General features: G+C 45.1%; 2 protein-coding genes across 3 annotated transcripts; one reads left to right on the forward strand and one right to left on the reverse strand.

The window, feature by feature from the left end:
- Nucleotides 1-118,664: 118,664 nt before the first annotated feature.
- On the forward strand, nt 118,665-756,056 carry DIP2A (disco interacting protein 2 homolog A). The gene is made up of 38 exons (XM_069225498.1): nt 118,665-118,820; nt 220,835-220,906; nt 249,092-249,217; nt 257,972-258,091; nt 273,073-273,324; nt 285,853-285,981; nt 339,478-339,597; nt 340,123-340,320; nt 341,301-341,392; nt 350,764-350,874; nt 387,575-387,698; nt 389,294-389,403; nt 404,445-404,547; nt 405,378-405,442; nt 430,125-430,218; nt 436,328-436,447; nt 444,448-444,562; nt 456,651-456,790; nt 458,429-458,565; nt 480,464-480,544; nt 482,970-483,097; nt 523,283-523,397; nt 528,564-528,765; nt 533,516-533,616; nt 534,523-534,603; nt 534,851-534,974; nt 536,807-536,928; nt 585,099-585,210; nt 601,782-601,891; nt 612,094-612,224; nt 625,625-625,793; nt 646,011-646,181; nt 664,221-664,282; nt 696,290-696,347; nt 698,702-698,776; nt 722,443-722,617; nt 723,351-723,474; nt 749,884-756,056. The coding sequence occupies exons 1-38, from the start codon at nt 118,730-118,732 to the stop codon at nt 750,134-750,136; spliced, it is 4,713 nt and encodes a 1,570-aa protein (XP_069081599.1). The 5' UTR covers nt 118,665-118,729; the 3' UTR covers nt 750,137-756,056.
- A 61,296-nt stretch (nt 756,057-817,352) lies between these two features.
- Nucleotides 817,353-1,115,550, reverse strand: PRMT2 (protein arginine methyltransferase 2). 2 transcript variants are annotated; one of them, XM_069225499.1, is made up of 10 exons: nt 1,115,473-1,115,550; nt 1,079,438-1,079,720; nt 1,031,073-1,031,258; nt 1,020,010-1,020,171; nt 973,471-973,635; nt 923,481-923,656; nt 922,643-922,772; nt 889,686-889,822; nt 840,846-841,017; nt 817,353-822,913 (listed from the first exon to the last, which is right to left on the reverse strand). In XM_069225499.1, the coding sequence occupies exons 2-10, from the start codon at nt 1,079,699-1,079,701 to the stop codon at nt 822,881-822,883; spliced, it is 1,425 nt and encodes a 474-aa protein (XP_069081600.1). In that variant the 5' UTR covers nt 1,079,702-1,079,720; nt 1,115,473-1,115,550; the 3' UTR covers nt 817,353-822,880. The 2 variants fall into 2 exon arrangements, with proteins under 2 accessions (XP_069081600.1, XP_069081601.1); XM_069225500.1 differs by lacking the exons at nt 817,353-822,913; nt 840,846-841,017 and adding an exon at nt 853,707-853,767.
- Between the last annotated feature and the right edge of the window lie 37,883 nt (nt 1,115,551-1,153,433).

Consider the following 1,153,433-nt stretch of genomic DNA (forward strand, 5'->3'; position numbering starts at 1 on the left):
ATGCCGGTATGGGGGGTCTGTCCTGTGATACCCCCATTGTCATTAATAGAGGGTTGTGATCTGATATTGTGCGGGCAAGGTACTCCGCATGGGTCATACTTCGGGCCAGTCCCGCCGTGCAGACTATCCTATTGATTCTAGTGTGTACCTGGTGGAGGCCCGAGTAAAACGAATAATCCTTGGCCACTGGGTGTTGAAGCCGCCAAGTATCTACCAGCCCCCAGGCGTCTAGCCACTCTACTAGTTTTTTTGCTGTTTTAGTTGATGTTGCTCCCTGTAGTGGGGGGCTAGATCTATCTAAGTCGATGTTGAGCACTGTATTAAAGTCTCCTCCTATTAATACTTCCCCCATGTGTTGACGAGTGAGGTGCCCAGACAGGCCCGTCATAAATGATGTTTGGTCCTGGTTGGGGGCGTATATACAACTCAGGATCAACTGGAGCCCCTGTAATTTCCCTTCTAAAATGACAAACCTTCCCTCCCTGTCTATGTTGGAGGAATCTATCACAAATGGGACCCCCGCTCTAATCCAAATCAGAGTTCCTCTTGCGTAAGCTGAATATTCTGTGGCAAACACCTGACCCCTCCATCTCCGCCTTAGTTTCTCTCCCTCTCCGGGTGCGAGATGAGTCTCTTGTAACATAGCTATCTGCACTCCTCTTCTTTTTAAAAAGGAAAGAATTCTATGTCTCTTAGCAGGAGTACCCATCCCCCTAACATTCCAGGTTATGATATTGTAGTCCCCCATCTTATTCTTAGAGCCTGTTGTATATAGGGTCGGCACGCCCTTGGTCCCGACCGACCCCCCCAAAAGCTTGTACCTTCATTATACTCAGACCATTTCACACATATAGCCGATATAACTAGTAACAGCAAACCCCAACTCCCCTTCCCCAGGGCACCTTCGAAACTGTAGGCTGCCCAGTAAGTTCTGCAACACTGCAAATCATACAAACACATCAATGCAATACTCGCCGGTCAGGGCTGACAGGCGAGAGACAGGTCCGGGGGAGTGGCCAGGTCCGGAGGGGCCATTTCACTTCTTATCTTGTCTCGCCTTTCAGTGCCGGTGCAGGTTCGATCTACACAAGTTCATCAGCTGTCTGCGGGGTCACCTCCGGTGCGCAAGCCGAGTCCCCAGAACCAGCAGGCGAGGACACCACTGTGTCGTCCGATTCTTCTTCAGAGACTTTCGGGGGCGATGACTCTCCGCCCATCTTGGCTGCCGCTTCTAGGGCCTCTCTTTTGCCAGTCTCACTCTGTGCCCGCGTGGGCGCCAGTCACCGGCGGTCCCCGGGCCTTTTCCCCCTCGGGGCCCGCTGGGATCCGCCCGCCCCACAGTTCTCTGGTGCAGGCCGCGCCGGCCTTGACCCTGATCTCTCGAGCCACTCCCATGCCTCCTTCGGAGTTTGGAAGAAAGTGGTTTTCCCCTCCGCAATCACTCGTAGTCTTGCTGGGTAGAGCAGTGAGTACTGTATCCCCTCTTCTCGCAAAGTTCTTTTAACGGCTAAGAAGGAGGCGCACTTGTTTTGAACCTCCAAGGTGAAGTCAGGGAATAGTGTCGCTTCGCCATTGGCTACTTTAAACGGGCCCGTTTCCCTGGCTTTCTGCAAGAGGATGTCTCTGTCTCTGTAGTGCAGGAGTTTAGCAATTACAGCCCGGGGTGGCCTGCCAGGAGCGAGTGGTCTAGCCGGCACCTGATGTGCTCGTTCCAATGAGTAAAAGGGGGTCAGACATCCTGGTGCCACAACTGTGCATAGCCATTTCTCCAGGAACTCCACCATATTCGTCCCCTCGGCCCCTTCGGGGAGGCCCACCACGCGAATATTGTTCCTCCTGTTTCTACCTTCTGCGTCCTCAGCTCGTTGTTCGAGCTTCGCCACTCTGCTGGCCAAGGAGGTCACCTCCGCTGATACTTCTACTTGTTTTGGGACAACTTCCGCTAGCGTTGCTTCCGCTACTTTTACTCTGTCAGTCAATTTGTGGTGATCAGCTCTCAGAAGGCCCACCTCTATCGCCACCTGATTGATGTCACGCTGCAATGTGGATTTGGTGTCTTCAATGGCACCCAGTATCTTGTCTAGGGTGTCTTGTACTTTGATTTGTGACTGGCTTTGCATGGTCGGCTCATTGTCCCCCATTGATGTCGGTGTCAGGGGGTCCATGACTTTGTTCTTATGCCTGCCCTTGGGGGGCATTGGTCAGGCAGAGAGGGGCGTCTCAGTGAGTCTGGCGCGCTGTGCAAGTGCCTATGCTGCTTGCTGTTGGTTTGTCCACTAGTCCAGGGCTCTGTTGCCACGGTCTCAGGTTCCTGTCGCTTCAGGGGGAGTCACAGGCACCCCGCCAGCCACCCCCAGCACGGGCGGCGGCAAGTGGGCGCGCCGAGAATCTCCGCCAGTGTTGCGTAGTCCATCCTCGTCGAGGGTCCCCACCGGTGCCGCAGTCTGGCCCCAGTGGCAAACCCTCGTTCGCGCGGGCCACCGCGTCCGTCCCTCGTTAGGGAGTCATCTGGTCCAGTGTGCTCATTACCAGGTCCGCCGGCAGTCCACCACGGACCAACCGATCGTACGTGTGCTGTGCTCAGCCCCCCGGTCGCGTCCCAGCTACTCCATAGCTGAGAAAAAATTGTCTTAGGTTAAACCGGGGCTGATGTTTTCCTTTAGAATTGCGTTGTTGTGTATGGAAAGGGTAGGTGCGACTGGCCTTCAGCTCGGCGTTCGACGTGGCAGTGAGAGGGGGCCCCGCTCCTGGCAACAAGGGTACACGGCCTCCAACCCTGACAGACAATGGCGACCGGCACAGGGTGATTCCGCGTTGCCACGCCCCGCAGTGGACAATCAATGGTTATCCCAGGCTGCCTCGGACACAGAGGGTTTCATCATTGGCATCTGGGGGCTCCCAGGCAGCAATCACCGACGCTTCGGTTGTGTGTTCCCCAGGGGGTGCATAAGAGGCAGGTTCCTCACCGGACAGCGTCGGGTGGCCCCTCGTCCCCTCGTCCCTTCAGTGTCAGTAGTCCTGCGGTCGGGAGGCACCAGGCCCCGCCCCCCGGGCGGGAGGCCGAGTCTTCGCCGGCAGGCGCCCACACCCGGTGCTCCGGCTTGCCCCCCACTCTTCAGGGTGGGCCCGTGACTGGTTTCGGTGCCGGGCGCTGTGCGCCGCCCGGTTCGGGGCCGCAGTCCGCCGACGACCTCCCGGGCCTCGGTCCTCGCCGGGGCGCCTGAGTCCGCCGGGGGCCGCCCCCGGGGCAACAGCCTCGCGTCAGCGGCACCGCCTGTGATAGCCGCTCACCTACCCTGCTGTTCCGGCTCGGGGAGCCTCCCGGTTCAGCGCGATCTGGCCCCGCCTATCGACAGGGCCTCAGCCTCCTCACAGCCCCGAGCAGCTCCAGCCGCCCGTGTGCCCGCTCCGGGGGTGAGACCGCAACTCCGTTGTCCCCCCCCGTCCACAGCGGTCTTGTCACTCTTTTCTGAGTGCAATACCGCCCGCCACAGCGCGTCCAGGCACAAGTTTGTAGTCGGCTCCTCCGGAGCCGAACGGTTAAGCGTGCGCCATGCTCGGCTCCATGGCCACGCCCCCATGGTTTATGTGATTGTTATCGCGCAACGTTGCTTTTACTGCCTGTTTCCTTTCTAGTCGGCTTGTAGCCGCATATTTTAGCTCTAACGCGTCTCCTCAGTGCGCGCGTTCTTTTTCCTCATTCCGGCATTCTAAACTGGAGTTTCTCACAGCACGACTTCAGTTCTTGTCAGCGCTTGTTGGAAACGGCAGTTTGGGGCTATTTCTGAACATCGGACGTTTATTCTCACTGTTTTGCTGCCTCCTCCCAGCGTCCCGACTTCCTCCTTTGTTGAGCCTTGGCCTATTCTCCGCCCATAGACGGAGCCAAGTTAGTTTGTTAAATTTAAAGGGGACTTTAACCCTTTTCTAATTTTTCAATCCTTTTCCTATTCCTTTTTTATTGTTAATTCCTAATTCATTTTTTACTGGAAATGGAGGGCTCTTTATTTAAAAATAATGTGGAGGAGGATGAACAAATTAATGAACAGCTAAGTGAATTCATTCAATGTTCTGTGGAGCAAGCTGTATCAACTTCTATTAAAAAATTATTAAAAAATTTGAAAAATTCTATTTTAAGCTTGCGCCCTTTGTGATTTCCAGTATTTTAGATACTGATGATGATAATACAGATTCAGTCTCTGAGACGAACATCTCAGAAGATGATGTTTCTGTATATTCTCCTCCTCCAAAGAAAGCAAAGATGGCGCAAGAGGCAAACCAGCCTCCAGTAATTTCAGATGCGGAAGGGGTTCCTATGTTTAACCCATCCGATATCCATCATCCTAATTCTACGGAATGGTTCCCTGCAGATAATGTTGGTGATTATGTGGCAACTAGATTGCGCACATCATTGGACAAACAAACCAGAGCCAAACTCCATTCTGAATGCCCTTGTCCTTCTTTAGCTTCAAAAATGACGTCCATACCTGCTATTGACCCTTCCCTCATTACCTTTTTTACCAAGTTTGGTAAGGATCCGTGCAAAGGCGTGGACAAAGCCTGGTCCATTTGCCAGGATAAGCTACTGGACGTAGTGGGTCCTCTTACCCGCATTTTTGATTTGGGCGAGGCTGCAAGTTTGGACAATTGTTCAATTGATCCGGTGGATTTATCTCTATGGGTTCATAGATCCTTTTGCCTCCTGGGCAACGCCAATGCAGCAATTACCCACGAACGCAGGAAGGGCCTCCTCCTTAAATTGGATCCAAAATTGGTCAATCTGGCTGTGTCGGACCCAGGCCTCCAGGCAGAAGGGCTACTTTTTGGGGATTCCTTCATCAAGGAACTGAGCAAATATGTTTCAACTTTTGCCTCCTTGGACAAGGCCCAGCAGTCGCTCAAGAAGATGTTTCACAGTCGGGTTTTTGCCAGGGCCGGCAGAGGCAGGAGCCACTTTGCCGGCCGCTCATACAATACCCAAGGTTCCCACAGTGCCTTCAATGCCTCCTACCAGGAGTACAGACCGCAATTCTATCCGCAAAGAGAATGCGGTTTCCGCAACAGAGGCAGCCGAGCTTCCAGACTTGCCGCCCAAACCGGTTAGTCTTTCTTCTGCCAATCCTATTGGAGGGGGCGTCTGTTGTTGTTTCTCCAAAAATGGGAGTCGATTACCTTTAGATACATGGGTTATAAACACTGTTCAAGGCTACAGCATCGGGCTCTACTCCGAGCCTATGCAAACGTTTTCCCCAACCTCCCAAATCTTCTCAGGAGATGACATTAGCAATATCAGCAGAAATCCAGGCTTTACTTCAGAAGCACGCCATCGTCCCTTGTCACCCAGATCCCTTAGGTTTCTTCAGTTCTATTTTCCTCGTACAGAAAAAGAACAAAAAGATGCACCCGGTCATCAATCTAAAACATTTCAACCAATTTGTAGTTTACCGTCACTTCAAAATTTAGACTATTCTCCATCTCAGGGACTCACTTCTTCAGGGCGATTGGATGGTGCGTTTGGATCTCCAAGATGCCTACCTGTCAGTTTCTATGCATCCAGATTCCAGGAAATTCCTACAATTCGAATGGATGAATCAATTCTATAATTTTTCTTCCCTTCCTTTCGGCCTTTTTTCAGCTCCCTGGTGTTTCACAAAACTCATGAAGCCCATAGTTGCTTTCCTCAGGGCATCAGACTGATCATTTATCAAGACGATATCCTCATTATGAACCAAAATCGTACTTTCCTTCAATCTCATCTTCACTTGACTTCATCACTTCTCTCCGATCTGGGTTTCCTCATAAACAACTAAAAGTCTTCTCTAGTTCCAGTCCAACGCATAGAGTTTCTAGGGTTCCTCGTAGATTCGATATCAGCTACTCTTCTTCTTCCACCCGCAAACGTAAAGTCTATAAAGTCCGAAATTATTCAAACCCTACGCAAATCCCTGATATCCCTCAGATCTTTGGCAAGGATTGTAGGCCTGCTGTCATCTTCCATCCAGGCCATTTTTCCGGGTCCTCTTCACTACAGAGCCCTTCAAAGACTCAAGATACGTCATCTGCAAAAGGGTCTCGCTTATACAGACAATATGGTTTTAGACCACGATTCACGTGCAGAACTTCAATGGTGGATAAACCATTTAGACGCCTGGAACGGCAGGACTATATTTGCGTCAGCCCCAGATCTAGTATTAGAATCAGATGCAAGCCTATCCGGTTGGGGAGCCCAGTGTGGTACAATCTCGAATGGCGGTACATGGTCTCTTGAGGAGTCACGGTTGCACATCAACTGTTTAGAGATGCTTGCCGGCTCCTTTGCAGTCAAAAGTCTGGCAAGAGATCGAGTATGTTGCTCAGTTCTTCTCAGAATGGACAACATTTCAGCAGTCAGATATATCAACCGTCTGGGAGGCACAAGATCAAAACCTTCAGTGGAATTAGCGAAAGGGTTCTGGGAGTTTTGTCTTCAAAGAAAAATCTCAGTCCAATCTAAATATATCCCAGGCAAGCTCAATACCGCAGCGGACTGGCACTCTCGTTTTCTCCGAGACTCCAGCGACTGGAAACTTCATCCCGAAAATTTTCAGGCCATTTCTTGCAAATGGGGTCCTTTACAAATAGACCTTTTTGCGTCCCAGCACAACACTCATTTACCCCAATTCTACAGTTGGCGTCCAGAACCGTACGCTCTAGCCTTCAATGCTTTTTCTCAGGATTGGTCAACATCCCTGAACTATGCTTTTCCCCCTTTCATTATGATAAACAGACTTTTGGCACATATCAGGCGTCAACAAGCAGTGGTGGTCCTCATAGCTCCGTTCTGGCAATCCCAAGTATGGTTCCCTTCTCTTCTAGAGTTGGCAGTAGACTCCCCTCTTCTCCTTCCCTCCTTTCAAGATCTACTCACCAACCCTTCCGGTCTCTTTTACAACTTAATTCTGGACAACCTTCTTTCCCTTTCAGCTTGGAAATTGTCGTGGATTCCCGAACAGTCCCTGCGATTTCGGCAGAAGCTTCAAGCCTCATTGAACATTCAGGGGCATCAGGCACAAAAAAGGCCTATAGCTCAGCTTTATCCTTATGGCATAGCTGATGCTTGGGAAAAAATATCAATTCCCTTTCAGCGCATGTAACTTTTATAGTTAATTTCCTCGCAGCTGAGGCTAGTAAAGGTAAGTCATACCGTACCATTAATCTGTACAGATCGGCAATTTCTTCCTATCACCCTTACATCAACGGTAAGCCTGCTGGGGAACATCCTCTAGTTTGTTGTCTATTAAAGGGAGTAAAGTTTTCTAATCCTCCTTTACCCAAATACAGTACATTATGGGATGTCAGTGTGGTGTTTAATCTGTTCTTATCTTGGCCTGACAATGATATGCTTTCATTAAAAAAAATTGTCCGCAAAGTTAGCTATGTTACTATGTTTAGTTTCATTTAAGCGTCTTTCAGATGTTAGAGCTCTTGATATTACTGCTCGTCATTTTACCCCTTCGGGGGTTTTGTTTAGTATTCAAAGACGTACGAAAACTAACTTGTCTTCAGTGTTTTATCCTTTCTTTCCAGACCATCCCAAACTTTGTGTGGGTCAATGTCTAAACATGTATGAACATCAAACAGCCGATTTGAGATCTTCTTCTGCTTCTCAACTACTTATTTCCTTCAAAAACCCTTTCAAACCAGTGTCTTCTCCAACCCTAGCCCGTTAGGTTAAATGGATTATGTCCTTAGCTGGTATTGATACTTCCTCTTTTGGCGCCCATTCTGCAAGAGGTGCTATGGCTTCCAAAGCTTTTTGGGCTGGTTCCCGTTTAGAGGATATTTTCAAATCGGCTAATTGGTCTAACAACAATGTGTTTAAAGTGTTTTATTGCAAACCGGTTCATCATGTTGCTTTAGATGTTATTTATATGCTTTAAACTTGCATAATATGAGCCTCCGGTCTTGTCATCAAATGTAGATTTTCCTAGTCATTTATGACGGAAAGTCTTAATTTTATTAAAGACATGGAGGCGAGTATTATTCTGTCACAACAATTAACGCTGTGATTGTTTTTCCCTCCCTTCCAGCATCAACTACTACTTCACAACCGTCATCATGATCATTGTCCTTCAGCAGGACATCTTCCCTCATCCTTCTTGGTTTCACCTCTTCATCTACACCGTTTCCATTCGGATGTCATCCTGTCATCTTCCAAAATCCAGTTATTTAACTTTTGTCAAGACTTCCTGACTTTTGTCATGGCATTTTGCATCTTTTGTTCTATCGTGCCTTTGTTTTTTTACTGTTTGACCCTCGCACAAGAAAAGAGGGCTGTTCACAGTCAAGATACGTATTTAGGGGTTTAATGACCTATGATTGGTGGACTCTTAGAACTACTGTTTGTTTCCCATTGGCCCATTTTCCTTTGGCCTTCTGGGAGTTGTTGTTTTTTCTTGACTGATGCTACTTATTAAACAAGAAAAGAAAATGCATAATACTCGCCTCCATGTCTTTAATAAAATTAAGACTTTCCGTCATAAATTACTAGGAAAATCCACATTATATAGCACAACATTGCGTGTCACCAGTCAGTGTAATTGACAGTCCTGCCCACGCCTAGAGCTGGCAACGAGCAAACCTGTATCTGATCAAACACATTTATTTTCTGTTTATAGAGAAACAACACAACCTTCATCCCCCAACCAACCCAAAACAAACCCTTCCACTATCCTGGTGCAGTCGAACTCTCTCATAAATAGGATGACCACCTGGCAAGAAGGACAATTCTGGACAGTGACAGTGAAAATTCAGAACGAAAGGTAATTTTCACGGACATATCTGAGAACATCGCACAATTATAAAATAGACAGCTGGCAGAAGTATAAGCTAAAATAAGTTTATGTTCATTAATTTATATTGCACAATGAACTATTGAGCAAACATTCACACATAACAAGACGTATTGAAAGATTTAAAAAAAACTAGCAAACTGAATCTGACAGCCGACATAAGGAGTAGTTTTCCCAAGTCTACCCCCATTGGCTCGCCCACTTCTAGCTTCATCCCTGACAGGGCCAGCTTTAATGCTGGTGGCAGCCGGTATGACAATCTTTGTTTGCGCTACCCTCGAAAGACCAACTTCCCCAGAGATTCCCATAATACCACCCTTCAAAGGTGTTCCTCATCTCTACATAGACCCTCATGTGTATTCAATAACATTACTTATTGCAGGCATATAGGGCATGGTGCTGATGTGTATTACACACATATTATAAGTAGACAATGACTCATGAGTGTGTAAGTCAATGAGTATGAAATGTAACTTAAGATAATGATGGCTACTAGGTATAGAAATCACAGGTCATCCATACTAGTAGGCATTATGTGTTAAGAGTGCCTGGTCTTAACGTTAAACAGAGCAAATTTCTACAAACCACCATATCTCACCTATCAAACACCTTAAACATACCCAACATATGGGGTGGTGACATGAACTGCGTGCCACAAGTAGATATGGACAGATCACACCCCCTGCTGGTGGCTGCCCCAGTAAGGAAAAACTCACAAACACTGCAATCCTGGATATCCGAGCGCCGATTGATCGATGTGTGGAGGCATCTCCACCCATTGGACAGGGAATACTCTTACCACTCACCTGTCCACCTCCTACACACCCGCATAGACCTAATACTTTGCTCGCTCGAACTGACACACAAATTCACCAAAGCAGAATATACCGCCAGAGTGATCTCAGATCACAGCCCACTCATAGCACAAATCAAGTGGGGCAGACCACGCACACGCATTCCAACGTGGCGCTTGCAACCACAACTATTACTGGACCCCCCCTTCAGGAAAGAAATAGCCACCCAAATTGCCACAAATTTTGCACTTAATAAGGGAACCACGAAGTCCAGAGCAACTGAATGGAATGCACATAAGGTGGTGGTTAGGGGCATATGCATGTCAATGTCCAAGGGGGTAAGACCAACACTGACAAACGAAATTCGAACGCTTGAGCAAAATGTGAGAACAGCAGAATGTAAATTTGCAGAGGGAGAAATAGACAACGCGAGCCTCATAGCTACGCGCACACAGTGGAAGGAAGCAGATCACCGCCTGAGACAATTTGACTATAAATATCATATGGCCCGTACGCATTCAGAGGGCGATAGACCGGGCAGCATACTGGCATGGCTCCTGAAGAGCAAGAGTCATAGTGCTCCTATTAGGGGCGATACGACTAAGCTCGGGAGCAATCGTAAATACCCAAGCTGAAATAAATGCTGCCTTCAGAGAATATTATAGCACACTATATAGAACGCATACCCCCCCAACACAAGAACAGCTTTGTAAGTTCCTTAATGGAATACAAATAAAGCAACTCACACTAATACAAGCCGAGGAACTAGATAGACCAATCGACTTAGCGGAGGTGCAACAGGCATTACGTCAGTTGACACACGGTAAAGCACCAGGAGGCGATGGCCTTCCCATAGAATATTATAACACCTTCCAAACGCAAACACTAGCGCCATACTTTGAAATGTTGGGCGAAGCCCTAGAACGAGGTCAACTACCTGAATCGCAACGAGAGGCTATAATAGTGGTGTTGCACAAACCAGGCCGAGATCCAATGGATGTCCGTTCCTACCGACCTTTGTCACTATTAAACACAGACTGCAAAATACTAGGCAAAATACTAGCAAATCGCCTTCTCCCACTACTGCCGGCTCTGGTGCACCACGGCCAATCGGGATTCATACCCGGCCGCAACACACATGTCAATATTAGGAACCTACTACGATTAATGGCAAGCACCCCTGAAAATGAAAACGGACGAGTAGCGGTATCACTGGACATTGAAAAAGCGTTCGACACACTGGGTTGGCCTTTTCTACTAAAAAAACTTGAACTGATGGGCTTTGGCAAGGCGTTCGTTGGGTGGATTAAAACATTGTACTCTGAACCGACAGCTAGAGTTAAAACAGGCGAAACTATATCTGAGAGGTTCAGAGTGGAAAGAGGTACAAGACAGGGATGCCCATTATCTCCACTGCTGTTTGCTCTCGCCATTGAGCCCCTGGCTGCCCGACTTCGTACGGCTTCATCCGACTGGGGCATTCAGGATGGCCCACAGTACCGCATAGTCTCCCTATATGCAGATGATGCATTAATATTTCTACTTAATTATGCCACCTCCCTTCCTAGCATGCTTGAGCTGCTAGATCAATTTGGTACCATATCCGGGCTTAAGGTCAACTGGTCGAAATCCTGCCTATTCCCTATGCGGGCGATTCCAGACGCATGCCGCGGAGTCCATTCGCCGACTGAGCTACAATGGTGCCAAACTACATTTAAATACTTGGGCATAAACATCTACCACGACCCCCAGGATCTAAAAGAAGGTAACCTAGGACGCGCGATCAGGGCCCTTCTCGGTTCCTAGCCCTTCTGGTGCTCGCTCCCACTGTCCCCTCTGGGCAGAGTGGCCATTGCAAAGATAGTGGTCTTACCACGCCTACTATACTTCTTCTCCGCGCTGCCATTAATACTTCCTGTCTCCTTCTTCAAATCCCTGTCCAGCATATTGTCAGATCTAATTTGGGGAAACGGCCGTCGTAGAGTGGCCCAAAACAAAATACACTACCCACTGGCACAAGGCGGGATGGGGGTACGACTAGAACTATACTATGCATCTGCCCAACTACAGTGGGTGCTTAAATGGATACACGATCCTGCAAATATAGAAGCACAAAGTATATACGGTGAATTAGGACACTCTAATATATTACGCCACCTGTCAAATAGAGACGACACAGGGCGCACGCAAAATATACTATTGCATAATGCGCGACGAATATGGCATAAATATGTGCTGCATGGAGACAAGACACCACAATACTCTCCCAAGATACCCCTGTTAGACATACCCAAAGTCGAAATAATAACTGCAAAATTAGATTTATCAACCTGGCAGAAGAAAGGCATACAAACAGTGGGCGATTTATTCAACGACTGGCAAATACGCACATATGAGGCACTAGATGCCGTTCACAACTTAGGACGAGGCGATTTCATTACGTTTGGTGCGGTGCGACAATTAATACGCACTACATGGAAATGCAGAAACAAAGAACCTACTGTAGCCCCAATCCTACACGAATTATTAAATAACCTGCAAAACCTGCCGAATATCCGGGAATATATAGAACCCTGACCACACAATTCACACAAGGCCAAGAACAAGCTAAAAGCAGATGGGACCAAACCCTCACTTACACTCTCTCACAACATGAGTGGAACCAGGCTATAACATTGATACACACAGTATCACGTAACCCCAAGCTAAAATACACACAGTTCAACTACCTACATCAGACATATCTATCACCACACCGACTCGCACAAATGTTTCCTCAATCAACCCAGAGATGCCCAAGATGCGGTTCCAACGTAGCCACCTTCTTTCACATGACCTGGGACTGTCCTCCGATCCTGAATGCCTGGAACAACATAATAACTCAAATAACTGCATGGCTCGAAATTCCATTGGACCTCAGCCCAGCGCTATTCTTACTGGGAATAAGAGAAAGACCTAAAGGCAAAAAGCAAATACTCAAATGTATAGACTTAGCATTAGTATTGTACAGACGATTAATAGCTATGCACTGGAAAGCCCCTAATGCTCCAGGGTTGTCACTCTGACACACATAACTATTGCGCTGGGCAAAAGCAGAGACATATACATTGCAGTCATTACAGGATAGAGGGATCAAAGTGAAGGGTCTTGCAACCTGGAACTCCTTTGTCACAACACTTGAAAGCAAGGACGATGAGCGCCCCCCCTGACCACAATAACATAAACACTCAAAAAGATCAACGAACAACAGGAGTAATAGCAAGCAGTAAATAACTTATAAAAATCACTAAGCATACCCCTAACACTTATCGGCTGGGAAAAAAACAAAAACAAACGAATAACACCGCCACAACAATGAAGCAGTTCTTTATGGCTCCCTACAGCTGCCCCCTTTCCACGTGTTCTATCACTATTACACTTAACTTTCCTCTTTAGTTCCTATCTTTTTCCTCTTTCTCAAACTATCTCCAAGTTTACTACCAGCAAATACCAAAATAGCCATGAATCGACTGTAACATTGGCACTACACATAAGCGAGCAATTCCAAATGTACTCACACTGCGCATGGAGAATGTTTCTAATTTGTTATTTTATTTATCTCTGTTGTGTAATGTACAATAAATACAAATAAAAAGATGTTAAAAAAAAAGAGTGCCTGGTCTGAAGAAATACACTCTCAGGATTTAAAACATAACCTAGTGGTTGAGGTGGTTTTCACTAATAAGTATCCATTATCATCCAAAAGAACCCTCTTTAGCCTTCTTGGAATAACGAAAGACTGGGGGAAAACAACTGTGCTAACAAAAGTAACTATGTGACAACATTTGTTTCATCTGCATGTCACACCTTTTTCTTTGCAGGAGGTACATTATCCCACAGTACTACTTAGACACTGCAATGTGCTACATAGACTCTGAACTCTATGGAAGATAATTAAAAATGTAAAACCCTTCCCCAAACCCTTGCCATCCCAGAGCTTGGCCGGGTACTACAGAACTAAAATGCATTTTTAAAGCCCAGCATCTTTTCTAGTCATTAAATTGCTTTCTGATTACAATTGCTAACTAGTGTTGTGTTGGATTTCATAAAAACTGCCTCTCACTGTTTTCATTCGTCCCTCTTTGAAAACTGGAACATAAGCCAAACATACCGAAATCTGCCAGGACAGCAGATGAAAAACCAGGATTCTCCCTGCAAATCCGGGACACCTGGTCACTCTAGTGCGCAGCTTAGAACCCTGGATAAAACAGAATGACCTTCCCAAGGCCCATGAAGGAGGCCTAACACATACTGAGGCTGGCTCATTGTCATTCTGTATGTGACAATCAGCTGCAGATAGAATGACAATGGTCAGGGTGATCGTAAGTGAAAGGTCAGGAGTGGTGCTCTGGTGAGTAAAGAAGGAGCTTGAGCTGCCAAAATAGGGAGTTCTGCAGAACTCTGAGGTTTCTGCAGGAGAGCAGCACAGCCTGCTGCAGTCCCCAAAATTACGGACAAAGGGCATCCGTAATAGGAATTGTCGCGGACAACACATGTGATACCCAAATTACGGACGGTTCATGAAATTTACGGATGGGTGGTCACCCTAGTCATATATCGGCAGACTGGGCCCATGTAAAAAGAATTGGAAAAGGAAGTACCCCCGGGACACTCAAGACCGTCCCCGGGGAAGGCTATGCTCCTGCCTGGACTACGCTTAAGTAAAGGTCACCGACTCAACTCGGTCACTTTGTATCCAAGAGCAGGCTGCAAGAGGTGTATATAACAGAGGACCTTCATGTCCGGCAGGTATCGTCTGTTATAATGTTTTTAAATTGCTCAAGAAGCATGTCTCAGGCCTGCGATATGAAATTTCCATAGAGCTGCCTGTTCCACCCTATGTAGCAAGGTACTCTCCACCCACCCCACATAATCAGTTCTTGTGACGAAGCAGCAATAGAGGGTGCAGTTGAATGTTTCCACCCCATAGTGATGGCCTGTTTAGATAAAATGAGGGCCAAGTCTAGGAATTTAGTAGCCGGTCACGCAAGAGCTGGCCAAGGAAAAATGCCTAGGAACAATCCCGCTGGGGAATTTGGTAGCAAAATGCACATCGTGGTACACAGACTTTGTATAATCTGAGATCAGTATTGCTGTAGGAAGGGGCTGTCATGTAGGTTCTCATTAGGGTAAGGAGGCTACTGGATCTGGGCGGTAGGATTGCCTAGGTTGTGGGTACTGAGTACAATTCCACACCTGGTGACACCTGTGGGCCTAACCCAGGGTTTCTGGCTAACTAGGAGCACCCCATCTCTGACCGAGATGATTGTGGCAACCGAGCTCATGGTAAGATAGACTCCCCATAGACTTGTGGTACATCAGATCGCTACCCGTTCTCTCAGCTACCAAGCTCTGACTCAGACAAAGACAACGTAGGCAGAATATATTTAAATAAGCATTCATTAAAATATCTGCATCTTAGATAAAAGCAGGTGCATATCAATATCGAGGATAATGAATGACGATAGGAGCAGGCATGTGACTAAAAATGTAAAACACAAGAACAGTCCTACCATGCTGTCTAAACAGGGGAGTGGATCTATATCCCCTCACCTACACTGAGTATGAGCACAGCATCCTAAGCCTAATCTGCCCTTCGGGTTTCCCTCTGGAAGGATATCATCCTTCATACCTGAAAAAGAGGCCTGAGGTCAAAAAAGACACTGTCCCCATCTGGATCAGGGCTCGGTCATCTAAGCAGGTAGCTGTAGTGAAGCTTGCAGCAATCAGCATACAGTCGCGGTCATCTGGCTGGAATCTCCCTCTAATGTGTTTGGGAATAAGGGGTGTTCTATCATAAAACAGCTGATAGTCTAAGAAACGTTCCCCACGTATGAGTGTGTGTTTTTCTGTGAATGGTGGAGACACAGCATACCACGTTTGTCGGCAGCCCTATCTGACTGTAGCCTTGGAGAAAGCACAAAGTGAACTATATGTCCTAGTAAGAACGCAATACTTTCCTAGGCGAAAGAACAATAAGAGAGAGAAAAATAAAGAGCACCACAAATTAAGCTATTGCTAGAAAAATAAAGCAATGCTGAATAAAATGTAGATGGATGAAAATGCACAGCTGATGGCCTAGTTAGCTAAAATAACATGCCCAGAACATGGCTAAAATAGCTACACAACAGGGCAAGCCCATAACTGGTGAATGAGGTATGGCTCAGGTAAGGCCCAATAAGGACAGACCAGGACCATGGTCGGGAAGAAGTCACAGGGTAACGCTGGTCTTTCCACCTTATGCACACAGGAGGACAGGAATGCACCATATTTACTTACATATGGCATGTTTGTACTCTTCTCTGCACTGGCCCAAAATGAGGTGAAAGAAGCATATTTTTCCTTTTTGTACTTCACCTGGGAAGGCGTACTATTTGATGCATTCCCTAGATTACTAGTGTAAGTAAATCTGGAAATGTGCCAAAAACCATGGGTGGATTCATAGGAACACCCACGCTCCACCCATAGAACGTCTTCCCAGCACAGAGTAACGTAGAGCAGCGACTTGCACTGCCTTGCGTTTCTCCAGATTTACTATGCCAGGCAGGGACACGCAAGGTGGCTCTGCCTGGCATAGTAAATCTGACTTAAGGGCTTGCATTGTCTTGCATGACGCAATGGCGACAGAAGCCCTTAGTAAATCTGTGCCCAAATTCTGTCCCTCAAAAAAAATGTGTCAACAAAATAAGAAAATGAAAAGTCTATCTTGACGCTTAAATTGCATATATCAGAAAATTTGCATAACTTTTTGGGCAGTCATTTTTGTAAACAAATGAATACATATGATAATATGCATATCCAAATCTTGTTACTCTAATGAGAAATTGTATAGTTTCAGATTGGTTCTCCCAAGAATGAGGAGAAAGCATCTGATTTCTGTACTTCAATAAGGCGTTGATATTTCTCCTTTTGTTTTAGCTTTTAGCGAGTAGCGCTGCCCTGGGGAATATGAGTCCCATTCTGCCAGCCTTTTCTTGGTGGTTTACACCGCCAGGGAAAGGCTGGCGGAATGGGTGACTTGGGGAGCCCCCCTGGGGGCCCCTGCATTGCCCATGCATTTTGCATGGGCAGTGCAGCGGCCCCATGTACAGCCCCGTTGTGCATTTCACTGCTCGAATTACGGGCAGTGAAATGTGCGACAGGTCCTGCTGGACCCGCCACACCGCCACATTAGGAGCCGGCGTCAATGTAAAGGCCCTGTTTCCCGCTGGGTCGGTTGGCAGAAACACTGTTTCTGCCCACCGGCCCCGCAGAAAATCATAATAGAGTCGGCGGGGGCTTTGCCGCACTGGCAGTGAAGTGGGGGGAACGAGTTCACCACCCGCCGAACTCATAATGACCCCCTAAGTGCCAATGCTGCTTATACAAGGACATCCTTGTACTGACCACCAGCAGTGCCTACTTAATATTTGGATACAAGCAACACAAAACTTATTTTGTTGTTACTCATTCCAGGTTGATCATAATAAGTGTGGCCAGTCATTTTAACCACTAATGAAATCTGAATTGATTTTTATTATTGATTCTAAGCTTTGCGCAAGCACCTGAAGCAAATAGGCTAAGAAAAACACTACATTGAATAATGGGGGCAGGCAGTATCGTTTTTGTGAAAATATTTGTTATCCTTAAAACTTTTTTCTTTAATGTCCAGGAAATTTTCGATAGACTTCCTTAGGGGCACCACACTAAAATGAGCCATAAACGTCCACAAACACTTATGCCCCATTTTCATTTTGTTGCTATGCATCATATTCTCACTTTATATATTTTGGGGCATTTAGGCTCCTTTATTCTCTCCATCATATAACTTTATACTGTTATTGTAATATTTTAGTGAATCTAGTTACCCAGTTAAAGAAATTTGAGAATGCTACTTCAAAAGAATCTCCACAGCCCACCATTGAATAAAAATGAAAATTCTATAGATGTTACACAGATGAAGCCTGTATGAATTTACCAACGTGTGAACTAGTATAGGATCATGGCATCTCCTTTTGTTGGCTTCTTTCTTAAATTGTCCACAGTATCTGTTATTGGGCATAATGTTGAAAATTCATAAGTCTTTTATTTCTCATATGCGCAGAGACAATCAGCACATATGTCAAATTTGAAAGAGAATATTAAATGCATCCTTTTGTACATGTATTGGCAAAATGAATACAGATGAAAGAAATATCTCCATATCAACATACATGCCTATGGAAGCAGCATATACCTCCTTCTTTGGTCACAACACAAACCCAGGCTCAATTTACTCAGTACCTCCCCTTCTTTTTCCCCAATCAAAGCATTGCCAACACTCAACTGTGCCCCAGAAGCATCCATGGGCACAACACCGCGTGGTCCGTGTTGAGACTGAATGATGGGTAGTGGTGGTGGAAGTGGGCCATTGCGTTGAAGTTTGGTGATTTTGTTTCTGCATATTTCAGAGCATCCAGCCTGCCATGGTTTGAGGAGTATCTTTCTCCCACGTTGTCGTTGTCAGTTAAATTAACCAGGCCTCAGGATGGCTGTGTGTGTGGGACTGTGGACCGCACCCTGACTTGGAGAACAGCCAGTTTATGGAGCCAGATCCTGGGGCTAGATGCAATTTGGAGTGGAATTGAATAGGAACAATGTGTTCTGCGATGCGCATATCCAAATGTGCCCTATAGAACAATTTTTACCCGGAAATATATTTAAATGGAGTAAAAATGTACACATTAAAACACGTATTGAACCATGTTGGCTAAACCCTAAGATCTTTTGATACAGAACTACACTCATGAACGAATTTAACATTATAAGATGGGCCACAGCAGCAGGGTTATTCCCCTGCAGCAGCAATATTTATTTGCCCATCAATGCATTATAGTCTCAGTGTAAATAATGTTTTTGTGACGTGTGTGCGTGTCAACCACATAAACTTTAATACTACTAAAGTAGGACAACCATTTGTATACTTTACATTCTTCGGGACAGCATTCTGCTGCTGCCTGAGGGGCCCAGTGTGGTACAAGCCCCACACTGCCCCATGGCGCCCCTCAATCTCCTGCTGCATGGGACTTGCCCAACCAAGACGGGTCGTTAGCAACCTGAGGAGGATGGGTTGGACTAAGCCCCTTTGGTTTTTATTTCTCGCCTGCGACAGCGCATGTGCTCTTGCTCACAAGAGAGATTGTAGACAAGGAGCTTGCACCTCGCCCATTGCTGGTTGTTGGTTTAACTCTCTCTTCCTATTTGCTGCCTTCTAATTGTCCAGCGTATCTTGGCTTTGCTTCCTCTTCTTTCAGTTGGAGCATGGACCAAGTACTGATTACTTCACCTTGATTATTGTCCTTCCACTGGGAGCGCTGTGATTGAGATGCTACTTTTTTTTTGTTATTCTTCCCTGTTGTTTTTGTTGAACCTCTTGCCATTCTGTAGCTACGTTTTACTATGCCACATACACTTCAAAGAAGACCATTTCTCCTTTGAAATGGATGTTTATACTGACAACAGATGTTATCTCCTTTCAGTTGTATTTTCGGTAAGATATAGACCTGGGTGGATTTGCTTTTTTTGTGTGACAGGATTTGCTGCCTATTGTTATTATTTTTTTATTTTCCGGGCATGAGGATATTAACAGATTCGCTCAGAATCAAGGAGCTGTTGTGTCAAGACCTAACCGGCATTAGCAAAGCCAATAGATCTCGCCTTTGAGACTACTGTCTCTGGCACTGACTTTTATTCAAGCTGTACAGCATGGTCATTGCCGAATTTTGCAATGATTTGTAGCCATACTGTATAGCAGCGTGGCTAAAAATAATAATAGAAAAAGGACTATGGTGCATTCAGAGCTAATGTTCTTGCCTTTTTTTTTTTTTTTAAGGAGAGAATTAGCCCTGGCTGCATCATAGCACTATTTTAAATTAGTTTTAGCCACACGGCAAAGTATCTGTGCTGCTCTACAGCAAGGCTCCAAAACTTTGTCAAAGCCATAGACTGGACCTATTGGCTTTGGCAACTTTGTTCATTTGGAACCCCTGACAGTGAGTGTGAGAATATTGAAAAAAGAAATCCAGTTATCGCAGTGGAGTTAAGAACTTTTGTGCCTCTTCATGTATTGCCATTGTTTTGACTAATTCAATGGAGGGTGATTGATAACCAGGTTGTCAATGTTGAAGGGAAACTGGAGCGGACTTAACGGGCAGTTACAGAAGAATCGATTAAATCACTGCCCAAAGGATCTAACACAATTCCAGTCCAGACGCTGGCTGAATTGACTAATTTGGGTATTGTCAAATCTAATTCTGTGTGTGCTTGATGACACGTTAAGGACTGAACCCATTTCCTTACTAAAATCATTGGGTCCGCCGCCAGCCTAGAAAAAGAAACCTGTCCTGTGAGCTACACTTCAAAAGAAAAAGTTGACTATGGCTAAGATAGGTACTCAGATTTGTAACTCTGGGTCTTTAATAGGGCCAAAGGTGAAGGATGTAGCTACATAAATGTTTATCTGAATTAGTTTTTAATTGTAATTGACAGTTAAGGGGGCCGTTAAGGGTATCCTGGATCCCGTCCTTGATAAGCTTAGAGAGCTTGACTCCACCCTGGCAATGATCTTGGGCATAATAAATGTCCCTAATAGGTTTGAGGCACTGGGGTCTCAAAGTAACTCAGAGCTGGTACCTGATGACCAGATGCATTTTTTCCCTTAACCGTGTGCCAGTAGGGAGTCATCGTAGGTCAATAGGGACTGTCAGACCCATTAGAGCTACCAGTATTATGGGGCTATCAGGGAACCTACTCTTCATGCCCTATTACACAGCCGGAGACCCAAGGTCTGTTGCCAATGTTCCATTTTCGAGACCACCAACAACATTACATCAACCATGTGACGCAATATCCTATGTAATTATCCTAAGGGGGTTCCGCCCCTGAGGTAAGGCCAAGTAGGGGCTTCGGTGGAGTTAAGGAATAAAGTTGCACAGTGGTTTGACAAACAAAATAAGCAAACTCATTATGGTAAAAAGAGTAAAGAAGGTTTGACTCAGCCCTAAATCTTGCCAAGCCTGATTCGTGGTAAACTTTTTTCTTCCCCTATCATGGGGAATACATTGGCTATTGTTAACCGACCTACTTCCGTCTTGAGTATGATTGTGGCACTTCCATTGAGTCTTTTTTTTTATAGACAGATTTCTTCTGTCCAACCTCCAGTTTACCTAATGTTTCAGAGGCCTCTGGTGGGGCAGAGTATTCTCTACAGTGTTACCATGAATAACAATTTCATTCCTTTGACGTACTGAATGACACTTATTGACTTCCTTTGGCTAGGGGTGATCCCACTTTGAATTTGTTTAATCTGTCTCTTCCCCCACTTCTTAAAGTACACATCTTAGCTCTTGGAACCCACCTCATTCTAGACCCACTCCAATATCGGAGAAAATGCATGTCCTCGGGCATGTTTCTTTGGGTCATAACCAGGTGGACCTGAACTTGTGGAATGTAGCGGATATCGCTGCTCAATTTGATAACCCTGATTGGTATTCATTAACCAAGGTTTTTAATCCTGTGTGATTACAAGTGACATGGGCACCACACCCTTTCCACATAGATAGTATTACAATCTTCCACTTACCAGACGTAGCGTCCAAAGCAGGTGGGGGCAGGGGAGGTTTGGCTATTTTGAAAATTAGGAAATATTGGACAAATTCTTTACAGTATCAAATGTTATGGCTAGCGTTTTCAGGGGAGGGTTGGAATTTGGGGTGATTAACATATTCAATAACCTGTTTTTCTCTCTGAATACAGAGATTGTTTATTTATTTGGAAAACCTTTATATAACAAGGGACAAACAAAATCTTAATTATTTCGGTGGGGGACTTTAACGCCCATTTGTATGATTTTCCATCTAAACAGGGCTTTGGTATGACCAATGTACGTGCCATATCGTCCCCATGACCAGTACGGTGAGGCCCTGAATACCTTTATTCTGAAATACAATCATGTTTTTGCCCACAATACATGGCCTAGTTCCAAGGAGGTTTTAAGAGTTCCAACTTGTTTTTGGTTGAGACAAATTTAGTACAATAGACTTTATTTTATATTCTGAACAGTGTCAAATAGGTACTCCAAATTTTGGTGTAATGTCTAATTGCCTTAGTAACCATAATCATTTTTCATTTAAGTTTAGTGTTGGCCCACACAAAGCTGAAAATAGAAAACATTGAGGTGATTAGATTTTCTGGCTCAGTGGAACTCTCAATATTCTAATGGTCTAATGACAGTTTCATCTATGACAGTTATGTTCACTCAGGAGGTTTGATGTTTCAACAAGACTGTGGGCTTCTGTGAGTGATGTGTGATGAAGGTTTGGGGATTTAAAGCTTCATATGAGAAATCACCTGAAGGGGAAACATCCTCAGATAATTTATCAGCTTCTCTGTAGTCACCATCTGTTGGCATCCCTCAAGGTGTTCAGATAAGCATCTTCAAACAAACGTTTGTCTTCTTATGATTGATTGCCCATTCCTCACTGCAGTAATCATGGATTGATTGGTCTCATTCACCATGTCAGACGGTGGGTCCAATGGGAAGTCTTTTGTGTGTTACAGTTTTTTTTCTCCCAATTGAAGGGGTATTTCTAGAATATATGAGATGAAGTTGCTCTCCTCCTGTCACAGACTGAATTTACCTTACCAATGACTCAGCACTTCCTGGTCAGCACCAGGGTACCCTAATGTATGATAATGACTTCACAAATCGTCATAGCATAAATGGCATTAAATAACTTTTCGTTAGTTGAAGATAAGTTCTTCACATTATATCTAACAGAGACTTGCTGATAGTGTGTAACCCTTAGCCATTCAGGGTCTGACACACTACTTGGAAGATTTGTATGTCCATAGGCTGGGCTATTTAAATTGCCCACAAGGTGTTTGTTGTGTAGTTATACTTATGTGATAATTGAATTCCAACATACGTCATTGCATTCTGTTGTTGCCATAGGAACAGAGAACTCCAGGATTGCCAGTTTGGTCTCTGCCTGGGGTCAGTTGTATGCTGCGTGCAAACAGAATAAATAATGTCACAATTAAGAATAGATGTAAAAAAATAAAATAAAACAATAAAAGTAGTCACTGTGGTCAATGGGTTTTCTTCACCAAAATAAAACAAAACAATAATAGTAGTCATCTTTGTCAACGACTCTACTCTCTTGCGCTCATTCGTCCTCATCACATCCATGTTCATGTCTAGTCGCATTTTAGTTTCTAGTCCTCCTTGTTGTTCACTGCTTTGCTGAAAATACTTTGTCCATCTTCTTTGGTAACTAATCACGTAGCGCACTGCTTCTGTATCCAGTTTCACTGAGCATGAAACCTCACTGCAAGTCTAATTGCCTCAGTTCAACTCACTTAAATGAATAAAAGCGTTCCATTCTGACAGTGGCCTACAGCCAGTGGGGTGTAATTTGTTCAAGATGGAAGCCCATGTATTTCAGCAAATACAATTAATTTACGCCCACTGAATCGTAGTCCATTGTCAGGTTTGGGAAACTCATGGATGCCATAGTTGGAAAATATCAAGGGCTGGTATTATGAGGTTCTGCAGGAACATCATTAGTCAAGCAGTTATTGTCCCCTTGAAGTGACACAAGTAATTCAAAAGCAACCTCTGTGGAGTGCAGACATTTGCGGTGGCTGGAGGGACTGTCTTCGCGCAAACGTTGACAAATGTGACAGGGGTGGAGGGTCTCTTCTACCTGTCTACCTAGAAAAGCCAAATAAACCCTGTTTTGTAGCTCATATAATTGATTTAAAGCCATAATGTGTCTGTGCCACGCATCACCCAGATCAATTATATGTTTATTATATGTTTCGCCAGGGCTTTTGAAATTATCAGCCCAGATCTGCTGTTGTTTCATCCAATCTTTGGACTTTCTCAAAGCTTGGTTCGTGACCTAACAGATTTTGATACACAAGACCATGACACGAGAGCGGCGTGTGAAAGCGTACGATGTGACTTATCAGGGTCAAAGACTCCGGAGATCATAACCCAGACTCAAAAGCACAGCCTGTTGTGGCTACTCAAGAAATGTATCACTTCCACACACCTTGGAGATCTCGTGCGCCTCAATTTGGCCTATATCTGACAATCTGAGGCTGGTTTCTTTAATTTGATTCTTGATTTACCTTTTTGAAGCATTTTTTCGTTGTCTTCAATGCGTCAAGCCTGGGACATGACAATTTCCCAGGAAGAACCTTGGGAAAGTCCAAAGATTGGACTAAGCAAATGTCGGTTGGATCATCTGTATTTTATCTTGGGTCTGGCTTTTGGCTGAATTATCTGTATAAGAACAACTGCCATTTGTTTTCGCATGTACCAAAAGGAAGAAAGCACATCAACTGATTCCAACATTAACACCTGGATTTTGTGATTGTTAAAGGAGCAGTCTATGATCACAAATTTCTTAGAATATGGATTACATTGATTTATGATAGGGTATCAATTTCACAAATCTTGATATGTTTACATGCATTTTGAGTGCTCCACCGGGGATTATATCATATGGCCAATTTTTAATTTCCCTGTTGACAACGATTGTGAGGAGCTTCTCGCCAGTCATACCTCATGCTCTGTAAATCTGAGACAATTGAAAATGCCAATATAGAACAATTTTCAAAATGTCAAGCTTGGAACTGTTCTATTAACAGATCCTATTTGTTCTGTGTCTGGCGCAAGATGCCTCTTTTTTTGTATGCATTACCTGATGACACCAGTGACCCTTCCATGCCTTACTCAGAGTGGTCTGTAAAGTCTAACTAATTCCCTTTCATCTCCCCTGTCCCAATAGCCTAATGTTCATGTCTTGTTTTCATTCATATATGCACCAGTCTCCTCAAATCCTACAAGGTCTTGAGGTGACTGGCACTGGCTGTTACCAATTTACTGTATTCATCCTGCACAGTGTTACAGAAAGCTACATCTTTCAGCCTTTGGTCTTTGGATGGTTCAGGACCAGGTGATCGCCACTCGCATCTTGGCCAGTTCTAATAGTAAACTGACCAACTTTATGGATCAGCAAGTGACCTTGCTCCCACCATTAAGGAGTGCCATTAACATATTTAACACTGTTAAAGTTCCTATATTCCCATAGCTTGTCCTGAACACATCTCTTCAGAACCATTGTGCTGAAGGGTATGTCCATGCCGGATGAAGAACCTCTGTATGGCTCTCTCCACACCTAGAACACACCCTCAGGGTTGCATGGTTGATCCTCTGCAGTTAAGAGGGTGTATTGTAAAACTGTTCTATACATTTTTAATGAATCAATTCAAATTTGATAAAACGCTTTTGTGTGTGAACAGATACACCACCATTGTTTGTAATTTCAATGTTGAGGGTAACTTAACAACATTTTTGTGTGCCTTTTATGGTATCTAGATTATCCAAGAGTGCTGAATTAGCTCATATGGTGAAAATAAATCTACTTTCCCTTTGGGCCATGCTCAAATATTGTGATGTTTTGCCAGAGGTGATGGATATGTGGTCATGTATAATTTCATAGTGTACATCACTCTGTAGTAGAAAAACACATCCAGGGCATTGCACTGCCACGTCCCTAATAGGAGCTCATACTAATAAACCTCCCATTGGGAAACAAGTCCCCACTTTTTCCTGCAATGTCAGATTTTTTAAAGCAATATACTGTTACGTGTGCTGGACTCTTCCGGTTGCGAGGATATATAGGGCTTGTAGGTTCATCAAGATCCCTAGGTACCCAGAGCCAATAAATGAGGTGCACCTTGCAATGGGTTTTCATTCTATACCGGGTACACAGCAATTCATTTACTGAAATATAAAGAGTGAAAAATAGGTATCAATAAAACCTTTGTATTTCCAAAATGGGCATAAGATAAGGTGTTGAGAAGCAGTGGTTATTTGCACATCTCTGAATTCCGGGGTGCCCATACTAGCATGTAAATTACAGGCCATTTCTCAAGTAGATGTCTTTTTTTACACACTGTCTTACATTTGGAAGGAAAAAATGTAGAGAAAGACAAGGGGCAATAACACTTGTTTTGCTACTCTGTGTTCCCCCAAGTCTCCCGATAAAAATGGTACTTCACTTGCGTGTGTAGGCCTAATGCTTGCGACAGCAAATGCAACATGGACACATCACATTTTTACATTGAAATCTGACGTGTTTTTTGCAAAGTGCCAAGCTGTAGATTTTGGCCTCTAGCTCAGCCGGCGCCTAGGGAAACCTAGCAAACCTTGGCATTTTTGAAAACTAGACACCTAGGGGAATCCAAAATGGGGTGACTTGTGGGGCTCTGATCAGGTTCTGTTACCCAGAATCCTTTGCAAACCTCAAAATTTGGCTAAGAAAACACATTTTCCTCACATTTCGGTGACAGAAAGTTCTGTAATCTGAGAGGCGCCACAAATTTCCTTCCACTCAGCGTTCCCCCAAGTCTCCCGATAAAATTGATACCTCACTTGTGTGGGTAGTCCTAGCGCCCGCGACAGGAAATGCCCCAAAACACAACGTGGACACATCCCATTTTTTGACAGAAAACAGAGGTGTTTTTTGCAGAGTGCCTACCTGTAGATTTTGGCCTCTAGCTCAGCCGGCACCTAAGGAAACCTAGTAAACCTGTGCATTTTTTAAAACTAGACACCTAGGGGAATCCAAAATGGGGTGACTTGTGGGGCTCTGACCAGGTTCTGTTACCCAGAATCCTTTGCAAACCTCAAAATTTGGCTAAAAAAACAAATTTTCCTCACATTTCGGTGACAGAAAGTTCTGTAATCTGAGAGGCGCCACAAATTTCCTCCCACTCAGCGTTCCCCCAAGTCTCCCGATAAAATTGATACCTCACTTGTGTGGGTAGTCCTAGCGCCCGCGACAGGAAATGCCCCAAAACACAACGTGGACACATCCCATTTTTTGACAGAAAACAGAGGTGTTTTTTGCAGAGTGCCTACCTGTAGATTTTGGCCTCTAGCTCAGCCGGCACCTAAGGAAACCTACCAAACCTGTGCATTTTTGAAAACTAGAGACCTAGGGGAATCCAAGATGGGGTGACTTGTGGGGCTCTGACCAGGTTCTGTTACCCAGAATCCTTTGCAAACCTCAACATTTGGCTAAAAAAACAAATTTTCCTCACATTTCGGTGACAGAAAGTTCTGGAATCTGAGAGGAGCCACATATTTCCTTCCACCCAGCGTCCCCCAAGTCTCCTGATAAGACTGATACCTCACTTGTGTGGGTAGGCCTGGCGCCCGTGACAGGAAATGGCCCAAAACACAACGTGGACACATCCCATTTTTGGACAGAAAACAGAGGTGTTTTTTGCAGAGTGCCTACCTGTAGATTTTGGCCTTTAGCTCAGCCGGCACCTAGGGAAACCTACCAAACCTGTGCATTTTTGAAAACTAGAGACCTAGGGGAATCCAAGATGGGGTGACTTGTGGGGCTCTGACCAGGTTCTGTTACCCAGAATCCTTTGCAAACCTCAAAATTTGGCAAAAAAAACACATTTTCCTCACATTTCGGTGACAGAAAGGACTAGAGAGGAGCCACAAATTTCCTTCCACCCAGCGTTCCCCCAAGTCTCCCGATAAAAATGGCACCTCACTTGTGTGGGTAGGCCTGGTGCCCGCAGCAGGAATAGATTACACAACGGTCAATGTTGGTCCTTACATGAGGCAGCTGTTGACCCTGGGGTGATTCATTCCTGACGCAGGCACTAGGTGTAGGCAGTCAAGTGGGGTAGTGTTTTTATCAGGACAGGTGAGAAATCACTGGGTGGTAGGAATTTTGTGGATCCCAGCATATTCCTGTAGTTTGTGTGACAGAAATGCGAGAAAAATAGAGTTTTTATTCAACATTTCAGCTTTGCAGGGTATTCTGGGTAAGAAAACTCTGGGGAATCCATACAAGTCACACCTCTGTGGACTCCCCCGAATGTCTAGTTTCCAGAAATGTTTGGGTTTAGTGTGTTTCTCTATATGGCCACCGAACCCAGGACCAAAAACACAGGTGCCTGCCTTACAAAACCAGTTTGTTTTGTGATAGATCATTTTGATGTCTCCACAATACGATTTGGGCGGTGGAATTTGGGGCTGAACTAAATTGGGGAGCTCCCAAGAGAGCACTCTCTCTCTCTCTGCTTGCCGCCGCATTCACCTGCTCTCTGGGTTGGGCTAACCCACTATTACCCTGTTGCACAGACTGTGCTTGCGAAGGGACAGCAGGACTGTCCTCATCACCTCCCTCATAATTTACTGGAAGAGGAGTTATCGTATGGGACTCCTCCGACTGAAAAATCACTCCCAGAGTCTGTGCCATTGTCCTATCCCTCAGATGCTGTCTCAGTATCTGATGTCTCAGTCTCTGATCCTATGTCAGAGCTGTCCTCTATAACCCGAGTGACGGCAGCAGTCATCCATCAAGATGCCATCTCTGCTATTGGCTAAACTGTTGCTCTAAAACACTAGCCTACGTAGACAGTCACAAAATCGATGGTGTGTGTGAGATACGTGCAACAGTAGAGGCCACCTTACCTGCGCTTCTTCCCTCAATCAGCACGTTCTTTCAAGACACTCAAAAAACACCTTGTCACATACCATTCGTCACAGTCTTTAGCACCTCCTGCGCCCAGTCCAACAATCATTATTGGTGCTCCCACTCCCTCCTCCTCGGATTCCCTCATTACCACCCAGCAATCTTCATCTCTCCATAGCCGCCCTCTACCCCGCACATACATTTCATTTGTATTATAGCGCAGGTAATGGCTGACTTTACTAATGTCCTCAGCTATTTACATAAAATACAGATTTGCTCTTTGCAGTAGGCATATAAACCTTCTGCACTTCTTTATAGCACTAAAACTGCCACTAGACAAAAGTCTGACCCTTTTGTAGCAGAAACATAATCACAATACTTACTTTACTTTTTTATTGCTGACTAAAAGCTACAGTTGAAATGTGTCAGTTGAAGTATGTGCATTGCTGTGAAGACGCAAGCTGCAACTGCAAGACAACTGGTGGCAAATATATATATATATATATATATATATATATATATATAGATCACTTTTATATGTGGGTCTGGTTTTCCTGGGGGACGATCGCAGCCCCCAGGGAAACCACACATGTATTGACAAAAGAGATTTATATATATATAGATCTATCTCTATATATATCTATCTACATAGATATATCTATAGATAGATCTATATATATATATATATATTCTATATTTTTTTTTAGTAGTTGTATGGTTTCCTTGGGGGCCAAAATGGCCCCCTGGGAAACCCGACAACAACTAAAAAGTATATTGCCCCCACAGGGGGTCGCCCTGCCCACGGGCGACCCCCTGTCCATTTATTTTTATTTTTATTTTTTTATTAAAAAAAAATAAAAATACCCCCTGGGGGGGGCGTGATTGCACCCCCCCCCCAGGGGACACCTACCTTTTTGTTTTTAAAAATATGCCCCCGGGGGGGGAGGCCCGTTTTTACGAGGGGGCTGACCCCCCAAGTGAAATTCCTGGTGTCTAGTGGTGTTTTCTGGCCCCCGATCGCAACTGTGCTGCGATCGGGGGCCATGAAACACTTTCAGGAAGGCCTTGTAAGAAAGGGGAGAGTCTCCCCTTTCTTACAAGGCCTTCCTGAATGTGGGGAAGGCCGTTTGGGGCCATTTTCCCCATTGGAGCAGGAAGCGGCCACAAGGCCGCTTCCTGCTCCGATGGGGAAATAAACAAAGTGACGCACAGTGGGGCGGGTGGGGGGCTGGGGGAGACACGGAAAAGCTTCCTTGTCTCCCGGGGTATAAAAAAATATATATATATATTTATTAACCCCCTCCCTGGTGTCGGCCACTGGTCGTGACCCGCACCACGGAGGAAGTGCGGGCGTCGGCCAGTGGCCGACGCCCGCACCCAAAGGGTTAAAGAAAAGTATAAACAATAACAAGAACCACTCATCACAGAATCTCTGTCTTATAGTCCTTCAACAATATCAATGTGCTCTCTTTTTTCGCTGCTGCAACCACAAACGATAAGTTCCCTCGCTTTTCCCCGTCATGTTTTGTGGGTTTTGGTAGTTTGTGTACGGTGGTGGGAGGGATTTTATACAGTGGGGTGGTTTTGTGCCGTATTCCTCTACTTGTAATATATTTTTCTTTCAGCGGGCAGCTGGAGAATAAGTTTCAGTTTTACTTACGCAGCCGTCTATCACAGGTTGTAATGTGTGGTGCTTACCGCCGGCCGGCTGAGGGCATTCTCAACCGATGAGATGCTCCTTTGCTTCTGCGTGGCTGGACACTGCCAGCACTCTCTCAGAGTTCCTAATGTGTCGCGGAGCCTTGACCTTGCATCCCAGTAGAGCGTGTGATGCCCCGCTGGGGTCTGTATGTGTGTATTGCTGAGTTCGAGGGATAATTGCTCATTATTAACTTACACTGTGACCTCCACCCCCGCAAGGGGGTCGGGTCGGCAAACAATCACCCCCGGGGCTCTCTTACAGTGCTTCACATGCCTAATAGCTGTGTTTCTTGTTTCTGAATTGGGACATGCTGGCTTAGTAAAAGTACTGGCCAGTGCATTACCGTCTATATTGCTTACATTACTGCAGTTGCCCCTACTTTATTTGGGAGTACACCCCTGAGTTGCTTGCCCCCTAAGTCGAATTGCGCAACACACATCACTGCAGGCTGCCCAGGCTTCTATCTAATACCTCGTGGATTGTTTTGGGGTGTGTGGGTACCTATTTAGAGTATCACCTCTACCCAGTCTATGCTAGATATCTAGGTGGTGTTTCTGACATGGAGGATAGAGAGATTGGTTTTTCGGAGGAAGAAGCCTCCCCATTCTTTCCTCTGGATGCTGAGTTTTGCACAGCAGTGGACGTGTCCGTTCAGCATGCTCTTTCCATGGCTCTCGCGCCTCTAGAGGAAAAACTAGATACATTGGGCCGAGCCCAGAAACAGGGGCCAGTGTCAGCGCCTGATCAAGAGTGCTCAGCTTGTCCAGCGAATAAGCACCCCCTTGGAACAAAATGTTCATAAGGATACTTTTGCGTGCCTTAAAAGGGCTTTCCTGCAAGCGCACCCTAGAATGCACAAACCAGATCCTGTACTCCAGTTTTCCATGCCTCCTTCTCTTTAAAATGTGAATAATTCCCTGGGGGGCTCAGACGGTGAGCTTGGTCCTTCTTGCCCTTGGTGCCCCTCTACTGGGGAGACGTCCCAGGCCTCGCAGGAAAGCCTGGTAGCAGACATTCTTGATCCGGACGACCTGATTCACCCTAGTTCTTCTTTGTGGTCTCCTTGCGAGAAGGTGGCAACCTATGTCACTGGTGGCTTGAGGAAGCCGCTGGACAAGGAGGTTCATACCTGCCGGAGGGCAGAATGCCTCTGCCTAGCTCTTGAGGGCAAGGTGGCTCAGACTCCGGAGATAGACAAGCTCATGAATACATTCCTGGCTACGTTTATTCGGGACCCCAGGAAGGGCACTGACCGCTCCTGGCGGTCTTGCCAAGATAAACTCCTAGATCTCACCGGGCCCATTACGAAGATTTTGGATATGACTGAGGAGGCCAAGCTTTTGGGTCCCTCACTCAACTCGAGGTCGTGTCGGACTGTGTCCAACGCACCGTCATTCTCCTAGGTAACGCAAACTGCGCCCTTGTCCGCCGAACGGAGGAGGCCTCTCTTGATTAAGATGGACCCAAAATTGGGCGACCTGGCATCTTCTCAGGCAGGGCCTGCAGCGCGGGGGTGTTTATTTAGAGACCCCTTTATAGGCAAATTCATCCAGACATTTGCGTCTTTAGATAAGGCACAAACTTCTATCAAGAAACTTCTATTAAGAAGATTCTTCTCATCCAAACTTTTTGGAGGAGCCGGACGGGGTAGGGGGGTCTTGTCTGCCCGTTTTTCTTCAGGGTATCCTTCCCAAAAAGGCCAAGGCTTCTGCCAATGCTCAGTGGCAAGATTCATCCCGCTTCAGAGGTTTCTACCTCTCTCAGCGATTCCCACAAACCCAGGGAGGCAGAGGTGGTGGCTGAGGTTGTGCCCGGGGATGTGCCCAATGTAAGGACTCTCTGTTCTTCAGAACTAAAGGTGGGAGGTCGGTTGGCCAGCAGTCATCACAACTGGAACCGGTTGACATCCGATGCTTGGGTTCTACAGACAGTCCAGGGTTGTCACTTGGAGTTTGTAGGGACGCCTGTGCAGGACAGTGCCCCGTGCCCCCTGGTTTATTTCAAGACACAAGCTGCCCTGATCTGTCGAAGGTGTCGGAACTCCTCAACAAAAGGGCTATCACTTTGTCCCCTCTTCATCCACACTGCTTTGTCAGCAATCTGTTCCTGGTAGAGAAGAGGGACAGGGGTCAGTGTCCTGTGATCAATCCCAGGGACTTCAATGGGTGGCTGCTGTACCGCCACTTCAAGATGGAAGGTATATTTCTTCTGAGAGGACCTTCTGCACCCGGGGGGAATGGATGGTTCGGTTGGATCTAAAGGATGCTTACCTGACCATTATGGTTTTCCCGCTGCATCAAAGGTTTCTCCAATTCGTTTGGAAACACCAGGGCCCATATTTATACTTTATTTAGCGCTGCATTTGCGTCATTTTTTGACGCAAAAGTGGCGCAAACGTACAAAATACAATGATATTTTATAAGTTTGCGCTGTTTTTGCGTCAAAAAATGATGCAAATCCGGTGCTAAAAAAGTATAAATATGGGACCAAGTCTTTGAGTTTCAGACACTTCCTTTTGTCTGTCCTCCGCTCCTTGGTGCTTCACAACGTTCTCAAGCCTGTGGTGGAGGTCCTTCGGAGGAGGGCCTTGGCATGATCGTCTACCTAGATGACATTCTTCTTCTGGACTAGTGTCCCCCCACCCTTATACAACATCTTCAGAGGGCGGTGGATTTGTTGGAGAGTCTAGGTTTTGTTATCAACGAGAGGAAGTCCCTCCGCAGCCTGCAGCAAAGGACTACCTTCCTTGGGTTTGTCTAGGACTCTGTCATCCACCCTCAGTCTCCCAGCAAAGAAAATTACGAAGATTCGTCATAAATTGCGGAAGATGGTGGCTCGTTCTCACATCTCCCTCAGGAATCTGGCCAAATTGATAGGCCTGCTTGCCTCGTCTATCCATTCAAAAGTTCCGGACACCTCTGAATTTCAAAGCCTTGCAATGCCTAAAGGCTTGTCATTTGCGAGAAGGTCTATCTTACGCCACTCAGATTATTCTCACTGACGAAGTCCGGGAGGAAATGAGGTGGTGGCTGGACCACATGGAGGCCTGGAATGGCAGGGTCCTATTCAGATCCAGTCCCAATTTGGTGATGGAGTCAGATGCCAGCTTCTCCTTTTGGGGAGCCAGTTGTGGAGACATTTCCACAGGAGGGAATTGGTCATCTGATAAAAGGTCACTTCACATCAGTTGCCTGGAGCTGTCGTCAGGGTCTTTTGCAGTCTGCTGTTGGATGAAGGACAAAGCCAGATGTTCCATCCTTCTGAAGATGGACAATCTGTCAGTGGTGTGCTATATCAACCTCTTGGGAGGCCCTTGTTCCCAGGCTCTGGTGGAGCTGGTAATACAATTTTGGAAGTACTGCCTTCAGCTGGAGATTTCGGTGATGGCGGAGTATCTGCTGGATAAGTCTAACAAGGTTGCAGACTGGCATTCCAGACATCTTCAGGATCTCAGTGCCTGGCAACTTTATCCAGAAGTGTTCCACATGATTCATAGATTGTGGGACCTATTCCCCATAGACATGTTCGCCTCTCGCCTCGATTCTCACTTGAGCAGGTTCGTTAGCTGGAAACCAGATCTGCAGGCAGTTGTGACAAACCCTTTTCTCCAGGATTGGAATGCAGTGGACGGTAATGCCTTTCCACCCTTGGCGATGTAATGAGATTGACAGCCCAAGTACGCCAGCAGAGGGTGCCCTTGGTGCTGATCTCGCCATTGTGGAAATCTCAAGTGTGGTTTCCAGTGATGATGGAACTTTCTTGGGATTTTCCAACCCATCTACCCCGCAGATAAGACATTCTTCAGCATCCTCTAGGGAATCCTCACCCCATGTTTCTCAAGGGCCATCTGCCTCTTGTGGCATGGAGGATTACCAGAGTAGATGGCAGATCAGAGGCCTTTTGGAGGTGGCTCAGAACCTCCTTTTTAAGGCTTGGACCACGGGAACAACCAAGAGATACAAGTCCACTTGGGCACGGTGGTTACGTTGGTGTTTGCAAAGGGATATTGATCCCCTGGAATCAGGAGTTGTTCCTGTCCTGAACTTCCTATCCTCCTTTGTTTCAGGAGGAATGGCTTACAGGTCAGTGAATATCTTTCACTCCGCTATTTCAGCGGGTCATTTACCCACTAAGAGTGTTCCAGTTGGGGAGCACCCCGTAGTGAGGAAGCTAATGAGGGGGGTTCGGCTCACGGTTCTCCTGAATCCGAGGTACTCCTCCTGATGGGAGGTAAACCAGGTGCTTGGTTTGTTCCAGAGCTGGCCCCAAAATATGTACCGCTCTAGAAAACAGTTGTCAGGTAAGCTGGCTATGTTATTGTACTTGCTTTTTTGCCGGAGGGTGTCTAATATGAGAGCGCTAGATATTTAAGGCCGGGGTTTCATGCCTGAGGTTGTGACCTAATGTAACAGAAATGTTCAGTTCTATTGAGGACACAGGCGAGTATTATTCCATCCCGTGTAGATGGAAGGTCTCTTCTCCTTCCTCTTTATCCCAACCCTAAATATTTTTCTAGACCAGTTCTGGGATGACCAAGGAATACATTATGTAATGGATGTCTACTCCTTCTAGGAACAAGTTTGTATAGGCAAGCTCATCAATGGTTTGAAAGTCTCTCGTAAGGTATAATTATTCTGCTCCTTTTATTCTTTCGTAATCTGTTATGATCATGCATCTCATTGTAGATAAGATGGTTATTATTATGTACCTTTGTGGTCGACTGAAGTATCTGATGTTGCTCAATCTTATGACATTTTCTTACAGAGACATTGCGTTTTCCAGTTTTTTCTTTCCACAGGAAATGAGATGGCTAAGCAGGACTGATGGAATGAGCTGTGTTTGTGGCTAAGCAGGACTAATGGAACAAGACAATTTTTTTCCACTTGCAAAGTTTCTGCTGCACGAAGAGGGAGCATTGTTATTTTTGAAGGACTGTAAAACAGACACCATGGTGATTGGTGAAGTGGCTGCTGTTACAAACAAAAGTGAAGCAAGAAGGCATAATCCTCGCCTCCATGTCCTTAATAGAACTGAAACCTTCTGTTATGTTAGCTAGGAAATTTTTCATTCTTTAATGTCAAATTACTCCTGGGACAAAAACTGACCTCTGGCCTCAGCAAATGAAGTTTAATTGTAACATGGGATGACCCTTAATTATTTTCAATCTGGTAAAATATAGGGGATAAGAGAAAAACTCTTGTCTGCAAGAAGAGCGGACTTGACAGATTATTATGCCCCTATTTCCTGGGATGCAGTTTAGAAGCTAATAAGAAAAACAACAATAGTGATCCTTATAATATTACATAATGCATGGTTGGAGTATTTGGTAGTCCTAAAATATTAACCCTATTGCTAAAGTCCTGCATTAAGCAGATTAGAGTCATGAGAATCAATTACATTTAACAAGAAAGGGATCACATAATCTTAACATACAAATGGTGGAATGTACAAAGTAAAATAACATCAATAATCAACAGACATATATTCATAATTTAAAACAAAATATATACATTTTGTAAATATTCGTTTTTAGAACACATTGTGGAAGAAGATGTAAATGATATATAATTAAAGAATATATCTGATAGAGACTTCTTGCAGCAGATTTCTTTACCTTAGAATTTTCCCTAGTCGTCAAACTGGATCCCGAAATGTTTCGCAAGCAGTAACCTTGCATGCTGGCAAGTGGTGATGTTCGGCTCTGTGTGGCATCATCTGCGCCAGCAGTGACATGTGGAGTGCCTACATAGGCACCGCCCCCCAGCATGCTGACGTCAATTCTTTACTTTCTGTGCCAGTCAGTGCAGATTCAGAGAGAACTACCCCAGTCACATTTTGTCTGTTTATTAACTTTTTGTCAAAGTTTTTTGAGACTTGTCCCTTGGTGACATTGATGTTCATGAGGAAGGCTGGATTCATGCCCTGCGGTGCCTGTCACCAACAAATGTTGGTGACAGACCCACACCTTTTCTGTCTCTGGTGCCTTGAGTGCTACCACGACCTGCTTTATTTGTCACCTCATGCACCCCAAGGTTTTGAGGAAGATATTCCACTCAACATGCAATGCCGCAATGGTCTCAATCCTGTCGACAGGAAGGTCCTGGGATTGGTCTTGGAGCTACAGATATATGTCACAGTCAAAGTTGTCCCACTTCCGTTAGTCCCACAAAAAGAAGAAATGCAAGAAGTCTTCAACTTTACCCTGTCTATCGAAGTCATCTGATGAAATGAGGGAGTGCTGTCATGCGAGGCCTGGCTCTGCAGTTGAGCCTGCCCCTGGACTGTCTCCGCGCCTCCCCGAATTTCTGGGAGCTGGACCAAGCCCACCCAACTTTGAGAATTCTATGAGGCCATGCACCTCATTTTTGGATGGGCCCTTCCCTGCTGGATCACCTTTGGGCCCCACGGGTTCGGGAGAGGCCCCTACTGGTTCACAATTGGTGGGTCAGCACCAGTCAGGCCCCTTGGATCCACAAATAGTTCTGGACTGGCACCAGTTGTGACATCTTGACCTTCCCATGATGCCAGTCCCACTGTCGGCACTGTCCAGTGGTGCAGTCCCCATTCTTATCCCCGAGATTGCCATGGAGCCGCAGGGGTGTCATCTGATGCCGACCGGATCCATTCCCTCCAGGATGGAACCTAAGCTCTAGTCCTATGGGCTGGGACTTAGGGAAGATTAGGAGGGGTCACTGGAACCTGAAGAATATCCGCTCCTAAACCTGAATATGGACTGGTGCGAGGAACTGGCGGATGCCAGTGGACTGGACACCTCCCCAGACACTGGCTTAGTCTCTCCTCCTACAGAGGAGGGCACCACATTTACTATAGTGGTGAGGAGGGCAGCCAAGGTCCTGGAACTTCAGTTGCCCTCTGCGGCTGTCAAGACCTACGTCTTGACGGAGGTGCTTCAACTGGTAGTCACCCCTTCAGAACCGCTTCTCGCATTTAATGAAGCCCTTACCAATGTCCTGCTCAGGGCCTGGTCCAAGCCCTACACAAAGGATCCTGTTGATAGGACAATTGCCTGCCCCCATTGCCACGGCCCAGGAGATGCCACTTCCCTCAGCCAACACCCTACGCTGGGGAGCTTGGTGGTCCAAGTCTCCCCTTCCTGTGTAAATCCTGGCTCATCCCTACTGCCCCACCAGTTCGGGAATCCAAAAGGCTAAATATCTTGGATAAGAAAATGTTTTCTTCTGCCAGCCTGGCACCGGGGTCTGTGAACACTGAAAGCCTTTTGGGTCGTTACTCCCATTCCGTTTAGGATTCGGTTGCACAGGTGCTGCCTATGGGTCTAGAGGAGGCACAACCCATACTCTCCTAAGCTATGGCTGATGAGAATGACACAGCTAAATTTACTATCAGATATGGCCTGGATATGACTGACTTGCTAGGCAGAGCAATTTCTGAGCCGGTGGCCATATGGCATCACACCTAACTGAGTACAACTGGCTTTTCAGGGGACGTCAAAGCTTCGCTAATGGACATGCCCTTGATAGCTCTTGTCTCTTCGGAGACAAGGCAGGGCGAGTGCAGGAGCACTTCAAGGACAGCAGAGCTATATCCTGGTCTGTGGGCCTTTCCGTGGCCCCCTGTCAACCCTAGTCTGCCTTTCGTGGCTTCAGAATTGGCTTCCAACCACATTTTCTACCTGCCCAACCACCATGATCTGCAAGCTTCCGAGCCCCTGTGTGGGTGAGAACGTGGCACCCACAGACCCTTGGGTCAAGAAGCAGAGAATGGCCCAGACCACCACTCCCCTGGCAGCTGCAGCCTCCCAGCCTCTTTGGTTTGCCCTTGGACCATGATGGGCAAACAGTAGGAGGCAGGATACGCCATCACCTGCACCACAGGAGGTCAATAACATCTGACCACTGGATTCTACAGACTGTCTGAAGGAGCTACTCCCTCCCCTTTAAGACTAACTGTCCACCCATGTCACCCCCTCACATCAGGCTGATGAACGACCATTTTTCCTTAATCCACCAGGAAGTGGTAGCTCTCTTGGCCAAGGAAACCATGGAGAGGGTGCTAGCTTCAGAAGTAGGTTGTATTTGTTGGTCCCACTACTTTCTCGTGCCCAAGAAGGATGAAGGCCTTCGTTCTATCCTAGACATTATCCTTTTCAATTTTTTCCTGCAAAAGAAGAAATTCAAAATGCTCACACTTGCACAAGTTCTGTCTGTCTTGGACCTAGGAGACTGGATGGTGGTGTTGGACTTGCAGGAAGCTTATTTCCTCATCCACGGTCCTGCCCACCCACAGACATTACCTATGGTTCAGGGTAGGTCACAAGCACTTTTAGTTTGCCATGCTAGCCTTTGGCCTTACCAGCGCCCCTTGGGTGTTCACCAAGATGATGGTGGTGGTTGCAGTGCATCTGTGGAAATCAGGGGTGCCAGTCTTCCCTATTTCAATGACTGGCTGTTGAGGGCAGGCTTGTTCCAGGTAGTCATCTCTCACCTCCAGACTACGCCAGACCTTCTGCACTCACTGGGGTTCACTGTCAATGTGCTGAAGTCACGCCTGACCCCTTCTCAGAAGCTCCCTTTCATCTGAGCTGTTCTGGATGTAGGAAAGTACCCTCTTTCTGGCATGGTTACCCTCACTTTTTGCCTGTTGTCAGTATGTTTTTGACTGTGTTCACTGGGATCCTGCTAACCAGGACTACAGTGACTATGCTCTCCCCTTTTAAATTTGGTTCCTTGGACCACACTCACCCCACAATTGGCATACTGGTAACCTCTTGTAAGTCCCTAGTAAATGGTACTCAGGGCATTGGGACACCAGGGGTCCCCCATGGGCTGCATCATGTATAATGCCACACATGGGGAGCCCATGCAAAGTGTATCTGCAGGCCTGCCATTGCAGCCTGTGTGAAAGGGTGCATGCCTGCTCCTTCTTTATCAGGTCTTTCTTCTTCAGGATCCACCGCTGGTTTCTTGCAGTCTTGTCTGGTTGGTGCATTATTCCTCTTTTCAGTCCTTTTGGTGGTTTGGGGAAAAAACAGTAACTTACTCCTTTTTTCCTGGTCGCTAGGGGACCCTTTGGTACTTACCTTGTGGAGTTCCTAGTTCCTCAAGCTCCCCTCTACAGATTCTACTTAGCTGGGTGGGGGTCCTGCATTCGCATTCCATTTTTTAGTATATGGTTTGGGTTCCACCTAGGGTCACTATTGTCTATTGTTATTGCACTGTTTTCTTTTACTTACTATGCCTATTACTGATTACTAGTGTACAAATTTAGTGTGTTTACTTACCTCCTATTGGAGAGTTGCCTATCTAGTACTTTTGGAAATTGTGTCACTGAAATAAAGTGCCTTTATTATTGTAGCACTCAGTGTTTTCTTTCATGTGTGTAAGTGATGTGTGACTACAATGGTATTGCATGAGCTTCGCATGTCTCCTAAATAAGCCTCAGCTGCTCATCCACAGCTACCTCTAGAGAGCATGGCTTCTAGATACTGGCTACAGTTACTAATAGGGGAACCTGGACCTGGTATAAGGTGTAAGTACCACAGGTACCCACTACACACCAGACCAGCCTCCTATGCTGGATACTGTGCAATTTCAGGTTTATCCTCCCAAACGGCGGGGGTGTGGCCAAGATGGCGGCCGGAGCGGACGCTTGAATTAAGAGCTCTGCTCACGGCCCACCGAAATCTGCTGAAATCCTGACCCCTGTGATGCCCTACACCTATGCCTGCAACGTGTGGAGGCCCCTATACGCGTAGGTGCTCTTTAATCTATCGGTGAAACAAGCAAGACCACACAGGATTGATGCGATTGATGCCGGCGCTGGAGGGGCCTGAGCCGCGGACCCCAGGGAGGAGGTGAGCGCTGATTGCCTGCTGGGCGCGAGCCTCCCGGGTCTCTAGCCGGACCTGTCCCTGCTGCGGGGGAGGGTCGAGCTGGGCCTTCGGTCAACGTGCGCCCTGCTCGGAGTCCCCGAGGCGGGAGGCGGTTCGAGCGGCGGCCCGCCTGGACTCGCATGTGCCGAGGGGGCTTGGGCCGCGCAGGCCGGAGGGGCTGCAGATGCTCTCTGTTGCCTGGCGCTGCCTCCCGACTCCCCGGCCGGCCCTGTTCTCGCGCGGCTGCGGGTGGAGTTATGCCTGTCTACCGTGGGCGCCCCAGCCGGGGCTCCCGGAGGGAATCGACAGGCGGGCCGCGGCTTCGTCCGTGCACTGGATCGGAGATGGACGCTCGCCCCCGCAACCTAATTGTGCTCGGCTCGCCGTGTTACCTTGGCCTGTGGACCGTGCTGGAGCAGAAGAGGAGCGGCGCCGGGTGGGCAGGAGCTCTTGAAGATAGTCGTTCTGGCGGACCCATCAACGGATTCGGGGGCACTCGACAGGAAATAGTAAAGAGAAATAAAAATAAATAAATAAAATAGCTGAAAATAAACTAATAGACACAAGCACGTCATAAAGCAGAGAGAAGACACTCACCAATGCAAAGTGACCGAAAGCCCGAGATCAAAGCAACAAGGCCCTTTCAATTCCCCTAGGGCACAACATATGGAAATGCAAAAGGGCCGTAAAGAGAACACACGACCCGACAGAACTGTCGTCAATTGCTTACCCCTCTTTAATGCACAGCGTTAGATATGTGGGGTCTACATGTAACTCCACAAACACCTGCAGAAGGAAACAAGTGAAGTGAATGAACACAAAGGTGGCTAAAAGACGGGAGGCTCAATAAGACCTCACAGATCACCCTCACAATTGAAATTGGGTAAATTACCAACCCAACAGACATAAAGACTAAACGGTGCACATTTCGGTGATGGTTCTCTAGTACCCCGATAACAACGGTTGAGTGCTCTCCCCCACCGGCGAACAAGTTCACACCAAACATCACAACGGATCAAGAATCTTGCTAGAAACCTCGCCAAATCATGATAAGATCTCTGGAGCTTTCAAAGGAGGCACAACCATAGAGGCACGTACAGCCCTTCAGGTAACCTGTACCTACGAAGTCACTCAGACGTAAGTGGTCTTTAAATTACCAGGGCGCTCTGCGTCCCTCTGGTAATCCCAACCAAAACCAGCCTCAACGAGCAGATCAGCAGTGCCTACCGCCGCAAGATACAATGGTTAAGCCAAAACAGCCCAAACCAGGGAACCACATGGATGGTGGTATCCCCCCTGCCGCAAGTGAATCCGACACGCAAATTACAACACTCCGTCAGATGAACGAAACGCTGAGCACCCACTCTCTGCAATTCGACAAACTCTTACAAGCAATAATGGACACCAAGTCTTCACTTGAGGGCAAAATCGACACGGCGGTCATGGAGGTCACACTACTCCGTACAGATCATTGCAAGCTAACAGACAGGGTCAACAACACTGAATTAGCACTAAAAACGGCCCAACCGGAGATCGCAAATATGAGAACTAAAATCCAACAAATGGAAATGACGCAACTACAACACGGGGCCGAGGAAGCAGAGGGTTGCTCCAGACGCAATAACATCAGATTCGTAGGAATTCCAGAACGAACAGAAGCACCCAATGCTGAGGAATTCTTAGAGAATTGGCTGAAAAATATCAATAAAATACAAGACTCCGCCAGAGCACCAGTGATAGAAAGAGCACACAGAATTCCTGGTAGACCCCCGCGGCCAGGCGCACCACCTCGTCCTCTGATAGCGCGATTCCTAAATTACAGAGGCAGAGACCTAGTCCTTCAACATTTCAGAACCTCAAGCACAGTCAGTCTGGATAACAGCAACGTTACTGCCTATCCAGACTACACAATGGAAGTACAGCGTAAAAGAGCATCATATGTCAAAATTAAACAATTATTGCGTGAGCACAAAATCACTTGCTCACTTATGTTCCCAGCTCCGGATAATAGTGGACAAAAAAACTCTTATGTTCCCCACTCCTGAAGATGCATGGACATGGATACATGGTAAGGGCCTAGTTGAACCATCCAATGATGACACAGCAAAAGAGGAATGGATCACTCCTAGCTCTAAGAGAAAGAAAAAGAAAAATACTACGGCGCGTCCAACAAAGTCACAGATGGCAGCCGACCAGGTGAAAACCGTAAGAGACACTAGTACATTTGCATGATCGCTATCAGACACTAAAAGCGAAGCAGACATAAGCGACAGCGGTTCATTGCGCAGTGGCTCCAGCTCCTCCCTCTCCCAATTGCTGGGTGGCCCCGACCTCACTCCACGCCTGGCAGACGAAATCTGAAGACTCGCAGAAGTTATCCTGAGTGAGTTCGTCAAACCTGGAACATCAGAGTTGAGCTCCCCTCCCTCCAATATGCGGAAACGGACACATATGGGCATTCCACAACGAGACCAGACCCGACGCGGACACTACAGGCTGCGAGAAACTAGTGCCAGACAAAACAATCATACCTATGGACATTGCAGTGGGAAAAAAAACATCGCGGTCGTGGGCCAATAAGGTGCCCGGCCTCCATAATCCACGTCCCCCACCACCTGAACGGTACCCGAATGGAACTGAACTGTACAGACTCAAGTTTAGGCACCAGTTGTGCCACACAGTTTAAAGTTGGGCATTGCCCCAAATATCCTTTTTTGTTGATTTTCTCACTTTTCTCTTTTAATATCGGGGCCTATCCCACTTCTCTAAGCTCTAGAAAGGGAATACTCGTACCACTCCCCCCGTACATTTATTACACACCCGAATAGATTTAATACTTAGCTCACAGGGCCTGACGCACAGAATTACAGGCGCAGAATACACTGCAAAGGTAATCTCAGACCATTGTCCACTCATTGTTCACATTACATGGGGCAGGCCACGCGCTTGCATTCCAACCTGGTGTCCCCAAACACGATTACTGCAGGATCCCCCATTTAGAAAAGATGTAGCTTATCACATTGCCTCATATTTCACCCTAAATAATGATACAATGAGTTCTAGAGCAAATGAATGGGACACACACAAGGCGGTTATAAGGGGCACATGTATCTTGATGGCAGTGGGAATACGACAAACACTGACGTTAGAGCTCCGCCAGCTGGAGCAGGATGTCCGCACTGCAGAGCGCAAACAAGCAGAATTGCGGAGACAGAGCTCACTAGACTACGAACAGAATGGAACCAGGCGGATCGGCGCCTAAGACAATACGACTACCACCATTATCTGGCTCGTACACATTCAGAAGGCGATAGATCAGGTAAACTTCTGGCATGGCTGCTAAAGAACGAATGACAGAATTCCCCCAAAGGGGCCATCCGCCTTGACACAGGGATAATAGTAAACTCCAAGCAGAAATAAATAGCGCCTTCAGAGAGTATTACAGCACACTATACAGGGCTCCACCCACTCCCTCAACAGAACAGTTAAATGAGTTCTTCAGTGGGATAAAATGTAATCGCTTAACTCCCACACAGGTGGCGGACCTAGATAAACTGATTGATCTGGCAGAGATACAGCTCTGCAACAACTAGCACATGGCGAAGCACCAGGCAGTGATGGCATTCCCATAGAGTATTATAGCACATTCTCGGTACAAACATTAACCCCATACCTAGGAATGCTAACTGAGGCCTTAGCACGCGGTCAATTACCTGACACTCTAAGAGAGGCGCTGATAGCGGTGCTACCTAAGTCAGGTCGAGATCCATTAGATGTTCGCTCATACAGACCACTATCGCTGTTGAACACAGAATGTAAGTTGCATGGTAAATTCCTGGCAAACCGCCTGCTCCCGTGGCTGCCGGACCTGGTCCATCAAGACCAGTCCGGATACATTCCTGGCCGCAACACTTTCACCAACATACGGAATCTACTACGACTAATGGCAAACACTCCAGAGGGCGAATACAATCAAGTAGCAGTATCGTTAGATATTGAAAAAGCGTTTGATACGCTGGGATGGCCCTTCCTGATGGAAACGCTAAACCGTATGGGATTCGGTAGGACATACATCAGCTGGGTCAGGGTTCTATATTCTAAACCAACAGCGAGAGTCAAGACAGATGACATGATATCCGAGAAGTTCAACATTGAAAGGGGCACCAGACAGGGTTGCCCATTATCCCCACTATTATTCACTCTCGCCATTGAACCATTAGCTGCCCGGCTACTAACATTAGCCCCGGTGTGGGGCATTTTGGACGGACACACACATCGCATAGTGTCTCTATACGCGGATGACGCATTAATATTTTAACGAAATTACTCAGAATCTCTACCTGACTTATCAGGACTGCTACACCAATTTGGGTTGGTGTCCGGATTAAAAGTGAACTGGTCAAAATCCTGCCTATTCCCAATGCGACCGGTGCTGGAAATACACCGTTTGACCTCCAGCCCGGGGGACCTGAAATGGTGTTACACCACTTTTAGATACTTGGGAATAAATGTATATCACGATCCACAGAACATAAAGGATAGTAACCTGGGACAAGTGATTCGGTCCATCAGGGGCTCTCTATCTTTCTGGTGCTCGCTTCCACTCTCTCCCATGGGAAGAGTGGCCATAGCAAAGATGATAATATTACCGCGCCTGCTGTATTTCTTCATGGCTCTCCCATTAGTACTTCCTGCCTCTTTTTTTAAACCACTGAACAGTATACTAACTGATTTAATATGGGGAAAAGGCCGCCGGCGTGTAGCGCTAACGAAAATACATCAACCACTTACATTGGGAGGGTTAGGGGCACCAAGATTTGAACTATATTATGCTTCCACCCAGTTGCAATGGGTGTTTAAATGGCTTGGAAATCCTATGAGTGAAGAAACGCAGACAGTACTCACGGACCTAGGTCACACCAATATATTACATTATTTGATGAACCGAACTGGACCAACGCACACACAAAACATTTTACTGAATATAGCTTACTGGGTCTGGGGACGCTTCGCACTAGCTGGGGACAAAAAACCGCAGTACTCCCCCAAGATCTCACTATTGGCCATCCCGAAAATTGAAAATATAGCAGCAGAGGTAGGACTGAATACATAGCCCGAAAAGGGCAGACAAACAGTGGGTGATAGGACGCCTCCTAACATACGAGACACTGGCTAATGCTCATAACCTGGGACAAGGAAGCTTCATAGCATTCGGCACATTTCGACACTTAGTACGTTCAAGCTGGAACTGTGGTCATAGTGAACCAAAAACGTCCCCTATGCTACATGATTTTTTAGATAACGTAGCAATCCCAATAAATGTATCGAAAATATACAGAATCCTAACAACACATACTGAACATGGGCAGGAACAAGCAAAAAATAGATGGGATCAAGTACTTTCAGAACCGATCCCAACGCAAGCATGGAACCAGGCTATGAAAATGATATATGAAGTGTCACGTAACCCCCGATTCCGCTATACCCAGTTCAATTATGTACACCAAGCATATTTGTCACCGCACCGATTAGCACGCATGTTTCCCCAAACGCCACAGAGGTGCCCTAGATGCGGCATCACAGAAGCCACCTTTTTTCACATGACATGGGAGTGCCCGCCAATTCTGCACACATGGAATGATATAATAAATTTGTTAACTGAGTGGACTGACACTCCAATGTCTCCCAATCCGGAGCTATGCTTACTAGGAATAGGGGTAAGATCTAAAAAACTGAAGCAGACACACAGATGCATAGCATTAGCACTAGTGATGTATAGACGCCTGATAGCCATGCATTGGAAAGCACCCAGTGCGCAAAGCATTTATCAGTGGCAAACCAAGCTACTACGCTGGGCAAAAGCGGAAGCACAAACACTGCAATCACTGCAGGACAAAGGGCTACAGGTCAAAGGCGTAGAAACCTGGGCCCATATTTATACTTTTTGACGCACAACTGCACCAACGCAGTTGTGCGTCAAAAATTTTACCGCCGGCTAACGCCATTCCAACGCGCCATGCGGGCGCCTTATTTATGGAATGACGTTAGCCGGCGCTGCGGACTGGTGTGCGTCAAAAAAAATTACTCACACCAGGCAGCGCCGGCGTATGGGAAAATGGGGGTTGTGCGTCAAAAAATGGGGCAAGTCAAGTCTGAGGCAAAATTCAGGCCTCAAACCGTATTTGCGCCATTTTTTTTGACGCCCAACCTCCATTGACATGACTCCTGTCTTAGCAAAGACAGGAGTCATGCCCCCTTGCCCAATGGCCATTCCCAGGGGACTTATGTCCCCTGGGCATGGTCATTGGGCATAGTGGCATGTAGGGGGGCCCAAATCAGGCCCCCCTATGTCACAAAAAAAATCTGAAAAAAATACTTACCCGAACTTACCTTTACTTCCCTCTGATGGGTCCCTCCATCCTTGGGTGTACTCCTGGGGTGGGCAAGGGTGGCAGGGGGTGTCCCTGGGGTCAGGGGAGGGCACCTCTGGGCTCCTTCCGAGCCCACAGGTCCCTTAACGCCTGCCCTGACCCAGGCGTTAAAAAACGGCGCCCATCAGGCTGTGCGTCGTTTTATAAGGCCCACCCCTTCCTGTGCGGCAAAATGACGTCAGAGTATAAATATGGGGCACAGGCCTTAAAGTCATTTTTTGGGAAGGGAACGCCTACCTTGCATATAATTAACGCAAGGCTGGTTCCCCCTTCCAAAAAATGACGCACATGGTGGAATTTTGATGCCCGCGGGGTCGGACGGCAAAGTATAAATATGGGGCAGGGTTTGCGCCGATTGTGCGTCAAAATTTTTGACGCACATTTGGCGCAAACAGAGTATAAATATGCCCCCTGGAATTCCTTTGTGATGACTTTGGAAAACAAAGACGATAAATTACCCCCATGAATAAATGACACTGATGGGTAACATCTAATAATTCATAGAACATACCTGAAATGGTGGCACAGTTAATTATACCTGTAAATGCAGCGTGGAGCCAACACAGTAAGCAATAATTGTAACAACATGAACCGTAGGAACACAAGATGGAGGGTACGATGGAACACAGATGTACTCTGACAATAAGTTAAATCATATGAGGGAAGTGCATAAATTCTCCAGCTACCTGGGACGACCCTACCTCGGAGGCCTCAACTCACTTATGTGCCTGCACCGCCGGCGCCGGCCCCCTGAGCGTGTATGGTCGCTGAATCGCCCCTGCTTATCCAGATCTGAAATCACATTGAGCGCATATATCACCCTACTCCAGGTGCCATCGGAGGGTCTGTTCGCGTGCGGTGCAGGCTGCGCCCCACCTTTCCCTCCCCCCTCCTCCCCACCACGCGGACACTCACCTAGATCTATCTTGACCTCAACTCTTCTCTCCTCTCTCTCTACTCTCAGCCCTCTTTTATTATTTTTATGTTATAAATCATATAGTATTTCCTGAGTACACAATGTCTCCAAAATTCCTCACCTAAATAAAAGGCCGATAATTGCACTGTTAAAAACGCAAATACAAGACAGATTAATATCGAAACATGAAAATAAGTCTGCAATCACATAATCTTGGAATACAACTGTAATTTCCTATTCTTTTGCATTGTTGGAATAATAACAATAAAAACATTTTTTTTTTTTTTTTAAATCCTCCCAAACGGCAAGCCCAGGATCTGCAGGCTATTATGCTGATGTTTCAGCCTCTATTCTGGATTTCTGTGAGACTGACTCTGAAGCTGCTGGGCCTCATGGCCTCCATCATCCTGCTTGTTACACATGCCAGCTGGCATATGTGGACTCTGCAGTGAGACCTGAAGTTCCAGTTGTCACAGCATCAGAGGAATCTCTCTGACATGGTCCAGATCTTGGAGGGCTCTGCAAAAGATCTGCAGTGGTGGTTAAGGAACCGTGATTGGGCCAGCGGCAGACCCCTCTTCCTTCCCCAACCAGATCTGGCAGTAGTGACTTATGCGTCACTCCTGGGATGGGGCAGCCATCTGGGAGTAGTGGAGTCAGAGACCGGATGGAATCCAGACTCCACATCAACCTGTTAGAGCTCTGAGCAATCTGGCTGGCATTGAAAGCCTTTCTACCCTCCATCAGGCGGAGGCTCATGCAGGTGTTCTCAGGCAACACCACCTCCACAAACAGGTCATGGACCCTTTGTCAAGAGACCCTGTATCTCTGGACATTTCTGGAACATCAGGGCATTCCCTGGTGGATCAACACCTGGAGGGCTCTCTGAATATCTGAGCGGACAAACTCATCAGAAGGTGCCTAACAGATCACGAATGACATCTCCATTCAGAGGTGGTGCAAGGTTTCTTTCAGTAGCAGTGGGAGCCTTGGATAGATATATTTGCTACACTGAGAATGTGTAATGTCAGCAGTTTCACGTGTTGGCTCTTACTTGGAGACACCTTTTGTCTTAAGTGGAGGTCAGGCTACCTGTACACCTTTCTGCCCATACCACTCTTACCCAGAGTTCTCAAGATGATCAGCAAATGACTGAGCCAAAGTCATCCTTGTGGCTCTGTACTCGACTCAGAGAGTTTGGCATCCTGAGGTATTCAGCATGGCTATTGGTCCTCCAATCAGGTTGCCCCATCAGGAGGATCTTCTGCCCCAACAGCAGAGGGTGGTTCTCTACCTGAACCTGTCAACACTCCCATTCATGTGTGAAGATTGAGCAACGATAGTTGACAGCTTTCGACCTTCCAGCCGAAGTCTGCATTGTTATCTTGGCCGCTTTATGTCCCTCCACCAAGACCATATATGCCAGCCATTGGAATAAATTTGTGGCATTGTGTGCTGAGAAATATATCCCTTTCCCAGGTTCTTTTGTTTCTTTCCATTGGGCACTTTACAGGGTTATTTATCTGCCATCTCTGACTCTCTGTGGTTGCAAATTAGCCTTCTCTCTTCAAGTTCGCTATTGTAAATAAATTCCTTAAAGCTCTACCATACGTGTCTCCCAGTTCCCTTTTTTATGCCTTTGTGTAGCTTCCTTCTTGATCTTCTATGCTTCGCATCATCAAGGCAGCCTTTTGATGCCAATTACATCTGCCCGGAGGATCAGTAAGCTACAAGCACTTTCAGCATCTCTATATCTCCTTTTTCACCAACAAACTGGTCCTTCAGGACTCTAGCATCTTTCTTGCCGAAGGTAGTCACCCCGTTCTACATCGGCCAGTCCTTCACGTTCCCTTCCTTTTACACTCTGCCTCATCTCTCGGAACAAAAGGAGACTCCACTAGCTGGACCCAAAAAAAGTATTGTCTTTCTACCTTGACTGTGCAAATCCATTCCGGATGGATGATCAGCTCTTCGTGGGGTATGTAGAAGCAAAGAAAGCAAAAGCTCTGCATCGTCCTCTGCATTAAAATATGAAACGCATTGGCCAAGAAGCAACCCCCCGGGGTTTGCATGCTCATTTCACCATAACCACATCTGCGACCACTGGGTTAGCACACAGAGTTCTGGTCCTGAATATCTGCCAGGCAGCAATATGGGCATGTCTGCACACATTTACCAAGCACTACTGCCTTGACAGTCAGGTCCATAGGGATGGGCACTTTGCCCATTTAATCCTGCAGGACCTTTTAGTGTGAAATCGTTTTGCAGACCCCCCTCCGGGGAGGTATTGCTTGGGTATCTGTTTTAAGGTAAGGAATCTGCAGCTAGGAGTCTATCAGATGAACAAGTTACTTACCTTTGGTAATGTCTCATCTGGTAGAGACTCTATCTAACCGCAGATTCCTTACCAACCTACCCATCCTCCTTGCTCTGCAAACAGATTTCTAGGGTCAAGGTTGTTCCCCTTTCAGGACCCTAGTTTGCCACATTATTGGTCCATGTTCTTTATGACTCTGCACTCCTGACGTGGAACATCGCAAAAAGAAACAGATTTTAGCGCACCGAGGTGGTGCCTATATAGGTACTGCACTTGTCACTTCCGACGCAGACGACCCCACCTACCGGTCATTCCATGGACGTCAATTCACCAAAATGCCACGAGTAGGGGAAGTGCCATCACAGGCCCTTTGACCTCCACTTTCACTCACACACACATACTCATACATACATACAAATGAATTCTTACATATGCTCTCTCTCACATAAACTCACTCTCACCCGCAAGCATGCACACAAAATACATTTAAAAGCATTTTTTTACTTACCTCAGCTGCCATGGAAGGGCATATTCCAGCTGACTGTACTCCATTTTTATTACACTAATAGTGAATAATATATTATTACTCACTATTAGTGTACTAAGGCCCATATTTATACTTTTTGACGCTAAACTGCGCTAACGCAGTTTAGCGTCAAAAAGTTTTGCGCCGGCTAACGCCATTCTGAAGCGCCATGCGGGCGCCGTATTTATTGAATGGCGTTAGCCGGCGCAAGCAGACCGGCGCTGCCTGGTGTGCGCGAGAAAAACCACGTACACCAGACAGCGCCGGCATAGGGGGAAAATGGCGCATGGGCGTCTTAAAATGGGGCAAGTCAGGTTACGTCGAAAAAATCATCGTAACCCGACTTGCGCCATTTATTTTCGACGCCCATCCCCCATCAACATGACTCCTATCATTGTAAAGATAGGAGTCATGCCCCCTTGCCCAATGGCCATGCCCAGGGGACTTCTGTCCCCTGGGCATGGTCATTGGGCATAGTGGCATGTAGGGGGGCACAAATCAGGCCCCCCTATGCCAAAAAAAATTATAAAAAAAAAATAAAAAAATACTTACCTGAACTTACCTGAATGTCCCTGGGGTGGGTCCCTCCAGCCTTGGGTGTCCTCCTGGGGTGGGCAAGGGTGGCAGGGGGGGTCCCTGGGGGCAGGGGAGGGCACTCTGGGCTCATTTTGAGCCCACTTGTCCCTTAACGCCATGCCTGACCCAGGCGTTAAAAAGCGGCGCAAATGCGCCGTTTTTAGCCACGCCCACTCCCGGGCGTCTCTTTTGCCTGGGAGTATAAATACCACGTAAAGGCCTGGGAGTCATTTTTTAGACGGGAACGCCTCCCTTGCATATCAATAACGCAAGGAAGGGGTTCACGCTAAAAAATGACGCACATTCCGGGAACTTTGGCGCTATTCGCCTCTAACGCCATAGTATAAATATGGCGTTAGTTGGCGTTAGTTTAGCGTCGAATTTGCGTCGAAAAAAACGACGCAAATTCGGCGCAAACGGAGTATAAATACGGCCCTAAATATTTGATAGTAAACAAAGAGTAGAGACTCAACTGATGTCCATAAGAACGTGCTGCCACTGTGTTCCTGGCACTGAATTTGCCACCTCTAAGGTCAAGGATAGCAAAGGGCAAGCCAGGGTTTGCAGCTGAGACCCATGGCAACCGATGAAGGACGTCCATGCTACCAGTGCCAAGGGTACTGCTCACAAAAAATTTCTGGATCCATTCTGACACTTGTGGAAACTTCTAAGGTAAGGAATCTGCGGCTAGATAGTGTCTACCAGATAAAGCATTACAAAAGATAAGTACCTTGTTCAACAAAGGGCTGCGTGCTTTGTCAGTCACCCAATCAAACTGTATTTACAAAGTGCTGCTTCTCACCCAAGTGGGTGTCCAGGCTGCTGCATCAGTCGGAGAGCCAGGTCGAGTCCTTTCCTGAAGTAGGTCAGCGAGGGTGAAGTGCAGAGGGGGAGGGCGTTGTAAGCCTTAGCAGCAAGGTAGGAAAAGGAGTGACTTCCGGTGCGGCAGCGTCTGATGCATAGTAGCTGAGCGAGGGCTGAGTGGAGGTTCCTGGGAGGTAGATGGAAGCTCAGGTGGTGGTTCATGTAGGCAAGTCCTTGGTCGTGTAAGGATATGTAGGCATGGGTCAGGAGCTTGAATTGACATCTTATCTGGAAGGGGAGCCAGTGGAGGTCTTTCAGGTGATGAGTGATGTGGGTCCTTTTTGCCAGGTTGAGGATCAATCTGGCTGCTGTGTGCTGGGTTGTCTGGAGTCTTCTTAAGAGTTTGGCAGTGGTGCCAGCATGAAGTGTGTTGCCGTAGTCCGGTCTGCTTGTGATGAGAGCCTGGGTCACCAGCTTCCTGGTGCTGACTGGAACCACTTAAAGACTTTGCAGAGCTGGTGGAGGGTGTGGCAGCAGGATGAAGCGTCTGCGTTGACCTGGCATTTCATGGAGAGTTTGTTGTCCAGAATGATGCTGAGGTTGTGGGCATGGTCTTTTGGAGTGGGTCCAAGTTCTGATGGCCACCAGGAGTCGTTCCAGAGGGAGGTGTGTCTGCGGAAGGTCAGTACTTCAGTTTTGTCTGTGTTGAGCTTCAAGCAGTGGTTCTTCATCCAGGCTGAGATGCTCTTCATGCAGTTGTGGAAGTTGGTCTTCGTTGAGGTGGGGTCCGCTGAGTGTGAGAGGATGAGCTGGGTGTTGTTGGCATAGAAGACAATGTTGATGTTGTGGATTCTGATGATGTCCGCGGGTGCAGCCATGTAGATAATAAAGTGTGGGACTGATGGAGGAACCTCGAGGGACGCCGCAGATGGTATGCTTGGGTTGCAAAGTGAAGGGAGGGAGCTGGTTCCTCTGGGTGCACCCCAAGAGAAATTATGCCATCCATTTGAGCGCGTAGTCTGTGATTCTGATCTGTCTCAGATGGTGGATGTGTGCAGCTTGAGACGGTGTCGAAAGCTGCAGAGAGGTTGAGCAGGATCAGGGAAGCTGGTTTTCCTCTGTCGAGCAGGGTGTGAATGTCATCAGTTGGGGCGATAAGGGATGTCTCTGTGCCGTGGTTAACTCAGAATCCTGACTGTGAGGGGTCCAGTAGGTTGTTCCTTTCCAGGTGTTCGGTGAGTTGGAGGTGAGTGGCCTTCTCCAGGACTTTGGCGGGGAACTGGACCAGAGTGATGGGACGGTAGTCCTGGAGTTCGCTCAGATCAGCCGATGGTCCCTTGAAGGGGGGTCTTACCTCTGCTTGATTCCAGGTATCAGGAAAGGTGGCTGTGGTGATGGAGGTGTTGAGGATGGTGGTAAGCTGGAGGCTGATCTCGTTTCTTGCTAAGTTGAAGAGTCGGGGGCATGGGTCAGTGGGTGCTTCTTGAGAGGATGGAGTTCAATGCAGTGTCTGTGTTGTTCCCATGCGGTGAGAGGGTGATCGGTGGCTATGGTCGGTGGGTTGCAGGGGTGGTCCTTTTGTTGGTGGTCGAGGTTTCTGTAGATGTTTTCTATCTTGTTGTGGAAGTGGTTGGTGAGGGTATTGCAGAGTTCCTGTGAAGGGGGGATCAAGTTTTCAGTGGCTCGTGGGTGGTTGAACTCCTTGATGATGGTAAAGTGTTTCTTGGTTTGGTTGGCGCTGGTCTCGATCCAGCGTGTCAGGGCCTCCTTCTTCGTGGCTTTGAGCTGGTGGTGTTAGTTTTTGAGGGCCTCTTTGAAGGTGAGCCGGTCAGTGTTGTTTTGTGCTAGTCCACCCCTTTCTTTCAAGTTGTTTCTATCCTCGTTTTGTCGCACTGAGTTCTGGGGTGGACCAGCTGGCATGTCTGTTGGAGCTGTGCGGTCTGGCTGGTTTAGTGGGTGCAACTAGGTTGGCTGCACAGGTGATCCAGGAGTTGAAGTTCTCTACTGCCTGGTTCAGATCAGTAGTGGTGTTGGGTTGGGTGGTGTTGAGGGAGAGTTTCCACTGGTGTTGGGTGACCTTGGTCCAGCTGCAAGAGGGGGCTCTGTAGTTGCTGGGGGTAGTGTGGTGAGGCCCGGTGATGGTGAAATGTATTATGGAGTGGTCTGACCAGGAGAGCTCAGTGGTGTGGCTGTAACTGATTCTGTTACGTTACGTGAAAATGGGGTACAGCGTGTGACCTGTTTTGTGGGTGGGGTTTTTGACCAGTTGCTTGAGGCCAGTGTTGTCCAATTGTTTGAGGAGGTCTGTGGAGTTGGTGTCTGCGGGGACATCCAAGTGGAAATTGAGGTCTCCCAGGAAGTGGTAGTGTTCAGATTCGATGGCGAGCAGGGTAATGAGTTCAGGGATGACACTGCTGAGCCTGGTTCAGGGCCCTGGGGATCTATAGGCGAGGGTGGCTTTGATGGTTGTTTTGTCGTCGGGGCAAAGCTGAAAGTTCATGTATTCCATGATTGGTGTTGTTTTGCCATCTGTGGTGGTGCAGACGATGGATTTTTCGTGGATGATCACACCGCCACCTCTGTTTGTGGGGTCGCATTGTTTAATCTTGTAGCCACTGAGTGTGGCGGTGGCAATATCCGGGGCAGAAGGTAGGCTGAGCCACGTTTCTGTGATGAAGGTTACGTTGAATGCAAGGGTAGAGAAGGTGTTCCAGATTTCGGTGGCATGATAGCAAGGGTTCCTGGTGCTGGGCATGGTACACCCGTGGACAGGCGCAAACGGGCTTGCCTTTGGCATGCCTTTAACATCCACTGTGCAGCCATGCTGCGGCCTTCATTAAATAGGTTAGCGGACAAGGAACGGGCGCTAGGTAGGCGGAGAAAGCATGGGAGAGAGTGGGAACAATGTGGGGGAAACGGAGCAGAGGTCCAAGGGCTGCTCTGGCTCCTGGAGGCCTTGACAAGGTAGAGGAAGCCTGGGTACAAGGAGCCTGAATACAGCCGCAGAGGGGGAGCTCCTCACTCTGGCAAGCCGGTGCCTTCATTAAATAGGTCAGTGAGCGGGGGCAGGTGCTAGGAAGGTGGGAAAAGCGCAGAAGAGAGTGGGAACAATGTGGGAGAAATGGCACGGTAGTCTAAGGGCTGCCCTGGCCCCCTGGAGGCCTTGGCAAAAGTAGAGGAAGCCTGGGCACAAAGACCCTCGTTAGAGTGGGAGCAGGGGGAGCTGGCAATGTCCTGCTCACTTTTCCCTTCTTTGAATATTGCGATAAGGTTCTTTGTGGCATGTATTAAAATCGAATGAACTTCCAGTTCGTGGATTAAAATAGATCATTCTATTATTCACCAGCTTACACAACTTTGATTATCACCATTTTTAATGATTGTGAAGAAGTGTGTGAACCAAGTGACTGGTTTGCAGCCCATGTCTCTCTTTTATATTTCCTAATTGAGGTGCTTGTCTCTTCATGTGCACCAATATGATTTCAATTGTTAGTAAAATTGTGAAGCAGCCTATGAAGCATCTTTCTCTTCATTTTATAATCAGTTTTCAACCAGGCATTTTCTAAAGCACCTCCATCATTCTTCCTCACACTGGCTTGGATTGAGTTGCTGGGTTACCTATTGGTCAGATCAGCTAATAAATCTATCCAGGAATCAGTCATTGAAAGTCCACTGTTTGATACGACTTTCAATTTTGAAAACTCGAAATAGAAGAGTCAAAAATTGGACTTTCTTTAACAGGGGTCCTGCTATTAATGAAAGTCAGGTTATAATGCCAAAGAATATCTATAGAATGTCTCCTAAGTTTAAGTTTGATATTCAAATACTTCTGACATGAGGAAGTCAGAATCTGCTTCAAATGTAAGGGCTGTTGCCAAAGTAAAGATTTCAGCAATCCTGATTGATAACACTACTTGCTACATAAAGAATCAAACACCATAGCCATTTGACACAACCCAAATTCTATTCTAAGATGGACTGGAGCGCAAAAGTTTGCAAGATTAAATACAAACTTATATATGCAGACAAGTGCCTTTTCAAGCCAGAAATGACACCAATCCCTGAACACAACTGCACCAAAAACGGAGAGTGACACCCAAATTTGACTTTAAGACAGTTTGGAATGGTACATTAGTAAAGCCTATACAGGTTCCCCCAGAGAAAAGTTCAGAGTAAAAGCTTTTAAACAGTTGCATTTAAGGCTACCCTATTCTCCTACCATACCACAAGACAGTTGGCTTCTCAGCTGTCATTGCTCCCATTTTACAGTGAAAGAACTTCTTATACCACCCATAAACCACAATCTTAGCTTTACTAATGTTCACAATTATATGTATATTGGTAAGCATCTCTAGGTTGCATAAGGGTCTCTGATGTCTAATATCAGTCCTGCCAAAGATGACAATGTCATCCAGACACTAAAGCAGGGGTAGCTTAGTGCAAAAAATCCTTAATTCAACCAAGCAATCCCCTAGCTACCAGCGTCTAAACTAATTAAAAGAGCCTTACGCAACCCTGCTTCAGACCTTTGTTTGCTGTTATTTTATCAGTTAGTTTGCTCCCATTTCCAATCTTTATTTGGATCCACGTATCTGTACACTAGAACGTTGGTTGCTATGAGGTCGAAGTGACCACAGCTCAGAAGTTGAGCTCTGTTGAAACTGTGCTTTTGCTTCCTTGCTATACCCAATAGGCGCATTGACATGAAGGATTTGCATGGTTTGCTTTATTCAGTCAAATGCCTCATCATCTGGTTGCTTTGATTGTGGGTTTTTTCAGGACCTGAGAATTTAGCTGTTTCCTCATCTCTGTAATTACATTTACTTGGGATCATACAGAGGAGCAAAAGAAACCACCAGGTACCTGGAGTCCTGTCCATCCCCTGAAGCAAGGAGAAAGTCCTCAGCGATATGAAAGTCACTTAAGCATGAGCAGGGGCCGGCGCATTATGCGCTGGTTTGCTGATTCACTCCGCTACCACACTGCTCCACAGCTCCTCCCTTTACGGCACCGATGGGAAGCTGATTTAACACATCCTTGCACTGAAAGGGAATGGACTGCTTTGTTGGAAGGCCTGCGACATGTACCACTTAATGCCCGCTGCTGCCTTATTCAGCTATACGTAGTGCACCAGGCTTATCTCACAGCAGCAAACATAAATACATTTTATCACAGAGGGGATGCGGCCTGCTCGCGTTGCTCTCAAGAGGACACCGATTTACTTCATATACTCTAGGCTTGCCCCCGCTTACACGTATACTGGACTGGCATCACTACCAGACTATCCGACTGCACTGAATGACCAGACCTACATCGATGGGAGGTATGTCTCGTGGGTCAATTCTGCAGGAGAAAGTGGCAAAGGGTGACCATCTGCTTCCTGGACTTAGGTTTCATAGTGGCTAAACAACTCATCCCTCGCAGATGGAAAACCCTGGAACCTTCTCCCATCCTAAATATTACATGTATGAACGTAAAGGACTGTGTGCTCACGCTTTATGCCTTGGCTAGTTGCCCCTCTTCTCTATTCGTACTTCAGGTTGCCTGGCTTCCGGTTCAGGTTTCTACTGAGTTATGACCGTCCCCATCAACCTCATCACTTATGGTGTCTGGTTCCCTTTCCGTCCCCAGCCCTGGTGGGGTGTCGCAGCTGTCCAGTACCGCCAAACATAATTCAGCCATTGGATGCTGCCTGATGCCTCTCACCTTCCCCCATCGCTTGATATGTCCCTCCACTCCAGCCCGGATGGAGACGTATTTTTCCCATGTCTCTACTAGAATCCCAGATGTGGACTTTCAGGCCATTTCTATCTTATGCTTAGCTAGGTCTATAAACCTCGTACCCACTTTGCGCTTTACCAGTCTGGGGAAGCTCCCCAGAAGGCATGCTGCCATGATCCGCAGGGCTGTTCTCCCGATCCTGTCCCCAAGGCGCTGCAGGACTGCGGCCCAGAAATTTTGAATAGGGGGCAATCCCATACCATGTGTTTAAAATCAGCGTCTGGTGTTTGACACTTGGGGCAGAGCCGAGCGTCCCCTCCATAGATCACTTGACGCCTGTGTGGGATGAGGTAGGTCATATGGAGATAACTGAGCTTTACATACTTTAGTGTAGTGTTGTGGGATATCTTCTCGGGGTATGCGAGTATTTTGTCCCAATCTGTATCTTGTATTTCAGCCCCAATGTCCCCTCCCATCGGAATTTGAGTGCATCTAGTGTCAGTCGTGTCATGTCAGTCAATGCTTTGTATACCCAAGTCCCTTCCCGTCTGGTGGTGGCCAATGAAAGTAGGGAATGTAGTACTGGGTGTTGGGGAGGGAGGGGGGGGTGAGGGGAAGGTTCTTCTCTCCCTCTTTCCCATAGGTCCCTAAAGGATCGCACCAGTGCCTCATATAGAAGGAATTGGCCGCTGGGTAGATGGAATTTGTCAACCAGGTCTGCCAAACGGAGAACAGTCCCCATCTCAAAACAATCTCCAGTCGTCACTCCTGCAGCAGTCCATGCCCGTAATTGATATATAATACATAAACTATTAGAAAAGTTATTTTTATTTTTAGGATGAGAGAAGACTACTTCAAGTTTGCTAGCATTTGTTTGGAAAGAAGTATTGTTTGCTTGAAGTTTTTGGAGATAAAAAAAAAAAAAGAAAAAAGATAGTTTGGTTCCTTTAAATAATCTAAAGAATATTTGATATATTTTTTGTTGAAGCAAGCGCTAAAGAATCTGATTTCCAGGAGGGATGGAATGTTATTGTTTGCAGTGGTATTCTGCTGCTTGCGGAAGGACGCATTAAAGGACGCTACAAATAATCCGAGCCTCTCTGTCCTTAATAAGATCTCAATTTTCTTCTCACTACCAGTTTGGAAAATATACATTTTCACCTCTTCCACTAATATGCCTTTCAAACAACATCTAAATTGCCTTACATGTATGTCATTTTATCATTAATAAATTACTTCTTACAGGTATTGCACATCTGTCGAACATATTCACATTGCTTTTCCCACTTTTCTGCCTGCACTTCATTATAAATATTTTGTCGTCCTGCAACATTTGGTTTCAGCATGTAAGTAAACTACTCTTAATTCATGGCAGTCATACTCTACAACTCCTTGATTCCGCCAAAACAAACATAGACTACTCCTGCTACCTACTTGTAAAGCTTCGTTACCATACAGCATTGCTTTAAAGCCGTACCAATACGCGTTGCTAATGGCTGTTTTTTTAATAAGGTGGAGGAAAAGATTCTGACATTTCCAATTTCTTTAACGGTTAGAATGTCTGCCCAGACATCAAGACTCGAGTTGAGACTCACAAACTATTCAGTACATGCCCTTAGCTTAGTTTTGCTAGCAAACTGTGGAAATCAGTCTCTGAGAGAAAACATAAATACTTATTGTAGGAAGGATACTAGCATCTGTCCACACAGAGAGAAGGGTATGAGGTCAACATGTCTATATCACAATACAATCCCTGCAGAGGCAATGGCTAAAATGGGAAGTCTAACAACAGACCTATAAAAGAAGCTATGGCCACACAATCAATGGTCAAACCTCCAAGCGACTTCAGTCCCTACATAATCTATATGATCTGGCAATACCTACCACTTATTTCTACCAAAGGTGCCTCCATTCTTAGAAAATACAACAGCAACATTAACTTCCATAGAAAAGAAGGAAACACGAGCAGAGAATAGTGAAAGAAAGAGAATTACCTGAGTGATAACTCAGCAAAGCCAGCTAATCAAATAACTTCATCCAGTGAAAGAAGAGGGTCTCTGTGCAGTTTAGTGAAGAGACAGAAGTGGAAACGGTTGTTTCGCAAGGAGAGAAGAATAGCTGGGACCTCACCAACAGGTGGAAGTCACCGTGCCTTTAAATATTGAGGGTAGGCACACCTATACGCACACTACAAGATCTTTTGAAATAAACACTGCCGAAGAGGGTGCCAAATCCACAGCTTTAAACAATGTGAACCATAAAAAAAAAGTGAAGCGCCTCACACATAGGTTCATTCATATGATCTTTTATTATGAAGGAGCCTCTCCCTGCTCCCTCTAAGGCAACTGGGGCTAGAACTGAATGCACTCGTGCCACAAGGGCTTACACTTCAAGAGGAAATGAGTACTCAAAGAAGATCAAAAGTTTATTTGACACACTAAAACTTCCCCCAGACTGATACCAACTGCATCTGTCGTCAGGAAAGCAAGCAAGGTACTGTAAATGAAGAATAGGGAGGCCATCTGAGTGGAAGCTATGTGCTGAGCCAACAATCAATAAGCCTACCTCCGAAGGTGACCACAAAGCAGCCAGATATAACAAGAAATATTGGTCTAAATGGGAAGATTCTGACCGACCACCTTTCATCAGTATGTGTGCTAACGTGTCATTGCCTATCATTCCTTCAAATTGTCGCTTCTCCCAATTATCTGACTCAGTCATCCACTTTGCTGTTAGTGCGCTGCATAGTAATATTGCCTAATATTAGGGATAGCCAACAATCCGTCTTCTAGATCCCTCTGCAGTGTGGACGGCGCCACTCTACTATGACACCCGACCCACACCAATGAGATCAGTAAACTTTCCATACAATTAAAGAGCTGAGCGGTTAACAGAAATAAATCATTCTGTACCAGGTATAGACACCATGGCAGAAACACCCTCTCTGCTGTAGCCGCTCTTCCCATTACTGAAAGAGGCAGCCTGTTCCAGAATGACACCGATTGCTCAAGGTCAGTCACTACTCTTTCTACGTTATATGTCTCATGTGCCTCTACAGTGTGAATAACCCAGATACCTAGGTATCTGAAACTCTCTAGTTCCCACCGGAGCCCCACTACCGGTAAGTCCTCCAGAGGGTCACCACAGAGTAGCCCTGGAGGGAACAGGAGCAACTTATTCCTATTCACCTTAAGACCAGCTACAGCCCAAACCCCCTCCAACAACCGCAACAACAGAGGCACCGAAATACTCAGCTCTAAAAGATATATCAAAGCATCATCGGCATATAACGAAATGATGAGGGCGATCTAGCCATACTGCTAGTGGTTCCACTTCTAAGGCGAAAAGGAGCAGTGAAAGTAGATACCCTTGTCTGGTTCCCCTACCAACTACGCAGGATTCCAACAGTTCCCCTCCCACCCGAACACGTACTGAGGGTGCAGTATAAAGCACGCAAACCCTCTCACAGAAGTGGGGGCCAAACCCCATTCCCCGCAGTACCGCCAGGAGCCCCACTCCACCGTATCAAAGGCCTTTTCTAGGTCTAACGATGCTAGTGCCAATTCGTCCTCCGCACCCATGGTTTCATGCAAGACATGTGCCAAACGACGTAGGTTAAAAGTCGTCCATTGGTCTTCAGGCACCAAACCCTGAACCACTCCACGTAGCCGAGTAGCCAATATCTTACAAAGGATCTTAACGTCACTATTCAACATGGTGAGTGTCGATAGGAGGAGGGGCCACTCAGATCCCCACCAGGCTTAAGCATTAGACAAACAATGCCCTGGCGCAGGGACTCTGGCAGGACACCCCGCGCTTGGGCCTCCTCATACACTGCCAATAATTTCTCTTGCAGAAGGGGGGAGAATGTCTGATAAAGCTCGATCGGGAACCTGCACCTCCACCCCACCCCCGGGGACTTAGATTTTGACAATGCCTCCACTGACTCACTCACTTCCTCAACAGTTATCTCAGCCTCCAAGCTGTTCATACTCTCAGGGTCCAACTGTGGGAGCCACCTCTGCTGCAGAAACGCTCCCAAATACTCGTCTGGCATGACACTGCAAATGTTCCACCAGTACTTTAAAGATGTCCCTGTGATTGGTAACCTGCACACCCGCAGCATTTCTATATGCAGAATGGGGAGAGATTCCACTTCACGCTTTAGTATCCATGCCAGTAATTTACCTGATTTGTCCTCCTTCCTGTGTAGATGCTGTCTGTATGATCTAAGTGTTACCTTATCCAGTGTTTCCCAACATCTACTGACTTCCCTATGCAATTGGAGCTGCTCTCTTTCTGCCTCCCTTGTTAGTAGGGTCTGGTGCTGTAGAGCCACTAGTTTCCCCTCCCAATCTTTGAGATCCTGTTCCTTTTGTCTGCGCACCCCACAAGTGGTGCCTATACACACCCCTCTCAGAACGGCCTTCATGGCCTTCATGGCCTTCCACTCCATCCCTCTGGAGGCCGAGGTACCCCAATTCATGGCTATATAGTCTTTAATGGAAACTGCCATTTTTTCACAACACACAGCATCAGTTTAAAAATATGTGGGCATGCGCCAACTATGTGTCACCACGGCAGCTGCATCAATACCGGTCCATGATCAGATAGAAACCTCCCCCAAATGTGGAATGACCAACACCTGTGAGCAGTTCAGGCCACCTAGGAGGAAGCAGTCCAGACAACTATACGTATTGTGTGTCTTAGAATGACAGGTATACTTCCTACTCTCCTGGTGCAGTTCCCTCCATCCGTCCCATCATCCTAAATTATGCATGACAGCTCTGAGGGATCTCGCTATTAATATGTTTAGTACCCTGTTTAGAGGGGTGACGATCTTTCTCACCATCCTATATAGAATTGTAGTCTCCAGCCCATACAATAGGAGACCCCACCCCTACCCCCAGCACCTCAGCTATATTATCGTAGAAGCAATAATCATCTGTGTTGGGTGCATAAGTGTTGACAATAGTAAGGGGCTCCCCATCTAACTTACCCTGTAGGAGAATATAGCGCCCCTCCACATCTGTTTCACTGTAGACATGTGTAAATGGGACCCCTGGCGCAACCCTTATTGCTACTCCTCTTGCAGAAGAGGAAAAGGACAAGGAGAACACTTGCCCCCCCCATTTCTCAGCAAGCTTTTGCGATTCCTCCTCTGTCATATGCGTTTCCTGTAAACAGGCCATTTGAACCTTATGTCGCATCAGGAAAGAATGCACTCTATAACACGCTGTGTAGTCTTTCAGCCCCCTGACGTTCCATGTCAGCATATTAATCTAATGCTCCATACTAATGTTTTCCCCTGCAGAGAAAAAGCAAACTGAGTACTTATTCCACATCTCACATACAAATATGCATTGTTGTTGTAACCATCAAACACATGCAATCATGCACTAACTAAGTAATCGCAAACTTCCATTCCCACCCCGGACAAACAGTAAAGCAAATACATCAAAGCATACTGTAGATCCATATATAAAGTGGAGGTAACCACCCCCCACCCAGTATGCTAAATACATCGTGCCTGTATGCCTAATCAATCATGTTTCAATAAGGACAATACCCCCGTCATATAATGCAGACTCAAGGAGTACCCTTTCGGTTCCAGATCCACTATAAGCCTTGTGCTCCTGACTGTACAAGCAATGAACATCTAACATAAGAACATGCCCCACTGAGACACGCGTTACAACACTATCCACTCAAGAACAATAAAATTAACTGTCAACGGGGATCATCTCCACTCCCAGATCAGGTGCCACAGTCAGCCTGGCACATAGACCAGGGACACCACTGCAATTGTACCATTCTTTTGAATTTATATTCTGCCGTCATCGTTGGCTCCCTGCCGGAGGCATGACCAGCAACCGAGCCAGCCGTCCAAGGCTTACCTTGTGCAACTTTGTCCCATATCTCCAATTATCTCCAGACCTCCTCCGGGTGTTCAAAAAAGTGGGATTTGCCTCCCGAGAGCACCTTTAAGTGCATCGGGTACAGTAACATGTATTGAATGTTCATTGTACAAAGCTTGGCCTTCACCTCCGGAAATCCCTTCCTAGAGGTCTGCACCTTGTTTGTATAGTCTGGATCAATGGAAATGTTGAAGGTTTTCAAAAACAGCTTTGTCTGTTTCACGTGCAGCCCATAGGATACAGTCTCATTCCTTAAAGTTCAGAAGACGTGGAATGATAGCCCTCAGAGGGGTGCCAGGCCGAGGATGCGCGACCAGGGCCCTAGGAGCATGCTCCACCACGAATGCCCTGGACAGCCCAACAGACTGTAGTACATCCCTGATCCAGCGCTCCATAAAAACCTCCACAGTGGAACCCTCTGCATACTCTGGAAACCCAAGAAGGCGCACATTATTGTGACGGGTCCTGCCCTCGGCATCCTCCAGTCTCGCCTCCATCGCCCCAGCTTTGGAAGTGACCTGTGCCATCTACTTTCGTAGAGCACCAACCTCTGTTTGCAACTCCAAAATGGACCCCTCCGCAACTCTGACCTTATCAGAGACCTTCCGGAGGTCCACTCGGAGAAGGTTCACCTCAACAGCCACTGTCTTGAGCTCTGAATTTCCGCCAGAAGTTCAGCTCGCCACGGTTTCTCCAAAGCAGCTAGCGTGATCAAATCATCTCCGGGTCCACCCATCCGCATCAGACGCTGCGGCAATGGAGCAGGGGTAGTGTATTATTCCATGGTGTTCCCCTGCGATGCGGCCGTCAACCTGTGCCGCCCTATCTCACCTTCAACCAAAGGAAAGTGGGATAATGAGATGTGTTGACGCCGTATCTGGTCTGTAGGATCAAGGTTAGAGGTCCCTTGGACTGTGTCACCCTTCAGTCACTCCAGAGCCAAGCTCAATGCCCAGTAAAATACCAACTGTTATGTCCATTCATCCCACCAATCATCCCCTACTTTAGGTGGTCCGGCGCCAGTACACCTTCATACAATGGTACCTCACCAGCACCGCCGAATTAGTATCGCTGACGTCCACACATTCTCATGCCGCAACTCCAATTGTCAATCCTTAGTCTCCCCTCCACTATGCAGCAACTCACCCCGTCGGGCCAAACCCCAATTGTTCCATCGCGGTTAGGTGCCAACCGGCCCGCTGCCATCCACCTGGGCCCCTGCTCCGAGCCGTCTGCCAATTTCGTCCTCAAGGCCCAGAACCTAGGCCGTCAGCCGGGGGAAGAGAGCGGGGACAGGCCCTCCTCTGCCCAGACCTTGTCCACTCCAGAGGCTTGCAGCCGCTCCAGACCCTGCAGCACCGGTCATGCGCAACAGGGCAGCCCGCAAACCCACACCAATGCCGCACCAGCCAGCCTCACCGCTAGTGCGAAGCCCAATCAGGGCAGAAAGCCAGCTGGGGACAGCCAAGTGAAGGCCTCCCAACGTCTCCGCCAGGCCACACTCCACATGGCTGAAGCTGGGCCTCACTCGCCGCCAGGATCAAGGATCCCCGAACCCCCCAACTGGGGGCTCAAGCTGCCACAGGGGTCAGGGCACACTCTCCTACCGGGGGGACGCTTAGAGTCCCAGGCACCTCAGGATTCCTGCAGGATCAGGGCGGGATGGCACGGAGCTTCCTAGAAGCGTATCCCACCGGCCATCTTGCTGGGCCACACCCCCCCTGAGATGATTTTTAAGTGCTTTCAACGTTGTTAGCAATCAATCAATCAGCTCTATTGTTTCAGCCTGGAAGAATGGGTCATACAATATATAATTCGGAGATCAGATATGATTAAACAAAAACAAATTATAACAATAATTGCATCTCCATACCCAAAAATGTAAAAGTCCTCTCCCCATATAAATCCACTCATATTATAAATAGCGACAGTTAATAAAGTGCTCAAGTTTATAAATAGAGCTGTTTATAAAGTGCTAGTTTATTTCATGGATACATAAACAACTACCAGGCCAAAGCTCTTTCTACCGGGCTTGCTAACCACAATTTAAACACATAATAAGTGCTGTGTGGAACAGGGGCTTAGGGAATTCAGTGCTGATAAAGTGCAAGTGATATTGGTTGGCAGGGTCAAACCAAGTTGTGAAGTGATTGACCCGATGCTCATTATAGGAATATCCCACCACAAGGAACCAACGCAGAAAGATGTAGACATAAAAATAATAGCCAGAAAAACAGGACTTTTACCATATGTCGAAAATATCACTGTTGGAGGTGGCTAGCAGTTTAGTAGCCCTCCATGCTACATATATATATATATATAAGAAAAAACCTTGTTGGTCCTATGCAAATGCATAGAACCAAAGCATCCTTGCAACGTCTAATGCTGTGAGTGATAAAAAGACGGCGGAAGTAAGATCGTCTAGCCTTCAAAGTAAAAGAGCAAAACAACATAAAATGCATTACAGACTCTACCCCAACAAACTCAAAGCTGGAGGTGGATGGGCTACTGATGCTGTTTTTTTCAGGTGCTATTAAAATGATTCACTGGCAAAATGCCTAGTCTAAATCTGATATATAGAGTGTTTGCCGGTTCTGGATAGAGCGTGTTCAAGTATGGTTCAAATTTAGAAAAAGGCTTGAAGACTTGAAAATAAGCTGCCTTTTTCCCTTTCAAATGCCTGAGATTGTAATCATGGATCTTCTACTTTACCTGCTGCCCATTTTCTGCAGTCAGGCTCTCAAGTTTGAACCAAAGTTTTGAGCAGCCTATGGTGTTCAGTGTGATGGCTAAATGATTGTACCACAGTAGTTTGGCTGACATGGTATAAGATCAGAGTTCCAAATAGAACTTCAGCTCAGGTCTTTTCCAAATGTGTACCTACTATAAGAGGGGTCTTAGGGCTACTTGATGTTTGACAGATTTAAGGACCCGCTCGAGCCTCAGTGCATCTGTTGGAAACCATGGGCCAAAAAGGAGATTGCGTAAAAACAGGTTCCCTTCTCTTGCCAGGCCTTGGCCTTTTTATAGCCCCACAGGGCTTCTTAATCTGCAGCTGTAACTTTTAGCAAACCTGAGAACTGGTAGGCAAACTGTCTCAGCATGGCCTCACTTTCTAGTAAGTGGGCGGACCAGGACAACTTTGCGTCAAATCTCACCCGAAGGAAGTCATAAAGATCCATCCGTCCTAGAGAAGTTCCATATATTTTTGCTAGTGCTCCTAGGTTTAGCACTGCTGTTTAGGATCATATATTTTGTTTTTGAGGTTTTGATCTGAAGCTTCTTGGTGTTGAATATTCCTCAAATGCCTTAGGGAGTTTATGCATAGCGATATTGTTGGGTGACAAAAGCACTGCTTCTTCAACAAATAGAAGGATTGCCATTTTTTGTTCCCTACTGACTGGTACATCAAGATTTAGATCCTTCAAATAGCTATCAACACCATTAATGAAGATATTAAACAAGACTGGGGCCAAGACACAATCCTGCCTAATGCTGCCACTTCTGTGAAAACTGGCAGTTACTTCTCCTCTCTGTTCATATGTAACTGAAAACGTATTGGTGTTATAGAGGAGTTTAATTGCCGTTAACAGTTTTTCAGGGCAACCCAATGATGACAGAGTCTGCCAGAGCAACTCACGGTCGACAGTGTCAAAGGCCATTTTAAAGTTGATAAATGTCATATACAGCCTTGACTTGGTGATGCAGGTGTATTTCAAGCCAGAATTAAATAGATGCAAGGCTTGGTCTAGCGTGCTTTGTCCTTTTCTAAAGCCTAATTGTGAGAAAGTGATGACCCCATTGTCACTCATCTAGTTATCCAAGGGGGTAAACAGAAGTTTTGTGTAGATCTTCCCAAGAGCATCAAGCTAGGAGATAGGTCGACAAATAGCAGGATCATTCTGCAATACTTGCTTGAGGAGCAGTACAATAATGGCTGTTTTCCAAGATGCCGGAACTGTCTCCTAGAACCACATTGCATAGAAGGCAGATACTATATTGGTTCCCAAACTGTGAGGTTGGATCAAAATATATCAGCTGCTACTCCATCAGGACCAGGGGCCTTGTTTTGCTTCTGACTAAGAATTGCCATCTAAACCTCCCCTTCGATTAATTAATTATATAAATGAATAATTCCCTATTGACATGTTTAAGGGGGGATTTGAAGGTCTCCATCGGGCATGATTACTTGGCTGTCAGACTTGGGCTCACCAGTACGCTTGTAGCAATAGATGTTCCATAGCCAGCAATGCTGTACAACGATGAGAAGAAATTAAAACGAGTTGGGCGAGATACTGGTTTACAGATTTCTTATCCTTCCTTCCAAGCACCATCTGACTAAATCCCAGAAGCGCCTGGTGTTTTTGCTTCTCAGTTCTTCCATAAGTGCCCATTTCGCTTTTACAAGGAGGTGACTTTTTAAAATTTTACTAGATGCTTGTACGCCTGCCTTACAGTTTTTAGACATCAAGTGCTGTACTTGTAGAGCGATGGATAGGGATTGTTTTAACTTACTGCATGCCATATCATACCAATCAATGTGAGTGAAGTTAGGCCCATATTTATACTTTTTGACGCAAATCAGCGCCAGGGCAGATTTGCGTCAGAAAGTTTACCTCCGGCTAACGCCATTCCAATGCACCAGCCGGGCGCCTTATTTATGGAATGCCGTTAGCCAGCGCTGCGGCCTGGTTGGCGTCAAAATAAATGACTTTAACCGGGCAGCGGAGGCGAAGCCAAGACTGAGGGTTGTGCGCCAAAGAATGGTGCAAGTCAGATTAGAGTCAAAAATATTGCCTCTAACCTGACTTGCGCCATTTGTTGACGCTCAACCCCGATGGAAATGAATCCTGTCTTAGCAAAGACAGGAGTCATGCCCCCCGCCCAATGGCCATGCCCAGGGGACTTTTGTCCCCTGAGCATGGCCACTGGGCACATTGGCATGTAGGGGGGCCCAAGTTAGGCCCCCCTATGCCACTTGTAAAAAAAAAAATTATACTTACCTGCACTCACCATGGATGGGTGCCCCCATCCATGGGTGTCCTCCAGGGGTGGGCTAGAGTGGCAGGGGGTGTCCCTGGGTGCAGGGAAGGGCACCTGTGGACTGCTTCTATGGTCTCCCACCATGGAAAATAGCCCACAGGTCCCTTAACGCCTGCCCTGACCCAGGCATTAATTTTTGACGCAGATCGGGATTTACGTCATTTTCCGGCTCCACCTCCCAGCCGTGCACCATTTTTGCACGGTTGGATAAATATGGCACACGGGTCTTTAAGTAATTTTTTGGACGGGAACGCCTACCTTGCATGTCATTAACGCAAGGCGGTTTCACGCATCCAGAAAATGACGCACACTGAGATATTTTGACGTTAGCGGGGTCTAGCGTCGAAGTATAAATTTGGTGTTCGTTTTGCATAGAAAAAATATGACGCAAATCCAGCGCAAGTATAAACATGGGCCTTAGTGATATAGGTAAACTTACAAGATGAAACAGCTTGTGGTGTACTTACCCATCAGGATAGTTTGATTAAGATTTCAAAATTTGAATCTGCCTTTTGATCATGGAGATTATTGATCTCCAAGTATACTTTTCTCTAGAGTTGCCAGTGAAATAAAGCTGGGCCGTGGCCAAGGTTAACCTTATTACTGTGCTACTAGGCTATGGACTTTCTATTTGTTGTGACATACACTGCCCCGTCCGTTTCTCTCTCCTTGACAACATGTATGGATAAAGATGCCCTCATCAGGAGGCTTAGATGTGCTTTCAGCAGGTCTAGATCACTCTAGATTCTTCATTCCACTTGAAGGTCATCAACCAACCGCCACGCTTCCAGATTGACTAATATATAATCTATCAGGCTTACACTGTCCCCGGATTGGAACATATACTATGTGGATGAATCTGAAGGCATAGATCCATTAAGGGGACATAGGACGTTGTTAAGAATAAACATTGAGAAACCAGCTCCTTCCTTGAAGTAAGAATTGTCAAAGTTGGTGGATAAACTGGGTTCAGAAAAGGGAACTGCGGAGATCATTCAAGTTAACCAGTGAGTTGTGCTAGTGGCATATAGTTACACCAGAGAGTACCAGCACATTTGTCTATCTCATTGAGCTGCTTGTGGAAATCTGGTGGGTGTCCCGTCACAAAATATGCATTCACAATGTCTAATTCCCAAAGGTCACTGGAAATTCGTATAAGATGGATGTTGCTAATTTGAGAAAATACCTGTTAGACTTTGCCTAGAGCCTAGTGCATACCCAAGAAGTTAAACCACATCTCCCTTTTGTATCCTTTATGGCTTTTGTGCTGTATGAGGAGAAGCAGTCCAGAGTTTCTTTGTCCATTGTTAGCAAAATACAATTTTCCTGTGATGGTTATTGCATGTTTGACTATATTAACTTTCTACAGTTTGCAAATTATGGACATTTATGTCAATAGGAAATATAATGTTCATTGTAGATTAAAGCTGTTGATTGAATAAGTGTAAAATATTATCATTTTCACAAGTATTGGCATTGAACGCCAAGTTCACAATTTGCTCTGCTGAGGGAGAGGGAACGGTTTCATTCCTGTAAGTCTTCTTTCGCCCATTACAATTTATTTAACTGAAACCTTGGATTTCAGTAATTCTGAAGAGGTGTCATTAGCAGTTCCGTTTTTAGATGCAAAAAAAAAATCATTAAACCTGGAGCAGTGGGAATTTTTAAAAGCTGCCATGGACAAGATGAGGTTTCCGTCCCAATTCTCCAGAATATTTGTTGACTACTCAAGGGTCACAATAGAGATTTCTATAATTAGCCAAACTATAAGCACAGTTTAAACAGAGAAGAGGACCAGACGAGGCGTGCCCTCCCTCCATAACCATGTAGAAGTAGTTCCCCTTGCAAGTGAAAATGACTTTCAGCCAGTAAGGTATCTCTGCACATGGACAACAAATAAAACTGTCACTCTATATAAATAGAACTGCAGTAAAGTACTAGGGAACATTACATTTCAGGTGGGGGCTCTTGAACTTAGCTGTGGTAGGCAAGATAAGTCATCAAAAGGATGATTTTACCACTATGTTTTTATCTTAACTTCTGTCTTCCAAAACAGTATTTTTGCTGCAATTAATGAATTCTGTAACAGGGCCGGAGGGGAGGATTAGGCTGTTCTCTCTTTGCTTCTTTATTACAGCAGACTTTAACAACAACAAGAAACAACAGCAATGGGAGACTACAAATCCCATGAGTCCTTGGGGAAGTATCCCTCCAATCCGCAGCTGGCATTGCCCTTCAAGATCCCTTCAAGGCGCCCTTTCGTCCTCTTTCTTCGCTGCTCCAGCAAACTGCAAGTTAAGTATTCCTTTCCTCTTCACTGCCTTTACTGGTTTTATTCCACTGTGTGTTTAACCGTTTCAGCACATGCTTTGCCTGCTACATAACTGTGAAGAAGGCGGGAATAACCTACCTCCCTATTGATAATAATTTTTGCCATTTAATGGACATGACCAAATTTAAAGTGGTCTCACAGGTCGCGGTGCCCTTGTAGAAGAAAATGCTCCAAATACAAACGCAGTGCCTAAAACCCCTCAATTCGAGGAAAGACTCCTCTGGGCCTCCAGGACAGCCTCAGGCACTATCAGAACTTACACACAAATGCGCGCACGAACCAGGGGCCGACCTGGATGCCTTCTCATGCTTAAAAAGGCTTTCATGAAGTCACATCCTCCTCCCCGCTCCCTCTACCCCATTTCTAGTAGCTCAAAAGGTCCTACCCCTCTCCCATGCCGGATCCTGAGGATGGGGCAGATTCCCCCACAGCCACGGACGGTGTAGGTGATGCAGAACCCCCTAGGCCTTGGTGTCAGTCCAATACTTCTTCCTCATTGTCTGAGGAGCATAGATATGATCAGGGCCCTGCAGTCCCAGATGCTGACATGTTGGACCCAGATGATTTACTGCAGCCAAGCTCCGCGCAGTGGTCCCTGGCCCCCAATGTAGCAGCCTACGTGGCAGGCCGCTTGTGGAAACCCATAGAAAAAGAAGTCCGCAGCTGTCAGAATGCCCACACCACTCACTGGACGGCAAGGTTGCCCTCACCCCAGACAGTGATGCCAGGATGGCCACCTTTTTGGCCAAATTTGTGAAGGATCCCAAGAAAGGGGTAGACCGCTCCTGGCGTTCACGCTAGGAAAAACTGCTAGATGTAGCAGGTCCCTTAACATAAATTCTGAATATGGCTGAGAATGCTAAGGCATCAGGCACTCTTATCTCTCCTGAGGCCTTGTTTGGCTGGGCTCAATGAGCCATCATCTTTCTGGGTAAGGCAAATTGCGCCAGCTCCACTGGAAGATGCCAATCCCTGTTAACTAAAATTGACCCCAAAGTAGGGTAATTAGCAACATCTGAAACAGAGGCCATTGACCAAGGGGGCCTCTTTGATGATCCCTTGATACAGGAGTTGGGAAAGTCCATTAAAAGGATTTTCAGGCCCCATGTTTTTGCTAACGCCAGTCGCGGTGCGGGCACTCGGCCGTGTTATGTATCAAGCCTCCTCCAATGGACCAGGGATGCAGCAAGGACAGTGGCAGGACTCGTCCCGCTTCCGGAACTTCTATCCTATCAGATGTTACCCACGCCATAGAGGCTCCAGGTGAGTGTTCAGCCCCTTTCGGAGCTCAAACTCTGGGGCAGACTGGCAGCCTTTTTTTTTTTTTACGATTGGCAGGTTCTCCACATAGAGTTTTACGGTTCCCCTTCCCAGGCTCAACAACCACATCCCGTAGTTTTTTTCCCCTTCTCAAATGGCACTAGTGGATTTTGAGGTTTCACAATTCCTGGAGAAGGGAGCGATTGGTCCTGCTCATCTCCATCCCTTTGGCTTCCTCTGCAACCTTTTCCTAGTGGAATAGGGGGTTGAAGGCCAACATAAAGTGATAAATCTCAAGGAGTTCAATGAGTGAATGGTATTCCGCCATTTCAAAATAGAAGGGATACATCTCCTCAAGGATCTGCTGCAGGTGAACGACTGGATGGTGTGCCTAGATCTAAAAGATGCTTATCTCAGGATTCCCATCTTTCCGCCCCACAGGTGTTTCCTACAATTCCAATGGTGGGCTCAGACTTTCGAGTTCACCTCTCTCCATTTCGGTCTATCCTCCGCTCCGTGGTGTCTCACCAAGGTCCACAGACCAGTGATGGAACATCTCCAGGCTCGGGGGATCAGGATGCTCATTTCTTTGGATGACATCTTGTTATTGTACCAATGTCCCAAGAGATTATTGGGGCATCTCCAACAGACCATCAACCTTCTGGAATCTCTCGGATTTGTGGTCAATGGGAAAACATCTTCCCTTCTGCCCTCCCAGACCTTGAGTCTTCCCTACCGGAAGCTATCCAAGATCAAGCACAAGAGGACTCTGGCCAAGCCCACCACATCTTTGAGACAAATCGCATGCATAAAGGGTCTTCTATTCTCTCCCATACAGGCCATCTTCTATTCTCCTCCATACAGGACATCTTCCTGGGTCCCCTTCACCCCATCATGCCCTTCAATGTCTCAAGATTTTCCCCCTCCAAAAGGGTCTTACATATTCTCAGTCAGTTCCTCTTTTGGAGGAGGCCAAGGAGGAGCTGCAGTGGTGGATATTCCACATGGATGCCTGGAACGGGTGGGCCATTTTTAGCTTCCAGCCAGCCTTCATTATTGAATCAGACACCAGCAGATTTCTCCACAGGAGGAAGCTGGTCATCTGCAAAACAATCCCTTCACATAAACTGTTTGGAATTCATAGTGGGGTCCTTTGCAGTGAAATGCTGGACCAAAGACAGAGCCTGGTGCTGTGTCCTCTTCTAAATGGACAATGTAGCAGCAGTCCGATACATCAACCATTTCAGAGGCACAAAATCAAAAACCCTCTCCAATTTGGCCCGCGACTTCTGGTTGTATTGCCTGGACAATCAGATCTCGCTAACAGCAGAGCCCCTGCTAGGGAAGTTCAACTATGTAGCTGACTGGAACTCTCAACACTGGTGACATGTCAGCCTTTGGCAACTCCACAACCAGGTGTTTTGGGGGATTCAATCCAGATGTTTGCTTCACATCCGGATCACGAGCTGGACAGATATTGCAGCTGGAGACAAGACCCCTTAGCAGTAGTGACAGATGCATTTCTCCAAGATTGGAGCTTGGAGATGGGATACACATAACCCCCTTTTGCCATGAACATAAGTCTGTCTACCCAACTTTGAAGACAGAAGGCGGACTTGGTGGTGGTAACCCCAGTTTGGAGATCTCAAGTCTGGTTTCCAGTTCTGATGGAGCTTTCTTGGGATTTTCCAATCCGTCTTCCCCTCTTTCCGGATCTTCTTCGCGATCCCCACGGGAATTGCCACCACCTAGTGCTAGAGGGCTTTCTGCATCTCATGGCTTGGAGGATTAGAGGAAATGTTGGAAAGTCTCATGCATTTCTCGAGAGCCTGTGCCACTTCTTGCCAAACCCTGGGCAGACAGTACAACCAAGCAATACTGGTCAGCCTGGTCTAGATGGTTGGTGTCGTCAACAGCAACTGGATCCCGTGGGGACAGAAATGGTCCATGTTCTGAACTTTCTAGCATCCTTGGGTTAGGGTGATCTGGCATATAGATCCATTAACACCTTTCTCTCCACCATTTCGGTGGGCCACATTCCGTTAGGTGGACATCTTGTTGGAGAACACCCTCTTGTCTGTAAACTCTTTAGAGGTATCAAACAGTCCCTTCCTCTGGGTCCCAGATATTCTACTCTTTGGGGCATAAATAGAGTTCTGTGCCTATTCAAATCAATAACAGGTAGAGTATTTACTCCAGAAGGGGTGACATTGAACATCTCTAGAACAACAAAATGCAATTCAAGGATTGTTTCTTACCCAATGTTTCCCTTGGTACCAAAACTATGTGTTGTCAGGGCTCTGAAGGTCTATGAATCCATGACAGAGGACCTCTGCCCCCCAGGGGAGCATCAGTTACTAATTGCTCTGACTAAACCTCATAAGGTGGTTTCCTTCGCTACCATCGCACGAAGGGTCAGGTGGGTCATGCAGGAGGCTGGAATTGGCACATAAGTGTTCGGAGCCTAGTGAACGCGAGGGGCTATGGCCTCAAAAGCTTTCTCTTTGGGCGCCAGAGTAGAGGATATCCTCAATGCTGTGGACTGGTCCTCAGATTCTACTCTTAAGAGATTTTACTTTGCATCACTGGTGGTGAAAAAGCTTTAAACCTGCCTAATCCTCGACTCCAGTCCTGCCACTGAATGAAAGGTTTCCTAGCTATCGTAACTGAAAGTTTAAATTCTATTAAGGACACAGAAGAGAGGATTAGCTCCCTCCCTAAGTCATGACTCAGCCCCACCCAATTCAGGGATTCACCTCTCTGTATATTTACTTCAAGTTAAGTGTAAGTATGCGTTGTACTATGTTGCTTCACCTGTGCTGGGTTTACAATTGTTCGGTCAGATCTACCTTTGAATTATGTGGTATTGATTCCAATGCTATGGACTTGCAGTTATACGATGTATGTTAGATCCTGACGGCTATGGTGGTAAGATGGTATATCTTCAGTATTAGAAGAATTGACTTTGTTCTTTGGTTTTTATGGTCAGATTCCAGTAAACAAGACTGAACCTCCAAAAACGTGGCTGCGATCGTAGGAAGAAAGAGGACGAAGGAGCATCCAGAAGGGATCTTGAAGGGCAATGCTGGTTCCAGATTGGAGGGATACTTCCCCAAGGACTCATGAGATTTGTAATCTCCCATTGCTGTTGTTTCTTGTTGTTGTTAAAGGGGGCAGTAATAAAGAAGCAAAGAGAGAACAGCCTAATCCTTGCAGTCGTGTCCTTAATAGAATTTAAACTTTACATTACGATAGCTAGGAAATTTTTCATTATAAAGTGTACTAGGCAGGTAAAAGTCACAGGGTTTCGATTAAATTATGCACTCAAAAGGAAAATTGTAAATAGGCTTTCCCTATGCTAGAACATTTTTATTTAGCTGCAACTGTACAATCTCTGCAAAGGTTAGCAGTGTCTTTGCTTATTCAACAATTTCCTAAAATGTTCTTAGAGAAGATCATAGGTTCCCGGGGATTATTTATATTTGTCCCCAGGGTTTCTTTCTCTAAGTGTTGTAAAAGGCTTAAATTTTACTCTGTCAGAATTGTTCTGGCACAAAAAAATGTGTTCTACTGCAGAGTTAGAGTGTCTCCTGCAATGGGGACATCCTAATCTTCCTAGAGAACTGATGGATCAACCTCAGGTGTGCGAGAGAATGGAAGCCTCCAAACTGTTCTAAGCTAAATGTATTAAATATTTCTCAGAAATAGTCATAATTTGGGCTGAGATTTAACGGAAATTTTTATAAGTTTCTTAAATGGAAAGACGTTTCGACTAAAATACATTTTAAAAGCCCCTCCACAGTGCTTTATGTGTTTCGTAAACCCCCACGTTAAGGACATATGTCCACAACATATAAATTAATGGCCGAATTGTTAGACTAAATACATTTTAAACCCCCCTCCACAACCTTTGATGATGTGTTTCATAACCCTGCACATAAAGGACATATCTCCATAACGTATGTTATTGAGGTTTGTAGAGTGCATTATCACCCGGGAGGATATCTTGACACTGAACAGGTATGGCTCTAGCCAAACCTAGGGCCTTGTGGGGCTACTCAAACACCCAGGTCTTCAGCTTCTTGAGGAACTCTAGAAGCGATGAAGAGGCTCTTATGTGTAGTGGCAGGTCATTCCATGCTTTAAGAGGGATATAAGAGAAGGCTTGACTGCTGGATCTGGTTGTCTGCAAGCAGGTAGACTTCTGAAGTGAAGAACTGTATCTGAAGATCACGATTTTGGTCTTGTAGGTGTTCAGCGTCAGAGAGTCTGTCTTCATCCATTAGGCAATATCAATCATGCAGGCATTGAACTTGGTCCAGGTACTGGGCGTCTTGTCCATGATGGAGAAAATGAGTTACATGTCATCAGTATTGGAGAAGATGTTGATGTTGAAAGTAGATGAGGCTGGTTAGAGGGATCATGTATGCGTTAAAGAGGGTCAGTCTCAGGGAGTATCCTTGCAGAACTCTGCAGATGAGGTTGTGGGCGTCTGAGATGTACGGTGCTAGGCTGACTGACTGTCTCCTTCCAGTCAGGAAGGAGTAAATCCATCTGCATGCATGTCCTTGGATTCTCATGTCATGTAGGCGTTGGACGAGGATGGGGTGGGAGACCATGTCAAATGCTGAGGCATAGTCCAGGGGAATGGGAGCTACATTGACTCGTCCATCCAAAGTCATGCGGATGTCATCCGTAGTGGTAATGAGGGCAGTTTCCATGCTGAAGTTGAGTTAGAAACCAGACTGAGTGGTGCTGAGCAGCTGACTGTGATATGGCCCCAGTAGAAAATTAAGGATCATAATACTAATCACTAATATGAGAACGAATTGCTAGGCCTAAAATCTGTTGTTGCTTGAACGTTTAAAAGCATGTTCTGAACTCTGTCTAACCCATGCTGCATGACATGCAAAACTTGCTAGGCTGGCACATTTTTTTCTTCTTTTCTCTTCTGTAACCTTTTCTTGACTTGTGAAATGATATACCTTTCTTTAAAACAATAGAGCAGTATTACTTACACCCTTCCTTACCCACTAAAGCACTTTGGAATGTGCTGACGTGTATTTAGAAAATAACATCTTTGGCATCTAACAAGATGATGCATTGTCTACTGTTGCAACATCTCAAGAAAATTGTAACATTGTTAACAATTGTATCAATCAAATTAATTATAAAAGGTGTCCTAGGGAAAGAGCAGAAGGGATGGCAGATGATGACAAGAGAGATGACAAATCTTCTTCAGAGTGCTGATTGGACAATCGAGAGAGACTGAGAGACGACCACTGTGCCTTGACCAATAATACTTGCTGCTGTGGTCAAAACTGAAAGTTATAGGTAACTAGTGAGCACTATCTGAACAATATAGAGGGTGTGAGGTGAGAGCTTAGAGAGACAATACTGAGTTTATTAGTTTAGAGAATTGGATTAAGTTTAGAAAAACGTGGGGGAGCTGTCTATTTACCGAGCTGCTAGATACAACTGAGTGATTCATTCTGCTGCAGAGATTGTATTAGGTCTTAGAGAGAGTTGATAAATTGTTTCAGAATAGTATGAAAGCTGTAAGCACATGAGACAGACAATCGTGAGAATCTTGTTTAATGTAACAGACTGAATATTTCTAACTTTCCCAGACTAAGAGACAGTAACATTCAGATGTACTACAATTGTGGGATGGAGGTGAATAGAGTAGGGGCAGATTCAGGACACTCTTCATGTTTGTTTATGTAACATGAGATCTTTGATTAATAAAAACTAAACTAATTCTTTAAATACATATTTTAAAACTATTACAACTCTATTGACTCTAAAAGAACTAAATTGTTAATTAAGTGAATGTTATTGCAGTGCAACTTAAGAATGTCTTCAGCTACTCTCAGATAAAGATCTATACAGAGGGTCCAGTTAAAAGAAAGGGGATGTTGTACCCAGCAGTAATACTGGTAGCAGAGAGAAGGATGAGTGCTAGGAAGAGAATAAATAAATTAAGCTGTAACAGATTAAAAAGATATTAGAAGATATAGAGAGAGAAGGAATAAAGTAATGCTCGAAGGCCAACTTCGGTGAGCAGATGGAGAAGTGGTCAATGGTGGTCACAACTGGCAGCTGCTGAATGAAGAAGACTTTCAATGGATGTAAATATGTATAGGGCTGTTGCGTTGATGAATATAGAAATCATTGAATGTTGTGTCTTTTCTAAATAAGAGGTTATTGAATTAAGAAATAGTAAAAAATCCCAAGATAGGTAATAGAATTGCTTTGTCTGCTAAGATTAAGTGCAAATCGTGAGATGTTGTTGATTACACAAAAAAGTAGTGAATTAATGTCCTTCATGTGGATGTACAATTGGTGATTAGGGAACCTGATGCACAAAGGTGACTCATCGCTAATTGGGTGATTTCCTGCAGGTCGAGGAACTAATTTGAATTATTTGTGGATTAAAAACTTTGTAGACTCCTTTTAAAAGCAGTCTTACTCTGAAAGATTGAGATACTATCTTCTGATTTCTTTAGGTGATGCAGACAAATATTTAGTAAACTTTGTATATTTCAGTGGTTTTCTGTTAGGAACTAAGATAATTTTATAGGAGGGTAGCTTCTGCAGAGTGTAAATTATATCGTAGTAGGGTGTAGCACTGGTATTGGTCGGTTGGTGAAGGTTCGCTCTGTGACTGGTGGAAGTTAAATGGAGAAGACGTTCTCTTTCCAATCATTGTAACTAACGTGCGTTTTGACAAAAATTAAGATTTCAAGAGCTATATGAAGATTAGTAAGAGGAGATGTGGTGATTCCAGTTAGAGAAAGAGAAGAAAATCCTCCAGAAGGAAGACCAGGTCACCATATGATGGTAGAGAGGGGATTACAACAGTCCCTGGCTCTGAGAATGGAGTAGAATTACAGAAAAGGAGTGTGAACTGAGTTTCACAAGATAGGATATCTTTAATTTGGCAGTAATAAGACATTTGAGAGAGATGCTGTGTGATTTAAAACCACCCGCTAGACCCCCCCAGTTTGAAGTGTTATGTGAATGGGAGAGAATGGCTTTAAAGGAAGAAAGGGAAAGATATATAAGACAAACAAAAACAGCAGTAAAAAAATATGAAGATGCAGTTTTGGACTGGAAAGCATAATTTTGGAGAAAGACTATAGCTGAAGGGATGAGATTATACCTTATGTGTATAAAGGAAGAAGAGAAAAAACTAAGAGAAGAGAAAAGACCACCTAGAAAATGTTTAAGGGACAACGCAAGACACAGGAAGAACAGAAGACAGATACTGACACAAATTCAGCTCATCCTCCACCATATTTTGAATCCTCTGTAGGAAGTGATGGAAATAATTTGAAAAATGCCACGGGTCCTATACATCCTGCAGTTTCACAGATTACTAGCCAAATGCAAACACTGATGCCTGTGAATATTTCATCCCTAGTGTAACAGCAGACACCGTCACAAGTAATAATAGCCCAACCAATTGCTCCACAGCCTGCTGTCATGCAGCCCTTGACACAACAAGCTACTGTTAGTACTCCTGCAGAAATGAGGGCTTCCCAGTTGGTGTCTCCATCCAAGGTGTCTGTTGGACAGCTTGCAGTCATTCAGACTACTGGACTAGTGTCACAGCAAACAGGACCTATGCAGGTCACACCGACTGTAGACATCCAGCAAACTTCCGGGAGCAATCTAGAGAATAGGTTTATTCCAACTTCACAGAATTTGAAAATTATGGTTTGGACGCCACCACAAAATGTTATGACATTAGGAGAGGGAACTCAATTTGTCTTTACCACACAGCCTAAACAAGCAGAGGAAGTAATGAGAGAAGGATGGGTTCCAGAATGAATACATGAAATTATTAGAAGGTACCTAAAAAACAGAAGAAGAGAAAAACACTAGCACCTGTGTAGCTAATACTGAGTCAAATCCAGAAACTCAAAAAGAGAGACCAATGAATATTCCACAATTAAAAGTAGAATTGGAAGAAATCTGGAGAGTGTGTTTAAACATTGAGCACATTGAACAAGATCAAGAAAAATAATTGGTCTGTTTGTGTAAAGAAATTACCAGAAGAGTAGCACAAGTGCATGACCAATTGATAGAAATAGCAAATAAATAGGATATAGATATTTCAAGAAGTGTGCCCCTTCAGAGGAGCTTTAGGGTGCGGCTAGATGACAATTACATTGAAAACACATGCATAGCAGGGATGCGAATACATCTTTCTGAATCAGGAAAATGTGTACGCAAATGGAGTGAGATAGAAGAATATAAAATTAAGTGGACATAAAAGCAGGAAAAGAAAAGGAAGCTAGTAGAGGAAGCTGAGGAGAAAAAATAAAAATAAAGAGCAGTCAGAAAGGAAAAAAAAAAACTACTGCATATCCCTTAAGAAAAACACCAAGCGGGCATACATTCATGTGCTATGGAGCAGAGGTGATCCTTTGTCGTTTACTAACAATTTCCCAAAATTGAGAGACAGTCCAATGCAATGCTATACCCAGGTTTAAAGGTTTGTGAAATTGTCAAAGGTTTTGTGGGTTGATTTGGATAGCTCATTTCAACATAGTAGTGCTGAGTGATTTGTGAATGAGGTACTGGATTTTGGCATGCCACAATGATGGTGCCTGAGAGGGGAGGCATGCTGCATGCTTGGTTAAATATTAGGGGTAGACCAGAGTGGACCATATTTAGATGGAACTGTAAATGGTTACTTGGTAGTGTTTTTAATAGACACTGAGGCTACCCATTCTACTGTGAGAACAGTGGAAGTATCAGACCTACCCCTCTCAGGAACAATAAAACAAGTAATATGTGTTGCAAATAAACTGGTTACTAAACTTATATCAGAAGAAGTCCCAGTAAGAACCAACATCAGTTTGTAGTATGTGATTCGAGTCCTGTTAACCTGTTAGGAAGGGATCTATCGTGCAATTTAAATTGCACCTTCAGTTGTACTCGGGACAGAGTCATTTTCCAGATTCATGATGATGAAAATGTGGGAATCAGACCAGGCTTGAGAGAAATGGCAGAGTTCTTCCCGATGTTGGTATTATATCATTTGACCAATAAGGTAATTGAAAAAGCGAAAGCAGATGCTTGGGACGTTACTAGTTCAGACATTGGATTAATAAAAGGAGTTTAGCCATTATCAGTAAAGGTTAAGCCAGATGCAATTTCCTAAGATCACCTTATCCTATGGCACCAGAAACAATAGCAGGAATTACACCCTTGATAAACAAGATGTTGAAGAAGGGAATATTAAAAAAACTGATTGGGAGTCCATGGAAATCACCAATCATGGCATTATGTAAACCAAATAGGAAATACAGAATAGTGCAGGATTTGAGAAAAATAAATGAAATCATAATACCATGTTGTCCCGTAGTACCAAATCCAGGCACCATATTTTACAAGATAATGTGTACAGCTGAATGGTTCATAGTGATTGACCTCTGTAATGCCTTTTCTCTATACCTTTACGTGAAGACAGATGGTTCTTATTTTCTTTTGTGTTCCAAGAGAAGGTAATCAAGTGGTGTTGTGTCCCACAGGGATATATTGAGAGGCTTCACTTTTTTATCAGATTTTAAAGAAACATTTGGAACCTTTGAAATTGCCATGTAACTCAGTCTTATTTCAGTACATCAATGATCTACTGATCGCATCTAATACTGAAGAAAAATGTCAGGAAGATTCCATAACATTACTAAATCATCTAGCTGAGAATGGACACAAGGTGTCACCACAGAAACTGTAACAGTGTCAAAAAGAAGTCCAATATTTGGGACCTGTAACTGGGATAGGAACAAGGAAAGTGTCCAACGACAGGATTGAAATGATCTTAAAAATGAATACCCTGAGAACATAAAAAGAGGTCAGAATATTTCTTGGAATGGTTGGCTACTGTAAACAGTGGATACCTAACTTTTTGCTGGTGGCAAAACCGTTGTTGAAAATGACTCACAAGGATATTACAGATCTGATTCCATGGGAAACTAATGCATTAAAGCATTCCTAGATTTTAGAGAAATTCTTTGTCGCGCACCTGCATTTGGAATGCTGGATTATACTAAAGAATGTATTCTATTCTGCAGTGAGCGACAGGAGGGTGCTCTCTTAGTGCTAATCCAGGGAAATTACAAAAAGGCCAATTGCATAGGTATCTGTGACTCTTGATCCTGTAGCAGCCACTTTGCCTGGGTGTTTGAAAGTGGTAGCCACAGTAAGTACGTGATATGCATGTGAAAGCATTGTGATGGGATTTCCCTTCACTGTTATGGTTCCGCATTTGGTTAAGGTATTACCATCCAAAACTAAAACACAGCACCTCAAAAATTTGCAATTTACTAAATATGAGCAATAGATAGTGTCTGGAAACAATGTGGCCCTAAAAAGATGTCTTGTTTTAAACTAGAGTACTCTGCTGCAAATAGCTGAGGAAAGTGAATCTGATCATTATGAACATGAGTGCCTTGATGTCATGGACTTGTGCACCAAACCAAGTCCAGGCATAAAGGATAAGCCTTTGATTTATCCAGATTATGTGCTTTTTGTGGGTGGCTCATGCTTAAGAACAAATGAGGGATGCTTAGGAGCAGCGTATGCAATCTGCACTATACAAGAAGCAGTTGAAGCATCTTGGTTACAGGGAATTACATCTGATCAAGTTGCAGAATTGATTACTCTTACTAGATCCTGCAAACAAACGAATAGAGTAAGAGTGACGATTTTCACAGGTAGTCAATACGGAGTTGGTGTTGTCCAGGACTATGGGCAATTATAGTCCCAACGAGGTTTCATGACCTCTGCTGGAACTCATATTATAAATGGGCAACAAGTGAAAGATCTATTGGAGGCTTTACAAGAACCCATTGAAATAGTCGTTGTAAAATGTGTGGCACATAGGAGTGACTGTAGCTATGTCACAATCAGCAACAGGTGTGACATGAGTGGAAATCAGGAGGGGAGCCTTCTTGCAATGGTTTTGAGAACTGCAGACAATTGGTATGAATTGAGACAAATGCAAGAGAATGAACCGACTGAAGAGAAGCAAGGTTGCATCAAGGCAGGATGTGGGATTGATGACAATTATGTGTGGGTTTCATTAGAAGGACAGGTAATATTAACAGATAGCTTACTCATTCCAATGACACAACATCTACATTGTCAGGCACATTTGGGTAAAAAAGCCATGATTAGAATATTCAAACAATACTAGAACAACCCAAAATTTAGAACACAATCAAAAAGGGTTTGCAAAAGATGCGTTGACTGTCAGCAAATGAATGTGGGGAAAAGAATACCTTACACTGAGATATGTAGGTAAATCTGACAGGCCCTTCAACAAGATGCAGATGGATTTAATTCAAATGCCACCTTGCAATGAGCTGAGGAACATTTTGGTGATTGTCTCCATTTTTTCCCGTGGGTTGAGGCTTATCCAACAAAAATAAATGACAGTCTAACAGTAGCTAAATGACTATTGAAAGAGCTGATACAAGGTATGATATATGCCTGTTTCTCTGGAATCAGATCGAGGTACTCACTTTAATAGTGAGATTATAAAATTATTGTGTGCAGCATTAAGGAATAATCAGAAACTTCATTGCAGTTACCGTCCAAAAGCTTCCTGAATCGTTGGGCAAATCAATGGGCCTATTAAGTCAAGATTGACTAAAGTCTGTACATCAACAGCATTAGAGTGGCCAGATGCTTTACCCCTAGTCCTGATGAGCTGACGAAATATACCAGATTGAAAAAATTGGGTTGTGTCCCCAAAAGGGGTTGATAGGGAGAGCCATGAGATTGCCTGCAGTCGCAGCAAATGTGCTTGTGAACATTACAGATGACATGGTATTCAATTACTGCAAAAGTCTGGCTGATGTGGTACTTTCTGTATCTTGAGAGGTTGAAGCTGCAACCGAGAACTGAAGCTAAAGACAGTGCCACAATCTAAATCCTGGAGACTGGATTTACGTAAGAAAGCATGTGGGAAAAAGTCCTGTTTAGAGCCTTGTTGGAAAGGTCCCTCTCTGGTAATTCTGATCACAACACTGCAGTAAAGTGTGCTGAAATTCCAAAGGGGATTCATGCCTCACACACTCAAAAAGCAAGAAATCCAGAAGAAGAAACAGAGCTTAGTGCTTTGCTGTACGTGTCACTGAACGTTGCACAGGAAGAAATCAGTGATCAGAATCAGCAAAAAGAAAACTGGGGTGAAGAAACTCTAGCAGGTGAAGTGGTCCAATTGTCTGACATCTCACAGAGCGGAGACAACTATGAGGTGCAAACTAATTGTCGGAAACCAAGGTTCAGAAAGAAATGCAGAAGCGTCAAGGGAACTTGAGGACCCAGGAGAAAGTACAAGTTCCAGTAAAAACCACAATAATGAAAGAACAGTAACTCAGATTTGGCAGAGGAGTACAAAAAAGAAACAAAGATTGAGTGTGGACAATAATCTACCACCACTGGAAACAATCAAAGAGGAAGAAGAATCAAGTGGTGATAGTGAAACAGAAGAATCATCCAACACACTCAGAAGGTCAAAAAGAGCATGAGTACCTTGTCGAAGATATTCATCACCCGAATGGACATACTATCTGGGACAAATACTGAACATACCAGACTCTGACATAATTGAATGGAGTACAGAATAGTCTGAACCTCCTTGAAAAAAAAAGAAGCTACATAGAGAGAAAGACTTCAAATTTGCAAAAGACATACAATAAATAAAGAATAAATAAGATTTAAAATAAGAAGAAACTTACCTAGAGCCAAGATTAAGAAGAATAAATTTAGGGATAACAGATGAGAACACCGAATAGGGTTATGGATCATCTAACAAAGATTTAGAATAAAAAAATCTATATATTTTTTCTCATTGCTGTTATTAACAGATTACTTTGGTAGTAGATCTGATTGTAGTGAGAATTGGTACTGTAACTAGTGCTACAGTTTAGATATTTCTAGGGACTTTCCTTATATAAATAGTATTAATAGCAGCAGCGATTGTCTTAGTAATCCATTTTACACCAGAGACCGAGGCGACAATATCTTTATTGCAGAATGCAATGCATCATTCGACAATAGACGAAGACAGACTGAAATCATCCTCGGTAGACTATATGAAGGTTGATTATGCAACAAATGTTTATTCAAGATTAGTGCAAAACTACACTAGAGCACTGGATGTTAAGAATTGCTATGTTTGTGCACACATGCCTTCCTCAGCAAATGAACAAATATCATACCATCACATACCACTCATGCTACTTCTTACAGTATATTGCTTTGTTTAGTATATAGAGTGAAACATTTTGAATATTTGTTTTCAAACTATGAAATTGTGCTTTCAAAGGTGCCATTAATGAAATATATGAATCTACACCCAAAAGCTAAAGAAATGGACACAACCTGGTACTATTTCAGATCTTATTTTACTATAAATACTGTTAAGGCATATGAAAGAAATTTAACATGCAAACTGAATGAACAAGAGAAAGTTGTTGTACCAATGTTAGAAGAGAGAAATGAAAGGCTTACAAATATTGGGAATAATAAAATGATGTACAAATGTATGCATGGAAAAGAGAAGAAGAAATATTCAGGTAAAGATTGATTGAAAACTGAACTTACAGATTGATTGCAAAGATAGGTGTATATAAATGATAAATAGTAGGAAAGAAAATATTAGTAGGAAATAGTAAGTGTGAACATACTTTTGAATTATCAGGAAGTGAATGACAAATTTTGCATGAAGATGATCCAACTATACCAGGTTTGTATTTTATTTGTAGAACTAATGCTTACTTCAAACTGCCTGCATTTTGGAAAGGAATATTCTATTTAGGACTAATCTTTCCCAAAATGTTTCATGTAGATTCTTTGGATGCACTAACAATGACACCAACGATTAAGAGATATACAAGAAGTGTGAATGAAGGGACACGAATGGTGGGAGATATATTTGGAGCAGTTATTCCAGCTGTGGGAGTGATATTGAATGGTTAAATAATAAGTCCACAGTTGTGAATAGATTAGCAACAAGTACATCTGGAGGTATCTTATTAGAAAACCATTGACTTATTGCTGTTAGATCAATGGTTTAAAAAAAATCAATATGCTTTACACATTCTTTTAGCTGAAAATGGGGGAGCCTGTAAAATGTTAAGAGTTGAAAATTGCTGCAGTTATGGCCTTGATGAAAGTAAAACTATAGAAGTGTATGGAAATTACATTACTGATTTGAAACTAGATTGAAAACATCTGGAGACTCCAACTATAGCTGAAAGTATCTCTAAAGGTTTTGCTGGAGCAGGAATATGGTTAAAAGATCTGGGAGGATGGATCCTGAATTGTATACTAATCCCTATTATAGTGGTGATAATATATTACTGCTTTTTATTGCTTCTGTGCAATAATAAGATTACTAATGAAGAAACAGAAAGAAAACAAATTATAAAGAATGAAAAAATATATAGAAATGAGTGAAAGGGTGAAGAACATATGAAAATAAAAGAAAAAACAACAAAAACGACAAGAAAGAAATAATTGAAGAATACGTTGGAAGTAGGTTTATGATGGTTTCAAACAAACAATCATAGTGGGAATTGGTTAGGTCCCAGTAGAAAATGAAGGATCGTAATACTAATGTATTGTCCCTTGAAAGTTTAAAAGCATGCTCTGAACTCTGCCTAACCCGTACTGCATGATTTGCAAAACTTTCTAGGCGGGCACATTTTTTCCCTTCTTTTCTCTTATATAACATCTTCTTAACTTGTGAAATTATACAACTTTCTGTAAAACAATAGAACCGGTATTACTTACACTCTTATCCACCTACGAAAACGCTTTGAAACACGCTGACATGTATTTAGAAAATAACATTTAATTAGTTTGAAACATTAACATTACATGAATGATGGGAAAAGAGTGGGTGTTATACATATGTATGCAAAATTGTTCTTACAGAAGTGAAGAGCGTATGAGAAAGGAAGCGCATGTATCCGATCTTTGCCATCTAACAAGACGATGCATTGTCTACTTGTTGCAACATCTCAAGAAAAATATAACATTGTTATAAAGAGCAGAAAGGATGGGAGATGACTGTCCTATCGAGAGAGACTGAGAGACAACCACTGTGCCTTGATCACTAATTCTTGCTGCCGTTGGAGCTGAGAGTTATAGGTAACTAGTGAGCACTATCTGAACACTGTATACGGTGTGAGATGAGAGTTTAGAGACCATACTGAGTTTATTAGTTTAGGGAAGTAGGATTAGGTTTAGAAAAACACGTGGGAACTGTCTAGTTACAGAGCTACTAGATACAACAGAGCTATTCATTGGGCTGCAGAGATTGTATAAGGTCTTAAAGAGAGTTGATAAATTGGTTCAGAAAAGTATGATACCTGTAAGCACATGAGACAGATAACCGTGAGAATCTTGTTTAATGTAACGGGCTGTTTTGACGGAAGCACCGCCAACAGGCTGGCGGTGCTTCCACGGGGATTACGACGAGGCAGAAGTGCCGCGGTCGCACTGCCGGGACCGGCGATTTACCGCCACTTCAGTCCCAGCGGTTTTAATCCGCCAGGGCAGCGCTGCTTGCACCGCTGCCCAGGGGATTACGAGTCCCCCTACTGTCAGCCTTTTCCCAGTGGTTTGAACCGCCAGGACAAGGCTGGCGATACGGGGAGTCGCTGGGCCCCTGGGGGCCCCTGCACTGCCCATGCCACTGGCATGGGCAGTGCAGGGGCCCTCTGACACGGCCCTGTGCAGCTTTTCACTGTCTGCTATGCAGACAGTGAAAAGCGCGATGGGTACAACTGCACCCGTCGCACAGCCACAACACCGCCGGCTCCATTTGGAGCCGGCTCCTGTGTTGCGGCCGAGATCCCCGCTGGGCCGGCGGGGATCTCATAATGGCCGTGGCGCGAATGCGGCCGCATTGGCGGCTGCCCGGCGGTCAAGCCGCCCGCCAAGGTTGTAATGACCCCCTAAATGTTTATTTGCTAACTTTCCAGGACTAAGAGACAGTATCATTCAGACGTACTACAATTGTGGGAGATGAATAGTGTAGGGACAAACTAAGGACACTCTCCATGTGTGTTTCTGTAACTTGAGATTTTTGATTAATAAAAACTATATTAATTCTTTAAATAAAGATGTTAAAACTATTAGAACTCTCTTGATTCTAAAATAACTAAATTGTTACTTGTGCAGCTTAAGAATTTCTCCAGCCTCTCTGAGATAAAGATCTATACTGAGGGTCCAGTTAAATCTAAGTAATGGGGACGTTGCACCCAGAAGTGGTCATTAAGGTACTTGGTGAGGTGTTGATGAATTTCTCCAAGACCTTGACCCTGAATTGTAGCAGGGAGATCTGTCTGTACTCGGTGACCACTGAATGGAATGGGAGGAAAGTTGCATGTTTCCAAGCATCTGGAAAATTCACGGAACAGGTGGAGGCATTCAGAATGGGCCTCAGCATGGCACTGATGGGTTGCTTTCCTTTGGAGTGGGTGCAGAGGGGCATAGGCCTGATGGGCGCATGAGCAGATAGACTTCATAGTGGCAGTGGTTTTCCTCTAGGATGATAACGGGCCATGTGGTTAGCATTTGTTCTATAAATTACTCACAAATTCCACAAAATATCGCATTAAAATATGTGCTCATTATGCAGAGCTTCTTGGTAAAGAGATCTGTAAAAGGCAATGGCACACATTAATCAATACTGATGCTTCTGGTGAGCTCCAATTTACAAAGGATTTTATCCTGCTCTGTACACCAGCTATATTTCTCCACAGTCTGATTAAATAAATTCTCGTCCCAATATTCAAGTAGATGTAGACGAGGACTGTGAGATAAGCAGTGTGCGTAGCTCAATAATAAGATTAAGGGGGTGTGAGCTTCAGATTTCCTAACAATCACGCTGGGATATCTTGTTAAAACACATTGTATGGGAAGCATGAGGGGATCTAGGGGGCAGTGGAAAGAGGGAGATGGGCAGATTGTAAGGGGCACTCAAAACACAACATTTTTCAAACTAATCAGCAATTTTTAAGGCCTTCAAAACAGAGACAAGAGGGTCTGCCTGTGTGTTTTTGTCAGTGTGGGCATGTACAAATCCCACGTGAAATAGACAGACACTTCACCAAACCTGTCTAAAAGTACTTGTGCCCAACTATTTACTCTACTGTAGAATGCCATTTCTAGAGGGGTGTAACACCCCAAACATCTCCCCTGCCCACTCAAGCTACAACCCTAGAGATAAGAGACCAGGGTCAGAGTCTTATTAATGTCAAGAACTAGAAAATTATTGAAAAAAGCGAGACCCCTGCCCTTGTATAGCCCCAACAAGACATTATTTAAATGAGCCAGTGCCATGCAACTGAATTGCAAACATTCGTTTTTTCGTTCTCTGGGACAGCACAAAATGGCGGTTGAGAGAAGCCCCCTAGTCGTAAACCTGGTCCGCAAAAATGAAGAGCTCTTTTAGAAATGTCAAAGCTATACTGAAATATTTAATAAAATATAGAGGTTTATGAAGTGTAGAGTTGCAGGAACACTTGATCTAGATGATCATGACCACAATTAACTCGTTATATTTAATGTGACAGAATTAACACACTGAAGAAATGGATTACGAATACTCCATTTTTTCTCTTCGCAAATTATGCTGCTTTTAGATGTTTCAATAAATAATAAAAATACCAGAATGAAACATTTAAACTGCTGTTAATAAATGTTTTGGGTTATCCCAATTAATGAGTGACTTCTTCGAGAGCATAGCTCTGTTCACTTTGTCAAAGGCAGCTGATTAACCCAGGAAGCAGGTGAACAGAATAGCCCTCTCTCATAATGTTTAGTGCAAGTATGTTATCCACAGTTTTGCACCCGTTGAAAAAACAGCTTGATAAAAAGGAATTATGCCCACCTCTTTAACCAAAGCTTCCAAATTAGTTAATACAATCTTTGCATATAGCTTAACCTTGCTTACCAACTCTATTTTTTATTTGGATTTTTTAAGAGCAAGTGAAAAATCAACTCAGGGATTCTAGAATGACTGAGTTCCAGTCAAGGTGTAATTTTCTGGAATGACTCTAATGTCCAGGCAAGCTGTAGAGAGCTCACACTTATTGTTTCAAAAATTGGATCTATTTTATGCAGGTTAATTGCACCTCTGTTAAGTCCTGAAGCTCCAGAAAGACAAGCAGAGTGTATTACATCTGGGACAGGTATATTAAGGGATAGTTTCAACTAAGGAACAGCCCTCTCTTGTGGAGTTACATAAATGTTGGATGTGTTGTGTCCAGTGCTCTAACTAAACACAATTATAGTTGTTTATCCAACTTCCCATCTAACCCATTCATGAAGTCCAGAAAGACTTAGGGGTTTATTCACAAGCCCTGTGTGAAGGAGGTGTATCACTTTTGTGACACACCGGCGGTGCATGCTGCAGGCCCATATCTACAAGGCCACTTTGCATGGCTTTTCATGGCCTTGTAGATATGGTGTAGGGAACACAGCGCTAGTCACTGCGATGCATTACACTGCCTCAGTTAGGCATTCCATGGGCACTGAGGTGGGTTTTCCCATGCAACACCCATGGGTTTTGATGTATTCCCAGATTTTCAAGGATCTGAAAACCTAGGAATGCATCAAAAACAAAAGACTCTCCAGGGGAGAGTCTTTTTCCTCTATGTGAGTTGCATTCGACAGCGCACATAGAAAGAGGAAAAAACATCCATGGATTGTTTTCATGCAAGAAGGTGACCCTTCCTGCACAGAAACAATCCTCTCTGTGACACACGCACCCTTGCACCAGTGGGCTGCCTTGCTAGGCAGTCCACTGTGCGCTAGCGCAGAGGGAGAGGACAGAAATTTGCCATAGCCTGTAGATACAGCACACTTCTGCCCTTTCCCTGTGGTGCAGGGCAGGGCAGCAAAGTCACTCTCTAGCAGATCACTAATGGCCTCTCCATCCAGAGTTGATGCAAGGTCTCTTTCCGCAGTGAGGAGAGTCTTAGATCTGTTCACCACTGCCAAGAATGCACAATGTCAGCAGTTTAGAATGCTGGAGTTTCTAAGGTGACTCTCGCTCACAAATGCTTTTCATCATGAGTAGACCTCAGGCCTCCTATACGCCTTTCTGACAATACCACTCCTGAGTTCTCAAGAAGATCAGAATAAGATCAGGAATGACTGGGCTCCAGTGATCCTTGTGGCTCTGGACTGCGCATGGAGAGTATGGCATTTTGAGCTCTTGAGCATGGCAATCAGACCTCCAGTCAGACTGCCTCTTCGAGAGTACCTTCTGTTGCAGCAATAGCAGAGGGTTCTGCACCTGAATCCACGCACTCTCCACCTCCATAAGTGGAGATTGTTTGGCAACAGTTGACACCGTCTGAATTGCCTCCCGAAATCTGTAATGTTATTCTGGCAGCCAGGCGATCCTCCACCAAGCCATTATACGCCTGTTGTTGGGACAGTTTCATCATGTCTCAGTGAGACCTCAACCTGGTCCTCATCCTTATGGTGTAAGCACCATTTCAGCCTCTGCACAATTTCCCTCCTGGGCTATTAAACCCTTCACTGCCAGGCCTTTATTTGGCTATTTGGAGCAGTTTGCGCTGGCCACATAAGCTACCCAGGCCAAATTTGTGTCCTTTTTTCCAAACATCCTAGGGATTCTGGAGGTACCCAGACTTTGTGGGTTCCCCTGGAGTAGACCAAGAAATTAGCCAAAATACAGCAAACATTTTGTTTGTTTTTTTTAAATGGGGAAAAAAGGGCTGCAGAAGAAGGCTTGTGTTTTTTCCCTGCAAATGACATCAACAAATCATTTGTGGTGCTAAAATCCCCATCTTCCCAGCTTTCAGGAACAGGCAGACCTGAATCAGAAAAACACATTTTTCAACACAATTTTGGCTTTTACTGGGACATACCCCATTTTTACTATTTTTGTGTGCTTTTAGCCTCCTTCCAGTTAGTGCCAGACATGGGTGTGAAACCAATGCTGGATCCCGAAAGGCTAGACATTTCTGAAAAGGAGAACAAATTCTGAATTTACCAAGGCGTCATTTGTGTAGATCCTACAAGGTGTTTCTATAACAGTTGAAATAAAAAAATATTGAAATTGAGGTGAAAAAAATCAATTTTTCTCCACGGTTTACTCTGTAACTTTTTCCAGTGATGTCAGATTTTCAAAAGTAATTTACCGTTACGTCTGCAGGACTCTTCTGGTTGCAGGGATATATTGGGCTTGTAGGTTCATTAAGAACCCTAGGTTCACAGAGCAGATAAAAGAGCTGCAGCTTGCAATGGGTTTTCCATGTATACCTGGTATACAGCATTTCATTTGGTGAAACATAAAGAGTGAAAAATAGGTATTAAGGAAACCTTTGCGTTTCCAAATTGGGCACAGGATAAGGTGCTGAGAAGCAGTGGTTATTTGCACATCTCTGAATTCTGGGGTGCCCATACTAGCATGTGAATTACAGGGCATTTCTCAAATAGACATCTTTTTTACACACTGTCTTACATTTGGAAGGAAAAAATGTAGAGAAAGTCAAGGGGTAATAACATTTGTTCTGCTAATCTGTGCTCCCCCAAGTCTCCCGATAAAAATGGTACCTCACTTGCTTGGGTAGGCCTAAGGCCCGTGACAGGAAATGCAACATGCACAATTCACATTTTTACATTGAAAACTGATGTGTTTTTTGGAAAGTGCCTAGCTGTGGATTTTGATCTCCAGCTCAGCCGGCACCTAGGGAAACCTAGCAAACCTGTGCATTTTTTAAAACTAGACACCTAGGGGAATCCAAGATGGGGTGACTTGTGTGGCTCTCACCAGGTTATGTTACCCAGAGTCCTTTGCAAACCTCAAAATTTGGCCAAAAAACACTGTTTCCTCACATTTCGGAGTTAGAAAGTTCTGGAATCTGAGAGGAGTCACAACTTTCCTTCCACGCAGCATTCCCCCAAGTGTCCCGATAAAAATGGTACCTCACGTGTGTGGGTAGACCTAGTACCCGCAACAGGAAATGCCCCAAAACACAACATAGGCACATCACATTTTCCCAAAGAAAACAGAGCTGTTTTTTGCAAAGTACCTAGCTGTGGATTTTGGCCTCTAGCCCAGCCGGCACCTAGGGAAACTTAGCAAACCTGTGCATTTTTGAAAACTTGACACTTAGGGGAATCCAAGATTGGGTGACTTGTAGTCCTCCCACCAGGTTCTGTTACCCAGAATCCTTTGTCCCTTCCACGTAGGCCAGAGAATCACACTGCCTACCACCTTTGCGCTGCCTCACCACTCCAAAGATGAGGTGAAGCTCCACTATCTGGACCCACAAAGAGCATTGTTGTTCTACCTTGACTGTACAAAAAAATTCACGATGGACGATCAACTCTTTGTGGGGTACATAGGAGCTCAAAAAGAGAGAAGGCAGTGCAGAAATGTACAATGTCAAGATAGATAGTTCTATGCATAAACATCAATGACACACTGCCAAGAAGAAACCCCCTGAGGGCTTAGGGGCTCACTCCACCAGATCCAAGGCTGAAAACACTGTGGTAGTATGCAGCCTCCCAGCCCTGCACATTTATCAGGCAGCAAGATGGGGTTCACTGCACATTCACCAAACACCTGGACAGTCCGGTCAGCCATAATGGGCATTTTGCCGATTTGGTCCTGCAGGGCTTTCTTAAATTTATTGGTTTCACAGTACCACTTTCGGGGAGGTGTTGCTTGAGTATATATTCTAAAGTAAGGAATCTGCGGCTAGAGGTCTCTATTGGATGAACAAATTACTTACCATCAGTAACGCCTTCCCTGGTAGAGACTATCTAGATTCCTTACAGAACCCCCATCCTTCCTGGTCTGTGAGCTGAATACAGTTCAACAGTCTCTCTTCTTAGGGATTTAGCCTGTCACACTAGTGCTTAGTTCTCATCATAGCTTCACGCTCTTGTCATGGAAATTCACAAAAGCAACCAATGTCAGTGTGCTGGGGTGGTACCTATATAGGTACAGTGCACATCACTTTCTGAGCAGCTGAACGATGCTACCTACCGGCACACAAGGGTTCTGCTTGAAAATCATCCGGATCCATTCTGATGCCTAGGGATAGCCTAAGGTATGGAATCTGCAGCTAGATAGAGTCTCTACCGGACAAGGCGTTACCAAAGGTAAGTAACTTGTTCTTCAATGCCCTAATTTTCTTGGGGTTTTTACTGGCACTACTGGGCCTAATATAATAAGATTTTGTGATTTATCATTTCTAAGTTTGCTTTAATAGTATGAACCAGGAAGAAGAAATTGTTACGCTCAAAATACATATTTTTCAGTGGATCAGTGATCAAAACATCCCAGGAGCCACAATCCAGCTTGCTGAATATGGCACCCAGTAAATAGCATTGGAACTTGGTTTATAGAAACTATCTATGCCAGTCAGCTATAAATACACCTCTTAAAGGGGTATATTTATAAGCCCTGTTGCATTACTTTTGCACCACACAATGTAGTGCAAGACCGACACAAGCCCAAAATGAGATTTATAAAGCTATGCAAAACCACCGTGCGTGGCCCTTGGGTGGCTTCATAAATCATGAGTAAAGCAATGCAGTGCAAATCGCTGCGATGTCTTACTCTGCCCCAGGGGGGCATTCCAAGGGTGTTGTGTGAGTGTTCGCACACAAAACCCATGGATTTTGATGCATTCACAGATCTGCCAGAAGTAGTATGCACCAAAAACCTACACCTCCCCAGGTGAGACATAATGGAGAGAAAAATGTTTATTTCTCCTCGTTCTTTCCTCTGTGTGTGCTGCTTTTCCAGTTTTAGACAATGGGTGGCTAGCTGCAGAAATAAATCACTTTCTACTTTGCTTAATTTATTCTTCGTTATGTTCACCTGACCTTTCCTGGCACAAAATTGATAATGTTAATAGTGGTGGCCGTATTGGAGGTGTTCAGGATTCTTTGGTATTATAGACTGCATAACAACTTACTTGTTTGCTTCACCACCTATAGGTCTGGGTAGGCTTAAATTGGGAGAAGTATTAAACCCAAGGGCGAGAATCCTTCATGTTACCATTGTCTGCACCCCCAGTTGGCTCCCACTGTACCTTCTTCCTTATTTCTACTACAATGGAAACCTCTCTTCTCTTGTGAATGGGGCCCAGGATCGTTTGTGAGAAACAGAGGCAAGTGGGTGATTCTGTGGAGGCACTTGACTTAATGCTACCCTTCGACCATCTCCTCTTGCAATCAACTCGTCATCTGCAGTATACTTAAATAAACCTTGAGCTATCATAGCAAATCTCAGTGTCACTTGTCAGTTAATTCGCTCATTTCCAAAACTCCACATAGATTATATCAACAGATGTTATCTCTGCTAGTTAAGCTTAGGTCTGTCTAGCTTCAGCATGGTACCCCTATTAGAATATTGTGTGGGATTTCTGAAACATAAAATAAAATATAAAGGATAAAATGTCATTCTTGGTGTGTCTTAAGGTTCTAGTTCTTGGTCCCCCTCCATACTGAGCAATGGTTGCAAACCAAACATATATACCATTGTTGTTCCGCTATCATGAACAGCTTCTCCTGTCAGAAGTGTCCTCTTTCTTTTCTCTTTAATACTTGTTTAATTAGTTGTTTCCTGGCACTGATGGATACTTTTTACCGCAGTCCTTTATTGAGTTCCATCACAGATTTCAGATGCAGACACTGCAGTTCATAGCCATGAACATAGAAGTATTAGACATGCTGCTGCTTTAAGTATTCCCGCTCTTGTTAAGACTTGTTCCTTATCACCATTACAAGATTGTCAATGGTTACCAAAATTTGGTAAATGAGACATGATATACGTGTGTGTAGAACAGTTTTAAGGCGTCACTTTATTGATCTTGCGGGTTTCTCCCTTGTTCATATCCATCCATCAACTTGCTCTCGTTTAAAATGTGTCATCTTCTTTTCAAAAATCTTCACCATCCAAACAAGTTACATGCCTACACAGACATCAATAAGGTCTTCCATTTACATCAAAATTAGGTCATCAGATTTAAAGACTCTTCTATTCCCTGTGAATGTAATTGTTTCACAAAATGCAAGGAGTCCTATGATAATGCAGAATATCTGGCATCCTCGTTCAAGTTGCACACACTGTGGCAACAAAGGTGTGATCAACATGTTCATAAATGTAGGACCTGGTGTGCTCGTGAGCAGAGTCCAACCACCAGAAACCAGAGTAAGGTGTCTTGTGTGTTCAGAGAAGCTGGCCCTCCACACTGGTGATGAGACAGAGAGGACCCTCCGACGCGTGTCTAGCAACAGCAAGTCTGCTTGTGGCTGATCATATCATACCGCTCACCTGCACGAATCATGAAAATGTGCCACTGTTTTGCTTTTCACTAATGACCGAGCTGACAAAAATCTCTGGAATGCACTTCTTAGTCCAAAGAAGACATTTATTATTTCACTATGTAAGGTTCCTAAAAGGAGATTAGCATGTTCAAAGCACACGTTTAAAAATAGGCACAACAATGAAATGAAAACATACACGACTGATTCACCACTGCAATATACACAGCAAGTATGTGTATCATATTATAATGCATGCAGATAATTAATAAAAATGCATCACTGTAGGGCCTGTCAGGTGATTCATCTTTCTCCTGACAGCAAGCCGATGACCCCGTTGGACTGGGAAAGAAAAAGAGATCTCTACCCTCACTGGAAATCTATATCAGGCATGCGACGTCTAAATCCTGATTAAGACCACTGAATCTCTCACTGTTGTACTGGGTCTGTTTTATATGTTTAAAAAACCAAAGGAGCTTTCTGGAAAACCCCCTCCTTTTGCAATTCAAACATGCTGGCTAGTTTAGGTATGCTTTGAAAATAACACGTTGGGGTTTGGCCACAATCCCAAGATGTCAAGTCAAAGCAAGGCCGTTCCCTGCCATCTGAGTACATCCTTATCAACCAGAGCCCTTGGTGAGAAAAAGCACAAAAACAAGACAAAATGCACAGTATACAATTTAAAAAATCACTGGCAGCCTTTAACATGGCAGTGTCTAATGCTATGATAAAGTCAATAGGCAGAATGAATCTAAGGCTCAACTGAATACAAAAAGGTTGTTTGTAACTGGTGAACACTGATGTGACAGTGGGCAGCTAAGCTAAGCGCAAAGTGGTGCAACACGAAGTCAGTGGTCAAAACACACATTTCACTACATTCTGGAATTTTGATGAATGACTGTGTAAACTACAGATTGAAAATCAACTTCTCTCATTTAGTTTTTTTACTTCCTAAAAAAAGAAATACAAGCAAATCAGGTATGCATTGTACATAGCAACATATTGAAATGACAAAAGCAATCACTATAAAGCAATGGAAGTGGATTAACGAATTGATCTTATAAACATTTAAACCAGACACACCTACAATGAAAAGACTGAAGCTTATATATTCTGTTTGGGATAATAACTGATTGAATAGTGTCTCTAGGATAGCAAGTTGGTATAGAATTGGATGGAAACATCATGAGTTCTAATCATGTAAAGGTACACGGTCCACCTGTAATGTTTGCTGCAATATAAGTGTTCCCATACGAGAATAGCCAGCCAACTGGCAATTTAAACATGCTTAATGAGACTAACATCAGTCAACAGATGATAACAAGCCATGTATTAGTTTGAGGAAAAATGTAATCAAACAGGTAGACAGAACATCCATGGTACTCCGCATTGTTCCCATGTAGAACTGGGATCTGTGAAGCACATTTAACACTAAATGGATCCATAGGTTATATACTTTAAAAGCAGAGGAGCATTGCACAATGGTTGATCAATCAGGTTCAAGTTGGTGGTGCTGTCCCTCCCCCAACCCCACACGCAAACGCCCGAAGGGAGACCACACTGCACACTCATGGTCAGTGGCAAGTCGTAGTATGATCTGTAAAAGAAACAAGTATGATTTTTCTTGCAAATAACATTTGTCATCTGAGATGTGCTCCCATTTTTCCTTTCCTTGTTTTATAATCAGCAGGCCGTTATTAGGGCCCTTGGCTATAATTTCTGCAGGTTCTGGAGGGACATTTGGGGATTCAACCCACACCTTAGCACTGGGGTTTGTATCAGCAGAACCACAACTTTCCATTCCTTGCACTGTCAGAAGGGCTGGGACAGTCCCCTTCCTCGCCAATCCTCCATACACTGAACTTATGACAAGTTGAGCAATTCTGTCTCCAATCTGTATGAATAAATCAGCTTCTCCACTATTTAACAGAATAGCTTTGATTTCTATCTGCCACGGTAACTTTCCTCTCCCCAACTGACCTATGACTGTTTGTGGGACAGATCTCTGTTGTGTGTGCTTACAAATAAGACATTGCAAAATCACAATTATTATCAAATCTAGTGGAAAGTGCATCCTTCCAATGTCTGTCCACATGTAAGTGGCTTTTTCGTCCAGGTGTCCACATTTCTGGTGAGCCCACTTAACTATCCCCACCAAGTCAGAATTCTGGGTTGCCACTTCTGCCTCTGAAATGTTGGCTTTGTCGTCTGCAAGGGTACTGAACCAGCATTCTAGTGAGCGAATGGGACAACGAGCATCTCTATTACTTTACTCTGTTCTAACATTTCCCAAATTTCCTGCCACTACTCTTTGCCCCACGCCTCCTTTGAGTGACTTAACCATTTATGTGCATGCCATGTGGGCAGCCAAATGACTAATCCATTGCCAGTGGACCAAGAATCAGGGTAAATACTATAAGTCCCAGGAATCTCCTGCTTTAGAGCCTGATACACAGCATACAACTCTGCATATTGGCTACTTTTTGCTTTTCCTGTGGTGGTCAACAACTTTTCAGTAACAGGAATGTATGACACTGTATTCCAATGTCTTTTGGTACCCACATATTTGAATGAACCATTAGTGAACCAAACATGCTTCCTATCCTCAGGGGACAAGAATTCAAATGGCACACCCCATCTTACTGGTGACTCTTTTGATGGTAGTACCTCCTGCACCCTTTCCTCATCCTGTACAAGGGCTTGTGACACCTGTTCATATAGGGCTGCAGTGCCTGCAGGTCCTACTCGAGCCCTGTCTTGTATGTACCATTTCCAAAGTATGCTACCAGCCTCTTGTGTATGTCCTATACAGTGAGATTTAGGTGAACTCATCACCCACTGCAAGATTGGTATTTCAGATCTCAGAATTACATTATGCCCTAGTGTTATTTGCTCAGTATCCATTAGAGCCCAATAACAGGCCAAAAGCTGTTTTTCAAAAGGAGTATAGCGCTCTTTAGAGTCAGGTAGTTTTCTAGTCCAAAATCCCCGGGGCCACCCTCATCCTCCCCTGTTTTTGCCACATACTCCAATTTGCATATTGTCCCTGAACAGTTACATGTAACTCAATGTCTCCCTCTTGAACTGGCCACAAGTCTAAAGCCTGTTGAATTATTTTATTTGCCAAATCAAAAGCATTCTGCTGCTCTTTACCCCATCCAAACTCATGTTATTTTCTGGTTACTGTGTATCAAAGGGTTAAGATTTTACTCAGATGTCAGTCATGCTGTTTCCAAAAACAAAACAATACCATAAAACTCTGTGCCTCTTGCTTAGTGCGAGGAGTAGCAAAATCTCCAAAATCTTTTTTTTTTTACCTGTAACAACATCTCTCTATGTTCTGGATTCCACTGAATTCCTAGAAACTGCACATTTTGCGACAGTCCCTGTGTCTTGTCTGAATTAATTGTACACATCGTACTCAAAAGTTGTCTGAATATATTGTTAACATCCTGAACTTCTTGCTGAGTCTAATCTTTTAAAGAATGCTTTTCAACTCCTGCCAAAAACTGTGGGCTACTCTGTATTTTTCATCCAAATATTGGCTGCGCACGAACTATGTTCTGCTCATGCAGCTAACACTGGCCCTGACCTTTTTTTCCCCCCTCATTACTGGAATGTGAAAAGTCAGATTTCCCTGTGACAGCTTAGTAGATTTCAGCTCTATCTTGTAATAACTTGTTCTGGTTAAATTGTTCTCTCAGTTTCTTATTTTCATATTCTAATTGTTTACATCTCTCATGCATTTTTCTGTGAACAGACAAAAGTATCCACACCCTCCTGTTAAGAACAAAAGGGATATCATTCCGTTCAAAAAGCACCTTTTCTAAACATGTACAAACATTCAATAATTTAGTTTTATCCAAGCATCCATCCCAAAATTTAGAAAGTCCTGATAAATAAGAAAACACATTTGCCAAGACATCATAAGGCATTTTAATTTCACCTGCATTGTCAAACATGGTTTGTGGTACTTCCTTTAACTCTCTAAATAAAAACATATTTACGCTTTTAAATCGTGCACTCGCAACCTACGACCTCTCTTTTAGACTGTCCGTTCAACGCCAAAATGTGTTGCTTTTCACTAATGACTGAGCTGACAAAAATCTCTGGAATGCACTCCTTAGTCCAAAGAAGACATTTATTATTTCACTACGTAAGGTTCCTAAAAGGAGCTTAGCATGTTGAAAGCACACGTTTAACCCCTTCGCTGCCAGGCCTTTTTCCCGCCTGTGCCAAGTCTTTTTTTGGCTATTTAGGGCAGTTCTCGCTTAGGCCCTCATAACTTTTTGTCCACATAAGCTATCCACACCAAATTAGCGTCCTTTTTTTCCAACATCCTAGCGATTCTAGGGGTACCCAGAGTATGTGGGTTCCCCTGAAGGACACCAAGAAAAAGCCAAAATATAGCAAACAAATTGTTTTTTTCAAAGGAATGGAAAAAAAACGGCTGCAGAAGGCGGCTTGTGGTTTTTTCCCTGAAAATGGCATCAACAAAGGGTTTGCGGTGCTAAAATCACCATCATCCCAGCTTTCAAGAACAGGCAGACTTGAATCAGAAAACCACATTTTTCAACACAATGTTGGCATTTTATTGGGACATACCCCATTTTTACTATTTTTTGTGCTTTGAGCCTCCTTGCAGTTAGTGACAGAAATGGGTGTGAAAACAATGCTGGATCCCAGAAAGCTAAACATTTCTGAAAAGTAGACAGAATTCTGAATTCAGCAAGGAGTAATTTGTGTAGATCCTACAAGGGTTTCCTACGGAAATTGGCAACTGAAATAAAAACATATTGAAATGGACGTGAACAAAAACAGCCATTTTTCTCCACGTTTTACTCTGTAACTTTTTCCTGCAATGTCATATTTTTTAAAGTAATATACCGTTACGATTGCTAGACTCTTCTGGTTGCGGGGATATATAGGGCTTGTATGTTCATCAAGAACTCTAGGTACCCGGAGCCAATAAAGGAGCTGCACCTTGCAATGGGTTTTCATTGTATACCAGGCATACAGCAATTAATTTGGTGAAATATAAAAAGTGAGAAATAGGTATCAAGAAAAACTTTCTATTTCCAAAATAGGCACAATATAAGGTGTTGAGAAGCAGTGATTATTTGCACATCTCTGAATTCTGGGGTGCCCATGCTAGTGTGTGAATTGCACAGCATTTCTCAAATAGACGCCTTTTTTACACACCGTCTTATATTTGGAAGGGAAAAATGTAGAGAAAGATGAGGGGCAATAACACTTGTTTTGCTATTCTGAGTTCCCCCAAGTCTCCCGATAAAAACGGTACCTTATCTGCGTGGGTAGGCCTAATGCTCGCAACAGGAAACAAAACATGGACACATCACATTTTCACATTGAAATCAGACGTGTTTTTTGCAAATTGCCTAGCTGTAGATTTTGGCCTCTAGCTCAGCAGGCACCTAGGGAAACCTACCAAACCTGCGCATTTTTTTAAAACTAGACACCTAGGGGAATCCACAATGGGGTGACTTGTGAGGCTCTCACCAGATTCTGTTACCCAGAATCATTTGCAAACCTCAAAATTTGGGCAAAAAACAATTTTTCTTCACATTTCAGTGACAGAAAGTTCTGGAATCTGAGAGGAGCCACAAGTTTCCTTCTACCCAGCATTCTCCCAAGTTTCCCAATAAAAATGGTACCTCAATTTTGTGGGTAGGCCTACTGCCTGGAAAAGGAAATGCCCCAAAACACTATGTGGACACATCAAAATGATCAAATACAAAACTGCCTGTTTTTTTGGGGGAGGGGGCACCTGCATTTTTGGTCCTGGGCTCAGCAGCCATCTAGGGAAACCTACCAAACCCAGACATTTCTGAAAACTAGACACCCGAGGAAGTCCAGAGAGGTGTGACTTGCGTGGATTCCCCCAATGTTTTCTTACCCAGAATCCTCAGCAAACCTCATTTTCAGCTAATGAAAATCTCATTTTTCCCACATTTTTGTGTGGGATCTCTGCACTGAGACAAATTTCCTACCACAAACGTTCCCCTCAGTCTCCCGGTAACAATGATACCTCACTAGTGTAGGGGGGCCAAGTGCTTGTGACAGGGAAGAGCCAAAAAAAAGTCAAAATTAAGGGGGGGGGGACCAAAGCGGATTCAAAAGGGCAGTTTGAAAAAAGAAATTTTTAGGCTGACAAGTGCAGAATTTGTATCTGTATAGATGAGACAATGCTGGGTTGTAGAAATTATGTGGATTCCTGTAGATTCCGGAAGGTTCCATCACAAATATGGGGAAAATGTGTGATTTCCTACAAAGTTAGAGGTTTGCAGGACATTGTGGGTAAGAAAATGGTGTGGGGTGCATGTGAAGCACACCACCCTGGAATCACCCAGATGTTTAGTTTTCAGATGTGTCTAGGTCTTGTGGATTTTTCTACATGGCAATGTCCCAAAGTCCATAAAGTGCAGTCCTCACCATTCCAAGTGGGACGATTTTGAAAGTTAGCCAAGCTCTCATGGCCCAAATGTAAAACCAAAACCCAAAATAATCAATGTCCTCTTGCTTGCCGTGGGATAAAATGTTTTAGTGTGCGGGGGAGAGCTGAAAGTCTGTTACCCCCTTCAGTTGGGGTGGGGGCATAACCAGGCCCATACTGTTTGGTAGCCACCACCCCACTTTGGCCATACCCCCACGCCAAATAAATGGGGCCCAAGGTGTTCTGCCCACCAGTGGGAGCAACCCTTGCCTAAGGGTTCGCTCCCCATATATAAGAACAAAAGTAAACATAAACAAAAATATATCCCTTGTGTCTAGGGGTTTCTGCTCCCCCCTGAGGGCAGATCGGCCTAATTATAATAGGCTGATCTTCCCCAGAGGAGGCAGAAAAGGCCTGAAAATACTTAGCCCCCCCGGACCTTGCCCAAGGGGGCACTCCCCTTATGCACAAGTATTAAAAAACAAAATCCCTTGTGTCTAGTGGTTTCTGCCCCTCTTGGGGGCAGATTGGCGTAATAAAAATAGGCCGATCTGCCCCCAAGTGGGGCATAAATGGCCTAAATACAATTTGCCCCCCAGGGGAGCGACCCTTGCCTAAAGGGTCGCTCGCCATCTGTAAAACAAACAAAAAAATCCCTGGTGCCTTATGGTTTCTGCCCCCATTGGGGGCAGATTGGCCAAATTAAAATAGGCCGATCTGCCCCAAAGGGGGGTAGAAATGGCCTCAAATAAACCCCCGCCCGGGGGAACAACCCTTGCCTAAGGGTTGGCTCCCCTTGTGTGAAATTCACCTTAAAGAAAAAAACTCCTTGGTGTCTAGTGGTTTCTGCCCCCCTTGGGACAGATTGACCTAATAAAAATAGGCCGCTCTGCCCCCGGGGGTGCAGAAAATGCCTTGAAAAAAATTGCCCCCCCTGGGGAGCGACCCTTGCCCAAGGGATCTCTCCCCTTATACCAATTTCCTTTTTGGAAATAATCCCTGGTGTCTAGTGGGCATTGCAGCAGCCAGATTGCTTCACAATCCAACTTCTGAAATGCTCTGAGAGACTTCAAAGGGAAAGAAATTCCTTTCCTTCCCTTTGAAGCCTCTCAGGCCCCCATCACATAATCGGAAGAGAAATGCAAAGCGTTTCTCTTATGATCACGCTGAGGTGGCCTCTGATTAAGTCGCGCGCAATCATCAGACGTCACTAGGGGGGTCGGGTGGAAGGAGAAGGGCTGCCCTTTCCATCCCTGCCCTGAGGGGGTGGGAGGGAAGCTCATGGAGGGAGCGTTAGCGTTCCCTCCGAGCTCAGGTGCCAGGATGTAATAGTTACATCCTCAGCACAGGAGCACTGTGCCGCTGGACGTAACCATTATGTCTGCGGCACAGAACGGGTTAAAAATAGTCACAACAATGAAATGAAAACACACAAATGAGTCTTCACTGAAATATACACAGCAAATATATGTATCTATATTATAATGCAAAGCAAATAATAATTAATAAAAATGCATCACTGAAGGGCCTGTCAGGTGCCTCATCTTTCTCCTGTGAGCAAGCTGATGGCCCCGTTTGACTGCGAAAGAGAAAGAGATCTCTTCCCTCTCGGGAAATCTATATCAGGCATCCGATGTCTGAATCCTGATTGAGGCCTCTGACTCTCTCACTGTCGCACTGAGTCTGTTTTATATCTTAAAAAACCAATGGAGCTTTCTGGAAAACTCCATCCTTTTGCGATTCAAACATGCTGACTAATTTAGGTATGCTTTATAAATAACTCGTTAGGGTTTGACCAAAATCCCAAGATGTCAAGTCAAAGCAAGGCCGTTCCCTGCTGTCTGAGTACATGCTTAATAATCAGAGCCCTTGGTGAGAAAAAAGCACGAAAACAAGACAGAATGCACAGTTTACAATGCGGAAAATCACTGGCAGCCTTTAACATGGCAGTTTTTAATGCTACAATAAAGTCAATAGGCAGAATGAATCTAAGGCTAAACTGAATACAAAATGGAGTTTGTAACTGGTGAACACTGATGTAACGGTGGGCAGCTAAGCCAAGTGCAAAATGGTGCAACACAAAGTCAGTGATCAAAACACACATTTCATTACAGCCACACCCAGAATCCTACTAATGAGCTCTGTGACGTCTGCAAAGCATCTGGCGGGACAACACAGAGACCACGAGTCTGTAAGGCTGCTTTAATTAAACAGGTGTAAACATCAATTAAACAACCATTGGCAATAAGCTGTACAAACTAGAATTAACCCAGCTCACTTGACATAAAACAAAACCTAACCAGTCACCTCCCCCACCCTTTCAGAACCCTTAACATGTCTCCAAATTAAACATAGCCTCTACTCACACAGAAACTTCACCCACTCCAACTACTACCTTCCAACCCCCCCCACATCTCTCAACTACGTCTCAAGGTAACCAACTTTCATTGAAAGAACTTGAAAACATGTTTAACTAACTGCGACCCATGCACCTTCTCATCAATAAACCCCTCACAACATGAAAGTCTACAACCTGTCTCACCAAAAAACATCTGTTATGTCACAAAACCATGTCCCCAGGACTATCACCACAAAATCAAAATCCCTAAATGAGAGGGTGGGGAAGCTTGCAACTGTTCCTGCTGACTGGTGTGTCGACCACCTAGAAAACAAAGGAGAGGTCAGTTCCAATTGCCATCTCCTTTGAAGTTCATAACCCTGCCCTCACTTGGCTCCTTTCCAGTAGCTGCCTTCCATGGTCTCTGCACTACACCACCCACCTTAGAAGCATAGTGGGTTAGGCCTTCAATGCCCATCCTCCACAAAAAAAACCCAATACAAGCACCTGGACACCACAAGAAATCCAACACATCAACTGCAAGGAGCATACTTGAAGCTTGCTCACGCACTGCCAGTGACTGTTACACAGCACCACATTTAATCCAATGGTCTACTGGCAAATACACCTAGAGAAGGTCTAATGTAAAGAAACAAGTTTAAAACAAGAAGTAAAGTTTGGGGATGAAAATTAACACAATAAAAAGAAAGAGAAGGATGAAAACTCAAGAGCACACCACAGAGGGCTACCACAGCAGCACATGCCTTCTACACTGTGAATCACCCACCACACTTGTTGGCAGAGATTTCTTGCTCCACATTTTTCTGTCAGCTGCATTTTAAACACAGGTGACTTGAGTATGTATAGTCTCAATCTGTCTGCCTGAATATGCCCCAAGGCAGGGCAATATGGCCAGAGCTGCAGCTGCTGACAGTGCCACTCAGATCAATGTGTCAAAGCTGGCTCTAGAGCCTACACCTCAATAGGAGGTACATGCTCCAGCCCCTATTTTTCCTCCACCACTGGTGGCCACTAAAGTCCTGCCATTCATAAACCTGATCTGCACTCTTACATCATTCAAGCTCTGGTAACAGCTGCTCTGTGCTGGGCAAAACATGTTTCAGTGTTTAAAAAGTCACTATTTAGAACAGGCTCAGAGTGAAGAGGCATCCTAGGAATAGACTCCAGAGAATTCTGAGGCACATCAAGTTCCAAGTCTGTTCTCCCACCAAATGTCCCCGCAAGCACTGAAATCCAGTCACCTCCTCTGGAAGACATTTCACAGAGCTTAAGGACTTGCTATGGACTGAGGTAAACACCTAGACCCTCACTAAGGCTGAGATATGTTGTGACATATTAAGAATTCTGAAAAGATTGGTGTAGGTTTAAGTGTGTGAGGAGTGTGTGCCACCTGGCACCCTTGTCGGTTCTGCACACAGTGCTGACAGGGGTCTTGATATCACATTAATAAATATAGAACCTAGCACACTCATGCGCAGACTAGGTTGGCCTACAGCCTTACATTTTGCAGCTTTGTTCTGCCATTATGACTCTTGTCCCACTGCCTGTTCAGGGGCACTGCGGGACGCCCTTTGTACAACATTTTGCTTCCCAGCCATTATCACTCTCTTAAAAGACAACCAACTCTCACATTCAGCAGTTTCCAAGCTGTGAAAAGGTATTTAGCAGTGGTTACGAGCACCTTCCTGCACAATGCACCCTCAGAAGCATGTTTACCATGAAGATGCAAATCCAGCCACTAGCCATCAAATAGCTCTGAATGTGTTGATATTTACCATTAGTTTTTCAAGGTTCTGACCATTTCATTCCATTTGGATATCATAGTTGTTTATTTTCTAACTTGTTTCTCAAAACTTGAAATAGCAAGCAGTCAAGGTTTATGAAAAGGCCAGATACCAGTAAGAGAGACCCTTATTTAGCTGTTGACACCAACATCACCAGGCAGAAACTGCCATGCCAGGAATCTTCACCACCTCAACATTCCCCAACACACCATTCAAAACACCTGCGAGGTCCAACATTTCTCCATTACTTAAAACAAAAGAAAACATAACACCCCAATGTCAAAATGGAAATATGTCCATACTAAAGGAACTATGGGGGTCATTACAACCCTGGCGGTACAAGACCGCCAGGGCTGAAATGACAGAAACACCGCCAACAGGCTGCCGGTGCTTCCCTGGTCATTACGAATGTGGCGGAAACGCTGCGGTCGCACCGCCGGGGCCGGCGGTTTCCCGCCACAATGGCTCCGGCGGTAGTAATCCGCCAGGGCAGCGCTGCCCAGGGGATTACGAGTCCTCCTACTGCCAGCCTTTTCCTGGCGGTTTGAACCACCAGGAAAAGGCTGGCGGTACGGGGAGTCATGGGCCCCTGGGGGCCCCATGCAGCTTTTCACTGTCTGCTATGCAGATAGTGAAAAGCGCGACGGGTGCAACTGCACCTCTCGCACGGCCGCAACACCGCCGGCTCCATTTGGAGCCGGCTCCTATGTTGCGGCCGAGATCCCCGCTGGGCCTGCGGGCGGAAACCAGGTTTCCGCCGGCCCAGCGAGGATCTCATAATGACCGCGGCGGGGTGCGGCAGCATTGGCGGCCGTCCGGCGGTCAGATCTTGGCGGGCAGCTACAGCCGCCCGCCAAGGTCATAATGAGGGCCTAAGTAAGGAATTGCAGTCAAGGGCCAAGAACATTGCACATACATAGATGGTGGCAAATAGGAAAAGACCATCAAACCACTGCTAAAAACCAGTTGTATGATGGAACCACGGATGCCGTAACAACGCATGCTTTAACAACGTGGTCAGAACCATGGCCACGTTTTTTCCACCCATGCCTTTACCACGAATTTCATTGTAAAAGCATGCCTAGTAAAGGCATATGTGGAAACGGCATGCGTGGTTCTTTCATGCAACCCCTGCACGCACCCTGAGGCCCAAAACTACCCCCAACCCCTAATACCTAAACTGCCCGACTCACCCCACCCACCCAGAGCCCTACAAAAAAAAAACTATCCCAACCCCCACCCCCAAAAACTAAAGTACCCCAACGCCCCCACCTGCCCTGAACCCTAATAAAAAACTACACTGACCCACCCCACCCCGTCCCATAAAACTAAACTACCCTGACAAACCCCACGAGCCCTAATTACAAAACCTATCCTGACCCTCACCACCCCTCCCCTAAAAACTAAAAGTACCCGCCACCTGCCTTGAACCCTAAAAAAAGCTACACCTACCCCCTGCCCCATAAAACTAAACTACCCCCACAAGCCCTATCTGCCCGGAGCCCTAAACAAAAAAAATATCCTGACCCCCCTAAAAACTAAACTAGCCCACCCCCTCACCCACCCTGGGCCCTAAAAAACAACTACCTCGACCCCCAACCCTTGCCCATAAAAACCAAACTACCCTGACACCCCCACCCTCAGCCCTAAAGCCTCCCCCCAGTACGTAAACTATCCCGACCCCTCACCCACCCTCAGCCCTAAAAAAAAAAAAAAACACTATTGCGACCCCTCACCCCTGCCCCTAAAAACTAAATTACCCCGACTCCCCCACACGCCCTGAGCCCTAAATCAATGTAATTGATCCTTAATGGTGGGAATAACCCTTTCCGCCATCCATTGCTTCGGGTGATACAATGAAGTTCTGATATAATTCTAAAAACTCCTACATCTGTCTTGGCACCAGCTAGGTTCTGTGCTCTGTCACCAATTGCTTAAAATAGTCTTCCCTCACAAATACTGTAGGAAGCTGGCTCTGTATATACTATATCAAAATGAGATATAGTGTGCATAGAGTCCAAGGGTTCCCCAGAGGCTTGACAGAGGCTGAAATAGATAATACTAATGCTCTAGTGTGGTTGAGCAGTTAGGCTTATCAGAGGGTAGTGTTAAGCATTTGTTGTACAAACACAAGCAATAGAAGAAACACACACTCAATGACTTAACTTCAGACCAATAGAATTTTATATAGAAATATATATTTTTGTTACTTTATTACTAGAACCACAAGATTCAGTTCAGAAGTAAATACAGTTGCAGGTAAGTACATAATGTAGACATCAATGTAACTGTTTCACTTTAGTCAAGTAAACAGTTTTTGAGAAAACAGAATATCTATTTTAAAAGAAAATAAAGTACAGTTTTAGAGGTAATTACACGACATACAGTTCCAGTCTCCGAAGTATATGGAGTCCACCTTTAGGGGTTCAAATTAACCACAAACACCCACCATCAGCAACAGGGGGCCGGTCGGGTGCAGAGATCAAGTTGAGAAATGTTAACAGGGGCTCCTTTGGAGACAGGGGCTACTTGGAATTCGGTCTACCAGCAGGTAAGTACCCGCGGCTTGGAGGGCAGACCATGGGGGATTAAAAGAGCGACGGAAGGGCCACAAGTAGGCATCAAACACACACTCTCAGCGGCACAGAGGCGGCCGTGTGCAGGGTGCAAACAGGACATCGGACTTCCAAAGCTGGTCTATGAAGGGACCCTGGGGGTCACTCAGAGGCTGCAGGCGAGGTCCAGTGGGGTGTCTCGGGCACACCACTGGTCGGACAGGGAGGAGGGCGGCCTTATTGATCGTTGCAGCACCGGGTGTCGGTTTCTGCAAGGCCTGGTGGCTGCGGGTGCAGTAGGTCCATTGGCGTTGGATATCTTCGTCCAGAGTTTCGGTCGGGGGGGCCTCGGGATTCCCTCTGCAGACGTCATCGTGTAGGGGTCAACCCAGGGTGACCACTTGCTCCGAATCGCCTGGGGACATTCTCTGGCTGGGTGGACCACCTGGACACGGGCCGTAGGCGTCGGGTGCAGAGTGGTTAGTACTCATGTTCTGGAGTGAGGTGGGGGTCCTTTAAAAGAGGTTTCTTCTTCTTTACATCTTTGGACAGTGCCACTGTCCACGGGAGCTCTTGATCCTCTGTGATGCAGGCAGTCCTCTGGAAGCTTTTTAGAGGTCGTTGGATCTCCTTGGCGCAATGCCTTTCTTCTACAGGTTCTTTGAAGCAGGAGACAGGCCGGTAGGTCTGGGGCCAAGTCAGTTGTTGTCTCCTTTCCTTCTCTGCTGGGGTTTCAGCTAAGTAGTCCTTCTTCTTCTTCTGAGGTCATCAGGAATCTGGTGAGCTGGGTTCAGGGAAGCCCTTAAATACAAGATTTAGGGGTGTTACAGGGGTCAGAGGGCAGGCGTCAATGGCTACTGTCCCAAAGGGTGGCTACACCCGCCTTGTGTTCACTTCCTTCGGGGACGGGGGCACATATCTATCCCTATTGGTTCCTGTCCTCCACACCAAGATGGAGGATTCTGCAGGGAGGGGGTCACTTCAGCTCTGGACACCTTAGGGGTGGTCCCAGTTGAAGTGGTCACACCTCCTTGTTTTTCTTATGTTTCCCCCCGAACTGGCCGCCAAAAGTGGGGGCTTGTCTGGGGCGCTGGCATCTCCACTAGCTGGAGTGCCCTCGGGCACTGTAACACAGAGCCTGAGCCTTTGAGGCCCACCACCAGGTGTTACAGTTCCTGCAAGGGGGGTGGGTGGGGAGTGTGGAGCACTTCCACCCAGAGCAGGCTTTGTTTCTGGCCTAAGAGGGCATGAAGGCCCCTGCTCCATGGGGTCAGAAACTCATCTACTAGTGGCAGGCTGGCACTGACCAGTCAGTTCTACACTAAAGGACTTAGTAAAATACAGGGGGCATCTCTAAGATGCCCTCTGTGTGCATCTGTTAATAAATCCTGCACTGCCATCAGCGGGGGTTTATTGGGCTGAGAAGTTTGCTACCAAACTTCCCAGCATTTAGTGTAGCCATTATAGAACTGTAGAGTTTGTTTTGACAAACTCCCAGACCATATACTTAATATGGTCACACTGCACTTATATTGTCTACGAATGGACTTAGACACTGTAGGGGCATATTGCTCTTGCAGCTATGCCCACACCTGTGGTATAGTGCACCCTGTCTTGAGGCTGTAAGGCCTGCTAGAGGGGTGACTTACCTATGCCACAGGCAGTGTTTGGTTGCCATGGCACCCTGAGGGGTGTGCCATGTTGACTTTGCCTTTTTCTCCCCACAATCTGCAATGGCAGTGTGCATGTGTTCGGTGAGGGGTCCCTTAGGGTGACACAACACATGCTGCAGCCCTTAGGGACCCTCCCTGGTCACAGGGCCCTTGGTACCACTGGCACCTTTTACAAGGGACTTATCTGTGTGCCAGAGGTGTGCCAATTGTGGAAGCAATGGTACATTTTTAGGAAAAGCACACTGGTGCTTGGGCCTGGTTATCAGGATCCCAGCACACTCTCAGTCAAATCAGCATCACTATCAGGCAAAAAGTGGGGAGGTAACTGCAACGAGTGCCAGTTGCCTACAAATACATTTTGCAAAAAATCTTTAATCATTGTAGAATCCACATTATCAACAAAAGTTACTTCAGGCCACTTGGACATGTAGTCCACAAAAAGGAATGCATACTTAGGGCTGCTGCTTAACACCCCAAATGGTCCAAATATATCAAAAGCTAACTTGCTCCAGGGCACACTGGGACATTCAACAGGGGTATAAAATTAGGAAATGTTACCCGAGTTTGTTACTCAGGGTGCATGCATAACATGTCCTCCCACAGTGTCCAACCACATGTTTCTTTGCCCTTGGCCCCCAAAAATCTTTCTTCACTCTCCACGATAGCACATATGCCCACATGACCTTCATGGGAAAGTATAAACACTGTATTCCTCAAACCATATGAAACCACCAGAAATTCACACTTGCATAACGGCCCATCAATAAAGGATAACTTCCTGACACTCTCCAAAAAGGAACAATACTATCATGCATGTCCTTAGATGATGGCCAATGCCCAGCTAAATATTTCATTACATCCTGCATTATAGCAGCATTCTTGACAGCTTCCCTCCGTTCACCCCCTGACAACACCTTACTCAAAATGGTATCTATAGGACACACAAATTCCACCTCATCCCCACAAAGTTTTTCTTCATCATCTTTGTCCACCAAAGGTAAACTTGATAAGCAATCTGCATCAAAATTGCCTACTTCTGCAGTGTACTGCAACTTGTACCAGAATTCATTTAACCAATACTGCCACTTACTGAAACGTGGCGCTGTTCTATCCCCCTAAAACTTGTTCCAAATAAATCTACCAAATGTTTATGATCTGTGCATAACACAAACTAATTTCTCCACACAAAAATTCTAAAGTACTGAACTCCCCGCCATATTCCAAAGGCTTCCTTTTAAGTTGTGAAATAAGTGTGCTCCTCATCACATAAAGCTCTTGATGCAAATACAACAATCTTCTCACTCTCATTGTTCCTCTTCTGCATTAAAACTGCCACCAAACTATGATTACTTGCATCAGTGGTAATGATGCACAAATCAGCAGTACTGAAAGGCTTAAGGGGTCCAGCAGAAACAATTTCAAGCTTGACGGAATGAAATGCCTCCTCAAACTCACTACTCTAATCATACTTAACATTATTTTTCAGGAAGGAAAGTAAACACACAGTTTTCACAGCAAAATTGCTCATACATTTGTCGTATTATTCAGTAACTCCTAAAATGACTTCAACTGATCCTTTCCCTGGGTGCTGGTGCATCTTCAATGCTTTTAAAATCAATTCAATTCCTGTGCTAAATATCTGATGGCCCAAATAATGTACTCCAGTTGTACTAAACTTACAATGGTCCTTCCTAAGTGTTAATCCACTTTCCTTTATGACACCTCATGCACCCTTCTGGCTCATATCATGTTACTCCTGATCCTTGCCATAGGTGAGAATGGTATCTTGGAAATAAAATACACCTTCCTTTAAACAAGCTTCCCTTCAATTATTGAAACACACTTGATGCAGATACAAGTCCAAACAGCATGCATACGTAATGATATGCTCCTTCCGGTGTCACAAATGACGTGAGGGGTCTTGAATCTCTGCTTAACTTCATCTGATGGTAAGCTGTAGACATGTCCAGCGATGTAAAGAACTTGCACTTCATCACTCATTAGCAGTGGTAAAGTGCACAGAGACAATAAACCAGCAAAAACAGACCTGAAACAATAGGAGGAAGAAGGCAAAATGTTTGGGGATAACCCTGCAAAAAGGGCCATTTCCAACACCATTCAATCAATGTTCCTAAGTATATACCCAGAACTCAGCTGTATTGTAAAAATCCCACTCCTCCCCTCCACAGAGTGTATTAACAATTGCATGTATAGTGCAAAAAACAGATCATATGTTCACCAAGATGCTTGCCGGCCATCTTGAAATGTGCAGACATCCACATTCGTATCGTTCTTCCATGCTCAACACTAAGATATCCCATACTTACAAATTTGCATCATCAATTCACTAGAAGTTCCTAAGTAAATACAAACAATTCAACAATATGACATAAAAGTTCCATTAGCCTCCTAAATAGCACCTATATCCAATACAATATACTGTGTGTGTGACACAAAACAGGTCATACATCTGCCAAAACACTCAGCAGCTATCTTGAAACAACCAGATAGCCACAATATTATAGTCACTGACTGCTCAGACATGCCAATCCATAGAGTCTCAGCACAACTATATAAAGCACAATTAACTAATATATATCAAGCAAGTCTTGGGCCGCTCACATCCTAGAATCTTCCTACATGTGAATGTAGTCACTGACTGCTAAAAGTAGCCAAGCTGGTTGTAGTAGATGGACCATGTACAAAAGTACAATATTATCATGTGATCGCAGAACCTACTTAATCCAAAGTCATATACAAAATGAAATCAGTCCAAAAATAAGCTAGCAACAGTTAATACTCACTCACATCAGCCATAAATTGCAAACCCCTTGTTAGAAATGGGGTTCCTGGTTGGCTAGGGTAAGCACCTCAGCCCGGCACGGACCAACAATCTAGTCAGGTCGAGAAGGCCACACACCCAAGATAACCCCTGCTCACCCCTTTGGTAGCTTGGCACAGTCAGGCTTATCCCAAGGGCAATGTATAAAGTGCTTGCACAACACACACAATACACATTACACAATAAATACACCACAAAGGAAACACAACAAAATATATCAAACTAAACGGTATTGCATAAAACATCATTAGACCAAAACGACATGTATCAGTGACACCCTGCCACACAAGCAGTTGTCAGAACAGTACACAGGTTACTAGTAGTCCGTGAATGTAAGCAGTAGTTAGATAAACATATAGGTCACTGGTATTCTGCCACACAAGCAGTAGTCAGGTCATCGTTATCACCAACAATCCAAATATCATAATAAACACATTGGTATGAACACCCAACCTCCATCATGAATGCAAGATAAGGAGATACATTGCCATACAGCATATGTCATAAGACATTACCCTTCCCTCTGCATACCAGGTAGGTCCTGGAAATATGTACATCACCCCACCACGGAAATCATGACACAGTACATGAGTCAGGTCCTAAGACAAAAATGCAGAAATAATGGGGCCAGACATCTTTAGTGAAAATGCAGCGTCAACAAAAATCACCAAAAACACCCTGCACCTGAAGGTTGCATCTCATCTGCGTTTTTTTTTTTTTTTACAAGATCTACAGAAGGAACAGACCCATCAGGTAAAGTACGTGGTCTCCTGTGCACCCATTATATGCAGTGGGTAACTAAGAAGGCTCTCGTCCACCCAGGAGCTCCTGTGCTCCTATTACATCAGAATGGTACTTTTCCCCAAAATGCCAGCAGGATTGGTGACCTCTGTTGAGGGTTGCCACCCTGTCCTGTTATCCACTTGTGAGTGCCCCAGAGTTCTGCCACAGAAGCGGGGCACCCGTTAGGCTCCTCTTGCATCGATATTTGAGCCCGTTATGGCCTTTCTGGGCTCTCCTACCCACAGTGAACCTGAGGGGGTGAGCCCCTATATCCCGACTCACACCTGCTGTGCAGCCCACCCCTTCTTTAGGCAGCTTCCTCCTCCAGCAGCAGCTACCCGTCTTCCACAGAGCACATCTTGCCCTCTGCTCTCCTTGGGCCCGGATGGAGAACCCTCGCAGGGGGGATTCCCTCTGGCAATGGTGGTCGTGGCCCACAGGGAGCAGGTGCTTCTCACAGCCCTCCTGCTCCAAAGACTGTGCAACTAACACAAAGGGGAGTGCTCAGCCCGCGCTTTCTTCTCGCCGGCAGCACTCCTTTCCTGTGTTTCCTTCACACTCATGGCGACCGTCGGCTCGCTTATGTGAAACTGTTTTACTTTTCATTATCAGTTTATGTGGCAAGAAAAATCCAGTTAGGAGTTTACAACGCTAATAGCTATAATTCGAGCAAATGCGAGACCCATTGCAAGGCAAATGCTTGTTTTAATTGGTGCAAAACCTGAATTTTATTATTCAAGTAGCAGTGTAATTGTTTTTAAAATTTGTATCATTGTCATGTGTTTTTGATGTACGCAATATTTGTGTGGTGCCAATTTTTTACATGAAGTCATTGTTCATTGCCTTTTTTGTCTGTCTGTGCGGAACAAATATTTTTCAAATAATATTCAATTCTTTTTTTCTTGATAAATGTTAGGATTTGATGTGAGAGGTAATTTGTTCAGCCTTCTCATTGTGAACAATAATTTGTTTCACGTATTTTACAGTGTTGGCCTTTGTTGCTTTTGCTTATTTTGCCTCACTGTCCTGGAGGCCATAGCCCTTTTCTATTTCACTTTCTAGAAGTGGCAGTTGTATAATGGTAATAAGTAATCCACCTACACCAGTAAGCAGCATTTCTCACTCCCATTCCAACCATACCAAACATGCTTACACCACCCCTCATAGGCTAGATAATACCACTTAGACCTATGTTAGGGCATTTCCAATGCAATCCTATGAAAGGCAGCACTCAGAGTTGTGGGAAACCAAATAGGCTGGCTGTCACTACCAGGACAGGCCACACAACAAGGCACGTCCTACCTCTTACCCACATTGATTAAAGGGCTAGCTTGAGCCTACATTAGGGGTGACGTATCTAGTAAAAAGGGAGTTCCAGTCCTGGCAAGTAAATTTGGATGCCAGGCCTCTGTGGCAGTAAACTGCACATGCAGGCTATGCAGTGGCAGTCCTGAGAAAGGTTTGAACGCTACTTCTGTGGGTGGTGCAAGATGCGCTGCAGGCCCACTAGTAGCATTTAATTTACAGGCCCTGGGTATAGGGATACCACTGTATAAGGGACTTACAGGTAAATTAAATGTGCTAATTAGGTGTAAGCTCATCATACCAAGTTTAGATGGAAGTGCACATGCACTTTCCTACTGATCAGCAGTGGAAAAGTGCTCAGAGTCCAAACGTCAACAAAAAAGGGTCTGAAAAAAAGGAGGAGGAAGGCAAAAAGTTTGGGGATGACCCAGTAAAAAGAGCCAGGTCCAACAGCACTATTGATAACATTGGGCTCATATCAGTGGCACAGATGGAGTCCGCAAAACGGAGTAAGTCCACCCCCAACACCACTACATGTATCATACATCATATGTTACCCCATAAGTACTATAATCCATTATCAATATTTAGTCCTTGGTCTACAGTTTTCACTTTCTTTATCCATGTAGCCTCTCAAAGTCAGAGTTTAAGCTCACAGTTCAATCAATCAATCAGGAATTTGTAAAGCGCACTAAGGCACTGAGGAGGGGAGAGGGGGATAAGAGCAGGAGGGGGAGGTGCTGCTACTGCTCGAACAGCCAGGTCTTGAGAATTTGCCAGTTGCCTCCTCATACATCATTATCAATATGGTCAATCCCATGAAATTTAAAATTCAGATGAACATTTTGAGCATCACATTTGAATGCATACATAACAACCAGATACTCAGTATCATTTGTTTAACAGTTCCAAAATCTTTGGAAATGTGTTCTCTCAAAGTCCTGATTGTGCTCCCAACATAAACTTTTTTGCATTGACAAATTATTACAAAGACAGCATATTGCGTCCCACAGCCAATGTGGCTTGTAATCTCATGATTACCAGTGTGACCAAAACATAAATTTAGCATCTTGTCTATCGCTCAGCTACACATATTGTAATGGACACATCTGTAAAATCCTTTACAACGTTCAGTTAACCAGGGTCTTTGTGTCACTGGTACAGGGTAACTGGAACTATTCCTGTTGTGTCATTCCTTTACGGAAAGTAATACTTGGATTATGCGATATAAAGGGTTGTTGCATCCTGTCAGCAGTTATTAAGTGCCACTGCTTCTTAAATATGCTAGAGTTTCCCAGATACACCCAAGATGGCCACTGCCTCAATGAGAATGTGTCAAAGTTAAGATGGCTGTCCACACAGCATTGGTCAGCATCAGCATCTCACTGCCTTCGGCAAAAGCATTACCAGTGCCTGAGTTGGCCTAATGTTGGCACAATACTCTGCCTCAGTGCGCGGGATCGCTCCACCGGCAAGTAGGTACTTCACCAAGGGCTTCACCGCTGCTCCAGCCATTCTTCAGGGTAAACTGATTAAATGTTGAGAATTTCTGCTGCTGAATCCTCACTACCTCAACATCCCCCAACCCAACATTCCAAATACCGACAAAACTCAACAGTTTACTCCAATAGATGGTAAAAAAAAACATAACTCAAATACTGTATGAAAAACAATCACAAAAAACAATATCTCCAGCCGAATTACATCTTTTTAGATGACCCAACTCAGAAGGTTGTTATTTAGAAGGAAATCCACAAAACACCACCATGCGGCTCGTACTCCTCCGCTACCCAACAAAAGCCTTTTGATGTGTACGTGAACGAAAACTGTCCTGCCTTGCCAAGTGATAATAGTAAGTTGGTCAGCCTAGCAAAGAGTCCGACACACAGACCCCAGAGTAAGGTGTCGTGTGTACAATGCCTGCACTTCACAACTGCCTGTTGTTTTCTCTGTGTAGGTGTTAATGTCAACTAACCAAGCAGCAGTAATTTAGCACCAACTACCCGTATAAAAGTGGCGTGTGTGCGATGATAACACTCCACAACTACCTGTTTTCTCTGTGTTGGTGTTAATATGTAAAAATAAGTCGAAGCGCTTGGAAGATTTAGAGTCACTAAGATAATTCGTTTCAAGTTATTTTCTAAATCACCAATTCAGAGTGTACTATCCGTAACGATTTTCCATAACAGGATTCACGCGTGAGGGCTTGATGATTTACTGGTCAAAATTTCACAAACGGTGCTGCAGTAGTCACGAGTTCTGCAATACTAATTAAACAGTCCTTCTGATCCTCTTTTTTTCTCTTCAAGTGCTAAAGTGTACATAAGCAAAAATGTTACAGGCGGCGGCCATTGTTAAAGGGCGGGCCTTCCGGTTATGGGACAGCCATCTTGGCGTCAGACGCGAATATTACGCCGAGGGTCGCAGTATTATGCGGTTCCGAGGAAACGAGGCACATGCTAGGCGAAAAAACACTACCAAGTCGGCAAAGGATGGGGTGTCAGTCGGATTCCGCCACTCGTAAAAATGGGTTTTAAGGATCCGTCTCGTAACTTCAGCAGCTAGTGTTGATAAACCTTCGCTATGCGTTTCTTCTAGGTAACAACACCTGGTACATATACGGTTTTGAGGCAATTACTCAGACATTGACCTTTGCGTGCGTGAAATTCAAATGAAACTTTATTGGCACGGTAATATATTCCACTGACGTTGCAGTCGGTCACTGAACGTGGCTCTGTCAGTGGTGGGTTTAACGTCGCTGTGGGCGTGATTCTGACGCTTCTTTGTGCGTGACGTCAGGGCCTTAGAAGGCGGGCTCGGGGGTGTCGTGTAGGCGTGGTCCACAAATGTCTTTGGGCGTGGCCTCCATGCTGCGGTGGGCGTGTCAGGGTCCCAGGATCAGATGTGCTCAGACGGATGGGGGCGTGCCTATCACCAACCCCCATGTGGGCGTAGTTTTGACGCTACGGGGGCGTGTGATTCTAGGTTGCGGCGGCCGGTGCTGCTGGTGAGCCGGTGATGGCGGATCGGTGCGGGGGGCCCGTACAGGGAGCCCTGCCCCCCGAGGTGCGCGAGAGCCTGGCCGAGCTGGAACTGGAGTTGTCCGAGGGTGAGAGCCGAAACGGAAGCGCCTGGCGGGATGACTGGGATTTATATCACTGACTGGTGGCGGAGAGCTGTGTTTTAAATCAGCACCATCTCTACAGCCAGCCCCTTTAGCGTTGCTTTTGGACCCTACCTCTCAATACCCTGCTTGTATACTTCCCAATCAGCAATCTGTGGCCCTCTGCAAGCTTTGCTCAAATCGACCTTTGCAACACTCGCCACCTGTACCCACCTACAGTCCTTTCCTCCTTCCATTCCCTGCCTTCCTGTCACCCCCACCTCTTGTACCCAAAACCTCCTTCCATTAAACGGTTTTCCTGTCCACCAGGCACCACCAATGTCGAGCTGTTGATCCAGCAAGGACCAAGTCGCCCTGTCTTCTTTCCTCGCGACTGTTTCTACTGAAAGGTCACTGGCCTACACTGACCTCTCAGAGGGTATCCATAACACTTGGGTTGCCTTTAAACGGCTAATGATACAGTTTCTCGATTCTAAATAGTGCGTGGGCCCATTATTTTCTGCCTTGCAGGGAAGTGCACGACCGCGAATGTTGACCCATACCGCTATGGATTGTTGTATGGTTTGGAATGATCTCTCATGTATTGATTACCTGGTTTAAGATTGCTGTATTTCCGTGTGGTAGCGCTCAGGATTAGTGTGTCAGAGTTGAGATTTAGCATTGAAAGAAGGACAGTTTGACCTATTTCGTTATGCTTTCCATAGAGCATAGCACATTGTCAGGGATTACCTTTTACCGCCCAGGTTCCCTCCTAGGGTGACATACATTGCTTGAAATTGTCTCCCCAAGGTATTGCAATACTCCTTTAGTTTTTGCCGCTATTAGTTAACCGAGCAAGACCAGGAGCCTTCTCATACGGAACAGTAACATGACCAGTATTAGAGTTTTCCGCTAGAGGTTGTAATTATCCAGATCCATTGAAAGGTAAACTCTTCTGAGAGAGGGTGATTATCTTTTATCAGCAAGGCCCAGCGTGCTTCTTAGTTTGCTGAAGCAATCCTCACATTGGTCATCACTACCAAGCAAAGCACAGCACATCTTCTTTGTCTCATGGAGTTGGCTTTTTCATTTAATTTGACTGGCTACAGTAACAGTATTTCTAAAGCATTTACTGCCCCATACGAGACGTTGAAGCGCTTCATAATGAGCAGCACGCTGCTCTGAAACACAGCGTTTGTGGTTATCCCGATGTTGTTGTAGTTGGTTGTTACTATTAACACTGTGCACTTATGCTGACCGCTCAGTGCATTCATTCTAGTTTCTGTGTGTTAGATTATTTTATACGGGTTTGATGTGGTCATTGGGGGGTTTGGTCTGTGTGTTCATGCAGATGTTTTTCAGGGTTAATAGGTGGGTTAGAAGAGAGTTTGTATTATTGAATTGCAGGACTAATATGTTTGATGAAGGAGCTGTTGCGATATTTGAAAACAACTGTCAGTAGTTTGCAGAAATGCAATAGTAGTGATTAGGGAAAATATGCATGTGACTTAGAGTACGTTATTCTCAGCGAGAGGAGGCATGCAAAGGGTAGAATAAAGGGACATAGTCATTTGGAAAAAAGGAGAGGCAACAATAAGATGCTTTAAGTAATGGTCAGTATTTCATGCAGAGTTTTGGGAACATAGGGCGTGCTGTTTGAGATAGCCGCACGAGGATACAAAACTGCAAAAATAAACTATATTGTTTATTTGCAAATGCAGTAATTATATATTATGTAGTATTTTATAGGCAAATAAGCACTATTATCAGGTGAAGAGCATGCCCTCTGTTAAGCTGCAGCGCGACCCCCGTACTCCATCAAAGTCAAATGATCAGCTCAGTGGTGTTTTGTATAGAGTAATTGCTGGGCGCTATACAAGAGTCTTACTATGGTCAAAAGTAGCAGCAACTTCATATCATAGTGGGAGAAAATATGTGCATGCATGCACATAACTGACTTGCCTCTTAGGTCACTATTGGCATTGTCGAGTGAGTTGAAGCATGAACGGTTCAAAATTCATGTCTGAAAGCTATTCCTTAAAAAAATACTTGCACCGGTTTAGTCTGATGTGTTACTATTAAGATGAAATAATTCTGCATGTGAGTGGAATACATTTTTAAAGAGACTTTTTCATATTTTACATATTTGTTGCAAAATGTCTGTAAAAATGAAGATGGCCCAAAAGTTAACTGTGCAAGATACCTTACTTGCTTTCTTCCACATCGATTAACGTGTACCTAAATATTTGCCCATTCTGAACAGGGAGCCACGTTCAAAGGTCAGGAGAGCACTTGCTGCCCTCGGACTATAGAGCCCCAGGGACGTTATAGTATAGAATATACAGCAGCGCTGGCTTCAGTGCAGAATAGCTGCAAGTAAAAACAAGCATTTGCAATGCAGTAGGTCTTGCATTTTCTTGAATTGGAGTTATTGGCATTGTAAATAATTCATAACTGGACTTATCATGCCACATAAATTAGTCAACCCTGTCTCATAATTTCATCTTTTCTTGCCATGTTTTAGTGGTTACTGACATCAGAAATCACAAGCCCTTGAGGAGAGACGATGGAAAATAAGGCTGGAAAAGTATTTTTTATTTTATTTTAGCAGAAGTAAGTCTTCCAAGCGTTCTTGTTTTGCATATCAACAAAGCTCTAATGAAGTTAACAACAGCAGAGCAGACTGAGAAGATTTATGACCCCAATAAAGGAGATAAGTAATGGCATCTGTGGGAAGAGTCCCTGGACGGGAGACTCCAGATGCGAGGCTAAGCAAGTTGCTTCTAGGTTTAGCTACATTATACCAGAAAGGGCATATTGTGGCTTTTGTGAGCAGTGAGCTAAAGGTCCAAGTATTTCTTTTGTAAAATAAGCTTATTTTAGGAGCCAGAGGTGAGGACAACACTGGAATAAAGTCAAAACAAATGTCAGCGACATGGGAGGAGGTGGGAGGAACAGAATGATGCAATAAAACGCATGTAGCTACCAGTCTAAAACACCCACTTTGAAAAGAGAGCACCAAAAAAATGCCAAAGTATTCTGTCACAGCAACAGATACAGAAACCAAAGTGGAATAATACAGTATTAGGTCACTGCTCTGAAACAGAAAAAGGAGGGAGAAGAAGGCAGAACTGACCACTAGTGAGCAAGTATTTTTAAAGGACATGCAGCCAACACATGAAATCGCTTTAAGTCATAAGAAGTCCACTAAAAGTATACACAAGGTTGAACGCTTACACTCAACCTAAAGAAGTATAACACAGTCAACATTGGCTGTGTCATGAAGTTATTTGCCATTTGCAACATGATGAAAAAACACTGGCAATGCCAATAGATTTCGCTTAGGCAAGGCCTATTGGCTTTGCTAATGCCTGTTATGTAGGTCTTGCCATTATACTTTCCATGCTCTCACCTTTCAGGAGGTTTCCATCCCATTATTCCTCTATTGTCATTGAGTGGCTTTCATCCTCAACATCTCTCTTTGATAGATCTCATCTCCATCATGTCCCCATCAATATCTACTTGCCCCTATTGATGGGTCCTTCAAGCACCTTCCTTCCCATCATGTTAGCAATGTGTATGACTCGCACAAACTGCAGATGAAACACCATATGCTCAGGTGGCAAGTGCTAAACTGAATATCATGTGGTAGCTCTTCGTGAATATTTTTCATAGTAAAATCTGAGCTAATCTTATTTTCTTTCAAAATGTACATGTGAAGCTTTTCTTGGGGAGTTTTCATAGTCATCAGGCCCCAGCCTATGTCTTTATTACCAGTGGTAACCCAGGGCCACGGATAATAATGGGCCTAAAATTGATAGCCAATCTCCTTATGTATCAACACATTTCTCCATAGAAGAATGACTGAAAGCCTTTGAAACATCAGGCCAAAAGTTACTTCCTGTTGGTAGGAAAACAGTGGATGACAGGCTTGACAGAGAACCAGTGAAGTGGTGGGACAGACAAGGCACGGTGACAGCCTTAAGTATGATAACAGGAGTTTGTGCAGTGAACTGGTGCTGCCAGGGATTTTCTCTCAGATGGCTACTGGATGTGGCAGGGAACATATTCTGTAGGCTTTATCGATTTGTAACCACAACCAGCTCAAGCCTCCTGCTTTGAGCATTTGATTTTCTACAAGGCAGCCCTTAGGCAGTCTCTAATAATTTGACAAATATTTACAGTATTATAGTTGAGAAAACAATACCTCATAACATGACCTCCTTAATTCTAACAGTGCAATTCAAACCCCCAAAAGGTTTGTCAGAAGGAGAAACCAACCCCTAAAATCTTGCATACTGCATTAATCTGTGATGTTCCATCTAACAAAATACCTGTCTATAGGCTTTACTACAGTGACATTCCACCTCTTAAGGGTGATGGCATATAACATATATTTGTCACAATAAATTATTCGGTTCTACTGAGTTTGTTGTAACATTTCATAATAAACAGAATAGCCTTGGTTATTGGCTTGTCATTATAAGCAGCAAGGGCCTACTGTAGTCGTCGTAAAGAATATAGAACCTCACAGCACAGCTTTTCTCAGCATTCTGTTACTCCACAGGCATTAAAATGCATTGATCTTTCAAAGCACTCTGACAGGGCTTCACAATGCTTGCCTTTACCCCACATTTCATGTTGTGAAGTCTGAAAGTGTGTGTATATATATATATTCACTTGAAACACAAAAGTTTACATGGACGTTCATATTTTAAACATACAAAACCATAGAAATTCACTTGTTATAATTAGTTATCTCAAGTAACTATAACTTATGTCCTAAGATAAACATAACTTCCTCCCCTGCCATGCACAGTTTTTTTGTCAATAATTTTACTGCAAATATCAGTGATCTCGTCCAAGATGTCATGAGTGCCATAATTTGCGGGGTAATTAACAGTGCATGACGTGGGCGTGACTTATAGTTACTCTAGGGCACCAGTTATATTTACTTGAGGGAAATGGGTGAATTTGTATGGTTTTGTATGTTTAAAATTTGAGCCTAACTGTAATCTCCCTGTATCTTTTTTTTTTTTTTAAGTGAATTTGTATGTTTTTTTAAATTTCTATTTCCTAACTATAGCGTCCCTGTAACCTTTGTTTTTTCTGGTGAATTTCTATTTTTTTTTTTTTTTTTTTTTAACGAAAAGTAATTTTCATTCCTGTACAGCAGTGCATGGTGGGGGAAACTGATGAAAACATTGCCCCCCTCACCCCATCCTCCCCTCCCCCCAAGGTGCAACCAGGCCCTGAAGCCAAATCCCTATAGCCACCCAACCCTGCACATCATTGGCTGTGTGTGGCAGGGGTTGGACACAGGGCCCTAATCACCCAAACCCACACTACATGCCGCCTTTAGCTGTGCGTGGCAGGAGTTGGCCACAGCCTATCTCTCTGGGTGGGTGAGTTGGTGTGACAGGATGTACCTGGTTGTGAGAGTGTCTGTCGGGGTGTGAGAGTGTGTGCGTCAGTGTCTTAGTGGGTCTATGAATGGGTGCATAAGGGTTTCAGTGGGTGTGTGTCTGAGTGGGTCTGTGAGTGGGTGCATGAGGGTCTGAGTGGGTCCATGAATGTCTGAGTGGGTCTGTAAGTGGGTGCGTAAGGGTCTGAGTGGATGAGTGAGTGGGAGAAAGAGATTGAAAGAGAAATTGAGAGATAGACGCTTTGATGAATGATATATTTGCAATGAGATATTTCTGGACAAATTGAAAAGAAAAATGTATTTGTCAATTTAAAAGAGTGAGATCACCTTTCAGTATGAACCTTAAACTTTTGAAGTTTAAAAGAAATTAAAGAAGGAAAATGAGCACAGGCACACAATCTCCCTCTCTCTTTTCCATCCCTTTGTGAGAGGACCACGAGGGTGGGGGAGCCTCAAGGCCTCAATGGCCCTAGCCAGATCCCCATGTCCTGCGGTAGCTGGCATTGCTCCTACAGGCAGGGAGCTGCTTTAAATAGCAACTCCCTGTATGTGGGGGCAATGATTTCATCTGTTGTGTGCAGGGAAACGGATGAAAACTCTGCTTTTCTGCTGTCAGAAAGCAGACTTTGTTTGCTTTTGCTTGGTGGGAGCTGTCAGCTCCCACCAAGCAAAAGCAAACAGTGGGTCCCGGGGATAGACACCCCGGGACATAACATGAACCGGCCTTGGGGAGTGGCTGCTCCCAGGGCCATCATTTTCTCCTCAAGGGGGGTGCACGGCCCCACTCAGAGTATTGCCCCGGGGAGGTGGCAGTCACAGAGACTGCGAGGGGGCTGTGCAACCCCCCTTGGACAGAACTAAATATTTGCCCCAGGGAGGTGGTGCTCCCTATGGCTGCTTGGGGGTTGCACCCCTCCGCATTTACTGCTATCTTTGTCTCGGGCGGTGGCAGTCCCCGGGGCTGCAGGGGTGGGGCCATGTGGCCCTCTGCACACACCTTCATTTTTGCCCCAGGGGACTGGTGGTCCCCGGGTCTGCGGGGGGAGGGGTCAATCCCCCTCCTTCCCCCTAACATTCAATTTCAAGTTGTGCCCTGGGGAAGTGGCGGTCTCCAGGGCTGCTGGGGGGCCGGGTGTCCCCCATGCATTGGATTGCAACCCCCCCCCCCCCAACATTCATTTGCAAATTGTGCCCCAGGGAGGTGGCAGGCCCCAGGGATGCAGGGGGTGGGGGGCAAGTGACCCCTTGCATTTCATTTGTAATTGTGCCCCAGGGACGGGGTGGCACCAGGGTCTGTGGGGGGGTTAGGTGGCCACCCTGCCTCCATTTTGTATGAAGCCTTGGGGAGGTGGTGGTCCCCAGGTATGCTGGGGAAGGACAGCATCCCCATTCAAAATGTAATTGCTCCCAACTCCTACCCCATCAAGGGTCTTCACCAACACAAGCAAGGGATCCCACACTTATTTTTTTAAGTTTACATTTTCAGCAGATCCATGGATCCGCTGCGACTGCTGCCGAAAATTAAAAAATATATATTCTTTTAATTTACTTTGGGGGGGGGGGGGGGGTGCACCAGAGCTAAGGGGTAAGAATGTCCCTACTCTGGCCTTTTTTCTAATTTTTCATCTTTTTTTCTGGGACTTGGCTTCAGCCGAGTCCCAACATGGCTGCCAAAACTTCCTTGTTAAAGTATTGGCAGCTAATCAGATCTCAGCACACGATTTTTTTTTAAAATCCCTTTAGTTCTCTTTACCTCTACCCACTACTTGATCCTAAAATCACCCCTACTTCCCTTCACCCCCAAAACATCCCTTTCCTCTTTACATCTACCCACACTAAAACCCACAAATCCTCAGTTCACTCTTACATCTTTTTATCACCACCCATCATAAACCCTCAAATCACTCTTACCTTTTACTTCTGCCCATTCCTAAAACGACCCTTCTCCTCTTTACTTTCACCCACCCTAAACCTTAAAATCAGCTTATCTCCTTTTATCTCTACTCATCCATTAGCCTTACAGTCAAACTTCTCCCATTTACCCTTATCCACACCTCATCTCATCCCCTCTTTTTTAAAGTAACATACACATTTGCTATTTAAGAAATAAAAATATACATATATATTTATTTGTGTGGTATTGTACAGTGGTGTAAAGAATGCAGGATAAAGCTAAAAAGCCATTCAGTGTACTTACTTGCATAGTACTTGCTTGCTTGTTAAAGGTAATATAACATCATACGCCTTTCTACAAGGGAACAACCATTAGGTAGCTAGTTGGTCTGGTCTTGAGAAACTGGTGTGATGGTTAACTTAATTTTTTTTTGTTTTTTCATTTCACATTTGTACCACAAAAAGAAAAATAAGAAAACCTCTGGCCATTGTGGCCACCAAAATTTTGTATTAAAAATATATTTTTTTTAAATATCACTGATGTAACTTTTTACTTGTGTTTTTTTTTATTTTATTTTTAGTTGTGACATGAATTTTACTGAGCACTTGTTTATTTAAAGTTAATATGAAGAATAGCTAAAAGTTAAAAAGCAAACTTAAAACCAGGTTTATCACTGAAGGGAAAAGCAGATTGAATCAGTGTGTTGTAACCCAAAGTGAAGGGAGCCAGTGGTTAAAGTGGGTAGACCCATTGCATCATGTTATGTGTTGTGGCAGATGGGAGCAAAAGGCGAATGACAATTTAACAGAGCAAAAGCAGAAACCCATCGACCAAAAGCCCCACTATGTATGCATATTACATATGACGTTTTTAGATAAACAATAGTATGGCGAGATAGCTGAAACTAAGAGGAAGATTAATATTTGGGCAGAGTCTTAGACACTCATTAATGCTTACAGTTCTTTTCCCATTGGTTCAACCTTTTGTGGATCCACCCCAGCTATTTGTAGTTGAAGGAGTCTTCCACAATGATAGACTCACCATTTTGTCATAGTTTTTCCATCTTTTCGCTTGCTCATTCTATCTCTTGTGTGTGTGTTTTTTTTGTTTTTTTTATTATTATTATTATTATTTTTTATTTAATCTCTATTGCTCTGGGTCAAAGTCTGATGAGAAAAAATAAGAGCTGTGACCCAAAAATGAGTACTAGTGAACCCCACCTACAACCACCGGCTCAAATTAAGCATTTGGTGGATGGAGAGCTAGATAGCTCAGAGGTTTCCATTCTTTTACGGTTTTGCTTCAAACCGTCAGATGTCACTCTAAGACTGCTTTTCCTCTGGGAACATGTTCTTTACTCAAGGTGCCCTTCAAACCACTCCTTCACATGGTAAAGAGCGTCTATAGCAGTCATTCCAACACATTTTTTGTTGTTGGAAGCTTTGTTGACACAGGATCTCTGGGGAATTGATGCACTATTTGAGTGGTGGAGAGTTCTAAGTTACTGACAAAAGCACTGGCCTGTGTGCTTCTGCCCCGGCTCCATTTTCTGCGCCATCTCTTCCTTTTGCTTCCTTCCTTCTGTTGCTTCCTAAGCCCTCTACAGATCCAGATTAGAGTGCATGTTACCCTTGTACTACAGCACACGAGTGTGTTTAAAAAACATAGTTTGTGTAGGCTAGTGGAAATAGATTACAAGTCCCATAATGCAACAGAACAAATGTGCCACTTCCACCTGAAATTGTAGAGCTTGCCATCCCTGGATCATATCTTTCAAGCAGTGGCACGATCACACAGTGTGCCTTGGTTATTTTATTGAAACCGTACTGGAGTCCTTGCATAGTCCTTCGTGTCAACACCAAAAGCTCAGGCAACCACTAAGCATTGCCAGTCCTGCGCCTGTCATATTCTGAAACCCTGAACGCCTGGTGGTCAGGCCCGTAGCGGGCATTGGGCATTTTCCCCAGGAGGCAGGAAGGGTGGGCTGGTTTTGCATTGGCGGAGGCAGTGCTTCAGTATCAGCCCCCAGTAACAAAAGCAGCAGTGCTTTGCACTTGCACCCCCGAGTTCCCTGACCCTCGGGCCAGGGGCTGGTCAAGCTAAATTTCCAGGGCTGCTTTAGGTTCCCAGTCTGGTCCTGCTGGTGGCACAGAATGCACCGTCCAAAAAATTAAAAGCTTCACATCTGTCACTAAAAAAGTCTGCACTATTCATTTCAAAGTAGGCTCGAAGTGTACGATATTCTGGGAGTTCTGCAAAGTAAAAAAAAAACAATTAAATTGTGTCGGAGTTGTTAAGGTTTATGCTATTCTCAAACGAGTTTTTATTTTTTATTTTGCTGAATTCCAAAAGAGGGGTGCCAGCCCTTTCATCGCAGACTTGTGTTTCTAGAGGAACACACGGATTCCCAGCTCCAGATAAAGGGTTACTCTCCTGGGCACGAAAACGCACATTTTTCCGGGTATTTGCTGAGGTAACTGGGATGGACGTCATGGATGAAACTAACGAAAGCTCCAATAACACTACTTTCCACTGACGAGGTCAAACAGACTGAAAATACCAGAAATTGAAGATGTTGCCATTTTTTACTGCCTGTTTCTTTTGTGAATGAAAGAGTCACAAAACGACAAGAAGAGTACACAAATGCTAGACATTGTAAGCCGACAGGAAAGCTCGTTGAGTTAAACGCTCACTATTGAAATATGTGGCAAGTCCTTCTGCGTTCCTCCCAAAGTCGTTAAATTCCGTAAAATAAAATTGCCCACTTGTAAAATGTTTATAGTGCGTGAAGTGTGAAATGACGCACTATTGACAAAACATTCCATTATTCAAACAAGCATTGGTAAAGCCAATTGGTCTCGCCTACCATAGCTATTGGATTTGCTCGTGTTTTTTTTAGTTATGTTGTACGGCAGCCCATCTGAAATTTAGAAGAAAAAAAAAAGCCGCATTATTGCACAGTTTTTCCCTAACTTTCAACCATGGTGCACAGCAGATGCTTTATAGTACAGCATGTCTAAAATATATTGGGAAAGCCAGTAGCTCTCGAATGCGGTACCTATTGGCTTTGCCAATGCTTGCTGCATAGTTTATTTATATGTGTTTCACTGCTTAGATGTAAAGGGTCAAGCTGCCCTCTCCCCTTTTATTTGTTTCCAAAATTGACTACTCTGTGCCCAGAGTTGACTCCAGCTGAGAACCTGGGTCAAAAAATAATGCACTTTTACTATGCTGAATATTGTGTCTCCCATACTGGCTTTCACCCACAACATGTAGTTATTCAGAGTGATCACATTTATGCCTTCATTGTTTTATACTAGTCTCCAAGAGCAACCCTGGAGAACCTGCATGTAAAATCACACTTGGGCAACAGTGGTTCTCATTAGTATTATTTGAAGGAGAGGATGATCTATTAAGAGGTTAAGTAACGACAGATAAAAACATCAAATCACCATAAACATAAATGCAAGTAGACTTCTATATCTAGAGAAGCCCACAAAAAACAAACAAATAAAACACAGGACAATGTGTCCTCAGTGCAAAAGTAAAAAAAAAAAAAACGTAAATACAAAAAATGCTTCTTTAAAAATGAAGACTAGCTGGTGGCTTTGTGGTAAACAAGTTCATAGAATTTGTGAACTTGGTATGGATAAAAGTTCGGCAATCTCTATCTAGTTTGTTTGTTATCCTTGTTGACAATGTTTCGACTCTTACCTGCAATAGAATGGTCTTAACCTTTACTCAATCTAGTTCAGACCATTCTTTTGGATTAACCCTTTCCACGTGGCTTTTTCTGATGTACCCTGTTTTCTAGTCGTAATGAAACTTCTGTATTGTATGAACGGGTCGACAAGGATAACAAACAAACTACGGATTGCCAGACTTTTACCAAGTTCATGAATTCTTCATTTTTATAAGAAATCGTTTTGTATTTGTTTTTTGGCTTCGGCACAGAGGACACATTGCAGTGTGTTTTATTTATATGTTCTTTGTGGACCTTTCTAGATATAAAAGCCTGTTTGCATTCATTATTATGGTGATTTGATATGTTACATTTTTCATGAGGCTACTTAAACTCTTAATTGATCATTCTTTCATTCAAATGATACCAATGAGAACCATTGTTGCATAAGTGTGATTCATTGTTTTGTTGTCATAGCAAACGGTCAGCCACCTTCACAGATTCACAAAAATCAAGCTGATGAGAAAAGGGTGTTCATTAGCCCCTAGAGCTTGTAAATGATATCAAACAGTAACCCAGCAAACTCTGCCTACTCCTGGGTGCGATTCAGTGCCTGCTATGGAGGGGTATTACTCATGGTATGCTACAGCAAGCTAATTCTAATCCAGAAAGTGTCTTTTGATGTCACCATCCTTCGGTGATAGTTTTACTTCTCACATGAAAGACTGTGGACTTCACACATGCCTACTCTAATACTCGGTGGCTTCTGTAATCTGAATGCCTTCGTGGCACCTTGTGAGCACTGTACTGTGCTTGTCAATGAACTACTGGCATGAACTGAGTTGTTTGGTCTTGCCTACATAGCACATGCGCTTTGCCGCAAGACTTACTGTTTATGATTCAGTGGGCTTATGCCCTCCCACAGCACACTCGTAGTTGTTTTCGTGTCACACTCATTTGCAATTTATTTGAATGTTAACTTCAGGTTGGCTTCTCTTCTTTTCTTGTGTTAGCTTTGCCCTGGAACTCGGACCAAGTACATATGTTTATCCTCATCTTTTTGCTACTCATTTTTTTAATTTTATGAGCGTTTCAGTATTATTCCTTGACGGGCAGTGCGATCTCCAACTTTTAACCCAGATATACGGCTTCTAATTTATGTTGTTTTCACTCTATCCGCTGTCTCTGGCGCATTAGTTACTTATAACCATAACTGTACTACTGTGCTCTACACCTCTGTACCCTGCACTGCTCTACATCTCTCTTCCCTATGCCACTGTACTTCACTCTGCTCCACTCCATTCGACTGTACTCTTCTCTACCCTACGCCACTCCACATTATTCTACTCAGCCCTGTGCCTCTTTACGCCACTCTACTCCTGCCTACTCCACCTCACTCTTCTGCACCCCACCCACTATGCTACTGTACTTCACTATACTGCACTCAGCTCTTCTCACGCCGCTCTACTCCACAGTACTCTATGCCTCTCTACCCTACGCCACTCTCCACTCTGCGTCACTCTACTAAATCCACCATACATAACCCCACACCACTCATCACTCTGTCACTCCAATCTACAACTCTACTTCATCCCTCTTTTCTCCGTTCCATGCCACTCTGCACTATGCCACTGTGCTCTACACCAGTGGTTCCCAACCTGTGGTCCGGTGACCCCTGGGGGTCCGCAAAGCCTTCTCAGGGGGTCCGTGAGAGCCTAGAAAATAAAAAAAATATTGACAAATTCGGTCCCCAGCTTCCAGTAATGACTCAGGCGGTGGTCCCCCGATTCCCATGATGATTCAGTGGGGGTCCCCGGGTTCCATTAATGTTAAAGTAGGGGTCCACAGAAATCAAAAGGTTGGGAACCACTGCTCTACACCACTGTATTCCACTCTACTCCACTTAATTACACACTGCCATTCTACTCTATAGCACTCTATGCCCATGTGTGCCACACCACTGGACTCTACACCACTTTACTCCACTCTACTTTGTGCCACTCTACGGCACTTCACTGTCCTCTACGACACTCAGTTGTACTCTATGCTGCTCCTCTGTACTCTACACCTCTAATTCACGCCACTATACATCACTCTACGCCACTTCATTCCACGCCACCTTATGCCACTCTACTCCATGCCACTCTGTCACGCCTCTCAACTGCACACAGTGCTACGCTACTGTTATGCCACTCTACTCTGTGCCATTCCACTCCACACCTCTCTTCTCTACGCCACTCTACTTTATGCCACACCACTAACTTAGCCATGGTGAACCGTGAACAGCAGCCACACTGCTGTTTGACGTGGTTAAAAGACATAGGCAAAGCCGTTTGTTCTCACAGAACCAAGACCTTTTAGCTTTGCCAGTGCTTATTTTTACTTTTGAGGAACTCTCAGGATTTACAGTCCGAACTAAAGATAGTTTCTTGAGGTTGTTGGAAAAAGATTAATATTGTGATGTGCTTTGTATTGCTATGTTGTGTAGCAACCCTAACTTTGTACGCTTTGGTGTAATTTCCACACTTCTTTAAAGCTCCCATTTGATACTCCGGTGATAAAAGTTTGCTACTATAGTTTTCACTGCAGTATTTTAATAGTGGTTTATCATAAACACTATGTCCACCAGTAGAGTGTAATATCGCTTTCACTTCATTGCTTTGTGACAAGGTGATTTTTAAAGTTAACTTTTCTCTGTTCAGTGAAATGGAAGTGGTACTTCATTTTGACTAAATGTACACATTTCACCACACCAGTGCTAGGTCTGGTGACTGTTAGGAACCCCGGGAAAATGGAGGTATGTAGTATGACGTACCATTCATTCATTCTCATATTTCCCGAGCAGGGCTCCTCCAAAAACCATGAATGTTAAAATAATTAAACTTCTGTTTATTATGCTTGTGAGTGGGGGCAGGGAGCGCTGTGTTTCGCGGTCCTTGCCAAGAACACAGTAGCATTTATGACCGCTAATGATGCTGAGCAAATTTCCCTGTAGCGCTTTAAGGGTGCCACGGACCCCACAGAAATGGGCCGACTTATCAGATGGTTGGGGAGTTAAGGACAGTATAATTATGGTGCAGTGCCCTTTACACTCTGTGCTACTGCACCTGCTGCAGTATTAAATTACGTCCCTAAAAGCCAGGTCCTTTCTACCTTTGTGTAAATGTGAAATAAAGTGGCGCTTTTAATGCTACTTCAAATTTAATGACTCTCTTAAATTGGGTTAATAGTGTGAAATATGTGACAGCAGACACCCAGGCTGAAGGTCGCCAGATGGCAATGTGCAGACTCTTAAGATCCACACAAGGGAGAGATGAATGAAGTCACTTGGGTGACTTCTGCAGACGGATGTTTATAACCCGTTTTCCACACCATCACCTCAGGCACAGCGCCATCCACGCCGTCTGGAATGTAACTGCATCCTGTTTTTTTTTATTTTGTATCATTTGTTTACGTCGGCGTCAGTTCACTTTTACGCTTATCATAAGGTCAAGGAACAGCTACGCCGTCAAGACATACCTAAAAAAAAAAGAAAAATCCAGCTAGATATTCTGGCTGTTTACCCGCAGTAATGCATATCGTGATGAAAACAGAACCAGAGTCTCGACAAATCTTCGCTCAGGTTGCCCTTCCCTTAATGACAAGAGCTCGCTTTCTCCAGCGTTTTCACTGCTGGTAAATATTACAGGCCATGGCTCTGTTTCTTTGTACGGTTACAAACATTTTTTTTTAGCTTGAAACGGAACCTTACATTGAATTCCCAAACACCATTTTCTAATCATATATGAAATGTCAGCCGTACTCTGCACATGTTGCATTTAAGGCGGAATGGGTTTCATGTCCAGTGTCCAAAGAAGCAGTAAGAGAAGAATGGCACTGGTATGAATGTTGTGACTTTAATTGTTCTCGTTCAGTGTTTTGAAGTTCATGTTAGTTTGAAGAAATCCTGAGTTTAAAAACGAAAGGCTCTAATGCTTCAAGTTATAGACAGTGACATTTTTTGTGCTTAAATCGTAAGACCATTCAACATACATGACATGCTCTAAACAAACATACAGGGCCAAGAAGAAAAATATTTGCAATGATATTAAAGATTCTCGTGATAGCCACTAGAGTGACCACCTCACTCCGGGTCATTGCGGACACTGTCCCCAGAACAGAGCTTTTCGCCGACAGATCATTGATTTCAGATATGTTAGTCTAATTGGTACAGTGAAATCATTACAAAACTGCAACACCCAGAATGCTTTAGACTTGTGCACAAAAGTCCAGGGCTTGAAACGGTGTCAGTAATGACCTTGAGGGCGATGGTCACTGCAGTAGACACACAGGTTCAAGGTAGCTTGAGGGGCCATATATAGCACAAGTAAGTTTGACTTGAGTTTATAGGCAGTTGAGTGGTACTGCATACGCTTATGTTATACTGTAAACGTTAAGATACTGAGATGTATTTTTGGCGGTCCTGTAATGAACCAGCGTAAGCTGAAGTGTGTGGAGAGGACTTTGGTTGCGTGGAAGTGACAAGGACAGATATCTGCTTCCGCTCCATTGTTCAGAGGGCTGCCAAATTCCTTCCTTGTCCCCATCTCTGGAATTCCTAAATAAAATTCAGCTTTTTTAATATGATTAGGAGGGTGTAGCTTAATTCTGTCATTTTTGTGGGGGTGGCTAGGTCTTGCTTTTCTACTTAAGCAGGATTAACCTCCGTCTTGCGAGCAGAGAGCAGTTGAGCTTTTTCAATGCAACGGATGCGAAATCTCGCCATTGAACTAACAATCAGTTCAACTGCAGCTTTACAGGACGACACCATGACGGATGCTTTGAAAAAGTTTGGGTCTTGTAACCACTTGTAACCAAAGATTGTGATGGATTCCTGTACTGCACATCCTCTCAGTCACTCACTTGTTAGAGCAGGTAGTGGATTTTACAATAAGTTTTTTTTTTTTTTTATATACTGGAAAAGCCCATGTTCATTGAAGTGAGGGTCCATTAGACTGCAGTCTTGGTGTATGGGCAGTTGTGTTCGGTCCAGGTCTGTTACGTTTCTTCTGTGAGCTGCATTGCACCCATCCCTTGAATCACTGGGAGGGAGGGTGCTGACTCAGCTGGCTTCGTATGGGTCGGTCCGCCTGCCATCTGCTCGCTCGGGCGCTCGTCTGCGCCCTGTGACAGGGCACGATGCTCTCTACAGAACCTTCCAAAAGCCTTCCAACTGCAGCCACTGCTTCATACTGAACAAACGAAAACCGGATATTAGGAGAGATTTGTATTTTGTTTTCTGGGATGTTAGTGCTGGTCTCATGTATAAGTTGACTGGAGCCTAGTTTATTCTCATGCCTCAGCCACCTCATGATTTTGGCGGAAGAGACATGCGTGCCAATGGTAAATTTAAGCAAGTGAAGTCGAGGCCAGTCTAGCAGTAAAACGTCATTGCACGTTTCTAACACTCTCCAGCGTCCTATAGAGAGCCTAATTAAAATACTTAAGTAAACAGGACAGGAATGTAGATAGAATATGGAGGGTGAGCACAGGAATAGGGATGTCAAAATGGGAGTTTAAACCGTGAGTTTTGCAGTTTTCATAATTAACTTTGTCCTTTGCTTTGCAACTTTTTTTGTGTTGCACGTTTACTTTTGCAGAGTTTTCCATGCACAATGGCAAAAGTATGCATATTTTTTATCTGCATGTTTGCCTTTTTTCAGCGTAGTCACAAAAATTGAGATTTTGATGGCAATGTGGCAAAAGGGTGGAAAAAACCCAATATATTCTTGCACGAGATGTCTGAGCATATGTATAGAAGAGGAAGCGCTTGCAGCATTCACAGTGCTACTGCAGAATATAATACAGAAATACTTGGCGCCGGCACAGAGATCAGCCCAAAAACTTGAACCAAGAGTGGATTATCTAAATGATAAACTAATGGAAGGTTTATGGCAAATGCTACTTAGAAAGGGCGCCTTTGAAAGTAAAGTGAAATGTATATAGAGGTTGGTGAGGGTTGGCCTTCACCGACCTCTATCTGCTATGTGAGTTGTGCAATTCCTGCGGAGGGTAAGAAGCGTCACTTCAAGTAGCTACATATAGAAACCACACGAAGGTAACCCCTTAAATCACATTTCTCATTGACATGCCAAACCTCTTTAAGTTATCTAGAGAAAGCAGTTTCTGGCTCAGCCCCCTACGCTAGTAAAGACCCCACTTGCCGGTGGTGCAGTGCTTAATTTGTAAATAAAAAGGTGCCGGTGCTCAAAGCCCTTCTCTTATAAAAACACCGCTGCTGCAATTAAATCTGCGATACTGAGGCCGCCTAATCCCGATGCCATCTCTGACCTCTTCATTCCATTTGAAGCCACTCCCTCTTCAGCTCACACCTGCAGCTTTCTGCTTTCTCTCACCGTGACGCTTTTTCGTTTTTCTCTTCCTCCGTCTTTCCCAAACGTGTCTTTTGCTCGCAGCAAATGTTTGAGGAAGAAGACTAAGCGCCGGCCCTCAAAAATAAGTGCCGGTGCTCAGCACCGGAAACAACAAGCACAAATGTATCACTGCGGTGGTGGTCCTGTCCAAAGCTTTTATGTTTCCATAATTTTTATCAATAACTACAAAGGTCCATTACAAACTAGCATTACCACTAATGCACAATAATAAAACAGTCGTAATTGAAAGGGGAAAAAATGTTACCCATTAGGGAAACTTACAGCTACATTCTTGATGTGAAGCTATCGCATTTAATCAAGGTTAACTAAAGTGCAGTATCTGAATTGCATCAATCTACAAGACTCGTTGTGGGGAGGGGAGAGCAAGAGAACAACAGTGGAAGAGAAGGGAAAGGTAAAGAAGAACTGGCATAGGCAGAAAGAATGAAATGGGTCCCGTGTTTACTCGAGTTAAAGTTATTAGCGTTCTAAACTCCTAACCGGACTTTTCTTGCCACATAAAATGAAAAGTAAAACGGTTTCACATAAATGAGCCGACGGCCGCCATGAGCGCAGAGCAAACACACAAAAGGAAACAGAAGTTCGCTTGCAGTGAAACGTATTCGCAAAAGTGCAATTAGCCATGTAACCAGCAAAAGAGCAATTATCCATGTAACGGGGTCGATGTCGTGCAAAGCGTTCTACTAATGCCCAGCGAGATCATGCTGCCTATGAAATAAGGAGGCAAAAATAGTGCATAAACCATACAGAAAACATGGAGCCTCTTATATTTTTAGAAGTTTCTGGTGCGCTCAAGGTATGCTAAACACCGGAAAAGGCATGTCGTATGTATGCCTTTCACAAATTAAATCAAGCTCATTTTAAAAGGCAAGCCCACAAGCCAACCAATCTGATGGGCTTGACTTGAGCTTGGTTAAAAGCCCACAGACAGATTACACCAGGGACAGAGCTTTGCGCTCGACCCTATAAAGGGGGAACTTGGGAAGCGACAAAGGAGAAGCCTAATATCTGCTTAAAACAAGTGAACAACGGGTAATGAGACAAATGTGGCTAAGCACCATTATATAGCCCCTGTATTCAATGGGAACTAGATTCTTCTCAGCTATTATAACCGCTGAGAAGGTAACACTCCACATCAAGATGATGATCTTGATAAAATGCGGCTATCTTCATCCAGTCTGGTTTTCGCCCATGTTTCCTGCCACAAGGGCCTCACAAATGGCCCCAGATATTTCCATTTGTGCTGGTCAAGCATGAATATCATAAGACACAACACGAGAAATCAAAGTTCCTAGTGCTTTGAAATATTCTGAAGCCCACTTGTTTAGTGCCACTTAGTGCATAACCACTTGAAAAATATTCAACAGCTGCCCCAATGAAAGCTTCCACAGAGGTTTATTTTTTTTAATTTTCTTTTTTATCAAATCTGTAAAAAAAAAAAATAAAAAAAAAAAGGAAGACCATGCGTTACGCATAAGAGAGGACAGGATGACCACGAAGATGTTAAAGAAAAACACCCCCTAACGAATCGAAAGGCTTGCTTACAAATGAAAAGATATCACGTTTTTAAATTAAATATATAGGTCCAAACACAAACATGGCTAAATCACTAAATGCTATCACTACATAACAAAGTCACACTAACTTTAAATCTAATAAACTGACATCCACAGATTTTCCGAGCTCTATAAAATTAGACTGATCTGTTTAAAAGCCGCAATAAAGATTTGCCTTTTCCCTTCATTTGGCTTATTGCTGCAATTTAAGGGCCACACAAAAAGGCATAACATCAACGCCTCCAGTCTTGACATTAACTTGCTGTTATCATGTACCTTCGTTGTTCTGTTGCTATTGGCTCACTATACTCTTTGTGGAATGTAGATTGCAAAACAGGGCTCTCCTGTCTAGTGTTCTTTCTTTGTTAATGCCAGTGGATGCTATTAGTGAAGGTGCTTTGATTGAGGCTGCCAACAATTCGAATAAAGCCAGCTTGTTTATCGAAGCTAGCCTCTTTTCACTTGCGACAAGTGTGTTAAACCAGCTGCATGGGTGGTGGCTTGTCTGCCACCAGGATGCCAGCTGGAAAACCACCTGGTTTGCCAGCCTTGCTCGATAAACAGTTTGGGAGCAGGGGAAGGAAGCCATATAGAAGCCTTTAACTTCTTTAAAAATGTTAAGATTTTGGGGGGAGGATCAATGTACTGCACAGGCAAAATAGAATTTTCACCTCCGTGCTTGCGATGTTTGAAAGAGTGATTCTGTATGTTGTGGCACTGTAGCAGTTAGTGAACACTTGTGATTGTGGGAGTTTGAGTCATTTTTAGTTAAGTGTATGAACCATCCTCAGATTCAGGAAAAGCACAGGCTTGCTCTGAAAGAACAAGTGCTGACTGTAAGTGTTGAGAAAATTCAAAATTGGTGATCACTCGTTCTGCACTGTGAAACAAGGAGCGAAGGTGGATGATACTAAGTTTAGGGAAGAGGGCAGTGCGAAACGAAACATTAAGGACAGCCAAAGTGTGTCCTGTTTGGTATTGATGGGCATGTAAGAGAAATGTTGATAAACTGGTCCAGGTAGCCAAGAGTGCAAGGATGACTTGGAAATACTGCCTATGAAGGATCTTTTGGTGGATAGAGTACTGTTGGACATGGCCTTTTTTGCAAGGTTATCCCCAAACTCTTCCTTCTATTTTTCATTTTTTTGTGTTTTTTTTTTTGTGTTGGCTTTACGACTCTGGGTACATCACCACTGCTAAGCAGTGCTAAAGTGCATATGCCCCCTGTCTAAATTGTATTGGTGATTGGTTAATCCATGATTGGCATATTTGATTTACTAATTAGTCCCTAGTATAGTGCACCAGGTATGCTCAGGACTTGTAAATCAAATGCTGCTAGTGGGTCTGCAGCATTGAATGTGCCACCCATTTAGTAGCCCGTCAACCATGGCTCAGGCCTGCCGGTGCCCTGTCTGTGCGTGGTTTTAAACTGCCATTTCGACCTGGCAAGTGCACCCACTTGCAAGGCCCCAACCATCCCTTTTTCAGCATGCGTGTCACCCCTAAATTATGCAGTTATGCCCAAGGCAGCCACGTGGGCAGGGTGCAGTGTATTTAAAAGGTAGGACATGTACTGGTGTGTTTTACATGTCCTTACAGTGAACTTCTGCTATATTCGTTTTTCACTATTGCAAGGACTATCTCTCCCATAGGGCAACATGGGAATTACCATCAGATATCTTTTAAGTATAGTTTCCCATTGAGAACAGACAAAGATATGGAACATATGCCAAATGGAGGGCAACAGTAGGCCCTAGTGTATGTTGCAGATCATAGGCTAAATTTACTGTGAAGAACACATCAAAACAGCATTACGTTGAATCCTGACACAAATGCCCCACTGCTGTTAATTGAAAGAGAAATATTGAGGGGAGATTCCCTATTGCAGATTTGTTTTTCCAAATAAAATGTGTTTTCTTAAGGAGTTTGAACGTTTTTTTTTTTTAAGCAGAGGCTGGTACTAAACCTTCCAAGTAAGGTCAATACCTTGTTGTGTGAAGAAGCAGTTTAGAAGGACTTTCTGGGTCTGAATAATGTGATTAAAAGTATAGAGTCTTTGAAATGGTTGGAAAAATAAGTGTTGTGCGGTTGAATAATGGTCAGATTTAAGAGTATTGCCAAGTTGTGCGAAAAGGCACAGGTCACTGTAGAATCGGATTAAGGGGAGAGGAAAATTTGTTTGGTGCCAGGAGGAATGCAACCAAGATGGTCTGCAGGGACAAGAAAGTGTTGGTATATGCAAAAGTGGATAAAATACTGTTACATGTTCCTTGTTCTTGCTGTGTACGATTGTTTACTTCCTTTTATTGTTACGTTGATATGGGATAGAATTTCTGTTAGTAAAATATGGTCCAGGGCTCAGCTGACTGGTTATTTTTTGTCAAATGGTCTTGGCAAGCCATTCTTGAAAGTGTTTTGATGAGATCTGCCAATTAGTAGTATAAAGCCGGTTTGTTTATTCCAGCCAGTCTGCTCCTTTCAGGTGCTTAAAAGAAGACAGTCAAATATTCACTCCAGTTTTCCATTTGCAGAAAGTTATTTGTTAATTTGAACTTTTTATAAACTCGCATTACTTGCTTTTAAAGGGCATCTTCAGTGTGTAGGGGCCTGGCCCCATTTTGCTGGCCATTTACTTTGTCATGCTGGGATCAAAATAGGCCATTTCCGATGAAAGACGGGTATGGAAGAAAATTTAATTAAAAATGAAATAAAATGTCCAGTTTAAGACTGCCGTTACAGAACTGGGTGTATAGGGGAAATTATAGAACATACAGTGGATCCCACAACACCATAGGGCTGTTTTGTAATTGCCTCCTTATTTTGTTTGCATAAAACGCTTATCTGTGGGCGTACTGTCCCTTTTGAGATGAAGACGGATTACTGTTTTTTGTTGGGCAGCATTCCTTTCTGAAAAAAATTAAGGTGGGTTTTCAGTAGCAGATAGAAACTTCAAACAAACATTGGTTATGCCTATAGGTCTGACTTATGAATGATAATGCCTTTTGTGTTATTGATAGATTTAGACACTCAATAAGTCATCACATATGGACTCTGTAACTCATTAAAGACTCATGGATCCGTCCATCCATCCACTGACTTATTCTTGCTTTCACCCTGTAACACAATCACAATAAAAAAAAAACATGCAAGCACCCACAATATGCAAGCGAAAATAAAAGAATACCATTAAAAAAAAAGAAAAAAAAACATGTAGCGGTCTAAACACAGTGGGAATATGCTTGAAATAACACAACTAAACATAGCATCAGGTGTGTGTGTTTTAATTGTATTGTACTTAGTGGATCATTATTTTTAGAGTTGCAGCATGGCTGTCATGTTTAGAATCAACTTTGTTGGCCATCTTAGAATGGTAAAGCAATGATAGGTTATGGACAGAAGCGTCCTATAATGGTTGCCTGGTTTCGAGGAAGTGGCCCGCGGTATGAGGCACACTGCAGATGAAATGAGGAGCAAGCATGCAGCCTCTTAGCACTGCTGGGCAGTTGTAGTTTTCTCTTTAGATATATCAAATGAAACGAAGAGAAGCAAAGAAATAAAAGAGGAAATTGAATGCTAAAGGACTTGCCAATCAACTCTGGTTGACTCCGAACACTAAATCGTATTTGTTTTTAGGTGGATATGCACATGTGAAACAGAAAATGCAGTCATTCAGAAGGCAAGAAAGCAAATGACTAATGTGGACTGAACCATTACCAATGCTGTACACTGCCATGGACCGAAGCAATGTGTAAATGACACTGACACAGACCAAAGGCAGAAGAGGACCAAACGGCCCTCCTTGTATCTATACATTATTTAATGGTATTTTTTTTTTATTACAAGATCCTGTCTGATGGTTAAGTCTATCAGGCCTTCCAAAGAGATTCGAACACAACTTAGTACGGTGCAAATCGTCTACTGCCGTGGATAAGTCAAGAGGGGTTCCCAGCACAAAAATTATTTTCTACAATGGTAATCTTGTGAATTTAATTTACTAAAATAACTGAATGCAGGCTTTAACATTGTACAAAAGCAATCCACTCCTAAAGACCTATTATGATTAACATGTTACATTGTAATTAATCAGGCTTACTACTTTTGTCATAACTTTTCATATGCATGCATTTGAAATACCTTTTCCCAGTGAACCGATATGGCCTAAAGCCTTTACCATTGGCTTGACATTATAAATGGCTTAGGTTTGCTGATGTTAGCATAAGCTGATAACTATCATGCTTACTGCATGCCAATCTAAAAATACATATCTGTAGAAAACTACAGTTGACAAAACAATATACAACGCTGCTTGATAGGGCCTAACAAAATCATCACAGTGAAAATCATCTATCCTCAAGGTTTGCCAGAGTGGGTGATAAACACTAAAAACCTAGGCTACTTATAACAAAATGTTTGTCTACTTACTGCCTGTAACATAGCGTGATAACAATCCAATGTTTGATGCCTATCGGATATAATACATTTCTTCACAGTAAATATGCAAGGCATGCTGCCTTTGTATAACATTTCATAATAAACCAACCAGACCTATGGCATATAGCATAATTTTTGGCAGTCCACCAATCAAGCCTAGAGTTATTGATGGCTTGTTGCCATAACCATTCAGGCATACTGTATTGAACTTAAGATTTCCCAAAAAGCAACCCAGAGGCACACAGTCATAAAATTACAAAAATATATAAAATAACATTTGGCAAAGCAAAATACTTTCTTGCGTAAGATGCCCTAATAAAGGTTCTTGCATTGCAAATCTCATGGCCCCATGGTTTGTCAAAGGGTGTAACCAGCACCAAAACCCTTTCCCACTGTGGTAATCTGTGAGATTCCATGTAACAAAATACCTACCTGTTGGCTTTAATACCGGGTATCAACAATCCACCCTGAACTGTCTATAATCTTTAACACATAGTTTTCACCCTAAATAAGTTAGGCCTACTGCATTTATCATCACGGATTATCATCATAGCCAACTCAGACGTACTATATTGAGCATAAGCTTTTCTGCAGAGCAATCATCACATATTTATATGTACAGAATTACAGTTGTCAGAACAATATAAAATTCCTCTTAAGGGAGACAAATAAGGATTATCTCCAGTTATATTTAACTGACTTAAATATATATCCTTGACTACATTAGATTTCAGATCTCATCGATGTTGTAAAATGACAGGTCATAAGCGGAGTATCACTGCAGTGTACGTTTTAATAAATTTCCAAATTATAAATACCCATCACTTTGTTCCAATTTAAATGGCTTAATTATAGGGAATCGGTCTACCTCTTTCCTTCAGCCCTCCAAACCTCTGATTGAGGTGGGCATGAAGACATACATAAAGCTATAAACTGAGGGATGGGCTAGCTGTTACCACTTTACCTTGGAGTGCAGTTCATCCCTATGGGTGTAATAAAGGAATGGAGAAGACTAAATTCTTATAAAAGCGAATGAACCATAGTTTCAGTTCCAGGACTACACTGAAATTCAGCCTTACAGAGTTATTTGGGCCCCAAAAGTCTCAATACGAAGAACTATTGTTGCCCAAACACAGGCTGATTGGAAGCTCAAACTCAATGGATTGATAACAGCATGGCACCATTGTATGCTTCGCCGCCCCCTCTTGCCCGTCCTCCATTGCCTGTATGCTGCCCCAGCATGTGGTGTTAGCTTGCTTTTCCATTCCCTCCTCCATGCTATCCATTATCTACTTTCTTCACCAACCACTCACGCCGCCCCTCAGTTGTCAGCTTGCTGCCCAACCCTTATACTACCCTCCTCCTCACCCTCCGTTGTTCGCATGCTGACCGAGCCCCTCCTGCATGCCCTCTATTGTCGGTTTCCTGCCCGTTCTGTCCTGCCTGCCCTCTGTTATCAGCTTGCTTCCAGAGCCCCTCCCACTGACCCACCATTATCTGCTTGTTGCCCCAGTCCCTCCTGTCCGCCATTGTCGGTGTGCTGCCTCAGCCCCTCTCACCAATACTTCGATGTCCACTTGCTCTCCATGCCCCCCTGCCCACGGTCCGCTATCACTTGCTCCTCATAAGGGCTGATTTTTATCGCTGGTGGCATTCATTGCGATAGTGTTTGTTGGCGCCCCCCACTACCTCTTTCTCCAAAGCTTCCCTCTCTACTGCTTTCCAACAATGCCCCTCATCTCTCCATAGCCCCTCTCACAAGCATTTCATTTGTTTTATAGCGCTACTTATACAATTGTACTTTACATCATACAAATATTATACAAAGACAATTAATCCTATCTGCGTAAATTAGTCTACAGGAAATGTTATATAACACAGTGAGGATTACAAGGTGTGAGAATCACGTCATCCATATTAGTAGACAGTATATGTTAAGAGTGAACTGGTGAAACACAAACTCAGGATTTAAAACATACAACAGTGGTTGGGGTCGGCTTTACTAATAAGAATGTATTTCTACCCATACAAACCATTTTTAGCAACAATAGGATAAAGAAAGACAAGGAAAAAAAAATTCTCAGCTATATCATGCAGTTTGCTCGCAGTTTTTTGATGATGGATCATGGGTCATTGTTCTATATAAGAGATCCTTTTCTTTATTTATGGTTCATAGGTTACAGTCCTGTGACAAAAGCAGTAACACACTAAGCTATCCACATAAAATACAGTTCTTTGATCTGCATGGTACACCTTACTTGCAGCAGGAATAATAGCCCCCTGTGCTACTTTATGATGAGTCAAAAATGCCATTAGACAAACCTGATCCCTCTACTTCAGTAACATTAATTTCCAGAGTTCTCTTGACATATTTTTATTGTTGCTTGAAAACTGATGGATACGTAAGGAACTCTGCAGCATGTGCTTTTATTCCAATTAGATTATTTCTAAACAAATGGCCCCTGAGCTCAGTAGCAGGGGCAGCTGCACTGGCCGCATTGCCCTAAAGCCAGCCCTGCTCCCCATCCGCTTCCACCCATCCTTCTGTGTCGGCCTGCTCTGCCAACCCCTCCAGCCCACCCTCCCTTGCCAGCTTGCAGAAAGGTCTGAAGGGTTAGTTACCAGGACAGTATTTATTCTCAATGGTTAGCAATATGCGATGGTTAAAAAGATGCAAGGGCACATTTTTACCCACTGTTCATCAAAGTTAAAACTAGTGTTTCAAAGTTCTGATCCAACCCTTTAGGACCTGTTGCGGGAAGAAAATCATGCAAAAGCGACCGGACAGAGACGATCTGAAGGAGACTTGTGGATGCACATATAAAAGGTGGTTTTCGCAAGGCTAACGGATCAAAGAAGAGCATGACTAAAACTGAACAAAATCAAAACAACATGTGTGTAATGCTACTGTACTAGCAGAAACAATGGAAGCAGAATAGCTCTCTTTTTACCGCACTGTCTACTAATAATAAAAATGAAAGGTATCTGGGAGAAAATCCAGATGGTGAGGAGGATGCCTCCTTAAGTTAACTGGAAAGAGCAAGGCTTTCTTAGATCTAAGGAAAGTATTGGACTTAAATGGAGGGGTGAGGACAGAAGGGTAACCTGAGGCAGGCCCGTCTGCTCTTTTTCTGGCAGGGCAGCATATCACCAAGCACTTTGTCTTTCACACTCACATCTACAGAGTGCCAATCTGGCTAGGGTCTGAGCCACGACCCTGCTACGGCTCTCCAGAATGGGGCCTGTTAGAATTTCGAGCCTTCGTGATCCTGAAAGGGCCTTGAATGATCCTCCGCTCACAATTTTGGCTTCCTTCAGCATAGCAGTAGTAGATGAAATCTTGACCTTTTAAGCATTGTGTAGATTCTGGTCGGATTCACAGTCTTGATTGCTCTTCATCTTCATTCCTTGTTAATGGGGTGTATTTATTCAGCAGTAGGCCGATTCAAGTTCTTGTCGTTATGATTTCTGCTTGGCGCATGTTGCCATAGAGGGGCCTTCTTGGATTACTCCTTCTTTTTTGGTGTACACACACACACTGAGCCTCCCGCAGCCCTTATGGACATGCTGATGCTATGCAGTTCTTATGTTTTTGTCCTTATTACTGTTATAATTTGCCCGTCTACCTCTCGCACACCCTCACCCATCACACCACCAGATTCTGTGGCCCATAACATAACCGTACCTCTGTGGCCTTCATGCCCATCATGAAAACACTTCGCACATTGGCTCATTATAAAAACAGTACACTTACAACCACATATCCTACACTGTGTAGCTTGTAATCTATGTGACTAATCATTTTGGTGACCCACATGGTGGAGTAGTAAGAGCCTTACAAATGCAGCAATATAGTACATAAATCCAGACACAACAGTAGGATAGACTTAGATGTTTTACAGTAGTGGGCCTTTTAAGAGCACTGGTACACTGTTAGGAAGACTACAGCGGTACCATGATCTATCATAAGCAGTGTGTTCAACATCTGAACAGCACTGACAAAAAGTATTGACAGAGCCAGTAATCACGATCTATTGTGTTTGTCAATGTTTGGTAACTGTTGGCAGCAGAGAAAGCAATCCCGTCACTGTGGGATAAAATCTATGGTGCAAAATTCAAGTTTTTTTATTGGGGATTGAAATGCTAACCTACGAGGTATTGGAAAGAGATAAACTGTATCAGAAACTACGAGGCCCAGTACTTCAGTTTTTGCATTAGACTACCTCAGCATAACTAGCTCCAAGAAGCTGCTAACATTGAGACTGGTAGGCATTATGGGGTCCAGGGAGAGAAGATAAGAATGAAAAGTGTTCTTTGCAATCTTGTCTAATATGAAAGAAGGCAAAAGACATAAATGCAATACAAAAATAAATGCGGCAGTTCCATGGGGAGGTGGATGGGTTTGGCTTACTGTTATCGGAGAAGACATTTAAATTCTAAATGCCTATAAAAATGATTGAAACTATAGTTCAAGATCTTCCTCTTGGTGTATGTGATATTTGGGAGTAACAGGGAGATAATGTGGATCAGCTTCTTGAAAAGCGGGACCAACTATTCATCACCAGGCAGTCCTTTCTTGCAACAGGATCTGCAAAGGGTACCAGCCGATCTAAGGTTGGGCAGCTGATGGTGTGGCATTAGGTAAGTATTATAAGGAGATGGTCATCACTCTCCCACGCTCAGCTTGAGTACAGCAGGAGATAAAGATACTCCCCCTTAACTCCCCTTCTCTCCCTTTGGTTAGCTTACAGCAGGAGAGGCCATGCTTCCATACTAGCAAAAGCATAATCATTGTGGCTTTGTGTGTTTTGGTTTGTAAAAGTTCTACATGCTGGCTTGTTTGAGAGCACATTTGGCCTATTAGGAAGAAGAGGCGGTCTGTGCACATCGTTGAGGTTAGTTGTATCACCTTTCCGGTGTTTGTGCTGCTTGGAATATCTGCCTCAGGAATCTTCCAGGCAGCCTCTTCCTCAGCATTTCATTACTTATCGATCCTGTAAGGGTGCGATGCTGAAGTCGCCGAACATAATTATAGTGTCGCTCATGCTAAAATTCAGTCTCAACTGCACTATTTAGCTCACTGAGCAAGCCAGAAAACATCCACTTTCTCCACCAGCACCAGTGTTCGCTTTCCCTTGGAGGGTTGGGTTTCTTTATATAGCTTGAAAATTTGCAGCAGTGCTTTATCACAGTTAGCATTCTTCATTATAGCTTATTACAAATTACAATTTATGACCTGAATATCTATACACAGGTTGAGATCCGTATTGCAAAATCCCCTAGGCCTTTATCATTTACTTTTCAGTACTGACTCGAAGTAGGACATAGAGCAAGCAGCCATTATTCACGGAGGACCATGTCTCCTTAAAGAAGTAAGTATCTTGTTGTCTGGTAAAGCATAACCACTCTTCTTCTTCTCCAGTTAGACCTGCAGTGTTCCAGCTCATAATGCTAACAAGTGTTATCCGTTTGACTGTTGTTCCTGAGGGCATAGAGCCTCTATTCTGCCGTTTTAGGGATGCACACCAGCCCCTACTGTGAACTACGCCTGCAGCCTTCCAGAGTTGTTGCCATCTAGTTCCACTCATTAAGGTCACCCAGAGCCCTTCTGTAGTTGTTGTCTGGACAGTGAATCATATTTCTTCCTGTTGCACAGTCAATTTCTGCTTGCAGATTCCTGCTATTATTGTATATGTGTTCATAGTTAAAATTAGGGCTCTTCTGATTTCGAAGGATAATTTGCTGTGGCATTGGGTGACATGCTTAGATTGATGCCTGCTGACAATAAAGTAGTTAGTTATACAGTCCGTCTAGTGTGAATAGCCTGTTTAGCATGTATGTCCACCTCAAGATTTTATCTGTGACACAAGGTAATGGCCAGGTTAGCAGAGATGGTTGGCCCATCTTGCCCTTGCTCTTTGACAGAAGTCATACTATCAGTGTGTCATCTGAAGAAAGCGTACAATGCAGACTCTGAATGTTTCTTGTTTCCCATGTTTAAGATATTGTGTGCAGCTCTGGAGCTGTGTGTGAGTTTTAAGATGATGTATTTGTTGTAATCGTGGTCAGCCTTCCGTTTTTGTGTGAGACCTCTTCTAAGATCTGCCTCTTCTTCTCAGCTTCGGATAATGGACCTGTGGACTTTGCTGAGGTTATTTAATATGGCTGAACAAATGTGCGTGCCCAATTGAGACTGTTATTTAGGTAGTGAACGTGTTTCAAACTCATCCATAACATTTATCTTTCTGTTAGTCACTGCAATAGGTCCTGCCATCTATTACTTTATAGTGATATGGTGGTCTAATTTAGATGCCAACTTAATGCCCCCACATTAATCCAGGGATCTACTGATTGTTTGTATCAGGGAGAGGACTGGTTGTTTGGGTGGTATCGTATAGGTAGTCTCCTCCTTGCTGACCTTCCGGATGTGCACGCCCCCCCCCCGCTGCCCCATAGATTTTCCTTCAATCTCCAGATAGATTTAGGTAGATGTCATGTATTCTGTAGACCAAATGGTTGCATACTTTCGTATTCCAATTGCACTTAACATCATATGTTTTTGAGGTTTTGAATTTAGAACAATCACTGGCAATTTCAAGTCCCTCCCCCCGAGACTGAAACTGCTCCAAAAGTTTTTATGAAGGTGGTCACTCCTGTGGTTGCTTATTTACATCTGCAGGGAATCCCAGTCCTCCCATATCTCAATAATTGGTTGATTCATGCAGTTTCAGAGGGGAATTTACTTTGACTGCTGGAGATTATGAGATAAACTCTGAGCCAGCATGGGTTTCTCCTCAAATCTTCAAAATACCAAGTGATATAATCGAAGAACATAACATTTATTGGAGTGTAGTTCAGGTCTGACCTTGTCGGTATTTCTTTAGAGGCCAGAGCAGTTTGTCTTTACAATCATCTAATCAATCTGTTAACTTGCCAGAAAGCTCCAATACAAGAGTGGTTGCAAGTCCAAGGGCACCTGGCGATGTTTGCCTTCACGGTTCAGTGGGCAAGTTTGCATCTCCTTCCCATCCTTTGGCATCTTAAAAAGAACTGGTCCTAGAAGTTTCAGATAGTGGATGTAATGAGGCCATTAACAGAAGAGAACAAGTCTCGGGTTTAGTGGTGGTTGTGCCCGGAAAACCTTCAAAGAAATAAGAATGCATCCAGTTCTACTGGGGGTTTTAAGAGGTGTCAGTTTAGTTGGTTGCAGAGTAACACTATGGTATCTGACAATTCAGGTCAAACCTTACCAAAAAAATCTTAAAACTTGAAAGTACTGGTGGCTGTCCTGAGTTTTGTATCATTTTCAACAACATCTTTGTCAGAGTAATGTTCTGATGAGGTTGGACAATACAGTGGCTGTGGCCTGCATAAACCATCTGTTCAGCACGCACTTGAAGCCCCTGAACAAGCCTGTAGAGACTGTGCGAGTGGTCTGAGGGTCATCTACTCTGTCTCAGAGGTCATCAAGGGCCTGGACAATTTGAAAGCGGACATACTGAGCTGTATTATTTGTTCATCATAAGAGATGTCACTTTCCAAGTGGATCTTCTGTAAGGTGTGCAAGAGATTTTGGTACCCCTTATCTGTATTTCTTTTTATGCCTTAGCAATTCCCTGTTCCCAATTTTTGCTCCTGATTGGTACGCGGATGCACTTGTGATCAGTTTGGCAAGGAAACTCTGAATTACCTCCATTATCAATGGTTCCAAAAATGCTTCTGAAAGGTCAGAAGGAGAGGGACGAAATCTTTGTAGTCATTTCTAATTGGCCATAGCAGTCTGCCCACCCTGGATTCTTCAACTTGTTCTTTCTCCTCTAACCCTCTATCCTTCCTCTCCATCTCAGGTTGTCTCTATTGGTTTGGAGTTGAAAGGTTAAAATCACAAACGAAATGCCTACCTTCTCACTTAACTGAAGCCTATTAGATTCTTTGGTAGTTTGTCTATAGGAGAGTTTTTTTTCCATTTCTCAGCCACTCTCTGCTTCTATGGCACCTTCTTGGGTTCTCCTTTGGTTTTTCAGGCATTCTAACAGTCTCCCTTTGAACTACTATATTCTGTAGATTTTAAATGGCTATCCTGTACGGTTATATTTTTGCTTGCAGTTACTCCTGCTTTTAGGTTGGGTGAGCTTTCCCCTTTACTGTGTGTTTTCTTCCCAAAATGAACTGTTCTTTTATACTTTCCAAGAAATTATTCTGCCAGTCTTTACTTCTTTTCCTTCTATGGACAAGGGACGATTATAGCATTGCATGGATGTTAAATGAGCTTTGTCTATTTATCTTATCCGTTCCGGCTTATACCAAACGTCAGACAGTTTGTTTTCCATTTGTGGCCATGCTGGGAAAGGTAAAGAAAGCTTCAAAATAAAGCCCAAGCATTTAGATTAGAGACTATCGTGTTGTGCCAGCCCAAACAACAGGAACTAGCCCCAGACAAAACTCGGGGAACATCAACAAGTCCAGTGCCTGCTTCTTGGACAAAGGAGCATGGTATTTCTTTGAACGAGTTATGTAGAGCTGGACGTTTTCCCACAACCTCACATTCATTAGATATTGTTATATTCAGAGCGCTAACAATCGGGATTAAAATTTTAAATCTTATGTTTCGAGTTCTGCAACATAATAATTGTATTATTTGTGAAACTCCAACGTGTATCCTGATGTTTTTTTGGGGGGGATTTTTCACTTATCTTTAACACATCAGATACTTTGGGTATTGCGTTGTTTGGCAGTGGTTCTTAACCTTTTGACTTCTGTGGAGTCCCCTTTTACTCATTATTGGAATCCAGGGACCCCCGCTGAATAATTATTGCAATCCAGAGACCCCTATTGAGTCTTTACTTGAAGCAGGGGACCTCGCCCAAGCGATTTAGATGATTTGAACGACAAAACAATAAACAAATATTTTATTTGATTTAGAAACCAATATAAAAAACGCCATTTTAATTTCAATGGTAAGGTTAGAGCTTTTCTAACTTTTAATAAAAGCAACTAAAACATCCATAATATATTCTGTTTGAGGCGATTGCACTGTCACGCGAATCAGTCTGAGAATACCAACTTTTTTAGCCGCCAATTGCCAATTTCTTTACGTTCACAGAACATTCAAAAAGTTTTAACTTTACATTTTGCTCCTTTATTCATACTTTACTAATATGTTAATAATATTTATTTTCTAAGCAGTTGCGAAGCCCCTGAGTAGGCTTTGCGCACCTCAGGCCACAGGTTAAGAACCACTGTTTAATGGTATTTGACTTCTTTAGATCATAGGCCTTCCTGACTTCGGTGCAACTCATTTAGTAATGCCTAGGATGAGGGATTTAGAGGTAATGGTCTGATTACTTCCTGGTAATCGTCATTACTCTTAGTCCTACTCGTCCTTGTCCCGCTTGATTTTGTGTTAACTTAGAAAGAATACTCAAGCCCATTGGGTGCTTCAGCGTTTGGCAGAATGGTTGATGATGTATACTAGGATGGAATCAAGTTTACATAGTTGGGCTCTTTTTGTGTGCGCTCAAACTTTCCTCTTTTCTCCAGTCTGTATTGCTAGAGTTCCAAGGCTTAAAGTAAGGTAGCTGGAATTTATAGACTGTGATCTGTCCTGCAGTCATCGCTCAGGCATAACGTAATGTTTGTGTTCTTTTAGTTATTTGGCTTTAATTTTTTCCTGCTGTTCCTTGGAATCTTTACATTTAGAAACTCCTGAGATTCTATGATAAACACTTGGTGGGGGGAGGACAGATTCTTTGAAATATGATTAAACGTACATTTGTGAGATTATGACCTCGCATGGGTGTGGATTTATGCATTTTTGGAATTCACAATCCCCAGTTTATTTCAGGAAATCTTCTATCCGTTGTATGGCTCCAGGCGTATTCCTTGGAAACCTTTTGCAAATTCACAATTGTAGCTATGCAGAGGGATTTTCACACGTGCAGCTGTAATAGTGTACCATTGTGCATGTGCGTTAAGTTACTGCTTTCTTCCGAGGATGGGTGACTTTTGTTGTTGCAGCTTTGCTTAGAAATCTCAACTTTTACATCCCCTGAGTTTGGGGTGTTCTTTCCATGTGCACCCTGGGGATAGGATTTGCTCCTGTCTCTGTATCCTACTTCAGGGTGATGTTTCAGGCGCAGCAAATGCAACAAGCATTTACAATGCAACGGGTCTCGCGTTTGCTCATGTTAGAGCTGATCGCGTTGTAAACTCCTAACCCGACTTTTCACCTATCGGGCAAAAGTGCATTTATGTACATAACCCGAAAAAGTGAAATTAACTATGTAAAGCGCTCGACTTCTGCCAAGCGAGATCGCGCTCGTAAATTAGAGAAAAAAGTCCACGAGCCCGATGGAAAACAGCGAGCCTTGCATGTTTTCTGTACTTGGTCGCTGTGCTCGAGGAGGGCTAGCCACCGGAAAAGGCATGATGTATGCGTGCCTTCGACTAATGAAAGCAAGCAGATTTTATTAGGCAAGCCCACGAACCAATAAAAAACACTGACGTGAAGTTGACAGGGCTCCGAGCCCTTTTCTAAATACTAAAGTGTCTCGCTGCGATACGCATGCGTGAGCGCATGCAACGCAGGCTCAACCCTAAAAACAACAAGGTGAATGGAATGCTTGAATTAATCTTGGCTACTGGCGATTGCTCGGGTCTCATCCTAATCCATCTTTTTTTTTTCCCACCATGCCACCTCAGTTTGGACCCAGCTGTATACAAATCAGTCTCGGCCCTGCGCCTCATGGAAACAGTCCAGCCAGGACACAAGCAACCTAGGACTGGTTTTGCTCTAGTGGGATGGGTGTGCCCAGACTTTGGTCCTGTGTACAGCTGATGAGCCCATAACTAGAGCAATGCCGATCCTGGGTTACTTGTTTTCCAGCTCATGGAGGACCTGGCTTGGCAGTTCGGGCTGGACTCTTCCGACTGGTGCAGGGTCAAGACTGATTTGTATATAGCTGGGTCCAAACTGAGGTGCCATGGTGGTCAAAGTAACGATGGATTGGGGTGCAGTCTGAGTAATTACCAGTGGGTGAGATTAACTCTAACATTCCATCCATCACTAGTTTGTATAGTTGACGTTTCAGATACAGTGCACAGGTGTTTAGGACATATGCCTAACAAGAGTGGCTTTTTGGTGTAATATATAGCGCCCCTAGTTATGTCTTTCTTGATACCTTTGACGACAGCAATATCCTGTGTTCACGTTAAAGCCGAGTTGCACTTATTCCTGTGTTTTTCTAGAGGATTTCGATTTAATATGGGTGTCTCAGTAAGGAGCTGGCAGGTTCTTTCACTTTTCGCATTTCCCACCTGCTCCTGCTGTTTGCCACATCCGTTTTTAAAGCCGTGCTCGATTGTTTACTTTTGGAAAGTGTTTTGGTTTCCTGCCTATTTGAACAATTGTCTGGGCTGAGAGGGAAATGGTGCCAGAGGCCTGGAGGGCTGCGTGTCGTGGCCTGCATATCCGGGTTCAGCCCTTCGCCCGAGCTGTACTTACGCCAGAAGTGCAGACTCTGCCTGGCTTCCCTGGCGAACTAGCCTTTTATAGGTCCAAGATTGAAATGTGTGTCTGTGTTTGTAGCATTTAATCCAGTGCTTAATTTGTAAATAAAAACGTGCTGGTGCATAAACTCCACAGAAACACGCGGCTGCTGCAATTAAATGTGCGAGATCGGAATACTGAGGCAGCGTAATAAGCCATCTCGGGCCTCTTCAATGTATTTACGGCCTCTCCCTAACCCTTCAGCTCACTCTTGCAGCTTTATTCTTTTGTGCAGCCTGTTCGTTTTTCTCTGCCTCTGTCTTTCCCATATGCGTCTTTTGCTCGCAGTAAATGCTTGAGGCACAATAAGTGCTGGCCCTCAAAAATAAGTGCCGGTGCCCTTCACCGGAAACCACCAATTCAAATTAAGTACTGATTTAATCCAACCTCCCTGTGTTTAGGAAAGGGAGCTAGTCCCACGATTGTTCCCATCTTCTTGAATTGCCACTGTGTGCACACTGCGGTTTCTCTCCAAACCGAATAAATACGTCGCCGTTCACGAAATATTTCCGTCAGTTGTCAGTGTGCACCCGAGTAGGCTGACTAGATGTCTGGAATGCTAAGGTTTAGGCCTACCTTGATGTCTAAGATGTGTCCCCGTTTTTTGGTTTTCAAGACCTGGTCACACTTATGGGCTTAGATTGAAGGTGGAGAGACTGGGCTTCGGTAGCTCCCGGTAGGGTCGCGGTGATAACGGGACATGGCCTGGTCAGAAGAAAGTGGCCTTCGGTGGCCCCTATCTTCTTGAATGGTTGCTTTGCTCCTCGGACATAACATACCCGGCCTGCAAAAAGCATTCCAACGGGTCACTCGCTCTTAAAATGTCACAGCGCCTACGGGTCATGCCCTGTACTAGGGAAGGACGCCCCCTGTCTGGATGCGGGGCCTCTCGACCTGATCTAGTGGACTTTCTTATAAAGTGACCATACAGCCCCGTCCGGAGCGATAAATATTATTAGCCTGGCGAGGGGGAGGAGGGGCTTCCTCCCTGTGCCCAGCACAAGAGGTCATTGTGTGCGCAGAAGAAAGGCACCTTGTGCACCAGTGACAGCTCTTGACCTCTCCCTGCGACCGGCAGCACCACACGAGATGACTCAACCTGCACTAGGGCTTGGCAAATCATCTTCAAATGCAGCTGAAGGGCACAGTGCGCCTTTGTATAGAGACAACACTTGATTTTTTTTTCCCTTTGCTTTAAAATGCGCTGACGGCTGGGAGCTCGAATACCTGGCCCAGTCCCGAGAGATGCGTGACGCAGAATATGTGAGTATGCGGTAGGGTATGCTGCTAGTCTCCTATGGGGATGGCTGTGAGAACCCTGTTTTACTGCGTTCCAAGCACAGCATGTCTGTAAAATAAAATGAGAGGATCCTATAGACAACCGCTTAATTGATCACAACACTGCAGTACTATAACGTGCGCACGTTTAATCTGCCATTTTACCCAACCATTAAACTCCTCTGCTCAGAGATCTAGGACCACCAATGTGGTCACCCGCACTTGCGATAAAATGCTTCCCACGTAGGCCACGGCGCAGCTCCGCACTCTTCCAGGCAAGCAGAGCCTCAGTGTGTTGCTTAGCGTGGTAACAACCTGCTAATAGACTTTAGCAGCTCGTGAACTGCACAAAGGTCTATGTAAAAGCAGTTATGATACATTGGTTGAGTTGGGTAACAATAACAAGCTGTTGTATAACTCCAAGAAGCTCCACGTGGTAAACATGTACCTTATAAATACACGTGGAGTATATGGTTTGTTAGCTAAGCAATGCCAGTATAATTAATGCAATCATCCTTTGTATTGTCATTCACGCATTGCTGCTATTAACAGTTTAACTCTCAAATAATTACTTAAATGTTTTCTCTGATTTTGTAACAAAAGGCTGATATTTTTTTAGGCATGTGTTTATTACCCAGTGACAACATTTGTATCTTTTAAATGGGAACGCTTTAAAAGACATGTAATACTCTTCTAAAATTTCACACCAATTTTTAAGACATTTTTAATGTGTTGTTCAAGGGATATAGGCATTCCATATACATTACTGATAAAATTGATGGCTAAAATGGATATTGGCGTTCATGAAGTTTTCTTTGACGGAGAGTGATCTCCCAGTTTAAAAAATGTTTGCGTAGCAAATTCCATATTAGTTCCTGGATTTCCTTTTTGTGCTTTTATTAATTTAGGATTAGGTCTAAATAAAATAAAAGTTGATTAAAAAGAAAATTGATTGTGACCATAAAGGGAGTAGCGAAGCTTTGGGAGCTATTGGAGTGGGACCTTAAGTCTAGCTTGGTGATTGTCGCACATGAGACCCTTCACAAACACTAGTATAACAGGTAACCATTTAAGCAAGCAAGCCAAAATATATGGCCTAATGTGGTAATGATTGCAAGCACCCGCTTGCACAAATTCAGGCTATTTATGCCTTGTCGCGGTGTAGCCTGCTGTTTGCTGCCACACATTTGTGGATTTAAAACGAGGCCACGTAGCTAGTAGACACAGAAGGAGGCATATTTCACAGATACAAGGCACACTTAGCCTGCGCACATTTGTGCAAGCCTGTATCTTAGCACATTAAGGCCAGAAGTAGTGGTTTTGCCAATTTTGTTTGTTTTTATCAATGAGACGCCCTTAGGGCAAATGTACATTCGGATATGCATTCCCATGCTCTCTGTACCATGGGACTTGTGCTGTGCGTCAGTGATGATGCTCAAAATAGCCAGACCCAGTCTAGGGTGCTTTTTTTCTTGTGCTTAAGAGAAAGCACAAGTCGCATGTTCGGCTGAACTGTCCCCGTTGGAGTGGAACCAAGGCTGATTTGCATATAACAGGGGTGTGGAATTTATTAAAATATCTACTTGTCCAGGGGACAGGTTGCTTCTCAAATCTACTTGTCCTGTAAAAAGATCTACTTGTCCCTTTGGTGCCATGTAGTGTGGCGACAAATTATGGCAGCAATTAATAGCCTCTCTGATTATGCCAGGGCTACTACCATAGTAGGGCTTGAATACTTGGAGTTTCAATCCCTACTGTAGCAATTTCCTTATTTTGCCACCTTTCTGCAGATCTGCATACTGGGGCTGGAGGAAGCAGTAAGCAATAGTTCCAGGGCTGGAATGCCTTTGAGTCTGCAAACCTACTAACCTGCATGTTTTAAAGATTTTTACCAGCTTCTCTCTAATATTTTCCCATAATAAGAAAGGTTGGACATTTACTCCTGACAATGGCAGAATTAGAACTTCTTCCAGGGTTGGGAAGAAAGTGGCTGGAGGGAAAATGAACTTGCAAATTCTCAATAGATTTTCACATGAGCAAATCTACACATCGTATTTACCCACGGTAAAATACAGTTCACAAATATTTTATAGGGGTACGACATATACCATGGGTGCACTTTTGTGACTTTGTTTAAGAATTTGGGGCCACAAGTAGGTAGGTTCAGATTTGTGACCTGCAAATTGCAAGTCGCAAATCCGAATGTAGGATGGTGTCCTTGACACCATCTGTGATTCGCAAGGGCTTCGCAAATGCCCACATCATGAATAATCATGAGGTGGGTCGCAATTTGCGACCCCCTCACGAATGGTGGCCTGCTGGAGACAGCAGACCACCATGTCTGTGACTGCTTTTCAATAAAGCAGTTTTTTTTTTTTTTTTGTAATGCAGCCAGTTTTCCTTAAAGGAAAACGAGATGCAAAACAAAAACGAAAAATTAAATGTTTTCGTTTCATTTTTTCAGAGCAGGCAGTGGTCCGCAGGACCACTGCCTGCTCTGAAATTTTTTTTACAGTGACATTCACAATGGGGAAGGGGTCCCATGGGGATCCCTTCCCTTTTGCGAAAGTGTTTGCACCCATTTGAAATGGGTGCAAACTGCGATTGGTTTGCGCCCGCGTTCGCGGTCACAAAACAATCCTACATTGCACTGCGAGTTGCAATTAGGAAGGGAACACCCCTTACTAATTGCGAGTCGCAAACCCGTTTTGTGATTCGGTAACCAGGTTACTGAATCGCAAAACTGGGTTTGTGCATCGCAATGTGCTTTTTGCACGTCGCAAACAGCGAAAGTCGCTGTTTGCGACATGCAAAAAGCTACCTACATGTGGGTCTTGGTCCCTAATTAGGTCTGGTGTTAACAAAGACATTTTGTTTTTATTAAACTTCTATTTCTCTCTCTTTCGGCTGGCTTTACTGTGAGTGATCGCATTCTGCTCTTCCACAAGGAGCATATTGCCACACAAAGTAGTTTTGTTCAGTGTCAGGAACTACAGTGGCAATCAGTGACGTAACGAAACTGGAGGGTGCCCCTTTGCAAAGAACATGGAGGAGCCCCCTCTCCACACTCACTCAGGGCAGGTGCTGTGCTGACGGGGCCCCCTGGAGGGCGGCTGCGGGGCCTTTGTTATGCCGCTGGTGGCAACGTGTGCTTTAAGAGTTCAAAAACTTTTTGGGGGGGTTTTGCCAATGTTTGTTACAATGTTGAGGGCCTGGTAGCTCCCACAACAATAAAGTGTTACAAAAGCCATGTCAAAACAAGACACGCATTGATGAAACTAAAAGACGTATAAAAGTATGTCAGATCAGTTGGCTTTGTCAGTGTTTGTTTATTTTCATGCTTCCCATAATCGTGTTGAAAATGGTTACACTGATTTTCCATTAGAAATATTTTTGGGAAATACTAGCATGCATCAACACATTTTACTAAATGACACTTCATTTGCATATAATCAGAGAGCATTCTGGGAGCATTATACTTAGCCTCTTAGTCTAAACTTTTCAAACATGTGTGTACACGTTTTTTTTTTTTTTGTACTGGAACCAACGTCAGTAGTGAAGTGTGACCTTAAAACATTTCTTTACAGCACGCACCCTAATAATGAAGGCTTTCAAATAATGAACCATAAATACAAGTTCGAACAGCATTATCTTTTGGAAACACATTACCTCAACTGCAGAGAGTTCAACTCTCTGTAAACAGGCAGCCAAAGGGTTTGTGCTGCAGGGGGTTGGGCCTACTTGTCCCAAGGACAAAGTAAACATAAAAACTTGTTGCCCTTGACCCCAAACAAGATGTCCCGGGCGTCGGGCGATAGGAATTCCACATCCCTGAAATTATAGTATTCCCTGTCTTTGGAGTGTGGCGGTACGGTGAGTGAGAACAATGGGATGGTATACTGCTCATAGTAATTATTAGTGGCTGGAATTGATCAAGCATTCCACTCCTAACTTTTGATTGTGTTTCTCTGTGGTTACAACTCTGGTCACTGCTGTTCTTTGTCTTTTTGCAGTCCTTGTCCTTGCTGTTGTGGTAGCTGTCATTGTTGCAGTGTCCCTTATGTTGTTGCAGCTGTTGTCATTGCAGGTGTGGCTGCTGCAGCTACGATGGGTGACTTATTGCTACTGTGGTACTGAATATGGTTTCTGCTGTAGCTCATGCTGTGGAGGAGTACCAGCAAAATAGGGCCCATTGGGTGCACCATTTGTTTCAGAAAGGCCCAATAATTCGATCACGGAAAGAAAGTACCTTTATAAGCCACCCCACCTATGCAAACACTCTGACAGCTTTAAAACTGCTGGTGAGATCCCATCTCTTTATTCTTGTTTATAAGTTGCAGACTGTCAGACAGCTCAGCTGTCTGATTTGCTAAAGACATCCTGGGGACTTACAGAAAGTTGACCTAGGAATGCTTTCTGCCAATTGCTTGCTGTTGGCTCTGTGGTTTGTAACTCACATTTTCTTGCTTTCCATTTGCTGGTTTTGTTTTTTAGGCTGGCCAGCTTGAGTTCAGTCCTTCCCTTGCCAAAACCTTATTCACAGAATCCTTCCAAGTTATCCCTTTCTGTAAACAGGGCTGTAAATCTTGTTCATACCTCATTACATCTGCTGTGCATTCAAAGACCTAGGTCAAATGCCAAGCACTATATTCATAGGGCAGTTGTTTATTTTCTTTCTCTAACTTGAAAGTGAGAGGATTTATGTGACAATGTTGCTGTATAGTGGTGGTACGAAAGGGTTTTTTCTAGCACATGACATTTAAATTAACTGCGTATGTATTTCAGAATATATCAGAATTATAAATGCACAAATGAAGCACATTTTTTGTTAATTCTAAAGTGTGTTGGAAACAAATACTTTAAAATTATCAAAATGGATCATTAAAATAGGTGATGCTATTTCCACACATTTTCATCTGTGCACTGTATAGTTGTATTAGTAATGCTGCACTTTATGCCACTGCACTCTACTTCAATGCACTGTACGCCACTTTAATCTACTTTGCACCACTGCACTCTACTTCACTTTACGCCATTACACTCTATGCAACTCTACACATTTGCATTCTAACCTGCACCACACTACTGTAAACCTCATTTCACTCTACTCTGAAACAATTACTCTATGCCACATCACTCTGCTCCACTCTATGCCACTCTACTCTTAACCACTGCGCTCTATGCCAGTGCACTCTCCATAACTGCACTGCATTCTACTCTGCATCACTGTTCTCAACGCAACTGCTCTCTGTGCCACTCTTCTCCACTGCACTCTGACGCTCTACTCTGCCAGACTACACTCTCTGCCACTGAACTTTATGCCACTCTACTCTGCACTACGCTACTCAAGCTTATGCCACTGTACTGTATACTACTCTGTACCACTCTATGCTATTCTACACTGCACTACTCTACATGACTGCACTCTGTGCCACCGGACTCTAGTCTCACCCTACACCACTGCACTGTATGCCACTTGACTACTCTGTGCTCTGTGTCACTCAACTCTGCGCCACACCACTCTGCGCCACTCTAAAGCGCTGCATTGTACGTCACTGAATTAAATTCCACTGCACTCTACGCCACTATAGTCTGCAACACTCTAGGCCAATGCACTCTACACCGGTCTACTCCTCTCTATACCACTCTGCACGACTCCCCACTATGCCATTCCAATACACAACACTCTGTGCCACTCCACTCTACTCCACTCTTCGCCATTCCACTCCACGACACTCTACCCCTCTCTATGTAGCTAACTTTTAACCATGCTGAACAGCAACCACACTGGTGTTTTCCACATGGCTAAAACACATTGACAAAGCCAGTAGCTCTTGCATAGGCAAGACCTGTTGGCTTTGACAATACTTGTTACTATTCCAGGAATCTTGATGGACAAATAAGCTGTTGCTAGCCCGACCTAAAAATGTAAAAATTGAGGAATTATGAAGTACAGGTCTAAAATAGAATTGGTATGCGTTGGATGAAACAGAGAACAATTCAAGGCAGTGATTGTATACAAAATAGTGCGATTTTACGATAGAGACCGGAAGCTGCGTCATAGAAGTGCAAACAGTGGGAGTGGTGAGACTGGCTTTGAACCCTATTTGATACCATTATGTGATTGTCAACTGTGCTGCGCCAGAGCCAAGACGGGAAGCAACAGCCCTGGATCAGTGCCGGGTCCCCATTGTGTCAGCTGCGGGTGGCATTCATAGTTAGTTTTTAATCTTGTGATAACCAGAAGAAAAACAAAACATTAAGATTAATCTTCTTGTGCAGTATTTTATTTCACTTGACAACCTTGTTGGTGAACAACGTTTTCCATCAGAGAATAGAGAAAAGGGAATCTGATTATCAAGCAGGAGCTCCCTGTGGACCATTGTCCACTGATTACGCATACCACATAAGTGGGTGAGAATCCTGCTTCCTTTAAAAGATAGTCCTTAACCTAGATTAAAGGTGCCCAAAATATGTTTAAAAAAATATATATAAACACATGACAGTGTCTTGCCATTAAAACAAGAGTGCTCCAGGCAGTTTAGCATTACAACTGGTAGGCCCCACCCTAGTGCCTATTTGCATAAAGGTACTTCCATCTGGGTGTACGACGACGTCATTGTTTAGCGCCTGCTGTTCTCAATGGAAGGTCCTAGCTCAGGGCGAATATTCAGACTTTAATTCGCTAGTTCTAAAAAGGTTGCGAACATGTACCCTCCAACCCTGCCACGTGTTCTGGGTCTTTCGTGCCCCGCCTCTGCACTTTAAACAGCCAGAAAAGACACTGTTTCCCCAAACCACAGAGTACACCTTCACCGCTCGACTGATTAGTGGCAGCACAATACCATTTGTCGCCCTTTCCGATCCCAAAAAGACAGACCGCATCATTTTTCGTATAATGCAGGCTACAGATTTATCACCATAGCTTAATTTATCAGCAGGGCGAGTGGAATTATGTGGCAGGGAACGGCCAAATTATGTGGCAAGACTTACTAAATTATGCAGCAGGAAAAGGCAAATGATGCAGTGTAATGTGGGGGCCTTTTGGGATGGTAATACTTCATTATTTTGTCATTTTTAGGGTCGAGCCTGCGTAGCATGCGTATCGCTTGCGGGATGCTGTAGTAGTTAGAAAAGGGCTCGGAGCCCCGTCTATGTGACGTCAGTGTCTTTCATTGGTTCGTGGGCTTGCGTTTTAAAATCTGCTTGCTTTCATTAGTGGAAGGCATGCATACGTTATGCCTTTTTCGGTGGTTAGCCCTCCTCGAGTGCAGCAACCAAGTACTGAAAACATACGAGCGAGGCTTGCTGTTTTCCGTCTGATTTGTGGACTACTTTTTCTCTTTTTTTGCAGCGCGATCTCGCTTGTTAAGCAGCACGATCACGCTTTTTTTTTTTTTCTTTCATTTAATGATGCAAGAAAAGTCCAGTTGGGAGTTTACAACTGCTAATAGCTTTAACTTGGAGAAATGCGATACCCGTTGCATTGCAAATGCTTGGTAGGGTCGCGCCTGCGTATCGCTTGTGAGACGCTGTAATAGTTAGAAAAGGGCTCGGAGCCCCATCCATGTCACGTCAGTGTCTTTCATTGGTTCTTGGGCTTGCCTTTTAAAATCTGCTTGCTTTTATTAGTGGAAGGCATGCATATGTCATGCCTTTTCTGGTGGTTAGCCCTCCTCAAGGGCAGCCACCAAGTACTGAAAACATACGAGGCTTGCTTTTTTCCGTCCTGTTTGTGGACTACTTTTTCTCTTTTTTTTCGCAGAGCGATCTCGCTTGTTTAGCAGCACGATCACGCTTTTATTTATTTTTCATTTAATGATGCAAGAAAAGTCCGGTTGGGGGTTTACAACTGCTAATAGCTCTAACCTGGAGAAATTCGAGACCCGTTGCATTGCAAATGCTTGTTACTCTTGTTAACACTGTCTAGGTGGGCTGCATGGATCTCGTCAGTATTAGGTTAACACCAAAATGTAGCAATGAGTAAAAGAAAGGTGACCACTCAACCTTTCCAAAGGGCCTTACACTGCGCCCCAAACGCACATTGCTGCGTTTTTTATTAACCAATCTTTTGAGCTAGAAACAATTTTTGTTACAATCTGCAGATCATGCAGCAGATATGAGATAAAGTGGTTGATTCATAACTATGCGAAAATCTCCGCAGCCACACAGTCGCCCAATTCCACTGGGCCTGGTTATACAGAGCAGAAAGGCAGAAGGAGTTGGCGATTCTAGTGCACTTGTTTTGGGCCCCGCCCCTAATTGCATTGGCCACGCCTCTTGCAGAGGATTTCTAGCTAACTTTCTTTGTCCACTTTCCTTTAGGGACCTTTACCTTTTTCATTCGACTAAAATCACAGACTGACTAAAGGTGCACCTTTCAAAGTGCAGTGTGGCGTTGTGCTAATCCTTAGCTCACTGGAGGCAGGGACTGTAAGCAGAATTATTACAGTTTATTATCTGATTAATTACAATCTTCACAGTGCATTCAAAGCAAATAAACATAAAACAATTTTTTTATAAACAGAAATTATATTCACTAAAACCATACGGACTAAAATGCAATTTTGTCGTAATCCTGGAGTCCTAACTAGAAGCTGTGCGTACAAGCATGGTGATAGCAGCTTTTAACACCCTCGTCTTTTAGTCTAACTGCCTACTGCAGAGCGTCCTGGCCACACTGTCCGTCGACTGACCTCACAAGTAATATCAATACAGTAAGGCTCAATAAAGAAGCAATCAGATTGAACATTTGAAATGCGTAAGTGCGGATTTACTGTCCGACATATTTACAGTCCCGCCACGGGCGAAGTTAGACGTGGATACAACTCACTAAACGAGCTAAAGTGCATTTGGACGGACGGGGACTGTATGTGCAATCCTAACGGTGGCAGTTTTAGCAGCATTGTCCTGGTTTCAAAGGTATCATTTAACATTATTTATCTATTTAAAACCACACACGCTAAGGTGGTTTACGTGGTTACAACTCATTAAAAACCATACGAGCTAAAGTGCATTTGGAAGGATGAAAAGAGCATGTGCGATCGTAATAGCGGTTTAAGCAGCAGTGCCTTAAACCTGGTTTTACAGGAATAGTGTAGCATTATTTGTCCCATTAAAACCCTAGAGGCAAAGATGCATTTAAAGGGATAAAGGCGGTATGTACAGTCCTAATAATGACGGTGTTTGCAGCATCGTCTTCGGAATTATTGTATTCGCAGTTAAGAGCTGCGTTGCCTCACTGGAGAAGATAGTAACGAATGGTAAAAAATACAAGTACCAGGATTCAGCGCGGGGTGTGGTACTAGCAAACCTTCAAATGCAAGCGTTTAGAATCTAACCTCTTGGTACAGCATCCCAGGAAAAACTCGTGTTATTAATACCTTGAATCGGAGTTGATAATCCCCCATCTGTGGCTGTTCTGGGTATTTTTTGTTGTTTTGTTTTTTTGCGCCCTGTGCCAAATCCTTAAAAAGCCAAGCTGTAGTGTTCATCTGTCTCAAGTGGACATTTTCGTTGGTTCTACGGCACTTCCTCACATTTGCTCCGAGTTAAGACACGTATCACGGATAACTTGTTTGATTGAAATGCCTTGTGTGCAGCTTGTGTTTTTGTAATCAAATCCGGAACCAAATAACTTATGGCTTCTCCCGAGTTTCCACTAGAAGTTGGCGCGGAGTAAAGGAAAACCGCATTATCCACGAATGTCTGCCAAGTGCAACTGGGGCGAGCCATTGCTGCCTGCCTGCCTTGCAACGCTGGGCTATTGGGAGGCATTTCTGCTGTGCTGTTTGGGAGGCTAGAATAACCCCTATTGGTAGGGTGACCAGGCGCCCCGAATTTCCCTTCGATAGTACAGTTTTTTTCACCATCTGAGCTGTGAGATTTCCTTCTATTTAGCAAAAGACATGTTTTCAGAGAGGGTCGAAGGAACACAGACACAAGTTCTGATGTGTTTCAGTGCAGAATTATGTAGCAGTCACAAAAAGAAGGGGATTTAATTAGCATTCGATTTCCTTTAGTGCCACGTTGTCTGTCCTTTCTATATTGATGAACTTTGCCAGATACGTAATTCTTCGACCCTTGGTCGTACAAATTGTAGTCCTTTTTCTGTGTTTTGGAATGGTCCAGGTTTTGGGTTTCAATATCTGCCCTATTTCGTGGTCATGAGTGCTTTTTCCTGTGGCATTGGGCAGGTAGGGGTAATTCTTGCTGGTTTGGAGCACCACTTTCTCTAGGTGCGTCGGGTGTGTGCTTCCTGGGCAGCAGAAGGAAATTCTTCCTGGAAAATAGTAGTCTACTAGAATGAATCCTTAGTCAGGAATGTGCCCGCTATGAGCCGCGTGAAGGGACCCTTCCTAGTAAGGCCTGTGCACGATTTGGGTGGCAGGATTTTTCCAGGAGTTACACTGCTACAGCTGACTGGCAGAAACAATTCCTAGTTAGGAATGTACCCTCTTTTGACATTGGCATGGTTCCCTTTTGGCCTAGCTAGGATTTTCGTTGTCTTGGCTACCTAGCACAAGCTCTCCTGGCCAAGAGCTCTGCTGTGGACCCTGGAAGGCACCCTTCTTAGCCTGAATCGCCCCCCGCTGTGGGCGGCGGCAGTGAGCCTTTCCTGGCTAGGCAGCAGAGTATTTCCTGCCAGGAGAGCTCACTTGGCAGTAGGGCCCTCTTTTTCCAGGCGTTCGCCTGCTATCAGCTGCAACAATTCATAGACACAGGATATCGCGGACAGGATGTGCAGAGCAGGCGATAAAGCGATCGTATTGTGTTGGTGGATGTGCAGAAGGTCAAATCAGCAAATGAGATGGTCCGGGGGAGCATTAAGGGAGTGCCACATACCCTTCTCCCAGATAGTACTGGAATCCACCCAGTGAGAAGGCTCATAGCTGTTAGTTCTGTGCACATGTATTTCACTGAATGTAATATTCATGAGACCCGCACCTATGTCCTTTTGGGCCCTTCTGTGGGCTGCTTTTTCCTCCCTCCTCCCACATCTGCATCCAGCCCTCCCCTCCTTTCCCTTTCCGTTCAGTTTTGCCATTTTGACAGCCCTCTTGTTTCTTCATGTCTGCGTTTTCGCATCTGCGTGCCGTGCCACCGGCAGAGGTCAGTTTTTTTTCTTTCAATGGAAACGAAAGGTGGGCTGCAGTGAAGTTCACTTACTTCCAGTGGAGTTCTGTTTCTTCCCAATGTCAAAAGAAGTTCTGGTGGCAAAACACCGTCATTATGGTACTTGTTTTCTTTCTGTGTCATAGAAACAAAAGCATTAACCATACCTTCCTATCTTTCTTTATTTGGGTTAGAAAAAAAAAAACAGGGCGGTATCAAAAGCAATGCGATTTATTTAATAATCCATCTTTTTTTGCTTGTCTGGCTTTATTGTGATTATGCTTCGTGCATTACCACATTAAACCCAGACCCGTTGGCTTTGCCTTTTCTTGATAATACAGCTGTTTTAACCTGTTGTTACCATTTTTTTTACACTATACTTAAAGTGGGCTTTGGGTCCACCCAGAGGAATAATACAGTCTAACCCCATGCTCTTAATTGCTTGGTACGTCATTCTGCCTCTTATGGAGTGCTTGCATTATGGTGAATGAGAGACTGGCTTCCATCTGACAAGTATAGCCATCAAGAGTTCAGCTCTTTATCTCACACATGCATTAAATATGTAAAGCAATCTTTGTATGTGTGTGTATATAAATATATATATATGATTTTTTTTATAGCAGATTTTTTTTGTTGTTTTTTTACTGTGTTTCTCAGGACTGGTGTGCAAGACATTACCTCACTACCATTACCACCTCTATTGCTAGCACCACCAACACATTGGAGCACAGCATTATCAGATCCACAGCATTTGTGCAAGCCTGTATTTTCATACTTTACCACAAGAATGCAAGATCTATGGGCTTTGACAATGCTTCTTGTAATCTGTGATCTGTGCCATGGCCTTTTCTACTTTACTGGATTTTTTTTTTTTTAATATATTTTTATTAACACTTCGCTGTCTTACATTTGTATTTCCATTTGTGGTAACATCTTGTTCTTATTATACATACCAATCAAATAACCCGCATTTATGTTATACGTTACATGTGCTTTGTTACACACCTCCTTAGTACTGTTATCTGTCCTTTTGTGTTCATTGATCACTAAATCTAATATATTGACCTCTTTGCTTTAAAAGGCTATGCTCCTTGCGGTTCTGTGTTACCATTTTGAATTGTGTGACCACATAACAGTCTTAAATAAACTCTAAACTATAACTTGAAAAAAAATCAACATAATGGCTTTGTGTGGGTGGGTCTTGTAGCTGATAAAGAGAGTCACTCCTAGGGCACGTCAATGTACGGGGGACGGCCAGCCACTCACTCTTCCCCTCCTACCGACAGTGATGTAGCAATTTATGTCTCGTCCGTCTCTGTTCTACATCGCTTGGTGCGGTCTGTTGATGTATTCGTCCATTTCTCGGCTTCAGTTTTGGGAACCCTCCCCCCTGGGTCAACCTCGTAGAGTGTGCTAATCATCTCCTACTTCTACCTCGGGGTCTTTCGGTCTCTTCATTAGGTCATCCCAGCTAGTCACTAGGTCTTCCTCCTCTGGGGCAATGGGGGCCTGATGGATGCCCCTGGCTTCCTCAGCCTTCAGGACCTGCAGCTCAGCCCTAGACCATCTCACAACGTCGCCTTTCCATTCCGTCAGTGAGGGGTGGCCAGAGGCCTTCCAGCCCTTCGTGATCAGTCTTTTGTAAAGGGCCAGGTCCAGGAAACGACCCCTAACCTTCCCCCGTAGCGTACCCGTCTTGAGACCCAGCAAGCACAAATCAGGGGTGGGCAGCAGTTCCGTCCAAAGTAGTCCCGATAGAATCATCATAATCTTCTCCCTCCAACCAGTCTGAAGCACCGGGCATCCCCACACCATGTGGTCAAAGTCTGCTTCCCCACCCCCACATCTAGGGCATGTCCTAGGGATCCCCCCATATATGCGGAACAGTCGGTGAGGTGTAAGGTAGGTACTATGTAAATAGTTGTATTGGATGTATCTTAACCCCGTATTACGTGAAATCATCCGGGGGTAAGCCAGTGTTCTGCTCCACTCTGCCTCAGATAAGTCCCGCCCAATCGTGTTCCCCTATCTTTCTCTCAGGGAATGTAGAGGGTCTAGCGCGGCCTCAATCTGGGCCCGATATATTTTAGCAATCAAATGAGGTTCCTCCCCTGATGTCAACAGGAGGTGTAGCACCCTGTGAATAGTGGGCTCCGCGTTAATCGTGTCCCAGTGGTCCTTCAGAATATGCACTAGCTTCCTGAAGAGTAAAAACTGTCCCTGAGGAACACCCCCCCCTTGTTAGGTCAGTGAAGCTCTTCAGCACACCCTCCTCAAAGAGCCCCCCAATTGTCTCTACTCCTGCTCTTGTCCAAGGACCCAGCCCCAGACCCCCCGGTGCCTTTCCCCCCGGCTCCAGAAAAAGAACCGATAATGGCAAAGCCGGGGAGTATGGCGGGCCCACTCCAACCCTTCTCGCGCACCTTTTCCAGCATGTCATCGCAACACTATTCATTATGTTGTCCCCTTATGGGGCAATCTTCCTGTCTGCCATACGCGCTGCAATCCAAGCTGTATCAATTACACCGTGGGCGGTACACAAGTCCAGGTGTCCCCTGCCCACCAGCCAACTATACACCCACTGTAATTGGGATGCCAGGTAATATGCCTCGAAATCAGGGGCACCCAGCCCACCCATGCGGGTCGGTCTGCAGATGGTCGTCAGTGCTGTGCGTCTGCGTCCATCGTCCCATATTAGCTCCCTGAGCAAAGTGTTCAATTCGCAAAATCACACCAGGGGGATCAGTAGTGGTAAATTAGTGAAGTAATAGAGTAGGCGAGGAAGCATAATAATTTTGGACAGCGCCACTCTGGCCATTATTGTTAATTTCAATGAGCGCCAGAACCCAACCGAAGACCGCAAGGAACGGAGCGCCTTGCCAAGATTACCATCCTGGAGATCACTCAACTCATGAAATATTTGAATGCCCAAATATTTGAAGGTCTGTGGGGCCCAGTTCACGTCCATCGGGCATGCTCCGGGGCGCATGCAGCCGGGTAGCATGGGAAACACAAATGTTTTGCCACGGTTAAGGCGTAGCCCTGACACCACCCCGAAGTCCTCCAGGACCCTTAGAGCCCATGGGAGTCCATCAGCCCCATCCCTGAGATAAATTAGTATATCGTCCGCGTACAGAGAGACAATATGTTCGGTTGGCCCCCATTCAATCCCCCTACCCACCCCCTCCCTCTGTAGCTGGGCCGCCAGGGGCTCAATTGCCAGGGCAAACAACAGTGGGGACAGGGGGCCCCCCTGTCTGGTTCCCCGAAACACTGGGTATGCACTAGAAATTGATCTGCCCGTTTTCACTCTAGCCAGTGGGGACGAATATAGCAGGTCCACCCATTTAACCCAACTATCCCCGAGTCCCATTCTTAACATCACGGCCCTTAGATAGTCCCACCTAATCGAGTCGAAAGCCTTCTCGAAGTCCACCGCAAGCAAGACCCCCGCTGGCGGCTTCAACTCGTTGGGCATGTGCAGAATAGCGAAGATTCACCTAAGGTTCAGGGAGGTGCTGCGACCAGAGACAAAACCGTTCTGGTCCACGTGTACCAGTGTGGTCATGAGGGGGAGCAGCCGGCCAGCCATGATCTTACTAAGGATCTTAAAGTCACTGTTTAGCATCGATAAAGGACGAAAGTCGGTCACCGGTGCTTCCCTACTGTTTGTCTTGGGGAGTGGCACCACCAGGGCTTCCCGTAGTGTGCACGGCAGCTCCCCACGATGCAGTGCCTCCGCGTACATCTCCGCCAGCTGGGGAACCAATAAAGGTTTATATTTTTTGTAAAAATCCATGGGAAGACCGACCGTACCAGGGGCCAGTTGCGCTATGGCCTCACTTATCTCCTCCGCAGTCACTGGTCCCCCTAGGCTGTCCCTCCCTTCTGAATTCAGTATCGGCAGTGGGATTTGCACTAGGAAGTTATTAAAGGCCTCCGTCTCCAAGTTGCTAGGTCTCCCATACAGGTATGTATAATAATCCCTAAATGCGTCATTTATGGGGCCTGGTCTGAGTCTACAATGTCCCCCTCTGTCCAGTACGCTTGTGATGGGCTCGCTATCTCCACTCTGGCGCACCAGCCACACCAGCAGTCTACCCGTTCTGCCCTCCTCTGACTGTAGGGATGCCAAATATTTTTGCGTGCTGTGACACCTGAGCCACTCCTCAATTCGGGAATGTTCTCTGCGGGCACGGTCATATTCCTCGTCTCCTTGAGCCGCTGGCCCCTGTCTCAATTCCCCCTCATGCATGACCTTCTCCAGGTTAGTCAGTTCCCTCTCAAGTGTACGCCTCACCCCCACCGGCTGCCCCAGACAGAAGCCCTTTGTCACCACTTTAAGTGTCTCCCATTCCGTGGCCCTAGAAGGGGTGGATCCCTTGTTGGTATCAATGTGTTCTGCCAGATGGCAGTGCAGGGCCTCTCTGTACGCCTGATCCTCAAGCACCGCGGGGGCCAGTCTCCACGACGGTATGTGGGGGGGTCTGTCTTCTGATACCCTCAACGACAACAACAGGGTATTATGGTCCGATAGAGTGTGGGCAAGGTATTCAGAGTGAGTCACACTACGAGCCAGACCCGCGGTGCAAACCACTCTATCAATTCTTGTGTGCACCCGGTGGAGGCCCAAATAAAACGAGTAGTCTCTAACATCTGGATGCTGCACTCGCCAGACATCCACCAACCCCCAAGTGCTCAGCCATTCACCTAGTCTTTGAGCTTTCCTAATTGACACTGCCCCCCGTAGTGGCAGGGTGGACCTGTCCGTGTTTATGTCTAATACTGTGTTGAAGTCCCCTCCTATTAGTAATTCCCCAGTGCGTTGGCGGGTAAGGTGTCTTGATAAGCCTGTCATGAAGGAGACCTGATCCTGATTAGGGGCATAAATGCAACTCAAAACCATCAGGGTACCGTGTAGCTTCCCCTCCAGTATCACAAATCTGCCCTCCCGGTCTATATTGGAAGGATCAATCGTTAGGGGGACTCCTGCCCTGACCCATATCAATATGCCTCTTGCATAACTCAGTGGCAAACACCTGCCCCACGTCTCAGTTTCTCTCCCTCCCCTGGTGCCAGGTGGGTCTCCTGTAGCATTGCCACCTGCACTCCCCTTCTCTTTAAGTAGGAGAGAATTCTATGTCTTTTGGCCGGTGTGCCCATCCCCCTGACATTCCAGGTTAAGAAATTGTAGTCTGCCATCTTGTTCGTTCAGTCTGATAAAAATGGACCTGGCGTGCCTAGGACTCTGATTGGCCCTTTCGCATGCTCATACCTTTTCTATGGTCGGTCTTCCCCACCCACTTTGCCATTTTAACTCGTAACTGCATACCCCAACTCCCCTTCCCCAGGGTGCCTCCGGAACTGTAGGTTGCCCAGAAAACTGTGCAACAGTGCAACTTGTTCAAACGCATAACTGCAGTACTCGCCAGCCTGGTTGGACAGGCGAGATTCTAGTCAGGGGGGTGGCCAGGTCCGGAGGGGCCACTCGTTCACTCGTTGTGCCATGTCTCCGGGTGCTTCTGCAGTCCTGGATTATCCGAGTTCGTCAGCCGTTTGTGGGGTCACCCTCGGGGCGCGGGTCGAGCACCCTAAGTCCCCGGCAGAGGACACCAGTGTGTCGTCTGACTCCCCCTCAGAGCCCTCCTGGGGGGACACCTCCAGGGCTGCCCTCCTGCCCGTCTCTCTCTGTGTTTGCGTTGGCGCCAGTCGCGGTCGATCTCTGGGCCTCCGCCCCCTCTGTGCCCGGCGAGCCTTGCTCCCATCCGGGCCCTCTTGTGCGGATCGCACCATTTGGGACCCATGTTTCTCGATCCACTCCCATCCCTCCTCTGGGGACTGGAGGAACGTGGTCTTCCCCTCCATCATCACTCTTAATCTGGCTGGATAAAGCAGCGAGTACTGGATCCCTTCGTTGCGTAGGGCCCTTTTAACTGCTTGGAATGAAGCTCGCCTGTTCCTGACGTCCAGCGTGAAGTCCGGGAATAGTGTCACCTCCCCATTTGCTACTTTAAACGGGCCCATCTCTCTGGCCTTCTGTAAGAGGATGTTTCTGTCCCTGTAGTGCAGGAGTTTGGCGATCACAGCGCAGGGAGGTCTGCCAGGGGCAAGAGGTCTCGACGGCACCTGATGCGCATGCTCCAGCGTGTAGAAGGGGGTCAGGCCCCCAGGCGCGACCACCGTGCTTAACCATTTCTCCAGAAATTCCACCATGTTCGCTCCCTCGGCCCCCTCGGGGAGGCCCACCACACGCACGTTGTTCCTCCTGTTTCTTCCCTCCGCATCCTCGGCTCGCTGTTCAAGTCGTGCCACTCTGCTAGCAAGGGAAGTTACCTCGGCTGCCACATCCTTCTGCTTTGGCATGATGTCCGCCAACGTGGATTCAGTTTCTTTGACTCTGTCTACCAGTTTATGGTGATCTGCTCTCAGAAGACCCACCTCAATCGCAATTTGATTAATGTTACGCTGCAGTGTTGTCTTTGTGTCTTCTATCGCCCCAAGTATCTTGTCTAGGGTGTCTTGGACTTTGACTTGTGACTGGTCCTGCAAGTCCGCTTCTCTGTTCCCTGGTGGCGCAGCGGGGTCCATGGTTCTGCTCTTGTGTCGGCCCTAGGGGTGCATCGGTCGAGCAAGGGGACGTACCCCAGAGGCCCAGAAAGCGGCCCAAATGTTATCGTATGCTCTTCTCCTTCTGTGTCCCCACGCTCTGGTCTCCACGGATCTCACCACGGCCCCCGGGGGCCCGTGCCGGGCCCTAGGCATCCCACCAGCCATCCTCAGCTTCCAGTTACAAGATTAGGGGGCTCCACGTTGTCGGTCCGTGGCTGACTGCCACCCGCTCCAGTCCCGGTCGTCTCGGGGCGTTCTTCCGCTTGTTGCGCGACCAGGGCCACGCCCCACCAACCGGGACCAGGAATGCGCCGCAACCGCGGCTTAGTTGCCTTCCCACACGGGGTAGTTACCACCTCTTCAGTGCTTCCTCTGTGTCATTAGCATCACACCTGCTCGCGCTCCACCACCACACGGGCCCAGCGTACTCACTCAGGGGTCGTCGGCGCTCCAAGGCACCCGGGGCGTTCGACGGTCTTCCCTTGCCAGGCAGCCAGTCACTGTTCCCCTGTGGGGTGAGCCTCCTCAATCGCCAGCTCCACTGTTCCTTTCATTTCTGCTCCAACTCAAGCTCACCAGGGGGGCACCCTCCCCCCCGCTCCCAGACCGGCCCTTAGTTAACACTGCCCAGCACGATCGCGGGCCAGCTCCTATTCCATGCTGGGTTGAGTCCCCACCTCCTGCACCGGCCTTCTTCTGCTTCTCAGGATCCCCCAACCAACAGGGCCCATTACCGCTCGCTCAGCTCTCTGGGTCACCTGCCCCTCTCCAGTAGCGTGACAAACGGCCCCCTCTGAGCTTGTGGGCCGCGCCACCAATCCGCCTTCTCAGTGCCCCGCCCGGGCCAAGCGCTACTCGCGGGCCGGCCCCAGCACGATCCAGGGCTGCGCCCGCCTCACCTGCTTTGTTGCCCAACGGGGCGGAGACCCACCAGGGCCCCTGGGCCCCTGCCGGCCGCCTCGGCACCTTCGGCGCGGCAGGGAGACCCGAACGAGGTCCTCTGCCGCACCCGGGCCGTGGCTTCAAGCGAGGGGAGGGGCCGCCTGCCTCCTCCCCCGTCAGTCGAGCCCGACTCGATCCTCCGCGCCCCCAAGGTCCGCAGCGGGGCCCCGGCAGCATCGGGGGCCGGCCCCCAGCACAGTGCCTGCACTCCGAAGACGGGCGGCCCGGACTGGCTCGTTTTACGGGAGTTTTTCCATCGGTCCCTCCTGAGCGATGGAATCAGACGTGCGCCATGACCGAAACCTTGGCCACACCCCCCCTACTTTACTGGATTTTTTAACCTTAAATTATAACCTCTGTTATAAGGGATACTTACATATGCAGATTCCTCGCCTGTAAAACAATCCCCTGGTGTCAGACTGGATCTGGTAAACTTTAAAGACACAATGCTGCTGGCAGAGGGACTCAGTCGGCCTAAGAAGTGACTTCAGCCGATGCCTCAAAGGCCATAATTCGCCCGCCCTGGCGCATCGCCATCAGTTCCCTTTTTTCAGCCTCTTAGAAGCAGATCCTGAGCTTTATGTCTAAGAAAATTCCTCACACAAAATATCAACAGCAGCACCAAATGTCCCCTCCCCCAAAAGTCAGGTTTTAAACCCTGTCAGGACTGTGAGGAACAGATGTCCACCACGGATCCCCACTCAGTTAGTTTGTGCGGTCCGGGGTCTGATCATGCCTCTAGGTCCTGCTCCCGGTGCCTCAGCATTACCTCTATGGCCATCAAGGAGCAAGAGGCCAAACTTTTTATGGCCAGGGTGCAGTACAACCACCGCACCAGAAGCGTTCCCGATGCTCCCCATTTCCCTCATCCACCAAGTGGTGGAAACGCAACAAAAAGTAAAAGAAACACTTGCATAGTAAGTCGTTCAGACATTCTCAGGCTTCCACAGGACATTCTTCCTCAAAGCTGGAGTTAGTAGAAATTGCATCGGAGGCTCCTTCGTGCAGCCCTGCTCCTCCTTCAAACCTGGCTCTGATTCGACCTCTGCAAGGGCCTGTGTCCTTGAAGGCGGCCTTGTATCCTCTTACGGCACTGCAATTCCCCGGCTACAGGCTCAGATTTGTCTGTGTTTCTCAACACCATGCATAGTATTTTCGCCACAACACCAACACCTTATGATGCCCCTGCCTACCCATCGGCTCCACCACGCCTCCAATGTTCTTACCATTTCAGCCATCGCTGGTTGGTGCCTTCACGCTTGATGCTTCTCTGCTTCGACTGTGCTTTGCTTCTTGATGCCGCCTCTGCCTTCTCTGGCTCTTCAGATACAGAGCGACCGACCAGCGCTGCAAGCCAGTATCAGTGCAACAGTACATTCCAACAGGGGAGCTCAATGCTTGTGAGGAGAGGAGGATTATAGAACACGCCTCCATGAAAGTTTTGGAACAGATTTCAACTCTGTGGAGTATCTACCTTAGAATTATCCGGACGAAGACCTCCTTCAAGAATTTAAAGGCATGTCATCGGCAAGTGGCCTGGGTACTATACCAGAGTTCAACATGGAGTTTCCAGCGGGCCCCCAACGCCAGAATCCCTCCATAAAATTATGCTAAATGATGTGGAGGCCTTGGATTTCATGCTCGACCTAAGCGCAACAATTGATAGTCTCACCTGGCCTGTTAATGGAGAAACTGTGGCTCTGTGGGAAAGGGGGCCTAGCGCTGAGATGGTTAGCCTCCTTACTAATGAGTCGCACTTTCCAAGTCATGCAAAAACCATACACCTCCAAGATCTTCCCACTGCAGCAGGGGGTACCTCAGGGCTTGGCCTTAGCCTTGACACTTTTTAATCTTTATTTGCATTCATTAGCAGAGGTGATAGAGGATCGCGGTTTGAGATTGTGTCCGATGCTGATGATACTCAGCTAACTATCACCCTCACTCAGGATCAGGGTTTCTCTGCTGTTCAGTTTCAATCTTGTCATACAGAGCTGGCTAGGTAGATGGACATCAGTTGTCTCAAGCTTAATGTGGAGAAAACTGAAGTATTGGTGGTGGGGAAACAGCCATCCATCTGGTTCTCGCCCTATTGGCATGATATTTTAGGTTCAGTCCCAGTTCCCAAGACAGCCGTAAAAAATTTGGGTATATGGTTAGAGTCAAACCTTATGTTTGACAAACATATTTCTGGTTTGGCTAGCTTCTGTTTTAACATCTTGAAAATGCTTAGGAAGATCATAGGGTTTCTCCCTGAAGAGGCTAGGAAAACAGTGGTCCAAGCTCTGATTCAATCCAGACTGAACTACTGGAACATTCTGTATCTAGTTGCCACCAATGGTAGGCTGCAAAAACTCCAAAGTATACAGAATGTAGCAGCGCGTTTACTTTTGAACATTCCTAAGCTCTCCTCTTTGGGTCAAGCTTTAAAGTAGCTTCATTGGCTACCCATGAGGAAAAGAGTGGAGTTCAAAGCCCTCTGTTTTTGCTTCACAATTAGAGGTAGGAAAATTCCTCAATATCTGCTCCGATGCTTTAGGAGTACCGTCTCAAAAGAGATCTCAGATCAGTTAATGTGGCCCTGATGTCAGTGCCCACAATAAAAAGGGCTCAGTGGGGGGAGGCTCGTTTAGGTTTTTGGCCCCCAACTTATGGAATTCCAGGCCCTATGCTTTGAGACAAGGGGAACAGGAAGCTACATTCCAGAAGAAGCTGAATACCTGGCTCTTCCGGGCAAAGGATGAGTAGAGTCGACAAGTTGTGGTCTTGTTAGGGAACCTTTTAGCACAGGGACACTCCTTATAGAGTAACCAAGCACTTTACAAACTGCCTAACATAACATTTTCAGCCTCTTTGAGCTGAGATGAAAACCAACATCCTTACTGAGGCCCTATTGCCATCTTCAGCATCATCAGAGCCCTTGCTGCCCTACAATGAGGCCTTACTGTCACCTGTCCTGGCGGGTTGGGAGAAGCCCTCATCTACGGCGGCAGTAAAAAAGCTTGTGTCTCATCACTACTGCTGAGTGCCAGGCGACTCGCCATTCCTCTTCAAGCACCCATCGCCAGAGAACCTGGTTGTTCAAGCTTCTTGCTCCAGTACTCAGGTGGCGCTTTTCCTACTGGGCTTTTCAACAGAGAGCCTAAGAAGCAGGAGGCTTGGGGCAAGACAGCTTTCTCGACAGGGAGCATGACACTAAAGTTTAATGTATGCTAACTGCTTTCTTACTCATTATACTCATTCCTTATGGAACATGGCTCAGATGCTGCTTCCTTACATTCCTATGGACATGAAGAAGCATTTTCAAGACGTTATTGCTGGTGGCCAAAATGTTGTTTGTCACATTGTTAAATCAGGGGTTGACACTACTTAATTCCGTTTCCTGTGCTATGGTGACTTTTATTTCCATCTGTCACCATGCCAGGCTGCGGATGTTTAACTTCTTCCCTGACATCCAGTCCAATTTGATGGATCTTTCATTTGACAGGGTGCGCCTCTTGAGTACTGAGACAAATTCTGTACCGGTGAGATTTAAGACTTCGAAAGCCCAGCACATTTGCTTGGTCTTCAGCCTCGGCCACCTTCCAAGGACTTTTGATCCTTTTGCCGTTTTCGTGGATTTGGCAGAGGCTCCTCATTTAGTCTCAGACAATACCAGACCCTCCAGCAGCAGCCTAACCCCCTCATCTGCCAATACAGAGAGGTAATTCCAGCGGACGGGATTGTGGATTTGCATTGCAACCTTCCTTCGCCTCTTCCAACTCCCCCGCGCCTCTAGGAAAGCAGGTCCAGTTTGTTTTTCCAAAAGCACCCAGAGCATGTAGAAGAGTGGGAGTCCCATTTTCTGCTGACTTAGAAGTCGATTACTTCAGACCTGTGGAGCCTTCAGATCATAGGAAAAAAGGGTACACCACAGGGGTGTTGAATTCCTATAGCTTGATGTCCAGGACATATTTTTTGGGGTCAAGGACAACAGGTTTTCAAGTTTATTTTGTCCTTGAGACAAGTAGGCCCACGGTCTGCAGTACAAACCCTTTGGCTGCCAATTTACAGTAATATATTAAAGAACAGGGAAAGGAATTTTCTGCAGTTGACATATGTGTTCATATGTTAATGCTGTTTGAAATTTTATTTAAGGTTCATTAATGCAAAGCCTTTATTATTAGGTTGAGTATTCTAAATAAATGTTGTAAGCCCGGAGTGCATTACTGAGAGTGGTTCCAGTAAAAAAAAAAGTGTATACACATTTGCAAAGTTTAAAATATGAGGCTACGTATGAAGTTCCCAAAATACTCTGTGATTAAATAAAATGTTTTGCAGAAGCTTGAATGCAAGATTGACGATTTTTTGCTTTCAAAATAAAATAGTCACAAAAAAATACAACTAGGAAAAAACATTTTGCTAAACTACTGTGAAAATTAGTTACCATTTCTTTAAAGCATCATTTAGTAAAATGTGTTTATGCATGCAAAAAATATTCATAATGGAGAGTCAGTCTAACCAGTTTCAACAAGATTATGGGAAGCATGAATATAAATTATCACTGGCAAAGCCAATAGGACTGACATTGGTGGTCAGTCTTTTGGTTTTGTCAATGCTTGTCTGTTTTGACATGGCTTTTGTAAAACGCTATTGTTGTGGGAGCTGCTGGGCCCCGACCATTGTAACAAATATTAGCAAAAAGCAAAAAATATTTTTGATCGCAGTAAGCACTCATTGCCCCAGTAACTCCTGGCACTGAACAAAACTACTTTGTGTGCCAATATGCTCCTTGTGAAAGAGCAGATTGTAACCATTCAATATAAAATGCAGAGCATGGAACTTGTCACATGTCAGTGTATCCAGGCACTGAGTAGGAGTGATTCTGCAAATACAATCAGTCAGTGAAGCCAGCCGATAGATGGATAGAGATATAATTTTAATAAAACAAAAGGTCTTAGTTAACACCAGAACTAATTAGGGGCCCAATTCTTAAAGAATGTCACAAAAGTGCACCCATGGTATATGTCTTTGCATTAGTGCAGATGTGCATATTTCATGAATTCATAAGAATTTCCAGAAGTAGACCAGGAAATCGTAGTCCTAGAAAACAATTATGAACTGTATTTTAGCATGAGCAAATATGCAGGCATACATTTGTTCATGCGAAAATCTGTTGACCGTTTTTAAGTTCACTTTCCCTTTAACCATTTTTTCCCAACCCTGGATGAAGTTTGACCTTTGTCAGGAGTAAATTTCCAACCTTTCTCAGTATGGGAAATGATTAGACAAGTGCTAGTGAAAACCCTTAAAACATGCAAGTTAATAGGTTTGGGCAATCTTAAAAATGCATTCCAGCCTTGCAACTATTACTTACTGCTACCCCTCCGCCCCAGTATGTAGATCTTCAGAAAGTGGCAAAATAAAGAAATGGCTAGTATTTAAGCCCTACTATAGTACGAGCCCCAGCATAATCAGAGAGGCTTATTATCAGAACTCTAATATGAGGTAGCTGTAATTTGTCGCTACACTACAGGGCACCAAAGGGACAAGTAGATTTGTAAAGCATCATGCCCCATAGTCAAGTAGGTATTTTATTAAATTCCACACCTCTGCACCATTTCCTTTCCTCAGGTTCCACCCCCCCTCCAATTTCCTTCCTTCTTCCCACATCCCGACCATTTGACTATTTTACAGCAGGAGGTGGCAGCTCTCCTTCGGAAACGGCAGTGGACTTGGTGCCAGAGAAGGAAATAGGCAAAAGATGCTATGCACGTTACTTCCTAGTGCCCAAGAAGTGCAGCAGTCTCTGTCCCATTCTAGACCTCAGGGGTCTGAATGTCTTCCTCAAAAAGGAGAAATTCAATATTCTGACCCTAGCTTAAGTCTTACTGGCATTGGAGGTCACAGGATCTGCAGGATGTGTATTTCCATTTTCCTATCCTGCAGTCGTATTGGAAGTACTTGCGGTTTGTAGTGGATTCTACTCACTCAGTTTGCTGTACTACCCTTTGGATTGTAATCCGCACAATGAGCCTTCACAAAGATGATGACAGTAGTGGTGACCTATCTCTGTGCGTTGGGTGTCCTCATCTTTCAGTACTTAGATAACTGGGTCATCAAAGCCAGCTTGCCGGGGATGGTGTTGCATCATCTGCAGTCAAAGGCATCTCTGCTCTTCTACCTGGAATTTTTGATCAATGAGCACAAATCATTACATGCAGCCCTCTCAATGAATCCAGATTATAGGTTGGTACTGGACATCACCCTCCTTCACATATTTACTCCCCCTCAGAGAATTTCAGACATCCAAGAGATGACTCTGTAAGGTGTGAGAGTTCCAGTCCTAAGAGATATGATTCCTGGGTCTGCTTGCTTCCTGCATTCTCCTCATCACGCATGTATGTTGGTACATGAGGGCCCTGCAGTAGTGCCTCTGCAGGCAGTGGGTCCAGTATGAAAGAGCTTTGTCACACTGCATCAGTCTTCCCCAGTGCTGGAGTGAAAGTGGATTGGTGGGGAAATGAGGCAAACCTGATGTGCGGGATGGCCTTCGCTTCCCCTCCGGCTGTGACAACAGTACTGATGGATGCTTCCATTCTAGAATGGGGAGTTCAACTGGAGGATCTGGGGCCTCTGTTGTCCGGAGTAGGATGTTCTTCATATCAACCTGCTGGAACTACAGGTGGTTCGGCTGGCACTTAAGACCATCCTGTCTTCCATCAAAAGTTGGTCCGTCCAGATCTTGATGGACAACATGACTGTGATGTGGTACGTGAAGAAGTAGGGGGAGTAGGATCACATCTCATTTGCCTAGAAGTGTAGAGACTGTGGTTTTGGGCACTCTGCTAAGGAATGTGGCTCACCACCAATAACCTAGCAGGGTCTCTGAATGTCTGAGCCGACAGCTTGAGCGAGCGTTATCTTGCTGATCACGATTGGCTTTTTCTACCAGAGGTAGTCCACAACATCTTTGGTTGGTGGTGGTCTCCTCAGGTAGACTTATTTGCCTACTCGGAAAATGCTTGGTGCCAGCAGTTCTGCGCCTTCCAGTATCTGTTGAGGGGAGTCTTGGAGGGCGAGTTTCAGTTGAGATGGAACTTTCAGCTGCACTGCATGTTTCCTGCCATACCCTTGGTTCCTCGGGTTCTGAGGAAGACTGTTCCCAAGTCATTCTCGTGGTCTCAGATTGGCAGAGAAGGTTGTGGTATACAGGCCTTCTGCACATCTCCACGTGTACTCTGCTCCGTCTGCCGATCAGGCCAGATCTTCTCTCCCAGTCAGAGGGAATGGTTCTGCACCTCAATCTCCAAGGCCTCCGCCTACAAGTTTGGAGTTTGACCGGGGACAGATAACTTCCTCTCAGCTGCCACTGGAGTTTGTAGACGTTATTCTGTCTGCACATCACCCCTCCGCTAAGTTGACCTACTCTGGCAACTGCAGCAACTTTGTTGCGTGGTGTGCAGACTATGATGTGGAACCCTTGAAGGCCAAGTTAGCCCAAGTACTTCAGTTTGTGCTTTCTCTTGCCTAGAGGGAATGTGCCATTGGCACTGTGAATGGGGCATTAATCTGCCTTGTCTGCTTTTCTCAGCCAGATCAGCCATCCTTATTTAAGTCCTCTGCTGTCATGTGTTTTCTTAAGGGCCTGACTAATCTCTTTCCTCCCACTCATCCTGTGGTCTCTCAATGAGACTTGAACCTGGTTCTTATGTTTTTTAATGGGGACTCCATTTGAGCCCATACACAGTTGTACCATTTATATGTTGACCCTCAAGACAGTGTTTTAGTTGCCATCACATCTGCTAGAAGGATCAGTAAGTTGCAAAGCCGTAGCTGTCACCACCATTCCCTGCCTTTTTTTCCAGACATATTGGTGTTGCAAGTCAGGGCTGCTTTCCTTCCTAAGATGGTCACTCCCTTCTACTTTTCCCAATCAAATACCCATCTCACCTTTTACCCTCATCCTACGAAGGTGATAAAACGGTTGCATCAGTTGGATCCTAGGCAGGCGGCAATTCCCTGAACTGCCCCAAGGAATACTGGTTAGATGATTAGCTCTTTGTTGGCTACTCTGGGACCAAGAAGGGAAAGTCATAAAGAAGAGGACCTTATCACTTTGGTTCATCCTCTGCATTAAGACCTGCTGCGCCCTAGCCAAGAAGGAGCCACATGAAGGGATCAGGGCCCATTCCATCAGGACCAAGTGCACCACTTCTGCTCTAGTTCCCTGTTGCTAAGATTTGTAAGGCAACGATTTGGGCTTCCTTTCATACCTTTGCGAAGCATTAATGTCTTGATGTGGAGGTACGCAGGAACGGACACTTTGCTTGATCCGTCTTGCAAGATTTTTTGGGTCGAAAATCATCCATCAACCCTCTACCTAGGTGGGGAATTGCTGAGAAATCTGTTTTACAGGGGAGGAATCTGCAAGTAGAAGTATCCATCAGAAGAAAAAGTTACCTACTTGCGGTAACAATGATTCTGGTAGAAACTTTATTTACCAATAGATTCCTCACTGACTTGCCCGCCTCCCCATTTGATGGATGGCTTATAAGGAGGGTTAACAAGAACCCAATTACAATTTCATTGATACTGTAATTTTTCGCAATTTTAATTTCACACTCTCCTCAAAAGCTCGTAAAAAATAGAAGGAGCTTTATGGCCTCTGCGCACCTGACTTAATTTCTGGGGCCGACTTAGTCCAGCATCCTCTACCGATGTAATTGACTTTGATATTTTCAAGATCCAGTCTCACGTCGGAGTTATCTACCTGCAGATTCCTTACTTGAAGCACAAAGTATCCACCACAAAGATTGTAAGTAACTTTTTCTTTCAACCTGTTTATCTGTATGCATTGGAGTTATGTTAGCAGAGGTAAGCATTTTAGTGACTACTCTGGCTCCTTCGTTCATTTAGGCATGTAATTAGTTTGTGGACAAAATCACTTAGAGAAGATTATCTTCTACAGGTTGCATTCAGTGAAGTCTTTGGAAGAGCCATTAGTCTTTCATTTATAAATTTATTTGTTTAGTTTTTTTTTTTAAACAGTCTATAATGAAGCAACAGTGAGTTTGGATATGCATGAATGCGCCAAATGTTAAAGTAATCTGCACGTCCTGATGATTTTGAGGGAATAGAAATTAACAAGGTATAATTTAGCACCATGTGGCCCTAATTGAGACCCAGCAAGGAAGTAGGATACGGTGAGAAATAAGGCTTCAAGTATTTGATCATTTTAGTAATGCATACAGGTGTGTTCCGTTAGGAGATAATTTGGTGTGATTGCACTCATGTAATTGCAGATGATAGCTTTGATTGGTATAAGGCAGCAACCTAGGCACAGGTTGGTGTTGACTGACATTTAAAGAACCGGTGAGACAGCTGCTGATGCTGTGTGGTTAGTGCACTGTTCTTGGTGGTGGCTCAGGCTGATAACAGTCTGGGATTGCCACCTTTGTCTGTATTGATCAGCTTTTTCTTTTATCATGTAAGTGCGAAACAGAAATGTGCTGAACACTAAGGGACTGTGCCTTTCCTTTCTTTATCGTGCCAGTTTAAAAAGCCAAACAATATAAAAAAACACTAAATACATTTGAGATGTATGAAAAATCACTCGCCTTATAGTCTGATAACTTTTAGTTTAGTTCACTCCTGTTCTTGTTCCTTAAGTCTGGTGATCTACTTCTGTCATAATTTTCCATGCTGTAAATATATGCGGACAAGAAGATAGCTTTTATGTCTGTTCGGTAAAATAGGAGCAGTGCCTCCCTCAACACCTGGTCCTATGTTTGATGAATAAGGGCCGTAAGTAAAGTCTTTGTGCAGAAATAATTTTACTGCATAGGAGCCTAAAGTTCATAATGGTTTCTTCTCCGCCCAAGGTGCAATTTCACAGATTTGTAGACCTTAGAGTGCTAGTCCAGTTTCTAATATAGGACGGAGCAGAAATAATTCCTAGTCGGAACTTCACGTAAAGTGAACCCATAGCCTCAGTAAATAGATAATCGAAATGTAGCTCATAGAATGTTACAGATTTTATTTTGAGGAACTATGACAGTAGTTTGCCTTCATGAGCTGCATTCTTCTTCTGTATGTAACCCAAATACTGCTCCTTGATTGACCTAAGACTTACCTTAGTTATGGAATCGAGATAGCTTATTGTTGCATTTCCTGGAGAAGCGTGCAACAGCACTATCATATTTGCTCAAGATGGGATTACTTTTTGCAACTTGCCCAGTCTTGATAACTTGGCATCGGGCCATACTCGCAGGTAGTCATAATGATTGACTCATTCTATCGGAAAGCCATCGATTTTAAATGTTGTCCTAAAGGTTGACCTTGGCTTCGTTATTACAAACTTAGTTTTACAAGTATTGATAGATTGCTTTTCTTGAGTGCAATATTTTTCAAAACCATTTAAGTCGGTGCATAGCCACTTCTGTGCGAACTAATAGGAGGGCATCTTCTGCAACTTATAGTATTGGTATATGGTCTCCACTAAGTAGCAGAATGTCCAAGTTTAGAGCAGATAAGACTTTGCTCACATCAGTTGTAAAGAGATTGAACAATATAGGTTTGAACACACAGCCTTACCTATTTACCAGAAATTCAGGTGTGCATTTGCCTTTTGGGCCAGATCTCATCTTTTTCGTGTTCCCGTAGTGGAGCAATACCGAAATGTTGAGTAATTTTCCCAAAAGACCATAATCTTTTCATTGTTTCTCACAGTGTTGGTGTATCAGCACAGTCAAAAACGGTTTTCCGGTGGAAAAATACCATATAAGGTGATTATTTTTTAATAGTGCGTATTTACAACAGATGAAATGCACCCCCGATTAACTGGTCAATGGTACCTTGGCCTGAAATATAACCTCATTACATGGTCAGTGGTACCGTGACCTGGCTTGTAGATGCATTAAGATCTGACCATCATTGATTCAGTTTTGCATCCTCCCAGGAGTAGTTTGCCAAAAACATTTCCAGGTCTGTTGAGTAAGGATATCGGTCTGTAATCTTGTGGATCATATCTTGGCCCTTTTCTAAGGTAAAGGAACAATTATGACTGGCCTCCATGATACAGGAATATTCTTGTACGCCCAAAATGTGTTGTAAGCTGCAGAGAGTGCGAGTGACCATTGTGAAGCGTTTTTCCATTGTATGTCTTAAGGAATACTATCAGGAGCTGTTGCTTTCCCAGGTTATTGTGTAAAAATTGCTTCATAAACCTCATCCTCAGTAAAGTTTGGACAACAATATTAGAATGGTTTATGTGCTGGAGTTGCCGTCAGAAGAATATTTGCAATTCTATCAGTGTTCTGCCTTGGTTGAGTTTCAGCACTTGGATTTATTCAAAGTATTCTGGTAGAGTGCAGAGAAATGATGCGTTCAGGTCTCTGGTGGATGTTTAGTTTCAGATTTCTGTCTGGGCCCTCATATTCCCATTTTAGGAGGTTCCAAAAGTTTCTTTTTTTTTTTTCTTTAAACATTGCCTGAACGGTTTTCCATACTGTATGATGTAATTGAACCTTCTTGAACCTGATTAATTCTTAAACTCTCCCAGCAAATGTATTTCACATTTCTCCCCCCACCTGATTGATGTGCCTGTTTTTCAGTGCATTTGTTAGCGCTTGTTTGAACTTCTAGGATTCGAAATCAAACCATTCCAGCTGTACTGATTTATGTACACAGTTCTGGCCTAAGGGACTGAGGTTTTTGTTGTCTACTTTGTGGGTTTTTCCCCTCCGAAGTTTATTATCAAGTGATATTAAAAATCATGAGAAAATAAATTGCATATCTTGTTTTTCTTGGTAATTCTTCATATAACTCTGACAGTATGAATTGATACAGCTTCTAGTACTTCATGCTTGAAGAATGTTCCATTTATTGTTACATGCACTATTGAAAAATAGGTTTTTCGTCTCATTCTTGAAGACAGTCTAAGAAGTTTTGTTGCTGGATGGTCTTCCCAGTCTTTTGAGCAGCTCCCGTACTGACTGGTTAACATGTTCTTTTTGTTTTTTAAACGAGAGATCTTAGAATTGGAGAGATGTGGTATGATTTTAAAAAAATTTTTTTTGACCAGTCTGGTTTCTGCATTCAGGACAGTTCAAGGGGTAGGAAAGGCAAAATTTGGTGATTCCTGTGAGCAAATAGATTCCGGAATCAAGTCACGAAAGAACTTATCGCTGTACTAGTGGCTTCCAATCCTTAGGCGGGACCAAGCGTTTTTAAGTAGGAATAGGCAGATTTTTGAAATTGTACTTTCTTGGCTGTGTGTTTTTTGTGATGTTTGCTGTCCAGAATGAAACCTAGAGATTTTGTTTGACATTGAGTAACCTACCTAGTTTCAGGAGAGATTGAGTTCCAGAACGTTTTGTGGCAAAGGGTGCAGTTGTTGTTAGCTGTAAAGAGGAGGAACTTGGTTTTGTCTAGGTCTAATTTTAGGGGGTCATTGAGGAGCCAAGATTGTGTCCCTTCGAGATTCAATGAGTCTGTGTCTTTTCTGTAAGGTATTTTTGGATGAACTGAGTATCCGGCAAATGGATGCACATTTAGCTCAGTATCGCCTATTTCTTCTACATTGACCTTGAAAAGTTTGGGAGCCAAAACCGAATCTTGTGCGACTCTACAGGAGAGGGAGAGATATGAACTATGAATGCCAGTTTTGACTTGTGCTTCAGATATGATCTATACCAGTTTATCCCCATCCTATTTGCAGCATAGTTGGATGGGTAGTTTGGGCCACAGTATTAAAAGCGACAGTACGTTCCACAAAAACTAGGGTGCAAGTTTCTCCTTTTTCCATAGCTTCCATGACATCACCGTATACTGTTTGCATTGCTGTTTCAATGCTATAAATCTTCCCTAAAGCCTGATTACTTTTGGCCCTAGGAGTTTATTTCTTTTGATGTGCTTTTTCAGTTTGATATTCAAAATATTTGCTACTGTTATGCCCATGAAGGGATGCAGTGTCACTGATCTTAAGTTGTTAACTTAATCACCGTCTATATGCTTTATTAAATAAAGTTTTTACTTAACTCTTTCTGAGAACATAGAAAATGACCCAGGCTGGAGGGAGCAGTGATAATAGATTTAGTAAGGGAGAGCGCTTTGGGGGTCTTAAATCTGTGATGCTGGACGTAGATTTCATATTGACTTTGTCAGAGATTCTGCACATATGAGGTCAAATATTTCCAACTTGTGGGAAAATATCAGTTTTTCTTCTGTGGCAGCAGGTGTGGCCTTGTCTGTTTGGGGTTGCCATCCTTCATTTCTCCTATGAGGATTATAAAGGGGAATCAGCCCTTCTGTAGCTCTCTCCTCCAAAGAACATGGAAGTTCTGTGCTTGCTGCTGCGCAACTGAATACGATCAATTTATACACCATAAATCACAAAAGCTAGTGATTTCTCAGTGAACAAAGTCAAAAATACTCCAGTTTTTAGCAGAGGAAAAAATGACAAACTATGAAACTATGTCACTGATGAAAACCTCATTGTTAGAGACATTGGATGAGAGGGAGGATAGAGTAGTTGCATAGTCGTCATGTAGAGCTGCTAAATCAATATCTTTTACAATTCTGTGGTTGATTACCTGGCACAAGTTTTCAACTCTTAGAAATGTTTTGGTGATTGGAATTTCAAAGGGAAACAGAGATGATCCGTCCAGTCAACACTAATAGGGACCTTAACAGTTATTTGGCCCGTTTTGACTAATGCGGTCCAACATGGCACCCTTGTTATGTGTAGAGGTGTTCGCAAATTTTAACAGATGTTGGTCTTACAGAAATATTGCAATTATTTATGCTGCATTGATGGCATTACCTTCCCAGTGTATGTTGAAATCGTCAAACAGAATTTTATTGGAGTCTTCCAGGTTATTAAAAAACATAAATTCTATTACTTCACTTAGGAAGAGGGTATTCTGGCCAGGATTACGATGAATAATATTGCAAATGATGGAGTTTGTGGTGTAGAGATTAATTTCTATTACAAGTCATTCGAAGTGTTGAAAGTTTAGCTCTTGAATAATCTGCATTTAAGGAGGTCTCTGTGAATCAGAGCTACACCTCTCATGTTCGGTTTGTTGTGCCCATTGCAAACATACAATATTTTGGAGTTATAGAACATTGGTTACAGGTTGGGAGTGGCTACTAGGCCAGGTTTTAGTCCACATTTAAAGGTCTAAGTCTATGCAAGATAAGGGATCTATGACTTTAGCTGTGTGAGCTGAGGCCAGTATGTGTGGCACTGGGCTTGCCTGAGGGCTCGGTAGACAGCCAGTGGTGTCAGTAGTCTTCGGAGCTCATAGGTAGACCCTGTAATAGCTCCATTCGAGGAGTGCACGCTGCAAGCCTTGCAGTATATTAGATTGGAGGTATATGTAGAAATAATTTGTATATGAAATGTTGACTGGTCCATTGAAGTGCATGGAGCAGCAGCAAGCTATAAACATCGGTACAAACTTGTTGCTGTCAGCATAAGAGTGCTCCACTTTACAGTGTGTGACTCTCTGTGTCTCACTCTCTGTGTCTCTTGCCTCCCAGAGTTATGTGGATTGCTGGGGAAAGAGGCAGAGGCTGTGATCAAAGGCACACATTGCGCCTTCCCTCTCTATCCTTCTGTGACTCACGGTCACTGGAGCCATGGAAGGAGCACTGGGGAAGTCTCCTCTGCTCTTGTGTCTTCCTCAGCTCTGCAAACAAAGAAAATCAGATTGTTAAAGTTGAGGTACAATCGGGGGCTGACGTGAGGACCTTTCACAGCTCCTTCTGTCCCTCTTTGATATTTTTTAGGTGCTGCAATGGTCCTGCACGCAGAGTCAACCGTCAGACATAACGTTAAGAGCTATGAAAAACTCCAACGCTTTTGAGCTGACTCGGGTGTCAAACCCTCTGTGTCTCCTTGGAAGCGTATTTAATTTTAATTTGGGCATTTGTCCTCATGATTTTTTTTTATTTAATTAGCGTTATAGCCCAACATACTGGGCTGTACCGGCCATTTAAGTCCCACTCTCTTGTTGTAGGCTCCGCCCTCAGTTCGGGGCTGTAATGTAACTTGTTGTAGTTTGCCCTCGGTGTTGCGTTGCCTGTTGCATTCTCCAGTGAGAAAACTCTCTCATTCATTTTTCAAAATTGTCTCAGCTGAGAACGGGATGCCCAGTTTACGGGTCATTGTTCTTATCTTTGGTCTTCTGTTTATTCTTGGGGACTTGAGAGCATGGTGGATAAAAGGTTGATTCTCTCACCCCTTGGCTTTTTGCTGTCCTCTGGGGCTGTAATGGCACCAGGAGAGTTGTGAAACCCATGATAGAACTCTTCTGGTGCCAACTGCCTAACAATCGCCCTCCAATCCTGAGGTGCTCTGTCACACACAGCCTGACCGCAAGAGGCTCTCTCCAGCAACTAAAACTTCTTTGTCAATTTGGGCTGTTTAGTATCCAAGATTGGGACTTAAGCAGGCAGTCAGCCTTGTACTGTGGACTGCGGGTGCTGCCAAGTTCTCAGCTTAAGTATTGTCTTGGTTGCACAAAACCACTGTTGTTTCTTGGCTTCCGTACCTGGCGTTCCAATTGTACTTCTGTGCCTCATTTACAAACTCACTCTATTTATTTCCCCAACGCTCTCCCCAAGCTCTGTTGTTTCCTTCAGACAGAGGCACCTGTTGCAGCTCTTTCCACCACGTGTCTTGTCAAAATGCATGTTCCTGATGTTGAGCTGATCTGTCAGTGTGTGCCAAGGAGTGGTCGGGGTATTCTCCCTGGGTTTTCTCTCTCCTGCATCATGATCCAAGTAGTACATTCCCATATTTACTTAGCTATGGTTCACACGTGGATCCCCTTCGGATGTTGCAGTTCACCCTTTTTTCTGATTCATTCAGTGTCCCTCGTGAGAAAGCTATCCTCTTTTTGTTGACAGCTGGCCATGCCCTTATTACCAGAATCAGTACTCCACACATGTAGCGCTTTTGGTTCAGGTTTACCATTTTGTAACCAGCAGCATGAAATTTGGCATCAACTTTCAGTATGTTTGTTTTCTTAAATTACGTTTGATCTTCATATTTTTAGGGTCGTGTCTGCGTTGCATGCGCATGCGTATCGCAGCAAGACGCTTTTGTATTTAGACAAGGGCTCGGAGCCCTGTCAACTTCACGTCAGTGTTTTTTATTGGTTCCTGGGCTTGCCTAATAAAATCTGCTTGCTTTCATTAGTCGAAGGCAAGCATACGTCATGCCTTTTCCGGAGGCTAGCCCTCCTCGAGCGCAGCGACCAAGTACAGAAAACATGCGAGGCTCGCTGTTTTCCATCTGGCTTGTGGACTTCTTTTTCTCTAATTTACGAGCGCGATCTCACTTGGCAGAAGTCGAGCGCTTTACATAGTTAATTTCACTTTTTCGGGTTGTGTACATAAATGCACTTTTGCCCGATAGGTGAAAAGTCGGGTTAGGAGTTAACAACGCGATCAGCTCTAACATGAGCGAACGCGAGACACGTTGCATTGTAAATGCTTGTTGTCAGTTGTTGCCATCCACTACACTGGTGGATGAAAGTGGCTGCAGACACCGTGTAGCTACTGACCTGTGTTCCAAGGTACAGTCCTCCTGAGCACCGCAGTCCAGCGTGAACTCGCTTAGTGGTTTTAGTGTGGGCTCGTGGTGTGTCAACGTTTCTCATTTTTCCGTTTATAAAGCTGTATGTTATGTTTTTTTTTTCTTTTCAACTAACATTGCAATTATTATATGTATCGTCCACACAGTCAATCGTGGTCCGGTTCAGCTTTGAGCTGCTAGACAGATTTTAGGTAAAGCTTAGATAGCTTCATCTGTAATAACTACAGACAACTCACGAGTTCTGTAGGAAGATGTTTATTCATCAACTCCTCACAATCCCACTCACAGGAACCTACTTCAACATTCTACTCTAAGCTCCCGGTGATTCCATGTGTCTCAACATTCTAGGGAGAACGGAACGTGGCATATTATTACTTGTGGTTTAAATTTAAATGTAAATTGATGGCTAACTGTGTTTCTACGTTAACTGATAACTTGTGACATATACATATACACATATTTACATAGTCGGACAGTGTCTTGTTAAATCACTGCTTATAACACATATCTCCTTCCCTCACGGAAAGAAAATGTAGTCTCTCTTCCAGCTTGGAACACTACGGTCACGTGTACTTGTTCTCCTACATGGCGTAGTTTGAACTTGTCCCTTATTGTTCACTGTTCCGGTCTCGTTTATAAGCCTGTTTTCTCCTTCATAGCAAGGCACGATTCGATCTATGCTCCATACCTTACCATTCTGCAATTTAACAACATTCCGATACATTTCTTTTATTCTAAAGGGATCCGAAAATTTGCTTCCATCGCTGGAACAATGTCTGGGAAGTCGGATTCTTACCCATTGACCAACACGCCATTGTTTGTTCTTGGTTCCAAATTTCTTGTTGTACCATTCCACATACCTATTCTGGTTACGCTTGTAACACTCTACCGATACACTCCTTTGTTCCTGTACTTGTTCTCCACCCTTTAGCCAATTGGGATTCAATTTGGTACCGGGTTGTCTGCCCTTCAATGAGAGAAATGGTGTAAGACCCGTGACCAAATTCGGCGTGTTATGGTATGACCAAAGCATCTCGTTTAGAGCTCGATCTCCAGGAACTCCTGATCTTTTGGCTCTTTGAGTACACTCCTTTATTACTCTATTCATTCTTTCTACTAACCCGTTAGCTTTTGGATTATATAATGCCGTTCTGAAATGTTGCACTCCCCAATTCTTAAGGAACTCTTTCATGTTATTCGACGTGAACTGGACCCCATTGTCCGTCACTAAAGTGCTTGGAATTCCCTCTCTCATGAAAGCTTCTGTCAGGAATTTGATGGTTTCACTTGTGGTTATTTGGTTAACTATTTTGTACATAGTCCAGTGTGAGTGGTAGTCCACTAATACAAATACATACTGCCCCTTGTTCCCCAAATCATTCGTGGGACCCAAGATGTCAAGACCCAGTTTATCCCATGGTTTCAAAGGAATTTCTACTGGAGACAGTGGAGCTTTGCGTGTTACATGGGTCTTGTCACTTGTTGCACATGACCAGCAGTCTTTCACCACTCTTTCAACTTCGTTATCCATCTGGGGGAACCAGTATAAGGCCCGTAATTTGTTTTTTGTGAGGCTACGCCCCAAATGTCCCTCATGTGCCAATTCGACTAGCTTGGTCCTCAATGCGCTAGGAGGTATTATTCTTTCACCTCTCATAATTAAATCATTTGATAAATGAATTTCAAATCTGACATTCCAGTAATCCCTTAAAGGTTCCTCTACATCTTTTGCCCTATCCGGCCAACCATTTATAATTTTGTTTTTTATTAACTGCAAAATTTGATCTTTTTCAGTCTCTTCAATCCATTCTTTCTTAGTAAGACAAGTTAGATCGACCCACAATATGGATTCGGCCTCTTCCTGTTCCTCTACCTGCTCCTCTGTTTTGTTATCTCCTGTGGATCTGGACAAAAAGTCGGCTACATTGTTTTTGTCTCCTGGTACGTATTCTATGCTAAAATTATATCCCTCCATACCTAATAGCCATTTGGCTATACGTGGGGTGGCACGTTCCCTGCCTTGTGTTGTAAATACGTTAATTAGGGGTTTGTGGTCAGTTTTGATTATAAAAGGTATACCCCATAAAAATAATTTAAAATGTGTGATCGCCCAGAAACAAGCTAATGTTTCCCTCTCTATGGTTGAGTATTTCTTTCCTGCCTCATTTAATGCTTTTGATGCAAAGGCTACAATTCTCTCTTGCCCATTGGTTTTCTGACATATCATGGCTCCTAACCCCTGCCCACTGGCATCTGTAGATACATAACTCTTTAGTTTAGGATCAAATTTTCCCAGATGAGGGGAATGGATTATGGCTTCTTTTATACCTTCGAATGCTTGTTGACATTCCTGATTCCAATCAAATTGAATGTTTTTCCTCAAAAGTGATCTCAAAGGAGTAGTAATCATTGCAAAATTCCTTCCGAACTTCGCCATGTACTCTGCAAGACCCAAAAAGGATCTGAGTTCCTGTTTGTTAGAGGGGGCTAAGGCTTCTTTTACTGCTTTTACCAGATCGTTTTTAGGCTTGATTCCCTCCTCCGATATAGTATGACCCAGGTATTCTACTGATGACAACCCAAATCTACATTTGTCTTTCTTAATTGTCATGCCAGCCTTATCTAAGGCTTGCAGCCCCATCCTTAGCGTATCGTCATGTTCAGACTTGCAGTTACCATAAATCAACACATCATCTTGGAAACACAACACGTGTTCCATATCTCTCAAAATATTTTGCATGATGCGTTGAAATGCCGCTGCCGCCGACGCCAACCCAAAGGGCATCCTGCGATATCGGTAGGCTCCAAATGGAGTAATAAAAGAAGTGAGGGAGCGTGATGATGGATGAAGCTCCACTTGATGATACGCTGACGAAAGATCCAGTACACAAAAAAAAATTGCTGGACCCATTGTGCTTAGCATTTCATTTATTTTAGGCAGCGGGAACCTCTCAATCCAAATATTTGCGTTTAAGTCTCTGAGATCAATACACACACGCAAACCCTGACCACTTGATTTCTTGGTGATCACGATTGGAGCAACCCATAATGCACTATCAATTGGTTCGATGATTCCTAGCTGTTCTAACCGATTTAATTCTTGTCTTAAAGGCTCTCTCATCGTTAGTGGAACTGGTCTGGCCCTATGTACAACGGGCACTGCACCATCCTTAAGTCTGATTTTGTGCTGATAATTTATTAATTTGCCCAATTTATCTTCAAAAAGGTTAGGGAATTCATCGCATACAAAATTATCATTCTCTGGATTTCTTACTAACCAAACTGGATCTTTTCTGTTAGGGTCTAATCGAATCCCTAGATCGCGTTGGTGTTCCCATCCTAAAATATTTGAGCCTTTAGTGGTGAAGTACACTTTGGCCCTAGTCGACCTACCCTTAAAGGTTATCTGCATAAACCTCATTCCTTTTAGTGGTATCGGATCACTATTGTATCCTCCCGGACTAATGTCCGCCGGTTGCAACTCAAATCCCTTATTTTTGAATTTACTCACATAAGTTTCAAAATTTATAAATGTGTATGGTGAACACGAATCAGCGTACATTTTTATTTGTTCTCCCTCGAGATCTATTACACATGTTGGGTACTGAGACTTTGTGCTTCTGTCATTCTCTACCACTTGCAGTACAAATTTGTTGTGATTATCTTGGGTCTCGTCCACCTTGTGTACCATTTTCCTACCATAATTCTCGTTTCTCTCTCCCCTACAAACTCTTGCATAGTGCCCTTTATAACCGCACTTCCTACATATGCAATTCCGAGCTGAGCACTCAGGACTGTTGGCCAAATGTGTCTCACTACCACACCTGAAACACCTGTTCTTAGGATTCCCCATAATACCTTTCTTCTTAGTGATTTCATGAACTTTTTGCTCCTCATTTTGTTCATCTTGGTTGGATGTATGTTTCACTTCCATTATGTCCTCTTTTATAGAAGAGTTTTTAAAGGCCTTTATACATTCTGTTGTTTGTTCAATGCTTTTTGCTACTTCTATAGCTTCCTTCAAGGAAGGGCTTGTAGTTAATAGTCTTTCCTGAACTTTACTGTTATTAGTACATCTCACTAGTTGGTCTCTAATGAGCGAATCTTCCAAGTGTCCAAAATCACAGGTCGCAGCCAGACCTCTTAGACAAGCTATGTAACTTGACTCTCTCTCTTCCCTACCTTGGATTCTACTGAAAAACTTGTGCCTTTCTAACACGATATTTACTTTCACTCCAAAATGTCCTTCCAACTTTTTAAGAGTTTTGTCATATGCATCAAGTTCTTCATCCTCATCTTCCTCCTCCTCAAAGTCCGTTAAATTGTCATATACTTTGCGCCCGTGTACCCCTAAATTGTGCAGCAAAATGTGCTGCTTCCTTAGTGGGGAAAACCTTTCTCCACCAATCGCTATTAAGTAGGACTCAAATAATCTTCTCCAGTCCTTCCATAATAGGCTTGGTTCACCTATATAATTCAGGAAGGGAGGAGGTTGATTCATACTGGCTGCAGCCATATTACCCCAGATTCTCTTATTCGTACAAGAAATACACAGTGTATTATGCTTACTGGGATTGCACCCTTAAATATTGTGACCAATGTGTTTGTACTTGTCGCTTATCTTGTGTTTACAATTAACATTGCTACTCAGTTAGAAATTTCTTAACTACACACTGTCACAATATAAACAGTTATATCCTTTTTGAAGAGTTACGAAATCATCAGAACTTAGAGAACGTGAAATTCTACAATATTATAACATATGACAATATTTTGTCCTTCTTTTTTTTTTTCCTAATACATACAATAAATGTCAACCTTCTTGTTTGTTTTTTTTCCTCTCCTTAAGTTCCTGCTGCAAAGCGAATTGTTTGCTGTAATGTAAATTAAAATTCGAGCGTTGCCCTGGGGTTAGTCGCTAGGGACTACCTTCAAATGACGCCCTCGAATCGCGCTGCTCCAAAGATTTCCTGACGTGTTTCCTGACGCGCTACGAGCGCGTTGCATGTGCGTCTCCAGTCACTGAAAAGATTTCCTGCCGTGTTACCCGACGCCACAAGCTCGTCAAAAGCGCGTCTTCAGGCCGTCTCCATTCGCCCGGAAGTGCCTCCAAGTGACAGCGCCACGGCTGATGACGGTGCCTCAGTTCACCGCTATGCCGACGAACTTCCCTCTAACACGAGTGCCTCCAAATCACCCGAGGTGCACCGGCTCAACTACCGCATTAGCAGGACCTTCTCTTCTCGCAGGTAAGACGCGGCGCCAAATTAAATCAGGAACGCCTGCTTAGCGCCTTAACTCGGCAAAAGGAGCCGCTTCCCCAGCCGCTGTGCTAATCTCCAATCCTTCGCTTCACAGTTCACAGTCCTGACGTCCTGCACTCAATACTGATACACCTTAAAAGTTCATGATGGTAAAACCATCTCAGACTCACCCCCACTTGATTGTTGATGGAAGGAGTTCCTCTGCTCACAGTGGACGTCACTTGGTACCATTACCCAGGCGAAAGAGTGGTTAATTAACTGGTACAGGGGTGAGGAGTTACACTGCCCCTGCGCAGTTCTTTACTAGTAAATTAGGTGCATCCCATCCTCGTCGCCAATTTAAGTTATCTGTAATAACTACAGACAACTCACGAGTTCTGTAGGAAGATGTTTATTCATCAACTCCTCACAATCCCACTCACAGGAACCTACTTCAACATTCTACTCTAAGCTCCCGGTGATTCCATGTGTCTCAACATTCTAGGGAGAACGGAACGTGCCATATTATTACTTGTGGTTTAAATTTAAATGTAAATTGATGGCTAACTGTGTTTCTACGTTAACTGATAACTTGTGACATATATATATATATACACATATTTACATAGTCGGACAGTGTCTTGTTAAATCACTGCTTATAACATCATCTTATCAAAGGGATATGCAGTTTTGAGGTCTTTTCTCTAGTAAAACTAAACTCCCAAAATTCGACGATTCGTATGTTGAGTATTTCATTTGTTCAGCAACATATTTGCAAATTTATAATCCAAACATATAAAGAAATATGAATTTAGATTAAAGTTATGTGTACAAGGACATGCTAGTTATTTGGCAGGAAAGACAAGCCAACATGTGATTCAAGACCATGAAGTTAAAAAGTCGCTACTTTAGGGTTAAAAAGTATTAATTCCTTAGTAGGTTTAGATCAGTCTTTTTTCTGCTTAGCTCTGCATTATCACTCATTCAAAGAAATAAATACTGCGTTTTCAATCAAATAAACGCCCTTCCCTATAGTGAATTGGTGGTTGCACAGCAGTGTGCCCCCAGGGTTTTATTCATCATAAGAATCTTTGAAATCTTTTATTCTATTTTTACGAGAGGTTTGGCCTCACAAACTGTCTAACCATATCGACTAATATTCATATGTCACAGATTTGTTGTGAGAAAGACGCTTCAGTATCAAATGTTCATTTAACAGCAGCACTACATGCTAAATATTTCTTCTCCCAGATGTCCTTTCTAAGTTTTTTTCATTAGGTGCACAGTTAATGCATATGACGGTTTACTTTTGCATTGCTGATCTTTTTTTTTTTTTTTTTTTCTTGTGGATATTATCAACTTTTTTTTCGATAATATTTTTTGGGCAAATACCTTCTTGGTAGCCACAGTATGTGTCAATATTCAACTGTGTGGAATTCAGAAAACAAAACTCAACACATAACGTCACTAAATTATTGTATGAATCATTCGGATTGAATGCCGAGTGATCCTTTGTTGCCCAATCATCATGCGCTAAAGCACTCAAAGTTGACACTTTAAACTAATTTGAGAGGAGAGCTGCTCATCTCTGAATGTATTAACAGATTATCCTTCGGAATTCTTTTGTGCATTAGTGCTTAAGGTAGATTATACCAGAACCAGCCGAGTCGTAGAAGGCCATCTTAGTTCCCTTAGCTCGACATATTTCTGCGCTCCGAGGATCCCACAAAGCTGATGCCTTACCAAATTTTCTTACTGCACAGCATCATTAAACGTTATAGAAAGTGTTGCAAAACCTTCACCCACAGTTTTCAAAAGCATCTGCAGACAGTAGCACCAAGAGGTATTGCCTCGAGGGAAGACCTTGAAAGAACATTTCTCCTAAAGTGATTTGAAAAGAAGGACAGCATTTCAAGAGCTTTTTCGAAGATTCTGCATAACACGACTATGATACGCTCAGGAGGTCTGCGATCTTCAGGGGTAATATGAGAGAAGAATGGTGAACTTTTGGGTGCATTACTTTTAGGTTCAAAAGCTGTGGTGCGTGTACCTGGATCTCGTGTATCCGTACGAGAGCCTTTGGATCTATGTAGCATCCTGTAGATTTTCACGGGGTCTACCTTGTATATAAACATTACTGGAGTAATATTGCGCATTATGTTTCCTACCAGATTATTTTCCTTCTAAAAGTAGCATATTTATAGAGGACACAAATATGTAGTTCTCCATTTGAAAAAAAAAATGACAAAAAGGAATCAGCTAACAGTGTCAGTTGCTGTAAGAGGCATACCAAAAATAAACAAGCAGGAAGGGAGAAGTGAATTGCAAAAAAATAATTAAGCCAAAAAATGAAAGTGGTTGGAGAATGGCGGGTTGAGAATATGGGTGCACAAAAACTCTCCTCACCCAAAATATTTGTTTATAGAATTTATTCCAACATATGGGAATCCACATGAAGTTCTCCCCTATAATGGGAGCTTCTCGTGCTGCCTGTCTCTCCAACTTCAGTAAGTCTTTCAGACAAACCACCTATGCCACCACACAATGTTTGCTTTTTGCCTGGCCAGGAACCACCAGCGTTTCACTCTGTCCACGGGTTTCAGTTTTTCGAAATACAAAATGCACATCAGTCTCAACTCCTCACACTGCCCATCAGTCGGTGCTTTACAGCCTGACCCAAGGTGTTGTGAGCTTCCCTTACTTGGAACTGCTTACATCTCACACTGCTGAGAAAGTCAGATATCAGTACTAGACACCATTGCCATCTACTCGCAGTACCCACCTGCACATCATACAGGCTCACAAGGGTCACAGAGCATACCCTATTCATAAGTGGACCTCTACCTGCAGAGCCTAAACCATCATTGCAACTATCCTTCGCTAGCACTGAATGATACATGTCAGCAGAAAGACTGCATGTTAAATGAATGTACTGGTGACACCAGTTATAACTGCAAATAGAGTTAAGTCAGCATAGGTATAATCACTGTTAGTACTAGAATTTAGTAGGAATGGTCAGGTACTAGGAAAGGTACCTAAAAAAGATTACAATTCTACAGATTACTAGCGAGACCCAAGTGGGAATGCTATGCACGCTCTAGAGACTGTCATCTATAGTAGAACTGAGCATAAATAGCCTTGTGTTAGGAATCTGGTGCAGAGTGGCAGCAATCCAGGTAAAGTGTAAAGTAGTAAACTTTGACTATGGATAGGTTAGTCCCATTTGAAATGTTTGTACCACCAGATGTCCTTTCTCTTTTACAGGATATGTCCATGGAGAGCAATGTATTGTATTTTTTCAAACTTTGATCAGTCAATTCACTAACTTAATATGGCCTGTCAAGAGCCTATAAAGTATTGAGAGGATGTGGGCCGTACACCTGATTCTGAAAGCTTTTAATGGGCTTCAAGGTTTAATTCTGATTTGTTTGTAGTATGATTAACCAGAGGTTATCACTTTCTTGTCTGGGTGCTTTTTGATAGGCCCTAACACACGTTTCACTCCAGATTGTACCATGCTATTGTAAAGCTTAAAGTATGAAAGATATTTTGGGAGTACAAAGCAGGGTGTTGAGAAATCTGCACACATCTGTCATCTTCAATAAAGATAAAGCCCATACACGCTACTGTGGGAAAACCACCTTGTTTGCATTGTTAGTCACATTTTTTTTTTTGCCTTGTCCTGTACTCCATTTTATTATTGGGTTTTAGACTCTGTATATTGGGGACACAACTGTCCAGTACCCAGTGTATGTTCTCTGACCCCTAAAACATGGAGACATTGGATAACCCCTGGTTGGTATATTTACCTTTTTCTTTAAGGCCATAGTATATGGTGCTGAAAAATAAACTTGTGGTATGAAAGGTTAACTGTCACCTGTGAACTGCAGCATGTATTGTGCCATCTACTAGTGTGGAAAGGAAAATATGGCTTCTGGCCCCCCATTGCAGTCTGATTGCTGCATTATACAACTTTCAATGCATACTGTTAGAATAACCTTTTCTGACAGGTAAATACCTCCCTTTTAATTATTAGTAAGCTACCCCTGGCAGGCCTTGTAACACACAAGATAGAATGTGTAATATTTAAAAATGAGAAATGTAGAAAAATAACATTACCATTTCCCTGCAGTGACAAGACGTAAAAAGCTATTTTCAATTTGGTAGGTCTAGTTTTCCTATGTAGAAAACCAGAATACAGATTAAAATACTAATATTGTATCTCAGGAATGGGACTAGCTAGAAAGTAATTAAATACATATTTTTAATAGTTATAAAAAATCAGTTCAACAAGGAAGTTAAATCTTTAATATATATTAAGGACAAGTACCATTTAGAGTGTTACTACTTACCTGCCTGAACTGGAAACTGTCAGAAGGCTAATTAGTATAATCCTCTGCCAGTTCTGAGTTTGTGCTCAACATTGAATAGATGTGAAATAGGTCTACAATGCTTCCCACAAGCAAACAATAGGCTGGCCTGAATGGGCACAGTTGTGTCCTCTGAACTTGACAGAATATGCTGGATGGGGTATGTGGGCCTACTTTTGACGGCACAATGCCAGTACTGCTTTACAGGTCTGTTGAGCCACATGTAACACTTTCAGTGCACTTAAAAGGGAGAGAACAGGATGTCAGCTAATTCTTGTTGGTCCTTTTTCAGGTTGCTGAAGGACCCTGCTTTTGTCCTACCAGACTTCTGCCACTGGGTATGTTGTGGGTACAGTGCTTCCTTCAAACTGGATTTTGTTTTAGATGGAGGGCACAAGGATTACCATAGAACACCCCCCAGCTTTTAGAGTCCAGGTTTAGTATGCTAGACACCTTCTCTTTAAAGAAATGTCTTGACACATGACATTTTGGTTCTATTTGCATTAAAAGAAATTGTAACTAGTGCAAAAGTAGGTAGGTCATGGCCTGGTTGGTTAGGTAGGGTCCAGGAGTTACCCCATCCAGTAGCTAGTGCCAGGCATAAATGTGAAATTTCCTGTCACTCTCTTCAAAACACTTCCTGGACCTACTGAACATCGGATGGGGACTGGACCTGCTGTCTGTAACCTCAGAGGATCACTGAAAGGACTGTATCTTCTCCCCTTCTACCCATGGCAAAGAAGTGGACTCCAATGGTCAGTTAGCTAATGTGTGTGGTTGCAGGGAGGCAGCAAGCTCCAATAGGCATTTTCCTGGAAGGACTTAGTGGACCAGTATCAACTGGACATGAAGTGGACCCTGCTGTTTGCGTCTGCCTGTCATTAGGTTCCTCCCCTGAGGTCTTTGAGCCTCCAAAGTGTTCCCATGTGGTAGGCTGGGACTTAATGTTTTAAGTCCCCACAAAGGGGTAGGGAGCTCTATATAAGTACCGCAATACAGTACAAAGCAATAAGTCAGAAGGTAAATCTTTGACCAGGACAAACCTGTTGGTGTATTCGATACATGCTTTATTGCGATCAGCTTCAAATTGTACATATGTACTGCATAAATATTTTACACATTGCCCTATGTTAAGCCTGTCTGCTCAGTGCCATAGCTACCAGAGGATTGGGTTCTGGTTAAATTTGTGTTTTTGAAGGTTCATCCTGACAAGGGTTGTGATTACTCTTTGTGGTTAGTATTCACCTACTCTAAATCAAATTTCCTACAGGTACTGTGATATTTTTTTTAAGAGATATGATAGACTTTTGGACAAAATCTGTGTTGCACCGTAATTCACGACGCTGCCAAAGGTAAGAGCTTTATAACGTCTGCACACGTAGACGTTAAATGGAATGTCCCCAGCACTCGCCATCTAGCATAAGAGTGGTCCTAATGTTTTCTGCTTTGGAGATTATAGGGAAAATGTCTCATTATCCTTAAAATGCCTGAGTGTGGCGATTACCTTGGATCAGAGCCCAAGCAAATTATTGTGATAATAAGGGACACATTACATTGAACACAGAATAAATCCTTTCAAGGTACTCTTAAATATGTTGATGTGCTAGGCCACCCTCTTTCACCTAGTTTAACAAAGTTGTGTCAGCCAAATGGTGCAATCTTTCTTCATAGACCTCACACCCATCCAGGAGTATAAGAATTGCCGGCCCCACACTAAACTGATTGTTTGTCATGTAAGTTATATTATTTTTTGCCTTTTTATTTGTAACTTATTTCTTTTTTTAACAAAACCAATTGAATAAAAAGCAAAGTACAATATCAGAAAATAAAATGATGGAGGAGTGTTGAAACTTTTCAAACACTCACCCCCCCTGCCCCCCCCCCCCCCCCCCCCCAGGTCACAGATCTGGGTTTATTCCATCGTTATTTTTCTTGCCACGTCACCCCAGTTCGGACCTAGCTATATGCAAATCAGTCTTGACCCTGCTCCCAATGGGAGCAGTCCACCCGAACTGCCAAGCCAGGTCCTCCCTGGACAGGTTCAAGCATCCTTGGACTGGTTTCAGGGTATCACCCTTCATCAGACAGGCTAGCTTGAATCCAGTGCCACCTCAAGCAAGGGACCCATGTCTGGGCACAGCTTAGCCACTTAGGGCGCACAAGGCATTATCCCAAAATCTCAAAATAAAATGATGGACGGAGTGTTGAAACCTTTCAAGCACTTATCCCTAGTCACAGACCCTGGTTTAATCCATTGTTAGCTAGCCTGGCTGATGAAGTGTGATACCCTGAAACTGGTCCCAGGATGCTTGTTTCCTTCCGGTTCAGGGAGGACCTGGCCTTTTAGTTCGGGTTGGACTGTTCCCATGAGAAACAGGGTCAAGATGGGTTTGTATATGGCTGGGCCCAAACTGGGGTGGCATTGGTGAGCAAAAGAACGTTGGATTAAACCCAGATGTGTGATTAGGGGGTGAGTGTTTGCATAGTTCAGCACTCCATCCATCATCCTTTTGTGCTGCTAAAAAGCAAAGTAATCATTGCACAATATATGACTATTTACGCAATTTGCTTTTAGTTTAAGGTCACCCTGATTAAGTGCACTGGCCTTGTTAGTAAGTCACAGTCTTACTCCCCAGGTATACACTCCAGTGACGCGCATGTTAGGACTGACTTAAAAAATTGTTTTAAAGAATTGTAGCAGCAGAAAACTGGACCATGTCGCATTTCGGTGAGGGAAACCAATTTTGTTTGGACTTTGCAACATCCTGCCACCTGCAGGGTTGAAGCAAATGCGAGTTTACATTTTATGATTTTTTTTTTTCTCTCTTCCCCTTCAGTTTCCCTGAATATTCTTCCAATATTTGTGTTAGGCTGTTGAGGTAATGCGAGGGAAGCGTTGATTTCTTGTCTCGGATATTCTTGTCCGGTTGTTTATTTCCGAAGCTTAATTGTTAAGCAGTATTTGCCTTTCGTTGCCCATGTTACTGATCTCATAATCATTGCTTTCCCGGGTTTTCATTGTAGTTGTTGCTTGTGCAGTATTTCCCTCTGGTTGGAGTTTGATCAGGGCCACTGGAATAAGGCAGTAGCTGTGAACCAAACTATGCTTCATGAAAAAGCAAATTGTAGAGTTTAAAACTGCACTTTCTGTGGCAGGCTTGCAACACTATTTTATCATTTCAACACATTACTCTTATGCGAGACAAAATGACCTCATTAGTGCCAGTTTAACACCTGGACTCAGCAAACACTGCCTGTTAAGCACCACATGTGATGTATTTTAGTAGCTTTTGATCCATTTCAGCTAGAAACATTTTTTCCGCAAAATCTGCAAATTATGCAGCAGATGGATTATGCGGCAAGTGTGGTAAATCCATAATTGTGCAACAAATGTTTGTGCTAAGGAATCGCTTAATTCCAAAGGCCCTGGATTTTGACCACCTGTCCTGTTTCATTAGGGTCATTGTCTTGCACTGTTTCTTGTCAAGCATGGGTCTCATCCTGCTTACCCGCTAATCATTCTGATTGGTTGGCCTGTGTCAGATGTCGATGACGGTGCTGTTTGGCAGTGTATGCCAAATGTTTTTATTAGTTATTTATTGGGGGCGCAGACATGGCTTTGCTGTGTCCTGCCTCATGTATGCTTGCTTTGTTTATTGAGGTTTGTTGGAGTGGTTGAGGATCTACAGTTTCTTGCCTTGTTTATGTTTTATTGGTCGAACTGCTTTGCAGTGTTTCCTTTTAGTATGGTTCTATTTCCTTTTCTCATATAGACATACTTATATAAATAATCAAAATATTAGTATTTTGAAATTAGGGGACTGTTAAGCAACTGAGACGATGGGTAGGCTAAGTAACAAGATGTGAAAAAGTGATCCTGTACTTATGCATACATCCTTCTTGTTAACTTTTAAGCCCTTTTAAAAATACAGTATGCCCCAAGTGGCTAAAACCCAACACACCCTCACATTTTAAAGCCTCTCATTTCATGCCTACATTAACATCTCAATTGGTATTTACTTCAGCCTGCTCTTCAGGAAAGGCTATAAATTCACTTGTTCATATTCCAACAAAATTGCATTCGGGAGTGCCTCACTTTTCTGTTGAACACAAAACATTTGTACTTTAGTTGCTCATTAGAATTCTGTGCTAAAGCTGCAGTTGATCACTAGGAAGTTAAGTGAGAGGCTGCTTCTGATGTTGAAAGTACATGTGTCAGTCTTCTTGTCAGAATGGTTTACTGAAATGAATGAAGAAGATATTTGAAAACCCACAGGAAAAAGTATCCTCATTTTAGTTTACTAGAGCACTAACCATCATTTTTATCACAAAAAGAACCCCCTAATTTTGTTAATTTCCAAAGGAAATGATTTAGGTTTTATAGCTTTTAAGTTTATCAAAATGGCTTCATGTGTATCACATTATTGTGATAAATAAAGCATGTTAGTGTTCATTTTTTCATTATAACACTATGCTTAACCTACCGTAGAACACTGGGGAGTCAGCTGACGACTGCGGCTGTTGGAAATACATGTTTTATTCTGAATGTCAGAACTTATTCTCAATTGGCTGAGGAAGATACTATGAACTTGTAGAAGATGTGCTCTCATTTTAGTTTTTGGAGCACCTTCCATAACCTCTGACAAAATCATATGAGAAAACAGTTTTCTCTCCACCATTGTTCATCAAATCCCAGCAAAGTTAATAATTTTGAACTGGGTAAAAATAATCTTAAAACATTGGTCTATTTCTAAAAATGTTATGAAACCCCCAACAAATGATTTATATTGTGCCTAAAATATGTCATCACTTTTTAAATGTATTCCTGTTTGTCATGCTCTTAAACAGACTTTCACTACATGCTTTTCAATGGAGATCACGCCCTGAGTCCTGTAATGGCTGCCACAGCATGTTGTGGCCAGCCAGTCAAGGAGGTGAAGGGCTCCCATGGGTGTTACACACATTCCACTTACAGGCCTCAAAGAATCTACTGCAAGTCATATTTGATCAGATTTAGCTATTTTTTAGAACCTACTCACCCATTCTGGTGACTTGGCAAAGAACAGGTGTTCTCTTCAGTCAAAAAATGAAGGAGCAATAAAGATGCCTTTTAAATCTTGTTTTTGTCACATTTGATTTGTGGTCAGAGACAAGTCAAAAGTCAATTTGCAGTCAGGAGGAAAAGTAATTGCAGGAAGACCGAGTTCCATGATTTTGTAAGGGGAACTGTCTGACCTGCTATATAAAGTGTGAAATGAATGGCTGTAGAGTGTCAGGTTTTCCCTAACACACAACATTTAAATAACTAAGTCCACTGTACAAACATTTCAAAATATATTTCATTAGTTGTGAAATACCATTTTTTGTACTTTTGTGTGATGAAAAAAAAAAAGTGTTTTAATAGGATGTAAAATACTCCGAAAACTTCACTTGGTGATGTGCAAATGACAAATGTTTTCTGAAACCCAGTTTTCACAGATTATTGTTAATACACTATATAGTTTTATCAATAAAGCTGAAAGTTACTGGGGAGGCTTTTGGACATTTTTTGGAAACTTACTTTGTGTAAATGACAGTGGGCTACCACATCATGCTTTAGTAATATATTTATTAAAAGTAAATGTTTAAACATAAACTGAGAAACACTCCTGTCCTGATGACAAAGCTATTAGTAAACTGAGAGGCAAGTCATGGATCATGTGTGCCCTACATGTGGGTTAGATTTATTATAGATGCAGCAAATGTTTAGTCTATTTAATCAAACAAAAATGCTTTTTTTTTACAGCAGAAATGCTGAACTCACATCTTTGAAGGCACACTCATTTGTGAGAATGAAGAAAATGGCAACCCTATAAAATACAATATTTACCTAGTGTCACACAATTTGAGACCTGTTTCCAGGACAAGTGAGGTCGAGTAGATTATTCAAGTTACTCGACCCGCAGGTCTAATAGTATTTTTATGTTTTTTCAAGGCCTGCCTGGGGGGTCAAGGTGTGCTTCTCCTGACCCTTTATATTTTTTGTAATTCATTTTCAGGAGGCAGGGTGCATGTCCCTGAGCCCTCTAAGGCTGCCACAACCTATGTTCAAGTTGTGACCAGACAATAGGGATTTACTAGTTGCCTTTAGAGTGGCCAGTCAGAACATAGCTGGGCACGAACATTCCAGATAGTAAGATTTTATTATTAGACCTAACTATGCCAACTCCCAACTGGCAACAGCTGTCTGCCAGCCACCCCAAAAACCTCCAGCAGACATTACCCTCCAACCCCTTACCCCTGTTTTTTAAATTGTGTTCCTGATCCTGCAGGACTCTTGCAGTAATCCAGAGCACTACGTTGGATCCTGCGTGATCGCAGAGCTCCAAAAAGACAACTTTTTTTGTAATTTGACCCCGGGACTCCCCACAAGGTCTAGGGAGCCAGGGTACCCCTTTTTAGGTTGAAACCTTCCAGAAAGCACAGCTGGCTGGTTTGCTAACAACGTCTTGTAGGCATTCTGAAAGCTTCTCTGTGAATGCATTAAGCCCATTGCATACCATTGGCTTTGTGCTTTGTAATTCACAACTACTTACTTTATATTTGCTGGATTTGTTTTAGGCTGTCTAGCTTGAGTTTGTCCCTCCGGTGAAGCATCCCCTGTTCTTCCACAAGCTTGCATTCTGTCAAACAGGCCTTTAATTTTTGTTCTCATCTGGTCACATGTGTTGGGCTTTCAAAGCTAGAGGTCCTGCTGTCTTCCGAGAGAGCTTGGTGTTTACTTTTCTTTCTCTGACTTCAAAGTGAGCAAATTTATGGGACAACCTTGCTGTGAAAGATTTTTTTTCTAGCATACAATGAAATTTGAATGTTTGTAAATAAAGTATGCTGATATTTCAGAGTATATCAGAATTAGGAAAGTACAGATGAAGCACATTATTTGTAATTCTGAAGTGTGCTGGAAACAAATATTTGAATACAATCAAAACTCATTACACTGGGTGATGACATTTCCACATATCATTTATGTGCAATAAAACTGTTTGTGCAAATGTAATGGTCATTTCAATTGATAATGTGTGGTCTGTAATGGCAGTGCACTACCACACCATGCATACTCCACACTACGCCACTCCACTCTACACCATTCCCCAACTCTGTAGTTCACTCTTTGCCCCTCCACTCTACACCATGCCACTCCATTCTACGACACTCCACTCAATGACACTCCACTCTTCGGCATGCCCTGCCACTCTACGACATGTCCCTCCATTCCAGGACCCTCTGTTGCACTCCTCTCCACCCCACTTCACTCGCGTTCTCTAGCCCACTCCACTGAAATCTGTCCCACTCCACTGCAATCTATCCAATTCTGTCTCACTCCAGTTTTCCCACTCTACCCAAATGTACCCCTCTCCAGTCTACCCCAATCTACCCGACTCCACTCTGCCCCAGTTTACGCCACTCCACTCTACCCCAACCAACCTCACTCCACTGCACCCCCACTATTTTAGCAATGCTGAACTGCATTACCAAAGCCAATAGCGCTTGCATAGGCAAGACCTATTGGGTTTGCCAGTGCTTGTTCTTTTCAGGACATATGGAAAGAGTGACTGGATCTTCTAATGGCTGCCTCATACTTTCTTCCTGGCGTTAGAGGGCTGCTCTCTGCCTTGCAGTGTTTTTCAGTGGTTGAGGTCTACTTTGCCTTTCCTAGGTTTTGAGTTCGTTGGTTCGCGTTGTATTCTTTCTGGGCGTGCATCTGATGCCCCTGGCTGGTTCGGTCTCATTGGGGTGGTTGTTTCCATCTAGCATCTCTGCCTCCATTGTTTCATCGGTTGCCTTGTTTTGTACAAGTCAAGTCGCTTTTACTGTAAGTGGGTTTGTATTTTCCATGAGTGCTACATTTAAAGCTTCCCCAGCATGTGCACCCTCTAGCCGAAGTTTGCGAAGTATAAGCCCTCCTCCGACATGGGGCCTCAGCCCTCGCAGGGCATCTCTTGCAGGAGGATGAGACGTCTACCCCCTCTTACCCCCAGAGCTGCTGGACGAGGGAGTGCCAGAATGCAACGTTCAGAGGGAAGTCAGGCAGGATGACAGCAGCTGTGACCCCGCGAGGGGTGTGGGTCTCTTTGTGGGCGGGAGAGGGGAGGGTTGTTAAGCACAAAGGGATGGGAGATGAGTAATTGTTCATCCCGCTGTGGCTTTGTTTGTGGGAGTTGAGAGATGTGAGGAGACGGCGGATTCTGCTCAGGGAATCGAGCCGAGGTTTTCAAAGGGGACAAAGCGGCTGGAGCTGCGCAGTGCGTGCTGCCCGTCCCTGTTTCCAGGGCCAACCCGTAGCGCATCTCGGGCCTACGGAGGCTGCTGTTCGGCGGTACAGCTCCCACCCGCCTGCAGCTCCGTCCTCACAACGTGGCTGTGCCTGTGCGGTGGTACTGTGAAGTGAGGAAATGGTCAGAAAGGCCCCCCTGGGGGTCTATTCTGTTGCCACCGAGGGCGCGCTCAGCTGGTTCTGTCATATGCTGTTGTGGTGCCGCCGATGTGCCCGTCCTATGGATTGTGCAGGGATGGGGAGACGCAGACCTCTGTTGTGATTGCCCCCTCACAGTTTGTGGCGGGTCGACCTCTGGGTGTGGAGACCTTTCACTGCAAACCTCGCTTTGAGGACTGTGGTGGGAACACAGGCTGTGGAGAATCTGGAATCTCTAGAACGTCTGTGGCCCTGGAGAGTCCGCACAAGGTATGGTACCTTTTTAAAATATGGCCTATAGATTTTTTTCTACTCGTTGGTCTTTTTAGTGGCACAGAAATATTCTTCATTCATGCCGAACCACTCACTGTCCAGGCGCGTGTTTTGTGTTTTGTGTTTAAGTTTGCTTGTACCCAGGAAACTTAGAATTTCCCCATCACAATTGCTTGCCAGTACAGCGAGACTGATTACAACCAGTGGGAAGGTTGCGTCCGTAAATGGTAGTTTACTTTTGCCCACGATAGTATCTTAGTGCTTCTCGGGTTCCTTAACTTGGATTTGACTATGGTAGTTTATCTGTCAAGCTTTCCTCTGCTCATACTAGCAAGTGAGTCTTCGTCTACTGTAGTTTGTAAATGTAAAGTGTAGTTATATGGAGCTTTCTACCTCTGCCGAGGTGTTAAAGCGCTGTGCGGCAAGTAGCACTTTACTCCGGGACCCGCGGCTAGAGGTAAAAAGGTTGTTTACCTGCGATTTTTCGACTTTGTATTTTCACTGGATAATTCGTTTTTCTTTGCGTTGATCCTTTGTATCTCACCCTTACTTTAATTTTGGATAATAATTGTTGTCCCCGTGTAATTGTAAAAACTGCTAACTGCTTTGCAGCGTGCGAGATTGAAATAATATGATTAAAAGTAAATTGCCTTTATACGTTGTTACTTTTAGTTGTTGACTTGTATTCAGTCACTGCTTATTATGCATCAAGACCGCGTTTTGAGCACCCAGTATTAAAAAGCACAGTAGGCTAAGGGTCATATAATGTCACTTAAAGTACAGTTGGGTGAGCAGGCACTGAAAATGTTCTAATAGGCCAAGGTGGCTTTTGAGGGATGCTTTGAATGCACGCAGGAGCTAGATTGCCCGGCTGTGGAGGATCTGGTGGGGGTTAAAAGATGGCACAGGACTATCATCTTAAAGTGGGACAAGAACACTGGAAATTAAGATGTGAGGGGCATCTAAGGGGTTTAAATGTTGTCCGACACTTGATAGCTTAAGAGAGGATGAAGTGCTTGCCAGCTGTAGAAAACTGCGAAGGTGATGCTGTCAGCAAGAAACAGGGAATGGATTAATGCGGGGACACAGCCTGGACCTTTGTTTATTCTGTGCCTGGTAGGGTTACAGGACCAGAGTTATAAGAGTTACCGACAGCGTTAGGTTTGTATGCGACTGACTACATGCTGATTAGGCTACACTGAATTTGTATGGCATATTAAAACATTTTTTTTTTAGGCGAGGAGGGCATGTAAGTTTAAAACCATTTACCGTGACTTACGCAGGCTGCTGTTCTTTGGGGATTTGGTCCCCTCTGAAATTACAAAAAACAAAATGTAGTGCTTCACTTAGGTTGGGAAATAATCACTTTTCAGGGAGGATGGGTAATCGTTGGTTATATAAAACTGTTTAAAGGCTAAAGAAATTGCCATTCACTGGCCAATTTCTTAATCAGAAATGGGAACATGCTAAAGCAGAAATTGAAATGACGCGTTATGCATTTGTAATAGGAAAGAAGTTTCTGGAACACCCAGTGACTACAAAGTATGCACATTTAGCATGCAGGCAAAGTTGAAACATTTTTAGAAGCTGGTCACAGAGGGGTCATGGTTTTCAGTACAGCAGGGGTTCCCTCAAATTGCAGAAAGGACATGGTTTGTTTTTCTAAATACACTGTTTTGGAGTTGGGGCAATGACGTTTTGGGTCTTCGAAGGTGCTTCCCTCCCTTTCCCCTTTATTTATCAGAAATAAGAAACCAGAAGTAAGACCTTTTCTGTTGTTAAAGATTGATGGGCCTCCACGCTTTGCGCTATAACTGCTAACAGTGTGAAAGAGAAAACTAAGTGGTAGTCTAGCGTTTTATTAGTGACTTTGATATTTGCTTGCAGCATGGTGCTCTACAGCAGTGGTTCCCAACCTTTTGACTTCTGTGAACCCCCACTTTATCATTACTGGAACCCATGGACCCCCAATGAATCATTATTGCAATCTGGGGACCCCCCACTGAGTCATTGCTAAAAACTGGGGACCTAATCTGTTGATATTATTTAATTTTCTAAGCTGCCGTGGCCCCCCTGAAGAGGCTACACGGACCCCCAGGGGTCCCAGGACCACAGCTTGGGAACCACTGCTCTACAAGACAAATGTCGGGGGTCCGGTAATGGTCGTGATATATAAACTAGAAATCATGTGGGTGAGCTATCAAAATAACTGGGGGGAAGTAGTTCTGCCCTGTTCTAGATTGAGCGCGAGTGTAACTGTCACAGGGTAAGACTTTAAAAGGTTGAAGTAGCTAGATGTATTGTTAAACAGGTGCCTCACGTGAATAGTTGCGGACAACCTCGAACCTTTAATGGCTAGAATCATTAATGACTAGACCAGATGTTTGGACCTGCACCACTCTCTCTAGGGCAGAATCTGGCGATGAAGGTGGTGGTAACGCCCTTCTGTGATTACCTTTATGTATTTAGCCCTGCCAATCCTGATCTCTACAGTCCAGGAGGCAGATACATTTATGTCTGTTATATGGGCCGCAACAAATGCACAACTTAAACCTACCAAGTTCAATGTGGACACTACATCAGATCTAAAATTACGAAATATGGAACTATATCACTTAGCACACCAGCACCTACAATTGCCTGGCACCATCACATGTTCCTCTCACTTTGAGCAAAAATTGAGAGTTTCTGTCTGGGAATTTCTCCTGGTTTAGATGTACTATACCCTAATAAGTTCAAACACACAAAAGGTGATGGGAGGAATGGTTGCAATAAGTCTAACCACTGGTAATCACTCTGGGTAGCATTCCTTCTCATCATTCTTTTGCCCACTATGCCACCTTAGTTTGGAGTCAGCCATTGCTAATGAGTGTTGGTCCTTCTCCCATAGGAACAGTCCAGCCCAAACTGACAGGCAAGGTCCTCTCTGTACTGAAGCACACAAAGCTCAAGACCAGTTTTACCCTGATTGGGACTCTGCAGACAGATGGAGTTTGGTTACAGTGAGCACAGGGCCCAAGTATGGGTATCCCTTTGCAACTTAGGGCAGTACATCGAACACACAAAATGTAATGGAAGGATAGTTTCCAGTAAGTCTAACTGTTGGCAGTCGCTCAAGGTAGCATTCCAACCAATCACGCTTTTGCCCACTTTCCTATACTGTAAGAAGACCATACTACATAAGAAAATCTGCCTCATAATTTTTGTGATACTAGTGACCTGGGTATCGAGGCACAAGAAGCTGAGCGCATGCAGGCTTACACATATGGAGCCATCTAGCATCGTGTGGGCCTACCAATTGATAATGCCCCATTTCACTGTCAAGATTGGTACTCCAGAGTAATTTTAACACAGGATAATCTGTTTGAGGATGGATTTCTAAAAACGTGTGCTGCTTTGTATTCTGAGTTATGTCTCCCACATTCTCCTTCCTTGCACCCAAGGCAGCAGTTAGACTGCTTCAAGCCATCCCTATTCATTCTCCCCAGGTTTTATCACCAAGTCATACATTATAGAATAGGGGAAGATTAGGAGATAACAGGCGTATATATAATATTTTGTTCCTGGAAATATTCTCAAGGACTGCAGAAATTTAATTGCAACCTTATTTTAGTTTGCAACTATTGTGAGACGAAATGGTCCTCTCTAGTGCTTACAAACCACCAAGGGCATGAGAGAATACAAGCTCAGACTCACGTATTTGAAGGTACTTTTTACATTGATTTTTGGTCCTCCACAAAGCTAAAGAAAACGGTTCAGCTCCCTGACACTTCTTGCTCCAGCTGCCCGGTTCCAAACTGTGGCCTGCAGCATGTACTCTAGCCCTGCCATGCCCTGCCCCAATACTTCTCCGAGATTCCTGACAGCCTCCTATGATCTTGTGCCATGCCTGAACTTTGGCATGACATTGCGTACATAAAAGAGGCCACTTGAAGAGATCGCTAGCTACCACATTTTTGGTAGTAAAGGTCTGTATTCTGGAGCACCGGAGATCCAAGCATATATTCACTCAGGTTGAATGGTTGTCCTAACTTTTCCATAGGGCCTTCGATCAAATCCTATACTGGACACACAATCAAATGTCAGTTTTCGAACTAGTATGAAGCCTGTATTTTGTTTCTCTGCAGCATCTTGACTTCAGAACCTGAGATGTGCCCCTAGTTGTTATTGGCATTGCTGCAGTTATTGTTTTTTCATTATCCTCCACACGATCCCTGTAGTATATAACTACCTGACCAGTTCTGTGTGTATTCCTTGCATGATTTTAGCTTGAATTGTGCTCTTCTTCTCTGTTGATGATTTCTGTCCCACTCTGTTGATTCATAATTTGAGCCTAATGTCAGTATCATTTGTAGTCAATTTTAAATTTCTTGCTGTGCACTTTTTGGCACCCATATTCCATATTTCCCGTACACCTTCCTATATTCCCGTTTTCTATTAAGTGCAGTGACAAATTTTTGATGACCCAAAATTCAAATGTATGTGTCTCATTGGCAGTCTTCTTTCTTGGTTACCTTTGAGTTCAGTGCAATGTGTGTTGCATCAAATGTTGGTATTGTGTACTGTTACCTCTTTAAGACAATACATTTTATTTCTAAAAACAAATTAACTATTGTAGAGCAGCAATTAAGACTATTATCTTTGTAGCTAAGTGGATTAAGTCAAACTACAAATTGTCAGTAGAGTTCAAATTATTTGGAGATAGTTGATACATTTTTGTATCTCATTTACCATAGTGCCATGTTTGAACTGGAACGTGCATGTGGCAACCCCATGTAGTTTGTTGTGAAACATTTAAAAATGTTCAGAAATTAATTTGGGAGAGCAATGTACGAGTAGGATCCGCAAGACCTAGTATCCTTTAAATAGCCAAATTGGCGTTGCTAGAGTATTCAGTCAGTGTATAAATGCTTTCTGATTGTTTGTGGGCCATCTTTTCCACAGTGAATTAAGCATATGTATATGGGATGCAAAACAAAACACAACACTACATGTGGCTGATATTTGGGCCTTGGTAGAAAGTAGGATGGCTATTGGATCTACCTCTAACTCATTCAGTAGAAAACGCAAGAATATTCCCAAATGTTTTGGGACCAACTGCAAAAAGAAATGGTCACAGAGGGTTATGTGAACAAGAAAGTCAACAGTACTATCATCATATAAACCGAAACTTAGATTTTGGCCCATACATCAATAAAGTCCAGTGAACTTGTGTATTAAATACCTAATCCTCAATTTGAATTATATGTTCCTAAGGGTAACTAAGGCACTGCTTAAAGCCTTCTTTTTTTCATACCGTAATATTTGCTCACTGAATTTAATTGTGACAACTGTTATTCAGTATTTCTTAAAATGGCCATCCTTAATGTTTTTTGTCGGATCATGTTTAGCAAAAAGTTCCATTTAAAGCTACACAACCAATTTTTATTTATGTTCATTGTTCTAATGAGGCTCTTCCTTCCAATATTCACTTAACTTTTCGAGTAAAATGCCCACAATAAAACATGTTATTGGCCACGTTGGCTAATGGCATTGGTGCCTGATTTCCCCTGTACCCAGACTGCAGATACCTCTACAGACAGGCCATTTTGCTGCCATCCCCTGGTGATGGCTGTCCAGACTCAGGTGGCACCTGCCACCATGCATGTCTGAGGAGCTGGTGGCACTTTTGCTCTTCGGTTGTTTTGCATGCCCCCATCCGATTCTGCCTAGCTGTCGTCAAAACACGTGGGGGCATGATTACCTTACCATAGATAGTTAGGAACAAATAAACAGAACTACCTACTTATAATAAGCCCTTACCTTTTACAAGCTTAATACCTACCTGATTACATATGCTTTACTTATTGTCAGAACATATTACACCAGCAGTGATTTCTACCCACTAGCCCTGAAAGTGCCTGCACGCCAGCAAGTGGAAATGTATCATTCAAGTGCTTTTTGAACCTGTCAAGCTTTTAGTGACCTTTCTTTCTACAGTACTGTATTATGATTTAGCAATCTTTTATTTCGAAATAAAATCGGAGTAAATCAAATCAGAGGTGTGTATATCATCAAAACTTGGGTAGAAAGGTGAAGGATAGGGTTAATGATAGGAAAAGGAACAGGATTTGGTTTACGTTTATATTTAGGATAAGGGTCAGGCTTGGGGCAAGGGCCAGATTTTATTTCCGGTGAAGGTTGGGGATTAAGTTAAATTTAGGGTTTGTGTAGTGGTAAAGTTTAGTGTTAACTTTAGGGACAAGTTAGTGTATGGATGAGTGTTCAGGTTAGGTATGTGGGTGCGGCTAGTGTAAACCTTAAGGCTCCGTGCAGGAGTAAAGGTCACGGTAGCGCTATCTAAAAGTCAGTGTAAAGGTATGACTCGAACTGGGTTTGAGTATGTTTTGATTAATGTCATTGTTAATGTTAGATTAATTTATACTGGCGCTTCTTTGCTTATTTGCTGCAGTGATCCTAGCTTTTTTTTTTTTTTTTTTTCCTAAGGGAGGCGAGGACTAAGTGGAGCAATTTATAATCACAATGGACTATACCATTGGTAAGAGATCGAAAAATGAAGGCCTTATTAATAGAATATGGTTATCTTTAATGTAGCCCTATGCCATAGCTCAAGATTCTTGGCAGGTTCTCAGAAACAAAACCCTTCCATGCCTGAAGGAACCATCAGGATTATTTGTAATCTGGAGACACATTAACAAGATCTTTCCTCCCTGGGTAGGAATTGGAGAACATGGGCATAATGTTGATTTGTGGTAGAAAACCTTTTGTAAACAGTGTAAATTAATGGGGTGGAGACGAAAGAATCGGACCTCGGGCTACTAAGGTTACCATTCCTTGACCTCAACCTATTTTCCTGAAGTGGCATGCGAGAGTTACATAGAAAGTATTTCGCAATATTCTTTTGAAATGCAGAGCAGTGCTAAAGCAACTTGGCGAAGAGTGATGTGAACCCTATCTGTCAACTGCCACCTCACGTGTCTATTTTATTTTTATATTGTCATGTCCCCAACTTTTGGTTGATTCTAGTTTCTTTTATACCTTTTGCCTCCATGTTTTCTAGAAAAATGAACTTGTACTTAACATTTGTAAAGGTTTGGTTTAACCCTTCTAGAGATATTTTCTAAACATGTTTTGTTAAATATTTGTGTATTTATCATGTTTGCTTAAATGCATTTCTTATCCAATGCAGAGAATGCTAATTTAGCCTAAAATACTTTAGTAAATGTAACCAAACGATTGGCTGATGAGACCTCTCAGAACGATTTAACCTTTAATATATTCATTTACTCCCTTCATTAAAAAAAAGTAAATTGTGTACATGTAGACCAGCCGTTTCCTCTTGGAACATTCTTGAACCAAGTTATGAAGGGTTGTAGATCCTTTACGCCTCTTGAACGCCAGACAGCTGCACTTTGGTGACATTCATGCATTCATGTTTTTCGAGCATTGCCTTTATTTGTAAAAGGGATTCAGTGTACTTGTTCACGAACCAACTAACTAAACAGAAGCTAAAGGATTAAATAATATCTGTAACTTTCAGTTGTATTGGTAACAACAAATCCTGCTCTATCTCTGGAATGTGGTTAAGTGATGTGGGCTATATTGGGCTTTAAGAGTTTGTTGAATTTGACGCCACATTTAAGGTGAGCAAACCTCTAGCCCTTCTGTTGCATAAAGGGCTGCTTTTCTTCCCCAGTTTTACATTTGGGCCTTAATTCAGAAAGACCACCTCCACAATGGCTCTAAAACGAGCCCCTAATCTCAGCTACAAATATGAAGATCCTGTGATCTTGGAACAGGCGATGGAATGCATTTCTGGCTGGCATTTTATGAACTGTTTTGTGTCGGGCGAACTAATCTCATTGAACAATGTGAATGAAGGTGGGACTTCTTCACCAGTCTCTGCCACCAGTATCTTCTCCTTTTTGTGTTTACCCAGGCAGGCTCACTCTGAGTTTCCAACAGTGGTTTCAGATTCTGTCATCTGTACAATTTGCCTTTGCTATTGATTGTGTTTTGGTATAATTAGTACACTCTAGCTTATGATGGTTTTTGCTAAGAATTGTTTGTTTTGCCTTTGCCCAAGATGACTAGTTCTGCTTTGTTTATGCTCAGGGTAGTTTATTTATGTTTTCCTACGATCCTGGCCTGTAGCCCAAATTACGTTTTGCTTTTCCACTGGATACTTTGTGTGTCCATGAGACAATGACCTGTTATTTTCCCCAAGCTAGTGTGTGTTTACTTGAGGTAGGTAGTGTTTGGCCATAATAAGTAGTTGTTTACCTAAGATAGTAGTTAGCATTTATTTTCCTGTGACAGTGTGTGCATGCTGAGTAGAGTTGCTTGGCTTTTTCTTAGGCCAGCGCTCTTGTGTTTTCGTATAGGAACTGCTTTTATTATTTTTAACCCAAATTTTGTTTGGTGTTTACCCAGTAAAGATAGTTTAGGTTTGCCAGGTTTGATGAATTTGTGTTGCACCAGAGTGAATTGCCTAAATGGTTAGTTTGTCTTTGCCCTCGATTAGTTTGTCTATACTCGGTGTAGTTAGTTTGTCTCCTCCAGTAATAACTGTTTTATGGGTATGCTTTTCATTTTACCAGGGCAGTTGATTTGGCTTTACTCTGGGTTGTTCCCTTGTGGTTGGGTGCTGTCTGGCCAAGATAGTTTGTCTGTATTGCCTGAAGGTATTCAGCAGGATAACTAGCGGCTATTTGCTCATAATATCTGGTTGGGTCTGCCAGGGATGTTTACAGTTTGTGTTTGCTAAGACGTATTTATATTTGCAAAGTATGTACCACAATGGCTGCATTATTTGTTTGCTTGCTAAGTTGGATAGTGTGTGTATGCCGAGACAGTTTGTTTTTGTTGTCAGGATAGTTAATGTTTGCAATGGCAGTCAGTTTAAGGTTTGCCACAACAGTCCATATTTGTTTTCAATGACTGTCTACTTTTGTAAGGATAGGTCGTTTTGCCAGGACTCTTCATTTGTCTTTGCCAGTTTTCTTTGTCAGTTAAAGTGTATTTGCAGGATAGTTGATTTGTATCTGCCTAGAAAGTTGGCGGGTCGTGTTTCAAAGGATAGGTACATTTTGAGTTTCTCTGGTAATTTACAGTGGAATTTGTCCAAGATAGTGTGCATGGAAAGAGAATTTTGTTTACCCTGTAGCATGCATTGTGTTTGCAACCATAAATCTGCTGAACTTTTTTTTTTTTTAACTTTAAAGCTGTTGAGTAAAGAAGTACCGGGGCAACTCCCAAAAATACAATTCACACAGTATGTGATGCAGCCCCAACCACATTATAAAGGTAACTCTGCCTTAGTTCAGATATTGAGCTATCATTGTGTAGATGCTGAAAATGTCCTCAGGCCTGAGAGCAGGGGATTGCTGCTGCGCTTCGTTGCATGCATGCTTTTTAGCCCGACTCGAGGTGGGTGGGTGATGGTTTTCAGCTACAGATACTCCCTTTCCCATAACGGACTAGAGACTACAAAGAGCACCCAGCAGTGCTTTACTACCACGTCTTGCCTCAGCAAACTCAAATGGATGCCTTTATGCCGAGCCAGGCAAGACAGTGCTGCCACCTTGGTCAAGGTGGTAAAGGAACGATGAGCAGGATAAGCTTCCTCCGGCGGGGGTGGGGTTGGAGGGGGTGGGGATTGGTAACGGGCGGGCTTCAGGAGTGCACTGGTAGTGGCTTGGGCCATGGAACTCGGTTTGGTGGATTTTGAGCTTTTTGAGCGAGGTTATTGGGACCCTGTGCACGGTGCTGGAGAAGTGCTTAATTTGAGCCGGGTGGTTTCCGGTGCGGATTTTTTGTGCCGGCACTTATTTTTCTGCCTCAAGCATTTACTGCAAGCAAAAGACACATATGGGAAAGATGGAGGAAGAGAAAAACGAAAAAGCGTCACAAAGGGACCCCGCTGCAAGAGTGAGCTGAAGGGGCAAGGAGTGGCTGTAAATGGATTAAAGAGGCCCGAGATGGCTTCAGGAATTAGCTGCCTCAGTGTTCCGAGCTCGCACATTTAATTGCAGCAGCCGCGTGTTTCAGAGGAGAGCTTTGGGCACCGGCACGTTTATATTTACAAATTAAGCACTGTGTTGGAGTTATGCAAAGGTGTAGCAGAGCAAATATAGACTCGGGGCTGAGAGATTGATTGAAGTGGGTTGTGTGGTGGCTACATGTCTCCTTCCAAAGTTAGAACGAGGGAAGGGAAAAAGGGGAATGTAACAGTTTTAGTTCACCTTTACTATAAATACTTATTTGATATCTACAGAGTTTATATCTTGTATTTTTCGCTTGGGGCTGACTCAAATTCTGATCACTTTACAAATAGGCATTACGTTGCTGCACAAGCAGGGGAATGTGAATCTGGAGTTTGCTAGTGTAAACTGACTAGACACTTATAAACTGTGAGTGTAACCCCTCCAGACAGGTCTGTATTGCGTGCTGTATTAATGTTAGCGGACAAATCATGGCCATCTATTTTTTTTTTTATATTACTTCTTTTATTTGCATTTCCACAATACAGGTAATGCAATTCAACATCTCAGCAAGTCATTACTAAGTGAAAGTCTCAGATTGCATATATGAGATTAGTAGCTATTGGAGGGCCCACCCTATAATTAGTAGATAAAATGCCTCTCAGTCCGCCTTAGCAAGTCTCACCCATAAAGATCCCTTTAGCAGTCGTTGTAGGAATTAGTGCCATATTAAGGACAGCCTCACACTGCAGCTCCCTCGATCGTGTCTCTTGAGATCGACCAGTCATTTAATCACGGCCATCTGCATTCTGAAAAGCCTTCTTGCGTTTCTAAATCGCGCGAATGCTCGTTTCCTGGATCATTTTCTGTTCACTTGAGGGCCTATGGTTAGAATGTGAGCCATCGAGTTTTTAGGGCACTTTGGCTTCTGGGTGCTGTTCTGCACAATAGGGCGACAGTGAACGAGAAACGCAGGATAACATTGGCAAATATTCAGATTGTTTAGTTTGTCTCAGTAGAAGGGGCCGGAGTCTTCCTGAAATTGGGCCTGTTGGAGGCACTAGGTATTAGTCCTTCCAGGGAATGCGTTCCACGATTTGGGTGTTTTTCCTGGTGTACTTGTTTTTTAAGATCTAACATTAAGAAACGCATGTTGTTTTTTAATAAAGTATACCTACTATAGTTACTTCCAGGGGTTGTCAGTCAGTCCTCTTCGTCCATTGGCCTACTGTAGTGTTGTTCACATGTTGCTCTCACCCACCACAGCATGCGGCCCAGGATCGACCCACGTCAGCTAAATTCAGATCTTACTGTGAGTGATGGCAAAAACACTCTCTCTCTCCAAACGTACACCCCCCCCATACACTCCACACACATTCTACACCCGCTCTCTCCGGTAATACGGTGTCTGGATCTGCGTTGTGCACAGGTAACGGTGGGCGGTCTAGAATGCTGGCGCCCATGTGGCGGCTCACTGTGCAGTGTCTGGGGCTGCAGGTTAATGGCCGAGGCCCCAGATGCGTGGCCGACCCTGCAGTGGCCATGTCGCGGTGTGCAGCAGCTGAGAATCTGTGTTGTGCTACCTCTGAGGCTACGGGTTTGATATCGAACTATGGAACGGCCGTTCCTTCCTGTGCAGGTTCCTAGTGACGATTGCAGCTGCAAAGACCACTCGGCAGGTGCACAACCGACGCTGCAGGTGTAACACCGAGGGCTGCAAGCCTCTGGTTGAGGCTGCTGCCGCCACACGGGTGTCTGCAGACTGGCGGCTCTGACTTCACCGCTGAGGCTTTCAGAGCGTGCAAGTGCATGACCGGAGCGTCCGTGTGCGAGACTACGGCCGACTCTTCCTAGCTGCAGGTCAGCAACCAGGAGGAGCATAGCTGAGGCCGCCAGGGATGCGGCCTCGTTTCCCTATCACGAGCAGTTCTATTAAGCTCCTGTCCCCACGTTTGCTCTGAAGATTTCGTCGCGGCTCGGGCTGAATGGACTCGGTTGAAAGCATGTTTTTTGTGTTACTAAATGCTTTCTTTGTTAAATACTAGACTTGGCCCTGATTCACGAATGGTACTTGTGTATGTTTGCATAATTTAAGAATATGTATATATAAACTTTGCAAAAATAAATTAATTTATAATCATTTTGCAGATGTTGGTGTTATAAATAAATGATGCACATTTATATATCTCTATATTTTTAGGAGACATCACTCAAAAGGGATACGAGAAGAAAAGAGCAAAGCTGCTTGCAAGATACATTCCTCTAATTCAAGGTAAGGAAAGGTTAATGCAATCTTATCTAAGAATTCTTGCAAGGATTCATTGCGAAGCATTGACGTTTACAGTGTTGGGAAAATCCCTGGACGAGAAAGTGGCCTTATAATTTGACTCACGGTTGACACAGATTTGAGGAAAAGCTACTTGTATGTACTTCTTCCACTGATGTAGAGGAAATGTGTGTCTCTAGATTGATGTGCTCTGCACAGCCAGAGGTGGTATTGCTGCAGCTCAGAGCAGGCCACATCCATCAGCGCGATGCACTTTGTCTGAGGTAGAGAGGGGTTGGAGCTTTGGCTAGTTAATCATGTCTTTTTCTGCACAGAGGTTACTGTTTTGCCGTGAATCTGGGCTGGCCACAAGCTGGGCATGCACCACTGAATATGTTGGCGAGTCACCCCCCCCCCCATCTTTCCTCCGCTCTCTCCCCATTTCCTATTGCTTTTCTTTACTTTTGAACTGAGGCTCAGCTTAGTCCTCCTCATTGGTCAGGAAGTGTCCCTTTCTCCATTGGCTGCATGCTCATCCACTTGACGCTCAGGTCGCCATGATGGTCTTGCCTGCTTTAAAATGTTGAGCTGCCCATGGTTGAAAGTTAAGCAGACAGTTGAAAGCAGTAACCTTTTAAAAGGTTGCATACTCCCTGAAAGACAGCGAAGAGCCCCTCTTTCCCAGCAGCTCCTCGGTGTAGGAGTACTGAAAACAGGTCTTTATTTTGATAGGAACTGTTGCTTCCTCAAAGACAACACAATCTAATATCTTAAAGGGGGAGAGGTTTCCGCGATAAATCCTTATTTAACCTGGTTTGGCAAAAGGAGCATGGCCATTACGATAGAAATGTATGTGTGTAGAAGAACACCAGTGCCAAAACATTACAGTTGTGTAATAAGTAAAACACCCCAATCTGATTTTAGTTAAAAAGAACATCAGTTATGATCAAAATAGCAAAGTAAACCGGATCAGGAGCTCAGGAGTTTTAAAAAGAATTGAAGTGCTTTATGAATGAAAAGCATTGTTCGGAAGTAAAAAAATGTAACATCACAAACGGCTTGGCAGGTGTTATCAAAAATGGGCACTTGAGAGTAGCTATGCACTCACTGTTGGTACATGCATAAGGCACTTCCTTGTGTTTAATAGTGAAATACTGCCATTTACAACCACAGTTTCACTCGCATATAGCGGTGAATGTAAAAATATCTCATGAATAAATGTCCTCAGGACCGGTTCTTTAGAACCCAACCCAAAGTTTCCCGTTGTAGGGACCACCCCCTACTTTCCTGGTTCCTCAAAGCCTTCCTGGGCCCAGGCAATGAGTTTTTTCCTAATTTTCATTAAGGCTTTATTTCAAGGCCAAAAGCCCAGTCACCACTGCTCTTCATAGGTTTGTTCCAGGCTTACGCAACCGTCTCTGGCCCAGGAACCTTTAACACTTTCTCACTCTCAGCAAGGAGGTTCAGCTGCGGGGAGGCCTCTGTCACAACCTGTGCTTTTTTCCGTTGGTCAGCAAACAAGAAGCGCCCCTAACTCTCAGAGAAACCTTGTAGAAACAGAAATGCAGGTGAAAGCAGGAGTCTCCACTCATCAGGAAGATGAACCCATTTTAGTAGCTGTTTTGTTCTGTCCGAACTACCTGCCTCTTTGGGAATGTTTGCATTAGTTTTTGGCGGTTGTACGCAGCTGTCATTGAAATTCCTAAATGATTTCAGCTACAGTTCCGGTACAGTCTCCCTTCTTTTACAGCGTCGTGATCAGCATCCCTCATTCCCAAAGCCGACAGACATACTGTAAATCAAGCCACAATGCTCTGCTCTCGGGTTTTGCTAAATGGCACAGCGGAGGCTAGCCTGTAGTTCCCTCTCTCTCCCCCTAACGCCTTTAAAACCCAAGCCGCATCCTGTACCCACCGGAGTGAGCACATCTGCTTCCTCCTCCACGCGGCCAGTAGCTTACAGTCAACGCCTTTTCCAGACCTGCCCTCAAAGGTAGCTGAGAACATATTGCCAGGCACATGTCATCCCAGAGAGGAAATGAATATCTGAAAGACCTTGGTCAGGGAAGGGTTTGATCAGTTGTATTTGGCCTTCTCCCACTACAGGTTCAAATATGTAAATGATTGAAAACATTTATAGTATGTTTTTATTTTTATTTGTTTATATTATATATTCCACAGAATTAGAAAACAGTTATAATAAAAATAAAAAAATAAAAAATGTATACAAATTGACGCTAATAATAACTACGACTGGTAAATCAAACAATGCCATTGCATCGGCCTATGTGTCTGTATCAGGGTTTAATAAAATCGGCATTAAATAGCACTGAAGTGCAACAGATACACTTGGACCAACAAATAAAAAAAAATGCATTGTCTAGTTGAGGACAGGAACATGAATTACAATTAGGTGATAAAGTATCGGTGATCATTCTGTTTAAAAATGTATAAATCAGGCAAAGCCTTTAGGTCTGGCTTGTTTTAGTCGCATGTTCGTTGTGTCGTATATCAGTATGCAATACTAAAAAACTCATAGAAGGGTACCTAAGTACTAGTCAGGTGGTACGCTGTGTAAAGCGTCGGATGATATGCAGTGTAAAACACAGGAGTTTACTTTACATGTTTTAAGCTACATCTTTAATGACATGCCCATTGGACAGGATTCCTGTTTATGCTTCTTTAGCCACACCCCTTTTAAAGATCCACCTCTCACCTGTTTCATCCATCTTACAGCTACGCTGTATGCCATAAGAAATAAAGGCCAACTGAAGTGGTCATAAACTTGCTACCATCATGAATTGAGTTTTAAAATTACAAATACGAACAAATGTACCATTGTCGACACAATATATAACACCCTCTCAGAAAGGCCTACCGAGAATTATCACAGTGAAAATAGTCTACCACCTGGGTTTGGCAGAGGAGGTAAGTAACACCAAAATCCCTTGCCTTCTGTGGTAATTTGTGAAATGTCATGTTACAAAATGATTGTTTGCAGCCTCTAACAGTCCAATAACAGTCTCACCGCGTTAAAAGCCTTAACAAATGCTTTTCACAGTAAATAAGCCAGGCCTATACCCTTTGTCACACCATGTCATAATAAACAGATCAGTGGTATGGCATCAGACCTCCCCTTTTACCAATGCACCAGTCATGCCTATAGCCTTTATTGGTGGCTTGTCATCATAACCAACTTTGGCTTACTGGATTGAGGCTAAGCTGTCCCACAAGCCAACCATGAGTCATTTCATCATAATTACAAATGTATGCAAACTTAAAGTTTGCAAACGAAAATACCATCTGTCAAGAGGGTCTAACAAGGATGATCACAGTGCAAATCATGTTTCTCCGCGGTTTGATAGACGAGGTAATCAATGTCAAAACCTTGCATACTACTGTGCTCTCTGAGATTCTGTGTAACAAGATACACCTATACATGCTTTAATACGGAGTAAAAACATCCTACCAGTAAATGTCCACTAACTTTAACATATGCTTTTCACAAAATCTGTCAGCCATGCTGCTTTCATCATAACTTTTCACTCTGCTATGCACCATTCTAGTAAATGCCACCTCATTCTAAGATGCTGCATTGTACACCTTTGAATTCTATGCCAATTCACTCTATGCCACTGCACTCTACCCCAGTCCACCCTACTCTATGCCACTTCACTAAATGCCACTCTACTCCACTGAACTCTACTCTTTGACACTACTCTGCACCACTGCACTTTATTCTGCATCACTCTACTCCACTGCACTCTAGGCCAGTCTGCTCTGCACTACTGCACTGCATTCTACTCAATCCTACTCTGCATTACTCAACTCTACACCACTCTACTCTGTAGCATTGTATTCTACGCCGCTGCACTCTGTGCCACCTCAGTGTACACCACTCTACCCTGTACCACTCTGCTCAACTCTACCCCATACTACTCTAAGCCACTGCACTCTATGCCACTCTACGCCACTGCACTCTGCTACTGCACTTTACTATGCAACACTCTAATCCACGCCACTGCATCATATGATGTTGCACTGTATGCCACTGAAGTCTGTGGTGTTGTCCTCTACGCAACTATACTCTGCAACACCCTACACCATTGCACCCTACACCAGTCCACTCTATTCTACACAACTCCACTTTATGCTACCCCAATACACAACACTTTAGGGAACTCCACTGTTTGCCATTCCAATCTACTCCACTCTTCACCATTCCACTTTACGACCCCCTTATGCCACTAACTTTTAGCATGCTGAACAGCAGCACGCTGGTGTACAGCATGACTAAAACCACTTTGGCAAAGCCAATAGCTCTTATATAAGTGAGACCTATTGGCATTGCCAATGCTTGTTAAAAATGATGGCTGGAGGGGGAGGTGGTAGTGCTACAGTTCCCTTTTACCATTGCTCACACCCAATTACAAGCTTGTGTAATAAATTACATCAATAAGCTGAGTGCAGAAAAAATAACTTGACCAAAGTGTCCTGCATTAATACACCGTGCATCACAACACTTAGGGCCAGATGTATCAAACATTTGTTTGCGATCGCAGAAATGCATTTTGGTATGTATCAAGTCCAATTTGCGATTCGGTAACTTGTTACTGAATCGCAAATTGGAATTGCGACTACAAACCGATTTGGTATTAGAAAGGGGCGTGTCAAGGGTGACCCTTCCTAATACCGAATCCCAAAGTTGTGCATGAATGTTTTGTGACCCAAATGCTGTCGCAAGACATTCGCAATTTATCACCTATTTAAAGTAATTGGTAACCCATACGCAAAGGGGAAGGGGTCCCCAAGGAACCCCTTCCCCTTTGTGAAAGCATGCAAAAAAAAAATTAAGAGCAGGCATTAAGAGCAGGCAGTGGTCCTACGGACCACTGCCTACTCTTAAAAAATGAAAAGAAAACTTTTCAGTTTTCTTTTTTTAAACGCATAAGGAAAATGGGCTGCATTTAATTAAAAATAAAAATAAAAAAAAGATTGCTTTATTTAAAAGCAATAGCAGACATGGTGGTCTGCTGAGCCCAGCAGGCCACCATTCCTGTGATTGTACCCATTCTTAATGGGTTGCAAATTGCGACCTACCTCATGAATATTAATAACACAGGTCCATTTGCGAGCTCTTGTGAATCGCTATATGAAACTCCTGGAGCTTCATACATTCCAATAGCGATTTTACATAATTGCGATTTGCAAAAAATCGCAATTTGGTAACCACTATTGGAAATCGTGATACATCTGGCCCTTAGTACCTTATTAATATTTAATGCTTACTTGCAGCCCGTAATAAGCAATTTACTTGTGTCTGCACTTAATACCCGCATAGAGTCAACAGATGACTCGAGGCAATCTGGGGCACTGTGTTGCACTACTGGGCTTTTCTTTCTAGAAATCACTGTTTTCTCCTGTACTGATGGGGTAGTAAGGGTGAAGATAGCCGCACTTCCAGGGAAGTAATCACAGTAGTGGAAATTATACAATAAAATATGGTGCAGGTGGGCAAAGTGCCTTACTACCCATAGACACAGACAATGTGTAAGGCTATACACAAATAATAATGAACAAAACGGACCACAGCACACAGTGTAAACAGCAGTATGATGTAAGTAATAGGATCCGCAGTGCGTGAGTTCCATTGGACAGAAGAAGAAGACGGCACGTAGGTATTCACATGTTCTTAGAAGAAAGTCTCTTTATTTGAAAGTGCAGTTACATTCACTGAGAGAGAACATCCATCCAAACACAGCCAACACATGTTTAGTCACGCTAGTGACTTTTTCAAGGCTGCAGAAAAACATATATATATATTCATACTTTATTTTGTTCTTAACTGAACAGCATAAAGATAGAAACGACCAGATAGAAAATCGGAAAAGAATCTCGGTCCCTAAAGAGGAACCTAAGGTGAATGAAGAGCTCCATGTGACGGACAGCCAAGATATAGAAACAGTGGACATGGCAAATCATTAAGGCTTATATAAGACTGATGAGGAAACACCAAGTATTTGTGTTTAAGAAAAAAGAGAGGCTCCCCAGTATACCAAAATAATCCAGTGATTAAGAAAAGCTGAAGTAGTTGTGTATTAGCGCAGAAGAAAGACGTTTGTGTGATACACATAGACTAGAATAAAAATAGATGTGAGTAAACCAGACCATACATGCAGACATATGTGTATTTAAAAGGAACAGAAAATGTGGTCTTGTAACCATACCTAAAGGACGATGTAATTGAATGAAATCATTACGTCAGTCCAAATTAAAAGTGTATTCTTCATATCTGAAACTGGAAGGGGAAATTAACTGGGAGCAGCGCCAAAAATTACTGCAGATTACGGAAAGGGGCAACCAGTACTTGGCAGTACCCAGAAAACACGTATATCATGAATAGGTAATGATTAGTGAACTACCTGTGTTGGAATTCAAATTTAATTGAAATTGTATTTTAATTGCTTTTCTATAACACTTATTACACAACATTACAAGTCACCCTGTGCATTAGAATGTTAAAGGAAATCCCACCAGAGGACACTAGTGTCCATGATGTCCTGGGAGGATGCTATAACCTCGTACACAGTTTCTTACTCTAGGTTTGTCACAAGTATTCTAAGGACATCAGTAAAAAGGAACCCTTAGTCCTATTTTGGTAGTGAGGAACCTCCATTGGGCTCTTTGAATATGTTTCATTGCTCACATGGTTAGAAGAATTAAAAATAATAATAATCCAGGTCGTGCTATGGGAACTTGGAGGAAATGTTTAATTGCCCACTTGCAATACTCAGTTTGAGCCGTTGGGGACCACCGACGCTTATTTTATGGACTGGCACTTATTTTTCTCATCAGATATTTACTGAGTGCAAGAAAGGGAGAAACACAGAGATCGGGAAGACAGAGGAAGAGAAAGACGGCAAAAAAAAAAAACAAGCAGGACCTTGCAGGGGTGAGATAAAGGAGCATGGGGCGTCTCGTAGTAGACTAAAGAGGCCTGAGGTGGATTTAAGACTGTGGCCGTGGTATTCGGCTTGCTGACTTTTAATAGTTCCGGCACGGGCTTCTGAGAGGAGCTTGGGCCACCGGCACTGATTCTTTTACTACTTAAGTACTGCCTATATAGTTGTGCTGTAATTGCATTTATATAGCGCTTACTGCTGCTGACGATAAATTGTAGTGCTTCATGGCGAGTAGTACACTTCTTAGCACCCAAAGTTAGTGGTTGTTCCAGTGTTTGTCGGTTATTGTTACTAGCCTAGTACTCTCAGGGGACTCATTCCCTGCACTTTCTTCAGCTCGGACCGCTAAAGGTAACCGTGACACCTTAACCCACAAACCAGTAAACTATCTCACTAGAAGTGGAACAGGCCGCCACCGTTTCTGTGCATGCAGCGGGTGCATTCGTCCAGTGGTTTCTTTACTAGGGGTGGAACGCATGACCTGTAGGTAGTTTGCTTGCCCTTCGACCCGTTAAGCACGAGTGCCCGGCGGCCTCTGCATTACAGACCCACCCAGAGGACTAGTTGATGGCCTCTCAGCTCTGCGTGTTATTTCCCCATATAAGGACGTACAGCGGAGCCCTTCCCTGCCACCCTGTGCGCAGATAGAGTGGCCCAGCTTCCAAATGGCTGCAAATCGTGACGTTATCCTCTGTAGGCAGGTTTTGCTGATCTGCTGCTAAAGCAGGATAGCAGGGCAAAGCTATGGGCCTCTGTGCACAGACACCGTTTCCAAGTGAGCTGAAACGTCGACCCCTCCCATCGCATTGTACAGCAGGCCCAATAGCTTTGCTGCAGTAAGGCTGTATCTCTAGGTGCCTGGCCCTTTACTTCCGGGTAGCTTTCAGCTGCAACAGATATGTAACGGATATGCCCGCCCTACTGTGTGCCTTGGCATTTCTTTCATCGCTCCTCATATGCCCTGTTACACTGAAACAAATGGATAGATGTGTGCTGCGGTAATGTTCAGTTTGTCTCTGTATCCCAGTGTGTTTTTCTGTTTTGTTTCCGTAGTGCAAGGTTAGGTACGTGCGTTTTTGCAGCGCTGAAAACTTTCTTGTAAAAGCCGGTTCATTACACAGGATTGTCCTTAAGTAGTGGATTTCTCAAGTGTCACATTTCAGTGTGTGCATGTGTTTCTTTTACTTTAGCAGATGGCTCTTCTTTGTTGCCAGTGGAAGAGCTAACTCTCCTGTCTATTTTACAGAATACAGTGGCATTGTCTTTTTGCCGAAATAATGGTTAATGTGCTAGGCATGGTTACCATGGAACACGCCGTCTTCTCTCCTTGATGCTAATTAGGGTACTGTACTGTACTGAGTAGGAATTCTCACCTCTACCTTGTCCCACAGAAATAGGCTTCTTTGCATAAGAAGCTTATTCTGCGATCCAGAGCTCTTCCTCTGCTACGATCAAATGTACAAAATAGTTGTACTTGAGGTTTTAGAAGCCACGGATGTGTGTTTTTTTTTTTTTAAACTAAAATATTTTACTTACAAGGCATTTCAGCCACCCCTGTTTTTTGTTGTTATTCACTTTTTCTTCTTCCCACCGTGCCTTAAGCATTTGGATAGCCTGTGCGAGCCATTACCTTCCTTCACGTTATGTGATGATATTCTGCTAATCCACAACCATCAAAAATATAGTACCCTTAAGTGCCTGGGGCTGTTGTGCATGTTTATTTAACTGTTTAATATTTTTTTCAGGTCTGTCTTAGAGACTGCTTTAGCTGTTTCGCCACCCTTATGTTTTCCCCCAAAAAAATAATAATAATAGAAATATATTAATTTTCCAGGGGCTTTCCCAGCAGCTCTCTTGAGGTATTGGAATTTTTAAGAGTCATTTAAATTTTACTTCTGCCCACCCTAGCCCAAAGCATGGAACAATGTTTTCTTACTTCTTACTGGGCATCCTCCTGTCCTATGGCTTCCTCCCCAGGGTCGTGTGTGTCCATGCCAGGGAGCTTGAAACAAGTGCTGCTTCCTGTCTGTGCCTGGAGAGGTACTTATTTTGCCCTGTTCTTGCCCTGTTCCCCACTGTAGGAAGTTGGCTCTGTATGCACTATTTCAAAGTAAGAAATAGCATGCACAGAGTCCAAGGGTTCCCCTTAGAGGTAAGATAGTGGCAAAAAGAGATAATTCTAATGCTCTATTTTGTGGTAGTATGGTCGAGCAGTAGGCTTATCAGAGGGTAGTGTTAAGCATTTTTTGTACACACACAGTCAATAAATGGGGAACACACACTCAAAGACAATTCCAGGCCAATAGGTTTTTATATAGAAAAATATATTTTCTTAGTTTATTTTGAGAACCACAGGTTCAAGATTTACAAGTAATACTTCAAATGAAAGGTATTTCATGTAGGAACTTTAGGAACTTTGAATTAGCAAAATAGCATATACAGTTTTCACATAAATGACATATAGCTATTTTAAAACTAGACAGTGCAATTTTCAACAGTTCCTGGGGGAGGTAAGTGTTTGTTAGTTTTTGCAGGTAAGTAAACCACCTGCGGGGTTCAAGTTTGGGTCCAAGGTAGCCCACCGTTGGGGGTTCAGAGCAACCCCAAAGTTACCACACCAGCAGTTCAGGGCCGGTCAGGTGCAGAGGTCAAAGTGGTGCCCAAAACACATAGGCTTCAATGGAGAAGGGGGTGCCCCGGTTCCAGTCTGCCAGCAGGTAAGTACCCGCGTCTTTGGCGGGCAGACCAGGGGGGTTTTGTAGGGCACCGGGGGGAGACACAAGTCCACACAGAAAGTACACCCTGAGCAGCACGGGGGCGGCTGGGTGCAGTGTGCAAACAGACGTCGGGTTCGCAATAGAAATCAATGGGAGACCAAGGGGTCTCTTCAGCGATGCAGGCAAGGGGGGGGGGGCTCCTCGGGGTAGCCACCACCTGGGCAAGGGAGAGGGCCACCTGGGGGCCGCTCCTGCACTGGAGGTCGGATCCTTCAGGTCCTGGGGGCTGCGGGTGCAGTGTCTTTACCAGGCGTCGGGTCTTTGAAGCAGGCAGTCGCGGTCAGGTGGAGCTTCAGGATTCCCTCTGCAGGCGTCGCTGTGGGGGCTCAGGGGGGGGTCAACTCTGGCTACTCACGGTCTCGTAGTCGCCGGGGAGTCCTCCCTGTGGTGTTTGTTCTCCACAAGTCGAGCCGGGGGCGTCGGGTGCAGAGTGCAAAGTCTCACGCTTCCGGCAGGAAACGTGTGTTGTTTTAAAGTTGCTTCTTTGTTGCAAAGTCGCAGACTTTGGGGAACAGAGCCGCTGTCCTCGGGAGTTCTTGGTCCTTCTAGATGCAGGGTAGTCCTCTGAGGCTTCAGAGGTTGCTGGACCCTGGGAATGCGTCGCTGGAGCAGTGTCTTTAGAAGTGGGGAGACAGGCCGGTAGAGCTGGGGCCAAAGCAGTTGGTGTCTCAGTCTTCTCTGCAGGTTTTCAGTTCAGCAGTCCTCTTCTTCTTAGGTTGCAGGAATCTGGGTTCCTAGGTTCTGGGGAGCCCCTAAATACTAAATTTAGGGGTGTGTTTATGTCTGGGGGGTTAGTAGCCAATGGCTACTAGCCCTGAGGGTGGCTACACCCTCTTTGTGCCTCCTCCCTGAGGGGAGGGGGCACATCCCTAATCCTATTGGGGGAATCCTCCATCTGCAAGATGGAGGATTTCTAAAAGTTAGTCACCTCAGCTCAGGACACCTTAGGGGCTGTCCTGACTGGCCAGTGACTCCTCCTTGTTTTTCTCATTATCTCCTCCGGCCTTGCCGCCAAAAGTGGAGGGGGCGGGCAACTCCACTAGCTGGAGTGCCCTGGGGTGCTGTAACAAGGGGGTGAACCGCCAGGTGTTACAGTTCCTGCAGGGGAGGTGTGAAGCACCTCCACCCAGTACAGGCTTTGTTACTAGCCACAGAGTGACAAAGGCACTCTCCCCATGTGGCCAGCAACATGTCTAGTGTGTGGCAGGCTGCTAAAACCAGTCAGCCTACACGGATAGTCGGTTAAGGTTTCAGGGGGCACCTCTAAGGTGTCCTCTGGGGTGTATGTTACAATAAAATGTACACTGGCATCAGTGTGCATTTATTGTGCTGAGAAGTTTGATACCAAACTTCACCGTTTTCAGTGTAGCCGTTATGGTGCTGTGGAGTTCGTGCATGACAGACTCCCAGACCATATACTCTTATGGCTACCCTGCACTTACAATGTCTAAGGTTTTGCTTAGACACTGTAGGGGCATAGTGCTCATGTACTTATGCCCTCACCTATGGTATAGTGCACCCTGCCTTAGGGCTGTAAGGCCTGCTAGAGGGGTGACTTTTCTATACTGCATAGGCAGTGTGAGGTTGGCATGGCACCCTGAGAGGAGTGCCATGTCGACTTAGTCGTTTTATCCCAACTAGCACACACAAGCTGGCAAGCAGTGTGTCTGTGCTGAGTGAGGGGTCCCCAGGGTGGCATAAGATATGCTGCAGCCCTTAGAGACCTTCCCTGGCATCAGGGCCCTTGGTACCAGGGGTACCAGTTGCAAGGGACTTACCTGGATGCCAGGGTGTGCCAATTGTGGAAACAAAAGTACAGGTTAGGGAAAGAACACTGGTGCTGGGGCCTGGTTAGCAGGCCTCAGCACACTTTCAAATCATAACTTAGCATCAGCAAAGGCAAAAAGTCAGGGGGTAACCATGCCAAGGAGGTATTTCCTTACACCCACCCTTCTCCCTTCTGTCACTGCTTGCTCCTTTCCAGCTCCTGTTGGTGCCCCGTCCACAGATCAGCCCCTCTCCCAACCTTGTAACTGCTTTTTCTATCGTGTTTGCTTTCTCTGTTCCCCCACCGCCTCCCCCTGTGGCTGCTTTCTCCCTTGCACCTCCTGTTGCAATGCCCCGTCCACTGATCACCCCCACCCGACTCCCATGGCTGCTTTTCCCTTTTTTGTTTTTTTTTAGTTAAAACCTCAAAGTTGATTATCAGGGAAGCTGGCCAACCAAGTTGTGATGGACATGTGCTATGTACGTTGATGCGCGACTTGCAGTAATTTAAAAAGTGGTGTGTAAATTCTAAGTCTGTTATAATTGTAACTTTAGCATTTCTAATATTTGTGTAGTTTAAATATGGTTGTAGGGAAAGAATAAATAAAGTCTCCCTAACTATCACTTATCGCTACCTTTTGTTTTCTTCATGGCAGTTCAATAGTTTTTATCTTTATAATAAAAATGTCTTTCAAATCGTAGTATTTTCATTAAGATCTCGTTAATTGGAGTGTCGTACAATAAAATGAAGGAGAGTGTCATACAGTCGAGTGTTGTAGAGTGTAGTATTATATAGTGGAATTGACTGCAGTGTAGTAGAATGTAGTTGGGTAGAGTTCCAAACAGTGTAGTATAGTGTTGTAGGGTGGAGTTGTACAGAGAACAGTAGTGTATTGTACAGTGAAACTGCATAGAGTGGATGATTGGACAGTGGCATAGAGAGAGGTAAAAGCTCATACTATGAAGTATAGTGGAGTAGAGTTCAGTGGAGTTGCTTAACAGTAGGAAGTAAAGTATAATACAATGTATTAGCATGTCATAGAGTTCAGTGGCATGGAGTGGACTATAGTGTAGTTGCATAGCGTATAGTCGAGTAAACTCATAAATTGGAGTGGCGTCTCGTGGAGTGTTGCATTGAGTATGGGAAAGTATTGTTTAGTGGAATACAGTTTTGTACAATCAAGTGTACGGGCATAGATTGAACAGTGTAGTTAGACAGTGGAATGTACGTGGATTAGTGAAGTAGAGTCTCAGAGTGCCATTCAGTGCATTGCAGCATAAAATATAGTTTTATAGAGTGCAGTTCTAGAGGGTGGAGCAGAGTGTCATACAGTAAAGCCCCGTAGATTGCAGTGGCATACATCTTAGGGGCATGAAGTGGAGTCCCATACAATTGAGTAGCGTTCAATGGAATATCGTACAATCTAATAGCAGACAGTGGTGTGTAGAAGAGTGGATTACCATAAAAGTGGAATAGCGTACACCGGAGTGTCGTAGAGTGTATTGCCATACACTGGAATAGAGTACACTGGAGTGGCTTGCAGTGGAGTAGCTTACAGTGGAGTGGGATACAGTGAGTTGACATAGACTGGAGTGGTATACAGTGCAGTGTGATAAAGAGGAATACCATATAGTGGAATGGCGTACAAAGGAGAGCCACCCAATGCCATAGTGTGGAATGGAGTGGCATTGTGTCTTTCGGCATACATCTAACTGGTATACAGTAGAGTGCTATACAGTGTAAGATTGTATAGTGGAATAGCATACAGTGGAGTGGCATAGACTGGATTGGCGTCCAGTGGAGTTACGTACAGTGGAGTTGTGAATACTGCAGAGGCGTACTGTGAAGGTGAATAGAGAGGAATAGGATATAGTTGAGTGTCGCGGAGCTGCTAGTCATCCAAGGGAGTAGTGTAGAATGGAATGGCGTACAGTCGAGTGGTGTACAATGGAGTAGCGTACATTGTAGTGCCATACAGCGAAATGGAATAGAGTAAAGTAGAGTGTCGGGGATTATAGTGGAATAGTGTGGAGTGGTGTAGCTTGGAATAGAGTATAGTAGAATTGCGTACAGTTGAGTGGTGTATACTGCAGTGGCTTACAGTGAAGTAGCTTATAGTGGAGTGGTGTATAGTGTAGTGGCATACAGCATATTGGGGTATATGTGTACCTAAAAGTTTGGAGGCTGTTCATTATTTAAGTTAATGTCTGTCTCACAGTATTATTTAACTCTACTTATCAGCAGGGAAACTGATTATTTACAAGAATCTCTTTGAACTGTGTGCTAATAGGCACCAGATGCCCTAATGATGGAAACCTGTCTGACTCGTTGATCATAGGAGAAATTGCCACTTACCCCAAAATGGGACGTCAATGGATAGTTGAGCTGATTCATGGAAGCAATGTGACAACAAGCCACTAACTTACCCCCTTGTATCCAGACCATGGAACATATTTACAAAACTTGTTTTAGGTGGACTCCATTTAAATTGAACCAGATGTTCTCGAGCCTTTCTGAGGGGGTGGACCTTTATGTGGAACCTGTTACATTTTGGTTTGAAATCTGTGAAAGAAATTGTGCCAAATTAGGAACGTCAACAGGACAACTACTCATTGTTTTGGGTACAATTTTGGAAATTCAAAGTTTACCCTGATTGTTCCATTATGAGCCTGATTAACACATCCTGGTAACTGATTATTGTGGCACAAAAATTACAGCTTGTCGTTACTTTTTCTATAAATATTTGTGGCACACACTGTGGCGTTTTGTAGTAAGGGATAATGTAACTTTGAATATGAAAGATGAACATAACCAACTAATTACTTAGTTGAACTTTCCCGACCTCCAAATTACAGCTGGACCATCCACCAGCATCCACTGTTCTTCTGGACTAAACATAATGGATTTCCATCACTATATTCACATTGCTTAAATTTTAGAGGGGGTCCAATGACCATATCCCAGTGTAGCAATGGATGTCAAGTGGCTCCTGTAATTAACTTGCAGTTTGAGTGCTTCTTCCTTTTGGGGGCTTTTTTTTTTACTGTTTGAGGACTTACATATTTTCTTTTACCAATTATCAGACTAACGAACTTAATAAATCATCACAGACATTGAATTGCATTATTTAAATTACAAAAACAATAACATTTGTCTTATGAAGGATTTGGTATTGTCTGATCTTTCATGACCTGAATTGTGTGTCATAGCACAGCCCTGATTGTCTAATAGAAACTTGACCTTCATCTGCTGGTGTCATTATTTCCAGACCTTTGGTTTTACAGTAAATACAGCTTTTTTGTGTTGAAAAGTATACTGCCTGTCTCTGAAAAGACCTGTATTTGACACAGATGAAACCTACAGTTCCAATGCTACGCAGGGATTGCAAATTGAATAGTGAGAGCAGAAAATAATGTATTATAGTCTCAGGTATGGTGTGAATGCCTTCTCCAACCCCACTGCCAACATCTGGAACAACTGCATTCTAGCATATACAACATCAGATTCCATCTTGGCCTCAAGATGGCCCTAGTCACAGCAATGAGGATATAGCTTTGACTTTAACAATACAACATTTTACCCTCTTTTTACTCCCTGTCATTTTCCCTCTATTCTAACTTCCAACAGGCTACCCCAACAGTGAAAACTGTCTTTCGCAAGTTGTTTTGCATAAAATAAAAAAGTGCATAGGTGCTTGGCAAATGTCTCAGCTATCCCGAGGGACCTAATCTGAAGGTTAGAGGCTGTCAGAAACCCCTTTGTCTACTGACCTTTAAATGTTAAAAGCAGCACTGTTTAAGCACCTGTCAATGGTAGGAGTAGGTTTGCCATAATCTTGTTAAATAATTTGCAGGACACATTCCTTTGCCATCTGAAGCCCTGGGTGGTGAGAATGAGCCCTACATGGTTGTAGCAGGGCGGTTGTGACTGTTCTTTTGGGGCTAGCCCTTAATTATAATAATAGAGTCAAGGACAGTAAACTGGTTTTATATTATTATTATTACAATGTGGAGGTCATGACTCTAGTTTCCTATGTACCATTGGTTGTAACATGGTGTGACTGCATTTTTTCAGGTGGTTCACAATGGTTTTGATTTGCATACCATAGCTGTTCACCTCCACAGTCCTATCTCAAAATAGTTCTAATTGGAAGGCTTTGTCTGTTCATTTTTTGCTGCTGTCCTTTTTTGGGTAGACGGAAGGATCCTCAGTTCAGTTGCTTAGGTTACGGGTATCTCTTGTTCCCACTACCGCAGAGGACTCAAAGTCATAGAGGGCCTTCTTCAGCCAGGATCTAAAGTAAGATTCAGGGTGATCTCTACCCTGTAAACAGTAACTTACTCCGCATAGGTCCAGGTCTCGCTCGAGGGGATGGTCTCAAGACTGGTTGCGGAGCCATCACCACTCGTCATCTTCGAAGTCTTCTGGTCAAAGTAAAAAGAAGTAAAAAAAAAATCCTGTCATCCTTCGACTTCACCCTGTCGCTCAGCTGATGTTACGTGGGAGGAGCGTTGACGCTCGAGGCCTCCGTCTTTGGAGCCTGCTTTTGGGTCTGTTCCACGCCTCCCTTAGTTTCCGGGAGCCGGGGCAACCCCTGCCCAATTGAAGGAATTTTATGAGGCCATACGTCTCATTTTTTAGCAGTCCGACCCTGCTACGGTGCCTTTGGGCCCAGGGGTTTTGGTTGGGGGGCCGTCAGATTCCACGCCTCTGACCACCGAAGTCCCCTCCGAATCCGCTCTTGGATCTGCACCGGTGTCAGTTGTACCATCGTGACCTTTCCCGGCACCGGTTCGATTGTCGACGCTCCCGACGTCGGTGGTGCCCACCATCGACCCGATCCCCGACTAGTCGGAATGGCGTCGGCCACCGCCGCCTCCTTCTTTGATGGGGCCTATTCAACCTTTATTCTTATAGGTTCGAATTCGGGGAAGGATTGGAGGGGACCCTGCACCCTTATGAATACCAGGATGGCCCTAACTTGGACTGGGCACAGGAGTTTGGAGAGGCCAGTGGTCTGGCTATCTCTCCAGACACTGGCATGCTGTCTCCTCCTACCGTGGCTACGGCGGAGGGAGAAACTTAATCCATGGTCGTTAGTAGGGCAGCTAAGGTCCTCGTCCTTGAGCTGCCTACTGTTTAGGTCAGGTCTAATCTCCTGAAGGAGGTGCTTCAACCAGGGGCTTTCACATCTGAGCCTCTTGTTCCAGTCAATAAAGCCCTCACTGATGTCCTTTTGGGTACTTGGTCCAGACCCAACACAGGGGCTCCTGTGAACAGGACAATCTCACGCCGCCATCGACCCACCCCGAAATACCCTAAATTCCTGTCCCAACACCCCACGCCTGAGAGCCTGGTCATCCTTGCATCCTCATCTTCGGTCACCTTCCCTTCCGCACCTCTGGATTGGGAATCAAAAAGGATGGAACAATTTGGGAAGAAGATATTTTCTTCCTCCAGTCTTGCGCTGCGGTCAGTGAACACTGCATGCCTTTTGGGCCTTTATACTCGCTCTCTTTAGGATACGGTCGTGCAAGTTATGCCGCAGATACCAGAGGAGGCCCGTGCTATCGTCTCCCAACCTGGCACTAATGGGAGAGACGCGACAAAGTTCACTATCCTATGTGGGCTGTACACGACCGACTCTCTGGGTAGATCGATTGCGACGACTGTGGCCTTGAGGTGCCACGCCTGGTTACGTACATCTGGTTTTTCAGGGAATGTCCAACAGACTCTTATGGACATGCTCTTTGATGGCTCCCGTCTCTTTGGAGACAAGGCGGGTACGACACTGGAGAGGTTCAAGGACTCCCGGGCTACGGCTTGGTCCCTCGGCCTTTCCACTGCCCCTCGTCCTCAACAGTCCACCTTTCACCACTTTCATGGCCACAGAAGGGGCTCCCTGTCTCGTTCCTTTCCCAACCACCTTGCCACTCATGCTGTTCAGCCGCAGCGTGGCCGGGGATGTGGAATCCCATGTGGTCTGCCCAGTCCACCCCAGCCCCTGCTGCAGCCTCCAAACCCTCCTAGTCCGTCCCCTCACTCTAGTCTAGTTGGCGGCATGATTCACCATCACCTGCCCCACTGGGAATCCATCACTATGGACAGGTGGGTTTTGCAGATCGTTCAAAGGGGCTACTCCCTCCCCTTCGAATCAGCCCCACCAGCCATGCCTCCATCATTCAGCCGTTTCCTCAGGATCCTTTGGCGCTTCTCTGCCAGGAAGTTGCAACACTCTTGGCCAAGGGAGCCATAGAGAGGTTCCCTGCGCCAGAAGTAGGTCATGGTTGTTATTCCCGCTACTTCCTAGTGCCCAAAAAAGACAAGGGTTTACGTCCTATCCCTCAGTCTCTTCCTCTAGAAGGAGAAATTCAAAATGCTCGCCCTGGCTCTGGTCCTTTCTGCCTTGGACCCAGAAGACTGGATGGTAGAGTTGGACTTGCAGGACGCTTTATTCCATATTCCGATGCTGCTTTTACACTGACGTTACCTTTGATTCGTGGTAGTTCACAAGCACTTTCAATTTACCGTGCTCCCCTTCGGCCTTGCTAGCGCTCCTCGGGTGTTCACAAAAGTGATGGCGGTGGTTGCAGCTCATCTGCGCAGGTTGCAGGTTTCAGTCTTCCCCTGCCTTGACGACTGGCTGTTGAAGGCGGACTCACCCCCGAAAGTAGTCTCCCACCTTCAGACTACGGTGAACCTCCTGCACACGCTGGCGTTTAATATAAACATGCCGAAGTCATACATGACTCCCTCTCAGACACTCCCTTTCATAGGACCTGTTCTGGACACAGTACAATTTCTGGCCTATCCTCCCGCAAAGCGAGTCCAGGATATTCAGGCTGTGATTACAATCTTTCAGCCTCTATCTTGGGTTTCCGTGAGACTGATTTTTAGGCTGCTGGGCCTCATGGCCTCCTGCATCCTGCTAGTGACACCTGCCAGATGGCATATGCGGGCTCTTCAGTGGGACTTGAAGTTCCAGTGGGCACAGCATCTGGTAAATCTCTCCGACATAGTCCAGATCACGGAGGGAACTGCGAAAGACCTGCAGTGGTGGCTTTCGAATCGGCATTGGGTCAACGGCAGATCCCTCTCCCTTCCCCAACCAGATCTACCCATAGTAACAGACAGGCCACTTCTGGGATGGGACGGCCACATGGGAGAGGTGGGGATCAGAGGCCTCTGGTCTCTGGCGCAGTCTGGGCTCCACATCAGTCTTCTGGACCTCCAGGCTTGCGTTGAAAGCATTTCTTCTCTCTCTCAAAGGGAAAGTAGTGCAAGTGTTCACGGACAACACTATTGCCATATGGTACTGCAAAAAAACAGGGCGCAGTAGGGTCCTGAACCCTGTGTCAGGAGGCGCTATTCCTTTGGATATGGCTGTCACATCAGGACATCACCCTGGTGGATCAACATCTGGCAGGTTCTCTGAACGCCAGAGCAGACGAACTCGGCCTCAATGCATAGCCGAACACGAATGGCATCTCCATCTGGAGGTGACGCAAGGTCTCTTTCAGCAGTGGGGAGATCCTTGATGACATCTGTTGGCCTCTGCAGAGACTGCCTAATGTCAGCTGTTTGCAGCTTGGAGTTTCCAAGGCAGCAGTTGCTCAGAGATGCTTTTAGTCTCAAGTGGAACTCCGGCCTCCTTTTCTTCTTTCCGCTTCTGTCCAGAGTTCTCAAGAAGATCAAGAACAACCCGACCAAGTAATCTTGGTGGCCCGACTGGGCATGGAGAGCATGGGATCCAGAGCTAATGCACATGGCCACCAATCCACCACTCAGACTACCTCTTCGGGAGGATCTTCTGTTGCAGCAGCAGGGGACGGTTCTCTACCCGAACCTGTCCAATCTCTGCCTTCATGCGTGGAGAGTGATCAGTAGCAGTTGACAGCTTTTGACCTTCCACCTGAAGTCTGTGATGTAATCTTGGCAGCAAGGCATCCCTCTACCAAAACAGTATACGCCTGTCATTGGTATAAATTTGTGACCGGGTGTACCATCAAATCTGTTTATCCTCTCTGTGCTCCTCTTTCCGAGGTTATTTTGTTCATTCTTTCTTTGGCCCCGCAGGGCTCTGCTTTGGGCACCCTTAAGGGCTATTTATCGGCTATCTCAACCTTTCTTAGGTTGCCTGATCAGTCTTCACTCTTTAAGACTCTTATTGTTAGTAGAATCCATTTGTTTCCTCCCACTCCATTTATCATGCCTCAGTGGGACCTCGGTTTTGTCCTTACTTAATGTGTTCTCCCTTTGAGCCGATGAACAATTGTCCCATACTGCTCCTTACTTTAAAAACTGTTTTTCTTGTTGCCGTCACTTCTGCTCGCAGAGTGAGTAAGCTTCCGGCTCTATCGACTAATCTACCATTTTTGTTTGTGCACCCTGACAAAGTGGTGTTACGCACTAAGGCTTCCTTCCTTTCCAAAGACATTAAACCTTTCATGTAGGCCAGTCCATCACTTTGCCTACTTTTTATGCACCTCCACATCCTTTGCATGAGGAGGAGAGACTCCACCGCCTGGATCCAAAAAGAGCGTGGGCGTTCTATCTCAATCATACTAAAGATTTCTATGTGGACGAAAAACTCTTTGTTGGATATGTAGGTGTGAAGAAAGGCAAGGCAGTGCAAAAACGTACCATCTCATGATGGGTACTTCTTTTCTTCAAGATGTGCTACGCTTTGGCAAAAAAGCAACCCCCTGAGGGCTTGTGCGCTCATTCAACCAGAGCAACTGCTGGTTTCATAGCGTTAGCACACAGAGTTCCTGTCCTGGATATCTGCCAGGTAGCCACTTGGCTACTGATGACATACGCATCATACTGGACCACGGAGGCACTGCCACACTCATCCTCCTCAACCTCTCAGCTACATTTAACACAGTCTCCCACTCCACCCTCTGAGGCAGACTGCAAGACGTTGCCATCCGAGACAAAGCCCTGAACTGGATCACCAGAAGAACACAGAAGGTCAGACTACCACCGTTCACATCAGAACCTAAAGACACTTCCTGCAGAATGTCCCAAGGATTCTCATTCAGCCCGACGCTTTTTAACATCTACATGGCCCCACTCGCCAAGATCACCAGACAACATGACAACATGAGCTAAACATATTCTTCTACGCTGACGACCCAACTGATCCTCTCCCTGTCGGAGGACCCTGCGCAAGCCAAGAGAAACTTCTGCAGTGGGATGAGAGCAGTCACCACCTGGATGGAGGCCAGCTGCCTCAAGCTCAACTCGGACAAGACAGAGATTCACATGATTGGCTCCACCCCTGCTGCCTGGAACGACTCCTGGTGGCCCACCGCACTAGGTAAACGCCTCTGCCCCCACGCACCTGTGCGCAACCTGAGCATCATCCTGGACTCCACACTGTTGATGACCTGCCAAGTTAACACTGTCTCCTCATCAAGCTTCCACCCCCCCTGCCTCTTGCGGAAGATCTTCAAATGGATTCCCCTTAACACGAGGAAGACCGTCACCCATGCACTCATCACCAGTAAACTGGACTGCGGCAATGCACTACATGCCAGCATTACCAAGAACCTTCAATCAAGACTACAACGAGTCCAGAATGCAGCACCCAGACTCATCCTGGACATCCCCCAACACAGCCGAATCTCCTCCCACCTCAGATCTACACTGGCTCCAAGTCAACAAGTGCATCACATACAAACTCCTGATCCACACCTTCAAGGCACTGCACAACATAGGACCAGCATACCTCAACCACCACCTCCCCTTCTACGTACCTAACAGACATCTCCGTTCCTCCCAGCTCACCCTTGCAGCCGCCCCCAAGATCCGAAAAAGTAGAGTAGGAGGAATATCCTTCTCCTACCTAGCAGCCCGGACAGGGAACACACTTCCCCTCAAGCTCAGACAGACCAAATCACTGAAGCAGTTCAGGAAGGACCTCAAGACCTGGCTCTTTGACTGAGCATCACGCCTTCATTCAGCACCTTGAGACCCCATGGGTGATTGGCTGCGATTTACAAGTCCTGATTAATTGATTGATTGGAGATTTATTTTTGAGTAGTGTTGAAGGTCTTTGCTGGTCAGTGGTCCATGAAAATGGCAAGTAAGAAAGGATCTAGCCTTAACAGATTAACCTAATTTAATTCCAGTTTTTTCTTAGCTATAGTTTTCATATTTATTGATATCTTTTAGCCTGATTTGCTAACTATTGATGGGTGAGTGGCATATGTTGCAAATCTTTACTCAGAAACCAGTGTGAGGTAAATCTAGTGCTAAAAGGCTAGTGTCCCATGGAATATGCATGAGATGTGTGTTATCAGCAAATGTGAACAGGCGTTGGAGGATGGTCACGTTCACGTCAATCACGAGGCACAGGAGATCTAAATACATCGACAGTTGATTTGACTTAGCCTGAAGAGCCCTTTAACAAATGTTCCTGTGTATGTATTAATGCAAAAATATCACTCCCTCTCTTTTCTCCTGCAGCTGTGAATCTTTGCCTGCCAGCATTGTACCACAACCTGCATAATTTGCAATGTGATTGAGTGCCAAAGATTAAGGAAGCTGAAACAGGGAGACAACAAGCATTTGCAATGCAATAGCCCTCATGTTTGTGAGAGTTAGAGCTATTGACGTTGTAAATTACAGTGTCTTTTACCTATGTATTTTGGTTTGGCGTAGAGTGTAGTGGATGTATGTGGTGTGGAGTGGAATTATGTGGGTTGTATTGCAATTGTTAGTTGTGGAATTGTGTGGTGTGTAGTGTCTGGTCAGCGTCTGCTGCCCTCCCCAGCTTCTCTGGCTGCTGCTGCCTCTGCATTTTGCCTGGGACGAACTGAGAGCCTCCTGACTCTCAGTTAGAGGCCCTACTCCACCCGCAGGCTCGTCCCTGCGCCTCATCCCTGGTGGTCTAGAGGCCATCACATGTAAGTATTTTCTCTCTGCCCTCTTTCACTCTTGCTTTTTCTGCCTTTTTTCACTCGTTTTTTCCTCCGCGCCCCTGTGGCTCCTCCCCCTCCAACTGTAAATCACCTTTCCCGCCCTCCCGCCTCCCAGCTGACAACACCCCCTCCCCTTGTTAATGGCAGCCCCACCGTTGGTGCGCCAAAGGCAAGCCGATCTGTGCCCGGACCGCACCCAGTGCCAGGAACTCTGGATCGCCGTTAAGCCACTCCCTTGCTTGCCTCCATTAAAACACCGAGACCCTCCTCTGCCTCAACACCGGACGTCTCCAAGGACACCCATGGACCTTTCACCTTCAGGAACTGCAACTTCAGCGCCAGCCTCAACAAGCTGAAGGTACTCTCCACACACAGATACCAACAACCTTCACAACCCCATAAACTGCCTGCTCCTGAACATCCACTCCTGCCATCGAACTCTGGAATTTGATCGAACTGCCTGACCAGACATCGCCTTCCCTACCGAGACCTGGACCAATCCCATCTCGGGACCAGACCTCACCATTCCCGACGGATACAGCATCCTAAAGAGGGACCGGCTCTCCCATGCGGGTGGAGAACTCGCCATCGTACACAAGTCCTCACTACGTGTCAAGGCCGTCCCAGAAGAATAAGGCACTACCATGGAACACCTTCACTTCCTAGTCCACTCCAACCACAACTCATCCATCCGTGGCACCCTGGTGTACAGGCCACCCGGCCCCCGCCTAACTTTCATAGATGACATTGTAGACCCCGCTACCCCCAGGGCCTGGCATAAGAAGCCTGCCTCCTCCTCGGCAACCTGAATTTCCATTTCGAGGACTGCGCTGATCCAAACACCACTGCTCTACTCGACAACCTCACCACCGTCTGCCTCAGACAGATGGTCTCCGCACCCACACACATTGCAGGATACACACTGAACCCTATCTTCACCTCAAGCAACCGGATCACCATCAAGACCATCTCCACCTCGGTACGGACCGACCACCGTTGCATCCACTCTACAGTCACTGCAGCCGCACCTGCGCCCGCAGGACCCCTCCACAGGAAATGGAACAAAATCACTAATGAGCAAGTCACCTCATCTGTCGCCAAATCCCTCCCACCGATGACGCCAACACAGCAGCACGCAATCTCAGTGCATGGATCACCAAATGCGCCAACTCTGGCTGACATTGGCCAAAAGCGTACCTAAGAAAGCCAGCTCGTTCACCACCGACCTCCAGGAATCCTAGCATACCCACAGACGTTTAGAGAAAAAATGGAGGAACAGCCAAACTAACGAAGAGCTCGCCACCTTCAGAGTCGCAACTACCACCCACTGCAGAAAAATCAAGAACGCAAGGAAGGACGCAACCCGGAAGTGTATCAACTCCTCCACACACAACTCAAAGGGACTTCTCAGTCATCAATGAGTTCAAAATCGCCCCCTCCCCACGCCCTCAACCCCCCCCCCGAAGCCACCAGCATCCCGCTGTCTCATGAGATCTATGACAGCTTCCTCTCGAAAAATCCTGGCACCGGGACCTGTGAACGACCCAGAACCCACCCAGACCATCCACAGCTGGTCCATGCTCACCAGGAAGGAAGCAGTCAGCATCATTAACAGTGCCCACTCCGGAGCCCCCGTGAACCCCAGCCCATACCACACAGACATCAGAGCTAGTGCATCCATTACCCCTGAACTCCGAAACACAATGAACTGCCCCATCAACACTGGAACCTTCCCCGAGGACTGGAACCATGCCAAAATACACCCTCTTCTGAAGAAACCTTCGGCCGACCCATCAGAACTAAAGAATGTCCGTCCCATCTTGCTGCTACCCTACCCTGCCAAAGTACTGGAGAAAGTAATCCACGCACAACTTCGGAATTTCATTGAGGCCAACAACTCCCTGGACAGCTCCCAGTCCGGCTTCTGCAGCAACCACAGCATGGAGACAGCCCTCCTGGCAGCCACCAACAACATCCGATTACTCCTAGACTGCGACCACACCTCAGCACTCGTACTCCTGGACCTCTCAGCAGCCTTCGACACAATCTGTCACAGCACTCTACTCACCAGACTCCATGACATGGGAATCCGCGGAAGAGCCCTGGAATGGATCCACTCCTTCTGCTCCGGGAGGACACAGAGGGTCAGGCTCCCTCCCTACACACCAAGACCCACAAGAGTCAACTGCAGAGTCCCCCCAAGGTCCCACACTGCTCAGTGTATACTTGGCCCCTCTCGCAGCCATCGTCCGAAACCACGGTATCAACATTGTGTCATATGCAGATGAGACACAACTCATCATTTCCCTCACCGAAGACCCGGACAAGGCCAAAAGGAACTTTCACTCAGGAATGGAAGCCGCCTCCACCTGGATGAGAGAAAGCTGCCTGAAGCTCAGCTCTGACAAGACTGAGCTCATCATCTTTGGAAATGCCACCTCCGCTTGTGACGACTCCTGGTGGTCCACATCCCTCAGTGCCCCTCCTGCACGTAGCACACCCACAACCTAGGCATCATCCTTGACTTCTCCCTATCAATGACCCACCAGGTAAACTGTTGCCTCCTCCTGCTTGCACACACTCCACAAATTTCTGAAGATCCTTCAGTTGAATCCTAGCAGACTGTCGCAGGACAGTCACCCACACCTTAGTCACAAGCAAGCTCGACTATGGCAACACCCTCTATGCCAGCACGTCGCCTAGAAACATCAAGAAACTACAACTCATCCAGAACGCCTCCGCTAGACTCATTCTGGACATCCCATGCCGAGAACGCATCTCCCAACACCTAAGGACCCTTCACTGGCTCCTGGTCAAGAAACAAATCACCTTCAAGCTTCTCACTCACACTTACAAGGCTATATATAACGCAGGACCAGCCTACCTGAAACACTGTGTCTCCTTCCACCCCCGCCAGATCCCTCCGCTCCGCCCAGATGGCCCTGGCCAACATCCCTCGCATTCGTAAAACCACTGCCGTAGGACGACCCTTCACTTACATCGCAGCAAAGAGCTGGAACAACCTCCTCCTGCACCTCAAACAAAGCCCATCGCTCACCATCTTCAGGAAGAACCTCAAGGCGTGGCTCTTTGGATGAGGCCTCTCCTTCCCTTCGCGCCTTGAGACCATCATGGGTGAGTAGCCGCGCTTTACAAAAACTGATTGATTGATTGAGTTGTATAGTATAATTATGTGGCATGGTGAATAGATGATAAAGTTGAGAGCTGCACAGCGTAAATATACTGTACTTAGTCACTGCTCCATGGGACGATCAAATGAGAAAGGGAGAAACAAAGAGGCAGAACTGATCAGTAGTAATTAACGACTTCCAAAGGACACTAAAACAAGCAAATCATCAACATGAGAATGGCCTTAATCCCACAGAGATGTATACTTGAGGTTGTACGCTTACGCTCGACCTAAAAACTAGACTCAAAATAGCAACAAATCTCGAGCAGCAGAAATTGTCACAGGAGAAGAGAAAGGGAGAAATCCCCACCGTCCAGTACATTACCTTATTCCAAAGGCAGAAAATGAAAGCGTATTGGCTGATTTATATTAGCAGAGGCAGGGCAGTTCCTCACATTTCCTGTCTCTTGCAATCATGAGTAAGTTTTGCCTACATTTTGGTTTGTGAGGAATATGTTCGCAGTTGACCCAAGATCCCCTACTTGGAGTGTAATCACCAACTATTAGTGCTAGAGTTGTGATGTGGGCCGAAATAGATGACAAGTGGAACTGCTACCAGAGAACTGACAGTGAAACCTCTCCTTTGACAATGTTTTCAAATGGCCCAACACTCTGCCAGGATCACGCGTCTTTCAAATTATAAAAGAAAGCAAATACTGGTTATACATGCTGCTAAAAAAAATGGTCTTGGTGCAATAATATTGGAAAATAAGCGTTCCTTGTAAATTAGAGCTATCTTTTGTAGCAGCTATGTTGAATATTAAATTTACCAATCAATAAAGCAAGGGAAGTGTGATAAAACCCATGCTGAGCTCATTCCTAATCACTCAGCCGATTAGAAGGAACTATACAGATCTATCCTCTGAAATCATAAATATAGTGTGCTATTCATTGGATGAACACTTAGCTATCCGAGGAGCTGCAGTGGAAAGGGAGCAGCATCATGATGTGTTCTGGTAGAATTCACTGTCTTTTGTTTGTATTATGCTTTTAAGTTATACTTCTGAGTTTGCATTAAAAGGATTGTGTGCATAATGCTTGCCTCCCATCTTGACAAAATGCTTTCTGCAAGTTGATTCTTCCCATGTTAAGTTCATACGCATTAAAGCTGTTTGGAGAGTGCGCTTGCAACCATAGGTGTCATGTGGCTAGGAGTTCTAAAAAGGAAATGGGGAAGAGGGCAGAGAAAGAAATTAACAAAACAGATTTTTTCAAATTCTCCTTAAGTTGATCAAAATTGGACATGACGCTGTACCTATACTAGAAGAGCATTCCAAAGCTCAGGCCAAACACACAAAAAAGTAACCGCTTCCAAACCTCACAGTCTTAAGCCGCAATACCCTCAGTACAGCAAATTAGTGTGTATATATACATATACTTTGGATGGATGTTGGTGTGACTTAAGTAGTGTTAATGATGAAATTGCTTTGGTGATGTGTCGCCATCACTAGCCTTTGTTCATTTGATCACTATCTAATCTGTACAATGGCATACTACATTTCCTGTCATTATGCCAAAAAAGCTTTTTTTTTTTAAGTGATGATTTTTCATAATTGCTTTTGATAAACTGTATCTGATGTTACTCTAAAAGGTATGTATGTAAAAATTGATAATTTCAGTAAAGCATTTGGCAAATAAGTGAGCCTATGACTTTATAGTTGTGTGTGACCTGTCATGAGACAAGACAAGTTACATCCAGGTTCCCTGTGGGTTTTTTGATGATTAGTAACTCTCCTTGCCGGTATGGATGTTCGTGATGAGGAGACCCTGATTATTGTATGGAAAGTCATAGTGGCCAGCAGCAGCCCCATTAGGGGTGGTTCAGGACTAGCAGTGCTACTTCCTGGTAATGTGTAAATCAGTTTCGCATGGTCGTGGTGAAGATGTGCCATACTGCCTCATTAAAGAAGGCCACAATGATCAGCATCCACATCTCGTAATGCGAAGAATTATGAAGCTCTGTGGGGCCTCATAGATATGTTACCGTAAGAGTGTTTTAATTTTAAATATTGCAGTGATCAGCAGTTAACCGTCTTAAGGTGTAGAGGCCATCATCTGTAGTGCTCCAAGTGGAAGGCTTTGGTAATTACTAGTGATTACGAGGTGTTTGGAAGTCCACAGTGATTAGCATTTCCCATGCAGTTGTGAAATGTTTGTTGTTTCCCATTTTAATAGGCTGTTGTGATCAGCCCACAGCAACAGCTCTAATCAAAGGACATGCTTTCTACAACGTTGCTAATGAAATGAGTACAATCATGTTACATGCCCTTTTTTGGTATATAAGTGAGCAAATGGTCTATCAAGACAGAGGAAATATTCTTAATATAAACCATAACAAGACTTACAAGAATAAAGCTAACAAGAGTAACAAGATTTACGTCTGTCCGATCCAGGTCTCCTCCTTATTCACGGATGGTCCTTAACAAGACACAGTTCAACTGATGATTTTTGTGGCTGCACTACTGCGAAGTCTGGGTATCTCTGTAGCCTGAAAAAAAAAGAAATATATGGAAACAAATGGCATTTTTGCAAACATGAACAAAAGTGTTTCTGGATCTCTCTTTCAGGTGTAGATCCTTCCCTGCAAGCCGAGAACAGAACCCCAACGTCATCGGAGATCACCACCAGCACTGCAGCTTCCAAGCACCAAAAGTCCCGGTCTACCAATTCAAGGGATGAACGTTTCCGATCAGGTAAGAAACTAACCTATACTAAAAGCAAAACCCAGTGGTCTGCTGTCTGGCTGTAATTGTGATGAGTGAAGCAAATGATTCACTTTTACAAACAAAGATGCCCTCAGTGGAAATGCCCTCAGGTGCAGCGTATTACTTAATCACCGACTTAGTCAACCTAAAAGCTGAATGTGTGATTTCTGCAGTGCTGGGAGTGTCAGAATGCCAAGGTGAAATCTGAAGTGTTGTGTTTCCAGACATCATTAGGACCATCGTTATTCCCATATTAAAACATGAAAATGTTCTTGTCTTCATTATGCATATCGAACAGTTTGCAAAAGCAGTATTTCTGAGGCAGTGCTGAGTAGCCCCATTACGCCTAATATTGATGTATAGTTTGCACTTTCTAGGCCACAAGCTTTGAAGTCCTACTTATGATTTCTACTGTGAGCTGGGGCAAGGCAAGTAACTTTGTTAGAAAAAAAAACACTTGAATTCAGTAGTTACCAAATGCAGGAGACATTTGAAACTTATTAAAGTTCGATTTTTTTAATGTAATTTTTTTTTTTTTCAAACGTCTTATAGTTAATCATTTATCACTCCGAGAAAATCTCATCTTAAGTCTACACATTTGAAGGAAAAGGAGGATAATGGGATTAAGTATCTTTTTGATGAGAAAGACATATTTCTCAGTCTAAGGACCAATAGAACAGAAACTATCTATCTAAACACGTGCTCTCATCACATTTTCTTGAACCGTTCAGAAAGGTAATTGCCGAGCTGTTTATTGAATAATCTGTGCTTATTATGGGGCACCCCGTGAGAAGTAATGTATGTACATTTTGAGGTGATAAACTGTTGCCTAGCAGCTTGACGTGTGGACCTGCTTCTCAGGGGCAACTGTACATGTAAACTGAGAGGCTGGATTACTTTGTCTGGCTGATCCCTTCTTGTAATCCTGAAAATTGTATTTCCAAGTTTCTTCCTTTATCCATTTGTCCTTCTCAGGTTAAAGAAGTTGGTTCATCCATTTTAAGGCATTTTGTTTGCACTGGCTTACTATAAATTATCAGGTACACCGACATCTAAGTGAGATGAAGACGAAAACAAATAGGAGGAAAACCAAAAACACCCTTTGGGAGCAAGATTTGGAAATGCATGGCCAAAATATTGACCAAGAGTAGATGTTTGGGGGGTAAATACAGATCATGTTGTCCAATCATCAAGCTCTGATCTCAGCCAAATTGGACTTATGGTTACGTTTTGCAAATTATGTTAATTTTTGTTAAACTATATACATGTGTGAAGTCTGAATATTTAATTTTATGCTCCTGTCCAAAGATCACTAGTCTAATATAGCTCCCATTTATTTTGATTTCTCTTCCATGGCAACTCAACTCCCACATATCTTGTTACATGTTGAAATTTCAGTGTCATTTCTTCTGAGAAGTAAGATAACGGTTCCAGCCTTGCATCCCATATCATTCTCCTTTTCCTGTCTGATGTGTAGCTTACTGCACACTGCTACTTAAGATGCAGTCCAAATTTTAGTATCTACCATTAACTGGCTAATGGTGGGAATTTTACAGATTAGCCATGCCATGATTACCGTGAGCCTTTCTTGTAGGAAGAGGAGATTAGCAAATTATTGCACATCTTATCTCAACCGGTGCATTTCAATGTCCCCTATGAGCTTTCCTGCTAATATCACCATTACCTCTACTCTTGAGCACTCCTGTATTGTATATATATTTTTAAAGTAGATCTTTAGTGAGTGTGTATATCCAGGGCAATCCTTCATCTTGATTGAGTCTACCTTCTGTTTTTCTTATGGCTATGTTCCGTGTAATACAGTGAACTTTATCCTCCAGATTCTCAAATTCTCCACAGTGCTTCTCCACAACATTAGTCATAGATGGAAACAATATGACGTAGTATACCTTTGTTGTCTTTAAATGATGTAGCCTAGAGATATGGCTGTTCACCACGCTGCTATGTAATCCTCTTCTCATGAAGTTGTATCACTATGCTTGGATTTTCTTTCAAGTAAACATGTGTAAGCAGTTTTTTTGCAGGGTGCCCTTTAAAACAAAATAAACATAAATATCCTTACCCACGATCATATCACTTATCATCCCATAGTAGAGGTTTGCAGAAGTATGTGCGTTACCCTCTCCTCATATTTAAAGATATTACCACATATACTCTGTACCACTCACTAACTTGGGAGATGGCTTCTTGAGGCCTGTAAATCAAGGTCGCTACAGATGATTTAACCCAACTGCGGTATCAGTCTCAGCTTTTAATTAAAAAAATCAAACTAAAGTTGCTTCTTGACACAGTACAGCTGAAAGAATGCACCATTCTCTGTCATAAGTATGTTTTTGTTCTTGTCACTGATATACCGGGTGCCCGTTTTACATTGTTCACAATTAAAGTTTTGAAAAGAATTAATTCTACAAAGGGAGGTGCAGTTTGAAATGTACATATATGCAACTACCAACGAATCCTCACTAGTGTGTAAACATAAACATTGTAAATGCAGAAACATGTCTGCAGATCGTACACTGATCCACATTGCACTCTATTTTCTTTCTTTACATGGCGTGGTTAAACCTGCTTTTTAGTGTCAATGCTTTACTAAAGAAACGCACATTTTGTAATACTTGTTTTTAATTTTCATAAAATGTACTTTGCATTTAAAATATAACTTGTAATAATGCAGTGTTAAAGTAATACTCTAGTGTGTGAAAATAAACATTGTAAATACAGAAACATGTCTGCAAAACTGAAATTGATCACATTGCAGATGCTTTTCTTTCTTTGTGTCTTGTTATATCTGCCCTTTAGTGTCAATGTATTGCAAAATCAATGCATATTTTGGAATACTTGTTTTTAATTTCCATAAAATGCAGTTAACATTCTAGTTATAATAATACTCTGTGTGGCATAAAACACATTTTAAACATTACCACATTATCCTCTACAGAAACACACATTTCTCAAAATATTTACCAATTCATTATAGTCACATTTTATTGGTTTTAATAGAGACAGGTACATTAAGAAAACATTTACAGATTTATCTGCAATCTCAGGCAAAGAATGAATACGAAACAGGTGATGCTTAAATGGTTGAAACTTTTTAGAGTACTAAATCAGTTAATCCTGTAATATAAAAAATATGTAACAAGTAATCTGGCCCTTCTTGCCATATTAAGGTTCAGGTGACGTTCATAAACGCCTCGGCCTTTGACCTTGTTGTTTATATGTGTCACCAGAACTCGATGGCACTAAGGGGTTTGGAAGGCTGGGGTTTTGACAGTATAAAAAAAAAATAAAGATAATATTGGAGAAATTAAAATGCAATATAGGTTTATATTCTTAAATTGCTGGATAGAGATAATGTATGTTTTGATTATGGAAAAAACACTTGTCCCAGTCTGCACTGGGGCAGGTATCCTACGATAGTTATTATCCAGCTGATGACTGAGTTTCATGAGTAACTAACTATTGCTGTTGGGTGTATAATCCTTTGTGGGCCTGTGAACTGAGACTCCGATTGGCTCCATTCTTTTGTGGCCACTGTTGCTGTATCCTGTAATCCCAGATTTCCTGATAAGTGTTTTGTTTAGTACCAGCATTCCTTGCTCGGAGCTGGAGAGCAGTTGGGGATGCAGTTACTGCCTCCCCATGTAACCTTTTTTCTTCTGTCCATCCTCATCACTTTGCCCTTACTTAAGCTGTGTTGAAAGATTTAGTGGAAAGCAGCCTATCCTCTGTCTGCACCCAGTTAGGTGGTCATTACCTTCCATGTCAGATTTTTCCTGATTTAAGTTATTTACTTTAAGACTGTATCCAGCTGCTACCATCAATGACCACTCTACTCTTAACCTAATTTAATATTTATACAATATTAAGGATTTTATGGCAAATCTGTGGGCCAGAGCTGCAGTTTTGCTTGACTTATTGTTGAAATGGAGTCACCAGGCAAACCAACATGAAGTCCTAAACAATGAGGGTGTGGCCACGAGGGCCAAGATGGTGGTCCTGTGAATTTCCTGCTCCGCCACTAAGCCTTTTATCATGCAAAAACCTTCCTCAGAGTGTGCCATCTACCCTTCCTGACATCCCTTACTTGCTGTGGTGGCTGCCTGGAGCAATTTTGTGTTGGCGTCCTGTATATTGTGGGGTCTACATGCTTCAGGACAATGCAGCGTAGTTCAGCACTTGCAGACAGGGCACTATGAATGCCGAGGATTGACGTGGCTGTGACTCTGACGATCCACCCTATGCTGCTCCATCGCCCCATGAGGGAGATTCTTATGATGGTTCCTTACTTGTGGCTACCTCCTGATGACATTGGGCTGCTAGTGAGCAGTGGAGTCCTCTGGTCTGGGTGACGTGGGTGCCTTAGATTTGGGAGCATGACCATCCCTAGTTCTGCATCAGTGCCTCGTGATCTAGGCCATGCTCACTTTGAACTCACTGTGGAGGGGGACTGCAGACCTTGGCAGCAGCTCACTGGCTAGGAAAGGTGTCGCTGGATCCTTAACCATCAGGGGAGTCATGCACCACTTGGAGTGCCCCATGTATGGGGCCTGGATATTGCACAAGTCGAGGTACTGCAGCTGTTGCCCCATCTTGCCCTTATGCCTCTCCCTTTGTTGGCTGTCTAATTCGTGCCCCCACCATTAACTGTCTCTACATTCTGCTGCAAACGCATAAAGTTGATACAGCCCATTTCCTCCTGTTGACACTTCTTGGATCCTTTGCGACATGCCTGGAGACCTGCTAAGACTGCCTGAGCCTTCTGGATGCTCCTTTCTCTCACGCTGTTCTGCTTGGTCCCATGGCCTAATTCTGGACCCCCAGTGATTTCCTTTGTGACCTCCTGGTGAGATGTGTTCTGGGTGCACCAGACGGGGGTGTCTTACGATGTCCTGTAATCTGTGTCTCACCTTCACTTTGTCATCTTTATCAATGTGTTTGAGTGGATTGCAGACTTCCCGTCCCTCCACCCTTTGGTCTGCTTGCAGATCTGATCATTGTGCTCTGGGCCTATGCCCACAGTTTCCCCTCTTCGCCCAGTTGGGGGACCAGGTGCAGGATCTGTGAGGGTGAAGAGGAGACGGGCTACTCCCTTGAAGTCAAAATCTCACATCACATCACCTCACCCTGAAATGACACTGCCTGTTTTCCACTTTATCTATGCTACACACTCCAGCGCAGCAGGTCTACTATGGAGCAGTGAGTGAGCAGTGGGCTGCTCATGTTACAAGGGTCTTCATAACTCGCTCGCTGCCCTCCCTGTGGAGGTGAATTGATCCCTGTAAGTGGACTAACAGCCCAGCCGCTAGACCGACTCCAGTTGAACACTCAGTTACCTGGTCGTCATCTTTTCTCTGCAGCAAAGCATTGGGTATACCTTGTACCGGGGCAGCTGTCTGCAGATAATTACCAAAAAGGGTCCTTGGGTACCGAACTTAATACAATACCTTTTGCCTCCACACGCTCCAGGGAGGCTGTTGATAAGCTAAACTATCCTGGCAGCTACAGAGGGAGTGGCATCCTCATTAGAGACCAAAATTGATCCCATTGCCATCGAACTTACATTGCTGAGTGAAAATCACTGATCAAGTGTCCTGCACTGAAAGTGCATTATTGGACATAAAGCCACCAATGGCTCTGCTAGCGGGTGTGGAGGGCCAGAGTCCTGTCTCATACCTCAAGACCTGGATCAAGATTTTTTTACAACATTGCTCTACCTTACTTCTTTCTTGTCCACAGAGAGGGCCCACATGATCCCAATGAGGTGGCCTCCCCAGGTCTTTGTTCCCCATGCCATGATTAATCATTACAATAACTGGGATGATGTAGTTCATGAAGTCCAGAAGGTCCCCCATCTGGAAGCTGAGAGCCAACATATCATGCTGTTTCCATACTATACTATTTCAGTTCAGCACCTCTTTTTTAGAGGTGAAGCGGAGACTCTGTGAGATGAGCTTACAGTCCTCAGTGTTGGCACTGGCTAAACTGAAAACCAGCAATGCTAAAAAAAAAAAAAAAAAAAAAAAAATAACCTTGCTGTGGTGTTGCTCTGGGCTGAGTGACACTCTCCTGGGAGCGAGACTGCCGCTGCAGGAATTTGGGAGTGCCACTGGAGGACCTGCCTCCCGACCCAAGCCCCCCGACCCAAGCCCCCATGGTTTCTGTAGCCCTTCAGGACACCAAGCAGTGGAGGACAGGAATGAATCCTCCTACAATGTTGACTCTGCCACTCCACACCTCTCTGCCTTGTAGATAGACGACCCACCACTTGTCATCCGCCCCAGACGGTGGATGATGTGTTTTAAACTGGGCTACCACAGGTGACACCCAATTCTTTCTCACTTTAACTTTCCCGCAGCGTCTGCAGAGCAGGGATTATAGTTTTATATTTTGAATTGTGCTCACATGGCTATTGCACTGTTATAGGGTTGTAGGCTTCCTTTTATGACAGCCCACATGTTTTGACCTCCCTGAGATGTATTTGCTCATAGTTGTTCCCGGTTTAGGCGACAAGCCAACCTTGGGACATTGGGTTGTTGTTGGTCTCCCAGCTATAGGTGAGCTTTACCAACATGGAGTTCTCCACCCTTTCAGACAGATTACTGTGCTATATGACATCTACATAGGGTACTTCTTAACTTAGCTTGGACACAAGTGTTCTCCATGGACTGTGGCATAGACGGGAATGGGCCACATGTACACACAGTTCTTCAGTATCTGAGTGTCATGGGCCATGGCAGATGCCTCATTAGATGATTGACCACGGACCTTGAAAAACACAGCAGGGTGAGTCTGACTGGTCTGACGGAAAAATGGGAAGCAGTCTTTCCGCAGGCTTATACACACTCCTGTCCAGTGCATGATTCCAGCAGCACTCCCTGCCCCCATTAAGCTACTCAACACAACTATTGCTAATGGTACTACATCTCCCATTGGCCCTTGTTAATGTTTCACATGCTTGTGTTTTGTTTGTCTCACCCTCTGTTGCCTTACTTGTCAGATTTATGCAGGCAAACATTCATAACAAACAACTCTATTGGTGTACCTTCTACATGGTTAACGGTCTAAACGCCTATTCAGATGCTTGCAAATAATTAATTATGCATATGTTATGAATTATTCACATTATATTTTACTGAATGTATCCTATGCAGATACAGATGTTTCTGCGTTGAGTTAAAAAGTTAAATAAAGGCTTAAGAAAAAAGGTCCTAAACAATTCAGTAATGTTTAAGACGGAGGGACAGGCTCACATCACTATTGAACATGAGTTAGTAAAGGAGAATAGAGTCATGTTAAAGTAAACTCTAAAAAAAAAAACCTGCATTATGTTAATAAACCAGTATCATAGGTCAAGAATTTTGACCTCTCCATCAACTTGTTCAAAATGCTATTGTGACGTTTTGGATAAGAATACAAAAAATACGTGTTAACAGGATGAGAGAATAGTGGCAGGGGAGAAGCTTTGGGAGCACACATTTGTGTTGACCGAATCTGTTGAAAGACCAAGATGTTTTAAAAGTTAGAAAATATTTCAAAAGTGAAATATATGGTATCAGAAAAAGTTTGTCCAACATGTTTAACTCTTCTGGGCACTCTTCCGGTTGGAGGTTTGTTTTGTCTTTGGCAACTGTCAGATCTGGCTATAGATGGCTTTTATTTTAACCCTGTAAGGAGCTACTTGTATGCTAGTTCTAGATATTGAAAACTGGATTGATCAACAAAGCTTTCCTGTCATCTGTACCAGATGTCTCATATCTCACATCAGGTATGGAGCTTTAAGACGTTGCCACCTATCGGGAGGCATGTGGCTGCAAAGAGTTTAATTGTAGTTTTGAGAATTAAGACAATCTTTTTTTAATAGTTAAAATGTTTTTCTGTTGATTATATTATTGCTAAGAATTGTCACAGAACTGTTGATGTCTTATTCTGATGTTCTGTGTACATTTCCAGAATGATAGAATCTTCATAAGAGTAGCCCACAATATACCCCAAAGGTTATCCCATTCCTCTCCAAGTACTGCACATTTGTCCATGGTTTTCCATAGAAAGAAAGCTTAATGAATTGGATATCATCAGTAGAGCTTTGTTTTTCCCTTGATGAAATGAGGCCATAAAGTACGGCTTTACAGATTTTGGATACCTGATCACTAAAGAGAGAGTAAACTTATAAGAAGAAATTCTCCTTGCTGTCTTAGAATGGACAGTTGTTATTTCCTCAAGACTTTTGACATGATTATACTTCTGACTGTAACTCCACAGCAGATCTTCCCATATACAATTATTTTGTATGTAAACAAAAAATGGTGGCTGCTGTATTTAATTTTGGTGTAGCCCTCTCTAATGAGGGGGGCAATTTAAAATATGTATTTTCATCTTCTATTGCTTCTTGGGTGAGTTTTACTAAATAGTATTGGTGGATTTGAATACATTATTCTAAAAAATATTTTTTAAAGATAATTTATATAGGACAGTAATTGCATGTTTGCAGTTTAATAGCCATTGTCACCTTGTGGGTGGTGTCTAAGGTGCTCAGCATGCCCCTTTCACTGTGCTTGTCTCAGGGAAGTTGTAGTTTTTTTTGGTCTTGAACTTGTGCCATATTGTTCTTTGTTTGTGCTCCTGACTGTGCTAACACCTTTTCATTCTTGATATCTCTTGAATTTATTGATTACTCAATTTAATATTTCTGTGTGATTATGCATTTCTATTTTTGCTCTTCAGATGTCCACACTGAAGCAGTGCAAGCAGCATTGGCCAAATACAAAGAGAGAAAAATGCCCATGCCTTCAAAACGACGAACAACCTCTGGGCATCCTTCAGTAGAAACCTACACACCTCCAGGTTTGTAATCGAAAGCCACCTCTGACATGGTCAAAGAACATGTTCTGCAATGTCATACATGACTTACCACCATTGCCAGGAATGCCAGATATTTAATAACTCAATGTAGCTGATGGTGTTATGATATTTGAAACTGGTAAATACTGCAAGGCCATTTCAGTCTTCCAGAGCTTTATTTGAACTAATTTAATGGTTTTGTTTCCGTTACCTGCAAGGAGTCTTTCACTTCTTTAATACTTTTGCTGCGTCCCCATCCTTCTACCTCTCCCCTGTGCATATTTGCAGTTTTTCTCATCATATCTCCTGTTCCCTTTGCTTTTCGATTGCCTCTTGAACATATTTGAACACATCAAACCTGCCTCCGTAAAGAACTTACATCCACTTTTCCCTGTATTACTGTTTGGGAATTGTGAACAGTCTTGTTCAGGGCTGAAAAAAAAATAGTATTTTTAGAGGTCTTTCAGTCAAAGCACCTCTCTGAGCACCAAGTAACCTTTTTTGAAGCTGTTGTCACCACACAAAAGTAAGCTTCTCTTGGTGCTTCCTTTTTTGGGCTGTGAGGTTTCGCTGTTTCTCCTTCTCTCAAGGAGGTTTTTTTAAACACATTTTATTGAGTTTTGCAGTAATAGCCCTAAATACTTAAGCTAGCAAAATTGTTAGGGGGATAATCGCTCAATTCGTACATCTTGTCAGTCATAAAATGTGCAGTCAGTTATCCCACTCATGTTAAACAAATATACATTTATTAGAAAGTCCTTTTCTCATAACACTTCCGCTTAGTGCATTAACTTCCCATCCCTGCCTCCCCCAACAGCTGTTTTGGTAATATTCTTAGCTAAGCAATGCAAGAGCTTCAGTATCATTGGTGAATGATGGGATACTATCTGGTCAAGAAACTTATTGCAGGTATTAATAGTTGTGAATGAGGGCTGCAAGACCGGGTACAAATTGCCAGCTAACCGAGGTCAGTGAGGCCCTTCCCAAACATAAAAATCGACTCCTATGATTCTTCATCCTCATCTAAATCAATACTCCTGAGGTCTGGCACTAAATGCTTCCCATGCCTGCTCCAGTTCAAGGGTGCCTATGCCTCTTTTAGCCTCCCTCAGCAGTATGTCCCCTTCACCTCTGCCCAGTTCACTATGCCACTTCAATATGCGGGGTCCCCCAGATGATTTCCAATTTTTTGTGATCTCTCTCTCTCTTAGCCAGGAGGAAAGCGAGATCCTGGAATTTACTTGTGGCTTTATTTTTTAGAGGTATGTGGGAACCAAACTAAGAGGCATTGCTTTGGTGTGCACGGGATCTCCCTCTCTACAATAGTCTCTAGAGTCCCTGTAACAACAACCGTTTTCGGCAGGACCACAAAATGTGCAGGAGCCCCACCCCCACCTCACCACACCTAGGGCAGGCCGCATCCTCGATTCGAAAATAACACTGAAAACGTTCCGGGGTTAGGTATGCCCTCTAAGATATAAGAGGGAAGGAGGGGGATTTGGAGTCCTATCAAGAATGGAAGCCCGAACAGCCTCCGGATTAGTCTTCCCAGATCCACCTCCCAGGTGGTGCCTCATGTTGTCTCCAGTGGCCCAATAGACAGGAGACAACCTTCATGGTACCAGATGAAAAGGACCATATACAATTCTGTGTTAAAGGCTCAGTAGCCCCCATCTGCCAAAGCTTACAGATACTCGCAGTGATTTTGAAAGTTCTCCCATCCTCAATGCTCCTGCAGTCTCCCACTCTCCCAGATCTCTCCAGTTACTTCCGTGTGGTAGTTCTCCTAACATTGCAATTGGAATCTCTGGGGTAAATGGGATCTTGGTATGGGTTTTCCTTAACTATCAGGCCCAGCATCTAGCTATTACCCAAAATTATTTGATATCTCGGGCAAGATTCGTCTCACCCGTAGAAGGGTCGTCACTAGGAATGAGAGTGTGGGCACAAATGGGCCAAGAACCCTGTCAGGCCTCTGATGGCCCGCTAGCCACTGTACAAACCACTGGAGCTGAGCCGCCAAATGATATGCCTCAAAGTCTGCCACTGCCAGTCCTCCCTCCTACATTGGGCGTTGTAGTGTAGTCAAGTCTTCGGGCAGGGCCCAAAAGGAAGTTCACCACCAAGGAATCTAGTTGCCTAATTATGGTATCCATATGGGGAGCGTCCCAAAAAAGTAGAGGAGTCAAAGGAGGTCAACCATCTTTAGTAAGGCTATCCTATCACAGATAGGGGGAGAGTTTTCCAAAAGTCCAAGTTAGATTTGAGGGACCATATAGCTAAACCGACATTAACTTAAGGAAATCCATGCAATCGTGGTAAATCGTAACCCCGAGGTAGGGCTGACTTCTTGGAGCCCACTGCAGGGGAGCCAAGTTCCAGGGGGTGGGGCCCGTATCAGGTGCAGGTAGAAACACACAGGACTTCCACCAGTACACCCTTAGCCCGACAACTGTCCAAAATCCTCCAACATAGCCTTAGCTTCTTCACGTTCTCCAGGTGTGTCACCTAGAAACAGCGAGAGATCATTGGCATACAGAGCTATCCTATGCCAGTGGCCCTCTATGTTCAACCCTCAGTAGGGGACTTCCATGCACGCTTGGGCTGCCAGAGGCTTCATAACCAGTACAAAAAGCAGCGCCAATAGAGGACACCCCTGTCGGGTTCCTCACCCCACTGTACAGCTTTGGGGTATTACCTTAATCGTTTGGACCTTAGCAGTGGAATCTGTAGAGAGTAATCTGGTCTAGGCCAGAAACCCCTCACCCAGACCCATATGGTCCATCGCCTCACAGAGTTATTCCCATTCTAGAATATCAAAAGCCTTCTCAGTATCAACTGCCATGACCACCGCTCTCTCCTGATCAACGTCCCCATGAGCTAATGCAGATAGAAGGCGTCTACTATTAAGGGCTGTATTTCTCCCACATGTAAATCCGGCCTGATCCGGGTAGATAAATCTGAACATGTTGCCATTGCAGGGTGGTTTAGCCAGGCCAAGAGTGCATTAGCCCTATCCCTCTCTCTTAGCGGGTGAATCAAATACCTCTTGTAGTCGAAACATCGGAGTCTTTCGTCCTGGGTTGCCACTTCCTCTCTTTTGTCCTGAAGGGACTGCTGCAGATCCCGGTTCCTGGGTCATTGCAGCTCACTGCCGCGGACGTCATCTTCTGTTAACTGGATCTCTTGTAATATGGTTCCCCTGATACCCAACCCTGTAGCTATGCACTGGCCTCTCAGTACAACTTTGCATCCCATTCTAATTGAACGGAAGGTACTGTCCCCTCATTATCCCCAAAGCACTGTTCCTTCTAAAGTTGAATATTCTCTCGAGAAATCTGATCTTCCAGTGCCTTCAACGAGGCGCCAGGTGGTATTGGGTTTGGGGCAATGCCAGTCAAGATGGAGGACTGGGTTATGGTCCGAGATCATGCAGGCCAATTATTCTGTACTGCAGACCTTATGGTGGACGTCAGGGGAGCACAAAAGATATCAAGTTGAACATGTAAATTATGAAGACTAGAAAACTAGGAGAAGTCCAGTGTGAAAGGGTGGATAAGCCTCCATGTATCTACAAGTCCCCACTTGCGTTGCCAGTCTAAGAAGGTCTGGGTTATCTTAACTGTTGAAGAGTCCAGCCAGGGGGGATGTGACCTATCTATATTCAGGTCAGCCACTCAATTGCAATTACCTCCCACCAGTGTGAAATATGTAAGATACTTTGCCAGGGGGCCTGATACTCGTGATAGGAATAGGCCCTAGTCCGTGTTGGGTGTGTAAATATTAAGCATTGTGAGGTCCCGACCTTCATGTCTCCATTCCACTGCCACATACCTCCCATCATGTTCCACAATATGATGAAGTTGTTGGAACAGGACTCCAGTCCGCACCCATATGAGCACACCCCTGGCAAAAGCAGAATAGCAAGAGTAAGAGGCCTGACTCCGCCATCTACACTGGAGGGCTAGCTCCTCCTGAGCTGTGAGATGAGTTTCTCGAAGGAGGTTTATTGAATATTGTGAGATTGCAAAAAAATAAATGATCCTTCCACTATGCTTTCTTGTTGAGAACAGGCTTCAACCAATGCACTGGATGGAGAAGACCACGTTTTCTGCATCTAGCCCATACAAAGCAAATATTTTAGGTCTTTGCATCATTTGTAACCATTCCATACAGATTAGTCAAAGGCCATGAAAGTTTAAAGCCCAATATTTACACTAATCTTGCTTTGTCAAACTTATTTTTTAGATTAACCCCTTCTTCACCAGCTAAACTTGTTGGTATGGACTGCTCACATAGTGGTAATTTCACGGTTGCTCTAGGAAAGGGCAAAGGGTACTTCTCTTCAACTTTCCTCAACCAAGGGCATAGAAACTAAGGCTTGTTAAACAGTCTTCACAATGTGGATGGTTTCAACAATCCTGATGAATTTCTTCCATGCAGCTGAATGATTTCTGTCCCAGCCCCCTAAAGGTAAACAAGCTATTTTGCAGAAAATATATGTGTATAACAAAGGCATTATGAATACCTCAATCAGATGGGGGCAGTGTCAGCTCCCAACAGAATACAAATCTATCTCCCATGCTCCAGTCCAGCCTTCCTAAATCCTTTAAATATCTTGTATGTTTTAACACATTTCGACCATGATACTCATGCATTAGAACTCTGGGTCCTGAGTAGCACTGGAAGCACTCACAGAACAGTGTGATCACGGAGTAAAAAAGTAGGACAGTTTTACCTTTAGCCCTGGAGCTTTTGGTGAGTCAACAGATCCTAAGATAGCAGCTGTGTCTCCCTTTGCACGAGGTGGGGGACTGACTAGGGTGCTGCATTCAGAGAGAGAAGTTAATCTGGGACACCCCAGTGGATGGCAAGAGACAGAAAAACCCACAGGGAGAGTGTAAATGGTAAATTATTTGAGGCAATACGAGCTGTGATGCAGGATGAAGATGTGGCGCAAGTAGATGATTGCCTTGGGAATAACCTTGTGAGACCACCAGGGAGGACGAGTGAGAGCAAACAGACCTGTACCTGGCCTGGGGGTGCAAGTTGTAACAAGTGTGTGCATAAGCCACTGGGACTACTCTGGATGTTGGCTGAGAAAGAACCCTGCCATTTGGTGCTGGTGATCCTCTGGGCACTGAGAATGAACCATAACAGAGGATTGTGCTGAATCAGCCTAAAGCACCCTTTGGCGAAAACTACTGCCAGTCTGTGAACTGCCAAAACTCCCACTGGAAGCTATTACACAACAGTTGCTTAGTGATATTACCCTAGAAGTCGCACCATGACTGTATACATGACGAAGTAACATGAGGATATGGCAGCCTGAGCTAGCTGGTCACTGCTGTGTCGTTGCTTGCAGCAAACCTTCTTTTTTTACACTAGGTTGTGGCATGGGCTCATTCTGCATTGACTCAGGACATAATTGAGTGAACTGCTTTGCATTTTCTGTGGGGCACCCTGCTTTTGTGCCTCTTACAACATCGGCACTCCCAAAACAGAATTTGCAGGTGACCCAAACCCACCATGAAACTACAGACATGGACACGAAACACTCTTCATGTAACAAGGGGCTAAACCTCCAACATCAGGTTCCCGTACCAAAATCAGTATTTCACAACAATGGCATGGACATCAGACTTCAGGGATTAGAAAAAGACAAACTTGATAAAATCCTGGAAGCAATTATAACTAAGGGAGAAACAATAGGAACAGAAACAAATGTGGTTGTGGCTGACATGGGACTTTTAAAGAATACCCAAGGAGGCGCTCCGACACCAATAAGTAGATAGAAGATACCCATTTTCTAAATGTAACCAAATAACTCCATGTTACTAAAGCAGGTCCTGGCCTTAATGAACGAGTGAGATTCATGGATATAGGGATGAAGATTCTGAAGGAAGAGCATGACGCATGATATGGCAAAGTCATGGAATATTGGCGATGACAGCAGTGGCGCCTCAAGGACTTTAAAGATTCCCAATACCTGGCGTGCCTAGCAGACTTGTGATAGCTCGGGCCCTTCATTAATGCAACAGGGATGTTGTACTCCGAGTGCTCACAGGTTGGGGCAGGTGAAACTTGCAAACAGTATGGTATTCATTTTTCCAGACTTTTGCACCTGTTCCCCACAAACCTTAAGGTTGAGGCTGGTGAACAATTTTTAGCGCTTCACTGAAACCGAAGAAACGTGGGAATAACTCAAGCCATATGATTGAAACACAGGTTGCTAGACTAGCTCACACCAATGAAACGTCGAAATGGGGGAAGCCAAGACATTACCAGGTAAAAGTGCCAAGCCATGGTTGGAAGAGTGTCCGCATTGGAAGCTGCAGATATCCTCCAAGAACACCAGTTACCAACCAGGATTCGAACAATGACACCAACTTATGAAACTCCGAATCAGACTCTGATCTCTCCAAGAATGGTGAGACAGAACTTTATTTTGTAACACAAGAACATCTGATGACTTGTGATGACTCTGCCTTTCCATGGTTATTGTCTGGTTGAGGCTGTGAATCACCCACTACCATAGAACGTATGTGTTCATGTTACTTGAAATCTGGTTGGGGCGGACGACAGGAGTGAAAGTACTGAGAGTGCTAGCATCCTCTCTCAACTTCCTTTTTGTCCTCGAGGAAGAGCTATACAGTTTACTATTGTTTAATTACACAGAGTGTAAAGAAATGGCTCCCTGTTGCAGTTACCCCCCACTTTTTGCCTGATACTGATGCTGACTTGACTGAGAAGTGTGCTGGGACCCTGCTAACCAGGCCCCAGCGCCAGTGTTCTTTCACCTAAAATGTACCATTGATTCCACAATTGGCACACCCTGGCATCCAGATAAGTCCCTTGTAACTGGTACTTCTAGTACCAAGGGCCCTGATGCCAAGGAAGGTCTCTAAGGGCTGCAGCATGTCTTATGCCACCCTGGAGACCCCTCACTCAGCACAGACACACTGCTTACAAGCCTGTGTGTGCTAGTGAGAACAAAATGAGTAAGTCGACATGGCACTCCCCTCAGGGTGCCATGCCAGCCTCTCACTGCCTATGCAAGTATAGGTCAGCCACCCCTCTAGCAGGCCTTACAGCCCTAAGGCAGGGTGCACTATACCATAGGTGAGGGTACCAGTGCATGAGCATGGTACCCCTACAGTGTCTAAACAAAACCTTAGACATTGTAAGTGCAGGGTAGCCATAAGAGTATATGGTCTGGGAGTCTGTTTTGCACGAACTCCACAGCACCATAATGGCTACACTGAAAACTGGGAAGTTTGGTATCAAACTTCTCAGCACAATAAATGCACACTGATGCCAGTGTACATTTTATTGTAAAATACACCACAGAGGGCACCTTAGAGGTGCCCCCTGAAACTTAACCGACTATCTGTGTAGACTGACTGGTTCCAGCAGCCTGCCACACTAGAGACATGTTGCTGGCCCCATGGGGAGAGTGCCTTTGTCACTCTGAGGCCAGTAACAAAGCCTGCACTGGGTGGAGATGCTAACACCTCCCCCAGGCAGGAGCTGTAACACCTGGCGGTGAGCCTCAAAGGCTCACCCCTTTGTCACAGCCCAGCAGGGCACTCCAGCTCAGTGGAGTTGCCCGCCCCCTCCGGCCACGGCCCCCACTTTTGGCGGCAAGGCTGGAGGGAACAAAGAAAGCAACAAGGAGGAGTCACTGGCCAGTCAGGACAGCCCCTAAGGTGTCCTGAGCTGAGGTGACTCTAACTTTTAGAAATCCTCCATCTTGCAGATGGAGGATTCCCCCAATAGGGTTAGGATTGTGACCCCCTCCCCTTGGGAGGAGGCACAAAGAGGGTGTACCCACCCTCAGGGCTAGTAGCCATTGGCTACTAACCCCCCAGACCTAAACACGCCCTTAAATTTAGTATTTAAGGGCTACCCTGAACCCTAGAAAATTAGATTCCTGCAACAACAAGAAGAAGGACTGCCCAGCTGAAAACCCCTGCAGAGGAAGACCAGAAGACAACAACTGCCTTGGCTCCAGAAACTCACCGGCCTGTCTCCTGTCTTCCAAAGAACTCTGCTCCAGCGACGCCTTCCAAAGGGACCAGCGACCTCTGAATCCTCTGAGCACTGCCCTGCTTCGACGACGACAAGAAACTCCCGAGGACAGCGGACCTGCTCCAAAAAGACTGCACCTTTATCCAAAGGAGCAGCTTTAAAGAACCCTGCAATCTCCCCGCAAGAAGCGTGAGACTTGCAACACTGCACCCGGCGACCCCGACTCGGCTGTTGGAGAACCAACACCTCAGGGAGGACCCCCGGACTACTCTACGACTGTGAGTACCAAAACCTGTCCCCCCTGAGCCCCCACAGCGCCGCCTGCAGAGGGAATCCCGAGGCTTCCCCTGACCGCGACTCTCTGAAACCTAAGTCCCGACGCCTGGAAAAGACCCTGCACCCGCAGCCCCCAGGACCTGAAGGACCGGACTTTCACTGCAGAAGTGACCCCCAGGAGTCCCTCTCCCTTGCCCAAGTGGAGGTTTCCCAGAGGAAGCCCCCCCTTGCCTGCCTGCAGCGCTGAAGAGATCCCTTGATCTCTCATTGACTTCCATTGCGAACCCGACGCTTGTTCTAACACTGCACCCGGCCGCCCCCGCGCCGCTGAGGGTGAAATTTCTGTGTGGGCTTGTGTCCCCCCCGGTGCCCTACAAAACCCCCCTGGTCTGCCCTCCGAAGACGCGGGTACTTACCTGCTGGCAGACTGGAACCGGGGCACCCCCTTCTCTCCATTGAAGCCTATGCGTTTTGGGCACCACTTTGAACTCTGCACCTGACCGGCCCTGAGCTGCTGGTGTGGTAACTTTGGGGTTGCTCTGAACCCCCAACGGTGGGCTACCTTGGACCAAGAACTGAACCCTGTAAGTGTCGTACTTACCTGGTAAAACTAACAAAAACTTACCTCCCCCAGGAACTGTGAAAATTGCACTAAGTGTCCACTTTTGAAATAGCTATTTGTGAATAACTTGAAAAGTATATATGCAATTGAAATGATTCAAAGTTCCTAATGTACTTACCTGCAATACCTTTCAAACAAGATATTACATGTTAAATTTGAACCTGTGGTTCTTAAGATAAACTAAGAAAATATATTTTTCTATACAAAACCTATTGGCTGGATTTGTCTCCGAGTGTGTGTACCTCATTTATTGTCTATGTGTATGTACAACAAATGCTTAACACTACTCCTTGGATAAGCCTACTGCTCGACCACACTACCACAAAATAGAGCATTAGTATTATCTCTTTTTACCACTATTTTACCTCTAAGGGGAACCCTTGGACTCTGTGCATGCTATTCCTTACTTTGAAATAGCACATACAGAGCCAACTTCCTACACAGAGTATATTTCTTTTTCTGTTCTGGGATGTGTGAGTTGGGTGTTAATTAATGCAGTTTCTGAGTGATCACACATGGGTGTGCAATATAGGCTAGAACGGACCCTACTGGAGTTACGGTCAAGCTGGAAGGTGGGGAATAATAAACTGTGGTGGCTACTACACATGAGATGAGTACCCCTAATACATACAGTTGGCAGAGTGGCTGGAAGGGGGAAATGATAACCTGTGGTGGGTACTAGAGATGAGGTGAGTACCCCTAATACATACAGTTGGTGGGGTTGAATAGGTACACCTGTCTGACTTGGAACATCTGGAGTTTCGATTCTGTGGTGAAAAATGTTCAGATATACTCATATCTTTATTTCAGGGAAGCCCTTTTCCTGCAAAAGACTAATTTCACAAAGCAGGGTGTCGTTTGGCTGCAACAGCTATAGAGGGGACAAATATTTGCCACTGGAGGAGCAAACATTTTAAGTGGCGTCCTGATGTGGAGATGCACCTTGGTGGGAGAGTTGGTTTTTCCTGCTAAGAGGCAAATTAGATTGCCTGAACGTGAAACAACTTGCTTTCTGCACAAACATATCCAGTGGGATGGCACAATAGCCCCAACATCTCTTGGTACTTTTGGGGGAGTTTTCAGGTGGTCAGGGGTCCTTTACAACAGCATACTAGATCTGGATTGATCACATCCACCACTTTAAGATGCACCATGGAGGAAAGATGAAGGATTAGTTTCCTGGATGGAACACTGAAACCTTATGCATGGCTGCAGGCTGTTACATCCAGGGAAAAGGAAATGTTCTTTCTATTCCCTGGTATGTGATCTCCATGTCGGACTCAATCATATATTAGGCTTACATCCATTACAACCCATGATTAAACACACTGAATACTTACACACAGCGCTGTCTGACCATAATTCACTACTTATGATATTTAAATAGATCGAACAGTGCATTTCTGTCCCAACCTGGACACACTTAGCTGGCCATGCTGGAGGACTGAACCTTCAAGTAATTTCTGAATAAAGAAATAGAACATAATTTTTGTCAGAACAAGAGCAGTGCATCTAACCTATTACTTAAATGATAGGCATTAAAGGTAGTAGTTGGAGGACGCTGCATCATTTCGGTGGTGGTGTATGAGAAGAAAACTGGCTCAGACACCACATTGCTCAAGCTAGAGCATGATGTGATCTGGGATGTCTCCTGCCGATAGAAATTGAGTGAGGCATAAGAAAAATATGCAATGTTAATATAAAATTATGCCTTAATAATATAATAATGAATATTTAGTGAGGGTACAAAGAGAGAGCTAAGGCAGGTCCCAGCTTGCTTGGCTTCACAAACTTAAGCCGAGAGGCATGCCGATTTCACAGATTAGAGATGGATGAAGGACTTCACTGCTTAATCACAGGCTGGCATTATGGCCCTTTGCATACTGCACTACCATATTCAGCAAGTAGGACAAGATGATGGTCTGTGGTGTAGAATTCTACTTGTGCTGATTCTCCTGTGGCTTCTGATGTTTATGGGGAAGCCTTGAATTCCCAAGTGATTTGCTATAGAAGTAAAACCAGCGATTAGGGACATGGTCAATGAACTGATCCCGGGGTCAGACTGACTTCCTGTATCATTTTACAGTGCAGTTACAGACCTATTATCACCCATATCGCAAAAATGTTCTCTGCTTTTGGTAGAAAAGGACACAACTGGGGCAGCACTGCTAACCTTACTAATAAAATCCCACTGGCACACAAGGCAAATATGGCTCCAATAGACTATTATCTATTCTAAATACAAATTACAACATTTTGAGTAAACCTATAGCAGAAAAGCTCTACCAGTTACTATTCACAAAGGTCCATCTAGACCAGAATGGATTTATCCCACACCGTAACCCTTCCCTGGCCCGTAGACACTTATTTAGAGAAATGGAGCTAGCATCTGCGCAACACCCAAACACAATGGTTGTTTTCAATGAGCTAAAAGCATTTGACACTCTGAGCTGTCAGTACCTATTTGAAGTACTCTGGTGCATGGGATTTGAAAAAGTTAAAACCAAGGAAATCTCGATCCTTTGTACCAGTCTTAGTGCTAGAGTTACGAAGGGCAAGATGCAATCCCCTCCATTTGAGGCGCAGTGCGAAATGACGCAGACAGTTCATAGGGGACCTACCCTGGCAGTTCAGGCTGGACTCTTCCTCTTGAAGGGGGACCAAGACTGATTTACACATGGCTGGTAAATGTCTGAGATGGCATTGTACTAGGATGCAGGCCCAAGTAATTACAAGTGAGTGTGATTAATTCAAGCCATCCCATCAACCATCACTTTTATTGTGGTTCTGTACGTTTCTGCATGTTTTTCACTGGTTCACAGTTTACACATTCTCTTTACAACCATGTTTATTAATCTGATAACTTTCGCTGCATATTTTATATTCAGGATTTTCTAATTGAGAAAAGGAGGCTGATTTAAAGATTGAAGCCTCTCTCCCCTAGTTAGCAATCTAGTTTCCTTCAGGTATGGCCTGTAAATGCCATATAGTTTCTGAAACCGATACATTTCACTCAGTTGTTTGGGCTCCAAAGTATGGAAGTCTGAGTTGTCCTTGGCAGTATTCAAATGCCTTATCAATCAAAGGAGAGTGAACCATACTGGTATGTGAAATCAGGGACCCTTAGGTGTTGTTCCGAAGCCCTCAGCCAGTAATTACCACTGGTGGTGTAAGTGATCACCGCTATGGTGTCTTATTGAGTGGCGTCTATTGAGTTTTACACCTGGGTACTCACTTCTCCAGGTGAGTGACAATTCCTTCTGGGAGGACACTGGTGGTATGTGTGCAGTGAAAACATAAAATTACTTCCTATACCTAAACTGTAAAGTTTATTGTGAAGAAAATAGTGTATGGGTAAGGGTAAAAAGGTGAAGTCATGATTTTATTCAGACGTGTTAACTGTCAGTCTCGCATCACACTTGAATGGTCAACATGTTTCGGTCCTTGCTGCCCTTGCGGGTCCTAGGCCTTCATTAGGACCTTGCTAATGATTATCAGATCCATACTATCGTCGTGCTTTGCATGTCTGGTAAGTCCAGTGTACTTATGTGTCTTTGTTACTACTGTATAACAAGATGTTTCTCAGGCAAATATTTACAATTAATATCTCTTTGTATTTAGTTTTAACTACATATTGTTGGCACATTCTCAGTCCATGTCCTAGAATTGTTTCCATTCTCATTATCACTACATACATACATTATTTTATTGACCTGCATGCATACACCCCTATCGTACCAAGAAACAGATCTGAAAACCCTCCTTCTTCCAATGTTTTCGGATCACACACCGAAAGGAACATCAAAAGTATATATAAAATAATTCTTACTCTTGTCCATTTAAAACACCAATATGCACCAAGAGATATAAAAAGGAACACTCACAGTGACATTATTGGAGTAAGGCTAGAGACTAACCCTCATTTGCCATTTCTGGGTTGCTAATGTATGTTCTCGAATATTATCCACTTCATTTGGAATCAGCTCTGGAACTGATAAAATTGCAACATCACTTCTCACTGAATTTGATCTTTACATAAAGATGTCAATTGATTTTTTTTTTTCTTGTACCTGAATTATGACCAATGTCTACCGGTGACTGTATCCCCATTGAACACTAACATGCAAAATTATTTTGCTAATCGGACCACCTCTCCCTGTGTTACAACAAGCAGAAAAAAATACATAGATTCGTGCCTGCTTCCCATGGCAGTCTAGTGAAAACAAATGGTGCTCTCCCGCTCAGATCTTACACTGGTTCAACAACTGGATCTTTTCTCTTGCCCCATGGGAATCCAAAGACCTCTCAAAGGTACACTCCGCATTCTTCCTGTCTTACCTAGGCTGTAGTACATCGTCCTGCATCACATCCAAAGCAGACTCAGTGGTTAAACAGTAAATAGAGAATTCCTCCATCTTACCCCTTTTATATAGTCACAGTCCGTTATCCTGACATGATGTGCCTATTCTTTCGTTATCTCACCATTTCAATCCACATTTTCACAATATTGAAACCAAATGACAAAAATCCATTTACGGTTCCAGAGATGTCCAGCGATAGATTTTAAATGTTATTAGAATTGTTAGAGTTTTGAGGAATGTATTTATTTGGTGTAATTTTGCCATTGAATTAAGTGTGATGTATGAATATTTTATACTCTGATGCATAGCATTTGTAACTTGTCACTATTATTTACCTCATAGCTGGAAAGTAGTGGGTGACTTGGGTGAAATGTATGCTTGTGTAGCCATTAGGGCAAATCTCCTTTTTCATTGACTTGTCACCATAACCAGCTCAGAGCTGTTGTATTGATCATAAGTATTCCTACAAAGCACCCTACAGGCACACCATTGTAAAATTACAAACATATACAAAATTACATTTGGCAAAGCAAAATACTATCTTCCATAAGAGAGCTTAACAAGGATTATCTCCGTGCACATTTGCTATCACCACGGTTTGTCAGAGGTGGGGGGTAACCAACACCAAAATCCTTGCCTAACTACTTGGCCATTTTTAGATTCCTTGTAATAAAAGCCTGCAGGCTTTAATACAGAGTAATAGCAATACACCATTAAGTGCCTGTTGACTTTAACAAATGCTTTTCACAGAAATACCTCAGGCCCACTGCCTTACTTGTAATATTCCATAATAAACAGACCCAGCCCGTAGCCATGATCACTTGCCACCATAATCAACATGGTCCTGCTGTATTGAGTATAAAATTTAACACAAGGAAAAAAGTGCAACACAAGCACTCTTTTTCCGTGCGAGCACACAATGCTGTACTCAAGTTAACCAACATATGGACGGGCGCTTAAGCGCTTCTCTCAGTCATACTTCTGAATTCTCTTTTTCCATTAAACACACAAGGTTTGTGCTGCTAAGCCCAACTTAAGAAGACATCTCCTGCGGAGGTATCTATGAAATAAAAACAGATTACATTCCTGGGCGAGAAAACGTTTTGCTCGTGATCCCTAAAGAAACCAAAGGGTGCTGTCAGGAACTTAAAAAGTCTCCGTGGCTTAGCTAATTATAAGACTGGCTGCTGAATTTGTCAGAAACTCATCTCCGTGGCTTTCTTAGTTATTAGTCTAGCTGCTGAATTGGCCATCATTTGAATCACTGAAGCGTGTTAAAATTGAAAGTCAATAACTTAATGTTCGTTTGGATGCTATTCCTTATTTCTGATAGTTCACAAAAATTTATTTATGAGGTTGTATTGTCCAAGTGGTTCAAGGTGTGCTCAAAGTGAGAAACCAATCTATGCTATTGAAAATGTTCTTGATTAGAGCGAAAAATCATGACACTGGCCTCCGTTTCCTACAGGTATGATAAGTACAACAATTGATTTCACTGATTTTAAAAAATGTTATGTTTACCGAACAAATAAGACTCTGCACTTTCATGTGAATCTAATGCTGTATTGCATGCAAGTTTCATGTTCATTCCACATGCTGCATAGGACGAAGACCTGCTGATGTACATGGCTTGCTTGCTTTTTGTCACTGATCATTCCTGCATCACATGCTTTTCATCATTATTTTAATCACAGACACATCATCCGCATCTGAAGATGAGGGTTCTTTGCGTCTCCAAGGAAGGATCACCTCCACTCCCCTGCAAGGCCATTGCAACGTAGACCCTTGGCTTAGCCGCGTAATCCAGGGCTCCTCCACCTCATCTTCTGCATCCTCCACTTCATCTCACCCTGGAGTGAAACCAGCTGCCACCTCTGACATCAGCATCACCACCAACAGTGCAGCGGCTATCATGCTGGCCGATCTCATGGCTCATACTCAGATAGGTTAGTAAAAGCAAAAGAAGCACAGAACTCATGTCCAGCTGCTGGGGCAGTTGCTTTGAACCTGTTTGAGCATTGACCCAGAGCTAAGGAAATGAGATATTGCTGTGTCCCTCTTTGCACAGTTTTTTTTAACCATTCCATCAGATTTGCAAAAATCAGGTTAATTTGCACCTCTGTTTATAAGGAAGCTTATATTCAGGTAAGGAAAACAGCCCAATTCTTATGGTCAGTTAAAAATATAAAGATGCTATTTTAAGCAGGGAGAAAGCTTGCAGCCAACCAAGAAGTAAAACGTCTGTGGAAATTCCTTTACAGCTAAGGTACACCCAAACAGATGGGTCACAAAGTACCAATGGCAGTCGCCTGCACAGGTATGATAGCTCTATTCATCCCCAGAATATTGATTAACAACCTCTTTTTCAGGAGTTTACATGCTAACCTATGTACATGTAGGTAACTGAAACACATCTGTAGTCAGTGCTGACACATTTTTTCCATAGCCATTTGGATTTTTGCATCTCTTCCTATCTTTCTCCCCCTTTGACGAATTGGCACCTTACTTGGAGGGAAAAAAAAGTGTTTTAGCAGAGCCTGCTAAATTTGGTGCAGATGGGACAAACGTCTAGAATGTACAAATGTGGTCCCTAAACGTTTTTTCATTTGCCAACACATTTGTTTTTTCCGGGGGCAATCATTATGTGCTGCAGAACTCTTAACATAGGTACCCAAACCTTTAGGGCAAAGCAACCTTTCTGTCATTTGGATTTATTTCCTTTATTGGTTTAGTGAAAATCAGTTTAGTCAAAATATTAGATGGTTACTTCTGACTGCAGATTTATTACTTTATGAATCTCCCCAGATGACACATTGGATCCAGAAACCCTTGCAATAGCTCATGTGCACCAATGTATGGACCATCATCGGGTCAAGTACTACTCACAGGCACACAGGTGCATCTCCAAAGCTCGTCAGCTCACTGGCTCAAAGGAGCCTTTTGAACAGGAAGGGGGTGTTGGGAGCACACTGCCTCACTTCCCAGCACAGTTTGCCCCTTTGCATCCTGGTAAATCGAGTTCACAGTTAGCGCTTACTTCAAAATTATCTGTAGTTTTTCACCAAAGTTGGTGCAGACATTGCTGTATATCTCTAGACACGTGTTTCTGGGTTCAGCCCTTCTTGAGTGGAGAACAAAGACAATTCAACAGTGCTGGCTCCAGATCCACTACCCCTTCTGGCTACAGATCAGGAATCATCTTCAGCTAGTGCCCTGACCCGACAGCTTCGCTCTGCCAACCTTGTGCTTGCCATTGTCCCACGCGTCTGCAACAACCACAGGCAGCAGATTCTTCTCGCCGCCAAGATGTGGAACACACTTCCCACCCACCTGCGTCAGACCCGGGACCTCCTTACCTTCAGGAGACTTCTCAAGACTTGGCTGTTCGAGCAGTAGCAGCACTCCCCTACCTCCCCACCCTCAGTGCCATGATTGATTGATTGATTGATTGATTGATTCAGTGTCGAGGTACGCAATTACCAAAGTAAATACTGTACAAAACGAAGGCTCCCCTCCAGTTCTTCAGTCTCATTAACAGTATTTCCTTAGAATGCAGGGCATTTTTGACTCCGATTTGGATGTCATTCAGGCTCCCCAACAAGTCTCCATTGATGAACATGTCGATGATGAGGCATATGATTTGCTTCAGCCGTATTATACAGTTGCTGACCTTTATCTTCATTTGCAAAATGCCAGGAACTCGAATCCCTCATAGGTGTCCACTCTGGATTCACCTTTAGGTCTCTTGCAGAGAAAAGTGCCTCCTTTGTTGTAGTGATTTTCAGGGTGGCTGATATCCTGGAATTTCTCGGCCCCACAGTAGAGAATAAGATTAACATCCTCACAGAAATACTGCAACATGTCGATCTCTGAACCGTTTCTGATTTTCAACTATACCTTGAATGACTGTGTTTTGGCTGCTTGGTCAAAACCATTTTCAACTTTGGCTGTGGGGCCCCCTGTTACGAGGTGCCATAGACCAGCACCAGGGGATCTGACGCTATGTGCAAAAAAGCCTTTTCTTTTATGACACTGGCATTACACTCCCTGAATGCAGTTTTTCTCTTGTGGGTGCAGAGGCTCAACCAGAAAGTGTCATGTAAAGTGCAAGTCCTTCCTCCCCATACACAGTATGTACATCTATACTAGAAGTAAGATGTAAAACTACTATAAAAGTTTGAAAGTTAAGTATTTCTTAGCAGGATATGCTTCTATAGATCGCATGCTTTGCACACTCATTCTGTCTAGTTTTGGGGGTCGACACCGCAAGTCGTTTTTCTTAGAAATAGTGATTTCAGTTTTGAGGTGACTCCTGACCCTTTTCTGAAGCCCACAATACATCAGAACATAGGTCCTACTGTGAATTGTGGTGTTCAAGGCATGTGTGATTGTCGATGCACATGCTTAGCTTAATCCCACCATTTATTGTTGGACTCAGATGTGTGCAAGTTGCTTTTCTTTGAAGAAAGTCCTTGAGACACGAGGTACGGTGACTCCTCCTCTTGCTGCTAATATGCATGATCATTGGCTCCATTGTTTTCTTCTGCCGTTGGACTCTGACATATGCTCCTTTGCTCCTATTCGAAATTTTTGTCTTCTAGTGTTAAGGCATAATGTCTGTATTGTTTTTGAATGCGGTTATTTCTACATCCCCATCAATCATTCGACAACGTCAATCTTGTTGGTGCAACTCGTTTTGATTGCGAGCACTGTGGGCCTTCGCCCTTTGGGGCCGTTCTCCTTTTTTCGATGTCTTGTATGTGCCATGTCCACTTGGTGATGGAACAGACACACTTCTGTTTCTGCCCTTGCTGTCACTTCAAGTTTCCATACACAGACCTTCATCAGGTGTGTAACATGTGCCTCTCTCTGGATCACCAGGAAGCTACTTGTGAGGCCTGCAAGTTATTTTGATCCAAGAAAATGCTGCATGACCGAAGAGCTTAGCGACTCGGGATGTCTCGCTGCAGCACGGAAGACACTCCAGACCTCTTTGGATATGCACATGTTTAGTAGGAGGCTTCTTGCACAGGTGTTGGCAGCAGAAGAGGGCCCTTTTTGCATGAAGACAGCTCATGCTCCGACCTGGAGGTGCAGGACCTTCCACCAGGCCAAGCAGTGAGTACTGTGCTCTCTCCATCCCAGCCCCAACCTCTGCAAACCACTCCAAATGATCGTTTTTCCTGTTTCGGCTGACAAGTCTTCACACAGGCCACCACTGCCCATGGGCCATGGTCTGCACCGAATAGCTGCATCAGACACGCCCAGCCTTGGCTCCCCCACTGACTCACACATCATTGGAGTTGAGTCGACTCTCAGAGTGGAAAGCGTCCATGCCGAACCACTGCTCCACATCAGCACCGAAACTGGCATCTTCTGACACTCAAACATCGGTATCGAAGTCCTCATTAGAGCCGAAATCTTACTCTTTCTCCAAACAGATATTTTGATCTGAATCTGTGGAACCCGTGCTCCAACGCTTGCAGGAGGAAATAGACTTTAGGCAGCCACACCTGGTCATTCACCGGGACACTATTTGTATTCTAGCAAGACCACCTCAGACTGGAGAACAACCAGCTAGGAGGCAATTGACTTTTGGAGGTACCCGTCCCACTAAAGCACAGGAAGAAAACTGACAAGGCTACAAGCCCAGCACACCTCAGGCCACCACCACCACCTCCTGTTCCATCACAGCCACACTCCCCAACACCTTCACCTCCTACACAACAGCAATATCCTCCAGAGGGTTCCATACACTCTTTCGGGGAAGAGGGGGATGACTAGATCAATTCTTTATTCCAGCACACAGTGACCCGTGGGGGACCTATGACACTGACCCACCTGCAGACACAGACCCAGATCTGTATCCGGCCAAACCTTCGCCTCAAGATGACACCATCACCTGTCACAACATCCTAGGAAGGGCTGCCGCTTATCACAAGGTTCAGCTCCATACTGAACCACTGGAGGGCGATTTCTTAACTGAAACACTTTCTTACAGCCAACGCTCAGACCAGTACCTGCCAATGCTCAGAGGCATGCTTAGGCATATACCTGATATTTTTAAGGACCCCATCAAAGCCCATGTCATCATGCCACAGGTTGATAAGAAATCTAAACCCTCCCCTACAGACCCAATATACAATTGCCACCTGACTTTAGTAGTTGCCACAGTCATAAACACAAAAGATCAGCAGGTAGGGATAAATTCACCCATTATTTTAAGAAACCAGTACTCACTCTTGATTTCATAGGTCAATTCCTTTCCCTTATTTATTTAACTCATTAATCTAAAAGATCAGCAGTAGCTCGTCATTGAACAATCTAAATCATAACTACATACATGACATAGATATATACATAACATCACAATCATTTATGACAAAAAAACAAATCTAAAAAAATGGCAATGTACCATAGGAGGGTTATGCCCACCGTTGTTCCTTTACATTGTGGTCACTATTACAGGCTTATAGTACTAATCCACTAAAATGCGGTGATTGAAGGTTTAAATACACCCAGTTGTCAAATACATATCTGTTTATTTTCAAAGGTATTATGTGGTGCAAAAACATTTTTTATTTAAATTAATTGACTTCAAAACCCTCAATCTCGCTAAAGATGTGTCGACGCGTTTCGGCCTCTTCAGTCAGGGCCTCATCAGGACTAACAGGAGGCAATGGCACCTCTTTTCTGTTAACCTTAGTAATACTTGCAGTATTAGTCTGAACACCACCCGCAAGTCCTCCATTCCGGCGATGGGGGTGAACCAGACATAGACCTTTTCGCCACAGCAGAAAACGCCAAATGCCCAAACGTCATCTCCAGATTACCATGCCCACAGTGCAGGGGCAACGCATTATGGAAGAGTTGGTCTGGGATATTTGCTTATGCTTTTCCACCTCTCCCATTGCTTCCATTTGTGGTTCGCAAACTTCGGGAGGCATCTCCCACCCTCATATTGGTGGCTTCCACTTGGACATGCCACCCATGGTTCACCACTCTCCTAGAGTTCTCAGTGGTTCCTCATGAAATACTGCAAAACAGGCAAGACCTTCTCACGCAGAACCATTGAGCAATCATACACCCAGACCCCACACCGAGGACAAAGACTACACCTCTGGTTTCCTGCCCATCATCTACTGAGGATCTTCTCCTCAGTGGGTTGACATCGAGCAGAGCCTCAGCTTCAGGCCAAACCAGTCTCTTGAAGGGGCCTTGCTTTGAGTCTCAAACCACTACCAAAAGGGCTTAACAACACCAATCACTGGTCCAGAACCAGGTCCGCACCTAAAGCCAGTTCCAACTCCAGAAAGGCCTGTAAAACATGGCATTAAGTTATGATGTTCAGAAACTTAATCTAAGCACCAAGAGTTTGAATGACTCCCTTCTGAGCTGAGGGCGATCTCATAACCAGCACCGGGGAAGGCTGAGAGGTATCCAACACTGCCAGAAGAACGGGGCCAATAGCCTGATGATAGGCTAAAGAGAATCTTCATAGACCCAGTAACAAGTGACATTGTAACTCGAACACAACAAGCTATACCATTGGGACAATGAAAAATTAAGAAAATATGCTTCACATTTGAGTAGATGATCTTAGAGACGCTTAGAAATTTACCAATTCCCAAAAAGATTAGGCCTAAGGAGCACAGCCAACCACCAGCACAGTCACATCCACATTCCCTGCCACTCTGGCCACACGGATTTAACCCATAATCCTGCTCTAGATCTTCCACACACCTATGAAGAGCCCATCTCTATAGATCATTGGGATCTCCCTCCTGATCCAAAAGATGACCCATTCTTAGAATCTTACCTAGTCAAGTGATCACCTTCTGACTCCACCTTATACCACATGGTAATCTAGCATGCAGCAGACTATCACATTACCAAACTGCATGTTGTGGAGGAAGAGGAGGACTTCCTCATTGAAGCACCCCACCAAGACTTGAGAAAAAGTACAAGGTGTGCCAGAGGTCACCATATACATCAAGGTAGATGTCGCCTAACTCACGGTAGGCCTCTCGCAGAAGGGACAGACACCACCTTCAGCTGACAGGGAGAGAAAGCATATCAACCTGCTGGCATAAGGGTGCTGCTACTCCTTGATGAGTAGCTAAGTCAGTTGAGCTTCTGTCATGATACAACAGTTATCACTGGGACGAGATAGGGCAGGAGGATAAAATAAAAAACACCTTCCGCAGGCTTACAGGAAGCAGAGTAAGGGGCTTGGCCAGGATGGGAAAATCTTGTTAGATACCACCATTAGGTCTGCCCTGAATGCAGTTGATACTGTCTTCTGTGAAATGAACACCACTGTTCTGCTTTGACAGCATGCCTGACTAAGAGCTTCTAAATTCCAGTCAGAAGTCCAACATTACCTTCTAACTGTACCTTCTGATGGCGAACACCATGTCGGCCCTCAGGTAAACACAGTGCTGGAAAAATAATTTAAAAAAAGATACTGAGATAGCTAAAGCTTTTGGGGATTATGGGTATAGCTTAGCAAGTAAAATTTTAGGAGGCAACAAGCATGAGCTAAAGCCACGTTAGCAGCCATCTCAACGCCCTTAGCACCAACCACAGCACTATTTTCAGGAGATTAAGGAAACCACATCTTACTACAGGGGGGCACTTCTGGGTAGGAGAGGACCCTAAAGGTAGGGCATGTTGGCCTACAAAGCAGTGACTCACCCACACATTTCATCTGATCACACAAAACCTTGGGGGGTTGAATAAGGTTATATCTTCCTGTGGGAAGATACTAACAAATAGTTATTTTCCATTGTAAACTACAGTTATTGCCTGTAGTTTCTTATCTTTCACCCTTATTTTTACAACACCAGCTTATCACTCTAGACCACATAAGTCTGATGAAAGAGGAAGTGTAGGTACTGCTTCAGAAAAGAGCAATAAAACCAGTTCCACCACATCAATGGGAAAAAGCATTTACTCCCTAGACCTTTGAATGCTCCATTGCTACATAATATAAGAGCACTTCAGAAAGACAACTCTATAAGATGCCATTCTGCTGCTCTGCATCAGGGACTACCTGGCAACCCTCGATTTCAAAGACTCCTACTTCTGTAACCCCACCCACACAGCATACCACTGGTACTTCAGGTTTATTGTAAACCTGAAATCATTATCAGTTCAAAATACTACCCTCTGGGATCTTATAACAGCGCTAAGAGTATTCACAACGTGTGTCATTGGTAGCAACAGCCGAGAACACTGCCTCACTCACACTCAAAGACCACTGTCTCCCCTCCACGCATCAAGGTTCACAATCAGTGGCAAAATATCTGGACCCTCTCCTCAATAAACGTAACCCTTCTTAGAAGCCATAGTGATTATAGTGACAGGCAAAGCCTACACTCAACATCGAGAGAACATTTCAGGGGCGGCTTTCCCTTTACTGAATGTGTCCACTTGAAATGATAATGAATATGCTGGCATGATGATGTCTTGTATTACAATAGTAATCATGCTTGTTGCACACGTGCCGTCTGCATGAGTGTCTTGCCAAACTTTGGTCACAAGCGACAGGTCATTCGAGGGATCTAGTGCCAGTAGAGCCCAGAGTTCAGGACAAACTGTTATGGTGGAACAATAAGAATTTGTTACTGGGTAGTTGGTGTCTTGCCCCCCGTTCAGGAATATTTGCACACCCATTTCCACGACTACCACTCAGACCGTCCGTAGTGAGGAACATGAAGGAGCCTCCCATGCTGCATATCCTCTTATCACCTACCTTGATGAGACAGCTGTGGTACTCCCTACTTCTAGAAATATTTCTTCATCTATACGAAAGACCGCCTCTAAGAGCAGGCCTCCACAAAATCACAGTCCGCTGCAAAACGCCAACCTCAGGGTTCTGAATCATAATTTATCACCTTAACTCTTGAAGTTTGTGTATCTTCAGCTCGGAAATTAATATATAACTAATTCTTATGGCAGCACCTGACTCTGCAACAAGGGCTTGTTATGCAGCCAAATAGAACACTTTTGTTCACTACTACTATACTCTAAATAAGCAGCCCCCACATGCTTTGGCACAATATATCTGCTATTTGTTGCATCTACCGGAGGCTGAGTTAGTGTATACTTTTATCAAGTTACAGTTAACCATCCTGGCAGCTTACCTGCAAAATCAACACCACCAGTCAATGGTCAAGCTGCTGGTTGGCAGAGCCTTTGTGGAAGGCCTTAAAGAGTGACCTTCACCTCCAGAGCTCCAATGTTGCCTCCATGGGACCTCAACACTGTTTTTATTTTGTTCATTAGGCCAGCATTGGATCTTTTACACTCTTTATAACTGCATTCTGCTATGGATGGTAGCCTTCTTCATTGTAGTCTCTTCCCTTCTTCCTATAGTTATTGAACAAGCTCTAGTTGTGGACAAGCACTTTATTAAAGTCCGCAAAGATGAGATTGTCCTTTAGAAAACATTTTGTTTTCTGCCTAACTTCATCTTCCCTCTCATTGTTAGTCATAACATTAATATGCCTAATTTTCTGTTGTAGGCCTCTTCTAGGCTGGCCGTGCAACATTCCCTGAGCAGCTGAGGATTAGGGGAGTGGGAGGGAGCCTCCTATCAGTCTTTGGAGCTCAACTTTATAATTATTGCTCCGCACAGCCACTCAGAACGACGGGCCTCTACTTGGTACCCAACAGCACTCCTTCTCTCCTTCTCCCACTGCACTCCAGGCTGTCAGTGTCAACTTAATTCCCTGCCCAGACATAGGCCTACGCCAACTTGTGGGCACCCACAGCCTCATATAGCTCAGGAGGCTGGTTTCAAGGGGTGCCCATACGATTTCAGGGCAAGCCTGGGCCACTTTGTGTTTAGGGTGATCCAAAAATGGTAGGCTCTGTCAGAGCACTAGCAAAGCATGGCTGTATTGGCCCGCACTCACGCCATGCCTTTCTTTCCTTTCTTACACCTCTTACTTTCCAGTATGCAGATAACAATCAGATGTGGTGAACTAGTCTGTAAGATTTCGGGGGTGGGGGCTGAAGCTAGATTTTAAGTTTGTGTGGATCGTCTGAAGGCGCCAATGGTGTTCCATCAATATGCGGGTGATGTGATCATATTTTTCCAGGCTCTGCTTGAGATGTGCTGAGATCTGTAGGCTGTCCCTAAGTGGTGCCAGAGTGGAGCTTGCGAGGCCACTGAGCATGGCTTTACCACCATCCCGGGGAAAAGTACAGGGGCTTGAACAGTGGTTCTGATGTTGCTTTCTGGAAACACTGTTCCACTTTCTTTAGGAGAGGGACCTTATTCCAGGCAGTCTTTGTTTTTGTGGCAGAGATTTCCTTGAGGGTGAGGTTGGTGTCTATGGTGAATCCAGGTGCTTTGGCAATTTGTGAAAGTTGGGGCTCAAAACTATCAAGGTTCATGTCAGTGAAACCAGATGGTACTTTTTCTTGTTAATTGTATTTGGGAATTCTGTTGTGGTAGTGTTGAGTTTCAGGTAGGTGCTGGACACCCAGGTCTGTATGATGTGCAGGCAGTGTTTCAGTCTTTGGATATATGAAGCAAAGGGGCTTTTTAAGTACACTTTTTTTTATCATCGCCATATTGACGATATTTGGGAATCAAGCACCAAGCGGCTCCGTGTAGAGTTTGAGGATGACAATTGACAATGTGGAACCCTGGAGGACTCCACAGGTGATAGAGATCTTTTGTGATTGCAGATGTCCTCTCTTGGCTACCATTTTTTGACAGATCATTCTATTGTATACCTATTTTAGTAGTCTGCCTGCCCAATTAGTATAGAGTGGTTGTTTGCTGGAGCTGTTCTGAAGTTGTTTGTCGCAGGCTTATTTATCAGCGCTAAAATGGGATTGATGTTTGTCATGTTGTGGTTATAATTGGCTATGAGACTGCTGGGTGTTTAACAAAGCAGCATGCCAGAAATAAAGGTAGACATGTTGGGGTGACCATCCCATTTTTAGAAACGATTGGCTGAAGGCTGTAGTGAGTAGCAGCTTTTATCTACTGGATTAGGATGTTCCATGGTGTTTGATTTTGTGATTGGGAGTTGCGATTCTGAGAACAGCCAGGGTTTTACCTCTCTCCTGAAATTTATATTCTTGGATGCAGTAGACCGTGTCTGATGTAGAGTTCAAATGTTTGGCTGCTTGGACTGGAAGAGGGTATCCTCTTATGGTTTGTCTATTGTAATGATCTGAGGGCTGATTGGAAGCTTAGATATCTGTTTTGTTTGTACAGTTGATGGTATAGTGGTCCTTTTCCTTGGGTGGCTTTGTGTACTATGCATATCAGTTTGAACATTGATGTTTTCACTGCCCTTGGCTAGTGTAGTCCCTGTGTGATTGGTGTCCTGTGTTTCCCAGGGTGTAATTGGAGGAATAGCCTTGCTGCAGCATTCTGAATTAATGAATTCATTATAGTTGATATACATAATTATTCTGTCGGTTCATTGGCATTGTCAAGCATGCATATTGCAAGTGTGAGATTGACCTGCAGCTTTTATTGTTATCCAAGGTATGGGAAGATCCTGCATAAACTTTTCATGGTATGACTGGTGCTTCTTGCTATGTTAACATGTGATATCGGGAAAGGTTTCAGTCCATGACCACTACGAAGATCCTCACCTATCTTGATGTAGTTGGAAGTGCGTCAAGTTTCTCTGGCCATATGTCAGTAGGTTGATGTTTATGCCATTGTCCGCAGGTAATGATCTGTATTTTTGCGGTATTAAGCTCCATTGATTATTCATCATCCATGCATTTATAGCACTTATCCATTCCTAATTCCTGTAGGTCATCTGGCCTGACTGTTTCTAGGATGATTTTAGTATCATCTTTGTAGGTATTGCATGAGAAAATGTAGGATCTGTTTAGGAAGTGGAGATAGGTGTTAAATAAGAGAGGGGAAATGATTGATCCCTGGTTAACTCCACATTGTTTTTTGTGAGGAGCTGATGTGAATGGATGTATGAAATTAAGACTTTACCGGTCGTTGAGGTATGAGGTAATCCATTTTAGTGTATTTTTGCATATTACAATATCTTTAGAAACTTACTGCACAAATTGTTTGAAGGCTATCTTTAAAGATCTTTGGAAGGACGCTCTGATGGTGATGTTGATGTCTGTGTTGATGAGGTAATAGAATTCCTTCTCTAAGAGGGTGATGAAAGTGGCTAGGGATGGCAGATTGGCATCCATCCGAATATGATGTCTGTCCGATATTGGTGATGTGTTGGCAGTTTCTCTATTGTTGATATGAATTCTGTGGCAGTTTTGTCAGATAAAGCTTGTCTCTGTGTTCTGGCACTCCCGGTTGCAGGATTCAGCAAGGATCAAGTGGAGTTCCTTTGATGGGCAGTCTGCCTCCGTAATGTGAGTAAAGTAACATTTCTTTTTGTGGTCCATATGGCTGCTTCGTATCAGTGCAGACAAATCTTGTCTGTTTTATATCACAGTTTCCTCCATTTGCTTTATAGAGTGCTTAATTGTGTATTACTTTGTTTAATGTTATCACTGGGTATGTGTTTTGTTCCTTGGTGTTAGTCCAGGAGTTTTTTTTTAATGGTATCTGGTAGTCCAGTTCTGAGGAAACCTATTTGTAATAGGTGGCTACATCTTCTGGACCCTCCTTAACTGGAGTTCTGTCGAGGTGGCGATTAAGTGCTAATACGTTCAGTTTCTTCCATTGTCTGTCTGTGTTATGTGTTACTGTCACCTTTGAACTGTTCTTGTGATTAGTATTAATATTTTGAAAGGGATAATGTGTTGGTCAATCAAGATGACTGGGAAATTGTCAGTCACATATGCCTGTCACTATGGGCTAATGTGATATCCAGAGTGACCAGTGGTGTGGGTGTGGCCAGATACAATTTGCTGAAGATTAAGGACCTCTGGCTAGACTGAAGGTTGTATCTGTGGTTGATGCTACATTATTGTCAAACCAAATGTTGAGGTATCCCAGGATGTAGAGGTTGGAGCCGTTTATTTGGGACTTGGTCACTGTGTCCAGTAGTGTGACCTTAAATTTTCCATTGCAAGGATTTGCTCTGTAAATCTAGAGGGAAGGATAAGGCAAAATATGAGATAGGATTACCTCTCCAGGAGGCATTCATGGTTTAGCATGTTGAGGTCGTTGATGCAGGATATGTTTATTGATTTCCTGTGTGTGATTGTCTACCAACCATACTTCAGTGTTGCTAATGCGGATCTTACTTATAATGCTATATCCATGTTAGATGGCCTTGTAGTATGTGGGTGTGAAGGTGTTGCAAAGACGTATTTCTGAGATGAATATGATGACTTTGAGATATTCAGGTAGTGCTCGGATTCCTACTGCAGAGTTGCTTTGGTGTTTAGTCTCAAAAGCAGTTGTGATACACTAGGGTTATAAAATATGCAATTTTGCCTTTTTAGGATGCAGGAGGCTGGAGGATGGATGGTCCATTCAACCTTCTTTCCTTTTTTTTCTTTAGATGTTCACTCAGCACCCCCTGATGTGACTACAGGCCTTATACAGCACTCCCATCATGAGCGTCCACAAGTTGCATCAGTACGGGGAGTTCCCAAGGGGTTCAACAGCAGCGTTCTGGAAACTGCAGATGGTGAGAACCAGTGTCCCATAAAGTGGAACATTCCTAATATTTTAATAAATTGCATTCCAAGGGAGAAATGGTCATGTTTCTTCATCCCTGGGAAGTTCACGTTGCTTCTATAATCCAAGTTCCACAAACCTTACTTAGTGGTTTAATTTTTGCATCCCTAATTTTCATTCATAAGCGCCTGTTTCACAGGCCACCTGTTGCCTGGCATCGTTAGTTCTCAGCTCCGAGAATGGTCTTGTAGTGGTGTATTGACACTGAAGTTCAACAATAGACTCATCAACAGCTGTTGGCTAGAGGGTAACCTGTGCACAAGTTAGGCTAAAGCTTGCAAATAAAAAAATATATAAGCAACCATTCCTCTACCTCTCTTTGCTGATCAGGAAGGCAGATGGAAATTAGTTGACTTGAATAGTCTTAGTATTAATATTTTAGACCCAAAACAAGTCTGCTCTTGTTCAGTGTGAAAGAGTAGAAACATGGACATTTTCAGAACTCTTGAGGGCCAATTCATAATGCGATTAGTGCAACAAAGTAGCATTTAGGTGCACGTTAGCCTAATGTTTGAGTGCAGAATATGTTTGCGACCCACAAAACATACATTTACATTCCTACATGCATGTTTTCATAATCTGTGTTTGTTATGCATGCTGTGCTCTCTTTGCCATCTAAATACCATCAGACTATTGCAGATAACTTTTCTTTGAAGACTTTGTTTCAGTTTTGGGGTTCACACTTAATTCCCCCACCCCCAATCAGGTTATGAGTTGATTGATGGGCTAATAGAAAATCTAAGAGCAGTCCTGGAACAGGAGTGATTTCAAGGGAAAATATTTTTGACACAAGCACATTTAAATGTAAAGCCTTAGCCACCATGGTATAAAAGAATGTCTCTGGAGCGGGGTTGGGGGAATGGAAAGAGAAAGTGCAGAAACAACTGCTTCCCTTAGAAAAATACCATTTTGTGGTCTGTGTTTACTATGGAATCATGCTGAATTAATTTGAAAGTATTTTGGTGCAAACAGGCTGACCCCGGAGAGAAAGGCTCTTCACATAAGGCACCATGAAGGCCCTTGTGGTCTGTACTGTTTCACCTTCTGGGAGTCTGTAAGAGAAGATTGATGAAGGCACCAAAACAGGCTGGGAGGAGTTCTGTTCTGAGCTGTCCATGCAAATTGATCTGGATGGATCTGGAAACTGCCCCCCATCGAGGTTGAAGGCTCGGATTCTGGAGAGGACTTCAGTTTGCAAATCCAACAGAAACCTGTATTGCCTAAGACAGAGACAACACTTAAGACATATAGAAAATAGATGATTCCCGCATCATCATCTTTGAAGTTCCCAGCACTCTGAATGGGACCAAAATGTGTTTCAGATCAGAAAATCAAATCTTATGCCAAGGGTTTGACTTCAGACTATGGATTTGCCACAAAAAGAGAATTGATTTTGTGTCAAAAATGCCCCTCAAGAAAGGATCGACTCTGAGATACCTAAAAAAAAAAAAAAAAAAATCAAATCTGTCCTAAAGATTGAACTTGAAAAGAAGATTGATCCTGTTCTGAAGTTAAACCTCAAAAGTAGGACTGATTTGTAGAAGATGTTCTGCCAGGAAAACACACTTTAACTTTAAAAAATACTTTATTTTGAAAATAGCCTTGACCATGGGATCAGACCTTTGTGCAAACTTCCTCCACAGATTCACCCTGAAAGAATGATTACAACTGAAAATATTTCTTTGGTGCTTCCATCACTCAAAAAAAACACAAAAAAAAAAAAAAAACAGTGAGGCAAGTTGGAGCGGCAGATAGGAATTCTCAAAGACATCTATTCCTCAGACACAACTGCAAAAGAAACACACATTGACTTTTGAAGAATTCATTTCAGATGAGCTTCACAGTTAATTTGCTCCAAATAATTATAAGAATTTAGTCACCGACCTTCGTCAAGTAATTCTCACCTCACTGTCAATCTCTCCACAAACTAGATTCAGAAGTGGAGGAGGAAGTTGAGCAACATTATCAAACAAAGTAACAAACAAGATGTAGCATATAACAGTTGATTCTGCATGAGATTTAGATAAATATTCTGTTAAGGTTTCATCTCCAGAAGAAATAACCCTCCTGTCATGTGGCTTCTCAAAGGACAGCTTTCTGTGATGATGTTCCCATGCATGAGGAAGAGAATTTTCTGAGAGAAATGTTTTCTTTGACAGAAAAAGAGGAATCAGTATCTTCCACTGTTAAAACCGACCACAGAATGTTTTCTCTGCAACTTGAGAGAAAATGTAACCTTGTTCAACAAGACCCTATCCAGTGGTTATTTACATAACGTGGTAGTGGTACATGGAACTTCGAAATGCCCCCTGTCCTCACAATGGGAGTTGCGAAATGTAATGCAGTAAATTGTTGCTTTACCAGTTTGCAGGCATTTGTTGAATTAGTTCAACAGACATCATTGGCAAGGAATGGTGAATACTCTGTAGTGTATTTACAACAAATGTTACAGTGATATCAGTGGTGTTATACAAGATGTAATGATTGCTGTAATATCCGGGGTAATTAGCAGTGCATGGCGAGGGTGCGAATTATAGCCGAGGTCCAAGGTGGCTGCCAACACTTCCTGGTTGAAGTGTTGGCAGCCAATCAGAGCTCTGCATTTCCTTGCACAAGCTTGTTATTATTGGTGAATCCTTTCTACCTCAAAATATGTATATTTCTTTTAATATCTTAAAAACTACTGAACAGATTTACACCAAATAACAAAAAGCACTCTTTCTGGACAAAGAGCTACCTTTCTGCCAAATTAGGTCTAATGCAGTCCAGCGGTTCGGGCTGTGGTTGTGTCTAAAATCCCTATGGGAATTAAAATGGGAAAACCCCCTTTTTTTTTTTTTTTTTACCCTCCCTCTTTATATAGCTCCCGCTTGACAGATCACCATACTTTTTTGTGAAAATTTTGTGAAGATTCGTCAAATGGCACCAAAGATAAAGGCAAGTCAAAAAATGCTTTTCAGTGGAAACCTGGTCCTAAGTGTAACTGCCTACTGGTGCCTGCCAGTAGGATAAGAAAAAAAAAAAATATATATATATATATATATATATATATATATATATATATATATATATATATATATATATATATATATATATATATATATATATATATATATATATATATATATATATATGTGTTCGATGGCATGTGTAGCTGCAGATACACATGCTGTGCACAGTCCGCCGTCTGGTGTTGGGCTCGGAGTGTTACAAGTTGTTTTTCTTCGAAGAAGTCTTTTCGAGTCACGAGACCGAGGGACTCCTCCCACTTCGATTCCATTGCGCATGGGCGTCGACTCCATGTTAGATTGTTTTTTTTCCGCCATCGGGTTCGGACGTGTTCCTTTTCGCTCCGTGTTTCGGGTCGGAAAGTTAGTTAGAATCTCGGAAAAAAACGTCGGTATTGTTTGCGTTCGGTATCTGGTTAGTTAGAACAAATCGACACCGAATTTTGAAGAGCTCCGGTGGCCCTTCGGGGTTTTTTCGATCCCCTGTCGGGGCCTGGTCGGCCCGGCCACGTGCGACTTCAAGGCTCATGGAACGGACCCCATTCCGCTTCTGCCCAAAATGCCATCACAAGTATCCGTATACGGATCACCATCTGGTCTGTAACTTGTGCTTGTCCCCCGAGCACAAGGAGGATACTTGTGAAGCTTGTCGAGCGTTTCGGTCGAGGAAGACGCTGAGAGACCGAAGAGCCAGGAGACTACAAATGGCGTCCACGCCGACAGGTCAAGATCGTTTCGAGGAGGAAGAAGAAGCTTTCTCCGTCCACGAGTCGGATTCGGATGAACTCGACGCCGAAGAAACAACCAAAACCGTGAGTAAGACGTCGAAAATCAAGACTCACGAGAAGTCTACAAAAGCCCAGGGGACGCCACCGCCAACAGGCCATGGCTTAACCCGAAAAATAGGTGACCCATCCAAGGCACCGAAAAAGGGCATGCTGGTGTCGAAGTCATCCGACTCAGGTCGAGATACCGCCACACAGCAACCTCGGAGCCGAGACAGCGGCTCCGAGAAACTTCGGCACAGAGACAGCGGCACCGAAGAATTTCGGCACCGAGACACCACGCCGAAAACAAAGAAGGTTTCTTCGGAGCCTAAAAAGACTTCCGAAAAGGTTTCGGTTCCGAAACAGCCAGCCCCGGAGCCGAAAACTAGTTCCTATACAGAGGAACAAGGATTAACCTCCCAATTACACAGATTTGGAGAGGAGCTTCAAGCTGTAGAGCCTGACTACACGCAAAGAAGGCTTCATATTCATGAGGACACAGGGAAGATAACCACTCTTCCCCCAATCAAAATAAAAAGGAAACTTGCCTTTCAACAAAAGGACAAGCAACCACAAGCAAAGGTGGCAAGGAAAACAACCCCACCACCGTCTCCACCACCATCAATACATGCATCACCAGCAACAACTCCACCACTGATGCTCTCACCAGCTCATACCACAATGAGTCAGGATGATCCCGATGCATGGGACCTCTACGATGCTCCAGTGTCTGACAATAGCCCAGACTCTTATCCTACAAAACCGTCACCACCTGAGGACAGTACATCCTATACACAGGTGGTCGCAAGGGCAGCCGAGTTTCACAATGTCTCCTTACATTCGGAACCAATTGAGGATGACTTTCTCTTTAACACCCTATCCTCCACCCATAGCCAGTATCAATGCCTTCCCATGCTCCCAGGAATGCTAAGACATTCAAAACAAATTTTTCAAGATCCAGTTAAAGGCAGAGCCATAACTCCAAGGGTGGAGAAAAAATATAAGCCACCGCCCACAGATCCAATATATATTACAACACAACTAACACCAGACTCAGTAGTTGTGGGGGCAGCTCGTAAGAGAGCCAACTCTCATACCTCAGGCGACGCACCACCTCCAGACAAGGAGAGCCGCAAATTTGATGCTGCGGGAAAAAGGGTTGCAGCACAAGCAGCAAATCAGTGGCGTATTGCCAATTCACAAGCACTTTTGGCAAGATACGACAGGGCTCACTGGGATGAAATGCAACATTTCATCGAACACTAACCCAAGGAGTTCCAAAAAAGAGCGCAACAGGTGGTGGAAGAGGGACAAAGTATCTCAAATAATCAGATACGGTCTTCCATGGATGCAGCAGAGACAGCTGCAAGGACAATAAACACTGCAGTCACAATGCGAAGGCACGCATGGCTGCGCACTTCTGGGTTCAAACTGGAAATCCAGCAGGCTGTGCTCAATATGCCGTTTAATGAACAGCAATTGTTTGGGCCGGAGGTAGACACTGCCATCGAAAAACTCAAAAAGGACACCGATACAGCCAAAGCCATGGGCGCACTCTACTCCCCGCAGAGCAGAGGCACATTTCGGAAAACACCTTTTAGGGGAGGGTTTCGAGGTCAACCCACAGAAACCACAACCTCACAAACAAGGCCTACCTACCAGGGTCAATATCAAAGGGGAGGTTTTCGGGGGCAATTTAGAGGGGGCCAATTCCCATAAAATAGAGGAAAATTCCAAGGCCCCAAAACCCCTCAAAAGAAGCAGTGACTCACAAGTCACACACCCCCATCACATAACACCTGTGGGGGGAAGACTAAGCCAATTTTACAAACTTTGGGAGGAAATAACAACAGACACTTGGGTCTTAGCAATTATCCAGCATGGTTATTGCATAGAATTTCGCCAATTCCCTCCAAACGTCCCACCGAAAACACGCAATATGTCAAAACAACATATAGATCTTCTAGGACTAGAAGTTCAAGCATTGCTACAAAAGGACGCAATAGAATTAGTACCAATTCAACAAAAAAACACAGGAGTTTACTCACTGTAGTTTCTAATACCCAAAAAGGACAAAACTCTGAGACCAATACTAGATCTCAGAACACTAAATACCTACATAAAATCAGACCACTTTCACATGGTCACGTTACAAGACGTAATCCCACTGCTCAAACAGCAAGACTACATGACAACATTAGATCTAAAAGATGCGTATTTCCATATACCAATACATCCTTCACACAGGAAATACCTAAGGTTCGTATTCCAAGGAATACATTACCAATTCAAAGTGTTGCCATTCAGAATAACAACTGCGCCAAGAGTTTTTACAAAATGCCTGGCAGTAGTAGCTGCACATATCAGAAGGCAGCAAATACATGTGTTCCCGTACTTAGACGACTGGTTAATCAAAACCAACACGCTAAAACAGTGTTCACAGCACACAAAATATGTCATACAAACCCTTCACAGGCTAGGTTTCTCCATCAACTACGCGAAGTCACACCTTTTGCCGTGTCAAACGCAGCAATACTTAGGAGCGACAATCAACACAGCAAAAGGGATTGCCACTCCAAGTCCACAACGGGTTCAAACATTTCACAAAGTAATACAGGCCATGTATCCAACACAAAAGATACAAGTCAGAATGGTAATGAAACTACTAGGCATGATGTCTTCATGCATAGCCATTGTCCCAAACGCAAGATTGCACATGCGGCCCTTACAACAGTGCCTAGCATCACAATGGTCACAAGCACAGGGTCAACTTCTAGATCTGGTGTTGATAGACCGCCAAACATACATCTCGCTTCTATGGTGGAACAGTACAAATTTAAACCGAGGGCGGCCTTTCCAAGACCCAGTGCCACAATATGTCATAACAACAGATGCTTCCATGACAGGGTGGGGAGCACACCTCAATCAACACAGCATCCAAGGACAATGGGACATACATCAGAGACAGTTTCACATAAATCACTTGGAAATGTTAGCAGTATTTCTAGCGCTGAAAGCATTTCAACCCATAATAACCCAAAAATACATTCTTGTCAAAACAGACAACATGACAACAATGTATTATCTAAACAAACAAGGACGGACACACTCGACACAGTTGTGCCTCCTAACACAGAAAATATGGCATTGGGCGATTCACAACCACATTCGCCTAATAGCACAATTTATTCCAGGGATTCAGAACCAGTTGGCAGACAATCTCTCTCGAGATCACCAACAAACCCACGAATGGGAAATTCACCCCCAAATACTAAACAATTACTTTCAAATTTGGGGAACACCTCAAATAGATCTATTTGCAACAAAGGAAAACTCAAAATGCCAAGACTTCGCATCCAGGTACCCACAAGATCAATCCCAAGGCAATGCTCTATGGATGAACTGGTCAGGGATCTTTGCATACGCTTTTCCCCCTCTCCCTCTCATTCCATATGTAGTAAACAGGTTGAGTCAAAACAAACTCAAACTCATACTAATAGCACCAACATGGGCGAGGCAACCTTGGTACACAACACTACTAGACCTGTCAGTAGTACCTCATGTCAAATTACCCAACAAACCAGATCTGTTAACACAACACAAACAACAGATCAGACATCCAAATCCAGCATCTTTGAATCTAGCAATTTGGCTCCTGAAATCCTAGAATTCGGACACTTGCACCTCACACAAGAATGTATGGAGGTCATAAAACAAGCTAGGAAAACTACCACTAGACACTGCTACGCAAACAAGTGGAAAAGATTCATGCATTACTGCCAGAATAATCAAATTCAGCCATTACACGCATCTCCAAAAGATATAGTAGGATATTTACTACATTTGCAAAAATCAAATCTAGCTTTCTCTTCTATAAAAATACATCTCACCGCAATATCAGCTTACCTACAAATTACTCATTCAACTTCACTATTTAGAATACCAGTCATTAAAGCGTTTATGGAAGGCTTAAAGAGAATCATACCACCAAGAACACCACCTATACCTTCATGGAACCTCAACATTGTCTTAACAAGACTCATGGGTCCACCTTTCGAGCCCATGCATTCTTGTGAAATGCAATACTTAACGTGGAAAGTTGCATTTTTGATTGCCATCACATCTCTAAGAAGAGTGAGCGAGATTCAAGCATTTACCATACAAGAACCATTTATTCAGATACATAAAAATAAAGTAGTTCTAAGAACAAATCCTAAATTTTTACCAAAGGTTATCTCACTGTTCCACTTAAATCAAACAGTAGAATTACCAGTGTTCTTCCCACAACCAGATTCTGTAGCTGAAAGAGCACTACATACATCAGACATCAAAAGAGCACTAATGTACTACATTGACAGAACGAAACTAATTAGAAAAACAAAACAACTATTTATTGCCTTTCAAAAACCTCATACAGGAAATCCAATTTCAAAACAAGGCATTGCTAGGTGGATAGTTAAGTGTATTCAAACCTGCTATCTTAAAGCAAAGAGAGAGCTGCCTATTACACCAAAGGCACACTCAACCAGAAAGAAAGGGGCTACCATGGCCTTTCTAGGAAATATTCCAATGAACGAAATATGTAAGGCAGCAACATGGTCTACGCCTCATACATTTACCAAGCACTACTGTGTAGATGTGTTAACTGCACAACAAGCCACAGTAGGTCAGGCTGTACTAAGAACATTATTTCAAACTACTTCAACTCCTACAGGCTGAACCACTGCTTTTGGGGAGATAACTGCTTACTAGTCGGTGCACAGCATGTGTATCTGCAGCTACACATGCCATCGAACGGAAAATGTCACTTACCCAGTGTACATCTGTTCGTGGCATGAGTCGCTGCAGATTCACATGCGCCCACCCGCCTCCCCGAGAGCCTGTAGCCGTTTAGAAGTAGATCTTGAACATTTGTAAATATATTACTTTAACCTTTATTATGTACATACGTATTCATTCCATTGCATGGGCACTATTACTAACATACACAACTCCTACCTCACCCTCTGCGGGGAAAACAATCTAACATGGAGTTGACGCCCATGCGCAATGGAATCGAAGTGGGAGGAGTCCCTCGGTCTCATGACTCGAAAAGACTTCTTCGAAGAAAAACAACTTGTAACACTCCGAGCCCAACACCAGACGGCAGACTGTGCACAGCATGTGAATCTGCAGCGACTCATGCCACGAACAGATGTACACTGGGTAAGTGACATTTTCCATATATATGTTAGATGGCATGTGTAGCTGCAGATACACATGCTGTGCACTGTTCCTGCCATCTAGTGTTGGGCTCGGAGTGTTACAAGTTGTTTTTCTTCTAAGAAGTCTTTTCGAGTCACAGGACCAAGTGACTCCTCCCTTTCGGCTCCATTGCGCATGGGCATCGACTCCATCTTAGATTGTTTTCTTTCCGCCATCGGGTTCAGACGTGTTCCTCTTCGCTCCGTGATTTGAATCGGGAAATGAATAAAAATCCTCAAAGCGTTGGAAGATGTTTCCCGATCGCAAACAATACCATCAACACTGACGAGACAACCATTTCGGTGGCCCTTCAGGGCTTCCACGCCCAGCCGAGACTGGTCGGCCCGACCAGTCGTCGTCGAAGCCTAATGGACCGGAACCCTTTCCGTTTCTGTCACGCTAAGTATCCATATACAGACCAGCATTGGGTCTGTAATCTGTGTCTGTCACCTGAGCACAGAGAAGATACTTGCAAGGCCTGCAAGTCCTTTCGATGTAAAAAGACCTTGAGGGATCGGAGGGCGAGGCGAATGCAGATGGCGTTGAAATCTTCGTAACACCTCGACGTCGAAGAGGAGGATATGGCTATCTCCATCCAGGGATCGGACTCAGACGACTCAGACGGAGACCGACCGCCTACAGCAGGCCAAAAAGTGAGTACGCCTTCCCCGACCCAATCCCACAGTCAACCAAAGAAACATAAGGCCTCGGGACGCCACTGCCTGAAGGCCATGGCTCGACCCAGAAAAAACAAAGCGGTGACCAAGCAACACCTTCGCCACCAAAAAAGGCCGGGATCGTGCTGAAGTCTTCCGACTCGAGCCGAGAACCCGGCGTCGAAAAATCTCGACAACACCTTGTCGATTTGACTAAGCCTCGAAAGAGCCTTTCGGAGCAGAGGCCATCCATCACCATGGGCATTTCGGTGCCCCGGGAAACCGGCTTCCGAGCCATAAAAGACCTCTTACACAGAGGAGCATGGGCTCTCTTAACAGCTAAAGGAGAGGCACAGATTTGAAGAGGAGCTTCAAATTGAAGAAATTGACCAAACGCAGGCACGGATACAGATCCATAAGGATACTGGAAAAATCCAAACTGCCCCTCCTCTCAAATTCAAGAGAAAGCTGGCTTTCCAACCACAATCAGAGACTGAGACTGATCAGCCAAGAGCTAAAGTGGCTAGAGAAAAATCACCAAATCGCCATTTTTCACCAGAACTTTCTCCCCTGCATTCGCCACAAAGGATAGGGTCACCAATTGATACGCCTACTGCACAGTCTCCTACACATACTGTGCAAACGCAAGATGATGTAGACCCCTGGGATCTCTACGATCCCCCTGTCTTGGACAATAGCCCTGAGTGCTACCCTTCAAAACCGTCTCCACCAGAGGATAGCACCTCGTACACCCAAGTCTTGGCCAGGGCTGCTGCATTACATAATGTTAGTATGCATTCTGAGCCATTGAAGGATGACTGCCTCTTTAATACCCTGGCCTCCACAAATGCCTCATACCAGAGCCTGCCTATGCTACCAGGCATGTTTAAACATGCTCAGCAAGTTTTTCAAGAGCCGGTAAAAGGAAGCAAACCACCCCCGTCGGACCCAGTGTTCATCACGCAACAGCTCCCACTGGACTCTGTAGTGGTTGGTGCCGCAAGGAAAAGAGCCAACTCACAATCATCGGGAGATGCACCACCCCCGGATAAAGAGTTGCAAGTTTGACGCTGCAGGAAAGAGAGTGGCGTCACAGGCTGCCAACCAGTGGCGTGTCGCAAATTCACAATCCCTCCTCGCACGTTAAGACCGGGCTCACTGGGATGAGATGAGTGATATCATCCAGCATCTCCCCAAGGAATTTCAAAAATGAGCTCAACAGGTGGTAGAGGAAGGGCAGGCGATATTCAACAATCAAATCTGTTCGGCATTGGACTCCGCTGATACTGCTGCAAGAACTGTGAACACGGTAGTCACAATTAGACAGCACGCTTTGCTAAGGTCCTCAGGGTTCAAACCTGAGATACAGCAGGCAGTACTGAACATGCCATTTAACCAGCAACAACTGTTTGGGCCACAAGTTGACACAGCCATCGAAAAGATGAAGAAACACACTGAAACGGCCAAAGCCATGGGTGCGCTCTACTCCTCTCAATATAGAGGAACATTCAGGAAACCGCAATTCATGGGAGGTTTCAGACAACAGCCGCCTTCAAAAGCATCCACCTCTCAAGCAAAACCCAGCTACCAATCCCAATATCAGAGGGGGAGGTTTTGTGGCTCCTTCAGGGGACAATTCCCAAGATCAAGGGGAAAGTTTCAGCCCACCAAGCAGGCCACTGGTAACAAACAGTGACATGACTGTCACCCTTCCCCAACACACATCACCAGTGGGGGGGAGACTAACATTTTACCACAAACATTGGTCAGACATAACCACGGACACATGGGTCCTATCAATTATCCAACATGGCTACTGTATAGAATTCACACATTTCCCTCCAGATATTCCACCAAGAGTGCACAAACTGTTGGCGCAACATCTAGACATGTTACAAATAGAGGAGCAAGCACTATTAACAAAACAAGCCATAGAACTAGTACCTCATCAGCGAAAAGGAACAGGGGTTTATTCCCTATATTTCCTTATTCCCAAAAAGGACAAAACACTAAGACCAATTTTAGATCTCAGAACTCTAAACCTGTTCATCAAATCAGAACACTTCCACATGGTCACACTACAAGATGTAGTGCCCTTACTAAAACACGAAGAATACATTTCAACGCTGGATCTAAAAGATGCGTATTTCCATATACCCATCCATCTCACAGAAAATATCTCAGGTTTGTCATACAGGGCAAACATTACCAATTAAAGGTATTTCCCTTCGGGATAACAACAACACCCAGAGTATTTACAAAATGCCTTGCTGTAGTAGCAGCTCATTTAAGGAGACATCACATGCACGTATTCCCATATCTCGACGATTGGCTAATAAAAGCCAACACTCAACATCAGTGTCCAAATCTCACACAGTACGTAATAGATACCCTACACAAACTAGGGTTCTCCATAAATTACCAAAAATCTCACCTACAACCATCCCAACTACAATAGTACTTGGGAGCAACACTCAACACTCAAAGAGCAATTGCCACTCCAAGCCCACAAAGAGTTCAATCATTCCAAACCATGGTATCAAACATACAGCCAAATAGCACTACACAGTCAGATTTGTCATGAAACTCCTAGGCATGATGGCATCATGCATTGCAATTGTCCCAAACGCGTGGCTACACATGCGGCCCTTACAGCTGTGCCTTGCAAAACAATGGACGCAGGCACAGGGTCAACTCCTACATCTAGTGTTGATAGACCGCCAAACACACTGTTTGCTTCAATGGTGGAACCCTATACATTTAAACAAAGGGCGGACTTTTCAAGACCCTGTTCCTCCGCCATTCTCACAACAGATGGGTCAATGATTGGGTGGGGAGCACACCTCAACAATCACAATATACAAGGGCAATGGGACAGTCAACAAAGACAACTACACATAAATCACTTGGAACTGCTAGCGGTCTTCCTAGCACTAAAAGCTTTTCAACCTCTTCTAGTTCACAAACAACACATTCTTGTCAAAACAGACAATATGACAACAATGTACTACCTAAACAAACAGGGGGGAACACACTCATCACAACTATGCCTCCTAGCACAAAAGATTTGGCATTGGGCAATTCACAACAACATTCGCCTAATAGCGCAATATATTCCAGGCATTTATAATCAATTAGCCGACAATCTCAGTTGAGATCACCAGCAAACTCACAAGTGGGAAATGAATCCCCAGATACTACAAGAATACTTTCACCACTGGGGGGACACCAGACATAGATCTGTTCGCAACAAAACAAAACGCAAAATGCCAAAACTTTGCATCCAGGTACCCACACCCTCAGTCCAAGGGCAATGCTCTATGGATCAATTGGTCAGGGATATTTGCTTACGCTTTTCCCCCTCTCCCACTTACTCCTTTCCTAGTCAACAAAGTCAAAACAAACTCAAACTAATACTCATAGCACCAACGTGGGCACGCCAACCGTGGTACACCACACTGTTGGACCTCTCAGTAGTACCTCAGACTCCAAAACAGACCAGATCTGTTACCACAACACAAACAACAGATCAGACACCCCAATCCAGCAATGCTCAATCTAGCAATCTGGCTCCTGAAGTTTTAGAGTTTGGCTATCTAAATCTTCCAAATGATTGTATGGAAGTCATTAAACAGGCAAGAATACCTACCTCAAGGCATTGTTATGCTAATTATTGGAAAAGGTTTGTTTTCTACTGCCAAGCAAACCAAATCACACAGTTAGATGCCTCCATACAAGACATTGTGAGTTATTTACTACACCTACAAAAAGCAAATCTCACTTTTTTTCCATCAAAATTAATCTCACTGCAATCTCTGCTTACTTGCACGAACATGCAACATGCCACGAACAGATTTACACTGGGTAAGTGACATTTTCCATATTTTCTTCAAACAACAGTCCTCTCATGGCACGCTCCACAGCTGGTACTTGCGTCAGGGATGGACCATTTCCCTGCATTTAATTTTCTTCCCAAAATGTGTATGTATATGTGTGTTCGGTGGCATGTGTAGCTGCAGATACACATGCTGTGCACAGTCCGCCGTCTGGTGTTGGGCTCGGAGTGTTACAAGTTGTTTTTCTTCGAAGAAGTCTTTTCGAGTCACGAGACCGAGGGACTCCTCCCACTTCGGTTCCATTGCGCATGGGCGTCGACTCCATCTTAGATTGTTTTTTTTCCCGCCATCGGGTTCGGACGTGTTCCTTTTCGCTCCGTGTTCGGGTCGGAAAGTTAGTCAGAATCTCGGAAAAATTTGTCGGTATTGTTTCGTTCGGTATCGGGTTAGTTAGAACAAATCGACACCGAATCTTGAAGAGCTCCGGTAGCCCTTTGGGGTAATTTCGATCCCCCGTCGGGGCCTGGTCGGCCCGACCGCGTGCGATTTCAAGACTGATGGAACGGACCCCGTTCCGATTCTGTCCTAAATGCCATAATAAATATCCCTATACGGATCAACATTTGGTCTGTAACTTGTGCCTGTCCCCCGAGCACAAGGAGGACGTGCGAAGCCTGTCGCGCGTTTCGGTCGAGGAAAACGCTCAGAGACCGAAGAGCCAGGAGATTGCAGATGGCGTCCACGCCGACAGGACAACAACGGTTCGAGGAGGAAGAAGAAGAAACTTTCTCCATCCACGAGTCGGATTCCGAAGAACTCGACGCCGAAGATACGTCAACCGTGAGTAAGACGTCGAAACAAAAAGCTCACGAAAAGACTGACAAAGCCCAGGGGACGCCACCGCCAACAGGCCATGGCTTAACCCGAAAAGTAGGTGACCGTCCATCGGCACCGAAAAAGGGCGGGCTGGTGCCGAAGTCATCCGACTCCGGACGAGATACAGGCACGCAGCACTCTCGGGCCCGAGAGAGTGGCACAGAAAACATTCGGCACCGAGACAGCAGCACCGAGATTGGTCAGCACCAAGAGGGCACGACGCACAAAAGAAAAAAGATTTTGTCGGAGCTGAAAAAATCAGTAGAAAAGGTTTCAGTGCCGAAACATCCGGCATCCGAACCGAGAATCAGTTCCTACTCAGAGGAACAAGGACTGTCCTCTCAAATGAAAAAACACAGATTTGAAGAGGAATTACAAACAATAGAGCCAGATCACACGCAAAAGCGGCTCTTTATTCAAAAAGATACTGGGAGGATCAGCACTCTTCCCCCAATCAAAATCAAAAGGAAACTTGCCTTCCAACAAGGAGACAAGCAACCACAAGCAAAGGTGGTGAAGAAAGTAACTCCACCACCTTCTCCACCACCATCAACTCATGCATCACCGGCGCAAACTCCACCATTAACACACTCGCCAGCTCATACCACAATGAGCCAGGATGATCCAGATGCATGGGACCTCTACGACGCCCCAGTATCAGACAATAGCCCAGAGTCGTACCCAACTAAACCGTCACCACCTGAGGACAGTACATCATATGCACAGGTGGTCGCTAGGGCAGCCGAATTCCATAATGTATCACTACATTCAGAACCTATTGAGGATGACTTCCTCTTTAACACCCTGTGCTCCACCCATAGCCATTATCAAAGCCTTCCCATGCTCCCAGGAATGCTAAGGCACTCGAAACAAATATTTCAGGAGCCAGTTAAAGGCAGAGCTATAACTCCAAGGGTGGAGAAAAAATATAAGGCACCACCCACAGACCCTATATTTATTACAACACAACTGACACCGGACTCAGTAGTTGTGGGGGCAGCTCGTAAGAGAGCCAACTCGCATACATCAGGCGACGCACCACCTCCGGACAAGGGTTGCAGCACAAGCAGCAAATCAGTGGCGTATCGCCAACTCGCAAGCACTCTTGGCGAGATACGACAGGGCTCATTGGGATGAAATGCAACATCTCATCGAACACCTACCCAAAGAGCTCCAAAAAAGAGCGCAACAGGTGGTGGAAGAGGGACAAAGTATCTCGAACAATCAGATACGGTCTTCCATGGATGCAGCGGATACAGCTGCACGGACAATAAACACTGCAGTCACAATAAGGAGGCACGCATGGCTGCGCACATCTGGGTTCAAACCTGAAATACAACAGGCTGTGCTCAATATGCTGTTTAATGAACAGCAATTGTTTGGGCCAGAGGTGGACACTGCCATTGAAAAACAAAAAAAGGACACCGATACAGCCAAAGCCATGGGCGCACTGTACTCCCCGCAGAGCAGAGGCACATTTTGGAAAAAACCTTTTAGGGGAGGGTTTCGGGGTCAACCCACAGAAACCAACACCTCACAAACAAGACCACCTACCTACCAGGGACAATATCAAAGGGGAGGTTTTTGGGGACAATACAGAGGAGGCCAATTCCCAAGAAATCGGGGAAAATGTCAAGGTCCCAAAACCCCTCAAAATAAACAGTGACTCACAAGTCACACAACCCCTTCACACAACACCAGTGGGGGGAAGACTAAGCCAGTTCTACAAATCTTGGGAGGAAATAACAACAGACACTTGGGTCTTAGCAATTATCCAGCATGGTTATTGCATAGAATTTCTCCAATTCCCTCCAAACGTCCCACCGAAAACACACAATATGTCAAAACAGCATATAGATCTTCTAGGACTAGAAGTTCAAGCATTACTGCAAAAGGACGCAATAGAATTAGTACCAAGTCTACAGAAAAACACAGGAGTTTACTCACTGTACTTTCTAATACCAAAAAAGGACAAAACTCTGAGACCAATACTAGATCTCAGAACACTAAATACCTACATCAAATCAGACCACTTTCACATGGTCACGTTACAAGACGTAATCCCACTGCTCAAACAGCAAGACTACATGACAACATTAGACCTAAAAGATGCGTATTTCCATATACCGATACATCCTTCACACAGAAAATACCTAAGGTTCGTATTCAAAGGAATACATTACCAATTCAAAGTGTTGCCATTTGGAATAACAACCGCGCCAAGAGTCTTTACAAAATGCCTAGCAGTAGTAGCTGCACATATCAGAAGGCAGCAAATACACGTGTTCCCTTACTTAGACGACTGGTTAATCAAAACCAACACGCTAACAAAGTGTTCATATCACACAAAGTATGTCATACAGACCCTTCACAAGCTAGGTTTCTCCATCAACTATGCAAAGTCACACCTTTTGCCGTGCCAAACACAGCAATACTTAGGAGCGACAATCAACACAACAGAAGGGATAGCCACTCCAAGTCCACAAAGGGTTCAAACATTTCACAAGGTAATACAGGCCATGTATCCAACACAAAAGATACAAGCAAAAATGGTATTAAAACTCCTAGGCATGATGTCTTCATGCATAGCCATTGTCCCAAACGCAAGGTTACACATGCGGCCCTTACAACAGTGCCTAGCATCACAATGGTCACATGCACAGGGTCAACTTCTAGATCTGGTGTTGTTAGACCGCCAAACATACATCTCGCTTCTATGGTGGAACAGTACATATATATATATATATGTTCGATGGCATGTGTAGCTGCAGATACACATGCTGTGCACATCCCGCCATCTGGTGTTGGGCTCAGAGTGTTACAAGTTGTTTTTCTTCGAAGAAGTCTTTTCGAGTCACGAGATCGAGGGACTCCTCCCATTTCGACTCCATTGCGCATGGGCTTCGACTCCATCTTAGATTGTTTTTTTTCTGCCATCGGGTTCGGACGTGTTCCTTTTCGCTCCGTGTTTCGGGTCGGAAAGTTAGAATCTCGGAAAAATCGTCGGTATTGTTTGCGTTTGGTATCGGGTTAGTTACAACACAACAGATCGACACCGACTTTTGAAGAGCTCCGGTGGCCCTTCTGGGTTTTTTTTTCGATGCCCCCGTCGGGGCCTGGTCGGGCCGGCCACGTGTCTCTTCAAGGCTGATGGAACGGACCCCATTCCGCTTCTGTCCAAAATGTCATAACAAGTATCCATATACAGATCAGCATCTGGTCTGTAACTTGTGTCTGTCTCCAGAGCACAAGGAGGATTCCTGTGAAGCCTGTCGAGCGTTTCGGTCGAGGAAGACATTAAGAGACCGAAGAGCGAGAAGACTGCAGATGGCGTCGGCGCCGACAGGACAAGGGCGTTGCGAGGAGGAAGAAGAAACTGTCTCCATCCACGATTTGGACTCGGACGAGCTTGATCCCGAACAAACGCCGAAAACCGTGAGTAAGACGTCGAAACCTAAAACTCACGAGAAGACAACAAAAGCCCAGGGGACGCCACCGCCAACAGGCCATGGCTTAACCCGAAAAATAGGTGACCGATCATCGGCACCGAAAAAGGACATGCATGTGGCGAAGTCATCCGACTCCGGTCGAGATACCGCCACACAACAATCTCGGGCCCGAGACAGCGGCTCCGAGCAGATTCGGCACTGAGACAGTGGCACAGAAATGGTTTGGCACCGAGACACCAGGACGCCGAAAATAAAGAAGGTTTCTTCAGAGCCCAAAAAGGCGACCGAAAAGATTTCGATTCCGAAACATCCAGCCTCGGAACCGAAAACAGGTTCCTACACAGAGGAACAGGGATTGTCCTCCCAGATGCAAGGACATAAGTTCGGAGAGGAACTTGAATCTGTTGAGCCAGACTACACTCAAAGAAGGCTCCATATTCAAAAAGACACAGGGAAGATAAGCACTCTTCCCCCAGTTAGGATGAAAAGAAGACTTGCCTTTCAAGAAAAGGACAAGCAGCCAAAGGCAAAGGTGGCAAGACAAACAACTCCACCACCATCTCCACCACCATCAATGCACACATCACCGGTAGCCACTCCACCACTGATGCAATCCCCGACTCATACTGCAATGAGTCAAGATGATCCTGATGCATGGGACCTTTATGATGCTCCTGTATCAGATAACAGCCCAGACTGTTACCCTGCGAGGCCGTCGCCACCTGAAGACAGTACATCTTACACGCAGGTGGTCTCAAGGGCAGCTGCGTTTCATAACGTCACCTTGCATTCAGAACCAATTGAGGATGACTTTTTGTTTAATACACTCTCCTCCACTCATAGCCAATACCAAAGCTTACCTATGCTCCCGGGAATGCTAAAACATTCCAAACAAATATTTTAGGATCCTGTAAAAGGCAGAGCCATAACTCCAAGGGTGGAGAAGAAGTACAAGCCACCACCAACAGACCCTGTTTATATTACGCAGCAATTACCACCAGATTCTGTGGTTGTGGGGGCAGCTCGCAAGAGAGCAAACTTTCATACCTCGGGAGATGCACCACCTCCAGACAAGGAGAGTCGCAAATTCGATGCTGCGGGTATTCACAAGCACTTTTGGCAAGATACGATAGAGCTCATTGGGACGAAATGCAGCATTTCATAGAACACTTACCCAAAGAGTTCCAGAAAAGGGCACAACAAGTGGTAGAAGAAGGACAAAGTATCTCCAATAATCCGATACGGTCATCAATAGACGCAGCAGATACGGCTGCAAGGACAGTAAATACTGCAATAACGATAAGGAGACACGCATGGTTGCGTACGTCAGGATTCAAGCCGGAAATACAACAAGCCGTGCTGAATATGCCCTTTAATGAACAGCAGTTGTTTGGGCCGGAAGTCGACACTGCTATTGAAAAACTCAAAAAAGATACTGATACCGCAAAAGCCATGGGCGCACTCTACTCACCACAAAGCAGAGGCACATTTCGCAAAAAACAATTTAAGGGAGGGTTTCGAGGTCAACCTACAGAAGCCACAACCTCACAAGCAAGGCCCACTTATCAAAGCCAATATCAGCGGGGAAGTTTTCGGGGGCAATATAGAGGGGGACAATTCCAAAAAAATAGAGGGAAGTTCCAAAGCCCCAAAACCCCTCAAAACAAGCAGTGACTTCCAAGTCTGAGACCTATATTAGATCTCCGAACATTAAATACCTACATCAAATCAGATCACTTTCACATGGTGACATTACAAGACGTAATCCCACTACTCAAACAACAAGACTACATGACAACACTAGACCTAAAGGATGCATATTTCCATATACCGATACATCCTTCACACAGAAAGTACTTAAGGTTTGTATTCCAAGGGATACATTACCAATTCAAGGTGTTGCCATTCGGAATAACAACTGCGCCAAGAGTTTTTACAAAGTGCCTAGCAGTCGTAGCTGCACATATCAGAAGGCAGCAAATACATGTGTTCCCGTACCTAGACGATTGGTTAATCAAAACCAACACGCTAGAAAGGTGTTCACAACACACAGAGTATGTCATAGAAACCCTCCACAAACTAGGTTTCACAATCAACTACACAAAGTCACACCTTCTGCCGTGTCAAACACAGCAATACTTAGGGGCGACAATCAACACAGCAAAAGGGATTGCCACTCCAAGTCCACAAAGAGTTCAGGCATTTCACAATGTAATACAGGCCATGTATCCAAATCAAAAAATACAAGTCAAAATGGTGATGAAACTCTTAGGCATGATGTCCTCATGCATGGCCATTGTCCCAAACGCAAGGTTGCACATGCGGCCCTTACAACAATGCCTAGCATCACAGTGGTCACAGGCACAGGGTCAAATTCTAGATCTGGTGTTGGTAGACCGCCAAACATACGGTGGCGCTTCAATGGTGGAACAGTATAAATTTAAACCAAGGGCGGCCTTTCCAAGACCCAGTGCCACAATATGTAATAACGACAGATGCCTCCATGATAGGGTGGGGAGCACACCTCAATCAATACAGCATCCAAGGACAATGGGACACTCACCAAAAACAGTTTCACATAAATCACTTAGAACTATTGGCAGTATTTCTAGCGCTGAAAGCATTTCAACCCATAATAAGCCACAAACACATTCTTGTCAAAACAGACAACATGACAACGATGTATTACCTAAACAAACAGGGAGGGACACACTCAACACAGTTGTGTCTCCTGGCACAGAGAATATGGCATTGGGCGATTCACAACCACATTCACCTAATAGCACAATTTATTCCAGGAATTCAGAATCAGTTAGCAGACAATCTCTCTCTGGATCACCAACAGATCCACAAATGGGAGATTCACCCCCAAATACTGAATACTTACTTCCAGAGTAGATCTATTTGCAACAAAGGAAAATGCAGAATGCCAAAACTTCGCATCCAGGTACCCACAAGATCAGTCTCAGGGCAATGCGTTATGGATGAGCTGGTCAGGGATATTTGCTTACGCTTTTCCCCCTCTCCCACTCCTTCCATATCTAGTAAACAAATTGAGTCAAAACAAACTCAAACTCATACTAATAGCACCGACATGGGCAAGACAACCTTGGTACACAACACTACTAGACCTCTCAGTAGTACCTTAGTGTACAATATAAACAGGGCGTATAAAACATGCTAGGTAACGCTTACTGACATACTCGTAGAAAATACTCCGGTTGGGTAGGCCACGATGCTCATTTTACAGAAACTAAACCTCAAAGGAAGCACTTCCAAATATAAACGTAGCAGGTGCCGCAGTTGAAGCTCAGCTTCTGGAAAGGACAAGCCACCCTAATCTCTTGGGCTTGGCAAAGATAAAGCACGGCTGTGCGCTCAGAGATCCCATAGCAGAAAAGATCTAGAATCCTTCCTGGAGGTGAACTGATGATGTACTGGAGCATAATCTGTATCTGACGGTGACGCGCAGGTTCGATCTTCCTCTGCTGGAGACTAGTAACAATCACATTGCCAAAGGCACACAAGGTTGCTGGAGACGTTTACCCCGTGGCCCATCACGTACCCTTAGTGTGCAATATATACGGGGCGTATAAAACATGCTAGGTAACGCTTACTGACATACTCGTAGAAAATACTCCGGTTGGGTAGGCCACGATGCTCATTTTACAGAAACTAAACCAATAACAATAAAATACACACACACTCTTTTAAACCTGTCTGACTAAGTATTTTTTACCCATGATTCTAATTATGTATTCTATGTGCATATGTGTGTGTATTCATGTGTGTGTGTGTACAAATATATATATATATGTGTATGTATGTGTATATGTTGTTTCTGTGCCTGGCATGTTTGTGGATCATTGCATGGCTCCTGTTTTTTTTGGGTTGTTATACTAGATATCTACGAATTTCTGCTCTCTTTTTATCACACTTATCTTCTCATCACGCTTATGTCATGTCTCTATCAAACTAACCTCCATTCTCACTCGGACTCATCCCAAATCCCTTCGACCACTTTCATCTCCTAAATATCTCTGCCTAAGCTCTTCCCTCCACCTCCACATCTAACTCACCAAACCTCACTCTACCTCTGTGACCTCCCACACAACCCTACTAAATTCTCCTGCATTCATCTCACCCTGCTACTATGCTCTCCCTAACCCTTCCACATCCTCTTTCCCCTCCGCTCCCCTTTTATTCATCTCAAGCCTTTGGATTGAGTAAATGAAGGATAAACTCCCAATTAACACTTCTGGATTTCTTTCCTCCTCCACCCCTCCATTACTCCAGTCAATCTAACTAACAAACTCTCATATCCGCAACTCAAATTAACTCATAATAATACTGAAACTGTACTCCTTATTAAATTATACTAATCCATCACTAATTCTTGTTGGGTACCGGAGTAGCGTGCTACTCATCGAAAAGCGCTTCGACGCCTCGTCAGGGGTAGTAAGCGCTATATAAATACGATTACAATACAATACAATACCTCATGTCAAACTACCAGATCTGTTAACACAACACAAACAACAGATCAGACATCCAAATCCAGCATCGCTGAATCTAGCATTTTGGCTCCTGAAATCCTAGAATTCGGACACTTAGACCTCACACAAGAATGTATGGCGGTCATAAGACAAGCTAGGAAACCTACCACTAGACACTGCTATGCAAATAAGTGGAAAAGATTTGTTTATTACTGCCATAATAATCAAATTCAACCCTTACACGCATCTGCCAAAGATATAGTAGGACACTTACTACAATTGCAAAAGTCAAAGCTAGCTTTCTCTTCAATAAAGATACATCTGACCGCAATTTCGGCCTACCTGCAAATTACGCACTCAACTTAATTATTTAGGATACCAGTCATAAAAGCATTTATGGAAGGCCTAAAGAGAATTATACCACCACGAACACCACCAGTTCCTTCATGGAACCTCAACATTGTCTTAACACGACTCATGGGTCCACCTTTTGAGCCCATGCACTCTTGTGAAATGCAGTACTTAACATGGAAAGTTGCATTTTTGATTGCCATCACATCTCTAAGAAGAGTGAGTGAAATTCAAGCATTTACCATACAAGAACCATTTATTCAAATACACAAGCATAAAGTAGTTCTACGGACAAATCCAAAATGTTTACCAAAAGTGATCTCACCGTTCCACTTGAATCAAACGGTAGAATTACCAGTGTTCTTCCCACAGCCAGATTCTGTAGCTGAAAGAGCACTGCATACATTAGACATCAAAAGAGCGCTAATGTACTACATTGACAGAACAAAACTAATTCGAAAAACAAAACAACTATTTATTGCTTTCCAAAAACCTCATACAGGGAATCCAATTTCTAAACAAGGCATTGCTAGATGGATAGTTAAGTGTATTCAAACCTGCTATCTTAAAGCAAAGAGAGAGCTGCCTATTACACCAAAGGCACACTCTACCAGAAAAAAAGGTGCTACCATGGCCTTTCTAGGAAATATTCCAATGAACGAAATATGTAAGGCAGCAACATGGTCTACGCCTCATACATTTACCAAACACTACTGTGTAGATGTGTTAACGGCACAACAAGCCACAGTGGGTCAAGCTGTACTACGAACATTATTTCAAACAACTTCAACTCCTACAGGCTGAACCACCGCTTTTGGGGATATAACTGCTTATTAGTCTATGCACAGCATGTGTATCTGCAGCTACACATGCCATCGAACTGAAAATGTCACTTACCCAGTGTACATCTGTTCGTGGCATTAGTCGCTGCAGATTCACATGCGCCCACCCACCTCCCCGGGAGCCTGTAGCCATTTAGAAGTTGATCTTGAACATTTGTAAATTTGTAAATATATTACTTTAAACTTCATTATGTACATACGTATTCACTCCATTGCATGGGCACTATTACTAGCATACACAACTCCTACCTCACCCTCTGCGGGGAAAACAATCTAAGATGGAGTCGACGCCCACGCGCAATGGAGTCGAAATGGGAGGAGTCCCTCGGTCCCGTGACTCGAAAAAAGACTTCTTCGAAGAAAAACAACTTGTAACACTCCGAGCCCAACACCAGATGGCAGGATGTGCACAGCATGTGAATCTGCAGCGACTAATGCCACGAACAGATGTACACTGGGTAAGTGACATTTTCCATATGTGTGTGTGTGTATATGTATGTGTGTGTGTGTGTGTGTGTGTGTGTGTATAGGTATGTGTATGTAAATATATATATGTGTGTGTGTGTGTGTGTATATGTGTGTATGTGTGTGTGTATATGTGTATGTGTGTGTGTATGTGTGTGGTGTGTGTGTGTGTGTGTATATATATATATGTGTGTGTTTATATATATGTGTGTATATGTGTTTTCAAAGGCATCTGTAGCTGCAGATACACATACTGTGCATATCTCGCCGTTTAGTGTTGAGCTTGGAGTGCTAAAAGTTGTTTTTCTTCAAAGAAGTTTTTTTTTCAAGTCACTGGATGGAGTGACAACTCCTCTTGGCGATAGTGCGCATTGGCATTGACTCCTTTGTTAGATTGTTTTCTTTCCACCGTCGGGTACGGCCGTGTTCCCCCCTCGGTCCGGGACTTTCGAATGCGGTTTCTTCTGCACTTGATCCAATAGTACCATCGGGGTCAAGGAAACGCCTTTTTGGGCACTCGCGCCCTCCTTTGGCCTGTTCGGGCCTACTGCGTCATAGCTGATGGATTGGACTCCATTCCGATTCTGTCCTATGTGTCACGCCAAATTTCCTTACACCGAACAGCACTTGGTCTGTAATCTCTGCCTTTCTCCGGAATATCGTGAGGAAAGCTGTGAGGCGTGTCTGTCTTTTTGATCGAAGAAAACACTTCGTGATCGAAGAAAACACTTCGTGATCAAAGGGCACCAAGACTGGAGATGGTGTCCAAGTACACAGAGTCCACTACTGACACCCTCGAAAAGGAGCAGGCACAGGCGGCAGTTTCGATCCCAGACTCCGACTCTGAACAAGGTTCAGATGAGGACAGCCAGCTGATAGCAGCGGTGCCGTATGTGAATACACCTGCCACAACACCCACTTTAAAAAATCAGGCAAGACCTTGGGTGCATCACTGCTTTCAAGCCATGGTTCCACCCTAAAAGACTAATCGTCGACCAATCCTTGGGTTCGGCGCCGAAAAAGGCCAACACACTCCAACAGGTTACCATGCCTGTTTAGGTGTCGGGGTCGAGCCGAAAACCTCAACCTCCAAACCGAGCCAATGCCCACAATCATCGGATCCGAAATAAGTACGCTCTGCTTTGAAGCTGAAACCTCGGGCAGCAGCTTCGGAACCGAAACACCTCGGTCTGGCTTCGGAGCTGAAAACATCATCCTATACAGAGGAAACAGGACTTTCGGCTGGTAAACAACCTTTATGCCTAATTTTTTATAACGAAGTCCTGGTTAACGAAAGCGGAACAACGCTTTCTTTAACCACGACTTCGTTATTTTGTGCCTTAACCACGCATGTCCTGAACAACGAACATGCATGGTTAAGGTACAAACAAGGGAGTCGGCTGAGGAGGACGACGCAGATGACAAGGTGATGAATCATGTAAGTGGGGGGTTTTAGGTTTTGGGGAGGGGTGGGGGACAGGGGATTTTAGGTTTTGGGGTTGGGGGGGGTGGGGCGTTTTTGGTTTTGGGGAGGGGGTGGGGGGTCGGGGGTTTTAGGTTTTGGGTTGGGGTGGGGCGTTTTTGGTTTTGGGGAGGGGGTGAGGGGTCGGGGGTTTTAGGTTTTAGGGTGGGGTTGGGGGCGTGGGGCGTTTTTGGTTTTGGGGAGGGGGGAGGGGGTGGGGGGTCAGGGGGTTTTAGGGTGGGGTTGGGGGGGTGGGGCGTTTTTGGTTTTGGGGAGGGGGTCGGGGGGTCAGGGGGTTTTAGGTTTTGGGGTGGGGCGTTTTTGGTTTTGGGGAGTGGGTGGGGGGTCAGGGGGTTTTAGGTTTTGGGGTGGGGTTGGGGGGGGTGGGGTGAGGTGAGGGATGTAGGGTGAATGGTGCCTATTGCTAATGATTTTATCAGGAAAGCCTTTACAACGAAGTATCGTTGTTAAGGCATTTGTGGTAAAATCATTAGTAGTAAAGACGAGGTCGGTGTTCCGACCTCGTTGTTAAGGTTAGTAGTATTTTAAGATTCGGTGTTCCGTCATATAACCCTTTCGGCTCAATTGAAGCAGGTGCCCAAAACATTCACTGAATATTCCTCTAAGGGCACAAAACATACCTCTGAACACCAAATCGAGGAAGTGAACATTCAACTTATTTTAGAGATGATTAGCAAGCAGAGAAGAATACAAATCCACAGAGAGACTGGAAAAATGATTACTTCTCCGCCTCCACAGATTAAAAGAAAGCTAGCATTTCAAGGGACTCTTGATACTGGCCCACCACCGGCAAAAAATTTCAAGCGGAAGGAAAAGCCGAAATCTCATCAGCTCACATTCACCGCAGCTTTCTTTTTCTCCACAACCTCTAACTCCACTGTCACCATCACACTCATACTTTTTCACAAGGAGACACTGTAGACCCATGGGACATGTACGACTCCGATCCTATACCATCTAATGATCCATATCGCTACCCTACTAGACCATCTCCACCAGAAGATAGTACGGTTCAGACTAAGTAATATCTAGGGCAGCTGCATACCATCGGGTATAAATGCATGCAGAACCTTTAGAAGAGGATTTTCTTTTTAATACATTATCCTCAACTCACAAGCAATACCAGTGCTTACCAATGCTTCCTGGTATGCTTAAGCATGCAGAATAAATATTTAAGGAACCAGTTAAAGCTAGGGTTCTAACACCGCAGATTAACAAAAAAAATTAAGACTGCACCAATGGGTCCAATTTACATCACACAACAATTACCACCAGATTCTATTGTGGTCGTGCAGGCAGGAAGCGTGCCAATAGTCAGTCTTCCGGCGATACTCCACCCCTTGACAAAGCAGAAAATTTGATGCTGCGGGCAAACGGGTGGCAACACAAGCAGCCAACCAATGGCGTATTACCAATTCCCAGGCCCTGTTGGCAAGATACGACCGGGCACATTGGGATGAGATGCAAGAATTCTTGCAGTACCTACCCAAAGAACACCCAAAGCGAGTGCAGCAAATTGTGGAAGATGGTCAGGCCATAACAAATAATCTGATTAGGTCTGCTGTAGATGCAGCAGACACTGCAGCTAGAGGAATTAATACCAGATTTACATTTAGACGACATGCCTGGTTGAGGTCCTCAGCTTTTAAACCTGAAATACAGCAGGCGGTCCTTAATATGCCATTTAACAAACAGCAAGTCTTCGGACCAGAGATGAACACAACCATTGAGAAGCTCAGGATAGACTGACACAGCAAAAACCAATGTAGCCCTTTATACTACACCATTTTGGGGTTCCTTTTGTATACCGCAATTTAAGAGGGTCATTTAGAGGCTCTTACAGAGGACAAAATTTAAGGGCCAGAGGAAAACTTGCAGCCTCCAAGGGTGCTTCCACACCCACTAAACAATGACTTTCCAAACATCCCACAATCCCATACGTCTCCTGTGGGAGGAAGACTGCAACAATTCCATTCTCACTGGCAAAATAGCACCACAGATCAATGGGTACTGTCAATTATCCTCAGTGGTTATTGCCTAGAGCTCATCTCCCCTCCACTAAATATTCCCCCTCATTCTCACACTCTCTCCAGAACACACTATTCTACTAAAACAAGAGGTACAATCTCTATTACTCAAGGGGGCAATAGAAATAGTTCCCATCTCACAGCAAGGAACAGAAGTATATTCGCTATACTTCCTTATACCAAAGAAGGATTGTACTCTCAAACCCATTCTCGATCTCAGACCTCTAAATCTATATATCCTGTCGGAACATTTTCACATGGTCACTCTACAAGACGTCATTCCCCTGTTACAAAAACAAGATTACATGACCGCTTTAGATCTAAAGGACGTTTACTTCCACATTTCCATACATCCAGCTCACTGCAAGTATTTAAGGTTCGTAATATCAGGCAACCAGTACCAATTCAAAGTACTACCCTTTGGAGTAACAACAGCACCAAGAGGGTTCACAAAATGTCTAGCTGTAGTAGCGGCATACCTCAGAAGACAACACATACATGTCTTCCCTTATCTACATGATTGGTTAATAAAATCCAGCACCATTCTAAAATGCCAACACACACGATACACAATATATATCCTACATACATTAGGGTTCACAATCAATTACCAGAAATCTCATCTTCAGCCAGGACAAATTCAACTTATTTAGGCGCAATTCTCAGTACTCATTCAGCATTAGCCTACCCAAATCCACAACGGATATAGGCTTTTCATTACCTTATATCACAAATGCAGGTCAATCAAACTTACACAGTAAGATTTGCCATGAAACTTTTGGGAATGATGGCATCATGCATAGCAATAGTACCAAATACGAGGCTAAACATGAGAACACTGCAACAGTGTCTCTCACAATAATGGTCTCAGACACAGGGTTGATTACAGGATTAGACCGCCAAAATTACCAATCTGTGCAATGGTGGAATCACAACAACTTACGAAAGGGACGGCCATTTCAAGGCTCAGTGCCACAGACCATAATCACAACAGATGGGTCAATGACCGGTTGGGAAGCCCATCTCAACAATCTAATGATACAAGGGGAATGGGACTAAATACTATTATTAGCTGTGTTCTTTGCCATCAAAGCATTTCAATCACAGATCATACACAAAACAGTCTTAATAAGAACAAACAACATGACAACAATGTATTATCTGAAAAAACAGCGGGAGGGGACACACTCACCCCAATTGTCCCTTCTAGCTCAAACAATCTGGAAATGGGCCATTCTCAATCACATTCACCTGCTAGCGGAATACATCCCAGGAATACACAAACCAGCTAGCAGACCTTCTAAGCAGGACACAGCAACAAATACATGAATGGGAGATTCACCCACAAGTAATTCAATATTACTTTCAAATGTGGGGAACACCAAACATAGACCTTTTCGCAACAGGCGAAAACGCACAATGCCAAAACTTTGCATCCAGAAACCCCACACCCTCAGTCTAAGGGCAATGCTCTATGGATCAACTGGTCAGGGATATTTGCTTATGCTTTCCCCCCCTCTCCCGTTAATTTCGTTTCTGGTCAACAAAATGCATCACACTTCCCTCTCCATAATACTCATAGCTCCCACGTGGGCATGCCAACACTGGTACACGACACTCCTAGATCTGTCAGTAGTACCACATCACAAGCTTCCAGACAGACCAGACCTGTTAACTCAGAACAAAGGTAAAATCAAGCATCCCAATCCCAGTGTGCTCAACTTAGCGATTTGGCTCCTGAAGTCATAGAATTTGTATACCTACAGCCTCCATTAGAATGTATGAATGTTCTGAAACAAGCATGTAAACCAGCAACCAGACAGTGTTATGCAAATAAATGGAAACTGTTTGTATACTACTGTCAACCTAAAAATATAGATCCACTTAAAGCATCAGTACAAGATATTGTGTGTTATTTGCTTTATTTAGAAAAAGCAAATCTTGCCTTTTCCTCTATTAAGATTCATCTAACGGCAATATCAGCCTACCTACAAAACATACAGCACACCTCCTTGTTTAGAGTTCCTGTCATAAAAGCATTTATGGAATGACTTAAATGCATTATTCCACCCAGAACACCACCAGTTCCAGCTTCGAATCTTAATATTGTACTCACAAGACTTATGGGTCTCCCATTCGAACCCTTGCACTCTTGCGCTATTCAATTTCTAACATGGAAGGGTGCTTTCTTAGTAGCAGTTACTTCCTTGAGAAGAGTAAGTACAATTCAGGCATTTACTCTAGAAGAACCTTTCTTCCAAGTACACAAATGCAAAGTAGTACTTAGGACAAATCCAACATTTTTGCCTAAAGTAGTTTCACATTTTCACATTAATCAGTCAGTGGAATTGCCAGTCTTCTATCCTCAGCCAGACTCTACTGCTGAAAAAACTTTACACACTCTTGATCTTAAAAGAGCTCTAATGTATTATGTAGACAGAACAAAGGACTTAAGGAAAACTAAACTTTTTGTTGCTTTTTAACAACCTCATAAAGGTAATCCCATTTCAAAAAATAGGATTAGCTAGATGGATTGTGAAATGTATTCAAACATGCTACCTTAAAGCAAAAAGGCAACTATTAACTCCAAAAGCACATTCCACTAGGAAAAAGGGTGCCTCCGTGGCATTCTTAGGAAATATACCAATGGCAGATATATGCAACGCAGCCACATGGTCCATACCACATACATTCTCGAAGCATTACTTTGTGGATGTGTTATCTAGACAACAAGCCAATGTTGGACAAGCAGTGCCAAAAACACTATTTCAAACTACTTCATCTCCTACAGGCTAACCACCGCTTATTGGAGAGAACTGCTTTTTAGTCTATGCACAGCATGTGTCATGCCATCGAACGGAAAATGTCACTTACCCAGTGTACATCTATTCGTGGCATGTAGTGCTGCAGATTCACATGCACTCTCCCTCCTCCCCGGGAGCCTGTAGTCTTTGTAGTACTTATTGTACACCTGTATTTACTTTTGCATGGACATCTTATTTACTTTTATACATCTATAGTTGTACATACACAATCTTTCACTCCTTACTTCACCCTCCTGCGGGAAAACAATCTAACAAAGATGTTGAGGCCCATACGCACTATTACTGAGAAGAGGAGTCACTCCATCCTGTGACTCGAAAAAAGACTTCTTCGAAGAAAAACAACTTGTAACACTCTGAGATATGCACAGCATGTGAATCTACAGCACTACATGCCACGAACAGATGTACACTGGGTGACATTTTATATTTCCAGTCCCATCAGACATTCAAACAAGACTCCACCCGCCTAGACATCGCCTTCTGCACCGAGACATGGACTAACACAACATCCGGTCCTGACATCACCATCTCTACAGACTGCAAGCTGCTACGCAAGGACTGTCCTTCCACACCAGGAGGCAGCATAGCCATTGCTCACAAGACTACCCTCCGACTGGCGATAAAAACACAGGATTTCACCCCATCATGGAACACCTGCACTTTCAAGAGCACACCACCCCAAATACCACCACCGGTGGAACCTTTATCTACAGACCACCCAGACCGTGACCAGCGACACCATTGTTTACCTCATAGCCCCCCCATGCACTTGCCTCCAGCCACTACCTTCTCCTAGGTGACCTCAATTTCCATTTCAGTGACGACAGCACCTCAACCCTACTCGAGAACCTGGACACATTTGAGCTCAAGCAACTGGTTACTTCACCAATGCACACCGCCGGACACACTCTCGACCCCATTTCCTCTGCCAGCAGCTACGTAACCATCAGCGACTCAACCCGCGCCACACTTGACAGACCACCACTGCATCCATTGTTCCATCTCCACGCCCACAGCACACACCCACTCAACACTCCCCGCCTACAGAAAATGGAAACCGATCTCAGAGGAGCAACTCAACAGCACCCTCATCAACTCTCCTCCCCATGACACAACAGATGCCAACACCTCAGCCAGGAACCTCCGCAAATGGATCACCAGCTGCACCGTTACCCTGGCCCCTCTCCGATTTCCCACAGGGAAGCACTCCTCCGAAAAAGCCAGCTGGTTCACCCCCGCACTCCAGGAATCAAAGTGCTCATGCAAGAGGCTGGAGAAGAAGTGGAGAAACAACAAATCACCTCAAGACCTGGCAACTTTCAAAGCCACCACAAGTTCCCGCCACAGCCTGATCAGGTCCACCAGAAAAGATGCCCTGCAGGACCGCATTAACTCCACCTCTCCCAACACTAAAGAACTTTTGAACGTCATCAAAGAATTAACCAAACCACAAGCCGAGACCACTGACATCTCCATCTCAGCAGCACTGCGACAGACTGGCCACCTCCTTTCACAGGAAGATCAAGGACACTTACAACAGTTTCGGATCCCAAGACTTTTTGAACCCACCAACAACATCCCTGCCAGGATCAGCCAAACCCCCTCATCTCATGCACACCTGGACCCCCCTCATTACAGACAACACCCGCTCCATCATGACCAACATCCAATCCAGTGCCTCGTCCGACCACTGCCCACACTACATTTTCAACAAGGCCAGAGCTGCGATCGCACCAGAACTCTGCAAGTCCATCAACTGCTTCCTAGAAGCAGCAACCTACCCCGAATACTGGAGGCATGCCAAGATTCGCCCTCTTCTAAAGAAACTCAAAGCCGACCCGTTAGACCTCAGAAACTTCCACACCATCTCACTGCTACCCTTTCCAACTAAAGTCGCTGAGAAAAAAATCAACACTCAGCTATGCCAACACTTCAAGGACAACAACATCCTGGGCGTCTCCCAATCAGGATTCAGAACCAACCACAGTACCGAAACCACCCTGCTCACAGCTACAGATGACATTCGCTCCCTCCTCGACCAAGGACAGATAGCAGCCCTCATCCTACTCTGTCTCTCAGCCGCCTTCGATACAGTATCTCACTGTACACTATGCTTCAGACTCTACACAGAAGGCATATGAGGCGAGGCCCTTCAGTGGATTCACTCCTTCCTGACAGGCAGAACACAGAAGGTCAGGCTCCCACCCCACCGGTCAGAACCCACTGACATCAGCTGCGGAGTACCCCAAGGATCATTGCTGAGCCCCATGCTGTTTAACATCTACATGATCCCAGTCGCCCCCGTTGTCAGGAATTACAGTGTGACTATCATCTCCTTCACTGATGACACGCAACTGATCCTCTCCCTGACCGAGAACCCAATTACAGCCAGGAAGAATTTCAGAGACTGAATGGAAGCAGTAGCCACGTGGATGAGGGAAAGCTGCCTCAAGCTGAACTCAGACAAAACCAAGATCCTTGTACTGGGACCCTCACCGTCGACCTGGGACGACTCCTGGTGTCCCTCAACACTTGGCAAACCCCCCACCTCTACAGACCATGCACACAACTTTGGGGGCATCCTCGACTCAGCGCTCACCATGACCACTCAGAACAACTCCATTGCTGCCACCTGCTTCCACAGCCTCCAACTCTTACAAAAGATTGTCAGATGAATACTAACCAACTGCCGGAAAACCGTGGCACACGCCCTCATAAAATGCAGACTTGACTAAGGCAACGCCCTCTAAGCTGGAACTTCCAAGAAGAACCTGAACAAGCTGCACCAGATTCAGAACACCGCTGCCAGACTCATCCTAGACATCTCCCGCCAAGAACACATCACAGAGCACCTGAAGAACCTCTACTGGCTCACCGTTGAGAAGAGGATCAACTTCAAACTCTCATACATGACCACAGAGCCCTCCACGACGACGAACCCAACTACCTCAACAACTGCATCAACTGGTACTCCCCTTCCAGATCCCTCCGCTTGTCCCAACAGTTACTGGCCATTGGACCCCGAATAAAGAAGACTTCGGCTGGAGGAAGATCTTTTTCATACCTGGCAGCAAAAGGCTGGAACGCCTTACCACCGCACCTCAGACAGTCACTATCGCTGCCTCAGTTCAGGTAGGACCTCAAGACATGGCTCTTTGACTGATGTCTGAGGTCACCTCTCGGCACGTTGAGACCTTATGGGTGAGTAGTGCTCTATACAAGCTTGTGATTGATTGATTGGTAGCTGCAATTAAAAGAGCTTCAGCAGTACACCAGAGGTACTTTCCAGTCAGTGCTAGATAGAGTTAGGGGTGATCATAGCAGACCCTCCTCTTCTTCCAAATAGTGACTCCATTCATGTTCTCACTGGTCATACAGCTCCGGTCAGACAAAAAACATGGTTTCCTCCTCAAAGATGGGAGGAAATTACCTCTGATCAGTTGGTCCACTCTACAATCAGTGGATGTTAGTGCATCAAGGTTAAATATCATACCACCCAACAAAAGGCTACAAAACCAATAAGGGCCATCTGCCTCTATTTCTGGATGAGGTTGTACTGTTGGGCTTCAGTTTGCAATAGAGGAGGTTCAAAACTCAAAGCCGGGAAAGGGCTTAAACTTTATCTGAGACTTGGGAACTGATTATTTACGCACAGTATAAAATGGCGTTAAAGGAGGACATCCAACCTCTATAGAAATGTAGACACATGACTAAGGTAGAGGGGAAAGCAACATATTTTGACATTTCTCAGCATTCAGCACATTACCACTACCTACAGTCTGTGGTGATTGGCAACAAGTTCAGAGTGCACAGTTAAACTTAAACTTTGTGCCAGAAGTCTGCCAAGTGTGTAGGTAGCTTGTGGCAACAATCTGTGTAGGAAAGCTGGCTCTTTATATAGTGGACTGAAAAAAGAGGTACACTGCAAGGGGTGGAGGCAAACCCCAAAGGAACTACAGAGGCACAAATGCCCTCTTTTGTGGCAGTGTGGGTTTTGGTTGGACCTGGCCCTTTTTACAGGGTCATCCCAAACTTTTTCGCTTTCCTCACCCTATTTTTTCTGACCCTTTTTGTTGACTTAAGGACTCTGAGCACTTTCACTGCTAAAGTGCAAGTGCTCTCCCTTCTAAACTTGGTATAATTGACTTAAAACTGTTTGGCACATTTAATTTACTTGTATGTCCCTTGGAGAGCAAAGGCTCTCACGCTTGGGGGTCAGAACCTTGTGTGTTGTGGCAGGCTGGCTAAAACTAGTCTGCTAAGCCACCAGCAGTTGGCAGGTTTTTAGGTGGCTCCTCTGAGGGGGGCCCTCTGGGTGCATGTATTGATAAATTCATCACTGGAATCAGTGAAGGTTTATTAATAGGAGTTGTTTGCTACCAAACATCCCTATTTTCAGTGAGGCCATCATGTAGCTGGGAAGCTCGTATTGACCAGTGTCCAGAACATGCATGGTCAATGGCTTCACTGTTCACTTACTATATCCAAGAATCGACCAAGATATAGTAGGGGCATATTTGTTCATGCAGATATGCCCTCACCTGTAATATAGTGCACCGTGCCTTAGGGCTGTGAGGCCTGCTGTAGGGGTGACTTACAAATTCCACAGGCAGTGTTAGGGGACATGGCACACAAGTGTGTGCCATGGTAAGTTTTTACTTTTTGGAGCACCATGTCAAACAGCCTGCAGTGGCAGTCTGTATGAGTTTGGTGCTGGGTCCGTTAGAGTGCACAAGTTATGCTCCGGTTCTTAGCGACCCTCTTTAGTACCTATGCCCTAGGTAGCAGGGGTACTATTTACTGGAGACTTAGAGAGGTGGTAAAGAGCCTGACCTCTTGGGGTTCAAGTGACCAAGTGTCTTGTTTTGGGGGAAGGAACACTGGCACTGGGGACCTGGTTAGCAGCAACCCAATGCACTTTATGCAAAGTTGTATGAAAAACCCAGGCAAAAGTGTTTTTGGGTGGGGTAAAGCAATCAGACCTCAGCTTCCTACAATCTGTATTGTCAATTTTTATTCAGTTTACCCTTACTTAGCTGATTGGTTGATGAAGACAGTTCTGAAATGCCAGACTCGCACTTAAGAGACAATTACTTTGCTAAATAATCCCACAGTGTATCATCACATAGCTGCCAGCTTCAGAATCTATTTGCCACCATTAGTTAACCTGTTTGTCGACTCTAAATTCAAAATGTCTTGGGATGCACCCTCATTTCAGTAGTAACCAAAGCTTATCCAAGTACAGAAAGAGTTCAGTGTTTTTGAAACTGATTCCTCTTTACTAGACATCATAACCTTTGTCCGTAAGGAAGATGATGAAACTTTGGAAATGATTGCATCACGCATATTGTTTGTTACAAATACATCTTTACAATTGTATCCTTGACAGGAATGCTTTAAAAGTCAATACTTGTGATAACCTGGGCTAGGGAGGATCTTTTATTGATGTTGCAAAAGGTATAGTATAGACTGCAATGGTTAGCAAGCAAGCCATTTCCCACAAAGGACCATTACAAGTGATATATTCCAGAAGGAATGGTGGCACACATACCTGCATTTTTTTCCATGAACAATATTTTATTGCTTTAATTTATTTTGATTCAACACAAAACAATACAGACGTAGTCATTAGAACATTTGCAGGTTCTCTTCCACGGTTTCCAGTGTTTTCAAAACTGATCTCTTCTACAAGTCAATTGAGGGCCATGGAATCCCAAAGTAACCCAACCAACCAGCTTTTATTATACTTCTCCAGGTACCCTTGAGCTTTACAAATTAATTTCTCCAGCTTTGCGCACTTACCATGTCACTTTGGCAGTGAAGGAGGCATTTTAGCTAACTAATTCTTGGCTGTGTCCTTCTTTGCAATTATGATGCCCAGATTTACCAATGAGCATGCGCTTCTTCTCCTACCACTGTTTCCAATATTCTCAGTAGGGCCACTTTTGGAGATCTGTCTAAGGGTCTGTTAAGAGTCTTGTGAAGGGAACTGTAGGATTTTTCCCTTCCGATAGGTCTCTACCACGGAGCAGGACCAAATGCCACAGAAGAATGATCTGTCTCACCCATCACACCAAGGACAACGGAGATCCTAAACTAAGGCAGGGCTGGCCCGCGGGGTCTGGAGTTTTTAGTGCTTCCAGGAGTGGCAGCCGACAGTGAGTGTACTTGTCCTGGAGGGTCCCCGTGTGGCATGGCATAACTGGTAGCAGTGAGGGGACACTTGGCCCTGGAGGTGTGATTGGGTCCCAGGTCCCCGATGTACCCTATTGGAGGTGGAAGAGTCCCTGTTGTTGGACTAGAGCTGAGGTTGTGAAATTAAGTGGCTGGAGATAGCTGGTGGTTTCCAGGAATTATTGGTCTAGCAGGGGTTGCCTCCCACCCCCTGTGATTAATCCTGCTGATAAATATTGGCTGTCGTGCCTTGGGGGGGGTCTCTGAGTGTTTTCCATCGGAACCCCGCTTATGGGTAAAAGCAAGCGACCAGTCCCGCTGCAGGGCAACACTATGGAGTTATACAGCTCCCCTGCCCTGTCTGTGCAGCGGGAGACGCGCCTGACTGGGCGTGGGACTGATAAGGGGTTGGATGACCCTGTCGTGGAGCCTACAAGAGCTGAACTGTTGGCTGCGATTCAGGGTTCTAGGGAGGCTTTCGAGGGGAAGATCGAATCAGTGGCAATCAAGGTCATTCTCCTCTTGGCGGACCTCTGGAAGGTATCAGACAGGGTGCAAATCATGGAGGGCTCGATCTGTAAGCTCAGGGCGGAGGTTGACGTACTGCAGAAACAGATGGGGGAGGATACATTCAGAGCTGGGACCCTCGAGGACAGGGTGGAGGATGCGGAGGGCAGGTCCCGCCACTATAATATCCGGCTTATTAGGTTCCCAGAGCAGGCTGAGAGGTCAGCGATGGAGGCCTTTGTGGAGTGTTGGATTAGAGAGGTACTGAAACCCGTTGGACTGTCCCCAATATTCGCGATTGAAAGAGCGCACGTGCATTGGCTGCTCCCACCAGCCTGGGGTGCTCCCGAGAGCCATCATAGCTCACATACTCAACTATAAGGACAGAGATGGCATCCTTCGGGACAGTTGAGAAATGGAGTCCTTTCACTTTGATAACCATAAGATTTTAATATGTCAGTATTACACCAACAAAGTACAGGGATCTCGCAGAACATACGCTATATGCTGCTGTAGCCGGCCCTGCTAAAGGTCCTTCATGGCAGCAATTCCTATTTCTTTGACATGCTGGAAGATGTGTGGACATGGCTGGAGGTATGGGACAAGGTACCTCGTGAGGAAGCGAGACCCTGGAGGAAGGAAGATGGAACTGCACGGGGGCCCGTAACCAGAATTGGAGGTTCTCTGGAGTCAGCTGGACGGTTGGAGTTGTCGCCGAGAGGAGGGGCGAGTTGGACCAGAGTCGAAATTCAGGAAGATGGCACGATGGGGCTGACACATTGAGATGTGACAATTGAATCAATGGAGACGGCTGTTGCAGAGGAGGCGGAAGTTGTTGGCACTGGCACTTGATTGTATAATTGCTAGACGTACTGTGTTCGCCTTGTTTCTGATTTTTCCTCCTTTTTTTTTTTTCTGTCCTCTCTCTCTGTGCCTGCTCCGACATTGTAGGGATGGGGCGCCAATCTCATCGGGGGTGGGGTGGGCGGGGGGTGCTGGTGGTTACACAGACGCTTCGAATTGGAATAATTGGTCACCGGTTGGGACGTTGTATGCTATTGGGGTGGGAATGCCTCTCGCCACAATAAGTGGTAGGCCATGTTTCAGAGGGTTGGGGTAAAGGTGTGGGTCCTGACAGCATGGTACTCTATGGATGAGCATTGGTGGCTGTTTCAGTTGTTATGCTGCCTGTCCAGGGAGGGGTTGTTGACTTTTAGGACTTGTTCAGTACTGCTCCTAGGTTTAAGAAGGGGCTGTGTTCATACAGTGCATGCATGAATTCATACACATATCAAATACCTGGAAGGGCATGGGTGTGATGCTATTAATTGTGTTTGACCTTTGACTTTGTGTTTCACCACTGCGCATATTAGTTGCTCAATGTTCACCAGTAGCACATTACATGTTGTGTTCAGTTTAGTTGCCTATTCGCTTTAACATGGCATTAGACATTACATTTGGTATTTGGGTTAGCTGCCTATTGGCTTTGACATGGCATTAGCCATTACATTCTGTATTCAGTTTAGCTGCCTATTGGCTTTGACATGGCATTAGACATTACATTTGGTATTTAGGTTAGCTGCTATTGGCTTTAACATGGAGTTAGACATTGCAGATCAGCTGTGTTTTTCCAAGCTGTGTTTTTCCACATGATAGACCAAGCTGTGTTTTTCACACCAGACCCTAGCTGATAAGAGAGAGTACATTTGGTGTTTTCCTTTCTGCTCAGCCTTTGGAAGAGGAGGGGTCTAGGAGATCTGGCCAGTCTCCAAAGGCTTGCCTTCCTTTCCCAAGTCTGAAAGGAGGGGGCACGTTTTTGGAAGGATGGCTCTGGACAACAGCAGAGTTAGTTAGATTGAAACTATCTTGACTTCAGACAGGAACGGAGGCGTCAGTTGCCTGTCCCCGTTTGGGTAGAAAATCTCTTTCTTGCAGTTGAACTGGAGTCATCAACTTGAAGCCCCAGAAAGATGAAGCAGTAATAGGCCCTACGGTGATGCAATTTTGACTTTTATGCTTTGCTTTGAAGTTATGCTATAATATAATCACATGTATTTGCTGTGTACATTGCAACTGAGAAGTACTTTGATATATTTTGCTTTTATTGCTGCGACTACTTTTGAACCTGTGCTTCCAATCTACTAATTTCGTCTTTCAGGAACCTCGTGGTGAAGTAATAATAACAATAAATGTCTTCTTTAAACTCAGAAGTGCATTCCAGAGAGGTTCTGTAAGCTCAGTCATGAGATAAGAGAAGGAAAGCAGAACAACGGGGAGAGTAGTTGTTCAGGGAGGTGGTACGGTTTATCAAGGTTGAGTGAAGATCACAGGTCATTATGGCTGAACATACCAACATCTTGACCTGTAATGTCCAGGGCTTAAAGGGCTATTCTAAACATTATAGGGTACATTTATTCCTCCGTCGTAATAAGATACAAATCGCTTACCTGCAGGTGACCCATTTAGTGGGAGAGGAGGTCCAGCGGTAGGGAAAGAAGTGGAGGGGGCAACTGTACTCCACCACTTACTCCTCATATGCTTGAGGGATTGCCATCTGGATAGCACCTTGGGTTCCCTTCAGACACACGTATAGCGACACAGATGTAGAGGGGCGCTATGTACTAGTCCAGGGGATACTAGACGGTAGAGAGGTTATACTGCTTAACATTTACGCACCCAATATGGATGATAAATTATTCTTCATGCATGTACAAGAGTTATTGGGGGGCTGTATAGGGAAACCGATGATATGGGCAGGGGACTACAATTGTTTACTGGATGGCCAAATGGATCGGGTCCCACCCTGACTGGGCACTAAACCACTGATGTCAGCCTCACTTACAGCAGTTATGCGTGATTTGGGTTTCAAGGATAGCTGGCGGGATCTGCATCCGGAGGACCATAAATTTACATGTCTCTCAGTGATGCATAATACTTATAGTTGTTTGGATCGTGTAGGAAAATGGCCCTTGATGCAGTTACCATCCCCTCCCTCCCACGCACACACACGTTTTGCCTGATATTGATGCTGATTTGACAGTGTGTGCTGGGACCCTGCTAACCAGGCCCCAGCACCAGTGTTCTTTCACTAAAAATGTACCATTGTTTCCACAATTGGCACACAGAGAAGTCCCTTGTAAAAGGTACCAGTGGTACCAAGGTCCCTGTGACCAGGGAAGGTCCCTAAGGGCTGCAGCATGTGTTGTGCCACCCTAAGGGACCCCTCACCTAACACATGCACAATGCCATTGCAGATTGTGTGTGTTGGGGGGGGGAGAAAAAAGCAAAGTTGACGTGGCATCCCCCTCAGGGTGCCATGCCCACAAAATACTGCCGGTGGCATCGGTAAGTCACCCCTCTAGCAGGCCTTAAAACCCTAAGGCAGGCTGCACTATACCATAGGTGAGGGCATAGCTGACTGAGCAATATGCCCCTACAGTGTCTAAGTCCATTCTTAGACATTGCAAGTACAGTGTGGCCATATTAAGTATATGGTCTGGGAGTTTGTCAAAACGAACTCCACAGTTCCATAATGGCTACACTGAATACTGGGAAGTTTGGTACCAAACTTCGCTGAATAATAAACCCATGCTGATGCCAGTGTTGGATTTATTTAAAAATGCACACAGAGGGCTTCTTAGATATGCCCCCTGTATTTTACCAAATCCTTCAGTGCAGGACTGACTGGTCTGTGCCAGGCTGCCACTGAGAGACGAGTTTCTGACCCCCTAGGGTGAGAGCCCATTTTTGGCAGCGAGTGCAGAAGGATAATTAGGAAAAACAAGGAGTCACCACCCCAGCCAGGACCACCCCTAAGGTGTCCAGAGCTGAAGTGACCCCCTCCTTGCAGAATCTTCCATCTTGGTTTGGAGGATCAGGGCCAATAGGAATAGGACTGTGCTCCCCTCCCCAAAGGGAGTGAGCACAAGGAGGGTATAACCACCCTCAGGAAGAGTAGCCATTGGCTACTGCCCTCTAAAACACCCCTAAATCTTGAATTTAAAGGCCCCTGAACCAAGCTAGTCAGATTACTGACGACCTCAAGAAAGAAGGAATGCTGAGCTGAAAACCCCGCAGAGAAGAAAAGGAGACAACAACTGACTCGCCCCCAGCACTACCTGCCCTTCTCATGCTTCAAAAAGCTGCAAGAAAAGAAGCAACACGTTCTGCAGGGCTAGTGACCTGTGAAAACCCTCCAGGGAACTGCCTGCACCACGAGGACCGACCACCAGGGCAGCAATGACCAGTAGGCGGCCCTAACCCTTGCACAGTCGGTGGTTTGCCCGAGAGGCCCCCCTGTGCCCTGCCTGCAGCGCCTAAGTGACCCCCAGATCCCTCCATAGAGTTCTATTGAGAACCCGCCGCCCTGCTGAGGGTGTGGTTTTTGTGTCTACTTGGGGCCCCTGCAGTACTCTTCCACCCCTCCTTCTGGTCTGCCCTCCGACAATGCGGGTACTTACCTACAAGCAGACCGGAACCGGAGTACCCCCTGTCTCCATAGGGGCCCACATTATTTTGGCTCCTGTTTGACCTCTGCACCTAAAAGGCCCTGTGTTGCTGGGTGTTTGGGGTTATCTTGAATCCCCAAAGGTGGGCTATCTATACCCTGGAGATTGAACCTGTAAGTTTGTTAGTTACTGTAAAAACTGTACTTTACTTACCACCCCCAGGAACTTGTGAAAATTGCACAGTGTCCACTTTTAAAATAGCTTTTTGCCATTTCAAAGAAAACTGTGTATATTGTTGACTCCATTCAAAGTTCTAAGAATTACTGTGCAAAGTACCTTTCATTGAATGTACTTATCTGCTAAATGAATCTTGTGGTTCTAAAAATAACTTAACAAAATAATATGTTTCTATATAAAAACCTATTGGTCTGGAGTTAAATCATTGAATGTGTGTTTTCACTTATTGCTTGTGTGTGTACAACAAATGCTTAACACAACCCTCTGATAAGCCTAAATGCTCAACCACACTACCACAATTAGAGCGTTAGTATTATCTTTTATTGCCTCTGTCAAGCCTCTTGGGGAACCCCTGCACTCTGTGCACACTATGGGGGTCATTCCGAACTTGGCGGGCGGCTACCGCCGCCCGCCAGGCGGAAACCGCCATGCGGCCGCCAATGCAGCCACACTCACGCGGCCCCCATTCCGACATTCCTGCTGGGCAGGCGGGAATGAGGCCGCAACACAGGAGCCGGGTCCTAATGGAGCCGGCGGTGTTGCGGCCGTGCGGCGGGTGCAGTTGCACCCGTCGCGCTTTTCACTGTCTGCTATGCAGACAGTGAAAAGCTGGCCGGGGCCCTGTTAGGGGGCCCCTGCACTGCCCATGCCAGTGGCATGGGCAGTGCAGGGGACCCAGGACACCCCTTACCGCCAGCCTCTTCCTGGCGGGAAGGGGGTCATAATCCCCAGGGCAGCGCTGCCCTGGCGGATTATCCCCGCTGGGGCATAAACGGTGGGAAACTGCCGGCCCCGGCGGTGCGACCGTGGCGGTACCGCCGCGGTCAGAATATGGAAAAAAGCACCGCCAGCCTGTTGGCGGTGCTTTGGTCATTTTTTCCCTGGTGGTCTCGGACCGCCAGGGTCAGAATGACCCCCTATATCTCATTTTGATATAGTATATACAGAGCCAGCTTCCTACAGATCGTATATTAGTGAGTGGCATTGATCTGCAGTCCTTGGTGGTGGTAACACATTTGGGTCGATTCCTAGCTGAACATGCGCCAGTATTGCTGGTGTTGCAGTGGGGTTCGTCCATGCGGCGTGTAAGCAGCTGGAGCATGCCCCTGGATCTCCTAATGGATCTGACATGCCGTGAGGCTCTTGCGGGTGCACTAGCGGAGTATCTGGAGATTATTTGGAACTCTGCTACCACCAAAGCATTAGTTTGGGAGGCACGTAAGGCTGTCATGCGTGGTACCTGTATGGGTGCGACATATGGAGTGCGGCGCCAGCTGGAGGCGACCATGGGGGAGCAGGAGTGCCGACTGGCTGTTCTGCAGGGCTCTGGGGAGACAGGCGCTGCGACAGGAGCTGCTACAGGTGCTTCGGGGAAGTGCAGTTTGCATGGGTGAACAGGTGCACGCTTAGGGTGTATCGTCAGCGACTCCATAGGGAGGGGGACAAATTGGGGAAACTTCTGCCATGGATATTGAGATGGGAGCAGGAACTCACCCCCCCCCCTTCCCCCCCCCATCCTGCAGGTCGGTACACCGGATGGGGAACTACCAATAAAGAAAGATAAAAAAAAAAAAAAGATTGGAAGCAGCGTCTGACCCCCATGTACCACAGTACCTACCACAGGAAGGCAAAATCAATTGTGTCAAACGCCTTCTCAAAATGTATTATTATAAGTTTGTCTAAGTCCCCCAGCTGTTTGGCATACACCAGAGCAAGCTGGACTCTTCAGATATTATGCTGCGACACAATCAGGGGCATATCACATGGTCTGCATTTACTAGGAAGCTAATAATTTTGGCCAGGTACCTGTCAAGCATCTTTGCAAGAAAGTTTGATTCCACTTTAATTAAGGATATAGAGCAGTAGAACTTACAGTCCTCTAACTGCCGTTCATCCTTGGGGAGTACCACAGTTGTTGCTAGGTCCAGATCCTTGGAATGGGTCCTTTGCCCCATGGCCTTCCCATGCATTCCTAGCAGCTATGTCGATGACAAGGACTTGAATAGTGTGTAACATCATAGAGGATGGCCCTCAGGCCTTGGTGTTTTGCTTGACTGCATGTATGTTATTGCTTCTGCAATCATCTACACTGAGAACGGGTCTATCTCACGTCTCCCTTTCATGCTCTTTGAGTGTTTGAAGGGGTATGTCCATTATCTGCAGAATGGCTAACTCTTGTTTAAAGATCATTCTCTTCATATCATATACAGTAACCTGTAAAATAGGGCAGTTGCTTCCGCTACATCCCCCGCTTTATGCACAGTATGGCTTTCCGCTAGTGTTAGATAGTAAAGTAGGGCAGTTGTTTTCGCTATGTCCCATGCTTTATGCACAGTATGGCCTTCCACTAGTGTTAGATAGGGAACAAGCCTGTTGGCCACCTTTCTAGTTGCTATCCTTTTTTAACAGAATTATCCCCAGCACCTGGGATGTTATTCAGATCCACAGGCTTCATCTACGTACAACTGTTTTAAGGTGGTCTATGACTAATTGATGCTGCAGGCCATTGTCCTACTATGCCTGAAGCCACCTCTCCCTTTTGAGAATGTTGTCTTTGATGCCCGCTACTCTTTTTTCCTCCTCTGGGTGTTTGGCTTTTGGGAAGGTCCTCACTCTTTTGCGAATTGCTGCCTTCACAGCCTCCCAGAGTGTGCCCTGGAATGACCCTAATCCCTTGTTTGTTTAAAAGCATTTTCTAAGCTTTTACCCAAATATTTTGAGGTCTCCCAGTTCATGAGCCTCCAGACGTTAAGACCGCAAATGGCATCCGCGCCAGTTCTAGGTTTGCTCATGGCAGTCTGTACTAAAGTGTGGTCTGAGATTCCCCTGTGAAACATCCCCACCTGTGTCACTAACCCCCATTCTTAACCCCCTCCCCCGTTCCCCCTATGGGTGTCATTAACAAATAGTCTATTCTCAATTTCGACTTGTAGGCGTCTGAGAGTTGGGAGTAAGCTCTGCTGCTGTGGTTTCAGAACCTCCACACATCGCTCAAGACCGTCGAAGTGATGCACTCTTCCAGTATAGAACTTCTGTGTAGGCCTGTAAGCCTAGTGCCAGAAGTTTCAATCTTTTTGGCAGTGACTGTTTTGAAGTAACCACTTATATGGTTAACCCATGGCCGTGTTCCTGTATTAAGTGGCACAGTCTGTCAAAGACTCTCCTGATCAGTTGGAAGGGCAAATTATTCCCACACTAGGTAGCTCTTGGAGGAGACGTGCCACAGGTGTGTGTCACATAACAAACAGTAAGACCCGCCTTACCCTTAGTAGTTATCTCTTGTAGTTCATTCCATTGATGTTCCACGTCTTTGCTTTAAACTGGGCCATGATCAATAAAAAGTAAGGGAGTATTTGCCCGAAACCTGGACCTTGGAGTGTGGTGTGGAGCTGTGATGTGATTGGATCACCTTCCGAAATAGATCATTTTGTAAGGAAAGAAATTGCCCCTCTGTTCTGAATCATGCAATTCGTATAATGCTGCCTGCAGTGCATGTGAACTTTTAAACTATAATATTAAATCAGACACCCCTGCCCCAACTATCACCAACACCACACTCCCACTCCAGAAGCATATGTCGCCATAAGAGAAAACCCCCTCAGGTGAAACTTAAAAACAACCAGATAGGGGGTAGCAAGTGTCCGTTTCCCACTTTAAGACAACATTTAGAAATGCATGCTGCTAGTCACGTGCCATGTTAGCCCTTTTACTCAGGGACAGAGAGAAAACAACTCCTCCCGCCCATTCCCCCCTCCAGTGCCAAGAGCTACTTTTATCTACCCAGGGACCCTACCCCCCCCCATCCCTAATCCCCCATTGTTTCCTCATTCAGCAGGCACCCCAAAGCAGTCGCCCTGAGTTTGGGATGACCATCCAGCTGTCAGGAAGTGGGGATGGCCTCTGCCACGTGGTTCCCTCTGTCCCCAAAGGATCTGTTCCGTCCAGTGGACACCTGCTTCCCGTTCTTCAGCACTCTCTCCTCCAAGGGCGGAACCTACCACCACCAATGCCTCCTCGCCACTTGCTCCACCAGCATCTGTCATGTGTTTCCTAACATTCAGAGGCAAGACTTATCAGCCACCTGAATCAATGTCAGCATACTAAAGAAGTTCGTGCAGGCAATTATTGTGCATCAGCAAAGTAAGCATGTACTTGAGTTTTAAGCCTCTTAGTTTCGGTTTCACTACCTCAGATGATTTCTTCTGTTTCTGAACTTGGTGAGTTTAATCCTGGAAGATGGGTATCCTGGCAGACCGGAACCTTGGGTCTCCAAGAGTTCTTGCTGATTAAATATAGATTCTCTGTCCCTATAATTTAAGACTTAAAAGAGGCTGGGGAGTGCCCTTGAGGATAGATTCTGGGTCAGGCTTCTGTGCGCTAATTCCAAGAGGAGGAAAGTCTCTACTGGCATCCAGAATGTGATCCATTTCTCAATAAACTTCTCTGTGGATGAGCCCTCCACACCCTTCAGAGACCCTCCACCCGCTTCCTGCACCTGTCTCTGCCCTCTTAAACTTCTGTCCCGACCTTTGAATCGTTAGCTTTAGTAGAAAAGTGGGAGAGGACGTGGTGTAACGGCTAGAGCTGCAGACTGTGAAACTGGGGAGCTTGGTTTGAGTTTCGGGGTCTGCTAAACATCCTTGGATTGTGGGCAAAATCACGTCATCTCCTTGGGGCAAAAAAAAAAAAAAACAACAACAAAAAAAAAAGTGTCCTTGTGTAATTTAACTGGTGCTTATGTAAAGTGCTCCAACACCTTCATGTCGAGTTTGTGCTATAGAACACTGCAAAAACAAAAAAGTGGAAGACCATGTTCTTGAGGTCCAGGACAGTGTTTTCCAGCTCCTCAATTTGCACCTCAGCTTTCGACTCCATGCCCACTACGTTGTGCACATCCTATCTAAGCAACCAAAACATCAATTTCCGCTTCACCTATTTTAGCCTCTGGGGCAGTCTGCCAGGCTTGTATTGCCTTGCCTGTAGGATAATGTCTATGTAGGAGGCCCCTCATTCCCTAGTGCATCCCCTTCATCGTCTCCGAAAGGCATTGTTACCATTGTTGGCTTGGGATACCTTTCCATCTTGGTTTGTGCATTTTAAGTGGCGGTATGGTGTTCACATTATGACAATTTCTGTGATGTGAGGTGTTCCTCACACGTGGACGAGTTTCTTATTGTAGTCAAGCAGTTTCACATCTCCCATCAGGGTCAGCTCCCGACCCCTCAAAGATCTGCTCCAGTTGAATGAACAAAACAAAACTCTTCCAGGGGCATCCATCCTGATCGTCCACTCCCGGTTAAGCATGGAGCCTGCACACAGGGCCACAAGAAGAACAACTCTTTCCTCCCAGCCCGCTTGCACCACCTCTCTACCCTGTTTTCAGCAGGCAGCCCAAGCAGCTGTGTGATGAGAATGAGGAAGGCTTGAATGTTTTACATCTCCTTGCTGGCCAGTCAGGAGCCCCAAGGCCCTGTCCGACACTGAGTGATCCATGGTGCCTAGACCTTGCTTAACCATCACTATGCCACCTGGACTCCAGCGCTAACCTTATTCTTCAGCTGATCCACAAGGCCACACATCCCACTTCCCCCGAAGTGGGAGCTAGACTAGTCCTGGACGGAGGTTTTGCATCTCGGATATTAACGCTGTGTCAAACACCTGAATGAAGAAAAGTGGTTCATGCCTAATGAGGCCAGAAGATTCTCTTGAGACTTGTAACTGGTGGTGGCCATCTTGATTGCTTAGAGTATATTTTTTTTGTCGCTCATAGCATCTTTGCTAGGCAATTGTGATATATAATTGCGGAATCTGGGATTTATTATGCAGAAGTTGGGATTTCTCATAGTTTGTAACTCTTGGAAGTTTATTCAATAAATTGCTGGAGGCTGAGAAGTATTCGAACACCACAATTGCGTGAAAGAAAATAGGCTTTGCACTTTTTTAGTTCAGATTTTCTTCATTAAGGATAACCTCTTTTTCATAATGAGTCATCCATTATAACTACATTTTTTTATTTTACAAGACGTTGTGCATTAGGATTTCAAACTTTTTTGAATTTGCATTATTTCTACAAGAAGAGTTAGAAGAAACTAATTTTACCGATATTTTGTAACTATAATGTGTGGCACTAAGGTTTACCTTAGGATGAGCAAATGTTGTTGATTTTTCTAGGCAAACTCTGTGATACTAATGAGTATTTTCCTCTTACAGTTATCAACCAGTTACATTTAATGTAATCCGAACCAGAGAGTCATATCACATAATCTTCAGGGTAAACCTCTTTAGAAAATAACTCTTAGAAGCACAGAGTGTAATTCACAGTTAATGCATCAAATCCAGTTGAATTTAGCTCTAAAGACTGAGTGTCATTTCACCATGGAGGGTTGGAAATAGAGAGATGGCAGATTTATTGTATACAATTTCAGAAGTTATATTTCATAACCAGCGTCCTAACAATACTAAATTCTCAGCTCTATAGCTATCAAAGTTTCGGCAGAGCAGATTAAGCTCAGTTGTAGAAATAGGCAGTGTGACGTTCTTTAGTGTCCCTGTTCCTCTCTCATTTTACATTCTCCTTTGGGTCTATTTCTAACCTACTTGATGTAACTTTGCGGTTGGCAATGGGTCAGGAGAAGTGTGGAAGCATGCGTTTCGAGTTTAATTTGGATTGAAAGATTATTGCATTTTGACAGACCAGTTTGGGATTTGAACATGTTAATTAACCAACTAATGGAGCCATGTTTCAAAACTCTACTCTCATGCACACTGCTTTATACACAAGTTGACCTGGAAGATGGTATTCATAGTATTGATAACTTGGTTGTCCTGAGTAAGTGAGTTGAAGGTTTTATCAGTCGAAAAGTCTACTTCGAAGTTCATTAGGTTGAGCCCAAACGGCGCTTGCGCGGTCTCTTCAAGACATATTGTATTTATTTTGTAAGGGTACAGCCTGCCCATTGCTTTTCATTTGTTTCTTCGAGTGTCCTTTAAAAAGCCGTCTTCCAAGCGGTTAATATTTCCTATTTGTCCTTTTTGTGGGTTCTGCCCTCCCACGGAACACCACCCTTGTACATGTAGCCTTACCCTTGTCCCATTATAGCAACTGCTTCAGAAACGTTTTTTTTTTCTTTAAGAGCACTGAACACAAGCAGCTTGGGTTTCCATCAGTCTGACCTCTGTTAAACAGGCCTGTAAATCTTATCTTGTCACATTTGCAGTGCATTCAAATACTGAGATAAAATGTAAGACGCTGTTTTCTTAGAGCGCCTCTTTAATTTTAGTTGTCGGACTTCAGTGTGTTGCTTGCTTTTGGTGCCGGTCTCTTTAGCGGATAGTTCGAGAAGTGCTATTTGTTTGCTAAATGTGGCACCCTAGTGTCAATGATGCACTGGCATATTAGATCATTCTTGCTGTATAGAAACCCTGTGCTGCTCTGTCCCAGTTTGCAGTGTATTCATGGCTTTCTGGGTCATGGAGAACAGAGCCTTTTTGGAGCATGGAAATGGTGAAAACTTTGTGACTATAAATGAGCCTTGGTCTTGGGAGTACATCGTATAATAATAAAAAATTATTGCGTACACCCAAAATACCACTTTAACATTTATATAAAAGAGCCCTGCTGTGTGTTTCTCAAAGAGATTGTGTTTCCAGAGTTTAGCAGCCAGAACATTTGTAACCCTCCTGTGTTGCCTCGGAACGACTTACTTTCATAGGGAGGTGGCTCTGAGTGTGACTTACCTCAGAAGGAAGCGGCTGTCTGTAGTGTGTGCCTACTACAGGGGCAGGTATTATTGTATAGGACTTTACTCTTCTGGGACGGAGCGCTCTGCAGTTGGTGACTCCACTGCACAGAGGGAACTACCTAAAGTGTTGCTTTGCTGCCTAAAGAAAATAATGCTCTTCAATGTGTAACTTCACCTCTCTGCACAGAGAGAAAGCTTTCGGGGTACTATGTGAATTGGGCGGGAAGGGATGGGCACCATGTGTCCATACTTTTCTTTTTTATAAAAAAAAAAGTTCCTCTACTTCTTGTAAAAAGACAATCATCCCGGGACGGTTAATTTCGATATTTTAAATGCTTCAGCTGAAGCGTCGTGTATTGAGTCTGCTGTGCTGTAAAACCGAAGCCGGGCAGAGAGCTAAACCTTCTGCCTGCTTGCCCGGAAGAAATGCAAACAAATTAATCTGCACATGTTCGGGGTAATCTGCAGATGTAGAGGACGAACAGGTACTGGCTTTAATTGATTGAATCACTCAAAGCTTTATGATCATGTCACAGTGTGGGTTCGAAATACCACAGATTGCTTTAAGGCCACAAACTTCCCTGTGTGCCACTGCTTTTAAAAGTGTGTTCATGTAGCAAATTAGACAAACCTGACATGCATAACAAGGGGCCTATTGTTATTATATGAGAAAACTGCCCATGTCTGTTTTTCTTTTTTTTTTTTTTTTTAACCAAAGAACACACTGCTTTCTGGGGTTTATAGTTGAGCTTTTAATATGGCAAAACCGTCCCTTAAAATCAAAATTTACGAATTGTGAATGGTTGACTCAGACCACGCTGAAATTGTCAAATGTGCGTCAAGATCAGTTTTGCACAGTACAGATGATGCGTTTAAGCTGCCCAGAATACTTCACGCATGTTATACTGCACTGCATTGACATGGTTGAGGATTTCGTAGGAAGTACTTTATGGCTCTATTGTGAAGGCCCACACTGCTGTAATTTTCTGAAAGTGAAATTGATATCATTATTTTTTAAGTTTGGCTTTTGGCTCTGCCAGGGCTTGTTTAATCTTTTAGCGTTCCCTACTCAAGTCATTTACATTTCGGAAACTTAAATTCAGGGAAAAATTCTGCGATTAATAATTGAGGCCACACAATATTTGTTTTATATTTAACAAATAGATATGTAACACGGGTTCAAGAGCTGGCAATGCAAACAAACTTTTCAACATGACGCCAGTTAAACTGGAGACCGTTCTAATTAAATGTAAGATTCTGCATATTATCTCTTCTGTTTTTTTTTTTGCCTAGTATATCTCCGCCATAATTACATGTAGCCTGTTATTTCTAGGTATGAATATCGGCCGTTTCCAATTGACTGGCTGTCCTGCGATTCCCAGCATCTCTGGTCTGGTGCTTTGGAAACAGCCTGAACTCACAAATAGCAAGGTTCAATGCATTACTCAAATAATTGGGCTTTTGTAAATTCAATGCATAGTTTACAGCAGGAGGTGTTTTATATCTGTCCTCTTATTATGTTAAGCATAACTTTCCCCTGACGCTCATTCTTCAGGCTGTTCAGTACTCTAGTGATGCAGTCACACAGAATCTTATAGTGATGTTGACTTACATCGAGGCACTTGTCTTTCTGTCTGTCTGTGTGTTACAAAGTCTTGGAATGTGTCCATAAATGTTTCCTGAGGCACGTATATATATTCCTGAATCAGCCTGCGTAACCCAGTGTGTAGTAACTGTATAGCTCTTCAATCCCTGGCGACACATCACCCAAGGTGCTGCCTGTATAAACACTTATAAGGTCCAAAAGACGAGACCTATTGGCTATGCCAATGCTTGTCTTTTCATAGTTTCATAGTTTTAAGTTCTTAACAGCGATTTCTACCTGTGATGTCTTCTTTCCATATCAGTCAATACACCTAATGACCAGCATGTGTATACTACTGCACACATGGGGCAGAAAAGATTTTGCCTGCACTTAATGATGGGATAGCACTTCTGTGTTACATTGGTCGTACTAAACTCATCAGAAGGACCAAACAGAATATATGTTGCTTTTTCACAAGTACATCTAGGCAATTTCTAAGCTTGAATTGTACATGCGTTCAGATGTGTAATCCATGAGTAAAACGAACACGTTAAAGGAACACTACATGCACAGTCCATTTTGAGAAAGGTTGCTACGGTGGAGTTGTTAGCAAACATTTCATTGGCTGACGTTTGTAAGGTAGCGACTTGGATATTTCCCCACACGTTCATAAGACACTATTGCGTGGATAATGAAGCTAGAAAAGAGGTACACATTGGTCAGACATTTTTCGTGCCTTTTGTTTGCTTTGTCTTTCCTTGCAGCACTGCATTAAAGGTAGAAGGTACTGCTTTGCATGCTAGCCACAGTAAGTTTATCCACATACACATGTTTCAGACAGAAGGTGGTGCTTACTGTTAAACTGAGTTTGCAGCTTTTTACTAAGTTGGAGCACTGTTTGCCCTGCCTCCGGGTAGGAAAACGGGACAACTCAAACATGATTACATCTCACGCAGACACCTATTCAGATGGGGAAAAGTATACATACTCTGAGGTTCTACCTGTGTCCTTGAGGGTTTCAAGGTGTTTGGTCACAAGTTTTTTTAAGAATGCCTAAAACTGAAACAATTACTTAGGAGAAAAGCAAGCTGTAATATTTTGCATTCACAACTATATGGTGTTGACTGCATAGCATTTGAATTTAAAAGACAAGATGCAGATATTCTCACAAAAACAATGTGCTTTCATTTATGAACTTAAGACCTCGGTAACTGGGAAAACACAACTTAAGGAAAGACTTCTTGTAGTGTGTTTCTTTAGTTTTTGGGACAGATATCTCTTAGGTGGATGGCAAGCCCTGAAGCAACAGGCTCTCAGCACCTACACTGTGCAAAGGACCTGTCTGCCATGCCAAGCTGCCTGTGCAGCCTGATGAGAAGATTTAGGTACACCAAAAGATGCGCTTGTGAGACAAAACGTTAAGTAAAACTCATAAAAACTGTGTCCGCATTTTACTTCCTTGTCCATCTGGTCAGTATTGATGAGCCCTTCTCACCCCATCAATCTAGAGCAAAAACAGGTTTTAGAAACCTCTTGCTCAAAATGTTTAACTTTTTTGAGTGATATTTTTTTTTAAACTATTGCTGTGCATTTTAATTAACAAACTTCACTGTAGTGTGGAAAGGGCCTTTGACGTCATAGTGGTAGTCAAACCTGTAGTGTGAGAGTTGCAGGTGACTTGTGAGGCTGTTTATAAGGGCAGCTTGAGACCGCTTACAAAAGAACATCGTGCCTTACTGCGAAGTAGAGTTATAGTATCACATTTTTTTTAACTTCTTTAATTTGATGTATACATTTGCCTTTCTGCCTTATTCTTTTACGCCATGTGAAATTATCTGTCTTTGTGTGCTTCTCTTATATTCAGTGAATAGACTCACATTTTTTACACAGAGAAATGTGTAGTGTATTGTTTTGGTGAATATAGAACGTAGCCTCATAGGTCAGTGTAAGTTTATTAATCTGATAGGCTAGCCTCTTTGCCGTCATGCTATTGCCACATGGGCATTATCATAGGTTTATTTATTAGTGCATCCTCTTTGGAATGCTTTTTTTGGCATAATTGGTGACTTGTGTCAGTCAGTACCTCAATATCAGAGATGCAGTGTATGTCCAACAAAGCATTAGTGTTATTAGATGGAACAATTTGGTAAATCATATTTGACATCATGTGACTGGTTAACATACTGTGATCCCAGACTTCATGTATTAAGCTTATCTTCCGAACTTTACACAGATAATTTAGCAATGTTATGTGAAGGGTCACTAGATATAATCGATGGTGGTGGTAAAAAGGTAAAGATCGTAGGGAGTTGAAGATCAGCTGCTCAAAGTGGCTGACAGAGGGATGACAGTGATGTTTCTATTGTGAAAGTAATCTTCCTTTTTGATGAATACATGTCTGATACTGTTTTCTGTGTGACACTGACAGGCGTCCCCATCAATAGTCGGGTATCTTCCAAAATCCAGCAGCTTCTAAACACTCTGAAGAGGCCGAAGCGTCCGCCCCTCAAAGAATTCTTTGTGGATGATTTTGAAGAACTTTTAGAAGGTAAAACCTTACTGATCCTGAAATGCACAAGCATCACACCTTTTTGTAGTCTACCTCCATATCTCCCCAAAACCTTGTAGGCAGGCTTCCTTCACACCTGAATGTCAAGCAGAGGCAGTTACAAACAACAATTCAGTTTCACTGCAGCACTTTTCTCAGCACATAACACTGAACTGACTAAGAGTGACAATCACATAGCATGCCCTGCAAGTCTGTGTCCGAGCGTTCCATGGCAAATTATTTTTGAAATAAGGTTGCATTCCTCTGAGCGCTAGCTGATGCAAATATGGTAAATAGCCTATGCTGCAGAACCAAGAAATATATTCACAACCAACACTTGAGTGGTCAGGTTCTGTTCAGTTCCGCAGTTAGAGGGAAGCAGCACACAAGTTGGTTAGAACAGATGAAAACAGCTGCACCTGGTCTCTGACTCCTCTGAAATCAATTGAGCTGCATTTCAGTATTCAAGTTTTTGTTCAATAGTGCTTCATGTTTATTCAAGTCATGCAAATGTCTTCTCTTCAGTTCAACAGCCAGATCCTAACCAGCCAAAGGCAGAGGGGAATGAAACTACTCCACTAAGAGGTGAACCACTGGGTGTGGTTACTAACTGGCCCCCCTCTCTCCTGGCGGCCCTGCAGCGTTGGGGTACTACACAACCAAAAACTCCCTGTTTGACAGCACTGGATACCACAGGAAAAGCCATATATACCCTGACGTATGGTGAGCTTTATGTAGTTGATATCTATATTCAACATAAATGTCTCTGAATTTGCTGTACTATGAACAATCCACTTTACATCACAAAGTTTATATGGTATATGGAGGCATCTGACCAGTTTGCCTTTCTTGATATACTTTTTTTTGTATGCAGACAGTGCTTCTGCCTCTTCTGGACAGTTGTTGGATTGTGATACTGCTTTCTGTCTGCAGTTGTCATGTTTATGTCTGTGCTTACGTTGGATGCTTGTATGGCATATACTTGAATTCTGTTCTTATTCTAGTGTGTGGTAGTTGATTGCACCATTATTTCCCGTCTCTGTTTGTGATGGTATTCCTGTATTCAGTTCTTAGATGTTACTGGGCTACCTCTGTGTAGCTGCTTGGTCATCTTTGGCTCCCTATGTGCGTTTGACATATTGTGTCTGTTGCCACTGGGTACAATTGTTGCGTCAGGCATTTGCATCTGTGTTAATTTTGTCAGCGCATGGGCTTCCTGTAGTTGACTGTCAGAATGTCTTGTGTAGGCTTCCGACCCACAGTTGTTAAGTTGCGCTTGTTCTTCCTGTGCAAGTTTTTGGGTTTGGCAGTGCAGTCTGTTGTTTGTGTGCACATTTCCTATTTGAGTTTTTTTAATCAGTTACTTAAGTTTAACTGGGCTTCTTCTGAGTAATTTCTGGTTGTACTTGTGCATTCTGTCTGCAGTTGTTGTGATGAGGTCTTCTTGTCTCCATCTGTCTGTTGCGATCTGAGCTTCTTGGGATTAGTCTGGTTAAGTCGGTGATTCTTTCCTGCAGTTGTGAAGTTGTATCTGGACTTTCTGCATTCAGTTGTTGGGTTTTGTGCCCCTCCTTCTTTTCTGTAGTTTGCTAGTTTTAACTGATCTTTCTAGTTGAGTACTAGTGATCTGTTCTTTCTGGTTTTGCAAGCCCATTGCAGTTTCTTTGCTTCTTATTTTCTGTTTTCCATTTGTTACTTTTTAGGCAAGCTGTGGAGTCGGAGCATGAAGCTGGCCTACACACTACTCAACAAGCTCAGCAGTAAGAACGAGCCACTGCTCAAACCAGGAGATCGGGTATGTTGATCTTTCTTCAGGTGCTCAGATTGTGGCGGTCCAGCTGGGAGACGAATGCAAAGGCATGTAGTAATAGAAAATGAAACACAAAAGTAAGGAGCAATCACAGTCATAGGAAACTGAAGCAAAGACTACGCACATAATAACTCAAATCACAGGCAGTGCAAAACAGAAGTAAATAATAGGCACATAACAATAGTCACAAGGGTCTTAATAAAAAAGGTAAACATTTCATAAGGTTTTGTGCCTAAGGATACATCCGAGATTCAGTCATAAGCTTGGAAACCAAAGATATAGATACAACATGGGTTTTGGAACTACAGCGGGTCATCCCATCATATACTCAATAAAAGATTGTACTTGCTGTAACTTTAAAATCCACCACAGCTGTAATCTGATAATGCGAAATAACAGTATAAAGTACTTATGTTTGCAGTGACTGGTACAGCTGATCAAACTCCTAGCATAGTGATTGTTTACTACATGGTGTGATCAAAAGAGCAGTTTCTGTATAGAAAAGAAAAAATCGAGATAGTTTATTATTGTTTAGAAAGAGGTGCTCAAGTGGAGTCGCTAATTCATAATTAAGATACCTAATGAAAGAACAAACATCTGTTAATGCACATAAGTTTAACTGATATTCGGTGGCTTGGTGCAAAGTCAAAGTAGACCTTCCAGAACCAACAGGGAAAGTAAAAACTTACTCTTTGTGCAGGAGGCTGTAAAAAAAGACCCTAATGATTCTGGGACTAACTGTCAACTGAGTGGTGAACATACAGCTTAATGATCAGTTCGTAAAACTGAATACTAAAACACGCAAAACAGAAGTGTACAAAAATGTATGTTTTTGAGCTTCTGTCTGCCGTCATTTTTGATTCAGAGTACTGGGAAACTACTATGCTGCCTCCTGTTGCATGTGTTGTGATCCTAAACATGGCGAGAAACTGGATAAGCTCAATTGGATTGTCTCTCATTTAGGCAAGACCCCAGTACTTAAATCGCACAAGTTGCACAAAAGGTAGATGCCATGTATTGGCTAGCGTTTGGGTTTACACCATCTACAAGAATTACTTTTAAGCCAGTTCTGAACTTTTTTGATGAAAGCTGCAACAAACACATCAAAGGAAACTGTTTTTAACATGCAGAAAAGCATGTTTTTGTAGCATGTGTAGCTGTAGATACACATGCCTTACATACTTCTTCTTTGTAGTGTTGGGCTCAGACATTTTTTACTTTTTTTTCTTTGAAGAAATTTGAGCCACAAGATCTTTTGTGACTCCACCCTCGGTCCACTCTAGATCCTTACACTGGCTTCATATCAGATATTTTTCTCAGCTTTGGGGTTCAAAAGTTTGTGAATGCTAGGATCAACATAGTAAAACACCATTTCTTTCTTCTCAGATCCAGAGGTTAAGCATTCGTCTGCGACAAAAACTACACTACTGCAATTATATAACTCTCTGTGAAAATTGTACTTTCGATCTGACTATCACCGACCATTACCTGCACTGTGGCTTCCAACCAGCGTTCCTGTTTGTTTTCAAGTCCTCATTGACGATTCTTGGGAAATGCACCTAGGGCAGGGGCATACATTGTACACCCTTCCTCTTATGCCCTTGCTGTAACACAAAACATCCCTTGAACAATCATGATAAAGCATGTAACCTATTTCTGTCTTCATTACACACTGAGATTTCTTCAAAGCCTGCCTTGCCTTCTGCTGCTGCTGCTGCAAAAAAAAAAAAAAAACTTAAGGAATTGAGAGAAAAAAGAGGTGGGTGCACCACAGGATGCAGAGACCGGTCTTGTTGGAAATACCAGTTTTTTTATTTTTTTTATCAAACATATGCCGGACACAGAGGGAGAGGAAGTGGACTCCAGCATTACAGCGGGTCAAGCAGAGATGGTTCCAGAGGCTGTGTTCTCCAAGACCTCTGACATCAAGGAAGGAGGGTCCAGATAAACAGTCATGCAGCATACACGAGCCTCTCGGTAAAGACCAAGTCAAGTCCATGCACATCTACTGCTCTTCAAGGTCAGTCTCAAGCACCAAAAAAAGTACATTGGAGGAGGTGGAGCACTGCTCCTGCAGAAGTTGGAGAGCCACGATTTGAGCCAGAAATGGCACAAACCTTAAGGTTACGCTGCTTCAGCCATGACACCCTGGGCTTGAGAGGTTGGTTGGACACCTGCAAAGACCCATTTTAAGGACACTGAATCCCTCTGCACACTGAAAAGCTGCAGTGTAAATCACCACCACATAGGCCCAGAGGTTCTTAGAAGCAGCATTTGGAACTGAAGTCAATGCTGAAAGCTCCTCAGCAACTGGAATCAAGGCCGGCACCAAAGTGACACTCGGCGCCGTAGTCAGACTCACCAGAGCAGTCTATCTTTGAGAAACTCTCAGAAGCCCTGAATGAAAAGCAGATGAAGCTGCCCAGACACCAAGACATGGGCAAAATACTTAACAAACCTCTGGCTCCAGGACGTCAGATCCCCAAAAAACACCAACTGGCCTTTGCGGGAGAACCAAATCTTGACACTTCCACACCACTAAGTACTCCAAGGGTTAGGTGTTACGGCCACCAACCCTATCCATTTCCTATCACTGTCACTCACATGTCCACCACCCCTACCCCTGCGCTCTCTTCCATCAGAGCTGTATGACACTGACTGAGAATTGGGCAACCTCTAATACCCACATGACCGTTGTGCTAAGCCATTTGATCCCTAGGAAGACTATGTGATGGACCCTCCAAGATGGCCCATATCTAGAACCCTACATAGGCAAGCCTTACCCACCAGATGAAACTACAGCATACCATGCAGTGCACAACATCATCAGGTAAAACTGGAGGCCAAGGATAACTTCCTAGTCTACACCCTGTCCAAGACAGAGCATGTGGTTCATTACATCACCATGATCACAGGAATATTCAGGTTGGCCACTGACAACTTTAAGAAGCTTATAAAACCCAGACTGGGTACTTGTCATATGGGGAAAAATTATTAGCCTGCCCCAAATGATCTGTCTTATATTTGTGGATAAATTGTCCCCGACTCCTTAGCTGTTCCCACTGCCCATAAAAGGGCTTGTGCACAGGCCACGGAAGACGTCCGTCTGCCTGACAAGGAGAATGAGCGAATTGATCCTGCAGTCAAACACGCAGTGCTTGGGGTGCCCACACACAGGCACATTGCCTGTTTGGTGGGCTTCCTCCTCAGGTTTGACAAGTGCCACGGGGAAGAATTAATGTAGATGGTAAAGCACCTACCCAGAGGCCCATTGAGGAGGTGAGAACCATCAGCAGCGCCATTATTAGATGCACCCTCTACTCAGTGGATAAGGCAGTGATGGCTATTAATACCAGTATCCTCCTCCACAGGGTATGCTTCACCTGCTTGCCTTATCAGTCACTCACTCCCTGATTCTGGGGTCATGCAAGCTGCCAAGAGCAGTGCCAAGAGCAGTGCAAAGAACCCAGAAGAGATGGTAGGCATCTAGGTATTGTGAGCAAGACATTTTTAGCAATGGCCGTTACACCTGTCAGAACATCCAACTCTCTAGCTATTTTAGTGACATATTGTACGCAAATGTGGTCTCACCTAGGTACATATCTATAATTCTTATAAGAAGGCAAAATAAATGAATCAAAGGCAGTCCTAAAAGAAGGTGAGAGAACTTCAGCAGAAATAATTGATATGCTATAGATGCTGTCTCCACCGGCTTAAGCCAATTTGCTGGAGCAGCTGTCATGAGGAGACCGGAATGGCTCAAGATGACATCTTTCAGGCCTGAGGTGCAGGCCACAATTTTAGATATGTCCTATGAAGGAAAAACCCTCTTGGGCAAACTCGTTGATGGTATTCTCCAATCTATCAAGTTGGATATAGAAACAGCAACTTCTCCAGGGGTCCTACTACGGAGTCGCCTTAAACCCTTTCCTGGTGCTAGAGGAAATGGACAGTTCTCCTACAGTGTAAATATTTGATCTTATAGATACCAGCTCTACATCCAACCCAGACTAAGTTACCAGCAATGGTACACCAAACAGCACTACAAACCACCACCACCTGCTGCTGACTCAAGATAACCTCCTGCAAGAGAGGTGCAACACAGCTCAGAGGATAGTACTCATCCAGATAGCAGTAACATTTTTCATACACCAGTCACAATTTTCTTCTCGCAACTCATGGACTGACGACTTTCCTATTATTAATATCACAACTGGAAATGTATTACCTCAAATTGGGTGGGCCATAGACCTAGTACAACACTGACATACCATAGAATTAATTAAAAAAAAAAAACCCTCTTTAAAAGCCACCTCAGAGGAGCTCATGTCCAAGGGCGCAACTTGAGAGGGGGAGTGTTTGGAGTGTTACTCTCCCCCTAGTAAATGTATTTTGTGTTAAATAGTTGGGTAGAGGTGCTCATGTTGGGAATGGCGAGGTCTTTGTCAGATTTCACAAGGAAAGTTTACAGACAAAAATGCTCAGTCCTTTCCTCTCTGTTTGGAAAATCTTCAATAATGTTGGTTATTCTACAAAATAATGTGTTTTCTCTCACTTCCTACCCTTCCAATCAATATTCCTCTCCTTTCCACTGCCAAGCCCCTCTTGTGTGCCCTGCTCTTGTTGTATGATGTATTTTAACATTATTTTCCAACGTGATTGTTAGGAAATCTGAAGCTCCCACCCCTCAATCTTACTGACCAAGCTATACTCCTGATCATATTAACCTCGGTGTCTGATAAAATTGGATGTTCTTTTGCTCCTCCATAAAAGAACCATAGAAGAGGTCCCTTATTTATATCGGGATTCGATTCCTATTTCATCCTTCTGAAGACAAAATCCAGAGAATCGCGACTGGTGTTCAATTTACAGCAGCTAAACAAGTTCCTGAAAAACAATCTTTTCGAATGGTAATGCTGCAGGAAATTTTCCAGCTTCTAAATCAAGACAGATTTAATGGCATGCATAGATCACCAGTATGCCTATTTCTGTATTCTCATTCATACCAAACATCAAAAAGCTTAAGGTTCGAGATGGCTGCCTGTAATTACCAATTCAAAGATATGTTTTTTTCCTCAAATGTGCTCCTGGAATATTCAGCAAGTCTATTGCCCCAGTAATGGCTCTTCTGAGGAGGAACGGGCATCACATTTACCCATATGTAGATCACTGGCTAATTAAGGACCATTTGTATGAAATAAATAAAAGATCCACAAAGGCTTGTCTGCAATTGTTTATAGAGCTAGATTTGACCTTGAACAGGGGAAAATATTGCCTGCAGCCCCTAGGGCAGTTGTGGATACAATTGTGTACAATTCCTTCCCTACGAAAGAGAGGAGGTTGAGAATGGCTGGCCAGCAGCATCCTTCTTGGATAGGTCTGTTTCAGTTTGAGACTTCAAATCATTCCTCTTCTGTTCTCCTTATTCTCCTTTGTCGCCACAACATGAGTCTATTTCAGAAGGAGATAGACAAACAGTGGGTTCAAAGCCGAGGATCTTTCGAGGACATTATAATATCATCACTACCAGTATGAGAGCTGTAATACCCTTGGCGGATACACGAGAACAATATCTCACCAAGTCGCACATTCCTCAGTGCAATATCTCAATTTGTGATGACCACAGGTGCATCCATAATCAGCTGAGGAGCACATCTCCAGGATTTAGAAGTCAACAGAAGATAGTCGCCACAGGAAACCCAACTGCCTATCAATCTTCCAGCATGGAGGACAGTGACCTTAGGGTTTCAGTCTTTTCTTCCTACAATATAGCATTCATTTGTGCTAGTTCGCACAGACAACATGGCAATCACTACTTGAACATGCACCAATAAACAATTTCATATTTCCCTCCATTGAAGTTCAAAGACTCTTCAAATGGCGTCTTCATCACCAGATTACACTGAAAGTGAAACATGTATCTGGAATAAGCAGTAAATGGGCAGACACTCTCCCGGTCAACAACAAGAGAGCGTCACAAGTGGGAACTAGGCCAACAAAAGCTCACATCCATCTTTCAAACCTTGGGAAATCCAAACTTCGACTTGTTAGCAACACATCTCAGTCACAAATGTCACTTTTATGCCTGCAGATACACTCGGGAGAGGTCATGAAGGAATGCCTTTCGAATTGTTTGGACAGGAATCTTCACTTACGCTTTCCACTCAGTTCCACTAATTTCAAGATTGTCAAAATGAAAAAAGAACAAGTTTGCATTATTCTCGTGGCTGCAGGAATATTGGTACACAAAGCCACTTCTCTTATCAAACAGCAGCATATTCCGCTCAGACCATTATCCAGCATTCTGATGATGAACAACAGCCAGGTTGTTCATCCCAAACCGAAGTCTCTCAATTTATCTCTCTGGCTCCCGAATACAGTGAGTTCCATCTCTTGAATATTTCAGAAGATTGCAGAAAACATTTAGCAAAAGCCAGAGATAACATAAAAAACGCAACATATACGACTAAATGGTCTTGTTTACGTTCATAGTGCTATCCGAACAATGTTCACCCTTTTCCTTCTTTACCTGACTAAATCTTGCCTTATTGGTTGCACCAAGAACGATCAGGCCTTTCTGTTACTTCTCTAAAAGTCCATCTAGCTGCAGTTTAAATTCCTGGAAACTTTGTTTAGAAGCTCATCAAATCAACTGTTTCTTTGGTCTTAGTGACATATAATGTAGCTCCTCAAGGACCTCTTCTGGACTTTTCATCGGTTACACCAACTACGCCGTGAAGTCGACCGAAGCCACCTGACGGGTCGCAGGGGTATTGCTCTGAGAAAAATCTCTGGATCCAGTATGATGCCTGGGGGAAATTTTAAGGTAAAGAATGTGCAACTAGAAAACGTCTCTACCAGATATATTGTTACTGAAGGTAAGTAACTTGTTCTTCATGGCAATTAAAAACAGTCCAGTCTCAACTGATAAAAAGTCAGTTGGAATCCATACATAATGCAGTCCTCAAACCCTTGTCTTGCTAAATTGCTTCAGTATTAGCCCTTAAGGTCTGCAAAGAGAATTCATGAGAAGATGCAAGCTGTCACTATTTAAGAACCTTACATGCAATTCCGTAATGAGATTGTTGTGCTAAGAAGGAATCCTTGCTTAACCCTGAAGTTCCATTAGATGTTCTTCTAAATGAACCAGTAGTCATTGAGTCTATTTGTTTTGAGAATGTTACTAATACGGCAGCATGAGCACTTCGTACTCTCGAAGCTAGACAATCCACATGTCATAAATTGATAGAACGAAAAGGGTTCGAAAAACTGACCAACTTCTAATAGCCAGTTGCCCGCCTAGGAAGGGGCACGTGCTGGCGAGACAGTGTGGCATGATGAGTTTCTGCTGCCGTAAAATGTTGCCATCAAAAAGCTCGACATCCTCTGGACAGAAAAGTTAGATTGCATTCCAGAAAAGGTGTGGCTACATCTACTGCTCTGTTTGCTAGAATATCTTTACCAGATTTTTTCAGAGGCGCTCTGTGAGGAAATGGTGTGTAACTGTGTATCACATGGTGTGATTATGAGAACTCGCTGTGTAAGACACTTACCTTTAGGACCAGTAGATTAATTTGTTAAACCCTCCAGCTCATCTGTGGGTAGCTGTGGCTCTGAACAAAAAGGCTTATACAAAAGCAGCTCCAAACAATTGCAGAAGAAATAAATGAGACACTAAAGAAATCGGATACCAATTTATAAAAATAGAATGTATTTTTATGTATTTTAAGACACCACAACTAAAAATATCTACCTGAGGGTTCTGATGATATAGAATTTACAAAGTATAGTAAATAAACAGCTTTTCACTTAACCACAAATAAGCATTGACAAATTCAACAAATTTGACACTTAGAAACGTTTACAGAGAAAATATTGGGCCAGTGTCTGAGCAGTTTCTTTAGGGGACCCACTCCATCATGAAGCTAGCCATGGGGACCAGCAAGGTCCACAGAAACCGGTACCACGAAGATAGAAGCAGTCTTCAGTGAGTTCCTGGCACTTTTATCCAATTGCAGTAGGTTCCTATGGAGTTGTTCTCATGCAAGGGATACAGGATGCTGAAGATGCTCAGTGATGCCGTAGATGCGATGCGGTTGATGAGGGTCTGTCTGCTTTCACTCCTGGGTCTACTAGCTTGGTTAGGTGGTCCTGGCCACAGGGGTCGATGCCCCTCAAAGTCCTCTGGTATGATGAGCAAACCAAATTACCATGAAATCTGTTTACAGGTTTCTTGTATGTCTGTAAAAGAAGATCTCCTTCGCATGTCTAAAACCGTGTGTAGCTTTTCAATAGTTTCCTTTTTTTTTTTTTAAGAATGAGATATTCAGATTTAGTGTATTTTTGAGAGCGGCAGCCTGCATATTGCAGTTTTGACTGGCACCAAGACATCACCCAAAAACAATTCAAAATTTGAATGTGTCAAGGAGTAGCAAGAACAATGACTTATTGGAATGAGCTGGCTTTCCCTCGTATTAACTTTATTCTGCCTTAAGTACACAGATGGCTAAATGAAGCACCTATTGACTAAATTATAAGCCTGAGCCTGAAATCTTGTCTTTGTAACATTGTTTTGGGTAGCATTTTTCTAGTGAAATTTGCGCATGCCATTTGAGTATCAAAATGGGTGGACTGGCAAGCCAGTTCCAAGTAAAGGTAAGTATGACTGTTGAAGTTGGCCATGTGCCGGACATGTAACCCCTCACCCCGTCAAACGTTAATGACTTTTGAGAGAAGTGGAATATATAACATGGCTGTCCAAAAAGATTGGAGTACTGACAATTACTCTGATCCGCATTCCAGTCTATCAATTTTCGTTAACTGTCCCTAAGAAAGCAGTATTCTGCAAACCAGCCTTGGTCCTCATCTGGTATGAAAAGTTATCCCAAATGACCAGGACACTTGCCCAAGCTTTCACAAACTATTTGAACCACTGGTCGATCTAGAAATCATATAACTTTTGTGTTCGGTTTGTCCACATCAGTTAGTCAATCATTTGCATCTTATTTCAGAACAGACTCTGACTAAAGTTCCTATGATGCTGCAGCCACACACTCGAGCAAGTCTCTGATTCTTTTACAGTGAAAACAAATTTTTAATTTGAAGAATCACCTTAGTATTATGAGCAGAGAAATAGTCTCTGTTCTGTAAAATGCCGACAGCTTAGCAATTTTGTTACACGATAACCCTTTGGTCCACTTTATATTATTTTCGTCATAATTTCAATTTGGATATGTTGATTGCAAGACTGTTTCTGTAATCTTCTATTGATCCTAGTGTTTTGTCTTGAACACAACTTGGTGTAAGTACTCTTATTGTGTTTAACAGTGATGCTTTGTTTTCTCTTGTTACCGCAGGTGGCACTTGTGTTTCCAAACAGTGACCCAGTAATGTTTGTGGTGGCGTTTTATGGGTGCCTCCTTGCAGATCTCATTCCTGTGCCAATAGAAGTGCCTCTGACTCGGAAGGTAATGTTTCCCTCAGCCTCCAGTTATTTGGCTATATTTTCACACACTCCACTCCTTGACATTGGCTCTCGTTTTTTAGCCTCTTGATCCACGCTTAATATATTCATTGTCTAGTGTTAAATTGGGGTTTGTAGGCTCTCTGATCTGTCCCCTTTGTAGAAGGCTATTTTATTTAGGGAGAACGCAGTAGAATTGTTTTGTTTTCATCTTTTTTTCTTCATCAAGCAATTGAACCTGGTGTGTTCGCAATGTATGTGCCTATTTGAAACTTCTTCGTAAACGTTTAAAACCTAAGAGGTATCTCCCACACATACTCTTAAGCCATGTTTATTAATTTAATCTCTCCAAAGCAGCTTGCACCCATCTCCTATATAGTTTTCCACAAGGTTCTGTTTTCATTGCTTTCTGCTTTGCTTTTGATTTTTTTAATGTTCATAGGGGGATACAATGAGTCCCACAGAAGTAAGACTTCTTGGAACACCAGGTTTGATGGCATGTGTAGCTGTAGATACACATGCTGTGCATATATCCGCCATCTAGTGTTGGGCTCGGAGTGTTACAAGTTGTTTTTCTTCAAAGAAGGTTTTCGAGTCATGAGATCAAGTGACTCCTCTCAAAGATACTGCACATGGGCATAAGGTCCTTTGTTAGATTGTTTTCTTTCTGCCGTCTGGTTCGGATGTGTTTCCTCTTGCCGGTGGATATTGGTTCGGACCTTCTGAACTTACTCTACCTTTCTCTAATTCTATCGCTATAGTTTCGATCACATTTCCTATCTAAAGTCAATCTGATTTAGACCGTCAGGGTTGATTTTTCACCCTTACTAGAGGCCTCTCCCTTTAGGGCCTCCTTCAATGTTGGGCTGATGGAACAAATCCGGTTTCGATTCTGTCCTCGTTATCAATCTAAATTCCCATACGCAATTAGCTTTCAGTGTGTAATCTTTATTTACCTCCTGATCATCGAGAAGAGACTTGCGATGCCTGCAGATCGTTTCAATCTAAGAATTCTCCCCGGTACCGAAGAGCTCGTCGTCTGGAAATGGCGTCGAAGTCCACAGAAGACATACCTGATATTTTCGGTGAGAAACACACACAGGAGGAAGTAGGTCAGAGTACATAGTTTTCCATCAGAGACTCTGACTTCGAACAAGGCTCCGATGCTGACAGCCAGTCCCTACCTCTGGCGCAGTACGTGAATACACCAGCCCCGCCCACCACCCAAAGGTATTTTTTAAAAAAGACTCCAGCACTGGTCGTCAGTCCTCCACTGCCTTCGGGCCACGGTTGGATATGAAAATCAAGACCGGATGACCATTGTTCGGGTTCAGCACCGAGAACAAAGACCAAAGGGCACTCAGCATCGACAAAACAGACTGCTGCGAGCTGAAAAAAAAACTGTTACCAATTTTGGTGCCAACACTTTCGGTTCCAGTTAAACACTCAGTGTCTAAACCTTCGGAGACGAAAGCCATAAGTAGTAAACCTACTACTTCTACACTAGAATCATCTGATATACAACCCATTGTAGAAGTGATGGACGCTAAACAGTAAAAAGTGCATATTCAAAAAGCTACAGGGAGTATAATTGCTTCTCCTCCAGTGACTATTAAGAGGAAATTAACTGTTCGATGGCATGTGTAGCTGCAGATACACATGTTGTGCATAGCCCGCCATCTGGTGTTGGGTCGGAGTGTTACAAGTTGTTTTTCTTCGAAGAAGTCTTTCGAGTCACGAGACCGAGGGACTCCTCCTCCTTTGCTTCCATTGCGCATGGGCGTCGACTCCATCTTAGATTGTTTTCTTTCCGCCATCGGGTTCGGACGTGTTCCTTTTCGCTCCGGGTTTCGGGACGGAAAGATAGTCAAAACTTCGGAAAACTACGTCGGTATTGTTGCGTTCGGGATCGGGTTAGATAGCATCGACACCGAATCGGGAAGACCTCCAAAAGCCCTTCGGGGTAATTTCGATCCCCCGTCGGGGCCTGGTCGGCCCGACCGCGTGTAACGTCGACACTGATGGAACGGACCCCGTTCCGATTCTGTCCTAAATGCCACAATAAATACCCATATACAGACCAACACTTGGTCTGTAACATGTGCCTGTCGCCCGAGCACAAGGAAGAAACTTGTGAGGCCTGTCGTGCGTTTCGGTCCCGAAAAACGCTCCGTGACCGGCGAGCCAGAAGATTACAGATGGTGTTCACGCCGACAGGACACCGAGAGTTCAAGGAACAAGGAGGAAGAAGAGGAAGCCTTCTCCATCCATGAATCGGACTCGGAGGAATTCGACGTCGAACAAACTGTGAGTAAGACGTCGAAACAAGCACAACACAAGAAAACAGACAAGGCCCAGGGGACGCCACTGCCAACAGGCCATGGCTCGACCCATAAAGTAGGTGACCGTCCATCGGCACCGAAAAAGGCCGAACTGGTACCGAGATCGTCCGACTCGGGTCGAGACACAGGCACGCAGCAATCTCGGGACCGAGAAAGTGCTGCCGAAAAAGATCGACGCCGAGACAGCGGAACCGAAGCTGCTCGACGCAGAGACAGCGGCACCGAGGAAGATCGACGCCGAGAAAGCTCGACGCCGAAAAAGAGAAAATTCGCCTCAGAGCCGAAAACAAGCAGAGACACAGTTTCGGTGCCAAAACGACCAGCAACCGAACCAACTGCCAGCTCATATACAGAGGAACAATCACTGTCCTCTCAAATGCGCAGACACAGATTTGAAGAAGAGTTACAGACCACTCATGTAGACCACACACAAAAGCGGATCTTCATACAAAGTGGGACAGGGAAGATCAGTACTCTTCCCCCAATCAGGAGAAAAAGGAGACTTGAGTTTCAACAAGAACTAACACCACAAACAAAAGTGGTAAAAAAGGTAACTCTGCCACCCTCTCCTCCACCTGTAACTCATATATCACCGGCACAGACTCCGTCACACTCACCGGCCCACACCACCATGAGCCAAGATGACCAGGACGCTTGGGACCTATACGACGCCCCGGTATCAGATAATAGTCCTGAATCGTACCCTACCAAGCCCTCACCACCAGAGGACAGCACAGTGTATGCACAGGTGGTAGCTAGGGCAGCAGAGTTCCATAACGTGTCATTACACTCAGAGCCTGTCGAGGATGACTTCCTTTTCAACACCCTCTCCTCCACCCATAGCACCTACCAGAGCCTGCCTATGCTTCCAGGAATGTTGAGGCACGCAAAGCAGATCTTCAACGAGCCGGTCAAAAGTAGGGCAATAACTCCAAGGGTGGAGAAAAAATATAAAGCACCGCCCACAGACCCTGCTTTCATCACCTCGCAACTGCCACCAGATTCAGTTGTAGTAGGGGCAGCTCGCAAGAGAGCAAACTCGCACACATCAGGCGAGGCGCCACCTCCGGATAAAGAAAGCCGCAAGTTCGACGCAGCTGGGAAAAGGGTCGCAGTACAAGCTGCAAACCAGTGGCGAATCGCAAACTCTCAGGCGCTCCTAGCGCGATATGACAGAGCCCATTGGGACGAGATGCAGCATCTCATCGAGCATCTACCCAAAGAATTTAAAAAACGGGCAAAACAAGTGGTTGAGGAGGGACAAAACATCTCCAATAACCAAATACGCTCCTCTATGGATGCAGCGGACACAGCTGCAAGAACAATAAACACCGCAGTGACCATAAGAAGGCACGCATGGTTGCGCACATCTGGCTTTAAACCGGAAATTCAGCAAGCAGTGCTCAATATGCCGTTCAATGAAAAACAATTGTTCGGACCCGAAGTGGACACGGCAATTGAGAAGCTGAAAAAGGACACTGACACAGCCAAGGCCATGGGCGCACTCTATTCCCCGCAGGGCAGAGGCACTTTCGGAACCTTCCGCAAAACAACCTTCAGAGGGGGGTTTCGGGGTCAGGCCACACAAGCCAGCACCTCACATTCAACACCGTCCACCTACCAGGGACAATACCAAAGGGGAGGCTTTCGGGCCAGTACAGGGGAGGACAATTCCCTAGAAACCGGGGAAAATTTCAAAGCTCAAAAACCCCTACAACCAAACAGTGACTCACAAGTCACTCAACCCCTCCACACAACACCAGTGGGGGGAAGACTAAGTCAATTTTACCAATCTTGGGAGGAGATAACAACAGACACTTGGGTCTTAGCAATTATCCAACATGGTTATTGCATAGAATTTCTCCAACTCCCTCCAAATGTCCCACCAAAACCACAAAATATGTCAAAACAGCATTTAGACCTTCTGGAACTAGAAGTCCAAGCATGACTGCAAAAGGACGCAATAGAATTGGTACCATGTACACAACTAAACACAGGAGTTTACTCACTGTACTTCCTAATACCAAAAAAGGACAAAACACTGAGACCAATCCTAGATCTCAGAACACTAAACACCTACATCAAATCAGAACACTTTCACATGGTCACGCTCCAAGACGTGTTACCACTGCTAAAGCAACAAGACTACATGACAACCTTAGATCTAAAGGACGCGTATTTCCACATACCGATACATCCCTCGCACAGGAAATACCTAAGGTTCGTATTCAAGGGAATACATTACCAATTCAAAGTGTTACCGTTCGGTATAACGACCGCACCAAGAGTATTTACAAAATGCCTAGCAGTAGTTGCCGCACACATCAGAAGGCAGCAAATACACGTATTCCCGTACCTAGACGATTGGCTAATCAAGACCAACTCCCTAACAAAGTGTTCACACCACACAGATTATGTCATACAAACCCTCTACAAACTCGGTTTCTCCATCAACTATGCAAAATCACACATTCTGCCGTGCAAAACACAGCAATACTTAGGAGCGACAATCAACACAACAAAGGGACTAGCCACTCCAAGTCCACAAAGGGTTCAAAATGTTCACAATGTTATACAAGCCATGTATCCAACACAAAAAATACAGGCAAAGATAGTATTAAAGCTCCTAGGCATGATGTCCTCATGCATAGCCATTGTCCCAAACGCAAGACTGCACATGAGGCCCTTACAACAGTGCCTAGCATCACAATGGTCACACGCACAGGGTCACCTCCTAGATCTGGTGTTAATAGACCGCCAAACATACATCTCGCTCCTATGGTGGAACAGTATAAATTTAAACAAAGGGTGGCCTTTCCAAGACCCAGTGCCACAATACGTGATAACAACAGATGCTTCCATGACAGGGTGGGGAGCACACCTCAATCAACACAGCATCCAAGGACAATGGGACGTGCATCAAACAAAACTGCATATAAATCACCTCGAATTGTTAGCAGTATTTCTAGCGTTAAAAGCATTTCAACCCATCATAACTCACAAATACATTCTTGTCAAAACAGACAACATGGCAACAATGTATTATCTGAACAAACAGTGGGGAACACACTCGACACAGCTGTGCCTCCTGGCAAAAAAGATATGGCAATGGGCAATTCACAACCACATTCGCCTAATAGCACAGTTTATTCCAGGGATCCAGAATCAGCTAGCAGACAATCTCTCTCGAGATCACCAGCAGGTCCACGAATGGGAGATTCACCCCCAAATCCTAAACACTTACTTCAAGATTTGGGGAACACCTCAAATAGACCTATTTGCAACAAAGGAAAACGCAAAATGCCAAAACTTCGCATCCAGGTACCCACACAGGCAGTCCCAAGGCAATGCTCTATGGATGAACTGGTCAGGGATATTTGCGTATGCTTTTCCCCCCTCTCCTTCCATATCTAGTAAACAAATTCAGTCAAAACAAACACAAACTTATACTAATAGCACCAACATGGGCAAGACAACCTTGGTACACAACACTACTAGACCTGTCAGTAGTACCCCATGCCAAGTTACCCAACAGGCCAGATCTGTTAACACAACACAAACAACAGATCAGACATCCAAACCCAGCATCGCTGAATCTAGCAATCTGGCTCCTGAGATCCTAGAGTTCGGACATTTAGACCTCACCCAAGAATGTATGGAAGTCATAAAACAAGCTAGAAGACCATCCACTAGACACTGCTATGCAAGCAAATGGAAAAGGTTTGTTTGCTACTGCCATAATAATCAAGTTCAACCATTACACTTACTACACTTACAAAAATCAAATCTGGCCTTCTCTTCCATTAAAATACACCTCGCAGCAATATCTGCATACATGCAGATTACCTATTCAACTTCTCTATTTAGGATACCTGTCATTAAAGCGTTTATGGAAGGCCTGAAAAGAATTATACCACCAAGGACACCACCTGTTCCTTCATGGAATCTCAACATCGTTTTAACAAGACTCATGGGTCCACCTTTTGAACCCATGCATTCTTGCGAAATACAATTCTTAACCTGGAAGGTTGCATTTCTCATTGCCATCACATCTCTAAGAAGAGTAAGTGAAATTCAGGCGTTTACAATACAAGAACCTTTTATCCAAATACACAAAAATAAGGTAGTCCTAAGAACCAACCCTAAATTTCTACCAAAGGTTATTTCACTGTTCCACTTAAATCAAACGGTAGAACTACCAGTGTTCTTCCCACAGCCAGATTCTGTAGCTGAAAGGGCACTACATACATTAGACATCAGAAGAGCACTAATGTACTACATTGACAGAACAAAAGAAATCAGAAAAACAAAACAACTGTTTATTGCATTTCAAAAACCTCATACAGGAAACCCAATATCAAAACAGGGTATAGCCAGATGGATAGTTAAGTGCATCCAAATATGCTACCTTAAAGCAAAGAGAGAGCTGCCCATTACACCAAGGGCACACTCAACCAGAAAGAAAGGCGCTACCATGGCCTTCTTAGGGAATATTCCAATGCACGAGATATGCAAGGCAGCCACATGGTCTACGCCTCACACATTTATTAAGCACTACTGTGTGGACGTGCTATCCGCACAACAAGCCACAGTAGGTCAAGCCGTTCTAAGGACTTTATTTCAGACTACTTCCACTCCTACAGGCTGAGCCACCGCTTTTGGGGAGATAACTGCTTACTAGTCTATGCACATGTGTATCTGCAGCTACACATGCCATCGAACGGAAAATGTCACTTACCCAGTGTACATCTGTTCGTGGCATTAGTCGCTGCAGATTCACATGTGCCCACCCGCCTCCCCGGGAGCCTGTAGAAGTTTGGAAGTTATCTTCAACATTTGTAAATATATTACTTAAACCTTAATTGGTACATACTTATTCATTCCATTGCATGGGCACTATTACTAACACAACTCCTACCTCACCCTCTGCGGGGAAAACAATCTAAGATGGAGTCGATGCCCATGCGCAATGGAAGCAAAGGAGGAGGAGTCCCTCGGTCTCGTGACTCGAAAGACTTCTTCGAAGAAAAACAACTTGTAACACTCCGACCCAACACCAGATGGCGGGCTATGCACAACATGCGAATCTGCAGCGACTAATGCCACGAACAGATGTACACTGGGTAAGTGACATTTTCCTTTCAGGAGACCTTAGATGCTGGACCTCCACCAAAGAAGGTCTCAAAAGACAAGGAGAGAGAAAAGGCTATTGAACAAAAACATCCTTCACCACCACATTCTCTTGTTCCTCCTTCCACACCACCACCCACGTATGAGACGCAGTTTTCATCACAAACATCCTCAGCATCACCACACAGGTATGATCTTAGTGACATTTAGCAGAATACGGATCCCTGGGATCTATATGATCCTGATCCTATTCTTTCAGATAATCCCGACTTGTATCCTGCTAGACCTTCTCCACCAGAAGACACTACTGCATATAACCAGGTCATAGCCAGAGCAGATGCCTACCATAATGTGCAAATGCATACAGATCATATAGAGAACGTACAAGGGAAATCAGAGTCTCCCAAAGCTCCCAGGATTGCTCAGCTATTCTTCTAACATTTTCAAAGGCCAGAATTATCACGCCTTGAGTGGATAAAAAATATAAACCAGCACCCTCCGACCCAGTTTTTATCAGGACTCAGTTACCACCCGATTCAATAGTGGTTAGTGGAGCAAGGAAAAGGGGCAACAGACAGTCAACAGGAGATGCTCCTCCTCCAGGTAAGGAGAGCAACAGCAGGTAAAAGGGTAGCCTCACAAGCTGCAAATCACTGGAGGATAGCTCTCTTAGCTAGATATGTTAGGTCCCACTGGGACAAGATGGAAGAACTGTTGCAGTATCTTCCACCAGAGTATCAGAAACTGGGACAACAAATAGTCACAGAAGGGAAAGCAAGCAATATCTAATATCGCTATTAGATGTACTACAGACGCGGGTGATACCGCAGCTAGAGGAGTCAACACCAGTGTAGTCATCTGAAGACATGGTTGGTTAAGCTGTTCAAGGTTCTAACCTGAGATACAGCAAGCTGTCTTAAAAATGCCCTTTGAAAAGTAACATCTATTCTGCCCAAAAGGTGACTCAATGATAGAGAAACTTAAGAAAGATTCTGACACAGCTAAGGAGATGGGTGTGTTATACACCACACCCACCAGAGGGAATTTTAGTATAAAGTCCAATGAGTTGATGAGAGGGATGAAATATCCAATCGGAAGATTAAGAAGCGGAAGGATTTCTCTTCATCCAATTGAAAGAAGGATAGTTCAGTTCATCCAAATTCAGCCGACACGTGTTTCGTCCTCTAAGGGACTTTCTCAAGGCTGACAAAAACAAAATTCGAATGGTTTGTTTGTACCTCTAGTATCGTTAATGTCCAAGCTGATATAAACATGAACATTGGAAGTGTCCTGTAATATATCGGTATAATAGTGACGATGTGTGTCATAAGATTCCAAAAACCTCCGTGTGAAAACCACCATGATACCACAGATAGATGTTACCAATTACTACGTGTGAAAAACAAACAGAAACCATGCTTCCAGAAAGTTTTGCTTAGTATCAAAAAATTTATTAAAATCAAAAGAAGTGATAAGAGGATATGAGAAAGGTGAAAAACCAAAATTAAATGAGAGAAGCACCAATAGGCAGCAAGAGCCTCATGCATATTTATTTTACTCTATTTTAGTGATCCAAAACTTTGTGATAATTGCCCCAGAAGGTTGAAAGTTGTGCATAGTTATTTATGAGGTTTAAGTCTATGTACCCAAACGGGTGTATTGACAACTGAAAAGATATATTACATTTTATACCTTAGGGTTTTAATAACTTCTCAAAGCCATTAGAGCCTTCGTAATTTAGAGTAGAAAATGTTGGTCGAAAGTGTTTCAATGGTCACAGAGAGTCTGTAAAAGAGGGAATCATGGCTATCCCTTAATTCAAACAATAGAAATTCCTATGGGAACAGATTTATAAAATGTGTTTGGTCCAATCGTTCCACTGACCTGTGATAAAAATCTCCTAAACTAGAATTGGGTTAATATCAGTCCAACAAGGTCCTGGCATCCCAAAATAAGGTGCCTATAGCAAACAAAAACGAAAGAAGGTTTAATGTATTATTCCAAAATGGAGAGATGAATTAACGGAAACTCCTCAAAAGTTTGTCTATAGAATCCCGAGGATCAGAAACAGACATTGCTCATAAGTATCTTCTGAAGTGTGAGTAACTATCGGGGAATGCTCATGTACAGCCTATATCCCCTCGTTACATAGTTCAAACAATAGAAATTCCTAAGGGAACAGATTTGTAAGAAGTGTTTGGTCCAATCGTTACCACTAATCTGTGATAAAAATCTCCTACATTAGAATTGAGTCAATATCAGTTCAACGTGGTCCTGGCATCCCAAAGTAAGGCGCCTGAAGCAAACAAAAACGGAAGACGGTTTATTTTATTAATCCAAAAGGGAGAGATGAAATGAAGGAAACTCCCCAAGACTTGTCTATAGAATCCCGAGGATCAGAAACAGACATTAATCATAAGTATCTTCTGATATGTAAATAACTATCGGGGAATGCTCATGTATAGCCTATCCCCCCTCGTTACCTTTGAAAGTGGTACGTTGTCCTAGGTCAATCCTGCAGTGGCGGTTTCCAAAAATCGGCTGCCTGTGAGAATCGTTTTAAGCGTGAAAGAACGCAATAGAAAGAGGACTCTTCCTTTAGAAAAGCGCCTCCATGTTATGATAGTCAATGTGATTTTTTGGAATCATTTAAATTCTTCTGTTTACACATTAAATTCAATGTATATGATTTATCTAACCTCAAATCACTCTCTTTTTTCTGTAACTTCTTATTAATTCATATTGCACTGATACCATTTTCGTGGGGATCTTTATACTATGTTTCTCTGATACATTCAGTGAGTCACGACTATCTGAACACTACTCATAGGATGACATTATTATTTGTGTGCTCCATTCTCTATTTTCTATAGAACTATGGCATTTACGCCTAAAAAAGATAAGCATGAAAAAAACAATTTCTAAAAAAAAAACATTCCATGAATTGGTTTCTATGAAATTTTGAATGTCTTTCACCTGCAAAATTCCATTTAACAGTTTAGATTAAATTGTTTCTCAGTAATGGCATGCCATGAAATATTCTTTCTGTAAAATCATAAGCAACCATTCTACAGACCTTGAAAGAGTTTGTATGTAGTATTTTTGTCTGCCATCCTGTAAGGAAATGCATCTTTTTCTATGGTCACTCCCAAATTTTCTGACTGATGCTGCTGGTTATTCGACTCAGACCTCTGTGCCAGTTCCCTTGCCTTAAACACTTATGCTCAATTGGCTCATACCCAATTGGCTACGCTAACATACCTGTAAAACCCTAGTAAGTGGTACCCAGTGTACCCAGGTCATGTATGTTTGAGGGCCCCTCCAGGGATTGCAGTACTGGTTGTGCCACCCTGGGCGTGAGATGAATATAACAAGACTCCTTCCCCAACATTTGCAGGCTGGAAGAGCAGTTTAAACTCCTAACCCAACTTTGCTGTTTAAAGTAATGGCAAAGCCCGTCTTTTCCCGGTATATGTGTAAGTCACCCCTAAGGCAGGCCTTTGAGTCCCAAGGCAGGGTGCAACATATCACATGGGCAGAACATGTGATTTTACATGTTCTGATAGTAAAAACTCAAGACTGTTATTTTTACTGTGGAAAGGCTTAGTCGCCCAGTTGGCAATTAGAGTTATATGCTGACCCCTCATCTGTGCTAACTGTGGAATGGTGTGACCAAATTGGGGCATCCAAGGTTCAAACAACTCACTACATTAAACATGACATGAGTCACAGGTCACAATTAATGTAACAAGTTGCAATGTGTAACTTTAGTAAAGTGCCACTTTTTTCTCTTTAGTCCCCTGCGCCCATATCGCTTTGCTCACGATGTCCTCCCACTGGGGAAACGTGGGAACCTGGTAGCCCATTGGCTACCAGCCTCATCCTGATCTCAGGGCATTTACTGAGCATAAGTAGGGCACCCTGGCACCCTGACCTCCGATCTCAGCTGGACTGGAAGAAGGACAGAGGATGGACTGCCCTGCTACACTGAGGAACCGGCAAAGAGAGAGTGCACTGTTGTGGACTGCACCTTCTGCAGCTGGTGGCTAACATAGGAATAGGGACTGTGCCTCCTATGTCCTGCTTAAGGAGAAGTCGTCTTCCCTGCCCAACCAAAACAAGATATTTCAAGGGCCAGCTGACTGGCCTACTGTTCGCAGCCCAGGGACACAACAGCAGAAGAAGCCTGCTGGGGCACGTTGGTAGCCCAAAGTCTTTAACTCCCAGCCAGACATTATTGGTTACTGCAGTGCTGGGGACAAGGACTCAGTGCATAAAGTTGCACCCGAGTTGCTGAGCCTGGTAGTGCCATCGGATTAAATCTGGAACCTGCAGAGAATGAGTTAAAGACTCAGGAAGGATTGACCGGTGATCACAATACTGGCCAACTGGAAGTCCAGTGGCAACTGGACTACTGCCAGCAGATAGAGGACTATGTGGGATGTCAATCCTGTGACCAGGGTCACCTCACACCTAACAAATGAAATGTTAATGTTCCTAAAAGGGATTGGTAAGTGTATTACACAGTGAGGTTGCAAAACTGCACCATCTGATAATCCCCATTTCCTCACATGCAGCTACATAGACTCTGAACCATTTAAGACGTTAGCAAAGGCAAGTAATGTGTTCATCTGACAGACTTCTGACCCAAGATTCCTTAGCTTAGAATAGATACTAAAGCAATATGTCCCCAGAGGTGCGTCTGTGAACTGGTTCAAACCAAAAAGTCGTGGAGGACCGAACAGGCAAAATGTGTGTATCTATGCGTACACTCAGGATCTATGCGTATGCTCAGGAGTTCGGGATACCGTACTCTCATGCCCAGTCTGGAGCCTCAAGAATGACTTGCGGCAGGTCTATCCTGATCTTCTTCAGAACTCTGGTTAGGAGTGGTATCTGTAGAGTCCTGAGCCCCTCTCAAGACAAAGGGCCAGATGTATGAAGCCTTTTTGCAGTGTATGAAAGGCATTGTGAACGCAATTTAAAGGAAACGTTAAAATAGCGATTCCTTAAAATTGCGACCTCACTTAGAGAATCGCAATTTGCGATTCTCTAAATGCGGCATCGCAAATAAGGAATCCTTATTTGCGATTTCTTAAGCACATGTATGAAGCAATTCCTTAATGCGAATTGGGCATTTAAGGAATCGCTATTACCACCAAGTTGACCTTGGTGGTAACCATGTGCAAATTAAAAAAATGCATTAAAAATGCATTTTTAAAATTGACATGTAACCCACACATGCCCTTTTGGCATGTGTGCACCTTACATGTCTTCCAAAATTGTTTTGGGGAGCAGCAGAGGGGGCCTTAGGCCCCCAGCACCCTGGAGTTTGCATTTCCCAAATTGCGAATTCCAGTTAGAAATTCGCAATTTGGGAAATGCAAAAAATTCGCACTTATGGGCTGACAGACCCATAGGTGTGAATGGGGGCTGTATCGCAATTTACGATTCAGTAATAGCATTTGCGATTTTTAAGAAATCGCTATTACCGAATCGCAAATATGATACATAGCATTTTGCGACTCAGAAATAGCGATTTCTTAAAAATCGCTATTTCCGAATCGCAAAAGGCTTTTTTCATACATCTGGCCCAAAATGCCTCACCAAATGATAACTGCCTTGGAAACTCTACGTGCAGAAGTGCCGACATTGAGCGTTCTCAGCAATGGCAACCAGATCTAACCATGGTTCTCCCAAGGGACCTTGCACCACATCTAGATAGAGATGGCATTTGTAATCTGCAAGCCATTGATGACTGAGTTAATCCACCCTGATGTTCAGAGAGCCCGTCAGGAAAATGTCCTGATGGTCCAGCCATGTCCAGAGGCGCAGTGTCTCCTATTTGTTGCCGTACAGAATGGCGGTAGCGTTGTACATGAATACCTGAGCCAGCCTCCCCTTGATGGATTGGAGGAAGGCTTTCACTGCCAAGCAAGTTGCTCTCAACTCCATCAAGTTTATGTGGAACTGAGAGTCCACCGGAGACCAGAGTCCTTGGATCTCCACCTCTCCCCATGGCCATCCGAACCCAGGAGTGACTCATCCATCACACCTGCGAGACCTGGGTGCAGAAGAGAGGGTGTCTGCTGCTGATCCAATTGCTGTTTGTCAACTACCACTGCAGATCTTATGGAATATCCTCTGATATCTGGTCCTGGTTTTAGAGATTCCCCTGATGCTACACCCACAGGGACTTCAGGTCTAACTGAAGAGCCTGCACATGCCAGCGGGCATGCTTTACCATCAGGATGCAGAAAGACAGGAGATCCAACAGCCTCAGAGTCAGTATCACCAAAATCCAGGATAGAGGCTGTAGCATCAGAATCATAGCATGAATTTCCTGGACTCACTGCTCTGGAGGATAGGTGCAGAAATGCACTGTGTCCAGAATGGCTCAGATGAAAGGGAGAATGTGATAGGGAGTCAGGTGTGACTTTGGCTCGTTTGTAGTGAACTCCAGCGAATGCTGGGGTTCACCGTAGCCTAGATGTGAAAAACTGCCTGGAGAAAGCCTGCCTTTAACAGCTAGTCGTCAATGTAGGGGAAGCCTGGAACCCCTGACCACCACAGATGGGCTGCTTTTGTGTTTCTGAGGCCAAAGTGGGCACAATGAACTACCATGATCTGCAGTTAACATCTGTGGGCCAGCATGAGTGGGATGTAGAAACAAGCATCCTACAGGTCCAGCACTACTATTCAGTCTCCAGGATCTAGGGCAGACTTAACCAGAGCCAATATTAGTATTCTGAATTTCTTATTTTCAGGAAGTAGTTGAAAGGGCGTAGATCTAGAAGAGATAGAGTAGCAATCACAACCTACTATGCTCACAGAAGAACTGTGGGGTGGGTCTGTTGGCTGTGGTGGTTGGGTGGAATTGGACACAACTAGTATTGACTGTCGTAGCCATGGAAGGTGCGAAAGGTAGAGTGTGACTGGTCTGGGTCCCCGCTCCCCTTGAAGTGTAGGAGAGCTGAATCGTCCTTGTCACTGAACAGACGAGTGCCGCCGAAGGACATTTCCTTAAAGGATGTCTGGACATCCCCCGAGAAGCCAGTTGACCTCAGCCAGGCAGTGTGATGAAGTGTCACAGACTAGTGAAGTGTCTACTCTACCCAGCAAGTCTGTTGTGTCCAGTCTGCAGCGCATAGTGAACTTTGCTGCATCCCTACCATCACCAATAGCCTGGGTTGTGATGGCCTTCTCCGAGACCATGGGTAGCACATCTGCAACAAGACCCATACTCTCTGGGTATATGGGCTCAAGAGGCATGCAGTGTGTTCACTGACTGCAATGCAAGGCTGGTGGAAAGGAAGCTTTGCTTCCCAAAGGTGTCCAGCTTTGTGGATTCTCTGTCTGGTGGAATGATGGGGAATAAATCAGGATTACATTTGGATTTTGAGGCCTTCACAACCAGGCTCTCCAAGGTGTGGTGCTGGGAGAGGAAGGCTGAATCCCCAGGGTCAGGGCAGTGGATGATCTTCCTATGCACAGGAGTGCCGGTACATGGCTTGGCCCAGGCCCCAAGCAGGACATCAGTGAAGGCTTCATTGAAAGGAAGGTGATGTTCCATTTAGTATATCCCAGGATGAAGCATCTCTGTCAACACATTGGTCTTGACCTTCACCAAGGGCCCTCTGCACCACCATGGCAAAGGAAAGTCCCATGCCCCGTAACCAAACAAGGAGTAGCGATCAAGGCAACGTCTGGTGCGGTGTCCTGACCACTGACATTGGCAACTTTCTCATACCAGTTATCCTCGATCAAGCGTTCCAATAGGGGTCAGAATAACCATAAGGATCACAACAAAATGATGGACGGAGTGCTGAAACTTTTCAGACACTCACCCGCATTCACAGATCTGGGTTAAATCCACTGTTCTTTTGCTCATCATACCACCTCAGATTGGACCCGGCCATATGCAAATTTCTCTTAACTTTGTTCCCCATGGGAGCAGTTCAGCCTGAACTGCCAGGCCAGGTCCTCCCTGGACCGGAAACATGCATCCTGAGACTGGTTTTGGGGTATCACCCATCATCAGCCAGGCTAGCTTGAATCAGTGGCACAGTGAGCAAGGAACCCACGTCTGGACACATGCTGTCCACGTACGGTGAACAAGGCCAGGCCGGGTCCAAACTGGGGTGGCATGGTGAGCAAAAGAATGATGGATTAAGTTCAGATCTGTGACTGGGGGTGAATGCTTAAAAAGTTTCAGATCTCCATCCATCATCATTTTCAATTGCTAGACATAAGGATCCTCAGATTCACTTCAAGTATAATTCTTCACAAGACCCCTCAGGAAATGGAGGCACTGTCTCTGACCCAGAAGGTCTTGGTTCATTTGGCACCAGTCGATGTTAGACGACACCTGTCCGACTCTGTATGGGAGTCGGGAAGGAGAATAACTATAGGGTTGGCACTGGGAATGGTGCCACTAAACCGAACCCCTGTGAAAGTCATGGATTCATGATGAGAGTTGGTCCGAATCCAGGAACAGATCCAAGGGCCACAAGTGGCAGAAACCCAGTCGGGGCACAGTAAGAATCCATATGGCCAAAAGGCTCTCCCATGGGTCAGCTCGCCTAAAGATGAGTTGCAAAGCCTCATACATTTTTTCTTTTGGGCGAGGTGTGCTCTGGGAAATTGAAGGAGATGAGGAGCAGCCCAGATCAAGGCTCCACCAGGCAAGTGTGGGAGCGGGGCCTAGACTTGTGGCATCATTTCCACTTCTGCTCGGTGAAGTTGAACCACGCTTCAACTTTTGGTCATCTTCTTGCTCACCAATGTCACGTTTGGAAATTGGTCGTGTTCTGCTCTGACATATTCTGATTGACATACTTAATGTATAGTCATTGCTTTCATTTATTTTCAGCCCTGACGAAGTCCTTATGAGAACAAATTTTCTCGCAGGATGAAACACGTGTTGGCTGTGTTTGCTGCATGAACAGTTGCTGTACTTCTACATATTATGTATTTTCAATATTTTCAAGATTTGCTGCTTCAAGTATATAGGCTTTGATTGCCATATAAACTGTAAATACAAGAAGGACTATTGAACGGACTTGTTTTTCATATGTAACAACTGGCATTGTTCAAATGAAGATTATACACAATACCATGGATTCATGAGTGCCCTGACTTCTTTTCTCTAGCATTGCGAGTTTCCTTGGAAACATTGGAGGATTTGGGAAGATCCTTCTGCCAGGAGCACCGTGCCGCATACTAGTAGCAATGTTACTTTGGGACACACTGTGAGCGCCCTGATCCTATGACTTTCTTCCTAAGTTCTTTTGCTTTTGTCTTACTAATAGGGGGCTCCCCCACCTACCCAAACACTCTCCTGACACCCCCCAACCACCTTTCATTTGAACACCCCCTCTGATACATGCATTCACCTCCCACCCCCTTATAAATGCACACATCACCCCCCCTCCTCCCACCCCCACTACAGTCACAGTGCCCCTCACCTCCCTCCCCGCATACGCGCACATATACACCCACACGCATCACGCATACACCCATTCTCATACACTGGCATACATGTATTCACTCATTCACTGCTGTAAAGAAATGGCTCCCTGTTGCAGTTACCCCCCACTTTTTGCCTGATACTGATGCTGACTTGACTGAGAAGTGTGCTGGGACCCTGCTAACCAGGCCCCAGCACCAGTGTTCCTTCACCTAAAATGTACCATTGTATCCACAATTGGCAGACCCTGGCATCCAGATAAGTCCCTTGTAACTGGTACTTCTAGTACCAAGGGCCCTGATGCCAAGGAAGGTCTCTAAGGGCTGCAGCATGTCTTATGCCACCCTGGAGACCTCTCACTCAGCACAGACACACTGCTTGCCAGCTTGTGTGTGCTAGTGAGGACAAAACGAGTAAGTCGACATGGCACTCCCCTCAGGGTGCCATGCCAGCCTCTCACTGCCTATGCAGTATAGGTAAGACACCCCTCTAGCAGGCCTTACAGCCCTAAGGCAGGGTGCACTATACCATAGGTGAGGGTACCAGTGCATGAGCATGGTACCCCTACAGTGTCTAAACAAAACCTTAGACATTGTAAGTGCAGGGTAGCCATAAGAGTATATGGTCTGGGAGTCTGTCAAACACGAACTCCACAGCACCATAATGGCTACACTGAAAACTGGGAAGTTTGGTATCAAACTTCTCAGCACAATAAATGCACACTGATGCCAGTGTACATTTTATTGTAAAATACACCACAGAGGGCACCTTAGAGGTGCCCCCTGAAACTTAACCGACTATCTGTGTAGGCTGACTAGTTGTAGCAGCCTGCCACAAACCGAGACATGTTGCTGGCCCCATGGGGAGAGTGCCTTTGTCACTCTGAGGCCAGTAACAAAGCCTGCACTGGGTGGAGATGCTAACACCTCTCCCAGGCAGGAATTGTCACACCTGGCGGTGAGCCTCAAAGGCTCACCTCCTTTGTGCCAACCCAGCAGGACACTCCAGCTAGTGGAGTTGCCCGCCCCCTCCGGCCAGGCCCCACTTTTGGCGGCAAGGCCGGAGAAAATAATGAGAATAACAAGGAGGAGTCACTGGCCAGTCAGGACAGCCCCTAAGGTGTCCTGAGCTGAGGTGACTCTAACTTTTAGAAATCCTCCATCTTGCAGATGGAGGATTCCCCCAATAGGGTTAGGATTGTGACCCCCTCCCCTTGGGAGGAGGCACAAAGAGGGTGTACCCACCCTCAGGGCTAGTAGCCATTGGCTACTAACCCCCCAGACCTAAACACGCCCGTAAATTTAGTATTTAAGGGCTACCCTGAACCCTAGAAAATTAGATTCCTGCAACTACAAGAAGAAGGACTGCCCAGCTGAAAACCCCTGCAGCGGAAGACCAGAAGACGACAACTGCCTTGGCTCCAGAAACTCACCGGCCTGTCTCCTGCCTTCCAAAGATCCTGCTCCAGCGACGCCTTCCAAAGGGACCAGCGACCTCGACATCCTCTGAGGACTGCCCCTGCTTCGAAAAGACAAGAAACTCCCGAGGACAGCGGACCTGCTCCAAGAAAAGCTGCAACTTTGTTTCCAGCAACTTTAAAGAACCCTGCAAGCTCCCCGCAAGAAGCGTGAGACTTGCAACACTGCACCCGGCGACTCCGACTCGGCTGGTGGCGATCCAACACCTCAGGAGGGACCCCAGGACTACTCTGATACTGTGAGTACCAAAACCTGTCCCCCCTGAGCCCCCACAGCGCCGCCTGCAGAGGGAATCCCGAGGCTTCCCCTGACCGCGACTCTTTGAACCTAAAGTCCCGACGCCTGGGAGAGACCCTGCACCCGCAGCCCCCAGGACCTGAAGGACCGGACTTTCACTGGAGAAGTGACCCCCAGGAGTCCCTCTCCCTTGCCCAAGTGGAGGTTTCCCCGAGGAATCCCCCCCTTGCCTGCCTGCAGCGCTGAAGAGATCCCGAGATCTCTCATAGACTAACATTGAAAACCCGACGCTTGTTTCTACACTGCACCCGGCCGCCCCCGCGCTGCTGAGGGTGAAATTTCTGTGTGGACTTGTGTCCCCCCCGGTGCCCTACAAAACCCCCCTGGTCTGCCCTCCGAAGACGCGGGTACTTACCTGCAAGCAGACCGGAACCGGGGCACCCCCTTCTCTCCATTCTAGCCTATGTGTTTTGGGCACCACTTTGAACTCTGCACCTGACCGGCCCTGAGCTGCTGGTGTGGTGACTTTGGGGTTGCTCTGAACCCCCAACGGTGGGCTACCTTGGACCAAGAACTAAGCCCTGTAAGTGTCTTACTTACCTGGTTAACCTAACAAATACTTACCTCCCCTAGGAACTGTGAAAATTGCACTAAGTGTCCACTTTTAAAACAGCTATTTGTGAATAACTTGAAAAGTATACATGCAATTTTGATGATTTGAAGTTCCTAAAGTACTTACCTGCAATACCTTTCGAACGAGATATTACATGTAGAATTTGAACCTGTGGTTCTTAAAATAAACTAAGAAAAGATATTTTTCTATATAAAAACCTATTGGCTGGATTTGTCTCTGAGTGTGTGTACCTCATTTATTGTCTATGTGTATGTACAACAAATGCTTAACACTACTCCTTGGATAAGCCTACTGCTCGACCACACTACCACAAAATAGAGCATTAGTATTATCTATTTTTACCACTATTTTACCTCTAAGGGGAACCCTTGGACTCTGTGCATGCTATTCCTTACTTTGAAATAGCACATACAGAGCCAACTTCCTACATTGGTGGATCAGCGGTGGGGTACAAGACTTTGCATTTGCTGGACTACTCAGCCAATACCTGATCACACGACAAATTCCAAAATTGTCATTAGAAATTGATTTTTGCAATTTGAAAAGTTTTCTAAATTCTTAAAAGTCCTGCTAGGGCCTTGTGTTAGATCCTGTTTAGCATTTCTTTTAGAGTTTAAAAGTTTGTAAAAGTTTGAATTAGAACCTAGAACTAGTTGTAGATTCTTAAAAAGTATTCCAACTTTTAGAAGCAAAATGTCTAGCACAGATGTGACTGTGGTGGAACTCGACACCACACCTTACCTCCATCTTAAGATGAGGGAGCTAAGGTCACTCTGTAAAATAAAGAAAATAACAATGGGCCCCAAACCTACCAAAATACAGCTCCAGGAGCTTTTGGCAGAGTTTGAAAAGGCCAACCCCTCTGAGGGTGGCAACTCAGAGGAAGAGGATAGTGACTTGGAGGAAAATTCCCCCCTACCAGTCCTATCTAGGGAATACAGGGTCCCTCAAACCCTGACTCCAAAAATAATAGTCAGAGATGCTGGTTCCCTCACAGGAGAGACCAACACCTCTGAAATCACTGAGGATAACTCCAGTGAAGATGACCCCCTGTTAGCCAGGATGGTCAAAAGATTGGCTTTGGAAAAGCAGCTCCTAGCCATAGAAAGGGAAAGAAAAGAGATGGGCCTAGGTCCCATCGATGGTGGCAGCAACTTAAATAGGGTCAGAGATTCTCCTGACATCCTAAAAATCCCCAAAGGGATTGTAACAAAATATGAAGATGGTGATGACATCACCAAATGGTTCACAGCTTTTGAGAGGGCTTGTGTAACCAGAAAAGTAAACAGATCTCACTGGGGTGCTCTCCTTTGGGAAATGTTCACTGGAAAGTGTAGGGATAGACTCCTCACACTCTCTGGAAAAGATGCAGAATCTTATGACCTCATGAAGGGTACCCTGATTGAGGGCTTTGGATTCTCCACTGAGGAGTATAGAATTAGATTCAGGGGGGCTCAAAAATCCTCGAGCCAGACCTGGGTTGATTTTGTAGACTACTCAGTAAAAACACTAGATGGTTGGTTAACTGGAAATGAAGTGTGTGACTATGTTGGGCTTTATAATTTGTGTATGAAAGAACACATTTTAAGTAACTGCTTCAATGAAAAGTTGCATCAGTATCTGGTAGACCTAGGTCCAATTTCTCCCCAAGAATTGGGAAAGAAGGCAGACCACTGGGTCAAGACTAGGGTAACCAAAACTTCCACTGGGGGTGACCAAAAGAAAGGGGTTACAAAAACTCCCCAGGAGAAAGTGGGTGACACTAGAAACAAAGAAAAAGAGTCCTCTGTAGGCCCCCAAAAACCAGAACAGGTGGGTGGGCCCCAAGACACAACCCAAAACAAAGGTGGGTACCAGGGTAAGAACTGGGATGCCACTAAGGCATGGTGCCACAACTGTAAACAGTCTGGGCACCACACCAAGGACACTTCTTGTCCCAAAAACAAACCCCAGAACAAAATTCCAGGGGTAACCAGTGTAGCCATGGGAGATGACTCCTCAGATGAGGAGGTCTTCCTAGCCTTCAACTGGAAACAGGGCCCAACAGGTGAGTTGGAGATTCCAGAGGGAAGCAGACACTTCCACCACCTACTGGTGAATGGAATCCCAACCACTGCCCTGAGAGACACTTGTGCCAGTCACACTATTGTGCATGACAGGCTGGTGCTCTCAAACCAGTACATCCCAGGTGAGACTGCCAGGGTAAGAGTTAGCCTAGACAGGGTCACTAAGAGGCCTGTGGCTTTAGTGCCCATAGAAGTGGGTGGCACTCTTAGCTGGAGAAGGGTAGTAGTCAGTACAGAGCTCCCCCGTGATTGTCTCCTTGGAAATGACTACCCAGAGGTTAGTCAGAGCTCAAGAGAGGAACTGGTCCAGTGCCAGTCCTCTCCCAAGGATTCTGGAAGTCCTGCCTCTGCAGTAAATGCAAGCAGGCCCCAGAAGAAGAAGAAAAGAAAACAGAGTAGGAAGGGTGGACAACCTTTAGCCAAGGTTACAGCAAGCCAAGGAGATTCTGCTCCAGTAGGGGAGAACTCCAAAAATAGCCCTGATAAAGTCCAACCTGACCCACAAGAAGTCCTGGCTAGTCAGGCAACTGTTAAACCTGAGTGGGTGGCTCCTCAGCTAACAGAAGAAAGAGTGGAAGAAGGGTGTTTACTACAAGATGTGGTAACCCCCCACTCCAATACAGCAGACAGGCAACCTGAACCCAAAGAAGCCTGTAACTTAGCCCCTTCCCTTTTAGGTGAAGAGCTAAAGGTGTGGTTCTGGGCACTGACAGCTGTCAGTGGCCTCTGCTGGGTGTTAGCCTTTGTGGCTGCACTATCCTTGGCATGGTGGTCAGACCCCATGCCAAATAGCAAGTTAGGCCCCCTGACCCTGTTGGTCATGGTGGGGTTACTCCAGCTCTGGGTAACCTCTTTGGGTAAGCTAGGGATGACCCTGGCTAAGATAAGATTAGCAGAGGTGGATACCTCTAAACCCAAAATAAAAAGAATGGGTGGAGACATTGAAGAAGCAGACAAGAGGCAATTCAGACTAGGTCCTATCACTGTGGAAGTGGGTCAGTTCCCCAAAGGGAATGACCTGAACAGAAGGATGTAAGGCAGAGTAGGCCCTGCAACTAACCAGCCTATTTCTCCTACTCTTCCTCGCCTGACAGACTAGGAAGACTCTCCCAGCTTGGGCTGAGTCTCCTGGCCTGTGGGCTGGGGGGGGCTTGTGTAAAGAAATGGCTCCCTGTTGCAGTTACCCCCCACTTTTTGCCTGATACTGATGCTGACTTGACTGAGAAGTGTGCTGGGACCCTGCTAACCAGGCCCCAGCACCAGTGTTCCTTCACCTAAAATGTACCATTGTATCCACAATTGGCAGACCCTGGCATCCAGATAAGTCCCTTGTAACTGGTACTTCTAGTACCAAGGGCCCTGATGCCAAGGAAGGTCTCTAAGGGCTGCAGCATGTCTTATGCCACCCTGGAGACCTCTCACTCAGCACAGACACACTGCTTGCCAGCTTGTGTGTGCTAGTGAGGACAAAACGAGTAAGTCGACATGGCACTCCCCTCAGGGTGCCATGCCAGCCTCTCACTGCCTATGCAGTATAGGTAAGACACCCCTCTAGCAGGCCTTACAGCCCTAAGGCAGGGTGCACTATACCATAGGTGAGGGTACCAGTGCATGAGCATGGTACCCCTACAGTGTCTAAACAAAACCTTAGACATTGTAAGTGCAGGGTAGCCATAAGAGTATATGGTCTGGGAGTCTGTCAAACACGAACTCCACAGCACCATAATGGCTACACTGAAAACTGGGAAGTTTGGTATCAAACTTCTCAGCACAATAAATGCACACTGATGCCAGTGTACATTTTATTGTAAAATACACCACAGAGGGCACCTTAGAGGTGCCCCCTGAAACTTAACCGACTATCTGTGTAGGCTGACTAGTTGTAGCAGCCTGCCACAAACCGAGACATGTTGCTGGCCCCATGGGGAGAGTGCCTTTGTCACTCTGAGGCCAGTAACAAAGCCTGCACTGGGTGGAGATGCTAACACCTCTCCCAGGCAGGAATTGTCACACCTGGCGGTGAGCCTCAAAGGCTCACCTCCTTTGTGCCAACCCAGCAGGACACTCCAGCTAGTGGAGTTGCCCGCCCCCTCCGGCCAGGCCCCACTTTTGGCAGCAAGGCCGGAGAAAATAATGAGAATAACAAGGAGGAGTCACTGGCCAGTCAGGACAGCCCCTAAGGTGTCCTGAGCTGAGGTGACTCTAACTTTTAGAAATCCTCCATCTTGCAGATGGAGGATTCCCCCAATAGGGTTAGGATTGTGACCCCTCCCCTTGGGAGGAGGCACAAAGAGGGTGTACCCACCCTCAGGGCTAGTAGCCATTGGCTACTAACCCCCCAGACCTAAACACGCCCGTAAATTTAGTATTTAAGGGCTACCCTGAACCCTAGAAAATTAGATTCCTGCAACTACAAGAAGAAGGACTGCCCAGCTGAAAACCCCTGCAGCGGAAGACCAGAAGACGACAACTGCCTTGGCTCCAGAAACTCACCGGCCTGTCTCCTGCCTTCCAAAGATCCTGCTCCAGCGACGCCTTCCAAAGGGACCAGCGACCTCGACATCCTCTGAGGACTGCCCCTGCTTCGAAAAGACAAGAAACTCCCGAGGACAGCGGACCTGCTCCAAGAAAAGCTGCAACTTTGTTTCCAGCAACTTTAAAGAACCCTGCAAGCTCCCCGCAAGAAGCGTGAGACTTGCAACACTGCACCCGGCGACCCCGACTCGGCTGGTGGCGATCCAACACCTCAGGAGGGACCCCAGAACTACTCTGATACTGTGAGTACCAAAACCTGTCCCCCCTGAGCCCCCACAGCGCCGCCTGCAGAGGGAATCCCGAGGCTTCCCCTGACCGCGACTCTTTGAACCTAAAGTCCCGACGCCTGGGAGAGACCCTGCACCCGCAGCCCCCAGGACCTGAAGGACCGGACTTTCACTGGAGAAGTGACCCCCAGGAGTCCCTCTCCCTTGCCCAAGTGGAGGTTTCCCCGAGGAATCCCCCCCTTGCCTGCCTGCAGCGCTGAAGAGATCCCGAGATCTCTCATAGACTAACATTGAAAACCTGATGCTTGTTTCTACACTGCACCCGGCCGCCCCCGCGCTGCTGAGGGTGAAATTTCTGTGTGGACTTGTGTCCCCCCCGGTGCCCTACAAAACCCCCCTGGTCTGCCCTCCGAAGACGCGGGTACTTACCTGCAAGCAGACCGGAACCGGGGCACCCCCTTCTCTCCATTCTAGCCTATGTGTTTTGGGCACCACTTTGAACTCTGCACCTGACCGGCCCTGAGCTGCTGGTGTGGTGACTTTGGGGTTGCTCTGAACCCCCAACGGTGGGCTACCTTGGACCAAGAACTAAGCCCTGTAAGTGTCTTACTTACCTGGTTAACCTAACAAATACTTACCTCCCCTAGGAACTGTGAAAATTGCACTAAGTGTCCACTTTTAAAACAGCTATTTGTGAATAACTTGAAAAGTATACATGCAATTTTGATGATTTGAAGTTCCTAAAGTACTTACCTGCAATACCTTTCGAACGAGATATTACATGTAGAATTTGAACCTGTGGTTCTTAAAATAAACTAAGAAAAGATATTTTTCTATATAAAAACCTATTGGCTGGATTTGTCTCTGAGTGTGTGTACCTCATTTATTGTCTATGTGTATGTACAACAAATGCTTAACACTACTCCTTGGATAAGCCTACTGCTCGACCACACTACCACAAAATAGAGCATTAGTATTATCTATTTTTACCACTATTTTACCTCTAAGGGGAACCCTTGGACTCTGTGCATGCTATTCCTTACTTTGAAATAGCACATACAGAGCCAACTTCCTACAACTGCCATACCCGCATTCACACACGCATTCGTCCAGACATACTCGCACATTCTTACACACAGACACACTGAGATGCAGACACGCACTCACTTCACGATTCTTACACACATTCACACACACGCATACAACCACACATACAACACACACAGGCGCATTCACACACACTGACACACACACGTCCCCCACCCCCTCCCCTGTCAGACACCCGACTTACCTTGTCCGGCGAGGAGTTTGTCTGGCAGGGATTGGGCACTGCTACCGCTAGCAGAACATTGCCAGCCAGTATTTCTGCTCAAAATACGACTGGAGGCGCTCTACTGGTGCGGCGGTGGTGATGTAAGCAGCACCAGGTCTCCACTGTCCGTCAGTATGAACACTGCTGGATTTCCGCCCTTATTGTGGCGTCAGTCAGGCAGTGCTCATAATCTGGCGGATGGATGGTCACCGCCACGGTGGTATGTTGGAGGCAGTCACCACAGCAGTAGGCGGTTATTACCGCCCAAGTTATAATTAGGGCCATTATGTTTGATGGCTTGTGTGGCTCAATGGGTGTTGGATATTAATCAACATGGTAACTGTCTGAAGCTCCTTTCCACACCTCCAATCATCCCCCTCACCCCCCTTGCACGCTCAAACTATCCACAGAACATCTAACCCTTCTCAAACCGGAGGTTTAGGCTATACTTCTCAGAGGAGCCATAGAACCCATCCCCACGGAACATCAAGGGTCAGGAGTATACTGTCTATACTTTCTAATTCCCAAGAAGGATTAATCTTTACGGCTGATACTAGATCTGCAGCCATTAAACCATTACATCCTGTCAGAGTATTTTCACATGTTAACCCTCCAAGACGTGATGACTGGTTTGTGGCATGTGGTGTCAGCACTACATGCTGAAAACATATGCTTACTGGGTAAGTAACATTTTTCTACCATACAATGACAAGCTATGCCGCGCTAAACAATGACATGACATACCATACAATGACAGACATTACCGTCTGGTACTATACAATGACAGGCCATATCATACAGTGACTGACCATAGCATACAATGACAGGCCATACCATACCATACCATACTGTAAGAGACCATACCATACAATAAAATTACAGGCCGTACAATACCATATATTGACATGCCATATCATACAATAATATACATATGATAAACCATACCATCCTGTACAGTAACAGGCCGTACTATACTATACCATACCAAACCATACCACGAATACGGTTGAACAGAACATTTTAGTGTGAAAATAACATTATCATACTATACAATGACAGCCCATACATACCATACAACTATAGGCCATACTGTACTATACAAAGACTGGCTATATCATACCATATTGTAGAATTACAGACTATCCATACTATAGTATAGAATGATAAGCTATACCATACTTTAAAATGACAGGCCATACAATATCATACTATACATTGACAAACCAACACTTTGGTTGACTGTGCTCGGTTAATTCCTGGCATTTGTTACATTTAATGGAGTTGTTTTGCTCCATAGGAGAGTGCGGGTGGTGGGGCCCTGTTGCCACACTTAATTTTGGGGGGGGGGGTGGTCACCCTGCTCCTTTAGCTACATTAGCTACGTTATCCCTGCAACTCCTGAATCGTTTAACCCCTTCGCTGCCAGGCCTTTTCCCCCTCCTGTGCCAGGCCTTTTTTTGCCTATTTGGGGCAGTTCGCGCTTAGGCTCTCATAACTTTTTGTGCACATAAGCTAACCAAGCCAAATTTGCGTCCTTTTTTTCCAACATCCTAGGGATTCTAGAGGTACCCAGACTTTGTGGGTTCCCCTGAAGGAGGCCAAGAAATTAGCCAAAATACAGTGAAAAATTCGTTTTTTTCAAAAAAATTGGAAAAAGTGGCTGCAGAAGAAGGCTTGTGGTTTTTCACCTGAAAATGGCATCAACAAAGGGTTTGCGATGCTAAACTCAGCAGCTTCCCAGCTTTCAGGAACAGGCAGACTTGAATCGGAAAACCCAATTTTTCAACACAATTTTGGCATTTTACTGGGACATACCCCATTTTTACAATTTTTTGTGCTTTCAGCCTCCTTCCAGTCAGTGTCAGAAATGGGCATGAAACCAATGCTGGATCCCAGAAACCTAAACATTTCTGAAAAGTAGACGAAATTCTGAATTCAGCAAGGGGTCATTTGTGTAGATCCTACAAGGGTTTCCTACAGAAAATAACAACTGAAAAAGAAAAATATTGAAATTGAGGTGAAAAAAACATCAATTATTATCTACGTTTTACTCTGTAACTTTTTCCTGCAATGTCAGATTTTCGAAAGCAATATACCGTTACGTCTGCTGGACTCCTCTGGTTGCGGGGATATATAGGGCTTGTAGAATCATCAAGAACCCTAGGTACCCAGAGCCAATAAATGAGCTGCACCCTGCAGTGCGTTTTCATTCTATACCGGGTATACAGCAATTCATTTGCTGAAATATAAAGAGTAAAAAATAGCTATCAAGAAAACCTTTGTATTTACAAAAAGGACACAAGATAAGGTGTTGAGGAGCAGTGGTTATTTGCACATCTCTGAATTCCGGGGTGACCATACTAGCATGTGAATTACAGGGCATTTCTCAAATAGATGTCTTTTTACACACACTCCTATATTTGGAAGGAAAAAATGTAGAGAAAGACAAGGGGCAATAACACTTGTTTTGCTAATCTATGTTCCCCCAAGTCTCCCGATAAAAATGATACCTCACTTGTGTGGGTAGTCCTAGCGCCCGCGACAGGAAACGCCCCAAAATGCAACGTGGACACATCCCATTTTTTTGAAAGAAAACAGAGGTGTTTATTGCAAAGTGCCTACCTGTAGGTTTTGGCCTCTAGCTCAGCCGGCACCTAGGGAAACCTACCAAACCTGTGCATTTTTGAAAACTAGAGACCTAGGGGAATCCAAGATGGGGTGACTTGTGGGGCTCTGACCAGGTTCTGTTACCCAGAATCCTTTGCAAACCTCAAAATTTGGCTAAAAAAACACATTTTCCTCACATTATGGTGACAGAAAGTTCTGGAATCTGAGAGGAGCCACAAATTTCCTTCCACCGAGCGTTCCCCCAAGTCTCCCAATAAAAATGAAACCTCACTTGTGTGGGTAGGCCGAGCGCCCGCGACAGGAAATGCCCCAAAGCGCAACGTGGACACATCCCATTTTTTGAAAGAAAACAGTGCCTACCTGTGGATTTTGGCCTGTAGCTCAGCCGGCACCTAGGGAAACCTACCAAACCTGTGCATTATTGAAAACTAGAGACCTAGGGGAATCCAAGATGGGGTGACTTGTGGGGCTCAGACCAGGTTCTGTTACCCAGATTCCTTTGCAAACCTCAAAATTTGGCTAAAAAACACCTTTTCCTCTCATTTCGGTGACAGAAAGTTCTGGAATCTGAGAGGAGCCACAAATTTCCTTCCACCCAGCGTTCCCCCAAGTCTCCCGATAAAAATGATACCTCACTTGTGTGGGTGGGCCAGGTGCCTGCAACAGAATAAGGCCCAAAACTTGTAGAGATAGAGGGGATAGCACAGCAAGTTTATAAGGACATATTCTTTTATACATCTTTAGACGGACTCTGCTTTGGGGACCCACATAAGTGAGGTGTCATTTTACTTGGGAGACTGAGGGGAAAACTGGGGAGTAGGAATTTTGTGCTGGAGCTGTGATCCTACTAAGAAAAGTCAGGAAAATATGCTTTTTTTAAGCAAATTATGAGGTTTACAGAGGAGTCTGGGTAAGAAAATGTTGGGGGAGCCACGCAAGCCACACCTCCCTGGAATCCTTGGGGTGTCTAGTTTTAAAAAATGTCTGGGTTTTGTAGGTTTCCCTAGATGAAGGCCGCACCCAGGACCAAAAACATAGGTGGGCCCTCCCCCCCCCCAAACACAGGTATTTTTGTAATATATCATTTTGATGTGTGCACATACGTCCGTGATGTGCCAAACACTAAAATTGTGAAAAGAAACACACTTAGGTTATGTGAAAAAGACCCCTCACCCACCAACCAAGTTGGTGGCATGCTTCATCATCGGGGTCCCATCCGAGGCACCTAGCGTGTCACAGATGTGCTGCGACGCCTGATTACAGCGGAGCAGGTTTTGTCATTTTTACCACAAATACTGGTTGGATTTGGCACGAGGGTGAGTGATGGTTCAGTGGATCAAATTTTATTAACAAGAGATTTCACAAAAATGAAATGTACTGTTAATAACTGAAAGGCAAAAAACTGAACCAATGACTCGCAGCTCGTGAGCTGTAAAGCCGCGACAAGGCACCAACCGCTTTACAGTCCATTCACACACCTTTCATACATGACACGCACAAGACCATTCACACCGCCAGCCACGGGCCCAGCACATTACAACACTCACATCGACAGACCGCGCCACTCAAGGGCCCATCACTTACATACGCCCACATGCCTGATACAAGAATCACACCAGCTGATGGGAGTGTGGACTGGCGTTTGGCTGGCACCGCCAGCCAAGCCCCACCCCAAGCACACCGCCTTCCAAGCCCCACCCCAAGCACACCGCCTTCCAAGCCCCACCCCACGCACACCGCCAGCCAAGCGCCACCCCACACACACACCGCCTTCCAAGCGCCACCCCACGCACACCGCCTTCCAAGCGCCACCCCACGCACACCGCCTTCCAAGCGCCACCCCACGCACACCGCCAGCCAAGCGCCACCCCACGCACACCGCCTTCCAAGCGCCACCCCACGCACACCGCCAGCCAAGCCGCACACCGCCAGCCAAGCGCCACCCTACGCACACCGCCAGCCAAGCGCCACCCTATGCACACCGCCAGCCAAGCGCCACCACACGCACACCACCAGCCAAGCGCCACCCCACGCACACCGCCATCACTTTTTTTTTGTTGATTATAAATAACAAAGAAACCACTAATTATAAAATAAGCAAAAAACTACAAACACAAAAGCTCTAACTAAATACATGACAGAGATGCCAACCGTGAAACATATGAAAATATCAAACAGACAGCTTACGCTCACGGTATTTCCCAGACGTTTTTTTTTGTATGGTAACCTCTATAACAGCTGGGCACACACAGCCCAGGCTTTGAAGGGCATTCGGGGCAGTACATCCGGCTCTCCCTCCGGATTAATCTCCGGGCACATACTCTACATTTCTTTGTGGGCAAGTCTTTTTTGGGAGTGGGAGGAATGTGATCTGGAAAGTGCCGATCTTTCAATCTAGCCACATCCTCCACCACTTCTACTCTAGGAACTCTTGCCGGTTCCACCACAATAAGTCTTTCTATCACGACTCCAGAAATTTAACAAATGTCATCCTTGACTCAGGTGAACAATCCTTGTATACAATAAAGGCATTCAAAGTTGCCAAATGAAATAAATGTAGGGCCAACTTTTTATACCACACATAAGACTTACGAAGAGCAGTGTAAGGTTCCAACCTCTGATCTACTCTATCAACACCACCCATGTGCCTATTGTAGTCCAAAATGCACGCAGGTTTGCGCACTTCCGCAACCTGACCCCAAACAGCCATAGGGGAAATACAAAAAAAAATTGCCCCCCAAGGGGTCGCCCCCCCAAAATTAACAGACCTCTAAAAATCCCTGGTGGCGATTCCTGGAATCTAGTGAAAACAGGCACAGGGGGAAAGGAAAAACCCTTTCCTTTCCCCCTGTGTCTGTCCCCCCCCCCCCCCCCCCCAGAAAAAAAAAAAGAAAAGGACTCACCTTGCTGGGTCCTTTCCCCTCGAAGCAAATGGCACACGGGAACTGTAGCCTTGTACGAGGTCACCTCGTCCAAGGCACAGAACGGGTTAAGGGTGTAGAACTTCATGAGAGCCTAATGTGTAATGAAAGCCAGTTGAGCCCTAGAGGCACTTGTGAACCTGGCTGAAATATTTTGATCCATTGAGATGTGGGAGATACATGATTGATGGCATGTGTGGCTGTATATATATATATATATATATATATATATATATATATATATATATATATATATATATATATATATATATATATATATATATATATATATATATATATATATATATATATATATATATATTCTGCATACTCCTGCCATCTAGTGTTGGGTCTGGTGTTGTGAAAGTCCTCTCACTGATGTTGTGCATGGGCAGCAACTCAATTATTAGATTGTTTTCTCTCTGCTGTGTGGTTCAGACGTGTGTACCTCCTTCCAGTGTGTTCGACTCCCTTCAGCTTTATCCCTTTGTTACTGTTTTGACTGTATTGTTTCGATTACGCCTTTTCATTCCTGTGCTATCTACAAATTTTGTTGGTTCAGAAATGCCTTCTGCGTGTCTCCAGCATCGACGGAAATGCGCTTCTGGTTGAACGTACACCCTTTTGTTTTTGTCTTCATTGCCATGCAAAATATCCACACGCCAACCAACAACTCGTGTGCAACCTCTTCCTTTGGCCACCCATCACGAGGCCGACTGCGATGCTGGCAAGTCTTTCAGGTCGATAAAGACTCTTGGGGACGGGGGCTACGCGACTTGAAATGTCCCAGAAAGCATTGGACGACGTCCTGGATCTCTTCAGGGAAATGCATGCCCAGGAGGAGCCATCTGCAGAGGAGTAAGAAGCATTCTCCATCCAAGACAGCTCTGAAATTCATGTGGAGATTGGTATCGAAATGCAGAATTTACCTGCTGCCTAGCGTGTGAATACTGTGGCCCCTGCTCCACCACTCAAGCCCTCATGGCCAAACTTCATCTCCAAGTATCCACACCCACTATCCAAGTGCAACCTACTATAGATGAATTGGTCAGGGATATTTGCCTACGCTTTTCCGCCTCTCCCTCTCCCTCTCATTCCATTTCTGATTTGGAGGCTGAGGTAGATGTCTCTCACCATGATCCTTATAGCACCCATCTGGACACATCAGCCCTGATTCACAACTCTTCTAGATCTCTCCGTAGTCTCTCATGAGAAGCTCCCCAAGAGGCCGGACCTTCTCACTCAGAATCAAGGACAAACCAGACACCCAGATCCCAAGACACTCAACCTTGCCGTTTGGTTCCTGAGGTCATAGAGTTTGGCTTCCTTGGATTGCCACAAGAATGAATGGACATTCTCAAAGAAGCACGTAAACCAACCACTAGAGCATGCTACACAGCAAAATGGAAACGTTTTGTTTGATAGTGCCAACCCAAAGGGATTGATCCTGTCAAAGGCACAGTGCAGGACATTATCTGCTATCTGCTTCATTTGCAGAAAGCAAATTTAGCTTAAACTTCCGTTCTCTTACACCTAGCGGCAATAGCTGCCATTTTAAAAATAGACAGCATCTATCATTGTTCAAAATTCCAATTATTAAAGCTTTCATGGAATGACTCTAAAGAGTTATTCCATCTCAGGTTCCTCCAGTACCCTCCTGGAACTTTAACATTGTCCTAATCAGACTCAGGGGCCCACCATTTAAGCATCTTCACTCATGGCCAATTAAATTTTTTGTCAAGGAAGGTGGCATTCTTAGTCGCCGTACCTCACTCAGGTGTGTTACCGAGCTACCGGCTTTACCCTTAGAAGAACCATTTTTCCAAATGCATTGAGTTTAAGTGGTTCTTCGTACTTTTCATAAATTCCTACCCAAGGTTGTTTCACAGTTTCACTTCAGTTAATCTATTGAGCTCCCAGTTTTTTTTCCCATAACCAGATTCTGTTGCGGAAAGAGCTCTTCATATCTTAGATGCCAAAAGAGCACCCATATTCTGTATAGCTGGGAATACAACTTTTAGAAAAACAAAACAACTTTATGTAGCCTTTTCCCCACCTCATAAAAGCAACCCCATATCCAAATCAGGCATAGCCAGATGGATAGTCAAATGTATTCAAATGTGCTACAATAAGACCAAAAGACCTTTGCCTATTTTTCCCAGAGCACACTGCACTCATAAAAAGGAAAGGGAACTATTATGATTCTCTTGGAAACATCCCTATAGCTGACATTTGTAAGGCAGCTATGTGGTCTATACCACACACCTTCACCAAGCACTACTGTGTGGATGTTTTAGCACACCCGCAAGCAAGTGTAGGAATCTGGCTCTTTATATGGTAGATCAAAATGAGATATATTATGGAAATAGTCCAGGGGTTCCCTTGCTAGTGGATAGAGGGTTGCTCTAGCAATCCCGAGGTGGTCTTTTAAGGGCTAGTGTGGTCACGCATCCTTAGGCTTCTCAGAGAGGAGTGTGAGACATCTGCAAATACACACACAATCAATAAATGAGATACACGACTCAAGAAGGAGAGCCACACCAATTTACAAAAATAACAAGTATCTGTATACATGTTTTGGCACCAGAATCAATATGATCAGGTAAGTATGTTTTGCATGAAAAATCTTTACAGTTTTGAAAAATTGACAGTGAAATTTGTGAAAAGCTGCAGTGTTATCTTATGGAGAGCAAAACAAGGACTGCATTCAGGTATAGTACAGCGACAACGGGACCAGTCTCCTGGAATTAAGGTAAGTATTGTCCAGTGGTCAGGGTCACACCAACAGGTCACACTGGGTGCCACTGGGGCGGCTGGGTGCAGTGGCGTAGTACGGCGTCAGCTGCCTATTTTTAGTCCATGGGGATTGGTGCAGCTGAAAATAGGCTGCAGGTCTGGACAGGGAGGCCAGTCAGGATACTTGCCTTGGAATGAAGGTACACAAGTCATCCTGTTGGATGGGGGTGTGTAAACACCTCCTCCCAGAGCAGGCTTTACGGTTGACTGCCCAAGAGTAAAGGCTCTCACCCTAGGAGGTCAGACTCATCTCTGGTGGTGGCAGGCTGGCTAGAACTAATCAGTCCCCATAGTGGTAGTTGGTATGTTTTCAGAGGACACCTCTAAGGTGTGCTCTGGGTGCATGTATTAATAAAACCATCACTAGCATCAGTGACGGTTTATAAAGGCGAGATATTTGCTACCAAACATTTCTAGTTTTATTGAAGCCAACATGTAGCTGGGGAACTCGTAGTGATCAGTGTCTAGCGCATGTACTTAAAAATGGCTTGCCTAGTCACTCTCTGTCTAAGAATCAACAAAGACATAGCAGGGGCATTTCTGCACATGCAGATATGTCCTCTCATGCAATGTAGTGCACTTTACTGTAGGGCTGTAAGGCCTGCCGTAGGGGTGACTTACGTATATTGCATGCAGTGTTAGGTGACATGGCGCACAGGCTGCGTGTCATGTTGTGTTTTTACTTTAAGCTGCACCAAGGCACACAGCCTGCAGTGGCAGTCTGTGTGAGCTAGGTGATGTGTCCCTGAGGGTGGCACAATACATGCTGCAGCCCATAGGGACCCTCCTTTGGTACCCATGCCCTAGGTATCAAGGGTTTACTGAGAACTTACAGGGGGGCGGAGGTATTTGCAATCGGGGAACAATTGCACAATTTAAGGTAAAGGGATCTGGCACTGGGGACTTGGTTAGCAGGAACCTAGTGCATTTTTAGTCAAAATTGCATTGAATACCAAGAAGAAAGTGGGGGTGATTTTGTCAAAAAGGGGCACTTTCCTACAGTCAGGAAGTGCTACGTAACCTTTTTCAGACTACTGCAACTCACACAGGCTAGCCACCACTTGTAAGGAGGGACTGCTTTACAATCGATGCAGAGCATGTGTATCTACAGCTACACTTCATCGAACGGATTATGTTACTTATTCTGGAAGCATCTGTTCGCTACATGTAGTGCTGTAGATTCACATGCACCCTCTCTCCTCCCCGGACGCCTGTGGCCGCTGCAGTTATACTTTGTATATTTACTGTTTGCATGGACATCTTTCCTTACACTTAACTTTCTCTCCTCCGGGAAAACACTCTAATAGTGGAGTCCATGCTCATTCACAATATCACAGTGAGGAGATTTCTTTGAAGAAAAGACTTCTTTGAAGAAAAACAACTTGCACAAATCCAGACCCAAGACTAGATGGCAGGAGTATGCAAAGCATGTGAATCTACAGCACTACATGCCACGACCAGATGCTTACAGGTAAGTAATATAACCCTTTTCTCCAATCGCATGTTCTTGACCCAGTCTAGGGCCTCTTGAGTAAATAAAAGTAGTGTTAGGGTACCTGAAAACTATTCTAATATTTTAAAGACTGGATCCCAGAAAATAAAAATAAGAGGTCCTCTTCTTTTTTGTGAAAGGATAAGCTTTGAGTCCGTCCAGGGGTACTAGGTGACAGGACTTTAACTTGAGAAGGAAGCATGTCACACAGTGGTGTGTGGGTGAAAGTTCTAAGTAAAAAACAAAAAACAGGAGAGCAGGTGTACTTTGGAGGTACCTCTCTTACATACCATACCATACTATGCGTTGACAGACTACAACATAACGGGCATGCTAGGTCATAGCTTACCATGACAGGCCACACATATGGTATATTCTTTCATATAAATCTTAATTTCTCTTTGTAAAACAATAACGTGTGTCAGAAAGTAATAGTTGAGACTCAGAAAACGCTTAGAAATGGCTTGCTTTTAGTTGTCTGTTTGCGAAAGACATCCTGTGGACCATACTAAAATCCTACACTGTGTTTTAAGCACAGTCATTACTTATTGTTACTCTCATTTGTTTACTTCTGTAGTAGATCTCACCAGAGACAGTGAACTGTTGCTTTTGAAATACTTTGAGACCCCACCCCGACACTTGCTTAACATTGGTTGGCTTTATTATCACTCGTATTTGCTGGCTTCCAGTTGGTCAGCACACTTCCTCATTGTGTGTTTCACCCTCCTCTGGAGCATGGACCAAGTACTGGTTCTTTTCTTTGTGAGTATACTTCTGCTGCTTGCGCTTTCTGCACCGGGTACTTTTTTCCTCTACTTGTAGCACTCATTAAGAGTGCATGTTTTTGCAGGATGTCTCCGCTCCTCTCCCATGTTGTGGTTTGCATTGTTACTCCCCCCCCCTCTCATGTTATAGCTTGACCAGTCCCTCCCACCCTTCTGATCATTGCTTCACCACCCCCACCCCACCCTCCTGCTGTTGCTTGCCTAGTCCCCCTCCAGCATTGTTGCTTCACCTGTTCCCTCCTCCTCCCTCACCCCATTCACTGTGTTAATTCCCCCCTCTCCTTGACCATACTCTCGTTTTTATCTCTACTTTTCGGATTTGTCAAACTGCCTTTTAAGCCCTTTTGTAAAGCAGCTGCATAACTAAAAGTAAATCGGCTTTTTGTTTTGTTTTAACTTTCAGCTGTTCTGCTCTACAACATGACTAAAATGACATTCACAAAACTGATACGTCTTGCATAAGCCAGACCTATTGGCTTTGCCTGTGCTTGTCAAAGTTACATTATTAAAATGTTCTTGTTAGTCCGAAGTGGGAAGTTGCACTGTTTTTGAAATTACCAGTCCATATCGACCATTGAGTAAAGTACCACTTTATAGGAATTGACAGTTTTTTTTTATTACATATCTGAAATCTTCTGGTTTTTTTCTCCAGGACGCTGGCAGCCAGCAAATTGGTTTCCTTCTTGGCAGCTGTAATGTGACACTGGCTCTAACCACTGATGCCTGCCAGAAGGGCCTACCAAAATCGCACACAGGCGATATAGTGACATTCAAAGGTAAACGTATTCTCCGCCATTGTCCCGATGGGACCCGAGGCTGACCACGCTGCTTGCATCCTGTAGCTCTGACACATATTTCATGAAAATAAGGTTAGGGTGTGCCTGGTAATAGCAGTGTTTGAGTGAATGGGATCTCCGTACAGTGTTTGTGCTGGACTTGTTCTATTTCAGTATGTGTGTGAGAGACCTGCTATTGTTCAGTTTTTTATGCAGGCCCTGTGATTGTTAGCTGTTTGTGAAAATAATATGTATGTTTTTTAATGAGAATTTATATTATGTAATATTTATGCAAAACTCAACCCAGGAGCAAAGCTGAAATATGAATATGGCAGGAAGTTGACAACTGCTATTTTTTTATTTCATAAGAAAAAGGAAAGATCCCCACACACTAAACACTACCCCTACAAAATGGTCACAGTGGACGTCTTAAGTATCATGTCTGTTAGCATTCATGGTGCACAGTTACGGGCATTGGCAGTGTAAAGCCTAGTATTGGTTTTATTTTTCAGAAATTAGATTAGCATGAGAGTCCGATAGCTATCCAAACAAACTGTCACCTTTTACAGAGATGTTAAGTGCACTGGCATAAACAAAATGAACAGGACACTAGTGAAAATGAATCCTTTTAGTAAAGAAGTGCCAATCATTTTATTAAGGTGCACATAGTAATTTACAACTATTTGCTGTTAACCAGTGGAAGGTGGAAAGGACATTGACTACAAACATATGATATACAACTTGTTCAGCAAACTTCCCATCAGCAGCTCTGAAGTTCTTAAAACACAGTATTTGCAGTATGCTTACATTTGCCTGACTATTGTCACGGCTTGAGTTTTTCCACTTGCTCCCTTCCCCAGCAGAGCTCTCGGACCTTGAAAGAAAGGCCCAATCCTAATTTTACTGTATATTTCTTTTCGCTTCCTTTTTTGCTCTGCTCCATTGGACATTTCCTATTCCCTTCTTTCTTTACTGGGATGATCACACAATCTGGACATGAAAAGTAATGTTCTCTGCGCTTAATTCGGCTTGTAACAAAGTATTTTCTCACTGTTTCCTCTGAAGTTCTTCAGCATGCGCCAATTGCTATATCAGATCATTTCTGAAGTGAGAATTAAAACAGATGTTTCAGAGATCTCTTGCATCCGTTTTTTCAGAGGTTTTTTGTCTAGTTGTGTCCTAAAAAGTAAAAACTCAATTATTCGAACAGCACAATCCATCTTTGTTGTGCCACAAAGATAAAATGTAGACCTATTCCTTTGGTATAGTTCTGGATGTGTAATTCAGAGTTAGCATTATATCTTGTTGAGGTTTCCACAATTAAGGAGCTTGCATGAGGTTAGTTTCTTTGTATATAGTTGCAGGTTGTACATTTGTGAATGTTTTCCACACTTCTGTCACTGTGCTTGCGCCGAATGTTTCAATCAGTGAATGTTTGTATGAAGTTTGCATTATTATGGATGTCTGATATTTTCATTCATCCTATAATTGTATGTTTCTTGTGATTGGACACATTTGCTCAAAGCTTTTGTGTTTGTCCTATTGTTTCAGGTTAGCCCTGTGTGGTTTGTCTTATTGTTCTTTTTTGTTATAAGGTTGGCCCCGTCTCATTTGGTTTGTGATTGATGGAAAACACCTCGCAAAGCCCCCCAAGGACTGGTACCCCCTGATTCGAGATGCCAGCAATGACATCGCATACATCGAGGTGAGCACAGAGCTGGCTGTGCTGCTGGTGAGATCATTTCCCTGTAGCAGCATCATAACTCTGTCCTGAAGAGTTAAAATTTAACAATCAAATCCTTCCACCCTTTTCTTCAACTCACCTTTTCACTGACATTTTTCAAATAGTCACTCTCCATACCCTCAAACACATAAAAGCCACCATGTTCAACATAATTCATTATACCACGCTGATTGATATCACCTCACACAATTCCCAATGAACAGTCTCATAAAGTAATCCACCTTACTACACGCACAGAGATCCCACACATTTTTCTTGTGAAACAGGTTTCCAGACTTGTCCCAAAACATACTCACAGTGGTTGCTGTGAACCTTTAATAACAATTTTCAGTACTAGCGTACCAGAAAGCCTACATTTTCTTAAAGACATGGAGGAAAAGTAAGCTTCTGTTGTGGGTTCATAAAAATGCCGTCCTATCATACTTCGACACTTCTCATAGAATCACTTCATGACTTTTGTGTTTTCTTCATACTATAAAGTTCTTGTACGCTAGTGGAGAAAATCATTATTGTTTTGCAAAAACATAGGTTCATAATACTGGATCAATGCTAAACCAACACTGCCAAGACCATCTGTCAATTAGTTTAAAAAAAAATAGTCCAAAAAACTGTGACCTTTGTAAGGTTTTCCTGTTCATCCCCTAGTTCTAACACTTCTGAGTTCATTACTTTCACTGGTGAAGGAATTCCAAAGCGTCACACGTCAGTGTCTGCTTGTTGCATCATCCATCGGAACCTATTGGGCCAGGGAGGAGGACGGAACTGGCATTATAGTACATCAGTGACTCAATCTTCTGAAAGTATAACTCCATCAGGCTGATCTTGGGGCATTGAACCAGACACACCTTCAGGGTCACCAAAATCAATCTGTTACTTCTGTGGTGTTCACCTGTGTCCAACAAAAATGACAACACACCTTTCAGTGAAAAGACCTTGCTGAAATATCCAGTGCCATGTTGTTCTAGATGGTGAGTGAGACACTGAAGATTAATCTCTTTCTAGATAATCATTTTCTATCAGTTTGGAATAAAACACTTAAGTTTCGGGATGAATGATGCTTGAGTTTGTTTGACATCCTCCCAGTTTTTTTGTTTTACTGTTGAAGTAGCCAGATATTTGACCATCCTAAATGGCAGCTTTGGCTGAGTGGCGGGCCTGTGTCTTGAAGTTCAGAAAACGTCTTGTCGTTGCCTTCAATTTTGATTTAAACGTTTGTGCTCTTTTCCAGGCCTGTTTTGATTTGTAGCTGCAATGTTTTTGGTTGCAGTCTGTGTACCTTGAAACTACAGGTCGTCTGGGTTCTAGACTGTATTGAGTTCCAATTTCTAGCTTTAGCTATTCCAGTTACTTCGTAGAGGTCTGAGTTTGCATTATAATATTAGATATTTGCCACAGGGTTTAGGGTTGAGTTTTTAGTATCTCTAATAATCCACTACATTAGGGTTTTCCAGTTGGCTTCAAGACTCAGAAGATGAAGTCTCCTATGTTTTGTTTATAGTGCCCAACTGTGAAATCTGATGAAAAGCTTTGTGATTTTGAAGGTTTGAAAGTTAATGATACTTGAGATATTATATTGATAGCACCACAACTGTCTCTAGTTCGAGAAAATGGTGACCTCCCTGTAATAGGGACAGGGCGACCATGTTTGAACAATATTCAGAGTAGCTTGTAGCCACTTGCCTCTCAAACTGATTGATTCATTTTGTTTTGCATAATTAGAATTTAGACTGCTGGGGCCAGTAATGTCCTCAAGCATATGTGTGACTACCAAAGGTTGTGGTATGTATCACACCCGCTGTTTTCGAGCATTACTTTGTGGATGTAAAATTCTAGTCATGATCCTCATGTTGCCCTTAATGTCTGGATTATTTACACTTTTTTGCCACCTTCCAGTAGGACACATCTTTCTTGCTTTATATTTCCAAACGTGTACTTGCCGCATGGAAAGCAAAGCTGAAGAGAAAATGTAAATTATTTTGGTCTTAATGTTAACTCCCTGCACCAAGATCAAACCCCTGGGCTATTGTCCCGGTTTAGCTATTGCAATAGGGTCAATTATGTTTGTCATGATATAACTTCTGTGTTTGTATATTGCAAAGGTTTTAAACAACCAGAATATATAATGTTCTCTCCACTTCAGTATATGCTCCTCTGCCATGGCATAATGATTTTAAGGACCCCAGGCACAGCTTCTAATTGTGTATAGGTTGTATCCTTTGTCAGCATCTGGATGGGGGCTATCAAATATAGTCTTTCCCAGAGATAAAGTCTGGAGACTGACAGCATTTAGTAATGTCTTAGTTTACAGTGACCGAACATCGATTTGTCTGTAATGTATGTGAAAAGGTTCAATATTGGTGGTGGTTTGGATACCTTTGACAAGAGGTAGATGCTATTGGTTTTTGTTTGTTTAAGTTGACTGTTTTATATTTTTCTTTTTCACGTTCAAGAACCATGGGCTTGTAATGTATTCACATTTTTATTGTATATTGATAATACTGATGTAACGTACAATTCACCAATGTATATGTAGGGGAATTACTCTCCCTATCACTGCACTTGATTACAAGCTGAATGACTAAAGCATTACATTTAAAACTTAATAAAAAAAAAAAAAGCTTTCAGAAAATAATGCATTTCTCGATCTTGTCTCACTCTACAAGGATACTGATCTACTGTTCAGTGTCCGCTTTCTCCTACATTCAGTAGTCAACATTTCTATGAATGCCTCTGACTGGGAGTAGACATTATAATATGTACAAGTTACTCAGCAGTAATTCTCCTACTACTAGCCCTCACATTATTTTATTTATATATATATATGTTCGATGGCATGTGTAGCTGCAGATACACATGCTGTGCATATCCCGCCATCTAGTGTTGGGATCGGAGTGTTACAAGTTGTTTTTCTTCGAAGAAGTCTTTTCGAGTCACAAGATCGAGGGACTCCTCCCCTTTCGGCTCCATTGCGCATGGGTGTCGACTCCATCTTAGATTGTTTTCTTTCCGCCATCGGGTTCGGACGTGTTCCTCTTCGCTCCGTGTTTCGGTTCGGAAAGTTAGTTAAATCTCGGAAAATTTGACGGTATTGTTTGCGTTCGGTATCTGGTTAGTTATAGCAGATCGACACCGAATAAAAGAAGAGCTCTGGTAGCCCTTCGGGGCTTCTATCCCCCGGCGGGGCCTCGTCGGCCCGACCGCATACGTCTTCAAGGCTCATGGAACGGACCCCATTCCGCTTCAGCCCCGAATGCCACAATAAGTATCCTTACACAGATCAGCATTTGGTCTGTAATTTGTGTTTGTCCCCCGAACACAAAGAGGATACTTGCGAGGCCTGTCGGGCATTTCGGTCGAAGAAGACGCTACAGGACAGGAGAGCTCGAAGGCTTCAAATGGCATTGACGCCGTCAGGACACCACGACGTCGAAGAAGAGGAGACTTTCTCCATTGCCCACTCAGACTCGAACGAGGCCGAAAGTGAGCAGCCGGCGAAAACCGTGAGTAAACCTGCCCCGGCCAAAACTCACGCCAAAATCATGAAGGCCCAGGGGACGCCATCGCCAGCAGGCCATGGCTTAACCCGTAAACTCGGTGACCAACCATCGGCACCGAAAAAGGGCACACACGTGTCGAAGACATCCGACTCCGGTCGAGATACCGGCACAGAGTATACTCGGCACCGAGATACTGGCTCCGACCAAACTCAACACCGAGATACCGGCTCCGAGCAAAGTCGGCACCGAGAGATCGGCGCCCCGAAACCGAAAAAGACTGTGGAAAAAGTTTCAGTGGCGAAACACCCAGCATCGGAGCTGAAACAAAGTGCTTATTCCGAAGAACAAGGCCTTTCAGCACAACTACAAGGCCATAAATTTGGACAAGAATTAGAGATGGGGGAGCCAGACTATACACAAAGAAGGCTCCATATTCAAAAAGATACAGGGAAAATAAGAACTCTTCCCCCTATTAAAATGAAAAGGAAACTTGCTTTCCAAGATACAGAGAAACAGCCAAAAGCAAAGGTGGCGAAAGAAAAAACTCCACCACGTTTTTCGCCACAACCATCTCCACAGCACTCACCGCAACTATCACCAATTGCAACACCCCCTATGATGCAATCTCCAACGCACAGAGGGATGACCCAGGATGACCCAGATGCATGGGATCTAAATGATGCACCAGTATCTGACAATAGCCCAGAATGCTATCCGGCAAGACCGTCACCACCTGAAGACAGTACTGCTTACATGCAGGTGGTGTCCAGAGCAGCTACTTTTCACAATGTAGCACTGCATGCTGAACCTATTGAGGATTACTTTTTATTTAATACTTTGTCGTCAACACACAGCCAGTAGCAGAGTCTGCCGATGTTACCAGGGATGTTAAAACCCGCAAAACAAGTGTTTCAAGACCCCGTCAAATGCAGAGCCATTACACCTAGGGTGGAAAAAAAAGTACAAGCCTCCCCCTACGGACCCAGTGTACATCACGCAACAACTAACACCTGACTCAGTGGTAGTCGGCGCAGCACGCAAAAGGGCAAACTCAGACTTCTGGGGATGCACCACCACCCGACAAGGAAAGTCGAAAGTTTGATGCAGCTGGGAAAAGAGTTGCAGCACAGGCAGCCAATCAATGGCGCATTGCCAATTCACAGGCTTTATTACAGGGCTCATTGGGATGAAATGCAGCATTTTATTGAACATCTTCCCAAGGAGTTTCAAAAGCGTGCACAGCAAGTGGTGGAGGAGGGCCAAAGTATCTCCAACAACCAGATATGATCGGCAATGGATGCAGCGGACACAGCCGCCAGGACTGTGAGTACAGCGGTCACTATTCGGAGACACACATGGCTCCGCACCTCCGGATTTAAGCCAGAGATCCAACAGGCTGTGCTTAATATGCCTTTTAATGGACAACAGTTGTTTGGGCTGGAGGTGGATACAGCTATAGAGAAGCTAAAGAAGGACACTGACACGGCCAAAGCCATGGGCGCGCTCTACTCCCCACAGAGCAGAGGCACCTTTAGAAAGCCACACTTTAGAGGGGAGTTTCGAGCCCAAAGCACAGAACCCTCAACCTCACAAGCCAGACCCACATACCAGGGCCAGTATCAAAGAGGAGGCTTTCGGGGACAATATAGAGGTGGACAGTTCCCTAAAACCAGAGGGAAATTCCAAAGCTCAAAAACCCCACAAACTAAACAGTGACTTCAATGTCACAAATCCCCAACACATAACACCAGTGGGGGGGAGCCTCACAGAATATTACAAAAATTGGGAAGAAATAACTACAGATTTGTGGGTCCTAGCCATTATCCAACATTGTTATTGCATAGAATTCCTACAATTACCACCAAATGTGCCTCCAAGAACACACAACATGTCCAAACAGCACTTGGATCTATTACAACTAGAAGTCCAAGCGTTGTTACAAAAAGAGGCAATAGAACTTGTACCCAAACATCAGAAAGGAACAGGTGTTTATTCCCTGTATTTTCTAATACCCAAAAAGGACAAAACTCTGAGACCCATCTTAGATCTCAGAACACTAAATCTTTACATCAAATCAGATCACTTTCACATGGTAACACTTCAAGACGTGATCCCCTTGCTCAAACAACAAAACTACATGTCAACATTAGATCTAAAGGATGCTTACTTCCATATACCCATACATCCTTCACACAGGAAATACTTGAGGTTTGTAATCCAAGGAGTACATTACCAATTCAAAGTGCTACCATTCGGGATAACAACAGCACCAAGGGTATTTACAAAATGCCTTGCAGTAGTAGCGGCACATATCAGAAGACAGCACATACACGTATTCCCGTATCTAGACGATTGGTTAATAAAAACCAACACTCTGAAACAGTGTCTTCAACACACAAAATACGTCATAGAAACCCTTCACAAATTAGGGTTCTCAATAAACTACCTAAAATCACACTGACAACCGTGTCAAATACAACAATACTTAGGAGCGACAATCAACACAAAAAAGGGATTGCCACTCCAAGTCCACAAAGGGTACAAGCATTCCAAAATGCAATACAAAGCATGCACCCAAACCAACAATATCAAGTAAAATTAGTGATGAAACTTCTAGGCATGATGTCTTCATGCATAGCCATTGTCCCAAACGCTAGATTACACATGCAGCCCTTACAACAGTGCCTAGCGACACAGTGGACACAAGCACAGGGTCAACTTCAGGATCTAGTGTTGATAGACCGCCAAACACACACCTCGCTTCAATGGTGGAATCCTATAAATTTAAATCAAGGGCGGCCCTTCCAAGACCCAGTGCCTCAATACGTGATCACAACAGATGCTTCCATGGTAGGGTGGGGAGCACACCTCAACCAACACAGCATCCAGGGACAATGGGACCCTCAACAAAAACAACTTCATATAAATCAACTAGAACTACTAGCAGTGTTTCTAGCATTAAAAGCATTTCAACCACTAATAGCCCACAAACACATTCTTGTCAAAACAGGCAACAAGACAACAATGTATTACCTAAACAAACAGGGAGGCACACACTCAACACAGTTGTGTCTCTTAGTACAGAAGATTTGGCATTGGGCGATTCACAATCACATTCGCCTAATAGCGCAATACATACCAGGAATTCAAAACCAGTTAGCCGACAATCTCAGTCGAGATCACCAACAGATCCACGAATGGGAAATTCATCCCCAGATACTACAAACCTACTTCCAAAACTGGGGAACACCGCAAATAGACGTATTTGCAACAAAAGAAAACGCAAAATGCCAAAACTTCGCATCCAGCTACCCACAGCCTCACTCCAAGGGCAATGCGTTATGGATGAGTTGGTCAGGGAATATTTGCTTACGCTTTTCCCCTTCTCCCACTCCTTCCGTATCTAGTAAACAAATTGAGTCAAAACAAACTCAAACTAATACTAATAGCACCAACTTGGGCACGACAACCTTGGTACACAACACTACTAGACCTGTCAGTAGTGCCTCATATCAAACTACCAAACAGACCAGATCTGTTAACTCAACACAAACAACAGATCAGACACCCGAATCCAGCATCGCTCAATCTAGCAATCTGGCTCCTGAAGTCTTAGAATTCGGACATCTAGACCTTACACAAGAATGTATGGAGGTCATCAAACAGGCTAGAAAACACACTACAAGACATTGCTACGCAAATAAATGGAAACAATTTGTTTATTACTGTCATAATAATCAAATTCAACCATTACACGCGTCCGCGAAAAACATTGTAAAAGTCTAAGTTAGCTTTTTCATCCATTAAAATACATCTCACAGCAATTTCTGCCTATCTGCAAATTACACATTCAACTTCACTATTTAGAATTCCAGTCATAAAAGCATTTATGGAGGGTCTAAAAAGGATCATTCCACCAAGAACACCACCACTTCCTTCGTGGAACCTCAATATTGTATTAACACGACTCATGGGTCCACCATTTGAACCCATGCACTCTTGTGAGATTCAATACTTAACCTGGAAAGTAGCCTTCCTAATAGCTATCACATCTCTCAGAAGAGTAAGTGAAATACAAGCCTTTACCTTACAGGAACCCTTTATACAAATACACAAACATAAAGTGGTTCTACGCACAAATCCCAAATTTTTGCCAAAAGTTATATCACCGTTCCACTTAAATCAAACGGTGGAACTCCCAATGTTCTTTCCTGAACCAGACTCTGTAGCTGAAAGAGCATTACATACATTAGACATAAAAAGAGCACTAATGTAGTACATTGAAAGAACCAAACAAATTCGCAAAACAAAACAATTGTTTGTAGCTTTCCAAAAACCTCATGCAGGGAATCCAATATCCAAACAAGGCATTGACAGATGGATAGTTAAATGTATTCAAACCTGTTATGTTAAAGCAAAGAGAGAACTGCCTATTACACCAAAGGCACACTCCACTAGGAAGAAAGGTGCCACCATGGCCTTTCTAGGAAATATACCAATGACAGAAATCTGTAAGGCAGCCACATGGTCTACGCTTCATACATTCACTAAACATTACTGTGTGGATGTGTTAACAACACAACAAGCCACAGTAGAACAGGCAGTATTACGAACATTATTTCAAACAACTTCAACTCCTACAGGCTAAGCCACCGCTTTTGGGGAGATAACTGCTTACTAGTCTATGCACAGCATGTGTATCTGCAGCTACACATGCCATCGAACAGAAAATGTCACTTACCCAGTGTACATCTGTTCGTGGCATGAGACGCTGCAGATTCACATGCGCCCTCCCCGGGAGCCTGTAGCCGTTATAAGTTCATAAAAATAAACTTGTACATTTGTAAATTTGTAAATATAACACTTTTAATCACATTATGTACATACATACTTACTCCATTGCATGGGCACTATTACTATATACACAACTCCTACCTCACCCTCTGCGGGGAAAACAATCTAAGATGGAGTCGGCGCCCATGCGCAATGGAGCCGGAAGGGGAGGAGTCCCTCGATCTTGTGACTCAAAAAGACTTCTTCGAAGAAAAACAACTTGTAACACTCCGAGCCCAACACTAGATGGCGGGATATGCACAGCATGTGAATCTGCAGCGTCTCATGCCACGAACAGATGTACACTGGGTAAGTGACATTTTCCATATATGTTCGGTGGCAGCTACACATGCCACCAAACGGAAAATGTCACTTACCAAGTGTACATCTGTTCGTGGCTCGAGACGGATGCATTTTCACAAGTTATAACCTCGTAGCCATATGATAAATTCTGTTGTCCTCTGTTATTATCTCACAGATGGCTCCAAGGCTTTCCCCTCAAAGGGAAGCTATGACTAGGGCTCGGTTCTTATACCTCCCTTTTTGGGCCATTTCATCTGGTTCTTCCTGAGTTTGCAGAAGATGCACTATCCTTCTATGCTTTGGCATAGCTTGCTCTATGTGTGTACACACCACACTTTTCAAAATTCATATCTTTATATTTTGTTTGAACCAGGTCTCCCCAGAAACAAATGAAACAGCCAACTTTCCAAGGCATGTCTGCCTGTGTTTCTGGGCTGGAAGAAAGGTCTCTCTCTTTAAATACTGATGGGAACCACAGTACTAGTAGATTTGACAATCTTTTTATCACAAGAAATGTTTGGTGACCCTATATCGCAAAAATAGATAAGTAAGAATTATTGAACTTCTGTAGAAAACTGTGTTCTGGTTGCAAAAGCCGCCAACCCCCCCGCACCTTTTGCCCGTTTTTTTTAATGCTACTTTGAAGTGCACGGAGTTCCTGATAACCAGGTCCTCTGTGCCAGTGTACCTTCCCCAACACAAGACACCTTGTCACTTGATCCCAAAGTGGCCAGGTGCTTTAGCACCTCTGTTAGTCTCTAGTGAATGGTGTCTCTGTTACCTAAGGCAAGGGTACTAAAGATGATCCCCCAAGAGCTGCAGCACAACTTGTGCCACTTTAAGGGACACAAAACCAAATTCCTTCAGACTGTCACTTCAGCATGCTTAACAAGGTGCTCCAAAAAGTGAAAACCCAACAAGGCAACACTGCCTGTTATACTTGGAGGTCACCCCTCTAGCAGGCCTTATAACCCTAAGGCAGGGTGCATTATATTACAGGGGAGGGCATATCTGCATGAGCGTATTTGGCCCTGCTATTTCTTTGTTAATTCTTAGATATAGTAAGTGTTCAGGGAAACCTGTGCTGGACACTGGTCAATACAAGTTCTCCAGCTACACGATGGCTTCACTGAAAATAGGGATGTTTGGTATCAAGCATCTTGTATTAATAAACCCTCACTGATTCCAGTGATGAATGTATTAATACATGCACCCATAGGGCACCTTAGAGGTGTCTCCTAGAAACCTTCTAACCACTGGTGGGCCGACTGACCAGTTTCCGTCACTAACAGATTAGTTTCTCACCCCTCAGGGGTCAGAGCCTTTGCTCTCGGGCAGTCAGGAACAAAGCCTGCTCTGGCAGGGGTGTTAACACACACCTTCCAAGAGGATGACATGCAAATCTGCATTCCAAGGCAGAGGCGCTTCAAGGACGCCCTCTGCCCTTGGTATGCAGATCTGGCTTCCCTCAGGAGGGAGATGCCGTCCTCTCCCCTCCCACTTCCACCCCACCCTGCGGGTTCATTTGGCTCCTGGACAGGCGGGAAAATTAGCTATGCAGGAGGCATGTTGCATTTGCAGGCTGGACACACCTCTAGGATGAGCAGCCTGAGAGGAACTCATCCTTAGGAATTCCACCATCTTGCCTTGTGTGAATTATGAATTCTGGGACAGGGTGATGCCCCCCCCTCCCCCCCACCCCCCAAGGAAGTGGTCATCTATGGGGCATAGAGTCCCTAGGGGTAAGTATCCCATTGGCTACTACTCTTCACTCCCCTTAAGGACCCAAAATTGAGTGGTGGGGTGGGGTGATACCAGGACATCAGTTTCCTGCTGACCTACGAAGAACACTCAAGAGCTGCAAAAGAGGAGACTGAGGAAGAAGCAACTGACTTGTCACCAGCCCGGCTAGCCTGGCTGCTATTCCCGCTGAATTGTGCCAAAGTCGTCTCATCCTGCAAGCTGCTGTGCCTCCAAAAGCCTGGGAGAAATGCCTGCTTTCAAGAAAGACCCAAGAACTCCAGTGGAGCAGTGAAGCTGCTTCCTTGCATCCTGCAGGCACCCCAAGAGACCTGAGAGGGCTCCTGTAGGAAAGTGCCCCTTTTTGACATGGTCACCCCCACTTTCTGCCTAGTAGTTGATGCAATTTTGACTGAAAGTGCACTTGGGTTCTGCTAACCAGGTCCCAAGTGCAAAATATCATAAATAAAACTGTGCAATTGTTTCCCAGTTGGCAATACCTTTGGCCCCCTGTACGTCTCAAATAAGTGTTACCCCTGGTAATAGGGTATTGATACCAAAGAGGGTCCCCAAGGACTGCAGCATACATTGTGCCACCCTCCAGACTCCTCACCTAGCACATGCAGACTGCCATTGCAAACATCATGTCTTGGTGCAGCTAAAAGTGAAAACATAACATGGCACACAACCTGTGAGCCATGTCCCCTAACACTGCATGCAGTTTATGTAAGTCATCCCTACAACAGGCCTTAAGGCTCTAAGGCTGGGTGTGTTATGTTACTCCTGAGAACATATCTGCACAAGCAGATATGCCTTGCTATGTCTTTGTCGATTCTTAGACATAGTGAGTGAAGAGGGAAGCCATTTTTATTACATGTACTGGGCACTGGTAACTAGAAGTTTCCCAGCTACATGATGGCTTGACTGGAAATAAGGGTGTTTGGTATCTAACATCTCGTAATAATAAACCTCACTGATGCCAGTGATGGATTTATTAATGTATGCACCCAGAAGGCACCATAGAGGAGATGACCCCTGAAAACCTACCAACTACCTGTGTGGGGACTGACTAGTTTTAGCCAGCCTGCCACCATCAGACACAAATCTGACCTCCTTGGATGAGAGCCCTTGCTCTCTGGTGGTCAGTGTCAAAGCTTGGTCTGGGAGAGGTGCTTGCATACCCCTCCCAGCAGGATGACCTGTGAATCTACATTCCAAGGCAGGGTCTTCAAAGAAGCTCACCACCCTTGGTATGCAGATCTGGCTACACTCAGATAAGAGATAAGTCACTGACCCCCCTCCACCCCCCCCCCCCCCCCCCACCTCCACCCTCATGGTGTGAACACAATTTTTAAAAATCATGGTATTTGCAGATTTAGGAACTCTGGTACAGGGCTATGCCCACTACCATCAGGAAATGGCCATATAGGTGGTGTTGTGACCCCAGGGGTAATTAGCCCATTGTCTACTACTCTACACTCCCCGAAACGCCCCTAAATGAAGTATTTAGGGGATTCCCTAGCATCAGGAAAACAGATCCCTGCTGACCTAAGAAGGACACAGAAGAGCCGCGAGAGCAAAAGAAGAGGCACCTAACCTGGACCCAACACTGCCGACGTATCTGCTGCTCCTGCTGAATTGCGCCAAAGTCGTCTCATCCTGCAGCTGGTATGCTATGCCTCCAAAGCCTGGGAAGACTGCCTGCCTTCAACAAAGACTCAGGAACTCCTATGGAGCAGCGGAGCTTCTTCCCTCCATCTTGCAGGCACCCCAAGAAGAACTGAGAGGACTCCGTACCCCCTGAAACTTGACACCTGAAAGCACCACTGCACTGTGCTGCACAGTCTGAGTTGAAGTGGACCAACTTAGCCAGATTGGTTTACCAGCCCTCCAGAGACGAAGCCCACTTTGGACTTGCCCACTGTGGACTCACGGTTGCCGCCTGCAGCCTCTGCATGCAGGCCTTTTCAACCGTGAGTGCTGCGGTGGAGAAAATCTGAAGCCTCAAGACACCTCTGCACCCTTTGTCCCTGGCCTGTGGAGAAGAGGACCTATGTCCGCGGGCATCCCAAGATTGCAACCCACACGTTGGTTCCCCTGACTGAATCCCTAGTCCTCACCTGCAGCATTTTTGCACCTGGACCGATCCCCTTTGACTAACTTTGGGCACCCAACACTGTACTACACCTCTGCACCCGGCTGCCCCAGTGCTGCCCGGTGTGATCCTGACCCTTGCCGAATACTCACCTTAAGTCCAGGAGATTGGTCCCATAAGTCGCTGTACTGTACCAGTTTGTCGCATTTGCCTTTCACCCCATATGACAACATTGCAACTTCTAAGAATTGCACTGTCTACTTTTCAAAAAGGTGAAGATTTCTCTTGAAAAACATACTCACTTAAAAGTATTGCTTCTGGTGCCAAAACATATTTAAAGATACTTGTTATTTTTGTAAATTGGTGTGGTCTCCTTCTCGAGTTGTATGTCTCATTTATTGACTGTGTGCGTATTTGCAGATGTCTCACACTCCTCTCTAATAAGTCTAAGACTGCTTGACCACACTACCCCCTACAAAAGAGCCCCTTGGGATTGCTGGAGCAAGCCCCTGTCCACTAGTAAGGGAACCCTTGGACTCTTTTTCACAGTATACCTCATTTCAATATACTATATAAAGAGCAAGCTTCCTCCAACTACCGGACTGCCAAAACCCAGAAAGCACTGCTGTATCCATGTTGCCTAGCCCGAGCTAAAGTGGGCAAATGATGCCAGTGTGGTCCCCCAGCCCTTCAGTGTCAAAGCCCACCTTGGACTTGCCTACTGTGGACTCACTGACGCAGCCTCTGTTTGCAGGCCCCTCCGACCGCAAATTCTCCGGTTGACGAAAATCAGACGCCTCAAGACACGTCTGCAGACATCACCCGTGGACCATGGAGAAGAGGACTTAAGGTGTCCCCACGTCCCGATCATCGTGAGAGCTGAGTCCACTTGCTGGTTCAGCCCGATTGGCCTCCCAGTCGAAACCTGCAGCCGCTTTTTCACCAGTCTGATCCCCATTGACTAACGTTGGGCACCTGACGATGAATAGCATCTCTGCATCCAGTGGCTCCAATGCTGCTCGAGGTGACCTGTTGGTACAGCCTTGGACCTTGCCCCATACTAACCTTAAATCCAGGCGATTGGTCCCTAAAGTCTCTGTGAAGTGACCGAATGCAGTACTTATTTTTCCCCCATAGGGTAACATTAGGCACCCGATGCTGAAAAGCACCTCTTCACCCAGCCTTCCCATTGCTGCCCAAGGTGACCTGTTGGTGCTGCCTTGGACCTTGCCCATACTTACCTTAATTTCAGGAGATTGGTCCATAAGTCACTGTACTATACCTTTATGCATTATTTGTCTTTCCTTCATAGGACAACTTGGCCACCTCTGATATTGTCGACTTTTAAAACCTGAAACTATTTGTTATGCAAAACATACTTACCTGATCGATGTAATTCTGGTGCCTAAATATATAAAGATATGTGTTATTTTTTTAAATAAATTGTTGTGGATCTTCTTATTGAGTCGTGTGCATCATTTATTGAATGTGTGGATATTTGCAGATGTCTCAAACTTCTCTCTGATAAGCCTAAGGCTGCTCAACCACACTACCCCCTAATAGAGCACCTTGGGATTGCTGGAGCAAGCCCATGTCCGCTAGTATGGAAACATCTGGACTCTGCCCAGTATATCTCATTTCGATATACTATATAAAGAGCCAGCTTCTTACAACTACAATCTAAGATCCACACAATCTAGAAGTATATTCTGTTATGCTGAATTCTGCAGGTAAAAATGGTGGCATTAAAATTGCCCTAAATTGGATAGTCCACAAGGTAGCTCTCGCTCAGCACTTTGCTTATGCTGCTTGTTTGGTCACTAATGTCACATACAGAATGGGATTCATAATCTCTTACTGAGCTTCTCTGCTGCCAAGAAACAATGGTGAACCTGCGGAATAATGCATATGCATAGCTGATTCAGCTATAGAGAGTGAAGAGGACGACCATGGATTCAGTCAGGTGCTGAACCATCTGTACTGTAAGCTCAGCTTGTGTTCCACCGCGAGCCATGGTGAAAGAAGTCTCAGTATAGGAACAAATTTCAGGTAATGCCTTCAGTGAACATGCTTTTGTATGCCATCCTGTGCATTTTATGTGTATAGATAAAATAAGAAATAGGACATCACATTCTTTTTAAATGCATTATGCTCTGTATGCAATCTTGAGCAAGCTAGTATTCCTTTTTATCTGCATTTTCCTCAGTTAGTCCCAAAGTCATTAGACTGGATTCAAAGGGAAGGAAGTCATGTGGGTTCTACTATCCTAACAATCTTATTTGTACTACAGGCCAGTGTCACACCTCCTTTGTTCTGAGTTTTTGTTCTGCCCACATTCTTTGTCGTCTCTCCACAACTTCAGATAGTTGCTTGTCCTTGGAGCCCTTTGATCATCTTCTCCCATTGTTTTGTGCTGTTTGATGTTACAGTGGGTGGCTCTATCAGGTTCTCGTGTAGGATTATGTTGGTTTGACATATGTTATGTTTAAAAAGTTGCCTGTTTTCTTCATGTATTTCTCTTTCCTTCCTTGCAGTATAAGACGAGTAAAGAAGGCAGTACAGTTGGTATCACTGTGTCCCATGCATCCATGCTGGCACACTGCCACGCCCTCACTCAGGCATGTGGGTACTCTGAAGGTATGTGGTATTTCTATTTTCTAAGAAACTCTAGAATGGTAGATTACATTTGTCCAAAGTAACTGGAATCCATTGCTGTTTCGAGGGATTGGGGGATTGCTGATTGATTACTATTTCTGCAGTTAGGGGAAGGCCATATTCACTGGAAACATGAGTGACTTTTTTGAAGCTGGCAAAGCCAGCATATGTGCTTTATATGTAGGAACAGCTCTCTGGTGAGAATTTGTGGGATTGTCCTAAGGATGCAGTATTAGCACTGATATGGAAGGTGGGGTTGGGGTGTTGGAGTGGAGATACAAGTATGTTACAAGTACTGTACCCCTGTTAAGAAAAATGTGACAAAATGATATTCACAATATTCTGCCAATAATTCAGGCATTCATAGTTTTGGAGGGCACCTGCATTACCTTTTTTCCGATTTTCAGATCATTATAACAGATTTCTAAAATGACCATGAATGGTAAGGAATCTCTTCTGGCAATAGAGGGTTCTGCAGCCTAGATAAGGGGCGTTTGTGTTTCTGTTATTTTGAAGTGAAGTAACCGCCAACTCTGGCATTTTTTAAGTTCCAACCTGTCCAGAAAGGGTAGAAACTACCAATTAATGATGGGAGTCTTTGCTGCTCTATATAGAAAGACACATATTAATTGTTTGGTGAAACTCTGACTCTCAGTTGTTGTGACTGAGTGAGAAATAACTCTAGAGAAAAGTTCACTTATAGTTTGCAGGGGGATAGCTTTGATGTGGGTTTGGGCTTCTTGACAGAACATTTTGTACTATTAATGTGCATATTTTGTTCAGCCCTGTAGTTCAAGTTTCTCTGCTTTCAGCTGAAACATTAACGAACGTCCTGGACTTCAAGAGAGATGCTGGTCTTTGGCATGGCGTCTTAACCGTGAGTGTTTGACAGCATGTACCATTTCAAATGCATGTATGTTATTTGTCCTTTGATGCACCACATTAACAGTGAATGAGATAATGTTATAAACTTGGAGCAATTGTGTTTTTCTGTATCAACATTGGATCTATAGTTTGATAATCTCAGGACAGACCCCTGCAGCGTACTTAGGCCTCTAGGACATTAGTTGAAGCTAGATACTTGGAAATGGATGCTGTTTCTGCGAGGAAGAAGCCTGCAGCATCTAATGTATTTCCCGTAAAAGCAAATTCTAACCACAAATTGTGTATCTAAAATATGTTCAGAAACCCGTGACTCAGAGCAATTCAGTTTACTGTGCTACCCTCCATAGTGAGCTGGGATCTCCTTTTTGGTGTTATCTGTAGCCAGATGTACCATTTAGCTTCTGATTTCATACATTTTCCTCTGTCTTTGTCTCATGCAGGGGTTCTCCTCTGCACTGTTTGATAAAGTGTGTTTGTCAGAGAAAGTCTCCCGATTGTAGGCTTCATGCCACTTCCCCAGTCTCTAATCAACCTCTTAGCCTACAAAACATAGTGCACATTACTGTTGTATGGGTTGAAAATATGAACTGCATGACATTTCCTAATCCAGCCTGAACATATCTAGCAATTTAGTAGAAACTTTCAAGTCCTTGCATGACTGCCAGTGGTAGATTTTCACACCTTGTAAAATGGTGATTATGTTTAGTGTGAATGGAGAAACCCTTAGTGAAATAAATTACTCACTTCTATACAGCTATAGACCAAAAGCAGGTGCATGCCGATTATAACCTTTAGGGGATAGGAAATGGAGATTATGCATTTTATTCACTTTTGATGCTGTTAGAGATTGTAGCTGGTTGTGAAAATATGCATGCCTCTGTTCTAATAGATGTGTAATCCCAAGGTGTATTTTGTTTTGTAGAATATCCCTAGATTTCAGCCTTTGGCTAAAAAAAATATATTTCCCATTAAAATACCAAGTGACACTCAAGAGACCACACATGCTCAAGCAGTATAAGATGACACTTTTAATGGTGACTTTTACTTCACAGAAGGTGCTGCCCGTGTTCCTTAAAGTTAGCTTCTGTCTGGCATGAGAGGCTCAAGGGTCTCTGATTCTTTGTGATTTTCAGTACATCTGGTTTCCTGTTTCACTTGATGATTCCAATTTTTAGGCCCTGCAGCCAATGTACATGTGCATTTCAATAGGCCGCAGGATTGGAGCATTCGTGTCTGGAAATCCACCCCACCTCTGCCTTGCAAATAGTTTTGAACTTATTTCCTGGTATGTTCAGGCTGTCAGTTGTCCTGAGGAGTATTGGTGTCCAGCAGCAGCTCCGTTATATCACCAAAGATGGAGGCTGAAAATCCTGACTTGACCTAGTCTCTTATAGACTCCATAGATTCTGAGAATAATAATGAATGAGTAAGCACAGGTCATTCTCCGCAGTCAGACCACCGTCTTCCTCAAGCAGGACACTGCTTTTGCTTGTAATCTAATGCCACTGTAGGCTGGATTTGTGTCTCCCTTCTTATACTTGACTGACTGCAATTCACCCACTTGCTAATTCGGTACCCATCCTTGACTTTCAACATGCACCTCTGTCAGTATCTTTGCCACCTTCATTTGCCATTCTTGCCCAGCTGGAGGAGTTTGAACAGGCACTGCTGCCTGGTTTCAGCTCCCTTTGGTTGATGCATCACTCGAACAGGCTGACAGTAGTCTGTCTTACTGCATTTGAACTGTGCCCCTTCATGGCCACATAACAATGCTAAGTTGGAGTCTTTTATATTTGGTACAAGAATTTAGATTACAACTTTACCTCACTGCCTTTCGCATATAACTTTTTAAAAAGTAGGCATAAGTCTTCAAGTCCGCCTTTACACAGACTGTCCCCCAAAATGACGGGTGCTCCAGTGGTGGGTCCCTGTCCCTCTAAATCTGATTTCAGCATATAGGAAGACAATGTGAGGAGTATTATTTCTCCTTTCTGTATGTGAATGGTAGAATATATCACCTTAGGGGTCCTTCACTGCTCATTCTCAATCACACTTTTACTCAGAGATTCACAAATCTGTGGAAGCATTGATCGTTAACTTATGCCTTTGGTGGACTTTTTGTTTTTTCACGAGAACAAGTATTTACAGCAATTCTGCTCTCTGAAGTTTCTGGTTTCCTGGAACACAAGAAGACCCATTCTATCTGTGATGGTGCTTCAGTCTCTATTCCTCACTTCCTCCCATTCTTCTTGATTTGTTGTTTTCTGAAACAGATACTAATGAACTTGATTGAGCCAGGGTGTGGTACGGTGATCTCCTCTGTATGTTCCTGTGTCCTCGTCTTCTGCTTCTGCTCAGGGAAGACCACATCTCGCAATGGGATGGACCCGTTCTGCAACTGAACCTCCAAAACACAACCCTCTTGCCTAGAGTTTGTGTAGTAAAATCTAAACTCATTTGACCTGCCGCTAGAAGGTGTCAATGTAATTTTGGTGTCCCTCTACGAAGACAGTTCATTTTGGTTTTCTGATGTTCTTCTAAACTCAGGTTGCTCACCTAGTGAATATTCCCCAGGTGTCTGACTGGATCTGGAAACTTAAAAGCAGTACTTCTGCATCTGGTAGGTGACATCGTGCACATGAAAACACCACCCATGCGTGCTGTTCGTCCCTTTCTTTCCACACCTACAGATGCATATCTAGAGCTATTACTTCGTCTTTTCAGATTTGTTTTCGCCCAAATTTGTAAATGTTCCAGCATATCACCTCCAAAGATGACAGGGTTTAATCTGTGTACAAACTGTTGCAACTAGATGTAGGTGAAAGACCCTTACGAGATTTGTCTCTGGTGCATGGGGTTAGAACACGACTCCAAGATCTGCGACCACTGAGCCCTTTTAAATCCAAAGGTCATATGGGACTGCAAGCGAAACTGTTGCCAAACACTCCACTCAGTGATCGGTCGAATTTGAAAGGAAGATTCTGTTCCCAATCCCAAATTTGTTCCCGTGGCATATATTGAGCACGATCGAAGTAGTTTAGTAAGTCCAAGAAGAAACGCAAGCAATCCAATTGAAAATACCTCATTTCTGCCATTCTCTAACTCCAGAGATGACACAAGGGTGTCCAAATGCTATCTAGTCTCACTGTCAATCCCCTATGGAATCATTTCTGAGCTTGGTACCAATGCACTTGAATTTCAGGGTCCATCAGTGATGTTGCAACAAGTCGAGGTCTTTAGTAGGCTATGCTGTGCATTTCAGCACTTAACCAGTTACCTCTTGCCTGCTTTTGCAAATTCGCAAGTAGGTGCCAGTCCGTGACTTGCATTTAGCCTCGTATTTTGTTCACGGAACTTCGTCCAGCTGCGCTTTGTTTTTACTTCAAATCGTGGCCCCATTCTGTAAATTACCTCAGCAATCTCTGCTTGCCCCATATTGGTAATTCTCCAGAATCTAGTGCTGGGCTCTGTTTTTGTCGCAGCTCCAATCATTTGAGGATCACCAAAGAGAACAGAGCTGCCACATAAAGATGGAGCACTGCATCCTAGTTTGGTGAAGACAGTAGTAGGATAAATGCAAGTCACGGACTGGAACAAGTGGGTAGATCAAGAGCAGATTTGCTCCACCACAGGCTCACAAGCTTCCTAGCTCTTTCGTGCCGTGGTTAGAAAGACAACTTCTAGGCCATCTGGGACAATGTACAGCTCAGTCCCCCACCTCTCCAGCACTGGCAGCTGCAAAACTCTCTTTACTGTATCCCTTCAAACACAAAGCCATCCATTCAGAGGCAGGATCCAATATTTCCCCCTAGGGTGAAAAGTTGTCACTTCAGAAAAGTCAGACATCAAATTTTCCACCGGGGCTACACCTTCCCTTCCTTTCTACCCTGCTGCACCTTACACCACTGTCAGAGTAGCTGACGGAGGACCATACATCTATTTTGTTGCATAATGCGCATTCCAGCCTCGGAAGTGTGAGCTGGATGCTACTTTATTGTGCTGAAGAAGGGCGGGGGCTTTGTTGTATTTTATATCTTCGCCCATTCAGTGCTTTCTATGGAAAGTCATATTCAAGATGCTCATACCAGCCTAGACCCTGTCTCATCTAAACGCTGAAGACTGTATTTTAGCATTGGAAATACTGAACACTTATTTCCATATCCCTTTTCTGCAAGCCTCAAGCGCTATCTGCGGTTCACAGTGGGCCTGGGGCATTTCCACAGTGCTCCCTGTTGGCCTCATCAGTGCCCCTTGGGTGTTCTCGTAAGTGATGGCGGAGGCCACAGCACACCTTTGAAGGTTGGGGGTTCTAGTCTTCGCCTACCTCATTGACTTGCTGTTAAAGGTGGGATCAAACTTGGCATTCAGTCATAGGTCACTGCCAGACGACAGCAAACCTCCTAACATTGTTGGGGATCACTACCAATATGTCACAGGTAAACCTGGCTCCTTCGCAGACACTCCAGTACTTTTTCCTGCCATTTTTATGGAACGGAAGGTTTAGGACATTCAGGGTATGATGCAGATCTTTCCATCTCTGTTCTGAATCTCAGTGAGAATGAATCTGAGTCTGCTGGGCCTCTGAGGCTGCTGGACCTGCTGGCCTCCTGCATCCTACTGGCATATGCAGGCTCTGCGGGGGAATTTGCAGTCCCAGTGGGCACAGCACCAGTTGACTCTGTCAGATTGTACATAGATTTCACAGGAGACTACAAAGAATCCCAAGTGGTGACTTATAGACCTTGTTTGGGTCCGTGGCAGACCCTTCTCCTTACCCTACCCAGATTTGGCAGTGTTGACAGATAAATCTGTTCTTGGCTGAGGAGACCAACAGGGAGAGGCGTAAATCAGAAAGCCAGTTCCACTTCAGTTTGTTTGAGTTGAACTTCCTTGGTGTTTAAGGCCATCTTGCTGACCATCAGATGAAGGCTGCTGCAGGTGTTTACAGACAACACTACCACCATATGGTACTACAACAAAAAGGGTGGTGCCTGGAAATCGCCAGGGAATTTCTCTTTTGGTGGACCACCTGGCAGGCTCTTTGTAGGGAAACATGCTTTCTGCAGGATAACCCCGACGTTTTGCCCCCATTTCGACTACTAGGTACTGGTCTAATGATTCTGAAATGCCCTGAGCCCTGGTAATCTGGACTCAGTGCATGTTCCCTGATCCTCAAAACTGTGTATGTTTAAATGTACCCAATTGGGATCACATAACTTACTTATAAGTCCTTAATATATGGTACTTAGGGCCTATAAGTGAATGTGTGCCCTCAGGAACTGCAGCATTTGTGGGACACGTTAAAACATGGCTGGTTTAAACATTAACTTGACTTTGCCATTTAAGGTAATGGCAAAGCCCTGTTCTCCCATTTTAATATATATGTCACCCCTAAGGGTACACCTTTCGAGCCCCGAGGCAGAGTGCTGTATATTAAAAGGTGGAGAATGTGCTTTTACAAGTTCTAGCAATTAAAACCCTAAATTGTCCCTTTTATTGTGGAAATACTAGAGCCGTATTGGCAAGTACAGCGTTACAGGCGGACACTCCCAGCCCTGCTAATTTCTGAGTGGGACTGCTAAAGTTGGTACTATAAGGTATCAAAATAAACCGTTCATTAAATCTGTTTGAATGGGTAAATCGAATCTAATGTCACTAGTGGGCAACCGAGTTGGCAACTTTAGAAGTTGCCACTGGTTGCTCAAGATTTCCAGTGCCCATTAATGTTTGTAGACTAGTAATGTCCCCTGAGACCTTTTTCTGCCCTCCTGGGAAGATGTGTGAACGAGTCCCAGGAAAGGTAACAGTAGTGGCCTGCCACTGGAGGAGGTGTTACATCGTCGTGGCAGGAAGCCATACATGTGTTTTCCCAAATGGCAAGCTTCAAAGGAGCAGCTACCTTTGAAGGGCAAATAGTGAACACTTGGGAGAGGGGCTGCCCTACTATTTCGGTAGGCAGACTAGCACTCGGGCAGGAGAGGGGAAACCAGTTGCCAAACTGATTTTTCAGGGTGTGTAGCTCCCTTGGTAGCTACACCTCTTCGTTGAACTAGGGATCTCTATACACAAAGAGAAGGGTTCTGCCATGTTGGACGTGGGCAGTATTGAAAATTCTGGGAAAGCCAAATGCACACAAGTGGTCATCAAGAGGGCATTTTCTGGGCATAAAAAGGGCACTGCTGGCACCCAGAACTCCGATCTTGCAGCCTGGAGAAGAGGACCAAAGAAATAATGCCCTACTGCACCAAGGATCTGGCAAAGAGAGACTGCAACAGTGTGTATTGCACCTACTGATCCTGGTGGCAAGCAGAGGAGAAGGGACTGTGCCTGCTCATGGAGAAATTGCTCCCAAGCCGAGCCAAAGTAAAACGTTCTAACAAGAGTTAGTAGGCTAACCTCCTGTTCACAGTACAGGGTCATAACACATGAAGAAGCCTGTTAAACGAGTTGGTAGCCCAGGTATTCACATTGCCACTCCACAATGGCGTGCAGCACCATGGACCAGAAAGCAGTGCTCAAAGTTACACCTGAGTCTGCTGGACCCAGGACAGTCATCAGAGTGCAGCTTGATTGCATAGAAGGCACGTTATCACCCAAGGAAGGATTTGCCCGTGACCAGGATACCAGGTGACTAGTAGCTAATTCGAGGGACATCAGCCTCTATGACCAAGAGCACTTCATGATTCGTGGACCAAAGAGTAGCCGCAGGAAGACTTGCATCGCCTCCACAGCATTTTTGAGCATCTTCAGCATCCTATATCACTTGCATCAGGTCAGCTTCCCAAGGAGTCTATGGCATGGAGATAAAAATGCCTTGAACTGACTGGGGGCCAGCTGTTCCTCACAGATAACTTTTTCTGAGGATCTTGCTGGTCCCCCTGACTGGCCACCTGCCCGAGTCAGTCCCCTAAAGTAACTGCATTTATACCTATCCACGTTTTCCTTAAAAAAGGTTCTGTCAGATTGTTTAAATTTGCCAATGCCTGTTTGCAGGTAAATGAAAAAACACATATTTGCTATACCTTGTAAAATATGTATGTCTGAAACCGTGCCGTGAATCTTTTTCACACACATAATAATACATAAAATTACTTTTGGTTTTTAGGGTCCAGCCTGCGTTGCATGCGCTCGCGCATGTGCATCGCAGCGAGACGCTTTAGTATTTAGAAAAGGGCTCGGAGCCCTGTCAACTTCACGTCAGTGTTTTTTATTGGTTCGTGGGCTTGCCTAATAAAATCTGCTTGCTTTCATTAGTCGAAGGCACGCATACGTCATGCCTTTTCCGGTAGCTAGCCCTCCTCGAGCGCAGCGACCAAGTACAGAAAACATGCGAGGCTCGCTGTTTTCTGTCCGGCTCGTGGACTTCTTTTTCTCTAATTTACGAGCGCGATCTCGCTTGGCAGAAGTCGAGCGCTTTACATAGTTAATTTCACTTTTTCGGGTTATGTACATGAATGCACTTTTGCCCGATAGGTGAAAAGTCGGATTAGGAGTTTACAACGCGATCAGCTCTAACATGAGCAAACGCGAGACCCGTTGCATTGTAAATGCTTGTTATAAATTGGTGTCAGATTTATTGAGTGTCTTCTGTATTTCTTCAATTGCTGTTTAAATGCTTAACACTTGTTCTTTTATGTAAACCTGACTTCTCAGAGCCATAGCTACCCAGGGTTGAGGTCAAGGTTTGACAGATGAAACCTACTGGTCTTAAAGGAGTTGGTAAGTGTATTACACTTTAAGGTCACACAACCACATCACATAATAAACCCCATTTTCTCGCTACATGTAAACAAATTAAGCAGATACATTCCGCTGCCAATGCTTAACGGACTATAAATTGCATTTCACCTAGAGGTGGTGCAGACCGTTCTTGAGAAATGTGAGAACCCTGTCTTAATCTTTTTTTGAACAAAAGAGGAATATCAGCACTTTTGTGTGCTGAAGTTCCCAAGAAGGTTCTTTCTCGAAGACTCATTCCACCTGGAATGGAGCAAGGGGCTCCCGTTTGTCTTGAGTTGTGAAAAAGATCCTGGTGGTACTGAATTGAGCCGAGAGAGTGTGGTACCATGAACACCTAGGCATGACAAGGTCTTGCATCTAGGTCTGTGCCATCTGCATCACTATGCATGGAGATTTAGTGGTGGCAGTTGATTTGCTTTGGCCTTCCTTGTGAGGTTGGTGATGTCATTTTGGCAGTCAGGCATCCCCCTACAAAATTGGTGTACACTGGTTGTTGGGACAAATTTCCGGCTTTATGCAGCACCTGCCACGTTGAACCACTTCAAGCCAAGTTTCCTTGAAGTACTGCCATTTGTTTTGTACCTGGTCCAGAAAGGACTTGCTTTGGCCACCGTTGAATGTTATTTTGGGCCATTACAGCTTTTTTGTGGTTGCTGCATCAGTCTTCTTTGTTTGAATCACCCATTGTGATGTGATTTTTGAAAGGGTTATCACACTTGATTCCACCAAATCCCTTTGCCATAATGGGATGTGAATGTAGTTCTTACTTTTTGGTGTGTACCCCCTATGAGCTGATGCACACTTATGTCTTCTTGCCCTGGAAACAATTGTTCTGATTCCAATAACATCAGCTTGGTGTATGAGCAAGCTTCACGCTCTTTCCATCTGGCCTCCTGATACAACATTCGTCCCAGGCAGGCTGGTTTTGAGGACTTGAGCTGTCTTATTTCCGAAAGTGGTCCCACCTTTTCATACTAGGCAGACTATTCACTCTTCAGGCATTCTTTGCTCTGTCTCGTCACGCGAACCTAGAAGAGAGATTCCATCTTTTGGACCCCAAGAGCGTGCTCTGCTCTAACATACATCCCAACAAGGAACATCCGGTGGACACTTAACTTTTTGTGGGGTTCTCTGGTGCAAAGAAGTGCAAGGCAGTGCTAAAATGAACCTTAATGCATTGTTCTTTGCATTAAAATCGGCTGCACACTGGCTAAGAAGCAGCCTCCAGCAAGCACACAGGCGTATTCTACCAGAGCCAAAGCAGCTCACACTACGTTGGCATGTAGAGTGCCTGTCCTGGATAGTTGTCAGGCAACTACATAAGCGTCAGTTCACATGTTCACAATCCACTACTGCCTCGACACTCAGGTATGGGTATCTTGCCCTCTCTGTCCTGCAGAACCTTTTGGTCTGAGCTAGTTCACAAAGACACCACCTGGGGAGGTACTGCTGTTGTTGTATCTATTCATATATGGGGAAATCTGCCATCGGAAAAGATGGCTCCTTCAACAGACCTATCTGCACGGTTGCAGGAGAGGAGGTCTGGCAGAGGTTCACTCTCTTTTTCCTGATCCACATCAGTGATCATAAGCATGGTCATATCAGCACTATCATGAAAGGGTTTAATGTGGTTTACATGGATGATCCTGTTAGGGCTTCTAGACCTGCCAAGGTCTACCAGATCAGTGACTGCCCCTTTTCTTCCAAGGATAGTGCAGGGTCCACTCCATTTGTTCTGGAGGGTCCTAGGTGCCACAGCCTCCAAAACTCATACCTTCTGCCCTGGCTGACACTCAGCCAGTGTAGTATTTTGGTCAGGCCATTGCTTCTGGAGCTCTTGGCATGCCTTAAGGTTTTTATTTACTTTTTCCATGTACTCCGTCATCCTGGAAGGAAGGCCAAGCACATAATCCACAATGTCAAATTTGTGCTCCTCTCCCAACCTTTCCTCACTAAAGTCAGTGGTCCCGTGACAGGATGGCCAAACAGAAACTCAAAGGGACTAAGGCTCACTCCACTCTGTCGCACCTCTCTGTAGGCACAAAGCAGGCATGGCAAAAGGACAATCCATCTCCTCCTGAATTTTTCAGGGAGTCCTATGATCATACCTTTCATGGTCTGGTTGAATCTCTGAACCCAACCGTTGGTTTGTGGGTGGTATGGGGTACTGAACTAAGTCACATCACATTCCTTCAACATGCCTTTTAGGTATGCAGACATGAAGTTACTACCTCTATCTTACACTACCTCCTTATGGAAGCCTACTCTAGTACAAATACTTAGGAAAGCTCTGGTAACTGCAGGAGCAGTGGCAGTCCTAAGGAGGATTGCCTCAGGATACCCGATGGCATGATCCACTACCCCCAGTATAAATCTGTTTCCTGAATGTGTTTGAGGGTCAAGGGGACCAAGAATGTCAATCCCCCTACCCTTTCAAAGGGAACCCCAACCACTGGAAGGGGAATTAAGGGGGCCTTTGGTTTGCCACCTGTCTTGCCACTGGCTTGATAGGTGACACAGTAGTTGCAAACGTTTTTACCTTCTAGGACATACCTGGCCAGTAGAAGTGGTTGACTAACCGACTCGAGGTTTTTGTCTGACAAAGGTGCCCAACTAGGGAAATGTCGTGCTAAGGTGAGTAAGAACTCTCTATGTTGCTGGGGCACTACCACTCTCCTAGTGGCACCAGGTTTGGGGGTCTTTGGCCTCAGTATATAGGAGTCCTTCCTCCCAATAGGTCCTGTGGGAGCCACCAACATATCTCTTTTCCTGGTCATCAGTGTACTATCACAGGCGTGGGACAGGACCTTTATCCTTAGAGGGTCCCCCTGGGCCTAAGAGCTCTGCTGTGTATGGCCCAAGTTCCTGGGGCTCAAATTCCTCCAAGGCTGTCAGGTCTTCTGCCTGAGGAAAGGCGACCGGAGTTTGTGTCTCCTCTGAATGTTGTTTTCCAGCCGTTTGCCTTTTTCTCTTGAAGGTTTGGGCCATTATTCCATTACATCTCTTCTTCACCCTGGGCTTTGCTTTGTGCAGAAACTCCCCCACCCCCCAGAGAATGGGTTTTCATCTTTACCTCAGCCCATGCTGAGGTCACCAGACCATTACCCAGAAGACATACAACTGGAATTGCAGAGTACTTGACCACTTTCTTTTGGCCAGTAACCCCTCCCCACTGTAAGGTCACCATAGCTGTTGGATGAACCTTAAGAATGTTATCAGCATTGATACCTGGATAAGGTGGTACAGTTATGTACTGCTCTGGGTATATTCATTTTTCAGTCACCATGAAGACCATTGCACCTGTATCCCTCATTGGGTTTACCTTAACCCCATCAATATGTGGCTTTTGTCTGTATCCCTCCAGGTTAATGGGCCAGATAGCCAGGGTAGCTATATCCATCCAACCTTCTGAGATTAAAGAAGCTTCATTGTGCTCTTTGACCGGGCCAGGACCCACCAAGGATCCCACCTGGAGACTCGCAACCTCTTAAGGTACTAGACAAGTGGGAGCCTTTTTAGGGCATGAAGAGTCCCTAGTTTGGTGTCCATTCTGCTAAACGTTAAAACACCAAACTTTTTTGGGATCCCAGTTTTTACCCTGGTACCCTCCCTTTAATTGGGAAGAGTCTTTGGTCCACTCTTCTGAACAGATTTTTGGGGTCTTTGGGAAGCTTTTTGGGTTTTCCCCTTTGTGTCCCACATGTTTCCCTTGGGTGGGAGTAACACCTTTATTTTGATCACCCTGCCATGGGCCTTCCTGGACACCCCTATTTTGACCCAGTTGTCAACCTTCTTTCCCAACTCTTGAGGTGAGACCAACCCTAAGTCCACTAGATACTGATGTAATTTCTGAGAAGTAAAATTACCCAATAAATGCTCTTTTATTATCAAATTATAGAGGCATTCGTAGTCTTGCACCTTACCGCCTTTCAACCAGCCTCTGAGTGTTTTGACTGAGACATCAACAAAACCTTCCTGGAACTGACTCGAGGTTTTGTGTGTCTCCCACAACTTAATTCTGTATGCCTCATTGGTGAGTCCAAAACCTTCAATCAGGGTATCCTTCATGAGGACATAGGACTCAGCATCTTCCTTATTAAGTGTCGCAAGTCTATCCCTGCACTTGCCTTAGAAAAGCTCCCAGAGTAGAGAGCCCCAATATTTTTGGTTAAGCTTTCTCATTTTACAAGCCCTCTCAACGACTGTGAACCATTGGCAATATTGTCACCCTGTAGGGAGCTGGCCCTTTATATCAAAAGGAAGTATACTATGCAAATAGTTCAGGGATTCCTTTACTAGTGGGCTTGGGCTTGCTCTCGCAATCCCAAGGTTCTCTCTTACGTGGGAGTGTGGTCGAGTAGCCTTGAGCTTATCAGAGAGGAGTGTTAGACATTTACTATAGGCACACAGTCAGTTAATGAGACACACAGCTCAATAAGGAGATCCACACCAATTTACAAACATAATGAGTATCTTTATGTATATTTAGGCAGCAGAATCAATTTGATAAGGGAAGTACCTTTTTTTAAGAGAAATACTTCCAGGTTTCAAAAGTCAACAGTGCATTTTTCAGAAGCAGCAATGTTGTCCTGTAGAGGAAAAACAAATACTGCATACAAGTAGAGTACAGCGACTTATGGGACCAATCTCTGAGACTTAAGATAGGTGTGGGCAAGGTCCAAGGCGGCACTGTTAAAAATGGGGCCTTTGGTTAGTAGTCAGGTTACACCCGTCCAAGCAAGGACCCTCTCTCTAGTCAGGGTAAGTCTCAGACACAATCGAAATTATATTGTGCCCAGCCTCTAGTAGCTTGGCACTGAGCTGTCAGGCTTAACTTAGAAGGCAATGTGTAAAGTATTTGTGCAATAAATCATGCAATAACACAGTAAAAGCACCACAAAAATACACCACACAGGTTTAGAAAAATATAGAATATTTTTCTGAGTAGCTTAAGGTAAAAACGATCAAGATTTGATAAGTACCAGTTGAAACCTCACTTTTGTAATGATAGTCTTTAGATCTTAAAAAGCAATGTGTCTCTTGCAAGCACAAAGTACCTGGTTTGCGTCTAAATTATCCGCACGGGATGGCAGAGGAGGAGATGTGTGGAAAACTGGGAGGTGTGCATCGGTTTGTCCGGGTGCACACAGATGATGCGTCAATGTTTTTCCACATAGCAAGGGCTTTTCATCGATTTCTGGCGCACAGGCTTAGGTCCTCTTTGGGTTGCAGGGTATTTGGGCGCCCCGTGGACAATGCAGAGAAATCCTGGGCATGCAGGGCGAAGTCACAGGAGATGCGTCGATCTGGTTGGCCGTGCACGGATGTTCCGGTCGCAACACTGGTGCTGTGTCAATCCCCCCTAGGCGAACTGGGCTGCGTCGTTCCAGTTCGGCGATGCAGTGATATTCTTACTGCAGGGCAGGCTGTACGTCGATTTTCGCCGCACAAGGAATTCTTTGCAGAGATTAAGTCTTCTTGGCCATGAAACGTCAGAAAACAGGAGGCAAGCTCAATCCAAGCCCTTGGAGAGCACTTCCCAGTAGAGCCAGAGGGCAGCAAGGCAGCAGTCCTTTACAGCAAAGCTGTCCAGGTGAGTCCATTGGACAACCAGGCAGCTTCTCTTGGTAGGTTGCAGGTTCTGGTTCAGAGTTTCTTTCCCAGGAGGTCTCTCGTCAGGAAATGTCTGAGTTGGTAAGGTCAGGGACCCAGTTTATATACCCAAATGTGCATTTGAAGTAGGGGAGGCTTCAAAGAGTGGCTTAGAAGTGCACATGGTCTCCTTTCAGTACAATCCTGTCTGCCAGGGTCCCAGTAAGGGGTTTGGCAGTCCATTGTGTGAGGGCAGGCCACTGTCCTTTGAAATGTAAGTGTCAGGCCCTCCACCCTTCCAGCCCAGGAAGACCCATTCAGTATGCAGATGTGTGCAGGTGTGACTGAGCATCCTGTGTTTGTGGTTGTCTGGATGTCATGCACAAGCGAGCTGTCAACCAGCCCAGACCAGACGTGGATTGTAAGGCACAGAATGTTTTAAGTGCAGAGAAATGCTTACTTTCTAAGAGTGGCATTTCTAAAAAAGTATCATAAAATCCAACTTCACCAGTCAGCAGGATTTTGTATTCCCATTCTGGCCATACTAAGTATGACATGTCTACCCCTTTCTAATCAGAATCGACCACTCAAACAGTTTGAGGGTAACCTTAGTGTTAGCCTATGAAAGAAGCAGGCCTCACAGCAGTGTAAAACGAATTTAGGAGTTTTACACTACCAGGACATATAGAACACATATGTTCATGTCATGCCTTTTACTTACATAGCACCCTGCCCTATGGGTTACTTAGGGTCTACCTTAGGGATGTCTTATGTGTAGAAAAAGGGGAGTTTAAGGCTTGGCAGGTACTTTTAAATGCCAAGTCGAATTGGCAATGAAACTGCACACACAGGCCTTGCAACGGCAGGCCTGAGACATGGTTAAGGGGCTACTTATGTGGGTGGCACCATCAGTACTGCAGGTCCACTAGTAGCATTTAATCTACAGGCCCTGGGCACATGTAGTGCACTTTACTAGGGACTTATAAGTAAATTAAATAAGCCAATTGGGTATGAGCCAATGTCACCATGTTTGAAGGGAGAGAGCTAATGCACTTTAGCACTGGTTAGCAGTTGTAAAGTGCGCAGAGTCCTAAAACCAGCAAAAACAGTGTCAAAAAGTGGAGGGAGGCAGGCAGAAAGTTGAGGGTGACCACCCTTAGGCTGTCAGTCTAACAAGCACCAACAGGATACCTCTGGCGGCGCTCATGCGGCTGGGAGCAGAGGTGCTTTTTAGCGTTAAGTGCTCAATGTTAGTCTATGGGAATCAGTCTGGTTTCATAAAGAATGCAGGTTTGGACTGGGAGACCAGTTGGACTGAACCAGCAAGTGGGCTCAGCACTCACGATGCGCAGGGACGTGAGGACACCTTAGGTCCTCTGTGCAGGAAAGTCGCTCTTTTGGCGGTTACCCCCACTTTTGGCCTATTTATCAGAGTGTTTAGACTGTTTACACTGGGATCCTGCTAAGCAGGACCACAGGGATTGTGCTCTCTCCTCTAAATGTGGTTGCTTTGGTACCCTTTACACCTCACAATTGGCACACTGATGTACCCCTGTAAATCCCTAGTATATGGTACTTGGGCACCCAGGACATTGGTACACCAGAGGTCTCCCAGGGACTGTAGCATGTAATATGCCACCCATGGGAGCCCATGCAAACTGTCAGCAGGCCTGGCATTGCAGCCTGCGTGAAAAGGTGCATGCACCCTTTCACTGCTGGTCACTGCACCAGGTCACTGTAAGTCACCCCTATGGCAGACCCTCCTAACCCATAGGGTAGGGTGCAGGTGCCTGTGTGTGAGAGCACCCCTGCATGAGCAAAGGTGCCCCTACGAACCGCAGTTCCAATGCACTGGACTTCGTGTGGGGAAGTCATTTTATCTGTGTACTAGACACCTATGGTCCAGCTACATAATGGTAACTCTAAACAAACATGTCGGAATCATACCCCAATACGTATGCTAGTATTGGTGACATGATTCGATGCACTCTGGGGGCTCCCTAGAAGATCCCCAGGAATTGCTCTGACCACTCTTCCAGGATTTGCGGGCAGCCATCGCTGCTGCAGCCACTCAGACAGGTTTCTGTCCTTCTGCTGCTTGACTAGCTCAAGCAGAAGAAGGCAGAACAAATGATTTTCTATGGAGGAGGGAGGCAACACCCTCTCCCTTGGAAATAGATGTTACAAGGCTGAGGAGGGGTAGCCTCCCCGTGTCACCGGGTTGCTTTGAAGGGCACATTTGGTGCCCTACTTGCATAATCTGGTTTGCACCAGTCCAGGGACCCCTGGTCCCTGCTCTGGTGCAAAACTACACAAAGAAAAAGGGAGTGACCACTCCCCTGTCCATCACCACCCCAGAGGTGGTGCCCAGAGCTCCTCCAGGTGGCCACTTGATTCTGCCATCTTGGAAACAAGATGTGCAGAGGTCCCTGGGAGCATCTGGTTGGCCAGGACAGGGAATTGACATCAGTGACCCCCTCTGATAGGTGGTCACAATGTAGAGTGACTAAGCCCCCTGTTAGGGCTATTAAGGGACTCCCTTGTGGGTGGGTCACTAGATGCAGCATGCAAGACTCCTCCTGGACTCCTCTGCATCGACCTCGCTGCTCCTGGCCACTGGAACCGCTGCTGGACTTCACAGGAACCAAACAAGCCTGCAACTCCTGAGATGACCTCACCTTGCAACATTGTTTCTTTGGCTTCTTCCAGTAATTGCAACATTTCCACGGCTGTGCATTCTCTGGGGTTGGCAAGACTTCAGCTACACCAAAGAAGGAAGAAGGAATCTATCTTGGAGTGAAGGAGTCCCTCCCCTGCATCAGCAGGCGCCTAAGGCAACGACAACTGGCTGCTGGGATCTTCTGCCATCTGGCTCCAGGAAGAATCTCCAACACAGGTGTGGTGGTTCTGAGTGGTTGGTCCTCTCTTGCTGCTGTCCAACTTGGGAGATGGTGAGCGCTTGCCTCTCCTTGCAGGACATTATCTCTGTGCACAGAGACTCTTGCAGCAACCAAGGCTTGTTGGCGCCTGCTCTAAGGGATCTTCACGTTCCAAGTAGCTCCGGCCTCCAGCACTTCATTCTTGTAAGGACAGTCTCTCCTGTGCTACTCCAGCGACGCGAGACTCCTCTCCAGGCGTGCTGACTAGGCCTCACTGCGACTTACTGTGCCTTCTGCCAGTGGGTTGCCTGTGGGGGCTGCAACTGCTTCTGCTGGCTTTCCCGACTGCTGAGGGTCATCCCAGACTCCCCTCCAAGGGTTGAGTCCCCTGGACCTTGCTGGTCCTCTTTTGCTCTGCAAATCCTTGTCTGCCCAGATTTGCATTTGCCAAGCCTTGTTGGTGGTCCTCCTGACCACTGACCATCTGCAACCTGGCGACTGACGTAGAACATCATCTGCATGCCTCCAAGGTCCTCTCTGCAGCTCCTGGGCTCCACAGCTTTTCTTCATCTTCCCTTGTTGACCCTGCTCTTCATCCACAGAACGGTAGGTAGTGGCTCCTTCACAGCCTGGACACTCCTGTGTGGAATGAACTCTGTCCCCTTCTTTTGCAGGTCCTTTTCTTCCGGAATCCACTGTTGGGTTTCACTGGTCCTGGTCTTGCAGGCTTCCTTTTCCAAGTCTCCTTGTTAGTCTTTGAGAAGACCAGGTAACTTACCTCTGCTTGCCTGGTTGCTGGGGATCACCTAGGTACTCACATCTTGGGGTCTTGAGTTCTCTCAGCTCCCATATAACTACTCCACATCCTTGGGTGGGGGGGATCTCACTTCACATTCCACTATTTTAGTATTATATGGTTTGCAAATGCTTGTTGATTGTATATGCTATTTCCTAATAATTACTGTGTATATACAGTGTGTACTTACCTCCAGTTGGGAGACTGCCTATAAGTAATCTAGTTCAGTGCTAAATAAAGTACCTTTATTTTTGTAACACTGTGTGGTTCTTTTCATGTGTGATACACTATTATGTGACTGCTGTGGTATTGCAAGTGCTCTACTCTCCTCCTAGATAAGTCTTGTCTGTTCACCACAGCTACCACTAGAGAGCCCTGCCTTCCTTGTTACTGTCTCACTAACTAATACGGACTGCCTGGACCTGGCATAAGGTGCAAACAACATAGGTGTCCACCAGGCCAGCTTCCTACACTCTTCTCTATGGGCGATGGGTGCAGAGGTGTCTTGACCGTGAGCACTGGAGGTCAAGGGGACCTGCAAACAGAGGCTGGGCTTTGTGACTGGAGGGTTGGGGGGACCATGCTGGCACCATTGTCCCACTTCAGCTCAGGCTAGGCAGCATGGGTGCTTTAGTGCTTTCCTGTATCTGCTTTGGCGGTCCAGAGCCCTCTCAGATCTCTTGGGATGCCTGCAGGATGCAGGAAAGCAGCTCTGCTACTCCACAGAAGTTCCTGGATCTTTGTTGAAGGCAGGCAGCCTTCCAGGCTTTTGGAGGCAAACAGCTTGCAGGACAAGAAGATTTTGGCGAACTTCGAAGGCAACAACAGACAGGCCGGCATGGCTGGTACTAAGTCATTTGCTTATTTCTCAGTCTTTGCTGTAGCAGCTCTTCAGTGTCCTTTGTAGGTCAGCAGGAATCTACTTCAACGGAGTGAAGGCTAGTAGCCTACTTACCCCTGGGGTCACCATGTCTCCTATATGACCACTTCCTGTGGGAAGTGGGCATAACCCTGTCCCAGAGTTCCTAATTCTGTCATCACCAAGATGGCAGACTTTCAAAAGTTATTTCCACATCCGGCAGCTCATCTTAGAAGTGGGAATGACCTGAGAGGTTGGCACGTTTCTCTGACTAAGTTTCCCACCTTTCCAGGTTATACATGGGCCCTGGGGGCAGGGGGGGCAGCATCCTCTCCTTTGAGGGAAGCCAGATCCACACACCAAGGGCCTTCTTTGAAGCCCCTGCCTTGGAATACAGATTTGCAGGTCATCCTGTTGGGAGGGGCTTGTTAACACCCCTGCCAGAGTAGGCTTTGTTCCTGACTGCTGGAGAGCTGAAACTCGCACCCTTGAGGGTCAGAAAACTGGATAGTGGTGGCAGGCTAGTTAGAATTGATCAGCCAGCACAAGGGTAAATGGTAGGTTTTAAGGGGCAACTCTAAGGTGCCCCCTGGGTGCATGTATTAATAAAGCCATCACTGGCATCAGTGAGGGTTTATTAATAGAAGATTTCTGATAACAAACATCCCTATTTTCAGTGAAGCCATCATGTAGCTGGGGACCTCATATTGTCCAATGTCCAGCATACGTACTTAAAATGGCTTCCCTAATCACTCACTCTGTCTAAGAATCAACAAAGGCGTAGCAGGGGCATATCTGCTTGTGCACATATACCCTCACATGTAATATAATGCACCCTGCCTCAGAGGTGTAAGGTCCGCTGTTGGGGTGACTTACATATATTGCATGCAGTGTTAAGGAACATGGCACATGAGCTGTGTGCCATGTCATGATTTTACTTATAGCTGCACCAAGACACGCAGTCTGCCATGGCAGTGTGCATGTGCTAGGCAGGGGGTTCCTGAGGGTGGTGCAATACATGCTGCAGCCCTTGGCGACCCCTTTTGATACCCATGCCCTGGGTTCCAGGGGTACCATTTACTTACAGGGGGACTAAAAGTATTGTTAACTTGGGAACAATTTCACAGTTTTAGGGAAATATTTGGCACTGGGGACCTAGTTAGCAGGAACCCAGTGCACTTTCAGTCAAAATTGCATCACTTACCAGGCAAAAAAGTGGGTGTGATCATTTAAAAAGGGGCACATTCCTACACACCCTCAACATATTTGGGGATGATCTTTTTGGGGATTTTAGGGTCAAAAGATCCCCCTCTTAGCCTAGGGCTCAACCCTTTCTTTTTATATAGCCAGAAACCTGGCTTCAAGGGCTACTTTGTTGGCTAGTCTCTCCAGCTCTAGGTATGGACCTCCTAGTTAATCTATGGGCCCTGGAGGGGTTTGGCCCATCTCCAGGTACAGTTTTAGGGAAGAAGTTCCTATTGATTTCCTCTTCTGGGTTATTGTAAGGAAAGTCTTCCCTATGAGTACTGTTGTCAGTCTTATCTTCACTATTGTCAGTATTTTTCTCTCTTCCCTGTGCCTTATCAAACTCAGCAAGCAACTCTTGGGGTTGTGCTTTGGTGGTTTAGACCCAGTGTTAATTTTGCAAGCCTTACAGAAGTCCTTTAATTGCTTCAAACTAAGATGCAGGTAAGGGGTCAGTTGAGTTCCTGGACTCTCTCCTTTGAGGTTGACATGTTTAATGTAGTTTTGACCTTTTTAGAAGATTTACAAAAACTCCAAGCAGACTTTTAAGGCCTAATTAGGTAGTACACTTTTTAAATTTCTAATGCCAAGGACTGAGGGACTTAACACAAGGCCCTAACTGTTCAGATAAAAAATTTGGAAACATCGAAAATAAATTAGCAAAGATGTTTTTGACTTAAGTCAATTGTGAGTTTTCTCGTGAAATCACCTATTGACCAAGTGGCATCAACAAATGCAAAGTCTTGCATCCCACCGCTGATCCACCAATGCAGGAAGCTGGCTATTGGCATAGTGTACATTGGTACACAACGTAAACAGTCTAGGCAACCCTTATTGCTTTACAGAGTTTAAATTAATAATCCCAAATGCTCTCTTTGTGGTAGTGTGGACGAGCAGTTTAGGATTATCAGAAGGTAGTGTTTAGCATTTGTTGAACATATAGAGTCAATAAATGAGAAACACGCTCAATAAGAAACTAGAGATTAATGTAGAAAAATATCATAGATTTTTATATTTATTTAGACACCAAGACCTTCTAAATTCGGTAAGTACTTTAGGAGTTAGCGATATTTAAAAATACAGAAAATACAGCTGTCGGAGTTGAGGCATGAGCCTCGAACACACTAATGTTTCCGTATGAGGGAAACATACACTGCATAGGGTCACTTGTAAACAACTTACAGGACTGTTCTTCTGGATATAAGGTAAAGAGGGGCCAAGGTCCAGAAAAGCACCAGCAGTTTAAGTTTACCTGCCCTGGTGTCTGGGTGCAGAGGTGCTTCCAGCGATGGCAGCCTCGGATGCTATACGTTGAAGTCAATGCAGAAAAGTACCTGTAAGAAAAGACTGCAAATTGGGACTGGGGGACCAGTCCAGCAGAACCCAAAGAAGGGCTCTGTGTTTGAGGGTCTCAGGACCACAGAGAACACCATTGGTTTCAATGGACTCGTGCTGGAGGGCTTGTGTGCATAGGTGTTTTGTCCGGTGGGTGTTTGAGTTTGAGACTCTCATAGTTCTACGGTGCACCTGCAGGAGAGGGGAAAGAAGGAGAGAAAGACGAGTTTTGGTGTGGAGCTGGTCTCTCTTAAAGTCCCACATTGTGTAAGTAAGTTTTAGCAGCAGTGGTGATTGGATTGAACACAAACAAGCCCTGTTGCTTGCACCTGGCAGTGGTACCCTGGGTATTGTCCAGGGAGGTTCTGGACTCAGCACCTCGAGGACTGGATGGGTCATGGGGGCTGACCTCCTGGACACTCGGTATGTTCCTGGTGAGTTGCTCCCTTGGTGGACTGGGCAGTTGGTGTCTGCTGGTCCAGGGTAGTAGCTCCTTCCCTCCAAGTGAGATGCTGGCTGGTTGGGGAAGTGCTGGCAACCCTTCAAGACTTTGGTTGGATGCACAGCTGCAGGACGAGTCTGGTCTTTGCAATTGTTGGGACAGGAGCAGGCAGGCTGGGTTGGTGCCAAATCCACATCTGGTCCACAGTTCACATGTCTTCTGCTCTTCTTTGTCCTTCTTTGCAGTCAGGCGAATCTGAATCTAAAATCTGAGTTCCTGGTGTCAGGGGGCCACCTAAATATTAAATGTAGGGGTGTTAAGGGCAGTCTAGGGTAGCAGTCAGTGGGCTACTTAACCCTGGGGTGACTACACCACCCTATATGACCACTTCCTGTGGGGAGGGGGCATTTTCCTTACCCAGAGTTCCTAGTTTCGCCAAGATCAAGATGGTGAAAGCCTTCTTTCATGGAGCACATCCGGTAGTCCACCTTAGGCTAGCCTGGAGGTGCAACATTCCTACTTAATAACGAATTTCCCACTTGCTGTGGTGCAAATGGGCCTCAGGGTGGAGGGTGGCATTCTCCTAGTCTGGAGGAAGCCAGTGTTGCATATTAAAGGCGTAAGTGTCTCTTTGAAGCCACCAGCCTTAATATGCTGATTCACTGCCCATCCTGCTGGAGGAGGTGATAACACCTTCTCCGGTACAGGCATTGTTTCCTGACCTTAGAATGCGCAGGGTCTCACCTGCAGGGGGTCAGACTCACACCTATGGTGGCAGGCTGATTGAGACCAGTGAGCCACCACACTAAAAGTCTAGTAGTTTTCAGGGGGTACCCCTAAGGTGCCCTTTGGTTGCATGTGTACTGGCATCATTATGGATTTATTAAGACAAGGTGCTGGATACCAGGAAAGCCATTGTGTGCCATGCTGTGTTTTCAAACATGGTTTGCACCATGTCACGTGGCCTGCGATGGCAGTCTGCATGCAGTTCGTATGGAGGTCCCTTAGGTTAGTATAATACAAGCTGCAGCCCTTAGGGGACCCTCTTTAGTACCCATGCCCTAGGTACTAGGGGTACCATTTACTAGGGTCTTACAGGAGTGCTAAATTGTGTGCCAATAGGAACACCATTAGACCATTTACCTTGATTTTACAGAAAGAGCACTGGCACTGCGGCCTTGTTAGCAGGTTCCCAGTGTACATCAGTCGAAAAACATCAGTACCAGTGACAAAAAAGTGGTGTGACCATGACAAAAAAGGGCACTTTTCTACAGTGCTTTGGTAGTGATTCAACAGGCGAGGAATCTTCAGGTAGAAGCATTGATTAGAAGAACAAGTTACTTAGTTTCAGCAGTGCTCTTTCTGGTAGATACTCCCCAGTTATGCCCACCTACTCCCTCTCAAGGGTGGCTTTGCAACTGTCAGTAAGGTCCTAAGTTATGTTTAGAACACTATAGCTTCTGTCAATATAGTCAACCTCATCTGTGCCTTGGAGGGTTTAGAAAATGGACCGGAATCTGTCCTCGACATCCCTTACATTTCTTCCTGATGTCACTTCCCGGGTGAAACCAGAGACTGGCCCTAAGCACCACATATTGCCATTTCCAGTTTCCACACACAGTCTGGTTCCTTAAAGGTATTTAGAGGTGAGGCATCTGCAGAAAAAAAATATATACGCCATAAGGATTGTGGTAAGTAACTTACTCTTCAGGGCATACTTTGCACATGGCATAGGACTTTGTATTGCACCATCATGAATGTCACGCTCTGCCCTACATATCTCAGCAGACTGTGTCGTGTGATGAAATTAAGTAAAAGTCTTAATGAATGTGTTGGTGTGATGCATTCCCAGTTACTGTTGTTAGTGGCCATCTTAGTCTTCCTGTCTTTCTAGGAGTTTGATGACTAAATTGTATTATTAGTAATATTTTTTATACTGCTCTACATACCACTGTTTTGCGTTTCCTAAGTAGTCTAAAAATAGATCTTATTTGTAATTGTACTCCGTTGACCTCAGAAAGAAGAAAGGCTCACATGGCCTTGCCAGGCCACTTTTAGATCTCATAACCTGTAGCTCACTTGTCCACAATGAACAGAGTCTTCTCCAATCTTGCATCTTAAAAGTTGTTGCCTTTCGGTTTATGGGCTCAGCACCAAGACAATCTTGGTATTGTACATTGCTCTTTGTTAATGTCTTTAATGATACTATTGAACTCACTGAGCCATCTAGTTGACTGAGAATGGACGCTCATGGGTGCATGCATGCAGTAATGGGCCATCTGGTCTTTACCTGCAGTGCTTCCTGCATGTTTGGTTTATGCCTGGATCCATATACCATCTGGGTTTTGCATGCAATGCTTGTTGTATGATTCTCTTGTATATGTCCGTTCAGCATTGCATGAGGTGCTCAGTGTTTTCATATAGCTGGCTTTGCCTAGCAACGTTTGCTTTGTGCTTGTCGTGAGTCTAGATGGTGTGCTGTTTGGACTGTGGCAGGGGCCTGGGGAGGGATATACATTGGGCTACAGCTAAACCTAGTGGGGCCACTAGCAAAGTTTATATTTAATACACTTAAAATGCTTAAATCTGACTTTGTGTGTGTATATACATCTACATATGTTAATGTTAATTGCTGTCAATTTGCAAATATACTAAGTTAGATGTAAACATTTTAAGCAAAAAACAGTACTTTGCAATCAAATAAATAATGCTTGGAAAGGTGCAGTGTCTGTTTTTTACTGTGCCACCTTCTCACAGATTCAGCTGTGGTTGTGGGGCTCAAAAGGGGCAAGGACAAATAGAGCAGAGGCTTGGGCGCATCTGTCCCTCCCACCCCCCTAGAGACTCCATTGATGAATTGGCGTTGCAGGGTTTGTAGTGCGCACACCTTGTGACTCGAGCAGTATTCTGATTCTGATTTACCTTGAAGTGTTGCGGAACCTACACTTCTAACTGCAGTGCTCTTAGTGCGCTCTGCTTGCAGTGATTATGGTGTATTATGGTGTATTGTTCTTACCAGAACAATGTGCTAGCCTGACTTTACATAGGGTCTCTCCCAATGTGATTGTCTTTTATCCATAGACTAGCACAATACTCTGATTTGTGCAAAGAAGCACACATTGTGCCAGACAAACTGTGTATGTGCTGCTATCATGACATTGCCCTCTGTCTATAGGGCTGTGCTTTCTGTTTTTCATACGCTGTCACTAAGAACTTTATTTGTGTCCTGGACAGTTTGTTGATTGGGTAAATGCTTTAGTCACCATGTGCGCTACCACTGGCCAGAGCAGCACACTAAGGGGTGAGGTTTTGCAAGCATTGCTTGCTGCTTGATTGCACTCTTAAGTGTTTTGTCTTGCAGTGTCCACAGTGCATTTGTTGTCTACCTTGGGCAGTGTGCTGTTGAGTTTAGCATGCTCTGTTCGCTTTGTGTTCGTTCTTTCATCGGACCATTGTGTAGGTTGAATTTTCTCTGCAGTGATTACTGTGTGCTTCTCTATATGAAGCAGTATGGCAGCCAGGCTATACATGGTGGTCTTGATATGGGTTACTATTGAAAATGGTGTTCAGGTTGTTGTTTTCAATATTTTCCCTATGTCCTAAACAGTATGCCTGGTTGATTTTTGCAATTAGCATTGTCTGTGTTTTTCTGCCAGACATATGGTAGTGTGAATGGCACGTGGTACCTGCTTATGGCTGCTTGGAGCACTCTGCTAGCTAGGTTTGGTATTGCAATTTATGTGCTTGTCTCTTGTACTGTGTTCACTATTGCCATTTGTTTTGCAGAGCGTCATGAACAGGATGCATGTGCTGAGTGTCCCCTATGCACTCATGAAGGTGAACCCCTTGTCCTGGATCCAGAAAGTCCACGCTTACAAAGGTATTTATATCCTGGATCTTTGAATAATTCTTAATTAATATCTGTTGCATAATTGAAAAAGGCATTTTGTCTGGTAGTTGGTGTGCTGGGAAGGTCCAGAAAGCCAATGGGAAATCCACTTACCTTCAGCTGATCAATGAATGCTGAGTCTTGACTTAAGTCTTTATAGCGTAAACTTTGCCTCACAAAAGCCCTGCCCAATTAACAATTTTTAGGTTGAGCATAGCAACGCGCAAATGTAGCTTTTCTCGACATGTTGTAATCTATTTTGTGGACTTAAACCACCCCCATCTCACGCCCATCACTTTCATTCGTTCCTGGGCCTGCCTTTAAAAAAATACCTTGATGTTGTTAAAATGCTTTACGTTTGTCCCGCCTTGAGGCTGTTTTGTTATGGGCTTGGACACTGACCCTGTTACATGGATTATTGCACAATCTGGCATGTACCTTAGTTTGGCGCACTATTTTTTTATTTTGCCCTGCTGCTTCGCTCATCGCGGTATGTTGTCTTTTTCATCTTCTTTGGTTTCTTGCATCTTGCTGTTTCTTTGCGAGTCGGCGGGGGCTTTTTTATTTATGTTTTGTGGTTTCATGTAGTGCGAACTCGACACACAGGTATTGGAGCGCTTTATTTTTTTGCAGTTTTATGTAGCACAAAGCGTGATTTAAAGGTTTTACAGCGCTTACCATGAACACCGGTTGCATTACACAAGAACACATACATTTTTGGTAGCAAGGGGAAGATTAAGTGATTTGCCCAGAATCATAGGATGTTTAGCTGGCACCGCGACTCAGACTTTGTTCTGCAGCTCCAAATTTGGCAGCTCTGGTCCTTATGCCTCTCCCCTAGGGTTCTTTGTGTGGTGGCTGTTGGGGCAGTCTGGAAATAACTAGTTTTTTTTGTATAGCGCTTGGTAATACAGGTTCTGCCATTTCATAGTTCTGCAAAGCAAGTACCATTCTTAACAAAATCGCTATAATTCATTTGTTTCAACCTTGCAGAGATGAGGTGAAAAGGCTATGTCAGGATTGTAATCTGTGACATTCTCGTTCTGTCAAGACCTCTGCAATTGATGCATTAACCAACTGACTTGAGTAGAGCTTAACACTAGGTGATAGCACGTGACCTTGATAACCTCCGGAAGGTCACCAACCAAGCACATAGATTAGTTCTCTGCAAGAAGATGGCTAAAGGTTTTGTCTCCAATATGGTGGAAAAGGAGTTGTGACTCCAGACCCAAGCACTTCACGGCCTCCAGCTTGAGAGCAAAAAACATGGACATGGACGTAAATTGGGCCTCTTCAAATAGAGTTCAGTTAGCGCAAACTGGATACAAAAGGTATTAAAGCCCTTCACATGAGCACCAGCTACATTACACAAGAACACATTCATTTTTGGTAGCAAGGTGAGGTTGATTTGCAGAGAATCACAGGATGTTGAGCCAGCGCCGAGATTCGAACTGTGTTCCCCAACTCCAAAGTCGGCAGCTCTGGCCCTTACACCACATCCTCTCCTCTAGGGTTCTTTGTCTGGTGCGTGTTGGGGCAGTCTGGGAATAACTCGTATTTTTTTTTAATATAGCGCTTGGTAATTCAGTTTCTGCCATTTCATAGTGCTGCAAAGCAGGTGCCATTCTTAACAAAATCACTATAATTCATTTGAAGTTAGCTGCCTCTTCTGTTGTTCTCCATGTACAATCAGTGTTTTCAAAAGTTACGCTGGTATTGTCACTGCAGCAGAATCTTTCTTTGCACCTAACTCTTTTGACCCCCTCATTCTCAGGGTTAAATACCACAAAGGTGCCTCTTTGTGGCTTGTTTGGTGCTATAAAAGTTTAGGTAAACACACTAGAAAGGGTTGCATCTCTAGGGTATAACAACCAGTCTGTGGGATTGAGGCAAACATGCTCCTAAGATAGCGGCCTTGTAGTATCCTTTCTCCTGCAGCAACAGTCCTGGGAGGGTTGCTTTGGCACCTGGAATACATCCACTGCACTCCAAACCAAAAGACATAGGTAAAAGACATTGTCATTTATAACACCAGTATCTCTAACTCTCACAAATGCGAGACCTATTGTATTGCAAATGCTTGTTACTATATTTTGGTTAAAGAAAATTCATGGTTGGGTAGTATTCAAACGTTAATGGCCTGTCGTCAGTAACATCAATTGCATTAAGGTAATTACAATTATAGCTTGTGCAACAAGTGTGGTATGTTTCAGCAGAAGTATTGTTACATGACAAAAATTGGATGTGCACTTCAAACAAAAAACATAGCATATTCAAGTGGAATTAATTGAGAGTGGAGCGCTCTGCAGCTAAAATTGTTTGTAACCACTTGTACATGAAGTGGATGTTACAAAACCCTCTTACTGTGACCAAAAAGCGTCCTGCTGAATCCTCTGGGAATACACAAAAGTGTTGTTTGAAGAAAAACATGATAGGGACATGAGGTTCTTTTTTCTAAGACAGGAACTGAGAGGGGTGTGTAACTTCAACAAACGATCTCACACAATTGCATCCTCTCCTGTTCCTTAAGAATAGTGGCCAACAAGATGAGTCCGTCCAAGTAATCAGCATGTAATGTATGTTTTGGTCAAGGGTGAGCAATTCTTGAATAAGAATATTTGAAATAAGAGTACCAGAAACACCATTGCACTACCTGGTTACTCATTTTCATCCAATTCAAGCCTGCATGAATAAAGTTGATACTTACATTTTCTACCAGAACATCTGCAATGTCTTTCTGCCCCAGTGGCCCAAAAATACACAAAATTACACTAGGTAGAGAGAGCAAGAGGGGGGGGGCGGGGGGCAGTGAGATTGGTAAAGTGAAGTTTTGTTGGGGAAATTTGGCAAAGGTGAGATAGGGTGAGAGAAGGATCACTTTACCATGGAACCTTTGGAGCCTGGTCAATTGCCCAAGCATGAAAATGACTGTTGTGGACCTCAAAATGGTTTCCCCGATTTCATGTTGTGCACACTCTGATTTCACACAGATTGCCTGCATGATTTTACAAGGTTTTGTGCCAAAAATAGGCCTAGCACAGTTGGGTTGGGATGTTCTGTTACTGTCAGGCACAGATCAGTGTTTCCACCCGAATTAGAATTTCTGCAAGGGACAGAAGCCCTAGGTTGAGAGTTGGTGAATTTTATAGCTATATACACCAAGGAGGGTGGACCCAATCCTCCTAAATCCTGTATCTTACATAGTTGAATGCTTGACCTTTCAAACATCACAAGCAAATGTGTGAGCAGCACCCAGGTAAATTAGTGCTCTTGTCACAATCCTTAGATATATTTGTGGGGTTCTCACCCATAGGAATCACATGTGGCCTGCTTCATGATTGGACCCACAACCACATCACCTAATGTGAGTGGATGAGCTCTATGCATTTGTAAGCAGAGCACTTGGAGAGTGAAAGGCAAGGGATTTGTGTAAGTCAATTAAAATGGCCTCATATAGCCTACAGTAACTTTAATGAGCAAGGTCTTGGGCAAGACTTAAAACAGTGAGATGTCATTAAGACACAATGGTTCTTTACATCAATAGGTCAGTCTGCTTTCTTCAGGGTCAAAATATGTTCTAAGCTCCTGTGTGATGTGGTTGAGCTTTGCAACCTACTGTAATGCTCTCATAATAATTTAAGGAAGTATGCAAGCAAATTATACACACCATCCACAGGATACTCTCCTTTTTTCATTTTGTGTTTATTAAGTTTGCCTATATAACACAACTGTCATTACAAGACCTCAAGAGGTGCCCCCTCCAGACAGGCATCATACATAGTTAGTATCTTGCAACTTGCAGCAACCACCCACAACTAATCGACAGGACATAACAGCCAGCCAAAAATCATCTATTTACCCCATATAAACGTTAGCATAGCCAGTCTGAAATGAAAAACCCAGAAGCAGCATTTTGTAGTTTACAGTGGGACTCTAAAATGAAATAAAACTGTTTTTGGTTAGGATAATGCCTCAGATTAATATTGTTTAGTGTGATTCCTGCTCCAATCATTCACAGTATAATAAGCCTAATTCCAAAGTTAAGGCTCCTTTTAAAGGCTTCACATGGAGCTTGCAGACTTCTGGTTCAACACCATAAAATAGGCTACAATAGTACCCCTTTATAATTTAATGTTAGGTATGGTCCCCAATATAGTCTGCCCTTGCTTTCAGCTGCTGCAGAGGGTCAGAGGAGTACTAGGGCTTCGTACATAACATGACCTTTCCTTCCTGTCCCAAATGTAAATAAAAAAAAATAATAAAAAAAAAAAAGTAATTCCTCGGCTCTTACCATCCAGTCCCACAATCCTCTGTGTCTTACCTCCTCCCTAATGATGTCCTGTTTCCTCTCCATTGGGACAGAGAGTCAGCGCTGCACTGACAGGGTCTCTACAAGCTCTGTCAGTGTGACGCAGAATTCTTTTATGATGTAGCAACAGTCGTAAACACCTTTTGTTTCCTATTGTTGGTACACCATAGCAGTAAATAACCAGATTTAGAATCTGTTATTCTCGCTAGTGGTGCTCAGTGAAAACCATACTTAAGATCATAGTTCTGAAGTTTTGCTTTATGGGTATTCTTCCAAGTTATTTCATTTCCGTCCAAAATGATAAATTTCAAATTGTCGTTAAATTGCCTAGGTGCTCCTTTTTCCCATTCCATTTTGCTCTGCAACCATTAAACATTTATGATAATTTGGATATATTTTTAACATCAGAACTATTTTTGTTTAAGGCAACCAGTAACCACCTAACTCTACAGAACCCCTCACAGCGTCTTCTCATGATTAAAAAAAAAAATACTAACTTCAAGATTTTATAGGTGCCATCTATGTGCAATATGCTTGCATTCATGAACCTGCTACAACATTTGAAAAGACAGCACCCAGACTCCAGTTAAAATGAATAATGTCCCTGTTGGTTGAGCATTTCAGCGGTGTTGTGAGACAGATTTTGTTCTTAAAACTAATCCTTTAATGGGCTTGATTTCAAAGTGTGATTCTGCAGAGGCACTTCAAAATTAATGGCTGTATCTGGAGGAGTACAGTTTCTCAGCACTTCAACAAAAAATTTAGTATAATTGTAGATACTCTTCTGGAGTGCACCAGAGTGCCGCTTGTCTCCCTGACCCACTTCCATTTCGATTTCAAAATGTTACCCAGCCGAAAAAAGATCAGAGAATGAGTCCACAGTTTACTTACCATTTGTCATCTTTTTGGTAGATGTATCTCAGGGTTGGCTCTGGTGTCCTGCGACCCCTTTCTTAAAATGGTGTCAAGCACTCACTAAGGTGCAGTCCAGTCTTGTGCTTGGAGAGGGGCACTATTCCAGGTATTGCCTTCTGTAATACTCACAAATTCTGCTTTTCCATAAGGTGTGAGTTACAAGGCCCTAATTTAATGGGTCACAAAAGCAACTTGGAATAATGGCAGTCACCCATGTGCCTCACAGTTTTCTTTGTTTCCGGACTTTAGAGATGATTAAACACTATTGACTCCTTATCGTGGTTGTTTTATTATTCAGCTATTAATTTATTGTCAAATCAAACAATACATAATTTACTTCATTCTCTTTTTTTCTTCCTGTCCAGCATTCTAGATCTCTGTTAATAGTTTCTATTTTGAAACATGAAATTGATGTAGTGGATCTTGCAGTAACTTAAGCTTTACTCTTCCCAATCCCCGGAATTTAAAATTTGGCACTCACCATTGCGGTTTTAGATACCTAACAAGTGACAACTTCATGCAGTGATGAATTATTAAAAAGCCTTATCCACGTGACATTGGTTTGTTCTTTCAGCTTTCTTTTTTGGTTCTTATTTACCAAATACAAGAAGTAACATCGGTGACAGTATGGTTTGCCAGAGCATTACCTAACCCTTTGCTCTTTATGTTTAGGTTCAGGGTAGAAATGATTTTGTTGGACATCTTTCCTTGAAACTCCTTTCAATAAGGAGTAGAATTCAGGGGATGACTCCTGCAAAGATAAAGCATTACACCTCCATTTTTAGACACAGCTACTTAAACCCATGTAATTGTTAAATGTCTTTATCTTGTGTTTCCTTTTCCCACATTTCACAACCTTTGCCTCCATTTTTCTAGCACGTGTTGCAGTGGTGAAGTCCCGGGACATGCATTGGTCACTCCTTGCGCAACGTGATCAAAGGGATGTGAGTTTGGCCTCTTTGCGGATGCTGATTGTCGCAGATGGAGCCAATCCTTGTATGTATGAATGAAGCTCGAAGCGAGTAGTCCAATGTGCTTTATATTGTTCTGCCTACCTGCCCAGTTTACATTGTTAGGTTGTGTTCCATCTCAATTAACTGGCACTGGGAGGTAATTGTAAGTTTGCTTCCCCTTTTCTTATTTATTATTGACCTTCTTATTGACCTGCTGTTTAAGGCAGTGGTCTCCACATTTTTTAATGCCCGGCACCCCCAAGTAGGAAAAAAAGGTAATTGGGCCCGCCTCAGAATTTTTCACCATTAATCTATTAAATTGGCAATGTTTAAATATGTCTAGACTTATCTAGACTTATCTAAACATTGCAGTTAAGTTACCGTTTTAAAAATGCAATCAAATACATGATTGCCATATATATATTATTCTCATCAAGCAGCCCTTACTTACGTGTAAAAGTATCGACAGTGTGATTATTAGGGGAGGGGGGATTTTAAGAGTATTTTGAGTCCCTTCCTTTTTGACACATACTTCCAGCTAGGATATAAATGACAAAACATGTAAGTGATTGCCCGTTACAGAGCAGTTTACTGCTGCTAATATTTTCCTCTTAAAACAAAGCTCTGTTTTCAGCATAAATGCTTCCTCTGGTCAGAGCCTGGCGCCCCGCCTAGGATCATTTGAGCCCCCCCCCATCCCCCCCACCCCTCTTGTGGGGCCCACCCCGAGCTTCAAGACGCCTGCTTAAACTTTAATTTCTGGAGATGGAGTAATTTTTAGCCATAGAAACCATGTCTGTCGTGCAACACTGCGCGTTTGAGATAGACACCGAGTCCATTGTTTCTTAATACATTTTTTACTCTGTCATACTCCTCTTATTCATCCCCCCATCTGGCTGTGAATGAGGTGCATATGAACCTCCATGTGCCTTGCCACGCATGCCCCTGATATATCTTAACCATGCCAACCATCATGCCCTTTCCTCTAATTCTGCATAGCTTTGAGCGAGGGAAGAGGTCTCCTGCACTATCTTTTTGTGAGGAAGGATGTAGTTTAATTTTTCATATTCCCCAGTCCTATATGCTTATACTTAACGGGAGATTTTTATGCTGCTTTTTTTTTTCTAATAAGCTTAATGACCTCCTCAGCCGCCTTTCCTACCTTTGCAGTATATTATAGGATTTAAGGTATGCATAAAGTTAGAGTATCTGAATTGCACTAAGCCAGGGTTGTCTGTTTTGGGTACTCAAGTCCATTCAGTTCCTGCTCTTTCTGTGTGGAAGATCTCTCCAACCACATCTTTACTATATTGAGGTGAAAGTAAGGGGTCTGTGGCGTAGCATACTTTAATAAACTCATGTCCCATTAGGATCTCCTTCAAGGTTTGCATTTAATCCAGGACAAGCTCCTACTGTTACTGTATACATTAGAGAAGTACAGCGCCCCAGGCGAGTAACGATTGAATACACCATAGTCTCAGGCTCCTGCTAATGTAGTCACTGCAAGCCTTTCTCCTACTGAAATTTCATGCTCCTGCTCTCTTCTAGAGCATAGTTTGATGCCCTGGTCCTCAGGAAGTGCCTAAACCGTAATGTAGGTATTCTACCTACTCTCCTGTTTATTTGCAAGACAAGCATATGGCATCTACAAGGGGAAGGAAAGCATCTTTTCTTTTTTAATTGTCTCATACTCTCTGAGTCTTTTTTATGATCACTTCTGTCAGATCAATTTATAAAAAGGCTCAAAGATGAACTGACAGTTTCTCTTGAGAAGTTTAGCGAGATGTTGACCATTACCTTAGGAGCATTACCAATTTTATCAACTTCACCATGCTGTTCTTTCTCTGGTGTCGGATGTACTTGAGTCTAAGAAACATTTGAGTAGACATTGTGTTTTTGACCCAAAACATTGTTTTTAGTACAAGTAATTTTCTGGACAATGGTAAGCTCATGTGAGTCACTGCTTGCTCTGTAGGGTAGTCATAATTAATAGCAAAGACAGTTTTTTCACACACATTACGTTCCTCAATTGTATTATCTGGACACAATGAAAGATGATGCCTTGAGCTTTGCAACTGCAAACTACAACTTGAAACCATCTAGTTTTACCACGGCCAGGGCACACAGTAATAATTGTGACAGTTCGATGTGTAGATTGTTGCGGCAGTACAAGTAAGCCCTTCTGGGAGATGATTGAAGCCCTGCATCAACCTATTAATGGTGGTGAAGCAAAGAAGAGGGGTTGGGATACGTTAGGGGTGGTGGTATGACTTCGAATTGGGGGAGAGCTGCTAGGAAAGCTGTTAAGTATTGCATGAGCATCATGGCCATTGTCCCTCCAGAGCCTGTGTCCTCGCTAGCATCCATAATGTGGTGAACTGGGGGTCATGGAGGTAGTGTGTCTTCTTTGGGACCATCTTTCAAAATCATTCAAATGTTTTCTCAGTCACTGGCAATCAGGTGTTTCCACAGGCCCCTGACTTCTTCCCTATTCAAGGCATTGCTGCAACCTTGGCTCATTTAATGGTGACTTGGTTCAGTGCCTCAAATGTGGGCATAACTATGGCCTTCCAATACATGGTGATTCCTTTTTTGACAATCAGTGAAGTGTGATCCTAAAAACAATCCGTTACCCTTTACTTTTGTGGTCACTCGTATAGTCCCAAAGTATAGGATAATCAGGTTTTTAAGTTGCCTATCCTGTTGGTAGAAACCAACCGACTCATTTACTTTGTACCAATAGAATACTTATGAAAGGTGGTTTCATTGCATATGCTGAAAGCTAGCTAGAGTGTGGATATGCAATTGTTCTTACCCATTCCCTATCATGAATCACTCGACCTATTTTGGACTGCCATGTGTCAAGGAGGAACTGTAGCAGTGTTTTTGTATGGTGTTGGAGGACTATGAGTAGCCAATTGATTTGCCTCCTGCCATTACCCATCACAAAGAAAGTCTGGACTTCCGAGTGAGCTATGTGCTCTGCATCTGAAATGTACGATTGGTCCTGGAGGCTATGGACCAGCACTCATTGTCCCCTTTGTGTGTTGAACAGTTCCCTAAGTAAATCAAAAGGAAAAAGGTGACTATCCTGAGATAGGTCACAGAAAGTGTGATGTGTGTGTACTCTTAATGCTTCAGATCAGCAGCCTTAAGGAGTCTCAGATGCAAATCAAGTGGGGGATTCCTGCACATAGAGTGTAACCTGGCATGTTTAATGATCAGTAAGCTTCTTGTGAAGCTGCTCAATGCCCTTCATAGTAATCTTGGTCGCCCTCATCCAGGTTTAGTGCTTGGGAGTTGGAGATTGTATACTTTATCAAGGTGCTAGGGGTGTAAACTGGAGCTAAGCCTCAAAATTGTAATGTTTGAAATTCGGAGCCCTCCCCCTGCTCAACCGAAACGCCAGTGACCCTACACCAGCCATTGTGCCATATGAGGTCCACGGGTAGTGCATCAAGCTTGGGGAAGAACTTCCTTGTGAGAAAGATTAGCGAAATAGCATAGAATGCAGGGCAGCAACACCATTCTAGATAAAGTAATGCATCCTCTAGCTGAAGGTATATATTTGTGGCACCAATGAGGTTTCTTTAATTGTTGTCTCGTTTGTAGCATGGTTTCCGCCCTTTTAGTGACAGTTACCATTTGTCTTTTGGTGTTTTAAGTAAAGGTGAGTGCTGTTTGGTTTTAGTCTTGATGTTTGTAGTACAGTTAAGGTTTGCCTGACCAAAGCCTCATTGTGAGCGCAGCACTTATACACATTACTTTTGCTGACTCCATAGTATATGGTATGATTAGCTTTTGTCTGTCTCTGATCTTAGGGTTTGTAACACGTTGAAGGTTTGACTGCAGATGTAGTTTCTGCTGCAAAGTTTGTCTGACTTAATCAGTTATTGTGTTTCAGTTGTCTCGCTATGATCTCTGTATCTGTGAAACTCCTGTGGTTTGTTTCTGATGTATATGCTTAAGATACAGGTGCTTCTGTAATCTCTGCGTTTATGGTACGATTAAGAGTTTGGTAGAATTATGGTGAGTGTCACTGTAGTAGTTTTGGTGGTTGCTTGAGATTCTTCACATTGTAATATTAATATTTGTTTTATATTCATTGTTTGTGTAACTATAAGCTCTGTGTTTGTGGTAGTTTACAATTACTTTGACTGCAGTGTTGCTGTTGTGTTGTGTTACAGTTAAAGTTTGAGCGTGAGCTGAATGTTGAAGCATTTTTAACTTTGTGTGTTGTAGCCTTGGTCCATATAATTGCTGTATTGCTTAAAGATAAATATGACTATGGTGTTTGTGGGTTTTGATTAATGGTTGTCTGCTCCCACTTTACCGTATGTTTTTTGATTCTGCGCTCCTCTACACTTGTCTCTGTGGAATTATACCAGCTGGAGAGCTGCTTTGCCATGTTAAGGGTTAGGAACCCAGTATGTCACCTATGTACACTCAGTCACTGGGTCAGTTACAAAATCTTGTGTTGATAGACCGTCAAACTTATCACTCGCTGCATTAGTGGAATATCAACAACATATTGAAGGGTCTGCCTTTTCTCAACTTTGTTCCTCGCTTAACTCTCACAATTGATGCATCACTCATGGGATGGGGTGCACAACCTCACAATACAGGTCGATGTGAGAATCCAAACATCACAAAACTTCACAATACAGGGGATGAGAGTCTCCAAACATCACAATCTCTACATGAACTTACTCAAGCTGTTCACCTAGCACTGAAAGACTTCTTTCCTCACCTCATTTACAAGGTTGTCCTAGTCTGCAAGGACACTGACGGTTATGCATTATCTATAGAAACGAGGAAGAGACACACAGTCTCTGCAACTTTTACAACTATCACAGACCATTTGGAGAAGGACTTTGCAACACAACATTCATCTGCTAGCAGAATATCTCCCAGGCACAACGACTTTGCGGACCTGTTAAGCAGAATGTAGCAACAAGCCCACAAATGGGAACTCCACCCACAGGTCCTCCTGCCATTGTTCCACAGATCAAGGTTCCCTCAAATAGACCTTCCGCAACCGCAAAAAGCACAAAATGTCCAAACCTCACCTCCAGGTATCCCCACCCAGAATCCAAGGACAATGCAATATGGATGAGTTGGTCAGGGATATTTTCCTAGGCTTTTCCTCCTCTTCCTCTCCTTCCATTTCCGGTTCAAAGGTTTAAACGGGCATCTCTCACAATGATTCTAGTAGCTTCCACCTGGAGTTGTCAACCCTGAGTCACAACACTACTAGACCTCTCAGCAGTTCCTCACGAGAAGCTCCCTGACAGGCCGGGTCTTCTCACTCAGAACTATGGAGTACTCAGTCACCCAGATCCCAAAACTCTCAAACTAGCAATTTTGCCCCTGAGATCATAGAGTTTGGTTACCTTAATTTGCCACCAGAATGTATGGACATTCTTAAAGAAGCCCAGACCTACCACTAGAGCTTACTATGTGGCAAAATGGAAAGGATGTGTCTCCTATTGTCACTCAGAACACATTGACCCTTTCAAAGCTAGTGTACAAGACATTGTCTGCTACTTGCTTCACTTGCAAAAGGATGAATTAGCGTTCACATCCATAAGATTATATCTCGCTATAATGGCTGCTTATCTACAAAATAAGCAGCACCCCTCTCTATTCAAAATACCAGTCATTAAAGCCTTCATGGAGGGGCTCAAAAGAGTTACTCCACTACAGAGTCCACCTGCACTCTCATGGAATCTTAATGTTCTCACACGACTTATGGGTCCTCCATTTGAACCCCTACACTCATGCCCCTTTAGTTCTTTTCTTAGACAGTAGTGTTTGTAGTAACTATCACTTCACTTAGACATGTTAGTAAGCTCCAGGCTTTAACCTTGTAAGAACCTTTCATCCAACAGCACAGAGACAGGGTGATTCTTCTCCTCAACCCTAAATTTCTCCTTAAATTAGTTTCTTATTTTCTCCTCAACCAATCAAGGTACCATTTCTTTCTCAGAGCCAGATTTTGTCACGGAAAGGGCTCTCCATACATTCGATGCCTGGAAAACCTCCTAATGTGGTATTGGCAGTACTAGGGGTCCTCTAGGGAGCCCCCAGAGTGCATGAAATCATACAACCAATGCTTGCAAAAGCCTTGGGCTATGATTCCAACATGTTTGATACCAAACATGGCCATATTCGGAGTTACCATTGTGGAGCTGGACATCGATAGTGACCTATGTCCAGTGCATGCGCAAAATGGCATCCCCACACTCACGAAGTCTGGGGAAATGGTCCTGGAGGCCGTGGGGGCACCTCTGCTAGTGCAGGGGTGCCCTCACACACATGTACTGTGCAGCCTGCATTGAGGGCTGGAAGGCCCGCAATAGGGGTGACTTATAAGAGACCTGGTGCAGTGTAAATGGCAGTGAAAGGGTGCATGCACCATTTCACACAGGCTGCAATGGCATTCCCGTAGAAGCCTTTGCATGGGCTCTCTTATGGGTGGCAAAAGAAATGCTGCAGCCCATAGGGATCCCCTGAAAAACTAGTGCCCTGGGTACCTAGGTACCAAATACTAGGGACTTATAAGGGGGGAACCAGTATGCCAATTTTGGGTGAAATACTGGGTTACCAGTATGCAGTGACAACATTTAGAGGAGAGAGAGCATAAACACTGGGGTCCTGGATAGCAGTATCCCACTGAACACAATCAAACACACTGACATCAGGCAGAAATTGGGGGTAACATGCCAAAAAGAGGGTACTTCCCCACATGTAGTCAGCCCAATTTGATAGTGCAGAGCCTATTCATAACTGCTTTTGCCATAATCGATAGGAAGGTGGTTCACCTCTCTGACTTGTCGTTTATTGCGGACAACTGATCTCCTTGCTGCCGGTGATGGGAGCAAAACCTAGTGCTCTCTGAATCTCTCTAATCTGCCTTGCTGGAGGTCTTCTAGTCAACTTTCTTTCAAGGTGCAATTTCTTGAAAACTACACTAGAAATATATATATGTAGCTCAGATCTCCTATTATGTCTCTGAGTTTCCCTTAACTACAAGATATCAAGTGTTGTCTGTGGTATGATCAACAAACTATCTTTAGAGATGTAAGATCTGAACTTAAGTTTTTCCCATGCTTGCTTCATTAAGTCTGAACCTGTTCTTGTCAGCTATTACATCCCTGCTGTGTGAGCTAGTACGTTTACTTGCGCTCCATCCTTTGCCCGTTTGATTCATCTGTGTTTACTGGTCAGCTTACTAAACCTCTTGCTCTCTCCTTCTTATATTACTATAATTTCCCAGAAATGTCTTCTCAACAATATAGAGTGTGTGTAGAGAAGAGAATTTTCCGTTGTCCACTGCACAAGGTACTTGAAATAATCAGAGGCTGTCCAAGTATGCCAGTCTTTTTTTTCCGGCTGGCTGGCTTTGGGAAAGGAGATGGTGGGGAGAGGGAGCTCAAAAAATGTGTAGGGTAGAAGAGTGTGTTTGACTGCCCGGTTAATAACCAGCGTTTCTTGTAGGACCTGCCAGTTGCCCTTAGCCAGTTTTCTTTAACATTGGGCATCCCTACAGTTGTACATACAGCTGCTTTCATCAGAACTTTTACATATTGTAGGTACATAGGATAAGCAAGGTTGTCTGCATGATAGACGAACAGGGATAGGTATGTTCTTTTTCTCTGTCCTGTACTGTGGGTAGTGTGTGCTTCTATAGGTAGGAGTGTTAAGAACAGTTTCTTAGAAAATCACCTGCTGCAAATTCACAGGTCTCAAGCATACTGTTTGTATGGCAATCTTTCCCTACCCAGCCCATAACTCACTGCATCAGAACCAGCTGTATGCATTACAGGCCTCTGGCCCACTGCTCATTTCACTCCGCGCACCATAGCTCCACTCAACCCCATTGTACAGAGCTTCACTCAAAGATGCACATTCTATGCCTTTAAAGCTCATAGTCTATGAACTCTAATGTTGCAGTGAGGTTCACATGTACTTATATATTCTTTGGGCAAAACAAGGTGCAGATGAGTAATATGTTCTCATTTTGTGTTGTCTTTAATTTAGGGTCCATTTCATCATGTGATGCATTCCTCAATGTGTTCCAGGCCAGAGGATTAAGACCTGAAGTCATTTGTCCATGTGCAAGCTCATCGGAAGGCTTAACAGTTGCCATTCGCAGGTATCTGTACTTTCTGGATGCCATGGGAATGTGCTGTTTGCCCAGATCCCTTATTCCTGTAGTATGGTAAACAGGACTCTTGTAGAAGAAATCTGCATTACTGAATGGGAAATATACATTACTCAATGGAGAATGAGCATTATATATGGAATGGTTTGCATGTTCTAGTAATGAAAATATATTATCCCAAGGAATGAGATGAATATTTGAAAGGTTGGTTGGCAAAATATTTCAGAGTGGGTTAAAAAAACATTGCATGATCGGTCCATAGGTCGACTTTTTGGGACCAGCCTGGAGGCTTGATTCATGCAGATCTCTAACATTGCAGATAGACTCATTGCCTCCATTTTAGTGTTCAGTGTGCAGTGAAGGTGACCAGAGGGAATAGAGTTGTCTGTTCACCAACATTGAACAGACCATTCTAAGAGGAGGGTAATTACCTAGATTTAAATGTGTGGTATGAGGTAGCCACCGCTCACAGCTGACATTGTCCTTGATAAAGAACAAGTTGGATAATGAAGATTGCAAGATCAACTTATCATTAATAATGGAATTACATGATTCGAGTATGGGTAGGCATACAGGAGAGACCTGGTCTGACTTTGTTAGGTTGGTATGAATAAGGAGATGGACTGATGTGGCTGAAAGTTGCAGTTGTTCAGTAGTAGAAGGAGTGTCAGGCTTTTTAGAAGTTGGTGGTCTAAAGACTAGCTGTGCCTGTCTCACCTGAAGTAAGTTGAAAGGAGACATCAGTAGGGTAATGATGGCTGCTTGCTTTTACTAGTAATGATTGTAACACTGGGCATCATTTCAAATCCTGCAGCACACAGTGTAAGAAGCTGGCTCTCTATAGAGTGTGCCAAAATGAGGTGCACTATGCAGAGATTCAGATATTCTGAATTAGTGGGCATGGCTTGCTTTAACAATACCAAGGTGCTCTATTTGTGGGTAGTGTGGACGAGCAGTCTTAGGCTTGTCAGAGGGAAGCGTTTGGCATTTGTTGCACTCTCAAAGTCATTAAACGAGAGACATACTCAATAAGGAAATCCAACACCAATTTAGACAAATAAGACAGATTTTTATATTATTTTACACACCAAAGTCTACAAAATTAGGTAAGTACTTTTCGAGTTATCGATTTTTAGATGTTTAGAGGTATAAAACATACAGCTGTTAAATCTGAGAGATGACCCTCTAACGCATCAATTTTATCCTATGGGGAAAACATACACTGCATAGGGTAACTTGCAAACAGCTTGCAGGACTGTCCTTCTGGACTTAAGGTAAGTAGGGGCCAAGGTTCTAGAAATTACCAACAGTTCGGGTTTACCTGCCCTGGAGTTTCTGGGTGCAGAGGTGCTTCCAGCGGTGGTAGCCTCAGACTCTACACACAAAAGTCAATGGGTAAAAGTACCTGTAGAAAGGAGGCTGCAGGTGGGGACTGGTGGACCATTCCAGCAGAGCCCAAAGAGGGGGTTGGCTTGTTGGGAGTCTCAGGACCACAGAGACACTGTTGATTCTCGTAAGCCCGGGCTGGGGAGATTGGGTACAGAGGTGTTTTGTCCTGCAGGGTCAGTGAGTTAGAGGCTCTCACGGTTCTTGGTGTACTTGCAGAAGAGTGGAAAGAAAGACAGCAAGACAACTTATGGAATGGAACTGGCCTCTCTCGAAGTTCCTCGATGTACAGGTAAGTTTTGCCATTGGTGCTGTTCAATTGAACACAAGCAAACGTTGGTGCTTGCAGCTGGCAGTGGTACACCAGGTTGTGATGTAGGGAGGCTCCGGGCAGGCTCAGCGTCTCGACAACAGAATGTGTCAACTCGGCTGCAGTCCTGGACACTCTGGATCCTCTTCCTGGCAAGATACTTCCTCGGTGGACCCGATGGTCAGCAAAACAGAGAACAAGACCGTCACAGTTGGTGCCTGATGGTGCAGGAAAATGGCTCATTCAATCCAAGGTAGATGCTGGCTGGTTGGCGAAGTGCTGGCAGGCCTCTGAGGCTTTTGAAGGATGTGTAGCTGCAGGGCAAGTTGGGTCTTTGCAATTGTCAGGACAGGAGCAGGTAGGTAGGGTTTGGCGCCAAAGTCCACCCTTAGTTCTTGCTCTGGTAAGCTCTTCTTTGTCCTTCTTCTTCTTGTAGTCGGACAAATTTAAGTTCCTGTGTCAGGGGGGCACCTAAATAGTGTGTTTAGGGGAGTATAGCATAGAAGACACTGACCTTTTTACCCCTGGGGTGACTACAACCCTTATATGACCACTTCCCATAGGGAGTCGGCATAAGCCTGTCCCAGAGCTCCTAGTTCCATCAAAACAAGATGGTGAATCCTTTCCTCGTGGAGCCACCTTAGGGGTGAGACTAGCCTGGAGATGCAAAGCATAACTAATTTCCTGCCTGTCCTGTTGCTAAATGGGCCTCAGGGCATGGGGTGACATTCCCCAGGTCTGGGGGAAGATAGGGTTGCATATCAAAGAGCGGCAGAGGCTTTGAAGTCTCCAGCCCAGATATGCTTATGTTCGATGGCATCTGTCGCTGTAGATACGCATGTTCTGCAATAGCTCGCCATCTGGTGTTGGGCCGGAGTGTTACAAGTTGTTTTTCTTCGAAGAAGTCTTTCGAGTCACGGGACCGAGTGACTCCTCCTTTTGTCTCCATTGCGCATGGGCGTCGACTCCATCTTCGATTGTTTTTTTTCCGCCATCGGGTTCGGACGTGTTCCTGTCGCTCCGAGTTTCGGAACGGAAAATTAGCTAATTTCGGAAGATTTTCGTCGGTATTGTTGCGTTCGGGATCGGCGTACTTGGATTCCACACCGCATCGAAGATCGAAGAGCTCCGGTGCCCTTCGGGGTAGTTTTTCGATCCTCCGTCGGGGCCTGGTCGGCCCGACCGCGTGCTGAAGAACGCCGATGGAACGGACCCCGTTCCGTTTCTGCCCCAAATGCCACAATAAGTACCCTTACACAGACCAACACTTGGTCTGCAACCTGTGCCTGTCACCTGAGCACAGCGAAGACACCTGCGAGGCCTGTCGTGCGTTCCGGTCCCGAAAAACACTCCGAGACCGTCGAGCCAGAAGACTTCAAATGGCGTCCGCACCGACAGCCCAACGGGAGTTCGAGGAACAGGAAGAAGAAGGTACCTTCTCGATCCAAGACTCAGACTCCGAAGGATTCGACGACACACAAACCGTGAGTAAGACGTCGAAAACCACACAAAGAAACATTTACAAGGCCCAGGGGACGCCACTGCCACCAGGCCATGGCTCGACCCATAAATTCGGTGACCGACCGTCGGCACCGAAAAAGGCCCAAACAGTGCCGAGATCGTCCGACTCCGGTCGAGACACCGGCACGCAGCCTTCTCGCGACCGAGAAAGTGCTGGAGACAAGCCTCGACACCGAGATGCCGGTGTGGACACGGCTCGACGCCGAGACAGCGGCACCGAAACAGATCGACGCCGAGAGGTTTCGGCACCGAAAAGGAAAAAAGTCACCTCGGAGCCGAAAAAACACGCAGACAAAGTTTCGACGCCGAAACAAACTGCAAGCGACCCAGCTTCAGGCTCTTATACAGAAGAGCACTCGCTAACCTCCCAAATGCAAAAGCATAGGTTTGAGGAAGAGCTACAAGCAACTGATGTGGACCATACGCAAAAGCGTATCTTCATTCAGCAGGGGACAGGAAAAATAAGCACCCTTCCCCCCATTAGGAGAAAGAGAAGGTTGGAGTTCCAAACGGAACAAGCACCACAACCAAAAGTGGTGAAAAGAGTTACACCACCACCCTCTCCTCCGCCCGTGATTAACGTTTCTCCAGCACAAACTCCATCTCACTCCCCAGCTCACACCACCATGAGCCAGGGTGACCAAGATCAGGACGCATGGGACCTATACGACGCCCCAGTGTCAGATAACAGCCCGGAGGCATACCCTACAAAGCCATCTCCACCAGAAGACAGCACCGCGTACTCTCAGGTGGTGGCTAGAGCAGCACAATTTCATAACGTAAGTCTCCACTCAGAACAGGTCGAGGATGATTTCTTGTTCAACACACTCTCCTCCACCCACAGCTCCTACCAAAGCCTGCCTATGCTCCCTGGTATGCTCCGGCACGCAAAAGACATATTTAAGGAGCCGGTCAAAAGTAGGGCAATCACACCAAGGGTGGAAAAAAAGTATAAGCCGCCTCCTACGGACCCGGTTTTCATCACTACACAGCTGCCACCAGACTCTGTTGTTGTAGGAGCAGCTAGGAAAAGGGCCAACTCTCACACATCTGGAGATGCACCACCCCCAGATAAAGAAAGCCGCAAGTTCGATGCAGCTGGTAAGAGAGTCGCAGCACAAGCTGCAAACCAGTGGCGCATCGCGAACTCCCAGGCACTACTTGCGCGCTATGACAGAGCCCACTGGGACGAGATGCAACATCTCATTGAACATCTGCCCAAGGACTTCCAAAATAGGGCAAAACAAGTGGTTGAGGAGGGACAGACCATCTCCAACAACCAGATACGTTCCTCCATGGACGCTGCAGATACAGCTGCACGGACAATTAATACATCTGTAACTATCAGAAGGCATGCATGGCTCCGAACGACTGGATTTAAACCAGAGATTCAACAAGCAGTTCTCAATATGCCTTTTAATGAAAAAGAACTGTTCGGTCCAGAAGTGGACACAGCGATTGAGAAGCTCAAAAAAGATACGGACACTGCCAAAGCCATGGGCGCACTCTACTCCCCGCAGAGCAGAGGGAATTACAGCACATTCCGTAAAACGCCCTTTCGAGGGGGGTTTCGGGGTCAAAGCACACAAGCCAGCACCTCACAAGCAACACCGTCCACTTACCAGGGACAGTATAGAGGAGGTTTTCGGGGACAATATAGAGGAGGGCAATTCCCTAGAAATAGAGGGAGATTTCAAAGCCCCAAAACCCCTACTACTAAACAATGACTCACATGTCACTCACCCCCTCCACACAACACCAGTGGGGGGAAGAATAGGTCATTATTACAAAGCATGGGAGGAAATCACTACAGACACTTGGGTTCTAGCAATTATCCGACATGGTTATTGCATAGAATTTCTACAATTCCCTCCAAACATACCACCAAAAGCACAAAATTTAACAACACACCATTCCAATCTCCTGGAGATAGAAGTGCAGGCACTATTGCAAAAGAATGCAATCGAATTAGTGCCAAACACACAAATAAACACAGGAGTTTACTCACTGTACTTTCTGATACCAAAGAAGGACAAAACGCTGAGACCAATCCTAGACCTCAGAGTAGTGAACACTTTCATCAAATCAGACCACTTCCACATGGTCACACTACAAGAAGTATTGCCATTGCTAAAACTACACGACTACATGGCAACTTTAGACCTCAAGGATGCTTATTTCCATATACCAATACACCCATCGCACAGGAAATACCTAAGGTTTGTATTCAAAGGAATACATTACCAATTCAAGGTACTGCCTTTCGGATTAACAACCGCACCAAGAGTCTTTACCAAATGTCTAGCGGTAGTCGCTGCACACATAAGGCAGCAGCAAATACATGTGTTCCCATATTTGGACGACTGGCTAATCAAGGCCCATTCGTTCATACAGTGCTCAAATCACACAAATCAAATCATACAAACCCTCTTCAAACTCGGGTTCACCGTCAATTTCACAAAATCCAAAATTCTGCCACGCAAGGTACAACAATACCTAGGAGCCATAATAAACACATCAAAGGGAGTAGCCACTCCAAGTCCACAAAGAATTCAAAATTTCAACACCATCATACAACGCATGTATCCAACACAAAAGATACAGGCAAAGATGGTATTACAACTCCTAGGCATGATGTCATCATGCATAGCCATTGTCCCAAACGCAAGACTGCACATGAGGCCCTTACAACAATGCCTAGCATCACAGTGGTCTCAAGCACAGGGTCACCTTCTAGATCTGGTGTTAATAGACCGCCAAACTTACCTCTCGCTTCTGTGGTGGAACAACATAAATTTAAACAAGGGGCGGCCTTTCCAAGACCCAGTGCCACAATACGTAATAACAACAGATGCTTCCATGACAGGGTGGGGAGCACACCTCGATCAACACAGCATACAAGGACAATGGAACGTACATCAAACAAAACTGCATATCAATCACCTAGAACTTCTAGCAGTTTTTCAAGCACTAAAAGCTTTCCAACCAATAATAGTTCACAAATACATTCTCGTCAAAACAGACAACATGACAACAATGTATTATCTAAACAAGCAGGGAGGGACGCACTCCACGCAGTTAAGCCTGCTAGCACAAAAAATTTGGCATTGGGCAATTCACAACCAAATTCGCCTAATTGCACAGTTTATACCAGGGATACAAAATCAACTCGCAGACAATCTCTCTCGAGATCACCAACAGGTCCACGAATGGGAAATTCACCCCCAAATTCTGAACACTTATTTCAAACTCTGGGGAACACCTCAGATAGACTTGTTTGCGACAAGGGAGAACGCAAAATGCCAAAACTTCGCATCCAGGTACCCACACAAACAATCCCAAGGCAATGCCCTATGGATGAACTGGTCAGGGATATTTGCTTACGCTTTTCCTCCTCTCCCTCTCCTTCCTTACCTGGTAAACAAACTCAGTCAAAGCAAACTCAAACTCATATTGATAGCACCAACTTGGGCAAGGCAACCCTGGTACACAACGCTGCTAGACCTATCAGTGGTACCCTGCATCAAATTGCCCAACAGGCCAGATCTGTTGACACAGCACAACCAAAAGATCAGACACCCAGATCCAGCATCGCTGAATCTAGCAATCTGGCTCCTGAAATCCTAGAATTCGGGCACTTACAACTTACCCAAGAATGTATGGAAGTCATAAAACAAGCAAGAAGGCCATCCACCAGGCACTGCTATGCAAGTAAATGGAAAAGGTTTGTTTGCTACTGCCATATTAATCAAATACAACCATTACACACAACTCCAGAACATGTAGTGGGTTACTTGCTTCACTTACAAAAATCTAACCTAGCTTTCTCTTCCATTAAGATTCACCTTGCAGCAATATCTGCATACCTGCAGACTACCTATTCAACTTCCCTATATAAAATACCAGTCATTAAAGCATTCATGGAGGGCCTTAGGAGAATTATACCACCAAGAACACTACCTGTTCCTTCATGGAACCTAAATGTTGTCCTAACTAGACTTATGGGTCCACCTTTTGAACCCATGCACTCCTGCGACATACAGTTCCTAACCTGGAAGGTGGCATTTCTCATCGCCATTACTTCCCTAAGAAGAGTAAGCGAGATTCAGGCGTTTACTATACAGGAACCTTTTATACAACTACACAAAAATAAAGTCGTCCTAAGGACCAATCCTAAATTTTTGCCAAAGGTTATTTCACCGTTCCATCTAAATCAAACAGTGGAACTTCCAGTGTTCTTTCCACAGCCAGATACCGTAGCTGAAAGGGCACTACATACATTAGATGTCAAAAGAGCATTGATGTATTACATTGACAGAACAAAGAACATCAGAAAGACTAAACAACTCTTTATTGCATTTCAAAAACCTAATGCAGGAAACCCAATTTCAAAACAAGGTATAGCCAGATGGATAGTTAAATGCATCCAAATCTGCTACCTTAAAGCTAAACGACAGCTGCCCATTACACCAAGGGCACACTCAACCAGAAAGAAAGGTGCTACCATGGCCTTTCTAGGAAACATCCCAATGCAAGAAATATGTAAGGCAGCCACATGGTCTACGCCTCACACATTCACCAAGCACTACTGTGTACACGTGTTATCCGCACAACAAGCCACAGTAGGTCAAGCCGTATTAAGGACATTATTTCAAACTACTTCCACTCCTACAGGCTGATCCACCGCTTTTGGGGAAATAACTGCTTACTAGTCTATGCAGAACATGCGTATCTACAGCGACAGATGCCATCGAACTGAAAATGTCACTTACCCAGTGTACATCTGTTCGTGGCATCAGTCGCAGTAGATTCGCATGTGCCCACCCGCCTCCCCGGGAGCCTGTAGCAGTTTGGAAGTTACCTTCAATTATTTATATATGTATCATCTCAACCTTAAATAGGTGCATACTTAGTCACTCCATTGCATGGGCACTATTACTACAATTCAACTCCTACCTCACCCTCTGCGGGGAAAAACAATCGAAGATGGAGTCGACGCCCATGCGCAATGGAGACAAAAGGAGGAGTCACTCGGTCCCGTGACTCGAAAGACTTCTTCGAAGAAAAACAACTTGTAACACTCCGGCCCAACACCAGATGGCGAGCTATTGCAGAACATGCGAATCTACTGCGACTGATGCCACGAACAGATGTACACTGGGTAAGTGACATTTTCATTACTATTCAACTTCAGGGGGTCAAACTTGTCTGTGGTGGTAGGCTGGTCAATACCAGTCAGCCAGCACACTAGAGGGCTAGTAGGTTTTCAGGGTGCATCTCGAAGGTGCCCTCTGTATGTTTTAATAAATCCAGTTTTGGCATCAGTATGAATTTATTAAGATAAGTTGTTCGATACCAAACACCATAGGTTTCAGTGAAGTCATTATGTAGCTGGGTAACTCGTAAATGACCAGTTCCCAGTATATACCTTACAATGGCTTCCCTGTTCACTTGTAATATCTAGTAATCGAACTAGATATCACAGGGGCATATCCGTTCATGCAGACATGTCCTCACATCAAATATGATGCACCCTGCCTTAGGACTCTATGCCCTGTTGTTGGGGTGACTTACATATATTAAATGCAGTGACTTTGGCATTGCACACAGTGAGTGTGCCATGTTGTGTGTTCACAAATCGTTTGCACAATGTCAAGCAGCCTGCAATGGAAGTATACATGCTATTTGCAGGGGTGAGGGTCTGTTAGGGTAGCATAATACATGCTGCAGCCCTTAGGGACCCTCTTTAGTACCCATGCCCTAGATACCAGGGGTAGCACTTACTAGGGACTTACAGAGGTGCTAAAGCATGTGTCAATTGTACACAATTAGATTAGTTTACCTTGTTTTAGGGAAAGACCACTGGCACCGGAGACCTGGTCAGCAGGACCCCAGTGCACCCACACTGGAAAAAATGTCTGGGAAGACAAACCTCACTCTACTAATATCAAATTTAGAGTAGAAATCTAAATCAGTATATATATTAGTCAAGAGAATACATTGTACCATCATAGGGTCACCTCTCCCACTGCCCTTTGCCAAGTAAGTAACGCTTCAGTTGCTTAATATATTTTTAAATGCTGCTGACTGTATCCTTAGGCTACATGCACAGTGCCACCAGCACAGAATTAACTGGTTGGTTTGGGCTGTCTCTAGTCATGTGCAAAAGCGCCTTCCTTACTAAGTTGATTTTTTTGTGGGTTTAGGAAGCTGGATTCCGGTTGCAGTATCCACCACCCCCCAAACACACTTTTTGCCTGGTTTATGATGCAACTGTGACTGAAGTGCACTGGGTACCTGCTAACCAGGTCCCCAGTGCCAATATTTCTATCCCTAAGCAAGACAACTGGGCACTTGATCTCCAAGTGGCCAGGGCCTTCAGCACCTATGTAAGTCCCTAGTAAATGGTACCTAGGGCATGGGTACTGAAAAGGACCCCTAACAGCTGCAGCACTGCTTTTACCGCTCTAAAGGACCCCCCACCAACCTCATGCAGACTACCATTGTAGGCTGCATGAGAAGATGCTCCCAAAAGTGTAAACACGACATGGCACACAGCCTGTGTGCCATGTCCCTAAACACTTCATGTAATATTTGGAAGTCACCCTTACAGCAGGCCTTACAACCCTAAGGCAGGTTGCATTATATTACACTTTTCTGGACATATCTGCAAGAGTAGATATGCTCCTGCAATGTCTTTGTCGATTCTTAGACATAGTAAGGGAACAGGGAAGCCTTTTTAAATACATGTGCTGGACACTGGTCAATACAAGTTCCTCAGCCACATGATGGCTTCACTGAAAATAGGGATGTTTGGTATCAAACATTTAAACCCTCACTGATTTCAGTGATGGATTTATTAATACATGCACCCAGAGGAGCCCTTTGAGATGCCCCCTGAAAACCTACAAACTGCTGGTGGGCTCACTGACCAGTTCTAGCCAGCCTGCCACCAACAGACGAGATTCTGAGCGCCAAAGGTGAGTGCCTTTGCTCTCTGGAGGTCATAAAGAAAGCCTACCCTGGCAGGGGTGTTGCACACCTCTCCCAACAAGATGACCTGCAGATTTGCATTCCAAGGCAGGAGGCTTCAAACAAGCCCACAGCCTTTGTTATGACAATCTCGCCTTCCTCAGAGAAAGATGCTGGCCCCACTTCCCCAGAGCCCATTTGGCACCTGGACAGGTGGGAAAATTAGCTATGCAGGAGGCGTGTTGCGTTTCCAGGCTGAACACACCACTAGGGTGACCAGCCTGAAATGAACACAGCCTTATGAATTCCGCTATTTTGTGTTATTGTGGAATTAGAAATTCTGGGACAGGGTGATGGCCACTCCCCAAAGGAAGTCGTCATCTAGGGGGCATAGTGACCCCAAGGGTAAGTAGCCCATTGACTGCTACCCTTCACTCCTTTTTACACCCCCTCAATTTAGTATTTTGTTGGATCCCCTGGTAACCCTCTCTGGACACCAAAGAAGTAGTTTACTAGAAGCCTGTTGACCTGAGAACCGAGGAGCACAATGGACTTGGTGCCAACCCTGCCTGCTGCACCCGAGCCATGGGAAACAACTGACCTGTCCTGCTGCTGCAGCATTCAAGAAACTGGGAGAGCTGCCAGTGTTTCACAAAAGCCAAGAAGAACTCCCTTGGAGTAGAGTAGCTGTTTCCCTGCATCTGCAGGCAACCCCAGAAAAATCTCTCATGACCAGGACCACCAAGAACCTGATGCCAGATATCACCACTGCTCCTGAGCAGCCTAGCCTGAGCTGAAGTGGGCCAACCTTGTCAATGTGGTTCCCAGGCCCTCCAGATACGAAGCCCACCTTGCGTTCGCCCACTGTGGACTTCCCAGCGGTGTCTGCAGCCTCACCGCAACTGCCTCTGGTGACAGATCTGGCGATACCTGGACACCCCAGACTGAGGAGAAGAGGATCACTGATATCCCTACATCCCCAAGGCTTGTGAGAGCAGAGCCCACTTGTTCGTTCGGCTGAACTGGACCCCCAGTCCAAGCCCGCAAACTGTTTCTGTTGGCCTCCTCCACTGTGACTGGTGATGGTAAACACAACAGTCCATACCACCCCTGCAACCGGATGTCCCTGACCGAAGAGAACATGACCAGTGGTTTCCCTACGTCCCTGAGCATTGCAAGAACCGAACCCCCTATGTGGTCACCCGGAATGAACTCTCAGTCCACTCCTGCAGCATCTTTGTGACCAGACAGATCCACGTAGACATACTCGAGGCACCCAATGCTGAACTGCACCACTGCACCCGGCCACCCAGTGCACCTGAGGTGACCTGTTGGTGTGGCCCGGGACCATGCCCTTAAGTCCTGAAGATTGGTTCTTCAGGTGAAGTACCTGTTTGCCGTGTATGTTTTCTCTCCCATAAAGTAACATTGCCACTACAGAAAAAGTGCTGACCTTTGAAAGCTTTAAAAATTCGTATCTCGAAAAGTACTCACCTGATTCTGGTGATTTTGGTATCTAAATTTATATAAAAGTATGTGTTATTTATTATATATTGGTGTTGGATTTCTTTGAGTGTATGACACTGCCTGTGTGCGCGCCTTACGTGCTTAGCACTAACCTCTGATATGTCTAACTGCTCGCCCACACTACCACAAAAGAGAGTATTTGGGATGTCATTTGTTGCCTCTGTGATGTTGGGGTTTGCCTGGACTCTCTGCACAGTGTACCTCACATATTTGTAAAGTGCTGCCAATACTTGCTGAATATTTGATGACAGTTGGTTGCTTCACTGTGACCATATGTATTGTGCCTTCTGGGTGGGGATGTTCCTGCTGTGGGTGCTTACATTGCCAACATCCCTTAATCTTACTCTTGTATGTATTTTTTAGACCACCAGACTTGGCTGGACCTCCTCCAGGGAAAGCAGTTTTATCTATGAATGCGCTTAGTCATAGTGTCATCCGGGTCGACACAGAGGAGAAGCTGTCTGTTCTCACAGTTCAGGATGTTGGGCAGATCATGCCTGGAGGTACGTGTGATCTTTATGACTTGTTTGTTCCTGTTGAAATAGCAAAAACTCCCAGTTGAGTACAGACTAAAGAAAGCAGTCATTGTTCCAAAATGTGCAAGCAACAGAACTCTGTACATAGTTAAATTCTGGGATATGTAACTTATGCTACAGTGGTTTCTTTCTCCCAATTGATCAGTAACAAGCTTCAGACCACAATCTTGTCAGTCATTTAATAAGCAAATCGAAGGCAAGGTGTTAGCTTGTGGTATGGCAACTCCTATATCTGGATGCCTCAATGGCATCACAAGAGGTGATGTGTGTGGAAGCATGGGCCAACCTTTAAGGTAATAAATATAGGGTATATGCCCATGCCCAGTCATAAAGACACTTGTCACAGGTCTAGTGGCCTATGATGCAAGTACAGGTCACACACATTCACAGATAAAGATGGAGTAGATGCGTCCATTGATAGAGATGCATGGCCCACAGCTGTTGATGGCAATATATTGCATGTGGATAGTGAACAGCGATACTGGGTAAGAGGCCAGTTGTGCAGACACAAGTCACATGGCCATTGATTAGGATTCATGGTAAATGACCGGTGAGGTGGAATCAAGGCGTGCAGTCATTCAGAAGAAATTGTGGCACACTCAGTGAGGAGTAGATGGGACACAGGCACAGTGAGGTCAGAATGAGGCAAACAGTCAGTGAGGAACTGTGGTAAGCGATCTGAGAGGGAAACGAGGTAAGGGATCAGTGAGAGGCAAACGGGACAGTCAGTCAGTGAGGACAAAAACGACCCAGCGATAAGGGAAACAGAGCAATCAGTTGGGGTGTCGGGGCAAGAGGGGGAAATAAGCAAGCAGTCATTGAGGGGTAAAGATTGCAAGCAGTAAGTGAGAGGGAAATGGCAAGCTGTCAATGAGAGGAAAATGGGACAAGCAGTCACCACATGGGGAAACGAGGCAAGCAGTCAGTGAGGGGGAATTTAGGCATGTGCTCTATTAGGGGGAACCTAGATAAGCAGTTAGCAAGGTGGAAACGAGGCATACTGTCAATGAGGGAGTAACGGGGCAAGCAGTCAATGAATGGGAAACGGGGTAAGCCATCAACATGGTGGAAAAGGGCACATCAGCTTTTAGGAAATAGGACATACAATCAGTGAGGAGAAAACCTGACAAGTGTTCATTGAGGAGGAAGTAGAAACCATGCAGGAGTGCAGTGATGGAGAAGCAGAACAAATAGTCAGTGATGGGAAAATGGCAACTTTTTGCATGTGGAGAGGAAATTGGTCTTGTGGGCAGGGAGTGTGAAACTGGGAATATAGGCAGTGATGCAGAAACTGGGTACCAAGACAGTGACCAAGATACTGGGCATATGTCCAGCGATGGAGATAAAATATCATGGGTCCACTAATTCAAGATAAAGAACAGTTACCCAGAAAAGTACAGGACATTGGGGGCCAGCTGCTACTGTGAAAAATAGACCAAAAGGTGCATTGACAAGCAAACGGTAAATTTGTTTCCAAAGAGATAGATTTTTTTGGGAAAATTATTTGAGGAACTCCTTGTGTTTACTACGTTAGCTCGAGCTGAAATAGAAATGTGCCACAGGAGACAGTGTCTTTGCTTTGACTCTTCAATTTGTCCCTTGCAGCCAGCGTGTGTGTTGTGAAGGTGGATGGGCCCCCATACCTGTGTAGAAATGATGAGGTTGGTGAGATCTGCGTCCGCTCTAGTGCCACTGGGACGTCTTATTATGGACTACTGGGAATCACGAAGAATGTGTTTGAGGTTTGTTACACAAATTTCCCACCACTAAGTGTTTCTCTGACATGAGGCAGTTGCATCTTCTGAGTGGTTGCTTAATCTATCTTGGGCGGGGTCAGTGCAAGATTTTAAAGTGGAATTCTGGTAATCTGCTTTAACATTATGTTTCTACTGTCAGTTTGGGATACACTAATGGAAGATTTCCTATTATTGGACAATCACAGACAGTCATAGACTATCTAGTTGGAATTCACCACCGTTTAGGCATAAAAGTCTTTGCTAGACTAACCATCTGAGGTTTTTTTTTCTCAGAAAATAAGAAAAAGCTTTGATTTAGCAACATATTGGTTAGTTTTGGATTTCTCACATTAAAGGTTACTTTATACATTTTTTCTAAAATGGGGAATCGGACTGATTAATTATGAAAAGATATACTTCTGAGTGCACTGATCATTGACCGATTCAGAGTCAATCTTTCCTGTTAGAAGGATAGAAAATGCAAAGGAGGCACTACTGTTACAAATGGACAACCTTTGCATGTATCTAGGCGAAAATTGCACACACTGGTAATGAGCAAATGAGCATATTTTTTGGTTTGGACTATAATTATATGCACCACATAAGCGTTGGGGATGTTTAACAACAAGCTCAGCATGAGTGAACATCGACACACTGTGACTTTCAGAACAGGACATATTTATTTTATCTTTTTGTCAGTAAATCCAGAAGGCATTAATGCTGAATGCTGATGTGTGTATTATCAATTCTCCTGAACATTTTAACAAATATGATAAAGGTATAAATGAAAACCACTACTTCTTGTTGGGGATAATTAAGCAGTGGAAGAAGGGAACTTGCAAGAAGCCCAAAAATAAGTATTTTCATCTGGCTGTATATTTTAGTGCCTCACTTATATCTTCTTCAATCCACCTCACAGTCCAGATTTAACAGATTGACAGACCCGTTTGCTTTGGTTTATTGTATGAGACAGATACTCAGATAAAACTTGCATGCTCCTCTCAACACGGAGATCTTTTCTTCTGCCTGAGTCTGTTTTTCAAGACCCACGTGAATTGCCTCTGTAAATGAACTATAACCCAGCAAAGTGTTTCATTGGTTGTGTCGGTCCCTTTATTAGCCAATTAGATTCCTATTTCCTACATATCCTGTCTCTTCTGCAGGATATTCGGATTCCTGGGAAAAATACAGTTCAGTGACCCTGACACTTCTTAATGACTGTGGCTTTCAAATGTTCTCCCTTTTGTGGATTCTAAAACACCACATTTCGTGGTATGGGAGAGAATTCTGGTGAGAACCCTGGATGCCTTCTAGCTGAGGTCTTCTTCATCAAACTCTTATGATTGATGGATACCTTCATTTTTTATTATAAGCTTCTTACTGTTTTCTTCCACTCGGCGTTCTTGACTTTTAGGTTTGAGGCATGTGCTTTTTTTTAATTCCATCATTACAGTTAAAATATGCTTATAATTCTTGCATTTCTCTTTTTTGATGTTTTATGCACAGCTGTGACCATTTGTGCGGTTTGTTTACTTTCTACCTCTGTCATCCAAGTCAAGAGTGCCTTTGTTTTCCCTTTGTGTTGAATTTTTAGCCTTTGTGATATCGGACTTGTTATTCATTTTTTGACATGAATACCCCCACATTTCCTTCACCCTTGCAACCCCTAGTTCTTGTTTGGCCATGTTTTGATTATACACTTGCCTAACGAAGGAGGGAAGCAAGGACTGAATGTTTTCATCTTCTTATTCGTTGTTTTTCACTGGGGGGGGGGGGGGAACGGGACGACAGCAGCGTCGTCTGAGCAGCCTGCTTCGCCAATCAGACTGGAAGAGGGAGCTCAGGCCTTTTCTGCACTCGGCTGTGCAATACAGCCGGTTAGAGAGCATGCAGAGTGCGCATGTCTGTTTAGCTGGCCCAACATGTCCAGCCAAACAGACATGCACACTTTGTGCAGCAAAAGTCCTCCTCCGGCCCTCTCCCTCCAACCCTGCCCCACCCCTTACTCCCAGGAAAAATAAAATGATAATACCATCACATTATTATAATTTTATTTTAACATCCCCACAATCCAGTGGGGCGACACTCCTCTGCCTTAGCAGAGGAGCTGCCCCTGATGTTTAAGTCCATTTCTCTTAATTGGCAGCTCTTGCTTAGTAGAATAATGCAGATGAAGCATAAGGTATTAATTAAAAAGTCTTGTGGATGTGTTTACTCTGGAGCTGTTGTCATCAGTGTGGTCTTCAGAGTTGCTTACCCAGCTGAAGGACCTTTTGCTGTCTTTTACTCCTGCATGTACTACTACCAGAGTCTGGATCTCTGACTGAATTGTGTCCCCCAAGCTCAGTTATACCAGGTTATTTATCTGCAGGTGCTCTGCCGCTTATTTGTACTTCTACAATTTCTCACTGTTTTAGCCAGAAATGTCTGCTGTAATTAAAGAACGAAATTGAGCATCTTCATGGGTGCATGACGATCAGTTGCTGATTGCAGAATCAGGGGAGATTTCAGATGCCACCTCCCCAATAAGAGCATGCTTTTAGATATGGGCAAGAAACATGTTGCAGTAGACAGCAGACTTATCTTTCTAGTTTGACAGAGAAGAGCTAAGCAGTTTTCTCCTCTTGAATTTTGTGGGAAGCTTATCTCGTTGAAGGTGATAATAGACAGAGTTTGTGTATGTTTTTGGCTTGGGCTTTTCTATTCACCTTTCCATTTGAAAATGTTGTGCTTGCTTATGTGTATCTTGAATGGTTAAGAAGGTAAGCAGTATCCTAGTTGAGCAGGAGTGATTACGTGTGAAGTGCTGGGTGGGGTAGTGTCATTAATTCTCTTGCATAAAGTGGCTGGTCATGTTTACCTCTTGATTAGAGCAATAGTGGTCATGTTTGTACTTTGTGGGAATTGAGTTGTTGGCTCTACTTACATGTGAGGGTGCTTAACATGTCTCTGTTCTTGAGGTGAGTTTATTTTGCAGACGTTTTTGGTTGCCATTATTCATGCATCACAATACATTATAAAAGAAAACATATTTATGAACTTTTTAATGTTTCTGCACACAGTAAAGGAAAAATAAAATGCCAGAAGGTCAAATTATATGATGGCACTAGTTGATGGTTTTTAACAAATGGATATTTGAGCACAGCTGATCTCTACTGAGAGATAATGTGGATTGTCTACTCAAGATGGCACCTCACCCTACAGTAGGTCACAGTGTCCAATGTCAATGGGTTTGTGCTTGTCTTAAAAAAAAAAAACATGGCATGGCAGTTTACGTGTCAGGAGGCAAGCAGGCCATTTATCTCATGCAGAGCTTGCATGTTGACATTTACCTGAAGAGACCTAAAATGTGGAATGATCAGTCCCCTGATGCAATTTCAGAGTCTACTTTCAGGGGATATCCCAATGTGGACTTACATACTTATTACCCAAAAATGGTACTAACCAATCACAGTGTTCCTCATTGAGGGTTAGCTATACAGACATTATCAGAGAAATCCATAGCACCTTTTGAGTAACAACTTTCCGCAAGAACATCTTAAAAAGGGTTGTCCACTGTTGTAGCCCGCTGCCTGGAGCATGTTTCTAACTTGTATGTGGTCGGCTTCCTCTGAATATTGTAAACAGTGTGGCAAAAGTTGGCACAAAGAAATAAAAAATAAAAAAATGCCTTGTTTGCCTTATTTTTAAGATTGCTACTAATTGATGGCTCAGTGAAGAGTCATATTTGCAATGTATTTTGATTTAACGGTCTCTCTTTTACTTGGTCAGAACACTGACAGTGATTAACCTAGATGAACCTTGCTGTCAGCCATCCTAAAATGTTCTGTGGAGATGAAGCATTCTGCCAGTTTAGCCTTTGATGATATTTGAGCCTTTCTTATGTGAAGTTGTAATGGAGTAAAGTGTTAGTATCCTGCCATCTAAATGCTGGGATGGAAGTGTTTTTATGCAAAGTGTATTATGAGTTGTTGTAGTTCATAATGCCATGTCTGTAATAAGGGTCCATGTTATCTGGATTAGAGATCCCCAATGTTTCAGGCATGTAAAATCTTAAGAGTTAATTTGTCCATCTTCAAATTCAGTCACAGAGAAAATATTGAAAACATAGTAGCAGGTGAAAAACATAAGTGCTTCAGCATTTATTTTTGACTTTTTCTGGTTCACAGAGATCACATATAATACAAAATTGACTGATAGCATTTTGTTGTACATTTTGGGTTTTATTTGGACTTCATGTCTCGTAGGGCTGTAGTGAATTCTCTATTTAAGTTCTATCCTTCTGTAGTAGGCCATTGCTTTAGATTGATGAGCACAAGGGTTGGAATGGGTTCTTTCCAAGATTCCTCTGAGAAGTGTTGCAAAGCTTGTGAAAAACAGAATTAGCTTCATAACTGAGGGTAGGTAGGCTGGGATATACAGAGTTACAGAATGCATTTTGCGTCAAAATTGGACCACTTGTAGATATGATTTTATATGGAAAGATCCTGTAAAGAGGAGAATTCTATGCATTGCTGTCAGATAAATAGAAATAATTTTTAGACGTGATCTGATAAGCTAGTGTTAGTATTGTGTGGAATAAAACTCTTAGATTTCTAACAACATTAACTGCTGACGGATGCTATTAAAGCATAATGGGTCAGAAGAATCTTAGTTTTAGCCTGGTTTAACTTCAAACAGTTAATACAAGAAAGGCTTTCAAGGGAACTGTCTCTCCCCCTGATGTCCAACAATGCCTATGTATCATGTTTGTACATGGAAAAAGAAAATCCCTTTTCCCTACAGAAGACCCAACCATAGGTGTTATGTAAGTGTTGAACAACATAGGAGATAGAGCAAATCCCTGATCGCTCTACATGTGTAAGGAAATGCCTCCTTGGCATGGTTGCCCCCTGACTTTTTGCCTTTGCTGATGCTATGTTTTGAATTGAAAGTGTGCTGAGGCCTGCTAACCAGGCCCCAGCACCAGTGTTCTTTCCCTAACCTGTACTTTTGATTCCACAATTGGCACACCCTGGCATCCAGGTAAGTCCCTTGTAACTGGTACCCCTGGTACCAAGGGCCCTGATGCCAGGGAAGGTCTCTAAGGGCTGCAGCATATCTTATGCCACCCTGGGGACCCCTCACTCAGCACAGACACACTGCTTACCAGCTTGTGTGTGCTGGTGAGAACAAAACGAGTAAGTCGACATGGCACTCCCCTCAGGGTGCCATGCCAACCTCACACTGCCTATGCAGTATAGATAAGTCACCCCTCTAGTAGGCCTTACAGCCCTAAGGCAGGGTGCACTATACCATAGGTGAGGGCACCAGTGCATGAGTACTGTGCCCCTACAGTGTCTAAGCCAAACCTTAGACATTGTAAGTGCAGGGTAGCCATAAGAGTATATGGTCTGGGAGTCTGTCAGACACGGACTCCACAGCGCCATAATGGCTACACTGAAAACTGGGAAGTTTGGTATCAAACTTCTCAGCACAATAAATGCACACTGATGCCAGTGTACATTTTATTGTGAAATACACCCCAGAAGGCACCTTAAAGGTGCCCCCTGAAACCTTAACCGACTATCTGTGTAGGCTGACTGGTTCCAGCAGACTGCCACAACCGAGACATGTTGCTGGCCCCATGGGGAGAGTGCCTTTGTCACTCTGAGGCCAGTAACAAAGCCTGCACTGGGTGGAGATGCTAACACCTCCCCCAGGCAGGAGCTGTAACACCTGGCGGTGAGCCTCAAAGGCTCACCCCTTTGTTCCAGCACCACATGGCACTCCAGTTAGTGGAGTTGCCCGCCCCCTCCGGCCACGGCCCCACTTTTGGCGGCAAGGCCGGAGGAATTAATGAGAAAAACAAGGAGGAGTCACTGGCCAGTCAGGACAGCCCCTAAGGTGCCCTGAGCTGAAGTGACTCTAACTTTTAGAAATCCTCCATCTTGCAGATGGAGGATTCCCCAATAGGATTAGGGATGTGACCCCCTCCCCTTGGGAGGAGGCACAAAGAGGGTGTACCCACCCTCAGGGCTAGTAGCCATTGGCTACTAACCCCCCAGACCTAAACATGCCCTTAAATTTAGTATTTAAGGGCTTCCCTGAACCTAAGAATTTAGATTCCTGAAACCTACAAGAAGAAGAAGACTGCTGAGCTGAAAAACCCCTGCAGAGGAAGAACAGAAGACACCAACTGCTTTGGCCCCAGTCCTACTGGCCTGTCTCCTGCCTTCCAAAGAAACCTGCTCCAGCAACGCTTTCCAAAGGACCAGCGACCTCTGAATCCTCAGAGGACTGCCCTGCTTCAAGAAAGACAAGAAACTCCCGAGGACAGCGGCCCTGCTCCAAAAGACTGCAACTTTGTTTCAAAGGAGCAGATTTAAAGACCCCTGCAACTCCCCGCAAGAAGCATGAGACTTGCAAAACTGCACCCGGCGACCCCGACTCGACTGGTGAAGAACCAACACCTCAGGGAGGACCCTCCGGCGACTCCGAGACCGTGAGTAACCAAAGGTTCGGTGGCATGTGTAGCTGCAGATACACATGCTGTGCATAGTCCGCCGTCTGGTGTTGGGTCGGAGTGTTACAAGTTGTTTTTCTTCGAAGAAGTCTTTTCGAGTCACGAGACCGAGGGACTCCTCCTACTTTGGTTCCATTGCGCATGGGCGTCGACTCCATGTTAGATTGTTTTTTTTCCGCCATCAGGTTCGGACGTGGTCCTTTTAGCTCCGTGTTTCGGGTCGGAAAGTTAGTCAGAATCAATGGAAAATTTGTCGGTATTGTTTCGTTCGGTATCGGGTTAGATTAGAATCGACACCGAATCTTGAAGAGCTCCGGTAGCCCTTCGGGGTCATTTCGATCCCCCGTCGGGGCCTGGTCGGCCCGACCGCGTGCAACATCGAGACTGATGGAACGGACCCCGTTCCGATTCTGTCCTAAATGCCACAGTAAATATCCCTATACATACCAACATTTGGTCTGTAACATGTGCCTGTCACCCGAGCACAAAGAAGAAACGTGTGAGGCCTGTCGAGCGTTTCGGTCGAGAAAAACGCTCCGAGACCGAAGAGCCAGAAGGTTGCAGATGGCGTCCACGCCGACTGGACAACAACGGTTCGAGGAAGAGGGAGAAGAAGAAACATTCTCCATCCACGAATCGGATTCCGAAGAATTCGACGTCGAAGAAACCGTGAGTAAGACGTTGAAACAAGCATCACACAGAATAACAGACAAAGCCCAGGGGACGCCACTGCCGACAGGCCATGGCTCAACCCATAAAGTAGGTGACCGTCCATCGGCACCGAAAAAGGGCGAGCTGGTGCTGAGATTGTCCGACTCAGGTCGAGACACAGGCACGCAGCAATCTCGGGACCGAGAAACTGCCGCAGAAAAGGGTCGACACCGAGACAGCGGCACCGAAGCTGCTCGGCACAGAGATAGCGGCACCGAAGATGGTCGACGCCAAGAAGGTACGACACCGAAAAAGAGGAAAATCTCTTCGGAGCCGAAAACAACAAAAGACACGGTTTCGGTGCCAAAACGCCCAGCAACCGAACCGAAAGCCAGTTCCTACTCAGAGGAACAATCACTGTCCTCCCAACTTCAAAAACACAGATTTGAGGAGGAATTACAAACAACAGCTGTAGATCACACGCAAACGCGGATCTTTATACAAAGTGGTACAGGGAAGATCAGCACCCTTCCCCCAATCAGAAGAAAAAGGAAACTAGATTTCCAACAACAAGAAAAAACACCACAAGCAAAAGTGGTGAAGAAGGTAACTCCACCACCCTCTCCACCACCGGCAACTCATATATCACCGGCACAGACTCCGTCACAATCACCAGCTCATACCACCATGAGCCAAGATGACCAGGACGCATGGGATCTCTATGACGCCCCAGTGTCGGACAGTAGCCCTGAGTCGTACCCCACTAAGCCCTCACCACCTGAGGACAGTACAGCGTATGCTCAGGTGGTAGCTAGGGCAGCAGAGTTTCATAACGTATCGCTACATTCAGAGCCTATCGAGGATGACTTCCTTTTTAACACCCTGTCCTCCACCCATAGCAATTATCAAAGCCTTCCTATGCTCCCGGGAATGCTAAGGCACGCTAAACAAATCTTTAAGGAGCCAGTTAAAAGCAGAGCAATAACCCCAAGGGTGGAGAAGAAATACAAGGCACCACCCACAGACCCTGCTTTTATTACATCACAACTGACACCAGATTCAGTTGTCGTAGGAGCAGCTCGTAAAAGAGCCAACTCGCACACATCAGGCGACGCACCACCTCCAGACAAGGAGAGCCGAAAGTTTGATGCAGCCGGGAAAAGGGTTGCAGTACAAGCTGCAAATCAGTGGCACATCGCCAACTCGCAGGCACTCCTAGCGCGATATGACAGAGCCCATTGGGACGAGATGCAGCATCTCATCGAGCACCTCCCCAAAGAATTCCAAAAACGGGCAAAACAAGTGGTTGAAGAGGGACAAAACATATCCAACAACCAAATCCGTTCTTCTATGGATGCAGCAGATACAGCTGCAAGAACTATAAATACTGCTGTAACGATAAGGAGGCACGCATGGCTGCGCACATCCGGCTTCAAACCTGAGATACAACAGGCAGTGCTCAATATGCCGTTCAATGAACAACAATTGTTTGGACCAGAAGTGGACACTGCAATTGAAAAATTAAAGAAAGACACTGACACAGCTAAAGCCATGGGCGCACTCTATTCCCCGCAGGGCAGAGGCACATTTGGCACATTTCGCAAAACTACTTTCAGAGGAGGGTTTCGAGGTCAAGCCACACAAGCCAGCACCTCAAAAACAACACCGTCTACCTACCAGGGACAGTATCAAAGGGGAGGCTTTCGGGGCCAATACAGAGGGGGCCAATTCCCAAGAAACCGGGGAAAGTTTCAGGGTCCCAAAACCCCTCCGAATAAACAGTGACTCACAAGTCACACAACCCCTTCACACAACACCAGTGGGGGGAAGACTAAGCCAGTTCCACAAATCATGGGAGGAAATAACAACAGACACTTGGGTCTTAGCAATTATCCAACATGGTTATTGCATAGAATTTCTCCAACTCCCTCCAAACGTCCCACCGAAAACACACAAGATGTCCAAACAGCATACAGACCTTCTAGGACTAGAAGTTCAAGCATTACTGCAAAAAGACGCAATAGAATTAGTACCAAAAACACAAAAGAACACAGGAGTTTACTCACTGTACTTTCTAATACCGAAAAAGGACAAAAGTCTGAGACCAATATTGGATCTCAGAACACTAAACACCTACATCAAATCAGACCACTTTCACATGGTCACGTTACAAGACGTAATACCACTACTGAAACAGCAAGACTACATGACAACGTTAGATCTAAAAGACGTGTATTTCCATATACCGATACATCGCTCGCACAGGAAATACCTAAGGTTCGTATTCGAAGGAATACATTACCAATTCAAAGTGTTGCCATTCGGAATAACGACAGCACCAAGAGTCTTTACAAAATGTCTAGCAGTAGTAGCTGCACATATCAGGAGGCAGCAAATACACGTGTTCCCGTACCTAGACGATTGGTTAATCAAAACCAACTCGCTAACAAAGTGTTTACACCACACAGATTATGTTATACAAACCCTTCACAAACTGGGTTTCTCCATCAACTATGCAAAGTCACACCTTTTGCCGTGTCAAACACAGCAATACTTAGGAGCGACAATCAACACAACAAAAGGGATAGCCACTCCAAGTCCACAAAGGGTTCAAAATTTTCACAAGGTGATACAAGCTATGTATCCAACACAAAAGATACCATAAAGATGGTCTTAAAACTCCTAGGCATGATGTCCTCATGCATAGCCATTGTCCCAAACGCAAGATTGCACATGCGGCCCTTACAACAGTGCCTAGCATCACAATGGTCACATGCACAGGGTCACCTTCTAGATCTGGTGTTGATAGACCGCCAAACATACATCTCGCTTCTATGGTGGAACAGTACAAATTTAAACAAAGGGCGGCCTTTCCAAGACCCAGTGCCACAATACGTGATAACAACAGATGCTTCCATGACAGGGTGGGGAGCACACCTCAATCAACACAGCATCCAAGGACAATGGGACGTACATCAAAGAAAGTTTCATATAAATCACCTAGAATTGTTAGCAGTATTTCTAGCGCTGAAAGCATTCCAACCAATGATAACCCACAAATACATTCTTGTCAAAACAGACAACATGACAACAATGTATTATTTAAACAAACGGGGGGGAACACACTCGACACAGTTGTGTCTCCTCACACAAAAAATATGGCATTGGGCAATCCACAACCACATTCGCCTAATAGCACAATTTATTCCAGGGATCCAGAACCAGCTAGCAGACAATCTCTCTCGGGATCACCAACAGGTCCACGAATGGGAAATTCACCCCTAAATCCTGAACACTTACTTCCAAATTTGGGGAACACCTCAAATAGATCTATTTGCAACAAAAGAAAACGCAAAATGCCAAAACTTCGCATCCAGGTACCCACACCGGCAATCTCAAGGCAATGCTCTATGGATGAATTGGTCAGGGATATTTGCGTACGCTTTTCCCCCTCTCCCTCTCCTTCCATATCTAGTAAACAGATTGAGTCAAAACAAACTCAAACTCATACTAATAGCACCAACATGGGCAAGACAACCTTGGTATACCACACTACTAGACCTGTCAGTAGTACCTCATGTCAAACTACCCAACAGGCCAGATCTGTTAACACAACACAAACAACAGATCAGGCATCCAAACCCAGCATCGCTGAATCTAGCAATTTGGCTCCTGAAATCCTAGAATTTGGACACTTGAACCTCACACAAGAATGTATGGAGGTCATAAAACAAGCTAGAAGGCCATCCACTAGACACTGCTATGCAAGTAAATGGAAAAGATTTGTTTGTTACTGCCATAATAATCAAGTCCAACCATTGCATGCATCTCCAAAAGATGTAGTAGGATATTTACTACATCTACAAAAATCAAATCTAGCTTTCTCTTCCATAAAAATACATCTCGCAGCAATATCTGCTTACCTGTAGATTACTCATTCAACTTCCCTATTTAGAATACCTGTCATTAAAGCATTTATGGAGGGCCTAAAGAGAATAATACCACCAAGGACACCACCTGTTCCTTCATGGAACCTCAACATTGTCTTGACAAGGCTCATGGGTCCACCTTTCGAACCCATGCATTCTTGTGAAATGCAATACTTAACGTGGAAAGTTGCATTTCTCATTGCCATCACATCTCTAAGAAGAGTAAGTGAAATACAGGCGTTTACCATACAAGAACCATTTATTCAAATACACAAAAATAAGGTCGTTCTAAGAACAAATCCAAAATTCTTACTAAAGGTTATCTCACCTTTCCACTTAAACCAAACAGTGGAATTACCAGTGTTCTTCCCACAGCCAGATTCAATAGCTGAAAGAGCACTACATACATTAGACATCAAAAGAGCACTAATGTACTACATTGACAGAACAAAACTAATTAGGAAAACAAAACAACTATTTATTGCATTTCAAAAACCTCATACAGGAAATCCAATATCAAAACAAGGTATAGCTAGATGGATAGTTAGGTGCATCCAAACCTGCTATCTTAAAGCAAAGAGACAGCTGCCTATTACACCAAAGGCACACTCAACCAGAAAGAAAGGTGCTACCATGGCCTTTCTAGGAAATATTCCAATGAACGAAATATGTAAGGCAGCAACATGGTCTACGCCTCACACATTTACTAAGCACTACTGTGTAGACGTGTTATCTGCACAACAAGCCACAGTAGGTCAAGCTGTACTAAGAACTTTATTTCAAACTACTTCAACTCCTACAGGCTGAACCACCGCTTTTGGGGAGATAACTGCTTACTAGTCTATGCACAGCATGTGTATCTGCAGCTACACATGCCACCGAACGGAAAATGTCACTTACCCAGTGTACATCTGTTCGTGGCATTAGTCGCTGCAGATTCACATGCGCCCACCCGCCTCCCCGGGAGTCTGTAGCCGTTTGGAAGTAATCGTCAACATTTGTACATTTGTAAATATGTTACTTTAACCTTCATTTTGTACATACTTATTAATTCCATTGCATGGGCACTATTACTAACATACACAACTCCTACCTCACCCTCTGCGGGGAAAACAATCTAACATGGAGTCGACGCCCATGCGCAATGGAACCAAAGTAGGAGGAGTCCCTCGGTCTTGTGACTCGAAAAGACTTCTTCGAAGAAAAACAACTTGTAACACTCCGACCCAACACCAGACGGCGGACTATGCACAGCATGTGAATCTGCAGCGACTAATGCCACGAACAGATGTACACTGGGTAAGTGACATTTTCCTTGTCCCCCCTGAGCCCCCACAGCGACGCCTGCAGAGGGAATCCCGAGGCTCCCCCTGACCGCGACTGCCTGAACCTAAAGTCCCGACGGCTGGAAAAGACCCTGCACTCGCAGCCCCCAGCACCTTAAGGAACGGAACTTCTGTGCAGGAGTGACCCCCAGGAGGCCCTCTCCCTTGCCCAGGTGGTGGCTACCCCGAGGAGCCCCCCCCCCTTGCCTGCCTGCACCGCTGAAGAGATCCCTTGGTCTCTCATTGAAAACCATTGAAAACCCGACGCGTGTTTGCACACTGCACCCGGCCGCCCCCGCGCTGCTGAGGGTGTACTTTTTGTGCTGACTTGTGTCCCCCCCGGTGCCCTACAAAACCCCCCTGGTCTGCCCTCCGAAGACGCGGGTACTTACCTGCTGGCAGACCAGAACCGGGGAACCCCCTTCTCTCCATTGAAGCCTATGTGTTTTGGGCACCTCTTTGACCTCTGCACCTGACCGGCCCTGAGCTGCTGGTGTGGTAACTTTGGGGTTTCTCTGAACCCCCAACGGTGGGCTACCTTGGACCCAAACCTGAGACTTGTAAGTGATTTACTTACCTGCTAAAACTAACAATAACTTACCTCCCCCAGGAACTGTGAAAATTGCACTGTGTCCACTTTTAAAACAGCTATTTGTGTTTTATGTGAAAAGTATATATGCTACTGTAATTATTCAAAGTTCCAAAAGTACTTACCTGCAATACCTTTCAAATGAGATATTACATGTAGAATTTGAACCTGTGGTTCTTAAAATAAACTAAGAAAATATATTTTTCTATAACAAAACCCATTGGCCTGGATTTGTCTCTGAGTGTGTGTTGCTCATTTATTGCCTGTGTGTATGTACAACAAATGCTTAACACTACTCCTTTGATAAGCCTACTGCTCGACCACACTACCACAAAATAGAGCATTAGTATTATCTCTTTTTGCCACTATCTTACCTCTAAGGGGAACCCTTGGACTCTGTGCATACTATTCCTTACTTTGAAATAGTGCATACAGAGCCAACTTCCTACAACATGGTACCGGCCTCAATGTGGAAATTCATTTATGCACATGCACTGTTGGCTACCTATTTTCAAGAAATCAAGAAACCCACTTAATCGTGTTCTCCTGTGTTGTGAAAGTGCTGGCCTACGTAGCATAATAGGGCGGTCGACAGTGTTTAACGCCACTGAAAAATCTGACAATACCAGCATCCATCAACATCCTACATTTGTCCAGCACAGAGGATAAGTGTAGGAAGTAGTGTTAAGCATTTGTTGTACATACACACAGGCAATAAATGAGGAACACACACTCAGAGACAATTCCAGGCCAATAGGTTTTTGTTATAGAAAAATATATTTTCTTAGTTTATTTTAAGAACCACAGGTTGAAATTCTACATGTAATATCTCATTTGAAAGGTATTGCAGGTAAGTACTTTAGGAACCTTGAATAATCACAATAGCATATATACTTTTTACATAAAACACATTTAGCTGTTTTAAAAGTGGACACAATTTTCACAGTTCCTGGGGGAGGTAAAGTAATGTTAGTTCTTGCAGGTAAGTAAACCACCTACGGGGTTCAAATTGGGGTCCAAGGTAGCCCACCGTTGGGGGTTCAGAGCAACCCCAAAGTCACCACACCCGCAGCTCAGGGCCGGTCAGGTGCAGAGTTCAAAGTGGTGCCCAAAACGCATAGGCTTCAATGGAGAGAAGGGGGTGCCCCGGTTCCAGTCTGCCAGCAGGTTAGTACCCGCGTCTTCGGAGGGCAGACCAGGGGGGTTTTGTAGGGCACCGGGGGGGACACAAGTCCACACAGAAAGTACACCCTCAGCAGCGCGGGGCGGCCGGGTGCAGTGTGCCAACAAGCGTCGGGTTTCCAATGGATTTCAATGTGAGACCAAGGGGTCTCTTCAGCGGTGTAGGCAGGCAAGGGGGGGGCTCCTCGGGGTAGCCACCACCTGGGCAAGGGAGAGGGCCTCCTGGGGGTCACTCCTGCACTGGAGTTCCGATCCTTCAGGTCCTGGGGGCTGCGGGTGCAGGGTCTTTTCCAGGCGTCGGGATTTCAGAGTCAGGCAGTCGCAGTCAGGGGGAGCCTCGGGATTCCCTCTGCAGGCGTCGCTGTGGGGGCTCAGGGGGGGGACAACTTTGGTTACTCACGGTCTCGGAGTCGCCGGAGGGTCCTCCCTGTGGTGTTGGTTCTCCACCAGTCGAGTCGGGGTCGCTGGGTGCAGTGTTGCAAGTCTCACGCTTCTTGCGGGGATTGCAGGGGTCTTTAAATCTGCTCCTCTGGATACAAAGTTGCAGTCTTTGTTGAACAGAGCCGCTGTTCTCGGGAGTTTCTTGGTCTCTTGGAAGCAGGGCAGTCCTCTGAGGATTCAGAGGTCGCTGGTCCCAGGGAAAGCGTCGCTGGAGCAGGTTTCTTCTGAAGGAGGGGGACAGGCCGGTAGGGCTGGGGCCAAAGCAGTTGGTGTCTTCTTCTTCTCTGCAGGGTTTTTCAGCTCAGCAGTCCTCTTCTTCTGTAAGTTGCAGGAATCTAAATTCTTAGGTTCAGGGGAGCCCTTAAATACTAAATTTAAGGGCGTGTTTATGTCTGGGGGGTTAGTAGCCAATGGCTACTAGCCCTGAGGGTGGGTACACCCTCTTTGTGCCTCCTCCCAAGGGGAGGGGGTCACATTCCTATCCCTATTGGGGGATCCTCCATCTGCAAGATGGAGGATTTCTAAAAGTTAGAGTCACTTCAGCTCAGGTCACCTTAGGGGCTGTCCTGACTGGCCAGTGACTCCTCCTTGTTTTTCTCATTAATTCCTCCGGCCTTGCCGCCAAAAGTGGGGCCGTGGCCGGAGGGGGCGGGCAACTCCACTAACTGGAGTGCCATGTGGTGCTGGAACAATGGGGGTGAGCCTTTGAGGCTCACCGCCAGGTGTTACAGCTCCTGCCTCGGGCAGGTGATAGCATCTCCACCCAGTGCAGGCTTTGTTACTGGCCACAGAGTGACAAAGGCACTCTCCCCATGTGGCCAGCAACATGTCTCGAGTGTGGCAGGCTGCTAAAACCAGTCAGCCTACACGGGTAGTTGGTTAAGGTTTCAGGTGTCACCTCTAAGGTGCCCTCTGGGGTGTATTTCACAATAAAATGTACACTGGCATCAGTGTGCATTTATTGTGCTGAGAAGTTTGATACCAAACTTCCCAGTTTTCAGTGTAGCCATTATGGTGCTGTGGAGTTCGTGTTTGACAGACTCCCAGACCATATACTCTTATGGCTACCCTGCACTTACAATGTCTAAGGTTTTGCTTAGACACTGTAGGGGCACAGTGCTCATGCACTGGTGCCCTCACCTATGGTATAGTGCACCCTGCCTTAGGGCTGTAAGGCCTGCTGGTGGGGTGACTTATCTATACTGCATAGGCAGTGTGAGGTTGGCATGGCACCCTGAGGAGAGTGCCATGTCGACTTACTCGTTTTGTCCTCACCAGCACACACAAGCTGGCAAGCAGTGTGTCTGTGCTGAGTGAGGGGTCCCCAGGGTGGCATAAGATATGCTGCAGCCCTTAGAGACCTTCCCTGGCATCAGGGCCCTTGGTACCAGGGATACCAGTTACAAGGGACTTACCTGGATGCCAGGGTGTGCCAATTATGTAAAACAAAAGTACAGGTTAGGGAAAGAACACTGGTGCTGGGGCCTGGTTAGCAGGCCTCAGCACACTTTCAATTCAAAACATAGCATCAGCAAAGGGAAAAAGTCAGGGGGTAACCATGCCAAGGAGGCATTTCCTTACAATAAGATATTCTGTACCTATTTCTGCATGAATCTCAACATTTGAATTATTTCCCCCCCATAATTTTGAAGCTGTCTGGCCACAGACCTTTTCAGTAATTTTAAAAGTAAAGAAGAGCATACAAATAGAAAAGTTTCCAGGGTCTGCTGAATAATGAATTGTATTTTTCCAGTTGGGCAGACTATTGCTGATTTAAGTTCTGTGGAGACTGTCCTAGATTCCAGTGCTATCAATTAAAGCCATGAAAGGTCCAAAGAGTTTTCCACCTTAACTAGGACATTTACTTATATAAATGTCCAGAGAGAAAGCAGAGAATTTCAGGTGTCCATTTTTGGCAACAATAGTTCCTTAAAATGAAAAAGACGACAACTTTCAAAGAAGCTCTTAATTCAGAATCTAACATTTTAGGCCCCCGTATCACATAAGTGCTAATGCTAAACAAGAATTGGCAAAGCCTATCGGTGTTTTTTATGTTTTTTAAAAAACATGTTGCACAGCAGCGTGACTCAAAGTAAATAAAAACAAAGTGCTCTGGCGTGACCAGCATTGATTGTGTAATAGCGTTTTTTTGTTTAGTTCAAGTCGTGTTGCACAGCAGCCTGCGCTGGTGTGCAACATATTTAAACAACATTAACAAAGCCAAATAGCTCTGTGCAAGGTATTTGGCCTTATTATTTTTTTTTTTAAAGGAGATGACACGTTACTGCCTGAACTGTCTCCTATGGACCTGGGGAAACAGGTTTGAGTCTTGGCGTCAGCACAGCGTCCTGAGATTCTGGGCAAGTCCTTGTGTAAAGTAAATTGTGCTAATTTAAAGTGCTCCAGTACTTTCAAATCGGGTTTCTGCAATATAAACCTTCCAAAAATAAATTAAGAAAAAGAACAAGAGGGTGGAAAACGATGGCGTCGAGGTCAGTGGGTTAAAAAAAGATGACAGGTGGGGTGACAAAATAAATAATAAAAAAGAAAAGTACCTTAAGAGGCCTATGGCCAGTGGAAGGACACTCGCCACAGGAAGCAGTACTTGGCCCATGCTCCAGCAAGGGGCGAAGACTGAAACTGGAGGTGAGGAGGTGGCATCAACCAATAAGGAAACAAGAGTGCCATGGAACCCAACCAGAAGTAAGTAAAGGCAAGTAATGAGCAGGCCCTAAACCCTTTTTGAGCCTTTTTTTTTTTTTTTTTAAAGAACAATAACTTTTGTGACCAGCTCATGTGTGCTGTAGGCAAAATCTGAAAAGGAAATCACAGTGTAGCCTGCATATCTATAATAATGTTACTGGTTTTCCATTCATGGGTATATGAGGATGGGGACAAATCTTTTCTCATCAGTACTTTAGGTCAACCCGACCTCATCTTGGCAGTGGTGATGTAACAAACTCTTTGCAATACCCTATATTGTTGGGCCAATTAAACCATCATTTAATCATCTGGAAAAGACTAATATCATCCTGACCCACAGGCGTCCTTCTAAATAAGAAGATGGTACACAAAGACTGATTCTGTCATTGTCAATACATCTGAAACCTTGGCTCTACCACTGGACCGTCTGCGACAAGGATAGAGAATAATCTAGACACCCTAGTAAGAAGAGGTAGGTTGACAACTCTTCAGTGTTGCAGGTGAAACATGTTAGTAGTCTGTGGGATAATTCAGAGGTGGACAAGAGCAGGGGGGAAAGTATTCTTGCTGGTAGAGCTGGCCATGGTGAACATCACTATTGCAACAGGCTTTGAGAAGCCCACACTGCCAGGTCCAACATTGCAAGAGTATCTTGACGAAATTGCTATGGTCTTGTTGACAACTGTTCAGCAGTGATTCCTCAGTGAGCCTTTTTCTTTTGAGGAGGTGGCAAAGGCTATTGACTCGCTTGTGGGGATGCGCGCGCGGGGGCTCAATGGGTTTACTAAGGCGATTTATTAGAAATACAAAGATATACTTAATCCGTGCCTTATATCAGTCTGTCGAGGCAATGGAATCTGGGGTTCTCCCTGAAACCATGCGAGAGGCGATAATTACACTTTTATCCAAGCCTGCTAAGGACCCCCTACATTGCAGATCATACTGACCTCTTTCTCTATTAAACTTTGACAATAGAATTCTGGCCAAGATGGTCGCCGCCCGCCTCTCCCTCTTACTTGGTGAGATCATCTCCCCCGCTCAGTCTGATTTTGTGCCACACCGCTCTACCTGCATCAATCTTCGCACCGGTTTTTCGGTGCTAATCAGAATATCACTGGAGGATCCATCAGCGATTGCTCTCTAGGATGCCGAGAAGACTTTCAATGGCAAGCTCGGTTTCTCTCGCGGTTGTACCAATTTGATTTCCTTGCTATACTCGCAACCCAATGTGGCCGTACGACTCAACAAAGTTCTCTCCCCCTTTTTCCTTACCACGTGTAGTAAACGGCAGGGTTGCCCATTGTCCCCACTGCTCTTCATTCTGGCGATGGATCCCATGGTGTGCCACTTGAGGCGAGAACACATACAGAGAGGACTGGAATTCACTAGTGGGCCTCTCCTTGTGTCACTGTATGCCAACGATATATTACTCTTTCTTCGCCATCCAGACATTAATCTTACTCCAATACTGGATTAAGTAAATTGTTTTGGCGAATTATCCAGCTTACATATAAACTGGAGCAAGTCGGAGCTTTTTCCGTTGACTGGCATCACCCGCCAACCTGTAGCAGAGTTCCCCTTGCGCTGGTGTTCCGACTCTGTGAAGTATTAGGTATTCACATCCATTAAGATAAGGAACACGTGATATTGTTAAACTATGGACCTGCAATTGAGAGATTTGCTGCCCAAGTGGACAGGTGGGTGTAGCTGCCGCTGTCTATGGCGGACCGGATAGCACTAATTAATCTTCGGCAATTCTTGTATCTCTTCATGAACATGCCGGTCCCGCTTAATAACTCTATCTTTGCAACACTCTGTGGCCTGTTTACTTAGCTGCTGTGGGCAACTAGACACCCTCGCATTCGTTAGGAAGTCCTCACTCTCCCTTATGAACGTGAAGACCTCAGTGGTCCCCACTTCCAACTTTATCATTTGGTGGCACAATGTCAGTATACTTATCATTGGTTCCACCCTGAGGCCAGCCTTTCATACTCCATCCCAGAGCGTGACCTGGCGGCCCCTGTGCAGTTGAGCACCCTGTTGCCCAGAGGTGTTCCTTTGCATTGTAGAAATATCAAGACTTGGCTACAACCAGCTAAGCTTGGCATAAACTTGCTTGCCTACCTCACTGTGATTCGCTTTATTCCCCAGCACTGAAACTGATTAATAATCCTTTCATACCAATCACACAGGAGGCGCTGGTTCAGCGCATGTTGCAGACTTTTCAACTACATACCTTTGGGGACGTCTTCCCGTACAAACACATATTTTCCCGCACTACAGATACCCGCTTCACTGATGCCTCACAATTGCAGCATTTGATACTATGCCGACTGCAAAGTGCTCTGCGTGCATATTATAGCACATATCTGCTGGCGCTGGCCTAGTTTGCTCCACTATCCCTGGTGGCTTCTGTGGACTCGGGGCTAGATTGGTTTCCAGGCGTTACCTAATGTGTTTTAGGGCCCTTCTGATCCCAGATGCTGGGCTCAGAGAAACCTGGGAGAGGGATCTGGGAGACCCCCTGTCCCAAAAAGTCCGGGAGGCATGCTGTACACAAAGCCGGTTTGTTTCGCCCAACCAGCGCCACAAGCTAATCTACTTTAAATTCCTTAGAAGAGCCTGCATTACCCTCAGTGATAAGGCCTGTATCGATCCAGCTTGCTCATCTGCCCGCCCAAATGCCGAGCATCGACTGCAGATTTCTTACACATGTCATGAACTTGTCCAAATATTAGTTTTGTTTGGTGTGAGGTGCTTGATCGATTATCAGTCATTGTGGCTTGGCATCTCAGTCCTGATCCACTTACAGCTCTGCATGGATATACTGGTGAATTGCCAAAGGCCATTAGGTGCCTCACTGCAATATCGCTCCTGTTGGCGAGGTAGGAAATAGGGCTCTGTTGGGGATCTAAGAATGCACCTGTGCTGCGGCTCAGTTGGGGATCTAAGAACGCACCTGGCGATGCCTCCTGGTTGGCCAGCCTCTGAAACAGTGACACCTATAGCGAGCTGTACCTCTCGCTCCAGCCAGTATCGTGTAGACCTAGGGATATCTGGCAACCACCGAGGGACTATTTAAACTCAATCGCCGCTTCCCGGCTAGCCTCGCAGACTTCGACTGGAGCAAGCTCATGCTAATACCCACTTTATCCATGTTATTATCTCCGCTTTGTCTCTTTCGGGAGTTCTATAACCCAATGACCAACCAAAGCTTATAGTTATCAATAACACGGTATATGTCTTGCACTAATGGACTGTAGATCACATGTGATATTGTTTTGCGGCTTGATTGCATTGTGTTTGTTCTCTGTTATGACTGAAAATGATAAATAAAATAAAGAAATAAAATAAAAAAAGGCTTTGACATGCCAGAAACAACTGCAAGTAGCTGGTCATGAAAACAGTATTCAGGGGATGTTCCCTGTAAGAGTTTCGGAATTTCATCCTGCATTCTACACCACCGCTGTGGTAGATTCCGCACAATCTTACATTGGTAGTAAACAGCACAATGACGCTCTTCAGGAAATTATGAAACAGACTCAAAAGTCTCATTGCAGGAACCCTCCTGACCAGTACTCAAAAGACCATCCAACAGAGCGGACGTCCAACAGAGTCAATCCTTTTTGTCACAAGGGCTTCATTGCCAGCAGATGAAAACTACTTAATAAAGGCAGCAGCCACTACCTCATAGATGTGAAACAATAGGCTTGAGGAAGAGACCGAACTAGACCAGAAATCTTAAACTCCAAACAACAACATCATCCAATTTTCTTGAACGCTGTACCTCAGTTGAGGAGTAGCTTGAGGTTCTTCCCAAGTGAAAGGACCTCCGCTTCATCTTGTCCTTTGTTTGCCCGCCAATTAACATAAAATTATATTTAAATGCTTTGAGATTTTACATTGAAATGAAAAATAATTGATGTATGCTCATTCCCTGACAACTCTCATATCATTCACTCACCAATACTCTCCCCCTCCCCTATATACACTAAAATCCTCTTGTCATTTCCATTTTTTTATCTGTTTATTTTCGACATGATTAATCACAAAACGTATCAATAAAAGTACATATTGCTGCTTATATGCTTATACAACGTTCAGAGCTCGTGATGTCATTTTCATATGTGGTACTGTATTACACCACCCCTCTCAGTCTATTTCTTGCCTGTGCTTATACACATATTAGTAAGCTTTCCTTCATCAGCTACACCAGACACCAATTCCCCTGCCATTACATGAAACAATTATGTAGAATCTCCAACCCTGCTTCCCTCAACCAGACTCATAACAAGATGGGCGTGTTTCACTTTAGCACTCATTCCCACAAAACTGACTGACTTCCATATACTCAACCAATCCAGGTAGTCACACTACCACCATCTTTCCCATGCAGTACTCTCCCTGAGCAACAGCTACTCAGCTACTATGTGTGATAACTTTTCTTTGGGCCTGGGTGCAGTCAGCGATTATGGAGCAGTAGCCTATGTGAGGGTTTGGGACTTGGACCTGATCATTGTATGTGGTAAATATTAATCGTCTTTTTCATGTTACTTAATCTGATGATTTTTTTTTGTAGACCATTCCAGTAACTGCAGAAGGTCTCCCTGTATCAGACTTCCCGTTTACAAGAACAGGATTGCTGGGCTTCATTGGACCAGTAAGCAATTTTTTTTCCAGTGCTGACAGCATGTGTTTGACCCCCAGGCCATTCACACGCTTTGGTCCCATAAACTTGTGTTTAGAATGCATTCAGAATGTGTGTTAGACACTCACTGCTTTGTAGCTATCTTGTAAAATATGCTTCTGTCAGGTTTGAAAACATCCTCACTCTATCTCTACACCCAGTCAATGTGGTCGAGCTACTGATTGGGCAACCGTTGGTTGTTGGGACCCTACAGTGCGTTTAGGGTGTCTTGTGTTTCTTCTGTTTGTAACTGGGTTGTGTGCTACATGTTGGTATTATTAACTTTTTAAAGTGAACCCTGATGGGTGTGAGGTTCCTGTGTTCTTTGTTTTAAGGACTGCTCATGAATGTTGCTTGGTATTTCGATTCTGGAGGTTGTCTGAGCTCCGCACTGTGCACCAGGGTTTGCTTTCAGTATCATAGTGTCCACGTTTAAAAAAATATATATATATATATTTCTTTATTGACCTTTCAAGTAGCAATATAGTTTACACCACCATGTATCAATGTTGTATAGCATAGGAGATAAGGGTGTCACCCTTGTCCATACATCAGCCTTTCCATGATCAAGGCAGTGTGATATACAGTAGAAAAAGATCTTTAATCGTGCATACAGTAAAAGTATCAGTGGCTCTCCGTTTGACAGCTGGAAGTTGCTTCATGCTGCTCCAGTAAAGAAACACACAAGTTTTACAAACAACTACTGAAACATAAACAAGTCCATTACCCCCTAGGGGACAAACACCCCTCCCTTCACATTCCCACCCCGTAGCTTCCAGCGGTTATTCAGTTCACAAAAGAAAAGTTATCCTCCGCTCTACACATAAGAATCCAGTTTTCTTTGCAGTAATCACTCAGTACCTGACATTTGGGTCTCCCACCCCCCAGCAGCTCTACCTTGCATGTTTGGCTGGTATAGTATCTTCAGGCAGATCACCCTCTGGATGCTCCAGCAGTGCTTGTGACATTGCACCCCAGGGAAGCAGGGCATCAGCCAGCTTCTCATCCCTTCGGATTCTCCTCACATGTGCGCCTCCTTTGCAGTCATGGTGTCCAAGTTGTGTGCTGTGCCACTCAGTGTTGATATTTTCTCTTGTATTGGACTTGGTGGGCCAAACAAAACCCTTTCAAGCATTGCTGGTTGTTCTTCCATCTCCTAAGCAGCTATTCAACTTTATGTAGCGTTAAACAAAGTAAAATAATGTGTTGAATCTCTATGCTGCATTTTTTGTCATGTACTTTACGGCATGCCATTGGGTTACAGCTTCTGTGCCAAATGTTCAATGTGCAGTTGTGCTGCCCATTGTTGAGTGTGTTTTCCTGTAAGAGCACACACTTTAACTTGAACAACTTTGGGCATTTGGAATGTGTGCATTTTATTATAACAAACTATGGTCTGTTATAAAGTATTGGGTATCTCACAGTGTGTATCTTTGAGACCCAAGTCTCCTTTGTGAGAAAGGAATTTGATATAAAGGAGCTCTGCCGAGGACAGAATAGTGGCGGGCACACCTCTTTTCCCCTGACTAGTTGCACTTTTTTTCACCTAAATGTTTTTTGTGATTCTTTGCATTAGCGTGTTAAGTATTCAGGCATGTATTGGATACAGCAGTGCACCAAACTTTTATTCTAATGTCTGTCAGTCTCTTTTGCATTGTCATCGTCATTGATAACGGAAGATCTACTTTTTAGTGTCAAGATTATGTAAATAATACTAATGGTTGCATACTATCTACACAGTATCTCTTTTTTGTGTTTGTAGGTTTTGTTAGGTGATGCTTGACTGTTGGTTCTTTCTTTTGGAGGGTGGTGCGTGTTAGGTTTTGTTCATCGTCAAGGATCTATGTTGGATTCTGTTGAAATTTATAGCTTCGTTTTGTATGTCCAGATTATGTGTTGGATTTTGTTCAATGTCAGGATTACCTCATGGATATCAAGATTCCTTGTTGAAATTTGTATGGCAAATCTTTGTGTTTTCATGGTGTTTAGTGATGTTCTTTGCTGGATATTGTTGGTGTTCATCATTTTGACAAGGCTGTGGTGTGTTCTTCCTCGGTTGAACGTGTTGTTACTCTAGTCAAAGTTGTTTTCTGATGTTCTCTTTTAAACTCTTTGAAAACTTGTGTTGGTATCATTTATTGTTGATTTCTTCTTTGGATATTGTTTGCATTGCTTCTGTGTTGCACAACACTATTCTCTTTAGACTGTTGGTGGTGTCAGTGTTTGGTGTTTTTATCAGCTGTAAAAAATGTTATGCCATTAGGTGTCGCTGTGTCAGGGGTTCCATATTGGATGATTTTTTGTTTAATTATCTTATATTAGATTTGTTTGTTTTTTCAGGCCTTTGTTGTATTCCTGGGTTCTTTGTTGTTCTAACATTTTTAGCCTTTATATTCAGGACCATTTGGTGTTCGTCGTGGGGAAGATTGATGGTCTGATGCTGGTAAATGGGCGCAAACACAATGCTGACGATGTGGTGGCCACTGCATTGGCTGTGGAACCAATGAAGTTTGTCTACCGGGGAAGGTGAGCTATTTGCATATTTACTGTACATTTGTAAAGCGCATATTAATTTTTCCACAGTTCCATGAAATGTAGTGAACTCTTGTTTTGGGTTACTTCCTCCGAAGTTGCTTGGGCATTGGGTGGCCTCAAACATAAGATTAATTACAAAATGATTAATTACGTGCATTTGAGTGAGAGGTCTATAGCACTGAAAGGAACATTAAACTGGTGTCCCTAGTTCTCAGAGTTTAGTTTTATGATAAACTGGTATAAAAGAACCTTTCATTTTGGCCAATTTGAGACGGAATGCACAGCATAGTGCTGGGCCCCTTAAGCTGGCACTACCATGTTTACTCTGCCCTTTCTTGGAGCAGAATCTCACCACCAAAAGCAAGTTTTATTTTTTACTTTATAATTTATTTACTGAACCGTGCCCTCTGAATTTGGCTGTAAGAAATTAAAATGAACTATAAATAGTAAACATGTTGGTTGCCTGTTGCTCTTGGAGTGTGTGTGCTTCCTGAAGTGACATTTGTTTTGAAAGGTTGCAATTTGTGCCTAGAGATTGGATGCATGGGAAGACTTTCGCACCTAATGGATCGATGCTTCACACAGCTGTGCTCTTAGTCATTGAGGCTTTCTTGAGCAAGGACTGCTCAAATCACAAGAAATTAGATTAACACTTTGCAGGGTTCTCACCAACGGGACTGCGTGCTAAGATGCACCCGCTAAAAGTAAAGGTGCCAAGAGAGGCATAACCCCGCAATGACCTGCAAGAAAACAAAAAAGAAAAATTATTAAGAAGCTCATGTCTAACAGCCCTCCTATTCCCTGAAAACATATTTTTGACGTAAAGCAAACTGACTCACCAACAAAGTGCTCCTGAGACAAAGAAACTGGATATGTGCCCTAGATCAAAGATGACACATCTGTAGAACTACAGCATCACATTGAATGTCAAGGCAAGAAGAGGCAACACTACCACTGTCTAACCATTTACAGGAGAAGTGATATAAAACATTTTTCTGTCCCTTGTCTTGCATAACTTGTGACAGGCTGTTAGCATTAGCAACACTTTGGACTGTACGCACATCACAGATGAATTCTGATGTGCTGTGTTGGATTGGCCTTTCTCAGTACAGTCCTTGGAAAGGTGTTGCTTATGCCTGGATCATGTATGCCTTTCAATAGGAGAAATGTTGGATATCCTGTTGCAACTCATTTTTGTATTTCTCGAGGGATTGTTCCTTCATTAGCAGCAACCAAACACTTGTCTACCGTTCTCTAATGCAAGCAGGTACTTATCAGTACTTTTGTGTAGCGTGTTTTCCTGGTTTGTTTACCCCTCTGTAGTAAAGTGCCCCTTTTTGACATGGTCACCCCCACTTGTTGCTTGTTATTCGATGCAGTTTTGACAGGACGGCACTGTTCCTGCTATCCAGGTCCCTAGTGGCAGATTTCTTTCCCTAAGACTGTACAATTGTTCCCCAAATAGCAATCCTTTCGCATCCCTGTAAGTCCCTAGTAGATGGTACCCCAAGTACCAAAGAGGGCCATGTATGTATGCATATATGTATGTATTATTCTTTATATATATATATATATATATATATATATGTGTTCGATGGCATGTGTAGCTGCAGATACACATGCTATTCATCGCTCTTCCGACATCTAGTGTTGTTCTCGGAGTGTTACAAGTTGTTTTTCTTCAAAGAAGTCTTTTCGGAGTCACGGGATACAGTTACTCCTCCTCTCGGCTACAGTGCGTATGGGTGTCGACTCCATTGTTAGATTGTTTTCTTTCCATGGTCGGGTTCGGACGTGTTTCCTCTCGTTCCGAGATTTCGATTTGGAAAACTTTAGAAAACCTACTTATTTGTCGGTATTGTTTCGATCGTGTTTTCCATCTAACGTCGAACTGGTAGCACCGTCCAAACCTTTATCTCGCCCTTTGGGGTGCGTGCGCGCCCAACTCTGGCCTGTTCGGGCCTACCGCGTGGAAAGCCTGATGGATTGGACTGCATTCCGATTCTGCCCTCGGTGCCACGCGAAGTACCCCTATACAGACCAACACCTAGTTTGTAATTTGTGCCTTTCTCCAGACCATCAGGAGGAAGATTGCAAGGCCTGTTGATCATTTCGATCAAAGAAGACCCTCAGATCGCGGAGCCCGAAGACTCGAAATGGCATCAAAAAGCACGAACATCTCGACGTCATGGAGGAAGAGCAGGCGCAGACAGCAGTCTCTATCTGAGACTCAGACTCCGGACAGGAATCAGAAGACGACAGACCCATCACAGCTGGCCAGCATGTGAGTACGTCTGCCCTTACACCCCTGCAGAAAAAAACATTCAAAGGCCTTGGGTACAGCACTGCCGGAAGGCTATGGTTTGGCCTGGAAAAAGACGGCTGGCGACCGACCTTCTGGGTCGGCGCTGAAAAAGGCCACTCCTCCATCCTCTCGGAGTCGAGTAAATTTATTAAAACTCCACTCCAGACTCCAGTAAAAGACCCCATTCCTCGGAGTTCGAAAATTCGGCAATTGGTTTCAGAGCTGAGACATACAACTATTTTTTCGGGACCAAAAAAGATACATGCTTCTGAGATGAAAAAATCCTCATATACAGAGGAACAGGGACTTTCAAGAAAACTAAAGCAAATCTCAAAGCCCATCATGGAATCTCATAAGACTTCTGAAGAAGAGACTGAGATTGAACCAATACTAGAGGTTATGGATGAGAGACAATCAAGAATTCATATACATAAGGAGACAGGACGTATCATCACTGAACCTCCCTTAAAAACAAAAAGAAAGCTGGCTTTCCAAGAGGACTTAGACTCTGTTCAGCCACCAGCAAAAGTACAGAAACAAAAGGAGAAGCTACCCCCTATCCTTACTTCTCCTCACTCTCCTCAGCTTTCTTTCTCACCTCATCATAGCCCACCACCATTGCCTTCTCCAACACATTGATTATACTCGCATGGAGATACGGTAGACCCATGGGATCTCTATGACCCTGATCCCATCCCAGACAATGATCCAGACCTTTACCCATCTAAACCTTCTCCTCCAGAAGACACCACTGCCTACACCCAAGTAATATCTAGGGCATCAGCTTATCATGGAGTGGTTATGCTTTCAGAACTCCTGGAAGAAGACTTTTTATTTAACACACTGTCTTCTACTCATTCCAGATACCGTTGTCTCCCAATGTTATCGGGAATGGTTAAACATGCAGACCAAATTTTTAATGAGCCTGTCAAAGCTAGGATCATCACCCCTAAAATTGATTAAAAAGTATAAGCCTGCTCCTACTGACCCAGACTATATCACTCATCAAGTCCCTCCAGACTCAGTAGTAATCAGTGCGGCAAGAAAAAGGGCAAACAGCCAGTCATCAGGAGACGCACCTCCTCCTGATAAAGAAAGTAGAAAATTTGATACAGCTGGGAAAAGGGATGCCACACAAGCAGCAAACCAATGGAGAATTGCTAAATCTCAGGCACTTCTTGCCAGGTATGACAGGGCCCGCTGGGATGAAATGCAAGATCTTATACAGCATCTCCCAAAGGACCATCAAAAACTAGCACAACAGGTGGTTGAAGAGGGACAAGCTATCAGCAACAACCAAATAAGATCTGCCCTTGATGCTGCTGATACAGCTGCAAGGAGTGTCAATACAGCCATCATAATTAGAAGACATGCATGGCTACACTCCTCTGGTTTTAAACCAGAAATTCAAAAGACAATACTTAATATGCCTTTTGACAGGAAACATCTATTTGGGCCAGAGGTAGACACTACTATTGAAAAACTGAGGAAGGACTTGAAATACTGTGAAAGCAATGGGGGCTTTATACACCACTCCATATAGAGGCTCCTTTTGCAGACCACAGTTTAGAGGAGGGTTTAAACCACTATCCTCTGAGGCTTCCACCTCCCAAACAAAACAGGGACAACAAACCCAATACCAAAGAGGGAGGTTTAGAGGGTCCTATAGAGGACAATATTTCAGAAGCAGAGGTAAATTTCAAACCTCAAAGCACACCACAACACAACCTAAACAGTGACTTCCCTTCCACTCCACACTTCTCCTGTGGGAGGAAGACTACAGCAATTCCACTCTCATTGGCAAAATATCACCACAGACAATTGTGTATCATCAATTATCCGCAATGGTTATTGCCTAGAATTAATCTCCCCCCCCTCTCCCCTCCAAACATTCCACCAAGCAACCACAGGTTGTCCCCAGAACACACTGTTCTGTTGCAACAAGAGGTACAATCTCTACTATTAAAACAAGCAATAGAATTAGTTCCACATTCTCAACAAGGAACAGGAATATACTCACTATACTTCCTCATTCCCAGAAAAGACGGCACTCTCAGGCCCATATTGGACCTCAGGCCCCTCAATATATACATCCTGTCAGAACATTTTCACATGGTAACTCTGCAAGATGTTATTCCACTACTACAAAAGCAAGATTACATGACTGACTACTTTAGACCTCAAAGATGCATACTTCCACATACCCATCCATCCAGTTCACGGAAAATACCTCAGGTTTGTCATAGCAGGAAAACATTATCAGGTCAAGGTGTTGCCATTTGGCATAACAGCCCCAAGAGTGTTCACAAAATGTCTAGCAGTAGTAGCAGCCTACTTACGAAGACCGCACATCCATGTCTTTCCATATCTAGACAACTGGCTAATAAAATCAAGCAATTTTACACAATGCCACCAACACACTCGTTAAGTGATAGAAACCTTGCATACCCTGGGTTTCACTCTCAATTATCAAAAATCATATCTTCAACCAGCAGAGATACAACCTTACCTAGGTGCTATCCTAAATACTCAAAAGGTCCTAGCTTATCCAAATACACAAAGGATACAAGCTTTTCAAAATCTCATACCACAAATACAGCAAAATCAACAATATGCTGCAAGGTTTATCACGAGAATCCTAGGAATGATGGCATCTTGCATAGTGCCTCTCACAACAATGGTCTCAGGCACACGGTCAACTTCAGGATCTAGTGTTGATGGACCGCCAAACACATATGTCCTTTCAATGGTGGAATCGCAACAATCTAATGAAGGGGCAGTCATTCCAAGACTCTGTGCCTCAGACCATAATCACAACACATGCATCAATGATCGGTTGGGGAGCTCACCTCAACAATCAGACCATTCAAGGGCAACGGGATGCACAACAAAAACAGCTTTATATAAACCACCTAGAACTATTAGCTGTATTTCTTGCTCTAAAAGCGTTTCAACCTCTTCTCAAACAGACGACTGTTCTCATAAAAACAGACAACATGACAACCATGTATTACCTCAACAAACAGGGCGGGACACACTCATCTCAGCTGTCCCTCCTAGCCCAAAATATATGGAAATTGGCAATTCACAATCACATTCATCTATTAGCACAATAAATTCCAGGGATAGACAATCAGCTGACAGATCTCCTAAGCAGAAATCAACAAACACACGAATGGGAGATTCACTCCCAAGTACTTCAAAAAGTACTTTCAAAAGTGGGGAACACCAGAGATAGACCTATTCGCAACAAGCGAAAACGCAAAATGCCTAAACTTCGCATCCAGACACCCACATCCTCTATCCAAGGGCAATGCTCTATGGATCAATTGGTCAGGGATATTTGCTTATGCTTTTCCCCCCTCTCCCACTCCTTCCCTTTCTGTTCAGCAACCTGCGTCAAACATCACTTACCATGATTCTAATAGCACCAGCATTGGTACACAACACTCCAAGATTTGTCGGTAGTACCCCATTCCAAACTCCCGAACAGACCAGATTTGTTAACCCAAAACAAAGGTCAAATCAGGCATCCAAATCCCAATGCTCTAAATCTAGCGATTTGGCTCCTGAAGTCCTAGAATTTGGTTACCTAAAACTTCCACCAGAATGTATGGAAGTAATTAAACATGCATGTAAACCTACTACTAGACAATGCTACGCAAATAAGTGGAAACTATTTGTGTACTACTGTCAATCTAAACACACTGACCCACTTACAGCATCCACACAAGATATTGTATGTTATTTACTTCATTTGCAAAAGTAAAATTTGGCTTTCTCATCCATCAAAATACACCTCACTGCTATATCTGCATACTTACAGAATATCCAGCATACTTCTCTGTTCAGAATTCCTGTTATTAAAGCCTTCATGGAAGGATTAAAACACATTATTCCGCCTAGAACACCCCCCCTGTTCCATCGTGGAATTTAAATATTGTACTTATATTCATGGGACCACCTTTGGAACCCATGCACTCTTGTCAAATACAATACTTCCTTGTAGCTATTACTTCCTTAATAAGAGTTAGTGAAATGCAAACCTTCACACTTGAGGAACCTTTTTTCCAAGTGCACAAACATAAAGTTGTACTTAGAACTAATCCAAAATTTCTACCAAAGGTAGTATCCCCTTTTCACATCAAACAGTGGAATTGCCAGTCTTCTTTCACAGCCAGACTTTGTGGCAGAAAGAGCTCTTCATACCCAAAAGAGCTCTTACGTACTATATAGACAGAACCAAAGATTTTAGGAAAACAAAACAACTTTTTGTTGCTTTCCAACAACCACATAAAGGCAATCCTATATCAAAACAAGGTTTAGCAAGATGGATTGTTAGATGCATACAAACATGCTACATCAAAGCAACTTTTGATTACTACTAGAGCACATTCTACAAGAAAGAAAGTTGCGTCAATGGCATTGTTAGGAAACATACCAATGGTTGATATATGTAAAGCTGCCACATGGTCAACTCCTCATACATTTACAAAACACTACTGTGTTGAGGTTTTTTCTCAGCAACAAGCCACTGTAGGCCAAGCTGTCTTAAGAACACTATTTCAACCAACTTCAACTCCTACAGGTTAGCTACCGTTTTTTTGGGAGGACTAACTGCTTTGTAGTCTATGCTTAGCATGTGTATCTGCAGCTACACATGCAATTGAACGGAAAATGCCACTTACCCAGTGTACGTCTGTTCATGGCATGTAGTGCTGCAGATTCACATGCACACTCCCTACTCCCCGGGAGCCTGTAGTCCAAGTTTAACATTTGTACATATGTAGATACATTTACATTTGCATGGACATCTCTTTGTACTCTTATACTCTATCACCCCTCTGCGGGAAAACAATCTAACAATGGAGTCGATGCCCATGCGCACTGTAGCCGAGAGGAGGAGTCACTCGATCCTGTGACTCCAAAAAGCCTTCTTCGAAGAAAAACAACTTGTAAAACTCCGAGCCCAACACTAGATGTTGGAAGAGCCATGCCTAGCATGTGAATCTGCAGCACTACATGCCACGAACAGATGTACACTGGGTAAGTGACATTTTCCATATATATATATAAAATGTTCTTGTGTATATGCTGAAGCATGTATTGTGCCACCCTCAGAGACCCCTCACCTAGCTTATGCAGGCTGCCATTGCCGGCTGCGTGTCTTGGTGCAAGCAAAAGTGAAAACTCAGCATGGCACAAAGCCTGTGTGCCATGCCCACTAACACAGCATGCAATGTATATGTCACCCCTACAGCAGGCCTTTCAGCCCTAAAGCAGGGTGCATAATATTACATGTGTGGTCATATCTGCTAGAGCAGATATGCCCCTGCTACGTCTTTGTAGAGTCTTGGGCATAATAAGGGTTTGAGGAATCCATTTTAAGTACATGTGCTGGACACTGGTCAGTATGAGTTCCCCTGCTACATGATCACTTCACTGAAACTGGGAATCTTTGGTATCACACATCTCATATTAATAAACCCTTACTGATTCCAATGGAAAGCACTGCTGCACCCTAGCCCGAGTTGAAGTGGGTCAACGGTACTAGTTGGTCCCCAGACCATCCAGAGACAAAGCCTACTTTGGGTCTGCCATTTGTAAACTTATTGACGAGCCTGCAGCCTCTTTCTGCAGGCTCCCCTCTACCACGAGTGCCAAGGTAACAAAGACCCAACACCTGTGCACCCGACCACCCCAGACCAAGATGAAGAGGACCAAATGTGTCCTATCTCGTGAGACCTGAGCCCACTTTTTGGACTCGACCCCCAGTCCAAGCCTGCAGCCTTGTTCTTAAGACCCTGTGTACCACAACTGCTTCCGGTGACAGAAACCTGACGACTCTGGACACATCTGGAGAAGAGAACCAAAGGTGTCTCCAAGCACTGCAAGATCTGAACCCCCTTGTTGGTTCACACGGACTGGTCCCTCAGTCCCTACATTCTGACCGGACTGATCCCCATTGATTTAGGCTGGGCACCTGACGCTAAACTTCACCTCTTCACCCGGCTGGCCCCAGTGCTCCCCAAGATGACCTGTTGGGGTGGCCCAGGACCTTGCCCTCGGCTCACCCTAAATCTGGAAGATTGGTCCTGTAAGTTGCTGTCGAGTACCTGTTTGCCATACATGTTTTTCTTTTTGCGGCTTCAGAAAATTGCACTGTCTACTTTTCAAAACTGCAATAATTTCTGTTGCAAAACATACTTACCTGTTCATGTTTATTCTGGTGCCTAAACAGATATAAAGATACGTTACTTTTATAGATTGTTGTGGATCTCCTTATTGAGTCGTGTGCATCATTTATTGACTGTCTTCTGCAAATGTCTATCACTTTTCTCCGATAAGCCTAAGGCTGCTTGACCACAATACCCCCTAAGGGAGCATCTTGGGATTGCTTAAGCAAACCCCTGCCCACTTATAAGGGAACAACGGACTCTTTGTACACTATACCTAATTTTGGTATACTATATTAAGACCCAGCTTCCTACATTGGTGGTGCAGCTGTGGGATACAAGACTTGACATTAGGTGTACCACTCGGTTAATAACTAAGTTCACTAAAGAATTTGTGATTTTTCTTAATTGTTTAAAACATAACTGTTAGGGCCTTGTGTTAAGTCCCCCAGTCCACACTGTTTAGAATTTAAAAGTACTCTAGTTATTTAGGCCCTTTTAGATATAGACTCAGAGTTTTTTAATGGTTTTAATAAGGTACTAACTGCCTTAAAACCATGACTGAGGCAGCAGGTCCATCCCAGGAGCTCAACCTGGGCCTCTACAAAAATCTTAAGTTGGTCCAACTTAAGGCCCTCTTTTGAGCATGAAAACTTGTCAAGGGTTCTAAACCTACTAAAGCCCATCTGCAGGGGTTGTTTGCATGAAATTATAGAGCCAAGACAAGGAAAGAAAACCCCAATGAGAATGAGAAAGAGGATGCTGAAGAGGATGATGATTCCATCCGTAATCCGACTGACAGTAAGACCACTGGGAGCACTTCTGACAGTACCTAGAACCTAAACTAGCTAAGAGGGTAGACTTAGATACTAATTACGTAGCTACCAAAAAGGAAAGAGCTGAGATGGATCTAGGACACATCTCTGGTTGCAGCAGCATTTTAAGTAGGGAGAAAGACAAAGCTTTTGACCCTAAAGTCCCCAAAGGGATTGTCCCCAAATACACATAAGGTGACGATATCACAAAGTGGTTTACAGCCTTTGAGAGGACTTGTAAAATGAGGAAACTGAACCAAGAGTATTGGGTCTCTCTACTCTGGGAGCTGTTTTTAGGAAAGCGCAGGGATAGACTCTTGACATTGAATGAGACCGATACTGAATCCTATGATCACATGAAGGATTTTTTTTAAAACAAACTTTGAGTTTTGTTTAGTAACTTACAACATGCAGTTGTAGCCTGCGATACTAAAGTACAATGTAGAATGGCATATTGTCAAAAGGAACCATAATCAAAGCAATCGTATCCGCACTAATCATCTATGAGACATACCGTCTGGCCTACCTTCGCAACGCGGTCAGTCAATTTCCCAGCTCCTCCCATCACCCCCGCCACCATCCCCCCCACCAGTTGCATGCCCCAACACCTTCAGTAGTTTGTGTCGTCGTATAGCCCCCCCCCTTCTCAACAAAGGCCCCTAGTCCCAGGATGCTCTGTGCCTACAATTTGGATAGGGCCACTTTATGCCTACCTGAGCCCCACACAAGGTCTACTAGCAATGTACTTAGTTCTTTAAAGATCCGGCCAGGGATGATAAGGGGCAGGGTCGAGAAATAACGTAACAAGTGGGGAAGTGCTACCATTTTGAAGATTGCTATTCTGCCAGCCACTGACAATGGCAGACTTTTCCAAAATTCTGTACTGGCCTGGGACCCTCTAATGGCCGCACCAATATTACCCTCTAGCAGATCTTGTGGGTTGTGGTATATCGAGACACCCAGGTATTTCAGGCACCATCCCTCCCAGATGAGGCGATGTATGTTTGGGGATGGTTGTGCATCATGGCTTAAGGTAAATAGTTTGGATTTTTCCCAATTGATCCCCAGACCTGATATTCTCCCAAATAGGGCTGTGTGGTTTAAAATATATATATATATATCTATCTCCAGGCCCTTTAAAGTCTCCCCTGTTCTCAGTATGCCGGCAAGTGGTTCCATTGGTATTGCGAGCAGCACTGGAGAGAGGGGACATCCCTGTCTCATTCCCCTGCCCACTACATAAGAGTTGGAAATGCTATGCCCGGTGCGAACCCTGACTGTCGGGAAAGAGTACAACAATTTGGTCCATTTTATCAGTTTATTTCCATTTTGTGCATAGTGGCGTAGAGAAAGCCCTACCCAAGGCTATTGAAAGCTTTCTCGATATCTATAGCTATTAATGCAGGGTCATGTTTGTTAGGTAGGTCTGCCTCCAAAATCAAGAGGAGCCTTCGAATGTTAATAGCAGTATTATGGCCAAGGATGAACCCAGTGTGGCCCGTATGGATCAGGGCTAGCATCAGGGTCAAAAGTGGGGAGGCCAAGACACGGCTGAGCATCTTATAATCCATGTTCAACATGGAAAGAGGGTGGTATACCCTAACATCTCAAGGTGATCGCCCTGGTTTTTAGGAGCGGTACAATTAGTGCTTCCTTGGTGGATGTGGCGAGGTGACCCTCCTCACGGGCAGCTGCATAGACAATGGCCAATTGGGGTCTAATGTCATCCACAAACTTGGCATACAATTCCACCGGGAGTCCATCTGTTCCGGGGACCTTGCCTCGGGCCATTGCTTTAATTGCTCCACGTATTTCTGAGATGGTAATGTCCTCACCATGGGCCTCCATTTGTGAACGTGTGATCTGCGGGAGGGGGGCCTTGTCAATAAATGTCTTGATATTGTGAGGGGGAAGTGCTGGCAGCGGGTGAAGAGTGTGGAGTAATATCTGGTAAACCTTTCATTTATATCTTTTTGTGTATAAACGTGATTACTGGCTTCAGTATGCAGTTTCGGGATCAGGGAACCCCTGGTGTTCGGGTTCGCGAGCCAGGCTAGCAATGCTTCAGCCCTGTCCCTTTCTGCATGGGCACGCGCCATATATGTGCGATAATAGAAACAGCACAGTTTTTCTATGTGTACAGCAAGCTGTACTTTCACCTTTAGGAGTGGCTGCTTAATGTCTGAGTTCCTGGGGCGTCCCTGCTCCAGTTTCCGTAGTGCTGTTTTGTGGTCTGTTATCCCCCTCAGCTGTGTGTGTCATACTCCCACTACCTCTGCTAAACACCTCCCACTTATAAATGTTTTAAAAGCATCCCACTCCACCTTGGAATAGGAGACCACGTCTGTATTGTTTGCAAAATATGCTTGAATGGTGGTCCCCATCGAATGTGCAAACACGGGGTCCTCCAAGGTCTCTACCCGTAAGTGTCAGATTGGTATGCATGCTCTCTTTCTGTGACATTTGAGTGAGAGGAGTAAAGGATTATGATCGAAGATGGATCAACCTAAGTATTCCACATTGTGGACCCTCCCGAGAACATATGGGGAACAGGGAAATGTGCCCAGGCATACGTGTAAGTCATGTATGCCCGAATAGAATGAGTAATCTCGCACTTTGGGATTTAGGTATGTCCCAGCGTCATGCCACACCCATTTGGATTGCCAGGATTTGAATGTCTGGGCCACACCATGTACCGGAGTGTCCCTTAGTGGTGGGTGAGACCTATCCCATATGGGTTCGGCCACACAGTTATATTCTTTCCCCATCACCCCAAATCAACAGCGAGTAAGGTGCTAGTGTTCACGACATTCTGGTGAGGAAGTCTATTTGGTCAGTACTGGGTCCATATATCCCCACTATGGCCAGTTCCTGGCCAGCCAAGGATCAATCCGTTCTGTGGTCTGCTTGAATGGGATACCAGAGCGGATCCAATTAACTACACCATCTGTGAATGCTCAGTCGGTAGGAGGCATGGATCTGACCACACCATCTCTTTTTAAGGGGCTGCCCATTCCATTATGTTCAATTGGGTTTCTTGAATTATTGCTATATGTATTCCCCTTCTTTTTAGAGAGAAATAGACCTTATAATGCTTGGACATGTTGTTGAGACCCCTAACATTTCAGCTAAGGAAGGTGTAACTTATGGCAGATGCCATGTGAAAATCTGGTAGCGGAGTCATGGGTTGTACTGCGAGAGGGGTAAACCCCATGGACGTCGAGGGGCCCTGGACCATCCCTGGGGCTGTTGTTGGTGTGGGTAGGGGCGTGCCACTGGAAAACTCCTGTGAATTTGAACTGAACATCCAAACCCCAGGACAAGAAGGAAACCTTTCCCCATCCAAACAATCATAAAACTAACAACTAGCCTGCAAGCATCCCACACGCTCTTCAACAACACAGATGGGATGCACCCATTATAGCACCTCCCAGCATCACATCACGCCATCCAGACAGCGTCAGGTTAAGAGTGCCTATGTGTAGCTCCATTTCGTTTGTTTGGGCGCTTACTACTCAAGTGAGAGTCGGGCATATTGTGCATTACTCATGTTTATGATGGTGTTCGTGGCCAGTGTTCTGTTAAATGATCTCGTCTGATGTTCCCAGGGTAATGGTCGGCAAAGAATCGCTCGTAGCTCTTGAGGAAACAGACGCGCTGTCAGTGTCTGTGTTCCGTATATCCTCGTCTCCATGTTCTGAGGATGGGGCAGAGCTCACTCTGCATATTACTGCTACTTCTTCCACCTCCCATCTTTGTTCGCAGGGTGCTTGGGACCACAATGGTGAAAATTATGCAACCATATTTTGTTTCTATGTACACATGAAGGATACCCTGATTGAGGGCTTTGGACTCACCACTGAAGAATACAGGATCAGGTTCATGGAATCTCAAAAAACCTTAAGTCAGACCTGGGTAGATTTTGTTGACTTTTCAGTCAAAGCACTAGGTGGCTGGTTAAAAGGTAGCCAGGTGCAAGACTGTGCCCTTCCCCCACCTCCCCCCAGAAAGATGGTGAGCAGTCAAAAAAAAAAAAACAGGGGCTTTAGAAAAACAGAGTCTTCTAGAGGCCCTCAAAAACCTGGAGGGTGGGCCCGAGACAAAACACAGACCAAGGGTGGGTACCAGGGTAAAAACTGGGATCAAAAGGAGGCTTGGTGCTTTAATTGCAAAGCCAATGGGCACCGTACTGGAGACCCTGGCTGTCCCAAAAATAATACCCTCCTGCTGCAGTGATAAGTCTCCAGGTGGCATCCCAGGTGGGCCATGAACATGTCAGAGAGCACACAGAAGCATCGTTAGTCTCTGTGTGGGATCGATGTAGCTGCCCTGTCTGTCTGGCCCAGTAATCTAGAGAAATACAGACAACAGCCTCATATAAATGTGATCAGAGTTAAAGCACTGAGTTATACAGGAGCAAGTGTCACCATGGTGAGACCTGCACAGTTATCAGTGCTGACAACCAAACTAAGATCCATCCCATGGTAAATGTGTCATTAGAGTAGGGGAGGGGTTACTGGCTAAAATAAGGTGGTGATATCCTCTACAATACATGTAGCCTGTCTGCTAGGAAATGACCTGAAGTCCTCAGCTTGAACCGAGGTCGAAAAAAAGACCCATCAGCTATGTTGGGTATACCTGAATGAGTGTGTGTAAGAACAAGAGCACAATGCAAAGCCCAGGGTAAAAAAAAGAGGTGCTATAGTCTGGAATAATGCCCAGCCCTCCAAGAGAAAAGGCAGGAAGTCTGGTAAGTCAGCTTCTAATCATCCACTAACTCAGGCCACCTCTCCTCAAAGAGAAGACCTGTTAGCCCTTGGGGGAACTGAGCCCAAAGAACTTCATCCTTACCCGGTAGAGCTCCTAGTCCCGGGGGCAGAGGACCTTTCCCACTCTTGAGTGCCTAAGACAGCAAGCTGCAGACCAGGAAACGGGAGATGTCAGTGGCTCCCACCAAACTTATTGGGAGGAGGGACTCGTGTATACTGAGGCCAGAGACACCAAACCTGGTGCCACTAGGAGAGTGGTAGTGTCTCAGTTGTATTGAGTTCCTACTCACCTTAGTACATGACTTAGATGGGCATCTTGGCCAGAACAAAACTTGGAGTAGATTAGTCCCTCACTTCTACTGGCCAAGCAGGTCCCAGAAGGTGAAGGGGTTTTGTAAATCCTGTGTTACCTGTGAAGTCAGTGGCAAGACAGGTAATCACACAAAGGCCCCCTTAATTCCACTTCCAGTGGTTGGGGTTCCCTTTGAAAGAGAAGGGGTTGACATCATAGGCCCATGGGCCCTCCAAAAGCATCAGAAAACAGATCCATACAGTGGTAGTGCATCATGCTACCAGGTACCCTAAAGCTATTCCCCTTAAAGCTGTCCCTGCAGTTGCCAGGGCCCTCAAGTGTTTTCACAAGAGTAGGTTTTCCAAAGGAGGTGGTGGCCGATGGAGGTAATGACTTTATATCTGGTTACCTAAAGGCCATGTGGAATGACTGTGGGTGACCTACAAGTCCACCACCCCATTTCATCCACAAACCAATGGTTTAGTTGAGAAATTCAACAAAACAATGCAAGGCATGGTTGCAGGACTCCCTGAAAAACTCAGAAGGACATGGGATAGCCTGTTTCCATGCCTGCTTTTCGCCTACTGAGAAGTGCCACAGAAGGGAGTAGGTTTGTTCTCCCATTGAACTTCTGTTTGGTCATCCTGTGAGGGGACCCTTGTGTCTGGTGAAGGAAGGCTGGGATAGTCCTCTCAAGAAGCCTAAGCAAGACATAGTGGACTATGTACTTGGCTGAATACATAGAGAAAGCATCCAAAAACCTTGAATGCCAGCCAACAGCTCCAGAAGCTCTAGCATGATCAAAAGGCTGCACTGATAAAGTTCCAACCAGGGCAGAAGGTATGGTAACTAGAGTCTGTGGCTCCCAGGGCACTCCAGGACAAATGGAGTAGCCTTTACCCTACCATTGAAAAGAAGGGTGAGGTCATCTATCTAGTTGACTTGCAGGAACCCTCACAGGGTCATCCATGTGAGCCGCCGGAAACCTTTCCATGTCAGGTTTGATTTGGCCAACTTAATGGTCACTGATGAAGATCAGGAAGAAGAGAGCGAGGCTGTCCCTGACCTCCTCTCATACAGACGCAAGGATGGGTGAGTTGATGGTGTGGTCTTTTCAGCCGCTTTCTCTTCCTTGCAGAAAACTGAAAGAAGGCAAGTCCTGAAGCAATATGCTGAGCTCTTTTCCCCTCACCCCTGGTCAGACTAACTGGTGTGTCCATGATGTGGACAATGGTAATAATACGCCTGTCAAAAGCGAGCTGTCAGACAGTCTGACCAAGTGAAGGAAACCATTCTGGCTGAAGGGCCAGTCCAGCGGTCTTGGGGCCCGATTTAGATATTGGCGGCAGGTTACTTTGTCACAACGGTGACACCTATCCAGTCTGCTGAAATCTAAAGCTCATATAATCTAATGGGAATTATATTTTGGCTGACCGGATATCTGTCACCTGTGTGATGGAGTAAACCCTCTGTCAATATCTAAATCAGGCCCTTAGTCCCCAAACCTCATTCCAAGGGAGGTAAACCAGAGATGAGGTTTTGTTTGGACTGTAGAGGTCTCAATGATGTCACAAAGACAGTTACACACCCTGTTCCAAGGGGAGATGAATTTATTGACAGGTTAGGGGCAGCCACATTTCTCAGTACTTTCAATTTAACATCAGGGTACTGGCAGATTGCCTGACCCCTGGAGCAAAAAGAAAGATCCACATTCTCAACCTCAGATGGACATTACCAATTTACTGTTATGCCATGTTGTCTAAAGAATGCCCCTACCACCTTCCAAAGATTGGTGTATAAAGTCCTTGCTGGGTTGGAGTTTTTTAGTGAGCATTTCTTGATGATATTGCTGTCTTTATCTCCACTTTATAGGATCACCTGATCCACCTTGATAAGGTCCTTGAGGCTCTGCGAAGTGCAGGCCTCAATAGCAAGTCAAGCAAGTGCCAGACAGGGCGGGGCTCAGTTGTATACTTGAGCCACCTTGTAGGTGGAGGCCAGGTTGAACCCTTGCAACCCAAGGTTCAGACAGTTGTTGTCTGGGTAGCTCCAAACACCCACACTCAAATCAGGAGATTCCTTGGCTTGACTGGATGTTACAGGAGGGTGGTGAAGGGGTATGGTACTTCTCTGGTATGCCTCACAGAACTGATCTCCAAGAAAATGCCAAAGAAGGCAAACTGGGCAGTGAGCTGTCAAAGGGCTTTTGACACTCTGGAGGAAGCAATGTGCTCTGCACCCATTCTAAGCAGTTCATAGTGCAGACAGATGCTTCTGAACATGGGATAGGAGTGGTCCTATCACAAATCAATGATGATGGCCATGACTAACATGTTGCTTTCATTAGCAGGAGTTAACTCCCCAGAGAGCAGCTTTGGAGTGCTATTGAGAGGGAAGCCTTTGCTGTGGTCTGGTCCCTGAAGAAGTTGAGGCCATCCCTGTCTGGTCCTCACTTCCTTGTTCAAAAGGACCCCAGACCTCTCAGATGGCTGATGCAAATCAAAGGTGAAAACCCAGACTGTTGAGGTAGTCCAACTCCTTAGAGGGAATGGACTTCAAAGTGAAGCACAGACCCGGGACTGACCATGCCAATGCAGATGGCCTTTCCAGGTTTTTCCACTTAGATATTGAAGGTTAAGTCTCATTCTTTTTCATTTGGGGGTGGGGGTTGTGTAGGAAAGAGCCCCCTTTTTGACATAATCACACCCACTTTTGGCCTGGTATTTGATGCAATTTTGACAGGAAGCGCACTGGATTCCTGCTATTCAGGTTCCCAGTGCGATATTTCTTCCCCTAAAACTGTACAATTTTTCCCTATTGGCAATATTTTTGGCATCCCTGTAAGCCCCTAGTAAATGGTACCCCCAGGTACCTAGGACATGGGTACCAAAGAGTGTCCCCAAGGGCTGAAGCCTATACCCCTGATGAGGCGCTGAAGTGCTTTTCCGCGAGTAGCACGCTACCCTGGAACCCAAGATGGATTAGTGGTAGATTAGTATAGGGAAATATGAGCGCAGTATTAGTAGTATTATGAGTTAATTTAAGCAGAGGATATGTGAGTTTGTTAGTTGGATTGACTAGAGTAATGAAGGGATAGAGGAGGGAAGAATCCAGAAGTGTTAATTGTGAGTTTATAGTAATAGGGTGAGGATTTTATTTATAGATTTAATTGTATTTATTTATTCTCTAGTACAGCAGGACTAGAGTAATAAATAGAAATGTAAATACATAGTAAGGGAATATATGTGCAAGGAATATAATAATGGATATAATATTGGGCATAATAATATGAGAAGAAACATAGTATTGTATAAACACAGACTTTCAAGATTTGTAATATTTGATAATAAGTGTACTTTAATAACATTTATTTATCGTTCCTCAATTTTTCAATAGTGAAATGATTGATGTTAAATAGTTAAGATAACATTTGCCCATTGTGATATAAAAAAGAAAGCAGGGATTCATAAGTATCTAATATAACAACTTATCTAGGAGCTAAGCAATGACCTATATGAACATGTTAAGCATAGAATAATATACACATATATACACACATGTTCGATGGCATGTGTAGCTGCAGATACACATGCTGTGCATATCCCGCCATCTAGTGTTGGGGTTGGAGTGTTATAAGTTGTTTTTCTTCAAGGAAGTCTTTTTTTTTTTCTTTTTCTTTTTTCTTTCTCGAGTCACTGGATTGAGTGACTCTTCCTCTCGGTAACGCTTGGGCATCGACTCCTTTGTTAGATTGTTTTCTTTCCGCTGTCGGGTTCGGATGTGTTCCCTCTCGCTCTGAGACTTTCGATTCAGCAACTTTATATTCACTTTCTCATACCGCCGGTATTGTTTTTGAACGCTTTTACCTCTGCAATCGATCCAATAGTACCTCTGGGATCAAGAAAACCCTTTCGGGGGCTTGCAACCTTCTTGGGCCTGTTCGGGCCTACTGCGCCATAGCCTGATGGATCAGACTCCATTCCAATTCTGTCCTTTGTGCCACACTAAATTCCCTTATACCGACCAGCACTTGGTCTGTAATCTTTGCATTTCTCCTGAACATCGTGAGGAAGATTGTGAAGCTTGCGGTTCGTTTCGATCGAAGAAGACACTGCGTGATCGAAGGGCAAGATGACTCGAGATGGTGTCGAAACATACAGAGTCCACAGATACCTTAGAGGAGGAGCAGGCACTGACGGCTGTTTCGATCCCAGATTCCGACTCTGAACAAGGATTAGAAGACGACAGCCAGCCAATCACAGCGGCACAGTATGTGAGTACACCTGCCCCTACACCCACTTTGCAAAAATCAAGCAAGGCCTTGGGTGCATCACTGCTGTCAAGCCATGGTTCAACCCGAAAAAAAGTAATCGGCAATCGGCCCCTGGGTTCAGCGACGAAAAAAGCCAAAACATCCCATCAACAAGTCACGCCTGTTTCGGTGCCGGAGTCGAGCAAGAAAATAAAAAGCTCAACCTCCGACCCGAGCAGACGCCTACAATCTTCAGATCTGAAATTAATGCGTCTGGCTTCAGAGCCGAAACCTCGGCTAATATCTTTGGGACCGAAACACCTCGGAACTGCTTCAGAGCCCAAACCATCCTTCTATACAGAAGAGACAGGACTTTCGACCCGATTGAAACATATGCCCAAAATATCCATTGAACAATCCTCTAAGGGCAAAACAACCTCTGAACATCAAATAGAGGAATCTGACATTCAACCAGTTTTGGAGTTTATGGACAGTAAGCAGAGAAGAACACAGTTCCACAAAGAGACTCAGAAAAATATTACTTCTCCACCTCCACAGACTAAAAGAAAGCTAGCATTCCAAGAGACTTTTGATAGTGCTCCACCACCAGCAAAAATATTCAAGCGGAAAGAGAAGCCATCACCTTTTCAGCTTTCTCTACCACATTCACCGCAGCTTTCTTTCCCACCACCACCTAATACCCCACCACTAATACCGTCACCATCACTCCCATACTTATTTACAGGGAAACACGGTGGACCCATGGGACATGTATGGTTCGGATCCTATACCGTACAGTGATCCAGATCTCTACCCTACTAAACCATCACCACCAGAGGATAGTACGGTTTATACCCAAGTTATATATAGGGCAGCTGCATACCATGGGGTCCAAATGTATGCAGAACCTTTGGAAGAGGATTTTCTTTTTAATACACTATCCTCTACCCATAAACTCTACCAGTGCTTACCAATGCTTCCTGGTATGCTTAGGCACGTAGACGACATATTTAAAAAAAACAGTTAAAGCTAGGATTCTAACTCCCAAGAATTGACAAGAAATATAAGCCTGCACCAACAGACCCAGTCTACATTACACAACAACTGCCACCAGATTCTATTGTGGTCAGTGCAGCCAGGAAACATGCTAAAAGTCAGTCTTCAGGGGATACCCCACCCCCTGACAAAGAAAGTAGAAAATTCTATGCTGCGGGGAAAAGAGTGGCAACAGAAGCAGCCTACCAACGGCGTATTGCCAATTCCCAGGCCTTGTTGGCAAGATACGAAAGGGCACATTGGGATGAAATGCAAGAATTCTTGCAATACCTACCCAAGGAACACCAAAAGAGGGTGCAGCAAATTGTAGAAGAGGGACAGGCTATTACAAATAACCAGATTAGATCTGCTCTAGATGCAGCTGACACTGCAGCTAGAAGTATTAATACTAGCATTACAATCAGAAGACATGCATGGTTAAGGGCCTCAGGTTTTAAACCTGAAATACAACAGGCAGTGCTTAATATGCCATTCGATAAACAGCATCTCTTCGGACCAGAAGTAGACACTACCATTGAGAAACTCAGAAAGGACTCTGATACTGCAAAAGCCATGGGAGCCCTTTATACCACACCTTTACAGGGTTCCTTTTGGAACCAACAGTTTAGGAGAGGTTTTAAATCCCAAACTGCAGAAGCTTCCACCTCCCATCCAAACAAACACAGCAGTATTATTCAAGAGAGTCATTTAGAGGTTCTTACAGAGGACAGAACTTCAGAGCCAGAGGAAAATTTACAGCCTCAACGAGTGCTACCACACTCTCTAAACAATGACTTCCCAAACATCTCACAATCCCATACGTATCCTGTGGGAGGAAGACTGCAACAATTTCATTCTCACTGGCTGAACATCACCACACATCAGTGGGTACTTTCAATTATCCGCAATGGTTATTGCCTAGAACTCATCTCTATTCCACCAAATATTCCCCCTCGTTCTCAAAGACTCACTCCAGAACACACTGTTCTACAAAAAACAAGAGGTACAATCTCTATTACTAAAAGGGGCAATAGAAATGGTTCCCATCTCACAGCAAGGGACAGGAGTATACTCGCTATACTTCCTTATACCAAAAAAGGATAGTACTCTCAGACCAATTCTAGATCTCAGACCTCTAAATTTATACATCCTGTCAGAACATTTTCACATTCTACAGGATGTCATTCCCCTACTACAAAAACATGATTACATGACTGTGTTAGATCTAATGGACGCCTACTTCCACATTCCCATACATCTAGCTCACCGCAGGTACCTAAGGTTTGTAATATCAGGCAACCACTACCAATTCAGAGTACTACCCTTTGGGATAACAACAGCACCAGGAGTGTTCACAAAATGTCTGGCTGTATTAGCGGCTTACCTCAGAAGACGCCACATAAATGTCTTCCCTTATCTAGACGATTGGTTAATAAAATCCAGCAACTTTCTACAATGTCAACAACATACACAATACACAACAGATACCCTACACACACTAGGGTTCACAATCAGTTACCAGAAATCTCATCTTCAACCAGCACAAATTCAACCTTATCTATGTGCAATTCTCAATACTCAAGCAGCATTAGCCTACCGAAATCCACAAAGAATACAGGCTCATATCACAAATCCAGGTCAATCAGACTTAAACAGTACCATTGGGAATGATGGCATCATGTATAGCAATAGTACCACATGCAAGACTAAACATGATACCACTGCAGCAGTCTGTCTCACAACAGTGGTCTCAGGCACAGGGTCAGCTACAGGATCTAGTGTTAGACCACTAAACTTATAAATCTCTGCAATGGTGGAATCACAGCAACTTAACAAAAGGGTGGTCCTTTCAAGACCCAGTGCCACAGACCATAATCGCAACAGATGTGTCAATTACAGGTTGGGGAGCCCATCTCAACAACCTAACCATACAAGGGGAATGGGACTGTGTTCTTCACCATCAAAGCATTCAAACCTCAGATCATACACAAATCAGTCTTAATAAGAACAGACAATGTGACAACAATGTATTATCTGAAAAAACAAGAGGGGGCACATTCATCCCAATTGTCCCTTCTTGCTCAAACAATATGGAAATGGGCAATTCACAATCAGATTCACTTTCTAGCGGAATATATCCCAGGAATACACAACCAGCTAGAAGACCACCTAAGCAGGATGCAGCAACAAATACAGATTCACCCATAAGTACTTCAATATTACTTTCAAATGTGGGGAACACCATACATAGACCTTTTCGCAACAAGCGAAAACGCAAAATGCCAAAACTTTGTATCCAGACACCCACACTCTCAGTCCAAGGGCAATGCTCTAAGGATCAACTGGTCAGGGATACTTGCTTACGCTTTTCCCCTTCTCCCGTCAACAAAATGCGTCACACCTCTCATCGTGATTCTCAAAGCTCCCACGTGAGAACGCCGACACTGGTACACAACACTCCTAGATCTGTCAGTAATGCCCCATCACAAACTTCCACACAGACCAGATCTGTCAACTCAGAACAAAGGTCAAATCAGGCATCCCAATCCCAGTGTACTCAACTTAGCAATTTGGCTCCTGAAGTCATAGAGTTTGGATATTTACAGCTTCCATTAGAATGTATGAAAGTTCTAAAACAAGCACGTAAACCAACAAACAGACAATGCTATGCAAATAAGTGGAAACGGTTTGTATACTACTGCCAACCTAAAAATATAGATCCACTTAAAGCGCCAGTACAAGATATTGTGTGCAATTTGCTTTATTTACAAAAAGCAAACCTTGCTTTTTCCTCTATTAAAATTCATTTAATAGCCATATCAGCGTACCTACAAACCATATAACATACTTCTCTCTTTAGAGTTCTTATCATAAAAGCATTTATGGAAGGACATTAACGCATTATTCCACCCAGAACTCCACCAGTCACTGCATGGAATCTTAATATTGTACTCACAAGACTAATGGGCCTACCATTCGAACCCATGCACTCTTGTGCTATTCAATTTCTCACATGGAAGGTTGCATTCTTGGTAGCAATTACTTCATTAGGAAGAGTAACTGAAATTCAAGCATTTACTCTAGAGGAACCGTTATTCCAAGTACACAAACACAAAGTAGTACTTACGACAAACCCAAAATTCTTACCTAAAGTGGTTTCACCTTTTCACATTAATCAGTCAGTGGAATTACCAGTCTTCTTTCCACAGCCAGACTCTACTGCTGAAAGAGCTCTACACACTCTTGACCTTAAAAGAGCTCTAATGTATTACTTAGACAGAACAAAAGATTTTAGAAAAACTAATCAGCTTTTTGTTGCTTTCCAACAACCTCATCAAGGTAATCCCATTTCAAAACAAGGGTTATCTAGATGGATTGTGAGGTGTATTTAAACATGTTACCTTAAGGCAAAAAGGCAACTATTAATAACTTCAAAAGCAAATTCCACTAGGAAACAAATGGTGCCTTTATGGCATTCTTAGGAAATATACCAATGGCAGATATATGCAAAGCTGCCACATGGTCCACACCACATACATTCACAGAGCATTACTGTATGGATGTTTTATCTAGGCAACAAGCCAATGTTGGACAAGCAGTGGTAAAAACACTATTTCAAACCACTTCAACTCCTACAGGCTAACCACCGCTTATTTGGGAGGAGAACTGCTTTTTAGTCTATGCACAGCATGTGTATCTGCAGTTACACATGCCATCGAACGGAAAATGTCACTGCCCTAGTGTACATCTGTTCGTGGCATGTAGTGCTGCAGATTCACATGCTTCCTCCCGGGAGCCTGTAGTCGTTGTAGTACTCATTTGTACATATGTATATGTGTGTGTATATATATATATATATATATATATATATATATATATATATATATGTGTTCGATGGAATGTGTAGCTGCAGATACACATGCTCGTCGAAACTCATAGACCGGACCCCCTTTCGCTTCTGCCCGAATTGCCACGCAAAGTATCCAAATACAGACCAACACTTGGTCTGTAATCTGTGTCTATCACCAGAACACAGGGAGGATACTTGCGAGGCCTGCTGGGCATTTCGATCGAAGAAGACCCTACGCGATCGAAGAGCCAGAAGACTTCAGATGACGTCGACACAGGCCGAACAGATCGACATCGAGGAAGAGGAGAGATTCTCCATTCACGAATCTGACTCGGACGACTCAGAAACTGAGCAGCCGAAGGCCCAGCCAAAAACTGTGAGTAAATCTGCCCCGGCCAAGACTCACTCCAAAATTATAAAGGCCAAGAAGATGCCACCGCCAACAGGCCATGGCTTAACCCGAAAACACGGTGACCAAACATCGGCACCGAAAAAGGCCTCTCAAGAGCCGAAGACATCCAACTCCGGTCGAGATACCGGCTCCGAAACAACTCGGCGCAGAGAGTTTGACACCCCCAAAGTTAAAAAGGTTTCCTCAGAGCCGAAAAAGAGCGTACCGAAACCATCGGTGTCAAAACATGCAGCCTCGGAGCCTAAAACAGGCTCCTACACAGAAGATCATGGACTTTCCAGCCAAATGCAAGGGCACAGATTTGAGCAGGAATTAGCTATGGGAGAGCCAGACCATACTCAAAGGAGGCTTCACATCCAGAAAGAGACTAGAAAAGTTCAAACTCTTCCACCAATAAAAATAAAAAGGAAGCTAGCATTCCAGGAGGCGGAAATGCAGCCAAAAGCAAAAGTGGCAAGAGACAAAACACCACCAAGGTTTTCGCCACAGCCTTCACCACTGCACTCACCTCATCTGTCCCCGGTAGCAACACCCCCAATGCAGTCGCCAACACACACGGGGATGACACAAGATGACCCGGATGCATGGGACTTATATGATGCACCAGTCTCTGACAACAGTCCCGATTGCTACCCTGCAAGGCCGTCACCACCAGAGGACAGCACTGCATATATGCAGGTGGTATCAAGGGCAGCTACTTTCCATAATGTAGCAATGCATGCGGAGCCGATAGAAGACGACTTCTTATTTAATACCCTGGCATCCACTCACAGCTCTTACCAAAGTTTGCTAATGCTCCCAGGCATGCTAAAGCACGCCAAACAGATGTTCCAGGCCCCAGTAAAAGGCAGAGCCATCACACCTAGGGTGGAGAAGAAATATAAGCCTCCCCCAACGGACCCTGTGTTTATAACAAAGCAACTGACACCTTATTCGGTGATCGTGGGAGCAGCCAGAAAAAGGGCAAACTCCCAGTCGTCAGGAGATGCACCACCGCCAGACAAGGAAAGTCAGAAGTTCGATGCTGCAAGCAAGCGGGTGGCAGCACAGGCAGCCAATCAATGGCGGATTGCCAATTCGCAGGCTCTACTGGCTCGCTAAGACAGGGCACACTGGGACGAGATGCAACATATAATACACCACTTGCCCAAGGAACACCAAAAGCCTGCCCAACAGGTTGTTGAGGAAGGACAAGCGATTTCCAACAACCAAATAAGGTCTGCAATGGACTCGGCAGACACAGCAGCACGGGCGGTGAACACTGCGGTAACCATTCGTAGGCACGCATGGTTACCCAGCTCAGGTTTTAAACCGGAAATCCAGCAAGCTGTGCTAAATATCCCGTTCAACCAAGAACAATTGTTTGGGCCGGAGGTGGATACGGCAATCGAAAAACTAAAAAAGGATACGGACACGGCCAAAGCCATGGGCGGGCTCTACTCCCTACAGAACAGAGGCACTTTTAGAAGGTCACAATTTAGAGGGGGGTTTCGTTCCCAAACCACAGAGCCTTCCACCTCACAAGCCAGACCCACATATCAGGGCCAGTACCAAAGAGGTGGTTTTCGAGGATCATACAGGGGTGGACAATTCCCAAAACCAAGGGGGAAATTCCAAAGCCCTAAAACCCCTCAAGCCAAACAGTGACTTCAATGTCACAAATCCCCACCACTCAACACCAGTGGGGGGGAGACTTACCGCATACTACCACAACTGGGCAAACATAACTACAGATGCATGGGTCCTAGCCATTATCCAACATGGTTATTGCATAGAATTCATAAATTTCCCACCAGATGTGCCCCCAAAAGCACACAATATGTCCAAACAACACTTAGGCCTGTTACAGCTAGAAGTTCAACCATTGTTACAAAAACAAGCAATAGAACTAGTGCCCAAACATCAAAAAGGTACAGGTGTCTACTCCCTGTACTTCCTAATTCCAAAGAAAGACAAAACGTTGAGACCCATATTAGACCTCAGAACTCTGAATCTCTACATCAAATCAGATCACTTCCACATGGTAACACTTTAAGACGTGATTCCCTTACTTAAAAAACAGGACTACATGTCAACGTTAGACCTAAAGGATGCATATTTCCATATACCCATACATCCTTCTCACAGGAAATACTTAAGGTTTGTAATACAGGGAGTGCATTACCAATTCAAGGTACCATTCGGGATAACAACAGCCCCAAGGGTATTCACAAAATGCCTTGCAGTAGTAGGCGCTCATATAAGGAGACAGCACATGCACGTATTCCCCTACTTAGACGACTGGTTAATAAAAACCAGCACTCAACAACAGTGTCTGCTTCACACACAATACGTTATAGAAACTCTACACAAACTAGGGTTCTCTATAAATTACCAAAAATCACATCTAGAACCCTCCCAAATACAACAATACTTGGGAGCAACACTCGACACACAAAAGGCGATTGCCACTCCAAGTCCACAAAGAGTACAAGCCTTCCAAAATATAATATTAAACATGCACCCAAACCAACACTACCAAGTGAGGTTTGTAATGAAACTTCTAGGCATGATATCTTCATGCATAGCCATTGTCCCAGACGCAAGACTACACATGCGACCCTTACAACAGTGTCTAGCAACACAATGGACACAAGCACAGGGTCAGCTCCAAGATCTAGTGTTGATAGACTGCCAGACACGCTTCTTGCTTCAGTGGTGGAACCCTATAAATTTAAACCAAGGGCGGCCATTCCAAGACCCAGTGCCTCAATACGTGATCACAACAGATGCTTCCATGATAGGGTGGGGAGCATACCTCAACCAGCACAGTATACAGGGACAATGGGACAATCAACAAAAACAACTGCACATAAATCATTTAGAACTGTTGGCAGTGTTTCTAGCATTGAAAGCATTTCAACCACTGATAGCCCACAAACACATTCTTGTCAAAACAGACAACATGACGACAATGTATTACCTCAACAAGCAAGGAGGGACACACTCGTCACAACTGTGTCTCTTAGCACAAAAAATTTGGCATTGGGCAATTCACAATCACATTCGCCTAATAGCACAATACATCCCAGGGATTCAAAACCAGTTAGCCGACAATCTCAGTCTAGATCATCAACAAACACACGAATGGGAGATTCATCCCCAGATCCTACAAGATTACTTTCTACGCTGGGGAACACCAAAAATAGACCTATTCCAACAAAAGAAAACGCAAAATGCCAAAACATTGCGTCCAGGTACCCACACCCTCTGTCCAAGGGCAATGCGTTCTGCATGAGTTGGTCAGGGATATTTGCTTACGCTTTTCCCCCTCTCCGACTCATTCCTTATCTGGTAAACAAACTGCGTCAAAACAAACTCTAACTCATACTTATATCTCCAACGTGGGCACGTCAACCATGGTACACAACATAGTTAGACCTGTCACTAGTACCACACATCAAACTACAAAACAGGCCGGATCTGTTGACACAAAACAAACAACTGATCAGTCACCCCAATCCAGCAATACTCAATCTAGCAATCTGGCTCCTGAAGTCTTAGAGTTTGGATATCTACATCTTCCACCAGAATGTATGGAAGTAATTAAACAAGCAAGAAAACCCACTACCAGGCAGTGCTATGCAAACAAATGGAAAAGGTTTGTCTTTTACTGCCAATCCAAACACATAACACCTCTTACCGCATCCATACAAGACATTGTAAGTTATTTACTTCATCTACAAAAAGCAAATTTAGCTTTTTCATCCATCAAATACATCTCACAGCTATTTCAGCCTATTTACAAAATATACAAAACAAGTCTCTATTTAGAGTGCCTGTCATCAATGCCTTCATGGAAGGTCTAAAACGTAGCATACCTCCAAGAACACCCACCAGTACCTTCATGGAATCTCAATATTGTACTCACACGGCTCACCGTTTGAACCCATGCATTTGTGTCAACTTCAATTTCTAACGTGGAAAGTAGCATTCCTCATTGCAATCACTTCATTACGAAGAGTTAGTGAAATACAAGCGTTCACTATTGAACAACCCTTTATACAAGTACACAAACATAAGGTTGTACTTCGCACAAACCCAAAATTCCTACCTAAAGTCATCTCACCATCTCATTTAAATCAAACAGTGGAACTTCCAGTCTTCTTCCCACAGCCAGACTTAGTAGCAGAAAGAGCGCTCCATACATTAGACATTAAAAGAGCTTTAATGTATTACGTTGACAGAACAAAATCATTTAGAAAGACTAAACAGCTGCTTGTCGCATTCCAAAAACCCCATACTGTTAATCCTATCTCAAAACAATGCATAGCCAGATGGATAGTAAAGTGCATCCAAACCTGTTACCTAAGGGCTAAAAGACCGCTATTAGTAACACCAAAAACACATTCCACCAGGAAGAAAGGAGCAACAATGGCATTTCTAGGAAATACACCAATAACAGATATCTGTAAAGCAGCCACTTGGTCAACACCCCATACATTTACCAAGCATTACTTTGTAGCAACACAACAAGCCACAGTAGGACAGGCTGTACTAAGAACATTATTTCAAACGACTTCAACTCCTACAGGCTGACCACCGCTTTGGGGAGGATTACTGCTTTGTAGTCTATGCACAGCATGTGTATCTGCAGCTACACATGCCATCGAACAGAAAACGTCATTTACCCAGTGTACATCTGTTCGTGGCATGTTCCGCTGCAGATTCACATGCGCCCTCCCACCTCCCTGGGAGCCTGTAGCCATTTAAGTTGCAATTAAAAAATTGTATATATGTATATAAACATTCCTTTAGCACAAACTATGTACATATATATCTATTATATTGCATGGACATCTTTAGTATTCATATTCTACCACTCCTACCTCACCCTATGCGGGAAAACAATCTTAAGATGGAGTCGATGCCCATGCGCTATGGAGTCGAAAGGGAGGAGTCACTCGGGCCCGTGTCTCGAAAAGACTTCTTCGAAGAAAAACAACTTGAAACACTCAGAGCCCAACACTAGATGGCAGGAACAGTGCACAGCATGTGAATCTGCAGCAGAACATGCCATGAACAGATGTACACTGGGTAAGTGACATTTTCCATATATATATATATTGTATATGATACAATTCTTGAAATATCTGTTAAAAAAAATTTGTGGGGTTGGTTTCTGTGGATATTGCCACTTGAATCCTTAATTGCATTACCAACTGTAGCACTGTTGTGTTCTTTTAATTTAGAGACTAACATCAGCCTAACAGATTCCCTATATTCCACTATCTAGCCAAAAAGGCAGCACTAGCTTTAAAAAAAAAAAACAGATGCTTCCATGGTAGGGTGGGGAGCACACCTCAACCAACACAGCATCCAGGGACAATGGGACACTCAACAAAAACAACTTCATATAAATCAACTAGAACTACTAGCAGTGTTTCTAGCATTAAAAGCATTTCAACCACTAATAGCCCACAAACACATTCTTGTCAAAACAGACAATATGACAACAATGTATTACCTAAACAAGCAAGGAGGGACTCACTCGTCACAACTGTGTCTCTTAGCACAAAAGATTTGGCATTGGGCGATTCACAATCACATTCGCCTAATAGCACAATACATCCCAGGGATTCAAAACCAGTTAGCCGACAATCTCAGTCGAGATCATCAACAGACACACGAATGGGAGATTCATCCCCAGATCCTACAAGATTACTTTCTATGTTGGGGAACACCAAAAATCAACCTATTCGCAACAAAAGAAAACGCAAAATGCCAAAACTTTGCGTCCAGGTACCCACACCCTCTGTCCAAGGGCAATGCATTATGAATGAGTTGGTCAGGGATATTTGCTTACGCTTTTCCCCCTCTCCCACTCATTCCTTATCTGGCAAACAAACTGAGTCAAAACAGACTCAAACTAATACTCATAGCACCAACTTGGGCTCGCCAACCGTGGTACACAACACTGTTGGACCTATCAGTAGTACCTCACGTCAAACTACCAAACAGGCCAGATCTGTTAACTCAACACAAACAACAGATCAGACACCCGAATCCAGCATCGCTCAATCTAGCAATCTGGCTCCTGAAGTCTTAGAATTTGGACACTTAGACCTTACACAAGAATGTATGGAGGTCATCAAACAAGCTAGGAAACCTACTACAAGGCATTGTTATGCAAACAAATGGAAAATATTTGTCTACTACTGCCACAATAATAAAATTCAACCACTACATGCTTCCGCAAAAAACATTGTAAGTTACCTATTACACTTACAAAAATCTAACCTAGCATTCTCTTCTATTAAAATACATCTCACAGCAATCTCTGCCTATCTGCAGATTGAACATTCAACATCACTCTTTCGAATCCCAGTCATCAAAGCATTTATGGAAGGATTAAAAAGAATCATACCCCCGAGAACACCACCAGTCCCTTCGTGGAACCTCAATATTGTATTAACACGACTCATGGGACCACCGTTTGAACCCATGCACTCTTGTGAAATACAATACTTAACTTGAAAGGTCACCTTCCTGATAGCTATCACTTCTCTTAGAAGAGTAAGCGAAATACAAGCATTTACTATACAAGAACCCTTTATACAAATACATAAACATAAAGTGGTTCTCCGTACAAATCCAAAATTCTTACCAAAAGTTATATCACCATTCCACCTAAACCAAACAGTGGAACTCCCAGTCCTTTTTCCACAACCAGACTCAGTAGCAGAAAGAGCCTTACATACGTTAGACATCAAAAGAGCACTAATGTATTACATTGACAGAACAAAACAGTTTCACAAAACAAAACAATTATTTGTAGCCTTCCAAAAACCTCATGCAGGGAATCCTATATCCAAGCAAGGCATTGCTAGATGGATAGTGAAATGTATTCAAACATGCTATATTAAAGCAAAAAGGAATCTACCTATTACACCAAAGGCGCATTCCACTAGGAAAAAAGGCGCCACAATGGCTTTTTTAGGGAATATACCTATGACAGAAATTTGTAAGGCAGCCACATGGTCTACACCTCATACATTCACAAAACATTACTGTGTAGATGTGTTAACAGCACAACAAGCCACAGTAGGACAGGCTGTATAACGAACATTATTTCAAACAACTTCAACTCCTACAGGCTAAGCCACCACTTTTGGGGAGATTACTGCTTACTAGTCTATGCACAGCATGTGTATCTGCAGCTACACATGCCATTGAACGGAAAATGTCACTTACCCAGTGTACATCTGTTTGTGGCATGGGACGCTGCATATTCACGTGTGCCCTCCCGCCTCCCCGGGAGCCCGTGTTGCGTGGGCTGTCATTATTCTAAATGAGACTACTGGATTTCTAGGCAGCAGGATCGATAACGGTGTGGGGGACTGAGTCTGACCCACTTGTAAAGAACTCTGTCACCCTAAATCCGTTTTTTGCTCCGGCTAACTAGCAGTGCCTCATTTCTCCCACGGGGAAGAGATGATTGGGCAGCCGAGCGCATGATATCTTTGAAACTTCTCAGGGAAGCCGTGGTCACTCAGATCCAAACCAAATCTCTCATTTACAGTATGATCTCATATACAAATGACAAAGGCAGTATAAGTTTTATATAATGTTTTAATAAAACGACTGTATTTTAGATAATAAGGCGTGAGCCGCACTAACCAGAACCATACAACACAGTAGGATTGAAATAGTCACCAGGAGAGTAAAACATAAGAACAAAGCTATCATCGTGTCTATTAGTTTCTACTCTCCCTCTGCTTGATCTATTTCGAGCACAGCATGTTAAGCTTCTAGCTTGCCTTTCTGAATCACTGGGGAGACATCAGCCCTCATACCTGAGCAAAGGCCTGTGATCTGGTTCAGCATCTGCAACGAGGCAGTCAGCGTCTAGTTGTGGTTCCCTGGTCGGAATCTCCCTCTTCTGTGTATTGGGACAAGGAAGTGATTTTATAACTAACATGTTAGCGTGATCACAAAATGTCCCTACGCAGGAATGCCAAATCTAAACTCCTACCACGTCTATCGGCAATGTACCAGACTGTATCCTTGACTGAAGCACAGAGTGAGAACTCCAGTGCTGAAGTAGGCTAAACAGTGTGATATGAATAAATAACAAAACCGTAGAACTGGCTATTTGAAAAATAACAGTACGAAGCCTAATTAAAAGCATACAGAGCAAAGTGCACAGAGGCTCTAAGCTGCAAGCAAATGAATAAAATACATCCAGGGCAAAGTGCACAAAGGCCTAAAGCCTGAAGCTAACGCGCAAAGGATACGTAAAACTAACCACACTACACCTGTAGCCGTTATAAGTTGAATGAAACTTGTAAATTTGTAAATATATACTATTCTTATACACATTATGCCATACATACTTACTCCATTGCATGGGCACCTTTACTATATACACAACTCCTACCTCACCCTCTGCGGGGAAAACAATCTAAGATGGAGTTGACGCCCATGCGCAATGGAGCCGAAAGGGAGGAGTCCCTCGGTCTCGTGACTCGAAAAGACTTCTTCGAAAACAGCTTGTAACACTCCGAGCCCAACACTAGATGGCAGGATAATGCACAGCATGTGAATCTGCAGCGTCCCATGCCACGAACAGATGTACACTGGGTAAGTGACATTTTCCATATATATATATATGTTCGATGGCATGTGTAGCAGCAGATGCACATGCTTTGCTTAGCACATCCCGCCATCTAGTGTTGGGCTCGGAGTGTTACAAGTTGTTTTTCTTCGAAGAAGTCTTTTCGAGTCGAGGGACTCCTCCCTTTCGGCTCCATTGCGCATGGGCGTCGACTCCATCTTAGATTGTTTTCTTTCTGCCATCGGGTTCGTGTTTCGGTTCGGAAAGTTAGTGAAAATATCAGAAATTTCGACGGTATTGTTTGCATGGACATCTTACTTCTTATACATCTATAGTTGTACATACACAATCTTTCACTCCTTACTTCACCCTTCTGCGGGAAAACAATCTAACAAAGGAGTCAATGCCCCTGCGCATCGAGAGGAGGAGTCACTCGATCCCGTGACTTCGAAGAAAAACAACTTGTTACACTCCGAGCCCAACACTAGATGGCGGTATATGCACAGCATGTGAATCTGCAGCACTACATGCCACGAACAGATGTACACTCTGTAAGTGACATTATATATATGCACACACACACATACATATTTAATCGTGAGTAAACATACATTTGCTAAACAGTCTTAAAGAGCATGTGTATAATTTATTATTATGACTTGGTAACCATACATATTTCTTAAAGAACTATCCATATCTAGAATATACACACAATCAGATTATATTTATCAACACAGGAATATGCAATCCTTTGTTGTTTGAATATGGTGGTTATGAAGGAAATAGCCAACTCTTGATTAGTCTTCTGAAGGCAAGATAGTTATTCTTGGACCCATAGTTTGGCTGCTTGAACAGAGAAGGATGTACCACCTATTGTCTTTTTCTTGTAAGATGGTGTTTTAAGGCGGGTGCCAATTTTGAGGGGAGGCTTCTGTTGTTCAATATATTTGGTTATTTTGTTTCTGATGAAAAGCAGTCCTGTTCCATGTACAGCTTTGAGGGTGATACAAAGCAGCTTGATGGTGGATCTTCTGGCAATGGGTAACCAGTGACGTGCTCTCAATGCAGGGGAGATATAGGCTTGTGGCTTTACATGTAATAGTAGCCTTGCAGCAGAGTTCTGAATACGTTGTAGTTTTTCCATAATAGATAGAGATGATCCATGGTAGAGGCCATTTGCATAATCCAGTTTGTATAGTACAAGAGAGATAGTAGCCTGCACCTTCTGTGGAAATCTGAGGTGGGGGGGAAGATGCGTCGCAGAGTCTTCAAGGTGATGAAGCTTGATCGTGCTAACTTGTCCACTTGTCCAAATTGTCCATTGCTAACTTGGAGTCCATGGTAATTCCAATGTTTTTAACTTCCTTGGATATCTGAAGAGGTGGTCCCAGATCGTCAGTCCAGGCACACAGTGGATCATAATTTTTCCAGTTGCCACTTGTGAGTATTTCTATTTTGGAAGCATTCAGTTTGAGATGGCTCCAAGTCATCCACTGATCAACGCTTCTGAGGCAACTGAATATTTGTGAGTTTTCAATGTCTTTGGGACATTCCAATTTAAATAGTATTTGTGTGTCATCTGCATAGTTGTAGCATGTGAAATGAAAATCATTGATCAATTCTGGTAATGACATTAAGTAGATGTTGAAAAGCATAGGTGAGATAATTGATCCTGGGGGAACCCTGCTTTTATTAGGTAGGGTTTGAACAAGAAGAGGGGAGGATAGTTCTGTTTTGAAGGTAGGATGTAATCCAGTCGAGAGCAGTCCCTTCTATGCCGCCTTTGTGAAGTCTTTGAATTAGGGTGTCATGGTCAACAGTATCAAAGGCAGCTGAGAGGTCCAGGAGAAGTAGTGCAGCAACTCCATTGAGGTCGACTGTGTTTTTAACATCATCCCAGATTGCTGCGAGTGCCGATTCAGTGCCTCTTCCTGGGCAGAATCCAGTTTGGTAGTCTGAAAGTATGGAATTTTCTTCAGTGTATTAAGACATCTGGGCGAATTCTGCTCTTTCTATCAGTTTGCCCAGGAAAGGTCCATTTGTGATTGGTTTGTAGTTGTTGGGGTCCTGTGGATCTACGTTTGTTTTCTTTAATAACGGATGTATGTATGCCTTTTTCAGGTCTTCAGGAAAAGTTCCTGTAGTTAAAGAGTTATTGATGATTCTTCTTACAAGTGTGGCAGCAGACGTAGATAAAAGAATGTTCTTGAAGATGTGTGGTGGACAAGGGTCAGAAGGGCAACCGGAAGGCCTGCTTGATTTGACCAAATCCATAAATTCACCTTATGATATTTGTTTGAAGGAGTGCAGAGGCAGGGTTGGTTTACGTTTGGAGGGGATTTTAGGAAACGGGTTGGTGGTAATGGTTTTCTTCTGTTTTAAACAGGAGTTCAATGTGTCTGCCTTGGTTGTGTAATGAGTTGCCAGTTTGGGAAATCTTGAGTAGTGGGAAGACTTCCTTCCATGCATTTAAGTTTTCGAAATTCATTGAGAATTTTATAAAATTCTTTAGTTGCAGATTTAGCATTTAGAATTCTGTCTGGGTAGTACCTTTTTTTTTTTTTTTGTGTTTTTTAGCTTTGATTGATGATCTGCATACTCTGTTAAGTTTGTGTAGCGGAAGTTTGTCTTGAATGTTGTTTGTTTTGAGCCAGGTCCATTGCAACCTTATGATGTGTTGCTTTATCTTTTGAAGTTCTGTGTTTAACCAAGGTGTTGGTTTTCTTTTGTCCTGTTTAGTTTTTCTGAGTGGTATTAGGATATCGAAAGCTTCCTGTAGCCACTCAAAGTTTTGGAACAGTATAAATTGTGTCTAGATCTGTGTTGGCTGTTAGTTGTGACTCTAAGTGTTCCAAATTGAGTTTGCTCCATGGTCGATAGATGCATGTATGTAAGGTACTATGGGGTGTGTTGATTTGTGATGTTTTCTGTCGGAAAGTTACCAGATGTTAGTCTGACCATGTGATTGGCGTGATGCTTTGAACTGTAACTAGTTCAGGCTTTGCAAAAATGATATCTGGGATGTGTCTAGTGATGTGTGTGGGATTGTGTACAATCTGATGTAAATTCAATGTGACTAGGCCAGTGGTGATAGCTTTTGGATGGGGCATTGTCAAACCAAATGTTTAGGTACCCAGAAATGCATAGGTTTGAGTATAATGTTATAAGGTTTGAGGCTGTGTCTAGAAAAGTGTCTATGAATGTTGAATTGTTAGGTGGAGGTCTGTAAAGGAGGAGAAGGTTACAGAAAGAAGTTGGTGTAGGGTTGCATCTCGTGAACAGGGCCTCAGCCTTGTATAGAAATGTCTATTTTACTGTGATTTATTGCTTGTTTGAAAATAATAGCTAGTCCGCCTCCTCTCTTGCCTATACAGTTTTGTGTGATGGTTTGATAGCCTGAAGGAACGGCTTCATGAAACACTGGGGCAATGTCAACTCCTAACCATGATTCTGTTACGAATAGTAAGTAAGGTTTTGTGTCCGTGAGCAGGTTGAAGATGTGGTGCTTGTTTTTTGAGATTGTTCGAACATTTATGAGCAGGCAGTTTAGAAAATGTGTGTTTGTGGTGGTGATTTGTTTGGTAGTGTTTTGTTTTGGAGAAGGGTGAACAGTACATTTTAAGCTTGTAAAAGGTGTGTTGTGATAACTGTGTGAGGGTCACAATAGTCCTGTTTTTCAATATAGTGTTCCTCTTCCAGTAGGCTTAGGCTTAGGCTGCATTTTGTTGGGTTTGTTGGTGGTGGTCTTGGTGGCTGAGAGTGACATGATGAGTGTAGTTTTTATTGTAGAGTAACCTAATTGTGTAATAGACAAGGGGATGCGAAGTTGTTAACAGTGGCATGTTGTTTATTTTATTTGTGTCTGTTTAGTGCAGAAGGAGTATGGGTTAGGGGTGGTGGAGGAGCATGTGGATCATAATGAGAGGTGGGTGAATGAATGTTGCTGTGTTTGGGTGCTTGTGGTAGATGTTTGTGAAGAGTAAGAATTTAGGAGTGAAGATTGGGCAGGATTTGTATTATTTGTGTAGTCATGAGGGTGGGAGTGGGTGTGACGAAAAGTATTATGAAAGTTTGTGTTATTTTGATGTGCTAATTTGTGTGGTCTGTTTTTGTGGAATAGTGAGAGGAGATATTGGTGTAGTGATTTTCTGTGAAGGAATTGTCTGCAAGTTAGTGCTGGTGAGTGGTATTAGAATATTACATGGGGTGTTGATGTGTTTTGGAGAAGAGTGTATGAGATGTGAAAGATGGGATGGATGAGGATTAGAGCTGTTTGTGTTAGTTTTGATTACTGGAAGAGGTAAGATGTGTGGTGGAGTGGAGTGTAAGGATTGTATGGTTGTGTGTAATTGGTGAAGAGAGGGGTTTTTTTCTGGATGGTGTGTTGGAAGGCTGGGTTTCGGTATTGCCATGATAAAAGATTACCTGGCAGGAGCAAATAGAGGATAGTGCTGTTGGTTTGTGTGAACAGTGAGTGTGTATCTGGATAACTGAAACTAATGTACAATCTGGTTTTGTCATGTGTGGGCGATGGCAGGTTGAGTTAGTGGGAATGGACAGAGTAGTGCTTGGTGTGAGAATGAAGGTGTCTTACTGTTGTAGTTGTGGTGGATATGTGTATAGGTGTGGTATGTGGGTTGATGAGACATTGCAATCTGTATGAGGTCAGTTTGTGGTGCAAGAGTTGGATGTCTTTGCTGATATCGTGTTTGCATGTTGAAGGATGAGTAGGGAGTAAGGTCCTTTCTGGTAAATGGTAATTTGGGAAGCATTTCTGGCTGTAGGCCCGACAGTCCCAACCAGGCCCATACACGCAACTGCCCTGGTCCTCTCCACTTTTAGCCTCGACACCCGGGCTAAGACACCCTGAGCCCCAGGCTTAAAAAGCCCTATTCGCCAATGGAATCCTAGCCCTAACCAATCAGATTTGTAACCCTAAACCCCACAGCCAATGGGAGACCTACCCCTATTAACAAATCACATCCCTAGTCCTGACAACACAGCCTGTGTGCCCTGCTGACTAGCACTGCATGCAATATGTGTAAAGTCACCCCTACAGCAGAACTTCCAGCACAAGGCAGGGTGCACTATATTACATATGTGGTCATATCTGCCAGAGCAGATATGCCTCTGCTATGTCTTTGTCGATTCGTGGACATAGTAAGTGATCAGAGAAGCCATTTTAAGTAGATGGGCTGGACAATGGTCAGTACAAGTTCCTCAGCTACAGGAAGGCTTCACTGAAACAAGGGATGTTTAGTATCAAACATCTTGTATTAATAAACCCTCACTGATTCCAGTGACAGATGTGTTAATACATGCACCCAGAGGACACCTTAGAGGTGCCCCTTGAAAAACCTTCCAACTGCTAGTGTGCTGGCTGCCCGGTCTTAACCAGCCTTCAACCAACAGACAGGTTTCTGACCCCCCCACGGGTAAGAGCCTCTACTCCCTGCCGATCAGTAACAAAGCCTATTCTGGCAGGGGTTTATACACCCCTGCCAATAAGATGACCTGCGAATTAGCATTCCAAAGCAGGGGGGCTTCAAAGAGCCCACAGCCTTTGGTATGCAAATCTGGCTTCTCTCAGGTGGGGAGATGCCGACCCCCGTGCCCTATGGTCCATGTGGCACTTGGACAGGCTGGGAAATAAATAGTCAGAGAGGCATGTCCACCTCCAGGCCAGTTCCACTCGTAAAGTGGGCTACCTGATGCGGACATGAAATTTGAAAGTCTGCCATGGTGGTGATGACAACTTGGAACTCTGGGACAGGTTTATGTCCTCTTCCCACAGGAAGTGGTCATATAGGGGGCCTAGTGAACTCAGGGGTAAGTAGCTTCTTGCCTATTACCCTACACTCCCCTAACGCCCCTAAATGTGGTGTGTAGGCGCAAGCCCCTGGCACCAGAAAATCAGATCCAGCCAGCCTGAAAGAAGAAGATGGACCCTGAAGAGTTGTAAAAGCAACAGAAGACCAGTAGCTGACTTGGCCTCAGCCCCGCCGGCCTGCCCGCTGTTCTCAACAGTTGCGCTAACGATGACTTGTCCTGCAACTGCCTGTGCCTCCAAAAGCCTGGGAGGACTGTAAGCCTTCAACCAAGAACCAGGAACTCCTGTGGCGTAGCAGAGTTGCTCCCCTGCATCATGCAGGCACCTGAAGGAAAAACTGCGAGGACTCCAGACTGCAAAACCCAACACCGGACAGCACCAATGCACCTGTGTGCCCTAGTCCGAGTTGAAGTAGGCCAATAGTGCCAGCGTGGTCCCCAGGCCCTCCAGAGAAAAAGCCCACCTTGGGTCTGCCCACTGTGGACTTGTCGACGACACCTGCCGGCTCTTTCTGCAGGCTCTTCTGTCCCGGACGTGCCCCGGTGACTAATATCCGACGCCTCAGGACACCTCTGCAGCCTGCCGCCCTGGACTAAGAAAAAGAGGACCAAAGGTGTCCCTACATTCCCCAGCCTCGTGAGACCTGAGCTCACTTATTGGTTTAACCAGACTGAACCCCCAGTCCATTCCTGCAGCAGCAACTGCCTCAGTTGACAGAAACACGATGCCTCTGCACACCTCTACACCCAGTTGCCTTCCTCCCAGGAGAAGAGGACCACAGGTGTCTCATGTCCCTGAGCATCGCAAGATCTGAACCCCTTGTTTGTTCACCTGGACTGGCCCCTAGTCCTTACCTGCAGCATCTTTCTGACTGGACCGATACCCATATACTTCAACTGGGCACCCGATGCTGAACTGCACCTCTGCACCTGGCCCTCTCAGTGCCGCCGGAGATGACCTGTTGGTGTGGCCTTGGACCCTGCCCTATACTCACCTTAAGTCTGAAAGATTTGTCTTGTAAGTTGCTGTTGAGTACGTATTTGACATACATGTTTTTCCTCCATTGTTTAGCAATGCAGTTTCGGAAAATTGCACTGTTGACTTTTGAAAACTGTATAATTTCTATTGCAAAATGTACTTCCCTGACCATATTGATTCTAGTGCCTAAATATATGTAAAGAATTGTTATTCATATAAATTGGTGTAGATATCCTGAGTCATGTGCCTGATTTGACTGTGTCTCTACTGCAGATGTCTAGCACTCCTCTCTGTTAAGCCTAAGGCTGTTTGACCATATTACCCTCTAATTGAGCACCTTGGAATTGCTAGACGAAGTCCCTATCCACTTTTACGAGAACCCCTGGAGTCTTTGCACAGTAAACCTCACTTTAGTATACTATATAAAGACCCAGCTTTTTTTTCTGGGATTTCTTCTGAGCAGATCGTGAGCTTGAGGATTTTTGACAGGCTTTAAACTTACTGCCATTGGCCATGTCTTCAACCATCATAGATGCCAGAGTCTAAGTGTTAGTGTGCAGTACATAGCCATGTAGCTCAGTTTGAACGACTGAGAGTGGCGGGGTTGGAGGTACTGTCTTCAAGTTGTAAAACGTGGTGAAAATGGGAGCTGTAACCATGATGACCATGTAGTCTTGACTGCATTTGTGCCCTTCATGCAGACTCTTTTTATGTGAAATTCATGCATTATCTGCTTCTAATTTCTGCTGTGAAAAAGTACTTTCAAGCCGTCAATGGTGCATTGTTATAGTGTCACTACGTTTGGAGTATTAAGGTAAAAGATTATCTTTAGAGTTATTGTCTATCACCTCCTGTTTTTGTTGCAGAATAGCTGTATTTTCTGTATCTGTGCTACATGATGAGCGGATTGTGCTGGTGGCAGAGCAACGCCCTGATGCCTCAGAAGAGGATAGCTTCCAGTGGATGAGCAGAGTCCTACAGGTGGCTTCACATCACATCTGGCTTATATTGTGCTACTGATAGTTGTGCTTTCTTTGAGTTATGTAATGTGCAATATTTCTTTACAATGTAACTTTTCCTCAGTCCCATCGTGCCATCTCCTGACAGTGTCTTCTTCCATTGTGTGCTGTGTTGTGTATTGGTGTTAATCCATCTGTTTGTGTATGCTGCTTTTTCCTGATGTATACTTCTTCATGGAGATTACTCACCTTTTAAAATTCTTTGGACACCGAACTGGACCTGGAAACTTTGTATAGCCCTCCTTTGCCAATAGGTGGCACTAGCTCCATTCTAGCACCTGAAGTGGTGCAGGTGTGACGTCACAAGTTCCTTGGTTTCCAAACACTTTAACATTGATCTGGAGCTGCTTTCCAATGTTATTTCACATTTTCTGTTTGAAGAAGAGATAAAAGAAGATGAGGAGACAGGATGAGACACCCCTCGATATTGCTCGAAGTAGGTGACCCTTGGCACACTCCCTCTCCAGCAGAGGCCTCATTGGAACTAGAGCTTGTGAACCTCATTCTGGTTAAGGAGCTCCTTTTGTGCTTCTGCCACCTCTAACACCTGCCACTGGGCCTTTTCCAGGTATGCTGCTGCCTCTACCGCATGGGGTGCTGGCACCAAGGCTGGCATATCAGAAATTTCCACTACCTAAAGCCAGCATGGCTCAGTTCCTTCACTCCATGATGATGCTCATCAGGCAAGCTGTAGCCTGTGTGGTGCGCATCCAGGACCCATGGCTTTGTTTGGGGCTCTGTGTGGGATTCTGCTGGCAGGTCCTTCCCGGAGCCTTTCACACTCCGATTTCCTCTACAGGGAATGCTTGTGGTGCTGACTGGAGGCCCTCTGGTGGCCTCTCCAGTGCCACTACTGACATGACCACTACCACCAAAGACGCAGACTGAATACATTCTGATAATTTCTAGGAAGGAAGCCCATAGAATAGCCGAAGAGACTAGGTACAGAGCAGGGTCTACACCTGAAACTCTTTTCATGCCAGAAAGATGATGACATTTTCAGTTTGAACTCTGCCAACATCTGTGAATCAAAGGCGAATATAGATTCTGGCTTCTGCAAAGGCAATACATAGTGTTGTTCCATTTTCTATTTTCACTGTAGTAGGTCTATGCTGAATGTCGACTGCTGTAGCAGCAACATCATACGATGCTCATCTTCCCAATGCTAGCTCAACAAGATGTATTCTTGGTTTCCCAGATACTACAAAGGTCACCAGGTCAAGTGTCAGTTGTTCCTGGTCAAAACTGGGTCAGTGCATAAATACACTCATTTCCCCAACTTCTGGGCATACATCTGACAAAAACACATTTAGCTGAAACAAATAATCCTTGCAAACCAGCAAAGACTCTGGGTCACAAAAAGAGCATAAAAAGAACAGACTATGAGAATAACATTCTGCAACTTGTGCAGACTTGTTGGATTTCCTAACAAGGGCTACAGTGTTACTGAGAAATAAAGACAGACTTATAAAGAGGATGGGGAAGGTGCTCTGGACATGTATTTTAAACCTCATGTTTTGTGCTCAGAGAGTGAACTTTAGCACTTGCTATTTGTTACAGTGATGCTTTTGTAAAACCTGAGCTCGATTCTTTGAATCCCCTAGAGTGTTTTTCTTCATTTGGGAAGCTTTTTTCTACTGTGCTTTACGTTATCGCATGGCGCTGACTTTATAGTCCAGTAGGACACCTGGATGGATTGATCCCTCTTTTTTTTTCTTTTTACATTCTGGTCTCTCTTGAGAGGCATGTTTTGTAAAGGCTGTTTCCCCTCGTGAGGTATACCCTTGTCTTGTGACACATGGCAGACATTAGTGCCTACTTTAACAGAACACCTTTAAGGTTCATGTTGTGGAGGTAGTAAAAGACAGTCAAGTCATCTCTGAGTAGGTCTGGATACTGTGGACTCAGAGCCATAAGTTCATCAGTAGCCATGAGAAGGCAAGCATGGCTAAAATAAAAATGGCTTTCTGGTGATGCGAAGGCTATGCTAATGGACATGCCATATGGTTGTACATGCCTTTTCCAAGCCCAGGCCTGTCCGGCCTTGGAGAGGTCAAGGCAGATAGAATGATGGGCTGATCTATAGGCAGGTCCACTGGAATAATGCAGCAGGGTTGAGTAATTATGAGTCAAGAAAAGGCTGATTATGCGGTGTAATACAGCACATTTTGTGATAGTATTACTTCATTATTTTGTTATTTTTACAGCTAGCACTGCCTAGGCATTGGTTGTATCTCAGTAGTACCAGTTTAACACGCAAATGTAACAGTAAGTCAACCTTTGCAAAGGGCCTTTCACTTTTGAACCATTTGAGCTAGAACCAAATATTTTTTGTTAAATCTGCAGATTATGCAGTGGATGGTGAATTGCATGGCACATGCAGGAAATCTATAATTATACGAAAAACACCGAAGCTGCACAATCACATAATTCCAGTGGCCTGTCGGTAGGTTGTGAATCCTGAGCCTGGGATTTCAAACAGTACCTGAAGTTTTGTGGCTTTTCTAAAGGATTCTCCTTTAGCCAGCATCAGCCATCCAGCCAGTTCAACGTCCCAAACAACTACTGCAACAGTACACATGCTGGGGTAAAGGAAAGGGCCTCCTCACCAGCGACACTCGGGTAGCTGCTTTACCTCTCACCGTGAAGGAACACCTGTGACAGTATTAAAAGTGCCTTCCCTTATAATGGCCTGGAATTCTATTCTTAAGATAGTGGGTCTTAGAGATCAGAATGTGCACCGGCCACAGCTCAGTGCCTTACAGTTTCGTTTACAGGGAGCAGTGGGGGATTTGTTCTGGTTAAGTGGAAGTCTTCTATTGCACTATACATTTCCTCCCCTACCTTTGATTCCGAGTCTTAGGAAACTATGCCAAGATTGAGCCAAAGCCATTGGTGTGGCTGTGGTCTGGATAAGAAAGTTGTGGTACATAGACCGTGCTTATTTTGAGCCGGTGGGACCCACAAGAGCTCATTTTTGCCGACCAGCTCTTATTCTTCAGCATCATACAATTGCAAGAGCAATAGAGGGGGAAAATGCACAAAGCGGAATGAAAGAGAAAGACTAAAAACCATCATGAAGGGAGAAACCAGTAACCTGCAAGAGTGAGATGATGTGGCTTGGAGTGTCTGGTAGTGGATTAAAGCGGCATGAAGCCAATTTAGGATTACACTGCTTTGGTATTCGTTGCACTGACATTGAATTGTAGGGATACGGGCTTCTGAGCAGAGCCCTGGGCACCAGCCCTTATTTTGTTATAGGTTAAGCAATGTAGGTAGACCTTTTGTGACTCTCCCTGTGTCCCCTGCTTCAACTGCTGCTTAGAGTGAAAATGTTCTTTCAGTTGGAGGGAGAGATACTGCACCCCAGCTTCTAGAAATTGAGTAGTGACACTTGAGCTCCTTCCAACTGCTACCAGAGGTGATCAATCTTATACCATCAGCTTATCGCCGCCTGGTAAAAATGTATTTTTCAAGAAAGTGGAATCAGTTTGCCACAGAGTATGTGGAGCGGAATGTAGATCCAGTAAAGGCACGTCTTTCTGAGGAACTTTTTTGCGCTGGCACACAACGGTTGGTCATAGGTTATTTTTCAGCTCTTATCTTTATTTGGGAACAACGTTCAAAATTGAATTCCACAATTGTGATCAGATTTTTGAAAGGGCTACCACGTTTCCCCTCACTTCATTTGTTATTTCACAATGGGATCTGAACGATGTTTAGGCTTCATTAATATGGCATCCATTTCACTTCTCCACAGCTGACGGTTACATTTGTAAACACCTTTTTTTGTGGGCATCATGTCGGCTAGGTGCACTAGTGAATTACAGGTGCTGTGTATCCACCTGCCTTTCACATGCCTATATCCAGACAAGCTGGTCCTCATGACTAAAGTGGCTTTTGTACCCAAAGTGGTGACCCCTTTCCATCTTGGGGCAGACTACTATGCTTTCCAACCTTTCTTCGTCCACCCCATCCCACATCGATGGAGATCAGTTACAGCCTCGACCAGACTAGGGAGATCAGATTTGACGGCCAGTTATTTGCTGAGTATGTAGACAGCAGAAAAGGCAATATGGTCCAAAGGAGGACCATTTAATGTTCAATCATATTGTGTATCAAAATTTGTTAGGCTATGCCTACAAGGAACCAACTGAGGGAAGCTGCGCTCACTCCTCCATAGCAAAGTCTTTAACACTTTAGTGGAGTGTCCCTGTGACTGAAATTCATCACACAGTGACATGGGCATATCTTCGCTCTTTTGGTTAGCATTATTGCTGGAATTCAAAATAGACATGGGATGCATATTTTTTATGTTCTGTACTCCATGGTTGTGGTGTCTGACCACTAATTCAAACCAGCTACCTGGACATAACCTGTATAACCAATGTAATGATACACCCAGGTAATATTCCTGCTGTACGTTTTTGATCCGCCATAATGTTTTTCCACTAAGTACAAGAAGACTAGATGTTCCATGGTGACCACAAGTGACATCATGTAATCACCGAAGTATGTGCCTTGGATGTACTAAAATTATAGTAGCATTGTTACCCATCAAGCTTGTTGCCCCTAATTATACCATGTTAGCATCAAGAGTAATTGGCAACACTAACTTCATTTACTGTTTGTTGGTGCATGCGACTTTACATGCATGATATATATTTTGAATTCCTCAACATCTAAATTCAAGATAAAATGCTCTTCAATTTTCCAAAGAGGTCTGCATAAAGAAAGAAAAAATAAAATAATAAACAATGCTTATGCGTAGAGATATTAAACTTGTTCATCTGATCATCGTAGTCATTGAAAGGAATAATTGAGAGAGTCATGATTTTTGCCATGTGAGATGATTGGGAATGACTGTGTGATGTTGAAGGGGAAAGATTGAGAGAGGGTAAAGTGGCAGAAGGGAGAAAGATGATGTGGGCAAAGGTCAAAGGAATGAAGGCTGCTAGGGACTAATTAAATGGGTGAAGTGACTTTAATATCCTCACTATGAAATCTAAAGTGGTGATGACGGGCAGGGGAGTGGGGGGTTGATGCATGTGTTTCAACTGGACAATGTTGTAGGGTTGCAAATTTGAGACTTGCAGTGCTGAATGACTGATAGTCTTCTCTTTGTCAGGCTATAGACAGCATTCATCAGGTGGGTGTGTACTGCCTGGCTCTGGTACCTGCCAACACCCTGCCGAAGGCCCCCCTTGGTGGCATCCATATCTCTGAAACTAAACAGCGCTTCCTGGATGGGGCGCTTCATCCCTGCAATGTCCTCATGTGCCCCCATACCTGCGTAGGGAATCTACCCAAGCCTCGCCAGAAACAACCAGGTAAGTCCTTCCTTTTTAGGTTGACCCTAGACATTGAGGTTTGCGCTGTCTGCAGCATGTTGTAATCTACTTCTGTGGGCTTTTATCACGCCCATCTCTTTCATTTGTTCCTTGGCCTGCCGTTCAAAAGTCCCTTGATTGCCTAGGTAAATGCTTTACGTTTGTCCCGTCTTGAGACTGCTTTGTTACCGCCTTGCAGAGTGATCCTTTTACATGGATTATTGCATGATCGGCCATACACCTTAGTGTGGTGCACTACTTTTTTCTTTTGCTTCTCCGCTTCGCATTCCAGGGGCGTATGTTGTTTTTTCTGCTTCCTTGTTTTGGGCATGCTGCTGTTTTTTTTTTTATGGTGTCTGCGCCCAAAGGCTGCCAGGTGGAGAGGGGTTCTGGTTTATTTATTATTATTATTATTTTTTTTTAAGATTCATACAGTACAATCTTGAGCGGAGAAGCGCTTTACATGAGTAGCACTTACGTACGTGAAGTTTTGTATAACACTAACTGGATTGGAGGAGTGCTTTACATGAGCACCCCTTACAGAAAAGTTTAGCAGTTGAAAAATATACAAACTGGTCCATTTAAAACAGAAATAAACACAGAGATCCTCAACGCGGCTCTCCGGCACAGCGGGAGAGCCAATACTACAATATTCACTGAATGATACTTTGTGGGGCATTTCTTTTTCAAAACATTTTGGCCCGTAACTCAGCCTGTGGTGTTCCTGGGACAAATTGACCACCATCAAAACGTTCAACACAACGTGCTCTTTCTGTCTAGGTCATATCAGTGTCCCCACACTAGTTTGGGCGGACCCCAAAATAATAACCTCTCTCACTATTCAGTGTCTTTTAAAGCTGTCTCATGGCTGGAACGTTTGTTTACACCTGGGAGTAGTTAGTGTTTTAAGGGCCTTGTTTGTAATATTATTCTAATAGGCCTGAAGATGCATAATGTGCATAATGTGCTATGCCCTCTAGGAACTGAATATATGGTTACATTGCATTACTTTTTGTCATTCCGTTTTCGTGTGGTCGAGCGTAAGCGTATGACCTGTTTTCTACTTTTAAGTATACTTCTTCTGTGGGCTTCCACCTATTTCATTTTTTAGTGTCAATGCCATTTAAAAATCCTTGCTTACTAGTGTTCAGTCATGCCTCTTTGTCCCGCCTTCTTCTGTGTGGGAGCAGGGACCAACAACTGTATAATTACGCTGTGTTATGTTTATCTAATCTGTAGTCTGTTTTTTTATTTTTTTTAACTTTGTTTCCTGCACCTGTCCAGGGAAGCTTCCCTTTTCATTTGCAGAGCATTCTTGCTCTGAACTTGGCCGTAAACATGGCTATAAATCAGTTTGTTCTCTTGATCACATTTGGTCTTTGTGGGCTCTCTGCACCCTCCCTCAGCTGCCTGGCTCCCACCCTTCCTTGACTTGGATTTTCTTTACCAACTCTACCAGAGCTCTGCAATCCTTAGAGACGGTGCACATTTCTTTTTTTATACTGGGATCCAACTCGCAGCTTCATCAGTGCTCCTCAGTTCACATACTCCAAGCCCTTAGCTGTGCCAGTGCCAGAACCCCACACACGCTGTCTGCCAGAGCACCTCAGTTCTTCCAGTCAGTACACTCTGCTGCTCCAGTACTGGGACCTCAGGGGCAGCTCTATCAGTGCACCTCAGTTCACACACTTCAAGCCCTTGGCCATGCCAGTGCCAGGAACCCCACACACACTGTCTGCCAGGGCACCTCAGTTCTTCCAATCAGTACACTGCTGCTCCAGTACAGGGACCTTGGGCGCAGCTCCATCAGTGCACCTCAGTTCTACCCCTGCGAGGTCACTTCCCCGCTGACATACATTTCCATTACAGCAGCTCAATTCTAATATTCAGTCTCACTGCCAAGCCAATACTGGACCCAGAAGAGCAAAACACAGCTCAGCCAGTGCACCTCAGGTCTAACATCCAACGTCACTTTTGATGGGAACCACCACAGCTCTGCCAGAATCAATCAATTCCAACATTCAGTGCACATTTCTTCTCAGTACTAAGACTCACAAACACACCCTTCAGGACTCCCCGCTTCTGTGGTTTAGAGGCAGTGCCGCTCCCATTCTGGGCCCGACTCGCAGCTTCACCAGGGCACCACCAGGCTAACACTTGACAACAGTGGCACGCCAGTACTAGGTTCCACACACAGCTCCATTAACATACCTCACTTCTGACCTTGTGTGCCTGTTATTATTTTAGTGCTGCATCCCACATACAACTCGTGTCAGTGCACCTCAACCCTAACATACAGTGCCCCATTATTCCAATACCAGAAATTACACAGCGCTCCATTTCTCATTCCTCACCCGCTGCCTTTCTGTTATTCCAGCACTGGGCCGGGACACAACTCCCCCAATCCTGATCTGAAGCGCCCCATTATTGCTTTATTGGGGTTCACATACAAATCTGCTAATGCACTTCCTGCTGTTCCACACTCAGACTTCTGTTTTAAGACCTGGGGGAGCCAATTAAATCAATTCTTAGCTACCATCTGTATTTGGGAGGGTCTATTTCACCTATCTCACTCTGTTGTTTCCTTTACTATGTTTACTCTGTGTTTTCTTTCTTCCCCACTTTCTCTTTCTTCCCCACTTTCTCTTTCCAGCTTTTAAAATCCACACATTAACAGTTTTGCTCTTTCTTTTAACTGTTTGTCTACTCCTCTCCCTTTTTTTTTTATTTCCCTGTTCCTCTTTCTACCCCCTCTTTCAAACTTACTAGAACAGTTTCTTTCCTTGTTTCGTTCCTCTTTGTTTTCTTCATCAGTTGTTCTTTCTTTCACTGTTTTTTCTCTCCCCTTTATTCTTTCTTTGTTTTTTTATTTTCTCTTTCCTTTGACTTGGTATGCGTCCTCCCACTTTTTTTTTTAAAGATCTTTCTTCCTTCCTCTCTGTTTTTTTTCTTATTTCTGTCAATTCACGTTTTAATATAAACCCCTCTTTTTTCCCCTCTATATTTGGAAGCCACAAGTTAATTGTCATGACCCGAAGAGTCAAAGTGGTTTTCCCATTCTGTGTCTATGGAAAATGTGTCAGTACATACATGCCCTGGTTCTTTCACAGCTTTTTCTTCTCACCATCTCTTTTTTTTTTCTATAATGTTCATTTTTCTCTTTCCTTTCACACTTCTTTCATTATTTTTTCCTCTTTATCTTTTGTTCGCTAGCTTCATCCCCTTTTTTCTTTTGTCGCACGTTTGCTCTATTTCTTCTTAGTTGTGCTTTCATTTTCTCATTCTTTCTTTCCCTTTCTGTTATTTCTTTGCGACCCCTTCTCTTTCTTCCTCTTGTCTGTTGAATTCCTTTTGTTTCTCTTTTTCTACCCTATCTACTTTCTCTCCTGAGGCCTAGTTATCAATGGAGACAATGGTGCAGTGGCACCGGGACCCAGAGACCTACCGACCTCACTCAACTTTAATTACTGCTCTGTTTTCTTACCAAAATTCCAGTCAACCATTTTCCTTTCTTACTCCATGGCCCATGACACTTTTACTAGGCCACTTGTCCTCTCCATCTTTACTCCCGACTCCCTCTTTGCTTTCACTCTCCAATACGTTCCAAGTGTTACTTTTGTTATGGTGTTTTGAGCATTACAATCTAATGCCAAATGTTTATTTCTGATAAAGGCTTATATGATAGTTGTATATGTTTTAGGATAGAGGAAGACGGTAAATGGACTTGCTTTAGTTAAATGCTGGGCCACTGGAATTATATGGCAGGAAAAGATGAAATTATGAGGCAGGGTTGACCAATTTATGTGGCAAGAAAAGTCAAGTTATGAATTTACAATGCCAATAGCTCTAACTGAAGAAAATGCGAGACCTGTTGCATTGCAAATGCTTGTTTTATTGTGGTGCCGGCTAGGGGCTGTTCTGAGCATTACAGTGAAGATACTACCATATTCGCTGCACTCAGAAACTCGCCCCATAATACTTTTCTGGCATTCCTTTTACAAAATATATTACTACTGTGTGGTAGTCCTAGGGCAATGGGACCACCATCAGAATGTTCAGCATGGCACGCTCTTTCTGTCTGTCATCTCTGGGTCCCCACACTAGGTTGGGGGGGGGGGGCAAATAATAATATTAAAAAATGTAATAAATAATGACAATATTTTCATTTTGTGCTGCAGATAGAGTAAGAAAGTAAATGGAAGTGCTTTAGTTATATGCAGGACCACTGCAATTGTGTGGCAGAGAGGACCATATTATTTGCCAGGGGTAACCAATTTATGTGGCACGAAAAGTCCAGTTATGCATTTACAACGCCAATAGCTCTGACTCAGACAAAGGTGAAACCTATTGTATTGCAAATGCTTGTTCTGTTGTGTATGTGGTAATCCACCTATTACTCAGTCACAAGCTCTAAAGGCACACATTTAAGGAATACATTCAACCCTAGCACAGCCACAGATCTTTTACCCAGTGCCTGCTAGAGGCAGCCCTCTCATATCCTAGGACCTCTGAGATTTCATCCCGTCTCTGTGGTTACATAGCCAATGAGCTGTGGTTGACGGCCTTTTATAGTTCCTTTAATTACTTTTTTATTTCTTTTGTAGAGTCTTTGTGTTTACTCAGCTGTCCTCGCCACTTTCTTCATCGTTGCCTTTTTTGTCTGGCTTACACTTCTTTTTCTAGTCCTCGTGAGATTACTCTCCCTTCTCATTTAATAATAACACTTCATGCATTTCTGTCTCTCTTGTAGATGTTGGTCCGGCTTCCATGATAGTCGGGAACCTCGTCGCTGGAAAGCGGATTGCTCAGGCTTGCGGGAGAGACGTGACTCAGCTGGAAGATAATGAGCAGGTAATGTTCTGCATTCTCACATTCAAACCATATTCTGTGCAGAGTTCTCAGAGCTGTCTAATTTCAGATGTGAACAAGAGCACATATTAGAGACCCCGACAATATAAGGGTTTATCCTGACAGCCATTTCACTGTCCTTCAGAGCCTGCAGTTCCAGTCTGAAAGATAACCTGTTGGAGCATAGTGTGTCCTCTGTTGCCTGTATTACACCTGGCAGAAATAGCACAACGTTTGTCATTGTTGTCTCGTGTCATTATATCACACACAGGCTATAATTTTTTGTATTACAGGCTGGACCAACTTGCTCCAACTTCAAACTTTACATGATTTTAGTAAATCAAACACATGGAAAGGGACCCACAGAAGTATATTTTTCAGGCCAAGAACTATTGTTGTGTCTGTTAACAAGCGTGAGTAGTCATGCTTCAGTGTTTCTTCTCAGCAGTGCCGGAACTCCTATATGTCTGTCAGTGTCGGCAGAATGTACCATATCTCTGAGCTCATCTGTTGAGGGAAATGTATGGTTTTTTTATTTTTTTATTCTCTTCCACAGTTCTTAAAGTGTCTCAATAGACTGTGGCTTTATGTGTAGAATGGAAGGTGATCTGATTGTCTAAAACATTTGTATTTGAGTCATTTAGAAAACGTGTTTCTCTGCCTTTCTGTATTAGGCCATTATAATTTCACAACCTGCTAATGGTTGTTATGCCAGCCTTCTCTGGGTGCATGGGAGCTGATGCCAAACCAAGGGCTCAAGTCCTCCTTAGAGAATTGTTCAGCATTGAGCATGCAGAGACTCTTCTGCCTTTATGAGCAATAAGAAAACTGGGGGTGGAGTGAAAAGGCTTATATTATGCACTTAAGAGATTTACTAGACACTTGCCTTCTTTCTTTCTCATCATGCAGTTCTTATATCTAGCTGATGTGTTGCAGTGGAGAGCACAGACGACCCCTGACCATCCACTATTCCTGCTACTTAATTCTAAGGTGAGAAACTATGTCAGTTATAGGTCACCATAGAAGATACTGTGATTGGGTGCTTCTGAGCGGGGAGACACTGAAATGGGTTTGCTGTGAGATGAAGGAGGTTGGTAGGTGTGTGTGTGTGTGTGTGTCTGTCTGTCTGTGTCAGACACCAGGGCTGTGCCTTGGGTTACACTGTTCTGATATGTTGAGATTTTGACAACTGATCTATCCAATTGTTTTTATTATTTGTCGCCTCTCCACCAAACAGGGCACTGTGGCCAGCACCTCAACATGCCTGCAGCTGCATAAGAAAGCGGAGCGAGTAGCAACTGGTCTCTTAGAAAAGGCGAGGGTCAGCGTGGGAGACCATGTGGCACTGGTGTACCCTCCAGGTAAGGATGTAGATCTCTGCCTTTGGAGTCTGGTGCACAATATGGCTCTGGTGTTGCTTCCATGTAGTGCAATGGCTACAGTTCTTAGCCTGCTGGGCCCCTGAGGCACAGTTAATGGTGTGAGCCTGAGTAGGTTTTTTTCAATACACTTAAAGATGGTGACATCTGACAGACCCATGTGGAGTAGGGTTGACACAATGTGTCTCTGGTTCATTACCTGTCCCAATATTAATTTTGTACAGTGGAACATTTCTGCCTCTGAAGGGAATCTTTTTTTTTTCTCTGCATGTCCGCTTTGAATTGAGAATTATGGCTATCAAAAGTAGGCCACTGTGACTTTGTAACAATGCTAATTTGATCAAGTGGGAAAGAACCTCACAATATTTATGATTACAAATAGTGCTCATCACTCCCAGTGTGTCTCATGAAGAAAAGGAAATCTAATATCAGTCATCAACCTTGCCCAAAAGTGACCAGGATGCCAGAAATTAACTGTGATTTTTCACCAGACATTTGATTTGTTCAGGCACCATAAATCGTTTGTGGCAGTTATTACATTTGTTAAAATTATGTTTGTGCTCCAGTTATCTCATTCTTTCTTAGGTTGTGTCTGAGCTCCAGATACAACATGCTCAGGTGCTGCATCAAAGCCTTTTTTGTACTCTTATCACTTGTTTATCTCTAAGGACTACATAAAAAGTTGCAAATGCCCTCCAAGGATTACCAAAAATAGATATGACCTAGCATATGGTTCTTAGTTATAATTATGAATACACTAGCTTATTTGCAGTGGCACATTAAGGGAAATATTAAACATTTGAAATATTACTGTCACTAAAGAAACACAACAGTTATGCCCTGTGGGCTAATCAGTATTTAGAAATAAGGACCAAACTTATAGCTCTTCTCTACTCCTCAGAATATTCACTAGTCCTATCCCATCCTCAATGCACTGAATGGTTTCTGAACCACTCGTATGTTTTCACCTGATTCTCAGGGTGAACATTTGTAGGGGAGAATAAACTGTGAAGTGAATCCACTAGAAAGCCAAACCTACTGCACTGAGAGCTCACCTGTACTTAGCAATGAAAGAAGATCTGACCACATTGCTGTCTATTTATGCGTAGAACTATCTCATTTTATCAGGTGATATTTGGCTATGGTGCCCATTTGAATCCTTGGCGTTCTCAGGCGAGTTTGGTATGAGGAGCAGGACATCACATGGCATTGAAGAGCCACACAGGGAGCAAGTAACATACGTTCTTTACAGTGATGAAAATGTTAAGCTTCCTCTGATCTGGACTGCCTAAATATAGCAAGCTTCACAGATTCTGTCGCACTTGGAGCTTTTGATGAGAGAGCACACAAAGAGACGTCACAAATATGTGTTCTCTTGGATCTAGATGACAGAATCTTCAGTTGAGCATACAGTTCTGTTTTTATGAACAATTATGACAGGGCTACATAGATTTAAGCTAATTCTAGTGTGCTCCAACACTTATAACCCCTTTGTACTTTTAGTTGTAAGTGACATCTTGATGTGATGCTGACAGATGTGCTAGAGATATGGTTGGGTGTGTAGGATTCTTTATCACATATGCTTATCTTTCCATTATAGTAAATCACCCAATAGCCTTACAGAACCCTTACACATGGAAATATAGTGCATGGGATGCGGGATGGTTGTTTATTTCATAAATGACATATGGGGGCATCAGTATGTTAATGCATAACCAGGAATATAAAAGTCTTGATCTGATATTTTGAGCCAGCGAATCTGAGGTGCCTATGTTAGTAGTCATTTCGATTGAGTCTTTGTTTCCTATTAACAGGTATAGACCTCATTGCAACATTCTATGGGTGTCTCTATGCAGGCTGTGTTCCCATTACTGTTCGGCCACCTCACCCACAGAATCTGGCCACCACTCTTCCCACTGTCAAGATGATTGTAGAGGTAAGGACTGTCTCTTTTTAGTACAGCAGATGAAAATAGGGTAATTCCTGCCGTACAAGTGGAGATTTTGATTAAGTGTGTGCATTTCACCAAAATCATAGTGGATTTATAGGGTATCTGTGGGCAAACTAAGCCTTTCCAAGTAGATGAAAATATTTAAAAAGTAGGACTTAAATTAATTTAAAATCACACTTTTCAAAAGCACTGGGTAAAAAGTCCTAAAAGGTAAGTGGATCATTGATGCGCTGAAGTACGCATTATGAACTGTGCTGCGTGTCTAAAAAGGCCACTTCCTCGGTGTATGTTTAAAAGTTATTTATGGTGAACAAAACTCATTTTGAGGGTATGGCCTATATGTAGCTTACCCATGGAAGCTCCCACCCTACCAGTGGTCTAAGTGAACACTGTTAAATTCAAAGAGATCTCCAGATGTTTCCCAAGGTCTGCGTAGCAGCTACATTGTGCTTCCAACTCTTTTTCCATTCGTGTCACTCACAGGGATAACAAAAAGAATAGAGTTTGAGGTCAACAAGTGTTTTATGAAATCAGTTGTGTAGTTCATCCAATCTTTTGAGGTCACCTAAAAGAGAGCAAATAATATTTGTGTGCTGAAACACAGGTGTTATAGACATGTTAAAAGGTAACAATTGGGTTGTGGCATGTGTAACTTTTGATGGACTTGTTCTGCATTCTACTGCCTTCGATTGTGAGGCTTGGACATGTGCAGCTTGTTTTTCTTTGGAGAATTCTTTCAAGGCACGAGGTACAGGTGTTCCTCTACAATTGGCAATACGCATTGTAGGAAGATGGCCTGGTGTGGTGAGCACCTATGGTGTTAACACCTTATTCCAGGTATCCCCTATCAGTGAAGTGTAGGCAGTGTCTAGGAAGCAAGGGCTCTCTAGAGGTAGCTGTGAGTGAGCAGCCAAGACTTATCTAGGAGACATGCAAAGCTTATGCATTACCACTATAGTCACACAGCACCTACTCGCCTAAATGAACCACACAGTGTTACAAAAATAAAGGCACTTTATTTTGGTAACACAAATACTAAAATACTTATTAGGCAATACCCCAACTGGAGGTTAGCAATCAGGAAATAGCATAGAAAACAATAAGCATTGGTAAAAGCAATGGCAAATAGTGAGGGCAATAGGGGAGGGCCAAACTATATACTTAAAAAGTGGAATGTGAAAGGAAGTCCCCCACCCAAGGAAGTGGAATCAGTTGGGGGGAGGGAAGAACCAGAAACCCCAAGAGGTAAGTACCAGCCTGCCCCGCAGGGACCAGAGAGAAGAGGCAAATACCCGGTTTTCCCCAAAATCAATGTTAGGATTTTGGAAAAGAACTGTGCGAGACTCAGACAAGACTGGAAGAAACAAAAGGTGGATTCTGACAGAAGAGGACCTGCAAAATCAGGGGACCAAGTCCAGTTCGAGTTGGAGTAACCGGCTGTGGCAGGAGCCACTAACCCACCCTTCTGTGGATGCAGGACCAGGTCGACAGTGGATGAAGAAAGACAGCAGTGCAGCACAGGAGCAGAAGAAGAGTTCCAGAAGTGATGCAAGTGATGTCTCACATTGGTGGTCGTGATGCAGTCTATCAGTGGTGCTGGAAAACCAACAACAAGCCTTGGCAAATGCAAGAGTCGGATAAGAATGTTTTGTAAGGTTAAAGAGGACCAGCAAGGCCCAGGGGACACGACCCAAGGAGGGGAGTCCGAGGTGACCCTCAGCACAAGATGAGGAGGCAGCTGCCACATGTGACCCACGAGCAGCAGGCACAGGATATGCAGTGAGACCCACTCAGCACACCTGAAGAGGAGTCCCATGTCTCTGGAGCAGCAGGCAGGAGACTGTACTTTGCAGGAAAGAGTGCTGGGGCCAGGGCTACACGTAGCGTGAAGATCCCTTGAAGGAGGAACAAACAAGCCTTGGTAGAGTCGGAATGCACAAGGGTACTTTCCTGCGAGGAGAGGTAAGGGCTTACCGTCTCCCAAGTTGGACAGCTTGTAGAGAGGACCAAGAGGACCACTCCAGACCACCATGTGTGATGCAGGCTCCAAACAGTTCTGGAGGAGAGAGGATCCACGCAGCCAATCGTCATTGAAGTTGGTGCCTGCAGATGCATAGGAGTGACTCCTTCACTCTAAGGGAGACTCCTTCTTACTTCATGTGCAGGCTGAAGACTTGTCACCATCATAGGATGCGCAGCCAAGGCGATGTTGCTGGAAGAGCCAGAGAAACAATGTTGCAAAGCGGAGTTGTCGTGGAGTTGCAGATTGTTGGTACCTGAAGGGTCCATTTGCAGTCCCAGTGGCCAGAAGATGAAGTAAACGATGCAGAGGAGTCCTGCTGGAATCTTATTTGTTGAATCTGAGGACCCACCCGAGAGGGCGACCCTAAATAGCGTAGGAAGGGGGATTGTAAAGATACATAATGGTAACTCTGAACCTGGGCATGTTTTGTATCAAGTCGGAATCATACCCCAATACTGTTACCACTATTGGTTGTGTGGATCCATGCATTCTGTGGGCTCCTTGGAGGACCCCCAACATTGCTTCTACTAGTCTTATAGGGTTTTCCGGGAAGCCTGCGCTGCTGCAACCCCTCAGACAGGTTTCTGCCCTCCTGCTGCTTCACCAACTCAGGCATAGGAAGGCAGGACAAAGGATTTCCTGTGGGAGAGGGAGGTAACACCCTCTCCCTTCGAAAAAGGTGTGAGAAGGCTTGGGAAGGGTAGCCTCCCCAAGCCACTGGTATGCTTTGAAGGGCACATTTGGTGCCCTCCTTGCATAAACCGGTTTGCACCGGTCCAGGGTCGTGTCCCATAGTCCCTGCTCTGAAGTGAAACTGGACAAAGGGAAAGGGTAGTGACCACTGCCCTGTCCATCACCAACCCAGGGGTGGTCCCAAGAGCTCCTCCAGGTGGCCACTTTATTTTGTCATCTTGAATCCAAGATTGGCAAAGGCCCCTGGGAGCATCTGGGTGGCTGGTCAGGCAGGTGAAGTCACAGCCCCCTCTTTATAGGTGCTCATCTTACAGGTGACCAAGCACCCTTCCTGGGCTATTTAGGGTCTCTCTCTTGGGTGTGTCCTCAGATTCGAAATGCAAGATTCCAGCAGGATTTGTTAGAATCGTTTACTTCATCTTCTGGCAACAGGATCCGCAACTGGCCTCTCGAGGAACCAGCAATCTGCAACGTAAGCAACGACTCCGCTTTGCAACATTGTTACCACGGCTTCTTCCAGCAACTGCAATATTTCTCTGGCTGTGCTTCCTCTGAGGTCGACACGGCTCCAGTCTGCACTAAGAAGAAGGAATCTCCCTTGGAGTCAAGGAGTCACTCCCCTGCACCTGGAGGCACCAACTGCAACGATGACGGCTGTGTTGATCTTCTGTCCTATGGAGCTGCGTGGATCCTGCATCACCGGTGGTGGTCTGGAGTGGTCCTCTCTGCCAGCTGTGTAACTTGGGAAATGGTAAGCCCTCGCCTTTCCTTGTTGGACAGTACCTTGGTGCACCGCGAATCTTGCAGCTACCAAGGCTTGGTTGCTCCTGCTCCAAGGGATCTTCAGGCTTTGTGTAGTCCTGCACTTTTTTCTGGCACGCGCAATCTCCTCTCTGCTGACTCACGTTCAGGTGTGCTGAGTGGGCCTCGCTGTGCCTCATGCCAGTGAGTTGCTTCGTCTTGTTGTGACTCTCCCAACTGCTGAGGGCCACCCCTGACTCCCTTCCTTGGGTCAAGTCCACTGGTCCTCTCCAGGTTTGCAACTTGTCTTCTTCCTCTGTTGCATTTGCCAAGGCTTGTTGGTAGTTCTTCAGCATGACCGACCCACTGCAACCCGACAGCCGATGTTGGACATCATCTGCATCACTTCAGGGACTCCTCTTCGGTTCATGTGCTGCACAGCTGGTCGTCTTCGTCCACCGTTGACCCGATCCTGCATCCACATACAGGTGGGTAGTATCTCTTGCCACTACCAGACACTCCATCACAAACTGAACTGGGTCTCCTTCCTTTGCAGGTCCTCTTCTACCAGGATCCACCTTTGGGTTCCAGTCTTGTCTTGCACAACCCTTTCTGAACTCCTCCTGTTGGTTTTGGGGAAAACCAGGTGTAGGAAGTTGGCTCTGTATGCACTATTTCAAAGTAAGGAATAGTATGCACAGAGTCCAAGGGTTCCCCTTAGAGGTAAGATAGTGGCAAAAAGAGATAATTCTAATGCTCTATTTTGTGGTAGTGTGGTCAAGCAGTAGGCTTATCAAAGGAGTAGTGTTAAGCATTTGTTGTACATACACAAGCAATAAATGTGGAACACACACTCAGAGACAATTCCAGGCCAATAGGTTTTTGTATAGAAAAATATATGTTCGGTGGCATGTGTAGCTGCAGATACACATGCTGTGCATAGTCCGCCGTCTGGTGTTGTGTCGGAGTGTTACAAGTTGTTTTTCTTCGAAGAAGTCTTTTCGAGTCACGAGACCGAGGGACTCCTCCTCCTTTGTTTCCATTGCGCATGGGCGTCGACTCCATCTTCGATTGTTTTTTTTTCCGCCATCGAGTTCGGACGTGTTCCTTTTCGCTCCGGGTTTCGGGACGGAAAGATAGTCAAAACTTCGGAAAACTACGTCGGTATTGTTTCGTTCGGTATCGGGTTAGATAGAATCGACACCGAATCGTGAAGAGCTCCGGTAGCCCTTCAGGGTAACTTCGACCCCCCGTCGGGGCCTGGTCGGCCCGACCGCGTGTAACATCGACACCGATGGAACGGACCCCGTTCCGATTCTGTCCTAAATGCCACAGCAAGTATCCATATACAGACCAACATTTGGTCTGTAACTTGTGCCTGTCGCCCGAGCACAAGGAAGAAACGTGTGAGGCCTGTCGTGCGTTTCGGTCCCGAAAGACGCTCCGTGACCGAAGAGCCAGAAGATTGAAAATGGCGTCCACGCCGACAGGACAACGAGAGTTCGAGGAACAAGGAGAAGAAGAGGAAGCCTTCTCCATCCATGAATCGGACTCGGAGGAGTTCGACATCGAAGAAACCGTGAGTAAGACGTCGAAACAAACACCACACGGGAAAACAGACAAGGCCCAGGGGACGCCACTGCCAACAGGCCATGGCTCAACCCATAAAATAGGTGACCGTCCATCGGCACCGAAAAAGGGCGAACTGGTGCCGAGATCGTCCGACTCGGGTCGAGACACAGGCACGCAGCAATCTCGGGACCGAGAAAGTGCTGCCGAAAAGGGTCGACGCCGCGACAGCGGAACCGAAGCTGCTCGACGCAGAGACAGCGGCACCTAGGATGATCGACGCCGAGAAAGCTCGACTACAAAAAAGAGAAAAATCTCCTCGGAGCCGAAAGCAAGCAAAGACACAGTTTCGGTGCCAAAACGCCCTGCAACCGAACCGACTGCCAGTTCGTGTTCAGAGGAACAATCACTGTCCTCTCAAATGCGCAAACACAGATTTGAAGAAGAGTTACAAACCACTAACGTAGACCACACCCAAAAGCAGATCTTCATACAGAGTGGGACAGGGAAGATCAGCACTCTTCCCCCAATCAGGAGGAAAAGGAGACTTGAGTTCCAAACTCAAGAACAGACACCACCAGCAAAAGTGGTGAAGAAAGTAACTCCACCACCCTCTCCTCCACCTGTAACTCATACATCACCGGCACAAACTCAGTCACATTCACCAGCTCATACCACCATGAGCCAAGATGACCAGGACGCTTGGGACCTATATGACGCCCCAGTATCAGACAATAGTCCTGAGTCGTACCCTACCAAGCCCTCACCACCTGAGGACAGCACAGCGTATGCACAGGTGGTAGCTAGGGCAGCAGAGTTCCATAACGTGTCGTTACACTCAGAACCTGTCGAGGATGACTTCCTTTTCAACACCCTCTCCTCCACCCATAGCACCTATCAATGCCTGCCTATGCTCCCGGGAATGCTAAGGCACGCAAAACAAATCTTTAAAGACCCTGTCAAAAGCAGAGCGATAACTCCACGGGTGGAGAAAAAATATAAAGCACCGCCCACAGACCCTGCTTTTATCACATCACAACTGCCACCAGATTCAGTTGTAGTAGGGGCAGCTCGCAAGAGAGCCAACTCGCACACATCAGGTGACGCCCCACCTCCGGACAAAGAGAGCCGCAAGTTCGACGCAGCTGGCAAAAGGGTTGCTGTGCAAGCTGCAAACCAGTGGCGCATCGCGAACTCTCAGGCGCTCCTAGCGCGATATGACAGAGCCCATTGGGATGAGATACAGCATCTCATCGAGCATCTACCCAAAGAATTACAGAAACGGGCAAAACAAGTAGTCGAGGAGGGACAAAATATCTCGAATAACCAAATACGCTCCTCTATGGATGCAGCGGATACAGCTGCAAGAACAATAAATACCGCGGTAACCATAAGAAGGCACGCATGGTTGCGCACATCCGGGTTTAAACCCGAGATACAACAAGCAGTGCTCAATATGCCGTTCAACGAACAAAAATTGTTTGGACCTGATGTGGACACGGCAATTGAGAAATTGAAAAAGGACACTGACACAGCCAAGGCCATGGGCGCACTCTATTCCCCGCAGGGCAGAGGCACTTTTGGCACATTTCGCAGAACACCCTTCAGAGGGGGGTTTCGGGGTCAAGCCACACAAGCCAGCACCTCACAATCAACACCGTCTACCTACCAGGGACAGTACCAAAGGAGAGGGTTTCGGGGCCAGTACAGAAGGGGACAATTCCCTAGAAACCGGGGAAAATTTCAAGGTCCCAAAACCCCTACAACCAAACAGTGACTCATAAGTCACTCAACCCCTTCACACAACACCAGTGGGGGGGGAGACTAAGCCAATTTTACAAAGCTTGGGAGGAGATAACAACAGACACTTGGGTCTTAGCGATTATCCAGCATGGTTATTGCATAGAATTTCTCCAAATCCCTCCAAATGTCCCACCAAAAACACAAAACATGTCAAAACAGCATTTAGACCTTCTGGAATTAGAAGTTCAGGCATTACTGCAAAAGGACGCAATAGATTGTACCACGTACACAAAGGAACACAGGAGTTTACTCACTGTACTTTCTAATACCAAAAAAAGACAAAACACTGAGACCAATCTTAGATCTCAGAACACTAAACATCTACATCAAATCGGAACACTTTCACATGGTCACGCTACAAGACGTATTACCACCGCTAAAACAACAAGACTATATGACAACCTTAGATCTAAAAGACGCGTATTTCCACATACCGATACATCCCTCGCACAGGAAAGACCTAAGGTTCGTATTCAAGGGAATACATTACCAATTCAAAGTGTTGCCGTTAGATATAACAACCGCACCAAGAGTATTTACGAAATGCCTAGCAGTAGTAGCTGCACATATCAGAAGGCAGCAAATACACGTGTTCCCCTACCTAGACGATTGGCTAATCAAAACCAACTCCCTAACAAAGTGTTCACACCACACAGAGTATGTCATACAAACCCTCTACAAACTCGGTTTCTCCATCAACTATGCAAAATCACACATTCTGCCGTGCAAAACACAACAATACTTAGGAGCGACAATCGACACAACAAATGGGATAGCCACTCCAAGTCCACAAAGGGTTCAACATTTTTACAAGGTTATACAAGCCATGTATCCGACACAAAAAATACATGCAAAGATGGTATTAAAACTCCTAGGCATGATGTCTTCATGCATAGCCATTGTCCCAAACGCAAGACTGCACATGAGGCCCTTGCAACAGTGCGTAGCATCGCAATGGTCACAGGCACAGGGTCACCTTCTAGATCTGGTGTTGATAGACCGCCAAACTTACATCTCGCTTCTATGGTGGAACAGTATAAATTTAAACAAAGGGCGGCCTTTCCAAGACCCAGTGCCACAATACGTGATAACAACAGATGCTTCCATGACAGGGTGGGGAGCACACCTCAATCAACACAGCATCCAAGGACAATGGGACGTACATCAAACAAAGTTGCATATAAATCACCTCGAATTGTTAGCAGTGTTCCTAGCGTTGAAAGCATTTCAACCCATCATAACCCACAAATACGTTCTTGTCAAAACAGACAACATGACAACAATGTATTATCTAAACAAACAGGGGGGAACACACTCGACACAGCTGTGCCTCCTTGCACAAAAGATATGGCATTGGGCGATTCACAACCACATTCGCCTAATAGCACAGTTTATTCCAGGGATCCAGAATCAACTAGCAGACAACCTCTCTCGAGATCACCAACAAGTCCACGAATGGGAGATTCACCCCCAAATTCTAAACACTTACTTCCACCTTTGGGGAACACCTCAAATAGACCTATTTGCAACAAAGGAGAACGCAAAATGCCAAAACTTCGCATCCAGGTACCCACACAGGCAGTCTCAAGGCAATGCTCTATGGATGAATTGGTCAGGGATATTTGCATACGCTTTTCCCCCTCTCCCTCTCATTCCATATCTAGTAAACAAATTGAGTCAAAACAAACTCAAACTCATACTAATAGCACCAACATGGGCAAGACAACCCTGGTACACAACACTACTAGACCTGTCAGTAGTACCCCATGTCAAGCTACCCAACAGGCCAGATCTGCTAACACAACACAAACAACAGATCAGGCATCCAAACACAGCATTGCTGAATCTAGCAATCTGGCTCCTGAAATCCTAGAATTCGGACATTTAAACCTCACCCAAGAATGTATGGAGGTCATAAAACAGGCTAGAAGGCCATCCAATAGACACTGCTATGCAAGTAAATGGAAAAGATTTGTTTGCTACTGCCATAGTAATCAAGTTCAACCATTACATGCATCTCCAAAGGATGTAGTAGGATACTTACTACATTTGCAGAAATCAAATCTGGCCTTCTCTTCCATAAAGATACACCTCGCAGCAATTTCTGCATACCTGCAGATCACCCATTCAACTTCACTATTTAGGATACCTGTCATTAAAGCGTTTATGGAAGGCCTCAAAAGAATTATACCACCAAGAACACCACCTGTTCCTTCATGGAACCTCAACATCGTCTTAACAAGACTCATGGGTCCACCTTTCGAACCCATGCATTCTTGCGAAATGCAATTCTTAACGTGGAAGGTTGCATTTCTCATTGCCATTACATCTCTAAGAAGAGTAAGCGAAATTCAAGCGTTTACTATACAGGAACCTTTTATTCAAATACACAAAAATAAGGTAGTTCTAAGAACCAATCCTAAATTTTTACCAAAAGTTATTTCACCGTTCCACTTAAATCAAACAGTAGAACTACCAGTGTTCTTTCCACAGCCAGACTCAGTAGCTGAAAGGGCACTACATACATTAGACATCAGAAGAGCACTAATGTACTACATTGACAGAACAAAACTAATTAGGAAAACAAAACAACTGTTTATTGCATTTCAAAAACCTCATACAGGAAACCCAATATCAAAACAGGGTATAGCCAGATGGATAGTTAAGTGTATCCAAACCTGCTACCTTAAAGCAAAGAGAGAGCTGCCCATTACACCAAAGGCACACTCAACCAGAAAGAAAGGCGCTACCATGGCCTTCCTAGGAAATATTCCAATGAACGAAATATGTAAGGCGGCCACATGGTCTACGCCTCACACATTTACTAAGCACTACTGTGTAGACGTGCTATCCGCACAACAAGCCACAGTAGGTCAAGCCGTACTAAGAACTTTATTTCAAACTACTTCCACTCCTACAGGCTGAGCCACCGCTTTTGGGGAGATAACTGCTTACTAGTCTATGCACAGCATGTGTTTCTGCAGCTACACATGCCACCGAACTGAAAATGTCACTTACCCAGTGTACATCTGTTCGTGGCATTAGTCGCTGCAGATTCACATGCGCCCACCCGCCTCCCCGGGAGCCTGTAGCCGTATGGAAGTAATCTTCAACATTTGTACATTTGTAAATATATTACTTAAACTTTATTTTGTACATACTTATTCATTCCATTGCATGGGCACTATTACTAACATACACAACTCCTACCTCACCCTCTGCGGGGAAAACAATCGAAGATGGAGTCGATGCCCATGCGCAATGGAAACAAAGGAGGAGGAGTCCCTCGGTCTCGTGACTCGAAAAGACTTCTTCGAAGAAAAACAACTTGTAACACTCCGACCCAACGGCGGACTATGCACAGCATGTGAATCTGCAGCGACTAATGCCACGAACAGATGTACACTGGGTAAGTGACATTTTCATTTCTTAGTTTATTTTAAGAACCACAGGTTCAAGATTTACATGTAATTGCAGGTAGGTACTTTAGGAACTTTGAATTAGCAAAATAGCATATACAGTTTTCACATAAATCACATATAGCTATTTTAAAACTAGACAGTGCAATTTTCAACAGTTCCTGGGGGGAGTAAGAGTTTGTTAGTTTTTGCAGGTAAGTAAACCACCTACGGGGTTCAAGTTTGGGTCTAAGGTAGCCCACCGTTGGGGGTTCAGAGCAACCCCAAAGTTACCACATCAGCAGATCAGGGCCGGTCAGGTGCAGAGGTCAAAGTGGTGCCCAAAACGCATAGGCTTCAATGGAGAAGGGGGTACCCTGGTTCCAGTCTGCCAGCAGGTAAGTACCCGCGTCTTCGGAGGGCAGACCAGGGGGTTTTTGTAGGGCACCGGGGGGGGACACAAGTCCACACAGAAAGTACACCCTCAGCAGCGCGGGGCGGCCGGGTGCAGTGTGCAAACAAGCGTCGGGTTTGTAATTGAAATCAATGGGAGACCAAGGGGTCTCTTCAGCGATGCAGGCAAGGGGGGGGCTCCTCGGGGTAGCCACCACCTGGGCAAGGGAGAGGGCCTCCTGGGGGTCACTCCTGCACTGTAGTTCGGATCCTTCAGGTCCTGGGGGCTGCGGGTGCAGAGTCTTTACCAGGCGTCGGGATCTGAGGAACAGGCAGTCGTGGTCAGGGGGAGCCTCGGGATTCCCTCTGCAGGCGTCGCTGTGGGAGCTCGGGGGGGCAACTCTGGCTACTCACGGTCTCGCAGTCGCCGGGGAGTCCTCCCTGAAGTGATTGTTCTCCAAGTCGAGCCGGGGGCGTCGGGTGCAGAGTGTCAAGTCTCACGCTTCCGGCGGGAAACGCACGTTGTTTCAAAGTTGCTGCCTTGTTTCAACGTTGCAGTCTTTGGTGAACAGGGCCGCTGCCCTCGGGAGTTTCTTGGTCCTTCAAGAGCAGGGCAGTCCTCTGAGGATTCAGAGGTCGCTGGTCCCTGGGGAAAGTGTCGCTGGAGCAGTGTCTTTAGAAGTAGGGAGACAGGCCGGTAGAGCTGGGGCCAAAGCAGTTGGTGTCTCCGTCTTCTCTGCAGGGTTTTTCAGCTTAGCAGTCCTCTTCTTCTTAGGTTGCAGGAATCTGAGTTCCTAGGTTCTGGGGAGCCCTTAAATACTAAATTTAAGGGTGTGTTTAGGTCTGGGGGGTTAGTAGCCAATGGCTACTAGCCCTGTGGGTGGGTACACCCTCTTTTTGCCTCCTCCCACGGGGAGGGGGTCACATTCCTATCCCTATTGGGGGAACCCTCCATCTGCAAGATGGAGGATTTCTAAAAGTCAGAGTCACCTCAGCTCAGGACACCTTAGGGGCTGTCCTGACTGGCCAGTGACTCCTACTTGTTGTTCTCATTATCTCCCCCGGTCTTGCCGCCAAAAGTGGGGCTGTGGCCGGAGGGGGTGGGCAACTCCACTAGCTGGAGTGCCCTGTGGTGCTGTAACAAAGGGGGTGAGCCTTTGAGGCTCACCGCCAGGTGTTACAGTTCCTGCAGGGGGAGGTGATAAGCATCTCCACCCAGTGCAGGCTTTGTTACTAGCCACAGAGTGACAAAGGCACTCTCCCCATGTGGCCAGCAACATGTCTCGAGTTTGGCAGGCTGCAAAAACCAGTCAGCCTACACAGGTAGTTGGTTAAGGTTTCAGGGGGCACCTCTAAGGTGCCCTCTGGGGTGTATGTTACAATACAATGTACACTGGCATCAGTGTGCATTTATTGTGCTGAGAAGTTTGATACCAAACTTCCCAGTTTTCAGTGTAGCCATTATGGTGCTGTGGAGTTCGTGCATGACAGACTCCCAGACCATATACTCTTATGGCTACCCTGCACTTACAATGTCTAAGGTTTTGCTTAGACATTGTAGGGGCACAGTGCTCATGCACTGTTGCCCTCACCTATGGTATAGTGCACCCTGCCTTAGGGCTGTAAGGCCTGCTAGAGGGGTGTCTTATCTATACTGCATAGGCAGTGTGAGGTTGGCATGGCACCCTGAGGGGAGTGCCATGTCGACTTAATCGTTTTGTCCTCACCAGCACACACAAGCTGGTAAGCAGTGTGTCTGTGCTGAGTGAGGGGTCCCCAGGGAGGCATAAGATATGCTGCAGCCCTAAGAGACCTTCCCTGGCATCAGGGCCCTTGGTACCAGGGGTACCAGTTACAAGGGTCTTACCTGGATGCCAGGGTGTGCCAATTGTGAAAACAAAAGTACAGGTTAGGGAAAGAACACTGGTGCAGGGGCCTGGTTAGCAGGCCTCAGCACACTTTCAAATCAAAACTTAGCATCAGCAAAGGCAAAAAGTCAGGGGGTAACCATGCCAAGGAGGCATTTCCTTACACCAGGTACTTACCTCTGCTCTCCTGGTCACTGGGACACACTCTGGTACTCACCTCCTGGGGTTCCTAGTTCCTCTAGCTTCCCTCTAACGATTCCACATCCTTGGGTGGGGAACTGTTTCTTGCATTCCACTTGCTTAGTGTATGGTTTGGCCCTCCCCTAGGGCTTACACTATTTTCTATTGCTTTTTATGCTCCTTACTGATTATTAATGTGTAAATGGTAGTTTGTTTACTTACCTCCAGTTTGGGGGGAGGGAGGATAGGGGGAATGGGGTCTGCATAATAGTATTTTAGTGTTTGTTTTACCATAATAAAGTACCTTTATTTTTGTAAAATTGTGTGGTTCTTTCATGTGTGATAGTGCTGTGTGACTGTAGTGGTATTGCATAAGTGTTGCATGTTTCCTAGATATGTCTTGGCTGCTCGCCCACAGCTACCTCTAGAGAGCCAGGGCTTCCTAGACACTCTAGTCCGCACTAATAGGGGTTACCTGGACCTGGCATAAGGTGATGACACCAAAGTTGCTCACCACACATCAAGCCAGCTTTCTGCAAGGATAACTTTCTTGTTGAAATGCTTTCTAATTCCTAGGGTTCCGTCCAGTATCTCCCCATGCTCAGTAGCCTGTTAAAATCCGCTTCGGAGATCTTCAAAGACCCAGTGAAGGCCAGAGTGGTCGGTCTGAGGATAGATAAAAAGTATAAACCCTCCCCCTTGGACATGGATATGGGCCCAACTCCCATTGGACTGGTAGTGCACGGCTTAACGTAAGCAAACAAATGCCCAAGGTACTGGTATCAGCCCGCCGCCAGACAGGAGAGTAAGAAGATTGCCAGGCAAAAGGGTGGCACAGAGTAAGTCAGCCACTGGTGCGTTGCCAACTCTGTGGGCTTACTCTCCAGATATGAGAGGACCAGTAGAATGAGATGGTGGACCTGGTCCAGCACCTCCCAGTCCAGTATAATCCCTAGGTACGAGACTTAGTTTCTGAGGTCAAGAGCATCTCTAATACCACTATTGGGTGTGCCTTAGACACTGCTGACACCTCCGCAAGAGGAATCAAAACTAGTGTCCTCATTCAGCACCATGTGTGGCTTCATGTCTTGGGCTTTAAGCCGGACGTCCAGCAGCATCTAATGAAGTTGCTCTTCAGTGGGTAACATCTCTTTGGGCCACAAGTTGATCAGATGTTGGAAAAAAAAACATAAAAGACATGGACACCATTAAGGCAATGGGAGCTCCACAGACCCATCGCCCTCTGGTCCTTTCGTAGAACACAGTTTCGTGGCGGTGCCAATTCCACCTCTCCATTCGCTTTGACCTCCTTTCAGCGGTAGCAGCAACATCTGCAACCCTCCCGTTGGTACGCTACGCTTGAGTATAGGGATTACAACTCAAAGGGCAGAGGGGGTGAGGCTAAGGGAGCCGCTCCCACTAAACAGTGACACACTCTCTCTCCCGACCACACAACACCTGTCAGCGGAGGATTACAGGGCTTCCTCCCACAGTGGCAAAAGATCACATCAAATGAATGAGACACCCCCCTCCTGCAAACACTACCTCTCCCTAGAATGCCAGAGATTCCTGCAAGAGGAAGCACAGGTGCTTATCCTCAGAGGTGCTGTAGAGCCTCTGCCCCTACAACAGCACGGCTGGGGGGGGGTCTACTCCCTGTACTTTCTCATTCCAAAGTAGATGTGTCCTTCAAGCCCATCCTCGACATCAGGCCCCTCAACAAGTACATCCTCTCAGAGCACTTATACATGGTCACTCTCCAGAACGTTGCTCCTCTGTTGCAACAAGGCGACTTCATGACTTGCTCTAGACCTGAAGGATGCCTAGTTCCTCAGCCCAACCCGCCCTTCTCACCACCGCTATCCAAGGTTCGTGGTAACTGGACAGCATTTCCAGGTCAGAGTTCTGCCTTGCGGAGTCACTACGGCCCCCTGAGTCTTTACAAAATGCCTTTCCATGATAGCCGTTCTTTTACAGAGGAGCAGCATTTACTTTTTCCCTTACCTTGACAACTGGCTGATCAACAGTGCAAGCAGGCCCACACTCCGAGCACCTTTGATCCTTTGTATTGTCTCTTCTTCATTATCCGTGTGGTCAAGTCTCACAGTCATCCCCTTCAAATACAACCCTTCTATGGGGCACTTCTCAATTGTCAGGAAAGCTACCCAAGGCTTGGCACAGGTCTAAGCCTTCCAGCTTTTGCTGCCCCTTTGTTAGCCATATCACCAGTTAACGGTCAGAACAGTAATACATCTCCTTAGCATGATGGCCCTATGCATCGCCATTGTTCCACATGCATGATGGTATATGTGCAGGGCAGTGGTCAAGCGTGGGGTTACTGGGAAGTCCTTGAGATTATTTGGACCAGTACCCATCGTTCTCTGCAGTGGTGGAACTGCAACAACCTTTTGAATGGCAGGCCCTTTCTAGACCCATTCCCTCAGGTGAACAATACCTCAGGTGACTCCCTCACGTGGTGGGGGGCAATTCTGAAAGACATCCCCATTTAGGGCTTGTGGACACCCCTCCAAAGGCCTTCTGCATTAGTTACGTCAGACAACTAGCTGTCCAGTTAGCCTCCAAAGATTTCATCTGTTGGGTGCACCACAAGGTGGTCCTAATCAAAACAGACAACATGACTGCCATGTATTACCTCCGGAATCAAGAAGGCATCCACTCTCTCCAGTTGTCTCCATTAGTACAGAGCATTTGTTATCTGGTGATTCACCACAAAGTCAACTGGTGGCGGAGTACCTTTTGGAAGTAGACAACGATTTTGCAGACCCGCTGAGCATAATGTTGCAGCAAGTCCATGAGTGGGAACTCCACCTGCAAGTCAGACTCCTTTATGTCTGCCATTGGGGATTCCCCAACGTAGATCTGTTCTTAACCACCGAAAACAGCAAATCCCCAAGCTTCACCTCCAAGTTTCCACACCCACAGACCATGGGCAACGCATTATGGATGAATAGGTGAGGGATATTTGCCTATGCTTTTCATCCTGTACTACTACTTTTGTACGTGGTTCGGAGGCTGCTGCAAACATCTCTCACCCTCGTCCTGGTGGTTCCCACATGGGTCAGTCAGTCTTGGTTCGCAACCCTCATTGAGTTATATGTGGTTCCTCACGAGGTGCTCAACTTACCAGAACTTCTCACTCAACACCAGGGCTGAATTGCGCACCCTAACCCCAGGCACTTAACCTTGTAATTTGGCTCCTGAGATCCTAGAATTTGGTCACCCCAACTTACCTTTGGAACGTATGTCCATCCTCAAAGAGGCTCACTGTCCCACTACATGTGCCTGCTATGCTGGGAAAGATTTGTTAGTTACTGTCTACCTAAAAGCGTTCTTCCACTTAATGCAGCAGTACAAGACATTGTTTGCAAACTGGTTTATTTACAACATGCAGGTCTCTATTATACTTCATTTGTCTTTATTTGGCTGCCATCGCAGCTTACTTACAAAATGTCAAACACTCAATTGAGCTGCTGATGTTCCACATACCATCCATACTCTGTAGCAGGAAGGGCCCTCCAAACTAGACATCAAAAGGGCCCTCATGTACTATGTCGATAGGAAAAAATATTTTGTTACACAATATAACTTTTTGTTGCATACACTACACCACACCAAGTTAGTGCCATTTTAGAGGCTGCAGTTGCTCGTTAACAAGGCAAATGTATATAATCTCGGTATGCCAAGGCCAAAGGGAATCACCCTGTTCCACCAAGATGCATCCTACATGCAAGAAATCAGCCTGCATGACTTTTCTGGGTAATATCCCAATAGCTGATATCTGAAAAGCAGCTTTGTGGTCCACCCCACACACATTCACTAGACACTATTGTGTGGATGTTCTGGAATACCAACTAGCCCATGTCGACCAGGCTGTACTACAAACACTCTCTTTTAATCTTCTGCAACATCCTCTGGCTAATCACTGCTTAATAGAGAACTGCTTTACTGTCTATGCAGAGCTTGTGTATCTGCTGCTATACATCCTATGAACTGAATGTTATTTACCCTGTACTCTTAGCATCTGTTTGTGGCATGTAGTGCTGCAGACTCGCATGTGCCCGCCCTCCTCCCTGGAAGCCTTCGGCTGGTGTAGTTGCTTTTCCTGTAATTTCTGTATTTATTTATTTGCTTGGCCCCGTCTTTCATTTATATGCTCCATTTCTATCTTTATCTGCCATGAGGGGAAGTAATCTAACAATGGAGCCAATGCCCAAGCGTATTACCAACTGTAGGAGTCACTATACCTCGTGGCCCAAAATAATTCTTCAGAGCACAAGTTGCACATGTCCAAACCCAACACTAGGTGGTAGTAGACTGCAGAGCTTGTAAATCTACAGCACTGTATCCCAAAGAACAGATGCTTACAGTGTAAGTAACATTTTAATTTCCTAATTTGTATTCAAGACAATAATCCAGTGTATTCATTATTGTGGTTATCGCCATAAAGAGCATTTCCAGGAAAATGGTCTACCTTCCAATTCTTGGTTTATGTTTCCTTGGATTCCAACGTGGACTTTCCTCCCAAATTTAGTACCAAAGGAGATGTAATTTCCGATTTTCAATTTTTGAAGGGTAGCTCTAACTTTCTCAAACCATTGGGGCCACAATTACATCCATTAGTTTTTCTTGCTGCATAATAAGTCAATTTTGACTTGCTCTTCAGACACACCTCCTGGATTTCATTCAGTGCATTAATCAGTAGAGCTTGTGTCTCAGTTTGGCTGTTCGGTGTGCCTGCTCCCACTCCGGCTTACAATATGCATAGGGCGTTGAATTGAAGTTTCATTTAATCTTTAGGGGGCTTTTATTCTCCTAATGCAAGATGAAGAGCCCAACACTTAAGTGCTAATATTGATTAGAGAAGGGCAACATCATCTTTCTTTACAAGAAGAAGTAGAGCCTTGGACATCTCTCTTGCACCTCACACTAATTTCTCTATACCATGTTGCTGGAGGCCTCCTAATTGAAACAGATGTTCACCAATTCCCCACACTCTTTTCTTTAGCTTTTCCTACTGGCTCTTTCCTGCTTATAGCATGATGCACGGAAGTAGTCATGTAGGGCCCGCAAGTGGTGTCAGTACTCTTAATGTTAAATTTACAGCAGTCACCTCTGCCTCCAGTAAACAGGCCTGCCTCTGCAAGCCCCCAGGGAATGAAGAGTTACACCTGCTCATTTCTATCTGGCCACGCCCACCTGCAGACCCTTTCAGTGGGACACAACCATGGTTACAGTGCAGCAAGTTCCACCATCGCCTGGCACCTTGCAGTGCACATATTATTCCGGCTGCCCCACGGTACACATGCAGGGTGGCCATTAGTTTGCCACAATCGGCTGATTGTGTCTTCTATGTCGGGCCTAAAGAAGGGCAGAACTGAACATGCCACCACTGGCCAGAAGGAGGTGCCCCACCATTAGTTGACTCTTAATGGGCTGTTGTATTAGTTTTCTTTTAGTGGCCAGTCACAGCCCACTTTCGCAGGGCAGTGTCCTGCACTCAAGTCCACACAACTTACATCTCCATGCTTCAAGACTCTAGTGAGGCCTAGCTGGCCACAGTTAAAGGATAGTCTACCTGATCAACTATCTTTGTTCAAGTCATCTGTTGTAATGGGTTTTCTAAAGAGCTGACCTACATGTTTCTGCCGAAGCCATTTATGATACCCCTTAAGGACCCCAATCAGGTCTCACATTCCTGAAATGCTCTCCATTCAAGCCTATGCACAGATATCCTCTCCTACTATTTGCATTGAAAACATTGCTTCTCATAGGCATAATGTCAGTGTGAGTGAGCGGCAAGTACTCTGTCCATCAACCTTGTGCTACCTTCTTTCTGTACAGGCTTTTGCTAAGGACCACAGCGACTTTCCTCCTGAAAGTTGTCACACTTTACCATATCAGACAATCAATTGAACTACCAGGTTTCTTTGCCCCTCTTTATTCATAAAGATGGAAGAGAGACTTAAATTGCCTATACCCAAAGAGAGCTGTGACTTTTACATAGATGGGACCAAATACATTTGGATGAACGGTCCACTGTTTTTGGGGTTTTCTGGGGTGAAAAAAGGAGCTGTGCAGAAATGGACCATCAACAGCTTCCAGAAGGCCAGTGGGCTCATTACACCAGAATAAAAGCTGCTACCACTGCACTGGTGTACGGTGTGCCTGTCTTCCATATCGACCAGACTGCAGCATTGTTGTAAGTTCACACATTCACAAGGCATTATTGTCTGGATTGTCTGGATTGTCAGGTTTGGCAGAAAGGTCACTTTGTGTTACCTGTGGTTCAGAGTACACCAAGACCACTTTCAGTTTGTCGTGCTTCCTTCAGCTTTTTCTCAGACCTTCGGCTGTTCACAAATGTAATGGCTTTGGCGAGTGCCCATCATCGGTGCAAATATTCCTGTACCTCAGCGACTGGCTCCTGAAAGCTAATTCAGTAGAATCAGTTGTGGAACACCTCTCAGTGACAGCCGCGCTCCTGGCGTCACTGGGATTTACTATCAATGAGCCAAAGTCACACCTCAGCCCCACACAAATAATCCTATTTATTGGGGCAATCCTGAACACTGTGGTGTTCAAGGATTCTCCTCTGCCACAGTGGGGCCAGAACATTTGGGATATGATACCCTGACTGCATTCCGGGCTCTGTCTGGATTGCTCTGAGTCTTCTTTGTCTCCTGACCTCATGCATCCTCTTCATCCCGAGCGTCAGGTGCCACATGCTGGCGCAACAGAGGGACCTAAAAATCCCAATAGGGGCAGCGTCGGAATTGCTTCTCCGACTCAATTCAGATCTCGAAGAAGCTGCACTGGATATGCATTGTTGGCTGATGAACGAGCTCGATATGCAGCAGGCCACTCTCTCTTCCCCATCTAGGGGAATAGATGTGAATATTCTGATCAAGCTCCATCTGAAACATTATAGAAAATTTGTAGTCAATATTAGTACACAGCGTTCCTATATGTTGTGCTATGGTGGACCAGTGACACATTTTAAAATCTGCTAATTCAAGGCTGGCAATTTAATGTTATTACCTCTTATTAATTTCTGCTTCCAGTTGTTCAAGATAAGTATTGGGACTATAAAAGGGGATGGTTCTGAACAGGTTAAGTAATTCAAGCTGAATGGTCATTTTGATAATATTACAGAGTCCCATTAGAGAAAAGACTGCTCCAATTGCAGAACGTTCGTAAAACGTTTTTCATATTGTCCAAAACCATATGAAATACTAATGGCTAGTAGTTTAGGAAAGATTTTGGCATTTGTGTTTATTAAAGAAATTGGGTGGTAAAGTCAATGCTCATCAGTTGGTTTGTCTCTTTTTCCTTAAGACTTCTGTGTTAATGTCATTCCACAAGTTTGGAGTACTAGACCCTCCATCAGTTTCCTGTGCAACAAGAACTACAATGAAATATTAATAACAATTGAAAGGGATAGGGTTAGGCACTGCTGCTTTACCACTGGGAAGTAAGAGAATTGCCTGTCTAATGTTAGAAAGTGTAACTGCCATTTCTAACATCAGTGTTTGTCTGTTAAAGCTAGGATAACTTTGTTGTGTGTGTGTGTGTGTGGGCATGTGTAGCTGCAGATACAAATGCTATGCACAGGTCCTGCCATCTAGTGTTGGGCCCGGAGTGTTACAAGTTGTTTTTCTTCAAATAAGTCTTTTCAAGTCACAGGACCGAGTGACTCCTCCTTTTCGGCTCCATTGCACATGGGCATCGACTCCATCTTAGATTGTTTCCTTTCCGACATCAGGTTCGAATGCGTTCCTCTTCACTCTGCTTGTTCGAGTCGGAAAAATCTTGCAAATCCTCTAAATTTGTCGGAATTGTTTTCGATCGTATCATCCATCATCGACAGCACGGTACCGGCGGATACAGATCTTTAATTGCCCTTCAGGGCACCCTTGCCCAACATGGGCCTGGTCGGCCCGACCAAAGGTTTTGTCGTAGCCTCATGGACTGAACCCCATTTAGATTCTTCCCTCGTTGCCACGCCAAGTATCCCTACACGGATCAACATCTGGTTTGTAACCTGTGTTTATCTCCGGATCATCGAGAGGATACCTGCGAAGCCTGTAGATCCTTCCACTCCAAAAAGACTCTAAGAGACCGAAGAGCGTCGAGATTAGAGATGGCGTCCAGAAGCACCAAACCCCTCAACGCAGAACAGGAGATGATCCACACCGCCGTCTCCGTTCAGGGGTCCGATTCCAAACAAGAGTCTGACATCGACCGACCAATAACAGCAGGCCAGCATGTGACGCTTGCCCTGACCCAATCCAACCCCAAATACAAGGCCTCGGGGACACCACTGCCGGAAGGCCATGGCTCCACCTGTAAGAAAGCTACCGGTGACCATGCAACATCTTGAGCACCGAAATGTGCTACACCACCAACAAAGCCTTCGGACTCGAGCCGAGGCACAGGCTCCGAAATTATAAGTTACTGACCCATCGAGTCGGAACCCCGAAAGTCACTTTCCGAGCTGAAGCCAACAAGTAATCTGGGCCCATCAGTGCCGCAAAAAACGGCTTTGGAGCCGAAAAAGCATCCTTACACAGATGAGCATGGACTTTCAAAACAATTAAAAGAAAGCCATAGATTTGATGAGGAATTGGCACAAATGGAGGATTTCGATGAAGGACAGGCCAGGATACAAATCCACAAAGACACTGGCAAGATCCTCACAGCACCTCCTCTGAGAACAAAGAGGAAATTGGCCTTCCATGGACGTTTGGACACTGACCAGCCAATGGCTAAAGTGCCAAAAACAAGAGAAAAATCTCCGCCTCCCCAGTTTTCACCTCAACAGTCTCCTCCTCATTCTCCCCAACTGTCTCCCCGCCTGCTACACCCAGTGCACAGTCTCCATCACACACTATGCAGTCACAACATGACACAGATCCATGGGATCTATATGATGAACCAGTCTCAGACAATAGTCCAGAGTGCTATCCATCAAAGCCATCACCACCTGAGGATAGCACCTCATATACACAGGTTCTAGCCAGGGCAGCAGCATTTCACAATGTGACCATGCACACCGAACCTCTGGAGGACGACTTCTTATTCAACACATTGTCCGCAGCTCACGCCACATAACAAAGTCTACCCATGCTTCCTGGTATGCTAAAACATGCGCAGCAAATCTTCCAAGAACCAATTAAGGGAAGGGCTATAACTCCAAGGGTAGAAAAAAACTATAAGCCACCACCCTCAGACGCCATTTTTATTACACAACAGCTGCCCCCAGATTCCGTAGTGGTCAGCGCAGCAAGGAAAAGGGCTAATTCACAGTCCTCTGGAGATGCACTCCCTCCAGATAAAGAAAGCAAGAAATTCAATGCTGCAGGGAAAAGGGTGGCGTCACAGGCAGCCAATCAGTGGCGTATAGCCAATTCGCAGGCCCTACTAGCCAGATACGACAGGGCTCACTGGGATGAGATAAAGGACATTATTCAGTATCTCCCCAAGAACCAACAGAAGAGAACCCAGCAGGTAGTAGAGGGAGGGACAGGCAATCACAAATAATCAAATAAGGTCGGCGCTAGACTCTGCAGATACAGCCGCAACAACTATTAATACGGCTGTCACCATTAGGCAACATGCACGGCTCAGGTCATCAGGATTTAAACCTGAAATCCAGCAGGCTGTCCTCAACATGCCTTTCAACCAACAGCAATTATTTGTCACACAGGTTGACACAGCCATAGACAAAATGAAAAAAGATGCTGACACTGCCAAAGCGATGGGTGCGCTTTATTCATCCCAATACAGAGGCTCATTTCGAAAGCCTCAATATAGGGGAGGCTTCAGACCCCAACCATCCGAGCCATCTACCTCACAAGCCAAGCCCTTTTACTAGACGCAATACCAGAGAGGGGGGTTCGGGGATCCTACAGAGGACAATTCCCCAGATCTAGAGGAAATATCAATCCTCAAAACAACCCACTAATACCAAACACTGACTTTACCACCATCTTCCCTCACCACCCTTCCCCTGTGGGAGGAAGACTGCAAATGTTCCATGCCCACTGGTTACCCATCACAACAGACAACTGGGTACTATCCATCATCCAACATGTTTACTGCATAGAGTTCACACACATTCCTCCAGACATTCCCCCAAAAGCGCACAAACTTCCATCTCAACACATTTCAATGTTACGAACAGAAGTACAGGCACTATTACTAAAACAAGCCATAGAACTTGTGCCGCATCATCAAAAAGGGACAGGGGTTTACTCCCTGTACTTCCTCATTCCCAAAAAGGAGAAAACATTAAGACCAACATTAGGTCTCAGGACTCTCAACCTCTACATCCGATCAGAACACTTTCACATGGTAACACTACAGGATGTAGTCCGACTGCAACAACAAGAAGAATTTATGGCAACACTGGATCTAAAAGATGTGTAATTTCACACACCCATCCATCCAGCTCACAGAAAATATCTCAGATTTGTAATACAGGGAAAACATTACCAGTTCAAAGTGTTACCTTTCGGGATAACATCAGCCCCCAGAGTATTTACAAAATGCCTTGCCGTAGTCGCAGCTTACATAATGAGGCAACATATATATGTCTTCCCATATCTGGACGATTGGCTAATAAAAGCCAACACTCAAAAACAGTGCCAACATCACACACGTTAAGTAATAAACACCCTACACACACTAGGGTTCTCAACAAATTACCAAAAGTCACACCTACAACCAGCACAAATTCAGCAGTACTTAGGGGCCACATTAAACCCCCAAAAAGCACTTGCAAGCCCAAGCCCAAGTCCACAAAGAGTGCAATCGTTCCACACCATATTGCCAAAGATCCAGCCAAACCAACACTACGCTGTCCGATTTGTCATGAAACTGTTGGGTATGATGGCATCATGCATCGCCATTGTCCTAAACGCAAGATTACACATGCGGCCCTTACAACAGTGCCTCGCAAAACAATGGTCGCAGGCACATGATCATCTCGAAGATCTAGTGTTGATAGACCGCCAAACACACATTTCGCTTCAGTGGTGGAATCCCACAAATTTAAACAAAGGGCGGCCATTTCAAGACCCTGTGCCTCACGCCATTCTCACAACAGATGCATCAATGATTGGATGGGGGGGCACACCTCAACACACACCTCAACAATCATAATATTCAGGGACAATGGGACAACAAACAAAAACAATTTCACATAAATCATTTAGAGCTGCTAGCAGTGTCCCTGGCACTAACAGCCTTTCAACCTCTCCTTGCTCACAAACATATTCTTGTCAGAATAGACAATATGACAACAGTGTACTACCTAAACAAACAGGGAGGAACCCACTCATCAGAACTTTGCCTTCTAGCACAAAAGATTTGGCATTGGGCAATTCACAACAACATACACCTGGTAGCTCAGTACATTCCAGGAATTCACAATCAATTAGTAGACCACCTCAGTCGAGATCACCATCAAACCCACGAGTTGGAAATTCACCCCCAAGTACTGCACAAATACTTTTGTCAGTGGGGGACACCAGACATTGACCTGTTCGCCACCAACCACAATGCAAAATGCCGAAACTTCACGTCCAGGTACCCACACCCTCAATCCAAGGGCAATGCTCTGTGGATCATCTGGTCAGGGATATTTGCTTACGCTTTTCCCCCTCTCCCGCTCATTCCATTTCTGGTCAACAAACTGCGTCAAAACAAACTCAAACTCATACTTAAATCGCCAGCGTGGGCACGTCAACCATGGTACACAACATTGTTAGACTTGTCACTAGTACCACACATCAACCTACAAAACAGGCCGGATCTGTTGATACAAAACAAACAACTGATCAGTCACCCCAATCCAGCAATACTCAATCTAGCAATCTGGCTCCTGAAGTCTTAGAGTTTGGATATCTACATCTTCCACCAGAATGTATGGAAGTAATTAAACAAGCAAGAAAACCCACTACCAGGCAGTGCTATGCAAACAAATGGAAAAGGTTTGTCTTTTACTGCCAATCCAAACACATAACACCTCTTGCCGCATCCATACAAAACATTGTAAGTTATTTACTTCATCTACAAACAGCAAATTGAGCTTTTTCATCCATCAAAATACATCTCACAGCTATTTCAGCCTATATACAAAATATACAAAGCAAGTCTCTATTTAGAGTGCCTGTCATCAAAGCCTTCATGGAAGGTCTAAAACGTAGCATACCTCCAAGAACACCCACCAGTACCTTCATGGAATCTCAATATTGTACTCACACGGCTCATGGGTCCACCGTTTGAACCCATGCATTTGTGTCAACTTCAATTTCTAACGTGGAAAGTAGCATTCCTTGTTGCAATCACTTCATTACAAAGAGTTAGTGAAATACAAGCATTCACTATTGAACAACCCTTTATACAAGTACACAAACATAAGGTTGTACTTCGCACAAACCCAAAATTCCTACCTAAAGTCATCTCACCATCTCATTTAAATCAAACAGTGGAACTTCCAGTCTTCCCACAGCCAGACTCAGTAGCAGAAAGAGCGCTCCATACATTAGACATTAAAAGAGCTTTAATGTATTACATTGACATAACAAAATCATTTAGAAGGACTAAACAGCTGTTTGTCGCATTCCAAAAACCCCATACTGGTAATCCTATTTCAAAACCAAGGCATAGCCAGATGGATAGTAAAGTGCATCCAAACCTGTTACCTAAAGGCTAAAAGACAGCTATTAGTAACACCAAAAGCACATTCCACCAGGAAGAAAGGAGCAACAATGGCATTTCTATGAAATACACCAATAACTGATATCTGTAAAGCAGCCACTTGGTCAGCACCCCATACATTTACCAAGCATTACTTTGTAGCAACACAACAAGCACCAGTAGGACAGGCTCTACTAAGAACACTATTTCAAACAACTTCAACTCCTACAGGCTGACCACCGCTTATGAGAGGAGAACTGCTTTGTAGTCTATGCATAGCATGTGTATCTGCAGCTACACATGCCATCGAACAGAAAATGTCACTTACCCAGTGTACATCTGTTCGTGGCATGTTCCGCTGCAGATTCACATGCACCCTCCCTCCTCCCCGGGAGCCTGTAGCCATTTAAGTTACTTTTAAATTTGTACATATGTATTTATATCTCTATTCCATTGCATGGACATCTCTTTCTTTACAGTCTATCACTCCTACCTTTCCCTCTGCGGTAAAACAATCTAAGATGGAGTCGATGCCCATTCGCAATGGTGCCGAAAAGGAGGAGTCACTCGGTCCCGTGACTCGAAGATTTCTTCGAAGAAAAACAACTTGTAATACTCCGAGCCCAACACTAGATGGCAGGCCCTGTGCATAGCATGTGAATCTGCAGCGGAACATGCCACGAACAGATGTACACTGGGTAAGTGACATTGTCATATATAAATATATGTTCGATGGCATGTGTAGCTGCAGATACACATGCTGTGCACTGTTCCTGCCATCTACTGTTGGGCTCGGAGTGTTACAAGTTGTTTTTCTTCGTAGAAGTCTTTTCGAGTCACGAGACAGAGTGACTCCTCTCTTTAACTCCATTGCGCATGGGCATCGACTCCATCTTAGATTGTTTTCTTTCCGCCATCGGGTTCGGACGTGTTCCTCTTTGCTCCGTGATTTGAATCGGGAAAGTATTAAAATCATCGAAAAACCATCTGTATTGTTGCGTTCGGGAAAGATCTTGTATCGATACATCGGCACCGACGAGACAACTGCTTCGGTGGCCCTTCGGGGCTTCCGCACCCAGCCGAGGCCTGCTTGGCCCAACCACACCCATCGTCGAAGCCTCATGGACCGGACCCCCTTCTGTTTCTGTCCGACGTGCCACGATAAGTATCCATAACCAGACCAGCATCGGGCCTGTAATCTGTGTCAGTCACCGGAGCACAGAGAGGATACTTGCGAGGCCTTTCGGTCGAAAAACACCTTAAGAGATCGGAGGGCAAGACGCATTCATATGGCGTTGAAATCGTCGCAACACGATGAAGAGGAGGAGATGGCTATCTCCATCCAGGGATCGGAATCGGATGACTCCGACGGAGACCGACCACCGACGGCGGGCCAAAAAGTGAGTACGCCTGCCCCGACCCAACCCCAAAGTCAGCCGAAAAAACAAAAGGCCTCGGGACGGCACTGCCTGAAGGCCATGGCTCGATCCCAAAAAAAAAGCAGAGACCAAGCAACACTTTCGGCACCGAAGAAGGCCAAAATCGTGTTGAAGTCTTCCGACTCGAGCCGAGAAACCGGCGTCGAAAAAAGCCGACATCGCCTTGTCGAAGCCACTAAGCCTCGAAAGAGCATTTCGGAGCCGAGGCCAGCCATCACCATGGGCATTTCGGTGCAGAGAAAACTGGCTTCGGAGCCGAAAAAGACCTCTTATACAGAGGAACATGGGCTCTCCAAACAACTGAAGGAGAGGCACAAATTTGAAAAGGAGCTGGACATTGAAGAGTTTGACCAAACTCAAGCAAGAATACAGATCCATAAGGATACTGGAAAGATTCAAACTGCCCCTCCTCTCAAATTTAAGAGAAAGTTGGCTTTTCAACCACAGACAGAGACTGAGACTGATCAGCCAAGAGCTAAAGTAGTAAGAGAGAAATCACCAACTCGCCATTTTTCTCCAGAAATATCGCCACCACATTTGCCACAAAGGACAGGGTCACCAATTGGCACGCCCACTGCACAGTCACCCACACATACTGTGCAAAAACAGGATGATGTAGACACCTGGGACCTCTACGATACCCTGTCTCGGACAATAGCCCTGAGTGCTACCCCTCAAAACCATCTCCACCAGAGGATAGCACCTCCTATACCCAAGTCTTGGCCAGGGCTCCGACATTCCATAATGTCAGTATGCATTCGGAACCATTGGAGGATGACTTCCTCTTCAATACCCTGGCTTCCACGCATGCGTCATACCAAAGCCTGCCTATGCTACCAGGCATGCTTAAGCATGCACAGCAAGTGTTTCAAGAGCCGGTTAAGGGACGAGCCATCACACCGAGGGTGGAAAAAAGTACAAACCACCCCCGTCGCACCCAGTGTTCATTACGCAGCAGCTCCCACCGGACTCTGTAGTGGTTGGTGCCGCAAGGAAACGTGCAAACTCGCAATCATCAGGAGATGCACCACCTCCTGATAAAGAAAGTCGCAAATTTGACTCAGCGGGAAAGAGAGTGGCGTCGCAAGCTGCCAACCAATGGCGTATCGCAAATTCGCAGGCCCCCCTCACCCGTTACGACCGAGCTCACTGGGCTGAAATGAGTGACATCATTCAGCATCTACCTAAAGAGTATCAGAAACAGGCTCAACAGGTAGTAGAGGAAGGGCAAGCCATCTCCAACAATCAGATTTGTTCGGCATTGGACTCCGCTGACACTGCCTCAAGAACTGTAAACACGGCGGTCACAATCAGGAGACATGCTTGGTTACGAAGCTCAGGATTCAAACCTGAAATACAGCAGGCAGTATTAAACATGCCGTTTAATCAGCAGCAACTGTTTGGGTCGGAAGTGGACACAGCCATCGAAAATATGAAGAAAGACACTGACACAGCCAACGACATAGGCGCGCTCTACTCTTCCCGGTATAGAGGGACATTTAGAAAACCACAATTTAGGGGAGGTTTTAGACAGCAACCTTCAGAGGCATCCACCTCTCAAACAAAACCCACCCACCAGTCCCAATACCAGAGAGGCGGGTTTCGCGCATCATTCAGGGGACAATTCCTAAGATCAAGGGGAAAGTTTCAGCCTACCAAGCAGGCCCCCAGTAACAAACAGTGACTCCAATGTCACACTTCCCCAACACACCAGTAGGGGGAAGATTAACACTTTACCACAAACATTGGTCAGACATAACCACGGACACATGGGTTCTATCAATTATCCAACATGGTTACTGCATAGAGTTCAGACATTTCCCTCCAGATGGTCCCCCAAAAGCGCACAAACTGTTAGCACAACATCTAGAACTATTACAAATAGAGGTAAAAGCACTATTAACAAAACAGGCCATAGAACTAGTACCTCACCACCAAAAAGAAACAGGGGTTTATTCTCTATATTTCCTTATTCCCAAAAAGGACAAAACACTAATGCCAATTTTAGATCTCAGGACATTAAATCTCTTCATCAAATCAGAACATTTCCACATGGTCACACTACAAGATGTAGTTCCTTTACTGAAACATGGGGAATACATGGCAGCACTGGATCTAAAAGATACGTATTTCCATATACCCATTCATCCATCTTACAGAAAATATCTCAGATTTGTCATACAGGGCAAACATTATCAATTCAAGGTACTGCCCTTCGGGATAACAGCAGCACCCAGAGTATTTCCAAAATGCCTTGCTGTAGTAGCAGCTCATATAAGGAGACATCACATGCACGTATTCCCATATCTCGCCGATTGGCTAATAAAAGCCAACACTCGACACCAGTGTCAAAATCACACACAGTATGTAATAGGTACCCTACACAGACTAGGCTTCTTTATAAATTACCAAAAATCTCACTTGCAACCATCCCAACTACAACAATACTTGGGAGCAACACTCAACACACAAAAAGCAGTTGCCACTCCAAGCCCACAGAGAGTTCAATCATTTCAAACTATGGTGTGAAACATACAACCAAATCACCAGTACACAATCAGATTTGTCATGAAGCTCCTAGGCATGATGGCACCATGCATCGCGATTGTCCCAAACGCACGGCTACACATGCGGCCTTTACAGCAGTGCCTAGCAAAACAATGGACACAGCCACAGGGTCAACTTCAGGATCTAGTGTTGATAGACCGCCAGACACACTTCTCGCTTCAATGGTGGAACCCTGTAAATTTAAACAAAGGGCGGCCATTTCAAGACCCAGTGCCTCACGCCATTCTCACAACAGATGCTTCGATGATTGGGTGGGGAGCACACCTCAACAATCACAATATACAAGGACAATGGGACAATCAACAAAAACAACTACACATAAATCACTTAGAACTGCTAGCGGTCTCCCTAGCCCTAAAAGCCTTTCAACCCCTTCTAGTCCACAAACATATTCTTGTCAAGACAGACAATATGACAACAATGTACTATCTAAACAAACAAGGGGACACACACTCATCACAACTATGCCTCCTAGCACAACAAATTTGGCATTGGGCAATTAACAGCAACATTCGCCTGATAGCGCAATATATACCGGGCATTCACAATCAGTTCGCCGACAATCTCAGTTGAGATCACCAGCAAACTCACGAGTGGGAAATACATCCCCAGATTCTACAAAAATACTTTTACCGCTGGGGAACACCAGGCATAGACCTGTTCGCAACAAAACAAAACGCGAAATGCCAAAACTTCGCATCCAGGTACCCACACCCTCAGTGCAAGGGCAATGCTCTATAGATCAGTTGGTCAGGGATATTTGCTCACGCTTTTCCCCCTCTCCCACTCATTCCTTTCTTAGTCAACAAACTGAGTCAAAACAAACTCAAATTAATACTCATAGCACCAACGTGGGCTCGCCAACCGTGGTACACCACACTGTTGGACTTCTCAGTAGTACCTCACATCAAACTTCTAAACAGACCAGATCTGTTAACACAACACAAACAACAGATCAGACACCCCAATCCAGCATCGCTCAACCTAGCAATCTGGCTCCTGAAGTCTTAGAATATGGCTATCTAAACCTTTCAAATGAGTGTATGGAAGTCATTAAACAGGCAAGAAAACCGACAACAAGGCATTGTTATGCTAATAAATAGAAAAGGTTTGTTTTCTACTGCCAAGCAAACCAAATCACACCGTTAGATGCCTCCATACAAAACATTGTGAGTTATTTACTACACCTACAAAAAGCAAATCTCGCTTTTTCTTCCATCAAAATTCATCTCACTGCAATCTCTGCTTACCTGCAGATTAAACATACAAAGTCACTTTTTAGAATCCCAGTTATTAAAGCCTTTATGGAAGGACTAAAAAGGATCATACCTCCAAGAACCCCACCAGTACCCTTGTGGAATCTTAATATTGTACTTACACGACTCATGGGCCCACCTTTTGAACCCATGCATTCTTGCCAAATCCAATTCTTAACTTGGAAGGTAGCATTTCTAATAGCCATCACTTCACTACGAAGAGTTAGCGAAATACAGGCGTTCATTATCGAAGAACCATTTATACAAGTACACAAACATAAAGTGGTTCTCCGCACAAATCCAAAATTTCTGCCAAAGGTCATTTCACCGTTTCATCTAAACCAAACTGTAGAGCTCCCAGTCTTCTTCCCACAGCCAGACTCGGTAGCAGAAAGAGCACTGCATACATTAGACATAAAAAGAGCACTAATGTATTACATAGACAGAACAAAACCATTTCGTAAAACTAAGCAATTGTTCATTGCTTTCCAAAAACCCCATGCTGGTAACTCTATATCCAAACAGGGCATAGCCAGATGGATAGTCAAATGCATACAAACCTGTTACCTCAAAGCTAAAAGAGAGTTACCCATTACACCAAAGGCACACTCCACTAGAAAGAAAGGAGCAACAATGGCCTTTCTAGGTAACATACCAATGACAGAGATTTGTAAGGCAGCCACTTGGTCTACACCTCAAAAGTTTACCAAACACTACTGTGTAGATGTGTTAGCAACACAACAAGCCACAGTAGGACAGGCTGTACTAAGAACATTATTTCAAACAACTTCAACTCCTACAGGCTGACCACCGCTTTGGGGAGGATTACTGCTTTGTAGTCTATGCACAGCATGTGTATCTGCAGCTACACATGCCATTGAACGGAAAACGTCATTTACCCAGTGTACATCTGTTCGTGGCATGTTCCGCTGCAGATTCACATGCGCCCTCCCACCTCCCTGGGAGCCTGTAGCCGTTTAAGTTGCAATTAAAAAATTGTATATATATGTAAATAAACATTCCTTTAGCACAAACCATGTACATATATATCTATTCTATTGCATGGACATCTTTAGTATTCATATTCTACCACTCCTATCTCACCCTATGCGGGAAAACAATCTAAGATGGAGTTGATGCCCATGCGCAATGGAGTCGAAAGGGAGGAGTCACTCGGGCCCGTGACTCGAAAAGACTTCTTCGAAGAAAAACAACTTGAAACACTCGGAGCCCAACACTAGATGGCAGGAACAGTGCACAGCATGTGAATCTGCAGCGGAACATGCCACGAGCAGATGTACACTGGGTAAGTGACATTTTCCATATATATATATATATTGCATATGATAAAATTCTTGAAATATCTGTTAAAAAAATGTAGTGGGGATGGTTTCTGTGGATATTGCCACTTGAATCCTTAATTGCATTACCAACTGTAGCACTGTTGTGTTCTTTTAATTTAGAGACTAACATCAGCCTGACAGATTCCCTATATTCCACTATCTAGCCAAAAAGGTAGCACTAGCTTTAAAAAAAAAAAAAATCTCAATCAATTTTATGTCTAGATTTTAAGTTGCCTGTATATCCCTAGATTATGGTGCTCCATGTAATGAATAAAGCATGTATGTAAAATATCAAGAGTTTGTAGCTACTCAAATACAAATTCCTACTTACTGACTGACTGCATATTGAACAGTCATACCATGTATGTCTGCCTTCAATCCGTCCCATGCTATACAGGTACTATGTACACTGTTTTGAAGAAAATCTAACATAGTTTGATCTATATTTGAGGCGAATGTCCACCTATTTATTTCTGCATGCCGGTCTAGATTTACATGTATAAGAAGAGGAAATGTCATATGACAGATCTCCATGACAGCGTGGCCCAATAAATAAGCTAGAATGATTACCATATCTATCCTAGAGTAGTGATGAGAACCAAGCAAGTAAAACAAAGATCTGGCACTTTAAATATTGGTGTGTGCTGTACACTTTAACCCTTCTAGCGGTTGTCAATTTGTTAGAGGTGTCTAATTTATAATCCATAATAATCAAAATCACTGAGCATGTCACCCATCATGCTCGATTGAAATCTTGTCAAACATCTGTGGATTATTGGTATTGGGTCTATAGACTGTGCATGGCACAAGTACCTGGAATTTAAACTTAATTTGAACTGCGGCCTACTGCCCTTCGTTATCAGTTAGCTATCTAAACATCTGTGTATCATTCTTTTTTTTATTAAGAATTGTAACATCCCTTTTAGATACCTATTGAGAGGTGCAAGCTAAAAACTCATATCCTGTTTGTTTAAATACATATCTGTGTAGGTAATATGGGTTTCGCGCATACACAGAATCTCTGCATTATATGCTACAAATGTCTAAGCTATTATTCTTCATTTTTTGGAGCTATTTAGACCTCTCACATAAACCATGAGTATTTTCAGTTTACTCACATCCACTTCCTCTATCAGTAATGAATGCCCCTCACACTGTGTATCTCCTGTGTTGCATCTGCATACCCTGAGCTTGCTTACTGTTCTGCCATTTTTGTTCTGCATCCCTGTCCCCCCCACCTCCAAGAATCAACTGCCCCTTCATGGGTTCACTAAAGTAAAACCAACACACCAAGGGAAAGTCCGCCTCTTCATTGCGTTTGTTGAAGACCCGCATCCGGGATGCCACATGACAACACTCCAAATTAAGTAATTGTAATCCTAGCTTAGCCCATTGTCTCAATCAATCATGACTGTAATGATTAGAGCATTGTCAAATGAAGCATATTACTTTATCCATAGTATTGTTTCCTTTCAGTGCTGAGCTTTAATCAATATACTCCTCTCCATTATTTCAGCATCACTTAAAGTATGTTGTGATTCAGTAATTGTGTTCTTCTACATAGAGTATGGGAAGGGCATACAGCAGGGACTTAGGTACTCTAATCCATCGAGGTGTTAGATCTTTTGCTTCTTGCTCCTCCTTGCACATTATGTTTTACCTTTCCTGACCACCTTTAATCTGTCGGATTCCTGCAAGAAACCTGAGCACCAAGCTCCCAATTAGTAGTAATGCTGTTACGTAATTTTGACCTACGTTCAACTGTGGAATGGCAAAAATCAGATATTACAAAGAACTTTACGTTGTGAGCTAGGATCAGAGGTGAAGGATTGTGTAGGAAAGTGGCTCATTTTGACATGGTTCCCGCTCTTTTTGCCTGGTATCAGATTTAATTGCGACTGAAAGTGCACTGGATTCCTGCTAACTAGTCCCCCAATGCCAGATCTCTTTCCCAAAACTGCCCAGTTGTTCCCCAATTGGCAAATCCTTTAGCACCATCTGTAAGTCCCTAGTAAATGGCACCCCTGTAATCAAGGGCCTAGGGTACTAAAGAGGGTCCCTAAGAGCTGCAGCACAAAATGAGCCACCTTAAGGGATCCCTCACCAAGCACATGATGGGCTGCCATTGCAGGTTTCATGTCTTTGTGCAGTCAAAAGTGAGAACACAACATTGCGCACAGCCTGTGTGCCATGTCCCCTAACACTGCGTGCAATATATGTAAGTCACCACTCTGGCATACCTTACAGCCCTAAGGCAGAGTGCATTATATTACTTATGGGGCCCTTGCTATGTTTTTGTCGATTCTCAGACATAGTAAGTGACCAAGGAAGGCATTTGAAATGCATGTGCCAGACATTGGTCAACACAAGTTCCCCAGCTACATGATGGCTTCACTGAAGATGGGGATTTTGGGTATCAAACATCTCTTATTGGTGAACCCACACTGATGCCAGTGTTGGATTTACCAATACATGCATGCAGAGGACACCTTAGGGGTACCCGCTGAAGTCCTACCCAGCCACTGGAATGCTCGCTGTCCAGTTTCTGCCAGCATGCCATCCGAGACACCACTGTAGACCACAAGGGTGAGAGCTTTCTGCTCTCAGGAGGACCAGAACAAATGCTTGTCCGGGAAGAGGGTGTAACACCCTGTCCCTCAGGATGACTTGCTGATTAGCCTTACTGAGGCGGCAAGCCTCAAAGGGCTGCTGCCTCTGAAATGCGAATCTGGCTCCCCTCACAGGAAGGAAAGCCACCCTGCCCCCATACTTAGGAATTTAGGGACAGGGTTATGCCCATTGCCCACAGGAAGTGGTCATATAGGGGGCATAGTGATACCAAGGGTCAGCAGCCTATTGGCTACTACCCTACACACCTCTGAATTTAGTATTTGGGGAGCTCCTGGCACCAGGGAGGCAGATCCTAATGACCTAAGAAGACAAAGGAGACAAAAGAGCCACAAAAGTATGAGAGGAGAAAAGAAGCAGCTGACCTGATACAAACTCCGCCAGCCTGACTGTATCCCTCATCGAAATCTGCACCAAAGTCGACTCGTCCTGCAGCTGTGACTCCGGAAACCAGGGAGGACTGTCTGCCTTTATTAAAGACTCAAGACCTCCAGTGAACAGCAGACCTGTTCTCCAGCAAACTCCAAAAGAAGGGACTCTGACGCCTCTGGAACCACTAAAACCTAAAACCTGAAGTCACCACTGCACCCGCCGTCTCCAACCCAAGTTGAATTTGACCACCGCTGCCAGCAAGGTTTCCCAGCCCTCCAGAGTCTGTCTATCATGGTTTCACGCATCCATAACTCCCCAACAACGCCCTGCAGCCTCTGCACCTAGCCACTCTCTAACGCGACCACTCTGGTTAGAAAAACCTGACACCTAAGGACACTTCTGGATCCGTCACCCCTGAGCTGTGGAGAAGAGGACCAAAGGTGCCTACCTGTGCCCAAGCATCGCAAAGCCTGGTTCAGCCCACTTGGCCTTTTGGCTAGAGCCTGAGCCTCTCTCTGCAATGACCAATCTCCAAAGGAACGCATTAGCAATCAATGCTGTTTTGTACTCTGCACCCAGCCTCCCTCGTACTGCTGAGGGTGTATTGTGGGTGCTGCTCAATGTCGAAAAGGCTCAAGCGGTAGAAAAGAAGAAGAAAAGGCTGGAACCCGAAATGGCAGCACTCTCAACGCATGAAGGAGTACGATGATGCACTAAAGGAATTTCAAATTCCAAGGAAATTCCCAACACCCCTCAACGCAGAAGAGGAGGAGGCAGCGTTAGAGGCTGCAGCAACGCCAGAACCACATGAGGAGGAAGTCAAAGAAGAATTCTGCGACACTGAAGGGGAAGAGGTTGCAGGAAGCTTTCCGGACGAGTAGAATGACCGTGAAACAAAGAGCCCAGAGGAATAAGTGGACACCAATCCCTCAAGGCCATTACCACACGATGACATCACACTATATAACAGCCTCATCACAAGGGCAGCAGACACGTATGGGGTGCCTCTGGAAGAAGAAAAGGGTGATTCATGCTTTCTCCTCAAGGCATTAATGTACAAAGAAGCTTTTCGAGAACCTGCTTCAGCATAAGCAGTTACACCCTGGGTAGAAAAGAAATACAGACACTCCCCAAAAGACCCCACGTATATCCTGGAAAACACCCCTGCAGACTCCATCATTGTTGCAGCTGCTACGAGGAGAAGCAATGCTCACACCTCTACGGAAAGGGAGAACAAACAACTGGATGTGGTGGGGAGAACAGGGGCATAGCTTGGTCAGTAGGATTTGGGAGGGGGGATAGCTTCAAAGTTCCCATAAGCAGAGATACAGAGGAGAGAGTATGTGTGTATGTTTTTGTCCATGTGTGCAACCTGAAAACAAGCCACTCCCTGTCCCCCCTGCTCCTCCCCCAATGGAATCAACTTTCCACCAGTGGCAACACTCTGCAACACAGCCCTTTTGGGGTAGAGGGAGGGAGAGAGGACAAGCCTCCAGAGGAGGAGGAACACATACAGGCCCCCATAAAACAATAGAAAGTGTGCCTGTAAAAGAACTGGGCAAAGGGAATTACTTGCCATACTTCTTGGTCCCAAAACAAGACTTGACCATGGGACCAATTCTGGATCTTATGTTTATAAACAGGTTTATCCTCCCAAGCATTTCAAGATGACGACACTACAAGAAGTAATCCCTCTCCTGCAAAGAGGCAATGACATGGCAACCTTAGACCTAAAGGGTGTATACCTACACATACCCATGCTTGACGCACACAAAGCGTATCTCAGATTCATACTCGAAGGGGTACGCAATCAGTTCAAGGTCTTACCATTCAACATAAAGTCAACACCAAGGGTCAAAATGTCTTGTAGCAGCCTTCCTCAGAAGGAAAGTAATATACGTCTAGCCATACCTAGACAACTGTCTGGTAAAGGCAAAGATGGAACAAAGATGCCAAAGGGACATCCAAACAGTGATCACAACCTTAGAAAGCTTATGATTTTCATTAAACCACAAGAATTCATCCCCATTACCGGAACAGGAAAAGATCTACCTAGGAACAAGGCTGAAGTCAAAGATGGCACAAGCATACCCGACCCAGAAGTGGGGAGAGGCTGTTGTGAAACAAGCTCGCCTTTACCAGAGAGGACAGTCTCTGACAGTGAGGGCAGTCATGAAGCTAATGGGGATGATGGCATCTTGCATTCCACTCATAATACATTCAAGACTGCACATGTGCCCATTCCAGGAATGGTTATGCAACAGCTGGTCACAGCCCTCCAGGAGTAGAGAGGATCTAGTGGTTGTTACAGCAAAAATACACGAGGAAGTACAATGGTGGTCATTAAGGAGCATAACGTTAGGGAGACCATTTAAGACACCAACACCAACTGTGACCATCACAATGGATGTGTCCAACAAGGGTTGGGGGGACACACAGGCAACCAGAAGATACAAGGCCTATGGAACAACACAGATGCAATAAAACACATCAGTTTCCTGGAGATGAGGACAGTGTATCTAACCCTAAAGCCCTTCAAACACACATAACCGGTACTGACATAAACAGACAACACCACAACAATATTTTACCTGAACAAACAGGGAGGCATGAAGTCATTCACCCTTAGCAAACTAGCACAGGAAATATGGAAGTGGGCCATCCTAGGGAGGATCAACTTATAGACAGTACGCCTGCCGGAGAGAGGGCACAGAGGCAGACAAACTGAGCAGACAAGAAAGCAGTTCACGTGAATGGGAACTCAAGCAGGAAACTCTGGAGAAGATCTTCAGAGCCTGGGGCATACTAACAATAGATCTGTTCACAACAGGAAAGAACAGAAAAGGCCAAATCTTCACCTCCAGGTTTCAACACCACCAGTCAGAAGGGAATGTACTGTTGCTAAACTTGTCAGTGAGATTTACTTGTGCCTTTCCAGTGATTCCCCTAATCTTGAGGGTACTGGAGAAGGCCAGACAACCTGGGACAGACCTCATAATAATAGCCCCACAATGGGCCAGGCAGACCTGGTACTCGGATCTACTAGAACTGTCCAAGGGACAAATGATTAAGATGAGGGAGGAACAGGACCTCCAGACAATGCAGAGCAGAGGTGTTTCATCCAGAACTAGCAACTCTCATCCTAGCTGCCTGACACCTGTATACATAGACTTCGGACACCTACATTTACCATCCATAACTATGGAAATATTAAAGGAGGCAAGAAAGACTACTACAAGACAATGCTGTGCTGCAAAATGGAGGAAGCATCTGCACTGATGCACATAAAATAAGACAATAGAATCAATGGGAAAACAGGAAACTGTACTAATATACTTCGCACATCTACTGGACAGTGGGATAAGCTACTCATCACTCAAGGCGCTTTTAGCAGCTATTGTAGCATATTCCACAACATCATTTAAAGCTTCTTTACAGCACCAGAGGTAAAAAGATTCCTAGAGGGTTCAAAAAGAATTACACCTCCAAGGAATGTACCAGCACATTTGAGGAGCCTAAACACAGTACTAGCACAGCTGATGGCTGTAGGAAAGTGTCCCTTTTTGATAATGTCACCCCCACTTTTTGCCTGGTATTTGATGCAGTTTTGACTGAAGGTGCAATGGGTTCTTGCTAACCAGGTCCCCACTGCCAGATCTCTTTCCCTAAAACTGTGCAATTGCTCCCCAATTGGCAATACCTGTAAGTTCTTAGTAAATGGTACCCCCTGGTACCTAGGGCATGGGTACCAAAGAGGGTCCCAAAGGGCTGCAGCATGTATGGTTTAACCCTAAGGGACTCTTCACCTGGCACACAAAGGCTACCATTACAGGCTGCATGTCTTGAGATGCTGACAGTGCCCTGCCCCTGGCCCATTTGGCACCTGGACAGGTGGGGAATTTAGTATTCAAAGAAGTTTTTCTAGCCCTCAGGTCAGTCACACCCCTAAGGTGAGCTACCTGTTGTGGACACCACTTTTCAGAATGTGCCGTCTTGGTGTTGGCAGATTTAGGAATTCTGGGACAGGGGTATGCCCACTTTCCACAGGAAGTGGTCATATGGGGGGTTTAGTTACTCCAGGGGTAAGTAGCCCGTAGGCTACTACCCTATACTCCCCACAATGCCCATAAATGCAGTATTTAGGGGAGGCCCTGGCACCAGGAAATCAGATTCCTGCTGACCTAAGACGAAGGACACTCCAGAGCTACAAAAGCAAAGCTCAAGGAAGAAACACCTGACTTGGCCCCAGCCCTGCCGGCCGGTCTGCTGTCCCTGCTGATTTTTGTTTTTACCAAAGTTGACTCGTCCTGCAAGCTACTGTACCTCCAAAAGCCTGTGAGGCCTGCCTGCCTTCATCAAAGACCTGGGAACTCCTGTTGAGGAGCAAAGCTGCTTTCCTGCATCTTGCAGGCAGACAACTGCGAGGACTCCGGACCACAGACAACCTGATACCGGAAAGCAACACTGCACCTATACCGCCTAGCCAAAGTAGAAGTTGGCCAATGGTGCCCACGTGGTCCCCCAGCCCTCCAGAAACAAAGTCTACCTTGGACTTGCCCACTGTGGACTCACTAATGCCACCTGCAGCCATTGCCCCCTCAACCTTCGACTGCTCCCGGTGGAGAAAACCCAACACCTCAGGACCCCTCTGCCCCGTCACTCTTGGCCCTTGGGGAAAAGAACCAAGGGATCCCTCAATCCCGAGCATCTCAAGACTTGAACCCATCTGTTGGTTCTTCCTGACTGAAGACCCCATACAGACCTGCTGCCTCTTTTCAACCAGACTGATCCCCATTCACTTAACACTGGGCACCCGTGCTTTTCTACACCTTTGCACCTGGCCACCCCAGTGCCACCCAGTGTGACCTGTTGGTGTGGTCCTGACCCTTGCCCAATATTTACCTTAAGTCCAGGAGATTGTTCCCGTATGTCGCTGTACTACACCCAATACCGTAATTGTTTTGCTCTCCCTAGGATAACATTGCAGCTTTTCAAAAATTGCACTGTCAACTTTTCAAAACTGTAAAAAAAATTCTTGCAGGTGACCAGCAACAAGTTATATTTATTAATTGTGAATTGTCTGAGAACGATCTACAGTGAAATTATGTATATGTAATTTCTTGTAAGAGGTTACTTTGCTAAAAGTGAAAATACCTAATTTTATTAATTCTGGTGCCAGAACATATATATATTGATACATATACATATATAAAGATACCTGTTATATTTGCAAAGTGGTGTGGATCTCCTTCTTGAGTCATGTGTCTCATTTGTTGGCTGTTTGTGTATTTGCAGATGTCTAAAACTCCTCTCTGATAATCCTAAAGCTGCTCAACCACACTACCCCCTGAAAGAGCACCTTGGCATTGCTAAAGCAAGCCCCTGTCCACTAGAAGGAAATCTCTGGACTCTTTGTACGATATATATCTCATTTTGATATATCGTATAAACAGCCAGATTCCTACAGTGTCCAAACCATTTGAATTAATTCATACATAGGGTGGAACTCTGATATATCACTCTACACACAGCATTTTTAATTGCAATCACATCACTACTGAGAGTGAGCAAACTCCAAGCATGAACAATAAAGGAACTATACATGCCGACACATAGTCAAAGTGGTTCTCACAACAAACCCTCAGATCCTACTCAAGGTAGTGAGCAAACTTCACATCAATCAAAGCATTCAGTTGCCAGTGTTCTTCAGAAACCCTGACATACAAATGTAGAAAGCCCTGTAAGGAGAACTTTATTATACTACTTACAAGAAACCGAATAGTTTCACAAAGGAGACTAATTGTTCATCTCCTATACAAAATCAACCAAAGGATCTTGCCAGGAACAATTGCAAGATGGATGGTGAAAACAATACATATATGCTACTCAACAGTGGAGAAGACACTCCCCTCACGTCCAAAACTCATTCACAAGAAAGGACGGAACTCTAGCTTTCTTAACAAACATGCCCATAAGACACAATTTGTGCAGCAGCAACTTCGATCTTCAACACACTTTCGAACCACTATTGTGTGGACATACAAATGAACAAAGAAGGACAAGTGGGTAAAAAAGTATTACAACACCTGTTTGCAAGGTCTTCCTCATTTCATCCCATCCAACCCAAAGAAAGGGATACGGCTACATAATCTAATGCACAGTGTGTGAATCCAGAAAAGTAGTCTTGCTGCAAACCAAAATGGTTACTTACCAGTAGTAGTTTTGCAGCTTGAAGAGTTTTCTGGATTCACATATGACCCAACCACCTCCCCAGAAATGGGAAACAGGACAAACAGGTGGGGAAGGGAAGAACATACAAAAGACAGACTGCAAGTAACAAAAGAAGAAAGGAGATAGAAAACATAATCTGAAGATGGCTACCATTCACAGGAACATCCGGGGTGCCGCCTGACGTCATATAGGGGACAAACCTAACACCAAATGGTGGTCAACAACGCCCACAAAGGAAACCAGCATTTATAATGCAACCGGTCTCGCATTTGCTCATGTTAGAGCTGATAGGTGAAAAGTCGGGTTAGGAGTTTACAACACTATCGGCAAAAGTGCATTTATGTACGTAATCCGAAAAAATGCAATTAACTATGTAAAGCGCTCGACTTCTGCCAAGCGAAATCGCGCTAGTAAATTAGAGAAAAAGTAGTCCACGAGCTGGACAGAAAACAGCGAGCCTCGCATGTTTTCTGTACTCGGTCGCTGCGCTCGAGGAGGGCTAGCCACCGGAAAAGGACGTATGCATGCTTTCGATTAATGAAAGCAAGCAGATTTTATTAGGCAAGCCCACGAACCAATGAAAAACACTGACGTGATGTCGACAGGGCTCCGAGCCCTTTTCTAAACTCTAAAGCATCTCGCTGCGATACGCATGCGCGAGAGTATGCAACGCAGGCTCGACCCTAAAAAAGGGGAAAAGAAGAAGATGGAGACAATTCCCGACCCAACCACTAGATGGCGGAATAGTGCACAGCATGTTAATCGAGAAAACTCTTCAACAGTGCTCGAAAAATCATAAAACTTTTACTAGACCTGCAGGTCGAGTAACTTAAATAATCTACTTGACCTAACTGTAATGTACTTGACCTGTAAACGGGTCTCAAATTGTGTGATCATAGGCAAATAGTTTACAGAGTCCCCTTTTTCTTAATTCTCACCTATGATTGTACCTTCAAATATGTGAGCGCAGCATTTCTGCAGTACAAAAAACATCTTTTGTTTGATTAAGTAGACTAAGGTTTTCTGCATGCATCACGAGAATCTAGCCCACAAAAACTAGGACTTCTTTTAGTTTAATAACAACATTGTCATCAGGTCATGAGTGTTTCTCAGTTTAAACACTCAACTTTAATAAATATATTACTGAACCATGATGTGGTAACATATTGTCATCTAAACACAGTAATTTTCCAAGACATGTCCAAAAACCTCTCCACTAACTTGCAGATTTACTGATAAAACTATATAGTGTATTAACAATCTGTGAAAATTGGGTTTCAGAAAATATATCCTTTGCACATCAAAATGTAAAGTATTCTGATTTGTTTTCATCCTAGTAAAATATTTTTCATCACACAGAAATATAAAAAAGGGCTTTCACAACTACTGAAATATATTTTGAAATGTTTGCACATTTGACTTCGTCATTTAAATGTTGTGTGGTAGGAAAAATCTGACACCCTATATCCTTTCATTCGACATTCTAAGCAGCAGGTCACACAGTTCACCTTACAAAGTCCTGGAACTCTGCAGTCAGAAAGAAAATTTAAATTCTAAGAAAAACTGACTTTTGACTTCTGTCTGTGAACACTGAGCAAATGTGACATGACATAAGATTTAAAGGCATCTTTTATTGCCCCTCCACTTTTCAACTAACAGAACTCCTGTTCAGTGTCAACTCGCCAGAAAGGATGAATAAGTATTAAAAATAGCTTGATCTGATCAAATAAGCCTCTCCAATGCGAGTGGTCGAGTGGATTTTTCAAGCCCTGCTTCAAGCTACAAAATTACTCCCACTGGTAAGTAACCATTTTCCATCCCTCTCCCTTTGTCATGCCACAGTTGGACCTTAACTTAATCCTCATGTTTCTGAAGGGCACTCCCTTTAAGCTGCTTCGCAGCTGTCGCTTGTGTTTTCTCACGCTCATGGCAATGCTCATCGCCATAACATTGGTGCAGCATGTGTGTGAGCTTCTAGCTCTGTATGTCAACCTGTCATACAGTACTTTCTTCCCAGATAAACTAGTTTTGTAGAGATTGACATCTTTCTTGCCTTACATTGTGATGCTGTTTCACATTGGTCAGGACATCACCTTGCCTATGGTATATGCTTTGTCTCACTCTTCCAGGAGGAGGAGAGACTCCCTCGCTTGGACCCCAAGAGAGCTCTGAGCGTTTACATAGATAGCATCAAAAAACACCAGGAAAACTACTGCCTCTTTGTGGGGTTCTTGGAGTGAAAAAAGGCAAGGCTTCACAGAAGAGAACAATCTCCCACTGGATCGTGTTTTGTATGAAGATCTGCTACTCATTGGCTCAAAAGCAGTCTCTGTAAGGATTGTATGCTCATTCTACCAGGGCCAAATCTGCTACCACACAGTTGACATGAGGAGTCCCTCTCCTAGACATTTGCTTGGCAGCTATGTAGGCGTCCCTCTTTATGTTTACAAAGCACTATTGTCTGGGCAGTCTGGTTCGCCAAGAAGGGCATTTTGTCTGTTCGGTCCTGCAGGACTTTGATCTGAGTCCATCCACAGACTGACCTCCAAATAAATACTGCTTTGGTATCTGTTTAAAATGTTAGGAATCTGCGTCTAGAAGTCTCTATAAAAAAACTTTGGTAACACTCATTCTGGTAGAGAATCTTTGTTTTAGTTAGATACCAAGTCAAGGATTCTGCATACTGGTCATGTCAATTTGCTTTTGGGGCTCTGCGTCTGTGAGCACAGATGCTCTCTAAAGCAGCTGACATCAGCGCACTGGTGTGATGCCTGTATAGTTTCTGTACGTCATTTCTGAATTGGAACAGTGTCAGAGCAAAGCTGCATGGCACCACCTCCTGCTGTGCAAAGGTAGTACTGAAGTATTTTTGGATCAAGTCTGATGCCTGGGACTAGTCAAAAGGTGAGGAATCTGTGACTAGGTAGTCTCTACCAGGAAGTTAATTACTAAAGCCAAGTAACTTGTTTGTCAAGTTTTTTTGTTTGCCTACCGTCCTTATTCAAATCACTTGTTGTGGTGAGGTTAGTAAAGGTTTAACTCATTTCATTGGTTCCCCAAAAACCCTTAGCGATGCCACATTGTGATCCTAATTTGGTACTCCCTTTTCTCATGTGCATTCCAATCAAACCCACACACAGCTGCCCACTATGCCCCCTGACTCCGAGGAGTTTCTTATGGTGATTTTAACTTGTTGCATGAGTGAACGTCAAGCTCCCTCGGTGCAACCACCGTACACCACCTTTTTCCTCCCCCAGACAAAGCAGTGCTGAGATCCAAGTTAGCCTTTTTGCCTAAAGTTGTTACGGCGTTTCCCATTGAGCAATTAATCACTCTTCTAGCATTCTTTGTCTTGCCTCATCCCTTAAAAGAGAAAGAGAGACTCCATCAGGGGGATCCTAAAAGAGCCAAAGCTTTCACGTTGCACCAAAGACAATCTGGTGAACCATCAGCTCTTTTGGGGGTTGTCTGAAGCTAAGAAAGGCAAAGCAGTGCAGAAAAGCACTTTAAGTTTGATAGTCCTCTGCATCAAATCTTGCTACACGCTGGCAAAGAAACAGCCTCGGGACAGGTTGAAGGCTCATCTCGCCACGTCCAAGGTTGGCATCACTAAACTTGCCTGCTGTGTATCTGTTCTTGATATCTGTCAGGCAGTGATTTTGGTTCAGTACACAGGTTCACAATGCAATATTGCCTTGACAGCCAAGTCCAAAGAGAAGGGCAGTTCTTCTGTTTGGTCCTGCAGGACATTTTGGTATGAGCCATTCCACAGACCCACCACAGTGGGAAGTTCTGCTTTGGTATTCTAAAGCTGAGGAATCCGTTGTTAAAAGTAGCCATCAGAAGAACAAGTTACTCATCTTTGGTGAAGCTTTTTCTGATAGAATCTTCTTCCTGCTGATTCCTTACCTTTAGAATAATAATCCCAGGCATCAAACTGGATCCTGGAATTTCAAAGCTGTCACATTGCTGGTAGGGGCCACTGGTTTCGTATTGACATCACCCGATCTTTGTAGCCCCACTTGGCACAGTAGCATCAGTTCACTTTTTATCTTGCCTTTGACGCGGAGCTGTAGCTTGCCCTCCCCTGAGAGTTGTGAATTTACCTCACACGCAGTTATTAGTGTTTATCCCAAGCATTTGGGCTTTAGGCCCTGTATGGATTGTGAGGGATATGTGTCCATCACTGACCCACATACCATCTGCTTGTGGGCTTGGGTTCGGGCCATGATTCTGGATCCTGTGCCTTCTGTGAAAGCATGCACCCTAAAGCCATTAAGGAGCATGAAGCCAAGCTCTCTATGGCCTGGGATGACAGGCAATGTCATCTTAGGTCGAGGACTAGATACAGATCTTTCTCCTTTCAGTCATGTGGAGTGAAGAACAAGTTGCGGAGGAAACACAAGAAGGGTGCACAAGTACATCACCCTGATGACCCTTGTCTCCCATAGAATCGTCTTCATCAAAGACTAAAGGCTGGAGATGGTTGTGGTGGGACCTTCAGAACCTGGTCCGAGCTGTTCCAGAGCTCGACCCAAATTTCGAGCTGACTCTAGCGGAGCTGTCTTTCCCAGATCTGTTGGCAGCAGCTCTATCAGTACCAGGTCTGACAATGCCACATCCTTATTTTCTGGAGTCTCTGGCACAGGGTACATATTCAGCTGCAGTCCCCAACATTATGTATAGCAAATTTGCTAGGACAAAAAATCCATGTGGTGCCCCTGGAGCGCCGCTCAGCTTCCCAATGGTCATGCTGTTTGGTCCTGCAAGAAGTTTTGGTATGAGACGTTCCACAGACCCACCACTCGGGAGGTACTGCTTTAATATCTATTATAAAGGTGAGGAATCTGCGGTTAGAAGTAACCATCAGAAGAACACGTTACTTTTGGTATGCTCTTTCTGGTGGATATTTCATATAATGCAGATGCCTCCCTCCTCTTTGTTCTGTGGAATGGTTTCTCTTTCCATCTAAAAGGTTCCAAATTGAAGATCTGAAGGGTTCTGATTATTGAGGTCCCGCATCAGAGTGCAGACAGTGTTCAAAATTAAAGTGACATAGATGTGCAGGGGTGTATGTAGTAGACCTTATATGCAGCTCTATCGTCACTTTCGGGGTGGAACAATTGGTGTGGAGCTGCATGGTGCCACATCACGACGGGAGGGAGCAGTGCTGTTTAAATCTTCTGGATCCACTCTGGCCCTTGGGGATATTCTAATGGTGAGGAATCTTCGGTTAAATAGAGTATCCACCAGAAGGAGCGTTAGCGAAGGTAAGTAACTTATTCGACTTGCCAACAGAGGTGGGCGATGCCATTTTTGCAGTCGGACTTCTTTCCACAACGTCTGTCTGTTCTAGGTCTGTGACAGCGTGGCTTGGAGTGGTGCACAATTCACCAACCCTTTTACAAGCTTAACTTTCTGATTCCCTTTTTGCTTGATCTTTAGTTAGTCTAGTAAGGCCTTGCAGTGGGCACAGTGAAAAGTTTATTTGTTGTCTTTTTCACCCTTCTTGTGTTTACCTAACTATGGTCATCGTTGTTTAAGTCACTAGTTGTGATTTATTTTCCAAAAGTTTGGACACGTTTGCCCCCAAACCATATATGATGCCTCGGTTAGACATTAATCTGGTTTTGACATTCCTTATCTGAACACCCTTTAAGTTCATGCACATCTGTTCCCTTGAGACTCTTTACTTTGAAAATCGTATGCCACATGACTGAACTGCAGACACTTTGCAGTACATCCATTTTCCGAGACAAGTTGTGAACACTGGCAAGCATTCCTTCCTAACGTTATGACACCCCTTTCATTCTGCCAGCGTCTTTAGCTCTGCCTCACCCCTCAAAGAAGGAAGAGAGAATCCCATCCCATCGCCTTGAATGCTAGAGAGTGCTTTGCGTTTACATTGACTATACCAAGGAATGTCAGGTAGGCATTCAGCTCTTTATGGGATTTTCAGGTGTGGAAAAAAACAATGCATTGCAAAATAAGACCTTGTGAAGGTGGAAATCCTTCTGTGTCAAAATCCGTTATGCACTGGCCAAGAAACAACCCCTTAAAGGCCTGTAAGCCCATTCCTCTCAAGTGGCATTGGAGAGAGTGGTGCCTGTTCTAGATAATCTGCCAGGCTGCAACGCCCGCATCAGTGCTTACGTTAATGAAACACTACTGCCTTGAAAACCAGCAGGAAGGTCACTTCACTAGCTCCTTTCTGCTGAACTTTATGGTCTGAGTCCTCTCACCAGATACTACTTCTTTAAGGTACTGCTATGGTGTCTATTCTAAAGGTAAGGAATCTGCAGTGAAAATGTTTCTGTGCACCACGTCTGAGGGTGCTTAAAGAGAAAGATACAGGATACTGACATCAGTGTGCAGGGATGGTGCTACACACGGCTCCACTTCTTCACAATCTAGGGCGTACAGTCATAATGGAGCAATATGTACTTTCTACTGGTGCGCCGGGGGCATTGCTAAAGAATTCTCCTTCTCTAGTTTGGCAGCTAGGGATTTTCTAAAGATGACGGTCCATGGTTAGATAGGGTACCCAGCAGGATGAACACTACTGAAGGTACGTAACCTGCCTTTTTCCCCTTGTGCTTTTTTGTTTTGGATTTTTTCATTTGTGCTTCACACGCCTTTTATGTATTTTACCTGTTTTGTATAGTTTTCTTTGTCTGCTAACAATGCTTGGTATAATATGATTTGTGATTCTTTTATACATAATCGTGTTTGTGCTTCTTTTATGTAGTGCATATTCCTTTTACTTCATTTTGTATTGGCCCTGCACTTTGCCTGTTTTGTGAAATTTAGTGGGTTCTTCATCTGTATTGTATGTTTGCCTTTCTGAGTTTCTTTGCATTCCTCTTATGCTTCTGTGATTATGATAGCATTACAGTGTAGTTTAATGTAGAATCTGATCTTCTACAGGTTAGTAAGTCTACATGTATCCTCACCACACAAGCAATAACTAGACTGTTACGATCCAAGGAAGCGGCTGCAGCTGTGGACATTAAATCTTGGCCTACCATTCTGGACACAGGTAATGATCTCCACGACTCCCTTGTCAGTAATGCTAGTCCACTGAAGGCACTCCATTTACTGACTGAAAAATTAGAGCTGTGCTCCAGTATTAATGGGGTCAATCAAGGTGCACCTCCTTTTTGAGAGGGTGACTTCTGTCCCCTCTAACTAAGCTATGAGAGACTGGCAATGGTGGCAGCATAAGATTCTAATCATAGGAAGAGGCTACTGCCTCCAACTTATCCCAGCATAACATTCTTTTCAGTCATTGGCACCTGTCTGCCTTCTGTATGTCTGGTATGTACATGGAAGGCTTGTTGTGTTTTACATGTGCCACTGAATTGGGTAGTGGGCATTGTGTTGGGCTCCCAGCCCAGTGTCCATCTCAGACACTGGGTCCTCCATGTACACCTCTCCTATCCTTATCCTCGAAACCATTTGCGTCAGTTTTGTGAGGGTGCTAGCCTCCAGATCGTTTGAAGTAGCTGCAGCTTCTGTGCCATAGTGAAACAAAATACTTACGCTTCACCTTTCATGATAGTCACACCGCTGTGAAGTGGCATTCTTCTTTTTTGGCATTTTTATTTTCTTCCAAGATACTTTATTGTAATGTCTCAAATCAGAACAATCACAAAGGATGAATGGGATTGTAACAATTATACGAAGCAAAGGCATCGATCTAACAAAGAGGCTGTGACTTCTTTTAATGAAAAGAAAACCCCATTCCACCCTAAAACTGTACTTCCTCCCAGCGACCGCTTGAAGGTTACTCAGACAACATGAATGTCCAATTCACTATTATCGTACTGACAAAGATACATCATCTTTTGCTTTTAGGAAATAGTTGGTTGAGAGTGATCACCGATTACACCGTCAGTTTGAGTGTTTGAAATGCCCTACAATAACTCAACCAGTTCACATATCCACTGGATAATCCACCAGGACCTGCCACTGGTTATTAAAATTATAAGCCATATTGTGGAGCCCCCAGGTTAGTTTCTCCATAGCTCCAGATCTTCCCCGCCCAGTTTTGGATCATAGGAACAGTAAGGATTTCCATTTCAGCACTAGTAACTGCTTATCGGCCAGGAGCATGTTGAAAATAAGTCTATAGTCTTCGTGCATCGTTTGTTCATAGCCGGCGGAGTCCCAGAATGAAGGTTTCAGGGTCAGGCCATAGTAGATAACCAATGACCCCCCTAAAGTGGCAAAGGATCTCCTTTCAGAAGAATAGCAACCTCGGGTACGAACACCACACGGGCAAATGGCCCCTCTCTTGACCACTACCTCTCCAGTGCAGCCCATCTGTTGAGCCATACATTTTGTTTTAGACAAATGGATGTGACATTCCTCTACATCTCCAATGCGTCAAATCTGTTGAGCTATAAATTGTATTTCAGACGAATAGATGTGACATGCGTTTTCCTAATGGTCTGTGATTTCCTATGTTTTACACTTACACAGAGGAAGGTGATTTCATCCCAGAGTTTTTGCCATTGCGTCACTGATGCAGAATAACCCAGAGTTTGAGACTTGAGATTTATTTGCACCCCATACCATATCCTCTAAAAGGGTTAGATGTTGGAGATGAGCCCCTTGGGTCAGCGTAAGTGGTAAACGTCTTTTCCCAATGTGTCAAGGGCCTGTTAGCTGCCAATTTGTTCTCATGTGCTAAAATCCCATGATGTAGCTGGAAGTACCATAAACAATCAGTCCCAAGTACCCCAAAGTATTGTTTACATTGCATCAATTCTTTAATTCTTCCCCCTGGAAAGGGTCACATAACGTCCTACAGCCTCCGTCAGCCCAGCTGGAAAAGTCTAATTTCATCATGCCCAGAGAGAAGTCTGCATTTCCCTGAAAAGGTGTAACTGGGGATGGAAAGGAGGACAGCTTATAGTTTCTTATGAGAGTGTCCCAGATCTCGACCGTAGATGTTAGGATATCAGAACAATAGCAAACTGGGGTGGCCCACAATTTTTGGGAGCCAAGGTATGGCCAGGATGGCCGGACCGTCATGGCAGCATCCATGTGGACATAGTAGCACTTGTTTCATCTAGAGATCATTCAAAGAAAATACGAAGTTGAGCCATCTGATCATCTTTTTGACTGTTTGGAAGAGCCAGCCCTCCCGACCTCTTAGAGGTCATTAGGGCATTCCTGGAAACTCGTGGTCGTTTTCTGTCCTAAATAAATTGGTCTATGGACTTTTTCAAAAAGTTAATGTCAGTCTCTGGGAACTTGAGAGGAAGTGCCTGAAAAAGTAGAGCAATTTGGGCAATGTATTTTGCCTAATAACAGTTACCCCTTCCATGAAATTTATAGTGATTTTGACCGTGTGTGGGAGTAATTTTCTGTATAAAGCTGGTGATAGTGCGGAGAGATTTGCACCCCCAAGTATTTTAAGTTTCTTTTTTTTTATTTGCAGTCATGCGGAATTGAGAGCATAGTTGCTAGTCAGTGAAAATGGGAAGGATATGGTCTACAAATAAATGGACAGTGTGCTATCCCACTGCAAAACGCATGGCCATTACCGCCACTTGCTGACTAATAGCTGCAGCTAGCGTGGTTCGACTGAGAGCACAAAAAGCAACAGAGACAATGGGCTCTCCAGCCCTGCAACAGTGCACCCTGGAGATACCTATTTTGTTGGTATCTATCTAGTTGAGAGACCAGCACTGTATTAAACTCTCTGGTATTTATCAAACTAATTGGTTCCCATTTCTCAGATGCTTTAAAAGTTGTATGAAAAAAAGATCATGGCCCTGGTTGGGGGTGTAAACATATGCTATTCAGTTTCCCCAGTTGGCGATCCTGAATATAAGTGTAGCAGCCCTCCATATTATCCCTTAGTTGCTTTAACTACTTAAAGCGGGAAACTTTTATGTATTGCGATCATAACCCTACATTTCTTAAAACAGGTGGTCTCGGATCCGTGGGTATTTCATTATTCCCGTAGGGCTCAATGTTATTCAAATGAATAGTGCATTGAACTAAGACATTGAAATTACAAGTAACTATAAAACCTTTCTGTTAATTCTCTAGATTAGAATATACTTAACACTACTGTTTTTCATTATCTGCCAGAGACTCGTAGTTGCAGATTCCTTACCTTAGAATTTCCCCCATGCATCAGACTGGATCTGTAGATTTTTCTTCAAGCAGTACCCTTGTGCGCCATCCGGTGGCGTCGGACCACTCCGTATCCTTTGTTGGCGTTGTGATCCCTGTGATGACATTGCAGTCGTATATAGGCGCCACCCCAGCGTGCTGGTCTCTTTTCTGTCCACACCAGCCTACGTGTAGATCCGGAGATCAGCTACCCCCAGTCGTTTTTTGACTAACTTTTCAATGTTTTGTTGAAGTTTTTTGACCACCTGGTGCAGCAACACATTGTCCTGGAAGACTGGATTTAAGCCGTATGACTCCTATCACTGCATGATGTCAGTGACAGACTCGCACCTCACATGCTTGTGGTGTCTGGTGCACCACCTCAACCCAAAGTCGTGCTGGGCCATGAAACCACAGGCTTTGAGGGAGCAGTCCCTAAAGCTCATTATGACGTCTCACTCGTCTCCATGACGCTCCTGGTATCGCTCAAGAGGAAGCTCACGAGACCGCTCGCGGAGCCACCACTCCTCGTCCTCGTCTCACTCCAAATCGTTGGGACATTCAGATCACAAGAAAAATTCATCAAAGAACAAACATTCTTCTAGTTCACCCCGTGGCTTGGACGATTCAATGCAGAAGGAACGTCGTCGCTCTAGGCATCTGTCCTCGGAGCCTGCTTCTGGGGCGGCTCTGCCATGCTCCCCCCACCACAGTTTCTGGGAGCCGTAGCCACTCCTGCCCAACTTAGAGTTTTATAAGGCCATACGCCTCATATTTGAGCAGTCCAACCCTCCTGTGATGTCTTCGGGCCCAGTAGGGTTGGCGAGGACCCCTCTGGTTCCACACTGGCGGCTTCGGCCTCGGTTCTGGAGGAACCCCAGGACCCATTAGTGCATCCGCTCTGACGCTGGTTGTGCCATCGCTACCTTCCCCAGCACTGGTACAGAAGTCGACGCACCTGACGTCGGTTGAGTCCTCAATCAATGCCGACACCATGCTGATTCCTGACTCTGATCTGGAGCCGGAACTACGTCATCCATTGCTGATTCCAATTTCAATGAGGACCTTGCTCCCCAGGTTGGATTCTGACCCTTAAGCCTATTGGTACAGGTACGATGATAGTATGGAGGGGTCGCTAGACCCTTTGGGATGCCAGCTTGATGACCCTGATGTAGACTGGGCTCAGGAATTGAATGAAGCCAGTGGTCTTGACACTTCCTGTAGGAATGTAGCATCTTTCTGGCATGGTTACTCCCACTTTCTGCTTGTTGCACTGGAATCCTTTTAATCAGTATCTATGCTCCCTCTTCTAAATTTGGTTGCTGGTAAACTTTCTACACCCACAATTGACATACTGGTGCACCCATGCAAGCCCCTAGTATTTGGTACTTAGGTACCCAGGCATTCATACACCAGGGGACCAGCATGGGCTGAAACTTGTATTGTGCCACCCACGAGGGCCCATGCAAACTGTGTCTGCAGGCTTGCCACTGCAGCCTGCGTGAAATGGTGCATGCACTTTTCACTTCAGATATAAGGCTTGCCTTATATCATGATCACTGTACTTAGACACTGTAAGTCACTCCTCTGGTAGCCCCTTCAGCCCAAGGGCAGGGGGTAGGAAGCTGGCCTGGTGTGTGGTGAGCACCTATGGTGTTATCTTACACCAGGTCTAGGTATCCCCTATTATTGAAGTGTAGGCAGTGTCTAGGACGCCAGGGCTCTCTAGAGGTAGCTGTGTATAAGCAACCAAGACAACCAAGACTTATCTAGGAGACATGCAAAGCTTATGCAATACCACTATAGTCACACAACAGTATCACATGAAAGAACCACACAGTGTGACAAAAATAAAGGCAGTCCTCCCAACTGGAGGTAAGTAATTACACTATTATATACACATTAGCAATCAGTAAAGAACATAAAAAGCAATAGGCATTGGCAAAAGCAATAGAAATAGTGAGGGCCCTAGGGGAGAGTAGAATGCAAGAAACAGTCCCCCACCCAAGGATGTTGAATCGCTAGAGGGGAGCTGGAGAAACTAGTAACCCCAAGAGGTGAGTACCAGAGTGACCCCCGGCGACCAGGAGAGTAAAGGGAAGTACCAGGTTTTCCCCCAAACTACCAGAAGGACTTTGGAAAAGGATTATGCAAGACTCATCCAAGACTGGAAGAACCCGAAAGTGGGTCCTGACAGAAGGGAACCTGCAAAGGAAAGGGACCAAGTACAATTCTTGATGGAGTCTGCTGTTGTGGCAGGAGCCACTATCCACCCTTCTGTGGATGCAGGACCAGGTTAACGGTGGATGAAGAATGTCAGCTGTGCACCACAGAAGATGAAGAGAAGCCCCCAGAAGTGATGCAAGTGATGTCCCACGTCGGCAGTCGAGATACAGTTTGTCTGGAAACCCATTGGAGCTGGAACCCACCAACAAGCCTTTGCAACTGCAGGAGAGGAAGGTTTGTAAGGCTGAAGAGGACCAGCAAGGCCCAGGAGACTCAACCCAAGGAGGGAAGTTCGAGGTGACCCATAGTAGTCGAGAGGATTGCAAAAACAGGAGGTAGCCTCCCACAGGCAACCCACTGACAGCAGGCACAGCAATCGCAGTGAGGCCACTCAGCACACCTGACGAGGCATCCCATGTCGCTGGAGCAGCAGGCAAGAGTATGTGCTTTGCAGGAAAAAGTGCTGGGGGCCAGGGCTATACAGGAGGAACAAATGGGCCTTGTTGCGGTGCAAAGGGGTACTGTCCTGCATGGAGAGGCAAGGGCTTACCGTCTCCCAAGTTGGACAACTGGGAGAGAGGGCCAAGGGGACCACTCCAGGCCACCACCTGTGATGCAGGATCCACGCAGCTCCAGAGGGGAAAAGATCCACACAGCCGGTCGTCATTGCAGTTGGTGCCTGCAGATGCAGGGGAGTGCCTCCTTCACACCAAGGGAGATTCCTTCTTACTTCTTGTGCAGGCTGAAGACTCGCCGCCCTCAGAGGATGCACAGCTGGGGAAATGTTGCAGTTGCTGCATAGAGCCAGAGAAACAATGTTGCAGAACGGAGTTGTCGCTGAAGTTGCAGATTGTCGGTTCCTGGAGGGTCCATGATGCAGAGGAGTCCTGCTGGAATCTTGCATGTTGAATCTGAGGACCCACCCAAGACGGAGACCGTAAATAGCCCAGAAAGGGGATCGGTCATCTAGCAGGGTGACCACCTGTCAGGAGGGAGCTATCACGTCACCTACCTGACCTGCCACTCTAATGCATCTAGGGGCCTCTGCCCACCTTGGGTTGTCCAGTTTTGCTCCACAAATGGGACCTGGGGGTCCCTGGACTGGTGCAAACCCATTTATGCAAGGAGGGCACCACATGTGCCCTTCAAAGCATGCTGGTGGCTTGGGGATGCTACCTCTCCCAAGCCATGTAACACCTATGTCCATGAGAAAGGATGTTACCTCCCTCTCCCACAGGAAATCCTTTGTTCTACCTTCCCCTGCCTGAGCTGATCAAGCAGCTGGAGGGCAGAAACCTGTCTGAGGGGTGCAGCAGCGTGGGCTGCCCTGCAAACTCCAGACGGTTGGTAGGAACAATGCTGGGGGTGCTCTAAAGAGCCCCCTGAGTGCTTGGAATCATGAAACCAATACTAGCAACAGTATTGGGGTATGATTCCTACATGTTTGATACCAATCATGCCAAGGTTCGGAGTTACCAATATGTAGCAGCCTGTGTCCAGTAAACAAGTAAAATGGCTTCCCCGCATTTACGAAGTCCAGTTTAAAGGAGCTGGAGTTCGTAGGGGCACCTATGCTCATACAGGGGTGCCCTCACACACAGGTACCTTCCCTCTGGGCTAGGGCAGCCTACCTTAGGAGTGACTTAGTGACCTGTACTAAAGGGTCATGCAACTTTTCACGCAGGCTGCAATGGCAGGCCTGCAGACACATTTTGTATGGGCTCCCATGGGTAGAACAATTCATGCTGCAGCCCATGGGGAATCACTGGTGCCCCAATGCCCTGGATACCTAATTACTGTATACTAGGGACTTATATGGAGGCACCAGTATGCCAATTGTGGGGTGTGCAAAGTACTATGCAACAAAATTTAGAGGGAGAGCGCACAATCACTGGGGTCTTGGTTAGCAGGATCCCATTGAAAACAGTCAAAGCATACTGAGAGCAGGCAGAAAGTGGGGGTAACCATGCCAAGAAGAGGGTACCCCCTCCACCAAACGAAGAACAATAAGACTAACCTTGCCCAGTTGAGTCTTCATTTTCTAAGTGGAAATATCTGGAGAGTTACTCCCAGGTTTGTGTTCCACTATATAGTCCATTCCTTGTAGGGATATGGACCACCTCAGAAGTTTGGGATTTTCACCTTTTGTTTGCTTTAGCCATAGGAGGCGCTTGTGGTCTGTTTTAATAAGAAAGTGAGTGCCAAACAAGTATGGCCTCAGCTTCTTCAAAGCCCAAACAACAGCAATGGCCTCTCTCTCGCTATGGCCGATCAACACTTTTCCCCCGGGGTCAGCCTTCTGCTTATGAAAGCTACAGGGTGGTCCTGGCCCTCTTCATTTAATTGAGATAGTGCTGCCCCTATCCCTACCTGAGAAGCATTTGTCTGCATAATAAATTGCTTGGAGTAATCAGGGCTTCTCAGTATAGGAGCCGAGCAGAGCACATGGCCTGTTTTAGGTCATCAAAAGCCTTTTGGTAGCTAGCTGTTCACAAACATTTTCTTGGCCATCATTTTGGAAGTGAGGTCATTTAAGGGGGTTACAATGGAGCCATAGTTCTTAATGAACCCTCTATAGTGCCCTGTCAGGCCTAGGAAGGCTCTGACTTGGGTTTGAGTTGTAGGGGCAGTCTAATCCAGGATGGTTTGGATTTTGCGCTGGTTGGATCTGGCCTACGCCTACCAGGTGACCTAGATAAATCACATTTCCCTGCCCTATCGGGCACTTTGATGTCTTGATAGTGAGGCCTGCCTTCTGCAGAGCCTCCAATACACTCCCAAAGTGGACCAGGTGATCCTCCCAGGTGGAGCTAAAGACAGCTATATCATCAAGTTAAGCTTCACTGAAGCTTTCCAGGCCTTGGGGAACTTTATTCACCAGCCTTTGGACTGAAGAATCCACCTGCAACATTCCCAAAGGGCATCACTGTAAGTGATAGTGCCCACTCGGAGTGGACAATGCAGTTTTTGGGTTGGCATCCTCCGACAGCGGGATCTGCCAGCAGTCAGGTCAAAGGTGCTCAGATACTCAGCAGACGCCATTGTATCTATTAGTTCATCTGCCCTAGGGATAGGATGAGCATCAGTTTTAGTGACAGTATTGAGACCTCTGTAGTCTACACAAAACCTCATCTCTCTTTTACTATTTTGAGAGTGGGGTTTTGTGACCAGCACTAGAGGACTAGCCCAGGGGCTGTCTGAAGGCTCAATAACTCTTAGGTCTAACATCTAGTTTGACCAGGAAGCAGAACCCCCATCTACTGAGCCATCCACTGTATTGTGGGAGAAGTGGTCAGGTAAAGGTTCACTCTCTTCTTCCTGTCCTTCATCAGTTGCCATGAGCAAGGTCATGTCAGCTGTATCACAATAGGGCTTCAGGCGGTTCACATAAAGCACCCTGTGGGGACTTCTAGGAGTGCCTAAGTCAATCAGATAGGTGACCTCCCCATTTCTCTCCACAAGGGTGTGTGGACCACTCCATTTGTCTTGGAGTGCCCTGGGAGCCATAGGCTCCAGGACCCACACCTTCTGTCCTGGCTGGTAAATAGTCAGTACAGCCTTCTGGTCATGCCATTGCTTTTGCAATTCTTGGCTGGCCTGAAGATTTTTGGAAGCCCTCTTCATGTATTCAGCCATCCTAGATCTGAGGCCTAATACATAGTCCAAAATGTCCTGTTTTGAAGGCTTGAGAGGTTGTTTCTAGCCTTCTTTCACAAGAGCAAGAAGACTACTAACAGGGTGTCCAAACAAACGTTCAAAGGGGACTGTAGCCAAACACCCTTTTGAGGAACCTCCCAATAGGCAAAGAGGAGGCAAGGTAACAGATGACATCCTATGTCCTTCTGAGTTTCTCTGAGAGTCCCATTATCATGCCTTTGAGGGTTTTGTTAAACCTCTTGACTAATCAATTGGTTTAAGGATGGTAAGGAGTGGTGAATTTATAAGTGACACCACACTCCTTTCACATGGCTTTAAGGTAAGCAGACATGACGTTTGCACCCCTGTCTGATACCACTTTAGGACAGCCCCTCCTTGAGAAAATTCCTAGGAGGGCTTTGGCCACTGCAGGAGCTGTAGTGGTCCTAAGAGGAATGTCCTCTGGATACCTGGTGGCATGGTCCACCACCACCAGTATAAATCTATTTTAGAGGCTGTTGGAGGGTCCAGGGGGCCAACAATATCCACCCCCAACCCTCTCAAAAGTACCTCTACCACTGATGCGGAGGAATCCTGCTAGAATCTTGCACGTCAAATCTGAGGACCCACCAAGGAGGGAGACCCTAAATAGCCCAGAAAGGTGGATTGGTCACCTAGAAGGGTGACCACCTATCAGGAGGGGCTATGATGTCACCTACCTGACCTGGCCTCTCAGATGCTCCCAGGGGTCTCTGACCACCTTGGATTCAAGATGGCAGAATCCAGTGGCCACCTTGAGGATCTCCGGACATCACTCCTAGGGTGGTGATGGACAGGGGAGTGTTCACTACCCTTTCCCTTGTCCAGTTTCGTGCCAGAACAGGAACCGGGGGTCCCTGGACTGGTGCAAACCTGTTTATGCAAGGAGGGCACCAAATGTGTCCTTCAAGGCATTCCAGTGACTTGGGGAGGCTACCCCTCCCAAGCCAAGTACTACTGTTTCCAAGGGAAAGAATGTTGCCTCCCACACCCACAGGAAATTCTTTGTTCTGCCTTCCCCTGCTTGAGCTGGTCAAGCAGCAGAAGTGTAGAAGCCTGTCTGAGGGGTGGCAGCAGCTCCGGGATACTTGGCAAACCCCAGAAGACTGGTAGGAGCAAGGCTGGGGGTTCTCTGAGGAGCCCCCAGAGTGCACGGAATCATGCAACCAATACTGGGAACAGTATTAGGTTATGATTCCGACATGTTTGATACCAAACATGCCCAGGTTTGGAGTTACCATTGTGTAGCTGGGCACGGGTCCAACAGAACGGTGAAATGGTTTCATTGCACTTACGAAGTCCAGTGTAATGGAGCTGGAGTTCGCAGGGACACCTCTGCTCATGCAGGGGTGCTCTCACACACAGGTACCTGCCCCCTGCCCTCTGAGCTGGGAGGGCCTGCCATAGGGGTGCCTTACAGTGACCTGGTGCAGTGACCAGTAGTGAAAGGGTGCATACACCTTTTCACACAGGCTGCAATGGCAGGCCTGCAGACCCATTGTGTATGGGCTCCCACAGGTGGCATAATACATGCTGCAGCCCATGGGGAACCCCTGGCACCCCAATGCCATATGTACCTAAGTACCATATACAAGGGAGATGGGGGCACCAGTATGCCAATGGTTGTGTGTGCAAAGTCCTAGGCAACCAAATTTAGAGGGATATCACTGGGATCTAATTACCTGGATCCCAGTGAAAATAGTCAAAGCATACTAACAGCAGGCAAAAAGTCAGGATAACTATGCCAAAAAGAGTGTACTTTCCTACACAGGGTGCCTGTCCCTAAGTCTGCGGGTACACCTGCATGACCAGGCTACCCCTAGAAACTCCAGACTCCATTATGTGGGCTCTGCAAGTGCTGGGAAGCCATCTTAAGGTATGTAGTAGACATTGGTCAACACGAGTGGTCCAACTACATAATGGCTTCTCTGAGCTTAGGCATGTTTGGTATCAAACATGTTGGAATCATACAACTACACCGATTCCAGTGCTAGTTGCATGATCCCATATACTCTGGGGGTTCCTTAGAGGATTTCCCAGTTCTGCTTGTGCGGCCGTAAGGGGTCTGGCTGCCAGCCCACGCTGCTGCCGACCCCAGACACTGTTCTGGTGAGCCTAACTCAAGCGGGGAAGGCAGAACAAAGGATTTCCTGCAAGGGAGAGGTGTGACCACCTCTCCCTTTGAAATAGGTGTTTCTGGGGTGGCCTCTGGGTGCCACCAGACTGCTTTGAAGGGCCCATTTAGTGCCCTCCTTGTATAATCCAGTTTACACTAGTTCAAAAACCCCTGGTTCTCTCTCTGGCACCAAACACACAAAGGACAGGCAAGTGACCACACCCTTGACCAGCTCCTCCACTAGGGAGGTACACGGAGCTCTGTCAGGTGGCCACTTGATTATGCCATCTTGAAAATAAGATGCCCCTGGGACCATCTGACTGGTTAGGCCAGATAGATGACATCTCTAACCCCTTCTGATAAGTGAGTCACTTCAGAGTGACCAACCCCCTCTTAGGGTTACTTAAGGGCTCCCCTGAGGGAGGGTCCTCAAATTCATCAAGCAAGACTCTTCAAGAACGCTCTGTAAGACATCTTCTGCTCCTGGCCTCCTCAATCGCTACTGGTCTGCTTTTGAAACTGAAAGAAGACTGTATCCAGTTGGGAGAGCTCCCACTACAACATGGTTTTCCAGGGCTGTGCATCCTCCAGGGTCACAAGGACTCTGCCTGCATCCATGAAACAAGAAGTAATCTCTCTTGGAGTGAAGGAGTCACTCCCTTCATTTTTGCAACACTGTGTTGTTTGTTTCATGTGTGATAAGTTACTATGTGACTACTGTGGTATTACAAGTGCTTCACACTCTTCCTAGATAAGACTTTGCTGCTCACCACAGCTACCACTAGAGAGCCCTGGCTAGCTAGATACTGTAACAATATCTAATAAGGGTTGCCTGGACCCAGTATAGGGTGTAACACCATAGGTGTCCACCACACTGGGCAGGCTTCCTACATGAGGGATGCAGCCAAGTTCTCAATTCATTATGGGCTGGACATAACCGACTCACTAGGCAGATCATTTGTGTTGCCGTTAGCCTTAAGGCACCACGTTTGGTTCAGGACATCTGGCTTTTCGGGGAATGTCCAGCAATTGCTTCTGGATATGCCCTTTGATGGCATCCGTCTCTTGGGAGACAACGTGGACTCAGCCATTGAGTGTTTTAAGGAGTCTTGGGCTATGGTTTGGTTCCTTAGCCTCACAGCTGCTTCTTGCCTCCCCTCAGTCAGCTTTGTGCCTCTTACGTGGCTACGGAGGGGGCACCAAACTGCATCCATTTCCCTTCAGCCATCGTGCTGCACATGCTGCCCAGCCTCTGTGTAGACGAAGGCCTGGGATCCAATGCCCTCATGGATCAGAGAGCCAGCGGTCAGCCCAGTCCTCTCCCCCCCACAGCAGCCTCCAAACCTTCATAGTCTGTCGCTCCATCACGGACCAATTGGAGCTGGGATTTGCCATCATCTGCCCCACTGGGATTCCATCACGATGGACAGGTGGGTTTTCTGTAGGGGCTACTCCCTCCCCTTCAGGACTACCCCCTCTGGCAGTGCCATCATCCTATGATCGAATGATGGAGCATCACTTGGCACTTCTCTGCAAGAAAGTTACAGCTTTCTTGACTAAGGGAACCATAGAGAGGGTCTTTGTGCCAGAAGTAGGTCAGGGTTGTTATTCCTGCTACTTTCTGGTGCACAAAAAGGACAAGGGCATCCACCGTATACTAGACCCCTGGTCCTCAATCTCTTCTGCAGAAAGGAGAAGTTCAGAATGCTTACAATGGCTCAGGTCCTATCTGCCCTGGACCCTGGAGATTGGATGGGAGCTTAGGACTTGCAGGACGCCTACTTTCACATTCCTATCCTGCCAGCACACAGACGTTAATTGTGGTTTGTGGTAGGTCACAAGCAGTTTTACTGTGCACCCCTTTGGCCTTACCTGCGCTCTTCGGGTGTTGACAAAAGTGATGGTGGTAGTCACAGCTCAACTGTGCTGGCTAAGTGTTTCAGTCTTATCCTATCTCAACAACTGGCTGTTGAAGGCGTACTCGCTCCAGGCTGTCGTCTCCCACCTCCAGATTACACCACACTTCCTGCATTTGCTGGAGTTCACTATAAATGTCCTGTAATCACACCTGACTCCCTTTCAGACACTCCCTTTCATCTGAGCTGTTCCGGAAACAGTGCGGTTTCGGGCCTATCCTCCCAAGCGGTGATTCCAGGATATTCAGGCTATGATACCAATGTTTCAGCCTTTTTCCTGGTTTTTGGTGAGAATGGCTGTGAGGCTGATGAGCCTCATGGTCTCCTGCATCCTGCTGTTCACACATGCCAGGAGGCATATGCGGGCACTGCAGTGGGATTTGAAGTTCCAGTGGGCGCAGCATCAGGGAAATCTCTCTGACATGGTCCAGATCTTGGAGGGAACTGCACAGAATTTGCAGTGGTGGCTTTCGAACCTCAGTAGAGTCAAAGGCTGATCCCTTTCCCTTCCACAACCAGATCTAACAGTATTGACAGATGCGTCACTCCAGTGGGGGGAGGGGTGTGAGGGGGTGGAGATCATAGGCACCTGATCTCCTGCGGAGTACAGGGTCCAAACCTCTGGAGCAATCAGGGCAATCAGACTTGCATTGAATGCATTACTCCCCTCTCTCAAGGGGAAAGTGGTGCAGGTGTTCACGGACAACACCACTGCCATGTGGTTCTGCAACTAGCAGGGCAGGGTGGATTGATGACCCTTTGTCAAGAGGCCCGACGTGTCTGGAACGTCAGGGCATATCTCTGGTGGTTCAACGACTGGTGGTCTCTAAGTGCCAGAGCAGACGAACTCGGCCATCAATGCATGGCTGATCACGAATAGTGTCTCCATCTGAAGGTGGCGCAAGGTCTCTTTCAGCAGTGGGGAGAGCCTTGGTTAGATCTGTTTGCCTCTGCAGAGAACGCACAATGTCAGTTGTTTTGTGCACTTGGACGCAGCACTTGCTCAGCAACACTTTCTGTCTTGAGTGAAACTCAGGCCTCCTGTCATTGCAATAAATTTGTGGCATGGTGTACCAACAGGTCTGTTGATTCCCCCCCACTCCCCCCCCTTTCTGCACCCCTGACTGAGGTTTTTGTTTGTAATCTTTCTTACCCAGCAGGGCTCTGCTTTTTGCACCCTTAAGGGTTATCTGTCTTCCATCTCTGCTTTCCTCAGAGTACCTGATCACCCTTCCTTGTTTAAGTCTTCCATTGTAGGGAGATTCCTTAAGAATCTTAACCACGTGTTTCCACCTACACTGTTCCTAATGCCCCAGTGCGATTTGAATTTGGTACTCATTCTCAAGTGTGCTCCTTTGGAGCCTCTTCATAATTGTCTTGTTTGGCTTCTCCCGTTAAAAACAGCGTTTCTTGTAGCCATCACCTCTGCCCGCAGAGTGAGTGAGCAGCAAGCTCCTTCCACAAAGCCATCCTTTATCTCTGTCCAGCCTGACAAAGTGTTGCTTTGTATTAGGGCCTCTTTTCTACCTAAAGTGGTCATGTCCTTTCGTGTAGGCCAATCCATCACCTAGCCTACTTTTTACGCACCCCTCATTCTTCTCATGAAGAGGAGAGACTCTACTCTCTGGATCCAAAAAGAGCATTGGCGTTCTACCTTAATTGTACCAAAGAATTCCAGGTGGACGATCAACTCTTTGTTGGTTATGTTGGTGTGAAGAAAAGAACTGGTGTTGCAGATGAGAACCATCTATAGATGGATTGTTCTCTGCATCAAAATGTGCTATTCTTTGACTAAAAAGCAACCCCCTGAGGGTATGCGTGCTTACTCTACCAGAGTAACTGCTGCAACCAATGCGTTAGAACACAGAGTGCCAGTCCTGGTCAACTGTCAGGCAGCAACGCGGGCGTCTCTGTACACGTTCACTAAACACTACTGCCTGGACAGTCAGGTCCACGGGGATGGCTACTTTGGCTGTTCGGTCCTGCAGGGCTTCTTAGGACAATCTGAGGTCACAGACCCGCCTCCAGGGATGGTATTGCTTGGCTATCTATTCTAAGGAAAGGAATCTGCAACTAGAAGTTGCTATCAGATGAACAAGTCACTTACCTTTGGTAACAAATTATCTGGTAGAGTCCTATTCTATTTGCAGATTCCTTACCGACTCACCCATCCTCCCTGCTCTGCAAATTGATTTCTAGGGATTGGCATTTCCACTTTTTAGGGCCCTCGTTCTGGCGCACCAGGATCAGTGTTCAAGGCTCCACACTTCTGGCGTAGAAAGCCCTGACAAGAAACTGAGGTCAGTGCACCAGGGAAGTGCCTATATACAACTACGTCGTTACAGTGACCACAACGCCAACGACGGTTGCAGAGTCGACCGGCGCAGCATGACAGTGTGCAAGAATACTGCTCAAAGAAAAATTTCCGTCTCTAGTCTGACGACAGGGGGAAATTCTAAGGTAAGGAATTTGCAACTAGAATATGTCTCTACCAAATAATTTGTTACCAAAAGTAAGTAACTTGTTCATTTAGCTTTGTTGACTGGGTAGAATAGTTTGTGCACATGTAATAAGTCATTTTCTTGTCCAAAGCAAAAAAACTGCCAGAACATTCTAGTTAATAAGTGTTATTTTAAGTGTCATAGTGCTTCTGAATTTGTGACTGCACACCATTTCATGGAGTAAGCCCTGAATGCGCAGCCCTGCTACCCAAAGAGAGTTGACTGCTAAAATGGAGCACTTGGTCATTTATTTTTAGTGCAACAGTATCGCAGTCCCAAGACACCAGTAGCAAACCACAGTAACAATTGATGTTATTGCCTGAATACTCTGATCTCCAGGAATACCAAGAAAAGTCCTTCCACAAATAAAGACAACCTTTTTAAAAATGTTCTTCCTTTCTGTCATTCTTACTTCTTACCTTGTCTGTCTTCTCATCCTATTTCTGTCACATATGATCCCTGGTTAATACTCTTACGTGATCTCTTGACATTCACCTCCTTGTTTTACCTGTCCCATAGTTGACAATTCCCTATGTCTTACTTGACGTTTTTCAACACTCTCTGTTATATGGAACTGCTTAACATTAGTCATCTTGCCATATCACATCTGATCTTTATCCACACTCGCTTTTCCAAATCTTGTCCTTTTTTACTACTCAATTTTTTTCTGACTTGTGAAAGTAATATTTCCCTCTGTCACTTTGTCAGAAGTCTCTCCCTGTCAGTTAGAAATGCTATATGTCAGCAGTGTTTCTGTCAAAACAACCCCCTTCAAACCATTTTTATAACATCATTTGCAAACACTACTCAATGCATCATCACTGCACACATTCAGCATGTGAATGTTGTTTGTTACTTCCGTAACAAGAACCTGGCTCACAGTGAAACTGTGCCACGCAATCTGCTGTTTCTCTTTTCAAACTGTTTTTAAATCCCTGTTCAATTATGAAACATTCAAGCTTCCTAGTCTCTGAGGTAGTGTTGAATTATTCAGACTCCTTTTGCATTTTGCACTACCAAAACTTGTCTTTCTTTTTTTAAACAGATGACCTAGCCAAAAAGAAGGTGCTGAATATTTATTGCCCTCCCTCTCCAGAAACCTTGGCCTACCTGGATTTCAGTGTTTCTACAACAGGGATCTTAGCTGGAGTTAAGGTAAGAGCACATGCCAATATACTGCACATTACTTTTGAAAGTTGAATCATAAGGATGACTTCAGTTTCAAAGGGTTTACTTGCCTGTACTCTGTTTGTTCCATGTAAACTTTCCTTACCATCTGCTGTACACGATAGGATAGATGTCCATTGCATGGCTTTGAACATCGGTACCGGGACGTAATGCAGGTCCCTGCAGCTCCTGCAACTTAGGAGGGCCCCAACATTTCAGGGGACCTCAAACCTTCAGGGGGCATCCATTAATCTCAAAGTGAATTAATATCTGTGAAATGTGAGAGGCTTAGAGGTCTCATCACATTTTGCAGCAGGGCATCATTTTGTGGTACTCCTCCAAGCCTCTAACAATCTGCCCCTGCACATGTTTTCTAGCATACTATTTTTGCCTCTAGTTAGCTGCAATCAGGTATGCTCAATCAAGCTTTTCCATGTTATTTTGTTTTTTGTTAGCATCAGACCCACACTCTGATTTTAGGAGGAAGCAATAATATGTTCCCATTCTGATTGAAAAGTTGGTATGGCCCTCACACCACAGACTGGTGACTTTCTGTGATTGTTGTGTGACTCTGATAGAGACTTCTATCTGAAGATTGCTTACTTTTGACTTCTCCCCTGTCGTCAAACTGGATCTGAAAGATTTTTGTGAGCAGTACCCTTGTCCACCGTTAGGTGCTGTTGATCGGCTCGGTCATCAGCTTCGTCTGCTCCGGATTGGACTTTGCAGGTCAAATATAGGCAGCACCCAGGCATGCTGAAATTAGTTATTTTCTTTCTGTGCCAGTTATGCACTGACCCAAAGAGAGCTGCCCCTCAGTCACTTTTAGACTGGCTTCTTTTCAACTTTTTGTCTAGTATTTTTTTAGTTTTAGCTGTGGTGCATCATGGTAAGTCTTCTACAAAGGCAGAAGTCAGTCCCTGCGGGTCTTGTCACTGGGTGATGAATGTGATGGATGTGCACCTTGTGTGTTTTTAGGGTCTGGAGTGCAACCATGACCCAAAGACATGCTCCGAGTGCCGGGCCATGCATCAAAGGCTTTGAGGGAGCAGTGCCTGAAGCTAATGGCAGCCCAGCGCTCAACTCCGCGCAAGTCAAGATCTTGGTCGAGAGGAAGGTCCCAGCATCAGTTGTGATGTTCAAAGTCATAATCATCCCACTGCAAGCCCTCGACGTGATCGAGTAGGTCAAGGTACAGGAAAAAATGCAAGAAGTCGAAGTGCTCTTCGACTTCTCATCTGTCGGCCACGAAATGAGGGAGCGTCAACGCGCTAGGCTTCATTCTGCGGAAACTGTTTTTGTGCAGACCCCCACCTCCCCACGTTTCCAGGTGCTGGAGTGACCCCTGACCAACTTAGGGAGTTCCAAGAGGCCAGGCGCGGCATTGTTGGCAGCCCAACCCTGCTGGAGCAGCTTCAGGCCCTGTGGGGCCAGAAGGGGCCCCTTCGGGTTCCACACCGCCAGCTTCAGCTCTCAGGAACCCAGTCCTGCATCCAGACTGCTACCAGTCGGACCACCTTGACCTTCACCGGCGCTCCCCATTGTTATTGCGGACTCTGACACAGAACTAGATGGGTGTCGCACAACATTGATCCAGCGCCAGCAGGTGGTGTGCCTCCATGTTCAGGTCCTGAGCCCTTTTCCTATGGGCTTTGGGGATGAATGGTAGGGGTCACTGGACCTTTCAGAATACCAGCTCCACGAGCAAATGGACTGGTGTGAAGACTTGGGCGAGGCCAGCGTGTTTTGTAGTCATTTTTGTTATAGCTCCATGCACGTTATTTTAGTAAAACTAGGCCTGAAGCTGTTCACTTTAACCTATGTATATTTTATTCAGCTTTGTTTATTATTTTAACAATAGCCACATTTGTGGTCTTGTTTTATTACTCTCTATCTAGCTGTTCTTTGCCTAGGCTAGCACTGCGTCCTTAAACAAGATATTTTGTTCACTCTGTGCATCTCTCAAGGCTTCAGTAAGATAGGTTGCCGGTAAACGTGGTAACGCTTTGTCTCTGGTATTCATAGAAACATACACATCCTTATGTAGGGACATTTTCTTTGAACATCAGCTGTTTTATTATAAAAACACTTCCCTGTCCCATACACGTTAGAGGGAGATTCCAGCCAGATGACCACAACTGTATGCTGATTGATGAACACTTCGCTACAGCTGCTTATGAGACTTCAGGCCTTTGCTCAGGTATGGGGGATGATGTCTTCCCAGGGGAATCTGAAGGGCAGAACTAGAGCTTAATATGTTATGCTCTAATGTAGCCTAGGTAGTAATTAGTCTATTGGCTTTAGTGACAACATGGTAGCGTTTTCTCTATTCTTCAGTTTCCTTGTCACAATTGTAATCCTGTCATGCTTTATTATCAAAGATGCAGTTGCTTCATTAAAAACCTTATTGAAACATATACTGCCTCTGCTTGTCCTTGTATATGTGAGACTAATGTAACTGAGAGAAATGGATGCGATCTTAGTGACCACGATTTCCCTGGGGAGCCAATTGTGTCATGCGCTCAGCTGCCCAATTATCCTTGCTCTTTGGTAGAGATGAGGCACTGCTAGTTAGCTGGAGCAAAAAACCCAGATTAGGCGGACAAGTGCCACCTTTAGTGGGTTAGACTCAGTCCCTCCACACTGCAGGCGATTCTGCCGCTCACATCCAGTAGTCTCATTAAAATAATGAGAGCCTACGCGACAAGCGGACTAGATAGTTCTCCAGGGACTGGCATGCTTTCTCCCCCTACCGTTGCTACAGAGTAGGGAGCTTCTTATTCTATGGTGTTGAGGAAGGCAACTGAGGTCCTGTACCTTCAACTGTACTTGGTGCCAATCAAGACTAACCTCTTCACAGAGGTGTGCTGCAACTGGGAGGTTCCCCTTCAGAACTCCTGTTACGGTTCAGTGATACCCTTACTGACGTCCTACTGGGTACCTGGTCCCAATCCAGCATAGGGGCTCCTGTGAACAGGACGATTTCCCGCTGTCATCTCCCCGCACTTAGGCACCCAAGTTTCTTAAAGTAGCACTACACCTCTGAGAGCTTGGTAGTCCAAGCCTCTTCCTCCCATACCGTGACCCCATCTGCTAAGTTAGGGAATCCAAAAGGTTGGACTCACTTGGGAAGAAGATGTTTTCTTCCGCCAGCCTTGCATTGCGGTCTGTGAACACTGCATGCCTTTTGGGCCATTATTCCCACACACTCTGGGATATGGTTGCGCAAGTGCTGCCACAGGTCCTGGAGGAGGACCGAGCTGTTCTCTCTCAGAATGCTGCAGACAGGAGATACACAGTAAGATTCTCAATTTGTTGCAGACAGGACATGACCAACTCGTTAGGGAGACCGGTTTCTTCTACATTGGCCCTAAGGCCTGGCTGAGTACGACTGGCTTTTCGAGGGATGTCCAACTTTCTTTGATGGACCTGCTCTTTGACATCACCCGTTTCTTTGGAGACCAGGCAGACTTGTAGCTCGAGTGCTTCAAAGATTCTTGGGCTACGGCCTGGTTGTTTGGTCTCACGGTGGCCCCTCGTCCCACTCAGCCTGCCTTTCACCCCGTTTCGTGGCTTTGGAAGAGGGTCTCAAACTGCACTCATTTCCATTTAGCCACTGTGCCACACATGCTGCCCAGCCTCTCTCCGTGGCAGAGGGCTTGGGTCCCAACCGACTTCATGGGTCAGGTGGCCAGCGGTCCGGTCAGTTTGTGGATCAGAGGCATTTGGTCTCCAGCAGAAATGGGACTCCATATCAACCTCTTGGAGCTCCATGCGATCAGGCTGGTATTGAAAGAATTTCATCCCTTTATTAAGGGAGAGATTGTGCAGGTATTCACGGACAACACAACTGCTCTGTGGTTCTGCAACAAGCATGGCTGGGTGGGGTCACAGACCCTTTGTCAAGAGACTCTGCCCCTCTGGATGTGGCTGGAATAGAAAGGCGTATCCCTCATGATTCAACACCTGGTGGCCTCCCTGAACACCAGAGCGGACAAACTCGGCTGAAAATGCCTAGCAGATCACTTATAGTGTCTACTTCTGGAGGTAACACAAGTTCTCTTTCAGTAGTGGGGAAAGCTTGGTTAGATCTGTTCACTCTGCAGAGAATGCACAATGTCAGCAGTTTTGCCTGTTGGAGTTTCCAAAGTGGCAATTGTTTTGCAACGCTTTTCATCTTGAGTACAGTTCAGGCCTCCTGTATGCCTTCCCCCATACCACTCCTACCCAGAGTTCTCAAGAAGATGAGGAACGACTGGGCCCAAGTAATGCTTGTCGCCATGGACTGGGCTCGGAGAGTCTGGTATCCCAAGCTGCTGAGCATGTTCATCCATCCTCTGATCAGACTGCCCCTTCGGGAGGATCTTCTGTGGCAGCAACATGGGGAGGGTTCTGCACTGAACCTGTCCACTCTCCTCCTCGCGTGGAGATTAAGCTCGGCAGTTGACAGCATTTTACCTCCCTCCCGAAGTCTGTAACGTCATTTTGGCAGCCAGGCAACCCTTCACCAAAACGGTTTACGTCTATCATTGGGAGAAATTTGAGGCATGGTACTCAGACAAGCCTGTTGACCGCTTTTCCAACCCCTCTCTGAGGTCCTGTTATTTATTCTTTCCCTTGCCCAGCATGGCTCTGCTCTGGGCACTCTTAAGGGATATTTGTCTTCTATTTCTGCTTTTTTTGCAATTACCTAATCAGCCTTCTTTGTTTAAGTCTCCCATTGTTCATAGGTTCCTCAAAGCTCTTACACGTCTTTTTTCTCCAACCCCATTCACTATGCCCCAATGGTATCTGAATTTGGTTCTGACTTTTTGATGTGGGCTTCTTTTTAGGCTCTTCATAATTGTCCTCTCAAGTTGAAAACAGCCTTCCTTGCCGCAATTACATATGCTCACAGAGTTAGTGAGCTCCAGGCTTCATCCAAGCCACCCTACCTTTCTGTCTATCCAGACAAAGTGGTGCTTCTCACTAGGGCCTCTTTTCTGCCAAAAGTGGCCTCACTCTTTCATCACCTTGTGCACCCTCACAGCCTTCTAGGGAAGAGGAAAGACTCCAATGCCTTGTCCCAAAAAGAGCATTAGCGTTCTACCTTGATTGTACAGAAGAGTTCCAGGGGATTACCAACTCTTTGTAGAGTATGAGGCTGTGAAGAAAGGTCAGGCAGTGCGGAAGCAGACTATCCCCAGTTGGGTTGTACTCTGCATTAAGATCTTCTACGCACTGGCCAAAAAGCAACCCCCTGAAGGTTTGTGGGCTTATTCTAAAGCTGCAGTCGCTGTGTTAGCATGTGGATTTCCAGTCCTTAACATCGGTTAGGCCACAATATGTGCATCTCTGCACACATGTACCAAACACTACTGCCTGGCAGTGTTTAATTTGTGCTTGTTGTTTTTTGGTGCTGAGCACCAGCACTTATTTTTTAGGGCTGAGGCTTATTCTTCTGCCTCAAGCATTTGCTGGGAGCAAAAGACACATATGGAAAAGATGGAGGAAGGGAAAAATGAAAAAAGCATCGCAGAGGGAAAAAGTAGAAAGCTGCAAAAGTGAACTGAAGGGGCAGCAAGTGGCTTTATATGTATTGAAGAGGCCCGAGATGGCTTCAGGATTACGCCACCTCAGTATTCCATGTTTGCACATTTAATTGCAGCAGCAGCATGTTTTACAGGAGGGCTTTGGGCACCGGCATGTTTTTATTTTCAAATCAAGCACTGCTGCCTGGACAGTCAGGTCTCTAGGAACGGGCACATTGCTCATTCGGTCCTGCAGGACTTTCTAGTCTGCTAGTCTGAACTTGGTTCTCAGACCCACCTCAGGAGCTGGTATGGGAGGTTGTCTATTCAAAGGTAAGGAATCTGCAGCTAGAAGTCTCTATAAGATGGACAAGTTACTTACCTTAATTAAAGCTATATCTGGTAAAGACTATATCTAGCTTCACATTCATTACCGCCCCATCCATCCTCCCACTCTACGAACTCATTTCTAGAGGAAGGGACCTAGTTTTGACACACCAGTAGCCTGTGTTCTTCATGGCTCTGCGCTTTTGGTGCAGAAAGTTGTGAAAAGAAACTGATGTCAGCTCATCTGGATGGAAGAATGAGCCTGCCTAGGAGCCAAGAGGTCGCCATAGCCAACTGCTGTGGAGGAAACAAAAAAAAAACTCCCTGGTTGTGGAGCTGCTTCCTTATGTTTTGTCAATTCATGGATAAGGTGGCACTGTCCCCAATTGATTCCTTGACTGTACTCTGCCTGTACAGCTTCCCTTTTCAGTTCGAGACAGACCCTGGAAGTGAATAACCATTAAACCCCAAGCATAAGGCCCACTTTTGGTGACTAGAGGAGATATGGTTCCATGGTTCCAAAAATATTACCAGTTGAAGCCGAGGTCAAGTCTGATAATTGACCAGTTTCTCAGTGTGACTCATACAGTGAGTGACTTCTGTAGGTTCCCCCGATCTCAGGAAATCATGACTGCAAACTGTAGATTCCAAGTTAGAGAATCTCAAAGGGAGTAGCTCCTGTAGAGAAATACATTATGTTGCCATGTTTCTGGTGGATAATTTTATTATTTCGTTATTTATCTATTTTTGGATTGTGTATGGCTGATATGTTTTACTTCAGTGTAATGCAGGCTTGCAAAATAGTACCTAACTGCATGTGTCTGTCACTAAAACATGGGAACTGTTTTGTTTTTTAATTTACATTTTACATTATTCTTAGTGAGCTATAAAGTGTATACAAAGTGTGTACCTTTTGAACAGAGCTAACCAAGGCTTTGTGAGCCTAGTGATTTAAAGTGAAAACACAAAGTCTTACATTTAGGGTCCTTCATTTGGCACTTTGTCGAGTGTAACTGTGCCTTGTTAAAGTTATGTCCAACTGCATAGTGCTTCAGTCTAAAAAGTAAGTTGTATCAACACTTACAAATGGCAACATGAGCTTTGTATTATTTTGCCAGTGAGCCTACAGCCAGCCTTAATGCTTTTAAACGTGTGCATTGTTCAAAAACCCATTTTCACCTAAGTTAATTTGGGGGGGTAGATAGGAAAGTGATTTGTGTAGCACAAATGAAGTGAAGGCAAGTAAAACCCAATTGTTATATAGAGTTTTAATTATTTTTTTAGATCACAAAGGTGACATTCATAAAAAATGTTACATTTCTGTTGCTAAGTTAATCAAGCTCCTGATGGCCTTAATAACCTTCCCTGCAAGTGAATAACCCTGGTGTTCGCAGGTAATTGTTGTCACAAACCCACCATCGTTGATGGGGGTTCCTGCGACCTCTCTTTATGCATTCCTGTCATATCTGCTTCATTGTGATAATGAGATCCAAAATGCATGCCCTCTTTGATGGGACAGTGTCTCTTAGCTTAAGCATAACTTTCACTACAGATGATGGGTGCAGATGTGCCCAAAAAGGATAAGGTAAAGCGAGCTTTAGGGAGGTGTTTTGAAAGAGAGGCTCAGCTCTGCCATTGTGGATGTCTGTGGTATTCTAGGATACATTTTACCATAAGGTGCATATCAGAGAAAGTCACAGTGAATTCAAAATAAGAGAACAGTGTGCAGAATTTGTATCTGGATTCGCTCAGAAAGATAACCAGACATACCAAAGTACTATATTTAAGACATGTTGGATAAATCTTTCCATTTGAAGAGCTAACTCGAACATAAGATCAAAGATGAACTGCTCAAAGAAATCACATCAACAGCAAAACTGAACTTTTGCATGCTGACTTGAAGGAGTTGGGAAAAGCCCCATCTCCTCCCACCCTCGCAGTTTAATCACATGGTCTACTGTCCCAGCGTTATTCCCTGGAATCTTTGAACTTTTGTAACACAAGGAGGGAAGGTGCCGAATGTTTGAAACCGCAAGCTATTTGCAGAATCAATTTGAAGATTTGAACATTTGCTTTCAACAATATATTTTTGAAATAATTATATTTGCTGCACATGAGTGATATTATTTTTTGGGCATTAAACATTTTCCTAAAAAATGGAACTGACCTGCAGTAAAACTATTCACTGTGGGCATTATTTGGTTTCAGTGCCAAAAATGAATGTAACACTGGACCATGAGTCTCTTTTAAAAAAAAAAATCACAGCCAGGCCGCTAATGTAATTCAGATTATTTCAGTTTCAGAAACTGCTTTAAGTACACACACATTCCAACTTCTGTTTTTGATATCTATTGATCAGATTTGCTTCATTCTGCTGTCATCATGCTCATTACTTTGTGTTTTTTGCTACATCAATTAGCTGGAGAGTTTTTTCACGTTAATTTTCTGCCTTTAATTTGATTTTTATGTATTATTTCCTGAATCTGTCACATTTGCTCTGAAAGAAGCCTGACTGTGTGTGCAGTCCTACCCAAAGTAGACTCTGGATGTATGGAGAAACCTGCTTTCGTATTGGTGAACTTTGTGAGCTCTTAGCCTCATCTCACTTCAAGATGGTAGAAATGCTTGCAATAAATCTAGCCACTGATAGTTGCTCGAGGACCTTTTTAATCCATCATTCCCTTGCACACCATACCACCCCAGTTTGGACCCAACCATATGTAGATCAGCCTTCACCCTGCTCCATTCATAACAGTACAGCCCAAAGTGCCTGGAACACAAGCAACCCAAGACCGGTATCTATGCTTCGTGATCAATAAATGGTTTCCGACAGCACTACAGGGAGTCAGTTGTCGGTGCTGGCCCACGGTTTCCATCTAAATCTTTGTCTTAGAGGTAAGTTGCAATGATGTACGGGGTCATATCCGTGCCCTGAAGGTGTTAAGTCCTGTATCTTTGTTTTAACTCTTCTTTTCACTCATATGCGAAGTAGTCATTCTCTTTTTCTAAGGTGACGCACTAACTGGACATTTATGGTACTGAGGGTCATTTACTGTGTCCTACAGAATCGGCGATTCTAAAGCCCTTGTACAATAGGTCTTGGCTGTTCATGCTCACTTTCCTGAGACAGACAAGTGGGAATAACTTTGCGAAGAATAACGTTTGCACCTTGAGTGCACAGATATAGTCTTCTGGCATATCAGTGGTAAATAAGAGTACCAGCCCACAGTACTGCTTGTTAACCGCATACTTTCCTAGAATTGGTGCATTCTGAAGCTGAGACTTAGAGGCATTAGTTTTAGTGAATGAGTGGGTGGGTAGATCAGTGGGTCTTTAGGTCAGTGGGGGAATTGTTAGATGGAAGGTGAGAGGATCTTGAAGGATTAGTTGTCATATTTGTTGGTTACATAAAAGGACTTATTTGTTGAATTTGCAGATTAGAAATGGGTAGTACAGTAGCAAATGGATTGTGGGGGTGTTATTTGCTCTGTGGATTGAGACAGGGTCAGTACTTGGTGACCGGGGATGTAAATCCAGCAGAGAAGGACAGTTTGTTGCCTGTCTGTGTGTGCAATATCTCTAGTAGTCTGAACCTTGAATTGATATACATGTTATGTCTTGGATCCACAGTCATGTAACATTATTAACTTAGAAACCTGGGTACACGAATAGGGATGACTGAGGAACCGAGGTGCATATATGGCATGGCCTTTGGATGAATATCAGATTAATAAATGTGGTGTCTGATAATCCCAGATGCATACATTAGGTATGCTCTGGATCCCAGGTGAATGACTAGCAGGAGCTCAGATATCCTGGTGACTGGATGAGGTTGCCGGATCCTGCAAGGAACCACACATTTTCCTGAGTGTTGTATTTTAAAAGCATTGGCACTAACCTGGATGTACTTCTTTTGACAACAGTCCCCCCTTTCCCCCCACCCCCTACTCATTCTTCAGTGGAGACCTCGCCTACTCATGAGCATTCTTGTATTCTACCACCTCAGTGAGACATTGTGGCACATGTGTTATCCATACATAATTTCAGGTCTGTTTGGTAGATCTTTCGACAGAAGCTTAGCTAGGGGCATTTGTTTTCTTTAAAGAGGTATTAGTAACATGGCACTGTCAGAAAAGACTCCACAGAGGCATCCGGACACTTGTAAAGTTTTCAGCAGACTTAAAGTGGTTTAAAATTCATTTCAAAAGACCATTATGGGGACTGACTGGAAGTCCCATCTTGCCTCCTGAATTGTATTTCTCGAATGAAGTTGTATGAATGGATATTATTCGAACATGATGAACAGGCCGGCTCTTAGTGTTAATTGGCCCCTTCTCCTCTCCTCATTTGCAGATGTCGCATGCAGCCACCAGTGCCTTATGCCGCTCCATCAAGCTGCAGTGTGAGCTCTACCCTTCCCGACAGATTGCCATCTGCCTTGATCCCTATTGTGGTTTGGGCTTTGCACTTTGGTGTCTTTGCAGGTGAGCTCTCTGAGATTTTTATTATGTTCTCCTATCTGACATTTCCTGTACATATGCATGCATTCAAAGTGCCAACCAAAAGAGACTACCAAGGTGAGGGATCATTTTCCTGCCAGCGGCAGCACTTTGAGACCCGACTTTATCTTGGGGTTTTACCTTCACTTTAACTGAATTAAATAAATACAGAGATTAAACTATCCTACCATTGACATAATATAAAATTATAAAAGGTAACCTGAGATTATTCTGTGATGACATTACGACACAGCAAGACCATTGTTGCTACCAATGGCATGATCTTATGTCTAAAGTCCCTAGGAGTGTAGGTAGTTGCACACAACGGACATATGGTGCTCAAGGGACTAGATCATGTGTAAGGCATTAACTAAGAATGTTTAAAATACACAACCAGTTAGTTAAGGGTCAACACTGCTTAAGCATTCTTTTTTAGCTTCTGGGCAATATCTGATGTTTAACCTCCAGAAAGGTTGTCTTACGAATTCCTTACTGCTGTGAGTTCTTGGCAATTGCAGACTATGTGGATCAGTGTCTCTTTATCAGCTTTACGCAATTGAGTACCATGTCTGTCTCGCTTCTGAGGCAGATCTAATTAACAGTCTCTTCCTCTCAATAGAGAGCAGTAGATGCCAGTACTTTTGCTTTAGGTTGTTGTTATAAGAGTTTTTAACCAAGTTATGCTTCTGTTTTTTCACAGATTGATTGATCTTAAGAAAAAATATTAATTTTGTTTGTCTTAATACTAGTTTTTTTGTCAGTGGAGGTGGAAGAGACATAGCCCAGGCAATTCTAAATTGCAAAGTCTCTAGAGAGGCATCCGGGAATAATTTCCCTGGGTTCTTAATTTCAAGATTATTTATGACCTGGCCCAGTGGATACTTCAGGAGAACCTCCTGGGGCCTCTCTAAATTTAGTGCTGTTGGAAGTGTGAAAAAGCATTCACAATGTATGCAAATTGAATACCAGTCATACTTGAACTTGTGAAGGACAATCCAGAAGCACTAATAGGAGCCTGTAGGTATGACATTGGATAATGTCTAGCTATTTTGCACATGTTCTATTAAAGATAACTCGCTCAAAAGTAAGTGTAGGTGTACGTTTTGCTTCAAATTACTCGCAATACTGGGTTCAGTGCTGTGACAGATCTTCCAAATTAATTGTAGAATATAATTATTTAGTGTTATGGATGTCAGTTTCATTGCCACAACTGCCTCTTTGTACCCCTCACTCATCCACCAAAAAAACTAAATATTAAAATCCATTTATGTTTTCCAGTTCATTCGGATTTAATTACCAGCCTTCATTCTTGTAGATTTTACACCCGAAAATTACCACGTTTTTTCTTGTCATTATTGTAGGAAACTAGCTCTTTATATAGTGGACCAAAAAGAGGTACACTGCGTAAAGAGTCCGAGCAAACCCCAAAGGAATTACAGAGGAATAAATGACAACCCAAATGCTCTCTTTTGTGGTAGAGTTAATGAGCAGTTAGGCATATCAGAGGGTAGTGCTAAAGACGTATTGCACACACACATAGGCAGTAAGTGGAACACACACTCAATAAAGAAATCCATCATCAATTTATAACAAATAATACGTACTTTTATATTAATTTTGATACCAAGATCATTGAAATTGGGCAAGTACTTTTTGAGTTATGAATTTTTACACTTTTCGAAAGTTGACACTGCAGGTTTTGTAGCGGTAATGTAACCCTATGGGGGAAAAACATATTCTGCATACTGGTACTTAGCAGCGACTTACAGGACCAATCTTCTGTAGCTAAAGTAGGAATAGGGCATGGTCCACGGCAGCACCAAACAGGTCACTTCAGGTGGTACCGGGGCATCCAGATGAAAAGTACTTTTCAGCATTGGCTGCCCAATGTTATCCTATGGGGAAAAAACAGACACTGCTATGGGCACTTAGCAATGGCTTACCGGACTGTTCTTCTGGACGTGAGGTGAGTGTGGAGAACGGTCATAGGCTACACCATCAGTTCACCTCAGTGGGGGCTTGGGGGTGCCCTGGGGTGTCCGGGTGCAGAGGTGGGTTATGGCATCATATGTTCCATTCGCTTCAATGTGAAACGGTCCAGTCACAAAGTTTCTGCAAGCTCGGCCTGGAAAGTCAGTCTAGGGGAACCCGCAGGGGGGCTCAACCCTAGAAGTCCTCAGACACGTGGGGACACCATTGGTCCACTCCTCAGGCATGGGGCTGTGGTGCAGTAATGTCTTTTGGCATAGGCCGGGTGCTGGAGTTACTCGTGGTTGGAGGGAGGTCTGCAGAAACAGACTGCAGATGCTGCTGTGAAGTCCACAGTGGGCAGGCACAAGTTGGGTTTAGTCTCTGGCGGCCTGGGACCTACGCTGGCTCAGTGGGTCCACTTCAGCTCGGGCTAGGCTGCTTGGGTGCAGTGGTTCTAACCAGAGTCGGGTTTTTGACAGTCCGGGTCCTCACAGCTCCTCTGCTCCAAGGAATTTCTTCTTGATGTTTTGCGAAGCAGCTGGAGCTCTTCCAGTTTCTTGGAGGCTGCAGCGGCAGGACAGGTCAATTGCTTCTCTAGGCTCGGGTGCAGCAGGCAGGCTGGCAGGGTTGGTGCCAAGTAAGTTGTGCTCCTTGGTTCTCAGGTTCAGCAGGCTTCTTGTCCACTGCTTCGTTTATGTCCAACGAAGATCTGAGGTCCGGGTATCAAGGCATCCCCTAATTACTCAAATTAGGGGGCATAAAGAGGATTGATCAGATTCTCGTTTGTTGGTGGCAAACTGGCTAGACCTGGTCAGTGAGTTCACCAGCAGTTGATAGTTTTCAGGAGGCACCTCTAAGGTGCCTACTGGGTTCATGTATTAATAAATCCATCACTGGAATCAGTGAGGGTTTTTTATTAGGAGATGTTTTATGCCAAACATCCCTATTTTCAGTGAACCCATCATGTAGCTGGGGAACTCGCTTTAACCACTGTCCTGCACATGTATTTCATATGGATTTCCTGCACACTTATTATGTCTAAGAATCGACACAGACCTAGCAGGGTCATTTCTGCCTTGCAGATATGCCACACATGTAATAATATGCATCCTGCCTTAGGGCTGTAAGGCCTTCTGTAGGGGTGACTTACAAATGTTATATGCAGTGTTTAAGGGACATGGTACACAGAATGTGTGTCATGTTGTGTTTTCACTTCTAGAGATCAGCCTGAAATGTCTGTATAGGTTTGGTGCTGGATCCCTCAGAGTGACATAAGTTGTGCTGTAGCTCTTAGGGAGCCTCTGGAGTGCCTGTATCCTAGGTACTAGAGGTACCACTTACTAGGGACTTACAAGGGTGCTACAGGGCCTGGTCACTTGGAGATCAAGTGACCAGGTGTCTTGTTTTGAGGAAGGAACACTGGCACTGGGGCTCTGGTTGACAGGAACCCAATGCATTTCAGTCAGAGTTGCATCAACAACCAGGCAAAAGTGTGTGAGTGGGGGGGTTACTTTAACCGCAATCCAGCTTCCTACACAACTGCAATGCCACCCCACACCTCTCCCTCCACACCCACCAAGCCACAACCTGGGAGTGTCTTTAGTCAGTCAGGGGAGGAAGAGTAAAGAAACAGGCTAGTTCGTTGCAGGGCCTACTCTGCCTTACATCCTTCTGTCCGGCTCATTTCCATTGGCAAACTGACCTACCTCAACAGTGTGAGGATCGCATTTAAAATGCTATTTGTCTGCTGTTTTAGTTTCCTCTTTCCTTCTCGTCTTTGAGATTATAGGTGTCCACCTCTGCTAAACCTATCTTAGCCAGGGCAACACCTAGCTTACCCAGAGAGGTCACCTAGAACTTGAGCAACCCCACCAGGACCTAGAGGGTCAAGGGGCCAAGCTTGTTAATTGACATGGGTTGAGGCCACCATGCAAAGGACAGTGCAGCTGTAAAGGCTAACACCAGCAGAGGCGACTGACAGCTGTCGGTGCCCAGAACCACACCTTTAGCTCCTCACTGGCAGGTGAAGGGGCTAACTTAACATGCTTCATTGGGTTCAGGGGGCCTGTCTGCTGTTTAAGAGTGGGATTTTACTACATCCAGTAGCGAACACCCTTCTTCCACTCTTCCTTATGTTAGCTGAGGGTCCACCAACTCATGCTTAAGAGCTGCCTGACTAGTCAGTGCTTCTTGTGAGTCAGGCTGGGCTTCATTAGGGCCAACTGTGGCGTTCTCCTTAGTAGAATCTCCTGAGCTCACTGAAACTTTGTCTAAATCTGTCCACCTTTCCTACACTTTCTTCTTTCCCTTTTCATCTGGGGCCTACTTGCACTGACTGCAGGAGCAGCACCTCCTGAATCCTTGTGAGAGGACTGGCACTGAATTAGTTCCTCTTTTGTGCTCAGACCAACCTATCAGAGGTCGTTTCCAAGGGGACAGTCAAGGGGGATATCTGTATTAACTACCACCTTTCTACAACTAAGGGATCCAGCTATCTATAGGGCACCAAAGCTATAGGCCAGTCAGTGACCTCCCCTGGGATAATCCTTACTCTGGCAGCCTAACCTGAGATATACAGGGTTGAGAGTACCAACCTGCCATGCACAATGGTGTGACTGGCACAGATATCTCTCAGGACAGTGGTGGGGATTCCATTCACCAGTAGGTGTTGGAAGTGTTTACTCCCCTCTGGAATCAACTCACATTTAGGTCCCACTTTCCAGTTAAAAGCTATGAGGACCTCCTCATCTGAGGAGTCATCATCTAAGGCTACACTGGCAAACCTTGTGGGCACACTAGTGGGTTTGTTTTTTGGACAGGAAGTGTCCTTGGTTTGATGCCCTGTCTGTTGATAGTCAAAGCACCAAACCTATGTGGCATCCCAGTTTTTACCTAGGTATCCACTTTTGATCTTTTAGGTGTCTTGAAGGCCACCCTCCTGAACAGATTTTTGTGGGCCTACAGAGAATTCCTTTTCTTTGTTTTTAGAGTGGTCCACCTTTTTCTTTTGGAGGGGGGGGTCTTCCCTGACCCTTTCTTTTGGTTCCCCCCCCATGACTTTTCTTGAACACTGCAGTTTTTTACCCATTGATCAGCCTTTTCCTCCCCAACTCCTGGGGAGTGACTGAACCCAGGTCTACTAGGTATTGATGCCACTTTTCAAACAAACGGTTACTTAACAGATGCTCTTTCATAATCAAATTATAAAGCCCATCATAATTTTTCACTGGACTTCCTTTAAACCAACCACCTAGTGTTTTCACTGAAAAGACTACAGAATCAACCCAGGACTGACTCAGGGGTTTTTGAGTCTCTCTGAACCTGATTCTATATTCCTCAGTGGTGAGTCCAAATCCCTCAATCATGGTATCCTTCATGAGGTCATAGGACTCAGCATCTGTCTTATCGAGTGTCTGCACTTGCCTGAAAAAAGCTCCCAGAGTAGAGAGCACGTTTTGCAGAATTTCCTCGTGGTCTTAGCCCTCTTAAAGGCTGAGAACCATTTGGTGATATCCTCACCCTCTACATATTTGGGGACAATCACTCTGGTGGGGTACTGTCAGAAGTGCTCCCAGTGGTGGTACTGTCAGAGGGAGTGCTGAGGGAATCATTCTCTTCCTCACCCTCCTCTCCTTCCCCAGTGGGGGCTTTTTTCTGCCTTGGCCCTATCATTTTCTGCTAGCAACCGCTGCTTGTGTGTTTAGGGCCCATGGCAAGTTTCCATGCTTGGCAAAGGGCGTTAAGTTGGACAAACTGTAGGGGCCCAGGGTGAGCTCCTGGGAGGGACCTGCTGCCTCAGACATGGTTTTTAAAATAGTTGGGATCGTTTTAGAACCGTACACAAAAATTCCAAGTAGTTTTAAAGGTCTAACTTACCTTATAACTTTTTAAATTTCTAAACACAACAGGACCGGGGGACGTAACCAAGGACCTAACAAACCAGATTCGAAATTTGGAAAAAATGCAGAAATTTGCAAACTGAAAAATTATTTTGGCAACTGAAGTCAATTGTGGATTCTTTAGTAGAGATCATAGTTCTTCCCACCACTATACCACCAATGTAGAAAGCTGGTCCTTAAGATAGTGGACCAAAACGAGGTACACTCTGCAGAGTTCAAGCAATCCCTAGAGGTATCACAGAGGCAATATTACATCCCATATGCTCTCTTTTTGGGTAATATGGTCGAGCAGTTAGGCATATCAGATGGTAGTGCTAAGCATGTAAGACACCCACTCATCCAGTAAGTGCGACACATTCAACAAAGTAATCTGATACCAATTTATAAACATAGCACATAGTTTATATAAACTTTGATACCAAGATCACCGGAACTTGGTGAGTACTTTTCAGGTTATGAATTTTTAGAGTTTGCAATAGTTGACACTTTTCAGATGCTGTAATGTTATCTTATGGAGGAATAACAAGCACTGCATGCAAGTATAGTACAGCGACTTACGGGTCCGATCTCCTGGACTTGTGGTAAGTATGCGGCAAGGTCCAAGGCCACACAAACAGGTTACCTCAGCCCCCACTGGGGGCTGGCGGGTGCAGGGATGCAGCTCAGTATCAGGTACCCCATGTCAGTCTCTGGGGATTGGTCCGGTCACAAAATTGCTGCAAGGTTGGACTGAGTCCAATTATGGGGTACCCACAGGGAATCTCGACCCTTGATGTTCTTGGGCATGTGGGGACACTGTTGGTTCACTTCGCCTCGGACTTTGGGGGGGCGGGTGCAGTGGTGTCTCGGGTGTAAGGTCCGGTGCTGGAGTTCCTCACAGTTGTGGAAATGGGGGAACCACAGAAACAGCCTGTAGGTGGGGACTAGGGATCCAGTCTGACCAAGACAACAAGTGGGCTCAGGTCTGACAAGGCTAGGAGATGTGGGGACATCCTTGGTCCTCTTCTCCTTGGTCCGGGGCAGACTGGTACAATGGTGTCCTGATGCACGAGGATCATGGTCTTCAGGTCACTCGCTGGGGCAACAGAAACAGGTTGCAGACGCCATATTGAAGTCCACAGTGGGCAAACTCAAGTTGAGCTCTGTCTCTCCAGGGTCTGGGGACCACGGTGACACCGTTGGGCCACTTCAGGTTGGGCTAGGAGGCTTGAGTTCAGTGGCGATGTCTGGCATCAGGTTTGATGCAGTCCCGGCCCTCACAGTTCTTTTTCGGGTGCCTGCAGATGCAGGGGAGTAACTCCTCTACTACCAGGGAGTCCTTTTTGGCAATTTGAGAAGCACTAGCAGTCTCCCACTTTCTTGGAGGCTGCAGGACATATCTTTTGCTCCTTTAACGCTGGGTACAGCAGGCAGGCTAGCAGGTTGGCACCAAGTCAGCCGAGCTCCTCAGTTCTCAGTGTCAGCAAGCTTCTTATCCACACCTTTTTTCTCAATTTAGAGGGCTTAGAGGGGAGTGAAGGGCAATAGCCAATGGGCTACATACAGTTGGGGGCACTCTACCTTTCAGATGACCACTTCTGGTAGGGGGTGGCATCACCCTGCCTGGAGTTCCTAAATTCTACCACACACAAGATGGTGGAATTTCTAAAGCTGAGTGCATTTCAGACTGGCCACCCTAGAGGTGTGTCCAGCCTGGAAAGGCAACACGCCTCCCGCATAGCTAATTTTCCTGCCTGTCCTGGTGGTTGATAAGCCCTGGGGTTGAGGGGCCAGCATCTCCCTCTGAGAGAGGCCAGATCTACAGACCAAAGGTGGTGGCCTTCTTTGATGCCTCCTGCCTTGGGATGCAGATTATCCTGTGGGGAGGGGTGTGCAACACCCCAGCCTGAGCAGGCTTTTTTTCCGACCTCCAGAGAGCAAAGACTCTCACCCTTGGAGTTCAGCTTCTCATCTGTTAGTGGCAAGCAGGCTAGAACTAGTCAGTGAACTTACCATCAGTTGGTAGGTTTTCAGAGGGCACCTCTAAGGTGCCCTCTAGGAGAATGTATTAATAAATCACTGGATTTAGTGAGGGTTTATTAATATGAGATGTATGATGCTAAACATACCTGTTCTCAGTGAAGCTAACAAGTAGCTGGAGAACTCGTATTGACCAGTGTCCAGCACATGTATTTCAAATGGCTTCCCTGGTCATTTACTATGTCTAAGAATTGACAAAGACATAGCAGGGGCCCATCTGTTCTTGCAGATATCAAGCTGCAAGGGTCTCCTGGGTACCCTGGACTATGCCCCATTCCCTCAAACTCTGAATGTGGTGACCGATGAGGAGAGAAGTGTGTGGGGATATCTGAAAGAACAGATGTGCACCCTGCCTTAGGGTTGTAAGGCCACCTGCAGGGGTGACTTACAAATATTACATGCAGTGTTTAGGGGACTTGGTACACAGACTGTGTGCCATCTTGTGTTTTCACTTTTAGGGAGCACCTTTTCACTCAGATTGCAATGGCAGTTTGCATGAGTTTGGTGCTGGACCTCTCAGAGCGGCATACGTTGTGCTGCAGGTATTAGTGACCCTCTGCAGTACCTTGGCCCTAGGTACTAAAGGTACCACTTACTAAGCACTTACAAGTTTGCTGCACTTGACCCGCAAGTGCCAAGTGTCTTGTTTTTGGGTAGGAACACTTGCAACGAGGACCTGGTTGTCAGAATTCTGATGCACTTAAGTCAAAGTTGCATCACAAAACAGGCACAAAGTGAGGGAGTGCGAGGGGGGAAGGGTCTCCACCAGAACCCAGCATCCTACAGTGAGGAATATCCCAATGTCGAGCCAGGGGGCCAAAGATGAGGTAACAACCCTGTGGGTTGTAGAGCATGGCAGTACTTCTGGAACAGAAAGCAAACATTCAAAATAAAATACCCTTTCCCCAGCTCCCACATCTCTATATTTCTCATTTCCCTCTCCAAAGAAGCATCTGTCACCCGTCCTGAATAAAAATATAGAACCAAGTATGAAATCATGGGGAGAGGAATACCTAGGCATGCAGAAGTGCCCCCCACCTGCTGCAGTCTAAATCAGACAACAAAATAATTGCATAGGATAAAGATGTGCTGGCGTGCTAGCAGTATCTTACTTGCAGCATAGGCAGCCATTCAGAAGGTTCAGCTGCAGGGGGATGTGGATCTGCCCAGACCCCGTGGGCAACATCTCCCTCCCTCTCCATCATAATCAGTGGTAGCTTTGGCTTCCACAGGCCCCGTTGGGGACCTTTGCGGTTGCTTGCTCTTCGCCCTTTCCGCAAACCGGTCGCCCATCTGAGATGAATCCGAGGGCCCCCACAAGCTGGGGTAAGGCACATGCGGATGCTGCTCAGTCAGCCATGTCCATGCCTCTTTCGATGACTCAAAAAATAGAGGCTTAAATTGGTGAATCACTGTCTGGCAGGGTACAGCAGCATGTTGAAAATACACAAGGTGCAGATTTTCACCTTGACCTGGTCAAAGGATTTACGCTGGGTCCTCTACCCTGTAAGTATAGTCTGGGAAAACCAATTTGCGTCCTGATAGGAATAGCAGTTCTTTGGCTAGACATGCGCCCAGTAGAACCGCATCCTGTTCCTTGTAGTACAGAAACTTGGCTATTAGTGGCCTGGGAGGGACCCCCGGTAGAGGCCTCAAAGCCAAGGAGCGATGCATCCACTTATTCACAAAACAGAATTAAATGTTTGCCGGTCCAGCCAGGACAGGAAGCTGTGCTCCTGAAAGTTCTCAGTGTTCTGGCCCTCCAAACTCTCGGGAAAGCCAATTGAGAGAAGGTTATTGCATCAGGCCCTATTTTTGGCATCCTCTGTACGGTCCCGAAGGAGCTTCGTGTCAGGGGACAGGCGGGTCACCCAGGGGTGTGGTGGTCAGTGTTGTGGTCCAGAGTTCTGCTGTTAGGTAGAGACTGCATCATGCAGTCTGTCAAAGTTCAGAGGCCGGAGGGCCATATAACTGGGTTTTGTGTTTTGTTCAGTGCATGTGGCATTGGAGTATGTGCCCAGGTCAGAAGCTTGCCAGGACAGTGATCGCGCCCAACAGGCAGACAGGGTGCCTGGTGGTGGTGCCACAAGAGGAGGTGCAGAAGACATCCAGAAGCCCCCACCCTCCACTCCAGGGAGCAGATTGCAACACCCCTCAACCAGGGAGATCGTGGACCCTCACTACATGCCACCCTGCTCACCTGCCTCTGCCTGGACCTCAGTCCAGCCCCATCCACCAAGATGCTGCAGCTGGCCGTATATGGTTGGTCACGCACAGCCAAATCTAATGACGCAGTCACTCCATCGAGGCAGCAAGGACAGCAAGGCTCCGATCTCGGCCCCTGGCTTCCACTGGCCCAGTTGTAGCCTGCTCGCCGTGGCTCCAATCTTCCGATTGGGGAGTGCACAACACCAAAGCGCTGGCTGGGGAGACAGCTGTCAGCCCTGATCTGCCATCTTAGAAGCTATGTGCCTCTGGCCTCTTCTCGGCCCTCCAGGGCCCCACAAAAATACTCCAGAGGAGGTCTGCAGGACACAGCTGCGGCCCAGTGGGAACGCAATGGTCACCCCCGCAGTGAGGTATACCAGCATGCTCGAATGGTGGTGTTGGAGCAGCCGCAGCGGGAACACTAAAACTCCTGCCGGCCATGTTGGCTGTCCGGGCCACCTCCCCCACCTTGGAAGATTTAATGTGGGTAGGACTAGAACCTTTTCACTTGACCTGCAGTCTCTGGCTCAAAGGTTTTTCCTTTCATCTACATTGGCGCTCCATGTTGGTCCAACACCCAACGAGGTGTTGTCAGTTCCAAGAGAGAGGGAAGTCTTGCAAGGCCCAGCAGCACCCCTCCTCCTTCCGCCCTGCACCAAATGGAAAGCTTCTTTTGCTCAGCCTTTAAGGAGCAGTAGCAGCCAGTTGGAAAATAGATATCCTGCTTTTTGCAACCACAGCATGCCATAACATCAGAACAATGGATCCAGCAAATTGTAGAGAGGGAACATGTCCTACCCTTTAATCAGGCTCCTTCTCAAAGTCCCTGTTCATTCAGTCAAAGGAACACTTTGGATCCTTTAGCAGGCGATGTCAGCCCTGCTGCAAAAAGGAGCAATAGAGTTGGGACTAGAGCAGGCAATTGGGCAGGGGTACTATTCACTGTACTTTGTTGCAACAGAGGACAGTGGTCCTTGTCCGCTTCACAGCCTCTTTAACTTAAACCACCACAAGGAGAAATTTAGGCTATTAGGGCTGCCTCTCCTTTACCTCCATGGTCAGTTGTCCCAGCATAAGGGAAATCATGCGTAACACCAATACTAACTTCTGGGATGCTGTTACTGACTTGGTCTTGTGACTGATGAAAGAGCGCCTGTCTTGTGATATGTCCTTTCGCCCAGCAGCGACCAAAGTCCTAATGGACTCCTAGGGGAGCATCTGAAGAAGCTGAAGATCAGAGGACTTTGATCTCCAGGAGCAGACACTTCACATCAGTTTGTTTCAAACGCAGGCACATTTGCCTTGCCTTGAAGGCATTCCAGCCCTCATTTTGTGGTCAGTCCATTCAGATCTTGACAGACAACATACCTGCAATGTGATATATCAGCAATCGGGGAGGAGAGTGGTCTTGCCCTTCTTTGTTCGGAAGTGCTTAGCCTTGGGCATGGGCTTACTAGTATTGCGTCTAATTAGTTGCTGACCATTTGGCCAGCTCTCAACATCAAAACTGACAGTCTCTGTTATGTTACCTTGCCAACAATGAGTGGCATCTTCACCAAGAGGTGGCACAGAACATCTTTGCCCTGTGGGGCATACCTCAGGTGGACTTTTTCACCACCTGGGAGAACACCAGTTGCAGGGCGCCTTGGGGGATATGTTTTGGTCCAGGTGGAATTATCCACTCAATTATGCAGTTCCTGTTGCCATTATTATTGGCACAGACTGGCTGGAATGGGTGTGGTGCAAACCTCCTGAGACACTTTGTCCACTTCCCTGTCTTCCATTGAGGCCAGACCGCCTGTCCTCGTCGGACGGGCAGGTGCTACTGCATCCCAGTCTCCAGATCCTCCCCCTTCATACCTGGAGATTGAGCCAGGGCACCTAAACTATTTTCTTTGGATTTGACAACGTTGTTCTGCCAGTTCATCGTCCCTTCACAAAATCAGTCTATTGTGGTTAGTGGAATTTGAATCCTTTAAGGCACACCTGTCAGAGGTCTTCAGTTTTGCATTGTCTTTGGCTAGTAGGATTGTGCATTGGGCGCTATCAAGGAATCTAATTACTGCCTTGTCTGCATTGGGCACCATCAAGGAATCTAATTACTGCCTTGTCAGCATTTCCCTGCCTTACAGACCAGCCATCCCTTTCCAAGTTTCCAATTATAATTACGTTTTTGAAGGGACTGACAAACTTGTTTCTGACAATTCCCTTTATGATGCCCACTGGGACTTAAACCTGGTCTTGACCTTTTTGATGGGGCTCCAGTGGAGCCCCTTCACAGTTGCCATGCCAATTAAGGTTGTTCATGTTGTTGACAGTTTTCCTCGTGGCTAGTACCTCAACAAATCACATCAGTGAGTTGCAGGCAGTGACTGGATAACTGCTTTACACATGTTTCTAGTACAGATTCTCCCCTTACCTGCCAAGTCTATTGTCAACTTATTCCTAATGCCATTAGACTGTGAAATCCGAAGTATTGTGGCCTCTGGATATGTGATGAACATATACACCTTACTGGCTGTAGTGCAGACATCACAAAGAAGTGGATGGGTTGCTTAACCAAGGAGGTTCAAATATTCTGTTATATGCATATTAATACAGCTACCTTTAATTCTTACTTATGATTTCCAGTGAGTGAGAACTATAGTTACAGGGAGTAATTGGCTTTGCTAGACTGATGAGGCTCTGGAGTCAGTGTGACTGCAGAGAGGCTCTATGAAGGAAGGGTTTGCAGATCTAGTCAGGTAAGAAAGAAGCTGAAAGTTTTGACTTGCAACCATTGGCATGCGCAGTTAGCAGAATAACCACTAGTATTATTTCATCATCAGATTGCCACACCTACAGTAAAAGATGGAAAGCCTCCTTAATGTATATCCTTCCTCCACTTCCGGCTGCTGGTTGTGAGTTACATGCCATTTGGAACTCTTACAAGTGACGATGTGTAGAAATTTAGAGTGAAGGCAGTGCCAACTTTCATCATAAACCTATTTCTTGCACTTTATAGGTCTATATGAACACTTCTTATTGCACTCAGAATGAGCACATCAAAAACAGCATTGACTGTGCATTATGCTTCATCAGTAATACAAAATAAATGTTACCTAGATTGTAGCAGTAGCCGCCATACAGTACAGGATTAGCTGCTATCCTGAGGGAACTCCTATATTAATGGCACCCTGGAGTAACCGTGCAGTACAGAGGCTTTACGGTCCCATTTGGCCTATGAAACGATTGAGAGAGATGTTGAACTTAATATGTACAGCTGAAATGTTGTCTCTTCTCTTTCAGCGTGTACTCCGGACACCAGTCCATCCTGGTGCCTCCCCTGGAGTTGGAGAGCAACGTGTCACTCTGGCTGGCTGCTGTCAGTCAATATAAAGTTCGCGTCACCTTCTGCTCTTATTCCGTTATGGAGATGTGCACCAAAGGTGTGGGTACTCAGACTGATACTCTGCGGGTGAGTCTCAGAATGGCAGTCTCTACAATGGTGTGCTTTTATGCCTTGGAGTGAGGCTCTGCAGTTGAGTGCTATTGTTCTCCAACTGGTACTCTGTGGATGAGGATGCCTTTAGTCTCAGGCTGGTGCTGTGCAAATGAGTGTGTGCTAAGTCTGTGAAGAAAAAATTTGTTCACTACTGAGGCAACTTCAGATAAGTATGAGAGATGTTATGCAAGGGAATGTGCTTTGCAATTCTCAAGGATGCTGTGCAGGTGATCTCCTGCTGCAACTCAGACTGATGCTCTGTCAGTGAGTATAAATGGTGTGCTGCTATTTAATGCAATCTAATTTACAAGCTGGCGCTCTGCATGTGTAATTCTGTGCAGGTGTGATTCGGTGCAGGTGTATGCTTTGTCTAGTACTTGTATGTGCATGTTGTTTTTCAAACTGGTGCTTTGTACATGAATGGCCTTGTTTAAAAAATGACACATTGCTGGTGGATGTGTGCTGTGTAGTGTTGACAAGTGCTTCACCTCTGCTCCAGTGTTGATGGACCTCAGGAACAGAATACATACTTTGGAAAACTGCTATTTTTTGTGGGATACAATAAGGGATGAGGTGGGGCACAGGACTCCACATAACTTAAATTGATGCCTATTTATGTAGGAATGCGCACTTTGAGGATTGCCCCTTGCAGAGAATCAGCCACTTTAAAAGATGGAACATTGGGCTGAATTTTTTGAGGGTGAGTTTGCAATTCTTTAGTGTAATGCATACAGTAACTGCAAGGGCTTCAATGGCTCAGTACACAGCCAGCAGGATCTCACTCCCAGTGGAGAAGTTCTGGAGCAGTGATGGCATGCAGCATTTGGGAGAACTGAGATAAACTAACCAGGAAAAACAAGAGGCCAGTGCACCACTAACCCTACCCTAAGAATGGATGTGAGTTCCCAGGAAATCAAAATTAGTACCAGAGTCCGCAAATGTAGATTACTAAATTTAATTAGGAGTATGTACTCTGGGGCAACGTACTACAATGTATTGCTCTTGACAACTGGGAGACATTCTGAATGTGAATGGAACTATTTTGAAAATAGCAGGGCTCAGAAATGGTCATGAATACTGCATCCTGCTCCACTGCCTCCAGAATGCTTGCCTTAGCAGAAACCAGCATCCATGTAGAACTGTTAGGTATGAAATTGCCTTCAACTCTGTAGTTTACCCTCCTACCTTCCCAAAGAGGATTCATACAAGTGCCTCTTGGAAAGAGGCACAAAGAGAAGAGAGATGAAAGTTCCCTGCATAGCTTGGTAAACTGTGCTATGCCACTTTGTAAATGTGTTCTGAATATACCTGTTTTCCCCCTTCAACTCCACAACCATACTAATCCACTGGAGGTGCTACAGGTTTTTTTGTATTTTGTTTGTTACTGGAGCTGTTCTATGTCAACTGAAGGACACACAAAGTATGCGCCCTTTCTGAAAGAGGTTGACTACATCAACCTCATCTCGTCCACATCTGCCTTAGTGCAGAGGGTACGGTATGTGGGAAACATTTTGCACAAAATAAAACTCTGATTTCGTTTAGAGGTGATTCTTCTCTTTCAAGAAGAAATTACTTGTTCGAGGAATATGTTGCTGTAGGCCCACATGCTATACATACTCCTTCCATCTAGTGTGGGCCCATGTGTGCAGTTTGGTTTTCTTTGAAGAAGTTTTCTCGAGTTACAAGGCACAGTGACTCCATCTATCGCTGGTAATACGCAAGAGCAGCTGCTCCATTGTTACATAGTTTTCTTTCTGCCGTCTGGTTTAGACGTGTTACTAAGCTCTGGCTTGACACCCTTTGGTGATCTTTGGCCCTTCTCGGTTCCACTCCCTTCTGTCGGTATTGTTCTTCTGTGCATTGCTTGCCTACTAGTCCCAGTCATGGATTGGGGTGACTCCAGTATCCCAGTATGGGCTCTCCCTCTCTTTTTTTCCATGGTAAACATGTCTCACCTGTGGTAGAACTGGGGCCATTCTGCTATTGCCCTTGGTGTCTAGCAAATACCGCTGGGCCGTTTTGCACCAGGTCTGAAACCACTGCCACTCCTCAGAGCACAACAAAGCCTCCTGCGACACCTGCTACTTATTTAGTTCCAAGAAAACCCTTCAATATTGTTGGCCTCAGCATCTTGAAATGTACAGGAGTAGTGAAACGACCATGGACATCTTTAGTTCCCAGGTCCTCGAGGGTGAACCCCAGCTGGAGCCGTCAGCCTGACCTGGAAATCAAAAACTTGCCTCCTGCCCAGCATGCCATCAATATTGACCTTCCTCTCCTGCCTCCCTGGTACCAATCACATTCTGAGCACCTCCTTCCTAGGGGTCAGACATCCATCCTTGAAGCCCTCTAACAAGCTTCTGCCACTGCCTCTCGGCCATGGTTGGCACTGAGCACGCCCCTAGGACAGTATGCCTAGCCTCATCTCAATGCTGAAGAAGATACTGAAGCTGAGCCACTGGGTGCTGACCACCCTCTCTGAGTCAACAGCTTCTTCGAAGCAGCATTCAGAGCTGAAGCCTTCAGCATGAAGTCTTCTATTTGCATCAACAACGCACATTAGCCCTGAAGCACTATGTCTAAACCTGCCTCCTCCACTGGCTATGTCAAACCTTTTCTTCAGCGGCCGCAGAAAGAACTCAACATCAGTCATCTTCACATCCTGATCAAACCACACACTTGACTCATCCTCACCCAGGCATCGGCACCAAGGATGGCACCAAGTGCAAACTCAACTTCAATGAAGCTCTAGACCTGCTGCCACAGCCCAAGAGCAAGAGGAGATACAACATGGCAAGCAGCTCTCCACCATTGCCTCGTCCACCTCACCCCTCCTTCCCCTCCCCCACTTCTGCCTACTGATCCCCGTCCCTTCTCTCCTCATTGGTCACCACATTCAGAGTTAGAGGGGATGGGGGCACAGTACCCAGGAGACCCTTATGGCGTGAATCTTTGGGCTGTTCCCTAGAATAATTATGATGTGGATCCGCCAGACCCCGATCTTTATCCTGCCCGTCCCTCCCGCTAGATGACACCACCACCAACCATGAGGTCCTCAGCAGGACGGCCTCTTCACACAAGGTGGAAACACATATGAATGCCATTGTGGAACATTTCCTGATGCAAACCCTCTTCTCCTCTCAGGGTTGTCTCCAATCCCCCCAGTGCTGAATTGAATGCTCAAACAAGCTCCTGATATTTTCAAGTAACAAGTAAATGTGGAAAAAAAAATATAAGGCCCCTCTGTCAGACCTGGTCTACACCAAAGGCCAACTTCCCCCCAACTCTTTGGATTCCACTCAATCCTTAAACGGCATTGATAATACATCACCGCCGGATAAGGAAAGTAATTAGATTGATGCTGCTGGCAAATGCGTCCCTGCTTAATAGACAACCCACTGGGGCATTGCAAATTATTTAGGATTACTTTCCTGATATGACAGAGTACACTGGGATGAAATGAAGGGCCTCCTCCAACACCTTCCGGATAAGTACTGCAAAAGAGATCAAGAGTTGGTTTCTAAGATAAACTCACCTCAAACACCACTATACGCTGTGTACTGGATGCTGCTGACACTGTGGCACGTGGTATTAATTCCAGTGTCCTCATCCATAGCTACGCCTGTCTCTGTCTCCTTGGCTTCAAGCCAGACGTCCAACACCATCTCTTGCAGAACCACCTTTTAATCTTTAGGCCTCTGGGTCCAGGAGCCAGTTTTGTAGTATCAGTCAGTGATTTCCTTGAAACATGCATGTAGTTTCGCAACTTCACCATTTTAGATGATTTTAATTATACTTAGAGGATTTATACACTAGAGAAACGGAACTCATTGACACTTTGAGCTGTTTCGACCTCAAACAATTGTGAACACAGCCACGCACTCCGCGGGCCATGTCCTGGATGGTATTTTTTTCAAGTAACCTGGACCTGCAGCTGGAAGCTGTGCTCTTGCTAAAATAGTCTAATCACAAAGCCATCAGTTTCATTTTAAAACTCTTGACTCCAAGTATATTAGGAAATGCAGTTTCACAGGTCACAAAATCCTGGGCCTGTAACAAAATTAATAAAACCCAACTCATTGATAATCTTAGCAGCATCACAACCACCCCTCTCCGATGACTTTAATCTATTTGCAGCCACGTACACAACTCAGAGGTCACAAAGCTCGCCCCTCTTAAGACCTTCAAAAACCATAGAAGTAAACCTGCTGTCCTTTGGTGTCCCACCCCCAAATTACGATCACTTAAACAAAAATGCAGAAGACGGGAGAGAAAATGGAGACAACAACCATAGCCTGGATTAAAGAAACCAATACAAACAATTTATCTAAGAATACAAAAACTTGATTATCTTTGAGAAACACTATTTTACTGAGAAACAACTTAGCAGAAAATTATATTAAAGAACTATTTAAAACAGTTAATATTCTCTCCAATCCCAACACTACCAAGTCTCTGACACCCAATCAATCCCTATGCTATAAATCGTCGAATTTCTTCCAAACAAATGTAGAGGGGGGGGTGTGTGTGTGTGTGTGTGTGTGTGTGTGTGTGTGAGAGAGAATTTGATTCTAGCCACAATATCACTCTTGTTGGGTCCAAAACTGAACCACTAAGTACCAGGAATAGTAAGCTCAGTGAGTTCCCCCTCTGGAAGGAAGATGAGGTGATTAAACTTACTGAAATCCCCAAGTCAGATGTTCCTTTTGATAGTTCCACTCTCTATAATGTTTGTTGTTCCCCTGGCTAACTGATTCGCTCTCCAGTTCATAAAGTTAGGAACACAGGAGTAATTTTTTATGCGAATCTGACATTCTCAGATCAGATAAATAAGTGTCTGATGGCATGTGTAGCTACAGATTTATCCTGCCATCTAGTGTTGGGCTCGGAGTGTTAAAAGTTGTTTTTCTTTGAAGAAGTCTTTTCGAGTCACGAGACCTGAGGGACTCCTCCCTTTTGGCTCCATTGCGCATGGGCGTCGACTCCATCTTAGATTGTTTTTTTTCCGCCATCAGGTTCGGACGTGTTCCTTTTCGCTCCGTGTTTCGGTTCGGAAAAGATAGTTATCAATCGGAAAATTTGACGGTATTGTTTGCGCTCGGTACCGGGTTAGTGCTAGCACATCGACACCGAAGAAAGAAGAGCTCCGGCAGCCCTTCGGGGCTTCCACTCCTCGGCGGGGCCTGGTCGGCCCGACCGCGTCCATCTCCAAGGCTCATGGAACGGACCCCCTTCTGCCCCAACTGCCACGCTAAGTATCCTTATACAGACCAACACTTGGTCTGTAATCCGTGTTTGTCCCCCGAACACAAAGAGGATACGTGCGAGGCCTGTCGGGCATTTCGATCCAAGAAGACACTGCAGGATCTTAGAGCTCGAAGACTTCAAATGGCGTTGACACCGGCCGGACACCCCGACGTCGAAGAAGAGGAGACATTCTCCATTCCAGATTTGGACTCGGACGAGCCAGAAAGTGAGCAGTCGACGAGGCAACAAACTGTGAGTAAACCAGCCCCGGCAAAAACTCACTTGAAAATCATGAAGGCCCAGGGGACGCCACCGCCAACAGGCCATGGCTTTACCCGAAAACACGGTGACCAAACATCGGCACCGAAAAAGGCCTCCAAGCAGCTGAAGACTTCCGACTCCGATCGAGATACCGGCTCCGAACAGACTCGGCACGAGATACCGGCTCCGACCAGACTTGACACCGAGAGATTGGCACCCCGAAAGGCAAAAAGGTTTCCTCGGAACCGAAAAAGACTGCCGAAAAGGTTTCCGTGCCGAAACATGCAGCCTCGGAGCCGAAACACAGCTCCTATACAGACGAACAGGGCCTTTCCTCACAATTACAAGGCCACAGGTTTGAACAAGAACTGGGCATGGGAGAGCCAGACCATACCCAGAGGAGGCTCCATATACAAAAAGACACGGGAAAAATCAGAACTCTTCCTCCAATAAAGATGAAGCGGAAGCTCGCATTCCATGAGGCGGAAATGCAGCCAAAAGCAAAAGTGGCTAAAGAAAAAACACCACCACAGTTTTCTCCACAGCCATCGCCACCACACTCGCCACATCTGTTCCCAGTAGCAACACCCCCAATGATGCAGTCACCAACGCACACAGGGATGAGTCAACATGACCCGGATGCATGGGATTTGTATGATGCACCGGTCTCAGATAATAGTCCGGATTGCTACCCGGCAAGGCCATCACCACCTGAGGACAGTACTGCTTACATGCAGGTGGTTTCCAGGGCAGCTACTTTTCATAACGTGGTATTGCATGCAGAGCCCATCGAAGATGACTTCTTGTTCAATACCCTGTCATCTACGCACAGCCAATACCAAAGTTTGCCAATGTTACCAGGCATGTTAAAACACGCCAAACAGGTGTTTCAAGACCCAGTCAAGAGCAGAGCCATCACACCTAGGGTGGAGAAGAAATATAAACCTCCCCCTACAGACCCTGTGTACATTACACAACAGTGAACTCCTGATTCGGTGGTAGTAGGAGCAGCCCGGAAAAGGGCAAACTCACAAACTTCTGGAGACTCACCACCACCCTACAAAGAAAGTCGGAAATTCTATGCAGCAGGCAAAAGGGTGGCAGCACAGGCAGCCAAACAATGGCGAATTACCAATTCGCAAGCTCTACTGGCAAGATACGACAGGGCACATTGGGACGAAATGCAACACTTCATTCAACACCTTCCCAAAGAGTTCCAGAAACGTGCCCAACAGGTTGTCGAGGAGGGCCAAACTATCTCCAACAACCAAATAAGGTCAGCTATGGACTCAGCAGACACGGCAGCCAGGACAGTAAACACGGCGGTAACCATTCGGAGACACACGTGGCTACATACCTCTGGATTTAAGCCAGAAATCCAGCAGGCTGTGCTGAATATGCCTTTCAACGGACAACAATTGTTTGGGCCGGAGGTGGATATACCGATAGACAAACTGAAGAAAGACACTGACACGACCAAAGCCATGGGCGTGCTCCACTCCCCACAGAGCAGAGGCACTTTTAGGAAGCCGCACTTTAGAGGGGGGTTTCGGGCCCAGACCACAGGGCCTTCCACCTCACAAGTCAGACCCACATACCAGGGCCAATATCAGAGAGGAGGTTTTCGGGGACAATATAGGGGTGGACAGTTCCCTAAAACAAGAGGGAAATTCCAAAGCCCAAAAACCCCACAAACTAAACAGTGACTCCAATGCCACAAACCCCCACCACACAACACCAGTGGGGGGGAAGCTCAAAGATTATTACCAAAACTGGGAACCCATAACTACGGACGCGTGGGTCCTAGCCATTATCCAACATGGTTATTGCATAGAATTCCTATATCTGCCACCAGATGTGCCTCCAAGAGCACACAGCATGTCCAAACAACACTTAGATCTGTTACAACTAGAAGTCCAAGCATTGTTACAAAAGGAAGCAATAGAACTAGTACCCAACCATCAAAAAGGAACAGGTGTTTACTCCCTGTATTTCCTAATTCCAAAAAAGGACAAAACACTGAGACCCATATTAGACCTCAGAACACTAAATCATTACATTAAATCAGATCATTTTCACATCAAGACGTGATTCTCTTGCTCAAACAGGACTACATGTCAACATTAGATCTCAAAGATGCTTATTTCCACATACCCATACATCCTTCCCACAGGAAATACTTGAGGTTCGTAATCCAAGGCGTGCATTACCAATTCAAAGTGCTACCGTTCGGCATTACAACAGCTCCCAGGGTATTCACAAAATGTCTTGCAGTAGTAGCTGCTCACATCAGAAAACAGCACATGCATGTATTACCTTACTTGGACGATTGGTTAATAAAAACCAGCACTCAGCAGCAGTGTCCTACATAGGGAGAACAGGGCCCCTCAAGCCCTGTCTCCAAATATACTAGTTAGAGATGCTGCTTCCCTCACAGGAGGGACCAGCACCTCTGAAATCACTGAGGATAGCCTCAGTGAAGAGGACCTCCTGCTAGCCAGGATGGCCAAAAGATTGGCTTTGGAAAGACAGATCCTAGCCATAGAAAGGGAAAGACAAGAGATGGGCCTAGGTCCCATCAATGGTGGCAGCAACATAAATAGGGTCAGAGATTCTCCTGACATGTTGAAAATCCCTAAAGGGATTGTGACTAAATATGAAGATGGTGATGACATCACCAAATGGTTCACAGCTTTTGAGAGGGCTTGTGCAACCAGAAAAGTAAACAGATCTCACTGGGGTGCTCTCCTTTGGGAAATGTTCACTGGAAAGTGTAGGGATAGACTCCTCACACTCTTTGGAAAAGATGCAGAATCTTATGACCTCATGAAGGGAACCCTGATTGAGGGCTTTGGATTCTCCACTGAGGAGTATAGAATTAGATTCAGGGGGGCTCAAAAAACCTCGAGCCAGATCTGGGTTGATTTTGTGGACTACTCAGTGAAAACACTGGATGGTTGGATTCAAGGCAGTGGTGTTAATGATTATGATGGGCTGTACAATTTATTTGTGAAAGAACACCTATTGAGTAATTGTTCAAATGATAAACTGCATCAGCATCTGGTAGACCTAGGACCAATTTCTCCCCAAGAATTGGGAAAGAAGGCGGACCATTGGGTCAAGACTAGGGTGACCAAGACTTCCACAGGGGGTGACCAAAAGAAAAGGGTCACAAAGCCTCCCCAGGGGAAGAGTGTTGAGACATCCAAAAATAGTAAAGAGTCTTATTCAGGCCCCCAAAAACCTGCACAGGAGGGTGGGCCCAGAGCCTCTTCACAAAACAATTTTGGGTACAAGGGTAAAAACTTTGATCCCAAAAAGGCCTGGTGTCGTAGCTGTAATCAGCCTGGACACCAAACTGGAGACAAGGCCTGTCCCAAGAAAAGTACCACCTCCAACTCCACTCCAGCTAACACTGGAATGGCTAGTCTCCAAGTGGGATCAACAGTGTGCCCAGAGCAAATCCGGTGTCACACTGAAGCTACTTTAGTCTCTGAGGGTGGGGTGGACTTAGCCACACTGGCTGCCTGGCCTCCTAACATGTAAAAATACAGGCAGCAACTCTTAATTAATGGGACAAGTGTAGAAGGCCTGCGGGATACAGGTGCCAGTGTCACCATGGTGACAGAGAAACTGGTTTCCCCTGGTCAATACCTGGCTGGACAAACTTATCCAGTCACCAGTGCTGACAATCAAACTAAAGTACATCCCATGGCTATGGTAACTTTAGAGTGGGGAGGGAGTCAATGGCCTGAAACAGGTGGTGGTCTCCTCAAATATCCCAGTAGACTGTTTGCTTGGAAATGACCTGGAGTCCTCAGCATGGGCTGAGGTAGAACTGAAAACCCATGCAGCCATGCTGGGTATCCCTGAACTGGTGTGTGTCAAGACAAGGGCACAGTGCAAGGCTCAGGGTGAAAAAGTAGAGCTGGAACCTGGAAAAAGGGCCCAGCCTACCAAGAGAAAAGGAAAGACAACTGGGAAACCAGCTGCAACACCACAACAAAAAGAGAACCTCTCTTCTCAGGAAGAAGTTCTGCCCTCTGAGGGAACTGAGCCTATGGAGTTAGAACCTTATCAGGTTGAACTCTTAGGCCCAGGGGGACCCTCAAGGGAGCAGTTGTGTTGGGGCAAGAAACCTGTCCCTCTCTTGAAGACCTTAGGCAGCAAGCTGCTGAAGAGTCCAATGGCAAGAAAACTGGAACACATAGGGTCTATTGGGAAGATGGACTCCTGTACACAGAGGCAAGAGATCCCAAACCTGGTGCCACTAGGAGAGTGGTAGTGCCCCAGGAGTTCAGAGAGTTCATACTGACCTTATCCCATGATATTCCTCTTGCTGGGCATTTGGGACAAACCAAGACGTGGGAGAGACTAGTCAACCACTTCTACTGGCCCAACATGTCCCAGAAAGTCAAGGAGTTTTGTGTCTCCTGTACCACCTGTCAAGCCAGTGGTAAGACAGGTGGACATCCAAAGGCCCCCCTCATTCCACTTCCAGTGGTGGGGGTCCCCTTTGAAAGAGTGGGTGTGGACATAGTGGGTCCACTTGAACCTCCCACAGCCTCAGGGAATATGTACATACTAGTAGTAGTGGATCATGCTACTAGATACCCTGAAGCTATTCCCCTTAGGTCGACTACTGCCCCTGCAGTAGCCAAGGCCCTCATTGGTATCTTTACCAGAGTGGGGTTCCCTAAGGAGGTGGTGTCTGACAGAGGTACCAACTTCATGTCAGTATACCTAAAACACATGTGGAAGGAGTGTGGAGTGACTTATAAATTCACTACACCCTATCATCCACAAACTAATGGCCTTGTTGAGAGATTCAACAAGACATTAAAAGGCATGATCACGGGGCTCCCTGAAAAACTCAAAAGGAGATGGGATGTCCTCTTGCCATGTCTGCTTTTCGCTTACAGAGAGGTGCCTCAGAAGGGAGTAGGGTTCTCACCCTTTGAACTTCTGTTTGGCCACCCTGTAAGAGGACCACTAGCTCTTGTGAAAGAAGGCTGGGAGAGACCTCTTCATGAGCCTAAACAAGACATAGTGGACTATGTACTTAGCCTACGTTCAAGGATGGCAGAGTACATGGAAAAGGCAAGTAAAAACCTTCAGGCCAGCCAACAGCTCCAGAAGTTTTGGTATGACCAAAAGGCTGCAATGGTTGAATTTCAACCAGGGCAGAGAGTCTGGGTTTTGGAACCTGTGGCTCCCAGGGCACTTCAGGACAAATGGAGTGGCCCTTACCCAGTGCTAGAAAAGAAGAGTCAGGTCACCTACCTGGTGGACCTAGGCACAAGCAGGAGTCCCAAGAGGGTGATCCATGTGAACCGCCTTAAGCTCTTCCATGATAGGGCTGATGTGAATCTGTTGATGGTAACAGATGAGGACCAGGAAGCTGAGAGTGAACCTCTCCCTGATCTCCTCTCATCAAACCCTAAAGATGGCTCAGTTGATGGAGTGATCTACTCAGACACCCTCTCTAGCCAATAACAATCTGATTGTAGGAAGGTCCTACAACAGTTTGCTGAGCTCTTTTCCCTAACCCCTGCTCAGACACACCTGTGTACCCATGACGTGGACACAGGAGACAGCATGCCTGTCAAAAACAAAATATTCAGACAGTCTGACCAAGTTAACGAAAGCATCAAGGTGGAAGTCCACAAGATGCTGGAATTGGGAGTCATTGAGCACTCTGACAGCCCCTGGGCTAGCCCAGTGGTCTTAGTCCCTAAACCTCACACCAAAGATGGAAAGAGAGAGATGAGGTTTTGTGTGGACTACAGAGGACTTAATTCTGTCACCAAGACAGATGCCCATCCCATTCCAAGGGCCGATGAACTGATTGATAAATTAGGTGCTGCCAAATTCTTAAGTACCTTTGACTTAACAGCAGGGTACTGGCAAATCAAAATGGCACCTGGAGCAAAAGAAAAGACAGCATTCTCCACACCTGATGGGCATTATCAGTTTACTGTTATGCCCTTTGGTTTAAAGAATGCCCCTGCCACCTTCCAAAGATTGGTGAATCAAGTCCTTGCTGGCTTGGAGTCCTTTAGTGCAGCTTATCTTGACGATATTGCTGTCTTTAGCTCCAACTGGCAGGATCACCTGGTCCACCTGAAGAAGGTTTTGAAGGCTCTGCAATCAGCAGGCCTCTCTATCAAGGCATCCAAATGCCAGATAGGGCAGGGAACTGTGGTTTACTTGGGACACCTTGTAGGTGGAGGCCAAGTTCAGCCACTCCAGCCTAAGATCCAGACTATTCTGGACAGGGCAGCTCCAAAAACCCAGACTCAAGTCAGGGCATTCCTTGGCTTGACTGGGTATTACAGGAGGTATGTGAAGGGATATGATCCATAGTGACAGCCCTCACAGAACTTACCTCCAAGAAAATGCCCAAGAAGGTAAACTGGACTGTAGAATGCCAACGGGCCTTTGACACCCTGAAACAAGCAATGTGCACAGCACCAGTTCTAAAAGCTCCAGATTACTCCAAGCAGGTCATTGTACAGACAGATGCTCCTGAACATGGGATAGGGGCAGTTTTGTCCCAAACAAATGATGATGGCCTTGACCAGCCTGTTGCTTTCGTTAGCAGGAGGTTACTCCCCAGGGAGCAGCGTTGGAGTGCCATTGAGAGGGAGGCCTTTGCTGTGGTTTGGTCCCTGAAGAAGCTGAGACCATACGTCTTTGGTACTCACTTTGTAGTTCAAACTGACCACAGACCTCTGATGCAAATGAAAGGTGAAAATCCAAAACTGTTGAGGTGGTCCATCTCCCTACAGGGAATGGACTTTATAGTGGAACACAGACCTGGGACTGCCCATGCCAATGCAGATGGCCTTTCCAGGTTCTTCCACTTAGAAAATGAAGACTCTCTTGGGAAAGGTTAGTCTCATCCTCTTTCGTTTGTGGGGGGAGGGGGGTTGTGTAAGGAAATGCCTCCTTGGCATGGTCACCCCCTGACTTTTTGCCTTTGCTGATGCCATGTTTTGATTTGAAAGTGTGCTGAGGCCTGCTAACCAGGCCCCAGCACCAGTGTTCTTTCCCTAGCCTGTACTTTTGTTTACACAATTGGCAGACCCTGGCATCCAGGTAAGTCCCTTGTAACTGGTACCCCTGGTACCAAGAGCCCTGATGCCAGGGAAGGTCTCTAAGGGCTGCAGCATACCTTATGCCACCCTGGGGACCCCTCACTCAGCACAGACACACTGCTTGCCAGCTTGTGTGTGCTGGTGAGGACAAAACGAGTAAGTCGACATTGCACTCCCCTCAGGGTGCCATGCCAACCTCACACTGCCTATGCAGTATAGCTAAGTCACCCCTCTAGCAGGCCTTACAGCCCTAAGGCAGGGTGCACTATACCATAGGTGAGGGCACCAGTGTATGAGCACTGTGCCCCTACAGTGTCTAAGCAAAACCTTAGACATTGTGTGTGCAGGGTAGCCATAAGAGTATATGATCTGGGAGTCTGTCAAACACGAACTCCATAGCACCATAATGGCTACACTGAAAACTGGGAAGTTTGGTATCAAACTTCTCAGCACAATAAATGCACACTGATGCCAGTGTACATTTTATTGTAACATACACCCCAGAGGGCAACTTAGAGGTGCCCCCTGAAACCTTAACCAACTACCCGTGTAGGCTGACTGGTTTTAGCAGCCTGCCACACTCGCGACATGTTGCTGGCCACATGGGGAGAGTGCCTTTGTCACTCTGTGGCTAGTAACAAAGCCTGCACTGGGTGGAGATGCTTATCACCTCCCCCTTGCAGGAGCTGTAACACCTGGCGGTGAGCCTCAAAGGCTCACCCCCTTTGTTACAGCACCACAGGGCATTCCAGCTAGTGGAGTTGCCCGCCCCCTCCGGCCACAGCCCCACTTTTGGCGGCAAGGCCGGAGGAGATAATGAGAAAAACAAGGAGGTGTCACTGACCAGTCAGGACAGCCCCTAAGGCAACCTGAGCTGAAGTGACTCCGACTTTTAGGAATCCTCCATCTTGCAGATGGAGGATCCCCCCAATAGGCATAGGAATGTGATCCCCTCCCCTTGGGAGGAGGCACAAAGAGGGTGTAGCCACCCTCAGGGCTAGTAGCCATTGGCTATTGCCCTCCCTGACCTAAACACACCCCTAAATTCTGTATTTAGGGGCTCCCCTGAACCTAGGAACTCAGATTCCTGCAACCTAAGAAGAAGAGGACTGCTGAGATGAAAAACCCTGCAGAGAAGACGGAGACACCAACTGCTTTGGCCCCAGCTCTACCTGCCTGTCTCCCCCCCTTCTGAAGAAACTGCTCCAGCGACGCTTTCCCCAGGACCAGCGACCTCTGAATCCTCAGAGGACTGCCCTGCTCTAGAAGGACCAAGAAACTCCCAAGAACAGCGGCCCTGTTAACCAAAGACTGCAACTTTGTTTCCAAAGAAGCAACTTCAAGACAACTGCGTTTCCCGCCAGAAGCGTGAGACTTGCAACTCTGCACCCGACGCCCCCGGCTCGACTTGTGGAGGACAAACACTTCAGGGAGGACTCCCCGGCGACTACGAGACCGTGAGTAGCCAGAGTTGCCCCCCCTGAACCCCAACAGCGACGCCTGCAGAGGGAATCCCGAGGCTCCCCCTGACCGCGACTGCCTGACTCCCAGACTCCCAGATCCCGACGCCTGGAAAAGACCCTGCACCCGCAGCCTCCAGGACCTGAAAGACCGGAACTCCAGTGCAGGAGTGACCCCCAGGAGGCCCTCTCCCTTGCCCAGGTGGTGGCTACCCGAGGAGCCCCACCCCCCTTGCCTGCCTGCATCACTGAAGAGACCCCTTGGTCTCCCATTGATTCCAATTGAAAACCCAACGTGTGTTTGCACACTGCACCCGCCGCCCCCGTGCTGCTGAGAGTGTACTTTCTGTGCTAACTTGTGTCCCCCCCGGTGCCCTACAAAACCCCCCTGGTCTGCCCTCCGAAGACGCGGGTACTTACCTGCTGGCAGACTGGAACCGGGGCACCCCCTTCTCCATTGAAGCCTATGTGTTTTGGACACCACTTTGAACTCTGCAATTGACCGGCCCTGAGCTGCTGGTGTGGTAACTTTGGGGTTGCTCTGAACCCCCAACGGTGGGCTACCTTGGACCCAAACTTGAACCCCGTAGGTGGTTTACTTACCTGCAAGAACTAACAATTACTTACCTCCCCTAGGAACTGTGAAAATTGCACTAAGTGTCTAGTTTTAAAATAGCTATATGTGTTTTATTTGAAAAGTATATATGCTATTGTGGTTATTCAAAGTTCCTAAAGTACGTACCTGCAATACCTTTCATGCAAAGTATTACATGTAGAATTTGAACCTGTGGTTCTTAAAATAAACTAAGAAAATATATTTTTCTATACAAAAACCTATTGGCCTGGAATTGTCTCTGAGTGTGTGTTCCTCATTTATTGCCTGTGTGTATGTACAACAAATGCTTAACACTACTCCTTTGATAAGCCTATTGCTCGACCACACTACCACAAAATAGAGCATTAGTATTCTCTTTTTGCCACTATCTTACCTCTAAGGCGAGCCCTTGGACTCTGTGCATACTATTCCTTACTTTGAAATAGTGCATACAGAGCCAACTTCCTACAGTCGAGATCACCAACAAACACACGAATGGGAAATTCATCCCCAGATACTACAAACTTACTTTCGAAGCTGGGGAACACCACAAATAGACCTATTCGCAACAAAAGAAAAAGCAAAATGCCAAAACTTCGCGTCCAGCTATCCACACCCTCACTACAAGGGCAATGCGTTATGGATGAGTTGGTCAGGGATATTTGCTTACGCTTTTCCCCCCTCTCCCACTCCTTCCGTATCTGGTAAACAAATTGAGTCAAAACAAACTCAAACTAATACTAATAGCACCAACCTGGGCTCGTCAACCATGGTATACAACACTACTAGACCTGTCAGTAGTACCTCATATCAAACTACCAAACAGACCAGATCTGTTAACTCAACACAAACAACAGATCAGACACCCGAATCCAGCATCGCTCAATCTAGCAATCTGGCTCCTGAAGTCTTAGAATTTGGGCATTTAGACCTTACACAAGAATGTACGGAGGTCATTAAACAAGTTAGAAAACCAACAACAAGACATTGTTACGCAAATACATGGAAAAGATTTGTCTATTACTGCCATAATAATCAAATTCAACCACCTCAGGCCTCCGCAAAAAACATTGTAAGCTACTTATTACACTTACAAAAATCCAGTCTAGCTTTTTCTTCCATTAAAATACATCTCACAGCAATATCTGCCTATCTGCAGATCACACATTCCACATCACTCTTTAGAATCCCAGTCATCAAAGCATTTATGGAGGGTTTAAAAAGAATCATACCCCCAAGAACACCACCAGTTCCCTCGTGGAACCTCAATATTGTATTAACACGACTCATGGGTCCACCATTTGAACCCATGCACTCTTCTGAGATGCAATACTTAAACTGGAAAGTAGCCTTCCTAATAGCTATCACATCTCTTAGAAGAGTAAGTGAAATACAAGCATTTACTATACAAGAACCCTTTATACAAATACACAAACATAAAGTGGTTCTCCATACAAATCCCAAGTTCTTACCAAAAGTTATGTCACCGTTCCACCTAAACCAAACAGTGGAACTCCCAGTCTTTTTGACACAACCAGACTCAGTAGCTGAAAGAGCCTTACATACGTTAGACATTAAAAGAGCACTAATGTATTATATTGATAGAACAAAACAGTTTCGCAAAACAAAACAATTGTTTGTAGCCTTCCAAAAACCTCATGCAGGAAATCCAATATCCAAACAAGGCATTGCCAGATGGATAGTGAAATGTATTCAGACTTGCTATATTAAAGCAAAAAGAGATCTACCTGTTACGTCGAAGGTGCACTCCACTAGGAAGAAAGGCACCGCAGTGGCCTTTCTAGGAAATATACCTATGACAGAAATCTGTAAGGCAGCCACATGGTCTACGCCTCATACATTCACAAAACATTACTGTGTAGATGTGTTAACAACACAAAAAGCCACAGTAGGACAGGCTGTATTACGAAGATTATTTCAAACAACTTCAACTCCTACAGGCTAAGCCACCGCTTTTGGGGAGATAACTGCTTACTAGTCTATGCACAGCATGCGTATCTGCAGCTTCACATGCCATCGAACAGAAAATGTCACTTACCTAGTGTACGTGGCATGAGACGCTGCAGATTCACATGCGCCCTCCCGCCTCCCTGGGAGCCTGTAGCCATTATAAGTTGATGAAACTTGTACAATTGTAAATTTGTTTGTAAATATATACTATTTTTATACACATTATGTACATACATACTCACTCCATTGCATGGGCACTTTTACTATATACACAACTCCTACCTCACCCTCTGCGGGGAAAACAATTTAAGATGGAGTCGACGCCCATGCGCAATGGAGCCGAAAGGGAGGAGTCCCTCGGTCTCGTGACTCGAAAAGACTTCTTCGGAGAAAAACAACTTGTATCACTCCGAGCCCAACACTAGATGGCAGGATAATGCACAGCATGTGAATCTGCAGCATCTCATGCCACGAACAGATGTACACTGGGTAAGTGACATTTTCCTTACCTCTTATTGCTTTTTTCTTTTAAGAACTCTGAGAAAGATTCTCCCATTCATCCCATTGAAACTACAGAGAACGGTACTCATTGCCCTCGTGCTTTCAAGATTAGATTACTGTAATCCCCTTTACATGGGCATTCAACAACGACCGACAACAAACTGCAAATGCTACAGAACTCAGCAGCTCACCTCCTACTGAGAACTCCAAAGTTCAAATAGGTCTTTCATGCATTGGTTGAGCTACACTGAAATCCTGTCAGAAAGTGAGTAGTCTTCAAGGCACTATGTATGGCTTACAAATCCTTTCACGACATAGATCCTGAGTGTCTTAGGAAGAAATTCAAATGGCACATACCTAGGACAGCTCTCCGAACAGCTGTTTTCCAGAACTATGCTAATTCCTAAAATAAATAAAGCATCTTGGGGCGGTAGAAGTTTTTTCCACTTGTAAACTTTGGAGCAAACTACCTTGGCATCTCAAAGGCCAGTCTTATATTACCTGTTTTAGGAAACAACTTAAAACTTGTCTTTTCTCATCCATGTTGCCCTATTAGTTTCATAGCTGAACATTTAGCAGATGCCATTGTCAAGACGCTGTTGGACATTCACACGCCCTACAAACCTTATCAATATAAACCTGCTTTTAAACTGAAAACACCTCTTTAGGCTGCTGATTGATCAGATGCTAGAGAAAACCAAGAAAGACACAGAGAGTGCCAAGGTGATGGGTGCCCTCCAGATGCCCTCCTCTCATGGGTCCTTTTGGCGGTCCACCTACTGTGGTGGCTTCAAGGACATTTCCTTCCACCTCTTTCCAAAGCCAGCACCACCCTTCACTAGGGGTTATTTTCATAATATCTACAAAGCCACAGGTCCAAAGGAAGAGGTAAGGATGGTTCCCCCAAGGGAACTGCCCCTACCAAACAGTGACTTACCTCTCCTTCCACTGATCACAAGACACTTGTCAGGGGTCAAATCCAAGGAGTCTACACCACATGGCAGCAGATCACCTCAGACCTGTGGGTGCTAGACATCATATGCCATGGTTACTATTTGGAGCTCACTTCCACTCCTCAACATACCACCTCACAGACACATCCTCACCCCACAGCACCAATGCCTACTTTGGGAAGAGGTACCATCACACCTGCAAGGACAGGAGTGAATTCCCTCTACTTTTTCATTCCCAAGAATGGGTCCGTCAGGCCTCATGCCCCTCAACAAGTACATCCTGTCATAAACACTTCCACATGATCCACTTTACAGGATGTCATACCGCTACTCCAAGAAGGTGACTTCATCACTACCTTTGACCTCAGAGATACTTCCATGTTACAATTCACCCAGCTCACTGTCACTACCTCCAGTTAGTAGTAAGTGGCAAACATTATCAGTTCAAGGTGCTGCCATTTGGTGTCACCAATGCTCCCAGTGTGTTTACAAAGTTTTTAGCAGTGGTAGGCGCATACTTGTGGCACAAGGGCATCCACGTGGAGGACTGACTGATCAAGAGTACAAAGCACCAGCAGTGTGTCACACACACTCTGGCATTTATAAACCTCCTACATGACTTTGGGTTTACCTTCAACCCCACTTTGTTCCACCTCCAACCCCTTCAGATTCAGCCCCTATCTAGGGGCGGTTCTCAACTCCCTGGTCAGCAGGTCTTATACCAGTCCTGCAAGGGTGCAAGCCTTCCCTGGCGTTGCTTCTTTTTCAGCCAGATCACTGGGTCACCGTCAGAACAGTCATGCACCTCCTCTGGTTGATGATCTCCTGCATTGCTATAGTCATCCAGGACACATTATGCATTAGCTCATTGCAAGAATGCTGGAGTTTCCCACACCGAGACATGGAGAAATCCTGGCACCTAAGCCCTCAACCTTGCATTTTGGCTCCTGAAGTCTTAGAGTTTGGTTATATAAACCTACCACATGAATGAATCGACGTTCTTAAGGAAGCACATAGACCCACTACCCGCAACTGCTAATCAACACAGTGAAAGTGATTCATCCACTACAGCCTGTCATGACACATTGACCCTTTGGCAGCAAGTGTCCAGGACATTGTCTGTAACCTTTTATACTTACAGGCCACACAGACCTGTGGCCTAGCCTACACTTCCATTTGGCTTCCTTTAGTTGCAGTGGCTGCCAGCTTCAAAACAGGGAACACAAATCCCACTTCAGGATCCCTGTTGTCAAAGCTTTTATGGCAGGTCTGAAGAGTCAGTCCTTCACGGGTCCCTCAGCCCCTGCATGGATTCTAAACATTGTTTTCACTAGGCTCATGTACCCTCCCTTTGAACCCCTTTATTCTTGCCCCCTTCAAGTTTTCTCCTGGAAGGTGGCTTTCCTTCTCACTATCACCTGTCTCAGGCATGTCAGTGAGCTCTAAGCTTTAACCCTGGAAGACACTTTTTCAAGTCTACAGACATAGGGTTGTCCTATATACTAACCTTATTCAGTTGCAGAAAGGGCTCTCCATACTCAAGATGTGAAGTGAGCTCTTATGTACCATGTAGGTATAACAAAACCCTTTTGCAAGACTCACAATTTCTTTTTGCCTTCTCAGATCTGCACAAGGGGCAGGCTCTTTCCAAATCAGGCAAAGTCAGGTGGTTTGTTAAAAGTATTGGTATGCAAATGTCAAAAGATCTTTCCCTAGTCCCCCCCCAAACCCACTCTACCCATTAAAAAGGGCCTTTATGGCCTTCTTAGGGAACATTCCTATAACTGATATCTGAAAAGGTGCTGCCTGCGCCACACCACACACTTTCAGTAAACATTATTGTGTGGTTCTACTGGCACACCAACAAGCTAATATTGACCCGTCTGTAATACACATACTTTTTCAGTTCTCTGCAACATACTCAGGCTAGCCACCGCTTAGGGGAGGACTGCTTTAAAGACTGTGTACAGCATGTGTATCTACAGTCCACATGCCTCAAATGGAATATGTTACTTACGCTGTAAGCATCTATTTGTGGCACGTGAGGATGTTCTCTGTTGTAGCTCTTAATAATGTGGTGTTTTCTTTTTTTTCTTTTCTAGGTGAAAGGAGTGAACCTTTCGTGTGTGAGGACGTGCATGGTGGTAGCAGAGGAACGACCAAGGATTGTACTCACTCAGTCATTCTCTAAAATCTTCAAGGACCTAGGCCTGTCAACTCGTGCTGTGAGCACCACCTTTGGGTGTCGGGTGAATGTGGCCCTTTGTTTGCAGGTGAGATTGGCTGCACAGGCCACTCTTCCTTAATTTGGCATGCAACTGATGACTAAAGCAAACACAATTCTATCTTGTGATATGGCACATGGATGATTGTCATTCCACTTACCTCTTTTAGTTTCTGAACACTTTGACACTATGGCGTGTGCTGGTGATTGTACAGTATTCCTTATGTTTAAACAAACTTTCTCTTATCAGCTTTTGCTTCCATTGCTGTTATTATAGTGCATACAGCCCATCACTGTATTCATTCACAGTATATTCTAGGGAATCTGCATTCTCTTAACCTGTGGTTTTCCTGCATTAGTTATACTACTTACTGTTTCCTAATAGTAAAAACTTAGGTACCTTGCCACCTTAGTGTTTGTTCTGCAAAACGGTAACATGCATTCATGCACCAGGTCACACACTACATGCTCAAACTCAGTGTTCATACAAAATTCTTCACCCAAGTCCTATGCTCCTTTTTCATTTTGCCTCTCTTCTAAAGTACTAAGGTAAAGCCTATTGGGGTCAAGATAGAATGTTGGTATGTTGCAAAGCATGCCACACAATACGTCGCTGTGTAAGCTGAAAAGTGTATCCTTCAGCTCTCGTAGCACAGAGTCCCTGTGCAGCAATGCCTGCATGACCTCACGTGTCCATGGGGATGTACTAGTGGAGGGAAGTGAATCTTTTAGCCAGTCCCTTTGTTGTGCCTGCCCCTCCCCATCCCTAATTCTCCTTTTAAACACCCCTGTGCTCCCCGTTATTCCATGCTGCATCAGGAACCTGCATTGGATTCCCCTCCCCCGCCTGCCAGTTGTTAAGGATATTGCCTGCCAAGTATGAAGCCATGCGTGTTACACTGATGTATTTTGGCCCAGTGCCTTCATTACCTCAGACAGGAGAACGAACCATGCATTTCTTTTAGTGTTTTAAACTGGCGAATCTGCAGCTAAACTTTAACAGTGAGAGAGATCTGCCCTCATAGTACCCATGACAGATAGTTCTGCGATGTGACAGTACACGAGCAGACTGAGACATGGCTGCAGATAGTTCAGCTTGAACATTTAACATCTGCCTTTCTGTCCGGGTCAGAGAAGCCCGTCTGTAAACCTGGTTGACGCCACCCAGAGCTCAGGGCAGACACTGAATGTCAGACTCCAGCCAGCAATTTCTTTCAGGTAAGAGAGCTGACTACTGCGACATCCATGTAGCTTAATTCGGGATGACAGAAGCACTAGTTGCCTGGGTCTGGGCCTGCCTCTAATGACACCTGGGAAGGGTAAGCCATGGACCTTGCACCACTAGGAAAACGTGTAGCATTTTTTTTTTTTTTTTTTTTAAGTGTCTCAAAAAGGGATAATACATTCACTTCTGTGACGGAAACTGCCAGGTGTGACTGAGCAAGTCCTGGCTTTTTACTTACCACTACTTTGCATTGTTGAATTTGAAATTTATTTGAAACCATTGCTCCAGAGTCCCCCGAGCCCTGACCGCCATGGCACCTGCCCTGTGCCTCTTGTCACCACACACACACACACACCTGCTTCTGACTCCTCTCCCAGGCTATCCCTCCCTCCCACCCCCCTCATGGGAGCGCAGATCAGGAACTGCATGAAGGAGAGAAGACTACAAATTTGCCTGCAGGGCCATTAGAACTTGGATGGGGCAGCAAGGTCTGTACTGTGTGTGCTTGTCTGTCTGCATGCACAACTGTGTCTGTGCAGGTTGGTACATGGCTGCATATGTGTATGCACATGCCTGTGTGTGCATGTCAGTGAGTGTCTGTGCACAGGTGTGGAATAAGCATTGTGTCCCCTGCCCCGTCTGAAATGTTGGTCCAGACACAGTATCAGTATTCCCCCTCAACATGCAGGCACTGGCACATTGGTGGTTCTTCCTGGTAAAAAGCAAGCCTTGATACAATGGTGAAAATCCCTGATAAAATGATTGCCCTGGCACAGTGGCGATAATCCCCAGCAACATACTGGCCTGGGCACACTAGTTATAATTTCTGGCAACATGGCAGATCTGGCACATTGGTGGTACTTCCTGGTAAAATGTTGGTCGTGGCACACTGTTGGTAATTAGTTGTAAGAATCTGGGCACTTTTTTCCTTTCCCAATAATCTTGTTTCTTGTGGGTTGATGGTGTGCTTGTAGGGTGTCAACTTCTGATCATAGGTGCAAATGTATAATGTTCAGTAGCACTATTCCTGCCTTAGGATTGTGTGCCCCTCTGTTTGTCAACTATCAAATATAACATTGTTCTTTTTTGTTCCATAGGAAAGTCCCTGATAAAGGACCGCCACAGGTCCGAAATGCATTGGCGCTTTAATTAGCACTAATCGTATGGGGACTTTTGGAATGCATTTTGTGATGTTTATATGTGGAATTCATGGAAATAAGGACATGGAATGAGAATTGGAACTTTGCATTAGTTAATGAATCATGAATGTTTTACTCTGTGTGATAAACAACAGGGAATTTAAGGTTTAAATCTAAAACCCATAACTGTTAACAAGTGGTGCTTAAGGGGGACACTGTCCTAAATTAGCAATACTGCTATTGAACAGTGTTGGTAATATCTGGCAATATATTAACCCTGGCATATTGGATGTAATTCCTGACAACATACTGGCCCTGGCACAGTGATGGAACTCCCAGACAACATGATGGCCCTGATTTAACGGAGGTAATTTCTGTTAAAATTCAGGCTCTGACACAATGGTTTTAATACCTGGACACATGCTGGCACTGGCACAATAAAGGTAATCCCTGCTAAAATTGTGACTTTGGCACAGCAATGTTAATTGTTGACAACACACTTGCCATGGTGCGGTGCTGGTAATCCTGGTAAAATATTGGCTCTGGCATAATGGTAGTAATTCTGGGCAATATACTTGCCCTGGCACAAATTAGGTCATCCTTGACAACCTGCTGGCCTCCCACATTTGTGGTAATTCCTGGTAAAATGGTGGCCCATGCACAGTGATGATACCTCATGGTCAAATGCTGGCCCTGGTAAAATGATTGTAATCTATGGCAGCATGCTATCCCTTGCTCAGTTGTGGTAATTCCTGGCAACATGCCAGCCCTGGCACAATGGTGGTAATCTGTGGCATATCTTCAGCTATATTACTATGGTGCCCGGGCACAAACAAAATTATTTTTGGTATATGCGCTTACCTAACCTCTCCAAAGCCCAAGACAAATGTTTTTGCCATTGCTCGGGGAGACAGGACGGACAAGGAGAAATCCATTATATTGGAAATGCTTGTTTCAATTGTTTTACTATTTTCTTTCCTCCCCTCAAACCTGGCACATATGCATTAGAGATCTGGATACAAGCTATGTAGGTTTGTTTCCCCAACCATTTCCCGCAGTTCACATGACTAAATTGTCTTTTGCCTAGGCATCAGTCATCTGATGCATTCCTTCACTTTGTGTGCTGCAATCAGCAGAAGTTCCCTGTAGGTCCTTTTGGCTTCCATGCACCGTTAGAGTGCATCCCTAGTGTAGGAGGTGTTGGAATTTAGTAGAAAGTGAACTGTCATTCCAGACATTGCCATAGCAGGGTATTCTACCCATGAGCCCCCACTTCTGAGGTGAGGCCTCATTACTTGCCTTTTGCTGTAAGTGAAAGCACAAGGTTGCATGTCCACTTCTCACAGGTACCAGATAATCTGGTTCATCAAGATGCAGTTGAGGGTACAAGGAAGGAGAACCACCCACTTCGGGCCTAACATTCTTCAGCTGTGGTGACTGTATTGCATAGTTGGGTCAAGCCCAACTCCCTGTTTGGTCAAAAGATCACATGCTGGCATTGTACTGTAGGATTGAGCACATCCTTCTTTATGGACATGGTGGTGCATCCCCATTGCTCTGAGTGGTTAGCAAGTCATGTACCTGGGCTTGGGCCAGGAATCAAGTCTCAGTTTGCTTAGTGGGTAGAGCTCATTTTCTCTTGTGGGTTCTTTCAGACAACATTTAATCAGGCCAGTCCATTTTCTGACTTCTCTAGTGACCAAAGGTGGATGAGGCCGGCTGGAAAGTGCACACAATTTCTCCCTTTCTAAGACACAAAAGAAAAACACACAGACTTATGACACTGATACCGACTAAGTCAGCCACTCAAGCAATCTTTATGGGAGATTGCCCCAACGATGTAGCTACACCAGCCTCAAGAGTGCATGGGCTGTCACCCCCCACTCCAGATCTTGGGGAAGCAGGACTTTGCATCATACTCCTAGTACAGTCGCAGGTTGAGGACCTCCTCGCGTCCCAGGTGGTACCAATGGTCCATCTCAGAATGGTTTAGGGAATGTGGACTCTTATGAAGAAGTTAAACAAGTTTGATCATTTAGTTGAGAAGAAGCGAAACTTAGGCTTGACTCCATCAAAGCAACTTACCTTGGTCTCAAGTACAGGCATTTCCTCTGTTTTCAACACTTGTCTCCATTCCTTGTTGAATTAATTGCAGGCCAAGGATAGTACTCCAACCCAACCCCCCTTAGTTTCCAAGGTCCACATTGCTGTCCTTAACTTACTTGTGGCATCTCCTACTACTTGAACACCACTCCTAGGCTCCAGCATGGCTTCCCTCAACAGGCCCTACCTCATTGCCTTGTCTCTGATCCTTTCATGACTGCTCAGTTAGAGACAACTGACAGCAGCAAGATCCCCACAGATCCTTATCTCCCTTAAGAGGCTTCACTTTGAGCTGTCAGTCACTGACCCAGATATGGATTCTGATTCCCATAGTGTAATCCAGGATGATCTGCGTGCCGAGACCTTGGAAACTCGGTCCATTAAGGCCATCGATCTCGGAGAGATTAAGGGGCATCTGTGCTGCGGTGGCAGCTTTGACACTCCCATTAAAGCCATCTCTAGCCATCGAGCCCTATGTCCTTTTACCTGGTTGCGGTAGACCTTTTGTGGGCTATATCAAGAACTTTAAGTGGTTTTATAGCCAGCCAACTGCTTTCAGTGACTGGCTTTATTCTCACTGTCATTTGCTTTCTTCTTATTCAGAGCCTGTCCTCCTACTTCTTGTGTTTGTCACTCCAGTGGAGCATAGGATCTTTACTAGCTTTTTGATTGGCTGAATTGCATCCATCGGCTACTCCTTTTTAGAGGGATATATATTTTTTTTTTAGTTATGCATTCCATGACAGTGCAGGTGTTTCCTAATCATTCTTTCGTATGCTTTTCCTTTCAGCCAATTACCCATCCCTCTGCTCCATGTGGCCTCCTCCATTGTGTACTACTCTCTCTCCCATTTAGTTCTCCTTCTGTCATTCCCCATCTCCATTGCGGCATATTGCTTGCTCCCTGTGTGCTGGTTTTCTCCTCCTTATCCCTTCTCCTCCCTCCTTCCTTTCCTGCCCCACCCCACCCCTCCCACGCACTCCTCTATTGTGTGCCAAGCCATTGAAGCTTTTTCTATTAGATTGAGCCTAGGCAGCGGGCATGCGCTGTCTGCAAGACATGCTGTATTAAGTCTATGGGCTTTAACCACACCCACTATTGCCATTCATTCTTTGTTGTGCTTGTCTTAAATGCTTCCTTTTTATGGGTGCATTTTTTTTCCTAATGTCCCTCCTTTCTGTGCTTAGTTCCTTCCCAGGCGATTTCACTTCGAGAACATTTTTGTGGGCCATAAAACTACGTTCATACTTACTCGTGTTACAGCGTATGATGACCCCGTCTGGGCAGTGCAGCCTTTGTGTTCTTTTGGTTGTCCATAGCAATGTGTTCACACCACACCATTGAAAACACCGTGTTTCGAAAGGCACCAAAGGTTTCAGGTTTTGGATGTTCTTGTGCCTCTGCTCGGGTATACTTAATTGATGTTTCCCAAGCCACTTTTCCCTCCACCACGGTTTTAGAAATAATTGGCTCTGTGTACTGGCAGACACACACTCATCCACTTTCAGTCTTACTCATTCTAATGTCCTCTAAACAGTGCTGCAGCTGCTTCTCTGGTTCCAGTGGTAATGCCTCATTCTAAATACTGTAGACAATGCTGCAGCTACTTCTCTGGTCTCAGTGGCAATTCCTCATTCTTAATCATATAGTCAGTGCTGGTTGCTACTTCTCTGGTCCCTTTGGAAATTCCTCATTCTAAGTCCTCTTGACAATGCTGAAAGCTGCTTTTCTGTTCCTGTGGGTGATTCCTCATTCTAAGTCCTCTTGACAGTGCTGCTAGCTACTTCTCTAGTCCCAGTGGAAATTCTGCATTCTTAGTCCTGTAGACAATGCTGCAGCTGTTTCCCTGGTCCCAATGGTAATTCCTCATTCTTAGTCCTCTAGGCAAAGCTGCAGCTGCTTTTGGGGTCCCAGGGGTAATTCCACATTCTTAGTCCTGTAGGAACTACTGCTAGCTGCTTCTCTGTACCATCAGTAATTCCTCATTCTAAGTCCTCTAGACAATGCTGCAAGCTGCTTCTCTGGTCCAGTCAGAAATTCCTCCCGTGTTAAGTCCTCTAGGCAGTTCTGCAGCTGTTTCTCTGGTTACAGTGGTAATTCCTCATTTTTAGTCCTCTATGCAGTGCTGCTAGCTGCTTCTCTGTTCCTGTCAGTAACTCTACTGTTCTAAGTCCTCTAAGCAGTGTTGCTGCTTCTTCTCTGGTCCCAGTGGTAATTCCTCATTCGAAGTCCTCTAGACATTGCTGCTAGCTGCTTCTCTAGTCCTGTCACTAACTCCCCCATTCTAAGTCCTCTAAGCAGTGCTGCAGCTCTCTCTCTGTTCCTAGTGGAAACTACTAATTCTAAGTCCTCTAGACGATGCTGTAGCTTCTTCTCTGTTCCTGTCAGTAACTCCCTGTTCTAAGTCCTCTGGGCAGTGCTTCAGCTGTGTCTCTGTTCTCAGTTGTAATTCCTCATCCTTAGTTCCGTAGACAGTGCTGCAGCTGCTTCTCTGGTCCCGTCAAAGCTGCCAAGGTTTCAGATTGCTGTGCCTGACATTTTCATAATCTCAGTGTAATTATAAGTGACATTTTAACAACGAGGGACACTTTCTTGAGAGACACATAAAGCATTGAAAACGTGGACTGGATTCCCTGTGTTGTGCGGGGGTGGGCAGGGGATTCCTACCTGGCGGGACTCTGCACAGGTGCATCATGAATGGTGATTGACAATCCATTTTGAATGCCTTTGGGTGCCCCCGGCAGCAGTGGTGGTAAAGCACTGCAGCCATCAACTCAGGCCGCAACAGACCAGTTGACTCAGCCACGCTGGGTGGGGCCAGCCTGGGTTCACATGAGTTCAATCTCCGCTGGACCTCGACAGAAATTAATCTGGACTGGGTACCCGCCACCAAATGACACAGGCCGCCTGGGCCTGCTGCAGTGAGGGGGAGGGATTCCGATCAGCAGAGCTTTATTATCAGTCTAACACCCACAGGCCGTAATGGGTGCCGCATTCTTGCAAACGTGCCACCAAATGCACGCACTCGTCCCTAGCCAATTAAATATGCAGCCGCAAAGCGTAGACACAATACTGTGGTTAGATGATCATTCACTGACCTCAGTTTAGCGCTTGTATGTCAGATGTGTCACTCTCTCTGTTCACTTAGATACATTGTAACAGAGAATGAGGATTCCTGTTGCGAGCGCACCTAGAGCTAGCCCCTTGACCTTAGCATGCCAAGCAGACTGAGGAGGTGCACTCAGCACAACCAGCGCTGCTCAGTTGATCATCTGTGCATTATAGTGAGCTCCTTAGCATCTGGAGGCAAACACTATATGCTTGATTTTCCATTTCAGTGCAGTGATGCGGACCACCAAATTGAAATGCATTAAAATCACACCTAATGGTGATACTTGGCAGGGCTGAAGTCCTATAGGCAGTGCAGCAGTTGTCTGTTCCCAGCGGTAATTCCCCATTTTTAGTCCTCTAGACAGTGCTGCAGTCTAAGTTCATACATCCACTACACTCCAAATCAAAACACATAGGTAAAAGACCTTGTCATTTACAACGCCAATAACTCTAACTCACACATGAGCGAGGCCTATTGCATTGGAAATGTTTGTTATCATTTGGTGCCAGGCCGCTCCGCTTGCAGAAACAGCTTTACCGCAATTCATCCTGTATTTTATTTACCCATCAAAGTGGCAACTGCCATCGTGAATCAGTAAGTACAAAAAATAAAGAAAACTGTTCTAATGTCATTCAGTGGTTTGGCGGAAGGGAGTTGGTGTTGGCTACTGAAGGGCAGGGTCACAAGTAGCATCATGACTATGTGCGTGTCATGATGCTTAGGAGTAGGAAATTCCCTTAAATACTTATGTTACGTTATACTTTAGTAAATTTAAATCAAACTTTCTTTTTTATAAGCTTATTCATTAGGAACCCCTGTCACGCAGGTTATGTACCTGCTATGGGAAGAGCACGGAGAAAGAGGACTTGTTTTTTTTTTTTAATTCACAGTTTACTCACGGAATAAAGTATTTTTCTTGCCAGCGTGCCAAGAATGGTGTTTGTTGTGCTGTTAAGTATTTTTGGATATAATACACAATGAAATGTGAACATCTGGTCGGCCTGTACTGTATTTTTAGAGTAACTGAGTTGTCACTGACATTAGTCAGAAGTACGTGTTAATTGTGTACGTTTGGAGCTACTGTATGTTTTCAGTGCGAGGAAATAAATGTCCGAGAAGATGTGGTGATGTATCTTCTTGGACAAATGCACCGGGCACACCGGCTGCTGCATCCTTTTTGCACAAGCATATTGTGCTATTTGCTTCGTCTCAGTTGAGATCTGCTAGGTTTATGGTTCTCACTGTGGTTTCGGGTGACGTGTTCATGTGTTAAACAAGCTGTAAAGCGGATAAGACATTACCATCAAATATAATATTTGGAAAGCCTTGCTGCCACCACGCAGTCTGCCGATTTTAGGGGTTGGTTTGTGCAGGGGAGTTAACGTTTTGCACTGTAAGGCTTACCTATGTAGGTGGAAGTCACTGCAATCGCTGTAAGTAAGTGAGTGCAGAGGGTGGTCGGTGATGTGATTGCGATCCGAAAGCAGATCATATGTTGGGGGGAGGGGAGTATAGTGTTCAGGGATGAAAATGTTTTGTGCTGATTGTGTAAATAAGTGTCTTCGCAAACGTCATGCGATACTTGTGGAAACACTGAATTATTTTTCAGTGGTAAGATCATTTGACATTTGTGCTTATAACTACTCTGCTGTATTATTTTAGACCAGTTCCTTTAAAAATATGTAACAAATAAAAAAGAGTGGGTCTATGAGGAGAGGCTGTGTACTTAATCACATTTTGCCTCTAATCCAACCTAACATAATTTCACTGGCATACTATTACATTTTATAATATACTATATTACATACTATGTCACAAAAGGGGAAAGCATAGGAAAAAATAACTTTCACCATTCTGTAAAGACACATTGCTTTTCACTAGCCACGTCCTTATCTCTTCTTTCAGAGGACCGAAAAATAATGCTCGCACAGAGGTTGTATGGAGTGTTAAAAAAAAAAAAAAAAGATAAACAAACAAGCATTGGCAAAGCCAATAGGTTTAGCCTTTGTCTTCTATGTAACTGACTTACAAATATTAGAGAAATAGTATAATAATGTTTGTTTTATTAAATTAAAAACAAACATAACATTTTTCTAATATTTGTAAGCCAGTTACTTAGAAAAAAAGACAAGGCGGAGCCGATTGGCATGCGTGTTAGAAGGCAGACAACGGCAAAAGGCAGAAGAAGGTGATGGAAGAAGGCGACGGAAGAAGACGGTAGAAGAAAGCGACATAAGAAGACGGGAGACTGGAGAAGACGGAAGAAGACTGGAGAAGACGGAAGGAGACTGGAGAAGACAGAAGGAGACTGGAGAAGACAGAAGGAGACGGGAGACTGGAGAAGATAAAAAAGGCGACGAAGAAGGTAGGAGAAGATTAAAGAAGCCGACGGAAGAAGGCAGGAGAAGATGAAAGAAGCCGACGGAAGAAGGCAGGAAAAGATGAAAGAAGCCGACGGAAGAAGGCAGGAGAAGATGAAAGAAGGCGACGGAAGAAGGCAGGCGAAGACGACGGCAGAAGACTGGAGAAGACGAAAGTAGGCGACGGAAGAAGACAGAAGGCGTGATAAAAATGCAGATGGGAGAAGACGAAAGTAGGCGACGGAAGAAGACAGCAAAAACAGAAGACGGTATGAAGAAAAAAAAAGAATGGCAACGGAGAAAGAAGACTTTGAACAAAGAAAATGTTATCGAACTAAGAAGACGGCATGCTGGAAATAAAAAAAAAGAAGACGGCATGCTGGAAATAAAAAAAAAAAAGAAGACGGCATGCTGGAAATAAAAAAAAAAAAGAAAACGTCATGCTGGAAATAAAAAGAAGAAGACGGCATGCTGGAAATAAAAAGAAGACGGCGGCATGCTGGAAATAAAAAGAAGACGGCGGCATGCTGGAAATAAAAAGAAGACGGCGGCATGCTGGAAATAAAAAGAAGACGGCGGCATGCTGGAAATAAAAAGAAGACGGCGGCATGCTGGAAATAAAAAGAAGACGGCGGCATGCTGGAAATAAAAAGAAGACGGCGGCATGCTGGAAATAAAAAAGAAGACGACGGCATGCTGGAAATAAAAAAGAAGACGACGGCATGCTGGAAATAAAAAAGAAGACGACGGCATGCTGGAAATAAAAAAGAAGACGACGGCATGCTGGAAGAAGAAAGAAGACGACGGCATGCTGGAAGAAGAAAGAAGACGACTGCATGCTGGAAGAAGAAAGAAGACGACGGCATGCTGGAAGAAGAAAGAAGACGACGGCATGCTGGAAGAAGAAAGAAGACGACGGCATGCTGGAAGAAGAAAGAAGAAGTACCTTCATCGTCGCAGCCAGAGGAAGGACACTGGACAGTGTCCAATAGGAAGTGACAGGAAGGAGTACTTGGTCCACAGACAACTCAATGGCAATATCGGTGAACAAGAGTACGACAGGAAGTGACGTGAAGACAGGGCGCTGGGCAATCCAAAGGGGTAAATCAGAGCAACGTTGCAGTAAGCCAGTGGTAAGTTCAGGCAAGTAAGGGGCTGGTTCCAAGCCCCTGTTTAACAAAAGATTTCGCAAGCATGCATGCAAGCAAAACCTAAAAACAGATCAGACTTTCAAGTGTATGTCTTGGGCATGTTTGAGGAATAGCCGAGTGCCACCATACAGGGCAGAGGGCTGGCATTTATGATGGTGCCATGTTGGAGGTGGAGAGTAGTGTTCACCTTACGGTAAGAGGAGGGCCTTCCAGGACGAATCAAAGTGCTGTTAGGGTGGAAAAGAGCGCTTGTATTTTGGCATCTTTTGAGGATGGCAAAAGTAGCGTCATTTTGGGGCAGGACAAAATTTGTGGGCTTTGGTAACTTAGCGCAAGACGTTTTTTTAAACAACACTTTGTTTTGTGAGGGCAGGGGTGGGGATAGTTTAGGGGGAGGAGGGAGAACCAGGAGTTATTTTTTGATGATGTTTTGTGTGGCCTGGTCAAACTACTGCGACCTACACTTTTAACCCAGTCTTAAAACTTGACTGATTCTGATGAGACCATTATAGAGCAAACAAATGAGCTGAGTTGTTTTGATGCTTGGGACTGCGTGGTCTTGTATTCCATATCTGACCATTTCTGCACATCTTTATCCATGCTTGCCTCTCACTGCCATCTACGTTTAGGTCAGTCGAATAGGCTGGGAAAGTTAGCTGATTAGGTACTGTGAGGAGCCCCTGGATTTCATACTTTCCTCCTTTTCTTTGGAAATATTTGAGGCAGCGTGCGGCCATATTGTGTCTCTTTGATCTTGAGGCACTCTGCCAAAGCTTGAATAATCCAGTAGATGCTGTCGTAACAATTCTGTTATAGCTGTTTGGCAGTGTCATTACCCCCGCGTAATAATGTGGTAGTCCTTGTACAATAAAGACATTTCTGTGGCTGATCATATTTTCTACACTTCATATGCAAAGTTTTCTGAGGCATGAATTTATATTGCTATCTCAGCCTTTTCCCAAAAAAGTTCTTCACAGGAATACCAACATTTGAAACGAGTTTATGCATTACTGCATTGTCAAGAATCTAGAATGGACTACACTTTCTGTCTCCTCTTCCTCCAGTTTTTCTGAAATACTAAACTTAGACCTGCCTTGTGAAACATGTCCCAGAGGCAGACAGAACACTGGATTTCACAGTCTGTACAGCCTGCATTTCTCCCCTCAGTACAATTTCAGTATTTTCATGGTGGTCATATTAGATAATATTCATAAAGAAGTGGACCTTTCTCTGCATAGATCTCTACATAGATTAATGTACATTAAACAATGAGACATTGTAACAATACTTGTGGAGTTAAAAAGTGCTGAAGTAGTAAACATCCAAAATATTAATGATGATTGGTTCCAGCTCCACAGCTTTAATTTGTAGGTTGAACAAAGAAGTTGAAGTGTGCTAGCACCCGAATCGTGTACCCCTCATAGGTGTAAAGTTCCAGGGACCCCACCTGGTGCAACCTGGCAGGTAAGAGATAGGCCCCCCACACACATACCCATAAGCAGTTTGGCCTCCAGCGGGCTGTACTCTGGTAGTGGGTCAGTGCATGATGTGTGTGCATGAAGATCATGGTGGAGTTGGAGAAATGTGTAGCATTGAGTGTGGGAAAGCGCCCTTGGATTAAAGGAGTCACTCCCTTGCATCTGAAGACACCAACTGCATCAATGGCCGACTGCGTGGATCTCTTTTCCTCAGGCACTGCGTGGATCCTGCATCACAGGTGGTACTCTAGAGTGGTCCCCTTGGTCCTCTCTGCCAGCTGTCCAGCTTGGGAGACGGTAAGCCCTTGCCTCTCCTTGCAGGACAGCACCCTTGTGAACCATGACTCTTGCAGCTACCAAGGCTTGTTTGCTCCTGCTCCAAGGGATCTTCAGGCTTTGTGTAGCCTCGGCCCCCAGCACCTCTTCCTGCAAAGCACAGTCTCCCCTCTGCTTCTACAATGTCTTGGGACTCCCCTTCAGGTGTGCTGCGTGGGCCTCACTGCTACTTACTGTGCCCGCTGCCAGTGGGTTGCCTACGGGGGCTGCATCTGCTTCTGTTGGCACTCCCGACTTCTGAGTGTCACCTCAGACTCCTCTCCAAGGGTTGAGTCCCCTGGACCTTGCTGGTCCTCTACAGCCTTGCAACTCTTCTTTTTCATCTCCTGCATTTGCTAAGGCTTGTTGGTGGTTCTCCTGCGCCACTAACCAACTGCAGCCTGACAGCCAACATAGCACACCAAATGCATCACTTCTGGGGCTCCTCCTGGGCTGCACAGCTGATGTTCTTCATACCTCGTCGACCTGGCCCTGCATCCACAGAAGGATGGATGGTGGCTCCTGCCACAACCGGACACTAGATCATGAACTGGACATGGTCCCCTTCCTTTGCAGGTCCTCTTCTGCTTGAATCCACCCTTGGGTTCTTCCAGTCTCGTTTGGGTCTTGCACAATCCTTTTCCTAAGTCCTCCTGTTGGATTTGGGGAAAACTCTGCTCTCTTGGTTGTTGAGGGTCACTGGTACTCACCTCTTGGGGTTCCTAGTTCCTCCAGCTCCCCTTTAACGATTCCACATCCTTGGGTGGGGGACAGTATCTCGCATATCACTTACTTAGTATTTGGTTTGGCCCTCACTAGGGCTTTTACTATTTTCTAATACTTTTGCCAATGCTTGTTGCTTTTATGCTCCTTCCTGATTGCTAATTTGTATATAATTAGTGGGTCTACTTACCTCCAGTTGGGGGGAAGAGTGGGGGGGCCTGCCTAGTAGTATTGTAGTATTTGTTACCGTAATAAAGTACCTTTATTTTTGTAACACTGTTGTTCTTTCATGTGTGACAGTGCTGTGTGACTAGTGGTATTGCATAAGCTTTGCATGTCTCCTAGATAAGTCTTGGTTGCTTAGCCACAGCTAACTCTAGAGAGCCCTGGCTTCCTGGACACTGCCTGCACTTCACTTATAGGGGATCCCTGGTATAAGGTGATAAGACCATAGGAGCTAACCACCTACTAGGTCAGTTTCCTAAAACTGCGGATTGGAAAGGTGTAGGAAAGGGTCCCGTTAATCTGGACACAGGCCTTGGTGTTGACATATAAAGCCTGCACTAATCTGTGAAAGTGACGTTCAAGTCTGGCAGACTCATAACCAGCTGCAAATACTTCCAGTCCACCCTATCGAATGCCTTCTCAAAGTCCACAAAACGCAGTGCAAGATCCGAAGGCAGTCAATGACGGTGGGCCAAGGCCACCTGAAGCCAAAGGACAGTGTCGCGTGCCACAGTTTACCATAAATCCACATTGGTCAGGGTGAATTAGACGTGACAGCACCCACTTAAAACGGGTTGCCAAAATGGTGGCATAAATCTTGACATCTCTGTTGATAAGCAGCGCAGGCCGGGGGGTGGGGGTTCAGGGTAACGACAATGGTAGCTGTGTCCACCTCGGGCGGGAAGGCGCCAGTTTGGCCAGCTTCATCATAGAGGACGATGAGCCTGGGTGTTAATACCTCTCAATATGCCACATAGTACGTAGAAGGGAAGCTGTCAGGACCAGGAGTATTCCCTGTGGCAAGAGAGGAGATCGCTGAAGTTATTTCGACACTTGTGATAGGCTAGTCCAATATATCTTTCTCTGGTAAGGTCAACCTCGGGAAAGGTACCTCCTTGAGGAATTGGGCCGAATAGCTGGGTGTCTACCAGCTATTGCTCCATATACTCTATGATGCTGAAGACGCATCATAGAGTGACTGGTAGTGTCCAGCAAATGCTCTGGCCACCCCAGGGTGTGTGTTTACACGAATACTCCCTATATCTATAATTTCCACACAATTCTGGACAACTGATGATGGGAGACCAAAGAATAACGTAATTTCCCATTCTTTTCTCCCAGCTGTATACTTAGGCTGTATAGGCTCGCCGTGGACATTTGTCAGCCTCCATCGAGTCACTACGTATACCCTCCCTTATTAAGGTTAATTGACTGGAGACTGTTTCCAAGGGATGTGCTGCTAAGGCAGCTTCAAGACGGAAGGCCTAGGCTTCTAATTTAGTAATTTGTGTCATGCGTGACTGCTCTTGGGTGTGTATAAAACCTTTAGCAAGTCCCCCCATCACTGCCTTACCAGCATCCCAGAGACCTCCTGGTGATGAGACTGAGCAGTAATTAATATCAAAGTATGCCTGAAGTTCTGTCTGCAAATACTGAATGCAGGATTTGTTTTGCAGATGCCAGGCATTAAGGTGCCACAAAGGGCAGGTCCCTGTCCTAGTGGACCCAATACCTATGAGAAGAGGGGCATGGTCGGAGATGCCTCTTGGATGAATTTGGATGTTAGTAAAAGTACCGCAGTCAGTGGCAGGCATAAGAATAAAATCTATTCTGGATTGTATGTGATGTGCTGTTGAGGGGTGTGTGAATTGTCGGCTTCTCAGGTGTGTCACCCTCCAAACATCACATAGCCCTAGAGATGACAGCCAATCCGATAGGTGGCGTGCAGTACTGCGTGGAGGTGGAGGGTGGGCAAGTGGATGTTTTGTGAGCCATGTCCATGTGGATGCCGGTGTCTCAAAGAACCAGTTTTGTTGTCATAAACTACCTGGTAGGCGGTAGCCCCATTGCCCTGGGCTTCTGTTTAACCTCAAGTTTAACACCTGCGCTGTTGTTGGATTTTTTTGGCATAGTCCAGAAGCAGTAGGGCATCCCCACATCGAAGATGACAACAGGCCTGGGCTTCCTGTAAAACCGCAGCTCTGACCTGGAAGTTGATAAACCAGACTATCACTGGCCTTGGAGATGAGCCCGGTGGGGGCTTTGCGGTAAAGGCATTGTGGGCCCACTCGATCGCGAACCAGGGTGACAAGTGGGTGGATTGCATCCAGGTTTTAAACCAGTTTTCAAGAAAGTCCGCCATGAGTTGGGTCTCCACCTTTTCAGGAATGTCAGTTATGGGTACATTATTGCGCAGTGATCGGTTTTTGGCATCCTCAGCATGGTGGTGCAACTCCGAAGTACACCCCAGGAGACCTGAAACTTGGGACTTGAGGTTCTTCACCTTCTCCTCCACATCACACAGTCTTGCTTCTGCTTTGGTAATCTTGGCCGTTGCATTACAGAGGTCCTGGCGCACCAGAGCAACATCTGCCCTGCCCTCTCCAATCCTTTTTCAACAGTCTCCCATGATGACTGGATTGCTTGGAGGATCGTGGCCAAATCCCCAGATGGTTGGGTCGTCGGTCCAGACTCAGCCCCGCCCGTGGGGACTGCAGATGAGCCAGTGGTGTAATCCTCCATGCATGTTTGAGCTCTCGGGGAGTGGGCTGTTTTATAGCTGTCCGTGTCCATCTCGCCACCAGCATCGAATATGTTCTGCACGCTTCAGCCCGCTTGCCATCCCTTGTGGAAGCACGAGCAGTTAAACTCTGGAGATAGATCTGCCACTCCGACCTCAGGAGGCAACTTTGCTGGATCGTATGAGGCGCCCCAGCCAGTAAGGTTCTTAGGGGGAACCCTTGAAATACTTCCAGCAATGTGCTGTTCAAGCAGGCAGTCACGAGGTCCTCACTGTCTCGAGGGGCCAGGAGCTGCCCTCTAAACTCCACTTCACCAGGAAGCCTCAAGAACACGACTCCACGGCTGACGTAAAGCGTGCTCTGGGGCTAGACCCGCTCACCAGTTCAGCAGTAGCACGAGCAGCCGAGTCCAGCGGCCAAGGCTAGCCCTGTCCAGGAAAAAGCGAAAGTGTGGAGAGACTTCCAAGGCACCCACGGGTAATTCTCCCAGGCCGTCAACAGGAGGGGGGAACGCAGGCTGTCACAGTGCACCAGCCTCCACCACCTGGGCTCCGGCCCCTATAGGCATTATCAGGCCATCATTATAGTCTGGCTACCAGCCAGTCCACTCATCGATTATTTGTTCGTCTTTCAGGTTGCACTCCCCTGGAGCCCTTACACAAATCAAACATGCATCCTCCTCTGTACCAGGTCAGGACTGGGTTGAGGGCCCCTTGTCTGGTCCCTCCCCCGTCTGGTCATGCTAGACCAAATTACAGGCCAGGCTCATCCTTAGGGACACTCTGCTGTGACGCCTGTGACTCCACACGGTCAGCCACCATGCACAACTTCACCCGGCCAGCATCCTGCCAGACATGCCATGTTATAGATCCCTCCTTCACCTGCTCTGGCCCAGCACAACTCTCCAGGCTGGGCAGGTCGCTCTGCAGACTGGAGCCGATGCCTGCGGTCCTCTGCCCCACAAAGGCCAGTAGAGGCGCCAGACCAGTAGGACGCCAACCCGGGGTACGCAGGCACCGCGTGACCCCACCACTCCAGCGCACAGTCCACTGCCCTTCTCAGGTGTTGTGGTACCGAGCACACTGGCCAGCGCTGCCCCTCTCGCAGTCAGTCAATCCACCCTGCTGGCGGCTGGCACAGCCAGAGGCAGGAGAAAAGAAGGGAGCGGGGGTGGAAGTCACCTTCGCGATCACTAGTTTCCTCAGACAGCATGGCAGGGGCCTCCAAGCTCCTCAGTCACACGACGCAATGCAGGCCCAGTCCAGGCTGGGCTCTTCAAATGTTGACCACCATTTTGTGATGCGGCAGGGGCATCAAAGCTGCCGCGTTCTGCGGACGCCATCACTCCTACGACTCCACTTAAAGGAGATCCCAGAGTCCTCGGGGAGCCAGCTCATACCGAAAGTACTGGTGATCTGGGCGCTGATTGAGGCTGATGGCGAATGGGTCTGGAACACTCCTCATGTGCGAAGCCCATCTTAACTCTTTGGCCACGCCCGTGGACTAGATCTCAGAGCTCACTTTTTGCCCTCAGCTTTTTGGCAGTTCTTGTGTGACCTGGCTCAACCGTTATGAATTCATGTCCTTTTCTTGCTATTGCTTGGCTGCTTGCAAGTTCATGTGTGCTGGGTGCTACTCTTATGTGGCTTATTTATATATTACTTCATTGCTTTGTCAGATAATGTGTTACTTGTTTAAAAAAGTCTACTGAATTGCTTTTCTGAACATTTTCTAGGGAACGTCGGGCCCGGATCCCACCACCGTGTACGTGGATATGAGAGCACTTCGGCATGACAGGTACAATTGACATTTAATATTATTCTACAATCAATAGTCCCTGATTCACATTTGCCTGGTGGCAGATCATGCATGTTTACAACATGTGTTATAGATCTCATTTTGTGCACTATCCTGCCATTTAGTGTTGGGTTCAGAATATTACATTTGTTTACTTTAAAGAGTTTAAGTTTCAGTTTAAACGGTGACTGGTAATGGATGCATGTATACTGTATAATACAAATATAAGGCTGTACCTCAGAACCCTCTTTACACTCAGTATCCCATCCCTCCTGACTTAGCAGTTCATACAGCCTGAAAGACAGCCAGAAAACAACGTGGTATTGAAGGGCCATCTCCAGATAGGAAAAACACGTTTTGTTGATTTGGTTAAGAGCGTGGCAGTGGACGCAGCAATCTTGTGTCACATTACAAACTTTAACTTGTGCTTTTATTACTGTTTCCAATGTGAGTAAAAGGAATACCTCCCCAAAACATATTGAAATAAGGGTGAGGAAAATTGAAAAGGAGAGCAAAAAGATTGATGCAGCTAAAAAAAAGGTTGGCAGTCAGAGAAGCATCTGAGTGGTATATTGCCAGTTTGGTGCATCTTCTGTGACATTACGATAGGATGCAGTTGGAGGGGATGCAAGAGCTCCTTAAACATCTCCCAGAGCAGTAAAGGCAATGTGAGTAGGAGCTAGTGCCTGAGTTCAAAGTCCTCTCTAACACCAGTATTCACTGTGCGGGAGATTACTCAGACACAGCCTCTAGGTGCATCAGTACCAGTATTATACCTGCCTATCTCCATACCTCTGGGTTCATGTCCGTAGTCCAACAGCTTCTCCTCAACCGCTAGTTCGACAGAGAGCACCTTTTTGGGCCCGGTTGAGATGCTGAAAAAAAAAAAAAAAAAGATACGGATGCTGCAAATTCCATGGTGTACCCCAGACCACTACGTACAGTAGCTCCTTTTGCAAGCAACAGCTGAGAGGGGAGATCGAAAACCACCTCTCCGAGCAAGTGAATTTCTATCAGGGGCAGCAGCAGTCTTTCTGCCAAAAAGCTGGGAGATGGTGCAGTTGTGGCCCCTAAAGGAGTTACAAAAGGGGTAGGTGCAACATTAACGACACTAAAGGAGCTTCCACCTCCAAAGTGTGACTTGCCCTCGCCCCCCAAACCTGATCACATCACCTGTCGGGGGGGTATACACAACTTCCCCTTTTTAGCTGGCAGGAAATCACATCTGACATGTGAGTCCTAGCAGTAGGTGAACATAGCTATTGCCTCGAAATACACACAACCATCCCAACATTCCACTCCATACACACACTCTCAGCAAAGAACACCTTCCCCTTTTTCAAGTGGAAGTACGCACACGTCTTCAGAAGGGCACCATAGAGTGAGTGCTCCTGGAACACTAAGAGAACAACGTATATCTCTCCACTTTCTCTTCTACAAGAAGAACCCCTCTATCAGGCCCATCCTTGATGTAAGGTTCTTCAACTGTTACATCCTATTAGAACATGTTCATATGACAGCTCTGAAAGATGTCACCCCATCCCCCCTTTCAATATGGTGATTCCATGATGGCGCTCGATTTCAAGGATGCCAATTTTCATGTACCCATCCACCATGCTCTTTGACGGTACCTATGCATTCTGGTGTAGACAACACTACCAATTCAAAGTACTTTCCTTTGGGGTCATCAATGCTCCAAGGGTGTTTACGATGTTCCTTTCAGTAGTGACTGCATTTTCAAAGGGAGAGCATTTAGGTGTTCCCCTACCTGCTCCTTAGCCTGAGCTTCACTGTAAATGCCACTGAGGTCCACCTTCAGCCTTTGCAGATTCAGTCCTTCCTAGGGTTCGTGTTGGAAGCAGAGACAGGAAAAATCTTACCCCAAGCAGCAAAGAGTCACAGCATTTCAACAATTGCTACCTCTTTTTCAGCCCAATCATTATCTCACAAAATGGACTGTTGTGTGTATTCTAAGAATCATGGTCTTGTGCAGTGCCATTTTTCCACTCGCAAGGCTTCATATGCGCCCCTTCAGTGATCTCAAAAGGAGGGTCACTGGGAAGATCTAGTGTTGGTACGTGCAAAGAGTCACCGCTCACTGCAGTAATGGAATAGAAGCAACTTGTTGCAAGGCAAGCCATTTATAGACCCAGGACTGCAAGTGACCATCACCACAGAATCCTCTCTCACAGGTTGGATTATGCATCTCAATAAATTGACTCTTTAGGGAATATGGCTCTCTCAGTAAAATGGGTGCCACATCTACTACCTGAATCTATTTGGCATTCACTTAGCTCTCCGAGCCGTCTTAAAAGTAATTTGTTACAACACATTCCTCATCAAGACTGACATTACCATGTTTTACTACCTCAGAAGCAGATTGGCACACATACCCGTCTCAGCTTTCTCACTTAGCACAGGAGAATTAGCATTGAGCACTCAGTCACAGCGTTTACCTCATGGTGGATCATCTCCTAGGGGTGGACAATGACTTTGCAGACCTACTCAGCAGGATGCATTCACACGTCCACGAGTGGGAACTTCCCCCTAAATCCTATACAGGTACTTCCAACATTGGGGCACCCCTAAAGCCATTTTAATCCCACCAAAAACACAAACTGCCCAAGCTTTGCTGACACATACCCATACCCATACCCAGAGTCCATGTGCAATAAATGGGACATGATGGATAAACTGTTCAGGGGATATATGCCAACCCTTTTCCAGCTCTTCCACTGCTTGCCTCAGTATCCAAGAGGTTCAGACGAACTTCTATAACTTTCATCTTATTGGCACAAGCCTGGGCCAGACAGCCTTGGTTTTCCGCTCTCCTGGACCTATCACTTAACCCCACAAGAGCCTTCCTCTCAAGCTGGACCTTCTCACACAGAGACAAGGCCAGGCACCCAGATTTGTCATCTGAGGTCCTAGAATTCGGGTGCCTCTGCTTCCCCAAAGAATGTGTATCTATCTTGAAGGAGGCAAGATCACAACCTGTGCCTGCTGTGCAGCTAAATGGAAAATGTTTGTACATTACTGCATTGCCAACAAATTTGATCTTTTAAACTCCACAGTGCAGAGGATTGATGCCTACCTTTTGCACTTTCAGAAGACAGACCTTAAATACACACCCATTTGCCTTCATTTACCCGCAGTTGCCACTTATATGCAGAACAGACAACACACATTTTTTTCAGGATATCAGTGGTCAAAGGATTTATGGAGGGACTCAGAATGGTCATCCCACCCAGAGTACCTCATGTTCCGGACACAATCCGCAATATAGTCCTGTCCAAGATAATGGTCCCGTCGTTTGAGCCTATGCACTCATGCCTTCTCCAGTTTGTTTCCTATTCCTGGAAGGTAGCCATCCTTGTGCCTTTCTTTTTGCTTAAGCGAGTCATTGAGCTGCTAGCGCTGACCATTGAGAAACCCTTCATCCATGTCGAAAAGAATAAGGTCATTCTTAGAAGCAACTTAAGTTCCTCCCTAAGTTGGTTTCATCTCTCCATCTTAACCAAAGTATATAACTCTCACTCTTTCTCCTGAAGCCCTGTTGTGTGGCAGAAAGAGCTTGCCACATGTTAGTTGTTAAGAGGTCTGTCATGCAGTGGTGGCCCGTCCTTTAGGGTGGAGGGGCCACACCCCCACCTTTTGCCCCTCATGAAGAGTGTCTGTCAGGCTGAACAAAGGCCAGCCTGACAGACACTCTTCATTTTCTGGCTGCCTGAGCTGAACTTTGCTGGGCTGAGGAGGTCATAGCTCCTATGGGCGTGACCTCCTCGGCTCAGCAAAGGTGCCTCGAGGCCCTCCCCTGGGTGACGAGGAAAGCTTCACCCATTGACTTCGACCTGGGTGCTTCAGGTTTAAGCCCTGAAGCGCCTAGGGTGAGTGTCAATCAGTGACACTTTGTCACAGAGTGGGGTGGGGTCAGCAGTCTCACTGACCCCATCCCACTCTGTGAAGAGGCTGGGACTGCTGCCTTCCGTCATTGGCTGACCTAGGGCGGCCAATGAGGGAAGGCAGCAGTCCCAACCCTCCTGGGGCCTGAAGGTAAGTAAGTGTGTGTGTGTGTGTGTGTGTGTGTGATGTTTTAAATTGAATGTTTGGTGCGTGCGTACATGTTTGAATGGTATGAGTGTTGTTAATGGATGTGCGTGGATGCGTGTCTGTGTGTGAAAGAATGAGTGTGTGGGTGTGTGTGTGCTTCCCACCCGCCCCCCTCCCTCCAAATTTGCCGGCTGCCAGTGCTGTCACATACTACATAAATAGGATTGTAGGAGGCTGTCTTAGTTTATGGTGTACACCTATGATATGGCACCCTATACAGAATCCAGGAAACCCTTAGTGATAGTGTTCTGATGCCTAGATAACCAAAGCTCTCTAGGGGTAGCTGTGGAGAGCGGCTCAGGCTTATCAAGGAAGAGAGTAAAGCACTTACAGTACCACAGTAGTCAGCCAGTGATTGTCACACAAGAAAGAACCACATCAGGTGTTGCAAAAATAAAGTATTGTTTATTACAAAACGACTACTAAACTAACCTTGGTAGATCTCCACACAAAATATACACATAGTAACAAGCAGGTACTACATCGGACCCTATGGGGGGGTGCAGCTAAACCATATAAAAGGAAGGGGTCTAAGAATGGAGGTGCCCAACCAAGGCAAGTGCGTTAGAATCCCAAGGCCTGGGGGAGTAAAGAATTACCAGAGGGAAGTATCAGGAATCCCAACGGGACCTAGGTGCAGAGTAGTTATCGGACCGCATGTCCCATAGGGCACCACAGTACTGTCGCAGTTGGAGTTTTATGGATTCTGGACTCTTCCCAGAGGACCCCGAGATAACCAGTTGGCACAAAGAAGGTTGAATAGTACACCCACCTGTGGATACATAGAAGATTGGAGTACCTATACCAGGGAGCCCAGGTGCACAGGTGTGATGTGACGTCGGAAACCCTTGTTAGTGAGTGTAAGCCTCGATTGTCCAGCTGCTATTGCGACCCATGGACCAGGTCGGTGGAACCCAAAAGTGGATTCCAGACATGAAGAACCTGAGAAAGAAGGGGACAGTGTCCAGACCACTCTGAGATGTCCAGGTGGTGGAGGTAGGCAATGCCCACCCTCTTTGAAGGGAAGTTCCTTCAGGGGATTAAAGGGAGAAGTCCAGCTGCGGAGTCCAGTGGATGCAGGAGAGCCTTGGAGTCGCCCACAAGCTGTCCCACATCTATCGCCTGGATTGCATGAGGGTCAGTGGCCCGCAGGACCTTCAACAAGCCTTGGCATATGCAAATAATTGTCTTAAGGAAGATTGTAGGTTTTTGAGGACCAGCAAGGTCCTAGTGACTTAACCCTTGGAAGGGAGGCCTTCAGCAGGAGGGAAAGTCAGCCAGAGTTGGAGGAGCCCCCACAAGTTACCCACTGGCAGCAGGCACAAGGAGTCGCAGGGAGGCCTCAGCAGCACAACAAAACAGGAATTCCACGTCGCAGGAGCTGCAGAATGGAAGCTTAATTTGGAGTTGGAGAGTGCTGGAAATTGGAGCTTCTTGGAGCCTGAAAATCTCCTGGAGGAATAGTCAACAAGCCTTGGCAAGAGCAACAGTTGTGGTGCACAGGATTTCAGTTCCCGTGGCTGCAGCAGGGATCCACTGTCTTACTAGGGGAGGAGCTGGACAAGGGGGTGGACACGCCTCTGTCCTTTGTGTGGTTTCGCACCAGAGCTGGGACTGGGGGAGCCTGCACTGGTGCAAACCGGTTTATGCAAGGAGGGCACCAAATGTGCCCTTCAAAGCAGTCTGTTAGCGCTCAGAGGCCACCCCACCCAAGCCCAGTGACACCTATTTCAATGGGAGAGGTGGTCACACCTCTTTTCCAATAAATCTTTTGTTCTGCCTTCCCCTGCTCGAGTTAAGCTGAGCAGCAGGAGGGCAGAACATTGTCTGGGGGTCTGCAGAAGCACGGGCTGGCAGGCAGTCCCTGCGAGGTTGTACAGGCAGAACTGGGGGGGGATCTTCTAAGGAACCCCCCAGACTACATAGTATCATGCAACTAACACTGGTATCGGTGTAGTTTCATGATTCCAACTTGTTTGTTACCAAACACGCCTATGTTTGAAAAAGCCATTTTGTAGTTGGACTACTCGTGTTGACAATTGTCCACTACATACCTTAAGATGGCTTCCTTACACTTACAAAGCCCAGGGAATGAAATCTGGGGTTTGTAGGGATACTTCTGCTCGTGCAGGGGTACCCTCATACTTGGGAACATGCACCCTGCCCTTGGGCTTAGGGTCTACCAGAGGGTTGACTTATTGTGCCCAAGTGCAGTGACCGCAGTATAAGGCAATTGTTATATCTAGAATGGAGGGTGCATGCACCCTTTCATGCAAGCTGCAGTGGCAGACCTGCAGACACAGTTTACTTTGGCTACCATGGGTGGAATAATACATGCTACAGCCCATGGGATACCCCTGGTATACCAATTCCCTGGATACCCAAGTAACATACACTAATGACTTACATGGGTGCACCACTATGCCAACTGTGAGGTGTAAAAGTTTATTAGCAACCAAATTTAGAGAGAGCACAGCCACTGGGGTCCTGATTAGCAGGATCCCAGTGTACTACAGTCTAAACATACTGACACCAGGCAAAAAGTGGGGGTAACTATGTTAGAGAGATGTTACTTTACTACAAGGATCACATAATTCCTTAAGTCAAGCCAGCTCTTTGTCTCCTTTGTTAAACCTCACAAGGGGCAGCGTATCTCCAAGGTTGTCAAACGTTTTCAGATGTGCTACCTAATGGAAAAAGGTCTCCACGCCCCTCCCAGAGCACACTCTACCTACAAAAAGTGGGCTACTTTTGTATTCCATGGCCACCTCCCCTTAGCAGAAATGTGTAAATTAGCCTCCTGGGGAACCCACACACTATGCTAAGCATTATTGTGTGGACACGTGGGGCCATCAGAAAACTGCAGTTGGCCAAGCTGTTTAAAGACATATTCCATATCTCTGCACCATCCACACACTAGCCACTGGGGCTTAGTTACGACTATACAGACAATGCTAAGCATGTGTATCTACAATCACACATGCTACTACTGGAAAATGCACATAGATACACCCCAGGGTCTTCATAGTGTGTGCTTACCCACCATTACATCTGCCTCCTTCAAAAAAATGAAAAACATAAAATAAGGCCTTAGCTGCTTTTTGAAATAATTTTTGTGTGTATTTCCTATTCATTGATAACTTGAGCACCAGCCACCTTTACAGTGAGCTGCAATAATGATGTCTTTGGTTGTGACCCTTTTGTCGGCAACTAGAGTCACAAGTCTGGTCCCTGACTTCTGCCTACTCCTCTACGAACCCATCACTTCTCCGAGAACTTCCACTTGCTAAATAACAACTGGAACTGTCTTCGGGGTTGTTCGAAATGGGGTTTCTGGTTGGCTAGGGTATGCACCTAAGCCAGGCAGAAGCCACCACTCTGGTCAGGGCGAGAGAGTTACACACCCAAGATAACCCCAGCTCATCCCCTGGGTACCTTGGCACGAGGAGTCAGGCTTATCCCAGAGGCAACGTGTAAAGCTTTTGCATAACACACACATCACACGTGACACAATAAATACACCACAAAGGATCACAACACCAAATTATGTAAAAATAAACTGTCACTGCACAAAACATCATTAGACCAAACATAACATGTATCAGTAGTACTGTGCTACACAAGCAGTTGTCAGAACATTACTTAGGTACTATTACACTGTAAAGCCAACAGTAGTCACAATAAAAACACATAGGTTACTGGTCATCCTGCAACATTAGCAGTAAGCAGGTTGACATGGTCACCAACAGTGCACGAGGCAGAATAAAACTATCATTGGGAATGCCCAACCATCATCATGAATGCACACTAAATAAGACATTCCTATGTGGCATATGGCGTTGGAACCTTCCCCACCCTGCAATCCTGAAAGAAATCAATCACCCCAGCAAGACGACTGTAGGAAGTTGGCTCTGTATATACTATAGCAAAATGAGATATAGTGTGCACAGAGTCCAGGGTTTCCTCAAGAGGCTTGACAGAGGCAATAACAGATAATACTAATGCTCTATTTGTGGTAGTTTTGTCGATCAGTTAGGCTTATCAGATGGTAGTGTTAAGCATTTGTTGTACACACACAAGCAATAAGTGAAAACACACACTCAATGACCTAACTCCAGACCAGTAGGTTTTTATATAGAAAAATATTCTTTTTTCATTTATTTCTATAACCACAAGATTCATTTAGCAGGTAAGTACATTACATGAAATGTACTTTTCATAGTAATACCTAGAACTTTGAATGGAATCAACAATGTACATAGTTTTCTTTTAAATGGCAAAAAGCTATTTTAAAAGTGGACACTACAATTTTCCTGGGGGAGGTAAGTAAAGTAAATTTTTTGGGGTAAGTAACAAACTTACTGGTTCAGTCTCCGGGGCATAGGTAGCCCACCATTGGGGGTTCAACATAACCCCAAACACCCAGCACCAGCAACACGGGCCGGTTAGGTGCAGAGGTCAAACAGAAGCTAAAATAACATGGGCCCCTATGGAGACAGGAGACATTCCGGTTCCGAGCTGCTTGCAGTTAAGTACCCGCGTTGTCAGAGGACAGACCAGGGTGGTTTAGAGGAGCACTGGAGGGGCCCCAGGTAGGCACCAAACACACACCCCCAGCGGCACTGGGGCAGCCGGGTGCAGGGTGCAAACAGGGCTTCGGGCTCCCAATGGAACTCAATGGGTGGACCCAGGGGTCACATAGGCGCTGCAGGCAAGGCGCAGGGGGGCTTCTCGGGCAAGCCACTGACTGGACAGGGAGGAGTGCCGCCTTCTGGTCACTGCTGCACCTGTGTTCGGTTTCTCTCGAGTCTGGGGGCTGCATTTGCAGTGCTTCTCCAGGTTTCGGATATCTTTGTCCCGGGCAGTCGTGATCAGGGGGGTCCTCGGGATTCCCTGTGCAGGCGTCATCGTGGAGAGGTCAGCCCAGGGTGGACACTTGGTCAGAATCGCCTGGGGGTCCTTTCTGGCTGGTTGGTTTCTCTGGACACGGGCCGGGGGCGTCTGCTGCAGAGTAGTTGGACTCACGCTTCTGGAGTGAGGTGAGAGTTGCTTTAAGGATGGTTTCTTTGTCTTCTTTTTGGACAGGTCCGCTGTCCACAGGAGTTTCTTGGTCCTAGTGGTGCAGGCAGTCCCCTGGAGGCTTTTCATGGGTCACTGGTCCTGCAGAACGCATTGCTTCTTTTTCTTGCAGCTTTTTGAAGCAGGAGGCGGGCCGGTAGTGCTGGGCCCGAGTCAGTTGTTGTCTCCTTTTCTTCTCTGCAGGGTTTTCAGCTCAGCATTCCTTCTTTTTTGAGGTCGTCAGGAGTCTGAAGAGCTGGGTTCAGGGTCGCCACTAAATACTAAATTTAGGGGTGTGTTAGGGTCAGGGGGCAGTAGCCAGTGGCTACTTCCCTGAGGGTGGCTACACCCTCCTTGTGCCCACTCCCTTGCTCTGGGGAGGGGGCACATCCCTATCCCTATTGGTCCTACTTCTCCAAAGCATGATGGTGGATTTCTCAAGGTGGGGGGGGGGGGGGCACTTCAGCTCTGGACACCTATGGGATGGTCTTGGCTGAGGGGGTGACTCCTCTTTGTTTTTCTCATTATCCCTCTGGACTTGCCGCCAAAAGTGAGGGCTTGTCCGGGGGAGGGCACAGGGGAGTCAGGCATTTCCACTAGCTCGTGTGTCCTGGGGCGCTGTAACACCAGGCTTGAGCCTTTGAGGCTCACCGTCAGATGTTACTGTTCCTGTAGTGGGAGGTTTGAAGCACCTCCACCCAGGACCGGCTTTGTTTCTGACCACAGAGCGCACAAAGGCACTCGCCCCATGTGGTCAGAAACTTGTCTGGAAATGGGAGGCTGGCAGAGACCAGTCAGTCCTACACTACCAGGCTGGCTGACATACAGGGAGCTTCTCTAAGATGCCCTCTATGTGCATTTTTCAGCAAATCCTACACTGCAATCAGTGTGGGTTTATTGTGCTGAGATGTTTGATACTTAACTTCCCAGTAATCAGTTTAGCCCTTATGGTGCTGTGGAGTTCGTAATGACAAACTCCCAGACTATATACTCAGTATGGCTACCCTGCACTTACAATGTCTAAGAATGGACTTAAACACTCTAGGGGCATAGTACTCATGCAGCTATGCCCTCACCTGTGGTATAGTGCACCCTGCCTTATGGCTGTAAGGCCTGCTAGAGGGGTGACTTACCTGTGCCACAGGCAGTGGTTTGTGGGCATGGCACTCTGAGGGGAGTACCACGTTTCTCCCAACTAGCGCACACAAGCTTCAAGGCAGTGTGCATGCACTGGGTGAGGGGTCCCTTAGGGTGCCATAATACATGCTGCAGCCCTTTAGGAATCTTCCCTGGCAACAGTGCCCTTGGTACCAGGAGTATCTTTTACAAGGGTCTTAACTGTTTGCCAGGGCTGTGCCAATTGGGTAAACAAAGGTACAGATTTGGGGAAAGAACACTTTTGCTGGGACCCTGGGTAGCAGGGTCCCAGCACACTTCCAATCAAAGCTGGCATCAACACTAGGCATAAAGTGAGGGGATAACCATGCCGACAGTGGCATTTTCCTACAATGATCATGTGTGCCTGTCTCTCTATTAGAGGGTATACAGTAGCTCCCTTCTTCGGTGATAGGGTAGCCAGACAGGGCCTCAAGTGAGGATCCTTCCCTGCCCAGATGATAATATTTTGGGAGAACTAGGTTAGATGGGCCCCAGCAGTAGGAGGTGGGGGGGGCTCATTCCACCACCACCACGGGCGTGAGTCTACCTCTGTGAGTCCCCATGGTTCCAATGAAGGTAGAGTCCGAAATGGTCATCGTTGGTTCCTCTGATAGGGGGAATATGGGTCTGGCCCACTTCTCACCTTCTCCAGAGAAAACACCATAGGGCCGCACTCCGCGCACCTGCTGTGTGGCAGCGCTCCTCCCCACCACGCAATCTCCTACTTGGGGAATTCAGATATGGGCACTAAGCCTCCTGGGTTGGAGGCACGAATCTCGCCTTCCCCCCCGGCTGGCAGGATGGGGGCTTTTCAGTAGCTTGGGCCTCGACATCCTCCTTCTGCGCACCCACAGGGTGAGAGTGCGCTTGGGCAGCAGCCCAGGCTGCAACTGTGTGTGTTGCTGTGGAAGCCGGTCACAGGCCTTCTCTCCTACCACCCGGGTCCCAGGGCTCTCAGGGAAGCGTGCCTCGTCCATGCTAGAAGAGGTCGCCATTGGGCTCCTCTCAAGGTCTTTCACGGCAGAAGAGGGGTGAGGGAGGGCTTCACACTCCTGGCATCCATGGGGCACTCCCTGCGCCCAGGCCTACAGGCACGGCAGCGCTTGTCACACACTGTGTCCGCAGAATAAGGCACTCCTTTCAAACTAGTCTTTTGGGCAACAGAGGGCCAGGGAGCAGGTCGCAGCGCTCCCTATGCACTGGGCTCCTCTGGAGGCACCCAAGGGGAGGGGACACGGGGGTGGGGGACAGGCAGGCCAGCTCACAGTATGAGGCTCTTGTGGTGGTTCCTCCTAGCAGTACCCTCGATCCTTTGGCAGTCAGAGGAAGGTAACAGGCTGGCAGCAGGGCAAAATACTGAAAGGCAATCCAGATGAGTCCTGTAGGCCACCCAGCAACCACTAGGCAGCAGGCCAACAAAAGAAGAGTATTCTGGATGAGTCCTTGGTGCAGCCAGGCATCCCTCTTGTAGAGATTCAGCCCCAAGTCCAAAAGTGCTCCAAATGCGAGGGAAAGCCCCCTGTACTTACACTCATTTTGCCTAGTCTCCACAAAAGGGGAGAAGGGGATCAAACCAGTTCCAACTGGTTCTAGGAGTGTCCCCTCTCTCCTCCAACACAGGCTCCAGTTATCAGTGGGGGGGTGGGGGGTAAACAAGCTGTTTGTGTGAGGCCAGGGCACAGCCTTTACAAATGCAGGCGTGCCCCACCTCTCCTTCTCTCAGTCCAGGAAGACCATTCAATATGCAGATGCACCCTTGTGACACCTCCACCTTCCCTGTGCACAGGCTGTCTGAAAAGTATGCACAAAGACCAGCTGTTACTCTGCCCTAGACGTGGATTGGAGTCAAGCTGCAAAACACCAGAGTTATAAGCACAGAGACTTGCCCACTTTCTAGAAGTGGCATCTCCATAATGGTAATAAAAAATCCACCTACACCAGTAAGCAGCATTTCTCACTACCACTACAATCATACCAAACATGTCTACGCTACCCCTCATAAATCAGACAATACCACCCATATATAAGGCAGGGCATTTCCAATGCAATCCTGTGAGAAGGCAGCACTCAAAGCAGTGAGAAACCAAATAGGCTGTTTGTCACTATCAGGAAAGGCCACACAACTAGGCACATATGTCCTGCCTTCGGCATACATAGCCTTAGGGTTGACTTACATGTAATAAAAGGGGCGATCCAGGCCTGTAAAGTTAGATGCCAGGTTCCTGTGGCAGTAAACTGCACACGCACGGCCAGCAGTAGCAGGCCTTAGAAAGGCTTGAAAGGCTACTTCTGTGGGTGTCACAAGCAGCGCTGCAGGCCCACTAGTAGCATTTCATTTACAGGTCCTGGGTATACCACTGTACAAGGGACGTACAGGTAAACTAAATGTGCCAATCGGGTATAAGCCAATTATACTAGGTTTACAAGGGAGAGCACATGCACTTTAGCAATGATCAGCAGTGATACTGTGACCAGAGTCAAAATGTCAGCAAAAAGGGTCAGGAAAAAATAGGAGTAGGAAGGCCAAAAGGTTGTAAATGATGCTGTATAAAGGGCCAGGTCCAACTGGAGTTTAAACCCTGTGGACAACAAATGTCTGCTACAGACCCCCACTCGGTTTGTATGTGGTGGCTGTGCGAGCACTATGACACTGAAGAGTGTGACTCCTGTCAGCAACTTTGTGCGAAGACTCTGTGGGAACGTTGAATCATCCTGGTCTTCCTGTTGAACTGGCATCCATTCGCAGGGCTGTTTAAGTAGCCATTCTCGTGGACACCTTTCTCCATAGATGTCCAGAGCTAAGTCTTGACGCAAGCGGTCAAAGATGGAAGTTGCTGATTTCACGACATACGACCTCCCGCCATTCCTCAGGCGGAGTCTCTCTCCTTTTCAAGGAGATGGGGCACACATGACCAGATGCGTGAATATTACACTTCCCTTCATGTTGTCTTTGGTCAATCACCTCCCTCTGGAGCGCCTGTGGGTCCCAAGGAGGTGTGAAATGCCTTAACTGTATCCATGCCGGCGGGTCCGCCCTCGGCTTCAGTTAGGCTTTCAGCGTCAGTTGATGAAGTCGTTACAGCGCCGGTGCACAGCTATTAGGGCTTCCTACCTTCGACGCTGGTATCTGATCTGCTGACTCAAGTGACTCTGCTGGCGGCACCTATGGAAGTTGAAACCCTCTCGCCACGTGATGCCAAGATCAACATTGAGGAATCATTTTCTCGACGTCCCGAACGGTGCCACTCATGCCTCATCCCTGATCTTCCTCCACAAAATTTCCATCAGATTTATGTTACTGTAGGAGATGATGGTGGAGAGGCGGTAGAGGAGTTGGAACATCATAGAGAGGACATCTGGTTAACTGATCTAGCTATGGCTAGTGGTTTGGATTCTCCTCCAGCCTCAGGCCTACTTTCATCCTGTGGACTTGCTACAGAGCCAAGCTCCTCTTTTGCAGACATGCTGAAGAGGGTTGCAGTGGTGTTGGATGTGACTCTTTCTTCAGTGGAAATAGCTTCAGATTGCCTAATTGATGTCCTCCATCAAAGCAAAAATGGGTTGAACCAGTGCTTCCTTAGAGCGAAGCCATACATGATGTTTTGTTAGGGGCTTGAGCTAAGCCTGATTCAGGGGACCCTGTTGATCAGGCTATAGCTCACAGGCACCGACCTGCATCAGTCATTAGGCTTGTCTAATAAGACATCATACTTATTGGGTCTTGTGGCACAGGCCGCGTTAGCTTCCCTTGATATGGGGTGTAAGGAAATGCCTCCTTGGCATGGTTGCCCCCTGACTTTTTGCCTTTGCTGATGCTATGTTTACAATTGAAAGTGTGCTGAGGCCTGCTAACCAGGCCCCAGCACCAGTGTTCTTTCCCTAACCTGTACTTTTGTATCCACAATTGGCAGACCCTGGCATCCAGATAAGTCCCTTGTAACTGGTACTTCTGGTACCAAGGGCCCTGATGCCAAGGAAGGTCTCTAAGGGCTGCAGCATGTCTTATGCCACCCTGGAGACCTCTCACTCAGCACAGACACACTGCTTGCCAGCTTGTGTGTGCTAGTGAGGACAAAACGAGTAAGTCGACATGGCACTCCCCTCAGGGTGCCATGCCAGCCTCTCACTGCCTATGCAGTATAGGTAAGACACCCCTCTAGCAGGCCTTACAGCCCTAAGGCAGGGTGCACTATACCATAGGTGAGGGTACCAGTGCATGAGCCTGGTACCCCTACAGTGTCTAAGCAAAACCTTAGACATTGTAAGTGCAGGGTAGCCATAAGAGTATATGGTCTGGGAGTCTGTCAAACACGAACTCCACAGCACCATAATGGCTACACTGAAAACTGGGAAGTTTGGTATCAAACTTCTCAGCACAATAAATGCACACTGATGCCAGTGTACATTTTATTGTAAAATACACCACAGAGGGCACCTTAGAGGTGCCCCCTGAAACTTAACCGACTATCTGTGTAGGCTGACTAGTTTTAGCAGCCTGCCACAAACCGAGACATGTTGCTGGCCCCATGGGGAGAGTGCCTTTGTCACTCTGAGGCCAGTAACAAAGCCTGCACTGGGTGGAGATGCTAACACCTCCCCCAGGCAGGAATTGTCACACCTGGCGGTGAGCCTCAAAGGCTCACCTCCTTTGTGCCAACCCAGCAGGACACTCCAGCTAGTGGAGTTGCCCGCCCCCTCCGGCCAGGCCCCACTTTTGGCGGCAAGGCCGGAGAAAATAATGAGAAAAACAAGGAGGAGTCACTGGCCAGTCAGGACAGCCCCTAAGGTGTCCTGAGCTGAGGTGACTCTAACTTTTAGAAATCCTCCATCTTGCAGATGGAGGATTCCCTCAATAGGGTTAGGATTGTGACCCCCTCCCCTTGGGAGGAGGCACAAAGAGGGTGTACCCACCCTCAGGGCTAGTAGCCATTGGCTACTAACCCCCCAGACCTAAACACGCCCTTAAATTTAGTATTTAAGGGCTACCCTGAACCCTAGAAAATTAGATTCCTGCAACTACAAGAAGAAGGACTGCCTAGCTGAAAAACCCCTGCAGAGGAAGACCAGAAGACGACAACTGCCTTGGCTCCAGAAACTCACCGGCCTGTCTCCTGCCTTCCAAAGATCCTGCTCCAGCGACGCCTTCCGAAGGGACCAGCGACCTCGACATCCTCTGAGGACTGCCCCTGCTTCAAAAAGACAAGAAACTCCCGAGGACAGCGGACCTGCTCCAAGAAAAGCTGCAACTTTGTTTCCAGCAGCTTTAAAGATCCCTGCAAGCTCCCCGCAAGAAGCGTGAGACTTGCAACACTGCACCCGGCGACCCCGACTCGGCTGGTGGCGATCCAACACCTCAGGAGGGACCCCAGGACTACTCTGATACTGTGAGTACCAAAACCTGTCCCCCCTGAGCCCCCACAGCGCCGCCTGCAGAGGGAATCCCGAGGCTTCCCCTGACCGCGACTCTTTGAACCTAAAGTCCCGACACCTGGGAGAGACCCTGCACCCGCAGCCCCCAGGACCTGAAGGACCGGACTTTCACTGGAGAAGTGACCCCCAGGAGTCCCTCTCCCTTGCCCAAGTGGAGGTTTCCCCGAGGAACCCCCCCCTTGCCTGCCTGCAGCGCTGAAGAGATCCCGAGATCTCTCATAGACTAACATTGCGAACCCAACGCTTGTTTCTACACTGCACCCGGCCGCCCCCGCGCCGCTGAGGGTGAAATTTCTGTGTGGACTTGTGTCCCCCCCGGTGCCCTACAAAACCCCCCTGGTCTGCCCTCCGAAGACGCGGGTACTTACCTGCAAGCAGACCGGAACCGGGGCACCCCCTTCTCTCCATTCTAGCCTATGTGTTTTGGGCACCACTTTGAACTCTGCACCTGACCGGCCCTGAGCTGCTGGTGTGGTGACTTTGGGGTTGCTCTGAACCCCCAACGGTGGGCTACCTTGGACCAAGAACTAAGCCCTGTAAGTGTCTTACTTACCTGGTAAAACTAACAAAAACTTACCTCCCCCAGGAACTGTGAAAATTGCACTAAGTGTCCACTTTTAAAACAGCTATTTGTCAATAACTTGAAAAGTATACATGCAATTTTGATGATTTGAAGTTCCTAAAGTACTTACCTGCAATACCTTTCGAATGAGATATTACATGTAGAAATTGAACCTGTGGTTCTTAAAATAAACTAAGAAAAGATATTTTTCTATACAAAACCTATTGGCTGGATTTGTCTCTGAGTGTGTGTACCTCATTTATTGTCTATGTGTATGTACAACAAGTGCTTAACACTACTCCTTGGATAAGCCTACTGCTCGACCACACTACCACAAAATAGAGCATTAGTATTATCTATTTTTACCACTATTTTACCTCTAAGGGGAACCCTTGGACTCTGTGCATGCTATTCCTTACTTTGAAATAGCACATACAGAGCCAACTTCCTACATTGGTGGATCAGCGGTGGGGTACAAGACTTTGCATTTGCTGGACTACTCAGCCAATACCTGATCACACGACAAATTCCAAAATTGTCATTAGAAATTGATTTTTGCAATTTGAAATTTTTCTAAATTCTTAAAAGTCCTGCTAGGGCCTTGTGTGTTAAGTCCCTGTTTAGCATTGTCTTTTAGAGTTTAAAAGTTTGTTAAAAGTTTGAAATTAGATTCTAGAAACAGTTGTAGATTCTTAAAAAGTATTCCAACTTTTAGAAACAAAATGTCTAGCACAGATGTGACTGTGGTGGAACTCGACACCACACCTTACCTCCATCTTAAGATGAGGGAGCTAAGGTCACTCTGTAAAATAAAGAAAATAACAATGGGCCCCAAACCTACCAAAATACAGCTCCAGGAGCTTTTGGCAGAGTTTGAAAAAGCCAACCCCTCTGAGGGTGGCAACTCAGAGGAAGAGGATAGTGACTTGGAGGACAATTCCCCCCTACCAGTCCTATCTAGGGAGAACAGGGTCCCTCAAACCCTGACTCCAAAAATAATAGTCAGAGATGCTGGTTCCCTCACAGGAGAGACCAACACCTCTGAAATCACTGAGGATAGCCCCAGTGAAGAGGACATCCAGTTAGCCAGGATGGCCAAAAGATTGGCTTTGGAAAGACAGATCCTAGCCATAGAGAGGGAAAGACAAGAGATGGGCCTAGGACCCATCAATGGTGGCAGCAACATAAATAGGGTCAGAGATTCTCCTGACATGTTGAAAATCCCTAAAGGGATTGTAACTAAATATGAAGATGGTGATGACATCACCAAATGGTTCACAGCTTTTGAGAGGGCTTGTGTAACCAGAAAAGTGAACAGATCTCACTGGGGTGCTCTCCTTTGGGAAGTGTTCACAGGAAAGTGTAGGGATAGACTCCTCACACTCTCTGGACAAGATGCAGAATCTTATGACCTCATGAAGGGTACCCTGATTGAGGGCTTTGGATTCTCCACTGAGGAGTACAGGATTAGGTTCAGGGGGGCTCAAAAATCCTCGAGCCAGACCTGGGTTGACTTTGTTGACTACTCAGTGAAAACACTAGATGGTTGGATTCAAGGCAGTGGTGTAAGTAATTATGATGGGCTGTACAATTTATTTGTGAAAGAACACCTGTTGAGTAATTGTTTCAATGATAAACTGCATCAGCATCTGGTAGACCTAGGACCAATTTCTCCCCAAGAATTGGGAAAGAAGGCGGACCATTGGGTCAAGACAAGGGTGTCCAAGACTTCAACAGGGGGTGACCAAAAGAAAGGGGTCACAAAGACTCCCCAGGGGAAGGGTGATGAGACAACCAAAACTAAAAATAGTAAAGAGTCTTCTACAGGCCCCCAAAAACCTGCACAGGAGGGTGGGCCCAGAGCCTCTTCACAAAACAATGGGTACAAGGGTAAAAACTTTGATCCCAAAAAGGCCTGGTGTCATAGCTGTAAACAGCATGGACACCAAACTGGAGACAAGGCCTGTCCCAAGAAAGGTTCCACTCCAAACTCCCATCCAGGTAACACTGGTATGGCTAGTCTCCAAGTGGGATCAACAGTGTGCCCAGAGCAAATCAGGGTCCACACTGAAGCTACTCTAGTTTCTGAGGGTGGGGTGGATTTAGCCACACTAGCTGTCTGGCCGCCTAACATGCAAAAATACAGACAGCAACTCTTAATTAATGGGACTAGAATAGAGGGCCTGGGGGATACAGGTGCCAGTGTCACCATGGTGACAGAGAAACTGGTTTCCCCTGGCCAATACCTGACTGGAAAAACTTACACAGTCACCAACGCTGACAATCAGAGAAAAGTACATCCCATGGCAATGGTTACTTTAGAATGGGGAGGGGTCAATGGCCTGAAACAGGTGGTGGTCTCCTCAAATATCCCAGTGGACTGTCTGCTTGGAAATGACCTGGAGTCCTCAGCATGGGCTGAGGTAGAACTAAAAACCCATGCAGCAATGCTGGGTATCCCTGAACTGGTGTGTGTGAAAACCAGAGCACAATGCAAGGCACAGGGTGAACAAGTAGAGCTGGAGTCTGGAAGAATGGCCCAGCCTACCAAGAGAAAAGGAAAGTCAGTTGGGAAACCAACTGCAACACAGCAAAAGAAAGGGAACCTCTCTTCTCAGGAAGAAGTTCTGCCCTCTGAGGGAACTGAGCCTTTGGAGCTTGAACCTTATCAGGTTGAGCTCTTGGGCCCAGGGGGACCCTCAAGGGAAGAGCTGTGTAAGGGACAAGAAACCTGTCCCTCTCTTGAAGGCCTTAGGCAGCAAGCTGCTGAAGAGTCCAAAGGCAAGAAAAATGGAACACATAGGGTCTATTGGGAAGATGGGCTCCTGTACACTGAGGCCAGAGACCCCAAACCTGGTGCCACTAGGAGAGTGGTAGTGCCTCAGCTGTTCAGAGAGTTCATCCTAACATTGGCCCATGACATTCCCCTTGCTGGACATTTGGGACAAACCAAGACGTGGGAGAGGTTAGTCAACCACTTCTACTGGCCCAATATGTCCAACATGGTTAAGGAGTTTTGCCTCTCCTGCCCCACCTGTCAAGCCAGTGGTAAGACAGGTGGGCATCCAAAGGCCCCCCTCATTCCACTTCCTGTGGTGGGGGTGCCCTTTGAAAGAGTGGGTGTGGACATAGTTGGTCCACTAGAACCTCCCACAGCCTCAGGAAATATGTACATCCTGGTAGTAGTGGATCATGCTACCAGGTATCCTGAAGCTATTCCCCTTAGGTCGACTACTGCCCCTGCAGTAGCCAAGGCCCTCATTGGTATCTTTACCAGAGTGGGTTTCCCTAAGGAGGTGGTGTCTGACAGAGGTACCAACTTCATGTCAGCATACCTAAAGCACATGTGGAATGAGTGTGGAGTGACTTATAAATTCACTACACCCTACCATCCACAAACTAATGGCTTAGTTGAGAGATTCAACAAGACATTAAAAGGCATGATCATGGGGCTCCCAGAAAAACTCAAAAGGAGATGGGATGTCCTCCTGCCATGTCTGCTTTTCGCTTACAGGGAGGTACCACAGAAGGGAGTAGGATTCTCGCCCTTTGAACTTCTGTTTGGTCATCCTGTAAGGGGACCACTTGCCCTTGTTAAAGAAGGCTGGGAGAGACCTCTCCATGAGCCTAAACAGGACATAGTGGACTATGTACTTGGCCTTCGCTCTAGAATGGCAGAGTACATGGAAAAGGCAACCAAAAACCTTGAGGCCAGCCAACAACTCCAGAAGTTTTGGTATGACCAAAAGGCTGCACTGGTTGAGTTCCAACCAGGGCAGAAAGTCTGGGTTCTGGAGCCTGTGGCTCCCAGGGCACTCCAGGACAAATGGAGTGGCCCTTACCCAGTGCTAGAGAGGAAGAGTCAGGTCACCTACCTGGTGGACCTGGGCACAAGCAGGAGCCCCAAGAGGGTGATCCATGTGAACCGCCTTAAGCTCTTCCATGACAGGGCTGATGTGAATCTGTTGATGGTAACAGATGAGGATCAGGAGGCAGAGAGTGAACCTCTCCCTGATCTTCTGTCATCAGACCCAAAAGATGGCACAGTAGATGGAGTGATCTACTCAGACACCCTCTCTGGCCAACAGCAGGCTGATTGTAGGAGAGTCCTACAACAGTTTCCTGAGCTTTTCTCCCTAACCCCTGGTCAGACACCCCTGTGTACCCATGATGTGGACACAGGAGACAGCATGCCTGTCAAGAACAAAATCTTCAGACAGTCTGACCATGTTAAGGAAAGCATCAAGGTGGAAGTCCACAAGATGCTGGAATTGGGAGTAATTGAGCGCTCTGACAGCCCCTGGGCTAGCCCAGTGGTCTTAGTCCCCAAACCTCACACCAAAGATGGAAAGAAAGAGATGAGGTTTTGTGTGGACTACAGAGGGCTCAATTCTGTCACCAAGACAGATGCCCATCCAATTCCAAGAGCTGATGAGCTCATTGATAAATTAGGTGCTGCCAAATTTCTAAGTACCTTTGACTTGACAGCAGGGTACTGGCAAATAAAAATGGCACCTGGAGCAAAAGAAAAGACAGCATTCTCCACACCTGATGGGCATTATCAGTTTACTGTTATGCCCTTTGGTTTAAAGAATGCCCCTGCCACCTTCCAAAGGTTGGTGAATCAAGTCCTTGCTGGCTTGGAGTCCTTTAGCACAGCTTATCTTGATGATATTGCTGTCTTTAGCTCCACCTGGCAGGATCACCTGGTCCACCTGAGGAAGGTTTTGAAGGCTCTGCAATCTGCAGGCCTCTCTATCAAGGCATCCAAATGCCAGATAGGGCAGGGAACTGTGGTTTACTTGGGACACCTTGTAGGTGGAGGCCAAGTTCAGCCACTCCAACCCAAGATCCAGACTATTCTGGACTGGGTAGCTCCAAAAACCCAGACTCAAGTCAGGGCATTCCTTGGCTTGACTGGGTATTACAGGAGGTTTGTGAAGGGATATGGATCCATTGTGACAGCCCTCACTGAACTCACCTCCAAGAAAATGCCCAAGAAAGTAAACTGGACTGTGGAATGCCAACAGGCCTTTGACACCCTGAAACAGGCAATGTGCTCAGCACCAGTTCTCAAAGCTCCAGACTATTCTAAGCAGTTCATTGTGCAGACTGATGCCTCTGAACATGGGATAGGGGCAGTTTTGTCCCAAACAAATGATGATGGCCTTGACCAGCCTGTTGCTTTCATTAGCAGGAGGTTACTCCCCAGGGAGCAGCGTTGGAGTGCCATTGAGAGGGAGGCCTTTGCTGTGGTTTGGTCCCTGAAGAAGCTGAGACCATACCTCTTTGGGACTCACTTCCTAGTTCAAACTGACCACAGACCTCTCAAATGGCTGATGCAAATGAAAGGTGAAAATCCTAAACTGTTGAGGTGGTCCATCTCCCTACAGGGAATGGACTTTATAGTGGAACACAGACCTGGGACTGCCCATGCCAATGCAGATGGCCTTTCCAGGTTCTTCCACTTAGAAAATGAAGACTCTCTTGGGAAAGGTTAGTCTCATCCTCTTTCGTTTGGGGGGGGGGTTGTGTAAGGAAATGCCTCCTTGGCATGGTTGCCCCCTGACTTTTTGCCTTTGCTGATGCTATGTTTACAATTGAAAGTGTGCTGAGGCCTGCTAACCAGGCCCCAGCACCAGTGTTCTTTCCCTAACCTGTACTTTTGTATCCACAATTGGCAGACCCTGGCATCCAGATAAGTCCCTTGTAACTGGTACTTCTGGTACCAAGGGCCCTGATGCCAAGGAAGGTCTCTAAGGGCTGCAGCATGTCTTATGCCACCCTGGAGACCTCTCACTCAGCACAGACACACTGCTTGCCAGCTTGTGTGTGCTAGTGAGGACAAAACGAGTAAGTCGACATGGCACTCCCCTCAGTGTGCCATGCCAGCCTCTCACTGCCTATGCAGTATAGGTAAGACACCCCTCTAGCAGGCCTTACAGCCCTAAGGCAGGGTGCACTATACCATAGGTGAGGGTACCAGTGCATGAGCCTGGTACCCCTACAGTGTCTAAGCAAAACCTTAGACATTGTAAGTGCAGGGTAGCCATAAGAGTATATGGTCTGGGAGTCTGTCAAACACGAACTCCACAGCACCATAATGGCTACACTGAAAACTGGGAAGTTTGGTATCAAACTTCTCAGCACAATAAATGCACACTGATGCCAGTGTACATTTTATTGTAAAATACACCACAGAGGGCACCTTAGAGGTGCCCCCTGAAACTTAACCGACTATCTGTGTAGGCTGACTAGTTTTAGCAGCCTGCCACAAACCGAGACATGTTGCTGGCCCCATGGGGAGAGTGCCTTTGTCACTCTGAGGCCAGTAACAAAGCCTGCACTGGGTGGAGATGCTAACACCTCCCCCAGGCAGGAATTGTCACACCTGGCGGTGAGCCTCAAAGGCTCACCTCCTTTGTGCCAACCCAGCAGGACACTCCAGCTAGTGGAGTTGCCCGCCCCCTCCGGCCAGGCCCCACTTTTGGCGGCAAGGCCGGAGAAAATAATGAGAAAAACAAGGAGGAGTCACTGGCCAGTCAGGACAGCCCCTAAGGTGTCCTGAGCTGAGGTGACTCTAACTTTTAGAAATCCTCCATCTTGCAGATGGAGGATTCCCCCAATAGGGTTAGGATTGTGACCCCCTCCCCTTGGGAGGAGGCACAAAGAGGGTGTACCCACCCTCAGGGCTAGTAGCCATTGGCTACTAACCCCCCAGACCTAAACACGCCCTTAAATTTAGTATTTAAGGGCTACCCTGAACCCTAGAAAATTAGATTCCTGCAACTACAAGAAGAAGGACTGCCTAGCTGAAAAACCCCTGCAGAGGAAGACCAGAAGACGACAACTGCCTTGGCTCCAGAAACTCACCGGCCTGTCTCCTGCCTTCCAAAGATCCTGCTCCAGCGACGCCTTCCGAAGGGACCAGCGACCTCGACATCCTCTGAGGACTGCCCCTGCTTCAAAAAGACAAGAAACTCCCGAGGACAGCGGACCTGCTCCAAGAAAAGCTGCAACTTTGTTTCCAGCAGCTTTAAAGATCCCTGCAAGCTCCCCGCAAGAAGCGTGAGACTTGCAACACTGCACCCGGCGACCCCGACTCGGCTGGTGGCGATCCAACACCTCAGGAGGGACCCCAGGACTACTCTGATACTGTGAGTACCAAAACCTGTCCCCCCTGAGCCCCCACAGCGCCGCCTGCAGAGGGAATCCCGAGGCTTCCCCTGACCGCGACTCTTTGAACCTAAAGTCCCGACACCTGGGAGAGACCCTGCACCCGCAGCCCCCAGGACCTGAAGGACCGGACTTTCACTGGAGAAGTGACCCCCAGGAGTCCCTCTCCCTTGCCCAAGTGGAGGTTTCCCCGAGGAACCCCCCCCTTGCCTGCCTGCAGCGCTGAAGAGATCCCGAGATCTCTCATAGACTAACATTGCGAACCCGACGCTTGTTTCTACACTGCACCCGGCCGCCCCCGCGCCGCTGAGGGTGAAATTTCTGTGTGGACTTGTGTCCCCCCCGGTGCCCTACAAAACCCCCCTGGTCTGCCCTCCGAAGACGCGGGTACTTACCTGCAAGCAGACCGGAACCGGGGCACCCCCTTCTCTCCATTCTAGCCTATGTGTTTTGGGCACCACTTTGAACTCTGCACCTGACCGGCCCTGAGCTGCTGGTGTGGTGACTTTGGGGTTGCTCTGAACCCCCAACGGTGGGCTACCTTGGACCAAGAACTAAGCCCTGTAAGTGTCTTACTTACCTGGTAAAACTAACAAAAACTTACCTCCCCCAGGAACTGTGAAAATTGCACTAAGTGTCCACTTTTAAAACAGCTATTTGTCAATAACTTGAAAAGTATACATGCAATTTTGATGATTTGAAGTTCCTAAAGTACTTACCTGCAATACCTTTCGAATGAGATATTACATGTAGAAATTGAACCTGTGGTTCTTAAAATAAACTAAGAAAAGATATTTTTCTATACAAAACCTATTGGCTGGATTTGTCTCTGAGTGTGTGTACCTCATTTATTGTCTATGTGTATGTACAACAAGTGCTTAACACTACTCCTTGGATAAGCCTACTGCTCGACCACACTACCACAAAATAGAGCATTAGTATTATCTATTTTTACCACTATTTTACCTCTAAGGGGAACCCTTGGACTCTGTGCATGCTATTCCTTACTTTGAAATAGCACATACAGAGCCAACTTCCTACATGGGGTCTCTCCCACATGTCCCATCTGATAGTCTTCTGTGAGACAGTGTCTGTGAGAGGCATATTTTTCCTCCACAGGTTGTGCTCTGCAAAAACATCTTGTGTTCTTGGATGTTTCTCGCAGTCTTTATGGGACAAATTAGCTAACATCTTACCTATGCTTCCGGAAGAAATCTGGGGCACACTTAGTCCTATGATTTAGGACGGCCGGTAAGCAGCTAAACTAATCATCCGCTGTGGCATGGATACCACTGACTGTGGGTCAAGCTATGGCTTCCTCAGTTGTACTATGTTGAAGTGCCAGGTTACGTACCTCTGGGTTTTCGGAGCCAGTCCAAGCCACATTGCTTGACATGCCATTGAATGGTGCCAATTTATTTAGTGCACATGCTGACTATACTCTAAGTGTGGCACTCAGTGGATGTTCTGCATGGCAGGTGCTATTTTTCCTTAAATTGTTATTGGGTTTCATAATGTACTGAAACCCTAAGGGACTTTTCATGCCTGATGTTCAAGGCCTCTCATTATTGTCATTACTTGATGTAAAGTATTGACCTTCCGCAAGTTTATCAATAACAGCCTCTTTGAGGGTTATCACTATTTACTACACCTGATTATGGTGATATTGATTACTTTACTTCTTTATTTAAAGAGTGTGCTTAATAGTTGTTACCTCTATGGTATATACCATACCCTAAGTGAAGTATTTGATTATTTGTTGGTATGCTACTAAGCATTCATTTATATAGGGACAGTTGGGATTCCTTACCTTATGATCTATTACTCCTTCATTTGAGGGTACAGAGTTGCTCCCTCGGCAGAGTTACTTTTTCTCACTTGTGAGATTATGGAATTATACTATTATCCCTTATAGGGAACTTGAAATATTAACACCTCCTTTGACATGTCAGTATATTGTTTAATCCCTGTTCCAAGAGGTTTCTGTTTAAGGGAGAGGATAGCTCTCCTGAAAATGGTGTTCCTCCCCCGTTTGCTTTACTGTTTTTCCAATCTACCATTGCATGTCCCAGCTAAATAATTCAGAGAACTGGAGTCCAGAATTAGGGAATTCATTTGGAACAAAAACTGCTGTAGGGTGGCACTAACCAAATTATACTCACCTCTAGAAAGAGGCAGGCAGGCAGTATTGAACATGGAACACTATTACATTGTGTTGGAAGTTGGCTCTGTATGCACTATTTCAAAGTAAGGAATAGTATGCACAGAGTCCAAGGGTTCCCCTTAGAGGTAAGATAGTGGCAAAAAGAGATAATTCTAATGCTCTATTTTGTGGTAGTGTGGTCGAGCAGTAGGCTTATCAGAGGGTGGTGTTAAGCATTTGTTGTAATGCAATAAATGAGGAACACACACTCAGACAATTCCAGGCCAATAGGTTTTTGTATAGAAAAATATATTTTCTTAGTATATTTTAAGAACCACAGGTTCAAGATTTACAAGTAATGCTTTAAATGAAAAGTACTTCACTTAGGAACTTTAGGAACTTTGAATTAGCAAAATAGCATATACAGTTTTCACATAAATGACAAATAGCTATTTTAAAAGTAGACACTGCAATTTTCAACAGTTCCTGGGGGAGGTAAGTGTTTGTTTGTTTTTGCAGGTAAGTAAACCACCTACGGGGTTCAAGTTTGGGTCCAAGGTAGCCCACCGTTGGGGGTTCAGAGCAACCCCAAAGTTACCACACCAGCAGCTCAGGGCCGGTCAGGTGCAGAGGTCAAAGTGGTGCCCAAAACGCATAGGCTTCAATGGAGAAGGGGGTGCCCCGGTTCCAGTCTGCCAGCAGGTAAGTACCCGCGTCTTCGGAGGGCAGACCAGGGGGGTTTTGTAGGGCACCGGGGGGGACACAAGTCCACACAGAAAGTACACCCTCAGTGGCACGGGGGCGGCCGGGTGCAGTGTGCAAACAAGCGCCTGGTTTTCAATAGAAATCAATGGGAGACCAAGGGGTCTCTTCAGCGATGCAGGCAAGGGGGAGGGGCTCCTCCAGGTAGCCACCACCTGGGCAAGGGAGAGGGACACCTGGGGGTAGCTCCTGCACTGGAGGTCGGATCCTTCAGGTCCTGTGGGCTGTGGGTGCAGTGTCTTTACCAGGTGTCGGGTCTTTAAAGCAGGCAGTCGCGGTCAGGGTGAGCCTCGGGATTCCCTCTGCAGGCGTCGCTGTGGGGGTTCAGGGGGGGTCAACTCTGGCTACTCACGGTCTCGTAGTCGCCGGGGAGTCCTCCCTGAAGTGATTTTTCTCCACAAGTCGAGCCGGTGGCGTCGGGTGCAGAGTGCCAAGTCTCACGCTTCCGGCGGGAAACACAAGTTGTTTCAAAGTTGCTTCTTTGTTGCAAAGTTGCAGTCTTTGGTAAACAGAGCCTCTGTCCTCGGTAGTTCTTGGTCCTTCTAGATGCAGGGCAGTCCTCTGAGGCTTCCCTGTGGAAAGCGTCGGTGGAGCAGTGTCTTTAGAAGTGGGGGAGAGAGGCCGGTAGAGCTGGGGCCAAAGCAGTTGGTGTCTCCGTCTTCTCTGCAGGGTTTTTCAGTTCAGCAGTCCTCTTCTTCTTAGGTTGCAGGAATCTGATTTCCTAGGTTCTGGGGTGCCCTTAAATACTAAATTTAAGGGTGTGTTTAGGTCTGGGAGGGCAGTAGCCAATGGCTACTGTCCTTGAGGGTGGCTACACCCTCATTGTGCCTCCTCCCTGAGGGGAGGGGGGCACATTCCTATCCCTATTGGGGGAATCCTCCATCTGCAAGATGGAGGATTTCTAAAAGTCAGAGTCACTTCAGCTCAGGGCACCCTAGGGGCTGTCCTGACTGGCCAGTGACTCCTTGTTTTTCTCATTATCTCTCCTGGACTTGCTGCCAAAAGTGGGGGCTGTGTCCAGGGGGTGGGCAGTTCCACTAGCTGGAGTGCCCTGGGGCATTGTAACACGAAGCCTGAGCCTTTGAGGCTCAATGCTAGGTGTTACAGTTCCTGCAGGGGGGAGGTGTGAAGCACCTCCACCCAGAGCAGGCTTTTGTTTCTGTCCGCAGAGAGCACAAAGGCCCTCACCACATGGGGTCAGAAACTCATCTCTCAGCAGGCTGGCACAGACCAGTCAGTCCTGCACTGAACAATTGGGTAAAATACAGGGGGCATCTCTAAGATGCACTCTGTGTGCATTTTTTAATAAATCCAACACTGGCATCAGTGTGGGTTTATTATTCTGAGAAGTGTGATACCAAACTTCCCAGTAATCAGTGTAGCCATTATGGAGCTGTGGAGTTCGTTTTTGACAGACTCCCAGACCATATACTCTTATGGCTACCCTGCACTTACAATGTCTAAGGTTTTGTTTAGACACTGTAGGGGCATAGTGCTCATGCACCTATGCCCTCACCTGTGGTATAGTGCACCCTGCCTTAGGGCTGTAGGGCCTGCTAGAGGGGTGACTTACCTATGCCACAGGCAGTGTGAGGTTGGCATGGCCTCCCTGAGGGGAGTGCCATGTCGACTTAGTCATTTTCCCCCCACCAGCAAACACAAGCTGGCAAGCAGTGTGTCTGTGCTTAGTGAGGGGTACCTAGGGTGGCATAAGACATGCTGCAGCCCTTAGAGACCTTCCCTGGCATCAGGGCCCTTGGTACCAGGGGTACCAGTTACAAGGGACTTACCTGGGTGCAAGGGTTGTGCCAATTGTGGAGACAACGGTAAATTTTAGGTGAAAGAACACTGGTGCTGGGGCCTGGTTAGCAGGGTCCCAGCACACTTCTCAGTCAAGTCAGCATCAGTATCAGGCAAAAAGTGGGGGGTAACTGCAACAGGGAGCCATTTCTTTACACATTGCCTCTCAGTTGCAATGGGTGGCCAAATGGCATTCTGGGTTTCAGCTGTTTGACACGGCGGCAGAGGCACAGCTCTGGTCACTTTCTGAAATATATTTGTTCCATCCAGCCACCCAGACTAAAGCACTGAACTTGCTCCTGATAGACATGGCCCACCAATGTTACCATCGTAGCCTGCGCCTCACCCACGCAGTTACTCCATATGCACTGGCTCTGCTGGGTACACCTCACAGACCACAATACATGAATTCCACAGAACTGGAAGCCTGGCATGCTGCGGACATACACATGCTGGGTGACCTATATGCTGAGGGACAACTTACCACATTTGACACACTGGCTAAGGAGACAAACATTTCACTGGGACAATTTCTACTACATAGCTCCCTGATCGCGTTGTTGTCTAAACACTGGTGGGGACATATCTGTGGAACCACCAATGCATCTTCTGATACAATACCTGTATGTTATGGGATCCAGTAGCCATTTAGTACGCTGGGTCACAAATGCACTCCCTACACACACAATCCATGATTGTCCCTCTCTGCGGACTGACTGGGAAGGTGACATGGATAGGCCCTACACAGATGGGGAGTGGGCGACTGCCTTGCAGAGTCACGTTGACGTGCCACGTAATGCACGCATCTGCCTGATCCAGTTTTACATCCTACTTAGGGCATTCCTCACACCAGCAAAGATTAATCAGTATTTTAAGCGCACAGACACAGCATGCCACTGATGCGGGTTAGTGGTGCCCGGTTTGCTACACGTTATGGTCCTATCCCTCATTGGGTACTTATTTGCACGCAGTGCTGGCGCAGCTGTCAGAATGCAGGACACAGCCGCAACTGACCACATGGGAGGAGTGCATCCTGGGTCACTTTCCCAGAGCTAAACAACATAAAGCGTCAACAAGGTTTCTAGATCTAGGTCTCTTGACGGCCAAGAGGCGTATCACCAAGAAGTGGAAATCTTCAGTGCCCCATTCGATAGAGGTATGGAGGAGGTTGTTGGCAAAATGGGCAGAGGCGGAGGCGGTGGCGCTACAGAGGGAAAATCACCTGGGGCTATGGACATTTCCCTTGGCCACTAGCTGGCATGTGATGTTGCAGGAACTTCAAAGGGAGGAGTAACGATTGAAGTAGATATGGTACATACAGTGAATATCCCAGCAGAGATGGGGCACGTTCACTGAAAGAAGTGGACTGATGACATGCTGACTGGGTGGTACACCAGAAATTCCCTTATAGTGTGGGATTGGATACAATAAATGAGTCCTTGCACGGTGCGCTGATATGACTTGCTTGAAAGGTTGAGAGTTCCCTTGACAATCTTTAGCGGGTGGGGAATGGACTGGATGATCAAAAAAGTAGGAACCAGTCACAGTTCCAGTTCTTGTTTTGTTACTGTAGTAATATTATTATTATTATTATATGAGAGTTGCACTGAATCTTCCCTCCATTATTATATGCAGTATGACAAATACCTAAAGAAATGACGTAATGAGATATTAACTGCTGTGTGCTCCTACCAGCCCTCTAAGTAGATGGTGTAGGACACAACACAAAATTTGTCATCACTAGCTGTAGAAGTTGGACAGCAAAGAAAAGCAGGACGATACACTCCAGATAATGTAACTTGATAATGTATACAGTGGATAATGTATATGACGTGGATTTGTAATATTTCGTTGGCAACAACAAACCAAAAAAAGGAAAATAAAAAGATTGAAGCAAAAAAGGTTTCTGTTTAAGGATTATACAGCACGAAGGGTGTCTATTTACTAAGTCCTTTTTGTAGTGTCAAATAAGGTAGCTGTTGATCTACACTAATTGTGGTGTACATCTACTTTTACCTATGCTATGGTAATATCAGGTTTTCTACTTTTGGAAGATTGGATACTTTAGAAGCCAGAAAGGATCTTCTTGGGGACTTTAAGACATTCCTTATTTGGTCCTTAAGGTTTTATGTTAGAAAGCCATTGGGCCCATTTTCTCACAAAAAACAGCAACAGTGGTCAGAGGCATGGGTCCCCCCCTAAAAGCCATAGAGTGCTTAGCTGCATAAAGCCAAAACATATGCTGATATTCTGTCCACTATATCATAGTCCTAGAATATTCGGGAAACTCTCAGGCAGTACCTGATGGATCATAGTCTAAATGCTCAAATGGGTGGTCTACCTGTAGAACTTTAAGTGGTATTATATGTGGACCTGGTATACTGTGCTAAGGTGTATTTGATGCTTGAATGTGCAGAATGTAATGCTGTTATATTTAATGCTTTTAGTTGAGTCACAACATGGGTGAAAGTGGCGATCTACTTTGTATTCAGCTCATCTTGTGGGTTGTGTATACTGCCTCACTGTGTCATATTGATTGTGAGATTAAGATACATGCTGTTGTGTGTGTTGTTTTATCAACTATGTGTATCTGGCAGTAGTATTTATGTTACAGGCAATGGGTGGGCATTAGATTTCCTCCGCTCTTATTTTTTTCATTTCAATGTATTTATGAGCTGGTTTTATTTTGCAGTTGATGGAACCGATCAATGTTTTATTCTGGCAATGATACATTATAATGCTTAATTTACCTTTGAAATTATGTTATTGAATATAAATATTTATTTTTAAAACAGCCCTCCTACAATTCAAAATAAATTGAAAGCCCACCTCTTCAAGATAGGCCAGCGTCTTACTCTCTTAATAGCTCTCCCACCCCCTTTTACCTCCCACTCCCACATGTATCCCTTCAAGGGCTTTCCCCCGTCTCAATGTTTAGAACTCTTCAGCGTTCCGTTTCTAGCCAGCTCAGTTCCCTTTTCAGACTTACCTTAATATATAAAAGTAGATAAGGGACATGTTGTGGTGAAGTAAGCTTACAGTGCTTCCATAGTTTTGGCTTGGCCACCAGGATTGCATGCATTTAGTAAAACAAAAAAAAAAATCGATTTCATTGGGCTGTTCCCTGAAAAATTCAAACATGAGCCTTAAAAGAAAACAGGTTTTACTTTTTTAGGGATAACAACACTCCCATATTTTTCACTTCTCTTTTAACATTCTTTTAATTGAGTACTAATTTTCTTCGAAGTTAAAGCATTTGCAGATAATTGAGTTTATCGTGTTCTATCAAGTCATGGTGATTTGTTTCTAATCCAAACCACCTAGGATAGTATGCTTGACTTTACCACCCAGGGAGAATCAAGCTTCAGAAGGGAATAGCTAGATACTCAAAATTAAACAGTAATATTGGTATTATAGGACATCTGTTGTAAACTGTAACCACACACAATATTGCAAAGTAACCCTGACTGCCACTGGGTCACAACAAAAGGGCCTCACGCCTGCTCCTTCAGAACAGTTTTGTGCAAGTTTGCTAGCACCTCATTAGCTCCACAAGTAATTACACAGCTTCCAGCACCACTGGCTTTCAAGCGCTAAGCAAAGGCATACACTTTAAGTGCAGAGAACATTCACGCTCTTAGACGAATGTAGTACTTGCTATTGGGAGAAGGCCATAACTTAGTCTGAGAGAGGCCATGAGATCAAAAGGACAGGTTTTGACATCTGCTTATTTTGGATGCTGCAATGTGTGATAATATTTTTGGACAGGGTTTATTTTCAGAGTTTGTTTTATACTCTTAACTTGCAGGGTGCGTTTGGTAGAACGTGGGTCCCCGCATAGCTTACCACTAATGGAGTCCGGAAAGGTAAGTTTTGCATCTGTATCTGCAGTCTGAACTCTGCTCTTTAACATTGTATCCTACTATTATTGTCCTGTTAATGATCGGACACTAGTTGATCTCTTTTAGCATCACTACCTACACCCATTCTCTTGTCATTCTGCTCCATTATTATTTCCTCGTGTCACTTCCATTGTTCTCCTAACTCATCCTATCCACTTGTGATTCTTTTTCTAGCTTTTGTATACTGTGCATCACTAATATCATCCTTAGCCACAATCCTATATTGTAGTTTTATCATGTCTTAGCTTCTGTACCAAAATGCTATATTACTTCCTTATTGTCCTTTTATATTGTACCCATATCACTTGCATTGATTGTAATATATTCCTTTTATTACATTAAAAGAACACTGCATTGTATTCTTATCCTGTTAAATGAATATTATCCTTATTACACATCAGAAATATTTTCCTATCATATGGTCTTATCATTCTCTTTGATCACCCACATGTGGTGGTTTTATTGTATGCTACTATTGTTTCTGTTCTTATGTAACACATATATTGTCTTATCTTTGTATGATCCTCTTGCTAGTGCTAAAGTGCAAATGCTCCCTGTGTAAACTGTATGTGTAATTGGCTTTTCCATGATTGGCACATTTGGTTTACTAGTATGTCCATAGTAAAGTGCACTAGAGGTGCCCAGGGCCTGTAAATCCAATGCTACTAGTGGGCCTGCAGCACTGACTGTGCCCCCCACATGAGTAGCCCTGTAAACATGGCTCAGACCTGCCATTGCAGTGTGTGCGCGTGTGTGTGTGTGTGTGCGTGCGTGCGTGCAGTGTACCCACTTGCCAGGCCCAAATCTTCCCTTTTTATAAATATAAGGCACCCCTAAGGTAGGCCCTAGGCAGCCCCATGGGCAGGGTGCAATGTACGTTAAAGGTGGGACATGCACTGATGTGTTTTACATGTTCTAACAGTTAAATACTGCCAAATTCGTTTTTTGCTGTTGCAAGGCCTATCTCTCTCATAGGTTAACATGGGGGCTGCCTTTAAATAGCTTTTGAGGGCAGTTTCTTTCCCGTTGGGAGCAGACAGAGTTTGGAGGTTTGATCTCTGAACTCACAATTTAAAAATACATCTTTTAGTAAAGTTGGGTTTTAGATTGTTAGTTTGAAAATGCCACTTTTAGGAAGTGGGCATTTTCTTGCTTTAACCATTTTGTGACTCTGCATGCTTGTGTATTCCCTGTCTGGATCAGACTGACATTTGGGCTGTTTATTAATCCCCTCTAGATAGAGACACAAAGGGAGCAGGGGTGTAGCCTGCATATCCTGATGAGCCATCTGAGCTAGAGTGGAGGGAGGAGTGGTCACTTACACCCGCATGGGCTGCCCTTACACAATGCAGTCTCCAACCCCCTGGTGTATGTCTGGTGCCAGGCCTGGGCAAGGCAAGATCTTGTGAACAGAGACTTTCCTTTGAAGCTTGCCTACTTCAAAGGCAGAAAGGGGTATGAGTAGTGGACCCCAAACCCCAGATTTTTAGATTACTTCAAGATTCACTTCTGGAACCAAGAGGAACCTCTACCAAGAAGAAGAGCTGAGGAGAAGTGCTGCCCCTGCCTGTAACTGTGCTTTGTTGGGCTATCCTGCAGTTGCTACTTCTGCCTGAGGAAAGGGGCCATGTCTGGACTTTCTGGTGTATTCCTGCTTGAGAAGAATCTCCAAGGACTTTGACTGAGCTTGCCCCCTGTTCTGAAGTCTCAGGGCCATCAAAAACTTCCTCTGCTAGCACCTGGACTCTGCTGAGACTCCTGCCCTGCCACGTGGTGCCTAGTTCAGTCCCTGGGCCCTTGAAAGGAGAAGCTGGTGGAAAACCAAGAAGATCCTAGGAAACCGACTTCAGATGACTCTGGGCTGACGCCGCTGCCAAATCCAGTGACGCCACCTGCAACTGAAACCGTGGTCCTCGCTGGAGTGCGAAGACTCGCAGGACCAACGCCGCTGCAGACTCGCTGAAGTCCGTGACTCTGTGGAAGTCACTGAACCACATCGTGACCACTGGATATCGACTCCACCGGAAGAACGCAGATCCAACACTTTGCACCGATGGTCTTGTTTTGCTCAGATAAATATTGACTGTTTTTCTAACCTGATGTTGAGTCATTTTGTAGTGTTTTTACTGTATTGCTGTGTGTGTTGGTACAAATACTTTACATATTGCCTCTGGGTTAGCCTTTCTGCTCGTGCCAAGCTACCAAGGGGGTGAGCGGGGGTTAACTATTTTTTTTTCTCCTTTTGCCTTTGCTAGCGTGAGGGTCCTTGCTTGGACAGGGGGCAACTTTCTAATACTATGCTTATGTTTCATTTGCAGATCCTTCCTGGAGTCAAAGTCATCATTGCACACACAGAAACAAAGGGACCACTAGGAGATGCTCATCTCGGAGAGGTAGGTACTGCTCAACAAGGACAAAATGCTACCAGTGGTAGGTGTAGGCTTGCCATACATACATCTTTTATAGCTGCATAACCAGTTTCACATGTTAGTAGTGTATATTTGCATTGCTTGTCCATTATTAGTGGCATCAAGAAGAGAATGCAGTCAATTGGTGGGCTTCTCCCGAGCACTAAGTAGACCTAAATAAAAGGGATACCACTCAGCTGCTGTCCGGAAAGGCTACCTTGTTTTTTTTGGGACAGAGTAAGGGAATTACCTAGACAGTTATTTAAGTGCACTGATGATACAAAACTACACTATCTTGCACCTGGCGACTGACCCAAGGAGAATGAATGGGTGATTCTACTGCCTTTGGGAGATGCTTATCTTGAAGAGGTAAGCTCTGCATTGCACATAATCAAGTGGTTGAGTGGGTGAGTAAGCAAATGATTAAAGGCAATTAATTCTACTTCTATTTGTCAACAGTTCACCATATTGACAGAGAGGCAGTAGGAAACACCACACATTGTTTGACCACTGATGACTTCACCGGGTAGATCCTTTGTCTCACTCTCACATCTTAAACCGCTGCTGAAAGGATAATCAAAGGGCCAATGAGTGTAAACTATAGAAAGTAAACAAGCCTCTTAAACTCACGGTTAAGTTGCCTCTGTGACCCCTGAAACTATCAGCTATCAAAGGGCAAGCCAGGGATTACACTTGCTGGTCATAATTAATATCCACTTGCCAATTGCTAGGCATTGTGAGAACAATTTAGTGCGGTGGAGGTCATCAGAACCTAACAATCTTTCTCCTGCCACTCATTCTCCTTCATTCACTCCTGTTATTTCCTTACTGTATAGCTATATCTCACCTAACTGTGTCTGCTGGCTTAGTTGCAGAAATTACAAAGTGGAGACTTAGCCTCTGCACTGGACCAAAATCATTGTCATTTAATGGAAATCCCTTTATTTGATTTATACTTCATGCTTTAATTATTTGTAAAACAAAAACTGTACTGACTCAATTGCATGTGCCCACCCTATCTCCAGCACACCTAGTTTTCTTTACTAAAGGTTTCAGTATTATCCTACATTATCGTACTGTTTGGTGTATGGCACCTCTTGTTTGAGATTTTCCTGGTGCAGTCAATAATATTGTTTGTTTAGAGTTTTGCTGCTCTTTCTGGCTTGGCGTTCCAGCAGCGCATGAGTGGATGAATTCCCCCCCCCCTTCCTTGATGGATTGATCTGTGCTCTTGACAGCACCTTTGTGCTGTGCCGGCTTCTTGCTGCAGAGAGCATTCATCCCTTTATTTCAGCTTCATACCCCTTGCACAGAACGAGTAGCCAGTCCTCTGAAGTGGCACAGTGTATTGATAGGGATATTGTAGAACTGTGCCACCTTCTTACAGCCCATACTACAAATCATTGTGATGCTGTGCAGTGCTGCGTACCAGAATTGCAAATATGGAAAAAGTCAGCCACATGCAGACCAAACTCCCATTTGACAAAAAGCAAACTCCTGGACATGTAGAGTGACCCCCTTTTGAGGCTGGCGGCTCTGATGGTGACATTCCAGCCCTCCTGCGCAATTTAAAAGATAGCTTGTTCACCATAGACAGATTGACACAATGACGCAGAACATAGATCATTTTCAGGAGCAAGTTGAAAGCCAGGATGCCAGACTCATGCAAGCTGAAGCACGAATCTCTGATTTTGAAGGCCCACAAGCCCAAGCGTCTATTTAAGCCCTCAAATGTGAACTTACTGTTTGAAGAGCAAAGAATGAGGACCTCGGAAGGCCTCTTGAGGCGTAATAGCCTGTGCATTGTAGGAGTAGCTGTATCATGTAACACTGGTAACATCCATAGCTTTGTAGAGGAGAATTTGGTTGCCCTGTTAGGCTGAGACACTTTCTCTGTCACTTTTATAGTCAAGTGAGCACGTCGTTCCCTGGCACTTAAGTCACGACCGGGATAAAACCCCCAGCCTATCATAGCTCACTTTCTAAACTACAGGTATCGCAGTCAGATTTTACATCTTAATAGGGCACAACTCAAGCTTCCTTACGATGGCACTCCAGTGCCTTTTACCTGGATTCACCCCAGTAGTATAGGCTATCCCGGTACCTTATTCTCGATCTGATCAAATGTCAGATGGAGTATAAAGAGAAAGCTCACTTTTTCACCCACCCAGAGACAGCAATTGAATTAATCAAAACCTACTCATGGTGAAATGAATGTTCAGGCTCAACAGCTAGCAGCCCTAGCTCAGCAAGAGGTTATTAGCACTCTGCCTGCGCCTTCAATGATATGGAATAGAACTTCTGGCAGTTCTTGTACATCTTAACTGTGTTAACCACCTTTTGCTTACAGGTAGGATTGTGTGAATGCAGTAGGCGGTCTGAGCCCCATTGATTGTTGCAGTGTATTTGCAATCTGGATAGTTAGTTGCCTGTTTTTATTTAATTTGCCACTATCACTGTATGTTGATTTATGCCAGAACCACTATCACTCTGCCGAATTGTGTGTGGGCTTATTGCCCAGGCTAGTCTTTCCCCCCACGCATTGAGTGCATACACACCTACCTAGAATGACTTTTGGTTCTTTGTTTTCTTTCCAGACTCCATATGCTCTCGGGTGTGGTAATACTTATTGAAAAAAACACTGCTTTGCTTTGCATTAAGGGATCACTTACTCAATACTCCGTTATAGTGGCAGGAAGCCTAACATTCCACTGCTTTTATAAGTGAATGTTTATGCCCTGTACCTTGATGACCCAAACTTCTTTGACAACATAATGTTAAAACGTAGCAAGTATAGGGACTGGTCCATGCTCTAGGGTAGTGACTTCCATCTTGTCCTCCCTGACCAGAGGGATAAATCTGTAGGTTGATGTAGACCACCGTCTAGAAAAAGTATGGCTTTGCACCACATAAAGCAACTGTATGATCTGATAGATGTATGGTAAGCTCTACACCTGGGAGCTTGATTTTATGTATCACTCCTCAATACATGGCACCTCCCTGCGTATTGATATGTGACTGGGTAGACATTAATTGGTGATAGTGATATGTCAATCTTACACTTTTTATTAGCGGGTGCCTCCGCGGCTCAGGGCTCCATGACAAGGTGTTTCATGCCGATGTGTCTGAAATAATTGTTTAAACTCAATGAAGAGATGGACAATACCCTACGGAAAGCCTTCAAGGTATATATAAGGGGGGTGTACATCCAAAAGCTCTGGGATTCTTAGATCTCTGCACGACACTCAATCGACTTGGTCTTAAGATTAAAACACTAAAAAATTCATATGGCTGCACCTCACATACCCCTCTGCTTATCATGCTGCTGCAGAAGATACAGATCTTTAGTGAGACTGCTGATCGCGAGGTCCTCTACCTGAGCAAGAATGCCAGAGTTCTGCTCTTTAGTGAGGGAGATAGGCCGGTCAGAACTCTTGCATTGGTGTTTGAATAAGATCACCACCATGATCATGTTGCTAGTGTCACCCATGCGGATTATGTCACTTCTTTGGTGGTGCTGCATACTAGAAGCATTTAGGCAATATTGCTTCAAGCTCTTCAGCTCTAAGGCCCTCAATTGATGCTTAGCTGTGTCCGACTATATGGATCACATCGCACTAGGCTGGATTGAGAAAACCATGAGAGGCCTGCTGAACTCCCCACTTATGATAGAAGACATTAAGAGTGCAATATGCTCCCTTCCCATCAGTAAGGCTCCTGTCTTTGATCGCCTGTCTGTAGAGTTTTACAAGGAGTATATCGTTCTTATTGCCCCTCGACTGTTGAGGTATATGAATTGGCACTCTCTGAGGGGTACCCCACCCTTCTTGCAGGATGCGCTCATAACAGGGCTGTCCAAGCTAGTTAAAGCTCCACCACGTGAGCCTTGTATAGGCCCCTGTCCCTATTGAATCGTGATTACAAAATACTGGCTAAAGTGCTGATGCAGGTTTTGGGGCTCTCCGAACGATTAGGCTTTATACCCCAGAAGTCCACAGCATTTAATGTACATACCATTATGGCTGTTTTACACTGATTTGACCCCCCCTTCCTGCTGGCAGTGGCAGTACTGCCATACGTGGAAAGAGCGTTTGATGCTCTGGAATGGCCCTTCATGTTTAAGGTGATCACACACATGAGATTGGGACCCCGGTTTCTGCAATACATTATTTAAGGCACCCTGCGCTGGGGTCTGTGTGAATGGTCATTACTCTGAGATACTTTCCATTATTAGAGGTGCATGTCAGGGTTACCCTCTGTCCCCCTTCATATTTGCACTCGCAATTTAAACCCTTTCACGTCTCCTTTGTGATTTCATACAACATGAGGAATTCATATAGGTGGGTTGGCCTTTAATAGTGTTATATATGCAGACGATATAGTACTGTTTATTCGAAGAACAGGCTAACAACGTTGCTCCCATTATTAGAGAGGTCATCAGGTTCAGTGGCCTTTCTGGCCTTCATATTAACTGTAACAAGTCCAGTGTAGTTCCCTTAACAGACATCACAAATGCTACATCCTTAGAGTTTTCCATGAGCTGGAGTTCAGAGGGAGTGAAATATCTTGGTATTTATGAGACACATGACACTTAAGAATTACTCAATCAAAACTTTGGTTTAGCACTCAAAATGCTTGAGATGCAGGTCAATCTGCAGACACGGCTACTGCTATCCATGTTAGGCTGATTAAAAATTATCAAGATAGTGATGCTTCCAAATATTTTATTTTTATTTGCTAATGTTTCAGTTCGAATACCAGCGGTATCTTTCTAGCAATTGTGGCAACAGAGGTAAACAGCAGCACATGAAAGGGTATGTTCTGATGCAGGTCAGCGCAATAGGAGGGGCAGGGGAGATTTATAGACCTGCAGTTATTCACTCTCAATTCATATAACTAACACACAAAAAGAAACACCTGGCTCTGCGGAGAAGGGTAGGTAGAAAAAGAGAATCCTAGCTGAATAGGGATGTTCCTTTTTTTTTAGAACAAATTCCCTCTCCTGTCAGTTGTGGCATGCTTCATCATTGGGAATTTCCTTGCACTGTGACAACTGATCACAGTGCAGGCTACAACTCCCTCTCTGAGAAGGAGGAGCTCTTCGGATGTTTTAGAAGAGTTAGTAGAAACCTTGTTGTGAGCTAAAGGGTGGTGAGGTACACAGAGTGTGCTAAAAAAAAGTGGGGTTAAAGTGATTAAAAACTGACTTCAGGACAGGTGTACAACTTAATCCAGACGACAACTGACTTGACCCCAGCCCTACCAGCCTGTCAACAGCTTCAAGAATCCTGCTACAAGAAGACAGCTTGTCCTGCAGGACCAGCGACCTTTGCAAACCCCCAGAGGACTACCTGCCTACCCAAGGACCAAGATCTCCCGAGAACAGCAGCCTTGTCCACAAAGAAACCTCCAAGATGGACACCAGAGCCACCCCGGATCCGTGAGTCCTGCCACCTCTACACCCAACGACCATGGCCCATGTCTAAATGGCCCATCTATCATGAAAAGGTCCACAGGCAAATCCGACCTAGAGTCCACCCAAGGTTCACCCCCTCTTGAACAACGTGACAACACCTGCAGCATAAATCCAGAGGACCCCCCCCCCCCCAACCGCAACCAGCTCTCGTGAAGATTTCCCAATGCGTAAAAGTACCCCTGCCCCCGCAACCCCCTGTCTTGGGGAAACTAACAAAAGATCCAGCAACATCCTGTGGGCTCTCTACTTACCTGTCCAGCCATTGGTTTTCTTCATCCGACTCCCTGGACAAAGCCTGCAGCATCTTTGTGAACCCAGGGTCCCTTCATTCAAAAACATTGTGCACCCGACCGCCCCTGTGCCGTTGAGGGTGTTTGGTGCAAACCTGTGCCTCCCAATCCCCCCCCCCCCCAAAAAAAAGGGGGTGCTGATTTAAACCACTCAGGTTTGTGCCCTGAAGCTGCGGGTAGTTGAAGCATTTGATACTTAAATGTGATACATCCTTGAAACTGTGCTTACCTGCCACAAAGATCCTTTTGGTTCTAGAAATAAAGTAGCAAAGTACATTTTTTGATACATAAAACATTGGCATGGAGTTAGTCATTGAGTGTGTGCCTCATTTCTTGACTGTGTGTGTACAACAAAAGCTGAACAATCCCCTTTGATAAGCCTAACTGCTCGACCATACTACCACAAAAGAGAGCATTAGTATTATCTACTTTAGCCTCTGGGGATCCACTGGACTCCGTGCACAGTATACCTTACTTTGGTATAGTATATACAGAGCCAGCATTCTACACCAGGTGTTCCTTTTTGTGTGTGTATGTTCTAATGCAGCCCACGTGTGCAGACGGATTGCCTGATCCAGGTCTTGAACAGGCCTAGTGGCACAAGCACACTGTTAGGTCCTGGCTCCCTGGTATTGATTTATCAAATCATTCTTAAATAGAACGCACTATGACACGCCCCAGTCTGGCACTGATCTGTCGCCACCCTTCTCTGCTTATGGACATGGCTGGCATGACATCTCAAGCATGGTGGATATTGTCTGAGAATGCAGGCTACCCGCTATCCTATTCCCCCCTTTGACTGCCCGTTTTAAGCCCCTGCTCCTGCTCAAAAAGGAGCAGCACGTACCTTAACTGTAGTGAATACAGACACCAAGGGAGACCCCTTCCCTAATGGGGTGTTTAAGAGCTTCCTAGATTTACAAAAACGTGCGGGTATATCCAATATATAATGTTGCTTAGATACTTGGCAGAAGTCAGTGTATCTATTACCTCATCTGCCCTAGGGATAGGATGAGCATCTGTTTTAGTTACAGTATTGAGACCTTTGTAGTCTACACAAAATCTCATGTCTCTTCTGCCATTTTGAGAGTGGTGCTTTGGGATAAGGTCTAACATCTTTTGCACCTCAGTTTTGATGCACTTTCTGAAAATTGTATATTTTACTTTTGACAGGCAAGCTGTCACCTATGTCAATGTTGTGTTCACACCATGTGGTTTGATCAGGAGTCAGAGAAATCAGTTCAAAGAACTGGCCTAGGAGATTTCTGCAATCGTCCATCTGTTGCTCTGAGAGGCAGTCTGCAAGTACACCCCCATCAACTGAGCCGTCCACAGTATTGTGGGACAAGAGGTCAGGGAGAGGGTCACTCTCTTCTTCCTGACCATCATCAGCTGCCATGAGCAGCGTCATGCCAGATCTGTTATAATAGGTTCCAGGCGGTTCACATGAAGCACCCTGTGGGGGCTTCTAGGAGTGCCTAGGTCAACCAAATAGGTAACCTCCCCTTTTCTCTCCACAATAGTGTGTGGGCCCCTCCACTAGTCTTGGAGTGCCCTGGGAGCCACAGGCTCCAGGACCCACACCTTCTGCAGTTCTTGGCTGGCCTGAAGATTTTTGGATGCCCTCTTCATGTATTTATCCATTCTAGATCTTAGGCCCAATACATAGTCCACAATGTCCTGTTTTGGAGGCTTGAGAGGTTGCTTCCAGCCTTCTTTCACAAGAGCAAGGGGACCCCCACAGGGTGTCCAAACAAAAGTTAAAAGGGGCTATAGCCCACTCACCTTTGAGGAACCTCTCTAGAGGCAAAGAGGAGGCAAGGTAACAGGACACCCCACCTCCTTCTGAGTTTCTCTCAAAGTCCCATTATCATGCCTTTGATGACTTTGAGGGTTTTGTTAAACCTCTCAGTAAACCCCTCTCAAATAATCTATTGGTTTGAGGATGGTAAGGAGTGGTGAACTTTAGGGTAAGCAGACAAGTTTGCACCTCAGTCTTATGCCATCTCTTTAGGAAACCCCTCCCTGGAGAAGATTCCCAGTAGGGCCTTGGCCACTGCAGGGGCTGTAGTGGCCCTAAAAGGAATGCCCTCTGGGTACCTGGTGGCATGGTCCATCATCACCAGTATGAACCTGTTGCCAGAGGCTGTGGGAGGGTTCAGGGGAGCAACAGTATCGACCCCAGCCCTCCCAAAAGGTACCCCAACCACTGGTAGTGGGATTAAGGGGGCTTTTGGGGTGCCACCTGTCTTGCCACTGGCCTGACTGGTGACACAGGAGTGACAGAGCTCCTTAGTGTCTTCAGACATGTGGGGCCAGTGAAAGTGAAGGACAAGCCTGTCACAGGTCTTGCTTTGCCCCAAATGGCCTGCAGGGGGTATGTCATGTGTCAGGGTTAACAGGAACTCCCTAAACTTCAGAGGGATGACCAGTCTCCTGGTGGAACCAGGTTTAGGGTCCTTTGCTTCTGAGTAAAGGAGGCTGTTATCCTAGTATACCCTGTGGGTACCACTGTCATCCAGTCTCTTGTGCTGCAGCTTGCTCCCTTAAGCTCTCCAGTGTGGGACAGGTTTTCTGATTCCTTCTGAGTTCCTACCTGGTGGGCTCCCCAGCCCCCAAGAGCTTACTGTGTCAGCTTTGAGCTCCTCTGGTGTAGTTTCCACTCAAGGAGTGAATTAATCTCCCTCAGGAGTAGAATCTTCACTGGAGGCTTGAGCAGGGTGTAAAGATTTACCCTTCCTGCCTTTCTTTTTAGGATCCTCCTGGGCCATTGTTCCAGGATTCAGGGCTTCCTGTTACCTTTTCGTTTTGGCCTGTACTCTGATCAGGGCAAAGATATGCCCAGGGATGCCCAGCATTGCTGCGTGGGCTTCCAATTCCACTTCAGCTAAAGTATCCAAGTCATTAACTAGCAGACATTCTACAGGTAGATCAAAGGACACTACAAGCTTTTTAGAGCCAGTTCACGCCCCCGCTAAAGTCAATAACCACCACGGGGTGGCACACAGTGTTATTGTGAGCATCAATCACTTGGTACGTGTGACCAAGTAGGTGCTGTTCAGGTGAAGCCAGTTTTCCACTCACCATAGTGACACTGGCACCTGTGTCCCTGTAGGCCTCAGCCTCAACACCATTGATTAAGGGATGCTGCCTGTACTTACCCATATTAAGTGGACAGGCAGCTAGGGTGGCAAGGTCAGTGCCACCAATAGAGACCAGCACAAATTCAGGGGTCTCCCTGACTAACCCAGAGCCCACTACAGTCGACAAGGTGAGCCCAACTACACTTTTAGACTGAGTTCTGTTATTACTATTACCTCTACTATTGCTATTCCTGGGGGCACTAGTGGTAGAAGTGTTATTAGAATTGTTAGGGGGCTTGGTGCCTTTCCTAGGAAAGGTGCTGTCACCTGCCCTTTGGCCTTTATGCTTACACATGTAGCATCAAGGTTTCTTAAAGGAAGAGAAAGAGGATTTAGTCCCACCCCCAGAAGAGTTTTGTGGGTTTGATTAAGACTCTTTTGGTTTGTCTTTGTCTCCACCTTTGTCCTGATGCTTACCTGCTTCCTTCATGTTGTGGTCACTCCCTGTGTGAGTTTTTCTACTCACCCAGGTGTGGATCCACTTATCTACCTTCTTTCCCAATTCTTGGGGAGAGGTCAGATCAGAGTCCACCAGGTATTTATGCAGCTGATCAGAAATACAGTTACACAGAATGTGCTCTCTCAGAATTAGATTATACAAGCCCTGGTAGTCACTTACTTTGCTCCCATGCAACAAGCCTTCCAAAGCTTTAACTGGGCAGCCCACAAAATCTATCCAATCCTGGGAGGACTCCTTTTTGGTCTCCCTGAACTTGATCCTATATTGTTCAGTGGTTAGCCCAAATCCATCTTAAGAGTGCATTTTGAGTGCTGTATAATCATCAGCATCCTCCTTGCCTCCGATGGAACCTTTGTACTTTACAGGCCCTCTCTATGGCAGTGAACCATCTGTGAATATCATCTCCCACCTTGTAAGATGGGACTATCTTGCTCAGGTTCCTAGAATCATAGAAGTCCACCCTGGCCCCGAAGTCCCTAGAGCTAAGACTGCTGCCGCCATGGGGAACTAACCCCAAATCCTGTCTCTCCATCTCAATTGCTAAGGCCTCCCTATCTAGGGCTATCTGTTGCTGCTGCAGCCCCAGCTTGGCCTCCTCCGATCTCAGGTTCCTAAGTTCCCTATCTAAGAACGTTTCCCCTGAGTTGGAGCAGTGGGTCCAGGGGACATGGGTGTTGAAAGAGGAGGACCTATCCCTCCTTCTGGGGACTCTCTGAACCAACACTCTAGGAGTAAAAGTGGGCCTACTGGAGTGACCCCACCTTCTCAATACCTGTAGTGCTTCTAGTAGGGCTGTGATGTCCCCCAGATTCTTCCTGAACCTCCCAGTGTAGCCTAAATCTACCCTGTCTAAGATGGGAGGATCATCCTCTACTTCTTCCTCCCCCTGGCTACCCATGTTGTCTTGGTCGGCCTGGAACAGTAACCCCAGAAGTAGACTTTTGTTGGGATTTCTCTCTGTCTTCAGTTACCTAGAAGCACACATCTTCAACTCTTGGAACATAAGGCTTTCATAGTGAGAGGGCCTGAGCGGTGTGCTCGACTGAAGAAATCTTGCTACAGTGGTGTGGGTGCACCTGACTACTCTAACAATTAGGCTCCCTTGAAAAGTTTGTAGCAAGGGCTATGGTAAACGACTAACTTACCTAAATCAGGAGGCTAGGAATCCTGATCACTAGGTGCAGTGTGTACCGTACAACTAGTAATGGTCTGTTCGATGGCATCTGTCGCTGTAGATACACATGTTGTGCATAGCCCGCCATCTGGTGTTGGGTCGGAGTGTTACAAGTTGTTTTTCTTCGAAGAAGTCTTTCGAGTCACGGGACCGAGGGACTCCTCCTCTTTGTCTCCATTGCGCATGGGCGTCAACTCCATCTTCGATTGTTTTCTTTCCGCCTTCGGGTTCGGACGTGTTCCTTTCGCTCCGGGTTTCGGAACGGAAAGTTAGCTAAATATCGGAAAATTACGGCGGTATTGTTGCGTTCGGGATCGGCTTAGATAGAATCGACACCGAATCGAAGAGTGAAGAGCTCCGGTACCCTTCGGGGTAGTTTTCGATCCCCCGTCGGGGCCTGGTCGGCCCGACCGCGTGTAAAACAACGCTGATGGAACGGACCCCGTTCCGTTTCTGTCCTAAATGCCACAACAAATACCCGTATACAGACCAACATTTGGTCTGTAACCTGTGCCTGTCGCCTGAGCACAGTGAAGAGACTTGCGAGGCCTGTCGTGCGTTCCGGTCCCGAAAAACACTCCGTGACCGTCGAGCCAGAAGACTGCAGATGGCGTCCACGCCGACAGCTCACCGAGAGTTCGAGGAACAAGAGGAAGAAGAAACCTTCTCGATCCATGAATCGGACTCCGAGGAATTAGACGACCAAAGAACTGTGAGTAAGACGTCGAAGCCTGCACACAAGAAAAGTGACAAGGCCCAGGGGACGCCACTGCCACCAGGCCATGGCTCGACCCATAAATTCAGTGACCGACCATCGGCACCGAAAAAGGCCGAAATAGTGCCGAGATCGTCCGACTCCGGTCGAGACACCGGCACGCAGCCTTCTCGGGACCGAGAAAGTGCTGCTGAAAAAGATCGACGCCGAGATAGCGGAGCCGAAACTGCTCGACGCAGAGACAGCGGCACCGAGGACGATCGACGCCGAGAGGGTTCGACTCCGAAAAAGAAAAAAGTCACCTCGGAGCCGAAAAAGAGTACAGACAGGGTTTCGGTGCCAAAACGACCCGCAACCGACCCAACTACCGGTTCATATTCAGAGGAGAAATCACTGTCCTCTCAGATGCGAAAGCATAGATTTGAGGAAGAGTTGCAATCCACCGAAGTGGACCACACTCAGAAACGTATTTTTATACAGGAAGGAACAGGGAAAATAAGCACCCTTCCCCCTATTAGGAGAAAAAGGAGACTGGAGTTTCAGTCAGACCAAGCACCACAAACAAAAATGGTGAAAAAGGTAACTCCGCCACCCTCTCCTCCACCTGTAACTAACGTTTCACCGGCACAAACTCCATCACATTCCCCTGCTCACACAACCATGAGCCAAGGTGACCAAGACGCTTGGGACTTATACGACACCCCAGTGTCGGACAATAGTCCAGAGGCGTATCCTACAAAGCCCTCACCACCGGAAGATAGCACAGCATATTTACAAGTGGTGGCTGGAGCAGCAGAGTTCCACAACGTGTCCCTACACTCGGAACCAGTCGAGGATGACTTCTTATTCAACACCCTCTCCTCCACCCATAGCTCCTACCAAAGCCTGCCTATGCTCCCAGGAATGCTTCGGCACGCAAAGGAAATCTTCAAGGAGCCGGTCAAGAGTAGATCAATAACACCAAGGGTGGAAAAGAAATATAAAGCACCTCCCACAGACCCTGTTTTCATCACCTCACAGCTGCCACCAGATTCCATCGTAGTAGGAGCAGCTCGCAAGAGAGCCAACTCCCACACATCTGGGGATGCACCACCCCCAGATAAAGAGAGCCGCAAGTTCGATGCAGCCGGAAAGAGAGTCGCAGCACAAGCTACAAACCAGTGGCGCATCGCTAACTCTCAAGCACTACTTGCGCGCTATGACAGAGCCCATTGGGACGAGATGCAACACCTCATTGAGCATCTCCCCAAAGAGCTACAAAAGAGGGCGAAACAGGTGGTTGAGGAAGGACAGAACATATCTAATAATCAGATACGCTCCTCTATGGATGCAGCGGACACAGCTGCAAGAACAATTAACACATCTGTGACAATAAGAAGGCACGCATGGCTACGAACGTCTGGTTTTAAACCAGAGATACAGCAGGCAGTGCTCAATATGCCATTCAATGAGAAACAACTGTTCGGACCAGAAGTGGACACGGCGATTGAGAAACTAAAAAAGGACACTGACACTGCTAAAGCCATGGGCGCACTCTACTCCCCGCAGAGCAGAGGCACTTACAGCACCTTCCGCAAGACAACCTTTAGAGGGGGGTTTCGGGGTCAGGCCACACAAGCCAGCACCTCACAGGCAACACCGTCCAGCTACCAGGGACAGTACCAAAGGGGAGGCTTTCGGGCCAATACAGAGGACAATTCCCTAGGAATAGGGGAAAATTTCAAAGCCCCCAAACCCCTACAACCAAACAGTGACTCACATGTCACTCATCCCCTCCACACAACACCAGTGGGGGGAAGAATAGGTCAGTATTACCAAGCATGGGAGGAAATAACTACAGACGCTTGGGTCTTAGCAATTATCCAACATGGTTATTGCATAGAATTTCTACAAATCCCTCCAAACATACCACCAAAAGCACAGAATTTATCAAAACAACATTCAGACCTTCTGGAAATAGAAGTTCAAGCATTATTGCAAAAGAACGCAATAGAACTAGTACCAAAGACACAAATAAACACAGGAGTTTATTCACTGTACTTCCTAATACCAAAAAAGGACAAAACACTGAGACCAATCCTAGACCTCAGAACACTAAACACCTACATCAAATCAGAACACTTTCACATGGTCAAGCTACAAGAAGTGTTACCATTGCTAAAGCAACAGGACTACATGACAACCTTAGATCTCAAAGACGCGTATTTCCACATACCAATACATCAGTCGCACAGGAAATACCTAAGGTTTGTATTCAAAGGAATACATTACCAATTCAAAGTATTGCCGTTTGGTTTAACAAACGCACCAAGAGTCTTTACAAAATGTCTAGCAGTAGTGGCTGCACACATCAGAAGGCAGCAGATACACGTATTCCCGTATCTAGACGACTGGCTAATCAAGACCAACTCACTGACAAGGTGTTCACACCACACAAATCAGGTCATACAAAACGTCTACAAACTCGGTTTCACCATCAACTATGCAAAATCACACATTCTGCCGTGCAAAGTACAACAATACCTAGGAGCCATAATAGACACAACAAAAGGATTAGCCACTCCAAGTCCACAAAGAATTCAAAATTTCAACAAAATCATACAACGCATGTATCCAACACAAAGAATACAGGAAAAAATGATATTACAACTCCTAGGCATGATGTCCTCATGCATAGCCATTGTCCCGAACGCAAGACTGCACATGAGGCCCTTACAACAGTGCCTAGCATCACAATGGTCACAAGCACAGGGTCACCTTCTAGATCTGGTGTTGATAGACCGCCAAACATACCTCTCGCTTCTATGGTGGAACAGTATAAATTTAAACAAAGGGCGGCCTTTCCAAGACCCAGTGCCACAATACGTAATAACAACAGATGCTTCCATGACAGGGTGGGGAGCACACCTCGATCAACACAGCATACAAGGACAATGGGACATACATCAAACAAAACTGCACATAAATCACCTAGAACTGCTAGCAGTTTTTCAAGCACTAAAAGTATTCCAACCAATCATAACTCACAAATACATTCTTGTCAAAACAGACAACATGACAACAATGTATTATCTAAACAAACAGGGGGGACACACTCAACGCAGCTGAGCCTTCTAGCACAAAAGATATGGCGATGGGCAATTCACAGCCACATTCGCCTAATAGCACAGTTTATTCCAGGGATCCAGAATCAACTTGCAGACAATCTCTCTCGAGATCACCAACAAGTCCACGAATGGGAAATTAACCCCCAAATTCTAAACACTTACTTCAAACTCTGGGGAACACCTCAAATAGACTTATTTGCAACAAAAGAGAACGCAAAATGCCAAAACTTCGCATCCAGATACCCACACAGGCAGTCCCAAGGCAATGCCCTATGGATAAACTGGTCAGGGATATTTGCATACGCTTTTCCCCCTCTCCCTCTCCTTCCATATCTAGTAAACAAATTGAGTCAAAACAAACTCAAACTCATACTGATAGCACCAACATGGGCTAAGCAACCCTGGTACACAACACTGCTAGACCTATCAGTAGTACCCCACATCAAATTGCCCAACAGGCCAGATCTGTTAACACAACACAAACAACAGATCAGGCATCCAGATCCAGCATCGCTGAATCTAGCAATCTGGCTCCTGAAATCCTAGAATTCGGACACTTAGACCTTACACAAGAATGTATGGAAGTCATAAAGCAAGCTAGAAGACCATCCACTAGGCACTGCTATGCAAGCAAATGGAAAAGGTTTGTTTGCTACTGCCATCATACTCAAATCCAACCATTACACGTATCTCCAAAGGATGTAGTGGGTTACTTGCTACACTTACAAAAATCAAACCTAGCTTTCTCTTCCATTAAAATACACCTTGCGGCAATATCTGCATACCTGCAGATTACCTATTCAACTTCCCTATTTAGGATACCGGTCATTAAAGCATTTATGGAAGGCCTTAGAAGAATTATACCACCAAGGACACCACCCGTTCCTTCATGGAACCTCAATGTTGTCTTAACAAGACTCATGGGTCCACCTTTTGAACCCATGCACTCTTGCGCAATACAGTTCCTAACCTGGAAAGTTGCATTTCTCATCGCCATCACATCTCTACGGAGAGTAAGCGAAATTCAAGCGTTTACAATACAAGAACCTTTTATCCAAATACACAAAAATAAGGTAGTCCTAAGGACCAATCCTACATTTTTACCAAAGGTTATTTCACCGTTCCACCTAAATCAAACTGTAGAACTACCAGTGTTCTTCCCACAGCCAGATTCCGTAGCTGAGAGGGCACTACATACATTAGATGTCAAAAGAGCACTAATGTACTACATTGACAGAACAAAAAACATCAGAAAGACTAAACAACTATTTATTGCATTCCAAAAACCTCATGCAGGAAACCCAATATCAAAACAAGGTATAGCCAGATGGATAGTTAAGTGCATCCAAATCTGCTACCTACAGGCTGAGCCACCGCTTTTGGGGAGATAACTGCTTACTAGTCTATGCACAACATGTGTATCTACAGCGACAGATGCCATCGAACTGAAAATGTCACTTACCCAGTGTACATCTGTTCGTGGCATCAGTCGCTGAAGATTCACATGTGCCCACCCACCTCCCCGGGAGCCTGTAGCCGTTCGGAAGTTAGCTTAAGCTTTGTACATTTGTAAATATATTACTTAAACCTTAAATAGGTACATACTTATTCACTCCATTGCATGGGCACTATTACTACAACACAACTCCTACCTCACCCTCTGCGGGGAAAACAATCGAAGATGGAGTCGACGCCCATGCGCAATGGAGACAAAGAGGAGGAGTCCCTCGGTCCCGTGACTCGAAAGACTTCTTCGAAGAAAAACAACTTGTAACACTCCGACCCAACACCAGATGGCGGGCTATGCACAACATGTGAATCTTCAGCGACTGATGCCACGAACAGATGTACACTGGGTAAGTGACATTTTCATTCCTGTGGAAAGTGACTAGTTACAAAGTGGTAAGGCAATTGCAAGTGTCTTATCCCACCACTGCACCAACAATGTAGGAAGCTGGCCTGGTGTGTGGTGGACACCTATCGTGTTGTCACCCTATACCAGATCCAGGTGTCCCCTATTAGTGAAGTGTAGGCAGTGCCTAGGAAGCCACGGCTCTCTAGAGGTAGCTATGGCTGAGCAGTCAAGACGTATCTACAAGACATGCAAAGCTTATGCAATACTACTATAGTCACATAGCACTGCTACACATGAAAGAACCACGCAAAGGTACTTTATTATGGTAACACAAATAGTAGAATCATAATGGGCAGTCCCCTAACTGGAGGTGAGTGAACACACTGTCATACACACATTAGCAATAAGTAAAGAGCATAGAAAGCAACCAGCATTGGCAAACGTAATAGGAACTAGTGAGGGCCAAACCATATACTAAATAAATGGAATGCGAGATACAGTCCCCCACCTAAGGATGGGGAAACGCAAAGGGGAGCTGGAGGGACTAGGAACCCCAAGAGGTGAGTACCAGGTCCAGGTATCTACTATTACTGAAGTGTAGACATTGTCTAGGAAGCCAGGGCTCTCTAGAGGTAGCAAGTCCAGATCGTGATGGAGTGTCTGGTAATGGGAGGATCCACTACCCACCCTTCTGTGTAGATGCAGAACCAGGTCGATGGGAGACAAAAGACCAGCTGTGCAGCACTGAAGATGAAGAGAAGTTCCTGAAACGAGGCAGACTGCGTCCCACGTCGGCTGTCTGGTTGCAGTCGGTCAGTGGTGCTGAAGAACCACCAACAAGCCTTGGCAAATGCAGAAGAAGAAAAGGACAAGTTGTAAGGCTGAAGAGGACCAGCAAGAACCAGGGGACTCGACCAAAGGAGCGGAGTCTGAGAGGACATTCAGCAGACGCGAGGGCCCACAGAAGCAATTGCAGCCCCCATGGGCAACGCATTGGCAGCATGTACAGTAATTCACAGAGGGGCTCAGTCAGCACACCTAAAGTGGAGTCCTACGTCGCTGGGCAGCAGAGAGGAGACTGTGCTTGGCAGGAAGAAGTGATGGGGGCCGGGGCTACAAGGAGCCTATAGATCTCTTGGAGTAGGAGCAAAATAGCCTTGGTTGCTGCAAGAGTCACGGTACACAGGGGTTCTGTTATGCAAGGAGAGGCGCAAGGGCTTACTGTCTCCCAAGTTGGCCAGCTGGCAGAGAGGACCAGGGGACCACTCCAGACCACCAGCTGTGATGCAGGATCCACGCATTTCCAGGGAAAAGCAGATCCACACAGCCAGACATTGTTGCAGTTGGTGCCATGCAGATGTAGGGGAGTGACTCATTCACTGCAAGGGAAATTCCTTCTAGCGTCTTGGTGCAGGCTGAAGTCTTGCCGGCCTTAGAGGATTCACAGCCTGGGAAATGTTGCAGTTGGTATAAGGTGCCAGAGAACTAATGTTGCAATGTAGAGTCATCGCTGGAGTTGCAGATTGTCGGTTCCTGAAGCATCCAGTTGCAGTTCCAGTGGCCAGAAGATGAAGTAAAGGATGCAGAGGAGTCCTGGTGGAATCTTGCACATCGAATCTGAGGACACACTCAAGAGGGAAACCCTAAATAGCCCAGGAAGGGGGTTTGGTCACCTAGCAGGGTGACCACCTATCAGGAGGGGGCTATGATGTGACCTACCTGACCTGGCCACGCAGATGCTCCCAGGACCCTCTGCACATATTGTTTCAAGATGGTGGAATCCAGCGGCCACCTGGAGGAGCTCTGGGCACCAGCCCTGGGGTGGTTATGGACAGGGGAGTGGTCACTCCACTTTCCTTTGACCTGTCTTGCACCAGAACAGAGCCAGGGCTCCCTGGTCTGGTGCACACCAGTTTATGAATGGAGGGCACCAAATGTGCCATTCAAAGCAAACCAGTGGCTTGGGAGGCTACCCCTCCCAAGCCTCTCCAAGGGAGAAGGTGTTACCTCCCTCTCCCACAGGAAATCCTTTGTTATGCCTTCCTCTGTATGAGCTGGTCAAACAGCAGAAGGGCAGAACTCTGTCTGAGGGGTGGCAGCAGCACGGGCTGCCTGGAAACCCCCAGAAGACCGGTAGGAGCAATACTGGAGGTCCTCTGAGGAATCCTTTGAGTGCATGGAATCACACAACCAATACTGGTGACGTTATTGTGGTATGATTTGGACATGTTTGATACCAAACATGCCCAGGTTCGGAGTTACCATCATCTAACTGGACATAGGTAGTGCTTGGGTAAAATGGCTTCCCACACTTACGTAGTCCAGTGAAATGGAGCTGGAGTTTGTAGGAGCACCTCTGCTTACGCAGATGTGCCCTCACACACAGGTACCTGCACCCTGCCCTCTGGGCTAAGAGGTCCTACCAAAGGGGTGACACAGTGACCTGGTGCAGTGACCTGTTGTGAAAGGAGGCGTGCATCTTTTCACTCAGGCTGCAATGGCAGGCCTACAGATGCATTTTGCATGGTCTCCTAAGGGTGGCACAATACATGCTGCAGCCCATGGTGATCCCATGGTGCCCCAATGCCCTGGGTATTAAAATACCATATAGTAGGGACTTATACAGGGGCACCAGTAGGCCAATTGTGGGGTGTGCAAAAATCTTGGCAACCAAATGTAGAGGGAGAGAGCACAATCACTGGGGTCCTGGTTAGCAGGATCCCAGTGAAAACAGTCAAAGCATACTGACAGCAGGCAAAAAGTGGAAGTAACCATGCAAGAAAGAGGGTACTTCCCTACAGTAAGCATTTATCTTTGGTGCAAACTAGGAGGCTGAAGGCTGTCGGTTCCTGTGCACTCCGCTGATTGAAGTGTACTTCAAAACAAAGTTCTTTTCTTGGCTATGATCTTTGCCACTGCCAATAAGACAGCAGCAGTTTGTTGTTGGCTGTGATCTGAATGATGTAAATTGTGAGGTAGGAGTCTGTTATATGCAGTATGATCTAATCGGAGCAGATTGAGAGTGTGAAAGGTGTTAGGTTGTGCTTTCAGCTTTGTTCAGTGCATATAGAAAAATAAATTGCTTGACCGATGGTAGTCTGCATGGTGCAGATTAAAACGCTATAGGGTTTTGATTGTTTTCTAATTTTGTGAATGAAGCTGACCAAAATTTGAGATGCTCTTTTATGTCACCTGCTGAATGGACTGTTACTAATGAGAGGGGACTTTAACCTGACGATGAATGAGAAAATATGTGGACAATAGCATAGTAGGGTGGATTTAGGATGGAAAAGGTGTAACATCCAGCTCCTGCAGTTTACTGAAGCACTTGGGTTGGGGGAGGTTTGGAGGAGTCATAACCTGATGGTGAAACAGTTCTACTACTCTGCATGGCATGGTTCGTATTCCATACGGGAGAATTTAACTAGGCAGGGGTTGCACATCCACAGCTATACAACTGTTCTGTTTTTGGCGAAGGAAATCTCTGATTATTTGCCACAGGAGGCAGATATAGGAGAACAGAATCTAAGGGACCACAGAGGATGGAAATTAGCTGGCTATTGAGACGGACATGGTGGTAGACGAAGTATGGCTTATAACAGAATTACTCTGCTAAAAACACAGAGAACGAGGACTCAGAAGCAACTATGTGCGAGATGTATAAGATAGTAATAAGAGCAGGTGCAGCTCCTCTGCTAGGTTGGAGGAGCGTCGCCCCCCATCCCCACTCAGCTGCAAACCTTTTACCAAAAAATGATAAACTGTTTATTATCGTTTTTTGGTAAAAGGGGCAGGGCCACATGCTGTGACATGAACTAAGGAAGAGTGCACAGCACTCCCTCTCACTGCGCATGTATTTTTGGTCGGCCGTCTCGAGCTGGCCAAACACACATGCGCAGTAGGCTCTCTCCAGCCCGGCACTGTGTTGCTGGGCTGAAGAGAACAGGCGCCAGCTCCCAGTCTGCTGGGGAGCACCCTGGCTGGGTGCTCCCAGCCAATCCTGACACTGCTCTGAGAGTTGTCAGGATTGGCCACAGTGCAGGCTTGGAGTCTGTGCCTGCAGTCTGTCTGCGTAGTAGAGGAGCAGTGTGGAGGTGATGGCGGCGGCGGCGGCAGCAGCAACAATTCAAGTAAGTTGTTTTCTTTTTTTTTTTAAATAGACACTCACCGGCAATAATGCACACAATTATTTGCTAGCAACCCGATGCTTGGGAAAAGAGACAAAACCTCTGGGTGGGTCAGTGAAATGATGACTGAGAATAGTGTGGAAGGAAAATATAATATATTCAATGCATTTGTAGAATATTATCGGTCCCTCTATGCCTCTGTGTGACCTCACAGAAGCTGAAATGCACAATTTCTTAATTGAGATCCCACTGCAGTGGCAATCCTCTTCAGACAGAAACATATTAGATTCTGAAATAAGTAGATAGAGGACACAAACCCTTACAGACAGATAATTCAGTATGCCCTAATGTTCTCCCAGTGGAATTCCCTAAATGCCTGGCCAGTAAACTGACTGGATCTCACTTGAATATGTTCTTAGTGGCCAAGGATGGAGGATGACTTCTGCAACACTTGAGAATGGCCACTATTGGGGTTATTCACAAGACAGGCAAGCCCCACGATTAGTGTGCCTGATATAGCCCTATTGCTCAGTGTTGAGACGAAGGCGCTGCCTAAGGTGCTGGTGGCCGGATTAGGACAGATAATCGGTACATTAGTACACTGTGGCCAATCAGGTTTTATACTGGTACGGGAAACCAGAATAAAACCTGTGGCAGCTATGCCTGTATGGCTGGCACAGAGTTGATACGCCACCGGTGGAGGTATCACGTGATGATGCCTCCAGTGTCTGATTCCCTGTAAAAAAATAAAAAAAATACCTATTTGGAGAGCTGGAAAAAAATCTTTGGACTCCGCAATGGCCCAGCGTGGGTCCACTGCAATATCAGCAGTTGAAGGCCTATGTCAGAGGTATGGGACCCTAGCCAAACTCCAAAATCGCCTGCAACGCATCCAAAACGCCTCGGCCCGCCTCATCCTCGACGTACCCCGCAACAGCCACATCTCCGCTCACCTGAGACACCTGCATTGGCTCCCAGTCAGCAAAAGGATCACCTTTCGACTTCTCACCCACGCACACAAAGCCCTCCACAACAAGGGACCGGAATACCTCAACCGACGCCTCAGCTTCTACGTCCCCACCCGCCTCCTCCGTTCCTCTGGCCTTGCGCTCGCTGCAGTCCCTCGCATCCGCCGCTCCACGGCGGGTGGGAGATCTTTCTCCTTCCTGGCAGCCAAGACCTGGAACTCCCTCCCCACCAGCCTCAGGACCACCCAGGACCACTCCGTATTCCGAAGACTCCTAAAAACCTGGCTTTTCGAGCAGCAGTAACCCCCCTTTTCCCCTAGCGCCTTGAGACCCGCACGGGTGAGTAGCGCGCTTTATAAATGTTAATGATTTGATTTGATTTGATTATTGGGGTGTGTTCTGATCTCTTCTCCTTAAAATGGAGCACCTGACACTGTCCCTCGTTATTTTTCCTCTTGCCTTAGAATCTAAAGAGTGTTGGATAAGTAGCAATGCATTTTTAAGAGGCCTAAAAGGGGACAGTGCTTGGGAGGAAAGAGTGTCATTACATGCTGATGGCATGTTGTTAAATGCCGCATAACCCGAGGGCAACCATAGATAGGCTGGTGCGAATATTAGATAATTGGAAAATGCATCAGGCTCCACAAGAACTTGGCAGATCAACACTTACCCACTTGCATCCTGGACCCCGTTGCACCCATCAGAGGGAATTCGGGGAAACAAGTCAATTTCACTGCCTGTGTAATGTCACATGAAACCTAAAGCACGTCATCGAGGAAACTCTTTATAACATCCTCGCTAGTATAGGAAAGACACTGCCCACTGGAAGAAACTGCCCCCTCACAACTGGTTGGAGCAATGCTGTTTGAAATGATTATGCTTCCCAAATCCAGATATGTCCTTCAGAACACACTGTTTCAGATTCCGGATGCATTAAAAAAAAAAAAAAAGGACAGGGGGTTGAAGCATCTTCGCTAGTGATGGACCTCCACAGATTGCACTTTGAAAACTAACTAGCAGTGTTTATGAAGACAAGACGGTATTGCCCCCCCCCCCCACCCCCCCTCCCAGTTATTAAAAACGACTATTTTACAGCACAATTAGTAGTGGTCAACTTCGTTGGCATATGCGCTGCAGGAGAAGTCCTCTGTCAGAATGGAGACATATTTAGTACTGGATACAGTCCTGCTGTGTAAGACAGACTGAGAGACAGTGACTGGCCAACCTCTTAACGGCAGGGTTGAAGGGGTGGCGAGTGAAATGTTAGGTACCTGGGCTAGCAAGACAAAAACCATGGATACCCCTCTGTAGGACTCTTCAGTTAGGAGAAGCTGTCAAATATAAATATATATATGTATAAATATAATTGCATAAATGGGAATGGATAAGGTTTAGTAAACTGGGGGATGTGTGGTTTACAACTGATATTAAAATTTGACACCGTTAAGAAAGAATATGAACTGGCCAAAGGAAGGGTTTTAGATATCTACAATTCAGACATGCCCTCTTGGCAGAAGTGCCTGGGGGCACAAGTATTGAGGACTTAAGCCCCATGGAGGATAGACTCCTGACGCAACATATTCAAAGGAAGGTCAAGCTCACTACATATAGGAAAATACTTCATAAAACACTGGACATCCTTGATGTATTAGGGGACAGTGGCGGAGGGATCTGGGCGAACTAACGGATGAGACCTGGGAGGAGGCCCTGCAGGGTCTTGAGAGAGGTGGCAATCACAACATACAGCCTACTCCGCTAGGGCATTGCTAGCCAGGATAGGGCATCCTGTCACTGTGGATTGTCTCCAGGGGTGCAGGCATACTGCAACATTTCTACACACCACCGTGTAATGCTAAGACATGCCGACCCTCTGTGGGGGAAAACGTATTGTTTGGCTTGAGTCCCTGGAACTCCACAAAACCCAAATAAATGGATTCTGGTGTGAGGACAACGTACCTAGGTGCCACAGTTATTCTGTAATTTATAGATGGTAGTCATCTGATGCAATATTTTCCTGTTATAGGGAGCCTCTGCATGCTTCCCCAACCCCACTCGGCCGTCAGACAATGGGAACTGGACATGGATTGGTGTATGGGGGCAGACGGGTTTGCCAACAAAAGCTTTGGTTGCCCCATACATTTGAAAGGTATGAGAACCCGGGAAAAATAGAGCCTATCTTTTAATGGGAGGCGATGCTGACTGGTCTAACCATAGTAATATGGAGTAGATAATACTAGACTGCTAGATAAACAGTTTTTTTTTAAATGAGACCCTGTAGCGAAGGTGGTAGTGCTGTTACATTCCTGTCGACTGAAGTGGAGTTCTTCCCTTTCCAGATTTGGGTGAGTAGCCCTCACAATGCTACAGGATACCATACCGTGTATGGGGAAGAGGCGCTACATGCAGACCACTTCAATGCCAGGCTGAGCTTTGGAGACACGCAGACTGTCTGGGCCCGCACAGGGTACCTGGGCTTTCTTCGCAGGACAGAACTGACTGATGCCAGTGGAGGTAAGAAGATTTTGAAATCTGTTAAACTGGAAAGTCAGCATTATATGGAACTTGTTCATTTGACAAGCAGTGAGAACAATCACTGTAAAGACGACATGACCTATGTTATCAATCGATGTATAGAACACCACAGCTATGGGATCAGTCTGTGCCACAGAATCATTCTCCCACCAGCCACCATAATGAACACAACAGACCTTTGTCATTTGCCAGTGTACAGACAAGGATGGGGCTGAGTGTGAATTCAATATTAAAAGCACATTAGGACCATGTTATTAACTGCTTTACAGAGTACTAGCAGTGTGGGACCAATCACTGCAAACAACACACACCAGAGCCATGGTACTAATTGCTATACCTTTCATCCACCAAAGCATGGGATTAACCAACTTACAGAAAACACACTAGAGATATGTCATCAATTAATGCACTGAACACAAACCCAGAACATACCTCTGCGTAGGTGAGAGATCATCGCCTATAAAGAACAAATACACCAGATCTCAGGGACTGATCATTCTGAACACTCACTGTACAGAACGTGCAGAGCTTTGTGGTCATTCACAACACCTAGCAGACTGGTATCACATGCACCATAACTATAGAATGAAGCACAGGCTCTACAGCAGTAGAGGTACATCATCCTGCCGACACATTTATCTGGGTGTACTATTAAAATATTTATCTCATTGTACCATTTGTGGAGACTGTCAATGTGTATCCTTCTTTCCAGAGAGACATGATGCCTTGTATGTGGTGGGATCATTGGATGAAACACTGGAGCTGAGAGGCATGAGATATCACCCAATCGACATTGAGACATCAGTGATCCGTTCGCACAAGAGCATTGCAGAATGGTAAGTGCCTCATGGTTGACTGGTCTAGCCAAAAGACCGCTTTCCACGTTGTTCATCTCAAATGTTCCTATAGACTTGGATCCAGCTCAGCACAGTATTTTTAGTCAGTAAGCTGTAGGTGTATTCTCACTGCTCTTTTCATTGTCTAACAGGATTCAGAAACTGTGCATCCCCCTTTCCTGGACTCTGGTTTCTCATTTACTGAAAGACATACATTTTCCATATTACTTCTTTTATAGATGTAAATGTTTCTTTGAATATTCTCCAGCTTTGCAGTAGCCAGCCCCAGAAGCCTTTGTGTAGCACCTCACTTTAGTAGTCCAGACTTGGGCCTATTACTCAACAGCAACAATAAATGAGCACACTGAGCTCCTACTTTTGTAGCTATTTTAGATTTTCTGCACATCAGCTTGAGATGCTCTTGCCAGCATCATATTTTCTGTGACAGTCATCATTTTTCTTCTCAACTGCGGTACCTAGTTTTTGCCTCACTAAACATGATATTGCTTTTCATTTTTGTGCGCTGACACTGCTGGCACCCAAGGGCTCCTGGGCCTCCTGCGACTTGATGAATTCTGAGACTTGATGCTTATCTGCTTCATTTCCTCACCGTAAAATTTAAAAGCTGCAGATGAATGCTAACTGCACATTTCTGAAATGCTGCAGTCTTTTGGGCTGCTGCGAAGAAAAAGTTACTTGCCTGTAGCAATATTTTTTTTCCAGATAGAAACATGTCCATAATGTCTTTATATATATATTTTTTGTACCATTTGAGTAGCTTTAGGTCCAGATTTGCGGCTACCCCACATTGTTCAGTTGCTGCAGCCTTTTCAGAGTGTTAGGAATTTTGGACTTGCAGGCACCTACATCCCTTATTAGAGTTAGAGGGCATCATTAAGATTCTGGAGGGAACCGAGCATCCTCGAATGTCTGAAGGAAACTCTAAATATGGAGTAGGATCCACCCACTAACCATAGGGATAGTATTGTAGATTAAATTTATACCATGAATTCTACTCTGTATTAGTGTTTCTTCCAGAAACTGGTGGATTTTCAGTTTCCGTCGAAATCTAAATGAGGCTCAGAATCATCTCTTTGTTCAACATATGTTACTTAATATAGTAGTTTACTCTAAACCTTTCTTTGGGTTTCGTCAGCAAAGTGTTTGACACAATTTTTTTTTAATATCATTGCAATGTTGAAGGTGCTAAGGACTTATTGGTGTTTTCATAATCAGTTTTTCAGATTAAGTTATAAATCTTTATAGTCAATTCAAAAGGTTCAGTCAGGGCCTGTCCCCGGGCACTTGTAATCGCTTACAACGGTGGCATCTATACGGCTGAGACAGCCTGGCCTCAAAGAGTTGCACACTCACATATTTGCAGGTATTTTATCTTCTTTATGGACCCAGGGTAACCAATGATTTATTGGTGTCTCACATTTTTCTCCGCTCATTCGATCTTCTTTGTTTGTGCTTCCAAACTAGGTGCCCCAAAACCTGTATTGTTATAGAGATGATTTTCAAGGTCAATCACTAAATTGTATTGTAGTTGCAGTTATATGATTGATATCAAAATGATGCATAAAATGTGAATCTAGAGTAGGTTCATGCTGCTCACAAGTGCATTAATAGACTTCTCATTTGGTGCTTCCAGACCCATCTTGTAGAGCATCTTAGGTATTATGCATCCCATTCATTTACCTATACCCTCAAGGGGAGCCTGTCTCATTCATTTGCCCATACCAAATGTGGGTAATCACTGGGTGTCACCGTTTGCTTATGTAAGCCACTGGCATCCTAGGACTATCCCTCGGTGTCTTACACGCTAACCTTTGCTCTTCTGGGTGATCACAATTTCCACTCTTATTCATTCACTGGTAAGCCACATTCCTGTATCCCCAATCAGTCCAGCACACTTCAGGTGTTTTCCATGTCTGTTAGTAGAGTGCTTTGGCCAGTAAGGTAGCATGTAATGTAGAGGCCATGGCAGGTCCCCACTGCTATGACTTTTTAATATTTGTCAGTTATTTTTTCAAATGAACTTTTACTGTTGACCCTAGCAGCAGGCAGTGCTTGATGAGACCCCATGCCAACTGAGATTGGCTAGCACAGTGTTCCCTCCCCCTCTCCAGAGTGCTCTGAAATGGCCAAATTAGCATGCTGAAAATCCCTTACTCATTTTAATAAAAATATAAATCTGTGATATTCATGTGATATTCAACATTCTTTCATGTATAGCTTCTGTGCAAGCTCCAGGCATGCTACTATCTAATCACCTTTTGCCTTAATTGGTCACATGATGAATTCCCTGTATTTTTTGTGCAGATTTTACTTTTACTGTCTTCTCTTGATAGGGATATGTTAATGTCTGTCACACTCTAAAGAAGCTTTCCCTATTTGTTTGCTTACTTTGGAGCAATATAATGTGGACTTGGTACCAGCATTTGTTTAACACACTTTTACATTTGTATGATTCCCTAGCATTTCTGGAGTCTGAGCGCTATTAGCAGTACTGGGATTTCTGATGGATACTTGTAACAGCAGCTTCCTCACATTATGAATACCCCCAAGCGCCAAACCTGATCCAGAGATTTTTCTCAGCAATTGCCTAACGCGGCTATTTGTCAGATTCGTCCTACCTTGCATAGGACATAGGGGCCCGTACATAATCTCATCTCTGTGCACTGTCAGTTACTGTCTTTCTTTGCTTTTCAAGGCAGATTGGGGGCCTGCTCCCTCAAGTTCTATCAGCCAGGCAGACTTTTTCTAGTGTGCAAGGAGCATGCTCCCTCCTAAAATTACAGGGTTTAAACTTGTAAGGGTTGCCATAGGCAAATGTCTGTGACCGACCATCACAAAGTATGTCTCTTGTTTTTGGGCTAGTCACATGATTTGACGACATGCATCAAGTGTGCAAAGTTGAATTTGAAAGCCATACTGGATTGCAAAGCCAAGTTATAAGTCACAGAACACTGACGAAAAGTTAGGAAGGCCTGATCCCACTTGAAGTTCAGGCTGTGGACACATTCTTGTTTCCAAGCCACTCCTGTGACCGTTCTTCTTTGAAGTCCAAGTCACTAGGTACGTCCAAGAAAAAAAAAACATAAGAAATTCAAGCACAGCTCCCTTCGTCCCACCACTCATACCAAACGGTGTCTCACAACGCCTGTGTGTTTGTGAGCTGTGAGCCTGGTCTCTCCTTGGAACTGGCTTCAGCCCTCGTTCCGATGCAGCGTGAGCTTCCTGGCCCCTTGGCGATGCCACAACAAATCAAAGAATTCAGGGATGCCATGCTGCTGCTCTTAAGCATCCTATGGGAACTCTCTGGTGTGTCTGCAGGCTCCAAGGAGGTCCTCCATTCAGTTTACTGCTGGCAGATCCATCCCTGATGCTAAATGTGCCCTTCGACCCCGCTTTGGGGCCAGTCCCAATCCTGAGACCGGTGCCACACCTAATATCCCAGGGTGCTGTAAGGAAATGGAGTGTATTACATGATGTGGTGGTTGTGACCTCACCGTGCAATACACTACCAAACCCATTAGCACCAGTCAGGTTTTGTTTGCTAAACCTTATCTCAGCCCTGGGTAGCTGTGACTCTGAGCAGGCAGGCTTACACACAGGAATAAATGTAAAGCATTTAAACAGCACCAAAACAACTGAAGAAAGAAATTCAAAACTCAAGAAACCCGGCACAAGTTTATAAAAGTAGATTATATTTTTATGAATTTACATACACCAAATTGAAAAGGATCCACCAAAGGATTGCGGAGATAGAGATTTTACAAAAAACAATAAATCAGGACTTTTTATCTAAAAGGGAACAAGAATAGGCTAATTCAACAAATTTGACACTTGGAAACTTTTTAAATAAAACCTTTTACATCTTGGAATGCAGTTAATCAGGGTTACTTTGGGCGGACAACCCCAGTAGGGAGCCAGTCAACAGGACCAGCAGTGTCCAAAGAAATAATGAGCTACTCAAGGAAAGCAGTCTTCTCTGGAGTGGTTCTGATGCAAGGGATACAGGATACTGAAGATGCTGTGTGGTCGACGAGGGTCTTCCTGGGCTACTCTTATGTCTATAGTCCTGGTGTGATGATTCTGGTCACAGGGATTGACGTTCCTTGAAGTCCTCCTGCTGTCAGCAGAACTCTTGTTGCTACTGGGCTACCAATTGCCGGCACAGAATGTTTCTTCTTTTGGTGATAACTAAACGACGACTAAGCTGCAGTACGATGACTCTACTGGTTCCCCCGGACTCAGGTGCAACTTTTGAGCATCAGGTCCTGAAACCTTGGGCTGCCTAGAGACAAGGAGTGGTGATGTGATGATATGGCCTACCAACTCACCCTAGCAGGCTTCTTGAGCTTTTGTGGGCATGTGCTATGAACAGGAAATCCGCCAACTGACTGTTGGGGTGTCTGCTTCATGCTGGGCATTCGGGGACTATTTCTCAGCAGGCAGAACACAGCAGGCACAGTCTTTTTCTTCCCTAGCCCAAGAAGCAGGAGGTGCAGTGTAACTTTAGTGCAGCCACTTCTTTGCCAGTTCCAGGGTCAGCAGGGCAGTCCTTCGGTCCACTTCTCCCATCATGCGAGATCTGAGTTCTGGGTGCTACAAGTGCCACTTTGATGCCCAGAAAGTGCCCTTAAGAGATGTTGCAGTTACTAGCCAATGGGATACGAGGTTCCCTCCCACCAGATGACTAGTGTGACTGCTAGCTAGCCCAGTAGCCCTCTTCTGTCCACCCCCAAGAGGGTGAGACCGTTCTCTGTGTGGAGCTTGGTAGCCTACTGTAGCGGTGTGGCTACTTGAAGGCTACATGCTCACGGAAAAAGCAGTTTGGCACCTGGTTTCCTCCTCTCTGTCTTCCTCTGCCAGCGTGTCTGCCTACACAAGAAAACAGCCCCTCTCAGGTTTGAGCACCATTTGCCCTTGAAACGCAGTTTATCCTTTGAAGCTTGCCTTTTGTGCCAACAGTTGTGTGGCTTCCTGTAAGAGGTAGATAACACCTCTCTCCGGTGCAGGCTTCTACTGTCTCGTTTCCTCATAGTCATTAGTATGTCTCCCCAAGAGGGACAGGCTCCTTGTGTAACTGTTAAGGGCACAGGAGACTAAAGGCAACAAAGTGGCAACGTTGAAACAGTTGCACTCTGCCACCTGTTACATTAATTTCGTCTAGAGAATCCATTTGGGCTTAATGCAAGAAATTGTTTAATACCTTGGAGTCTCAACTTTGGTTGCAGTGTTCAGGAGTTAGCACAGCTGAGGATTCAGCAGGTAGCCCTGTACTCGCCAATGAGGTAACCAAGGTCTTCCACAGCAAAAACAACAGTTTTGTGTTTTACTGTCAGAACATGTAAAATACATATTCGGTCCTTGGGATATGCTGCACCCTGCCTTAGGGCTTGGTAGGCCTGTGTAGAGGTGACTTATACATATTGGAAGGGGAGGCTTGGCTTTACCATTGCTTTAAATGCCAGAGTCAGGCTAGCAGTTTCCAACTGCTCTTCTGGTCTGCAGTGGCAGAGTGGGAGACTCTTTAGACTTGTCTCACTCCCAGGATGGCTCAACCAGTGCTGCAGTGTCTCGGGTAAACCTCTAACTTGCATGCTTTGTGTACCCTTGATACCATATACTAGGAACTTATAAGTAAGCTAGCTTATGCCAGTTGGGTATAAGCAAATTCAACCTACACATTTTAGGGTCAGGGCTCTAGCACTACGGCCAGGTTAGCAGGCCTCAGTGCACTCTCATAGTTCACAAACCAGCAGCATCAGTCCAAACACTTGGTGGTGACCATACGAAAATAAGTATTTCCTTACACTTGCCATTTGTGTATACCCCTACACCCTTGCCAGCATTCCACAAATAGCTGATGGAGGACTATCTTCCCTTACTCTGCCAGGAGGTACAGGCTCTTCTGGCCAAAGGAGCCTTTGAGAGGATGCCCACACCAGACGTAAGTCATGGTTGTTATTCCTGTTACTTTCAGCTGCCTAAAAAGAACTGAGGCATCCTCCTTATTAGATCTGCCCCCTCTCAACTACGTTTTGAGAAAAGAGAAATTCAAGAAGCTCATGTTAGCTTAGGTTCTGTCTGCCTTGGACCCTGGTAACTGGTTGGTAGTGCTGGACCTGCACTTAAAGTGTTTCTACATCCCTGTCCCATTGGCCCACATGCGTTACCTCTGGTTCACAGTGCGTCACAGGCATTCCAATTTGCTGTGCACCCTTTCAGCCTTAACATTGTCCCTTGAGTGTTCACGATAGTGATGGTGGTAGTTGCAGCCCCACGGTGGAGATCAGGTGTTACAGTCTTCCCTCTACCTCGACATCTGGCTGCTGAAGCCAGGCTTGCCCCAGGCAGTCATCATTCACCTCCAAACTATGGGATTTTCAGGCTGTGTTACCAACATTGTAGTCTCTATACTGTATTTCAATGAGACTGACTCTGGGGTTGCTGAGTGTCATGGCCTCCTACTTCCTGCTGATGAAGCATGCCAGAGGGCACATGTGTGCTCTGCAGTTGGATCTGAAGCTCTAGTGGACGCAGCATATGGGAAACTTTTGTGAACTGGCCCAGATATCAGAAGGGACTGCACAAGATCTGCAGTGTTGGCTGACAAACCACAATTGGGTCAGTGGGAGACTCCTCTCCCTTTACCATCCAGAGCTTACAGTATGGCAGATGGCCACCCCATCCCAAGAGTGACACATCTGTGAAAGGGGCTGATCAGAGGAATCTTGTCTCCTGCAGAGTCTCAACTCCACATTAGTCTCTTGGAGCCAAGGACCATCCGCTTGGCATTGAAAGCCGCCTTTTCATCCATCAAAGTAAGGCTAGTTCACCTCTTCATTGATGACCCCATTGCCATCTGGAGTTGCAACAGACAAAGGGATAGGTGGGGTCATGGCCCTTGTGCCAGGAGGCTTTCCGCCTTTGAACTTGGCTGGAGCACCAGGACATTTTCCTGATAGTGCGACACCTGGCGGGTTCTCCTAACGTCAGGACAGACAGGCTCCTTGTAGAACCTGAATGGAATTTACATTAGGTGATTGTTCAGTGCCTCTTTCAAGAATGGGGAGAACCTTGGCTCAACCAGTTTGCCTCCCCAAAAAACACAGTGTCAGCACGTCGGCACACTGGAGTTCCCAAGGCGGCTCTAGCTCGGAGACATATTCTGCATCGAGTGGACATCTGGCCTCATGTACATCTTTCACTGATAGCTTTCCTGCCCTGAATCCCCCAGAAGATCAAGATTGACCTGGCCCAAGCCATCCTTATGGCTCAGGATTGGGCACAGAGAGTATGTGTTAGACCGGACAGCCTGAGGGTTGTCTTCCCCCAACTTTTTGCCTGCCTCCCTCCATTTTTCTGATCTCATTTCTGCGCCCTCCTACCACTGCTGACTAGTTGCTACAGTGCTTGCACTCTCTCCCCTCAACATGGTAACATTGGCTCATACCAAATTGCCATATTTAATTTACCTATAAGTCCCTAGTAAAGTACACTAGATGTGCCCAGAGCCTGTAAATTAAATGCTACTAGTGGGCCTGCAGCACTGATTGTGCTACCAACATAAGTAGGCCCTTAACCATGTCTCAGGTCTGTCGATGCAAGGCTTGTGTGTGCAGTTTCACTGCAATTTCGACTTGGCATTCAAAAGTACCTGCCAAGCCTTAAATGTCTCCTTTCTTCTATATGTCACCCCTAAGGTAGGCCTTGGTAACCCAGAGGGCAGGGTGCTATGTACGTAAAAGGCTGGACATGTACTTAAATGTTTTAAATGCCCTGGTAGTAAAAAAATAATTTAAAAAAACCTTCCGAGGTCGTTTTTCACTACTCTGAAGCCTGCTCCTCACATAGGCCAGCATTAGAGATTCCCTTATATGTTTTAAGTGGTACTTTCTGATCTGAGAGGAATAGACTTCTCATATTTGATATGGTTGGAATGGTAGTGAGAAATCTTACTTACTGGTGAAGTTGGATTCTACATTACTGTTTCAGAAATGCCACTTTTAGAAAGTAGGCATTTCTCTGCACTTACTGCCAACTGTGCCTTATAGCCTGTCTCCAATCCTTTGTCTGTGACCCCACCAATTCAAACACTTCTGGACTTACAACTGGACTGTGTCAGAGAGACTGCCTGGCTCCCAAAAGGACTCATCTGGACTGCTATACTGAAAGTACTGCTGACTCTGCTGGAAGGGATTCTACTTTCCTCCTCAAGTCTTCTCCAAGGACTTGGATTGTTCTTGCCTCCTGTTCTGACGTCTCAGGGCTATCAAAGTCTTCACCAAAAAGAAGAAAATCCAGGGCATTGAAAAATCGAAGCACGCAAAGTCTGCAAAATTCGACACAACACCTGCTGGATCAACGCAGCCCCTGCTTTGCGGCTGACAAATCACTGCATCACCTGCTGGATCAATACAGTGCCTGTTCCTTCTGCTCAACGCGTTCTGGGTTTTCCACGTATTGTTCCTGGGCGTCAAAATATCCCTGTATCGCAGTGAGGAACTAAGGCTGGTCTTCTGGAAACCGTTGCATCGCATTTGTCGTGCTATAAACATTGATGCATCGCTTTACTTTTCAACGCATCTTCTCTGTGGCCCCCCTGCCTCGTTATCCCATGCACTGTGTTAAAGGGATACAACCACTGATTCTTAAGGATTGAGATTAAACCTTTAAAAAGTGATATCTTGCTTTGTGCATATTGGATTTTTGTCGTTGTGGTCCTATTTTATTCAGATAAATATCTGTTTTTATAAAGTGGTGCGGAGTACTTTTTATGGTGTTTTCATGTTTACTGTATGTGTTATTGCACAAATACTTTACGCATTGCATTCTAAGTTAAGCCTGCCTGCTCTGTGCCAAGCTGCTGGAGGGTGAGCACAGGATAAATAAGGTTGTGTTGTGACTTACCTGTCTAGAATTGTACTCCTTACTTGGACAGGGTGCAAACCTCTGCCAACGAGAAACCTAGTTCGTAACATGGTATCCGATCGGCTGAGCATCAGTCCTCCTATCAGTCTCCCCCTCAGGGAGGACTTTCTGTTGAGACACGTTGCAGGGTCCTGCATTAGAACCTTACGTCTCTCCACCCTCATGCATGGAGATTAAGAGCGATTGTTGAAAGTGTTTGATCTACCCCTAGGGTCTGTGATGTCATCTGTGCAATCAGGCGACACTCTCCCATGACAGTATACACCTGCTGTTGGGATCATTTGTGGCTTGGTGCGCCAGGTGGATTCCCTTTCTCTGTCCTTTCCAGTTGTGTTACTGTTTTTTCTTTCATTAGCGAGGCTGTGTGCTGTGCACTGTAAAATTATATATTTAGGCAATATTGGCTTTTCTGTTGCTACTGAACCAACCTTCTTTGTTCAAGTCACTGGTTGTGTGGAGGTTTCTAAAGGGTTTACAGCATTTGTTATGCCACAATGGGATCTCAATCCTGTCTTGAAATTCTTGATGTATACCCCATTTGAGTCCCTGCACAGTTGGCTTTTTTGGCCGTTGACCCAAAAAATCTTAATCATGGCCATTACATTGGCCATGAGTGTCAGTAAGCGTCAAGCTCTCTCCAGTAACCCTCCATACACCAGCTGCTATCCAGCAAACAAGTACATGTGCCTCTTTTCTGCCAAAGGTGGTCACTACTTTTCATGTAGGACAAAACATCAAGCCTAACACTCTTTTCGCTCCACCTCACCCTTCCTCAAGAAGAAGTTCAAAATGCTCATGTTAGCTCAGGTCCTGTCTGCCATGGATCCAGGAGACTGGATAGTAGCTACAAACTTGCAGAGCGCATATCTCCACATTCCTTTCCTGCCTGCTTACAGGCATTGCTTACAGGCATTACCTGCAGTTCATGGTAGACCACGAGCATTTTCAATTTGCTGTGCTCCCTCTTGGCCTTACCAGCGCCCCTCTGATGTTCACCAAAGTGATGGTGGTGGTTGTCGCTCACCTGCGAGATCAGGGGTGTCAGTCTTCCCTTATCTCAAGGACTGACTGTTGAAGGTGGGCTCACCCCAGTCTATCGTCCCCCACCTCCAAACTACAGCAGACCTCCTGCATTTGCTCGGGTTCACTATAAACATGCTGAAGTCACAGCTACCTCCCTCTCAAATGCTCCCTTTCACCGGGGCTGCTCTGGACACAGTGCAGTTTCAGGCTTATCCTCCCAAACGGCGAATGCAGGATATTCAGGCTATGATACAGATGTTTCAGCTTCTATTCTGGATTTCGGCAAGGGCTCTTTCGGCAGTGGGGAGAGCCTTGCTTAGATCTGTTTGCCACTGCTGAAAACGGGCAGTGTCGGCAGTTGTGCATGCTGGAGTTTCAAAAGGCCGCTCTCACTCAGACGCTTTTCGGGCCGAGTGGATCTCAGTCCTCCTGTACATCTTTCCATCCTCACCACTCCTGCCCTGAGTTCTCATGAAGATCAAGAACAACCGGGCCCCAAGTCATACTTTTGGCTCTGGACTGGGCACAGACAGTCTGGTATCCCGAGCTACTGAGCATCGCAGTTGATCATCTGATCAGGCTGCCCTTTCGGGAGGATATTCTGTCGCAGCAACAGGGTAGGGTCCTCCACCCAAACCTGTCAAGTCTACGCCTTCTTGCGTTGAGATTGAGCGGTGGCAGTTGACAGCTTTTGACCTTCCTCCCGAAGTCTGTGATGTCATCTTGGCAGCCAGGCACCCTCCACTTAGATGGTAAACACCCGCAGATGGAAACCACTTGTGGCATTGTGAGCAGAAAAATAAGCTTATTCCCTTTGTGACCCCTTTGCCAGAATCTCTCTTTCATGCTTTTTCTTGCCCAGCAGGGCTCTGCCTTGAGCACTCTCAAGAGTTACCTTTCTGTTGTTTGTGGTTGCCCGACCAGCCATCCCTATTCAAAACCCCTATTGTTAATGGATTTCTGAAACGTCTTGTTCATTTCTTTCCTTCTATACTTTTTATCATGTCTCAGTGGGACCATAACCCTGTTTTGACATTTCTGATGTGTGCTTCCTTCGACCCAACACCTACAAAAAATATCACTGCATCTCCTACAAATGTTAGTGCTTGACTATGATTATAACTCATATATTATACAATTTTTCATAGGAAGTGGAGCCAAAGATAAACAAAAAAGAAATATATATATATCAAAATAATAACTTTATTTCATATTTTTTTTGTATATATGTCTCATAAACATATATAACCACGTGATATACAAATCATCAAACCCAAAATACTACACTGAAGTATAACACACTTATTAAACCAGTACTCATCAGCCCTGGGAGTCTCACACTGCCTAAACTAAATCACACCATCCACATTTATGCAGTCATACACACTCAAAAAGCATTCAACCCAAATATAACATATGTTTTGTGATACACTTAACAGATGATTGTCTATACAGTTGCTCAACCCTATAGCCAAATTTTACATTTCAATGACCTAATATAACATAAGGGTCTCATTCTATAAATGATACATAGAACAACTAATTCTTGATGATTACATAAACAAAAATCCAATACACAGATCAATTTCTATAAATTCATAGTTGGCAACTTCAATAACTACTATGAATATACTGGTAGATCCGAGAAGTAGCTTACAGTCCAATGCTACGCCGACAAGTGTTTCGGTGGAACATGGCACTCTGCCGCAACCCCCTTCCTCTGGGTGTAACCATTAAAAGAATAGGTGCAAGAGCCCAGGGCTGTCTCTAAATGATGCAAAAAACAATAATCAAACAAGCTCCAAATTCTAGGCACTCATCAAAACAATGTATACATATATTGGAAAATGTAGATAACTATTGACTGGGTGAGGTCAGCTGGAGGGGAAAAGTTGGAGTGCCAACACCAAATACATGTGTGATGGTCATGTAAACCCTACATTCACTCTTATCTATTTGTGCTTGTGTCAACATGTTCCAAGCATGCTGCATGTAGTTGTGTACATGGTGCTAAAAAGAATATTCATACCTTACCACAACAGTATTCCGTATCTCATATCTTTAGCATCGCTATCACATAGGATTCATAATATCGCACACTTAGTACTGCATACTAAGAGAAGACATAATTTGCCATCAGAATTGCTATTACAGCAAAAACAGCTAAAGCGCAGAAGATAGAATGGGGAACACCTGCCTTCCTTCCACTGCAAATATAGGCACCAAGAACTTATCTAGGGTATAATGGACGTAGGCGTTGATGTTAGACGTCAAATAAGTTGAAACAGAATGATGGATGAAAATGAACATACAGGCAGAAGCCAAATTCCTTGCAACAACAAATTGTTTAAAATGGAATAAATGAAACAAAAAAAACAGTTACACCAAAATGATAATTTTACAGTGATTCCCTAAAGAATGGAAGCCTTACAAAATGGAAAATGCCACCCTACAAAAGATTAGTGAACAATAATCACAAGCAACACAAACTGATAGACAGACCTACTATAGACCCAAACAACAGACATATAGGGCTCAATCCATAACAACATGGATTGTATACTGAATTACAAACAAGCTGAGGGAAATATAGAGATGGACCTGAGACTATAGGAGTGCCAACTTACCACCATGGGCTAAATAATGAAACCTTCTGGATCAGAGAGGTCCCGCTATCTGCTTCATAACGCAGTCCACGGGTGACCACCCAAGCCCATTCACTGTTTCATGTGGCGCAAGGGTCTGTTAGGGTAAACCTGTTGTGTCTCCCTCACCATATCTCAGCGCCCTATGAGAGACAAGCTAATCCCAATAACGGAGGTACCCTACTGCGACGGATGCAACAAACGTGCCAAAACTTACCGAAAGGTCCAACTTCTCAGCATAAAGAGCCCTCACAGTGGCTGGTGACGTGCGTTACATACACAGGCAAATGTGGGCCAGCGAAAGCAGGCTTAACAAATACCTACGCCTGAGTCAAGTGTTGACGATAGAACACCTGATCAAATGATGTAAACAGCAAAGGCCAGTAAAGGGCTATCACATGACACAAACGGCCGCCATCTTTAAAGGGAATTAGCTTAACAAGCCCATACGTGCCAACAGCCTCTGAGAAGTATAGAGCTGGATATTTACATCTCCATAACCTGAGGCACTCAAAAAGCTACAACACTACACCTCTTACACATACATAACGTAATAAGGAATCCTGTTAGGAAATACCTATGCACTACTCTATGCACATAATCAAATGATGTAAACAGCAAAGACCAACAACGTACTAACGCATGACAAAAACGACTGCCATCTTTAAAGGAAAGCAGCTTAGCAGGGCCATGCATGCCAGCAGCCTTTGATAAGTATTGTACTGGGCATTAACATCTCCATAACCAGAGGCACTCAGAAAACTTAAACTATGCACCTCTTGCATATACATTAATTGCAGCAATTAGGTATCCAATTAGGAATAACCTACCTAGACCGCTTCTATAAGTCCCAATTATTGCTAATGCATCTATTTATTGTCCTGCTAGAAAAAGCAAAAAACAAAAAAGCACCACCTGCTGAATCTACCAGAAACAAACGTAGTCACAAAAAGCACATTACAAAAAAGAGACTTACTAAAAATGCTCACATTTCTAGCTCTTAACATGAACCGTATCCTAGACAAATAGATAAACAATGATTTTAAAACTATTGCTAATGAGCATACCCTTGATACTTACAGTTGCGAGATATGGACACACTAAATCAAAACCACTACTCAAGTGTATTCTCCCATGGGATATCTTTGTTCATGCCCTTGTTGAAAGTATCCAGAGAGTAAATCTGAAAGACTTTACGCCTTTTTCATTTAGTATTTATGTCCTGTCCAGCATATGCATATATTTTCTCTAAGATGGTCCAACTCAATTATTTTTCTGTATGGCCAGGCAAAAGCCAGTGTGAAACTAAAGGGGCATTCTGTTTGCTTGTTCTAACAGCCGACTTATGTTCACAGTACCTGATCCTAAACTCTCTTGATGTTTTATCCACATAACCTAAGCCACATGGGCAAATAATATGATAGATAACATTCTTGGATCTACACTTAGTTAAAGTGGACAGTTGAATTGTCTTATTTGCTAACTTCACCTCAGACACAATCGCTCTAGAGCAAGCTTGGCAATTACCCCCATCTGTGGTTACCCATAATGGGTTGCTGTAAAGTGTTGAACTTCTGCACCTGTTTCTGTAAGGTCATGGTAGATGATTTTACCAATATATTTATCGGGTTGCGATTCATTTTAAATGCAAAGACAGGTTTGCTGGAAGTATCTGTCTCTGAATTGGTGTTAAGAATATGTCAGTGAAAATTAACAATATACCTAATCTTTAAAATAGAATGGCAAACTACAGACACCAATTTATCCTCTGTCTTTTCGTTTCTGTCCCGAAACATAGTGTTCGATGGCATCTGTCGCTGTAGATACACATGTTCTGCATAGCTCGCCATCTGGTGTTGGGTCGGAGTGTTACAAGTTGTTTTTCTTCGAAGAAGTCTTTCGAGTCACGGGACCGAGTGACTCCTCCTTCTGTCTCCATTGCGCATGGGCGTCGACTCTTGTTGCGTTCGGGATCGGCGTAGTTAGATTCAACACCGCATCGAAGATCGACGCGCTCCGGTGCCCTTCGGGGTAGTGTTCGATCCCCCGTCGGGCCTGGTCGGCCCGACCGCGTGTCGAACAACGCCGATGGAACGGACCCCGTTCTGTTTTTGTCCCAAATGCCACAACAAATACCCGTATACAGACCAACATTTGGTCTGTAACCTGTGCCTGTCACCTGAGCACAGTGAGGAGACTTGCGAGGCCTGTCGCACGTTCCGGTCCCGAAAGACACTCCGTGACCGTCGAGCCAGGAGACTTCAGATGGCGTCCACGCCGACAGCGCACCGAGAGTTCGAGGAACAAGAGGAAGAAGAAACCTTTTCGATCCACGAATCGGACTCCGAGGAATTCGACGATCAAAGAACCGTGAGTAAGACGTCGAAAACAACACATAAGAAAAGTGACAAGGCCCAGGGGACGCCACTGCCACCAGGCCATGGCTCCACCCATAAATTCGGTGACCGACCATCGGCACCGAAAAAGGCCCAAACAGTGCCGAGATCGTCCGACTCCGGTCGAGACACCGGCACGCAGCCTTCTCGGGATCGAGAAAGTGCTGGAGAAAAGCAACAACACCGAGATAGCGGTGTAGAAACGGCTCGACGCCGAGACAGCGGCACCGACGAAGATCGACGCCGAGAGGTTTCGACTCCAAAAAAGAAAAAAGCCACCTCGGAGCCGAAAAAAGATACAGGCAGGGTTTCGGTGCCGAAACAACCCGTAACCGACCCAGGTCCAGGCTCTTATACAGAGGAGCAATCACTGTCCTCTCAGATGCGAAAGCATAAGTTTGAAGAAGAGCTGCAATCCACCGAAGTGGACCATACGCAAAAACGTATTTTCATACAGCAGGGAACAGGAAAAATAAGCACCCTTCCCCCTATTAGGAGAAAAAGGAGACTGGAGTTTCAAACAGACCAGGCGCCACAAACAAAAATGGTGAAAAAGGTGACTCCGCCACCCTCTCCTCCACCTGTAATTAACGTCTCACCAGCACAAACTCCGTCACATTCCCCGGCTCACACCACCATGAGCCAAGGTGACCAGGATCAAGACGCTTGGGACTTATATGACGCCCCAGTGTCGGACAACAGTCTAGAGGCATATCCAACAAAGCCCTCACCACCAGAAGACAGCACAGCATATTCTCAAGTGGTGGCTAGAGCAGCACAATTCCACAACGTAAACCTCCACTCAGAACAAGTCGAGGATGACTTTTTATTCAACACCCTCTCCTCCACCCACAGCTCCTACCAAAGCCTGCCTATGCTGCCAGGTATGCTTCGGCACGCAAAGGAAATCTTCAAGGAGCCGGTCAAAAGTAGGGCAATAACGCCAAGGGTGGAAAAGAAATATAAGGCACCTCCTACAGACCCTGTTTTCATCACCACACAGCTGCCACCAGATTCCGTCGTAGTAGGAGCAGCTCGGAAAAGAGCCAACTCCCACACATCTGGGGATGCACCACCCCCAGATAAAGAGAGCCGCAAGTTCGATGCAGCTGGGAAAAGAGTCGCAGTACAAGCTGCAAACCAGTGGCGCATCGCTAACTCTCAAGCACTACTTGCGCGCTATGACAGAGCCCATTGGGATGAGATGCAACACCTCATCGAGCATCTACCCAAGGAACTACAAAAGAGGGCAAAGCAGGTGGTTGAGGAAGGACAGAACATATCAAATAACCAGATACGATCCTCTATGGACGCAGCAGACACAGCTGCAAGAACAATTAATACATCTGTGACCATTAGAAGGCACGCATGGCTAAGAACGTCTGGGTTCAAACCAGAGATACAGCAGGAAGTGCTCAATATGCCATTCAACGAAAAACAACTGTTCGGACCAGAAGTGGACACGGCAATCGAAAAACTTAAAAAAGACACTGACACTGCTAAAGCCATGGGCGCACTCTACTCCCCGCAGAGCAGAGGAACCTACAGCACCTTCCGCAAGACACCCTTTAGAGGGGGGTTTCGGGGTCAGGCCACACAAGCCAGCACCTCGCAGGCAACACCGTCCAGCTACCAGGGACAGTACAGGGGAGGCTTTCGGGGCCAATACAGAGGAGGGCAATTCCCTAGGAATAGAGGAAAATTTCAAAGCCCCAAAACCCCTACAACCAAGCAGTGACTCAGATGTCACTCACCCCCTCCACACAACACCAGTGGGGGGAAGAATAGGTCATTATTACAAAGCCTGGGAGGAAATAACTACAGACACTTGGGTCTTAGCAATTATCCAACATGGTTATTGCATAGAATTCCTACAATTCCCTCCAAACATACCACCAAAAGCACAGAATTTATCAAAACAACATTCCGAACTTCTGGAAATAGAAGTTCAAGCACTATTGCAAAAGAATGCAATCGAATTAGTACCAAACACACAAACAAACACAGGAGTCTATTCACTGTACTTCTTAATACCAAAAAAGGACAAAACACTGAGACCAATCCTAGACCTCAGAATACTAAACACCTACATCAAATCAGACCACTTTCACATGGTCACGCTACAAGAAGTGTTACCATTGCTAAAACTACAGGACTACATGACAACCTTAGACCTCAAAGACGCGTATTTCCATATACCGATACATCAATCGCACAGAAAATACCTACGGTTCGTATTCAAAGGAATACATTACCAATTCAAAGTATTGCCTTTTGGTTTAACAACCGCACCAAGAGTCTTTACAAAATATCTAGCAGTAGTGGCTGCACACATCAGAAGGCAGCAAATACATGTATTCCCGTATCTAGACGACTGGCTAATCAAAACCAATTCACTAACAAAGTGCTTACACCACACAAATCAAATCATACAAACCCTCTACAAACTAGGTTTCACCGTCAACTTTGCAAAATCCAACATTTTGCCGTGCAAAGTACAACAATACCTGGGAGCCATAATAGACACAACAAAAGGAGTAGCCACTCCAAGTCCACAAAGAATTCAAAATTTCAACAATATCATACAACTCATGTATCCAACACAAACAATACAAGCAAAGATGATATTACAACTCCTAGGCATGATGTCTTCATGCATAGCCATTGTCCCGAACGCAAGACTACACATGAGGCCCTTACAACAGTGCCTAGCATCACAATGGTCACAAGAACAGGGTCACCTTCTAGATCTGGTGTTGATAGACCGCCAAACTTACCTCTCGCTTCTATGGTGGAACAGTATAAATTTAAACAAAGGGCGGCCATTCCAAGACCCAGTGCCACAATACGTAATAACAACAGATGCTTCCATGACAGGGTGGGGAGCACACCTCTATCAACACAGCATACAAGGACAATGGAACGTACATCAAACAAAACTGCATATAAATCACCTAGAAATGCTAGCAGTTTTTCAAGCATTAAGGGCTTTCCAACCAATTATAACTCACAAATACATTCTTGTCAAAACAGACAACATGACAACAATGTATTATCTAAACAAACAGGGGGGACACACTCAACGCAGTTGAGCCTTCTAGCACAGAAGATATGGCGATGGGCAATTCACAACCACATTCGCCTAATAGCGCAGTTTATTCCAGGGATCCAGAATCAACTTGCAGACAATCTCTCTCGAGATCACCAACAGGTCCACGAATGGGAAATTCACCCCCAAATTCTAAACACTTACTTCAGACTCTGGGGAACACCTCAAATAGACTTGTTTGCAACAAGAGAGAACGCAAAATGCCAAAACTTCGCATCCAGATACCCACACAGGCAGTCCCAAGGCAATGCCCTATGGATGAACTGGTCAGGGATATTTGCCTACGCTTTTCCTCCTCTCCCTCTCCTTCCTTATCTGGTAAACAAATTGAGTCAAAACAAACTCAAACTCATATTAATAGCACCAACTTGGGCAAGGCAACCCTGGTACACAACACTGCTAGACCTATCAGTAGTACCCCACATCAAATTGCCCAACAGGCCGGATCTGTTAACACAACACAACCAACAGATCAGACATCCAGATCCAGCATCGCTGAATCTAGCAATCTGGCTCCTGAAATCCTAGAATTCGGACACTTACAACTTACCCAAGAATGTATGGAAGTCATAAAGCAAGCCAGAAGGCCGTCCACTAGGCACTGCTATGCAAGTAAATGGAAGAGGTTTGTTTGCTACTGCCATCATAATCAGATCCAACCTTTACACGCAACTCCAAAGGATGTAGTGGGTTACTTGCTTCACTTACAAAAATCTAACCTAGCCTTCTCTTCCATTAAAATACACCTTGCGGCAATATCTGCATACCTGCAGACTACCTATTCAACTTCCCTATATAGGATACCAGTCATTAAAGCATTCATGGAAGGCCTTAAAAGAATTATACCACCAAGAACACCACCTGTTCCTTCATGGAACTTAAATGTTGTCTTAACAAGACTCATGGGTCCACCTTTTGAACCCATGCACTCTTGCGAAATACAGTTCCTAACCTGGAAGGTTGCATTTCTCATCGCCATTACATCTCTAAGAAGAGTAAGCGAAATTCAGGCATTTACAATACAAGAACCTTTTATACAACTACACAAAAATAAAGTCGTCCTAAGGACTAATCCTAAATTTTTACCAAAGGTTATTTCCCCGTTCCACCTAAATCAAACAGTGGAACTACCAGTGTTCTTCCCACAGCCAGATTCCGTAGCTGAGAGGGCACTACATACATTAGATGTCAAAAGAGCATTAATGTACTACATTGACAGAACGAAAAACATCAGAAAGACTAAACAACTATTTATTGCATTCCAAAAACCTCATGCAGGAAACCCAATATCAAAACAAGGTATAGCCAGATGGATAGTTAAATGCATCCAAATCTGCTACCTTTAAAGCAAAACGACAACTGCCCATTACACCAAGGGCACACTCAACCAGAAAAAAAGGTGCTACCATGGCCTTTCTAGGAAACATCCCAATGCAAGAAATATGTAAGGCAGCCACATGGTCTACGCCACACACGTTCACCAAGCACTACTGTGTAGACGTGCTATCCGCACAGCAAGCCACAGTAGGTCAAGCCGTGTTAAGAACATTATTTCAAACCACTTCCATTCCTACAGGCTGAGCCACCGCTTTTGGGGAGATAACTGCTTACTAGTCTATGCAGAACATGTGTATCTACAGCGACAGATGCCATCGAACTGAAAATGTCACTTACCCAGTGTACATCTGTTCGTGGCATCAGTCGCTGGAGATTCACATGTGCCCACCCACCTCCCCGGGAGCCTGTAGCAGTTCGGAAGTTAGCTTCAACTTTGTACATTTGTATATATATTATTTTAGCCTTAAATAGGTACATACTTAGTCACTCCATTGCATGGGCACTATTACTACAACACAACTCCTACCTCACCCTCTGCGGGGAAAACAATCGAAGATGGAGTCGACGCCCATGCGCAATGGAGACAGAAGGAGGAGTCACTCGGTCCCGTGACTCGAAAGACTTCTTCGAAGAAAAACAACTTGTAACACTCCGACCCAACACCAGATGGCGAGCTATGCAGAACATGTGAATCTCCAGCGACTGATGCCACGAACAGATGTACACTGGGTAAGTGACATTTTCATTCGCAATCATAATACTTGGCTCTTTTCATGGAATTTTTGACTTATCATCATGGATAGCCACAATAATTAAGTTTGTTGGCCAGAATCTCTGCATGGTGTAAAAACCCTCATGTTCGTACATTAGCGCCGTAAGCGGATAAATTGGGTAAATGGTATCTCCTGCTTTTGACACCTGAGGTGATAACTGTTAAGTGCAAAAGAGTATTTCTTGCCATAGGTTTGATATATAATGACCCTACGAGATGCCCCTCATGGTGTTTGATTCAGATATCCAGACGTTCTACCTGCACACGGCTCATTTTGCTAGTAAACTTCAAATTAGAATCACATAAATTGAGCCATAGGCAGAACTCCTTCCGTTGTTCCACATCATCGATATACCTGGACCAGTATGTTACATTCTCAAAAAATTTGACAATTTTGTTGTAAAAGTGTCTCCTTTCATATTCTCCAGTATACAGATTGGCTACACTGGAGCGCGGGCCACCCCATACTAACTCCCTTTGTTGATATATGTCCCCATCAAATTCAAAGTAGTTGTGATTGAGCACTATTTCTAGGCACTTGATTACCAACTCGTGTTAGGGAGTAGACTCTGATCGTCTCAAAAGCTTGTTCTTGAGGTATATTACTATCTAGATCCTTGGTAACTAGAATTTCCATCTCCGGGTTGTAATTAATTCCTTCAATTTTGGAAATATAGATGTCCAGTATCTTTCACATATGAAGGTTATTGAGTTACCAAAGGCTTGAGAAACACCTCAACATATTTGGATAAAGGGTTCAGTGGTGAAGCCTAGTGATAAAACTATAGGGCGTAACGGGGGATCCCAAATGTTTTTATGAGTTTTAGGGACCCCTTAAATGACTAGTAGCCCAGTATGGAGCTTAAGATATTCAAATTCTTTATTGCAAAAATAAATGTTGTCATATGCAGTCTGACTGGTGTCATATCAAATCCTTGACAGGATTCACTAGTATCCTTCTATAGAATTCTGGGATATCTAACTAACGTAGCCCTCATTTTGGTCTTAAAGTTAGTAGTATCTAATATCACTATGCCTCCACCCTTGTCACAGGGTTTCACAGTGATGTTTGTATCCTGTCCCAATTGCTGAAGGGCTAAATTCTCTTGTTTGCTAAGGTTGTACACAGGTTCGGGAATATATTGAGTCATCTTCTGTACTTTTCGAACAACAGCTTTCTCAACAAGCATTTGCAATTCAATAGGTCTGCATTTCTGAGAGTTAAAGCTTTTACCTATGTGTTTTAGAGTGTAGTGGATGTATGTCAGGTGCCACAGCAACCCTCCCAGGCCCGTCGCTGAAGGAGAGAGAGGACACAAAAAGACTGCCATTTTGGGAGTGTTTTTTGCCTCTTTCCTACAGACTGGCTGTGATACCCTAGAGATGCAACCCTTTCTAGTGTGATTACCTAAACATGTATAGCACCAAGCAAGCCACAAAAAGGCACCTTTGTGGCATTTAACACAGAGAATGAGGGGGTCAAAAGAGTTAGGAGCAACTAAAAGGGGGCAGCCATATATTTGTGTTAAACTTTTAAAGGAATTATTCCTCTACATTGGCAATACCAGCCTTACTTGTAAAAACATTGATTGCATACAAAGAAAATAACAGAAGAGGCAACTTAACTGCAAATGAATTGTAGTGATTTTGTTAAGAATGGCAACTGCTTTGCAGCACTATGAAATGGCAGAACCTGTATTACCAAGCACTTATTTAACACAAGCATTGCAATGCAATTGGTCTCGCATTTGCTCAAGTTTGCGCCATTAGCTTTGTAAATTCCTAACTGGACGTTTCTTGCCACACAAATTGAAAATGTAAAGTAAAACAATGACATAAGCAAGCCAGTTCAAATTACCACGTCCGCCATGAGTGTGAGCACGAAGGAGAGGCATAAAAGAAAAAAGAAGTTCACTCGCAGTCAAACTTATCAGCAAATGTGCAATTATCCCTGTAACAGGGTCAATGGCCAAGGCGGTAACAAAACTTTCCCAAGGAGGGACAAACGTAAAGCATTTCTTGTGTTCTTGTGTAAGGTAACCGGTGTTCATGTAAAGTGCTGTAATACAGTTGTATCGAGTTCACGCTACATAAAACTGTAAAAAAAAAAAAAAAAAAAAGAGAGACCCCACAGACATCGCAAAGAAACAGCCATACCGCCATGAGCGCAAAGTGGCGAGGCAAAATAAAAAAAAAATAGTGCGTAACACTAAGGTATTTAGCCGATCGTGCAATTATCTATGTAACAGGGTCATTGTCCAAGGCGGTAACAAAACTGCCTCAAGGCAGGACAAACAAAAGTGTTTACCTTCAACATCAAGGGATGTTTGAGAGGAGGCCCAGGAATGAATGAAAGTGATGGGTGTGGTTAAAGCCCACAGAATAGATGTTAACATGTTGAGAAGAGCAGTGCTTGCACGCTGCTATGCTCAACCTAGAAATGGAAACCTCTGGCCCTAGTTTGTCCGTACTGGGAATAAACAATGACGGAAGTTTGAGACCTGATCTATTATGTTCTAAAGCCAGATGAGAGTTCATGAAGTATTTTCTAAGCCTGATACGTCTAAAAACAAAAAGGCAAACGGATCTTTAAAGAGCTCAAACCTATTCAAACTAGTACTGGACACAAAAGAAAGTCCTTTGGACAGAAGAGCTTAGAGCCTCTCCTAATTGTCCCCTCATGTTACTTATGTTTAAAACAGGCTTCTTAATGGCGATTACATCTGGCTGAAGAGTGAGTGAGCTTCTGTTCTTATTATCTAAGCCTCCTTTACATACCATCTATCCTGACCCAGCTGGTGCTTCACACAAAAGCTGTCTTTCTTTCAAAACTGGTCACTCCATTTCATGTAGGCCAGTCCATCATCCTGCCTACTTTTTAAGCTCCTCCACATCCCTATAAAGAAGAGGAGTGACTCCACCGTCTGGACCCAAAAAGAGAGGAGTTCTACCTTGATTGAACAAAAGTTCTGGGTGCATGTCCAACTCTTCGTAATGTATGTTGGAGTGAAGAAAGGACAGGTCCTGCTGAAACGGACCATCTCGAGATGGGTCGTACTCTGCACTAAGATCTGCTACACCCTGGCCAAAAAGCAATCCTGAGGGCTTGCATGCTCATTCCACCAGAGCCAAAGCTGTGTCCACTGTATTAGCACGCGGAATTCCAGTCCTGGATATTTGCAAGACAGCAGCGTGGGCATCTTTGCATACGTTCACAAAGCCCTAATGCCTGGGTAGTCCAGTCCGTAGGGATGGACACTTCACTTGTTTGGTCCTGCATGACTTTCTTGTTTGAAATTAGTCTGCAGACCAAACTCTAGGGACGGTACTGCTTGGATATTTATTCTGAGGTTAGGAATCTGCACCTAGAAGCCTCTACCAGATAGAAAAGTTGCTTATCTTCAGTAATTAACTCCTTATCTGGTAGAGACTACATCTAGCTGCAGATTTATCACTGAGCCACCCATCCTCACTGCTCTGTGAACTGATTTCTAGGGACAGAGTTATTTCCCGTTCAGGGCCTTAATTTTCCACACCAGTGGTCAGTGTTCTTCATGGCTCCATGCTTCTGGTGTGGAAAGACTAGAAAATAAACAGATGTCAGGGCGCCAGAGTGTGGCACCTATGTAGATGCCTCAGATGTCATTTCTGGCGCGGACAACACAGATGAGGACACACAGAGGCAAACAACCCCACCTGCCTGTGGGCAGGGGTACTGCTCATGAAAAATGCCTAGGGAAATTCTAAAGTAAGGAATCTGTGGCTAGATATAGTCTCTACCAGATAAAGCGTTATCGAACTTAAGTAAGCCATTTCTAAGCCCACAGGTGACCTTAAACACAGACTCCTTACTAACAGATTTTTGAGTGTATCTATGCAACATAGCTGTGCAAAGCTGGTGATCACCACAGAATGTTCTTCATATCAGTGTAGTGTTACTTAAGGCAGTGTAGTTAGCACTTCAAGCTTTTCTTTCCACATTGCAAACATTGCAAAACAAAGTGATAGTCATTTGAAACGACAACAGGACAGGTCTGTATTACTTACAGAGACTGGGGGCAATATTCTACACAACCTTCAAAGTTATCACAGAAGACTTGGTGTTAGGCCATCATTCATCAAGTTATCAACCGGCAGAGCATCTGCTGGGGCTGGACGACTACTTTGCTGACCTCCTGAGCAGGAAGCTCCCTCTCCCCACCTCAACAGCAGGTTTGTTTGCCACCCACAGAAATGCAAATCTTTGCATACCATCTCTGTGGTCTATAGGCAATTCCTACTGGATACGTTGATAAGGGATATTTGTTTGTTTTCCCCTGCTCCAACTAATTCCTTATGTAGTGTGGAAAATGACACAGTAAAAACGCAAATATTAATTTTTCCAATGTGCCACATCAACGTTTCTACAGTTAGAGATGTCCTTTCATGCACACGAAAAGCTACCGCTTTGCCCACACTTGATCAACATGAAGGGAAGCTACTGCACTCCAACCCACTCAACCAAGTAATCTGCCACCAGAGGACTTAGAATTTGGGTTCTTACATCTTTCTGAGGACTCTATGAATATTCTAACAGACAAGGACATTTCCCAGAAACCTACATATTAATCTGCAGAATAAAAACACTTTGCCATTTACTTTCCTATTGATCCATTAACAGCTACGCTATAGCATACTGTTTTAACTGTTGTATTTGCAAAAAGCAGGCTTAGCCTAAACATCACTACAGGCTCATTTAAAGGTAGTTGTCCTGTAGCTTGAATCTAGTCTTAGTATCCCAGGCCTTAAAGGTGTCCTTCCTCCTAGACTCCTCTCCCAGTTCCTATTGGGACTTAAATATTATCTCTAGACCGGTAGGTGATTCATTTGAGCCTCTACATTCCTCTTCACTACATTTACTGCATTAAAAAGTAGCATTTCTTATGGCTAGTACTTCATTGCAAACAGTTACTGAGCTTCAGGTATTGTCAGTTGACGAACCGTTTATAGAAATACACAAGAACAGAGTTGTGCCCCTGCATTCCCCATCGTTTCCTACCAGAGGCAGGGTTGGCATGTCTTCTGTGCCAGTCCATTCATTATTTTATCTTCCTTTCTTCAAGAGGCACAATCGATAGTGGAAAAAGCTTTGCACATATTGTATTATGAGAACTGTACTTGGTTCATTAGAAAAACTAAAAAGCTCTTTGTGGCTTTTGCAAAGGCACATCTTGGCAATCTCAACCGCAGGGTTGGCAAGATGAGTTATTAAACGCATTCAGATTTGTTATCCAGAAGGAAAACGCCCACTGCAGACCATATCACGTGCACATTCCACTCATGAAAAGGGGCCACAATGGCATTCCTAGGTAATATCCTTCTACCATATATTTGTAAGACTGCTGCATGGAGTTCCATCGTCTGATTTACTAAGAGCTACTTTCTGGACATTAGTACTGTCCAGGCACACCAGGTATCACTAGTCACCTCTAAACTGAAACCTCTTCAGAAAATAAGAATATTGCGTAAAGTTTCGAGCCCAAGACTAGATTGCAGGAGTGTGCACAGCATGTTAATCTACAGGACTAAGTAGGGGTTTTTGTCGTGTCTGCTCTGTTGCTACCTTCTCTGTCCATGGTTATCCTGACGTTTCTCTGTTCTTGTTTTGCTATATTTAATGCTATTGCTACGCCTACTCACTGTTATACCCTTTCACTCTTGTATTCAGATAACCTGTCATCTAACATTTGCTTTTCTGCTGTTCGCCCCTTTCTCCTCATCATGTTTTCTAATTCTGCCATCTCTGCTCTTCTCCGCTGTTAGGCTGTTTTTTCCTTGTTCTCTGCTATCCTGCTTTTCTCCTGCGACCCAAAGTTATCTTTACCTGTCCATTATTAACCTTTCCCTCTTCCTTCTGTCCACTGTGATCCTGCATTTTCTCCATCTGTTCAACATTATCCTACATTCTCACTATCTGCTGTCTGATAAGTTTCTCTTTGTGTCTCCTCCTCCTGAGTTTTATCATTCCTTGTCTTCTCTTGTATACCTTCATTCTTCCTGTTTCTTGTTCCTTCTTACCTCAGGTCCTGCCCTGCATTTAATTATCTCACCCTCTTATACTAACTTCCTCATGCCCCTTTTTAATATGCTTATTTTATTCGTGTAGTGCATCGTCTCACTATTTCTGCTTTCTCCACACAGTGCTGTGTTTACCTGGACCAATCTCCTTGTGGTCGTGGTGGAGTTGGATGGATCGGAACAGGAAGCTTTGGACTTGGTTCCACTGGTGACAAATGTAGTTTTAGAAGAACATTATTTGATTGTTGGTGTAGTGGTAATCGTGGATCCTGGTGTCATCCCCATCAACTCACGAGGCGAGAAGCAGCGCATGCACTTACGGGACGGATTCCTAGCGGACCAGCTTGATCCTATTTATGTTGCTTACAACATGTGAAGCTGACCACAAACATGTATAAATGGCCAAGACCAAAACAAACTAAAACAAGCAATTTGCAAATAGCGTCAAATCCAGTTTTGGCATGTTCACAACCACTAGCAAACAATGAAATCCAGTTTAATGTGATGGAATCTCAGAGCATCTCAATGCTCAAATGCAGAGACCTTGTTTTGAACGTTCAGAGAGAGACTTTGCAGATTTTTTTTTAAATGAGTGTCAGTATTTTAATGAACTGGAAAGAATCATAAAAACAGATCCAGCAGATCAAGAAAAGATGAGAAGATGGTTAGAACCACACAGGTGCCTGCAACTCAGTGCTGTTCCCAGTTGCACTCCACAACCTGCTGCGTTTGACTGTTCATATATCTACTTGTCCACTATATCCCGCTACTTCCTGTCTGTAGCTTACTCCACAACCAACTGCCACCGTAGCATGGTTGCAGGAACACCTCATCCTGAACAGCACCTTGTTGCAACTAGCTTTTACTCCAAGAACTCGACTGTTCATGCTGCACTTATACGAACAGCTGCCCTCTACTTATGCCAGGATGCAACACTCCGCTGCTCCCGCAGCCTGGTCTGTGCCACGCCTGCCTGGGTTTTGTACCCATTTAGATTCTCCATACAGATGCACTTTACTCACAGCTGATCATCACTCTACTCCTCACTCATGCCATTAATCACACCTCTCACTCGGTGGGTTCCTCATTAAAGCTGCTTCTCACATCTGTAGCTAGTCCTCCTTCGCTTCTCCTTGTTCACAGCTTCCTCGCTCTCAGCTATTGCTGCTTTCACATTTGTTCCTCCTCTCTCAAAACAGCACACTGCATTGGGCACGAGGCTGAAGGTCCCTTGTGTATTTATGAAAATTGAGCCTTTAATGCAAGTCACCCACTATTTGCTTCATCGCCACAACACTTTCCCCTCCATCAACTCATACCCTCGGTCTATAGACTAGATCGCCATCCTACGTGATGTTCCCCGCAGGAGCACCCGAGTCTCTGGCGTCCAAAATTTCATTAAATTCTAAAGCTTTTGTCTGTAAGGATCAAGCACTGACCCCAAGCCTACACAAAGCAGAATGGCGAAGAAAATGTTACACCACGCAGATGCTGGGGAGCTTTATTTATTATTATTTTTATTTTTATTTTTTAAGAATTTGAAACAACTGCCGAGGGTGTCTCAAAATGTATACAAACTCTCCTATTTTGAAGGTCGTTTTTTTGTTTCTAACGAAAACTTATTCAGAAAAAGGTTCATTCTGCGCTATTTTCTACTTGCAGAATATCAGTAAGTACATTATAAGTCAGAGGGTAAATAAGTCACTCTAGCTTTAAAAAAAATAATAATATATAACTCTTGAATGGGTGTTCCAAAATATGGCACTGTATGAGTTCAATTCCCTTTTAAGGAGACATCTGAAACAGTCATCATTGTTATAGACTGTCACAAACCGAGTCTCAACCGCAGAGCAGTGTTATATGGTAAAATGCCTACTGCTTTGTCATCCAGCCATCCCCAGAGGACTGCTTTAATTGCATTGCCTCATTGCGGCCTCTCATTGCTGTGTTGAACTGTATAAGTTGCAGAATATAATAACGACTACCTCCTGTTTTTTTGTTCTCTTTAGCAAGGACTTGACGCTTGTAAGTGTTGCACGACCATGTCTTTCTTAATACTCTTCTCAGGGGCTTTATCTTGTCCTGTCCTTCCCTCTACTGTATTCGTAGACTTTAATGCACAGGATTCCCCAAATGTTAAAATTCAAATTGCATGTTTACCTCCAGCCCTTTTAGGAAGGCAGTTCCAGCTCTGTAGGTCCCTCCAGTGCTGGCCCCTCATAAATTAACTACTTTAGGGTAATATTCTGGTAGTCCTCGCCCTGGAGGGCTTTTGTGACCCCACTAGTCATATCTAGTTCTGTTATTTACTCTGTGAACACCCAGTTCTGCTAGACTGGTCATGCTTGGAATGTAGTGTGCGCAGTAGCCCTTTACATTCTTGAAATGGACCATTGCCACATTCCGGTTGCTAGATCTTTGTAGATAGAAGTTATTATTGAATCCCTTCAAGCCTGCCCCTCAAATTTGCATTTAGTGACTTTTGTGGAGGGCATGCGACAAGATGTATTGTTGATTGTGCATGTAAAGCCCCTTGTGTTGAAGGCATCTAGTTCCTGTCAGTTAAACTATCTAGGCATCTCCTGTCTTGAAAAGAAAGAGACGAGGGAGTCCCAGTCAGCTACCTACTTCTGTTTATTTTGCAGCAACATTTTTGCATTGCACTCTTGCCTTAAATCTGAGGCTGTCTCTGACTAAGGGGTTGATTTGCAACTCTACACCCAGATATCACACCTCAACGCTTCTTCTTGACTATAACAGGTCTGCGTTGTCAATACATGCATTTTGAACCTCAACTATAACCTACCACCTGGGTGTTCATTATCCTCCTGAAGGAAGCACCTAGGATTCCTAGGTGGTTGAATTGTTCATTAACATCCTGGAAATAACTGTTTGCAGCCTGAACGTCTCATTCGATCCTGGACTTAGATGTCTCTCCTTCAGCCTGTGCATGCATGGTTACTTCTTTAAATAATGAATGAATAATGAATTCCCCTGATATCTAGTTCTAAAACAAAATGTGTCTCTCTCCCAGGTCTTGCCCATTAATTTGCCCTGATGGCCTTCACTTACCACAATTATGTCCCCCTCTGATGATGCCCTGCTCCTACATAGAGCCCAGATGGTATGGCAAACCCATGCGATTGTTTCTTTTTGCTCTAGGCCATTCAGTTAGAAACAGTTGATTCAAGATTGTACATCACTGCTGGGATTGTAGTCTACAGGTCTGAGTTGTGAGCACTGTCATGTTCCAAAGGACAGCCTAATGTCTGGAATCTTTTGACATCGGCTTTCGATTGTGGTCCCTAACTTCCATCATGTCTTAGCAAGGCTATGAGTTGGAAAGAGCATTCTCAATGTGGGTATTTCTTATAGGATACATTGTTTTGAGGTTTCCACCCTTGAATGACCATTCAAACACTGTCATTTTTCATGGTCTTAATAAGAATACGGTTTAGTAACCACATGGATAACTTCCTATTCTGTTCATAAAGAAATATTTTGAAACACAAACTCGAAAGGAAGTGTGAGAATCGTATTTCTACTGTCATGGAAAGAACTGGGGGGTGTTAAAATTTGCTGTCCCAAACAACAGTGATATTTAAAGGAAGAACATGGTTTCGAAAGTGGTGCTCAAGAAGGGCCACTATTTGGCAGGGCCCTTTTTGTTCAGAGTATGAGCACGGAGGTTTTCTCCCTATATAAATGACATTTTAATGTTGATAGCATTCCACTTTCTGATATAAAATCTCCAGCTTCAGTGATTCCTAAATATTCGTTGATATGGACCTGATTGTGTATGGCGATGATATTTCCTGTTGTAGCATCTACAGAGGGCTCACAGGAATTAACCACTGAATCCCTTTGTGGGTTTCGGGATGGTCTCATTCCCAATCTCAGGAGGGGTGGACAAAATGTTGGCTTCTGCTTTACTGAGAAGTCTCTCAAATCCCCGTTGAAGGAGGATAGAGAATGTGAGTAAGGATATTCCCAGAATAGTCCGAAGCATAGGCTGGATCTGAAAATTACAGGTGCGGGGATGGTTGGGATCCATAGTGTTTTCTTCCTCAGTAATGTAAAAAGATATATTTTTTACTGTACCTCTTACGCAACTCATCTTCTACTAATGTCCTCTGTAAGGCTCCTTTGTTCATTGTGCTGTAGGAATCTCGGCACACACAACTAGAGAATTGCCCATCCTCAGGCACTTTCCATCAGAAGGCTTTGTGAGATTGAGACATGAGCTGTAATGCAGGCCTGCAAAAACACAATCTGTAGAGGCCACGTGAGTATTAGTGCCACATAGTGGTGTGTCAGATGTTGCCCACAAACATCTGTAATTTCCACTTTCCAAATCATTTCTTGCCTGTATCTTGCTAACAAAGGCTGACAGGGGACCTGCTATGTTATCTTCCATTATTTTAAAAGTGAGTATAAGAAGCAGTCTGTTAAACTAGTTGCGAATGTGAAAAGAACCGAGTACTCCTTTGCTGTATCATTTAAAATTCGTTACATGCAGTGTAGTCTTCCGCTCAGCTGTCTTGTCAATGCATTATCAGCATAATTAACAAAGATTTGGTTCAGACTGTACAGCATTCTGACCACTGGACGGTGTGCAGCGGTATGAATGGGAGCGCCCAGATGTGCATGGGATCCCGCCCAGAAGGACAACTTGCCAGTAGACCCACACAAAGCTGCTTTTCAGTCGTGCACTGCATGCATAGTGGACACTGCATCTATAACCAGCTTCTGAACAGTAACAATATTGATGATCACTGTATGCAACGTATGGTCTTGGTTTTCAATTTCTATGCAAAAATCCAACCCCTTCCCAATTATCTGAGTGCAGGCACTGCCCTGTTCTGGGTTAGCACAGTTCCTGGGAATTCGAGTGTATTGTGTGAGAGTTCGATGTCTCTTAATTTCTCAGCACGTGATAACTCCTACACAGGCAGCACAAGATTACACACCGTCCGGTTTTGTGGACATGCTGTGTCAGTTGTTGCGTATTTGAGACATGCGCCAGGTGCTGTGGCATTGTATGGGAATGTACAATCTGCTGTCACTCAGTTAGGACATGCACATCCTGATGTCTCACCTTCACAGCTTGCGCAGTGACGTGTTGCCCATGTCTCCATGTACCTTGGGATGCCTCAAGGCGCCGCTCTTTTGCGCTATACACAGCGAGCTGGCTCTTAGTTGGGACATCCACTGTTTGACGTCATGCGAGCAAGCACCGTGGCATTTTACAGTGTGATACTTGTGTTCTGTGCAATGAAGTACGGTCGGTGCATGCATATTTAAATGTTGCTGTAAGACATTAAATGTTTGGAACATACACTATTAAATTGCCATCTTGTCGGGGTGTTGCACAGTATTTACCAGGGCTCTCTGAGACTTTGCACAGTCTGGACATGTACAATGAGTTGTAAGAAACACGGTGTAAAGGTATATCATGAGATGCCGAACAGTCATGACATTCACTATTACAGTAATCTGGGCAGAAACCTTGAGCTGTCCCTCTGTGGAAGTGTGCACTACGAGTTATCACACCGCTGGGGCAAACGTTGCACAGTCCCTATATGTAGCTTTCAATATCTCCTCATCAGTCGGGAAACTGATCGACTTGTTGAAATTCCAGTCGCATTCCACTCCGGAGCAGAAGTTCGCGCTCAATTTGAATGTTATCTGAAAGCAGTGTGAAACCACTCCCCAATGACGATAAAGCACGAGTGTAGGAAATAGATTATTTTTATACAGTTAAAGAAAATATTTGTTTTATCCACATTTACCACTGCATGTATTTGCAAGAAGAAAATCAGGAATTCTTTTTGATGTATCCACCAAGATGGTGCCAGAAAAATCTAGAGATTGAATGGACAGTTAACAGGACCCTTGGGGCCCCCAGCAATACTGCGCTTGATTCCCCGTCTCAAGCAAGGGAAATACTCCACCGAGCGGCCCGGGTCATGCGGCTCTGCGGCCTAGTTCCAGCATAGCTTTAGAAAGCGAAACCTGTAGCTATGTAATGACCTTGTTGTAATTATGTACAGATTTTATGTAACTTATTGTTGGACTGACACGTAAGGATCTCCATGGTGGGCTAATTGCATTCCTTCTCTCGGATAGTCGGCACAAGCAAACCACCATTTCCGACGGTTTTAAACTTGTAGTTTTATAGAAAAAGAAGGACAGAGAGTATTGTATGATTTTTGTATTGAGATCGGTGACAGTTGGACAAGTTGCCTTGTAAAGTAACAAAATGAAAAAAGCACATTAAATATTTTAAAACGAAATGAGTAGCAGTGTTATTGATCCAGTTAGTAATGCAATGGTTCTCGCTACACCGTTTGTCCTCGAGTTGTGGATGTCCCATATTTGAACAAAACACATGCTTTGTAGTAAGGCTCAGTCGCAAGACCACTCGGAAATAGAGCATTCTCTGGGTTTCAAGTGATGACCTCCTGCGTGTCCCTCCACATCCTGCATTGTGTGAAATTGCCGCATATTCTGGCCCAGATTTACAAACAAGTCACACAACCGAATGCCGCAAGACGACTTGTTGCTCTGCGTGACCGGGAGAGGGCAGGAATTCACGATATCTACTCAGATACGGTACACTCCTGCCCCCTCCCTGCGCTGGCGCACCGAGTACAGCCTTGCACCAATACAAGCACCCTGACACCATGATGCAAGAGTGCCTGCATTAGAGGCAGGAATCGTGCAGGAAGGAACTCCTTCCTGTACAAAAACAGTCTTCTGAGGCGTTTTCCTCGTTCTGTGTGTGCTGCACAATGCAGCAGACATGGAAAGAGGAAAACAAAGAGGAGGGAAAAAAACATGTTCTCCTTATTACGCCTCACCTGAGAAGGCATAACGTTTTGATGCACTCAGGTTTACTTGTGTAAATAAAACTGTGAATGCACCAAAAAAAACATGGGTGGATGCATGGGAACACACATGCTCCGCCCATAGAACATCTTCCCTGAGCAGAGTAATGCCAGGTACCAACTTGCCCTACCCCTGTGTTACTTCAGCTTTACTGTGCCACACAAGGTGGCCCTGCATGGCACAGTAAATCTCAGGTTGCATCGCCATGTGTCACCTTGCACACCTCCTACACAACCCCTTTGTAAATCTGGGCCTCAGCTTGTAGTTGATTTTAGAAAGAGCCTCAAATTAACTTTGAAAACTCAGTTAATTTGACTAGTACTTGGTCTACGTACTACTTGGAAAGATTTAGCAATAAAAGTAATTTAAATGTGAGCTGTGAAAAAATTACTTGGACAGAGCAAATATAAAGAATAGCACGATTCTGAACACACGTTTTTAGTGTCTCAAGGATGCATACATTCTGCATCAATTCTACTTCAAGCTGAACAACGCAGTGCAACATAAGACAAAATGACAGATGCAGTACTTGTGTATTTGCAGAATAAAGCTATAAAGAAATGGGGGTAACAGATTCAACTCAAATAATACTTATATATTCAAACATCAAAAGATAAAGGGATGCTATTTGAGTGAGGTCCTGGACAAGTCCTGAGACATGGAGGGACACACCACCATGCCTTCGTTTACAGACTGTAAACTACTGACCCTGCCATGGCTTTAGCATGTTCAGGGGATGGCAGCGTGCCATGCTTTGTGAATCAATAGTTGTGGCCCAACCTTTTTATCTGTCAATGGATTAGAGGCCTACTAACTGCCCATTCCTGTAAAGTTCAGTTTCTGTGCTTCAGCCAGGGTCCTAGTGCTACCATCGCAAGTGTATATTGTTAGTGTATGTGGCCCGTGTACTAAATGCATTATGTACATAAGTGAACTAGGGCAATGGGAGCCTGTGGGTTCAATTTTTGAAGATGCTGGCCTCTTTCTGTGCACAAGATGGAGGTGAGGTTGTTTTCTCCGACAGTGGAAGTGCATTGCTGACATAGCTGGAGAGAGGAGGCCGAGATACTGAAGTGGGGACATATGAGACGAGGTTACTTTGGAAATTCAGTGAGGCCTTTGCTGAGACGAGCTGCTGATAAGTCTTCCTGTAGCAATGGTAAATAGTGGAGTGAAGTGACTAGTCTCTTTTGATAAAGAGAAAGTGACCCCAGCCTAGGTGAGGTCAGCCTTTTGTAGGTTTCTCAATCACTTCTCAGTGTCTCTATTGATAGCCAGGCACAGAAAGCTCATTCCTCTTTGTGACTGTGCAGTGGGTGCTCTAGGTTAGAGGCTACCCTGTTGTGAGGGGTATCATTCTACCCAAAGGCTGTCTGGAGAGCAGCCTGGAAAGGACAATTGAAAGGAGAACCACCCCAAACGGTTCTGAAACTGCAGACAATGGATCAGCATCTCCTATCTGATTTGGCTTTATAAAGTTAGGACCTGCTAACACACTTGTTCTAATTCCATCTACTCTTTTTTTATTTTTTATTTTATTTAAATGTTATGTGTAGTTAATTATCATGACAACACACCAAACATTGGACACTATCCAATTACTCCCTCCTTTCCTCCCAGGTCCCTCTCATTGTACATAGTTTCAATCCACATACCTGTACAGAATTGTATCTTAAATATGTCATTTGCCAATATCTACCGCAAATTTTGTCCCTTGCATTTATCCCCATCAAGATATACTACCCTCTTGCTCACCCTCCATAGTCATTTCAGAGTTCCATCCTCCCCATATTTTTTCATGCACCCTCTACCTTTATAAACGTATTTTCAATAATCCCACAGTATTTCATTCCCGTTTCCCACTGTTGGTGTGTAGGGAGTGATCCAGATCCCCATTTATTAGTGATACCCTGCTTAGCCACCATACATCCCATATTTATATGTATTATTTGATAGCGTGAGAGATCTGGAGCCTCCCCAATTTCCAGCAGAGCCAACTGAGCTGTCAAGATCTCAATTGTTACATCTCTCGTCTAGCCATTTTTATATAACAGGGGTACGTGTATAGTATAATCTGTGCAATATTTTTAGCTGGATCAGACAAAAGCTCGCTCTTATTTCTGCCTTCATTGGAAATTCCAACACTTGTCTCCAATCCTCCTCCTCTAGGTCTCCTACATCTTGTGCCCATCTATCCTGTAACCTCTCCAGTAGGATCTGTGTATTTCTCATTACTGTTCTATGTCTGTGACACAAGCTTCTTCTCTACCCTCCCATCCAGAAGTCTGAGTTCCAAGGGAGAATCCTCTTGTGTTTCTGTATCTGGTGGTACACTGTGTTTAAGTGCGGTGGCTTATTATCCATATTTGAGCCACTGCGTATCTGACATTTCATATTCTTGTTGCAAATATGTAAATGTGACCACCATGTTAGCGTCCCAGACATCCTCCAGTGTTGTCAGGCCTATTGCGCCCCAACTTTTAAACCCTTATAATGGCATCACCTATTTCAATCTGTTACCCTCCCAAAGTGAAGCTTTAGTGGTCAGTCTGCGGTTCCATCCCATTTCTCTTGCCAGTCTCTTCCACCAGTCCACCACTGTGCGTGTTGCCTGGCTTATGCCTGAGGGAAGCTGGCCACCATATAGTGCATGTAGGTAACTGTACCCATTCCCATCTTGTCTCTCCGAAATACTGGATTATCAGCATCTGTATATGCCCAATCATTTACCATGATCACCTGGGCCGCTTCCTAATATTTACACACATTTGGTAAAGCAATACCACCTTTATATTTTGACCTCTAATGTTTTCACAGTTAGTCAGGGTCGTATTAAATTATCCACTTTAGTAAAAAAAAAAAAAAAAAAGTTTCCAGTATGTTATATGGAGTATTCTAAAGTATGTATAGTAGTCTGGGAAGGGCTACCATATTGAACATGGCTGTCTTCCCTAATAATGAAAGTGGCAATGCTTGCCAATGGCTCACATCTCGTTCTAGGCGATGTAGGAGTGGCCCCAGATTAGCCTCATAATATGCATCCGAGTTTCGGGTTATACTTATCCCTAGATATTTAAATTTAACCTGTTCCACCTGAAGTGGCAACATAGATTGTGTGCCTAGCAAACAGTCTCCCATTGCAAACAGAAGCGACTTGTCCCAGTTTATAGCGAAACCGGAATGTTCATCAAATATTTTAAATATTTGTTGGAGCCTATTGAGTGACTGTCACATTAGTTAGATATAGCAGAATGTCGTCTGCAAACAACAAAATGCAGGCCTCTTCTCCTACCCCTCCTGGCCAGAACCATACCTGTGTGTCAGCTCTTATCCAGGCAACCGATGTTTCGATTGCCAGAGCGAATAGCTTCAGAGGGAGCAGACAAGCCTGTGCCTCTTCTAATGTGAAACTCCCACCACCTATGGCTATTCATCTTTACTCTTGCCCTAGGCTGGTCCTACACTAGCCTGACCCATCTAATCTATTTGCATCCAAATCCCATCCTTTATAAAATTCCAAACTGGTAGACCCACCCCATAGAGACAAAGGCTTTATTAGCCTTTACAGAGACAAATATTTTCCCAGCTGGTGAGTCGCGGAAAAGCTCCAGGTTATTATGCAGACGCCGCAAGTTCAGCCTTGTCGAATGACCTGGCATGAATCAGTTTTGGGGTGTTATTCCGGTTTTTGGTCTGTTTGCCAACATGTCTGCAAGTATTTTAATGTCTACATTAATTAGTGAAATGGGTCGGTATGAGTCACAGCTGTCTGGAGGTTTACCTGCCTTTGGAATCAGCACAATTATTGCGGTTCGCATGTCATCTGATAACCTCCCCTATCTGATAGCGACAGCTAGCCACAGATTCCTTATCTGACTGGATCCGGAAACTTTTCTTCAGCAGTACCTCTGCACGTCGATAGAGGGCGTCAAGTGACTCTGCAGCGACGTCGTACCGTTTTTCTGGCCTACATTTTTTCCTCTGAGTTCATACTAGAACGTCTGCTCCTTTTACCTTGTCATTCCGGTTCTCCTTCAGTGCTCTCTCTCTCTTTCCTCTTCTCTTATTACCCTGCCTGGTGTATGTCTATAGACTGCACTTGCGCAAGACCTTTCTGGTCTTTCCCAATTTCTTGTCCTTATTGGGCCTGGTGCTGTTTTTCAGCGCCATCTGAGCCCACCATCCGTTCTTCATTTGCTCCTCTGACGAGTTCTTTCTCCTTCTAGCTGCGAGTTTTTTTGTATGTCACAGTTATGCTAGTCTTTCTCCTTTGACTCTTTTATACGTTTATTTCAAGTGTGTGTGTGTCGTTCTGGTGCCCCTTACAGGGTTTCCTTTCCTAATCCTGCTGGTTTGTTCCCAATGTACATCCCCTTCGGGAGTGGGTACTACCTAGCCTCCGGTGGAGGTTTTTCCTTCCCAGCCCTACCTTAGCTTTTCCCTAGAAGTATGGCAGTTAACTTATCTAGTATAAGTCATTTTTGTTTATCTCTCACCACTCTGTAACACAGAGGAAGAACCAGGCTTGAGACAGAGTTGTTCTTGCGAGACTGGTGTGGTCCGTTTGCGTCCCCCTGCTATTGGTTGGGACTGCTTGGGTATCTGCAGCTAGTTGTCTCTGTCAGATGAACAAGTTACTTACCTTCGGTAACACCTTATCTGGTAGAGACAAAGACTGACCGCAGATTCCTTATCTTAGAATAATCCCCCAGGTGTCAGACTAGATCCGGAAGCTTTTCACAATCTTTTAAATAATTTGATCGGGAATCCGTTTGGTCCCGGGGCTTTCCCAGTCTGCATCTATTCCAATGCTATCCAGACCTCATCTGTCATGATATCTGCCTCTAGGGTTGTCCTTTGGTCCCCGTTAAGCCTTCCTATAGGACAATCTCTAGTAAAAACTAGTATCTCTTGCTTGGGGGTAGACAGTTGACGCATAGAAGCTTTCTAGGTGTTCAGCAAATGCCCCTACAATTTTGCCTCTAGCTCGGAATGTGCTCCCAGTAACCTTCATGATTTCCCTGACTGGCATTTTCTCTCTCTTTGCTTCCCAGTCATTTACTTGTTTCCCCCCCCTTGATATATTCTTTTTATTTTGCCAGATAAGCTGTCCTTATCTCATGTTTCGCTAGTGCCTGATATTCTGCCCTTGTCAGATCTACTGGAGTCACAGTTCTCGTGTTTTCCCCTTCTATGCGTGTTAGGTCTTCTAGTTTGACTAGTGCCACGTGTCTTTCTGTTCTGTCTTATCTCACCTGGTATGACAACACCCCATATTGTTACTTCGTACCATGTTTTTTTTTCTCTGCAAAGAAGTATTCAGAGGCTTTGTTCAAGTGGTTTCCAGTTTATTCGCAAGGCACCATGTTTCCATTGTCATCTGCTGTTTAGGTTTCTGGGTTTTGAGGTTTCATGTTATCAAAAGTAGAGAATGGTCACAGAGTTCCCTTAGCTATGTATTTCACTTCAATGAACTTCACTAATAAATCACCTGTGGTAAAGAAATAGTTTAACGTGGAGTGCATTTGATTGCCCCATAGTAGAATGAATACCCTCTGTCCTCAGGGTGTAGGTTTCTCCTTATATCGTATATGCCTAGTGCCTGCGTATAATTTTTTCTAATCTTGCCCTAGTCGTCTCTCACTCAATTTGTTTGCTAGCTCTGTCTTTCGTCGTATCTAATACTAGGTTGAAGTCTCCCCCCCCCAACACCACCATAGCCGAATAGTATATCACTCACTTTACTTAGGATATCCATCTAAAGCCCTTGTGGACCATATACATTGACTAGAAGTATCTCCTCCCCTTCTAGTTCCCCGCAAGATCGCTATGTAGCATCCTTGTGTATCTGACCAGGTGCACTCATCGTTGAAGGGAAGCGATTTCTTGATCAATATTGTGCCTCCTCGTGAGCATGAAGTATATAGTGCCCACCCACCTAGTCTATATCTTGCCTTACCCATGCTACGATAGTGCTGATCAGTCAAGTGAGTCTCTTGTAAGAAAACTATATCTGGTGTTGTTCTATTGAGCGCTCTTAGAATCAGGCTTCGCTTTATTTTATTGCCCAGGCGGTTGACATTCCATGATAGCATCTTTATATATTGTGGGTGTGTCATGGTACGTATTTACAATAGGTGCTTACCCAGGCAAAGTCTCTTTTTTGCAGCGTTCCGGCCCTGTATCCTGAGAGTTGGTGTGTATTGGTGTTCTAAAAGTCCCCAAATTTACCCCCACTCTACCTCACTGCATTGTGATTTTTTTAACAACTGACCACCCCCAAAATTACGGTATGTTTGTACCCCAAACCTGAACCATATTAAACATCTTGTGCAATTGTCAACTGGGCGTGGCTGCCAATCTCGTATGCCCTCCATGCTTAACTCAGCCTTTCCAATGGGCAGACCTAAGGTTATATTACTGGTTGTTAGTAGCTCTCCTGGAGCTCAGCTCCTGAGGCCACCATCAGTCCTGTCTGGCCTCTTCGACTTGTCCTCCCTCCTCATCCCAGATGTTGAGACATCATGGCTATTACCATTGGCAACAGTTTCTATCCTGTTTCCTGTTGTCTCTTTACCTTCCATTCTACTTCTGATGCTTTCAAAGGTCAGAGATCGCCATCTGTGAAGATGTCCGTGCATTGTTTGAGTTCTTTATTGGCCTGCTCCTGTGCCTCCCTTCATCTGTTCCTTGGTTGGAGACAATGTATTTTGCCTTTCCCTTCTTTTCCGTCGCCTTGAGGGTGCAGATTTCCATCCATATTCTTGTGTCTCCTTCGATGGAGGCCCTGATCACAATCCACGGGTCTGTAGCCATGTTCCAGAGTCTTGTACAGTGAGCAGTGCACCTTTCCTTCTAGTTCCACTCGCAATTTGGCTGGGTAAAGGAGCAAATAGTTGAGTTCTAGTGGCACAAATGCTCCTCTTTGACGTTGGACTAGGTTTGTGGAGTCTGGACACAGATGCACTTCATTACCGTCATTGAACCACGGTCCATGCTTTCTAGCTGTTTGGCAAATGACATCCCTGTCTCTGAAGTTCATCAGTCTTGCTATTATCGGTCTAGGATGGGATCCTGCGTGCTGGGTCCATTGAGAAGAATTTAGGCATTTTACCTGTCAGGACTGTGTTCGCTAGCTACTCTTCCACAAATAGTTAAATGTTATGGCCTTTGGAGTTTTCTGGCCACCAATCTTATGTTGTGGCATGTTGACCGTCCACTGCATCTTCCAGTCTGCTTGTCAGTTGCTGTAGGCCTTTCTCAAGGGCAGCATATTTTTGTGGGAGTTTCCCACTTGAGGCTGTGTTTCACCCAATATATCCTCCTTTCCTTCACTCAGGCAGTTAGCTTATGGTGGTCGTCTCTTAGTAATCCCAGCTCATTCATCACCACCACTATTTGGCAAATGTGTCTTTGTTTCCTTAATTTCTTGCACAATACTCACTGCATGCATCTGTAGTGACTCCGGGTCCTTGCCTTTTATGGGTGAGCGCAAAGCGCTCAGTCCATTCAGTAATTTCTCTTTGGACTTCAGACCACGCCCATGTCACGTGAGTCACTTACATTGGTTCGTGGGCTTGCCTTTTAAAATCCGCTTGCTTTCATTTGTGAAAGGCATGCATACGTCATGCCTTTTCCGGTGTTTAGCCCACCTACACAACACCGGTAAAGTACCAAAAACATACGAGGCTCGATGTTTTGAGCCTGGGGTCCGGACTACTTTATCTGTTTGTTTTCCATGCAGCGCCATCGCGCTGCGCTTTTTTTTTCTTTACACTGCTAATAGCTTTAACTCGATCAAATGCAAGACCTGTTGCTTTGAAAATGCTTGTTTTACCTGTCTTTGCACTCGCCGTCTTTCCTCTTGGTGGAATACTTTTCCCAGAACAAGGTTGCACCACTCTGTTGGCTGTCCTGGGACTTCCTACATGTTATCTGCAGTAAGGGGTGTGACTGAAGTATCTGTTGGTGGAGTCTCCTAATCTCCTACTGAAATGTGCTGTTTTTTTTGTAGGTTCTGGTTAACACTTTGTGCCACTTACTGAACTTTAATTGTTGGTTATATCCTAGCACTAGTTCCACAATTAAAGGATTTTGTTCCTGCTTTCCCCTACCACGGTACTCTCAAAGAGTAGATATATGAGGAGAGTTTGTGCATTAAAGGTGAGGGATCAAGGGTAGCTGAACCTCTCTCATTACAATGCTGTTCCACTGAATGGCTTTATGTTCCCCTGTTGCATCTCTTGTACTATCCAGGTCCCATAGTATTTCCTTCCCTCCCCTTTCTTCTTTCGTATTATATACCTTATGATATCTCCCCCTGAGGTGATGACATTTCAGTCTTTCTCCCTTTCACCATATTCAGATGCCCAAAATCACTATTTTTAATGAGGGTGATTGGGCCTCCCTCCAATTTATCTTAAAATTCCCGTGGTCGTTAATCTAGTCGCATCTCTCGTCCTCCTTCGTATCGGGAGCTGCTCTCCTATTCAGGGTCAGAGAGAGTCTGAGGAAGATGGGGGCTTACAGTTCCTGCGCTTTGATGTGCAGCTCTCAATCATGTTTTGAAGTGGGTGCATCTGAGCGCGCTTTCAACAGAGCCTCTTCATTGTCACTCGGTGCACCGTTCATATTTCCCTTCATTGCCACTGTCTTTCTTTGTTTTAGCCGACCGCGGCTTCTGCCATGCGGTCGGAATCTCAGCTGCTCTCAATGTGGCCCTTATTGCTTTTTCACCCTGTATGTCACTCAGATTTCCCCCCTGCAGAGATTGGTGTGCTTCCACCTCTCAGTTCACGCTCCGATTGAGTTTTTATTGCTTTTCACCCACGTCGGACTGCAGGCGCCATCTTGTTTTGAAGCCAACTGCTCCATTCTTTTCTCTTAGGCCAGTATATCCTCTCGTTTCTTGCCCCGCTGCTCATTTTCTGTGACCTTATGTCTTCGGGGGGTCGAATCCTCAGTTAATCGGGCCGGACTTGGCACGCAAGCATTTTTAGGCCTCAGGGCTCCAGGTCTTTCGAGAGCTCAGAGAACTGCATGCTACACGATACTTGGTCAAGCCACCCCCATTCCATGTACTTTTTTTTTACCAAGAAAGGGCGTGCTCTGCAGAATACTAAGAGGACTGTGTTGAGTATCTTCAAGCCGCAGAGACGATAAAGGTAGGTAACTTCTTTATTCATAAAATAGTTTAGAGAATATAAATACATTCCATAATATGAAGCCCCAACCGCATACACAGCCGCCGTCCTTCGTCCTGTTTCCTCACCGCTCAACCGTCCTCAATCGCTCACTCAAACACAAACATTCCCCCACAACATTCTACCCTTCCCCGGCTCGCGCTACCAGCGCGAGCCATTACATTCACAATACAACACATCTTCCCCCTTACACAATATTTCCTTTCTATAACAATAACATAAAGAACATACACTACTATATTTCTATCGCTACGTGAAATGATACAAAAACAATATCCTAACGTTATATGAAGCATAAAACTACAATGCAATATCTACTAAATAAATCCTACGAATATTTCATTAGTATCTAAAGTTATTCATTCTCTATAATTTCTTAATTTGGTTCCTGAATCCTTACAGTGACTCAGTCGCAAACATAGTCATTGAGTTTTCCTGGTTTTATGATCCTCCTACCACATCTGCTAATATTGTTCTTAACGCTTGTCATGTCACCAATCCGTACATTGTCACCTTCAGCCATCGTTTCGGTTCTGTGTTCCACAATTGCAGGACTAACACTGTTTCTTCCACCCAGCGCAGTCTGTGCAACATTGGCACTTTGCAAACCCCTTTTTTTCCTTGTATCATCATGCATAAGCCAGTCAGTTCCAATCGATTTTTCTCCTCCTGAACCTTTGTATGGGGAAACTCTACTTAAGTGCCATATTTTCCCGTTTTCAAGTTGTACAGCATTACACAAACTTTTTGTGACTTTCAAAGGAGGATAGAACCTTCCCTTCTCATATTTTTTAAAACCTGGAACTTTCACCCTAACTAAATCACCCACCTGTATATTTACACTTTTGCATTTATGTTTTGCATCATAAAATTCCTTTGAACGGATTTGCGCCCTCTTAATACTTCTCCTAACACTCTCACTTGTCCAGCAACTTTCCCTACCATCAATCATCCAACCAACATTATCTTTCCTCAGTGGAACCCTCCCTCTCATAATCTCAAATGGACTGTGACCTGTAGAGCTACACGGTGTAGTTCTGTATGACCAAACTGTTTTCCAAATTTCCTTTTCCCAATCTAACTTTGCACATACAGCCAATTGTATACTGTTTTTTAACACTCTGTTGAAGCGTTCCACAGCACCATTGCCAGCTGGATGATAGTTGGAAGTAGTAATGTGTTTAATAACACACCTCATTAAGAAAGCTTTAAATTTGTCAGATGTGAATTGTACCCCATTGTCAGTGATAATGGTCTTGGGTAGACCCTCTCTCAAAAAAACATTATCCAAAAATTCTACAATGGCCCCAGAATCCACCTTAGACACTATTCCAATTTCAGGCCATTTAGAGAAATGATCAAACATTACCACAACATATCTATAACCGTCTTCCACTTGTATTGGTCCAGTAATGTCCAGACCAATCTTCTCCCAGGGCATGTCTGGACATCCTATAGGAACTAACGGTGGTCTGAACGTGGATAACGTTTTTTCTGACTCATTACATAGAACACAATTCCTTACTGTCCTTTCCACAGCTAAATCAATTCCTGGCCACCAATAAAGTTGTTTAACTTTACTTTTCGTTTTAGATATGCCCAAATGTCCATCATGGCATAAATTAAGAATTTTCCATCTGAGTGTTTCTGTAGGAATTACTCTACCATTGCGCAATAATCTATTATGCTCCACAGACAACTCCTCCTTAACCTCTCAAAACCTCTTCACATCTTCTTCTAAATTTTTTTTAAGAGGCCAACCTTCCCTTAACAAAATTTGAACCTTATTCAATGTTTCGTCTTCCACCATGGCTTTATCCCAATCACCTTCTGAGATGCCCTGAAAAGTTGTGGGTATAACTTCAGCTACACAACAATCCTCGAACTCCTTCTTACCCTCCACAGTATTTACCAACGGCATTCTACTTAAGAAATCAGCAACCTTATTCTTAATCCCGGGTACATATTGTATTTCATACTTGTAGTCCAACAGTCTTATGGATAACCGAGCAATACGTGGGGAGGCTTTAAATAATCCTTTTGTCGTAAGCACTTTGGTAAGCGGTTTGTGATCACTACGCAAGATGACATTCATACCCCAAACGAATGATCTGAAATGTTCCAAACCCCACACGCATGCAAGGGCCTCCCTTTCAATTACTGAGTATTTTGCTTCAGCGTTGGTGATAGAACGAGAAGCAAATGCAATTACACATTCCTTATTATTCATATCCAATTGTGTAAGAACAGCTCCTAAACCCTTATTACTTGCATCAGTTGTAATTATACATTGTAAATTTGGGTCAAAGCCTTGTAAGGCTGGTGCATTAATAATATCATTCTTAATCAATTTGAATGCTGCTTCACATTCTTCACACCACTTAAAAATGCACTTTCCTTTTAACAATTGTCTAATAGGAAACGTTTTGTGAGAAAAGTTATGCACGAACTTAGCATAATATTCTGCTAGACCCAAAAAAGCTCTGACTTCGTCCTTGTTAGTAGGGGCTGGTGAATTCTTAATAGCTTCAACAAGACTAGCTTTTGATTCAACACCCTTGCCACTTATTTCGTGTCCCAAATAAGTGACGCTTTTCATGGCTATTTTACACTTGCTATGCTCAGCCGTAAGTCCATTATTTTCTAATATCTGAAGAACATTCTTAACTCTAATGTCATGGTCATATCTCGTATCCCCCATAATTAAAATATCATCTTGAAAAAACAACACATCCCGCATTTTACTAAAAAGCTTATACATCAGCCTTTGAAACATAGCCGCTGCAGAGGCTAAACCAAATGGAACCCTAACAAATTGGTAACAACCAAAGGGCGTAATAAATGCGGTTAATCTACGACTATCAGGATGTAACTGAACTTGATGATAAGCAGAAGTAAGGTCTATCGTGGTAAACCATTCCTTGCCTTTAGTTAGTGCTACAACTTCATTGATCTTTGGCAAAGGAAATTGATCCACCAAAATATTCTTATTAAGGTCCCTTAGGTCTACACACAGCCTCAATCTGCCATTAGAACGTCTGGCTACCACCAGGGGAGAAATCCAATCTGATGACTCAACCTGTTCAATGATACCAGTTTCTAATAACTTGTCCAACTCGTTTGAAACTTCATTCCTGATGCTAAAAGGAATATTCCTTGCCTTATGAACAACAGGAATGGCGTCCTTTTTAAGTATTATCTTATGCTGGAAACTTTTTAACTTTCCTACAGTTCCTGAAAATACCAAAGGATACATGTCCTTCATAGTAGTATCACACACACAATCTTCCTGAACCACCAACACAGGTTCTGAACCAATGGGATTTAAAACCATTCCTAGTGCACCTTGGTCCCACCAACCTAAAACTGATGGTCCTGATTTTGACACATACATCTTACATTCAGCTTTACGATCCTTAAATGCAAATGACAATTTTTTGTAGCCAAGAAGCTGGATTGTTCCCCCGTAAAGCTTTTAGGTGAGATATCAGGTGTGTCCAAACTCCCACCAACAGTACGTTTCAATTTCTTTAACCAAACGTGTTCATTAACGATTGTATAAGGTGACCCTGAATCTGCGGTAATCGTAATAGTAACACCTTCTATAGATATGTCACACTTTGGTCTTTTCCGCAGTCCATCTGGCGTTCCCGTTCCAGCATTCCTTATGTTAAGCACCCACATATTCTTGTCTTCACTGTCTGAGGATGAAGCAGATTCAGAAGCATCCTCTAACAACTTTATTGCCAAGCCTTTCTTTTTCCTGCAAACCTTAATAAAATGGCCAAGAGTACCACAACTGGAACATTTCTGATTGCGTGCTGGACAGCTTTTATCATTTGCGTAATGGCCCAGTAATCCACATCTGAAACAAGTAACTTCCACCTTAGAAGTATTTCTTTTTGACTTCTTGTTCCTGTAAGAACTGGTCTTCCTCGAAAACTCATTTGGTGGACATTTTTTTGACTCTATAACTCTGTTCACCAACTTATGTGCATCTCCAATCGAATCATCTATTTTAGAATTCCCCAGTAGAACAGCTTTTGCACACCTTCCTGTAAGTTCCGCTTTCTTGACCACTTCAATTACTTCTTGTAAGGGCGATTCTCCTTTAGTCCATAAACAGTCCTGTATATTCTGGTTGGCAGCGTGCATAACTATCTGGTCCCTAATGAACTCGTCATGTAAGGTACCAAATCTACACGTTAAAGCCAAATTTTTTAAAGCTGAAACGTATTCCTCAATCGTTTCCTCTTTGTTTTGTTTCCTGTGAAAAAACTTACAGCGATCAATTCCCACACACACCGTTGGAGAATAGTATCTGTCTAGATCCTCTAATGCATGAACAAAAATATCTCCCTGGTCTCTTTGTTTCTTTTCAATTCTGTTGTAAATTTTAAGACCGTGCGGCCCTAAACAATGCAATAAAATTTTCTTCTTCTTTTCTCCTGAAAAGTCATTGTCTTCATCGCATGCAGAGATGTAGTTCATAAAATACTCTCGTCATTCTTGCCATTTGATAGAAACATCACCGCTACCAGGAATAAAAGGTTGAGGAGGTGGAAGATTCAAGTTATTAGAAGCCATAAATGCGTGCCTCAACTTAAAAAATATATAACATCAATGTCTAAATATTCGTAACGAAGTGAAAATTCACTTAAACCTCCTTAAAACCACAAGAAATTCTATTGCCGGTATATTTCCTTAGTTCCAAAGGTTATTCAGGCCGTAAGAAGGTCAGCGGTATAGTTATTGAAAAAAACAATTGAACGTTGCTAAGAGACGCCCAAAAAAAAACATGCAAGTAGCAAAAACAATGTTTCAGCACTTTAGGCTGAAAAAAAAACACTCACAAGCGTTCGCAGGTCGAGTTGCGTGGGCACGTAGGAGTGCGATAGTGAAGTAGAGGATCACAACCGGATGCAGACGGGGCAAACTTGTCAACTCGTCGCCAATTTTGTTGAGTATCTTCAAGCCGCAGAGACGATAAAGGTAGGTAACTTCTTTATTCATAAAATAGTTTAGAGAATATAAATACATTCCATAATATGAAGCCCCGACCGCATACACAGCCGCCGTCCTTCGTCCTGTTTCCTCACCGCTCAACCGTCCTCAATCGCTCACTCAAACACAAACATTCCCCCACAACATTCTACCCTTCCCTGGCTCGTGCTACCAGCGCGAGCCATTACATTCACAATACAACAGACTGCTCTGTAACCAGAACTGGTGACTGTCTGACAGTCCGTTTCCCAGAGGTGAGAGGACACCACCTGAAGTCTTGCCTGGAAGAAATAAATTGTTTCTATGACCTGAAGCATCTAGAAGCCAACCTCCATGCTAAGAGGGTGAAGGAGCTTGCCAACCCTGTACGAAGTGTGACTGTCTAGGAAAAAGCAGGCCTGATAGTGTGTGTGTCTGTCAAACAAGATGTCTAAGGAGAGCGTTCTGTGTGCCATAAGACATGTGGGTGCAGTCTTTCCATATGAAGGGTTCTAGGTAGGAACCACGCTGCCACTGCATCGGAGAACTGCCTGAAACTGTCTGACTAGACTGTGCTGCTTCTTTGAAGATGTGCCACATCAGACTGCACCCAAGGAGGATTATGCTGCTGTGACATCTGACCCCTGCTGCCCAATCTCACCTGCTCAGAAGCACGTTTGTTGACAGCTGAAGGTCTACATCTTCACCAGAGTTCTGCACACCTGCAAAGATTTCAGGATGCAGCTTCCATTACTATTAGCTACAGCCTGTGCCAGGACACAGGAAGAACGTCCAGCTAGCACGTCTCCTCCTGGATAAGTGAGCAAGAAGGATGTGTGCTGTGGGTCCACATTGACTGCGCGAGGAAGTCTGAAACAACCCCATTGTGATGAGATCACTCCTTTGAATAGTTTATGTGCTGAGTTATGTCTACACCTGACCCTTTGTACCGTTCCCCAGGTGGGAGCTGCCTAATTACTCTGTTGAAGGGCACCGAGAGGTGAGATCAGGACCAGTAAAGTAAATGTACCTGTAGGCTGTTCTGTGAATTATTCCGCTTTACAGATGTACTAAAGTACTTTTCTTTATCAAAGTAAACACTGGTTAGAACAATAGGTTAATGCAGTGCTGGGTGATTGCTGAGTTCTGAGCTTGTGCCCCCACACTACCTCCTTGAGAAGCTCGTGACTGCCGAAATCATTACCATTGGGAGTCAAGTGCTGATGGGTTTTCATTCTTCTCACATAACAGAGCCATAGTGGACAAATGACTCTAGGGCCCATAGTTGAGGCCCAGTAGCTCCTGCTTGCCCGGAACCCCAAAAGAGTCTGACATATACTTCATAAAATAAGTATTGCTTGGGGTACCCTAGACCTTTGAAAAATGTTGTGATAAAAGGGAATGTTAACAGATTTTGGAGACAGTAACTAATGCCTACAGAACCAGAAATAAACATATTCACCAAAAGCAACTTCATGTCCAGTTCAAAGAATTTTGCAAGTTTAGAATACCTACAAATCAGCCAGCACAATCTACAGTCATTTTAGTGGACTGTTCCTATGCAATCTACGACATATTGATAACGTGTTTAATCCAGAAAGGCAATATAGTAACAATTCACTACAAGATGATAGGCCTTCAGAGAAAAAAAAAAAATACTTTTACGACCAGTGCTACAGTATTTTTAAACCATTACCCAAAGAAGAATTGAACCCAAAGACATGCACTCATACACCATATACCGAATCTGTATCTCTGTAGATCAATGGGTCTCCAAAGTTTGTTTAAAGAGCTATTTAGATTCAGTGATAATAATCCCAAACTACTAACATTTTTACTGGTGTAATAGTGACCATATCAGACACAAATACACTTATGGCCACCCCATGCAACACTGATCACCTCATTGCATCAGGCAGTGTTTCTAGCAGTAATATAAAAAACATTGGCAAATTCAATAGGTTTCGCCTTTGCAAGAGCTATTGGATTTGGCAATTTGTTTAGGCATGTTGTACACCAATGTGGCTGCTGGTTAGGATTGCTGAAAGTTAGTGGAGTGGTGTAGAGTGGAGCGGGATAGACTGTGGTGATGTTGAGTGGGGTAGATTGGCGTGTGGGAGAGTGGGGTGGATTGGAGTGGAGCAGTGAAGTACACAGGAGTGGAGTAGAAGGGGGTGGGGTAGACTGAAGTGGCGTAGATCAGAGATGAGTGGTGTAGACTGGAGTGCAGTGGGAAGATTGGGGAAGAGAGGTGGAATGGAGTAGATTGGAGTTGAGTAGGGTAGAATGTAGTGGAGTGTGGTAGATTGGAGCGGAAATGGTAGGTTGAAATGGGATAGGTTGGTAGATTCCAGTGGGGTAGTTTGGAGTGGGATAGATTGTAGGGAAATGGAGATTGGAGCGGAGTAGTTTGGAATGGAATGGGGGTAGAATGGGTGGAGTTAGATTAGATAGGAGGGGGTTAGACTGGGGTGGGGTTAACTGGGGTGGATTGGAGTATGATGGTTTGGGATGGAGTGGGGTAGAATGTGTTACATGGGGATGGATTGGAGTTGGACGGATTAAAGTGGTGTGGTGTGGAGTGGTGTAAATTGTGGTCGTTTGTGATAGACTGGAGTGGGGTAGACTGGCAGACTGTAGTGAGGTAGACTGAAGTGCAGTAGATTAGGGTGGAGTGGGGGTAGATAGTGTGGACTGAAGTGCGGGGGAGTGGAAAGTGGAGTTGGATAAGTTGGAGTGGAAAGTGGAGTTGGATACGTTGGAGTGGAAAGTGGAGTTGGATAAGTTGGAGTGGAAAGTGGAGTTGGATAAGTTGGAGTGGAAAGTGGAGTTGGATAAATTGGAATGGAGTGGGGTAGATTGGAGTGAATTACATTTGGGTGGATTGAGGAGGACTGACGTAGAATGCAGTGTGGTGGATTGAGATAGACTGAAGTGGGGTAGACTGGCAGATTGGAATGGATTGGTGTGGAGTGGGGTTGATTAGAGTGGGATGGAGTGGTGTAGATTTGGGAAGAGCAGAGTGGATTGGAGTAAAGTGGAGTAAGTGGTGTGGAGGGGCATGATGTAGAGTGTGTTAGGGTGAAGTCTCCTGTTGTGTCATAGAAGGAAATGGCATGGTGTAAAGTGTTGTGGAGTGTGCCTGGTGTGGTAGCACACTGCCATTACAGACAACACATTTTCAATTGAAATGACCATTACATTTGCACAGATACAGTTTTACTGTACACAAACAATAATGTGTGACAGTGTCATCATTGAGGGTATTGATGTGTTGGGATCATTTAAAAAAAAAAAAATCTTCCACCACACTTCAGAATAATAAAAAAATGTGTTTCATTTCTACTTTCCTAATTCTGATGTATCAGCACGTTCACTTTTGTTTAGTGCTAGAACATATAACAGCTTTTACTCTCACATGGGGACCCAGCAGGATTGTCACATAAATCCTGTCGTTATGAAGTCAGAGAAAGAAAAGTAAACACCAAGCTCCCTCAAAAGATATATCCTAACATTAGACCTCTGCCTTTGAATGCACAGCAAAAGTGACAAGATGTGAACAAGATTTAAAGGTCTGTTTACAGAAAGGGAGTACTTAGAAGGATACAGTAAACAAGCCATGCTGCATGAAGGGAACTCAAGCTGGACAAGCTAAAACAAATAAAGCCAGCAAACAGAAAACAAACAATTGGGAGGTACAAACTACTAAGTAGATGGTAAGCAATGTGTAAAATGCATTCTCAAGGAAGCTTTCAAGCTTTGACCAAAAAAGGCTTTATCAATTTGGAATGGCTCTGCATGGTTACACATCATAGCTGTTACCTGTAATGCCCCTGGCACCAAGGTAATAATATGAGTAATAAGTTTCCCCTATGCCACATGATTGATCACTCATTTATCAGTTTTAACTATATTTTGCAAATTCAGCCATTTTTTTTCCCCAACTCTAGGCTTCTGATTTTTTTTTTTTTTTGTGGAAAATGCACACATTTTCACATTGAATACGTGCTTTTCAGTTTTGGAGTACATATATTAATTACACCCAGCAAAAGCTTCTAAATTAGTAGGCTAGGCTGTGCACAGGAGATCTACTTACAGGTAGCAGGAGAACCACCAGTAGCTCACAAACTACTCATTGGAGAAGCATGATTTAGATCATGACAAATATAGGGACCAGGATTGCGTTGCTAATTTCATGCTGAAAAGTTTGAAACCATCGTAGCCTTCCTGATGGATACTCCTAACTGCAGATTCCTCACCTTTGAATTTGCCAGATGCCAGACTGAATGTAGAACATTCCATAGCGTTGCTCCCAGACACCATTAGGTGGCTCTTTAGCATCCTCATACCGTTTTTGGCAGTTGTGACAATGAACCACATTTAGGCTATTGACTCCAACAATGTTTTTCTACAGACTGTGCTAGGGGAAACTGTTCACTCCCAAAGACCACAAGCTTCAAACCAAGCTGTGATTACAGCTGTCAGGCACAAGGGGGGCACAACAGAGGATGCAGCAGCAAGCCTCTGACGATGCCTGCAACCAGGATCCTCCCTCATCTGACATCGAGAAGGGTGAATATGCTGGTCCTGCACATCATCCGTCGCCTAGCCCAGAGGTAACCTTCTCTTTTGATTCCAACCCCGAGGGAGAAGACCCAAGCAGACTCCTCTTTCCTCCACACCCTCCAATCCATGGAGAAAACCTTCATCTGGCACCATGAGCATTACAGGCTCCAAAGCACTCACCAGGCCTCTGAAAAGGCCTCAAGTTGGGGGCAGTGCACCATGCCAAATGGGCCTGCCATTAAGCCCACCAACTAAAACACCACCTTTCAAACCTTCACTACCCAGCCTAAAATACTCCATAGGTCTTTAAGGCCGAAGTCCTATTTGGTACCGGCACTAAGACCAGACACAGCTTCAAAGTCTCCATCAGCGCCGAGGACGCAATCAGTGAGATAGCTCTTTTTGACAGTGGACTCCAACTCTGAGCAGCTCATCCTTCAGTGGCTTCAAGAGTTGCTTACTAAGCAGAAATGGCTGTTCATCCACCCAGAGACACAGAAAATCTCAACAAAACTCCCTCCCAAGCAGAAACGGATCTTTGAGGAAAAGCTTGCTTTGGAGCTTCCCAAGCTCCCAAGCATAAAAGACAGAGATAGACATCAGCCCCCTCTCACATGCTGCATCCTCCTTCTTTCCTTCCGCCTTCACTACCACCTCCTATACATTTGTCAGAGGGTTCCCCCTACTCTTCCAGTGGGGAAGGCAGCCTCTTCTACCCCATGGACCCTTAAGATGCATCGTTCAATCTGGTGCCCACTGACGATCTATGGGACGAACGTGATGTCCATCCCCCAGGAGATCCTGAGTTGGATCACTGTCAGATAAGGGTATCATCTCCTTTCCTCCGACAACACCATGTTGTATCATGAACAGAAACAAAGGGATCACACATTTGACAAGGTGAATGTGCATGTCCTCCATGAGGAAGATGATTTCTTAGTGGAGACATTGTCCTGGTCAGAGAGGACAGCGCAGTTCCTCCCTATGTTAAAGGGTATGTTGAAATTAGACACAGACACCTTCTAGGAACCTGCAAGGCGAGAGTTGTTATGCACAGCGTTATGAAAAAAATATAAGTACTCCCCCCCCCCCCCCCCCCCCTTCATGTTAATGCTCAGGCCATGGGCAATTATTTTCTGTTCAAGAAGGAGAGCAAAAATCGGGGTATTGTTGGGAAGAGGGCAGTGAGAGCAGCCACCACCGATTGGAGAATAGCTAACTCAGTCTGCCTCCTCTCCAGATATGACTAGGCACAAGGGGATGAGATGGAGGACTTAGTGAAGCAACTCCTGAAGAGTTCAGGAAGGGGGCGGGTTAGTAGCAGAAGGAAAGACCAACTCCAATGCTACTATCTGCTGTTCCCCAAATTCTGGTGATTACTGCCTCACAAGCAGTGGCGGCTGGTGACTTCTGAAAGTGGTGGGGCGTAAAAGTTGTGGATGAATGTTACATCGCAACAAACTGGGATTCGGGAGTTGTCCCCTCAGTGAAAATGTTTTTTTTTTTTTATCACAGTTAAGGGGTGCGTGATTTGAGGAAATATGCAGGTAATAGATCCGATAGGCAAAAAGCAATGCATAGGTTAGTGGCTCTTTTTCACATAGTCAGACTGGCCTTTCCTTAAATTAAATTTGCAACAGAACAGATTCATACACCCCCAGGATAACTGGAATTAGAGGTGCTGTCACCATCTGTTTACCAGGCTTGTGGGTAAATGATGCACTTCTAGCGCATCTGAACAAGTTATAAACGTGGTGTGGACTGCACACATGATCCACCACAGGGCAACTGAACATGTTCTTGACATGAGGCTGCTGTGGCAAATTGTATACTACAAATTCATCTAGGCCTGTCATGGACTTGGTTGCGGGAGGGGGGGGGGGGGGGCAAACCAGATTCAGCCAGCAGCCTCATGTGCAACTCACTTTACACCACTCACTGATTCCATGAAACCTCCATAGCCAGACAGCTTAGTCAATGTGCCAGCTTGAGTCACAGAGCTATCAGCACTAGTGAGCCCAGCCTAAACATGCTTCTCTCCATTCTGGGAAACGTGCTCTGTAAGAGACTTAGGACAGAAATAAGGAGTTAATATTTTTAAGCATTAAATTCTAATAATGATATTTTAGCCCAAATGTAGTAAATTACTCTCCGCTGCACACAACTCAAACGTGTGCATTTCAAAACATGCTGACCTGAAAAAAACACGCAACACTTGTGCCTTAGTCCACGAGTCACCATTTTTTCATTTACAATTTTATTTAGCAAAGATATTGGAGCACTTTACATGAGCACCAGTTACATTACACAGGTCACATTCATATTTTTAGGCATGGGTATATTGAGCCAATGCCGATACTTGAGCCTTGTTCTGCGTTTGCTAAGTCGACAGATCTGGCTGTAATAACACTTACCGACGTCTCCCCTACATACAAATATGAATGTATATTAAAAAATAAAACACGAGCCTGGCATAAAATCATGAGTTTTAAATTACCTCTCTTTGGATCTGATTGGATGCACGGAGGGCTGGCTAGGACAATGCCCAGTATGCGCAGAACGGGACCTCAAACACCACCAGGCCTAGTTGGGGGTCTAGCATGCGTGAGATAGTGACTGCTGCCATAACTCCCCTCTTGCACAGTGCTACCATTGCCAATGTGCATGAGGGGAAAGCAGTGCCATTGCGTCACTGTTAAGGAAAAATGGGCAGTCACTGTGTTGCTTCTAAAGCAAGCCACAGAGTAATTAGTCATGTCTTTAATGACCCAGCCCCTGCACTGCTTTTAAAACCAGGCCCGCGGGGACAGGCTAGTCTGCCCAAACCAATCCAGGCATTTCTCTCATACTTAAACCTGATTGAGAGCAAAGCAATGACATGTTTGCCCAGGTCAACCTAGCGCTCCTAAAGAGACTAGAGGGGCTGTGATGTGTATGTACCCCCCTGGCTAGTTTGAGACGTGAAGTGCGCATGTCGGGTTGGCCACAGCGAGATCCACAACAAGTTATAAAAAAACGCAAGTATCTTTATATATGTTTAGATATTAGAGAAAATTCAATTCAGGTAAGTAAGTTTTTAAATATGAATTCTTAAAAAGTGGACACCGTGCATTTTCTGAGTTCTGCAATGTTATCCTATGGGAGGAAAAACAAGTTCTGCAATCAGGTACTGTATGACGACTTACGGGACCAATCTCTGAGACTTAAGGTGAGTATTGGGCAGCGGTCACCACCACCAACAGTTTACTCCAGGTGGCACGGGGGCAGCCGGGTGCAGAGGTGTAGTACAGTGTCTGGTGCCCAGTGTATTTTAATGGAGATTGGTCTCTGTGGAAAAAGGCTTCAGGCTCTGGCTAGGAGGCCAGTCGAGGTCAACCACAGGTAGGTTTCAAACGTGGGAGGCTCTCGGACATAGGTTCACCTTTGGTCCTCTTCCCCACGGGTCAGGGGTGATGGGTGCAAAGGTGTCCTTTGCTGTCAGGTTTCTGTTTCCAGGAGCATGCTCTTTTGGGAGATCCTGAGGCTGCAGGCGTCGTCGTGAAATTTGGGGGGGAAGGGGAGCGAACCAAGTTTGACTCCAGCTCAGGAGAGCTAGGGGACTTAGTTACTGACACCAAGGGCCTACTTCAACTCGGGCTGAAGGTGACAGGTGCAGTGGTTGTTTTTGGTGTTGGGTTTCTCTCACCTAAGATGGTGTGGGAGAGGGGGCCTGCGGGTGTAGGCTGCAGTGGACTTTGGGGAAACCACGATGGACTTGGACTCTGGGGAGCTGGGGTCAGAGACGTGAGTGCAGGGGTGACTTCAGGTGTCGGGTCTTGGCAGTCCCAGAGGCTTCAGAGTCCCTTCTTTGGAGGTTTTTGGAGAACAGGTCCGCTGTTCCCCCGCAGATCTTAAGCCTTTATTGAATGCAGGAAGTCCTCCCGGGTTCCTGGAGTCACAACTGCAGGATGAGTCGGCTTTCGTGCGGGTTTCAAAGAGGGATGCAGACTGGCCTGCAGGGTTGGTACCAGGTCAACTGCTTCTTTTCTGCTTTTCTGTTGTTGCAGCACTTCGGTGTACTTTGTCTTCTTAGGTTGTCAGTATCTGCTTCTCTGCTGCCAGGGGCTCCCCTAAATACTAAGCTTAGGGGCATTAGGGGTGTGTAGGGAAGTAGCCTGTGGGCTATTGACCCTTGGGTCACTATGCCCCCTATACGACAACTTCCTGTGGGAAGTGGGCATAACCCTGTCCCAGAATTCCTAAGTGTGCCATCACCAAGATTGCTATTTCTGAAAAATGGTGTCCACCTTGCAGTAGGCCACTTTAGGGTTTGTACTAGCCTGGGGGTGGCACGTCTACCTAACTAGCTATTTTTCCTGCCTGTCCAGATGCCAAATTGGATGTGGACGGGGGGGGGGGGGGGGGAAGGGGTGGCTTCCTGTCCTGTAAGGGAAGCCAGATTCACATATCAAAGGTTGCAGCTCTTTGAGGCTTGCCACCTTAGGACAGCTAATCAGCAGGTCATCCTGTTGGAGGGGGTGTTAAACCCTCTTCCAGACAGGCTTTTGTTCTGGGCCTCCTGAAAGCAGAAAGCTCTCACCCTAGAGGTCTAGAACAGTGTCTCGGGTAGCAGGCACACCAGAGGCTGGTAGGGTTTCAGGGGGTGCCCTCTGAGGGCATCAGTGTGGGTTCACCAATACGAGATGTTTGATATCAAACATCCCTATCTTCAATGAAGCCATCATTTAGCTGGGGAACTCGTGTTGATCAGTGTCCAACACGTATTTAAAATTGCTTCCCTGGTCATTTCCTATGTCTGAGAGTTGACAAAGACATAGCAGGGGCATATCTGCTCCTGCAGATATGCCCTTGTGTGTAATATAATGCACCCTGCCTTAGGACTGTAAGGCCTCCTATAGGGATGACTTACATATATTATATGCAGTGTTAGGAGACCTGGCACACAGGCTGTGTGCCATGTGATGTTTTCACTTTTGCTTGCACCAAGACACACAGCCTGCAATGGCAGCCTGTCATGTGTGTGGTTGAGGGGTTCCTTAGGGTGGCACAGTTTGTGCTGCAGCCCTTAGGGACCCTCTTTAGTGCCCTAGGTACCAAGAGTACCATTTACTAGGGACCTACAGAGGATGCTAAAGGATGTGCCAATTGGGGAAACAACTGTGCAGTTTTGGGAAAAAGATCTGGCATTGGGGACCTGGTTAGCAGGAACCCAGTACACTTTTAGTTGAAATTACTCCAGATACCAGGCAAAAAGTGGGGGGCTACTATGTCAAAAAGAGGCACTTTCCGACATACACTGACACAGCTATGGGTACCCTTTAGATCTCATCTCCTAGATACTCCTTTCAGAGATACCAGTATAGGGCCAACTCCAGGCCACTTCCAGGACCCCACCCCCTCCTGTCAGAGGCAACAGAAGGTCTACCACCAACAGGCACAGAGAGGGTATACCAAGGCTGCCTACAGAGGCAAGGAGGCATTCTCCTTTATATAGGGACTCCCACTGTAACCTCCCCAATAACAAACCACCTGCAAGGTCAGACTATGACGTTTCCTTCCTCGCTGGCAGAGAATCACACCAGACATGTTTGTCAGCAGTGGTTCGCCACGGTTCACCCCCTTCCAGCATCCCACCCTACAACCATGCTCTTAGCAGAGAACATTTCAACCTACTGGAAGAAGAGGCCCAAGTGCTCCTTCAAAAAGGGGCCATAGAACATTTGCCACTCACCCATCGGTGAAACAAAACGTTTACTCCTTCTACTTCTGGCTCCCTCAGGTGAATCCTAGATCTCGGGCCTCTGTACTGGTAGATCCTCTCTGAACACTTTCATAATGTAATGGGAAGTACGTCATCCCTCTCCTACAGCAAGAGAATACATGGCAGGGTAAACCTCAAGGATGCCTCCTTTCACATCCCCATTCATCCCACCCACCAGTGCTACCAGCACTGTGATGTAAGTGGCCATCATTGTCAGCTCAAAGTACTTAGGTTTGGCATCACTATTGCTCCAAGGGTCTACAAGCCCCACAGATCCAGGCCTTTATTGGGGCAGTCCTGACCTCAGTCACAAGCAAAGCTTACCCCAGCATCCTAAGGGACTTTTAAGTATCTTTTGCCTCTTTTTCTTTCATATTGTCACATCACAGTCAGAACCTCTGTTCACCTTATAGGCATGATGACCTTGTGCATTGCCATAGTACCTCAGGCCTGGATTCACCCATTGCAACAGTGCCTTTCAACCCAATGGTCACAAGCATGGGATGGGGTAAGATCTAGTGTTGGTAAAGGCCTGCAAACATCGCTGTCTGCAGTGGTGGAACAGGGACAATCTGTGATGGTCCTCATCACGACTGACAACATGACTACTTTGTATTACCTCCAGAAACAGGGTGGCACTCGTTTACTGCCTGTGTTCCAGATGACACAGAAAATCTGGTATTGGACACTCTGTCACCACATCCACCTCATGGCAGAGTACCGTCGGGAGGCGGGGGCAGAACAATTATGTTGAAGACCTGCTCACCAGGACACATCAACAAGTCCACAAGTGGGAACTCCACTTGCAAGTCCTGCTCCAGTACGTTCGGCGCTGAAGCTCTCCACAGATTGACCTATTTTCCACTCCAAAATCAAAAAGGCTCATATTTATCATTTTTTTATGCAGCAAGCAACTTTGCTACACTCTGTGAAAGGGAAAGGGCAGGAATGCACTGTATTTAACATTACACAGCACAGGAGCACCCACGCTCCACCAATGGAATACCTCCCTCGGGGCAGAGTAACACAAGGCAGCAATTTGTGCTGCTTTGCGTTACTCCAGATTTATCAAGCCATGCAGGGTCATGCAAGGGGCCTTGCATGGCTTAATAAATCTCCCCTAGGTTTTGAGTTACCATTGTGCCCCCTTATGTGGCGCAAAGGTGACACAAAACCTTGATAAAACTGGCTTAAAATGCCAAAGCTGTGCCTCCCGCAACCCACACTCACAGTCCATGGACATACACTATGGATGAACTGGTGAAGGGATATTTGCTTATGCTTTCTAGCCCCCCACTCCTTCTGTTCGGGGTATGGAAGATGCTGCAAACATCTCAGTCTCTTATCCTCATAGCCTACATCTGGGGCAGACAGCCCTTGTACTCAGCACTCCTTGAAATGTCAATCAGTCTCCACGAGAAGCTGCCCAACAGGCCGGACCTTCTTGCCATAAGCCAAGGCCAGATCAAGCATCCAGAACAGAAGCAACAATCTAGCGATTTGGTACCTGAGATCCTAGAGACTGACTATTTGCATCTCCCACAGTAACACATGCACATTTTATGGGAGTCTTGAAAGCCTACCATACCAGCCTGCTATGCAGTCAAATGGAAAAGATTTGTCCTTTTCTGCATCCCCTAGCGCCTGGACCCCCGTAAAGCAGCAGTACTGGATTGCATATGTGTAGGAAGATGGCCTGGTGTATGGTGGGTACCCAAGGTACTTACACCTTATACCAGGTCCAGGTATCCCCTCTTAATGAAGTGTAGGCAGTGCCTAGACGCCGCGCTCTCTAGAGGTAGCTGTGGATGAGCAGCCAAGGATTATCTAGGAAACATGCAAAGCTCATGCAATATCAGTGTAGTCACATAGCACTTACACACATGAAAGAGAACACTCAGTTGTACAAAAATAAAGGCACTTTATTTTTGGAACACCATACCACAAATTACTAGAAGGGCAACTGTTAAAAATGGGGTATCTAGTTGGCAGTCGGTTTGCACCCTGTCCAAGTAGGGACCCTCACTCTAGTTAGGATAAGTGAGAGACTTGCTCAGATAACCCCTGCTCACCCCCTTGGTAGCTTGGCACGAGCAGTCAGGATTATCTCAGAAGCAATGTGTAAAGCATTTGCACATAACACACAGTAATAAGTGAAAACACTACAAAAGGACACCACACCAATTTTAGAAAAATAGCTAATATTTATCTATATAAAACAAGACCAAATACGATAAGAATCCAACATACAGTAAGAAAAATATGAATTATGCAATATTTACTCAAAACTACAGTTCCTTGAAGTCGATAGCTCCACCTGGGACTATCACGGCGTCGTGATCAACAAAACCAACAGTGGGCCAGCTATGGTCTCAGGAAGACCCGGATACAGTACATGGGATTTGCAGGGCGTCGTGATCCTCGCGGTGAGCTCCGGAGGGCGGTGTCACTGATGTTGCGGTGTCGGGTCTGGAGTCGGTGCAGGAGTCGTCGGGCCCTTGAGGTCAAACGTGTTGCAGATCGAACTCCAGGCTGATGAAGTCAGGTACAATGGCGTCGGGGCTGCGGTGTGAAGCGGGACGGTGCGACGTGAGGTGTCCACAGGCCACGGTGCAGGCAGCGGCACTGTCGTTGCTGAAGCGCTGTCGTTGGTAGGCCCAAGCCAGCAGTGCAGGACGGGATGGTGCTTCGTGACCCTCACGAGCGGTGTCCACAGGCCACGGTGCAGGCACAATGCCTGGGGACGACACAGGAGTCGATGGTGCTGGCGTCGGTGGACTGGGGCTGCGGTGTGAGATGGGACGGTGCTTCGTGTACCTCACAAGCGGTGTCCACAGGCCACGGTGCAGGCAGCGGCGCTGGTGTCAGCAGGAACGTCGTCATTGGGGATGCCCAGGTTGAGGTGTGAGCAGCCAATGCCGGAGTGCGGGGCCCACAGAACAATTCAGAACAATGCAGCTCGTATGATTCTGGCACTCCCACGTTTAGCTTCGGCTTCCCTTAGCCTAAAGTCTCTTCACTGGCTGCCGGTGGGCAAGAGGATTATCTTTAAATCTCTTTGCCTTACCTTTAAAGCTCTATATGGGGTTGGTGCAGAACACTTGGTGGACAGACTCAGATGGTACTGTCCAAGACGCGCCCTAAGATCGGAGAAGTCTTTTCTGATCCAGGTCTGTAGGACGTGCAGATTTAGGTGGGGAGATAGAGCATTCACAGTGGCGGCTGCCAGATATTGGAATGGTCTACCTCTTGATATCAGGAAAGAACAGAACTTCGCGATGTTTAAGAAAAGGGTGAAAAGCTGGCTGTTTCCTCGGTAGGGCTATTGGCTCCAGTCGTCTTCTTATCCTTTATGTCCTCAAGTGCTTCGATGCCAAGGCCGGAACGCGCTATATAAATGCCCATGTACATACATACACAGGTCGCAGTGCGAGCAGCGGCTCAGTGAAGTCATCCAATGACGGCGTCGGGGAGACCAGGGTCGCGGTGCGATGCAGGGCAATGCGACTCTGTGTGGCGTCGGCAGGTCACGGTGCAGGCCAGAGGCGTCGTTGGCGGTGTCGCAGTGCTTTCTCCTCTTGAACAGCACAAAACACACAATTCCCAGTGCTGCAGGTCAAGGAAATTGAAGTCTTTGGTGTCCCTGAAACTTCCAACAGGAGGCAAGCTCTACTCCACGCCCTTGGAGAATTTTCTCAAGCAGGACACACAGCAAAGTTCACCCTTTGCACTCTTTTCAGGCAGAAGCAGCAACTGCAGGCCAGTCCACAAAGCAACACAGCATCGGAACAGTACTCCTCCTTCAGCTCTTCTCCTGGGCAGATGTTCCTCTTGATTCCAGAAAGATTCTGAAATTCTGGTGTTTTGGGTCTTTTTCTTATACCCAGTTCTGCCTTTGAAGTTGGCAAACGTCAAAGCAAAGTCTCAAGTATTTGCAAGATCCTTCCTTGTCCAGGCCAGGCCCCAGACACTCACCAGGGGTCGGAGATGGCATTGTGTGAGGGCAGGCACAGTCCTTTCAGTTGTGAGTGGCCACTCCTCCCCTTCCCTCCAGCACAGATGGTTAATCAAGATATGCAGGCTATACCCCAGCCCCCTTTGTGTCACTGTCTAGAGGAGAGGTGTGAACAGCCCAACTGTCAAATTGACCCAGACAGACAATCCACAAACCGGCAGAGTCACAGAATGGTATAAGCAAGAAAATGCCTACTTTCTAAAAGTGGCATTTTCAAACAGACAATTTAAAAAACAACTTCACTAAAAGATGTATTTTTAAATTGTGAGTTCAGAGACCCTAAACTCCACATTTTCATCTACTCTCAAAGGGAATCTGCGCTTTAAGGATATTTAAAGGCAGCCCCCATGTTAACCTATGAGAGAGCTAGGCCTTGCACAGTGAAAAACGAATTTGGCAGTATTTCACTGTTAGGACATATAAAACACACTAGTATATGTCCTACCTTAAACATACACTGCACCCTGCCCATGGGGCTACCTAGGGACTAACTTAGGGGTACCTTACATGTTGTAAAAGGAAAGGTTGAGGCCTGGCAAGTGGGTACACCTGCCAAGTCGAATCAGCAGTTTAAAACTGCACACACAGACACTGCAGTGGCAGGTCTGAGCCATGTTTACAGGGCTACTAATGTGGGTGGCATAACCAGTGCTGCAGGCCCACTAGTAGCATTTGATTTACAGGCCCTGGGCACCTCTAGTGCACTTTACTAGTAAATCAAATATGCCAATCATGGATAAACCAATCAACAGTACACTTTCTATAGGGAGCACTTGCACTTTAGCACTGATTAGCAGTGGTAAAGTGCGCAGAGACCATAAACCAGCAAAAACAGACCTAAAAAAATAGGAAGAAGGCAAAAAGTTTGGGGATAACCCTGCAAAAAGGGCCATTTCCAACAGCAACCCTCCAATAGGAGGTAAGTAACACACTAAGGCCTATATTTATACTTTTTTAGCGCCACATGTGCGTAATTTTTTGACAGAAAAGGGGCGCAAACTTACAAATTACCTCATGTGTGTCATTTTGCGACGCAAAGTAGTGCAAACTTACAAAATACAATTGTATTTTGTAAGTTTGCACTGCTTTTGCGTAAAAAAATGATGCAAATGCAGCGCTTTAAAAGTATAAATATGGGCCTAAATATATACACTAGTTGTCAGAAATAGGCATAGAAAAGGTTAGAAAACAATGCAAATAGCAACACAATACTGACCCTCGGGGGAGCACAAACTATATACTGAAAAAAATGGAATGCGAATACAGGACCCACCTAGGTAGGTGAAAAGTGTAGAGGGGAGCTGGGAGTACTAGAAAACCACAGAGGTAAGTAACATAGTTCCCTCCCAACGACCAGGAATGCAGGAGTAAATCAATGGAATTTCCCCAAACCACGCAAAAAGGAGGAAAAGAAGAAAAAGAAGACACCCAGACAAGACTGCAAGAAACCAGCAGTGGATTCCTGAAGAAGACCTGTGGAGAGAGGGGACCAAGTCCAAGAGTCACACTGGAGTCCAGCAGGAGTAGGAGCTACTACCAACCTAGCTGTACCTGCAGAGTTGGTCGACGGTGATGAAGAACAAGCCAGCACTGCAGCTGGAGAAGAGTTCCTGATGGATGCAGAAGATGTCCCACGCTGGAGTGCAGTTTGCAGAACTCACCCCCTTAGGGGAAGTCACACTGGGCCCTCAGTGTCGCAGAGAGTCCACAGGAGCAGAACCCACTGGAGTCCCACAGGACGGGGACATAGAAGGAGCCCACACAGTACTACAGGAAGGGATCCCACGCCACAGAAGAACCACGCAGAGGGCTGTGTGTTGCAGGAAGGAGTGCTGGGGATTGGAGCTACATGTCACCTGAAGATCCCTTGAAGGAGATGCAAACAGGCCTTGGCAGCTGCAAGAGACGCAGTGCACAGGGGTACTGTCCTGCGTGGGAAGGCCAAGGCTTACCTCCACCAAAGTTGGACAGCTGGCAGAGAGGAGCTAGAGGACTACTTTGGACCACCATCCATGATACAGGATCCACGCAGCTCAGGATGAGAGGAGATCCATGCAGCCAGTCATTGTTGCAGTAGGTGCCTGCGGATGTAGGGGGGTGACTTCTTGCTTCTTGGTGCAGACTGAAGACTTTCCACCCTCAGAGGATGCACAGCCAGGGAAATGTTGCAGTTGCTGGAAGGAGCCAGAGAAACAATGTTGCAGAGCAGAGTCGTTGCTGCAGCTGCAGATTGTAGGTTCCTGTGAAGTCCAGTTACGGTTCCAGTGGCCAGAAGACAAATTAAAATCTTTGCAGAGGATTCTTGCTGGAGTCTTGCACGTCATATCTGAGGACCCACCCAAGAGAGAGACCCTAAATAGCCTTGAAAGGGGGATTGGTCACCTAGCCAGGTAAGCACCTATCAGGAGTGGACTCTGACGTCACTTGCCTGAACTGGCCACTCAGATGCTCCGAGAGGTCCCTGCCAACCTTGGAAACAAGATGGCAGAAGCCAGGGACCCTCTGGAGGAGCTCTGAGCACCACCCCTGGGGTGGTGATGGACAGGGGAGTGGTCACTCCCCTTTCTACTGTCCATTTTCTCACCAGAGTAGGAACTGGGGGTCCCTGAACTGGTGTGGACTGGTTTAAGCACGGAAGGCACCAAATGTGCCCTAAAAAGCATACTAGTGACTTGGGGATGCAACCCCTCCCAAGCCAGTCACACCTATTTTCAAAGGGGAGAGGGTGTTGCATCCCTCTCCCAAAGGAAATCCTTTCTTCTGCCTTTCTGGGCTTGATCAGATCAAACAGCAGGAGGGCAGAAACCTGTCTGAGGGGTGGTAGGAGCATGGGCTGCTCGGAAAACCCTATAATGCAATGCTGGGGGTCCTCTAAGGAGCAACCAGAGTGCATGGAATCATACTTACAATACTTGCAACAGTATTGGGATATGATTTCGACATGTTTGATACCAGACATGCCCAGATTTGGAGTTACCTTTATGTAGCTGGACCTTTGTCCAGTACATGTGTAAAATGGTGTCCCCACACTCTCAAAGTCCAGGAAAATGGATCTGAAGTTTGTGGGGGCACCTCTGCTAGTGCAGGGGTGCCCTCACACACATCTACCTGCACCCTGCCCTCTGGGCTGAGAGGGCCTACCACAGGGGTGACTTATGACCTGTTGTGAAAATGGGTGCATGCACCCGTTTCACCCAGACTGTAATGACAGGCCTGCAGAACCCTTTAAATGGGCTCCCTATCGGTGGCAGAATAACTGCTGCAGCTCATAGGGATCCCCTGGAAACCCAATGCCCTGGGTGCCGAGGTACCATATACTAGGGACTTACATGGCGGTACCAGTATGCCAATTGTGGGAAGAAAAAGGTACAGTTAAGTTATAAGGGAGAGAGCATAATCACTGGGGTCCTGGTTAGCAGGATCCCAGTGGACACAGTCAAACACACTGACAAACAGGTCAAAAAGTGGGGATAACCACACTAGAAAGAGGCTTCTTTCCTACAATATGCTATTTACTTCATTAGCAGAAGTCAGGCCTAGCCTACACTACAATACAATACAATACAATACAGCTACATTTAACCGCCATAGTTGCCTGCATGCAAAATAGGATACTATCTTCCCTTTTCCGCATACCTGCTATTACAGCATTCATGGAAGGCCTCAAAAGGGTCATCCCTCACAGGGTTCCGGATTCTCCAACATGGAACCTTAACATAGTCCTCACAGGACTCCTGAACCCCCCCTTCAGCCCTTACACTCTTGCACTCTCCTGGAAAGCGGTCTTTCATGTGGCCATAATCTCTTCTAGGTGTTTTAATGAGTTACAGGCCCTTATTCTCAAAGAACTCTTCATTCAGGTTTGGAAAGATAAGGTAGGACTCAGAGCTAATCCCAAGTTCCTCCCTAAAGTGGGTTATCCTTTTCATCTTAAACAAACCAAAGAGCACCAAGCCTCCTCCCCCCATCCAGACTCAGTAGCAGAGAGTACTCTATACACCTTAGATGTCAAACACACTCTCATGAGTTACATTGATAGGATCAAGCCATTTCTGGAAAGCAAACCGTTGTTTATAACCTTTGCAAAAATCATAAGGGCCACCCTGTACCCACAGCACCACATGAATAGTCCAATTCATTCATAGGAAATGTTCCCCTTGCTGATGTATGTAAAGATGCCACTTGGTTAATCCCATACACCTTCATTTAGCATTAATGTGTTGATATCCTAGCCAGGCAATGACTTTTCAGGCAGTCTTAAGGACCTTATTTGAGACATCTATATCCTCCACACTGTAGCCACCACTTGTAGAGAAGTACTGCTTTACAGTCTATGAAAAACATGTGTCTCTACAGCAACACATGTAGGAACTGAAAATTATACTTACCCTGTAAGCATCTGTTCATAGTGTGTAGTGCTGTAGATTCACATGCACCCACCGTAAACCCCTGAAGCGTGTGGTTCTAATCACAGCTCTCTTCTCTTTATCAACTAATCTCCTTTTGCAACTCTTACGTGCATCATACTGCATTTAGTCACCGCTCCATATTACTCTCACCCTCTGAGTGAAACAATTCTAAGATGGAGTCTGCCAATTAGGAGAAGAGTCGCCATATACCTTGTGATTCAAAAGACATATTTGAAGAAAATGGACCTGCTAATGACTGAGCACAACAGTCCAGGTGACAGGAGTATGCCGAGCATAAATAGCTACAGCACTACATGCTATGAACAGATGCTTACACGGTACAAAACCTTTTCCTTCTGATCGATATTTCTAAGCACAGATTCCTCATCTTTAGACTATACCCAGGCTCCAGTCAGGATCTGGAAGTTTGCAAAACAGTGCTCCCGTGTACCACTCAGTGGTGCCATGTGGCTCCGCCTTGACTTTGTTCTGTGCCAGTGACAGAGGAAGCGGCATCCCTGCATGCTAACATCAGTTCCTTACTTTCTTGCATCTTCGAACAATGATCTGGAGCTCTACTCTCTTTATTGCCAGTGACGAGTTCTTGAGACTGAATCCCAGTGTGCAAGGAAACTTATGACCCATATTTATGGGACTTGACGCAGGTCAGCGTAGCAAGACACCTTGCTGCGCTGCGTTAAAAGGAAAGGGCAGGAATGTGCTGTATCTATGACATACTGCACATTCCTGTCCTTTATAGACCTTCCTGCGCAAAAGCAATCCTGGGAGGCATTTTCCGCTTTTTATGTGTGCTGCAGAATGCAGGACAGATAGAGGGAGTAAAAAAATGAGGAGAAATTAAGATATTCCAACTTGTTGCACCTCCTCTGGGGAGGCGTAAGGTTTTGGCGCATCCCCAGGTTTGCAAGGTCTGTGAATCGGGACATGCATCAAAAACCTTGGGTCTTGTGTGGGAATACCCACTGCAATGCCCATAGAACGCCTCCGTAACGATTTTTGCTGCCTTGCCTTACCCCATATTTATGAGGCCACTCAAAACCTTGCAAAGTGGCTTTGCGTGGGCTCATAAATATGATTGAAAGGTTTGTGCCACATTTGAGTAAAAAAAATGACACACCGGCAGGGCAAGGGGCACATAAATATGCTCGTACGTTTGCACCTAAAACTACAGAATTCAAGCCATGACTGTTGTAAACAGATGCCGGTGACAGACCTGCAGGTGGTGTGCCTCTGGTGTCTGGGCTTGGGTCACAAGTATACGTTGTGTAAGTAATGTGCCCTCATACAAACAGAGGCAAATTGTGATTGTGAAACTAAGCTGTATGTGGCAGAACATTAAAAAAAAAAACCCACTCAAATACCTGCTTTAACTCGAGGGCGCTTACCCATTTCTGCTCTCGAAGCTGATCCCTCAACAGGTCCTTGTCAAGGTCATCTAGCAATTCAAAGTCGAAATCAAAGTGGAAACACAAGAAAGCAAAGCAGGACACAACACTATCCTGCCACTCACTAGCAAAAGAGATCTCGTTCTTGATCTCCAGTTGAGGAGCCAATCCCAAAGTTGATCTTGATGCACCCGAGTTCCTCAGGCCATCAGGAACGCTGCAACAGCTTGAAGGCTTTAGGAGGCCATGCTGCATATTTCTGACAGTCTTTCGGCTCCCTCTGGCACAACAATAGGCCCCAAGAAGAGCCCTTCAGTCAGCTTAAGACGGATTCTGCACAGACTTTGGTGCTGACTTCTATTCTAGCTCCAAGACCTGAACTGGTCTCTCCCTTGTCAACCCCACTCAGGCTGGATGTGAGCCCTTTGCTGATTTCAATGTCTGCCTCTGATCCGCATATGCCTTAACCGAAAGTCAGTTCACAGAGTGGGAGATGGGTGGGTCGGTAAGGAATCTGCAAGTAGAATATGTCTCTACCAGATAAGACGTTACAGAAGGTAAATAACTTGTTCATCTCAGAGACTTCTAGTTGCAGATTCCTTACCTTAGAATAGATATCTGAGCAATTCCCCTGAGGAGGGTCTGCGAACCAAGATCATACTATGAAGTCCCTCAGGACCAGACAGACAGAGTACCAGTCCCGTCAGACCTGAATATCCAGGCAGTATTGTTTGGTAAAGGTGTGCAAAGATGCCCACATTGCCGCCTGATGGATGTCCAGGACTGGAACTACGCATGCTAATGCAGTGGTTGCAGCCGTCGCGCAAACCGTCTGGTGGTTAGTTTTTAGCCAGTGCTTAGCACATTTTAATGCAGAGAATGACATATCTGGAGATGGCTCTCTTCTGCACTGACTGACCTTTCTTCGCACCAACATACCCAACAAGGAGTTGATCATCCACCCCTTTGGTACGGTCAAGGTAGAACGCCACCGCTCTTTTTGGGTTCAGGCAGTGGAGGCACTCCACTTTCTTGAAGGATGGGGGTGGGTGTATAAAGTAGGCAAGGTGCTAGATTGGCCTACATGGAAGGGGGTAACCACTTTCAGAAGAAAGAAGGTCCATGTTCGAAGCACCACTCAGTCACGATGGGGTGGCTTTGATCAAAATGCCTCCAGTTCACTTACCCTATGGACAGATGCACTGACCGCAAGGAAGGCTGTTTTTAACGCTAGAAGCCTAAGAGAATAATTGTGAAGAGGCTCAAAGGCAGTACACATGAGGAATGTCAGAACAAAATTCAAATCCCATTGGGGCATGATGAATGGGGATGGAGGAAACAATTGGGTAAGACAATTAAGGAACCTACTAACAGGACACTGAAACAAAGAGGGTTGGTCATGTAATCCCAGAAATGCAGCAACAGCAGTATAGCCTTTGAGGGTGCCCAAAGCCGAGCCCTACTGGGCCAAAGAAAATATAAACAAGAGGACCTCAAAAAGAGGGGCAGAGAAGTGGGGTCAACAGACTTGTCTGTGCACCATGCCACAAATTTAGGCAGACAGGTGTATACTGTTTTAGTGGAGGGTTGCCTGGCTGTCAAAGTGACATTACATACTTCAGGCAGGTCAAAATCTGTGAACCACTGCCGCTCAATCTCCTAGCAAGAAGGCAGAGACTGGACAGGTTTGGGTGGAGAATCCTCCCCTGCTGCTGTGACTAAAGATGGGAGGACCAAAGGCCTTGCTTAACAGCTCGGGTTACCAGACTCTTCATGCCCAGTTTGGGGCCACCAGGATTTCTTAGGCCCTGTCATTCTTGATCTTCTTGAGAACTCTTGGCAGAAGTTGTATGGGCGAAAAGGTGTGCAGGAGGTCTGAACTCCACTCGTGATGAAAAGCGTCACTGAGTGAGTGCCACCTTGGAAACTCCAAAGCGCAAAACTGCTGACATTACATGTTCTCTGCAGAGGCGAACAGATCTAGCCAAGGCTCTCCCCACTGCTGAAAGAGGCCTTGCGCCACCTCCAGATGGTGACCCCATTCATGATCGACCAGGCACTGTCGACTGAGTTTGTTGGCTCTGGCGTTCAGATGGCCTGCCAGATGTTGAACCATCAGGGAAATGTCCTGATGTTCCAGTCATGTCCAGAGGCGCAGAGCCTCCTGACATACGGTCCATGATCCCACCCTGTTTGTTGCACTGCCACATGGCAGTGGTGTTGTCCGTGAACACCTGCAATACTTTCCCTTTGAGAGAGGGAAGAAATCCTTTCAATGCCAGTTTGATCGCCCTGAGCTCCAAAGACTGATGTGGAGCCCAGACTCTGCCGGAGACCAGGCTCCTCTGATCTCTGCCTCCCCCAGAGGGCCACCCAATCCCACAAGTGACGCCTCTGTCACTACTGTCAGATCGGGTGGGGGAAGGGAGAGGGATCAGCCTCTGACCCGATCGCAGTTTGTAAGCTACCACTGCAGAACTTGTGCAGTTCCCTCCGAGATCTGGACCATGTCGGAGAGATTCCACTGATGCTGCGACCACTGGAACTTCCCACTGCAGAGCCCGCATATGCCATCTGGCATGTGTCACAAGCAGGATGCAGGAGGCCATAAGGCCCAGCAGCCTCAGTCATTCTCACCAAAATCCAGGATAGACGCTGAACCATCAGTATCATAGCCTAAGTATCCTGGATCGCCGCTCAGAAGGATAAGCCAGAAACTGCACAGTGTCTAGAACAGCTCTGATGAAAGTGAGCATCTGAGAGAGAGTCAGGTGTGACTTCGGCACATTTTTAGTGAACCCCAGCGAATGCAGGCAGCCCGCTGTAGTCTTGAGATGGGAGACCACTGCCTGGGGTGAGCCCGCCTTCAACACCTAATTGTAGAGGTAGGGGAAGACTGAAACCCCTGACATGCGCAGATGAGCTGCGACCACTGCCATCAACTTGGTGAACACCCAAGGGGCACTGGTAAGGCCAAAGGGGAGCACGGTGAACTGAAAGTGATCGTGTCCTACCATGAACTGCAAGTAATGTCTCTGGGCAGACAGGCAGGACAGGAATATGGAAATAGGCATCCTGCAGGTCCAAAGCTACCATCCAGTCTCCTGTGTCCAGTGTAGATAGAACCTGAGCCAGAATGAGCATTTTGAACTTTTCCTTCTTGTGTAATCGATTGAGGGACCCAAGGTCTAGGACAGGGTGGAGGTCCTTGTCCTTTTTGGGCACCAGAAAGTGGTGGGAATAACAACCATGACTTACTTGTAGCACAAGGATTTTCTCTATGGCTCCAACGGCCAAGAAAGTTGTAACCTCCTCGCAGAGGAGTGTCAAGTGACCTTCCGTCACCCAAATGTAGGGTGGTGACATTGATGAAGCGGTAGTCTTGAAGGGGCGGGAGTAGCCCCTTCTTACGATTTGCAAAACCCACATTTCTGACATGATGGACTGCCAGCTGGGTAGCTGACAGTGAATCCTGTCTGACTGGTCCCTGGTGGGGAAGTATAAGACTAGGACAGTTTGGAGCCCGGTGTGGGGAGGGGGGGGTTGATGGGGGGTATATGGAGTTGTACTGGCTAGATTGCTGGCTCCCTGCTCCACAAGGACGTTAGATCCCACGTCCCAGGCCACGCAGAGGCTGGGCAGCATGCATGGCACAGTGGCTGGAGGAGAACCAATGTGGTTGGGCAGCCCTTCTGTAGCTATGAAAGGAGTGAAAAGCAGACTGAGGGGAGTGAGGAGCAGCTACAAGGCCCAAGGACCTGGCTGTAGCCCGGGACTCCTTAAAGCGCTCGAGCGCTGAGTCTGCTTTGTCTCCAAAGAGACAGGTGCTATCAAAGGGCATCCCCCGAAAAGCCAGACGTCCTCAACCAGGTGTGACACCTCAAGGCCACTGTCGATGCAACCAACCTGCCTAGTGAGTTGGTCGTATCCAGCCCACATTTTATTGTGAACTTTGCTGCATCTCTCCTATCTACAACAGCTTATGAGAGAATGGCCTGGGCTGCCTCCGGGACCTGTGGCAGCACTCGGATGTAACAGCCCAAAAGAGCATGCAGTGTTCACGGACCACAATTTCAGGCTTGCAGAAGCAAATTTCTTCCCAAGTTGGTCCAGCCTCTTAGATTCCCTATCCGGGGGTGCAGAAGGGAATGCATCCACAGAAGTGTATGCCTGGATAACCAAGCTTTCATGGGTGGGTGCTGCGTAAGGAACACTGGGTCATTTGGAGCAAGTCTATGGCAAGGGATGATTATCCTGTTCACAGGAGGCCCTGTGCTGGGTTTGGACCAGGTCCCCATCAGGACATCAATAAGGTCTTCATAAAAGGGCAAAAGGGGTTCAGAAGAGGAAGCCCCAGGCTAAAGCACCTCTGTCAGGAGGTTAGTCCTGACTGCCACCAAAGGCAACTCGAGGCCCCGGACCTCGGCCGCTCTTTGCACCACCACTGAGTAGGACACTCTCTCCTCCGTAGACACAGTAAAGGGAGAAAACATGCCAGTGAGAAGCATCCAGACCACTGGCCAAACCCGGGTCCGGCCACCAGTCTATGTGATCTTCTAGCTCAGTGCTTCCCAACCTTTTGACTTCTGTGGACCCCCACTTTATCATTACTGGAACTTGGGGACCCCCACTGAACCATTACTGGAATCCAAAGACCTCCCATTGAGTCATTACTGGAAGCCCGGGACCGTGGCCTATATATTGACAACAACATTGTGAACTGCAAAACAATGCATTCCGTCAAAAACATATACAAATGATTGATAAACATTTTATTTAATTAGCAAACAAAAAAGTAAATAAATACAAATTTTAATTTTAATAGGAAGGTTGGAGCTTTTCTAAATTCAATTGAAACCACACATCGTCCATACTATATTCTGTTTGCTGCACCCGTCTTGCTCCCATTAATCAATCTGAGGATAATAATTTAATTTTTAGCTCCGATTTCAAATTCCTTGAAATTTACAGTATGTTTTAAAATTTTCAACTTTACTTTCAGCCATTTTATATACACTTTATCAATCTGTTAATAGTTCATTTTCTAAGCAGTCACAGACCCTCTGAGGAGGCTTTGCGGACCCCCAGGGGTCCCCGGACCACATGTTGGGAGCCACTGTTCTAGCTGGTATTTTAAAGGGTCTTGGGACCCCTCCCATTCATCACCATAACCCAACCCAAGAGAATAAGGGTCAGGATCTGACTAGGGGTTTTAGGTGGGTGGACGGGGGGGCGGTGTTAAGGCCCCGTTGAAGTCAGTCATGCGACGCAGGTCTAGCTCCATGGGTGAGTCAGCGCCACACAGGGACACGGGAGGGTCGAGGTCTGAACCAGCATAGAGGTCTGAACCGGCATCTGGGAAAGTCGAGGTGGTACGACCAACACGGGTTCAGATCCAGAAACTGATCCCTGGAGCCACAGGTGCAGAATAAGAGTGGGCCCACGAGGGCGCTCCAACAGAATGCCCAAATATGAGGTTCATGGCTTCATAAAACTCCCGGAGTTGGGCAGTGACTGCTCCGGCTCACAAAACTCAGGGAGGTGCGGAGCCAACCCAGATGCAGGCTCCAAGGACAGAGGCCTGGAACGATGATGCTCCTTTTCTCGTCGGCTGATGGACAGGGTAAAGTCGCGGAACACTTGTTCTTCGACTTCTGCTTGTGCCTCGACTTATCCGACCATCCCGAGGACTAGGAGTAGGACGATAATGAATTGGTGTCTCTGCGACTGTTCTCTGGACCTTCCTCTCGACTGAAATCAGGAGCGATGGAGAGTGCTGGGCCACAATGAGCATCTGATAAGAGACTTCTAGCTGCAGATTCCCAACCTTAGAATTTCCTGGCATCATCTTGGAATCCAGAATTTATTTGCGCAGCATTTTTCTGCGTGCGCCATCGGGTGCTGTCGTTCGGAATCGCGTGGCGTCATCGGCTTTGTTGGAGCTATCTGTGATGTCACAGTCGCCTATAAAGGCACCACCCAGGCGCGAGTACATCAGTTCTTTTCCTTATGTGCCAGTTAAGCGCAGGTCTCGATTTATGCTATCCTCTGCCTTTTTTGGCAGGCCTTTTTTTTCTTCCTTTTTGCAGATGCTTTTTCGAGTCTGTGCAAGGGTGTCATTGAGGAAGACGGGGTGCAAGCTGTGTGGTACATGCCATCACGCCATTTCGGAGACAGACCCCCATCAAGTATGTCTCTGGTGCCTCGACAGAGGTCACGGTCCCGATTGAGGAGGCGGTCGCGTGACCGCTCCAGGAGCCCTAAGTTCTCTTCGTCGCACTCAAGGTCTTCCAGGCACTCGGGGAAGAGGCACAAAAGAAGAAGTCCAAGCAGACAGACTTCACCATACATGTGGGCCAACGAGGCATCTTGGGAACGTTCCAAGCACAGTTCTGCGGAACCTGTGCCAGGGCCAGCTTCAGGTCCCCTACCTTTCCAGGAGTCGAAGCGACCCCTGCTCAACTCAGGGAGTTTTACGACGCAATGCGCCTCGTATTTGAGGCTGATGTGCCTTCAGGCCCGTGGGTTTGACAATGGGCCCCATCAGATTCCACGGCAGTGGTTTCACTCTTGGCGCTGTTGGGGACTCCTGGATTTGATACCGGATCTGGAATTGACAGCAAGTGCATACAGTCGGCCTCCTCCGGCGTCGTTCCCGACGTCGGCGATCCCCGCTCTGCCAGCACCCACGAGTGGTGCGAGCCCCATCCTCATCCCAGATGATCCAGAGCTAGAACTACGTCCTATGACGCTGATTCCGACTTTGACGGTGCCGACAGGGGCCAGATCAGTGCCTGAGGCTTATTTTGATCAGCCAGGAATGGGAGGGGTCCATGACCCTTTAAAATATGGTTTGGAGCATATGGACTGGTATGAGGAACCAGGGGAAGGCAGTGGACTTGATACATCCCCAGATACTGGCATGCTACTTCCCCAGATACTGGCATGCTGTCACCTCCTACTGTGGCTGCGGAGGAGGGAGCTTCATATGCTATGGTGGTACGTGGGGCAGCTGAGGTCTTGAACCTAGATTTGCCTACAGTGCCTGTCAGAGCTGCTTCAGCCGGGGGTTTCCAAATCAGAACTGATGTTACCCTTTAAAGAAGCCCTCACTGATGTCCTACTGGGGACGTGATCCAAACCCAACACAGGGGCTCCTGTTAATAGGACAATAGGGGCGCCGCCATACACCAGCTCCTAATGAGCCTAGTTTCGTCCCCCAGCACCCCACCACGGAGAGCTTGGTGGTCCAGGCCTCCATTTCCCATGGTACCTTCCCTTCCGCTCCCCCGGACAGGGAATCCAAGAGGCTGGACCAACTAGGGAAGATGATGTTTTTTTTCCTCCAGTCTCGCACTGAGGTCCGTAAACACCTCATGCCTATTGGGCCTTTTTCCCCATACTTTAAGGGATATGGTGGCACAGGTGCTTCCCCAAGTCTCGGAGGGCGTACAGGACACACTCTCACAAGCTTTTAAATATGGAAGAGACGCAGCCAAGTTTACAATTAGGTGTGGTTTGGACACGACCGACTCGCTGGGCAGAACTATTTCTTCGGCGGTGCCCCTTCAACACCACTCCTGGCTTCGTACTTCTGGCTTTTTGGGTGATGTCCAGGCGAACCTTATGGACATGCCCTTTGATGACTCACTCCTATTTGGAGAAAAGGCAGACTCCATGCTTGAGAGGTTCAAAGTCTTTCTGGCTACGGCCAGATCCTTGAGTATCTCAGCGCCGACTCGCAAGCAGTCTGCCTTTTTCCCCATTCGAGGCTTCGGAAGGGGTGTAGTACCATACCACCCACCAATCAGCCACTGTCCTCTGTTAACAAAACATCCAGTGCGAGGACGAGGTCATGGTACCATCAGACCCAGAGGGTCTAGCCAGAGGTCAGCCACCACCCAGCCCACCTCCTCCACAGCGCCCAAGTCCTCCTAGTATGATTCTGCAAGAGGGAGGATTCAATTTCATCTCCCTCACTGGTGGTCCATAACATCGGACAAATGGGTCTAGCAGATCATACAGAAGGGCTATTCCCTCCCCTTCCAGTATTTTCATCCCTCTAAGCCTCCATTAAACGAACAGCTGATGGAGGATCATTTAGTCTTCCTCCGCGAGGAAGTTGCGACTCTCTTGGCCAAGGGAGCTACAGAAAGGGTCCCAGTGTCGGAAGTAGGCACTGGTTGTTATTCCTGCTACTCTCTGATTCCCAAAAAGAACAAGAGGCTTCACCCTATTCTGGATTTATGGGATGTCAAGCTCTTCCTCAAAAAGGAGAAATTCAAGATGCTCACTCTTGCTCAGGTCTTGGCTGCCCTAGACCAAGGAGAATGGATGGTAGCACTGGATTTGCAGGATGCCTATTTTCTCAACCCCATCCTGTCGGCTCACAGGCGTTACTGGCAGTTCAAGGTGGGCCACAAGCCCTTTCAGTTTACTGTGCTCCCCTTTGATCTCAACAGTGGCCCTCAGGTGTTCACAAAAATGATGGCCGTGGTAGCAGCTCATCTGCGCAGGTTAGGGGTTTCAGTCTTCCCCTACCTCAAAGACTGGCTTTTGAAGGCCCCTATGCCCCAGGCTCTCGTCACCCACCTTCAGACTACGGCAAATCTCCTGCATTCGCTGGGGTTCACTATAAACGTGCCGAAGTAACACTTGACTCCCCCTCATAAGATCCCTTTCATCTGAGCTGTTCTGGACACAGTGCAGTTTTAGGCTTATCCTCCCAAGCGGCGAGTCCAGGATATTTAGGTTATGATACCGATGTTTCGGCCTCTATCCTGGATTTCGGTGAGACAGACTGAGGCTGCTGCACCTCACAGCCTCCTGCATCCTGTTAAACATGCCAGATGGCATATGAGGGCTCTGCAGTGGGACCTGAAGTTCCAGTGGGCACAGCATCAGGGAAATCACACCAACAAGGTTCAGATCTTGGAGGGAACTGCAAAAGACCTACAGTGGTGGTTAGTGAACTGTGATTGGGTCAGAGGCAGACTCCTCTTCCTTCCCTAACCAGATCTCACAGTAGTGACAGATGCATTACTTCTGGGATCAGGCGGCCATCTGGGAGAGGTGGAGATCAGATGCCTCTGATCTCCAGTGGAATCCGGACTCCATATCAACTTACTGGAGCTCTGGGCGATCCAACTGGCATTGAAAGCATTTCTTCCGGTTGTAAAAGGGAAGATGGTGCATGTGTTCACGGACAACACTACCGCAATGTGGTACTGCAACAAGCAGGGCGGTGCGGGGTCATGGACCCTTTGTCAAGCGGCTCTGTGTCTCTGGACATAGCTAGAACAGCAGGGACTAACCCTGGTGGTTCAAAACCTGGCAGGTTCTCTGAATGCCAGGGCGGACAAACCCAGATGTCGATGCCTAGTGGTTCACTAATGGTATCTCCACCCAGAGCTTGTGCGAGGCCTCTTTCAGCAGTGGGGAGAGCCTTGGTTAGATCTGTTCGCCTCTGCAGAGAACGTGCAATGTCAGCAGTATTGCATGTTGGAGTTTCCAAGGGAGCAATCGCTCAGCAGTGCTTTTTGTCACAAGTGAATTCGAGCCTCCTGTATGCCTTTTCGCCCATACTACTTCTGCCCAGAGTTCTCAACAAGATCAAGTACGACCGGGCCCAAGTAATCCTAGTGGCTCTGGATTGGGCATGGGGAGTCTGGTACCCCGAGCCTCTGAAATTAGACATCGATCCTCCGATCAGGCTGCCCCTTCTGGAGAGTTTTCTGTCACAGCAGCAGGGGAAGGTTCTCCACCTGAACCAATCAACTCTGTGCTTTCATGGGTGGATATTGTGCAGCAGCAGTTGATGACTTTTGACCTTCCTCCCGAAGTCTGTAAAGTTTTTTTTGGCAGCCAGGCGTCCCTCCACTAAAAGGGCATCACCTGCCATTGGAAACGTTTCATATATTATTGGGCAGAAAGAGCTGTTGATCCTCTTTCTGCTTCTCTTTCTGGTATCCTTCTCTTTATACTATTCCTTGCCCAGCAGGGTTCTCCCTTGGGTACTCTCAAGGGCTATCTTTCTGCCTTATTGGCATTCCTGTGGATGCCTGATCAGCCTTCACTGTTCAAATCTCCCATTTTACATAGATTCCTCAAAGGGCTTGTACATATGTTTCCACTTATGCCCTTTGTTATGCCTCAAAAGGACTTAAAGCTTATGTTTCTTATGTGTGCTCCCTTTGAGCCCTTAAATAACTGTCCCCTCTGGCTGCTCACCATCAAGACAGCCTTCTTAGTGGCAATAACATCTGCCAAGAGGTTGAGTGAGATGCAAGCTCTGTCATCAAAGCCACCGTATATCACTATCTATCCAGATAAGGTGGTTCTCAGAACACGTGCCTCTTTCCTCCCTAAGGTGGTGTCCCCATTTCATCTGGTTCAGAACTCACCCTGCCCATCTTCTTTGCTCCACCGCTTCGCTATACAGAAGAGGTACGGCTCCACCATCATTCTATATTGACTGCACAGAAGAGTTCCGGGTGGATGACCAACTTTTTGTGGGGTACATGGGATCAAAGAAGGGTCGGGCAGTGCAGAAACAAACCAGTTCGCACTGGGTCATTCTCTGCATTAAAATTTGCTGTGCACTGACCAAGAAGCAGCCTCCTGAGGGGTCATTCCACCAGGGGCAAGGCTGCTACCACTGCACTAGCAGGAGGTGTTCCAGTCCTGGATATCTGTCAGGCAGCAACATGGGCATCCTTCTACACGTTTGCAAAACACTACTGCCTGGATAATCTGGGCCGGAGGGACGGACACTTTGAACGTTCAGTCCTGCAGGACTCTTTATTCTAAAGGAGATCTGTCCGCAGCCCACCGCCAGGAGGTTATGGCTTGGGTATCTATTCTAAGGTAAGGAATCTGCAGCTAGAAGTCTCTTATCAGATGAACAAGTTACTTACCTTCAGTAACGCATTATCTGGTAGAGACTATCTAGCTACAGATTCCTTACACCAAGCCATGCCTCCCCACTCTGCGGATTTGTCTAATAGGTTTAGGGTTTATCCCTTTCAGGGCTCTAGTTTTGCACAGACTAACTGTTGGTTCTATGCCCTAGACTGCGCAGATCTGGCATGGAAGTTCATGGGTAAAAGAACTGACGTACACGTGCCGGGAAGGTGCATTTATAGGCGAGTGTGACGTCACAGATGGCTCCAACAATGCCGACATTGCACGCGGATCTGAACGACACCACCCGACGGTGCGCGCAGGATACTGCTCAGAGCAAAATTCCAAATTCTAAGCGGACGCCAGGAAATTCTGTCACTGACATTGCCTGATGACCGGACTTGAATCCGGTCTTACGTGAAGAGATCTCGATGCACCAGGAGTGTAGACACTCAAATATATTTGACAAAAAGTCGAAAAAGACAAGTCAAAAAGCAACTGAGGGGTAGCTCTTCTTTGGAGTCGCGCTTGCTGGAAAGAAAAGAACTGATGTCAGCCTGCTGGTGTGGCACCTACATATGTCACATGACATCACATATAGCATACACTATGTTGACGACGGACACAGAGCCACCAAAGCCACCTGATGACATGCAGGGGTATTCCTGTAGGAGGCTGGCTCTCTAAATAGTGCACAAAATTGATGTGCAGAGAGTCAGAGCAATGCCACCTTGGTTTACAGAGGTAAATGCTAGATTACCTAATGCTCTAATTTTTATGGTAGCTTGATCGAGCATTTAGGCCAATCTTGGAGAAATGCTAAGCATTTGTTGTAGTTACAATATCAATAAATGTAGAGACACATTCAAAAGAATATCTTGAAAACAATTTACAAAAATACTTTGGATGTTTATAAAATTTTTAAGACCAAGATCATCAAAATCGGATAGGTACTTTTTAAGTTATGATTTGTCAAAGTTTAGCAAAAATAGTATTTTTGTGCGTAATTACGCACCATAGGAATCAATGGGAGAAAACTTTAAATATGCTTATAAAATCAGGCACTGCGTTTACCAATGTCTCCTTTTGTTTTGAGGTCGAGGTCATCGAGATGTCCTGTGGACCAGCCGGGGAAGTTTGGGCAGCTCCCGGTTTTGGTGGGAGAAGCTGCTGAAAAGTCCTTGGAGGACCACTTGGAAAAGCATTGAGATGAGTCCGGTGGGTCTCCTTGGAGTGTAGAGGTCGCAAGGGGTGGGGAACCCTTAGGGCACAGCTGGTTCTCTGGTGCATGGGCCAGGGAGGCCAGGTGCAGAGCAGATAGGTGAGCCAAGAGCTGTGCCCAAAGATGCTCTTGGAACCAGGAGGCAGGTCACTTTGATGGTGGATTGCAGGTCAGCAGGGCCACTCTGGGTGGTGGTTCTTATGCGTCCTGAAGTCCGTCAACTGTAACGTGCCTCTGGTCCGTGGAGAGTCTCGAGTGGACTTTTCTTTTGGGTGTCCAATGTTAGGGGTCCAGTACACTGGGCTATTGCACGGTTCAGCCCCTGGAGGTCGCAGTGCCATCAAATTTGGCACACTTTTAGGATTTGTCCTCCAGGTCTGTTGGGTGGAATTTGATCCGGCTGCTGTGTCCGGTTCCTTGGTCAGTGGCCCATCAGTGAACTAGACTTCACTGGTCTTTGCTTCTTGGTTGCGGAGAGTGATGCCTTCACTCTGGAGGGAGATCTTTGGCAATTTTCAGAAGGGTGGAGGTCCTCTGGGGCTTTGTAGAGTATGTCTGATGCCCAAACAACCCCTCAGCGGTGGTTGTTGAGTCTTGTGTGCAGTAGGCACGGTTTGGCACCTTTTTCTTTGTGCAGCACGATTGCAGTTCTCGAGCCTTGGGTCTTCTTTGTTACTGGCCTTATTGTGTCCTTGGAATCTGATCTGCAGGTCCAGGGGTGCCTACTAAATACTGCATTTAGTGGGCATTTAGGGGAGGCCCTAGTAGTGACCTATGGGTCATCTACCTTAGGGTGGATACACCCACTATGTGACCACTATGGGCAGAGCTCACTTCCCTATTCCTGATTGGCTATTGTTCTACCATGCAAGATGGATGGAAATTAAATGAAGGGGTCACTGCATGCAACACCTTAGGGGTGGTGTAGGCTGGGGGTGGCTACTTTTCCTGTCCTTTGCGCATTTTCCTACTCTTGCTCCCACCAAACGCGGGGGTTGGTAATGGGGGCAGCCATCTGCTGCTTGCAGCAGGGCTTGGGGTAGAGTTTAAAGGGCAGCAAGCCCTTTGAAGCTCGCTGGCAGGGCAGGGCACATTCCTGGGGGAGGAGATGTAACACCTCTGCCCAGGAAGGGCTTTGTTTTCTGAAGCCAGAGAGCAAAGGCTCTCACCCCAGTGCTCCAGAATCTTGTCTGGTGGTGGCAGGCTGGTTGTGACCAGCCAGCAACCATGCCAGTGTTAGTTAGCTTTGCAGGGGTCCCCTCTAAGGTGGCCCCTGGGTACATTTTGCAATAAATCCAATACTGGTACCAATTTGGATTTATTGTCCTGAGTTGTTTGATACTAAATAACGCAGAGTTCAGAGTGGCCATCATGTAGCTGTGAAACTCATACTGACCAGTGTCCACCATATGCATTTAAAATGGCTGCTCTGTTCACTTACTATGTCCCTGGTTTTGCAAGGACCCATTAAGGGCATATTACTCATGCATCTATGCCCACACATGCAGTATAGTGCACCCTCCCTTAGGGTTGGAAAGCCTGCCAGAGAGAGGTGGCTTATCTATATTGCATGCAGTGTGTTGTGGACAGGTCACAATAACTGTGTGCCATGTCAAGTTTGTACTTGACACTCAGCCTGCAATGGCAGTGCTGGGTGCACTGGGATGTATGGCCCCTGAGGGATGGCACAATTTGTGCTGCTGCTTAAGAGGCCAGCCCTTAGTACCGCATGCCCTGGGGACCTAAGTACCATTTACTAGGGTCTTATAGTTGCAGCTAAAGGTGTTGCCAATTATGCCAATGCATCAAAACAGTTTTGGGAAAGAGATCAGGCACAGGGAACCTGGTTAGCAGGGGCCCTGGGCACTAACTACTTTGAAACCACATCAAATACCAGGCAAAAGGTGGTGGGCTAACCATGTCAAACAAGGCCCTTTCTCACAACTGCTTGATAAAAATCCCTGGATCCAGACTGACACCTAGGGAAAATTCTAAGGTAACGAATCTGCAACTAGAAGTCTTTATCAGATCTATCAAAAAAAGCATTCTAAGGAGAACACAACATATATTTCTGGAGAACACAAGCCAACGTGTTTCACCACTTAACATAATTAGTTTGGTTGCTTCTTCAAAGCAATGAATTGATAAGGGGTATAATCTACATTCAAGCACATAAGTGTATGAAAAAGAACCCACAAAATTATCCATAATATAAAAAAAAAAGTTAATGGTAAGGCTGGATCGTGTTAAAAAGCAATGATCATATCACATTTTGTTTCTTTAAATGATATATATATATATCTCCACACACACACATACATCACAATACCACATGGAATGTTTTGAGTTAATGCAAATAAGATCCAAAAGAATACAACACAATAGTTTTCACCACATTGACAGAATCAACTTAAAGATATTCCCTTCAGGTCTCTATTTTCATTTTAGAAGCAGAATTCAAATTGAGATTTCTCTCAATGAATTTGTAATCACCTGTGATTGAGATTTTGCACTAACAGTTAAAAAGGATTTGCTTTGTAAATTTCTTCAGATTCAAATGGAACCAGGTATTACTCCTTTGGTAAGGCTCTTTCATGGTTGTTCATTACAGTTAAAGTGGTTCATATAATTCGAATCACTATGTAACTCTTCTGTTTTCCCATGTTTGTATTAGCATTTAGAAACAGCAGTGCATTTGAGGCCCCTTCCTCTCTGCCCCCTCTCCCCTATCATCATCACCACCACCACCACCACCACCACCACATCACACCTGCCAGTGTAATGGTACAGTGCAATGACCCTGAAGTCCCCATAGGCACATTTAAGTTCCCATCATCTAGTCCACAAAGGTCCACAGTATGAAGCCCCCTCTTTGGGATCAGTAGATGCGCGGTTGCTCAGTCCTGCATCGACAGAGGCATAATTTTTCGCTTCCAGAAGTTTTATTTCCAGTTTCTGTATGTAAGTGTTGCATATTGTAAGTCCCAGTGCTTTGCCTGCCCCCCTCAGGCCTCTCCCATCACTGCAGCCTTGGCCTTCGACCATTGTAGCAAAATGCGGAGCCAGCTTTTCATGTCTGGAGCCACAGGTGATTTCCATGCCACTGCAATATGGCGTTTACAGGTTTCTCTGCCTGGCATTCGTACTGTGTAAAGATATTGGTCTCCTTTGGCTCTGTGTCATACACCCAGGGGGCAAGATTCAGGTGTGGGAAGGGCCACATTGTCCGTTAGGTCTGCTGTGATCTCCGCCACTTCCACCCACACCAATCTCACTATTGGGCAGTCCAATACCATTTGAAAGAACCACGCATATAGTATCCCACATCTAGGGCACCCATAAATAGCATTGGGGAACATATGTGATAGGCGGTGGGATACACCTGGTCATGGGCATCAGTGGTGAGGTGGGGGTGCAGTTAGGGAGGAGGGCCCTTGTCCCCCTCCCCCTGGATTTAGGTACAGCCTAGTGTACTAAAATTATGCCCCCCCTGAAAATATTTCTGCAGAAGCCCATGCACCTGGTGAAGGTAATTAAATTGGGTAATACAAAAGTAACAGTTTCGCAAAACCTTTTTAACCTGTTACAGGACTTGGGTCCACTGTATGTCCCCTAGAAGGGTTCGAAGAACCAGCTCCCATCTCTCACTAGTTTTGGTGTCCGTTTTTTGTTTATGAACCAGGAGAGCGGCATACAGGATTGTTACAACTTTGCGCGTGCCCCCATACAAGGACATTGTGTGCAATGGGAGCGCAACTTTGGGTCCGGTACACTCTTGTCCCCAACAGGAGATAAGTGTGTGGCTAACACCACCATAAGTCAAGAATTGACAAACCGGAATTAGAAACACATCGCCCATCTCTGAAAAGGGGCAAAACACCCCCTCTGTAGAGAGGTCCCCTAGACACGTACCCTGCACGTCACGATGTCGGACAGTGTCACAAAAGATTGACATCTGCCACAACAGTATAAGGGGCGAGTAAGGGAGAGTTGTCTCCCATCCCTGAGTGTATATCTGGCAGCTGCATTTGGCCACCTGCATTTGGGGCGTCTCTCCAGGTAGTCTGGGCCCGGGGGTTGACAGCCAAGTGTAAACGTGAGTTCCAGCCAGGAGGCGTGTAATAACTGCCCTCTCAGCACGTGGAGTATTAGCAAGCCACCACAACTGTCACTGTAGCTGAACTTCAGCGTAAAAGAGTTCAAAATTGGGCTCATCTTTGCCTCCATCATGCAGAGGGGTGTACAGTTTGGTGGGATGACTCTGCCGACCCAAGCCCCAGAGCAATTCTGTTAACAGTGATTAAAGCTCTGTGAAGCAACGTACAGGGAGCGCAACTGGGAGGGCTGAGAAAAAGTATAGCAGCTGGTAAAGTACCAGCGTCTTCGAAATTGCCACCCAACCCCTCGGAGAAAAGAGGATGGATGTCCAAAGCGGCAGCAACCTGCACACCTAGCCAAGATATTTGTTCAAGTTCCCTTCCAGTAGGTCGTCGCCCGAGTGGTATATCTGCACACCCAAATACTTAAAGGTATCATGTTGCCACTGATGCCGTGCCACAGGGAGAACTCTGTCAGGCTGGGGGGAGGGGGGGGGTTAGGCGGAGATGGAATAGGCAGGATTTATCCCCATTCGCCTTAAGTCCCGACATTTCTCCCAACCAATTTAGTAGTGTCATCACCTCTGGAAGTGAAGTGACCACATCCTGTAGGTATGTCAGTGCGTCATCTGCATATAAAGAGATCCCATGATGAGCTCCATATGCCTCAACCCCCAATCCTCTGCACCCTTTCACAATTGACAGGTCAGTGGCTCCAAAGCTAGGGAAACAAATCAGCAGAGAAGGGGCAGCCCTGTCTAGTACCACAGCTGATATCAAACCCATCAGAGATAAACTGGCCCATCTTGACTTGTCACACATGGTCACCCATACAGGTCCTGAGCCAGCTCAAGTATCCCAGGACCCACCTGCATGTCTCCAGGGTTGCAAAGAGATACTCCCACCCGAGAGTGTTGAATGCTTTCTCGATGTCAAGCGCCACTGCTACCGACACTCCTGTGATCCCCACGTCTGTCCTCAACATCCACATCAATCAGAGGATATTGAGAAAGGTACTCCAGTCAAGTATAAAGCCATTTTGATCCACATGTACTGAGGCACCCAGTAGGGGGAATAACCTTTATGCAAGGACCTTTCTCAGAACCTTGTAGTTAAGATTCATCAGCGAGTGATGCCTATAAGACCGTACATCCAATGGGTTGTGGTCTGGTTTTGGGAGCCAACAATCCATTTATATGTGCCTCATTGTAGACCTCCAAAAGCTTAGGTGCCAGAGTACCACTATATGTGGCATAATATTCTATGGGGAGGCTATCAGTGCTTGGTGTTTTACTACATGCAATTTGTGAAATAGGCACATTTTATCTCCTTCAGCTGAAGGAGTGTATCTAAGTCAGCTTTCAGCAAAGAATTTAGCTTGGGGAGTGGTATCCCTCAAATGTATTAGTGTATGGTGGAATGTGAGGGACCCATCTGGGCTGCGTATAGGGCACAAAGAAGCCCACAAAGGGAGCATTTATATTTTCTTGTGCATGAAGGATCATGCAACTATAGGCACGCATGCCAACTACGCTAGTAACCGACCTGCTTCATCCCCGTCTCCATGGAGTTTAGTGATATATTGCCTGTAATCAAGACACCCCAGGCTTGTCTCCAAGTCTTGGTACTCCCTCTTCAGCTGGAGCAGTGTTTCAATCTTATTAGGAACCTGTGGCTGCTCAGTATCCAGCCATCGCAATGCACGTTCTTTGGCCAGTATATCCCTAAGCAGCATCTATCCATATGCAGTGCCCCCTCACCACTAGATTATCAGTGTTCCACTCGGTTGCTCGGCTAGATATGGAGCCAACATTGTGCTCAAAATAACGGGTCAAGTGCTCACCTAGGCCCTCCTGGAGTGATTCAGTTTGTAGTTTCCATGCCAGAATGCTGGGACAAGCACAGCCCCAACATAGCGAGAGCAGTAGTGAACAGTGATCAGAAAGCATGTGCGCCAGATAGTTCGTATGATGTATCAGTGGGACAAGCGACACACTGCAGAGAAAGAAATCTAGGTGAGTGTGGACATCGTGAACAGGAGAGTAAAAAGAGAACTCTGCTCTCCGGATAGTGCAGACGCCACATATTGCACACCCCATGATTAGTCAGCCAGCCCTGCAAGTGCATTGTGCTTCTGTGGCAAGCCTCCCCAGGCAGTGGGGGCAACCAAGTGGTCTTTATCTACATCCAGGACGCAACTGAAGTGCCCACCCCAGGTAGTGGGTGTATGGGGGTCATGCAGTAGAGCCAGTGTGAGCCTGTCCATAAGCGAGGGGTGGCCCCCATTGGAGGCATAGAAAGCTTCCAGCGCCACATGCCTATCATCCAGGTGTCCCTCTACCACCGCATATCTGCCCTCTGTGGCAGTCTTGTGAGAATCTGAAACAAAGGAGACCCTCAGGTCTATCCAGATGAACAACTCCCGTCAAATGTTGAGACTGTAGTGCCAAATACCTGATCCCCTCCATTTCATATGTAGCTTTCAGAGTTCTAACTGTGACAGGTGCATCTCTTGTAATAGAGCTACATGTGTGTCTTCATTAAAGGTAGGTGTGGACATGGTAGAGCTTGGTTGGTGTGGGCATACCCCTCACATTCCAGGTAACAAAAATGGACTGAGGGGGTCAAGGTCTGGTTAGGTGTACCCTTAAGTCGTATGTATTTGTCGTTGACAAGATAAGGCCACTCCCTCCAGGTGCCAAAGCTCTCTGGTCCGAGCCCTTCCTCCCTTTAGTGCACTGTGTGCATGAGTGTGAGAAGGACTGACGGATGAGTGGGCGATCGAGTACAGGCAACTCCAATCCCTCAACGATATCAACAAGCATCCCCCTCACCCTCCTGGCAGAGGTAATACCCAGTTCTCTGCCATAGTGTGATAAAACCCATAAACAATAACAACACACAGTGTAATCCTCCAGTCCACTATAGTGAGCCAGGCGTGGGCAGCAACCACAGATATAGCCTGGTTCCCCCACCATCCAAGAGCAGCCAGGGCATCCATACAGTTATGCAGCTTCCTGCCATAAGGGAAGCAGCAGTCCAACCTCAGTGGTCATCCGTAAGTTGTGGTGTCAGTGTCGGTACACGGAGGTCATCACCTGTAGAGCCAAGGGTGCTACCAGTTTCTAATCTTGTGTCAGAGATACACTTGGGTCGCAGGACCTCGTAGGGGTTAGGACCATGCTGCAGCACCTCCTCCACCTCCTGTGCCCACTCCTTGGCTGCCTGTTTGGATGTTGGTCTGGATCACAGTCTACAGGAGTAATGTTAACGTGATTACAGCATTAGCCAACCCTCCGAGTCCTTGGCATGCAACCAAGTCCAGGTGTCTTCTGGTGTCGGGAAGAAAAAGGTGGTGTCCCTCTCTATGCCTCTGAGTTTGGCAGGGAACAAAAAGGCATATTTGAGTCCCAAAGTGCATAGTCAAGCCTTCACAGTCATATAGGAAGAACGTTAGCGTTGCACCTTTGCGGTATTATCCTCATAGTTCTCAAATCGCCAAGGGCCTTTCGCCCAAAACAGCTGCAACATCAGGTCCCTGTCACTATTATGAAGCACACGAGTGATCACTGGTCGCAGGTGCACTCTCGGCTGGGGAGGCTGCCTCAGCAGGCAGTTTGCTAGTTCAATGGAAAAAAGTTTGTTACTCTGCCAGCCAGTACTGTCTCCGTCAACCATTGCTTGAGGAAGAGTTCTACGTTGGGACCCTCAGCTCACTCCGGGAATCCCACAAATCAAATATTATTGCATAAGGACCTTCCCTTAGCGTCTTTCACCCATCATTGTAAGGATGCAATGTCAGCCCTCATCTCTCGTACCCGAGTTGTAAGTCCTGCTTTGATGGGTGCGTCGTAGTCAGAGCTAACTCAGTGTGATCCACCCTTTCTGCAAGTCGGCGGTAGTCCACACAGAGCAACCCCACTTCTAGGGACACCATATCACTCTTTGGTGTCCAATATTGCCTGCAGAGTCCTCTCAAATTGATTGGAACGTTTATCCAGTGAGGCCTCGAGGTAGCGGAGAGCACCACCTTCTCTGCCGGTGCCCCATCCTGGGTCTGTGATTGCCCTCCCTCCAGGTCAGAGTGCTTGGAGTGTTTCGTTTTCACCATATTGACAGTACACCCCAAGCCATTTGATGTAGGAGCTGTGCCTAGGTCAGGATACACCGTAGGCCGTCTTCAATTGACCAGCACACCTGGAACAATCTCAGCTGACACTATTCCCCCCCCCCAGGGTCAAAATGCAAGTACCAAGCAGGGGAGTTCAAGACCTCTTCACATTCTGGTGCCCTAGGCACTAGAGTAGGAGGTCGCATCAGCAAAGCCCACATCCCAAACCAGTGGGTCAACTTCCGTTCCAATGAACATCTGCCTCTCAGTCCAAGTCCTGCTCGGTAGGTAGGGCACCCAGTACAACAATGAAAATAAACTTGAAAGCCCTTCAGTCCGCACCCAGGTTGCACTCCTAGGTCCACTGAGCAGGGCAGTCTCACTTCCATGTGGGCCCCAGGGATGGCAGAAGGCACCCTCCCTATATTATCTGCATGCTCCTGAGGCAGCTTAGCACCATGCAGGGCCCCCAAGGGGGTGTAGCGGCAATCCTCACCCTGCAAGGAGGGTTTGCTGCGGTAGGGGCTCAGCGTGCGGTCTCTCCGCCAGTTGCATGGCCCGGGTGTGGGCTGGCCACCAAGCTTTAGAGACAAGGTCATACTCTTTACAGCCAGTCTGCGCTGGGTGCAGCACTGGACGTTGGGTATGGGGTGGGGTAGAGTAATGATCCCCACACAGAAGCAGATGGCCCTCTGGACCCAGGATCTTTTCGGATTAAGCTAGGGGTATGCAGAGCTTAGGCAGAGACATCTGCCTCGGCCGCCATTCTGGACACACCCCCAGGTAACTCCTCTTTCAACTCACCACTCATTAAAAAACATTCAACTTCAAAGAGCTAACTTAATTAAATATCTTAGATAAAGTGGCCCTTATTTGGTAGATTGGTTTGTTGTTTACTCTGGTATACAGACAAAATACAAAGCATGCAAAATAATGATAAGATAAGGTTTTAAACAAATTCAATGCTACAACATAATGATTTTTTCAAGTACTATGAAGCAGAACTTGCCAGGTGCATGATAGCCCACAGGCTACGATCTAGTGTGATGCGGCATGTATGAAATTTGCCACCGACTTTTCGTTACAATTTATACCATTTAAAAAAATGCAGCCTGCAAAAATACATTTTGCCACAACAAGTTTCTCTATGTGAAAAGAAGATGCGTACATGCAAAGCATTCAATGGGCCATTCTAACCAGGGATTGAACTCTGTGGTGAAAAATGAGCATTACAGTTTCAAAGTAAAGCCATAGAAATAAAGGCTGCAAGAATGCTGTTTTTATGGGAATGAGATTTGCAACAAGAGTTGTTTTTAATAAAGTTAATAAAATGTGATTTTATATTTTAACAAAATGGAGGGATTAGTTTTCTAAATTCTTAACTCAAAAATGTAAAGAGAAAAAAGTTTTAGTTTTAAACAGATGAGTTTCAAACTAGTGGCATCTCAAGCTGTAAGTTCGAGAATATATTTGTGTTGAGCCACCAAGGTATTGTAACGCTCAACCACAAACCACATAATTGTTTTAGGTGCACACTCAATGTGTCAATATTTTGCTTGCAAATGCAATGTTGATTGAAATGATTAGCACGTGTTTGAATGGGATTTTTTTTTTCTGTTTGACAAGTCATACGATTAAAAAAGATGTACAGCAACAGGTACCTGCTTTGCCCACAGCTCCTTGAATCTTTTCATGTGCTGCTGGGAGAGTCAGATTCTCACCAAGGACAGGTATTAACCATACCAGGAGGAATTTACATTATGATTAAGATATGTAGTAGGGCACCTCCCCTGTAATTTTGAGACCTTTCGCTATCTCTGCCTAAATGTTTACCACACAGACACGGTCTTGCTCGATGGTAATCACAGTAAGGCCTTGACCTTGATTCACCAATCCATGCACTTCTGGACTCGGCTATGGACAGGGCATTGGTGGCAAAGATGCTGCTTCTTCTGAGGGTCCTATATTTCTTGTAGGCTTTGCCAGTGATACCAACCAGATACTTCTTCAGGACCTTGATGGGCCTGGAGTCTGAGCTCACTTGGGGTATTGCTCTAAAACGGGTCTCGTACTTCAACGACCCATGCTTGAGGGGGGAGTTAAGGTCCCAAATTCTGGAGCTGTATTTTACAGTGGCTCAATTACATGGCCTATGCGCTGGTTGGCCTAAAATAGGACGGTGGAGGCTGGCTTAGTTCGGGCAGACTTAGGAGATACGGACGTTCTGGAATGGTTGCTCTCTTCGGATGGAGCAGCCAGGGGGTTGGGCAGGCTCATAATCAGTGGCCAAACTTCTCTGGATTCGATATATCAAACCCAAGTGTGTGTTGACATCCTATACACTGCAGCTGCCCCTCTGGAGTGTGCCAGCCATGAAAAATCTGCTGATGGTTCATGAATCTTTACCATGGCGAGAAGACGGAATCACCCAAACAGGTGATCTAAATAGCGGTAGAAATCTGCTTTCCTTTCAAGGGCTGCAGGAACTATATGAGCTTGAGGCAGGTCTTTTTTCTTACACACACTGCAATTAAGGTGGCGATTAGGGACACATGGGCACTGGGGGCCCAAACAAGCCACCATTACACTTGGATTTGCAGTGCTTCTTAACACATTGTAGTGCTGAATATAGTACAGAAATCGCCTGCTGGCCTAGCCAAAGGGGGGTGCAGTTTACTTTCGACCCGGGGCAAGACCAGATGGGAAGACTACTTAGGCAGGGAACTGACCATCAAGCAGTGGACCATTGCCTTAGAACATGTGAAGAGAGTCATGCGTAATCCCCGTTTAAAATTCACACAATTCAACTACCTCCATCAAACCTACCTTACACTGCACCGCCTGCACAAAACATTTCTGGCGGGGACTCCTTGCGTGGCCGAGATGTGGTCACATTGATGCTCCATTAATTCATATGTTTTGGAAATGCCCACCACTGATTCGCACATGGACCCAAGTGATGGAACATGTATCAACGGTGATCGATATTCAGCAGCCACTAGGCCCGCTCCTTTGTCTCTTGGCAACCACAAAAATATCTAAACATAACAAACACTAGCTGAAGCTAGTTGATTTGGCATTGGTCCTCTTTAAGCAATTAATACCGATGGCATGGAAGGCCCCTCATCCGCCCACGACCAAGTATTGGGTACAGGTGACTCACAAATGGGCTCTTGCAGAAGCGGATGCCATGAGACATGATTGTAGATTGCAAGGAGGAGGTGAAGCAGTTACAATGTGGGAAATATGTTCTTAAGTTGTTCAACAGACTGAATCCGTCCCCTCTATGCTATAACATCTCCAACGGTAAGCTGAGCAACTGGCCAGACTGTACAACTGAGTGGCCGACCCGCTTGTATGCACTGGACACTATAGAGAGATCCTGTGCTCTCCGGGGTACATTACGTAGGGATTCACTTTGCTCCCTCCTTCCCCTTTCTCCCCTTGGAACCACCACTAATCTATAATCCTTAGGTTGTGTATAATCCTCCCACTGCTCCTGAAACCGCACTACCAAGTAGCTGCAAAGGGCAGCGCCAGCCAGAAGGTTTTTATAAGTTACTGTTTTGCTTTGTTTTATTCTGTAATACATACATTGGCTAATTCTTTGCATGACAGGGCGTATTATGTTGCCCAGGATCGAAAATCTATTCTTGTTTTCTCATTATATCTCGCTATCCCTCAGATATTATCATTATATGACCTGCCACCGATATATTATTAAAGTTGGAATGATGGGCAATATCTACCCACCCACCTCATGAACATGTTGATTGTTGATCATTGCATCCTATATAATGTGTGGTGATTCTTACTTAAATGCCAAAAAAAAAAAACATGTCTAAGGTATATAGATGACCTGTTAGTATTATGGAATATACATGTAACAGATTTAAAGAGGTTCTGGGAGCTTTTCAAGTAGAAAAAACTTAACATCTCACTAACTAGCACTTATAGTCAGACAAGTGTTTTTTTTTTTAATTTAATTTAAGAGTTGTGATTAAAGATAACAAATTGCTTGTATCTTTAAAGAAGAAGCCAACAGCCAGTAATAGCATCTTACATGCTAAAAGCTGCGCTGTCACCTTGATCCACTAAAGTAGAACATACGATACAGAGAATTAATTAGGATGACGTGAATCCGTAGCCAAGCATCTGGTTATAAAGAGGCCAAGGATGATCTTTTAATGAGATTTACAACAAGATCCTGCACAGAGTGGATTGTGCAGACTGGTGTGTAAAATAAATAAATAAAATAAATAAATAATATTCTTGATCTGTGAAGGGCAATTATTATGTGTCACGACGCCAAGTGTCCGTTAGTCAGAACTTTGAAAAATTCTGGAATGCAGCTGGGCCTTAGCCTCCTTCCTTGGCATTCACAGAACCTTGCGGCACCCAAAAGAAGGCGATGGATAGACTGAGCAGCCTATGCATACAAGAAACAAAATACATTAAACTTAGAGAAGGGTGAGCTGGTTAGTTAAACACTAGCAAGACTCTAGTTCTACCAAAGCAATACACGCCTCACCAAAAATTGCGCTCGCTGCCATTTCAGCTTGCTTTTCTTTTATTTTGTGTACCTTTTGTTTTTCATCCCTCACTTTCTATCTCCTTTAGGGAACAGCCCTTGTATCAAGTCCCTGACAATCTCTTCATCCAACACATCATGGCATGGAACAAATATTACTGACATTGCCTATAAGAGCCTGCTACACGGGATTGTAACATATGCAATATGTTATACCAAATGTTTTGAAAATGTTATGAATTCAACACATCTCAAGATGATGAAAGGACTAATGTATCTGCTATTGCCCACTTGGGTGTTGCACAGCTGGGACTTGTATTTGATAGGGATAATAATAATGAACTAGCTGTAAACAATGTATTTAATTCACATATGACAAGTCGATGATAATCTATTCAGAAATGAATTTATCAACCAGATTCAATTCCAACAATATAATGTATCCTTAAAAATGAAGTCTAGATTACGATCTGTAATACACAGCTATGAATACTAAAGGCAGGAGGTCGTGACTGTCAATACTACATCTCTCTTCACTGCTTTCACATACTGCATGGTCATGGGATATGAAGGTTTAATATATGCAAGATGGCACCAAATCGTGAACAAAAATTGCTTGAAGAGGAAAATGTGTTGTTCCATTGCTGCTATCAAACGGACACTTGCAATCTAAGCCCACCTTTGAGAGCATCTTTGTTGTTGAGTTTCCACAGTTCGAAATACAATACAGACCCTTGTACACAATCCATCACTTTTAGGGCCGCTGCAAACGGATATCGGGGATTGCCTTTGCCAAAAAATAAACAAACGCATATATACATATTTTATTTATTTTGTATTCCATTTTTTTTTCTTTTAATATTATTTCCTACGGGGTGCTATTTTAAGTCCTTGCCACCATTATCATCTTTGGGAGTGTGTTGCAATACCCGCAATTGGTCGTGTGTGGTGCTGGAATACCCCCTACCTGGGCAGGAGCACTTTTGACTTTTCTGGGGCCTTTTTGCCTGTATTACAGAAATAACCTTACTCTTTTGTGGGTGGATGTTTGTAACTGTATGTCCCTCTCTAAACCCCTCCATAGTGCTCCCTAATCTCATCCTTAACCCTCTCCAAACCCCCTCTAATGTAGTAGTAAGTATTCCCGACTTGGCAGCCACTCCCCAAGCTTCCGCCCACATTTACATTCAAAACCTTTACCTACGTGAGAGGAGATCTTAACTGGCAAGGAGCTCTCTGCATAGGAAAGGCGAAGGACCCTGCACTCTGTAGCATGCTTAGCAATAGCGCTCACATACTACAACGTGCTATTCACAAGCCTGCATGCGGTTTGTGAATAGACTCCAGAGTTAGCATCTTCCGAGTTATATTGCACCTGCTCAAATAGTTGGGGCTCAGGGGAGGGTGGTGTTCGAAAAAAACAAACTTGCAATGCAGAATACAACTTGAAAGGAAGCAGCAAAATAATGCATACAACAAAATAGATGTGCTGGAAAACAACAATTTATTATTTTGTTTATTTATACAAAGGTCAATGAAGGAAAGCTAGCTACTGTTAACATAGCAGATGAGCATATTCTGCACATTCCCACACGTGATCTGTAACACTTTAGGTGAAATGGTGAGACTGCAATTCATACCATGGTTTGCCCTAAATACTCACAGCAATGAAGGAAGAAGCTTGCACATAATATTGCATGACATATGAACTAATGATCTTGGCAAACATCAGAAAGGGTCCAATCATCGCATAAGTACATACTGCGTTATCAGAGACCTGTTGCCCAGATACTATCAGTATTTAGAATATAAATTGCTTACAGAAGTCACACGGGAAGGGGGGGTTCAATGAAACGATTGTTGAAGTCTATGTTGAAGTCTATGTTGAAGTCTAACGAATATTTATGAAAATGGGGACAGAAACCAAAACCTCTGCAGTCGTCTTTTGAAAAAAAGAGATAATGAAGGCTGCCAAGAACTGCTGAAAATATTTATCTAATCCATTGTAATTAAAGACTCTCATGGAGAATAAGGATGAAATGTGCCACTATTTTTTTCTACCACAGCATTCTAAAATAAGTGATAAATCATGCCAGGAGAAGTAGGTGGCAAAGGAGATACAAATCGAATAAATCTTGACCCTTGTTTCATTTGCACTGCATTTGTAAATCCCCATCAGCCTCCAGTTCATGGTGGTCAAGAGCTGATCAAGGTAATACATTCCTTGGACTTGTTTCTCACAGTACTTATGATGTGGTGGTCTGCATTTCATGCTTGCACTTAATGTTTGACAAGTGGTGCCTTAACTATTTTATCGCTTTTTCTCGACTCATGTCTGAAACGTTTTTGGATGCCTAGTCATCTTGGCAATATAGCAGGCCACATTGGCAAAGGCTGCTGTTTGTGCTGCAGGTAGAGACAGAGGTTTGACACCAAAGTATGTCCTGAATTATTACCGGTCTATTTGCCTTAGTAAAAAATAAATCAACAATCAGTAAGAACAGTTGCCATATATCTGCGCTGCATTTTGGGACAGACACATCGGATGATATTTTACTTCAAGGGAGGAGTAGGTGACTTATTATGGTTTTCTTTTAAGTTGGTGTCTTCAATTGGTGTCGTTAAAGGTAAAAATTGGCTACTCGGGGTATATTTATACCGCATTTGCACTGAATTTGCATAATTTCTTTTTTACGCAAATTCAACACAAAACTAACTCCATTTTTATATTTTAACATTAAACACGTCTAACGTAAAAATGTTGGAGTTTGCACCATTTTTAGATGCTTGAACCTACCTTGTGTCAATGAGATGCAAGGTAGGTGTTCCCATCTAAAAAATTGTGCTAACCCTGTAGCCCCATATTTGTCCCCTGTGCTAAAATGACGCACAGGTGGGAGGAGGGGCTAAATAATGGTGCAAAGCCTGCTTTGCACCATTATTTAAAGCCTGGGTCAGGCCAGGCGTTAAGGGACTGGTAGACCCATTTCCATGGTTTAACACTATGGAATGGGTCCATAGGTGCCCTCTTTAAGCCCCAGGAACACCCCCAACCCAAAACAGAGGGACACTGGATGATGGGGGAGCCCATCCCAGGTAAGTAGGGTAAGTATAGGTAAGTCATTTTTTTTTTTTGTTAAGTGCCATCAGGGGCCCCCCTGCATGACACAGGGTGCAATGGCCATGCTCAGGGGACACTGGTCCTCTGTGCTGGCCATTGGGGTGGTGGGCATGACTCCTGTCTTTCCTAAGACAGGAGTCATGTGGTATGGATGGTTTTGCATCAGAAAAGTACGTTAGGCTGGTTAGAGTCATCTTTTTTTACTCTAACCAGCCTAACGTCATTTTTTGGTGCAAAACTCCCTTCTCCCATACCGCCAGCCCCACCTGGCTAGCGTCATTTTTTTAATTTTATTTTTTTAACAGCAGCCCTCCCTTTGTACCGGCTTGCACCATTCCGTAAATATGGCGCCCGGGTGGTGCTCAGGAATGGCGCAAGTCAGTGCTAAACTTTTTGGTGCAAAACTGGGTCAGTGCAGTTTTGCACCAAAAAGTATAAATATTTCCCTCAGTGTCAGACTACCGATAATAATAATATACACATTGCTGATATAAGTTTACAGATCTTTGTGCTGAGGTTTCCAAGTGCTTCTCCACCTAGAAGCCATGCTCTTTTGTAGATGCTCTCACTAGCCTCTCCAGGTTTCTGTTTTAAATGATGTTGGTGATAAATACCTTAGTTGTCTAAATGTAACCTTTCTTGGTCTAGTTTCTCCAGAAGGTTGTCACTGAAACTTCTAGGATGTAGGTTTTTGAAAGAAACAAAATAAGTAGGCCAGTTCAAGTAGACAATGTGTTATTTTCAATCTAAACGTGTAAGTCCATAAATAATAGTCATGAGGTTTGTCATAGTAGAGTTCTGAGTGAAGGCAATGGCAAATCTCAAAAGGAGAATGCTATGAGGAGGAACAGAAGACTTGGCATAAAAAGAATTACCAGTAATTAATCGAAGTGCTTGAAGATGCAAAACCCTTGGGTGCAAAATATTTACTGATGAGGCTGATTCTGTGAATCACTGCAATTATATTCTCTATTCATGTATTGCCTTGTAGACCTGCAGGAGACAAGTCTCTATGATCATTAGGGTGGTGATTTAATGAACAAGGTTGAATTTGCAGAGTTGAGATGCTAGACCTTGCCTTCTGCATTAAAGATGACGAGCTTCATCTGGGTGACATTTTACTGGTTGAAACTGCTATGGTTGTAGTTCTTAAATATAGGCCCTAGTTTTTTTCTTCTTCCTGGTATTAATTGTGTTCTTAATCAACTGTGTCCCTTAGTAAAACGTTATGCTCTCCAAGGATTTCATCTTTGTCTTGTTTTCGTTTACAGGCTGAATACAAGTTTTTGGCAGTCATGGTCTGTTGACATAGAAAGCTTGCGCTCATGGGGGATTATCACATTATGAGAAACACCGAAAGGGATGCATGTCTGTTTGTGTTTTGGCCCAAGATTACCTTATCGAAAACACCCAAGTCAGCTTGTTTTTTTGCACATCATCATGTTTCCGCCCGCTTTTAGAATCAGCAATTACTTAAACATAAATGCTTTATTATCGTCTCATCTTTTAACTAAAAGTTCACATATGAACAGCAAAGTAATAACAACTGAAACGTGTATGAACAAACTGAGATGACACGATTCATTCTCCAAACTATAACCCACATTTTGGCAATTCTTTTTCCTAACAGCCACTAGAATCAATTATCATGGTTCACTTGTTCCACAAATAAAAAAAAGTAGGTTACAGCATCTCATGCTGCCTGTGTCCAAAGCATCCTTTAAAATTCAACCGGTTGGTCGTCCTTTTATGGGAACAAGTTACACTGTAAAGTTCTCCACTGCCTAGTCCTACTTTGTAACGTGTAGTATAAGCAATCATTTGCTACAACTCACTCTTCAAACAGACCTTATTCATTCACAATACATACAACATAGTTCTTTTATTAAGCTCACCGCTGGGAACCCGAGCATGCTAGCTTTTCTATGTGTATTTCGCAATTTATGGTTTGAAGGACTTTAGGAATACATTTCCTAAAAAGGCATTTCTCGTCTCATTTTACAGCAGTAGCTTAACTCTGCTAAGCACATTTAGGAGTCACTTACATACAGAGGGAGTCACTACTGGTTGGTGGCAAATGGCATGCCAAATGTGCATCTATCCCAGGATCTTATTACACCACCGACGGGTGTTGTCCTGAAAGATTATGGACAGTTAAAACCTAGGGTAAATCGTGTGAGCAAAGTGCATAAAATCTGATATTGCTCACCATGCAACGAGGGAAAACAAATCCACGTATCCCCATATCAAGGTCTGGCTCTCAGGATCATGCATCAATTCTGCATCTGGTAAGTACCAATCCATTCAGTCTTTATGGTTTGGCAATGAGCAAGCAGGATTAACCAAGATTCGGAATGAGCCCCAACATATCAGACACCTTGGTGATTGCCAACCATTAAATACAATCATTTGGAGCATCTGCTCCATTAATTACACACTGCACTGTATGAGCTCGGCTTGGTGCACTGCATTTGAAGTTCGCTGAGCGTAAAGTGTGAACTCGTGCTCTCCAGGCATCTGTCGCATTCACTGTGGATTTCAATGCAACAAGCTCCTCTTTGTCATTATGAATTTTCCGTGGGACGTCATGTCGGCTTCATTTTGCTTCTCCATCTTCCCGCCAGTCAGATGACTACATGGTTCTTTTTCCCAAACTGGTTGCAATAGCCTCAAACAACCAGGGTACAATCTGTTATATCTTAATAAACAAAATGGTACGCAGTGGACATTTTCTACACTGTTACTATTGGTAATTGCATAAAAACCAGAAGTGCTAAGGTTTGTGATGCTTTACAGCACAATCCCATCCGAGAATTAAAAAAAAAAAAAAAAAAACACTCAGGATTGAGTTTCAAATCAACAACCAATGGATTAGTTTTTTTTTTTTTTTTTTTAATAATCGCGGATAGGGGTGGCAGACAATTAATAAATTAATGTACAATGACAACTGGCGGTGGATATGAAACTCAGTCCTAAAGAGGTGCACAAACTCCAATGAAATTAGTGGTGAACAATTTAGAACCTAAAATCAAGCTCGGTGGGCAAGTCACACACTGCTACGGCGGCAAAGCTATGCAAAGGAAAGAGGGTCACCTCTCAGTTACTGCGTTTTCAGTTACCATTTTAGAAGTGTTCATTTACCAAAGTGAAGGAAACAGGCAGATTGAGTGTAAGTAAACAAAAAGGTAGTATAGAGCACAGCCTGTTTAAGAACGCTTGAAATGTAATTATTTACTTGCAACTTAAGAGTGATTGTTTGCAGCTGGTCATTCATTTTATGGGTGTCTTAACAGGGCGACAGATTTTCTACGAGAACAGCAATATTGTCCACATTATAATGGTGGAAAAGGAACTAGCCTTTTGATTGTAGCATCCTCGTAGAGGCAAACAAAGATTTCATATATAATGGCTCATGGAAGACAAGAGAGCCTTTTTGATGTAGGAGTCGCAAAGGACATATGTTTCAATCAATGGACAAAACTTTGTATAGAACTAAGCAAGTTTTCCTTATGGTTGAAATGGTTTCTTCCTATGAGATGCAGGGTCTCATATTGACAGGTTTAATTAAGCAAGGGGCTTCTTTCTTGTTGGTCATAATGTACGTGTACTTCATTGAAAGTGTCATGTCATCACCTGTGGTCCCTCTGGTTCATCTAAGATCAGTCAGCTTTTATACACAAGGAAGAGAGAGAACATGCTGCACCAAAAAACTTGATAATAGAGCACGATGCAAACTTACAACCTGCCTGGGATAGCCTTCTTGCAAGATACCCTGCTAACAGCAGGTATGATACTAATAGGTACTATGCAGCTAGCCAAAAATCAGTTACAAGGCAACGTATTCATTTCATAGGCTATTAGCGCCTTTCCCAGTCTTGCAGTTTCCAAAATTAAACGTATCTTCATTTCCAGATAAGGAAGGTTTTTTCAGCAATCTAAAAGAAAAAGAGGACACCACGATTAAACCTGCATCATTTGTAAGCAGAGATTTCACAATGTGCATCACACTGTTTGGTCTAGCAAGGCGACCTTACTGCTATGGTTTTGAGACTACCTGATTACTTCTATGTTTGATTGGGCGATGAGAGGGCGAGCACGGGGGTGTTTTACATCCTTCATATAGTGCCGAGGGAAGAAACCTTTGAGAAATGCAACAATCTAATAGAGACTTCTAGCTGCAGACTCCTAACCTAAGAAGTATCCACAATTGTCAGATTGGACCTGGACATTTTTCGTGAGCAGTAACCCTGTGAGCTGGTAGGTGGTGTTGTTTGGTTCCGTGCTGTGGCGTCCGTGCAGGAAGTGATGTTTGCGGTGCCTATATAGGCACTACCCCAGCATGCTGACGTCAGTTCTTTTCTTTCTGCACCAGTTTGTGCAGATCCGGAAAGAGCTACCCCTAGTCATTTTTTAACTGACCTTTTTGTGACTTTTTGTCAAGGTTTTTTTTTTTTTTTTTAGATCATGTTGCTGGTGTGGCAGAGATATTCACTAGGAAGGCTAATTTCAAGCCCTGCAGTGCCGGTCACTAACCGATTTCCCCGATTCTTGTCTGTCTTTTGTGTCTTGAGCTTGACCATGACACGGAGACCTTCTTTGACTGCAGCTCCATGCACCCCAGGACCTTGAGGGAGCAATCCTTCAAGCTCCTTGCTGCTCGACATCTGACGCCGCGACGGTCTTGATCTTAATTGAGAGGAAGGTATTGGGATCAGTCATGGATCCATCTATCTTCATCACAGTCGAAGACATCCGGGCATTCGAGTAAGTCCCACAAAAAAGCAGAAGAGTAAGAAGTGAAAGAGGTCTAGGACTTCATCTCGTCCATTGACGGCACAATGGAGCGTCGTCATTTGAGGCTAGGCTCCATGGTTCAGCCTGCACTTGGGCTGGCTCCATGCCTACCCAAGTTTCTGGAAGCCGAAGAGACCCTCACCCAACTTCGTGAAGTTCATGGCCCGTGCCCCTCATATTTGGGCAACCCATCACTTCTAGGATGCCTTTGAACCCTGGGAGTTCAGAAGGGGCCCCCCACTGGTTCCCTGCTAATGGGTCCTCTCTCTGCACCAGTTGGCTCCTTGGATACACTGATGTATCTGGACTGACGTTGGTTCCAATGTCGATGCTCCTGGCACTAACATCCCCATTCTTATCCCCGACACAGAGCCAGATGGGCATCATCTGATGCCAACTCTAGCACCAACTGGTGCCATTCCCTCCAGGCCGAAGCCTGGACCCTATGGGTTAGGACTTGGGGAAGACTGGGAGGGCTATTGGACCCTGAGGCATACCAGGACCTAGACCCGGATATGGACCGGTGTGAGGAACTGGTGGATGCCAGTGGACAGGACACCTCTCCAGATACTTGCTTGGTCTCTTCTTACTGTGGCTACAGTGGAGGATGCCACATTTCCTATGATGGTGAGGAGGTCAGCCGAGGTCATGGACCTTCAGCAGCCCTCAGTGACATAGGTGCTCTGGCCGATGGTCAGCCCTTCAGGACTGCTTCTCCCATTTAATGATGCTCTCACGGACATCCTACTTGGCCTGATCCAAGCCCTACACAGGGGCTCAGGTGAATAGTACAATTGCCCGCCATCACCCTGCCCCAGTGGACCCCTCTTTCCTCACCAAACACTCCATTCCGGGAAGCATGGTGCTCCAAGCCTCCACTCCGAATCCTGGCGCATTCCCTACAATTCCACCGGATAGGGAATTTAAGAGACTGGACAACACAGGCAATAAAATGTTTTCTTCCGCCAGCCTGGCATTGTGGTCTGTGAACACCCCATGCCTCTTTTGGGCAGATACTGTCATATTCTGTTGGACTCCATTGTGCAGGTGCAGAGGAGGCCTGGGTCATTCTCGCTCAAGTTGTCTGATGGGAAACCGACTCGCTAGTCAGAGCAGCTTCTTTGTTGGTGGCCTTAAGGCGCTACGCCTGGCTGAAGACAACTACCTTGTCCAAACTTTACTTATGGACATGCCCTCTGATGGCTCCTGTCTCTTCAGAGACAAGGTGGACTCTGCACTGGAGCACTTCAAGGACAGCAGGGCTAAAGCATTGTCCTTGGGCCTTTCCATAGCTCCCCCATGAGCCTCAGTCCATCTTTTGCTCCTTTTGTGGCAGCTTAAGGGCCATCCAGCTGCACCTCTACCCACCCAGCCACCACGCCCCGCAAGCCTCCCAGCCTCTGAATGGTGGAGGACACTGCACTCACAGACCTCGTAGGTCAGGCAGCCGGAGGTTTGCCCAGTTCACCACCCCAAGCATCCGCAGCCTCCAAGCCTCTTTAGTTTACCTTCCGACCACCATGGGCAACCTGTAGGTGGCAGCATACGCCATCACCTGCACCACTGGAGGTCATGAACCTCAGAACGTTGGGTTCTCCAGATTGTCTGGAGAGGCTACTCCCTCCGCTTTGTGACTACTCCTCCACCCATGCCATCTTCTTACAACTGGTTGACAGAGGACCATCTACCTTTACTCCACCAAGACGTTGCAGCCCTCTTGGCCGAGGGAGCTATAGAAACTGTGCCTGCATAAGTAGTAGGTCATGGTTGCTATTCCTGCTACTTTCTGGTGCCCAAGAAGGACAGAGGCCTTGGTCCTGTCTTATACCTGGGCCCTCTTAATTTCTCCCTTAAAAAGGAGCAATTTGAAATGCTCATGCTCATGTTCTACCTGCCCTCAACCCAGGAGACTAGTTGGTAGCGTTAGACTTGCAGGAAGCATACTTCCACATTACCATCTCGCCTGCCCAGAGGCGTCATCTGCAGTTCACGGTGTGCCATGAGCACTTTCAATTTGCTGTAGTCCCTTACACCCTTACAAGCGCCCCTCGTGTGTTAATCAATGTGATGATGGTGGTTTCACATCATCTGCGGCGGTCGGGAGTTTAGTATTTCCCTATCTTGAAGACTGCCTGGGATGATCCCATCTTCAACAGACAATTGTCTACCACCTCCAGACTACCGTGGACCTCCTGCACTAGCGGGGGGTTCACTATCAACATGCCAAAGTCACAAGTTACTTCCTCTCAGATGCTCCCTTTCAACAGATCTGTTCTGGACATGGTGCCGTTTTGGGCTAGTCCTCCCAAACGCGGAATCCAGGATATTCCCGCTGTGATACCGATGTTTCAGCCTCTCTCCTGGGTTTTGATGACACTTACTCTGAGGCTTCTGTGCCTCATGCATACTGCTCATGCCATATGCCTGCTGTTATTTGTGGGCTCTGCAGTGGGGCCTGAAGTTCCATGGAGCGCAGGATCAGGGGAATCTCTACAACATGCTCCAGATCTTGGAGGGAACTGAAAGAGATCTGCAGTGGTGGTTACAAAAAACCACAATTGAGTCAGCCGCAGACCGTTCTCCCCTCCCCAATCAGATCTGACAGTGGTGACAGATGTGTCACACCTGGGACAGAGTGGCCATCTAGAAGAAATGGAGATCAGAGGCCTCTGGCAGAATCTGGACTCCAAATCAACCTACTGGAATTCCAGGCGATCGGCTGGTATTGAAAGCCTTTCTATCCTCCATCAAGGAAGGCTAGTGCAGGTGCTCACCGACAACACCACCATCACGTGGTACAGCAACAAACAGGGCAGGGCAGGGCAGGGAAGGTGCATGGAGCATTTGTCAAGAGGCCATGCGCATCCGGACATGACTGGAACATTAGGGCATATCCCTAGTGGTTTAACACCTGGTGGGCTCTCTGAACATCAGGGTGGATTAACTCAGCTGAAGATGGCTAGCGGATCACAAATGGCATCTCTATCCAGAGGTGGTGCAGGGTCTCTTTCAGAAGTGGGAGAGCATTAGTTAGATTTGTACCCCACCACTGAAAATGTGCAATGTCAGCACTTCCACACACTGCAGTTTACAAGACAGCTCTTGCTTGGAGACGCTTTTCATCTTGAGTGGAGTTCAGACCTCATATAAGCTATTACGCCCATACCACTTCTGCCCAGAGTTCTCAAGAATATCAGGAACAACCGAGCCCAAGACATCCTTGTGGCTCTAGACTGGGCTTAGAGAGTTTGGTGTTGTGAGGTGTTGAGCGTGGCCAACAGTCCTCTAATGAGGATGCCCTCTTCGGGAGGATCTGCTGTCACAGCAGCAGGGGATGGTTCTCCACCTGAACCTGTCAACAATCCAGCTATCATGCGTGGAGATTGAGCAGTGACAGTTGACAGCCCTTGACTGTCTGCTCAAAGCCTATAGTTTTACCTTGCTAGCCAGGCACCCCTCTACCAAGACAGTATACGCCTGCTGCTGGGGCAAGTTTATGGCATGGTGTACAGAAAAGTAACCTAACCCCACCCTGACTCCCCAATTCTCCCCCCCCCCATACCCCTTTTTCTCAGGTCCTTCTACTTATACTTTCTCTTGCCAGGCAGAGCTCTGCTTTGGGGACCTTAAAGCAATATCTTTCTGCCATCTCAGCCTTTTTGCGGTTGTCAGATCAGCCATCCCTGTTGTAAATAGGTTTTTGAAAGGTCTTCAGCATATGATTCCACCTTCACCCTTGATCATGCATCAGTGGAAACTCAAGCTAGTGTTCACATTTCTGAAATGTACTCCTTTTAAGCCATTACACAACTACCCTCTCAGGCCCCTTACCATAAAGACAGCTTTCCTAGTGGCAATAACACCTACCCAGAGGGTCAGTGAGCTCCAGGCTTTTTCATCTGAGCCTCCGTACCTCAACATTTTCCCAGACAAGCTGGTTCTTACTCAAAGCTTCCTTTCTGCCAAATCATCTCTCCCTTACATGTAGATCATTCTACCACTGTGCCTACCGTTTATATTCCACCATTATCTCTCTAAGGAAGAAGAGTTACTCCACTGACTGGCCCAAAAACATCATTGCTGTTCTATCTTGACAGCACAAAAGAGTTCCAGTTGGATGATCAACTCTTCATGGGGTATATGTAGGAGCCAAGAAAGGAAAGGCTGTGCAGAAACAGACTATTTCCAGATGGATCGTGCTCTGTTTTGAAATCTGCTATGCACTGGCCAAAAAGCAATGCCCTGAGGATTTGATTGCTCATTCCACCAGAGTTAAAAGCTGCAACCACTGCACACGTCACTTCCAGCACGGACGACGATGCCACGTGGAGCTGAACTACACCACCTACTGGTGTGCAGGGGTGCTGCTCATGAAAAAGTTCCGGAACGAGCCTGGGATAATTCAAAAGTAAGGAATCTGTGGCTACAGTCTACCAGATAAGGCATTACCAAAGGTAAGTAATTTGTTACAGTGACTGCTTAACTTCTGAAGGTGGTTGGCACCAGCACTCATTTTTTGGGACTGACAGCTTCTTTTTCTTCTTTCCTTTCTGGGCCAAAGTATGATGCCAAAGACTCTAAGACAATAGCAACAAAAGGAGAAACTAGGGATGAACAAGAACATGCAAGAGTGACAAAGTGACATGAAGTGTAGTTTGAAGGAAGAAAGTCATGCGGTAGAATCAAGACTAGATAGCCTTGCTATTAGGCATCGCCCACATTTGGCAGCGAGCTTTTAAAAAAAAACAACAACAAAAACGGGCCTCTACACTTTTTAGGGCAAATAAATCACTGGTTACAGGTTGGAGATGACTCACAAGTAAAACCTTTGTCTGGGGACAGAGATATAAAAAATATATATAGTATACGGATATCAAAAGGCTCAGGTTAACATCTCTGGCTCAACTTGATTTAACACTGCATTTCTTCTTGAACTATCATTACTATCCTGTGTCTGTTTCAGGCCTTGCTTTATTTTGATTATTGCAATTTATAATATCTACACCTTTGCTAGCAGGCCGGCCTACCATTTAATAAATGATGTTATGCCTAAGGCTTGCACAAGCCTAAATCCCCAAAGATTTGTTGTTCAAGTGTGTGACTCTTCTGATATTTTGTCATCTCCTTTAGTGTGAAATTTGAATGGCGTGAAAGGGAGAGGGCAGGAATGCAGACATTTAATATTATATGGTGCATTTCTGTCCTTTACATGGTCTGGCGCACTTTTGGCTGCCTAGCACCAAAGCAGGAACCCTTGTGCCATGGTAGGCAGGATTTGTTTGTGCTGGAAGGGAGATCTTCCTGCACAAAAACAATCATGAGGCTTTTTCATCCAGAATGCAGCACGCACACGTAGAAAGAGGAAACAAATGAGGAGAAATAAAGACATTGCTCCTTGTTATGCCTCCCCTGGGAAGGTTAGCATTTTGGCACATTACCAGGTCTACCACTCATGGTACATTCAGGAAATGCGTCAGAGTCCATTGGTGGATGCTTGGTAACACCTTGTGTTACCCTAGATTTACCAGGCATTGCAGGACAATTAAAGGTTGCCTTGCGTGGCTTGGTAAATCTGACTTTAGTGCTGCGTTCCCCTTGCATAACACAAGGGCAACACAACACTGAAAAATCTGGCCCTAAGTGCCCAATTAGATAACTACCATCGTGCATTAGCATACTGCTAAGAAGTGAGTCATCGCTGCTGGAGCCATGCACCTGGAGTAAAGGACTGCCAACTGCTTCCAAATACAACTGACTGACTGCAGTGATGGAACTAGGCTCGCTGAACCCGCAAGGCCAACCTATGACGACGAACCACTTGAGCCTAGAAGAAGTCCAATGCAAGAAGCATCTGTTCCTGCCATGGTCCTCTAGAGACTCATTGTATTGCCTCAGCCTCACATCTGCAGCGTGACTACCATGGACAGTAGCTCAACCCACTTTTGCACTGAGTGGCACCCGAAGGAAATGAGGGTACTCAACTACCGGACCATGCCACAGGAAAACCTAAGACCCTAGGGACAAAGTGAAGACAGGGTGGGTAAGTTGCATAGATTGGGACCCCAACTTAAAGAGCACGGAATTCGCACCTGCGAGGCAGGTATCCAATGTGGGTGGAGTATTGTGCTTTTTGATATAATAAAATACTTGTATTTATCTAAAGAGATGCACTGGGCTTTACAATTATCTTATTGACTTCCTGGGTGCTGAGCCTGAGCTCCATCACTCTAATCTCCCCGAGAAGCCTGTGAACTTTACTCGATCATTTCTACTGGGTCAAGTGCTGAAAGGGTCATACTTGGTCCACTTTGCAGTGCCATAGTAGGATGGGTCCTGTGACTGTGGAGTCAAGCAACCCCACCTCCTACGCTCCCCCCCCCCCACAAATCATCGCCCAGTAGCCTAACTGTTGCCTGGCTTCCAGAAGGGTGTATGACAATCTCTTATCTGTCTTTAATCGTTTGCAGATGGGGACCTCGCTTCAGGACGACTAACTAAACATTATTTCAGGTTCGTGCTGGTGAAAACTAATGTTACCACCGCAGAATTCCTTTTTCTGCCCACACCATTTTTTGGGTACTATGTGTAGATTTTGGTGCTCATTCTATGTAGTCACTTAATATTAACAATGAAGATAAAAACACATACTTTTCACCAAGTCGGTATTAAAAGTAATGCTGCAATTTCACATGCAGTATTGTAGCGAATTATCGAAGGTGTCTGCATGGACTTTTTCACCAGGTCAGGCATGGAGAAATCACTTTCTGAAAAAATGGCACAGAATGCAGGAATGACCTACCAAAAGTCTGTGTCACAACACCAATTTTCAATGTTATTCCCCGTTCAGGTGGGCTCCGTTGGATATTACTCATAGTCCTCTGGTTATTCCGTACACAAATCATCAATATGGTAATTCGAGGTGTGAAATGAGCACATCAAAGTTACCTATCCAGACCTCATAGGATCCTCTGAGTTCAAGGGATAAGATAACCCCAAGATTCCTTTCCTGTGTGATAGCCTTGAATATTATTAGCACTTTTTGTACTACTATTCAGTGAGTCTGTGGCAGGGCAGAAGGCAAGGATAGTGCTTCCCTTTCATTACTGCAACAAACAGCAGCCAGAACAATTTCAACGGGTTTAAAATTATAGCTCCCAGCAACAACCACTTTATGTACCACAAAAACATCACGTTAAATAAAAAACAACCAGATTCCACCAATTACACGAAAGTCATCTCTAGCTATCATCCCCGCCTATCAATTTCCTGCTTGGCAGCCACTTTATTACACCCTACTACTGATGTCTTCATTGGAGTATTGTTTCTTCAGTGGCACCACGGTCTAATCAGTGATAGTTTCCTAGTGTCTCAAGGTCAGTCCAACCTGATACCCTGTTTCCCTACGCTGCTGCTTAAGGCCTCACATTTTTCGGGGCACCTCAGTTTCCAGAGAACATTCCAAATGACGCAGATCAGGGCGTGGTGCTTTGGTCCCCGTTCTGGAGGTAAACGTTTTAGTGCTAGCTGGGCAGGGCACCAGAAGGGCATCTCCATTTGCATTAAAAGTATACTGGTGTCTGCAGTTCTCAGTACAGCACCATCGCCTTTGATAGTCTATTTTTCAAATGTCTCTTTACCCTGTGTATTCGAGTGGTGTAGCGGGCTCCTATCCCAGCTACGGCCAAACATCAAATCATATAATCAGCTGACAAGTTTCCTCTTTCATACAAAGGGGAAATTCTTGAGGAGGAAAAAATCTATTGTTTTGAAGCTGGGTTGTTGGAGGCCATTGACTGTTAGCTCAGAAGTCAGGAAGGTGCCTCTGTGCGCCCTTGATATCACCTGTCAAGTAGTTTTATGCGTTTAACTCTTGGCTCCTTTCACCTCTTGACTCCCTCCGCCCCTTGGCACTGGTGGGAGGAAACGTGCAATGAGGACTGCAATCCCCATAATAAGTGCTGGTAGAGCAAAGCTTTGGTGAAAATGGATACTGATTTCCTAATTTATCCGAGAAGCTTTCTGAATAAAGTGCAGGCGGTGGCAGACAACTCAGAGCAGAAGGAGGAATAAGCTAGTCAGAGTTACAATCCCACCACCTGAAAATAGGCCTGTTATGGAGATATTACTCTCACCTGAAAACAAGCAGACAGTGGATGGCAGTTCCTCCTAGAACTTGAGAAGAGAGCCACTTGGTCCTAAAATGAGCACAGGTCCTGAGCAAACAAGGAAAAGTGTTATGTGAGAATGTACCAGCCAAAGTCCCTCCTCCGGGCCAGGAAAAGGACTCAGACATTTTAGACAACAGGCTTAATTTGAAAGACATCCTAGTTCAGTGCTCAGGTGTATGCCTCCACAAACCTTTGGAAACAGAAGTTAGGAATCACCTAAGAGAATAATGACGCATGTGCACTGTATAAACCAAAAATTTCACACGCTAGCGGACCTCAAACTGATTAATTTTATGGGCAAGTTTTCCACGGACCCCAAAAATGATCAACTGTTCCTGACAGGCAACCCAGGACAAATTATTGGATTTGTAGGGCCACTCACTAAGATCCCAGAGAAAGTTGAGATGGCAATACAGGATGGCCAGGCCAGAAGAGCCTGTGCCTCAGGGAATACAAATCATACCTTCTCAACTGACTGCCACTCCAGTCTGATTCGGGTTTACCCTATGGCGGGGTAGGCTAGTCTAAACACTTTTTTGGAGAGGCCTTTGTTAAGAACTGGAAAGCTTGTGCTGATGTTCACTGCCTTTGATAAGCAGCAAGAATATCTGGACTCAACGTTTTTGCTCTCTAATTTTTTGATGGTTAGCAAAAGTCAGAGAAAAGCTTACAAGTGGGCGCAAGTATAATGGCAGGCAGTAGCTGGCAAAACCAGTGGAGGCTTAACATTTTTTTAATGAGAAGCAGACTGGGCAGAGGACATTTTGAAAGAGATACCTAGTGAGGTGCAGAATCCTTTGCTGATTAGCCCGTTCCTTTTCCACAAGCAAAAGTTGGGAGGAGGATACAGTTCTCAATTAATAGTTGGTGCAAGATTCCAAGCAATGGTCAGTCAGAAGATACACAGATTCAGAATAAAGTTCTATGGGTCTCCTGTATCACCAATACAAACAAGGCACATACAGTTGTTTCGGGAGAAGCAAGTTATGATTGATCAGGAAATGTTCACACTATAGGCCAAGAGGCCATTCAGTGATCCGATCAGCACCTGTTGAGATCCTTAAGCAACATTTTCTTGATAAAAAAGGCCTGTGCCTTGTGATAAATCTCCAAAAGTTCAATACCTGGTTACTCCTCAGGCACTTAAAGAAGAAAAGATCTAGAAGAGCCGAGCCCGATTATACAGAGAGGGCAACAGAGGACAAACCTTGGACTAACTACTATGTTGCTGAACTGCAAACCGAGGCCGGCGATGCAGCTGTGGGTGAAATAACGGTGGAGAGGTAAATTATTAAATATTACTCCTCCCTGTACCAGACCACGCAGACAGCCGAGCCCTCAGAGCTCAGTTTATTCTTTGATACGCTACAGCTTCTCTGGCTCGAGGATGGCAAGCGTAGGTTTTTAGATGAAACCTTCACAGTGGCAGACATGGTGCAGGTGATAAATGCACTCCGTGGGGACAAGACTCCGGGCTTGGGCGGACTTACAGCTGTCTTTTATAGGGAATATGCCCCTCAGCTAGTCCCCCACCTTGTTGCTATGTATGAGGAATCATTGACAAAGGGAGAGCTACCACCCTCCCTACGTGAAGCATTAATAATCAGGATCCTTAAACCCAGCAAGGACCTATTGAAATGGGACTCCTACAGACCGCTCTCCATTATTAACACAGATAACATCCTCGCCAAATTGATCTCATCCCGACTGCTACCACTGCTTCCACTCATTGTTAGGCTAGATCAGTCTGGGTTTGTCCCTGGGAGCTCTACAGCCCATAATATCTGTACCTTTTTCACCTTGCTACACACCATTGAACCCAGCGTCAGCGCTGCAGCGATTTTTCTTGATGCCACAAAGGCTTTCAACTCACTGGAATGGCCTTGTCTTTTTTGCACTGCTGGCCCCAATTAGTATCAGCTCCAGATTTACCCAAACCCTGCAGCCCGCTTCTGCGTTATTTGGTGGATCACCTCCCCCTTCAAGGTGAAATACAGCAAGGATGCTTCTGATCACCTATCCTATTTGCCATTGCGATGGAGCCCCTCGCTGCTAGACTTCGTCAGCACCACTCTCACTGAGGCCTGGCATTCTCACCGCACATGGTCCTGGTCTCCATGAACGCCGACGATGTCACTTTGTATGTTAAACATCCCCAAAAGAACCTTGATCCATTAATTAGAGAATTCACCAGATTTGGGGGACTCTCTGGCGTCACTATAAACTGGTCCAAATCTGTAATATTCCCGCTCACACAAAAGAGACCCAGGAGGTGGAGTCAGAGTGTCCCCTACACTGGACAATTGGACCGATTAAATATCTGGAGATCCGACTGAGTCGAGACACTGACACCCTCTGGTGATGCAACTATAGTTGCTTGATGGACTGGCTGATAGATCGAGTTGCAGCATGGAAAAGTCTCCCACTGTCTGTGACTGGCAGGCTCGCGCTAGCCAAAATGATTAAACTACCTAAATTCTTATACCCGTTTATCAACCTCCCCTTACCTTTACCACAGTATTTCCACTGCCACGTTCGCTCTCCCCTTCTGGCCCTCATATGGGCTGGGGAGCAACCCTGTATTGCCTGGGAGATTCTTACATTACCTTTTGAACAGGGCAGGCTAACGGGGCCAGATATGGACCTTTACTAATACAGCGCACAGGCACAATTTGTACATACCTGGCTATACCCCATTCAATTCTTCCCCCACATGGCACCTGAACTCGACCACGCTGCACCTTGCCCCTTTTACCTAGCGTAACATCAGTCTCCAAAATGCCCTGCTGCCTGGATCGACACTGTTGGTTACACCATTTGGGTGTGGAATGAGCTGTGGCAGCGTGCCCGGGTGGAGCTGCTCTATAGTCCCTTTGTCCCATTAACTGACCATCCTGCCCTGCCTAGGGTGACCACCTGGCATTGAGGCAAATTCTGGACAGGACGGTAAAAAATTCAGGACAAAGAGTCAAAATTCAGGACAAAAATTCAGGACAAAGGGTCAAAATTCAGGACAAAATTTCAAGAACAAACGTCAGTTTTACAGACACACGCAAGAGAGGCCATTCTATGTTGTCAGTGTATTTATGTACTCTTTTTCAACATAGCACTATTTATTCACTGTGGACCTTTTGTGATTGCCTCCTGGTGTGCTACATTCAGGTGTCACATTATGTCCTTGTTCAGTAGTAAATTAATGCCCTTCACGGCAAGGCCATCACCCCTACCCAGATCTACCCGATCTTTCCTGAAGAGAAAGTAACAGCAAAATTTTTATTATGTTTCTGAACATTTCAAAACCCCTGGCAAACAGTTTGGGAAACATTAAGGTAATGAACCTTATGCTAGTTTAAACAAATTGAACAAAAACATCTGGCTTACCCCAACCGCCCATGGACTTTCAACCTATTTTTTTTTTAAAGAGGCAGGGCAGATGGTGTGGGTGACAGTCTCACACCTAATGACAGGATGTGATGTACCCATAACTTGTCTGTAGTCTCACTGCACTAGAGTGTATGTTTGGGACTCTACATTTATCTCAGAAATGGGAGCCCGGACTACCAATCAAAGATAATAAAAGAGTAGGATGAAATTGAGATCAAATGGGAGATCCACGGCAAGTAATTCAAAGGGTTGTTGCTAACAACTGGATAAATAAAGAAGAGAAGAACAAGGTGGGACAATTCCTAAAATCAGACAAGATGGGTCCACCAAGACTATTTGAAGGTATTGGGTACCTGGGGAGTTGTCTGCACACAGGAGCGAAACAGAAGGGGCACCGTCAAGTGGTTGAACAATCAACACCCATCCACCTTGGCAAACTCTTCTGGTGCAATGGTTCGCTGTTAGTGCTTGTGAAGGGTGAGCAGGGGCCAGACCCCTTGCAAGGTTGTGCAAGGCAATTGCCCGCTTAGTCCATGTCTTTATATGGTTTTGAAATTGAGCAAAAGCCAAACTAGAGATCTGGGTTATCCCTAAGTGTCAAGTACACATAGAATCTTCAAAATATTTGGGATGTAAATTGCACAAACAAAATTTTCAAATTTTAAAATTTAATTATTGTTTCATTAACATATGGCACTGTTTTCGCCTTCATACACAATTAGATCTCAGATTGAACTGGGAACCAGTTACCGTTTGATACCTAGTGATTAATATCTACCATTCTTACACTGATTTCCAGGATGCCACTGCACTCTAAACCACTGCACTCTACGCTAAAGCACTCTAAACAACTGCACTGTACCCCACTGCACTGTACTTTGCACCACTGGGCTCTACGCCACTGCTCTTATGCTAGTCTACTCCACTCCACACCACTATGCCACTAGCTTTAAGCCATGCTGAACAGCAGCTACTCTGGTGTATAACATGGCTAATGGCTAAAACACATTAGCAAAGCCATTAACTCTTTCGTAGATGAGACCTATTGGCTTTGCCAATGTTTGTTAGTACTATGAGGTACCGAGGTACCTGAAAGAACTGTGAAAAATACAATTACATCATAATAAAAGCTGCTACAAAATGCGCAAATACATTTTGGTTAAATTAAAAAAAGTGCTTCTCAAATACAGATTTGAATAATATACAGTTTATACCTAGTGTTCAAAAAAATTATAACACTCCATTAAAACCACACACTCCACAGCTCACCTTGGAACACCATTACAATACCTCTCTGAAAGAAATTTCTTTGCCACCAGACAACTTCAAGTGACTCCTTTTAGTAAAGTCAATGCAGGTTTTCAAGCCCCTTTGTATTTGCAGATTTACCTGTTGCCCACATTTGCATGTCTTTAGGGAAGGAGACCCCCTGACAAGAAGGCCTATTCTTATCTGTCTGCCCCTCCCTCCCTCAGAGCACAGGAGACCCCCTGCCTTCCAGCCCAGCTGGGGAAACTCCTCTGCCCGTAATTTCGCCCTGCCTCCATTGCCCTTTAGATGAAAGCTAAAATTACGGACAAATGCCGTCCGTTAAAGCTTTCATCACGGACAACGGACAGCAGGGCGAAATTACAGACAGTACGTGAAATTTACGGACGGGTGGTCACCCTAGCCCTGCCCTTCACACAAGATGCTGGAACTCGTGCTAGATTACGGACACTAAATCTCACCACTATGGATGACATTACCCGGACGGTACTTTTGTCACCCAACAACAAGCGCTGCAGGGCCCTGACACCACCCTCCTTGACACACGCACGTACTTTCAACTCAGAGCTGCGATAAGTAACCTACATAGCACATTCCCTACAGTGCCACCAGTGTTTCATGTCCTTGAAATTTTTTTAACAAACCTATCCCCGCGCAAGCTCGTCACTAGATTATTCTCTGACATGCAAAGTGATGCCCTAATACTTGTCCCCAGCGTCCGACTACTATGCACTACTTCTCTTGGCAGCCCTATCACTGATAAGCAGTGGCACTCCTGCTGCTCTTAGGCTCGACCTCTCTCACCTATCGACTTTGACTAATACATTTTAAATACATGCTTTATCACACCCCAGAGTAACTCCATAAAATGGACCTCCTCGAGGAGGCGCGCTACACATGATGCTCATGTCCTTGCGCATATGTTCTACACCTAGCCTGGGGTTGCCCAGGCATGGGCGAGTTCTGGAATGCTATGTTTGATACTACTGAAGGCATACCTGACCTCCCAATAGAGCACACGCCCCAGATTATACTGCTCAGGTATGTGAAGGAGATTCCGTCAGAACAACGAAAGGTAGTTTCACTTTTGCTGCTGCCGACCAAGCGACATGTGGCAATCTACTGGGGACACCGCCCAGTATAAAAAAAAAAGATGCTTGACTTTTAGGATGCAGTGTACTGTCAGGAAATTGGACAGCATACTGGGACCTCATGCCACCAAAGTCGCGACCCAGAGACATCTGGGCTCCACTAGAGAGATACTTGAGAGAGCAGGCAGACAGTGACAGGAAGGACCCCCATCTGCAAATGTTGAATTAAATAAACTGGCCCTGATGCCTAGGGCTCCCTGCGAGAAAATTCGCCCAGGCTGACTGCATGTCGGTGCAGCGCCACGGGCATGCCCTGAGAGGGAGTTGAAGTCTCGTTGCACCTGTATTGTGTGGTATCCCCCTTCCTAACTTCCCCTCTGTACCTTTATTGCTTTTTCATTTGGAATCCTGCACTACATAAGTAAGCTTTAACTTATTGGACTATTGTTTCCTAGGAATGGCGGTCTTCTAAAATGTGCCAATGAAAACTTTTCAAGGTTTACCGTGCAATTTGTTGTATTGTTCTGACCGGTTAATAAAAAGAAATATAAAAAAAGAAGAAAAGTTCCACTTCGTGATTGCTTACTGGCAAATAATGTATAGAAAAGCATCTTACGGTCCTAGTGTACATACCATACTTGAGGTTCTTTATCTTTGGCTGGGACGAGTTTGGGAGTTCAAGGTTCTCCTTTCGACTTATCATCCATCCTACGGTGCATTAAAACTGTCTGAACTTGGCATTCGCCTTTGAGGGCTAAGGATTATTGTATACTATGATTTTTATGGCCCAAGAACAGGAGCTGTTAAGCCCTGGGGCATGCTTAGCAGTAGAGGTCTTGGAGGGTCTGAGCGTTTTAATCACAAGAGAAGAGTTTGAACTGATAACCAGAGGGTAAATGGAGTTATCTGAGCTTCTGGTGGATTCAGTATCAGCACTGGCAGACGGCAAGATATAGTCTATCACAAAGAAATTGCAACACTTTCTGGTGTGCCAGAAAGGTTTCTGGCAAGAATTTTAGGGCTAGTATTTGGAGAGTGATCTTGATCCAGTGTGGTGGGCAGGCATTATACTGCATGTGATGATTTGTTATCTCCCAGCGGGCAGACTGAATGCTTTTCAGTTAACTCTTACAGGTAGGATTTGCTTAGCTCGTTAGCGGGTCATGCTGTGATGTCAGGACCCTCATTGGTGAGCGCTCTTTAGAGTGTACGCTTTTGAAATGAATAAGACCAAACAGGTTCCAAGAGCATAGAAATTACCAGCAGTAGCACATTATGAAGGTCTTCTTGCTAATTCCAAGTTAGCCGGACAACATTGGGTTATCTTGGAAGGAGTTGGAGTGGGCAGCCAAACTTTCCATTCTATCATGCCTTTTAGGAGAAATTCAGAAGTTCAGGCACTGGAACTGAATAGAAGGATACTTAATTCAGAGGAAGTAAACATTAACTTTTTTGAGAAGGAGGAAGAGGCCCAATATCGCAGTAAATTTGATATCATCTGTCTGGGACACCCTAGGATATGCGTGCTCAGTTGCTCAAAGTAACAAAACCTGGCAATGAAGGACCTCAAGAGGAGATGGTCGACACAACTTTTAACTTCTAATTTTGTGAGTAACGTGGGCTGCATTAGACACCTTCCATTTAGTAGCCCATTATGCTAAGTGGGACAATAGCTTCCAAAGACCTTCTTGTTGTGATGCAAGTTGGAAGATAATAGATTCACTGACCGGTCAGCTTATTTCACTTCCACAAGTTATATTTGAAATCAGGTACAGACATCGTTTCATTGGTTGTGAATAAGCTTTGAAGCAGCATTAACCTCACCTCCTACCCTGCCAAAGACTGTAAACTTTCAAAACGAAGGGATGGAAAACTATTAGAGCTGAAGAAAAGGCGGTACAAAGCTTACAAAAACTCCAAATTGGCATAAAGGCCTGCTAGGAACCAACTGAATTTGAACGAACCTGGATCTGAAACGCATCGTTTGGTGAAAAAAAAGGGAAGTGAGACACATAGGCACTGGGAAGATGCAAGGGAGGCAAGTGCAGTATAACCGGGGCAAAAGCTCTGAATCAGCATTTACATAAACATATCTAGTCTCATTCACAGTTGGCATGGAAGCCACAGGGTTGATAATGGGGACGAGCAAGGACATAGCTCCAACTGTCCCATTAAGAAATCTCGTTTAATAACAGATACATATGACCTGAAAAGTGTTACTTATTGGTATATCTCAGGGGAAGAATATGTCTCTTTTTGTGTAACAGCCAAAGGGAGAAACAAAATCTTGTACACAGCACGAAAAAAGGGTGATTTGTTTTTTTAACCTCATTGAATAGACACTGGGAAAAAGACTTTCACAGAAATCAGGTACCATAGGGAAAGATTTCTGTTTAGTTTACTAGTGGTAGTACCCGGAGAAAAATGCCTCAATTAATACCAGCGTGAGCAGCAGGCAACATCTTAAAATCCTATAGCTGAGGGAGTGGTTATTGCCATGGAAAGGGGGAGGCACTGTCTATCACTGAATGGCAAAGCCAGATAATATTGCTCTCATTCAAGTGAATACAGTACAAGGAAGGAGTTCTCAGTCACAACACTCAGCATTGGAGGGTGCTGAAAAGAGATGGAGGTGGAGCACTTCCATAGTCATAGGGTGAAGAAACAATCTTGCAGAAGGCGAAAACAAATTTGGCTCTCCTAACGTGATGCAGTACAAACTGTTATGATCACCTGAATATATTTCACATTCATGCAGACAGATGACACACCCCATTCCAGTCAGTCACAACAACAACACAATCAACGACTTGATGCACTTACACCGTCACCCGAAGTATACCAAGACACTTAGCAAATAAGAATAGTTACAGTACATACATGACTTACAGTACACCCCCAGTTACTCAAAATGTATACTTATACTCAGTGACGTACTGTTCACAGTTATGTAATGCAGACACATATAATTAATGATCTGAAAGGTGTGAATACACAAATAGAAAACACATGAATACACAATATGTGAGTCGAGTATACGTTGACATTTCACTTTCTAACACTTTTACGCACAAATACAGTACATGTGCACACAGTCATTAGTTCTTTACAGTACACACCGAATACATGCTGGCCGTTCACATTCACCAATCTTTACTTACTTTTATAGGTTCAGTCTGGCCTTCTGCTGTGACTGCAAAGCTCACTGTGACCTGCATGTGACGCCTCCACACAGGGTTTCTTTGAATTACTACTGAGCCAGTGACCAGATGACCTACTTGGACCTCCACTGGCTCATCCAACATAAAGAGGGCTTGCTTCCAGTGAGTAGCACTGCAAATGGTGAAGAAAGTATGTATTATGGATTCTGACACAGTTGTCTTGGTTAACATCGCATTCTATTGCATCCCCGGTCTCTGAAGTTTACAAACGAGCTGTTCGAATTCAACAGATCTTTCTACGGAGCGGTCCATGGGTTGATTACAGATCTGCTCTACATCTCTGGAGTTTCTTAGGAGTAGCTATGGCGCTTTACTACACTCTGGGATTTCCTATGGACCCATCAAACATTTCACTTGTGAGTTGTCTCACTGTGATCAATTCAGCATGGAATGAATTAAGGCCTTCACCCCTAGAGTAACACCATAGTTAACTTTGAGCTGTTTTGACTCTCTGTGGTGTGCAATGGAAAGGGTAGGCTCTTAGAGAGGTTTGCATTGCCTACTGTAGCTGTGCCATTGTCATTCTTGGATAATACCCTCCCTACTCATCTGGGTAGTGACAAATACAGTGGCTGCTCTATCACACTCTGAAGTAACTGTAGGTAACATATGTATCCTATTGCTTTCTGAACAAAAAATACGCAAATTAACTCTTTCAATGAGAGATAGGGGCAACAGGAAGAAATTGTCAAGCCGCTTGCAGAGTTCAATACTTTAGGGACAGTCAGTTACGAGATGGAGATATTTGCAAATCGTAGAGAGCAAAGCAGTACAATTAAACTGACATATTGAATATAAATGTTAATGATAGGGTGTGTTTGTGTGGCATTCCCTCCGCAAAATGTTCGTCTTTAAGTGCAAAAGTTAAATGTTTGCAGTTGTATCTCTTCCTACAGCAACATAACAAACCACGGGTGCGAGAATTATCATTTAGACTGCCTTAGGATTATTACTGGTCATAAGTACTTTAATATCGTCTTATCATGAATGACTTATGGGCATGTTAACAATATATCTATATGTAAAACCAGCAGCAGTGTTCCAATTAAGTTGTGCTCAGAACCAACAGAAGCCCACTAAGTAGGCAGAGACAGCAAAGACATTTATGAAGGGGACAATTTAAGTTGCTGAATGCCAGATATCAAGGAATGCAATCTAAATAACAGCCCAACTGCTGGCACCATTCCCCAGAACTATCAATGCATCTTGAGTCAAACAGTGTTAATAAATAACAGGCCCAGCTTCTAGCCCAACCACTGTAGGACGTTGATGATACAACCCAAGTTAATCCTCCTGCATCTCACACACAGACACTTAGACAACCCTTTGCTAATATGCTTCAAGCAGAAACGTGGTAGACTATACTTTATTAATTTAAGTGGATATGCATTTGAATGAGTGCTCCGCATAAACTAAGAGTATCATGCGCTTTTCATCTCAATTATGTGTATTCTAGTTATGAGTAAATCAATGTTCAAAGTGTCCAGGTATTGTCTCTTTTGCATTAGATATATTGATTCAAAGTATTTGCCCTTTTTGTAAATCACCAACACGATGGCAGCAGTCAGCTGGAAAAGGGGAGATTGCTTAACCTTTCAAATGTATATCCTTAGAACAGGTTTGTAACTTTTGAAGAAGTGCAAGATAATTTTTAGGATTAGCAGCAGTTAGCTCGTGCAGTATGTACAGCTGGCTCACACGGCCAGGAGCATTTGGCTCTCAGAGGCCCCACACAGATGCAGACAATGACAATATTATTGGCCCTGCCCCAGTTTATGGCGCTTGATTTAAAAAATATACAGTGCCAGATTTATTGACAAGTTGTGCAGCACGGTGCTGCGCCAAAATTGGAAGCGCTGTGCTGCATCACTTTAGAAACGTAGGGATGCATCGTATTTAACTGAATATGCGGGCACCCCAGCGATTCCCCCTGCTCTGGCGCTATATTTAGCTGCCAGCGCAAAAGCAGGTATCCTTGCACCATCGTGCAAGGATGTCTGTGTTGAGGGGTGTGATTGTTATGTGTGGGAAGGTGTCTCTTCCTGCACATAAACAATCACTAATGGCGCTTTGGCACTTCTGTGTGTGCTGCACAATGCAGCACACACAGAAGTGCCAAAGCGTCATGTTCAAATGATTGTTTATGTGCAGGAAGGGACACCTTCCAGCACATAAAAAATCATTTCTGGCGTTTTGCTTTTTCTATGCGTGCTGCAGAATGTAGCACGCATAGAAAAAGCAAAAAACAAGGAGGAATAAAAGTATTCCTCCTCGTTGCGCCCTGCTAACGCCACCCCTGGAGGTGGCGTTAGATTTTGGCGCTGCCTCAGGTTTACGAAATTTCATAAATCTGAGGCAGCGTCAAAATGCAATGGGTGTTGCTGTGGCCCGCCCACGGCAGCACCCATTGCACGCCCCTTTCCTCATACAGTGCTGCTGGGAAGGGGCCGTATTTACAAGGTGGCCTTAAGCCACAAAAAGTGGCTTAAGGCCACCTTGTAAATACGGGGCAGTGCTCATCGCCACAGGGCGTCACAATGATATGGATTCCCAGACTCGGGAGACAACACTGGTCTGTGTACAGATGGGCTGCAATGATAACAGGAATACAAAATGAAGTAATACAGGTGAGGTAGCTGACTGGGAAAATGGTGATTTATTGACTGGGCTTTTGCCTAGTGAGGGAGGCAGCCAGCCGCTCGAAGTCTATAGCTGAGGATCAGAACTCTTGCAGATTCTAGAACATATAATTGTAATAAGGTGGGGATCAGAGTGGAGGACTTGCCTATTGACTGAAGGGATGTTGTGGTTTAGAGTTTGGATCAATATTGATAGATTAAAATTGTAATCTAGGTTTACCTGCACAGGAAATAAGGAAACTAATAATACAGCGCAAATGTAATAATGTAAATTGTATGTTTATTTGAAAAACTCCCAAAACATTTTTTTTTTTTTTTAAAGTATCCAAGTATTGTCAGTAGACAGAATTTCCTACTACTGAGAATGGAGCACTCAGTTTGTTCACATCCCTTATATACTAATCTCACAAGTGGCGTGATTTCCATCTATCTAGAGTGTGAGAATGAATGAGACTTCAAATCAAATGGTGCAGGCTGAAATAGATCATCACAAACGCTAATTTATACCACTGCAGCTGCATATTATTACCACCACCATGATGTATTAAAAAATAAACACTATTTTCTTCTTGTAACACTCATCTTGTTTGATAGCGCTGTTGGACGTGGATCTCAAATATTTCTCAACGCTACTGATACATGTCCTGTCGGTGTGGATGCTAGAAACAGGTTGCTTGCCCCTAAACCAGTTGGGGTTCATGAAGAGTCAAGGGACCCTATCAAATCTGATAGCTGTAGGACAGTTAATGGAAAGAGCGAGTAATACCCGCATGCAATTGAATATGTGTCCTCAAAGAATAAGCTGTGGGAAAAGCTACAGTGTTGGTGGATTCCGCACAGCCTTTTGAGAGCTAGCAAGCTCCTTTACACACATACTTGGCTCAAGATCAGGGTTGGGGATGGGTCCCACCTGTCAAGGGAGGTGGGTACAGTGATTGGTCTTAAACAGTGGTGCGGGTTGCACCCCTCCTATACACTCTGTATGTTTCAGACCTCTCACCAGCACTGGACGAGTTGGTGTCTCATGCCCTGAGCCCCGGTGGACTGCCTCTATCCAATATCCTCTACGCAGATGGCCTGCTCCTTCTTAGTAACACCGAGGAAGGGGTTGCAAAGATTAATCAATCCCCTAACGATTTATTCAGAAGAAAACCAGTTAGAGACTAACCTCAAAAACACCAATGTTACCGCGCTAAACTGGTACATTTCCACGCAGGGAAAATGGCTTCTCAACAGATCACGGATAGAAGAAAAAACATCTACATCTATTTGGGGTCAAGCCTGACTCGAGTGCCACAAAAGGAAGCTATCAGAGGGAAAGCAGGGGCCCTAAATTTTGCCTTTTCGACCCTAGCAAATTCTCCCTGAGGACACAATCTCAAACCCCCAATCACAGTAATTAAGTCAAAACCGATCCAGAACCTATCATACGGAGGTGGAATAATGCTAGGTCTAGATGCTTTAGCCTGCTGGATAAGCTCATAATACAGAACTACAAGTGAATTTTCCAACTGCTGAAGTCGGCCTTGCCTGCGCAAGTCAGGCTTAAGTTTTCACTGGAAAGGCAACCCCAAGTCAGGGCTGGGGCCTTTATAAAGTGCTGCTATGAAATGATGAATGCTGCTAAGGATTTGCTAGGGCATACCGTTTGGGCCGTTATTAACTTACAAAGAGGGAAAGGTGGTTTTAAAAGGTATTTGCAGGACTGCATCAAGACCCTCGGTCTTAGTGAGCTATGGCAGTTAGACACAAGTGACCAAGCCTTTCAGAAACTTGTGAATAAAGGCACCAGGCTGCAAAGTCGGTGGGAAGGCAAACTAACACTAGCCAAGCTAGCACATGGATGGCTTGTGTTAAACTCATATGAGGAGCAACTGGATCAGTGCTTTTTCTTTTTTTTTGTTTTTGAGTCCTCCTACTCTATGGGCTTTAAGAGGAAACTAATGTCGATAAGACTGGGTGAGCTCCTACCCTAGATTTCAAGCTCAAGGGGCAGGAGGAAGGACAATTGGAGGATACAAGGTGTCGCTTATGCCAATGGAAAAAAGACACATTATTGCATGTCCACTGGCTTTGCCCCTGCCTAATCATGCAGCGGAGGGTCATGCTGCGGAAAAAATGTAAATCCTCAAGAAAAAGAACTTGCAGATCAGCCACCATGGAGTCCTTAAATCCTTGAAAAATTAAGCTGAACATTAGGCTGGTGCAGTTTATTGACATTTTTAAAAGACTGGATAAGGCCAAGGACCTCAGTAAGTAGGGCCATAGGCCCTCTGTTTTAGGAAGACACACATGGTAGGCTGTAGTTGTGCACAGATGGTGCTAGGTGACATAATAGGTGTGCAGCAAGAAATAAGATGCTTTTCCCCGTCCCGTCAAGCCTAAGGTTGAGCTCCTCAGGAGGACCACATAAAGGCACCAATGGTAGGCTGTGGATGTCGTCAGATGGAGCCTTATAAGTGGGCTGCATAGGGTCAGCAAGAACCAAATTGCTCATACCCCCTATACCGGCAAGTTTATGCAGAACCCTACAGGAGGGGCTTGTGTTTCCTGGGTTCGTTGGGCGCAAGTATTCTAAAGTTAATCAACTGTGGTCCTATGCTTGTTATGTACTATGCACTTTATAGCCCAAAGCACATCAGTTGCCAGCAGTTGTTTATAGGCCAATAAGTCTTCATTTTTTATTTCCTAACTGTTGAATGCATACACTTAATTGACAGGTATTTACATTTTGTTGTGTGCTGCAAAAATCGACATCCTTTCCACTCGCCGTACTGCAGGAAGACTGTCACATAATTCACTTAAAAAACTTTAACAATTCCTCTCACTTTGTAGTCAGAGAAAGGCAAGTAAACACCAATTCTATTTTAAAAGTTTGAGCAGTAAGCACCAATCCCATAATAAAAGCACGAACAACAGTTTGTCAGAGGACATAACCTGACATTTGATCTCTGCCTTTGAAGCACGGCAAACATGTCAAGATAAACACAGAATTTACTTTATTGCTAATCCTTTCCTAAACCATCAAAAACTGGCTCGCAACCGACCCACAGTTTGGGAAACACTGGTTTAAGGGTTTTGGATGCTATACTATAACATCATCTCACGACGCCACGCAAGAAAATACAGGATTGTTTAAAAATGTTAGGATTCCTGTAGGGAAAAGGAGTACAGAGTAGAAACTGAGAAGTATGGCTCTCTTAATGTCATTTCATACCTTTTAATTTGCCACCAAAATCTCTGAATGGAACCTTGGAAAGATGGGTGAGGGCGGGGTGATGCATATTTACTCCACACCCTACCACGGAACCATCTGATACTATGTTCTGTACTTTCTACTACAAGCATTCAAACTAGAGCATGATCTTCTGAAATCAGCATGGTAGAGATTGTACTGCTGAGGAAAAGAGAATCAGGTAATCCCATTCTCATGTTTAGTGGCACTATGCAGCCACACATGAGGGGGGTAATGAAAATACTGGAGGCATCAAGCAAAGGGGGATGAGATTTATATGGACTGAGCTTGCCAGCATTTCTTCTAGACAGACAATAGGCTCTTCTTTGAACGCAAAAGTATTGCGTCCCTTGGATCTAACACAGCCCCTGTAACTTTATGCTAGCGTCCCGCAAGTTGGTAAGTAAGTTGGAGTGTGTGTTACCTCTCTCTAGAACATTATCTCCCTCATTGTCATCCTCAATATTATGTCCCTGTGGCTGGTCTGGCCTGCAGATTTGCTGACTGCTATACCCATATTCATGCAGTATGTCTAAATTAGACTGCAGTGCCCATTATTAAATGACCAATTGTAATTGTATTTATATAGCACTAACTACCCCTGATGGAGCACTGAAGCGATTTACAACGAGTAGCACACTACTCTGGAACCCAAAGGATTAGTGTTGGATAGGTATAGGGAAATATAAGTTGCTAATATGGGTGTTAATTAGTTGATTGAATAGAACAAAGGAGGGACCGGGAAGGGAAGAGTCTAGATAGTATTATTTGGGAGATCATATTAAAGAGACGAGATGGGATGAGTCAAAGGAGGGAAAGAGAGGGTAGAGTCTAGAAAGAGTTACTGATCATAGCAGTAAAACAAGGTTTGGGATAAGTCAAAGGAGGGATACCAGAGGGAAGAGTCTAGGAAATGTTATTTTGGAGATCATAGTAATAAAACGAAGTTTGGGGTGAGTCAAGGTGGGATAGCGGAGGAAAAAGTCTAGAAAGGGTTATATGGGAGATCACAGTAGTGAAATGTGTTTTGGGGTGAGTCAAGGAGAGACAGAGGCGGGAAGAGTCAAGAAAGGGTCTTAGGGAGATCACAGTAGTAGAATGACGTTTGGGATGAGTGAAAGAGTGGAGGTAGAGGATATATTAAGATAGACATTTGATGAGACAAAGTAATGCATTGGAGAGTTGAAAGTTTGTATTTTTTTCTTCTTTTCTACAGTAGGAGTAAGGTAATAAATATATAGATACATAACATAGAAAGGATATGCATGCTTAAGGAAAATAATATAGAGATGTACAATTGTATTGTATAAAGTTCCATATGTGCAAGTATGGATAGATGGTTATAAATTCAGACTTTCAAGTGTTGCAGTATATAAAGCTAATTTATCAGTGTTTTTCATTTATTTATCTTTTATAGTTATTTTATTTTTTGTGTTTTTTTCAATATTTCAATAGTGAAGCATGTACAGATACAATTATTATCATATTTACATATTGTGATAAATAAAATTAACAGAGACCCATAAGCATCAAATCAAATATCTTATATGAAAACTATGCAATGACCTATTTGCATGTTATGCATTATATATATATATATATATATATATATAAATATATATTTAACCATAAACAATGTATTATTTGTTAAGCAGACCTAAAGAATATCTATATTTTTCATAATCATAAGTAGTATTTGCACGAAGAAATGTGCATATATATATATATATATATATATATAAAATCACATTATACATATCTACATGCACAGGCATATGCTGTACATTTATGTTTGAGTGTGAGGGACATGTAGGAAAGCGCAGACTTGATTAGTCTTCTGAAGATAAGGTAGTTATCCGTGGCTATTATGCTTGGGGTAATTAATTCCATAGTTTGGCTGCTTAAATAGAGAAAGGTGTACCACCCATGTTTTGTTCTTGTATGCTAGGGTTTTGAAGAGTGGTGCCAATCTTGAGCGGAGGTTCCTTTGTTTTATGTATTTGGTGATTTTATTCCCAATGAAAAGTGGACCTGTTCCATGTGTTGCTTTGTGGGTAATACAAAGCAGGTTGAAGGTGGATCTTCTGGCAAAGGGTAACCAATATATGGCCCTAAAGGCAGTGGAGATGCGGGCTTGTAGCTTTATCTGTAGGAGTAGTCTGACTTTGTTGTAGTTTTTTCATAGTTGGTAGAGATGATCCGTAGTAGAGACCACTGACGTAATTGAGTGTAGACAGTGCAAGAGAGATAGTAGCTTGGGCCTTGTGTGGAAATCCTAGGTAGGAGAAGATGTGTTGCAGAGTTTTCAAAGTAATTAAGCTTGATCTTGCTAACTTGTCCATTTGAGCATTCAATGTTAACTTGGAGTCCATGGTAATTCCAAGGTTTCTTACTTCCTTAGATACTTTAGGAGGTGGTTGCACATCGTCTGGCCAGGCGTAGAGTGAGTCATAATTTTTCCACTTGCCACAGATGAGTATTTCAGTTTTGGAAGCATTCAATTTGAGGTGGCTCCATGTCATCCAATGATCCATGGCTCTGAGGCAACTGAAGATTTTGGAGTTTCTGATGTCTTTGGGGCTTTCCAGTTTAAGAAGCCCTTGTGTGTCATCTGCATAGTTATAGCAAGTGAGCTGAAATTCAGTGATCATTGCAGGTAATTACTTCATGTAGATGTTGAAAAGGATGAGGTGACAGATCCTTGAGGCACCCCTGTTTTTGTGAAGTACCGGTATGGATGCAAACAGGAAGTATGGATGATATTTGTCCTGTTTTGAAGGTAGGATGTGATTCTGTTGAAAGTAGTCCCCTCTGTCCTGGCTTCGTAGAGTCTTTGAATTAGAGTGTCATAGTCAACTGTGTCAAAGGCAGCTGAAAGGTCCAAGAGAAGTAGTGCCGCAACCCCGTTCCAGTGTACTATGTTTCTAAGGTCATCCCAGATGGTGATGAGGGCAGAATCTGTGCCTCTTCCTGGACAGAATCCGGTTTGGAGTTTTCTTCAATGAATTGTGAAATCGGGGCAAATGATGCTCTTTCTAGAAGTTTGCCCAGGAAAGGTCCATTTGTAATCGGTCTGTAGTTGTTTTTGTCATGCGGGACCCTGTTTCTTTTCTTTAATAATGGGAGTATGCATGTCTTTCTGAAGTCTTTTGGAAAGATTGCTGTGGTTAAATAATTGATGATTTTTCTTACTGGTGTGGCAGAAGAGATAGTTAAAAGAATGTTCTTGAAGATGTGTGGTGACAAGGTTCAGAAGGGCAGGCAGCTGGCCTACCTGCTTTGACCAGATCCATAAATTCACTTAGTGATAGTGGTTTGAAGGACTGCAGAGGCTGGGTTAGCCTACCCATGGATGGGATTGTTGGAAATTGGTTGGTGCTGGTGATTTCCCTTTGTTTTAAATAGGATTCCAAAATGTATCCTTTGGTTGGGTATTGATCTGCCAGTGTGTTAGTAAATTCATGAGTCATGAGAGGAGTCCCTTTCGTTGCATTTAAGTTCAGTAAGAATTTTATAAAATGCTTTTTTGCACATTTAGCATTTTCTGTCTGAATAGTACTTTTTTATTGTTGCCTTGTATATTTTGCTAAGTTTGTGTAGGTGAAGTTTGCCTTGATTACTATTTGTTTTGAGCCAGGTGCGTTGCAGCTTTGAAATTTGTTGTTTTAGCTTTTTTAGTTCTCCATTCCTCCAATGTGATTGTTTTCTTTTGTCCTGTTTTGTTTTTCTTAGTGGTATTAGGATAGCAAACACTTCCTGGAGCCACTCAAAGTTTTTGAATGGAATTTGTGTCTTGGTCTGTGTTGGAAGTTAGTTTTGTTCCTAAGTATTCAAAATTTAGATTGTTCCACTGGTGATAAGTGGATGCATGTATGGTAGCCCACGGAGAGTTTTGATCCCACTGCAGAGCTCAGATATGCCACCTGGCGTGCTTGACCAGCAGGCCATCAATCCCAGCAGCCTCAGAGTCAACCTCACTGAAATCCAGGACTGAGAGATCAGGATCATAGCCAGAATGATCTGAACTCTCCTTTCTGTGAGAAAGGCACGAAACTGAACCGTGTTCAGAACGGCTCAGATTAAACAGAGCATCTGAGAAGGAGTCAGGCGTGACTTCTGCACATTGACAGTGAACCCCAACAATGAGAGGAGGATCACTGTGGTCTGAAGGTGGTTGACAACTGCCTGTGGAGAGCCTGTCTTCAACAGCAAGTTGCCATTGTAGGGGAGCAGTGGACCCCCTTACCTCCAGAGGACTGCTGCTACTACTGTTCTTAAAATGCTCTGGATTTGGGGGTCAGGAAGCTGCAGGGTAGGAACCTCACATCACCCGGGCGTACCTTTGTGGGCCAATGTATTGAACACATACAACACTTTGTGGACAGATTTTTATTTTTCTGTTAAAGACACCCGTCTGCAGGCTCTTTTTATTTAAATACTTAACATGTCTGATATCGAGTACAGTGGACAAAAGTTTCCATAGTGTGGAACACATTCAAATTTAAATCCATGAAGGCCTTCTTTTTTTAAAGACTTCACATCCAACACTGTCAGAGAGCCAAAAAATGAGAATTCAGTTAAACATTTGCAGTTAGAGCAGGAGTAGGAGGCGGGCATGTGTTTCGCTCCATACACATGTATTTTGTTTAACAGGAATTTCAACGTCTGATTGATACCTTTAAATATGGACATCTAGGGGAAGGGTACACCCTAGAGTTAGATGCCTATTTAGCATGAAAAACATTTTAATGAAAAAAAATGGCTAAAGGTAAATTAGGAAAAATAGGAGTGTTTGCATCAACATCGAGAAAATCTGGGATGCAAGAATAGGGCACATGAAAAAAGGGCTAAATTAAAACCAACCATTAATCTAAATATAAGAAAGGTGCCTGTATGTTTTTTTACTATACAGGACTATCATAAATGTCTTTTAATGTTATATAGGCCACAAATCCATAAAAGCAAGTATAACGAAAAATGAATTTGCAGAATTTCAAGAAAAGCTGGGGGAAACATATCTGTATTTTTAAGAGCTAATTAAGAATGGAGAGGAAATGTATCCTATGCATTGGTAGCAGGTATTGAACTAGCAAAGAGAGAAGTGAAAGTCCCCATTCTGGACGTGGTACTGGTGCACTTGATCCCAAAGATTTTCACTTCATCCTCCTCATAAAAAAGCTTTGAAAAGCAAGGTTCATCTTCTTCCTCTCATAAAAAACTGAAGTAGAAAGAACCATTAGTTCTCTGCTTTCTCTTAGGAGCCCATACCTGTTCGGTTTTGACAAGTGCAGAAGTCTAGTTTCTGTGCAGATGAGTTTTTTAGAGCGTATTGAATTGAACGTAAAATAGCCTGAAGCTCAATCCGAGGTCTCAATTGAGCTACTCTTGTACTAATCACATACAAAGGCTAAGCCAACATTTTAGTAGCAGACCTATGCAATGCTATGGCTATTAAAGTAAGTGCTAGAGCACTCTCTAGGGACAGCTGGATGCGGACAAAAATACAGAGGTTATGTTAGAGCTGACCCGCGTGCAATAAGATTAAGATCACACTGGGAAAGCTGGAAAGACGAATGAAAAAGACCAGCAATTTTTAAGAGCTACATCGGGTACAAGGACACATCAGGTTTGTAGTATGTCAAAACATGATGGCCATACTCTGCTATAATAATAAACCTCTATGAGGTGCAGTGTCAAATACTGGGTACAGCAAAGCTAAATGTTTCTTCAAAAGAAAGGATGCCGCGGACACGAAGAGCTGTTGTCACTGTTAGAGTTACTTAAGACCATACCCTCTCTATTTTGTATTCACATTGTTCATAGAAATGTGGCTGAATCCAACACTCCATGACCATCGCATCTGAAAACAGACTAAGAAAGCCCAATATAAATATTCATGAAGAACTATGCAAAACGCAAGGATGTGTTCTAGAGTATCGTCGTCAGAGGTATGGAGTTTGACATTAAATCTAATAATGCCTGAGGTGGTGGGAGGTTCCACTTCTGCACTATGTCAACTGTAGTGTTTCAAACTTCTTTAACATCTCGTGGAGACTGCAGTTTGGGCCACTGGAACAACATCAGTGAGAGAACATGTTAAGGGGTGGATCTGTTAAGGAAAGAAAAGAGACAAAAACATAACGATTATGTACACATAACCTTTATTCAAAGTATAGTTAAACTGTCTGTACATCTGTTTGCAGGTCTTACCTTGTGTATCATCCAGAAAGCATTGTTGCTTAGCGCCTTGCTGATGTTGGCTGGTAACTGAAAAGCCAGTCCCTGTCCTTAATGAATGCTTCTGTGGTTGGAGTGTTGCGGCTGCTCATGTATTCTGACATGGAGGCTTGGCTGATGATTGCAGCAAGTTGCCCAATGAAGATTTTCCCAAACACTGGGTTTGTGTGAGTGATTGCCTAGTGATCTCCGGGGGATTAGTATACTTTCTGCTTTAGAAATGGACTTGCACGGAAAAATTGCTAAACATAAGAACACACACCATACATTGTATGAATTCATTATTTTGATCTATTTGAGGGGTAATGGAAACGTTCCCTATTTTACCAGAGTGTCGATAGAGAGGATGCAACATTTTATGTAATATTCTTGCAAACTGAAAATGGCAAAGTACCCATATACATTTCAAGATCACCCCAGAAGGTATCAAAATACTCACCATCGGCGTGCAGGTTCTTCAGTTGGGACTGGGCCTCTATAAGAATATTGTCTAGTTCTACAAAGGTATTTTTTTTTGCTAAAATGCAAACAAAAAAACAAAAAGTGTCTACAAAGAAATAGGTGTTTGCTCATACAGATAGGATACAAAAGCTTGCTGCACAGTGGGAATCACAGTATCAACGCAATAAAAGCGAAAAAGTGGGCAGAAATTTGACAGATGGCTAACTCTGTCTATATAACAATACTTACTCATCAAAGTTTGTGGACCCTCTATTGTTAAACATATTTCTTCTAGCAGTTCTTCGTATATCTATATGCAAGTAATACAAAAGCACTGGTTACGGGTCATGAACATGTATCAATCAAAATCTGTATATTTACAGTTCAAAGTTTATAATGTAATAGAGGGTCGGGTACAGAGAGTAAGAAAGAGGTACACAAAGAATACAAAAAGAAAGGAGAACAAAACATGAAAAGAAAAGCATGCAAATATAAATAAATAGGAAATGAAAGCAAATCTGTGGAACATTGTGAGGGAAAATGCATACAGCTGTATTTTAAAATCAAATTAATAAACCAAACACGTTTATGTTTTCCGTTTCATATATATTTTAAATCAGTGCATCAAAATATACAATTTTAAGTGGTGGTTCTTCTAAAAAACCTCTCATTTTTTAAAGCAATAACCTGAAAGATTTTACAGAAGGCATGCAGCATATTTATGTATGCTCCTATATGGTATGAGAAGTTTGTTTTTTTCTGCTTACATATGCAGTGTACATAGTAATTTGATTATATTTATATATTTTTTTACTGACCAGATTTTTCTCCATTTTCCGGTTACTGTATTTTGAACTTCGGTTAAATGAAGCCCATTGCTCTGAATATGCAATAAACATACACCAAAAACATCTAATTTCAAAGATGTATCATAACTCCCTTCACTGATCTCAATATAAACCTAAACCCATTATCAAGAACTTCAAAGTACGTGCTTGTGATTTAAACTTGGTTGGCAGCCAGCAAATTGCTTGCAAGGTGGAGGCTCTGCCTTCATTCTAGGAGCTGAGTACCTGCCATATTTAGAGTTTCTCATCACTGTTGAGACATATTTTTACTGGCAGAAGCAATCTCGGTGACCCACTCATTCTTCTTATAATTTTGCAGATACAAATTACAAACTTGGCTTTTTCTGAAAAACAAGAAAAACATGTCCCTGATGCAAAGGGAGTTTTCTTGCATCACGTGTTGATTTTTAGGTCAAAGCCCATCTGACACTGTAACTGTTTGGTTGACTTATTAGGGACATGCTGAATGCTGACCAATAAAAGCATTCCATCCATTGCTTACCGTTGGCTGTGCGCCTTTTTTCACTCATATTTGCATTTTTTTCTGTTTGCTGGCTTTATTTGTTTTTGGCAGTTCAGCTTGACTTAGTACCTCTCGGAAAACATAACCTTCTTACTTCCTCACTGATGGGCTCTCTTTCTGTTCTTCCATGACTGCTCACTTTTTTGCAACTTCTTTTTTATCACTTCATGATAAAGCATGTTTTAAAGCTGTCTCTCCTTCCATTCTTTTCTGCCCCCCCAACCTGGGGTTCTGCAAGGCAGTTTGTGGATTCTCCAGTCACTTTTACCAGAAGCTGCTTTGGTTTTTCCCTCAGTTTTTGAGGCAACGTTTTATACATGAAAGTTTTGTTTTGTTTAGAGGTTGCTTTTCACAGGCATGCTTCACTAGCTGCCACATCATGCCTTCCACTGGTATGCCAGAAGCTGTCATTTGGTTTTACAACTGTTATTATTTTATGGTCAAATATCCCAAGGAGTCAGCATGGTGTTATCTTCATAGCATGCCAACAAACATCCCTGACCCATTTGCTGCTTGACCTGGGGCCTGAACAGACAGTAAAATATATGAATTGTCCAGAGGTTTGCTGGTAATGGAATTTGCTTCTCTAACACAAAAGCCACCATCTGAGCACACGTTTATTTTTTTGGGAAATCTACCCATACATCCCAGTAATTAACAGTTCAATTTGGTATTCTATGATGATGCTTTTCTATTGGATGCTTTTGTTCTGTTACCAAGCATTCTCTTAATCTCTTGGAATGTGCTTTCCACTAGGTACAATACCTTAACATCAGTTGTATTACTCAGTAAATTTCACTTATATTAAATAATTGAATATGCAGAGTGTTGCCTTTCTGCATTTAATACAATAATTGTACAAATGCATATAATTTTGTTTTCATAAATCTAGCCTCTTTCCCAGTGCACACAATGTTGCATGTGTGCTTTTTTTTGTAAGAAAACTATAATAGAAAATGTATCTTTCCAAATTGGCGTTAAGCCCATCATGTAGGGGAGACCATGTTCTGTTTCTTTGAACGTCCATATTCTTCCTAATAAACCTCACATGAATTGGATTATTGGGAACCCTATGTAAAATAGTACATGTTGTAGGCCACTGGAGCCCAGTAGCTTCATGGTCATATCTGACTCATGTTAGTTTGCATGACTTTACCACGAAAGATAGGTATGTTTAAGATATATATATATATATATATATATATATACACACACACACACACACACACACACACACACACACACACAAACCATAACTCCCCCCTTTTTGACATTTTACTCCTAGCCTGTCTTTACCCTACCCACCCCTGAACACTAAAGTTACCATTACCACTACCCACCCCTAAAACCTAAAATCATCTTTACCAACCTTTGCCAGTATCCAGCACTAAACTCTAAAAATTACCCTGACCACCCTTTACTACTTCCCACCGTATACCTTAAAATTACCCTGTGGTTTCTAGAATTTAAACCTGAACATTTCACCTAATAACGTTACTTTAACCTTTTTTTTTTTAGTGAATATCTAGGGTTTTTTTTAAAGGTTTTTTTTTTTTTTAATGTAAAGTAATATTTAATTACCATACGTTAATCCAACCCCCTGCCACGCACAGCCTCTGGATGTGTGTGGCAGAAGTTTGGCAACAGGGCTTGACCACGCCCAACCAATCACGTGCAGCCAACCCCACGCTCTGCAGGGCGTTCGGTCGAGTATGGTGGGGGGGTCGGCCACAGGGCCTGCCCACAAGCCAATCTCCTGCATGCAGCCAACCCCATGCTGCGCACAGCCTTTAGCCATGCACAGTGGGGGTTTGGCCACAAGGCCAAGGCGCTTTTGACCCCAAAGACCCATCCCCTGGGGCCTGGTAATATACTTACGGGGTGCTCGTGGCCTCCTCCCTTGGCAGATTTTGCAGACCCCATTGCCCGGGCCCCGGCCAACAAAGGATGGGTGCCCTGGTCACCATCCAAGGCACCCACCACACTATAGTTGGGGGCCGCAGGGGAAGCCTCAAGGTCCTGCAGCCCCTGGAAGCTCCCCGCATCCAGTGTTGCCGACATTACTCCCGCACACAAGTAGCATCTAAAACATGCGACTCCCTGTGGGCAGGAGCAATATTTAGAGCGGTTTCCCTGCCCGCATCACCTAGGGCAGGGAAACAAATCTGAAGTCCGCTCCCAGCAGGTGGAAGCATTGTTCAAGCTCCTGCCTGCTGGGAGCAGACTTTGGCCCTCATTTTGACTTTGGCGGTCTTTTTGAAAGACCGCTGAAGCCGCCGCAGCCAACAGACCGCCAGTGCTAGCGGTCTGCTGATGGCCATTTTTTGAGTTAGTAGAGGACTTCCGCCCATCGGCCTGGCCGATGGAGTTGAAGAGGCTGTTGCATCGCCAGCAAGAATCCGCCTGCCGTATTACGAGCCTTAATACGGCTTGCCGGAGTCTTGCTGGCGTGGTAAGGCTGGCGATGCAAGACCGCCAGGACCCATCCCCTACCGGGCGACCTCCTCAACGGAGAATGTAAGTGATCGTCCGAAAGGGGGAAGGGGAAGGTGGTGAGTGTTGGGTGCATTAAGTGTGGTGTGTATGTGTATGTGTGCATGTATGTGTGCGAATGGGGTGTATTAGTGCATGTTTGTGAGTGAGTGGTGGTGTCTGTGTCTAAGTGTGTGGATGAGGGGGGTGCGTATGTGTGCGTGCGGGTGTGTAAATGGATGTGTACGGTTGGGGGGCTGTTTGTGGGTGCGAGTATGCTGTGCAGGAGGGAGGGTGTGAATGTGTGCGTGTATGTGATTGAATGTGACTGTGTGAGTGTATGTGCGCGTGAATGGGGGTGTGTCTCTGCATGTATGCAAGTGAATGGGGGTGTCTGTGTGAATGTATGCATATGCCGAGGGGTGTGTATGTGAATGCGTGCGGGAAGGGGTGGGGAGTGTTTGTAAGTGTGTGGAAGGGTGTCTGCATGGGTGTGGACGTGTGGGGGTGTGTGTGCCAGTGACAGGAATGGGGATTCCTGTCGTCGGGTGTGCGTTACGGCCAGGGTTTTCATATCAGGGTGACCGCCACGGAAATCCTGGTGTCCTGCAGCATTGTAATCTGGGCGGCAGGATGAGGTCTGCCGCTGGGTTGGGGGGTGCTCACCACCGGCCGCGGCGGTGCGATAGCACCGGCGGGCCTGGGGGCCTTGTGGAGGTTTGGCATTTGCCAAACCCCACAACTTGTGATGTGGCAGTCTTTACCGCCAGGTCCACAGCGGTAAGACTGCCACGGCGAGGCTAGTGGTCTGATGACCACAAGCCTTGTAATGAGGGCCTTTGTGTTTGCTCCCACTTGGCAGGAGATTCGAAATTGCTCCTGCCAAGCAAGAGCAAACACTCTCCACCCATAATAGAGCGGGCAGGGAAACTGCTATGCCCCAGGGTTAGGAACCCCAAGACATAGCAAATGAGCAAGCCCTGGGGTCCCAAAGCCCATTAATTACATATATGCAGCCATACCTGGAGGGATGGGGTCCCTACTTAGGGACTGAATGCAGCCAGGGGTGGGGGTCCATGTGGCCCTCCTCTTCACCCTTTATATGTATAGCAAGGACCTGGGGAATTGGGTTCCCACGGCTCAAATTGGCCTGGGCATTGGGGGGATTTGCTCCCCTCCACCCCCCCGGGGACGTGCCCCCTCCCGCTTCAATGCACAGCTGCCCCAGGTGATGGGTCCACAGAGTGAAAATCGGTTAATGGAGGTGGGGCATGTATCCCCTCACCCCCTTTCACAGCTCGACCCTGGGGATGAGGTCCCTGGGGCCGAAATAGGCCAGGGTAGTGGAGCTACACATGCCCCCATTCTCCAAAAATAAATACGTTTTCATCCGGTGGAGGGGGGCGGGTGCTTTAAGACAAAGAAGCACGGGAGACCAAGCTTTTTCAAATGTTACTGCAGGATTGCAGATGGTCCGTGAAATTAAAATCAAAAAAAGTTTTTGGCCCCTGGCAGGATACTCTAGGACCCCACCACCAAGCCTAGAGGGTCAGGGTATTTCTACCCTACCCCCTAGTGTCTTTATTTGCGTTTTTTCCGAAGGGCTTGGGACTGAGTCGCGAGTTCTAAGATGGCTGCCACCACTTTCTTGTTGAAGTGGTGGCAGCCAATCTGATCTCAGTTTGAGATCTGTGGGGATCCGCGGAGCCTCCGTGTCCCTAGATATATAACGTTTCTGAGCATAAATTGCTCAAAAACTACTGAACGGATTTACACCAAAACATAAGAAGCACTCTTTCCGGACCTAGAGCTAGCTTTCTTCCAAATTTGGTGTAAATCCGTTCAGTGGTTTAGGCTGTAGCTGTATTTAAGTTCCTAAGGAAAAATGAATGGAGAAAATGCATTTTGGGTCCGCCCTTTTTTCTCAAGCCCCCCGGCTGACTGATCACCCCAAAACTTTCCATGCATAAACTAGGCACAACCAAGCACTTTTTTTGAAAATTTTGAGGATATTTGTCAAATGGCACTAAAGTTATTATCAACTCAAGAAATGCATTTCCAAAGCTAACACGATCCTAACTGTAACTACCCGGTGATTAACCTTAATTATTGCTTTAGGATGACATTTTTCTGGCACAGATTAGCAGCCTTGACCATATTACGTAGTCATAGTCACAAAACTACAAGTTAAAAATAACGTTTCTGAGGGATTTATTAGGCCAATAAATGAATACTGTTAATAACCCTTCATTTTATCTGAACAGAGAACTTTAACAACTGTTATATTGTGTATGTCACTGCAGTAGCAAGTGCTTTATTAGTTGATATGTATTACTTTTAAATTTTTTATTTTTGTTAACCGAACTATATATTTACTGAAAAAAACAAAGGTTACAGGGATGTTACAGTTAGAAAACAGAAGTAAAAAGCCATAGAAATTCACTTAAAAAAAACAAAGGTTATGGGTGAATTTCTAAGGTTCTGTACAAGTAAATTCAGAACCTGACTATAACGTCCATGTAACCTTTGTGTTTTTTCAGTGAATTTCTACTTTTTTTTTTTTTAACCTAGTCATTTTCATTGCTATACATTAATCCCTGCAGCCAAATCCCTATAAATACCTAATCCTGAGAGCAAGAGAGAGAGAGAGAAAGTGAGAGATTGAGAGAGAGCGATTTCAAGATCTGACAGAGAAATTGAGAGAGAGACAGAGATAGAGTTTTTTTTTTAGGCTTTGATGAATGGCATATTTAGAAAATTGAAAAGAAAATTTTTTTTGTTAATTAAAAAGAGTGAGATCACCTTTCAGTATGTAACTTAATTATTTATAGGTGAAAAGAAACTCCAGCAGGAAATGACCACAGACTCACCTAGACTGGAACCCTTAACCTTCAGTGTGCATGTCTGAGACCTTAACAAAAGGCCAAAGGTGACTTCTTACTCTGCAGTGTCCAGACTTAGCTATGACGTTCAACTCACAGATGTTCCATCACTAGGAATGTTTAACAAAACACTAGAAAATAAACAGACTGTCATGAAATACTAGTATTTGAACCTTCAACCTACCGACAGTCGAAGAGCTTTACCATTAGGCCAGAAGTGACAACGGTCTGCTGTCCTTTAAAACTTAAGTATATCATTCTAGCCAAACATCTTGCTTGAGTCACTTATGGAGAGACCATTGCAATAACAATCTCTCTCTTTCATCCCATTGTGGGATGAGAGAGGGAGAGAGTGACAGGACGGCGGGGGAGCCTCAAGTCCTGGCCAGCTCCCAACATCCTGCGGGAGCCGGCATTGCTCTCACAAGCAGTGTGAACGATGTTTTTATCCGTTTGTGCAGGGAAACAGATAAAAACTCTGCTTCTGCAAGCGGAAGGTGTTTGACAGCTCCTGCTTGCAGAAAGTAGAATGTTTGCTCTGACTTGTCAGGAGCTATCAAATCTCCCGCCAAGTGTGAGCCAACAGATATATCTTGGGGAGGGTCCCCCGGGATATGGCAGGAGACGGCCCGGGTGGGGGAAAGGGGTGTCCCAGGGCCATCATTGGCTCCTTGAGGGAGGCAGCGTGGCACCCTCCAACAGTTCAAGTAGCCCCCGGGAGGTGGTGCCCCCAGGGCTGCAGGGGGGCCATGGCCTCCCCCCACATTCAATGTGATGTTTGTTTGGAGGTGGCGGTACCTGGGGCTGAGGTGGGGGGCTGCGTGGCCCTCCACACTGAATGTGGTGTTTGGCACAGATAGGTGGCAGTCCCCGGGCTGTGGGGTCGGGCACATAACCCCCTGCATTCAATATGATGTTTACCCCTGGGAGGTGGCGGGTCCCGGGTCTGCAGGGGGGTTCATGGCCCCCACACTCAATGTGATGTTTACCCTGGGGAGATGATGGGGTCCGGGGCATAAAATGCCCTAGGAGGGGGGTCCCGTGCACCCCACACCTTCATTTTCATATGCCCCCGGGACCTGTCCCACCCAGGTCTTCATTAAAACAAGTGTAGGATACCAAGCTTGTTTTTTTGTTTGTTTGTTTGCCAGATCCGCCGCGACTTGTAGTGAAAATTTAAAAATAATGCTTTTTTGCCCTCTGGGACACCAGCACTAGAGCTTAGGGGTCAGGGGGTTCCTACCCTGGCACCTTTTCTTTTTTTTGAGGGACTCTGCTGAAGCCTAGTCCCAAGACAGCTACCAACTCTTCCCGGATGAAGTGTTGGCAGCCAATCAGAGCTCTGCATTCCCCTGCACAAGCTTGTTATTATTTTCAAACCTTTTGCTCCTCTGGATATCTATATTTCTTTTTTTTTAATATCTCAAAAACTGCTGAACGGATTTACACCATATCACAAAAAGCAAGCTTTCTGGACCAATAGCTACCTTTCTGCCAAATTTGGTGTAATTCCCTCCATATAAACATACATACATATATATACACATACACATACACACACGCATATTTTATACACACACACAAGATGTATTTATTTCAGACCTTTTGTACACTAGCAGATGAAGACATGATAGGAACATTTTGGGAAACATACTAATAATAATCTACCAATGAGAAAATAAACTGAGCCCTTGTGAGTTTGACCAGTAGGGCTTCAGGAGGCTTCAGAAGTAAATTAGGATAGCACACGTCTGTTATCTGCAAAAACCACTAAGAGGACAGCCACATGACATACACATTTTTACATGTTTTATTAAAACAGTGACTGGCTGGCTAGTTTATATTGGTCAACATGAACACTAACTTTGCCTGAGATGTGTTTCAGGTTCTACTGTTAACCGTAGCTGCATATTTTTACACACGCTCTTCCTTTATGGTTTGTTACCAACCTGAAAAGGTTATTTTTAGGTAGTGCCTTCTAGACGCATATTGTCTGGTTGCAAAAACTAGTTTGCTGGCTTACCAAGAACATACAAAAGCTACAAGCTCACCATTGCTTACCATTAATTTCCTTCCTGCCATTATCATTTGCCTGCTTCTTATTAGATTTTTATGTCAATCTTGTTGTTTGTTCATTCCATGAAGCACAGCTTCTTTAGTCTTCTGCTTTTTTTCTTTTTAGGCACTCCATGAGGGTGCATTGATTTCCTGCACATGTATCTCACAGACTTCACATGGTAGGAAGGGGCTCAACCTTAGCACTGGGGGCCCCTGAACCGCACATCTGTTCCCATGTTTGTTTACACTGTTTGCACCCAGTCTCATTTCCTCTTCCATTTTCCCACCTTATGCCTCCACAGTGGGAGCTTTGGTATTCTGCTTTGGCGTATCTGGCTGCCTTTGGCCAGTTTTAGGCATCATAAACCAGGCCCGCTTTTAATCAATCGTATTTGTTGCCAGTGCCCTCTTAAAATGTCATTTCACTGTACACCAAAGGACTGACTCACCTGGTTAAAAGAACTACAATTTTAAATTACTGCAAGAGCCTCTCAGGTGATATAGTCCTCCTCCAGGAAACAAAGACTGGCTACAAGGAAGCTTTTTCTATGAGGATAGGCTGGGTGGCTTATGTGTTCTGAAGCATATAAAAAGAAAAATGGGGCACTTACTCTTATCTCGAAAAATGTGAGTTTGTCACTCATCACCTCAGAACATGACACTAAGGGCAGATGGATGCTCACCAGATTGAACACTGAGGAAGAAGACCTATACGATATACAAGACAATGCAGACAACTCGCTATTATGGAGCTCTATCAATAGGAAACTTGCAGATTTCCTGTTAAATTCAAAATTAATACTGGGTGGTGATTTTAATCCCCCAATGGATCCTATTTTAAACCGGCATTCAGCATTTACTTTTAGAATCCCCTAAGCTCATACACAAATGTTTAAACTATGTCCCTCACACAACCTTTGAGATTTCGGGAGAATCCACAACCCAACGAGCAATGACTACACCTTCTCCCCTCCCCACTCAAGCTTCTCTCATATTGATTACCTTTAGGTAGACGCCTCTCTTTGCGGCCAAACTTTATTCCATCCTGGTCTCAGATCACGCCCCAATCTAATTGTCTATTTTAAATACCCCAAGTAAACAGAAAAATTTCATTTGACGACTAAATACTGAAATACTACACAAGCCGGAAGATGTAACAGTCCTAAAAACAGAGATTTAACTTTTTTCAAAGAAAATGCACACACTGTCTTGTCTCCCGTGATTGTTTGGCATCCGTTTAAGTGTGCAATCAGAGGCCAAATTATTAACTGCATGCCAATAAAAACTGTAAAATAAAAGATGCCCTACACAAGTTAGGTCTGAATATTAAAGACAAAGAATCGTCTTTCAGGCACTCTAAAGATAAGAACCTGCTAAACAAAATTAAACAACTGAAATATAATTATGATTCCATCGTATGTAAAAGGGCCAACCTCTTGGTTCATGTCCAAAAATCTAAACGGATTCTCTTCCTCAATAAAGATGGCAAAGCCTTAGCTGCCACCCTCAAACAGATCTATCAGCATTTCACATAATAAAGCTCCAGATGGATCTTAAAAATATAAAACTTGAGAAATTCTAAACATATTTAAAGAGTTTTACGCTACACTCTATATCCCTACAACTCCATGTAAAAAACAAAGAAAATCAGACTGCAATAGATTTCTTAGATCTTTAAATATTGACAGACTCTCAGAATCCGACAAGGCACATCTCAACAAACAGTTAGAGGTCACTGAAATCCTCAATGCTATTATTTCTATATGTTCCAGGAAAGCGCCGGGCCCGACTGATTCCCCATCATCTTTTATTAAACATTCCAACACTCCCTCATTGATCATCTTAAGAATCTCCTTGACCACTTTGCCCTTCAGAGCAACGTATCTGGCAGATTTAGAAGCCACTATTGTAGTAATCCCCAAAGAAGAAAGGATCATACAGATCCTAAAAATTATCGCCCCATTTCTCTACTAAACCTGCAGGCTAAATTATTTGCAAATATATTTGCAAAAAGAATTGCATCTTTCATCCCTAGACTTATATACAACTCACAAACATGATTCATCAGAAGTAGACCTGCCAGAGACAACATATGTACCTTCTGTCACATCACAGAAAAGGCACAACAATCTTCCTTACCTGGAGCAGCAATCACACTTGATGCTGAAAAGGCCTTTGATAAGGTCTACTGACATTTTCTACTAGCTGTCCTTGACGCTCATACCTTAGGTGAATCCTTCATTAACATGGCCATGTCCTTTTACGCCAACCCAAAAGTGAATACTAGGATAAACTGAGAACTATCCTTATCCTTCAAATTATATCAAGGAACCGGACAGGGATGTCCCCTCTCCCCACTCCCTTTCTTACTCGCAATCAACCCACCACATACACTAATAAATGTCTCTTCAGATATTAAAAGTTTCCAATTCGTCTCAAAAACATATAAAACTACAACAAATGCAGACGACATGCTCATCTTTACTGAGGATGCTGAGAATGCAGTCTCTTGTTTAACCACTATCATAAGCGACATTACCAGTGTTTCCAGTTATACTTTAAGCAAAGATAAACCCATTATTCTGTTCTGCACATCTTGGGAACTCTGGGTTTAAATGGCAGCAGAGACAGCCTAAATATCTGGGAATTTGGTTCTCCTAGGCTCTAACAGAAACAATTCAACTTAATGAATCTAAAATCATTAGTAAAGTCAAAAACCTGCTCACCTCTTGGTTACCTGAACACATCTCATGGTGGGGCAGACTCCAAACATTAAAGATGATGATGATTACCCCCATAGTAAATTTTACCACTTCCATGCTCTTGATGAAACTCCAACCTTCCTTTTTCTATACAATAGATACAATTACATCAAACTTCCTCTGGAATGGTAAGAGGCCTAGAATCACAATTCTTCGGTGAAATTCTGCTGAAGGAGGTTGTAACCCACCAAACTGGAATCTCTACCAATCCGCTTTCTTAGCTATGCAGGGGACCTTCTGGTTATTATCAGACTCAGTGGATCTCTCCTGCTGGCTTGAAAGTAAACACACCCTCTGCTTCCCCTTCACAATTACCTCCTATATCATTAAGTCGAAATTCAAACCCTTGTACTCTCAACAAATTCTCTTGGACACCTTTAATGCATTAAAACTCCTCAATAAACACATGACGATTCCTATACACAACTCCACATTTGTATCATTACTGCATAACTCCAAAACTGAATCAGATACCTCAGAGACACTGGCCCATTCCTGGGTCTCTAAAGGTATCAATGTGATCCCCGGCCTATATCGTAGCCATAAGGATTCACGTCCTTTTTCTGACCTTGCAAATAGGTACAACCTCCCTGACCTGGACTTTTATAGTTACCTAAAAATCAAAGTGAAAAATCTAAGCCTCCTTATAGCAAAGAAGCATCGATCCTCACGCGCTCGAAGTCTTAATTGTCTTCTGGACACTTGGCCTCAAAAAATTACAAAACAGTAGCCTACCCTCAAATCCTGTCTAAATTAACTCTAACGGACAAACCACCTAAATCCTGCTCACACTGCCCACCTATCAAAGGAAGACTGGCTAAGGAATGGCAAAAATGTTCTCCATAACAAATCACTCCTTCCCTAACTCAATTAAAAAATTTCAATCTAAATTTCCTATACTGGACTCCCTCCAGATTACACAAGATGAAGCTAAGAGGTAATGATACCTGCTGGAACTGCGAATTTGCCTGGGCTCTAATGAACACATGATAATAAAATGCCATCTTCTAGACTCATACTGGGCCTCAATTCAAAAACAACTATAATTCATATTTGGTATTTCCATCACCCTAAATGTTCCACTCATAACACTTGGCCCCTGGTCAACATCAAGCAAGTTAAATCTCTCATACATAGATACGACATTGTTAGACCTCTTCATAACAACTGCGGTTAAGGTTATTCTCTCCGAATGGAAGTCCTTCAACCATATCAAATACTATACATGGTGGGCTTGGGGCTCTTATCTCAGCTGAGTGCACACCCTCAACCATACAAACCCACTCACTCCTAAAATACCTAACAAATGATGACGGTGGCTAGATCTATTCATAGAACGAAACTGAGTAGACTCAACCTGATGACTTCTGAAGATTATCCATAATTTACATGCAGACTGCCTATCACATCTCCCACTGCTCACCCTTCTCCCCCCGCCTCCTCCTCCCTCCCCTTTCCATCATCGGATTTGCGTTAATCTGGGATACATCCATACAGCAGACACCTCTACAAGGCTTACTCACACCCACACATTGTAGACGTACTTCACATGTTTTTACAGGGTCACCAACATTACAGTCAAATCTACACTTCCTTGCCTCATTTATTGGTATGCCTACATGTTACATGTCCCCTGAATGTCTACATTGCAGACCTACATCTCATTTATGTATCACAGATATGTTATGCTTACATTTTTGCTGTCTGTACCCTTTTCCCTGTTTGTAAAATCCAATAAAATATTCTGAACAAAAAAAGAAAATAAAAGAAATAGAAATCTGATAGTCCTCTGTCCTTGCTCTTTCCCATTTCCATCTTGTGGGTACCGTGACACCCAGTGGCAGAACAGGAAACTGTTTCAGAGCAGTAATTTAAACCTCTACATGCTGGTTATGCACATTCATGTGCTGGTCACAGGTACATGCTCATTCCATTGGGATGAGCGAATACCGAAAGCTGAGATCTGCCCTCCATATCTTTTGAATCTTGTGATCTTTTTGATTTATTTTGTGTTTTTTTCTCTTCATCATCATCTTTCTTTAGGTCAGGTTACTTATGCAGGAATGCTCCGATGTCAAGTGGTATGCTTGATTCACTGATCAGTTGCAGTAGCTGACCATTCTTACCACAGCATCTCTTCCTTGAGGAATAGTCATCTGGTGCCCACCTGTGTTCTATGGGCTATCACCGTTACACAGGCCCGCAAGAACTGCCTAACTTGCATGCAGAGTACAGTTGCAGATTCCAAAACAAATAAGTGATGGTTAGGAAGAAGAGTTAGAGGGTGTATAAGAGGTCTTTGCCGTTATCACATTACAGAATAGATAGTGAGGAACTACTTCCCCATCACCTTCGGAATGTTACATCAACAATACAGAAGTCACCCTATCTACAGTGCTTAATTTGTTTAAAAATAAAAACCCACTAGGGCCTAATATTTTGCTCAGAAGCCTGCTGCCAGCACTATCAAAGCCTGGATTGCCGAATACCAAAGCTGAATAATCTTGATTCTACCTCATACCTCTTTCATTCACCGCCAGACACTCCCTGCTTCTAGAGATTCTTGGTTATCTCTGCTTTCTCCATTTGTCACTGTTTCCGTTTTTCTCTTCCCCCTTTATGGTTTTTTTCTCTTTCTGCCCTGATCTTTTGAGGAGAAACAAGCACCAGTCCCCAAAAATGTGTGCGGGTGGTCCCCACCTGCAACCATCAACTGAAATTAAGTACCACCTACCTGACACTACGGAAGATAATACCTTTCTCTTACCATCTCCTTATCTCTGCCAAGCATTCAGCAACAAAACCACATAACCCCTAAGCAGGAGGGGCTCGTGCGTGTTGTAGGGGCGGGGCGTGGCAGGGAAGAAAAACTCATTTTTAAAAACCCACCTGATTCCCCGCCGCCATCACCACTACGCCACTCTTCTGCCTTCACTGCAGCTGCAGCTGCAGGCAAAGGCTCCCATCCTGCCCTGTGGCCAATCTGAACACTGCTGTCATGTTGCTGGCAGCATGATAGCAGTGTTCGGATTAGCCGGAGCACTGAGCCAGGGTGCTTTGAGGCAAATTGGGAGTTTCTGGCTGCTATGCACTCTCCCTCTGTGCTGGTCATAGCCTGTGGTCCCGTCCCTTTTACAATAAAACGATAATAAACCTTGCTTATTATCCTTTTATTGTAAACATTTTGCAGCTGCTGGTGGGGAGAGGGCTCCTCTGCCATAGTGGAGGATCCGCGCCTAAGCAAAATATACAATTAGAGTAGAGGTGATTTTTACAATCCCGCAGGCACGCATATGGATGAGATATTTATAACGGAGTGTCAGTGGACACTGGATCCTGACATGCAGAGACTTTAAGGTATTGTCTTTTCCCCAGAAGTTATACACAGACGTGGAAAGATGAAAAGTGGCTGATAACCATCTAATTAGAACGATTATCATAATGCATGCCTGTTCAGTTAGGTACCATTCAAGTGGGTCTTGTCCATCAGTGACGAGTGGCGTTCCAGTGAGGCTTGTTGTAATAGACTTCTTGAGCTAAGAGCTGTTATTTTAATCCTGACTGCTTTCCAGCTGGTGTGGTTTAGGTCTAGGTGACCAAGAGTAGGACTCCGATCGCTCTTCAATTATGCAATGAAACGCCAGGGGTGTGATTTTAACTAGTGTTTCATTAGGTATCCAATATTTGTCTCCCACCTGGTAGTAGCAGGCATTATCTCTGCTTGCTGGAAACTCCAGCTGGCAACCTTTTTATCTTCGGTGAGAACTACAAGTGAACTTATTTTTTTCCTGGGATTTACCTCTCCAGGGGAATATGTTCTTTATTAAGTGTGACATACATCTCTCTTACAGAAGCCTTCCCGTCCTGCCTTCCAGACCAAAGATTAGCCACCAACTATGTTCCAAGAGTAAGGTAACTCATACACAGGAGTAAGGGTTGCTGTTGTGTTTAGATTAATACATATACTAAAACTAAGCATGTATGTGCTAAAAGATTAAGAATGCATGGTGTCTCTCTCTGGTGCATATTTTACAACAGTTTTGAACCCCAGATAGACTTTCTGTCCAGCCCAACTATACTGTAGTTACTCGTGGCTATCACTGCTGTTGCTGAAGTATCTAGAACTGGGGATAAAACACACCAGATGAGGCCTTCACAACTGGACAATCAGCAATTGAACTACATACTTCTGATGTGGCCCACAGATCTTGACAAAAAAAGGGAATGACATCCTGGTTAGGATACAGCATGTCAGAAGAGCTAATAGTAATACACCTGTGTGAGGCATTGAGGACTGAACAGAATATTCCGGCTAGGGCCTCAAAGACTAGACACAATACTAGAATTTGTGCACCTGAAGCGGCCAATAAAGTAGTAAAAGAACTTCAGGTGAGCCATTGAGACCTAGACAAAATAAAAAAACAAGTCCCTTAGAAACATACTAGTGATTGGAAGTCTGATGAGAAACATACTAGTGATTTGGAAGTTGTAAAGTTCTAGCACAGCCTTTTATTTCAGTTCATTACCCCTCTGCATCCCCTCAATCATTCATCTTCCCTGCAACCTTACCATATTGTTCACCCATTTGGAATCTAAGCCACTTGTATGCTGGAGCTTTTTCAAATGCAGTTCAGACTAGCAGTTTACACTAAATGGTATTGAGGCTGTCTTTGCTGTTTTCTCGTCTCTCTTTGTACCTTCTGCCACCTTTATCCACCTCTGGCCTGTCTGTTGCTGCCCCTGCCAAAAGCTTTGCCCTGTTTGCCAACCCATCTTCTCACAATGCTTTATCCTGTCTAGTCCTCTCACTGCTTGACCATGTAACAATGTTAGCTCTTAGAAGGCATAGGAGCATCCAGTGACAGCACGATTTATGCATCATCCTAACTAAGAGCTCTGCTCCCAGCACGGCAGATGTTACAGGTGTGCAATGGCATTCTGTGGACATAGGTTGTGAGCCTATGTAGCACTAAGGCACTCATTACGTCTTTGACAAAAACCGCTGTGGTGACGGCTGCCAAAAGACCACAGTTGATGCGGCAATCCACCGCCATATAATGAGTCACAAAAACAAAACCGCAAGAAAGGAGCCAGAAGTACAACCCCGCCAGAACCAACGAAGGTGGGAGAGAGTTGGTCCGACCACCCTCACCGCCACGCCTACAAGAAACCGCCCTCCAAATTACGACCCACGAATTACCACAGTGGTCACTCAACAGCGTAAACCTATTGGCGGTGCGGACTACCGTGATACACATACACACCCACCAACAGCACAATAAAACGCATCCCCACACAACCCACAAATCTCTAAAAAATCCAAACATCTGCTACACACTGCCAGCACAGAAATCTCTAGAACTGCACACACAAACCACAGCCACCTATACAGCCTTCACATCATACCTCTACACCAAACACACACAACACTGCACTCAATCACTACTTTACAGCATCCCATATACTCACACCACCAAACATTCCACCCTCTGAACAACACACACACTGCACCCACTACACAAACAGCAGTCCCCACAAAAGAACCCCCATTTCACTGATGAGGGGGTTGCGGGTCATGGTAGATGTAATCGCCAGGGTAGAGCCACAGTTGTTTGGTGCACAGGTCCAGGAGATATCCATTGCCAGGAAGATGGAGCTATGGTGGAGAATCGTGGACAAGGTGAACTCTATGGGAACCTATCCAAGCACACAGGACAACATAAGAAACAGGTGGAACAACCCACAGGGGAAGGAGAGTGCAATGGCATCCAGGCATCACATCGCCATTATAGAGACTTGCGGTGGACCCCCACCTCTTCCCCCACAGTTGACAACATGGGAGGAGTAGGTCTTGGCTATCCTGCATCCAGAGGGCCTCACTAGAATCACTGGAGGGCTGGACACTGGTAAGTCACCATTACTTTTCCACCACCACATACACCTGCATGGTATGTCTCCCTGTCACCCCATCTCCCTTCAACTCACACCATTTTAAACTTAGAACCACCCTCAACATTTTTCCCCTGCATGCCAAACCCACTTAAAGCACACCTCTCCAAGGTCATCATTCAGACACATGAGTAATGCATGGTCAGCATGAAGCACTACCAATCCCACAATGCATCACCATACACACCAAAGGTGGAAAAACAACACCCATCCCATAGGGAAACCCCTAAATGCTGAAAATATACCTTAGAATGAAATTACAACTATCATACATGTCCACAGGTACCCCAGCTAATGTCAGCCAGCATCATGTGCTACCTCAACCCAGGCCTCCACCAGAAGAAGGCCCCAATGATGACAGCTAGTCCGGATGTCTGGATCTGGAAGATCTCCCTGGCCTATCTGGTACCACTGGTAAGTCAGACACCACAGGCAACACCCAGTCCACCCCACATCAAACTCCACGACAGCAGCAGCCACCCAACGTCCCCAAACCTCTGTCCCTAGGACACGTCAATCAACAGTGTGCTCACCTGTACAGGGACCAGAGTCAACACCTCACAGGCAAGAAGACAAAGAAAGTCCTGGTGTCAGTGGGAGTGGGCACACAGTTCAGGGGACAGAGGCACATGGGACCAGGGCCAGTGGGAGGATATCTGTGTGTCAAGGGGTGGCCCAACCCAGGAGGTATTGTCACATGTCCTGGGAGCATACCAGAAATCCCAGGACAGGATGGGCCAAGTACTTACTATCTTGCAGGCGAACCAGAGGCTGCAGGGGGGAACACCACCAGGAGGTCATGCAGCAACTGCAGGCCCACAATGCCACCATGGCCTCCATTGCAAGGGTGCTCACTGAAATTGCCACCATCATGCGTGAGTCCACAAAACACCAGTGGGCCCCTTCCAATAGCCAGTGTACTGAACAGCCCTCCACATCTGCTGCAGCTAGTAGACTGGAGGACCTGCCACAGGACTCTGAGGCTACTGGCACCCCTCCCCATGTAGCAGAAGAGCCACCCCGCAAACGTTCCCTGTGAGCTAGACATCCTCCAGAGACTGTAGCCACAACCAAAACCACTGCCAGGAAGTGAGCCTCACCAACATATCTCCCTTGTGTGCCAATGAGACACCTTGTACACTTTGGACTGCCACTGCCCCTTTGTCCCATGGACTCTGGACCTGTACTACAAACTAACTGGGCCACTACACTGAAGATTTCATCCATCACCCCACTCTATTGCACTATCCTTTCATTTTTGTAACTTCAATCAATAAACACACTTAAAAACAACTGAAGGATTTTTGCTTTTATGTTATCAATATGCAATGTCTTGACCTTTATCATCCTGTGCAAATGTAATGTAAAGTGTGAATCCATCCAATGTACAGTCAAGCTTGGGGTACCCATTACCAGTGTAAGTGTTTGCCACAAGTCACCATCCACCAAACTGTAAGAAAGCAGTCTGTAGGCATTCCATGAGTTCACAGTAGTGACCACTTCAACATCTGAAAAAAGGGAAACCATTATGACTTACATATGAGAAGTAAAGGGAAGTAAAGCAACATGAACCCCTGTAACATGAAAGCCTACATTCACCTGGTCACATCAACCTAAAATTTTGCACTGCAATTAACTCCAAACACCAGAAGTGACTGGAAACGACTCATGTAAGGGCCGCAGACAAGATACCACAGTTTTGGCTATGCCATATTGTCAGTTTGCCAATCCCTCCTTGGAACACCTATTCAAGGCCAAACTGTCAGGGACAATGAAGTCACAGAGTGGTTGTGTAAGCACATTGAAACTCACACTGCATTCCCAGCAACAAATGCTAAGTACTGTATGGAATGAGGACACAGTTTAACGTAGGCTTCTACTTGAAGATGCAAAACAGCTGATACACTGCTTTTTCCCAATCATCATACCACTGGCACAACTGACCACAGATGGAACAGTGCCAGGTTTCAGAATACATAAATGTGTGCTTGGTACATCATAGCTACCACACAGCTCTTACTTTAAATGGTGGTGTGAACAGAACTACAGTCTTACGTGAGTGTCATTGGAAGTACAGGTGTATCAGATGTGTCCACATCCTCCTCCTCCCCATCTTCATCACTGTCTTCAGTGTCCTCTGCTGCCACAGGTGCATTGTCTCCGCCCTCCTCCTGCAGGAACGGCACATGCCATCTGAGTGCCAAATTGTGAAGCATGAAGCAGGCCACTACTATCTGGCAGACCTTTCCAGGGGTGTAGAGTAGGGATCCACCAGAAATATGGAGGCAACTGAACCTGGCTTTCAGTAGCCCAAATGTTCTTTCGATGACTCTTCTGGTCCATCCATGTGCCTCATTGTATCGATTCTCTGCCCCTGTCCTCTGATTCCTCACTGGTGTCAACAGCCAGGATACCCTAATGGCCTGCATACTGGCAGTGGCAAACCCAGAGTTGGATGGGCACTTGAGGGCAACACAGCAACCACAAGGGGTGAGTACTCACTGTGTACATGTGTTTCCTAATGCCTGGCATGGTCTTTGGATGCCAAAGTAATAGTCTGTGTATGCCTCAGTATGCCCTTGTAGGTTATGTTGTATAGTTCTGCATATCTATGGTGAGTGGTATGTACAATTGGTATTAAGTCATTTGCTGGTATTTCTGCTTCAGTAAGGGCCTACATCCTGACTCACCAGTGTTGGAGTGATGCACTGATGTCCACTGCCTAGGTGGTGTGACCCGGCAACTGCACGTTGGGCAGTCACTGTTGACAGAGTAATTGTAGCTGTGCCTTAGTCAAAAGGCAGACATGGATTAGTGAGTCACAGTAGGTGTGCAGATGGTAGTGTCTTCTTGAGATTCCAGCTGTTGTTCCCAGGCAATAGTGTGATATTGTGGTTGTTAGTGCAAAGTGTAAATTACCAGTAAGCCATTGTGATGTGTATGCCATATGTGCTGTTATTGCTGTTAATTACCCTGTGCTCCCTTCCTTTCTCCCCCCCCTCCTTTTCTTCTCCTGTCCTTGTATGCATTACCATCATCTGGCAAAGGAGCAGGGGCACTAGCAAGGAGCAGGGGCACTAGCAAGTGGGGGAGCTGCGGCCCACGGCACCCAGGCGGCAGTGTCCACCAACACCGAGGGGACCAGTGGGTTGGAGGGCGAGGTTAGCACCACAAGGGAGACAGGAGATACTACAACTGACTCAGATTCCTCCTCCGATGGGAGCTCCCTGGTGGTGGCGGCTCGTCTGGGGCCACCCTGGAATCATCATCTTCCACCACCCCCGTTCCAGCACCGCCCTCCCAGTAGCCCCCCACCCAGCTGCCTGCGCCTGCTCACCCAGGAGGCTGGGTGTCTCCTTTGCCTCGGGCACCTCAGCATCTGCCCCAGTCAGCCCTGCTTCCCTCACTGAGGAGGCTACTGACCTCCTGAGAGCAGTCAACCATAGTGAGTGCCATCCAGGGCTGGCACCCTAGATGCAGCAATGCAATACCTACCTGGAGGGCATTCACGTTGGCTTGGTTGGCCTACAGAGATCATTTCAGGCTCTGGCCTCCTCTTTGAGGGCAGACAGTGTCCCTAGTTCTTCCGTCCCCCTACCAACTACCTGTACCCAGCCCCAGAGCCCTCTCCCCCCACGCATCCCAAGCACACAATCAGAGAAGCATGCACCCAAGACAACAGACAAGACTTGCAAGGACAAGCACCACAGATCACACCACAAGCATACACATAGCCAACACATCGAAGCACACACAACAGCCACTGCCTACACTGTCTCCCCCTCCTCCCTCACAGTCAAATCAGCATTCACATCTGCAAGCACTGCATCCTCAGATCCTGCCACCTGTTCAGCCTTGCCCACAGTCACAACAGCAGACATGCAGACTAGCACCCCATTAACCACATGCGCAGTCACCACCACCACAACCACACGCAGCACACCAAACTTACTTGAAGACACCACCCCAACATACATTCACATTACCTGTTTGTCCCCCTCCTCCCAAATCACATATACACTCCCACTCAGACACGCAACAGCAATCCACCTCACACGTGCACACTTTACCTGCACCTACAACCCAGCCCAGCACACCTACGCCGCCTCACCTCCTAAAACCACTCCCTCTACAACCACTCCCAAACCTTCTCCCACACTCTGCCACACTGTACCTAAAGAACTTTACCATGCCCGTCTTGGCCTCCTCCCTCCTCCTGACCAACCCTGTGTTATCCAGAAATGTAAAGTTGTGCGCCCCTAGCACAGGCCCTCCAGCTCCCAGTCCTCACATGGCCCCTCTAGTGTTGCAAATGTCCCTCCCTCCACTAAAAAACCTCCCACAGCCATGCACAGGGCAGACACTCCCACCCACCATTCCAAGCCCACTCCCCTGCCCCCGAAACAGCATACCAAGACCCCAACCCCCTCCCATACCTAAGTCCAAAGACACCCCCCTTCCAAAAAAAAACCAGTCCTCTTCCCCTGCCTCCTGAGGTGTCTTCCTTCCACACTGATGTCCCTGCCCAGCGGAGTTACTTAGGCTGTCAGGAGTCAAGTTGGGCCTATTTCGTTGCCCTGTGGGTTGCCATGGACAATTGGACTGCCAATGGCCCTTTGTACATAGTTATATTGTTGAGGGCGCTATTCCCACCGGAGTACAGTGGTTGACTCGCAGGTATTTGTCCTGGCTTTCTTTTCTTCTGGCTTCTGTAAGTGTTGTATTTTTCAGCGGATTGTCCTCCATGTGTGTGGTATGTGTGTGGTATGTGTGTATGGTGTGTGTTGTGTGTGTCACTCTCTCCTCCCTTGTGTGCTAGGCCGCTGTACTCACCGTCGTCGCTGCTCCTGGACTCCCATCGCGTGGTACAGCTTCGGCAGGACTTCCAGTTCCGGTGCCACGGCAGCCGCGGACTCCTTTGTGTCGCTGGAGGGGAGTGTCTCCTTTTATATGGGACGTTTCCACCAGGCTTTTCGTGGTGGTGGTCTCGCCCCGGAAATCCTGGTGGTCTGCTATGTCGTGATATGGGGTTCCTCCGGGCTGAAGATGGCAACTGCCGTGGTCGGTGGCCAGACCGCACTGACAGTTCAGGAGGTGCATTGGCTGAATATGGGAAGGATCACCGCCGTGGTCATAAATTGGTGGTCTTCACTGCCAGCTTGGCGGCGGTACTACCACCATTGCCAGCGTGGCGGTCAGCTGACCACCAAGGTCATAAATATGGCCTAAGTGTGTGTGCGCAGAAACCGAATGCATAGCTGACCACCAAGGTCATAATGAGGGCCTAAGTGTGTGTGCGCAGAAACCGAATGCATAGAGCCCCAGCTTGTTGATCTCTTGGCAGAAAACCACAAAGCATCACTTTACCATGAGTCGGAGGGAGGACCTTGGATTGTTGGTGAGGAGAAGAAAGGAGTTAGGTGTCATTCCCATATGGAGCTAGTCAGTGCCTGTCATATTTGCCCCTATCCCTCTCTCGGATAGCATGCCTCTTACGTATTTGAAGAAGGAAGTACTGTGCTGTCTGTGCTTAGTTTTCTGTGTATGTGAGCAACAAATGCATTCTGCTGCACGCAGTGTACATTTTCTCCTTGAGTGAGGATGCATGCACTGGTGACAAAAAAAAAAAAGACAAAAGTTTTTTGTTTTTTTTTAATGTTTACAGTAGGGTGGTGCTCACCAAGATGATGCTGTTGTCTAGATGTCCACATCTCGGTCAGTGCTCTCTGTATACATACCCTAGTATTGTTTTAGAAGAAAAACTATAGTGATAACATTACTGTGGCAAAGTATGTCGGGTGGTCTTTAAGAGCACGCAATTACCATACGAGAATGGAGTGCTCATGGTTCCAACCACTAAACGCTATTGTCTAGCGCTTCAGCTTTCTTTTGAGGCTGGATGATGACTAGAGAATGATAGCTTTGATAAAGGCCTCCTTACGGAATCAGGAACAGTACAATATCTCCCGAGTTGTCAGTTTTCAAAAACTGAGAATACAGCATTGCTAAGTTTGACTGCAGTGGAGCAGATCCATAGATCTATAAAGATGCATAGAATCCCTCTGGATTTTGGCATGCGTTCATAATGCTGTATGTGACACACGATGGTAGAAAATAGAAAAATGTCACGCAATTTGTGCTTTCTATGAAATAACGAGTTCATTACATTCAAAAGCGCAGGTTATGTATTTCAGGAACGTTTATGCTTTGTAGGAGGCTTGTGAAAAAGGCCAGAAATGAGTGTCAGCATTTCTTGTGCACACTAGCTATATCAGACATACAAACAGAGATGTTAGGCATACAACTCTCAAAAGGGATTATCACTAAACTGTACAGAGCAATGTAGGTAGGTACTCAAAATCAGACCTTTCCAGTAAATTTAAGTGGGACGAGCGCTGTGAAACTGAATTGAAGGAGCAAAACTGGACCAAAGCCTTGCCACTTATTAGAAAGTGCTTGAGTAATGTGAGGCTCACCTCATACAGTTCAAATATTATACACTGAACCTATGTTACCCCAGCTATTTTGGATAAAATCAACCACAGTAACCTGCATGTATGTACCAAATGTGGATAAAAAGAGGACACAATCTTCCACGTGACCAGGTCATGCCCAGTGATTTAAAGATATTGGGAAGGGGTGACAGAGATCATGGGACAACAAATGATAATGACGCCAACCACCTGCCTTGCAGGTACATTGACATTCAAAGGTAACAAGCATTGGCAAAGCCAATAGGTCTCAGCAACCCGAGAGCTATAGGTGTTGGCAATGTAAATGCATTTATGAATGGTTCTGGGGCTGTTTTTATTGATACACAAATGCATTAACCCTGCCAACTCCTATAACTCTCAGACTGCCGAGACCTATTAGCTTTGCCAATGCTTGTTTTTTCCCCAGCCATTACTTCTTGAGTGAGGACACTTCTAAGTGTCAGGCAAACCTGGGTGTCTGGCGATTAGAACTGTTGAGGGCATGCTCGGATCACTTCCTGACAACTGTGGGGTAGTGCTCTTCCGTATCACCCTGAAGAGAGCTCGTGGTGACAGAGCGCGGGGGTAGGTAGAGAGGCACTAAAGGGAGCATCGTTGCACACAATCCACACACAGTCACAGCATCTGCCCAGGCACTAGCACCGGCAGTTTCCAGGTAAATGCTGCTGTGTTGCCCCAGCCCTACTTGCGCATATGTTCGGAGATAACCAGGGCGTTGCTTACATGATTCGGCGCATCCTGCACGCACGCATGAATCTGTGTGCTGGTAGTTTCCAAACAGCCGAGGTTTGGAATCACCACCATCTGCACGCACAGGCTAGAAGGACCCTGGCAGGCACCAATGCACAATGCAAGCACATAAAAAAGGTGGAATAGCTGCAGCAGCATGGAATATTTAATTAAACATAAAAACAGTGCTCGTTGCTAATTAAAACACCAGCGCTCCTAATGTGTGGCAGGACCAGCCAAAAATAAAAAAGACATTCTTGATCACTCTGTGCTTCTTCCAAGGCTACAGCACGGTACATTGTGGGTGAACGTGGTAGAAGTTTAGTCTCCAACATTTGTAGAAAATACACATCCTTACGTAGGGACATTTTCTCAGAACATTAGCTGTGTTATCATAAAAACACTTCCTTGTCCCTTACACGTGAGAGGTAGATTCCAGCCAGGGAACCACGCTTGTATGCTGATTGCTTCGCTACAGATGTAAACGCAGACCGCAGGCCTTTGCTCAGGTATGTGGTTGGTGTCTTCCCAGGGGAACCTGAAGGGCAGAATTAGAGCTTAACATGCTGTGCTCTATCATAGCCTAGGTAGGAGCTAGTCCATTGACTATAGTGGCAATATGATAGCATTGTTTTTATGCTTCACTCTTCTCGTCACAATTTTAATACTGTCATGTTGTGTCATCCTGGTTATTGCAGCTCACGCTTTGCTATCTAAGATGCAGTCGTTTTATTAAACTCATTATTGAAACATATACTGCTTCTGTTTGTCGTTTATATATGAGACTAAATTGTAAATGAGAGAAACGGATGAGACCTGAGTGAACACGACTTCCCTGAGAAGGCCAGTATGTCATGCGCTTGGCTGCCCAGTCATCCCTATCCTTGGGTAGAGATGAGGCACTGCTAGTAAGCCTGAGCAAAACCCAGATTGGAGCGACAGGTGTCACCCGCAGTGGGTTAGACTTAGTCTCCCACACCGCAGGCAATTCTGCTGCTCAAAATCCAGTAGTCTCATTAGAATAATGAGAGCCTATGTGACACGCCCAAATAGCCAGGAACAAGACCCCAGGCACAGATGGGTTGCACGCGTTGAGTATTATGCTACATTCAGTGCTCATTTGGCTCAGCCCCTCCTGGAGGTGCGCAATGAGGTCCGTTCTTGTGGCTGGCTGCCAGATTTGCAACATGAAGAATTAATAGCTGTTCTTCCCAAACCGGGACAAGATCCCTAGGACATTCAGTCCTACCATCCACTATCCCTCTTAAATCTTGACTGCAAGGTTCTTTGCAAAGTGCTTGCCAACTGGTTGCTCCTGGTGATTAGTGCCCTGGTCCCTGAAGCCAATCTAGTTTTTATACAGGGTTGCAACACCCTTCACCATCTACTGCGGATTATCCATGATACACCCCCAAAGGTGTATAGCAGGGTTGTGGCATCTCAACATCGAGAAGACCTTTGACACCCTGTGCTGGGATTTCTTGATGTCCCCACTACACCACATGGGCTTTGGGGAGAGGTTAATGTGGTAGGTATGTACCTTGTACTCAGATCAGATGGCCAGAGTGTGATGGGGCAACTGATATCTGGCAGTTTTCTGGTCCTGAGACGCACAAGAGAAGGCTGCCCACTGTCTCTGTTGCTTTTCGCGGTTGCAATGGAGCCACTGGCTTGCCACTTGAGGCTGCAGGACTGGGGAGTCCTGGAACTTGACATCCATAACATCATATCTCTGTACGCAGTCTATTTGTGTGACATGGAGGCCTCGCTACTGGAACTAATGCACCTGTGGGATGAATTTGGGGCTTTGTCTAACCTCAGGGTCAACTGGCCCAAATCTTGTCTGATCACCCTAGCCCCCACTCCGAAACTTCACAGGGACGCCTCTCCAGAACACCCCCTTCAGTGGTGTCATGATATATTCAAATATGTTGGTGTCTAGATTTATCATACCAGTCGAGCACTGGAGGAGGGTAATGTGGGGAGAGTAGTGAGATCGATGAGCAGCTCCCTCCCCTTCTGGTGCCCACTCCCTCTGTCCCTGATGGGATATGTGGCGCTTGCCAAAATGTTAGTCCTTCCCCGTTTACTGCATTTTTTGCTGCCTTACTGATAGCACTTCCCAAGAGTTTCTTTCAGGAGTAACAAAGCCTTCTCTTGCACTTAATATGGGGAGCAGGATGTCGATGAGTGGCACTACCTATTGCACAACACCCACTCGTTGAACGGAGTATGGGCACCCCTAATTCTGAATTCTAATATGCAGCAGCCCAGCTGCAGTGACCTCAGTGTTGGCTGGACGCTCACACCCCACCTCTGAGCGCCCTGTTGTCTGCTTGGGGCTTGGCACCGTGAGTGTCCATACCTGGCTATCAGACCACACTTGCTGGCCCCAAAACAGCTCTAGCTTAATGATGGCAGCAAAGACGTGCTGGTGACTGTTTGTACATGGTCAGAAACCCATCATGCCTTGCTCGTCTTTGATCTCATTGGATGATTTGCCAGGCATAAGGGGGTTGGCTGGTCAACATGACCTGATGCCATGGAAGAATGTGAGGATCGACTTGTTTGGTGATTTTTTTCAAGATGGCGTCAAAATGACCTTCGCGGCCATAATGAAAATGTACAACATGAAGGCAGGGTACTTCTTGACATCTCAAGCCATCAAACATGTTGTGAGAGCCACGTGGGGGGCTGGTGAGGCAGAGCCACCCCACTCACCTCTCCTCCAGGTACTCCTTACATATGGTGGTGTGCATCCTGCCATCTCGATCCTATATGGGGCCCTGCTATCTAGCAACCTGATTGATGTAGGCAAAGCTCGGGCCTGATGGAACAAAATGCTTTCCCACCCCTTGTCCGACAAAGCCTGAACACACGCACTCCAAAGTGTAAAAGAAGTCTAGTGGAATCCTCAATTCTGTTTCACACAATTTAATTATATGCACCAAGCACATCTCTCCCCCTAACGTATCAAGACAGTGTACCCAGCTTCCGTGCCGGAATGCCCTAGAAGTAAACTGGCAGAGGGCGGGTTTTATCATATGGTTTCGGATTGTCCTCCCCTGCAACAGAAGCGGGTCGAGATTGCAGCCACTGTAGCCAAACTGTCAGACCACGCACTAGTCCCCGCCCCTGAGTCTTGCCTCCTGGGCATTCGTCCCAGAGCCACGGGTGATAAACACCTGCATTGCTTTATTGGCTCAGCATTCGCCCTTTTCAAGTGGTACATGTGATACAATGGAAGGCACCTGCGGTCCCAGACACTGACAGGTGGCTGAATACGTTATTACTGTGGCCTCTCGCAGAATCAAGCATGTTGCACTCTTTATGTGCTACCGGTGTGGTGAGAGTGGGGGCAGGAACTGTGATGTATACATTAAGAACATTGAAGCTAAGAACGAATCACGCTTGCCCTGATGCGGGTGGCTAGGACCTACAGACATACACCCTATCAAGGGTGGGCGTGTGTGGCCCACACCCACTAACTGGCTGCAATCATACACGAAGGAAACATCAGTAGCTCACACCTGCATTTCCACCTCATGGTCACGGACGCCACTCTCCACCACCGGCGGCTGGACACTACATGCACATTAGTCAGATTTCCTGCAATCTGTGGATGAGGCTCCACCACTCACTCCCACCTCCCAGGAACGGAACTGTGTAGTTGACCCTACATTTTTTGGCATGTCATTTCTATGTACTGTATTTGTGCTTTGTATGACAGCTATGTACAGTGACTTTCTACTCATACAATGTATATTACAAATCTGGCTTCACCTTTGGTTGTTATTGCCAAATAATAAAAATGATTAAAAAACAACGACACGTTCAAAAAATAAAAGCTAATGCCACTGTGAAGAGGCAAGTGTGTGACTTAATGGATGAGTAGTGAGATGGGTGGGGGGAATAAATGTATGTATGGATGAAGTTTGAGTTGGTAGATGAGCAAGTTGATGGACCAGTGGATGAAAGCATGGGTAGGTAGGCAGACAGAGGGATGAGTGAGTAGGTGCGCTGATAGGTGGATTGGTGAGTGAATAGGAGAATGGATAGGTTTCTGCATAGATGGATGTGAGTGGATGGGCGGTTGAGTGTATTGCTGGATGGATGATGTATAGATACGTGATAAATCGAAGGTTAGTTAGATGGACTTTGGGCAATTAAATGGTACGTGTATGAATGAGGGAGTACTTGGATGGATGAATGTTTGTTTTTGGATGAATATTTGCATAGGTAGATTAATGACTGTATAGGTCGACAATGCAAGGGTATTGATTTTGATATCTGTATAGTGCATTGATTCTAAAGGTGGGTCTCTGTAACCCTCTCTATACCTTGTGTGAATCTGTTGTCAGCTGAAGCATCTGCAATAGTTGCCTTGTGCGACCTTTTTGAATGGTGGAACATCTTATCACAGGGAGCGCTGAAGGACGCAGCTGCAAAATGGCACTCACTAGCGAGGCTCTGACAACTGCGGAAGGAATTCACCATTTATCTGCAACATGTAACGGACTTTACAGTCCAGGGCGGTCAAGGATGCTCCCAGGAGGTGCTGTCAACCTGCAGAGATTGAGCCGGGGGGCACAGAGCTGCACACACAATAATTGACTCCAAGCCCTGGGGCTGCAAAGAGGTAGCTGCCGTTTTGCCGGCCTTCTAGATTGGAGGCGCCTACAATGCTGTTGGTGTAGCCACTGCATTGTGGACTTCGTGTGGGACGGGCCAACCCCCAAATGTTCGGACATTGCCAGTCAGGATGAGTGGAGCACACCTGGGTGCTTCGATTTTCTGGCTCTTGAAACTGGGCTGGGCACAGCTCCCTGGAGGATTGTCGGTGCCTCGGGACCTTTCCGCAGCTGTCGGACCATGGCGACTGCAGAGACACTGAGGCATGGCATCGAGTGAGTGCATGTGCTCCGACCTGGGGCATGCGAGCCCAGACCTGGGGGTGGATGTTCCGCCAAACAACACAGCCGGATGGGAGCGCTGAGGGTTGTGCTCAGCCAGGCTACAGGGAGAAGCAGTGGGGCAGGGCTGAACACCTCTGCACTTTGCTCAGGGCCGGCTTTAGCGCTAATGGCGCACTGTGCGACAGTCTTTTTTGGTGCCCACACCCCATGACCACCTCCTCGGATTCCCTCACTACCACCGGGCAAAAGTGCCCTTCATCTCACCAAAGTGTCCCTTTCAAATACATTCATTTGTTTTAAAAGCGGTTGTAAAGGCACAAAAAATATAGTTCTGTTCTTTGCAGAAGGCATATTAACCCTACTTCACTTTATTGCGAGTCAAAGCTACCACTAAACACAATTCCAATATCTCTCCCTAGCAAGAACATTCATGACAAGCGGTATCTTGACATTTGAAATGCTTCTTGAAACTTTTCAGGAGGTGCTTTTAAATCTCAAATCTCTAAATTACGGCTAATCCCCCCCCCACCCCCGCCCCACCCAGGTCAGCACCCCGTGCGCCGCACCGCTCACCCCGCTCTAAAGCCAACCCTGACTGCTGAAAACTACTTAACGGGGTGGGAAAAAAAGTGACTGATCGCTGGCCTGGCCCCATTGGATGAGCTGCTTGTGCTCCGAGAGACACAGTGACTACAAGCTGGGGTGTAGCAGGATCAACTCTACTGCACTGTGAGCCGATAGACAATACCCCAAGATTGTGGTGACACTTTAGGTGATGATATACTGTCTAGCAGCTTGTGTTCACCTTGAGATGGCGCTTGCAGATCCCTTTGAGCAGTACCATTGGTAAACACGATAGACGGACGAAGCTACTGTTTGGAAAGTGTCACACCACAGGGCAGCAGGTAGCCTCGAGAGCAGTGGCAGACAGCCAACAACCACCTGAAGCAGAACGAGATTCAGGACTCAAATACTTATCATTGAACATGAAACACAGCCAGAAAAATTTTTTACTCCAAAACTGACACTCTAATGGGCCGACTTGACCACATGAAAGAAAAAGCTGGTCGCATTGGCCACTTTCAGAAGCGAGGACTAGACATGGCGGACACAATGAACACTCAAAGAGAACCTTCTTCAGATGGAAAAGTTTTCGCATTAATTCAAGCTAAAAATTAAGATCATGAAACGTGCTCGCAATAGAACAATCTAAGGATTCTTAGAGTAGCTGAAACAACATACTGTGGTCAAATGGAAGACTATGTAGAAAAAATGCTGAGAAACATCTGTGAAACAGTCTTTACTCCGCTGTTTTTGGTGGAGTTCTGGGCCGCCCGACTATTGCATGCCTTTTTCAGCTTCAAAGACAGGGACATAGGAGGTCATTATGACTTTGGCGGTCTTTCTTGAAGTTCGCCAAAGCTGTGGGTGCCAGAAGACTGCCAGTGCTGGCGGTCTTCTGCCCACCATATTACGGGTAATGCTGGATTTCCGCCACACTTTGGGCGGAAATCCAGTAGTAGCTATGCTGGCGGGTGGAGGCGCTTCCACCACTGGCCCCACCCTGCCAGAAAGACTCCACCAGCCGTATCACAAGCTGTATCACAAGCTGTTATACGGCCTGGTGGTGTCCTGATGGCGGGGCACTGCCGGAGGTGGAAGCGCCCATTCCCGTTTCCTGCCAGACGATCTCCTTTCCGGATCAGGTAAGTTGATCGTCCAACAGGAGAGGGGGTGGGAGGGTGGGGGGTGTTGTGTGTGCGTGTGTGTGTGTGTTGGCTGCACCTGTGCATGAATGTATGTATGTGTGTCTGAATGTAGAAGTAAGTGCGTGTCTGCCTGTAAGTGTGCATGCTTGTGTGTATGCGAGTGAGTGTTGGGCTGAAATGCGTGTTTGCGTGTGAGTATGCATGTTTGGATGGGTGTGAGTATGCGTGGTTGAATGCGTGTTTGAGTGCTGAGGTGAATGAGAGTATGGATGTGTGTGAATGAATGCACGTAAGTAAGTGTAGGTGAATGAGTATGCGTGGTGCGTGTGGGTGCCTGTGTGCGTGTGTATGTATGCGGGGAGAGGGATGCTGTACCTGGAGGGGGGGATGGTGGGAGGGGGATGCTGTGTCTGGAGGGAGGGGTTTAGTGCTTGCGGCTCCTAATACCGCCAGCGGTGTTCTGTGAACCGTCGGGTCGGAGATGCTCATCTCAGGCCCAGTGGCTCAGACCACCCTGGCGGTATGAGTGGAGATGTGGCGATTGGCAGAAGACCGCCAGGGTCAAAATGACTACCATAATGCTGAAAGACGAGTAAGATGTGGAGTTTGATGGCAACCATGTGTCCTTCTTCCCCAACTTCACAATTGCTGTGAAAAAAGCCCTAGAGATTTTCCTCCTGTAAAATGCACATTGCTTAAGTCCGGCATACAATACAACCTGCTCTATCAAGCAAAGCTGCATGTTCTGCTACACGGAAGCTGCACATCTCCAGAACCCCAAACAGGCCAACTTATTCATCCGTATATATATCTGAGGCATCCCTTAGTGCTGAGAAATGACATCCATTGGGATGACACTGACCAGCTGAACGAAAAGGACCAATAACCAAGATGCAGTGGCACGGTGTGCACACCTGATGGATCAGAAACTACGTCCACTGAGCTACCGGTAACTGCAGGCATGGGCACTAGTGGGAGCACTGGCTGCTTGCAGTGCCCTAAAGGACACACGTCAACAACTTTCCACCCACCAATTCCTCTGGTGAATTTGACGTTAGCTAGCCCTTGGCACCCTCCTCTCTTGAACTGGAAAGTCCCCACACTGTTGGGTTGTAATGCTGCAGTTTTGCGAAATGTATGCATCATATGTGAGCTGCGTATTTTCATTGTAGGGTAGCATAGGATATTCCAGGTCACAGCATTTGCACTGCATGATACTTTTTTTTTTTTCTAATCTGGAAGGGGGTTGGGAGTGCAGGAGGGTCTCAGACAAGTTGAGGAGTTCGAGGTGGGAGGGGTAAACATGAGGGTGGCCGAAAAGGAGCTGTTTTTTCTACACTACATTACTGTACCACAAGGCTGACATGCATGCTTGACAGACTGGTACCGAGGGACACACCACTCACATTAGGGTATTACACTCAGATACACAATTAATTGCACCCAGTCGAAATGACATGAGTAACGTCAGAGTCTTGTTGTGGAATGACCCCGGACTCAACAACTTTAGGAAAAACAGGAAGGTGAGGGCATACACCAAGAGACCCAACACAGATGTGTGTCTACTGCAGGAGACACACCTGACCAGAAGGATGGACAAACAACAGATGCAAAGCATCATGCTCGTCAAATGCCCGGGAGGTTGCAATTCTGATTAGACATGACTAACCAATCCGCCCACTTCATTCCATAATAGACCCAGAAGGATGATATATAATATTGCACATATTACTGAGTACGCACACCACTACATTATTATGCACTTATGCACCAAATACGGACGAGTTGTTCTTGCTTAACAAGCTATGGCTCCAGATGCCGTCATATGGGGCACGCAGATCCAGCAACAGCAAGAGATCATATCCTAGAGCAGCTCAACAGCTTTAGGAAATTATGTAAGCTTGTCACATACTGGATATCTGGCACACCAGAAATCTGATCTTTCACGAGGGCACATGCTATTCCACCTTTCATAATTTGGCCTCCAGTTCAGACTACTGGTTGATATCAGACGGCATTAGCACCTGGACAACTGCTGTTGGGTATATGGCCAGAATGCCGTCTGATCAAGCTAGAACTGGAAGTTTCTGGACTAGTGCATGCGGACTGTCTGCCAGGGCGCTCAGAATTATGGTATTTAGAAGGAGAGATCAAAGCAGAGACAGAGCAGTTTGTTGATTCGAAGGTGGGCAGCGCAGCCAACCTATGGGAATCATACAAGGCGGTCTTCCGGGGGGCCAGTATAGCCAAGCAAACGGGGTCATCAAGGACATCAAGCAGAGATTGCATACCCTAGAAACAACACCAAGGGAGCTGGAAACAGTTTTGGGCAACCAGGTAACCAATAAACACCTTGCTTCTGTTGAACTCAAATTCCCAGAGAGAAAAGCAAAGGCTCGCATGTATGGAGAAGGTGGCTTTTTTGTCAAAATAGGGCTAACTCAGTCATAAAGGAGCTCACCTTACCAGAGGGGGCACAGAGCCAACGAAACTGATAAAATACTGACAGCCTTTCACAAATGTTATATGGAGTTACGTACACTCACATACCACTGATCAAACAGTGTTAGGATAATACTTTGACACTGTTGCTCTAGCCTGGTTGGAAGAGGGCCGCAGATTGTGTCTTGAGAGGCCTATAATAGTGTCGGAAATTGCAGCGACTATACAGACCCAGCCGAGTGGCAAGGCTCTGGGCCCGGCAGCCTGCCAGCTTAATTCTATAAAGAGTACACACACCTTCGGGCCCCTAGATTGCTGGCTGTCTTCAAGGAGACATCGGTTCGGGCAGGCTCCCTGATCACGCCCCTAAAGCCAGGAAAGCCTCCGATGGAGATGGACTCAATCGGATCTGTAGAGATTTGTCTCTGGAAGATCCATCCCACAATCTCAAAACCTTGCTACATCAGATCCAGCCTTAGTGCGAAGAGGCGGCACTCTTCCTGAACGCCACTAAGGCGTTTGATTCACTGGAGTAGCCTTTCTGGTTTTACATTCTACAACGGCTGGGAATTGGTGATAAGATGCTATTGTGGATCTGCTTAGTCTATGAGCGGCTGACAGCAGAAATCATCTTTTTATATTTTTTTGGCAAGGGATGTGGAGGATTGAAGAAAGGATGATGTGGGTGGCAGTGTACCAGGTGGTTCTTGTACAATATGCTCAGGAAGGTAAATGCAAAGAGAGAGGGACGACCCCTGGGGGTGGGGGATATTTTTATATTTAATACAAGGAGAAGGGTGGAGAATAATGCTGACGGTGGTGTCGGAGGGATGCCATGTACCATGTTTAAAATTAGGTTGGTGGATTGTAGGAATGGCCAGAGGATGGTGGAAATGAAAGGCAACACATCAGATGTAAGAAGAGGCAGGAGGCTGAAGGAGGAGAGGCCATGTTGTGTATGGCTTCTTCATGAGTCATCTACTTTGGCAATGGTGATCACGGTAAGAGTAGAAGAAATTGAGGGACACAAACATAACATATTTAAGTTGAGTAATCCGAATAACAGGAATGTTTTCACCCCAGGTTTATCCTTAAAACCCTTCGTGAATCATAAGCCAGCTAGCCAGTTAACTATTTAAAATCCTGCATGTTGTCCCCTCTTAATATTGAGTGTATTTCATAGCAGTCTTTGTAATGGATTCAATTCATTACTTATATTTAAAAGAGCTTACATCAGAAAATAACGCCTGCCGATAAACCTCACACTTCAGGCACAATCACACCATTTGCTACAAGTCCCCAATACTATCGTTTTGGCAACTATTGCAAAGATATTGAAAATTTACTTTAATTTAAGGAACAAGCATATGAAAATAACACATTATCCTTAAAATGTACCTATGATGATAGGAACAAAAATCAGACTGCAAACCAACTTCCAAACAGCACCAACATTATGAGTCCTATCTTATTCTGACATTTCATAAAAAATGCATTAAGGTGACTGATCAAGACGTGCTCAAACCAAGTCAGTAGTGGTGTTGATTTCCACTAATGGCAAAATCTTGAAGTTACTGGTCAAATGAGAATGTGAAAAGGCATCTCAGCCAGACTCTCTCTTTATGGACTGCTGAACCAACTCTGAGGTTTTACCCTGACCTAAAATCAGAGTCTTTTATACTAGGAATTTTTGCGATCTCCCATATTTTGATGATGTTTGCGTGCAAAAAAGATGACTTTTAAAGTCTACTAATTTTGTGAACAATATATATTATTTTCAATTAAATTAAGCAAGATCTCGTAGCACAAATCTCGAAGAAATAATTGGAGAGTACATACATCCCCTTTCACCATCTATTTTAGAATCTTATTCTTATAATGGCTGTGGGCAAAAAGAGGACAGTGTGGAAATTGCACTGTCTTTTGGCTTAATTGTATAATGAATATTAGGAAGTGTCAAACCACCATCCTGAACGGGGCAGAAAAAAAACACTTCAAACTGACAGGTGGGCGATGACCTAGCCATATAAATCTTGTAAAGTGGCCTTCTATTTTAGGAAAAAAATGTCTTTGTAAAAAGGACAGAAGGTTACAGAACAGAAATAAATGGTAAAAAAAACATTTAAACTAAGGCAACTATCTGCATGGTTAAGCAATGACTCCGTTTTGGTCAGCACAGGAGTGTAGGAGAGAAAAGACCTTCTCCATATTCTAATTAAATAATACATTATAAAAAACAAAAGCTGTGGCTGATATCTGGGGCGTACAAATAGACATGAGCTCTGTCTCTGTGTAGGATACCTGGGTAAGAGGTTGGTTGGTATATAAAGCAAAGATCCGCTATGTCTGATATTCAGAGTTAAAGCTGCAACAGGTTTACTCAAGCATACATGTACAGCCTCCCCCCAAAAGGGTTTCTGAGGGGTCCAGGAGTGCATACATACGGGTGGTGTGGCCCAGTACTGAGCTCCAGCTTCTGCTCCTTCTGCTCTATGCTGTGGAACTCAACGCTAAACCACGATAGGAAGCCGTGCATGGGTCCTGGTTTTATCACTTTAAAGAAGAACTGCCCCGTCATTCTCTGAAAGAAAATAAAGTGAGAAGTTACAGCGGCCATTTTTCTCGCAACACGAAATCTAGTCCTGAAAAAACATGCACAAACTACTGCCCAATTGGAATCAACAGTCAAAAACCTCAGCATATCCAGTGACAATATGAAATGGATCCAAAGAAGTAGTTACCGAGATGTTAGCATAGTTCTCTAGTATTGGTATCTTTCATAGTCTCACTTATTCTTTCAATGCAAGTTCTCCACTTCGTTCAGGCTGCTCGTGCCAATAATTTCCTAATGCATTAGAACTGTGTTAAAATTATTCAAGTCATTTGGGCTTTTTAGTTAGTAGCCAGTGAACAAAGAGCTATCTAAATGTTGCTACCAAACCCTATGCAATCCGATCAATGCTGGCGAACTACACTTACAACTAAATACCTAATTCTTCATCATGGCGGGACCTCTCATAAATGGCTGTGCTTTTTTAAACAGATCACCATGAAAGCACTGTTTACCTTAAAAGGTGGATGGCAAAAGAGGTGCTTCATCTGAAAAGGAAAACTGATTTGTCATCTTCATATTTCTGGGTTTGTCTACTTTCTTCTTCTTAAAGAGAGCTGCCTTGGTGTCTTCTACAGAATGTGGCTCTGTACACACAATCCAAAACTACAATTTCACATGAGTATGCCCTCAACATTTCCCTTATTTCTATATTTTAGTAGCACTACCTTCTAATTGAAAATAGAGTTGGGTATATTCTAAGAACTCAATGGTTATCAGACAGAATGTTTTAATACATGAAGGAAACTGGTGTTCGGGAAACCACTTTTTTCAAATGTTCATTAGAATTATGGCAGTAGAGTTCGGTGAAAGTGTGAACATTAGTTGTAGCTGCTTTGCTCTTTGCTATTTATGGCTTGACAACTAAAGAGTACAGTTGTAGCTGATATGGCCCTCAGTAAATAGACTTTAACCTAACATAGATTTATTTATTGTATTTTAATAACAGAATTGTATACAATCTACAAGGAAAATGTTAATGGGATGCTTTGACAAAAATTGTTCATTTTCATGTTAGCGTAGAACAAAGAGGTGTTTGTCATCAGGAGTAACTCCATAGTTACTGTTGATGCATAATTTGTTAAAAAGGAGGAGTTTGAGAATCTGGTATACAGGAAATTATGAAACAATACTGGGAGTAAATCCAGGAGTCATCCTTTGTGTGACTGCCTCTTTAACTCTCTGGATTCATGATAGTGCCATGAAGAATTCAATTTTCCAAGACACAAACCTCACGATGCATGATTACATGCACTGAAATAGTACCACAATACATTTTCTAGTGCCAAGGTAAGTTCCTAATTAGAGCATATCTTCTCATGTGGTGGCACCTGTTAGAAGACCTCCCAGAAAAACAAAGGTTACAGAGCCATTACAGTTAGGTTATTGAAGTTACTCACACAAAACCACAGAAATTCAGCAGTTATGGTTATCTCAAGTAACTATAACTATAACTCGTGCCCTCGCCATGCACAGCTAATTACCCCAAATATTACATCACTGAGGACACCTTCTATGGCATCACTGATTTTATCATTGCAACATTTACTATAAAATTATTGATGAGAAAACTGTGCATAGCGGGGCGCGAGTTAGTTACCTTAGGGAGCGAGACCACAAATCTAAAAAAAAAAAAAAAAAAAAAATGTGGGCAACTGTTTTGTCAATGGGGGGAGGAGGGGTCCCTCAAGGACCCCTCTGTTTGTCCAATGGGGTCAGGATACCTCTATTGTGACCCCTTATCTCACCCTCTGCACCAAGCCAATCAAATGGCATCAGCAACTTTTCTCTCAGATAGCGACCAGCCAATCTGGGCCTTTCTTTGGCATGCAGATTTGTGAATCCGTGGTGGAGGATCAGCAGATACTATGTGTCTATAGATATCTATATTTATTTTTCCTTTAAAATCTCTGAAACTACTAAATGGACTAGAAATACAAAATAATATAGTGGGGGGCTCAGACCCCCATGGGCCTCAAGAACCATCACCTCCCCTGGCTACAAAGTAAATATTGTTGGGGACCCACATGGACTTCCCCAGGCCCCTGGGACCACTACCTCCCGGGGGCTACATTTTTAAATATACGAGGGGCCGGTGGGACCCACACACCCCCCAGCGTCCACCACCTCTCAAGGGCTATATAACATTGTTGGCGGGAGTCAGAGCAACCCCCCCCCCCCCAATGCCCTAGGGACCACCACCTCCCTGGGGCTACAAATTTAAGAAGGGGGTCTGCGCGGACTCCACAGGGCCATATACATTTGTAAACACATGGGGGGAGGAGGGGCAATAGGCCATATACAGCTCCGGGGACCACCACCTCCCTGGGGCTAGCCCTGAGCAGAAGAAAGGAGAGGGCCACATAGCTCCCTTTCTGGAGCCCAATATACCTCCTGAGGTTCCCATCCTCAGGAGGTAGTGTTTGCTTTGCTAGGTGGGAGCTGTGACAGCTCCCACCAAGCTTAATCAAACATAACTCTGCTTCCAGCAAGCAGGAGTGTTAAAAACTCCGCTCCCAGTAAGCGGGAGCAGTGTTTATCTCTTTCCCTGCCAGCTGTCAATCGTACAGGGAAAGAGAATAAAATATTACTTCCGTGTGGCCTTACCACAACTTTTTAGTAGGTAGCCCCAGGGATTTGGTAGACCCTGGGGAGGTGGGTCTGCACAGCCAACCCCATATATTTATTAAATGTAGCCTTGGGGAGGTGGTGGTCCCCGGGGCCCAGGATGGGGGTCTGTGTGGCCCTCAACATTAGTTATTAGGTAGCCCAGGGGAGGCAGTGGTCCATGGGGCTGGGGGGGCAGGTGGGGTTGGGGGGGGGGGGAGGGGGAACGGTGTGGTCCCCGACTAATTTCTTTTAAGGCAGCCCTGGGGAGATGATGCATGGCATGGAGTTGAGTGATTATAGGGGGTTGGCTGCAGGGCAGTGCTCTAAAGCAACTATAACGGGCACCCTCACCATGTACTGCTAATTACCCCAGATATCACATCACTCATGACATCTTTTATAACATTGATAATACCACTGTAACATTTGCAGTAACATTATTGATATCAAAACTGTGCATTGCGGGGGCGTAAGGTATAGTTACCTTAGGGCATGAGTTATGGTTAAAATAACTAACTATAACAAGTACATTTCTATGGTTTTTGTAAGTTTAGAACGTGAGCTTAACTATACCTTCCTTGTAACCTTTGGTTGTTTAAGTGAATTTCTGTGATTTTTTTAATATTATTTACTAACTGTAATGTCCCTGTAACCTTTGGCTTTTTTCACAGAATGAATATATATATATATATATATATATATATATATATATATATACACACACACATACATACATATACACACACACACACCTACAGGTGATCGCCAACAGGTAGGTATAGTTACAAACTAAAATGAGAACATAGTTTCTGTAAATTCACACTATCTTTTTCCGCCATATGAGAATTACGTCTGACGTTCTCAGTAAAACATGTACTTCCAACAGGAGCAGCGCGTCGGTTGATTTCCTTCTGGCCTACTGCAGCCTCCCAGAGTGTTCTAAAGAACAACTAGAGCACTAACAGTCTTACTTATGACAAAAATGTGGCACATCTGAAGCTATCTTGATTGATTCAAACTGGTAAAACATAAAATATTTAATTTAGAAAGGATCAAAATGATGGGGTTCATTTTGTCATTGAAATTATCGCTAGTCCTGGAAAAAGAAAAATTAGGGAATGTTTTAAGTGAGTTCGCAAATATCTCCCATCTATTTCATGAAAAATATTGTAGGCTGAAACATGCTCTTTCAAGACCAGCAGCAGACTGCCAGTTAACTCCCAGGTGATCAGCAGCTGTCCTATAGTGTTCTAATGAGCAACTAGAGTGCCAACATTCACAATTTATGCCAAAAGTGTAGCAGATCTTAACGCCATCTTAATGGAATCGAAGTGGAAAACTGAAAGCATTATCTACTCAGGATTCTGCAGTAAGTGAGGAAATTAGGGAGCCTCATAAGTCTTTTAAGATGGCCACCAGAGAAAAAAAAGAGCCCAAATGTAGCCAAAATGTAGCCCAAGGATAGCCCAATTTTTGGTGTTTTATGTTTTTTGCAGTTTTATATAGCACAGACTTGACCCAAAGGTACTGGAGTGCTTTACACGAGCACCAGTTGTATTACACAAGGACACATTTATTTTTGATTTTAGGCATGGGTAGATTAAGTTATTTGTCCAGAATCACAGGATGTTAAGCTGATGCTGAAAATCAAACCTGGTCCCCCAGTTGCAAAGTCTTTAGCTCTGGCTGTAACGCCACATCCCCTACACTGGGTGTAACATGTAATCAACTGGAAAAAAAACAAAGGTAGCAAATAATTTAAAAGTGCCCTGTTGCTATTTGAGAAGTCAGAAAACATGTCGGCATTTTAGTTTTTTAGAACACTAACTCTAATTTCTTTGTGAATAAGACCAACTCATTTAATAATTTCTACAAGAGATGCTTTAGGTATTACAGTTTTGATTAAATTAAGATGACATCAGGCGTCACACACTTTTGTAATCAACACAACAATAGCAATCTAGTTGTTCATTAGAATACTGTGAGGAGGTAGAGGCCAGGAGCATGGACTCTGATAATTGAGGGCAGGGAGGAGGATGCAGAAGCAACAAGTTGGCCACGCTGGGCAGGCTGGAGGGGTTGTGGCCACATAACGGATCATAGAGGCCAGGTGCAACAAACCAACCATGCAGGACAGGCAAGAGAGGCTGTGGCAATATAACAGACCATCAAAGGCAGAAGGTTGAGGCACTGGCAGTACAACCATGCAAGCAAACAGACCCGATTCAGGCAGGAGACTCCCGAAGTTAAGCCCAAGAGAGCTTTACTTAATCAGTCTCCTGCCTAAAGTTACCTCTTTTTCAATGTAAGTCCATGGGGAAAATCAATTCCCAGCGTTTCTGTTTTTTTCAAAAGCTCGCTCTTACAGAGTGAAAAATATTGGCAGGTATGGTACATTGGATCACAGAGGGAAGGAGGAATGGGGTAGGGACACGGACCCTGATAACAGGTTGCAAGAAGGAGATGGGCAGGGGGGCCAAACTGACCTTACAGGGCAGGCGTTGCAGCAGCACAATACACCACACGGGGAGCAGGACAGCAGTGCAGCACAAGGGACCATAGAGTACTGGAGGGAGGGGAAGGGCCACAACAAATGCAGGAGGGAGGGGTCAGGGGTCTGTACATGGAAAACAGAGGGCAGGGGAATCAAGCTGACCATGAAGGGAAGGCGGGAAGGGCACTGGAAGCACAACACACCATATAGGGCAACATTGGGACTATAATGGCTTACATAGAGACAACGGAGGAAAGGTTGGAGGGGGTATGGGGCAACAAGCTGACCACACAGGGCAGGTGGGAGGGGCTGTGGCAGCGCAGAAGACCATGCATGGCAAGCAGGAGGGTTAGTGGCAGCACAATTGCCATGGTTGGCAAGAGGGAGGGGGCAGGGGAATGCACAAAGGATCATGGAGGACAGAAGGGAGGGGTATGGGCTGGACACAGTCAAGAGAGAGCAGGGGAACGGACTTCACAACAGACCATGCGGGGCAGGCAGGCGGAGCAGTTGCAGCACAAAAAATCATGGAGGGCAGAGGGGAGTGGCAGCAAACTGGACCATAGGGGGCAGGAGGGACGGGATAGGGGCATGGAACTTGGATAGGTAGGGTGGAAGTGGCGGAGACAGGCAGCAGTCATCTGACCATGCTAGGTGGGTGTGAGGGGAAGTGGTAGCACAATGGAACACTCAGAGTAGATAGGAGGGGCAATGGCAGGCCCATTGAACATGGTAGGCAAAAAGTAGGGAGCAGGGGCATGCACACAGACATCGAAGGGAAGGAGGGAAGGAGGGTAGGGGCAGCAAGCTAAGCACAGAGGCTAGGCAGAAGGACAATGATGGGGCATGGCAACAGAGGGCAGGAGGAGTGTGCAGGGAAATCAAGGTAAATGGAGGGCAAAGGCAGCACATCAGACCATGCACGGCAGGAACAAGGGGGCTGGTGCATAGACTCGGACAACAGAGGGTAGGGAGGAGGTGGTTGAGGCAGCAAGCTTACTGTTCAGGGCAGGCAGGAAGGGCAGTGGCAGAACAGCCGCCACACAGGGCTGTAATGAGGGAGCAGGGGCATGGACTTGGACATTGGATGGCAAGGGGGGCAGGAGCAGCAAGCTTGGGAGGGGGCAGCACAATGCCAGGCCAGGCCCTTCGTCCAACACCCCCTACCCGAGCATTGCAATGGCCATCTTACTTAACGTTAAAAAAAAAACACCCTCAAAGTTCACTAAAAACCAAGGGTTACAGGGACGTTATAGTTAGTTTCAGATTTTACACACACAAAACCACAGAAATGTAGCTGTTAGAGTTATTTCAAGTAACTATAACTTGTGCCCTAAGGTAATTATAACTCACATCCTCACTGTGTACTGCTAATGACCCCAGATATTACATCACTCATTACATCTTTGATGACATCATTGACAATATCATGAACATTTGCAGTAAAATTATTGATGAGAAAATGATGCATGGCGAGGTTGCGTCTTATTGTTACTTTAGGGCACGAGTTATGTTTACTTGAGATAACTAACAATAACATCTGAATTTCTATGCTTTCTGCATGACAAATCTGAACCTAACAATAACATCACTGTAACCTTTGTTTTTTTAATGTGTGTGTGTGTGTATATATATATATATATATATATATATATATATATATATACAGAAATAAGCAAAGCATAAAGTAACATTATAGCTAGGTGATATGTTCAGTAACAAGTTAACATTTTAAACTCTCTAAACCACAGAAATTCACCAGTTATGGTTATACTTATCTCAAGTAACTGTGACTCATGCCCTAAGGTAGCTACAACTCTTGCCCCCACCATGCAGCTTTGTCATCAATAATTTAATTGTAAATTTTGCTGTGATTTTATCAATGATGTCATAGAAGATGACATAAGTGATGCAATATGTGGGGCAATTAGCAGCGCATTACAAGGGTGTGAGTTATAGTTACCCTAGGATATAAGTTAAAGCTACTTGAGAAAGCTATGACTGGTGAATTTCTGTGTTTTCTAGAGTATAAAATGTTGCACTGGTACTGAACATTTCACCTAACTATAAAATTACTTTAACTGTTTTTAGTGACTTTCTAGAGATTTGTTAACATAAAATAATATTTTATTACCAAACGTAAAGCCAATCCCCACCGCGCATGGCATTTGGCCGTGTGCAGCGAGGGCTTGGCTGCAGGGCCTCACCTGCAGCCAGGCCCTGCAGCCAAACCCCCACTAGGCAGCCAACACCATTCTGAGAGGTTGGCTGCAGGGACTGACCACCCAGAAGCAGCCAACCCCCCCTCCCCAAGCCTCATTAGGCCCCAGGGTCCCCATCCCGCAGGGATGTAGTTTATTAAAAATTGGAGGGGGGAGCGCAGCCTGTCTTCCTCAAGCCTTCACAGGTCCTGGGTAGCCCATCCCCGAAGCGTTCACAGAATGGCAACTGATTACAAAATAAAAACATTTCTTATAAATTATAAGAACTGCACTTACTGCTAAAATGAATAAAAATGAATAATAAAACAGAGCATGTTTATCGCGATAAAAGGGCACAGGCCTGCAAGCCAAAGCTAAGCTAAACGTCTATACCGAAGATACTAAAGTGGATCCACAACATCCTCCCCTATTGACGAAACAAGGGTGCAAAATCCAAAATCTAAAAATGCTCTAAACTAAACATCTAAAAGCAAATATAAAATCATACATAAGAGACATAATGCCAACAGTGACCAGCAACACAGGCTGGCAGACAAGCTGAACTGAAAGGCAATTTGGTGTCGCGCTTTATATACTTTAGAAAAAGCCAGTGGTCAAATCAACAATAATCATAGTCTTGCAAAAGGTATCTGATGTCATCAATGAAGATTGAGACCAGAAAGGACTCCACTTCAGCAGATGGATTAAAGGATTAGCAGAGACATCCACAGAGGGGAAGTGTACAGGAACCTCAAAAGCAGAATGACCTGTGAAAGTGACACCGTCCATTGTGCTGGAAGTCATTGGCGCCAAGAAATCCACAAGCCGTGGCTCATAAGATGCATTGCGTATCAACCTCAGTCTCAAGGGGCATGTCTGGAGATCATACATCTCTTTGGCTTTCAGGGTCACTTGTTTTTGGAACAATAGTGCCTTTAGTCTGCTCAGCTTGTCAACATTTACATTAGAAGTAGCAATTCCACTACTCTTACCTCTTGTTTGGGGGGGTGGGGGGAGAGTGGGGAATATAACATAGCTGCAACAAGCTACCATGTGAAAAACCAAAATGACATAGGAAATTCCAGGCTTCATACCACAGCAGCTTTCATCGTTCAGAACCAAATAACTTCCATTTAAAAGTATCTGAAATACTGAATGAATTAAAGGAATGGGAGCACCCTTCAGTTGGCATGCCTGACCTCCGCATTGCAAAGACTGTGCAAGAACACCTGCTTACAAATCATAGATTGGCTAATAGTAGTCTCACATTTGCTTCCGCTAAGACAGACCTCTGTTTCGCTGTTCTGACATTTGAAATTAAAAGGCTGCTCCCTCACCTTGTGTATGTAACTGTCTCCTAGTTGTTCATATCTCCCTACAGCAAAATGTTTCAAACAGTTTGTGAAACATAAGGTGGAAATGGGCAGATTTATAACTCCATTTATCAACCATACTGCTGAGGGAATTTCTGCCACAGTAAAAGGCAACTTTTCTAACTTTTCAATATTAAGCATGATGTAACTGGCTTCTTTTTTAGCCATTGTGTGTTGTTCCCTAGATAAATTAAAAGCATCAAATAATTTGCTACTGTTTATGTATTTCCAGGGCACGAGGCCATTATTCAAAACTTGCAATTTCCAACCTAACTGTATGATGGAACGCAGTTGACTCTGCCCATGTTGCAAAAAGGGCCTGTCATTCTGAATGAGGTCAATTGCCAATGACACAATATTAAGGTGTAAATTCTGTTGGACAAAGTGTTCATGCCATTATCAACAACAGCTAAAACCTTTTCCATGTTTTCCTTATCTATCTGCCTTAAACGTGCAACAGCTTCCATTTGAGAAAGCTTCCAAATCTCATTATACATGTCATACATACTGGAAACATTTTGAGTGTGGTTTCCTAGGTCCTAAAAAGGAATCTTGTAAGTCTATTTTCTCAGAAAGGAGACTAAGATGTCGTTTTACAGCTGCTAAGGTGGAGGAACGTAACCATTGTTGGCACAGTTTACCCACACTGTATGTAGTAACAATACCCAAGTGTTCCCCCGAAACATAGCAAGGGTCTGACTGTCTTACTTTGAAACCCTTCGAGGAATTAACAAAACATGCTTGGCAGCTGTTTGCATCTTTTGGCCACCATTACCACCTGCCCGGACTTGATAGTGAGGAATTAAAGGTACCATTCTGAAAACAAGCCGTTAATTGATCTTCAGTGACGTTTAGAAGTATTTACCAATTGTGAAATTTAGCTGGCGTGGGGATGCTGGGGCACATTCATTTATTTTATTTTTGCTAACCGCAAGCATGATGTTTGTTGAACTGTTATTTAAAAATATAGGCCCTCATTGCGACTTCGGCTGTCTTTTACACAGACAGATGAAGCGCGGGCGCCAGAAGACCTCCAGTGCTGGCGGTCTTCCGACTGCCATATCACCAGTACTGAGGGATTTACACCACAATTTGGGGGGATATCCACCAGTAGTGATGCTGGCGGTCGGAGATTCAGGGGCGGTTACACCACCGGCCCCAACCCGCCAAAAAGACTCCACCAGCCATATTACGAGCAGAAATAAGGCCTGGCGGTGTCCTGATGGCAGGGCGCTGCCGGTGGTGGGAGCGCCCGTTCCCTGATGGATGACCTCCACGCCAGACAAGGTAAGTCGATCGTCTGACAGGGGCGAGAGGTGGGAGGGTGGTTGGTGTTGTGTATGCGTTAGTGAGTGGGTGTTGTCTGCATATATGAATGCGTGTGTGTATGGCTGTTTGTATGGGTGTTTGTAAACATGTTTAAATGCGTGTGTGCATGCATGTGTGTATGAATGCGTGTATGATTGTTGAGGTGAGTGCGTGTTGGAATGTCTGTGAATGCGTATATGGATGTGTGTGAGTGAATTTCAATATGCCAGTGTTTGTGAATGAGTATATGCGGGTGTGTGTCTGTTTGCAGAGAGGATGGTATGGAAGGGGGGTTGGTATGAAATCCCAGACGGGAAGGGGACTTGTGATACAACCATGGGTCTTGGGTGGACTGCCGGGTCGGAGATGCTGGCGGCAGGCACAGGTAAGTGGCAGTTTGGCACAGGCCGAACCTCCACACTCATAATCTGGCGGTCTTAACTGCCAGCCTGTCAACAGTGGAACCACCACCTCGAGTCTGGCGGCTAATAGACTGCCAGACTTGTAATGAGGGCCATAATTTGCAAGGGAATAAGGCATGGTCTAAGCAAAGCTTTCCTACCCCGTATCTGCCAATCTTTTGTTCCACATACACTTTTCACCGCATCAGTGTTCTTCAAGTACTCATAACCTTCAACAGCGAGTCTGGAAACAAAGGAGTCTGAGTAAATCAGTTGTGTGTCAGTTAGCAATATTTGCCTCATTCTGGAAGGTGGTAATTTAAAATAATATGACTCTGCATTCCTAGTGTCATGGCCAGTGAAATATGTAAACTTTTCTATATATGTTTTGGAGCTCCCCATAGGTGGAGTTGAACAATGTTCCCATTGTGTATAACTGAAAACTGATCTGGGTTTACTAGCTCGGTGCAGAAAGTAATGTCCCCAATGGTTGTAACAGAACATTTCCCCATAATTCTCTTTGTTCATGTACACATCTTCACTTTCAAAAACAGTGTAGTATTCTAGATCAGCAAGCATAGAATCTACTGTTTTAACGTCCCAGTCATCAGAAACAACACCGGGTGTAATAACATTAGTCAGTGATATTTTAAATACATATGGAATTCAAATGACCTCAGTAGAGCCTTATATGTCAAAGGGCACAAAGTACATACTGTTTGGTCTGTTTGTAAGACCTGGCCACCTAAAGTGTTTTGTAAAAGAGAAATAGTGGCAGCCACACCTGCATGAGCAGAAGCAACACCCTCATGCGCTGCTTTGATGTGATTTGGTCTTTGATTTTGGTTGAGGATCACATGATCTCCTACCCCTGGAATGGTTGCAAATGCAACATTCTGAGCACTAACCGAGTATGTATACGTTTCAGGGCATGCTTTTGGTAAAGGCTTGCCATCAGCCGAAGTTTTCAGGGCAGCCAGTGTCTCATTATCCAATCTTATGTGAGAACAAGTTATTGCAGCAACAGAAGCCATAGCTACTGTGGATTTGGCAGCTTCATTAGCAGAAGTATTTCCTACAACGGGTATTCCTACACGCTGGTGACCCTATGTGTGTACTACATGAGTATCTGGCAGTCTGTCCTTAAGATCAGCGACCCTACCCAACACGTTCTGTGTTTAATGGTGTTCCCCTTGTTGTCTCTGAGCCCGTTCAAACACCAATGTTTGAAATAATCACTGTAGGACTGGACACAGTAGTATGAATCACACACAATTAGTGTGGGCTGTTCCTAATCTGTATGTTCCAGTGCCAAGACTAGACCCCCTCAGCTCTGCCAGCTGTGCAGTGCGGTCTCCTAAGGTCTGCATGCATGTATTTATAGGGTGAAATACATCACCACTCAATACCCCGCTTATGGCTGCACAAGCGGACGAATATTGATGCTTTGTCCCTACAGCTGGTTGTACTAAACCACCAATGTAAATAATAGTTTGGTATTGATCCAAAGGTAGTATGTTAGCAGGTGTGGGGTACTCCTGCTCATAGTGGAGAAATTCTTGTGTTTGTAATTTTAAGTCAAAAATCAACATCAGTGGCAGTCAAAAAGGTTGCCCACTGAATCCAGCGTGGACATAATGCTTTAGCGTTGGGAACGTTTGCTTTGGTAACAGCTCCAAGACTGGCATCGGGATAACGACAATGATGAGATTCCCTTGGGCTAGTGGACTCTCCTTAGTGACAGCCATCTGTACAGCAGTAAGTATTTTTTCTGTGGGTTCAAAACGCTGTTCTGCGTTTGAATACAACTGTGATTTATATGCTATGGGTACCATGTCACCCTCATTGAAAGTCACAAAGGTGAACCTAATGGCACCAGCAATTATTCTGTTGACCAAGTTTGTTTTGTTGTTGATTGTGTGTACATGTTTAGATTTTAGAATATCCTGCTGAAGCTCTCTGAGGAATCAAGTATCTTCAAGTGTCTAATGTCTGTTTGAAAACCCTGGATGAATTAAGTCATAAAGAAGTTTTTATACAAAGTGCATAGTCAGGTATGTATGTCACTGGTTCCCAACCTGTGGTCCGGGGACCCCTGGGGGTCCTTGAAGCCCCCTCAGGGGGTCAGCGACTGCTTAGAAAATGTAATAATATTAACCGATTAGGGTCCCATCTTTCAGTAATGCCTCAGTGGGGGTCCCCGGGTTCCAGTAATGATACAGTGGGGGTCCACACAGATCAAAAGGTTGGGAACCACTGATGTATGTTCAGCCAAAGTTGAAGTTGGTAGTTGAAGTTGTGTGCACTTCTCTAGAAAGTGCAGGGCCAGGCTCTTGCCTTCATCTGATAGCTTGTATCCCAGAAATAGGACACTGAGAAAAGCAATTTTTTTTCTTGAAATTAAATTTTTAGCCCTGGGCAGTAATCCAAAAATGAGCCGATTGATCCTGGCAAGATGAATGTTGAGGTCGTCTGTGAGATAAATATCATCCACATAGGACAAATCCTTTGGGTCAATAGCATGTAATATTGATGTTACACAGGCTGAAAACAACCCTAGGCTGTTCTTATACCCCTGAGGGAAACAATATTGTGTCCCTGCAAGCCTAATGCACTAAAGGTGCTATAATACTGACTTTCAGACGCTAGCTTTTAGTAGATATAAAACATTGGAAATATCCAAGGTTGTTTTTAATTTTGTATGCACTATATTGTTAATAAATGCTGTGCTGTGTGAATTTTGTATTGCATATGTGTGTGACTGTTGAAATGTCTGTAAACTAAGACTATTCAATATGAATGATCTGGTTTTGCAACAGGGAATAACAGACACAGGGTTCAATTACTCACTTGTATTCAAGTTATGCAAGAATCACTCTCGTTGGGCTTTAACCTCCTGTTTATCGAGATATTGAGGTTGAGGCTGTGGTGTGGACCTCCAACCATTACATGGTTGGATGATTCACCCCATGTGGTTGCGGTGCAGTGTGGAACCCTGCGCTAATGCCCAGTAAACTGCGTAGGTTTCTTTTACCGCATCTGGAACTAGGATTGAGAAAGAAGGCAAAATGACATCTTGCCTCCATGGAAGCTTGTGGACAAATTCAGGTGGCCAGACTTTTTCTACACAAAAGGGTGATGCCTGGAGTACTGAAACTTTTCAAACACTCACCCCCAGTCACAGATCTGAGTTTAATCCATTGTTCTTTTGCTCACCCCTGCCAGGTTGGACCCAAACATATGCAAATCAGTCTTGACCATGTTCCCCATGGGAACAGTCCAGCCCAAACTGCCAGTCCAGGACCCCCCTGGACTGGAAACAATCATCCTGGGACCGGATTCAGGGTATCACCCTTCATCAGCCAGGCTAGATCGAATCCAGTGGCACAGTGAGCATGGGACCCACATCTGGGCACAACCTTGCCACTTAGGGCAACTTTAGTAAAACAAAAGGATGATGGATGGAGTGCTGAAACTTTTCAAACACTCATCCCCAATCAGAGAACTGGGTTTAATCCTTTTGTGTCAGGCAGCCACTGAATCACAGATCATCCTGAGTATATCTGTCTCACTATGTGCCAAAGGCACCCCAATACTATATATGGAGATGTCTGTGGTATTAAGAATTCCCTCCTCAGCTAGATAGGCAGCACCTATTTTAGACTGAAGGTTGTTCAAGCTTAAACCTTAAAGGATTAATCCCCAATTGGTGTCCTTAACTCTAAACCAGTATAGTATATGGCAAAACCCCAACAGGTGGTAACTGCAGTAAACGTGAGCCTAAGCCCCCACTAATCATTTATTAAATGATGGCCTTACAGCCCAGGTAGGTTGTGTTACATTTGTGAATGAGGCTCATCCAGCTTGTAGAACAAAAATGTTCTACTCTTGTGTCAATTTTCCAGCAGTTAATGGGGACACTAATACATTTCATCATTATGCATATGCTAAAGCATCTGCACAATACAGAACATATGCCCACACAAAGAAACCTTTTTCTTTTCAAGACCATCAGAACTGGCTTGATGGCACCCTACCCCATACAACACTACCTGTTAGGCTGGGTTCGCTGAGTAATGACAGTTCTACCTGGCCTCAATTGGCCACATACACACCACATCCTGATGCAGCCACCTTGGTGGTAGCTGAGGCTCACAGTTTATACATTGAGCTTGTAGCAATATATAGAATCCTAGTACAATTTGTAATGCAAACATTAAATACAAACCCAGCACAATCGCACCCAGGTACACCAGGCATTTAACTCTGCATCAGTGCATTGGATCATGGGTAAAGTACCCACCAAACGTGAAGAAAATCCATTTTGGTTAGGACAAAAATTAAACACCCTGGAAGCTGTGTTTCCCCATATGGGGCCTCAAGATAAACACAGCATTCTCACTATGTGCCTGCCATTTGGGATGGTTCCTGCAGTGGATAACTGCAACACTTGGGGCACTGTATTTGCCATGCTCTACACAACTGCACATGGTACACCAACACTTGCCAATCTTCTGGAGGTGTTAAAACAGATTCAAGATGAATATGGGGCTGCCCTGACCCTACATTTGGGGATGCAATTAATGGACAATTTTGCTACGGTGTCCTCAATAATTTTAAGTAACCTTAAAGGGGAAGCAGCAGCACTAGCAGTGCGTATGCGGCTCCGGGATGTTACTGCCCAGAATCAAGAACGTGAGCTGCCTAACATTATTGCCAAAACCTATTCAAGTACAGGTCAGTATAGTCGGGGAGCCAGACCTACTAAACCACAATTACAAGGTCAATCCAATAAGGATTCTACCATGCAAGCAGCTGACAGTTATAAAAAATGCTTGGATAAACAGAAACAAACATTTTAAAAAAGACAGGGGAGAATCTCCACATTCGGAGACCCCTGAGAAACTTTATAACTTAAGAAATAGGGATGATATAAAAACTCCTGATAGATATCAGTATACTGATTATTGCCAATCTCGTTCCTTTCAGGATACAAAATGTATTTATTCTGACTCATTCACTTCCCGTTTGGCTACGGAAGGTTATGAATATTGGATGAAGTTGATTAACTTAAAGAGTGTTTGGGGAACTAAGCATTGGCAAACAAGGGAAGGGAAGGGAAGCTTTATTTACAGCATGCCTGATACCTTTACAAATTATATTTTAAATGACACAGTGCAGCAGACAAGCTGTTTAGGCTTGGAAAAAATGAAAGAGTAAAATGCGCCCAGTATCCCCACTCCTGCGAACTTAAATGGCAAAACTACATTAATGCAACTGAAGAACAGCATGATGTGTGGGTCTGAAATTGAACTTTTAAGACAATACTTTCAAGTCCTGGCAGGTGGTTATGTGGCCAGTGGAAAACCACGGGGGTTTTAAAGCGAACAGACCAGACCTTCGCTATATGTCATCAGAACATTCGGGTATTGTGACAACATACATTGTAGAAACATTATGCCAGCAATAGTTAAAAAGTTACTTAGTAGATGCTGTAAAAGAACACCTCAGTCTCCTATCCAACAATACAGACTTACAAGATTTTCTATTAGGCCCCTGAAGACAACGTAAAAAGAGCTTCTTCTATACAATTTACAATGAAATCTGGAAACTGTCACAACAAGAAGCTGTAGCCCGATTAAGACAGATAGATCAAGAAAACCTACAGAAATAATTAGCTGTTGTAGGTAATGGGATTAACACCTTGTCTGACCGCATATACAGTCTTTACAACATCATTTCTTCTGCAATTGGCATTATACAAACTGACATGTCACCTTTACAACATAGACAGAGTCAACTTAGGTCCATTATGCAGTTAGGTTGGACACTACAGACATTAAAAAATGGTTGTGTCCCATGGCATTACATCAGGGCTAAGGACCTGTTTGCCATGTTTAATGTGAAGCAACAACAAATAATGGCTAAAAAAGAAGCAACATATATTATGCTGAACATCGAAAATTTGTCTTTTACTTGTGGCGGAAATAGCATCTGCAGTCTGGCTAATTCATGGGGTTATTAATCTGTTTATTGCAAAACTCCAATTCAAATCCTGCTTGAAACAAATTCCTGTAGGAAGATATGAAAGGCTAGGAGATAGTTACATTCATGAGGGACGAGAGCTACCCTTCTCGTACAAATGTTTCAATGATATGAAAGAGGTCTTTCTTAGCGGCAGCAAATGCAAGACTTCTGCGCTCCAAGTAGCAAGGTCATCTGCGGAAATACAGTCTCTTTTAAAAACAAAAGTTTTGAGACACTTTGGTGATCTCCTGGGATGAATATTTAATGCGTCCAATACTGCTGGTATTGTACACTTCTTTGAGGCTGTTGTTTCTGGGTTTTTGAGCACCTTTTATTCTATATTTGAAATAAACCTTCAGCTTTACACTCAAGAATTCTGGGTGTATTTGGCGGATTCCCAATTACTTTGGCCTTAGTTGGTGGCATTCTGCTGTTGCTATTTTTCATTTGCAATGGTTGCCCCATCTCAACAAGGCGGACTGATGGCGCTTCAGCCAGCGCAACTGTGTTGTGAACTCATGATGCAATGCAGTATTTCAGGGCACCACTCCTTAAGGAACTGGAGTGCAACTGGTCTTTGCCGTTTAGACCGGTACGGTACTGGACTGTGTGCAGCCTGTGTTTTGTTGCCTTTGGTGCCTCTTCGAATGTGCACTACAACTGTGTCTTTCTATGCAACACTTACTTTCACTGGACACTGATCTGTTGATGTTCTTGTTGAGGGCTCATTCCCAGACATTTGTATTGAGGGTGCGTTTGCTACAGGAAGCCTCCTATAAGCTGTCCTTTGTGGATCAACATCTGGCATTACACAGAATGCTTCCACCTTGCCTGGAACTGAGGTTTTGTAACATGAGTGCTCTTGGACTTTTCTTGGCACCGATTTTGTCACCTTAAAATCTGCCGAAATGGGACCTTTTCTTGATTCAATTGTCCTGTATATAACTGGCACTTTTCAAAATTACTTTTAAATATGATAGTTGGCTTTTAACAACAAAACAGTTCTGTTTTAAATTCACCATTTTAAATTTGCCCTGCTTCAGTGTGCTATACTTATCAATTTGGACATTTATATATTTTAGTTTATTTTAATAGAGCATTGCTTGGCTTTTCCTCTACACTTTGAACCCACAAGAGGAGGGTGTTGCAAGTCTATTTTAGTAGCTTTTATATGCACGTTATTTTAGCCATAGGCCTGCAGCTTGTGCCCTTTAGCCTAATAATTTATTTTATTCATTTTTATTTTCTGAGCAGAAGCTTTAGTCTGCAGTGACGCCTAGGAACTGTTTTCATTCGTCTTAGACTGACATTCCTGTTCAGTACTCTGCTCAAGGCTGTGCCTGGTATTGTTGTCAGTACAAAGTGGAACACCACATTTTTTAACACTTCACGAGAAATATGTGTGTTCTTACGTTCGGGCAGTTTTCTCAGAATACCAGCTGTTTTATTATAAAACATCCCTCTGCCCTATACGTTAGAGGGAGAGTTCCAGCCAGAAAACTGCCACCATATTCTGTTGCAGCTGTATGCTGAGACTGGACGTCTTTTCTGCCTACATGGGAGAGGACTCTCAGTAGACCAACAACTCCCCTTCACTACTAACATATCCAAGTATGGGGGATAGTGTCTTCCTAGGGATACTAAAGAGCAGATTAGGGTTAACGCTGCTATGCTCTAGTAGTACCTTAGTGGTGTAGGTAGGAATTCCAACCTTTAGCATTCTGACATTATGGCAGGACTTTTCTTATGTTTCACTTTCTTTGTCAATGCATTGGTATTAATATGTTTTATCATACTAATAATTGCAGTACATGCTGTTTTATCTAGAACACAGTTGATTCAATAAAACATATTGAACTAATTTCTGCTTCTGTTTGTCTTTGCATGTGTGAGACGAATGTAACTGAGACAAAAGGATGAGATCTGTTACACCACGACTTCCCTGAGAAATCAGAATGTCATGTGCATGGCTGCCACAAATCACCGCCACTTTCAGGTGCTGGTGAGGTACTGCTAACTAGGCAGAAGGGTGAGGCCGACAGTTGTCACATGGTGTGGAATTGGACTCAGTTCCCCACAACCTGGTGGTGCTACTACCCTAATCCAGTAGTCTGATTAGTATAATGAGAGCCAACACGACAGGATAACGACAAAACAAATTAGGATTGTGAGAATAAGTGATGTGAATATGAACAATCCTAACATTTTGTGATAAATAAAGGTTGAGGTCTGCTGCAAAGTGACGTGCAGTATAGATGGAATATCCTGGTTGGAACTTCTCTAATTACCTTGTTTCACAGAGTGTTTTTGTAAAGACCCATGTTATTGTCTCTGCAGATATCCTGATGTGGGTATGTACCTAAGCGTTAGATTGTGTGTGCAAACATGGATCAGCAATATCATAACAAAATGCCTGACGTTCATATTCTGTTCATGTCTAATGTGAAGCAAAGGGACATGATGACAATCCAATGCGTACATTATTGATAAGGACACTTTCAAAGAATGACAACTGTTTATAAAGTAAAAAACATTTCCTATAATATACAATGTAAGAATTGCAAGTACTACGAAAATGAATAATAAAACAGAGCATGTTTATCTAGATAAAGGGCACCGGCCTGCAAGCATAAGCTAAGCTAAACTCCTAAACCCAAGCAACTAAAATGGATCCACAACACAACGCTATCCAACAGAAACTTGGGAATCAATTTAGACAGTCAGCTTTTGATGTCTGAGTAGTTCACTTTGGCCTCTGCAACCTACTTCAGCAACCCCAAAGTGCTTAGAAACAGTGCACACAGGGAAAGTTGTCATGCAAATCCTCATTACTAGTAGTTAGGTTATAGTAACGCTCTATACATAGCCCTCTCTTCTCACCTTCGTAAGAAGTTTCAGATGGTTCATAATCCGGATGACAGGCTAGTGGTGAAACTTCCCCACCACACTACTATATCCAACCACCTGCACACTCTCCATTGGCTCCCTATCCACAAGCACGCCCTCTAAGATTCTCTGTCACCTGTAGGGCACTCCATAACTTGGGCCTCATTTACCTTAGTAACAGACACCTACAGATGGCTTCTCTCCTACTTACCTACACTATTCTCCGACCAGTGCACTCGTATTGTCCGCACCAGTGCTGGAGGATGCTCTTTCTTGTATTTTGTCCCTATTGCCTGGAATAAACTTCCCGTATCCAGTCGCTCCACCAGTTGCCTACTTGTTCACCGAAAGAAACTCAAAACTTGGTTGTTTTAATCCTGTTTTCTACAAACAATGGACCCTCAAATTTGCACCAGGATAACCTTGGGTGATATGCAAACACTACAAATGCAAACAACATAACAGCATCTGATATTTGATGGTCCTCTTCCAAAGTGCCTGACCCTTCAGAAACATTTTAGGATTCTATTCTTCATTGTCTGTGTATGGAAAACAAGGTTATTACTGTGTTACAGATATGAAGTTTTACAGTTTTAATTTGTACGAACAAAGGTAAATATTTGTTTACTAGGAAAAGTGCTCAGGTCTCCAGCAGACATTTATGAAGGATCTTCTTTGGAGGCACCAAAGTCTTTCGCTGTTACATGACTCTCACAGGTATGCCACTGTTACAATTGTTAAGCCATGCACTGGAGCCCAGAACAGCGTTCTTCTGACAAAGATGAATAGGTTCAATAATTGGCAGGCTACTTTGTCTCAACCACTCCTGTTGATTGGTTTCACTTTTTCAGTAGCCCTGCTTTCCAAGGGCCTCACTGGGTGGCTGCAGTACACGATCAAGACTATTTCAGACTACATTAATCCCAGTAGTTCTTTCAATAGCATTTTTTGTGCAGTGGCAAACTAGAAGGCTTCCCATCTTGCAGTCTGCTTAAGTGGTTAAAATTATTTCTACTCTCAAAAAAGGTTTAAATGGCAAAGGAACAGATCTGTGTTGACTGAAAGACATAATAAAGGAAGGTTACAGTTTTCAATACAGCTAATTCTGTTTCCTGAGATGAGTATAGGTGAAGTCATCTCCTTCTACTACAGATAGAGGAAAGTCAATCTTTTGTTCCTATAACACACCGGCGTGATAGTGAACCTTGTGTATTTCATGTGATTTTGGGAATGTGTGTCATGGAGCGCTACAGAACAAAGACAATTGTTTTGCTGTAAAGTAGAAGAAATGTCCGAAGTGTTACTATCTTAACTATCTTTGGAAATAATATACACCTTTTAAGTATTATTGGGAATAGGAATGGTCTGAGATCCTTCATACTTTTTCAGGCTACAGTGATGAAGTGAGACTAACTGGTTTTCTTTCTTTACTTTTGTAAAAGGCAGAGCATTGTAGGATAAACAATACTGAAAAAGCTCTTGAGGAGCTTTTTGATGATATTCTCTTGACAAGTAAAATGTTGGAGATAAATTCCGTTGTGTGCCCTGATGCTAAAACACTCATCACTTATTTGTTCGGCCTGATGGAGTACCACGTGGCATACAATCATATATTCAATTCCCCAGGTCCTTATGGCAATACACGGCTTACATCACTCCAGGCTTATCTCTGTCGCTGCTGGCCCATTCATGATGGTCAATACTACCCTCTTTTGGGTCCTGAAATATATAGGCAGTGTGCAATGTCATTGGAAATGACTGAAGCATTGACAAAAGCAATATTCTGCTCTTGGCCTCTCGGAGTGGGGGTGGAGTTCAGCTTATTGCTTTTCAAAGCTCTCAAACACATATTTTAGAGGCATGCTTTCCAGGAAAGGTTCCATAATACCTGAATAGATATCGCACTGAACTAATCACTTGCTAATGATGGCCTGTGTCACACCTGTAGATCATGAATTCTAATCGATGTAGGAACCAACTCAGTCGGTCATCTTTCACAGTCAATATCTAGAATATCAAGTGAAATGCAAAAAAGTTTACATGTTTCTATAATTAATGATAAAAAGCATATCTAAGAAATTGATTTGTTTCCAAACAAACTCTCAGCTAACGACAGTGTTCTCTAAAAATTAAATAAAGGGCTAAAAAAGAAAAGAGAGAATGATCTTCAGATTTAAATGGAGGTGACCATACTATTACATTGAGGAAAGAATAAATATCAGAAAATATCATGTTGTTAAGACACAGAAAATAGCCACGGCAACTTGGTCACTGTCAACATAAGTAACAGCAACAAAAAAAACAGTTTTCAAAATAAACTATTTGCCTTTCATAACTAGTAAGGGTTCAAAGATTTTTTCAGCTAAAGGCAGAGAGTACCAAATTAAGGCTGAAGACGGGGTGAAAATTCCAAATGGGGGTGGGTGCGGTGGGATGGGGTTGGGCGGAAGGTTTGTCAAGCCATCTGTGAGAGCTTCACAACTGCACTTTTCATGGAAGCCCCCCCTTGGATCAAAACTTCGAGTTGGCCCATATTGCATATAAGTATGACCCATAGGACCTAAATTCTCAACTTAGACAAGTGGGATAGAAAAGAAAGCAGGCTATGCAAAGTGCAGGAGAAAGGGTCATTGTTTTTACTAAAATTGTAGGGGCAAAATCTCAGCCACTTACATTTGTATTGGAACTCTGTAGACCTCTTGCCACAACTCAGGTTGTCATCATAGTATAATTTGTCCATATGCCTGGTTCTCATGCAAAAAACAACTAAGCTGAGAGATCAATATAGTGAACGACTTGTTGGAACAGCAGATTTACAATGTTCAAAAGGGTCTTCAGTCCGAAGACAAACATGGTCAGAGAAAAACGGTCTCAGGCATAACGGTGTCACAAGTACCATTGGTGAGTTCAGAAGACCAGTCACCTGCAGATAAATCCATAAGCGCCGTAAATATGCCACTATTTTGATCCTGACTGTCTTGATTCAGACTCCAGGGAGGATAGTAAAGTAGGCCATGTCTCTCTGCCCGGCCTCTTTGGTTACCTTAACTAACCCTACTCTTCAGTTACAATTCCTTTGAGGTTTTAACCGCTTTCTTTGGAGGATGAAATTGCGATTATAGTTAATGGTCATGATTATCAATTAAGGTACCATGATTGAGAAGAAAAATGCTTTCTTGCAATTTTAGTTCCTCATAAAAGGAAGTGTCTTAGAAGGCATAAAAAGCCTGCCAACGCTCCATAATGGACTCAAGGTATGGCATTGCTCTTCAACTGAAACTTCTATGTATTATCGAGAAGGCAAGCTACAGAGCCCCTTAAATGCACAGGGCTTCTTTTTCAGCTTGAAGAATCTGCATTTCTCATTTAAAAATTTATTTTTTTGGGGGGGGGAGGAGCGTGGCCAAGTTGGTGGCCACGTAAGAGCATTTTCCCTGGAGCTCCACTATCGGCAGCTGTTGGGGACCAGACCCAGACCCCACCCGCGGCCATTCAAAGCTGTGTTCGCGCTTCTGGGGACCCCTGGGGCCAGCAGGCTCAGTCTCAGTGCAAGACCTGCGGTTAAGGCAGCGTGCTCCTCGGTGCAGCGGCATGCCCGGACCGCCGGAGATGAGCAGTGTATAGTGGATCGATGGCCAAGTGGAGGCCTACCCAGGCAGAAAGCAATGGACGGGAAATCCTGAGGACAGTGAGAGGGAACGACGGAGGCAGCACAGATTATTAGATTTCCCCATTGCAGCTCCTGCCCCCTCACCCCTCTTACTTAGCGGCTCCACATTAAGCATCTGCAGGCCTGAAAAGTGGCAGATTCGTGGGAGCTCTAGCAGGGAGACTGCCACTGGGGACAACACAACCGTTTCTTAAATGGGGACAACTAATGGCACAGCACCGAAAATGATGTGGGCCCAGATGATGCTGAACAGTGCAAGTCCCTTCTGACGTCCGGATCGGCATCTTTGACCACTGCACACCCTAGCCACAGAGCGCAAGCACCTCTCTGGGACACAGGAACAGCTTCCTATGTAGGGACAGAAACAGGCCCCATTGCACCTGCCTGTGCATCCATACAGTGTTTGCCTGCCTGGTGGCATGGTGGTACGGCTGGGAGAGCCACTGACAGCCTTGCCTCGACTGACTAAGATAATTGGTTTGTTGGAACCTGGATACATTGCAGTCCCGCCATTAACAACTTCCCCTCTGACTACAATGGCCTCACAGAGAAATGCCAAAAAGGAAGGCCCTCTTAAGGATGTTTTCGTAAAGAACTCTGTTAAAAAGACAGATCCTTCTAAAGACTTGGTTGTAGAAGGGGGTGCAACTGCCGGAGGGGGGCCCTCAGAAGGTGATGATGCACCAATAATGAAGGCGTTCCTTGAGCAACTCTTCAGAGTTCTTTGAGAGGACACTGAACAGGAACTAGCAACAGAAGTTAAGGACCTTAGGACAGATGTAGTCGACCTGGGACAACGTGTAGACTCACTGGAGCAGCTTCACGACACTCGTGAAGAAGAATTGGACAGCCACAGGAGAGAACTCCTCACCTTGCAGGACAGGAACTAAGAACTACAGTATAAACTGGACGACTTGGAGAATAGGGTTGCAGCGTTCCAATATTCACATTAAAGGAGTGCCCACAGGTGGTCTCCGGGAGCCTTGAGGACTTTGTTATTTGCCTTTTCCACCATGGCCCTTACTCTGAAAGATCAGGACATTACACTTGACCAAACCCATTGAACTGGCCGACCTGCCCGCTCCCAGGGACAGAATCAGGACCTACTCACCTGTTTACTATACTATAGACCGAGTATACTGTCAGCAGTTTGCAACCAAAACCACAATTGACTTTGAAGGGCGAAAGCTGGGCCTCTTCCAGGGCCTCTCATTGACGACGCTGCAACGCCGCGGAGCCCTCCGGCCTATGACGGATGTCCTCCTGGAGAAAGGAATTAGATGCAAATGAGGCCACCCCTTCTGTCTACAAGTTGTCTGGCACAATGAAATGTCAAGAATCCGCACACTAGAAGATGCCAGGCGTTACCAGATATGCAGCGGCGGGTGAGAGAATACCTCAGGCGTCCACTCAAAATCAGCAGCCACATGCCAAAAGTGGTTGTCAGGGGGCCCAATCATGCAGATATAACAAAACAAGCCCACATAATTTGAGAGCAAAAAAGAGAAGGCTGCATTACTTAGAAGCCTGCAGACAGTGTGTCAGAAGCTGACTCAGAACATTAGCACTCCCTCGCCCAGTCTCTACAGATTGCTATTTACCCATGTGGACGGTGAATGCTGTGGGGGGTCCCTGCATGTCTTATTGCCTGTTGATGGTAGTGGATGTGCAGCAGGCCATGATTGGTGACGATGGACTGGCACAGCTCTACTCTCATTAACAGTGGATGACGAACAAGAGATCAATTCACCGGATTGAACCCCACAGAAATATTTGTTTTCATTCACAGGCGGGGAACTATATTATTTGTTACATGTTTATTCCGGTTTCCCTGATGATGACCACACTAGGTTTACACCTCATATTAATGACACCTGTGGGTACACCTGCTGGAGCATCTTGGATCAGGTGAATGAGACACGATGTAGCACTTTTCAAAACACCACCTTAATGGAAAACATACTTAATCTTAATGTCAGGGGCCTTGATGCTCCTGTGAAGAGGCTCTCCCTCCTCTCCTTAGTCCGAGAAACCAAATGTGCCATATGTCTTTTGCAAGAAACCCACTTGTTGAGAGTGGGCTTGAAGCGATTGCAGTCACGATGGTATGACCGTCAGTACCACTCATTTGGACTAGGAAGGTGGGTGGGGGTAGCGATCTTGCTGTCTACACATTTCTTAGGGAGGGTGGTACGCACACAAGTGGAGATACCTGGGAGGCTTCTCTGCACATCAATATACATAGAGGTGATACGATAATGGTGGTGAATATCTATGGCCCTAATGACCACCAGGAAAGCTTTATGAAAGACGCAATAGAGAGAGAATCCTCACCACATCAGACGTAGATATAATTATAGAAGGAGATTTTAACGTGTTTCTGGACTCCTAAATAGACAGATCTATCCAACGACACAGTCATACGGGTGCCTTTTCAAAAGGTTTTTTGGAATGGCTGTATGAGGTTGGTCTGACAGACCTATGGCGTCTGCATCATCCCACAGGCAGAACATAAACCTTTTTCCCAGCAGCCCATCAAATGTATGTTCGCATAGATCTCTTCCTCACCACGCCATACATTACTAGCGCAGTGTCATGATCAGAGATTGGGGTGGCCTCCATTTCCGATCACTCTCCTATTAGCTTGCATCTGACCCTCCTTACCACCTGGCGTCTCAACACTAAACTGCTCACATATGAGGACACCTTAGCGGAAATGAGTGTCACCATAGGCCATTATATGCTCACAAATGACACCCCAGTGACCAACATCACCACATTATGGGAAACCTTCAAAGCAGTTATTAGAGGCCAGTTTATAGCAATAGCGGCGAGACTTAACACAATCCAACACAATAAACGACATCAGTTAGAGGATACTATTCGGGATCTGGAAGCCTCACACAGACTTATGGGGTCAATGACAACCAGGAGGCTCCTTACCACGATGCGGAAACAGCTGCGAGTATTAAATATGGATAAGGCAGAGTATGCCTTATTCTGGACAAAACAGAATCATTACGTGGGAGGAAACAAAGCAGGCCGCTTGCTGGCCCATTGCCTCTGCTCTCAGGTCATGAAGCAGAAAGTGGCGGAGCTGAGGTTGCCCGATGACACCCTGACATGCCAGGAACACCTGATTCTTAAGCAATTCGAAGAGTTCTATGCTGCCCTTTACACCGCAGATGAGCTCGAGCTTGATGGTGTGAAGGTTTATCTGAGCTCTGTCCCAGATCCCTTTGATGGCTAGTGCAAACCCAGACAAAGACATTATTCCTACTAAAGTACTCCTGGCCATTCAACGCCCCAAGTGGAGAAAGCGTTGAGTACTGATGGCTTTGGGGTGGAGTTCTACAGGAGTTTTGGAACCCTATCAGCCTCCGTACTGGATAGGCTGTATAATACCTTTGGTGCGTCTAGTTCCCTTCCCCCTATGATGCAACTGGGTATAACATCCTTCCTAAGCCTGTGCTCCTCATATCGTCCAATTACCTTATTAAATGTGGACGCATAGGCTGGGCCCTTACATGTAAGATCTAGTGAACCTGGACCAGACCGGGCTCGTTACTGAGAGATCTTGTTCCGATAACTGTAAGCATCTCTGTCATCTACTGGATAAGATTCACCGCTCACAACTACCTGCCCTGTTCTTTTCTATTGACGAGGGAAAGGCCTTCGACCACGTACAATGGCTATATGTCCATGCAGTCCTGGGGCCCTGGGGCTTGGGCCCCAGGTTCCGCAAATGGATTTGTTGTAACTATGGTTCACCAAGAGCCATGGTGAGCATGAATGAAACTTTATCCCAGCAATTCTCTATCTGTAGGGACACATGACAGGGCTGTCCCCTCTCACCCTTACTATTTGCTCTGTATATGGTGCCCTTTGCTGAACATATATGGCAACACCTGAGCATAACAGGGATTCCTATGGATGGCAGAACACATGAGCTGGCACAATATGCAGACGATGTACTACTCCACCTGTCCCATCCTCGCGGAGGCGCTGACGGCCTTCGGTGAGGTCTCCGTCTCAAAACTAACCTACATAAATCATCCATTCTGAACCATCATATACCAGAGACAGATATGACATCCCTGGTGGCATCCCTTTCTTTCTTCTGGGCCATGCATGGGATTAAATATGTGGGTCTGGAGACCCTCCCCACATTGGATGCCACTGTATAGTACAATTATAACGCAATTCTGCCGACTGTCCATTTGGACTTAACTGGGTGGAAAGCATATGGTCTCTCTTGGCCGCCTCGCCACAGTCAAGATGACACTCTTTCCTAAGATGCCCTATATTATCCAGACCCTACCCCTGCAACCCCCACCCCCCCCAACTTACTGCACAAATTACCAACGCACATGTCAGATAGGGCTGGCAAGGCAGCCAGAATGGGGAAGGCTCAAGCATACCTGCCACAGGCTGAGGGGGTGCTGGAAGTCCCACATCTGTTAAGCTACTACCAAGCAGCCCAAATACGCTATATGGTAGAATGGTCACAGCCATACACTGAGAAGCATTGGTGTTTTACTGACACAGCTGTGGCCAGTGCACATATCTAGAAGATTCCATGGCTACCAAAGAAACACCGTCCACCAGGTGTATACATCTCCCCAATCTTGCGAGCTACACTAAGGACCTGGGATAGGGTCCAGGGTAGAAAGGGGCTATCCACACCATTCTCCCCGCAGACCCCAATCATTGGAAACCCAGATTTCCCACCTGTGCAGAACAAACCATTGTTTGCTGTCTGGCGGGAAGCCAATTGTAAAATAATTGGTGACCTCTTTGACACCGACAGGATCATGGACTTTGCCCAACTTCAAGAGGGATACGGTCTCCCACAAACAGCATACTGGCAGTATTTGGCTATCTGCTACTGGATGACTTCCACGATTCACCCATATACGAGCAGAACCCTCACACAATTTGAAAGATGGTTGCTTACCCGTGCATCTGACAAACAACTTATGTCCGACATAACATATACGCCTTTTTAATCACTCCTCCTATGCTGTCCCAAATGCCAACAAGGTGTAGATTGGAGATGGAGTGTGGCCGCTCATTTACGAATGAGAAGTGGCATGATATCTTACATTGGGTTCAGGTCATTGCATGTAAAATGAATACTAAAGAAATGTTTTAAAAACAGTCCACTACTGGTACTGTACACGGGCGAGGGTTGCAGGATAAGTAGCGACCACGAATGTTGGCACAGTTGTGGACAAGAAGGCACACTTACACACACACTGCGGCATTGTCCCAAAATTGATTCCTTTTGGCAAGCCATCCTCAAGCTGTAGACAACATAAATGACACTGCCATACCAAGATCTGTCAGCTACATATTTTGGGACTCCCAAGCCCATAAACCTATCCTATTGGATCTCCTGGAGGCCATGCTGCCACATTGGCCCTAGGAGCAGCTAAGCAACTGCTACTCTCCCACTGGGGCTCAGATGCACCGAGCAGTCACAGAAGATGTCTCTTTTACGGCAGAAAAGCCCATGAGGTACCTTCGGGGTTCAAATCACATTGCTCTATGGGGCTGTCACCAAACCCCCATCTTAGGTTCATCTCTAGTGGCTGGTAAATGAAGGTTACTTAACTGTCAAGAAATCTGCAGAAGCGGTGTTTAATTATCAGTGATCAAAATGCACACTGATACAACATAGTGCTACCTACAGCCTATAGACTCCTTTGTAACACCCATAAAGCAATCAATGAGGCACAGCAGTTTAGAGCTCCACTCCGTCTGGAGTTTTCCTTGGCTCGCATTTTCACAGCTCTTAATAGTGAAGATTGCCTATGATTCTATGACCCACAGAGATAACGTTCCGGTCAACAATGAGGTTTGTGTTCTAATGGGCAAGGGTAATTAAACAATATATTAGCCTGCACTTTAAGTTTTCTAAAGACCACAGCGAGCCACAGTGGTCCCTGTGCCTTGAGAGGGAAAGCTCTATTGAGATGTGGGGATGATAAGATGTAAAGACAATAACTTTTTATCCACCAAATGTTCCAACTCCAGATGGTTGATCTTCAGTTATAGTCTGCCGGGTGGAGGTGGACCGTGCACAGACTATTCACTTAGTGAATGGATTCTTTTTCAGGCAAAGATCAGCCCCCTATCCCTGTACTTCAAGAGGTTTTCTACAAAAGCCTCAAATCTCAGTCTTTTGGAATATGATCTAGATCCTGGCTGTAAAAGCTTTTAAATCAAGGGGCACCTGCAAATATTTTCCCCAACACATTTGACAGTGTACTAAGAAGGACATATTTGCCTTGCTGGGAGTTTCAGTTACTGTTGATATTTAGGTGAAGAGCATGAAAAATATCTATTTTGACACCTCCTTTGGGTCCTACTACCCAGAGCCAGGGTAAAAAGAAAATAGCTTCAGTTATGAGGGTAAATAGAACCATATGTTCTCAACTGCTGCACAGCATAAAGACAGATTCCATTTCAGCAGCATAAGGACAGAAGGAGTAAAGATTTATTTCCATACAAGTAGAGTTCCGAATCATTTCCCTTTCACTTGACATTGTGCATACTGAGTTAGATAAGCCTTTGGCATGAGTGTATCTCAAACCATCTCCCCCTGATTGGCATCTCTGTGATTATCACACTCGGGTGTATAAGCTTTATATAGTGCTTTCCTATCACTGTAAAATTAACTTTTTACAGAGGACTGATTCCCAGTCTTATGACAGACTATAATTTAAACATGTGAGTGTGAAAGGTTTATAGTTGAGCAGACTGTATGAATGACAAGGACACTTTGTGCAGACCAGGACGACTCTGGACCTTGTCTTTAACAAGTTTTTGGAAGATCAAGAGAGCAACGCTAGTTCGCTTAGTGCTATCTTCTCCACTAGAGAAGCTTTCTTTTTTAAGGACGCTGAATAATAACCCACACTTGCATGGCATACTTCATCGCCAACTTCACTGAGTGCAGTAGATCAGTTCACCTACACAAAGGTGAAACCAGGCTAACAGTGAGTGCTGCATTTTTCTTCCGTACTGATGGAGGGCATTGTCCACAAGTAGTATTTCCGAATCAGGTTTATCTGGACAGTTTTTCCCTTACATATTTTCTGTCCTGACTTTGAACTCACATTATTTTCAACAATATAAGGGTTCACTGATTACATTTTCCTGACAAATGCTTCACACCCTCAGTAATAATACTGTGAGGGTAGAAACATGTTGACACACGTGTATTTCTAATTAATCCTGAGATGTGCCATTCAATCTGTTTCAAATCTTGTGCTAGGAAGTTATAATACATTTCCACTACATACCTTTCACTATAAAGTTTTAACTGTTCTAAGAGGCCACCCCTCCGCTACCCTCTCTCATTGTATGAAGCCTGACCCTACAACTTGCTATGGGCATTTTCACAGGTAGGATCAAACTTGAGGATCAAACATGACACATAAATGAGGGCGAGTATCGTCATTTAAATGCAAACTTTGAATGCACTCTCAAAACCACAATCTCCAAAACAAATATTGAAAATGATTCGAACAAGAAACCTAGATGTCACTTACTTTCTTTGCTGACATTTGAGATATCAGCAAGACCATATTCAAGCACCGATACTTAATATTACATTTGTGCGTCAGTTCAAAGAGGCATAATCTGTGTCTTGATATTACATCATTTTCACATGTGCTTTGATGGTGGTTCACTTAATGGAAGTCTCTCATCAATCCCTCCTGGAAGCATTTGAGAAGAGGAGCATGGAACAAAGTGTGCAGAGGACAGATTTCTGTATTTGGCAACAACTGATAAGTAAACATGGATCAAAGATTACGAACATGACTGATAGTTCTAAGAAGTAAGTTACCAGCAGCTGAGGTAAGGCATGCAAAGGCTGAACATCACTAGTTAACACCTCCTGAAAAATCTTCTACCTTTGAAAACGTCCCCCTTGTAACTGTCAAGACTGGCTAAGAGACTATACTATAAGGGTCTGAGAACCAAAGTAAAAAAAAAAATTATGTAAAGATTTGCTGAATTTTGCCACTTTTTAAGAAAGACTGTGGGGGCCTCTGCTTTTAGGTAACGGGGGGAATACAAAAACTTTCAGCGTTTGCCACTACTCTAATTCATGTCTGCTTCATATGGCTACTAAACGTGGTACAAACTCAAAAAAATGTTACATGTGAAGTTATTTGCCAAAGCCAACCAGATTCCTGGTTCCTTTAGGAGAATAAACAAAAGAAGAAAAATTACAGGTCTCCTCGGAAGCTGCGACAACCAGAGATACTTGCCTGTTACGACCAATTAGACTAGAGGGAAGACGGCATTGTCCAGTACTTTAGATTTCCTTTCATACTTGATTACACTGGCCGCTGGAGAAAGAGGGTGAAAAGTAAGACCCAGCTTCCTACATACACTACGGTGTAAGTAGTATGATAAAATGTATTTTCTGGCTCCACTACAGTGCTATTTCCTTGTTCTCCAAGGGGGCTTCCAAGGGGTTTGCCACCCTTTTCATCAATGATTAAAATGTTAAAAATTAAATTGAAAAAACAGTTGAAGTATGATATGGAAATTATTCTTAGACTTTTGAACTTCAATACATTACATAAGACCTTTTGTTTGTTGCTCACTGGATGGAAGAAACAATTACACATGAGCCCTGCAATATCCACTACATCAGAATGACAACTGTGTAAATAAGAAGGCGTTGGACTGGTCCTGAAGTCCACCAAATAAACTTACTTGACTTGGTTCCAGATAGCTGCAATCTCAAGAAAGTGCTTACAGATTTTTCCTATCATAACCTTTACCACATACAAGATAGAGCAAAACATATTTGAACTAAGGGGTAAAGGAAAGACCATCTTCCAATTTATGTGGTGCTCTATGTGTTTCACCGGGCCTCAAATTAAGGAATACAGGAACAGAGACTTGAGAATGAAACTTAATGAAACACCATGTCAAGCAGATATTGATGCAAAATAAATCAATAATATATATATGTGGCATACATTTTTCTCTCGAGCATTATCAGAATCAAAAGCAGAATGTCAAGTCCAGTAGAAGAAAAATATAAGACAAACAGGGCAGAGTGTTGCCATTATTTCAAGCCACGCTAAAAGATCTGTCCGACCTTTTCTATTTTTATTTCATTTGTGTTACTTACAGATTGTGGACCCTGCTCTGGAAAGCAATAGAGTGATATACTAGTCAAGAGAAAAAATACAAACCTGAAGGTTTTTCTAGGTGGTTCACAGTTAAGGGGATACAAGACGCTGTAGAGATCATGTTTGGTGGAGCGTATTGGACATGGGGAGAGGGACAAAAGGGGTTAGCAAGGGCAACAGGACCAATGGCAGAGGCAGATCTCCTGGTGGCTGCACAGGAGACGTTTTGAGGCAGAGAAGGGTGGGTGGCAATAAATACGGGATACTAAAATACGTGCCTCAATGGACATGAGAATGCTGTAAAGAAAAAAGCAAGACATGACATGATGATCACTGAGTGCACTGGGTTCTTGAACTCCCAGCAATACATCTCAGATTTAATAACTGAGGCTCCTAAACCAACTCTTGGATATCAGGACACAACTGGATAAAATTATACTCACTTTAACATTGGATTGATAATTCAGAATGTATCCTATAAAGAAGCCTGGCATGCTGTGTTCAGGACTCTAAATGGCAGGGTCATTAATACCATGTCAAGAAAATGAACATCTAGGACACTGGATTGTCAATTAACAGTAACAAAGGAGTTTGCTACATGGATTATTAAAGGGGCATCTAGCCTCATTTGGAAGCATGCCCTGTTGCCACTTTACCTCTAGATCTGAGACCTGAAGCACATTCATGTCCAGACGCAGAACATCGTACGGCTCAGAAAGGCAATCTTCTGCCCCCACCTTATGATGACATGTGGGTTTGGAAAAGAATTCCTCCAACGCTACTTGCCTGGGGGAGAAAAGATGAGCAGAATTAACATGTGACTTAAAGCCTCAATGGTAACGTATGTCAGTAATGAAAGGCTAATGAGTTACATCAGAACCTGGGTCCAATATCTAGAGAAGCTATCTCAACATTACTATTTTTCGGCTTTCAGAAAGGGAGATGCTAATTAGCCTTGGATCTATGTTTCTAAAACTCCACCTGGAACTAGTGAGACAAGAGTTCAATTCACAGGATCTGCTTTTCATCGACAATCTAATCATCATGAACAGCAGTCTGAGCTGAGCATATGCCATGAGATCTTAATGGAATGTTATATACACCCAATTGAATGAGGTGTTTCTCAATGCCTGTCTTTGAAATCTGTTCTGAAATTCATCCTTACAGTCCCCACCACATCTACTTGAGACCATCTCGGTTGCAGACTGCCCAGTAGCTCAAACCTGAGACTTCCCTTTTATCTCACCCATATGACATGTTCTAAACGTTCGCCATTGCATCACCAGTTCGTTCAATGGGATATATGCTGCTCTATCTCTCACTCGTGAGCAGCATAGCCCTGAAATATTTTCTGTATAGGTCACGGGCAAGGCCTGCACTATACCTCACCCAAAGTTTCTGCAAAGCCTCTTACAGAGGCTCTGTGGCCTACGTCCTTCATGTAGGCTCCCACTTTCTGTGATTACCTTAGCTGTTTCACCATGCTGTACTCACTTGAAAGGGCTGAGGTCCAGCTGGTATGCATTGTCCCAGAACAAGATTTTGCTTTCGTAATCACGGGCAGCGCTGCAGGGGCAGAAGTGTAAGGTGGCCACAGATGGCCACATCATTCCATCTTCCTTCAGCCACTGGTCCCGGGCATGGATCACAGACTCTATCATATATTCAAACTGAAACAAGAGAAACAGAAGAGGAATAACTGAAAGTCAACATACCATAAGCCTTTTCATATTCATGACATACTCCTCCATGAAGTTAAAGATATAGATTAGACATCTATATGGGGCCAATACGACTATTGATTCTATACTCAGTTCATCCTTTTTAGCCCAGTTTGTCTATAGCTTGGATGTCCAGTGTTCTACTTTTAGTGATCATTATCTGTTATCCCTCTGTATGAATTGGGGCCCTGATAAACTTGTAACAGGTGACAGAGGACCTTCTAATCATGAGATTATCCCACCGGATCATGGAAACAGACTTAGGTGGAGTAAGGTACCTCACGATTCTTTAATTTACTCCTCGCTGAATAGAAGAGGTTGGGGCTGCTATTACAGTCATGTCCAAGAATAAGGCACTCTGGTACCCGCTGATCTATTTCATCAAGATATTGGGTTATGGATTAAGATCTTAACTCGATTATTTAATGTAGCATAGAGAACAAGTCCGCTTCCCTCCTGGCAACATTCGGTTATCATCCCCGTTTTCAAGAAAGGAGAGAGGTCGGACCCGAGGTGCTACAGGCCAATCTCGCTTATCGACTTGTCTATGAAGATCTTGGTCAGGGTGATTTTAGCCAGGATGTCTGATTGGCTTGAATAAAGGAATGTGGTCTCCTGTTTCCAGTATTGGTTAAGGTGGGGAAGGGGAACTCTAGACCAGTGCCTGAACCTGCACTTGATTGTGAGTAAACACACAGTGGCCAAAGGAGCGCGAATATTCCTAGCCTTCATGGATCTGTAGTCGGCCTTCGATCGAGTTAACAGAGCCAAGCTGTGGGCAATGATAGTCAACATGGGGAAATACAGAGAGTCAGGAGCGCTTACGTGACAAGCCTTTTGGGTCTCTCACAATCGGCAACCACTTTTGCAGCACATGAAGAAGTGAGCCTGGCCTATAGCAGACAAGCTGTCTGCCTCCCATATAGTCAGATGGTTTAAACTTTGGGCAAGTCCTGACTCAGATTTGAACCAGGATATTAACAGGGATTGTCTTGCCCTCCATAAAGGCCTTTGTATTCCATGGTTACATTATATGTTTGGAGAAATTGGGCCGTTCAGTTTTTTTCGGGGCACCAGAGCTAATTAGAAACAGGATTTTCCCTGGATTAAAAAGCAATTCATGGATAGAGCAAAGATAGAGAGAGAAGGAGTGAAGTTGCAAAAATCTACGATTAGGTCTTATGTACTCTTGAAGACAGACATAAGTATGAAGCCCTATCTTCTGATAGAGATCCCTCCTCACCATCGCTTCTTATTAACACATTTCAGATGTTACACTGGCTTTTAGCAGAACATGAAGATCATCATAATGTGGATAATGAGAGTCCATGTTCCTGTGCGGAGCGGAGGTGGTTCCAGAGGCGGTTTTGTGGTTCCTCAGGCAGACTTCTTCTTATTTGTAGTTGGTTTCTTTTGGACAGGTCTGATGTCCAGGGGAGTTCTTGGTCTTTATCGAAGGCAGGCAGTCCTCCCAAGCCTTTGGAGGTCGCTGAGTTGCAGGACAAGTCGTCTTTTGGCACAGGTTCCTTAAATGTTGTAGACAGGCCAGTAGGGCTGGGGCCAAGTCAATTGGTGTCTTCAGTCTTTTCTGCTGGTGCAACTTTTGTGGTGCCTGGCTCTTCTTAGGTCAACAGGGAGCTGAGTTCTAGGGTTCAAGGGTGCCACCTAAATTCTGAATTTATGGGTATTACAGGGAGTACCAGGTGGTAGCCAATGGGCTACTCACCTTTAGGGTGATTACACCCTTCTTATGACCACTTCCTGTGGGAAGTGGGCATAGCCAACCCTATTGGCCTAATTAGATCCTCAAAAGAAGGAGGAATCTAAAAAGTAGTGTCCACTTCAGCTCGTCCACCTTAATGGCATGAAGTAGGCACTCCTCCTAATTTAACTAATTTTCCCACCAGCCCTGTCGCCAAAAGTGGGGTCAGGAACTGCAGGTCAGCCTTCTCTACCATTTGGAGAGGCCACAGCCGCATGTCAAAGGTGGCAAGGCCTTTGAAATCTCCCCGCCCTAGAATGTCCATCCTGCCTGGGAGAGAAGGTCTCACCTCTGCCCAGAGCAGGCCTTTGTTCTGAGCCCTCGAGAGCATTGGCCCTCACCTGAGGGGGACAGACCTCTGTCTAAGGTGGCTGCACTGGTTTTGACCAGTCAGTGCCCTCGCTATGAGTTGGTAGGTTTTCACGGGGCACCTCTAAGGAGTGTATGTATTAATTAATCCATCACTAAATTGAGTGAGGGTATTAATTAATCCATCACTAAATTGAGTGAGGGTTTATGAACACAAGATCTTGGATACCAAACATCATTATTTTCAGTGACGCAATCATGTAGCTGGAGAACACAATGTGCAGCATATGTACTTAAAATGGCTTCCCTGCTCACTTACTATGTTTGAGGATCGACAAAGATATGGCAGGTGCATATATGCTCATGCAGGCATGCCCTCACATGTAATATAATGCACCCTGCCTTTTGGGCTGCAGTGCCTGCTAGAGGTGTGACTTGCATATATGACATGCAGTGTAAAGGGGACAGGTTACACAGGCTACACTGTGTGCATTTAGTGAGAGGGTCTCTGAGGGTGGCACAATTTGGGCCGCAGCCCCCAGGGGCCTTCCTTTAGCACCCCAATCCGTAGGTACCCGGGGTACTATTTACTAGGGACTTACAGAGGTAGCTAAAGGTTTGCCAACTGGGAAAAATGACTGTGCAGTTTTGGGGAAACAGTCCTAGAACTGGGGACCTGTTTAGCAGGAACCCAGTGCACTTTCAGTTAAAATTGCACCAGAAACCAGGCAAAAAGTGGTGGGTGACCATGTCAAAAGAGGCACTTTCCTACACCGTACACATAGCTGGATAACATAGACATGACAGATAGACTTCAGTTGTTTCAACTGAATTTAATTTAGTGTGTTATTAGCTTAATACAAACCTTAATAGAGAAGATTAATGATTATTTATGTGAACTCATTTAAAATGTTTTAAATTTGTGATACAATATTTTATAACTGCATATTTTCTTTTATGACATTAACATGAAGTTTATTTTGTTTTAAATTAGGTGGATTTTATGTGTGGATGCATGTTTTTTATGGATTTGAATTAATCTGAAATAAATAAATAAAATCCGATTAGGCATTTTTATTTGATTGTTAAAAAAATAATCATAAAGGAACATAAATATACAATAAAACCAGGCATATTTAAAAAGGCACATAAAAAATTCCAGCAAGTAAACAAATTATAGGAAAAACTACAAAAAGATATAAATACCCATGTATCCATTCAGCTCATAAGTAAAAACAGTGCCCAAATAATTTAGGAAAAAAGTAAATAGCCATTTATCCATTCTACTCATAAATTAAAACAGTGCCCAAACGGTTAAACATTCAAGACCTTATTCTAGGCCAATGCACCCTTGAAGAAAGAGAAAACGGTCAGCTCCACCGCCCGGGCATTTAACATTTCCAAATACGAGAAAGCTAGCCGAAACTGTTGAATACCTCTAGACATCCAAATTGGCAGCAAAAACCTACGTCGCAAGAAGTCATAGAAGTTGCAGAACAGAACAAGATGTTCAAGTGTCTGGGCGGAACAGCCATTACAGGGGCAGACAAAGATTGCACTGGGGGTCCTACTGGCCCAGAGGAAAGCATATGCAGACACGAATTGAACACAACCAGAACATAGTTAAAAGGGATCTATCCCAAGGGCGTCTAACAAGGCTGAGGTAGGGTTCTGAACCATCCACCGTTTCCAGGAGCAAAAGGGAGCAAGGGTCTTATTTTCCCTTTGCTCCCTTGCCCGTATCATAAATGTCTCCTAGATTATCTTTGTGTCACTAATGCGCTGTGAGTTGATAAATCAGAAAGATCTAGAGACTGGGCAGCAGACTTAACGTACTTTAACCATGGAATCTTATGATCATACATACACCCAAGGCAGTCCTCTATAATATCCCTGTTCAAAGCCGTAAACCCACCACTCCTCACTGAAATCCACAATAGCAACGGTGCTAGTTTCACATGATCCTCTACAAAATTCCGACCCAGTTCATCATGCACAAAAAAGCATGTAACTTGAAGGTCCCACACTCAACAGCCTCCTACAAAAGCAGTCCTCCTAATTTTGAACGGCCCTGCACTTACTAAACCCCTAGACAGTAGCTCCGTACAACAGCACTTAATTATATATATTTGCAGTAAGGGCAGAACTGGTTTGCTACGTACGTGAGCACAAATTTAAAAAGAGCACTGCAAGCCTGGCTAAAGTGAGTGCATCAGTTTGAAAGACAAGGTCGTCAGTTGCCAAGTTGGTCAAAAGTAACTCTGGTTACAGTCTTCCCTTAATGACAATAGATCTGGTTTTGGAATTCTGCTTCCCACATACCATGTAGTGAGATTTTGAGGTATTTGTGTCCAACCCAAGCTCATCTATAAACGAACAAATAAATCGACAAGCACTTTGAGGCCATTTGCAGTGAAGAACAAGACTGCAACGTCTGCCTACAGCAAAGAGGGTACGTAGGCAGATTTTACTTTGGGCAGGTCTTTCCCATCCGCTGCCAAATAGCGATTAAGGCCGTTAATATATAGAAGAAAAATGATATGTGCCAAAAAGCAGCCTTTTCTAATCCCACATAGAAGGCTAAGGGAATCAGTACATTCCCCCATCTCATACCTAATGGAGGCATTTATATCCAAATGAAGAGCTCTTAAAAAATCAACCAGAGGGGATGGCAATCCAAGGGCTGCTAAATTTTGCCTAAGTTTGGATCTGACTACATAATCAAATGCACAACTAAGGTCTGTTTGGCAACCATGTATTTATCAATCAGTAATTTGAGGTTCCGACACTGCTCCATAGTACCCTTTCTTTCCCTGAAGCCATACTGGGCCAGACAAAGAATGTTGTTAGTACTGACCCAACCTTCTATTTGCTGGAAAATAATATGCTCCAGAACCTATACAACTGAGTCTAACAGGGAAATGGGGTGGTAACACCTAGGGTCCTGTTGATTACCCTTTCTAAGGACAGGGACAATCACTGCAGATTACCAAGAGGTGGAAATTTTGACCTGGGCGACTGCATTCAAAGCGCTAGTTAAAACAAGGGCCCACAAAGAGACCTCACCCTTGTAGAAGTGCATAGGAATCCCATGAGGGCCGTGAGCTTTGTTTGAAGGACTGGCTCGGATGGCGGCCCGGCACATTAAAACTAATGTTCACGGGAAAAGGATAATCCTCCTCCTCGGCTGTCCCCGACACAGCCTCATTTAGAGCATAGACCATCTGGAAATGGGTCACCCAATGATCAGGAGTAATAGAGGAACCAATGTTGTCAGACGCGGCCACACTAAGCTGCTTCCTGTTGACAATAAGCCAGAATCCCCTAGAGTCATCCAATTTACAGGTAGATATTAGTTTCTCCCAGGATGCTTCTTTAAGGGCTAATTTTCATTTTCATTCAAGGATGGCGTTCTTATAGGCCCTCCTATCTTCTGCAATAACAGCCTAGTTACGGGGTTTGAATTTAGAGCCTCACAGAACAGCCTATTTGCCACCCTACAGGTTCTATTAAACCAGCCAGTGTGAGCGGATCGCTGACCTTCAAACATTACCCTCATGATGGCATTAAAAGAGGTATTTAAGTCACTAAAGGTTTCTAGAATTGAAAGAGGAAGTAAATCAATGGATAACAGAGGCTCTAAAATAATATCTACATTAGACTTGAGTTAGACTTGATAATGGTTTCTGTCAATCTTGGGATCAAGAGACTTCGCCATTTTACTCTTAAGCCCTTGTCCTGGGAAATCAAGTCCTTAAGACAAGGAACCGAATCAAAACTTTCTCTAGCAGGTATTGTCACCCTTACTTCGATAGGATTTAGGTCACTATAGTATGACTCTAGGACCAGCCATGGGCTGTTAATGCCTACTAAAGACAGAGAGGCAAACACATAATTAATAGTAGTCCCCCTACAAACAAAGGTGGAAAGTTGGGCTGGTGAGTCAGGCCTCGAGGATGCCAAGCTACGAAGACCTGCATGTCCCAAGGCCTTCAACAACATTCTACCCTTGTGGTCGGATGATAACTGACAAAACGACACGTCTCCACCCAAAAAGGGGTTACTGTTGATTTGATTAGTGCATAACTTTGCATTAAAGTCCCCACCCAAGATGACATTAAAATCTTTGAGATGGTTTAGAAATCTAGCCTCGAGAATTGATAAATCTTGGACTAAAACCTCGACCTGACACCAAGGATTCCTAACTGAGTTGTAAAAATTTACTACAAAGAAATGGAACTCTCGGGAGACAACTACACAGAGAATCTGGATACCAGTATTTTTAAGGGGACAGGGTTAACCCTACGGTTTTTAGAAATGTGAACCATTGTAGCCAAACCCCCACATGTTCTGTTGCCAGCAGCAGAGGTCAGTGCAATGCAAAAGCATTCAAAGCCATTCCAGGGGATCAGTTCTTGGCTCGAAGTCTCCTGAAACGTAACCACGTCAAAATTTGTAACACAGTTTAACCATTCAGGGTCCTGGGTCTTTGACCAAACACCGGACACGTTTCAGAAAATAATCTTTAGAGTTGGATCCAGAAGTTGTGTTGGCCTTGCCTTCGCTACAGATTGCAGGTGTACAGGTAAGATTGATCTGCTGACTAGGGACTTAGGGGATGAGCCAAAAGTGATCGGTAGTCAGTTGTTTTAGTCTAAGGCTGACAGGGGGAGAATTCTATTTGATGGGGGCACAGCAGGTTGCTCCAGGGGCCACACACCCAAGGAATCAGAAAATAGGGGCAAAGGATACAGATGCCTATAGAAAAAAATAAGCAAATCAATTCTAATGCCCAAGTCCCAATTGTGGGGTAATTTTGTGCAATTGACCAGGCGGCAGGCCAGTGATAGTAACTTATAATTGAGTACTATGCAGTTCCCTATTATAGTTTTCTCAGCATCCCACCTTCCTTACAAAGAAAATGTCACTATATTACCTAATATTAAAATTCATGTTTTTACACAACCAGTGGCAAACCTTGCTCTTTAGCTGGGTGGTTGAGTCACTATTAATATCACAAGTTTGTGGCACCCTCATCAAAATCGCCACAAAGGGCCTATACTCAGGGGGCAAGTTTAAAATGGGTAAAACATTAAACAGCCTGGACCCCTCCCTTCGCTCCCCATTGAGTCCTCCATTAGACTGTTCACCCTGAATGACAGAAGGTCCATGTCCATCCTGGTTATCTGTCAAAGGAGCCGCCACAATTGGTACAGTGGGCTGGGTAGCAGTCGAATCCATTAAAGAAGGGCCAGCAGCCAAACAAACAGGGTGCTTGCCACGAGCTGTGCTGGAACTCGTGGTTGGGGCTGGGCTGGGCGAGCTGGCTGTACCATAAAGAGGAGTGGTGTAATTTCTCATATTAAAGTACGAGATGGATTTTGACAGAACCAAAACAACAGTCTCTAAACTGGTCAGCCTCTCCAATAAGGGGGACACACTTTGTGCAATAATGTCCTTTAGTCTGTCTATGGAATATCCAGATCACTCTAAGGATGGATTTGGCGCTTAACATTTCCAACCAACTTTTGCTGATGCTTTTTCTTCACTTGGGGCGGGCAGGCACTGTTATTAGGGGCACTGGGTGGGGTACTCTCAAGCGGCTGGTCCTGGGCTGAAAGGAGTGGACATGCCAACAAGGCTCAAGTGAGCTTGAGAGGCTGTCTCCCCCGTTGAACCGATTAAAGAGCCAGCAGAGATCCTGGCCCACCCTCCAACTCCAGCGAGAGCCTACGCTCCGTTAATTAAATCTCCTGCGATATAACACCAACCGCCCAGGCCAAAAAAGTCTCTAGAGCGGTGCTAACAGAGGCCCTGGGGCGGAATCTTTAGCACCCATCATCTTTCGTTTTCCCATGACAAATGTGTAAGTCCCTGTGCCCCTAGTTCACAAAGAAAGAGCTCGGGCAGGTTTTCAGTTATCGCAATCAGCCAAAAAGGCCCCAAGCAGTTATGAAGGAAAAGGGCTTCCCGGGTAGAAAGTCTCTGGGTTCGATGTTCGGGGGCGTTATGGAGGGTCCGGGCCTGGTCTTGGCTCGGACGTGTCTCGTGGGCGTCCTGCGTTGCTGGAACCCTTTGCAGCTTTGTAGGCACTGTGCTTTCTGCCGCACTAAGTCTCCTTGTAAGGGGTGCCCTGGGAAATGAAGTCCAACATAGTGAATGCCCCAGGCAAGACTCATTCCTCCGCGCCGCGGGAGCCCTCTGAGGCTTTGTAGGCGCTGCACCTCTTGGTGCGCTAAGTCTCTGTGTGTAAGGGGCGCCCTGGCAGATGAAGTCCAACACAATGAATGCCACAGGCAAGCCTCACTGAAGCCTCCATGAAGTTAAAAAAACAGCACAAACAAGCCAGCAGAGAAGACGCCACGAACCTGAAGAAGTATTAACACCGACAATAGCAGGAAGGTTGTGAACAATAAGATCATCTTTGTCCTGTATTACCTCAAACTGATAATTACATTAAGAAGAACAAAATGTGACAGCCCAGCGATGTGCTTCACCAGTGTTTCTAAAGGTCATCCCCTTTAGAGTTGGGCTCTATGTAGCTGGATGTAAAGTAACATTATTTCGAATTACTTCTAATAGCAAAAAGAATCAGGTCTGTTGTCCCTGTTTAAGTGAAGACGCCGTCAAGCACTACATCACTCAACATCAACTCATGTTATTACAAGAGAAACCTCACTTAACTCTTGGCCCAGAAAAATTTCAAGCCTGGAAGGTAAACTGCCATGATCTGGAGATTTTGCAACAGACGTCAGCGGCAAATCTTGCAAACCTCCCTTAAACATTCTGTGGATGTTGTGCCTCAATGTTTTTTTGTGCCTCTATTTCCATAAAAAAAAAAATTGTTGTGTTCTTGACTATTTTTATCAAGATGGAGCCAAGTGTTATAAACAATGGAAAAAACATTAATCTACTGGGGTTAACATTCACCTGCCTTTTCAGTTTTCTTTTTTTGGCACCCCTGATCTTCGAGGCACTTCTTAAATGGTACCACATCTGGCGTCTGACATTTGGAACTACGAAAACACATGCTGACATGGAGCCAAAATAGAAAACAAATCAAGGGGTGAGGAATTCTCTAAAACTAAATACATCTGGGGATAATGAAGGAAATATTTAACCTGAAGGATACAGTGACACACATCACTACTGATATTTTGCAGTTTACTTTACATTTGGAGAACCAGATATTTAGAAGATGTGCCTAAAATTTTGCATGGCCTTCTGGTGAGTGTAATAATGAAATAGCTGTCCAAGTATGGATGTCTCAGAAAGCATGCCATCACTAATATGCACCTGGCGATGATATATGGATCTGATTGCAAGACAAATGGCAGGCATCCGTACTGGTAGTGCTTAGTGTGAGCTTGAAGCAAGGAAACCTCCTGTTTCGTGAGGTTTGTGATACATAAGGAGTATGTTACTTATCTAGTAAGCATCTATTCATAGAGTGCAGTGCTGCAGATTCACATGCTATGCACAATCCTGCCACCTAGTGCTGGGCTCAGAGTCTACAACATATTTTTCTTGAAGAAGTCTTTTGTTGATGATGTGACGTTGAGACAACTCCTCTTCGAGTGAATGCGCATGCTGAACAGCTCTACTGTTAGATTGTTCATTTTTCCTGCCATTATGGGGCGTGAGGATGGAGCTTGGAGATATATGGAAAAGATCAAGCATTATATGTATAAGGCTAAGATATATGTACATATCTGAATATATAATATTTATACATGAAATCTGACACTAATGAATGCCTAACGGGGAGACCGGACGGTAAATGTAAACCTATGGCACTACACACTAAGAACGTATGCTTACATGGCAAGTAACATACTCCATTTGTAACATGTGTTGGCTGCAGGTACACATGCTATTTATTGTTATAACCACAGTTTTCCTCTTGTGATGGGTTTAGGCACCAGTTGGTGCAGATGTCTGGAATAAAGTCCTCAAAACTGTTTGACCACAGCTTGTCGTCTTGCTTGGACATCCACACACTAGTGTTTAGTAAATGTATGTGGTTTAGTCCATGTTGCTACTTTGCAAATGTCATCTAAAGGATTGTTCCCTAGAAAAGCCATAAAAGCACCTTTCTTCCTAGTAGAGTGTGCTTGTGGAACTGACTGTAATGTCAGTTTAGATTTTGTGTAATATAGCTGTATGAATTTGACTATCATCTCGCCATTCCTACTTTCAAAATAGTTTTTCCCTGTCTAGGGTTGTAGAAGGCAATGAACAGCTATAGTGATTTCCTGAAAGGTTTAGACATATCAATGTAATACACTAATGCTTCTTTAACATCAAGTGTGTTAAGTGCTCTTTCTATAACTGTCTGTGGTTTTGGAAAGAACAGAACAGAGGTAGGTCTAGTGTCTGATTTAAGTGAAAAGGTGAGAAGACTTCTGGAAAAAAAATTGGATTTGTTCGTGGTCACACCTTATTTTAGAAAACTTGAAAGTAAGATCCTTCTATTGTAAGGGCATGTAGCTCACTAACCCTTTTTAGTGATGTAAATTGTGAATTATTCTTTTAAGACCTTCCATAAAAACCTTAATGATCGGCATGCAGAAAAGAGACTAAGGTTTACAGTTTTGCAGGTATGCTGCAAGTAGAGAAAGGTGCAGTCATTTGGAAGTGTATGTGAGCCTTGATTTCTGAAAGTGTACCAGATAACATACTATTTGTTGTGCTGTGGGAGCACAAGGGTCTGAGTGCTGAGCTGTACAGTAATGGACAAACCTTTTCCATTCAGCTGCATAACAGGCTCTGGCTGTTAAAGTCTTGTCTCTCTTAGAATGCCCACACACTCTGGAGGCAGCTCTAAGAATACAAATTCTAGAACTTCAGGAACCAAATTGTGAGGTTGAGTTATTTGGGGTTGGGATGTCTGACATTATTGTTGCTGTGAGTAAGAATGTATGGGGTATTGGGAAGCCTCTTGTGAGGTACTAGGAATAGTTTCAAGGTTGGTGTGCCCAGATGGGAGCTACTAGGATCATCTTGAGAGATGTCTGCCTGAGTTTCCTGGCAAGGGAAGAAATGAGAGGGAGAGGCAGAAAAGCGCAGGCAAATATGCCTGACAAATGAATCCACAGACCACAGAGCACTGCCTAAGGCCTTTGGGTGGAAGTACCCAGAGATGAAGCCCTGTCATTTTGAGTTTTCTGTGGTGGAGAACAAGTCCATGTGCGGGGTCCCCCAATACTGGACGTAGCGATGAAGGACTCAGTGGTTCCCACTCCTGAACTTGTTGCTGCATCCTGCTGAGCAGGTCTAACACAGAGTTGTTCATCCCCAGGAGATATTCTGCCAGAAGGTGGATGTGATGGCAAATCTCTTGCGTTAAGTGAGACAACATATTGAATGAGTGCCCCACTATTTTTGTATATAGTGCATTGCTGTCATATTGTCTGTCTGATGACAACAACCTTCTGAGTTAAACTGCTGATGAAGGCTTTTAGAGCTAACTATGAGCTGTGCTCTATGAATTCTAGCACACTGATGTGCATCATTTGTTGGAGAGTAGTCAATTCGTCCTGAACCGTCATATCCTCCGTTTTAGCTCCCCATCCTAGCATTGATGTATCTGTGGTGATAGTCACTTGCGGAATCAGGTACAAAAAAGTCTGCCATTGAGGAGATTCTCTCTGCTCCACCATTACAGGGACCAATGGACCGTGGGCTAAATCAACAGAAGATCCTCTAACCTGCCCTCTGCTTGTGACCACAGAGATGCCCGACACTCCTGTATAGGGAACAAGTGAAGCTTGCATTTGGTACAATCGCTATGCAGGAAGCCATCAAGCCCAGGAGCTGCATCACTATTCTGACTGGCAGTCAACAATGTGTCTGAAAAACAGCCAGCTGGTTCTGGAGATTGATATTTCTCCGGGTAGTGGATATGCTCTGGCTGTAATAGATTTGAGGATTGCTCCCAGATACGGTTGTGGCATTGATTGTGAAACCCAAGGTCAAAGGTACACTGTGTTTCCTGCAGGCATTTCTATATGCTTGAACTCTTTATCAGCCAATCGCCCAAGTATGGGAAAAGATGATGTTGTGCCTTAATAAGCAAACTGCTACAACTGCCCGGCATTTGGTAAAGACTCATGGTGCTGTCGTCACCCCAAACGGCAACGCCTGGAATTGGCAATGACGTCCACTTACCACAAACCGGAGGTAACTGCGATGTGCCGGAAGAATGGGGATGTGAAAGTAAGTGTCTTTCAGTCAAGGGCCATGATGAATTTGCCTTCTTGAAGCAGAGGAATCACATCCTGTAATGTCATGTGGAAGTGTTCCAACAATATTTAACAATTGAGGTGGCGGAGTATCTAGTATCGCTCTCAGTGTACTGTTCATTTTTGGGTATCAATAAGTATAAGGAATAAATGTCTCTGACAAGTTGTCCCTTTGGAATTGGCTCTATGGTATCTTTTAACAACAGAGCTTTTACCTCTTCCTTGAGAAGGTGAAGGGGTTGAGGGTCTGTTTGCATGGCAGAATGTTTGGGGATGGGAACTGAGTTCTAAGCAGTATCCATGCTGAACGATGGACAGCATCCACTGATTGGATGTTATGTCTGGCCAATAGTGGTGGAACTGCTGTAGTCTTCTGCCAATAGGTGTCATGGGATCTGGGGGTAATTTGTGGTGAGTCATTGTGAGTCACTGTTTAGAGGTGGAGGCTCTCTTTCCAGGACTACCTTTATTTATGCCTTTTTGGCTACCGCTCCATGTAACCTCCTCTTTAGTAATGCCTAGCACTTTGTTGGTGGTATGGCTGCCGTTGTATTTGGTAGGACTGAATGTCAGTGGTTGTGGTTTTTGCTGCACCTCTGCCCTTAAATCTGGGAAAGGACTGCTGCCTAGGTGTTGTGGACTGCAACGCCCCCATGGATTTAGCAGATTATGTAGCTATCTTTATTATAGGTATCTGCTTTTGGGCTAAAGGGGTGTTCCCTCATCAAAAGGGATGTTAAAAAGTTGTTGCTGAACCTCAGGGTTTAATCCCGATATGTGCAGCATGACAGGAATTAATTCCTTATGCAGCAGTATTCGCACTGTCCGGGGCACACCTAATAGTTTCACTGGAGATTTGCTTGCCCGCATAAACAAACTCCTCTGCTCTTTTTTTATATTGATCAGGGAGATGTTGTAACAGCTCCTCCATTTCATCCCAGGTAGCCCTGTTATAACGCAAGAGCAGGCCCACTAAATTGGCAACGTGTCACTGACTGACATGTCCTACCATCGCACGTTTGCCCAATGCATCTTCACACTTAGTCTCCAGGTCCGGAGGAGGAGTGTCACCTGTACTCTGGTAGCCTCACCTCTTCTAACTGTTGTAACCACTAGTGAATGCGCAATAGGATGTCCTCCAATGTTGAATGGATCATTGGGAGAAGGCTTGTATCTGCATTCGATTTGAGGTGTTAATACTGTAGCTTTTTACCACTGTGGCTCTTCCAAATTCTCAGTAGAGATTATGAACATTGACCCTATCTTGAGTAAATATTCAATGGAGCGCTCAGTTTTGACTAAAAAAAACACCTTCTTCCTCAGTGGTGTGTATTTGGACATCGTGATACTCAGCTGTATAACACTATGGTAAGAAGTGGTATCTTCTGGTGGTGATGCTTTGACTGAGGCTGGCACATCATTGTCAGGATCTGTAGGAACTACATCACATGCGTCCCAATTATCTGGGTTATCTGGGGGCACTTCCTGAAAGTCATCGTCATGAGTGTAATGTGTGGGGCTTCCTTTGTTGATGTCGCCTAAGACTATGGGGGGTGGTGACATCGATTGTAGTGAAGTGTCAAGCTGCAAAGGTCTGGTTGCTTTGTGTTCCATTAGCTTTTTCTTTGGAATAGGCTGAGGTTAAACAGTATCCTGCATCTTCATTTTAAGGGTTGTTTTTTAAAATAAATGTTGCATCTCCAAATGTCTTTTTCTGTACATCAGTCCTAAGACATTGTCAAATGCATTGCTCTCTCCGTCAGGGTTGACTGTGGCATGAGCTTTCTCACATGAGATATATTATGAGGTTTCTTAGTTTGATTCTCCTGTGGAGCAGAAACCACTGATGTCAGTGGCTTTGGTGCCAATGACGTTTTTGGCATCAGGGCTGATGAGGTTTGTGGAGTCTATGCTGAATGTCTAGCTGACTGGCAACTTTGCTGGCACCGAAGAGGTATGCAGTGCTGATGGCCTGATTGCCGACGAGGGCTGTACACATGTCGATGGCTTTGCTGGCATCAAGTGCTGCTTCAGATTCAAGGGCTGTGCATCCCCTCCAATTTTGCCAATTAGGATTGACTGTGCTGTCGTCCTGTCTCAGCTCCAACCAGTGCTTTCAGTGTCAACCAGGACCCAAAGGCTGTGGTGCACAAAGACGGTGGTGCGTGGGCATTGGGCGTAATTGTGTCATGTATGCAAGAGTCTGTTGACCCTGGGTACTCACAGCCCTTGGAGTAGTCCTTCATTCTTGGCCCAGTTCTCATAATCCTAGGATCGTCTAGGAGTTCCAAAGTTGGTGGTGAGTTTTATTCCTGCCCCTCCTGCTCAGGTTGATCACAGTCATCAGATGAGGCCGAATGAGTACTGCATAGGATGACACCACCCTCATCTTCCTCTTCTTCACCACCTGCGTCAATGTGTTCTTTCTCAGTGGAGAATTTTGCCCCTGCCGCCATCTCCATGGCATGAACCGGATGTTGGTTGGGTCCTGTTCATTATGTTCTGGCAAGAGGCAAAGGTTGCATGTCATGCTGATCCAAGTATCTGTACTTTGCCTCACACTTTGGGCACTTTTGAAAGAGTTGGTCTTTTTTTTAACCTTCCATCACCAAGAGCTGAGCATTCTCTGCGTTGTGGAGATAGGAACACACTAGAAGTAGCTGCCTGGGTGGATGTCACGAAGGTTGTTGGATGAAAAGTTGACATTGTGTGCGAAGTTTTGGTTGCATGAAGCTCCAGCACCATCAGTACTAACCCGATGACAGAAAAAAATCAATCTAACAATAGAACCTTTCAGCATACTCATTCACACGATGAGGAGTCTCAAAGTCACACCAGCAACAAAAGACTTCTTAGTGAAAAATAAGTTGTAGAGTCCGAGCTCAACACTAGATGGCAGGAGTGTGCATAGCATGTGTACCTGATGCCAGGGTACATGCCAGGGGCTCACATGGGTAGACGGTGTCCACTCATATTTACAAGGTGGACACCGTCCACCCTGCTCCAAAGCTAATCACTCTAATGGGAGTGCACAAACCATGTCTACTTAGTTTTGGTTGATTCCAGAAATTTCTTGGATTGATGGTTACCATGCTTCTGATGTGGTTGGTTTGCCCGCCCACCTCCACACTACAGGACTGTCAATCTTGTGTAGGGCGAAAACGCTGCCAATGACAGCCCGGTGTTGCCCTTTGAACCTTCTCCCACTAGCCCTTAATCTTGCAGGCTACCTCCCAGTAGACATTGTGAGCCTAAGACTAATTAGTGGTCATATCAGACGCCACTGGTTGCATCCCGCCCTCATGTTCCATTGCCATTTATTTTTTGGGCTCGCCTCCTCTGGCTCCTTTTCTTTTGTGACCTGAACCGGAGCCAGATATCATCATGCCTCGCCCACCCACCTGGGACTCCACTTGCATTCCTGGCCTCGTCTGCTGCCTGACCTGCCTGGCCTATTTGCGTGCCACATCAGAGGTCTGAACAGCAAAGGATTGGAAGCAGAGTCAGAACTCCCCCTGCTGCTTCGGCCAAATCCCTGCTGCCTGGTTCCGAGTGCCATAGTCCCTCTGTACTCTGCCTTACAGCCCTTAATTAATCCCATTGGTTGGGCTGGACACGAGGTAAGTCGGGGGGAGGGAATCAGTCTGCCTCTCCTAAGAGTCTGCTGCCACAGTGACATGGGGCATTCAATTCCATTGGATAATAAGTCACTTGCAGAGTCTGTCATTTTTTGGTTCACTTCTCCCAATTCTGGGTGGAAAGTGGAGCCTTTGTAGTCATTGCTGGTTTGCAGATTTTTGACCAAGTTGTTTTGAGTGGGTGATATGAAGAACATTGTTACCGAGGAGAGCATGTTTGGCACGTAGTGTCCCAGAGAGACCTTAAGACTCTCTCTCATGCTGCTTAGGAATTGTGTACTTGGTCTTACTCAACATTCTCCATGACCAATCTGTTCTGCCAGTCTGTGGAGCAGAGCACTATTCTACAATGCCCATGCCAGTGATCAAGGTTTTGTTTTTTTTGCAATTTCTTTTATATAGCGTGAACTCTACCTGAAGGTATTGGAGTGCTTTACATGAGCACCAGTTACCTTACATTGAGACACATTCATTTTTGGTAGGCATGGGCAGATTGAGTGATTTGCCCAGAATCACAGGATATTGGGCCGATGCCAAGACTTGAACCTGGTTCTCCAGCTCAGCAGCTCTGGACATTTGGTCACACCATTAGACTAGAACCAAGGGTCACAGATTAATGAGATACTGTTTCTGGGACTTAGCAACACACTGTTACAGTTATTTCCATATTTCAGGTATCTGGAGACATCAAAGCTGAGTGCTTATAGAAAGAAATCTGGGTTTCAAAACGTATCTTTCTTTCAAGCTAATGATGTTTTCCAGAGGGGCAACTGTTTGCGCTGTACTGTTTTTCAGAACTAAACATGTTGCAAGTGTGGGTGACACAATCATCAACAGTCGACTGGATTGTGGGTCTATTGTACTTGGAAATACAGTTTAACAAATAAAGTGTTACAAATGATCTTGAGTGATGCTGCTAACATTACCATTCTCTGTAAGTCAGCCATACCACCCTGAAAGCACCTGAGCTAGTCACTCTCTACTTTCAACTTTCTATAGCGCCAGCTGTGGGCTTCTGAGCAAACCTTTAAGCCCAAGTACTTATTCTTTTACAAATTAAGCACTAGCACAAGGTGAGCACTATATATTCTTGGCACTGGCCATGTATCAAAAATGTCCCCTCTGTATAGTTTGTGGTAATTTGTAGATTTATTTAGACAGTATTGAAGGTTTGTGCACTACCTTGCTCTTGGTTGTATGGTGCAGTGAGGCAACCATATGCTTGCCAGTGTGTCTTGGGGCTATGCAATTGGATTGTGACAAAGGAATGTCAATTGACATATGCCCTCATAGGGTAAGTAATAGGCCTAGAATGGTGATGAGGATATCATAAGTTGATTACTTACTGGTAATCTTCAGTACTCTGATTTTCACTTCTTAGCCCCAGTTCTTATGTTAACATCCTTTCACTTACTATGATAGCAAGATCTCCAATCTATGTTCTATATTCTGTGTATTGGGGACCACAAATTGATCTATAGAACCTGATTTAAATTTCATTAAAGGCAACCTGTTATTCCTTTAACATCACAAATCACTTCAACCCCTTCAAATAAAAATATTAGGATGCTCTAGATTGATGGATATCTATGGAATGCCTCAGAATGGTTTCTAAGGAATGAATGACCATGGCAGCCTTATGCCACCTTTACTTCAACTATGAAACTGCTTTCAATAGCCTAATTTGTGTAGTATTTTATTTGTGCCACAGCTTACAGGCGTTATCTTGGGAGGCACGTTATTCAACAGATCCCCCCGCCTTACATGAAGCCCCATTACCTTTTCCAGCTCACACCTACCATTGTCCAACCTTCAGTACAGCAAGGCCCTGCCACGTTCCATGCACTCCCAGGAGGCAATGCAGATCACCACAAACCTGCACAGGTATCTGCTGCCAGACAGGAAACCTTGCCTTCTCTCTCTGTCCTAGAGTCTGCATCAGTGGTAGCCAAGAGAGGTAAAAAGCACTGGTACCCTTGCCAGAAAATGTTTGGGCTAAATTTTCTTTTTTTAAAAAGGCACTTTGTTAATTTTAATACCACCACAAACCTGGACGGGTGTCTATTTCGGCAGATTAAACAACGTCTTTCAAAGTCCCCAAAAACTTTCTACATGCATAGTAAGTCAACTGGGCCCAGTAATGCTGAAAATATTTTTGCCAAGCAACTTTGCATTTTGTTTTGCTCACCAACCATCACTGAATATCTATATAAGAGCGACAAATGTAACAAAATATAGCTGATCCCATGCTTTCTGATTTCTACAGAAATAAGCACATGCAAATCCAGCATCTTGGATGTCTTTGCAAGTGTAAACAAGAGTTTACTGTTTGATTCTGAAAGTAGCCTAGCACAACCCAGGTGTACCTGCACAAGATTCAGAGAGGAGAATGTCAAGCCAAGGATAGATTCACCAAGCTTCACTGAATATGCTACAACAAATGACCAAGATGCGGTGCCAGTTTTGAAAGGGATACCAGCTTGCCAGTGTGTTGGGACCACAGTCAGTGGGCTCAATTTAAAGAAAGGTGTCCATGGCTAAGCAGTGAAAATGGTTGCCTTGTATGTAGAATATGCAGTGATGGTAAGCTGCTTGGAGTGTCAGCATCACAGAGTGTGAGTATGTCTAGAGATTGGATCACTGGGAGCATTGCTGCATCTGACCCAACAAAAGCCAGCCAGTTAACCTCACTGCAGAAAACAAATCGTAAGCACAAACATTCTGAAACACATTCTAAAGCATGTGATAGCCAAGCTGTATCCAAGGAGGCACTGCAGCCAACAATGCTGGAGCAGCAGAGGCATTGCCATGCTTCAACAGTTAAGGTTTTTCACTCTCTTTACTGTTGTGCAAAAATGTAATCGCCCCTTTTCAGACTTTCCAGGTCTAATAGCCTTACAGGTTGCTAATGAGGCAGATATGTGCTCGAGTCCACACAGCGAATATACTGCAGCACAGATAACCAATTGCACTGCTAAATAATTGAAGAGAAAGCTTTGAATAGGTTTTGTTGAACAGGCTCCAAAAAAGTGTGTTTATATCAATTAGTCAACAACTCTTTCTTCCATGTCAGTTTTAATTATTTATGGCCGTGCTGTAATCAGTGGAAAAGAGCCCCTCGCTTTTTACCGTGACTTGGTTGAGTTGACATTGGGACATGCAGAGTGCATCGAGTTCTCACTGTTGAAATGTCTTGAGAAACATGGATTTTGCAACAAGTTCCTTGCAGACAACTGGATAGGGATGTGCAGTGATGGTGCCAGCGTAATGCTTGGGAGACACTCTGGTGTTCTGGAGAGGTTATGTTCAAAATACCCTCACCTTATAAAATGGCACTGTCTATGCTACCGGTTTGAGCTCAGTATAGCAGACAAGGTTGATACATTGCCTTGACCTCCTTGAGCGCCTTGCGTCCTTTTCGAAAAACTGTGTGCTGTCACCCAAAAATCAGCAGGAACTCTCTGCATGTGTGAAAGAGTTCAAAATTGCAATTCTGAAATTTGGGTGAGTATTTTCAGTTCAGCTGATTGCTTCTAGCAAAGGGGTAATACAAGCAGCATGGGAGTCATACCCAGCCCTTCACCAGCATTTCTTTCAGTCCAGCTTAACCACTTCTTCTGGTGCCAAACATCGTCCCACTTTCAGTGGGCTGAATAAAATCCAGACATCTGCAGATATTTTGCTGAATCTAGCTGGTGTTGCAGATTCTGTTCATGAAATTGGAACACTGTCAGAAGCACTGCAAAGGGATGAAGTAACTCTGTCACAAGCTTACCAAAACATCAATCGTTCAGTAAGGGCAATTGAAAAGCTTAAGGTGTTCCCAGGGATACATAGAAAGGAGGCTGAAGAAGCTAATGAGATTGGCTTTTTTAGAGGAGTGTCAATCGGCCATGAGGACTCACGTGGCCAGGTAAAAAAAACCTTCCCCAATTTTACCAAATTCTGGCAGATAACTTGCACTCTAGATTATATGCACAGTCATCAATCAATAGGTCTGACATGTCAACTCAAATGAATTTGTAGCACTTACATCATAGATAGATATTATCAACCCACACAAGTTGCCAAATGACATTGAGAGCCCATGGCATGAAGGCGAGGAGAAACTGCAAAACCTGTGCAGGAGATTCTCTCCTACTTATAAACCCATATCTGACGGCTTGAGAGACTATGTTGATATTGGTGGTAATAACATTTTAGATCAACTGCAACCTGTTTTGAGGGCTTGAAATACACTTCCTGTGACTTCAACTGACTGGTAAAGGGGTTTCAGCACCATTAATTTGATTATGTTGACCCTACGAAACTGTCTTGGTATTTGACGCCTTTCCTCATTAATGTTTATTAACCTCAAGGGCCCTCCTCTGCCTCTTTGGAATCCAATGCCATATGTCAACAGGTGGTTGACTGCTCATCACCATGCAGATGAGTCTCAGTGTAGAAAGGTAGATCCTACATCCCAGCACAATAAAAGAATCATGCAGACACATGGGAGATTTTTAATTGATGGTAGGTTTTCAATGATATAAGCGGTCTCACTAATTACTCATTTTCCATGGTCAAACATCCTCTGGCAAAAAAGCCTGGTCAAAAATGTCTGCAACTATAGATGTGCAGAGTATCCAGTTGAAACTGTACAGAGTGCAATTCGCATTTTTTTCCATCATGGTCAAAGTGTGTTACAATTGTTAGTATATTTGAAGGTGGTGTGCTAGGTAGCATAATAAATTGTATAGTTTTGATATTCACAATTGCAGTTTATAGCATGTATTTTTTTTTTTTTTGCAAAGCCTAACACAAGCTTTGTTCATAGTGCCAGTTTTAGAATGCCAAGCTTGCAGCATTTAGTGGCCTGACTAATGTAGTGGGATACCAAACTTCATCCACATTTGGGCTGTTAATTCCTCCTGGCAGACCAGTACTGAGCAGCTTAAATGGTTAAATCATGCAATACGCTCAAATGATAAACCTACTGAATGTTTGGTGTCACTTCCTGTGATGTCAAACGTTGTGATGTCACGAGCCATGATGTCACTTCCTGTGGTACTACTTAAGTTGGTGAGTCCCCCCACTTCTTTTATAGGACTTGTCCCCTGCTAGCACCCAACACATGATACGAATATATGTGTTCGGAGACTCTATAGTACAATTACATTTCCCCTGTTGTACACGGGGAAAAATCTGGTGAACAGCCAGCATCCTGAATTTTATTTTTGTGTTCCCCTTGTTTGATGTGCTCTGGTGAAATGCACACAAACACCCGCTTTGCAAGATCAATTAAAACTGTACTTTTTCGACCGGGCTGTTCTGTATCAAAAGTGTACTTTCTGCACCAGGAACGCTTTTATGCCCGAGGTCGTAAGTAGGGCAGTGATTTCTGAAATCTAAGCATGTAGGTGCACAGTACAATATATGTCACTAATTTGGTTTATATTATACTCTGCCCTTCTGGAAGATAGTGGCATATTTTTCCAATCACCAAGGAGTAAGCGGAGGAGGCATAGAAGCAGAGTTATTATCTAGTAGTTGTTAAGGCCATTCCTAGCACTTCTGATGGTAAACTATTTCCGTTGCCTCTTTAACACCGTTTCCAACTTGCTGTAAAAACACAGAGTCTCCTGGTGTAGCTGCTGCAGTTGACGGTGTTGCTGCGTCTGGCATTAAAGCCTATCAACTCAATGGTGGTAGATGCCTCAGGTTTATATTTTAAACTGCACTCAAACTTTTTTTAGTATGCTTTGCTTTCTGAGTTATTTCACATAAAAAAACAGTTACAACAAATCCCTGAGCACCACATTGACTAATCACATGCCAACAGCTCCACCAAGTGGCGCAACTAATCACTTGGCCGGAGGGGATCATCTCTTTTTAGGTCGAGCGCGCAAGCACTTTGACCTGTTGTAAGTATTGTAGGCTTTTAACCACACCCACCGCGCGCCTATCACTTTCACTCATTCCTGGGCTTGCCTTTCAAAAATCCTTTATCATCACTGGTAAATGCTTTTTACGTTTGTCCGTCCTTGGGGCAGTTTTGTTACCCCCTTGCAGACTGCCCCTGTTACATGGATAATTGCACGATTGCCGATGTGAACAAACGTCTATTTCTTTTTGTGTCTTTCCTTTGTGCTCATGGTGGTCATGGCACTTTTAGTCGGCTCGCTTATGTCAACTGTTTTACTTCTCATTTTCAATTCAAGTGGCAAGAAAAGTCCAGTTAGGAATTTACAACGCTAATAGCCCGAACTCAAGAAAACGCGAGACCCATTGCATTGCAAATGCTTGTTAAGGTTTGCTAGAAAATCCTTACTTAGAAGGTGGTCTCTGTGGAAGTTCAGAAGGTGTGGGAATAGCAGACAAGGACAAATAGAACACTCCCTGAAAGTGACGTCTCTGATGTTTAGGTTACCTTCTTGCATTGTGAGACCATACATCTTGCTTTTTTAGGGAACCCCAATTGAGTTGAGGAAGAACAATTAAACCTTCTGCTAATGGTTACCGCAATTATTTTTTGGGAATAGTCTTCTTCAAGTATACAGGATTTGGGCTTCTTTGCCTGAATTTTTTCATAAGCCTTATCAAACACACTGTAAAAAATGTCCTTGAAATCATAAATGGGCACCAAGCGGTCTTGTTTGTGACTGTGGCTGCAGAGATTACAACAATAAAGAAAAGTGTAAATATTTAAGGCCTGATTTAGAGTTTGACGGACAGGTTACTCCGTCAAAAACCTGATGGATATCCCATCTGTGGCATTACAATCTCCATACGTTATTATGAGATCATAATACCATGGAAGGGATTTACATCACAATTGTGACGCCGTAATTCCCATTGCCTAACACTAAATCAAGTCTTTAGTTTTCTTGCCTTTTGATGGATATATATTGGAGATCAAAAAGAAAATTCTTCATCAGCTGCCTGTTTTCGGAGTGTCACATCTATTGTGTTCTCTCAATCTAGATCTGATGCAATGACTTCCAATAAAGAAATCTATCTCTGCTAAGGGTGGTAGTTATGTTGGGGAGGGCACCACTTATGACTGCAGTTATTGAGGTGATGAAAGAAGCTCAATGTCTTAATGAGGTAGAGTTTTGAATATCTGGGACCTCTGAAGGCACTACCACATGCTTTGATTAACCCCTCGTTAGAGCTAGACCCCGATGTGCTCTAACCCTTTCAATCTCGTGCAGTCAAGAGACACAAAAACCTAAGCAAAGGTAGGAGTGCCCACCGAAGATTATACCCCCAGGTAAAAATAAAAAACAGTCTAGTGTGAACGCTAGCGCACCTGATCTCGGGACACCTTGTGGATCTCCCTGGCACTGTTTAAGTGTGCAGATGTTTTGGATGCCAAGCTACGCCCACTGTTTAAGAGCCTGTCTGCTGTCGACGTACAGATATCGCTTGTTTGCAAAAAGGTGGATGGGTGGCTGAATGGCCCTCAAATAGTCCCAACGGCATATCTGTAGACAACCAAACACACTTCCTTCTAAACGCAAATTGATCAGGACCAGTGCCTGATGGCAAAATAACAATGACAATGTTACTGCTGGGACTTGTCTGCCCCCCCCCCGTTCCTAAGTCCTGAGTTCTTCCATTATCTCAGGACCTGGCCGAGGCAACAACAGGAGTGAAAAAGAGGGATGAGGCAGATGCCATGTCATGGATGCTGAGCCCAAAACTTGCCAGTCTACTCTCCCCATGATCAATTTACCCACTGCCTCTTGCCCCTATGTGGTTATTCTTGGCAATGTTCCTACTCTTGCGGAGGGGGTACACAAAGACACCTTGGAACTTAAGAACAAGACTATACATTATCTCCATACACATGTCGGTCCCCTATGTAATCTCTATGACAGAGTTATTTTTGTGAGTAGGGTGGGGAGGATTGGGTCATTGCCTCATCGTTTGCAAGGGGACTGTATTATTATAAACGTTCGCAGACCCTCATTGGCAGGGGATATTCTCCTGAAAACGAGGAATCACTTGTTTTATGTTGGCCCAATAAGAATCCCCCTCCTAGGGTTTTTTGTTTTTTTTACAGGCATACCGCGCCCTATTATGGGGGAGGGAATGTTTCAAAGGTCGCTTACAAAATCACCTGATCTGGTTCAACACTTACGAGCGAATAGATGTGCCCACCTCACAAACTTAGAGGACACTGTCTGACATACTAATTCTGATCAGGTCAGTTGTACCTCCTGCCAGGTCAGTAGAGCAGACGAGGGGAGGATAAGGATGTAACCATCATACCACTTTCCCCATCCCCCTTATCAATAACCAGCTGGGACCTTATTGCACTTAGCCTGTCTGCTGATAGGACGGTTTGGTTGTTGATTGTCCCGCTTTGCAGCTGGATGTGAACTTTAGGGATACTATGGGCTTGACCGCTGACTTATATGCCCTGTGCACCGGCACGAGGGCAAAAGTGTCTTTGGTTTATGTCTCTAAAACTATTGATAGCTCAAACTAAATTTCCTTAGTTGGAATGTTGTGAGTGCCCAAGCCAAATTATGTAATGATGACTTGGTGGCCTTTATCAAGGGGTTTGACATTGTCTCTCCCAAGGAGACATTGTAATGTGAGGATATTTATCTCGATGGGTGTGCATCATATAACTTCCCCGTTTCTACCTCTGATTTGGGATGAGCCAAGGGGGGGCTTAGTGGCATGGTTTAAAAAGGGCCCTACCTATAAAATCACCCCTCTAGTCTCAGATAAGGTTTTTATGCAAGCCTTAGAGTTAAGGCGGTCTCCCAGACATGATATCTACATAAGTAATGTTATTAATAACGATTTCACTGCCAAGGATAATGGTATATTAGGAAGGCTGTTTTGCTAATTGAGGAGTTGCCTGTCAAACATGCTGACTCATTTGGCTCCTTTAAATTGATTTTAACTGGCAATTTTAACTCTAAGATTGGTGCCGCTCAGTTCCTGCCTTCTTCAACTGGAGGCTTTGAACAGGGCGTGGATGGCAATGGTAATGTTATGGAATCCAGGGGGCGATTTGTACACCCAAGGCTGCTGGTCCACGATCTGGACAGTGCTATCCCAGAGCCCTTGCTTCCACATCTACCTAAATGGGGAGATGCGGTGGGTCAGTCATAGAATATAAATCTTTGGCACCAAGAATTTGTGCCACCTACTATCTGATGGAGGGTGACCTGAACATTACATAGTGATCACAACCCCCTTGCACTCTATTAATTTTGGCAAAAAGTCTGTATGGTTCAAAAGTTATGAACAGCCCTCAGCTATTAAGAGTGATGGCCTGCGATTAGCCTGGTGCTCCACTTATATGGGCAATTTGTTGACATGTCTGAATAGTGAGTGTGCCATGCTTATCTCGGGATGTTGCTCGGAGGCTTTGGAGCTGTCCACTGTTCTTGCCAACTTTAATGCCCTTACGGACTATGTCAAAGGGATGTTGTGTAAGCTCCCTCCCACCACCCTGGTGAAGGAGAAGTCCTGGTTTGATAGGGCAAGCAGATATGCAAGTGATAAGTTGCATTCAGCCCTGAAGTCCCATCCAAGAGACCAGGGGCTCATTGCCACCTGTAGGAATGAATATAAGCACGCCCTCAAGGGAAGAAAGGCTGAGCTGCGGACTGAAAAGTTAGACAGTTTCGTGACAGCTTGTCAGGTGAAGGACACCCAAGCATTTTGGAAGTCAGTTAGGAGCATCACAGCCCCAAGGGGGGGGTCTCCGACATAGTAACTACCAATAGCATTTCTGATTCCTGGATTAAGCAATTCAGCAGTATCTATTTATCTGACACCAACCAGAATGCTAAAGGGCTTTTAGGCGCACCTCTGCCATTGGGTATCATCTTGTCGGGCGAGGAGATCCTTACGGTTATTTACAACAGTCCTGCCAAAAAGGCTCCTGGACCGAATGGGGTCCCTATGAACCTATATAAGGCTAATCCAGAATTTTGGTCCCCTTTACTTACTCTCTATCCCCGACCCAGTAACAAAACTAATTGGGCGAGCTGTTCTGGAATGCCTCTTGGACTGGGATTTCATGTAATAATATTATTTACCAAGGTAAGTACGAGTTCCAAGAAATCGTCATTGCCCCCATTTTCAAGAAGGTCAGTCCAGAGGACCATACATGCAACTGTCCTATTTCTCTCCTCAACTCAGTGACGAAAATAATCGGGTGAGGCGTTCTGGAATGCTTCTTGGACTGGGTTTCAAGTAATATTATTATTTCCACAGACCAGTATGAGTTCAGAAAAGGTTTAGGAACTTTTAAACAGTGTCTTAACCTTCAATTGTTAGTTGCAAAATATAAGGTGGCTAAGGGCTCCACAATCCAGTTGACGTTTATGGACCTGTCCAGCAACTTTGACTGAGTTAATCAAAACTGCGGGCTATACTAACATCCGTGGGCGTGGAGGCTGGCCTTGTTGCCTTCCTATGTCATCTTTATTGGGATCTGAAGTCTGCTTTTAGATTTGGCAATAATAAGGAGTGCATCCCGACATTCCCTGTTAGACTAGCAGTGCAACAGGGGTGTGTGCTTGCCCCAATTTTATTTCTACTCTATATTAACAAGCTTGAGTTGGTTTTAGGTATGATGGGGGCTGTTGTTCCAGCTGTAGGCAACAAGCCAATGCCAACGCTACTCTATGCTGACGACGTCGTGCTACAGATCTAAAATTGCTAATTACGTCTTTTGTTAATTTCATGGAGGAGCTGGATTTGTGGACCAAACTTTTGAAGACACTCATTATGATATGTGGCCTCAAAAGCACGAAAATTCGCCCATTACTATAAACAGTTAGATCCACTACTAGGGTGAGTCAGTTCCCTTATTAGGGGGGTTACATTTGAGAAGGCTTGCTCCTGGTCCCTTTTTGTTGCAAATAGGATTCATTTGTTTTCCCGTGCAATAGGATCTATTTGTTTCCCTGGCCACCACCACCACCACACCAGATTGTGATTGGGGCTACAGAGAAACTGCAAGGTCCAAGTGGAGGAAAACTGTTTGCCGAAGGTTGCTGGGTGTTCCCCCATCTACCTCCCATTTTACAGCTCATCAGGAGCTTGGCCTTGAATAGGTGGAGGATCTAATTAGCCTTGCTCCGCTATTATTATGGTGCTCTATCTGGCTTAAGGAAGAGGCGGTTGTTAAACGCCTTATTACTATGGACTTCCTCTCGTGTCATTAAGGGTCTAGAAATCCCCGGATTAGGTATGTAAATGCGACATTAAGGCCTTAGGGTGCAAATCGTAGTAGCATCACTAAGAGGGATAAAGGGGGGGCTGAAGGATCGATTTTTGGCCTCCACGATGGACCACCCGGAGAGGATGGAGTCAATGATACCTTCTATCAAGGACTTTTGTCTTGTTCAAACCGTCGATGCTGTAGATCCCCATCTGGTGGTTGTTCAGAACTCCCGGAGCGGGCACAGTTTACACGGGTTCAAACTGGTTCAAACAGGTGGACGCTGTGCTTCCCCCCCGGGGCAATTTGCACCTGCTGATATTTTGTTATGCCCCTGTGATGAAACCTCTCCCCAGTCTCTGTGTCACTTTGTATTTTTCTGTAAATGTTAGCCCCCATAACAAAACAGTACTTAAACCCCTTACTACAAACCCAAAATATTAGGAGATGTAGAGCTGAATTGTCTTTTCTCCAACAGCTTGAGTTGCATTTAGTATGTAACATAGTTGGTTCCTTTTTTTTTTTTTTTTTTTTTTAAAGGCGGTAGGTTTGAGCAAATCAAAGTTATATTAATCACGCTTTTTAATTGGCCTAACTGTATTTGAGTTGCTGTGGCTTTATTGTCCTTGGTATCGAAGATATTGATAAATTGACAGTATGAATTTTTATATTTATCATCCTTTTATCTCACTCTTATTTGTTTTTATTACTGTTGTTATGTATCGTATTTTTATGATGTGCTTTTCATGGTCCATATTTATGTGATCAAATAAAGCTACATTTAACTGAAACTGGAGAATTTCGTTCCTTTCTCTACGACAGCGTTAGACTCAATGGCAATTTTGTTCTTGAAGTAGAGTGATGATCTGAAGCTGAAGAGTGTCTTGACGGTGAAGCCTAACGTAACAGCGAAGACCTACATGTCTTTTTTTTAAACCACTTTTATTGAAGTTGCAGTACTGCAACATATTACAGAATACAAGGTAGAATCTTTATAGATTGCTACGTGTTAATCCCATTATATACAAAACACGATGTGCAGGAAGGATTGACAAACAGTATAATAACAAGTGAACCATCATGTGATGAGCCTTTTAACTTTCATTGTACAGTTGGAATCACACACCAACCTGGTCCGAATATTGGACTTAGTCCCAAATCATGTTTTACCCCAATCTGTGGCAGCTGGTTGGGTGGGGTGGCCTTCACGTGTGTCCTCGTGAAGTAGATGGATTTGCTAATTAAAAAAATATCTTCAAGCATCGTATGGGGAGGCATTAGATGTCAATGAGTGTGAAGTTCAAATAATAATGTTTGCCAATCTGCAACTATAGGATATTTCTGAGGGCCTCTACTTTCGTCTTGTCTCAAGGCTACTGTTTCCGCTCGGCCCCACTTAACAGTCACGGCTTGCCTGTGGGCTGTACTAGGTATCACCTGGGATTTCCAATGCATAGTTATTTATTCTACTGGCCACTAGTAGAGCCAACGTCGAGAAATCTGTTGATGACTTTAGCGACCAGTGATTTGCAGAATAGGCCAAGTAGCAACCGCTCCAGCAAAAGGGCAAATAAAGCAGCATCGTCGATATAAGTTTCAGGCTATGGTGAAAGTTTTCGAATGCGATCCTCAGCAAGCTATTTGCCATTGGCAGGAGGCAGGCTTGAGGCAAAAAGATGAGTTGCATCTCTTCTTGCATCTGTGCAGAAGTAGGAGGGCCCACTTCTTCACTGTATTACCCTGCCAACCAATATGCAGGCCATTGTAACTATGCTGTCAAATAATAATGTTCAAAGTTAGGGGCACCCAGGCTGCCTTTTATTATGGGGAGCTGTAGTTTATGAAGTGCTACTCGGCGTCTACCCTTGTTCCAGATAAAGGACCCTAAATTGGAACGCAAATCATGAAAGGTAGATCGGGGATGTTGAGTGGTAGATTCTGGCAGAAGCATAACAGACAGGGTAGCATCACCATTTTTGCCAGAGACAATCTACCTTGAACTGAAAGGGGCAATGTACTTCAAAAGGCCAACTAGGGCCTCAGTGCCACAGCTTTTGTGAAATAATCATCAAGTAAATTTTGTTTGTCATGGCAGATATTAATGCGCAAGTACCTAAACGTGTGGGCTTTCCATTTCACTCGGTGTCCATGTAAGGAAATGCCTGCTTGGCATGGTTACTCACTGACTTTTTGCCTTTTGTTGATGCCAGTTATGATTGAAAGTGTGCTGGGGCCCTGCTAACCAGGCCCCAGCACCAGTGTTCTTTCCCTAAACTGTACCTTTGTTCCCACAATTGGCACAGCCCTGGCACCCAGATGAGACCCTTGTAAATGGTACTCCTGGTACCAAGGGCCCTGATGCCTGGGAAAGTCTCTAAGGGTTGCAGCATGTATTATGCCACCCTGGGGACCCCTCACTCCGCACATGCACATTGCCTCACAGCTTGTGTGTGCTGGTGGGGAGAACATGACGAAGTCGACATGGCACTCCTGTGGCATAGGTAAGTCACCCCTCTAGCAGGTCTTACAGCCCTAAGGCAGGGTGCACTATTCCACAGGTGAGGGCATATGTGCATGAGCAATATGCCCCTACAATGTCGAAGCAAAACCTTAGACATTGTAAGTGTAGGGTAGCCATAAAGAGTATATGGTCTGGGAGTTTGTCAAACACAAATTCCACAGTTCCATAACGGCTACACTGAAATCTGGGAAATTTGGTAACAAACTTCTCAGCACAATAAATGCACACTGATGCCAGTATGGGATTTATTGTAAAATACACCCAGAGGGCATCTTAGAGAGGCCCCCTGAACACCAGTCCGACTCCCAGTGCTAGGCTGACCAGTTTCTGCCAGCCTGCCACAACCAGACGAGTTTCTGACCACATGGGGAGAGTGCCTTTGTCACTCTGTGGCCAGGAACAAAGCCTGTACTGGGTGGAGGTGCTTCTCACATTCACCTGCAGGAACTGTAACACCTGGTGGTGAGCCTCAAAGGCTCATGCCTTTTGTTACAGCACCCCAGGGCATCCCAGCTAGTGCAGATGCCCGCCCCTCCGGCCACTGCCCCCACATTTGGCGGCAAGGCTGGAGGAGATAATTAGAAAAACAAGGAGTCACCACCCACCACTCAGGACAGCCCCTAAGGTGCCCTGAGCTTAGGTGGCCCCTGCCTTTAGAAATCCTCCATCTTGAGATTGGAGGATTCCTCCAATAGGATTAGGGATGTGCTCCCCTCCCCTCAGGAAGGAGGCACAAAGAGGGTGCAGCCACCCTCCAGGACAGTAGCCATTGGCTAATGCCCTCCTGATCTAAACACCCCCCTAAATCTAGTATTTAGGGGCACCCCAGAACCCAGGAAATTAGATTCCTGCAACCTACAACAACAAGAAGGACTGCCGACCTGAAAGCCCTGCAGAGACGACAAGTGCTTTGGCCCCAGCCCTACCAGTCTGTCTCCAGACTCAAAGAACCTGCACAGCGACGCATCCAACAGGGACCAGCGACCTCTGAGGACTCAGAGGACTGCCCTGAACCCAAAGTCCAAGAAAACTCCAGAGAACAGTGGCACTGTTCAAAAACAGCAACAACTTTGCAACTTTCTTGCAACTTTTAAAGACTTCACTCTTCCCGCCGGAAGTGTGAGACTTCACCCTCTGCACCCGACACCCCCGGCTCGAGCTCGAGAGAACCAACACTGCAGGGAGGACCAGCAGGCGACTGTGACCTTGTGAGTAACCTGAGACGACCGCCCTGGACCCCCACAACGAAGCATGCAGAGAGGATCTAGAGGCTCCCCCTGACCGTGACTGCCTGGAACAAAGAACCCAACGCCTGAACCAAGCACTGCACCCACAGCCCCCAGGACCAGAAGAAACCAAACTCCAGTGCAGGAGTGACCATCAGGCGACCCTCTGCCTAGCCCAGTCGATGGCTGGCCCGAGAAGCCCCCCTGTGCCCTGCCTGCACAGCTAGAGTGACCCCCGGGTCCCTCCATTGATTTTTACAGAAAACCCGACGCCTGCTAAGCACACTGCACCCGGCCGCCCCTGTGCCGCTGAGGGTGTGTTTTGTGTGCCTACTTGTGTCCCCCCCAGTGCTCTACAAAACCCCCCTGGTCTGCCCTCCAAAGACGCAGGTACTTACCTGTTGGCAGACTGGAACCGGAGCACCCCTGTTCTCCATAGGCGCCTATGTGTTTTGGGCCCTGACCTCTGCACCTGACCGGCCCTGTGTTGCTGGTGCAGTGACTTTGGGGTTGCCTTGAACCCCAACTGTGGGCTACCTATGCCAGGAACTTATACTTGTAAGTGCCTTACTTTCCTGAAAAACTAACCAATACTTACCTTCCCTAGGAACTGTTGATGTTGATTTTTGCACAAGGTCCACTTTTAAAATAGCTTATTGGCATTTTAACTAAAACTGTGTATGTTACTGCTCTTAATCAAAGTTAGTTCTTATCGATGTGGAGTACCTTGCATTTTATATATTTACTTCAAATCTTGAATCTTGTGGTTCTAAAATAAATTGAGAAAATATATTTATCTATATAAAAACTATTGGCCTGGAGTTGTCTTTGAGTGTGTGTTCCTCATTTATTGCCTGTGTGTGTATAACAAATGCTTAACACTACCCTCTGATAAGCCTACTGCTCGACCATACTACCACAAAATAGAGCATTAGAATTACCTAATGTTGCCACTATCTTACCTCTAAGGGGAACCCTTGGACTCTGTGCACACTATCTCTTACTTTGAGATAGTATATACAGAGCCAACTTCCTACAGTCCGTCTATGTGAAAGTCCTGTGGAAGGCAGTGGGGGTGTGGAGGAAACAAGCAAGACTTTGCCCAATGCACTTGCATCCAGATAAATTGTAAATTTCCAGCAGAAGGGTCTGGACTGGGGCAAAACCTTTTTTGATGTCTCGGATATAAATCAGGACGTCATCTGCATATAATGAGACTATATGAATTATATTGGGATACCCGGCACCTCCCCACCCCATCAACTGGCGTAATTTTTTAGCTTGAGGCTACATGGACAGAGAAAAAGTAGTGGGGACAGCGTCCCTCACTTTATATTTAGCGGGGGAAAGATGCATTTTCCAATTGGGACCCTAGCCATTGGCTCCACATATAGCAGTCGTATTAACGCTTGGATCCTCTCTGTTATCCCGAATTTTGTCAGGGTTAAGAAGAGGTAGTTCCAGTCCACTGTGTCGAACGCCTTCTTTAGGTCCAGGACCAAGCTTACGGCAAAGGGCAAGCGGGGTGGGACCTGTTCCAGTACTCTGTACAGTCTACGAATGTTCAGCATAGTGGATTTCCCAGGAATCAACCAATTTTGGTCCCTGTGTACCAGCCTCTTCACTAGTTCCTGTAGGCGGCTCACTAATATTTTACTCAGTATCTTATACTCAGACCCTGGGATTGGATAATGGGTGTTAGGAAGCCAGATCTTCCAAATCTTTGCCTGGTTTGGGAAGGGAAACCAATAATGACTCCCACATACTCTGCAGTAGGTGACCCTTATCTGCTCAAGTTCAAGTAATCTAGGAGCAAGTTGGTGTTCATATGTTTTATAAAATTCGGTAGGGAGTCCATCTAGTCCCAGTGTTTTGTTGGTGGCTGCTCCCCGAATAGACCCTCTAATCTCCTGCAATGTGATAGGAGTGTTGAGGTCTTCTCTCTCCAAAGGGGTTAAGTTGGGGAGATTAATCTCCTCTAAGAAACTGTGCATGTGGTCCTGTCTGGCGATTTTGGGGGGGGCAGAAGGTTATATAATGCACGGTAGTGTGCCGTAGTTGCTTCATGTATCTGTGCTGATGAAGAGCAAACGCTGTTGGTGAGGTGCGGATCCACACTATGGGCGTAGGGGGATTGGAGCTGCAGAGCAACCAGGCCAGGAGGCGACCAGCTTTATCACTTTGGGATGCATTTTAGCTTAATATGACCGAAAAGTAGCCCCATGTAACTGTTCCACTAAGAGTGTGTGTTTAGCTAATGCTGCATCTATGTCAATTTGTGCTGCAGGGTCAGTTCTGCCATAATCTTACAGGGCTTTCAAGGTCGCCTCAGTCTGTGTCAGGTCCCTTTGTTTTGTCACCCTCACTCCAACCACTGTGTGAATAAAATGGCCGCGTAACATTCCCTTCATTGCTTCCCAATCCGTAAGTTTAGAAGGAATGGTTTCTTACCTGTAACTCCAGTTCTCTCGTAGGGGTATTTCCATGATAGTCATAAGCACTGAATAGTTCCGCGCGCCTGCGGGGACCCCGGAGCACTGTTCTGTAATGTATTCTTAAGTGTAGATGTCAGCCTTTCTTGAAAAAAGGCCTGTTAAACCACTTAAGAATATCACTATGCAGCCTAGGTGAACAGCTACACAGGTCAAATTGTTTATTCTTGAGGTTGGAAAGAAAGACAGCTGTAGTATAGATACACCTTTAAACACATATTTATTCTACAAATGTAATATAAAATATATTCTCAAACTTTATTTACACCTCCAAATGAGAATAAAACAATACAGGGCAGTGTAGCCCATAGGCTGCCATTATACAGGATGTAAATAGAGCTGTGCCTTTAAGAAAGGAAAGTCTTCCTGTATCCCATCATGCACAGCAAAAGGCAGTTGCCTCAGTTCTTTTTTGTAGGCTTGTAACATGACATGAAGAAACATGAACATTCTTTGTATTAACAACATCGTTATCATTATTGCAAATTCTCTTATGTCAACTCCACCGGGGAGGAGGGAGGGTTGCTTATGACTATCATGGAAATACCCCTACAAGAGAACTGGAGTTACAGGTAAGAAACCATTCCTTCTCTCGTAGGGGATTTCCATGTATAGTCTAAGCACTGAATAGATTAGCAAGCCCATCCCCATAACCGCGGTGGAGTAGACAGAGTAATACTGAAACCATAAATTATGCAAATAAATTCTTGAGAGAGGCGTGTCTGACCTGCGCATCTGCCCTAGCATCTGAATCAAGGCAGTAATGCTTAGTAAAGGCATAGACAGATTTCCAGGTAGCCGCTTTGCATATTTCTGTCAAAGGAATATTTCTCATCAAGGCAGCAGTCGCTGCCTTCCCTCTAGTGGAATGGGCTTTTGGCCTGCCATCAAGAGATTTATTTGCTAACTGATAACAAAAAACAATACATGAGACAATCCACCTGGATAAGGATTGTTTGGAAGTGGCTAAACCTGTTCTGACTGGGCCATAGTTATTAAACAGCTGCTGTGATTTGCGCAAGCATTTTGTTCTGTCCAAGTAAAACTTTAAAACCCTCTTTACGTTGAGAGAATGTAGGGTTCTCTCGGCAGGGGTAGATGGATTTTGGAAGAAAGTTGGTAATGAAATGGTTTGGTTCACATGGAAGTCTGAAACGACTTTAGGTAAAAAATTTGGATGTGTCCTCATAACTACTTTTGAAGAATGAAAAACCGTATAAGGTTCTTGAGCGCAAAGGGCCTGGTTCTCACTGACCCTACGAGCAGATGTGATTGCGACCAGAAAAGCAGTTTTCCACGTAAGATGTTGGAGTGATGCTTTATGTATTGGTTCAAAAGGATGTAGCATCAGACGCGAAAGGACAATATTCAGTTCCCATGGAGGAGATGGCCTTCTAATGGGAGGAAAGACCTTTTTCAAACCCTCCAGGAAGTCTTTTATGATTGGAATCCTAAAGAAAGAGGATTGGGAAGGGCTCTTTCTGTATGCCGTTAGAGCCACCAGGTGTACTTTTATTGATGACAATTGCAATCCAGACTTCGCCAAACTTAATAAGTATGGCAGAATAGTCTCCTCTCCGCAGGATATTGGGTCGACATTATTGTCCAAGCACCACACGCAGAACCTTTTCCATTTGCAGGCATAAGCTGTTCTTGTGGAGGGGCGCTTTGCCTCCCTTAGAATCTCCATGCAGTCCTGAGGTAGGTTCAGGTGACCATATTGTACTAACTCAGAAGCCATGCTGCCAAATTCAACGATGAGAGGTTGGGATGAGTTATCTGGCCTCGGAACTTCATGAGAAGGGCTGGGCGACAAGGCAGTCTGATGTGTGGTTTGAGTGACCGGTGAAGGAGGTCTGGAAACCACCACTGGCGTGGCCATTCTGGGGCAATGAGAATCATCTTGGAGTGAGCATTGGACAGCTTCAGGAGGACTGCCGGTATCAGGGGAAGCGGTGGAAAGGCGTAAAGAAATGCTCCTGACCAGTTTATCCACAGGGCATTCATCCAGCGTTCCTGGATGGTAGTATCTGGAGGCGAAGTTTTGGCATTTTTTGTTTTCTGCGGTTGCGAATAGGTCTATAGAGGAGGTACCCCACATGGCAAAAATGGAACGGACGTCGTCGTCGTGCAAAACCCATTCGTGGTTTTCGTCCATTGCGCGGCTGAGGGCATCTGCTTGAACATTCTGTATGCCCGGAAGGTGAGTTGCCACTAGCGAGAGATTCCTGGCTAGAAGCCAGTACCAGATTGTTTGAGCCTCTGTCGACAGTCTTGGATCTAGTGCCTCCTTGTTTGTTTAAATAATACATGGTGGCCATGTTGTCCGTCTGGAGAAGCAGAGTTTTCGTCTTCAGTGATGGGAGGAAGGCCTTGAGCGCAAGATGGACTGCGCGAAGCTCCAAAAGGTTGCTGTGATACAGTCGCTCTCTCTGTGACCACGTGCCTTGGACTCGAAGGTGATCCATATGCGCTCCCCATCCGAGCAGCGATGCGTCTGTGACAATGGTTTGAGTTGGTGGCTGTTGTTGGAATGGAATCCCCTCCAGAAGATTGTTCGGCGAACACCACCACTTGAGGGATTGTAGGGCGTGGGGAGAAAGGAGGACGCTGTTCTCCCAATTGTCCACTAGTTGACACCATTGATACTCCAGACATTCCTGTAAGGGTCTCATATGGAGGCGAGCATTGGGAATGAGGTAGATGCAAGACGCCATTGAGCCCAGGAGAGAGGATATCGCTCTTGCAGTGGTCTGAGGTGTTTTCTCGAGCTGCTGGCACTTTTGGAGGATTGATAATCGTCGTTCCTCCGAAGGAAACACCTTTCCTTGCTTGGTATCTATGATGGCACCTAAGTAATGCAGCCTCTAAACAGGTGTTGCTGTGGATTTGGAGAGATTGACTTGAAGGCCCAGACTCTGGAGAAGCTGGTGAGTCCAGTTGAAATGCTGTTGAGCCTCTAAATACGTGGCAGCTTTTATGAGCCAATCGTCTAGATAGGGGTAGACTAATATTCGATGTTTCCTCAAATGGGCTGCCACCACCGCCATGCATTTGGAAAAAGTTCTCGGTGTTGATTTGAGGCCGAAAGGCAGTACCGTAAATTGGTAATGACTTTTTCCGACGACAAACCTTAGAAACTTTCGATGCTTCTCGATCACCGGAATGTGAAAGTAAGCGTCGCGGAGATCTATTGCGCAGAGCCAGTCGCCCTGACGAAGTTGGGGGTAGATTTGGTGCAAGAATAGCATCCTGAATTTTTCTCTGCAAATCCATTTGTTTGCTACCCTTAGGTCTAGAATGGGACAAAACTCTTGTTTGTCTTTCTTTGGCACCAAAAAATACCTCGAGTAGATTCCCTTTCCGTGCTGATTGATCAGGACAGGTTCTATTGCTCTCTTTTGTAATAGGGTTGTTACTTCTAATTGGAGAGCGTCGAGGTGGTGACTCACTGGTTTGGGTGGAATAGACGGCGGAGGGCTGATGAACCTGAGAGAGTAGCCATTCCACACAATATTCAACACCCAGGCGTTTGATATAATGCGTTGCCACTCGTCCAGATGATTTGAGATACTTCCTCCTACCGGAGTGGGTAACGGAGGAGGGGGAAGCGAGGATTCAGGGCTTAGACGCTGATACCGGACGAGCTGTCTGGGTTTGCGGTGTAGAGCGACCCCTTGTTGGCTTTCGTTGCGTCAAAAAGGTTCTTTGATGCTGTTGCTGTTGCTGGGGTCTTTAAGACATCCACTGTGGCGTTTGATATCTCTGAGTAAAGAGCCTACGGTGGTAGGGACGGAATGTTTTCCGTTGCTCTCTCGATGCCCACCGCTTTCAGAGTGTCTAGTTCAGTTTTCATTCTCGACATCTCGTCGTCAGCATGAGAGCCAAACAAAGTGGAACCCGAAAAAGGCAAATTTTGAATTCTCAGTTGTGCCTCTGGTTTAAGTGACGTCAGGCGTAGCCAAGCGTGTCTTCTTAAGGACACTCCATGAGCATAATTATGGGCGGATAGCACCGAAGAGTCGGCAGCGGCGCTGATCACTTGATTGGAGACCATGGCACCTTCAATCACGATCTCCAAAAAATCTTCTTTTTTCTCTTTAGGGAGATGTTCCGCAAATTGCAGCACAGGGTCCCAAAGGGCAAGATCATACCTGCCTAACAGCGCAGTAGCACTGGCTGCTTTCATCGTGATGGCTGAGGTAGAGCATACTTTGCGGCCTGCGGCATCAATCTTTCTACTCTCCTTGTCCGGTGGTGAGGAGGAAGACGGAGATGTAGAATGCAACTTTTTAGCAGCCACTATAACCACTGAGTCAGGCACCGGATCGGACCTCAGGAATAAAGGGTCCTGCTCCGGAGGACGATATTTCTTTATAAGCGTGGAAGGAGCAGTTTTAGCTGTGGACGGTGTTAAAAATATGGTCATTGCCGGTTCAAGAAGCCCTGGGACCAGCGGTAGTAATGGTCTTGAAGATGAATGCTGGTGTAATGTCTCGAAAATAACCGAGGTTGTTGGAGCGGGTACTGCCAGCAGGATGTTTAATTTGGTAGCACTGCAAACTAGGACCTCTTGGAAGGTGTTCACGTCGTCTATGGGAGAAACTCTCGGAGACGGTGAGTCAGATAGAGTCGGAGAGTAATCCCTTGTGGATGAGGAGGAATGTCTATGGCGGGAACGAGGAGATCTTTGAACCGATTTACGTCGACGATGGTGTCGAGAGGAAGAAGAGCGTCTCGAAGAGTGTCAGGAATATCTTGTGGATTCTGCTGGAATCACTGGAGCGGACTCTGAAGGAGGAGCCGGCGGAGGAGCTGTAGGTGCCAGAGGTGTCTGTGGTAGGGGTGACGGCTGAGGAGACGGCTGAGGTGAAGCTGGTAGAAGAATGAGAGAAGCCGAGGATTCTGAGGTGGTATAAACCCTCCTTGGCCTCTTTGAGTGCCTCCTCGACGTCGACACACTTCTCGACGTCGAAGTACGATGACGAGTACCTCTCGGCGTTGACTCCTCTCGTCGTTGAGAGCCTCCCGATGGTGATCTCCCTCGACGTCGATGCGATGACGGCGAACGTCTTTGATGACGAGTACTGTCCACTGACGTCGATCGTCCCCGTCGCGTCGACAGCGATCTGGACCAAGACCTTCTTGACGGCGAGTGTCTACGCCGCCTCGACAGCGATACGGCTGTCGACGTCGAGCGATGTCTCTTCCTCGACGGCAAGCATGTTGGCGCCGTTCTCGGTCTCGACGTCGATGCTCTCGACGTCGTCGGAGACCTACGGCGTTTGTGAGCAGGTCTGGCAGCTGCTCTAAAGGACACAGTGAGAGCCCTGGTAGAAGACTGACCTTCTCCTCGCTCTATGGCAGATTGCCCTCTTCTTATCCTGTCCTCTCTTGCCTGAAGCAGAATTTTCTCCCTGTCGCGAAGAGTTCTTCTGGAGAAAGTCTTGCAAATGTCACAGGCATCAGGTTTGTGACTTGATGGTAGGCAAATAATGCAGACCTGGTGTGGGTCTGTTTTGGCCTTTTTCCTGCCACAGCTAGGGCACTTGTCAAAAAGAGAAGGCATTCTAAAGACAGAAAAACTTTAAATTTCTGTCAGAATTTGGCAGGAAAGGCTAGAAAATGTTCACTGTAGATGAAAAACGTTGAGTGAAATTGAAATCCAAAGGATTTTAATTGAATTTTTTGTCAAAAAAGGCTTTGTAAGGTAGAGCTCAATGCTTCAGGGTCCTGTCAGAAGGAGCCGGAAAAAATAACTGAGGCAACTGCCTTTTGCTGTGCATGATGGGATACAGGAAGACTTTCCTTTCTTAAAAGGCACAGCTCTATTTACATCCTGTATAATGGCAGCCTATGGGCTACACTGCCCTGCATTGTTTTATTTTCATTTGGAGGTGTAAATAAAGTTTGAGAATATATTTTTTATTACATTTCTAGAATAAATATGAGTTTAAAGGTGTATCTATACTACAGCTGTCGTTCTTTCCAACCTCAAGAATAAACAATTTGACCTGTGTAGCTGTTCACCTAGGCTGCATAGTGATATTCTTAAGTGGTTTAACAGGCCTTTTTTCAAGAAAGGCTGATATCTACACTTAAGAATACATTACAGAACAGTGCTCCGGGGTCCCCGCAGGCGGGCGGAGCTATTCAGTGCTTATGACCATACATGGAAATCCCCTACGAGAGAACTGGATGTACCCCAAATGTCCTTAAAGTAATGTGTTAGTGTGTCATTTGTCACGCCCCGGAATCCCTTATTTTCTAACAAGGCCGGCTGTAGGCTCCAAGTGGGAACTATTGGTCGAGGAACTCCCCATTCCAATTGTAATTGCATTGGGTTCTGGTCAGAGAAGATCCTACCCGAATACTCTGCCCCTGTTGCTAGTAGTCGGGTAGCGGGGTCACATAGAATGCTATCTAATCTGCCATGCAGGCCATGCACGGCAGAGTAATATGAATAATCAATCATATTCAGATTTAGGGACCTCCAGCATTTTAAGAGCAGTCAATGTTGAAGCCACTGTGAAAATAGTGTGGTGGTTAACATGAACGGGAAGCTCAGGAGAAGAGGATGGGAGCGATCCAATTGTGTATCAAGAATGCAGTTAAAGTCGCCCCCTAGTATCCAAGGGATGTGGGCCCTGTGTGTTAAAGCTGCAGAAAGTTTAGAGAAGAATGCATGCTGTGCCATATTAGGGCCGTATATACTACCTAATAATACTGCCTTACCGTCCAGGAGACCCTCCACCCACACATATCTGCACTCAGGATCAATGTCTGCTGATAGGAGGTGTAGTGGGACCCCCAGACGGATATAGATCAAGGCTCCTCATGTGAAGCCCGAATATGTGGTGGTATAGCACTGACTACTCCATCACTTTTGCAAGCAAAAATCCTCCCCTCCTGCCAAATGTGTCTCCTGTAGAAAGGTTATTTGTACACCCCTTCTTCTCAAATATTGCTGCACAGAGTGCCTCTTCCTAATAGTGCCCATCCCCCAGAAGTTCTATTTTATTATTTTAAGTCGAGCCACCCACTCCACAAAGGTAAAGGGGGGTCCCATTGAGTAATATGTTTATGGGTCTGTGGCCCCCACCCACAATGTAATGCCCGTGGGAGATCTGAAAAATAAAAGTGCATTATCACATCACATGCTTGAACTGTTTGATTAACCTGAACTCCCAACCCAGAGCAACTCCAGAACTTGGAGTCACCCAAACCAGTAAAATTGTAACGCACAGATGGAGTGCTCCTGCGCTAGCCTCCATATGAATGGCTGCTCCTAGGAGTCAAACAGTGAGGGGTGGTGATCAGCCTCAGTGAGGGCGTGCAGGACTGCAACTGCTACGGGTTGCAGCAAACCAATGAACTATGGGCCAAGGGACCCACGTTATCTAAATGACTGCTGACTCTATACATGTATGTTGCTTTGCCTTGCCCTTGTCTCAATTTTCAATTTTTTTTAAGCACAGTTGTCTCTACAGACTAGGGATCACAGGATCTCGTCTGCCGCTTGCGGCCTCTCTTTTGGCAGTGGTTGTGAAGTAACACTATCCTCAGAGTTAATGGAGGCAGATTCGGCTGTGTGGTTGCCTAAAGAAGCATCTGGTGGCAAGTGTCTGTCCGCCCATAGGGTGCCAGCAGTATTCAACACCTGGGCTTGTTCTACCTTGGATCAGGGTTTTCGGATGCGGGCGCAACACTCGTCTCTTTTTGTTTGAGTTCTTGGTGCTGCAATGCTGGCGCTCTGGTGTGGGAGGTGTCTGTTGGCTCCGTAAAGAAGAAGGCTTTATTGCCAGCTATCACCTTCAACTTTGCTGGTAAAAGAATTTAATAGCGTAGGCCTGCTTGTTGCAATTTGCGTTTCACTCCAAGGAAGGAAGCCCTATGGCACTGCACGGACAAAGTGTAATTTGGGAAGAGGTATACTCTATTATTGTCATGGTGGAGTGGGGCCACTGTCCGAGCTGCCCACAGGAGGGTTTGTCTCTACAGCTCAGTATTTGCGCAACCACAGGTCTTGAGGGAGACCCCGGAAGTGGATGTCATGCAGGTACTCTGTGGGCACATTCCACTAAAATGTATGCTGGAAGTTGGGACGGCGCCACCTTTTGTGATAGCCATTGCTTACAGTAAGACGTAGGGACGGTGCCTTCAGCATACTCTGGAAATCCCACAATGCAGATTTTGTTTAGGCAGGATCTCCCTTCGGCATCTTCGGATCTAGTCTCCAGTTCCTGTACTTTGGTTGTAAGAGAACATACATGTTCTTCCAGTGCTTTGACTGCTGGGCTGACTTCAGTGATGCCTCGTTTCACCTTGGTGACTGCCCGCCAATTTCTGCTGGTCAGCTCGCAAGAGTTCAAGTTCTCGGCCATTGCATCCACCTTTGTGCTTAGCTTATTCTTAGTGGTTGTTATGGCTCCCAGTATTTGATCTAGCCCGGCCTCTGTGGTGGACGCCATACCTGGAATCTGGAACATCTGTATTCCTAGGCCGCTGTGGTGGAGGCCCGAGCCCATCCCTGCAGCTCATTCTCGTCATTGGCAGGAGATAGGCAATGTTTCTGCTTGACGTTCAGTCCCTCAACGTCAGCGATATTCAATTGTCAGGGGCCTGCAGTTTCTGTGCATTACGTGCCCCAGGCAACGCTATGGCATGTACTAGCTTGGATCTGGCACAGGGCCTACTGCTTCCCGACTTAGAGACCCACCCATTGATTCCTTCCCCATCAACAGCACGCTCAGTGCTGGGCCCACAGCAGAGTCAGCGTGGTATGCCAGACTATGGCATTACTGTGCTGGTGAGGCTGAAGAAGAGAGATGTCACCCCTGTGTCTCTTTGCAGGGCTGCACTACAGTAGTTGCTATACGGAAGGGGAGGACGGCTTGCGTCTCACATCCGGGCTCTAGAGTTCATCTGATGTGCAGCAAGGGGGCTCAGGCAGTGAGCCCAAGGCAAGCAGGATGCTTAGGACGGAAGAGGGGGGTCAAGCTGATAACACAGGAGCACGGTAAAGAGCGCGTTACCTCTCTGCGTGCATCGCACCGCTCCTGCAACATTTCCACACTTGTCGGCTGTTGACAGTGCAGTATGCTGCAGTAGCATTTTTTATCCTCAGACTCCCCTCGCCTCCTTACCACACCCATGTGCTTCCCACAGCATAGTCAGGGCTCCAGTATTCACCGGTCTGCTCACATGCAGAGTTGTGATGGCCTTCTCAGTCGCCCCCGGGGTTCACTATCGCCGCACATCCGCGGCCCTGTGTGAGCGGGTGCCGTCTTCCAGGCCTCAGCTGGCCAGCTCACAGATGGTGCTTCTCTGTCACAGGTAACTGTGATTGTCCACAGTTGGGCTCCCCATCAAGTCGTCCACCGAGGCCTACACATTCAGTTCAGTCCAGGGCACAGGAGGGCAGCAGGTCTTCCAGGATCTTGGGTCATCAGCCAGAGCGGCTCTAAAGCTCTTCTGCCATCTTGCTCGGCTGGAAAACTGCAAAGACCTACATGCCGAGTGAGATCTTGACAACAAGATCTGTTGAACTGGTTGCCCCTTGGGCTCCCAGTGACTGTCTCAGTGGTATATGGTTCTATATCAATGGAAGCTGGTGTTATGCCAATAGCACAATTTATATAATTTTTAAATCTCTCTTAATCTTCAATAGTCTGAAGACAAAACACCCACTGTGTCCACTATGCTCCCCCCCCACCAATGAATTTCCTTCCAACAAAGGAGAAGAGTTATCAAAATACACAAGCAGAGTGGCTGAAATGGCAGAGGAGGAGAAGGCTTTAATATTTAAAAAACAAACAAAATAAATAGCCATGTTGTGTCCTCTTGTCAAAATGACACTCCCTCCCTTAATGCGCAAAAAATTCCCATATTACTTTTCGCAGATGATTCCCTTCTCATCTCTAAAACCCCTATGGGTCTCCAGATCCTTGTTGATCGGTTTAATTCTTTCTGTGCAGACCATGGCCTGGAACTTAATGCCAGTAAAACCAAACTGATGGCACTCAGTTGAGGACCAGTTAGGAGATGTACCATTACTTTAGATGGGGCTTCCTTAAGCAAGGTTTGCTCAATAGATTATCTGGGAGTAAGAATCACAAACAAAATGCACTGGGAGGACCAGATCAGTAAAAGTGTATCACTTCTTCAGCACAGGTCAGGCACCATTCTGCGCTTTTAAAACAGCACTGCCACGAAAGCTGTTTCCCCGGCTATTAAGATCTATTTGGCAAAAGCGCAGAGTGCTGTGGCCTATGGTGCAGAGGTGTGGGGCTCTTCTAAGACCAACAAATTGTCTGTGGGTGAAAATAATGTTGCCAGAGCTCTACTTGCATGTCCACGTAGTACACCCTTGACTCCCATCTTTCTGGATCTCGGGCTTAATCGCGTCTCTGATGTGATAGCCATGAGACCCTTACTTTTCTGGGTAAGGACCTGGACCACACCAGAGCTTACTGTCTATAGGGACTCCCTTCTTGACATTCTAATATAGACCCAATGCAGTCTCTATCCCATGGCTCAGGTATGTGTCTAAATGGTTTCGTATCCTGGGACTTGGAAACTATTGGAAGAACCCTCAGAATTTGGGAAAGGCCCAGAAACAACTTCTGAAATCTGTCTATTGGTTTTATGTTAGAAATAATTATTCCCTATGTACATCATATGGACGACTGACCACTCAATTCCTTGATTTTAAATGGTATCCCCAGTTTGAATCTTATTTAGATTTTATCCATGTCTTACTAGGCAAGAGCCTGTATGCTCGTTGCAGATGCGGGTGTTTACCATTAATGTCCTTAACTGGTAGTTGGAGACCACTACTGACATCCGATTTATGTCCTGGCTGCAATCATGTTTCTGAATCTGTTGCACATTTTATGTTCTTCTGCCCAGCATATGCCCTTCCCCGGTGTAAATGGATACATCCAGCCTGCCAGAATATGGGCATAAGACAATGCAGTGTCGCCCTTAGGATATTGAGGAGCGATACTTCACTTGCCTTAATCTGTGCGGTTAGCAAGTTCCTTGTGGCCGCATGGCACACACGCGTCTGTCTTTTAAAATTTTATCTTATTAGTGACTGATGTTTTTTAACTCTTTTTTATCTATTCATTTATCAAGTATGTAATTTTTGGACTGCTGTGGTTTTATGCTTTGATGGTTACTTATGACCGAATAAAGCTTGTGTTGATTGACATAAATAACCAACATCCAATAATAAGAAGTGAATTTGATAGAAGACTTCCAAATATGCTCAGCCAAACTAAGAAATCACCTCAAAAAGATCTGACCCAATCAACTGCACTCATGAATCCTTGCTCCACAGACCCAAAACGTTAGTGGAACACTTACACTGCTAAAAGGGGCACTGGCAAATTTCTAATAAGTAGGGGTGATGCAATCAGAAAGATTTCCTGGTTTCTTTTTCTTTTTTTCAGAATAATTTATGTGTACTTTTCTTATAAATGTATTTCACAACATTAAAATTGGATTAAAATGATATTTTAATGAAAGCAAAAACAATGCTACCTACCATCAAATGTGTTATCCTCTTCATAGTAAATATTTTAAGTAGTACATTGACATTTACTATTTCTCCCAACATCACGAGTTCACTCACAATCTAGTTTAAATGGTGTCCTTTGTTATCTCGTCTAAAGTGGTATTGTCATTTCTTATCAGCAGCTATAGCACAGGAAAGTTGAGTTAATGCTGGTATCGTGATGTAGATAGCTACATCCACCACAAAGTGTGTGGGCAATGCAGGTTTACACCAACTCCTATAGCTGCTCAAAGCCTGGAGCAAAGCAGCTCAGATCATTTAGTATGATTTGGTTTGGAGGAATGTTCTGCCAAATAGGGATGTAGACCTGGAATCAATGTGATTATAAACTGCTTTTTTTAATCTCTTGATTGTACAAGAGAAACATTTCCCAGTTTGCGGATATAAACAATTATACATTTTATGAATTCAGAATCTTTCCTCCTACAAACAAGGATTAGAAAGCTTTTCTCAGATAAGGTCAATGTAACATTTTGTCATCAGCACAGGACAAACAGTTTCATTTATATGCAAGTACTAAACGTTTGGAATACAGTTTTGATCTACATTTTGAAAACCATATCGCTCCATGAAATCAAGTGGAAGCATGATGAGGACCACAGCTGAATAGATATGCCAGTACCAAAACCATGTTAAGTACCTCTGCACTGACAGTGAGCAGAGAGAGAAACCAAACCCACTACTGAGATAGAAAAGGCAACCACAGAATGAGCAGGGGGGTCCCAGCAGCTGGTGAAACTTGATATTGCTGTAATTTCAGTAACTCTTACAAATGACTATCATAGATCAACTTTGACTGTTAAGTATTAGCATTAGCTCACACCATTCTTGACACTGCTGGACCAGCAATATTCATCCTGGGTTCTCAACTTCCAAAACCTATAGGGGGCATTTGCAACACTTCATCAAGTCAACCCAGAGATGGTGACCTTAAATAAAATTAGATCGGGAAAATGTCATCAATTCAGTGGGATGGCCATTTCTCAGGGACATATTGCGGGGAATGGGAGGGGGGTCAATGCTATCAGCCTTAGGTGTAATACTCATACACTAATCCCAAGACCTGGGTGTAGATGCCAGTTTTTTTGCAGGACTTTGTGGTAATAAATTAAACAAGGCAAGGTTATTCCCTCTTCCTCTTACAATATGAATTGGCAATCAAGCCAAGAAAAGAACTTGGGCAGTACTAAATGTGTACATTGATGAAATACTAAAGTTTACATAAATCACGGAGAGGCTTCAGCCTGTAAAGAAGGGGGTGATGGGTTTTGGGAGGCACCAAGGCTTACAAGGGAATTGGGCCCAGCCTCAACAGTTCTGTTCACTAAGTGCACCAGGCAAGTTATGCAAGAAATGGGTCATAAGTGAAGTAATATCAAATACCTGGGATGTGGGGTGAGTACAAGTATGGAAGTGAGTCCCAAGATAAAACACGGCATCACTCTGAGGAGTTAGAGAGAAGTGGATCAAACTACTATTATTTATTAAGGGTTGAATCCCCTTGCTGAAGCTTCTCATCATGCGAAGGTTGCTCTATCTGGCACTAAAAATATCATGGCATTCCTTGTACAATTCCTTGTGAGCCTAACAGCGGATGGTACGAATGGGAAAACAAACAAGGGTGAATGGGATATTAAAGCATGGTTATCAGTCTCTGATTTCGAAACCTATTATTTCACAGAACTAGTATTCTACACCTCACTTACGGTTACAAAGAAGATTATGCATCTAAAATCCTACAAGTAATTGTGATCTAAAATCCCCCATAGTGCTCAGGGCTGTTACGTTATGGAAGGCACCCAAGCTAGAAAGCAGATACACTTGTATTTTTTTTTTTTAATAATATTTTATTAAAGTTTACAACATAACAGTAAAAATGATATATTGATTACTCTACTTATATAACTAAACCCCCCTCCCTCCCTTCATGCAATTCTAATTTTGTGATATAGTTCTCTGTTGGCGAGTCTCAGTGGTTTCGGCTGCTGTATTTTTTTTTTCCCCCCTTTTTCCCTTTCTTATCATTCGCATAGCTTTATTGTTCGGGTTCTGCATTTGAGTCTGTGTCAGCGTCCGAGGTAGTTACAGTTGCTTCTATGGTGGATGTTTCTGGTGATTTTAATTTCTCCAGAATTGAGTCCCATTGTATGGTGTCATCCCTAGGTCTTTGTTCTCTGATTGCTTCGCGCATTAGAACTGATCCTTCCATCTCCGCCCATTTCTCGACTGTGTTTTGCCAACTGATTAGTTGTGGACCCGCTGGGGATTTCCAGTTTGAGGTGATTTCATTTCTGGCTAGAATTAGGGATAGATCTAAGAACTTGTTGGATATTTTAAAAGCTGATGGCCTTGGGAAATCCCCCAATAAGGCCGCAGTTGGAGAATTATGCAGTGATCTTTCAGTGCAGGCCGATATTTTTGCAAAGATCCCTTCCCAGAATGCATTTAGGTGAGGGCAGTTCCAGAGCATGTGTAGAAAGCCTGCTGTAGGTTCAGCGCATCTAGGGCATTTTGCGTTATCTGTACCATAGATTTTAAAGATCATTTGTGGTGTTAAATAAGCTCTGTGGAAGATTTATTAATTTGAACCTGGCATTTCTGGATACTGGGTAGATGCGTGATATGATCTGGTCCCATTGAGTTTCATCCCACGTGATGCCTAGATCTGTTTGCCACTTGGATTTAAGTTTTGCTAATGGTAGGCGCGTGCTAGCTTGTAGTGTTTTATATATTCCTGATACTACTCCTTTTTGGTCCCCTATTGTACAAATGATTTTACAACTGTTATGGGCGGGGGGTTCGAGGGTCCCTGTTTTCCTAGCTTTGTGGGCAATTTTAATGATGGCATTGTGGGTGATGAATAAGCCGGGGGGAAGGTTGTATTGGTTCTGTAATTCAGCGTAGGTAAGCAGATACACTTGTAGCTTATGATAGTATATGCTAGGAAATGTTTAGGCAGACGATCTGAGCTGCAGATGGCATAATCTTGTCTTCCTGCTTGCGTTCATGTACCGTTCATCAAGGTATTTTTCAAAAAGGGTATAAGTAATTACTGAAACAATTTAACGTAAGTAAACGTGGGTATTTTTTTTTTTATCATGGACAATGTAGTAATTACTTTGAAAGAATTCAAGGGCATCGGGTGGTGACTGTTCTGGAGGTTCTCCTTTACTTCGGGAGTTAAATTGACCAAAGTAAGCTACAGCTGGGGATGGTCGGTCAATTCTGACCATTTGCACTGTCACAACTCACTATAAGCACATAAGGTGAGTGGTGATTGGTCTCCTACCTGCAGACAAGACAACTACTAGTGATACCATGGAAACTGCAGATCTTGAGAACAGGGAAAGCTGGGAGGATTCTGCTGGGATCTGAATGAAAGACATCCAAATGGGATTACTTAGTAGGTGGCCACACTTATCTTTTCACCATAGACCTAAACTGATGCAATTAAAATTCCTAGATCAGGTATATCACACTACAAGAAGGCTAATTATCAGGCTACCCAAATACTTCAGAATGCTGTATGGGTACTAAGGTACAGACATTTTGCATTTGGCTTACCACTGCCCTAATAGGTGTGGGTAGAGGTCTAAAGTGCAACTGGCTTAATAGTTGGTACTCCTGTTGATAGAAATCCTTTGATGATGGTGGCTAGCATCAATACTTTCTAACCAAGACAGGCAGATATTTTAATAGACTGGTTTTGTTAATGGCTGATTGCAGGACCGCTGTAAACCAGTTTTCCATGCCACTGATCAGGGAATGGCCACTGGGCCAAACCAAGTTAAACGAAAAGAGTCAAACAGGCTTGAGGCCTCAAGACATTCTGCTAGAATGTCTGCTTGGCCCAAAGAACACAATGGGTGCTGCAGTAACTTATTTGTCTGCAGTTAACATGGTCAGTGGAGAGGAAGCTGTCAGCTCTATGCCTAGGTAGATGTTGTGGTGTGGAGGCTCGAGAGAGATGATCGTATGAGGAAGACGAGGGGTCTACATGAAATGGAACATTTTTCTTTGTTGTTGTCCAGGGATAGTACTTTGGCTGTAAATGTTTGCTTTTTCCTAAGTAAACAGTTTAAGAAGAAAACGAAAGGACTACTAGAGCACAGAGATGAGTGGACAATTAGTAACAAGAAACCTACTACATAGCTATCAGTGTGTTTATAAAAGTGAACCAAAACACTGCTACTTACCGTTAGTGGGTAGTCATAGTAAATGTATAAGAGATTTTTTAACAATGTAATCTTTGGTGCAGGAGAACCATTATACAGAAGTATCTGAAACATGAGGTACAAGACAGAACTGGAAACTTAACTGACCATCCTTGTTCTGTCTTTGTCGGGCACCTCACTAGTTTAACATCCTACTGCTGTTTTTCTTGCTCCTCTCCCTGTTCATCCCTCTGCTGTCTTTGCTTGTCACCCTCACATCCCCAGTCATTCCACCAGCCCTTGCTGGTCATCCTATTACCTTCATCCGTAATTCCATAACTTTTTAACTCTCTACTTTTCACATGACTGCTCTCGCAGATCACCTTTCAGACACGTTCCATTCATCCCACTAAACCCTTTCTATCCCCACACTCCATGTTGGTTACACATTAGTATTATCATTACATTGCCACTCACTGGCCACTTAACTCCCATTTTCAGCTCTCCACTACCCCTGGGAGTCACCCACTACCCTTCCCACCACCCGCTTCACTCTCGGTCCTTGCCAATCAGATTATTACCCACTACCCTTCATAACCCTCTTCCTACCACAACTGCCCAAACCTCTCTTATCCTACTGCTACTCAATTAACTCACCACAAGACAGGTTCCCATCCACTCTGAGATGAGGACGTCGACCTTTTCTGGCAGGATCACATGTTCCACTTTTTGCTGGTACACACTGATTAGGTCCTGCAAGTTGTTCTGGGACACTACCAGTGCTGTGTGTTGGACAATCTCACTGGCATCCACAGCATACACCTGATAAGGGAAGTGGAAACATTCAGCTCAGTCAGGAGTTGGTTTCATCCTACCGCCTTGTCCATGTAAAGTTAAACTTGTGCTATATTACTCAGAAACGTACTACACACCACATAGTCTTTTTCTCCTCTTTGTGGCAGACAATATACTCCTATAAACTGTCCAGATTTCTCACTTACAACATGCTCTCGTACATGTGTTTAATTCAGTGGCATCTAAAGCTTTCATCATTGTGTATATACTACAGGCAGTGTCTTACCGCTACCCTCGCAAATTTAATAACAATCTTCTTTATTTCTCAAAGTGCTCTGCACAGAATACATATAGACAACTATTGCCATCCATTTCAAATTATACACATTTTTGTGATCTCAGGGAATGAAACAATCTCACTCCGTCTACTATCGGATCTATAACTTCACTTCTTTTACCTGAGCACTAACTTTAGTACTCTTAAATTCTATATAGAGATAGTATCTTTTCTAATTCACATTATACATGGGATTTTTTATTTCTGCTTCTCTTTCTCCCCTTCAAAGGCCCTTAGCAACTACATACACTTTATTTCCCCCTATATCTTTTAAATAAGATCATCATTCGAAGTACACATGTTGTCCATCTTTGCTCCATATTTTGTTTAGCTCAGTGTGGTCCCTCATGAGCACTTCATAAATACTTAATGACATGAGCTAAGAGGCAGAAAGAATGGCCAAATTCGATGAAGGTGATTAATATATAGCACAAAGGGTTGAACCTAATTTGATAGTCTGTTTCAGTTACAGCTAATTGTCTTTCATCATGGCTATTGTGCAGTACACACATCATTTTCCTTCTAAAGGTCTCTCTATTTAGAGGGCACCAGAGTGCTGGTTGCCAAGATGGCTGCACAGTGGCAAGTATTTAGGAGCTAGGAACTATCATCTAATATAATCCACGAGTGCTGGGTAAATTAAGGACACAAAATGCCTGGACTGGGTGCTGGCTTCCTGTTACAGTCCCCAGCCTGTTCCTGTTGAAACTGCAGGATTTATTTAAGAGAGGACAGGCCTGCTGTTGTATGGGAACTACCTAGGATGACAGCTGGCTGGCACTGGGGAGCATAGCACCAGCTGAACAGGCAGTGACTTTATGCTAAATGTCCAGGACAGATTACTTACAAAGAGTGACATAGATGCTTGGGGGCGAGCTCTCAAGGATACAAATTTATGCTGCATCATGGTTGTAACCTGAACTAACTAAACATTTTGGTGTATTAGGGCCTCATCTGCCACAATACGTAAGCACATGCACTTGTTATACGGTTCCAACTAATCAAGTAGGGCTTTATAGCTGGTCAACAAACATCATCTTGGCAAGACCCTAATCCCCAAATGTAATCCCCAATTGTGCATTCAGCTGTATGTGGTATGTGCCTAAAATATAAGAGGCCACATGGGCTACATATTCTTCAGGTTAGTGACCTTATTTTTTGTTCAATGATTGCTTGTACATTAATGAGAAAAGATATATGAACTGTAATTAAGACTAATTGACCGGTGTATCACTGAGACAGATGACAAGAGTGAAGTTCAGAGGACCTACTGATTTTGGTATGGTAAACTTGTGACAGTCCCTGTGATAGTTGATTTGTACACCAACCATTACATGCGTATTTAACTGTAATACACAGCTCTGGATCAATTGTGATGCCTGCATCCAACAGGTGTAAAGCCAAACCTCTTCACGTTACAGTATGAAACGGGGCATAGCTCCCTCCAGAACACCACTACACTAAGCCCACATAAAGAAAATGGGGGAAAACAGACATGTAGCTTCCAGATTGACCTTTTTGTTTTTTTTCACAAAACATGCAATCAAAATGGTGGACTCAGAGGGTGGACATAACCGTGCCAGGAATGCAGGTCAGGTGATGCCAGAAGAGGAGTCAACATGAAGACCCAGCTTAAAGAAATGCAACAAAGTCTCAAATCCATCAATAAAAAGATGCTTGCCCTGAATCATAGACTTGACATCAAGACTAACAAAATAGCTAAGCAAGAAGCTAGACTGAATGTGGTGGAACAGCTAATATCAGATGCCGAAAAGGACCTGAAAACTACGAGTGAAAAGTGGCTAGACATGGACAAAGTACTATTGCTGATTAAAGCAAAGACTTGGAGAGGAGCCCCAGGAGAAATAATCTTGAATTCTAAGAATATCTGCAAACACTGACACAAATAAGCAGGAGGATTTTATTGAAAACAATGCTGTCTGAAATATATTGTGATGATACTTTTTCCCACCTATTTTTGGGGGGCACCAGCAAAAGCTAAACTGCAAGACTAAACTATGGAGATAGTGATGCAGTGCTCCAGATAGTCCGAGAGAAAAGGGATCTGCAGTACAAGGACAGCAACATAAAAGTATATACAGATTTCACAATGATCATGCAGACAGGGTGAAGGGGATTTCTGCTGGCCAAGAAGAAACTACAACAGATGGTGAAAAAAATAGCATGCTAAACCCAGCAAGTCTAAAAATTGAATACCACGGTAAACAGCAAAAAAGACTCTGCAGTACAAGGGCAGCGATACAGTGGTAGATCCAGTTTTCACAACAGCGATGTAGACAGCATGAAGGGGATTTTTGCTGGGCAAGAAGCAACTATAACAGAGTGTGAAAAGATACAGCATGCTATACCCAGTATGTCTATAATTTGAATACCGAGGACAATAGCACATCATCTCAGTCCTCCGCTAGCATCTGGGTTTAAAAAAATAAAAAAACAGTCATCTGTATCAGCACCAACTAGACGCTGACCAAGGTACAACTGAAGCTTCCAATTTAAGTGATACATACTAATGTACTTCATATTGTGTTATCTATAATTGAAATTGTGGAGAGCATTCTATCAGTATGAAACACATGGTACGAAACTATCAAGTTGCAGACAAAGGTAAGCAGGCCATGACTGTTTATGGCCCTGATAATGTTGCATGAAAGGAATTTATAGTCCAGACACTTTTGATCCTGGCCACCTCCATTGACTGTGGAGTGTGTGGGTTGGCAATACTGGTGTTCCCCAGGGCTAATACCTATTCAGGTACAAAACTGGGGATGGTGCAAGTGGCTCGGTTACTCTTATGCATGCTGTGTGTTAATATAAAGCTAATGTGGGAGAAGAAAGTTTATTCACTGTCAGACTTAGGGGTGAAAGGAGGGAGGGGGAGGGGGAGGGGGGGAGAGAGAGAGAGACTGTGTGTGGTGTTAATCTTACAATGGGTGTTATGGCTGCAATGACACAAGATGATCAGTTGATAAAAAGGACAAATTCAGTCGGACCAATCCCCTAACTACACAACAGTAAAACATCTCTATTTAATGTGTACAGCATGTTCTTGGGACCCATCTTTCCAGGTCAACTAAAGGTGCATAACCAAGGAAATGGGCATGTTATGTTATGCAGATTTGTAGAGCGCACTATCACTTGGGAGGGTGTGCTGGCGCAGAGTAGGTGAGTGTCAAGGCACACCCTAGGCCTAGTGGGACACACAAAATGCCAGGTCATCAGTTTCTTGCGAAATTCAAGACGTGAGGAGGAGACTCGTATGTGTAGAGGCAGATCATCCTATGCTTTAGGAGTAATGTAGGAGAAGGCTCGACCGCCAGATCGGGTTTTCCTTATGCATTAGATTTGTGCAAGTAGGTGTCTGGACGAGCAGAGGTGCCTGGAAGGTTTATAAGTAGATGCAATTTGTTGAGGTATCCTGGGCCAGTGTTATGTACTGACTTGACAGTGTGGGTGAGGAGTCTGAGTTGTGTTTGTGCATAGAGTCTTGGCATCGGCTCAACATCCTGAAATTCTGGGCAAATCACTTGATTTCCCTGTGCCTACAATTCAGCGCCTTTAGACTCTCATGGGTGATTTGCTGTGCTTTACAAATCCTGGATTTCTTTTATCCATTTACTCATTTTTTCATCAATATCCCTGCCTCACTCGCTAGAGTATTCTTCCAAACCCTACAAACTTCAATGATTAAAATTGTATAGGTGGGTAAGAAACAATATGTAAAAGAACAAGTTACTTACCTTTGGTAATACTTATCTAGTAGAGACATAGTCTAGTTACTTTAGAAATTCCCCAGGCGTCAGTCTGGACAAGGACATTTTTCTCAAGCAGTATCTTTGCGTGCCATCAGATGGCATTGGTCGGTTCCATGCACGTCGTCGGCGTCGTGCACGACGGATATGACATTGCAGGACCTATATAGGCACTGTAAGGAAATGCCTCCTTGGCATGGTTGCCCCCTGACTTTTTGCCTTTGCTGATGCTATGTTTACAATTGAAAGTGTGCTGAGGCCTGCTAACCAGGCCCCAGCACCAGTGTTCTTTCCCTAACCTGTACTTTTGTATCCACAATTGGCAGACCCTGGCATCCAGATAAGTCCCTTGTAACTGGTACTTCTAGTACCAAGGGCCCTGATGCCAAGGAAGGTCTCTAAGGGCTGCAGCATTTCTTATGCCACCCTGGAGACCTCTCACTCAGCACAGACACACTGCTTGCCAGCTTGTGTGTGCTAGTGAGAACAAAACGAGTAAGTCGACATGGCACTCCCCTCAGGGTGCCATGCCAGCCTCTCACTGCCTATGCAAGTATAGGTCAGTCACCCCTCTAGCAGGCCTTACAGCCCTAAGGCAGGGTGCACTGTACCATAGGTGAGGGTACCAGTGCATGAGCATGGTACCCCTACAGTGTCTAAACAAAACCTTAGACATTGTAAGTGCAGGGTAGCCATAAGAGTATATGGTCTGGGAGTTTGTCAAACACGAACTCCACAGCACCATAATGGCTACACTGAAAACTGGGAAGTTTGGTATCAAACTTCTCAGAACAATAAATGCACACTGATGCCAGTGTACATTTTATTGCAAAATACACCCCAGAGGGCACCTTAGAGGTGCCCCCTGAAACTTAACCGACTGTCTGTGTAGGCTGACTAGTTCCAGCAGCCTGCCACACTAGAGACATGTTGCTGGCCCCATGGGGAGAGTGCCTTTGTCACTCTGAGGCCAGTAACAAAGCCTGTACTGGGTGGAGATGCTAACACCTCCCCCAGGCAGGAGCTGTAACACCTGGCGGTGAGCCTCAAAGGCTCACCCCTTTGTCACAGCCCAGCAGGGCACTCCAGCTTAGTGGAGTTGCCCGCCCCCTCCGGCCACGGCCCCCACTTTTGGCGGCAAGGCTGGAGGGACCAAAGAAAGCAACAAGGAGGAGTCACTGGCCAGTCAGGACAGCCCCTAAGGTGTCCTGAGCTGAGGTGACTCTAACTTTTAGAAATCCTCCATCTTGCAGATGGAGGATTCCCCCAATAGGGTTACGATTGTGACCCCCTCCCCTTGGGAGGAGGCACAAAGAGGGTGTACCCACCCTCAGGGCTAGTAGCCATTGGCTACTAACCCCCCAGACCTAAACACGCCCTTAAATTTAGTATTTAAGGGCTACCCTGAACCCTAGAAAATTAGATTCCTGCAACAACAAGAAGAAGGACTGCCTAGCTGAAAACCCCTGCAGAGGAAGACCAGAAGACAACAACTGCCTTGGCTCCAGAAACTCACCGGCCTGTCTCCTGCCTTCCAAAGAACTCTGCTCCAGCGACGCCTTCCAAAGGGACCAGCGACCTCTGAATCCTCTGAGGACTGCCCTGCTTCGACGACGACAAGAAACTCCCGAGGACAGCGGACCTGCTCCAAAAAGACTGCAACTTTATCCAAAGAAGCAGCTTTAAAGAACCCTGCAATCTCCCCGCAAGAAGCGTGAGACTTGCAACACTGCACCCGGCGACCCCGACTCGGCTGGTGGAGAACCAACACCTCAGGGAGGACCCCCGGACTACTCTACGACTGTGAGTACCAAAACCTGTCCCCCCTGAGCCCCCACAGCGCCGCCTGCAGAGGGAATCCCGAGGCTTCCCCTGACCGCGACTCTCTGAAACCTAAGTCCCGACGCCTGGAAAAGACCCTGCACCCGCAGCCCCCAGGACCTGAAGGACCGGACTTTCACTGCAGAAGTGATCCCCAGGAGTCCCTCTCCCTTGCCCAAGTGGAGGTTTCCTCGAGGAAGCCCCCCCTTGCCTGCCTGCAGCGCTGAAGAGATCCCTTGATCTCTCATTGACTTCCATTGCGAACCCGACGCTCGTTCTAACACTGCACCCGGCCGCCCCCGCGCCGCTGAGGGCGAAATTGCTGTGTGGGCTTGTGTCCCCCCCGGTGCCCTACAAAACCCCCCTGGTCTGCCCTCCGAAGACGCGGGTACTTACCTGCAAGCAGACCGGAACCGGGGCACCCCCTTCTCTCCATTATAGCCTATGCGTTTTGGGCACCACTTTGAACTCTGCACCTGACCGGCCCTGAGCTGCTGGTGTGGTAACTTTGGGGTTGCTCTGAACCCCCAACGGTGGGCTACCTTGGACCAAGAACTGAACCCTGTAAGTGTCTTACTTACCTGGTAAAACTAACAAAAACTTACCTCCCCCAGGAACTGTGAAAATTGCACTGTGTCCACTTTTGAAATAGCTATTTGTGAATAACTTGAAAAGTATACATGCAATTGAAATGATTTAAAGTTCCTAATGTACTTACCTGCAATACCTTTCAAACAAGATATTACATGTTAAATTTGAACCTGTGGTTCTTAAAATAAACTAAGAAAAGATATTTTTCTATAACAAAACCTATTGGCAGGATTTGTCTCTGAGTGTGTGTACCTCATTTATTGTCTATGTGTATGTACAACAAATGCTTAACACTACTCCTTGGATAAGCCTACTGCTCGACCACACTACCACAAAATAGAGCATTAGTATTATCTCTTTTTACCACTATTTTACCTCTAAGGGGAACCCTTGGACTCTGTGCATGCTATTCCTTACTTTGAAATAGCACATACAGAGCCAACTTCCTACATTGGTGGATCAGCGGTGGGGTACAAGACTTTGCATTTGCTGGACTACTCAGCCAATACCTGATCACACGACAAATTCCAAAATTGTCATTAGAAATTGATTTTTGCAATTTGAAAAGTTTTCTAAATTCTTAAAAGACCTGCTAGGGCCTTGTGTTAGATCCTGTTTAGCATTTCCTTTAGAGTTTAAAAGTTTGTAAAAGTTTGAATTAGATTCTAGAACCAGTTTTAGATTCTTAAAAAGTATTCCAACTTTTAGAAGCAAAATGTCTAGCACAGATGTGACTGTGGTGGAACTCGACACCACACCTTACCTCCATCTACAGATGAGAGAGCTAAGGTCACTCTGTAAACTAAAGAAAATAGCAATGGGCCCCAAACCTACCAAAGTACAGCTCCAGGAGCTTTTGGCAGAGTTTGAAAAGGCCAACCCCTCTGAGGATGGCAACTCAGAGGATGAAGATAGTGACTTGGAGGGAAATTCCCCCCCTCCAGTCCTACTTAGGGAGAGCAGGGCTTCTCAAGCCCTGACTCCACAAATAATAGTCAGAGATGCTGGTTCCCTCACAGGAGGGACCAACAACTCTGAAATCACTGAGGATAACCCCAGTGAAGAGGACATCCAGTTAGCCAGGATGGCCAAAAGATTGGCTTTGGAAAGACAGATCCTAGCCATAGAGAGGGAAAGACAAGAGATGGGTCTAGGACCCATCAATGGTGGCAGCAACATAACTAGGGTCAGAGATTCTCCTGACATGTTGAAAATCCCCAAAGGGATTGTAACTAAATATGAAGATGGTGATGACATCACCAAATGGTTCACAGCTTTTGAGAGGGCTTGTGTAACCAGAAAAGTGAACAAATCTCACTGGGGTGCTCTCCTTTGGGAAATGTTCACAGGAAAGTGTAGGGATAGACTCCTCACACTCTCTGGAAAAGATGCAGAATCTTATGACCTCATGAAGGGTACCCTGATTCAGGGCTTTGGATTCTCCACTGAGGAGTATAGGATTAGATTCAGGGGGGCTCAAAAATCCTCGAGCCAGACCTGGGTTGACTTTGTAGACTACTCAGTAAAAACACTAGATGGTTGGATTCAAGGCAGTGGTGTAAGTAATTATGATGGGCTGTACAATTTATTTGTGAAAGAACACCTGTTAAGTAATTGTTTCAATGATAAACTGCATCAGCATCTGGTAGACCTAGGACCAATTTCTCCCCAAGAATTGGGAAAGAAGGCGGACCATTGGGTCAAGACTAGGGTGTCCAAAACTTCCACAGGGGGTGACCAAAAGAAAGGGGTCACAAAACCTCCCCAGGGGAAAGGTGGTGAGACAGCCAAAACTAAAAATAGTAAAGAGTCTTCTGCAGGCCCCCAAAAACCTGCACAGGAGGGTGGGCCCAGAGCCTCTTCACAAAACAATCCTGGGTACAAGGGTAAAAACTTTGATCCCAAAAAGGCCTGGTGTCGAAACTGTAGTCAGTCTGGACACCAAACTGGAGACAAGGCCTGTTCCAAGAAAAGTCCCACTCCAAACTCCAATCCAGGTAACACTGGAATGGCTAGTCTCCAAGTGGGATCAACAGTGTGCCCAGAGCAAATCAGGGTCCACACTGAAGCTACTCTAGTCTCTGAGGGTGGGGTGGATTTAGCCACACTAGCTGCCTGGCCGCCTAACATGCAAAAATACAGGCAGCAGCTCTTTATTAATGGGACAAGTGTAGAGGGCCTGAGGGATACAGGTGCCAGTGTCACCATGGTGACAGAGAAACTGGTTTCCCCTGGCCAATACCTGACTGGAAAAACTTATACAGTCACCAACGCTGACAATCAGACTAAAGCACATCCCATGGCAATGGTAACTTTAGAATGGGGAGGGGTCAATGGCCTGAAACAGGTGGTGGTCTCCTCAAACATCCCAGTAGACTGTCTGCTTGGAAATGACCTGGAGTCCTCAGCATGGGCTGAGGTAGAACTAAAAACCCATGCAGCCATGCTGGGTATCCCTGAACTGGTGTGTGTAAAAACAAGAGCACAATGCAAGGCACAGGGTGAAAAAGTAGAGCTGGAGTCTGGAAAAATGGCCCAGCCTACCAAGAGAAAAGGAAAGTCAGTTGGGAAACCAACTGCAACACAGTCAGAAAAAGAGAACCTCTCTTCTCAGGAAGAAGTTCTGCCCTCTGAGGGAACTGAGCCTTTGGAGCTTGAACCTTATCAGGTTGAGCTCTTAGGCCCAGGGGGACCCTCAAGGGAGGAGCTGTGTAAGGGACAAGAAACCTGTCCCTCTCTTGAAGGCCTTAGGCAGCAAGCTGCTGAAGAGTCCAAGGGCAAGAAAAATGGAACACATAGGGTCTATTGGGAAGATGGACTCCTGTACACTGAGGCCAGAGACCCCAAACCTGGTGCCACTAGGAGAGTGGTAGTGCCTCAGTCGTTCAGAAAGTTTATTCTGACCTTAGCCCATGATATTCCCCTTGCTGGGCATTTGGGACAAACCAAGACGTGGGAGAGGTTAGTCAACCACTTCTACTGGCCCAATATGTCCCAGAAGGTTAAGGAGTTTTGCCTCTCCTGCCCCACCTGTCAATCCAGTGGTAAGACAGGTGGGCACCCAAAGGCCCCTCTCATTCCACTTCCAGTGGTGGGGGTCCCCTTTGAAAGAGTGGGTGTGGACATAGTTGGTCCACTAGAACCTCCCACAGCCTCAGGAAATATGTACATCCTAGTAGTAGTGGATCATGCTACTAGGTATCCTGAAGCTATTCCCCTTAGGTCGACTACTGCCCCTGCAGTAGCCAAGGCCCTCATTGGTATCTTTACCAGAGTGGGTTTCCCTACGGAGGTGGTGTCTGACAGAGGTACCAACTTCATGTCAGCATACCTAAAACACATGTGGAATGAGTGTGGAGTGACTTACAAATTCACTACACCATACCATCCACAAACTAATGGCTTAGTTGAGAGATTCAACAAGACATTAAAAGGCATGATCATGGGGCTCCCAGAAAAACTCAAAAGGAGATGGGATGTCCTCTTGCCATGTCTGCTTTTTGCTTACAGAGAGGTGCCACAGAAGGGAGTAGGATTCTCACCCTTTGAACTTCTGTTTGGTCACCCTGTGAGGGGACCACTTGCTCTTGTTAAAGAAGGCTGGGAGAGACCTCTTCATGAGCCTAAACAAGACATAGTGGACTATGTACTTGGCCTTCGCTCTAGAATGGCAGAGTACATGGAAAAGGCAACCAAAAACCTTGAGGCCAGCCAACAGCTCCAGAAGTTTTGGTATGACCAAAAGGCTGCAATGGTTGAGTTCCAACCAGGGCAGAAAGTCTGGGTTCTGGAGCCTGTGGCTCCCAGGGCACTCCAGGACAAATGGAGTGGCCCTTACCCAGTGCTAGAAAGGAAGAGTCAGGTCACCTACCTGGTGGACCTGGGCACAAGCAGGAGCCCCAAGAGGGTGATCCATGTGAACCGCCTTAAGCTCTTCCATGACAGGGCTGATGTAAATCTGTTGATGGTAACAGATGAGGATCAGGAGGCAGAGAGTGAACCTCTCCCTGATCTTCTGTCATCAGACCCAAAAGATGGCTCAGTAGATGGAGTGATCTACTCAGACACCCTCTCTGGCCAACAGCAAGCTGATTGTAGGAGAGTCCTACAACAGTTTCCTGAACTCTTCTCCCTAACCCCTGGTCAGACACACCTGTGTACCCATGATGTGGACACAGGAGACAGCATGCCTGTCAAAAACAAAATTTTTAGACAGTCTGACCATGTTAAGGAAAGCATCAAGGTGGAAGTCCACAAGATGCTGGAATTGGGAGTAATTGAGCGCTCTGACAGCCCCTGGGCTAGCCCAGTGGTTTTAGTCCCCAAACCTCACACCAAAGATGGAAAGAAAGAGATGAGGTTTTGTGTGGACTACAGAGGGCTCAACTCTGTCACCAAGACAGATGCTCATCCCATTCCTAGAGCTGATGAGCTCATAGACAAATTAGGTGCTGCCAAATTCTTAAGTACCTTTGACTTGACAGCAGGGTACTGGCAAATAAAAATGGCACCTGGAGCAAAAGAGAAAACAGCATTCTCCACACCTGATGGGCATTATCAGTTTACTGTTATGCCCTTTGGTTTAAAGAATGCCCCTGCCACCTTCCAAAGGTTGGTGAATCAAGTCCTTGCTGGTTTGGAGTCCTTTAGCACAGCTTATCTTGATGATATTGCTGTCTTCAGCTCCACCTGGCAGGATCACCTGGTCCACCTGAAGAAGGTTTTGAAGGCTCTGCAATCTGCAGGCCTCTCTATCAAGGCATCCAAATGCCAGATAGGGCAGGGAACTGTGGTTTACTTGGGCCACCTTGTAGGTGGAGGCCAAGTTCAGCCACTCCAACCCAAGATCCAGACTATTCTGGACTGGGTAGCTCCAAAAACCCAGACTCAAGTCAGGGCATTCCTTGGCTTGACTGGGTATTACAGGAGGTTTGTGAAGGGATATGGATCCATTGTGACAGCCCTCACTGAACTCACCTCCAAGAAAATGCCCAAGAAAGTGAACTGGACTGTGGAATGCCAACAGGCCTTTGACACCCTGAAACAAGCAATGTGCTCAGCACCAGTTCTAAAAGCTCCAGATTATTCTAAGCAGTTCATTGTGCAGACAGATGCCTCTGAACATGGGATAGGGGCAGTTTTGTCCCAAACAAATGATGATGGCCTTGACCAGCCTGTTGCTTTCATTAGCAGGAGGTTACTCCCCAGGGAGCAGCGTTGGAGTGCCATTGAGAGGGAGGCCTTTGCTGTGGTTTGGTCCCTGAAGAAGCTGAGACCATACCTCTTTGGGACTCACTTCCTAGTTCAAACTGACCACAGACCTCTCAAATGGCTGATGCAAATGAAAGGTGAAAATCCTAAACTGTTGAGGTGGTCCATCTCCCTACAGGGAATGGACTTTATAGTGGAACACAGACCTGGGACTGCCCATGCCAATGCAGATGGCCTTTCCAGGTTCTTCCACTTAGAAAATGAAGACTCTCTTGGGAAAGGTTAGTCTCATCCTCTTTCGTTTGGGGGGGGTTGTGTAAGGAAATGCCTCCTTGTCATGGTTGCCCCCTGACTTTTTGCCTTTGCTGATGCTATGTTTACAATTGAAAGTGTGCTGAGGCCTGCTAACCAGGCCCCAGCACCAGTGTTCTTTCCCTAACCTGTACTTTTGTATCCACAATTGGCAGACCCTGGCATCCAGATAAGTCCCTTGTAACTGGTACTTCTAGTACCAAGGGCCCTGATGCCAAGGAAGGTCTCTAAGGGCTGCAGCATTTCTTATGCCACCCTGGAGACCTCTCACTCAGCACAGACACACTGCTTGCCAGCTTGTGTGTGCTAGTGAGAACAAAACGAGTAAGTCGACATGGCACTCCCCTCAGGGTGCCATGCCAGCCTCTCACTGCCTATGCAAGTATAGGTCAGTCACCCCTCTAGCAGGCCTTACAGCCCTAAGGCAGGGTGCACTATACCATAGGTGAGGGTACCAGTGCATGAGCATGGTACCCCTACAGTGTCTAAACAAAACCTTAGACATTGTAAGTGCAGGGTAGCCATAAGAGTATATGGTCTGGGAGTTTGTCAAACACGAACTCCACAGCACCATAATGGCTACACTGAAAACTGGGAAGTTTGGTATCAAACTTCTCAGCACAATAAATGCACACTGATGCCAGTGTACATTTTATTGCAAAATACACCCCAGAGGGCACCTTAGAGGTGCCCCCTGAAACTTAACCGACTGTCTGTGTAGGCTGACTAGTTCCAGCAGCCTGCCACACTAGAGACATGTTGCTGGCCCCATGGGGAGAGTGCCTTTGTCACTCTGAGGCCAGTAACAAAGCCTGTACTGGGTGGAGATGCTAACACCTCCCCCAGGCAGGAGCTGTAACACCTGGCGGTGAGCCTCAAAGGCTCACCCCTTTGTCACAGCCCAGCAGGGCACTCCAGCTTAGTGGAGTTGCCCGCCCCCTCCGGCCACGGCCCCCACTTTTGGCGGCAAGGCTGGAGGGAACAAAGAAAGCAACAAGGAGGAGTCACTGGCCAGTCAGGACAGCCCCTAAGGTGTCCTGAGCTGAGGTGACTCTAACTTTTAGAAATCCTCCATCTTGCAGATGGAGGATTCCCCCAATAGGGTTAGGATTGTGACCCCCTCCCCTTGGGAGGAGGCACAAAGAGGGTGTACCCACCCTCAGGGCTAGTAGCCATTGGCTACTAACCCCCCAGACCTAAACACGCCCTTAAATTTAGTATTTAAGGGCTACCCTGAACCCTAGAAAATTAGATTCCTGCAACAACAAGAAGAAGGACTGCCTAGCTGAAAACCCCTGCAGAGGAAGACCAGAAGACAACAACTGCCTTGGCTCCAGAAACTCACCGGCCTGTCTCCCGCCTTCCAAAGAACTCTGCTCCAGCGACGCCTTCGAAAGGGACCAGCGACCTCTGAATCCTCTGAGGACTGCCCTGCTTCGACGACGACAAGAAACTCCCGAGGACAGCGGACCTGCTCCAAAAAGACTGCAACTTTATCCAAAGAAGCAGCTTTAAAGAACCCTGCAATCTCCCCGCAAGAAGCGTGAGACTTGCAACACTGCACCCGGCGACCCCGACTCGGCTGGTGGAGAACCAACACCTCAGGGAGGACCCCCGGACTACTCTACGACTGTGAGTACCAAAACCTGTCCCCCCTGAGCCCCCACAGCGCCGCCTGCAGAGGGAATCCCGAGGCTTCCCCTGACCGCGACTCTCTGAAACCTAAGTCCCGACGCCTGGAAAAGACCCTGCACCCGCAGCCCCCAGGACCTGAAGGACCGGACTTTCACTGCAGAAGTGATCCCCAGGAGTCCCTCTCCCTTGCCCAAGTGGAGGTTTCCCCGAGGAAGCCCCCCCTTGCCTGCCTGCAGCGCTGAAGAGATCCCTTGATCTCTCATTGACTTCCATTGCGAACCCGACGCTTGTTCTAACACTGCACCCGGCCGCCCCCGCGCCGCTGAGGGTGAAATTTCTGTGTGGGCTTGTGTCCCCCCCGGTGCCCTACAAAACCCCCCTGGTCTGCCCTCCGAAGACGCGGGTACTTACCTGCAAGCAGACCGGAACCGGGGCACCCCCTTCTCTCCATTATAGCCTATGCGTTTTGGGCACCACTTTGAACTCTGCACCTGACCGGCCCTGAGCTGCTGGTGTGGTAACTTTGGGGTTGCTCTGAACCCCCAACGGTGGGCTACCTTGGACCAAGAACTGAACCCTGTAAGTGTCTTACTTACCTGGTAAAACTAACAAAAACTTACCTCCCCCAGGAACTGTGAAAATTGCAGTGTGTCCACTTTTGAAATAGCTATTTGTGAATAACTTGAAAAGTATACATGCAATTGAAATGATTTAAAGTTCCTAATGTACTTACCTGCAATACCTTTCAAACAAGATATTACATGTTAAATTTGAACCTGTGGTTCTTAAAATAAACTAAGAAAAGATATTTTTCTATAACAAAACCTATTGGCAGGATTTGTCTCTGAGTGTGTGTACCTCATTTATTGTCTATGTGTATGTACAACAAATGCTTAACACTACTCCTTGGATAAGCCTACTGCTCGACCACACTACCACAAAATAGAGCATTAGTATTATCTCTTTTTACCACTATTTTACCTCTAAGGGGAACCCTTGGACTCTGTGCATGCTATTCCTTACTTTGAAATAGCACATACAGAGCCAACTTCCTACAGGCACCATCCCAGAGCGCTGACATCAGTTTCTTTTCATGACTTTCCACACCAGGAGCGCGGGGCCACGAAAAACACTGACCACTGATGCGTCAAAACTAGGGCCCTGAAAGGGAATTCCCGGTCCCTAGAAATCAGTTTGCAGAGCAGAGAGGATGAGTGGGTCAGTAAGGACTCTGCAACAAGAATACGTCTCTACCAGATAAGGCATTGCCAAAGGTAAGTAACTTGTTCATCAGATAGAGACTTCTAGTTGCGGATTCCTTACCTTGGTATAGATACCCAAGCAATTCCATCCCTGGAGGAGAGTCTGCAAAAAGATGATACTAGGAAGTCCTGCAGGACCAAACAGGCAAAATACCATCCCTTTGTACCTGACTGTTCAGGCAGTAGTGTTTAGTGAACGTGTGCAGAGAAGCCCATGTTGCTGCCTGACAAATGACCAGGACTGGAACACTGCATGTTATCGCAGTGGTTGCAGCTGTCGATCTAGTAGAGTGTGCGCGCAAACCCTCCTGGGGTTGCATTTTAGCCAATTCGTAGCACATTTCAATGCAAAGAACTACCCATTTAGAAATGGTTCTATTCTACACTGCCCGACATACCCAACGAAGAGTTGATCATCCACCCGGAACTCGTTGGTATGATCAGGGTAGAACAGCAACACTCTTTTTGGGTCCAGTCGGTGGAGTCTCTCCACTTCCTTAGAAGGATGACAGAGTGCGTAAAAAGTAGTCAAGGTGATGGATTGGCCTACATGAAGGGGCGTGAACACTTTTGGCAAAAATCAAGCCCTAATGTGAAACACCAATTTGTCAGGATAGATGGAAAGGCAGGGTGGCTTAGATAACAACGCAAACAGCTTATTCAATCTGTGGGCAGATGTAATTGCCACAAAGAAGGCTATTTTAACATCAGCAGCCTTAGATTATGGAGTGGCTCAAAAGGAGCACACATTAAGAAGGTAAAAACCAAATTCAAATCCCACGGGGGCATTATGAATGGTGATTGAGGAAACATATGGGTAATTCCAAAAATGCAGAGACAGCAGACAAGTAACCTTTGAGGGTGCTCAAAGCAGAGCCTTGCTGGGCCTAAGAATGTATAAACAGGAGGACCTCAGAAAAAGGGTCAGAGAGGGGGGGTCAAACTTTGGGCAGATTGTCGAAAGCTGTCAACTGCCACAGCATAATCTCCATGCAAGAAGGCGGAGACTGGGCAGGTTTGGGTGGAGAACCCTCCTCTGCTGCACAACAGAAGATCCTTCCAAAGGGGCAGTCTGATCAAAGATCGATGACCATGCTGAAAAGCTCGGTATACCAGACTTTTTGTGCCCAGTCCGGAGCTACCAGTATTACTTGGACCCAGTCATTCTTGATTTTCTTGAGAACTCTGGCAGGAAGTGCTATGGGCAGAAAGGCATACAGGAGGCCTGAGCTCCACTCGAGATGAAAAGCATCGCAGGGCAAGTGCCGTCTTGGAAACCCGAAAGTGGAAAACTGCTGACATAGCACTTTCTCTGCCAGAACAGCTTCAATGAAAGGAAGCATTTGAGAGGAAGTCAGGTGTGACCTTGGCACGTTCATAGTGAACCCCAGCAAATGCAGGACGTCTACCATAGTCTAAGTGGGAGACTACAGCCTGTGGTGAGCCCACCTTCAACAGCCAGTCCCCGACCTAGGGGAAGACTGAAAACCTTCACCTGCGCAGATGAGCTGCGGCCACTGACATCACCATGGTGAACACCCGAGGGGTGCTGGTGAGGCCAAAGAAGAGCACAATTAACTGAAAATGCTTGTAGCCTAGTGTGAACTGCAAGTAACATCTGTGGGAAGGCAGGATGGAAATATGTAAATAGGCATCCTGCAACTCCAACACTAACATCTAGTCTCCAGGGTCCAGTGCAGATAGAAAGTGAGCCAGAGTGGGCATTTTGAACTTCTCTTTTCTGAGGAAAAGTTTGAGGGACTGAAGGTCTAGGATACAGCCTTTCTCCTTTCTGTGCACCAGAATGTAGCAGGAGTAACAACCACGACCTACTTCTGGCACAAGGACCCTCTCTATGGCTGTCTAAGCCAAGAGAGCCATTACCTCCTAGTGGAGAAGTGCCAGGTGATCCACTGTCATCCGATTGTATGATGGTGGCATGGAGGGGAGGGTTGTATCGAAGGGGAGGGAGCAGCCAATAGAGGCTATTTGCAAAACCCACCTGTCTGACGTGATGGACTTCCAGCGGGGCAGGTGATGGCGAATCCTGCCTCCGACTAGTCCCTGGTGTGGAAGCATCAGGCTAGGAAGGTTTTGAGGCTTCTACAGAGGGGAGGGGGTAAACTGGCTAGACCCCTGACTCACGAGAACATTGGATCTCACATCTTTGGCCAAGCAGAGGCTGGGTAGCATGCGCCACATGGTGGCTGAAGAGTAATGGGTGTGGTTGGGCACTCCTTCCATAGCCACAAAAGGGACAAAAAAGCAGACCGAGGGGAGTGAGGGGCAGCTGTGAGGCCTAATGACCTGGCCGTAGCCTGTGACTCCTTAAAGCGTTTGAGCACAGAGCCTGCTTTGTCTCTAAAGAGACGGGTGCCATCAAAGGAGATGTCCATACCGGTGGATTGGACATCCCCTGAAAAGCCAGGCATCCTCAACCAAGCGTGGCGCCTCAAGGCCACCATTGATGCAACTGATCTATTTAGTGAGTCGGTCGTATCCAGCCCACTTCGAATTGTAAACTTTGCTGCATCTCTCCCATCAGCAACAGCTTGGGAGAGAATGGCTCGGGCCTCCTCCAGGACCTGTGGCAGCACCTGTGCAACCATGTCCCATAAAGTATGAGTGTAACAGCCCAAAATGCAAGCGGTGTTCTCAGACCACAATGCCAAGCTGGAGGAAGAAAACATCATCTTCCCAAGCTGATCCAGCCTCTTGGATTCCCTATTCGGGGTTGTGGAAGGTGCCAGGGGGGCAAATTATTTTGCGGCCATTTCTTTGGCCTAATATAATTTGTCAGGAAATTTGTCACGGTGCGGTGATCCCACACAGAAATGTGGGAAAATTACTTAAATTTGAGGTTTGCTGAGGACTTTGGGTAAGAAAACACTGCGGGATCCACACAAATCACACCTCCCTGGACTCCCTCGGGTGTCTAGTTTTCAGAAATGTCTGGGTTTAGTAGGTTTCTCTGTATGGCTGCTGAGCCCAGGACCAAAAACGCAGGTGCGCCTCCCCCCAAAAAAAACAGGTAGTGTCGTATTTGATAATTTTGATGTGTCCAGATAGTGTTTTGGGGCATTTCCTTTTGCGGGCACTAGGCCTACCCACACAAGTGAGGTACCATTTTTATTAGGAGACTTGGGGGAATGCTGGGTGTAAGGAAATTTGTGGCTCCTCTCAGATTCCAGAACTTTCTGTCACCGAAATGTGAGGAAAAAGTGTTTTTTGGCCAAATTTTGAGGTGTGTAAAGGATTTGGGGTAACAGAACCTGGTGAGAGCCTCACAAGTCACCCCATCCTGTATTCCCCTAGGTGTCTAGTTTTAAAAAAATGCACAGGTTTGGTAGGTTTCCCTAGGTGCCGGCTGAGCTAGAGGCCAAAATCCACAGCTTGGCACTTTGCAAAAAACTGCTGTTTTCTTTGGGAAAATGTGATGTGTCCATGTTGTGTTTTGGGGCATTTCCTGTCGCGAGCACTAAGCCTACCCACACAAGTGAGGTACAATTTTGTATCGGGAGACTTGGGGCAACGCTGGGTGGAAGGAAATTTGTGGCTCCTCTCAGATTCCAGAACTTTCTGTCACCAAAATGTGAGGAAAAAGTTTTTTTTGTGAGGGGGGGGGGGCAAATTTTAAGGTTTGCAAAGGGTTCTGGGTAACAGAACCTGGTGAAAGCCCCACAAGTCACCACACCTTGGATTCCCCTAGATGTCTAGTTTTCAAAAATGCACAGGTTTGGTAGGTTTCCCTAGGTGCCGGCTGAGCTAGAGATCAAAATCCACAGCTAGGCACTTTCCAAAAAACATGTCAGTTTTCAATGTAAAAATGTGATGTGTCTATGTTGCGTTTCTTGTCTCGGGAGTTAGGCCTACCCACGCAAGTGGGGTACCATTTTTATCAGGAGACTTGGGGGAAAACAGAATAGCAGAACAAGTGTTATTGCCCCTTGTCTTTCTCCACATTTTTTCCTTCCAAATGTAGGACAGTGTGTAAAAAAGACATCTATTGGAGAAATGCCCTGTAATTCACATGCTAGTATGGGGACCCCAGAATTCAGAGATGTGCAAATAACCACTGCTTCTCAACACCTTCTCTTGTGCCCCTTTTAGAAATACAAAGGTTTTCATGATACCTATTTTTCACTCTCTATATTTTACCACATGAATTGCTGTATACCCCATATAGAATGAAAACCCAGTGCAAGCTGCAGCTCATTTATTGGCTCTGGGTACCTAGGGTTCTTGATGAACCTACAAGCCCTATACATCCCCACAACCAGATGTAACAGTATATTGCTTAAAAAAATGTGACATCGCAGGAAAAAGTTACAGTGTAAAACATGGAGAGAAATGGCTGTTTTTTTTTCACCTCAATTTCAATATTTGTTTTTATTTTAGCTGTTATTTTCTGTAGAAAAACCTTGTGGGATCTAAACAAATGACCCCTTGCTGAATTCAGAATTGTGTCTACTTTTCAGAAATGTTTAGCTTTCCGGGATCCAGCACTGGTTTCACACCCATTTCTGTCACTAACAGGAAGGAGGCTAAAAGCACCAAAAAATAGTAAAAATGGGGTATGTCCCAGTAAAATGTCAAAATTGTGTTAAAAAATGAGGTTTTCTGATTCAAGTCTGCCTGTTCCTGAAAGCTGAGAAGCGGGTGATTTTAGCACCGCAAATGCTTTGTTGATGCCATTTTCAGGGGAAAAAACACTAGCCTTCTTCTGCAGCCATTTTTTCCCTTTTTTTTAGAAAAAAAAAAACGAAATTTACACTGTATTTTGGCTAATTTCTTGCTCTCCTTCGGGGGAACCCACAACCTCTGGGTACCACTAGAATCCTTAAGATGTTGGAATAAAAGAATGTAAATTTGGGGTGGGTAGTTATGAGGGCCTAAGTGCGAACTGCCCCAGCCAAAAAAAGGCCTGCCACCTGAAGAGGAAAAGGCCTGTCAGTGAAGGGGTTAAGGAAATGGCTCCAATCTACATATCTAACTTCAGAGATAAGCGAAATGCAGAATTATCATCCTCATTAACTGAAGAAGAGAGGAAATATTTATTTTAACAGTCAGAAAGGGCTCAATAAAAGAGATGTTGTGCAGAATAGTTTTCACAGAATCAGATGAAAAAGAAGGGACAAGATTGTCTCAAAAAGTACCCAATATTTGTTTGTTGCTGGTATATTTGTTGCTTATATATTGAGTTGCTTGTGGATTTTAATAGGTACGCAGAGGGGCAGGCAGAAGTGCTGGAGTCAGCAGAAGATGGGCTCGCTGAGGCAGTTCAAGGTTTAACAACTGGCAAACCGGTTGAATTTGAAAGTTAGATGGGCAAATAAAAAGACTTCTATAATCACAAAAGTAGAAGAGTGTGAAAAATCAGTGCACCTCCTCCCAAAGCTTCAAAGAAAAACATAACAGGTATGGTGGCTACTGTGGGATATTATCATATAGTGTTTGTGCTGGCTTCCCTGTCTAGAGACTAAGATCTCTTAAGGATGAGAACTGCCAGAGACCAATCTTTTTGGAAGAGGAAGCCTCACACACATTGTGTGTCATGCTTCATCAAAGGCAACCTTTACCCACCCTAGCAGGGTCACACCACTAGGGCAGACTCAAACTCCTGAGACAGAGGGAGTTCCAAAATAAGGTATTATCGGACAATGAGTAATCCAGATAAAACTAAAAATACCTAGAGATGCCCAGGCAACCATCTTTTGTGTCTGGAGCCTCTGGTATGTCTACAATCTAAAATCTAGATGGAACCAGAGATCAATGGCTCAATCCAGCTCATTATGCCAACATGTTTCTGCCCTGAACTGTTGCCTATCCAAGACAGGAGCATTCATCAGGGCCAGGGATCTCTGACAGACTGACCTAATTACCATGTCAAACAGTGAATAATAATCACAAGGAGTATCCTTGTTATTTTTTACATAAAAACATACGTGACAATGTTAATGATAATAATCCAAAAGCAAATGGTCTACCAATAAGTCACACATTCAGAGACAAAGTGTCTCATGTGTAGCACTTGTGAAATTACACAGCACATAACCCAGCAAACGTGTTAAGTGAGGTAAAATACATGCAAATAAAACAACAAGCCTTCTTACCTCAACTTAGGGGATACCAAACAGCTCTGTCTGGGCAGAGTCAATGTCCTCTGTAGTCACGAACTTTTTAGAATGGAACAAACTCCTTGTCCTAATAATAGCCTTTGTGCCATCCATTGTATTGTGAAAAGAGGTAGTCATACACGTAAAGGTACTTTATTTTAGTGACACAATTACCAGAAAGTAACAGATAGACAACCCTCCAATAAGAGGTAAGTAACCCACTAGATATGTACACCACTAATCAGTAATAGGAAATAGGCATAAAAATAGATATAAAACAGTGCAAATGCAAATAGACAATAGTAACCCTAGGTGGAGCCCAAACCATAAACTAAAAAAATGGAATGCAAATGCAGGACCCCCACCTAGGTAAGTGGAATGTGTAGTGGGGAGCTGGGGGTACTAGGAAACTCCAAAGGTATGTCCCACAGTGCCCCCTAGTGACCAAGAAGAAGGGAATAAATTACTGGATTTTCCCCAAATCAACCAAAGGGAAGGAAAAGACGAAAATCCAACACACAGACAAGACTGAAAAAACAGTGGTGGATTCCTGAAAAGGAAGACCTGTGGAAGAAGCTGCTACCCACCCAGCTGTGGTTGCAGGAGTTGGTCGACGGTAGGATGAAGACAGTCAGGAATGCAGCCCTGGAGCAGGTGAAGAGTTCCTGGAGGATGCAGTCTATGTCCCACGCCGGATGGATGATTGCAGTCGGTCAGTGGTGTGGAAATGCCACCAAAAAGCCCTGGCAAAGGCAGAAGCCGTGGTGAAGCAAAAGTGGAGCTGCCGAGGACCAGCAAGGTTCAGGAGGACTCAACCTATAGGGGGAGTTCTAGGGGGACCCTCAGCAAGGCGGAGAGTCCAAAGAGGAAGAAGCCGCCCCCACAGTAGATCCACTCAATGACGAAGCAGGGGTCACAGAGGAGCGCACGCAGCACAACTGGAGAAGGGTCCCACATCGCAGGAGAAGCACGCAGAGGGCTGTGCATCGCAGAACGGAGTGCTGGGGGCTTGGGCTACACAGAGCCTGAAGAGCCTTTGGAGAAAATCCCAACAAGCCTTGGTAGCTGCAAGAGATGCGATGCACAGGGGTACTGTCCTGCGTGGGAATGCAAAGGTTTACCTCCACCAAAGTTGGACAGCTGGCAGAGAGGACTGAGAGGACTACTCCGGACCACGACCCGTGATGCAGGATTCACGCAGCTCAGGACAACAGAAGAGCCACTCAGCCAGTTGTTGTTGTTGCAGTTGGTGCCTGTGGATGCAGGTGTGTGACTCCTTCACTCCCAGTGAGATTCCTTCTTCCTTCTCATGCAGACTGAAGACTTGCCGCCCTCAGAAGATGCACAGCCGGGGAAATGTTGCAGAAGCTGGAAGGAGCCATGGAAACAATGTTGCATGCAGAGTCTCCATTGTAAATGAAAATTGTCAGTTCCTTGAGGGTCCAGTTGCAGTTCCAATGGCTAGAAGTCGAAGTAGAGGTTGCAGAGGAGTCCTGCTGGAATCTTGCAAGCCGAATCTGACAGCTCACCCAAGAGGAAGACCCTAAATAGCCCTGAAAGCAGGATTGGTCACCTAGCCAGGAGGGGGCTATGTCGTCACCTGCCTGATCTGGCCACTCAGATGCTCCCAGAGGTCCCTGCCATCTTGGATTCAAGATGGCAGAACCCAGGGACCCTCTGGAAGAGCTCTGAGCACCACCTCTGGGGTGGTGATGGACAGGGGAGTGGTCACTCTCCTTTTCATTGTCCAGTTTCGCGCCAGACCCGGGACCCAAGGTCCCTGAACAGGTGTAGACTGGTTTATGCACGAAGGGCACCAAATGTGCCTTTCAAAGCATATCAGTGGCTTGGGAAGTCTACCCCTCCCAAGCCATGTAACATCTATTTCCAAAGGGAGAGGGTGTTACCCTCACCCCGAAAGGAAATCCTTTATTCTGCCTTCCTGGGCTTGAGCTGTTCAGGCAGCAGGAGGGCAGAAACATGTCTGAGGGGTGGTGGCAGCAGCTTGGGCTGCCCGGAAAATCCCAGAAGGCAGGTAGGAGCAATGCTGGGGGTCCGCTAAGGAGCCCCCAGAGTGCATGGAATCATACTTCCAATACTGATAACAGTACTGGGCTTGGTTCCAACATGTTTGATACTAAACATGCCTAGGTTCGGAGTTACCACTATTTGGATGGACATAGGTAGTGACCTATGTCCAGTACAAGCATAAAATGCTCTTCACTCACGAAGTCCAGGAAAATGGGGCTGGAGTTCGTGGGGACACCTCTGCTAGTGCAGGTGTGCCCTCACACAGGTACTTGCACCCTGCCCTCTGGGCTAGGAGAGCCTGCCATAGAGCTGACCTATAGTGAAAAAGGGTATATGCACCCTTTCACACAGGTTGCAATGGCAAGCCTGCAGATACATTTTGCATGGGCTCCCTATGGGCGGCATAATACATGCTGCAGCTCATGGGGATCCCCACTTACATGTGGGCACCAGTGTGTCAAATGTGGAGTGTAAGTAACCAAGTTAGAAGGGAGAGAGCATAATCACTGGAGTACTGGTTAGCAGGATCCCAGTGAACACAGTCAAACACACTGACAAACAAGAAAAAAGCAGGGGGAACCATGCTAAAAGGAGGCTACTTTCCTGAAATGTACATTAAGTGTAATGTAATTAAGTTAAATGAGACAATGGACATTAAGGGGCAGGCCTCGAAAATTCTGCTCGCCCACTTGCTATGGCGAGTCATATTTAACTTGGTTGAGATATTTTCAAGACTTGCTCGCCCCTTCTGGTGAGTTGACATAAAACAGGTGTTCTGTTCAGTCAGAAAGTGAAGGAGGAATTTAAATCTTGGTATTATCACATTTGCTCTGAGATGAGAGTTCAAAAGTCAGTTTGTCTTGCAATTAATTTTCTTTTGGCTGCAGGATTTTGTCAGCTATTTAAACGTTGTGTGTTAGGAAAACACTAAGGGGGTCATTCCGACCTCGGCGGTCTTTTCAATAGACCGCCGAGGGACCGCCGTACGGAAGACCGCCAGTGCTGGCGGTCTTCCGCATGGGCCATTCTGACTGTTGGCAGCGCTCCGCCCGTTTCCGGACGAAGAGCCGCAAACAGCCATACTGGCGGCAGGCGGGGAAGTGGAGGTAGCTCCACCTCCACGCCAACAGAACACCGCCCAGCGAATCACGACCTGTGATTCGCTGTGGCGGTGTTCTGTTGGCGTGTCGGTGTCGGCGGAGCTGCCCGTTCCCTCCCGGAGGATCACCAGGAACAGGTAAGGTGATCGTCCGCTAGGGAAGGGGGGTGGGGAGGTGTTGTGAGTTGTGTGCGTGCATGGGGGTGTGTGTGTGTGTATATTGAGGGGGCGTGTGAATGCGTGCATGAATGCGGGGGGTGTGTGTATGTGCATGAATGCGTGCATGAATGCGGGGGGTGTGTGTATGTGCATGAATGCGTGCATGAATGCGGGGGGGTGTGTGTATGTGCATGAATGCGTGCCTGTGTGTGTATATGTTGGGGATCGGGGTGGGGGACAGGGGTCCTGCAACCTTTTGGGGGTGGCATGGGTGGTGGGGTGGTAGGGGAGGGAGTCGGGGTGGGGGTTGGGGGCGGGGGAGACCCCTATCAGTGCCAGGGAAGGGATTCCCTGGCACTGATAGTGCTTACCGCCATGGATTGCATGGCGGTCCCCAACCGCATGAAATCCATGGCGGTAAGCCGGGGTCAGGCGGGTTGGAATACCGCCAGCGGTATGTGACGACCGCCGGGCTGGAGACCCAGGTCTCCAGCCCGGCGGTCGTTACCGCCGTGGCGGTCGGAACGGTGAAGCGGCGGCTGACCATGGCGGTAACCGCCATGGTCAGAATACATGAAAAAAGACCGCCAGCCTGTTGGCGGTCTTACCGCCGCTTCACCGCCGACCGCCAGGGTCAGAATGACCCCCTAAGTCATCTGTACAAACATTTCAATGTATATTTCAGTAGTTGTGAAAGCATTTGTTTATACTTCTCTGTGATGAAAAAAATATTTTAATAGGGTGAAGACAGATCAGAACACTTTACTGGTGCAAAAAATAAATATGTTTTCTGAAACCAGATTTTCACAGATTTGGTAATACATTATATAGTTTTATCAGAAAAGCTTTAAGTTAGTGTGAAGTATTTTGGACATTTCTTTGAAATTCTCTGTAAATGACGGTGTGTGCCCACATCATGCTTTAGTAACGTATTTATTAAAAGTGGTTGTTTAAACATAACCCCCAGAAAGCTTACGTTAAACTAAAGGAGATCCCCATGATTAATATTACTACACAATTTAATTTGGATTTAAACAAATGGCGGGATTTATGCTTTACTATGGATCTAGATATTCTGAGTAATTTGGAGGATTTACAATAGTCATCAGACATGATATGGGTTACTTTGGATGTCACATCTCTTTATACTTGCATCCCTAAAAAACAAGGTATAGAGGCAGTAAGACATTTTTTATCTAAAATATCATTGTCTTATATGGAATATACAGACATGCTGATTGATATGATCAACTTTTTTTTGGACAACAATGTCTTTGCTCAGGAAGGACAGTGGTATAGACAAGCCAAAGGAGCGGCTATGGGCTCTCACTTTTGTCCTTCATGTGGCAATCTTTATGAGGCCCATTTTGAGTTATTATACCATTGGTCCAAAGGCCCTCCCAATTTGACAGACCATATATACTTTTGGGGCAGATGCATTGACGACATTCAACTTATTTGGACAGGAACTGAAACGTTAGAATTTCATGAATATCTGAATTTCAATAATAATGTGACACTTGAATTCAACAAAACTTCTATTCATTTTTTGGATATTGAAATTTGTAGTCATGATAATAAAGTACAGGCTAGACTTTATTGCAAACCTACAGCATGCAATTCTTTATTATTGGCCAGCAGTGCCTATACGGCCTGCATGATATCCTCAATACCATTTGGGGAAATAAGGATCAAAAGAAACTGTAGTGACCAAAAAGTATGCAAACTAGAACTGGACTGTCTTTCAGAAAGATTTAGACAAAGAGGCTATTCAAATTAAATTATTAATCAAGCAAGGACTAAGACTGCCAGGGTTTCACATTCATCTCTTTTGAAGAAGCGTATGATAAACCTCCAACAAATAGGATCAACTAACATTTCCTTTTGTACATCATATAGTAGGGATAGTAACTATCTATAAAATACTAAGTAGACATTGGTACATACTCAGTACAGACACTACACTGTCACGGATTGTTTCTAACAAACCTAAAATGATACACAAAAAGGGCAAAACCATTAGGGATCTGACATGTAACAGTTTTTTGCCTCCTTTACATGAAGCCACTATGAAAACATGGTTACCAATTCTCCCCAACGGATTCTTCAAATATCGGAAATTGCAACGTGTGCAACTTGGTGATGCTTAAAACACATCATTTCAGTTTCAATCAGAGTAAATATTACTTGATTGATTCTTTCATAAATTGCAACACACAATTTGTAGTATATGTACTCTTATGTGTATGTGGAGCTATTTACGTAGCTAGTACAACCTGGGCACTTAAGGAACGAATCCAGGAACATATGAGAGCATTACGTAACACTGATAAACTTCTCCATTGGTTAGACACATGAATGAAAGGCACATAGGATCGGAGATTCCCATTGTTAAATTCTTGGGAATAAACCATGTAAATTCCCACCTGAGAGGAGGAGATCGCATGACAGACTTGAGAAAAAAATGAAGCCCGATGGATTATAAAACTACGGGCTATGGACAAAGGCATTAACCAAGATAATGAACTACATCATTTTTATAAGCATTAATTACTTTCAAAATGACCATTTAATTGTCTTACATTGATTGTGTATATTGTGATTCATGTGTTACATGTACGAACTCAGCTATAACAAGTGATGACTTCTCATTATTTCAACAAAAGTCACTCGTGATTTACTAATATGTTTCTGGGCTTTGACTGGCACTCTTTATTCAATTGTGTAATTGCTCACCTTACTTTTTTGTACCATTATTCTCTCTGATACACCTTTGTGGTCTTTCATTTCGAGCTCATAATTATTTTTATTTTCCAATTTCTCTTTCTGTTTCTAACTTCCATGACATTTCTCTTTTTTCCATTTACTGGTCTCTATTATGTTTTACAGACTGCTTTTAGTTTTTTGTGACAATATAGAACTTTTAGAATGCAGTCATATATTATCGTTGAGTCATTCAGGCAAAACTGATGTTATTTCCTTAATGATGGACAGGCCAGTTAGTGGAAGTAAATCTTCACTCTTAAGGGTTTGGGCTTGTTAGCATTGCTTATTCATGTGTCAGATCATTGCCTAGGGCTTTGGTGACGCATAACGCATTAACCTGTCGTAAGCCCATTTGGGTCATTACCTAGGAGTCTGGTGATGTATTACATACGGAAAGCAAGTTACACACGTACTATCGGGACGCCATTCAGGATTATGTAGCACACACTGAGGACAGAACACAGCTTTTGTTTAAGTTAGATTTATATTAGTTATATATATATATATTTTTAATTGAATTGGCTATATATGATACCACAAAGCGGTAAATTTAGGAATAAGTGCGGCAAAATTATTAGAGGTCGAATGAGAAACAGACCTTTTTCTTTTTGGTACGTCACTAAACTTATGGTGTACCTACTTTATTTTTTGCAGCTGATGACACACATCAAGTAGCAAAACACTTCTCATATACGAAACAAAGTGGATTACTAATAGGATAGACTTATGGAAGTCTGTATTATTAATTTATGGAAAGTGCATTGACCTTTTATTTAATTAATTTTCACTTTGGTAGTTTTGTTCTCGAGCTTGACTTTTCTAGTCTGGACCTTTCTGAATGATGTAGACTTTGTATTTTTTCTTATATCTTTACATAGAAATACTAAACAGGAAGCTTGCCAAGGTTCTCCATTGGGCGCGACAAAGAAATTCAGGCTTTTGACTTGACCAATAAAGTACTTTCTTGAAACATGACTAAGCTGGCCATTCGAGATTCTAAGAAGGTCCATTTAATTGTTTCCTAAGAAGGCTTGTTGGCTTACATTTTGGGATTTTGAGGGGTTAGCATCTTTTACACATATTAGTAAAATGAAATATGGCGGTTTTAGGAAGGAATATATATTAACTCCTATTTTTTGATGTTATTATACAAGCTATCAGGATACACATTTACTTTTTATATCTCTTGAGTTACACATTTGTATACAGGCTATTAATAAGGTGTTTTTTTCTTACTGAGTCACTTTAAAACACTTCGGATTCTTTCAATTCTTTCTTCGTGATGTCGATCTCATACTGGGTGCATCCACTAATGATATGATCACATCCAATATCTGGTAGCATGTGACATACTTTTTAACCATTAGAAGACTTTGTCTAGAATCATGTTGTAGAACATCTTGTTATTGTCTACTTTCTCCTCTTACTTTTGGTACATATTTGAGACTTTTCAGTGTGACATATACTTTTACTATTGGCCAAATGATTCTTAACTTTCTGGATTCCACTAATGGTGATTTGGTAAATGAAATATATATAATATTTGGATAATAATTCTTGATGTTGTGGATTTTACTACAGTGACTTGATGATCACAATATATGTAATGCATAGTGTTTGTGACCCAACAAGATCGTTTGACTTGTGATCATTTGTGTTTTGAAAATACATTGTTGTTTTCTATTATCAGCCCTGAAGAAGTTTCTTATTTGGGACACCACGTGTCAGCTGATTCTCCAACTTGACCAAGAACATGTATAAAGATCACAACCCTCATTTGTAAAAAAATAATCGCTCATCTCAAGAACCATATTAAGTGTAAAATTGATAAGGAAAAAAATTGGACTCTATGTAAATTGATTGTTCTTATTTATTTAACATGTCTAATTAAAGCACAACAAAAACATTTTCCAGAATTGTGATGTGTTTTCGGAGTGCTCTGTTACCTTATGTTGATATTAGCAATCTAAACAGATTTTCTGGTTAGACTTTTCACATCGGGGCAACAGGTGTGTTGTAACATAAGAGCACCGATAATCAAAAGAAAAATATTTTGGAAGACAAACAGGATGTGCATTATTGTTGACCATTGTTGCCTTTCCTATAAGAAAACATAAACCTTCCTGCCCTGGTAGCAATGTTATTAGTAAACTAAGAGGAAAGTAATGGATCAAGTGTCCCCTATATGTGGGCTAGATTTTTATTATACATGGTGCAAACGTTTCGTCTATTTAATGAAACATAGAGGTTTTTTTGTTCAGCAAAAATGCTTCACTCACATATTTGAAGGTACACTCTTATGTGAGAATGAAGAAAAAGGCAACTCTAAGCTAAAATATTTTCCTAAGAACACACAATTTGAGACCCATTTACGGGTCAAGTACATTACAGTTATGGGCAAGTAGATCATTCAAGTCACTCAACCTCCAGGTCTATTAAAATGTTTATGATTTTTTGTGACCTGTGGGCCTATGCTGTGGGCTAATGAGGTTACTGCAAACTATGAGCATCACCAATTGTTAAAAAGTCCCCTACCTCGTTCCTTTCAAGAATAAGGGCACGTAGGGCTAATGCTATGAATAATACTCTCCCCAAGCATCACCCATCACTACTAACATAGGGAGTCGCAATGACCCTTTCCCTTGTAACTTCCAAGGAACTTGCACTGTTCTCAATTTCTGTCAGGGTGAACTCACTGTAGCTAATGGTAATATGTTGACAGGTTTTTATACCTTGCTTGGGGTAGTGTCCCTTTTGGCACCCGGTCTGGTTGGTTCTCCCTGTCTTGCCATGAACCCCCTTTTTCCTTTCCTCTCCCTCTTCCCTTTTCTCTCTCTAAAAAAAGACCTGTTTCGATAGAACCAAGGGAAGTTGGGTTGGGATGGGGGTCCATAGTTAGGAGGCCAGCCGCAACTGATCTCACTATGAGGAGTAGAACGAAAAGATACTTGAGTGGGAAAGAAACACCACTGGTTCCAGTCTGCTCCCTCTCTGTTGTTTCTCATCTGGGTAATCCTTCTCTGAATCTGATAAACTACTTCTAGAGGACATGTCTCAAGTTGTAGAGGATTTTAGCACATAATCCTCTTTGGAGTATGGGTACACTGCATCATGTGAGAATTTCTTTAAATCTTTCGGAGAATTTTGTAATTTTACACTGGGTCAGGGACTCTTCTTTCTCCAAGTACAAAGATACACACAACGGATATGGTATGTTGCTGTGGGTAATAAAAGGGCAGCTTGAAGAGTAGAAGAAAAGTGGCTTCAATGCTATTGGTTGTTATCTATTGTCTGACAAGCCTTTCCAACCAGCATAGTTCTGGGATTGGAACTCACATAATCTGCTTGCAGGGTTAGATTCTAAAGATTTGAACAACATGAAAGTCAATGAAATAGTGCTATCATAAAGAAATAAAATGTTTTCTTTTGTCCTTGGAAGAGTTGAAACATAAACCCTCTCACGTAGTTTTGTTTGTCAGACAAAGGAACAAGGGTGGCATACAGAATAGTAAAATGTTTAAGGTTCATATGTTATGTCTGCTCTTTGCCTTGGTTTCCAAGTTCCACTTGAGTGTGTTTCGGCCATGTGCCAGGGTCTGAAGGTATGAAAAACGATCACTGCAGCCTTGAACAACTGCCCTGTGTAGCACTATCACAAATACAGTTACAGAATAGGGAATCTTTGTTGACATATTATGTGATGTGGAACATTGATGGACCTGTAGGGATAATATTGTAAAATAGAGAGAAACACTTATCCATCTTGGTGTATTCTAATGTTGTATAGTGAAACTTCCTACACAGAACATGTGCAATGCCTTGAAATGGATTGACGGAGGTGACGGTAACTGAGTCGAAGGGAATTAAAGTTTCAGTTCGGGTCAGTGCCTAATCACTAAGTGGGACTGGACTGAGGCTCTGCATCACTTGTCTCTTGAAAAACACAGTATTGGACTATACTTCTTTATCCTATCCTCCAGCAGAAAACTGCACCTACAAAGAAAAGAACATGTTAAAAACTACTGACGTTAAAATATATGTCCCTAACTAAAATGTCCAGAGATAAACTACTCTACAACTTCACTGTATAATCTCAAAAGCGGTTGGAAACTCCTGAGTGTTATATATCAAGATACTGCAGTAGTACATTTTCCAACAACCAGACGCTGGGAACTATGCCAGAAACAAGGTTATTGTTACAGTGAAACACACAAAATCCAGAAGCTTCGAGGAGAGGGCAGAAGAAATCAGCGAATGGAAAACATGTGAACAGACTGTCAAGTAGGGAATCAAAAGAATAATTGACTAGCAATCAACATCTTCTCACAATCTCTTCTATGTTCCACCTGCCCACTGAACTCTCACCCGATCATGCATCACTGGAATCTCATCCTGCTGTCAGTTTGGAGATTCCCAATGGATCAATGAACAGCAATGACAGAAGGCACACCATGGCTTCGTGACAGGCATATAATCCCTTCACCAAATGCACTTGGTCACAATTTGGGACTCATTTAGGTGTAGCTTCAGTAGCTGTATATACACATGGCCTGCCAGCCAATATGATGACACCAATCTGCTGTGAATTTTATGTGGTGAAAATGTGACAAGCCACAAAAATGTTTGGAGCATTCTAATGCAACCACCAGATGGTTAGTTTGAATTGATACCCACCCAAAAATAATGGTGCCAAATATAGTAGAAGATTAAGGCCCTCATTACCACCCTGGTGGTCGGTGTTAAAGCGGCAGTAATACCGCCAACAAAAATGGAATCGTGACCACAGCGGAAAACGCCAACACTGACGGCCACTTTAACACTCCGAACGCCATGGCGGTAGCAACAAACACTGCAGCGGTAACGGCCAACAGCCAGGTGAAAGACAATGTACTGCCCACCCCATTACAACCTGCCCATCCGCTAGGTTTTCCAGGGCGGTACCAACGCCATCAAAAGCACGGCGGAAACAGTACTTTGAAGGGAAACCACTCACCTCTCGACACTCAAGGAAGAACCAGGACACCATGGAGTCTGAGCTGCAGGTCCTCCCCATGCTGGTGTAACTTCTCATATACCAGAAGTACGGCGACGACCACGGTGAGTACTGCACCTAGCACATAGGGGAGGGGGGGAAAGAGAGCGACACACACACGCAACAAGCAACAACCCCACCCCAACACCATACACACAAACACATACAACAACATCACATATACATCCCGTAACCCTCTGGAATAACGCAAGGACAAAAGTAATTGAGTCAAATGAGTGTTATATTAGAAATAGTCAGAAATATGTTAATATTCAAAAACAGTATTTACAAAATATACAATATTTACAAAAGGCGGGACAATGTCCACTCAAAATGACCGTGGCCCACTGGGCCAAAACTCATAGGCCAAGCCCACACTTGACTCCTGCCTCAATACAGAGAAAACACTGCAGGGGCATCAGGTCGAAAACACACAGGGGCATCAGGTTGAAAACACACAGGCACTTCAGGGGGACAGGGAAGGGGGGGCATCTCAGCCAGAAGATGGTACAACGCCACTGCTCCTGGAGGGGGCTCCATGCCCACAGCGATGTCTTGGGGAGTGCAAGGCCACAGTCTCTCAAGTGGATGCCTTTCTCCACTGGTTCTGGGGGGGACCTTGTGCCCAGTGTGCTTCATCCTGCCAAGGATAGGGTGAGGGGATGCCTTTCTCCACTGGTTCCGGATGGGGCTTTCTGCCTAGTGATGCAGCACTTGGGGGGTGCCAGGTCACAGCCCCTCACCTGGGTGTCAGAGCCACGAGATTTGCAGTGGTCAGGATGCATGATAGTCCATTGAGGCAGGGCTACAGTCCATCTGCCGGTGGCTACGGCTGCACAGTGGTGGTAGTGCTGGTGCTGGTGGGGGTGCTGCCAGTGGTGGGGGAAGGCTCCAGCCCTTTTCCCGCAGCCTTGGATGTCTGCCCACTGGGGCTGCTGCTGGCAGTGGTGCTACTGTCAGCGGTGCAGGTGGCGGTGCTTGCGGCGGTGCTGGCCGCGGTGCAGGTGCCGGTGCTGCCAGTGGTGGGGGGAGGCTCCAGCCCTTCTCCTGCAGCCTCGGATGGCTGCCCACTGGGGCTGCTGCTGCTGACAGTAGTGCGGCGGTGCAGGTGGCGGTGCAGATGGCAGTGCTTGCGGCGGTGTAGGTGGCAGTGCTGGCGGTTGTGCTGGTAGCCACCAAGCCTTCACCTGCAGGCTCGGTCGGCTGAAGTGCCTTGGCTGGTGTTTTCTGCCCCTTCCTGCCCTTGGCAGATGGTGGTGTCACCTTGGGTCTGGCAGCTGGAATCTTTGAGGTGGCCTTGCTGGGTGGTTGTGGCTCCTTCCCCTTGCTGGATGCTGTCCCCTTCTTCCCCTTGCCAGGTGGCGGAATGTTCTTTGCCTTGGCAGGGGTTGGTGGCACACTGGCTGGGCTGACGGTTGCCCCCTTTGAGCCTCTGATAGCTGCAGGAACCACAGCGGACGTGGACTTGGTGGCTGGGGTGCTGGGCTGGGTTTTGGCCACCTGGCCATAGGGGAAGGACGGGGGGCTGGTAGGTAACAGGCCAATGTTGGCTAGGAAAAGCTTCTTAGGGACATTGGGGCAGGAAGTGGGTGAAGGTTTGGGAGTGGAGGAAGAGGGAGTGGTTGTAGGAGGTGTCAGACTGCTGTCTTTGGGTGCAGGTGCATGAGCTGGATGCTGTTGTGAGGTGGATGGCTGTTGGGTGTGTGTGTGCTTGCGTTTGTGTACTTTGGGAGGAGGGGGTCACAGACAATGGGAGAGGACACAGGGGACCTGTGCATGGATGTTGGTGGGTGTGGGGGGTGGGGGTGACTGCCAGTTAGGGGTGTGTAGTGATGGGCGTGCTGGTGATGGAGGTAGTGGATGAGGATGTAGTGCATGCAGGTGTGAGTGGAGACGCTACTGGGAGGGAAGTGGACGAGGAGGAGGAGGGGACACAGTGGAGACAGTGGATGTTGGTGTATCTGCATGGGGATGGGGCTTGTGTCAGTGCCTGTGAGATGAAGTGTGGTGCTTGTGTTTGCCTGAGCCACCTCTGTGTGTTGATTTGGGTGAATGCTGGTCTGGAGCTGTGCTTGGGATAGGCTGGGGTTGAGGGGATTGGAACTGGGTAGAGGAATTTGGAGGGGATAAGCTAGAGACAGGGACAATGACTGCCATCAGTGCGGAGGCCAGAGCCTGAAATGCTCCCTGTTGGGCCGCCACGCCAAGGTGAATGCCCTCCAGGTATGCATTTGTTTGTTGCAAATGCCTCTTAACACCCTGGATGGCATTCGGAATGATTGACTGCCCAACAGTGAGGGATCTCAGGAGGTCAAGAGCCTCCTCACTGAGGGCAGCAGGGCTGACTGGGGCAGGGCCTGAGGTTGCTGGGGCGAAGGAGATGCCCACCCTCCTGGGTGAGCAGGCACGGGAAACACGCTGAGGGGCTGCTGGGAGGGCGGTGCTGGTAGGGAGGGTGGTGGCTGTACCTGTTGTTGGGGTGGGCACAGAGATGTCCGCCACTGCCAGGGAGCTTCCATCGGAGGAGTCGCCGCTCTCTCCGTCGTGGCGCTCCCCTTGCCCTCCGTCCCACTGGTGCCCTCACCCTCAGTGGATTCAGCCTCCAGGCCCATGTGGAATGCAGCTCCCTCTTTTGCCCGTGCCTCTGCTCCTCCGCCAGATGATGCTAATGCACACAAGGACAGGGTGACAAAACAAAAAGGGGGGGGGGGGGGAGACAGAGGATACATTTGGTCAATGCCAGCAACAACACTACCGTTGGCGTACACAACACACAGGGAGCTGCCCTATGCACTAGGCCATGCACTACCAGTTACAATGCTATTCACCATCCCATGGGGGACATAGCATAACGCCATCAACTTCACAGCTGAAACCCACAGGACCCTGCCCTGTGGGTTTCAGATGCCCACTGACACCATTGGGATTGGAGTGCTTCAGAGCCTGCCCGACAAGGGACCTACTCTACCATGTTCGCCCTGGCCTAGGGGCACCCACAGTCCACATCCCTACCCAGGTAAAACCTTAACATGCACAAACTCATGAATCTGAATTTGTACTCACCCCCTTGTGGCTCCTGTGATGCCCTCAAGCGCCCATCCAACTCCGGATATCCTATTGCCAGGATGCCGAACATCAGGGGGATCAGGGTATGACGGGCACCCCTCCCTCGTTGGGAGGCCAGCCCCAGCTGGGTCTCCGCCGTCTTCCTTGCCCAGCGACACAGGTCCTCTCACCATTTGCGGCAGTGGGTGCTCCGCCTGTCAAAGACCCCCAGGGTCCGCACCTCCGTGGAGATGGCACGCCAAATACCCTTTTTCTAATGGGCGCTGACCTGCAGGAAAAATACAGCAGAAAAGGAATTAGTCATACCGTCCGGACTGTCACACTCATGGCCCACCATATCCCTCACATCCACCATTGCACATACATTGACCACCATACATGCAGCACTCTGCCCAGGACACCTCAACCCCCCTACATGTGGCTTACACACACAGCACTCCATACATTCATGGCCCAAGCATCATGCTCACAGTGTACTCACCTGTTTGTCTGGAGGACCATAGAATAAAGTGTACTGGGGTAGGACCCCATCCACCAGTCTCTCCAACTCCTCCGCAGGGAAGGCAGGGTCCCTTTCCCCAGACACATGTGCCATTGTCGCTTACAGACACAGGTCACAGCAGCACTTGCAGTGTAGGTCCTCTCCTGTTGAGGGTCAGGTAGCAAGTGAGAGGATAGATAAAAAATGGCAGTCACGTCCGCGGCGGTGAGTACCATCACCGCAGCGTATATCGCCATTGGCTCCTGGAACCCATAGGGCCCAATGATAACCAATGCGAAGTTGCGCAGCGGTCATCACCCGCCTACCACAACGGCGCACAACGCCAGCGGAATTACCTAATTTCCAATTGTTCCTCCTCAAAGGTCAGGCAGCCAACATTTCAGGGGGGCACAGGCGATGGCACCTAACTGTGTCACAGCAGACATTGGCACATCAACTGACTCTCGGATTCACATACTGGTTCTGTAAATCAAGAGATGCATCATTATTGCAATAGATGTGTGAAAATGACCCTCTGCTCACTGTTTTCCTCCCTAGGCTTCAACCACTGAGGATGAATATGAGATGGAGACATCCTACAGTGTACAGACCCCTGGTGGACCTTGCGACAATGGAGGACAGACACATTATCCTAACCTACAGACTTGATCGGCCACAACCCAAGAACTGTGTGCCCAATTGGAGCCAGACCTGGTGTCAGCTATCCGCCAGCCCACAGGTATCCCTCCTCTAGTGCAGGTCCTGTCAGTGCTCCATTTCCCGGCAAGTGGTTCCTTCCAAACAACAGTGGCCATGGCATCAGGGATGTCTCCGCCAATGTTCTCCAACGTGTTGACCAGAGTGTTGTCTACCCTGCTGAAACACATGCGCAGCTACATCGTATTCCCCCAGGTGGAGGATTTGGCTACAGTGAAAGCTGACTTTTATGCCCTGGGGCATATCCCCAACATCATTGGTGCCATTGATGGTACACATGTAGCATTTGTCCCCCGCCAGGAGAAATGAAAAGGTGTTCAGGAATAGAAAAGGCTATCACTCTTTGAATGTGCAGATGGTGTGTTTGGTGGACAAGTACATCTCCCATGTGAATGCCAAGTATCCTGTCTCTGTGCATGACGCCTTTATCTTGAGGAATAGCAGCATCCCATATGTGATGGCTCAACTCCAGAGGCACCGGGTGTGGCTAATAGGTGAGCCCAAGTTTCCCACCCATGTTATGTTGGTGTCTGGGTATGGGGTTGTCCCTAAAGGTTAGTGTGTGTCTAACAGTTGTCCCTCGATATTTGCAGGTGAATCTGGTTACCCCAACCTCTCATGGCTACTGACCCCAGTGAGGAATGCCAGGACAAGGGCAGAGGAACATTACAATAAGGCACATGGACGAACAAGGAGGATTATTGAGAGAACCTTTGGCCTCCTGAAGGCCAGGTTCCAGTGCCTATATCTGACAGGTGGATCCCTGTACTACTCACCCAAGAAGGTGTGCCAGATCATTGTTGCATGTTGCACAACCTGGCCTTGAGACGCCAGGTGCCCTTTCTGCAGGAGGATGAGCCTGGAGATGGTCTTGTGGCAGCGGTGGAGCCTGTGGACAGTGAGAAAGAGGAGGCAGAGGATGAAGATGTGGACAACAGAAGTACTATCATACAGCAGTACCTCCAGTGACACACAGGTAAGACACTAACTTCATTTTACATTTCAGTTTTCTGTTGGACATTGTACATGGCAGCATGATTTCCCTATGTCTATTGCCACTTACTGTACCCTTTGGCATCTCTATTTTCAAATCTCTGTGCCCCACTCTGGCCCCTGGTGTGTTTACTGCTGCACACTACAGGTCATACAAATGTATATAACTGTACCTATGAATTGCAATGTTTTCAGATTGTTGTACTAATACATATTTCAATCAATTGACAGACTTCAGAACTGTATTTGTTCCAAGGGTGTTTATTTAAGTGCTAATAAGTAGAAGGGGTGTGCAATGGGCTGGGGGTGATGGTGGAGGAATGTCCAGTTAGAGTCCAGTCTCTTGGTATCACAGGTGCATTGTCTAATGGGGCATAGGAAGGGGAGCAATGGCAGTTCAAGGTGGACAAGGTGACAGAGTGGGACACAAGGGTGACAATCAGGAGAGTCTTATTTCTTGGCACGGGTCTTGGCAATGTTCTCTGGCTTCTGCCTGGATCGCAGGGACTGTTTGTGGGGTGGTTCTCCTTCTGCAGGGGGTGGGCTGCTACTGGCCTGTTGTTCCAGTGGCGGGGCCTTCTGTCCACTAGCGCCGGCGGAGATGGAGGGCTGTTCTTCGGTGTGGCTAGTGTCAGGGGCCTGTTGGTGTGCCACTGCCTCCCTCATGGTGTGGGCCATGTCAGCCAGCACCCCTGCAATGGTAACCAGGATGGTGTGGATGTGTTTGAGGTCCTCCCTGATCCCCAGGTACTGTCCTCCTGCAGCCGCTGGGTCTCCTGCAACTTGGCCAGCATCTGGCCCAAGGTCTCCTGGGAATGGTGGTATCTCCCAGGATCCCTGCAAGTGCCTTGTGGAGAGTGGGTTCCCTGGGCCTGTCCTGCCCCTGTCGCACAGCAGTCCTCCCAGCTTCCCTGTTGTCCTGTGCCTCTGTCCCCTGAACAGTGTGCCCACTGACCCCAGGTCCCTGATTTTCTTGGGTTTGTGGGGTTGCCTGGGGTCCCTGTAGAGGTGGACACACTGCTGATTGACGTGTCCTGGGGACAGTGGTATGGGCCCGCTGGGTGGGTGCTGTGCTGGTGTTTCCTGAGGGGGGAGGGTCTGTGGTGGTATGGGACTGTGGCACGGTAACAGACTGTCCAGAGGTCCCTGATGGGCCAGGTTGGTCACTGTGATCCAGGCGTGCAGAGCTGCTGTCATCACGGTGGGCCTCTTTTGTGGGGGGGACTGGATGTTGGTGGCACCTCCTCTCCAGTGACGTCGATTGGGGGTCCTGTGGGGATGAAAATGCAGTGTTATTGTATCTGCATGTGCCATCTTGTGCATCTGTGTGTTTCCCTGTATGGTTGTGATTGCACTGTCAGCTTTGCCTTGTGTGCGTGGTGCCTTTGTGGGCTAGGTGATTCTCTCTAATGGGCATGCTGTGATGATGGGTGCCCATGCAGGTCTGATGGGGGTCCATGCATTGGTGTAGCATGCAGGGCTTGGTATTGGGGTGGGTGGGTTTTGATAGTGGGGTATATGTGAGGTGGTGGAGTGGTGAGGGTAGGGGTAGGAGTTTGTGATGGCATACAGGTAGGGTGGGGGATATAGTAGTAAAGATTTGACTTACCAGAGTCCAGTCCTCCTGATACTCCTGCAAGGCCTTCAGGATGCATGATCGCCAAGACTTGCTCCTCCCATGTTGTTAGTTGTGGGGGAGGGCCCATCGCCAGCCCTCTGTACGGCTACCTGGCGTCTTCGAAACACGGAACGCACCTTTCCCCGTAGGTCGTTCCACCTCTTCCTGATGTCATCCCTTGTTCTGGTGTGCTGTCCCACGCCACTGACCCTACCAATGACTCTCCGCCATAGCTCCATCTTCCTAGCAATGGACGTCTGCTGCACCTGTTATCCGAACAGCTGTGGCTTTACCCGGATGATTTCCTCCACCATGAACCCTTAGCTCCTCTTCTGAAAACCTGGGGTTTCTTTGGGGTGCCATTGATGTGGTGAGTGAGAGTGTGTAGGGTGCTGTGTTGGGGTGTGTGCTGTGAGGTGCGTGGATGATGTATGGGTGATGGTGTTCTGTGGCTCAGATTGAGTGGGTGCTCCTGACTTGTCTCTCTCTCTGTTAGCAATCTTTTCTTTAATTGAAAGGGTGGTGGGTAATGTGGGTGTGTGTTTTATAGTGGTGTGGGTGTGGTGTGTGTATGTGTGTCAGGTGTGTGTATTTCGAATTGTCCGATGTGGTGTAGTTTTGTTAGTGTGTGTGTATTTTGAGTGCAGCAGTGTGTACCGCCAATGGTTTACCGCAGTTTAAAGACCGCCGCAATTCATGGGTCCTGATACTGTGTGCGTATTTCTGTTGGCGTAACGGTGTGGGTTTTGGTACCGCCAGTTTATCACTAACTTTTGGTCTGGCAGACTTGTGTGGGTGTCTGTATAGTGGCGGATTTTTTTGTGTGGGTCATAATACCCGTAACGGTATACCGCCGCGGTCAGAATAGGTTGCCGGCTGGCAGCACGGCGGTAGGCGGCATTTACCGCCAAGGTTGAAATGAGGGCCTAAGTTACTTTCCTTTTGTAACACTCTTTCAGGTGGATACTCTATCAAATCACAGATTCCTCAACTTGTGGACATCCTCCACCCCTAAACTGGATTCAGAAAATTCAAAGCAGTGCTCCTAAAAGCCGGCAGATGGTGCTTTGCCACTTCAAGTTGATGCCATTGGGGCCAGAAGTGACAAATTAAGCTGCATATAAGCGCCACAAATGTGCACTGCTGTTAATGTCTTTCATGAACCCTTCAGTATCCTCAAACACAGAGCCTATCAACATATTGAATGAACAAGAATGAAGATTCCTACATAGATGCAGAAAGATCCACCAGAAAAGAGTGTTACCGAAGGGGAGTAACTTATTCTTCTGATGGATAATTCCAACCACAAATTCCTCACTTTGTGAAAAGATATCAAAGCAGTGCCTCTCAAGGTGGTGGGTCTGTGGAATGGCTCAAACTAAAAAGTCCTGAAGAACTGGGCAGACAAAATGTCAATCTCGACACATCTGACTGTTAAGGTAGGAATGGCCTGTGAATAAGTGCCCCAATGCTCTTGTAGCTGCCTCACAAATTCAGGCACATCGTGCACTAACACAGAGGCAGCAGCTTTGGCTCTGATGGAATGAGAATGTATGATTTCTACAGGCTGCTTCTTAATCAATGAGTAGCAGATCTTAATGCAGGGGACTATCCATCAAGGGATAGTCTGTGTTTGCGCTCCCTTGGCCGTTTTTGCCACACACAATGCCACAAAGAGCTGATCATCCATCCAGTGTTCCTTGATATGATCAACATAAAAACTGAGTGCTCTCTTGGGATCCAAACAATGGAGTCTCTTTCGAGAGATTAAGCCGAGCATAGAGAGTCGGCATGGTGATGGCTTGGCCGACATAAAAATGCATCACCACCTTTGGCTGGGATACATCTCAAGTCCTTAGCATCAGCTTGTCTGGGAATAATGGGCCTCACTCAGTCCGCATACGGATGTTATTGCCACCAGAAACACCATTTTTGGGGTGAGTTAATGCAATGAAATGTGAATTGTTTCTAATCAGAAGAGAACAAAATTTAAGTCCCACCACACAATTATCTCGCAAACCTTTTAGAAAACGCATCACAACCAGTGATTTGAACAAGGACGAATGGTCTTGCAAATGTAAAAAGGCTTAAAGAGTCAGCAGGTACCCTTTTACTGTGCCCAGAATAAGGCCTTGCTGGGCCAAAAACAAATCAAATAACACTTCCAACGGTTTGGCCTGCAACAGATCTAACTGCGGGTATCACACTAAGCCACACCGCAAACTTGACTCAACACCCTGTACATATATATTGCGTGGCAGGGCACCTGGCAGCCTCAATGACATCACTGTCCTCAGGAGGAAGATCAACTGCCATCTTCAATCAAGTGGGGAGGTGCAGATTTTGGAAGCTCGGTTGCAAGACTCTGCCCTTGTCGTATTTGGACTCTTGCTCTAGGCATGACTTCTGGTTTAAGGATGACAGTACTTATGTTTGTAGGCGACTATGCCAATCCTACAAGTCGCAACTGTCGTCCCAACCCTCCTGGCTCACAAGCAGCACCTCACCAAAAACCCAAACAGTAAAAGGTGATTTGTGGCAGCCTTTACGCATGGACTCAAGAGTGTGACATCTCGGGGAGTGTTGTGGTTAAACAGCGATTACCCCTTTCTCACAGAAACATCATGTCTCAATCTAACACATGCAATGAAAAAGATGCAGTAAATGTTCAATAGGTTTTATTTAGCAAAACTGCAATCTGCTATAAATTGCATGGGATGCAATGATTAGGATAATGAACAGTGCAAGAAACAGAATGGTAAAGACAAGTCATATTTACAAAGACCCCCGCCATATTGCAATAACATGTAGTGGTATGAAGTGTGTAATATGTCCTAATGCCCTAGCATAGTAAGCCTAACCTCTAACCTAAAAGAGAGCTAGGTATGTTAAACCTTATCTGCCAATGCCAAGCCCATGAGAATAGCCCCCAACCCTTGCTACCTTGGAATGAGGTCTCTAGCTTAGACTCCGTAGAGACACAAAGACTGGGTCAGCGTCAAGGCGATGTGCAGCATCGATAGCAGCGATGGCATCTGGTAGGAATCCCTCTGACTATCTGTCTAAGTGAGGAATATTTACACAGATCTACTTGGACCCTGACGTAGGTTTGTTCTCAAACAATAGATAACAAGACATGCTTAGGACAGTAATTAATATAAACAATTCCCTCGAAAGCGTGAAGAGGGAATGTACCTAAAGTGAACACCTACAGTTTGTTTATCTTTGTCGCTTGATACTGACACCTTATCGCGGTGGCACTGATAACGCAAACTAAAACATGGGCCTAACTAAAAACATGGCAGCCATCTTAAAAGATCTTATTAAATAAATATGCTGAAACAGAGAAAGCTAACTAGGCTAAAAGTTACTGGGTGATGGGGGCACGAGTCTGCAAGCCAAAGGCTGCTCTAACTCCTGTATCCCATTAAAACAAACTAGGATTCACTACACACTCCCCATTGTCTTAACAAGTATGACGCCATGACTTTACGCCACCGAAGATGAATGAATCCAAATGCTAAAAATGCTCTGGACTAAAAACTAAAAAGCATAAAAACTAGCTAAAAAATAATATTTAAAATCATGTTAAAATCAATAGCTAACAACATACGAAGAGACATAGGCCCTCATTAGGACCCTGGCGGTCGGTGGAGAAGTGGCGGAAATACCGCAAACAGGCCAGCGGTAAAAAAATTGGAATTACAAGCATGGCGGTGACCGCCATGCAAAACCGCCACTTCTCCACTCCGACCGCCAGGGTGGTAAAGACCGCTGGCCTGGAGACTTCGGTCTCCAGTCCGGCGGCCGTCACTACACCGCCGGCGGTATCACGACCCCCCCATACCACCATGGATTTCGTGGGGTTCTGTACCGCCACGCAATCTATGGTGGTAGGCACTATCAGTGCCAGGCAATACATTCCCTGGCACTGAAAGGGGTCTCCCCCACCCCACTCCCCAGAGTCCTCCCCCCACACCCACGACCCCCCTACAACCCCCAAAAGGTGGTAGGATCCCCCCTCCCCCCCCCCAACATTGACACACACCCCCCTACACGCACACTCACACAACTACACATACACACACACATACACACAGACACACACAGACATTCAGCACACATCTTCCATACACACAACACCCCGCCCGCATGCATACATGCACTCACACACCCCTCTACACACTCACACGTACACCCCCATGCACGCACACAACACCCCCGACCCCCCCTCCCCTGACGGACGATCACCTTACCTGGTCCGGTGGGGAGGGAACGGGATCCATGGGGGCTGCTCAGCCGCCAGCTCCCCGTCACCAGAACACCGCCACACCGAATCATGGGTTGTGATTCGGTGGGCGGTGTTCTGATGACGTGGCGGTGGAGGTGGAGCAGCCTCCACTTCACCGCCGACCACCAGTATGGCTGCTGGTGGCTCTACGTCCGGAAAAGGGCGGAGGGCTGGCAGCAGTCATGATACGCTGTGCAGAAAACCACCTGCACTGGCGGTCTTCAGCACTGCAGTACCTCAGTGGTTTTCAAAAAAGACCGCCGAGGTTGAACCGAGGCCCATAATGTCGACCATGACAAGCACAGCAGGCCAAAGTAAGGGCAATAAATGTATACTTTGTATTTGGTGTAAAAAGCCAATCTGCAAATTGTTTAACAATAGTCATGATACTGAAGAGCATCTCCGAAGTCATCGAATGGAAAGGACCTCAAGAAACAGGCCACATCGTCAGATGTTAGATCGATCACAAGATGGGCAGACGGATCCACGGAGCAGTAGTGCGTAGTAGTCTCTTGTGAAGGTCCACCTACAGTAGTGCCATCCTCCATAGTGCAAAGAGCCAACTCGTTCAGCAAGGAAGGCTCATAAGTGGCCTCGCGGATCAGCCTTCATCTCAAGGGGCACGACCATGAATGCGAGATAATTGACTGATCTCCAGGTAGGAACATTTCTAATCAGAGAATAATAGGCTGCTTTTCCTCTAGCAGAATAAAATTGTCGGGTCTTGTTGGCTTTTTGACAGCAAGGTATAATACAAAAGACATGACACTCTAACTATGGTCTGTTTAGAAGAAGCTAAACCTGTATATGCAATTTAGTAAGGAAGCAAGGTTAGTCACTAGAGATACCTTATCACTAAGGAAGATGGCTCACTGGGAAAAAGATCTAGAAAATCACTCACTTCTCTCAATGTTACAGTCATCAGGAAAGCAAAATTCCTGGCTAAAAGTGGCCAATCTATTTTGGGCCTGATTTAACCAGGTTAAGAAGATTAAGTAGTATTTGTTTCTGCAAAATTCTCAAATATGTCTGTGTCAAGAAACCAGATTCAGAATCCGACCTGGAAGAATACACATTTTATGGAAGCACATTAGGGCGTCTTTCCAGATGGTCATTCTGTCACTCAGAAAGCTTTTTGGTGGCAAAGTATATTATAAAAGGCAATCTAAGTATGGCCTGTTTGGAAGACCATAGACCTGTATATTAACTCCATGAATAAAGAATTGCTGTTTAGCTTTGGAAAGGTCTGTGGTTTTATTGAAGTAGTAACTCGGGGCTATTTTCCCATTCAATGTCAGTAACAACCTTTCTGATGGAGCATATGTGATCAAATTTAGTGAAGAAGGAAGGGTTAGTATTTAGAGGTACCTCATTACTGTGGAAGATGGTAATGCTCACTGGCACAAAGACCTTCAAGAGCACTCACACTACCGTCGATGTTACAACCATCAGAAAAGCACTTTTTCTGGTTACTTGTGGAAAGTTTATTTTGGGCCTGATTTAGCCAGTTAAAGAATATAAAGTAGTGCTGTTTTTTTCTGCAAAGTTCTCAACTATGTCTGTGTCTCAAGAAATCAGATTCTTGAAGGCATAAGCACATTTGTGGGAGGACATTAGGCCTTCTTTCAAGATGGCTGTACTGTCATCTGGAAGGTTCGGATTCCCATCCTGTATGTATTGAGTAAACAGATGCTTTAGGTAAGTGATGGAAGGCTGCAGTGGGGAATTTTGACTGCCATTCTCTTTATAAGGCTGGGTCTGCAGCTTCTGTTTGGATGGAGATTTGTATAACATTTAGATACAATCACTGTTAAGGCAAGTCTGGAGCAGTGAGGGCCATTTTTGCTTTGCTATGCTTGGCATGTACTTAAACTTGGAGGAAATGTGTAAAGAAATATTTTGACCAGCCGATCAAAAAGCAAGCCCACAGGATTGATGCTTTCCCAATAGGATGAGTAGACAAGGCATTTTGAGTTTCCTTCTGTGGTGAACTAATCAATCCCTGGTTGGGCCCATGTTAAGAAGAGGTCGGAGTTTCTTCGGTTAGTATGCACTGATATTGTTCTAGTGGGTGTCTGCTGAACTTTACTCCATTTGAATTCTGAAGGGTTAGTAGATGGACTGCTTTGATCAGGATGCTCATTGAAATTAGTCTGTGCCAAATCATAGCGCTTCCTCCTTGGTGGGAACGGTGGACTCTGTCTACTTTTGCTTGTTCACATAGCACATGATTTGACTGCTAGGAGGACTCATTTCCGGAATAGTGAACTCTACCTAGTTCCAAAATGTAGATTCTGTACCACTGCTCCATTAGTCTATTTGCCTGGGTTGGTGGGTCATTCATATAAATTTCCCAATCCTCCAGTGACAAATCCATCACTTTGGCCTATTCTATTAGACTAGGGTCTCCTATCCTGAGGGATACGATTTTCTGTTGTGAGTTTTGTTTAAATGGAAAATGATGTAGCTATGATGATGAAAGTCTGTGCATAAGTTTGTGGTGAAATAAATAACTGGACCTATTATGCTTTTCTGATTAAATTTGGAAGTTGGTTAGAAAATAATTTGTTATTGGTTGTTCTTTCTGCCACAGGTTCCAAACAAAAGCATGAATTACATTTTTCATGGCTAATGATTGACGTTTCAGTCTATATGGAAGCAAAATGAAGGCCAGTGGATTAGTTATAAACCTTTGGACAGCTGATTTGGACAGCAAAGACCAGGTGATTGTTTTCATAGTTTGCTCATTATCTATGCCCCATGGAAAATCTAGGGTGGGTTACTTTTTTAATGGTGTCAATAAACTGTTGAGTTCTTAGAAACAAAAGGTTACAACATAATCCTTAAAAGAGCCTGAAATATCCCTCACAATAACTAGGAAATGTTTCATTTTGCATCACTAGTGCTACCACTTTTGCATTTGCAATCACACAAAACACAAACGTTGCTATCTTTGCTACAAGGACAATATCTTCCAGCCAATCCACTTTCCACGGGAGCAATGGAGTTCCTTAAAACCGTGACAGGTACAAGATGACCCCTCTACGATGAATCAGGCATGCTATTAATCTGCTTCCAACACAGAACACTTACTGATTTGGGTTGTGTGTACAGTCCACAGAAGAGGCTAATAATCCCAGTGCCACATCCAACATCCAGAATCACCCTTCCTCTAAGAGCAGCCTTATTCTGCATGATTACTTCTTGGTATGTGGTTGTGCGTGGTCTGTCTTCTAACATTTCCAGGTGGACTTTCTGCAAAGGGAGAAAAACAGAATTCAGGACGCCAAATGGTAACAGTTTTGCTTTAGTAGCAAGGATTAGAGTGGAACTCTGGGGGTGTGCATATAAATTGTAATTAGGTGCATGGGAAATAAATGACAAATATTGCACCTAGTATTCATGATATCAACAATTACTGAGAGGAATGGCAGCTCATTTGGGAGACCTTCCAGGTTGGTACCAGGAAAAAATCAGGAATCCTGATATGAGGAGCAAGTACTCGTATAAGCAGTCTCTACCAGAAATGGGGTAGGGTGATATATGATAAAGAAACAGAAATATGTCAAGTGTAATGATAAAACAAAAGATACAAAGTAAGATATGCTAAATGCCTTTAAATATCATGGGGTGCAAATGAAGAGACGGAGAAAAGAAAGGCAAAGGCATGTTAACATCACTAATGTAAAAATAAGACAAGAAAGAGATAATAAGAAACTTCCTACCACACCACAGCGTTATTGTAGAACACATAGAGAGGACGACATGCTAAGGAGGTATTAATACCTCAAAGCAGTTATTGCAGTAGACAGAGTGGCATGGTAAATGCATTTTTTCAAGTTCCCAGTGTTAATACAGTAGAGGAAGGAAAATGACTTATGAGGGAGACATGTTTTTCCACCTTTTAATTAACATTATTATATACAGCTTTACAACGGCGACGTGGACAACAAGCAACATCAGCTCACAGCAGCATGACAGTCACTCCCCTCTATTCTGTTTGATAGACAACTTATAGTTCCTCACACTAGATTAAAGAAGAAAATTAAGTTCATTCACTCATTCAGAAAAAGAAAAAAAGAAAACACTACAATGGAGTACATGCAAGGACTTAGCCGAAACATTTCTCACATGATGCTCAGTAGCTCGGAGGCAGACTGTGTATTGCGAGTTCCAGAGCGTCTACCTAAAACGTGTATTTCAAGGCAACCTTTGTGCTGTAGGTAGAAACAGGAAAAGGGGTGGAAGTTTTTTTCTGAAAAAAACTGTGTAAACTCTTCAATTTTATTTCCTCCTAAGTCAGCACTCCCCAGCAGGTTGAGAACGGAGCCATGTCAGAAAGGCATGAAGAAAAGCAAAGAATCTCTTAGAGAAATACAAGATTTGATTTAATTTATCTTTTTATTTACTTTTAATTTATTTAACTTATACCTTGCACTAAACAGACTTTATCAAAAGTATCAAGGCACATAAGAGGATGCGCCTAGAGTGTAAATTAAACAGTATTAATTCTTAAAAAATATATACTAGACAGTATGTATTAAGCTGTGATACAACAGGGTTGGGAAATTGGAGGGAAAGTAAAATGGACGCCAGTGTATGCAATTCTGAAGACACCATTAGGAACTTGGGGGGCTCTACACACCCATTTCTGCTGACCTACATTTAAAGTTGATGAGAATGGAGGAGTGTGCAAACACAGTGTGGCAACTTATCACCACAATATCAAAATATCAGTGTCTCAGAGAAAGCCACATCTCATTAAGCAAATCATGCCATACGCCAAAAAGGTATTTTTGAATCAGAGCATGTCGTGACCATTGGGCCCAAAAGTGCTGTGGGTGACAAACCAGAATCAAGTCAAGATTCTCAACTACTAAGGCAGAGGCAGCATATTTGAGGGCTGCAAATAACAATGATAGCCCAGTGAGAGAAAGGTATGACCAGCTTTTACCCTAACTTTGCCACTGGAGGTAAAATATTTTACTGTAGGGAGGCTTCTCAGTTGCAGGAATGTACAATATGCCAGGTTATACCCGTTAAACTGAAATTAATTTCTGACAGAACACACTGCATTACCAATGGTGCCGCTCTCTTCAACTTTGTGAAGTAGAAGCATTTGAAACACTCCAATCAAACAGCTCACCAACTCAGTAGCAAAGGGGCATTTCTAGAAATGTGGAGTAAAAGGAATGACTGGACTTCAATAATCCGATTGGAGCCATGTATGCCTAGGCTGAGCTTGTAGAAATAAGCATCTATTAGCTGCAGTTTGTGTGAAGCAAACATTAACCTGGTACACAAGTAATTAAAACGGATGTGTGAATGGCTAAAATTGAAGGAGCCATTTGCACTAGTAATGAAAAACAATGTTTTTTTCTAGTTTGGCGCCATGGTCAATAAAGCTATTAGGAGTTTTTATCCCCCGTAGCAGTTCCCAGTAGCACCTTTAACTTAACTTTCTGGAACAGTTACCGTAGATGATCACCCGCTGGCCATAAGACACATCTACCTGTCACCTGGATCATTTCATAACGATTTCAGCACACAGTTTGGGTTATTACACAGCTCCACCACGAGGGAACAGTCTCCCACCTCAACATCTAAAAAAGAGGTCATGATAAGACCATCTGAACATGTTAGTGATCTTAGGGATCATATTGGATCACAATTCCTTCTATGTTGCATTTAAAACAGTCACAGCATGTGTTGAGAGGAAAAAATGTCACTTATGTTACTGCTGATCACCGCAGCACTTCATGTCTGCAAGTCATTTTAAACTGTGATACAGGTTTTGGATCTTCAGTTTTAAGTCACTAATACAGTTAGAATATTAGGCCTTTACACACAGTTATCGTGCTCACCATCTTGTCAGTTTCTTCCACATTTTCTTCTACACTTGTTTTTTTGGCCACAGACACAGAGGAGACCTTGCAGTAGTATGTGGGGGATAGCAGAGAACCCCACAATAACTATCCACAGTTCAACTATTGAGGTTGGCATGTGTTTTGTTGTAACCAAAAGCTGGGTAGTCTTATGAAAGGTGTCGCGGACTGGGAATGAAAAAAAATGTTTAGTTTGCAGCATAATAACACCTTCATGTCAATCTTGTGTTAATTTTGTTCCAACCATGAAACTCTTTTGATTAGATACCATTCAGTTCTCTAAAAAAGTGTCCTGGAACCCGACCCACTGGACAACAAGGTAAACCTAAATACGAGACATGTCAACATATTGCCTAACTATGGAATGGAAATCAGGCCATCTGATCCAGGGATGCTATTTATTACTGCTCAATGCCTTTGTGCATGATAACTTTGATGTCCTAGCTTCCTTGAGCAGTTAATCTGATTACAATCAAGCAAGTTAAGGAAGAGCTTTTTGTCCTTCATTACAAAAAGAATGTGTGAAGGCTGTTGTGTTGTGGGAGCGTCCAACTGCAAGGGGAGGCCCTAGCTATAAGACCCAGTTTTTCCCCTGCTGGCAGCGGGGATTTATGATATGTCCCTGACATAAGGGGTGAGAAAGTAAAGAGGCCCGAGGCTAGGTGCAGAGGGCTAGTTTACCCGCGACTGTGTCCTGTCATCATTACCTCCGTGGCCCAGACTGGCCCGTGAGCGTGTTGTGTGGAGTATGCAACAAATTGGAGATGAGGTGTAGGTGACTCTCTTATCCCCCTCGACCATAACAAGTTGCCGTCAGGTACCTGGCAACGTTTGGTGCCTTCGCCGCCACTCATGTGGTGCACGCCACCAACGCCCCACCCACTTGCCGAGTGTCCTGCTGTCCTAGATCAGCGGCAGGGGTGCTGCAGCTGGCAGCACCAGTGAAAGCTTGAGGTTCCTGCCTCCTGTCGCCCCAAGCATCGTTGGCTCGTTTTCGGATTTCTGCCATGCTCACAGTGGTGGCCCTGCCCACCGTTGGTCGCCACACGTCTCCTGGGAGGAAGAACGCTCACGCTTGGCTGCACGGCATGAGGTGATTGACCGGGACAAAGATTAGCTTGAACCCAGGAAAAAAAAAAAACAACGTTCATCTACAGTACAAAGCGTGCTTCAAATGCCAAATAAAAACAAAAACAACAAAACAAAAATAAAGTAATAAAAATAGAGATGCACACAGACTGGACACAAGAATATAAATATATTTGCACAGGAACAAGACACTGCATGTTCCTGAGGACAAGCAAACCAAGGCATCCTCACTTCCACACACACTGCCAGGAGGACGTAGGGTGCGGTCAGTAAGTGCTAGCAAAGGATCAATAGCTTTAAAGGCTACACAGGGGTTAAATTGTGGCCTGGCACACACCAAAAGGGGCCTGTGGACACCACACCCTCATTGGGGGGGGAGAGGGGTGGGGGTACCACACTGAATGCAAATTGGTCCCAAAGGACAGGGCAAGTGTCCCTGCTCGTTTAACCCGGACGCAGCAAAGACTTGTCCTTAGCACATCATTTCGTCTATACCCGCACCGGAGCCATTTGTGATAAAAGGTCTGCCATCTGCACAGGCAGTCAGATGGGTTGAAAGACTGAAAGCTTACTTTGCAGCTGTAGCCCTGGGCAATGATCGGCGCTGTCCCATGCTACTACATCTGGGCGGAGCTACGATTCATAAAATCAGCTAATCAGTGACAGAAGAAGGGCCACCATTCACATATCAGACACTAAAAGAGGCTTTGGCTGCCCGTTTCAAGCCACTTATGAGAGATTCCTCCTTTACCAGGCTCAACAGCTTCCAGAATAATTGGCTGAAACCTTCTATGCGAGACTCGGAGAGTTAGCAAATACCTGTACATTACCTAACGCCGATGACGAACTGAGAGCACAATTTATTCACGGCTGCTACTCAGTGAAGCTGGGAGAGAGTATACTGCAAGTCCTTGAGATGCCCATGGTGGACATGCTCACCATGGGGGTGATCAAAAGATTTGCCGAAGGTCCGCGCAGCACATATGGAGGCAGCTTTGCAATGACAAGTGAAGAATGAACCGATGAATGCAGTCATCACAGTAACCTCGGACCAGAAGAAGCCCAGACTAAAAACGACCATGTAGGCACAAGTGTGCTACTTGTGTGGAGGGTCCTATCCTCACCAAAGTCAATGCCCCACTCAAGGAAAACAACGCATGAACTTCAAAAAGCCTAACCACTTCACAAAAGTATTTTGTCCCACCCCATAAAAAATAAAAATAAAATAAAAAATACACCAAAACTGAGACAGTTCACGCCGCGCAAATGCACACACCCGACAAATGGGACAGAGACGTGAACGATGATGACATGGAAGGGCCAGTCCACGTAGTTCACGCCAAGCAACCGTGAGAACGCCCCAGGAAACGCATCCCGAGATGCAACATACAAGTAGATGGGTGACCAGAAGTGGCCCTCATTGACACTGGAACATCCATCAACATCATGGCCTAGCCCGTCCTAAGGACCTTTCAAATTTGTCTGGTGCTCCACCCCACAACCACCCAAGTCTTAGCTTTTGGATCTCCTACACCGCTCCCTCTGGCAGAAGTCTTAATGGCTGACATCACTCATGAGACCCAGAAGGACTGTGTCAAAGTCCACGTCACAAAGACAAGTTCTGGCTTGCTGCTGAGCTGCCAGACGGCAGAGAAATTAGGTTTCCTTCGCATCCAGCATCCAAAGAAAGAGTATTGAGGGGTGGTGGCAGAGTACTCTTAATTGTTCAAAGGCATTGGATGCCTTAACCAAAGACTGATACATCTTCATATTGATGAGTCTGTTCAACCTGTGGCCCTGAAGCACTGCTGGGTCGCATTCCACCTGCGTCTCAAGGTGAAGGAGAAACTGAAAGCTAGAGCTTGCTGACATCATCGAATGGGTGGATGGACCCACACATTGGGTCTCACCAATTCTCATCACCCGCAAGCCCAAGCGGACTGGGGAGGTGAGAATATGCGTTAACATGAGGCTGCCCAACCTGGCCATCTGTCTGGAACACCATTTAACCCCGACCTTGGATGACACTGTGGCGGAGGGTGAGCGGACCACCATGATTTTCCAAGATGGACCTGTGGGCAGGCTATCACCAACTGTTGCTGGTCCCAGAATCAGGGGCCATTACTACATTCTCTAAGCATGTGGGACTCCGGAGATACAAAAGTCTCAGCTTTGGGGTATCCAGTGCCGCTGAGGTTTTTCAGGACTTAAGGGGGGTACTGGCCGGACTGAAGGGAGTGATAAACGTCAATGACAATATCTTGGTGCATGCCCCCACCATACAGGAACACCTTGAACGACTCTGAGCTACCTTCAAGCAGCTGCAGCATCACAGGCAGACGCTGCATCGGGAGAAATGTGCATGTGCCTTTTTGCAGAAGGACATTGCATTTTTCAGGTATCACTTCTCAGACCGAGGGGTAACGCCAAATCCTGAAAAGGTCCAAGACATCCCAACAGGGCCAGCGCCCACTTCAGTCACCAGAGTGTGCAGTTTTCTGGGCATGGTCACATATTGTGTGAGGTTCATACAAAATTTAGCATCCTTAACTGCCCCTCTCCGAGAGCTGAAGGAGGCCAATGCCACCCACCAAACGTGCCCTGTCAGTTCACACCACTGTGGTGTACTTTGACCTCTCCAAGGAGTCTGAGTAATCCGTGGATGCAAGTCCCACCAGACTGGGGGCAATCCTATCTCAAAGAGGCGAGAATGGGGAGTGGGTCCAGGTAGCCCATGCTAGTTAAGCATTGACTGAGACGGAACAGAGATACTCCCACAATGAAATGGAAGCTACAGCTGTCCATTTGGCCTGCCACCATTTTCAGCTATACTTATATAGACAGCCTTTCATCGTACACAGTGACCACAAACCTCTAATTCCACTATTCAATGGGTCAGCCTCTACCCCACCCGCCAGGATCGAAAAGTGGATTCTCCAATTGCAGGAGTATCAGTTCACAGTGGTTTATTGACCGGGGGCCCAAAACCCTGCAGACTACCTCTCGCAGCATGCCTGGCTGGCCACAGCCCAAGAGGAAGTGGAAGCGGGTGACGTGGAGGAATATGTGCAGCTGGTGGTTGAGCACTCACAGCCGCTACCTGTGTCAATGGGAGAGTTCAAAGCCGCCACCCAAGCCGATGAATGTCTGCAACTGGCTATAGCACGTGTCACAAGGAGAAGATGGCACGTCATGACGCACAATCTGTCAAGAAAGACTGAACACGCAGGCCGTACACGGTCAGCCCTACATTATGTCAGGCAAGAACTATCTGTATTTCTGGAAGGATGTTTACTATGCGGTCTGAGCCTGGTAGTCCCCATGTTTTTACAACAAAGAATTGTCGACCTTGCCCACTCAGCACACCAGGGAAGTCGTTAAGACTCTGGGGCAAGGTGTGGTTCCCAGGGCTAGACCCTCACGTAAAAAGAGTGGTGCAACATTGACAAGTTAGGTTGTTGGCCCCAGTGAACCCCCAACGCACATCCTCACGGAGCCTATCCCGTCTGTTCCGTTGCACACAGATAGTGCCGACCTTGGAGCCCTGCCAGATGGGCGACACATGCTAGTCGTCATGGATGACTTCTCTAAATACCCAGAGGTGGAGATTCTGGATGTAACCATGGCGGGGCAGACATCCCACGTTTCAAAAAGATCATGGCTACGCACTGCATTATCCAGGAGCTCAGGATGAATAACGGACCGCCATTCTCCAGTCAGGACTTTGCAAAATACCAACTTGGCTCCAACAATGATCACATGTCAATGAAGAGACATACACGAACCAAGCACTATAGACAGAGACCAGGTGCTAGTCAGAAGCCGACGCCCGGGAGGGAAGTTCAAGCTTCCATTTGAACCAGTGCTATGGACAGTGGTGAAGACACACGGTACCATGATCACTGCAACCCGTGGAGAAGAATCTGTAACTAGGAACGCCTCGTTTTTCCAGCACTACATGTCTGAAGACTGGGGTCCGAGGACCTATGCAGATGAAAGGCTGCCCCCGAGTGTGCTGAGAGCCCAGACTTTAATGAGGTCATCCCATAACACACTAAGAAGGACTTTTTGGATAACCCGCTGGACAGAGCCGTACCCGGCTGGGGCTCAGTCGGTGGCCCTTGAGAGAGAAATGAGTGAAAGGCCATTGGTGGGGTGTGGTCCAGCAGTGACAGTGGAGAGCGTCCCTCTGAGAGATAGTTCTGGGAGGTATCATCTGAGACCCCGACATCCAGCAGGCTGCGAGATTTTGTTCTGATGGAGGCAGGTGCTGGAGAGGTTCAACGATGGTCTCGTGGCTGGTAACTGGCATCTGTCAGGCTGAGATCCCTCCCATATGAAGACACGATGAGTATGGCTCACGGCGGTAGGCACTTTCACTTTATTTGACATTTGTCGTATCCCTGTGTAATTTTGCTTTCATTTCTTCAGTTGGTTCTGCAGTCTGATGTGTTTGTTTTTCTTTACTGTTTCAGTCTTTTGTGGGTACAGAAGGAATGTTGTGTTTGGGGACAGTTCAACTGCAAGGGGAGACTCTAGCTGTAAGACCTGGTGTTTCACCTGCCGGCAGCGGGGATTTATGGTATGCCCCTGACTTAAGGGGCAAGAAAATAAAGAGGGTCGAGGCTTGGTGCCAAGGGATAGTTTATCTCGCAATTGTATCCTGTCATCATTACCTTCGTGGCCCAGTCGGGGCCCCCAGCGTGTTACATGGAGCACACAACAAAGGCCACTGTCTTCCTGATGAAAAACTGTATGAAATACAAAGGCTTCATCTACAGGCAATGTAATAACACAGTGGTTTCCAGCCTGTGAGCTGGGAACCACCTGGGGTCAGCGAAGCGTCCTCAGGCAGTCCGCAACTGCTTAAAAAATTAAATAACATTAACGGATTAGGTCCCCCAGCTTTCAGCAATGACTCAGTAGGGGGGTCTCAGATTCCGATAATGATTCAGAGGGGTCCCTGGGTTCCAATAATGAAAAAGTGGGGGTCCACTGATGTCAAATGTTTGGGAACCATAGTAATAACCATCCTACTTTCAAGACAGAAATATTGAAGCTTCCAAAGGAATCAACCACTGCCCAAACAAATCCACCTGGACAGGCAGGAGGCATCCATAGCTGGTGCTTAGTACTTGAATCCCAGAACAAATAGGCACTTCTACAACAGCAATTAGAATCTACAGTGGGTGAAAGCCCTTTTGTTCACAGTTGTAATTTTGAACTTTTCTGGACATTTTGCTTGTGTGTGCATAAGTAATGCTAGTATGCTATATATGCTATTGTTATGTTTAGAATTATCAGCCACGAAAAATACGGACACCTAGAAAAATCTTCTGTTACAAGCGCTTTGCCCGAGAGTCTCCATACGTTGATGTTCATGATCATCTATGGACACTTTGGGTTGGGTTTATTTAGGTAAGTGCGTGAGTACAAAGGCAAGGTTTTGTATGTAATCACAATGTTTTGAAAGTGGACATGGATTTACTACAAGCCTGTACACAATTGTTTTGTTTATTTTCTGAGATCTTTTATCTGTAATTTTCAGTGATCACGAATATTTTACAAACTGTACAGCATTGGGCAAGCAAACTAAAAGCAACTCTACTGCAATTACCCCACTGGAAACAATGGGGAGTATGCATACATTCAGAAAGCGAACTGTTAGTATCATCTGGCTAGCAACGCCCCACCCCCAGGTTGGAACTGGGTTAATTACGCTACCCCTTCTAATAAATTTGAATACAATTACATGATCTGAATTATTTGTATTATGGCAGTTTCTCTGTAGGCAGGGGCATTGCTTGGTCTCTGAGATTGGGGGAGTGGGTGGTGTGAGCTTCACATTTACCAACAAGCACGCTGGCACATAACGTTGCAATACATTATAGGACAAGCTGGCGCACAAGAGGGGAAGCAGAAAGAGAGAGAATGCAGAATGGTAGGGGCACTAAGTGAGAGAAAGTACATTATTTTGTAAATTAACCAACATTTTTTAAGTATTTCCAAACAGATTGAGGGAGAGAGTGTGTGCATTTTTCTCTGCTTGTGAAAAAATCCATGTGAAATCCGACATGACACCTCACCATCGCTGACTAAAAGCCCCTGTAACCAACTATTTATCACAAGATACATTTGTTAAAGGGGGGTGTAACACTCAACACTCCCCCTTGAAGCTACGCCCCATTTAAGGAAGAAAAAATACATGTGCCTTTAACGCTGCATAGTGAAATGTCCTTCACCAGTACTTTTCCAGACTCTCGAACTACTAAATAAACAAGTATTAGCAAGGCCAATATGTCTAGTTTAATGCAGGCAGCGTTATCACAGTAGAGTGAGGCACAATGGGAGGGATCCAGCAGGAACAGACAGGGAGGGCTACGTTACAACATAGACCCTCATGTAGTTCAATGCAAGCCCCCAGGTGGACACACAAACAATCATCAGCATTAGGTGGGATAAGCCAAGACTAAATAAACAAGGTTTTATTAAGATTTTCTATAAATGGCATAGTGCATACATAGAGGCATAGAAATATGAGATAAGCCAAAACTTGATTGACAAAGTATCAAGTCAATGGCTGAAAAAAAGCTGGTTGATGAAGACGAACAGCTTAAGAGAGCAGACCCAAAGCCAACTCTGCGGATATTGGAAACAAAAGGTTTATTTTACCGTTGTGCTGTCGAAAGCCAAACCTAAATATATGGGTGACAGGAAACAGCCTTGACAACACAGGCTGAGCCACCCATGCTGTTTCCCTGCAAGGTGAACCACGCATTGGTGTGGTGCCTTCCTTAGCCATGCATGTGCATGGTTAAGGCAGAGAGCCTGGTCTAGCAGGCAGGAGCAGTAAGAGGAAGCAACGGGAGAGATAAGTGGGGATGGTTTTTTTAGGGGGGTGGGTTTAGGGCTCAAGGAGGAAGGTTTGAGTTAGTTTTTTTGACTGGGCGAGGTCAGATTACCTTTTTGGGCAGGTAGCAGGTTTTTAAGGGGCTGGGGCCAGGTTGGGGGTAGTTTTAAAGGTGGGGGCACTTTAGGGCTCAGTGCAGTGGGGAGGGGGTCGGGTTAATTCTATGGATAGGCAGCAGGTTTTTAGGGGGCTGGGGGCAGGTTTGGGGGATAGGGAGAGGGTGTGGAATAATGGATTTCCAAGTACCCTGAAAGGATACACTTTGTACTTACTAGAGTTCCATAAGAGCCAAAATACTCAGTATCCTGCCAGACATCCACAGGCTCTTGAACCTCCTCCGAAGCCTTCATGATGTGATTGGAAGGAACATATCCTTGGTGTCCGTTCAGCTCTGCCCAGACCCAGTCCGGGGTAACCATTTTGTAGACTAGAAGTTTGTCCCCTTGTACGAAATTAAGCTACAAACAAAAAAGACAAAACGAAAATGGCGTAAACCAATCAACAACATGAAAAAAGTGACTCTTGCTTTAGCCCATGAATTCGCTTCAAAAGTGGTTACAGTAAACAAACAATGCTGGCTATCAAATCCTTATATCCAATGATGATCAGACCAGTAACAGCAATGGCATGTTAGTTAGGAAACCAGAAGAGAAACTGACATTCCATTATTTTTTTAAATTCAAATTGACAGTTTTACTTAGTATTGGGGAAAAAAGGGCTTAAAGTGCATTAAGGAAAGACTACAATCAGCACTAAAATAGGATTTTTTGTTGTAATACGATTCTAAAAAAATATTTCATACAATGATTTTACACTTCTGATACAGATCCAGTGGGAAGAGTGGGGAAGGCGACCATGACAACTGCATTTGGTGGACGGTGACTATCAGAATAGCAGCAAGGCACCTAACTCATCTTTTTGTAAGTGGGAAAGATTGAGGCGGAAACTGAGCATTCAAAGTGTTTATAGTTCGGCAATGAGCCTTCAGAGGCTGGTGGCAGAAGACAGAAGTCAAATGGCATGTAGAAGACAGGAGAGAAGCCATGAGTGTTCATGCCATCTGTGATACCCATGTGTCAGGAGGAGACCACCGTGAAGCTCGGGCCATCGCCTATAAGCATGTTGTGGTCAGATACCCCTGTGTGTCACAAAGGGGCCACAGTGATTTCCTAGCCACCAACCGTGTGTGCACCATTGTCGGCAACCCTTGTGTGCCTAGAGGCGGCCACCATGAAAACAGGAAGTCAAAGTCGGTGACCCCCATTTGTCAGGAGGGGGCCATTGTGGATACAGGGGTCTGGTTCTTTGTGCCAAGGATGGAGAGTCCCTTTCAGCCACTCTCGTTCTCTTGAGAAGGCACAAGGGAGTCACCGTGCATCCAGGTCTCGCTCCTGTTCCAACAAGAAACATGTTCAGCATGCTTCTGACTCCCTCTGGTGTGCCTTCAGATCCCAATGACCTGCAGGGGCCGCCATTCAGGTCACCTCCGACAGATCCATATCTGGTGCCGTCGGTATCCATCGAGCTTGCTTTGGGTTCTGCACTATCACTGGTGCCGACTTCAGGTCCTTCAGACGTCAATGACGGCACTGATGCAGCCAGCACTGGAGAAGGATTGACAACCTATCCTGGTCTTAAACTCTAAGTCAAATTTGTCTCGACCTTGACCAAGGCTGCATCCAGATTGTGATGCATCCCAGTCAACTTTTGATCTCTCTGATGACACCATACCATTATCACAGTCGGGCACAGACACTGCGTCAACTTTTTGGGTCAGACTCCGACCACAGTCATCCATAGGGACACAACAACTGGGGAAATAGGGGTGAGTTTGCCCCAACCAATAATTATGGTAACTGGTACATGGACCTACAAGATGCCAGAAGGTGGGATACCTCAACCGAAACTGGGTTGGTTTCCCCCCAGGACCAGCACCAAAAGTAAGCACATCTTTTGTTGCTATTATTAGAAAAGCTGCTTAAGTCCTTAACTTCCTTCTCCCCACTATGGAGGTGAAAACCAATATGCTCATTGAGGTCATTCAGCCGGGCCAGACACTGACCGAATATCATCTACCTTTCAATGAGGCCCTAACTGATATGCTCATAGGAAGATGGGCAATGCCATGCTCTGGCCCTCCAGTCAATCGACAGGTCACATGTTGCCAAGACAAGCTGCAGGTAATCCTGATTTTTTTAACCCAACTTTCAACTCTTGAAAGTTTGATGACGCAGGTGTTCATGTGCATAGTCAACCTGAACACCCTTCCAACTACTCTTCCTTACAGAGTCCAAGCTTATGGAAATATTTGGCAAAATAATGTTATTGGCCTGCTTTGCCTTAAGATCACCCAAAGACAACTACCTCCAAAGACACTATACCTATGCACTCTGGTATATGGTGGCTGAGATCGTACCTGCAGTCCCAGAAGACCAATGGGCTACCTTGGCACAAACCATCTAGGATGACCACAATACGACCAACTTCATCATTCCGGCCTAGACACCACTGATGGTCTAGAAATGGCCACTTGCACAAGGCTGGTACTCAGACTCCATGCATGGATAAGCTTTCCAGGCTTCAACAAGAACGTCCAGGTGGCCCTAATGGACATGTCCTTTGGTGGTTCATTCTTGTTCGGCGAGAAGGCGGACTGCCATACAGCGTTTTAAATACATCCGGGCTTTGGCATGTTCTTTGGGCTTTTGGCACCAGTCCATCAATTCCTTCTAACAGAATTGCCCATTTTGTGGATCTGCCACAGGCCTGGCATATTAGCACCATCAGACCCTCCTCCCACACAATAGGCTATGTTTTAGAGACGAGTATACCTACAGTGGAACATGGAACTCCTTTATGCCTTTCCGCCCTTATCGCTCCTGCCCTGATTTATCTTAGTGGCTCCTGATTGTCCGTGGAGAGGGTCTTGGGAACTTTTGGGCCTAAGCATCTCTTATCTGGTCAGGCTGACTCTACTGAAGGATCGTCTGTCGCAGGAGCATGACAGGGCCTGTGCAGCCTGCATCTCCATGCATGAAAATTGAGCTGCAGTGGTTAATCTCCTTTGATCTCCCTTTTGAAATTAATGCAATTCTGGCAGCCAGGTGACCATCCAGGAAATCAGTGTATGCTGGGATAAGTTTGTGGCTTGTTGCATCACCTCCCAGGCATTCCTATGCAGGCCAAACAGTTGGTTGTGTTGTTGTTTGTTTTATCTTTGGCCCTCAAGGGCTTGCAGAGAGAACAATTAAAGGATACTGGTTGAATCTTTCAGCCTAGTGTTTTTCCGACCCTTGTTTAAATCACCTGTTGCGATTCATTTTCTTAAATGTTTGCAGCATATGTTTCTGCCAAAATCCTTTGTGATGACAGGGTGGGACTTAAATTTAGGTCTCACTTTTCTGATATGTACCCCTTTTAAACAAATGCACAGCTGCCCCTTACTTTCTGGTCACAATAACATCAGAATGACGAGTGAGAGCTTCAGGCCCTTTCAGACCAGCTGCCTTGTATCACCTTTTTCCAGACAAATTGGTGTTAAGAACTCAAGCTAAGTTCCTGACGAAGGTAATCATGCTTTTTCATGTTGGACAAGCTATCACTCTTCTGACATTTCTGCTCTATCTCATCCCTCTAAAGAGAAAGTGAGACTCCATTGCTTCGACAACAAGAGAGTGCTGATCTTTTATACTGATTGCACCAAGGATCATGGGATGGGTGGTCAGCTCTTTGTGGGATTCTTTGGAGCAAAGAAAGGTAAAGCATGTCAGCTCTTTGTGGGGATCTTTGGAACAAAGAAAGGCAAAGCGGTGCAGAAGCAGACCATATCACAATGGACAGTCTCTGTATTAAAATCTGTTATGCATTGGCTAAGAAGCAGACTGGGGGTTCACCCTACCCAAGACTGCTACAACTGCCTTGGCACAGAGTGCCTGTTCTGGACATCTGTCAAGTTGCTATGTGGCCATCAGTGCATACATTCACAAAACACTAATGCCTTGACAGTCAGCTCTGTTGGGATCGGAATTTCGCCAGTTCAGTCCTGCAGAACATTTTAGTCTGAGCCATTCCACAGACCCATTACCCTCGAGGTGTGTCTTTAGTATCTATTCACAAGGAGAGGAATCTGTGATTAGGAGTATCCATCAGAAAAATAAGTTACTTACCTTCAGTAACACTATTCCTAAAGGATGCTGTTAGACCTGTCAGCCTTAGGGTGATCTTCCTCCAGCTTTTTTTTTTAATAACTTTTTACTGATTTTCAACATAGAAAAAACAGAACACACCTCAAGCTCAAACAAAGGGGTTACTGCGTAATCAGCTGCATAATGTAACAGTGCATGGGAACATATATGGCCACGATAGGGGGCAAACAATAGGCAGGCATAAATCCTGATGGTCATGAATATTTATAAGTCAAAACAAAATTTATAGGTCTCATTGTCCAATCCACTCATCCCAGATGCGATGGAGTTTTCATAGCTCCCTCCCCCCTTTGCCTTGTAAACCAATTTCTCCAAAGCAGCACAAAGGTCCACTCTTTGTATTCATTCCCGTATGGTCAGGGCCTGTTCTGCCCTCCAATGTCTAGCACATGGGTACTCGCAAACATTTTCACGGGAGCTGCAGAGTGTGGTCTTTGACGTGACCGAGGACCGCACTGATGGCACCAGGGTGGCAGTCGGGGTTTGGCAGTGAAGTGGGTGTAAGATATACTTCTAGTGTCTGAATAGCACAACATGAAACCATAAACTTGGGAATAATCACAGCTTCTCCACTTAAATAAACTGTGTGATCCTAAGCAAATGTTTTATTTCACTTTCCCTGCTTTTTGTTCATTATCACATATGAGGACCTCGCATGACTTCAGGATGTGTGCTGCACAAAACCTTTTTGTGTTTGATTTAATAAACTATAATGTTTTTGTACAATTGAAACCTAGGCCACCCAAAGAGTGCACATAGCTGACTTGCCTCTTAGCTCACCAAAGGAAGTGTTGTCGGGGTGGGGAATGGGGAAGTGAATGTTTCTAAATTCACGTTAGAAAATTATCACTTTGAAAAATATATTTCTTCAATGCACTGATATAATCTGGTGTACTAAGGTGACGTTTCTGCATGTTAATGAAATACACTTTTTGAATTTTGAGCAGACTTGATCGTGCTTTTACATTTTTGCTTCAAATATGTCTTTAAAAATGAAGGTGTTTCTGATGTTACAGTGTACAGAACCCCTCTGTTATCTATTTTCTTTACCTTCAACTCACCTTAAATAAATGCTTGCTTGTTTATTTACATGTTTTTAATGTTATTGCTAAGTCTAGTTAAGAGCAGCCCAGTGCCACTGGGCCGCATGTAATGGTCAGGAGGGCCGCTTGCGGACCCCGGGCCGTACTATGAGTATCACTGGTCTAGCAAGATCCCTCTTTGTCACTATGTGAGCTGTTGCTAGGAGTGTGCAAGTAGCCCTGAATCTCCCACAGGGTCCATTACGCCTAATAATTTTGGGGTCTAATTCCAATGGGATGCCCAGCACCCGACCCATATGCCTGTTGACTAAGGCCCAATACGTCTGTGCCCCCAGACAGGGCCATAATACTTGATAGAATGTGCCTAGAGAGAAGCCAGAAAGCAAGCATCACGAGTCTCTGATTCTGCCCATGAGCCACAGACATACTTGGGAATAGTAGATTCTGTGGAAATATTTAAATTGTATTGAGTGTAGTTTGATGGATATTGTGAGCGCCCTTGGGGCCATCTGTGTCTCCGTCAAGACCTCATCTTCTAAACTGCCAACATCCTCCTCCCATCTAGATTTCAGAGCCCCCAGAGGATCGGGTGCATTCGCGACCAAGGTTTTCTACAGCCTAGAAATTCCCCCACCACCCAATGTCATTCACTAGCTTACATTCCAATAGGTCGCCTCTGTCCATGTGAAACCAACTGTCTATCATGATTAGCTGCGAGGCACAACAGTATAAGTGGACATTGGCCCATCCTAGACCTCTTTCCTATGGAGAGTGCAGCACTTTATAAACCAGATCTGCTGGGTTTTTCCAGATCAAAGAAACATGGTTATCTGCGACTGGAACTCACAAAACAATAATGGTGGCATCTCATACAGGTAGTGCTGGAGCACGAATAGAAAGCAGGGAAGGGATACCATTTTAAACAACTCCACGCCCTGCTATCACCAGTGGAAGCTTGGACCGTTCTACCATGTTCCATCGCATATCCACCATCAATGGGAGGATATTGAGATCCCAATATCTCTGCTGGGACAGAGCTACTATCATGCCCAGGTACCTAAAGCAGTCACCCGTTATCCTTAAGTCTGGGATCCACCCAGTCATGCAACATCCGGCCGCAGACAGTTACTATGGTGGATTTGGTCCAATTGACTGGCAAGCATGAAGCTGAGCCATATATAGCCAGAATCTCTACAAGTCTTCGGAGGGTGTGAGGAGGGTCTTGGATGACGAGCAGAATGTCATTGGCGTGCATCCATACCCAGTCTTCCTCCCCCCGAATATGGAAGCCAATGTACCCTGGCATCAATACAAACTAGTTCTGCAAGTGGTTCCGTTACTAGCGTGAACAGCAGAGGTGAGAGGGGACACCCCTGATAATTGCCCTTCTCAATGCACCCAGCTTTTGCCTTCCTCCTCCATTTCTGTGCTCATATAGTTTTGGCTGGCCTTAGGACTTTGTGCCATTTACTACTGCCAAACAGTGCTAAAGTGCTTGTGCTCGCGCCTCTAAACACAGTAAACATGGGTTTATCCCTAATTGGCATAATTATTTATACTTATAAGTTCCTAGTAAAGTTGCTCTACGTGCGCCCCGGGGTCTGTAAATTAAATGCTACTAGTGGGACTGCAGAACTGATTGTGCCACCCACTAAAGTAGCCCTTTAAACATGTCCCAGGCCTACCACTGCAGAGCCTGTGCTTGCATTTTAAACTGCCAATTTGACCTGGCAAAATAAACATTTTGTCAGGCTCAAACCTTACTTTTTAAAACACATAAGTCACACGTAGGGTAGGTCCTGGACAGCCAGAGTACAGGATGCAATGTATTTAAAAAGTAGGACGTACTTTTAAGTTTTACACGTCCTAGTAGTGAAAAACTCTTAAATTAGTTTTTTACTACTGTAGGGCCTATCTCTCCCATATGATTCTATTGGATTTGGCTTGTTACATTTTAGGTGTAATTTCCAAATGTGGAGATACCAGTTCAAATTTGGTGTTTCTGGAATCACAATTTAAAATCCTAACTTACGGTGAATTCTGATTTTAGTTTGCAATTCTCAAATCGTCAATTTTAGAAAGTTGGCAATTTCTTGCCTTAGCCATTTGGTGCATGTAGTCTGTCTCTGGTCACATGACAGGGTGTGGTGGACTGTTGCGCTTTGTGTATTCCTCCTAGGCAGCCACACACAACAAGGAGCTTAGAGAAGCATGGGTAAGCCATCACTGGCAGGATGTGAGGAAGTAGTTGGGCAAAGCCCCACTTACACCTGAATAGGCTGTGTCCTGCCTCCACACAAAGAGCTGCATGCTCCCTGTAGTTAGTCTGGAGACAGAACAGGGAAGGCAGGATGCCAGGGGACTTCAAAAGGAAAACCTCTATAAGCTCCTTCCCACTTTAAAGACACAAGTGGGTATAAATACCGGAACTCAGACACCACTACTTCAATGCACTTCTGGACCTGTGGATACTGTGTCAGATAGAAGGACTACTGTGCTGCTACGAGAACTGCCACTCTTCCAGACTCCTGGTCTAAAGCAACTGCTACCCTGTTGTGCTGGCCTGCTAAACCTCTTGCCTGAGGAAGAAGAACTGGACATGCAACTTCATCTTGAACCCAGGAGCCCAAAGTGACCTTAAAGGGCTAGTCTGCTGGCCTCCTGATATGAGCCTCAGGGACATGAGCGGCTTCTGGACCCAGCTTCAGTGAGTTTCTGACCCCCACGTGGTGTCCCTCAGATCCTGGACCCTTGGTGTGGCTCATCGCTCTTAAAATCGAGCTTTTGGGCTGTTCGTAATCAGGCAGCTTTTCAACTTGCAGGCTATTTACATCAACAAGCATTGCATCTGCATAGCATGTGTGCAGCAGGCACACAGGTAGCACACCAAAGACAAGCCTGTCAGCAGCCAGCCACACCTCAATAGCACCCAGCACCAAGATCCCACTGGTATTACCTATTCACCCACCGACCTTAAAGAGCTTCAACCCATAGGTAAGAAATGTACTACCTCCCTGAATACCAGCAGGGAAACATGACAGGAGCCCGACTTGCCAAACATTTAACTTTTCTTCTTTACTAGTGTTTGGCTGATTTAGATCCTGCTAAAAGGGGGGGGGGGGCGACCACTCCACATTCAGTATGCAATGTTGTGGGGTTGTGTTCTAGTTCTGAGGGTGACAGATGCTTCTAGGGTAGAAGTATAGGGTGTTTTTTTTTTGTTGGTTTTCCTTCATTTGTTGTGCATTAATTTGGCTATTTATTATTGTTTATATGTTTCGTCCCACCACACCAGCACGCATGAAGCTTCCAACGCATCAAAAAACCCTGCAGACGGCAATTCACTATTGGGTTTCATAAAGGCCCCATTGAGCCATGCTCCCTTCCTGCCCTCCCTTTCCTTATAAGTCCATCTTCACAGAATTTCAGGTATTGTCATGGAATGTTAACTGACTGCTAGACCGAATCAAACGCTCAGTGTCCTCTTATGCCTATTGCTTCCTTCCGGCCACTCTACTGCTCCAGGAGATACACTTGATGTGTACTCATTGCACCATCTTGCTCCATTAGGGATATGATAGAGTCTATGACGTTGGCTGTAGGGGTGGCAATTCTCCTACATCCTTCCTTCCCCATGGTGGTCAGACGTATGCTCCCTGACCTTCAGGGTTGCTATCTTGTCCTTGAGAGTGAGGTTGAAGGCCATGGGCTAAATCTTCACTGTCCCTATGCCCATCTCTCCACAATGGATTCCCTCCTTCAGACTCTCACAAATCTAATTTTGGCACTCACTGGCGGTACCACAGTGGTGGGTGGAGATTTTATTGCAGTTCTTGATCCCGCTGCTGACTTTACTAGTGTCCTCCCGGACCACAGATTGTGCAAGGGCTTGTCAGCTCTTAAACTGGGTGAACGCTCTTGGCCTATGTAATGCATGGCGCCTGTGGAATCCTAGGCAGCCACAATACACTCATACCTCTGCAGCTCATCATTGCTATGCACGTATAGACCTTATCCTACTGCTGACTGCCTCTGAGGGTCTGAGGCACATTTTCTCCCCAGGGGCGTATCCAGACAAACCCCAGTACTCCTCCACCTACGCTCCGGGTTATCGCTCAGCAACAAGTGTGGCTACCTAATGCATGGCACCTTCGGGACAGGGCATACTCCCAGGCTCTAGCTGATGACGCTGATGGGCTCCAAGCATATTTCCAGACTAACAAAGGTATGGTGAAATCCGCCAGCACATTGTGGGCTGTTGTTGTAAAGCTATAATCAGGAGACACGCTAACAGTATTCTTTGAGGGAGAGAGAAGGATAGACTCCAGCAGGTGACCCGACTGGTGGCCCGAGCCCTCCCCGTTTGGAGGCCCAACTTCCTGAGGAATTCCCAGTTAGGAGAAGGCTCAGCAACGTCAGCTAACCCAGGCCGAGATTTGCCTTCTATCTCTGGAAGCAGTGCAACAAGTGTGGCTCACCACCGTGGCAAAAGTGTACAAGTGGGGTGATAAAAATGGCAAGTTACTGTACTGGCTGGCTACTTGAGTGATTCTTGAGATAATGGATGCTGCTGACATCTACCAACACTACCCCGGCACAGTTTGGGCATTTGTGGACTACTATTGTCACCTATACATAGCGATCCCGCAGACTTCCCCCTTCTGAATGACATCTCACTGCCTCGGGTGCCGCGAAGTAAGAGCCAGGCTCTGGAACAACCCCTCACAGATGAAGTGATCTCCAGTGTTGCGTCTGCCAGGACAGCTGGAAGACACCTGGCCCAGACGGATTCCCTAATGAATTCTACAGTGAGACCATCTTTCTACACTTGCCTGCCCTTTATAATGAGATTGGCAAAGCTGGTCATTTCCAACAGGAGCTCGACATGGCCACCATTGTGGTTATTCCAAAATGAAGCCCTCCATCCACTGAGTGTGCAGCATATCAGCCCACCTTGCTTATTAATGAAGAAATAAAAAACAATTCCAGCACGCCTGAAAACCGTTGTAACCCTCTCATACATCCAGATCAATGTAGCTTCAACTAGGGGGTACAAGGCACTGCCTCAGATGCCTCTATGTTGCCTTAGGCAAAGCCCTTGACACAGTGGACTGGACTTACCTGGTTCAGTTTTCCAGAAGATGGGTCTGGGACCTCACTTTTGTGGCTACTTTACTCCAACCCAACTGCGCAAGTGCAGATTAATGGTGTGGTCTCTGTTCCATTTCCCAGTTGTCGGGGAACTAGGCAGGGATGCCACCTGGCCCGCTCCTTTTTGCCCTTGTCATTGAGCCCCTGATCGAACCTTTATGCCGACATTGTCCTCCTATTCCTTTCCAAATCTGAGGAGACTGGCCAGAGTTGTCTTTGTCTCCTTCAGCCTTATGCAGGTTAATCACGCAAAGTCAGTGCTGGTTCTTCTCCAACCCTTTCGTAAGTGCACTGAATAGCAAGACACCATAGCAGTACAATGTTTGCGCTTTCACTATTTGGGCTTCCAAGCTGCACTCCATCCTCAGTTGTCTAGGACTCTTAACTTTACCCCGCTGATCCGAAAGGTGAAGGCAGACTTGAAAAGCATGGCATCCCCTCCTAATCAACGTGTTGGGATGGATTTCTCTATATTACATGATAGTCCTGCCAAAGTTCTTCTATCTTTTCCAAAGCTTCCTGCAATTGATACCTCAGCAGTGGTTCAAGGAGATGGACTCCGTGGCGATGTCCTTTCTCTGGCTCAAGTGCAGACTGTGGCTAGCTCTTGCAAGGTGTCAGCGGACACCGTACGATGGCGGATTAGGCAAGGGCAACTTATACCTCTACTACCTAGGACCTCAGAACCTGGTTATAAATGACTGATGGTCAGACCCGGTGTACAATTATCCTCTCTGGGGTTTGAAGAGTGCTAGGGATGCTAGGCGGCCCGGCGGGTCCTGCATACCCTCTCAGAGGTAACCTGAGTGGTCTTTCTCAACTGGTGTGCTGCTCTCCGGCACTCTGGTAGGGACTCCAAACTTACCCAACAAACTCCTTTGTTGGGGGTGTGGGGGTGGGCTACATGAAACTGCTAGCCTGAGGGGATTTCTTTAATGGAATGAGACAGGCATCTCCCTGTTGGGGGATGTTTGGTCTAGCACATGGAGGTGTTCTTCTCTAGCACTTGAATCTACATATGCCCTATCACATACACAATTTCATAAGTACCTACAGTTGTGACACACATTGACAGCACACATTCCTCCAGACACAACACTCGATAAGTTCAATCCCTTAGAAGCAAAAATTCTGATGGGTGCATTTTCGAAGGGTGGTATCTCCCAAATGTATTGGTCACTGATACTCAATGCGCCTGACACACAGACACACCTGCGGGCTCAGTGGGAGGAATGGGTGAGACAACTGGAACATGAAGATTGGCACAACGCAATGATGACCCCCTGCACTATTACTATTTCCTCCAGACTGCAGCTGGTCGAGACATGTTATCTGCATGGTGCCTACCTAAGCCCCAGCCGCCTCCAGAGAGCACTCTTGATGATTTCTATCACATGGTCTAGACTTATCCTATTATTGTGGGTTAATGGGCTGCTTATGCTGAAGAACTGTTGGAGGTGCTGGGATGGGAGGTGGAACGGTCACTGAAGTTGCTCCTCCTGGGCTTCTTTGAGGAAGTGGGAGGCCGGGGCTGACCAAGTGTTAGGAGTGGCCACCATGGTGGCAAAAAGACATAGATGATGGGTGGAAATCTCCCTTCCCGCCTTGATGTCTCAGTGGCGTTGTGAGATGGACTGGTGTGCTCAGCAAGAAAAACCAGTGTACAAGGCCAGAGGTTGCCCTAAGAAACATGCAAAGATCTGGGGTAAATGGTGGAACCACTTTGGGCGGGGTTCACTATGATAAGTGTATTAGAATTCCCCCCCGATGTGTTTATGGTGGTCTTTATGCCTTGTCTGTTACAGTGTTGATATACTTCTTTTACTGTTAACAAGCAACAGCTGGAAGTGGTGGAAATTTTGTATTTGTTGTTACATAAAACAATCAAGTTGATTATAAAAAAAAGAACTGTGCTACCTTTGTTCCTAATACAGAGCCCATCTCTAACACCATCATTCCTAATTGCTAGTACACTTTATATGTCCCTGCTGCTAATAATGATACTCCTAGCAAAACTACTTGCCAAGTGTGCTCTTATTGTTATATCCATAGTTATAAATTGTGTGCGTGTGTGTAGTTTTATAGAGACCAATAAGTGTGAAATTATATTTCGGAAAGAAACATGACTTAGATTTATCCAGCTCAGACGTAACGGTTGCCACCTCAAATGGCTATAACACAGTTCGACAAGACAACCAAGATAAAGGAGTTAGTGAAGTCGGCATAATACATGCCTCCTCCATTTTCTGCACTATTCTAGATACCAAAATTGGCAGTGGCTGAATTGCTGCTATTTTCGTTAAAAGTTAACTAATCTGTCTCCTTTTCAGGGGCATTAATCTATCGTCCACCTAGACCATGCTCCAAATTTTAACAGTTTATCACAGATTTTATAACCCTGTGTATCCAAACATCTGCTAACTTTACTATGCTAGGGAGCTCAATTTACATCTAGATAACCTTGTTTCCAAAAAATAAATTCACTGGTTGAAGGCCCTAATGGGCACTGAATTCCAGCAATTAGTTTCTACCCCCACTCATAGGAATGACCATAAACTAGATGTTATATCAGTTAATCACCTTCACTTGTAGGTTACTTGTCCATCTAAACAGATATGGCTGGACCATTTTTGCAATCGTTTTTCACTTCTTGGCCTCCAGACCACTATGCCGCCCTCTCAGACAACTAGGCAGATTAAGTCTCACCTATGGGCCCGGTTCACTTACACTAAACTCTATAACACCTTCATATAGATCCCCAAAACATCACTGAAAGACATTAAGCTGCTTAATCTTGCAGTTCCACCAACATGGCTCAGCAATCTGCCTTGTGTCCTGATGGATGGACGCCACAGAGCTAGCCCAGCAGCCTCCTTGTGCGGGACAACCTATTACTGATAGCACTGTCTGCCGAGGAGCAGATCAGGGCCTGAGCAGACTCTGTGGCCCCAGCACTGCATGGACCTTGTGCAACAGTGCTCTCTGCAGAAAATTGGTTTGGGCCTGAATCAGACCCATTGGCCCCAGCACTGCCTGTACCTTTGTGGAAGAGCTGGCTGCAACATTGACAACATGCATCTCTGTGTCGTAGGGATACTGGTCTTCTGGTCAGAGCGCATACCTGAGGGGCCTGCCTGTTTGCAAGGGTGGGGCTGTCTCAACCTACTCACTTGGCCCTGTGGGGCCTGGGGAGCGGCTGCAGTACAGCCATGCGTAGCACCACTGTGGGCAGGGCACAGCAGTCAGCCTACATTGCAACTTCCTTGCCTGTGCTACTCGTTGGCCCCTATAAGCAAGTGCTCCAGAGCCAAGCCTGTCAGGGTCCCTCATCAGGGAGGGTACTGGTGAGTGAGGGCATGAGGACCCTGCAGGAGGTGGTACTCTGGTACTGAAGATACCCGGTGGAGCTATGTAAGAGGTCTGGTTCTTCATACTGACAAGCCCTGTAGTGACCAGACACTGCCAGGGATATGGTGTTGGCGGACCCTTGACTGCACTGTTTTGGGGGGGGCCGATCCAAGGGTAACACTCTGCTACACAAATCTCCTGTGAAGAGGGTGGGTGTGCACTGAAATTGAAGACCAATTGCCATCTCCACATTGTTGTGTGGCAGCTTGGATTGTCTAAAAAAGGCTGCCCACAGCTGGTTTGGAAGGGGTGGGGTAATACAATAAGACTAGATGTGACTGATGCCTCCCCATCTTGGCATGCTGTACTCATCTTGCTGATCATCATTGGCGGCATATTTTACGTGCTGTGAGGAAAAAGGCATTTTTGCAGGTTAACCCCCACTTTTTGTACCCATATTTACTACTAGGCACTGGTGTAATGAGACTAAAATGCCCAGAGCCCTGTTATCATGACTCAGAGTATGTGCCATAACTCTTATAAAGGAGCATGTTTAATTGGCTTACCGCCAATTGGCATAACAACTTACATGTAAGTCCCTAGTACATGGTACCAGAGATACCCAGGATTTGTAAGTTAGTGTATTTCGGGGACTGCAGCACTAGTTGTACCACCATGGGTGTGAAAAGGCAAAAGCATGACTCCCAGCCTGCCGCTGCTGGCTGGCAGGGCAGTTTTAAACTGCTAACCAGACTTTGCTATTTCAAGCAATGGCAAAGCCCACCAGTGCATTACATCTGATTTAATGATTACATCGAATTTAAGGTCATTGGTGAGCAAAGTAAGTTGCCATTTTGTTGCCCAAGATTTCCAGTATCCGGCTATAGATGCACACAAAGGTCTGTCCTTGAGACAGCCTTCTGGCCTCCTGGGGGAGAAGTATCAACAACTCCCAGGAAAGCCTACAAAGGATCTGCAGAGGGAGATGTTATCTCCTCCTGGCAGGAAAATCGGCACAGGGTGTGGGCCAAAAGGCGAGCTTCAAAAGGGAAGCTACCTTTGATGAGCAAATAAAAAAAAACACACAAAAGGGGCTGCTCCTTTGTCTCGTAGACTGAAGGGTGTCAGTGACAGCAAGGGGAACACAGTGGTCAGACCGGTTTCCTGTGGGCTTGTACCCAAGAAGTAGCCACACCACTAGGATAGGGTTACAAGGGAAAGTGGGAGAGAGGGAGAGAGGGAGAGGGAGAGAGAGAGAGAGAGAGAGAGAGAGCATCAATCTTGAGAGTAGGCAGAATAGAGCACTCTGGGAAGCCACACTTCACAGGAAGTTGTCATCAGACAGGATGAATCCAGGTAGTCCATTGGCTAGTGACAGCAACCTCCCCTAAGGGCACTTTCGGGGTATGAAGGAGGTCCCCAGAACTCATATCTTGCCTGGATTGGAGTAGAGGACATAAGAAGGGTTGCCCTGCTGACCTTGAAACTCAACAAAGAGAGGCTGCTCTTAAGTTGGGGCACCGGCTACTCCTAGGGCTTGCAAAGACAGGACTGTGAGCATCATGTCCTGGTTGTAACAAAGTTGTCTCATGAGCCTAGCCAGAAGCAGAGTCCAACAGTCAGTTGGCTGACTTCCTGAGAGCAGCACACAGCCATGAAAACTGAAGAAGCTCGCATAGGTGAGTTGGTAGCCAAATCACCAGATTGTCGTTCCTCACCAAAGTGCAGCCTGGGAGTCCAGAGGGAACCTCTAGTTTGGCTGTGACTGTAGATTAGTATTCCAGTGGCCACTAGACTTCTAAAAGACCAAAGAGGACATTGAGGGACAGGAACCCCTGTGGACAAGGTTGTGCCACCAGAACTGTGGACAGAGGAGTAGCCCCAAGAAGTCCCCCATTGACTGCACAGCATCTTCAGCATCCCTGAGAATCTTCAGCATCCTGTATCCCTTGCATCAGGATCACTCCATAGATGTTAATGGCAAGTGGCGACTAATGCTGAAACTGGAATGGCAACTGCTTTTTTTTTAAGGGAACTGTTAATTTGAACCTTGGTGGTCCTCTTTTCTGACTCCCCATTGGAGTTGGTTGTCCAATGTAATCTTAAATAATCACTTTCACCCTTCGTGTTAACTTGTTGAAAACGTTTCCAAGCATAAAATAAGTTGAATTTGACAGTGCTTATTCACAGTTGAGTGAAAAGTCTTGATTTGTTTATTTAAAAACCTGCAAATCCGTATCTATCCAGTGGATCATTTTCGTTTTGGTGTTCCTAAATTCATAAAAATACAGTTTGTTTTCTAAATAGGTGCTGGATTTTTTGAGAGTTGCGTTTATTTCTTCTTCAGTTGTTTTGGTAATCTAGATATCCCTACTTCCATAAAACCCATTCACCCACTAAAACCCATTCATCTGCTAAATATCCTAACAGCTACTGGCTTTTAGCAATTAGTTTCTGCTCCCACTAATAAGGATGACCATATCTTGGATCCTATATCTGTTAATCACCCTCGCCTGTAAGTCACTTGTCCATCTAAAATGATCTGGTTGTACCATTTTTCAGTCACTTTTCACTCCAGCTCACTAGGCTGCCCTCTCAGCCAATTAGGCAGCTTACTTCTCATTCATTGGCCTGGCTCACTTAATCCACATTCTCTAACATCTTAATACAGTCCCCAAAACCATAATCTAAAGACGTTAGCAAGGGGGGGGGGGCGCAGGTGAGTGGCTTTGGTAACCATTAATCTTATAGCTCCGTCAACATCGTAGTGTGAAGGTTTTGTGAAGATAACTGCTCCATTGGACCTCCTGGCTGGCTCCTCACGAGAATTGGTCATCCAAAGTAATCTGAAATGACCACATTTACCCTCGATGTACCTTTTTGTTGAAAACGTTTGTGTCAAATTCATTAAATTTGCCAATGCTTCTTTGTGGTTCAGTAAAAAGTCTTGATTTATTTGTACATTACAAACCTATAATGCAGAATCTTCTGTGGATCATTTCCATTTTGGTGTCCATAAATTCATAAAAAATACAGTTTATTTTTGTAAATTGGTGACAGATTTCTTGAGAGTTGTGTTTCTTCAATTGTTTTGGTACTATTTAAATGCTTTACACGTGTTCCTTTGTTGAAGTCTGACACCTTGAAGCCACAGCTACCCAGTGGTGAGCTGAGATTTGACAAGTGAAGCCCAACATGTCCTAAAAAGCGTTGGAAGTGTATTACACAGTGAAGGCTCAGAACCACACCATATAATACAAAACATTTTGTCATACCTGTGACTTAGGCAAAGTCTACTTGATTCTCTTTCTGTTATGCTGAACTGACTCAATCATGGTTACTTACCTTCTGAGACACCATTCTTGATCCTTTGCCCTGGCTGCTCATGTTGCAGAAGTGACTCTTCTAAATCCAGGCGTTATCTGCAAGTGGGGACTGTGTGTGCCTAGGAAGAGCTAGCTGACCGGCTTCTCTTGAGATTTTTTCAGCAAAGCCTTGCGTTGGCCACAACATCGTGGGCTCAGATCTGCGTCAACATCTCAGGCATCTGGCGCTGGGCGGCATAACTCCATCCCAGCCCCTAAGGCTCAACTGACCACCTAACTTACCACAAAGGACGCCTCTGACAAGTTAGACACCACATACCAATATTGCTTCTATTAAACACTCCAGGACTTTCCTAAAGCTAAATTTTGATGCTGTAACTATTGACCTGAGTTTGCTCGGAAAGGACCAAAGAAAGACAGCTGATAGGGTTGGTGTTTTTCCAACCCAGCCCTTAAGGCTTAGTTGAGCACCTCACTTACCTCAGCGGATGCCTTTTACAAGTTGGACACCATTTTCCTTCACACATACAGCCCTACACAACACAGGACCAGAAAAACAGCTGCGTACACTCTCACCAGTCTCACCTGTGTACCCTCTTGGGTGATTAGTGCACCATACAGATTAACATACTATGACATAACTGAACACTCAGGTACTTTCCTAGAGCTAAAAATGGACACTGTAGCTATTGACCTGAGCTTGCGCAGGGATGGCTATAGAAAACACCCTCAAGAACCTCCAGTTGCAGACAACAGACGTCCAGAAACAGCTTGTGTAAATCACAGAAAGGGTACACTTTCTTGAGGGGTAGATGGAGGACACTGAGGGCATGTCTCAGAGAAGTACTTTCTGTATTGTTGGTCTGGCCGAGGGTAGGGAAGGGCAAGATACTATGACTTATCTGGAGAACTTAACCTGTGGTTTCTTGCTGTCTAACCAACTGTCCCCATTTTTCTCCACAGACTAGGCCCACTACATCCTGGTCCAGTGTCTCCCTCCAGGATCTGGCCCAAGATTGCTAAGTTACTTTGCTACAGGGACTGAGACGAGGTACTGAAAGATGCTAGCCACCTGGTTCCGCTGGAGATTGATAACTGTTGCATAAAGCTGTTTCTTGGCTACACTTTTGCAGTGCAGCATCAGTGTGCCTCCTTCATAGAAGTTAGGCTCAAGCTCTGTAAGATGATCCTCACATATTCGCTCCTATTTCCTGCAAAGGTCCTGGTGGTCACTGCACACAAATCACACTTCATTCAGCACTCAGCAGAGGCATGGGACTGGACAGAGCAGCTATTGGTCACCGTTCAATCATAAGATCAGAAGAACTGTGTGAGACATAAGCAGAGGCACAGGCGATCCGCCCGGGGACCTGCCATTGCTAAGGCTAGCAGTTCAACTCCATGATGACAGCCGATAGGCCTTGGAAGCAGCATCTTCACTTTATGCGCATGGTTTGCACAAATTGTTGGAAATATAGCATCTACAAGGGACAATAACTCTTCTCTGGATCATCGGTCCTGTCTGACATCATGCCACCAACTAACAACCTGCTGTAACTCTTTGCGCATTGCATGATTTCCTGGTGGCGTCTGGTAGCGACAAGGACCTGGTGTCCACCACTTCTCTGGCTATCTCTCCACCTATTCAACTGCGCTAAGCCTGCAGGATATTTCCTAGATTACATGACATTCGCATTCGGGAACCACTCAAGGGTACTCCCTTTTTCCATCCCTACCACTCGCAATAATCCGAGAGCATCTTTCCTCAGTAATGAACCAAGCAGGCCTACAACAGTACTTGCTGTGAGACTTACAACAGCACACCTCCATGCTTTATGATGTATATTGGAAGTACTCTGTTTGCCTACCACCACCTATATTTTTGTTATGGTTCATTTTTTTCCTAGAAGGCTCCCACTAACACTGGAAAAAGGCTAAGCTTCACAGCGATATATTACACATCCTCCTTCCTGTAAGCTACACGCACACCACTTCCCATGCATCATACTGACCCATGCCGCCCGGTGACAACTTCCTCACATTGAACATTAGGGCTATCCAGTGAGCTAGCAAGGGCTACATCACATTCTCATAGCTAAAGTGTAGAGGGACACACTTAGCGCACCTACAGGAGTCGCATATGACTGATCAGGAAATAACCCGCCTTCAGAGTCCGTGGCAGGATCAGGTATTTTCCACAAACTACTCAGCCGTTCCCGGGCTGGTTTCAGTTCCAACCGCACACTAGTGTCCTTGAAATAAAGAAATTAAATGAAATTCGAATGAAGACCATTGAGTACCATAACTGGCCAATGAGGGCACTTGATGCTACAACAGCCTTCAAAGGAACATCTTCCAATTGCAATTACCTTGGTATAGTAATGAAATTAACGGAAGCCAACGGCTCATGCAAATGACTTGCACGTATCTGGAGGAAAAACTACCCTGATTCCGATAAATAATATATGAACAAGAACTTAGTAAATACAAAAACTTAGTAAAAAAAAAAATTTGTAAATACAAGCCTCATCTTTTCCACTATTACCGCTTAATATGCTATATAAGTTTAAAACTATTTTAAGGATTTATGAACATTCTTTCACAATAAGATCTTTAAAATATATGCTAATTTTCTTGAGACACCCTGCACAGACCCAACTTACATTTTTTAAGAAACTTAGTTTGACTAGAATGGAGCATCATTAGATGAACTGTTCCTCTCACTTTATTATCAAGCTTACCTAAGGGCCCTTGCCCTCACCCTATTTTATCTCTTACATCTGAAGTAACTGCCCCTGTGTTGATCGACTTAGTAAATCTATGTCTAGCTTAAACTAATGCAACTAAGCCCTGGAAAATGGCTCAGAACATTCCTTACACCAAAACAACCCTCAACAGATAGCACCCCATATAACATAGCACCTATATCTCTTCTAAGATACTAGAAAAAGAAATCAGTAAATTATCAGATTTCAATATATTGAAAAAATGCCATTCTAGATCTTTCACAGTGATGCTTCTGCCCAAAGCATAGTACTAAGACAGTGCTACTTACCATCACTTATGACATCCAATTACACTTTGCTAGAGAACATCTGCTGCCGTGGTCCTACTTAATCTCACAGCCGAGTTTGACACGGTGCCTCACGCTATTCTCAGTGCCATGGTTCATTGAAGCGCCTAGATACACTCACAAGTGTTAAGCTGTGCCATACAAATCGACTTAACAGAACATGATATTGGAATTTGCAAACTTGTATTAAAATTGCCATTCTTTTCTTAAGGATCGCACGTCTACAGTATTTCTTCCCTCTTATTCGTCATCAGCTAAACCTCTAAAGTTTGGATTTCTTTACAAATCATCACTTAGCTCTACTTTATTTAATATCTATATCTCACCATTGGTTTCCAAACACAAGTGTAGGCTGTGATGATATCACATATGCAACTGATAACACATTTCCTCTTCACTATATCATCTGATCCTCAAGAAACTCAGGAAAAATTCAAATAATACATGGAAGCCATGGCCAACTGGATGTACTCCAATTGTCTAAGACTACATGGAGACAAAATGGATGTGCTCTTCTTTGATCAGAGAAAACCTATATGGAGTACAGAACTATGCCCATTCAGACTAGGGACGTGCTCCTCCCCTGTTAGCGTGGCGCCAACCACAGGCATTATTATGGACAAACTATCCTTCAAAAAATCATTCACAGCAGCCACATACTTCAACTTCCTTAGAATGCTGCACAAGATTATACTCTACCACCACTGGACTGTCAGAAATCCATATTCCAAGCAATAACTTCCAGCTTGGCCTAGCAAACTCAGTCTGTTGGGGTGCACCACAATGTACTTTGCATTGTCTTCAAGTGGTGCAATGCAGCACCTAGCTTCTACTAAATATCCCACCTCAGACTTTGTCATCCATCCATCGAGAAACCCTACATTGGCTTCCTATCAATAAATGATCTGGTTTTTTTTAAATGTCTTTGCCTCACCTATAATGTGAAAAATGACCAAGATCCTGTCCACCTAAAAAACAAATTTTCAGTCTACTGTCCTCCTCGACTACTATGATCTTCTGCATGTAACAACCCAATTTTTCCCAAGATTAAACGCACTAAAGAAGAAGGATGCACTTTCTTATATTTGGCTGCTAAATACTGGAACCTTCTTCCATAAGAATCACTCCCACTCATACAATCATCTCCTTTCATAAAAAGCTAAAAACGTTGCCATTTTAAATACCTTTCTTTAGTCAGTATCTACAGTAGTGCCAGGAAACCGCTGGCATCAGCGCACTTTATAAACGCAAGCATCATCATCATTTTGCAGTGGCATCACTAGGGATTCAAGAGAGTTGAAACAATTAGATTTAAGAAAAGAAAAAAAAAAGAAAAATCAGAAATTTAAGCAAAAATGCACACTCTGCTACCAATAATCTATGCTCCTTTAATTCACCAGAATAAAGTACCTGTAGTGCATCCTACTTTGCACCTGATAATGTGATAGGACACAAATTCATTTCAAAATGAGAACAGGTACCCTACATGAGTGGAGGCAATACATACGATCTCCGTAACTGGACTGTATCTTTGAAATGTATTGAACAGAAAAGAAACCCCAAGAATGGTATGCCTGTTGACGGGTCTGAGAATACCATCACTTTTAAAGTAAAAACTGTGCTTGCACTTACTAATCTGATAAGCAGCAGATGATTTGAACACATAATAATGACGAGTGGCCCACTACATGTTCACATGCATGCTAATAACAGGCTCCACACACATTTTCTTAGTTTAGAGAAAGACACTCATTGCTTTATCTTGAAGTGCTGGAGGATCATCCTACAGGAAGAAATTAGGTGATCTCTGGTTACGAGGTTGATTTATATCATTGGATTACTTACTGTGCTACCTCCAGGGTCAAATGAGTGTACTGTAGTACCGGGAGAGCAAGAGAGGTAAAAGACCTAATGATCACTCCTAGGTGCAGGGAAGACGGTGATAAATGATGAAGCCACCACCACATCCACATAGATTTCATCTGCACCGAAAGGCAGAAATTGATCTTACTGATGGATGAAATGGTATTGCTAGTGGAGGGCAACCTCTGCCAGAGGAACGGCATTGTGCACATACCACAAAAATATATATCACCCAATGATACTGTAAAGTCCTCTTAATATGTGTCATTTGGATATACCAACAACTGGGTTCTTTTAAGTTATTCATGTGAGTTTGCAGTCATCTGCCTCCATGAATATATGGCAAGAGTACAACCTATTTAAAATTAATTACATATTCAAGAAGGATACATTTTGCACAAGGAGAAGTAGAAAAGGAAGTTTCATGTGGGCGGGATTCCACAAAGTTAAGGAGAAAAGTGCATATCAAGTTTCAGGAGCAAGAGTCGATAAATGGTTCTGGATCCTTGACAGATCTTTTCTGCAATAACTGCAGTTGGGTCTATAAAATGGCTAGCATGGTACAGCTGGAACAACATCCAAGGACAGCTGGAGCAAGGGATCTACAGCAGTATATATGCGTGATGACAGAAAGATTCCCACAATTCATAGTAAGGGATTGAAATGGTTTGTCAATGACCCTCACAGGCTCTTTGTCTCAGAAGGCCTCTAACATGGCTGACGGGGAAAGGTCACCAATCAGTTGATGGTCAGGTGGATTACCCCTAACAGTAACAGCCCAAATACTAAGAGGTACTATTGCTTTCAAAATCTCACATACTTGGGAACACTTTTAAAAGGAAAAGTCTAGTGCACCTACCATCATAAGCCAGCTCTCTTATGAAATCATACAGACAGACTGGAAGTGGGGATTGGTCCCCAAAGGAACGCTGAGCTGGACTCAAAACAGGAGACAGCAAGACTAAATTTTGTGATTCCTTCAATTCCCGAGGAATAGAAGGAGAGGCTGTAGAAGCTGAAAGTACAGTACATAAAAATATACTTGCAGTAGCAGTTATGTACAATATACGTTATGCACACAGTACTTCATTAAGCTGTCTAATTAGGTCCATTAAAAAGGAGCACATTGATTGGTTCTTGCTGATGGAAGGATATATAGGAAGATACTCCTTAAACCAGTTGGCATAATTGACAGAATCATGAAGTCCATATGCATCACCAATCCTTTTGCCACTGGTTATCTCAGCTAAACTCATACACAGTTAATATCTCTGACTCTGTGTGGGATACTTTAGCTTATTTTCTAAAAAGAGAAATAAGTTCTCTACCATTATAAAGAAAGGAATACCCTTCTAGTAACAACATTTTTCCTTTTTGTCTTTTAATAAAAATATACTGATAAAACTAGGCATAACTCATTGTATAAGTGTATGTTAAATAAGTGTAGGAAAAATGTTCCAATAGGCAAACCGCCACAGTATATATATAATACAGTGGCAATTGATTTCTCAATTCATATTGGTGGTCTAACGAAGGGTGCACTGCCTTTAACCCCTGTTTTCCTAAAATTGGCTTCAGTGGGAGGAAAGTGTGTTGCTTATTAATTTAGATGCCCATGATTGCCAAGAGATATTACAAGTCAGCAATTTCCCCTTTTCCAACATAGGATCTGCATCAAAGTTCATAAGTACTGAATGCAATACAATAGCAAGGTATTTTTACCTAAAACAGGCAACCTGCAGGGGAACACTTTGTAAGCTAATTAGTACGACGTAGGTGAACTAGCTATTTGACTTTTTACACCTAGGCAATGCTTTAGGGTATCAAGGAAGATTCTGTTATCTTTTGTTCTCAAATTTGCAGACGGATCAGAAGACAGGATTACCCATTATAAAGGAAGCAGGCAGTATCATTCACAATATGCAACATATTAAGCACAGTATTACAGCTTTTCTCTTTTCTTGTAATTAAATAGTTAGTCAAGTACGTTATTACCTAGGGCCATCTTGAGCTTGCAACCTTGACAAGGAAAGGAGGGCCTGTCATGGTACGTAATTACCTCAGGATATCTCAGGCAGCAACCTTTTTTTTTTTTTTTAACAAGAGGCCTAAAGTGTCAGTTCACACTGGACTAGCAGGGAGTTGACTATATTTGTGTAATAATAGGGGCAAATGTATTGGGTGATGATTTGCCATGGGTGGCTGATACTCGACTGTGATTAGCACAGAATTCGGATATTATCCACCTGAGATATTGACTCAAAGGTCGACCATTTAGATGTAATTTTCACATAGGTAAAAATTAAAGGTAGCTTAACAGGGAGTGCAAAATTAATCAATGTATTGTCTTTTTTTCACAAAGTAGGAATGGTGTATTTTAATACAATGCCAAATTATTTTTTAAGTTCATTTATATATGAAACCAGCTATGATCTGAAAAAGATGGCTTAAGTGTCAATGATACGCTTTTTGGAGAGTCTTCTGACAGCCCTGAGGTTTGACATCTACGAAACTCACAGGTAGCCTAGGGTGTGTCTGGTGCCAAGGTTTTCCACAGGAGCAGAGCAGATTGACAAGAGCTCCCAATGCAAAGAGCAGGGGTAGAAGGGAAATGCAACAGAGCAGAGACTGCTCTCGGTCTTCTGTTCAGTTGGCTCACATCTGGTCTATTTTCGTTCTGCTTGAGGTTTACTCGGATTTCCTTCTCTCTCGATTTCAGGAGAAAACTATTTCAACCACGCATGTATATTTCTATTAATACATTAATAACCAATACACTATATCTAATAGTTATTACAATTTATCTATACGTATATATCAGTATACGTTATATTCTAAAAATGAAACTGTTTTCGTGACACATACCCTTAGACCAAGAGACATTTGCCCCTTTTCTTAGTTCTGAGACAACAAGTTTCTCAGTTAAATAATGAAATGAATTAGTTCGAAAAATAAGTTTTTGCAAGCTGATTAGTGCATAGGTTAAAATGTTCCTCTCCAGAATGAGTTTCACGAGAACCTGCCACTCGCAACTCGACTCGTTGCACAATACGTCGCACTCCCAAGTGAATTTGGATGCGAGACGCTCATCTCGGGTCTTGGGACTCGCTCGACGAGAGGAAGGCAGCAGAGGTGCTGAAAACAATAAGCGCAGCTGTCTCCAACTAACTACCTCTCTCCTTGCGCTCAGGGGAGAAGAGAACTCGAGGAGCAGAGGACGCCTCGACGAGGGGAAAAGGGGCAAGGGAAAGAAAATGTGGAACACAGACTGTGGAAAAAGGGAACTCACCTCTAATACTATGAGGCTACTCAGCGTGAAGTCGAGACAATGCTCACTCATGGACTCAGCTGAAGTGTGAAATTGATGGCTCGCGCGTCGAGGGCAAACACAAGTTTAGCAAGATGTTGTTCCTCTTAAGAAAGACTCTTTAAAGGGCCAATCCATTAAGAGCCTTCTGACCCTTTCTCTTTCACAGTCACCTCCGCTAATTCCCAATAGGATTCCAAACTTTCATCTTAGAGTTTAGGCTATGGCTCAGAACACTTCCTTCAGATAACACTGCAACCAGACTACCTTCCTTCCTGACCGTCTGTTTTAGTACACTCTATCATTTTTCTTCATTAAACCCTGAAGTGAGCAATTGAGCAAATATCTATGTTTTTCTCTTCTGTTAGAGGGACTAGGAAACGAATTATGCAAGCTAAAACTCTGTAAAATTGGGAGGCAAGTGCATTAACATCACTGGGAACAATAGGACAAATGAGACAGAAGGGTCTTATTTTTAAGGCATACACACTTAAGACGTTTTTTACACAAAAATTGCAAATCCAGGCTTCAAAACTTGAAAGTGCACTGATTAAACGATTTAAGTACAATTAAAAAAATCACTTGCACGTTTATTGGTCCTCACAATTGTCCGCATCCATTCCCATTAGAGAAAAGATGAGAGGAAAATACCTTTTCAGGCTGAGTTTTTATAAAGTGGACGGATTAGAAATAAAGATGACCTATGGATAATGGATGTTGGCCGATGGCATGTTGGTTGTAAGGGTCTCTGCACCCATTTTATGGATCTTTCTCGATTTAATTCTGCGCCTGGCCCTGTGGCAGGGTGTGCTCCTCAGCTGCTAGTTCAATTTCCAGCTCAACCACTGGTTTCCTTATTAAGCATATGAAATGTAAAGGTCTTTCTGTATGTTGTTGCTATTTATTTTGTTAGAATCAGAAGAGTATGGATGGAATCCACAAAATAACATTAGCAGGGTATTGAACAAAATCAAATGGTGAATACCAAAACACGTTCTAAAACGAAATCCCACCAAAACCAAACTCTTCAAAATCCACATCAAGCTCTATAATGTAGGGTCCCTGCTTTTGGCCTCTATACATGTGAGCTAACCTAGCTCTAATACCATGGTCCATAATCTGAGCATTTTAGTGGACTCAAAATTGTTAAAGTGATCGCATATCAGCACCGCTATAATGTGCTGCATCTTTTAATTGACGCTTTTAGAAATTAATTTGCAATCCCACATTTTGACCGGCTTAGTAACAATGGCCGATTAGTGCTCTCCTATCAGCCTGTCTCGAGGCTGCCCATGAAGGGGAAATTGTGCACTGAAAAAATTTACAACACTGCAGTGTCTATTCTGGTTTTGACTTAATCCAAAGGATTCACGCGGAAAATAGTAACTAGTTTACATCACTACAGTTTACACACAGATTTATAAAGTAAAAACCTAGTAACTTCTCAGATCCTCTTCTTCCTATCAGTTTCTCTTTACAAGCACCGAGCACATAAAGGAATGGGCACAGCTTACAGAGCACAGAAGGTACTCCTGTGGAGCTTTCTACCAGATAAGTTGAACTGCCAGAAGTTCTGTAAACAGCTGAAAACTTGGCTTTTCTCTTACTAAACCCTCTAGTATTTCCATTGTCGGTAGCATGTATAAGAAAACATATAAGGTACAACATAACATGGTAAAGGTGTTTTAAAAAAAAAAAATATTTACGTTTGGCACATTTCACAAGGTAAGTTTAGTGGTAATAATAATTTTAATTGTACTGCCCAATGTCAGAGTTGCACTTAAAGATACAGTTTGTTATTAACTATCCCCCCTCAGCTCCTTCACCACCCCCCAGGCCACCAGCTTTGTGGCAGCTTGTGTTATCCATGTAAGCAGACCACCAGGACCAGGACATTCTCTAATCAAATAAACATTACACCTTCGGTCCACTGGGGGAGGGGTTGTAGGGGGTTGGGGTGTCCAGTAATATCACAATAGTCCCTTTCAAATTTTGCAATAGTGGAGGCCGCATCACTAGGAACTATGAAATACACTGACAATATTTCCATTGCTAAAGTTTCCCACACTTTAAAGCAGCACATTTATAGTGTGGGGCATACATTTGGTGTGGGGCATGCACGCTGTATGAGACGAGGGTTAGGAGGTGAGGCCTTGAGAATGCCACCTAGTCCTACACTCTTAGGAGAGCGCTTGTGATTTGGATAAAGTATAATCTTTGTTATTTTTGATTGGGTAACCAAAAAACGTCCCAGAGAAGCTGGCCTGGTACCGCCTAGCCCATATGTGCCCAATGTTTACTCTAATGTCTTTGGGTCCATTCCCCTCTCTTCTTAGCCATGTCGCACTGTAATAGGCATTGTCTGAAAACCTTAGCTCTTTAAGCTTCTTGGGAGCTTTCATCTTCTTAGAAAACAGTCTCAGGACTTTGCCATGGCATAACAAAGCAATCCCATACTTCTGTGTGAACATGTTACTGCTAATGCAAATCAGAAGAGCCTGAAAGAGGTGGTGTAGGACTACCTTCATTTTGTAACAGAAACTCTGCCCTTCCCAGATATGTATCAGCGTTTCTTGACTGCCCTTAGCTAATGAAGCCACATACAACTTGTTCAATAGAGGAGTTATGTGGAGGCCCAGATATTTCAAAAAGAAGTATGCAACTGTAATGAGGGTTAGGGTCTGCTGTGAGCCTTTTTTTTTTTTTTACATTTGTGCCAGATTAACTGGCAGTATAAATAATGTGTATTCATTTGCCTTGTAACCCGAGGGTGTTTCATATTCTCACAGCAGCTAAAACAAATGTTATTGCATATAGTCTGAGCCTCCAATGCTGGTACAAGCTGGGTGACAGAAGGATCTCCGACTCGGTCATCAGCGTTATTCCAAACATGACAACTGCAACCCATTCACCATGGGTCCAGCTTTAGGCAACTGATAGGAAGCCGTGACGATTTTCATGAACATTTCCTTTACATTATCCCTCTGCGTCACTTCCAGCACGAAGGCCTGGCTCACCCTGACGAAAATCTTTTCCGCATTTCACGTAATCAAAGCCATTTATACATTCTTCTGATTTCATTTTGACAAGGTGAGTGATCTTCTGAATATAGGTAAATGCTTAATGTCCTTTGAAATATCCAACTAGTCTTCATGCAGCACACTAAGAAACAGACCAGTCAACCTTTCCTCCAGGACCTTGATATGTATTTTGATATCGATGTTCATAAGTGTTATGGGTCTGTAGAGGTACGTAACTGTGGACCTTTTCCCGATTCTGAGAAGAACGAACAAACCTAGAGCATTGATGCATTGTTCTGCCGGCTCCATACCCTGCATATGTTGAAACACTTTCATGATTGTGGGTTCGAGGTCGTGGGCAAAAGTCTTACAGTATTTCCCGATGAAGCCTATCCCAGAGTGTTAAACACTTCTTAATCACCTTGGTAACCTCCTCTTTTAGTGTAGAGGGCATAAAGACGACCCTCTGGTCATATATTACTAGGTATGATACACTATTTAAGAAACTAATTATATTATCCAATGATTGTGTACCTTATGCATATATGGATTAATCGATATCCCAGTATGATTGTGCCTTTTCCCTTTAGCCATATTTCAAGTCTCCCTTCCTGATTGTTAGAAATGGGGTCTCTAGTTGGCAGTCGGTTTGGATCCTGTCCAAGTAGGGAACCTCACTCTAGTCAGGATAAGGGAGATACCCGCTCAGATAACCCCTACTCACCCCCTTGGTAGCTTAGCACGAGCAGTCAGGCTTATCTCAGAAGCGATGTGTAAAGCATTTGCACAAAACACATAGTAACAGTGAAAACACTACAAAAGGACACCACACCAGTTTTAGAAAAATAGCCAATATTTATCTATTTAAAACAAGACCAAATACGCTAAATAATCCAACATACAGTAATAAAAATATGAATTCTGCAAGATTTACTCAAAAATACAGTTCCTTGAAGTCAATAGCTCCACCGGGAGCTATCACGGCGTCGTGATCAACAAAACCAACAGTTCAGGCCAGCCGCGGCATCGCGGGCCAGCTACAGTGTCGGGAAGACCCACAAACAGTACCTTGGATTTTTAGGGCATCGTGATCCTCGCGGTGAGCTCCGGACAGCGGCGTCGCTGACATTGCGGTGTCGGTTCCAGAGTTGGTGGAGGAGTCATCAGCCCCTTGATGTCACAAGCGTTGCAGATCAAACTCCTGGCTGATAAAGTCAGAAGCGCTGGCGTGGATGGCGTCAGGGCTGCGGTGCAAAGCGGGATAATGCGGTGTGCCGTGCCCACAGGTCACAGTGCAGGCAGCGGCTCGGTGATGGCGTCCTGGGGCGTCAGTGAGACCAGGGCTGTGGTGTGAAGCGGGGCGGTGCAACGTGAGTTGTCCACAGGTCACGGTGCAGGCAACGGCATCGTCGTTGCGGAAGCGCTGTCGTCTGTAGGCCCAAGCCAGCGGTGCGAGACGGGACGTTGCTTTGTGACCCTCACGAGCGGTGCCCACAGGCCACAGTGCAGGCAGGGATGCCTGGTGACGACTCTGGAGACGATGGTGCTGGCGTCGGTGGACTGGGGCTGAGGTGCGGGACGGGACGGTGCTTCATGCTCCTCATGAGCGGTGTCTACAGGCCACAGTACAGGCAGCAGCGCCGGTCTCAGCAGGAGCATCGTCGTCGTCGTCGGGGAGGCCCAGGCTGCAGTGTGAGTAGGCGATGACAGAATGCAGGGCCCACAGGCTGCGGTGCGAGCAGCAGCTCGGTGAAGTCGTCTGATGACTGCGACGGTGAGACCAGGGTTGCGGGGCAATGCGACTCCGTGCGGCATCCGCAGGTCGCGGTGCAGGCCAGTGGCATCATTGGTGGTGTCGCAGTGGCTTCTCCTCTTGAACTGCACAAAATACACAGTTCCCAGTGCTGCAGGTCGAGGAAACTGAAGTCTTTGGTGTCCCTGAGAATTCCAACAGGAGGCAAGCTCTACTCCAAGCCCTTGGAGAACTTTCTCAAGCAGGACACACAGCAAAGTTCACCCTTTACACACTTTTCAGGCCGAAGCAGCAACTACTGGCCAGTCTAGCAAAGCAACGCAGCAAAGGGACAGTACTTCTCCTCCAGCTATTCTCCTTGGCAGATGTTCCTCTTGATTCCAGAAAGATTCTAAAAGTCTGGGGTTTTGGGTCTTCTTCTTATAGCCTGTTCTGCCTATGAAGTTGGCAAGCTTCAAAGCAAAGTCTCAAGTGTTTACAAGACCCTTCCTTGTCCAGGCCAGGCCCCAGACACACACCAGGGGGTCGGAGACTGCATTGTGTGAGGGCAGGCACAGTCCTTTCAGGTGTGAACAACCACTCCTCCCTTCCCTCTAGCTCAGATGGCTCATCAGGATATGCCGGCTACACCCCCACACCCTTCTGTGTCACTCTCTAGAGAAGAGGTGTGAACAGCCTGTCAAACTGACCTAGACTGGGAATCCACAAACAGGCAGAGTCACAGAATGGTTTAAGCAAGAAAATGCCTACTTTCTAAAAGTGGCATTTTCAAGCAGACAATTTAAAAACCAACTTCAATAAAAGATGCTTTTTTACATTGTGAGTTCAGAGACCCTAAACTCCACATTTGTATCTGCTCTCAAGGGGAATCTGCGCTTTAAGGATAAATAAAGGCAGCCCCCTTGTTAACCTATGAGAGAGATAGGCCTTCCACAGTGAAAACCGAATTTGGCAGTATTTCACTGTTAGGACATATAAAACACACTAGTATATGTCCTACCTTAAACGCACACTGCACCCTGCCCCTGGGGCTACCTAGGGCCTACCTTAGGGGTGCCTGACATGTAGTAAAAAGGAAGGTTTAGGCCTGGCAAGTGGGTACACTTGCCAAGAGGAACTGGCAGTTTAAAACTGCACACACAGACACTGCAGTGGCAGGTCTAAGCCATGGTTACAGGGCTACTAATGTGAGTGGCACAACCAGTGCTGCAGGCCCACTAGTAGCATGTGGTTTACAGGCCCTGTGCACCTCTAGTGCACTTTACCTGGGACCTACCAGTAAATCAAATATGCCAATCATGGATAAAGCAAACAACAGTACAATTTCTATAAGGAGCACTTGCACTTTAGCACTGATTAGCAGTGGTAAAGTATGCAGAGACAATAAACCAGAAAAAACAGACCTGAAAAAATAGGAGGAAGAAGGCAAAAAATTTGGGGATAACCCTACAAAAAAGGGCCATTTCCAACACTGATGTTCGGGCTGTCTCTGTATAGCAGTTTCTCTTTGATTTCAAGGAAAAGGTCAGCAATGAATAGACTTTATTGCTGGCTTAGAACACTGCTTTTAAACGGAAGGAAGGCCCTTCTCTCCAACCTGGAAAGCAAGAGCATTTGCAATTGACCCTTTATTTTTGTCAAGAGTTCTCAAATCTACAGTGCATTCCATTGATCTAAAAAGCTCTTCCATTGGTTTTAACTGCAGTTCAAACCTGAACTGGGGCAAAGCCTTAACCCTTTTCTGCAGCTGCTGGTGTCAACTGTTTTCCTACTTAACTCCAGCTTCAAAGCATCTCATAGCATAGGCATGGATACCTCATGTGTGACATTTAACTTCAGATATTCTGTGATAGTGTACCTTAATTCTGCGCTTTACATGCATACAATAAGTAAAATAAATAGTCAATCATAAGCACCAGGCAGAGCATGACAGCCACAGGGTGCCCTGTGGCTTCCTTCTTCCTCAGCCATCATAGTCCACTCTATTATTCCAGACAGCTTTGTGTCTCATCTTTGCATCAGGAGCAAACCTGTTTCATATATACTAGAAGGGTGTATATTTCACTGTACTGTTGAAACCTTTGTAAAGTGTCATCCCTCCACACGTTTCTTCAGTACTTTTAGTTCTAATGGTTTCAGTAGACTTACACCTCCTCCCCCAAAGTTGTGTTGCCTCTTCCACCCTGACCCATGGTGAGACTCAGCAGTGTTGTGATTCTGATGATTCCTCCCTCCACGTATCTTCAGACCTCGGTTTACTTAAACTTGATTGCTCACCTCTTCATGTAGAAATTGTAGTCTACATCCTAAGGTCCATCTATATCTGATCTCTTTACTTTCCGGTGCTTCTACCATTGGGCAAAAAGCTTTCTTTTCATCAAGGTCTACAGAACCTTCCAGTCCTTCTCTTTCCAGTAGGAGAATCCTGTCTCCTTTGAAAATCACTGGAGTCTGACGTCTTGCTTCTCTCACTATTTATTCTTTCTGGGAAAAAGACCACATCTTTGCCAGAATGTTTCATGGATGGCTGACCATTCACACTGTGTAGGAATCAACTCTGTGGAGCCTTTCAATGCTTACTACTTCCCCTTCCTTTAGCTTTAACTCCTGAACAGAACACAACTAGATGTACTCATGATTGGTGCCCTCTGCCTGATCTTTCACATTGCAGATTCTGTTATTGTTGCACCTTGCATGAATCAAGATCCTCAGTTGTCCCGCAAAGTCTGCATTTAATACTGCACAAATACCTCCACTTTTTGCCTCCCTCTGACAAAATATTAGTTGTCCATTATACAGATCTCCTTTCAATTCACACCTCAGATCCTGCTGCAGCTCTTTGATATCTTCTTTAGTGGTGGGTGCTCCATACGCTGATGACGCACTGGCTATCATATCTGTGGATCTGAACTTGTGTATGCCCAGCACAGTGTTCAGAATTTTCTACAATATGCACCAATATATCTGCCCTACCAGTGTGCCCTTTTCTCCCATCATAGCTGCCTGGACTCATTATGGTGCCTAAATGGGGAGCACAATGCTAGCAGATGCCCCCTTCTGCCCATGCCATCCAGGTCAAACCCAAAGTCTGCATACCCCCCAGATAATTAATGTTTGCTGGGTCGTCTGCCGCACCACTGTTGTAATCCATATACCTGCAGTATTTATTACTCTGCTGCAAAGGCTCCCAGTGCCACTTCACCAGCTATTACCAGGTGACACCATTTCCATCTAGTTTTTCACTCCAAGTACCAAGCTGGGGATCTCCATGCCTGGATGGCGTTATCCACTCCATGACCTTCCTATTTCACACTGGGACCACAGCTCATCTTTCCAGTGGGTGCCAAAATTAATTCTGCCAATTGTGTTTACTCAATGCCCCTAAGACTCATGGGGAGGCAGATCTTGCCAGAGCTATAAGATGAAACGTTTGCCATCTTCCCAGCCAAAGCCACAATGCCCTGAACTGAAAGTACAGTTCAGTGTTGCCCAATACTTCAATTAGTTAACACAAAAGTATTTGCATACTCAAAGGTGTTAAATAGAAAAATAATTCTACCCTAAGAACCAAAATATTTTAGTTAAAGACACAAAGACAAATTTACAGCAAAAAGCTAAGTTTACCTATACTAATTTGTGATGGTGAAAATGCCTCAAAATGACAGACCATGCACTATTGGGGAGCTAACTTAAGTTATATGTTTAAATGATCATTTATAGCACCTTTTTAACTGCAAAATTCCCTCCATTTAATGCATGCGATTTGATGCCTGGTACTAGTAACTTAAGCAGTATAGAAACGATCACGTTACTTTTTAAAGTTACACGTCATCTTGGTATTTGCAAAACTACAGCTTGCCTGACAGATTCCTGCTCCGCATCCTTCCTGCAAAGAACAAGCCAGGCATCTTTGGGTTTTCTCCTGTGCATGAGTCTGCACACTTTACGCTACGGGTGGTGCTCTGAAAAAAAGCAGCCTAAAACAGATACCATGCTGTCTCGACCTATCGAGGAGCTGGAGGCAGAGGGACGAGCAGTAGAATGTCTGGGCGCAGCAGTTGTGCTAATGGTTATCAGCTGCCCATTGGCATTCACATGTGCATATAATCTGCCCACTGGTGCGGCTAGTGGTGGCTCCTATTTGAAACAGAGGAAAGCACTCATGAATGAAGGAGCAAGCAGTTTGGTGCTGTGGATCCTGTTACTGCTTAACAGGAAGTTCGCTTATACTATTATGTGCACTTCCTCCTGCCAGAACAGCTTTGTTACTAAGAAAACACTGAAAGGTTTTGTGGACAATTTTAGATGTGCAGTGGGAGCACTGTAGTTGACTTTTCTGGTGATGAACTTGCTGCTTCATGACTAATCTATGAGACAACTGCCTGATTATACTCTGTACCAGCCCTTTACTGGAGCTAATGGATTTTATTATAGGCAATGGAGGTTACATCATGCACTGTCCAGGGCTGTTTTGTGAAACACTCTGTATGTTAATCTTCCCTTTATGCTATTGCCAATGGGAACAGAGAGTGGAACCTGTGAGGATTTTTAAGAACATAATTTTCTACACTGCTTGCCGTCTCAATCTTTCCACCTACAACTTACATTGGCTTCTACCTTGTAAACTCATGTGTGTTACTATTTGCCAGTATACACTTGAACAACAACTGTCGTGTTGATTAAAGCAGAAGTAGAGTTGCAAAACGTGAATAATTACGGTTTGCATTTTTAAAGAAAGGATTTCCAAAGTCAGATTAAATCTTGTTCCCAGATAGAAACAGAAGCTCCCAAAATTCTCAGAATGTTCACCCAGTGCCCAACCTTTTGTCCATACTTTGCTGCCAGCCTCTCCTTAGCACATAACAACAGGGTAAATTACATTAGGATCCACTCCTGTGGTGTAAATCAGAATGTTAACATCTTTGAAACTTGGTTAAGACTTTACCTATACTCCTCCTGTGGTATCAGCAGATCAACCTAACTTAGGCTTGTATAAGGAGTCAAATGGTCCAAAGCAGACTGTATCTCTCCAATCAGTGTTATCTAAATCCTTATGGGCCGGTTCAAATAAGGAGGTCACACCAATGAAAGTTGCTCCACCTACCAACTAAATTATTACACAATACCATTCCTCAACTTTCCGTTGATAATCCTTCCATATCAATAATGAGTTTATCAATACTCGCCACTATGGTGAAATTGGTTGGAAATCACTTAGCAACTAACAAGGATTTTCAGCTCCTTCAGCTCAATCTACTTTGGATAATGATGCTAATTTTCAAAACATGCCAACCTATAAAGAACCAGATATGAGGGTTGCTCGATCTAGGGCGTGTTCAGCTACTCCATTAGATAGCCAGGCTATACTGAATAATGAGGAGGCAAACTAGGTTTTTTCTATTTTAGCAGCATTTCTCAAAAAATAAAAAACAAGAGATTAAAACAAATCAGATGCAATAGTTTAAGACGTTAAACATCCCCTTGAGTGTCAGACAATCAACGATATTGGTAAAATGTATGCGTTTAATTAGGGTGGGGGTGGGGGGGGGGTTGCAATGGTCACCTCTAACTAGCCTCACATTGAATATTAGATATTCAAAAGATTTGGATCTATGCAGATGCCTTCTCTCTGCGGGAATATCCCTTACCCTTACATGTATATAATCTCAAGAGAACTGCTGATAGCTATCGAAGGACTGAGTATGAAAGTGTGATCAAAATTGATAAAATTCCAACTGCTACTGAATTTAAACTTGTCTATCACATCCAGATTAGGGTTTAATAAATATGGGGCTCTAGAAGAGGGGCAGAAAGTCAAATCACAAAATCAAAGGTTTCTACAGGGAATTCAAATCCTTATGACTAAACTAACTGGAAGGGATTGGTTGTGACTTTGCATTCAACCAACCACAAGTCATAATAGAAAGGTTCCTAAAGCAGGTCTCTGACCCTATTATGACGGAACATTACTGGTTTGGCAATAATTCTTGTGCCAATCCCAAAACGCGGAATCTTGAAGATTTTGATGTTTTTGATCATTCAACATACAACTTGTTTACTACACTTCTAATAAAAAGGATTCATGATGTGGATGTTAATTATAATTTGCTTATCCTGCAAATTAAATGCTCTTTGCATCCAATGCAACCAAATTGTTAGGTTAAAGATTACAATGGAACTAGCCAAAGGAATATAGGTTCAATAAATGTTAATGTATGTGTCCCCTCTGTTCATAAATCTGAGCTCCTCTTTGAAGAAATGAGCGCCTTCATTTAATTTTTTTTAAGTAGAACATCCCTCAGCTATTTCCTGTATTACAGGAATTTCAATGCTTGAGCAGCCACCAAGACTTGCGTGTTGTGTTTCACCTAGAATTGATAAATTTGAAGGTATATAGACGCTTCTCAATTCTACAACACAAGACCACATAAAAGAGACCTCAGTCAAAGGCATGGGTTTTGTAATTTTTTTTTTGCTTCAACAAGAAAATGATTGCTGGAAGCCCAGTTAAGGCCTATGTACTCAAAGCTCCTTCCATACTGTTTTCTGGATGAAAATCTAAAAACAAAACTGATCCCATTAAACTGAATAAAAGGAAATATTTGGAAAGCCTTAAAATGATCTTTGATTGAAGGACTATGCTTCACTTCACTACTAAAACTTTGTCTCATTAGGCCGGTGCTCAAATAGTAAGGTATTGGACACGCCTCCAGTGATAACCTCTGGGTTCTCAGATGTTTTGTTTAACAGAGACGTTTTCTAAAGATGTAAAGAGATTTTTTTTTAAACTCTGTAAAAACTGCAACACTAGGATTAGGAATTTAAGACAAAGCAGCCCTGTAAAAAGTATCCTATCATCACAATTAACAAGGCATTGGCTAAAACATAACTGGTCTAAAAGGTCTTGAGAAAGATACTGCTCACTGTTTGGACTTTAAAAAAGTGAACCTAGTCTGTTAATCTGTCTCAACGGGGAAAATACAATTTTACCTGCGTGTCAAGTGAATGCCGGATTTCTGCTGCTTCTTTTTTAACTCTAAAGTGGGAGAACTTGCAATTGTAGATAAATGTTGGACCAGTTAGAACTCAAATGTTAATTCCAGGGTGTGTTAAGTTCTGTAACAGTCCAATGCAAGATATGATCCATGTTTTATTTGTTCCATATTAAGAGATACACAAAACAAGCATTTAAAAGTTAATATCATTAAAGACTGAAACAATTTCAGATGCTATCAAGTTACTGTATAAACAATACTGTAATGTTTATCATCTCTAAGTTGTGATTGATTCTATAAACCTGTGAGACTTTGTGTTTGCCTGAATTGACAAACTGTTGCGTGTGTGTGTGTGTGTGTGTGTAAGGCTCTGTAACGTTTCACATTAATAAACACTGAATTAATATAGCTCTTATCAGAAATCACTTGCAATGGCTTGGTTTTGCAAAGAAACATCATTACCAAAGAGTGAACATGTCTGGTACATTTAACTTTGAACAGCTGGATTAGTCCTACTATTAGCTCTTCCGCAAACACAGTAAAAGAAAACCTATTCTCTAAATGAGAAACTAAGAGGTGCTCTGGAGGTGGTTTACACAAACTGGTCCACCCGTAAACAGATGCAAGACAAAAACTCTCTCACTTTAACTATAGTAAGGGTCTCCAACTGGTGAAGCGAGAGCTACTGGTAGCTCGCCAAGACCTCCAGAGTAGCTTGCGCCAGTAACATCAAAATTTAGTAGCCCATTATTACCCTTAATCTATTTAGGCTTTTGTTTTTTTGTTTTATTTTTAGATGCTGCTGCCCGCCCTCACCCAAAACAGCTGCTCAGATTGGCTTAACTGAGCTTAGCTGGGGTGGGGCAGGCTGAAGAGGATGATGTTGTTCCTCCCTGGCATCTCTGTCTCTGCGCACCTGCCTTTCACATGCTAGCACCGCACTTTTCATTCTGTGCAAGAGTGCTGGTGTGGAGCAGCAGGGGTAGCAAAGTGGTTCGGCCAGTCCACGAAAGGGTGCAGGTGGGGCAAGCAGTATTGAACTGGTACAGGACACGCACCACCTGCCTTGTTCAGCCTGCCATCAGTTAATTTGATCAGAGCAGCAGGTAAGGCTTAAGGAGCCCTGTGCTGGCCAGATCAGCTCCACACAGGTAGTGAGTCCCGGCCCTGGCCTGATAGTTGTATAGGCGAGGTGGGTCATGTCGAATCTGCTGTAAGCATGAGCGGCATAGGGGCCAGTATTTTTTGTATGATTTATTGTCACGCGGGGCAGGGGTAAAAAGAGTGTTTTGTTTTTTAACATCTATGTACCCACTTGCCAGCCACAAACCTTCCCTTTTACTACATGTCTTTCATCCCTAAGGGAGGCCCTAGGTAGCCCCATGAGCAGGGTGTAGTGTATGTAAAAGGTAGGACATGTACTGGTGTGTTTTACATGTCCGGATAGTGAAATACTGCCAAATTTGTTTTTTTCTCACTATTGCAAGGTCTATCTTTCTGATAGGTTAACATGGGAATTGCCTAGAAACACACTTTAAGTGTAATTTCCCATTGAGGGCAGATACAGATATGGAGTTTGGGGTCTCTAACCAGTTTAAAAATGCATCTTTTAGTGAAGCTGGTTTTTGGATTGTAAGTTTGAAAGTGACACTTTTAGAAAGTGGGCATTTTCCTACTTAACCATTCATGCTTCTACCTGGCTACTGAGTACACGCCTGGGTCAGACTGACAGTTGGGCTGTTTGTAAATTCATTCATTCAAGACAGGGACACAAAGGAAGCTGAGGTGTGTCCTGCATATCCTGAGTCTTCCTGGGCTAGAGTGGGTGGGAGGAGCAGACACCTGCACTTGAAATCCTGCTTGTGAAGTTTCTCCAAGGGCTTGGACTGAGCTTGCCCCCCTGTTCTGAAGTCTCAGGGCCATCAAAGACTTAATCTGCCAGCAACTGGGCTCTCTTGCTGATGCGCATAACTTGCTTTTCCAATGCACGCTCGCCCGTCTGTGTTTTTTGATGCATACCAGGTACTTTGTGCTAAAACAAAACATCCATTGATGTCTATGGATTAAGACTCTTTATACATTAAAACATTCATATCTTTGCTTGTGCATGTTAGATTTTTGTTGTATGATCTTGTATGAGTTACATAAATATTGGCTATCTTTCTAAACTGGTATGGTGTCCTTTTGTGGCGTCTTCACCGTGTTTGTGTGTTTGTACAAATACTTTACACATTGCCTCAAAGATAAGCCTGACTGCTTGTGCCAAGCTACCAAGGGAGTGAGCAGGGGTTATCTTAGGTGTGACACTCCCTTACTCTGACTAAAGTGAGGGTCCCTACTTGGACAGGGTGTATACAGACTGCCAACTAGAGACCCAATTTCTAACAGGAACACTTCTCATTTATCTGCTGTAAGCATCAGCAGCATTGTGGCCAGGATTTTATGATTTATTGTCACATGTGTAAGGGGTACAAAGAGTGTTTGTTTTGTTTTCACAACTATGGAACGCATCTCATTTATCTGCTGTTAGCATCACCAGCATTGGGGTCAGTATTTTATATGATTTATTGTCACGTGTGCCAGGGCTACAAAGGGTGGTGGATTTTTATTTTTTTTACATCTAAGGAACGCTCCCAATTATGGATGAGGGGAAGACTAGTCCGGACTTCTAACATAAAAATTATTGCATTCCCTGAGCGCCTCTTGTAACCCTCGCCCACCCACTCCTTTCCTCCCCAGCCTTCCTCGTGGACCAGCCCCTTTTGCCCTTTCCTGAAGTGCCAACGGCCTCAGATCTTCCCTCCAACCCACCACCTGCCACACCGGTCCCTTCCCCCCCTCCCTCTCTCTTCTTGTACTGATTGCCGAGACAATTTGAGCCCCTTGCGTCCTCTTCTCGAAGAGAAGCCATCGCTCTGCCCGAATTGTGCAAATTTGTGTGAGGTGCCAAGCAGAGGTAAGAGGCCCTGTGCTAGGTGTTGCTGCTGGCTCCTCACAGAGCCTGGATGTAATTCAGAGCCATCCTGTGCCCTGCTGGAAGCAAGGAGCTGGGTATAGGGCTTGGAGCATAGACCAGCACTTCCTGCAGGTGGTTGTGGGTTTAGCTGAGGCCTGCGGGGTTTAGGAGGCCGAGAGGGTGGATCAGATCTGCTCCTGGGCAGAGAGATACAGAGGGACACCAGCCCCTTAAACACAAGCCTGACAGCCCCTGGGGCCTAATAGCCCATTAGCCAGGAAAGCCCCCCCTAAGTATTGCGAGGAAAATTGTTAAATCTAGTTTTCATCGAGAAATGCAGTTTATGATTCTGCCATGAAGATAAAGGAGCTTAGAGGTGTGCCCACTTATTTCTCACTAACGTATTACTAAGAAACCTGCTTTCAGTGAAAGCAAATGCTGGGATGGTCCCTGTTTTCACAGTCATTCACATGGATTTTCAAAACAGCTCGTCTCATGCATATTAATAAGCCAGGAGTTTATGTGCCACACATGTGCAAAAGACACTGACAGCTATGCGACCTCCCCTGTGTACATCAGGCTCTTGGGCATGCAAGGATTTCTTAAGTTTCATTCCTTCCTTGCCTACAAGCACATCAAGTAGCCTACTATTCGTTATGCTGTATTTCTTCCCAGGTTGCCCAATCCTCAGAGTGAACATGGTGACTGGTGGTGTTTGTCTTGTGCTCTTGAATGTTCAGTAATGAAAGGGCTGTTGTTGGATGATGTTATGTTCAGTTGCAGATCACCATTTGAATCACTTCACCTCTTTCATTATGTGACTATTTAATAATGAAACTAAGTGAAAACTGGGGATATGCTGACAGTAGGCCCCTTAAATCCAAGTCGTGGGCCTTGCAGCCCCTGAAGCCTAACAGCCCATTAACCAGGAAAGGTGGTCCGCAGAAGGCCAAGTGACCAGAAGACTTAAGGGAGACGAATCCATGAACCTATCAGACAGTGGCAAACACCAGTTAGGAACCACAGGCCCAGCCGAGCAGGGTGTGAGAAAAGGCTGATTTTGCTTTGGACAGCTTGAAAGCAGCCAGACTAGCCAGAAAATTAAAACACCTCTCCCCTGAAATATGCATCTATTTATTACAATCAAGCACACAAAGCAAGCAAACCAGACCTTCCTCTTAAGTGTTCCTTTCATCTCTGTTCACACCATCTAAACATCTACCCATTCACCATTTTATCTATTTATCCATTCATCTGTCCATTCCTTCACCTTTTCATCTACCCAACCATCCACCAATAATTCCATCGACCTGTGTATACTTCCATCTGTCCTTCCATGGTTCTCCGTCTGTTCATTCCTATTACACTCTTTCACCTTTTTATCGTTTCACTCTTCCTCCACCCTTTCATGCTTCTATCTTTTCAACCTTTTACATTTACACCTGTTCCTTCTTTCACTGTTCTATTGTGTCACCCTTTATCTTTTCACTGTTTACTTCCTATCATCCTTCCTTTCTCCTCCTGTTCTTTCTGTCCTTATGTACTCACCTTATTTCTCATATTCTTACTTTTTCTTTCTTAATTTCTCTCATATGCATAATTTATCTATTGATCCCTCGCCCTGTGTTGTTATACTATTTTAATTTTTCTCGTTTTCTATAATGGTGCACGTCAGTCAAAGCACCACATCCCTCGTTCATGGTATTCCAGACATTGTTATTTATGAGCATTCTGATTGCAGACAGAAAAGGCCTATAAACAAGTAATTCATATTTAACTGAGACGAAGTTCACCAGTCCATGTGTCCATGGTCAACCCCGCTTAAACTGCTGCAGTGGGGGGGGTTCCCTAAGCGCCTAATGCTGCAGCATGCTTCTTGCATCTGGCTTTTGCAGCTCTGTAGTTCCACAAGCAGTACTAAAAAAAAAAATCAGAGATTAGTTGGGTCTCACTTACCATCAAAAACAGCCCTCGCAACTTGTGCAACATCCAGTTCAGCCCTTTGCAGCTCAAGGGGGCGCAGTGGTGATGGAAGTCTCACATGTCACCAAGGCCAACAATCTTGCTTCTTACCTACCCCAAGTGCTTAGAAGCCTCTTTGATTTCTTCCACCACGATCATACACACTGTAGGAAGTTAGTTTTTTCCTACTTGATTAGAGGCCATTACATTGGATCACTGGGCGTTGCAGATATTTACACTCTATCCTTCACATTCATGTCACCAGTGCCCTCCCACCCCCCAAATGGCCCACAAGTTTTCACACTGTACTCTATGCCACCTTCCTTCTGCTGGAGGATCAATCCTTTTTGGCAAAAGGGGCCACATAGGCGACAAAATGCAAGGGGTGTTATTCCTAATATTTCTTGGATCCCAAAAAGGGTGTATCCTCTTAACGCCTTCTTGTTTGAGAAGATTGAAAACGCTGACTTTAACCCAAGTTCTCTCTGCCCTGTATCGGGGGGAATTGAAGGGAGTCTTTGGAAGTGCAAGACACATTCATTCATGTACCCGTCACGTAGTCTCACAGTTGCTTCCTTCAATTATGGGATTTTGGAAGCATTTTTAGTTCACAGGCGCTCTTTGGTGCATTACAATTATTGGTGGAAAACCATTCCGGTGACAACGCTAAGTGAAAAAAAATGCCAAATATATACGAACACAAAAGTATGAGTTTTTAATTAAAATTTAGAGTGAATTTCTGTAACACGCAGGAGAACATCTGATTATATCACCGCATTGTGAGGCATTTTTAGAAGTGATAGTTTTTAAACATCAATGTCTCCCTCCATCGCTGGTGACAAGAGAGGAAAACCACTTATCATGTGCATCATATATGTGGCCCAGATTGTTACTACTACACACAGAGCTTTATAGTTCCACAGGAGAGATTTTGTACAGTGCCACTCTGAACTAATGCTTTTGAAGGTGCCATTATGCGTGATAACGAAGAAAGGGGAGGCATTGTGCTGCAGCACTAATAGTGCTTATTAACCCAATGTGTGGCCCTTAAGCACTTACATACTTTGCCATGTAGGGTGCGTGTGGTTGGAAGTGTTTACTTTGGTTTGTAATCCTGTATGGGAAGTGTTTCCATGCCTTGACTGATGAACAACAAGGTGCGTTTATCTGATAACATAAATAAACTTTATCATGTTACGGGACACAGCACGTGGCAGTGTGGTGGATGATGAAGTGTGAGACAGATATACAGTTTATGATTTTCAGTCTGCTGACAGCTTTGAACAGCTATACAGATCCCATAGGCATTTCTGGTGATTGTAGTAGTCTGCTGCAGCTTAAGCTGGTTACTACCGAGGTCAGAATCACACAGTTTGTTGAAGATTGATCCCAGGTTTTCTGGTTTCATGCTGTACAGTTCACCCACTCTGTATCTCTTCCCTAGAAATGGCTTGGCCACCTTTAGTGCTTCATTGGGTGAGTTGCGACCAGTGGCGTACTGAAGAAGAGTAGACATGAGCAGAGCACCGGGGCAGTTTACAGCAGCAGTGCTCAATGGCCTGGCTCTTTGCAACAGTACCAATCAAAAAATTACTGGTCATCCTCACACAAAGACATTGTCAGTCCTAAGAATAATGGGATAATCAGATAACATTATTCTTTGCCTCAGTCAGCTGTGTGCCATATGGAGCATGCATATGCCATAGGTCACATCTCACCCAATGAAGTAATGTTTGGTTTAAAACTCAGTTGGATTTTAGGTCTAGGACATCTTCTTGTAATTGCTGGTTTCATGTTAAGAAACAACAAAAAATAGCATGCAAGTCTTTTAATGATTTTTCTGAATTTATACTTGTCTTTCCTACGTGTGAACTTCTTCCCTCAAAAACCCAGTTTAAGTCAGGCATTCAAGAGGGTGATCCCAAGGAAATGGAGAATGAATATTCTTTAGGAGGATGATACTGGTTTGAAATGTGGTTGATCCCAGTTGCCATAAGCTGGAGGTGACAGGGTTAGGTCACAAAATCTGCAGCTGTCATGGAATATTATCATCTGGAATAGTTTTGAAAGTTTGTTCCAATTCAAAAAAGTCAGTTTGCTACAAATGTAGGCTTACCCGATAGAAATAAACTGCAAAACTTTCACCTTTGTGAATTAGGTTCTTTGTGTGGTACAAATTTTAGTCCTCTTCCTATTTACAGAGGTCGGCTAAACTCCACAGAACCCAAAAACTATGTTTTGTCATACGGAATCAAACTTCAGGTAATTTGTGAAAAGCAGTCATCCAGTCCACTCATAATTAAACACAGCTAAGGTGAGTTAGTTATCTCACTTACCAATGGTGCCGTTTAATTTACCAGCATGCTCCTAATCACAAATGGCCTGCAATACAACACCATGTCCACATGGTACTCTTGACTCTTATGGGCTGGATGTTGACTTCATCATAATTCTACTCTTGCTAACAGTCTTAATAACTATAATCATAGAAGAACCAGGTCCCTACACAGGGCCAAAGAGAAAGACATACTACTTCCATCAAGAGTGGGAGAATGAATTTTTATTTACAAAAATCAGACAATTGTGCATGTTTAATATGTGGCGCAAGAGTTGCAGTGGGGAAAAAAGGGCAATGTTGAGAGGCATTTTTTAACAAAGCACATACATTTTGAGAAGTTCCCTAAAGGAAGCATCCTGAGGTCACAAAACAAACTGAAATCTGCATTGCAGACTGAAACCTTTTTTTTTTTTTTTTACAAAACCAACAAGATAAGCCACTGCAGCAACTAACGCATCCTTCAAAGTTACTAATCACTTGATCATGCACAAAGCAACATTTTGAGATGGAGCCACTGTCAAGGAAGCAATGCTTCTAATGGTAGAGTCCTTATACAAAGATTTCAAAAATAGCCCTGAAATTGTGTCTGCCATTTCAGATCTGTAGTTAGGGTCCAGTACTACGGCAAGAAGGGTGTCTGCGTTATCTGCCAACATGATAGAGTAGTTACAGCTGGATTTAAAGACATGCAAATATTTTCTATTCGGTGTGATTAATCAGTAGATGCAAGTGATATTGCCCAGTTGGCAATGTTTGTTTGAAAGGTTTTTGAAGATTTTACTGATAAAGAGAAATTTTGAAATGTACTGCCTCTGAAAACCACAGCCAGAGGAGCTGACATCCACAATGAGGTGAAGAATTATTCTTTAAAATAAAATGGACCATTGAAAAAGTTAGCGGCAATAACAACTGACGGCACACCCACAAAAATAGGGCATCATTCTGGTTTCAGTGCCAATTTTAAAGCAGATCCAGATTTCGCTCTGTTATTTAAGTACCATTGTATTATACATCAACAGGCAATATGTGCCAAAGAAATGAGGTTTGATCATGTGATGACCCTGGTTGTTAAAATTATGAATTCAATTTGTGCAAAGGCCAAGCAGCACCAATCCTTCAAATTATCCCCTGAAGAACTATCAGCCGAGTATGGTAACCTTTTACTGCATACTCAGATCCGATGGCTTACCAGGGGAAAAATACTGCGAAGATTCATTTTCCTATTGCTAGAAGTCAAAGCTTTCATGGGGTCAGAAATGAAGATACCGCACAGTTATCAAAAACTGAGTGGTTGCTCGATTTTGCATTTTCAACAGATTTGACAGAAAAATGTAATGTATTGAACAGTGAATTAAAAGAAAAAACAAGACAATCACCAACATGATTAGTTCTGTGAAAAAAATAAAATAAAAACTTAACCGTTTCATACAGCATGTACAGAAACGAAAGATGCAGCACTTTCCCTCTGTGCTCCACGTCCTTTCAGAAAACAAAGCTCAGGCTGAGCTCCTGGGCACAGAAAAATAAAGCAGCCTTCTGATGAGGCTTAGTCAAGCTTTCAGTGACAGATGTAGAGATTTTGAGCAACTTGTGCCCTGTGTGTTGTTCACTTCAAATTAGTGTTCTTCTTAACCATGACCCTGCCACCATGGAAATGGAGACTGTCACACTTCAAAAAGATTTAATTGCCTTGCTTTCAATCTGACAATTCATGGAGTCTTGAGGATGCTGAAAAGTATAAGAACATCCACAGAGCTCCACTGAAACGTGTTTCCGTTCCGCTCTACTTCTCTTTGTGAATCAGCATTCTACGACATGAACTTTGTAAACAAAATTTCACAAACGTCTGACTGACAAACATTTGAATGACTCCATTAAAGTTGCCATCCCAAGCTATACCTCAGATTACATGGAATTGGGGGACACCCAGCAGTGTCCAGTCTCTCACTGAAGTGGTTTGTATGCAATTGCAATGAATACATATTCAGTGACAGTTACTGTTGAAATCCCCAAACCAGGTATCTGTTTCTTCACTATCACCAAGAAAACAGTTGCTGCTGAGAAGAATCTTCAGCATCTTACAAAGTTTTTTTTATTAGTTGAACAAAAACAAAGGAATGTATACTGCAGGCCTGTTTTACTAAAAGCAAGAAGAAAAAAAAGCTGGAGAGAAGAATCTTAAGCACCTGTCCAAATTTGTATTTGCTGCAGAACAAAAACATCAGTGTTTACTGGAGACCTGGTTTATTGAGATTAAAAAAAGATCGATATAGCGAAGAATGTTCAGCATCTTTCAAGTTTTTTTTTTTATTAGTTAAACACAAACAAAGCAAAGTGTACCGCAGGCCTGGGTTTCAGGCACCAAGAAAAAGTAGCTAGAGAGAAGAACCTTCAGCTTCTTTCAAATTTGTATTTGCAGCACAAGATAAGAACAAGCTATGTTTACTGGAGGCCTGGTTTATTTTGATCAAGAATAAAAGATAGCTATAGAGAAGATTCTTCAGCATCTTTCAAAGTTCTTTTTATTAGTTGATCGAGAACAATGCAATGCATACTGCAGGCCTGGTTTACTGGCACTCCAAAAAATGTAAAGGGAGCAACAAGAATATAATTGCCAACATGACTGGTGCCATAAAAACCTTAAAGTCAAAGCGTAACCTTTCAAAGAATGCTGAGTAGAGGCCAAGTTCAGTATTTTCCAAAATAGTTGCATAAAACAAAGCTGAAGTTCAGCTTATCTGGACATTGGAAAACATAGTGATTTTGTCAAATCTGCAATAGAAGAGTAATACCTCTTTGAATCCATCTGCCTTTGTGATTCAGCAGAGCTTTGCACAGGCTGATTGCCACGCACTGTGACTAGTATAATGACTTCTTTGGAATTGGCCTTCCAGAATATACAGTATTACAGGACATCACACAGCTCCACACTGAAGGTAAGATTGATTTCATTCTACGTTTGTTAACTGCGCTGCGTTACAATGATTATTTAAGTGACAGCTATTAATTGAAAGGTCTTGAAGTGTGGTGACAACACAAATCCAAAGTCATTCCTATCAGTATTTTTAGGGAACTTTAAGTATTTTGTTCAAACCAAAATATGGGCTCAGAATAAATTAAGCTTAAAGTCAATGAAGCTGGGGTGGTCCTCTCAGAAAAATGTGCAAGTTCCTTGGTCTTTAGTAGCTCATGACGCTTTTCACTGACCAGAAGCACCTCTCATTACAGAAAAGGTTGGAGACCACAGCCAAGGAGTGAGCATAACAAACGCCAGTGTGAACTGTCTCCCTGTGTCCCCTGAATTATTTTCTCATACAACTTCCCTTTTACAGTTAAACTAATCCAATAGTTAAATTGGACCTTTGTTGTGACAGAATGCAACATAACCTTATAGGCTGCTGCCAAGGGCTATACTGGCTGTTAAAAGCCCTGAACTTGAGTTACAGGCCTGAGCCACTAGGCCTGAAGCGAGGGAAGGGTCTTTAAAAACCAGCATACCCTGTGACAGAAGGGCAATAAGGCTATAAGGGCATTCCACCCACTGAGGGTAGAACGTTCTAAATTAAAAAGGGAGAAACAGAAAGACAAAACATCGGAATGTTGGCGCTCCAGGCTTATACCAGCCATTATAAGCCCAGAGCAACCCCATTATCTTCAATGGAGCTCTCAACATTCCAATGTTGTAATCACAATTAAAGCATGACCCAACAAGTTGAGGGGTTGGTTCTTATTTTAAATGTGATTATTGGGAGAAATGTTCCAAGTTTCAGTATTAGTATTCTCAACGGTTATGGATAAGTTGCCTTGTTGGATATTTGTTTTCAGGGAACAGATGAAATCCATCTTTTGAAGGCATAACGGCAAGTACATGTAATACAATTACCTTGTACAATACAATATTAACAGGAAAATCATTGTTTTCATGTATGTAGAAATAGATGAAAGCACCCCTAAAAGGATACTGTGAGAAAAATATTTTCAAAGGGCTTACACTTAACAGGAACTACAGCTAAATGCTTGTTTAACTTTAGTTGGTGTCCAATGCCTCCAAATGTGAAACATATAGATGCCACAAACAGTCAATGATTGTAACTATCTTGTATCTTTCTGTTATGATGCAGTACTTCTGTATATACATTTGGGTTTCGTTTTTGGTTGATTAGCCCCACAAGCCTTTATACATTTACACTGAAGAGATAAGCTGATTTAGTCTTATTCTTAAAATTAATTGTCAAAACAGATTGCTTAGGAAGGTGGTCTTTGCAGAGTTCGTCACATTATCTTCCCAGGTTCTTACCTGTGTCTCATCTGTTGCTGTATACTCGCATAGTGCCACATATTCTTGAGGATGCTCATGTTCAAAGTACCTGTCTTCCATTTCCTGTGACATGCCATCTTCCAAAACAGTGCAGTCTGACTGTAGACCAGTGTCTTGGGGGACACCATCGTGCATCAGTGTCCCACCTTCCTGCAGCACATAATCCCCTCGCTCATTGCCATCCCCTCCTTGCAGCATGCTGCCTTTCATCTCTGCACCAGCTTCTCTATTTTCGGGGTCCATCACCCGTTTCTCTTCCCTTCTGTTTAAACAAATAAGAACCAGGAAAAGTAGCCAGTTAGGCTATCCCAATCATTTTAAGATAACATGCTTGCTCTGCCACTTTCTGGCAAGCTGTCCTTCCTATTCTTTCAGGTTTGGTAGAGTACATTGTCCACTGATTTACAATTTTCTTTCACAATACAAACTACAGTGGGGTTTGCAAACTATTTATTTGGGTTAAGTACAGCACAAGAAACTCACACTCCCCCCACTATGCCTTTTTAATATGTATGCCTAATCCAGACTCTCAAGCGAATTTTGTAAGGTTTACATGTGACTTCGAGTGTTTTATTTTGCCTAAGTTTATTCTTTAATCCTCAACAAAAAAACACAGAAAAATGTTAATAGCCTCTAACCAATGGTTTAGAGTTTGTTTCTGTTGCATATTCACTTAATGTGCCTACTTTACCATTTGGTGCTGGGCTCAGAAAACTGCAAAAAGTCTCATGATTCCAATATACTTCCAATGCACATATGATTAAAATTGCCGATCCTGATATTACAGTGATAGCACAATGCACTGGGATAAAGGTTTTGGCTAAAATAAACGTTTCCCCTGAAAAGAGTTATGTAATGGATTTTAAAATGTAGCCATTCACTGCTCTGAGCAAGTAAAATGACTGAGTATGCATCTAAGACAGAACCAAGCTGCAGTCTGACAGCTACACATTTTCTGTTTGCAGCGTCTTCTTTTGTGGATTCACTTGATGTACAGTTTGCTTATTATTAATTTCACTTCAAAGTGGGAATTGGTGTGGCGAAAAAAACAAGTTTTGTAACGTCTTTAACACTACCTGCCCTACTCAACATCAAACGTTAATCTTTACAGTCTACTGTATTCTTAATATGCGAAAAGGCGAATACACTGTTGCCTTAAAGATTCCAGTAAGGGGTAGTTTCCTCAGAAAAATACAAGTCAGCTTGTTATGTATAGAATTTGATTTAGGTGCGGGCTGTAAGAGACTATTGGCACGGGCATTTCAATTGCAAATGCAATAGGTTGTGCATTCTGTAAAACAATGTTATCTGCAGTTGTTCTATCAGGAAATCATGCCCTAAAGAGGCAGGAATGCAGTACCGTTATTAAAAGCACCTTATCTCGTAAATGGTTGCAGCCATCATCCTCCTCATCGGGTCAGGTCGAGCCGAGAACTGGACAATAGGTTGAAAAGAGGAAGAGCTGTTGAATTCCGAGCGGTTTTTGGTCAATGTTGATTACGCTTCTGCTTCTTCCTGTTTTGCCAATGTGTCTGACTCTGTACCTGGTAGTCTATTCCAAGTCTAGAGTCAAAGGTCAGCTTTTTATTGGAGGTGCTTTTTGCTCAGAGCAATTTCTTTTGGTGGAGTATCAGCTTGAAGATGAGCCGTGGATACAAGGTATACTTGACAATGGACTTCTTTAAGTGGCAGTATGCACCGGAGATCACTCTTCGGATTGGGAAGATTTTGAGGCTAACCTTGCAGATATTTGTATTTACCCCATAGCCTAGTCAATATGGCTTTCAGTTTCAACTTCTTATTATGCCCTTTTACACGCCAAAGCCCCTTTCATATCATGCCACAGCCTTGTTCATATAATTGAGCATCACTATGTGTAAGCCACTGCCATGTTCACATTGTGGGGCACCATCAGTGCAATCCAAATTGGACCAGGTCTTTTCAGTATTTCAGATGGGTAATAACTAGGGTAATTCTCATCTGTATCAATCATTGTAGATAGCTCCGAAAATAGTTCCCTCCTTCCAACATGGCTCCTTTCCCTTCATATTCTTCTTTGAAAGCTCTCTGGGTGTGGGCGGGAGGGGGGTTGTCTTCTAGACAACTGGACTGAAACTTAATGGTGGCCAAATGTCATATAAGGTGAAATCTGTATCCCAGTGCATTTTGGACTTCAGGTTGATCTAGGTATGGCATTCCAGTCATGTCTGAAGTCTAACAAAAACTTTGAAAATAAAAACCTTCAGTTTTTTGGCCCAAACACTGAATGTCACACGTATGTACAACATGAGCATATACAACAGTGGTGGGTGGACGTTCACTAACCAACTGGAATACATTTGACAAGTATATGCTTAGAGAATGCCAGCAGTGCTAGTACAGCCCTCGTAGAGCGTGTATGGACATGGGACAGAGGTTGGGCCCTATGTAAAGTGTAACAAACAACTGGGGAAAAAGGACATTATTGGTCTGTTAAAGGTGACCTTAGAAACTGCTTGTCTAGCATCATTGAATTAAAAGGTTAAGGATAGATGGTCCAAAGAACGCAGCTCTGTGATTTGCTTCAAATAGAAGCATAAGGTGCAGATTATTTCTTGACTGTGCAGTTTTCAAAGCTGGGACTGTAAAGGGATGAGGAAATGTTTTGGAAGAAAAATCTCTGTGTTTAACTGGTACTCCAACAGTGATCTTGCGATGAAGGAATAATGAAACATGAGAACCATCCTCTCCCTAAGCACAAAAAAAGTAACGGTTCTGATGAGCAAATTGCATGTAGCTCACCATGCTGATGAGATGGCTACCAAGAAGACGACTTAAAAGAAGGAAGCTGATCTCAAACAGGGGCATCACCCTGTCCTGAACCAGATCCAGTTCCCAAGAGACATAAGAGGGAAAAATGGATTTGGCAGTTATATGTGGCTTGGAACCCTATTTGGTCATGATGAAGGACCTCCAGGTCTTTTCCAGTAGGCAACAACAACTGTGAAGCAGGTCTTGCCGATGTTCATTTGCAGCCCCGGTTGCACTTTGTGACATGAAAAGGACATGATAATTTACCAAGTATGAGAGAGAGAGAGAGAGAGAGAGAGAGAGAGAGAGAGAGGGGGTTGTTGGTCTTTGCTAGTTCCAGTAACAGCAGCTAAGGACTATATTTTTGTACCCAGTCCTGGAAGTCACGAAGACTTGCAAGCCCTCGGAGCAGAGACCTTGATTTGTAAAGGAAGCAGGGCTGTCACACTTTAAAGTCCTCTGTCACAGCCAGCCAGCAAAGCTGCCGACAGCAGATATCCATTAGTTCCTGTGGGGTTTCTATATGAACCATCCCTACTGTGATATGACCCCTGGTAGGAAGGTGTCATGGCTATTTAAGATTGCTTTATTTTCCAAGACATTTATGTATTACAAATAGGACTTACCAAAAAGGCACTAATTGAACGTTTACTGAGAAGCACCCCACACCCATACTCTGACGAGCTGGTTGAAACAGTAAGTTTGTGAAAAGGATATCTCACTGAAAGGCTGAGAACATATGCCCTCCATCACAAGGTGAGAACAAGGGAAGAATGTACTAAAATGTTTGGCAGGTCATCTCATAGCTACTTCCAATATTCTGATAGAAAATGCTGCAAGGGAACAACGTGGTGTTTGGCATGTAATACCATCCCTGTGCAGGTGGCAAGCAGTCACAGAGCATCTGGAACAACATGTTATCATGGTCTCAATGTTTAAAAAGGTAACCCAGTCTTGCTAATGGTCCGTATCCTTTTTAGTTTAAGCCTAGGCAGTGCGCATGCGCTGTCTTCGAGGCATGCTGTATTGCCTCTGTGGGCTTTCAACACACCCACTGCTTTTAACTGATTGTTTTGTCTGCCTTTTGAAATTCCTTTGGTTTAGTTGGTGAATACTTACATTTGTCTCACCTTTTGGTTGTTTTGTACCCACCCTTGAGACTGCCCCTGCTACATGGATCCTTTCGCTACCCACCATGTTTTAGTTTTAGCACACTACGTTTTTATTTAGCTTCTGTTATTTGTCTGAAGTTAACGCTCTGAATACCGTCTCGCATAACTATAGTTTTATGAGTGCTTCTGTTTACTTTCATGTTGACTGGCTGTTTTACGAGTGCAAGGTATATTACGGAAGGGCATGTAAAACAGCACAAAGATGTGCCTCCCCCCCTATTTGATACATTGTTTCTACGGGTGTACTCCTAATAACTGTGCGTGCAGACCTTCCCTCATTCGAGGGCTGCAATACATGACTAATATGTGCACTGCAAAGAAACGTTATATAATAAATGCAAAACTGGTCACAGGGGGGTGGGGGGGGAGTATATGCCTAGACTTCCACAGCACTTTTACATTTTATCAAAAGCTATTTAGAACCAGATATAACATCATTAAATCAGTTCAAATTACATTTTTATTTCTGTTATCCAAAACAAATATTTCTTCAATTATAAAAAACATTTTCAACCATAGGTGCTCCTAAAATAACGGCGCAGTGAAAGCGATTAGTGTGATAATTGAGAGTTATATACAATATTTACAAAATGTGGTTAAAAAGCATAGGAAAACAGTGAACCTTAAGTAGACCCCTTTACTCCAGGTGTCTTGAAGTCACCTTATATATTTAATCCAGATTTGATAGTCAACGTTTCGACCCTATGTAAAGACAACATATCATTAGCGGGTCATCTTCAGGACTGAAAAATTATTTATGTCGGTAGCACCTATTTTTCAAGGTTTTAGACATTAATTTTCATAAAAGTCTCCTAGTCATTAGCAGAAAACGTCTGATCGTTTTTGTGAATTTCAACATTTTGAGCCAAATAAATAATCTAATTAGTCTCGCTTCTTGACTTAGTGCAGAGCCACAGGCGCCATATACCTTCCTTTAATATCGCTTTGATCTAATTTCTCTGTCTGCATTCACACACAGCCACCAATTATCTCTCTGAGAGATAAGAGGTGGCTGCGTCCAAGGGTTATTTGGGTTTGCCTCATTTTGTAGAATAGCAGCAAAGAAACTTTGGGCATCTCTTCCTTGGAGGAGCTTAACTGTTGATAATTGATTTGCATGGACTTAAGGGTGTTTCTTCCTACCAATATCATTTCTGTACTGGGTTATTTTATTTTATTTGTTTTATAAAGCACTTGTTTTTTTCCAGGCATGGGTATTGGTGTTTCCAAGACTCGAACCAAGGTCCAAAGTCGGCAGGTCTGGATGTTACGCCACATCTTCAACACAGTTATGAGTTATGTCAAAGATACAACTTTGTGAAAGACTGTTTCATGCTCTGCATCTCCCAACTCTTTTAAAAGGAGAGTCTGTGCTTAATATAAAAAATAAACATGGGCCCCGTATCCGTTAGCGCCCGAGTAACATGCATCATTGTCCTTCCATGAAACGCCTCACAATGTTAATGAACGGGTTCCCATTTTTGGCTGAATCAATACTTTTGTTTTCGTTCCACTACATGCTGTGTTTAAAAACGACTGCTGAGTGACTTTAGTTTTCTTTTGGTTCAGCTTAATCTCTCTTTTCATATGCAAATCACAGCGTAGGTCAGCCACACCGAGGAGGCCCACTCAGCAGCACATAGCAGAGAGACTGGAGCCAGGTGGCTCCCTTTGTTTATCTGACTGCAACATATCAAGCCGATCACTGCCTTTGCCCAGCCTCCAACCCCAGCGCTAAAACAAACAGTTCACCTCCAAATAATGACCCTGTTATCACAGCCTCTTATTGTACTCTCCCAAACCTCGGCCTCAACTCCTCACCCTCTTTTTCTCACGTTTCAGAGTCCCCTACTCACCCCTGCTAAAAATACCCCATGGACTTTTTAAGAGCAACTGGTGAGTGCACTTTATTTTCATTTTTGGTCGGTGTGATCTCTATTTTTATTCATGTGTGCCTTGTGTGCTGCATGGATAAATGCTGTGAGGTCCCAAAGGCAAGACCTATTGGCTATGCCAATGCTTGTTTGGAAGAGAGATGTCCTTGCCGGGATGGAGTCCAGACCAGTCCAGTGTCTATGAATTTAATCATTTTGAATGGTATCAGTGTTTGGGATAATTTAGGATGAATACGAAATTGTTTTGAGTTATGCATACGTCAGAGATAGGTGAAGCCCTACTCCCTTTTCCCTGACAAAGAAATAGTGCAATTAGTAGCACTTTCCTTTTTCATGGAAACAGGACCAGATCAAGTGCACCAAAAAGGAGCTTTTCTGCCACTTACTGAAATTCCTAGGATGTCAACTGGAGCAGAGAAGCTCTTGATGAAAGCTGCTGTGGAGTATAACCTTCATCATCACCGCCACTTTAGAGGACCCAGGCATTGTTTGTTTTCTGTAGCCAATGATGGAAATGGAGAAAAAAACCTTTCTTCCTGTAAAACTCTGGACATTAATGGATCTTGAAACATGGTGTGAAGGTGTGCACCTGATCCCCAGGGAGGTCACTAGGAATGCTTTGCTTCTATGGAAACTGGGGGACCAACCTAGTCCTTTCCTCTGCAACTACTCTACGCCATGACATGTGACTGATCAAGAGGAGAGCCGTCCTCAAGTCTTGAGCCAAAAAACGCGGTACGCTTGAAACACTGGAAGGGATTTAAAAGGTAAACTCGGGGGTGCCCATGAAGGCATTTGTTTACTGGTGAAGGATCTTATAACTTGAGGGAATCAAACAGGCTCTTCTAATCGAGGAGGTAAACGGTTGTATTGTTTTAAAGGCTAGTAAGAAAACGGGCAATACACCAGTCATCACTGAAATCAAGAAGTCAAAATGGAGCTGTATCAACTGTACGCTCAGGAGTCTCACAGAGAAGATCCCAGCTGCCAATTATGAGAGTCTGACATATGTTTCACATATGTTCTGGACTGACTGTACCCATACTCCTACAAGAAAGTTGTTTCCTGTATATAGGGGCAGAGACACCCCACTAATCACCCAACCCCATGCTCAGCAGCAGAAGTTGGCCGCAGGACAACATGGCCCCCCCTCTCCTGGCCTATTTTGGCCCCAGGGGCCCAGCCTTCTATAATATATATTTTTTTGGGGGGGTGGGGAGGATGGGGCTGCACAATCCTCCACCCCCTTCCCTTGCCGAATTCAGCCCCAGGGACCCCCCCCCCTGTCCTAGTGTTTATGTATTTATTTTCTGGGGAGGGGGATGGTCACGTGGCCTTCATATTTTTTTTGGGGGGGGGGACAAGGTGGCTGCATGACCCCCTTCCCCCACGCCGATATCAGTCCCAGGGACCCCATTCCTTAGCCACGTCATCTGGGTGCTCCCAAGGGCACCCAGTTGTAATGGCTGGGGAAGCCTGAAGGCCCCTGTGGTCCCACCTGGCTTCCCGCCTCCTGCGGGAGCCAGCATTGCCGTCACAGACGGGGAGCTGCTAAAGATGCTGCTTCCTCTCTGTGAGAGCAAAGGTTTCCTCTGTTTTTTTACTGCCTGCCTCTCTGCAGGCAGAGAAACAGAGTAAATCTCCGCTTCCAGAAAGTGAGAGCTGCCTGACAACTCTCACATGCTGGAACAAGAGTGGTTCCTCCTACTTGGCATGAGCTGTCAAAGCTCCCTCCAAGTCAAAGCAAACAGTTATGTCCAGGGGACGGGCACCACAGGACACAGCAGGAACTGGCCCTGAGGTCCCCAGGGCCATCACTAGTTCCACGATGGGAGCCCCACGGCCCCCCTCCAACGTGAAGTAGCCCTGGTGAGGTACTGATCCCCAGGGCTGCAGTGGGGTCAGGTGGCCCCCTTGCATCCATTTACTTTAAAGTCCCGGGGAGGTGATGGTCCTCAGGTCTTTTTATGGGGGAAGGGGAAGAGATGATAGCTGCATCCATTTCGTTTAAAATCTCAGAGAGGTGGTGGCATCCAGCACTGCGGGGGGTTTGGGGGTGTGCCCTCCCCCTTAATTATAGTTAAAGCCCTGGGGAGGTGGGTCTCTCTGGTCTTCTGGCCTCCCCCCCCCCCCGCATTCAAAATTTAAATGCCCGGGACCTGGCCCACCCAGGGGCTGCATTGAAACAAGCACAAGAGCAAATTTGGATTTTCTTTAATTTCTCAAAAACTACTAAGATTTTAAACAAATAACAAAACGTTTGCTGTCTGGACCAAGAGCTACCTTTCTGCCAAATTTGGTGTCAAAATAACTATGGAAAAATGCATGGGAGAAAGAAAGAAAGAAAGAAAGAAAGAAAGAAAGAAAGAAAGAAAGAAAGAAAGAAAGAAAGAAAGAAAGAAAGAAAGAAAGAAAGAAAGAAAGAAAGAAAGAAAGAAAGAAAGAAAGAAAGAAAGAAAGAAAGAAAGAAAGAAAGAAAGAGAAAGAAAGAAAGAGTGTGTGTGTGTGTAGAGATGGTGTGTGTTTATATATATATATATATATATGCATTACATTGAGATACATCCAGCTGCGGGAAGGCTGTGAGTGAGGAGCAGGGTATGATCTTGCCATCCTTATGTCCCATGCTGCCAAAGCCTGAGCCACCACAGGCACTCTACAAAGTGTCAGTTAAAGTTCACACTTTAAGATAAAAGCTCTTGCCATGCAGAGCCATCCCATGTACTATGCTGCAATAGGAAGCCAATTTAAATGCATCCCGAAAAGGCGAAAATCCCCCATTCAGAATGAAAAACTAAAATTATTAAGACTTGCCTTAACCCATTTAAGGCTCAACAAGGTGCCTACTTCAATAGGAGGGTGCCTATGTGTTCTTCAAAATGGAAGGGCACAAAAGAAAAACACTGACAAAGCCTATAGGCCTCAACTATGTGAGAGCTACTGGCTTTGCTAATGTCTTTTAGCCAGTAGTACAGCTGTGCGGCTGGTGTTCAGCATGCCTAAAAGTTAGTGGCATGGTGTAGAGTAAAGTGGAGTGGTGCAGAATGGAGTGGAGTTGTGTAGCCTAGAGTGAAAAAGTGTGACATACTGTAAAGTGGCGTAGAGTAGAGCGGCATAGAATGGTGCAGAGTAGAGTGGCGTAGAATGTCACAGAGTAGAGTGGAGTGGCGTACATAGAGGCATAGCGTAAAGCAGCATGGAGAGGCATACAGCGGAGTGGCATGCAGCGCTACAGAATGGAATGGCACAAAGTGGAGAGTATAGCATGGAATGAGTGGTGTGGCACAGTTTGGCATTCAGCAGAGTGGCATAAAGTGGTGTAGAGTGGAGTATTGTGGCTCTTTATATGGTGGACCAAAAAGAGGTGCACCATGTAGAGTTCAAGCAAACCCCAAAGGTATCACAGAGGCACAAATAATACCCCAAATGCTGTATTGTGGTCAAGCAGTTAGGCATATCAGAGAGGGTAGGGCTAAGCATGTAAAAGTACACACACATACAATAAGTGAGCCACACACTCAAAGAAATCCAACACCAATTTATAAAAATAACACATACTTTTATATAAACTTTGATACCAAGATCATCGGGATCAGGTGAGTACTTTGAGTCATATATATTTTTTTTTTTTTTTAAAGAGTTTCCAAAAATGACACTTTTGGGTGCGGTAATTTACCCTATGAGGGAAAAACATGTACTCTATTCGGACACTTCACAGCGACTTACGGGACTGCTATCCAGGACTTAAGGCTAGTATGGGCAGGCTCCAAGGCCACATCAACTGGTCACCCTCGGAAGGCTCGGGGGCATTGGGGTGAAAAGGTGTGTTACGGCATTAGGTGTTCCATTCACCTCTGTGGGAAAACGGTCTGGTCGGGAAGCTGCTGCAAGTTGGGACTGGAAGATCAGTCCAGGGGAACCCACAGTGGGGTTTGACCCTTGAGGTCCTCAGGCACGTGGGGACACTGCGTCCACTTCTTCTCAGGCTGTGGGGCACAGGTGAATTGGTGCCATTTTCTTGCATCAGGTCTGGTGCAGTAGTTTCTCATGGTTGCAGGGGAGCCTGCTGAAAAAGTCTGCAGGTGTGGACTGGGGGGTCCAGTCCGACCAATCCAACTGTTGTGTTCAGGTCTCATGAGGTTGGGAGACATGGAGACACTCTTGGTTCTCTTCTCAGTTTGGGGCAGACGGTTGCAGAGGTGCCCTGAGGTGTCAGGACTGTCATGGTTGCAGGGGGGTCTGTAGAAACAGGCTGCAGAAGCCATCATGAACTCCACAGGGGGCAAGCACAGGGCGGGCTTCTTCGCTGGAGGTCCTGGGAACCACCCTGGCATGGTTGGCCCACTTCGTTTTGGCTCAGGCTTAGGTCCTTGCAGTTCTTTCTTGGGTGCCTGCACATGCAGGGGAGCAGCTCCCCTACTATAAAGGAGTTCTTCTTGGTGATTTATGAAGCACTGGCAGCTCTCCCCAGTTTCTTAGAAGATGCAGCGGCAAGATTGGTTAGTAGCTCCTCGAGAGCCAGATGCAGCAGGAAGGCTGGCAGGGTTGGTGCCAAGTCAGTCATGCTCCTCGGTTCTCGGGTTCAGCAAGCTTCTTGTCCACTCACTCATGTCCAGCGAGGATCTGTTTTCCTGTATCAGGGGGGGTCCTTTAAAATCTCAATTTAGGGGGTGTAAAGGGAAGTGAAAGGCAGCAGCCAATGGGCTACCTACCTTTGGGGTCACTACACCACCTAGATAAGCACTTCCTGTGAGGAGAGGTCATCCCCCTTTCCAGAGTCCTAATTTCCACCATACACATGATCAAGGTTGTGTGCACTTCAGGCTGGTAGCCCTATAGGTGTGTCCAGCCTGGAGGGGCATCATGCCTCCTGCATAGCTACTTTTCCCACCTGTCCAGGTGCCAGAAGGGCCTCGGAGGGAGGTGGGGGAATGGGGGTCAGTGAGCTCACCAGCAATTGGTAGGTTTTCAGGGGGTACCTCTAAGGTGTCCTCTGGGTGCATGTATTAATAAATCCATTACTGGAATCAGTGAAGGTTCATTAATACGAGATGGTTGATACCAAACATTCCTATTTTCAGAGAAGCCATCATGTTGCTACGGAACCTGTATTGACCAGAGTCCTGCACATGTGTTTAAAATCACTTCTCTGAACACTTACTATGTCTAAGAATCAACAAAGAAACAGCAGAGGCATATTCGCTCATGCATATATGTCCTCACTTGTAACATAATGCACCCTGCCTTAGGGCTGAAAGGCCTGCTGTACGGGTGACTTACAAATACTACAAGCAGCGTTTAGGGGACATGGCACACAAGTGTGTTGCCCTGTTGTGTTTTCACTTTTGGGAATACTTTGTCATGCAGGCTGCAATGGCAGCCTGCATAACTTTGGTGCGGAGTCCCTTGTAGTAGCACAGTGTGCAGCAGCTTTTAGGGCCCCCCCTTCAGTACCCATTTCCTAGGTACCAGTGTCACCATTTACTAGGGACTTAGAGGTTCTAAAGAGCCAGGTGTCTTGTTTTGGGGAAGAACACTGGCACTGGGGACCTGGTTAGCAGGATCCCAGTGCACAGCAGTCAAAGTTGCTCCTAAAACGAGACAAAGTGTGGGGTGGGTGGGGAGATACTGCAACCAGCAACCCGATTGTGTAGTGGAGTAGAAAGGTGTGGTGTACAGAGGAGCAGAGTAGAGAGGGGCGAGTGATGTGGTGTGCAGTAGAGAAAGAAATGGAGTAGCATAGGGTAGAGTTGAGCAGAATGCATAGTGCCATGGAGTAGCACAGAGTGGTGTAGCACAGAGTGGTGTGGCACAGAGCAGAGTGGCGAAGAGCAAGCGGAGTCATGTACGGTAGAGAGGCGTGGAGTGTAATGTAGTGGCATAGGGTATAGTGGAACGAAATGGTGCAGACTGGAGTGGCATAGAGTAGAGCGGCATAGCATGGTCCAGAGTAGAGAGGCACAGAGTACAGTGGTGTAGAGGACAGTGGCATAGAGTAGCAGAGTTATGTGGTGTGCAGTAGAGAGGAATGGAGTAGCATGGTGTAAAGCTGAGCATAATGTGTAGAGTGTCATGGAGTGGGGCAGAGGGGAGTAGGACAGAGTGGTGTGGCGCACAGTGGAGTTGTGTATTGTAGAGAGGTGTACAGTGGAATGTAGTGGCATACAGTGTAGTTGCATAGAATGGTGCAGACTGGAGTAGCAGTCGAGTGGCGTAGCATAGAGTAGAGTGGCATGGCACAGAGTACAGTGGTGGAGAGCACAGTAACATATTAGCGTAGAGTAGTGCTGCGCAAAGTAGAGTAGAGACGTGTGAAGTAGAGTGGTGGGGAGTAGAGAGCTGTAGAGTTTAGAAGAATGGCACAGAGTAGCACAGCATGGAACGGTAAGGCATGGAATGGCAAAGAGCGGCGTGGCATAGAGCAGGGTTGCATAGAAAAGTACAATAGCGTGTAGTGGCATAGAGTGAAGTGAAGTGGCGCAGAGCGGAGTGAAGTGGCACAGAGTGGCAGAATAGTGTGGTGTGGCAGAGCGGTGTGGCATAGAGAGGAATTGCATAAAGTGAAGTGAGTGCAGTAGAGTAGTTTAGAGTGCCGCAGAGTGGCATGGAGTGTGTAGTAGAGTGGCATAGAGTGACAGTAAAGTGGAGTGGTGCCAAGTGGAGTAGCGAGGAATGTAGTACAGTGCTGTAGAGTGGAATGGCGTGGCATGGAGTAGAGTGATGCAGAATGGCGTGGCATGGAGTAGAGTGATGCAGAATAGCGCGGCACAGAGTGGTGTCACGCAAACTAAAGTGGAGTGGCGTACAGTGGAGTGCTGCTGAGTGGCATGCAGTAGATTGGAGTACAGTGGCGCGGAGTAGAATGGATTAGCGTACAGTAGAACAGAGAAGAGTGATGTAGAGCAGAATGAAGTGGCGTAGAGCGTATGGTATACAGTGGAGTAGAGTGGCTTAGGGTGGAGTGGCATAAAGTGGTATGGTATACAGTGGAGTGGAGTAGAGTGGAGTGGGGTGAAGTAGAATGGTATAGTGAAGTGGCCTACATTAAAGTGGTGAAGAGAAGATCTGCCGAGATTTGAACTGCATAGAAGAGAGTGCAAATGATTAACTGTAAGGAAAACTCAATGTAAATGAAAGCGCATATTTTCTAAGCAAGAAAACCCAATGTAAAAAAATGCATCTTTTGTAAGCATTCTTCAAAATAAAAGCTGCCCTTTTCAAAGCATTTCAAAGCATTCCTCGTATTAATTTTTTTAAGTAGTGTCAGTTAAGGTGAACAAGTAGCGTCTCGATGTTGCAAAAGCATCAACAGGGACAACAGACAGCGCGAAAGCAACATTGCGATGTTCCCTGCAGTGCTTTCTTAAAACATATAAATAAATTCCACATTCATTAATCACATTTTTAGAAAACCCTGAATCTTTCTCGTTGTAAATCCAGTTTTCTTTTGTTACTAACCTTTCGTTGCCAAATGCATAAAATGTAAGCTCTCTAACCTAGGTGTGTCTTTGACACAAACAACAAAGTGAGACCTAAAAAATAACTCAGAGGATGTCTCCAGGTATGGGGCACAGTCGTATAGTAAAGACTGACAAACAGCAGGAAAAATTATCATGATGAAGAAGATCACAGGGTTCTATAACCCATTTAAAGAAAGAAAAAGTTGGGGACCACTACTAAAAACGTCTGCTTTGGTAGTCGAAGCTTTTCCCTCAAAAACAAATTTAAAAACATCTTGAATGTTGGTGGGTTTAGAGCTTCATATCAGTGCATAACCTGAACCTCCATAGGTCAGTTTCCAGAAGAGAAGAAAGGTTATGTTGCCCACACCGGAAGAATGGCTCAGTTAATTCAACTCTCTCATCTAACGTCCACTGAGAACTGGAGGTCACGAGTCTGGATCCTGGCAAAGACAGCCCGGCTTTCCATCCTTTTGAGGCTAACCTGAGTCCCATTAAACTGGATACGAATAAGACTGGTTATTAAAAAGGATTAGAAATGGCAGTACTGTGGCATAAAGCAGTGTATAAATGTATAATTAGTTTCACCTTCATGAGTGGAATATCAAGTAAATACTAGTTGACAACATATATTAAGAGCAAAAAGTATTTTGTGAAGTGCCCCTGGTTAATAATGAAAAACGTCAATCAGCACATTATTAATAGAAGGCACGATAAATTCTGAAAACAGTGTAGCAGATAAAGGTATAAATTGAGACACACTCATCGTTGGCCTACACCAATGAGCTCGCTACGTTCATTAAGTGTAACCACATCTCACAAAGAACACTACATTCCCTACAGATTACACCTTTTGTCTCCACCTTACCAACACTACAAGTGATTTAAAAAACTCACTTAAGTTGACATGGCCATACATATGTGGTGACATAGGTGTTTTCAGGTTACAGATGTCGCCCTGAAGAAGGGCAATTGGGTCTGAAATGCACGGGGGTATGACAATGAAGTTCACCTTTTAAATCTGAAGAATAATTGCCTAGAAAATGAGGACCACAGATGGGACGCTGAATGAAAATTGCACAATTTTTCAGTTGGGAATTTAAAAAATGGAGTGCTTATTTGCATACACATTGGGCGGACGAACTGAGTGAGGTGCTATTACAAGTTCGAAATAAAGGCATAAATTCGCAAGGATACATTTTGATTTTTTTAAAAATATTTTTCAAAATATTTGTTTGAATGTCAACTGAGCTCAAGTATGTCGGGCACTGAGTGAATAAGTGGGATAAGTGCTCCCCGGAACTACTCCTAGCATCAGAAGCAGCTAGTCATGCTCTTGTTTTCTGTGTAAATGGGGCAGCACACGCTCCGAGGCAGCACTACTACGAAGTTCTTGAAACTGTGAAACACGGAGTGCATTATTGGGAAAAAACATTTTTTGCATGGGCACAAGATTGCCATTATGCAAAGGAAATATTGAAAGTGAGAAAAATCTTCCTCCTACTTTGAAAGAAAATGTAAGGTATGATCAACGAAGTTAACCCTTTGAAAATGACTAAAAAGCAAAGCTCACAGTTTCAACCCACAAAGACCACAAAATTATCTTTCTAACCAAAAAAATGGCAAACCAAGCTGCTACTTAGATGTGCTGGTAATGTAGTAGAGTGTTATAAATGTGCAATAATCCGATTAACGGGCATTCTAATGATTCACTAGATTTCAAAACAGATGCTAGTTGCAGTTGCACCTAGTCACAATTTGACATGTATAACCTCAGCTAAAGGCTGATGTGTAAAACACACAGGAAAAACAAGTTATTTACCAGAAGGCTCTCTTTACTGTAGGTTATTCCCCATAATTTCTAGCAAACCAAATATAACAATAATGATTTTCAGTAATATTAATTGTGCAAGGCACTGTGGCTGCATTTAGTGCTAACTGCTAAATAATGAGGACACTGGTTTATTCAAGTACTTAAAGTTATATATGATGAGTTCAAACAAGACTAAAACTGGTCTGGAGTGGTTTGTGCTCCTATTCAGCAGGGATGTGCCGAACTGTTCATGATGGCTGCTCCCTACTGCCTCAAAGTTAAGGCTAATTTGCATATATGGCTGTCCCTGCATGTAGTGAGAGAGCAAAAAAATGATGGACTGGGATAAGGCCTTGAGTAATTACCAGTGGCAGAAATTAATTTAAATATTTCCCATCATTTTTTTGTTTTTGATCACATTATTTATATATGGACTCTTACATCCCTGTATTATACTTAGACAATTAAGAACCATGATTGTAGGCAAAAAGCCTTTATATTGAGAACCATGGGCATTAGCCTACATTAAACCATGAAGCTATAATTGAATAACACTCATGTATGGATGAAAATCATGCAAGGGGAATGTTCTTGGATGCTCATTTCCTGTACTCAACCTGTTCTCACGTAATGGATGAAAGGGAGCAAAGGTCAAAAAATTTGGTGCATGGCCGCTTGTTTCAAGGCTTGTTTGTACCTTTCCTACTATTGCATATTTTAGTGAACCAACACACAAAAAGTGACAAGAGAAAATTTTCTAAAAGCTTAACCAGTTTATTTCCCAAGAAGCAGTGCTCAGAAACCACAAGGCCACTATGGACTCGCGCACATCCTCTCCTTCAGCGGTCCAAAAAACTCACAACTCACTTATATGTCACTTCTGTGTGTTCCAAGCTGCCTGGGAAGAGAGGGGCTTCTGTATACAGCTCTGCCTGCCACATTTTCAAAAGGCTTGCTCGTCTTCTGTGCCTTTGGGCTGTGTGTGAAGAGATACAACGACCCAGGGACCAACTGAATCTCTAAGAAGGTCCACTAGACGCCAAAGGAGCACATCAGCAGATTGAACATAGCCCCGCACCCGAAGAAGGTTAGAGGGGGGCGGAGTCTTAAGAGGTGCCAAGGCCTGGGAATGAAGGTCCCCGGAGATCTAAGACCCGAAAATAACACCTCTGTCCCTCGAGTGTTGGGGGGGGGGGGGGTGAGAGGGGCAAAAGGGTGCCAAACGCCTAACAAGGATTCCAAACCACCAGCCGATGATAAGGCCAGGTGGATTCAAAATTTGCCCCAGGACATTTTGCCACTATTTATAGGGGCCAAGCGCTCGTTCCTTTTTACCTTTTCTCGGTGAGCTCGGCATTGCCTCTGCATTCAGACCGGCCCTCATTTGGTAGAGTGAAGGATTATTTTGATAAAACAGATGAGCTAATGCCCCATTTGTTCCCTTCTCTTCTTTGCCACTGGCCCTTTGCGACATGGAGCACCACAATCCTAAACCTTCATACGAACATCCTGATCACTTGGCAGCCATGTAAAACTCGAGTAGGGCTCTCTGGATATTAGGTAAATGAGAGAGGAGGTACACCGGAGTTCGCAGGGGAGATAATATATAACTTAACAGAAGGCAGATTTAGTTTTTGAGTAAAGCCATGAACACCTGGTTCAATATTACTGATTAGACCAGCGGTTCTGTAACGTTTGACTTTTGTAGACCTCCACTGAATTACTAATGGAACCTCGCCCTAAACAATCTCGAAGATTTCAACCTCAATATAATACAAAAAGATACAGAAATAAGTTTAGGCCAAGCCATTACACACATTACAAAATGTTTTATTTAAATCACAAACATAAAAATATACAAACATAAGTTTAATTTCACAGGGAAGATTGGAACTTTTCAATATTTGGTTCATTTCTGAAAGATGAAGTTATATGCTAGACTCTACCATATCAGTTTGATTTTATTTAGCTCCTAAACTGTGCTCTCCGTTTCCACTTCACAATCACTAATTGTTTTGAGGCAATCAACTGTATATACTAAATTACGCGTGCTGCACTTTCGCTGGTCTCATGAATCAAGAAGAGGATACAAACTTAGTATTTGGCCTTTTCTAATTCCTTCACATTTACTGATTATATTTTTCATTTTTACAGTTTTTCTTATGTGTACATACATAAAATGAATCTACTACAATCATTTAATGTTCTAAATAGACGCAGAGCCCCAGGATTAAGAACATTTTGTTAAGACCAAAGAATTTAAATTTATCGTATCTGTCGGTAGAACCATTAGCACTCTGGGGCTATACAAGGGGAAAGGCATTTGTTACACAATATGTTAGGGGCCAAAGTGAAAAGTGACGCTTAAAATACTAAATCTGTAACTACTACTAAATCAGTATGATCAGTCTGTAGGACGCAGAGACTTGGTAAGTGACAGGATACCACAAGAAGATCTACATGGGACCTGGATAGATGCCTCCCACAATCTGTGATAAGGCAGGCATAAGTAATTTCACGCGAAAAGACCCCTACACTCTAAGCTTGCAGCTGCCAACAGGTGCTGGGATCCACCTATTCAGAATTTAGAAAAGCAGGAAATTGATAATAGGGAAAATAGCATAGCCCAAATATGCCATAAGCAACCCTTCATTTCGAAACAATGTGCCCTCCTCAAGAAGCCCTGATATAACTTACTAAGTCATATCTGAACAGAGATTCAAACAGTAGGAATCTCCAACTTTTTCACAAAACTCAACTGCACACGCTTTGGAGTCCCGCCTATATCGCAGAGAGAATATAAAGCATCCAGTGCTATTAGTAATCCAACCCCAGCCGATGACTGAGGACTCCACACAAGCAAAAGACAAAGCTCCTAAAATCAAAACAAATCTGTCAGTATTAATGATAGCTGCCTCTCCTGATGTACGTCAAAGCAGTCAACAAGTGAAAAAATCTTAAGTCCACAGGTCCTCCCTCTACAGCAGAAAACAAACAGCCTGACTAGCGACAATAATATTCTATAAGAAAAAACAGACCATCCGACATTTTCTACCATCAAAGTTCATGTAATGCATCAACTAAAAATCTCCTTTTGATAAACTACTGAATCCTCCTCCAGACACTGCTGCTTCTTTAAGAGACAGGTCCAAAAATACCAGTCAAGCCGTGCCAGTCTAATATCTGCCCGAACCAAAGGGCACACCTTAAGCTATTATGCTAGAGAAGCCTTCCTATCTCACGCCTTGCAATTTTGACCCAGTCCCTTGATGAGAACTTTAGTACCTGCAAAACAACAAGAGCACATGCAATCTCTTAGGCAAAACTAAACAAGAACATGATACCATCACGATAACCAGAAAGACCGAAATGGGCAAAAGAGAACCAACTGATTATGCATCTTAGTCTTCAGAGTCCTCTTCAACATTCAGCAGGATCTAATCTCAATCAACACCAAACGTCATATCGATGTTTCATCTTAATCAATCAATCAATCAATAATTTATAAAGCGCGCTATGTACCCGTTAGGGTTTCGAGGCGCTAGGGGGGGGGGGGGGTGGGGTGGAGAAGGGTGGTGCTGCTATCGTTCGAAGAGCCATGTCTTGAGGAGTCTCCTGAAGGTGAGGAGGTCCTGGGTCTGGCGTAGTGAGGTCGGGAGTGCGTTCCAGGTCTTGGCGGCGAGGTAGGAGAAGGATCTGCCGCCAGAGGTCTTGCGCTGGATTCGGGGGACGATGGCGAGGGCAAGGTTGGCAGAGCGTAGTTGACGTGAGGGAACGTAGAAGTTGAGTCTGGTGTTCAGGTAGGTGGGTCCGGTGTCGTGTAGAGCCTTGTGTGCGTGGGTGAGGAGTTTAAAGGTGATCCTCCTGTCCACAGGGAGCCAGTGGAGGTCCCTCAGGTGAGGGGAGATGTGACATCGGCGGGGTATGTCGAGGATCAGGCGGGCGGATGCGTTCTGGATGCGTTGGAGTCGTTTGATGTCTTTTGTTGGGATGCATGTGTAGAGTGTGTTGCCGTAGTCGAGTCTGCTACTGACGAGGGCTTGGGTTACCGTCTTTCTGGTTCCTGTTGGAATCCACTTGAAGATCCTGCGGAGCATACGGAGGGTGTTAAAACAGGAGGATGAGACTGCGTTGACCTGTTTGGACATGGTGAGGGCGGAGTCGAGGATGAAGCCGAGATTTCGTGCGTGGTTGGCTGGGGTGGGTGGAGGGCCTAGGGCGGTGGGCCACCACGAGTCGTTCCAGGCCGATGGGGTGCGCCCGAGGATGACTTCCGTCTTGTCGGAGTTAAGTTTTAGGCGGCTGTTGCTCATCCATTCGGCGATGGATTTCAGTCCCTCGTGAAGGTTGGCTTTGGCGATGAGAGGATCTTTGGTCAGGGAGAGGACGAGCTGGGTGTCGTCGGCGTAGGAGATGATGCTGAGGTTGTGCTGGCGGGCCAGTTGTGCGAGGGGGGCCATGTAGACGTTGAATAGCGTTGGGCTTAGTGAGGAGCCTTGGGGGACGCCGCAGATGAGGTTGGTGGCTTTGGAGTGGAAAGGTGAGAGTCGGACCCTCTGGGTTCTGCCGGAGAGAAAGGAGGAGATCCAGTTGAGGGCTTTGTCTTGGATGCCGGGTTAGTAGGGTGCAGTGGCAGACTGTATCGAAGGCGGCTGATAGGTCTAAGAGGATCAGGGCTGAGGTTTCGCCGTTGTCCATTTGTAGTCTGATGTCATCTGTGGCGGCGAGGAGTGCAGTCTCTGTGCTGTGGTTTCGTCTGAACCCGGATTGGGAGGGGTCTAGGATGGAGTTGTCTTCTAGGTAGTGGGCGAGCTGTGTGTTGACGATCTTCTTGATGACTTTCGCTGGAAAAGGGAGGAGGGAGATTGGTCGGAAGTTTTTGAGATCGTTGAGGTCAGCCTTAGGTTTCTTGAGGAGAGGTTGGATTTCTGCGTGCTTCCAGCTGTCCGGGAAGGTAGCGGTGTTGAAGGAAAGGTTGATGATCTTGCGGAGTATGGGGGCGATGGCGACGTCGGCTTTGTTGAAAACGTGATGTGTGCAGGGGTCAGAGGGAGATCCTGAGTGGATGGAGTTCATGGTTTTTAGGGTTTCGGCGCCGTCTACTTGGGTCCAGGTGGTGATGTGGTCGGCGTGGGAGGAGTTGTTGGGGGTGGGGTCTGGCGGAGGTGAGGTGTTGAAGCTGTCGTGGATGGCTGCGATTTTCTGGTAGAAGAAGGTGGAGAGATCGTCGCAGAGTTTCTGGGATGGAGGGATGTCGTTGACGTTGGGGTTGGAGAGTTCCTTCACGATGCTGAAGAGTTCCTTGCAGTTGTGAGCGTTGTTGTTAAGGCGTTCTGTGAAGTGGGAGCGCTTGGCGAGTCGGATCAGTTGGTGGTGTTTACGGTTGGCTTCCTTGAGGGTAACAAGGTTCTCGGGTGTGCGTTCGAGGATCCATTTTTTCTTGAGTTTCTGGCAGGTGCGTTTGGAGGTGGTTAGTTCGTCTGTGAACCAGGCTGTTTTTTCTTTTCTTGGTTGGCGGTGGGTCTCCTGAGTGGGGCTAGGATGTTGGCTCAGTAGAGGATCCATTGTTGGAGGTTGATGGCGGCGGAGTCCGGGTCGGTGGGGTCGGGTGGTGGGTTTTTGGCGAGGGTGTTGGTGAGTTGGTCTTCGGTGAATTTTCCCCAGCGGCGGTGAGGCGGAAGAGGGGTGCGGTGATGTTCGGTGTTTTTCTTGAAGGAGAAATGGACGCAGTGATGGTCGGTCCAGTGGAGTTCGGAGGTGTGGCTGAAAGAGATGTGGTTGCTTGAAGTGAAGAGTGGGTCAAGGGTGTGGCCGGCGAGTGTTGACCAGTTGACGGAGTCCGAGGTTGGAGAGGTTGGTGGTCAGTGATGCGGTGTTGACGTCATTGTTGTTCTCCAGGTGGAAGTTTAGGTTGGAGACTGTGTCGCTGAAGAGGGCTCTTGGTCCTGGAGGACGGTATATGAGGGTTCCTCTGAGGGTAGTGTTGGGGTCCGTGTGAATCTGGAAGTGGAGGTGTTCGGCAGTTTTGAGGGTGTCGTCCGTGTGGGTATGGATCTTGAGGGTAGCTTTGTGGGCGATGGCTATTCCTCCGCCGATTCCGTTGGTGCGTCTGGGGCGGTGCTGTCGAGCAGGTCCCAGAGTTCGATGGCGTGCTTTCGTGCGGCGCGTGTGTTGAGGAGGATGCAGTGCAGGTGGTTTGTGTTGGTTGTTGCTGGCTTCGTTGATCTGTTGCAGGTGAAGTTGCAGGTGCGGCAGGAAAAAGGTCCTTTGGTGTGCTTCAGGCTGGCCTGGAAGCACTCTGTGGAGGGGCCAGGGTTGAAGGCGAGGAGTTCGCTGGCCGAGTAACGAAGGCATGGGGCGCGGGGGGCGCGAGGACCGGGGGGGGGTGGCGCTGGGCGCGGACAGGCGCAGACGGGCTTGCCTCTGGCGCGCCAGCGGCGCGGACGCGCTGCGCCAGCCATTAAGAAGGGAGGGGGGAGGGAGGAGCAGCTGGGAGGCGGGAGGGAGTGGCGAATGGGGGCGAGAGGGGGACGGGGCCGCAGGGAGGCAGCGGCAGGGAGAGAACTGCAAGGGGGAGCGCCCAAAGGGTGAAAACAAGAACAACAAGGCACAGAAAAGTCGGGCACAATTTGAAAACAGTCACAAAAATACACTAATGGCACAAAATACAATCGGGGCTCACCAATCAGAGGGGCACAACGGGGGCAGACGCGCAGGAGGCAAGGTGCTTGAAAAACAATCGAAAACACTTACAGGACGGCGAAAAGTGGCACAATCAGAAGGGGCACGACGGGGGCAGAAGCGCAAGGAGGCAAGGCGCTGAAAATATAGAAAAACACTTACAGGACGGCGGAAAGCGGCACACGGGTCAAGTGAAGCTTGCTAGAGCCCACTAGACACCAGGGATGAGGCGCAGGAGGATGCCTGCGGGTGGAGGAGGGCCTCGAACACGCTAGCAGCAGCGTGGGCGGGGGTCAGAGGCAGGAGACAGCAGATTGGTGCTGCGGACGTGGGGGGCGAGCTCTAGACCTAAGGCAGGTCAGAGGTCGCTCACTCGCGACGCGCAGCGCCAGCCATTAAGAAGGGAGGGGGGAGGGAGGAGCAGCTGGGAGGGAGCGGCGAATGGGGGCGCTAGGGGGGCGGGCCGCAGGGAGGCAGCGGCAGGGAGAGAACTGCAAGGGGGAGCGCCCAAGGGGCGAAAACAAGAAAAACAAGGCACAGAAAAGCCGGGCACAATTTGAAAACAGTCACAAAAATACACTAATGGCACAAAATACAATCGGGGCTCAGCAATCAGAGGGGCACAATGGGGGCAGGCGCGCAGGAGGCAAAGCGCTTGAAAAACAATCGAAAACACTTACAGGACGGCGAAAAGTGGCACAATCAGAAGGGGCACGACGGGGGCAGAAGCGCAAGGAGGCAAGGCGCTGAAAATATAGAAAAACACTTACAGGACGGCGGAAAGCGGCACACGGGTCAAGTGAAGCTTGCTAGAGCCCACTAGACACCAGGGATGAGGCGCAGGAGGATACCTGCGGGTGGAGGAGGGCCTCGAACACGCTAGCAGCAGCGTGGGCGGGGGTCAGAGGCAGGAGACAGCAGGTTGGTGCTGCGGACATGGGGGGCGAGCTCTAGACCTAAGGCAGGTATCAGCTCCACTTACCTCATGCACAGAAGATTTGAAGGATTACAATACGCATATCATCAACCTCCATACCTACTAAATTCATGATTCAAACTATTCTGAAAGACCTTTGCACTTTTAAGGGCCACACCAAACATGAAGCAAGATTTGAAACCTTGATTCAAAAATTACACTTTGATGATGAGCAACTGACCTTTATTGGTGCCAGCAAAACGTTGAAATAAAAGTAGCTCAGTTGAAAAACACAACGAAAGAATAAAAAAAAAGCATCCTTCTACAACAATGGCTTTTCACGTCAAATGCTGCAAAGAAACATCATACTTAAAATCTAGGACCCTCTGCTCTTCCTCTTCTACAAGATTTATAATAGAGATACCCCCATCTGGGTTCACAATAATTATGTGATTAAATGTTTTAAAATAGTTAGAGAAGGCTGCTGGGCATTGCCACGCATAGATACCATGCCTACTGCATGGGTGGTGATAATTTCATACTTCTTTCTTAATACACACCTAATTATGGGTTGCAGAGTTTTCTTTCTGCAAGCTCTCTGCTAAATCATCGAATAACAAGGCACTATTATTATTAATGATTTCAACTATATTTTTGGACACACTCATAACCCAGTTCATATGCACAAGGCATCCTAGAATCAGTATTAACAGCAAGATGTCGGCATAACGTTAGCTCCTTTATTTATGGGACACCAGAACCCATGAAAGAGGCCTGCATTTCCTTGTCCAAGCCCCACAATCAATAATGCCATACTGATTTCTTTTTGATTAGAACAATGTTCAGTGATGTTTGCATACTTGAAAGCCATCACATTTTGTAAAGTGAACCATTTTAGGGTGGTCACCCAGGTTTTTAAGACTCCTCTGCAAGTAATCTTAAACTCTTAGCAGTGCAAACATGGCTTCGGGTCAACACTGTGTAGTCTGATAGCTTCAAATCCTGCTGCACAGACCTATCAAAATCACTGTTTTGACAGATAGGAAAACCGGATTCTGAAAATTACATAAGAATCTTGTGCGCACCTTGCTGTCACAAGGTAGGGTGCACAAGATTTAATGGTGAAACGTGTGACATTAGAAACAGCATGTTCACCAACTGACTAGGCCCAAAACGACATTGTCACTAGTCAGGCTGTAACTGGTACATAGGAAAAGACAAAAAGGACAAAGTATAGATTATAAACGTAAATGTAAACAATTTTATTGAGATTTTCACACAATAACAGTGCACTTCAGGACACACAAGTAGTACTACCACGTTAGGTATCACAAGGCAGCAATACAAATGCCGAAGAAATAAAGCAATGGCGCCTTCCAGTGGGCAGGCAATAAGGAACATAACATACAAGAGAACATGTGTTTTAATCCAATTGTCCCAACCATTTCCCTGACACTCTGGCATGTTTCTTAGAACAACCATGGGCCTCTTACACGAGCTGCTCATGCTGTGTGCACCAGTCCACCCCTCACCTCCACGGCGACAGGGTGGACTAGGCAGGATTCTTCCAGCTGGCAGATATGTCAGACTTGGCCACCATGAGCTCAGTGCCCAGGAAAGCCATGTCTGCCCTCAAGCCCCCACAGCTCTCCAATACCCCGAGCAGAATCATTAATGGCTAGAGTTCCACCTCCCATCTCAGAACATAGGTTAACTCGGTTACTATGGCAGCCCAGTAGACCTGAATCCTAGGGCAGGACCACACCATATGAAAGAAATCGGCGAGAGCGTACGTGCAGCGGGGGCAACCAGCCCGTCCAGTGTTGCCGAGTCGGGGTGAGGTAGGCACAGTGGAGATAATAAGTCTTGAACAGACGTAGACTTGAGGAGATGGTGAGGACCCTAGGGGCCATCAGCACGTCTTGCTAGTCTGCATCCTCTTAAGGGCCCAACCAACCCTTCCAGCGAGTTGATCATGGGCCCCCAGGAATTTGATTGTTAGTGTGCTATATATTTGGGAGATACCCTCTTTGCCCAGAGCCCAGAAGCAGTTTAGCCTCCAGCGGACTGAATTCCAGGAGGGGGGGGGGGCAGGGGGGAGGGTTAGTCTTGAAACAATTGTGCGAGGAGCGCATGCAGTAGCAGTAAAATTATGTGAGCGTGTACGATCTTTGAAGGTCTTGGAAGGATCGCATGTAGGTCCGGAACCATAAGTCTCCGAACGATGCTATACCAATGAGGTCCCATCTCCCAAAGCCTTCCAGGATCACCACCTCCTGCAACCAGGTACCGCGCCAGAGGGGGGTCTGCTGGGTGAGCTGTTTGTCCCAGCGGGTGTGTCAGAGGGCTGACCTCCACGCAAGACCACTCTAGTCATAGCTGGAACAGCAGCAGGAACCAGGGTGCCATAGAGCAGCCCCATGATCTGAGGAAACCCCAGGGTGGTCACCTCCAGTTGGTTGGCGGGAGTCAGACCATCTATCAGTAAACTAGTAGTTAACCATCAGCAGCTGGGAGACAATATAATATTGGTATAGATTGGTCATCCCCAGGCCACCCTCGAATGTGGCGTGCTGGCAGTGAGTCAAAGCCAGGCTGAACCTGGACTTATGCCAGAGAAAGGAAGTTGCAGTTTTGTCCAGAGCACAAAACCAGGTCCACGGTATGGGTAATGGCAAATTATGGAAAACGTAAAGGAATCTTAGCAGAATAATTATCATCATCTTGTATAGGGCTATACGGCCTATCATGTTCAGCGGGAGGGGCTGCCATTTATCGAGGTCCTCCTTGGCCTTCCTGGTCAGGGATCCCAAATTAAGGGACCAGGTAAGTTCTGGATGAAGCGCCACCCAGATGCCTGGGTAATGAAAGCTAAGATGGCGTATGGGGATGACGTCCTGCCAATCAAAACAGTTTTTAAGACACTAGCACTGACTTGGCTGGGTTCAACAAGAGGCCCAAGACAGCCCCATTAAGATGAAGGGTCTGCAGATAACAAAGACCTCTTACCCTGGGGTCTGCCAGATAAAGAAGGACATCATCAGTATATAGAGGGATACAGTCCTCATGACTTTCATCCCAGCACCGACCGCGCACCTGCGCGTCACATCAGAGGAGAAGCGCTAGTGGTTGGATTGTCAGTGCAAAGAGGACAGGAGACAGGGACAACCCTGCAGGTTCCTCTCCGAAGAGGAAAGGCCTTACAGAACACCCTGTTTACCCGAACCTGCATGATGGGGATGGTGTGAAGGGCCCGGTCAAGCCCACAAAAACAGGACCCAATTTCAGCTCGCTCAAGCCCACACCCCAAATGTGCCGAAGTCCACCGAATTGAAGGCCTCATAGAAATCTATGAGGAGCAAAGACAAATTGCCTGGGAGTTGGTGACGGTGGGCCAGGGCCACATGGAAGCACCAAAGGCAGTGATGTGTGCTACGAGCATGCATAAAGCCCACTGATCTGGATGGATGGATGGCTGGCTGTGTGGAAAGAACACGTTTGAGACAGGTTGCCAGAAGTGTGGCAAATACCTTGATCTCGCCATTAATGATGGAAATTGCATGATAGAGCAGGAGGTGGAAGGGGCTGATGACACTACGGTGGCTGCATCTATTTCGGACAGGAAGGCACCAGTCTGCTCTACCTCCTCATTGAGGGCCAGGAGGTGGAGAATCCCAATATTTAGAAATTTAGCATACTACGCCACGGGGAAGACGTCCGGGCCAGGGGCATAGAGGCGGCCTTAATAGTGCACAAATTTACTAGCTATGTCAGAAGGTTGGTAGGCAGGCCTCCAGCAGGGAAATGTGGAGGGATTGGGCATGCTCCATCGCTCAAATTTGCCCCTTGGCATAACCCCTGATAGTTGCTTTGCCAGCAGCCTATAAGGTATCAGGCAAGCTGAAAGAACCCTCACTGCACTGGAGATATACCTCCAGGTCCTCACCGAGGGCTTGAGTGTAGGCTGTGTCCTGGAGATACCAAGCATTGACGCCACATGGAGCTTAGGCTTCCCTTGGTGGAGCAAAGATGAAGTAGAGGAGCGTACCCAGATATCCCAAAAGGAGGGATCTCGAGGCTTGATTCCATACGAAAATCTGAGGCTGGCATGAAGATATGGTCAATACAAGAACGGGTGAGGTGGGCTGCTGAGGTGTGTGTAAATTGGAGTTGGTGAAGATTCCACACCCGCCAGATATTGCAAAGCCCCAGGGTCGTGGTCCAGTCAGAAAGGTGGAGCGCCGTAGCTTGCCGGGATACAGAGGTGGGGCCGATGGGGTCCACTTTGGGAGCAAGGACTACATTGAAATCTCCACCATTGATCGTAAGACCTGGTTAGAGATCAAGAAGAACTGCAGAGATGTTGTGAAGGAAAGTGTCTAGAGATGCTTGGGGTGCCAAGACGCAAACTAAAGTGACAGGTTGGACCTCGACTGTGCAAGAGATGGCAAGACTGTGCCCTGAGGGTCTTTGACCTCCAGAGTACAGTCATGGGGAAGGAACAACATAGTAGGATGACCAACCCCCAGTAGCCCGGAGTAAAGCCAGAATGAAAGACTATCATAGCCTCTGCGGGCCTGGAAGGACAACAATTCCCCAGCAGATGGGTCTCTTAAAGCATCAGGACCTCTGAGGAACACTGATAAGCATAGCCCAGGACTGCTGTCCACTTCATGTGGTCAAGCAGCCCATCAACATTCCAAGACAGGACTCGAAATGGCATTGCTAGAAGGAGGAGTGTGTGGGAGCAGAGGAGGGGCAATGGTGTCCCATCCCACTGAAGAAGTCAGCCAAAGTGTGGGTCAGTGGCGCTTGTCTTGCCGCCACACACTGGAGGCCAGTTGAGAAAAACATGGTGCGTGTGCATGCCCTAGTGCAGCAGAAAAACAAATATGCAAACAATGCTGTTAGAAATGGGGTCTCTAGTTGGCAGAGGTATACACCCTCCACCAGCTTGGCACTGACCAGTCAGGCTTAACTTAGAAGGCAATGTGTAAATTATTTGTGTAAAACTTATTCCATACACAGTGAAAACACAACAAAAAGACACCACGCAGGTTTAGAAAAACTAGAGAATATTTATCTGAATAAAATACTGTTGAAACAAGAAAAATCCAATGTACACAAGCAAAGTTATGATTTTTTAAAGATTAAATCCAGCAAAAGAGCTTAGAAACACTATAGCTCCGACTGGGCCTATCACAGCCTTGTTGACGGAGTCATTCCCAACAATCTGACACCACCAGTGCCGGTCATGGAGTCACACAGACCCCCAGGTACAGTACCTTTTGAAAACGAAGAACAAGGAAGTCTCATGGAGTAGGAAAGAGGCGTCGCTGGAGTCGGAGCGGCATCAGTCCCTTACAGCTTCTGAGGAAAGAGTGTCGGATTAGCGCTGCGAAGCAGGTGGAGGTGAGGGGGGTCGGATCCATCTGGATGCAAGAGGAGTTGATGCGGCAGTGTCCACGATGCATTGATTCCTTGTGATCCCGTAGCATCGCTGGTTCTGGTCTATCAGGTCATCATGTATCCACTTAACAGTGTTGCGATAATCCTGAGTGATGTCAGCAGAGTCGAAGCAACGTCGAACGTGCGTTGCAGGCTGCGGTCATTGCGTGCAGCGAGGTCCACAGAGCAGAAGTAGGCTGTGGCGTTGCTGAAGTGGTTCCGGAGACCCTGGAGTCGGGTACTAGCAAAAACTAGTAGTCAAAGTCTTTGCTCTCTGTGAGACTTCAGAACAGGAGGCAAACTCAATCCAAGCCATTGGAGAGCACTTTTGGTGGAAGGCAGAGTCCTTCAAGCACAGTCAGAGGCCAGTAGGACAGCAGTCGTCAACAGCAAAGCAGTCCAGTGAGTCCTTTGGGCAGCCAGGCAGTTCTTCTGACAGAGTTCAGGTCAAGAAGTGTCTGAGACCCAGTTTATATAACCAAAAATGCCTTTGAAGTGGGGGAGACTTCGAAGAGTGGTTTTGAAGTGCACAGGTTCCCATTTCAGACCAGTCCTGTCTGTGGGGGGTTATCAGTCCTTTGTGTGAGGGAAGGCCACTGCCCTTTGAAATTTAAGTGTCAGGCACGCCACCCTTCCAGCCCAGGAAGACCAATTCAGTATGCAGATGTGACTGAGTGTCCTGTGTTTATGGTTGTCTGCGTGAAATGCACAAGGGAGCTGTCAACCAGCACAGAGCAGACGTTGACTGGAGACAGGCTGTAAGGAACAGATGGTTTTAAGTGCAGTGAACTGCTCACTTTCTAAAAGTAGCATTTCCAACATACTAATATAAAATCCAACCTAAGGATTTTCTATAACCATTCTGACCATTCTAAATATGACCTGGTTACCCCTTTCAGATCAGAATCTGCCACTCAAAAAGTATATGAGGGCAGTCATAATGCTAGTCTATGAAAGGAGCAGGCCTCACAGTATTGGAAAAAAATTTTAGGAGTTTTTCACTACCAAGACATATAAACACATATGTACATGTCTTGCCTTTTGCCTACTTAGCACCCTGCCCTATGGGTTACCTAGGGCCTCCCTTTCATGTGTAGAAAAGGGGGAGTTTAAGGCTTGGCAAGTGCTTTAAAATGCCAAGTCGAAGTGGTAGTGAAACTATACACACAGGCCTTGCAATGGCAGGCCTGAGACATGGGTAAGGGGCTACTTATGTGGGTGGCACAATCAGTGCTGGAAGCCCACTAGTAGAATTTAATTTACAGGCCCTGGGCACATATAGTGCACTTTACTAGGGACTTATAAGTAAATCATATATGCCAATTGGGGATGAACCAATGTTACTATGTTTAAGGGAGAAAGCATATGCACTTTAGCACTGGTTAGTTGTGGTAAAGTGTGCAGTCCCAAACCAGCAAAAACAGTCAGAAAAGTGGAGGGAGAGAGGCAGGCATAAAGTTGGGGGATGACCACCCTAAGGCTGTCAGGTCTAACAGATGCCAAACAAGAACGGAAAACATAACAATACACATTCCCATCCCCCACTAACACCCCTCCACCCCATACTGCCACCCCAGAAGCACCCATTGACCGAAATAGCTATAACAAAAACCCAATGCATTATGAAGTCAGAAGTGGAGTGGTGAATCCCTCCACATTGTAGGATCAATTGCAACCATCAACTTTGGAGACATAAAAGTACTTTGAGAAAAAGGACTGCTTTAAGGTTTGGCTCAAAAAGCCAGTAGTCGGGAGCAGCACCTTGCGCCGCCCCATGCTGGCACCCAAAACAAAGAAGTCAAAGCCTGGGGCCTTGTGAAAGGTCCGTGTCTGCCAGCAGGTTGGCAGAAGGCATTGAAGTTAGGCATTGAAGTTACGGCAGAAAGTTCCTCCTGAATCAATGATGATTTCACCGCATTGATAACGGCCTTGGAGCAGACCGGTGACTTGGAGAGGTCTCGCGGGGAGGGAGACCTATCAGAAAATGTGGATCTTTTTGTGCAGCACCCTAGGCTTGAACAGGCCTGGGCCAGTGCAGGGGGTCCTTTCTACTGACAGGTGGCCAGCCTGGTGAGTGGGCGTTCTTCAGTGAGCCATGTCCAGGCCAACACTTGAATCACGAAAATATGGGATCTGTTTGCAAAAACAATCCGAGGTCTGGCCAGGAATAATAGGGGAGGTCAAAGGCACAGAGTTTCTGCTTGACCACTAGGTATGACCAGCGTTGTTGCTCCACTTTGTTGGTGTAATCAGGAAAAATTAACACTTCTGGGCAGGACTCAGTCTTTCGCAGGATCGCATCTCTGTCCTTAAAGTTAAGGATGCAGTCTATTACGAGCCTGTGTAACGCCACCCCCCCCTCGGGGGCAGTCTGGGGGACAAGGCTCTGTGGCCCTCGCTAATGGCAAACCAAGGGGAGAGTTGACCCAGTGCCATCCTGGCTCTGATCCATGTTTCCAGAAAATCTGCGACCTGTGGTGGCTCACTGCCTTCCAGGATCCAAATGAGGCAGATGTTGTTGCATCAGGATCGGTTCTCTGCATCCTCTGCGTGACAATGAAGTTCTGTTGTGCACACAAGGAGGCCAGATATTTGGGATTTTAAGGTGCTCACATCATCCTCCGCTATCACGAGACAGGATTCGGCCTCTGCAATCATAGCTGTGGCGTTGCACAAGTCTTGGCATAGGAGGGCTATGTCTACTCGAACGTCCTCTTTGTTATCCTTCAAGGTGGCCTGGGAGGTCTGGCAGGCCTGGAGAAAAGTGACCAGGTCTCCCTCTGAGGAGGGTGTCCCATTTGTGCCGCCCCCTTCCTGCCAACCCGAAGCAAGCCTGTGATGTACAGATCTATTTGGTTTTGGGACACTGCTGGGCGGAGGGATCGGTCTTTGCCCATTGTACCACAGACTCTGGTGGTTCCACACTGATGGGAGCCCAGCCCGCTTGCCACAGGATAAGGGCAGCACCAGCAGCAGGGCCCTGAAAGAAATGTTCAGTTTCAGAGAGACTGGAGGGCCGGTGTCACCAACAGCAGAAAGAACAGGAAAGAGGAAGGGGGTCAGCCAGCACAGTGGGAGCGAGCACCGAGGGAAAACGGGAACTAAATAAATAAGGCGACGGGGGGGCGGGCTGCAGTGGGCCAGCCCATCCTGCACCCTACCGCTGGTCTAGGTTGGGCAGCACAGTGGCAGTTGGTGCAGAAATACCCCTATTGGGAGGGGGAAATGTGAAAGAGGGCCCAAACCTTGCTAACGAAGAGGGCACTGCTGCAGCAGTAAAGAAAGTTGGGGGGGAGTGGGGGGCGGTGAGGGCCTCCCCCCACCCTTAATACACTCCTCATCCATTGGTCGGCACGGTCAGGGCAGGGTGTCCATGGGTATCCCCAGCGGCAGGGCCCTAACCAATAGTGCCCGCCCCACCGAAGTGCAAGCTGAGGATCACTCTCCCCGCCGTCAGTTGACATCCTTGGTGGGGCACAGTGCACAGCCAGGAAGGGGGCGGGCACAACAGGGCAATTATGACAGATGTATCAAGCTTTTTTACAATGTATGAAAGGCATTCGCAGTGCAATCGGTAATAGCATTTGCAAATTTTAAGAAATCGCTATTTCCGAATCGCAAAAATCATACATACCATTTTGCCTTTCTTAAATAGCGATTTCTTAAAATTCACTATTTAAGAAACGCAAATCGGCTATTTGATACATCTGGCCCTATATTCTTGACAAGAGGATACCAAACGGGGCAAACTTGTTGAAAGGGGAGCCCACAATGACTGTAACCCCTTCTAAAACCAAGCTGAATGAATAGTAACATTTGTACTTTTTTCCCCAGCCCTTTCAATAAAGTTTTAACATAAACCTTCTCTCCACTCCTTACAATAACTAGACAGAAATCTTCAGGGGTGTTTGTATTATCTTTTTAAATTTAGGGTGCAAGACTGAATCAGAAATAGAGTAATTCCCGACAAGTTGAACATAAAATGTCAATCTAGGCACTAAAGCTCAGCCACTCTTTCATGCGCCACTTTCCACACTATTTCAGTTAGGGTTCTTGAGTTGTAGACCAAGCATAATTGGGGTCAAACATAGTCCTCAGTAACCTGAAGATTAAAAGATTAGGGTCCTATCATGACCTATGTTGTTGTGGTAGCATCATAGGATAGAGATATTAAGTGTTGAATTAATTCCTCTACTAGGTTGAAGTTTATTGCAAGATGGTCTTGTATTCCGTCAGTCATTAATTCTCAGAATTGTTTTGGTTCTCTACGATAGGTACAATGTAATACTTCATGTCATCTCTAGCAGCAGAATGATTTTTTAGCATCCCATATATCTTTTTAAAGACATTCACTGCTTTGCCCATATCCTTGGCCAAAGATTGTCAACAATTAAACTTTTCCCTAAGTTGTAGAAAAGTGGTTCCCAACCTTCTGACGACCCCCACTTTATCATTACTGGAGCCCGGGGACCCCCACTGACTATTGGAATCCAGGGACCCCACTCCCCCAATGGGCCATTACTGAGTTGGGGACCTAATCTATTAATATTATTTATTTTTTTAAGCAGCCACGGACCCCCCCCCCCCCCCCCGAGGAGGCTTTGTGGACCTCAGGTTGGGAACCACTGAGTATATCAGGTGTTCGCTCTGCAACCTCAGTCTATTCAAGGGATGCGGCCTAAACTTAAAAAGACCGAGCTACAGGAATGTTTTGACATGTTTACTTTCAGACTTATCAGCATCTCATTCCACTAAAAGATTAATGTGTATGCGTACGTTTGGAATCTAGTTATTATAACGTTCCCAAATAGATTGAGACAAAGTACAACAGTGCCAGCTAGATCACCAGGAGGATAGTAGCTACACAGGACTCACACCTTCAGGTAAAATTGTGCTAGGTGATTGCTGAAGGCTGGGATTTCAAACGAGCATACAATTGAAAAGATTCCGAGCCTCACAAATGAATAATCTTTAAAATGTCCTTTAATACAGGAAAAATGTGTGGGTGGAAAACATGTCTTTTTTAACTACCAAACAAACATCTGAGTGAGGTGGCTACTAAACTCTCCCAAAACTTTCATGAATCGTGACTATTTTTTAAGGAAGAGAGCTTCATGGGTGTTACCCAAAGGGGGCCTAACAAACCACTTTCTTTGCTGAAACGATAAGAGGGATAAGCATGTGTCATCAGTAACATTTTTAATCTCATCCAAAAAGATTGTCAGAAAATACCTATCCTTTCTTTATCAGGAGGAATGTAAATATTGAACAGTTTTAGCCTAATCCAGTTAAATTCGAAAAACATATTTCAAATTCAGTTTGAGAATCTAAATGTCTGGAAAACTCAGCAAAGATATCATAAAATTACACTTACTCAAAAGAAAGCTTATCAGGCACTTCTAATGATAATTCTGCTTGTGGAATCTTTTGAGAAGGGACAAGTGTAATCCTACTAGATCAATTTGTGCACTTTCCAGTGTACACATTATGGTAAAATACTCCAGGAACTTCATTTCATAGAAATGACCCAGAATGTGTGAAATTCTGCCACATTTCAAGGACATGCAGGAAATCACTGGTATTCTTTTGTGTATTCAATTTTCTATTGTTTTCATCCTTTACGTACTTAAGGGTCATGGAAAGGTTAGCAACATGACAGCACTTGCCACCCATCTAATTACCCTATGTTTCTATTTTTATGTCTTACATACAGTATTTCACCGACCATTTCTTGAGAACGCAATTAAAGCAAGGCCAGCCTTCAGCATTAAATGTATTTTGGTTCATATCCTGCCAACCAATTTACCCAATTTAGCCTTCATAATATCTCTAAAAGGTAAATACGTTCCTAATGCAAGCTTGTGCTGCACATTTGGGCTAAACGATAGCCCTCCTAGGCACCTCTACGCAGGTCATATTCAGTGTGTAGGGCAGCACGAGGGACTTTTCAATAATAACTGCGAGGAACCCTGCCTGGGCTAATCGAGACAGTAATCCGGGGGGGGCGTAATCCGGGAGGCGACAGAGAGGGAAAGAGGATGAAGAAAGAGAGCGGTAGGACATGTAGCCAGCAGGGCACAGATTAAAATCCAAAGGAAAACTCATGATTGAGATCTGCTGCAGGCGACTAATGCAAACCCCAATGAGAACGTTGGGGGGGGGGGGGGGGGGTTAATGTATCTACTGCAGAGATCATGGTGAAATGCTGGTCACAGGTTCCAATTATGAGACAGACAAGTGGGATATCACAACTAATGCAGAGTTTCTCGCATAACCTCAATTTGCCTGGTTCTAATCAAGGTAAGGTAGCCCTTTTGTAGGAGCAGAGTACATATTTTGTATGCTGGGCCCTGTAAGTGAAAATCCCACAATTTTTTTTTATTTTCACTCCTTTTAGCAATGTCGCCAACCAGGTTCACCCATCCACTGACCCAGTCACCACTATCTTCCCTGGAACTTGGGATCACAGCTCCTATGTATTTTTTATACAGTTCAACCACTCTTGCAATGCTAAAACACTCTTCTCGCAAACATACATGCATTACACAAACCGACGATTTACGAGTTGGTCCTGTTGAGTGCAACACTGAGGTAACTGGAATTTCCCGAACGCGATAATTATTGCACGTATCAGGTTTTATGGAAAGATCTGCGGAATTTGGTGTTTACCTCACTAAATACCTACATGTCCCTGTTCCGACTATGCCCCTTGTAGGTGCGATCTTTATCGTGCCTGGCCATGCGAACTGCACTAGTCCAAGGTTTTTATTTGAATTCTAGTACTTCTATTGCTGTTCTTCCTTTGTAAAACTTAACTACAAGTCCCAGAATTAAAAGGAAAACATCCGAAATGGAGCAGTGTATCAGGTATGGATCTGATAAACTTACCAGCTACTCCTGGTCATTACTGGATATAATCAATATCGCACCACTCGCAGAGTCGCAATTTGAGGCCCCACTCGTTAATAGGTTTGAAGTGAACCAATGTTTGCGGATGGCAATTTGGTAGACCAGACCAAGACAGCACTGGTTGGCAAACAACGCCATAGAAACAGTTCTCATTATTTTATTTATATATATATATATATACACACATACATACACACACACACACATATATACACACCTTAAGAAACTTTTAATATAAAGTATTCACCCAGAACGTTACAATAAAATACATTTAACTCCTCTTTTAACTGGGGAAGTGGCAGGGCAGAAGTAAAATGGCAGATAACTTTGACAGAGAATCGTAGAGGAAAGACTGCCGTAAGAGCTGTGAAAAAGGAGGAAGAAATTATATCCCAGAGAAGAATAGCGAGTATTATTACGGCGGACAAGTAAAAAGTGAATTCGGAAAGTTTGTTTTCCCAATCTGCAGACAGCCATTGCCTCCGTAAACAATCTAACTCATCAGTCTCGCACCCTGGAGCACAATTGCGACACAACGAGTCCATAATATCTCCCAGCCTCAATATCCCAGTAAGTGCAATATTTAATGTAAAACCTCACGTAAGGTTTGACAGTTTTGAATCAACCCATAACCGTGTAATCGGAAAAAGGCGATTCAAATCATTGAGACACAGGGGCAGTGGAAATTAAGACTACGACAGGACCCGATATTTAATCCTAAAATAACAAGACTACACTGCCCCCAAAGGACAGTTCGGTAAAACGCCAGGTCCCTTTTAACATGGCGCTGTAACCAACCATTACATTTCTAACAGTGACAATTTTCGGAATGTCCCTGAGCCAATTTCACCAGGAAGTTAATGTCTCCCGGGCTCCCCCCAGAAACCCCCTTCCCCAACCCCATAACTCCCGCACAGCCCACACTCCCACCTCACTCGTTCCCGCCCTCCGAGGAACACAGCTAGCCACAGGCTTGCAGCAGGAAGTAACCAGAGCAGCGCCAACGCCAGCGAGATGCAAGTGCGAACAGAGAGAGGCATGCCGGGATATGAAATCCGCCTCGTACGTCACAGAATGACTTTATAAAAACTTTCCTATTTCGAAACGATGTCCTAAAATAAAAGTAAACAACTCAATTTATAAAGCGTTAAATCCAATTTCAAAACGATTGTCGATATGTGCTCATTATAACGGGTTGGAAGGGCGTAGGGCAGCAGTCAGTGTCCTTATGAACCTGGGATTTGTATCTTGCAGGCGCCAAATGTGAACCTTCAACCTAATCATGAGACCATAGCTTTAGTTTGAAACTATTACTACAATGTGTGCATGTAGAGTACTGTGATACTACTATGGCAGTGTGAAAGTGCGTTTGAATGGTACTGTCGGACTTTGTGACGCTTGCATAGAAAATATCAATGCGTGACAAAACGCCCGCTTTAGACAAAGACTCACGATTTTTTAATATTAAAATGATGTTACTTAACCTTGCTCCCGCATAAAACATTTTGGACCATAATGCAACTAAACAGAAAGTAAATTCTATGCCAGGACCAGAGGCTCAGTTTATGGTTAAACTTACTTTACTTCACAACAGCCATGAAAACAATCACTTTATTTCAGCAGTGGTGTACAGCAGTGTCGCTGCTGTGTGTTGCGTGCCCCACGTGGCACATGGGTCAGTCAGACAGGGTCACTGGAGGAATGACGACAGGACACCAGAGTATGCAACACTAGCCCTTGGCTCAGGTGCTTTTATTCTCTCGTCCTTTACGTTAGGTATGCAGCATAGTGCACAGCTACGGGCAGGGGAAACACCGGGTCTCACCACTACCTATCCTAGAATCCTACAACATGCATAGTAAGCTTGGTTGTATCTTAGTAGTGGTATGGGGTGTGATTTGGTACTCCTTCAAGAATGAGTACAAGGCACTCTCGCTTAAGGTCTCTGGCCTCGAATGCCAACAGCACGTTTAGGAGCAGCGGGCACAGTAAAGAATTCACACACACACAGTGCTCGTACTTTCTCACTACTGGCGCCAAACCACCCGGTCCTCTTTATTACCTCCGAGCCCTGACATCAGGACCCTACCACCTTATCTCTAAACATAGGGTCACCGCTATTAACTCCATAGCAGTGTGAGTCACCCCTCACCGGGGCTACTGGTACGATCCGGGGTCGGACATAACATTCCTCCTCAACTTAAACTAAAATGAAATAACAAAGATAAACATAACCTCATATCTCTGGCATGAAAGTCATTAACAGAGCACAAACGGTAACTTGGTAATCCATTTCCCCTGTGAAAAGGATTCATCTATTCACAGGCATAGTCTTGGAGTTTCCTAGGGATGGGGATGCGGGGTCGCAAATTATATCTGTCCCCACCTCTTTTCAGCGCATTCTCTGGCACCCCAGCTTCCGGCATCTTTTCAGATTCTCTCATTCCAAACTCTTGGTTCGACTCACCAGCTTCGTTTTCTTCCACTCCTTGCCAAGTTTCTGGGCTGCCGTGGACTGTCACCTGAGGACAGAGGCTTCCCTGTACTTCGGGTATCACAAATTCCTCCGGCTCTTCCTTGACCTCCTCCCTTGGTGTTGTTTCTCCAACTACCTTTTCGTCATAGTTGTATCGTTTGAACCAAGATACGTTCCTGGTGACGATCTCCTCGTTCCTCTTGGCAGTCACTAGGGTCCCTTTTATTCTCACCACTGCCCACGGGTAGGGCTCAAAAGGAGTCTTGAACTTCCCTCCAGGATGTCGATTTTTTATCAACACTCTGTCACCCACTTGCATGTCTTTCACCCGAGCTCGTCTTTTCTTTGACATCTTGTCATTTTTAGCTTGTCTGTCTCGTAGCTTCCTTTCCACCTGATCCTGGATTTTTGTGGGCGTGCTGATCTGAGGTATGGTATCTCTCACATTCCTTCTTATACATAGGGAGCTAGGGGATATTCCCGTGGTGCTGTGTGGTGTCAAACGATACTCTCTGAGAAATTCAAATATAGCACAGTCTAGATTCCTTCCTTGGGCTACTGTAATTCGTATCACTTTGTTGAGGGTACGCATGAATCTTTCTGCTTCCCCATTGGCTTGAGGCCATCGAGGAGTGATCTTACGGTGATGAATCGAGTGCGAAGCAAGATATTTGGAAAAATCATGACTTGAAAATGGGGGACCATTGTCGGTCCTCAACTCTTGCATGATTCCATGGGTGGCCATTATTTTTTCCAGGCACGATATCACCTTGTCCGTGGTGGTAGACTCCACCAGCTCGACTTCCGGATACTTCGAGAAGTCATCAATGACCACCACCATGTGTCTGCCATCTGGTAAGCTGCCTAAATCGGCACTTGCCCTGTGCCAAGGGGTGGATGGAATTGGTTCTGTGATTATGGGAGGCGGGGGATCCGCCGGCCCCATCATTTGGCAAACGTGACACCTCTGTATTGTCTGTTCCACTCTGGAGTCCATCTTCGGAAACCACACTTTGCTTCGCAGTCTGGCTTTGGTTTTTACCATGCCTTAATGGGCAGCATGAGCTAGATCAATCGTGCGTTGTTGGAGGGCATCTGGAATGACAAGGCGACTGCCTCGTAAAAGACAGTCCTCCGACGATACAGCCAGCTCGTGTCGAACACGGAATAATGCCTGTAGTGCCACACTTGCATCCTCGGTTCTTCGTGCCAAGTTTTGTTTCAGCATATGCCACTTCCCATCCTGAATACATGACATGGCCAACTGTAACACTTCATCCCGTTGGGTTGCTTCCTGAATTTCTTTCAGCGACATTGGCAGTGGCTTGCACCTTTCTACCACTAGCCGCACGTACTCCTCAACGTTTTCTGCTTCCTCCTTTTCTTCATCTGAGGCCGGTCTTGCATGACGTGATAAGTAGTCAGCGGGGTTTTGGGTTCCCGGCCGATATACCACAGAGAATTGATACTCTTGAAGTTGTAAAATCCACTTCTCTATTCGTGGTGGTGGCTGAGATGCTGTTTTGTTAAACAAAGGGATCAGGGGTTTGTGATCAGTGTAGACAAGGAATGGATGGCCGTATAGGTATAAGTGGTAGTGGCGGCATCCCCAACTCATGGCTAAGGCCTCTTTCTCTATGTGAGAGTATCTTTGTTCAGTCACCGTCAGAGCTCTGCTGGCATATGCCACTGGGGCCCACTCACCGTCTTTGCCTTTTTGGGATAACACAGCCCCCAGACTGACGGGGCTGGCATCTACTGACAGTTCAGTGTCTCTTGCCGGGTCAAAATACACTAACGTTGTTTCTGAGGACAGTGCTTGCTTTGTCGCTTGAAAACGCTGCCTCCTGTATCTGATTCCATTCCCATGGGGTGTTTGTCTTCGTAAGCTCTCTTAGCGGGGCTGTGAGTGAAGCTAGGTTCTTCATGAATCTTCCGCAGTAAGTCGCCATTCCCAAGAAACTTCGGACTCCTGTGACAGAGGTGGGAGCAGGCGCAAGCTTTATGTCTGCTACTTTCTCAGGGTCAGGTCGGACACCCTGTTCTGAAAAATGGTACCCAAAGAATGCAATGTCCTGTCTTAGGAACTCACACTTTTCTCTGTGTAGGGTCAGCCCACTCGCTTGTAGTCGTTGAAACACCGCCCGGAGTCTCTTTAGATGTATTTCTATTGTGGGGGCATGCACTAAAATGTCATCACTGACGTTGATTACTCCTTCCAGCCCGGCTAGTATCCCTCGTATGGTGTCCTGGAACACTTCCGCCGCACTGGCAATACCAAAACTTAGGCGTTTGTACCGCCTCAGCCCCACATGTGTTGAGAATGTTGTTATTGCCCGAGACTCCGGGGCTAACATGATCTGATGATATCCGGCCCTCAAATCCATTTTTGAGAACCATTTTGATCCACTGACCTCTGTCACAATGTCATCTACTGTAGGCGTGAGGTGGCGTTCTCTCCTAATGGCCACATTGGGTAGGCGCATGTCCACGCATATGCGCACCTCTCCTGGCTGTTTCGGTTTTGTGGTGACTACAATGGGAGAGACCCATGGTGTGGGCCCCTCCACCTTTTCGATGATGTCTGCGTCTTCCAATTTCTTGAGTTCAGCCTCCACTTGCGGTCTGAGGTGAAACGCTATCCTTCGGTGTTTTAGGGCCACTGGCTCTATCGATTTGTCGATGTGCAGTTTCACTTGCCTCCCTTTCAGGCAGCCAATCCCTCTGAACAAATTACTATATTCTTCCTGGAGGTTGTCCAGCGTTCCTAGGTGTATGCTGAATGCAAAGGTTACTAATTTTAATTCTTCCGCTGTGCGGCAGCTGAGTAGCATCCCCGTTCCTATCTTGGCGACATACACCTTGGCTTGGACTGTGTGTTCTTCATGACTTATGTTTGTTGTGAATACCCCTGCCAGCGGAAGCAGCGTGGTTGATCCAAAGGCAAATACTTGCACGGCAGTGCGGCAAAGTAGGGGGGTTTGTTGCAGCTGTCTAAACGCCGATTGGGCTAGGATGTTGATTGAGGCCCCTGTGTCAATTAGCGCTGTCACTTGGTGGCCGGCTATCTTCACTTTGCATTTCGGGGCCCTTTTTCTTGTTCGGCTGCCGGGTTCTGTGGCGTATATTACATATACTGTCCCCTCCGGTTCATCATCATCATCCATATCTGGAATTACGTCTGGTGGTTGAATGGTTTTCGCCACCTGATTCCCTCTTTTTCTCTCTGCCTTCGGTTTTGTCGCAGAACGACATACTTTTGCGAAGTGATTTGGTTTTTGACAGTTTGAGCATTGTTTTCCTAATGCCGGACATCTTCCTTGATGTGGGAATGTCCCCCACACATGTAGCATTGCCGATGGTTGGTCGCCAACCTTGGTTTGTCTTTCCTTTTTGTAGTGGGTCCCGAGTTGATAGTGTTCACTGGCTCTGTTTTAATCACTTGCATGAGCGCTGACTCCATGTGTGCTGCTCTCACTTTGGAGAGTTCTTTTGATCTGCCCATAGTTAACATGTCAGCCATTGCCATGCCAGGGATTTGCAAAATGTGTTCCCTCAGTTTTGTGGAGTAGCATCCTTGGATGAATTGGGCTCTGATTTCATCCTCCGGATCTTGTAGTGTGCATGTGCTGGCCAATTCCCGTAGTCTTGCATAGTAGGTGTCTACTGACTCCTCCGCTTGCTGTCTGGCTTGGCAGAGAAGAAATCGTTCATAGTCTGGGTTTGCCATGGGTTCAAAATAAGCTGTGATTGCCCTTTTTAAGGTTTGGTAGTTGAACGGGGGTCCCTCCTCTGCTACTGTTTTGCTAATTCTATGTATCATGGCTCCCCCCATGTGCAGGAGCATCGGTCTCTGCCTGTCTGGGTCCAGCGCCATTGCTGCAAAATAGTTTTCCAGGCGCTCCACCCATGACTTCCACTTAGCTGCCTGAGCTGATGGAGGCCCTTCCACTACAAAAGGCTCTAATGCTGGGAACGTGGCCATGGTACTGCTGAAACTTTTTTTTATTTTTTTTATTTTATTTTTATATTGTTCTTCGATTGTACTCTGGTGTTTCCTTTTCAGAGGCTCCTAGATTAGTGGTGTCGCCGGTGATTGTGGTGTGTGCTCTGCCAGTGGGGCCCAATTGCTTCTCACCACGTGCTTAATGGGGTTTCTTTTTTTTTTTTTTTTTTTCTACTGGGGCACAGTGCTCTGATACGAGGTTCGCGCGGCCTGCTCTCCTTTTTGGGATCCCTCCTTTTAAGCAGACACGCCCCCTTCTCTCACCGTATGTATTGCCGCCTCGTGGTGCTGTTTGTCTGCTTTGTGGGCCTGTCGGAGTGCGGATGCCACGTGGGTTCAGTGGTTCCGCCTCCGCTCTTCGTGCCGCCTCGGGACTGTGCCGGGGTTGTTCTTCTTCTTTTTTTTTTTCTGCCGCTCCCGACTCTCGTCCCCTGAAGCGTCTCCCGACCGGCCCGGCCGCCGCGGCTCCGCCGCTTCTCCCCCGTCGCTCCGTTCACACGGAGGGAAAAACGGTGAGTAATCCCATGCTCGTCGCCAATTTGTTGTGTGCACCGTACGCGGTGCACACTCGCTTAAGGTCTCTGGCCTGGAATGCCAACAGCATGTTTAGGAGCAGCAGGCACAGTAAAGAATTCACACACACACAGTGCTCGTACTTTCTCACTACCGGCGCCAAACCACCCGGTCCTCTTTATTACCTCCGAGCCCTGACATCAGGACCCTACCACCTTATCTCTAAACATAGGGTCACCGCTATTAACTCCATAGCATTGTGAGTCACCCCTCACCGGGGCTACTGGTACGATCCGGGGTCGGACATAACAGGCACAGTATGTGTTCTGCCCCTTGGCCACAACAATCCTCAGGGCTATAAAACTCAGTTTTTTTTAGAGTTCTCAAAAACTGTTCAGCTTCGCCATTTGCGTGCGACCAGCACAGTGTGATCTTGCGGTGACGGATGCACCTTGGAGCAGTGCTTTAAATGGGCCAGTACTCTCTGGTACTGAGTACCGGCACTTTTTTATTTTGAGAGGGAGAGTACCGGCATATCTCAAGAAAAACGTAATACTTTTAATTGGAGAGTACCAGCACTTCTCAGAACAAGCAGGTACTCTGTTACAGAGTACCTGCACTTCTATTTTTCCATTTAAAGCACTGCCTTGGAGACCAGGTATTCTGCAAAGTCCTGAATTGAGAACGACGGTCCGTTATCCGTCCTGAGTTCCTGGATGAGGCCATGCATAGCCATGATCTTCTCGAAGCGTGGGATGGTCTGTTTCGCCGCGGTTACGTCCAGAATCTTCGCCTCTGGATTATTGGGGAAGTCATCAGTGACGACTGGCTTGTGCCGTCCATCAGGCAGGGTTTCTAGGTCAGTGCTCGGTCTGTGCCAGGGAACGGAAGGGGTCAGCTCAGTGATGACGGGCGGCGGGGGTTCACTAGGGCAATCGCCTGACAGAGCTGTCATGTGTTGTTCCAGCCCTGGGAACCATACCTTGCACTGGAGTCTTGTCTAGATGATCGCTGCAGTCTGAGTACTTTTTCAAACGAGCGTACAATTAAAAAGATTCCAAGCCTCATGAATGAATAATCTTTCAAATTTCCTTTAATACAGGAGAAATGTGTGGATGGAGAAAATGTCTTTTTGTAACTACCAAATAAACATCTAAGTGAGGTGGCTACTAGTGTGCAGAGTGTACGAAGACGACAATTCTTTGTTGTAATGAAATGGGGACTACCAGCCTCAGACCTCGCAGCAGGCACCCTTCCAGTGATACAGATAACTCTTGCCTGACATGGTGGAGGGCTGATAGTGTACGACTCGCCTGTTCGGTCCTTCTCGACAAGTTGTGTGTCATGATGTGCCATCTTCCAGTTGTGACATCCGATATAGCCAGTTGCAGACATTCATCAGCTTGGGTGGTGGCTTTGATCTCTTCCATCAACACCCGGAGTGGCCGTGAATGTTCAACCACCAGCCGTACTTACTCTTCCACATCATCGGCCTCTGCTTACTCTCAGGCTGTGGCTGGTCTGGCGTGCCGAGGAAGGTAGTCCACAGGAATTTGGGCCCCTGGTCGATAGACTACTGTGAACTGATATTCCTGCAACTGGAGAATCCACTTTTCGATCCTAGGGGGTGGTTTGGAGGCTGACCGGTTGAATAGTGGACTTAAAGGTTTGTAATCAGTGTACAGAGTGAAAGGCTGGCCATATAAGTACAGATTAAAGTGGCGGCTGCCCCAAGCTATAGCTTCCTTTTCAATGTGGGAGTATCTCTGTTCAGTCTGAGTCAATGCTCGACTGGCATAGTTTACAGGGGCCCCCTCCCCATTCTCACCTGGTTGGGTTAGGATGGCACACAGGTCAATCAGGCAGGGTCACAGGAGTAATGATGACAGGACACTGGAGTATGTAACACTAGCCCTTGGCGCAAAGCCTCAGGTGCCTTTATTCTCTCACCCCTTATGTCAGGTACGTACCCTATAATGCACAGCTAGGGACAGGGGAAACACCAGGTCTCACCACAAGGGTCTCCCCTCGCTGGTGGACTAGCCCACAACATAACACTATGCAGCATGGCTGAAAGTTTGAAAACAAAGCTATGTTGCAGCTGACTGTGAGGGGCAGTAATCTATTTTCTTGTAGCCATAAGTCACCACCACACACACTGTAAGTGAACTACTACTACACACACCTCCAGTGAATTGACAGCCAAATGCCAGTTCACACAAACCAGCCAAACATCATTCAACAAACCCTGTCAGCCAAATGTCAGTCCACACACACAACAAGCTAAATGCCAGTCCACACTCACCGCCAGCCAAGCGCTAGCCCCCAGACACTGTCAACCAAAACGCCAGTCCATACACACTGCCTTCCAGCCACACCTCCACACTCACTGCCAGCCAAGCGCTAGCCCACAGACACTGTCAACCAAAACGCCATTCCATACACACTGCCTGCCAGCCACACCTCCACACACACTGTCAGCCAACCCAGTCTGCACACACCTCCAGTCAAACGCCGGTCCATACACACTGCCAATACCAGTCCAGGCACACAGTCAGCCAAACGCCACTCTGATATCACCATGAAGCTCTATGCCACTTTAATTTTTAAACACTCCCTGAATGAACAGATTACGCACAAAACACATCTAGAAAAAAAATAAAACATGCAATTAAAACAGCACATTATTTTCAGGTTTTTTTTCTCCAAATTTAAAATAACCCCTGCCTGAATAATGCTGCTGATTTGGTGGGGGCCCGGACTACCTCTCCCTGACATAGAATTGAGTTGCCGGAGTGGACATGGCTTTCACATGCATGTTAATATCAAATTTTAAGGTGTAGTTGTTTGAGTGGGTGTGGTGTTGCACCATTTAATCCATAGCAAGGCTGTTACTCATCTTGACTACCGTTACATTTGTTGACATTGGATGCAGTCACTTGCTGAACACAGCTTGGACCACTGGACTACCAAGTTTGACTTATATTATATCATTCGTGTGAACTTTGCTGATCTTGCCTCTTGAGATCTGAGACCTGTTACTATGAATAAGTATGCCTTAGATATTGTCCGGTCTTATGGGAATTCACAATTTTACTCGGTTCTTGATGCCATTGACATTGGAACATGCCCTGAGGAAGTCCTTGACTGGACGAAACACATTGGTTGCGCTTTTGAATATCTTTAAAATAGAACAAGAATAAAGGACAGAGGAGCTGCCTATTTTGTTTTGCTTTGACTGGCCTCTTTGTGTATTCCTTATTTAAATTGCCTCTAAAGTAAATAAATGCCTCTCCCAGAATTCCCTGCGGCAGGGGAGGCAGCCGCACTGTTCTGCACACCAGGCGGGGGCATAAAAGTAGACGAGAATCGGTGCAGCTGGAGTCTTTGGTGGGGTCCAGGCTACCTCTCCCAGAATTCCTTACGGCGGAGGAGACAACTGCATTGTTCTAAGTGCCTGGCAGACACATGAAAGGAGCTGAGAATTCCTGCAATGCATGACATGCACAGGGCGCCCCCCGGCAAAGACCGGGCCAAGATCGGGCCCATCTGCTCCTATCTGCAGTCAGTCGAGGCTGGGCTGGCACCCCCACTTACATGTGATTTTCAAGACAGTAAGTGCACCTGGATGCTTACATCTTTTGTGCCTTTGTTTCACACTCTTGGGTAAAAGGAAAATTACTATAAAACTTTCTTCCAAGGATAATTTCACTCCTAGCTCAAGCTCAATCACTAACTTTCTCTCAGGTGCCATGAGTATGATAAGCAAGATGATGGTCAATGTGGAGGAAAGATTGGAGGCAACTCATTGTGCGGTTTCCTACACATCTGTTTGTGCTACAGAATTAGGCTTTCCTCCGCTAATTATTTATTATTAGTGGATTTTGAATAAACAAAGACAGTAAACAAAGAAAAGAAGGAAACAGAAAGAAGAAAGATGAGAGAAAAATCAGCCTAAAATAAAATTGTATTTCAATAAAATATACTTACCACTTTTCGTGTTGAAGAGAAATAATGCTCAGTTCCAGTGTCTCTTGAGTCGCATTAAGGACACACAAGTATTCCTGAAAGAGAAGAAAAAACAATAAAATTGTACATTCACTAGAGAAAGCAGATATTGAATCTTAAGCAATTGTATATCTCTCATACACATATATGTTTTGGAATGGAAATGTGAGACGTTTTACATAACAGCTGATTTCAATATTGTATGTAGAACATACTGTTGCCAACTAGTATCTTTACCAAAACTTAGTTGGAAAAGAACATTCTACATTCAAAAGACACAGAAGAGGAGCTAAAGCTTTAGTCCTATAGGGTATGTTAATGTTTTAAGTAAGTGAAAAATATTTATGTGCATGTTTATATCTTCTGGCATAAATAGACTTATATAGATTAAATTGAGAACATTGTTTAATTACAGTTCACCGTTTCTCCACAACCTCAGAAGAGAAGTATAGAGGAATACATCTGGAGAAAAACCTAGAAGATATAACAAAGCTGTCTCTTCTTATCTCTCTGCACCCCCTTTCCCCATTGGAGCTTTTCGAGTCTCTAGTAATTATTCAAGGGTGGCTCCACCATTACAGTGGAAGATCGTCGCCCCACTGAAATGCCCCCAGAAAAGCCCCAGAAACGAAAACTAAAATGGTAATTAATTAAATTCATTACCATTTTATTTTTCTCCAATCTGCCCTGAAACGAGTGTCAGGATGGGGCAGGGGCCTGCTGAGTGGCAGATGTAGCAAGGACGAGTGGTCGGCTGCTTGGGCACTAGTTTAAAAGTGCACATGTCTCTTTGGCTGGCTGCGTGTCTTGTGACGGCCAGCCAGACAAGCACATTTTAACCCTCTCTAACCCATCTGCTGGGTTGGAGAAAGCACAGGCCTCCAGTGCTCTTTAGAGTGCTGAGAGAAGCCGCTCCATCCAACCCTGGTGCTGCTCTCATGCTTAGTTGCCAACCTGAGAGCAGTGCCTGGATTAGTTAGGGGAATTTGCTGGAGCCCACGGAGCCTGGAGGAGGCAGACAGGAGCGAGGACGTTGTGCAGCAGGCAAGGTAAGTGGCTATTTCTTTTTATTTACAGTCATCACTTACCTTGCATGCATGCACCCACCCACCACCCATTTGCCTGTCCCCCCACTCTAACTACTTGCCAGCTGCCACTGTAATTATTTGTGAAGACTGAAGGAGTTCTTGGAAGGCATTGGGATATAATAGGAGACATGTGATCTCAGGAACGAAAACCTTCAAGCATCACTCTGGATGACTAGCATCATCATCGGGAATTGCTCCTCACTAGGCCGGCTCTGCAATGCCTAGTGGGCTCCCCGAAGTGGGGACTCTCAGCCGGATTTTTATAATAGTGACTAATAAGTTCAGCTATGCAAAGTGCACACATTTAACCAAGGCCCTATTGAAACACTACTTTTCCATTGCTCTTGGAGTGGTATAATGGTGTTCTACTATGCTTGACAGATCATCTGTTAAAAAATTATGTCATTTCCACAGAAGTAAACTGAACACCATTGTCCATCATGATCTCCCCTGGAATTCCTTCTCTGGCAAAGACGCTCTGAAAACACAAACACTCAATTTCTTTCTTTGTGGTCGGTGCACTAACTTGTTCAACTTGAATCCATCTTGAAAGATGATCAGTCATAAGTATGAAGTGCGTCATGTTATTAGGTTAAATATAATATGGACCCAAAAAATCCACACCCACAAGTTGCCAAACTACTTGGATAATTGACCGACTCAATTGTGCTGTCAGTTACTAGAACCTTATCACTCACTTTACACTTTATACAATTTTGTAGAAAATCCTCGATGTCAGCATCCATTTTTGGCCACCAAAAATCACATCTTACTTTTCTTTTAGTCACCATTGACCCCAGATGTCCTAAGTGTGCCAGTTCAACAGTCCTTTGACAAAAACATAAATGTGAAACTAGCTTGTCTCCTCGCACTAACTTACCATCTTCCACTGTCAATTAATTCACTATTTTACAAATCATTTACAAATCATCAGACACATTTTTTTTCTTTTGGCCAACCTGTTTTCACAAGCAAAATCACATAATTCAATACTTTATCTTTACTAATGATCTTTATCCAATCTTCTTCTCTCTTACAAATGCTCACATCTCCAATATTAGCTACAAAACATGCCTGTATTTCAGACTCCCACTCATAATCTTCAACAGGTAACCTTGAAAGACAATCCGCTGTATATATTTATCCTCCTCGGATATACCCTACAGTTAACATGAATTTCTATAACCTAGCTGATAACCTGGCAGTTCTAGCGGTCAAGCATTTCAGTTTCCTTCCTGAGAGAATGTCTACCACAGGTCGATGATCAGTCTTTAATATAAATGGCCTTCCCTAAAGATATAGTTTAAACATCTCCACACTCCATACACACACACGTAATTCCTTTTCAATCACATTGTATTTTCATTGTACCTGGCATAGTGTTCTAGAAGTAAAACCTATAATGGTCTCATGCTTGTATTCCACTTGGAATATAACTCCTCCCAGGCCATACTCACACACATCTCCTGTTACAAATGTTTGTAGCACAGATGCCTTAATGATTTCTTCCTTAACGGTTCCAAAAATACTCTCACATATTTCAGACCACACAAATGTATGCCTTTCTTTAGAAGTACTTTGAAGCAGTCAGTCACATTTGCAAAGCTGTTCATGGATTTGGCACAGAACTTGCAAAATCCTAGAAAGGACAACAATTGCTCCTTGTTCTTAGGTCTGGGGGCCTCAACTATACTTTTAATCAGACTAGGTTTGGGTTTCAATCCTTGCTCGTAAAAAACACACCCAGGTACTTGATCTCTCCATTCTTAAAAGTACATTTGTATTTTTGCAATATAGTTTCCCTTTTATCTAGTATACTCAGCACATCACTCAACACACAGTTCTACTCATTCTCACTGTCTGAAAATATCAGAATATTATCCTGAAAAACCACCACTTTTGGAAAATCAGTAAACATACTTGACATTAATCTCTGAAACACTGCTGCAGCGGACGATATGCCAAACGGCATTCTACAGAAGTGAAAAAATCCTTATGGTATAATAAAGGCAGTTAAATGCTGAGAATCTTTAACAAGTTCCCATTGATGCTATGCTGCCCTTAGGTCCAGCATGGTGAAGCAATTAGAATGTTTTATCTTTGTGATTACATCTTTGATTTTTGGCAACAGAAAGTTGTCCACCCATATGGCTCCATTAACACTTCTTAAATCCACACACATTCTGAGTTCACCAGACTTTTTCTTTGTTAATACAATTGGGGACAATCCTAAGGTTGCTTCTACTTTTTCAATGATCCCTTGTGCACACACCTTTCAACATTTCAGAAAGGTCTTTTCTACATGTAACAGGAAAGTTGTGTAACATGTGCTTCACTGGTGGTACACCTTGCTTGTCTTTAATAGTATAGGTAAAATCTGTTATGTTTCCTAACCTTTCCTGAAACACTTTATTGAACTTTTCCTCCCAAAACTCTTTGGTGTCACATACAGACCCAATCTCACTTCTCTCAATTGCAATGCATTTGTCCAAACCTGGTATTATTGTGGTCTTATACTCAGCCTGATGTGCTCATCCCAAAACGTTGATACCTTTTCTTGCCACATACACCTTTCCTTTAATTGACTCCCCAACACTTCAATAGTAGTCCAAAAGTAACCAATTAAATCCAACTTGCTTCCCTCAAATGCTACCTTTGGATATCTAGTGAGAACAAGAGTTTATCTGGCCATATCTTAACAAATGTTTCTTGGGACACAATTGTGAGGCAAACACCTGTGTCATCTTAATCACCTTTCCCACAATCCTAACCTCACTGTCAGGGTCAGCAATATGTTTTTCTCTTTCAGAATCCTGACATTTTACTCCCAAAATGAACTCTTTTTGTACATCCTGTTTGTCATCCTGATTGTCCTCCTCACTGAGTACACATTTAGCGCTACTGTTCTTTCCTCCTTTACAAACTCTGAAAAAATGGTCAATCTTTCCACACTTCTTGCATTGTTGACTCTGGGCCGGGCAGTTATTGAATAAAGAAACATCTACTAGGAAATCATATCTAAAACAACTTATTTTTTTTATGACTGGTGCAAAAACATGTTTGGTGTGACTGACCCTCTGGGGCTTCTATTTTCTGATTAAAAATTTGAAACTAATTTACTAACTACAGCTCCTGAAACTGTAGTCTTTTTAAAATATTCTTCCAGCAGTCTTGAAATCTTCGCATGATCTTCCAATACTTTTAGCTATGTCTATAGCTTTATCTAAAGAATGATTTTTATACATTAATAACTGCTTTGCTATCTTCTTTGAACTACCCCTCAGCACTAGTTAATCTCTAATTAGTTCTGACGAGAAGTTATCAATTTCACATTTGACTGCCCAAATTTTCAATGCAGTGGCATAAGTGTCAATCTTTCATTGGGTTTTTGCACTCTTGTGCAAAACCTGTTCCTCTGTACTACTATGTTTTTTGTTTTAGAGAAGTACTTGTCCACTTCAGCCACAGCTGTATCAAACTTGTCAAGATCCTCATCACCTGTGGGTTCATACTCGGTAGGTGATCATACATACTCTGACACTCAACTCCCAAATAGTAGTACATTGGACTTTTGTTTTCTATTGTGCTTCAATTGCACCCAGGTATGCTTCAAAAGATCTTAACTACAGATTCCACTCCAATGATAGATCACCAGGTTCTTGCAGAAAAAGGAGCAGGGGCTTGTGTATTTCTATGTTCCTTCCAATTCTATGTTCCTTCCAATTCCAGAGAAGAATCTAGGCCTACTTCTGTGTTCCTTCTGAACACAGAGAGGACGAAGACAGTCCCATTAAACAACACACAAAAACTAGAATGCCTTAAAGAATCATGAGTGTTTCTTTCTCCACTTCTTTTTCTTTTTTTTTGTCAGAGTTGACCACCAAGAAAACAGACACTCTGACACCCTGTGCACAGAACTCTGTTCAAAGCAGCACAGGTGGTGGCTGAAATGCGCAAGCACTTTAGAGTTCAGCACTTGCTTGCGGTTGCTATGGGGACACACGGCCTTCACGCACTGCGAGCCAGCAGCCATTGGCATAGCAAAAACACCAAAAATATACTAAAATAGAGTTCACTATTTTCTCAGGAGCTGCTCAGCACCATCGCCTCACCTTCTGCTAAACGTTGAAGAAATATTGGTCCTTCTTCACTCTCCTTGTCATTCTGTATATGTCACCCTCTGGTCCCTGCTTACAGCATACGCTTGTAACTTGCCTCCAGTTCTCCGCCCATCGCAAAAATATTGAAGTAGATTCACACTCAATTCTCAGATTGAGTGGTTTATAGAGCATATAAAAAAACATCTATACAGCAGGGGCACAGGTATAACTGACATGTGGAATGCAGCTTCTCGTGACATTGCTGCATTTCATGACCCGACTAACAATCCATTTAATACATCACCACACCTCTGCCTGTTAAAAAGAAAACAGGTTCCACAGAGTCATCTAGGCATTTGGAGGACAATACAATGGGGCTGACCTGGTCTCATATGTTCAGTCTGTGAGTGTCCAGGTTAGAACAATTGAGAATTCTGTAAAGTTGACCCTAGAGGGGCAAACAAAAATAAACGTGGTCATCTCAAAACACAGTTAACAAATGTTTTGGATCTGTTAGGAAAGCAGATTTATATCCCATGTTAGTGAAGCTTCGAAAGGATGTACAAATGATATGGCAAAGGGTGTCCCCCACAAGAGATAACATCACACAAGTACAATTGAGACTATCACAGATAGAATCTCAGATTATCCATGGATGTCCAATACAGTAAAGCCTTCCTGTGAGCAATGAAACCTATCAAGGGAATAAAGTCATATATCTACTACATCTTCCACAGGAACTTACACCCTATGTTTTGATTCTAATGGGGTTTCCAGGTCTGAGGCCTAGAAAAAGGGCATCTTGGGAAGATCTTAAAAACAAAGTTATACATTAGTTAGCACAAAGTTTACCTGCAGCGAATTTGCTATTCTAAAGACTCTTATGGTGAGAAGAGATAAGTAAATATGAAACTCTAGGAACACACAGGAGGGAGACTATAACATTTTGAACTTTAGACATCTGGTATAACACATTCTTATTACTCTCCAGAAAAAACATTTTAAAGGGACTTATTTAAAGAGTAAAATAAAGGCTGTATTTTTTGCCTTTTTTATAGACCTGAACCTATCCTCCTCCATTTCAAGCCAAAAGCTAAAAGCTAACAAAAGTTTCAAACACCAAATTGTTAGGATGAAAATGACCGACTTGCCATGCCAAACAGGATTTACCATACATCTCAGGGGAAGTTATCAACCTACAGTGAACAATGGGCAAACAAAGCCTATGAAGTCATTCAACAAGACATAACTAGTTATGTGGACAGTTTATCAGCAATATTAATAGTTTCATGGAACGGCGCAGGGCTGGCCAATAAACCTACAATGGGGGATTGATCCATATATGTTAACGAAGCACAGATAGTCTGTATCTAAGAAACATGATTAACTAATTAATTTGATGTTGATTGGTTTATATTCCTTTGTACAGCAGCCGCCAACTGTAGGAAAGTACCACCCTTCTTGGCATGTTACCCCCATTTTTACATGCATGTCAGTATGTTTTTCCCTGTCTCACCTGGATCCTGCTAGCCAGGACCCAGTGCTCATAGTTTGTGGCCTAAATGTGTATACCTGTGTAGTGCCTAACTGTGTCACTGAGGCACTGCTAATCCGAACCTCAGTGCTCATGCTCTCTCTGCCTTTAAATTTGTCACTATAGGCTAGTGACCACTTTTACCAATTTCAATTGGCATACTGGAACACCCTTATAATTCCCTAGTATATGGTACCTTGGTACCCAGGGTGTTGGGATTCCAGGAGATCCCTATGGGCTGCAGCTTTCTTTTGCCACCCATAGGGAGCTCAGACAAACCTTTACACAGGACTGCCATTTCAGCCTGCGTGAAATAACGCACATGTTATTTCACAGCCATTTTCACTGCACTTAAGTAACTTATAAGTCACCTATATGTCTAAAATTCACTTGCTGAAGGTTAGGCCCAAAGTTACTAAGTGTGAGGGCACCCTTGCACTAGCAAAGGTGCCCCCACATAGTTCAGGACCATTTCCCCGGACTTTGTGAGTGCTGGGACACCATTACACACGTGCACTACATTTAGGTCAATACCTATATGTAGCTACACAATGGTAACTCCGAATATGGCCATGCAACATGTCTAAGATCATGGCATTATCCCCCATGCCAAATCTGGTATTGGGGAGCCAATTCCATGCATCCCGGGGGCTCCACTATGGACCCCCAGTACTGCCAAACCAGCTCTCTGGGGTTTTCTCTGCAGCTACTGCTGCTGCCACCCCACAGACAGGGCTCTGCCCTCCTGGGATCTGGGCAGCCCAGTCCCAGGAAGGCAGAACAAAGCATTTCCTCTGAGAGTAGGGTGTTACACCCTCTCTCTTTGGAAACAGGTGTGAAAGGCTGCGGAGGGGTAGCCTCTCCCAGCCTCTGGAAATGCTTTGAAGGGCACAGATGGTGCTCTCCTTGCATAAGCCAGTGTACATCAGTTTAGGGAAACCCCAGTCCCTGCCCTGGCACGAAACTGGACAAAGGAAAGTGGAGTGACCACTCCCCTGTCCATCACCACCCCAGGTGTGGTGCCCAGAGCTCCTCCAGTGTGTCCCAGACCTCTGCCATCTTGTTTCCAGAGGTGTGAGGGCACTCTGGAGGCCTCTGAGTGGCCAGTGCCAGCAGGTGACGTCAGAGACCCCTCCTGATAGGTGCTTACCTGACTAGGTGGCCAGTCCTACTCTGAGGGCTATTTAGGGTCTCTCCAGTGAGCTTTTCCGCAGATAACGACTTGCAAGAATCCAGCAGGACTCATCTGCACTTCTCTCTTCGACCTTTGCCAAGTATCGACCGCTGACTGCTCCAGGCTGCCTGCAAAACTGCAACAAAGTAGCCAGAAGACTACCAGCGACATTGTAGCGCCTAATCCTGCCGGCTTTCTCGACTGTTTCCTGGTGGTGCATGTTCTGGAGGCTGCCTGCCTTCACCCTGCACTGGAAGCCACAAAGAAATCTCCTGTGGGTCGACGGAATCTTCCCCTTGCTTCAGCAGGCACCAAACTTCAGCTTCACCGGTACTCTGGGTCCCCTCTCATCCTAACAAGCGTGGCCCCTGGAACACAGGTGGTGGACCCAAGTGACCCAGACTGTCCAGTGGTCCAACTGTCCAAATTTGAAGGAGGTAAGTCCTTGCCTCCCCTCTCCAAGCAGTAATCCTGTGCACCGCGTGAACTGCAGCTACAACGGCTTCTGTGCACATTTCCAAGAAATCCTGCATGCACAGCTGACCCTAAGTCCCCAGCACTCTGTCTTGCGATGCTCAGCTCCCCGAGTTGATCTCCAGTGTCGTGTGACCTCTCTTTGCAGTGCTGAGACGACCGCCTTGTTCAGACTGCTTGAAACCGTGTTCAAGGACGTCTGTGGGTGCTTCCTTCTTGTTCAAGGGCTCTCTACGTTGCTGAGGGCCCCCTCTGTCTCCTCTCCCAAGTGGCGACATCTTGGTCCTTCCTGGGCCCGGGCAGCACCCTTTTTCTCCGACTGCGACTCTTGCAGCTAGGAAGGCTTGTTTGTGGTATTTTGCCAACAAAACAACTCTGCATCCTCCAGCATGCCGTGGGACATCTTCTGCATGAAGAAGAACTTCCCACCTCCTTCCGTTGTTGCAAAACCTGCAGCTTCTTCCAACTGGTGGCAGCCATTTTGCACCTTCATCCGGGGATTATTGGGATCCTGCCCCCCCCGGACACTTTAGCAACTCTTGGACTTGGTCCCCTTCCTTTGCTGGTCTTCAGTTCCAGGAATCCGTCTTCAGTGCTTTGCAGTCTGTTGCGGTCCTTTCAAAATCCTTTATCAAGACTTTAGTGTGTTTCTGGGGAAATAGTAGTATTTTACTCCTACATTCCAGGGTCTTGGGGTGGGGTATCTTTTACACCCTTAATGTTGTCTTACACTCCCAGTGACCCTCTACACACTACACTAGCCTTGGGGTCCATTCGTGGTTCGCATTCCACTTTCTTAGTATATGGTTTGTGTTACCCCTAGGCCTATTGCATCCTATTATATTCTACAGTGTTTGCACTACTTTCTGACTGTTTTACTTACCTGATTTGGTTTGTTGTGTATATTTTGTGTATGTTACTTACCTCCTAAGGGAGTATATCCTCTGAGATATTTTTGGCACATTGTCACTAAAATAAAGTACCTTTATTTTTAGTAACTCTGAGTATTGTCTTTCTTATGATATAGTACCTATACGATATAAGTGGTATTGCATGAGCTTTGCATGTCTCCTAGTTCAGCCTTGGCTGCTCTGCTAAAGCTACCTCTGTCAGCCTAAGCTGCTAGAACACTACTACACTCTACTAATAAGGGATAACTGGACCTGGCACAAGGTGTACGTACCATTGGTACCCACTATCAGCCAGGCCAGTAACCTACACTAGATTACACCTAAAAATGTCAACATCTGTGGCTAGAAAGGTAAATGTTACCCATGGGCTGCTATACAGATATACACCACCATCTTGAGTAACTTTAAACAAATGGCTTCAGGCCTTCCCTGCTGGCCTACCTTGTAGCCGTGCTGCAGCCAGTACATAAAAGGTACATTGCTTTTTTAAAACAAACATGGAAGGACTTGTAGTAAATATGATTTTCTTTACATGATTAAAATATTGCCACCTAAATGCAGCCTCAGGAAGGGATCCTGCCTAGGCCTTACCTTTCTTCTCTTGACTTGACTGTAGCCATACTTCCTTCAATCAAGGTTGTGCCTGAATTAAATGGTAAGGGCCCCTATCCTGGCCTATTGTGAGAACAGTGGGGATTAGCATGCTGGAAAAGCTCTGGCTAGGAAACAGGAGTAGATGGGTCAACAGAGGTCTTCCTACGGCTACTCCTCAGCCCGCAAATAAAATAATGCAGTCTTGGTCACAGGGTTGATGTTCCTCAAAGTCCTCTCTTTTATGGTAGAAGTCCAGTCACCACTGGCCTATCAACTACCCGGTATAGCAGTGACAGCTAAATTCTTCTTCTGATGATAACTTGCCTTGTGGGTGACCAAGCTGCACTCAACAACTCTCCCAGGTCCAGCAGACTCAGGTACAACTTTGAGCATCAGGTTCTGTCTCTGGTGCTTCACAGCATTGAGGAATGGCAGCTTGAAGATATAGGCTACCAATGCACCAAAGCAGGCTTATTCTTTTGTTGTGGCCCTGTGCTGCAACAGCAGTCAACTGACCCTTGCTTTGGCTGGGCTCTGGAGACAACTTCTTCTTGAACAAGATACAGTCCTTCTCCTTTGCTAGCCACCAGGCTCAGCAGGTACAATCCCTGTTGGTGCAGCCTCTCTTTGACGGCTCCGCAGTGCAGCAGAGCGGTTCTTCTTTGATCATTTTTGCAGTTCAGCTGAGGTCAGAGATCAAGGTGCCCTATTTATGTTCAAAATGTGCCCTCCGGTGCCTAGTCCCAAAATGGCAAAATCACTCTCTCTACATCCAGATCTTCCTAGCCCAAACCAGAGGTCTGGCTGCCAAGGGGGTTACACGCCACTGGAAAACCAGTTTTACAAGAGGTTTCTCCTCTCCTTCTCAAGTGCCATTTAGTCCACCCTGGGGCTGGTCCTCTCCCAATTGTTCCCCATTTTCTCTTCAAAGGCAGCTTCAGCTTTGAAGCTCGTACTTTGGGCCAACACCCGTGTGGCTTCCTGCAGGAGGGAGGTAACGCCTCTCTCCTCTGAAGACCGGTATTGTCTCCTTTCCTGGGAGTCATTAGCACGTGCCTTAGTAGACCTGAAAATGGGCTCAGGGACAGGCTCCTTGTGCAACCGCTAAGGGGACATGAGATTTAAAAGCAACATTCTGACAAATTTGTAAACACTGCCACATGTTACATTAATTTTGACTTGAAAATTAAGTCAGGGTTAATGCAACAAGTTGTTTGATACCTTGGAATAGTAACTTTGGTTGCACTGTTCAGGAGTAAGCACAGCTGAGGGGACAGAGTGTAACCCTGTACTCGCCAAAGAAGTGAGCAAATCTGTCGGGGGCGTGGCTAGCAGCCGATGGAGCCGCACGCTTAGGGAAGAGCTCCGGGCCGCGAACGGGGCCCGGCCGGCTTAAAATCCCTGATCAACGCCTGAAAACCGAAACTGGCCACAGGCAATAGTGCCACAGAGCAGTGGGAGTGCAAAGAAACTCTCATGGACTCGGATCATGCCTTAAATGCAGCGCAGAACGATTTTTCATTCTGCGACCACCGAGTCAAAATGGCGGCCGCAACTAACTGAATGAGCAGCGATCCTGTGGCAGGGAGCGGTGAGACCGGGGCAAGTGCTACGGGACCCGGGGGACCCGGGGGACTGAGATCGGCCTAGCGGGACCATTGGACTCAGACGTTCCTCCGATTGGGCAGAAGTGAAACCGGTAGGCGGGAGAGGCGGGCGCCCACGGAGCTCCGGCCTCCTCACCGAGCGCAAACCTCGATCGGCCCCAACACCTTTGAGGCCTCACGAAAAGCGGTGAGTAGAGCGGGGGAGTCCCACGCCCAGAGGAGGGCGGCGAGAGAAGCGGGAGACACCACCCCCCCGCCCCAGAGGAGTCGCGCCCCCCGGGGGAACCCAGACCGGCAACCAGGGGCCTCCGAACAGCTCAGGTGGCCAGAAACAATTAACTATCAACCCCCCTGCCAACCGACAATGCCGGCGTGACACCTATCCCACAACGCTGTAATCAAAGAAGAGGAAGAGCTCAGAAATCGGGGTCTGCGGGCTAGCGAGGCTACCATTCTGGACCTTAAGAGGGGGGACCTCCGGCGCCAAGGACCCCAGACCTGGCTGGGGGAGGAAAAGCTACTAAGAACGCACCGGGCTCCGCTCCCATGCCTTCTTTTCCACGGCCCGGCCACGCCGAAAAAAAAAAAAAAAATCAACAAATACTAAAGTCTCTGAAGAATCCCCCCCCGAAAGTAACTTCCTTACTATCAACATAACACTCCAACATCTGATCTAAAGACTCCTTTAACCATGGGGAAAACCAAAAAACGCGAAGAACAGAGCCAGGACGAGGCCGCAAGCACTAAACCCACTACCCACCCCATAAAATCGCACTCCACAGATGACCTGTCATTACATGAAACTACTCTGGACACAGTTCTCCTGGCCATCAGAGAGTCCAGAGAAGCATTGGAGAAGAAAATAGGTGACTTGGCAACGGACCTCACTCTACTGAGAGATGACCATCGCAAACTGAAGGAGAGAGTAGGAAACCAACGAAACATCGCTTGCGGCAGTGACTTTAACACAAAAAACAACGACTGCAGAACTCACGGTTCTCACCTCCCGCATCAAAACCTTAGAAACCAGAGCAGAAGACGCTGAAAATCGCGCTCGCAGGAGTAACCTTAGGCTGGTCGGGATCCCTGAGCAAACCGAAACATCTGCAGACAGTATGGAGTCCTTCTTAGAAAACTGGATTAAGACCACAGTGGCCCCGGAGGGCCTCTCAGCTTTCTTCGCAATAAAAAGAGCACATAGAGTACCCACCAGGATCCCTCCCCCAGGAGCAAGACCACGTCCAATAGTGGCTAAATTACTACATTACAGAGATAGAGACTATGGGCCTGATTCTGACCCCGGCGGTTCCTTACCGCCGGGGCCAGGGTCGGCGGGAGCACCGCCAACAGGCTGGCGGTGCCCCGCAGGGCATTCTGACCGCAGCGGTTTTGCCGCGGTCAGAAGTGGAAAACCGGCTCTTCCCGGCTAAACTTAGGGTGGAACATGATGGTAAAACGCACTTCTTCACCTCGCCGCAACTAGTTTGGGAGTGGCTGGAAGCTCGGAATATGTCCACCTTGAACCACTCCACTGGGACACCGCGCAAACCGGGTGGGAGACCCAGAATATCCTCCAAACGAACCACGATGGCGGCCCCCCACAGAGTCCAATCCCTCCGCGAGATGAGAAATGCGGTGGAAACTGCAGCAGCCCTAAGAGGGGGAACGAGCCCTCGCCCGCAATCCCCGGAAAATACTTTGGATCTTGATTCGGACTGTGGGAGCACCTCATTGTCACATGACACCTTAACAAGCCTGCCGAAAATCACGCCGAGCACTGCGGAGGAGATCATCTAATCACTAGCTTCAAAGATCATACCCTGTATGTATACTGGCACGACCCTTACCATTTTCAGACAGAGAGCCCTCCGACCCTGCTACTAGGCTAGGTTTACTAAGTACACTCTTTTGGGTCCTAGATACGACACGGCCGGGTCCCGGGAGCGACTCGGGTCGGAAGCTCTCGGCCCCTGCCACACCACCCTCCTATAGGACTTTAAACTAAGAATGTTCAAGGTTTGGACGGGGAAAATGTTGGTTACCGGTCCTGGGGTATGGGAGTTGGGGTTTAAATTTGTTCTTATAGTTATAGAGGTCCAAGCCGCATTAACCATCCACGAACCTAACAACTCTCGTCTTCACTCCTCAACAAACTCGCATAACAGAAGACCTGACCAGCGGTCCAGTCCCACACATAGTCAACAACTTACAATTCATAATACATGGCTGTAACCTATAAAATGATAACATGGAACGTCAGAGGCTTAAATAGCATGTCCAAAAGTTATAAAGTACATAGCTACCTTAAACGCAGAGGAGCGCATATAGCCCTGCTCCAAGAAACACACCTACTAGAACAGGAAGTCACAGCGCTCAAAAAAAGATGGAGAGGCCAAATATTTGCCACTAACTACTCCGCTTATGCCAGGGGGGTACTAATATGGATCCGCCCAGGGGTCCCATTCCAGGCACTCCTAACATCAATAGATAAAGAAGGGAGATATGTGGTAATCAGGGACAGGCTGGATGGAAAAGAAGTGACAATAGGAGGTCTTTATGCGCCAAACTCAGGCCAAAAACTTTTCATAGATAAGTTATCACGAGACTTAGGGCCATCCTTTACAGGCCCAAAAATACTCGGTGGGGACTTCAACTGCAATCTAACACACACTTAGATAGATCACACCCCCCCTTACAACACATGCAAACTCAAAAAACTGCCAAATACTTCGCGGAATGGCAACAACATTGGCAACTTGAAGATTGTTGGAGACAACACAATCCACAAGGCAGAGATTACTCCTATTATTCGGCAACACACGATCTACACGTTAGACTAGACTAGACTAGATACCTTCCTGGTCTCCCAGGAACTGCAACATATAGTAACAACAGCCGAATACCTAAGCCGCACTATATCGGACCATAATCCCCTAATGATTTCACTAGCATGGGGTGGGGAAAAACCAGCAATCCCCACTTGGCGTCTGAGAATTGAGGCACTCGAAGACGAGGCGTTCAAACATACCCTACACCAAAACATTGAGGAACATTTCTCTCTAAATGCAGGGTCAACTCCTTTTAGAACCCTGGAGTGGGAAACCTTTAAAGTAGTAACAAGGGGTAACTGCATTGGTGAGAGCACTGGCGTTCGGAAATCTATCGAAACTGAACTCAAAAACCTAGAGGACTCCCTCAGAGAAACCGAGCAAAAGCTCCCAACACATCCCGAACTGATGTCCCTCCTGAATGATACGAAAACTAAAATAGTCGAGGCGAGTTCAAGATTGTCCCGCTTTGATTATAAACAGCACCTAAATAGACAGCATACAGAGGGCGATAAAGCAGGAGCCCTGCTGGCATGGCTTGCCAGGCCCCATAAACAACAAACCCCCATAGTTGAGATCATTACACTCACAAGGGGCAGCATACACGGTCAAAAGGAAATAAACACATGTTTCCTCGAATACTACTCAACCCTCTACGCCCCCCCAGTGGTTACTATCTGTAATACCCAGGTCCAGGAATTAGAATCACTCATCCTCCCAACACTAGGCGCAGAGGACAGTCAGGCACTAGCTGCGCCTATCTCAATCACAGAGATTAAAGCAGCTATACAAGGTATGGCTAGGGGAAAAGTCCCTGGAACAGACGGACTCCCTATGGAGTTTTATCTGTTGTACCAAGACCTGTTAGCTCCTAGACCATGCGAACTATACGCAGAAGCCTGGCATAACAATAAACTGCCCCAATCAACTAACGAGGCCGTAATGATCCCCTACTAAAACCCGATAAACCTCCCACAGATGTTCGCTCATAACGTCCTCTTTCCATGTTAAACCTAGATTATAAAATATTAAGCAGAATACTGGCAAATAGGCTGTTACCCCACATGACGTCACTAATCCATAAAGACCAGGCTGGATTCATACCCCAACGCAGCACAGCGCAAAATATTAGACGCTTAGTCTCAATATTACACGCCATGCCATCAACTACAACGTTACCCCAAGCAGCGATAATTTCATTAGACATAGAAAAAGCCTTTGATAGCCTGCGGTGGGACTATCTGGAACTGGTTATGCTAAAACTAGGACTTGGGGAGGGCTTTACGTGCTGGACAAGGCTACTCTATACCAACCCCACAGCGAGAGTTCGTACAGCTGGCATTATTTCCGACTCTTTCCGGGTGGGCAGGGGAACCAGACAGCGTTGCCCACTGTCTCCCCTCCTGTTCGCCATGGCAGTGGAACCCCTGGCACAAACAGCGAGATCAGGGAAGTACTTTGAGGGTATATCGATCAATAATCAAACGCACCACATAGCACTATATGCAGACGACATGCTGCTGTTTCTCAAAAAGCTGGACACTGGCCTACCAGGGACAATAGACATGCCCGAAAACTTCGGCAGGGCTTCTGGTCTCCGAATCAACTGGAGAAAGTCCACCATCTTTCCGCTTACTGCAGACACTCCTGAGCCCGAAGATGCCAGAGGCCTTCCCTGGTCCCCGAATACATTTAAATACTTGGGGATCAATGTATACCATAAAATTTAAGACCTCCTAGAAGGAAACATACAGAGAGCTATCAATGGACTCAAAAATAATATGCAATTCTGGAATACACTCCCCCTGACTGTCTTTGGGAGGGTTGCCCTGATAAAAATGATAGCACTGCCCAGACTACTATACTATTTCTCCACCATCCCCCTAATAATCCCAAAAAGAGTATTCAAAAACATAGACTCCCTAATTGTGAATTTCATATGGGGATCGAACAGACGCAGAATCGCGCTTAACACACTCCAGAGGCCTACCTCAGAGGGAGGATTAGCTGTACCAAACCTAGAGATTTACTATTGGGCAGGGCAACTACAATGGATAGCAAGGATAAGCAGCGAGTTCCTAAACAATAGCAACCCACGAATTTCATTAAACTGTCCTCTAGAAAACATTCTAAACATTTTACTGAACCCCAAAAAACAATTGCAACAGCTCCCATTAGAATGGGAGGCGCCTAGACATTGTTGGGACCAATTCACATAAGAACCCCCTATTCACCCGAGATCCCCCTAACAGCTCTAAACCTCACCCCGAAGGGACACATCATAGCGCACTCTAACAAAATGACAAAGTACAACATCACGAAAATAGGAGACTTGTTTAACAATGGTAAACTTTGCAAGTATATAGAATTACAAGAACGGTTCAACCTACCCTCAGGCTTATTCCTCTCCCACTCGGCCTTAACGAATAGTATCCAAAAACTATGGGGCGCAAAATCGAGTGAACCCGACACACGAACGTTGCCACCTCCTCTGCACAACAGGTGACCAGAGGGGGGTAGTATTGAGAAAATATAAGTCCCTACAAAATACCACCTGTCTCCCACTGAACAAACTTAGATCCAAATGGCAGACCGACTTAGATTGTACCCTAGAGGATACCCAATGGGCCAGAATCACCTCCCACATTTACTCTGTATCCAGGAACGCAAGGTTCAAATTGATAAATTTATACATCTATCATAGAGCTTACCTGACTCCACAATTACTAACCAAATTCTTTAACACAAATAACTCTAAGTGCCCCAGATGCGAAGAATCATCAGCGGACCTTCTGCACATGCTATGGAGCTGCCCAAGAATAAACTTGTTTTGGACCGAAGTGCTCAGGAGAATAGCCTCCAGTACAGAAAGAATAATCTCGCCCACGCCACTGATTGCCCTACTGGGAGATTTCACTCCCCCCTCAGCAAAAAAAATATCCAATAGGTTTGTAGATCTGGCACTAATACTCGCCAAGAGGGAAATAACTTCCCACTGGAAAGACCCAGGGGGCCCGCTGGTGGATAGATGGCAAAACGCACTAGTGAAGTGGGCAGAAATCGAAAGCACAGCACTGCTGAAAGAAGCGTTGCAAGGTCAAAGACCCAGAGACAGCGCCAAACACTGGGACACACTGCTGGACAGTCTAAAGGCGGTGGATGCCTCCTCATCAGAGGATAGCACATCTGACTCGGAATCGGACCCTGTACAGTCAACAAATACTAAGACATAACATACAATAAGGATCACCGACTAATATTCTGGCAGCAAGGAGAGTTGTAATTAGAATAATAAATGATGGACAAAATGCGAGATGGGGGGTGGGTATAATACACAGTTGGGAATAATTTAATATCTGTATTTGTTATGAGACATAAGCCTTTGTTAAAAGCAATAAAAGATATTAAAAAAAAAAAAAAAAAAGTGAGCAAATCTGTCCTCATTAACAACAACTGTTTCTCATTATTAATGCCAGAACATGTAAAATTCTGGCCATTAAATATGCTGCACCCTGCATTAGGGCTCGGTACGCCTGTCATAGGGGTGACTTACACATATTACAAAAATAGGTTTTGCTTTCCCTTTGCTTTAAATGGCAAAATCAAGCTAGCAGTTTAGAACTGCTCTTCCAGTCTGCAATGGTGGACTGGGAGACTTAGTTTGCATGTGTCACACCCAAGGTGGCAGAACCAGTGCTGCAATCCCTGGAGTAACTCTCTAACTTACATGTTCTGGGGTACCAAAATAATAGGGACTTGCAGGTAAGTTAGCCTACTGAGTATAATCAATGTAACATACTCATTTTGGGGTCTGGGCGCTGGTACTGAGGTCTGGTCAGCGGGCCTCAGTGCACTTCCATTTTGAAAAAAAACAGCAACATCAGTTCAAAACAATTGGGGGTGACCATACAAAAAGAGGCAGTTTCTTGTCAAGAAGGCACAGACCTGCTCTGAGAGATCTGAATTTCCTTTTGCAGCATCTAATGCCAGAAAGCCTTGTGGCACAAGCTTCTACTGGTTGTAGAAACTCCAATGTTTTTCCTATTACTCCCCCAATAGAGAATCAAAGAAGATGGAGGTATATGCAAAAAGGACGTTTTCTTCAGACAGTTTAGACCTTGGTCTGTAATTACTCCATGCCTTTTGACTGGCTGTCTAAGAAGGAAAGTGGGTACCAGCATGGTGCTTATGCACCACACTTGGATCCGCTCCACAGGCTTTTTCACAAATGTGTGGAAATTACTGATGGATATGCCTTTTGGTGGCTATTCATTGTGAAGGCTGATTCAAGCCTTGAAATACCTAAAAAGAGCAGGCCACCGCCTGCTCTGTGGGTTTGGCTCTGTCAGCTTCCCTAGCAGAAGTACCTTTTTTGTGGCTTCGGGAGGGGCCACAATCAGAGACAGAGAAAGTATTTGTCTCAATTGCAGTAGACCACCTAGTCCTTTAAAGGAAGTGGTAAGGGAGCAGGACAGCAGCTTTAAGGTCCCCAAGGGTGGCGTTCTGCCTAAACCCCAGCCTCCCATTGTGAAGCTTCATCAAAACCCCTTTAATTTTATTTGACCTTAACATCCCACAGTCACCTGGCTGGAGGTCGAATTGCTTTTTACCTCTCCAGATGGAGGAACATTACCTCATATCAATCGGTGCTCCACATCATGGAGCAAGGTCACTCTCTACTCTATCTTACCTATATTCCAGACATGCCATCTATACCAAAACATCTCCCAGAGGACCAATTGTCCATACTCCAATAGTAAGTTCTACTCACTGGGCCAAGGAAGCCATAGACAGGGTGCTAGTTTCAGAAATCAGGACTGGTTGTTACTCTTGTTACTTTCTGATACTAAAGAAGGATGAAGGCCTGTACCCCACTCTAGAGCTTCACCCTTTGAACTTCTTAAGGAAAGACAAGTTCAAGATGCTTACCCTAGCCGAAGTTCTCTCTGCCCTCAATCCAGGAGACTGGATTGTAGCGCAGGACTCACGGGATGCATATTGCTACATTCCCTGGGTTTCACAGGTGCTACTTGTGGTGTCTAGTGGGCAGGAGCACTTCCAGGACTTCATGCTCCCCTTGGGCCTTACCAGTAACCTCAGGTGTTCCTAAAGGTGACGGTGGTGGTCACAGCCCACCTGCGGTGGTTGGAAATACTAGTCTTCCCATACCTCAAAGACTGGCTACTGAAGGCGGGATCACCTCAAAGAGTCGCAAACCATCTCCAGAAAATGGCCGACATGTTGAGATTGTTCGGTTTCTCCATCAGTGAACCAAAGTCACACCTGACTCTTTCACATTGGCACCCCTTCATCACAGTAATCCTGGATACAGTGTTGCTCCAAGCTATGCCTCTGCCTCAACAAGTCCAACTGTAGGTTGAAGAACCCTAAAACCATCAGAGAACGCAAGGCCAAACTTTACCAAGCATAAGAAGTCTTCATGCCGGGACCATTCCTAGTTTCTCTCTGCGTCTAAGGTTTCATCTCATTCCATTCCCAAAGTCGATGAAGATACTTCAGAGGTCTTCATTGTGCTCCAAGCCCTCAGGTAAGCATTGGGAACACAAGAAATTGAAGTCGGATTCTGCTCCCTCAAATCAGTTGCGTTCACCTGAGTAAGTGCTGGGGCGGCACCATGTTTCTTGATCTCCCTACAAAGCAGGCCAACTTTGGACCTGATCCCGCAGATGGTCCCGCAGATGGTTCGAGCATGACTCAAGTTTCTGGGGCCTTAAGCTATGCAGCAATAGATCAAAGAGTTCCACACAGCCATGATCTGGCTCTCTGGATCCGTACCAACTCCCTTCTGTCACACCTTTGGGCCCAAGGTTTCACCATCTGCGCCAGGTGGACCCTCCAAACATAGCCTCCTTCCAGTTCTTTTTCCAAAACCACTTCCGGTGCCACGACCCACGCTGGTCTCAGTCACATTGATACTGATTCCAACTTCATCTCCTGAGGAGGCAGCCCCAATTGTCCTCCAATGACAAATCACTGTTGGTCGGACCTCGACCGATGTCACGCCTGAATTCACTGAGGTGCTTCTTCTCATAGTTGAATTACAATAACAACAACACTCTGTGCATTCCCTTTTTGGGACTGATTTGACTAATAACTGTGACCCGGGTGATGAGTTTGCTCACACCTATCAGGATGACATTTGGTCCAAGGATTTACAGGAGACTAGAGGCCTCGATACCTCACAGAAGACAGGACTTTTTTATCCCCCTGGACTAGCCACAGAGGAATCTGCTTCACCTTGATGGGTAAGGTGGCCAAAGTTCTTGACCTCCAGATCTCCACCTTGGAGGTTAAAACAAAACGTTTGAGTCAAGTCACTCAACCAGGGCAGATATCTTTGAATACTCTTCTTCCTTTCAACAAAGCGTTGATGGATACTTTATTGGGGGCTTGGGCCAAACCATGCTCTGGCCCACGGGTCAATCAACAAATTGCTAGACATCATTGCCCTGCTACAGGTGACCCAGCTTTTCTTTCTTAGCACCCCTCACCAGAAAAATTAGTGATGCAGGCTTCCACCAGTTGCCCTAATCCCAACATATTTAACACCACTCCCCCTGATAGGGAATATAAGCAAGTGGAAAGTTTTGGTAAATATGTTTTTTTCAACCAGTTTAGGTCCGTTCTGTTAACTCCAGCTGTTTGTTGGGAAGGCACTCCCAGGCCCCTTGGGATTCATTTGCACAAGTCCTCCCTGATGTGCAAGAAGACCTTAGCTCTGTGCTCTTCCAGGCACTTTAAGATGGTTGTGCTGCAGCCACATTCACAATACATTGTGGCTTGGACACTGCTGATTCCATCGGATGTGCCTCAACATTGCCATATGCCACCATGCAAAGCTGCAATTGACTTGGTTCTCTGGCAATTTCCAGTCCTTCCTGATGGAAATATCCTTTCATGGGACCTGCTTGTTTGAGGACAAAGCTGATTCTACTCTTGAGCGTTTTAAGGGGAGCAGGGCTTCTGCTCCCTCTTGTGGTCTTTCTGTCCCACCTCTCTAACCGCAAGAGTTCCTTCGCTCCTTTCTCTGCTTTGGCCAAGACATCCCTTACTGCTAGCTTGTCCAGACCCCACAGAGAACAAAGCAGTATCAGGCAGGGGCCTAAGTACCAAACGCCCCTGCGACCAAGGTCAGTGTGCCACCCAGCCTACCGCATACACCGTCCCTGCCAAACCTCTTTAGTGTGCCCTTGAAGGGTCACAGCCACCCAGTGGGAGGCAGAATGCACTGATCCTTACTGAGCTGGCAAGAGGAAACAATTTACTCTTTCTTTATTCCCCACTGCACCTTCCACTGTTGCCCTAGGGTCTTACAGAGGACAATCTCTCCCTTTCTCAGCAGGAAGTTTCAGCCCTTTTGACCAAAGATAGGAGAAATATAAAAAATGCTCATTCTAGCCCAGGTCTTGTATGCCCTCGCCTCTGAAGACTGGGTGGTGGCATTGGATCTGCAGGACTGCTATTTCCATATACCCATTCTGCCATCCCATCTGTGTTACCTGTAGCTTGTGGTGGGACAGGAGCATTTACAGTTCGCTGTGCTCCCATCCATCTCACTAGCGTCCCTGGGTTGCTCACGAACGTGATGGCAGTGGTATCGCAAACCTACAGAGATCAGGGGTGCCAGTCTTAACCTACCTCGATCATTTGCTCCAGGCTGTCGTGAAGCAGCTCCAGATTACGGCAAACCTCCTGTCATCTTTGGGGTTCAATATCAACATGTCTAGTCACACCTGACTCCTTCTCAGACGCTTCCCTTCGTCTGAGCCATTCTGGACACAGTCAGTTTAGTGGCTTTCCACTGGTGAAGAGAGTCCAGGACATTCAGGCTAGAATCCTGATCTTTCATCCTTATTCCTGGATTTCAGTGATGTCAACTCTGAGGCTGCTGGGATTGATAGCCTCCTGCATCCTGCTAGTCGAGCATGCCAGGTGGGACATGTAGGCTCTGCAGTGGAATCTGAAGTACCAGGGGGCTCAACATGAAGGAGATGTCTCCAACCACATCCAGATGTTGGAGGAGACTGTGAAGATCTACAGTGGTGCTTAGTGGACCGAGATTGAATCAGCGGCAGACCCATTTCTCTTCCCCACCTGTAACTGACAGTGGTGGCTAATGCATGGCTTCTGGGTTGTGGTGGCCATCTAGAAGAGGTGGTCATTAGAGGCATCTGGTCTCTGCGGAAGTCCTGGCTCCACATTAACCTTCTAGAGCTGTGAGCCATCTGTTTGGCGCTGAAAGCCTTGCTTCCATCCATCAAGGGGAGTCTGGTACAGGTGATCATGGACGAACACAACCGCCATGTGGTACTGCAATAAGCAAGGTGGGGTGGTGTCACGGCTCCTCTGCCAAGAGACGTGGCACATCTGTGAATGGCTGGGCCAATAATTTTTCTTAGTAGTGGAGCACCTGTCAGAATCACTGAATGCTAGGACTGGTAGGCTCAGCTGCAGGCGTTTAGAAGAATACATATGGCAATTACACTGAGAGGTGGTGCAAGGTCTCTTCTGCAAATGGGGAGAGCCTTGGCTCAATCTATTCACCGCCACTGAGACTGCATAATGTCAGCATTTCTACATGTTGGAATTTCCAAGGCATCTCCTACTCCGAGACGTGTTCCACCTTGAGTGGAACTCGGTATTCCTGAATGAGTTTTTGCCGATACCACTCCAGTCCCAGTTTCTCATTTTACTATGATCTGTAAAAGAGACAAGTATGATCATTCTTGCAAATAACATTTGTCAGCTGGTATATATTCCCACTTTTCGTTCCACCGGTTTCATGACTAAGAATATGTTTTCCTGGCCTTTCAATATAATTTCTGCTGGTTCAGGATGACGATTTGAGGATTCTACCCCCACCTTAGCACCAGGGTTTTTGTCAGTTGAACCAAAACCTCCCTCACCACGTACAGTAAGAAGGGCTGGGGCAGTCCCCTTTTTTACGATTCCTCCATACACTGGGATATTCACAATCTGTGCAATTCCGTCTCCAGATTGTATTATCAAGTCAGTGTCTCCACTATTCAGGAGAATGATTTTAGTTTCTCCTTGGTCATCTGCATCGATCACTCCCCCCCTCCAAGACCTGAATACCTTTGAGTGCCAACCCAGATCTGGGAGCAATCAATCCTAAATGTTCTGGGGAATCTGTATTCCAGTACCTGTATCACAGAGTGCCATGTCTCTTGGGTTCAATGTGTACGCTTAGAAAGCATGTAGATCAAGACCTGCAGATTTGGATGTGGCTTGGAAACGAACTAGGGCTCCTAGTCTTATTTTCCCAAAACTTGATTGTGTTGGTCTCCACATGGGTTTGTATCTATAATGTTGGAGTTAACATTCTCATCAATGGAGTCTCTGCATTTGTCAGTGGCCTGTTGTTCAAAATTTGGAGAGCGTCATTTAAATGCTCTCTCCAGTTTTTCAAAGTTCCATCTGATAGTTTTCGTAATTGGTGTTTGAGCAAGCTGTTCATTCTCCCAATCAGTCTTGCAGCTTGTGGATAAGGAATGTGATTAATCCACTCAATATTGTGTTGTAAACAAAAGTCTTGTACCAATTTCCCTTTGTAACGTGACCCATTGTCACTATGGACTTGGAGTGGGACTCCATAAAATAACATTAACAAGTACAGAGTCTTGATATTGTTACATTAAGTGGCAAGTTTGCAAGGGATGGCAATCAGGTAACCAGTATAAGTGTTGTCTACTGTGCAAGCGTATTGACAACTGTGACTAACCGGTAGTGACCCAATGTAATCAATTTGCCATATCTGTCCCTGTAATTTCCCTCTCCCCAACTGACCTTTAACTGTTTGCTGGACAGATCTCTGTTGTGTGTGTTGACAAGTAGGACAATGCATGATCACAGTTATTATCAAGTCTAAGGGAATGTGCATCACTCTAATCTCTGCCTACCTGTAAGTGGCTTTCTCACTCAGGTGTCCACATTTTTAGTGCACCCACTTAGCCATCCCCACCAAGTCAGAATCCTGTGTCGCCAGTTCTGTCCTGAGATTTTGGCTTTGTCGTCTGCAAGGGAATTGAACCATCATTATGATGAATCAGTGGACCAGTGGACATCTGCATGATACACAGTACTTTGCGCTAGCATTTCCCAAATTTCTTGCCACAACTATTTGCCCCACACCTTCTTACAATGTGCATGCTATGTGGGAAGCCAGGTGCCTAACCCATTGGCGGTAGACCAAGAATCAGTGTAAATGTGACATGTCCCAGGTAATTATTGTTTCAGTGCTTGATACACAATGTACAATTCTCCATATTGACTACTATTCCCTTCTCCTGTAGTAGTTAATAACTTCTTGGTGATTGGGTTATATGACACTGCTTTCCAATGTCTTTTAGTCCCCACATACTTGGCTGAACCATCAGTAAACCATACATTCTTCCTATCCTCAGGGGACAAGGATTCAAATGGCTCACCCCACCTCACTGGTGACTCTTTTATTTGTGGTACCTCCTGCACCCGCTCCTCCTCACGTAAAGGGGCTTGTGACACCTGTTCATGTAGAGCAGCTGTCCCTGCTGGTCCCACTCGGGTCCTATCCTGCATGTACCATTTCCAATTTATGATACTGGCTTCTTGGGCTTGTCCTATACGGTGAGTTTTAGGTGAGCTCATCAACCACTGCATCATTGGAATCTCAGGTCTTAGAATCACATTATGACCTAGGGTCATTTGCTCAGTATCCACTAGAGCCCAGTAACAAGGAAGTCATTGTTTCTCAAAAGGAGTATATCGTTCTCCAGCATCAGGTAGATTTTCAGTCCAGAAACCCAAGGCGACCCTTGTTCTTCCCTGTTTTGCCACATGCTCCAATTGGCATATTGCCCCTGAATGGTTACATGCAACTCAATGTCTCCTTCCTGTACGGGCCACAAGTCTAAAACCTGTTGAATCGCCTTCTTTGCCAAGGCAAACGCACACTTCTGTTCACCCCATTCAAACTCATGTTTATTTCGTGTCACTTTGTACAAAGGGGCCAAAATCTGACTCAAGTGAGGTAAATGCTGACCCCAGAAGCCAAACAATCCAATGAATCGCTGTGTCTCCTGTTTAGTGCAGGGAGTAGCAAACTCTAAAATATTTTGTTTTGCTTGCAGCATCAACTCTCTATGTCCCTGATTCCACTGAACTCCAAGAAACTTCACATTTTTATAGAGTCCCTTGTGTCTTTTCTTGATTAATCATCCACCCTTTACTCTGCAAGAGTTCCACAACCCGCTCCAACTGAGTCTACACCTGTTCTTGTGTCTCTCATTGAATAATCACATCATCAATGTAATGGGTCAATTGCACCCCTGGAATGACAGATACTTCATCCAGGTGCACTGCCACCAGCCAGTGCCAGATGGTGGGGCTATGTATACCCCATAGGCAAAGAGAACATCTTACATAGTCTGCCACAATGTGAGAAGCTGAATTGCTCTTGACACTCAGGGGCCAATGGTATAGAAAACAAAGCAGTATATAAATGGTAGCATTCCAGGTCTCTCTATGTTTTTGTATTCTTTCAATCAAAGTGCTGGTGTCGGGGACTGCGGCTGTCAAAGGGAGTGTATATTTATTCAACTCGCGGTAATCAACCATCATTCTGTAGCGCCCTTCTGGTTTGTGTACAGGCCACAGAGGATTATTCCATTCAGTGGTGGTTGGAGATATCACACCAGCCTCAATCAATTTGTGTATAGTTTTACTTATTTCTTTATGCCCTCCTAGAATGCATTATTGCTTTAAGCAATTACCTTGTTTGCTGGGGGCACCTTCACTAGGGTATCTTCAGATGTCCTCACACACCCTATTGGGTGTCATGCTTCATCATCGGACGTGCTCCTCGTCAGACCGACGCTGCAATGTCTGACTGGCACACCCTGTAGGGGGGCTCTTTGCCAGAGATCTCTTCTCAATGATGCTACAAACCCCAAGAGTGAGTAAGGAGAAAAAGAGAAGAGAACAACAGAAAAACTAAAATTAGCTCAAGACCCTAACTGAATACTAAGTTTATTTGTCTGTGTTGGGTGATGGCCAAGATTAAAAATGTAACAAGGGAGTGAAATAGAGATAATGCTCAACCACTCTGTATCAACTTGTTAAGGAAGAGAGGAGGCCAGGAACTACCAGACCTACCTCAAAATGAGGTCGACATGTTTCGCATCTCTATGGTCCAAAAGGATCCTATGACGCTTCTTCAGGACCTAGTGCATCTTAAACCTCTCCTACTATAAACTAAATTGACTCCTGCAATCTGTAACTGTCAGAAAAAAAGTTACCAGTCACTTACACGAGTCCAATCTGACCCGAACTTGCTGTTCCTATTAGTCACCCCTCCCAAGTAGGGACCGGGCTTCATGGGACCACACAGGCCATTAGCCAGGCTTGCAAAAACTTTTTCTAGTCCTGGATGCGAGTAGGTAACCTACCCCTGGCCACGCGATCGGGAGCCTGTGTGGTCCCATGAAGCCTGGTCCCTACTTGGGAGGGGTGACTAATAGGAACAGCAAGTTCGGGTTTCTGCTGGACAGATCTCTGTTGTGTGTGTTGACAAGTAGGACAATGCATGATCACACATATTCATATTCTAGGAGGGGCACAATCAAAACAATATATTTTCTTTTTGGGTTTCTTCCTATTTTCATCTGAACTGTAGCCTGCATGGCAGGGGTTTGTTTTCCACCCAACCCTGTGATGGTGTAGTGCTGACTGGTAAACTTTTTTGGATTTCCAAAAATTAAAGAGGACTCCACTCCGGTGTCAACTAATGTGCTCGTACTCTGAACATTTTTGTGTTTCCAGTGTATTTCTACATCAACATGAGGTCTGTTATCTTTACGAGCCCATCCCTGTACCGGAGCTTGGCCTGTTTCCTAATCTGATTTAAACCTGTCAACTTTTGCCCAAGTCAGGTTTGGATATATGCTTTCATATCTGCAAGTAGATTCTCCTCCTTTCCTGCTCTCAGCGGTTAACCACTTGCTATCCAAATCTTCCCCCTCATTCCCTCGCGAAGAAACATTTCTTTCCCCTTCTTTTCTATCCTCCTGCATTTGTGGCTAGCCTTGATTCACTTGTTTATTATCTTCCTTGTTTACCTTTCTACTGCCTTCCTTTCAGTCCAGCCCTGTCTTGTGGTACATCTTCCACAAGCTTTTAGTATCTATTTCATCAATCTGCTCCTTGTTGACACCATCCTTCAGTAATGCCATAAACATATCTCTCCTAGATACTTTGTTATTATCTGTGTGACCCTCAGACCTCGAAGCTCTCTCAGGTTAATTCCAGTCTCCAAACTCTCATAGCTTGCGAACTGCCTCCAGCACATCTTTCAATGTCTGCCCTGTCTAAATAATTCGGAGAGTCATTATTACTTGACTGTAGGCTGGAGGAGCAAGAAGAATGATTTTATTTTGTATTGATACAGGGAGCGGTCCGCCTATCAGACAGTGAGTATCACCCAGGAAAACAGCAGTTTTCATTCCCTCCTCCTTAATTCTCTGCATTGCATCTCTTAAGGTATACCAGGGTTTGTCATTT

Source organism: Pleurodeles waltl, chromosome 3_1, assembly GCF_031143425.1.
Source record: "Pleurodeles waltl isolate 20211129_DDA chromosome 3_1, aPleWal1.hap1.20221129, whole genome shotgun sequence".
Classification (NCBI taxonomy): domain Eukaryota; kingdom Metazoa; phylum Chordata; class Amphibia; order Caudata; family Salamandridae; genus Pleurodeles; species Pleurodeles waltl.

What these genes read in the sequence shown, in the direction of transcription:
- DIP2A (XM_069225498.1), top strand. Translation starts at nt 118,730, where the DNA reads ATGGCGGATCGGTGCGGGGGGCCCGTACAGGGAGCCCTGCCCCCCGAG. An exon ending in TGGGCAGATCATGCCTGGAG is followed by an intron (nt 456,791 to 458,428) that starts GTACGTGTGATC and finishes TGTCCCTTGCAG; the next exon opens with CCAGCGTGTGTGTTGTGAAG. An exon ending in ATGTGGCCCTTTGTTTGCAG is followed by an intron (nt 646,182 to 664,220) that starts GTGAGATTGGCT and finishes AACATTTTCTAG; the next exon opens with GGAACGTCGGGCCCGGATCC.
- PRMT2 (XM_069225499.1), bottom strand. Translation starts at nt 1,079,701, where the DNA reads ATGGACCCCGAAAATAGAGAAGCTGGTGCAGAGATGAAAGGCAGCATG. An exon ending in TTGGCTCTTATGGAACTCTA is followed by an intron (nt 1,020,172 to 1,031,072) that starts GTAAGTACAAAG and finishes CTCCCTTTGCAG; the next exon opens with AAAGTCCACCTGGAAATGTT. An exon ending in TGTACACACAACCCAAATCA is followed by an intron (nt 973,636 to 1,020,009) that starts GTAAGTGTTCTG and finishes TTCCCTTATCAG; the next exon opens with GTGTATGCTGTGGATGCCAG.